The 1,116,308-nt window shown below is 38.0% G+C and overlaps 1 protein-coding gene and 3 long non-coding RNA genes across 9 annotated transcripts; 1 reads left to right on the forward strand and 3 right to left on the reverse strand.

Moving 5' to 3' along the window:
- Nucleotides 1-68,271: 68,271 nt before the first annotated feature.
- On the forward strand, nucleotides 68,272-951,197 carry GRM7 (glutamate metabotropic receptor 7). Of its 6 annotated transcripts, none has more exons than XM_003309593.5 (11): nucleotides 68,272-71,819; nucleotides 356,999-357,215; nucleotides 508,857-508,998; nucleotides 516,372-516,526; nucleotides 624,739-624,879; nucleotides 662,228-662,428; nucleotides 671,225-671,364; nucleotides 788,056-788,991; nucleotides 889,864-890,110; nucleotides 896,160-896,251; nucleotides 950,018-951,197. In XM_003309593.5, exons 1-10 carry the CDS (start codon nucleotides 71,301-71,303, stop codon nucleotides 896,228-896,230), a joined length of 2,769 nt encoding a protein of 922 aa, XP_003309641.1. In that variant the 5' UTR covers nucleotides 68,272-71,300; the 3' UTR covers nucleotides 896,231-896,251; nucleotides 950,018-951,197. The 6 variants fall into 6 exon arrangements, with proteins under 6 accessions (XP_003309641.1, XP_063662657.1, XP_516252.2 ...); XM_063806587.1 differs by lacking the exon at nucleotides 950,018-951,197 and adding an exon at nucleotides 900,834-900,900; XM_063806590.1 differs by lacking the exon at nucleotides 68,272-71,819 and adding an exon at nucleotides 217,811-217,883.
- LOC107970551 (uncharacterized) lies at nucleotides 729,255-733,895 on the reverse strand. The gene is made up of 3 exons (XR_001713152.3): nucleotides 730,416-733,895; nucleotides 729,807-729,926; nucleotides 729,255-729,710 (listed from the first exon to the last, which is right to left on the reverse strand). It is a non-coding gene; the product is annotated as an uncharacterized LOC107970551 (long non-coding RNA).
- A 126,111-nt stretch (nucleotides 951,198-1,077,308) lies between the features above and the next one.
- LOC129143478 (uncharacterized) lies at nucleotides 1,077,309-1,083,706 on the reverse strand. The gene is made up of 2 exons (XR_008546934.1): nucleotides 1,082,303-1,083,706; nucleotides 1,077,309-1,077,407 (listed from the first exon to the last, which is right to left on the reverse strand). It is a non-coding gene; the product is annotated as an uncharacterized LOC129143478 (long non-coding RNA).
- A 9,594-nt stretch (nucleotides 1,083,707-1,093,300) lies between these two features.
- Nucleotides 1,093,301-1,096,601, reverse strand: LOC129143477 (uncharacterized). Its single transcript, XR_008546933.1, has 2 exons — nucleotides 1,093,539-1,096,601; nucleotides 1,093,301-1,093,401 (listed from the first exon to the last, which is right to left on the reverse strand). It is a non-coding gene; the product is annotated as an uncharacterized LOC129143477 (long non-coding RNA).
- Nucleotides 1,096,602-1,116,308: the final 19,707 nt, after the last annotated feature.

Raw genomic sequence — 1,116,308 nt, forward strand, 5'->3', positions numbered from 1 at the left:
ATTTTTTAAAAAGTAGAATAAAATACATTTGTTTTCAGTATTAATTCTTCATTGTACACATTGATTCATGAGTATGTATAACTTCTTTCTGTATAAAACATATCACACAGTGTAAATGAAATAAACAATCCACTAGAGGTCTTTTACAATTTAAATTAAGCTATTATTCAATGTAATTACTAGTCTGAACGTTTTGAAGTTTTTCAAAATAAGAACTGTGGAGGTTGTTTATTCTACAAGATAGTTCATTGCACAATTATGAATAATCAGCAAAACTCTGTGAGTTGATGATCATGGGGTATGTTTTAGTTGAGAACATATTTTTGGCAATGAATACACAATGCCTATTAATTAAATCAAAGAGATATTTTATATATGTTGATTCAATAAATGTTCTTTTGAAAAGAATACATTGGCCAAGTAATAGGTAGCCACTCTAAATGCAATTGGTAAATTTGAATCTTACAGCAGGAAAGGAAGTATGGGTTAAATGTTCGTAAATATTGGCACAAATTAGTGATGTTACTTGGGGAGAGAAGAAGAGAGTTGGCGTAAACATTTCACAGTTTTATAATGGTATTTGTCCAATGATTGATTTAATCTTGTGATTGATCATTAGCAAAAGTGTAAACCATATGGCAACTGACATTTATAAATGTGCTTTTATCAGTCAGTTTTACCCATTGAGAACAGCAATTTAAAGATTCAACACTTTGTAAGTGTATTAACAGTATTCTGGAGAATTTATTGAGTAATAGTGTTGGAAAGATTCTGTGTAGAATCTTTATAGAATCATGAAAGAATAGTATTGGAAAAGAATTTAAACTGGTGATAGACTATGTTTACTTCATTCAAAAACCTGTGTTTATTTCATCCAAAGTTCTGATAATGTCAGAAGTTAGTGATTTCTGGAAATGCACTGGAAATAAATAAAAGAAAATGAGAAAAATGTGCTTCATTCTTAGAGGATATGAATTTTAAATACCATGTGAAAAAATAGATCTGACCAAAATCAAATGGCCACAAAGTGAATGGGTTTGCTAAAGAGAGGAAAATCCTAAATATTTATAAAAATTTCATCAGTCTCTGCCTTTGTTTTCTAATTTCTATACATTATTATATAGAGAAATTTTTCTAATGTATTACATTTATAGAATTTTAGAAAGTAACTGATGTAGCTACCAGTCCCACTAAAACTAGCAATAGTAGCTATAGGTTTAATCAGTCGGCCTTTGTGTTTAAAATGAGACAAATTATTTTTGCCACCATAACAGCAAATATAAGACGAAGTACAACATTCTCTGATTATAAATTGGAGAACTTGGTTAGAAGTTCACTCCTGCTTATCAGTTGACTTAGGATGTCATTTAACTATGATTTAAGTTATCATTTAACTGTCAACTTTATGACAAAGTACATTTTCACTTTGATAACAATTGCTATTGTCATAATCATCTTCATCATCATCCACATTTTATTTCCATGATACTTCAAAATAGTCAAGTGTCACACTGCCCAAGAGAAGTATATCAAACATGGTGCCATATTTTGGTCAAAAATTGTTTTGAGGTCTGAATTTACAGAAGGAGAAATAAGAGAAGAATCTGGATTGAAATAAATCATTTTATAGATGTAATCTATTAAACACGCATTAATATACCAGAATAGTCATTTGGATCACTATGTTTTCTGGCAGATAGAGCACTTGAATGAAGGTGTACAAGTATGACTTAGTCATTAATTAATTTCCCAAAACCTACTTAATCCTTCTGGGACTTGTCTCAGCTATAGAACTAAGAGAACAAAGTCAAACTTAAGTCAACGCAAGGTACTTAGCTTATGTAGCTAGTGTCTTTCAAAATATCTTTGAACAGTCTTAGTGGAATGTCACTTCACATTTTTCTGACATCTTTAACACTATTTCGGTTTCCAAAACAGTTGCCAACTCTCTACCCAACTCTTTCCACCCTACCTTGGGTTATGTAGCTTCCTGGCTTTTCATTCTTCGTCTAGAATAAGATCAGAATTTTTTCCCATGTGACTTATTTTAGAGGATTCCAGCTGTGGAAACAAACAAACACATATGAAAAGATGTAGCAGATTTCATCTGAATATTCTTTTAGAATTTTGCCAATCATAAATGTTTCGAGAAAAGAGTGCTCTTAAAACTCTCCATTAGTATTTGCCCAAATTTGTTTATTCAATTTTGTCCAGAAAGAAGGGAGTTGGTTATTTTAAGTGCAAATACAGGACTCAATATTTCATTTATTCAGAAGGGGGCACACTTGTGCTTTTAATAGCAGATGTATTCGGATTTGCTGGTATACAAAATTTATACATAAACTTGCCACAGATGACAGAACTACTTCTCATTACCATGGTTTTTTAAAAGGCTTAATACTTCTTAAACAAGAAGAGTGACAGAATTCAATATGCAGGTTTCTTTTTAAAGAAGGTTTTTTTTTTTTTTTTTTTTTTAAGTTCGAGAGTCCTTTTAGGTTAAAAACTTTGCAGTTTGTTCTGATAATTTTTCAATGTGATTGAAAGACGTCTATGATCATGGAAGTAACATGTTTTTGACAGCTTCTAATACATTTTAGTTTGACCTCTGACTTTCAGCAATTTGATAGCCTTAAAAATATTTTCTCTATTGGTTTTCATTAATAATGTGACATCATTTGTATGCCAAGATAACACTGACCTATTTGGAGGATAAAAACTTATGCAATAAGCTATCTTTCTACCAGTGGACTTAATTGTTCTTAGCCATAATTGTTTTTCCCAGGGACACAAGATCGTCTTGGCATGTTTGGCTAAGGAATTTACTCTAAAACCTTTGAAAATCATAGCCAGCTTCCACTACTTTGGCCTCAGTGCTATTATGCTCTAGACAATTCAAGTATTTGGTCAAAAATGATAAAACCCAAACAATTTAAAATATACAGTAATAGCTGTGATAAATACAGAGGATACGAGAAGATAGAATACATATACAATTAAAATTTGCTTTGAGGTATTGTTAAAAACTTATATGGGTTGTAACCTGTCTGAGAATATATATGACAATGGGGGATATCTTTACTATATAAAGCACTTTTACAAATGATAACGAATATTTAAGATAATTCAGTAGAAATATGCGAAGGTAAAAGATGGTCATTTGACAATTTCCAATATGGATGAATGGGAAATTATCATTATACTATAATCAGTGTATACAGGAAGACAGACCTAGTCTATATGGTTGATATAGTTCATATTTTTGTCCCTCTTCAAAACTCATGTCTAATTGTAATTCCCAATTTTGGAGGTGGACCTTGGTGGGAGGTGGTTAGATCATAGGGGCAGATTTCTCGTGAAGAGTTTAGCACCATCCACTTGGTGATGTTCTCATGATGATTAGTTCTCATGAGATCTGTGTGTTTAAAAGTACGTGGCACTGCCCCCACCACTCTCTCTCACTCTGTCTCCCCTTCTCACCATGTGATGAGCCTGCTCCCCATTTGCATTCTGCCATGATTAGAAGCCTCCTGAGGTCTCCCCAGAAGCAGATGCTGCTATGCTTCCTATACATCCTGCAAAACTGTGACCCAATTAAACTTCTTTACTTATAATTTACCCAGTGTCTTATAGTTTCTTTACAGCAATGCAAGGAAGTCCTAATACATATTTTCAGTCTTCTGCCCTCACAAACTTTTCAAGACAGCAATCTTGATACAGATGTTAATTGATATTTCATTTTCAGATGATAATCATGCAATATGTATCACTGATTTCAATATACCCCTTGACTAACCATTCAACATCTTTCTTAAGGAAATGATCTGAGAAAGAGATAACTGTACAAAGATGTTTATTGTCATGATGCTTAAATAGTGAGCAGTTGGTAACCACATAAGCATCAAGGAAAACTAATTAGTTAAATGTGTTGTGGTACTTCATAACTATTTAAATGAGTACTTCATAACTATTAATACCACAAAGAGAGTCTACACCTATTGATTTTTTAAGTCTACATATGTTGGTAAATTGAAAAAGTAGGTTAACAGGGAGATTATGGAGTAATTCCAATTTTATGAGAGAACCATCATTCTACCCTCTATGTCTATGAGATAAATTATTTAGCTTGCACACATAAATGAGAACATGAAATATTTGTCTCTCTTTTCCTTGCTTATTTCACTTAACATAATGTCGTCCAGTTCTACCCATGTTACTGTAAATGACAGGATTTTATTCTTTACGGCTGAATAATATTCCAATAGACCACATTTTCTTTATCCATTCATCCACTGATGAACACTCATGTTGATTCCGTATCTTCACTGTTGTGACTAGCGCTGCAATGAACATGAGAGTCCTGATATTTCTTGGATATACTGATTTTTCTTTCTTTTGGATATATATCTCCTTTATTTGGGACATATGATAGTTTTATTTTTAGTTTTTTGAGAAACCTCTATACTGTTTTCCATAGTGGCTGTACTAAGTTACATTCCCACCAACAGTGTACAAGCATTCTCCTTTCTCTGCATCCTTACTGGAATCCATTATTTTTTGTCTTTTTGATAAAAGACATATTGACTGGAGTGAGATGATATCTCATTGTGGTTTTGAATTGCAGTTTTTAGATGATTATTGATGATGGCAATTTGTATGTCTTCCTTTAAGAAATGTCTATTGAGATCTTTAGCCCATTTGTAAATCATATTATTCGTTGACTTTTTTTCTACTGAGTTGTTTGAATTTCTAATATATTCTGGCTATTAACCCCTTGTCAGTTGAATAGTTTGCAAATATTTTCTCCCACTCTGTAGGTTGTCTCCTTGCTTTGCTATGTGCTAACTAGCTTTTGTTGCATTATATTGGCCAAGCAAGTCACAAAACTAGTCTAAATACAACAGTCACAGTGGCTCACGCCTGTTATCCCAGCACTTTGGGAGGCCGAGGCAGGTGGATCACCTGAGGTCAGGAGTTGGAGACCAGCCTGGCCAACATGGTGAAACCTCACCTCTACTAAAAATACAAAAAAAATTAGCCAGGCATGGTGGTGGGTGCCTGTAATCCCAGATTCTCTGGAGGCTGAGGCAGGAGAATCACTTGAACCCGGGAGGCGGAGGATGTAGTGAGCCGAGATCATGCCACTGCACTCCAGCAAAAAGAGTGAGACTCCATCTCAAAAACAAAACAAAAGACAGTCAACAAAGAGATCTCACCTCTTGATGGAAGAAACTGCAATGTTACATTGCAGAGGGCAAAGGAAGGGGTAAAGAATAGGGGTCGTTTTTGTAGCCTGCTCCTCTAGTAAAAAGCTAAATTCTGAGAAAACAGACTAAATATAGAAACTCAAATTGTAAATTCAAGGCAGAGAAAAAGGTTTACTAAATCACCAGTGAGTATCAAAAAAAAAAAAAGACTAAGGTTTTCAAGTTCTTGAAGCATACAGGTGAGATTCCTATCTGAGGTCCTTCATTTTCTAACTACAGAAACTTAAATAATACATCCATATGGATAAAAATATCTTGTGTCCTTTCAAATGTGGGTGATACCTATGATTCCCTTCTTTGTTGTTGTGAGAATAAAGCAGGATTACTTTTTTAAAAGTTCTTTACAGAGGCTTCACATTGCAGTTGCTTCATGAGTGTCTAGAATAATTCACTGACTTTATTATGATTAACCCTGCTGTAGTTATTAGTGAATCACACTGGACAAACTGATGAACTAGAAAATAGAATCAAAGAATCAATACAGTGGAAATAAGACTGAAGTTGAAGATATCTGGCCGGGATCATGGATTCTAGGTCTGTGCAACCTTAGGCAAGTCACAGTATTTCTCTGGACCTGTGTCGTTTCTAAGAAAATGATGCTTCTTCTTAGAGCTGAAATGTCATTCTGCTCTAAGAAAATTACAACCAAGAATGTTCCTTTCTCGTTTTCATTTTCCACATTGTATTTCTGCTTGCAAAACAATATTGTATTCTTGTATCAGAGAGTTTTAGGGCAAACAAAGATGATCAAGTGAATATCTGAATGTTTGGGAAAGGAGTGGACCAGAGTGAGGAGTCCCAAAATTATCACCCCAGTCGTTAAGTAGCTGAGAAGGACTCCACACATTATTAATATTTCTGGTTATCAGGCCTGTCTGAAGTTATTCCACATAATTTTTGTTTTCACTTACAGCGATGTGTGACTAATTGTTCGTATGCGTTCTTAATGAGCATATATCAAATTTAAAAATAAAATATTACTTAAAAATACTACAAATAAAATCACACAACTTTGAAGATGAGTTCTGTTAAGTAGCTGAATGTGTGAATTACATAAGAATATGAGATATAACCTAATGTACTAATGCATCTTCTAGTATCTATCCTACACTGCTCTGGTTAGCACCAGTGGCTCCAAATGTCAAGAAAGTGTCATGACATCAAACAATAGGGCAGAATTCCACCAAAGAATACTGAACACTTTTATTAGGAAAATAGGAAAAGGAAGAAAAATAGGAAAGAGTGGCAGTTTCTTTGGACAAAATCTGAGTAAAAATTATTACCCTCAGGGTAGAAATTTTCTTAAATTGGGAAATCATACCTCGAGCTGACAGCTTGGGATATTTGTTCACAAACCTATTAACTTCTCTATAGCTTCCCATTAAACATCACAAGTAGTTTATTCCCATATCTTCTGGGCCAGTGGGCCAAATTTCACCTTGAATTTCTCATTCCTATATTTTCTTTGGCTGTTTTACTGATCTTCACGAACTTTCTTTTTTTTTCTTTTCTTTTTTTTTTTTTTTGAGATGGAGTCTCACTCTGTCAGCAGTGCTGGAGTGCAGTGGTGTGATCTCAGCTCACCGCAGCCTCCATCTCCCAGGTTGAAGTGATTCTCCTGCCTCAGCCTCGCAAGTAGCTGGGATTACAGGTGCATGCCACGGTGCCCAGCTAATTTTTGTATTTTTAGTAGAGACACCTTGAAACTATAAGTGAAGAGGTCACCTCAAAATATACAAAGTCAAAAACAGGCTTCTGAGGAGGTAAACGTGTTTTAAATAAGGAAATCTCCATTATAACTTCTAAAATGTCATTCATTCAGAAGGTAAAGCAACATGAAAATAGACCTTGAACAAGACTCTTTTTCATGTCTATTTAAATAAGAATGCTATTGAATTTGTGGTGCTAATAAAATAGTTTAAAATTTATAGCATTATTTTCTGTATCCAAATAAGTGAAAATATTTTTTTTAATATTATTTAGTATGGTTTATAGTGAGTTAGCTCTGAGGATGCTAACACTCTCTAATACTTTTCCCCCAAATGTTGATATATTTGTATTTATTCTATATTAAACATTCAAATAGTATTTTAAAATGATATCCACAGTGTCATCCAAAAAACTACAACATAATTTTTTAGTCTTTATTATAATTTCAATTATGTGGAAGTTAAACATATGTGACTATAACACTTTTTTTAGATTGTGGTTTACAAAAAAAAAATCATTCCCTTGTTGAATAATTCAATAGGTTTATATTGGCAAAATCCATGTTCTGGTCACTTGGGTCCAGCTCCCATTAAGCCTGTAGTCCAATGGAAAAAGAGTTCAGTAAATTCTTAAAACTGAAAACTTAACATGCAGTGTAATAGTTCTATGCTGTGGTCAACATAGTGTATTACAATTGCATATTGCAGAATCCTTTTATTTGAACTTACAGGTTCAGAGAGTTTCCAGGGAAAGTAACATGGAAGGTAATATCTGACAAATCAGTAAAAATCAGCCAAAGACATGGAACAGAATGCTTCATCTCAGTGAGCATTATATACAGATGTATAGGGGCAATAAAAGAGTTGGCATTCTTTAAAGAAGTAAGAGTTCAATGAAACTAGAAGTTAGAATTCCTGAAAAGATGAAATGGAGTTTGGGAATAATAAGTCTGGAGTGGCAAGCTGGGGTTGCATCATGGAAGTTCCTTTCTATCAAGTTAAAGAATTTGACCTTTCTCCTAAGAGGATTGGAATTCTACAGAAATGTTTTAAATAAGAAAGCAGCCTGGTTAGATTCACATTTCAGAAAAATCATTTCATTATGAATAAAGGATCATAGACAAACGAGAGCTGCAAAGACAGAGGCTGAGAAACTCATTTGGAGCCAGCTATAGTGGTTCCAGGTGAGAGATGCTATTGGCCTCAACTAGAATACCTCTAAGTGGGGATGGAGACAAGTAGCTGCAATCATCATATTTTTAGAAGATTAAATTGAGAGGGCTTCAGATTGGATGTAAAGGAGGGTTAGGATCAAGGGTTAAGGAAGCTAACTAGATTTGTGAGACCTGTAACTGTGGTGATTGATTCCTCAACCAAACTAGGAAACATAACGAAATTGGCAAGCGAAGGTAATGCGATCATTTGGTGGCATAGTAAGGTTTTCTTTCTGTAAGACTTCAAGTGAGATGGCTAGCAGAAATTTGTACCTATGGATTATGAACAAAGTCCTTTTCAGAAACAAGATCTGAGCTAGAGATATAAACTTTGAGATTGTCAGCTAGCAGATGGTAATTAAACATATGGGAGTAGATAATATTACTTGGGGATGATTTGTAAAGAAATGATTCTCAAACTTTGGGGTCACATTAATTACCCAGGAAACCTAATAAAATTCAAAATCCTGGGTACCAACTCCAGAGTGTCTCATTGAGTACGTGTAGAATGTAGTTCCCAAACCTGTCTTGTTGAAAAGTAGGGCCCCACCCAATGGTTCTGATGGAGATGATATTCTGACCCCACTCTGAAGTATAATGAGAAGAGGATCTTGCTTAGTGTCCTGAGTAGTATCAGAACATAAGCGATGGACAAAGAAAGAGGAACCCAGAAAGAAGACTATAAATAAGCAGCTGGAGGTATTGAAGGAAAACCGGGAGAAAAAAACATTACAAATTCTATAAGAAAATAGCGGGTACAAGAGTGGTGAACAGGGTCGGAGTGTTGAGAGATAAAGTAAAGATAAAGGCTAAAAACACCCACTGGATGTAACAAAAAGGAGGTCATCACAAAGTTGGCAGGAACAATTTTGGTAGAATTATGTGGGCTGCAGCCAGATTGCAGTGGGCTGAGGGTTGAATATGAGATGAGGATAAAGAGACAAGAAGCAGAGGCAAAATGTTATAAAAGAAGTTCGGACTAGAAGGGCAGGAAGTTGCTGCAGCAGAATGTGGACTGAAGGGTGAGATGTTTTTAGGAGGGAAACAACTTGAGTGAATGTGTATCTCATACCTGACGTGCTGCATCCCTAATTTCATTTTAAAGTTTTTTTAAACAGATTCATTGAAGTGTAATCTATATATTATAAAATTCATCTTTTTAAACTATACAGTTGATTTTTTTTTTTTTTTGAGATGGAGTCTCACTGTGTCACCCAGGCTGGAGTGCAGTGGTGCAATCTCAGCTCACTGCAACCTCCTCCTCCCGAGTTCAAGCAATTCTCCTGTCTCAGCCTCCCAAGTAGCTGGGATTACAGGCTACTTGTATTTTTAGTACAGACGGGGTTTCACCATATTGGCCAGGCTGGTCTCGAACTCCTGACCTTGTGATCCACCCACCTCGACCTCCCAAAGTGCTGGGATTACAGTGCTGTGCCCGGCCATTCAATGGTTTTTAATAAAATTACAGAGTGTACAAGCATCACCACAATCTAGTATTAAAACATTTTCATTGCTCCATATTCCATATACCCGTTTACTGTTAATCCACATTCTTACACTCTGCCCCAGGCAAATACACATGCATTGTTGGTCTTTACAGATTTACCTATTCTAGACATTTCACAGAAGCCATACAACATGTGTGCTCTTTTGTGTCTGGGTTCTTTTGTGTCAGAGTTCTTTTGTTTAGTATATTGCTGGAGAGGTTCCCTCCTGTTGTAACATATATCAGTGGTTTATTCCTTTTTTATTGCTGCGTTGTATTCCATTTTATGGATAGAGCGCATTTTCTGTATCCATTCATCAGCTGATGGACATCTGGGTAACGTCCCCTTTTTGACCATCATTCGTGAATGATAGTGCTATGAATATTCACATGAAAATCTTTATGTAAGCATAGGTTTTCATTGCTCCAGGATAGTTATCTAGGAGTCTGATTGCTGGGTTGTATGTTAAGTTTGGGTTGAACTTTCTAAGAGATGGTCCAACGTCTTTCTAACGTGGCTGCAATATTTTACATTCACACTCTTTCATCCCTGCCCTAATAAGCACATATTCACTTACTTTTATACCTGCATTCATTGAAAAAAAAAAAAAAAAGAACTGTGCCCTCTTGGATAGTGGGGAGCAAAGTAAGGTGCTGCTTTGGGTTCTGTGCTTTATGGTTAGGCCAAAAATGATGGAAATATGAATTAGCATCAGCCTGCCCCCTAGTGGTGGTCCAGACTGCTGTGCAGTCAACCTAAATCCATGGGGCCAAACTTCTAAGCGATCTACTCTTTCCTTCACTCACTCTTGTCACTCTACCTCCGTCTTTTCTGGCAAAGACCAAACAGTGGACAACGAGTTTAAGTATGCTCAAACAAATTTAGAAGGTGTATAGTGAGGTGCAGTGGTTCACAAGTATCAAACCGTCTACTAGTCATGTCTACCAGAGATATGGACACTTACTCTCATGTGTTTAAGGATCAGCTGCTGGGGGACTTGGGCAAAGTTACTGAACTTCATGTAACCTCAGTTGTTTCTTTATCTCTACAATGAGGATTATGATAACACCAGGCTTAGTTATACTGCAATGATTCAATGAAATTTCATATGTAAAGCACCTAACATAGTTAAACCTAGAGTTGGCATTCAAGAAAAAGTAAGTATTCATATTTTATGGTAATAAAAGTGGTCACGAGTGTAGTCAAATGCTACAATGACATTCTATTCATAAAATTATTTTTTATCTGTTCTTATTTACTTATATCCTATGTTTATGCTCTCTATTTAAAATTGAAATGTCTTTGAATTTAGAACTACAGTGGACTGTATTTATTTGACAGTCTACAGTGTACTGTACACAATTTATTTGATATTGATAAGAATCACAAAAGTAACAACAATACTATCCTTCATTATTTTATAGTGACAATCTATCAGGACATTTGCTAAAATCTCCCTGTATGTAAAATTTAATGCAGAAAACATTTTTATAAGGTAGGTAAAGATCTCAGTCTGTGTTGGAGAAAATATTTCAGCCACATCTTTCTCGCTGCACCCATTTTCACTACCTGTTGTGCTGCCACTGCCAATGGAAATGACAATATCGATTACAGCTGGTTGATAATTGAGAAGTATAGAGACTAGAAAAGTGTGTGTGATGTGGCTCAGATCTGGATTCTCATGATCTTTTGTTGCTCTTTTGTCAAAGAGAAAAAGTAAGACCAGAAATGACCGGAGTTTGATGATTACTGCGGTTTGCAATTCAGCAATTCAAGATAGTTGCACTCTCCTTCCCAAGCCACCGTAACACCTGCTTCCTTTTCCCCATTAATAGCTAAAGTTTTCTCCCCGAAATAGTCAAAGGTTCATTGGAAATTTTATCCATGTAAAGTAAGTACATAGGCCTTCCTTTGTTTTTCTCTTAACAATGCTGCAGACTATGTTTGTTTGGAATTTGTTCTCTGATGGCAGTTGTTAAGTTATTCATTTTAATGGGTGTTTTATAACTTTAAAAGGAAAATTGTTTCCAGGGAAGAGAGCATGCCTCCAATACAGAAATCAGGTATTTAGGGGGAAGAACAATCTAATAAAACACTTTGGACAGCCCGTGATAGTGTTCAGACACACAGTTCTAGAAGAGAAATAAGAAAGCATTTCTTTGGCCAAATGTGATCTGAACCATCCGGGTTTTTGCCTCACATACTGTGAGAGACATTTATTCTCTTCACTATTCAATTATTTTGCCAGCGAGATGTGGGAATTAAAGTAGCAGCAATCATGATAACATGTGTGAAGCATCAAAATACTTTGCACTGAGCAGACAGAGTTGCCAATTGTATTTTCAACTTGGGTTTACATAGGGAAAATATTGTTATTATTTCCTTCAATGTCATCAGTTTTTAATGGCTCCTATTCCATCCAATTTTTAAGCTGTAAATATAGTCTAGTATTTGAAAAGAAAATCTAAGTAGTTCTAATGCCGGAGGCTGGAACTAGTTTGTTTGCCAGCAAAATTCATCTTTAGTTTACATGTATTTGGATGCTTGATTATATGTCCCCAAATCCAGTCATAATTTAGCCCAGAATTTTAGACTAACAGAACGCAAGTGTAGATACATTTGTTTGTCTCATGCAGTTTAAAAAAAAAATCTGTGAGCAAGCCTTTAAATATCAAGAGATTCCACAATCTTTATTTGGGCTTCTCTTCATGAATAAAAGATTTTAAAATGCTTTCTTATCCCTGAGTAGGACACCGGACAGATAATGCATACTTACACTCTACTATTTGATATTTGTCCAAGACCTCCTAAACACCTTTGATTTTTGCTTAATATTACTCGATATGTAATCTACTGAAATATTTTAGTCCGTCTTTTTTTTTCCCCTGTAGAAAATTGAGTCTAAATTTAAAGTGGCCTTTCTAATGCAATCTGAGCCAAAAGGTATAATTCACTTTAAAGTAATTTGGGGGCAAGCTTAGAAGTGTGTAGGCAGTAGGGCAAACATTTATTTAATTTCCTATACTACTACAGAAACGATAATAACTAACAAACATTAAATACTTATTCTATGTCAGGTGCTGAGGTTTATGTACATTATCTCGTGTAATTCTCACAACAGGCCATAAAGCAGGTGCTAAATGCTATTATTAGTTTAACAGCAATAACAAAAAAAACTCTAAACCTCAGAGCAGGTATGTGCATTGCCTAAGGTAAGGTTAGGGACTGAACTAGGACCGTCTTCTCTCTAAAACTCACTTCCTCACCACTCACTCTCTTACTCTGTCTTACCTTGACATTACATTCTAAAGTATTTTTTAAAATATATTTAGGTCCGGCACACACCTGTTATTCCCGCACTTTGGGAGGCCGAGGCAGGCGGATCACTTGAGGCCAGGATTTCGAGACCAGCCTGGCCAACATGGCGAAACCTCATCTCTATTAAAAATGCAAAAATTAGCCAGGCGTGGTGATGCCTGCCTGTAATCTACTCAGGAGGCTGAGGCAGGAGAATCACTTGAACCCAGGAGGCAGAGGATACATGAGCTGCGATCGCACCACTGCTTTTCAGCCTGGGTGACAGAGGGAGACACTGTTTACAAATAAATAAATAAATGAATGTTTATTTTAAATATAAGTAATTAAAAACATAAAGCTACATAAAAATGCATATTTATATATGTAAATATTCATCTTCATACTGAATAAAATGCTCAAAGAACTCTCTGCTCCTCATCACACCTTTTGGGTCACAGAGGGTCCTCTTTTTATGATGGCCCATCAAAGAGGTCAGTGTTAGGTAGCATTCTTTCCCAATATTTTCTTTTTTTTTTTTTTTTTTTGCTATTATAAATGAATTATGTATGCACCCTGAAGTAATTAGCAAAGACGTTGTTGTTCAGCTGAATTTTAAACTAATTAATCTGACCTAATTCCTGTCAAAAATAATTAGGATAAAATATGTCCTCCCTAAGCAACTCTTTGAAGCTGAGACGCTAAAGCACAGTACCTCCTGTGTATGCACTGCTCTAAAATTGAGAGGGCCATTTATTTAACAGTTTTAGAGGAAATGCTAAAATGCTACCTTGTGAATTGCCACCTGGGCATCATCTCCTCCTCCTCGGTTTCTATATTCAAATAAAGAAAAGAAGTTGAACTAACAATGGGACTGTAACATGAGTGGTCTCAATGAGCCCTTCACATCACGTGGTTTACAATTAAAACATCAAAACTGGTTAATTTCTCCTCTTCCAAAAGGCTTCCTGCTGAATATGTGTGCCCCATTTCTCAGCCCATTCACTTTTTTTTTTTTTTTTTTTTTGAGACAGAGTCTTGCTCTTGTCCCCTAGGCTGGAGTGCAGTGGTGTGATCTCAGCTCACTGCAACCTTCACCTCCCTGGTTCAAGCAATTCTCCTGTCTCAGCCTCCTGAGTGGCTGGGACTACAGGTGCCTGCCACCATGCCTGGCTAATTTTTTTTTTTTTTTTTTTTTTTTGTATTTTTAGTAAAGACGGGGTTTCACCATGTCGGTCAGGCTGGTCTCAAAATCCTGACCTCAGGTGATCTGCCTGCTTTGGCCTACCAAAGTGCTGGGATTACAGGCATGAGCCACCACACCTGGCCCACTTTTCTTAATATAAAATTGATTAAGCTATTTTCTGTCTCCCCATCCCCTACCTGCCCCAAATAAGCTTTTAAAATATCCTTAGTGATATAATGAATTGGGAAAATGTCTCATGTAATAACCAAGTCCTGAGCTATATGTTTCTAGAAAAAATAATTTAGGAAAAGCAAATAAGCAAGCTTTACCCATAGCTGCAGGTTGTCAACAAGTTGAGATGATCTGGGGTTGCAGCAACTGTGGAGGTTTGTATATGCTGGTGTTTGCCCAAAGCCTTCACTACTGCCCTGTCATTCTATAGCAGCCTCTTCTGTGTGCCCCCTAACCTTGCTCTCGGACATATTACGGAGCTCTTGGGAGAGGAGCGCATTGCGGGATATATCTATCACATCCCCAAGCAGTTCAGAGTTAATAATTTCCTTATTAAACCTATGAACCCTTCATGTTTTCTAGTCCTCCCTCCCCAACCCCCTTCCAAGTTAGTTTCTAGGCAACCAATAAGCACTGAATTACATTAAGCTCTTTATTTCAAGGCTGCAGTTCAGAATTTTGCTGCATATTTGTTGGCTCATTTATAGAGACTGCAGCATAAAATGTATTAATTCTGTCTAATCTGCAGTACATCAGTGATTTGGTTAGAACCACATTACCTGTACCTGTACCTGTTTTTCATGTTTAAATCACTCAGTGCCATGACGCTCTTCTTTATGTAGCTTATGCCAAAGATACTGTGAGCTCTAATTTGAAATCATGGAAGCAAGAATTTCCACAATTCCCAGTTCCTGGTTATCATTTAGCACCTTGAGATAGTCTTTTAGGAAATGAGAATTTTCAAAATCTCCTTTTTTGAATGGCCAAAATGTCTAACAGATGACTCTTAGTGAGAAAGATCAGAAACATACGGTTCAGGAATAGCCTGAAATGCAGGATAAAAGGGAGGATATTGTTTGCTTTAACAAACTGAAATTTTGGTGTGAAAGAGAAGCAAGCCCTTGAAAATATTCCTTTGTTGGTATGAATCAAGGAATTGAGGTTGTAATTTCAAATTTTACCAAGGACAGTGTGAGAATGAAGATTAATCTTCCAGCAAAAAAGAACTGTTCTCTGTTTTGAATGTTGAATGGTTTGAGATATTCTCTAGAAAACTCTGAGCAAGCATGCTCTCTTTCTCTCTCTGTGATATTTATAAAGGGATCTGGTAAGTCTCTTAAGTGTATAATATATTAAGGTCCTCACAATTGAGCAAAAATATAAATTAAATGTTAGTTCACTCTGTAGTTTCTTAAAACACAAAGCAGTAATCTACATTGGCCACACTAAAATGGTGGCTTTGAGAAAACAAAGTAAAATCCTTTTAAAACTCAAACTTGAATCTAATCTCTTTCCTTTTACCTGCTTATAATGTAGCTGAGACAGGTGTGTGTGGCATATAAAGCTGTAGAAATAAATTGAATGGTCTTGTGGCATAGAAAGCCAGCTGCCCACTAGAGTTGCATGGTAGAAAAACCTTCTAGGAGACCCTACTGCCAAGGAGGAGTGGCTCAGATTAGGCAGCAACTGCGTCTTCCAGGTGACTTTGCACTTAGAGGTGCCGCTTACTGGATTTGCTTCAGTAAAATATGAGCAGAAGGGAAGGTATGCCATTTCCAGGCCCGGCCTACAAGATCTTCTGTGTGATCTCCCATGTGCCTGCCTCTCTTTTTTTTTTTTAATTTTACATTCTTTTATATCAATAGTTTTTGGAGTACAGTTTTGGCTGCGTGGACAAGTTCTTTAGTGGTGATTTCTGAGATGTTAGTGCACCCGTCACTCAAGCAGTGTACTCCCATATGTCTCTGTCGTCCCCGCCGTGCACTGGATATCACTGACCTCTCAACCTGGGGAAAAGTGAGATGCTTTGTCAAAGCCTCCGTCACCAGTGACTGCATGGAGTATCACCTGTCTAGATCCCTGACAATAAAACTATTGTTTATCACTGAGAATTTGGGTATATCTGTTTCAACAGCTCGTTTTGCCTTGACTTATAGACGTGCCATGCATGAGTCGCAAGATAGGATCACTTCAGTCAGTAGAACCACAAATATTCTTGACTGCTTACTATGTGCCTTACAATGTAGATTCCAAGGATTCTATGGTAACCAGACAAGAATGGCTTCTTAAAGTAGTAGGAAAAAAAAGACACACTTCAAACTATTGCAATCAATCTATTAATTATATACATGTAATGAAATGCAAAATAGAAATTTGGTACCTATAGAGCATATAATATAGTAAGATTTAACTACAGTAAGATTTAAACTACTCTGGGGTTTGACAAATATTTTCATTCATTAATACTTATTATTTCCAAATGTTAGTTCAGATGAAAATAAATCTGGATTTCATGTTATACATAGAGAGCTGAGTCCAGAGTAGACCAGTAGAATCAGTAGGTTAAATTGTTTCTTCCTCTCCTCCCCCAATGCCCAGGAATCAGGATGCAGCTATAAGCCATTTCTTAAATAAATTTTTCTTTTCCTTTGAGAAAAGGAGGCTGGGCGCAGTGGCTCACATCTGTAATCCCAGCACTTCAGGAGGCCAAGGCAGGTGGATTATTTGAGGTTAGGAGTTCGAGACTAGCCTGGCCAACATGGTGAAACCTCGTCTCTACTAAAAAATACAAAACTTAGCTGGGCATGGTGGTGCACACCTGTAATCCCAGCTACTCAGGAGGCTGAGGCAGGAGAGTCACTTGAACCCAGGAGGTGAAGGTTGCAGTGAGCCAAGATTGTGCCACAGCACTCTAGTCTGGGCAACACGTGAGGCTCCATCTCAATAAAAGAAGAGAAAAGGAAAGCACTTAGGAAACATTTCACTTAATCCTTCCTTTCCTAGATGAGGAGGAGAAATGTATTTTCCGAGCTTATAATACCTTCCATTTTAATATATGGAACATTTAGTGTGGGCCAGAAACTATGCTAGTTACTATTTTTTATTGTAAAATTTAATAGACATATAGATTAGTACACCATAAAAATATATAGGTCAGTGATTTGTCCCCCGAAAAAAAGAACACTCATGTAATGCTGCCTAAATCAAAAAACTGATCATTGCCTGCTCCTGAGAATCACTAAACAGCCTGGCCCAATCCCAGCTACCTTTTTCCCCACCTACTACCCTTCCTTTTATGGTCATGGTTAGTATCTCTCTTTATAGTTTCACTGTATTACCATGTATTCAAAAATACTGTGCTTTATTATTTTTTGAAGTTTAAATACATTGAATCTTAACAGTATATATTCTTGTATGTGTGTCTTCCCTCACTCAACTCTACGTGTGTGGCTTTCATTCATGCTCTTGATTGTAGCATTCCTTGGGTCTTTCCCATTCTGTTGTATGAACATATCACAGTGTATTCCATTGTATGGACATTATACAATGTATCTAGTTCAGTATGAATGATATTTAGTTGTTTGTTATGAATAGCAGGATTCTACATAATCTTATACCTGCTTCTTGACACACAGGTGCATGCCTGTACTTCCAGTTCCTAAGTTTCAGACTTTGGTATAATGTTATAGCAGGCACCCATGCCTCTGTATCGTTCCCCAAAGTTATTTTCTTATTTTAAAAATTGGGAATGGAGGGCTGGGATAACGTAATAGAGCCAGATATACTACACTGGCCGTCTGGTTACAGTGCCACAGACATTTAGTTCAATATTTAATGGGTGAAGCTGAGTTCCATCCTGTATCATTGAAACAAATGACTGGAGAAAACAGATGATCAGTATCCTCTTTGGAATGCCATTACTCATTTTTTTTATTTGTTTAACCATTTTTAACATGGGTAAGATGAGTGTATTCTTGCTCTCAAGTTTGATTTTACTACTTTTAATGAATTTTTTTCTGACTTTTTGGTCAAGCCAAGTTTTTTCCACATCATAGCATAAGCTGTTCCCTTTGCCTGAAATGTTCTTATTTTAAAGCTTTGCATGATTAGCTAATTCCTTATTATGATAGTTTTAACTTAACTCAGAAGTCTCCCTTGAGTATCTTACCTGCCCCAAGTCACTCTTTATTACATTGCCCTTTATATTTGCTATTAAAGAATTTATCACTACATGTAGCTATCCTGTTTATGTTTTATTGCTTTTAAATGTTTCCTGGGACCTCCTTTTCTTGCCTTCCAGAAATATAAGCACCAGGAATCTCATCTCTTTTTTTCTTGAGCAAGCTCTCTCCAGTGTCTAGAACAATACAGGGTTCATAATAGGTGTTCAATAAATGACTAATGAAAATGAAAGAAACAAAGGAAGGAAGGAAGGAGGGAGGAAGGAAGGTAAGAATGGAAAGAGGGAGGAAGGAAGAACGGAAGGGATATGCATGTAGGCCAAGGAGTAAAGACGCTATCCACCTGATACAAAAATGTTGTAATTCCGTAGGACAGGTATAAATGAAAGAAGATCTGTGCACTCAACTCTCATAAGGTGACTGCAAGCAATTCAAAATGTAGCAAACCATTAAAGGTTAGAAACAGGCAGGGGGCCCAGTGTTTCCGCACAGCAATGTAGACTGAAGGCAACAAGGGAAACCAAGGACCAGGGAGAACGTGTGACCATCATTCCAATTTTCTATATATCTCCGTGCCAAGCTGTATATATGTGAGTTGCTAACTGTATGACTAATGTGAATCTCAAAGAAAGAATCTGAGTCAAAAGCAACCTCGGGGTTACTAGCCATGGAAACAGAGGAGGGAGAGTGTGGTTATTAAACATTGTTGTCAAAGAACAAAGAAGAGGCAAAAAAAAGAAGAAACTCAGTAAGCAATGGTTCAGTATTCTCTCACATTCATTTGAAGGAAATTGGATGACGTCCAAAGTTTTAATGTGAGCAAAGTGACTGGATAACCCTGGGAGAACTTGTCATCTTGGCAGGCTCTGCAAAATAGCTTATGTCTATCACTATTGTAGTAACAGACAAAAAGGGTTGATATTTATAAGGGTCTGTAAGAATGTGTAGTAAGATATGTCTAGGAGTTGTCCCCAGAAAATCCCAGAGCAATAAGAGTCATAAACTAGGTACAAATTCCAGGAGTTGACCAAAGCATTAACAATAAAATAAATATATTTTTGACACATGAAAAGAAGAGAGGCAAGGACTCCTGTAGGTAGATTCAATAGGAATGTAATATAATACTTGTGGTTATGGACAGTGAAAATGTTTAAATATCTACAGTGTCAAATTGACATGTATTAACCCTTGAATTGATCATGGGTTCTACTCATTTAGGTTGTTTCCTTCTCCCTCCAAAGATGGTAACTTTAAGTTTACTGTGTTAGCTGGAACAGAAAGTGACTCATTTTACAGACAACTTGACAAGAATATAAAGTTAGGAAAGGATGGTATGAACTGTGTCCTATAAATACCAAATTCCTTTTCTAAGTCATTGCTGAGGAAATAGTAAAATAGAACAACCCAGGAAGTCCAGGAAAATTATATGGGAGAGTAGTCAATAGATTGCAGAGGGGGAAAATATGAGCATTTCTGAGCAAAACAACAACAACAACAATAAAGTGACTTTGATGTGATGACTATGACACCTAAATGGAGCATAGAATCTAGGACAGAGAGCCGCCTCTCATTTGTGAGAGCTCAGAGAGTGAGAGTTGTGCTGAGTAATTTTGCTTGGCAGTGAACTTAATACCTTCCTCTTCCCCCAATTGCAAAAAAATTGCAAAATTAGATGAGGTAACAGAGGTAGATTATCTCCCTTCTAATGCCCACTTAACATTCCAAACATTTATTTATCAAACTGCAAGCCCTATGATATGAAAAGTGGAGTCCATTTTGCTACCTTGCAAAAGGAGCTTCAGCTTCCCATTTCTCTTGCCTTGTGGTTCACATGATGAGAACGACCCAGATGGGTTATCCCTGAGGAACAAAGAGACCCAAAAGAGTGATACTGACAACCCAACCCTGACCCACATCTGCCCTAAGAGCTGGCAAGTCCTGTGGGCCTTGAGGATGCTCCATTTTCCCATTCATCTCGAAGAACAAAAGTGTGACTCTTTCAACTGGGTTCCTCTCAAGAATCCAGAGCGTATGATCTATTTAACTAAAGTAGCACAGGAAATCCCCAAGGCTAAAAAAAGAAGAGCCAGTCTCAGTGCAACCCTATAAAACTTTTATTATTTTCTAGTCTAGGGATCAAGGCAACATTGAAAGAAAATTCTCAGTTCCTGCTTCACTTAGAGGTAGTTCAAGTCAGGGAATCACAGAATTTCACAGCCAAAAGACATATTCTTATATATCTACTGCAACATCCTCATGTTCCTGATGAGAATATCATGATCCAGGGAGGAGAGGTGACTTAATACAATTTGTTCCTTCATGCATTTATGTAACAAGCATTTATTGAGCATCAACAATATATTGCCATGCTGTGCATTTCATTAGGGAGTACAGATAAAATAGTGCCTAAGGCTTAACTCTTGCCCTTAGGAACTTGCCATCAATTTGACAGTTAGGATGAGTAAACTGAGAATAGCACTACTAGGCGTTGCCGGAGCACAAAAGAGGACAGTGTGCACAATGGTAAACAATGCAGGCTGTGGATTGAGGTACTCTGAGTTAAAACACTGCAACACTGTTTGCATGTTGTATGACCTTGGGCAATTGATTTCACTTCACTATGCTCCAATTTCCTTTTCATAAAATGTTGAGAACATTAGCATCTATTCCATAGGGTTCTTTGATGAGAAAATACATACCTAGTAAAGTATGTAGGAATTTGTAACTGATTAATAAATGCAGTAGTAGTAGCAGTATTATTATTATTATTACTAAAATCAAGACTTGGAAGTCAAACAAAAAGCTTCCCAGCATTGGAATGAGTAGGCCATGAATATGTTAAAGTTCAAGAAGTACGTTCTGGCAAAAGGAGTTAGGTTATTTTGTGACGTTCTGGACCTGGTTTTCTGGACTGTGTTTCTGACTTTTTGTGGCTTTTTGAATGCCCAGTTTTTATCTTGGGTCATAATTGCACTGTGCACACAACTGTAGAGGGTGCCTCTCATGGTCATAAGATTTGATCTTATGTGTAGTCCTAGATTTTTATCTCATGTGTTCCAGCAAATGGCCGTGAAGTTCATAAGGAAGGAGCTAATGCACACAAAGGCCTTGTTTCAGTGTAATGTCTGGCTTCTTGAGGTATTTATTCCAACTAATTCACACGTGATGAACTACATGAAAACATGATGTCTTCCACTATCGATTGTACACATTTTGGACTGCATCAATTATCTATTACTGAGTAGCCACTCCAAAACCTGGTGCCTGAAAAGACAATTATCATTGAGTCGGCAATTTGGGCAGGGCTCGGTAGTGACAACTTGTCTCTGCTCTGTGCAACATTAGCTAGGGCAGCTTGACTAGGAGCTGGGGAGCCACTTTCAAGATGGCTCAGTTACATGGCTGGAGCTGGCCAGTTGAAGATGGCTGTTGGTGGTAAACAAGCTTAGGATATGAGGCCTCATTTCCTGCCAGCTCTTTATTTGGGCTTCCTTATAGCATGGCTACATTACGACAGTCAGACAACTTACACAGTCGCATAGAGCTCCTAAATGAGTGTCCCAAAAGAACCAAGCAAAAAACTCTGTGGCCTTTTTGACCTCGTTTTAGGAATTGAATAGCATTGGCATTGCATTGGCATTGTCATAGTGGTAAGCCATAGTTGTAAGATTGAGGGGAAAAGAACACAGACCCTCATCTCTCTACAGGAAAAGTGTCTAAGTCACATTATGAGAAAAATATGTGAGTGGTTTTTGAAAAATGTATCCTCCCAAAAATGCCATTTTTATCCCGCCCACCTGTCCAGCACAGTGTCTGACACAATATTGCTCCTTAATAAATATTTGCTCATTAAATACATACAGCGTATGAAAATAAATAAATAAATAAATCAGTGTTACAGTATTATTGCTGTAGTTTCTATTTTTTTGGATTGACACTGAGTTTTGGTATCAACCTTGACCCCTGGTTTTAAATTTTACCCTTCAATCTGAGGATTTACTTTTGTATCTCCACAGTTGATACTGGAGTCTTAAAACTTCTTTGGTGACTAAAGAAAAGATTACAAAGAAAGATTGGTAGTGCCTTTGAGAGAAGTAATATGAATAAATAGAGTTGGGATTTGACTGTAAAGACTTATCAAGGCATCAAAGAATATTGTAAGAGAGAAAGATAGTTCTGAAAGAGGAAAATAATTGATAATGAACTTGGTTGGGATGAAGGGAATAAGATGACGACAAGCAATCTGGCAGCTTCTGGGGGAGCAGCAGCCAAAAGAAGCATCAGCAGAGCTATGTTTAATTAATGAACAGTAGCAGAAGAGGGTGCTCTAAAAAGATTAGAGATAGCAATTGAGGCTATGCCTCCTGGGAGGTATTGGATGACTGAAGTACTTCTGTGTGTGATGTGATTAAAATAATCAACGAGAATGTTGAACATCAAATCATGAATTTAAAAGATTTAGTGTTCCCATCGAAAGCTATAGCAAACATCAAACGATAATTTCTGATTAGTCTTGGAGTATGTGGAAGACCACCAATATAATCACCGCTTTCAAATGTCATGGAGGAAGTGTCTTATCCTTTGTCCACTGCAATCTGATGTATTACTGCCCATCAAGATTTTAGCTCTGTGTCCTTGTTGTCAAACATATTCAGACCCAAAAATTGCAACTTGAACTTGTAATTTAGGATAAATTACAGATTGTACATTTTTCCCCTATGTCATCCATAATTCTATTTCTTTTTAATGGAAGCAAAGAAAACAGTTTGTCCAATCTTGTTAGTAAGTAGAAACTCCTCAAACTTCAGAAGAGCAACAAAATAGACTGCAGCTGTTCACACCACTCCTGACTATTTCACTAATAGCAAGCATTTCTTGGACTTTTCCAGAATAGCTTACATTTTGCTAATTTTGGTTGAAGTCAAGAAAAAAAGAAATGTGCTTTTTTAAATCACTTCTTATCACCCTTCTATAAATTTTTGTTGTAGGAGAAAGAGTAATCACATATACCAGGATTTAGCTATCATGTTTCCGAGTGCCCCAAATTAACATGAGAGCAGTATCATTCCCATATCTTCTGACTAAACCATTCTGCCTGCTGTCACAATACTACAATAAAAACATGATGTACCTGAATGAGTTTGAGGAAAAACATGCTATTAGTATGTGATGAAATTTATGTTTACTTATATATTAACGGTATAGGATTTGTACGGACATCACAGTTTTATCCTTGGATTTAAAAATTACTTCTGGCTCCATCACTCAGGTTGGAGTGCAGTGGCATGATCTTGGCTCACTGCAATCTCTGCCTTTCAGACTCAAGCCATCCTCCCACCTCAGCCTCCCCAGTAGCTGAGACTACAGGTGTGCACCACCACACTCAGTTAATTTTTGTGTTTTTTTGTAGAGACGAAGTTTCACCATGTTGCCCAGGCTTGTCCTAAACTCATGAGCTTGGCCTTGCAAAGTGCTGGGATTACAGGCATAACCCACCACACTGGACTACATAGAAAATTCTTGACTTAGCTTCAGATTTACCATGAGGGCTTTAAAATATTATATGCATATATTAAGTGGCTAAATAGTCAAAGACATTGTCTACTTTAAACCATGCTTCTTGAGCTGTTGTTTTCTAAGTAGAAAGTTAATTTATGTTTTATTGTTTATAAGTTGGAATTAAAAAGTAAATATATGCTTTCATTGGTATAACTCAACCTTTAGATTAAGGTATCAGAAGCAAGCTGGGCATGAGCCATTCAATATTGATACCATTGACCTACTAGTGGTGATTCCAGATATGGCAAACTATTATAACAGACCAAAAGTACTGCATAAAGATATACCAACTACCTCTTCAAAATGACTGCCATGATTCTGGGAATGACCAATAAGTATGTTGTTGGTTTGTGGAGATGGCCACATAAGCGGGAGATAAAATTCAGATGCTGCTGCGGTTACACAGTGAGACACTGACCCAAAAACCTAAAGTCGTTTTTCTTTATTCCCACAAGGTCATCACTCTCCCCTACCACCTTCTCATAGTCCTAATCAGCCCCTATAATTAGATATTTATATGTGTCTTAATATTCTTTTTTCTTTTTTTGAGACAGATTCTTGCCCTGTCACCCAGACTGGAGTGCAATGGCGTGATCTCAGCTCACTGCAACCTCCGCCTCCAGGGTTCAAGCGATTCTCCTGCCTCAGCCTCCCAAGTAGTTGAGATTACAGGCATATGAGACCACGCTTGGCCAATTTTTTGTATCTTTAGTAGAGATGGGGTTTCACCATGTTGGCCAGGCTGGTCTTGAAATTCTGACCTGGTGATCTGCCTGCCTTGGCCTCCCAAAGTGCTGGGATTAGAGTCATGAGCCACTGCGTCCAGCCTGTGTATTCATATTCTTAAGTATGAGAGGTCCCTGATAGAAAGCCCATGAGTAGTTCGTGTTCTCTCTGAGTCACCAGGAACTACTACAGGGTTTTGCATATAGATAGGCGCTTTGCTAGTTTTTATTGAAGGGTTAAAACTGCCATGTTGGGAAAAAGATTTCTCATTTAAACCCAATGAGAGGAATGCTGGGATCATTCCTGTCTTACTGCTATAAAAGAATACCCGAGGCTGGGTAATTAAGAAATAAAAGAGGTGTATTTGGTTTACAGCTCTGCAGACCATACAGGAAGCATGGCACCAGCTTCTGCATCTTGTGAGGGCCTCAGGCTGCTTCCACCCATGGTGGAAGGTGAAGGGGAGCTGGCATGTGCAGAGATCACATGACCAGAGAGGGAGTCAGAGAATGAGAGGTGGGAGGTGCCAGGCTCTTTTTTAACAACCAGTTCTCACAGGAATTAATAGAATGAGAACTCACTCGCTGCCCCTTCGCCACAAGGAGGGCATTAATCCATTCATGAGGGGGTCCTCCCACCCCCCTGCCCCAAACACCTTCCATTAAGCCCCAACTCCAACATTAGGATCAAATTTTGCCAGGAGATTTGGAAGTGTCAGATACCCAAACCATGGCAGTTCCCAAGCATAGAATCCGGGTCTTCAGCTGATGCTCAGGTCACCAGCATTGTCTTCTCCCTGGCAACAGAGTCACAGGAGTTGAATTCAGAATGTCTTTTCTTTTTCACATGCTCCTTTAGGCATCCTTAATATCTCAAAGTGGCATCCATGCTATAAAGCCCTCAGGAGAGTCAAGTCATGTGGTGGAAACATATGAGTGAAATCTAGCAAAAAATAATAATAAATAAGATGTAGCGAACCATCTCATCTTTCAGTTAGTGGCATCTCCCTCCAGGGTAAAGAGTAAATGTTGACTAGACCATGTTGTCCGTCCAAAAGAAGGAAAATGGCTTTTTCTGTTCAGAGGCTTTATTGTTTTCTCTTCTGACTGAGACAAGACTAGCTGCACCATTTCTTGGTTGTGAGTTCCTATTTGTTCCCCTGTGCATGCCCCACACCATCTGGCATGGCACTTTGCCCACAGGAGACCCTCAGCAATATCTGTTGACTTCAACTGAGTCACTCTATTTAGCTATTTGGAGGCAAATGTGGTAGAAGTGGAAGAAAAAAAAAGAAGTAATAGAGTTGCACCATTGCACTGTCCAAATTTGAGGATTTAGTGTGGGCACTGGCACTTTTGAGCTGTGTGATCTTAATTCAGTTGCCTGTACTCTCAAAATTTTAGTTAAATAGTGTCATATTTAATAAAATGATATAATTTTTGCAAAGGTTTTGGCATAATACCCATGGAGTGTGTGAGCATATAAGCACACTCCCCTACAAATAATAAATGAATATTTATTAACAAATGCAAAGTAAAACTTAACCCTCCACAATAATCTCCTAAACCCTCATAAAACCAATATAATCAAAGTATACAAACTCCCCCATGATTTTAGCATAAAAAGGCAGAAGATCAGATTTGGTTTGTATCAAGTCACAGAAGGTTTACCAACGACGTTAAGAGAAGAATGAAAATAAGAGGTTTTTGCTTCCTCTAACGTGTTCCTACTTTTCTGAAACAGCGTTGTGGAAAGATATTAGCATATTTGGTACCTCTTGGGACTTTTTTAAAGGGTGCTTTAAAAATATCTTCTTTGCAATATCCATAACACGAGGAAGGTGAGACTCTCACAAGCTTAACAGGAGAAATAGATCAGAAACTTTTTTTTTCTAAATAAAGAACTTATTTTCATGGTGCCTGGTCTCTCTGACCTAAATTGCAGTAATTCAGTATGTGTGAAATTACCTTTTCTAGGACGAGAAGATCATAGCAAAAAAAAAAAAAAAAAAAAACAGGAGACAAAAAATGGTGAGAGAAAGAGAAAAGAATATACAATATAGTCAAGAGTTCAGGCTGTCTGATAAAGAGCTTGAGAATAATAAGAAACTAAGTAGTTATAGCAAAGCAAACTCAGAAATGGAAACTGCTAATAAGAAGGACTAGCAATTATCTCCACTGAGCAGCCCTGTTTAGGGGAGGTCAGAAGGTCTTTTAAGAACTAAAATAAAAAGATGTTCAGGCCAAAGTAGGGCATCTAAGTTCTCTATTTCTAGGGCTTATTTTATTAAACTTTTTATCACTTTCAAGTTCATGATGATGGCAGAGCAGATTTATTTCTGTAATTAAATGGATTGTTATTTACCAGCAGATATAAAGCTGGCATAAAAAGACGCATGATCAGTAACATAGTTCAGACTTTATGAATTATTAGTAAAGGCTGATGAATGGGATTGTTATTCCTCTGCACACAAGTTTGCGAATTGTGTTTTAGGTCTGAACACTTGCAGCAGATCAGCAAAAGCCAGTTACCAGCAATTCGTGACCATCCATAGTTCTTTCTCCCCCACTCCTTTGCTTCAGGATCAGTCATAAAAATATCTCAAAATATAAGCTTTTCATAGTGCTGTGGTCTGCACTTGAACAATGTGAGTTACAGTCATAATATTATCGCTGGCAGGTGTTATATTGTGGGTTGGATTTTGTAAACTGGGATTTGGTGTGTGGGAGCATCAGCTTGGGGCTGGAGCTTCACATGTTAGGGGTGGGTGGTGTATGCACAGACAGGTTCTACGTGAGTCAGTCTGATACAGAGTTAGCATTTTTACATGGTTGAGGAAACTTCTGGAGGATAATAATGACTTAACTCTGAGTCTCAAGGACCTTGAAATTATTAAATCTTAAAGGATCTATAATAGAGAGAAAGAATATTATAAAAATGGTGCAGTTTTTGTGGCAGGAAAGGGGAAACAAAGTAGGAATGTCATGTCCAGAATCCACAATAAATCTCTGCTGAACTTTTTCAATCCACGATAAACCTTTTGAGTTCATATGTTTAAATAATTCTGCCCATAAAATCTACCTAAGTTGACCAAATTGAGTTTGTGGATGAATTATAAAAGAACATACAATTTTAAGTTTGAAAAGTTTAATAAACCTCTATCAGATTTTGCATAGAAGAACATCAAATGTCTCTTTCCCTTTCTAGTGTTAGCCATAAACTACTGGGAGTCAAACTTTTGAGCTTTGCAAAGAAGAGTGAAGACAAGAACAGACCTAATGGTAACATAGTCCATTTGCTAATATAGTTCAGTCAAGATGAGTATGGTTCTGCTATGTTAAAAAAATATCCCGCTGGCTGATCATGGTGGCTCACACCGGCAATCCCAGCACTTTGGGAGGTTGTGGCAGACAGATTGCTTGAGCTCAGGAGTTCGAGACCAGCCTGGGCAGTAGAGCGAGGCCTCATCTCTACTAAAACAAAAAAATCACCTGGGCATGGTGGCACACATCTGTAGTCCCAGGGACTCAAGTCCCTGTAGTTCCAGCTACCCCCAGCTGATATGAGAGGATTGCTTGACCCCAGTAGATCGAGGCTGCAGTAGACCAAGACTGAGGCTCAGTAAGCTGTGATCACGCCACTGCACTCCAGCCTGGACGACAGAGCAAGACCCTGTCTCAAAAAGAAAAAATATTCCCCATATCTCAGTGGTTCAAAGCAGCAATGGACTTTCTCTCTCTTGCTCTTTTTTGTTTGTTTGTTTCCTTGAGATGGAGTCTCACTCTGTCACATAGGCTGAAGTGCAGTGGCATGATCTCAGCTCACTGCAACCTCCACCTCCCAGGTTTAAGCGATTCTCTTGACTCAGCCTCCCGAGTAGCTGGGACTACAGACCTGCACCACCACACCTAGCTAATTTTTGTATTTTTATTAGAGACAGGGTTTAGCCATGTTGGCCAGGCTGGTCTTGAACTCCTGGCCTCAAGTGATCCACCCACTCGGCCTCCCAAAGTGCAGGGATTACAGATGTGAGCCACTGCGGCTGGCTGACAATAGACTTTCTTATGCCATATGTCTATCTTGGGTCTGCAGGAGTCTCTTCTTTCCATTGTCTTCAGTCAGTGACACAAGTTGATGGACTTTCCACTATGTGGAATATCTCTTTAACTTTGGCAGATGTAAGAAAATGTGATGAATTGTGCCTCAGCTCATAAAGACCACATCTCACATATTATAGGTCTAAGCAAGTCACCTGCAGGCCCAACTTCAAGTGCAATCCTACTGTAGGATCAGAATGAGGAAAACCAGAAATACTTGATAAATGGCCACAATAACTGCCACATCGTAAGAGCCATCTTTTCTTATGTGTTATTCTATTTTGCACTGCTGTAAAAGACCACCTGAGACTGGGTAACTTATAAAGAAAAGGAGTTTATTTGGCTCGTAGTTCTGCAGGCTGTACAAGTATGGCAGCAGCATCTGTTCAACTTCTGGTGAGGGTTCAGGAATCTTTTATTCATGATGGAAGTCGATGAGGGGAGCAAGTGTGTCACATGGTGAGAAAGGAAGCAAGAAAGAGGAGGGAGGTCCCAGACTCTTTTTTAACAATCACATCTTGTGTGAACTCATGACCATAGGGAGGGCACAAACCCATTTGTGGAGGTTCTGCCCCCGTGACCCCAACACCTCCCACCAGGCTCTACCTTCAACACCGAGGATGACATTTCAACATGAGATTTGGAGGGGGGCAAACCTCCAAATCATATCACCCTGATGAACACTGTTCCTCTAAAAATGCACGCTTTGCTCTTATACATCCCCCACCCGTCTTTCTCTCTCACTGCTTAAAATTATCCCAACAGACATCTCTGGATTGGATGAAGGCTGTAGTTTCAGAAACGCTGAGTTCGACTGCTAGAGGGATCGTAGAGAATATTTGATCCCTCCTCTCACTTTACACATAAAATAGATGAGAGAAATGTGACCTGGCTATGTTAAATTGTACCTAATGGCACAAACTGAGTTAATGTCAAAGGTGAGCACCGATTCTGAATCAGCATCTATTCTGTTACATGGTAGAGTGTCCTTTGGGATACTATAGCAATAACTGCAGTTTTTGAAGAACTTCAATTGGAATTTCAATAATTTTCTACATACAAAGCAAAATACTTACAACTTTTGTTTTTGATAATGTGCTGGATATGTCTATATTCTTGACACTTACAAACCCTCTTTGATATAAGTTCATAGGTTTGGGACACTTGAATTTCACTAACAATTATATTCCCAGTGCCAAAAGTAATATCTGGCACATAGAAAGTGTTGAATTAATATTTGTTAGGTTTCTTCATTTCTTCTTTGCATATTCATTTATCCACTCTTGCTAGTGAGTTCAAGAGAGTTCTGTTTTATTCATTTATGCAGAATCAGTCTTTAGCAAAATGCTTAGGTGATAGCACTTAGTTAATTTTTGGGATGAGTGCATAAATAAAAGGAATAGTAAGCTATCATTTGTTTTAACTAATTATGAAGTCTACAAGGGAAATCTCAATTACTAGACAGGCTGAACTATAATACATTTTTCAAAGAAATCTGATTTTGTTTAAGTTCGTATAAATGATAAGAAAGCTAGCAATGTCAGTCAAAAGATTCTTCTTGAAATGTTTACCTCATGTGAAATTTACCTGCACATTTGTGAAATGAAGTGAAATTCTCACAGATCATTCACTAAATCTGTTTTTTTTCATTATTGTCATTAGCAAAGTTTAAAAAACTAATTATGAAGTCTACAAGGGAAAACTGAATTACTAGAAAGGCTGAACTATAATACATTTTTCAAAGAAATCTGATTTCGTTTAAGTTTATATAAATGATAGGAAAGCTAGCAATGTCAGTCAAAAGATTCTCCTTGAAATGTATACCTTACATGTAAAAATTAAGCTGCTCATTTGTGAAATGAAGTGAAATTCTCATAGATCATTCAATAAATCTGTTTTTTTTCTTATTATCATTGGCAAAGTTTTAAAAGACCTGCCATCAGTCCCATTTTAGATGTGTTTAAACAATTTGGAACACTTAGCCAGGCTGACCATGAGCTAGCAAGTATGCAGGTGGACTTGATTTGAATTTATTGTAATTATCTTATTCACATTTATCTTTAAGCTGTTGATTTGTATGTGCTTAAATGTGGTATATTTAAATATTTATCATGATTCTTTTATCAGCATGTCTTACTTTCATAGTGCATAAACTGCTCATTTCTTTTTCAGCAAAACATTCAGCCTCCAAGTCAAAGATCTCAGGTGTTGTATTGACCAATATACAAAAGATTAAAATATAGTGTAAGTGCAAACCCCAAGGCAAACACTCCCTTCAGTTGAGTCTCCTCTAGCCCCCACCTCATTTTCCTTAGTGTTCCTTTGACATCCAGCAGGTTAATGGAAAACCTCTGATTGTGTTCCCTGACTAGACTCATCCCTCTGGGGATGTGTTGGTTTAATGTTATAACATACCGAGATTTGTGTGTATGTGGTGGGGCTGGGGGGAGGAACAGATTATTTTGTACTTTTTATTTCCCAGTTGAAGAAAGTTAAAAATCAAAAGAGCCGATCTAAACGGCACAATGAGTTTGGCTTCCATGGGACTGCCTGGAGCAAACAGCACTGTTAGCATCGATAACCGAAATGTGACAAGCTCCTCATCCACTTCCTTTGGAGAAGCAGACCTCAGCATTCTGATATATCCTAGGAACAGCTATCTCTACATTATATTAAAGAGAAATGAATGTTTTTACTAACTATTACATGACAATCCCTGAAAAACAATCTATGTTAGACACTACATGACCAAACTTCATGAAAGCATGTAAATGTTCTGTTTTCTCTATCTTACCTCCCATCTCCATAAACAGTCCTTATTCTCTTTCTCAGCGGACTTTGCAGTCAGTCAAGCTGATTTCTATTATTTTACCCTCCCATCTCTCTGCTCCTCCAAGACACACACACAAGCACAGAGACACACACATACACATACAAGCACACACACACACACACACACACGTTGTCTGTACTTATTTTTTAAAAAAAAAGCAAAATAAAAAATCGTGCTTTCTTCAGTAAGGATTCTCATCTATTCAGAAATGTAAAATAGTAAGTCCTTTTAGAGGGCAAGAGAGATTGTCTATAGCACAGCATGGTATTTTTCTTGTTACTCATATAGGAACTGGTACCCTGCCCTGTGTCAAATTTTGTCCCATGCTTGAATTAACATATTCATTCATTTAGTCAACAAATATTTATTGAATGACTACAATGTGCCTGACATTTTGCAAAAGATGAGCCTAATATTTAATAATGATTCACCAATTCATGATTTGTTTGACCAAAAAACATTCATGTCATTATCAGTAAAGATTTCTTGCATGGTAATGGCCACAAAGCATTATCACAGGTAGTATTGGGAGGAGGAGGCAATGTTTATGACATTAAGAAAAGACAGCTAGCTCTCTTGGACCTCTGCAATTAATAGAAGGAATACTAGTATCATAAAAATAAAGCTTCAAGGTCTACCTTTGTAACTGGACACTTGTATACTTATTCCCGGCCTGAGAGTAATATATTACAGATTCAAAGGTGTCTGAACAGTAAATAAATTAAAACATCACACGAAAGAGAAGTAATAGGAAGTGAGAGTTGGAATGGATCTAGAAGTTATAAGGTTTAAAATTCTCATTTCATGTATGATAAAACTAAAGAGCACACAGAGTACAGACAATTTTCCACATCTTGGTAGGTCTTTCCCACTTCGGAGCATGCAATCATGGCTTCTCTTTGTTGGTGTAAGAGCTGGTTTTGGTGGTGAGGGCTTGGTGAGTCAGGGCTTGCTGGGTTGGACATGACGTTTGAATACACAGTTAAAGAATTCATCTAATAACATGCAGCTGCAACTGCAAATGACTGTGGTGGGGATATATAAAAAAGTAGAATTAATGAACCAAGATAGAGTAATTCTGTCCCTCATTCAATAACTGATATACAAAAAGACATTTTCTTATGTGAAACTTAAAATATTACGACCAAACGGATCCCCTAGCTACCATTAAGTGCAAAAAATGGCTATCAGCAGAATCCAGAATATTTTCAGGTTAACTAGACCCTTTAACTTCTCTTTTGAATTGGGTTTCCTCATTTTTAATTATCTGATAATCATACTTGAAAGCCGCTTTGGTCTGAATTACTTAAATAATTTAGGTAAAGGATGAGTTTCCTTAGCCTGAATTATCTAAATAATCTATGTTGGCTGGAACCATCTGATAAATGCCAACCCTGAACTTCCCTTTCCCTGGTGCAGATGTGGCCTCAGAAAATTAACATGAACACTATTTTAAATTTTACATGAAGAGCATCATGTCCATATGAATGCCCTTTAGGTGCAGAAGAAAGGAATTCTGTGTATGGGTTAAATGAGATTATTCAAAGTAATCAATGGCTAATTTGAAGGGAAAGAGAAGAGGGAGCATGATTTCTGGGCTCTTTGTGCATTTGATCATTTTGGTAAGTATTCCAGTTGAGAATGGTACCTTCTCAAACTGCCTCAAGCTTCAGAGAAGGAAATGTCATTGGCCCATATTTGGGCTGTACACAGAAGGGTCTCTCATGTGAATGACATTTTCTACTGAGGATCCTGTTTCATGTCTTAGCAGATATTGGTTCACCTTCCTCAGGGGAATAGATCCATCTAGATCCTTCCCCTTAGAAGTTGAGCTTTATATCTAAAGCCTATAGCTTTTTTGTGGTCTCATACAGTATTGTCTCCGCAAAATAAATACAAAGGCGTAGAACGATAGATTAGTTAGACAGATAGGTAGATAGATAGATAGATTACAAGTTTTTGTAGTAAAAAATGGAAAGCCTATGTACAAGCCATGGGAGATTGTTTGCAAATTCAAAAAAAAAAAAAAAGAAAAGACTGCTTAGTTTGCCCTTTTCTACCACCTTGCCTTTAATGTGGTGGATAATTTTTTTTTTTTTTTTTTTGAGACAGAGTCTCGCTCTGTTGCCCAGGCTGGAGTGCAGCACTGCCATCTCAGCTCACTGCAACGTCTGCCTCCCGGGCTCAAGCTGTTCTCCTGCCTCGGCCTGCCGAGTAGCTGGGGTTACAGGTGCATGCCACCACGCCCAGCTAATTTTTTGTATTTTTAGTAGCGACAGGGTTTCACCATGTTGGCCAGGTTAGACGTGAACTCCTAAGCTCAAGTAATCTGCCCTCCTCAGTTTCCCAAAGTGTTGAGATGACAGGCATGAGCCACCACACCTGGCCAGGTTAACTAATATTTCTAGAATGAAAAAGAGTATCTGCTTTCAACAAATATATATAATATAAATGTATAATTACCTATATTATATATAGTTCATCTATTATTATACTTAAAGATATATCCCTCTTACAAAGAGAAAATTCCTATGAAATAAACTATATAGGGCACTCATGTCACTTAGGGTCCATGATAAATTTGCTTCTCTGCTTCATAAAATATGACTTTGGTGCTAGGGCCTTTTGTCTTTCAGAGTGCGATTTGTAGTCTATCACCATGAGAAACTACCGGACCTTCTAAATAAGCAAGTTCCTAGGCTCCGGCCAGACCTACCAAGTAAGAATTACTGGGGATAAGTCTCAGCAATTTGCATTTTTCATAAAAACACAATGATTGTTAGGCACACTTAAGTATGAAATCTAAAGATATTTTTTTCTTATTCCTGCTCTGCCAAGTGTCTTGGACAAGTCACACCAACTTTCTGTGTCCTATGATTTGATGAATAAAATAACTTGGTCTTAGAGACGGAGACTCAGTCTGAATTTAAATCTGACAATTGCTAGCTGTGAGCCTTTGAGAAGAGCATGTGAACAAACTTAGCCGTGTTTGCATCATTTATAAAATGGAAATATTAACGTGTTTAGCTTAACATGCACATGTTGTGAAGGTAAAATTACATAATAGGAGTGAGTAAAATTTGTAAACCTTAAGAACAATAGAGACGAGAACATTTTTCTTTGCTGTAAAATAGAAGATAAAGACTTCCCAGGTGTGATATGAGGGCAAATACAATTATTTAGAAAGTGTTTTGCTTTTTTTTTTTTTAAGTTAGGTGTTTCTAAAAAGAGAATATGTCTTGGGTGAGTTACTTTTAATCTTTTTAAGGTGTATTATTTTACATCTGAAAATGGTAATTTATAAACGGGTTCAGAATTCTCAAATGACAAATATTATAAATAGTCTATGTTTCCCTTATATTTATATCCATAATTACTAAGTGCATAATAGAAAAAATTAACTAGTCATCTGTTAACAACACTGAGGTTTTTATGCAGAGTGAAATGAGGGACAACCTAATGTTATTATAATTAACGACAGCCTGTGCCAGTTAAATGATAAATCTATTTGCACATTATTCTACCCTCTTCCTGCCTGAGCCTGGCACAGGGCTGTCGGATTATGGCTTCATTTTTCAGAATGAGATCCAACTCAGCAACTAATTCTAATGTTCTCTGGAACTAAAAATGATTTTCCTTTGTACTGTCCTAGGGATAAAACCTGATTAGGTAAATATTCCTCCAAGTGTGTTGTTTATACCATGAACTTGAGTCTTGATTCGCAAAAGATCTTTTCTCTCAAAGTTACCGCCTGTGCAACAGAATCCCAAAGATGAGCTGGGAAGCTCAGAAGATACAAATTGACATGTTTGCTACCTAGACAATCTCCACAGGGCCTCTAATCCTGTACCTGTCACCGATGCAAATGGTGAAGGATCTCGGGGCAACAAGAAAATTTAGGATAAGAAAAATCTCAGGTCGTAGCTCAGAATTCATCTCAGATACTAACCATGGTTGGGGAATGAAATGGCATTAGGAATGCGAAAGTTATTAGTACCACATTTGTCTCTTACTTTGTGTTCAAAAAATAGTTTATTTCTCTTTCCCTGAATTCCCTTTTAATTCCGCTCTCAACCCCATCCCTTCTTTTTAAATTTTTCATTTATTTATTTATTTTCCCAGCTTTATTGAAGTATAGTTGACAAAAATTATTTGTCATTATGCTGTACATTCAACATGTACAGCATAATTATGTGATATACATTGTGAGTATTTGATATATGTATACATTGTAAAATGATTATCACAATCAAATTGATTAGCACTTCCATCACCACACAGTCACTGTGTGTATGTCTGTGCATGTGTGTGTGTGTTTGTGTGTGTAGTGAGGTCATTTAAGATTTATTCTCTTCCCAAACTTAAGTAAACAACACATTATTATTAGTCACTGTTTACTTTTTACATTGTATTCCCTCTTTTCAATGCTCTGTGCCCTCACATATGCAAAAAAAAAATTGTCCTGCATTCTTGCTACAAGCATGTATTTACTAGGAAAACAGTGACTTTCATTCACTATAGATGTAAATGACTTCTAGCAAATCTTCTTTGTAGGGAAGAACTTTCAGGGCATTTAGCAGGTGAAGAGACATGACAACCTTACTCAGAAAGGTGACTTGAAATACAAACAAAATCTCCTAGGCAGCTTTTCTGCAGGAAGAGCCTATTTTTGAAGGTTATCCGTAAGTGATTGTGAGGTCATTAACTCAAATGCACTTGGATCTATATTTTTTGATCCAACATTGTCATTGCCTTTGGCTCACTCCATGCAGAAGTATCACCCCAATGATATTGTCCAAGTTAATTTACCCTATAAAAAATTAGGATAGCTGCCCATTTCTGGTGAACAGTGAGTTTTCCACTTCCTAATGGGAAACCACCCACAGAGAATTGGCTGCTCATTTCAACAAATGAGAGGGAACTCACTGATTTCTTAGCTCATCCCAGGACACAAGATAAATCCATGAATCAAAGATCAGTGTAGTGCTTGATTCAGCCACCAAATGTCACTATATTCTCAGTGTCATACAGTGATGACACTTGGATTTCTGCCCATCAAACTCCAGCCAAGAGATAATTGCTCATACTCATGCCTAGGCATGAAGTACACACTGGCTTCCTGCTGGAAACCATACTCAGAAAGTGAGTTAACAATTCTGATCTTCCCAATCTTGGGGTTCTGATGTAGCTTTGATTTTTATTTTCATTTGACTGTGAAAATTTTTTGCTCCTTATGTCTTTGGAATAAGAATCTATGACATAATTTATTAGAAGCCATCTATAGAGATACCTGTAGACTGTTGGGTAGACAAGAACAATGCGTGCAAACGACAGGCACACCACTGGGCCGCAGTATGCTGTTTTCACTGTTTCTTTTTAATTTATTGCTACTAGGACTTTTGAAAAATATACTATTAATTGAGTGCCTGAAATGAAATTAACTTGGCTGGACTTGCCCTAACTAAAATTTTGGAAAAGTTTATCTTATGTTGAAAAGTAGTTTAAGCAAAGCACACCTGAAGGAAAAGGGGGAGGGAGAATATCTTTAAAAATTAAATGTCTTCATTAGTAGAAGTTAGAGATAGCTCATTCATCTTTTAGTATGCTATAATCTGACCTCATAAAAAGAAAGAAAGAAATAGTCTAGTGAGAGGTTACCAAGCTCCAGTGGTTATTAAGTATAAACACAATTAAAGCATGCAAGAGAATTTTAAAACACATTATGTTTTATAATTGTTTATAATAGTAACAAAATAAAGATGACACAATTCTTGGATGTTTGAACTTTTATTAATTGTAATATTTCATAGTGCTTGGAGTTGTTCTGTTGCTGTTGCTGTTTTCCTAATAAAAGTTTGAAATCTCTAATTTATTTCCTTAAATGCCAAATTTTGCAAAAAGGTCAATGAACCCATCATAGTTCCCCCATGAGAAATGTATGTATTCCTCAGAAATGAATTTCACTTAAAACTTTCTGGTTACAAACACAATTATTTCTGACTGTTCTTGGAAATAATTTAATAAACTGGGCTTTACAAAAGTGAGATTTAGAAAAATGAAAACAGACCAGGCGTGGTGGCTCACGCCTGTAATCCCAGCACTTTGGGAGGCCAAGGCGGGCAGATCACAAGGTCAGGAGATCCACACCATCTTGGCCAACATGGTGAAACCCCATCTCTACTAAAATACAAAAAATTAGCTGGGTGTGGTGGCGTGTGCCTGTAATCCCAGCTACTTGGGAGGCTGAGGCAGGAGGGTCACTTGAACCCAGGAGGAGGAGGTCGCAGTGAGCTGAGATCGTGCCACTGCACTCCAGCCTGGTGACAGAGCAAGACTCCATCTAAAAAAAAACAGGGTAAAATTAACAGAGTGTAAAATAGGTTGGCTAATTTATCCATAAGAGAAAGGGAGAGTGGATCATCGATTTGAAAGTTATAACAAATGAGATAAATATGGAAATTATAATTTAAACTACAGTGAGGAAACAGTTTCTAGAACCCATGGCCTGTGGCTATGATGGACCACAATTAGGAGGATAGCAGCATAGATCTGAGAGGTAGACTGGGTTCACTGCCCTGAAGTAATTCTGTTGAACTGTGTGTGCTCACAGTCTTGCTCCTCAGAAAGATCTTGTTCCTGCTAAAGAGAACAGCACTGGTTAGAAAAAAATGCACTGTACATCTTACAACGTGTGCAATGGGCATCTTCGCATTTTTATGAAGCTGATGATAGGGATGGCTTCAAGTGAGACATCAAGTGGAGATGGGTTTGTGATAGGCAGGATTTTACGAGTTTGGAAGGCAATTGTCATTACAGAATTCTACAAACGTAACAAAGAATCCATTCCTTTTTGTCCTGTCTGAACATTTCATATTTCAAAAAGGAACAGCTCTAACATTTTTGCAATTATAGCAAGGCCTTATCATGACTCTTATGTCCTCGCTATTTACCAAGGCTCCAGCTTCATCCAAGGTCACTTTCTGCCTTTCCTACGGCACTGTGGCTACCCTGGTCTTGTTTTAGTTCTTCTCTACTCCAAGCTCTTTTCCTAAATCTAGTCTCACATTTTTCCTCAGATAAAAACACCAATTTCCTTCCTTTTCTTTCCTTTCCTTTCCTTTCCCCTTCCTTCCTCCCTCCCTCCCTCCCTCCCTTCCTCCCTCCCTCCCTCCCTTCCTCCCTTCCTCCCTCCCTTCCTCCCTCCCTTCCTTCCTTCCTTCCTTCCTTCTTCCTCTCTTTCTCTCCTTTTCTTTTTTTCCTGCTTCCCTTCTTTTTTGCTCTCTTTCTTTCCCCCTTACAATTAGTCCTTTCTCACCTCCCGGTCTAACCCATCATGTCACCTCCCTGCCTTCCTCATTGAAAATAGGTTTCCCCACCATACCCTCTGGTATTATCTGCCTCAATATCCCATTTTTTCCTAAGTACTATTTAAATGAGAGGTTATGAGAGGTTATATTTGCATATATTTATTGTGTATTTTTCATCTCTTTTGTTCATTAGAATGTAGTTGCCATGAGAAGCAGAATTATAACCATTTGTTCAAGGTTGAATTATCAGTATGTAGTAGAAATTGAATACCACTAATGATTTTTGGGGGAAAAAAACACAACCATTGAATTGAACAGCTATAATGAGAACCAAGTCAATACAACATGCTACATCTCTGTGCTGTTCTAGTGACCTCATAGGAGACCATGGCTACCTGGGAAGTGTAGTGCTAGCGAAAAAGCAAACCTTTATTTTCCCATTAGGTCAGGGAATAAAACACATTTGGAAAACAAAACAACCGAACTGCAACTAGAGAATGTTCTATTAACTACTAGAAAGTATAATAGAAGAAAGTTAGAAAGATTGATAATAATATAAAAGAGTGGAGGACATAAAAATAATTTCTTTTAGCAAAATTAGCTTCATGGAAAGACCTTTACTCCTCTTGGATTTTTCTGGAATTAATCTGTAATTCTTACTTACGTCAAATAGGATATAACTGACTCAGGGTTGTGTATCTTTTAGGAAACACCCTTGTCTGATTAGCATGAAAGTTATGAGGAGAACGTGATCACAGCCAAGGTAGTCTTCTCAAAAAGGTGCGTCTTCACAGATTCTAAGTTTGTTTTAAATTCACTGCTACATTTCTCTGACAATATTATGTAAGAGGATTTTTTTTTAAAAAAACAATGATCAATTTAAGAAAAAAAAAAAAGCAATTTTGGGAGCTTGGACATGAAAGATTCTATTCCTCTAATACCAGGATATGAGAAAACAGTTTGCTTTCTTTGCTCTCAGATAATGAAAAAATAAATTTGGGGAGAAAAAAGCAAAATTGGTTGTTTGGTACCACGATGATAGAACTGTTGATTTGCTAAATATTTGATTCTTTAAAATACGCCTTAGTGCTCTCAAAAAGGTGGAGTCTGGTTTATTAGGGACATGTTATGCGTTTCACAAGAAAACAGAACTCTTCCAATAAAACGTCTCCCGAGATCAGATGTCATTGTTCTTATTAAATGTACTGGCCCAATGTATCAGCCGTGAGCTTTAAAAAATTAGAAAATGAAGGCCAGGAGCAGTGGCTCACGCCTGTAATCCCAGCACTTTGGGAGGCCGAGACAGCGGATCACTTGAGGTCAAGAGTTCAAGATCAGCCTGGCCAACATGGTGAAACCCAGCGTCTACTGAAAATACAAAAATTAGCCAGGTGTGGTGGCGGATGCCTGAAGTCCCAGCTACTTGGAAGGCCGAGGCAGGATAATTGCTTGAACCTGGGAGGCGGAGGTTGCAGTGAGCTGAGACACCACTGCACTCCAGCCTGGGCAACAGAGTGAGACTTTTGTCTCAAAATAAATAAACAGAAAATAAAGACATTTTGAGGGTGCACATTAGAGAGTTTCTATTTGTCAGAACTGCCCATAGATCATTTTAATAGGTAAAACCAAGGCAAGTACTACACATATTTGTTCACTGCAATTTCTACAGAATCAATGGAATACATATTGCTTTCTCTATGAAGAGATAAACATGGTTTTCCTCTCCAATACCTTCATTTCCTTTTCTTAGTTTTCATATTTGAATGTGTGTGTATGTGTATGTGTAAAAAAATGATGTATACACTCCCACTCATATTGGAAATAATAGAATACAGATTCCTTATTTCTCCATAAGCGAAACTCAGAAAAACTTAAATTTCCTATAAACTCATTGTAGGGGAGAATGGATCTGTAGGAACCCATCTCAAAGGGTGTTCCATCATTCCCCTTCCCAGTGCAGGTCTACTTTAGGTGCATAGAGATACCTATCTATCTCCATTGATTTGGGAAAATGGCCCCCAGTCTACCTGCTCTGCTCTTGCTTGGTTCAGATAAATTCCAGACGACTCACGGCTCAACTGAACTCTGAGCTGTGGTTTCACATCTTGCCTTATATGTTGCTGAATCTCGAGGCTCGTGGACTTATCACTCATGGACTATTCATAGTATAGCGGTTCTCTTTCCCGAGTAACTTGACTCCGTTGTTACTTCAGAACTTCTGAGTCTCAGAAATGCCACCCTTCAGGCCCTAACATAGACCATCCATGTTAAGGCATCCATACCAACTCTACCTATTCCCTCACCATAATGGCTCCAGCCTCTCCACAAGTTTGGCCCTCATGCCTCAGCTCTTCCTCTGGAGGCATCTCAGTACTTCTGGACCCCTCTCCCACTCTGTGTAGGCTTGATGCTGTCTCCTGACTACTCTCTTCTTAGACATACCAATCTGATCTCTCGCTCCCCAAATGCAAATGCCTGTTAGCAACTCCTTTTCAGAGGGAATAACTTTCAGGGTATTTAGCAGAAAAAATGCATCACAACGTGATTTTTAAAAGCAGACCTCAGAAACAATGCAAATAAAACTTTCTAAGTACCTTTTTAGAAAGAACAGAATTTTTAAAAAATTATCTATAAGTGATTGAAAGGCCACTAACTAAAGCATACCTGATACATATTTTTTGATCCAACATTGGCATTTATCTTACTAGGTACAAAATTCTTTGGAATATTGAGATTCTGATATTGCTGTTGACATAGTCAGGATATGAAAATTGTTTTTGCCATGGGGAAAAACAAGTCACTTTGAAGTCAACTTGAAACTGAACAGTGATTGCATTATTCTGGGCTGAATGTACCCTATTTTTACCTGGGGTGATAAATTTCATGGCCAAGTTGTCACGGTAGAATGAATAAAAAGAAAGAAATGGACTTACCAGAAAGAAGAGGTACCCGGGGGAAGTATTTTTAAAATAGATTTTTGGTATCATATATCATGCTTAAATTGGATAGAATGGAAGTATTCTATTCAACATGATTAGTCTAATTGATCAATTAATAAGAAAAATCATTTAAGTCATATAAATCATGAAATGTTTTATAAAGATACACTATTTAAGCTGTCGTTCATTTTCCAATATTTTGAAGTAGGACTAAACTTATTTCAATGAGTTTGCTGATTAAAGAGCTATGTTCTTTTCCTTGTATAAACTATACTCATAATGTATTGTCATTTATTTCCCCGTTGTTTTTTTTAAGTGAAATGAGAACTCAGACATATTTGTGAAACAATGCAAGATTACAGTCCTCAGAGATCTTTATTCTCACTCCCAACCTTTTATATTCTTCTTTTTCTGCACATAATTCAAGAATATTTTTTGTAACTTGCCTTTATTAGTATTTTGAAACCATTAAACATAGTTTTCATAGGAACTGCTCTCTTTCCATGCTCATATTCCATTAGGTTATATAAATAATGAAGGAAGTAATAAAAAGTACACTTAGAAAAAAACAGATCTGGGAAGAAAAACGATTCTTGATAAGTATGCAGCTTATCTGGGGGTAGCAGAAATGTGAGAATACTAGAATATAATTAAGTAGCCTTGGGCATTCCTTAGATGATCAACATAGTGTTATGTTTTATAATGAAAAGTATAATTCTTAGTTAATCCAATGGGTTATTTAAGTGGGGACCAGTTAAAAGAGATTCTACTGTATTTACACACTTATTTTTGTCATAGTAATTACTATCATGAATATATCGCATATTTCTTTCCTGTTTTCTTTCAGCGCAACTAGATTCATCAGCTTTTGGAGCACCTTCTTGTGGGCACATACTCTGCTATGTATTGAGAATATCATGTTGAATAAGGTCTGGTCCCTGAATGCAAAAAGGGTCCAAAAAGGGATAACACACACCATCAATATTTTCTATGCTTAGAATTCCATAAAGACAAAAATTTAAAATATATGGCTTCAACTATTAGAAATAGTTCCCTATCTCTCTTACTTTTATATATTTTTTTCCAGTATTTTATGTAATATTTTCTGCATAATTTAGACCAAGTTTTAAGAACATAAAAATGGCTGGATAAAATGTGTGCCCTTATCACTGATTGTCAATCTATATCAGTTACAATTTTTTCTTATTGTTCTTCACTCCAGTGTGAAGAGTTAAGTTGAAATATCTCTCAATCCCCTGAGATTTCTGATTCATATATGTGGCTCTGAAATACTGTGATAACTTTACACCAGCAGGGCGTCCAATGCTATTGCAGATGGTTTTCACTTATGAACTACTGTATGCAACATGCCTTATTCATAACTTCTCCATTAACATGGAAAATGAGTAGGTAGGTGACATTATTTGACCTTACAGCATTTCTGATCAATATTAGGCCAGTATTATTTTCTGACTTTCCTTAATTTTTTCAAAATTTATGACAAAAAATGAAATAATTATTTAGTGGTTAAAATGGTCCAAATATTTTTTAAAGAAGACTGTATTCTTAAGTCTTTGAAACTAGGACAAATTTTATTTGAAGTTTCAAAATTATAGAAGCTTTTAGTATTATACATTTCTTCAGTGGTTCCCTTAACAATAAATTTATGATGTTTTTCAGTCACTTTTTAAGCTCTTTTTAGTTTCAATTAAGACTTGGTAGAACATATTTTTTAACTCATATATGGAGAATGTAAACTTTAAATAGAAATGTAAATCACTTTCTTTAGAATTTTCTTTCTACTTATCTTTAGCATGTTTTATTCATTTTAAAATGTCTACCCCAATGCCTGACACTAATTTGGCGCTCAGAAAAGTTTATTAAATGTATATATTTGTACTGAAATACCATAACTTCATAGGCAAAGCTTCTCTTGTTTTAAATAATTTTTAACATTTTTTCTATTTTTTAAAAAAAGATAACAGAAAAATTAAAAAAAAGAAATGTAACGCTAATAGTGAGCAGAGCAGTTATCCAGTCCACCTTCTCCAATTTTCAGATGAAACTGAGAGCTGAATAAATTAAGTGATTTGACCAATGGCAAATTAATCTGACTTCAAACTCTTAAATGAATTACTAATCCATGTAGCTTATTTGGTTTTAAATTTTGATTTAACCAACAAGAATTAGAACTGTGCAATTATAAAGGCACTATAATAAGTGCTGCTCTACAAAAAAAAGAAAGGAGGAGGCCAGGCACAGTTGCTTATGCCTATAATCCCAGCACTTTGGGAGGCCAAGGCAGGTAGATTACTTGAACCCAGGAGTTTGAGACCAGCCTGGGCAACATGGTGAAGCCCTGTTTCTAAAAAAAATTCAGAAAAGAGTAGCCAGGCATGGTGGTGCATGCCTGTAGTCCCAGCTACTCAGGAGGTAGAGAGGGGAGGATTGCTTAAGCCCAGGAGGTTGAGGCTGCAGTGAGCAGTGATTATGGCACTACACTCCAGCCTGGGCGACAGAGGGAAGAAGCAGGAGGAGAAGAAGGAGGATGAGGAGAAGAGGGAGAGGGAGGGGAGGGGGAGGAGGAGGGAGAGGGGAGCGGAGGGGAGGCGAAGGAGTGAGGGAGAGAAAGTTTCCTACCAAGGAAACTTTGAGTAGTATTTGGAAAGGACTAAAATTTGATTCTCAAGATCAAGACTGGAGTCTGGGCTGGAAATACTGGTTTGAGTCATTAGCATCCAATCATTATAACTAAAGAACATGTAGTGAATGAAATCACACAAGGAAAGGGAATAAAACAAAAGAAATAATAGAACTAAGGATAGAGTCCTGATGGAAACATGCTCTTGGTGGAGACATGTATGAGTTCACTTTCTGTTATTTATAAAAGAATACCAAAAACTAGGTAATTTATAAAGCAAAGAGACTTATTCTTACAATTATGGAGGCTAAGCCCAGGTTGAGGGCTGGATCTGTGAGAGCCTTCTTACTAGTGTAGACTCTCCAAGGAGTCCTGAGGTGATGCAGGCTATCAGGTGAGCGGGCTTGGCAGACTCACACACTAGCTCAGATCTCTTCTTCTTCTTATAAAGCCATTAGTTCCCCTCCCATGACAATGCATTAATCCATTACTCTATGAAGGGATTAATCAATTCATGAGGGCAGAGTCCTCATGATCCAGTTACTTTTCATAATCCCATCTCTCAATACTTGCGCATTGGGATTAAGTTTCAACAGGAGTTTTGAAGGGGACATTCAAATCATAGCAAGACATACAGGATGAAAATCAAGAAATGTATACTTTTTAAATCTTGATGGGGGGCACAAGATAATCAAGTAATGAGTAATGGGTGGTTTTATATACACTACAGAGACCCAGTTAGAGTGGAGAATTAAAAGACATTATTTAAATAAAAAATTCAGAATCACTGGAGATTCTTGCAAAAATGCTTTTGCTACTAAGGGAGTAGCATATTAAAGGGTCAAAGTGCAGATTCAAAAGATTTTGAAAAAAATAAAAGAGAAGGGAAGGAAGATAAAAATCAAAGACCAATATTTTCCAGTTTTTCCTGCTACCTTCACAGGTGCTAATAGCTATTACTTGAAAAACTATACAGGAAAAGGTTGGGACATAGTCCCACAGTGAAATAACTTGGGAAGACAATTTAACATTATTTTTACTGCAAGACTTCTCAGAAAATTTGTTTGGCAAGTAAGAACAAAAAATATCCACAAGGGTGTGTAATTGGTCATCTAGTTTTTAATAAATGAACATATTTGGGGATTAATATTCTACAATAGTTACTTGGGAAATTTTGTTTTGAAAGTTTAAGAAAGCCAAGGTATTTGACACTACACAGAAAGAAAGGAAAGGAAAGAAAAAAGAAGGAGATCAGGCATGGTGGCTAACACCTGTAATCCCAGCACTTTGGGAGGCCTCAGTGGGTGGATCTCTTGAGCTCTTGATGTCAGGAGTTTGAGACTAGCCTGGCCAACATGGTGAAACCCCATCTCTGCTAAAAATACAAAAATTAGCCAGGTATGGTGGCACATGCCTGTAATCCCAGCTACTCGGGAGGCTGAGGCACAAGAATTGCTTGAACCTAGGAGGCAGCAGAGGTTGCAGTGAGCTGAGATTGCACCACTGCACTTCAGCCTAGGTGACAGAGCAAGACTCTGTCTCAAAACAAACAAAAGAAAGAAAGAAGAAAGAAAGAAAAGAAAGAAAGAAAGAAGAAGAAATAATTTGATAGCTTGAAAAAACACTTTGTATGAGTCGAGGCGTGAATTCTTTCTAGCACTGAATAGGTTTAACCAGATTCGAAGTATTAACATTTCAATAGTTTTGTAGGGGAGGAAAATGAATATTTTCCTTATACACTTCTGGGATCTCAGTTGACGCCTATAAGAAAAGACAGATTAACTAAAAAACAAACAAAACAAACAAACAAAAAAAGTATTTTATTTTCTTTTTTTTGAAGTTTTGAAATGGAGTCTCCTTCTGTCTCCCAGGCTGGAGTGCAGAGGTACAATCTCAGCTTATTGCAACCTCTGCCTCCCAGGCTCAAGCAATCCTCCTACCTCAGCCTCCCAAGTATCTGAGACAACAGATATGCACCACCACACCCAACTAACTTTTGTATTTTTTGTAGAGATGGGGTTTCACCATGTTGCCCAGGCTGGTCTTGAGCTCCTGGGATCAAGTGATCCACCCACCTTGGCTTCCCCAAGTGCTGGAATTACAGGCGTGCACCACCACACCTGGTGCATTTGCTTACTATAAGTCTAATGTGACATGGGATACTCCAAAATGAAATGAAGATCCCAAAGAAAAAATGGTTAAACCTGACTATTTTTATACTAGGTTTGATGAAGAGTACAAAGTTATGAAAAAATATGGTAGGATTAGGGAGTATGAGATAAGAGTAGTAAACTGGGGTTGACTTATCAAGGCTTGTTCATTTAGATACCTCTCAGCCTCTCTCTCTTCATCTTCAGAGATAAGGATGCTGCTTTCTCCCAGGTACAGGAAGGGCACCTCTCATACAAAAGTCTTATGATTTCTTCAGGGAAAAGTCAGAGTCATTCCTACACTTACTCTTTCTCAAATTCTTTCAGCTTAAAACATTCAATATATCAAGGCACCATATTTTGGGGTAGTATGTACTGAACCCTATGATTTCTCCATCTGAAACTTTTCCCCAAAGCTTTTACAGCCCAGAAACTGAGCTGGCAGATTGTCCCATATGTCACTGAACCAGTCTCTCAGTCCTGGGATTAGATTCCTCTGCTTAAAGAGCTGTGTCTTATTTCTGGACTCAGTAGTGTAGGCGGAAGTAGGTTGCCTACCCAAGTTAAACCTCTATGAGGTGTGAGCAATAAGGCATTTAAGTAGGGTTATTTCTATGAAAACACAAATAAAAAAAGGTTAATTGTTAAAACAAGCTATAAACTCAGTTTTTGAATCCAGAGTGCAATTTAAAAATTTCTAGATATTGAGCTGAAAGTATCCTGAGATGGTGGAGTGACAGTAACAGTGGACATCCAACATATTTTTGGGTTTGCAGTTTGAATGCCTCTAGTGATGGCACTGTGTCTTAGCCTGTTTGTGTTGCTGTAAAAGAATACCTGAAGCTGGATAACTTATAAAGAAAGAAGGCTTATTTGGCTCACAGTTCTGTAGGCTGTACAAGAAGCATGGCACCAGCATCTGCTTTTAGTGAAGGCTTCAGGGAACTTCCGCCCATTGGAAGGCAAAGGACAGCAGGCATGTCAAATGACAAGAGAGAAGAAAAAGAGAGAGGGGAAGAAGGTGCCATGCTCTTTTAAATAATAAGTTCTTATGGGAACAAATAGAGCAAGAGCTTGCTCATTACCACAAGAACAGCAGCAAACCATCCATGTCTGCCCACATGATGCAAACACCTTCCATTAAGTCCCACCTCCAACATTGTGGATGAAATTTCAACATGAGACTTGGAGGGTAGAAATCTCCAAACTGTACCACACCATTATGTTTATTCTCAGAGCAAAGTATGGAACTGCCCAGTTTCAGCTTGCAAGGCTTCTTTAGGTATTCCAAATAAGGATGTGAGCAATCAGGCTTTAACTCTCAGAGGTGCCAAATCAGGGGGGTAAAAGAAAAATGTAAAATGTGGAAGAGTTGTAACCACATTTTCAAGGAAGCTGAAAGAATTGAGCAGGATCCATCCAGTTTACAGTAGATAATAAAACTTCAAATCCAATGAACAGGGGGAATGGAATTGTATAATTCAGATGATGTGACATAGTTTGCCATTGAAACATAATTTTTGTCTCTATAGTCACCTCCATTTCTATCAAAGATAATCAAAGTAGGACTAATTCGTTTGCAAACTAAGTCTTTTTTTGTTATACTTTAAGTATAATAAGCCACATGAACTTGAAAAGCATTTGGGTTAGTTTTTATATTTCTGAGACTTTTAGGAATACTAAATGTGGAGTCCTGAGAAGATAAGTAAGCAACAACCAGGAAGAGGTCCCAGATGGAGGAGAACAGTTGTTCTGAGAAATGGCTAATCACACACAACCCACTGGTATGACATCCTATTCCCAAATACCTCGTTCTGCACACAGCCCCAGCAGCAAGACCTTATCTGCATACTTTATCTGCATATAGACCCTCCAGTACAACCTATCTAGTACTTCCCTTCAGTCCCTGCCTCTTGGCAGACAGCCCTTTCTCTGCTGTGCTGCCCATTGCACTCTTGCAACGTATCTCCTGTCTTTTCTAATAAATCTGCCTTTCTTCACCCATGACTGTTTTGGTAAATTATTTTACTGCCCATGACACCAGTCCCAACCAGATGCACCTGTGACAATTTATATAAGTGTGCATTTATCTCAAAGCCAATTTGAATATAATTTCTTCTGAAAATTTTATAAATGACTATGGTAGAAATTAATTAATTTCTAAAATTAATTTTCAACCATTCAAGGGTAGAAAGTATTACACATAACATACATACACTCATAAAGATACAGACAGATGCCAATAGAGATTTTATAGCTTTCATTGTAAATTTTAGCCATAAATGAGGTATAGGTACAGAAACACAAAATTTGCTTATTTATATAAGAGTTGATTCTCATCTTTGTCTTATTACATTTCTAGCAGTTGGAGCAAGTAAGTCAAGATTACTTGCTCAATGGAAGCTAAAGCTTTTTTAGCAATATTTGTGAAAAAGACTTTTAAGAATTTCATATGAACTTGATAAGTAATTTTATGGAAGCTGTGGACTACATTTGGGGTGAGGGATGCTGTGAAAATATCAAGTAGCAGTTTATTTCCAAAATGTCTCCCTTGTTTCTCCATCTGAGTTGAACGCAAGAGTTACCTTTTTGAAAGTTTGCATTTCCAAAGAGATGGTAAGATTTATATCTCCAAGTGAAAGAGAAATGATGTAGGTTTTCTCCAAGAAGGAATTAAGAAACATATTTGCTTATTATAGTGTCAGAAATCTAGGGTAATTATAAGATTTTTCTGGCTCACGCCTGTAATCCCAGCACTTTGGGAGGCCGAGGCAGGCGGATCACAAGGTCAGGAGATCAAAATCATCCTGGCTAACACAGTGAAACCCCATCTCTACTAAAAATACAAAAACATTAGCCGGGTGTGGTGGCGGGCGCCTGTAGTCCCAGCTACTCGGGAGGCTGAGGCAGGAGAATGGTGTGAACCCGGGAGGCGGAGCTTGCAGTGAGCCGAGATCGCGCCACTGCACTCCAGCCTGGCGAACAAAGCAAGACTCTGTCTCAGAAAAAAAAAAAAAAGATTTTTCCCCTCATTAAGTACATTTTTATGATTGGGGTCTAAAATACATTTACAAAGTAATTTGAATGGGAAGGCCTAGAGCTGAAAAAGTTTGATTATAGAGTCTCATGAAATAAGTGGACTTTATAAGGGTCTGTGAAACAGCCTTGCTGGGTTCCCTGGGGCCTTTTTCAAAGCTATTTGCTGGCTATCCCTTTTAACCTAAGTCTCAGCCTTTCTGAGTGCCTTTTGCAATTCATAACTTTTGTTCTAAGTCTGAGCTCTACCTCCTAATCTTTTTAAGGGAGTTTTTTGGTGTTTTCATGTGTTTTTCTCAGACCAGTTAAGAAATTGTTTCTTTTTCATTTTTCCTTTCTTTCAATTTGATATTTCTATAGACACTTAAGGGACATTTGTTTAGAATGGGAGCCCTCAAGAAAGAAAAATCCTTTGGATGTACAAGTCCAAATCTTCAAAGTATACCTATTCCAATTGTGAACCAAATTCAAGCCCAATTAACCCTTTAAAGAATGTTTACCTTTTGCCAACTTTGTTAAAGTTTCCAGATTTCTTTTCTTTTCTTTTCTTTTTGAGTTTTGCTCTGTCTCACCCAGGCTGGAGTGCAGTGGTGTGATCTCTGCTCACTGCAGCCTCTGCCTCCTGGGTTCAAGTGATTCTCCTGTCTTAGCCTTCCGAGTAGCTTGGACTACAGGCATGTACCCCACACCCAGCTAATTTTGTGTTTTTAGTAGAGCTGGGGTTTCACCATGTTGGACAAGCTGTTCTTGAACTCCTGACCTCAGGTGATCCTCCTGCCTCCACCTCCCAAAGTGCTGGGATTATAGGCATGAGCCCTTGCGCCTGGGCAAGTTTCCAGATTTCAACTGCAGCTTCTGGACTGAGAAAGATGTCCTGGGCAATGGTATCTCATCCTTATTACCAGAAACTGTAGGGAGAAAAAATATTTTCCTTCAACCCTTCTTGGTTCTCCTCTGGGAACTGTAACAAAAGATGAATTAATGAAAAAAAAGGATACAAATTTATGTAATATAGGTTTTATGTAGCACTGGAGCTTCATAAAGAAATGAAGACCCAAATAAACAGCTAAACCTGAGTGTTTTTATACTAGGTTTGAAAAACAAAGTAGTAAAACCACCTTTTCACAAATTATATCAGTGAGAAAATTATGGCAATGGGGGAGATGTGATCTGGTCAATCCTCATCTTGCCTTTGGCCTTCAAAATACCCTTAATTATTTCTGAGATTAAGCCAAGCAAACTAATGAGAGACATTTAGTTTGTAGTATAAATGATAACAGCCGTTCCCCAAAACTTAACTGCCTTTGTAAAGCTAATGAGAGACCTCCAGGCTAGGTGAATAGAGGATCCTGAATTCCGCTGAGGTATAGACATAAACAATTGCTAGTCATTATTTTGCAGGTCACAAGATAGTCAATTTCCCTAATTACTCAAGCAGATAACATTACTATTGTAGAACTTAATATTGGCCTTTTGAAACAGCTTTTCAGGTTTTTTTTTTTTTTGGCAAATCCTTCTACCAATGGCTCCACCTGGACCTGCCAACTGCTCCTAAGTGGCCCACTCCAGAAGCCACTCAATGCACAAGAAGACCACTTCCCACCTGCACCCCTGCCCCTTCCCCCAAACTACCTTTGAAACCTAGCCTCCAAATGGTTGGAGAGGCTGATTTGAGTAATAATAAAACTCCAGCCTTCTATTTGGTCTGCTCAATGTGTGCAAAATTCTTTCTCTGTTGGAATTCTCCTGCCTTGATAAATTGGCTCTATCTGGGCAATGGGCAATGAAAAACCCCTTGGGCAGTTACAGTAGAAAGCCATGAAAAAATGTGATTGGACAAAGTTGTAGGAGCCATGAGTCGTGAGCTAGGGGAACAGCCTCTGTCTTAAAGATAAGGAGGACACTTCTCAAATGAGGGTCTTCCAACTTGCTCCATGGGAAGGTGAAAAGGTCCTTACTGCACCTCTTGTTTCTCAAATTCCTTCAGCTTCAAACATTCAATATGCCAAAGCACCGTATTTTGGGTGAAGCATGTTCTGAACCCTATCAATTTTAACTCAGTCTAAATAAAGCACTTCTGAAGCCATGCATACAGTCAAATACTGTCAGGGCCGTGCCACAGAATTTCTATTGATTTTCATTTTCCTCACCAAAACATCAAGGAAAGATGCAACAAAGGGAAAATCTAACAGGCAATCTTAAGTTAGATGTAATTGCTAAGGCTGATTAAGAGAAGAGAAAACATGGAGAAAAAAAATCTTAGTAAATACTCTTGCCGGTTTTATGCTGTTGCTCATTTTCTGGCATTCCAAAATCTCTTTTGCAGATTTTTGTGTAAACATTGTTAAAAGGATCCATTGGTTAACAAAGAAAATTTTGTTTTGTAATTTTAATTTTGTTTTATTATTTTAGAATTTAGAAGTATTTTGTTTTATTTGCTAAACATATTTTTTCCTGTATCAAGTGATTGCTGTTGGGAAAGATCTTCCATCTCTTTTCCCTGTCTCTGGAACATGGTTTTCTCTGTGGCTTGGCATATTAGAACTGTCCCTTTTAGGCAAACCTTGAATAAGCCTTCTCCTCAAATAATTTGACAAACAAAATGGTGTTGTCAGCTAAAATCTCACCTGTACTATATTGACTGTGCGTGAGACTGTAGGTCTCAGAATAATTTCTGAAGAAGTCCCTATGTATTTACCTCAGAAATGTAACCATATTATGGTATCTAAGATCATTTAGTTATTTTATTAGGTGAGCCTTAGTTCTCAATAGAGAACAAAGTGTTATTGATAGAGACAGGAGGCAGGAAAATTCTGGGCAGAAGAGGGCAGTTCCCTGGTGAGGACGCCATGCTCAAGTCTGGAACCGCAGCCCAAAGTGAGAACAGGCATTCTTGTTTTCCTGCTTGAACGTTGACATTTCTAAAACCACCCGTGGCCCATCCCACCCCCAAGCCTGTAACCATAAAATCCCCAGGCTCCACCAGCAAAGAAAGAGAGGCAGAGACGTCAGAAACTACAGTTTGACGTCAGAGACAAGCAGCTTGACTTCAGAGGGTTGGCTTGCCGGCGTTGCTTTGGAGAGGAGTCCAGCCGCGGACAGCTGGATGCTGGGAGAAGATCACCTTCCTTCTTCCTTCCCTCTGCAGCTCCCCTTCCCGCTGAGAGTCATTTTCATCAGCAATAAAATCTTCCACATTGACAACCCTTCAATTCTTTTGTGTGACCTTATTTTTTCCTGGACACCCAATAAGAGCTCAGTGTCACAGGTATGGACACTAAAGGCTGTTATCCTGACCCTCTGCCCTCACTGGTGGAGAACCACCACCTCACGTGAAAAGCCAGAGGGCCCACTGAGTTGTCTAACACCTAAGCTGTTGTGGATGGCAAAACTAAAAGAGCACTGTAACACACGCCCTCTGGGGGCCTGGAGGGTTGTGGATACTCCCTGGAGACACTGCCACGGGCCTTACATGGAATTTTTGCACCTGCCGTGCCCAAAGGCACTTGCCCTGGATCCTGCACCCTCTCACCTAAATGCTCCCTCCTGCAAGGAGTTGAACACAATGGATTCAAGTGAGTGGAGTTTGACCCTGCTGGCACCAAAGCAGTGGGCCAGCCCCATTGCCCGCACTCCAGTTCCCATCTGTGAAGGGGTCAGGGGAAATTTCCTGCTTTATTAAAAAAGTGGAACCTACAATGAATAAATTTTGTTTTATTCATCAAACACAGAACTCGAAAGAAAAATAGGAGTCAACGAATTCAGTGATTAACAAAATGAATTTAGAAGAATCTCCCTTTCGGTGCCATTGTTGGGAAAGAGAGACAAGCTGAATCAGCAGGGGTCCTGGCTTCTTGAATTTTTTTTTTTCACCTTTGTGTTTCTGTAGGTTTGTTTTTACATTTTGTTTTTCTTTATTACATGAAAAAGTACTTAAAATAATGATTTAATCTAAATATTTTATATTAAACAAGTAGAAATCATGTTTCTAAGGGAGTAAATTATTTTACGAAGTCATAACTCTAATACAAGACATAATTGGAACTAGTACCAGGGTTTCTTGAGTTTTAGTGCACCATGTTTTTTATTTCACTTTTATATTCTGTTGAAGATCTAAGAGCTCAACTGGAATGCCATAAAGAACATGAAGGCTTGACAAAAATAGAAAAAATGAAAGAAATGAGCTATAAAGAAGGCTGAGATCATTAATGGTGATTATTTTCTACTGCATGTTGCCTTCATGTAATTATTCATCCACCTATTTGAATATATTGTGCATATTGAATAAAGTGATAGAGATGTGATGATTTTGTTCATAATCCCTGGAGAGTTATTAATCTAGACCAGGGTTTGTCAGACTCAGCCCCAGTGAAATTTGGGGCTGAATAATTTGTTGTTGTTGCTGTCCTTTGCTTTATAAAATGTTAAGCACCATCTCAGCCCTCAACTCACTAGATAACAGAAAAGATATCAGTCATGACAATCAAAAATGTCTCCACATAATGCCAGATATCCTTGGGGAGTGACATCATCTTAGCTGAGAATCACTAATCTTGATGATGTAAGATGTAAATTAGAATTGAGAGACCTGACTGAAGGTATCTGACCATATGATAATTTTCATTTATGGCCATTTGTTCCAGGGTTTTAAGGAATACAATGAGCTATGTTAGGAATTCTAAGAATTATAATTGGGACTGTAAGAAGTGAGGAAAGTGTGGGTTCATAGTTTAATGCAAAGAGGTAAAGCAGGCTGAATGTGAGTTGACTATATGCCTAGTCGGTGTGATGAGTCAAGAAAAATGTTTAGTACTGTAATTTAATAGAACTCAGCTCTTGCTAATTTCTATATGTGACCCTAGAAATGTTGGGCAGAAAATAATTAAATATTTATCTTTGATAGTTTGGCAAGACATGTTTTATAGTGAAAAATGGAAAACCTCATGAAGAAAGGACTATTTTACAGAACCCTGTAGCATTCTATGTAGCTTCTGTCTCAAGCCTATTCCTTTACTACCTAAAACTAGAGAAATTCATAAATCAGTTTCCCATTGTTATAATAAAAATGTTATTTTTTGGCTTATTTATTTATTTTTAGTCACATTTTACTTTATATTGAGTAAACACCTGCTATTTTCAGCGTGGAATTGCTCCTCTATCATGAGCATAGTTGTGGTGAGTGTCTCAACCACAATGGCTGATCACTTCCTGAAAGAAAACATGGCTCAATTTTGCCCAATCAGATTATGTTTATGATATTTTTAATATTTGTTCTATGGACATTGGCATAGAGTTCTCTATTACTTTGTATTTTAACCTTTAAGGATTCCGTAAGGCAGTTGGTAGTATGCTTGTCTGTCTTGTGTGCAGGTGCAGAGAGCCTGGCCACACAGCAAGAAGGAATAAAGTGAACAAGCAAAGAAATGCAAAGGTAAGAGGACTCTGAAAGAAAAAAAGTCTCGTGACTTTTTCAAGCACCTAGATCTAGCCATATCTGACGCTAGTTTTTTCTTGCTATCTGGTAACATGAGTCAACAAAATTCCATTTTTGCTTCATCTAGTTTGCACTAGGTTTCCATCACTTGCAGAGGAAAGAGATCTGCTGATTACAGTGAATATTCTCATTGAGCAAATGTGGACAAGAAATTAGAAATGCAAAGAGACAGCAAAGTGACAGATATACAGATAAAAGACAAACAGGTATAACAAGGAGGGGCAGAAATCCCCTTGAATTTTAATGCAGGAATAATGAACAAATAAAGAGGGAGTATATGGGTTATCTTGCAAGTTTGTTCTTCAAGGACAAACAAGGCATCAGAGAAAAATGACCGCATAGCAGATTGAAATAGAGACGATAATGGAGGAGGAAAATGTCCAGAATCAAACCGAAGACTTTGTCCTTCTTTTCACCTACTGTTTGCACATTCTTTTTTTTTTTTTTTTTTTTTTTGAGATAGAGTCTTGCTCTGTCACCAGGCTGGCGTGCAGGGACTCGATCTCGGCTCACTGCAACCTCCGCCTCCCGGGTTCAAGCGATTCTCCTGCCTCAGCCTCCCGAGTAGCTGGGACTACAGGCACACGCCACCACACCCAGCTAATTTTTGTATTTTTAGTAGAGACAGGGTTTCACCATGTTGGCCAGGATGGTCTTGATTCCTGACCTCATGATCTGCCCGCCTCAGCCTCCCAAGGTGCTTGGGATTATGGGCATGAGTTACAGTGCCCAGCCCACTCTATCTTTCTCTCAACCTCTTAGTTTTGCTTGCTTCTAAATTGGCTTCATCCTCAGGAAATGTCTCTTCATACTATGGCAAAGAAGACTATTGTCAGCCTGGGGTTAACATCATTACAAGTCATGAATGCAAATGACAAGCGTTACCTCTCTTCCCTACATGAGTCTGATTGACTCTGCTGTAGTCTTAAGTCTACTTCTGAACCAATCATTGGATCTAAGAGGATGTGCTTCAGTCACGTCCATGAGCTACATCTGCATCTAGGTGCTGGAACTCAGACTGTCAGATCCAACAAGATCAGGACAAGTAAGATGGGGAGAGTTACTCAAAGGAAAAAAGGCCATGTAACCAACATTATTTACTATTATTATTTTTTGTCTTCATTAACATTACTGCAAATGTCCTTCAATCTCCTAACAAATACCCGGTGGAACATGTATGTTGTTGGTGACATCTATGCTAACTGTCAAAGAGTAAGTATTGGTATGACCACTGTTGGGTTAGGATGAAAATCAAGAGGACACATTAGTGTAGAATTCTGTGTAACTATGTAGGTACCTTTTAACAAAATGTACTAAGGTCTAGATATGCATAAATGCCATCTATGATTTATTGAGCATTTATTGTGTGCCAGTAATTGTGTTAACACTTTAATTTAATTATCTTATTTAATCCTCCCAAACGTGGTAAGGAAAATATTACTGTCCTTCCCAAATTGGAAATAATGTTCAGTAAAGTAATTTATAAAAACAAGCAAGTGGCAGAGATTGGACTGAAACACAGGAAGTGTAAAATCAAAACTTGAATATTTAATATGCTTTCCACTTAGGGTGACCTATACTTTATCTTCCTATCCTTAAATGGTTATTAACAGCATCCACTTTAAAACATGCCCAGGTTTGGACAATAATTATATGATTACCCTAATACTGCCTCTTCCATATACATATATGAATTTGCAGATGTTTTACATATGTCTATTCAAGGCAATTTTAATAAATTTTTTTTTTTTTTACTTTAAGAGAAGAGCTTAGGATTTATGGAGAAGTTGCAAAGATAGCACTGAGTTCCAGTATACCCCACATCTAGATTTTTCTATTATTAACATTTTTATTAATAAATCATAATTAATGAACTAATATTGATACATTATTGTTAACTAAATTTTATATTTTATTCAAATTTTCTTGATTTTTCCCTAAGGTCCTTTTTCTGACCCAGGATCCCACCCAAACAATTACATTCCATTTAGTCATCATGTCTCAGACTCCTCTTAGCTGTGACAAATTATCAGGCTTTCCTTGTCTCTGGTGACATGAGCTCTTTTTATTTTTACTATTCTTTTTGAGACAGAGTCTCACTCTGTCACCCAGGCTGGAGTAAAGTGGTGCGGTGGTATGATTTTGGCTCACTGCTACCTCCACTTCCCGGGTTCAAGCCAGCCTCCTGCCTCAGCCCCTCAAATAGCTGGAACTACAGACGTGCATCACCACGCCTAGCTAATTTTTGTATTTTTAGCAGAGATAGTGTTTTGCCATGTTGCCCAGGCTGGTCTCAAACTCCTGGCCTCATTTGATCCACCTGCCTCAACCTCCCAAAGTGCTGGGATTACAGGCGTGAGCCACTGCACACAGCCGACATGGGCTCTTTTGAGAAGTGTTGATCAGGTATTTTATAGAGTGTCCCTCAATTTGTATTTCACTGATGTTTTTCTCATAATTAAAATAGGGTTATGGTCTTGTAGGAGGAAGACGACAGAAGTAGTGTGCCAATTTTATCACATTGTATCAAGGGTATGTACTATCGACCTGGTTTACCACTGTTTATGTTAACTTTAGTCACCTGATTGAGGTAGGTAGTATTTGACATGTTTCTCCACTGTTACTGTTTTAAAATGGTTACTAACCTATTCAAAGTATAGTTTATATGAAGAAAATGCATACATTTTAAGTGTATGAAGACATTACTTTTGACAGATAGATTTACCCACGTAGCCACTATCCCAATCAAAACGTAGAACATTTCTATCAACCCTCTAAAGTTGTTTTAACTCCCCATAATTCAATCTTTTGATTTCATGAAGTCTCTAAAGAATCCATTTACTTATAATTGAGTCATAAATGCCCAAACTCTGTCAGGTATATCACACATTTTGAGTTGCTCTGGAAATAAGTATTCTGGTTGTTAACTGCTTGATTCTATTGGGTTACCTTTAACAGATTGGTTGTTTCTGCATCTATTTTTCCTGACTGGATTTACTAGGAAATGCAGCTCTACCATCCCAGGGACTTTAAACTTTGTCCCATGTGTAAAAACTTGAGGGTGGGCCAGGTGCAGTGACTTATGCCTGTAATCCCAGCACTGTGGGAAGCTCAGGTGGGAGGGTTGCTTGAGGTCAGGCATTCGAGCCCAGTATGGGAAACATAGACAGACACCATCTCTTTAAAAAATTAAAAGAAATAAAAAAAAGAAAAGAAAAATCAATTGGTGATAAGCAAAAGTTTAACTCTACTCTCAAAAAAAAAAAAAAAAAGATTAACCAAAGATGTCACAGGAACCAGTAGCTTACCTCATAACTGCTGAGTGTGTGACAAGATGTGAAGAAGCTGGCATGACTTTGGCAAATATGGCATAGAGCAAGCTATTCGGGATAAAATTATGGAATGTTACCTTCTAAAGAGTAAGGAAAGTAAGAGAATCAAATGGTATTTTATATTCAAAGATTTCTGAGGTGTGCTCTTTACTTCAGCCACTCAAGTAGGAGCAAGACATATATGATCCTAACTTCTTAAGTAAGACTTTATCAATATTGGAAAGAGATTTCTAAAGCAGTTTTTATCAATGCCTTCTTGCAAGTTGTAGTTATAACATTAATCATTGTTAGATTTATGGGAAAATAATGTGTTTTACAAGAAGCAACACAAATATAAGTATAAAAGCTCATGAGGAGACATTATACAAATTTATATTTTATCAATAGTTATAGAATCATGGCATGTAATTAGAGCTGAAATAAATGGTAAAACTCAGAGAGAAAAATCCCTTTAGTTTATAAATGAGAGAAATGTATAAGACTACAAGATTTTTTTAACCATTTATATCAATTTTATTGAGGTATAATTTAGATAAAAATGCACATGTTAAAAATATGGGTTGATGAGTTTATAATATATAAAGTAAACGTAAAACTTTATATCATAACAACTACCACAAACAAGGTACAGAATAATTCCTATAGAGGTATCTTATACCCTTATTTACTCAATCCACTTCTTAACCCCAGACCTGGACTGATAAGCTATTACTTAACATTAATTTTGACTTTTGTAATATTTCATATAAAAGGTGTCATATGACACATACTTTTTTGTCTGTGTTCTTTTACTTGCTATAACATTTTTGAGATTTACCTATGTTGTGTGTATCAACAGTTTGTTCCTTTCTTATAGCTGAGTAATATTCCATTGTAGGGATATAACACAATGTGTTTGTACTGTTGATGGCCATTTCGTTGTTTCCATTTTGTGGCTATTTTGAATAACATTGCTATAAGCATTCAAATGGAAACCTGTGTTGACACACATTTTTATGTCCTTGAGTAAAAGCAAAAATGTTGAGTTGCATAGCAAGTGTGTGTTTAGCCTTATAAGAAACTGATAAAAGGTTTTCTGAAGCGGTAATACCCTTTTACATTCTGACTAGTAGTATATAAAACTACCATTGCTTCCAAGTCCTGGCCAACTCTTGGAATGCTGAGTCTTTTTTTCTAGATTTTGCTATTCTAACTGGTAGTGGTATCTCTTCATGGTTTTAATTTGCTTATCCCTGATAACTAATGATGTTGAACATCTTTTTGTGTGCCTATTATCATCTGCATAGTAAACATATACATTCTTTTTCTCTGCATGTGTGCCTGTGTGTGTATTATATAACTTAACTGTACACAATAATGAACAAATATATGTTTTGTGAAATGTTCTCCATTCCTGCTGTCCTCTCTTCTATTTTTTTCTAAGAGTCTTGAGGATGGGCCAGGTGCAGTGACTTACGCCTGTAATTCCAGCACTGTGGGAGGCCCAGGTGGGAGGATTGCTTGAGGTCAAGTATTCGAGTCCAGGATTGATATTTTTTCCTTAAATGTTTGATGAAATTTATCCAGACCTGAAATTTTCTTTGTGGAAACAATATATATATTTATAATTTTATTTATCTTATTTTAAACAGTTTTGTTGAGATCTATTTCACTTATCATAAGCCCATTCATTTAAACAGTACAATTTACTAATTTTTACTCATGTTACCAAGTTGTGAAACCATCACCATAGTTAGTTTTAGAACATTTTCATTTCCCTCATAAGATCTCTCATGCCCATTTACAGTTAATTCTAATTCCCGCCACCAGCCCTAGGCAACAGTGGGAAAAGGTTTGTCTCTTTAATGTACTTTATGATTATAAACAGTGGGATTGTAATTAAGAGACATAAACATTTTCAGATCTGGGGTTTTTTTGGTGGCAGTTTTAGCAAATTGTGCCTTTTAATAAATTTGTTCATTTCATTTAGTTATCCATTTTTTGGACATGAAATTGCTTATAACATTTTCTTATTTATTTAGAGACAGAGTCTTGCTGTCGCCCAGGCTGGTGTGCGGTGTTGTGATCTCAGCTCACTGCAACCTCCACCTCCCAGGTTCAAGTGAACCTCCCACCTCAGCCCACCAAATAGCTGGGACTGCAGGCATGCACCACTATGCCTGGCTGATTTTTGTATTTTTAGCAGAGACGGGGTTTTGCCATGTTGCCCAGGCTGGTCTCAAACTCCTGGCCTCATTTGATCTGCTCGCCTCAGCCCCCCCACAAAGTGCTGAGAGTACAGGCATGAGCCACCACACCCGCCTTCTTATCTTTTTAGTAAGTATAGGGTCTAGAGTGATGTCCACTCATTTTATATCGGTCATTTCTGTCTTCTCTCTTTTCTTAATTGTCCAGCTATACATTGTCACTTTTACTAGTCTTTTCAAATAACAGCTTTGGTATTATTGATTTTTTTCTCAATTTTTACACGTTTTCTCTTATTGAGTTATGCTTTTTATTATTTATTTTTTCTACTTTGGGTTAAATTCATTATATTTTTCTAGTTCTTAATGCACAGGTTAGATCATTAAATTTAAATATGTTTTTCTAATATAAGGATTGAAGCTTTCAATATCTTCCCAAGACCTACATTAGGCTACACACTATAAATTTCAACAGGTTGCTTTTGTTGTCAGTCATTTCAAATATTTCCTAGTATTTTTTTAATAAATAAATTTTTTGTTTAAACGGTATGTTATTTGAAAGTGTACTGTTTAATGTTTAAATGCAAGGTGATTTTCAGAAATTTCGTTATTTTTAATTTAATGTTCTCATGTCAAAATAGGTTCAATATATTTTAATGTATTCAGACTTATTTTATGGAATACTATGGAGTCTATTTTGATCAGCGTTCCATGTGTCTTCAAGTTCTTTGATGTTTTCTTTTGCAGTGTGCAACTGCTATTACATACAGGCAATGAATTTCAGATATTTTATTTCCCATATTGTATTTTTCAGCTCTAGACATTCTAATTGGTTCTTTTTTGTGTTTTCCACTTTTCTCCCCATTATGCTCATGTTTTCCTCAAATTCTTGAGAATATTTACATTAGCTGTTTATATTAGTTTTAGTGGCTTAAAACAACAGTCATTTATCTTACCGTTCTGTAGGTTGAACTACAGAGTGAAATCTCTCTCATGCTTCGAGTTTCTCTGACTTCCTCTTTTGCAACCAACCAAAGGAAAGCCTCTACATTTAAAGGATTCATGTGATTAGGTTAGGCTCATCTGGATAATCTCTCTATCTAAGTCAATTGATTAATAACCTTAATTATGTCTGCACAAGCCCTATTGTCATGTAATATAATAGAACCATTGGGGTTATTTTAGTGTTCTGTCTACCTTGCTGTTTTATTGTATTTGTCTGCTGATTCGAAAATATATAATTCCAAAATCTGTTATTTTTCTCCTGCATTTTACATGCCTTATAATTTTCACTGGATTCTGCACAATGTAAATGTAACAGGGTTAAGTGTCAGTATTTCACTGTCTACTTTTAACAATTGTTAAATTTTGTTTTAGCAGGCTTAAGTTACTTGCAGATCAGGATGATGCTTTCCAGACTTGTTTCTAAGATGTTTTAGGGTAGGTGTTTAGCCCTACTATTAAAGTGTAATCTCTCTAGAGTCTCTACTAAATGCTCTGAGGGTTCAACAAGGGCTCTGCAAATGTCTCCTGGTCAGCAAGGGTCAGAGCGCAAATGTCTCCTTGCACTGCGTGAACTCTGATGCAGTTCCCAAATAGTTGTTATTTTCCTGATGTCTCAGATCCTCATCCTATGTTTTCACAGTTTAGTGTTCAGATAAACTTCAAGGGAACCTCATACAGGTTTCTGGTCCTCTTTTTGTGTAGCCTTCATCTTGCGTATCTTGTGTGTAGCCTTCATCAAGATGCAGGTGACACGCTCCTTAATCTCTCTGAACTCTGATCTCTATCTCCTCAAATTTATCAATCTATCATGGTCAGCTTGGGTCTGAATAGTGGCACAAAGCAGAAAGTCATGACATTCATAGAGCTCTCCTAATTTGTTCCCCTTCTTTGGGAATCATGGTCTGGAGCTGCTAATTACCCAATGGCTTAAACAAGTTCTTTCATATATTCTGTCTGATTTTCTAATGATTAGGAGTAAGTGAGAGGGGAAGTCTGGGACCAATTAGTTCATCATGAGGAAGCAAAAATTCTCAATCGAGGTTGATTGGCTGAATGAATGTGCACAAGAGCTTACCTTCTACCATCTCCCACAGAAATGAGGCTAGATCTCAATTTTTATGGTTTATAAATACCTTGTTTTTTTTTCTTTTTGTGGGGATCTGAGGGACTGAACAAAGTCATAAAATAAAGAACTGGTATGGCTAAGATACTCGCATCAACTTGTCTTACACAATTTCTATGGAGAAAGGATAATGAGAAATGGGCCAAAATCACAAAGAATCAAAACTTGTAAGGAACATACATGAATAACTAAAGAAATATTGTTTGTCTCTTAAATGAGGTGACTATTAAACAATATAGTAGACGGTCTCATAAGACATATTAAAACATGTTAAGACATTTCCCAGAGGGAATCACCCAATATTTTGAACATTTTAGAAATAGATCTATAATATCCAAGTTGACTACACTGAAAGACACAAAGCTTATTTGGATGGCCAAGTTTTGGTATTGTGAAAATAGCATTATTGTACTCAGTTAATATTTACTGAATTAAGTAATAACCAGAAAGGAAAACATACCCTCAACTCACTTCAAGCAAGGCACTGAACTTGAGCTCAATTCAGGTCGGCTTTGAACTTGGCAGTTTCAGGGTTTTAGGGGTGGTTGACAGTAGCATCTCAATAAGCTACAACAGGACGTCACACAGAGAGAGGGTCCTAACAAAGCAAAGCAGCTTGTCCGGGACCTTAAGATACAGTAGAGGTATTCATAGCATATGCCGGTCTAGAAGACAGATAGAGAACAGACATTCTCTACCTCTTATATGGACCATGCATATGACTGTGGGAAGAGGGGGAAAAAAAAAAAAACAGCAATCGAACAAGCGGGTACCAGTGGTTCACTAGACATGCCCTGAAGGTGCCTTCCCAAAGAGTAAAAATTCAGGAACCCCCTGCTGATATACATCAGCATCTACTGATACACAGACAAGCAATAGAGTACAGTAGTTAAAAGCATGTCTGGGGAACACAGACACAAGTGTGCTCTGCTTCTGTATCCACAAGCTAGGAAGCACAGTGACTGAAACACAGACCTTGGAGATAGATTTTCTGGGTTCAAATCTAAGCTCTGGCACTTATTATATTGATGAGATTGGCAACATTTTTAATAACTCTGCAGCTCAATTTCTTTATCTGAAAAAATAGAGGTAATTATAAAAGTACTTACCTTATATATTTGGGGAATTAAATAAATTCCTAATTTACTATGAAGATTAAATATATCAGCATGTGTATGTCATTGGAACAGTACCTGGATCAAAGAAACTACCAGAAAAGTGTTATTTACCATCATTATTTCTGTTTAAATTAGGATAATGTCAATAATAGCAAACATGTTCATAGATTCATTGCAGAGATTAAATGATGCATTGCATATAAACTGCCCATTTCAGTGCCTAACACAGAGTAGGTCTCCAATAAACAGAATAAGCCTCACACATTGGTCAGAGTTGATTCAAGAAATACATGAGGTTCAACCAGCATATTCAAATGCCTCCATTGCCCATAGATAAGCAGGTCTTTAGAATGCAAGGGCGATGTGGTTTGATTCTTACAATAAAGCGAACTGTACTACTTTACAATTACTACTAGCCCTAAATAGGCAAAGTATCATATCCCACATATCTAACACACATATAAAAATCTATACTATTGCTGCCCCTCCCCTCCCCTCCCCTCCGCTCCCCTCTGCTCCCCTCTCCTCTCCTCTCCTACCCTCCCCTCCGCTCCCCTCTCCTCTCCTCTCCTCTCCTCCTCTCTTTTCTTTTCACAGGGTCTGGCTCTTTCTCCCAGGTTGGAGTGCAGTGGCACAATCACGGCTCACTGCAACCTCTGCCTCCAGGGCTCAAGCCATCCTCCTACTTCAGCATCTCAAGTAGCTGGAGCTAAAGATACATGCCACTACATCGGGCTAATTTTTGTATTTTTTTGTAGTATTGCTACGTTTCTTATCATGAGCTGAACATGACAAAGTGTATTTTTAAGACAATTTAAAAGTCCATCAGTTATACTCAATCCTTTTTAAGTTTTAATTTTACTTCCCATTCAACTGGTCATTTAAAGCCAGTGTAATGTGGAGTTTGATAGTATATCCTCAAGGTCTAGAGTCAAATCAAGAACTGACTCCAGGGCTACTACGCTTTTATGTCGTAGAGTTCTAAACTTTCCATAGTTCATTCTCAGAGGAGTATAAGAATCAGTAGCTAAGAATTAATAGCTGCTTATCTTGAAACAGTAACCATCTAAATTAGTACCCTCAATTTTGAGAGACTGGACTCACACTAGCTTAAACAAAGCATAAAATATATTGGGTGACAAAAGGAAATGTTCGAAGGCAAGTACAGTTGGAGACATTGCTGGATCCACTGTCTTGGGAGACTTTGTCAGAGCTCTGCTTTTCTTTTCATATCTTGGATTTGCTTCCTTGTGTGGGTTGATTTTTTTTTTTTCTTTTTGAGATGGAGTCTCACTCTGTTGCCCAGGTTGGAGTGCAGTGGCACAATCTTGGATCACTGTAACTTCCGCCTCCCTGGTTCAAACAGTTCTCCTGCCTCAGCCTCCCGAGTAGCTGGGATTACAGGCATGCACCACAACACCCAGCTAATTTTTGTATTTTTAGTAGAGATAAGGTTTCACCATGTTGGCCAGGCTGGTCTCAAACTCCTGACCTTAAGTGATCCACCCGACTCGGCCTCCCAAAGTGCTTGGATTATAGGCGTGAGCCACTGCGCCCCGTGGTGTAGGTTGATTTTATTCTCAGACAGGCTTTCTTCATGTTGTGGAAACAACACCTGCTAGAAGCACCAGGTCTCTATCTTCATATATATTTAGCTAGGAGAAGTACATCTGACTTCCAGTATTCATACATAAAATTTCAAGTTCTTTATCTATCTTTGGACTCATCAGCTCCACCAGGGGAAGAAAGAGCTCAGTTCAGCCAACCCTAGATGTGTGCCTGTATCTGAGTTTGGGTAGATGGAGCATTAGGATCCATCTCAACTCCTGAAAAAGGAGAAGGGTGCTTTCCCAAAGGAATGGCTGATGATGTTACCAAAAGAAGGGAAGGGACATTCCATGCTCTACAGATCTAAGGGGCACTGTAGGGAGATTGAAAGAATTATAGGGGTAGGGTGAGGTACAAGACCTTCTGGACAGGCCTTGTCTAGCAATTTTAAAGCAGAGAACAGTTTTTGCCTATTAAGTCAAAGCCATTTTGTTTTCTGAGTCACAGCTCTGGAAGGAACAATTGGTTTTTTTAAATTGTAGTACAAAATATGATGGAGAGAGATTTGTACCCGGAGAATCACTTACTGTATGAGTGACTTGCCCCAAAGCTGTTGTTTCATATACCTACCCAAAGGGCAGGACAAAACAGTCCTGCCTGTGTACTGAGAGAAGAAAAGAGTGGAAACATTGAGACCTGAGAAGAAAGAAAACTGGGGAGTGAGTTTCCTTTGGTCCTTAGGTGAGACTCTCCTTGTGGCTACCCAGACACTGCATCCAAAGGGCAATGAGATCTGAGGGATGTAACAAGTAAGGTCTTTCTGAATTGAGTGCCATCGATGAGACAGAGCACTCATAGAGCATCTGGAGTCCAGACTTAAGATATGTAAGCTTCAAGGCAACAAGATGGTAAGGAAGATAAACTAAAGAAGCAGTAACAAATGGCAGCATATTGATTAAACTATACTTTTTACCTTCCTAGGCCTCCACTTTCGGATCTATAAAATAACATTAATAATAATGATATATATCAAATGAGGTTATCTTGAGAATTGATATCTATTGTGCCTGGTACCTAGTAAACAAGTGAAAAATATAAGCTCTTGGTAATATTCATTATTCATATAAAATGTACATTAATATAAATATATTCATATACTATTTATTAATAATAATATAAATACTTTTAGTAATGCCTAAATGCATTTGGCTGCAAGTAACAGAAAACACAGCTAATACTTACCTATGCAATGAGCAGATTTCTTGGCTTATGTAACTGGAAATCAAAAGAGGAAGCATTGGGGATAATTTGATCTAGTGGTACAGGGAACCTCTGTGTATTGAACTCATCTTCAGGCAGCTAGCGAAAGAACTACAATAATCCTGGGTCTCATATCTACGCAGAATCATGCCAGATGCAAGAAGTGCTTTCAGAAACCCCCATCAAACCTTTCCCTAGATGTCACTGCCTTGAATTCCTGAGTGAACTAATAGAAAGGAAGATAGGATTACCAGTAGGGATCAATTTCAATCCACCCATTGCAGGCTCTGTGGAGTGCAGGCTCTGCACAATACCAAGGTTTCTTAACAAAATGGGATCAGAAAATGGATGAATGGATGCTAGTTAAGTGACGAAAGTTGTCTATTACAAATAGATAAAGCAAAAAAGTATAACAGACAAAAATGGAATATTCTCTCTCTCTCCAAGATAAAGTGAACACCCATTCAAAAGTACAATAAAATGTGAGATTGTGTTTTGAAATGCAGAAGATATTGAAGAGTAGAACATCTTCCAGCAGCAGAACAACAAAGAAAATAAGTAAAATTAAGATGATCAAGAAAACAAAAGAATATGAAGTAAGACTGAGACCTTTAGTTAGTTATTTTTTACTAACCCCTGAGTGAGGACAGATTGATTACTAAATAGAATCAAGCCTGTGAATACATTTTATAGCTTACAATCTTTGTGCCTAAAACTAGGTTCCCCTCCAATTAAATCTGACATTTTCTAACCTTAAAGAACCTGGCCCAGTTTTACATAAACCTGTCTTAAACAGAGATTTCTGTCCATATAATCTCAGAAAACCAAACAAAACAAATACCGTGTTCCTTATCAAGTGCCAGATCCTATGCCATGGTTAAAGGATGAATTATAAATCATATGTAATAGATGTGTAGTGATTTTGCAAGCTCAGCATCACTTTCCAGTTCGTCTGGTAACAGACTTCTCTTGCCATGTAGATTAAGTGGTGCTGGTGCCTGGCTAGAAAAATAGGTCTATGCTTCCTAGCTCCTCTAACCGGCCTACGGGCATGGCCACAGTTATTAATTCCTAAGTGAGCATTTGACTCAGGAAGGACCAATCAAAGCTTTACCTGCGAGTTAATCAGGTTCTTTAAGGTTAGAATATTTTAGTCCTGCACATTTTTTGAAAAAGAAAATTACTTCAAAATTTACTAATTATCTTTAAGTTCCAGAAACTGTCTATAGCGACTAAGAGGAAAATGATTTATCTGTCAGCATTTCTGCTCTGCCCACTTTAAGTTTTGGTCACTGTCAAATAAAGCAGTAGAGAATGGCAAAACCAGTTCTGAGTCATTCAACACATGAGTGCTTCTTAGGCACAAAACATTATTTGAAACATGGTCCCGGATAAAAAGATAAATAATACCCAGCCCTTACCCTCAAGGATCTTACAACTTGGCAAGGGAAATAAGACATGCACACAGATGACGGCAATAAAGGAAAGATAATGATTGCTACCAGATGTTTGGGGAGAAGGAGCAGAGCAAAGAGAGAACGCAGAATAAGGCAGCATTCAACAGTCAGCCAAGGAATATTTATTGAGCAATCATTGGGTGGGAAATGAAAATGGAAGCACAGAGCATGAGCCGAGACATGTGCAGGTGAAAAATCAAGTGACATTACTTGTTACTCCAACTCTCCAAATATTTTTGTCACCAAGTTTGTAATAAATAGCCTGAAATTAAAAATGAAATAAGGATATAGTAGTCTGTGTCAAAGACAGCCTGAGGTGCTAATGCTTAAACACTAGGATCATAGTATGAGTGTTCCTAAGTATGCCTCTCTATTGCTTTATTTATATCTTCTTCCAAATGAGTTGATGCTGCCCTAACAGAATATCTGTTCAGCTATTTCACCTTTTTGGTCTTGTGTATTAGAACAGGTGAATTAGAAGAGGATTCTTTTGGCTTCAAACAGAAAGAAAGTGCTATATAATTTAAAAAGTCCAGAGGCAATTCTTCAAGCATGTTTGGATCCAGGAATGCAAATGTTTTAATTAAGCCTCAATCTCTCTCTCATTCTTTATCTTTCTCTATCTCCATGTATTTATCTTACTTTGGGGTTCATATATCTCCCTGTTCTTGTGGAAGCCCCTGGCACAGCTTCAGGCTTATATTCTCATAGCTCCACAACTTGCAGGAAGGAGCAGGGGCCATCATGGCATATGGTCACTCAACTTGTGCATTTGCGTAGCAAGGCATTGAGTCTGAAGGTGATTCATAGGCACATTGCGCACAGAGTAGATTTGTATATGAATTACAGCACTGTTTTCTGGAAGCTGACAGAAAATATCTTGTTTTGACAAAATCAGAATAGCACAACAATTTTCCAAAAAAGAAACAAAGTATTTTGTGGAAGGGGCCCCTTTGTATCTAACTTATACAGAGATGGCCTATGTGATAGTGATAACCCTATGTTTCCATCCTGGCTGCGCCAGCGAAAGTCCAGGGATTATCCCTGAATGGCTCTGGTTGGACTTTCTGCCCAACCTGGAATAACACTACAGCCAGAAGGATCTGATGTTCTGATTAGCCAAGACTTGATCACAGGCAGTGGGATCAGTTCTCCTGAAACCATAAACATTGAAACAAGTAAGAGGGGCATATCCAAAAAAAAAAATAATTGATGGGATGTCCCTGACAGGAAAAACAACAACAACAACAACAACAACATCGACAACAAAACCCAAAAACCTTCTATACCGGGAAACCGTCATAGTGTTCTTTGAATATACAAAAACTGGTCTACACATAATACAATAGAAAATATTGGCCTAAAAAGAGCACCATGGCCGAAGGGACATGACCTATTTTAACAGATGATTTGAGAGTTAAAAGATAACTTGGAGGGCATCCAATTCAATCTCATCATTTTCCAGATGGGGAAACTAAAACCCAGACAGAGGAACAGAAGTGCTGAGAGCACACAAGTATTTGGTGGCGGAGACAACCAACTACGTGCCTTTTGACTTTTTGCCCCCTACGATGATGATAGGTTTCTTCGTTACATTGTCAACAAAAACAAAAAGTATAGTCTTGTTTCTGGTTTTCTCTCCGCCCTAAAATCTGTATAATATGATTTTGCTGCACTCCAACAGAAAGCCTCAGGAAGAGATGGTTTAACCTCCTTAAGTCCGCTCCCATCCCCAAGGACAGACATTCACTTTCCTTGAATTGGAAGTAGAGCCACTTGTTGCTTTAATGGGCCAAATGTGGTCTGGACCTGCAGGAGGAGACGCCGCTCATAAAGGGCTTCTCAACTGCACTGCAACCTGTTCTGGCATCCTGACTTTGCCCCCAAACCCCAGCCAGAGAAAGACAAAGGCATTCCCGATCAATGGGGACACTTGTGCCTGCCCCCTCTTTCTTCTTCCTACCATCACCTCTTTCCTGCTGTTTCTTACTGGCAAAAACTGCCACCAGGTGCACCAGATGCATCTCCGGAAATAGGTAGGAGGGAGTCTTACACCTGTCAGTGCTAGAAAGTGCGCTCTGCGGAGTTCTCAGTTGTTCCCTCTCTGCAACGAAGTAAAGAGAAGGGATGCGTCCGAGGTTTCTGACACAGACATGCTGGGGAAACGCGTCAGTTCAAGGAGCTCTGACTCTAGTGACTACCGAAGACCAGTGATGCACTCCCATGCCTAGCGTCTCCTCTTGACTTCTGTTTCCCTGCAGCCAAGCTCAGCTCCTGGCCCTGGAAACCCCTTTGGGTAAAGCGTCTTTAAGTCAAGAATCAGGCTCCTGTGTGCACGTGTGGCTTTCTTAGCAAAAAACTAGCACAGGCGGCTCAGGAGTAGAGTCTAGCTAGGGTCTTCCCGCGCCCCTCCCTCACTGGTTTCTCTGCCCCTGCCTCGCTTTCTCCCAGAGCTAAGAGCCTAGGCTCCGGACCTAGGGTTTGGGAGCAGTCAGCACGACGTCCTCGCCCCATCCCGCGGCTGATGACACCCGTGCCCAGAACGTGGGTGTGGGTAGGGAGGCTTCCACAGTGAGTTAGGGTCGAGAGCTAGGCTCTCGCTTGCTCCCCGCAATCCCTAGATTCCCTGGGGACCACGAAACTCCCATTCCGAGGAAACCTCCCCCCCATTCCCCAGCCGCCCACCCGTTTCCCCCCCTTACCTCAGCACGCAGCCCCTCCCTGCGTGATGATGCAAACCAGTGGGGAGGGCTGGCGCTGGGAAGGGTGGGGAGAGAAGGAGAGCCAGCGAGGGAGGGAGGGAGTGGGAGGAGGAGGAGAGGGAGCCGAACGACCATTTAAAGCGATAGCAATCCCTGCCCTCTCCCCAGTGCTGGGCTGTTGGAGAGAGCGAGCAGCAAGCCGGTGAGCGCGAGCGCGGCGCGCCGGCCGGCTAACCCGAGAGCGCGAGGCGCCCCAGGCTGGCAGGCGCCGCGGGACCCCTCACCCTCTCTGGTCGCCCCTCCCCGGATTCCCCCACCCTCCGTGCCTGCAGGAGCCCCTGGGCTTTCCCGGAGGAGCTCGCCCTGAGGGGCCCGGAGCTCGGCGAGCCCACCACCGTTCCCTCCAGCGCCGCCGCCGCCACCGCAGCAGCCGGAGCAGCATGGTCCAGCTGAGGAAGCTGCTCCGCGTCCTGACTTTGATGAAGTTCCCCTGCTGCGTGCTGGAGGTGCTCCTGTGCGCGCTGGCGGCGGCGGCGCGCGGCCAGGAGATGTACGCCCCGCACTCAATCCGGATCGAGGGGGACGTCACCCTCGGGGGGCTGTTCCCCGTGCACGCCAAGGGTCCCAGCGGAGTGCCCTGCGGCGACATCAAGAGGGAAAACGGGATCCACAGGCTGGAAGCGATGCTCTACGCCCTGGACCAGATCAACAGTGATCCCAACCTACTGCCCAACGTGACGCTGGGCGCGCGGATCTTGGACACTTGTTCCAGGGACACTTACGCGCTCGAACAGTCGCTTACTTTCGTCCAGGCGCTCATCCAGAAGGACACCTCCGACGTGCGCTGCACCAACGGCGAACCGCCGGTTTTCGTCAAGCCGGAGAAAGTAGTTGGAGTGATTGGGGCTTCGGGGAGTTCGGTCTCCATCATGGTAGCCAACATCCTGAGGCTCTTCCAGGTAGGGGTGCGCTCCCTCCGGGGCGGAGCACACGGTGGCTACCTGCGCCCTTAACCCTAAAAGCTGGCTTGGACTCCGGTGGTGCGGGTCAGGTCAGCCTTCGCTCATTTCCTCCCTGGAGATCCTGCCGAATCCCTCCCACCCCGCTCGAGGAGATACCTTCCCTGCTTGGTTTATTTCCCTTCCATGTCTCCCCTGTCCACGCTCCACTCCATCCGGCTTGACATCTGGATTTATGGCCCCATTTACAAGAAGCAATCTGCGAAAAACAAGGCGATGATTTAAATGGGTTTGCATTAGGGTGAAATATGGTCCGAAAACAGGCTCGTAAAAGTGCCAGGCTCCTAGGAGAGCTGGTTAGGAGAATGGAATAGGAAAGATGAGACGATGCCTGGAAACCGGGCATTTCCCAACTCCCCAGCTTCCCACTCCCAAGCCAACCTGCCAACCTGCACTCCCTTGGAAAATTTGGAGACAGCCTTAAGGAGGCACTTCTTAAATCGAGGGCTCCGTCTTAAGCTAGATGTGGATGTTAAGTCCGCATCTCCCTCGGGTTGATTTCCCGACCTGTAGCCAGCCTCCGCGAGAGCCCAGGGCGCGAGGTGCTGGGACCTTCCTCAGGTGGAGAGATGCTGCCCGCAGACGTGACCCCCGGTTGGTTTGCTCCGGGCAGTATTTTGCACCGTCTAAATTACATGTGCGATCCGGCCACTGGCCGGAGCTGGGCGATCAGCTTTCCACTCCTGCCACTTCAGACCTCAGCCCAGGGATGAGCTCACGCTAACTGCGAAACGAAATCGCTCTCCCTGCCTCCTCCCTCCTCCCCCCCCCCGCCCCCCTCACCCACTATCTCCCTGACGCAGACCCCAAGCCAAATCCTCGGCTTGGAGGACGATTCCCGGAGCGAGGCATGAAGGCGCCCGTTGGGAGGCAGAGGGGTGCGTGAGGCAGGGCCCCGTGGTCCTCCTGCTCCGGTGCCGGAGGGAGACGGAGAAAAAATGGGAGGAAGGCGGATCCGGGGCCGCTGAGCGGTGGGTTCTACCGCAGTGTTCTCTCGCCTCCTGCTCCAGCAGCCTCTGCCCCATGGCTCCTGAGCTGCACTGGGTAGGAATGAGTGGCTTTGGGGTTTGGAAATTGAGTTTCAGGGTCTCTGTGATTGTAGGTTCCCTCCTCTGTGTCTTTCCCTATATGTGCATCACTCTCTCTTTCTGTCTCTGTCTCCTTGCTGTTTTTTTTTTTCTCTCTGTTTTTTCTCTCCTTTTCAATCTCTCCCTCTTTTCCTCCTCTGTCTTCACTCCCAAGTTCTCGGTTCATCTCAGTATTAAAATGACCCTTTTCCAGTGCATAGCGGCTCTCTCCCTGGCTGGTGGTACCCAAACCTAGTTAATCTCTTCCGCAGATGTACACGCTGATCCTGGCACCTTTATGCTCCTCATATCTAGAGAACCGGCCCCTCTCAAGTGCTTTCCCTAAAGGTGTTGGGCTTCAGAAGGGGACTCTGTGAGACCCAGGCTGTCACCACATCACCTCCAGGAGTGTGAAGTTTGCATTCAGGAAAGAGGAGTGCCCATCCAAGGCTGCAGCTTGCATGGCCCCTCTGAGCCTCTGAGCATCTCTGACACTTCCTGAGTGCCATCATGGAAATCCTTGGAGGTCTGCAAACCCAAAAGTGCTTCGGGGCTAGCCATCACTCTGAGTTCCTTGCTTTTGGGAAGAACCTGGCTTGTAGCTGAAACCCAGAGCCCTTCCTTCATCTTTGAGCTTAAAGCTAGACAAGTTGAGGTAGCAGTGCAGCGGGAGAGGATGAGGTCAGAGACATTACCTGAGAACCACTGGGGGCTGAGGTAGGTTACAGTGATTTCCCTGTTAGCCTGTGGGGTTAAAGGCACAAAACGTTTTGTGTTTAGTATTTTAAAATTATTTTGCCTGTTTCTTCACTCACCCTGGGCAGTACTGCGGATGAGCCTGTCTCTGTCTGAAAAAAGAGTGAAATGTTAAAGTCAAGAAAGGGATTACAGACTAGGCTGAGGGACTGTGTTTGCTGAAAAATATTCCAGGGGGAGCTGATTCCTTCTCTGGTGTGTGAACCTGAGGCAACTTGCTAGGGGTGAAAAAAGGGGTGGGGGGCTGGCCTGACACTAATTTCTCCATTCCCCGAGCTGAGGAGAAAGTAACCTAATGTTAGCGTTAGCATTATGGCTTGGGAGTAAAACCATTCAGAGAAAACACTGTCATTTTCCTCTAATTTGCAAATTGCAGCTATTCATGTTGGATTGAATAGCTGAGGGAAAAAGAGCCCCTAGTTTTCACCTGCGTTTATGGAGAAGAGGCTGGTAGTCTGAGGAATGCACCAACTTGTAGCTTGGGATGCATGCAAGCGAGATAAAACAGTTGGTTTGTATGTGTCCTGGTTAATCACTGCCCATGTTGGAATATGTATTTCATATACCAACAATCTCTTCCAGTAGCCCTTTTTGCGTGTGATCTTAGACGCTCCTGTCATGTAATTCCAGTCCCCAGTTTTCCAGTGTCTATAAGCCTGCAAAATGAGTAGAGAGAATAATGGTATACACACCCATTGTTCAAAGGCACACTTAGAGGGAGAGAAAAAGGATATAGTGAATCTTGTCTGGGATTTCTAGGTTCAGTTCAATTAAGATTGTCCTACATAAAAGAAACTCCTCCAAATGATTGAATTTCTAGCTTTCCAGTGATTTGACTTTTCTTTTTCCTCTGTTCCCTGCAGGTTGCTTTAGGGACCATGCCAAACCGATCACTTGAGATATATGTTTATAGTGAGATAAGACTGTAGGCTAGAAGAAGGAATACTTAGCGACTTAAATGGGGGGTGCTGAGCACTGAAGGGAAGGAGGGAGAAATGAGATGGTAATAGATGTAACAAATGCTGCTGCCCCCAGCAAAGTCAGGAATGAAATTCCTTCCTGGAAATTTGGACCTGGGCAAGAATGACTCCTCAGATGTAAATAGTGTCTATGACTTTGAATTTTCATTTGACTGCTGGTGTACCAGATTGAAGATATAAGCTTAGCAAGTCCTCTTTCTCTCCTCTCTTTACACACTGAGTGGGTTAGTAAAATGACATGTCTGAGGACAGGAATCATATTCAGTGGGTCTTCAAATCAATCCAGGAATTTGAGGCTAATGAAATTAGTGTGTGGCCAGGGCTCTGCCAACTAGAATTAAATCACTGCAACTGCCCTGCAATGCATTTTCAGCCTCAAAGAAACATCAGGGAGGAATTTCTGGAGATTTGTTCCTAAGCTTGCACAAAATAATACTCTCCTAATGCTAAGAAAGATTAAACATAAATTAATATTGACTATAAGTAACATATTTTAAAAAAATCATCACAGAGTTGGGATGGCTTGAAGTAGAGAGGTTATATAATATGGTGACCAATAGATAAATCTCCTCTGACCACTGTTTTATGGGCAATAAGTAAGATATATTATAGTGGAAAGTAATGGGAACATTTTTATTCAAGCCTTCTCTGTTATTGACTTGAGAGCAAACACTCCCAGAGTATAAATTACTCTTGCTACTTTCTGACTCTGAATGAATAATATTTCCTGTGTAGTGACATGGTCTACACTATAGACTTGGAATTGAATGGCATCTGATTCAGGTGGATTTTTTTTTTTTTCTCCCAAAGCAAGTAGATGGAAAAAGTGGTCAACTCTACCCTTGTCGGAGCATAATGCAAATCTAAGTCTGTGGACCTTGTATCATAAATGAAATGCTTTAGTAAATGTGTCAATGTTTTCCTTCTGTTAATTGAAACTTGAATGTAATATCAAACTTTTGGGTAATATTTTATACAGAAATACCTAGATTTTTTTTTTCTTTTCTCTCTCTCCATCGTAATCCGATAGAGCTGAGCACATAGGGTGGTGTGGTATTACTACGGTGGTGAAATTTATTAAAAAAGTAACTTTAACCTACACTTTTTATAATTTCATAAGTATAGGTGTCACTGCCACTTGGAATAGTCTCTATAACAATCTCTGCCTCCACATTTACTGTGTTTTAGGAAATTTACCTAACAGATGGTGAGTGGGAAATTTTTAAAGGGGCATTTTTAAAAAGAGCAGAGGGAAGGAATGAAGACATGCACATATTATATTTGAAGACATCTCCACGTGTATTTCATGTATACATACCCATGCAATTAAGATGTCTTTGGGCATTTTTCTCTTTAAGAATAATTGAAACAATGAATGCATTTACTTCAACTTCATGAACATTTGGAGATTAACAAATTACAAGTGCTATATTTCTTACAAATATACAGGTTATATCATAGATATAAAAGACCATACTTGGATATTACAGTGTGTTTTAGTCTCAATCCTGCCATTAACTGGCTAAGTTACCCTAAATAAATCTCTTAATTTTTCTAGGCCTCATTTTCCTTATCTGCTTTTTTTTTTCTTTAAAAATATAGTTTCTAAAAGTCTGTAATCTTTTTTGTTTAGCTTGGAAAAAACTTTCTCCTGTCAAAACTGTCTTTGCGTTTCCAGCTCCCACTTTTGGTGAGTTCATGGGAACTTTTAAAATATATTTTCACACAGCTATCTTGGTCATTACTAGTCAAGTTAATTTCCTATATTCAGACTGCTTCTGTATTATCTTACAATTTACTTCTCAATCATATATATCAAGGCTACTGGTAGGGAAAATGATCTCTCAGGTCAGCTTACTGAATGATCATAAGACACAAGGCTGGGAGTGAGAACTGTGGAATTTACAGTGGCAGCAAGCTATAGCTTTCGTATCTCCATGTAGTATTCCCATTCATCTTGCAAAAATATCAGACCTTTCTCTCCCAAAACTGAGAAATGATGACATCCTGCCTATCTTCCTGGCCCCAGGGATGAGGTACGTGGCCAGGTCAAATGAAGCAGGTGATTGGTTCCTTTGTAATCATTTGACCTCATCCAGGCCAATTAGAATCTTCCCTAAGATGTTTCTCTCAGAGATAAATGGGAACACTATCTCCTCTCTCTGGAATTTTTAAGCTGGGGAGATGTGATTCTGGGGCTCCCAGTGGCCATCCAACACAAGGAGAGGCTTTCTGTAGCATATAGTCAAGTAGATGTGAGTAGGGCTGAGTGGTGGGAGAGAGGGGGAGCCCTGCTGATATTCTGGAACTCCTACATTCAACTATATCTGAATCTAGATATGTCTGTGAGTTTCTAGGACGTGTTATTTTTTGAAACACATTTCTTTTTACTATTTTGAGTTTGATTTTAGCCATGTGCAGTTGAAAGCATTATAGCAAAAGCAGCTGATTTTCTGCATTAATGTAAGTTTCACTAACTGGCATTCATTCAGTGAAAAATCAGGCTGTAGATAACACTTCCTTTACTTTAAACATAATTCTTTTAGCCCAGCTTTGGGACATTCAAGACTCGATGTCCTTCTCTTCCCAACATTTACTGTAATTGATTTCAGCCTTTGTGATCACATCTTCCCTATCTCGATGCAGTTGAGAGAGAAGACAGACACTTCTGATGTAAACTGCAGGATGTATAGGCCTCCTATCTGAAAGCTTTGGAACCATACTTGGTTCCTTTCATTAAAGCAAATCTTTTGTTGATATCCCCAGGGCACAGAAACATTTTCATAGTATAATGGAATACAAAGTACATTAAACTCCTGGGTCACTCTACAGTAAGCCACAAGCCTAACTCTGCTTCTTGTCCCCTTTTACATTAAGTAGACAATGAAAAACAGCTGCAAACATATTTCCCAACCACTAAAATGCATATATGATCTCTATGTAAAATGATATTTATGCAACATATAGTCTGACTGGTTAATTAATGGACCTTTTGTGAATTGACACAGTCAATATATATGTTTTCTGCACATAAAAAATCAAAACAATAAAACCTATGTACAGGTAAATATCTGTCTGAAAGAGTGTTGAGTCAACCTTCTTCACATTATATTTCCATGTTTGACAAGTAACCTGCTTTCAACTGTATTTACAACTAAATGTTTTTTGAATCACATTATTAGATTATAAAATCAAAAATCAAATATATGAATTTCAATGATATAGGATATATGTCACATTTTATGCAAACAGACTTTCTAATCTTTTTTCAATAAAAGTAGTAGTAACCATAATAATAATTTGAGTCCTTACTATGAGCCACTGTGCCATGTGCTAAAAGTACTTCATTTCATTTAGTTCTCACAGTAGTCCTGCAATGTACATATTCTCATCCCATTGTTCAGCTCAGGAAACTGATTCTCATAGCCCAAAGTCACATAGCTGGTAAGTGGCAAAGTCTGGATTCAAACTTGTCAGATTTGTCTGACAACCAACCACTATGCATACTGCTCAGTTGTTGCACAAATGCATCAATGCTTAAAGTAATTGCAGATTTTCCTATCCTGCATTTATAGTGGTTTAAAGACATCACAGTTGCTGATTGCTTAAGCGTATCTATTTACAGAAATATATGTTTTATTTTAATCCTAAAACAAGATTAATTTTGTAGGCCCATAGAAACTTGAGCACACAAACCCTTACCTCCAAATGAAAAATGCTTGTTCTCCATTACACAACAAGTAGCCCCGTATGCAGGAAATAAATATACAGTAGACTTTTCATTCAAATAAATGAGAAAAGATGTTTCATCTTGTCTTGATTCAGTACCCACCATTATGGATTATGATGGCTCTTTCTAAACTTCATTTCGTTCACTCCACTCTTTCTACAAACCTCAAGTAGGGAAATCCATCATTCAGATATATGTGCAAAGTGAGAGGACTGTATTAATACAATTGCTGAAAGTCAAGTTGATAGAGCACAGGAAGTACATCCTAATAAATGCAACATTAATGTTTGTGTGGGCCGTGGAGGGAAGGGTAGGAGAGTTTTCAGTTTAATGGGTTATTTTGCCTCTTGCTGTAAAAGAGCTGCAGCTTAATAGTTTTATAATTGGTCATTTGCAGAATTCTCCATCTTTGGGTGTTGTGCTTTTGTCATTCCACGGCTGCTGACTTTCTTTTATTCTTGATGGAAAGTAGCGAGAAAGTCACTTAAAGGGCTCAGTGTAGTCTTCTACATTATTGTTTAAATAAAAATATTTCCATTTTTAAAGGGCTCTTTAAACATTTTTATTATGTTTTAAACTTGACTGTGTTCTGAAGGGGTTAGCTCATGCAGACATCAGGGGGAAGGTTTCCCAGGAGAAAACACACTCTATCAAAGGAATTATCAGAATTTCCATGTAGGGGTTAAGAATCAAATTCTGGAGTAAGACAGGCCTGGATTTAAATCCACACACTCCACTTACTGCCTGTCTGACGTTGATCAAAAAGGTACCACACCTTTCACCACTTTTCTTATCTTTGGAATGGGTATAATAAAAATGTACCTGTCTGTTAGAGTAATTGCAAGGATTGCATGAAATATGCATGGAAATATTTTGGCACTGAGATTAGCATGTTTAATAAATTTAAAAGCTATGTTAAAGTTATTAGATGGACATTAAGTGTCAATATTGCTTAATTAATCATTATTGCTAATTTTGAATTTTGCTGTCTAATTACCATAGTAGTTATGCTGGATTACACTCTTCTCTGTTTCTTCTGCTGAATTGAAAATTTACATACATATGGATAATTTACATCTATCTATCTATCTATCTATCTATGGAGACAGAGAGAGAGAGAAAGAGCAAAAGAGAGAGAGATAGAAGGAGGGAGAGAGTGAGAGATAACACACACACACGTGCACAGAGAGAACATTTTAGTGACGTTGCTCAGTGGAATGAAACTTTTTATGGAACTGATTAAAGGAAATAATTCCATGGACGTAAGATAACAGCAAGGCTAAGAGCAGTGGAAGTCTGGCAGCCTTGAGCTTGAATTCCATTGTGGACGCTTTCTACCTGCAGAGCTTTGGGAAAGTTACACTTTTATAAGCTTTCCTCCTTCTTTCCTTATCTTTGTTTTTTCCTAGAAATACTTATTAAGCACCTTCCATGTGCACTTTTCTAAATGCTTGGACACATCAGTAAAAAAGTAAAAGCTCTCTCTCTCTCTCTCTCCTTTCCTCTTCTTCTTTTTTTTTTTCTTTTTGCTTCTCCCTCTCTTCTCTCCCTTCTCCACTCTCTCCTCCCTCCTCTCTCTCTCAGCTTACATTCTCATGTGTGAAAACAGATGGATGTTATAAATACATCCTATGGATGTTACAAGTTGGTGAACATTATGGGATAAGGAAAAGAATGTGGAACTTGCTGAAGATTGTCGGGTTGGTAGTGCTAGGGGCTATAAGTGTGGCCTCTACTTTTAAGTAGGGTAATAGCGTAGATTTGATGAGGTGACAACTGAGCAAAGACTTGAAGCAAGGGAGTTGGCATAGTGGATTTAGGGGAAGACCACTCCCTGGGAGTAGGAATGACCAGTGCCAAAACTCCAAGCAAAAATGGGCCTGGCATGTTAGAAGAATATTGTAGAGGCCATTGTGGCTGAGTAGAGTCAATGAGGAGGAAGGGACAGCAGGAGGTCTTGAGGTCAGAGATGTGATGGGGCTAGTTCATGCAAGGCCATCGCAGGATTTTGTCATTTACTCTAAATGTTGGCAGCCAGTGGTAGGATTTTAGCAGAGGTATGAGATGAGCTGTCTCTTGTTCTAAAAGGACAATGCTCTGTGGTATTGAGGGTAAGGGCAAAGAGTAGTATCAGGGAGAACAGAGAAGAGGCATTTCCAGGTAAGATCGATGGTTTGGTGGCTTGTGCTTCTAAGAAGGGATACGTTTTGAAGGTTGAAACAGGATTTCCAGGCAGATAGAATGTGGGATGTGAAAGAAAGAACAGGATCAAGACCCCTTAACCCAAGATTTTGGGCCTGGGCAACTGGAAAGTTGAGATTATTATCATCTGAAATTGAAAAGATTCAATTGGGGTGGAACAGGGTTAGGGGTTAAGGATCAGTTTTGGAGACAGAAGGTTCCAGAAGTCTGTAGGTCCGAAGAAAGATCTGAACTAGAGATACATTGTGTAAAATGGAGACATTAAGAATAATTATCCGAAAGCGTTATTTTAAAGATTGAATGAGGAAGTGGAATTAGCACTGTAGGTTCTAAAAACACTTAGTAATTAGTGAAAAATAATTATCTGAAATGAAAGAAAATCCTGTAGTTTGTTTCTGCAGTAAAACTGAACAAAACAATATCTCATTATTTTAATAACATTTGTGACACAATTATTCTAGTCAGACACCATAACTATAAACATTAAGAGGAAGCATTTCAGTTTCCTATGTTTCTCCCTGATGTTATAATTGCAACCATATTTTGTAAGGTTTAAATTAGTTGCATAGGGTGGCTCTTTAATGACAATCAATTCTGAACTACTTAGTTAATGCAATAATATACTATTTATTATTATTATTTTATGTTCTTCATTAAACTTAGTTGAAAATTTGTCATCACTGGTACGCATGATGAAATTTAGGTAGTTACCCAGGTATTTAAGAAAAAAATAAGGGGCTTATCTCAAAATATGCATATGCATACTTACTTTCAACAATTTCACCAGGCATTTCATGTATTTCCTTGACTTTTTAAATTAAAAATATGACGGGAAATTTTATCTCATAGGTTGTCATCTCCCTTTAGGTATTTGAAAACCATTAAACAGATTTTGTGGCTTAACCAAAATTCTGTTCCATTTTCATTTGGCTACCAGATATTGGTCTAAGCATGTACTTACAATAAAAATGCATGACCATGTTGTCTCAACACATCTATGATTTTATTTTAACACTATCATTATGTAAGCTATATTTTAATTGTAATTATAACACATTTTATATCAACACACATACATTTCTAGTGTTCAGGGGGAAAGCAGCGTGTAGTAAATTTTATCAAAATATAGCTTCTGAAGAACGGAACAGAGGGTAATTGTGTAATTCTGTATTTACCATAATTAAGTTCAGTAGAGTTGGCATAATAAAATTAAGATTAAAAAAAAATCCCCAAACCATTGAGACACCCTAGCTCCCTCTCCTCCACCCCTTTCCACATCAGAGAACACATACTTAGCATCTTTCTGTATAGAAATCAAGAAAAAACAGGCAAGTAAATGAATGACAGGCATGAGAAGAGTATGGAAAGAGACATGGAAAGGAAATGTTACTTTTGGATTTGGGAGGTGTGAAAGATCCACTAGTTTGTATGCCTACTGGGACCACAATTTCTGAAACAGTTAAGCTAAAGGTCAAAAATGCTGCCCCGCCATCCTTATGAGGAGGGACATACTTATATGCTAATCATTGCACCCTGTTTCATTGAGAAGATTATCACAAAAACTCTATTATATGAGGCAAAGTACATGGTTTTTAAATGATTGCCATTTCCTCAACTGCCACTCTCCAAGCTTGCATGCTCCAATTCTCTCTCTCTTACTCTCAGTCTTGCTCTTTGTTTGCCTTGATCTCACTCTCTCTCTTTCATGGATTAAGTCTGGAGTGCAAGGATGGCTTATGGGAGAAGATCGTTGTATTTTTTTTTAATTATACTTTAAGTGCTGGGATACATGTACAGACGTGCAGGTTTGTTACATAGGTATACACGTGCCATGGTGGTTTGCTGCACCCATCAACTCTTCATCTACATTAGGTATTTCTCCTAATGCTATCCCTCCCTTAGCCGCCCCCACCCCCGACAGGCCCCGGTGTGTGATGTTCCCCTCCCTGTGTCCATATGTTCTTATTGTTCAACTCCCACTTATGAGTGAGAACATGTGGTGTTTGGTTTCCTGTTCCTGTGTTAGTTTGCTGAGAATGATGGTTTCCAGCTTCATCCATGTCCCTGCAAAGGACATGAACTCATCCTTTTTTATGACTGCATAGTATTCCATAGTGTATATGTGCCACATTTTCTTTATCCAGGCTATCATTGATGGGCATTTGGGTTGTTCCAAGTCTTTGCTATTCTGAACAGTGCTGCAATAAACATATGTGTGCATGTGTCTTTACAGTAGAATGATTTATAATCCTCTGGGTATATACCCAGTAATGGGATTGCTGGGTCAAATGGTATTTCTGGTTCTAGATCCTTGAGGAATCACCACACTGTCTTCCACAATGGTTGAACTAATTTTCACTCCCACCAACATTTTTTTGGGATGACGGAGTCTTGCTCTGTCACGCCCTGGAGTGCAGTGGCGCGATTTCGGCTCACTGCAACTTCCACCTCCCAGGTTCAAGCGATTCTCCCACCTCAGTCTCCTGAGTAGCTGGGATTACAGGCACCCACCACGAGGCCTGGCTAATTTTTTGTATTTTTAGTAGAGACAGGGTTTCACCATACTGGCCAGGCTGGACCCGAACTCCTGACCTCAGGTGATCCTTTGGTCTTGGCCTCCCAAAGTGCTGGGATTACGGGCGTGAGCCACCGTGGCCAGCCAGTAATTTTTGTATATAAATATATATACAGTATAGCATAGTGGTTAAGAGTACGGGTGCTGAACATAGTTCAGATTCCTGCTTTCCACTTGCTAACCATGTGAGCTTCAGCAATTTACCTGATTATCAGGGTCTCACTATCCCCAATGGTGAAATAATGTTAACAATAGATCCGTCTGCATAGGCCTGTTTTTCAGTGTTAAATGAGGTTCTTCATGTCAAGCACTTAATACAATGCCTACCACACAGTGAGGTCTATTATTTATTATTAATAGTATTAGTGTCAGTATTTTCAGCATGCCAGGTACTGTCTTTCCTAGCCTTATTCCATTATCCCCTAACTCCAGTTCCTGCCATGCACCCTGTATAAGGGCAGGGTTGTCACAGAGCTTTTGCCTATGGTGGTATCTGACCCCTAGTCATCTCTGAGGCTGGGCCAGTTCCTGGCATTTATTGTTGCCCATTGAAACAATCCCTGGTTGGAGAAGAGAAGTTGGATGTTAAGGCAAAGCAGGGTGAAAGAGAGATTGTTTCATCTCTTCTTCACCTAGGGGATTGAGTGAAATATTCACACATCAGAAGGATAACTAGGCAATGGGCAAAATGCTTAATTACATAGTTTAGTAATTGAGACCAAGCCAGACAGACTGAATTTTAACTCCTTTCCAGCACATACTGACAGGGGGAACTTAGGTGTTTATTGTAACCTCTCTAAGCCTGTGTCTACCTCTGAAAGAAAGAAATAATAATATTAGGATGTACTGCATACTGTTGTTGTGAAGAATGAATGACTAAATCCTTCTAAAGCACTAGGCACATTGTTTGGCATATAGCAAGTGCTCAATAAAGGTTAGTTGCCATAACTGCTTATAATAACTCATTATTAGTAAGTAGTTGAACAACTCCGAGATCCTTCCTTTTCTTAAATTGCGCATGATCTTTGGGACAACCAGTTTACATTTATCAAGTGTCATTTATATGAAAAGCCTCAGGAGCCCAGAAGTCTTTAAACTGTACTCCCAGTCAGAGCCAGCTCTGGGCAGGCCACATCAATACCACCACTACCACCATCATCATTGCCATCCTTATTCATCAACTGGTCATATTCAGTACTTTCTGTGTGCCAGATACCAAGCTTATCCCTATATGTGGATTACATCATTTTCTTCTCCCACTCAGGTAGGAAAAATTCTTATCATTTTACTGATAAAGACACTGAGGTGTTGAAAGGATAAGCAACTTGACCATTAGTGAGAGAGACGGAGCTAGGATATTCAAGCCCCTGTCTCCCTGACTTCATGAACCCTTGAATGTTATTATACTACATCCTGGTAAGAAATTTTTCTTTCAGCCACTCCTGTAAGAGTAGAGAAGCTTCTTGATCTCCATATCTTTCTATTCCCTATGACACCCTAGCCTCAGTACTAGGAGGTAGTGAAGGGGACCTCTTCAAAGACCATTCAAGGAAAACTTACTCCTTTCAGCCTTTCCTGAATCAACTAATATTTTGTTTCCTTCTTAAGAATCCCCACATGTTCCTTTCTGTTAGTTCCCTTGACCTCTTAGTATTCTTACATTCTACACATGACTCATCCACTCTATTTAAAGTTAATTTATTTGAGGTCAAGTGTGGGGTCTTACTCATCCTGAAGTACAATTATCCTCTATAGCATCTAACTCTATGCTTTTCATCTTGCAGGACTTCTGCAAATATTTATTTCAGTTTTGTTGAGTTGTGCTTATCAACAGTACATTAAAAGTTATGCAGAAAATGCTTTCTCATAAGGGAAACATTCTAACTAAAATTGTAGCTATTTTTTTAAATAGGATTATCACAGAGGTCTTGGTTCTGCAGTGTTTTTTCTTTTTAGATTATTTCATATTACCTTATTTTAACATGTACTGATAAGCCTGATGATATGGTTTGGCTGTGTCCGCAACATCCAACTCTCACCTTGAATTGTAATAATCCCCATGTGCTGAGGGCGGGGCCAGGTAGAGGTAAATTGAATCATGGGGGTGGTTTCCCCCATACTGTTCTCTTGGTAGAGAATAAGTCTCACGAGATCTGATGGTTTTATAAACGAGAGTTCCCCTGCACAAGCTCTCTTGCCTGCTGTCATGTAAGGCGTAGCTTTGCTCTTCATTCGCCTCCTGCCATGATTGTGAGGCCTCCCCAGCCGTGTGGAACTGTGAGTCAATTAAACCTCTTTTCTTTATAAATTACCCAGTCTTGGGTATGTCTTTATTAGCAGTGTGAGAACAGACCAATCACCTGAGTTTTCTTTATCAAGCCTACACATTTTTACCTGCTTATAACTTAGCTTATTGATTATGTCGTTGACTTATCCATTTACAAAAATATTATTTGATCATGCCAGGGGTGAAGTAGGGTGGGGAGGTGCATCTTAGAACCATAAATTGGTTTTCTAGAAAAGTAACATAAAGAACTGGAGTTCTCTCATATTTCTGCAGAACTCATTAATTGTTATATTTTTATAATTTTATTCATTCTTACTTACAGACTCTCTTAAAAGGGTTTAATCTCAATTTGTTCATCTTTCTCTACTCAGTCTTGATGGGAAGCTGGTAGGTTGAATGGAAGAAAGTTATGGCATGGCCGGGCGTAGTGGCTCACGCGTGTAACATAGCACTTTGGGAAGCCAAGGCAGGTGGATCACCTGAGGTCAGGAGTTCAAAACCAGCCTGGCCAACATGGCGAAACCCCATGTCTACCAAAAATATAAAAATTATCCGGGCATGGCGGCGGGTACCTGCAATCCCAGTTACTCGGGAGGCTGAGGCACAAGAATCGCTTGAACCCGGGAGGCGGTGGTAGCAATGAGCCGAGATCGCACCACTGCACTCCAATCTGGGTGACAGAGCAAGGCTCCACCTCAAAAAAAAAAAAAAATTATTATGGCATGAATCAAGGGCCACTGGGTAGGAGTCAGGGCCTTGGGCTTTCCTGTTTGTTTGCTTCTCCCCAGTTAATATTAGCTAATGCCTTGAGTGCTTGCTGGGTGCAAGAAACTTTGCTGGCCGTGGCAAATGGATTGTTTCATCCAAGTTTTTTGAGAGTCATACAGTGAAAATGCATGTTATTATGACCCCCATACTGCACACATGGAGCAGAGCTTTGAAGTGCCTAAATACTCATGTTAAAATATGATGATGGTAGAACTTGAACTCAGGTCAATGTGACTGATAAGTCAGAGGTTTTTACCACTAATTTTTTTTTTTTTTTTTTTTTGAGAAGTTGTCTCGCTGTATCGCCCAGGCTGGAATGCAGTGGCACCATCTCGGCTCACTGCAACCTCCGCCTCCTGGGTTCAGACGATTCTCTTGCCTCAGCCACTGGAGAAGCTGGGATTATAGGCACCCGTCACCACGCCCAGCTAATTTTTGTATTTTTAATAGAGACGGGGTTTCACTATATTGGCCAGGCTGGTCTCAAACTCCTGACCTCAGATGATCCACCTGCTTCAGCCTTCCAAAGTGCTGAGATTACAGTCATGAGCCACCAACCCCGGCCTACCACTAAATTGAAGTTGTGTAACCCTACGAAGGTGACACAATTTTAAGTAGCTTCTATAATTTCCTCAGCACTTTTTGTAATGAAGTCTTTGTCTGATTGCAAGCTTACAGGAGGTGAGGAGTGTGTGGAGGAATTTCAGCCAATTGAATGGAATTTTCCTTAATATGGATGAGGGCTGTTTTATGACATTAATAAATAAATCCATTCATTCAAAATATATTGAGTATCTACTATGTGCAAAGGCATTTCTCAGCACATGCATCATGTTAGTGAGCTTCTCTTTAAACTTCCCACAGCAGGCAGAGAAGTCTGGTACTGGTTTGCCTGCTATACGGAGGGGTTTGATGCAGGGAGCCTAGCTGATTCCACAGTGTCAAAACCAAGACAAACTCATATTAATTCATAGGCACCTTGATGCCAGGTTACAGCAGCACACTTGGATCTTACTATTGTTGACTGGGATTGATGATAAAATAGCTTTGGGTTTGTTATGAAAAGTGGGTATGTTCATGGACTTCATGGTTCTATATAGATATGTAGACACATCATGTGTCATCAACCTGCAGCTACCTGCCATCCCCTGCTACTCCTGCTTTTACATGCCAAGCAAGGGCCTTCTCATCTCGCTTATGGATAAGCTTTTCACAGTGGCAATGGGGCCTAGCATCACCTAGTAACCATATCACTGGCTAAACCAGTGGTTTTTCAAATTCGCTCTTTGATAGGCCCATGAGGTAGATTGACATTCCGCTTGTATGAGTAGAAAATGGTGTTCGTTTATAATTCATCGGGAAGAAAATAGGCCACTGGATATAATTTCCTCAATTAAAAAATTTTCATATAGATGGACATGAAAAATTTTAAATTGAGGATATATATACACATATGCCTACACAGATATCACACACACACACACACACACACATATATATGACTTCTGCTAGTAAATAACACATGAAATTGTTAGTAGCTCTGTATACACATAAGCAGGAAAGTAGCTGATCAGATTTAACTCAATAACTTACTTTTTTTTTTTACAGATCTGTGGTTACAACTCTATCTACAGATATATTTGCTGAAGAAAATATTTCTTCCACCTTCCACAGCAAAATTCCATTCATTTAAGACCAATACAGCATGTCCCAAATGTCTTAGTCCAGTTTTAATCTTTAATAGCTTCAGAAGTGTGAAATTACAAACATGCCCCCCAAAAATCATTTGAAAGTTTAATTATTTAAATTTCTCTTTGTATTTACATTTGTGGATTTTGAAAAATCAATATTTAATTGTACTTTGTTGCTGTCCTTCTGATTGAAGATGGCAAACATTGACTTAAAGACCAAAAAGTTGTAACTAAATATGTATTATTCAAAATTATCAAAACTAAATAAGTGACCAAGAAATTCAAATGATTAGACTTTCGAAGGGTGATTTTTTATGTGTTTGCGTGTGTGTGTGTGTGTGTGTGTGTGTGTGTAGTATTTTTTCTTCTGAAGAAACTGATCTTGAAACTCTACTAAGATTTTAGGGACATCTAGTTTAATGAGCAAATGCTTTGTGTCTGGGACTGCAGCATGCACTAGATGTTTAAGAGATTAACATAAAATAATAATAATAATACAAAAACAACAACACATCCTCTCAGACATGGAAGAAAATTCCACTTGAGAAATGGACCAATACATCACGCACTAATAAAGTAGCAAAGGCTCTCAAACATCAATGTGCTAAAGAATCACATGGCAAGCATGCCAAGCAGGCAAGTTCCAGGGCCCCTTCTCCAGGTGTAAGGCTCTAGAAACTATGTTTTTCTTGAATGCTCTCAGGAGATTCTGAGATTGGTGTTTTCAATTGCCCTCAAACTTAAGTCTGCATCAGATCTGCCTGAAAGTTTGTTAAAACACACATTGTTGGGCTCCACCCTCAGAGTTTCTGGATTACTAGATTTGCATTTCTAACCAGTTCCCAGGTGCTGCTGATATCACTGGTCCAATGATCACACTTTAAAAACCCATTGCTTACAGAAAATACCTTCAGTATAGGATGTGTGTTTCATGAAAGATGAGTTTACAGAGACCCATAGGCGTGCAAAGGGCCTCTACCCTAAATTGGCCAAAGGTAGTCTAAAAACTAGCTAGATTTTTATTGAACCAAGCAAGATTATAAGAACTTTAATTGAACTACCTCATTTAATATTTTCAATAAGATACGTAAGTCCTACTTAATGTCCCCAATTTACAGATAAATTAATTTACCCAAGTCATACAACCAGGAAGTAGTAGATTAAAAATTCAAATCTAGAAAGTCTGATTCCAGAGCCCACACACTTTTATACTTATATTATTTTCAATTGACAAATTATAATTGTATGACATTTATAGAATACAGTGTGATGTTTTTGATATATGAACATAGTGGAGTGATTAGATCAAGGGAATCACACTTACTTGACGTTGTTTTGTGGCGATACATTTGAAATTTATTCTCTTATTTTGAAAGGTATAACACACTACACCCTTACCTGTTCTGTTTTACTTATTTTGCTTAATCATTCTGCTTATATACAGGGGTAAAATGTTGTCGGCCCAGGCTTTCTGGAGGAACTGACCTCTGAGTGTAATTTTTAGAAAGATGAGTGGACACAAAAATATTACCATTTTTTAAAAGTTGTTGTGAATAGTATCAGGACTTCTAAAAGAGCCAGACCTCACCACACAGTTACCTCAAGCAAGTCTGATGATTAATAGTCTAGAATAGGAGGATAACTATGGGATGCTAGGAAGAATTCTGGGAACCTGAGGTTAGAATTCAGTATCGATTTATAATGAGTTTAGCTGCAATAATAGAACCTGAATAAGAGTTACTTACCTAACTTTCCTCATGTAACAGTTTGGAGATTGTTTTTATGTTAATTCAGCCACTGAGTGGTGTCCATGAGGGACTAGGTTCTCTTATCTTCCTGTCCCCTCACCTCTGGTGTGTCACTGTGTTGCAAGAGAGTTGCAAGACGGCTACTGAATCTGCAGCTGCATTCCCAACGTTTAACCCAGAAGAAAGAACATTTAAAAGGGGATCTGGAGCAAAGAAAGTATTTACCAAAACTCATCATCAGACTCTCACTTAGATCTCGTTAGCTAGGGCTTTAAACTGGCCACCTTAGTTTTGAGGATATTAGGGATTTGGCAATCAGGGTTTTGATAGCAGGGAATGAGGGGAGAATGGGTAATTAATCAGATGGCTCACAGAGTCTGCACAGACTTCATTCCCAGTCTCCCCGACAAATAACCCCAAATTCTACTTTATTTTATGCATTTTACCTTGAATAGTGGGGAAAAATTACTTATCTGTAAATAGCCTCCTACAAAGGGTACAATTATATAATTATACAACCCCCTAGAGAGCCTCTTTCTTCTAAAAACTCTTTGAAAAATGTTCAAGGTTGAGGATATTTTGATCTTAATTTAGTAACTTGCAGTTGATTATCCTGGAATGACATTCTCTTTCTCTGCAGATGTCCTGGCGGGCTTTAGAAAATTCTGGAAGAAGTGGACAGAGAATTCTTATGGTTCACATATAAACAATATGAATCTTTTGGAAGAAAAATTCATTTAGGGACCAAAAGCCCCTTTATATCTGATTTTTTTTTCCCTCTCACCAAATTTTCACAAATTTTCCTTTCCAAAATGCCTTTGAGCAAATCTGTTTGATATCACCCCATCCACTTCTCCTGTCTGAATTCTTTATTACTAAGATTTCTTCAGCATTCCATCTCTCACTCGTCTTTGTCAAAAGCATTTCTCAGTGTCTTTATTCCTCCTCGTCTCGTATTTGGACTCATCTCTCAAACTGAAAAAGGAGATTGCTTTGGTTTCTCCAGAAGCTTGGAGAACTTCCCTTTGCAAAAAAAGGTAGCGATGTTAATTAACTTGAAAGGTAAGCAATGTGTGTAATGCTTCTAATAATTTATTAAAAGTTTATTATAATCAGTATAAGTTATTATGATTTATTATAAGTTTATCTCTCAGTTACTCTGTAGTTCAGTTTGGACTTCGCTGGCTTGGCAATCAGTTTTCTGCTCAGTGATTCAAGAGCCTACCGTTTCCATTATGTGCCTATACATTGTCTCAAAAAGGAAAGGAGACAGGAAATTGCAAGCTCAATTATAAACTCATTATTCCTCAAATACACATTCTTTTTTTCTTTTAATTTTTATTTTTAGTTCTGGGGTACATGTGCAGGTTGTGCAGGTTTGTTACATGGGTAAATGTGTGCCATGGTGGTTTGCTGCACTATCAACCCATTACATAGGTATTAAGCCCAGCATGCATTTTCTGTGTTTCCTAATGCTCTCCCTTCCCTCACTCCACCCCCCAACAGTCTCCAGTGTGTGTTGTTCCCCTCCCTGTGTGCATGTGTTCTCATTGTTCAGCTCCCATTTATAAGTGAGAACATGCGGTGTTGGGTTTTCTGTTTCTGCATTAGTTTGCTGAGGATAATGTCTTCCAGCTTTATCCACGTCCCTGCAAAGGACATTATATCATTCATTTTATGGCTGCATAATATTCCATGGTTTATATGTGCCACATTTTCTTTATCCAGTCTATTGTTGATGGGCATTTGGTCTAATACCCACAATCTACAAGGAACTCAAACAAATTTACAAGAAAAAAAAAACCTCATTAAAAATGGGCAAAGGACATGAACAGATACTTCTCAAAAGAAGACATTCATGCAGCAAACAAGCATGAAAAAAAACTCAACATCACTGATCATTAGAGAAATGCAAATCAAATATACATTCTTATAAAATTTCTGGTAGCATTCTGTGGGCCAGTAAGCAGTAATGTGGCCACACTCAGATGCATAGAGATGGGGAATACTATCCTAGGCCTTATCTCAACACTGCTACAATCTGGAGGGGCTAAAAATGTTTAGTCAATAGGTGTTCATTTCTGCCACAATGATCGATTAGTCTAAGGCAATTGAATTGTGTGTGTGTGTGTGTGTGTGTGTGTGTGTGTGTATTAGTATGAGCTGAAACTTGTGGAAGTCCACCTTAAAAATATAGATAAATCCAACTGTGGTTCACTGTTATCTTTCCTGGTTGTAGTTGATTACTGTTTTCCTTCATACTCTACCTCTCATCCACCTTAGTATCAGTGTGGTAAAAACGGAAAGAAATTATTCCAAGATCTCCAGTTCTTTGAAAGGTATAGCATACCCAGACCCTAACAGTTTTACTCTGTACAACTTTTACCAATTCCAAATGATGAATTTGTGGAAAATTAATGCAGAAAAAAAGGCTGATTTTCTTTTGTACAAATACTCTGAGCCATGTTGCAGGGTAATTGGAAAATTCGGGAAATCTAAAGCTTCTTGTTGAAAATTAAAATACTTTTAATTATAAAAGTAGCATAAACTCATTGTGGAAACTACAAAAATTAAAAAGGCATAAAGAAAAAAGTATAAGCCAGGCATGGTAGCATTAGCTTTTAGTCCCAGCTACTCCAGAGCCTAAGGCTGCATGTTTGCTTGAGCCCAGGAGTTCCAGGCTGCCATGGGCTACAGTTGCACCACTGCCCTCCGGCCTGGACAAAAAAAATAAAAATTTGTTTCCCAAAAAAAAATAAAAAGTATAAATAACTTAAAATCCCATTATCCCATTGCCAATAAATGATCTTCATAACATTCTTGAGATATTTTTGTTTGTGGGGGTACACACAGGCACAATGCAAGCAAATATATAATACTTTTAATTATTAGACCAAACTATAAAAATGTTTTGTATCTTTTTTGCTTATTAGTATATAATGAGCATGATTCCATGTCATTTAATAAGGCTATATCACAAACTTAAATAGCTCAGCAGCATTTCATTATTTACGTAGCCAGTTTCCTGCCACTCAAAATTTAGGTTTACCTCTCTCTTTTCTTCGGTACTACAGAAAAATGAGAAAAACATCTTTGTTCATATGTCTTCCTGCATTTATTCATTTCCTTAGAATGACTTTTTAGAAATTGAAGGGCCACTTTTCAATTTGAGTACATATTGACGTATGAGCTTACGGAAGAGTTGCACTACCTTACCTTTCTATCAGCAATTTAACATCGTGTGTAGATTCTCACACTCTCTACAGTACCAGCATTAGCCATTTATTTCATTTGTGCCACTCTGTTGAGTAAAACATGAGACCTACATGATTCTAACTATATTTCTTTGGTTAATAATTGTGAGATTAAACTTATTTTAATGTATTTATTGACTGTTTGTATTTCTTCTTTTGTGACTTTATGACCTTTATGCATTTATTCACATTGATTTACAATAACTTTTTATATATTATAATGTTTATTATTTTGTTATAGTTTTCAATGTAATTTTTCTTTTTTAATTTATAAATTATAATCTCATGTTTGTAGAAATTCTTTAATATTGTCTAGTCTATTCAAAAACACTTTAATAGTTCAGACACAGGGAGAAATCATCAGTCACTCTCTTACATTATATAATCAATTTATTTCCTTTGCCAGTATGTGAATATAACTCCTTATTTTATATTATGTTTGGAAATGATTTATTCCCTCTGAAAGGGATTATAGCCTCTATGAAACTGTAAAGCCAGATTTTACAGGGCACATAGGGTGTATAGGAAAAATGAAAGGCCATAAATCACACTCCATTGAATATTGCCTTATTTATAAAGATGGCATTTTAGGTTGTATACTTGTCATCAGATAAGCATAATTAATTTTGTTAGTATTAGCAAGAAAAGCCTAGGAAATCTTCGCAGCAAGAAGTGAGTGGTTATGGGAGCAGGAAATAGCCTCTGTCTCATCCAAAACAGCAAGGACTTGAAACCGTGAGGATCCTGCTTATAGAATCTTGATCCAGTCAGCCCAGCCAACATGTGTTGTCAAGTAGGGCAGGTACATTTGAGAAATCTGAGAAGTTATCTTGGTCTCTTCTGGAAATGAGCAGCAACGTACTGTGTAGGGCAGAGATCATCAACACAAGGTCTGGAGACTTGGAACTCCCCCTATAGCCATTAAAGTCAGTGTGAGACAAAAATGCCAATATAAGTTATATTGATGACAGTATCAGTGAGATGACATTTAGTCCTCTAAAATTCCAACATGTTTTTGCAGTGTGCCATCCATTGGTAAATGGGCAAAGCCATTTGACAGATCTATTCAGTACAATGAATGAATCCGGCACTCACATTTAGAAAAAATGAAATTATATCAATTTGTCAAGTACAGTAGCGACCTGTTCTGTTTTATTTCTCCAGGTAGAACTAGATGACATTGCAGGCAGTGAGATGTTATCATGTTTGACCCCTGGAACTGTCCAAAAATGGAAGAAGCTGCCTCATCAGGTAGTTAATTTCTTGTCATTGGGAGTATTAAGTAGGTTTGTATGATCAGCAAGTTAAAGAGCCTACTTATCATTTCTAAAATATGTACACACTAGTGCATTCAGGTTAGTATAAAGAATTCCTCACAATATATTAGGAGAGTTTTAAATATTTTAATTTGATTAGACACAATCTTTTAGTTACAAAAAACATCACCATTTTGACCATTTAAATATGCCTTTATTTTCTCTTGTAACCTAGCTGTGTAGTCTTGGGCAAGTCACTACACTGTCTTGAACGCAATTTTCTTTTCCTCTTTATTTTTTTTTCTGAGACAGAGTCTTGCTCTGTCACCCAGGCTGGAGTGCAGTATCATGATCTCGGCTCACTGCAACACTCGCCTTTGGGGTTCAAGCAATTCTCCTGCCTCAGCCTCCTAAGTAGCTGGGATTACAGATGCCCACCACCACACCCGGCTGATTTTTGTATTTTAAGTAGAGACGGGGTTTCACCATGTTATCCAGGCTGGTCTCAAACTCCTGACCTCGTGATCCGCCCACCTTGGCCTCCCAAAGTGCTGGGATTACAGGCGTGAGCCACCGCGCCCAGCCAGACACAGTTTTCTTCATGTGAGGTAGAAATAACACATGCCTTTAAGGAGTGCAGAATGATGAGTGGTGATGTTCTTGAACTCCTCCAGTACTCCACATATATACATTATTTCTATCCCTGGAAAATTTACATTAATGAAATAAAGCATTCTTAGTATAATAAGTCTGAGTAGATGAGAATTTAAGTGAAGGTTCTATACACACCTGATGCACGACAGGCAAACCCCCAAATTGAGGTTTAGCCCGAGAGGGTTCTTAGCTTCACCCACGAAAGAATTTCAAAGGCAAGCCAGTGGTGTTAAACAACGACTTTTATTGAAGCAGTAGCCTACAGCAGCCGCAGAGGTACTGCTTCTTGCAGAGCAGGGCTACCCCCTAGGCAGCGTGCCCAGCTTAGGTAGCTTAGAGGCAGTTCTGCAGTCATACTTAGACCCACTTTTAATTATATGCAAATTAAGGGGCAACTTATGCAGAAATTTCTAGGATGAAGGTTGTAACTTCCGGGTTGTCCAGGTTGTTGCCATGAAAAAGGGCAGTAATTTATGGGTATTGCCATGGCAATGATAAACCAAGATGGCACATTGGTGGGAGTGTCTTATGCGGAGGTGTTTCCACCCTGACCTGTTTTAGCTAGTCCATCATTTGGTCAGGTATCCAAGCCCCACCCCCAAAGCCTAGTCCTGCCTCCTACCGCACACCCAGAAATATGGATTTATTCCCATGTCCAATGCAAATGTAGGAAAAGCATTATTTTCTTATTATAAAGGAGGTATTATGAAGACCAACCAACTTAAAGAGTTTCTGTGTTGGAAATTGAGAGACCTCATTTCCTTCTGTGTTTACCCCACAAATGCCCACAGGGGCTCTGAAGTTTTGTAGCAGCAACCCCCATCTTACATCCTTGTCATTAGAAGTAAACAGTGCCACACAATTAATAACTAATAATAGTTATAGTTACAAGAAATATCACTTATTGAAGGTCTCCAGTCTATTAAGTATTTTATAATTATTAACATATTGATGGATGCTATATTTTGTTTTCAAGTTAGTTTGAGTTTCTTTCCAGCTTTACTGACATATAATTCACAGTTAAAATTTGTCTATATTCAACATGTACCACCAGATGATTTGATATATGTATACATTGTGGAATGTTTACCACAATCTAAATAATTAGCACATCTATTGCCACACATAGTTACCATTGTGTGTGTGTGTGTGTGTGTATGTATGGTGAGGACACTAAGATTTTCTCTCTTGGCAAATTTCAAGTAAACAGTGCTGTATTATTAACTATAGTCACCATGTTGTACATTCGATCTGAAGGGTACTACATTGTTATGGTTAAGAGTGTAGTCCCGCATGTTGTCACCATAAGTGGGAGCTGAACAATGAGAACACATGGACACAGGGAGGGGAGCATCACACACCCACACACTGGGGCCTGTTTGGGAGTGAGGGGCTGGGGTAGGGTTAGCGTTAGGAGAAATACCTAATGTAAATGATGAGTCGATGGGTGTAGCAAACTAACATGGCACATGTATACCTATGTAACAAACTTGCATATTGTGCACATGTACCTTAGAACTTAAAGTATAATAATAATAAAAGAAAACAGTATAGTTTCTCAAGCTCAATAATTCTGGGTTGGAATCTCACTTCCATTATGTCTTAATTGAGTGACTTTTAGTCCATTGTTTATGCTTCATATTCCTCATGTTTTTTTTCTGTAAAAAAATACTAATGAATTATTGTCTGACATATAGAATATTTGTTGAATGAACACCTGCTTAGCCCAGATGGTAAATGTGATGTTTAGCACTGTGTTACATATATCATTACTCTGTTAATTCTTGCAGTAATTTAACTGGTCAGTAACAATAAGAATAATAATAATAAACAGTTTAATAAAATGCTTAGGATGTGCTAAGCACTTTGTATATATAATTCATTTAATCTATACGACACTATTTCATATAGATATTATCTTCCAAATTTTTTTTTCAGAGGACATTGAGGATCAGCAAGATTGAGTACTTTGCTTAACCCATGAACTCAGGTCAGAATTACTCCAAACATATTTTTTAACTACAAAATGTCTATAATTCTACCTCTGAATTTGTTGTTGTTTTTAACTTCCATACATCTGATTTGAAATTCCTTTATATATTTGGGGACCTTTTCACTTTATGAGTCTTGTTGAGGGACAGTGCCTTTCTCCCACTGTTTAAACTGAAAATACCAGACACATTTACATGTAAACAATGTAAAGGAAAGTTGACTCTCTTTATTTTTTTTTTTAGAAGTAAAGTTTAAAGTCTTTTCATTTTATTTTATTATTATTATGCTTTAAGTTTTAGGGTACATGTGCACAATGTGCAGGTTAGTTACATATGTATACATGTGCCATGCTGGTGTGCTGCACCCATTAACTTGTCATTTAGCATTAGGTATATCTCCTAATGCTATCCCTCTCCCCTCCCCCCACCCCACAACAGTCCCCAGAGTGTGATGTTCCCCTTCCTGTGTCCATGTGTTCTCATTGTTCAATTCCCACCTATGAGTGAGAATATGCAGTGCTTGGTTTTTTGTTCTTGCGATAGTTTACTGAGAATGATGATTTCCAATTTCATCCATGTCCCTACAAAGGACATGAACTCATCATTTTTTATGGCTGCATAGTATTCCATGGTGTATATGTGCCACATTTTCTTAATCCACTCTATCATTGCTGGACACTTGGGTTGATTCCAAGTCTTTGCTATTGTGAACAGTGCCGCAATAAACATACATGTGCATGTGTCTTTATAGCAGCAGGATTTATAGTCCTTTGGGTATATACCCAGTAATGGGATGGCTGGGTCAAATGGTATTTCTAGTTCTAGATCCCTGAGGAATGGCCACACTGTCTTCCACAATGGTTGAACTAATTTATACTTGCGCCAACAATGTAAAAGCATTCCTATTTCTCCACATCCTCTCCAGCACCTGTTGTTTCCTGACTTTTTAATGATTGCCATTCTAACTGGTGTGAGATAGTATCTCATTGTGGTTTTGGTTTGCATTTCTCTGATGGCCAGTGATGGTGAGCATTTTTTCATGTGTTTTTTGGCTGCATAAATGTCTTCTGTTGAGAAGTGTCTGTTCATGTCCTTTGCCCACTTTTGGATGGGGTTGTTTGTTTTTGTCTTGTAAATTTGTTGGAGTTCATTGTAGATTCTGGATATTAGCCCTTTGTCAGATGAGTAGGTTGCAAAAATTTTCTCCCATTTTGTAGGTTGCCTGTTCACTCTGATGGTAGTTTCTTTTGCTGTGCAGAAGCTCTTTAGTTTCATTAGATCCCATTTGTCAATTTTGGCTTTTGTTGCCATTGCTTTTGGTGTTTTAGACATGAAGTCCTTGCCCATGCCTATGTCCTGAATGGTAATGCCTAGGTTTTCTTCTAGGGTTTTTATGGTTTTAGGTCTAACGTTTAAGTCTTTAATCCATCTTGAATTAATTTTTGTATAAGGTGTAAGGAAGGGATCCAGTTTCAGCTTTCTACATATGGCTGGCCAGTTTTCCCAGCACCATTTATTAAATAGGGAATCCTTTCCCCATTGCTTGTTTTTCTCAAGTTTGTCAAAGATCAGATAGCTGTAGATATGCAGCGTTATTTCTGAGGGCTCTGTTCTGTTCCATTGATCTATATCTCTGTTTTGGTACCAGTACCATGCTGTTTTGGTTACTGTAGCCTTGTAGTATGGTTTGAAGTCAGGTAGCATGATGCCTCCAGCTTTGTTCTTTTGGCTTAGGATTGACTTGGCAATGCGGGCTGTTTTTTGGTTCCATATGAACTTTAAAGTAGTTTTTTCCAATTCTGTGAAGAAAGTCATTGGTAGCTTGATGGGGATGGCATTGAATCTATAAATTACCTTGGGCAGTATGGCCATTTTCATGATATTGATTCTTCCTACCCATGAGCATGGAATGTTCTTCTATTTGTTTGTATCCTCTTTATTTCATTGAGCAGTGGTTTGTAGTTCTCCTTGAAGAGGTCCTTCACGTCCCTTGTACGTTGGATTCCTAGGTATTTTATTCTCTTTGAAGCAATTGTGAATGGGAGTTCACTCATGATTTGGCTCTCTGTTTGTCTCTTATTTGTGTATAAGAATGCTTGTGATTTTTGCACATTGATTTTGTATCCTGAGACTTTGCTGAAGTTGCTTGTCAGCTGAAGGAGATTTTGGGCTGAGACAATGGGGTTTTCTAGATATACAATCATGTCGTCTGCAAACAGGGACAATTTGACTTCCTCTTTTCCTAATTGAATGCCCTTTATTTCCTCCTCCTGCCTGATTGCCCTGGCCAGAACTTCCAACACTACATTGAATAGGAGTGGTGAGAGAGGGCATCCCTGTCTTGTGCCAGTTTTCAAAGGGAATGCTTCCAGTTTTTGCCCATTCAGTATGATATTGGCTGTGGGTTTGTCATAGATAGCTCTTATTATTTTGAGATACGTCCCATCAATACCCAATTTCTTGAGAGTTTTTAGCATGAAGGGTTGTTGAATTTTGTCAAACGCCTTTTCTGCATCTATTGAGATAATCATGTGGTTTATGTCTTTGGTTCTGTTTATATGCTGGATTACATTTATTGATTTGTGTACATTGAACCAGCCTTGCATCCCAGGGATGAAGCCCACTTGATCATGGTGGATAAGCTTTTTGATGTGCTGCTGGATTCGGTTTGCCAGTATTTTATTGAGGATTTTTGCATGAATGTTCATCAAGGATATTGGTCTAAAATTCTCTTTTTTGGTTGTGTCTCTGCCCGGCTTTGGTATCAGGATGATGCTGGCGGCATAAAATGAGTTAGGGAGGATTCCCTCTCTTTCTATTGATTGGAATAGTTTCAGAAGGAATGGTACCAGTTCCTCCTTGTACCTCTGGTAGAATTCGGCTGTGAATCCATCTGGTCCTGGACTCTTTTTGGTTGGTAAGCTATTGATTATTGCCACAATTTCAGATCCTGTTATTGGTCTATTCAGAGATTCAACTTCTTCCTGGTTTAGTCTTGGGAGGGTGTACGTGTCGAGGAATTTATCCATTTCTTCTAGATTTTCTAGTTTATTTGCATAGAGGTGTTTGTAGTATTCTCTGATGGTAGTTTGTATTTCTGTGGGATCAGTGGTGATATCCCCTTTGTCATTTTTTATTGCGTCTATTTGATTCTTCTCTCTTTTTTTGTTTATTAGTCTTGCTAGCGGTCTATCAATTTTGTTGATCCTTTCAAAAAACCAGCTCCTGGATTCATTGATTTTTTGAAGGGTTTTGTGTGTCTCTATTTCCTTCAGTTCTGCTCTGATTTTAGTTATTTCTTGCCTTCTGCTAGCTTTTGAATGTGTTTGCTCTTGCTTTTCTAGTTCTTTTAATTGTGATGTTAGGGTGTCAATTTTGGATCTTTCCTGCTTTCTCTTGAGGGCATTTAATGCTATAAATTTCTCTCTACACACTGCTTTGAATGTGTCCCAGAGATTCTGGTATGTTGTGTCTTTGTTCTCATTGGTTTCAAAGAACATCTTTATTTCTGTCTTCATTTCATTATGTAGCCAGTAGTCATTCAGGAGCAGGTTGTTCAGTTTCCACGTAGTTGAGCGGTTTTGAGTGAGTTTCTTAATCCTGAGTTCTAGTTTGATCACTGTGGTCTGAGAGACAGTTTTTTATAATTTCTGATCTTTTACATTTGCTGAGGAGAGCTTTACTTCCAACTATGTGGTCAATTTTGGAATAGTTGTGGTGTGGTGCTGAAAAAAATGTATATTCTGTTGATTTGGGGTGGAGAGTTCTGTAGATGTCTATTAGGTCCGCTTGCTGGAGAGCTGAGTTCAATTCCTGGGTATCCTTGTTAAATTTCTGTCTCGTTGTTCTGTCTAATGTTGACAGTGGGGTGTTAAAGTCTCCCATTATTAATGTGTGGGAGTCTAAGTCTCTTTGTAGGTCACTCAGGACTTGCTTTATGAATCTGGGTGCTCCTGTATTGGGTGTATATATATTTAGGATAGTTAGCTCTTCTTGTTGAATTGATCCCTTTACCATTATGTAATGGCCTTCTTTGTGTCTTTTGATCTTTGTTGGTTTAAAGTCTGTTTTATCAGAGACTAAGATTGCAACCCCTGCCATTTTTTGTTTTCCATTTGCTTGGTAGATCTTCCTCCATCCTTTTATTTTGAGCCTATGTGTGTCTCTGCATGTGAGATGGGTTTCCTGAATACAGCACACTGATGGGTCTTGACTCTTTATTCAATTTGCCAGTCTGTGTCTTTTAATTGGAGCATTTAGTCCATTTACATTTAAAGTTAATATTGTTATGTATGAATTTGATCCTGTCATTATGATATTAGCTGGTTATTTTGCTCATTAGTTGATGCAGTTTCTTCCTAGCCTCGATGTTCTTTACAATTTGGCATGATTTTGCAGTGGCTGGTACTGGTTGTTGCTTTCCACGTTTAGTGCTTCCTTCAGGAGCTCTTTTAGAGCAGGCCTGGTGGTGACAAAATCTCTCAGCATTTGCTTGTCTGTAAAGTATTTTATTTCTCCTTCACTTATGAAGCTTAGTTTGGCTGGATATGAAAATCTGGGTTGTAAATTCTTTTCTTTAGGAATGTTGAATATTGGCCCCCACTCTCTTCTGGCTTGTAGAGTTTCTGCTGAGAGATCCACTGTTAGTCTGATGGGCTTCCCTTTGTGGGTAACCCGACCTTTCTCTCAGGCTGCCCTTAACATTTTTTCCTTCATTTCAACTTTGGCGAATCTGACAATTATGTGTGTTGGAGTTGCTCTTCTCGAGGATTATCTTTGTGGTGTTCTCTGTATTTCCTGAATCTGAATGTTGGCCTGCCTTGCTAGATTGGGGAAGTTCTCCTGGATGATATCCTGCAGAGTGTTTTCCAACTTGGTTCCATTCTCCCCGTCACTTTCAGGTACACCAATCAGACGTAGATTTGGTCTTTTCACATAGTCCTATATTTCTTGGATGCTTTGTTCGTTTCTTTTTATTCTTTTTTCTCTAAACTTCCCTTCTCGCTTCATTTCATTCATTTCGTCTTCCATCACTGATACCCTTTCTTCCAGTTGGTCGCATCGGCTCCTGAGGCTTCTGCATTCTTCACGTAGTTCTCGAGCCTTGGCTTTCAGCTCCATCAGCTCCTTTAAGCACTTCTCTGTATTGGTTATTCTAGTTATACATTCGTCTAAATTTTTTTCTCTTTATCAGTCTTCCTTGAAACTGGAAGACAGTCAGATGACCTAGGATTGGTCAATTACACTCAAGTCCTATATTTTGAATTAGAAAAGAATGATATGAGGAAGCAAGGACCTCAGAGAAGCCCTTCCAGGAGTAATTGAGGAGGCAGCAGTGCCTGGGTCAGCATCCGGTATCCTGCTCCTGTTGGGTCAGCGAGGCAGGCCTGCACATACACTTCAATTTTGCATGATTCTATAATTTTGATAGTGTGCCGTAAGTTCTGGTTCTTTAGTCTGCTTCCAGTTACTGAAACTTAATCAATAACCTTTCAAAAATTATTTTCTACTCAAATCAGCTATATCTGGCTCCTGTTGCTTGCAAATAAGCACTTTCTTGATATCCACCTACATATCCAGGAAGGTATAATATATTCCTGTCAGGGACAAGAGCAGGATAGCTTCCTGAGCATCTGAGAGTGAGGAAAAAGAAGGAAGAATTGAAGCCAATTCTGCTTGTTTTAGAATTGTATTTGTAGCTGCCCATTTTACATATCACATGCTAAACTTCACCTCTCTTTACCCAATTACAGACACCTGAGAGGTAAACTCTGTGTTGGCAACCCAACAGCCCTCTGTGCTGGGCCACAGGCATCCCAGGATGTGAAAGACTTCACTCAATGTCTTTGTCACTTGAGGCTACATTATTCCTCTCTTTGGAGATCAGCTTCTGTTGTGTGGGACAAAACGATGCTAAACCCGAACTCAAATAGAAAGATACAAAAATTAGCTACAGGTGTGCATGGCCCAGGGATGAAGTTGAGATTTCATGTAATGTGTCCTCTTTCTGTCATGACCTTGATGATGATGATAATGATGATGATGATGATGACGATAGCATCCGTACTATTTATTGATGTTTCCTAGATGAAGGGCATATCATCTTAATAACATTTTTTAATCTCCACTATGACCTAATGAAGTAAGCATTATATTATTTCAATATCCTCGAGGGTCAAAAAATTAAGGAATTTATTCTAGCTCACTACTGGGTGGTAGAACAGCAATGACTGGACACTGGATCTGCCTGAATTATATTGTATGAGCAGAGCCATTTACCTAATTCTGGCATATTGTAACTCAGAATCTCTGGGGTTATTGTAGAGCAGCTGAGTGTGGTTGAACTAAGATGTCTTAACAGATAATATTAATATAAAGTAAATTACTTTAAAGTATCTTGGTATATATTGCACTACACTCTCATATCTGTCATTGGTTCTATTGGTAACTGTTGAGAAACTCATAACGTGAATCCTAATTCGGCCTCTAACTCATCTCTTATTTGACCTAATTGAGGCAATTATCTTTGTGTTGTTTCCTTTCCTACAGACATAAACTGAGCATCCAAAACATGCCCACCATCTTGTAAATATATGCCCTTAGTTTTATGGGTGCTGAATAAGATGGAGAAAGAGAAAAAGACACAAAAATACACTTCTCAGCATTTGAAATACAGTCATCAATTTTTGTGCCTTTTATATTGTCAGTTCCTTTTAACATTTACTAACACCCACACAATTTATATTTTTAATAAAGCAATTTCCTTACCAAACATTTTACATTTGGTTATTAGTTATATTCTGGTATTCTAACAATAACACTAATAATTATAAGCTGTTGAAAAATTCATCAGACCCTACATTTTTATCCCCACATCCTGAAAATAAAGTGGGAAATAAGGTAGAGAGTAGAAAATCTGCCTATGCTTTTCTTCGGATGATGTGAGATGCTAACCTAATATCACTCCTTCAGCATTTTCTATTAAATTGTTCATTCTTTCCTGGGGGCATATGAACAGCTTCCATTAAGGTAAGTGGCAGTCTTGAGTGCAAACCTAGAAGAGGGCAAATGGAAAACTTTTAGACAATAAGTCAACTTTTCTTCAAAAGTTCAACCACTATACATTCCATGGTGAAAATATTTCTATGTACAGATGAAACCTCTCAGGTTTGGGGAAATTTCAATAGCAGAGAGTGATCCTGAGTACTTCTAGTTCATTTCTCTCTGCTTTTCCCCCTTGTTACATTGAGATTAAAATCTGTAGCAGAATTACATATTAAGCAGTCTAGGAAATTGATATGACATTTGGTCTGAATCTCCAAAGTAAATTTGAGATGAAGATGCTATGAAATTCACATAAGGAAAAATCATCAGAAATATTTTTATATTATCAAATGTACTGCAATAATGAAAGCAAATCCTACTTCTAGCTAATGAAACATGATTCTTTAGGTGGTATTATATTGTGGCAGAAAAGGGATTTATGTCATCTATTGTTTCTATCCTAAAAATGCTAGAATGGGAGCAAATAAACCAAATTAATTGTAATATATACATTGTAATTGTAATATATACATACACCTCTATAGGTGTGTATATATACATATGTGTGTATATATGTATATACAAATATATACATATGTGTGTATATATATATACAAATATATACACATATACATTGCATACACACACATGCACACATATAGGTAAAATTTCAACTTGCATCCTCAGAGCAGGTTTTGCGGGGAAGGTAGGATGTAAACTGGGTAGGCTTTCAGCAACTTTACTCGATTCTGACTTTAGGATAAAATCAAGCATTTCAACTGGTCAGTCAGTCTGACCTTGATGGAAAAGCATTCATCTGGATGGAACAGTATAATTAAACATGCAGTTGTAGAGATGCCCTGGCTGTATTATTCCAGTGCCTGGAAGGTATTGAAGCATCTATTTTCTCCAGGGGATGGAAAGGTATCTCAAATGAAGTCTAAGTGTAATAAACAGAGGCCAGTGCTCTTTGTTGGGACATTGCTTTGGTCCTATAACAAGTAACAATCTCATAATCTGTTTAAGATTGTCTTTATCCAAGAGGGTTCTTAGCAATAGGAGTAGAAAAGAAAAGCCGTTCTTTCTGGGTTCCTGCTCTTTGTCTATGAACCAGAGAAGGTGCCAATAGACGAACCAGGTCACAGCTATCCACAGCAGGAGACAGGACGATTATTAACCCTCAATCTACTGGAAGGTAAATAGAAGTCTAAAGAAAGACTCCAAAGATTTCTATAGCTTATATACTTGATACACCAAAAGTGTCACCTCAGTGGATCCCTTCCCCCAAAATGCCAATATGTTTTTGCCAGTGTGTGACAGAATCTTAGGGCTGAAATCAAGGAAAAGAATGGAAAGCTGCCTTAAGATTCTAGCTCTTTGAACAGGGAACAAACAATACGTTTTCAATAATCTTAGCAACCACACTTGTAATAATGACCATCCGAATAACTGCTCTTTTCTGCCATGTGTTAAGAACACTACCAAACTTATTTTTTTCTTCAACTTTACAACTCAAATTCTCTTATTATTTTCATTTTACAAATTAGGAAAGTGAAGCTCAGAGATACTGTCATTTGGCCAAGATCACACAGCTAGTAAGAGATAAGTCTGAACCCTTTTTGTTGGATACCAAAGACCACAATTTTCGTCCTTCAGAATCTACCTCAGAGCATTTGAGTAAGTTAATTTTAAAAAGTCCTCCTAATCAGATTGATCAGGCCATTATATTAGGTTAAGCAAAGTGGGAAAATGGCATAAGAATATTTGAATTGTAAATACAAGAATTTACTTGCATCTAAGTTATCCACATAATATTTAGCTGATAGCTTCATGATTACAACAACTGAATGGAAATGAACATGTTTTGCTGTTTGGAATAAGATTGCCCATTGAGTAAAAATATATATTTATTCCTCGCCCAATATGACATGAGGCGCAGATGACATTGAGATGCCATCTAGTAGTGCTCCTATGTAGTTCATCATGTCAGCCCAGCCAATAATTTTAAAATGTTTTGAGTCTATAATGAATGCACCCATAAAGCATATTTCTAATCAATGCAAATATTTTCCTATGCTAAACCCGAGTTAAATTATAACATGCAGCATAAGATTAATGGGCCATTTTTTCTTCATCAGTTTGTTAAATTACTTAGTTTGGAAGCCATTCCGAAGGATGTGAATTGGAGCTGTGCTATGCTGTTGCAATGAGATTCTGCTTTTTTGATGAAAGTATTCCCATGCCTGCCCCTTACTTCTAGCTTCTTAGGAAAGAAGGGAAAGTTTCTTCTGGTAAAAAGTAACATGTTTATGGGCTGGCTCATATAGTATGAATGAAAGAATTGTGTGTCTTCTAAGCCAAGCCTGTTTTGGCATATAAAATAATTTTTACCTATCGTTTCATAAAATGAACATTTGATTTTCAGGTGAAGTCTTAGGTCATTTGACTCCTGGATCACTTTCATGTATAGATTTTGCTTGATATAACTTGTAACTCAATATATTAACTGCAATTCAGTCTGCCTAGCTGATGTGCATACTCTAAAATGCAAGTCCCTGCAGGGTAAGCATTGCACCTGCATCATCAGTGTGGCCTGATTTTGAGCTCAACGTCTAGCATTTAGGAGATGTTCAATAAGTAGTAGTGAGGTTTGCTTTCCACTTTAGAGAAAGGCAGGGTATTCACTCACTCTTGTGTCTGGTGAACACTGGATACAAGAATCTTGCTACATTATTCTTCATTTCCCTTTGTGTGCAGGCTGAATATATTTTTTTTCCTTCTTAAAATGCCTATCTCCACTTGTTTTCCTGGAAAATAACTCTTCTTTCTTGAATTCTTAGTCCCATTATTGACTGCTTGAGATTGCATTTATTACCTCCTCACAAAGAGAATTTATTTCGTCTTCAACTGTGCTCCACCAATTGTGTGTGCATGTGAATGTATGTGTGTGCTCTATTACAACAGCTATCATATTGTATCATGGTTATTTGTTTGCCTAAGTGTTTGAATGATCAGAAAGAATTCTTGAGTGTGGTGTATTTCTGTTTGACAGTTATCCTGAGCAAATTACTCCAACACATAGTCGGTGCTCCTAGGATACTGGCTGAATTGAATTACATTTTATTGCCAACATATAGACAATAATATCTCATTGTTCTTTTGAACTCCAGCTGGGAAATCAGCTGGAAATGAACCCTAAAAGTTCTGTACCTCATACTATTGAACAGCTTCTTTAGTTATTGTGTATGGGAAGCAGTACTGCTTGTTCTGCTAGTTCTCAAAGTGTGGTACTCAGACCAGCACATCAGCATCACTGGGGAATTGCAAATTCTTGGGCCTTGCCCTAGATGGAAAGAGTCAGGGACTCTGGGATTGAGCCCCAATGTCTGTGTTTTAACAAATGCTCCAGGTGACTTCAATGCCTACTCAAGTTTAAGAACCACCAGTTTAGATCTAGAGCTTAAGCTTTAAGCTTGGAGCAGACCTGACTCTTAAACTCCACTCAGCCATTAGAGTGACCTTGAGCAAGTTACTCCTGGGTACCTTCTCACCATTTTTGTGCCTTGCTTAGCTTATTGGGATAATTACATTAGATTAGTGCATTCAGGAGAGTGCCTGAAGCATAGTACGTGTTCAATAAATGCTAGCTGTTACCATTATCATTGTTCAGAATGTATTAACTCATCCTGAAGACACATTTCACATAAAGGTAATAATGTGGTTTGTAAAATTAGCAGCTTAGAAGAAATATATTAAGAAGTTCATCAAACAAGGTTTTAGCAGGAAATCTGTGGTACCCTGAAAAGGGCAATTTGAGCAGGATGTAGGGAAACAGAGATAGTGTAGCATTAGTGGGTCAGCAAAAGCTTGGCCACTTTTATCACTCTTGGTCTAGCAGGGAAGGAGAAGAAAGGCACTGCTGGAGAGTAGGGGCCTCCCCATAGAGGCTGTGGCCTTAAGTTGAGGGATGCAGCCATCCATCACTCAGCAACTTGGCAGGGAGGAAACCAAAGGAATAAACACCTGACCTCACTCTTCTTTCACCTTTTCTCTAATCTCCCATGGGTGTTCTCCATTGGTGAACCCAGTGAGAAGCTAGAAGGCAAGGACATCCATCAAGTTAGGCCATGCTAGACATCCAGGGCACAGAGCTGGATGGAGAAAGAATTCGGAAGGACTGATAGGATATATATTGTCAGCTGTAAAATCACTTGTCGTTCTCATGTGATGGCCATTACAGAAACAGAGAGAGACAAGTAGTTGGTGCTTATTTGGCAGACCCAGAAAGCTTCAGGGTAGAACTGGCATTTGAATTGGGCGTGAAAGGAAAATTTGGGTTTTAATGATGACTATGAAGTAGGGATTGGTGAGAGACCAAGGACGAAAGAGTGTCATTCCAAATAGAGATAAAGCAATGGCACAAAGACAAAAAAAAAAAAAAGGCAGGGCAGAGCACGTGGTAGAAACAGTGAATGTTCTGTGTGTGACTGAGCAGAAATGGAACAGGCAGAGGCTGGAAGTTAAGATAAAGTCAATATTTGAATAACATCAGAGTTCCCTCCTTTAACCTCAATTTCCACCTTCTACTCTCTTCACCAAGACTAGGAAAATAAAAGTGAACTTAAATTGGGGGCTAAGGATGGCAGTGTCAAGAAAAAGATACCTCCCAAAAATAGGTTGGCTGAGGTTACCTATTTTGGCTATTTTTTTGGAGGGGTACCAGGTGTGGTGGTACCAACCTCCCAGCTACTCTGGAGGCGAAGGCAGGAAGATCACTTGAGCCCAGGAGCTATGATTGCACCTCTGCACTACAGGGCAGCAGTATGAGATTCTATCTCAAAAAAACAAAAAAAAAATGAAGAAAGAAAAGAAAAGAGAGCACTGGAGCACTGATAAGACCTTGGTGAAGCTGGGCGCATGACTGGTGGTATTGCCACAGTAGAGTATGGGCAAGTGGTTGTGACAAATTCAGGCTGGGTTCTTGACTCTTGACTTCCATCAATTTACTTAAATGCTCTAGGTTTCCATATTGCAATCAGTAAAATAGGGGCAAAATCTAGCTTCCTCAAGTGTTGCTGTGAGGATCTAATAAGAAATAGAGGTAAGAGTTGAGTCCAGTAATGAAGTCGGAAAACACATGAGCTAAGGTGATAATGATCATAATAAGAATAATAGCTATCATCCATTGAATGCTTGTTATATCCCTGATACTGTGCTAGTTCTTTTACATATCTTTTCTCACTTAGTTTTATCTATTTCTATAGGGAAGACCCAATTGATGACTCATTAATGAGGAAAGTATCAAAGTGAAAATGTACTAGGAAATTAATTCTTAATGAATCTGTCTGCTTTTTATTACAGGGCATGTAAAATATCTGAGAAAGAGCTGGGCATAAAATACTCAATTGGACAACTTTTGATAAAATATTAACTTAATAAGCATAAATAGGTTGAGGATTTTTGGAGGGCATGTGATAATAATAGTATTAGTGTGATGTCTTTTGAAAGTGCTAAGTTCTCTAGAGGTCAAAAGGAGAGGCAGGAAAAGGTGAAAAGTTTTCTCTGAAAGTTATGGGGAAACCAGGTTGTTAAGACAACAAAATGGGAAGTCGTAAAAGGTCAAGTTACTCATAGGCCTTCTTAAAATAGGTCCATGAGAAATGTTTACAGTGATTGGATGCCAGAGAAAAAGAAAATCTCTGGCTTCATAAACTGTAATTTATTTTAGACAAACTGACTAATGATAAAAATAAAGACAATATGATGGACTTTTGACAGTTTCATTGACCAAACTAAGACTAAAAAGCCTAAACATCAAGATGTTCATACTTTTAATCAACTTCAGAGGTGAGCAAAGAGAACATCTGAAAAGTTAAGGGGCTTTTATCCAAGGTCACACATTTCATTAGAGGTGTGTGTGTGACATAAACCCATTTCTAAAATTCTCAAGTCAGTATCTTTACAGAAGTCAAATACATCTTTGTCAAAAATAGCTTTAACTTACTTCCAGGAAAAAGGCAAAACAAAATAATTGGAGCAATAATGGATACAGATATAAGAGCTAATTCAAGAATCCCAAAATAAAGGTGAAAAGTAAGGAAATTATTAGTTAAGATAATCTGGAAGTCTACTAGAAGGGGAATATGGTTAGAGATGGCAATTTGGGAACAATGTGTCCTCAAAAGTAAAAGATCAAATTACAAGCAGTTTGGGGACCTTTAAGAGAGATTTTATAGATTGAACAACAACAATTTAAGAATAAAACAAGGGGCTGACATGTGAACAGCAGCCTGGAAAGTGTTGTAGAAAAGCCACATCACTCTAAACTTCAGTTTCTGTATATTTGGACTGACTGGAGGGCGTGAAATCAGTTGTTTTAAAAGCACAATAAATAATCCAACCATCTGGCAAATAATACAAGCTATTCTTTGCACAGACGTTAATTTATGCACTTAGACACCACTTAAAACTAAAATTGAACAAAATACATAATCTTGATATTATTATATAAAAAAAGGAAAGATAACCTTTGCCCTGAATAGGCAGGATAAAGATGAGGGCAAAGATATTCAGAAGGACAGTATTCTTGAAAAAAATTATATTAACATCTGTTAGCTACATCAGATTTGAAATGCGATGATATACAGAAAGAGAAGTCTACTATTGATTTTTAAAAGGGAATGTGTTGGCTGAAAGAGAGAAGAAGCTTATAGAGAGACCGAAAGGGTTCTTTTAAGGATATATTTGAATGTCATTTCAAAAAATAAACACATTTCCCATAACAATGCAGTGAGGTTAAAAGAATAATGCAGGTGAAAGCTTTTTAGCCCAAATAAGTTCCATCAGGGCTAGTTATTATTGTTTAACACATCACGACCTAGCCCTGCAAGCGCCAGGCTGTGGCTATTTTTACAAAATCCAGTGCAACATTCACAGTATTTCTGGCATTAGAACCTGGCAAAGATCATTTTGTTTGCATTTTTGTGATGCCTGCTCTACTCAGATTGAATAACCCCTCATTTAAAAAACTGGAAAATAGTTTTCTTCATTTAGTTTATTCTCCAGGTTGAGTTTTCCTAACTCTTAGAGCTCTAAAATTAATGATGGGATGTATATTACATTTACATTTGTTTTTATTTAGGAGTTAGCCAGGGGTGACAATGTAATTAAATAAGAGTTAATGACAGATGCCAAAATATGAATAATTAACAGACAAGTTATTTTAATCATACATGTTATACAACAAGATCCATCTGAGAAGTACAAATATTAATAGATATAATTTGGTTGCTTAAAAAGAGTTTTTCTTCCTACAAGTTTAGCAATAAGAAGATTTATGTAGGCTGGGCGCAGTGGCTCACGCCTGTAATCCCAGTACTTTGGGAGGCCAAGGTGGGTGGATCATGAGGTCAAGAGATCAAGACCATCCTGGCCAACACGGTGAAACCCCGTCTCTACTAAAAGTACAAAAATTAGCTGAGCGTGGTGGTGTGTGCCTGTAGTCCCAGCTACTCAGGAGGCTGAGGCAGGAGAATCGCTGGAACCCGGTAGGTGGAGGTTGCAGTGAACCGAGATTGCGCCACTGCACTCCAGCCTGGCCAGTCTGGTGACGGAGCTAGACTCCGTCTAAAAAAAAAAAAAAATAAGTAGAATAATTTGAAGAGAGAAATCTTTTCATTTTTTTCTTTCTTTTGTTTTGATTTGTAATATATGTGAAATCTTTTATGAGGCCTTTGGTAATACACCAAGATTAATGAGTTTTTAACTTTGTGTTGACTAGTATTTTTGTTATTTTTAAATTTTTATTTTAGCTTTAATCTTTTTTGCTTCCATTTATCTTTTTATTTAGGAATAATGTATTTTTCTAAGCGTCATAATATCAGTGAAGTCCTCTTAAGTTTCTATTTGTTGAACTTTCCTTAGACTATACATTTTTGTATGTTTTTAATTTTCTACATGTTTGATAAGAACTTGTCTGTCTTAAGAACTTTTTTTTATTTGCCCTATGGAGATAAGATGTATGGGGATTTCCTTGAGCTTAAACTGAGAAAAAAACCTAATTTTTGTATGAAAAGACAAAGACTTTATTACAAGTGAGTTAATGTTATACGTACATTTGAAATAATTTATTCACTTCAACCAGACCACCCTGTTCCTAACCTAACCTCCAGATTAATGTCTACCATGAAGCACATACTTCCAATACATGGCATTGCCTTGTATTACTTCAGGTCCACAGGAATTTGTTTTGTCTTCTGGCAAAAAAGCATTAGCTTTTTGCACAATTTTAAAAAATGACAGCTATCCAAATTGCAAGCTGGAAGATTGTGTATGAATAGAGAAAATGAAAAATTTTAGGCAACCCCAATGTCTGGGTTAAACCTTTTAATCATTTGGAGAAAGAATTTGGAACCCAAAGCCCAAATTTATAGATTTTTAATGTTATTGAAGTATATGCCTCCATTTTATTGATAAAAATTTGAGTTACAGAAAATCCAAGTTAAATAAGTTTAACGTTTAGAACTAAGAGTCAACTTGCCCCAGACACCTGAATAAACTTGTTCTATAAACTCTTAAATTACCATTGTGTCCTGTAGTCTATTAATTACAAATGCTTCTAAGATTTAGTCTTTCAAAGACTTTTATAAGAAAACAAAAATATATTATTTCTGAAAGCAAAACATGATTGTCTAGCCAGATCTGCAGACTATTAAGATAATTTGGAGTGTCATCCAAGCAGTGTCTACCTGTTTATTCTTGACCTTCAATTTGACTTGCTCAAGAGTCGTTAAGAGTGTAGTAAGGTATACTATGTACCCTTGAGTTTATTAAACAACACGATCACAAACACACTCCTACACACAGACACACACACACACACACACACACACACACACACCCCTACTCTAGAGACTGGAATTTTAAGGGTTAGAACTTTTTATGTGTTTTGGATACCGATGGACTATTATTTACTTGGCATGCTAACTAATGATTCTAAAACAATTAAAAACCAGCCTCTATCTTAAAAGCTGATTTCTGTTTGCTTTCTTTGCATGGGTGCCATGAGAACAATGATGATATATTTATAATGCTTATAAGTCTTAACATGTTGTGCATCTTTATTTTGTTTTTAGTATACTCAGACAAATTGGACCATATACCTTAGTTAATGTTACCCTATCAACAATGTATATGATCCGTCTATTTCCCAATATTTTATAGGGTTTTTTTTTTTTTTTGGTCTTCCCATTCCTCTGCCAGCTTAATTCCTTTTTTCTCTCCTATGTAGCATTATTGCATTCGTTGAGTCACTTGACATGCAATCTCCCAATTCATCTCTAATAGTTATTTTGTATGGATTTTTGAAAAACTGACTGGATTGTTTTGTGATTCCTAATTTGTACAAAATAGTATTGACTACAAATCACATCCTAGGTCTTAATTTTTCATGACATAATTATAGTTTTAAAATACATCTCCGTTGCTCTGTATGAACTTAATTTATTGCTTCTGGCACCATCTCACATTTTCACATAAGTTAATACCAAGTTTTACTTATCCATTACCCTAGTGACGAGAACGTAGGCTGTTCTCAACACTTCACTTCCATTATAAAGCAATAATCAACTCTTTTTACATGTCCCCTTGAGGAACAGGGCATAGTTTCTCTCCGGTTTATACTCAGATATAGAATGGCTAAGGTAGAAGTTGTATACGTACTTTAATTCACGAATTATTCCCCAGAATAGCTTCACCATTTATCTCTCACCAGCAGTTTCTCTTTAACCGTATCCTTAACCAACAAATAATATTAGTTCACATTTTAACTCTTGGAAATCTGGCATATAGAAATTCACATGTAATTTTTGTTTTAATTCCACATTTTTGTGATTCTAATGAGGTTGAGTCTTCATATACAATATTGCCATTTCTATTTTCCCATCTGTGAATTGCTCATCCATGACCTGTGCCCATTTTTCTAATAAATGTTATGTGTTTTCATTTAGATTTGTAGGTGTTCATTTATGTTCAGATATAAATCCATTATTGATTTTTTAATGTTGTATATATCATCTACGGGTCACTTCTTTTTAAATCTGACTTCGGCTCCATTTGTTGTACATAAATCTGTAATTTTAATGTAGCCAAATTCATCCATTTTGCTTATACAATATATGCTTTTATTTGTTTTTTTTTAAATCTATTTTATTCCATGCTCTGAAATCACAAAGATATTTGTTTGTAGTTTTTTATTCTCTCTAAATTTTGTCTTTGACATTTAGATATTAAACTAATTGAATTTTAGTTTTAGACACTGTGCAGGATTGTATTTATAGTATTTAGTAGAATGATCTCTGAGGAAAAACTGTATGGGTTTAAGTCTCAGTTCTGCCACATACTTCTTAGGTTAGTCATTCTACTCTCATGCTTCAGTTTTCTCACCTGTAAAGTAGGATACTAGTTCGTGTCTCATAGGATTTCTTTGTGAAAATTCAGCAAGCTATATAAGACAGTGCAATATAAGTTGTATCGTTAGGTTAGGATTCAGCTCTGTGTCTCTTTATGTAATGAACCTCTTTCCCCAAAGTTGGTAATTCAACGTTCTCAACAGGACTATGATGCTACCTCTTTCGTGTACTTCCTATCTTTATATAGTTCTATTTCTAGACCATCTGTTTAGTTGCATTTTCCATTTCTCACAACAGAACCACAATGTTTTTAATCATCATGACTTCCTTATGTGTGTTTTTTTTTTCTTTTGAGATGAGGTCTCAGTCTGTTGCCCAGGCTGTAGTGCAGTGATGCCATCTTGGTTCACTGCAGCCTTTACCTCCTGAGCTCAAGTTATCCTCCACCCTCAGTCTCCCAAGTAATTAGAACTACAGGCACACAGCACCCTCCTTGGATAATTTGTGTATTTTTTCTGTAGAGACTGGGTCTTGCTATGTTGCCCAGGCTGCTCTTCGACTCTTGGCCTCAATTCTCCTGTCCCGGCTGCCCAAATCGCTGGGATTACAGGCACAAGCTATCACACTTGGCTCCTAATATATCTTAATATCCGGCAGGGCAAGTTCTCCCTCTTGGTTTTGCTTTCCCAAACTGCCTTAGTTGTCTGGAGAACTTCATTCTTCCAGAATTAATTTCAAAATTGCTTTTTCACACTGTCCTTAAAAAAAGGTTGGATTTGTATTGGAATTGCATTTAACTTATAGATTAATATAAGGAGATTGATATTATTAGTGTTATGTTGTCTCATCCTTAACTAGTGTGTATTTCCTTTACTCATGTGTCCTTTCATACAGAGTTAAAGTTTTTGCTAGGAAGATTTTCTGTACTATTTGTTATATGAAGCTCTGTATTCTCTATAGTTTTTGTTGATATTACAAGTGTATCTTATATTCTATCTGGTTATTGATGCTATTGGAAAATATTATTGATTTTAGCATATTGATCTTTTGTCTAGCCACCATGTTAAGACTTTTTAAAAATCAGATTTAATAGCTTATTTTCTTGGGTTTCCAAATAAATGAATGATCAAAACATCAATAAAATGACATTTTAATCTATATTCTTTGAAACTTTATCCCTCCCTCTTTCTCTCTCTCTCCCTCTCCATCTTCTGTTGGCCAATTCCAATAGATAATGTTAAACAGAGACAGTAATTTTGAAAATCTTTATTTTGTTTCTCTCCTTCAGGGAAGTAATAAGATTTTTAAAAATATTAGCATGGTAATTTTAATTAGTGTTACACATATACATAATTTTGGTATATGGCCTTGGTCAAAAAAAGATAATTCTTATCTGGATCTATATTTATAAAATGTTTCCTGCCCAAAAAGTTTTGAGCTTCATTGGGTGGTTCTTATCCCCTATATCTAATAAAATGATGGTATGATTTTCTTCCTTGATTTAACTAATGAAGTCAATCACAGTCATGATTTTCTGATATTGAACTGAACTTGCATTCTGAGGGATAAACCTAAGTGGCCATATTGATTTATTGTGTAAGTTAGCTTTTGTTGCATCATAAGCCACCTCACCTTTATTTGGCTTAAGATAGCAATCACTTGACAATTTGGGGTGGGTTCAACTGGGAACATTTTTCTCCTGGTTTCTCCTGGGATAATTCATACAGTTTCAGTTAGCTGATGAATCAGCAGGGTGAGATCTTGTCAGATGAAGCCTCACTTACATCTTTGGTGGTTGACTTGGGCAATGGGGGCACTTGATTCATGTATAATATCGTTAGGATCTGACAGGCTGCTGGGTACCAACAGCAGCAAGACAGGTCAAGCTCCTTTGCTGTTATCTCACTGGGCAGCTGGAACAAGTTACATGCTGAAGCTAAGTCAGTGCTGAAGTGGGTGGCCCAGGGACGAGGATGCAGGAGGGGGGATTATGCCATTATTTTTGAAACATCCTATCACATTATTTTTAATATTCTTCAAAATTCTGTGAAATAATATTATACTCAGATTTTTGGCTTCTATCTTATAAGAAAAATTGGACTTAAAAATATTATTCTTATTCAGTTTGATGCCCTTCTTCAACCTCCAATTCTCTCTTTCCAGCCTGGGGGCATTTAAAATAATTGAAGGGAATAGAAATGAATATTACATTTTAGATCACATAGACTTAGACAAATGGGTCCTATCATGCACTGAGGATGTTCAGAAGGCTCTGCTCTCCCAGTTGCCTCTTGAACCCATATATGCATGAAGCATTTTCAAGGAGTATAATACACAGTGTGTCTCATTTATACCATACCAGCATTTTTCTTATGTTTTTAGCTGCTGTACAAAGAATTAAATTTGAAAGTATCTCCAGGGTTGAAAAAAAAGTTTCTCTAAATATAAGTTAAATTTTTACCTTGATGCATTTTTTAACATCCTTACTTAGGTATAATTGATATACAAAGAACTGCACGTATTTATCATGTGCAATCTGATGAATTTGGATATATGCGAACACCCATTATACCATCACCACAATCAAGGTAATAGATAAATTCAACACCTCCCAATATTCCCTTAATGCATTTTTTTATAATCAATAGTATGAAAAGTAAACTAAAGATGGGTACATTTCTTGAGATGTATTCTTTCATTATTATTTTAGATACAGTGTCTTGCCCTGTTGCCCAGGCTGTCTTGAACTCCTGGGCTCAAGCAATGCACCCACCTCAGCCTTTCAATGTGCTAGAAATACAGGCATGAGCCACTATGCTTGGCCTGTTTTTTAATTAAAAAATACTAAATTCTTGAAAAAATAAAAATACAAAGTAAAAAGGGGAAATTCTTCATTTTTCCTGTCTTGCACCTTCACAGGTGAACCTACTGTAAAGTTAGGATTTCAACTGTAAAACGTACATGAGATGAAAATGGTTTGAAAAAGTACCATGGAGACGTGATCATTAGAGGGTTATGCTGAACAAGATAAGTAACAGTCTGATCTCTAGTTCAAAAATTATTGGCAAGAAGCGGTCCTTTAACAGCAAGGTCTAAAATCAAAGAACTATAGTTAAAACTAAAGAAAAAGTTAAAGATTATTGGGTCCAAATTCACATTTTTCATTTCAGGAACCTGAAAATCATAAATCATTAAGTGATCTCTACTTATTTCTAAGTAATTACACAATGCTATTTTCCCCTAGTTTGGCCATGATAAAGAGTGGAGGTAGAGAGAAGAATGAAAATAAATAAGGCCATTTTTGTTTTAAGGAACCACGGAGAGAGAAAAATTATTGATTTTATCATCTCTGAGAGATAAGTTCTTTTTAGAAACAAATGTCTCATTGAAGTAGGGAAATATAGGACATTATTTAGAAAACCACAACAGTCCTCTTTCATTCAACCTTCTTCAGGGCAAGCACACTTTTAAGTTTGTTTGTATTACATAGTATTTTAGATTATAAAATTGCTTTGTCTTTAGAAGTCAGTTTCTTTTAGCCATGTGGGTTTATTCTTAATGTATTGATCTCTCTTTCCCTCTCTGCTTTCCCTCCCTTACTCCCTTACTATTAGCCAGTAGGAAAGAAGATTACATATACTGTACATACGCTAAACTATGCAATAACAAAACTAAAAAAAGAGCTAATATCGTTTTGTTAAAGAAGACAAAGAAAATAAAAAGACAAAGCAAGCAAGAAAATATTCCAGCTACAGAATCTTGAGAAAGTGGAAAGAATGTCTGGGTTCTTTCTGTCTTTGAGTAGATGTGAAAAGTAGATACCAAGGTGGCAGCTCTCTTCCTAATGTAGGAATGCCGGTTGAGCCTTTATTTTGTTTCCAAGACAACAATCTGCTTACGTGGTTCTTTCACAGTTATCTTCACCTTTGAAAATTAATAATGATGAAAAGAATACTGTGTACTTAGATGATGTCTTCTTTTCTTTTCGTCTCATGGACTCAATGCACTTAAGCTTGCAGCAATGATCTGTTTAATTCTCCGGCAATCCTGAGAGAGTGTCCTGAAAGGGCAGATGTGTTTTTCCCTCATTTCGCAGATGAAAAAACTGAGGTTCAGAGAGGCTAAATGACTCAGTCAAGGTCATTCATTGTGGTGATGCCAACACCAGAAATAACTCCCCTATTTGCTTGCCTTTTCACAGGTGATTATCCACTGGTCCACTCTGACTTCTAAAATTCACTGTACCTGTCCTCGCACAGAGTCCTTGAAGTGTCCTTTTATGAGGACACTAAGACTATGGCAAGAGTAATCAGACACAAAGAATACTATATAAAAAGACCAGTCTTTTTTGTTGACTGTATCCCATAAAATTTCTCAGCCACACTGTATGAGAAACATGAGATGTCTGTTAAGATCACGTTCCTATTAGAACTAGCAAGAACTAGATTTTGCAGAGATTAAAGATATGTCTTGTGGTCTGACTGCTGAAGTGAATGCTTTGGGAGTTAGAGATGGATTTCTGGTTAGGTAAGTCAAGAATGCCCTTTTGCAATTTTTTCTCCCCATTTCTTAGAGACTTTAAATTCATGATCGACATCATATATTATAATTCAGTACCATTCATCATCCATGTTGCACGTATGTCCAGGAAAGAAAGTTGCATAAGTCATTAAATCCTTTCATGAATTCAAAAACTTATGACCCTAGGTTTAGCTCAGCAGGTAGTTTACTAGAATTATTAAATTACCCCTGTTATGGACATACAAGAACATGACGTCTGATTTACCTGTCTCTTCATAAAATGAAAATAGAACTGAGAGGTTAGGGCAAACTTTTGCATCCAACTCTTGTAGTCATCTAAGGAGGTGATCATTTATTACTACTAAGCCTGCCCTTTGATTGGTGGTTACTCCAAAATCAATAATAATAAAACTGTCCAACTCTTTGAAGATGTTTTTCTCTCTGCCTTCTATCCCTCACGTGTATAATAAAACAAAACACCCATTTGCCTTTCTAATTATCTGGTGTCAATTACTAATTGGAGTAAGTTAAATCTTCCTCTATAAACTCCTTCAGGACAGACCTGAGACCTTATTTTTCACTATCTTTCCAGCAGACAGCATATTCCTTGACTCAGATTAAGATCTCAGAAATGTTAGTTAGATGGGTAGATCAATTGTTGGTGTCTTGCAGGACAGAAATTAACTAAAAGTACTGAGATTTCCACTGTATATAAAAAAGAAATGATTTAAGTCAGGGAAATATGCCACTACTTTTCCTTCCCATGTTCATTACAGTAATTACCCCAATCTACCATGACATTCTTTCCCTTTGGGTCTAGACTCGATATCAGGATCCTTCTGCACAATATAAATCACGTATTCCTGTTTGATTTGAATTGGGACACAAGAAAAATCTTGTTTTCTATCCATGACATATAAATTAAGGAAAATAGTAAATTTTTATGTAAAAATTTAGATTTATAGAATAGAAAAAGTAGTTTTCAAGAACTGACCTAATGCAGACTTTAGAGGGCAAATTTATGTCTAATTGAGAGCCCTTCTAGATATGATTCCTCAATGGACTGATCCTCCATATATAAAAATTCTATATTAAATCCTTATATAGGATTTTATCTATATAAGATACATGATGTCAGCTTCCTCATTGGGGGTTGGGCTGAAGGAAAAAATCAAGAGGTACATGGGATAATTAAAAACTGGTGTCATCATCAATAAATAGTATGTGAAAAATAATATTTAGTAGATAGAGTAAATGGACAATGAGAAATGGAGAGGTCTCACATTGAGTAGACTCATCACTAATCCATAGGTATCACCAGTTTGCCAATGTAGCAATGAATTAGGGTATTCAATGCTAGATACTGTAACAAACCCTCCTTAAATCCAGGTGGTATAACTTAATAAATGTTTATTTCACATGGTGGAGGCAAATGTAGTTCAGGCAATTATTTCTTAACAGATCACCTTCAAGTAGTCAATCAGGAACCCACGTCTCTTCCATCTTGGAATGTTGGTGTCTTAAATACACGGCCTCCTGAGTTAAAACAGAAGGGGACACAGGCAGTGTGCAAGGTTTCCTGGCCAAGTCTGGAAGTGGAGGACTTATATCCTTTTGGCCAGAATGCAAAATCATGACCTCCACCTAAATACAGTGAGCCTATAAAAGGAGTGTTCTCTTTAGTTGGGCTCAGTGTTCTCTTTAGTTTGTACACATGTAGGCCTGGCTACATGGAGGCTGAGGCAAGAGAATTGCTTGAGGCCAGAAATTCGAGAATGTTCTGGGCAACATAGCAAGAACACACCTCTTAACAAACAAAGGATTGTTCTCTGCCCAGGAAGAGGAAACCAAAGCATCTCATTCTCTAGGACACAGTTGAAGATGGGTAATCTGTGACAGAGAAGAGCAATGTTTGCAGATGGTGACAAGTGAAGATTGAAAAAGATTGATTTCTTAGTCATGGAGGAGCACTGTCCCATCTAACAGAGTTCTATATTGCAATAAATTAAGTCATCCACTAGAAACCACCAATCCAGTACAAATATTTGTATCTACCGAGCACTGTAATAGCAACTGCAACCTACCACTATTTTTTTCCTGGGCCCTGGTTGATTTCTAGTATTTGGTATCAAGACATGAGCAATTAACTTGATGTGGGCATTAGCCCCCTCATAGGAGCTTCTAATCATCCTTAACCAAAAACAACAGGAAAGAGGGCAGATTTATTTTTCTGCTTATGAGAAAGTACCTTCTATAATCTGGCACTTTTTTTGCCACATTCAAATAATTTTTTCTTCATGTTTCTTGGCCTACTTAATACTATTATTAAATTCTCCCTCAGCCTTTATTTGGCCAAAATATATAACCACATTTTCTTTTGCCATTCCCTTAAAAGAATCCTTCTTTTGCTTATTTACTTTTTAGAATATCTAATAAGAATTTGAAAATCATGTAATATAAAAAGATAAATAGTAGAAATTTCTTCTGGGACTTCTGTTCCTTCATCCAACCAGTTTAAGAGCCCTTACCACTTGACAGCTGTTATTAGTTTCTTATGTGTCCATCAGAGTTTTCTGTGTATATATGCAAATACACATATGCATGTTTCAGAAGTTATTATATAATAAGGTTACAGAAGCAGGAAACTGGAACAAGTCATCTCAGTAAATGTTTGTACTACAAGACAAGTGGTAGCCACTAGGGAAAGTAACCAAATAACCCATCTTTGCTATTTATTTTTCAAATCGGATTTAAGAAGGGATTTTTCATGGCTAATGAAAACTTCTACTTTAGCTCTTGCTTATTTCCATTCATTTATGTTTTAAAACTTTTTTGTTTAGTTTCAAAAATTATTTTTAGTTTTATTTAAGCGAAGACTAAATCTTCCAAAGTTAAAAAATATCATTCTTAAAAGAGAGATTAATTTAGGCTTAGTGGAATTAATATGAAGCTAAGAACATATGATAATCATATGCATTAGACCTTTTCAAAATGATTTGCATCGTGTCAGCCACATTCAAGTCCATCGACTGTAAGAAAAATGATTCGGTAATTAAGTTGGCTTTGAAGATTGATTACACTTGGTTACTAAATAAGATCTCAGTGTTAAGCCAGATTCTCCCTCTCCCAACTATGTTCCAAAGAACACTAGTTTTATCAGACAGCCATCTGATTGTTTAGTGCTTTCTTCTTAAGGTTATTCAGTATTTTGAATATCACCTATGCTCCCACAGGACATTAATTGATATCAAGTAAAGGAAAGTAATAAAAAAGAATTTTATAATTAGTGAAATATGTTTGGGAAATGCTGCATTAGATAAAATTAAATATGTTTCTTCACTACAGGACTTCTAAGATGTAGAATGAGCTATAATATGCCCTGTGAATTTTCATGTGAAGTAGGTGTTGGTGTGAAGAATTTTTAAACTTCATTTGGCTATGCAAACCTTTGTTGGTGGAACGTTTTAAAGGACTCTTGTTTCTAGCAACTTTGGGAAATGCTGTCCTACTTTCAGCTGTGCCATTGAAATCTTAGCAGTTGGAGGGAGGCCCACCAACAAGCTCATCCAATTTCCAATATAGAAATCTTCACTATATCTGTGCTATCCTCTCATTTGGCTGTGGATGAATATTTTGATAACAGAATGTTCGATGCCATACAGATCAGCTGATTCTATAGTTGGAATGCTTTTCTGTTAGGAAGCTTTAACTTCAATGTCTTTTTTACAGTTAGAAAATTTTAACTTTTAAGAGTTCACTTATTGGACATAGATCTGATCTCTGGATTTAAAAAATCCCACTTAAGAAATTTTTATTAATCATAGACAAATTCTACCTAGAAAAAATGCTAAAATAAGTTATAAATAGTGATCAAAGATTGATTTAAAATAATTTTTTAGAATAAATTGTGATTTGAAATTTATGTCAATATAGATTGTTATTAAGTGAATAAAACCACATTTTCTCTTGTGTTTCATAAATTCAAGCTAAATAGCACTTATGCACAATTGTAATAATTTAAAAAAGAATTACATGTTGTTTTGAGTGATTATTCCAACAAAATTGGATTATAGCATTATTCCCTTCCCTCCACTGAATATTCAACATTAGCAGTTCAAATCAAAGAGGATTCTTCTGGTAAAAATTCACTGAAGGAGTTCATCAGTTTTCCTAAGCCCTCTCCTAATCATTTGATACTCAAATATATTTTGTAACTCCTATTGTGTCCATTTATCTTTTAAAATATGTAGCTGTATGTCTTTGCCAGACCCCCATTTAGCAATGGCTTCGTGTATTTATTCTGGAAGATTTCTGATATTATTTACATTGGCTTTATCAGTGTAAATGGGTAGCTAGATGATATCCAATCTGCAAAATTTAGGATTTCACATTGCACTTGATTTGCATTTTATTTCTTTTGTGTGGTACGATGTTCATATCTTGCATTCATCAATGAGTAATCAACTAAAACTAAATGGTTAGGTTACCAACTTAGAAAAGTTGGAATTTTGGGGCAATTTAAAATTGTGAGGATGTGAATAATGAACACTTGGATGACAAGAAATCCGTTATGTGAAAATACTTACCAGCGAACTTTGCCAATTTGATGTAGTCTATTCTTATCTTTTTCTAGTTCTTGGTTACGAAGTTCTTATCTTTCCAGTAATACTGAATTTCTGACTATTTGCAGACCTCCTTATTTCTGGGTCTAGTTATAATAAACCTTTTGGTTTCATTCTTTATTTATAAAGTGATGTTTCTAGTCTGGCCAGAGGTTGTTCTGTTCAAGTTTTAGAGTACGCACAATTTTGGTAGCAAAAGTAGGTATGGGTTGTTTGCAACCACTCAGTTTTCCACCTAACCCTACTTCTGATCAGCTTGATGCAATAGATATATAGACAACCAGACAGAATGATAGAGTCCATAACTTTGACCAACAATCTGTGACCTTGGCCTTCTTGGCGTGCCATGCCTTCTCAAACACAGTCTGCCAGATAAAATATCATTTTTTCTCTTGGTATTCAAGATACTATATACTCCTGTCTTTAAAAACTCCCTCCCATTCTAACTCCTCATTTATTTCTTTCACACACTGAACATCCATTCACCTGAACTACATTTAATTACCTGCAGTATGAATTGTTTTCTTCTTTTCTGTTCCAATGTATCCCCATTTCTCTGCCTAGAAAATTCCTTCACGTTATTCACAGGACTGAATCCTCCTTTGCCTTCAAGTACTTTAGAAAATGCTGTTCTTTCCAGGATCAACATGTCAATTAATCAATAAACCATTAGTAGGTTCATAAGTTGCTTCAATGAAGTTCTTCAACTACTAAAAATAAAGTTGTCAATCTTTAGTAGTGATGGTTATATTGCTTCCACAGTCATATATTCTAAAAATAACTTACTTCATTTTATGCTCTCTAAAATGATATTAAAATATTCTTCATTGTTTTAGCTATTTTCACAATAGCTTTCACGATAGCTATTTAGGTGTTTTTTTTTGTTTGTTTTTTGTTTTTTTTTTGAGACCGAGTCTTGCTTTGTCTCCCAGGCTGGAGTGAATGGCACTATCTTGGCTCGCTGCAACCTCTGCCTCCCGGGTTCAAGTGATTCTCCTGCCTCAGCCTCCTGAGTAGCTGGGATTACAGGAATGCACCAGCACGACTGGCTATTTTTTGTATTTTTAGTAGAGATGGGGTTTCACCATGTTGATCAGGCTGGTCTCAAACTCCAGACCTCATGATCCACCTGCCTCGGCCTCCCAAAGTACTGAGATTACAGGTGTGAGCCACCGTGCCCGGCCCTATTTTCACATTTTGATATGTCTATGATACCAGTCTCTTGAAGACATAAAGTATTTATTAACAATTTTTTTCAGTTTTCTAGCATTTTGCCATGTTTTTCATTTAGTGGATGTTCAATAAAGTTGACTTCAAAATTTTAGAGAGCAAAGAAAATTTCCCTCAATCCTCCCCATCTCTATTCAAGACCAGTGTGGCCCCTATCGTTCTTTTCACAACATTATTTGGTTATAACAGCTAGGCCGATATTTTTGACAGGAACTCAAGAGGACAAAAAGAAAATTCAGCATGTATTGAGACTGAAGCTGATGTATGCATTTGCTTCAAGACTTATTCCTTATTGCTCCAGGACTAAATATTCCTTACTTAGGACTTACTGCTCCAGGTCCTTATTGCTTCAGGACTGCATGGTCCTTATTCAGCATTATAAATGTATTCTTAAACATATGTAATAAAGAGTCACGCTTTTATGATTTTGTGATGAATCATATATAAAGTAGTCATCCATATTTACAAATACTTTTCAGAGTGCAATTCTTTTGAAAGTTTTATTTTTACCCCTCTGTATACAACAATCATTTCACAATTAAAAAGAGCCAAAATAACAGTTTTTGGTGGTTGTCGTTGCTGTTGTGCTCTGCTATGTTTTTGTTTTATCCCATATTGTACCTTGGAGATGATGGGCTTTTAAAATCTCATGTATAAATATTGAGTTTTTACAGTCACTTGGACGGCAGGTATAAAGAAATGTGAATCCTTACAATATTTCTAAATTCTTGATTTTAAAATGGGAAGCACATTCTCAGTGTTCATCTTTTCATACTGTCATCAAATTTCTTACTTTAACAAAAATCGCTTGGTTCTATGCATACCAATGAACCTGCATGTTACATTTTCAAGCTCATGCTAATATGTTCTTTGCAAAATACAGAAACTTTCTTTCTATGTATTCATTGACTTTCACTATTCATCAAGGTGGTATAAATGCTTAGGTGAGGTTGACCAAAAGGCATCTAAATTCATGGAAATGAATGTGAAAATGGGACAACAGAATTCAGTATCACAACTAATGGGCTTGATACTCTATTTTACCTTTCACCCAAACATAATAACAGTAAATTTTTTTAACCAAAGACTGAGTTCTATATGTAGTTCCAAGAAGAAATATTATGCTTAATCCATCTTTTCTTTCCTAGCCCATGAGCTTCAGCCTATGTGGATAATGGCAAAGTCAGAGTTTGATTGTTTTTTGTCTGTTCTAATCAGTGGTATAGACAACAAATAAGAACTCAGTTTGGGAAGAATTCTGGGAGTAGACTCAGAGTAAACTTTCAACAAGGCACTATCTTTGTTGATGTTGCAGCCAACCAAAATCATTGATCTGGTTACATATTTATTTGTTCTTACAAAGTCCTGTTTTTGTGCATTCAGCAAATTTCTTGAAGGCTACTGTGTGTCAGACACTAAAGATACAATAATGGGCAAAACAGACAGAGCTCATGTAGTCATGAATCTTATATTTTGGAAAGCTTGATGGTACTAAAGGTACCCACAGGAAGGACCGATTAAGACATTAATGAAACAGTCACACAAATGTAAAATATAAAATAAATATGTGGTGCCATAAAAGCAAGTGAAAGGAGAACCAACATTATCAGGAGTTCCAAGAAAGACTTTTCTAAGTGCTATTTGAACTGAGACCAGAGGAATGCATTAAGCAAGTAGTGGCAGTATAGGGGGAGTCACTGAAATGAGCAATAAAGGGATACCTTTGACTAAGTAATTTATAAACAACAGAAATTCATTTCTTAGAGTTCTAGAGGCTGGGAAGTCCACAATCAAGGTGCCAGCAGATTCAGTGTCTGGTGAGGGCTCTCGGCATCTTGGGCACCTTCTATGCGTCCTCACATGGTGGAAGGGGGGAACAAGCTCCCTCAGTCCTGGGACACTAATCCCATTCATGAGCACTCTGCCCTGATTATCTAATTACCTCCTAAAGACCCTACCTATTGGACTGGTGATTCGATTTCGACATATAAATCTTGGGGAGACACAAGCATTCAGATCATAGCAGAGGTAAAACTTTATTAATTCATTTTTTTTCATTCAGAACCTACTATGTGTCTATACTATTCTCAATCCTGATATGTAAGAAGAAAAAAATGTTTCTAAGAAACTGAAATGGTGGCTGGGTGGGGGCAGAAAATGTTGCAGGTTGAGATGGATTCAAAACAATCACTGTTAAGTAACCCTTAGGAGTTTTCAAAATTCAGATATAGATGTTTCCTTTTTATTGGGAGGGGGAGGTGCAGATACTGCCTAGCTATTCTATTCAGAAGAATCCCAGCCATGCCAGTCACTAGTTGTGTGACCTCAGGCAAGTTACTTAAAGTCTTTGTACCTCAGTTTTCTCAACTGTCCATTGATAATGTTGATAATACCTTCATTATAGATTTGGGTGAGAATTTGATAAGAGGTTAGGACTATACCCAGCATTTAGCGTCTATATAAATATTATATATTGTAGTTATATGGTATTGTTGCTCAGTTTGCTAAATTAGATATAGATTGAGAAAAATAAATGTAATTAAATAATGGTGAATGTTGACTGTAGATTTACTTAAGTAAATTGTAAGTGATAAAACTTTTCATATAAGGTTAAAATAAAATTTAGATGGGGAGACAAAAATGTTGGAAGAGGCAAAAATGATGATGCAAATTGATTGAAATATATGTATTATAAAATAGCACCTAGGAAAGCTGGAAATCAATGAAGTTTTGTTAATTGCTTTTTTTTTTTTTTTGGAAAGAGAAGATGGATGTTTGTAATAAACTTAAATGAAAGAGTTTTAAAAACGGTTCCCTGGGAATGCAGAGGCACAAACAAATGCTCATAATTTTGTGGCTTGGGCTAAAGCATTTCTCAAATGTCCTTGAAAGTTCCCAAAGACAATCTTTCCTCAGGAAAGTATTTCTCCTGTGAGTAAATAATGTTCTTGCCTAGAAATGAAATGTAGTAATATATTACATTGCAACTGAATTGATAGCAAGACTGGCAGATGAAGTTCAGAAAAAAATGTCACGTTGCAAACTAGGATTTGAGGCTCATATCTATATTTTCATAACTCCTTAAGGGGCTCCCTCCATAGTAAATCAAAATAGTACAGAAAAAAGTTTTGACTGTTCTTTATCTATTCATTAAAGGGATCAATTTGGAATTATTATTGCACCAATACCATCCTGCCTTAAATTTTGTATGGTTTAGCTGCACAATTGATAAGCTAAGGTTTCTTTTCACCATATAAAAGGTCCTTTTTAAGCAGTCATATAACAATGACATTTAAAATATTTGCTTGCTTTTAATGAAAGCTTTGTACTTTCCAAAGTGCTTTCTAAATGCATCTCTGTGAGTCAGGTAAAACAAGTCCTGTCAACAGTATTTTACAGAAGAGGAAACAAAGGCTGTAAAGGAAAGCTGCTTGCTCAAGGTCATTCTGTGAGCTAGACAAGGACTTCATCACAGGAATGACTCAAAGTTCAGGAGGGAATACAGCAGGGAAAGCTTAAGCCTTCAGTTCATTTTTACACGAGAATTTTTGCCTATCGCCTTGTAGGACAACATAGGGAATAAACTGTATTAGGTACCCAGTTCCTCCTTCATGTTACTTAAGAGTCTAGTGAGGTATTTAGGTTGGACGTATTCTGTTCTAATGAAGATAAATTTGACATCCTGATGGCTGATCCCATGTGCTTTAGAATTTGAATCCCAGCTCCATCACTTACTAGTTGTGTATCCTTGGAGAAAGTTTCTTAACCTCTTGATGCCTGTTTCCCCTTCCATTAAGTGTCAATTTTAATATTATCTTCTATGTTCATTCATTCATCTAAAAAATATTGGCTAAGAGCTCACTACATGTCAAGTACTCTGCCAAGAATAGTTAAGTTCCCTAGAGTGCCAGAAACACTTTTCGGTGGATAGCAGAAGTCAGTAGAGCTGAGAAGTAAGGTTGAAACTGACCTTAGGAGAAGATTATAGGCTCAGATAATAGGAGAAATGACTCTCACACACTTCCAAGTTGTAGGCCTGGAGGTATTCGGAGCCATGGTGGGTTGTGATTTTAGACATACTGCACTTCCAGTCTCGGTTTCCAAATCTAGAGAATGGATTGATTCAACATACCTCACAGAGTTAATTTGGTAGGGATTAAATGAGGGAACATTTGGGATGTGACACAGGAAGCAGTGGATAAATTATTACATACGAGTATGTTTGTAAACAAAATCAATCTTTATGACCCCGCTGCATAGCAAGTGATCACAGCACTCTAATTTTCTGTTTGAGCCTGACATTGACACATCAGGCAGATCTTACTTTTTGAATCAATGGAAAATTCTTGCCTCACTGGTCTAATGTCACTTAATTTTGGTTCTTTATGTATGGAGACATAAATAAAGGAAATCTTAAAATAAATGTATTTTATTTTATTATTTTATTTTATTTTTTGAGACAGAGTCTCACTCTGTCACCCTGGCTGGAGTGCAGTGGCACCATCTTGGCTCACTGCAACCTCCAACTCCTGGGTTCAAGCGATTCTTCTGTCCCAGCCGCCTAAGTAGCTGCGATTACAAGTGCCCACCACCATGCCTGGCTAATTTTTTTTTTTTTTTTTTTTTTTTTTTAGTAGAGATGGGGTTTCCACCATGTTGGCCAGGTTGGTCTCGAACTCCTGACCTCAGGTGATCCACCCACCTTGGCCTCCCAAAGTGCTGGGATTGCAGGAGTGAGCCACCGCACCTGGCCAGAAATATATTTTATATCTTATGCTTCAAAATGTAGAAAAACATTATTGTATTGTTCATCTTTTTTTTTTTTTTTGGACACGCTGATCAGCTAGTTTTTTCCTCTGCAGCCAGGCAAAACAGAATCTGAAGAAAACACTTTAAAATTTTGATTTCAAATATAAGATCATGGGGTTCTTTCCCTACTCAACTTAGATTAATGGGAATCATCAACTTTAGGGTTTTAATATGGATAAAGATAACTATCGAAGATTCTAAATTATTTAATTTTTGATATTATATTTAACCATGGTAGGAAATTAGGATTTAACTAAAACATACTCCTTCCTTTTCCTGTACCTTAGCTTTTTCATACAGGAATGTGCCTGTTCCACTTTGTGATGCTCAACCAGCTGAGGTGCTAAAACTAGAGATGAAGCTTAGTTTCTGCTTATTCATTCTATCTGAATGAGATGGCAATTATTAAGCAAATGTTTGCCATAAAATTTTTATAAAGTTGAATATAACACAGTGGTTAAGACTTAGGGAGACAAAGCTATCTTGTATTCTTTTGCTCTGCCAATTGATTAATATATAATACATATAACCAGCAGAAGCTGTAAAATATGATTTAAATGTAAGGCATAATTTTCTCATTTATTTCACCTTAAATGCATTTATACTCTTTATTATTTATAGAAGAGTTTTGAGATTGCTAAGCTTTAATTAGTGACATAGCAATAATAAATTTTTATCAATCCCTAAATTAACAAAAATGATGATTGATGGGCAAGGCACAGTGGCTCACACTTGTAATCCTAGCACTTTGGGAGGCCGAGGCGAGAGGATTACTTGAGGTCATGAGTTCAAGACCAGCCTGGCCAACATGGTGAAACCCCATCTCTACAAAAATACAAAAAATTAGCTGGGCATGGTGGCATGCAAATGTAATCCAAGCTGCTCAGGAGGCCGAGGCACAAGAATCGCTCGAACCTGGGAGGTGGAGGCTGCATGAGCTGAGAGATTGTGCCACTGCACTGCAGCCTGGGCAACAGAGTGAGACTCCAGGTCAAAAAAAAAAAATGATGATTGATGACTTTTCCCACAAATATTGGATAATACCTCTGCAGATCAAGTCAAATTAGTTAAGTGTCTATATTTTACTCTCATGAGTTGCCCAGTTTAATCCCCAGCCTGTTTTCATTCACTCTAATACCCATGATTTCCACTGCTTGGGGCTGGGTCTACTTCTCCTTTTGGATGCCTGGATTTGACTGAGTTGTACTTCGCGAGCTGCTGATAGTTACCTGAGAAGTGCCTTCTATATGAGCTTCTTGTATTTCATATATTATTTCATTTTGCTTCAGTGGACCCAGACATGCTCTTGGAATTGTATGTTTCCAAAAATATCACCAGCATGTCTCTAGCCAATAGGAAGATCATGATCTAAAGATACATCTTAGATTATCAGAACCTTAGAGAAATCTAAAGAGGCAAATAATTTTAAAATAGCAGCATATGCTTCTGGAGACTGGCTGACACTCTTATGTGAACCAGCGTGAAAATGACTTCCGAAGGCATCCGTCACATTGGCTTAGAGAAGTCTGTTCCTTCAGCAAATGTATTAGTCCATGCTGCATCCCCACTTTGGCTTATCTGTGTGGTTTGGTTCTAGCTCCCAGCAGGAACAAAAGCTGCCGAGAGGCAACTTGTTTGGCTTGGGAGCATGCCCAATGTGAAAAGTTTGCAGGCAGAATCTGAAAGAGCAGCTGCAAGAGGAGAGATGAGGGTAGGTGACAGCTAATGATTCAGAAAGCAATTTCCATGAGAGCCTTCTGCTGAACAGGAGGCAGCAGTGCCCGGGAGATAGTTTACCATCTAATGCCGGGCTGGTTTCAATAAGCCAAGTCCTTCTTCTGTCAGTACCTGGGCCCCGAGGGAATGCCCAGCCAACAGCTTCTACTTACCTGAAATAGTAGGACACACTAATTAGAATTTCAAAGAGCTTACATCTATTAAAACATGTGGATCCATTTTATCCTAAGGCTCAGGATGCCTAGCCTCATATAAACTGATTTGACAACAAACGTTTAAGTACAAATCCAAAGCCATCTATCTAGTATTCCTTCACAACTTCTTGTGTACCAGGCTCTGCACTGTGTTGCTTTCCGTACTGTCTTATTGAGTAATAGACCTCCGAAATGGGTGTTGAAGGTTCCTACCAAGGGATCTGTGTACAAGAAACCATAGCCAGGAAAGACCAAATTATTATTTGTTAAAAGTGAGCTTGGCCCTGTTATCTCATTTTGGAATTCAGAATGGCTTCTCTCTCTCTCCTCTCCCCTCAAATCACAGATGACTAGAACACAGGACAAGCCTAAGCTAATATGATTTACTCAGAATCACAGACTGAGATGCTGGGACTGACTGTGTAGCACACTTGCCACTTTCTAATACAGTAACTCCTCTCACTGCTCAATGGACATCATGGTTGTTGGTCAATAAAGATCACAATTCTTCTTCCAGGAACAGGTTGGAGGGCCGTGGGGTTAGGTTTTCGATTCCCTCACAAACATGGTTCTGAGCACGCCTCTTTCTGACATGCTTGATTCCTTTTTTTATAGATGTGCAACTGAAGCAGAAGCTAAGTGACATCCTCAGATCACATAGCCCATGCTTTTAACCTATTATACTACTTAAACTTCCTCACCTGCCAGTTTACTTTTTCTCTTGAAGTCTGAGAAACTGAACACAGTTCCAGATAGAAATGAACAACCAGGAAGACGCTTGAAATGCTCTTATATTTCCATTACCGAAGATAGTCACCTTTTTAAGTGAAGTCTTCTAGCTTTTTAGTGGTCATAAGTAACTAATGATATGCTTCAATTGATTAAAATGGCCTAGCGTTCTCCAACTGTAATACTTCATAGAAAGTTGGCTGTTATATTTCCCTAAGTCCTATGCATGTTTCTAGAGATTAGATGCTGTCAAATAGCTTTCTTGAAATAAATACAAGATTCTGGTTTTTAAATTTATCACTTCTTTTATTCTTGCAGTGGCTTTTTTTGAATTGTTGGACATGATAGATATGGGAAATACTTCATTAGATCACAAATTTTAGAACCTATAACATGCATGTAGAACAGAACTTTAAACAGAGATTAGAGGAAGCTAAGTTACTAGAAAATGTAGTATAAATCATTATTGAAATAGAGCTTAACACATTATAATTCATCTGAAAAGAAGCTCAGATTATGATTGTCAGTTATTAAATGTTCTGTTCAAAGATAATGAAAACACTGTTAAAGGTATGGTATTTTGACTGCCATTGGAATGGTCTGATTTCAAACAGCAATGCATTAGTTGTGCTTAAATGGATAAAGAATGTTGAATAATGAAGTGAAGAGAAAATAGGAGAACTGCATTCTAATCTTATCTTGGCCACTGACAGGAATAAAGTTGACTTTTAGGCTATCAAACAAACATTTTCTTCTCTTTTCTTGTTTTATTTTCTTTATCTTTTTCTTTTTTTTGCGACGGAGTCTTGCTCTGTTGCCCAGCTGGAGTACAGTTGTGCAATCTCGGCTCATTGCAACCTCTGCCCCCAGGACTCAAGTGATTCTCCCACCTCAGCTTCCCGAGTAGCTAGGACTACTGGTGTGTGTCATCATGCCTGGCTAATTTTTGTATTTTTAGTAGAGATGGGGTTTCACTATGTTGGCCAGGCTGGTCTCGAACTTCTGACCTCAGATGATCCACCTGCCTCGGTCTCCCAAACTGCTGGGATTACAGGCGTGAGCTACCATGCCCAGCCCACACGAACATGAAAAAAAAAGCTAACTCAGTTTTCTCACCTGTAACGTGAAGAAGTGGCCATTTAAAAAATAATAGTTGATTATCTTTAGTTCTGTAATTTTAGAAGCATCTTGATTTGATTTATGCATAAACTCACAAGAAAAAAATGTCCTTTTATTTCTAAAACGTCTGTAACATTGGATTAACATAGCAAATGAAATCTTTTGAGGATTGTTCAAAGGGTCACCAATTTAGAATTCATCTCCTCTGTTGGTTTTTATTTTTTGTTTTAACTTTTACTAGATCTATGATAGGGTTTTTTTTCCCCCTGCACTGGGACTGACAGATGGAATGGTTAAAGAAACACATCAACACTTATTTTAGATACTTTGTTATCAGACCCATTCTGTGAACTTTGCTCTATCCGTGAGTTATTTATTTCATTTGATGTGTTTTTCCCTGGATTCATAAAATTTTGTTTTGTCATGATGTTTCTTCCCGTTTATGGGACTATAAATGCAGCTGACTAAACCTCTTTAATGGCTGATCACATATCATGTCTTTGAGTGAAGGATGTGATTTCTCTTTCTGTTCACAGGCATGTTCACATTTTCATTTATTTGCTTTTCTTCTGTTCACTCATGACAATAGTGTCAGTGGAGAAATAAAATGATGACATCTGATACTTATTTAAGTTGGAGTCAGAAGACTTGAGCTTTCTCTAACTTTTTAGATTTGCTAGCTTTATAGCAATGTGTACCTCACTTATTTTCTCTGAATCTCAGTTCCTCTTCTATAAAATGTGAATAATTATGCCTATAACACAATGTAGTTAGAATGGTAAACAGAAAAGAAATTCTTCCCATCTGCTCTCGTGTTGGAGAAAAATGATTGAACTGACTTTCGTCAGATTTGGAAGTTTGCAATGGTCCGTTTGAAAATATTAGCTAAATGGGATACTGTGACGACCCTCTGAAGGCACTTCAAAGAGATAGACAAATATCTCCAAGATCATCAAAGTCAAAGATAAAATGAGAAGCATTTTGACCTTTCATCAGGAGACAGATGATCTATAATTTCAGTAGTTCTTAACTTTGGCTATAGATGGAGAATCTCTTGGGGAACTTTAAAAAATCTTAAAGCCCAGGCAGTTACTTACACCAATTAAATATGAATTTCTGGGGCTAGAGAGTTGCACCAAGACATTAGTATATTTTAAGACTCACAGGATGGTTCCTATATGCAGTGAAGACTGAGAACTCTACATATGTTAAGATATTGTGGCTAAGTATCACAAAAGTGGCTGTTGATTGAGAACTCTACATATGTTAAGATATTGTGGCTAAGTATCACAAAAGTGGCTGTTGTGACAGGGTAGTTCTGCTTCTTACATGGGCAACTCCATGCCAATGAGTAGCAACATGAATTCTTTAAAAATTTTACATAGAAGCCAGCTTTATAGATATATATAAACACTGTAAGAGGCTACCAGACATTAATTAAAGAAACTCAGAGTATGTTAGCATTAAAAGCATATCTCCAACACAATGTCAGTAGAAGGGATAGAAGGGATTCTGGGGCTGTGATATGGATGCCTCCATACCTGGATCATTGAGAGAGAGACAGGAAATATCTCCAAATCACTGAAATTTTCAGAAAAGCCTGTGATTCTTTTGGGAGTCATGATATTAGGGCTCATGACCCTTGACTCTTGTTTCATAATATAGGGGCCCACAGTTACATAAGAAGTCTATACCTGAGGCTTCTTATATGATAGAAGTGGAAAGGACAAATTTTTTTACTGAAGAAAGAAAAAGAGATATGAGTGGGGAGAATGGAGTAAAGAAAGAGAAAAGCAAAAGTAATCCATCTAGAGAAGACTTACTTTTGGGCAACCCCTCATCGTATAATCATGTGTATTTCTTCCTTCCATTTCATGCTTTACTCTATATAGGCATTTAATAGTTTGTCTTCCACATATTTTAAGTTCCATTAAGGAGATTGATGTCTGCTGGCATTTTGTTTTCTGGATTCCAGGCACTTAGCAAAGTCCCTCAATAAGCATTTGTTGAATGAATGCATGAATTAATGAATGAATCAATCAATCGATTTAACTTCAAACTCAGCACCCTTCTCAAGTGAGTTACCTGCTTTATACCATACTTGAGAAGGTTACGTTGTTGTATCATTAGGCCAAAATCGAATCAATCAATCAATTTAACTTCAAACTCAGCACCCTCCTCAGATGAGTTACCTGCTTTATACCATACTTAAGAAGGTTATGTTGTCATATCATTAGGTCTAAAAGAGAAACCATGATCTTGATTTTAGAACTTGAAGTCATCTCTTCTATCATCTCATACAATGTAGGAATTCACTCTATAAACCAGGTAGTGGTCATCTAGTCTCATTTTGAGAGCTCCTGTGATCTGAATGCTCTAGTTGATGATTTAACTCATCCTGTATATAAATAGCTATAGCTGCTATGAAGTCCTTCCTTATATCTGCCTCCCTGAAGCATCTTACCCATTGATCCTACCTTGTCCTGGTGGAACTGGAATGAAAAATATTCCAGTCTCACATACATACATTGGCACTTCAGATATTTGTAGCCCATCATCACATCCCTAAAGTCTTCTCTTCGGGTCAAATATTGTAGTGTTTTTCCTATAAATCATGTGAGAGTATGTCTAGGCTCCTCACCATTTTGTTTATCCCTGTTTTCACTCGCTTTTGTTTTCTAAAGTTACTTCCCCCAAATTGTGCTCAGACTGGGCTTTTGTGTTTCAAATGTGGTCCATCTGAGAAAGAGGGACCCCCCAAAACCTCCCACACACATGCACGTACACCCAAGGAAAACTATATTTCTATTAAATGTAATTCTTATGTCATAAAATCTATATATATTTATTTCAAAAATAAAAACAATATAGAATAGCATAAAGAAAAACACAAAAATCATTCAGAATAGCTCATTAGCTAAAGACAAGCCCTTTCAGATTCTTTCATATCCATTGATCTATCTGCTTTTTTCTACATATATCATTTGTGCATTCATTTGTGTCAACATCACATAAACACACATGCAAACATATATACATAATTTTACCTAAATAGAAATATAGTGTTTTAATCTTACGTTTTAAGACTGATTATAAGTACTGAGCATTATTACCTGACAATAATTTTAGTTCCACATTAAAGTTTGCAAAACTCCTGAATGTTAGCTAAAATGCAGCCCACAGATACTTTCTTTCTACCCTCCAAGACCTGCACAACATTTTAAAAGCGAGGACATTTTGCAGCTTCTCCTGTGAAGAGGATAATCTGGTGATATGGAGTCTGTAGTCTTACGAGGATGTGATGGAAACTGAAAGGCAGGTGTCTCCTCTACAATGAGCAGGTGCTCCCCAAACAGCTTAGCCATTAGCTTGGCCTGTTTCTTGCAAAAAGCCGATGCAACCACCCCTCGGGTTGAGTTAGTGTCCCCTGAACATCACCATATTAATAACTGTAGAACTATATGCAAGGGATAAACCAGGATTGATTTCATAAATCTCCTTTTGATAGGCCTTAATGTTGGTTCCATATTTTCCGTTTTGTGAATAGAGTTGCGGCAAACATCTTTGTACAACATATTTACCCAGATACCTGATAATTTATTATAATGAAATTCTACACTGGATGTAAATCATTGAGCCAAAATAGACTTTTAGAACTACTTTTCTTCTTTTTATCATAGTCAGGCCCATGGAAGCAGCCCGCATCTTTCACTCGCACTGTGTTAAGCAAAATTTGACCACTGTATATGTAGACATAGGTAAAACATAGAATTGTTCAAACTTCATGTTATACAATTTAAATATGTGCCATAAAATAAGTAAGTAGAATTGTTAGAAAAATGAAGCTGGGCATGGTGGCTCATTCCTGTAATCCCAGCACTTTGGGAGGCTGAGGTAGACGGATCACTTGAGGCCAGGAGTTTGAGACCGGCCTGGCCAACATGGTGAAACCTTGTCTTTACTAAAAATACAAAAATTAGCCAGGCATGGTGGCGCATGCTTGTAATCCCAGCTATTCAGGAGGCTGAGGCAGGAGAAGTGCTTAAACTCAGGAGGCAGAGGTTGCAGTGAGCCGAGATCATGCCACTGCACTCCAGCCTGGGTGACAGAGCTAGACTCTTGTCAGAAAAGAAAGAAGAAAGAGAAGAAAGAGAGAGAGAGAGAGAAAGAAAGAAAGGAAGAAAGAAGAGAAAAGAAAGAAAGAAATCTAGTAGTTAAATTAGGAAAATTATTAAATACAGAAAAATTTAGAGAAAAATATACTTTAGAGAGAATAAATATCATCATTTCTATTTTTTCCACTATTACATGCATTTATGTTCATATGCATATGTAAATGTACTCATTTTATACACAGTTTAATAATGTTAAGATATGCTGTTTATGTCATTTTTATCTATATTACATTTTCAATTAACATCATAACATGGCCGTTTCCCATATGATCTAGTGTTCTTCATTTAGATAATTTGTAAGTTGCTGAATATTCCAATATATGGGGTCACTTATTTAAATAATCTCCTATTATTGGGCACTTAAGTTGTTTCCAAGTTTTTCGTTTTACAAACAATGTTCCAGTTAGTGCCATTGTACATAGATTTCTGTTACTTCTTCTGGTTTCACACTTAGAACACATTTCTAAATATGTAATCACTAGGTCGCAAGTCCACTTGTAACTCACATAGGCAATTTTTCAAAAATCTAAATCTAGACCTTCACATTTGAAATTATTTCAGTTATATTCCTTTTATCTGTTTTGCTCCTTTTTTTTTTCTACACTGCTGAGGTAGGTATTTTAACACATCCCTCATTGATCCTGTTGCCTCTTCCAAGCACGTTGTTTGGTTTGCATTAACTGGGCATTTTCCCAAAATGTCCCTTGGAATTCCCCCAGAGATAGTTGCTCAATACCACTCTCTTTCCCAGGTACTAAAAAATGCAGTTGTAATGATTTGGTAATGTATAGATATGATTAAGCCCCACAGTTTTCCCATGAAAGCTTACTATTTGGCACTGGTCCTGCAGGAAGATGGCAATGTTACTCACATAGTGAATTTACATTGATATTCGATGTAGGCATCATGGCATATAAGGAAGCAAAATCTGAGAAAGGATTTAAATGTGAAAGTCATTATGCAAATGATAAATATTATTTATTATTAAGTATAATTAATAGTTGCCAAGCAGATGTTTTTTCTAACAAAGTGCCATATACCTTTTAAAATAAATGTTTGTAATTAATAATATTTAGATAGGGGGAAAATGAGTTTTTCTCAACTTTTTCATTATAGCCCAGATTTTGCCAGGCAAACAACTTGATAGAATCAATAGAAGCTTAGTTAAGCAGGTGATAAGCTTCTCTTGGCCTCCAATTTATCACTAAATGACTTTTCCATGGATTGCAATCATTGAAAGGTTGTAATTGTAGCCTTCTGCTATATTTACTGTTAGAAAATGTTCTTTTAAATTGAGCATGCTGTGCTAGTAAGCAGTGGGTTTGTGAACACTTGTTTGTCATTCATGATGATTAGGTTCCCCCATATTTGAACTGGTACATAAAATGCCAGTCATAGTGTTTTAAAGTGATTTTTCCCTCGGCAGTTTTGATTAGATGCCTTGGGTCAGTGCTTAGTTAATATCTTGCACCACTTGGCTTCTGTAAGCAAATGAGAGAGCTGAACATTCCACCCACGACCTGCTTGGAAAGCTGATAAATAATTGGAAAAGGACAGTAATATCTGTAAGACTTTCAATCTGTTCCATTCAGTGTGATATTGGTATTATAACACAAGCCAAGTTGTCAGTAAAAAATCACAGTCAAAGCATTCTGAGTAGTTGAGGGAGGTGTGAGAAAGGAGTATTTCCGTTTTATAAAGATGGTTCCTCTAGCTGGCAAGTGGGCGCATATTCATTTTTTAATAACACACAGAGCATCCACCCCTGCTCCTTGTCCCCATGACTATTCTGTTTAGACCTCCATGGCTTCCCAACTGCCTCTCCCCTCTTAGCAGCTGCTCATCTCAGGACTTGCTTTGGAATATCTACTGGAGACAGCACTGAGATGCCCAAAATGAACTCAGAATCCAGAAGCTAGTGAAAGGTATGGGAACTAAAATTGAATAGTTATAAGGTGGTACCTTGTTCATGAAGATGATACAGTAGCAGACTGCCTGCTGTATATCACACAGTAGGTGTGCTGTCTTTTTACTTTATTTTTTTTTCCCAGGGAAAAGAGAGTAGAATTATGTCTATCTGTTCATGCTTGGGATTACCAGTGCATATTGTCTACAATTGTAAGATAAAACTAGGGGACAGGTATTGATGCAGTCTTTGACTGTCAATAAGATGGATATAACAGATAAAATGGGGCCTACACCCAGCCCTGTTTACAGTGACAGACTTGTTAAAATGAGCATCTGTCAGAACATTAAAAATTGATTACAATCCTAAGTGGCCTGGAGGTGTGTAGGGAAGGTGAAAGATGCTGACGGCACACACTGTCCAGGTGCTGTCAGAATGCTTTAGGGGCTGATAGAGAGTATATGCCCTGCCATGGATCTTTTCCACATCAGATGGGAACAACGCTTCTCCTCCGGAGATCAATACCTCATACAAATTTTTACAAGGCAGACCCCGCAAACGTGGTGTCTGGAGTAATCATTTGATTTTCCCCAACCCATATGTGGCTGTGGAATGAAATAAAGCTAATGTTCAGGCAAACAAAGGGTATTGAAAATGAAACATGTTTTGGAGTGAGACAGACTGTGTGGCAATCCCAACCCTACTGTTGACTTAGTTCAGTAAATTGAACAAGTTCTTTATATTCTCTGAACTGCAGTTGCCTTGTCTGTAGGTGGAAATAGGGTCAGTCCTTGCTGGGTTAATGTAGTATTAGAGATAATATATGTGAAAAGCCAAGCATAGTACTGATATTAAAAAGCCAGTAAAAGTGGTAGCTATTTCTATAATTCAGGAAAAATATTATATTTAACATAGACCGTCCTAAAGTGAAACAATGTTCAATAAAACTTACTGGAAGAACATAGAGTAGGCAAGAGGTCAAACGATTGCATGTCTATATCCTATGATTATAACACATCAACTTATATACAAATAGGTTCTCAATATGTAGTGTAGGCAGCACATTTCCAATTAATTATAAGAACTAAGCCTTTATAATTTTTTGGTGTCTTAGTGTTTGATTTTTTTAATCTTAATAATGTATTAGAGTGCCTCTGAGTTTAGCTCTTACTAAATTATAAAGGCACTCATTTTAGACCTAAATATATGGTTTACCCAATGCAGGTGGGGAAAAAAACAAACATTTTTGGCAGACTGACTCTGGCTTGCTGGGGCTCTGTTCTCAGTTCACAGACCAAGGAGTATCGTCAGCCAAACTGATAGGTTGATCATTTCTAAGTGTACTTGGGTTAGATCAAGATGTCAATTTCCAGCAGCAATAGGCACTTGCAGATAGTCTCATTTTTCTTGAGCATAAGAATGCGTCTTTTCCTATATTTTTGAGAATATACTAGCTGCTGGCCCATGTAAAAACTATGAAGTCATTAAAGGACACTCAATGCTTTCCACCTGGTCATTTTTCTCACCTTCAGGAGTAGCCTCAAATGTGAACTGCCTCCAGTTACTGGGATGCCCCATCCTTTCCCACTGTCATTACCTCCACACTCATAATCGCTTCTATCAATTCTAGCACCTAAAGGAGCCAGGCTTCGTATCCATTTATATTGTTCATTTTATATTAGCTGAAATTGCACTAGCACTTGCCCCTGTCAAATGGATATCAATCTTTCATTCATTAGTTAAAAATATGTACCACTTAAATCATGAAGTGCAAGACAGTATCATCTTGAGGGCCTTTTTTGAATGATTAGTGGTGGCTGCCCAGAAACACTCATAAGAGAAGAGTTCAGAACATGTCAAGGCTTCATCTAGCCATAGTGGAGAATGCCGTGACTTACTAGCAATGTCTGCCCTTGGTAAAAGAGAAAATAATAGAAATAGGAAGAGTGACATAGAGGACTGAAAGGATGGCCACTCTCAGGCTTCTCATCCTTGCTCTTAGTGCCCTTCTTGGAGACTGGGATCATGTTCCCACCTTCCATTATGTGGCTGTAGAGTCCATTTCCAAACTATTCATTTGTTCCTTCAATTTCCCATTAATTCCTGCCCATCCTCCTGACTCAGAAACTTCATGCATTCTGTTCCCTCAGACTGGATGCTTTGCTGAGGATCCCTTCTCCAAAGTGCCCCCTGCAAGAAGGCTCTACCTTATTTACTCTAAGAAACGACACCAGTTTGTTGTATGTTGTAGCACTCCCCTCTTTTGCGCCATAGAAATTATATAAATTTGTAATTATTCCTTGATATGTTTATTTGTGTATTTATTATCCCCTGCACCAAATGCTAAACTCAGTGAGCTCAGGAACTGTGTCTCTCTTTTTGGCTATTCCCTCATACTCAGCACAGATGCCTGGAAGGCAGTAGGCATTTGAAACGCTGGAATGCATTCAAGTTTGGGGATTCCAACTTAATCAAATAAGGTTCCTGACTTCCTACATCTCATATTCTAGTGAAGAAGAAAGTCGATTAAGTAAATTATTATGATGCAATGAGACAAAAGCAATACAGGCATAAGGGAATATTGCTGCGTGGGTAGGGTGACAGGTGTAGAGACAGCATCACAGATGTAATGGTAAGGTTGGGTTTTGAAGAGTAAGACTTAAAAATAAACCTCAATAAAATTTCTGTGTAAGAAAAGTTAAACACTGCAACAACTGCTCTCTATTTGAATGTTATGTTCTACCATTGAAGTTTTATTTGTGAATCGAATGACTAGATATTTTAACATGTACCTATAGTAGCATCCTAAATGCATTTTAAAAGAAATATAAAGGATACTTTGCCTACCGAGGGCCCACAATTAGGCTTTTCCTTTAAGGATATTCTTAGTCTTAACCCTTTATCCTGCTTTGTACTTGATATATCCCCATTTATTCTGATCGAGTAGCCCAGATGGAAGCTTTTTGTCCATTTGCAAAGGTCACTGGGGGTTATGTGAGCATGAGTCTGCTGAAATTTTAAGCAAAAAATGGCCCAAGCATCTCTTATAGTTTGGGCACATGTAGTTATAGTGAAATAATTTAGATAAATGAAACTGGACTTGTCTTTTAGATTTAAAAACATAATTTGGGGATAATAAAGGAAACATCATTACTAGTCTAGCAAGGGATATTTAAAATAAAAGGTGGTTTTATGTACGCCGCTAACTTTCTTACAGCTTCAATGATAAATTATTAGATATTATGTTCATCATATCGGGAGGTCACATATAACTTTCCAGTTGAAGTTTTTTAGAAATTGGCTGGAATTTTTTGTTTTGTTTATTTTTTTAATGTTTTTTTTCTTTTTCTTTCTTTCTTTCTTTTTTTTTTTTTTTGAGACAGAGTCTCGCCCTGTCACCCAGGCTGGAGTGCAATGGCGCGATCTCGGCTCACTGCAATCTTCCACTCCTGGGTTCATTTGATTCTCCTGCCTCAGCCTCCTGAGTAGCTGGGATCACAGGCACCTACCATCATGACTGGCTAATTTTTGTATTTCTAATAGAGTCGGAGTTTCACCATGTTGGCCAAGCTGGTCTCAGACTCCTGACCTCAGGTGATCCACCTGCCTTGGCCTCCCAAAGTGCTGGGATTACAGGCATGAGCCACCGTGCCTAGCCTTTAATGTTTTTATAAGTTAGAAAGGAAGAGAGGGAGGGATGAATGAAGAAAGAATAAAGCAAAACATTTCCTTAAATCACATTTAAAATAAGGTGGAGTTTAATAAAATACAGGAAGGAAGGCTGAAAGACAATAGTTATTATAAGCCAAAAGCTTTTACAATTATATTATAGCACTTGAGAGAGAAGTAGTGCTTTTTGTTGGTCCCTATGATTTCCCCAAAACATGTTCATTCTCCTTGACTCAATCATGTTCAAAGGAGAGTTTCCTTGTTAGGTTGGTAAAACAGGATCATATCCAGGCTTAATTGGACTCTAAACTGATTGTAGTTCTGTATAAACCTACACATCATGTATACATAGAAGCAGAAACAGTATTTAAATCCAATAGATGCTGCTTACTTTAAGATGAAAGACATCTAATGAATTTTAAAGTGGAAAAATTTATGCAAAGTCAACCCCTATTGTATTTGAAATACGGGAGGACATTGATATAAAATGCAACTTGCAACTTGTTTAAGATAAAACTAAAATAGAAGCAAGGATAACTGCAAGCCATGACTTGCAAGATCAAATCAGAAGTTTTAAGTCCTCTCCTTGAAAGAATAAAGATCAATTATGTGCCTAATACTTGTTTTGTAATCAGGCCACATTTTACCAAATCTGGCGAGAAAAGAAAATTAAAAAAAAAAAAAAAACATTGCCAGTCATTCTCAGAGTCAGGTACAAAACTGTGCCAGAGTGGTAATCAGGGCTTGATCCTACTATTCAGGAAAGAATAAACCAGAATAGTAACTTTCTTTCTTTTTTAGTTAGCCAATACAAATGGTAGGAAATATTGACTTATAAACTTTTGTTCTACTAAATGATTCTGTAGAGAAGGAACCAACAGGATCAGGGTGGAAAGTTAAATGAGGACAAGGCTGGGCTAAGTGAGGGAAAGTAAGGAGCTTTCCGAGCTAAGACAGTTCCAATGTGTGACTGACAAACTCACTCATGAGTAGGGGGAGGTTCATTTTTCACGTCTGCCAGTATACACCATGGTCCATTCAATAAAACCAGGGTAGAATTGATCACTATGTCTAGATTAATTATAATCTATTATTCATCCATTCACTAGGGATTGAAGGCCTTGAAACTTTCAGCGTGGTATTTAGGTACTCAGAAAATCTCTCTTGAATGAATGGATGAGCCATAAGAAAATCTGTTTACTAGGAGACACACAGTGGTATTTTCTATTGATTTTTTTCATTCACCATTTCACAATTTTTAATATCGTTCCTGTACCAGGGCTGTACTGGGCACAGATACAATAGTAAGGTACCATGAAAACTGCCCCCCACCCCGCCCCATCTCTTCATTACATTAGGAAAGAACAATATTAGAAAACAAAACCAACTAGAGAATATATCATTACAATTCGGAGTTAGTTTATCTTAAAGATTATGGTGCTCAAAGTTACCATGAAGACATTAGAATGAGTGTATATGAGTATTTGTATGTATCTATAGGAGGGTATAACTGCATATATTTTTGGAAGAGATTTGACAGACCATACTAGTGGAGAACAGATGTAGAGGAGAGAAGAGCAGGGGTGGAGATGACTCGGTTGTTGTGGTGCAGGTGAGACATGATCTAGTTTAAATGAGGACGGTGGCAGGGCAAGGTGAGATACTTTTCAGTTCAGAAACATATTTAGGATGAACATATCAATAGAACTAGATGAAGTTTGGATTGGTAGAGGAATTTTGAGAAGGACTCCTAGATTTTTGCCTCATATGATGTTTACATTATGCCCTGAGAAAAAAAAGAATATTGGAAGATGACAGTCTTCCCCCAAACAGAATTATGTTGCAAAAACAATAATGGGCTAATCATCCCTCTTCAAGGTTCTCAGTGAACAATAACATTTTAGAAGTTCTGAGAAACTCAGTAACATTTAAATTTGTTCCCTTTTGGTTCACTGATCATTACCAAAACTTATTTCATCTTGCATCCCTTGCCCCCAGCACTAACCCTAGAACAAACATCAAAACACAGTTGATTTGGAGAACTAGAACCTGATTCATGTTATGTCCTTAGTTAGAGGGAGCATTTTATGTAGTAGAATGAAAGAGAAATTGTTAGGAACAATTAAATGATTCCTTCTACTTGATTCCACAAAATCAGTAAGAGTTCTTGATTATGCCTTAAATGTGTACTATCCACATTGTACTTATGTTCACTTTATGACTAATTAAATGTAAAACAACATTCACTGAATGAAAATTCAGTTTATTGTAAAGCTGCTAGGCTTTTTTTTTTGAAAAGGAAGTCTATGTATTAACATTTACATCATAGAAATATGGCAAAGCTCAAAGAATAATGAAAAATTAACCTGAAATCTCCCACCCTAAGAGAAACATTGATAGTATTTTAATATATATTCTTTGTGACAGTTTCTGGTTTATTGCCCCTCAAGGTCTAAATTCACCCTTTTTACCTGCTCTGTGAAAACAGATCTGAGCCTTTTACATAGTGTTTCCTTTGCCAGCTGGCATGCTATTATGGTTTACCAACAGATGGCACTGGAGAGACATTGCAGAAGGAAAGGCTTTGATTTCTGTTTCTTATTTTTAAATTATTATTATTATTATTATTATTATTATTATTATTATTATTGAGACAGAGTCTCGCTCTGTCATCCAGGCTGGAGTGCAATGGTGCGATCTTGGCTCACTGCAACCTCCGCCTCCTGGGTTCAAGCAATTCTCCTGCCTCAGCCTCCCAAGTAGCTTGGATTACAGGTGTGTGCCACCACGCCCGGCTAATTTTTGTATTTTTAGTAGATACAGGGTTTCACCATGTTGGCCAGCCATGTTGACCAGGCTGGTCTCGAATTCCTGACCTCAGGTGATCTACCCACCTCGGACTCCCTGATTGCTGGGATTCCAGGTGTGAGCCACCACTCCCAGCCTTTGCTTTCTGTTTCTAATGTGCTTGCTTGGAAGTCTCCCAGAGGCCTCTCCAGTGTCCAGCTCACAAAGCCCAGTGACTTTCCCAGCACCCAGCTCTGCAACACCTGCGATTTCTCCAGGATTCAAGGTTCCTCCAGCACCCAACAGTCTCAGCTCTGAGGTCTCTCCCTCGGTGTTCTGCTCTTGCAGCGCACACAACTCCCATAGCAGGCTTCAGCAGTACAGAGCAGCCAGCAGCTTCTCACAGGTCCCATCAAGAGGTTCTGTAATAGAGTGTCTTTGGTAAGACACCTCCCCATAAACAGCTTTTCCTGGAAGCCTAGAGGGTGGTTTTCCAATAAGTTCCAAAGAGCCTATTTCTGGATCCCAGTTGTACCGGTGCGGCACCACAGAAACTTCTGTGTTATCCAATGAGCCACAGTCATGCTCTCTCCAACTAGGCCTGGATTTCTTCTTAGCCTGAGGGGAACTTGTTATTCCTCATATCTGCTACTCTTCTATTTTTTTGAGTTCTCTTTACTTATCACCATTCATTCTCTCATTACTCTAATTCCTGGATGTACTTAAAAATTCTTTTTTATTAAATTGTTTATGCTGGAGTTATTATGTGATTTTTCTCTCCTGATTGGACCCAGGATGATAATTGATTAGTCTTCTAATCTTTGTGTGTGTTATTTTAATGTATAAAAGAATCACAAGTCCCCTTTCCACGACATTCTATGAGTTTCTACATTATTGTTGTAATGGAAGCCTAGTAATCCATGATAGTAGTAGATACTTCATCATTTGTTCCATCCCTTATTATTAGACATATAAAATATTTTATTTTTATTATTAGACATATATACTGTTTTCAAATTGTGAACAATGCTCAGATGTTCACCCTTGGACCTAAATCTTTGTTGACATCCATAATGATTTCCTTGCAATTAACTTTTAGTCATTTGGACATTTTAGTCAATGGCAAATGATGAACACACTTTGTAAAGTGCTTTATGTAATTCCAGGGGAATTTTGAACATATTATTTAGGGGTATAATGTAACATCAGATAGAAGTATAAGAAGAAAGAAAGTCACGGTATTTATTCTCTCCTGCCAAACTTTCATAGCAGGAATTCGAAAAGTCTGTCCTGTAACACAAGAACTGAAACAAGATTTGAGAATGAGCCATTAAATATCAATTATCATAAATCACTTCTTGCTGCTGCTTTGATTAAATGTTTTCCTTGTGTTTTACATTTGGGAAATCCACCTCATCAGAAGAATGGAAAATGGGAAAGGATGAAATGATTTCACGTATCTTGGTTATTCTTAGAAGCAAGTGCTTTGAGAAAGAAAACAAATTGTTAACCTCAGCATCTTAAACAAATTGAGTTTGGCTGATTTCCTGTGCTTAGAGAAAAGATCCCCATAGCTTCATCTGGAGGGCCTCATCCACTGGCCCAGTTGTTGTTTTCTTGACATGAATGCATCTAGTTTAAATAATCTTTAATATTGAGTTAAACATTTAAGGATGTTTCAGGTTAATTCGAACAAATGAAGGAATGATCCTGATTGGTAACCATTGAAAATTCTCTCCCACGGGGAAGGAAGCAAACAGCCTCAGACACTCTTCCTGAAAGTGGTCATCTTAATTCAACATTTATGTTTGTGATTTGCTTACAGGGGTTTTCTGAATGAGCTTGTAGAAACACCAGTCTTTAGTCAGCCACTGGAAGACTTGCAAGAAATGCTGTGCTAATCTCAGAACGAGGAGGTGTAATTTCTATTATCTATTAGCACAATGTAATCATAAAAACAGGCACGTGGCAAGCTTGTTGTTGTGGTCATGATCATTATCATCAATAACACACTGTCACTTATTGAGCACTTACTGTGTAGACTACATGCCTCTTGTCTATGATTTATTTAGTTAATCCTCACAAGTCTCTTAATAAGTAAATACTGATGACATCCTCATTTTACAGATAAAGATGCTGAGAGGGGAAAAGTTAAGAAATTGGCTATGATGACACAATTACCCATCTGTTCAGCCAGTGCACAAGTTAGGTTGTCTGACTCCAATGACAACAGCCTGAGCACCTTCATTCAACTCCTTTAGGCCTTCATTCCAATAGAGTCTCTAAGAAACAATGTATTATGGATTATTATCAAGTCAAATGATTAGATTGTTCCCCTTCATTCACCATTTTGAACTGAAATTGCTTGGATTTCTCAAATGTATTATAGTGCTATATGGTCTGGCATTGTTATTATCAACTTCTTTCCCATCATAAACACATTTGACAAATAAAATTCACTTGTATCATATTCTACCATGTGGCTTTCCAGAAGTATTAGACAAAGTCAAAGTCTGTAGTTTTTGCATAGTGTCTTCCAGTCCAGCTGTAACTCCACTCCTCTGTCTCCCACTGATCCTAGAGTCTTCAGTTGAGGAGCTACAGTCCGGTAAAATTGAGAAAGATGTGCTGGCTTGACAAATATATCTTGAGCACTATTAACGTGCAAAAGTCTGGATCACTGCGGTAGGCTTAGAGGGGATTTAAAAATAATAAGACAGCTTAAGAGAGACAGGCATTGACACCATTGACAAAATCACTTCAATCTTACGGCAGTGAAGAAAGGAGGGAAGTGAGGAGAGGGACGTGTTAGCAGGGCCCATTCTCACATTTCTTAATTGGAATTTTGCTCTTTAAAGGTGAGCCACTTCCGGGAAATTCTGGACCATGAAGGTTTCGTTCAGAGCTTAAAAAGTCTGACAAAAAAATGAAGGAGACTGGTTGTAATTGAGGTAGACAGGTAGAAAATCATGAAGTTGTGTCTCATCAACAAGGGAAGGTCAAGCTCACATCTGAACCCCAAAACTAGGGAAATCCATTGATATTCCTTCATATTATAAAATGCCTGTTAAGGCACTTGCTGTTTATTTCTTAGTAGGCATTGTGGCATAAAATCAAATTAATTCAGTGCATAAACTAACCCCTCTCGATCTCTTGCTTAAATGTATAAGCGGAATACCAACTGCTAGAGTTTTATATGTTTCATTTTGTTTTTTTCTGCACAAGTTATACAGGATAGCAAAATCACAAGATGTTCAGCAGAACTCAATAAATATTTAATGCAACCTTTTTTTAGATATGAGAAAACTCCAGCTCAGTTAAGAAAAGTTACTTGATCTATACATATAGAACCAAAAAAACAAATCTGTTAAGGCTTTAGGCTTTAGTTGTAATAAGAAATAACCAGTTGTACTCCCTCCCAGTTTTGTGAGTCATGTGATAGTGATTCACATCATTATCAATCAATAAATCTGATTCTTCAAATACAGAATACTTTGTCTTGACTTCATAGGATAACACCTCCTACCACCCCCAAACATGTGGGTGAGGGAAAAGATAATCAAAGATTTTAAGTAAATCTGGATTTAAAAAAAAAAACAGTTATTCACATTGTTATTTTGGGCACAGAGGAATAGTTGAATGCCACATTTAAATAGAAAGCATATATATTTCACATTTATAAATATTTAGATTCTGTATGTGTCATGAAAAATGTAAGTTTTAGATAGTGAGATGTATGAAATTAATTTCAACTCTGTGTCAAAAAGCTCCACAGTAGGCAATTAATGCATAAAACACCAGGGATTGCTGCCCTAAAGCCTCCATTGCCAGATGAAATTACAGACCTCAAATCCCATCATTATCCTGGTATTTATTTTTTGTTTGTGTGGTCTAGGAAAGATATAATCTTAAATTGAATATTTACCTAATCAGCAGGCTAAGGATGTTTTCTGGTTTCTATCCCCTTCAAATCTAGAGCAAAGTTTCTGGCTGTGAGTGTTAACACGTTACCCATATTCTAGGCTACTACTGCTTACTGTTTTCATTTCGTGATATAGAAAATGATAATATTCATATGCCACACTGGGGTAAACCAGAGGGGGTTTAAATGAAGTTTGGTGAAAATCTTATTATACCTTTCAAAATTAAACAACTATAATAAGAATACAATATAGGGTATTTGGAAATATATTAAATATTTAATTTACATAGCACTTTTGAAGTACGTTTTTAATTTTATTATGTATTTATTTATTTACTTTGAGATGGAGTCTCCCTCTGCCACCAGGCTGGAATGCAGTGGCACAATCGTGGCTCACCGCAGACTCCGCCTCCCGGGCTCAAGCGATACTCCTGCCTCAGCCTCCCAAGTAGCTGGGACTACAGGTGCGCACCACCATGCCCAGCTAATTTTTATATTTTTAGTAGAGATGGGGTTTCACCATGTTGGCCAGGATGGTCTCGATCTCTTGACCTCATTATCTGCCCGTCTCGGCCTCCAAAAGTGCTGGGATTACAGGAGTGAACCACTGTGTCCGGCCCGTTTTTAATTTAAGTGAGAAATTTGTTCTTACTCAACAAACATAAGTTTTTCTATCACATCTTATGCTTTAACTCACACCTATAATTCTGGTCAATATGCTTCAATAGTGCTATTTTCCAATTTTTGATAGTCATATTCAATAAGAAACTTTTTATCATTTTTACAACCATTGAGAAATTTACAAGTTCATTTTTTAAAAGAACCTACAGTTTCTTCTTTCTTTCACACACATAGGCAATTGAAATAACTTCTGATAATGTGTATCAAATTAAATTCAATCCAAGTTTGTTTTTACAAATATGTCATAGTAATGATGGTGCTCTATTTTGTAGAAGGAACAAGGCTATGTTTGAACCCCCATTTTCTATGTAGCTTGAACATCTATTTAACAGTCATATCATCTTCATGTGAAGATAGAGATATGGAATAACCACCGAAGTTCTCCCTCACCTATTCTACCCTGCAATATGAGTTTTCCTAGAAATTCCTGCAGTCACTTCTTCATAGTGAGCACTGGCACACTCTGCAGCTGGCTGCTGCAGAAATCGATGTCCACATGGGTTGAATGTTGAGCAAATTATGGTAAACCCATGGGTGGAGATGTTGCTCATTGTGTTTGCCACCTGTGGCCCACTTAAGCCTCCATCAGTCCCTGCCTCTCTTGAATCACCTTTCCAGAAGACTCTGGAGTTGCTACTCATGGCTGGATGTCAATAGCTCCAGCATTCCAGGTAAACCAGCCTCCCCGCCTGGGAGCCCGAAAGGCCAAGGGAGTCATTATCTTATGTGCCACTTACACACATTAGTTTCCAAACTGTGTACCTCAGGAGACTGGCTAGAACCCTCTGCTTTAGGTATATGACTTAGAACTGTCTTGAAGAACTTTTAAAGTAATACCAAAATGGCAAACTTCTCTATTTTTTACCTTTCTGTATCTACACTGAACCTGAAGTCTTTGGGAGCTGAAAACATTGACTTTTTATATTGAATAGATACTTATTCTTTGTCTTTTATTCAAAACAATCAGCAGGAAGGTAACAAACTTTGGATGAAAAAGTCAAGTTAGGTTGGTGCTTTGCCTTAGTCAGAAAGGTTTATGAAGAGAAATTGAGGATGAAGAACAAAATAGATGAGCTTTATCTGCTAGATCTAACCTCTAATCTTGTGACTTAATTCCACTATTTGAAGGATTTTCAACTGATTTAGACACAGCCACATTTAAATACAGGTCAAAAAGGCATTCTAAAGTCAAATGGAAATTATTTTGTTTCGAGTGGTCTTGATGTAGAAATAATAGTTTTATTCTTTGTATATTTCAGTCTCTTCATTCATTCATTCATTTGTACTTGCATTCTTATTTTCATTAATTTAAGTATCAATTCATATATTCATGAGGCATTTGTTGGTGTGGGATTGATCTAGGTGCTGGGCTAGATAGGTGAACAAGTCATTACCTTTACTTTGGAGGCCCTGTCAGTCTTGTGCGGAATCCTGTAGGTTATCACATAACTATTGTAAAATTTGACAAGTACCATTTTAGTCGTATGAACAGAATAGAATATCAGGAACAACAATTTCATTCAGTCTTGTTATATATTTGACTATTTAGTTGTTCAACATGCAAAACTTTCCAATAAACGTTGTAATATTGAAGGGTAAATCCAAGTGTTAATCACTTTTATTTTAAGCATGTTGTATTATCAAATGCTTTGGATGGAAGTCACTATACCTTATTGAACGTATTTTCAGCTTTTTTTAAAATTATCCCTCCCTACCTTCCCCTTCTCTGTAAGTATGGATTTTGTTTTTGTAAAGTGGCAATACTGCCATAATTACTACCAGTAAATTGTGAGGATTAAAAGATATAATATATCTAAAGGGCTTATTTTTAACAGCTTTTTGTGGTATAATTCACATGAAATAAACTGCATGTAATTAAAATGCACAATATAAGTTTTGACTTATGTGTAAATCTGTAAAACCCATCACCACAATATCTGATGTTCATAAAACTTCCTCCTGTGTCTTCTTTTTGTTAATTAAGCTTCCATCAGATTTATTTACATCTTCTGAAATGTTATTGAAAAGAGCTCACATAGTCACTATTGGCTTCCATTACTCACCATAATAATTTTGAGATCTGTCCATGTTATTGACTATATTAATAGTGTATTCCTTTTAAGTGCTAAATTCTTTTCCATTGTATAGTTCACACCACAATTTGTTCCATATACTTGTTGATGGGAATTTAGGTTATTGCCAGTTACTTTAGCTATTAAAAAATTAAAGCTACTATGAATATTTGTGTACAAGCTTTTGTGTGGGTGCCTGCTTTTATTTCTCTTCAGTAAATACCTGGATGGATCATACGGTAAGAGTATGCTTAACTTTTTAAGAAATTGCCAAACTGTTTTCCAAAGCGGTTGTACCAGTTTGCATTTCCATAAGCATTGTATCAGACGTCCAGTTATTCTTTATCTCCAACAAACTGTGCAGGCAGTCTGTTTAAAGTTTAGCCATTCGAGTATGCATGGAGTGATATCTCATTGTGATTTTGATTTGAATTTTCTGGTGATGAATGATTTTTGTTATATCATTAGATTATTTTGCCATCTTTATGCTTTTGATAAAGTGTCTGTTCAAATCTTTGTCCACTTTTTGGTAAGTTGGTTCCTTATTGTCAAGTTTTAAAAATACTTCATATATTCTGAGACAAGTTCTTTATCAGACACATACATTGAAGTTGTTTTTCAGCTGGCAGCATATCTTTTTGTTTTCTTACCAGAGTCTTTCAAAAAACTGAAGTTTTCAGTTTTGATAAAGTCTAATTTATATAATTTTTTCTTTTATGGACCACAAAAGAAAAAATTTTTGTGTGTTGTCTAACAAATCTTTGCCCAATATTTTCTTCTATGTTTTGATTTAGATGTTTTATAGTTTTATACATTTAGGTCTATAGTCTATTTTTCATTAATTTTTCTATACAATGTGTGTTATGAATTAAAGTTGATTATTTGCATATGAAAATCCAATTATTTCAGCACCAACATCTCCATTGAATTGCCTTTGTTAGAAATCTGATGCCAAAAAAATAAAATCTGTTGCCAGTGTATGTATAGGTCAATTTATAGATTCTATTCTGCTTCATTTGTACATCTGTTTATCTTTATGCCGATATCCTACTTTGTCAATTAGTGTAGCCTTATAACACATATTGAAGTTGAGTAATATGAATCATTTAGCTTTGTTCTTTAAGGTTATGTTGCCTATTCTAAATATTTGCATGTCCACATTCGTTTTAGACTTAGCTTGTCAATTTTAACAAAATCACCTGTTGGGTTATGTTTGGGGTTTCGTTGAATGTATTGATCAATTTGAGCAAAATTGTCTTCTAAACAATTCTGAGCTTACTGATTAATGAAAAAGATAACTCAGTTTATTTAGGTTATTTTTAATTTCCTCAGCAATGTTTGTTCATTAAGTGTACAGGTGTTGTACATCTTTTGTTGCTTTTTATATCTAAATATTTTAAATTTCTGATGCTATAGGAAATGATATTTTTGAAAAATAATTTCAATTCTTTATTTCTAGCATATAGAAATATTGTACATTTGGTTTTGTATACTGACCTTTTATTTTGCAATTCTCATAAACTCATTTTTTAGTTTTATAAACTTTTTTTGTGAATTCCACCAATTTTCTATATATGTGACCATACCATCTTCAAATAAAGACAAATTAATCTCTGTTTTTCATTTGCATGGTTTTCTTTTTTCTTTTAGTTGCATTGCATGGGCTAGAATCTCTAGTACAAGATTGAATAGAAGTGGCAAGAAAAGATATTCTTGTATTGTTCCTCATCTTAGAGAAAAGACTTTCAATCTTTCATTACTAAGTATGTTGTTAACTGTAGATTTTTTCATAGATACCCTTTATGAGGTTGAGGAAGTTCCCCTTTTCTCCTGATTTTCTCATAGTTTTTTTTTATCAGGAATGGATGTTGGTTTTAACTGATTTTTCTGCGTCTATGGAGATGACTTATATGGCTTTTCTTTTTGAAGTTTGTCAATATGTTAAATTATCTTGATTGCTTTCCAAATGCTGAGCCAGCCTTACATTTTTAGGATGAACCTACTTGGTCATGACAAATGATCATTTTTATATGTTGTTGGATTTGATTTCCTTAAATTTTGTTGAGTCTTTGCATATGTATTCCTGAGAGGTATTGTTCTGTAGTTTTCTTTCCTTATAATGCATTTTCCCCCCTACTTTTGCTATCTGGATAAATTTAGCCACGTGGAATGAGCTGGGAAGGATTTGCCCTCTTCACGTTTTCGAACTTTACGTTGAATTGATATTATTTCTGTCTTACTTATTTGGTAGAATTTACTAGTAAATATATCTGGACCTGGAGTTTTTATTGTGAGAAGGTTTTGCATCACAAGTTCATTTTCAGCCTACTCAGGTTCTCTATTTATTAAGTGAGCCCTTTTAACATGTCTTTGATCTAAAATATCAATTTTGTGGCACAAAGTGTTCATAAATTTCTTTATTATCCTTTTAATATCTGTAGAATCTATAGTTATGTTGCCTCTCTCATTTCTGATATTGGTAATTTGTGATTTTCTCTTCCTTGTTTTTCTTGATCAGTCTGACTAGAAGTTTTTTGTTTTTTTTTTATTATTATACTTTAAGTTTTAGGGTACATGTGCGCAACGTGCAGGTTTGTTACATACGTATACATGTGCCATGTTGGTGTGCTGCAACCATTAACTTGTCATTTAGCATTAGGTGTATCACCTATTGCTGTCCCTCCCACCTCCCCCCACCCCACAACAGTCCCCAGTGTGTGATGTTCCCCTTCCTGTGTCCATGTGTTCTCATTGTTCAATTCCCACCTATGAGTGAGAACATGCAATATTTGGTTTTTTGTCCTTGTGATAGTTTGCTGAGAATGATGGTTTCCAGCTTCATCCATGCCCCTACAAAGGACATGAACTCATCCTTTTTTATGGCTGCATAGTATTCCATGGTGTATATCTGCCACATTTTCTTAATCCAGTCTATCATTGTTGGACATTTCGGTTGGTTCCAAGTCTTTTCTATTGTGAATAGTGCCGCAATAAACATACGTGTGCATGTGTCTTTATAGCAGCATAATTTATAATCCTTTGGGTATATACCCAGTAATGGGATGGCTGGGTCAAATGGTATTTCTAGTTCTAGATCCCTGAGGAATCGCCACACCGACTTCCACAATGGTTGAACTAGTTTACAGTCCCACCAACGGTGTAAAAGTGTTCCTATTTCTCCACATCCTCTCCAGCACCTGTTGTTTCTTGACTTTTTAATGATCGCCATTCTAACAGGTGTGAGATGGTACCTCATTGTGGTTTTGATTTGCATTTCTCTGATGGCCAGTGATGATAAGCATTTTTTCATGTGTTTTTTGGCTGCATAAATGTCTTCTTTTGAGAAGTGTCTGTTCATATCCTTCACCCACTTTTTGATGGGGTTGTTTGTTTTTTTCTTGTAAATTTGTTTGAGTTCATTGTAGATTCTGGATATTAGCCCTTTGTCAGATGAGTAGGTTGCGAAACTTTTCTCCCATTCTCTAGGTTGCCTGTTCACTCTGATGGTGATTTCTTTTGCTGTGCAGAAGCTCTTTAGTTTAATTAGATCCCATTTGTCAATTTTGGCTTTTGTTGCCATTGCTTTTGGTGTTTTAGACATGAAGTCCTTGCCCATGCCTATGTCCTGAATCATATTGCCTAGGTTTCCTTCTGGGGTTTTTATGGTTTTAGGTCTAACATTTAAGTCTTTAATCCATCTTGAATTAATTTTTGTATAAGGCGTAAGGAAGGGATCCAGTTTCAGCTTTCTACATATGGCTAGCCAGTTTTCCCAGCACCATTTATTAAACAGGGAATCCTTTCCCCATTTCTTGTTTTTGTCAGGTTTGTCAAAGATCAGATAGTTGTGGATATTTGGCATTATTTCTGAGGGCTCTGTTACGTTCCATTGGTCTATAGCTCTGTTTTGGTACCAGTACCATGCTGTTTTGGTTACTGTAGCCTTGTAGTAGAGTTTGAAGTCAGGTAGCGTGATGCTTCCAGCTTTGTTCTTTTGGCTTAGGATTGACTTGGCAATGCGGGCTCTTTTTTGGTTCCATATGAACTTTAAAGTAGTTTTTTCCAATTCTGTGAAGAAAGTCATTGGTAGCTTGATGGGGATGGCATTGAATCTATAAATTACCTTGGGCAGTATGGCCATTTTCATATTGATTCTTCCTACCCATGAGCATGGAATATTCTTCCATTTGTTTGTATCCTCTTTTATTTCCTTGAGCAGTGGTTTGTAGTTCTCCTTGAAGAGGTCCTTCACATCCCTTGTAAGTTGGAATCCTATGTATTTTATTCTCTTTGAAGCAATTGTGAATGGGAGTTCACTCATGATTTGGCTCTCTGTTTGTCTGTTATTGGTGTATAAGAATGCTTGTGATTTTTGCACATTGATTTTGTATCCTGAGACTTTGCTGAAGTTGCTTATCAGCTTAAGGAGATTTTGGGCTGAGAGGATGGGGTTTTCTAGATATACAATCATGTCATCTGCAAACAGGGACAATTTGACTTCTTCTTTTCCTAATCGAATGCCCTTTATTTCCTTCTCCTGCCTGATTGCCCTGGCCAGAACTTCCAACACTACGTTGAATAGGAGTGGTGAGAGAGGGCATCCCTGTCTTGTGCCAGTTTTCAAAGGGAATGCTTCCAGTTTTTGTCCATTCAGTATGATATTGGCTGTGGGTTTGTCATAGATAGCTCTTATTATTTTGAGATACGTCCCATCAATACCTAATTTATTGAGAGTTTTTAGCATGAAGGGTTGTTGAATTTTGTCAAACGCCTTTTCTGCATCTATTGAGATAATCGTGTGGTTTTTATCTTTGGTTCTGTTTATATGCTGGATTACGTTTATTGATTTTCATACATTGAACCAGCCTTGCATCCCAGGGATGAAGCCCACTTGATCATGGTGGATAAGCTTTTTGATGTGCTGCTGGATTCGTTTTGCCAGTATTTTATTGAGGATTTTTGCATCAATGTTCATCAAGGATATTGGTCTAAAATTCTCTTTTTTTGTTGTGTCTCTGCCAGGCTTTGGCATTAGGATGATGCTGGCCTCATAAAATGAGTTAGGGAGGATTCCCTCTTTTTCTATTGATTGGAATAGTTTCAGAAGGAATGGTACCAGCTCCTCCTTTTACCTCTGATAGAATTCAGCTGTGAATCCATCTGGTCCGGGACTCTTTTTGGTTGGTAAGCTATTAATTATTGCCTCAATTTCAGAGTCTGTTATTGGTCTATTCAGAGATTCAACTTCTTCCTGGTTTAGTCTTGGGAGAGTGTATGTGTCGAGGAATTTATGCATTTCTTCTAGATTTTCTAGTTTATTTGTGTAGAGGTGTTTATAGTGTTCTTTGATGGTAGTCTGTATTTCTGAAGGATAGGTGGTGATATCCCCTTTATCATTTTTTATTGCATCGATTTGATTCTTCTCTCTTTTCTTCTTTATTAGTCTTGCTAGCGGTCTATCAATTTTGTTGATCTTTTCAAAAAACCAGCTCCTGGATTCATTGATTTTTTTGGAGGGTTTTTTTGTGTCTCTGTTTCCTTCAGTTCTGCTCTGATCTTAGTTATTTCTTGCCTTCTTGTAGCCTTTGAATGTGTTTGCTCTTGCTTCTCTAGTTCTTTTAATTGTGATGTTAGGGTGTCAATTTTAGATCTTTCCTGCTTTCTCTTATGGGCATTTAGTGCTATAAATTTCCCTCTACACACTGCTTTGAATGTGTCCCAGAGATTCTGGTATGTTGTGTCTTTGTTCTCATTGGTTTCAAAGAACATCTTTATTTCTGCCTTCATTTCGTTATGTACCCAGTAGTCATTCAGGAGCAGGTTGTTCAGTTCCCATGTAGTTGAGCGGTTTTGAGTGAGTTTCTTAATCCTGAGTTCTAGTTTGATTGCACTGTGGTCTGAGAGACAGTTTGTTATAATTTCTGTTCTTTTACATTTGCTGAGGAGTGCTTTACTTCCACCTATGAGGTCAATTTTGGAATAGGTGTGGTGTGGTTCTGAGAAGAATGTATATTCTGTTGATTTGGGGTGGAGAGTTCTGTAGATGTCTGTTAGGTCCGCTTGGTGCAGAGCTGAGTTCAATTCCTGGGTATCCTTGTTAACTTTCTGTCTCGTTGATCTGTCTAATGTTGACAGTGGGGTATTAAAGTCTCCCATTATTATTGTGTGGGTGTCTAAGTCTCTTTGTAGGTCACTAAGGACTTGCTTTATGAATCTGGGTGCTCCTGTATTGGTGCATATATATTTAGGATAGTTAGCTCTTCTTGTTGAATTGATCCCTTTACCGTTATGTAATGGCCTTCTTTGTGTCTTTTGATCTTTGTTGGTTTAAAGTCTGTTTTATCCGAGACTAAGATTGCAACCCCTGCCTTTTTGTGTTTTCCATTTGCTTGGTAGATCTTCCTCCATCCTTTTATTTTGAACTTATGTGTGTCTCTGCATGTGAGATGGGTTTCCTGAATACAGCACACTGATGGGTCTTGACTCTTTATCCAATTTGCCAGTCTGTGTCTTTTAATTGGAGCATTTAGCCCATTTACATTTAAGGTTAGTATTGTTATGTGTGAATTTTATCCTATCATTATGATGTTAGCTGGTTATTTTGCTCATTAGTTGATGCAGTTTCTTCCTAGCCTCGATGGTCTTTACAATTTGGCATATTTTTGCAGTGGCTGGTACCGGTTGTTCCTTTCCATGTTTAGTGCTTCCTTCAGGAGATCTTTTAGAGCAGGCCTGATGGTGACAAAATCTCTCAGCATTTGCTTGTCTGTAAAGTATTTTATTTCTCCTTCCTTTATGAAGCTTAGTTTGGCTGAATATGAAATTCTGGGTTGAAAATTCTTTTCTTTAGGAATATTGAATATTGGCCCCCACTGTCTTCTGGCTTGTAGAGTTTCTGCTGAGAGATCCTCTGTTAGTCTGATGGGCTTCCCTTTGTGGGTAACCCAACCTTTCTCTCTGGCTGCCCTTAACATTTTTTCCTTCATTTCAACTTTGGTGAATCTGACAATTATGTGTCTTGGAGTTGCTCTTCTCGGGGAGTATCTTTGTGGCATTCTCTGTATTTCCTGAATTGGAATGTTGGCCTGCCTTGTTAGATTGGGGAAGTTCTCCTGGATAATATCCTGCAGAGTGTTTTCCAACTTGGTTCCATTCTCCCCGTCACTTTCAGGTACACCAATGAGAGGTAGATTTGGTCTTTTCACATAGTCCCGTATTTCTTGGAGGCTTTGTTTGTTTCGTTTTATTCTTTTTTCTCTAAACTTCTCTTCACACTCCATTTTATTCATTTCATCTTCCATCTCTGATACCCTTTCTTCCAGTTGATCGCATCAGTTACTGAGGCTTCTGCATTTGTCACGTAGTTCTCGTGCCGTGCTTTTCAGCTCCATCAGGTCCTTTAAGCACTTCTCTGTATTGGTTATTCTAGTTATCCATTCTTCTAATTTTTTTTCACAGTTTTTAATTTCTTTGCCATTGGTTCGAACTTCCTTCTTTAGCTCGGAGTAGTTTGATCTTCTGAAGCCTTCTTCTCTCAACTCGTCAAAGTCATTCTCAGTCTAGCTTTCTTCTTTTGCTGGTGAGGAGCTGCGTTCCTTTGGAGGAGGAGAGGTGCTCTGATTTTTAGAGTTTCCGGTTTTTCTGCTCTGTTTTTTCCCCATCTTTGTGGTTTTTATCTACCTTTGGTCTTTGATGATGGTGATGTACAGATAGGCTTTTGGTGTGGATGTCTTTTCTGTTTGTTAGTTGTCCTTCTAATAGTCAGGCCCGTCAGCTGCAGGTCTGTTGGAGTTTACTGGAGGTCCACTCCAGACCCTGTTTGCCTGGGTATCAGCAGCAGTGGCTGCAGAACAGTGGATATTGGTGAACTGCAAATGCTGCTGCCTGATCATTCCTCTGGAAGTTTTGTCTCAGAGGAGTACCCGGCCATGTGAGGTGTCAGTCTGCCCCTACTGGGGGGTGCCTCCCAGTTAGGCTGATCGGGGGTCAGGGACCCACTTGAGGAGCCAGTCTGCCCGTTCTCAGATCTCCAGCTGCGTGCTGGGGGAACCACTGCTCTCTTCAAAGCTGTCAGACAGGGACATTTAAGTCTGCAGAGGTTATTGCTGTCTTCTGTTTGTCTGTGCCCTGCCCCCAGAGGTGGAGCCTACAGAGGCAGGCAGGTCTCCTTGAACTGTGGTGGGCTCCACCCAGTTCACACTTCAGGGCCGCTTTGTTTACCTACTCAAGCCTGAGCAATGGCGGGCGCCCCTCCCCCAGCCTTGCTGCCGCCTTGCAGTTTGATCTTAGACTGCTTTGCTAGCAACGAGCAAGGCTCCATGGTCGTAGGACCCTCCGAGCCAGGTGCGGGATATAATCTCCCGGTGTGCCGTTTGATAAGCCCTTTCGAAAAGCGCAGTATTAGGGTGGGAGTGACCCGATTTTCCAGGTGCAGTCTGTCACCCCTTTCTTTGACTAGGAAAGGGAATTCCCTGACCCCTTGCGCTTCCCAGGTGAGGTGATGCCTCTCCCTGCTTCGGCTCACGCACAGTGCACTGCACCCACTGTCCTGCACCCACTGTCTGGCTCTCCCCAGTGAGATGAACCCAGTACCTCAGTTGTAAATGCAGAAATCACCCATCTTCTGCGTCGCTCACACTGGAAGCTGTAGACTGGAGCTGTTCCTATTTGGCCATCTTGGCTCCACCTCCAGTCTGACTAGAAATTTATGAATGTTATTAATTTTTCAAAGAATCAGCTTTGTGCCTGAATTATTTTCCTCCTCTTTAAAATTTTTATACTATCATTTCAGGCTGATTTTTATTATTTTTTTCTTCAGCTTACTTTGGGTATTGTTTTCTCTTTTTATTCTGATCTTTTAGTGTGAAATCTGGGGTCACTGATTTGAGGTCTTTCTTCTTTTTCTAATATAGGCATTTAATGCTATAAATTTCCCCTTAAATGCTGCTTTAGTGGTATTCTACAAATACTGACGTGTTGTTTTTTCATTAACATTTAGTTTAAACAGTTTTAATTTCCCTTGTGATTTCTTCTTTGATTCCTGGGTTATTTTGCAGTACATTATTTAGTTTACAAGTATTTGGGATATTTCTAGAGATCTTTCTGTTATTGATTTCTAATTTGCAGAACTTGCATCTTTTAAGGTTTATTGAGGCTTGTTTTATGGTCCAGAACATGCCCTATCTTGGTAAATGTTCCAAGTCCCCTTTCAGAAAAAATATATGTGTGTTCCATTATTGTTCAGTGGAAGGTTCTATAAATGTCAATTAGGTCAAGTTAGTTGATAGTGGGGTAAAAGTCCAGTGTACCCTTACTCACTTTTCTATCTACTTATTCTCTTAATTATTGTGCTTCATATATTTTGTAGCTCTGTTTTTTGCCTAGAGATTGAAAGCTATTATGTCCTCTTGAAAAATTGTCCCCTTTATCATTATGAAATGATTTTCTTTATCCCTGGTAGTATTTTGTTTTCTGAAATCCACTTTGCCTGATTTAATATAACCACTTAGCTTTTTTTTTTAACTGGTGATTATTGATATTGTTAGTTTTACGTCTATCATCTTGCTATTTGTTTTCTATTTGTTTCAGATTTCAAATATTCTTGAGCTTTATTTGAGGATGCAGTGATATTACTTGGCAAACAGTTTCATTCATTCTGGTGTTGCTTCTAAGGGTCGTTAGGAAGGAACAGAATCATATTTAGTCTAAAGTTATTCCCTACAACCTAGGCCAGACCCTTCCAAGTCCTCCACCCATTATCCCATGAATTATGAGGTTTTCCTGTCTGGGTAGTGGAAACAGGCATGATTTCAGGGCCTCTGTGCGCCTGTTACCTCTAAACCTTGTTTTTTTCTGATTTCTTTACACGCATGCACCAAACAACACTCTGCTAAATGCTTGAGGGAGAAACCCTTTGTGGATCTCTGGAGGTCTCTTTGTGTGCAGCTCTATTATTTCTGGTATTCTGTCCTATTAATTCTGGCTGCAGTAATCTCTCCAGTTGCCTCTGTGACTCTTCAGCTGAAGAAGTCTGTTGGGCTCTGTCTTATTTCCCCTCCTGCATTTTGGCCTAAAATCTCTATGAATGCGATAAGCTGGGGCAGTCATAGGACTCATTTTGTTTGTTTCTCATCTCTCAGGGGAAAACTGATCCTTAATGATCTAATTTCTTAAAAATTTGTTTCATGTATTTGTTTGCTTATTGTTTTGCTTTTTGTTTTGTTTTGTTTTTGGGCGTTTCAGGTAAGAAGGTAAATCCAGCCCCTATTACTCTAATTTAGCTAGAATAGGGAATACAAAAGAATGCAAAATTGAATTAATAGTACCATATTAGTTTGTTACCAACATCCTCATGGTTAAAATGAAACTTTAGGTTTCCCTGTGGATTTTTCTAACGTAGCCATGAAGCAAAATTCCAACGACAATGGATAGTTGACTGCACAACACAACAACTGTTCTTAATGAAATAAAGAAGATTCACCTTCCTACATTATATTAGTGAGGGCAATATGAGCTGGTGTCACAACAGTTCTCTATATTTTAGTGACTGAACATGAAGAAGAGTTTCATTTCTTATTCACATTGGAGTAGAACATGATGTTTCCAATGTGCTGCAGACTTTTTTTGATGAAATAACTTGGGGACCCAGATTCTTTCATCCCCTGGCTCTGTCATTTCCCAGTGCCTCAGTGTTTTTTGTTTTGTTTTTATTTTGAATATAGTTAGAAGACAGAGAAGAGGGTGCAGAAGCCACATTGTTCTCCATCACCTAAACCCAGATATGATACTCATTACTTCAACTCACATGCCTTGGCAAGATCTAGATGCAGGAGGTTCTGGCAACTGTAGACCTGACAAGCCAACATATAGCAACAGCTGTACCCCAAAAAGGCAAGCAAGCTCTTTGCTGAATTGCTCACCATCTCTTGACAAACATAAAGAACTCTGTGGTCTTTTAACCCCTTCTAAAATATATGCTTCATTTTTCCCCCCATGCCTCCAACTCTGATGCTGTGCAGTAGCCTCAATGTCTCTTTCATCCACTCATGCTCTTAAGGGAGCCTTCTTCTTTTGTATAACTAAAAAAGCACACTAGGTTTCTTTTCATAGCACAATCCCCACATTTGTATCAAAATCACACATCACATCTCACCAGGTGATTGCTGAATAATCTCAGGGACTGTGGAGTCCATACAAAAGGAAGCCATGATTACCTTCAAAGCATTTGTGAAGTAGACCTGCTTGGCTCCCTTTCAGCCATGTAGGCTAGTACCTGTTCGACTTCTTTGGGATTAGTAGACTGCTCCCTCCAGTGACATAAAAAAATCATAAGCCAGATAGGTAGGTTATGAGAATTAAATGAGATAATTCATGTGAGGTGCTAAACATGGTCCCAGGCACATATAGAAAGCAATTCATAATCAAAGCTCTTGTAATTATTAGTTAATGTTAGGATTTTAAGAAAATATTTAAGTGCCCTCCTTGTGGATGGCGATAATATATTGAAAAAGTTAAGCTCGTATTGTTTTCTTCAACAAAAAAAATTGGTATATTATGTATATATAAAACAAATATGCATAGAATGTACCCCACAAATACTTACAAACATAATATATGCATATTTGTTCTATGCATAGAATGTGTAATGATCAAGTCAGGATATTCAGGGTATACATCACTAAAGTATTTATCCTACCAATGTGTTGTGTACATGTCAAGTCCTTTCTTCTAGCTATTTTGAAAGATATAATACCTTGTTGTTAACTATAGTCACCCTACTCTTCTATCAAACATTCAAACTTTTTCTGCAATTAACTTATGTTGTTGTTAACTATAGTCACCCTACTCTTCTATTAACCAGTAGAACTTATGCTGCAATGAAAGCATAATAAGCTTTCATTATGTGCTAGCTGTCTGATTCTTCAAGCAAATGGGTTTTCCCCCTCACCTTCTGACATATCCCTAAAATAAGGTCTGAACACCTGTAACTGAATCCCCTTATAAGTTTTCACCACCCAGAAAGAGGCAGCAAAGAATACCAATAAACAACTTTGGTTCTGAATTCTGAAATCAAGGCCCAGTTTGAATTACTTACTATCCATTACTTACTATCCCTGTGAGCTCCAATTCAGAATTCAAGGTCCAGGTCTATTACTTACTATCTGTGTGAGCTCTAGCAACCTCTTTGCAAATCTGTGAAATTTAGTCAGTGACATTCCTTCATAGAAACATTATCATTGGAGAGAGATAATATATGTAAAGTACTTAGCAGAGAAGATGGTGTATAGTAAGTGCCTAATAAATGTTATTATAATTAATATGATTATAAAGAAGAGGCAGTAAAATGTAGTAGGTAGAATATTGAGATTGGAGGGAGATGACTCAAATTTATGTCTAGGTTTTGTTGCTTTTAACTGCTGAGGCTCAGTATTCTCACCAATAAAATGGGGTTAATAATATTCCCCTCCAGGGGTTGAAGGAGTGATTGTATTATAAAGTATGTGAAAGTGAATAAAACCTTGCCTCAAACCCATAAAATCTTAATTGCGTGTAAAAATTCTTTACTTCATTTATAGTATCTGTCACCCTAGGCAAGTTGACCTTTCTTTCACATAAATTATGTCTTTTATTTGGCCTTCTGTAGTTAGTATCAAAACAAGACAAAACAAAACAAGATTGTAAACAATTATAAAGAATAATACTGCATACAGCATCATTATTTAAGAATAGAATGACGGCCGGGGCCGGTGGCTTACGCCTGTAATCCCAGCACTTTGGGAGGCCGATGCGGGCAGATCACCTGAGACCAGGAGCTCCAGATCAGCCTGGTCCAACACGGTAAAGCCCCGTCTCTACTAAAAATACAAAAATTAGCTGGGCATGGTGGTGGGAGCCTGTAATCCCAGCTACTCAGGAGGCTGAGGCAGGAGAATCTCTTGAACCTGGGAGTTAGAGGTTGCAGTGAGCCGAGATCACACCACTGCACTCCAGCCTGGGTGACAGAGCGAGACTCCGTCAAAAAAAAAAAAGAATAGAATGACAGGGCTGGGCACAGTGACTCATGCCTGTAATCCCAGAACTTTAGGAGGCTGAGATGGGCAGATTGTGAGGTCAGGAGTTTGAGAGCAGCCTGGTCAACATGGTGAAACCCCTTCTTTACTAAAAATACAAAATTTTTTGGGTGTCATGGCACATGGCTGTAATCCCAGCCACTTGGGAGGCTGAGGCACGAGAATCACATGAACCCTTAAGGCAGAGATTGCAGTGAGTCGAGATCGTGCCACTGCACTCCAGATTGGACGACACAGTGAGACTGTCTCAAAAAAAAAAAAAATAGAATGGCATTCTTTTCCTGAAAGAATGTGACCATTGAAATTATGAAGAAAGACCACTGCTGGATTTGTGCAGTGACATTTCTGAAACACATTGTATATGGCATGAATTGCTTTAATCACAAAGGAGAGAAATATTAATATCTGTGCTCCTGTAAGCTCTACCCCAAGTTAATTTTAAAGTTATTAGTAAAGACAAATTCCACTGGGTTATTGAGTACCTTGCTAGAGAATCTCAATACAAAGGTTTAGAAAAGTATACCCATAAATTCGGCAACACATACAACTAGCTTATTGCAATTCAGGCGGGAAAATAACTCTCTAAGGCAGGGATCACGCATGAGTTTTGCCGTATGGGCCAACTCTCATGCATTGCATTGTAGTCAGAAAGATTCTGAGGTCAAGTCTGAAGTCAACAGTCGAAAGGGGTTCTGATCTACAAATAATATTCTACTATGGGTGTTATTGAGGAGAGATGACAGTGTGCTGCCTGTTCACCCTCCCTCTGCTCTGATGTGGTTTCTAATTCACATTAGAGGATTAATCATTACAGAGAAGCCCTGCTCCTCTCAGACCTTTCTCTCTAAGACTTTGGGCAAACGCTGGCACCATGTTTTTCATTCATTTTTTTCTTTTCTCTTATTATTGTATGAGAAGAAAACCAGAGAGATTTCTGTGGCATATTTTCCACACTCTCTCTTCTGTTCTCCTAGGGAGATGCCCTTCTATCCTGTCTCACTTTCCCAATCCTAAACGTCCTTCAAAAGTAAGTTCAAGCTCATCTTTTCTGTGCATGTTTACCTGCTCAGTACTGCTCACATGAATCTCTCGCAACTCCAAACGCCTGAAAAAAGGTTTATATCTCACAATTGAGTGTTCCGTTGTAGAATGTCTCTTATGTATCTTTAGAGTGTTACTATGTCTTGTTCAAGTAGCACAGGGGCCGGGAAATACAATTTGAAGGGAGAGGCTAATCTTTAAAGGCAGTCATTGATTGTATTTTAAATTACAATTTACAACCCCATGGTAATGAACACATAGGCTAAACAAATATAAACTCAATTAAAATAACATGCAATGATACTTTACAAAAATGCTGCTGAGAAGAACATCGAGTTTACATCATGCTGAATATCTAAAAATAGCTAGATGACTATTTAACCTTCTATTTATATGTATAGATATAGCGTAATAATTTTCCCACTAGAATTTAATTTTATATTATAGACCCTTTCAGTGCCTTCAGTGACCCTATGAGTGTCTTTTTAAGATTGCCTTTGGACCCTGGTGTCGTTTTGGGACTGCCACTCAGTGCAATCCTAAAATTTTCCGTAAAGATTCACTCTTGCTTTTATTTCACAAGGTGTTTCCATTTAGTTAAAATTAATCTCTCTGTTGAAGGAATTTCTCCCAGGACTCAGAGCTTTCCATTTTTGGTTAAGGTGTCTCACTTGTCAGCTTGCTGAGGGCAGGGAGCTCAGAGCATAGCTCAATGGCAGCCGAAGCCCCGGTGTGATGTGTGGCATTGCTTCATTCCAGAACGAGTGTTCCCTGAGGGCTGCATTTGACATCTGCAAAACGCTCCCTCTGCATTTGCACTCTCAACACTGACACAAAAATGTAAGCCTTGTTTTGTAGTGTCCCATAGGCAGCACATCTTGCATAAAATATTTTAAACTGTATTTCACCTTCGTGTAGGTTTGTTTTACTGGTTTCTGCATATGTCCCAAGTTAAAGCATTGCTGCAGACCAATTTCATTCCCACCCCGACTTACCCTCCTCTCATTTGCACATTGTAACATAGCAAGGGGACACCTTTCCTCATATCCACCATCAGCCCATCCCCTACTGCTCTATTCTCCAAGATATTTACCAGCACAAGTAACACCTTCAATGTTTCATCCATTCATTCAGTGTAATAAGTGGTGAGAAAACACAGTGAAAAAGAGGGATATATTTCTGGTCGACTTGGAGTTGACAACCCAGAGAGGAAAGACATTATATAAACAGGTATTCCACTAACTCTAAAAGACACTTGGATGCATTTTACAAAGATAAAGTACAGACTGTTATAATATGACATAGAATGGCAAACAGGAGCTCACCTAGTTTGGAAGCAGGTGATCAGGGGAACACAGAAGGATGTTTTAAATAACCCTGTTGAGGTAAAATTTACATGTAATACACTGCATACATGTACACAAACTGTTTCATTATGTGTATATATGTGTGTGTGTATGTGTGTGTATATATATATGTGTATATATATATGTGTGTATATATATGTGTGTATATATATATATGTATATATATACCCACTAGCCATCATCGTAATCAAAACATCAAATTTACCGGCCCCAAAGTTTTCATGTGCCCCTGTGCAATCTTTGTTACTCTCTATATATTAGTTTACATTTCCTAGAATTTTATAAAAATGGTATCAGGCTTTTTTTTTTTGAAAGAGTCTGGCTTATTTTACTCAGCATAATGGTTTGAGATACATCTGTGCTATTTTGTGTTATCAATAGTTTACTCTTCTTATTGGTTGACTACTTGATAAATAATTTACTTTTTTGTTGCTGAATAGTAATCCTCTGTGAGGATGTGCTACAATTTATTTATCTGCTCACATGCTGATGGACATTTGAGAAATTTTCAGGCTTGTCTTTTGTAAATAAAGCTGTTACAAATATTTGTCTACAAGTATTTGCGTGGATGTTATTCTTTCATTTTCCCTGGGTAAATATCTAGGAGTGGAATTTCTGGGACATAATTTCATTTTCTAAGACATTTGGTCATTGAATAAATGGCAGTGACAGTGGTCTAGACCTTACATAACAGATGTCTGACATGTATCTGAGAGTTGAAGCTGAGTTAAACTAAATACAAAAAAACTTTCCTAAGAACTAATATGGATGTTACCAATTTCATACCCTAAAATCCATGACTTTGGATTATAAGAGAGTCCTTCTAGCTCTCATTCAAAAATCTATTTTATACCTACATTATACAGTTCAAATAAATCCAGGTACCAAGTTTCTCATACTAGAGCATATTAGAAGCAGAAAATCCAGTGGTTGAAGAGAAGAATTAATGCAGATAAGTGAAAGCATATACCACAGCAAAAAAAAAAAGTGATAAGATTGAAAAACATAAAATTATAACTCAAAACCCATAATCAAAATGGTACTTTAAGGCCATGATATCCAGGGGCATATGGCCCTGTAGGCGTCATTTGATTAAAGTGGAGGAAATTTTTGATGGTGAAAATTAAAATGCTAATCTGAAAGTGATAGCTACGCTTGATTGTGTAATATGTGGCCGAATTAAGGCTAAGCTCTCTCTACACATGATCTCATTTCATTCACATAATGACCCTATGAAGTAGGTATTGATACATTTTACAGAGGAAGAAAGGAAAGCTTAGAGAAGTTAAGTACCTTTGCTTTGGTTGTATGGCTCATGGTCATGACTCTAGCCTGCCTACTCTAAGTAATCAAGAAAAGATTAAATTATGTTATTTTTACCTATGTAAAAATAATAATAAATTTTAAAAGAATTCCATCAAAACTAGATTTTTTTCCTTCAAATTTGGAATTCTTCAGGAAGATGGTTAAGGTATGTAAAATAGCAGTTAAAGTAGAAACATCCATTCCCTAATCATGGAAAATAAATGAAGTTTTTCTATAAATGCTTTCTAATAATTACATTACCCTTTGTGATGCTCTGTGAGGCTATGAAAAGACTCTAGGAAACTGGGCTTCCTGAAAAGTGGCAAGAGTTTAATGCTAATACTAGACAATATATTACCCCATCTGACCTCATTAAGGGTTGCAGTTACCATGTTTAGTTACAAAGCACATATATCCCTCAAATGAGTCCACAGTTTTTTAAAATAGGAAGTCCCAGACATGTGATCGATCACCAGATTCATTTAGAATCCATTTATCTTTATGACAATATGTATTATGGATCATCAGCCCATAATCATGCAGGCTCTATTAATGCTCATTGTCCGTATGGTGATTTTAAAATGTGGTGTCTCTACTGGGAGGTTAATTTTTTTCACACTTGTGAGTAACAAATGGAAACTCATGGAGAGGTATGGTTTCTCTCTGTCTCTTGGACTCTTATCTGAAGGTGTTTCTTTCTGTAGCACCAGAAAAGAGGCTGAACATCTAAAAACTGGAGGAGGTCAGACTAATAGAAGATTAGATTTAGGAAGTTCTACTTATATCAATAGGTCCTCCAAACCAATGACAACTACAATCCTAAACATGCTTTGCTTAAAGACTAATTCTAGTGTTAAATCAGGCAAACATCAACTAACCAGACCTTTCTTTTAAGGGATGCTTCCAGCCCCAGTGTGTATCCCAGGCAATGACTCAAGCTGAGCCACCCCCAATCCGTTCCCCTGCTCTTCCCAACCTCTTTCCAGTGTGCCTTCTTCTTTGTATTTCACTGTTTTGGATTTAAGAAATGTGCAAAGAATTCTTTGTGGTCCTGATAAAGATTTTCCAGCTCTCTTTTCCAGCTATGACATCACTTTAGCACCTTTGAAGCCCACTAATCAATGTATATAACCAATGATCACCAACCCCCAACCCAATCCAAATCAACATCTCTCCACACTTCCTATGCTTCTGCCACTAATTTATCTCCCACCAAAACACTACCAGATTAATCCCATCATGCCTTTATTCCCATTTTACTCTGTAACCACCAAAAAATCCAAGCATCCCAGGATTTTAAATACCCAGAATTTATCCCTATAACCCATTATATCCCTTAACTAACATAATCTTCCATTTCTTTCCAATTCCTCACTCTCCAAAAAATTTTCAATGTATTCCCTGGAACATGCAGTCTGTCATTAGCAAAATTCCCAATCTCCAATATTTTCTCTTATTGTTTTCTTCCTCTTCTGACTTGAATAGAAAACTGACTTCCCTTGATGACCCAGGTTCCCTTATTTTTCCCTAAGAGGAGAATGCCTTTTTCTGCTCCTTCTACCTGTGGTGGGGCCTGGGGGTTGGATGTCATTCTCTTTCTCTCTTATTGCTGTTTCTCAGACATTTCTGATTCAACAAACTCACTGTATTAAAAACACAGGCCAACAAAATGTACTATCCTGGTTGTCATAGTTGTCTGCTAAATTTTACTCATTTCTCCTTATTTTCCGAATATCTTTGCTTGCAGCCTTCTGTTTTTCTCTCACTATTTTTGTCATTATTTCTGGTGATTTCAAAATTTACACTGATCGTCTGCCCAAAATCCCAGTCTCTCTCACTTCCTTGACCTGTGTACATATGAGATCTTCTCTTCCACCTGATTTCAGCCACTCATTCCTTTGGAAATATCCTATAACTTATTATCAGTAAGAGTGCAATTTGCGAAATCTCAATCACTAGCATCTTGTGTTCTCACAGCCACCTCCTTCTCTTCATAATATCACGCTAAAGATACCAGTCTGACAATTTGCAGGCCCCTTTCAGATCTCTGAAAACCCTGTCAATTCCACCTTATGCAGTTTAACTGCTACTCTTCTTGTCATAATCATTCCCTTGCTCATACCTTCAACTCCTTTGCCTCTTCTCCATTTGTTGACTTTCCTGGGAAACCCTCTCATAACTCTCCACCTATTAGACTGCTGAATTGAGGAGGTAGAATATGGCTTGAGAAGAATGCACAAGCAGTACTGACTGGTCATTCCTGAGTGTCTCCATGGACCTTTACACCAACCAGAAATTCTACTCCACACCCTCCATCAATCGCACTTTCTCCTCTCCACTTAACCATTCATCCTATCTGTCCTCTTTTTACTCCCATTGATTCTACTTATTTCATTTAAAAATAGCATAGACACAATCAAAAGAAAACGCCTTACCTTCCTACAACCAAATCTACTGACCCAGCTGCATTTTCCCATGGATAATACCTCCTTGTTCTTAACTAGGGCAAAACCATCCACTCATGTCCTGTAGACCCTCCCTTCTGTCCCACTGGAGCCCTGTCCTCATGCAGTTATTTCTTCAGTTTTCTGTATGCTCAACATATGGATCTGTACTAGATTATCCCTCCTGAGGTATAAACATACTACACTACACCATCCCATCTAAAAAAAAAATAAAATAAACTAACTACAAACTTCCTACAGCCAGGGTTCCATATCTCTTTTCTTCCTTTTTAGAAAAACTCCTTGAAAGAAATAGTCCAAACTACTTCAACTTCCCGTTTTTCCTTAATTAATTGCAACTGAGGTTTCATCTCCACATCTTCCATCTTGCTAAATTTTATGGTACATCCTCATTCATTACCTTATGCATACTTTTGATACCATATGAGCTAGATCTCCCTTAGCATTTACTTTGCTGTATCGTACTTGTTTGTCTACTCCCACCTAAATTTAGGAAACGTGAAGACTATCATTTTTGTCCCTGCACTTGCATAGCCTTGCACAATCCTGGTATACAGCTGAATAATTTTTTGTCAAATAAATGCATGACAAAATTAATCATGGTTAGTGATATCTGAGGAAATTATATCTACTGACACTAGAGCTATGAATTATATCTACTGACACTAGAAATATAGCAAAGTGAAGAAAGCTAAGCAGGAAACAGTACGTTAGAATCAGTCAAAAGGAGAAAAAAAGGTGGCCCACATAAAAAATGAGAAAGGAAAACTCACTAGCACTACAAAGATAAAACCTGAGGAACATGAATGTAACGAGATTTTCTTCAACAGTCAATGAGGACAATAATGATATGAAAATAATGAATAATGATGACATATACTTATTCCCATCAGTGACACAAATAATGCAGGTGAGAAGTGGTTAAACATGACAAGGTTCAGTTAGTGTAAGTAGTTTGTTAAGGTCACACAACTAGTAGTGTCAAGAGTGGGATTCAAACCCAGAACTGACTAAAAGTCTTGCTCTTAACTACAATGCTACATTGCAGTGTGAATTTTACCACCAAAGTAGTGAAGGAGGGGGACAGTTCCAGGTTTCATCAAGAAGACTAATAGCCCAATAGGAGAAAAGTGGAGATAATTTTTTCTTAAAAAAGAAAAGGAACAAATGCTGTAATCATGTTACATTTCAAGTTTTAAGCTGTTTACTTGTCTCTGGCTATCATCAATCATGAAGTGATTGTGAGGAAGTATACTTCAAGGTTAAATGCAAGGGGAAACTGCCTTCATTTCTGGAAAACTGCCAAAGGGCCCATGTATAGTTCATTTCTCTGCAGTGTGTAATTGCAGCTTTTATAAATAAGATTAAAAAAGAGACTTGGTAGTCTATGGTAACCCTTATTTTCTTTGGAGATGTTTTTCAGGTGGCCAGTGTTCTGCAAAGTGGGTATAACTGCTGCTTCAGCATAAACACAAAGCTCTGCAATTTTGCCAGGAGAGAAGTAAATTATTTGCCAAAAAAGAACCATGTGGAAAACTCAGAAGTTGTAGGTTCTTAAGAACTTTTATGGGCTGACTTTTTGCATACTTTAGTTCAGCAACCCCAAATATCTACTATATAATTAAAAACAACATCCGAGTAATACTACTGTCAGAATCTGGATGTTTATGGAGCTCTATCATGCACAAAGATGTATAGATTACTGCATAAAAAATACATCTCTGCTCATGATGTAAACCAACACTAACTGAAGAAGATAATGCACTAATAACCTGGGCATGGCGGTGCAATCTGTAGTCCCAGCAACTTTGGGGGCTGAAACAGGAGAATTGCTTGAGCCCAGGAGTTTCAGGTTACAGTGAGCCCTCCAGCCTGGGTGACAGAGCCAGAGCTTGCCTCTAACTAAATAAAGGAAATTTTATCCCAATACATATCATTCATTCCAAAATGTGTGTATATGTTTAGCATTTTTAAAATCATGGTACTGTTTACAATGAATGTGGGTCATAGTTTAATTGGTAACATTTTATTCCTTTCTTATGTGAAATAATGGTGTGACTTACATGAATGGCATCCTAGCTTCAGAGATTTATACACAAATATTAAGGATACTCTCAGTATGAGTGAGAAATATATGCTTATTTTTTTCGTCTCCACTCTGCACATCAGATTTGCCACGCTGAAGTTCTGTTGGAGTTTTCTCTACTTGATAAAAGCTTGTTTTTGACACTTTAATGCCTTCAAGCTACTGCCTTCATTTCACCAACTTAATTTCCATACAAGACCATCTACATTTGCTGCCTCCATATTCTCACCACTGATTCACCACCATCCACCACCCCTATTTCCTTACTCAATGCTTAATTGAAATTGTTATTTTGAAGATCAGCAATAGCCCCTTAATCAACAAATTTAAAGGCCTCTTGATAGCTTTTGACGCTGTTAAACGTCTCTCCTGTCTCAGTCAGCGGGGCTGCTATGACAAAGTACTATGGACTGGGTGGCTTATAAACAACAGAAGTTTTCTCACAGTTCTGTAGTCTAGAAGTCCCAGATTAGACTGCCAATCTGGTTGGGGTTCTGGTGAGGGCCCTTTTCTGAGTTGCAAACTGTGAACTTATCATTGTATCCTCAGTTGGTGGAAAGAGAGTTAGTTAGGGAGCTCTCTGGGGTCCCTTTTATGAGGGCACTAATCCCATTCATGAGGATTACGCATTGTGTAAGGACTTAAACAGTAATTCCGTAACATCCCTCCTCTTCAAACTTCTTGCCCCCCATGGTGACTTGTCCTACTTCTCAGACATATCCAGTCCCTTCTTTGCTCACTCTACTTCTTCCACATGCCTTCATAATATAAACGTGGTTTAAGATTCAGCCTTCAATTCTTTACACTTCCCCCAGAAATCAACAAGTCTCCAATCTGCAATTATAGTCTCCATGTATGTAAATAATCCTAAAAGGTTAATTTCTATCAGTTTCCTCTCCTCAAAGATAGTTTCTCTTAGATGACCATTTTGACATATTTGCAATTTTTTATTTCTGCTGTCGCATCAGCAGAAAACCAAATCATGATTGTTCTTTTGTACCAGCTGCCCCTCCAGATTTCTTGGTATCTGAGAGCAATGCCGTTAGCGTTCTCCCTGTCTTCTGTGTTCAATATCTCAGTGTCACTTTCGCTTGTCTCTTTTTTTCTGTCCCTTGAATTTATGTTTGATAATTGACTGGGTGCTTTCTTCCAAATGTCTATTTTATCTGGCCTTCATTTTCTGCTTTCTTTGCCACCACTCTGGCCCAGATCCATGCTTCTGACCAATTAACCATTGTGGGAAATGTGGGTACCAGGGAAGCAGCAAGTAAAGGTCAAGAGCTGGGTGACATCATGCTGCTTCCCTGGTACTCAGAAATAAATGATGAGCAAAAAGACCCTAGGTGGGAGAGAGCCTGCCACTTCCCCCTGAAGAGGAAGTGATGGAAAACTAGTGCAGCTGAAGCACAGAGAGGACAGAGAAAAGTTGTTCAAGAACAATCCAGTCTTCTGTGTCAGATGACATTTGCTTAACAATGTTACCTTCTCTCCTTTCATTTTTCCTCTTATCTTTTTATTTTTTATTTTTATTTTTTGGAGACAGAGTTTTGCTCTGTCACCCAGGCTGGAGTGCAGTGATGTGATCGTGGCTTACTGCGGCCTCAACCTCCCAGGCTCAAGCAATCCTCCCGCCTTAGCCTCCCCAGTAGCTGGGACTTGTGGAACTATAGGCATGTGCCACCATGCCCGGCTAATTTTTTTATGTTTTTATTTTTGTAGAGATGGGGGTCTCACTATGTTGCCCAGGCTGGTCTTGCATTTCTGGACTCAAGTGATCTTCCTGCCACAGCCTCCCAAAGTGCTGGGATTACAGGTGTGAGCCACCATACCTGGCCTCTCCTTTCATCTTATTGGCAGGCACTTCCTGCCTGCACCTGATAGGTCAGGTAGACAATATAACATTTATTTTAAAATTAAAATCTTAGGTTGTTCTTAATTGTCTCCAACTCAATTTCCGCCTACAGATGAGTAACTGACTTTTCAATGCTCTCTGGGGAGTAAATGAGCAAGGTTCTGCTTGCATCCATCTGAGTGGTGCTATTGAGGGGTCTGCTGATTACAGATAGGCAGGAGTAGGAAGTTCAGCAACTTCTCAGCAGTTCCACAAACAAGGCACACTCAAGTTGAGAAATATCCACACCAAAAAGAAACAGTGTTTTGGTCATCCCCGTCACCACACCCTATCCTTTGCACCAAGGTGATCTGAAAGATTTTCAGATCTGGAGTGGATAATTACTTTGCAGGAATGTTTCAGAAGGAATGCACATATCACGAGTGCTATACGAAATGCCCTTGGGGCTCTCTCCTAGCCCAGGTCCTTCCGATGTTAACAAAGAATTTACTGTGACTCCATCAGTATGAGCTAGATTCATGGAATTTTTTTTATACTTCCAGAATTTATGTATTTTGGTGGCATCGTTTTAATCTTCTTCCTTATCAGACCACATAATTAGTGTAGGCAGGAGGTGAAAGAGTTGTGACAATGTAATACTCCTTCACATTTGGTTGTTCTCTTTTGGAGATCAAAACAGAATAATCAAGTAGGAGGAGAAAAATGTAAGGATGCAAGGTTGGACTAGTACTTCTGAGACCTTCTAAGCTGAGGATTTTCTGGGGTCTCCAGCTAACAAACAGAAGCTGTTATATTTTTGCAGTTTATATTTCTTGCAATGAATACATATTCTTAGAGAGCAGAAACAGTGTTTACCAAAAGGTGAACTTTCCTAAGATTGCCCATTAACTCTCATTCAGGCATGAATTCCTATAATCATTTCCTTGTCTTCTTATCCTTACCTTGCAAATAAACTTAAAAGATTGGAAGCCCTATGTTTAATATATATGATGAATCAGTGTATCTATTAGAAAGTTCCAAATGTTGCCATAATGAAAAATAGGTCAAAGAGGATGGTGGCTTAAAGTCAGATATAAAAACTTTGGCAATAATTGACTAGTAAAACAAAAGAGTTTCTGTAATTGCTAATAAACTCAATTTATTGAGCCCAGATGTGGTGGTAAGAGCAGGAGTTTTGGAGCAGATATCTGGGAGTATAAATCTTGGTCCTACCATTTATAATGTATGTGATCTTTGGCCATGATAAGGCTTAACCTCTTTCATCTTCAGGTGTCTCTCCTATAAGGGGGAATAATAATAATATCTTACAAAATGATGATGAAGATTAGAGTTGATTAAATAATATCAGGTATGTGACTCTATTATAGCACAGTGACTGCTGAGGTGTTTTATTGACTTTCAAACTCCTGGCCTCAAGTGATCCTCCCACCTCAGTATTTTATTGACTTTCAACCAGTGTTGGTAACCATTATGGAATTTGCTTTGAGTTGCCAAACTATAGTAAGGCCTTAATAAGACTTCCTTTTTTTATTTTTATTTATTTTTATATTTTGGAGACAGTGTCTGGCTCTGCCACCCAGGCTGGAATGCATTGACACAATCACAGCTCACTCACTGCAGCCACAAACTCCTGGGCACAGGTGATCTTCCCAGCTCAGCCTCCAGAGCAGCTGGGACTACAGGCATGCCCCACCAAGCCTAGCTACTCCTTTTTGTGCGTTTTGTAGAGACAGGGTTTTGCCATGTTGCCAGGCTGATCTCCAGCTCCTGGGCTCAAATGATCGGCTCACTTTGGTCTCCCAAAGTGTTGGGATTACAGGCGTGAGCCACCACGCCTGGCTCAGCCTTACTGATTTACTCTAATCGGCTCTGTTGTTTCACACAATATCTTCTTGCTTTATCATTAAATTTGGGATGAGTTTATGTAATATACATCATAAGTTATCATATATTTTCAGTCTTTATGAAGAAGAATACAGCTTTTGGAGGGTATTTTTCCTATGTAGTCAATAAGGATGAACAACGTTATATATTGATATAGAACAAATGTAAAACAAAAACTATTATGTCCCATGTGAAATGCTGAACCTCAGTGCTTTATTTCAATACAGGACTGGGGACTAGGCAGACATGAGCTGGAATCCTCATTCTGCCATTTCATACAGTGGTTCTCAAACCTGGCTGCCCATCAGAATGCCCTGTGGGTGTCCATTCAATTAAATCAGCCTCTAGGGTGTGGAGAGGAGGAGGGCAAGGAGATCTGGGCATTGGTATTTGTTAAAAACAAAAACAAACAAGCTATTGAAATCAAGTTGAGAGTTTAGTAGCTGTGTGAATTAGGGACATTGATTTACCCTGAGACTTGTGTATTCGGTTCCTAGGGCTGCCGTAACAAAGCACTACAAACTGGGTGGGCTTGAACAAAAACACATGTATTGTCTACAAATATCTGGAGGCCAGAAGTTCAAAATCAGTGTGCCAGCAGGGTCTTTCTCTTTTCCAAGGCTCTAGGGAAAGTATCTGTTTCATGCGTATCTCTTAGCTTGTCATAGTCTCTCGGATGGCTACATCTTCTCCATTGTTTCTTCACATCATCTTCCCTCTGTGCATGTCTGTCTCTGTGTCGAAATTTCTTCTTATTATAAGAACACTAGTCTCATTAGAGTCCACCCTAATGAACTCATTTTATTTTGATTACCTCTGTAAGGACCGTATTCCTAAGAAAGGTCGTATTCTGAGATATTGGTGGTTAGAACTTCAAATATATTTTTGGAGGGACATAATTCAACACGTGACACTTAGTATATGCATCTGGAAAATGGGGATAATAATCGCACTTCTTTCATTTTATTGAGAGAATGAAGTGGGATCATTTACTTAAAATGCTTATTGCAACATTAAGTTGGAAATAAGCTATTTTAATATTTGCTGTGTATCAGGATCATTATTTTAATATTTTGTTCTCATTATCATTATTTATTTTATGATCTTTTATTTTTCCCTTCCTTTTCAGAGGAATACCCAAGACTTTTGTGCTCCTTTGGGCTCAGGAGAGTTTTTTATTGCAGGGTCAAGAAGTAGAAGCTGACTCAAGACAGTTCCCCTCCATATCTTTCAAGGCATCATGAAAAGTGTCTCAAAGCAAGGCACTTAACCATTGTTACCCATTCCATACATTTACCAGAATTACCACATGTGTACCGCTCTGTAGAATATGAGCCCAGGGTTGTCAGATTTTCTAATTCTTTGAGTACACCAGAAATTCAATTTGTGTGTAAAATCTACCAAAAATTGAATGTTGACAACTAATTTCATTCCTGCCTAACTCACTCCAATTTCAATGATGTCATGTTAGTAGCATAAAATTGGTTATATTGGGAGTAGTTACACCACTAAAATCAGGAAGCTCTACAAACCAGGGTGTTTTTTTTTTCTTTCTTGTGAGCCAGTAATTTAAAAACTACCAGCACATCCTTTTTATTTTGCTTGCTTTTTTTGTTAATTTTTGTAATTTATAGTTTTCAAAGTTGGCCCCATCAGGGCAGGTTAGGTAGTATGACTTAATAATGTCCTGAAAATTATCTATCTCTGCCTGACTAATGTAGGTCATTTTACACACATAAGTTGGTTTTTTACATTTCAAAGTAATATGTTTAGCTATAATATCTGTTTCCATCTTCAAAATAGCAGGTAGTTATCATTATCCCCATTACATAAATGAAGACACTAACTACTCAGAGAAGTTAATTAAACTTTCTGAGGTCGCATAGTGTATCAGTGAATGGTTAGTGAATCAGTAAATAGATTTGAATCCAACTCTACTGATGCTCAGTTCACTGTGTGCCCCCACTGTGGCTCCTTTCATATTTAGGGCACTATAAAGAGCTCTGTCAGGTTCCAAAATCTGTGTTTCCTGACCGAGCACAGTAGCGCCTTAATGAATAGTTAATGAATGAATGGGTCAGGATAAAGCAAATGCATTATCCATCAGTTCTTGAGAGTTCATGGGAAATTTCCATCACATAATCTCCGTGGTTTTGCCCTGCCTGCTCCTTCTCTTAGGAAGTTAACAATTCCACCCATATCTAAGGCCCAGCCCTTTAAAGACAGAGAGTGGTGGTGGTTTGGTTAGGGGTACAGGGAATCTCCATCCCCAGACAGACTTGACACGTCGTATGTTCCCAGAGTACAAGAGAGTCACCAGGAAAAGCAGAGTACTGGCTGTGACTGCAATTGTCAACTCTTGTTTCCCCACTGCCACCTTCAGAGTGTGTAAAGCAGAAATGCATGTGCCTTTTCCTAAGACCTGGAGGCAATTTTCTCCTGCCTCAGATGTGAAAGAGCACAAGAAACATTTAACCCCACACACCACCCGACTGCCTGCACTAAGTGAACTGAGCCAGAGGGTACATCTTTTTTTTGTAAAATTACAATTCTAGGTACATCTTCCAAAAAAGAAGGTTACTCTGATTAACCTGGTTCCCAGCCAAGAGTGACTCAGGGCACCTTCCAGAGCAAAAAGCTAGCCTCTCCTGAAAACTGCTCCAAGACTTTCCCTTCCGATCTACAGGTTGCAGCTAATGTTTAAGTGTCTGCAGTGTAATTAGAAGCTGCCAAACTATCAAACCACAGCTTGCTGGGCCTCCCAACTAAATCACTGGGTTCAAACTTACTATTATGTCTTCAGAGCTAATTGATGTGTTTAAATGGTTCAGGAAGAAAAGTTCTTTGGACTGTACTTACGACATTTCTGTAAGGTTGTAATTGTTTCAAAATAATTTTAAAAAGTTAAAATACTCACCTAGTTGTTGACTTTTTAAACATTAAAATATTTTAAACTTTAAAATATACACCTAGCCTTAGCAGCTATGGTAAGGACTTGGGTTTTGATTGGTAAGAGGGAAAGCCGTGGTGGGAATTTGAGCGTAGCTGGACATTATCTCATAGGCTGGTGTGTTAAGACTTGGCTGTATGAGAGGGAAAACCGAACAGAGAGACCAGTTAACGCAGTTCCTACAAAAAACCAAGAGAGAGGCCAGGCGCGGTGGCTCACTCCTGTAATCCCAGCACTTTGGGAGGCCGAGGCGGGCGAATCACGAGGTCAGGAGATCGAGACCATCCTGGCTAACACGGTGAAACCCCGTTTCTACTAAACAAAATACAAAAAATTAGCCGGGCGTGGTGGCGGGCGCCTGTAGTCCCAGCTACTCGGGAGGCTGAGGCAGGAGAATGGGGTGAACCCAGGAGGCGGAGCTTGCAGTGAGCCGAGATGGCGCCACCGCACTCCAGCCTGGGCGACAGAGCGAGACTCTGTCTCAAAAACAAACAAACAAACAAACAAACAAAACCGAGAGAGAGATGATGGCAGCTCAGACCACAGTGCAAACTTTAAATTTGAAATGAAGTGATTGGACTCTAGACACATGTTTAAGGTAAGGTTTACAGTATTTACCGAGGGAGAGGATGCAAAACATGAAAGTAAAACTGCAGCAAAGATGATTCCACACACACAAAAAAACATTAAAAATAACAACAAAGCACTTTGCTAATTGATTCTAATCAGAATGCATATTTTAAAACCAGTAGCTTAAAAGCCATACCTACCAATAAAAGTCAACAACTAGCTGAATATTTTAACTTTTAAAAATTATTTTGAAACAATTACAACCTCATAGAAATGTTGCAAGTACAGTCCGAAGAACTTTTCTTCCTGAACAATTTCCCAACTAGTTGCCTACCTAATAGCCATCACCCCCTGCATATTTCAGAGTGCAGCTCCTATGAACATGGATAGCCCTCCTACAAAACCCCAATAAAACCATCAGAATCAAGAAACTGATATTTCTGGATTACTACTGTCTAAATCCCAGACCCAATTCCAGTTTCACCAATTGTTCCAAAGGTGTTCTTTATAGTAAAAGAGTGTAATATAGCATCATGCATTGCTAAATGGTTGACTTTGACACCCTTTATCCAGATGAATATCAACTACTATTCAGGTTTGTATGGGTTTATATTTAGCCTGAAATTTTTCCTTTTTTTCTTCCTGTACAGTTTATTTATATTCACTGTTTTTTTTCACTCTTTTGAGGTACATAATGTGGGTTAAGAAATTCCTTATAGCGATGGAGAAAGTCACATTGAATAAAATAAAAGAAGTGGCACTTAACTAATATTTTGCAGAGCTCATCACGGTTGTTTTATTAAAAACTAAAAGTAAAGCTTAGAAATAAATATGACTTTTAAAAGGTAATATTTATTGCATTTCTTTTAAAGAAATGATTAATAATAGCATTTTAGAAATAATAGCAAATAATATTAATTGAGCATTTTACTCTTTATAATGTATCTAACTTAATTTTCACACAACTTAGCAGACATTATTATTATTTTCTCTGTTTTGTAGTTGAGATAGCTGAATGCCTGTCATCATTTCCAGTTAAATATGTAAAAAGGGGATTTGTAGTGTCAGCACAAATTTCTGAGAGATATATGAGTTGTGTTGTGGCATTTTCTCACTTCATTGACGTCAGAACACACAGTGCCATTTGCTTTTGAAATACAGGGCAGGAAGGCACTCAATTTATTAAAAAAGACTCCTGTGAATTTTCTCTGAGTTAGATTTTGAATACACTGGCCCTTCCTCAAACCTCGGCAGTACTGGGTTTTCCACTGAGAGAGTTCTGATTGTCTGTGTTTCTTCGTCTTCTGATAGAGTGCAGAAGGTAAGGGTAAAGGACGAGAAAATGTCTTTCTTGCAGGGTGGCTCAGAAATACATAATGATACAAATCATGTGAGCTTTCTCGCTTTTACTTTCTTTTCATCCAGGGCCATCTCCAGCGTGCCTTGTGTATCGTCCATTGCTGGTTTGGATTTTCTAGAGGGTGAAAGCCGAGATTTAGATACTAATGTCAAAAGGCCTATTGGCAAGAACTTGTGAAAGGAAAAGAGAGGAAGCAGGATTGTGGTGAATGGGGCATTAGACTGTGCTTTAGGACTGACAGAGTCTCTGCCAGGCCAATGGAGAGCTCTGCAGTAAGGACGGTCCCTTAGAATCGTCTTGTGTTAGGCAGAGATGGTTAGGAAAGGTAGGTGCCACTACCTCGCTCAGTTATGGGCCCCCAAAATAGCTTGACTTTATCTCAAAAGCTGAGGGGAATCCTGCTAGGGCTAACAGCTGAGGCCATTAGCAAACCGCACTCTCACAGCTGAGCAGCAAGGCATTTCTTGAGGAATCTCAGTGGCACATTTCTGTGCCTGACACAGAGTGATATATTCATGGAATATTTCATGGGGAAATGAGAACTGGAATTAGAGTCAAATAATATGAGAGTCAGTTTTGATTTTTCTGTTTACTAGCTATGGCACTTTGGGCATTTTACACCTTATTTTCTTCCTCGGTAAACAGGGAACATAACGTATATCAACCATAAAGACTGGTGGTAAGGCAAAAATAAGGTATTGCATACGCAGATGTTTTGGTTAGTTTTACAAGTGCTTTGAGATTTTATTATGGTGGTTTTATTATTATTATTATTATTATCAGCATCATCATCATTATTATTGTTATTATGCCCTAATGGCACTCAATCATTCATTCATTCCTTCTTTCTTTCATTGAGCAACTCTTAATTGAACTTCTACTATGTACCATGTTCCTTCTTAGCACCGATCTCAGTACTAAAGATTAGTGAAATTATTGGCATCCCTATTTACAAGGAGCTTGCATGCCAGTAGTAGGGAAAATGTATACGTATACACACATACAAACACACACATGTAAATTTGTATATATGTGTACACATATATGTATGTGTGTATATTTACATATATAGTAAAATAATAAACATATACTATATCAAGTGATGATAAGTGCCTGGGAAGAAACAAAGCAAGATAAAGGAGGAATGTGGGTTTCATGATCAAGGCAGAACTCACTGACCGAGTGATATTTTGGTCAGATAGGAAGAAAGTAAAAGTGATTCAAGAGACTTACTGCAGGAGGAACCATTAGACAGAGAGGCCAGCAGTTGCAAAGGCCCTGAGTATGAATGTGCCTGGAATATTCAAAGAGCAGCAAGGAATAAAATGTGGTTTGAGTGCTTGAGCTAAGGGAATGTGAAAGGAGATGGAGTCAGAGAGGCAGTCAAGGTGCCGTTCACATGGGGCCTTAGCAGCTATGGTAAGGACTTGAGTTTTGTTTGATAAGAGGGAAAGTCATGGTAGAAATTTGAGCATAGCTGGCATTATCTGATAGGCTGGTGTGTTAAGAATTGATTGTATGAGAGGGAAAACTGAACAGAGAGACCAGTTACCCAGCTCCTATAAAAAGCCAGGAGGGAGATGATGGTAGCTCGGACCAGAGTGCAAACTTTAAATTTGAAATGAAGCGATTGGATTCTGGACACATGTTTAAGGTAAGATTAACAGTATTTACCAAGGGAGAGGATGCAAAACATGAAAGTAAAAGAGCAGCAAAGATGATTCCACAAAGCCATCAGCCTGAACAACAGAGAGAAAGCCACTGGCATATATGGAAAAAGCCGAAATGTGTAGCATGTTGATGGGCCAGTGGGGCTAGCAACTGGGGAAAGATCAGGGTCTGAGTTTTGGAGAAAAAAAATTGACATGTTCTGTTCATCATCCTAGTGGAGATGTTGAATAGACAGTTGAGTGAAAGGGTTCTGGGGGTCCAGTTGAGGATCTCAATTTGGGAGCTGTCAGCCTAGAAATAACATTTATTGCCAAGAGAATGCTTTTGTTGAGATGTTGTTGAGATTATCAAGGGAGTGAGTCTGGGTTGAAAATAGAAGACACGTGAGAACTGAGCTTGGGAACTCAACATGTAGCTGCCTGTAGAATGCGAGGGTATCAGGGAAGGCTGCTGAAGAGGAGCCTCTTGTGAGGTAGGAAGAGAAAAAAGAGAAAGTAGTCTCCTGGAGTCCAGGTGCATGAGATGTTTCAAGGAAGACGTTGTGATCAACTGTGTTAAGAGCTGCTGCCTGATGGGGTAAGATAAGGACCGAGGATGGCCCATCAGACATATCAAGGGAAAGTTATTTTGTGAACATAACAAGGGCTGTTGGGGAGACATGGAAGGCAGAGGTGGAAACCTGATTGAACTGTGATTTTTAGAAAAGTAGAGGAAAAGTTTGGGAATTGTGTAGAAAAATTACCACAGAGTTTTTCTGGAAAGAGGCAGGAATGAAATCATGGTGGAGGAGATATAGAATAAATAGATTGTGCTTTGGGGGCATATTGGGAAATATGAGAGTATTCTTAGGTATTGACGTGTTTGATCCAGTAGAGGCAGATATCATGATTCAGGAAAGACTGGGCAGTTTGAGCAGAGGAAGTACTAAACAAGCAAAGGGTGTGGGATAGAATACACGGAGAAGGGTTGGCATCAGGAGCAAGGGTAGAACATCTGTAGAAACACATGCTTTGAGCCTGCAGATGCGTGGAGGTAAGTAGCTGCAATGGGAAAATATGTGGAGAATCTCCTGAGGTCTTCTATTTTCTCAGTAAAAATTCGCAATCGGATAATGAGGTCTTAGAAGAGGAACTTGGGGTTAAAGAAGAAGCGAGAAATGGTCACATTAAAATCTACCAGGAGTTGTCAAATCCTTTCTTGAAAGGTCACAAAGCAACTGCTCTGATTATAGTTCCTTTCCAAATGATGGCTCTGTCTAATAAGAAAGTTTTAACAAGAGAAACCTGAATTGTAACTTGAGTTTCAAGTTCCCCACTTTCTACCTGTACAAGATCTGGAAAATCATTTCACTTCTCTAGGTTTCCATTTACTTGTCTTTTAGGAATTAGACAAAATCAGGGCATGCACATTTATTTGAGCATGAGTCTCCTTAAAACGTTTTATATCATGACCCACTAAACACACAAAATGAAGTACACACCTATGTATTTGCAAACTTGAAGTTTAAAAAACAATGCTTACCTGTATTTTATATGTGCTTACGATGCTCTCTGATGTTTTCTATTCTAGGCTAATAGATTTATTCTAATATATTTTATTTTGCTGTTGTTTGTTTGCTTGTTTGTTTTAAGCCTGGCTGATCTGATTAGGAAGAAGGTTCACAACCCACAAATAGGACATGATCTACAATTTGAATAGCACTCACAGTTTGAAAAGTCACTTCCTTAAGTGCCTCTTATTATTTAATTATGAGATTCTGTGAACTCTCAGCGAGAACATAAGGGATAAAATGACCTCAGTCACAGAAGGCATATTATGAACATGTGATCAGAATCAAGAGCTGGACCATACACTGATTTTGTTGAAAAAAATAAACAAGCTAGTTACCAAGATTTTAAGATGGAGCGATTCTACAATTTGGATTTCTAGTGCCTCTGAAAAAATCAGAACTGGCACGGTTGGCCTGGTCTCTCACTGAGCTTTCCGGTTTATTTACTCTCCCCACACCTGGCCCACTTCATTCATTTTGGTCACCAGCTCTGCCCCTATAGCCATAGAAGTTAGGAACCCATGCCGTAGTTTAAGAACAATACCAATTCTGAGGCATCTCCTTAACCAAATTACGATACGTAAATGTTTATTGAGCATTTGAAAAAGGCCCAGCATTTTACTAGATGTTGTAGAGAAAATGAAAACTTTCAGTGACTTCATTCTGCAAGATTCCAGTTCACTTAGAATATTTTAATAAGCATAGACTTCTCACAGATGACCAGAAATCAGACACCCATGTGAAAGTCTAATGTCAGAAAAAGAAACCTGTCTGTAAGTGGGGAGGCCCTGCATCCCACTTTTCCAGGGACAGAGTCAGTTTGCACTTTATTGTTCAAGTGTTACCTGGTTTCTGCAATAACTTATACAGTCATTGTAACTAAGGATTAATTAATCTTTTTATTTATTTTTTGTTTCTTTGAGCACCAATTCTTAAAACAGCATTTGTGGCTTTAGTCCCTGTATTATGCAGTTGGCCATAGGAGCCTCCATCATGCTCACCACCTATTGTCTATTTACAGCCTAACTGAAAAAAAAATGGGGTCCTAATTTGATTATTTGACCAGAATTTTTGTCTTCACAACCCATGAGTTCACTTTTTCTTTCAAGTGTGCTGAAAGAAAATCTACTATCTGCACTGCCAAATACTTAAGTAAGATGTGTTATAACACTATTTAAAAAGATATTCTTGACAGCAGGAAAAATATCCAGCCTGTGACAGACTCAGGCTTTCAGGGTCCTCTCCTTTTAACTCATAGTTCTACCCCATTGTTGCTTTCAAAGGTAAATAATCCGGTCCCTAGAATGCAGTGAAGAGAATCAGTGCAGAGGCTTGGGTTATGATATGAAGTGATCAGAATTGATGGTTACTGACTGGACAGCTACTACTCAGAATGACTGCTGGCCATTTATTGATTAATCTGTCCAAGCAACATGGCATATTTCCTCCTCTAATTGCTGGCAAGCCAGGAAGTTGTGGTGAAACCAAGTGTTGGCCAAATATGAAGCTACCAGGAGGACTGGGGGTTAGTTGATGCCATTTGCCACTTTAGTTGGCATCACAAGCAAGCATGGCAGATTAGATGTTATCTTTACCAAAAACGAGAGTGCTTTCAGTGTACAATTTATCCTTATTTTTGATATCCTGTATTGAGACACTTACTATTCCCTTATCTATAATGGCAGATGTTAAGCTAGCGTGTGTGTGTGTGTCTGTGTGTGTGTGTGTCTGTGTGCGTGTGTGTTGGTGTGTTGTTTTGTTTTAGACACATGATTGAAATAAATCGTTATTCCCTAAGGTATTAGTATAACTGCCTAAACTGTTCTTTTCTTCAATGTCAGAGGTCACAAAAGATGGGACGTCTAAATTTAGATTCAGCAATGCCAACCCCCCACTAAGTGGCAGGACCCTGCCATCCCCATAACCGAAGGCAAAACAAGCAAGCAAACTAAGTCTCCAATCAGAAATATTATTTAAAACAACCTAAGTTGTATCCCTTATAATGTGGATCAGTACCTTGCTGGATTTTACTAGAATGGGCCAACGTGTAGACTGACAGAGGAGACCTTAATAACACTGAAATATATGGGTGTTGCCAAATGTTGGGCTTAACACGACTTCAGTGGGTTAAGGAGCCATCATAAATTCTTGGAAAAGTGTTTTTTAAAGTAGTCCTAACTGATAGTATTTTGGCCAATAGTGGAGTGATTCCGTGAAAATAAGAACGTTTCCCTAAAAATGAACTGGGAAAATAAAATTCTGTTTTTGCCCTATGTTAATAACTTTATTACATTTTACTTTAAAGACCTCAAGTGAGCAAGAGTAGTGGTTTGAGTGGTGGCCCCTCAAAATCTATGTTCATGTCCTAACCACCAGAACCTGTACACGTGAGCTTATTGGGCTCACAATAGAGTTTTTGCAGAAATAATTAAGGATTTTGAAGTGAGAACATCATAGTTTATATGGATGGACTCTAAATCCAGTGATGAGTGTACCTAGAAGAGAAAATCAAGTAGAAATAGTTACAGCAGAAGAGACACAGAGAAAAGGAGAAGGCTACGTGTGGATGGAGGCAAGATGGTGTAGTTATGCAGCAGAAACTGGGGGGCTCCTGGAGCCACCAGAAGCTGGAAGAGTCAAGGAAGAAGCTCCCTTAGAGATTCTGGAGGGAGTGATGCCCCCAACACCTTGATTATAAACTTCTAGCTTTTAGACCTATTGGAGAACACAGCTCTGTTGTCTTCAGTCACTTAGTTTGTGGTAATTTTTTAAATGGCTGCAACAGTAAGAAATGAATATAACAAGGGCACTGGAAATTATTATTTTAGTACTTCCACCCCCATTTGATCCAAACAATTAAATTGCTTTGGGCACTGATGGCCATTATTTTCCAAAATAATTTACTATAAAAAGAGAAGTTATTTAGTCAAATGAATGCTGGGTTAGGCAAAATTGCACTGCAAAATGAGGATTTGTTTTATCTTACCACTTTTCTTGATGGGAGTGAGTGGGGGAGATGATGACTTATCTACATTATTTCTATTAAAGGAGAACATAGTGGCACAACGGGAAAGGAAAGGACCTCTTGGAACATTTTTCCTAATTAAAAATAATGGAGAAGACTTTGTTAACAAGTGGAGATGTATTAACCCAGGGACATGTGTCTGCTCTTCCAAGTCGAGAAGGCAGACTTCCAAATACTTCCAGAATAATCATTCATCCTTGATAGTGGTTTAAAATAAAGGAGTCGCTAGAGAGAAGAGGTATGGACATTCATAAAGTTTTGTTTTTCATTCTATCCAAGTTATGATAGAAAGAAGTGGCTGGGAGAGTGTATACATGTTTCAGAGTAGCCCTCAGCCAAATAGTGAGTAAGGAGATAAAGACAAAATCAGATCCTTCCAACAAACCTATTGTGTTCTTGAAAAACCTCTTTCATTGATCAGTAAGTATCGACACTAAAATATTTCCCAGTAAGATTAATCAAAAGACCCACCATTTGATTTAAGATTTTCTAGCTGCCACGAATTCTCTGTTTTCAGTTAATAAGGAAATTAATGTAAACATTAACAAGGGAGTGATTTCTACAGCAGGGTAGGTCAGCCATGATCATCTCAAGCCATGCTACATTCAGTAAAAATCTTCAAGGGAGGAAGAATGGCCTGGACTACCCTGCAAGCCAAGGCCTTTCTGCCGATTCGTAGGGGAGGACATTTGATATCTCTGGTGTTCACCATGACGCTTAGAAACGTAGAAACAAACATACCCATAGACATGTGCTTTGCAGACATTTTGACCCAACAACCACGTTTCTAGGACTCATGGCAATCATAGTAATGCACGTAGAATTATCTGTGAGGATCTCCGTGACATTTGTTAACAGCTAAAAAAGTCAAACAATCTCCAAATATAGAAATTAATTTAAAATTGCCCATGGAGATCACAGAATAACAGTACTTTTACAAGATTATAATTTTTACAAGATTACAAAGGTCTATTATTGATATAACCAAATGACAGATTACAAATCATTGTTTATTGCATTATCTTATTTTGTAAAAAATAAATAAAAATGGGTTGGTGGAAAAGTAATTGCGGTTTTCACCATTACTTTTAATTGCAAATCTGCAATCACTTTTGCATCAACATAATACATGTAGAGAAGATGAAGAAGAAAGTAATATAGTAGGTTATTATCTGTGATTATCAATCTGGCCAATTTCAGTTGATTGCCTTTTTCTTCTTTTTCTCCAATATATATTGATGTGTATGTCATTCTGTGAGGGGTAACATTCTACTTTATAAAGACATATGAATAAAACATATAATTGCTAATTCTTGTTGAAAAATCCCCAAATCTCAACTGGAATTTTTTTTGTTTACCATCTACCTTCTAGTATGTTAGAATTAATGGCCTTTAAGGTTAAATGTTAGAAAGGCATATATTTTTCTAACTTCATATATTTCCTTCCTTTCTGCCTTCCATTCTTTCGTTCTTTCACTCTTTCTTTCTTGAGTTCTAATGAAGAGGCCTTGGGAACAAAAAACAAATAAAACTTACCTGAATAATCAGAGCATAATGTTAATGATTACACAATACTTACTGATTATGTAATACTTAATATTTTTGAGTCCATAGACCTTTACAGAATTTGCTGAAAACTGTTGATCTTCTCTCCAAAAAATGTACTTACACAACATTTCATATATAATTTTGGGGAGAAGGTGGTAATGGAGCCATGGGTGAATTTGTTCTTTGTATTCCCAACAATTTTTTATAATGAATGAAAGACTCCAGTGATACGTTTCCCTGTTTACTGCATACTTGGGAAGCCTAGATCTCTAGCTCTCCTCTGTGAAATCCAATTAAACTAGTTTGTTAAAGAGATCAGATCTTTATACTTGAGAACTTCTACTGTTTTCTTATAAGGATATTTGTTGAATTAGTTTTATAAATGCAGTATGAACACATACTTTGAATGCCGTAAGTGGTAAGCAAATACACACCTGATATACTTGTAATGAGATGTTCACAGGTCTCTTAGCCACTCATGTGCAAGTTCTTACTAGAGTGAAATTAGGAGAACTATTTACTCACTGGAACTTGAGTGAGCTTCCCTGCTAGAGAAAGAAGAAAATAACTTGCTTATTACCACAAAGAGAAGATGACAAAAGATGGACAGTAAAGTGCAAAGCTAGAGAAATAGGAAAAGGCTATAGATTAGGTGAGATGAACCCTCCTCATAACCCATCCAATGTAAACTGGTGAAATTACTGAAGTTACAAAATGCTAAACTAGAAGGGATGTTTTTTTTTCCCAGTGCAAAGCCTTGAAGGAACTAAACTTTATCTTTAGCCTACCTTGAGGAAGAACCAAGGTAGAGGAAATGGATGAAGAGGTGAAAACAAGGGTTCTGCCAAGAATTTTCAGAAGTTTGTAAAATTCGCAAAGGCCATGGAATGAAGTTCAGATAAGGTTTAACCAAAACGCTGAAGGATATTGAGACACAACTGATTTCTGGGTTGCATATTTTTGATACTTAAATTATACATGTTTGAATCATTTATAATTTAGATTATACATGTTTGAATCATTTATAATTTAGATGTGCTGTTATAAAGAAAAAAATATCTTGGCTTTAAGCACTCTGTTATAGTTACACGCACTGTCTAAAATTAGGCATATTATATAATTCACCACAACTTGTGGGCTTTCTTTGGTGTTGATGTTTTTTGCCAGCAGTTGAAGGTGAACAAAGGGCTTTGAAGAGGACAATGGAATCTCCCGTCCCTGCTAAAAAAATACTGAAATGAGGCTCCATGAGTATCTTCGTTTCTTTTTCTAAATAACTGTCTTGTATCCAGAGGCTGATGTTGGCATAGGTTGTCTAGCTTGAGCACAAGACTTGCAATGCAGGAGAATTACTGAGTGTCCTGCGGTTCCTGTTGATGGAGGGAAGGCACCTTCCGCACAGGTGAAGCTCTGGCCGCAGGATCATCCTCAAACTGATAGCCTCCGAGTCTGACTTTTCCAGATGGAGGGAGAGAACTGCTTGGTTTCTATTGAAATCACTATTTGCTCAACATTATTAATGATCAGAGAAACGCAAATCAAAATCATAATGAGATACCCTCTTATACCAGTCAGAACGGCTATTATTAAAACATCAGAAAACAACAGATGCTGTCAAGGCTGTAGGAAAAAAAATAAGAACACTTATACACTACTGGTGGGAATGTAAATTAGTTCAGCCACCGTGGAAAGCAATTCGTAGATTTCTCAAAGAACTCAGAACTACCATTGGATCCAGCAGTCTCTTTACTGGGTATATAAACAAAGGAGTATAAATCATTCTGTTAAAAACACACATGCACTCGTATGCCCATCCCAGCACTATTCACAATAGCAGAGACATGGAATCAACCTAGGTACCCATCAACGGTGGACTGGATTAAGAAAATGTGCTACATATATACCATGGAACACTACACAGCCATAAAAAAGAACAAAATCATGTGCATTGTGGCAACATAGCTCAGCTGGAGGTTGTTGTCCTAAGCAAATTAATGCAGGAACAGAAAACCAAATACTTCATGCTCTCATTTGTAAGTGGGAGCTAAACATTGGGTATACGTGGCTATTAAAGATGGCAACAGTAGACACTGAGGACTACAAGAGGGAGAAGGGTAGGAGGGGTGCCAGAGTTGTAAACTACCTGTGTGGCACTATGCTCAGCAACTGGGTGACAGGATTATTGCTACACCAAACCTCAGTGACATTTTGATCAGTCATAATACATGTTACAAAGGAGCCAGTGGGGAGAAAATAGAAGATAGAATATAAAAATCAATTATGAGACACATAGGTATTTTTTCTAATTTTACTTTTTAAGTTGCCTTTAAAGCATACACTTCTATAAATTTTAATACATGTATAGATCCATGTAAACATCACCAGAATCAGACTACAGAGCAGTTTCATCAACTCAAAAGAAAAAAAAAAACCCTTATGTTATTACTTTATAGTCAGAGTCTCCCCCAGCTGGTAAACCACTGATCTGTTCACCATCACTATAGTCTTGTCCTTTTGAGACTTCCATCATATAAATGGAAGCATATAGTATGAAACTAGCTTTTTTGACTGGGCTTAATACCTTTGAGATTTATCAAAATTGTCATGTATATTAATACATTATTTTTTGTTATTGTCAAATAGTATTTTATTTTAAAGATACATCAGTTTGTTTATTCATTCTCCTAGAGAAGGACATTTGGGCTGTTCCCAGTTTTTGGATATCACAAATGCAGCTATTAAAAGCACTCACGTAGAGAATTTTGTATGAACATAGATTTTCATTTTTTAGAGTAAATGCCAAATAATGGGATTGCTTACCATGGCTTTTGAAGAAAAAAATATGCAGTAGGCGAAGATATTTTTGAATTGTCTATAATTATAAAATCCTCTCTGCTTTTCCTTTAGAAATGTATTTTAATTGATTTTTATTTTGTATTCAATAAGCAAAGTGAAGGATTGTAAAAGCAACATAGGCTGGAAAATTTAGGCACAGCCACAAACTACTAAAAGGCCACACATCTCTGACTATCCAAGATTGTTTGGAGTGAAAATTTGCCAAGTTCGTTAATGCAGGGAGACTAAATAGAAAGGAAGCAATGGTAATAATTGGTAAATAGTTCATATGCAAGAAAAATTAGGCCTGATATTTTCAGCCTGGAGGTAGAGTAAACCCACTGAGGAAACCCACTGAGGAAAGCTCCTCGGGTTTCTGTGGTAAGGAAACTTCAGGGGATCAATGGGAAAAAGGGTCACTATCCTTAATGATTTCAGGAAGTTAATTGATTTTTAAGGGTCAGAAAGGGATGCATCAATGACATTGGGTGAATTATATGTTTACTGAGGGTCTAGTTACTGTTCCTCATAATTTTCTTACATAAAATGAACTCAAGGTTAATTAGGAAACATAAACTTTCATGTTTTGCCAGAGCCCTACAAACTAATAAATTATTATGAGATATTTTTGTTTGCTGGCTTGACATTGAGCCATGCAGTTCATCTATAAGTTAAACATTATAGCAGAACCTGGCTTTGGTAATAATATTATTTACAAACTTAAGCACATTATTTTTTTTCTACAATCCAACCTCAGATGACCTTTTGTTTTGTTTTGTTTTTTGTTTTCAGTTTTTTGAGTGCCAAAATATTAACAGATCTTACTAAAGATATCTGACAGTATCTTTACATCTAACAATTAGATATTTAACAATATTTAACAATGTATCTGTGTTTTTAAGCCACAAAACGATCAAAATAAACCTCCATGTGGTTTGTGTTCTTCTGTCATCATAAAACAAAGAGCTTATGCCAGGCATAAGACATTGACAGTGACCACTTCCATGGAATGACTTGAAGAACAAATCAAAGCTCACATACTCAAAAACATTTTTTTCATTACCTTGCCACTTTTAATTTTGAGGACTTTTAGGTATTCCCTGAATTAAGACATGTTCAGTTAGCCCCTGCTAATATACACAGAAATTTATTTGCACGTCGTCTTGGAGGTAGTAGAAACTTGTGATTAAGAAGATGAGCTGTAAAGTCATGAGTTCAAAGAATGTTGTATATTATTATTATCCTTATTATTTTACCAGCCAGCACCTATCTCGTGACAAAAAGCAGAGTGCAAAAGTGTTGGGGAGAAGAAACAATATTTCATCAAACTCTCTCCAACTGCTGTTTAAACTCTTTTGAAAGCTGATGCATTACAATGGCAGTCCTTAGTAATAATTACATAGATTTCATTACATAGACTTTATTCCATCAATGGTTACTGGATTTATGCGTTATCTTTTTTTTTTCAAGAATTATTCATTGGCAGGTATTTAATAGTAATCACAGCAAAAGGTGATATACATTTGCTACCAGAAATTAATTTTTATTATGAATCACCTTTTTTTCTCTACCCTGTGAACATTGTAGAGTTTATCTGAACATGACTGGCATCTACACATGCCTTTTAGTGACACAAATGTTTTTCTGGATCTTGCACTCACCCTGAATGTTTTTTTTAGCCTTTACGGAGGGGAATTGGCTGACCATCCTTCAGTTGCACTGATACATCCAGTGATATGAGGTCAGAGTTTCCTGAAAAATTAGGTGCAAGAAAAGTAAGGTCCTAGATTGTGAAGGAGGCATTCCTGGGGCAGAATAAAGCTTTTTCCCATTGGAACTGAGAGAGGAGGCTGCTGACTTATTATTCCAGTGGGGTATGCGTGTGCCAAAACAGTTTGTGTATCAGTGCAGCTCGGAAAAGCAGTCCATTTCAGTTCCTCAGCTTTTTCTTCAGCGTCAGACAGAGCACCGAGGCTGAGATTACCTCTATAAACAAGGCTCACACCTCCTGGTGTTTCCGCCATTTATCACATTTTCTTTCCTTTTTTTCATTTTTTAAATTTTTGTAGGTACATAGTAGGCATATATACTTGTGAGGTATGTGAGACGTCTTGATACAGGCATGCACTGTGAAATAAACATATCACAGAGAATGGGGTATCCATCCTCAAGCATTTATGCTTTGAGTTACAAACAATCCAATTACACTCTTTATTTTAAAATGTATGATTAAGTTATTGATTGTAGTCACTCTGTTTTGGTATCAAGTAGTAGGTCTTATTCATTCTTTCTATTTTTTTTTTGTACCCATTAACCATCTTAACCCACCCTCCACTACCCTTCCCAGCCTCTGGTAATCATTCTACTCTCTGTATTGATGAGTTCATTGTTTTGATTTTTAGGTCCCACAAATATGTGAGAACATGTGATGTTTGTCTCTCTGTGCCATTTATCACATTTTCAATGTGTGGTTATCAAGCCACTTTCACAAATATGTTGTTTCATTGTTGCCACAGGCTTGCAGGTATGCCTGATGGATCTTGTGTTATAGATGGAGAAACTGAAGCTCAAAGTGGCAAAATAGCCCAACGTCACATGGCTAATATGAGGCAGACGCTGGATGTGAATCCATATTTTCCAACTAAGCTCCACTTCTCTTTTCACTATTCCACATCTCCTGGTGCTGAGGTAGTAAGAAAAGGATGATAATACTGGCTGAAGCAATTGGGCCTAGCAGGAACAAAAACGTGTTATTAAATCTGGAAATGGGCTTGACTGTAAAGGGGGTAAACTATAGAGACAAATATTAAGGTATTAATACTTGTCTAAAATAATATACAAAAAGACCTTCCCGAGGATGTTTTCAAGACTTAAATTCGCTTATTTGAAGTCTTTAAAAATTCCCACTAATATTTTTGGGTTTTTTGAGAATAACCATCCTAACAAGTGTGAGGTGACAGCTCATTGTAGTTTTGATTTGCCTTTTCCTGGTGACTAGTGATGATGAGCGCCTTTGCACGTACCTGGTGGCCACAGTGGGTATGAAGTTTCAGTAATACAGGACAAATACATTCTAGGGATCTGCTGTACAATATAGTAGCTATTCTTAGTAACACAGTATTATGCACTTACAAATTTGCTAAGAGGTTAAATCAGTCATTAAGTGTTCCTACCACCAAAACAAAAATAAAAATGAAAAAACCCAAAAAACACAAATGGACACAAGGAAACCTTTGGGGGTGATAGATATGTTTATCACCTTTATTATGGTGATGGTATAACAGGTACATGCATATGTCCAAACTCATCAGATTGTACAAATTAAATATGTGCAGTATTTTTGGTATATCAATTATGCCTCAATAAAACGGTTGAAGAAACCTCATCTCCTAGTAATTCCACTGTAAGCATTCATTTAGTTCCAGTTCTACATCTTGAAATGGATTGTTTTCCTAACTTCTAATGTTCACTGTTAATGCTCATACGTGGTCTTCTGCCTCACACCCTCATGTATTTCATAATCTTGGAATCAACTGTGATGATTTTCTAAGCTCTCTCTACTTCTCCCCCTTTTAACTCTCTGTATGGAATAGGCTGCTGTGTTTTTTGACTTAGCTAACTTCTGCCTGATCATTAGGATGCCACTGTTCTAATCCTGCCCTGGCTTCCCCTGTATCTAAGCAGTGGCTTCTCATTCTAAGTTCCACAGCCATCCTTCCATGTTTCTGTCTCAGCACCACCAGCACTCTGCCACTCACTTTTTCTTCTCTCCTCTGAGCAAGTGAGCTGCATGATTGGAGGGATGAAGCTGGTCATCTCTATACCTTCAGCTATCAGCATAGTACCTGTTACTTAGAAAGCATGTAAATGCTAAAGGAATGAATGAAGGAAGGAAGGAAGAAATGATTCATTTTTTCCAAAATTGGATCTTGGCCTCTGTTACTCACTTAATTCACACTATTCAACAGTAGTTCTACCTACTGCTCTTCTAATCCCTTTCTTTCCTAGTTTCTTTTCTCCTCTGTTCTTTCCTTTCCTTCTAATCCCCTTCCCTTTAGCTCCCTCCCTGTTTGCCCTTTCTCTTTTTTCTTCTAGCCTTCTGTGGTGCTTTATTGACAACTGTTTCTTGTGCACTTACTATGGCACAAGATACAGGCATGCACTGCTTGGCATGTACTGCTATCTTGGCAGAGACAATTAAGTGTTGCAAGAATAAAATAATGAATAAATGCAGACAATTTTCCTGCATTCAGAGCACCTAACATTCTTGTGATAGGGAAAGAAAGACAACAAACAAGTAGTAAATTAGACAGATTTAGAAATTATTGGTGCTGAAGGACAAAAAAAAAAAAAAAAAAACCCTGATAAACTTACAGAAAATATTTGGTACTGCTCTAAACAAGGTGGTCAGAGAAGACCTCTCGAAGACATGGGTTGTGACTTCGGTAATGAGAGGAAACAGTATTGCGTGGCACAGGTAAGAGCAAGTGCAAAAAGCTTCAAGGCAGGAGTGAACGTGAGCATTCAAGGAGCAGACAGGAAGGAAATATGCTGAGGTGAAGTTTGAGAGCTATTCAAGCTAGATCATGCTAGTTCCTTGTAAGCCACTGGTTCCTGAGTCACATGGAAGCCAGCAGAAAGATTTTGACTGGAAAGTTGTATGACCTGCTTACTATATTTAAGAGGTCGCAGTGGCTGCTGTATGAAGAGTGGAGTATTGAGGACCAAGATTCCTGGAAACAGAGAGACCAGGAAGGTGGTTCTGGACCTAGCCCAGGGGAAATCTGACAGTGGTCTAGGCCAGGATGGGAGCCATGGAGGCAGAGATTATCTTTTTGATAATGTTACTCATTCCAGAAGAAGAGCAAATTATTTAAAAAGAAACTCAGGCCCATGGAGCTAAACTCTCTGCATGAACTGTCCCTGAGAATCAGTATGACATCTAGGCAGGCCACATCACCTCTAGCTTTTTTTTTTTTTTTTTTTTTTTCAGACGGAGTCTCGCTCTGTCACCCAGGCGGGAGTGCAGTGGCGCGAACTCGGCTCACTGCAAGCTCCGCCTCCCGGGTTCACGCCATTCTCCTGCCTCAGCCTCTAGAGTAGCTGGGACTACAGGCGCCCGCCATCACGCCTGGCTAATTTTTGTGTGTGTGTGTGTGTATTTTTTAGTAGAGATGGGGTTTCACCGTGTTAGCCAGGATGGTCTCGATCTCCTGACCTCATGATCCGCCTGCCTCGGCCTCCCAAAGTGCTGGGATTACAGGCGTGATCCACTGCGCCCAGCCCACCTCTAGCTTTTGCAGGTCATCATGGACCACTCTTATGGGACTTCACAGCTCATCTGTTGGGTGGCTCTCAGGAGTTCCAGCAGATACCAGATGCATCCAGTGTTCTCCAAGAATGCTGCTCAATCACTAAGGGCATTACCTTTCTCAGAGTAATGCATTTGCTTTTCTACTGATGGTCCCATAGTGGCAGGTCTTAATGTTATCCTTGTGATTACTAACACTGCAAGTTGTGAGTATCAGTGCTTCTCAGCTCTAACTGAAGTATCTACTTCAAACTAAGCTTATTGGTTATTGTTGTTGTTTTCCCCCTATTAAAATTGTGTGATATTTCACATCATTGTTTTCTCTTATTTCACACCACAGCAATAGAAATTGAAGTCTTAAAATTTACTTGTCATTTGCAAATATTCAGAAGAACATGTACTCTATGCCAAAATTTTCATAAGAAGTATAATTTCCAAATCATTTTTATTTTATATTTTTGAATTTCAAACCATTATGAAAGTTGGCTATGTCTTCACTCCATATACACCAAAAGTAGGGTTATTTGTAGGCCACATAAATACATATTCTTAAGGCAATGTTTCTCAAAGGCTCAATTTGATTTGTGAGAAATTAAATGGTATTATTGCCAAAAATAAATAAATAAACCCTCCTATCTTCTATCACTTTTAAATGCTAGGTCAAACAAAATCAGTTTTCTTTAGGGTAGGATTTCTTAAATCTTTCAGCATAAAAATGTGCCATCAAGCTCTTTAAATGGCCAAGGATGAGCAGGATATATCACATTTCTGAAAGCAACTATAAATTGACAACAGAACCTTTTTACACAAAGCATTTTACACAAAGAGATTTCATTTAAAGGTATTTTGATGTTCAAATAGCAGTCTGGAAGGCCATTCTTTGGTCCAAAAGAAATTATGTACTTTTTTCCTTTCGTATATTTTATGTATGTCAACACTTTAGCTAATGCTATTAGGAAAACACAGATCAACAAAGAAGAAAAGATCCATAAAATCTGCATTTTTTAAAGGTTATCCTCAGCTTATAAATGAGAAAACTCAGAAGCATTAGGACAGTGAATTCCTGAAGATGACATAGTTAGGGGATGGATCCAGTCTTCTATTTTGTATTCTGTATTTTTAACTTATATGTTTATGGCTATCATATATAAATACAAAACTTACTCTTATCTCAGACTTTCTTCCTTCGCAAACTTTCTTTCTTTTTCCAGATTATCAATCCTGATCATACAACTATGAACAACCATAATGACAAATATATAAGACATCTGAATCTAGATTGAAAGAGTGTTGTAAAATAAACTGATAAACCTACGAAGCCAAGACTAAATGGGAGTAACGGAAAAATACAACCTTTAGGTCCAAAGAGCCGATAATTCACATGGCTTGCGCTGTGTTATTGGTTAGAGGGATGTAGTGTCTTCATTGATCACTCAGTGTGAATCATCAGTGTAACATCTGTGTGAAAAGAGCTAGTGTTATCTTGGGACCCATGAAGAGAAATATAATCTCCAGAGTGAAAGAGGCAGCAGCCTCTCTCTACTATGTGCTAATGGTTCTTTTCCTGGATGTTGACAAAACATTCAGAAATGTGAACAGCTGTTGCTTCCCTTTATCTTCAGGGCTCCTCTTTCCTCAGTTGCTCTGATTTTGTGACTTTCAAGAACACAGGATGCTAGCTGACTCTGCATTTTCTTTCTGAATTACCTGTATTCCTCCCTTCCTGAAGGGCTGTGCCTAAGAGGGCTGCTCACTATTTATGCCAGCAGGGGCTCCCTGTGGATGTTAGAGACAGGCAGCCCTTCCCAATTTCCCCCTTTTATCTTGAATTACATGAAAATGGAATTCCAAATATGATAGCTATTTTTTCCCAAATCTTGGAAAGATGTTGGTCCCCCAGCTTTGTATTTTAGTCCATTGCTTCCTTAACATTTGAAAATTCCATGAGAAGAAAAGAAAAACTTTAAAAGGAAGCAAATAAATCTAATGGCAGTATTTCATGGACTCTTAAGGGGAGTTAGAAAATGGTATTTTTTAAATTTCTCTAAGTCTGTTAATACTGGGTTGGGAGATGGGTGTTAGGAATCACATAAAAATAAAAAATAAAACTTTTTTGTTCATTTTTCTTCTCCTTAGCGAATCATCAGGCATCCAGGCTTTTTAGTTATTACTATCGACATGGCTCCATGGAGGGAGAGGGTTTCATGGACGGGGGCTGAGTTGGCTTGGGGTGAGATGTCTCTGACTGTGAATTTTTAACAAATGCGGGGTTTCATTATCTGTCAACCCTGCTATTTCATTTTTCTTTACATAGATCTATTCATTATCTTCACACTCTCCAATTAGTACCTCATTCTCTTCATGATCTGCCATAAAATACAGGTTCTTTCTGCAGGATTTGCTTATTTCTCCCCAACATTCCTCCTTTCCTAGTGAGATGTGCTTTCTCTTTACTTTTTAATGTTTGAAAAAGCTAATCAACTCCAAAGTCTTCATTAAATCTCTTTGAGTGACTGACTGGGATTATTCCTTGGAGCTTTATGTTCCTGTGGCCCAGGACTGTTTAAAGTTCACAAGAGGCCAGGAGTGGTGGTAGGAGCCTATAGTCCCAGCGCTTTGAGAGGCAAAGATAGGAGAATTGCTTTAGCCCAGGAGTTCCAGGCTGCAGTGAGACATGATCACGCCACTGCACTCCAGCCTGGGTGACAGAGCCAGACTTTGTCTTAATGCATACATACATACATACATACATACATACATGCACACACACACACAGATGCCCTTTTACCAACCTGCACCCTTAGTTTACTCCCATTGTGCATGAGATTACTTTTTCCCTGTCTGCTACTCTAGATTTGAAATTCCATAAAAGCAGCCAATGTGTGAGTGCTGATAAAGAATGAATGAACCTATGAATGAGACTTTTACACCACGTAAACTTGCTCTTCCTCTTTACTCCCAGATGGGTTGGGGGAACCTCTTTCCCCACCCTTTCCCATCGGACTGATTGCTTTCAGCAACCTTTGGACCTAATCCCTAGAGCTAAGGAGAAACGCTTGACTGCAAGCAAAAAAAATGTGAACGTTGCAAGAACAAACTTAGTATTCGAAGCAAATGAGAACATAAGATTGTAGAGAGGGGATATGTAAGGTGAGGAGAGAAGACAAAAAATCACTGAAATACAGCTAAAGTTAAGTCAGTGAAGAAGAGGCACAAACAAGATTTGAGAAAGAAGAAGAAAAATGGGTCATACCCCACAAGCCAAGAGAATGGAGTTTTAAATTTTTTTTCCAACTTTATTGAGGAATAATTGACAAAAATTATCTTGATTTAAGGTATAGAAAGTGATGATTTGATGTAAATATATATTGTGAAATGATTACCACAACCAAACTAATTAACACATCCATTCTGTTAGTTACCATTTGTGCATGCACATGTGTGTGTGGTGAAAACACTTTAAATCTATTCTCAGCAAATTTCAAATATATAATACAGAATTATTAATTATAGTCACTATGCTGTACATTAGATATCTAGAACATATTCCTCTTTTAACCAAAATTTTGTACCCTTTGACCAACATCTCCCTATTCCCTACCTCGCAGCTCCTTGCAACCAGTTTGTTTTATGTTCAAAAAGGAAAAAAAAAAAAAAAACTATCAATGCCATCTGCCACAGAGAAGTCACGTCAGGACAAAAAAGACTAATTTATACGTTAGTCACAGAAAGAAAGAAGAAAGGCAGAAGTGGAAAGAGAAAGAGAGGATGAGGTGTAGCCGTAGGCTGAGGGTGCTGTAATCTCAAAAGTAGGCATTTGTCCAGGAAAATGACTCTTAGTATTCCTTTCTGGGCCTGTCTATTGTGCTATGTGCTCTTTGACATGATTTGCTACTATTCAATACACTCAATTCAACAAGTACTTATTGCATCTCTACATAAACCAGCCCGTGCTTTGATTTTCAGGAGTCCTCAAAGATAAATATTTAACCTGAAATCACTTACAGTCAAGTAGAAGAGATAATATGCACATACGTTTAACTGAAGTGTAATGCAGAATTGGACACAAATCACAAAAACAAGAACAAATTGCCTTTGTGAGCTGATAAGTGTGTAAGGCCACTCCTTCATATCAATAATGCTGCCTGCAGGGAACAGAATCCAATTTGGATGATTCAGGAAACGTTAATAAAGGAACTACTTACAGAGCTGTGGATAGGTTCAAGGGCGATAACGTGGAATGAAGTTGATGAGACTAGCAATTAAAGAAAGCTGTTAGCAACCTTGGGCTTACAGGGGCCAAAAGAGGAAATAGTGTGACTGAAACCCAGTGAGGGATAGAGACATGGAAAAGTGCTGCCCCACAGGAGCCGTAACCATGAAGAAAAGCAGCCACTGCCAGAAAAAAAAAATGGCTTAGAACAAGAGTTGGAGAAAGAGTTACTTCCAGCTCCTTCTCCTCCCACCCTCTGATGTCTTACTGCTAGGTCCCATTGGTCAAGCCAAATGTGAAGTCAGCTCATTTGAGAAGGTAGATAGCCTAGTCAATGAGATAATGCAGCACCCTGCGACACAGATCAGGACAGAGAAAGATAGGAGAGAGACCTGAGGATAAGCAAATAGAGATTTCCGTTTTCATACTGTTAATAAAGTCATAACCAAGACTGGATAATTTATAAAGGAAAGAGGTTGAATTCACTCCGTTCAGCATGGCTGGGGAAGCCTCAGGAAACTTACAATCATGGCAGAAGCGAAAGCAAACATGTCTTTCTTCAGATGGCAGCAGGAAAGAAAACAAGAATGAGAACTGAGTGAAGGAGAAGCCCCTTATAAAAGCATCAGATCTCGTGAGAACTTACTATCATGAGAATCCCATGGGGGAAACGTCCCTCATGATTCAATTCCCTCATACCAGGTCCCTCCACAACATGTGAGAATTATGGGAACTACAATTCAAGATGAGATTTGGGTGGGGACACAGCCAAACCATATTAGACCCCTTCTTGGAGGTATCAAAAAGGAGCAGGTATGATACAAGCCTTGGAACAAATATAACATGCCATGTTATGGCATTCCCAGAGGTGTAGACAGATTGAGAAAAAGCAAAGAAGTGGAAACTCAAAGATAGTAATTCAGATTAGCTCAAATACATAGTGTGGGTCCAATAAGTGGTCTTAAGAGAGAGTAGAAGAAAGCATGAGATGCCCAGTTGGGTGGCTTGTACTGTAGTTGGTGATTTAATGGTCTTAACTTGAAAAGAAAAGCATATTGAAACAACTAATCTGGCATCAGAAAAGACAGCCTGGAGGTGGTAGAGACTCTATGCAGAGAAGCCAGTTAGGAGCATATTGCAGCATTCAAGCTAAGCAACTATGTTGGTCTGAAAAGGATGTTGGCAATGGAAAGAAATAATGAAACTATGGTGTTCAAGCAAACAGGGCTTAACGATGGATTACATATAGAAGGAGATGTAAAAATAAGGGCTTTAATTTATGTTCTTCCATGGCACACAGAAGGAAGTCAGCAGAAAATAGAACTGAGGGAAGAAGGGATGAATTCATTTTCAGCTACTTGTGCTGGGAGGTGCAGGATTTGGGAATGGAGCACAGGCTGAAGTTGTACATTTGGGACTCAACTGCATAGAGATCATAGTTGCCTACAAGAGATTAGAGTTGCCAAAAATAGAAAACGATAATTGATTTATTAGTGGAAATTTGGCAAATAACATCTTAGTAATGTGATCATATAAAGGGATCAGTTCAAGATATAGAAAAGGGATATTGAAGTAGGAGAAGAAAGGAAGAAAATATTGAGCCAATAGAGGCCATCGAAAGAGGCATTTTCAAGGTAAAATATTTCTAAAAAGAATCAGGACAGAGAAAGGTTGTTGGATTGTGCAATTATGTAAATTACTATTTCAGAGACTTTGATGGTGAAGGAGCAATGTGGGTAGAGATCTACAGACCCTATGCAGGGAGGTGACATGGGAAGGAATGTGGTTTTGTTTCTCTGATAAAGGAAACCTGAGCATGTTAGCTGGGAGAGGGGAAACAATTCTCTTACTGTCATATTTTCTCCCTGTTTTCATGTTAATGAAACATAGTCTTAGTTGCCCTTAATAAACTGCAGTAACAATGTTCAAAGAGTCCACAGGAGGGAGACACTGCTTTCTAAACTGACCCTATGAGTAGTTACATTGCCACAATATCTCAATGCTTAAGGTAGAAAGCTGAAGCTCTTTTTGGTTGTTGAATTTTTTAAAAAAGAACATTGGTCAGATGTTTATTCTGGACATGGTGATTCCTTAAACTATTACAGCTTTTTTTTCTTAGAGACAATTTATTGCTTGCTGAACAGGTTTTATTTTTCCTTTGTGGATTTCAGCCAGTGATAGAAACAAAATCTTTTCCAATACCTTTTTAGTAATTGTACCACCTGACCATATAGTAGGTGCTTTAAAAATAATTGCTGTTGTTTTTCTGAAGTCTTTCATGGTGAAATTGTGCATTTGGATGATTCGGCCAAATTGGGTTTTGTATTTCTATGCGGAAAGGGAGATTTTATTTATGGATGTACCACAGCTATTTCCAGTTCTTCACAGGCTACACTTTCACATCATAGGTTACTCTTTACCATCCTGTAATTAGTCAGAATCACATGACTGGCTTTGGCTAATAAAAAGTAAGTAGAAGAGATGCATTTCAGAGTTGGTACACCACTTTCCACACGCTCTTATTCATTGGTAAATGCTTGTTGGCATCATAAAAGGATGGTGACTTATTCATCCCTGATCCCTAAGGAACATAATCTTTCTCAGCCAATCTATTTTTGTCATGAGACATGAGTGATAAATGCATTTTATTTGGATAAGTAATAGTCACCAGACTTTTTCTGTAAAAGGCAGGATATTAAATATTTTCAGCTTTGTAGGCAACGTGATCTCTATTACAACTACTCAATTTTGTCATTTTAGCTAGGGTAGCACAAATAATGGTCATAGACAAAAATTAAATTAATGGACATGTCTGTGTTGCAAGAATACTTTTCTTATAAAAGCAGACGGCGGTCAGATTCAGCCCATGAGCCATAATGTACTGACACCTGTTTTAAACCTCTGAGGTGTTGAGGTTGTTACAGCAGTATAACCTAGACTATACTGCCTAACCACTATTACACTTTACAAAGGAAATTTGTTGGAGTACTGAATGGATGCAATGGCAATTTTGTACTTTGCTATGAAAATATTTGTTAAAAGTAGGACCATGTGAAATTGATTTGGTTTTGGAGCTTTATTTAATCTAACTGAATCATATCAAGAATCAAAGAAATAATCACATAAAATTGAATTGGAATGGCTATTTTTAAAGCAGGCTGAACATTTAGAAATTTTCCCAAAATTGAACACAGAAAAAAAGAAAAGAAATTATTTTTGAAAGGCTATAGTGATCACCACAGAAGTAGTACCAAGAGAACACATATAAGCAAGGGACCATGGGAAGAAGTTTCCTGACTTCTTATCACTTAAACCCTAATTTTAATAATAATTGAGTTCAGATTTTAATTACAGAGGTTTAAAAAGATGTGAAAGGTAAGCTTCTGTACACTACTGATTTTCTATTTTTTGAGTTTAGTACTGTTGCATAGGTATGCTCACTTCATGAAAACGCATCCAGCCATACATATGCCTGACGACATGTCCTTTTCTGTGTTTGTAATTCTACAATATATTTTTTTTGAGACAGTCTTGCTCTGTCGCCCAGGCTGGAATGTAGTGGTGCAATCTCGGCTCACTGCAACCTCCTCCTCCTGAGTTCAAGCAATTCTCCTGCCTCAACCTCCCAAGTAGCTGGGACTACAGGTGCCCGCCACCAAGCCTGGCTCAATTTTTGTATTTTTAGTAGAGATGGGATGTCACCGTGTTCGCCAGGATGATCTCGAGGCAGAGACCTCGTGATCCACCTGCTTCGGTCTCCCAAAGTGCTGGGATTACTGACAGGAGCCACCATGCCTGGCCTAATTCTACAAATTTTTAATAGAATTATTTCAAAAACCAAAGTGAAGGAAATCATTTCTGAAGTGTTCATAACAAATGAACGATTTAGTTTTAAGAGTAATTTGTAAAGTGTGATTGTTATGTCAATAAACTCCAGCATCCTGTGATCCAGTCAGGAGTTCTCTGGACAATGTCATACTATTGGGAGTTTGCTCCTGAACTCTGTTTTCTAAAAACATGCTTCTTTTGGGTAAAGCCTCACAACTTGTGGATGTCTGTTTGAAGATAAAATGACCCAACTTCTCCCATGAGTAGTGAGAGCCATCTCAGCCAAATTTTTTGCATCCCTCAAATTTTCTGTCACAAAAGCAAAGGGTATCTTCCTTCCCTTTAGTCTTTATTTCTTATCTCCCTTCTGTCATTCATGTTGCTGATTTCTTTCTTCCTGTAAATGGAAATCTGAGCCAAGGATTCCTTATGGGAGCTGGAGGGTCTTACTCACCAGAATCAAAATCCCTGACAAACCAATCCCTGCAGCTCAACAAAAAGCTAGTGAATTGACAAGCACAAAACAAAGTCTGGAAGGAAAAACATCCATGCAATTCCCTGTCCGACCTACAAACATACGGAATCCAGATGAAATGCTTCGGAATGGAAAAGTGTCAGGTACTTGCAATGTAGTAAGAAGTTATGATTAAAAAGCAAGAAAAATGTTAGTAATCTTAGAATCCTGTATTTATTTTTTCTCACTGTGAGAGAAGATAAACATTTAATATGGATACACTGAATTAATTGTTCCATAGCTCATTTGGCCTCTTATTTCTTTTCTTTTTTTTAAATTTCCAAGCTGGTTTTATTAGCTACATTCAATAATTAATATTTTCTTGGTCAGGTGCCATTACAGAGGCGACTTTTCTAAAGTGATAATTTATTTTATTATCTTTAATAGAAACCGGCTTAATATTTGTATTAATTTATTTTCACCCTTCTATAAAGACATACCCATAACTAGGTAATTTATAAAGGAAAGAAGTCTATTTGACTCACAGTTCTGCAGGGCTGGGGACACCTCAGGAAGCTTACACTCACAGTAGAAGGGGAAGCAACATGTCCTTCTTCACATGACAGTAGCAAGGAGAAGTGCAGGGTGAAATGGGGGAAAGCCCCTTATAAAACCATCAGATCTTGTGAGAACTCACTCACTATCATGAGAATAGCATGGAGGTAACTGCCCCCGTGATTCAATTACCTCCCACCTAGTCCTTCCCACAACATGTGGGGATTATGGGAACTACAATTCAAGATGAGAGGTGGGTGGGGCCACCACCAAACCATATAATTCTGCTCCTGGCACCTCCCAAATATCATGTCCTCACATTTCAAAACACAAACACACCTTCCCAACAGTTCCCCAAAGTCTTAACTCATTCCAGCATTAGTCCAAAAGTTCAAGTCCAAAGTCTCATCTCTGACAAGGCAAGTTCTTTCATCCCATGAGTCTGTAAAACCAAAAGCAAGTTAGGGCCAGGTGTCTGCAATCCCAGCACTTTGGGAGGCTGAGGAGTGCAGATCACCTGAGGTCATGAGTACGAGACCATTCTGGCCAACATGGTGAAACCCCATCTCTACTAAAAATATATAATTAGCTGGGTGTGGTGGCCTGCACCTGTAATACCAGCTACTTGGGAGGTTGAGGCAGGAGAATCACTTGAACCCACAAGGTGGAGGTTGCAGTGAGCCAAGATTGCATCATTGCACTCCAGCCTGGGCAAAAACAGCAAATCTCCATCTCAAAAAAAAAAAAAAAAAAAGCAAGTTAGTTACCTCCTAGATACAGTGAGGGTACAGGCATTGGTTAAATACACCCATTCCAAATGGGAGAAATTGACCAAAACAAAGGGGCTACAGGCCCCATTCAAGTTTGAAATCCAATAGGGCAGTAATTAAATCTTAAAGCTTAGAAATAATCTCCTTTAACTTGGTCATGCTGATGCAAGAGGTGGGCTGTCATGACCTTGGGCAGCTCTGGCCCTGTGGCTTGGCAGGGTACAGTCCCCCCCAAAGTTGCTTTCATGGGCTGGTGTTGAGTGTCCGTGACTTTTCCAGGCACACAGTGCAAGCTGTCAGTGGATCAACCATTCTGAGGTCTGGAAAATGGTGATCCTCTTCTCAGAGTTCACTAGGCAGTGCCCCAGTGGGGACTGAGTGTGGGGGCTCCAACTCCGCATTTCCTTTCTGCACTGCCCTAGCATAAGTTCTCCCTGAGGGCTCTGCTCCTGCACCAAACTTCTGCCTGGGCATCGAGGTGTTTCCATACATCCTGTGAAATCTAGGTGGAGGTTTCCAAACCTCAATTGTTGACTTCTGTGTACCTGCAGGCTCAACGCCACATGAAAGCTGCCGAGGCTTGTGGCTTTCGCCCTCTGAAGCCATGGCCTGAGCTGTACCTTGGCCCCTTTTAGCCAGAGGTAGAGCAGCTGGGATGCAGGGCACCATGACCCTGGGCTGCACAAAGAAGCAAGGCCCTGGGCCCAGGCCCTGAAACCATTTTTTCCTCCTAGGCCTCTTGGTCTGTGATGGAGAAGCTGCCAAGAATGTCTCTGACATGCCCTAGAGACATTCTCCTCATTGCCTTGGTGATTAACATTTGGCTCCATGTTACTTCTGCAAATTTCTGGAGCAGGCTTGAAATTCTCCCCAGAAAATGGGTTTTCTTTTCTATTGCATTGCCAGGCTGCAAACTTTCCAAAATTTTTGCTCTGCTTGCTCTTGAACACTTTGCCACTTAGAAATTTCTTCTGCCAGATACCTAAATCATCTCTCTCAAGTTCAAAGTTCCACAAATCTCTAGGGCAGGGGGAAAATGCTGCCAGTTTCTTTGCGAAATCATAGCAAGAATCACCTTCATTAAAGTCCCAACAAGTTCCTCATCTCCATGTGAGACCACCTCAGCATGGACTTCATTGTCCGTATCACTGTCAGCATTTTGTCAAAGTCATTCAACAGGTCTCCAAGAAGTTTCAAACTTTCCCACATCTTCCTGTCTTCTGAGCCTTCCAAGTCTCTAGGAAGTTCCAAACTTTCCATTTTCCTGTTTTCTTTGGAGCCCTCTAAACTGTTCCAACCTCTGCCTGTTTCCCATTTCCAAAGTTGCTTCCACAATCGGGTACCCTTATAGCAGCACACCACTCTCTGCAGTACTAATTTACTTTGTCCATTCTCATGGTGCTATAAGGACACACCTGAGACTGGGTAATTTATAAAGGAAAAAGGCTTAATTGACTCACAGTTCTGCAGGGCTGGGGATGCCTCAGGAAACTTACAATCATGGTGGAAGAGGAAGCAAACACAACCTTCTTCACGTGGCAGCAGCAAGGAGAAGTGCAGAGTGAAGGAAGGGAAAAGCCCCTTATAAAACCATCAGATCTCATGAGAACTCATTCACTATCATGAGAACAGCATGGAGGTAACTGACCCCATGATTCAATTACCTCCCATTGGATGCCTCTCAAGACAATTGGGGATTATGGGAATTGCAATTCAAGATGAGATTTGTGTGGGAACACAGCCAAATCATATCAATATTTTAGTAGCATAAATGAATATAATTATTACATTTTAAATAAAAGATGTATTAATTTCATTTTCAAATTAAGATTTAGAACATAATATGTACCTTCAAAAATAAATGGCATTGGATTCATTATATGCTGTATGAATATAACACAGGAGTTTACATAATATTTTTCAAGATTTGTTCTCTCATGCTAAAGTTTTTTGTAACTTTTTTTCATCAATATAAATGCCATGACAACAGTAATGTCAGAGGTTGTGACTTTTTTTTTTTTTTTTTTTTTTTTTTTTTTAGACAGAATTCCGCTCTGTCACCCAGGCTGGAGTTCAGTGGCACAATCTTGGCTCACTGCAACTTCTGACTCCCAGGTTCAAGCAATTCTCTTTCCTCAGCCTCCTGAGTAGCTGAGATTACAGGTGCCTGCAGTCGCACCTGGCTAATATTTTATTTTATTTTATTTCATTTCATTTTTTAGTAGAGACAGGATTTCACCACATTGGCCAGGATGGTCTCGAACTCCTGACTTCAGGTGATCCACCTGCCTTGACCTTCCAAAGTGCTGGGATTACAGGCATGAGCCACCTCGCCAGGCCGAGCATGTGACATTTTTAAAAAGCACATTCTGAGGTTTCAAAGTGTAATAGGAAAAACATGCACTACAAGTAGAGTCCATTATAACTGATTTTAAATTCCATCTCTGTCCCTCAATTCCTCTGTGATTTGGGGAAACTTAATTCCTATGAGACTTAGTTTTCTCATCTGTATAACAGGTATACAAATTCTTATGTGACTATTGTCTGTATTAAATGGGACAGTAGACCATTAATAAATGGTAACTTCCCTTTCAAAAACATTACCTTATTTATATTGTACAACAGTCTTATTAAAGGATGATTGTATCTTGAACTGCTTTAATGAAGAATCCCCAGATCTTAGTGGCTTACAACCACAAGCCTTTGTGAAATATGTCAGCATGTGTGGACTGACTGATACATTTTGGCATTTCTTTTCTTTCTGGGACTCAGGCTAAAGGAGTGGCTACTCTTTAGGACAGCCATTACTTTGGAATGGGGAAAAGCAAGAGACAGAGCCACACATTGGCTCAAACACGGTGTATGTCACCTCTGCTCACATTCCATTGGCCAGAGCAAGTCAGAGGATAGAGCCAGACAATGGGACAGAGATGTGAATGAACTCTGACTATAGGAATCCTTCAAGGCATACATCAATGAACAGAAAAAACAGGAAACGAAGATTGGAAAAAATATAGTATGCTTGAATGATATTGCCAATTGGAGGGTTACTCAGTAGTGTAATTAGCCTTTTGCTGAAAATCATAGTCAGGGAATGGTGATAGCTGCTAACCTAGCCATCCAACATAACCCAAAATGAAGAAAACTATTTGAGAATTTATAATCATGCAAAGCCTTTTTAAATACAATAAGCCTGGACAACATAGTGAGACCCCATATCCACAAAAAGATTTTTTTTAAATTGTCTGGGCATGGTGGTACATGCCTGTTGTCCCAGCTACTTGGAAGGCTGAGGCAGGAGGACCACTTGAGCCTGGAAGGTTGAGGCTACAGTGAGCTGTGATTGTGCAACTACACTCCAACCTGGGTGACAGAGTGAGACCCTGTCTCCAAAACTAAAAAAAAATTAAAAATAAAGGCTGTCTTTTTGTGCATGTGAATATGCTCTAGTTGGTGGGAAACATAAATGTTAACTTTACGTGTGGGTAATGTATAGATGAGCTACTTAATTATGAGCTTATTTGTAGATCTGTTAAAACCAAATGGAAAACACACCTATTTGTAAACTGGCAAATAAGCTTTTCCACATATGAAGAACAGCTTGTTTCAGGGTTTAAAATATAATAAGATTAACTTTTAAATTGAGTTGAAAAAACAGCAAGTTACAGATAAATTGAGTTACTAAGGAAAGTGATTTCACTTTTAAAAACTGAATTAAGGACGTTGAAATTATTTTTGAACAGAATGTGCTCAATGTTAAGTTTTGTTTATTAATTTCTCTTTGGACAAACTCTTTGAATGAAAACAAAATCTATTATAAAACTTTGTTTTTCATATTGGCAGCCCTGCATCAAATTTTTATCTACAATAAACATGAATTATATACCACTTGCAGGTAGAAGTCCCATCTGCACATCGATTCACTTCAGCAAATGACATGTGTGTGCATGGACTCTTACTGTAGTATGCATTAAGTCCCCTAAGCCAATTACTTAGTGGAGACATTTAATTCAGTTTAATCTTTAATTATATGCTTTTGATTAATGGTTAAAATAACCGTAAGTTACAGCCGCAACATTCCATGTTAATTAGTGGGAAACTTTCTAGACAATTTGGAAGACTTTCTTATATCTCTTGCTTTAGTTTAAAAAATTTGGGAAGTAGGAAAGAGACAAATAATCCTCTTTGAAGATTGAATTATTAGGAATTATTAAGAGAAGGTATTATCTAAGGGTATAGTGGTTAGCTACGTAGGCTCTGAATCAAACAGACCTGCCACAAAGGTCTCCCAAGCTTTTTAGATTTGCGTTTGAGGAATTTTGTATAATCTTTATTAGACTTGGGTTCCTCAACTAAAAAACAGGATAACCGTAGGGCTTCTCTACTAGAACTATGAGCCTAACAGATTCATTAAAGAATAGCTCTTATGTACCATTTAATAGATTGAATGATTTTCAAAAATGCTTATTACTGACAAAGAATCACTAATATATACATATGAGAAACTTAAATACATATTAGAATACATAACTGAAAGGATATTATTGAACACCTGCTGTATCCTGAGCACTCTGCTAGCCACTGGGGATATAGACATATGTAAAAATAAAGATGGTCCCTAGCCTAATGTAAGAGGCATAAAGAGTTATAACGCTACAGTACATTGTTGGTGAGAATGTAAATAGTATAGGATTTTTGGAAAATAGTATAGAGAGTCTTTTAAAAATTAAAAAATAGGGCAACCCAATGATCCAGCAATCCCATTTCTGGGTGTATATCCAGAGGAATTGAAAGCAGTGTGCTGAAGAGTTGTCTCCACTCCCATGTTCATTTAAGTACTATTGATAATAGCCAAGGTATAGAATTAACCTAATTGTTTATCAACAGATGAGTAGATAAAGAAAATGTGGTATATTACACAATGGAATACTGTACAGCCTTAAAAAGAAGAAAATTCTATCATTTGCGACAACATGGATAAACCTAGATAATATTATGCTAAGTGAAATGAGCCAGACACAGAAAGACGAATATCATATGATGTCATTTATATGTTGAAGCTGAAAAAAGCAGATCTCAACAAAACTCAGAGTAGAAAGTGTTAACAGAGGCTGCGGGTTGAGCGGAAGTGGGATGGGGAATCTGGAGATGTTGATCAAAGAGTACTCAGTTAGACTAAAGGAACACAATTTAGTGACCTATTGCACTGCATGTTGACCACAGTTAATAATAACATATAGTAGATTTCAAAATTGCTAAAGAATTGATTTCTAATGTTCTCACCACAAAAAATAAAGGATAAGTCAGTAAGGTAAAGGATATGCTAGTTAGCTTCATTTACTCTTTCTACAATGTATGCATATATCAAGACATCACATTGTACACCATAAATATATGCAATTAATGTTTGTCATTTTAAGATAAATAAATAGGTATTTTTTTGTAAAAAAAAAGTTATAATGCTCTATAAGGAGCGCATGCAATAGATTATCACAGCATAATGATTTGACATATTTGGATGGTCCTCAAAGATTATACCATAAAAACTTGATGAGATGAGGAAATGCTGCTGGTCTACATTATGACTTTTGCCCACCGTAAGAGTGATAGGTGGAAATGAGTCACTAAACTAGTGGATGAGTCTAGGTCTATGTTAAACATGTGCTTTAATTTTGTTTTACTTTGCAATTTTAGCTAAGTGCAGAGTGATTGCTGGTATAGTAGTAAGTAATGCAATGTATTACTATGATAGTGATAAAATCCAGTGGTACCTGCATCTACTCCTATGTATGAAGTTCCCCTTAAATGTAGCAGCTTAAAGCAACAATAAACACTTATTTCATATACTTTGTTTGAGTTAGGAATAATTAGCAGGTTAGCTAACTTGGGGTATCTCATGAGATTTTACTCAAGATGCCAGCTAGAGATGAAGTAATTGGAAGGCTTGTCTGGCATTGGAGGCTCTACTTCCTAGATGATGCACTCACATATCAAGCAAGTTAGCTGTGGTTGCAGGAGGGAGGCCTCAGTTCCTTGCAATGTGAAACTTCTCATAGGGAAGCTTGAGCGTTTTTGCATAATGGCTGCTGGCTTCCCCCAGAATAAGTGATCCCAAAGGGCTCAGAACAGAAGCTGCACGGTCTTTAATTATCTAACCTGATAAGTCATACTCCATCATTTATGCAATATCTCATGATTATACATGTAAGCCAAACTCAAAGTGGTAGAGGAATAAATAATTAGTATGGATAACAGGAGGTGAGAATAATTTGGACCCATTTTAGAGGCTGCCAACCAGAGTAAAAATTTTTTAAACACAAGAATTACATGTATATGATGTATTGGGATGAACTGGAAAAATGTGGAAGTATACAAATGAGGTTTAGTGAAAACAATCTTTTTTATATATTATATAACTTTGGATATAATTATATAAGTATTAGGACAAATATGAATTGGATAAAACTTTCAAATACAATCTCTTTGGTTATGATTAGTGAGAAACTTGAACTTCCCATTGAGAATGAACCTATTTTTAAGAACTCATCTTATGCTTGAAAGGGTTACATGAAATATCTGATCAAGACTTTTTTAATGATGATCTTTTCAAATTCTTGATAAACATCTTTAACAAGAAACTTCACTCATACGAGTAGGTAATAAAATAATGTAAATCATTTTATAACAATTTAAAACATATACCAAATTATGTTCAAAGATTGTAACAGCTCTTTCTTTTCAATTGATTGTGAAAATATGAATGGATTAAAAATCCAATCCGCGTTTTTCCCGTCCAGTGTTTCAAAATAATAATGAAGCTCTAATTTACAAAATGCACTGCCTTATTGGATTAGAGGCCCCTACAAGAAGCTTGGATGACTCCAAAAAAGCACATCCGACAAATGCGTCTAAAAACACCACAGACAACAGGCAGGCAAATCAATATATGAGACTTAGATTTCAGGCTGCTGGCTGGACTTGTGCATGTCAGGAATCCTTGCGTGTCATCGCCAGGCACAGCACCCTCTACAAATTGCACTTTAGCTCTACATCACACCCTGTAAGAAGCTCACTGGTGCACCTTATGCACAAAGGGAAGGTCTGTATGTGGCTGCTGGCTCTTGAGACATATGGCCAGATGGCAGTTCTTGTCTTCGAACAAGTCACGCGTCAAGGTGGAGCAGCAGATACTGGACACTGGTCATCATTTTCACAGCCATTAAGGACCATGGACCTACTCAGTAGTTCCTCTCAGGGCTAGGCTACCTTCTGTGAAAGCCCAGAGTCTCTGCTTATAGCTGGATGTGGCCATCCGGGGACTCTGGCCAACTAGGCATTGGTTTGCTCTACCTCTATCCCCAGCTACCTGGGATTCATATTTTTTGTCAAATCTATAACTCATTCATATCACATGAATAACATTTTATTTTAAGAGTCTGATAAATCAATTTTAACCTATAATCCTGGCACCTTTAAAGTTCTGAAAGCATCTCAAAGTTTTCAGTAATACTGAATTCTATGAATAAACTAATGTTCAATAGTACCATATGTTAATTTAGGTATTTGCCGATATATTTTAAAACATACTTCATAAGAACATTTCATGCAGTGGGTTTCTAACTTGGCTTATCATGAAACTCCTCTGGGCAGAATTGTATGATTTTAGATATTGATAATTAGCCATTGTTAGTAAGCCTCTTGCAATAGCAAGAATCAAAATTTTAATTTAAATTCAAAAATCCAGGCTTACTTCAGATACAGAAAAATCCAGATGCACCGAAAATGACATCAAGTTATTGGCTGGCACTCTCTCTATATTTCTGCTGCCTCTTTTTATAGGGAGTCAAGGCTGACTACCTATTTTTACACTATGTTTAGCATGGAGAGGTTGCCTCTTTTTCAATAGCTCCAACAAAAGGCTCAGTGTTGAGTCTCATTGCCCTGTTGCTGAGGAATGCTCAGACTGGCCAGAACTGTGTCATATCCCTACTCAGGTAACGAAGGGGATATAGCCAAACTCATTCAAACCATACAGCTAAGATAGAGGAGAGGTATAATGCCTCAAAAGAAAAATGAGATGCTGTAATCAAAAGGGAAATGGTTACTTAACAACCTTCCCCCCTCCTGGCTCTCCTCCAAATGCACTATGTTTGTTAATCTGAATTTCAAAGGAGTAGGACTTTCAGTCTATATTTTGAAAGAGTCCCCCAGAAATTGAAGGACCGCTGGTCTACTTTATATCATAGCCTTATCATTTTTAGATACATAGGAAAATGGATAGAAAACTAATTAGAATTCTTCTCCTACTGAAACTCAGTTGATATTCTGAGCTTCATAGTCATACCACCAAGATCACTAGCTGAAAGTGTGTGAAAAACTGTCTTTATGTGAAGGGAACTATCATCTAAGAAATGTAGTGTCACTCAATGGGAACGCCCACAGAGTAAATTCTTGTTAATGTCGTTTCTTGGTAAGTTAATGTTCTTCCTTCCATCAGATTGTAAAGACTGTTCATCTGATTATTTTTCCTTTTTTACTCTGGCTGCTGGGAAGCCCAAAGAAAAAGTTCTTGTTTTGCCGTAGTAATAATATAAGTCTTTGTGGCTAACAAATCCTTTTCCTCCTAACAAATCCTTTTTCTCCTTTCTTATGACTATTATTCAGTGTGTAATTTTGCAGTAGTAGTATAAGCCACACTAAATCATATTGGGAGGAGAAATCAGAAAATTTTAATTAATTTTCATAATTGAGAAATGAATTCATAAAAATAAAATATCATCACATAGAGCTGTGTGTATAACTGAAAGGCAAAAGGAACACTGATTTCATTTTACAATCTTTAAGTATTTCTAATGGATTAAGTTAAATAAATCTTGCTGAGCACCTACTATGTGTTAGAATCTGAAGGAAATATAGGGATAAAAAAGGTGACTTTCCTTCAAAGGGATTGACAAATAATAACGATAAATAAAGCATATGAAAATAACTTCAAACAGTACAGAATATCTCAATGAGTATAAAAGGATATGTTTATTAGACAAAACAACAAACCTTGGTAGACAACTTCCTAGAGCTAATTTGGTTATTACTTCTGGATAGGCTGAATATATTGGTTCGAGGTATTTCTCCTTCGGTCTCCAGCTTAAATTAGCATTCTCAAATGATTAGTGATGGCGTGGCTAATGAAGAAAAAGCTCAAGATGAGGCAGGGGCCCTACTCCTGATTTTTGGCTCTGCCATTTAACAACTGCTGTAGGTCCTTCAGCAAGTTCCTTTGGCCCTTCCACCCTCTTTCTCCATCAATCAAATGGAGATGATGGCCACACCTAAACTGTATCGTGATGATAAGGATTAAATGGAACAGTTTCTATAAAAGAGTGGAAGCATTAGTAAGAATGTGTGTTATTCATATTTTTTTGGCCTTCAAGATCTTCCCTGTAACTCTCCTGTAGCAGATATTATATCCCCAAAAATAGAAATAATATCTGTTATCTCACTCATACTCAGAGATTTGGGGAGGCCTATTAGCAAATATCTCTCAATATCTGGAATAGCTCAGAGTCTCTAAGAACATATTATCTTACATTCCCTTTTCTTTCTCCATTCCCAGACACCGCACCAATGCCTGGATGTAGCCTCATGGCCTAAGATGGAAAGTTCTCAATTGCCAACTCCTGTCTGAGTTTGCTCTGCCCTGGAATATCTGGCTTGTATTTTCCTCTTATTATAAATTTTCATTTATTTATGAAAGAGTTTTAAATGATCTGATGCCCCACAAAATGTTCAAGTTCATCTGTAGATTGTTTCTTGAAGAAGAAAACACTAAATATGTGACATGAAATAGTCAGCAGTAGCTTCCAGTTTATCCCAAATTCTGAAACTGCGCAGAGGTTTGAGAGATTTCAGTACTGGGAAATAGGCCATTTACCCATTAACTGACTGTTGACACCAGGGACATTTGGTTCTTGGCCCAACTGTACCTGCAGAACTAGCAACATAAGACATGTTCAAAACATTCCCTCTCATTCTGTCTCATATTGAAATTAAGGTAAATTATACTCTTTTCTAAAGCAAATGTCCTAACATCTAACAAGCAAGTAAAAGATGGTGTAGACTCGCTACAGTGTTTATTTGAATGATGCCTGTAGATAACAATGAGAATGCATTTTTTTTAAGTGTATTCCTCTGTTGGTGTCCTTTGGCCTTTTTAACAGGGTCACCTAAAATGGATGAATTTTCTCATTGTGTCAATGCCTGTCTCTGACCTAGAAGGAGTTATAGGGCTAATTGGCTGTGCAGCATTTATGCAGCATCCTGGTGCATCAGTAGTAATTGTCAAGAATGGCCTATTTAGTTTGTTGTTGATTCAAGCTCATCTTTTGTTTAGGACGTGGTCCTTAAGGAAATTATTTGGCATTCAAATCAAACACTCATAACTGATGGAAACGTCTGATGACAATTCACATCATCCTAGGAGGCCTTTAGACACTTACTACACTGATTTGCTAAATGTGTTTACATTTAATTAAAGAAAACTCTCTTCAACCAGGAGAAAGTTGCTGAGTGAGAAACTCAATTGTTTGGAAATTTGCATCTCTTACAACAAACAAAAAGAAAATTTAAATACCATCTTCTTAAAAGAAAATTGGTTTGCAAAGAAAGAAGAAAACAACTTGATGATGATTTTGTGTCTCTCTCAAATTCAAGTTTATATCTACAATTCCAAATGAAGTACTAGTTGTTTTTACCTCATTTTGGGGCCAGAAGTGGCTTTCAGAGCCTGAGTAGACTCACACAATAATCTCCTCTGTGGTTTTATTCTTCCTTTCCTCCTCTTCTTTCTCCTTTCTCCTTTTTTCTTGGAAGAAGCTTAGAGCCAGTGAATGAGACTCAAATTCTGTTTGTGCTTTACATTAATAGCACAAATTTAAAACACTCCACTCCTGTCAAACTATTTTTTTTAATCTGAAAAAGGCAGGTGATAATGACTATCTCATAAAATGTATGTGAGGCTCAGATGAAATAATGAATATAAAAAGATCTTCTCCGAAAAGTTGCCTCTTTATGATTAGAACTAGTGACTTCCTTAAAGAAATAATTTCAAAATTATCAATTCTTGCTGTCACGGAGGCCTTTCTTTATCTCAAGACAAATAGATCTGCTTTATTCATTTAAGCCAGTTCCTACCAGTCTGTCCTCAGATATGAAACAACTGGTGCCTAAACTTATTCTCATCTTTGCCTTGAATTTAGTAAGTTTTCATATCACAGTGATAATAAGAATATGTGTATCACTGTATCTTCACATCAATACATTTTGAAAACATGTACTGAGTATTTCTTGGGTGCCAAATATTGTACTACTTAATATAATCAACTCCTCCAACAATTATAGTACAAGAACTATTCATAAACCCATTTTAAAAATGAAGAAATTGAAGTTTGTAGTACTGACCCGAGGTTGCACAGCTGGTGAGACTGAGTTTCAGTAAGAATAGGATTCTAATTAGTTTTCCATCCATTTTCTTATGTATCTAAAAAATGATAAGTAGATATAAAGTACGATATAAAGTAGACCAGTGGTTCTTCCATTTCTGGGGGACTCTTTCAAAATATAGATAGAAAGTCCTACTCCTTTGAAATTCAGATCAACAAACATAATGGATTTGGAGGGGAGCCAGGAGGGAGGAAGGTTGTTAAGGGCCCAGGTCAATATGCAGTTTTATTTGTCTGATTCTGTGTGCACTGTCTGCCTTCAGTTGATAGAAGTAGCTGTCACCTTTCAGATGCGTGTCTATTGGATAGTTATCACAGAAAGAGACCTTAACTAGGGTCCATTAGCCTCCAGGGGATCCTTGAGATGGGCTTTGGGAGTCTGAGAAACCCCTGAAATTGAGTGCAATACATTGTAGTGGCTGAGTATGTTTCACAGATTCTCGAATCAGACTCCAAAATGTTAAGACCCAAGAAGATACTCTAGAGTACATTTAGCAACTTTGATCTTTATCAAAAGCAACCTTTTCCCTAAACTTGGCATTAATAACAATTGACTTTTCAGCTATACCTTCAAAATCAGGCCTGTTAATATATTACAGATATAACAAGAAAAATGGAAATTTACAGCTAAGGAGCAGGGTGTGGGCCAGTAGATAGAAAATTACTAAAAGGAAACATCACAGACAAGGGGAGATTCTGGGCCGGGCCAGTAGCTTGGGACGGGCATGGTGGCTTACGCCTGTAATCCTAGCACTTTGGGAGGCCAAGGCAGGCAGATTGCCTGAGCTCTGGAGTTGGAACCCAGCCTGGGCAACACGGTGAAACCCCATGTCTACCAAAATTACAAAAAAAATTAGCCAGGCATGGCAGTGTGTGCCTGTAGTCCCAGCTACTCAGGAGGCAGGGGCACAAGAATTGCTTGAACCCGGGAAGCAGAGGTTGCAGTGAACCAAGATCACACTACTGCACTCCAGCCTGGGTGACGGAGCAAGACTCCCTCTCTCTAAAAAGAAAAGTGGGAGGGAGAGATTCTGGCTAAACTGACCTAATAGGATTCTTGCTGAAGGCAAGTCCAAGGTGATCAGACATTGCCTGGGGACAGTGAAAGATAAACAACCCAATCAGATATTGAGGGTGATAAGACATTGAAGATGGGAGATCAAGGCTAAACTGATTTAGCAGGATTTTTGCTTAAGTAGAATAGGTTAGAGACAAACACAGAAACCTAAAAATCAGGAGCTAGTTGAGAAGAGTGTTCAGAGGAGGCCGATGAGGATTTTGTCCAGGAGAGACTTGCAGCATGGGGTGGAGAGCCAGAGTGTAGAAAGCATCCTCCAAGGTTCAGTCCCTTTTGTGGGAAACTTTCTGGGCAAGATCATGGAGAGCTTGATACCATGGAACTGCCAGAAAATGGGAAAAAAGCAAACAAACCTTTTTTCCCCTGTAGCATTGACCAGTCAGGAAAAGAATTGCAGAAGCAGAGTAAGGGGGAAGAGTAGGGACTTCCAGTTCCCTCAAAGTGCATGAGTTGAGAACTAGCTTGAGAAACAGTGCAGTGGATCCAGGCCAAGACACTAGAGTCAGAATACTTAGGTTTATATCCTGGTTCCCCTCCTGGCTAACTCTACAACATATGAAGGTTTTGTCCTCTCACAGCCTTGGATCTCTTACCTGACAAAAATAATGGGGGACAGGGGACAAAAATCATAACTAATTTGTGAAATTGTTATGTAAATTAAATGAGCTGACTCATATACACATCAGAATGGTACCTGGCACATACATTAATGTTACCAATAATAACAGCAATCAATATTATTAATGTAGACGTAAGTGGAAACTTTATATGTAGAAGAGCTCTCTGTAAATAAAATAACCTTTATTACCATTAGTGAATTGGTAAATCTCTACCCTGATGCTCTTAATGCCACCTTTTATTTTTAATAGCATTTTTAAGTTTATATGCTCATGTTCCACCAAAAGCCTTAATTTTAAATGAGCATTTTATGTCTTTGGTGGTATCTTACCATCAGGAGGTGATTGTGGTGGCCATGTTTATTCTTTGCATGCACTTTTTATACTCAGTTTAACGCAGAGAGCAGAGCCAGAGTAATTATCTCCTATTTTTCATTTACATAGCTATCACTCAATGCCAGTGGTTTTAGCAGTACAAAGTCTGTTTTATCTGAAATGGAATCCATTTAATAACACCAAGAACTTATTTGTATAATTGACTAACAATTGAAAGCAAACCTGGGAACAGAAAGAGGCAGAGTTACCTATACTGAGAACCATGTGTATGATAATGGAAGTCTCTTTTTTTCAGTCTTGAAGGATTAAAAAGAGATTTTAAAATGTTAAGTGAATTTGTAATAGAAACAGTGGGAAAGGTATCATTTTATATTTGAACTCCTACAAAAGCCTTAGGAAATAGCAAATCAGCCATTTGGGTTTAGGTGGTTCATTTTTATTCTGTCCTTTGTCTTGCAAATGAAGGTTCCCAGAAGAGAGTGTTCTTCTCAAATAAAATAAGCTTTTGAATTGACCTCAGAAAGAGGTTAAACTGCTGAATCAGATTAAGCCTGCCTCTGAGCTGTTTCTTGGGCTCCATTTTCTTTCCCTGTCACTGGAGTACCCTGACTCTTGGTTTTCTAGTTGGTACTTGGTAAAAGTCTGTTTCCCTAGGGATCAAATGGATTGAGTGCCCAGGAGAATCCTGTACATGAGTGACGCCAGCCAAGTAAAGAGGATAGGAAGGAGTGAGGATCCTAGTTCACTCAAGGCAGCATGGTTTATCCGAAGGAAACAATCTTGGCTCTCAGCTCCACATCCTTGCCTGATACTTTGGTTTTTAAAGGGCATTTGAAAACCTGGAAATCTTTTTTCAATTATGTAAAATCTTCGAATTTTAAAAACTGTTCTTTACAATTTCAAACATATTTAAAAGCAGAAAATAGTATTCAATGAAACCTCATACACCTATGATGGGGCTCTGGAAACAGTACCCCAAAATAGCCCTCACTGACATATTTAATATTTTAAACTGAAAATATTTAAGAAAAAGGCAGATGCAGGAAGGCCTTTCTGACCTTCCCCCATCCTTCTCCCCTGAAGAGCTCATAGAAACCAGGAAGATTTTTCTGACCTTTCCCTGGAGAAGAAAGAGGTGCCTTCCCATAGAAAAGGAACGTCCTTACCTCCAAAGATGCAGAGACACAGACAAAGAAGAATCTGAACAAACAGGCCTTGCTAAGTTTCCCCCAGTTTATTTGTGTGTTTGTTTACTGAGACAGGTTCTCACTCTGTTACCCAGCTGGAGTGCAGTGTAACTATCATAGCTTATTGCAGCCTGGACCATTTGGGCTCAAGTGGTCATCCTACCTCAGCCCCTTGAGTAACTAGGACTACAGGTGTGCATCATCATACCCAGCTAATTTGTTATTTTTTGTAGAGACAGGGTCTCAGTATGTTGTCCAGGTTAGTCTCAAACTTCTGGCTTTGAGCAATCTTCCGGCGTCTTCCTTCCAATACGCCGGGATTACAGGTATGAGCAATGGCACCTGACCTTCCTGACAACCCCCAGTTTTTTACCATTAGACCACACCTCTTTGGCCCTACCATATTTCTGGATGACAATCCATTCTTCATCAACCCTACCATAAAAAAAAAAAGGTTCAGAAACAGTAAGAAAAAGAAACTTAAATAAATGTCCTTATAAAGGCCCCTGTGACATGTCAAAATTATATTGCAAAAAGCAAATGTGTATGCTCTTCTGTTGTTAATCTGTCATTTTTTATAAGGACCTTAGCCATGAGGTAAGGGTGTAAGAAAAAATATTTTTCTCCCCATCCCTCATCACCCAGCTTCAAAACTTGTTAACTCATGGTTTTTCCTGTCTCACTCCTCCCCTCTGCCTTGATTACTTTGAAGCAAACTCCAGATATCATATTATTTTATCCATAATAATTTCAGTAGATTTCTCTAAATGTCAGAGGCTCTCTTCATGAAAAAACAACAAGCAAAACACTGCATTTTTTAATTATTAAATTTTTAGTCAACGTTCACATTTTCTTAATGCTTTCATAATTTTCTTTAAGTACACATCTATTTCTCCCTTTATCCTCTCTCTTATATGAGTTTGTTTGAATTAAGATCCAAATAAACTAGCGTGGTGGTGCGTGCCTGTGAGTGCCTGCAGTCCCAGCAACTCAGGAGGCTGAAGCAGGAGAATTGCTTGAGCCAGGAGTTCTTCCAGTCTAGGCTGAGCAAAATAGTGAGAACCCTATCTCTTACAATTTCTTTTTAATCCGAATAAAAGCAATTGCAATTGTTTGCTATGTCTTTCAGGTCTTTTATTTTTAATCTATTAATATGTCCTATCTTTTCTCATTTATTTCTCTTTTCTTTGGTAATTAATTTGTTAAAGAATCTGCATCATTTTGCGTATATTTTTTCACAATTTGGATTTTGCTTCTTTTGGTGTTAACTGACATATCTGCCCCTCCCTTGATTTGCAGTATATAAAAACAATTAGAAATAAAGGCTTAAATAATTCTGGTAGATTTTTTGGTGGGGACAAGAATATGTGTACAGCCGTCAATGCTTTTGTATACTTCTATCTTGATGCATGTGGGCTGTGGATGCCTGTCTTAAAGTAATGCTCCCTCTGCTGATGATCATTGTCTGTTAATTTACTAGGGAATAAAAAACAAAACCAAAACAAATATCTCTGGACAGCATCATCACAAGCTTATGACTCTACCCTAGACTTTCTTGCTTTGAGCCCAGGGAGGGAGTAGGCAAAGTTTGACTCAGTGGGATTACATCAGCAAAATTAGTAATATTTTATTTATTTATTCATTTTATTTATTTTTTAATAATTTTTTGAGGCAGAGTTTTACTCTGTCACCCAGGCTAAAGTGCAGTGGTGCAATGTCAGCTCACTGCAACCTCAGTCTCCAGAGTTCAAGGGATTCTTCTGCCTCAGCCTCAAAGAGTAGCTGGGATTACAGAGGTGCACCACCACGCCCAGCTAAGTTTTGTATTTTTAGTAGGCTGGTCTTGAACTCCTGGCCTCAAGTGATTTGCCCACCTCAGCTTCCCAAAGTGCTGGGATTACAGATGTGAGCCACCACACCTGGCCATAATTAGCATATTTTGAAAACAATAATAACTAAGATTTCACCGTATTTACTGTGTTCTGCCTCAAGTCATTTGTCATTTATTGACTATATATCTGTCTCCTTGATTGTAAATTTCTTAAGAATAGAGACTGTATCAAGTTTAACCATTGTATCCCCAACATCTAGAAGCATCAGCTGAGATGTTGTGGTGAGAGGTGAAGCCAGCTGGACTTCTGGGTCGGGTGGGGACTTGGAGAAGTTTTCTGTCTTACAAGAGGATTGTAAAATGCACCAATCAGCACTCTGTAGCTAGGATTGTAAAACGCACTGATCAGTGCTCTGTGGCTAGCTAGGGGTTTGTAAAATGTGCCAATCAGTGCTCTGTGGCTAGAGGTGTGTAAAATAGACCAATCAGCACTCTGTAGAATGGACCAATCAGTGCTCTGTAAAATGGACCAATCAGCAGGGTGTGGGTGGGGACAAATAAGGGAATAAAGCTGCCCTACACCCCACCCCCCGACAAGCCAGCAGTGGCAACCTGCTTGGGTCCCCTTCCCTGCTGTGGAAGCTTTGTTCTTTCACAATAAGTCTTGCTGCTGCTCACTCCTTGGGTCCCTGCCACCTTTAAGAGCTGTAACCCTCACTGTGAAGGTCCGTGGCTTCATTCTTGAAGTCCGCGAGACCAAGAACCCACCAGAAGGAACCAACTGTGGATGCAGTGGGATATCAATAGATACTTGATAGGTAGATGAATGAATGTGAGAGTGAATGAGTAATTTAATGAGTAAATGGATTAATGCATGCTATGACAGATGCTGTGCTTTCAATCTTTTGGAGTACACAGATAAGTAAATAACGCACTAGTCATCTCTTGCTACATAACAAATTAATGCAAAAATTAGCAGATTAAAACAATGAAAACGTATCCCAGTTTCTATGGGCAAGAAATTCAGGAGAAGCTTAACTAGCTGGTTCTGGCTTAAGGTCCATCAGGTGGCAGTTGAGATGTCTGCTGGGGCTGTAGCGATTTTCAGGCTTGAGTAGAGCCAGAGAATACATTTCCAACATTCCTCCTTCATGTGGCTATTGGCAGAAAGCCCTCTTTCCCTGCCAGCTGTTCTTTGACAGGTGAACCACTGCATAGGAATACTTGAGTGTCCTTACAACGTGGCTTCTCCCATTGTAAGTGATGTAAGAGAGAGCAAGAAGGAGGCCAGAGTGCCTTTGATAACTTAGTCTCAGAAGTCATGCATGTTACTCCTACCTTACTGTGTTCGTTAGCAATGAGTCACTAATTCCAGCCCACACTCAATGGGAGGGTAATCAGGCTACACCCTTTGAAAGGAGTTCTAAAGGATTTTTTGATATATTTTAAAACACCGCAGGTAATAATTACCACAAAATACAACAAAGACTACAGTAAAGAATTGTCCAAAGTCATTTAGCTGTAAATGGAATGCTACTGTAGAGGAATACGCAGTTTATTAAGGGTTTTGAAATCTGGGCTAAAATCCCAGCTAGTTCTATTGTTAGCTGAACGCATGGCCTTAGGTAAATTACTTTCTTTCTTTGGGTCACATTTTTGACAGCTGAAAAAGTGTTACCAAAACACCAGGAGGTCGGTCTAGGGCCCCTTGCTCACCACACAGAAAACCAATTACTGAGACAATGAGTATTGCCACAGAAGAAGGCGTTTTAGTTGGGTGAAGTCACTCAAAGAGATAGGAGATCAGTTTGAATTCCGTCTTTCCCAGCTGACTGAAATTCGGGGTTTATATAGCTTGAGAGGGGATGTAGCTGCGTGCAGGGGAATCAGAAATTGAGGAGGGGTGAAGAAGTCATCACGATGGATGAGGGGTCTGCCTCTTGTTTGTATGCTGTGATCTAGCGAGTTTCAGCAGCTCCTTTTCTGAGGAAGGAACTCAGACAAGGCAAGTGTAAGTTACAAATTGTAAGACTACAGAGGGTTAATTTCTTGATTATTTAAAACTGTAAATATCGGTTCTGTGGAACAGTTGGGCCAGTTTTAAAAGTAGAGGATTAAACTTGTCCATAATGGTAGTAATAATAAAATAAAACCACCTTTATTAAATACATGGTATAGCGCCAACATTCGAAGTACAATATGTGACGTATTCATTTTAATCCTCATGATTGCCACTATAGTATTGTTTTAGAGACAAAGAAACTGAGACCTAAGGAGATTAAGTAACTTGCCCAATGTCACCCACTGGTGGCAACAGAATCTAGACTCTGGCAATTGCAATTTCATGTTATAGTTCAGTTTTAAACCCTTGCTCCTTAACTTGTTGTTTGGGGCTGGTAGCATGAGCATCACCTTGGAGGGTGGAGGGAAAACAGAGTCTTAGGCCGCACTCCAGGCCTCTTGAAGCAGAGTCTGCATTTTAACATGAGCCCCAGCTGATTCAGAGGCACTTAAAACTTGGGAGCCATTGCTCTAATGACACATGCTATTGCTGTCTCTAAGAAGACTTCCAGTCATAGAATAATTCTAAATTCTGTACATTTAATAACCATGTGAAAGCTATGCACATAAAAGACAAGGGAACTTTGGGCTCATTAATATAACGAGGTTGTTGGTGTTTCCACACCTCCCTTTTCCTGACAATTTTCAACAAAATTAAGAACCAGTCAGACTTTAAAAAGGAAAGTTTTATATTGTGCTTTTAATAATTATACTAATAAGCAACTAAGCTGGGCCACAAAGAGGTTTGGGAAAATTTGTCTTCTCCACATGCAGAAGAAAACAAGTTTTATTGTTAAAACCCAAAGAATATCAACAGGCCATGAGCTGGGCAAGCGAGTCAATTTTGCTAAACAGTATTGAATGGAATATTGCAGAAACTGAGGTAAAGTTTATAGTCTTAGATGCTCAGAAGCAAGTATGTAAAAAGTAATGCTATGGCCATCATTTTTCATTGATAGATATATTTTCCCAAATCTGATGTCGATAAGATGTGCTAGTGATTCTCCACCTGCTGTACATTATTATCACCTGGGAAGGTCCTAAACTATACTGACACCTGGGCCTAACCCCCTAGAAATCCTGATTTCATGGTACGCAGTGAAGCCCCATCCTCACAAGCTTATAAAAAGCTGCCCATATGGCTCTCATTTACAACTGGAGTTGAGAACCACTGACCTAGAGAATTACTGTGAGCTATGGTTTGTCTTTGTACTTCTTGATTTCTCAGTTAATGTTAACTGAATGAGCATAGTGAAGATAAAATGAGACATATAATCACCTCTTACCTATTGTCCTGGTAGACTTACTGGTTAGGTCCTTTAGTTCCAAGCACCTAATTACTTGTAAGCCAAATAAAAGGGAAAGATGATTTATTGCAAGAAAGTACGTTATTGCATAAAGTTGAAGAAAGCACTATCCAATAGAAATGTGAACCATTGATCTAATTTTAAATTTCTAGTAACCATGATAAGAAAAATGATACCAAGAAACAGGTGAAATTTTAATTTTTATAGTACATTTTATTTGAATATATCCTTATATTACTTTAACATGTGTTCAGTATAACAAATATTAAGAAGTACTGTATTTACATTGTTTTTTTCATATGAAGTCTTTGAAATTCGGTGCATATTTTATTTTTAAACACAACTAAACTCAGACTAGCCAATTTCATGTCAGTTTACTTTGGAAGTGATTCCAGAGATTTGGAATAAAGAGTAGAATTACAGAGAAGTGGGCAGAGATGTGTTATCACACTGTCCACACCCGCAGGTGTCTGGTGTTTGGCCCCATGGAACTTTCTAAGTGTCTGAGAACTATCTACCTAGGGATGAACACAGAAAACTTTTATCTATCACCCTTTGTGCAAAGGTGGCCCCATGGCCCTAACTGCCCCATACTGTACTTTTGGGCTGCTCATTCTAAGGACCAAGCAAGTCCCACGGGGGTCCCTTGCAGAGGCATCAAAGAAGGCTGAGGGTAGGAAGTGAGTGGGGAAGTGGTGCAGCCCCAAAGCTTGGAGCTGTTAACGTGCACCTGAGGGAAGCTAGTCAGAGCAAAGAGGAAATACTTGCTGCTGCAGCAGTGGCTGGAATAGGAGTGGAACTGTGAGGATCTGAGTGGCACAAGAGATGTCCTATATATTAGGCAATGCCAATTATCTAGGAAGTTAATAGCGTTGCTTAAAAAGTAAGTTTTGTGGGCCAGGCGCGGTGGCTCACGCCTGTAATCTTAGTACTTTGGGAGGCCGAGGCAGGTGGATCATTTGAGGTCAGGAGTTCGAGACCAGCCTGGCCAGCATGGTGAAACCCCATCTCTACTAAAAATACAAAAATTAGCCAGGCGTCATGGCGCATGCCTGTAATCCCAGCTACTTGGTAGGATGAGGCAGGAGAAACGCTTGAACCCGGGAAGCGGAAGTTGCAGTGAGCTGAGACTGTGCCACTGCACTCCAGCCTCCCTCTCCAGAGGAAGACTCCATCTCAGAAAAAAATGAATAAGTTTTGTGAATTTAAAGTTTGTGAAAATGTATAGTTTCTTTATTGCATGAATTGTCACAATTTTTTTGAAGACTTTACTTTTGAGAGCAATCTAGTTTCTCAGCAAAACACACGTACAGCCTCCCCCACTATCAACATCCCCCATCAGAGTCGCACAATGGATGAACCTGTATCAACACATTATTATCACCCAAAGTCAATACTTTACGTTAGGGTTCACTCTTGGTGTCATACATTCTATAGGTTTGGACAAATGCATGATGTCGTGTCCGCCATTATAGTCTCATACAGAGTATTTTCACTGCCATAAAAATCCCCCATGCTCTGCCTGTTCATCCCTCTCTCTCCCCTAAATCCAAACAAATACAAATAAAATGTATTTATTGCTCATGTCTCCTGACAGATACAGATTGGCTGAGAAAGATTATGTTCCTTAGGGATCAGGGATGAATGAGTCACCATCATTTTGTGATTCCAACAAGCATTTACCAATGAATAAGTGTGCATGGAAAGTGGTGTACCAACTCTGAAATACATCTCTTCTACTTTTTATTAGCCAAAGCCAGTCATGTGATTCTGACTAATTGCAGGACGGTAAAGAGTAACCTGTGATGTGAAAGCGTAGCCTGTGAAGAACTGGAAATAGCTGTGGTACATCCATAAATAAAATCTCCCTTTCAACATAGAAATACAAAACCCAATTTGACCGAATCATCCAAATGCACAATTTCACCATGAAAGGCTTCAGAAAAACAATAACAACTATTTTTAGAGCACCTATTATATGGTCAGGTGGTACAATTACTAAAAAGGTATTGGAAAAGATTTTGTTTCTATCACTGGCTGAAGTCCGCAAAGGAAAAATAAAACCTGTTCATCAAGCTACAGGCACATGCCACCACGCCCAGCTAATTTTTGTACTATTAGAGACGGGTTTCACCATATTGGCCAGGATGGTCTTGATCTCTTGACCTCGTGATTTGCCCGCCTCAGCATCCCAAAGTACTGAGATTACAGGCATGAGCCACTGCACCCTGCCAAGATAGATTTTTCTCTAAAAAATGTGCAAATCTCCCAATACCCTATAGGATAATATGTTAAAAGGTAGGTTGAAAATGCATATGACTAAGCGAAAGAAGCCAAACTGAAAAGGCTGTATACTCTATGATTCCAACTATGTGACATTCTGGAAAAGGCAACACTATGGAGACAGTAAAAAGATCAAGGATTGTTTGGAGTTAGGGGAGAGAGAGGGATGAATAGGAAGAGCATGGGGGGATTTTTATAGCAGTGAAAAGGTAAATCATAACCAAATGTTCAATCAAATGCACAATGGCAGAACCTGCTATTTAGAGCAGTGTTTCTCAATTGTTCATCAAACATTGGGCTTCATTGTTCAAATGCAGATTCCTGGAGTCCAACCCATACCTACTGACATAATGTTTGAGAATCTGGGAGTCTTAATTTTATACAAGGTCCCCACATAATTAGTATACTTAATAAAGATATCACAATTCAAATGAATGTAATTGCAAGATCTATTGCAGAAGGCCTCCTTTTATAGGGTGACTACAACACTATAAATATCATCCTGGTAATCTCGTGTATATTTACAATTTTAATTTATGATTCATTTATGCATTTGCTTATTTATCAAATTTTTTTAGAGTGCCTACTATGCACAATCCTCTACTTACTGGGCAATTCATTGTAAAATAAGATGCAATCTCTTGTCTAAGAATGCTGAGTCCAGTTGACAGAATGTAGTTATAATTGAGCTTGATGACAGTCAAGTTACATAATGTAAAGCGGTTTCTGAGAGCCAAGAGGAAGACATGCCTAACCATGACTGTAGACAGGGTCTCTTAGGAAGGAAGTAGGCCAAATCATTTTTAATGTAATACACACAAAGAAGTTAGATCACCTTAATAAACCCTGCCAGATTATGTTTTCTATACACATTATTTTCAATGATTCATGACACCTTATTATCTTTGAGCTATTAAATATACTTTCTCTCTCCTCCCCAGCAAATGATGCCCCTTAAATTGATCAACCCTTTATTTCCCTTGTATGTTTCCAGTGACATTCAGGCAACATATATAAATGCAGTAATTGTTCAACTGACTCAACTATGTGATCCTGTATATGCAGTAGAACACTTTTTGTCTTAATGGAGCAGAAACAATTGATTTGAATTGATTCTATACCCTCCCCTCACCCTGCCCTGGGGTGAGAAAAGATGTAACTTGCTCATAACTGTCTACTGAGTACATGGAAGAGAAGGTTACGTGAAGGAACTTTAAGTTATACCGGACTTTGAGGGATCGAAGTGCTTTCCTCACCTAGAGAAGGTCACTTATGTGGTAATTGCTAGAAGACTGTGAAGCTGAACATCTAAAAACTGTGGTGCATAATTCTCACATCTCAGTTCTGCCCAGGACTCTCTTGGGAAAAGAACATTTCTGATGAATGAACTAAAGAGGCGAACCCTACCTAGAATATCTTAGAGCAAACCTTGCCTTAAACAATATTAAGACAAAGTAGTTTTTAATTGTATAGTATTCTTGTCTTTGCTTCTTAATATGGTTAGCAATTACCATTTATTGATGAATTATTAATGATCTTGTATACAAATTAGAAATATTCATGCTCAATTTATGCATTTGCTTATTTATCTGACATTTTCTGAATGTTTACTATGTATAAGACACTGCTTAGGTACTGAGCAATTCATATAAAATAAGATTTATGGCATTTGTTGTTTCAGTAGCACATAGCACTGCTTGACACTTGGTGTGAAAGTGTTGCCTAATGCGTTACTACACTGAGGGCTTTTTCATATAGAAATAAATTACACACAGTATGAACTGCATAACCAACCAAATATGATATAAAAGAAGACTATAAAATAGACATACAAAAATATATGCACTCTAGGCCGGGGACAGGGGTTCACACCTATAATCCCAGCACTTTGGGAGCTGAGTTGGGAGAATTGCTTGAGCCTAGGAGTTTGAGACCGGCCTGTACAACATGGTGATACCCAGTCTCTACAAAAAATACAAAAATTAGCTGGATGTGGTGGTGTGCACGTGTAGTCCCAGCTACTCAGGAGCTGAGGTGGGATGATTGCTTGAGCCTGGGAAGTAGAGACTGCAGTGAGCCGAGATCGTGCCATTGCACCCCAGCTGAGTGACAGTGAGACTCTGGCTCAGAAAAAAAAAATAATAAAAAATATATATACACACACACATGCACACACACACACACACACACACACCAGTGGTCAATGATATCTCCATATAGTGCCTATGTATATCATCTCAGGGAGCTTCAGTCTTTCTGCCTCTGTAGCAGCCAGTACTGACTATCTCATAGGGTGCAGAGGCCCCCTATGCATAGCCTACAATACTTCTAGTACCCCCAAAAAATATTTTCTTTTAAAATCAGAAAAAAAACTGACCTTTCAGGTTGAAGAAAATGTTTAAGTATATATATTAATATGTGCATCCTTATATTTATACTGTTGTAAGTGCATTGTAAATGCAATTGTAAAATGTAATTTTTAACCTTTTTTATGGAAGAAGAGGCCCATGAAAGCAAAAGTGTCTTGAGCCCCTGAGGGTTCTCTTGTAGCCAGGGCAGCAGAAACAGGGGTCATCTTTGTCCCTGTTGCAGGGGTGAAGGAAAACTTCCCCTTTGTCCTATGAAGGTTTGCTGAAAAATCAACTGACAAAAGGCAGATTAATAGGAGAAAAAGCATACAAAATTTATTAATGTACATGGAGGAGGCAGGCAGTAGTCAGAGTAATTATCCAATAACCCAGTGTATTATAGAAGGAAGCTTATATACCCTTTTTCACAGGGGAGAGTGGAGATGGAGAGTGTAGAAAATTCTTTTAGGGGCAGTAAATCATGAGGGAGAATGGATGGACATGGGAGGTGGGAGGCAGATATCATCAGAAGGCGAATGGTGGAGTCGCACAGGAACAAAAGTTGTCTCATTATGCGGATAGAGTCCTCCATGTCATCTCTTGGAGTTGCCCTCAGAAAAACAAATGAAAAGTGTCCGGGCCCGGTGATGACTAACCCTAGTCTGTTCTCTAGTGATTGATCTTTCCTAGTTATTTGATGAGACCCCAAGGGAGGAGATCTTAAGACAATTGCATTTCTTTTGGAAAGAAACTTTGCTGGTCAGATAAAAAGAATTCCAGAGAGTCCCTCCTGATGCTTCTGGAAAGAAGATCAGAGAGTCAGGTAGAGGGGAATAGGTCAGAAAGGGACCTTGGTTCTGAGGCTTACTTCTTAGGGCCTTTCGATTTTCAAAGGCACTCAGAACGCCCAGGTGCCTTAGGTTGGGGCATCATTTTCTGTGCCCCAACATAAGGGGCACTCACTGCGTGAGTCTTCTAGGACTGCAGTAACAAACTACCACACACTGGCAGGTTACAACAATGGAAGTTTATTTCCTTACAGGTCTGGAGGTTAGAAGTCCAAGTTCAAGGAGTAAACCATGCTGGTTCCTTCTGAGGGAGGGTCAGCTTTCTGGGATGGCCAGAGGCCCTTGGTGTTCCTGGGCTTGCACCTATACCTTTGCAGTCCTGCCTGTCATCACACAGTGTTCTCCCTGTGTCTCTCTAAAGACCCATCTTAATTACCTCTGTAAAGACCCTATTTCCAAGTAAGGTCACATTCACAGGTCCAACTTATCTTGGAGTGGGGAGACATCATGCAATTTACAACAGATTGTTTACAAAAGTTCATCAGGAGAGGACTAAACAAAGTGTGATGGCATGGATTCTATCGCTCTTGAGGGCAGACAATGCGTGATGCTAATGAAAGTCTTCCTAGGTGGGTGATGGAGACCAGGCCTGTTCTCTCCAGGCAGTCTCTGAAATCTTATGGAAGAGGCGCAAACCGGGGCAGCAGGCCCACTCCCTTACAGGACGACTCTGTTCAAGTGGCTCCGGTAACTTCTCTGTTTCTTCCAGTCTCCTCAGTTTTGGGGAAATCTAATCTCCCCCCCTTGTTTCTTTCAGGCAGCAGTGGTTTCTCTTCAAATCCTCCTTTCATCTTATTTACAACAGACCTATTTAACTCAAAGCCAGAATCTTTACTAACAGAAAAACTCGTTTCCTCTATCTAGGTCAGGGAAGGCTTAATGTCTAAACCTTCTGCAAGAGGGAGGGGTAATATATGCCATCCTGCTATGCAATGAAGGAAAGGAAATTAGACCAAACCCAGTCAAACCAACCACACCAAATGCAATTGCTGCGTTCAAGTGAGGCAAATGGATGACGTGCACTTTGACATTAGCATCATGCCATAGAGGAAAGAAAAGTTATTTTTTTCCCAAGATGAAAAATGGTAAACATAGTAGGAGGTGGTGTTTGAACTGGGCCTTGAAGAGCAAATAGAAAATTTCTGGGCACAGAGAGGTAACTGCTGGGGCAGGTGCATGAGGAGAGCCTTCCAGGCAAAACTGCAGCACGCATGGAGATGCCAAGTGTGATGACACATGACTTGGTCACAAAATCGCAGTCTAGTGTAGCTATAGGACTAGGGTGTATGGGACAGCAGAACAAGAGTTGAGCCTAGAAGGGGCTGTTTGTTAGATATCATTTTCCTGTAACTCTAAACAAGGGCTTACTGAAAATCTTCTCCTAGAACTGTCTCTGTCCCAGAAAACTCACCTGGTTAAATTGATATTATAATGCAGATTTTTCACAGGTAGAAGTAGGAGCCTATTAGTTTTCTATGACTGTTGTAAGAAATTACCACAACCTTAGTGGCTTAAAACGATGTAAATTTATTATCTCACTGGAGGTTAGAAGTTGAAATGGGTCTCATAGTGCTAAATCAACATGTTGGCAGGGCAGTGTTCCAATATGGACACTCTAGAGGAGAATCTGTTTTCTTGCCCTTTTCAAGTTTTAGAGACTGCTCCATTCCTTAGCTCATGGGCCTCTGTTTGTCATCAAAACCAGCAATGGATGGTTCATTCTTCCTCCTTTGCATCACTCAGACACTCTCTCCTGCCTCACTTTTCCACTTAAGGGAATCCATATTATTTCACTGAGTCCAGATGGATCATCGAGAATAATCTCTCCATCTCAAGGTGAGCTAAGTAGCAATCTTAACTGCACCTATGACTTTAGTTCTTCCTTGCCATATAATGAACAAACTCATGGGTTCTAGGAATTAGGATGTGGACATCTCTGGGGATGAAGCATTATTCTGTCCGCCAGGAAGAAATAATAAAATAGAAACTTCAGGCCAATGCATCTCTGCCATGTGAAGACGTTAAGGGGTAGTTTGTTTTAGGATTTAATATACAGCATGAGTAGGTGACTATAGAAATCCCATTGTACAGATCTGGGAACAGATCTGCAGAAGTGTCTTCAAAGTATGACATTTCAGCTTCCCCGGAATTCTTCTCAATCATCTCTGTAAAGGCTGGGACATCAAATCCCTGAGTCATGCCTGCAGACATGCAGGTTTTTCAAGAACAGAATTATTGGTGCACTCCTCTGCCCTATCTTTCTTGTGTCTTCCCTGGTATTTTCTGTTGATAGCCTTCTGACATGTGTGTCTTGCTTTACCTACATCTTACTCTAACACTGGCCTCTTGTGTTCTTTTAGAAGCCTCATTACCCAAAGATCTCATTAGAGGGGATTAGCAAGTGACCACAATTGAGAGAATGGCACTGGCAGCATCTTTATTCAAAAGGTAAATTCCACCGTGCATGGAGAGCTACCATTTAGTTACAAGTAGCAGGAGTGTCTGGCGTCAGAAGTAATGCAGCAATATATTTATAGCCTTTATAGCTCATGACACCTACGCTGCAAAGCCATACATGGCTAATAGAATGCAGCTAGGTGACTACCTGTGACTCTCATCCCCCAACACCCCTGACAATGACTCAATTGCAGCTTCTTAGAGCCAATCACCTAATTTACATCCTAAGCACGAGGTGCAGGGAAAAGAAGTGGATTGTGGCAGTGTCATACCAGTCATACCAGTCATATTTGAGAGTATGTTGGGACCTGACATAACCCAGTGGTTTTGGAACCATAACTCATGCAGCCTTACTGTCTAAGACAAACTGGGTTGCACCTTAGGCAGCAGCTGAGGTTGTTAACTACCAGAGCCACCTACAAGTTGTCCAGCACCCTGTGGGCACTAGGACCAGTAGTAAGGATTCTGCTTAACAGATCTAAGCTGTTTAAAAGAAATACCATCATATGAATAGCTTTCATCATCACATTCAAGGGAGAATGACCGAATCCTTAATAAAATGCCTCTTTGAGGTCCCCATCACTTACTCTTGATTATAAATGCTGCGGGGATAAGAGAATTTGCCGTGTTGAATATTCAAGGACTTTTCTATCCCTGGGAATTTTCTCTGCTGTGTTTGTAAGAAGAGGATTAAATTTGCCTTTAATAAAGCACTATGGAATACTTACTATCATGGCACCAACGTAAAAGAAAAACATCTTCCTGGCACACAAGAGAGGGGAAAAATGCTCAATTATGCAAATGCATGCCCAGAAATTTTACCCATGTAAGAATAATATCTGATGATGTCAACTCAATTCTTCTCCAGTCTTAGGTTCTCTCTTACTCTTCACTCTGCTAGTGTAAATACCTAATGTAATGACTCAAAATAAAACACAGTTGTTGAGCCACTTCTCCCTGACTTTATCACACCAGAAAATATGGGGTTTTAGTGCAGTAATTCTGGACTGAATTTCAAAGTTACCCAAATTAACATATTTGACCACAGTGACCTTTCCAGCTTGATTTACTTCTGTTCCATTACCAAATTTCTGGCGCTGGCCAATCAACTCATCTTCTCCTATCTCTTGAGCTTTCAAGCCTCATTGCTTTGGCTCATGCCATCCTCTTGCCCTAAAATGCCCTCCCCATTGTGTTCTGCCTGTGTAGCTCACATAGCTTTAAAGGGTCACCACAAATTCCACCTCTTATTGAAGTAATTCTTAACCCCTATATTCTTGTGGCAAGTTTTTAATCTGTGAAAATCACAACACTTCACATCCAGTCTTTTTCCAGGTACCCACATCCTGCTTTCAACCTCTTTTGTATTGTTAGCTGATGCTAGGGACCACAAACTGCTGGCTCACAGAATAAACCTATCTCACAGACGTTTTGAGGCATCCCATGCAGGATTGTAAAATTAGAATATCTTAAAAATCTAAACATCTAGACCTTTGAAAGATGACAACAGCTACCAAAATTGTGCTTATAATTAATGGTGCAACAATTGGCTAAAACTGAGCAGTAGCCATTTCTATATTTAGGAAATATGTTCTTCAGTTTGCTAACGATCACATTGTACATTTTGATTACATCCAACGAGCTTTACTCATTTATGTCATTTCATTATTGTTTCTCTGGGGACGCTGCAATTAATTACAAATTTGCCTTTACCTTTTTTGTTTTTCTTTTACTGATTGCTTTTGCCTCTCTTCTGCTGGCTCTCCACATGTATACTGGAATGATCTTAAATAAAGACAACAAGAAAGGCAAAAAACCTTGTAAGAGGTTTTTGTCACTTCATTGGTTAAAACCCTCTAAATATTTTTCTTTGAATTTAGAGAAATTATGTATTTCTATGCTAGCCTCCCTCACCTGAGACTTCCCTCCCTGTTATGTGTTGTGTTTCAACCATCGTTCTTTTTCTTTTTCTTGATCATGCCAAGTTTTCCACTCCTTATTCATTTTTTTCTTAGACATTTGTTTTCCTTCTGAATCTTCACATGGATGGTTTTTTCCATCATTTAGGTCTTAGGACTTATTTGACCACCCCATATAAAATCGCCAGGTACTTAGCCTCAAAACAATTTTTTTGTCCCATCAGCCTAATTACATACCTAATGTAATGACTGATAGTAAATCTTATTTTCTTCTACTGCTTATCTAACATGATTCTACTTATGTATTTGACTACCTGTTTTTCCTATTTCCTTTCAATAGAATGGAAGCTCCAGGATGGCAGGAACATTGTCTTTTTCACCAGTTTCCCAGTGCTTAGCCTGGTGCAGAGCAACCCTAAGTGGACATTTACAAAGTCAGCTTACTATTTAATAAATGTGTGCATCTGCCTGACTCCTGGTTTATAATGTCATATAATAGACATTTGTACTTTTTCTGCCCAATGAGTTTGTAAGCATGTTGTAAATAAATACCTCGCTTTGCACATTTAAATAAACCCATTAAAAGTACAAAACAGTTAGCTTTTTATAGATGTATAGTAGAGATCTGGCAATATCTTTATTGGATGGTTCAAGAGTGGATTTAAAAAGCCAGAATGAGGGAATCTGTGTGTTAGTTTTAAAACTTTCAGATAATAATAACCTTGGCTCAAAAACAGGAAATCTGAACTCACTTCTAGCCAAGACAGAGTACCAGATTTATCCTCTTGCCTAAAACTACCATTTAAAAAAAAAACAGATAAAATATATGAAACAATGATTTTCAGTACACTGGATATCAGGCAGTTAAGGACATAAGTTCCTGAGGGATGGGAAACAGTGTGATCCCTATGATTCTGTGAGTTTACTACATAAATAAATGCATGAAAAGATGATCAACATGATCTCAGTCAGTAGGAAATGATAATTAAAACCACCCTGCAATATCACTACAGACCTATTCGAATTGCTAAAATAAAAAAGACTGACCACACCAAGTGTTTACATTGATACAAACAAATTAAGATGTGCTAAGAAAAATGTATAATAATACAATCACTTTAGAAAACAGCTTGACAGTTCCTTAGAAGTCAGACATTTAAGAAAAACTGGAACCCTGTGCACTGCTGTTGGGAATGTAAAATGGTACAGCTGCTGTGGAAAACAGTATGTTGGTTCCTATAAAAGTAAACATCAAATTACCACATGATTAGGGTTGGGCAAGGTGGCTCATGCCTATAATCCCAGTATTTTGGGAGGCCAAGGAGGGCGGATCACCTGAGGTCAGGAGTTCAAGACCAGCCTGGCTAACATGGTGAAACCCTGCCTCAACTAAAAATACAAAAATTAGTTTGGTGTGGTTGCACACACTTGTAATCCTAGCTACTTGGGAGGCTCAGGCAGGAGAATCACTTGAACCTGGGAGGCAGAGGTTGCAGTAAGCTGGGATCGCACCATTGCACTGTAGCCTGAGTGACAGTGAGACTCTGCCTCAAAAAAAAAAAAAAACATGAATAAGCAGTTATACTTCTGGGCACATATCCAAAATAATTGGCGGCAGGGACTCAAGCAGGTATTTGTACACCAGTGTTGATGGCAGCAATATTCACAATAGTCAAAGGATGAAAACAATACAAATGTCAATTGATAGATAGACAAAATGTGGTCTATGCAATGAAATATTCTTCTGTCTAAAAAGGAATGAAATTCTGAGCCATGCTACAACACAAATGAACCTTGAAGTACCTTGCAAAGGGTAATAAGCCAGCTACAAAAGGACAAATATTGTACGATTCCACTTATATGTAATACCTAGAGTGGTCAAATTCATAGGGACAGAAAGTTGAATGATGGTTGCTGGAGGCTGGAGGTAGGGAGAGAGGAACGAGGAGTTATTTTTAATGAGCACAGCATTTCAGTTTGGGAAGATGAAAAAGTTATGTGGATAGATGCTGGTGATGGTTACGCAATCGTGCTAACATGCTTAATACCACTGAACTATACTCTTACAGTCATTAAAATTATAAATTTTATGTTATGTATACTTTACCACAATTAAAAAGTTATACATTTATGTATAATATCTAAGCATTCATTCCACTTCTAGGTTTTTATCCTAGAGAAAAGAAAGTATACATCTAAACAAAAACTTCTACACAAATGTTCATAGCAGTTTTACTTGCAGTAGCCAAATACTGGAGACAATCAAAATATCTACCAACAGGTAAATGAATAAACGTATGGTGATATGTCCATAGATAAAATATACCCAGCAATGAAAAAGAATGGACTATCAAGGCAAACATCAACTTTGAGGAATATTAAGATAATAATGCTGAATGAAAAAAATACAAATGAAAAAGGAGTACACTCTATCATGACATTTCTATACAACTTTAGAAAATGCAATCTAATCTGTAGTGACAGAAAGCAGATCGATGGTGGCTTGTAGGTTTGTACGTGTGTGTCAGAAGGTTGCAGGAAATGATGACATAAGACATGGTGGGGTGTGAGTATTCCAAAGAGCCCCTAGAAACCTTTGGGGGTGGGAGATATGTTCATTATCTTGATTTTGGTGATTTTCTCACAGATACACACATAAATCAAAACTCACTGAATTGAATAGTTTAAATATGTGAAGTTTGTTGGATTTCAATTATACCTGAATAAAGAGTTTTTAAAAATAGTAAACTGACACAGTACCAATGCAACAATATCTATATGTATAGGCTGGCCTTCTGATCCAAAAGCTGTTTTTATTTATGAAGGGCACAATCTGAGACCTGGCTCGTATTCACAGTAATTTGATCAAATGGATCCTGGAAATCACCGGCTTTAGGAGATAGAATGCATTCGTTTGGTGTCCATGTATCTTAATGAAAATGAATGATAATGATTTGGAATTTAATGGATTCCTTGTAGTCGTATTGAAATTTAATAGAAAATTATATAGTATAACTTGAAATCAATTTAAATTATCTGAATGAATAATTAATATGTCTGCCATAAAATTGTCTAACATCTATTATTTAAAAGCAAATGATTCAGAATTAAGTTTACTAAAACTCTGGCTCTCTTGAAGTGTAATGTGAAAACATCCTCCTCTCTTGCTCCTCCTTAGACAAATCTTGGAATAGATGAAAGAATAAAGTATATGCTCTACTTATTGAAAAAATATGTTTGTAGCAAGAAATACTTTGTTTGACATTTTTATAAGGCATATTCATAAACACTATCACATTATTCCTTAGGTAGAAAAAAGGTGTGAAATAAATACCGTTCTCCTCATTTTACAAATGTAAAGCTTTCAATATTTGCCAATTATAACTCAGGATAAAATCCAGTCACTTCATCTCATGCCTTTCTCTCCTTGTTTTATACTCAGTATGTTTGCTGTCTTTTGCTACAATCAAAATACTAAGTCTCTTCACACCTAAAATTCCCTTGAAATGCTGTTTTGTGGGCCTAGGATTCATTTCCCTTGATTTAGTTCAGATGCTGCCTTCATGTCCCCACCATGAACTTCCTTGAATCCCATTAAAACCTGGACTCCAAATACTTTTTTAAAATTTTTTAAATTTTATTTATTTATTTGTTTGTTTGTTTATTTATTTATTTATTTATTTAGAGAGGGAGTCTTGCTCTGTCGCCCAGGCTAGAGTGCAGTGGCGTGATCTCGGCTCACTGCAAGCTCCGCCTCCCGGGTTCACGCCATTCTCCTGCCCCAGCCTCCCGAGTAGCTGGGACTACAGGTGCCTGCCACCACGCCCAGCTAATTTTTTGTATTTTTAGTAGAGATGGGGGTTTCACCATGTTAGCCAGGACCAAATACTTTTTCATGATGTTACTCCAGATACATTTTTTTTATTATCCTTGTCATTGCTACTATTGTACGTTGATTGTATGTTCAGGTGTTAATAACATATTCATAGATGATTTTATTTGTGTAATTCCTGTGTCCCATGTAGAACGTATGCTGTGATTGGATTTTGTTCGCTTTTATCCCCACTATGTAGCACAAGGCCAAGCACAAACAGGCATGTAGTAAATATATATGAAAACAAATCACACCAAGACAAAGAACTTAGTGACTTGGCCAAGAAAAATCAACTATGAATGCTAACACAGTCTTCTGACTTGTGCCCTATCCCTTAACCTACCTGTCCTCTAGCATTGATCAGGCATTAAGGGAAATGACAATCTATGCTTTTATGTCCAACGGAAGGATTTGTAGATTAATATTACATTTGAAGTGCCTAATATCCTAAAACACGTCAAAGACATCTCACATAGATGTCAGTCACTATGGAAGTTAATTTGGTAAGCCAGCTTGTGGAACAACATGCTCTTGTACTTTAAGTGATGATTTTGCTATCTAAAATGTATGTAGGCCTTCTGCTGGAGAGGAATGTAGAATCGATACTTCTTCCCCAAATGCATAACTGATTAAGTAGCTGTGGGAAAATGTGGCTTTTAGCCCACACTGTTCTTATATGCTCTGACATTTATCCTGTGAGTTATTTGGTTAGATGTGAGTAGTATAGATAGACAACTTTCTATTTAACTCCAGTTCCATAAGGTTATGTGAGCATTAAAGGAAATAATAGACAAAAGCACTTAGGAGTGTAGAACCTAATACGTGTTCAACAAATGTTAGTTGTTATTATTGTTTTCGTGCTTAGGAGAAAATCAGCCAGAAGTGTACTTGGAGACAGATCCTCTCTTCTTCACATCAAGCAAAGATAAGTTCCCCTACCATTTTTTGAGTCAAATTTCCCAGGGCGTTTTTTTCAGATAGGGGCTAATAGATCTTTAGGGCCTCAAATTGCTGGAAGATACTATGGCATGAGTTTGTCATAGGAAGTGACTAGTAAAACTATACACACAATGATAATACACAAATAAGAAAAGTACATTAATTTTTACTCAGACCATAGATTATGGGAGGGAAGGGGATTCTTTGACAATCTTCTAGTTCTCAAGGAAATTAGAATCTACTATGTAACATATTCCAAGATACCAACTGAGTCAAAGACAAACCTGGGATTAGAATTTAGACTTCTGACGTCTTACTCCAAGAGCCTTTCTAATGTCCTTTAACTTACCCCCTTCTATGGCTTATTAGTTCTCAAGGATTGCCATAACAAATCAAAAACTGAGTAGAACTGTATTTCCTGTAAGTTCTTGAGGCTGGAAGTCTGAAATCAAGGCATCAATAGAGATGGGTCCTTTGGAGGCTCTCAGGGAGAATCTGTTTCATACCTTTCCTTGGCTTCTGGAGGTTGCCACAGTCTTTGGTGTTCCTTGATTTGTAAATGCATCGCTCCAATTTCTGCGTCTGTCTTCATGTCACTTTCACCCTTCAGTGTGTCTATATATCTGTGTCTTTTTTAAGGACAGCAGTGCTTGAGTTTAAGGTCCACCTTAATCTAGTATAACCTCATCATAACGGATTATATCTGCAAAGACCCAATTTTCAAATAAGGTCACAATCCAAATGGATTCCAGGTGGACATGAATTCGGGATTATGCTATTCAACTCACAATATATAGAAAATTATTTTGACTTATTAAAATATAATATGAAGAACCTAAAATCAAGTTTTCTCTGTTTTGTGTTGCTATTTAGGGATAAACATGAAAAGCAACAACATTTATAAAAACACGTTCAAAATATAACTGTAAAACTTCTTCTCATGCTCAACATATATATTCTCAAGTTCATTCTTCTTGAAACCTACTTCCTTCCAAACCTAGCCACTTACAAAATGTTTATGAAAGGTTTTTTCCCCTAAAGCTGCAAATGTCCTTTTTATGGTCAAACTAATTTCTTTTTACTTTCTCAAGTCTCTTAGTCTCCTTTCTCTATGCCTAAAAAACAATAAGCAGAATAGGATGGCTAACCATCCCAGTTTGAACAGGATGTCTTGAGTTTAGCATTCAAAATCCCACATCCTGGGAAACTCCCCAATCCCAGGAAAATGGGGACAGTTGGTCACCCTAGCAGAGGGTCTCAGGGGAAAGTGACTCGAGGGTGTGAAAGTGAAGAAGAGGACCAAGTAGTATTCATTTGCTAATTTATTATATTTCTGGGATTCTTTCCTTCTGGGAATTGCCTTAGGTTACAGGTACAATAGAACATTGGTTCAAATATTGAAGTGCAATTGCCTGCAGTTATGCCTAAGCACCAATTACAGGTCTTATGGTATGAATCTTTCATTTAATGGCCATTATGGATCTGATTATAGATACCTTTCAAAGCTGAAGAGACATACAAAGTATATAGAAACTGGTCAAGGGTAGGCTAAGGGAAAAAATATCCTCTGGGTAAAATTATACTAGGTTCCTTGAATGATCTCATTCCATCATTGATCTTTTGTTCCTAAATTGCTGTCATTGCCTGAGTCACTTTAAACATTTTGAGGAAAAACAGCTTTTCTGATCTCATCCCCAGAAGTTTAATTGGTCTCTGGTGGGGGTTAAAAAAAAAAAATCTGTGTTCATCAGAAGCTACCCCAGGTGATTCTGATAATTAACCAACTTTGGGAGGAACAGTTTTAAACTACTGTAATACCTGGGCTACATCTGAATTATCAAAAAGAACCACTCCTCCCAAAGCATTTACTAGATGATAACTCCCACCAATAGAAGTATGGCTACTTGATTTACAGCTACCTTATGATAAAGCAATTTCATACATATGTTCGTGTATATATACATACATACATACATATACGTACACACATACATGTGAACTTCATTATTACTTTTTTCCAGACTCTAGTAGTCATGTAATTTGAGAACTATAAGTCCTATTAAAAATTATGATTTTTTTCTCAGCTTTGGCAAGTATAGGCTCAGGAACCAAGAACAGATATTTGTGATAAAGATCAGTAAGAAGTCACATGAGCTGTGTATAGTTGCCAGAACCCAAAGCAGTTAAAGGGTGACTGGTGCAATCCATGTCAGCTGGACACAGTTGGAGTCATGTCAATTCCTTGTCCTTCCAGACTCCACTAGCTCAGGAGTGAAAGTGTTGCAATGGTAGTTCCAGGACAGGGTGGCAGTGTGGAGAAGGAAGTCTCAGACTTTCAGAAAGGGTCAGACCCTGGAGGAAGGAGAAGGATCCCGAGGATGAAGGCCTGGATGAGTCAGGCTTGTACAGAGAACATGGCTTCATGAGATTTGACCTTTTCTAGGTTCTTGGGGAGGCCTGTGGATATGGGGTGGGCCAGGTCTGGAAGAGCAGGTGGAGGTATACATCTTTGCACTGGCTACCTCTTTGGGACTAAGCAGCTGCACCCCCAAGAGCACTGTTGGTTTACCCTGTGGCAGGAAAGGGAGGGCTGCTTGTCAAATAATTTGACAAAATATTCTCTGTGAAATCAGAGATGTGCACCGCCTGAGACACCCGAGCTCTTGTCTACTGAAATGGCTGTGGCGAAAATGGAAGCAAAGAAGCCAAATTAGGGTTTCTTCCTGCTCAATTAGGAAAGAGAATATTTCAGGTGATTTAGTCAGTCAGTACTTTAGAATTTTTGCGGAGATAAAATATGGTCACGTGAGAGTAGGGAAAGTATAAAAGGCACAGGGGAAAATAGAGAATAGAGAATGCTATTTCAATACAGAAGGAGCAAGACTGAAATTTTAAAAAGAGTGAGAGAATACTATTTCAAGGCCTATACAAAGAGCTGCACGTGAGGGGTGGCTATCCGAAATAAACAATTTGAAGGACATACTTCCTTTTAGATGTAAAGAGATATCAGACCATAATAATGATCTGCCTTCCATTGAGCCTACAGACAAGTGAAAATGGGAATGTATCAAAGATTTGGGAACATTTCAGAGACAAGTCCCAGAGTTACCTTCTCAGCCCCCATGTCTTAGAAATATTCATGGGCACGTTTAGCCCAGCTAAGACACAAATGTGGCTTATATGAGAATGTATCAAAGATTTGGGGACATCTCAGAGACAAGTCTCAGAGTTACCTTCCCTTCTCAGCCCCCATGTCTTAGAAATGTTTATGGACACTTTTAGCGCAGCCAAGACACAAATGTGGCTTAAACTTAAATTGGTAATTTCTCTTTGCTAACCTTTATTGAGCATATACCATGTGCCAGGCTCTGTTGCTAAAGTTATGACATGCACTATTTTGTTTATTATTGACAACAAATGATAGTGTTTTTATTACTCCCACTTTGCCAGTGAGAATGAGACTGAGACTGAGAGAGATAAATTAACTTGTTTAAGGTCAGGGAACTGGAGAAGGACAAACCAGAGACATAAATGTATATCTTGCAGACTCCAAACCAATTGTTCTTACAGCCTACACTATAGAGGTTATGGCATTATGATTCATTAATTGTATAATAAAAATTCTATAAAGGAGAGATAAAAGAGAGGCTGATAAATGAATTGTGGCCAATAATTTGAAGTAGGTTGAAGAAAAGAGGAAAGAATAAGAAACATCCTACAGAATAAGGAAATTAAAATATAACTTCTACAGCTAATTTAACTTATGGGAGTGAGCTTACTTTACTGGCTTTGTGGGGTGTGGGGATGTGCCTCATATGTCTCTGTTTGACGATGGCATGAACAGTAATTTTGAAAATGGAGAAAGATATGGAGGGTCATCATCTTGAGAATCACATCTAGATAACCAAGCTTACATGGGATTATAGAATCTCCGACACTTACATCTAATTCATGAAAAATATCATCTAGGGGAGGAGAAATGACGGGGTACAGTCCAACTATAATTCAATGAAGAGCTACTTTAACTGTGAAATTGACATTTCATTTGGCGTAGGTTTTTTTCGTTAAAATTACATATGCTTCAGTTTCACTGATTGAATAGAAAAGGTCTCCAGTTTAACATAGAAATTATATATAATTTTATTTTCTTTGCTACTGCATGGCAGTTTTGCAGTTTTAAAGCACTGGTTTTCTAAAAATTAGCAAGGTCTTTCTTGCTTTATATCACCCTAACTATTATAGCAGTTAGAAACTCAGTCACAACTTTTGAATAAGATTCAGGCAAATCGTGAACTATTACCCTGTGTTTCAAGTTGCTCCATCTACAAAATGAGTCTGGCCACCCTGTCCCAGCAATTTACGCAAAGAAGAGGGCATGACATAATGAGTGATTAATGGATCAGCGGTCTGCCTTGAATCTCTGATTTCTCCATCTGTGTCAAGAGATGTCTTAGGACATTGAAATATTTATTAATGTTTCTAATAATACTTCATCAAGTACTTAGGAATACCTTTGGCCTTCAGTGAATTTTTAGAAATATTTAAACAGCTGTATGAGGTTTTTCAGTGATTTATTTGTAGGCTACCAGCTGACCCAACTGACTGGCTGCTAATGGGCTTTCCATTAGCTTCATTTAGAAAAAAGACTTGTTTGTCAGTTTGAAAGAAATACACATTATATTAGGCCAGTGCAAAAGTAATTGTGGCTTTTGTCGTTACTTTTAATACATTTAATACATTACAAAGTTAGGAAAGAATCAGGATGCTAGATTACACAGGGTTAGAACCTAGCTGTATCACTTACTAGCAGTATACCTTTGGACACAGTACTTAATCTGCTTGTGTCTCTGTTTCCTCATCTTAAAAACAAGAATAATGACACTGCATCCAGAATTGTTTTAAGAATTGAGTGAATGTATGTAAAGGGCACATAGGAAGTGCTCCACAAACATTAGTTATTACTTTTCTCACCTTAATTGGAACTGAGGTGCTTTTCTACAGAGATATAAAATATTTTTCCACACCTCTTGAGGAACTGCAAAGAACTTTAAATATACCATGTCTGATTGAAGGAAGGAACCAACAAGCATGTGATGGATTTGATAGTGTGCTGAATGCCTGTAGGAACAAGGAAAATATATTTGGTACAAATATTTTAATTTCCTCAAGAAATAGAACCTGTTACTGCAGCAACAGTCACACATCTGACTACAATGTGTTCATAAAATAAAAGGAAAGAGAGAGTAGTCATAGAAACCACAAAGGGGAAATTATACTCTGAGCAGATTTCCAAGTCCCTAGTTATTAAATAATAAACTGAGATCTCATAAACATGGAAATGTATTCTAAACATAAAGTACTCAACTTCTATAATAATTTAAATAGTCTAATTGCTTGCCATATTAAAGAGGTAGTTTTTTTCTTCTGATGAATTATAATAAATAGCATCATTTCAGTCAATAAAAAGGGCATTCAAATGAATAAAAGTTTTCTTCTCATGTTTAGAGACCTCTCTATTGACTAAAGACAGGTTAGTCCATTGCAGTGGAATCCTAGCTCCAACCTCAGCGACAAAGCTGATGCCTAGTACCCTTACCACATGATTGAAGGTATTGTTTTGAAAGTCTTAAACTCTCTTGAAGCATATTCGGGAAAGATCTCTGTTCAACCACCTTCTTCTACAGCTAACCAAGAAGGGAGGCTCCAAGGTATTCGTTAATACATAGCCTTATTGACCAGGCTTCTTAAGAATCAGGATTCTTGCTCTACCCTGAAAATCCTTGGTATCCTACAAACTATCTGCAGACTTGCTTGATTCCGCTTTCCCTTTCTCTTGGTACCGAACTCAGGCAGATTTTATCAACAGATGAGAGACAGCAAAGGCAGAGTTCATTGACTTAGCGGCTGCTTACGAAAATCTTCAGCTTTAAGTGTCAGAGCTCACGGATAAGGAAGAAAGAGCTAGGAAAATACTCACTGGGTAACAAGACCTTGGATACCCTTTCCAAAAGGGTGCTACCTACATGAGTCTATTACTGCAATTACTTTCATCATGATGTGTTCTGCAATGTTTATTTAGTGCCTGGAGCCTGCCACACAATGATACATTTGTTACAAGCATTGTTCTAATGCTATGAACAGTAAAAAGAGGTTGATACAATTATCATTTTATTTTACTGATGAGGAAGCTGAGGCAGGTGAGACTTAGAGGATTTTAATAACGTTTTCAAGGGGCTTGTAAGCAACTCATAAGTTAGTAAATAAATATTCCACCCCTTTTTAAAAAAAATTATAATACCCATGTACTTAACCTTTATGCCAATAGGTTTCTCAGAGTGGGGTCATCAGAGGGCAGCAACATAATCATCTCCTGGAAACTACATATGCAAATTCTCAGGCTCCATCCCAGACCTACTGAATTTGGAACTTGGGGAGTGGAACCCTGTGGTTCAATAAGTTCTTCAGGCCATCCTGATGTATGGTCAAGTTTGAGGACCACTGCTTTATACCTACTACCTCATGTTTAAAAAATAGTAATAAAGCAAAAACTTTTAGTTTGAGACTCAGAAAATGATCTCAAACAACCTAGCTGAGCTTGCTGTTTCTTACAAGCCTGTGATTGTGGAGTTTGCATGGTTCCTTTCAAGAAAGAATAAGTTGTCTAGAAAAACTTGGAGAAGATCCAACTTCTGAATTCCTGTCACTATCCTAACCATATAGCAGGCAGATGATATGGAGAAAATTGGCTTAGTCTTAAATGAGAAAGTGTTTTTTAAAAAAATTTTTAATGTTTTGTGACAGGTATCACGGATTAAGAAATTCTATTTATGTCTTTATTCTTCTAATGAAGTGCACAGAGGTAAAAAGTAACCTTCCTTATCCTAAGAATTTGTGACAGCTTATTCCCTTTCAAGGGATTAGAGCAATGCATATGCTAATAAGCCTGTAGTGGCAACATTTTGCTTGTGAATATGACAGTGTGTCAAATGCATGTTACATGTATAATATTGGATATGCCGTGATAAGAAAAATCAGAGGACCCATAATTTCCATCTAGGGAGTGTCAATCAATACAAAGCTAAAATGCAGTTCAGGGAAAATGTCATTCTTATAATATTCTGGCAGAGTAACTGAGAAAAAAACAATCTCTCAGAATCCCTAGATTAGTGAGACTCTGTTCCACCAGCGATGGATTTGATCTATTATTGCTGATCGGTTTTTTTGTAGCTGTGTGGCTCTTGTGAATGGGTAGAATGCTTATTTCCCATTTCAATGTTTTAGAATGTTTATGAGTAGGAGCAAGTATCTAATTTCCTTGGCATTTTTAAAACAAAACAAAGGCATTTTTAAAATGATGATTTTTGCCGAGTTCAGAACTGTATCTTTTGTACCCGGCACCTAGCAATTGCTTGGCAATTATCTGTTGGACAAATGGCCAGTATTTTTCTCATTAGTTAGGTTATACCATAACCCACAGCCCTTGTGTAGTTCTCACTAGGCCAGCATACCCTTTGCAGGGCCCCATTCCAAGACTGCCAGTTTATATAACACATTTACTCGAAGTTCAAATTTAGTGAATCATCAGATTTTAGCTTAGAAATGTTCTAGTTCCAGCGTCTCTACAACATAGCTGAACGTTGATAACTCATCACCTCTTGTAACAGAAACCTCACTGCTACACAGTGGAGTGCGTTTCATGATTAGACCCTTGTCTGTCTCTGTAAACTCTTTTTTTTTTGGAGATGGAGTCTCGCTCTGTCGCCCAGGCTGGGGTGCGGTGGCACGATCTCCACTCACTCTAACCTCTGCCTCCTGGGTTAAAGCGATTCTCCTGCCTCAGCCTCCCGAGTAGCTGGGACTACAGGTGCCTGCCACCACACCCAGCTAATTTTTTTGTATTTTTAGTAGAGACAGGGTTTCACTGTGTTAGCCAGGATGGTCTTGATCTCCTGACCTGGTGATCCGTCCACCTCGGCCTCCCAAAGTGCTAGGATTACAGGCATGAGCCACCACACCTGGCCTGTCTCTATAAACTCTTAACTGTATTGCCTACTCCTATTGTCTAGGATTCCAAGTATGAATCTGGTCCTTTGCTACTTATAGGTGTGTCTTGGGAGCAGCAGGATGGGCCTTGCTGGACAGCATGTTAGAAATGTAGATCCTTAGGTGCCACTCCAAGTTCCTGACTCAGAATATTCATTTTAAAAATGATGAGGTCAGGCCAGGTGCAGTGGCTCATGCCTGTAATCCCAGCGCTTTGGGAGGCCAAGGTCGGTGGATCACTTGAGCTCAGGAGTTCAAGACCACCCTGGGCAAAACGGTGAAACCCAGTATCTACAAAAACGAACAAAATTACCTAGGTGTGGTGGTGTGCACCTGTAGTCCCAGCTACTCAAGAGGCTGAGGTGGGAGGATCAGCTGTACCTGGGAGGTTAAGGCTGCAAGCCATGATCGTGCCACTGCACTCCAGCCTGGGTGACAGAGTGAGACCCTGTCTCAAAAAAAAAAAAAAAATTATGTGGTGATTGCATGTTAAAAATTTTCAACCACCTTGATCAAGTCCACATAAAATTAAGCACAAATAAAGTGAACACTTTAATAAAGGTTTATCTTGATTCTTAGGTGTATACATATCACCACAATCAAGATAACAAGCATATCATCACTGCCAAGTGTTTCCTCCTGTCTCCCTCTAATTCTCCTGACTCCTTCCACCTTCCCATTCCCAGGCAACCACTGATCCATTTTCTGCTACAAATTAATTTGCATTTTCTAGTTTTAAAAATAAATGAAATTACATAACATGTACTTTCAAAAAATAATTTTGGTTCTTTGCTTTTGAGAGTTACCTCTGCAGATGCATGTATTAATAGTTAATTTCTTTTTATTAATAATATTCCATTGTATGAACATACCACAATTTGTTTATTCTTTCAGTGCTTGCTGAACATATGTATTGTTTGTATATTTCTACTATTACAAGTGAAGCTGTTATAAATATTTATGTCCAGGTCTTCTTATGAACATATGTTTTCATTTCTTTTGTGCAAACAACTAGAGTAGAATACTCAATTGTGATACTGTGAAATATAGATTTGGTCTTCCTCCCTGTTTCCTGGAATTTAACACCTAAAATCCTCAGAATCTCCAGAGTGATTTTTTGGAATGCTAATGTGTTGACTGATGGGTGGCAGCCCCTAGGTAGATTGAGGTGGGGGCTGATCACCATGGAAAAAAACAAGACAGGTGGAATTTTAAGCCCCTTCTGCTAGCCTCTAAGGAGGGGCAAGGGGGCAGAAGTGTTAGTTCATTATCAATGGCCAATGACTTAACCAATGTTGCTTACATAATGAAGCTTCCATGAAAAACACAAAAGGACTGCATTCAGAGAGCTTTCAGATAGCTGAGCACATGGAGTTTCCTGAAGGGTGGTATGCCTGGAAAGAACATGGAAGCTTCCCTACCTCCCATACCTCGCCCTATGCATCTCTTGATCTGTATCCTTTGTAATATCTTTTATAATAAACCAGCAAATGAAAGTGTTTCCCTGACTTCTGTGAGCTGCTCCAGAAAATTAATCCAGTCCAAGGAGTTGTAGGGGGAGGTTGTGGGAGCTCTGGTTTATAGCCAGTCAATCAGAAACACAGGTAAAAGCATAGGAATTGAATTGGAGGAGGGGTGGGAGCAACAAGCTTGTGTCCACTGCAGAATTAATGGCTTGCTTGCTAGTGGGTTGAAATCCCCACACACTTCTTGGTGATCACAGGGCACAGAAGTATACTTTGTTGATTGATGTTGAATGAGAGAATAGAAAATAAGCTTTGGTTTTATTCCTACGTCATCAGACCAGACCATATAATACTCTTAGCTTTATAAGAAACTGCCTGACCTTTGTTCCATACCTCACTCATTCTGTTTGCTTGTTTTCCCCCATTCTTTCTTTTTCTCTGTGTTTTCTTGGGTCATTTCTATAGTTATATCTTCAAATGCACCAATATTCTCTTCTGCAATGTCTAATACACTTTTAATTTTATCTGGAGTATATTTTTTCTTTGGCATTTTAGTTTTGCTCTCTAAAAGTTATATTTTCATCTTTTAAACACTTTTTCGTATCTCTCCTTAACATAGAATTTTGTTTCTAGCTCCTTGATCACATGGAATACAGTTCTGACTGTTTTAATATCTATATTTCTCCTGGATTCATTTCAATTGATTTATTTTCCTCCCAAATATTGGTCATTTTTTATGTCTGATAATTTTTGATTGTTGAGCATTATGAATTTTACCTTGTTGATTACTGAAGATTTTTATATTTTTACAAGTATTTTTGAGCTTTATTCTAGGATGTACTCAAGTTACTTAAAGACAGTTTCATCCTTTTTCATCTTTCTTTTAAGATTTGACAGGCGATCTAGATCAGTGTTAAAGAGCTAAGTTTTGCTCCACTTCTGAGGAAAACACTGTTTTGAGTACTGTCTCCAATGCTCCATACATTATGAGGTTTTCCACTTCGGCTACTGCTAACGGGAACTAGTTCCAGCTTTGTGAGACCTGCTGTTGTTCTCTCAAATACTTTCAAGTGATTCTTTCTTGGCTTCAGGCAGTTACCCCACACTCATGAGCTGAGCAGTGGTCAGCCACATATTGAAGTGGGGGGAGGGGGCATCCTAATGAAGATCTTCAGAGTTCTCTCTTGGACTTCTCTTTGTATATGGCATTCTGCCCTGTGAACTCAAGCTGCCTTGGTCTTCCTGGACTCTCAGCTTTGTCTCCCCAGTGCATGTAGTCTTCTGGGCTCCACCTGCATTTCCTCTTTGTGTCACAGCTTAGACACCCTTTCCATGTAGCAAACTGGGGGCAACCATAGGACTCATCCCATTCATTCCTGACTATTAGAGTTCACTGTCCTTTATTGCCTGATATCTAAAGTCTTGAAAAAGTTCTCTCAGATATTTTTCCAGCTTTTAATTGTTTCATTTGAAAGTGTAACTAGTATAATCTGGTGTTTGTTGCTCCATCTTGGCCAGAAGCAGAAATAGTGCATATTAAAATGTTAGAAGCAGTGCTCTGCCATGGAGCATCTCTCCTGACCTCTCTGAATCTTTTAACATCCCCCACATAATGCACCTGATGTTCTCTTGGCATGATCCCTGTGCCTTTGTGCATCAATTTTTTAAAAATGAATGAATGCTTAACCACATCCCCTCTTCAGTAGTTCTGCAGTTGGTTTTCAGAATTCAAATACAAGCCTTGGCTCCCTACCCAGCACCCTGCTGCGCCTCCCAGAGAAGTCTCACTGTGTTGCACAGGCAGGTCTCAAACTCCAGGGCTCAAGTGATCTTCCTGCCTCAGTCTCCTGAGTAGCTGGGAATACAGCCATGCACTGCCCCCCCTGGCTCAAGCTTTTGCATTTTATATGTTGACTGATTGTCATCTCATTAACTTTAGCTCATCACTCAAAGCAGTCAATACATTTTGGAAAAATATCACATCACCTTATTTTAGAAATTACTTATAAGCAGTCACCAATTCATATCATCATCCAAGTCACTGATAAAAATATTGATCAGAGTAGTGCAGGGGACATTCTTCTGTTTTTCTTCCAGACTGGCATGGATCCATGAATCAATATTTTGCAGAGAGTCATTTAACCAAACCACACATCCACCTACTGTATGACCATTCAATTTGTATTTGTATACACGGATACCTTAAGTCTATACCAAAAGCTTTAATGATATTCAGAAATGCTTTGTGTTTTAAATGCTTAAAAATATGGATTGAAGGAAAATGCTAATGGAATTGTTTCCTGGTGGTGGAACGAGAGGTGATCTTTATGTTTTATTATTGCTTATCATTGAGATAATTTTTACATTGGATTATATTTTTAAAATATGAGAAAATAAGTTTAAATATTGTGTCTCCGTTTTCAACACTTCCCAATCTACTTATTAGATGGTTCTTTCAGAATAATAGAAAAGAAAGCCGCAGTGACGTTTTATTAGTTACTTCTTGCTAATTCCAAATGATCATATTTTCAATTTAAAAGACTTACAACTTAGCCCTTAATTAGCCATTTCAGAATCTTTTCTACGGCTTTTTTTCTCCTATGGAAATGTGGTGTAGTGCCGATTTTTCATCTCTTCATTTAGTATTCTTTCTTAAGTTGCGCTGACTGAGGCTGGGCAATTTCAGTAGTAAGTTCCAAATATTCTCAGAGTGAACTTCACCTGGTAAAGTTTACCCACACTCATAGAGATCCTAATTTCTTCCCACTTAGTCCCTGAACTTTCTTTGGTGTTTATTTTATCCTGCTCAATTTGCAGGTCATTTTTAAAATTGCTATTTTTTGACAGAAACTTTAGAGGTGAAATTAGTTAAAGCATTTCATTTCTATTCTGTTGACATGTACTGTTGAATGATTGGCACAGAGACCTGTTTCTATTTCTGTTTCTTGCTTTTAGTGTAGAAGATTCTGTGTTAATGTGAGGAAGGGTGGTGTGCTTTTGAGCTGCAGCCTGACCTTGCTCATGACTATGAAATGTTACAAGGTTGAATTTCATAAGTTGACGTGTTAGGGCTGTTAGTATCAGCTGTAATAAATTGTACAAAATCTCCATGGTATAACATTAAAGTGTAGGTAGTCTAGTCAGCTGTTTGGCAGACAGCCTTCCATTTGAAGTTCCCTTTATGCTGTGGTATGGGCATTTTATAAGACCTGTTGCTGAATCCTCTGCGTTTGCCTGGGCAACAAGCAAAGATAGAGTAAGTAAAATTGCAAGGTCTCACTTTGCATGGAAGAAGATCTAGTATTTCTTTCTTTAAGGATAAGAAGAGGCAAGAGGGAGCAATGACCCTAAAGTATTTTTAACTGTGGTAATAATGCTGTGGATTAAATCTCCAGAACTCATTGTATTGTAAAAGTAAAACTTTGTGCCCTTTGACTAATATCTCCCAATTTCCTTCTCCAAACCTCCGATAAGCACCATTTTACTCTTGGCTTCTATGAGCTTTACTATTTTATTTTAGACTTGGCATGTAAGTGATATTATGAACTATTTGTCTTTCTGTGTCTGGTTTATTTCACTTAACATAATGACTCTAGGTTTATCCATGTTGTCACAGATAGCAAGATCTCCATTTTTAAGGTTGAATAATATTCCATTATTTGTGTATGTCATATATTCATTATTCATCTGTCAGTGGACATTTAGGTTGTTTCTATATTTTGGTTACTATGAATAATGCTACAATGCATACAGAATCATAGATATTCCTTTGAATTTCAGATTTCATTTTCTATGGATATATACCCAGAAGTGGATTTGCTGGATCACATGATAGTTCTACATGCCATTTTTTTTTTGGAGAAACTTTGCTATTTTCTACCATAACTGTACCAATTTGCATTTTTATCAACAGTGTACAAGGGTTCCCTTTTCTCCATATCTTTGCCAGCACTTACCTTTTGTTGCTAATAGTCATTCTAATAGGTGTGAGGTAATACATATTGGCTTGGGTTGACTTTCCCTGATAATTGATGATGTTGAATACTTTTTCGTATTCTATTGTCCATTGTTATGCTTTTTTTGGGGAATGTTCATTCAGGTTCTGTGTCTATTCAGTAATTAGATTGTGTGTTTTTGTTTGTTTGTTTGCTATTGAATCGAATGAGTGTTTTATAGATTTCTAAACAGGGCTCTCAGGTATGCGTAAAGTAGCAAGTGTGAGTAGTTGGCAAGGTTAAAGAGTCTGCTGAGCTGGAGCTAGACTTGTGCCGAAGTCTTACATATGATGTTTATGGCTTCTAAACAAAAGTACCATCATTTCTTCAACATGGGAAACCACATAAAGTTGTTAGCGCTTTGCTTGCAATTGAATGTTAATATAGTGGGACAATGAACTCATCTTTTTCAGAACTTCCTTTTGTTTCCTATCTTTTTGAGAATTTGGCAACAGCCAGTCGTGTTGTATTTTCTGGTTTGCAGTTTTGTTACTTCCAGGCTATTTACAGGAGGCATTCCCCTTCAAGAGGCATAGACATTTCATATGGGTAACTAGCTGTCCTCTCTGAGAGGTTTACTCTAAGAGCTAAGTGAGTGAGTGAGACTAGAAGCAGTGAGATAACTGAAAAGAAGGAGAATGGATGCATTTTTGAGAGTCCAGAGGGTCTTTTCTGATGGATAGCGCTTCAGTTTCTGGAAAAGAGAATGTCACATGAAAGCCTGCATCAGTCATTCCCACAAAGTATTGCATTTTTGCCATGAACTATGTTCTAAATAAATTCTGGGGAGCCAAAGCTGAAGATCAATAGAGTAGTTCTTATAAAGAAAGAAAGCAGAGCTGTACATGAATAAAGAGTAAATGAAGGATAAGAAAATAAACACTGAAAACAGGAAGGGGATTATTTGATAAATACATTTGAGCCATTGAGGCAGATCCAGGGATGAAATTGGGAGGTTTCTTATCCAAAATCTGTAGTCATAGCTGCAATAGTATATACCAAGGGCCAGAAGAATTTAGTCTATGAGTCAAATCTGCCCCACTACCTGTTTTTTTTTTAATAAAGTTTGTTGGAAAATATTTCATTGTTATATTGTCTATGGCTGCTTTTGCTCTACAGTGACAGAATTGAGCTGTTGTAATGCAGACTGTATGGCCTGAAAGCTGAAAATATTTTACAATCTTAGAATCTGGCTTTTTTACAGAAAAAGTTTGTCAGTGCTTGCTATACACAGTGAACATATTACTAGACTAGAATTGTTGTTACCCAAATGCAGTGTGAATGGTTAGAGCTACCATGCCACTGGGAAATATGTGTTTGCTTTTAAAATTGAGCTTAGTGGTTTAATGGAGTCGTATAGTCCAACCACCATCTCTCTCACCAGTGGGAACCAAGAGAAAGAGAGGTGAAGTGTCTTGCCCCAGGCCACACAGCAAATTAATGACAAAGTCAAAATAAACTTCCAGACCTCTATAGTTCCAGCCAGTACTATTTTCAGAAGTTGATTAAAAATGGATAAGTGGTCCCTATTGTCTAGTATTTGACATGCATTCCTTACAGTCCAGGGAGCTGCTGCATTGAGGAATGTTCCAGTGTCCTGGATTCTACGCAAAGAGTTAAATCTCTAGTAGTACCAGGAAGACCTCAATAGAACATTCACTCATTGTTTAATGCAAATCCTAGCAGAGACTTTTGGGTCAGCATTATCCTAAAGCTTGAGTAATCTTTCAGAGAGTTTTGTTATTGATTCCAAGAATGGTTTTCTCTCAAAAATCTCTTTATTTTGAAAATTACCATGAGACCTCAACTTCACAATTCTACTAATGTCATTAGATGCCTGGTGCTTTATTATAATTCGGTTTAGCTACACTTTCGTAATGTTAGGTATTGACAATGTGAAGATTTTGATGTTAAATAACTTCCTCTGACATGAATATAGTTAATAATTCTTAGTCTCAGTTCAACATTGCGATGGAATGGAACAGGTCAAATTAGCACATTGAGTTTTTAGAACATTACAGTTCTCTATAAAAGTTTGATTTCCTATATTTTTAATTATTTCTGACATACATTGGCAAGCATAGGAGATAAGCAAAGTAACAGATTGTATTCAAAATTTTCTTTCTCCTTATCCAAGCATAACTGAGTCATGGCCTTTTTATAAATTGGAGTACCAAGCTCAGAGTTGGGTTACCATCTGACATTGGGGAATTAAATATTTAGATTTTTTATTTTTTCTTGGTTGTTGCAATTTTGTCTATAATACAATGTACACAAACAATACTTTGTTATTAAAATTAGTGTTTGTAGTGTTCACATTAAATAATAGTAAATTAAAATGTGTGCTAAATTGATGTTTGTATTTTTGTTTTGCTGACCAAAGAAAATGTAGGTTGTCATGTTTAAAGAAAAAAAAAAGATGCATTACTGGGGCCTATTAACTTAATTAGAAGTAATAGATTTATAGCTTTAGAAAGACAAGCTTTACTTCCCCATTTTTCTCATAATTTATTTTTAATTGACAAGAATTATATTATTTATATTGTACAACATAAAGGTTTTGATATGTATATATGGACACATATATGCGTTGTGGAATGGTTAAATCAAGCTAACAACATATGCATTACCTGACATACTTACTCTTTGTGGTATGAACACTTAAAGTCTGTCTTGGCAGTTTTCAAGATTATAATACCTTACCTATAGTCACCATGCTATACAATAGATCTCTTGAACTTATTCTTCCTGTCTAAAATTTCATATTTTTTGACGAACACTTCCTCACCCCCGGTAACCACCATTCTGTTCTCTTCTTCAATCAATTCTGCTTCTATTTTCCTGTGTTTATGCCATCTCTTTCCTTTAAGAATTTGTTCCTTGGTTAAAAATAAAGCATTTCTAGAAGTTACATAAGTGAATTGTCATAGTGTTATTTATCATCCAGAGATTAAATAAATTATATTCAATCAATATTAAAATGTTGAAACAAAACATCTCACTCATGTCCATTCACTCCTCTCACGTTAGTTCATTAAGCAAATGTTTATTGAGAGTTCACTATATTCCTATGCTCTCATTGAAATAAATGTAGAGCCAAACCACATACTATAATTGGGCTCATGTAGCACGTTGTACTGGTCTATTCTCATGCTGCTGATAAATACCCAAGACTGAGCAATTTATAAACAAAAGAATTTAATGGATTCACAGTTCCACATGGCTGGGAGGCCTCACAATCACGGCAGAAGTCAAATGAGGAGCAAAGTCACATCTTACATGGCAGGCAAGAGAGCTTGTGCAGGGAAACTCTCTTTTATAAAACCATCAGATCTTGTAAGATTTATTCACTACCATGAGAGCAGTATAATGGAGCCTACCCCTATGAATCAATTATTTCCACCTGGCCCTACCCTTGACACGTGGAGATTATTAGAATTCAAGGTGAGATTTGGGTGGGGAGACAAATCCAAACCATATCACATGCAGTATATATAACAAGGGAGGCAGCTATTAACAAAATATTTCCACAAAAAATAAAAGTAAAATTGTATCCTGAGAAAAGCGTTCGTGAGGAAGGAATCATGGTTCTATGGTTCTATGAAAAATTATGCAAAAGAAGCCCAACATAGGCATGGGATTCAGGATCAATTTATGTTTTCAGAATGTATTTGAGCTGAGAACTAACAGATTAAGAGAAAAGAGTTAGTTAGGGATGGATGGGGGAGAAGATGGAGATTACCCAAACAAAGTAAACTGCCAGTACAAAGATCCTGTCATGGAGGAGTGGAGAGCAAGGCTTACTCAAGGAACTGGAACCTAGTTTATTATCAGAGGAAGTTGACAGACAAAGCAAAAACCATACCATATTAAAGAGTTTTGTTTCTACTCCAGGAGCAATAGACAGTCATTGTAAAGTTCTAATCAGGAAAGTATCATGGCTATATTTGAGAACAGAAAATATCACTCCTGTTGCTGGGTAGTAATGAATGGAGGCGTAAGAATGGAAGGATACAAGGCTATGAGGAGGTCTGTGGAAAGTCACATGTTCAATGGAATATGTACAAATTACAAATTTGTACAAGCACAAACTACATGTTCCACACATTCATAACTTTGAAATTTCCCAGTGATCTCATGAACTTTTGTAAAATAGAAGACTTGTTTTAATGGAGGGGGAAGAAAATAACTAACATAAAAGTCTGTTCTAAAACAAAAGCTTTGCAGACATCCAACTGTTCAGTGTCAACTTCATAAACACCCTATAAGAATCTCATTTTGCATGTGAAGAAATCAGGCTTTGCAAAGCTTGAGTGACTCAAAGTCATAAGCTTCGTAGCCTGGAAACAAAATTTAAATCTGTGACAGTTTCACATCTAAACCCATGTTATATCCACTATAGTCACCCCAGACTTGGGGTTACTTCTCTTAATGTAAGCAGTTTAATGATGTAATTGGTCAAGTAGATTGCATATTTAATAAAATCTAAAGTGCTGAAAAATAAATCCATGCATTTACTTTCAAAGGTCACAATCCTCAGAGCCAAATTAAACCATAATCTATACAAATGCTACAAAAGCAGGGAAGTGGGGAGCCACAAAAGTTTATTCCAATTGACAATACAGGTAATTTTATAGGAATGTTTCTGTATTGAATGCTGTTGTTTCATATGGTCATCAGTCAGGATTTGGAAATGCACATATTGACAAGTACTTGCAATGTCTTGATGTAATAGTTAGGTTCAACCTATAAATTATTCCTCCTTTCCCCACAGTGTTTGATTCAAAACCAATTAGATGCCAGTTGAATGAAATTTGCAGTTGTCTTGAAATCAGAAGTCTACTTGTTTTATACTTGGTTACATTGCTTACATAGTACATTTATACTATGCTTACATTGTGTAAGCTCCACAGGACTGTGAGTAACAGTATTAGAGCTTTAGTTTGCTCACTATTTTTAATTTATATTTTAAAATATGTATTATAGTATATTTCATACAGTAATTAAACACTCACAAACATATTTTCTTAGAGTTTGGGGATCACTGCTTGAATTAAAGGTAAAAATCTGAGAGATATTTGCAATTGAGGAAACCAGGATTTACAATATAAGGTGTGCAGAATCAAATGCTTCATCTTGTAGAGAAAGGTCCCTTAGGAATGGTGCTTTAATTTTACAAAAACGTTCAAACTCTTTTCTCATTTGATCCTCACCACAGCCTGTGAGAATAATTGGTTGGTTGAAAATAATGGTTGGCCTGAGGTGGAGGAGGTCTAATGACTAGAAGAATAAAAATTCCTGCTCAACTGGGCAGGACAGCAGAGTTCCTAACAAACTGTCTGAAAAATAAAAAAAAGTTGTGAAACTGAATCCAAATGGCAGTCTATGAGAACCATCCCTTCTGTCTTTCTGTTTCTTAGGTAGCATTTCTCCCGTCTAAAGAGACTCTAGCTGTGGAACATATGCTATCAATTGAATCTTGAACTGATTTTTCTTTTTAACTCAAATTACTGATGAAGGAATCCTTAGGAAAAGTTGACTTGACTATAAAGTGTCCAAAGGAATTGGTAACCAGGATGTTTTCTTCTTTTCTCCCACCTCCCCATGCTTGTAATTTAAAAGATTGGTTTTAGGGTTTTAGAGATCTAAATGAAGTCAGCAACCTAAAATGCCTTTTAAAGTGCAAAAGATGTCTTGTATTCTGCAGTAGTTCCTATTGATTTTGAACAGAACAATATTTTTAAAAGAATTCCACATGGATACAGAAAATGGGAAGAGAAGCTGACCTGGTAGATCAACCTGTAATCTCTACATCAATGGGTGACTTTATTTAATAGTTTAGAAACTAAATAAAGCTAATCTAATTAATTCTTTTAGCTGTAAAATATATTTACATTAATTAATTTTTTTTGTGCCAGAAGATAAGATGATGCCCTTCTTCACAGAATTGGGGAGTCATAATGTAATAAAATAACAAATTATGTTAGGAAAAAGTCATCTCATTGGTTCAGAAATTCTCATTTTGCTTATACTTTGTTCCAGGAGTTTAATTTTAAAGCTTCCAAATGACAGAGAAGTAACACTTGTTGTTTGGACTGAAAATGTATTTATGAATCAGTGATTATCTGTCTTTGAGCTTGATCGTTTTCATTTTTAAAGATTCCATGCTGGTAAAAACTATTTATCCCTTCTGCCCTGTTCTCTGCTTCACAGTAGTATCAGAAAAAGTTCCATAGAGTAGTTTGTTAATTGAACTCCTTGAGAATTGCCCAAATCTAAGCATTTAAGAACAATTAACTTTTAGGCATTGATTTTTTTCTTCTGTTTTTGTTAGTTTAATTGAGGTTTAATTTACATATAAAATTTATCAATTTAAGTGTGCAATCCTCTTGTTTTAAAAATCTAATTTACCACCCACCAAAATCAAGATAGAGAACTCTTCCATTATCCTCCAATTTTATTTGTGTTGTACCTCTTTGAATTTAATCATCCCACCTCCATATACACACACAGACCCTCGTGACCACTAGTTAGCTTTCTATTGTTATAGTTTTGCCTTCTCAATAAATGGATTCAAAGAGTATGTAATATTTGTGTCTGACTTCTTTTATTCAGTTTATTGCTCTTGATATGTATGCATGTTATTGCAAGTATCGGTAGTTTTTTTTTTTTTTCTTCGCATTGCCAAGTAGTATTTTTTTGTTTGAATACATCACAGTTTGGCTGTTCCCTAGATGATGGGCATTTAGGTTCTTTCCCATTGAGGGTTATTAAGGATAAAACTGTTATAAACACTTATGAACAAGGCTTTCAGTGGACATATGCCTTAAATTTCTCTTGCATAACTACCTAGTAGTGTATTGCTGGGTTTTATTGTAAGGGTATGTTTAACTTCATAAGAAACTGCTCAACTCTTTTCCAAAGTGGCTATATTATTTTATATATTTCTACCAGTGTATTTTAGCATGCCAGTTGGTCAGTATTCTCAATGACACTTAATCTTTTGTTTTTCTTGGGTTTTTTTTTTTTTTTTAATAATTCTAGTTGGAGTGTATTGATATTTCATTGTCATTTTAATTTGCATTTTTCTTAGGCTTAATGTTAAAAATCTTTTCATGCACTTATTTATATTTATATATCTTTTTTGGTAAAATGTCTATTCAAATCCTTTTTTTTTACTTTAGTTATCTTATTATTGAATAAGAGCTCTTTATATTAATATATTCTCCATATAAATCATTTATTGGCTAAATATTTTACAAAATATTTTCTGCCAGGGTGTAGCTGTTATTTTCAGTTTTTCAATGATGTATGAAAAAGAGCATTTTAAAAAATGTTGAAGAAGTCCAATTTATCCCTGTTTCTGTCTTTTATTCTTTTGTGTCCTGTTTAAGAAATCATTACTAGCTTAATGTTCTCCTATTCTTTTCTCTAGAAATTTTATAGTCTTAAATCTTACATTAATGTCTATAATTCACTTTGTCAATTTTTACATATGTTGTACAGTGAGAGCTGAAGTTAATTTTTTCTATATTGATATTAAGTTGTTTCAGCATCATTTGTTAAAAATGTTATCCTTGTTTTGGTTGATTGCCTTCTTTTAAAATGAATTGACCTTGTATGAAGGCTTTTTTTTTCTACCATCTGTCTTGTTCCTTTGATCTATATGTCTGTTTCTACAAGAATATCACATTGTCTTGATTACTGCATCTTTAAGTTTTGAAGTCAGCTAATGTAAGTCCTTCAATTTTATTTTTCTTTTTCAAAATTGTTAGGGTTATTATAGGCCCTTTACTTTCCCATATAAATTTTAATATCAGTTTTTTAATTTCTATAGAATTCTCTCTCAAATTTTGATTGGGATTATAATAAATCTGTAAATCATTTTATACAAACTCTTACTGTGACAATATTGAACATGGTATATTGGATTTATTTAATTTTATCAATATTTTGTAATTTTTATTCTACAGTTTTTTCATATGTATTCTTCAAGCTACAACTATCTTATATTTTGCTACTACTATAAGTATTTTCATTTTAATTTTCAATTTTTAAATTACTAGCATATATAAGTTCATTTGATTTTTCTATATTGATCTTATATCATTTGCTAGGAGTAAACATAGTTTCTTGTAGGTTCCTTAAGACTTTCAAAATAGATTCTCTATAAATGAAGCCATTTTAATCTTATCTTTTATGATATATGTATATCATATATCATATATGATTAAAATATATATCTTTTATGATATATATATTTTTATATATATTTTTATATCTTTTATATATTATATCTTTTATATATATTATATATATATTATATACCTATATCTATATCTATATATATCTATATATATAGATATAATATATAGATATATATAATATATTATATATATCTTTTATATATTTTATATCTTTTATATATATTTTTATATCTTTTATGATATATATTTTCATATCTTTTATGATATATATGACATCTAATATATGATGATATATATGATATATGTATGATATATATATCTTTTATGATATATATATCATAAAAGATAAGATTAAAATGGCTATATATGTATCTTTAATTTTTTTGTGTGTGTTCTTGTCTGAGTGCACTGGGATGCAATGTTAAGCACAACATTAAACTGAAATAATGAGAGTAGTCATTCTTGCCTTGGTCCCTGTTTAAGTGGGAGAGATTTCTGTCTTTCACCATTAACTGTTATTATTTCTCGCAAGTCCTTATTAGGTTGAAGAAAGTCACTTCTGTTCCTTCTATTTTTAATCATAATGGAATATTAAATTTTTGTCAAAAACTTTTCTGCGTATATGGAATTGATCAAGTATTTTTCTTACTGGTTTTCTGTCATCTCTCTCTCTCTTTCTGTCTCTCTCTTTCTCTCTCTCTACCCATCCTTCTCCTCTTAACAGCAAAGCTACTGTTTTCTGTCTTCAAAATTTGGGTCACCTTGGGTTCCCTGAAACTCAAATTCTGACTCTTCTTTACAACAAGATCACCAGGCTCTCCTTAGGTTTCTCCCACTTGTGGTATGTTCTAGAATCTCTCCAGGCAGTGGCAGTGAGCTGGGTAATTGCAAGGCTCATCTAATTTGTTTTCCTGGAAATATATGTATGTTCCAGTTTTCCCGTTGCTTAAGATGAGTGTGTAAATCTGGTCTCTTGCTATTGGTTTTTGTATCAATCTTTTTTTGTGTGTCCTTTTCCTATTTATTTGTTTTTGCTTAGACCAAATGCAAATCTATTGCCTTTGGATGATGTCTTAATTTATTTCTAGCGTTCTAGTTAATGTACCAAACAATCTATTGGGATTTTCTTCCTTTATTTTCTTCTTCTTCTTCTCTCTCTCTCTTTTATTATTTATTTTAAAGTTGGAGAGGGTTGCTGCTTTAAATCAGCTATTTTTCAAGACTGTTAATACCAATAACTATTCTTAAGTTTCCAAACAAGCTGGGTGAGGAGAAGTTGCTGCAACATCCTTCTTCAAATCTGTTCTTTTTCAAATCAATTCTTTCATAGGTGGAGAACCGTTTTGTTGGAGTCAGGCTAACGATTTCCTCTCTTATGAAAATCAAGAATTTAAACATTTTATATATAAATATTTTATATATCTGTGTGTGTGTGTGTGTGTGTGTGTATATATATATATATACACACACACACACATTTAAGACAGAGTCTCACTCTGTCACCCAGGCTGGAGTGCAGTGGCATGATCTTGGCTCACTGCAACCTCCACCTCCCTGGATCAAGCATTTCTTGTGCCTCAGCCTCTCAAGAAGCTGGGATTACAGGCGTGCACCACCACATCCAGCAATTTTTTGTATTTCTAGTAGAGACAGGATTTCACCATGTTTGCTAGGCTGAGCCGAAACTCCTGGCCTCAAACAATCTGCCTGCCTTGTCCTCCCAAAGTGCTGAGATTACAGGCATGAGCCAGTGCACTCAGCCTAAAGACAAATATTTTAAATATATACTGAATATATACACATTCATGGCCCTCTCAGTATTGATCAGGAGAAGTATTAGGCTTTTCCTGTGTCAGGTTTGAATCAACCTAGTTGTGCTAACTCCACAGGGTTTGTAGAGGATATGGGGACATGGGAAGTTTCCCTATGACTCAGTAGCCAGTTAAATGCTTACAAATTCACAGTTTATTGTGAGGCCTTCACACAACAACAATCATGCAAATATATTCAATAACACAGGCAGTAATAAGATAGAGGGAGAAAAAAACACAGCAAGTAGTTTCAGAGACCAGCACACTGACTGACGATCCAGCAGGTCTGATTTTCCCTTGGAAGGCCAGCCAGAGTGGAGGTCCTTTCTTTTCCCCCACGCAGGGCTTCTGGCAGCCACAGTTTCTGGAAAAGAGGCCTCAGAGTTCTCAATGGCAGAGCTTCTACAGGCATCGTGGCCATGGTCAGTTTCTTTGCAGTTTTTAATGCCTGGGAGTATCCATAGCCATTATCCTCCGGTGCCTTTTAGCTTTACTTTCTCATCAGGTTTCAGGGTGCCTGGCCACAGCTGGGGTTGGCTTATCACCTCAGTCCACCATGTATATGCTTCTCACTCCGAGGTCAACAATTTCACTGTAAGCTGAGTTACCTGTCATAAGTGACTCCATTTTGAGACATTTAGGACCACAAAACATTATATATCATCTTTGTTAAATAAAGTTCCACTTTTTTGGAATAAGTATACACAGTTGTGCAAGTGAGAAGCAGCTCAGAGGTGAATCAGGTTTTGTAGCTACTACGGAAGATAACTACTGATTTCTCTGAGATCTATTTACCATCCTGATCATTATGAGGTCTCCAAAAAAAACTGTATGTTTGCCACATTACCTATATTTATTATACCATCCAAATTTGGTTAAACTATTGTACCCATTTTCAAATAGTGGAATAACAGAGAGAAAAACCTTGTGTATTTCGTTTTTAATAGTAGTATAATATTTAGTCACATTATTAACTTGAATTGGGGTTGTAATATTAATATTATAACTTAGTGCTTGATTTTGCTGTAGTCCTCATAGATGTCCTTATTAATTTTAAAGATTTTAAAAATCTCATTTTCTTTTTCTTATCTGCTTTAATTTTCTAAATCATTCTGCAGTACAACTAAACATACTAACTTGGACTTTGTAGGGGAAGTCTGTATATGTATGTGGTGTGAATGCAAATATTGGAAGAAATTAAATTAGGTTCATTTCAAGAGCATTTGGTATGAAAAGCTAGGCTAACAAAGTAAGTGTTGCCTGTGATAGATTCCTAGAAACTTGTTGAAATTAGTAGATTGTAATGGTTTTCAATTAACATATGGCTTGTTTCTATGCAAATAAAGGTTTCCAGAGTGCTTAAGGGAATGTTGGAGAAGTTCATTTAATTACAATAGTTACGAGTATTACCTCTGAAATCTGTTTACCCCTGTATTTATACATATCTTTTGTTTTATAGATCATCCTTTTTTCAACTAACCTATTCTAAATTAGTAGATACAAAGTAATGCAATGGTTATCTCTAGGTTGTAAAAATATGAGACGTTTCAATTTTCATCTTCTTATGTTATTTCACTTTTTTATACATCTAATAACGTTTTCCCTAAACAAATAATTTTCATCTGAATCTCAGATAAAAATGCCCAACAGCTGCCTTTTCAACAAATCAAATGTTTTTTCTTCAAAATTGAATTGTGGCAAATCATTGCGTTTAAAAAATAAAAAAAATCAATTCATACTTCTGGAAAATGAAAGATCTAGAGTATATCTACTTTAGAATATCTTAATGTTTGAGTTAGATGAACTAAGCTCTGAAACATTTTCCAAATCTTGTTTTCCAGCTGGAGAAATGGAGGCTCAATGTTTTAGGATGGGCGAGGTAGTTTAATGCTTGGGACTACCTTGGGACTTGGCACCTCTTCATATATCAGGATGATCTCTCGATCTAGTGCACACTCTATCTCTATTGTTTATTTGCAAATTACAAATCTACGTAGGCAAATGATCTACTTAGGCAAATGAAGCATATATAGCAAGAACATGGATTCATCAGGTATCTAGACAGGTCATATTTTGTATAATATGTGGCTTTCGGTTCTTAGGCATTCAGGTAGTCTTTGAACAGTTTTTTCTCTCTTGACCCAATAAAATTTCCCGGAGCTATTTTTGACAATCTGTAACTTATATGTGTATAAACACATGCAGAATTTTATCTTTTATAAATTCAGATGCCTTTTTATTGAAATCCAGAAACAGACTTTCGGCCTATTTGAGATGATTGACCATATTACATTTCGTTTTTCTAGGCTACCTATAGTTCTGGGAAACTAGCTCCATAAAGTTCTATAAAATAACCACATAATTAGATAGAATTCCCTCTCTAAGTCAACCAAATATGAAGTCTCAAACAAATATTTTTAATTTACATATTTATGCTCTATGTATTCAAAATTGAAACTATTTAACACAAATATTGTTCTAAAGTTTTTTTAACCATGTTAATTGGTTAATATAGAATATCACATTGATTATGTTTAGGTTTGGAAGAATTAGCTCAATTTTTTTCTACGAGAGGAACAAATTACTTATGCTTCTAGATGTTGATATCAATATTTGATTGTTGGCAATATTGTCATTCATCTGGTTAGAGTTTATGTTCATTAATATATTAATGGTGTTTATTTTATATATCATTGTGTTTTATATTTGTTAGAAATGCTTGTTCCTCAGTGCCATAAATAAATAGCACTTGAACATAAATTTAATTTCCTCAGCAAGGCCATTTTTACTTTCTGCAGAAAGGGTACACTCGCCAGCTGTTTTGCAAGAGTATACCGAACAAAGGAGACAGGGTCATTTATAACCTGACGTGTCATCTTACTGCTGTGTCTGGTTTCCATTCCCTGGAATGGGACTTCACATTCTGTCCTTGTCCTGATTGGCTAGCAACTTAGAACTTTCTAAAAGAGGCAAAGGCAGAGGAGAACAAAGGAAGGAGGAAGTAACTTGTGGAATGCTAAGAAAGGTAAAAACACCTTCAAATAAGGAAGAGGATCAGGCTATGACCTAATGCTTGCTTGGACTAGTATAACCGTGCCAGGGCAAATATTTAGGCTAAACTGTGGGAGCTAAGAACATAAAGTACAATGATTTCCTTATTAACGCTAGCAGATATTTGAGAATGTTAGTACAGGTCTTTGAATACATTTTGCTTCTAAGAGAAGTTACTATTTATTCCTAATTAGATGGGGAGGAAAGTCTTTGAAGAGGATCCCCTACTTTACATTTTACATATATATATATGTATCACACATATATGTAATAGTGTTTCATCAATATATTTTTTCAGTAGGACAAAGTAAATCTACACAGGACAGAGAAATTGATTTACTTTTTGAAAGTTCCTAAGCAAAAATTATCTATCAATGAACCACATCTAAAGAGCCACTATTTACTACTTGTTTATACACTGTCTCTCCTTCTTCTTTCCCCCTACCATTGTTTAAGCCACAGATTTTTAAAACTAGAAAGGTCTTTATAAAAGTTTCTATTCAATACTTTCATTATATGTAAAAACAAAAGGATATCTAAACACATTAAAAGATTCACTCATATTTGTTCTTTGATCATTATTAGTCTAAATCTTCCAAAGAAAATTGCTAGAGATCTTGAAAGGTAACCTAAATCTTTCTAAAATCATTTTTTATCTCATTTCCTATGTTCTGCATGCTTTCATCTCCCCTAAATTTGTATGTTATTATCTTAACCCTATATAGTACCTAAAATACCTAGGTGATAGTATTAAGAGGTTTGATTTTTGGGAGGTAATTGAGTCATAAGGGTGAGACCCTCATGAATGGGATTAGTGCTCTTATAAAAGTGACCCTAGAGAGTTACCTAACCCCTTCTGCCATGCGAGAACTCAGCATTAAGATGTCTTCTAAGAACCAAAACATTGGTCTTCTCCAGACACAGAATCTGCTAGTTCTTTCATCTTAAGCTCCTCAGCCTCCAGAACTATGAGAAAGATATTTCTGTTGTTTATAAGCTACCCAGTTTATGTATTTTGTTATAGCAGCCCAGCTGGACTGCAGCACAATTCTTAGAATGGAGTGGAGTATACGTATTCCAGGCGAAGTCCAAAGGCTATTCCCTTTTGTATCCTGTAATGATTTGGGCTGGAGTACAGAGAAGCAGAGGTTTTTGGAAGATAGACCAAATTTTCTTTGGGGATTCCATCCACTTGCCCTTTGTTTCTGTCCATTAGAACTAATATCTTTAAATAATTGGCAAGGCCCTTGAGTTAATTTTTCAAGTATCTCCTTCAGTGTATCCAGTCAAATTAAATATGGCAGAAGGAGCCCAGATCCTACAGATCTTTGCATTCTGTTTGCTGTGGTTTGGTATAAAGCTATTGGAAACGGCTTTCTAACAGGATCTTGAATTCATAGCCTCCACCACCACCTCCTTGCATTTGGGTGGGGCCATATGACTAGTTTTCACTGACTGAGTAGGGGCAGAAATGTTACACCATTGTAGGAACAAGATGGTGAAAAAAACATATGCTGTCTTTACCATTCTCTACCTTCCCTTTTTCTCTTTATTGACTGCAGTGCAGGGAAATTAGTGGCTATGGGGATACCAATCTATACAGTAGAAGGAAACACTGGGGAAGAGAGCTGATCATGAGTCAGGAACATCATTAATGAACTGTTACAAGAATGATAAATTAACTATTGTCATGTTAAGCCACTCAAGTTTGGTCATTTATTTAATATAGCTACCAACATTATGCTGACTCAAATGGCTTTTTGGATTAATGATGTCTAATAAAAATAAATGCATATTTCTTTAACTGCCTAGAAATGTTTCCTTGTGCCTATAAATGAAGAAACAGCCTTATTTTTGTTGAGAAAGGTAGGAAAGAATAAAATATTATGGGGAAAGGTAAAGACAGTGTCTTTGAAGCATATGTTGATGTTTATGTGGCCTATCATTGTTTATCTCTCAAACAATTTTTGTACCTCACATGAGATGCATCTTCCTCTTTCACAGTCATACTGGGTGACTGATTTATAGAACACACTGCCGTTGAATCCATAAGCCTTTTCCCAAGCTATTTCTGTGAATGCAATTTAATGCCCTTTTAGGTTTATTTGCAATTCACTCTCATGTTAGTACAGGCATTTTTTGATGTGCTTTCATAAAACTATTAAGATTTATATGTGGGCAGACTCTTGAAGACCATACTCCTTGTGTTAAGATTTGGGGTATATAAGATAAATCTCGATAAGGCTGTTCATACAATTCAGCATAACATGGGTGCCTTTATTTTATATTGGTTGAATTGTTCTTAGGTAGTTGCAGTGTAACTGTTGATTATAAATATGGCTGGAATAGTATTACTAACAATGACAATGGTAATAGCCAGCATATTTTTAGCACATATTTACTATGTGCTAGATAATGTTAAAGTTCATAACTCATTTTATCTTCATAGAAAACATATGAGGTAGGATATTAACATTGCCCTCATTTACAGATGTGTAAAAGAGACACAGGGGAGTTAAGAAACATGCCTAAGCTTCCATGGTAGTAAGCTGGTGTTCAAACCCGGAGTTGACTGTTCGTAGCCATTGTACCTAGCAATTAAGATCTGGAAATTGTGATAGGAAAGAATGAAACATTTATATATTACCCTTTCTTTTTGGGAACAACTAGGCATATACATGAGATAAATGTCTCAACAAAGAAAATAATGAAAGAGCAAATTAAGGAGAAATAGTAACACTTGACCTGGCTACCAGATAGGATAAGCAAGGACTGACAGGAGAGTAAGAACAGAAGCTTACATATCGAGTGCTTTGCATACACAACCTCATGTAATAACCTCCAAGACCATCCAGCAAAATTGGTTCTATCATTGAGTTTTAAAGCAAGGCAGCTAAAGTTCAAGGAATTTAAGTAACTTTCTTGTCCAACTAAGAGTAGATATAAGTGCTGGGATTTGAACCAGGTCTTTAAAATACAAAATAGCATATTCCCTGCCCCTAACTTCTTATCTAATCAACATGATAAAAGGACCTTCCAGGAGAGAGAGTAATGTGGGAATATGGGAGAGGCTTTTCTTGTGTTTCACCAGGAGAAAATCAGCTTCCTGTTTGGATACCCACTAGACATTTAAAGTTCTCCAATGAACCCATTGGAGACACAAAGTAAGCCCACTCCGCTAGAAACTGTTAAAAAAATTTCAAGAAAAGAAAAATAAAAGGGAATACTTACAGAAATTGGCATGGTAAGCATTAAGCATCTTGGATTGTTTGGAATACAAGGATCATAGGAGATGAAAGGAGAGACGAATGGGAGTAAGGAGATGAGTAGTGAATGGAAGGGATAAAGCATTACACTGAGGAGTTTGTATCTGTTCAAAGAACATGAAGGAGACGGTGTACAATCATAGTGTGTGGAACTGAGTTTTGTAAAAGGAGCACCCATCTGCAACTGAAGGAAGAAAAAAGGAGCCAAGACAAAAGGGGGAGTTTCATTCCAGGAATTAAGAATCAGAATAAATATGAAAAATATAGCACCTAATAAATGTGTATTTAGCTATAAAGGAACAATAAATACAAATAAATATAAGAAGTGGTCTCTGCAATTTAATACATTTAATTTTTCCAATCACCCCCAGGGAGTTTGCCATTTTGAAAAACTGCGACTCACAAAATGGGTCAACCCAAGGCATAATTTCACAGTGATAATGAGCAGTGGAAAATTCCATGTAAAAAGTTGACTTTTAGCATATTTGTCTAACCCTCTCTTTCCACATCTGTACTCTATTAAATTGTTAATTCATGCAAAAATGGTGATAACCCATATCAATATTAGATGCTTGTCATCAACACACTTAAAACTTTGGGCGATTCTGGCCAAATATAGTGCACAAGAGATTGAATTTTACGAAGTATTTATCTTAGCTGTGCCTGTTCATAGTAGAATAGCTCTGTCAGAGGAGTAGCTTATCCTTGGCTGGCTGTGTTCCTAGAAGAACTGTAATAAAACTCCTAGTTGAAGGAAATAATAATGTTCCAAGGGACCATCTTATTCTCACTGGTGTTTGAGGGAGCTTTGGTAGAAACCAGAAAGTCATACTGTAAGAAAACCACTGAGCAGCATTTATTTCCTGTCTTTCCTTCCCCAAGTAGCACAAGCCAAAGGTTAGCTCAGCTGAATGTCATATTTGTAAACATGCCCACTGTTGCCTAATGTTAAAGATACTCCCTGATGCACGGGTATGGGTTTTGTGACACAGCCCTCTCCAGCCCAAACTAATCAGCCTAGAGGATACCACATCGCCAATCCAAAGACAATCAAGACACAAGGAAGGCTTGGTATATGAGGCTTCAGTGAATCAGAGATTACCTTAATTTTATCAGATTCATTCATTTTCATTCTGTGTAGAATTTGAGCTCACAGACTGCTGTTCCCTGATGGTGACTATTGAGTTATTGGACCATGAAGACTAAGTAGGTGAAGCTGGGGTTAGACAGAGGATAAGCTGGACATGCAGAAACAATACACTAGCTACACCTCAGAGGCGGCAGTTTAATTTTTTATTTAATTAACTTTCAATTAATTTCCCAGTTCTTGAAGGATCCTAATTACTTTGTACAAAGCTCATTTTCTTGCCCAAGAATTTGATGAAAATCTATAAGCTCTCAGATAATTACTTTCTTTTACATGAAATAATTTGTCTAGGTTTATAATCCTCACACCTGAAAGTATCTTGGCTAACACATACACCAACTGGAAAAAGAAACTAATTGGCTCATAGGTGAAACTCCCAGTTGGGAGAGACCCAAGGTCACCCCCTATTCCAATGGAGTGTTGTATTACTTGCAAAGTAACACAAGAAAAAATATTAACTTGCCCTTTTCTCCCCATCTGAGTCTGCATATTTTTCATAAGAACTTATGTATGTAATGTCCAACAGAAGCTGTCCATAGTGGTTAAGGCAACACAAGCTAATATAATAGGCAAATCTGGAAATCTCTGCAGCTTAACACAATGAAAATTTAATTCATGTAGAGAAAAAGGTGGTGGGTATGCAGCGTGGGATCTTCTGATCCACACAGTCATTTAGGGATCTAAGCTGACAGAGGATTTGCTGTTTTTATTTATTTATTTACTTATTTTACTTTATAATTTATTTTATTTTATGTATTCTTTTCATAAGTTATTGAGGAACAGGTGGTATCTGGTTACATGTGTAAGTTCTTCAGTGGTGATTTGTGAGATTTTGGTGCACCTATCACCCATGTATACACTATACTATACTTATAGTCTTTTATCACTTGCCCCTTCCCACTCTTCCCCCCAAGTCCCCAAAGTCCATTGTATTATTCTTATGCCTTTGTGTACGCATAGCTTAGCTCCCACATATCAGTGAGAACATATGACATTTGGTTTTCCATTGCTGAGGTATATCACTTGGAATAATAGTCTCCAATCGCATCCAGGTCACTGCAAATGCTGTTAAATCACTCTTTTTATGGCTGAATAGTATTCCATCATGTATGGATATATATATACATGTATATATATGGATATATATATACATGTATATATATGGATATATATATACATGTATATATATGGATATATGTATAAGGATACATATATACATGTATATATATGGATATATGTATATGGATATATATACATGTATATATATGGATATATGTATATGGATATGTATATATATGTATATATGTATGTATGTATGTGTGTATATATATATATATATATATACACACACACACATCCATCATGTATGGATATATATATATATCACAGTTTCTTTATCCACTCATTGATTGATGGGCATTTGCGTTGGTTCCAAGATTTTGCAATTGTGAATTGTGCTGCTATAAACATGTGTGTCCAAGTATCTTTTTCAAATAATGTCTTCTTTTCCTCTGGGTAGATACCCAGTAGTGGGATTGCTGGATCAAATGGTAATTATACTTGTAGTTCTTTAAGGAATCTCCACACTGTTTTCCATAGTGGCTGTACTAGCTTACATTCCCACCAGCAGTGCAGAAGTGTTCTGTGTTCACTGCATCAACGCCAACGTCTACTGTTTTTTGATTATGGCCATTTTTGCAGGAGTAAGGTGGTATTGCATTGTGGTTTTGATTTACATTTCTTTGATCATTAGTGATGTTGGACATTTTTTAATATGTTCATTGGCCATTTGTATATCTTCTTTTGAGAACTGTCTGTTCATGTCCTTAGCCCACTTTTTGATGGGATTGTTTGTTTTTTTCTTACTGATTTGTTTGAGTTGGTTGTAGATTCTGGTTGTTAGTCCTTTGTCAGATGTACAGATTGTGAAGATTTTCTCCAACTCTGTGGGTTGTCTATTTAGTTTGCTGACTGTTCCTTTTGCTGTGCAAAAGCTCTTTAGTTTAGTTAGGCACCAGCTATTTATCTTTGTTTTTATTGCATTTGCTTTTGGGTTCTTGGTCATGAAGTCCTTGCCTAAGCCAATGTCTAAAATGGTTTTTTCAATGTTATCTTCCAGAATTTTTATAGTTTCAGATCTTAAGTTTAAGTCCTTAATCCAGCTTGAATTGAGTTTTGTATAAGGTGAGAGACGAGGATCCAGTTTCATTCTCCTGCATGTAGCTAGCCAATTATCCCAGCACCATTTGTTGAAAAGGGTATCCTTTCCCCACTTTATGTTTTTGTTTGCTTTGTCAAAGATCAGTTGGCTGTAAATATTTGGGTTTTTTTCTGGGTTCTCTATTCTCTTCCATTGGTCTATGTGCCTATTTTTATACAAGTACCACACTGTTTTGGTGACTATAGCCTTATAGTATAGTTTGAAATCACATAGTGTGATTCCTCCAGATTTGTTCTTTTTGCTTAGTCTTGCTTTGGCTATGTGGGCTCTTTTTTGGTTCCATATGAATTTGAGAATTGTTTTTTCTAATTCTGTGAAGAATGATGGTGGTATTCTGATGGAGATTGCATTGAGCTTGTAGATCACTTTTGGCAGTATGGTGATTTTCACTTTATTGATTCTACCCATCTATGTATCAGCACTCTCTCAGACCACAGTGGAATAAAACTGGAAATCAACTCTAAAAGGAACCTTCAAAATCATGTAAATACATGGAAATTAAATAACGTGCTGAATGAGCACTGGGTCAAAAATGAAATCAAGATGGAAATTAAAACATTCTTTGAACTGAATGACAATAATGATACAACCTATCAAAACCTCTGGGATACAGCAAAGGTGGTGCTAAGAGGAAAGTTCATAGCCCTAAACATCTAAATCAAAAAGTCTGAAAGAGCACAAACAGACAATCTAAGGTCACACCTCAAGGAACTAGAGAAATAAGAACAAACCAAACCCAAACCCAGCAGAAGAAAGGAAATAAGATCAGAGCAGAACTAAATGAAATGGAAAAAAACAAACAAAATTTACAAAAGATAAATGAAACAAAAAGCTGGTTCTTTGAAAAGATAAAACTGATAGACCATTAGCAAGATTAACCAAGAAAAGAAGAGAGAAAATCCAACTAACCTCACTAAGAAATGAAACAGGAGATATTACAACTGACACCACTGAAATACAAAAGCTCATTCAAGGCTAGTATGAACAACTTTATGCACATAAACTAGAAAACCTAGAGGAGATGGATGAATTCCTGGAAAAATACAACACTCTTAGCTTAAATCAGGAAGAATTAGATACCCTGAACAGACCAATAACAAGCAGCAAGATTGAAATGGTAATTTAAAAATTACCAACAACAAAAAAAGTCCAGGACCAGGTGGATTCACAGCAGCATTCTACCAGACATTCAAAGAATTGGTACCAATCCTTTTGACACTATTCCACAAGGTAGAGAAAGAAGGAACTCTCCCTAATTCAGCTATGAAGCCAGCATCACCCTAATACCAAAGACCAGGAAAGGACACAACCAAAAAAGAAAACTACAGACTGATATCCTTGGTGAGCACAGATGCTAAAATCCTTAACAAAATACTAGCTAACTGAATCCAAAGCATATCAAAAAGATAATCCACCATGATCAAGTGGGTTTCATACCAGGGATGCAGGGATGGTTTAACATACGCAAGTCAGTAAATATGACATGCCACATAAACAGAATTAAAAACAAAAATCATATGATCATCTCAAAGGATGCAGAAAAAGCATTTGACAGAATCTAGCATTGCTTTATGCTTAAAACTCTCAGCAAAATGGCATACAAAGGACATGCTTTAATATAATAAAAGCCATCTGTGACAAACCAACAGCCAACATAATACTGAATGGGAAAAGTTAAAAGCATTCCCTCTGAGAACTGGAACAAGACAAGGATGCCCACTCTCACCACTCCTCTTCAACATAGTACTGGAAGTCCTAGCCATAGCAATTAGACAAGAGAAAGAAATAAAGGGTATCCAAATTGATAAAGGGGAAGTCAAACTGTCACTGTTTGCTGATGATATGATCTTTACCTTGTAAACCCTACAGACTCCTCCAGAAAGCTCCTAGAACTGATAAAAGAATTCAGCAAAGTTCCTGGATACAAGATTAATGTACACAAATCAGTAGCTCTTCTATTACATCAACAACGGCCAAGCAGAGAATCAAATCAAGAACTCAACCCTTTTTACAATAGCTGCAAAAAATAAAAACAAAATACTTAGGTGTATACCTAACAAAGGAGTTGAAAGACCTCTACAAGGAAAACTACAAAGCACTGCTGAAAGAAATCACAGATGACACAAACAAATGGAAACACATCCCATGCTCATGGATTTGCTGTTTTTAATGCATGACTCCCAGGAATACTCTGGTTGTTGGCAGGCAGCCGAGAGTCAAGGGGAGGAGAGAACTGGGATACTACAAAGAAGGCTCCATGGGTCAAGTCTGGGAAGACTGCAAACCAATTGTGTCTAAAGACTATTGGCCAGAATTTAGTTGTAAGGGTCATCCTGACTTGGATAAGGCTGGGGAATATAGTTTAGCTATGTGCCCATGAGGAAGGAAAAAAAGTTGGAGAACAGCTAGCCAATTTGTACCATAATACCCCACCTTTTAGTATTGGATTACCTTAAAATATCCTCTTTGTTAACCTGAAATATATTGCTGCACGTATAAATATATTATTCAAGCATTCTCTTTCAATTAAACATAAAGAACTCACCTTGCATCCCAGCCAAATATTCAGAACAGCTATTCAGAACAACAGCCATCCTGTAATGTAGTTATTACAATAAGTGAGAACATTTTAGATAATTCTTGGTGTATAAAGATATTCCATCCATGATGCTGAAACAAGAAGTCTTTAGGTCAAACCATCTGAGACTGGGAGATTGCATGGAAATGAAAAATAGACTTAGATGTGTTTAAAAATACTTAGAAGTGATTACTGATAGAATAAATGTAACATGTACACCTTTCTAAATCACCAGTGGAACAACTGAGCAAAGGAAAAATGATAGCTATATAGGACTATGGTCTGTTTTAGTACAATGCATACTTCTATGATGTGAATTAACTCACATGTTATTTATAAGTAGGGTAATGATGTCAGCATAATGTGGGAATCACATCGATTTAAAAACTGTTTTGCTCAGGTCAATAAAGGCCTGCACCATCAAGTAATAGTTACACACAAAGTACGCTACACAGCTGATTTCAACAAACTGTTTTTCTACTGTCTGCAATACCCATGTATTTCATGATCTTCTATAAGAACCAGTTTTGATTTTAAACTCTATCTTGAGCATGCTGTATACAACATTGTTTACTGTGGTTGATTTCCACTGGAAATGTAATTTTTTGGCTTGTTTGTTAAACTGAGATAGTATATTAGGATTATTTTTGCTAGTAAGATGCAGAGTTGAATAGGGTTTGCATGTTCTGTTCTCAATCCTAGTTTTCTCCTGAACCCTATTATTTTTAATACTGTTTCAGAATTTGAAATTCTTAGCAATGCATATATTTCATTCCATAAGGTATGCCTCTCTTTTCAGTTTCAACTGTGAAAAACCCAGTATAAGCTGCCTCAAAAAAACCCCTGATATATATTAAATTATATAACTAGAAAGCCTAGTGGCTTCATTGGCTTCAGCATAGTTTTACTCATGAATAAAAGACAGTTTTTATGTAACTATTTCTTTACTTTTAATTGTGCTTTTCTCAATGGACTTCAGTTTGAATTGCAGGCTTTCTCTATGAGGTAGATAAGTGGGTAATATCAGCCTAAGGCTTGTTCTCATTATATATACGATGATGATATACATAATTATATATATATCATATATTAATCTGGAATACATTGCAAGAAAAAAAGCATAGTCAAAAAGGATAATTAAAGAACCCTTAATATTGAAACTATTTGCAAGTTGCAGGCAGGTTAAGAGACAGCTATGAGGGGTAATGAAACACTCTGGGATAGTAGAAGGAAGACTGTTTGCAGTGCTAGGCTGAAGGAGTAAGTGGAATAACAGGTCACCAGAACCAGTGAGTAGTGCAGTTGTGGGAGAGGGTTACCAAACTAGAGCTGTGGCCTTCAGTAGAAAATCACAGCTACTGCCAACCTGGAGCCCAGAAGGGAGAGAACCAGGAGAACAAATACTCCGTCCTTTCTTCTTTTTCTCTGATCTTAATATTGCCTCCCATGGGCCAAACCTAATTGAAGGTAAGAGAATTGAGTTAAGGCAGTCCACAGAGGTTAGCTTCAACAGAGCAAGGTGAGAATTAAGGATGGAGGGGAAAAGGGAGAATATCCAATGACATCAATGTATCCACTTGAGTAAAGAGATAGTTTTTCTTCCAGTGGCCTCTTATGATTTTTAGAGAAAGTGTTCATTGGCTTGGATCATATGTCCATACACAGTAGGCAGGGAAATTTCGTGTTCTGGTTGTATAACTCTGGTTGTACAGTGTGGATGTCTAAATAGTGTGATTAACAACACTGATCAGCAGCACATGGGTTGGGGAGGACTAGTCAAAATACTTTTATAGATCTGTGTAGCTGACAAAGTGAAGAGCAACATGGTGTACTCTGGTCTGGCTTTCAGACACAAATTTTCTCCTAGTGGTGACTTAACCCAGTAGATTTTTAAGTACTTTACACTCATCCCAGTCAAATGATTCACTTTCCATAGAGTTGGAGGAGGAATAAATACTGAGGGTGAATCCACCTATTTACTATATAGTATTTTCCTTTGAGAAAATAAACCAAGTCCCCTTCTAGGGAAGCAGATGGATGAGGTGGAGGAAGAGAATTCATCCTCATCCTTTGACAAATATTTATATCCTCTAAGTCTAACCCCAAATCTGGAAAAGGATAGCTGCTCAGTAAATATTTAATGAAATGGATAATTATCAGAATAACAGTTTCCAAAGTGTATTTCATTTAGAATATTTAATGAAATGGATAATTATCAGAATAATAGTTTCCAAAGTGTATTTTATTTAGAATATTTAATGAAATGGATAATTATCAGAATAACAGTTTCCAAAGTGTATTTTGTTTAGAATTTTCCAGGTAGCTGAGGAAAATAAAAAAATAACCTGCTCTCAATGTTGTAGTCTCATAATCCACACTCCATATGCTTAACACTTTTCTTCTGATTGAATGATTTGCATTAATTACAAATGAATGCTAAAAACAAAAATTTTTCATTCCTAATAAACTTATTTTTATTTAATCATTTTTGCTTCAGAAATGGGTAATGGCAGTTTTCAAATACTATTCTAATGTGAGTGCATCACACACTATTGTTCACGTAGGATTTGTTCCTTTGATTTGATGGAAATATCCACATGACAATTTTTTTTAAAGTCACTACGGGGATATAATGGATGTCAAGGTGATTCCTTTTCCTGTCCCTTCCCTTTTCCCACAAGAATTTGTACTGTGAGAGAGTTTTGAATGTCTTAGTACAGTCGGTTGCTCATATGACATTTTTTTCTTTATCTTTGTGACAATGCAAGTTGAAATGATTGAGGGGTGGAAGAACTGAGAACCGTAGACAGAACTAATGCAAATTTTGCACATCAAATAGAAGCTAGAAGCTTATTGATTTAAGAAGCATTTCTAAGAGTTCTACTCTATCAGCTGTCTCATGGGTGGTCAACTGGTTCAACTTCACTAAAAAGAGTTCTTTTTACTTTAATTTGCTTTTTAAAATTGTTATCTAAGACTTTTCAAGAGCACACTGGGGTTTTCCATTTCAGATCCTCTGGAGAGACACAATGTTTATTTTCCATAAAAGAAGTGAACACAGTGTGTTCCTTTGAAAAGCTCAGCCTCCCTTTCTGAGGTGAACAAAACTCCTTTAGTGGGTTCCACTAGAGTCAAGCTCATCAGGGGATGGTGGCTTTCTTCTGTTTGATTCTTACCTAACCCAATTTTTCTGTGAATAGGTGGTATTGGTTTTTCAGTTGCTTTCCACTTTGGAGTAGACTATTTCAGTCTTAGAAAGGGCATAGGAAGAGTTGATGGGAATGAAATAGGCAGCATTTTTTGGTCACTCAGAATAACTTTTGACTTCTCTCAAAGGAACATCTGAGCCTGAGGGATTCAACTAGTTTTATTGGGACAAAACTTCCAGGCTCCATCCCTGTTTTTAAGGAGGAAAAATATTCCATTCTAGCCATTCCAGAGGTGAAGAAATGCTGTCGTCCACTTTCTAAACATTCTTACCCAGCTTCCTTCATGTTTTCTCCTCACTGTTGGCATGCTTTAAAAATTTGCTGTCTTTGCATTCTCGGGTGAGCCATATCTAAGAGATAGATTAACAGCTACTGTCCCCCAAACTGAGGATAGAAAGACGTGTCATCAAAGGAACCATAAAACAAGAAAGGATATTTTAGTGAGGCTAATTTGAGTGAGGCTAAATTATTTTCACTAAGTATGTAAAACATTTATTGATTTGGAGTCACTTCAAATTTACTTTCTTGACAATCACTGGATTAAATATTATTTTTGGTATCAATCAATATTTTTAAAAGATATATTTATAATAAGCCATTGGTGAAGTTAGCATTGAAGTCCTATAAAAATAGACCTTGTTTTGTCTATACTAGCATTAAACCTATACCAGTATTATTACTGATTTACAATAATATCTAATATTTACTCCATTTTTCTTAATCTCAGAGAACGGTCTACCAAAAAAATTAAAAAAAAAGAAATGCTTGAGTAAAATGTTAAATTCAGTTTCCTTATTACCATGACAATGGCAAGGAAGCAAGGAAATCTGTCTTCCCTTTCATGGATGGATTCACATTATCTCTTAGCATTTCTCCCCCTGGTAGTCCTGGATCATTCCAGGTGACCGTAATATGCCCAGTTCATACTGAGGAGGGATTTTCACTATGGGCATAACCTGCAGCATCTCTTGTAGGTGAATATGGTGTAGTTGTATAATCCCTTCCCCTCACGATCCATTAGTTATCCCAAACTCTTACAGTGGAGCTAGAAAGGACATCTGTCATACATGGGGTTCTGTGAAACTCTGAGACCTTAAATACTTTTGGCAAGTTATTGTCTGTTTAAATAGTTTAGTAAGTTATTGTCAGTGTGCTCATTTATCTGTTGTATATGTCATATCTGAAGTTCTCACTTTGGCCAGGTGTTGTGGCTCACGCCTGTTATCCCAGCACTTTAGGAGGCTGAGGCAGGAGGATTGCTTGAGCCCAGGAGTTTGAGACTAGCCTTGGCAACATAGTGAGACCCTGTCTCTACAAAAAGATAGATAATAAAATTAACTGGGTGTGGTGGTGCATACCTGCAGTCCCAGCTATTCAGAGGCTGAGGTGAGAGGATGACTTGAGAGTGGGAGATTGAGGCTGCAGTGAGCTGTTGAACACACCACTGCACTCCATACTGTGAGACAGACTGAGACCCTGTCTCAAAAAAATAATAAAAAAAATAAGATAAAGGTCTCACTTCAAGGTATTGAAGTTGTGTAATATCCCTCAACATTGCAGAACATTACAGAACACAGTAATGTGTCTGCAAAAGGATATTGATAGAAAGGATATTGATGTTTGCTGTAGGATTTTAAAATACATTTCTTTGTTTGAGGGGCTGCTGTCTTTCTGAATCATAGCCCTCAGGCTAAAGTCGGAATAGATTCAGATCATGATATTGAGCACTCCTCAAGCTCCATGCTGTCTTATTGCTTTTGTGGACAATCTGTAAGGATTTATGGGTTGAAAAGTGGAAATTAGTGGACCCTATATTAAGTAACTTTTAAGGAAGTTAACCTAGTGAAATGCGATGTATTTTCATGTGATACCAGGGCTTCAGAAAATCTTTTCATTTTTTATGTTTCATTTTTTTCCTGCAACAAATGGTCAAGTAGTACTAATTTAATTTTAAAGGCAAATATTCAAAATTAATTGCCAAGGAGGTAGAGATCCTTTCAGATTGATATGGTGATAAAATAGTTAAATGCATCCAAGATACAAAAAAAGCATACCTTACTTCTTATATCTCAAAATAATTCCTCTTTGTGCCACACCTGTTGCCTTGTTAAAATGGATGTGATTAGCTAATGGCAATATAACTTGAAAATAATGGTTCACATACTCCCTGAAATCCTTCAAGCTGGAAGACACTCACAGTGTCTGATTAGGCCTCTTGTTTCAAGGCAGCACTGTGCCTTAGTATTATATTACAAACAAGCAGATGGTCTGCTTTATTTATATTTGAAGGAAAAAAATATCAGGGAAGGTACTCGTTCCCTGATAGTTGATTTTCAGATCAGATTTCAAGAATTCTTTGATTCCTAAGTGACTATTGGAGTTACGGTTTATTTTAGAAAAAGAAACACTGCATCTGTTGAATGTAGAAACACCTGTTGCTGTCGATGAGTACTGCTGATAGTTCATGCTAAAAATTCTAGTTTTGAATTTTATTGGGACTTTAACAGGTATTTATAGAGACCTGACTATGTTTATAATATGGTACTTCTGATTAACGTGAAGAGGTTGCAGTCAGAGTTTCTGGCCCTCATGTACAAAGAACTGGAGAAATAGATAAGGTTTATGGTCTTAAGAGTAGAGCTACCTAAGCATCCTGAGGAAGGTGGAAACAAATGTCATGGAGATTGATCATTTCATAAACATTCCCTTATTGCTGGATTTTTAAAATCACAAAGATATAAATGAGGATACTAATTGTGGGGAGGGTGAAACAAAAAACATCACTGAATATAATTTACTTGCAAAACATTGCTGGAAATCTTTCAAGCAATGCACATTATAGTAAGAGGATAAGAAAAGAGATATGAACAAGAATAAAATATTAATGTTTTTATATTAATAAGAGTAGCAAAAACAAATATCTAAATATTTTTCATGTGTTTTCAGGAGTTTACATGTGTTATCTCACTCAGTCCTCAAAATAACACTGTGGAGTTGGTCCTGTCATTATTCCAGTTCTGTAGCCAAGGAAAATGAGGCTTAGATGTTGCACTAGCGGTGAGTGGTAGAGTTCAGATTCCAACTCAGTAAACCCTGTAAGCATCAACACAGAGTTAAGTTCATTTAGCTTGAACCATAAGATGTGGCAAGCTTACCAACAGGAGACAGGAATGGAAACATTCTATGTGGGCTGTGCTCTGTGCAACACTGCTCTCAGAAGACGTGTGGTATAGAAGGGCATTACTTAAAGTGTGGTCCATGAATTTCTTCTAGTCTGTGAATTATTTATGTTACTGTTCTGCGACATTATAAATACAAAATCTAAGAATTAGCCCTACAAAATTCTTACAGCAATTTGATAGTATTTTTTTTCTGTTGAAACTAATAACCACAAAAAAGGGACTGTATTTTGTATGTTTTACATTTAATATTGTTAGAATTGTATTTTTACTTTGTTCTATAATAATCAGTGACAGGCTGGAGAATTTAAAACAAGAACAAAAATCTGGTGTTTTCCAGCAAAGAGTTTGAGAAATACCAATGTAGAATAAAGACCATCCTGGTTCTATTAGTTGCAGATATGATTTTTGGAATGGTTTTAATATCTACCTAGTAGGATGGCTTCCAAGTTTAAATGCAGGGACATATTAGCTAGCATCTCCCACTGTGCTTAGCACATGGTAGATTTTTCAATCAAAGCCAGCTGAACTTGTAACCATGAGAATAAAAACCAAGAGTAGGTTAATAGCATTTTCACTGCATCTCACTTCAGTGATCATTTTAGTCTGAGGAACAGTACTGAAGTCGAACCTTCTCTTCTATCAGGGTCTCTTTCGGTCAGTCTGTCTTTGTAATTCAGTTCTAGAATAAAGAGGCAAGTTAGATGAAAAAAGGTGCAGGTCAGGGGATTTATGCAAAAAAGAATTTGCTCAGAAGGTCCTGGAGTCTATATGGACTCAGATGAATCTTCTACAGTAGTTTACAGTGAAAACTGATGCTTTAGAATGTTGATTCAGGCACTCAGAGGGTTACAACTGTCAAAGTAAAGACCTTGGTGCTGACCACCCAGGGGAGGATTTGAACAAATGGGAAGCAGCATCAGCTGCTGCCTGACGCTTGCAGCTGTGTGCTGCTTACAGTTTGCTGTGTGGCTTTGCCAGGCTCTTCTCTGGAACCTTTCTTCCTTCTCTATAACTTCTGTACCTCCCAGGCCTCTTCACTGCCTTCCTTCAACTCCACGTGGATAAGTTCCTTTTCAACTCTCTTCACTATCCACAACTTCTTGCTTCTCAGACGTGTGTGTGTGTGTGTGTGTGTGTGTGTGTGTGTGTGTGTGTGTGTTTGGAGATGGAGTCTCACTCTGTCGCCCAGGCTGGAGTGGCATGATCTCAGCTTACTGCAGCCTCCAGCTCCTGGGTTCAAGCGATTCTTGTGCCTCAACCTCCTGAGTAGCTGGGATTACAGGTGCCCGCCACCACGCCCAGCCAATTTTTGTATTTTTAGTAGAGACAGGGTTTCACCATGTTGGCCAGGCTGGTTTCGGACTCCTGACCTCAGGTGATCTGCCCGCCTCAGCCTGCCAAAGTGCTGGGATTACAGGCCTGAGCCACTGTGCCTGGCTAGATGTACATATATTTGTCATAGGATATTCTAGAAGGAATCTTTCATAGAATATTCTGGTTCAAATGCCAGCCTATTCAGCAATCCTCTGTGCCACAAAACTGACTTTTAATTTTTTTTTTACTATATCCCTCCATGCCAAATTCTGAAACCTTAATGAAAGTTATCTCATCTAGGTTTTTAGAGGGGAAAAAAAGAAAAAAACATTTTTACTAAATGAACAAATACTTTGTAAAAATTTACTGTGTTCCTGCCATGTGTGAGGCCCTCTGCTGGGCGTGGGGAGAGTGCAAATATGGGTTATTTCCTTATTCGATATTTACTGGGAAGGTCACTGTAATATACATTAAGAATAATCCGGCCGGGCGCGGTGGCTCACGCCTGTAATCCCAGCACTTTGGGAGGCCGAGGCGGGCGGATCACGAGGTCAGGAGATCGAGACCATCCTGGCTAACACGGTGAAACCCCGTCTCTACTAAAAATACAAAAAATTAGCCGGGCGTGGTAGCGGGCGCCTGTAGTCCCAGCTACTCGGGAGGCTGAGGCAGGAGAATGGCGGGAACCCGGGAGGCGGAGCTTGCAGTGAGCCGAGATCGCGCCACCGCACTCCAGCCTGGGCGACAGAACGAGACTCCGTCTCAAAAAAAAAAAAAAAAAAAAAAAAGAATAATCCTAGAGCACATACAAATACACAATTTAAACAGACTAATGTAAAGTTAAATAAAAATAGTAGTTCCATTGTTTTCTTCCTGCACCTGATATGGTTTGGCTCTGTGTCTCCACCTGAATCTCATCTTGAATTGTAATCCCAATTGTAATTCCCACATGTTGAGGGAAGGGCCTTGGTGGGAGGTGATTGGATCATGAGGACAGTTTCCCCCATGCTGTTCTTGTGAAAGTGAGTTCTCAGAAGATTTAATGTGTTTATAAGTGGAAGTTTTTCCCCTGCTTTCCTGTCTCTCACCTGCTGCCATGTAAGATGCACTTGCTTCCCCTTCACCTTCCACCATGACTGTCAGTTTCCTAAGGCCTCCTAGCTATGCAGAACTTTGAGTCAATTAAACTTCTTTCCTTTGTAAATTACCCAGTCTTGGGTATCCTTATAGCCCTGTGACAGACTAATGCAGCACCCCAATGGAGCGCTGTAAACACTCCTTAGGCAAGTATGTTCCACTCTAAAGATCACTGTTCAAAGGTGAGATCATGAAGATATTAGGTAAATATATCATAAAGAAAAAATTGTGCTATATAACAAAAGAAACTATCATCAGAGTGAACAGGCAACTTATAGAATGGGAGAAAATTTTTGCAATCTATCCATCTGACAAAGGGCTACTATCCAGAATCTACAAGGAACTTAAATTTACAAGAAAAAGCAACCCCATCAAAAAGTGGGCGAAGGATATGAATAGACACTTCTCAAAAGAAGATATTTATGCAGCCAACAAACATATGAAAAAATGCTCATCATCACTGGTCATTAGAGAAATGCAAATCAAAACCACAGTGAGATACCATCTCATGCCAGTTAGAATTGGGATCATTAAAAAGTCAGGAAACAACAGGTGCTGGAGAGTCTGTAGAGAAATAGGAAAGCTTTTACACTGTGGGTGGGAGTGTAAATTAGTTCAACCATTGTGGAAGACAGTGTGGCAATTCCTCAAAGATCTAGAACCAGAAATACCATTTGACCCAGCAATCCCATTACTGGGTGTATACCCAAAGGATTATAAATCATTCTACTATAAGGACACATGCACACGTATGTTTATTGCAGCACTGTTCACAATAGCAAAGGCTTGGAACCAGCCCAAATGCACATCAATGATAGACTGGATAAAGAAAATGTGGCACATACATACCATGGAATACTATGCAGCCATAAGAAAGGATGAGTTCATGTGCTTTGCAGGGACATGGATGAAGCTGGAAACCATCATTCTCAGCAAACTAACGCAGGAACAGAAAACCAAACCCCACATGTTCTCACTCATAAGTGGGAGTTGAACAATGAGAACACGTTGATACAGGGAGGGGAATATCACACACTGGGGCCTGTCGGGGGGTGGGGGGCTAGGGGAGGGATAGCATTAAGAGAAATACCTAGTGTAGATGATGGGTCGATGGGTGCAGCAAACCACCATGGCACGTGTATACCTATGTAACAAACCTGCACGTTCTGCACATGTACCCCAGAACTTAAAGTATAATAATAAAAAATAAAGATTTTATAAATAAAAAAAGAAAATTGTGTTGTAAAAGTTGTAGATGAAATGATAGGAAGTGACAAATGGGAGCTATTATTTTTAACTAATGGATTTTAAACATTTGTTCCATACCACTTTATATATGGCTCTGGGGATTTAAAACAAATTAATATGACAATACAGTGCTATGATTTAAAGCAGAGGTTGGCAAATTTTTCTGAAAAGAACCAGATAATAAATATAGTAGGCTTTGCCGGCCACACTGTTTCTGTCATAATCCACTCAACTCTGCCCTCAGGTAGCGTGAACAAATAACAGCACAGGCATTGGGTAAATGAATGGGCCCGACTGTGTTTCAGTGCTGCCTGCAGGCCATAGCTTGCTGAACCCTGATGAAAAGAGAAGGCTTTGCAATTAAAGCTGGTGATGAATTCTGGTATTGATATCAGTTCTGTGGTCAGCCATGTACCAGGTATACAAACTCTCCTAGGCTTGATTTCCTCAGTGACAGCCTAGATAGGCCAAGTGCACTTTGTGGTCTACACATCATCATCACCCAGAAACTTGTTAGAAATGCAGAACCACAGGCCCTGCCTAAGGCCTATTGATTCAAGAATCTGCATTCTAACAAGCCCCTTGGGGTATTTGCATATCATAGTTGGAGAAGCACGGGGACAGATGCTGCTGCTGCTGCTGCTGCTGATGTTGTTAGTACATCAATGTATAGGGTTACTGAATTGTGTGGTTAATTGAGATGCTGCCCTCAAAGCACTTATGTACTAGAACTAGAATAATCACTCCATCATGTTTTTGCTCACCCATGCCTGTATTAGGATTTGTCAGAAAACTCAGAATTAAGTGGAATCTAGGAAGATTTTATATTAAATTAAAACCAAACGAAGTCACATTTAATTAAAATTAAAGCCAAACCATATGGGATGATGAATAGGATTTATTCATGGAGTGACAGGAGCTACAGCATACTAGGGTCATTGCAAATTGTTAAACTTGTAAGGTGTAGCCATATTCTGAATAATGAATGACTTAGTAAAGGAATTTTGTGAAGTCAAGTGGGGAGGAAATGTAGGCTTCTCTCCTATTGGCATTTTCTGAGTCCTTTTGGAGCTCTGAGTTTGTTTTTTTTTTCATTTCTTTGCTGTGGTAAGTAGGGTAAATACATGATATTAGAATGAGGTAGGGATTATCTTCGAAGTGAGAAAGGTATAAGAAATACAATATCATTTTTGAGAAAATTTTGTTTTAAAGACCTAAGCCACAAAAACATATTCGTAGTTAATCAGAAATTTAAGAAAACATGAATGCTCCATTCTTTTAATATTTGTTATATAACATGTAATATTAGTAGTAAAGTGAATTATGTTCTCTACGTTCATTTATCCTTCTGTTTTATGTTAAAGCAATGGCCCAGACCCCCAGATTTTGGTTGTTAACCATAATTAGAATACCTCTTTTTTCTAAAAGGCTCGCATTGTGTAAAGAATTTTACAGTGTAAGGTCACTGCTTAGCAAGAGTAAGGGAACACAGTCTAACAGAGTCATTTCATCTTCTCTATCTATTTTGTCAGCTCTTAAATGAGAATAATGCTGGTTCTTCTACAGATATTGTGAGGACAGACAATAAAGGTCACTGTGCTCTTTAGAAGAATGATACTTTAGAAGTCCAAGATAGGATTAAAATCGAAATATCTTATTTCAACCTTTTAAGTAGGTAGAATGACTGTTAGAATAAAAAATGGAGAACTGTACAAATGATTGGTAGGTTTGAAACAGTTCTTTTTTTTTATTTAAAAATAATTCAAATTGACTCTGAAGTACTTTGAATCAGAGATGGGTAACTAAACCCCATGCCTAGTAGGCAGACAGTAGTTGAATAGAAGTATCAAGGAAAGGACTGGAGTGGGCAGAATAATGTAACTGCTATAGAGAACTGGATAAGGATGAGTTAACCTGTGATGGTGGGATACTTAGCAGGGTTGATTGAATAGGAATTTTGAGACATATGTTGAATAGAGGCCCTGGATCATAATTTCTAGAAAAGTAATTTTAGTTATGTTATTTAATGGTTTTGATAACTGCACACATGTGGTGTCTTGTGTGAATCCCAGGTGGTCATGCCTACAACAGAACCTTGTATAATTCCTGACATGGAGCAAGTGCTCAATAAGTGTTTGTTCATTTGTTTTTCTAGCTGGAAATTCTGATGCCAGAGTTTGCTTAATGAATGGCATTGATGTGAAACAAAGAGTTAATGGTTTTCCTTAATACAGTCACCTCAATTCTTTCTGCTCAGTACAGCCAACCTTTTAAAAAGAATTTCTCTGCAACTTCCTTATGCTGCCCCATTAGCATCTTTTTTATAGTGTCTTTATTTCTCTCCTTCCCACTCACTCCACAAACCTCTCCGAACTGTCTTTCCCCCAGAAAACTCATCCAAAAATATGTGGTCATCAATTACTGCAGGGTTTTTAAGTTTCAGGGACTTTTTCCAAAGTCTCAATCTTATTACTAAGCACTTCTAAGACTGTTACATACTTTTCATGAAACATATTTCCTATGGACTCTATATTCCTAGAGTTTCCCCTTCACATTTGGTCCAGTCTCCTCGCTGTGTACTCTTCACTTTGGTGATGTGATTCATAGTCATGAAATTATTGACTGGCTTTCCTACCACAAATCCAAAATGTGGACCTTCAAGTGAGGTTTTCATTCTGAGCTTCAAAGTGATAGGAAAAAGGATTTACTTGGCATATTTTCTTATATGTTTCATAGTCAGCGGATATGAAAGAAGTCCAAACTAAATTCCCAAATCTAGCACAATGCCCTTTCTTATATACTGTATTCTCCTAGGACTGTTCTATTCTAAGCTTCACCTCATCACACAAGTAGACATATATGTATATATGTGTGTATGCATATATATAAACACACACATGTGTGTATATTTGTATATATATACACAAACTACGTATTTATGTATACATACATAAATTAAAAAGACAATACAATTGCCATACTTATATGGCATACATATATGGCAATTGTATTGTCTTTTTCCTCTGGCAGATTATAAATAAGGACTTTAAAAAAAAATCATTCTTGCGTGTCCTATACTTAGATAAGGCCTGATATATCACTGATGCTCAAAATATTTAGCAAATGAATTAATCTAGTTCAATTCATTCATTCATTGTATAATGGAGTAAGAAACAACATAGGCTTCAGCTACACAATCATAACGACTTCAGGTGGTTTTCTATGCATCTCCTTATACCTGTGTTATTTAAAGTTACTTTGTGTAGCTTCTCCCCCCTTGTTGTCTCCATACCATTTATAAAAATAGTTATGGTACAGAGTCCTTGTAGGATATAAGTACAGGCATACCTTCTTTTATTATGCCTCACATTATTGCATTTTTCAGATACTATTTTTTATAAATTGAAGGTCTCTGGCAATCCTGTGTCAAGCAAGTCCATTTCCTAACACCATTTTCATAATAGCACGTGCCCACTTCATGTCTCTATGTCACACTTTGGTAATTCTCACAATATTTAAAATTTTCTCATTTTTATTATACCTGTTAGGATTATCTGTGATCAGTGATCTTTGATGTTACTATTGCAATTATTGTGGGGCACCACAAACAGTCTCCGTGTAAGACAATAAACTTAATCAGTCTTGTGTGTGTTCTGACTATTCCATGGACTGGTTCTGCTTGCACTTCTCCCTGTCCTTGGCCCTTCCTATTTTCTGAGACAGCAATAATGAAGAGAGACCAGTTAATAACCCCACAATGGCCTCTAATTATTCAAGTGAAAGGAATAATCACACATCTCTCACTTTAAATCAACAGCTAGAAATGATTAAGCTTAGTGAGGAAGGCATGTCAAAAGCTGAGATAGGCCAAAAGCTAGGTCTCTTGTACTAAACAGTCTAGTTATGAATGCAAAGGAGAAAAGTTATTGAAGGAAATTATAACTACTACTGCAGTGAATACACAAATGATAAACAAGTGAAACTGCTTTATTGCTGAAATGGAGAATGTTTGAGTGGTGTGGATAGAAAATCCAACCAGCCACAACACTCCCTTAAGCCAAAGCCTAATTCAGAACAAGTTCCTAATTGTCTTCAATTCTGCAAAGGCTGAAAGAAGTGAGAGAGCTACCGAAGGAAAGTTTGGAGCTAGCAGGAGTTGGTTCCTAAAGTTTAAGAAAAAAATCTTTAAAATGCATTGCCATCACATAAAAATGCAAGGTGAGGCAGCAAGTGCTGATATAGAAGCAGCAGCAATTTATCCAGAAAACCTAAGATAGTAAAGGAAGATGACTACACTAAACAACATATTTTCAATGCAGATAAAACAGGCTCCTGTTGGAAGAAGATTTCATCTGGGACTTTTGTAGGTATAGAGAAATCAATGCCTGACTTCAAAGCTTCAAAAGACAGGTTGACTCTCTTGTTAGGAGCTAATACAGCTGCTGACTTTAAGTTGAAGACAATGCTCATTTACCATTTTGAAAATCTTGGGGTCCTTAAGAATTATGATTCATCTACTCTGTCTGTGCTCTAGAAATAACAAAACCTGGATGACAGCACAATTGTTTACGGCATTTTAAGTCCACTATTGAGAGCTACTACTCGGTAAAAAAAAGATTACTTTCAAGACATTATCGCTGACAATGCACTTGTTACCCAAAAGCTCTCATGAGGATGTACAAGGAAATTCATGTTTTCATGGCTGCTAACACAACATCCATTGTGCAGCCTATGGACCAAGGAGTAATTTTGACTTTCCAGTGTTATTATTTAAGACTTATTTAAGAAGTACATTTCATAAAGCTATAGCTGCCATAGATAGTGCTTCCTTCAATGGATCTAGGCAAGGTAAATAGAAAACCCCCTGGAAATAAATTTATCATTCTAGATGCCATTAAGAACATTCATACTTCATGAGAGGAAGTCAAAATTCAACATGAACAGGAGTTTGGAAGAAATTGATTCCAACCCTCATGGATGACTTTGAGGGGTTCAAGACACCAACGGAAAAAGTTAACTGCAGATGTGGTGGAAATTGCAAGAGGACTAGAATTAAAAGTGGAGCCTGAAGATGTGGCTAATCTTCTTTGCTGCAATCTCATAATAAACTTGAATGAACGAGGAATTGCTTCTTATGGATGAGCAAAGAAAGTGACTTCTTGAGATGGAATCTACTGCTGGTAAAGACGCTACGAACATTGTTGAAATGACAGCAAAGGATTTAGAATAGTGCATAAAGCTAGTTAACAAAACAGTAACAGGCTTTGAGAGGATTGACTCCACTTTTGAAAGAAATTCTGCTGAGGATAAAATGCTATTAAACAGCATTGCATGCTACAGAGAAATCTTTTGTGAAAGGAAGACTTCATTGTTGCCTTAGTTTAAGAAACCAGCACTACCACCCCAACCTTCAGCAACCACCACCCTGATTAGTCAGCAGCCAACAACATCGAGGCAAGATCCTCCACCAGCAAAAAGATTACAGCTTGCTGAAGGCTCAGATGATTGTTAGCATTATTTAGCAATAAAGTATTTTTAAGTTAAGGGATGCATATTTTTTATGTATAGTACTATTGCACACTTAATATACTACAATACAGTGTAAACACAATTTTCCTGTGCAGTGGGAAACCAAAAAAACCTCATGTGACTCGCTTTACTGTGGTGATCTGGAGCCAATTCTACAATATCTCCTAGGCATGCTTACAATGCCATATAGTAATTATCTAAGAGTTCCTGATACAGAAACACAGTAGGTGCTCTGGCTAATTCATCACTCTTTCTGTAGGCCTGCATTCATTTATGTTTTCACTGATTCATCCAATAGTGTATAAACAGCTACTTTGTGTGAGATCCTGTTCCAGGTGCTGAGAATCTAGTGATGATCAAACTGGGCCAAGTCTCTGTTCTTGTGATATTTTCATAGGAGGACACAAGCAAGAAATAAATAGCACATACATTTACTAAATTTTAGATGTATTCTCTCTGAGTGCTATGAAGAAAATCAAAGGCCTTTCTGATGAGGTGTCACTTGAGCATGCTGAGGTAATGCATCCTTCCAAAATGTGGAGGCTGAGTGTTATGAGGTAGAAACACCAGCAACCTGAGCAGCAATGAGGTGGGAATGTGTTTGAATGCTCACGAAGCATCCTTCAGTGTAGCCGGGGAAAAATGAGAAATTTTAGAGAGGTAAAAGCTGAAGTTGATTTTGTAAGGTCATGTAGATGATTATATAGAATTCAGTTTCTTCTCTGGGTAAGATGGGAACCACAGGGGCAGGGGGCAGGGATCTGAGCAGAGGAGTAACAAAATTTAACTTCGATTTAAAGCAAATCATTTGGGCTACTCTCTGGAAAACAGACTCCAAGGGAGCAAGGGCTGAAAAAGAGAAGTCAGAAGGACATATATGAAATAGTATAGACAACAGGCAATGGTGACTTAGTACAGGATGGCATTTCTCAAGCATGGTTCCTGGGGCAGCTACAGCAACATCACATGGGCTCTATCCTAGACCTTCTGAATCAGAGACTGTAGAGGTAGGTAGGGCCCAGGAATCTGTGTTGCAACAAGCCTCCCAGAAAGTTCTGATGCTGATCAAAGTTTAAGAATCATGCCTTGAGTCATCAGTAGCTTGGAAGGGAATAACAAGTAGTCATATTAGGGATATATGTTGAAATTAGAGCTCATCGGATTGACCAGTGGTTATGTGTGAGGTATGTATGAGAAAAGGGATAACACTGAGGTCTTTGAACTAAGAAACTGGTGGAATCCAGTTGCTGTGTGCTGAGAGAAGATCCTGGGAGGAGCTGCTGAAATGGGAGTCAGGTTAGTTCTAGGTGTACTTATTGTGATGTGTCTATTAGTCACTCAAGTAGAGTCGTTGGGCAGGTGATTAGATATTCAAGTCTGGAGTCACTCTTTAATAAATCAGTTTTAGTTGTTGTACGTAGACTTATATATTGTTATTCAGGATTTCTTTATTCGGGAAATGAAATTAGAAGAGGACCTGTAGAGATTAAAGAACTATTTAGGACAGCATTTAAAAAATTAGCTCAAGAAGAAAAGTGAATTGTTAATTTTTTCCCAAGACTAATTCCTTCAACTTGTCATATGCTGTGGATCACCTAATAGAATCTCTTAAATGACTAAGTGTATTTTAATGAGCCCAGAAATTAAAAATCATTCCATTATTACCTTGAAAGACAAAGGTGTCATGAGCATTTCGTATCCTCAGGTAGTATTCCATATCTGATTTAATAGCTTGCTGAAGGGCTGGGTTGCTTTAGAAGTCCATTGAGTGGCATTTTAATGGCAATGGTACCAAGGATCCTAATAGTCTGTGAAATCTGTTTCACATTAGACCTTTTTGGAATTGGCTCAGCCTAATTTGCACCAATTAATTTAATTTTGAACAGCCTAGGCTGAAAGTTATATTGGCTGCTGATACATAACTTCATCTTTTATAAAAATCCAGATACCTGAGTTATATATCATGTTATCTATTTCCCCATTGTTTGAAATATAATACATCTTTCTATTTAAAGAATCAAAATGTTCTTTATTTTTCAAATAACAATATGCCTGAATTTATAATGGGATAAGTAGTTTTATTCGACTTGGTATAGAATTAAGAATGTAAGTAATGACATTATTCTCTACCTAATTATTAACAATTGTAGTTGTATAGCTCTGTCTTGAATTATAGTTTTGGTATGTTTTGATGATCTAGAGCTTCCATACTGGCAAACTAAGAAGGAAGAGTTGGAAACTAGAATAACTTTAGAGATAATTACTCTTAGTATCTTCAAAAGCGAGCAAAGATCTGTTCAGTTCAATTAACTTTTTACTCAAAAGTTAAGAAGGAGTTGAATGGTTGGCATAGTAGGTAACTATCAAGTTAAACATACTTGGAGGGCTTCAGTGGCTCTTTTAAGCCTTTTACTGGTGAAATGTGTAGCTAGAAAAATATGCATACCCTTGCAGCTGGATGTGGAACCTACCCCCATCCTCTTGGAATATTGATCTTATTCAGTTGTTGGAAAATATTATGGGCTATTCAAACCCAATAGAAATGTCAACATATTTTAAAGATGAAAATTTGTGAATAGCTCTAAAAACAATTGGTGATGTATAGTTAATAAAATAAAATGTGATAGAAATAATAATGGCAAATTTTGAGTACTAATGACTTGGCTTTGAGTTGATAAGGACAGTAAAAGTTCTTTCCTGGTTTAAAATTTGCAAAAATTATTTTTTTTGAAGAAAGATTCAGTGATACTAACATGTCTAATGATTGCTAAGCACACCCACAGACACTAGCAGTCATTAGGCACACTAGTATCACTGGATTGATTCTAGTTATGTTCACTGGAGCTATATTGAGTCTATAGAATCACTGTCTTACATTTTGAAGTTGCTTGCGTTTTGAATTTATCTAGCATGACCATGTCAAATAACCCTTTATCAGAATAAATAAATATGCATGAGGGTATATGTGTGTATAAATCTGTATCCGCTTATAAATATATATCTTAAAATAAAAAAGATCCTATAGAAATACAAGTTAGTATTCCTTTTAAACATACTTTTTTTGTTGTTAAACCACAGGTCAGTCAAGCTTAGTTAAATTTGAGTATTCAAGAGTTTTGTTATATTAAAGTAGTAAGTGAGAACATTGGGTTTCTAGAAGGCAAAAGTGAAGAATGTATGAAAAAGAAAAAATATTTCCAAAGATATCTTTCACATACTTAGTGATAGTTGCTCAATACCCTGGTGACTTCTGTGCAACTTGATGTTTGCCAACCTCTAGAGCTCCACATCAACGTATCCTGCTCAGTGCTTTGTTCATCTTTTTTTTCCCAAGAGGAGCTCTGAAAGCTTCCAGCGAGTTGGAAGAGCAGAAAGCAGCAAGACTTTAGCATGTGTCCATGAAATAAAGAAAATAAAGAGCTAGTCTCATTTTTGTCCTTTCTTGTTACAGTTGCTTAAGAAAAAGATAACAGATAAAAAAGAGGAGAGATCCAGGCTCAAAATCTCAGGACTGGAAACTTTGCTTCACTTAGAGGTCACTCTGGCTGTTGGCTATAGTCAAATGGAGAAGCCAATGCTGTTGTTTCTGTGTCTAATTCCAATTTCATTTTGTGTAGCTGTCATTCTCATACTTCCTTCCAGCAGTAAATAAGGACATGGAACAGACACATTTCCTGGATAAGGCTATGAGTGCCAAATAAAAGAAGACATTACAGGAGGCCACAATAAAAATAAACAGAAGAAAGTGAAAAACTCTCACTTTTTTTAGGGGTAATGTTTCAAAAACAACCTCCAAATGATTGATAAGTATGTGCTTTCTTCTTATGATTAAGAAATTTATTTAGTGGTTAAGATATTTGGTTATTATTCTTGGATTGCTGGATTAAGGAATGTTCCTGGAATATTAAACTTTGTGGAACACATCACTCCCGTCCTGCAAATAAATGTTTATCTTAATTACATTATAGTACTTAAAGTTTTTGGATGCAACTAATGATTATATCTAATTTGTGCCAAGCTCTCTGCTAAGTTATTGTATATTTTCTATTCTAGAATATGCTCTTTTTTTTTTTTTACCCCAACTGAAAAATTACTTGTAGGTCTCATGACCTTTTTTCAGGTGATAGCTAGGGAAAAGACAAGTTTATTTGCAGCTGAAAGAAAATAACTTTCAGGACCGAGGGACTTGAGAGGCAGCTGAAGGAAAAGAAAGACATAGACTTTTAAATGTCTTTATTCCCTGATAAAATTGTTCCCCAGAACTAACATTTTAAGCTTTATTATAAGTCAATACTCTGTGTTCTAAAGCCTTCAGTACAGAGATGAAAGAGAGGAAGTAAATGAGTACATGTTCTGAGAGCTGAAAGCTCTCTAGGGCAGGTGTTTTATAGTTGTGGTACGAGGACTCTGTAGCAAAAGGGTTTATAAAATTAATTCCTTTATCAGTAACATACCAATGATACCTTGCTACCTATCTCAAAGGTAGTGAGAATTAAGTCATTATATACATGTGTAATGACTTTATTAGTGTTGTTATGAAAACACCAGCATTGCCATCTTTGTCTAATACTTAGTAGAGAGACAACGTAGTTTTAGAGGGCAAAACAATGGAATAAACAAATAAGTTTAGCAGCCAGACAGGCCTGGGTTTTCTACTGCTTATAACTGTGAATCACTGGGCAAAGTAGCCAACATTTCTGAACCTCACTTTTCCTATCCATAAAATGAGAATGACCGTCCTTAGTTAACAGTTATACCATGAAAATTACTGTGAAGTATTTAGCAATGAACCTGCGGATGATCCATAGGAGTTAATTGTTAACTAATGCCTAGTCCAGCCATCTAAGCTTCAGTACCTTTTCTCCATTCCTGGGACATGGGATTGAGCTGTCCCACAGAGGACACTCCTGCTGGAAGAGAAAGTCAGTCCTTCCTTTCCTCATGGTTGCCAGAATCAGGGAAGTAAACGTGAAACTGATTGTAAAAAGGGGTAATGAACTCAAATATGCCTTGAAGGAGGAACTAAGAGAATCTTCCAATCAAAACATCTGTAAGCAAGAATCTAAAATAGCTTATGAAGTGAAGAATTTGGGTTGTAAGTGGAATTTTTAAATGACAAAAATAGTGTATTGACTCTAGATGGGATATTATCTAAAATTTTTTTTTCTTTTAAAATGGCTACATTTGTAGTGCCAGGGTTGAGAGATAGAGGCCAGAGATCATCTAAATGCGTGGCCTCAGGAAACACTTGGTTACAACCTCTCCACTTTAAAAACAAACATGGATCGTTGAATGAATCCTTTTGTTCATTCTTTCTACCTCTAAAATTATCTGAAGCCACAAGGACATTGGAGGTTCACTGATTTCTTATTCATCGAAGCACCAGTGGTGCGAGTTGGAACGGCAGGGGTAAGAGGCTTGTGTGACAGTGCCCTCCACCTCTTGACCCAAAGATTTAAGGATTTAAGGACCCTCCACAACTACTATGTGGAGGAACGCATAAAGCATGACACAGGAATTTGTAAGAAGAATTTAGTTAGAACTTTTCTAAATAGTCTAAACTGACTACTCTGGCAAAGAGGACATCCTGTGAGGGTATACATACAGCTGTCCTCTTAAAAACAGAGCTCTCTTCAGTTCCCAATTTGTTATTGCTCAAGCTGAGAAGAGAAAAGCCCAGTTTCTTCCAACCAAAAGCAAATGTCGATTACCAAACAGCAACAACAAAAGGTCTGGACACTTCCCATTACTTTTGTTTTAATCTCTCTGTTTTCCAATCATTTTTGTTAAAAGTATCTCTTTTGGAAAATTCCAACTTTATTGGGTAGAGTTTATTTTATTTCAAAGAGCTTGCACTGAGTGCCTTACAGAATTCAGTAGTACCAGGGATAGCATAAAATCTATAGAAGAGAAAATAGGATAAAGAAATGTTATAAATAAAATATCAAGTCATAAAATCAATGAGAAAGGTATAAAAGTAGAAAGTTAATAATATTATGTAATTTTCTTGCATCAGCTGTAGTTCCATATAATAGAGTTGTTTTGTATATCCAGTTTCTTTTAAGGCTGTTTGTGTTTCTTCCATAATTCTCCAAACATACTGTAAAGGGATATTGTTTCTCATTTAATTGTGTTCATTCAGCCAAGATGCTGACTATGAGCTGTGGGAGAAGCAGAAGGATTGTATATATTTCATCTGCTGCTCTTCAAGCAGAAATGTGGCAGAACATGCATAGGAAAATTAAAATTGAAGGCAGTAAGTGACTAAGCACCATGACAGTTAACATAAGCATGGAATTATATAGACATTCAGGAAAAACAGTAACATGTGAATTGTCTTAAAAATGTTGTTCAAGAGTTTGTAAACTAAGCTACAATCTTTGACAACCTTACATTTTTAGTTGTCAAAGAGAAAGATACCAAGAAGGCAGGAGCTTGTAGTTAGGGAATAACTACATTTCAAGAGATGTTGTGAGATAGCCCTGACTAGAGTAACGCTAGAGGATCACATTAAATGATTAAATTATTATTATTATTATTATTATTATTATTATTATTATTTTGAGATGGAGTCTCCCTCTGTCACCCAGGTTGGAGTACAGTGGTATGATCTCGGCTCACTGCAACCTCTACTCTCCGGGTTCAAGTGATTCTCCTGCCTCAGCCTCTCAGGTAGCTGGGATTACAGGTGCGCACCACCATGTCTGGCTAATTTTTGTATTTTTAGCAGAGACGTGGTTTCACCATGTTGGCCAGGCCAGTCTTGAACTCCTGACCTCAGGTGATCCACCAGCCTCAGCCTCCTAAAGTACTGGGATTACAGGCATGAGCCACCGTGCCCAGCCTTAAATTAATATTGAATTAAAAATAGATGGATTAAAAGAAGGGTAAAACATTTTAAAAAGGAATAAGCATGTGGTAAGTAGAATTTGAGAACAGTGATGTGAAAATGAGGATTTGGGTATTTGTTTGTGACAATGGGAAGCCACCAAGAAAGATTAGTGTGAAAAATATGAAGTGAGGAAGCACCTTTCTGGAGATAGAGACCTATTAGGTGGCTGTAAGTGTGTGATCTTGTCTTGAATAAGTGACACTGAGAATGAGATAGTGGGATGAATGGATGAAAGAAGGAAGAGTTTCTTGCACATAGCATTCTTTCAAAATGCAAGAATATTCCCACACAGTGATGCCACTGGAGGCCTCCAACCCCCTTCCCAAATTGAAGGCTTCAACCAGCTAACACTGAGCCCTGATAACTGCCTAATTCGTTGTTATTACCTGAATTATTCTTAAAATGTCAATAGACAAAACTTCTGATTAGTGTGGCCATAGAGAGTTGATAGTATTCCTGGCCAAAGAAAAAGAATTAGATTCTATGAGCATATATACAGAAAACTCTGTTTCTGCCATTGGTTATATTTAAGGAACTCAAACTAGAAACCAATGATAGATAATAAAATTAAAAAGATACAGAAGAGAGAGCAGAAACTCGAAAATTTAAAAAGGGATCCTCTATCATACATGGGTTTTTACTCAAGGTCAGCCATGAGTCTTTGAAGTGCTTAAGAAAATGAATTTAGCTTCTTAAAAAAATATCTTAAACTATTAGGGAATTCTATTACAGAGCTTTTTAAAAACAGCCATTTAAGAAAATTACATAAAAAGAAAGAAATAGAATAGAGAAGACATGCTGTGATGAACATTAAAAATTTGTTTCCAAATAATTAACATATTAAATGTATCTGTCATGATTTATTTGTCCCAACAAACTGATATCCTATACTTTCTACTTTGGAAAATTATTTCAAATTTGCATTTTGTACAAGTTGAGTGATATAAATTCTTTAGCTCTGCAGAAGAATAGAGGAATTTTATAGGTTAATAGGTGTCGAAAGGATTGATTTGTAGGCCTGGCAGTGAAGTACCAAAAAAAAAAAAAAAAAAGAAAAAAGAAAAATTATATGCTAGAGCAACCCATGAATTTGCTAAATGTTGATAACTAAAGGCCTTCTTCTGGGACTTAAATATCCTCTAGGTTTCTCCAGTGACTTAAAGTGATGCCACAGCAGGTAGCAGAACTATAAGACATCATTTCTACCATTTGATATAAGATGTTTATTGTTTCCATCAAACACAACACATAAAATACCTTGTAAATGGCTGCAAAGCACATTATGAAGTGCCTCCTGGTGTGTTTATGCTAGTCCATTTTGAACATTTCCCTTTGCTACAGGCATCAAGAAATGACCTTTTTGGCAGTGTCTACTCCCTTTTGGATTTGCACTCCCTTCCAGAGTCCCATTATCTCATTAAATCATTTATGTGCAGGAGGAGAGATGCTGTAGTGAATAGCAAAATCCCATGATTTGTTTTTGATATGCTCTACCTTTTCAACAAATATATTTGGAGTAAAATCTATATAAATAACTTAATTAAAGCCAGACATTGAATGTCAGGAATGAGCGTTTTTGACAGTATGGTGCGGACTGAGTTTTAAAACTCAGGATAATTTTAGAAACCCTGAATTATACAGTAGCTACCTTATGCTACATGGTACTTTATGTGAAGTTTTTGCCTTAGCACAATGTAGGACAGTTCTTTCCTGAGTGACGTTGCAATTATCACACTGTGAGGAATCACATGGTATCACTTTGCTGCTTGCCACCTTAGTTTTCTCATTTGAAAAATGGAAGGATGTATTCAGTTTTTATTTTATTTATTTATTATTTATTTATTTTAATATTTTGAGATGGAATCTCACTCTGTCACCCAGGCTGGAGTGAAGTGGCGTGATCTCAGCTTTCTGCAACCTCCACTTTCAGGGTTCAAGCCATTCTCCCTCCTCAACCTCCGGAGAAGCTGGGACTACAGGCATTCACCATTTTTAAAGTTTCTTTTAATCTGTGAAATAAAGAAATTAATGACGTGTCAGAACAGAATCTAGTTAGAAGCCCCTGAATTAACTTTTTCCATGCCTGATTAGCTATCTTCATGACAGAACTTCTAAATAGAGATAGTTCCTTATTTGATCATAAATCTGACACATTTCTTATTTTATCCATTATGTTAAGAGCCAACATTTTAGTTACCACTTCTTGGTTTAATCCAGGATCCTGTACTTGGTACTTTAATGAGTCTCGGGCAATTGACAATCATTTTGTACCTCAGTTTGCTTTTCTACAAAATGGTTTATTGGAAGGTTTAAATAAGCTAATCAAAGTTAAATAGTCAAATGCTTACTGACAGTGAGTATTCAGAGTTAGGTCCTATTGTTTGTTCTTTATGTTGATGTTTTCAGCTGTAAAAATGTTCTTTGAATGTGGGTGTCCATTTAGATTAAAAGTCACTTGAGATCCTGAAGCAGTAGAGGGCTCCGGTATGCTCAAGTCAGAAGACCTGCTGCTATTTTTGAGAAGGGGGAGGTCATATTTATCAGAATCTCACTGAGATATTTGGGGTTGGCCAGAAGGTGGACCCTCTCCCACTGTCTGCCAATATTAGACTTCAGAGAAATTACTGACTGGGCACCTTGGCTCATGCCTGTAATCCCAGCACTTTGGGAAGCCAAGGCAGAAGGATTGCTTGAGGCCAAGAGTTAAGGCCAGCCTGGACAACATAGTGACACCCCATTTCTACATATAATACAAAATTTAGCCAGGTGTGGTGGTGTGCACCTGTAGTCCCAGCTGCTTGGGAGACTGAGGTAGGAGGATTCCTTGAGCCCAGAAAGTTAAGGCTGCAGTGAGCCATGATTGGGTAACAGAACAAGACCCTGTCTCAGTTAAAACACAACTAACAACAACAGCAACAACAACAATAAAAAGGAAATTACCGAATCATTAAACTCTGATTTAGGAAAGATGCAGAGACCTTTGCCATTCACTCTCTTCCACTTGGAGACTTCAGGGAATTAAAATACGTACTTTAAATTTTCCAGTGAGGCAACTAAGGCCCAGTTTGATTAATTGACTTTTCAAAGTCATACTGACTGACTGTGATGGAGGAGGCAAGTACTACTGGCTTCATGACGTGTACTTGTGTGTGTGTGTCTGTGTGTGTGTGCTGGAGGAAAAGAGGAAATTCTTATACTATTCCATAAAAGTAGTTAGTGGCCGGCCAGCCATGGTGGCTCATACCTGCAATCCGAGCACTTTGGGAGGCCAAAGCGGGTGGATCACGAGGTCAGGAGTTCGAGACCAGCCTGTCCAATATGGTGAAACCCCGTCTCTAATAAAATACAAAAATTAGCTGGGCATGGTGACGCATGCCTGTAATCCCACCTACTTGGGGGGCTGAGGGAGAAGAATTGCTTGAACCCAGGAGGCAGAGGTTGCAGTAACACTAGATCACACCACTGCTCTCCAGCCTGGGCGATAGAGCAAGACTCTGTCTCAAAAAAAAAAAAAAAAAAAAAAAAAAAAAAAAGTAGTTAGTGGCCTTTGCTCTTTTACATTTAAGACATTGGAAGGAAGCAGAAAGTTCTGTTAAACTTCAATTGAATACTTAAGCTACCCTATTGAATACTTACTATGTAGTGGAAGCTTTTATAGATGTTGTCACCAGTGTTTTCTCACTTAAAGTAGTATGTTTCGAGACTAACAACCAGAGAACAAATGCAGGAGTTAGAAAACTCTATTTATGGGATTAAATTGCATATGTATTTTTCTTGCTATAAACTAATTAGACAGTTTAGGTAGCCATCTTTCCATCTTGCTATTGGAGTCTTTAATTACTCTCTTTTACTGATTCAACAACTATTTATTGAACATCTAGTGGGGCACCATTCTAGGTACTAGAAATACAGCAGAGAATAATGTAAATATGTCCTTTGTTCTCAAAGAGTTTATATTTCAGTGGAAGAGACAGACAATAAACAGATAACTGATTTAATGTCAGGTAGTGGGAATGTTTCTGAAGCTAAGCGAAGCAAGCTGGAAAAAACCCCACAATTTTATAAAAACAAAGAATGAGTATAAGAGATTATCTTGTTTAATTTTGTACATCCAACCGACATAATTGGCCATAATAAATGAGTTCATGCATTCCAGGATTTTGTCAGATTATGGCACAATATCATTTCACATGGGAATTGACTGTTGGCCTTTAGAAGAATGAGGCCAGAACCAGGAATAACAGCAAGTTTTCCAGGCCATTCTTGTTAGTTTGCACCCAGAAAGCTAAGAATAACTTGATCAAAACCAGAAAAGTAAGTAACAGCAAAACTGGGCTTGAGATATGTTACCTACTGCCAGGTTTATACTCTTTTCCCTGTACTAGTTGCACTCCCATTGGGCAACACTTTTGCCTAAAATTCACTTATCACATGAAAACATATTATGTAGCTTTCGTAGGCAATAGAACTATGATGACAGGCTACAGAGTTTGTATTTTGGCTTTGCTACCCCTTAGTTCTGTAACTTGGGGAAAAGTAATTAAATTTGCTGAGCCTCCATTTCCTAATTTACAAAATGGGAATAATAAAATGTGTTCAATAATTATAATTTTAGAAATTAAATAAGTTAATGCATGTAAATCACTTAGCATATAGCCTAGTATAAAGTAAATGTTAAAAAAATTACATCTTTATTTAATCAAGGACACTTCACTAATACATTACAGTATTTAGCCCATAGAAGACATTCATTAATACTTGATGAAAAATATATAAAAATGCTACTTGAATTGAGGGCTGATAGACTTTTTTTTTTTTTTAATCTGGGGAGTCCTGTGGCCCATCCCTGTTGCATTAATTTCTTATCCCTCTCCTACAATATGTTCTTAGGTTGCTATAATAGAATCTCTTGGTCTCTGGTGTTGATTTACAGCAATGCCCGACCTAGTAAATGTAAGAAAGAGACTTGGTGAAAGTAAAAGGACTTTTCACTTTCAACATACTTCAGGAAATTAACTAATCTTCCCTAAACATCTGAAAAGAAGGTAAATAGCTTTAATTATCTGACAGATGGAGAAATGGAAGCAATGAGTCTCCAGTTCCACTCTTTTGCTCAGATTACTAAGTGGCTTGACTACATCTGTAAACTCATTAACTTGATACTTCCTACTTTCTTTTTCAAGCATCCCTCTTTGGAATGACTCAGTGAGCAATTCATCACTTAATTAATGCCCTTTCTTTAAGGAATGATTGGGTTTGGCATGTCATGTTGCTTTTCCTTCCGTTGCTTTGAATGTTTATTCTGTACAATAAAAACCCACTGACATTGAGATTACATATTCCGGAGGACCTGGAGCTTTGGAATATTAGGACAACATTCTTTCCCAATGATTGCTTAAAAAATAAGTCAATGTTTTCTATTATATCAGGGATAGACATTTTCATATTCTATAACTATTGTTTTTTGGGTAAAATATTGTGTGTTATCTTCATGGAATACAGAGATGACATAAAATATAAAGCATCATAGAGAGTGGGATCAGTATTTTGTTCTAAAAAAATTATGACTTCTGTGCCCATGTAGCCATATTTTTTTCTAGTCTGCTGGTTAAATTTCTTCACCAACTCTTATTTTGATTCTCTAAGATGTTCAATTTCTCAAGAAAATGTAGCAGCCTTGTTGAAAATGTGAATTACTAGTCAAAGAAGCCTATGAGAAAAATACTGCACACACCTTACACACATACATATATAAAATATATGTCATATATATTTTAGGTATACATTGTGTGTATAGATACACATATTCACACAGTTTACTGCTTTTATTGTTTGAAACTAAAAATATTGAATATACAATGTTTACAGTTATGTGAATCAATTGTTTTATGTATATATTTCAAGTATCTTCTCTATGAAGTTCTATCATGCCAGTGAAAATATTCTGCTCTCCCCTATCCTAAAGCTAACTCAAGCCAGTTTGCTCCTTAAAGCCTTACCCTGTACAAACTCCACTAATGTGACACCAGCTGGGTGTATGGCAGTACACCTAGTGATGCTAACCACCTGGAGTGAGTGCAGACCCCACAAGGTAAGGACTCAGTCTTCTACAAGACTGTCTTTAATTCAATAGCCATACTTTGAGGGTCCCCAGGACACCTGTACTTCTGATAGATTGGCTATAAGTTTTGAGGTTCTTATAATCCCACCAGGTTTGACAATCCTCTGCAATGATTCCAGAACTCAAGAAAGTGCTATCCTTATAATTTTAGTATAAAGGATTTGCTGAGGGTGAAGTCTAAGAGGGATCACAGAGCTTCCATGCCCTCTCCCCACATTGTGATGATGCATCACCCTCCAGTGCATCAATGTGTTCACCAAGCAGGAACGTCATTGAGCTTTGGTGTCCAGAGTTTTTATGGGGGTTTTAATACATAGGCGTGACTGGTGAAATCATTGGCCACATGATTCAACTCAACTTACAGCCCTTGTCCCCTCTGAGGAGGTCAGAATGGCTCAAAATTCCAATGCTCTATTCACGGTTGTTCTTTCTGTTGACCAATCCCATAAGAAAGCTGTTTAGGGACCTATCAGAAGGTACTTCATTAAGATAACAAAGACAGTCCTATCAATCAGGAAATTCCAGTGGTTTTTGAAGCTCTATGGTAGGAACCAAGGACAAAGACCAGATATATTCTTTATTATGCTATAGATACTCTTCATTAAAATCATTACGTAGTTGTGAAATGGAAGCAAAAACAAGTGAACATTAATAGTAGAAACGTGAAACATCAGTCTCTCACCTTTTCTTCCAACTGAATTGTAACTGATTAATAATAAACACAAAATGCCTAAATATGAAACAGTTGAGGATACAATCCGAGTCTGGGGCACAATTTAGTTTCCCACACTTTTCTGTTGACATTGAAGTCACCCATGCATGCTGGTCAACACTGAATTGATCACTTACTCAGGAGCAGGTAAAGCAGATGGAGAGTGGTTGACTGACCTCACCCAGATGGGGAGCCCTGTCCCCCTCACTAGTTAAATTGATAATCTAGGTGAGTATTGTGCCTACACATAGGCGTGTGTAAGAGGATATGAGACGACCAGAAAATGGCTAGTGCTGTGTTTTTCAATGCAATAACTATCCACTCAGGAACAAAAAAATATGAGTCAATGGATACTAGTTTCTTGTAACAATTAACTGAATTGATTATTAAAAACTAGGTGAATTGATTATAAACCTTGGCCTGAAAGAAGTATTATATGGAGATCCATAATAGTACCTGAAACATTTTATCCTGTCGGGTGGAATCTAAATGTCTCTACTCTATGAAAACTTGAAGATAGCATTGAACTTTTCCACGAACAAAAGAATAATATAAAATATAAGAGAATTAGAATCTCCAAAATGAGTGCTGGAATAAAGAATCTTTAATTTTTGACTAAATGTGACTAATAAATAGAATTCTCTCTACCGTCTGCATTTTTCCATCACTCTTACAAGTTTGGTCTATATACTCTCGACACTGCTAAAAACTTCGCTGTGAGGTCACCAGAACTTCCAGATTGGCAAATTCAATAGTTTTATCTCACATATCAAAATTCTTGACTCCTTTGCCTCATTTAACATTCGAAGCCATGCTTTTCTAATTGGAACTTTTCCTCTTTTAATTATTAACCAACAATGTTTACATTTGCTATACCTTTGACTTGCAGAAAGCTATAGGAATCCACTGAATCTCGTTGAGGAGAAGAGTGTCTAAGAAAATCCAATATACTGTGTATTCTCAGCTATTATATCCTGATGACAAACACTAAAATGACAAAGGGACAAAAGTAAAATAAATCCTGAAACATACGGATTTTGTGTTTTCAAAGCAGCTGTTAATTTCTAAAAATTGAAACTGATTACCCAGAATGGTTTTTAAATTCCTTACAGTGGTCCCTTATTTCCCTAGTAACAGCTGTTTCTGTCTTCCGATCATTCAACTTTGTGTGTTATGAATGTTGAAATGATCGGCCAGGAAATATAATGTATAGCATTTTGAATAACTTGATAAATGAATTAACCATTTGAAATCCAATACACAGTTATTTGTTGGGTCCTTGCATGTTAAAGTATTTACAGTAAAACCTAGATCTAGGAATCCAGAAATATGGGTTAGGATAGCTTGATAACATAATTAATTCACCTACAATTATATGACACAATTCCATGGATAAACTAGTGACTTGTAGGGTCACTTTGGAGTTATCAAGCAAATGAAGATAATGCTATTAAGAAATGTCCAACAACAGCAAACTATAGAATCAGATATGAGATTTTTTTCCTCATCTGTGGTTTAACTTCATATATTACTTGTCCCACATATTTATGCATTCTACCCAACAGTAAGGAAGACATTATTTAAAAAAATAAAACTTCAAGGTGAAAATATTTGTCCTTAATATTTTATTTTACTCTTCAGTAGGACTATAATTATAGCTCTAGCAGAGAAAGCTGTTAAGAAATATTTTTCGGTGCCATTTATAAAAAACATCGATGATGGATAATAACCATATGAGGGACTCCATTTGTTTCTACTGCAAGGTGGTGTCACAATCTGTTCTGGTTCATTAGAATGTCAGGTTATGCATCTGATGCATTTTCCATTTAAGGATGAGATGAGACTTGGTGTGCATCTGTATTAGATAAATAATTCTTTCTTTCTCCCATTGAGAAATAATATATATGCACAAGCATACTTTAGTGGCTATCAAATATGCTCTCTGATGCCTGTGGGTTTTTCTTTATTTCAGTACTTATGAAGTTTTAGCATTATGTTTTTAATTATCCTTAACCACTGTTACTAATTTCCTTAAAGCCAAGACCTATATCTTATTTGTGCTTGAACTTGTTTCAGGCATAATGTTCTTTAACAGTTATGATTGAATCAATGATTGAATGAATGCACAAGAAATGAAGGAAAACATTAGGCCCAAAGAAGTTCACAGGTTTAATTGCATATATATATATACACGTATATTATATTGCATATAATAATACATATATTATACTGCATATAATAATACATATACATGTATACATATATACATATATAATATATACATTATATACATATATAATACATATTATACATGCATATATGTATACATTATACATATATACATATACGTACACATTATACATATACACATATATGTATATGTACATACATTATACATATACACATGTATGTATATGCACATACATTATACATATACACGTGTATGTATATGTACATATATTATACATATATTCATAGATAATATATATTATATTAATCTATTATATAATATATATTATGATATATTATACATAATCTATGTATATATACATATATTATACATATATAATTGCATATGTACATATATAATTGCACATGTACATATATGTAATATACATATATATGCATATGTATATTACATATTATATATATATGTAATTTACTTTCCCCACAGAAGATCATAGGCACTGACTCACCTCTTAAATCTTCGAAGTAGATTTGAAAGTGCAATAGAAAAATGGCACAGAAACAAAGAGCCTAACTTTTATAACATGTTGACTTCATGAACTTTTATGTTTTTTGTGCACTTCTCGTTTGTTTTAAATGACTGTTGAAATGTAGGCTTTATGAAACAACATGGTGTTTCACGGGCTGTGTACTTGGTAACGTAGGATTGTCTCTCTGGGATTTCAGTTTAGGCACTTCCTGAAACTGTGTTAATTGGCACCCCTGCAGTTTTAAAGAGCTTGATGCAGCTCCCCAAGAGGCTAACTTATTTATTCCCCCTCAGAAAGAAAATGGTCCAAAGAGAAGATGCTGCTATTAGAAAAACAAAAATTGGATAGTTTTTCATAGGCAAAAATATCAGCCTAAATCATAGACTAAAATCCCTGCACAGTTTAATGTTAATGAGTGTACTGTGGAATACCACAAAAACATGGGGCTTGAATTTTTATGAGCTTTAAAATTTCAGTTCTGTCATTTATTTGGAAATGCGACTTTTCTTAATTGAAGAAAAATTTACATACAGTGAAATGCTCAGATTTTAATAGAGTAATTTTAAGAGTTTTGGTAAATGTATACACCCATATAATCATTACTCCTATCAGGATGTAGAATTATTTCCATCTACGCAAAAAACCTTTCCCGTGTTTCCCTTCTGATCACCCCTTTCTCCTAAAAAGGCAAATCGTGTTCTGACACTGTGATAGATTTGGTTTGCCTAGTCTTGCAATCTCTTGTATCTGGCTTTTTTTGCTTAACATGTTTTTGAGATTCATCTATATTGTTGTGTGCATTAGTAGTTTGTTTCCTCCGTTGCTGAGTCACATTCCACCTTATTAATATACCAAAGATTTTTTATCCATTCTCCAGTTGATGGAACATTTGTGTGGTTGACAGTTTTTGTTTATTGTGAATAAAGCCATTGTGAATATTCCTGTACAAGTCTTTTTGTAGAGATATGTTTTCATTTTTCTGGGAAAATTCTTAGAAGTGAAATTGCTGGGTCATAGGGTAGCTTTTATGTTTAACTTTATTAAAAACTCCCAAACTGTTATTCAAAATAGTTGTACCATTTTTTTATTCCCGCAGACAAACAATCCCTGAGAGTTCCAATTGCACCACAGATTCTCTAACTTTTGATATTGCCAGCATTTTTAAAAGTTTAGCCTTTTCAATGGGTGGATATTTATATCTCATTTGGGTGTGTATTTGTATCACATTTTGGTTATAACTTGCATTTCTGTGTTTGAAGACTTGATTGTCATATATCAATATATTGCTACCAGCTTTCTTATGCTTATTGTTTGTGTGGTGTATCTTTTCCCACTTTGTTACTGTGTTTTTATATTTAAAGTGTATATCTTGTAAACGGGATATAATTTTGTTTTTATTTTGTACTCAGTTCATTTGAACGTCTAGTAGATTTACATGTAATATAATCATGGTTAAGTCTGCCATTTTCTTATTAGTATATTTATTCTATTTGACTTTTAAAAATTCTACTTTCCTCCTTTTATCCCTTCTTTTGGATCATTTAAATATTTATTCAACTGTTTTCATGGCCTTTGACTAAATTGTTTTCATAGTTTTTGCTTTATATATCTACAGAGAGAGCTTTATATATACATGTAAATATATAATTAATTAAAATATATAAATATATAAAACTTTATATATAAATACATATTTATATCTGCTTTATATATAAAGGTATATGTATATATACACATTTTAGTGGTGCATCCAAAGATCACAACTGGCATCCTTAATTTATCACAGTTCATTCATAAATGGCATTGTACTACTTCACTTAAAATGTAAGAGAATTGCAAAATTATAAATTCATTTAATTTACTCCTGTCCTTTGTGATATTGTTGTCACTATTTTACATTTATGTATATTATACATCCCATAATATAATGTAAAAATTTTTTCTTTCAAAATTTAGTTATATTTTACAGCAACTAAGAAAAAAGAACAGTTTATTTACCCACTTATTTACCATTTCCATTTCTGTTCAGTCCTCATGCTGCCTTCAGCCTAAAAAAGTGGTTTTAGCATTTCTTGCATGCAGTTCTGCTGCCAACCTTCTCAGCTTTTATTATTTGTCTGATGATATTTTGTTTTCAGTGTTGTTGTTAGTGCGTTTATTTTGCCTTCGTATGTATTTTTTCCCTAGATGTGGGATTTTGGTTAATAATTCATTAACAACATTGTTCTACTGTATGCTGGCTGCCATCGCTTCTGAAGAGAAGTCAGTGTATCTGCAAATCATTGTTCACTGGTATACACAGTGCTGTTTTTCTCTGGCTGCTTCCAAGGTTTTCTCTTTGTCTTTGGTTGTCGGGAGTTTGGCTATGATGTGCCCTCATATCTATGGTATGATGTGCCTAAGTGTGGTTTTCTTTGTATTTATCCTGCTTAGAGTTTGTTGAGCTCCCTGGATGTACAAGTCGAGGTATTGTCCTCGAATTGGAGAACATTTATCTAGTTTTTCTTCACATTTTTTCTACACCATTCTGTTTCTTCTCCTTCCGAAACTTCAATTAAACACATACTTGACTGTTTTAGATTGTCCCACGGGTCACTAAGGCTCTGCTCAGTCATCCTTCTCTCTTTTGTTCTTCTTTTACATTGAATAAAGTCTATTTATCTGCCTTTCAGTTCAATGGCCCTTTCTTTGGCTATCTACAATGTTCTGTGAAGCCATTCCAGTAAATTTGTTTATATTGGTTTTGTTTTGTTTTCAGTTCTAGAATTTTTGTTCCATTCTTTTTTTCTTTTATATAGTTTTATCTGCTGATATTCTCCATCTCTTTGCTTATTTGACCATCTTTTCCTTTAAGGCTTCAATATATTTATAATACCTGCTCTACACATTTTTCTTGCTAATGCAAAAACTGGGTAATTTAGAAGCCCGTTTCCACTGATTTTCTTTCCCTCTTGATAATGTAACTGTTTTTATCTTATATGTCTCATATTTTATTATGTTAAAAACGAAGAGTAATATGCTGTAAGGGTTCCAGATTCTACTATCTTTCTTTTAAGAATATTGCTTTTTGTCCTAGTATGCTAGTAAAAATCCTGGCTAATTAGCTTAGAATTGTGGAAACTTTGTTTCATGCATTTTTTCTGTCTCTTAGTCTGAGAGTGAGACCTTAGTATTTGTTTCTGAAGTCTGGTCCAAAAGTGGCTACCAAGCCTCTCTAATTTGGTAGGAGTCAGATTCTAAATTCTGCCTCTTTGATAGTGGGCAGAAGCTGAAATCTCTGCTCAGCTTTTTCAAACTTCGAGCTGTTGCTTTCTGCTGGAATCACTGGAGTTCCCCCCACACAAATTTAGGTTAGGAATCAGCTAGGATTTGAGATTGCCAAAATAAAATTGTTTTGGGCCAATGTTTCCATTGCACTTACATGTTGCATCATTCTGTTCTGATTGCTGTAGGCTTTTAATTACAACATTGGGTCTTATGTTTGTCTAACAGCTTCTTATATTTTCCTATCTCTACTTCCATAATTAATTATATACTAACATTTAATTGCATGACCTCTTTACATTGTTACTGTGTACTAATGCTTAGTCTTGCTTTGTTTTCTCTCTTTCTCTCTCTCCCTTTCTTTCCCTTTCTTTCCTTCCTTCCTTCCTTCCTTCCTTTCTTTCTTTCCTTCTTTTCTCTTTCTTTCTTTCTTTCTTTCTTTCTTTCTTTCTTTCTTTCTTTCTTTCTTTCTTTCTTTCTTTCTTTCTTTCTTTCTTTTGCTTTTCTGAGAAGTGACCATCATTGTATTTAGGTCTGTAAATCCAGAACCCACCAGTTAAGAATGTTTGTAGACAATGTTGTTAATCATTCATTCATTGCACCATTGTGAATTTGTCCCCACCAAATTTATATGTTGAAGCCCTAAACCCCAATGTGAAGACATTTGGAGATGGTACCTTTGGGAGGTAATTAGGTCTAAATGAGGTCATGAGGGGTCGTCTTATGATGGGATTAGTGCCCTTATAAGAAGGTATATGAGAAAATTTCTCTCTCTCTCTCTCTCTTTCTCTTTTCATGTGAGGACACACCAAGTATTTATTGGGAAAAGAGGACACACCAAAAAGTGCCTTTTTTTTCTTTTCTTTTCTGTTCTGCTCTCTTTTATGTGAGGAAAGACCAAAAAGGTTGACCTCTGCACACCAAGCAGAGGCCTTAACAGAACATGACCATGTTGGCACCAGGATCTCAGTCTTTCAGTTTCTAGACTGTGAAAAAATAAATTTTTGATTTTTAAGCCACCAATTTTAAGGTATTTTGTCTTAGACTGAAGTGACTAAGACACTCCACTTCCATAATCTGGTTGCTTATGAATATTTTCTCTTTATAAATTATTACCCTTATCAGTTAGGATCCATTATCAGCACTACAGAAATAACTCTCAAATCTTGGTGACTTCACATCATAAGATGGTACAATTTATCTCTAGCAAAAGTAATTGCCAGTTTTTTTTTTGTTAAACATTTTTGATGTTTGTTTTGTGTTATGCCTGGAACTCATCAAACATCTCATATTGTTAGCTGTTACCATCATTATCATTTTTATCAGTCATCAAGCCCTGTGAAAACATTAATTAATTTAATTCTTCTGACAATCCTAGGAGATAAGAGCTGGTATGTTATCCCTGTTTTACAGAGAAAACTTCTCAGGCTCACAAAATGAAGCAACTTTTACAAAGATACATAGATAAAAATTGGCATATCTAAGATTCAAAGTCATGTCTCTCTGGTCTGGCATCCAGAATGTTAATCAATATAATACAATATAATACAAAATATGTAGATTAATATACACATGGCATTAATTATGTTTCAAACACTGTTGTAAAATTTAATATATTCTCATTTAGTAATACATGGTTGAATAGTTCCCTGAGCATGAAGGCATTATCTTATTCTCCTTTACTAGTAGGTACAAAAGATTCCCAGTAAATACTTACATATTTCATTTTAGGCCCATATCTGAAATATTCAGATTTCAAATCCTAATATATTCTTGACTTCGTTCCTAATGTTCTTTGTCATAATGTGGTAATGAATTTTTTTTTAAACTTAATGTGTAGAAAGCGAAGACTTTTCCTGTTTTAAGATGGTCAAAAAATGTTGACCCAGAACAATCCAGCAAATGTGTTCCAGAGGTTGGTTATCCAAAATGAATGAAAAATAACTCATATTCTTTGTCTACAACCATCTATCCAGGGATCCAGCTGCAAAGTTGCAAGACATCAGAAGCTTTGCCTATTGTTAAGTACAATGGTAGCAAGTTCTTTAAGTCTCTCCTATAGAAGCTTTTGTTTAAGCAGTGTTAGATCTTCATGAATTTCAGCATTTTTTCCTGCCTACCTTAGTAGACTAAGTTGATCAGACATCTACAGTGCTGGGGAACAATAGCTTCACTCTTAAATCCTTCTAAGACTAATATTGTATAAACTATTCCCTTTCTTACTTATTTAAGAATTGTTGTGGGATGGTGGAAATTTTAATGATTCTTATTTATTGTTTTTGTTAGTTACCGTATTCACTTTCCCTTAATTTTCTTTCTTTGTTTTGAGTTCTTTCAGGTATTTTGTGGGATGGGTGGAATTATTAATATATAGTTATGTCCAAAAATGAAAATTAAGTGGAAACGATAAATTTAAATTATTTTCTATATATGGTATTTGAGATTTTTAAGATGAAAGAGTTGGGTTATTATTGAATGTACACAATAATATGCAAATTATTTTCTATTTAGAAAAATAATTTAAATTTTGAATAATTTAAACTTTCTTTCAAATGTCCCCATTTGGAATTTATATTGGTATTTATTGATACTTTTTCTTCACAATTCAAATTAAATAGTATCATATAATCTCACCTGGAGAAGTATTAACTTCTCAAAAACTGTTTAAAAAATGTACATAGACTTTATTTAACCATTCAACTTAATTCAGTCCATTTTCTTCTTTGTTTATTTATTCACTTAACTAATGTTTACAAAGTGGCAAGCTTTTAAATTGCTAATAGTGCCAAATAATATCTAAAAGAAAAATATTAGATATTTTCTTTAAAACAAAAATTTCTGAGAAAATTAAATTAGAAGCAAAATTTGAAAAGGTCAGGAACAACTTCAGTAAAGCAATTCATTTTTCTTTTTTTTTAATTATACTTTAAGTTCTAGGGTACATGTGCACAACATGCATATACTATGCAGCCTTTTTTTTTTCTTATTTTCTGGGATCATTCTGCTTCCTTATAGACCCAATTCATGTTCCAGTCCCCCCTAAATTGTAATCACATGCTGGGTTTTTAAACATCTTGGATTGCTATCTTGGGCAGCCAAAAAGGAAAAAAAAATTAAATGTGAATGATAATTTTTAAGAAAACAGCTTCAAATGAATGGGATGCCTATGCACTTCCAAGAATGGGGCAGCGATCAACAAACGAATAATGGCAACAGCTGAGCTCTAACAAACACGGGATGATCCAGCTGAAGCAAAGGCTACAATTGGACTAATTTGGCACTAGGTCCATTTTAGTCCTGGCATTAGGACCACATTTTATTTCTGCTAGTGACCTAGTTCCACCTGCATTTGTCACTGCTGCTTTCAGTTGCTGGACAAACTATTTGTGAGATAAACTTGGAACAGTGATCTGGACTAAGGCAAATGCATATTGCGTTTTCTATTTACAATGGCTATGAGGAGACAGATTGTCTGACAGGTAAGGAAGCCCTGCCCAGTTTTGCCTGCCCAAGATAACATCTAGCAAATGAGAAGAATAAATCATGCCATTCACTACACAAATGTATTGAGTGCATAGTGCTGTGCCAGGTGGTATGCTAGCAATATAATGATGACCAAATCAAAACATTGTAAGATACTGACTTAGAAAAAAGATATCTTTTTAAACTCACATAAAACCTAGGGGGCTATGACACATGAGGGACAGGATAGCCTGACTTGAGATTGACAGGCTAGGAAAGACTCAAAACATGTAACATTTATTTTCTTTCATCCAACAAACTGTTACTGAGCACTCATTAGGATACAGATACTCGGCCAAGCCTTGGGAAAACAGTGGAGAGCAAAACAGACATGCACGGTTTCTGTTCACCTCCGGAGTATACAGTCTAGTTTCTTTTTCCAGTTAGATAGGTGCCTGATGCCTAGTAGGAGCCTAATAAATGTTTGCTGAGTGGATATTTATGTAATACGTTCTACAGTAAAGTCTAGACTGGTTTTCTCAAGTGGTCCTGTCCCATAAATCTATTATATGGATGAACATTCTTTAAGTGGGAATCTTCTTAAGAATCACAAAGTTGACAATTACCATGTACTTTTCTATGAGTAATATAACAAAGATGTGTACCAGATAGGACATTAGCCCCAGTAGAATCTAACCCTGGAAAAACACAAAGTAAAATAGCACTGATCACAACTAAATATTACAAAACAGATGCTGGGATAAAAGTTCCAGTAGAGCAAGTGGTTTCGAGGATCTATATTTCAAGAAGAGACACCTGTAAAATTAGTTGCCGGTAAAGTTTAGTTCATAATGTACTTGATTAAAAATAGATTGGCAGGAGGTGTTTTTCAAGAAGTTAACTGTTATTTAAAGAGCTTTAGAGAAGAAAGGGTAGTCATTTTTACCATGCTATATAAAGGTCAGGTAAGATGGAAACTAAAGAAAGGAAAATTAGATTTGTTAATTAGAAGTTACTTGGCCTTTTGGTATCCTGGTTTAAGAGGTAGGACATTGCCAAAGAGCCAATTTCAGAGAACTGGAAAAAAAGACGAAAAAAGAGACACGCAGATGTTTGAGCATTCATAAAATGTTTGAGAGTAAAAGCAAGATGGGGAGAGAGAGCAGCAGTTTGAGTGTAAGTAGAAAAGGGAAATATGTGAGCCTTTGCAGAGTAGTACTAACTGTAATTCACTATACCAAGCAATGGGGTTGTTTGCCTACATTATGCCATTTTTAGTGAAAATGGTGTCTGTGCTATGACTGGAGATCATTTACCTTCATAAGTAAGTGCTGCACGATAGAGTATTCAAGTATTCAATAAACCATAGAGCCTTCTACATTATATATTTCAGAGTCAAAATGAACATCGGCATCCATGTGAGGGAACTGTATTAGGTTCTGTCTGATTGCAGGAAGAAGTTATATGGTTGCGTGGCCTTGGGCAAGACAGATGATGAAAGAGTCTGGGCACATGTATGGACAGGCTTTGTGAAGAATTGGAATGGTACTGATTTGTTATTGAACACAGGTCTACTACCATGGCTCTGAAGAACCAGTGATCTTGCATTTCCTTAAAAGCAGGTGCTTGCTTCAACTGTGACTTTACAGTACCTTGGACTCAACCTTTTTTTTTTTTTTTTTTTTTTTTTGCTGCTTTTCTCTTTGATTCTTGCCCTCTTGAGTTTTCTGCGGCTCTGTCATCGTACACTCTTTTCTCTGTGTCTCACGTTCAAGACCACACGAGAGAAAGAATGGTTCAGTCAGTCCCCATTCATTATGGACCATCTCATTTGACATCTTACAGCACACCAGATTAGAGGCCACTGGTTGCTGACAGCTACTTCGGGCAAGTAAGTAGCCTCCTGGGTCAACCCATGAAAGGCAAAATAATAAATCACATAACATACAAAAAGACCACTTATGTGAAAGAAACAACCAGGGGTGGTTTTTGCAGAAGAAGGTTGCAGTCATAGAGGTGCTTGGTTTCAATGCAGATAAAGTTTCCAATTTTCTCCTGTGTGATAAGATTCAACATACCAGCAGGATTTATAAGCAGATATATCTCAGAGATAGCATGCAATTGGAGGTTTCAAAATGTATTTTTTCCCAGAGTAATGTTAAGTTTTTATTTATTTTTTCTTAATTTAGAAAATTCTTTCGGGATGGAGTAAGTAATGAAAATCTGAGTAAATAGAATCCTCAGGGAAGTGTCCATGGCCGAGTGCTGAGCATAAAAGAGGCTGATATGAAATAAGAAGTAAGATACACTCCTTCTTTTCCCTCATTCCTTTTGTTTTAGTTGAGGTACAGTTTAGTTTATTTTTTGGTTGATCATTATGTCTAATTGGAACCAGAACTCAGATGAAAGGTTGAATTCAAGGAAGAGGGTATTGTGAGTTTGATCATCAAGAAAAACTACAAAGATAAATAAGTATAAAAAGAGTCAGAAGCCAAAAGATTAGTCTTTGTTTTAATTCTTACAGGTTATTTTAATGTTTCTATAAGACTATAGCTTTTACCAAACTCTGTGTCAACTCTGACAAATGTTTTGTGCTCCTCCCTCCATCCTACCAATCCATTGTCCACCGTATGGGTTTAGTTAATTCTCACCATTTTTACCCTTTGCTATTTTGTGCTAAGACATGTGATACCTGCAGGAAAAGTAATCATTGCCAGTAGACTTACTGTCCAGGAATGGGTAAATGATAGCACCAAATGGTACAGCTTAATTAGGAGATTCTCTAGCATTTTCCTCCATTGTTCCGGTTCAGCATGGAAGAAGTTGGACTCCTTTTCATTTCGTCCACTATAGTGAGTTCTATGTGCTAAAAATAAAAGATGATATCAAATGAATCAATTCACTTGCCAGTAAAAGAACATTTCCATCTGTATATTTCTTTTTTTAAAATTATGTGCAGGTAATACCAATTTAGAGAACAGCAATACCATTGCAAGTAATTATTACAATTTCTCCATTATATCCATTGTTGTGGATAGTATGTTCATGATTCTGTCATAAATCCAATCTTCTCCTCTAGAGTTGATTTTTGTTTTTATATGTTTGAATCTTGTATTTTTAAATTAAATATGTTTAGCTTCCCTTAAATTAGATGAACACAAATCAAAGCCAAACCATTTTAACCTACAAATGTACTTCAGTACATTTCTAACTATAAATGACAATTTAAAAAATATACATAACATGAAATTTTGCCTCAAAATACAATTTCATTATTTATTTTAAAAACTGAAGATGTAAAACTTCAATCTGCCTACTATGGAAAATCATTTAATAGCCAAGTGATTTACTATACCACCTAAACCTTCAAGAGGTTTTAATTTCTGTGAAAACTTCTTAAAGCCTTTAATGCCAGATGTCCAACCCAATCACATTATATAAACATTGATTATGTACCTTTCCTTACAGGAAACTATAATGTAAAATATAATACTGATTCAGGCCAGGCACGGTGGCTCATGCCAGTAATCCCAGCACTTTGGGAGGCCAAGGTGGGCGTATCACTTCAGGTCAGGAGTTTAAGACCAGCCTGGCCAACATGGTGAAACCCCATTTCTACTAAAAATAAAAAAACTTGCTAGGCGTGATGGCTAGTAATCCCAGCTACTCAGGAGGCTGAGACAGGAGAATCGCTTGAACCTGGGAGGTGGAGATTGCAGTGAGCCAAGATTGTGCCACTATACTCCAACCTGGGCAAGAGAGCGATACTCTGTCACACACACACACACACACACACACACACACACACACACACACACACAAAATTATATATATATAATTTTTTGCTAGAGGTGCCTTCCCAGTCTGAGTCCTTTGGCATTCATTTCCATTCATAAAACTTTAATGGATTACCTACTAAGTTCCAGATGCTAGGTTGAAAGGGTCAGAATGGATAAAGCATAGAGAAATATTTGATGAGTGGTCTGGGAGGGGAGCAGAATGTGTAAATTAGCAACATCAAGGTTTGACAAGATCTGCAGTGGAGGTGTGTATACCAAGCAGATGAACACAGATGAGGAACATTCAACACAGCATGTATGCAGGGAGTCCTGGAAAGATTGTTTCAGAAGATGATGTCTGAGATACAAGTTGAAGTACAAGTTGTGAGCCAGGGGAAGACAGAATGGGTGGAGGGGGAAGGAGAGATGGCATAGAACAAGGGAAAGAGCTGTGTTTCAAGTCATTAAAATAACTTGGACAGAGACACGGAATGGAGAAATTGACTGATGTGGGGTCAATAACAGGTGTCAGAGTTTAAACCCTGAAGCAGGAAGTGATGAGAGATAGGCTGCAGGGGTTGATCATAGCCCTTCACGGAAGGTGCTGGTATGTCCACACAGGTGCAGAGCCTGCCACAAGGATGATTCCTAAATTAGGATGTTAAGCAGGATGACACATGGCCTCACATGCATTTGAATTGGTTACTTTAGGATATACATGGTGAAAAAATGAATTGAAAGTAGGCATGGCTAGAGGCCAGCATTGTTCTAAATGGTATATTGCAAAGGTCCAGATAAGGATTTGTGAGGGCCTGGTACTAGGAGTATGTTACATGTAAGAGGACCAAGTCAAGAAGCATTTAGGAAGTAAAATCAGTAAGTCTTAGTATTTGATTCAAATTATAAAGAGGCAGGAGAATGGAAGAAAGCATCAGGAACCCATTTCTAGCATGAGTCGTTAAGAGATGGTCTTGCCTCCAACTGACTGTTTCTGAGGAGCAGAGGTTCAGCTGAAAGAATAACTTGAGCTGTGACTCAATCTATGATTAAAACATAGGATAATTGGATAGACTCATTATTTGATTATTGCCGTTTGTTTTCAACTGCATTTTCTTCACATTTTATTTTTAACTATTAATTGAATTCTATAGTATGCATGCAGTAAAGTACATGTATCACAGCTTAGCTACATGGTTGTCTTCATTTTGCGAAAAAATCATTTCTATGTAAACTTAAGATTTGTACATAGCCTCATTTCTTTTTCTCCAAAGTGAACATACCTATGTAACCAACATCTGAATCAAGAAGAAGAACATATTACCAGCACCCCCCACCCCACCCTCAGAGAGTCCCGTTTCAGGGCCTTTTAAAATTAAGCCTGAGATTGACTATCTGTGAAAACTGTATTCCTTAGCTGCCCATTATTTTGGCAAAAGGCAATAATTGATGAAGTTGGAATTTAAGTTGGCAGAAGTGCAAAAGGCAGGAGATTTTTCAGAGCTGTTAACACTGCATGTGGCAAAGATCACCTCTCAAAGAAAGCAGGGGTTATGCAGTGAATTCATGAATTCCTAGCAGAAGAGACCTGGTTAGCTATTTTTATGAGACAGGGTATGTTTTTCCTTAATAATTAGTCGATTGAGTTTTCATATTTTATGATTTTTTTTTTTTTTTGAGACAGAGTCTCACTCTGTCGCCCAGGCTGGAGTGCAGTGGCACAATCTCAGCTCACTACAACCTCTACCTCCCAGGTTCAAGCAATTCTCCTGCCTCAGCCTCCCGAGTAGCTGGGACTACAGGCATGTGCCACCATGCTTCGCTAATTTTTTGTATTTTTAGTAGAGATGGGGTTTCACCATGTTAGCCAGCATGGTCTCGATCTCCTGACCTTGTGATCTGCCTGCTTCGGCCTCCCAAAGTGCTGGGATTACAGGCATGAGCCACTGCGCCTGGCCTTATGATTCTTAAAATGCATTTGCTTCACATTTTTATATCTCTGACTTTGAGAATTATCTTGCAATGGATGCTGATCAGCCTGGTGTGCCATCAGCCTGGTGTGTGGCAGCCCCCACTCAGTTGTTTTTGTCCTCACTTGGCTTGCGCTCGATCATGGCCATGACTGTCATCACTTCAATTAAGCCATGTGCATGACTAGTGGTAAATGTATTGATGCCATGTGCCAAGCTGTGCTACCAGCTTCAGGAGAAATTTTCCTATCCCTCAGAATAGAAGAAAGGAATTTCAAGGTCATGAGTGACTGGTATGACTGATTCAGCAGGTGTATTGGCCACACATCAAACAATAGGACTACCACTTCCTGTTAACTTTGAACAGAAGCTCCTTCCCTCAGCAGCCTGTGACTCCATAGAGAAAGAAACAAAACTGAGTTGGTTCAGGTTAGACAGCACTAGCATCAGACTTTTCAAAATGAGCTTAGATGAAAACTCTGTAGGAAAAGTAATGAAACATTGATGATTCCAAGGGAAAAAAAGTGATTGAGAAGAGCTGGGTCCTGAATGTGATGAACTTTTAGTAATACCATTACTGCTTTTTTTCACACTATAAAACACACTTAAAAATTGTGTGTTTCTTTCAAAATACGTGAAAAAAATTAAAAAATATGTACGAAACAATTCTAAGTGGTAAGAATGCATTGTCATAGTTTAATTATAGTGACTTTATTTTATTTTTATTAATACTTTGTTTTAGAGCAGGTATAGATTCACAGAAAAATTGAGCAGAAAGTACAGAGAATTCTCATATTTCCCCTGCTTCAACAAATACACAGCCTCCTTCCTTATCTACATCCTGCACCTCAGTGGTACATTTGTTCCAATGTATTATTTTATCTAGAAATAATATTTCAACATATTGCCCAGGCTGGTCTCCAACTCCAAGGCTCAATTAATTCTCTTGCCTGAGCATCCCAAAGTGCTGGGATTACAGGCATGACTCTTGATGAACCTACAATGACACATCACCATCACCCAGAGTTCATAAGTTTATTTTAGGGTTCACTCTTGGTGTTGCCCATTCTATGTCTTTGGACAAATTTATATTTGCAGTGTTTTTTATTTTTGTGTTTTGTCATTGTTGTTCTTCATGGCATATTAAATAATGGTGCATCTTATTAGTAGATGGTATAAGATGTGATGAAATACGGTATCTTTCTCCACTCCCAACTCGTGAGCCATCACCAGAATTCTGGTGCAAGCCCTCAACGATATGGTTTTCTGTGGCCGAAGTGAAAATAGCAATTGTCATTTGAGTATTTAGTTTGCGTCTGGTATACTGACAAGTGATTTACTTGTATTATTTTTAGTGGTAACATCTCTATAAATTATCTCATTTTGTAGATTAAGTAAGTTTTCAAAGATGACACGGGACTTGAATGACAGAGTTAGATTTTGAACAGATATTTATCTGATTTCAAATGCCCTAAATACAGCTACTATGCATATTGCCTCTCAGATAATAGATACTGAAATTTTTAAAATCAGCTGTGTCATGGCAAGTAAAGATGTGTGACTTAATGGAGATAAAGCTTAACATTTTGGGGAAAATGTGTAAGTTCAATGACTTTTATAATCCTTGGTTTACTCTAGTGCAGATATGAACAATAGCACATACTTACTAGAAGTGGAACTTGCTGTCAGGCTACTTAACATTGTAATGGTTTAATGAGCAATGAGGTTATTACACAAATGCAACCCATTCTGAAGATGCTCAGTCCCTTCACATACCTTACTTCAAAGCCTACTTTGTTAAAAATAATAATCATTATAAAATACAGTCAACATTCTACTAAATCTATTCTCCAATTATTTAACTCTGGTTTATACATTCACATCTGGTGACCCCCTGATAAACTGAGGGGCTTTGTTCTAAAACAACAGAGTACATTTTTTAATACATAAAATTTACTAAGGATTAAACATGCACATCTGGAAAATGCAGTCTCCTCTTTCCTCTAATACAGCCACAAAAAGGATAAATAAAAATAATTAATCTGCTGCTTTGAAATAAACGGACAGGTCCAATTGAGAAAACATTTTTCCCCTACATACCTGGTTCTGTTGAAATCACCACAGAACTTGTGTTTCTTGGCACTATCCAAACGCTGCACTTTTGGAAAGCCTGGAGTACATAGCTAATTAGAATAAATTGGGAGTATAACATAGTAGGTCTGGGGTAAAAGTCAGAAACAGGTTTGGCCAAGTTTTTCCAGTTTCTAATGACCAGTTTCGTGGTGTTTTCCTTTCATCGCTGATCTCAGGAACAATTGGAGCTCATCACTGCTGCCCACCCCATGTTTTGCCCTCTCCTGGTGGCAGCATGGCAGGCTATCACCCCTTGCTCCTCTGCAAGTGGCCCTCATGAGAAGGAGCTCGGATGAGGTAGTGAAAGGCACTATTTGACAAAAACTTGCTGTGTGCCAATCACTGAATGAAGATGATTTTCATGTGTCATTTTTGCTATTCTGTGATTCAGTCTTTTCACTTCAATCCATAGATATGTATTCTAAGTCACAGAGAAACTATGCCACTTATCTAAGGTCAGATGGCTAAATACTTGGGGAAGAGATGACTTAAATCTAACGATTTTAGATTCCAGAGCACATGATCTGAACCATAATGCTATATTTTAATAAGTACAAACTTTAGGACAATGTTGGTTCTCCATCTGCTTAAAGTCACTCTGCTTCTGTGTGCAATTTTCTTAGCTTCTCTTTGCTAGTGATAACAGACTTGCTGAAGTTGTCCCAGGAAGATGCAAAATAACATATGTCAAGCACTTGAAAAAATCCTAGGTGCTCTGAACGTGCTAATTTCTTTCTCAAATCCCCCTTTTCCTGTGTTGCTGTGAGTGCCAGTATCCCCTTGCTGCTCCTGCCAATGAGATAGATATATAGATAGATGCTATAGGAATATTGACAAGAGACCTTTTCTCAAGTTAAGGTCTATAAAAGGCTGGTGGATGATAACTCCATCTCTGCTTTCTAAATCAAGGGAAGGGCTAACCTATTATAAATGTTAGTCTTCCCTGGAGACTTCTATGGGAAGTCATTCAGGACAGGTAGCTGTAATGGTGTCACTCAGATCATCTAATTAAATGACGCCTGCCCTCACTAATCATGGAGAGGGCCTAGAAGGGAAGGCGACACATTATTCCAGATTAATTCCTGATTATTCTGTACAAATGGAAGGTTTAGTAAGAGAGAGCCTGAATCAATAAGCATATACGTGTCAGAGGGTTCAAATGAATCTTTCATCCTCCTGGAACAGTCTAGGTTTCACAAATCAACAACCCGGCAGTACTGCATTTGGGTACAAAACAAGGATCAGAAAATTACCTTTTATAGACATTGCCTTTCAGATGTCTCATTACTGCCACTCTCAATATTTAGATTCTTCCAGAGGGCTCTTATGCAAAGACTCTGGCAATAAAACTGCAAACTTTACAAGGAAGATGCTCTAAATTGGGAGGTTTGTTTTCCTGGATTCATTATCAGCATATTTCAGGGGTGCATACCTGTTGTGTTGGACGGGAATAAGACTGTACCAACAGAGTCTGGTGATGGTGGCAAAAATAATTTTTTCCTTTGAGAGTTGGTAGTTATTAGGTTTGGTGACCACAGAAACAATTGTCTAATGGCATTTCTCTCCAGGCATTACTGGTTTTACCATAAGTTGAAAATCGTGAATTATAACAACTGAGGTGCAGCTATATGGATCCAAGTTTATTATTTCCAAGCACCATTGTAGACACTTCTATTTGCATATTGAATATATAAAACCATCTGTCATTATGCCCACAGATGAGGAAACTGAGGCCCAGAGAAATCTGGCTGATCAGTGGGAAAGTCACACATTTTCATCCAAGTGTTTTGCCTCTGGGGCTTCAGTCCCTCACCACAGTCACATACTGTCTGTCTCTACTTATGCCCTTATTTAAAAAGTGTACTGTTATTTGTAAGAAAAAAAAACCCATATGATTACTTTACTGTTATAAGAAGGCAACAGGTTCTGTACCAAGCAAAATAAATTACTGGAGTGGTGCCATGAAAAAATAATTCTCCCGTAGTTATTGTACTATGAAGATTTTGCTCAAAATCTAAACCTTCCCTTTTTAGATGTTGCTCTATTTTATTTCTTCCTTTAAAAAATTTTGAGGTTTATTTTGTTGCAAAAATAACTTCATCCACACAGCTTAATACTCATATTTTTTAGTGTGTTTTGAGAAAGGGAGCAGGCATTAAATGAGTTCTCTCTCAGTGTTCAAGTTTCAATTGCTATAGATTGAGGAAATGAATCCTTTGCTCTACTTGGAAATATTTGACCACTTAATGTATAAAATTAGAGCTTAAACTCAAGTTAGGGAATAAAATTTTGACTCAGCAATTTGATTTTGTGCTTTAAAGGTGAAAGTGTATGAAAGTATTAGGAGTAGATTGGGAAGTGTTGGGGTTAAGCACTGACTTCATCACGTGCCACGTAACGGGGTTAGCTCCAGGAATACACAGAGAAATAAACTCCAGTCCTCAAAGAGTGGAGGAGATGGGAAACCCCACAGTGGCAGCCTTGTAAAGGAAAGAGCCAGGCCGTTTAATCTGGTGCTGTGTTGTGTCCTGGCACTAAGATTCCCACCACCTCATGAGTCAGATGTTGAAGAAAAAAAGTCCAATTCAAGATACCCAATCTTTTTCCTTTCCCTTTCTTTTCTGAAGAATCTGAAAAGAGCAAATAATACAGGTCTTGCCTAAGTGGGCCCTTGGCCTCCACAACTTTCTAAACTAAGACTTTCACCTTCTGTTCTTTCCCTTGGAACCCATAGACTAACCCACGTGTATCTCTGAAACTGTGGATCACTTAAGCGATCATCTTTTCCTTGTAGAACATGCTCCAGTTGGAAGGGGACATTGGATTCCTGCATCAAGTGGTCTAAGCTATCCCCTGACTCTGGGGCCCTCCTGGGTATCAGAAGACTTGCACTTGAGTCCAGTGCCTACCATCAGTTATCCTCATGCTCTCCCAGTCAGTTATTCAGTTATCTCAGAGTGCAAAGATGAAAGAACACGACAGTTCAGATAAAAAGCCTCATTTAAAATCTGGAATGCTACCCTTATGGGCTATGTGAAGTTGAGCAAATCCTTAGTCAATCGAGGCCTCTGTGTCATCATTGTAAGATGTGGCAGTAGTAACTGTTTACACATTTGTGGTAAAGATTAAATGATGTTTCTCAAAATTCCAGGCTCATAGAAGTTCCTCAGCAATGAATGCTTCCCTTGTTTTCTTCATAAAATGAGAATCCCAGTTTCTTGCCATCTAAAGAACTGTAGGACCATTTTGGTTTATCTTTTATCAAGTTCTGGGGTTGGGGGCCTTGTAGAAAATTATTTATGGAGTACAAAAAACTCCTTAACTATAACTGTGAGTTACAAAAATAGAAGGACAATTTCTGTCAAAGGGAAAGATAGTTTTCTTATGCATAATTATTTATAAAACCCCAAAAGAAGGCTGGGTGTGGTGGCTTATGCCAGTAATCCCAGTACTTTGGGAGGGCAAGGTGGGAAGATCACTTGAGCCCAGGAGCTAGAGACCAGCCTGGGTATCATAGTGAGACCCTGTCACTACAAAAAATAAAAAATAAAAATTAGCTGGGCATGGTCGTATGCATCTGTAGTCCCAGTTACTCCGGAGGCTGAGGTAGGAAGATCCTTTTGCCTGGGAGGTCGAGTCTATAGTGAGCTGTGGTCATACCACCATCCTCCAGCTTGGGCAACAGCATGAGACCCTGTCTCAAAATAAATAAGTATAAATGGAAAAAATGAATAAAAAATAAGAAACCACCATTATCTAAAATCCTTTTTAGAGAAAGAATACAATTTAATCTAGTATGTCCTTTGAACTTTCCTCTAAAGAAAAGTTACAGAAAACAATAATTTGCTGTTGATATAGCATAAAGTAGCATTATATGTGGTTAATTTGAAAATTGGAGGCTCGATCTTTCCAATTTCTGCCAAAAAAAAAAAAGAAGAGCCAAAGAAAGTAATTAAAAACTGATCTGATTCCTCCTTTCTAGTAGTGAGATAAAAATCACCACTTTTCACATGGTTTTGATGTTATCTTGGAAGACAATGAGCCAGTGCCTCTGGAAACTTCCTACAGAATGTTTTTGTCTTTTTAGATCTGAAAACACTGAGAATCAAAACACTGAATGAGGTTTTATTTTGTTTTGTTTTTTCCAATCACAAGAACATCGATATCCTCACCTTCCAAAATCTTTCCACATTTACACTGTGTCCTACTTAGGTGGTTACACTTACATTTTGGAAGTGTGACATTTATAAAGCATATCTTGACTTGCCTTAAAATAATAATTAATCTCTATTTTCTCTCTTTTAATTAACTAGGAGCATTCTAATTTCTTGGGTTTAAAGCGTAGCAACAAATTTCCTACAGAATTCTCATTTTAAAAATCAGATAAATTTTCCAGTTCTTTTCTGTCCTTTATACCTTTTACCCCTTTTTAGAAACTATGAGTGTGCATGTGTGTGACCAATCAGATTATTCTGGCATTCCAATAGTCTGTATGCTTTTGCTTCCACATTTTATTAAACGTTCCTCAGTATTGTTTTCCCATATGATACATTCACATTTTTATGAGATGGGTTTTTGTCTGTAATTTCTTTTTACCTCCCTGGGCCCTTTCAAAACTGATTCCTTGAAAAAAAATTGCATGATGATTTTACTGAACATGCTCTACTGGAAATTGTATACGTGCTGGGTATCAATGATCTATTCTTGCTAGGTCATTGCAGTTCATGATGCCTTCTTGAGATTTCACATACATGACTAGATTCGTAGTCCATATACTTTGTAAACCCTACAAAGTGCTTGTGATAACATCAGCAGAACAAACATAAAACAATTACACTCTCAAATACATTACTCGACACTTTTCATCACTATTTGAAGTTTGAGCTATAAAGTGAGTACTTTTAATGAATCATTTGAAATGTGCTCTAACATTCATAATCTAGGACTGGATATTTCCTTGTAGTAACTCACGTTAGGCCAAATCCTGTATATTAAAGGATTAACCTAATTGTTTCTGTGAGCTCTTCCTCTGTTCTAGTTAGAATTGGAAATTAGGCATCTATACACAAACACTGTTGATTATTTTATAGATGAATTTGCATTAGGTTTATTCAACGTAGAACAAAATCAGGTCAATATCTTAGAAGATGACTTCAGCTCATATTTTAAAATTATGGGCGCTTCTGATTTACATAGCTCATTTCCTCCCATTGTAATATGTGTTTGCGTGGTATTTGTCTTGCTTTGATTTAATATGGCTTTTCCTTGTAAGGTTTTCTAGAGATGGCAATCTTTCATTAATGTAGCAGATGATGACTTTTTTCTTTCCTCACAGTCCTACAAATAAATCCTAGGAGATTGAGAGATAAAATAAACAAGCACAAAAAGTCTCAGAATATTAAGAAAACTGAAGACATTTGAGACATTTGTCTTCAGGAGGAAAATTAGAAAAAGGAGGTAATCCTGAGTATTACAAAAAGCTGGTTTACACAGTGACTGAAATATTCATGTACCAGAAAGCCTAAAACAAAAGTAAAAACCTATTAGTCAAGAACGGGAAAAGAGAGATGTATAGGAGACTAAAGTTTGGCATATCTAAAATCTGTCTCCCAAATCCACACTAGATGTAATTGTGAAACTCTACCTTAATTTACATAATATTTTTAGGGAGTGAGAAGCTGGAAAAATTTGGGGTACCCACTCTCTATCATAAGTACTGCCAATATCAATTTTAATGTTTTCTAAAGGATTGATTGAACAATAAACTTGTTATAGAAATGATAATCCCCTTAGGTAGATACGAAAACATTTTGTATCAGGCATTTATACTTTCTTGTGAACACGGTGAGATCCATGTAATAATCAGCTCCATGAGCAAATTATACAAGATTATACCCAAATTTTACTGCATATAGTTATATATATTGCCAAAAATATATTCTACATTAAATATGCAATCATTTAAAATAACAAATGTGGATCAAAGGCCATTTTCCATTTGTGAAACCAACAAAAATCACAAATGCTTAAATTACTTGGATAGAAAATGTTTGACCCGTAACAGTTTTAAAAATCTCATAACTTTCTGCCTCTCTGGAGACAGTTTTACACATAGACCATAACAAGTTTACTTTATAATTTTCTGGAGAATAGTTTTTATTTGTTAGAAGGGTTGGAATTATGAAATTCAAGTTAAAGGGAATCCTAAGTTGTCACCAAGCTCTGTCACAGCTTACACATGTCCCCAGTAGCATCCTACACTTACCTGTATCGCATCACTTACAACACTTTATTATTGTGGGGTTTTTTTCTTCTAACTTCTTTCTCCAAATCCAGTCAATAATCTCCTTATCCATCATGGTGCCTCTGGCCCTAGCAGGATTCTTGACATATATAGATTTCAATAATTGTTTGTTGAACTATAGATGAAAGAGTATTATCATGAGAACTTTCTGTGACTGCCAGGAACACTCATTTAAAGTTGGTCCAACAACTCAATGTATCCTCCTACGGCAGATTCCATTAAGAAGAAGCGACTAATTGACCATTAGTCCCATATTCACTGATAGAAAGAAGAACCATTTGACTTGCTGTGGTTTTAGATTCTCTGAGATATTTTTTGAGCCATCCTCCCATCCATCCATTCATCCCTCCATCCATCCATCCATCCATCCATCCATCCATCCATCCATCCATCCCCTCTATTCATTGTAAGGCATTGTGTTTATGGTACTTTACATGCCACATGAATTTGTTAATGAATGTATAAATACATTATTGAAGTTATTATGAGTTATCTATGCTTCATTGAAACCTATGCCCCATTCTAATGTATTCAAGAACCAAATTCCACCATAGATTCTTACAACCAAGGCTTCAACATTATCCCCACTTCCTCCTAATTTAGATTGTTTTCTATCTCCCTCTTGGTCTAATTGAAAGATTAACTCATTCTGAAAGAAGAACTGAACATATATTACACATCTATAGATGTAAAGCCACTGGGGGTTACTATACTGCAAATATCAATGAGGAAGCAGAGATGGATTTTATGGGTAAAGCTGAAAACAATGCCAATACATAGTGACTGCTATGGTTTGAATGTGGTCCCCAAATTCATGTGTTGGAAACTTAATCCCCAACACAACATATTGCAAGGTGGGGCCTCGAAAGAGGTGATTAGGCCATGAGAGCAGAGCTCTCATGAATGGGTGAAAGTCATTATGGAAGGAGTGGGCTAGTTATCATGAGAACATATTACAAAAGAGAGTTCACCCCTCATGCTCTCTCTGTCTCACATGCTCAGTTTCACCTTCCATCCTTTTGCCAAGGGTTGCCGTGACCAAATGCTGGCACTGTGCTCTGTTACTTTCCAGCCTCCAAAACTAAGGACCAAATAAATCTCTTTTCTTTATAAATTACCCAGTCTGTGGTGTTCTGTTATAGCAGCAGAAAATAGACTAAGACAGTGACAAAACCTAAGCTTGATAAGCAGTTGTTCACCTGTAGTTGTGGCTGTGCCTGGCTGGAAAGGTGGCTGGTAGCAGCCTGTTTGCAGACATCTTGGCAGGCATCCTGATGTATTTACTGCATTTTGCCCCAAACCTATATTTATTTGTCATGACGAAAGAGGCAAAAAGCCCTAAGAATGAATGTATTACATATATTTTGAAGATTAAATAATGATTGAAAATGTAATGAGAACTGTATGTAATAAATTTATAGGTTGTCAAAAAAAGATTTTTTTAAGAAACCCTAATTCTGAAAGATAAAATGACTACTAAAACAAATATTAAAAATTAATTAAAATATTTTTATCTGTGTTTTAATATGATTAGCTCTTCAAATGGTATGAACTAATTGTATAAAACTGTAGCTTTTACCAGGTTGACTTTCTTTTGCAAAAAATGGTGGTAAAATGCTCTGAAAAATTTGGCTGACTTACCTACACAGTAATTACCTAACTTTATTCTACTTTGAAAATACTTGTTAGCAAAAGATATTTCAGTGCTAACATTTTAAATTGTTGAAAATAGGAAAAGAACATTTTCCGCATCTAGCACATATTATTTAACAAACATCTGTTGGGGTAGATACCTCCCATCAGACACAAATAACTTTTCAAAAAGAATAGTTCCCTTTTATGTCTAAGAAAAAGCAAATGGTGAAAGCAACTAATAAGCTCTTAACAGGCACTTTATTGTGGGGAGGGGAATCCATTTAACCTTGAATATCAGGGTGGGAACAACCTGGCAGCTATAAAACAAGCATTCCTGAGAATTTTTGAAAAGGTCTCCTTTTCCCTGTTGAGACACATATGAAAATTATGCACCCTTACTTACAGTGAAATTGGTAAATTAGAATCACTATAATCAGAAACATTTCATCTTTGAACATGTCAGTGGTAAATGCACGATTCATGCAAATAATGTATCCATCTTCTGCTCCTTTCATTTCTTCCTTTCTCCATTAAAATTCACTTCTATTTGTTTTCACAGTAATGTGTGTTGAGAATGTTTAAATGCGTTCTGCAGTTCTTTAAGCTGCCTTGATGAGGATGACCAATGATGGGGAGGTCAGAGTACCGGAATGGTGGCTTGCAATTGGCCACCCATCCTGACTGGCTTCTGTGCACTCTTTTAAGAAAGTGGGGCCAGGCATGGTGGCTTACGCCTATAATCCCAGCACTTTGGGAGGCCGAGGTGAGTGGATCACCTGAGGTCAGGAGTTCAAAACCAACCTGGCCAATGTGGTGAAACCCCGTCTCTACTAAAAATACAAAAATTAGATGGGTGTGGTGGCTCGCGCTTGTAATCCCAGCTATTCGGGAGGTTGAGGCAGGAGAATCGCTTGAACCCAGGAGGCGGAGGTTGCAGTGAACTGAGATTGCCCCACTGTACTCCAGCCTGGGCAAGAGTGAAGCTCTGTCTCAGAAAAAAGAAAAAAAAAAAACTGGGATGCATTGTTCAGGAATGCACTACATCAGAGATTACCTTCCTCACTCACTCCCTGCTTACTCCAGTGGGGGCTTCTCAAACATTTCTGTCATCAGCCTTGGAGGTCAACACTTCCTGGATTTCCCTATGCTTCTAAAAGAACAATATAAATATGCTTGTGTGAAATTCTCACTTTGCCTCATTGATAAAATCTTTCTTGACCTGCAGATCAATTTGGTCTGCTGCTTCTCCGCTCCTGAGTTTGGGGTCTCCATTGTGTTCAGTTGTATTTTGAATATACAACAATATAATTCTGCCCCTTTCAAAATAAATTTTGTCCTTGGCCTAATTATATTCCCTTGCCAGCCTGCCTTTATCTTGATCTAGTGCCTGTTCTAGTCTAGAAATTCTATGTCTCTTTCTTCCCTTTCTTCACATTCCTTACCTTGCTTAGACTTTGGTGTGATCCAGAATCATCTTTGATGGAACTGTAACTGGTATGTTTATTTTTATGTTTGTTTTTTTCTTAAGGATACAGTCAAAGCAAAAGACATTAAATCAGAAATTCTATATTCTGACCAATAATGGTACTCCCTGATTCTGAAAATACTTTAGTTGAAGAAACATTCCAGTTTTAGGAAAGTTCAAATGTGGAGCATAGCATGCTTAGATTTAAACATATTGATAGAGCGGGTCCTTTTATCTCACAGAGTAGAGCTACTAAAAATACAAAAATTAGACAGGCATGGTGGCTCACGCTTGTAATCCCAGATTCTCAGGAAGTTGAGGCAGGAGAATCGCTTCAACCCGGGAGGTGGAGGTTGCAGTGAACTGAGATCACACCATTGCGCTCCAACCTGGAGTGATATCCAGAGTGATATAGAAAATATCACTTAGGTGGTGGGGATGATTGAAAACCAAATTTGGAACCTGGCAAACCCAGAATATAAAGTTTCCTAATAATTGATAAAAGATTCATTATTTTGCCAGGATAGACACAAAATTTAGCTTTTTAAGAAATTTCTCAGATTAAAACAATGATACTTTTTTCTTATTAACAGAGAGGTGATTCAGTCATTTATTAATAGACCTACTTCTATCCAGGGCTTTTTCCCCATCACAATGAGAACTTTTTGTAAAGGGAAAGAAAATGGACCCAAGAAAGGGATATCATGAAATATGATGTCTTGTATTCATATTTCATATCTTATATTTCATGATTTAAAACATTAATGAAATATAGCCATGTTCCAGTCCCACATATTCATCTAATGTTGCCTTTTGCATCTGAAATATTACTATGCTAGTCTAAGATTAATAGTTTCTTTTTTTTTTTTGAGGCAGAGTGTCACTCTGTTACCCAGGCTGGAGTGCAGTGGCGCGGGTCTCAGCTCACTGCAAGCTCCGCCACCCGGGTTCAAGTGATTCTCCTGCCTCAGTCTCCTGAGTAGCTGGGACTACAGGCACCCGCCACCATGCCCACCTAAGTTTTGTATTTTTAGTAGATATGGGGTTTCGCCTTGTTGGCCAGGCTGGTCTCAACCTCCTGACCTCAAGTGTTCCGCCTCTCTTGGCCTCCTAAGTGCTGGGATTACAGGCGTGAGCCACCATGCCCGGCCTAATAGTTTTTTATTAGCTGCACAGGGAGGCTAATCCCAGTCACTCAATAGACTGAGGCAGGAGGATCACCTAAGCCTAAGAGATGGAGGCCAGTTTGGGAAACATAGCAAGAAGAGTCTCAAAAACAAAACTTAGGACATTTTCCTTATTTCTGGTTTCATCCCACTCCCCTCATATGTCTTTCATAGAGTATGCATAAGATCAAGATTGCTTGTTTGGGGAAAAAATAATCTGAGATTTTAAAAAATCCCTTTGCATAACAAATTTTTAGAGCTTGCCATCCAGATGACTAAAGATAAGGTCATGATGTCTTCTTAATTCATTCTGAGTTAATCCGTTCTCACAACAAGCTGCACATTTATTTATTTTCTACCTTTTGAACACTTACATTCATTTATCTCTGGGTACCCTGTTGGGCTACATTCCATATTGTGACGTGACAGCTTTTCATCAGCTTTAGAAGGGATATTTTGCAAAATGACTGTTTCACATCACTCTATACCCATATTAGAGAGCTGTTGGCAGTAAACATATTTACAGTGAGAGGGCTGTCTTTTTTGTTCACATTTTCTGATGTAGTTGCTGTCATCTTTGCAACTGCTTTTCTTCTCAGGGCAGTGAACCAGCTAACTACACCATCTCCTGAGTGTCTATTTTGAGGGTGAGAGAAATATTTCAGATGCAAAAGGCAACATTAGATGAGTATGTGGGACTGGAACATGGCTTTGCTTCTGTTGATAGAAATGGGATTTATCCGTGAAAATTGACAACTGAATTGTCAGCTTCCCCTCAGGTGGTTTCCTAATTATAATTTGTTCTGTGCCGTGTCAGGAAACAGAAGAATAGAAAATCAGAATCTTTTTTACTTGCTGCAAAGCAAACAGGATCAGGACAGCCTGGGAGCCAGGGAAAATCACACTGGAAATAGCTCAAAGTTCCTGGTGGGTTGTGAAGATGGGCTATTTGGGAAGGTTATTCAGGTGGTTCAAACTGCCTAGGGCCTTAAGTGAACTTGAATAATAATAGGCCAGTGATTTCTATCCCAAAATAGGCTGCTGCTCTGGTACTTTGTTAAAATTTGAAATTACTTTTCTGAAAATGCCATCTATTACCATAACTCTGCACAGAAACACTGACTTGTAAGTAGATCAACAGAGGTCAAATGTGTGGCACTCAGGCATAGAGCAGTACATTGAAAATCCCCCCTAATGTGTTCATTGCCGTGCTCCAGAAAGCATGCTTCAATAAACCCTAGTCACATATGAAACCCCAAAGGTTGGTCAACTTCCATGGGAGTATGAACCGGTGGTTGAATGACTGATAATGCTTGGAAATGCCTAGGCATTTTGCTTCTCATTTTGTTGTTTGATGTATGAGCTTTTACTATTTCCTGGGCTATGTGGGGTGAGGGAAAGGACTGAGTTAGCTACTACCACTCATATTACGGGGAATTTTAAGTGTTCTTTTTAACAAAAAGTTAAATATCTCAAGATAAATGTGTTGTTGTTGTGAGAAACCATTTAGGTTGCCCCCTCCTCTCTGCTTCTCCTTCCTTCTCTTTAGTCTCTTTTCCTTCACCTCTTTCACTTTGTTAATCTCTTCATGGCCCATCATATATCTCTATCTCCCTGGCTCACTGCTGTGATGTTTCTCCATTCTTTCTCATAGCCAATGATCTAAATTTGTTAAGAAATCATTTGGACACTATGTCCCTGAGATATTGAGAACAAGGTGCACACAAATCTATTTTTAAAAGTTGAGTAAATTTCAATTATTTAAATGTTCTACTTTACGGAAATTATGCAAAGGTGGCCAGTGGCCAGAATCATGAGCTCTTGACTGGTAGCTGAAAACATCCCCAAACTGGAATGATGCCTTTCTTAAAAACAGCTGATTCTACTAAAAAGTAATGTCAGTTGTAAAAAATTATCTGACACTCTTCTTCCAGAAAGGTGGAAGGATATATGTGGAGAGACAGTCTTCCATTCCCCGTTCTAGACAGCAACCACATTTACTCCATATTGACAGGGTCACACCTTTCTCTCCCCTAAACGCCTAGAGAAGAGAGATTACATCTCTTTGATTTCTAACATCTTCCACAAGATGATTCCAATGAAGTGTTCAGGAAACAGACTGGGCAGAGAAAAGATCAGACGAGTTAATGGGGATAGATTCCCCACCACTACAAAGAAAATAATTGATAGCATCTAACCCTAATAACCTGAATGACAGTATCTTATATAAATTTGAGTTAATAATTCAGCATCCACTTTTCTGTTTAGCAATATCTGCTAAATTCAAAGCAGCTGCTTTCTACTCCATGTTAGTATTCTTTAGCAAAGCTTCTAGTTAGGATAATCCTTAGGATATATAAACATTTTGGTTTTATTTTTTCTCTTAATACTAACTGGGAAGGTGCATTTTAAAAGTTATACATAACATATACAATATTTTTGTAGTTAGTAATATATGGAGTATAATTGTAAATTTTATGTATATGCTACACACCCATAAATGAGTCATGTACAAATGCATTGGTTTCAAATCTAAAAGAAACTGGTTTGGGATCTTTTGACTTTTTTTGTTTGTTTTACTTCCAATACTGTTTGCCTAACCCCAATGATCGATTTTCAAATTTGGAAAATTTTAAGGGAATTATCTATGAGATGTGAAGTCAAAGCTTTTTAATATGCTTAATGACTTGCTTTTGGTAATAGATTAAGATCAGAATGAAAAGTAGACCTTTTCTGTGGCATAATAGTGCCAGCCTGGGGAAATAGAATTATTTCGAGTAGGAAACACACACTATAATTTTAGAGAGATAAAGGTAAAAGATGGCCAATAAAAGACTAGAAGAGTTCAAAAATAAATATATATGTATTATATATTACTCATAATGTATATAATACTTATAATAATATTTATATGGGTCTCTTTACTTTAAAAAAACTGGTGGATATAAAGTATTGATCTTCCAGAGTCCATTTAAAATTTGATTCCTACACTTGTTTTTCAGAGTGTAGCCATTCATTGTAAAAAATAAAATGCATCTCATCATTTTGCTTGATATTTTAGCTGGGAAGTTATATTTTTATTCTTCCTGTTCATTTTCTATGCATGAATATAAACATGACTCAAGTTTGACTGCTGAAAACCAGACACCTAATACCCTTAATTCATTGCCTCAGGATGAAAGGTCTGATCATGATGACATCTAGAATCTCATGGGTTCTTATTTGAGATTCTGTTTTACAGCTCTAGGTATTTTTCTGCCCTTAGTAACAGAAAAATTTTAAAAATCAGACTTCCTTTTTTTTTTTTTTTTTTTTTGAGATGGAGTCTTGCTGTGTCACCTAGGCTGGAGTGCAGTGGCACGATCTGTGTTCACTGCAACCTCCGCCTCCCAGGTTCAGCGATTCTCTTGCCTCAGCCTCTCAAGTAGCTGGGATTACAGGTACCCACCACCACGCCCAGCTAATTTTTTCATATTTTAGTACAGATGGGGTTTTGCCATGTTGGCCAGGATGGTCTTGAACTCCTGATTTTAGGTGATCCACCCACCTTCGCTTCCCAAAGTGCTAGGATTGCAGGCGTAAGCCACCACACCTGACCCAGACTTCTTAATTGCCCAAACTGGAGCAGGTTAAGGGAGCGATCTTTCCAATCCATGGAGAAACATTATGGCAGAAAAGAGCACAGGAACCTCAATAAACTATCATAAAGTTGCTTTTAAGCTGAAGTTGGGAGAGAATGTTGCTTTCTGAAAGATTCTTAAACTTGCTCATGTTAAAATTCAAGAGAGTCTTTGGTAGGAGAAAGTTGAACGTGTTTAGTGCACATTCACGGATGTTCATAGCAGAGTTGGTATGTTATAAAGACAGTACTGTTAGGAGTGCACCAATTTAGTAGCTGGGATGCTTTCATGGAAACAGAAACACTATTTGGGGTCATTGTAGGTGACCCTAATGGAATTGTATTTTTGACATCATTTGCTACCTGTGATCAACAAACAATTGATATCCTACTAGAGAATTATTGCCTACTTACTTTGTCTTCTTTGCCTTCTACACAGATACTTCAAAAATTGATTTAGCCACACATAAATGATCAGCTGTTATCTGTTTACAAGTTCTCTAGCCTAAAGCTGCACATGGTCAACTCTTATCCGTCCATGATTGTGGCAGATAATGTCCATTCCTTCTATATTCCTTAGTCTTTCTTAGTCGAAGAACTAAGCTTGATTCGAGATGACAGTATACTGGCTAAAAAAATTACATTTTTAAAAAATCAGTTCTTGCAACTACGTGTGATTCATGAGAATACTTTGGACAATGGTATATAGGTGGAAGTGTTGTATGCCAAGCTGGGAAGGTAACATGGAAAGACTTCACCCAACAAAAACAACTGCCCATTTGTCTTTTTCCATATCCTCTTTCTTACTGCTTGAGAGATGAGTCCATGAGTTCTGGATCTTCAGCAGACATCTGAAACTATGAACAACATTGAGAATGGAATTGACATTCTAGGACAGCGCTGCAGAAGTAGCCTGGGTCCTTGGTGACTGAAACTTCCATACCAGCTCTGAATTCTTTACCTGTCAACTTACTATGTGAGAAAGACAAAAACATATTTTCAAGCAATTGTTATTTTTATTTTCTATTTTTTCAAGCAAACCAGTAAATAATTGGTATTGCTTAATCATCAAAATGAGTCTTTAAAATTTTGAAATCGAATATACAGAGGGACTAAACACTTTAGCCGAGCAGTATAGATTTTTGGAAACATCACTACATGACCTAGTCAAGAGATGTGATTCAAATTGTTTCTCATTAACTCTATGGCAATGTGGCTTTTGGTAAATAACTTTTCCTCTCTGAGCATTGTTTTCTTCCATAAAAGTAGAGATCTGACTCGGTTAGCACTAACATTCCATCTTTGACCTGTTGAGATACCTTGTCCTGACTAAAACGTCCCTCATAACCTTGAGTCTAAAGGCTATGATCAGGAAGAGAACACAATTCCCAAGTCAAGTCGAGATTTACCTTTAATAAGAATTCATGGCTTATGGGATGGGCGTGGTGGCTCACGCCTGTAATGCCAGCACTTTGGGAGACCGAGGTGGGCGAATCACGAAGTCAGGAGTTTGAGACCAGTCTAGCCAACGTAGTGAAACCCTGTCTCTACTAAAAATACAGAAAATTAGCCAGGTGTGGTGGCAGGCACCTGTAATCCCAGCTACTTGAGAGGCTGAGGCAGGAAAGTCACGTAAACCCAGGAGGTGGAGGTTGCAGGGAGCCGAGATCACACCATTGCACTACAACCCCAGTGACAGTGCGAGACTCTTGTCTCAAAAAAAAAAAAAAAAAGGGATTAATGGCCCATGGAGAGGATTAGTAGCTCTATCTCAAAATCTTCCCTGAAGCAAACTTGTTGAAATACAGCTAGTGGTGTTGGCACTGATGACCTTCTCTCTCTCTCCCTCAATCTCCCCAGGAAGCAGTCAACCTAAAATGCAATTACATGCAAAAAAGTTTCAGTCATGGTAATTGGAAGATGATATGGTGGCAGGTGATGTGATAGCAAAAGTCAGTTTCTGGATGGAGGAAGGAATATTGAAAATGTTAGATTCTAGAACAAATCAATATTTCCAACAGTGTGCAATGAAGGGAACCTACCAGGCTACTCCAGCCTGAAAATACCTTGGAAATTTTACAGAAAGTATTTCTTCACTCACACACACACACACACACACGCACACACGTGTGCAAGGAATTATATCAGGATTTACGAGTCCTGAATAAACTTCACTAGCATTGTGAATTTAACGCAAGACTTTCCCTTCCAAAAGCTTTATTATTTATTTTCCCTTTTCTATTCTCATATATTCATCCAGGAGCTAGGAAGGACTGACAAAAAAAATAGGCAAATGCTCAGCTTTGCTTCTTCCACCAAGATCTGTGATCTGTAGGCAGAAGTGATTCTTATTACCAAAGTGAGTAAAGTTCTTACTCCCTCTAACAGCAGGGAGTGACCTGCTTCAAATGTCAAATGGAACCATGAAAACCTTTTGTCACAGGGCCCTCGTTAAACAATCAATGACACTTCGTCTACTTGAATCCTTGGGGAGTGATGCCGGTATCCTCATGAAAGGGCCTCTTAGATATTCTGTTAGAGGTATTTGGGTCTCAGTAGCTGTTGAGGTGTCTGTGCATCTCTTATCTATCCTTCTAAGAGTGCAGTAACATATGTTATAAATATTCTGTATATTTTATTTTATTTTTTATTTTTGAGTTAGAGTCTTGCTCTGTTGCCAGGTTGGAGTTCAGTGGCACGATCTTGGCTCACTGCAACCTCTGCCTCTCATGTTGAAGTGATTCTCCTGCCTCAGCCTCCTGAGTAGCTGGGACTACAGGTGCACGCCACCATGCCCAGATAATTTTTGTATTTTTAGTAGAGATGGGGTTTCACCATGTTGGCCAGGATGGACTCGATCTCTTGACCTCGTGATCCACCCGTCTCGGCCCCCCAACATGCTGGGATGCTGGGATTACAGGCGTGAGCCACCGCACGCAGGCTATTCTGTGTATTTTATTAGTCCAGAAAAGTAATTATTATAATAGGAGAAGAAACAAAGTAAATTTAGACGGGGATCAATTTTGTTTATTTTATCTCCTTGCCACATCATTTTCTCCAGCTGTAAATCAGGTGGGACAATGGACTCTACCCTCAAGCTAGGAAAGTGTCTCTCATTTCTTCAAAGGACACCTACTTCATTACTTTTTGAATTTGCTTTTACCATTTCTCTTCATTGGGAAAGGCTTTCATTTGCTCTTTTGCTAAAGGAAATCTGCCTCCTCTCTCCCAATTAGCTTAAACAACACCTCTTGCTCATACGTTGCCTAAACTTCCAGTTTTAAAGAGTTGTTCTTTCTTCAGTGACCTTTTAGTGTTTTATGTAGACTGGTGCCCCCCCCAACAATGTGGTTACTGAGAAACAATAACCATATAAAATTAAAATACACATTCTGGGGGGAAGGGATTATGGGTCAAATATGCTTTGTACAAGCTACATATTATATTCCTTACTTGGTATGTAACAAAACATAAATACACTCATGGAGTTATGTATTCATTATTTAAATAATTCCTGGGTACCCACAAGCATCCGTAGAGCTGGCCTACCTCATTAATTACTATATCTGCAGTGCCTCAAATATACAAATTTTAAAAAGAAAAAATGTCATATGCTACTGATGGGGTATTGTATTATCTGAATTAAATGGTAAGGAATTATTTACCATGCAGAAATCATATAAATCTTTTTTTGGTAGTAGGAAATGCTAAATGCTCATTTTCTTAGACTATGAGGCATATCAAAGGTTGAAGAAAGAAAGAAAGCATAGCTTACCTCCCTTTATAAGAATAAAAGAACTAAATAAAAATTTTTTGTCAAGTAAGCCTCTTTCAGGAAATCAAAGGATCAACACAGATTTAATTTCACCTTCTGAAACATCTACATCTGTGGTCTTTTGCAATGAGAATGTGCCCAAGGCTTGCTTGACGCTGAAAGTGGCTTCGGAATCATTAAGTGAAGATTTCACCATGTTCCATAGCATTTCTGTTAAGTGCACTTTATTGTTCACTAACTTGTTGAAAACTGGAATTGCCATACAGCATACCATGTAGTTTACTTGACTATTCAATCAACCGTAACACTCCATTTTCAACCCTTCTGAATAATCGATTTTTTTTTTTTACTAGAACATACTTATACAAGTGGTGATGGTTCTCAAAAAATCACGTGGATTTAATTTCATCCTGTCCTGGAAAAGTATCTTTTCACTTTAAGAAGTTCCTGGCTGTGTCCATGTAATGGACTCAGCACTGCAGCTGTGTTGTCATTGTGCATTCTACTGAGACACCAGATGATTGAAGGTGGCTAGGAAACACAAGGAGCTCTGATAATGGGGAAAGTTTGGCAAGTAGAAAGCAAAATGTAAAAAGCAGAGAGAGAATATGAAATGTTAAAAATAGCTTTTTCTTTTATCTTCATTTTGTGACTGCAGAGTGATGGTTGAGATTCCCCTTTTGCACAGACAGACCTCCAGCCCAGTAGTCCCCAACTGTGACAATGTTCCTCCACCCCCAATACCACGCACACGTGAGGTGATAATTTGCATTGCTGGGAGAACTATTTGGTTTTGACAACTGGGGACTATGCTACTGGCATCTAGGCCAGGGTACTGCCACAGAGCCTACATTGCCCTGGATGGCTCCTGTGGCCCCCACAACAAAGCATTACCTAGCCCAAATGTCAACATCACCAAGTTTGAGAAATCCTGCTCTACAGAGATTTGACATTTATATTGCTAGCAAAATACCTCAAAAGTCAACCTTTAGTGTTTGGTAAGCCAAACTTCTATGTATGAGTTGCTGGCTCTTGAGGCCTGGAAGAAGTCTAGGATCATATTTAATCAATATAAAAAGTATTAATAAAAATCTTACTCTGTTTAGTTTTTGTTTCATAATATATGGTTGTCTATAGGGATTAATCCTAGGTTACTGACCAGCAAGAGTTCATAGACAATTAAGATTAGGAAGGAGGCTGAGAGGTCATAAAAATTATATTTCTCCTTTGCTTTTCTCTGTTCCTCTAGGTAAGTGTATGTTGATGGTTTCTGGGATACCACGTTGGGATGGAAAGGCCTCCATTGTATTATGTCATTGAATGCTGTGGGAATATGGAAAAAAGTATTTCTCTAATCTACAGATGATCTCAGAAAGCCTCGTTACATACTACACACACACACATGCAACCCCTCACATACTTATAACTAAGATGTCTATTTAAGCAAATAGCACCAGACAAAATAGCAATGTATATTAGCATGGAATGTGCAACTTTCATTTTGTAGGTATTTCATCTTAACCCTGTGATGTGTCTTGGGATCGTAAGATTAGCCTCATTTTTCTGGGTAGAGAAACAGTCCTGAGGAGTTTGTCTAGCTTGATGAGAGCTGCATGTTACTGCTATTTTGGCAGCTATTAACCATAAGACAAAAGTTGCAGCTTCTTCCTTATTTTCCATGTTCCATAAAAAAATGGAATGAGACAAGTTCTAAGTGATAGTCTATCTCTATTCCTGAGCCTAATATTTTCAAAATATGAGGTGTGTAAGATAACTAGGTGTCCCCACTGTCGCCTGGCAAAATATCATCATCATCATCATCAGTAACCATAGACTTATGTGGTTTCCTCTCAGATATTTTATTTTTAAAAAAGTTTCTTTCATCTAGAAATTCTGACCACACCTTGATATTGCAATTCCTTGTTCATATTGGTCTGGATCAGGCCATATTACTTCTCTTGAAGCTAAAGGGATCCTGTGTTCTGATTGGTCAACTTGGACCAACATCTGGATTCTGAAGTACAGCCATGTCTCCCTAAACCACAGGAATTCAGGGATGAGAAAAGGTGGTTCCTCAGGGAAACGTGGGAACTGTAACCAAGAGAAAGGTACACATATGCTAGATGGGCACAAACAGTGAATATGACAATAATATCCACCTATAACAGGTTGTTGCAAAAATTTATGAGATTATATATATATATATATAATACCACATATAACAATACCCACTACATATAAAGATTTAGTAAAGCAATAAGCATTCTTTTAAACATGTGCTATAACAAATATAACTTGCAATCCACACACAAAACTACTTGGATCTCAAGAAAATGGTTACAAACCACTCACAGAATGCTGAAGGTGTTTGGCGTTATGTAATTAGAGAGATGAAAAGTGAAGAAAAAAAGAGTTGCAATAATTGATGACAACTTCCATCATGAGTAATTTAAAGTTGTGTACAACTCCAGATTTTAAGCTAATTCAAGATTATTAGTTCTCTCTCAGTAGTTTGGAATAAATTAATAAAAATTAAATTACCCCCAAATTAGAATTGCTGCCCAACCATCCTAGGTGAGCAGAGATGATATCTACAAAGGAGATAAGTATAAATCAAAGGGAGTGATGTTTCAAAGAATGAGCCCGAAATGGTTTTTCAATGATTTTCCCTTTTGGGTGATCCATATCAATAAAGCTTAATAAGAACTAAGAGTGAAATTACTACTAACTGTGAACTTAATAATGCCCCACTGGGAGTTCATTAATATCTCAACAGGTACACTGAAGCATTATCTTAATTGCACATGATACTTTCAAAAATTCGCCTTTTACAAGTTTTGTGGAAACTACCCTCTAGAACTAGCATTAGTGAATTTTGTTTTGCCTTTCTGTACTGCAATTTTGTACTGCCCACATATGCAAATCCCCCAGGAACAAATGAACCACATTCGCCTTCCAAAAAGTAAGATACTCCTCAGGTGACTGTCCTTGCTACAGGCAATGTGTTTATAATACAAAGCAGAATACAGTAAAGAGAGGAAGAATATAATATAAAAAAATATACTGAGAAAGAATGTAATATAGAGAAAAAAATAATATACAGAGGAATAATACAAAAAGGGAGAAAATTAACATGCATGAAAACAATTTCAGAACTTTCATTGTGTTCTGAATAAATAAAATAATTTCCTTTATGTAAATATTTAGAAATTTATTTTTATGAGAACTAAGCTTGCAGTGGAGCAGTGGTGGAAATTTGGATTTTTAAACATTTCTATTAATGTTTTCTAGAAGACATCTGTACTTGAGTCTTCAGTGACAATTATTGACAGTAAGATGATGCCTAAGGGAGTATGTTTCCAAGCCTAGGAGATCCTTCTGCCTCGTAGCAGTTTACTACGTAATAATTATGGGATAAAATTAAACTTGACTCAATCTTGTCAACATTTAGAAAGTGAAAGTGCGTCATACATGCATATTTCTTTTTTTTATTAGAAATGACATATAATTATTTTCTCTGGATTTGTTTAATATATTATTTTTATTCATTTTTTTTCTATTTTAACGTGGCAGTAGTAATGTTAACATCAAGTAAAATGAGGACCCAAGACCATAAACACTGTATTTGCTATGTGGGCCTGGCAGCCTGGTTCCTGAGGGGACAGGAGTTAAGGAAAAGGCAGGGCAGAATCTGCCTCTTTAAAATGACAAATCCTAGTTATGTCTGGCAAAGTTTCAATCCTGAGGCATCATAGTTTATGTTGCCCAGGTTGTCAGGAACTAAGGCCTAAGAAAAAAAAACAAAAACAGAGTGAGCAGCTTCCTAAATGACTTCCTTGGTCCCTTTACCTTTGATCTTCCATCCAAATGATAGCTTTCTTTCTCCTACATTCCAGTGTTGAGGAAGGAAATCCCCAAAAAAGTATGCTAAGGAAAAGGAAAGGTGAGAAAAAGTATTTGCCCTGGAGCCTAAAGCAGCCCATCAGAGACCTACCCAGGACAAGAAAAACTCCCAAATACTGTGAGTGTCTCTGGCCACACCAACTTTGTGGATGAGGAGCAGGTCAAAGAAATCTGTTCTCTTAGCTTATTCCATTTTATCCATTTCCTGGCATAGCCATTTCTTCAATGAATACTGATCCGTTCCTATTCTGTTCCCAATAGAGTGGTATCCAATGGGGAAACAATGATGAGCAAGGTCTTCTTCTTCCATAAGGGTAAATACTCTCAAGGAATGGGGAAAACAATAAACAGATAATGATACAGATAATTGTTTAATTAGAACTGTGGCACTTGTTACCAAAGAAAACTACCATGTTCCGGAAGAACCCATCAATTGACCTTCCTCTAAATTCACCGTGCTTTCTGGGGCAAACATTGTAGAGGTTAGGGCAGAGCCTTGAGCACCTTTTAGTGATTAATGTGTGCTGTTTATTGGATATAACTTAACTTTTGATCATTCTTTCAGTCAACCAAAATAATTCAACCACCACAATACATTTTATTGATGAGATATGAATATTTATGTCTCAAAGGTATATATAGGTTTTATATGATAGGTTATTTATGTGTCCATTTTAACTATTCTTGAAATTGTTTTTTCCCCTGGCGTTGTTTCTCCTAGAGTTACAGGAATTCTTGAACCATAAATTTGCATAAATATTTTAAAGGTAAAATTAGAAACCGAGAATTGGGCACTTTTTTTCTATCTTGAAAGTAAGATCTGAATTTGGGAAACATTACATCTGATGACGTGAAAGAGTACGATTTTTATTGCTGTTTTTATTCCCTGTTTGCTTGTTTATTTTTAACAATGGCCAGGAAAGTTGACTTCAACATCAAATTTATATGATAATTTTGAGGCATGAGAATTGCTCTCAAACCTTGATGACTTGAAATGAGTTTTCTGTCTTGTCATCAGCGTCACCTGACTAGTGCCTTGAGAGAAATAATTGGAGAGATTGAGAAGATTTGAGTTTAGAAAAAAACTTGGGGGAGAGAGATGCTTTTACAGCTAGTTGGAGACCCACATAGAGAAGTGAAATTAGCTCTGAATCTAACTGTGAAAGGCAGAAAAAGCATAGAGGATTCTGGACATGCAGGTGTTGGTGGCCCAATATTTGGAGTGCTGGCAATTCAGGACCAGAAAAACCCACATAATGTCTACTCTTCATTGGAACGTCATTAAGAGGGAGTGTGAATGCCATATAGACTCCTGGAGAAATAAATATATGTCATTTTATCTAATAAGTCAAATTACTGTCAGTTCATTCAAACTGAGAAATAACATAGTAACTTGAAGACAACACATCAGAGAAGACTGAGCTTCTTTAAGAAATGGAAATGTAAATATTTTATATATTAATAGTGAATTTCATAAGACATCCAAGTGCATGAGATAATATCTATGTAGTGGTTTAATTTAAAAAATTCCTGTGTTTCTATAGATATAATTTTATATAAAAATGCATAAAAGTGATAATGACATGCCAGTAAATATTTTTTGTTCTTAAAACACTGGCTATTCACTTGGCTATCTACTCAAAAACAAAAAACACAATCAAAGTCCTAGCCCATAACAGATAATATATATTAAGTAGATCCTAGATGCATTAAAATGTTTAAATTTAAAAATCAGTTATGCAAATATATAATCATAAACTACAGGTGACAATATGCCCAATCAACAAGACGTTACACCCTTTTTATCACTGAGAGCTAAGAAGCTATAGATATAGTAGATCTACTATAGATACAGTAGATCAGAAGAAAATGTTTTTGTATATCAAAGATACCATGAGTAATACTAATAGTTACATGTTTCCTCTTTCACATTAAAATAAATACATAATCACTTTATAGGCATACTGGTAGACATGAAAAGAAGGTTCTTTGTACTTTATTTAAGCAAAGAAGAGTGAGAAGTTAAAATATTAAGTAAATAATGGATTTGGTAGTATGAATGTATTGTCGTGTTCATTAATGTGTTACAGCATGTGGGATAAAAGCAGACACATTTGCAAATGACTAAAGATTGAAAAATACTGGCATAAAGTTTAGTTTTTTTCACAATTTCTTTAAATCAGCAAAAGGAAAATTAATTTAGATATACACTACATTATTAGTAAACTGTAAATATATGTTACCATATATCTATATGGTAAGCCTTCATTTATAAAAACAATGGAGACATTTATTAAATTCAGTGAAAGAAATCACAGGAAGTGCAGAATAGATTCCTAAGATGTGTTCTGTTGTTAGTACACATTTAGACTTAGCTGCTCATTAAGACCCAAAAAGATATTAAAGGCATACAATGACAAGTGCAGGCACATTATAGATAATTAACTACTACTGTTAAGTTTGACCAAAATTTCACCTTTACTACTTTTTTTAGTTTTTTTATATTACTATATATAGTATATATACTACTTTATACTCTATAATATATACATTATATAATATTATATAATATACTATATTATACTCTATAATATAATATACTATATATTATACTATATAGATACTATATTAACCTCTTAAAGGATTAAGGGCTATAGGTATTCGATTTTCTTAACTGGTAAAGAGAGAAAGAAAGAACACCACAGAGATTTGGACGTTTTGTCATATTTTCTTTTTACGGTACTGAACACCTCAAGGATGCTGGAAATAGTTGGTTCTACAGTGATATTAGAATGATCACAACATCTAGCATAACACAGCAACACACAGCATTCAGAATGTGTAAATTAATCTGAAGCATCAATATAAAAATGAAAAACTTAGTTTTAATCACTGCTTAAAGTTATTTAGTTACAGAAGCAAAAAGGTCTGTAGCATTCTAAAAAGTACTGATTTGAAAAATGTCTAGGGAAAATTTTGATTTTGTAGAGGAGATACCTTGGATGTTTGGAAATGTATTGCACATATGAGAGCGTGAATTCATGCATAGATCTTTTCTCTGAAAGAATGGAATACCTTATAATAAATTATCTTCAAGGAAATAAATATATTTTCTTCTCCAAACAGGATTCTAGATCAATGTATAGTTTAGAGTGATGTGTCGATACAGCTGATTATAAAGATACTTTCATAGGTGATGAGTCAGCAGAGATTTAGAAAAGAAAAAGCTCCTTGATATTGGCCTTGGCAATGATTTTTTTGAACATCACACCGAAAGCTCAGGCTACAAAAGCAGAAATAAATAAATGAGGCTTCAGCAAACTAAAAAGTTTCTGTACAGCAAAGAAAACAATCGATGTAAAGAGACACCTAAATAAAAGAAAATATTTGGAAACCAATATCTGATAAGGAGATAATATCCAAAATATACAAAGAACTCACACAAATCAAAATCAGGAAAACAACTCAATTAAAAAATGGGGAAAAGATCTGAATATACATTTCTTCAAAGGAGACCTACAAATGGCCAACAGGTACATGGAAAGGTGCACAACAGCAAGGAAATGCAAATCAAGACCGCAATGTGATATTGCCCCACATCTGTTATGGTGGCTATAATCAAAAAGACAAAATATAAGAAGCATTGGTCAGGGTGTGTAGAGAAGGTCCCCCTTGAATAGGTGATAAAAGGTTTTGGATGTCTCATCTTTCTCATGAGAGAGAGTGAGAAGTTATAAGACTAAAGGTAGGTAGTATGTCAGAAAAAAACATGAAGTGGTTGACTATTCCAAGTAAGGGGAGAGAAAGGCTTAACCAGGATCACACAATGCAGGAGGAAGAACATGGTATAAAGGAAGGGAAAAAATGAATTGTAAGCCATTCTAACTGGAATCATGTTTTCTTAAAGGGGAATTGTAGCACAGGGCTTAGGAGTAAAGGATTTAGAGACGTGCTTAAAGTGAATTCCAGATTTGCCACTTACTTATACGTAATCTTCAAAGTGGTTCTTGATCTCTCTGTGTCATAGGTTCTTTATTTGTAAAAACAGAAATTGTGTTAATGTGCTGTTGTGAGGATTAAAATAAAATAATGTATTACAGCTCTTAGCATGATGTTTCACACATGGGAAGACACTAAATTATAATTTATAATATTATCATTATTTTGTTATTGTTCATAGAATAGCTTTACCTAGATATCCTGAGGAAGTACAGTTCTGTGTCTCAAGTAAAAATAACAGCATCCTATATCAATAGCAAATATAAAGAAAATGCTTTCAAGAAATGTGGTGGTAGATGGTGACACAGAGACTGTGTAAGGGTCCCCACAGTATTTTTGAAGCAAGTCATAAACTTATATAGAGAGGGAGACTTTGGGCCATATGATCTAGGAGTTCCCTTTCAATTCTAAAAGTGTCTTTCTAAATCTAAAGAAATGTCCTACAAGTTCTAAGACTTTATATTGACAAAATAAAAATTTAAAGATAAGCTTCTTAATTTAACTATATATTTGTTTCAAGATAAGAAATTAGAATAATACTAGTTGGTTTTTAATTGCTCACTGTTCAGAAATAACAAAAGGGAAAGGAATTTTTCCTATTATCGCTCTTGTTTTTCTGGAAATTCTAGCTGAAGTAATTAGAAAACTAACTGAATCATTATAACTCGCTTACATGGAAATCCCAAGAAAATAAACTGAAAGCTATTACAACTAAAAAGAATTATAACAAGGGTAGAAGACACAAAGAAAATCTACAGAAATTAATAGATTCCTATATGGCAGCAATAAAGAGATAACAAAATGAATATTTTGTCTCATACATAATGCAATGAAAATAATTATTTAGAAACAAAGTTAAGGAATGTGCAAGGTTTACATGGAGACAATTATAAGATTTTAGGAAGAGCAAGAATGAACAACCAAATAGATAAAAGTAGATAATTTCCCATGCGGGAAGATAAAATGTTGTAAATATTTAAATTCTACCCAAATTTATTTATAGCTATAGTATGATTCTCATTAAAATCTTAATGGAATTTTATTGTTAACCTAAAAATAATTATCCTAAGGCTAATAAGGAAAATTAAAAACGTGATTATCCATGATCATGTTTAAAAGGACAGCTATGAAGAGGGAGTATGCTGCAACTAAGATAGCCTCAAAATACTCTAAGCTCATAACAGCTAAAATAGTAAAACACTGGCCCAAGACTTGAAAAAAAAAATCAAATAGTAGAAGATACACCCTGAAGACCTAAGGATGTTTAAGAATTTAATATAGAACAAAAGATGTTCTTTTCTGTCATTAAAGAATTATTAATTAATAAATGGTGCTAAATCAAGTAGTTAACCATTTGGAAGGAAAAAAGTATAGATTACTGTTCTTTTGTATTTAAAAGCCCAAAGTAATTTCCATGTAGGGAAAGATTTAAATGTAAACCTCAAATATTTTTGTTACTTTGAGGTAGAGCGACTTAAACATTATTGTGAGGAAATACTCATGAGTATGTATAAGGGCTTGCATTAGCTCTGAGGATTTTGTTTTGACTTATAATGACAGTGAAAACTTGAAAAGGTTTAAATATTTCACAATGAATGTTAGGCTTAGGTTAGGTCAAATATTCATACAGCAGAATATTATGCAACCAGAAAGAAAGAGAGAAAAGAAGGGAGGATGGAAGGAAGGGAAGGGGAGACTAAGATCCATATTTTAATAATAAATAATATTTATAAGCTCATAGCAATAATTAATAACTATATATGTGTAGTAGTCTGCTTTCACACTGCTATAAAGAACTGCTTGAGACTGGGTAACTTATAAAGGAAAGAGCTTTAATTGACTCACAGTTCAGCATGGCTGGGGAGGCCTCAGGAAACTTACAATCATGGTGGAAGGCGAAGGGGAAGCAGGGCACCTTCTCCACAAGGCGGCAGGAAGAAGTCACAAGCAAAGGAGGAAGAGCCCCTTATAAAATCATCAGGTCTTGTGAGAACTCAATCACTATCACAAGAAGAGGGTGAGGGAAACTGCTCTCATGATCCAATTGCCTCCACTTGGTCTCTGGAGATGTGGAAATTACGGGGATTATGTAGATTATAGTTCTTGATGAAATTTGGGGGGAATACAAAGCCTAACCATATCAGTATCTGTGCATAACCAAATATACACACAAAGGCAATAAGAAGGTACAACAAAATGTTGACAGGGATCAAGGTATTAAAATTAACCTGTTTTCTTGTGTTTGTTTCTCTACATTTTTATAAATAACATATGTTGTTAATTTTCATTAAAACGCATACACTTATTTTAAATAGGTTATAGATGTTTTTAAATCCTATTGGAAACTCATTAACAAAACCATTCCTGTGCAATAGCCAAATTTTTATGAGGAGAAAAGAATAATAAGATGACAATATGGTCCTGTGATACAGATTAAAAATATTTTAGTTTTCTAAGTTCAAGAAAAAAGGCCTAAGAAGAGATGGAATATCTCTTTTTATATAGCTGCAGTGTTATCACACTAAATTGCCTTTATCAAAAGATCAAGTCTCCATTTCCAAAGAAGACTGGCAAGAGAGAAAAGGTCCAATAGCAGCAAGAGAAAGTATATCTAGATATTTGAGTGAAAATGGAAGTTAATTGCTAAAGTTGCCTAATTACCATTTGACCAGTTGTAGGTACCAGTAGTAGCACTCAAAATAATAACTATGTAGGCTTTAACATTAACTTGAAAGCAAGTAACTAAACATGAAGCATAATAGCCAGGACAATAAGCAACATCATTTTTCATAGGTTACATAAATTCTTCCAGTCCTTCACCTCTATTGCTACAAGGGATATCCTTATAAAGCCATATTTTTATCTCAGAATAAAATCCTTTTTGTCTTTCATTCCTTATTCTTGCATCATTATATTCATACTGTCAAAATAAGTACCATTGGATAGAGGGTATACGCATGATCCTAAAGAGAAATATGGGTCTTAAGTCAGGAGATATTCCTTATTTACACCGGAAGGGATAGACCACAGATAGTAACCATTTTCAAAGGGTGCACAGTAATGAGGAAAGAAATCTGTTTCCTCAGGATTTTCATTACTAAAATTTGGGGCATGGTGTAGAAAATGCATTGCATTGGGGCACTTCACAATTCTGATGTTTTACAGTAGCTACATAAATGCAAATTCAAGGAGAGGGCTGGATGTATCTTTATTAGCACCCTTTCAAAGGTACAGAGGGATTTTGGCAGGAAAGGCATCTGCGCAACAGCATGAAGCTTTTACATTTCCACAAGTTGAAATTGATGGAAATGCATTGACATGTTTGGCTTCTTTCCTTTTCATTTCTTGTGAGGGAAAGCCTCTCTCTCTTTCTCCCTCTTTTCCTCCCTCTTCTATTTTTCTGTCCAAAGCCTTTATTCAGTTGATATTTTTGTTACCTAAAACTTATAACCTCCAAACTACAATCGACACATAGGTAACTCATTCTATAAAGATATTTGTATAGGCTTTACTGAGGCGCTTATATAAGGTGTTTGAACAGCAGTCTGAGAGTGGCCAGTAAAATAACTTTTAGTGGCTATGTAGTCAGTGATGTGAACAGAAGTCAGCCTGGATTCCATTAATCTACTGGCCTTCCTTTTTAATGCTTATTTAAAAAATATTTTAGTAATAATTCAGCAAAGCATCGTACTTGTGAGTGTTTATAGCTTTGTGACCTGAGGCAAGGTAATATTCTTCCAAGCCTCAATTTTCTCCCTTGTAAAACAAGTTAATAATACTATAATATAGTCTAATGTAATATTGTACAGTCCAGTTCAGAGTATTTGCTGACGATAAGGCAATGCATATAAAACTTTTAGAACATGACTGGTACAAAATAAAGAGTTGGATAAACAGTACATATTACTTTGAAAGCAGTAATGAAAGGAATATGTAAAAACATTTTATTGCCATAGGACAGTGTGGAGAATATTCGTGATGACGTGCAGCAGAGGACTTGAAAGCCAAATGTGGGGAATCGATAACTTTAGTAAGGAAAAACATACCATTCTTTATTTTCGATGATTATTTCTCCCATGTATTAAGCACTCCTCTGTTCCAGGCATCGTGCAAAGCAATGCACATTCATTTTCCCTGTTTCTCAGAACTTGTTCTTAGTGATGTAACCAACTCATTCAAGTGAAATAGCGTCATCAAATTAAACACTAGCAAACAGAAATGCCAGACTCTGATCCTACGTCTTGTCAATACCCAATCCTATTTTACTTGCATTAAACCTCACTATAATTGACAGGTTGCTCAGGTAAAAGGACCCATCAGGAGACATGCAGGCTTTCTCACACTGGCTTTGAATTAAGTCAGGGGCAGAAAGCCTGCCCTCCAATGGTCATAGAGCAGAACTGCATCATGGACAGGCTGCACGGAAAATGGTGGGTCGTCTGATTTCAGGGCCACAGGACTTAACTCCAATGCTGACCTGGAAATGTTGGTGGAGAAATGATTTTTACGGAGGCGATAACTAGCCTTAAACTATGGCAAATGGTTATACTTTAGGCAAACTACAAAGGAAGGAAATAAATGGGTTAATAGTGAGTAGAATTTTCAGGGCTCGAGGAATCAACTTGAGCGTGGCTTTACTGTACTTGAGCTACACTGGACTTTTGGGCTTGGTCTGAGAAAAGATCAACTGGCCTTTGGACACCCGAGAAACCTTTTGTGATAAAGCAGGGATAAGACCTGGGAGAGTTTGTAAGCAGAATTTTGTCAGAGTTGATCATTCTTACGTGAAAATTAATTGTATCACTCATTTTCTATTGCTTGATAGAATTAAGACAAAGAAGGGAACAAATGTTACGGTGCTTTGAAGAGGTAACTAGCTTCGGAGTTCTGAAGTTAGGGACTAAGCCAGATTTCTCATCTGTGATTACTTCAGGGCTGGCCTTAGGCTACCCGAAATCTCAGGCAGACATTTTTTTGCAGCTCTTTCCATGTATATAATTTAATTTAGCAAAGTAGATGTGTTAGGACTACTCACATAGCCCAATTTCCAATGATCCTAAGAAATAAATACTACAGCAGATGAGGGAGATAATTTGATTTTTTTTCCAAGGGGCCTGTGGAGTCCTAAGATGATCCTTATAGGCAAAAGTTCTAGAGCTCTTCAGGACATTTGGTGAATGCCATGTGGGGTAGAGGTCAGAGTGTTCCCTGAAGGGAAAAGATAGAAATCAGAGGCCCTTGTGGCCTCCACTCAGACAGTACTGCCAGCTCTCTCCCAGAATCCAAAAGAGAATTTGGAAAATTTTGAGGAAAGCCTGTCAATGTGCAAAGACCACTAGAGTAAATGCCTTGGGGGTGGGGAATTTCTCTTCCCTGGGGCAAAGGGTATTACAGAGCTACTTTAAAATGTTCTTGTGAAGAATAAATTAGATAATGCTTGTGACTTACTTAGCTATTTCCTTGGAGACCATCCACAATCAGTCGATGTTAGATGGCTAATGATATCCACCCAGTATTCACAAGCTGTGCCAACTAAACCAATCTTTATATACACTCCAGCCAGGTTGTTGTATTTTTATTTCTATTGGTTTATAAGTAGTAAAGCATGATTCACTATGTTTGGTAGAATGGTCATAGATCTTTTTCTTCTAAACAACCATGACCCTGACCTTGAAATTCCCATGCTAACCTCCTTCTCTTATTCCTAAGACAAGGAAATGAAAGGCAAGACGCTAAAGTCAATACTTTTGTGCTGCGAAGAAGTAGATGGTTGCATTTAGGTGTTCTAAAATTACATGGTGGTGTTTGGCAAAACATGTATCCTCTTTGCAGCTCAAACCCTGTATTTTAAGTAAACTGTCATAAGTATAAATGAGTCTCTTACATCCTGATGGTGCACTCTCACGTGGTGCTTTCTTGTCTTTGCAGATCCCCCAGATTAGTTATGCATCAACGGCACCCGAGCTAAGTGATGACCGGCGCTATGACTTCTTCTCTCGTGTGGTGCCACCCGATTCCTTCCAAGCCCAGGCCATGGTAGACATTGTAAAGGCCCTAGGCTGGAATTATGTGTCTACTCTCGCATCGGAAGGAAGTTATGGAGAGAAAGGTGTGGAGTCCTTCACACAGATTTCCAAAGAGGCAGGTAGGATGAGATTGCTCTGATCAAGCTGGCTCTCTTCAAACGTCTGTGGCTTGTAGAGTTCTCTTCAGACTTTATTAAATAAACACTACAGAATCTTACATTCCCAGAGTCCTGTGAAGTACACCTATAACGTCTTCATTTGTATGACTTTGTTGTTTTTGGAGAGATTTTCGAAGTTGTGAAACTGAGATCCCTTGAGTACTAATAGAATAAATGAAGAAAAAAAATAGGTACTAAAGTTAATCTTACTTCTGCCTAATGGGTAATAGGGTGGATTCTAGCCTGTGTATGAAAACGTGGGAAAATGTGGCTGGATGTACCTCCCCATGAAGACTCTTCCTCTCTGCCTCTCTCCAAAATGGAGAGAATAATTTAGAATTATGTGAATGCAATCACTGTGCCACTTTGATTTGAAGAATACCTGGAATTCCTCTGAATGACTTGGCCAAAACAAAAGTAAATAAATTATCCAGGCAGTAGAATGTATTCAGACAAACAGTCTTTCAAACTTGAGATTATTTTGAGACAGTTCTCTTCAGCAGCCCTTGGAGAGGATTCTCTTACGTTTGTTTATTTAGCTCAGATTGGAAGTAATGGGTTCAAATGTTTGGCCAGCTGTCTTCCAGTGGGCAGATTTTGAAAAATGAGACAAAATTCTTACACTTAGAAATTCTGACAATAAGTATTCAGGTTTCCCCATATGGATGTATTGGATATGGTAAATACATACCAATATGCATGCTTAGATATTCCCACACTCTTCTTATGTTGAAATTGGGTGCTCAGTGTTGTTTGTAAGCATTTCATGCAATTTAAAGTGTTATTTACCAGAACAGTTTACTGACCATAAAAGCAAACAAACAAGCAAAGCAATAGAAAGAGAGCTCCATGTTATGAGGAAAGATGTCATAAATTGTGAAGATACAGCTTTGAGTATTTGACTGTCAGACTACAGATAGAAATATAGTGCTTCCGGATAGGGATGATGCTAAAAGAAAGAAACTAGGGCTTGTTTATGAATCTCATGTTTTTAATTCACTGCATCATTAGCTGTAATTTCAAAACTTCACAGGAGATCTGTGAAGATCTGTGAGATTCTTATTCTCTTCCTTCTGACTTAACAAAGCTGACTAAATAGCTTCTAATCATTGTCAAGTCTCGCTCTAACCACTATTTCTGGGTTAAAATGCAACACTCGGAAAAACTTCCTTTGTTTTGTTGGCTTGGTCTTTTAAACTTCTAGTGTCTTCTCCCACAGCGCCTATCACAGGTTAGTATAATTTCTTATTTGTTTGTTTTTCTATCTAATCTTCATGACTATAGGAGACCATGTCTGTCTCATTTTCTACTATGGCCCCAGGTGCTACATTCCTAAGGGAAAAATTTAGGCTACAATTCAGTTAGAAACTTTCTGATTAAGAAAGAAATCTTAACTCTGGCCTTGTGGCAGGCTGTGATTTATAGGACTCATTAACAATTGACTTCATAAATCCCCAAAGAGGTATCTAATCATTTTTGATGACTATGTTTTTCTTTCTTTCTTTGTTTTTCTGAATCCTGCCTTGATCAAACTAAGGCTGGAGGCTGACTTAGAAACATATCTAAAACATCAGGATAGAATTAAATAGATAAAATAAGATGAAAAGAACATATGGGTAAAATAGTAAGATAAAGCTTAGAGATAAAGCGCAGATGCCATTTTGCACTATATCATTGTTAAAAGTGAGCCTCAAATTTAACACTGAACTTTAAACTGGATGAAGCAAAGGAAGAACACTGCCCATTCTGTTACAAGATTTACAGTGTTCATGAGGTCAAAATCATGTTGATTATTCTGTAAAGTACAGCTTTCCTTGCCTTGGGATCAAGATAAATGTTTGCTCTGGGTCTGTATAAAAAACTATATTCTATAGACAGGTCAACGGTGAGTTTCACATGGTTGTTTATTCCTGGTGTCATTTGATGGAAACTTAAGACATTAATATCTGAGTTTGCTATTATATATAATGACTCTTCAAAAAGGAGAAGCTCTTATAATATGATCTGAACTCCCCAGCTCATATTTTTAGCTAATCCTACATTGAAAAGCCCCAGCTAAAAAATAAGGATTCCATCAGTGGCATCCATTTTGGATGAAATCTTTCCATCCTAGAGCCTTTCCCCTTGAGGACGAGAGTAGCTAAAAAGCCAGCTGGTGCTGCAGAAATGCAAGGAAACAGTGAATGTTTAGGTGATGTCTTGAAAATTAATACCTCTTCAAGGTATTAATAATAAGTAGTATGGTATTTGGCCTGTATTTATAATAAGTATTTAATAAGTATTCTTCTTTTATACATATTATAGTATTTGGCATGTATTTATAATAAGTATTTAATAAGTATCCTTCTTTTATACATATTATGGTATCTGGTACATATTTATAACAAAATGCATTGGAACTACATCACATGTGCAAGTGATTTAGTTGCATGAACTTATGTGATTAGCAAACACCCCTTCTTTTCAATTAGAAGAAAGGAAGAAAGAAAGATTATTAGTTTAAATGGTGTGGAGTAAGTCTACTCAGTTTTGGTATGGCCTAGAGAAAACATGAAATTCATTCAGTTTCATTTCTGTGGGCCTCTCATAAGGCGCGCATCTTGCTGCTGCAAAGGTGATTCTGATACTTAAAGACACACATCCCATGACCTCTAAAAAGAATCCATCTCCTTCCTCTGATGTTCAATTGAAGAAATAATCATATATTCTCGTTCCAAAACAATAAGAAAATAAAAGAAAAATTTATCTATTGGAATTTCTGGGCATACACATGGTTAGGGAATTCTCCAAGGTAATTTTAAATGTTCACTTTTTTCTTTACCTGCAGGCTCGAAAAAGTCACCCTCACAAAAGATACAAACCCAATGTGTATGGGTAGGTGAGGCGATGTGGCACAAAAACAAATAAGCACACTGGTTATGCTGTCGGAAAGACCTGGATTTGAATGATGGACTCCATCACTCTCTTATTTTAACAATTTTGACACATGCTTTAACTTTTCAAGCCTAAACTTCCTCATAGAAAGAATGAAATTAATGATTTCTGCTTCACCAGATTGGGAGAATGTATAAGATGGTGCATGGGGAAGCATTTAATACTCAACAATATCTGATTACATTGAATCACAATGGCTCCCTATAAATAAGTAGAGTTACTGTTTGAGTCTGAAAACTTTGAAAATAACTTGAGTAATAGATGTTATCTGCCTTGAGTTGTAATTAGAGGGTTATTTTTTAAGCTGTTTCTATTCTTATTAACATGCTGTCATGATGTAAGATGGATATGAAGAAAAGGAAGTGAGCTATTTGCATTGTCCTATGTATGTAGAATATGTGTATGTGTATACATATATGTGTGTGTGTGTGAGAGAGAGAGAGAGAGCAAGAAAGAGAGAGGGGGGGTGCATAGACTCAATGGCGTTGTTTCTGTGTACTGCTGGCAGGTTGGAAGGATTTACTTCCATTGTTTCTGAACAGTTTGACTTTGAAGGTTGTGATTCTTTTCCTCTATAAATGGCCTACCCTTTTAAAATGGTTTAGCTTCAAAATTTACTTTAGACTTAAATCCTGAGGCAGAGGCTACTTATAAACCAGAGCCTAAAGCATCTCCACCATGCTCACAGTCACAGTGCACCGATAAGCGCCTCTTCATTATTTACTGATAGAACAAACCAAGACAATGATGTCAGAGAAAATAAGCCATCCTTTAACAGAGGCCAAGTAATTGTTTAACACATGGAAGTCTAGGCACATTTTCACTAAACTGTCAAAGACAACCTCAATACTTATTCTTTCAAGTAGAGTCCGGCAGATTTAAATATGTGTGGATACTTTTCCTTGTTGAACTTTCAAAGAGAACTGTAACATGATTTTCTCAGATGATGAGGTTTTGTAAAACAGTTATATTTGCATAAATTGCCCTGTTTATTTGAATGAATGCACATTCAATAGCAACAAAGGCAATTTATTTCTTAATATTGCAGGGAAGGAAAGAAAATCCACTCTCGATGTGCTTTAAAATTCAGGTCAGCAAAAATGACCTAAATTAGACATTTAAAACTCCTTTATCTAAGTGAGGGTCAAGGTAAATGTTTATGATAGCACGTGGCACTAAAAAATTCCAGATCCTTTTAACCAAATCTGATTCAAGCACTATAAGACTAAGGACTACATATATGACTCTTACAGTCCATCAGACTATTTCCAGGAAAATCTCATGAATACTGCTTGACAATATAGCACAAATAGTAACAACTGTTACTGCTATGCTACCATCATACATGTCGACTTCTCGAAACCTAAAAGATCTATCCTTTTGATATTTTACGGTGATCACTTAACATAGTTTATTTCAATTGTTCTTATAAAGTAATTATTATTATTCAGATAAACTCTAGAATTTATTTTTAATTAATACTTTATCATAGCCTAGCATATTCTTTCCTGAAATACTTAGAGGAAGATTTGATTAACTGTTATTAACTATTATTCAGCCTTCGGTTTTTTAGACCTCAAGCTCTACTAAAAATACAAAAATTAACCTGGCATGGTGGCAAGCACCTGTAATCCCAGCTACTGGCGAGGCTGAGGCAGGAGAACTGCTTGAACCCAGGAGGCGGAGGTTGCAGTGAGCCGAGATTGCACCACTGCACTTTAGCCTGGGAGACAGAGCAAGACTGTCTCAAAACAAACAAGCAATCAAACAAACATACAAACAAACAAACATACAAACAGAAACCAGAGCTAGATGGATTTTCCTACTATGGGATTTCAGAGCACTGTGTGCCTCTCTCCTTCACAGATACAATGTTCTATCTTGTTGTGTGCATTGCCCATTGTTAGTCTTTGCCAATTTACTTTAAGCTCCATAAGGGCAAGGACATTTTCCTGTGTTTCTATTATCTAAGATAATTCCTAGTACATAGAAAGCAGTCAATCATTATTTCTTAACAGAAGGAAGAATTGTGTTTTTCCCTTTTGCCATTTAGGAAAAAAGGAAGCATGTAGAGAAACACCTTACGATATGTAATTTTGCTAGAAGGCCATGAAATACTACATCCTAGATCTGCTTGCTGTGGTTTAGTACAGTTGCTTTCACTCTGAATTTACACCATTATTTCCTCTCACCATTCCTATATAAAACTGATAGCAGTATGGTGCAACCAGGCTGTAATTCCTAATACCACCATCTATATTGAATTCTGTTTTTTTTTCTTTCTGTCTATGTCATGGTGATTATGGAAAACTCTGACACATTTTAAAACTAGGTAGATTATTTTCCTAATGAGGTGTTTGGTGGTTCCAGCTTAAATATAGATACTAAACATTTGAGAACTCAATTTTAAGACACAAAATCACAAAATTCTTATAATGTCATTTTTCTTTAGGTACATTTAAAACTAAACTGTAAGTTCCTCAAGAAAGACTTGCATTTCATTTGTTTTGGGATCCTCAGTGGTTAGCACAACATTTTAACTTTTAACTCATGCTTCATTTGTTAGCACCTCTTGAGTATGTCCCCTTCCCCCATCATTACAGTGACCTCTGAGACCCACTTAATTCACCTTGATTTATAGTTATCATTATCCATTCTTCCAGAATAATCCCTCCAATATAGTATCCATTCAGCTTTTTAGATAATCTTTCTAAAACATAAATAAAGTCATTTCAGTATCTGTTTCTGGTTTCCTCTTCCACAGAGGATCAAGTAAAAGATGTTTAGCGTGAAACAAGGTCCTTCATGACTTGGCATCTGCTTTAATCTCCAGTCTCATTCCCATATTTATCCTTTTTCATATTCACCTTGAGCCCCCATACATATTTTATTTTTTTACCCCACTTATTCTGCCTTCTGTGGGTTTGTGGATATTCTTTGCCTTTGCAGAGGCTCTGCTTTCTGTGTGGACTACCAGCTAACTTCAATTTATTTTTTCAGAACATGACACCTTGGAGAAAGCTCTCTCTTACTCAGTCTTCCTCTTTTGGAATTCATGGTCCTCTTTTGGATTGTGATGTGTACATTCATCTTTTTAACAGCACAATATTCTTACATCTATTTCCATTGATAAATTAAAAGAGGATCACTAATTGTGTAAGTTTTGATGAAAGAAAAAGCTGTTGCATCGCTGTAGAGCTAAAACAGTCAGATATTCATGTTCCTAGCCTCCCTTGAAGCTAGGGTACAGTTGTTAATTCAGTCTTGGCTAATCAGACATACCTATCATGAATGAAACAAGATCTAGGGACACAAAAAAGGCTGGGGTGATGGAAAACCCATTTTGTTGACAGTAACAGCAGTAGCAGTAAAAACCATTTGTCACAGATAGATGTGGTATCCAGCATCAGCTGGGTGCAGTAGAACAATCTCCAGCTTCCCTCTTTTAGAAGAAACTGCAGCAGTGCCCAGTAAGCTTGGTACTGTGGAATTTTTTTTTTTTTGGCTTTGATTCTGACAACTGAGCCTCCTTTGTTTCTGCTTATTTTCTGATTTTGTTTCCCTGGCCTTCCGAGGGATTCTGTTTATTATCCCTCATAACTTAAATTATTTTTCTGCTTAATCTAGACTGAATTGACTTCTGTTGTTTGCCTTCAACCTTCATGAATATAACCAGGGGTGTCTCTTTATGAGTTCCACAGCACCCTTTTTAAACTCTATCATGGACTTTGTTGTATTTCATTGTAATCATCTGCCTAGTTATCCTCTCTCATTAGAGAGTAAAATTCTCGAGGCTAGACAGTATGCTACATTTGACTTTCAACACTCGATACCCAGAGCAGTGCCCAACACAGACTAGGTTTAATAAATGCATGTTGAATTTAAAAATATTGTGTTAATGGTACAAGTGGTTATGTCTTTGAGGCTGTAGTGGGTACAGTAAAGCAGTTGAAAGTTTTTCTAATTTGAATTTTCTGAAGTGATCATTGATCTGCTGTAATTAACTTTATAGGAGGGAAAAATGGGACAAGAAATCTGGTGATATGACTTGTACTTACGCAATATGTATCTGAATGATAGGTACTATTTCAGGGTACCTTCTTTATAGCGGTACTATTTCAGGGTAATAATGATAAATAATAATTCTAGTAGAAACAACAATAGGACAAAAAAAACCCTCTGTTTTCAAAGAGTAGAATTACATATTTAGAGCAATGAACATAGCCTGGTTAGGGCATACTACAAGGAAAGATTCTGAAAGAAGGTAGATCTTAACTAAATCCCAAAGATAAGTAGATGTTAACCAGACAAAGCTGACCTAAAGAGGTTTGTGGATGACATACTAGGAAGAGAGAAGCGTGTTAAAAGTTCAAAATAAAATTGCTTGATAGCATTTAAATACTTGAATGTTGCAAGAGAAATACTATTGCTTTGAAAACTTGTGTGAATCTTGAATTAATATGATGGAAAATTGTCTTCCAAGCAATGTGGTAGCCATTCGAAAAAACTTTCTGGCTTTTAAACCAAGAGCATCGGGTTCTGGCCCTAATGCCTCCAATAACTCACTGGGAACTACCATACTGTTTCTCTGGGTTGGAAAGTCATCATATATTAATGGAGAAAACTAGTCTTTCTTGGGTCAGACAAATCTCAGATGTTTATCTTCCTAATTACAAAGGATGGGTTTCTCCCAGGCTGTGGATTGTCATTTTTGCCATGGGACTAGAAATAGATAGTGACACGGTATTTTTGCTGGATGAGAAAATAGTGAAAAATCATATCTCAGCGATTCCTTCTCATCTCTTCTGCCTGCCATCATTGCACTTGATAAATTTGAGAGGATATGAAAAGATCTGGAGGTGAAGTGAACTCTTCCTTTACTTGCCTATTTAGAAATGACTGCCGTAGGATGCATGTGCTAAGGAGAAAAACGTGATGGTATTCTGGCAGAGAGGTTAAAGATGCAGTGTAAGGAAACAGCTCATCTTTACATAGAGGGGTAGAGACTCAAATATGGAGAATTTTATTGAGCCATGGAATTTCTTGGTTAATTGGCTGAGGGGGAAGAGCACTATTGTTCTATGATAGTTTACATTGGGAAGTAGCCACACTTTTGTAATAATATCATTATAATCAATAAACTTTAGGGGCAAAATGTTTAGTCTTCCCTTTTTAAGGAAGATGCATTCAGCCTTCAAGGTGAAGCTTTCTCTTCCTAGTCTTCACAAAAATGTTCAGAGATTCCTACTTCTGTATCTCATCGGTTTTGATAGCTGTCAGCAAGAGAGATAAATTTCAGTAGGAAAATTTTATATGTATATTGGAAGGATATTGATTAGTGTATAGAACTCGAGGAAAGTACCCAGAAAAAGTTTCAAGGATAGCCAGATCTAGAGTAGCTAAAAATTTCAGAGTAGTAAAACTTACTTAAATGCTTAGTGTCATTACTGAAGTCTGGCATATCCAATATGTCCTCCACTCATATCATGGTGCTCAAATTTCGGTATCTCATCAGAGAAAGTGAACTAGTGACTCATGGCACTTGCCTATGTTTGGGTTTTGGGAAAATAGGACACCTTGATTTTGAATCTCTCCAAGGCCATAAACAATAGGGAAGATATATTTCCCAATGTAATTTTAGTGTTGTAACCATAAGTTGGGTAGTCACAGTGTAAAAAAATGCTATCTTTTTGGTTGCCCTTACCAAAGGCTCCCCACTGTTCCACCCCCACCCCTGGAATACACAAGTAAAAAGGAGTAGGCTTTAACTGTGGCCACACACAAGAAATGTAGTATTCATTAAAACAGAGGCATGAAAGTGGGCATCGGAATTAGTCAAATGGAGAGTTCTGAAAAACAAGTAGATACTCCAATCCAAGAAACATTAAATTAATAAATGGTTACTTGCAAAATATCTATTTATTGGACTTCAACTGCTTCCTAAATTGTTTTGTATTTTGAACAACCTGATATGTGTAAATGCAGCCTCTTTGAGACCTGCACAAAGGGATCTGTTTTCCTTTAATTTGGCAAACGGATTCCTGCTGTTAAATCTTTCAAGAGATTATAGAAAATTCTACAAAGCTCCACATTAATTGCAGTAGCACTCTCAGTCAAGCTGAAGGGGAGCAGATGATGAACATATCCGGCAGTAATAGTAGCCGTCCCAAACACACTGCATTGACTGGCTTTGAAATAATAGTTTGACCTTGCGTAGCTCCAAGTTTGTCTATTTCCAATTATTCATATTTTTTGTTACTCTTTTGCCTAGATGACTTAAAAGCAAGCACTTAAACCATATTGTCCATAATCACTGGACAGTATTATTCAATTGCATTAATATTTTACATTTGGCATTAGTTGTCAAACAAGCTCCTGTTTAAATAGGCAATCCTCAAGTATCATTACACTCTAAAAGCAATGATATTAGGGTGTACCTTTGAGGAACGAGTGTGTAGGTTGTGAGAAGACAGAAGAGCAGACAGAAGGTGCTCGTAGGAGACTAAGTATTAGTCATGAAACAAAAAGATCATGAGAGTAGAGTCTCGATCACAGGATGCTAAGTACGGGGGGAAAGCCATGGGGCAAAGTACAGTCAGGAGAGGATGGCCCTAGTAATCAACTGCTTTATGTGTTTTCTTTATATTGCACTATTTTCTGAAATATTCCCTTAATGTTATTGAACAAAAAGTTTCCATTTCCTCATGCAATGTGGGTAAAGTTTAGATGGAGCTTATTTTCTCCGAACAAATTCGCTCAGCCTTAGATGACTGCACTTAGAAAGAGTAATGGCTTTGGGTGGCAACCGGATCAGTAACATAAGACACTTCTATTGAGCTGATTCTCACTTTGACCGGCTTTTGACTGATAATTATTATTTGCTCCTTGGCTTGTGTTCACTTCCTTCACAGGGAGAACGCATCCCCATATCTGTTATATGAAAACATAAAAACTTGTTTACAGTTGACTGTGTACAAAAAACAACTTCAGCCTTGAAGTCAGTCTCCTAAGTGTAAACTGCATGGATTAGTTCACAGTTAAATAATGAAGACCTGCCCTTTTGTATCATGACCTTGTCTTATGCTGCAGAAGGGAGGAACTGGTACTATGCATCGCAACAATAAAATTTCTAGTTATTTTGAAAGTTCTTTTTAATCAACGTGAGTTTTTTTCATTGTTGTTTTCACTTGTTTATTTAGTCTTCATTGGATATTCAAATCACTTTTTCAAAACATTTTTGAGAATTAACCTCTCCCCTAAAAGTGCAAGTGAGATAGACCAACGTGGGATACTTAAGCAGACAAAAAAAAATCAGAATTCTTTGAAAGATTATTAGGCAATGCAAAAAATACTGAGGAAGATGTAAGGAATCAAGAAGCTTGGACTGGATGGGAAAAGAGGCTACTCTAGTGACGCAAGCAGCAGAAGATGATAGACTGTGTCTTCAGGGTACCACCAGAAGGATGAGTCATCTCCAACTCCACGGAGGCCTTCAATTCTGGGCTCCAAACTCAGCATCAAGTAAGAAAGCACCCCATTGTCTGCAGTTGATCATGTGGTCATCCATTGGCTATAGGAATGTGGGGTAGTTGACTGACGATTCCATAAGATGGTTATTGTAGATATTTCAGGATAAACATAGAATCTTGATACCCAAAGAGTAAATAGCAAGGGAGAAATGATAAACACACAGGATGAAATGTGATAAAATAGATTTTCTTCTCTGTTCTTGTAGTGCACATTTGGAAAAAAAGAAAAAAAATAAATAGTGATATAAATTTTTCTAGTTAAAGTAGTTCTGTTGAAATTTTGAAATTTGAAATGAAGGGATTTTTTTTTTCCTTCTTTTTTCTTTTTCTTCTAACTAGATCCTCAAAAGAAACCATCACAACTTAAAATACATGTAGAGGATTGTTCAAGCTACTAGCTTTCTAAAAAGATACAAAATGTAATTTTCCAAGATTTACATCTGTGATATGGTTAAGAGTTTTTTACAGGATAAGAATGGCTTTTGCTTCTTTGTGCTGGACAGTTTGTATAAACAAATGCTATTTCATTTTTTTTTTTTTTAACAATCCCCAAATTCCTCCAAGCAACCTGTGGATTTTTGATAATGGCAGTAAACAAACATTCCTTGAAATGTAGAAGAGGCAGAAGACAGGCCTTGTTCCTTCATTCTTCCCTGCAGGGACATGGATTTAATAAGGTGGCTGAACAATCTGTGCTGAAGCCCAGGAGAACCAGGACTCCTTAAGAAAGAAAATGATAGGGGCTCATCGCATGCTGGGATAAGGATGAGAATCTCCTGCCTGGTAGTGGTTGCCGTGCAGTCTAATAAAAACTCTTTTCAAAAACTGTGTGGGAGAGCATTGCAGAAAGAAAAGTTTTTAGTAAAACTAGCTTTATAGAGTCTACCATTTGTTGTTCAGTTGGGAAAATGCAAACTGTAGGAAGAGGAGTTATTTAACACATAGCTTCATTTTTTTCTGAGATATGAATAGGTAAAAGAATGCAAAGGATAGAATTGAAATGCAAACGTAGGTAAGGGTTAATATTCTGTCGTAAAACAAACTTCCACAAGTAGGCTAACACAGAGAAAGAAGATTGAAGACCTCTGCTTTAAATCTCTTCCCCACTCTCTCAGCTTCTGTTTGGCCATTTAGTTATTTTCCTTTGTCTTTTATTTTTCCTGGACAAGCCAGTCCCTGCCCAACAAACTTTGCATCTCTATAGGCTTTTACTCAAGCAGTGTCCTCTGCTTAGAACATCCCCTCTGAAGCTCAGTTGCCTGGTAAACCCTCCCCTCAGTGAAGTGTCTCCAGTATGTCCCCGTCTCCCCACCCTACTCCATGTAGTGTTCCTGCCATCAATACATATATCCATGGCCACACATTTAATTTTGTCACTGTTGTAATATGAAAGATTATGCACTCCTTCAGGGTAGCTACAGATATTAAAAATAGGGAAGATGAACTAAACATTATCGGGCATCTCTCCCAGTCCAGGGGCTGATCAGAGCTTATAATACAGTCCCATGGAAATATTAAATACTAAATAAACATTTGTTGATGTAGTAAAATTCTGGCATCTCCAGTCCATAAATCTACTTGCCTTTTTAATTTAAATTTTATTATAAATCTCACCTCTCTAGAGAGTCTTTTAGCCTACCCTGTGTTATATTAGAGACAAACTGCTCTAGTAACCTGGTAGAGAAACATGTATTTCCTAATTCCTTAAAGGTAGTTTAGCTACAAGTTTATGACAGATTATAAATGTATATAATGTTAATGCTAGGTTTCAGATTGCAATAGTAGTGATTTTCTTGTTGTCAGTTCTGTTGAGCTTGTTAAAGCAAGACCTAATGTAATTATGTTTTAAAATTGAAGCTTACACTAATTCTGCCCATATATTAAAATGTTTCTTTTATGTATCCAATACATGAAGTAGATTTTTATAGATTAGTTATGTGTGTGTGAGAAAGATTAAGATTAAAATAGAGAGATGAGACATAATTTGAACCAAAACATTAAAGAAATGTTGATTTTAATGAATTGGGAGATGAAAAATAAGTATTTTCCCCCTAAATTTTAAAGATCTGTTAACGTGAAAAACAATAAAACACGAAGATTCAGGTGAAATATATATTCTAAAGGGCAAGAATATTACCTGGCTCAAGATCAATTTGCTTTATTTAGCTTTTGCAGCATTCAAGGACTAACTTCATCAGATAGGGAACAAGGGTGAGACTAACTTCTTTATTCTTATTTTCCCCCAAAGTGAAAGAGATGAGCCTGGGAGGGAGATCAAGCTTCATTCTATGTTTTATGGAGAAAGACAGAGATTGCTAGCAGGAGGTGGATAGGTGTTCAATACCTGTTATTCCTTCTTCCCACCTTCCCCCTCTTTCATTCTTCATTCCATTTTCATCATCTCTCCAAACATCAATCGAACACCTGAATATGACTATTTCCTAATGGTTGGTAAGCATAATTGGAAGCCAGATATACCTAGGTTTAAATACTAGCTCTACTCACATTAGAAATGTGTGGGTCACCCTGTCCTCTTGAATAGTGATGCCTATCTCTCTGTGTCAGGACGTAGTAAGGAAGCCCATGTCTAGTCTGGTACCTTTAAACCAGGACATCTACTTTTCAAAATGACTCAAAAGTTGAGCTAGCCTTATTTTAAAAACTAAAAGTTCAAAATCAGTGGTGACATGAGGACTTATTTATTTAAAGTGCTTAAGCTTTGATTTTAGAGTTTCTAAGAGATCTAGTGGAATTTGCTATTATGAAAAGCGTTACCCATGCTATTATGAAAAGCATGAAAAGATTAAGAAATCTGGCTAAAGGTCAGGTGCCCAGCTTCGAGGAAAAGTTGGGCTTTTAGGGATCAGGGAGCATTAAAGGCACAGAAACTTTACATTTTGGGAGTCATTTTGTTGAGTAGGTGAAGTGAGGGATTTGGTCCTGATATTTGGCTGCCCCATCTCTATGTGGGAGCTCAAAGTTAAAAACCCACTGTAGGTAAATTAGAAGGACGGCTCTTGAATCTGGGCCAGTCTATATCCCTTCTGTGAAGTACTAACAGCCAGGCTATGTCGCCTGGGTGGGAGTCCAGATAATGTGAGCTGGTAAAGGGTATTGGAAAAGTGCCAAGAAATACCAAGCTTTTGGTTTGTAACCACTATAAAAAGTTTATGAACATGTCAGAGGAATGGATGAGTGATTTGTGAGGTCTTAACTAGATACCCCAGTTTCTTCCTTGTTTTGGCTCCTTTTCAGAATGCCAGGAGAGTGCATGCAAGGATTCCATCTGATCACCCTCAGTGCTCTTTCTCTGGTCCTGCTGGATAGATCTAGGTTTCCTTTCTCTTTTAAGGGCCTCAGTTTGCTATTTCCTTTGGTGGCTACCACCACTGACTCCCTTGATGTCTTCTACTCCCTTGCCTTCACCTTGCTTAAGACTGAGAAAGGAGTTAGATTTTGTCACTAGCTCTTCTTTTTCCTCACTGTGTACCCCACCAAACAAGATTAGTTCAAGTTAAAAAGAACCTATTGGAGGTAAACTGGGAGAGCAAGTATTGGATCTGGGCTGGTCCCTTTCCCATATAATTAGGTCCCTGGTTATATGTTCCCATAGCACCCCATACTTCCTCTTTCAGAATAATCATTTCCCTTGTAATGCTCAGCATCCGTATCCTGTTTGATTGCAAACTTGCTAAAGGTAGGTATTGTTTGTCTTGGACTTCGCTGCCAGTCCTTAGAACAGTGCCTGGGACACAGTGTGTTCTCAAATATTTGTTGCTGGAATAAATGAATGAACTAAATCAGTCTTTTAGGGATTTATTGTTAACCACCATGGGAAAATTAGATAAATGCCGGGGAGGAAAACATTCTAAAATTAGAAGACTACTTTCTACTCTCAGCTTCTGACTCCCCCTGAGCTAAGAACCAGGCAGCCTTAGGCTGGTAACTCCTATAAGCTGGTCCTCCTCTCATGCTGACCCCATCTTTACTGTACAGTTCACTTTTCACGATCTGAAGGCACCACCAAGATAGATCCAGGAGTGACAACTCCAGTGTAGGTGTCCACTGTTCCCTTAATCTCTACCCTGCTCCAAGTATAAATAAATTGGGGCCATTTCCTTAGATATTGGGGTTTTCTCAAGAAATCCTTTCCCTTTGTGGCATGGGTCAAATCGCTGGTTGTTAAAAAGGTGTTAACTCTTACATGAAATAACACTTTTTCTTTGTAATGACCTGAAAAAAAAAAAAAACCAGAAATGTGTGGGTCACTTACTCTAATCTAGTTTCCATTTTTGTGTTTATACTACAGAAATAAAACCAGTTCCTTCCTTAGAAGGCTTTTTTGAGAAACAAGTAAGATAACTAATGCATGCAAATGCTCAGCATGGTACCCATCATAGATTAAATCTATAAACATTAGCTACTGTGATGATTATTATAATGATTACTATTACCCTAATTATGTGAATATATTAGTAACAATATTAATAGTCCTTCCTTGCTCATTACTTCTATTATTTATTCAACAAATGTCTGTTCAGTGCCTACTGGTGTCAAGCACTGTTCTAGATCCTAGGGGTGAACAAAGTAGACCCAGACCTTGCCTGTGAATTTAGGTGAGATGAACGGGAGTAAACAAATAACCATATAGTGTTAGGCAAATATCTGTGCCCAATAAAAACGATGTCCTTTTATTTGTGTTGCTTACATTATATTGGCAGATCCAGATGGCTTAGAAACAGGGCGAATGGAGCTGAGATGGCAACAAGCATTTGATGATATTGCCAATGTAATGCCAATAGAGCTTGCTAATTACTTGGCTGCAGAGGTTGAAGGAGATGTATATATTTAGGTTGTGAACAACTAATTGGATGGTGATGGTTGTTATGAGCAGATTTAAAGAATGGGGTAGGGATCGAGAGCCCTATTTTAGGCTTGTGAGGCTTGAAATGCCTACAGTATATCCAAGTGAAGCAGTTGAACAGGTAGTTAGATGTATAAATCTAGAGTTAAGAGGGGAAGTCCACAATAGAGGCCTAAATTTGAGATCTGTGACAAAAATGCTGTGAGATGGGAAGCGATTACTTCAGTGGAGAAGATGCCTGGGAACTGAACCAACAGAGTTTTTCAAACTCTAAAATTGGTGTTCTAGTAAGATGAACTAAGGCATGCCTGAAGATGTAGAAAGAAAACAAGGAGTTAAAGTGTCCCAAAGACCAAGTAAAAAAGTGTTTAAAGAAGCAATGAAGATGAAATGAAGGTCCAGTGAGGCCTGAGAACTAATTATTGAGTTTTGCAACATGGAGATGATCAATGGCTTTGAAAGATAATTTTAGGTGAAATGTTAAGGCCAAAAACCTCAATAGAGTAGGCTTAAGAAAGAATGGGAGGTGAGAAATTGGTAATAGTGAATAGACAATTTAATAGGAGAATATGCTAATAGAGATAAGAGAAATGGAACTGTCAGAGGTGTGAGGGGCTTAAAAAGGCAATTTGAGGATGTTTGTTTTCTGCATCTACTTCCAATCTCCCATTACTCCCATTTTTCATCTTTTTTTTTTTTTTTTGAGATGGAGTCTCATTCTGTTGCCCAGGCTGGAGTGCAGTGGTGTGATCTCAGTTCGCTGCAACCTCCACCTCCCGGGTTCAAGCGATTCTCCTACCTCAGCCTCCTGAGTAGCTGAGATTACAGGAGTGCACCACGGTACCCGGCTAATTTTTGTGTTTTTAGTAGAGACATGATTTCACCATGTTGGCCAGGCTGGTCTTGAACTCCTGACCTCTGGTGGTCCTCCCACCTCGGCCTCTCAAAGTGCTGGGATTACAGGTGTGAGCCACCATGCCCAGCCTACTCTTCTAGTTTTTTCTACTCCTTTCATGCCTATTCTGCCTTTTCCTCCTCCTCCAATCTTCTGTTGCTCTGGACTATATCAGACTAAGAATACAAACATGAAAAGACTCAGGCCTGTCTCACGCAGAGCTGTTGTCTAGAGCCAGACCATGTGAATGGTATAACAGCATATTGTGCTTTAGAAAACACAGAAATATCAGAAGAGGTAGCTAGACCGGGCCCCCCAGATGGCATCCAGGGTGTTTGTCTCAGTGAATTCTGAGGAGTGCTAGCTTCCTGATACCAATTCAATGGAAAAGGGAAAGAATCTTGCTCAGTGAATGTAACCAGAAGCGCTTTCTCTTGAAGAAAACATGTGCACCACCCAAGAAAGAGAAAAATTTTTATTGATTCATTCATCAAGTACTTTGTGAGTACCTACTCTGTCCTCATTGCAGCTAGGGGTTTTGAGTAATCAATAGTGAATAGTTTGTATCCTCATGGAGCTTATACTAACAGGCAAAGACAATAAATAAGTAAGTGAATAAAGCAGGTTAAGGGGAGACAGTAGAAGTGCTGTGTGTTGGATGTTATTTTAGACAGGATGGTTGGGAACACCTCTTTGAGGAGGGGATACTTAAATAAAGAGATGAATTAAATGAGGAACTGAACTATGTGAAGAACTGGGAGAAATTATTCCAGATAGAAGGAAAAGCAATGTTCCAAGACCTTGATGTAAACATGTCTTGTTACTTTCAAAGAAAGTGTCTCATTATGTGGAATGATTTAGTTGAAGTCATGCTTATGCCCCATTCTTTAAAAAGTTTCTTGGATCCCTTTTTAAAATGTGTTTTGAATCTTTGAAAGAAAATGCTAATTCCTGAGGTACTAATTTAACCTCATTTCCAGTGTTCAACTCATCTTGACATCATCCCTATCAGACAACTTTTGTAAAGCCCCTGTGATAAACATGCAAGGGACCATCTCACAGATTATTCCATCCATGGTTTCGATGTTTATCAAAAATTAAAACCATAGCCACATGCAGTGGCTCACACCTGTAATCCCAGCACTTTGGGAGGCTGAGGTGGGCAGAACACTTGAGGCCAGGAGTTCAAGTCCAGCCTGGCCAACATGGTGAAACCCCATCCCTACTAAAAATACAAAAATTAGCCAGGTGTGATGGCATGAGCCTGTAGTCCCAGCTACTTGGGAGGCTGAGGCAGGAGAATCACTTGCACCCAGGAGGCAGAGGTTGCAGTGAGCCAAGATCACGCCACTGCACTCCAGCCTGGACGACAGAGCGAGGCTCCCTCTCAAAAAAATTAAAAAACATAAAAATCACAACCTAGAGTCAAACTTAGCCTATGTCTAGCTCTGGACACTTGCATTGGTGAAGGAACAAAGAATGCTAAGACTTCTCAAAGTTTCACTTCTTCAGAGTTGTCACTCATACCTTGAACCATCTGTCCCATATGACATCCCCACTATGTCTCTAACTTCACCATTAACTTGGAGTCACATTGACTTCTTCCTTTCAAGTCCAGTGAGTTGCTGGATTATCTTATCTTCTTTTCACTGGTGCTGCCATAAAAATCAGACAATATTTTCTGGTTGTAAGTAACAGAAACCAACTAATCTAAATATAAAGCAATGAACTGGAAATAAAAAGAGTGAAATAGCTGAAAAGAATCAGGTAGCTGCTGAAAGATTTAGTAAGTCGGCCACTTCCTGCTGACCTTGCATTTGGGATGAATAAATTCAAGCATTTCTTCAGTTCTTGTAATGATAGACTCAAAGGTAGAGTCTAGGAGAGAAGATCTGGTTAGGTCCACCAGATCCCTTGCCCATCTCTGGGTTGAGACTAGTGTAATATATGAAGAAGCTGAGAACAGAAACTAAAAAGGAGTCTTCAGGGGTTCATATGTCTTCCACAGTGGAAAAATCAACATCTGTGTTTACCGCCCAGAAGCACTGTACATTTCACCATGAAGAGAGAAGAATGCTATGAGATGTGGAATGAATCCAGAAAGCCACACGTAACTGATACCCATTTTAGACTTTTATTATTCCTCATTTGAGATATTGTGGGAGCATTTTCCAAGTTTGTCTATTTTCACTCTTCCTAACTTCCTCACCATCCGCAACTCTGTTTCTGGTTAACCACCCCATGGCGCATCCCAGTAACTGCATTTCTTGTGTAGACACCTTCAATTATCCCAGAATTAAAGTATACAGTACAGGACAATCACAAGCTAGATTTGCTCATACAAGGCCAGCCTCTGGCCCCCTGGTGGGCTGTGTATGATACAGGGAGAAAAAATTTGAAGAAAAATTAAACTATCAGAGTAATTTAGAATCAAGTGTTTTATCACCTGGTGTCTATTCACTTTACTGTCTGAAAATATATTTTATGTGTACTTTTAGTTGGGTCAGGTTTGGTTTAAATGTTTGGTTCAAATTTCTATATGGTTTTCTGCTTTCTGTCAGAAAAGAAGAAAAATTTCCACTAACAAAATGTAACATTGGTATTGCCATATATATTGAATAATTCCAATAGGGTACACTTAGTGAATTCGATATCTGTACAGCTAATCAAAATACTAGGACTTAAATACTTACTATCATGACATTCGGGAAAAAATGTTAGCTAGGACAAGTCTCTTCAGGAGATTTTATTTGAAAACATTTACCTTTTAACCATATATTGCTGTTGCACTTTTTAAAAGCTCTATTTACATGTTTATAATTTCAGTTGTACTATCTGGGTTTCATCATTTGCATTCTAATAACAATACTTGTATTATTTATTTGGCATTGACAATCCATTATTTTTTCTCAATAAATTAGTTCAGCAATTGTAAATTAAATTTTGCTTTTAAAGTAGTTTTAAATTCTCAAGTACTTCGAGATATACTATTTCTTTAATGTTAAAGAGAAAAACTTGACTTTCATCAATATGAATGTCATCTTTTCTTTATCTTACTATTACTTATAATATGTTCTCCTGAAAGTCCATTGATTTGGCTAAGGATTATGGTGTCAGTTTCAGAATTAAAGAAACTGGGACAGAGAGATATGTATAATTTTATAACTAATAGTCTCTCCTCTTTGTACTGAGGGCAAAGTACTTGAGCCGGTATTTAAATTATGAACTTTCTTTAGGAAAATGAGCTATTTCCAGGTTTAAATAAAGTTTTTTTTGAATTTCTAATAGTGGCGTCTATGAATTCTTTTCTCCGATCTTATACCTGTAACATTGTGATATTTTTCAGAACAGAAAAATTATGTACCAAATTTAGCCAATAGGCTAAACAGGCATTTTGGATAATAGCTGTTGACCTTTTTCCATGATGGGATTGTTTCCCTCTGTCCCAATAAGCTGATGAATGAATCATCCACTTGTTAAAAGGAGATACTCTTTCTGAGATATCAAACTCACGTGAACCCTCCCTTACCCTTCCCCAGCCACTGTCTCCACCCCAATTGGGAGATTATTTTGGTGTCATATAGACTGAACTTCATTCCAAGACAGCCTGAAGTGTCAGTGACAGACCTGGGACTCTAGCCCAGAAATGTGGATGCTCAGTCTGCTGTTGTAACCACTAGGCCATGTACACCAAATCCCTGCATTGTCTAAGCCAATTCCAGGGCAGCTGCTTATTAACGAACAGATGCCGCTTGATGGCACTGATATCCATCAGAGAAAATGATTCTGCTTGAATCAGTCCCTGGGCAGAGCAGAAGTCACCACTGTAGCCTCGTCCCAGGATTCCTGCTTACTTCTTTATTAATAATAAATTCCCATGTTGCTTTAGCTTTTATCTGGCTTTAGGAAATGAATAAAATTTGACTATTTGTGTTTAAATACAATGTCTTGTAAATCATGACAACCTTTGTATTTTATTATATTTCAGTTATTATGAAATAAGGTAAGCTTTGCCCAGCTGAATGAAATGGAAACTCATTATATCTCAAATGAGGTGATAAAAGATAGAATAGTATTTTAATAACATAGACAACAGGGCTTTTTGTATTTTAATATTCACTGTTCTATTGGTAATGGAGCCTTAACAAAGTGATTTTGTTTCCAATCAATCAAATATTTCCTCATCAGCACTCTAAGCAAAAATACTGTGGCAGCTTCTCTTGTTTTTATTATTGCCAAAATAAGAAGCACCATCTCTAATAAGTGTCATTTGCATTAGGCCATGCTGTAAGCATTCAATTTGGAAGCTTGCTAGTTTCTTATGGAGCTTGTGACACAGGGTCCTCATCAGTATGTCGTGATGATAGCCTCACTTCTCCTAGCCCTACTTTAGATTGACAGTCAACCTGGGTTTCCACACATCCCTGCATGTGCCATTGCAGAGGGCCATTTTATAGTTAGGCTAGAGTCCTTTGGTTGCCAAATAAGAGATTAATTCTTCCTAGCCTAAGGGAAACATTGAATTTATTAAAAGGGTGTTGGCCTGTGTCAGTGTTCAAGGCAGACTAGAACAATTAAGCCTCGGAAAATGCAAAATCAAAATACATCAGATCCTTTAGCAATGGGTCCTTCGGAATCTTCTTTCTAGGTTCCAGTCATTAAAATGGCTCAACTCCAATGACTCCAAAAGTCAGTTTGTCTCTTTAAAAAAAAGAATGCAGGCCGGGCACGGGAGCTCACGCCTGTAATCCCAGCACTTTGGGAGGCCGAGGCGGGCGGATCACGAGGTCAGGAGATTGAGACCATCCTGGCTAACACAGTGAAACCCCGTCTCTACTAAATATACAAAAGATTAGCTAGGCGAGGTGGCGGGCCCCTGTAGTCCCAGCTACTCGGGAGGCTGAAGCAGGAGAATGGCGTGAACCCCGGGAGGTGGAGCTTGCAGTGAGCCAAGATCACGCCACTGCACTCTAGCCTGGGCGACTGAGCGAGACTCCGTCTCAAAAAAAAAAAAAAAAAAAAAATTCCAAATTTCTGAGAAAATCTGTCCCAATTAAAGTCTGAGACTCACTCTTTCATGAGCTCATAGTGGCAGTTCTCAGAGAAATGGGATATCTGTGTGCTAAGCATTCAACCCAAGAGCTTCCTCTCACATTCCACCCCTTTAGTTTCTCAGCATTTATAAGCATTGCCTTTTCGTAGAAAACACTTAGCACAGTGCCTGGTACTTTGCAAATGTGCAATTATGTTTCAACTATTGTTTCAGTGATTGTAGATATAATTCTCATTGTTGAGGTTCTTCATGACTTCTATGGACTGAATTCTTTCCCCTCCAATTTCATATGGAAATTCTTGCCCCAGTGTGGTGGTATTTGAAGGTGAGGCATTTGGAAGTTGATTAGGTTTAGATGAGGTCATGAAGGTGGGGACTTCCTGATGACATTAATGGCTTGATAACAAGAAACAGGAGAGATCTCTCTCTCTTTCCACCATGCAAGGTACACCAAGAAGGTGTGACCTGCAAACCGGGAAAAGAGCAGGACACTGAATCTGCCAACACTTTGATCTTAGACTCTCCAGCTTCCAGAACTATGAGAAATAAATGTTTGTTGTTTAAGCCCTTCAATGTATGACATTTTGTTACAGCAGCCCAAGCAAAGACGACCCCATTCAAATATATTTCTGTTAATATAATCTAAATATCACATACAACACTAACAATTTAGCTGCCATTTCCAATGGAAGGGAATGCATAGTTATACCCAGAGACTGCATTCAGCATTCAGAAGTGTCATTGAGTAACTACCAAGACTAGTCCTAGGGTAATGGCCAACTTCTCTATGAAAGGATTTCATCTTGTCTTGATATTCACCATACAGAGGATAAATCTCCAATTTAATCACCTCTACATTACTCATATAAAATAAAGGAAGAAAAGAATGAGAACAGACCAGAAAAGGTATCTGCATTCTTATGTGTGCATAAATATACAAGCATACTATTTTTGTCTAAATGTATGTATGCATTTAGAAACTTTATAAACTGTTCATAAACCATAAAGTCAAACTTGTATTTAGCTTCCCTCACCTGACCCAATCTATGTGTCCTTTGCTGTTAATTAATACTCCAGCGGCTTCAATATTTTTGCCTGGAATTGCTTTCATTCAAATCTTCCTAGACTGAAATCATCTTGTCCGGGGTCATCAAATGCATAGGGGTGCATTTTTTTTTAATTTTTCATTTCTGAAGATGGAAACAAAAGAATATCAAAAGTTTGCCCCTAATTTCATTCTATACCACAGTGTATCCATTTTGTAGAAATACCATTTGTCCCTTTGTTAATAAAGGTTACTCTCTCCAGTCAACACTACGGCTCTTGCCATTTGCCCAGCTAATCCTGTAGTGCTAAGAGGAGCTGGGGTGGCCAGGTGACACTCTAATCTTCAATTCAGAGGTGCCATCATGGGACTCACATACATTTTAAATGTCAAGACCACCTAAAAACACAGAAGGGATGTGGGATAGTGGGAAACACTGTGAAAATTATATCATTGAATTAAATGTGTAATTTTATCTGAAATGGGATAAAAGGGTAGCACATAGTGATGAAGGCAGCTAGAATCCAAGGTAAAACGATAAGTTAGCTTCGTCTTATATATGCTCCTTGGGGAGAGAGCTTCTTTGTTTTCATCCCCTTATGACACGAACATGGTAGACAAGGTTTTGGGGCAATGGTTTGCTTATTTTGATAAACAGGAGACATTATTATTTTGATAAATAGGAGATAAATAGAGAAGTACTTTTGCCAATAATTAAGCAATTGTACCAGCCTGAGCTGAGCATTGAAGATCTACACAAGATATAATAGTTCCCATAAGAAGCTCAGGAGTCTTGTAGGGAGACAAACATTTTTAACACCTGTTAAAATATTAAAAATAGAGGTATATATAGGACAATGGTTCTGAAACTTTAATCTGCATCAGAATCACCTAAAGAACTTGCTAAAATACAGATCCCTGGGCCTCATCCATAGAGTTTCTGATTCAGTTAGTTTGAGGCAGAGCCTAATAATTTGCTTTTCTAACTCATTCCTGGGTGTTGCTGAGACTGATGTTCTGGGGACCACACTTTGAGAGCCACTGGCATAGCAACCTGTGAAGTCATGACAGAAGCGTGTTCTCTCCATCTGGAGGAGAATTGTGGGAGTAAATCGATTGTTAGGGCTCTTAATTACAAAAAGCAGCTCTTAGCCATTTAAGTAGAATGGGAGTACGTTAAGTGGGTATTGGGTGGTTCATGGGCAAATCGTGGAGGCCAGTTTTCCAGAAACAATGCACCAAGCCATGTACAAGTGGCCTGATGACTAAAGGGCCACCAAGACTTGAGTAAGGCGTACTTAGCACAGTTTCAGAGCTGCCAGGAACATAACTTTGCTGCAGTTCTGATTGTGCCAATATTGATGCCACTTCTTAGGATGACTATCTTCCCTGAATGCCAGATTGTTTTTCCCCACTCTTGGGTTTGATCTGGAGCCTTCTACTTCAAGTGGTTTAATTTTGAAGCAAATTGTCATATGGTGAAATTTGGTGGGTGGATTCCTATCTCCTATCACATAAATTAGATGTGAAGGAAGCTGGGGAGGTGATACTAAAAGGCTTAACATATCCTCACACATAGAGATTATTCAAAAGGGACTGTGCATGCAGGAGATGTGTCCATTGCAGGAGATTATACGCAAATTTGGATGCTTCCATTCAGAAGAAAAGGGTAAGGGTAGTCTGTCAGATTAGGAGAAGATATGGGAAAAAGATTGAGTTACAAAGGAAATACTTGATGAAACCTACATGATTCTGTATGACCTGGCTTCGCTACAAGATCTCTTTCCAGGCTCATCTTGCCATTCATTTCCTCCTCGTCCTTCAACTCCAGATGTACAGGCCATCTTTCAAAGCATGATACATGCAGACACATGTCTCGTGTACATGCTGCTCATCACATCTGGAGCTCTTATCCTCCTTTTTTTCTAGGTTAATTCTCAGCTCAATTTTTACCTCCTCCTCCAGACCTTCCCTTACCTACCTCACTGCTATCACAAAGTGCTCTAGACTGCAAGGCTTAGAAAACAGAAATTTATTGACTCACATTCCTGAAGTCTGGAAGTCTGAGATCAAGATGTCTGCAGAATTGATTCCTTCTGAGGACCAAGACAGGAGGATCTGCTCCAGGCCTCTCTCCTTAGCTTGTAGATGGCCTTCTTCTCCCTGTGTTTCTTCACTTATCTTCCCTCTGCTTGTCTGTGTTTGTGTCCAAATGTCCCCCTTTTTATAAGGATATCATGCATTCCAGATTAAGGTCCAGCCTAATAATCTTATGTTAACTTAATTCTGTTAATTAAGTTAATTAACTTAATTCTTAATTAACTTAATTCTGTTAATTAACCTCTCCAAAGATGCTATCTCTAAATAAGATCACATTCTGAGATATTGGGGGTTAAGACTTCAATGTATCTTTATTTGGGAGTCATAATTCAACTCACAGCTATAGATTTTATGGCACCACACACTTCCACTTTCAGAATATACTACAGCTATAACTTTACTCTTATTTATGCAGTGATGTCTATCTGCACAAATAAATATGGGTGGATGTCTACCTCTTCCATTAAATCACTCTCTAAGAAGGCAAGGTCAGCATCTTAGAGGTGCCAGTGTATGTGTATTAAACAAACAAAAGGTAAACCGTCCTACACACCTGCCTAAGTTGTTTGGTCTTTGTCATGTGGGCCATGAGACATAGAGGCGTGACTTGATGAGAACTTCGATTTAGAAAATGAGAACACCACCTCCTCCCTAAACATCAGCACCAAGTAAATGCCAAGTGCATCACATGCTGTTGGGTGAGGGTTATGTGCAGTCTAGAAAGCTTCACAGTTTAAAGCATTCTCTCTACAGCTTCCCTTAGGAAAATAATACATCAGCAGTGAAGTGAAAACAGCATGCAGTTTCCCAGTGCATTTATTCTCTGGCTGCAGAAGTAGGTTTAGAATATAATCTCACTAGAAATATGTGTGTCCGTCAGTACTTATGTGGGAAAAGGACTTCCATGCTGGTATTTGAAATTGTCAGTGTGTTCCATTTCCATGTATATTGTTTTAGCACGGGATTTTCGAAATAATACAGTGTCAGTAAGATATGAGCTGTTAAACACCCAAAGGATTTGCCAAAAGACTATATGAGATGCCCTCTGGGGTTTTATATGATAATTTTTTTTAAGTAACAAAATTGAGAGCTAAATCTGGGAGGCAGGGAATTAGCAAAGTGATGTGGTAGACACTTAAAATTGTTAAATAAACCACATTCCTCTAGGTTTTAAATGTTTGCAACAGTTCTTCTGAAGGTAAGGAAGTGAACAGGATGATTTCCTAGCCATGTATCTATGACAGTGTGGCCTTAAATCTGACAATAGCAATCCCAATCATTGCCCATTTTCAAGAGCTGGACTCATCTATTTCTTTTTGCTAGAAGCTTCCCAAACAGTGCTCACATCTTGTAGAGCTCACCAACCCCAGGACATCCGTGAAAGACCATATGTAGTCTTCCACACACACACACACACACACACTTATATATATAAATATTACATATTTGTCCCAAAAATGGCATCATTGCACATTGTGTCAATGGCTATAAACTTAACTTCTGATGTTGAATTTCGGAAAAGAACAATTTTTGAGTATTTGTTGGCAAGATAAAAGATCTTTGGAGTTCTACTTGAAAACTGATACTTCCTTTGAAGGATTACATCCAGTGGTCCCATGAAACTGAACTTTTTAAAAATGATGAATGAGATAAGTAGTGAACTATGGATGTTTAATAGACATATGTTGAGTCTCTAATGGATACAGATACTATGCTCTATGTCAGCCCCACTGTTAAGAATATTGTTTACCAGAGGAGGATATATATGTACATATCTATGCTATTATAATAATAATAACAGATACACATAATTTATTATATGTATGTGTATGTGTATATATAAATATACATCTATATATTACTATATATGTGTATTTAACCTCAGAAGAGTCTTATAGGGTAAGTATTATTAATTTCTCCATCATCCAGAAAAGGACGCTGAGGTACAGGGACTTGTCCAAGGTCACCAAGCTGGGAAGTAACACAGCCAGTATTTAAACACTGGCAGGTAAGTTGACTTCATAATTCTTGTTTTAGTCACAACGCCCCTCTAAGGCATGACTAAACTCCTTAAGAATGAAGTTAACTACATTCAAATTCATCACCAAGTTCTCTCGTCTTTACTACTTACAATCCTGAATTTCACCACTTCTCTCCATTTCTGCTGCCACTCCCCTGGTCCAGACCAATGTAATGTCTCACAGGAACATCAGAAAAAACTTACCAACTGCTCTCCCCACCCCTCTCCGGCTCCACCCCATCCCTCTTTTGGTGGCCCTAACAGTCTTATAAAATGCATTTCATATGTTACATGTTTCTAAAGTTGTCCAGTGGTTTGTCATTTATCACTGGATGAGGAACAGTATCCTGAATATTTCTGCAAGCTTCTAAGTAACTTGGCCCTGCTTGGATCAACATTGCTTCTTAGAAGGCCCTTTTCCACATTGCCTATTTTGGGTACCACACATACTGTTCTTTGCTGTTCCTCAAATACATGCTGATGTTCTAGACTCATGGTTCAAACACATCCTATTCCTTCTGCCTAAAATACTCTCCTAGGCGTCCCCAGCCCCACCCCACATTCATTTACTCAGTTAACTCCTGGACCTCAGAGCTTGGCTCAGATTTCACTACTTCATAGAAGCCTAACCTCCTCCACCAGAATGAGATGGTTTCCTCTTTAATAGCTTATTTTAACAGTTTATACTTTTCTGTGTGGTCTTTATCCCTAATTGCCATTAAGACATTTTTTTATTTTGCTTTTGATTATCTCTATCCTCTAAATTGCAAGCTCATTAGAGTAGGAATTTTATTTCCTTTTGTTTCCCACATAAAATCGTGCATGGTCAAATTGCTGAATTTCTGTTGAATGCCCACAGTAAGAGAGATATTTCTTTTGAGGCAGAAAGTGAGGCCACATTGAGAAGGTGGTATTTAATCTCTATTTTGAAGGGTGGCTAGTTTCTAAATAAGACTAGGGGTGGGAGTATGGATGATGTCTTTCCAGGTAGCAGAAATCACTTAAAAAACTTAGTGATGGAAAAACACAATGTTTGTAGCTGGTGAAGAGTATGGATTCATTTGAATACAGATTAGAAAATCAGAAGTATCAGAAGATAATTTTGAATAATTATGCTCAGATAAAACTGGAGAGCTGAGAGTGATACTTTTATTCTGTAAAGAAAAAGAAACCACTAAAAACATATTAAAGATAAGAGTGACATCATAGTGATTTAGAATTATTTGACAGACCCATTTAAAACAGAATTTTTTTAGAATCATCATTCTAGGTTTCAATCCCAGCTCTCATCTTTAATTGCTGTTTGTCCTTGTACATTTTATTTAAGCACTGTATTATCTAGGGCAGTCCTTTTTATGACAAACACATCCTGAAGTTTCAGTGGCTGACTACAATAAAAGTTTATTTCTAGTTGTTGTCCAATATGGGATGCCTTGGTCAGTAGTCCTTGGTCTTTATTCCCTGTATCTTGTTCTACAATCACCCTAAAACTTCAGAGTCCACTGAGCTTGGCTGGCAAATAGGAGAGGAGATAGGGAAGTGCTATCTGCTTCACAAAAACTCCAATTTCATCTTCTATGGGTGAAAACTAGTCATGTGGCTTTGCCTAGAGGCAAAGGGTACTGATAAAATTCTTGGCTGGGTAGCTGCCTTCCAGGGCAACTTTACTCAATGGAAAGAGAAGTTTGAATTTTTGGTAGGTAGTCAGCCAATTTTGTGACATTCTCTAAGCTTTAATTTATTTTTCAGTAAAATGAGAATGACAATAGCAGCTAATATATAGACTGATTATGATGAATAATGGTGTAATACATTAAATGTCCCAGCACAAAGTCAAGAATATAAGAGGTCCCTCCTTTGGATTACAGAGCGAGATCAGGCCCAAACTCCATTGAGGGCAATAGAAAAGGAGATGAATGGAGAAAAACCAAGAAAAGTATGTGTTTTACTTGGTTCTAAATTGATGTTTTCAGTTTTGCTTTTGGAACATGTATTTAAACTCTTGAAGACTTGAATGGAAATGATAACTTTCCTATATTCTGCTAGAGACAGCTCTCTGCAATGCAGCCAGCAGCTGCTCCTAGCAGTCCTGTTCTGTGCAAATACCATAGTCTCCATCCATCAACTGAGCACCATCAAGTTTTCAAAGCTTGCCTTGATTTTATAATATTTAACAATTTTACATTCTGAGTTATTTATTCATGTTTTAAGATTGGCTGACTCCATTGTCATGTCTCCATGAAACAAAGACTTTGTTTGGAATGTGGAAGAGATTATTGTGTCACTTCTTCATTTGGTGCCTAAAGCAGAGTATAGAGCATGTATGAAAACTATTTAATGATGAGTAACAACTTGAATCAACTTGAAAATTTGCTTTTTGTTTTGTCTTTTTTGAGACAAAGTGTCAGTCTACTGCCCAGGCTAGAGTGCAGTGGTGTGATCTCGGCTCACTGCAACCTCTGTCTCCAGAGTTCAAGCGATTCTCCTGCCTCAGCCTCCTGAGTACCTGGGACTACAGGCAGGTGCCATCACTCCTAGCTAATTTTTGTATTTTTAGTAGAGACATGGTTTCACCATGTTGGCCAGGCTGATCTTGAACTCCTGACCTCAAGTGATCTGCCTGCCTTGGCCTCCCAAAGTGCTGGGATTACAGGTGTGAGCCGCTGCACCCATCCAAAATTTTGCATTTTATTAATAAGCATCATCAAAAGTAAAACAAAAATTCTGCTAGAGGAGTCAGTACAAACCCACCAAAAGCTGAAGTGATATCTCCATTGTTGATTAATCTTTATCTATCTGTGTGTAGGTGGGTATGTAAATGTTAAAGAGCTCATACCACCTGCATCATTACATACAATAGTTTCATGTGATTTCTAATTTTGACTACTTTATCCAGATCAAAATAATACTGTGTGATATAGAACCTTAAAGAGAGCTACATTTACATTTGTAGAATAGGCCAAGGAAACATGCTCATGCCTATAAGGCAGAGGTGGGAGGATCACTTGAGTCCTGGATTTCAGGACCAGCCTGGGCAACATAAGGAGACCTCATCTCTATAAAAAGTAAAAAAAAAAAAAAAAAAAAAAAAAAAAAAAAATTAGCTGTGTGTGGTGGTGCACGCCTGTGGTCTCAGCTACTCTAGAGACAAAGGTGGGAGGATTGATTGAGCCTGCCAGGAGGTCACTGCTGCAGTGACCTGTGGTGATAGTGCCACTTCACTCCAGTCTGGGAGACAGAGCAAGACCCCGTCTTGAAAAAAACAAAGAGCAAATAAATCCCAAGATGTGGCACTTTATATTATGATTTTGCAAACTCATCCTTTCATCTTTATTCATTCAGTGCAGAAAATATACGCAATTGACCTGCTACATTTATCTGCAAAAACTGAGTAATCTGCTCCTCTTTTAAAGAGTTGGCATATATTAAGTAATTTTTAATATTGCCTAGAAAGGTAAGCTAAGTAGTCGAATTTTACCCTTCCAGGCACCCATACTGGAAACTTTGTAGTGGCTTTTTCATTCATGTCTCTTCCTTGTCTCTTAGAACTCTTGTTGGCCAAGGCTTTGAGTTAATTACATCTTGGTTACATTCCATTCTTCCATCCTCTTAGTTTCTATCTTGACTGAGGTCCACACCTCAACTATTATTATAGCCAGAAAACTCATCCATCTTCTATTTTATACCTGTGACTTCACGAATCAGCTTTATTCATGTCATGCAAAGTCCTAGGAGTCATCACTACCTGTAAAAGAATATAAGTTAACCTTCATGTGAAGGGGAATTAAAGAACCACAAGATACAAGTAGTACAATCAGTGCCATTCAGTACAAGCTAAGTTCCAGCCAGAGTGAGCTTGTCACTCTTTTCACATGGACTCCAAATTTTTCTGAATCCTTATCGTTGCTCATTTTGTTCCCATTCTCTATCACTTCTACAGAATTCTGATCCTAACTCTGCCTTTGTTTTTAAACCAAAGTATTGAGGAAGTGATTTAAACTCTGGAGCCTCAGTCTTCTAATTATTAAAATAGGCTCCAAAATGCATAGCCTTTAAGGCTCTTAGAGGTTGAAATATCAAAGTGAAAATAACATCTTTTTGCTCCATGCAACCAAGGCACATCTTCTATTTGTCTAGAATGACAGGCACCACTTTATACTTATTTTATGCACTGGTATTATTTCTACTACCTAGCATGAGCTCTTTGAGGAATCAGTAATTATGTTGAAGTCATCTTTTATCTCTTTTGCTGCTGCGCTTAATGACGAAAGAGCAGTATTTGATTCATCCAGGTAACCAGTTGATATCTTGTAGTTATTAGCTATAATAAACTTAAGAAGAGAAGAAGGAATAAAGGAGGGAAGGAAGGAGGGAGGAAGGGAGGGAGGGAAGGAGGGAGGAAAGGAAGGAAGGCGGGCGACAGAGTGACATGGAGGAGACAGGGGAGTTAGACGGGGTGGGAGAAAAGAAGGAAATAGAAAGAAGGGAATGAAATGCAGGGAGGGAGGGAGGAAGGACCTAATTTTTATTTTGTTTTTAAAAATCGAGAATCATGATATATAATGTGTTTTTAATGCTACAACCGATTAAACCTCTTTCTTAATGTGTGTGCTTAGGATGAAGAGCAACACTTTCTTATCATTACCTATAACTTACTATTACTTAGTTAAGACCTCAAGTCTGATTAAATCCTATCACAAGTGAAAATGCTTTTATAATAAATTTTTAAAATTTCAATAGTAATGTTCACTGCTTTTCTGAAATAACTCCTCTAATATTTTGTTCCAAATACCCAGTCCTATGTTAGATGTTTAGAAAGCTTGCTTTCTTGCTTATTTTTCTTCTTGCTTTTGCTCAGATTTGTTGATTAATTGACTTTTGTATCAGCAGATGACTCTTTAATGAATTTAATGTATTGGTTAAGCACATCTATTGGCCAACGTGAAAGCAAGACTTCTTAAAGAATCATTTCTCTGTGTTTTATTAAAGCCAAAGTCATATCATGGCTTCAGAAAGTCTGGACAAAACATCTAAGAATATGTATGCATTAATTAAATTACTCTGAAAGCAACATCTCCAATATATTAGACATAACATATGAGATAAAAATTGACTTAGAAGCTTTTTTTTAGGTCTTTTTCATTGCCTTGTTTCTGCCACTCTCTTCCTGACTTATTTTTCATTATTTGTTTTACATTGTGTAATCAGATTTTGTTTTTTTTTTCCACTTTGTATTATAAATGACCCAATGAGCTTGCCCTACTATTAAACACTTGGCATCCATGTAGATCCCTATCAATGCTGTGTGATTAGCAGAGCTCACTGCTTAGCTCCTTGCACACCTCAGCTCACCTCTAATTTCTGTCTTCTAAGCTGTTTGGTTTGTATAGGTTTATACGCTGAATGTGATGGCTAGATTCAAGAGTCGACCCATAAAGCAGAAATTGAACATCATCAAAATTAATCTTGAAAACTGTAGGAAAGGCAAAATTGCAGATGGGTGTCCCTCTCAACTGGCCTAACACAGTTGGGTTTTCTCCCCAATGTTGAAGTAGATATACTTATTCAGTAGTGATAAACCAGATAAGTATGTTGGGTTTGTATGTCAAGTATGTCATATGAAAAAAAAAATGTTAGGCTGCGCACCATGGCTCATGCCTGTAATCCCAGCACTTTGGGAGGCCGAGGTGGGTGGATCACTTGAGGTCAGGAGTTTGAGACCAGTCTGGCCAACATGGTGAAACCCCATCTCTACTAAAAATACAAAAATACAAAAAAATACAAAAAAAATACAAGCAGGGTGTGGTGGCATGCACCTGTAATCCTAGTTACTCGGGAGGCTGAGGCAGAAGAATTGCTTGAGCCTGGGAGGTGGAAGTTGCAGTGAGCGGAGATTGTGCCACTGCACTCTAGCCTGAGTGACAGAGCCAGACTCTATTTAAAAAAAAAATGTTATCTTGGTACTCTAGAAACAAACATAGTACACTGCAAACTTCACTTTGTGCAGAGATCTTTGATATCTAAAATCTCTGGAGGTATTGTCAGGTCCTTGTCTCCTTGACTCCCTAACTCCCAACTGCACCGACACAAAACACCATGGGGCATGAGCAAGTGGAAGCATCTAAAATATTTAATTTTCCCCCTCCCAATCATTTCTGTTTGTTTCCAAAAATAAACCTCTAATATATGCAAGTGACTCTACTACTGCACATCTGTAAAGGAGAACAACTGCCAGGATTTCTCTCTGGATAGTCACAGCTTGCTTTGGTGTTGATTTTTTTCAATGTTTTCTCATTTAGATTATAGACATCAACCACTGGTTTGCTTTTCTACTCTATATTTTAGATTCAAAATAGTCACTGCAGCAGAAGGAGCCGCATATGCATACCTTAAAAAAGGTGGTTGATTTTATCCACCTACTGGCTTATACTGGAGAGACTTGTTTGAACTAACAGGAGTCGGTTGACCTCTCCTGCCCTACAGACACCTTGTAACTTGCCTCCTACTTGGTTCATTCAGCTTGTTGATGTGGGAGTTGTAATATATATAGCATTGAGTAAGAAGTGCAATGCTTGTCTTAAACTTTGTACATGCCACTAAGTCATATTTAAGGGAGAGCAATCTGGCCAGGAATTAAGTGCATTTGATATAGGAATAATTGAAAAATAGTATAGGGGAAACACTCAATTTACCTTGGCTTTTAAAATTTTACACAAAAGTGAAAGTTTGAGAAATCTCCCAGACTTCTTTCCCTTCCCAGAGATTTACTTCCATTAGCGTATCAGTGACCTTAAGAAGTCCAGAGTTAGAAACCCTTTAAACTGGTTAACAGGGAATTTCAAAATGTAATTGACCTTAGAATCTACCACCTTCCAATTTTCTTTTAACCTTCTTTTATTAGCATCTGACTTTCACAGAACATTGTTTGAAAAGTGATGATATAGAAACAGTGCAAATAACATCAATCAATTTAAAACAAATTATCACAGAAATTAGTTGGTACAACTTGCTAAGTGATAAGCCACACTAGAATCTGGTGGCCACCACTTTCTTTTCGAACTGTTGACAAATCATCCTCTTGTTAATTTGTGCTAAAATTTTGGCCAGGATTGATATTAATAGCTACTGTGTTGCTGTCTGCAAAGAATATGGTAGAATCACTGTGCATTGCATTCTTAGGTGCAGGAGGCTCATACTTCTTACATCTTTCACTTTTCATAAGAGCCTAACACACCCAAACAGCAATCTGTGGACCTGCAGTGTTAGACTGGCTGCTTAAGAGTACAGACTAGGGTGGTGCTCAGAATGACCTACATTTTAATATCCGCCGGCAACTGCAGCAGTCACCTTTAATGGGTATAATTTGTTCATATCACAGTTTCTAATTTGAAGAGCTGGGTTCAAATCTAGCATGTTTCGACCTCAAAATTCACACTGTTTTTCAAATAGACCCCAAGTTAAGGAAGAATTTACCAGATACCTCTTTTTAGCGAAGAAGTACTTTAGCAGGTAATTGACAAACTTACATCTTTCCTCTCTCTTAAGTCCCTAAATCTTGTCTCTATGCCGATTATAAAGACCTCTGTAAATTAAATGCAGCAAAGAAATGTTCCATCTGACCAGTAATTTGCTGCTAACACCTACCATTGTATTCCTTTTGTTTCTACTTTTTATTTCTAGTGAGTTCTTCTATCATAGTTTGCAACCGTTGAGTTTTCAAATTTTAAGCCAGTCCTTTTTATCCTTAATGCACACACCGATTTACCTCCCTTTCTAGAAAGTCATTTTACTTTGGAATTGGGTAAAACATCCCATGTTCATTTTTGCAATAGTGAGTTTCATTCCACTAAATCTTGGTGACTTTTGAGATTATTTCCCTCTCTGCTACAGGTTCAGTGTCCACTCATTAATCATATTTTTATCACAGATATACAGACGGAGAAGATTTCAAATGCTTTTTCCGGTTCTTCCCAATCTTCTGTTATACGTTACAATTAAGCTCTTAAACCATTACCCTTCTCTTCTTTCCATACCCAATGGCCTTCATAATGAGGGGACACATGGCATCCCATCACTTATAATGCCACATCTTCCATACTATTTTTTAGGTTTCTATTAAAGGCCTTTCAATTAGATTTGTCTCCCTTCAATGCAGATTCATTCTTACCAGTCTGTAAGGGTTCTCTTTTCCTCTCTGTAGTCTACTATTTTGGAATCTTCCCTAGGGTTTAAAAATCCAGGCACCATCTCTTGACACTAACTTGTTGGTCAGTTGTTAGTATTCCATATTCTCATTTTTTTAAGGCATTAAAAGTGGCAAAGAAGGCAAATCTCTGTATTTTACAAGCTGTGACATTTATTAAAGAAGAAGTATCGTTTCCTCCAGCTTTCAAAATAATATTTTAGAAATACTATTGAATAATGATTTAAAATATTTATTTATTTATTTATTTATTTTTGAGGCAGAGTCCTGCTCTGTCACCCAGGCTGGAGTGCAGTGGTGTGATCTCGGCTCACTGCAGCCCTGACCTCCCGGGCTCAAGTCATCCTCTTGTCTCAGCCTCCCCAGTAGCTGGAACTACAGGCATGCACCAGCACACCCAATTATTTTTATTTTTTGTTTTTTGTGGAGATGAGGTGACTGTGTTGGCCAGGCTGGTCTCAAACTTTTGAGCTCAAGTGATCCTCCCTCCTCGGCCTCCTGAAGTGCTGGGATTACAGGTGTGAGCCACCTCTCTCAGCTAAAATAATGTGAAGTCACATAGAACTTAAAAAAGAAGTAGAATTTTAGTTTAATGCCTAAAAGTATACTTAAAGCTAATTAACAATGGCCTTGGTACAATATCAGCCTGTTACTTTCTTTTTCAAGTTCAAGGCTAAAGAATAGTACAAACCAAAAACAGTGTGATCTTGTTCCTCTTATAACTGTTTTCTTTTTTGACTCCTTTTCTTTACTTATTTCATTGTCCTTTTTCTTACCTACCTTCAACATTCAAGTTCAGAGAATTATGCAGCTTATTAAAAAAAGCTTCCCTCAGAATTTACTGATAATGCAAAAAAAACCTATTAAAATAAAAGAGTATCCTAATATCTTTTAACCTTGAGATAGCCTTAAGCATTTCACTCATTAATATGCCAGTATTCAAGCATTTTGTAATATCAGCTGCTCTGTAATTAGCTATTTTGAATAGTTCGCAAATTTTTCTCCCTCTGATATCTTCTGGATATTTTTAAAACATTATTGCTTCAATAAAAATCTTTGGGAGACAATTGTTTTTTGTTCTCCTTAGTTTCTTTTTTTAACTTTCCTTTCTCCCAATAATAAAGGAGGAAAGTCAAAAAAATAAAAGATGAAGTTACAACACAGTAAATCTAGCAGTTTATGTTTCTACGCTTAGCTCTTGTTAAACATCAGGTTCAGAAACCAACTCCATCAAAGTGGCTTTGTGTGTTTTATTTCTTCTCCCAAGTCTTCAAGTAAGAAAGGTTCAATTAATCGTAACCAGAATTTCTTCTGAAGAGAAACCTTTCCTAATCTCACCAATAGTAAGAAGCCATGTCTAGGGTAAACAAATTCTCCTTGAAGTTGATTGGAAATCTTTCTTTGATGATTTCTTCCATTACTGAAGTCCACAAGGGAAATAGACTATCTCATGAATTCATATACAATTTTATCTTGAAGATTTTCTTGTGACCTTGTGTGCTAGGTTTTAGGCGTAACGTGAAAGTTTTTTTTTTTTTTTTTCAATGAAAAAGACAGTGGACTGGAACTTTTAGTAGTTTTTGAGCAGACTATACTCATAATGCAACTCATCACAGCATGGTGAGTACAGATAGAATAGCATAGTGGGGGTGGCTTTTACACACGCTGGGCATCAAAATGAATTATGAACATTTCATAAAGTATATCGTTGCCCTCGTCTTGTTTCAAGACATTGTGGTTCTCTATTTCCAGGTTGTGCCTAAGTAGGCATATTTTTCAAAGTTTCACGTATATATCAAATGACAAAGGATAAATTTGCATATCATGGGCATTAACTTTAAAGACTAGGAAGTTAAGAAAGAACTCACAATTGTGTCCTAACTATTACATTATCTAGCTGTGTACAGGGGAGCAAAATAACTCATACCTTTAGCATTTGGTCACTTATATTTAATAAGGATAGAAAAAATAATGAAGCTGGGCGTGGTGGCTCACGCCTGTAATCCCGGCACTTTGGGAGGCTGAGGCAGGTGGATTGCCTGAGATCAGAAGTTCGAGACCAGCCGGGCTAATGTGGTGAAACCCCGTCCCTACTAAAAATACAAAAATTAGCAGGGCGTGGTGGTGCATGCCTGTAGTCCCAGCTACTCGGGAGGCTGAGGCAGGAGACTTGCTTGAACCCGGGAGGTGGAGGTTGCAGTGAGCCAAGATCACGCCACTGCACTCCAGCCTGGGTGACAGCAAGACTCCATCTCAAAAATAATAATAATAACAAATAAATAAAATGAAAAAAATAATGATGCATGAAGAGCTCTTTTCATGAGTCTGGCATGAAGAAAGTGCTTAGTAAATATTCACTTATATTTGTACTGTTGGCTTCATTGTGGTTGCTGTTGGAGCTATTAACAAAGCAGACGATCATAAATACTATTCCAGATACATGCACACACACACAGTATTGTAAAACTCAAAGAAATAAAATAAATCAGTATGAAAACATTGAAGAAATCTTCAGAGAAGAAGAGAGATTTAATTTGGAACATGAGGGTGCATTAGGAGTTGAACAGATAGAAAAATGATAGTTTGAAGACAAAGTATAGATGGTCATCCTGAGTGCCATGTTCATAAATATAGCCCTGATGGAAGATGCAACTTAAAAAAGGTGAAGTGAAATGTATGTTTTGGAATTCTTTAGTCTTATGACAAGGAGGAAGATGATTAAAGAGAAAAAGAGAGTGTGAATAGGCAGGAGAAAGAGAGAGAGAATGAGAAGACTAGAGAGAGCTATTTTATTAGGTACATAATATACTATGTAGCATACTTTTATAGCAGAAAATGCAGCTTATATGAAAAATAAGCTATTCCCTTCTCCGAAAAAGTAAAAATTTATGAGTTTAGTTTCCATTTATTCTTTCCTAGACATTGCCCCTACTGTGATCTGCTTTTTAAATATAGCTCCTTGCCTTAGATGTATTAATCAAATTTATTTATCAATTTTTAAAGTAGTACTAGTTTTATATTTCTAAATAAGAATAAATATGTTAAAATTGTTCCGTATATATGAGACAAATATACACAAAAATATATTGATAAAATATATTAATTGTTCCACTGCTTAATGATAAATACTATTAACATTGTGGTATATAGCTCTATTCAGATATAATTCTTCTCTGTTCTCTATCCCTCAACTTGTATCCTTTCCCCTATTTTGTAAACCGCTTTCTCTCTCCATGAATGTGTCATGGTACTTTCCATGCATATAATTAGAAATATATTATCATTTTTAAGGACCAGATGATATTCTGTCACATGAACTCTTAATATATTTAAGCAGTCTGCTCATAATGAATATTTATATATTCAAATGTGTTTTATTTTTATGAACAATGTTGTGGCGGATACTCCTTACATTACTCATTTGACATCCCTTTGCTGACTTGATTTCACTATTGTTGATATATTTCCATTTCACTCTCGTGTTTATAATGATTGTTGTTCTATGCTCACCTAATTGCCAGTAATAGTAATAATGATCAGAAGAAAAAGAAAATATTAATATTATTAGTGGCAAATTTTATTATTTTCTGTGTATTAGCCACCATGCTGAGTATTTTTACACATTATGTAACTATCTTAAAAGTGATATAAGTTAAGTGGCATTATCAGCATTTTATAGGTAAGAAAACAGAGGTTTGGAAAGTCAAAATGGCTTGCTCCAAGTAATACATTTAGTAAGTGCAAAAGCCAATATTTAAACCCTGATTTCTGCAGATGCGACCACCATGGCCTTAATTACTAGGCCATGTTATAGGAGGGCAAAAAAAGCAGCTTATACTTGTGACCCCCGATGTTCACCTCTTCCAAAATAGACCTCAGCACCTTCGTAGGGAGTTTGGAAGACCTGGTTGTGTGCTCCAGTGCCACTGCCAACGGGAGTTGAGAAGTGATGGGGTTTTTTTGGCTTTGGTTGTATTATTTATTATTATGTCCAGAAGTTCTTGTGCTCCTATTGGCTGATTACAAACCTCAAAGAAGAGCTCAAGACAATCTATACCCAAGTCTAAATAACCATTTTGGCCAGGTTTTCTCAATTTTCAGATGGACCGCACTATGTAGCTCTATCTATATGGGCCTATTAATTAGATTTATGAGGCCATTTTGCTGCCAACCAATGATGGTGAGCCTATTAGAAAGTAGTGATGTTCAATATTAGATGTTGTCTAGGCACACTTCTCTTCCATTCTTGAAGTAGTTCTTAAGATGTGGTACCCAGAGCATCAGCATCACCTGAGATCCTGTAAGTGATGCAGATGCTTGGGCCTCCCACCCTGTGCACTAACTCAGAAACTCTGGGAAGGGGATCCAGCAGTCTGTTTCAACAAACTGTTGAGGAGATTCTGGTACAGGTCAACATGGGAGAACTAATACCTGATGCTTTGCATAGCTAATTGGGAACTCTTGCCCTTCAAAATCTCCAAATCATGTCCAGGTTTAAATATCTGTGGTTACATCCAAATACTTTACCCAGAAATTGAGCAAATTTTGTTTGTAAGGCTCATTTTATTCCTGCTTTCTCTAAGCCATCTTCAGGTGGAAATTATATGGCCTCCAGCTTAACTAAAATCGCATGTCAAGATCTTCAATTTTCATAACAAAATGTCAGCTTCACCATGGGCATGTCTGGCTGCTTAGCATAGATATGTCTTCCGTCATCAGCAGACAAAGCCTACTCTCCCAGCACTCTACAGTGAGCTGACTGTCTAAACACTAGCTACTTAGCACCTGCTTCTTATGTCCATTGCCATTAAAGAGAAGCAGTGCAATGAACTAAGTAATCACCCATATTTCAAGTTGTGTGTATTTTTTCTTTTGGTTGTAACCCTGTATCAACATAAATTAATAAAATTTGAGTGCTTAGCACATGGACATAATTCTTCTTTCTTCTCCCCTTAAGATGTTAAAATACAGACCTATACTTTAAAGTTATTTGTTCATAGAGTGGATTAAAAAATGTTACAAATAAACATTTTATGTTTCCTGTACAAGAACTTGCAATAAATTCTGTTTAAAGTTTACTTCTGGGAAAAAAAAATTTGTTTGTACTGATTACCCTGGCTTTAATGCTGATTGTTCATTAAAACGAATAAGGCCAGGGCATAATTATTTGTAAAAATAAATATCTCACCAGATAATTCAACTGTGCTGGTTAACTGATTCCCTGTTTTTATCAGACAATAATGTCTGTCTGTCTGTCTATCTAATCTATCTATCTTGCATGATTTTGTGTTATCATGTAGCTCTAAAACACATTTAATGTGTCATTGTCATAACCATCTTTAGCTTGTCTTTCTGGTGTAATTATAGTCTCCCTTGTAATATATTACTTTTCCATTTTTATTTTTATCTTAATGATCCCAATGTTAATTAGTCTTCTATTGTTAGTAATTTCAAAGTTCTCTTGGGGCTAGTACAATTACAAATAAGGTTTTATTTTTGTCTATTAACTCCAAGTGTCTAAGATAATACGTTTCATATACATATGTCAAAGTTAATAATTGGAGTCTGGTGTGGTGGCATATGCCTGTAGTCTCAGCTGTTTGGGAGGCTGAGGCAGGAGGATCACTGGAGCCTAGGCAGAGGACTCCAGAGGTTGCAGTGAGCTCTTTGATCACTCCAGTGTGAATAGCCACTACACTCCAGTCTGGGCAACATAGTGAGACCCCATCTCTTAAAAAAATTAACGATTGATTTGATCTGAGTTTTCAGATCTTCATCAATTAAATGCTTTTCTGAAATATGCCCATACTACTGCAGGAGGTGAGAACACACACACACACAAAATCTTGTCCTTTTCTCTAGCTCGCAACAAGATGTGCCTTTGAAACAAAATTAAAAATGTCATGAGACACAATATTCCCTATTGCTTCCCATTCCATGCTCAGATTTCTATAAGTATCACATGTAACCTTATATTATCATCGCTTGTTTGTCTCTCTCACCCTCCATAAGTTTAGCAAGGCTAGGATATATTTATTGTAGTTGTGATGTAGGACAGGTGAGGCCCAAAGTAGGGCTTAGCCTTTGAGGGTTCTTTGAGGCTTTGCCCAGGAAAGAATTCAAGGGCAAGTCAGTGGTAGAATAGAAGAAAACATCTTTATTGAAGCAAAAGTGTTACAGGTCTGATGGCGTTGCAGCTCCATGATTGCTCCTGCAGAGCAGGGCTACCCCACAGACAGAAAGTAGCAGCTCAGGGCAATTGCAGCCATATTTAAACCCACTTTTAATTACATGCAGATTAAGGAGCAGTTTATGCAGAAATTTCTAGCGAAGGATTAGTAATTTTGGGGTCATTGGGTCATTGACATGGAAAAGGGCTGTAACTCCGAAGTGTTGTCGTGGCAATGGTAAACTGACATGGCACACTGGTGGGTGTGTCTTATGGTAATCTTCTTCCTTCCCAGCGCTGTTTTAGCTAGTCTTCAATGTGGTTCGGTGTCCAAGCCCTACCTTCAGAGTGAGTCCCACCTCCTACCTCAGTTGTCTCAATGCCTAGTACTGTAGCTGGGAGTTGATGTCCAAGGATATCATTAAAAGCCAAATAATGTGATTTAAAAATTCCTTTCGGGAGCTCAAAAGAAAGGCAAACCTAGAAGGATTCGAGTTCCCTGGTGAGTTTAATAGAGGAGGAATGATGTGGGGTGGGTATTGGCTGACTGGCCTTATACTTAGCATTATACTTGGGCAGGAGGACAGAGAAGGGCTATGACGTGAGAAAGGGACCTGTGGGAATTGAGGAATGAAGAGATGCTTTTATTTCAGAGTCACTGGCAGAAAGAGGGAAGATCAGCATTATCAGCCTGCAGAAGAGCCAAAACTCCAGGCAGAGAACTTTATAGCTTAGAAAATAGAAATTATAGACCCAAAGAACTTTATAGGTAGGTATGTTATATAATATAATCTGTAATTCAAACTTTAGTCTGACAATAAGATTCTAGGTGTTGGCAAACTATAATCTGCATGGCATATCCCGCTCATATCTTGTTTTTCTATGGTGCTCCAGTGAAAATATTTTTAAAGCATTTTAAAGAAAGTAATTTGAAAAGTAAAGTAAAATACCCATCAGAGGCCTCAAAACCTAAAATATTTACTATCTAGAAATTTACAAAAAATGTTGCCTGATCCCTGCAGGTGAAAGATGTAAGGAATAATGAGAAAAGATATTGGAATAAAGGATCTACTTGAGTGTATAAGGGTTGGGGAGACAGTGGTGACACATAGATCTCTCAGTTTCAACAGTGTAGCAGAGGAGTTTATTTCTCATTCCTGTACTATTCAAGGCATCTGTTTTCTATTGGTGGACAGCTTTCTCCCATGTGGCAATTTTGAGATTCAGCCTCCTTTTCTCCTGTGGCCCTGACATTCTGTAGTGACTCATGATCATTGCATCCAAGCAGTGAAGGGAGAGACAGAGTAAAAGACACACCTGCTTCTTAACACCTATGGTTTTAAAGAAATGCACAAATATTGTATTAAGTTTCTATTGTCAATAGCTGGATGGATGTGTGTGGACTCATCTAGGAACAAAGAGCCTAGGAGCTGTACTTTCTGAGTGAGTGGTCTCTGACCTGTGGCAGCCTTACTGTATGGCCACCAGCTCTACGCAAGCCATTGCTGCCAGAGTGAGAGGTAGTTGTGGCAATTAACTCAGCCGGGAGCTGATTGCTTCCCATAGCAGTGACAGGAGAAGCCATATATTTATATATTGAGATACAAATGTATGTATATATGTGGACATGTATGCATGTATCTCAATATATCCTGTATATGCATACATATATGCATATGTATATACACACATATACACATATATCATGCACACACACACGCACGTGAGAAAGCAATAAATCAAGAGAATTAGTGGACTGAGAACCTGGGTACAATTCCTGGGTCTCCTATCTTCCAGTTGTGGCATTGAACAAAGTATTATCCTTTCCAATGAATGTGCTTTTATTTTTCTCATCTATCAAATGAAGACAATCTGGCTTGTGTTTATAATGAAGATTAATGCTGTAAATATTTTAGGTCATTGCCTGGCATATAGCAAATGCTTAATAAAAACTGTCAACTAAAGCTGCTGTTATCACTATTACTGTTGTTATACTCTTAAAATATTCTGAGAGATATTTATGGGGCTTAGCAACAGCTGATTATAGATAGAAAGAAGAGAGACCCAAAGTAAGGTGACCTCAACCTTTTGTCTTACATGATGGGATAATAGACCCAGGGAAGATAGGAGGAGCTGGTTTGCAGGATAAATTTAAAATATGTACCTATAAGCAAGGAGAAACAGTAATAAAAATAATTCTTGACACCTATATTTTTTTCAGAGACTTGGCAATTTAATGGTGACAAATCATCTTGCAAACATAAAGCATCATAGAGATGTCACATTGCAACATGAGGAATAGTTATTCTTCCAGCCCTATATTAGAATGACTACACGTTGCCTCTTTTGCTGAGACTATTGCATTATTTACACACACAGACCTACACACATATATATATATAAAAGCAATGTGGACACACACACACAAACAGACCCACACAGAGAAGCATACATACATACATACATATTCCACACACAACTTCCATGATAAGCAAATTGTTCTTTTCTGCAAGGTAGTGGAACAATTATAAAGTTCTCCTATCTGTGTTGATTCTGTCTTGTGTCCTAAGCCAGGAGCCATGGTGAAGGTGGTGATTATACGCCAGTCAAGTAACACATTCATTGACTCTATCTGCAAATATCCTCTCTCTGTGCTTTCTTACTGGTCTTATTTAGTATGCACAGTTTCAGAAGCATGGTGATCAGAGTAAGGCAGGCATTTGGCATTCATTTTATATTAGTAAGCCTAGTTATTCCTTAACCACCTTAAACTTATCTGTTAGTTATTCTCAGCGTACAGTGTTTCTTCTGGTAATGTGCCCAAACGGATGTTGTCTTAGTCAAGAATAAGACTCAGAAGCAGATTTCAAAACAGATGTGTGTTGGTTTTAGATTCATGGGCTTCCTGGGCCTATTTTTAAAGCTAAGGGAGATTCTAAAGTCCTCTGTTTGCCTGAATTTGGAGGCAAGATTAGACAAATCTTGATCTTTTCTTCTTTCTTTAGCTTTATTCTGTCAAGTTGTTCACCTCCTACTAACGAGGTGCTTTGCTTTTGCCAATTCTTTTGATTTCTGACTTGGAACAAGGTTCTAGGGGCCATCATTTTGCAAGCACATTACTGTTTTGGGGCCATCCTTCCTACAAGCAGTTTAATATATTTTTTTTTTCTTAAAATCATGGGGTCCTTAAGCAGAGAGCACCCAGTGTGTTTGAAGCCTCAATTAACTCACACCATTGAGTTGAGTTGTTAGACAGGGAGAACAGCAGGTGCCCCTCTGGGCACTCTCTAGCCAGAGACAAGGCAGGCATCAGATAAAAGCTGTCCCAGGTATGAGAAATCCATTTTCCAGCATCTAAAACCATTTCCTACGGTACTACTAACCACCAACCCTTTGGCCTCCACCTTACATAAATATATATATATATGATTCTTCGTTTATTTCTTCACCAAACATTTATTGACTATATACTATATGCTAATTTTTGAATATAACAGGGGACAATAATATCAATATAAGCTTTTAAAAATTTTATTTAGATTGCCCATTGCTTTTTGAGTCCACAGGATTCTATAATATTAGCCATGGCAATGAGAGGAGAATCGAAATTGAAGATGTTAATATTCAAGCTGCAGTCAGTGCTTCCTCCATGAGTCTCTGCCTTTTACCTCATCCTTCACTCCTTTGTAATAACTGTGAATATGTCCTTCTCTTCTACTTCATGTTGAAACCCATTATGCATCTTATTTAATTTTGTGACAATTCCTTTATACCGAGACAACCAAAACTCCCCTTTATATCCAATGGCTGCTCAATAACTATTTGTTAATGAATTAAGACATCACCGTTTGTAGAAATCCCACTCCTGGGTGTTTGTGCTAAAGAAATGAAGGCTTATGTTAATACAAAATTCTATGCACATATTTATTGCAGTGTTTTTTATAATAGTAAAAACTGGAAATAACCCACATGTTTTTCAATGGATAAATGAACAAACAAACTTGGAATACTGCTGGCAATAAAGAGGAACACAATATTGGTAAAAGCTGCAACTTGGATAAATCACAAATGCGTTATGCTGAATGAAACAAGCCAGTCTCAAAAGGTTACACACTAGATGAATCCATTTATATGACATTCTTGAAAGGACAAGGCATGACGGAAAATAGATCAGATGTGGCCAGAAGTTACTGATCAAGGGTAAAGTGGACTTTAATGGACAAGGGAGTTTCTCTGGATAAGGAGTTGTGCTGATTGTGGTAGTGATTCTACAAATCTTTATGTGTGCTAAAATTCATACAACTATACATGCACAAATAAACGTTACTATATATTTAAAAATAAATTTTATAAAACCTATCTCTGGTGAACTCCTATACCCCTATTAATATTTCTTACCAGGTACATCCGAATTTTACATCAGTATTCTTAAACTTTACTGATCACCAGATATACCCAGGCCTCTTGTGAACAGTACAGATTCTCAGAACTCTCTACTGAGAATGTTCATTTCATAGACTGGCTGAGGTTTAAGAATGTAAATTGTAATGCGAGCTAAGGCTGGATGATGTGGGGGATAGAGAAAGTTTGAGAAACTGCTCTGGGTCAGTGGTTTCAGACTTCAGTGTGAGCCAGAATCAGTTGAGAAGACCTGGTAAGGCTTGGGATGGGATCCAGAAATTGGCATTATTACCAAGGACCCGAAGAACATCTAATTTAGGTGGTACAAGGAATAGATTTTGAGAAATGCCACTCTAGCTCATCAAATAAAGAGCAGAGTCAGTTTGTTCTTTGTGTCCACCCAGTAATTCTACATGTCCTGGATTAGCCTCCTCTCCAATTCTGCAACATATGTATTTTATCCCTGAATCAACTTCCTCAAATTTTCTACTGCACTCCCCCAGAAGTTGGTTGACCTCGACTCTGTCACTTAGAAAAATGCATTTTTAGATGTTCTTTCCTTCAACTTGCTGTTCTTATACTTTAAAAAATATGGCATTGCCTTGAGTTTTGTTCTTTTTTTCCAGCTTCTGAGGAAGAAGTTGTGCCTAAGTGGCTGTTGACGCTCTTCTCTCTCCTTCCTTCAGTTCCGATTTGTCCCTCTATCTTGGCTCCTTCCAAGCAGCCTGTAATGTGTTCAAGCTACCTCCATCTTATGCTATCAACTCTCCTTTAACTTAGAATATTCTTTTATTTCTCACCTTTTCTGCTTTTCTTCACAGCCAGATTCCTCAAGCAGGTAATCTTTGATGACATTTTGTACTTAGTGCCTATTTTTCACTTTTGAATCCAATGTAATGAGGCCTGTGCCTCTAACCCTGCAATGAGATGTCACTGGTGAATCCTGCCAATAACCTCTTGGGTACTAATCCCCTGGATCTGTCCAAATTTTCTGATCATTTCTTCTAAATTTCCGTTTCCAACCTTACATTCCTCCCCTTCAATGCCTGCATTCTCCACGGGTTTATCTTTGGCCTTCATTTCTTTTTACTTTTTTTGTTTGTTTGTTTTGGTGGGGTAATCTCTTTCATGTCCATGACTTGAACTACTACCTTTAGACTCATAATTCCTATACCAGTACCTCTGGTTAGGGTCATAGGCCTCAAATAAGATCATAGGTGCTCAGTAGATGTTTCTTTAAGGGATAAATGGGTTGGTGCATGGATAGATAGATAGCTGAATGAATGAATGGCAGTGAACTAGAAAAACACCACAGCAAAAGGAAATAGATTGTTGATTTCTGATTGTGTGGATTAATTTATAGGTAGAGACATCCATATAGTTGCTTATTGGATTTCATTAATTTTTTCACCTTCTACCAAGCACTTAGGAGTAATCAGAATACTCAGTTGTGTTTAGCTTAGAAATTCCAGGATGAAACATAAAACCTTATTGGCCATTAGACCTCTGTGGGAGGCCTAAGAATGTCATGGACCTCTCACTCCCTCTGTTTCTTGTGAGAATCTGATTTCCATTGTGCAAGTTCAAAACAATAAAGCTCAGAGTTATTGGGATAATAAATAGTAATCATTAATGCATGAACATCACATCCTTTAAAACATCTATGATGTCTAAGATGTTTCATGATATACTCATTCATGGTCATTTCTGTATTTCTCTTTCCTCTCTCTCTCTCTCTCCCCCTCCCTTTTTCTGTCTTTCACTCACATACACGTAGGACAGATATTAGGGTGATTTATTAAATTAAAAACAGTATTTTCAGAAGGACTTTAAAATATAAGCTCAAGCTACAACATATAGAAATTTTTTCATACAAATAAACAACCAGAGAACAGACTGACAACTGGAAGAAACCTTGTAGCACCAGACGTCAGTGAGATGACACCCATTAGTGTGGATACCACCTCCAGACCTAGAGCTGACAACAGATATCTTGATTACTTCAAGATTAAAAATTATAATCCACAGTGCCTAATACATAATAGACAATAAATTTCAGTTCTTTTCTCATTACTTTTCAAAGAGACATGCTCTCTTTACTTTACACATCCTCTAGTAAGCCAAATATTTTATCTCCATTAATTAGAAAAAAAATTATTGTATAAAATGCATTTTCTCTTATGTAAATCACCTTTCCTCCTCCAGTTTCTGGTTTCCAGTTTACTCACATAAACACTCACCAAACTTTCCCAGAGATCTGTACACAGAGTCAATCCTTTCTTTTGCTGATCCAAGACAAGGTCTCTACTATCTCCAAGTCCCTAATTTCTCCTCATTGAAATAGAGATCTGTGGCATGATCTCATGGGAATGTTGTGATAGCCAAATGAGGTGAAGCATACAGTGTGTTAACACAGTGTTTGACATACAGGGGTCATTACTAAAACATTAAATGATACTATGTTGTTGTTATTGTTTCAAATATCCTATTCCTCCTGCAGTTTAAGTCCTCGGAGTTTTGGAATATTTTAAATCCTTGTCTCCCCCTTATTAGTCATGTCTCAGATCTAATGTTAATCATTAGAGAGGCCTTTCTCACGGTCTCATCTAAAGTGGACCCTTCACGCCTTCCTCTCACAGCAACCAGCATAACGTGGGAAGTAAGAAGCAGAGACACTGCAGTTAGGATGCCTTAAGGCAATCCTGGCTCTACCTACTTTCAGCCAAGTTACTTAACCTCTTGATGACTCAATGTCTTAATCTATTAAACAGAGATAATGTTAGTACCTGTCTTACAGCGTTGTTGTAAGGGTAAAATGAGTTAATATGAGTAAAATACTTAGCAGAGTTTCTGGCACAAAATATATAGTAAGCATTTGTTCTTTTCTTGATTACAGTCACAGCACTTACTGCTTTATGAAATTGTCTTGCTCAGGGATTCTATGATAGTCTATCTTACCTCAACAGATTAATGGAAGAGGACCTGAGGGAAGAGGGAAGGATTCATCTTTCTTGGTTCCTTATTTGCTGCTATATCCCAGAGGCCAGAACAGGGCTTGATGTTTATTAAGTTATTGTTAAATAAGTGACTGATGTATGCAATCAGTCATCCGGTCCCTAATACCTGGCCTAGTACATTATGCATAATAGGTTACCAAAATATACATGATGATGATAAAACCCCAATATTGTTCATGCTATTTTTAAACAAAAGTTTTGCAGGCATTGCATAGTGAGAAAATTGAGCACTTATAATTGCTCTCTGAATTGTGTAAATTTCTTGAGAAGGATTCTGACTTCCCTCCATGCTTCAGTAAGCCAGCAAGACTGCCTCTGTCTCACTTGATTTAGTTTGGTGGCTTCTTGTGGATGGGAGCCATGAAAACAAATTGCAACAAAACCCCTTATCAGGCACCCCAATTCAAAGAAAGGTTGACACGGATTTATTTCAGAAAAGGGAAAGGAAAAGAAATGAATGATTTTCTTAACTTCAGAATCTGGACTGAATTTTTCTTGTCATTCAACTCTACTCTTCATGCAAGTTCTAAAGTAAGAGCAAATTGGGATTTTGGACTATATGTAGTTGGTATGCTGGGAGCCATGGAATTAAATTGGCTTCAAAAGTGTTTTATTTTAGTGATTTCTCCAGTATAATCTTTAAAGCAGGAGTCTGTAGAACTTTTGAGATTGAAAATGAGTAAGTAATGGGAGGAAAAGAAAAGATATAGAATGTATAGCAGAGAATATTAAAGAGATAGACTTTGGGGAGGCTGTGAATCTGGTAGTCCATTTTAGAAGTCCATACTGAGATACAAAGGTTTAAAAAGTATAAGAACTAAATACATAATAATTAATATTTGCTAAAGGCAGTTACCTACAGTGGCTTCCCATTTTAACCTTGGGAAAAATAAAATGTATAAACTTTCTAAGGTCTGTTGTGTTAGTCAGGGTTCTCCAGAGAACAGAACCGATAGGATGTGTAGATATAAAGATAAATATACAGGTATACTTGTATGTCTATCTCTATGACTATCTCTTATCTAGCTAGTTAGTTAACTATCTACCTACCTACCTATGTACCTACCTAATTACCCACCTACAGAGAAAAAGATATTTATTTTAATGAATTGGCTCATGCATTGTGGAGACTAACAAGTTCAAACCTGCAGAGTGAGTCAGCCAATTATAGATCCTGGAAAAGGCTATGTTGCAGTTCAAATCTGGAAGGCTGTCTTCTAGCCGAATTCCCTTTTGCTCCAGAGAAGAGTTTTTTGTGCTCTTCAGGCCTTTAACTGATTAGGTAAGCCACACCCACACTGTGGAGGACAATTTGCTCTACTCAAAGTCCACCCATTTAAATGTTAATCTCATCTAAAGGCACCCTCATAAAAACATCTAGAGTAATATTTGGCCACTCATCTGGACACCATGGCTCAGCCAACTTGACACATACAGTGAACTATGCCACTGCATAGTTCACTGTAGAGTCTGGCCCCTGCCTAACTCTCAGCTTCATCTTGGACCACTTACCTGCTTCAAAGATAAGGACCGTCTTTCCAGTCCTAACAAACACAAATTTCTGTTTCCTGCTTTTGGATCTTTAAAGGTGTTGTTCCCTCTGCCCGAAATGGCCTTTCACCTACTGCTGGCCTGGAAAGTTTCTTCTCATCCTTCAATCTCAGCTTAGATGGCGTTTCTTTAGTGAAGATGTTCCTGATTTCCAGTCTTGATCAGGCCCCCTTAGCATTTTTGCATCAAATACCATTATTTCTCTCATTATACTTGTCACAATTATATGGCTTGGCATATTTATAATTTCAAATTTGTCTTCTGTCTTTATTAGTTTAATATCCTCATTATCTTTTAATTTGGATTCTCCATGAATTCAGGGACCTGACTCACTGTGTTCACTTTATGTCAGTACACATGAAAGTTACCCAGTGAATACTGAATAAATAAACAAATAAACAAATGAAGCTTATGATCATTGAAAACATTCTTTTTAATCAGGGGCAATTTGAAACACTTTAATAGATGGTTTTCTACCAAAGGTAGACTTTTCTTGAATTAAAGGAGGTCTTCGAGCTTGACCAGGCACTTCTTACAAATGTACATTCTTAGCCACAGTGTCCCATAAGAGGCAGCAGATTAGGAAGTAGGACAAGATGATTTTGCTTTGTATTAATAACAAATGCTCTGGTGACATTGATGCTTTTGGTTAACCAACAAATAGCTGGAAACCACTTATATTAGCCCAAACTTGTGCTTAAGACCGGATTCCCAACTCCAATGATATTGGCATTGGGTGCTCATTGTCTGCTGATGTTGTTTATGCCACTTTGACACTCACCAGTTACATCCAATAAAGATGCAAATAACATTCTTTTCAATATTTAAAGACATCTTTTATCCTCACTATTCTTTCATGTTCAAAATAATTCCAATTCTCTCAATGTTACTTCTTTTAGAACTTTATCCTTCTCTGCTGCCTTTAGGTCTTTAGTAGATGGTTTCCCCAAAGCTGTGATCACTGGATTCAAGCCATACTCTTTATCCTGACATGTTCCTAATGCTAAAAGATTATTAATTGTTCAAGATAATATAGTCTATTCATATAGACCTCTGTTCAATTGTTTTTCTACTCCCTCTAGCTTACTTTTTTCTAGTCAGTTTGTGTTTTAGAGAGCTCAATTAGATTTCTCCTAAGTGAGTTAACATCCCAAGGAAAAATAATTTTTACGACAAGTTTTTTTTTTTTTTCTAGTTTAGCCAGAAACAACTTCAAGTTTCTGGTGTTAGAGAATATCTTATAGGCCAGTTAGTGGTGTATATAGTTACTGTCATGCTTAACAATTCATAATTAAAAGTCCAGTCAACTCATGTCAGCAAGAAAAACAAAAAAACAAAACATAGTACCTTGGGAGAAGACAAATTTCTTCATTCCAGGGCCCCAGTAAAGTTGAGTGAAAATATGGTGGAAGTTAAAGATTAAGTGGGACCCAGTTGGGTACTCTGGTGGGAGAGTAATTTAACATTTGAAGATAGATTGGGATCAGATTGTGGAGGCTGTGCATTTAGGTTTTGTTTTGGAAGTAGTGGAGAGCCAAGAGCTGATGATGAGTTTTAATCAAAAGTGCGTAGAATCAGCTTTTAAAGAAGATTAATGAAGTTAAGGAATAAAGGATAAAATGTTAAAAAAAAAAAAAGAGAGATGGAAAACAGGCACACTAGTTAAAGGGAGATATAATTGGTCTGGCTATATATGCAACAGCACAGATGAATCTTCCAGACATCATGGTGTGCAAAAGAAGCCATACACAAAGGAGTGATATTCTGATTTCATTTATGTGAAATTGAAAAGTTGGAAAATCTAATTTATAGTGATAGAATTCAGTGTGATTACTTTTGGAGAGAATTAATGACTGGGAGGCTTCTAGGGTACTGATAACCTTCTATATCCTGATTCAGGATGTAAAAACTCATCTAGCTCTACAATTGAGACATGCACAGATGCTCCTTGACTTATAATGGGGTTATGTCCTGATAAACCCATTGTAAGTTTGAAAATATCTTAAGTCAAAATACATTTACTAAACCTTACCTACTGGACACCATACATTAGCCTAGCCTATCTTAAACATGCTCAGAACACTTACATTAGCCTATGTTGGGCAAAATTATGGAACACAAAGCCTATTGTATAATAAAGTGTTGAATATCTTATAATTTATTAAATAACATACACAAGTGAAAAACAGAATTGTTATATGGGTACTTGGAGTACAGTTTTTACAGACTGCATAAGGCTTTCACACCATCATAAAGTCAAAAATTATAAGTTGAGCCATCATAAGTTGGGGACTGCCTGTACATTTAGAGTGTTACGTTTAACTCAACAAGTTTACTCCTCAAAAGGGTGGTGAGGTTGAACAGAGGCAATGAAATCAGAAAGACAGAAAAAATGATTTCCATGATGTATCTTTAAAAGTTTTTTAATGGGATTCATAAACAAGGTATGGCCGTTTCTGTTATTAAAGTGGACTGTATCTGCAAGGTTCATTGTTGTAAGTAGTCTTCAAAAGCTACTGCTATCAATTTCTCCCTTCCTGTAAGTGGGAAGTGTCCATTGATCCGCTCCTTAAATTTAGGCTGACCTTAGACTTGCTTTGATTCATAGAAGGTTGTGGAAATAACACTAATATTTCCAGGTCTAGCCATTAAGAGGCCTGGTAGCCTCTGCTTTCTCTCTTGGGAATCTGTTCACCATGCCATAAAGAACCTTGAGATGGATGCCAAATGCTGAGACATGACATGGATGAAGAGAGATCTGGATGACCAGATATATGAGTGAGGCCTTCATGGGCCTTCCAGCTCAGTTGCTAGTGGAAGGCAACAGAGTGAGTGCTGAGGGCTGATGCCACATGAAGCAGAAGAACCACTTAGCCAATCTTTCCCTGAATCCCTGACCCACAAAAAAATTCCGTAAGGTTGTTTATTTAAACTACTAAGCTCTGGAGTACCATGCTATGCAGCAATCAGTCACTGCAGCAGTTGTCTTCTAGAACAGTGGCTTTTTATGGAGGATGAACAGATTTTACTCACTCCCACCAGCCCAGGGTCTTTGTTAATGTCTGGAGACATTTTAAATTGTCACTACTGTAGAGGCTTCCACTGGCATCTAGTTGGGAGAGGCCAGGGATGTTAGTAAACATCCTACAATGTCCCCCACAAATAATTTCTGGCCTAAAATATTAATAGTCCCAAGGTTGAGGAACCCTGACATAGAGCCATGATTTATAACTTAGGTGGTACCCAATAGTTTTTCTCTAAAGCCATATTTCCTAAACTTCACTGATCATATTAGTCACCTGGGATTCATGTCATATATATGGAATCTTAACATCGTGCCAGACCTTCTGTCTTGGTCCATTTTGTGTTGCTATAATGAAATACTTGAGGCTGAGTAATTTATAAAAAGGAAAGAGGTTTATTTAGCTCACAATTCTACAGGCTGGGAAGTTCAAGTGCATAGTGCTGCACCTGGTTGCTTCCTGGTGAGGGCACATGCTGGGTCATAACATGGTAAAATGGCAAAGTGAATGGGCATATGCCAGGGGATCACATGGTGAGGGAGGTGGCAGAGAAACTGAGGAAGCCACATTCTTTTTAACAACATGCTCTTGGAAAATCAAGAAATCACTCACCCTGGCAGGAGGGCATTAATATATTCTTGAGGGATTTTCCCCCATAATACAAACACCTCCCACTAGGCCCTACCTCCTAATACTGCCACATTGGGGATCAAATTTCAGCATGACTTTTGATGGGAACAAACCACATTCAAATCATAGCACCTTTAAAGAAATCAGAATATCCAGGGAAGGGGGTTGGGAAGTTATGTTTTTACTTTCATGAAAGTTTCAAAAACTCTGCCCTACCCAGGATTTCTCAGATGTTACTGTGCCTAGAAATAATGTGGGCATCTTGATAAAGTGTAGAATGTGATTCACTTAGATTGGGGTGAACCCAAGTTTCTGATTTCTAACAAGCTCCCAGATGATGCCAAAGCATTGCTCCTTGGATCATTCTTGGCTCTTGAGCAGTAGTTGTCAAGCTTTAGCATGCATCAGTATCACGTGAAAGGAACAGACTGCTGCACTCACCCCCAGAATTGGATTCTGTGGGTCTGAGGTGGAGCATGAGAATTCCTATTTCCAATAAGTTCCCCAGTGATAATGACGCTACTAGTTCAGAGGCCACACTTTGTGGATCACTGCCTTAGATTATTATTTTGTACATCTAAATGCACATAGAAATGCATCTCAAGTGACTGCAACAATTGCAGTTTCTCAAACCTGTCACTCCTCCTCACCATATTTCTTCCTTTAGTAACCTAGTAGTTTTTATTTTAATAAATTGCCTCACCTGGGGTGGTTCTTATATCAGTGGCCCAGGACTGCATTTTAGGAAACACTGTCCTGGGGGAAACATTTCAGAATTTTTTTATTTTATTTTTTTTGAGACGGAGTCTCACTCTGTCGCCCAGGCTGGAGTGCAGTGGCACGATCTCGGCTCACTGCAAACTCTGCCTCCTGGGTTCATGCCGTTCTCCTGCCTCAGCCTCCCGAGTGGCTGGGACTACAGACACCCGCCACCACGCCCGGCTAATTTTTTGTATTTTTAGTAGAGACAGCGTTTCACCATGTTAGCCAGGATGGTCTCGATCTCCTGACCTCGTGATCTGCCTGCCTCGGCCTCCCAAACATTTTAGAATATTGAGTTTCAGGGAGGAACCTGTGTCGTTTAGAAAAAACACATTTAATTTTTTCATCAGTTTGATTTGCTTCTGATGGTCATCTTGAATTATTTTCAAATATCATATAACATGAAAATAGTGGAAGATAGTTTTATGCTTATCAAAGGTGTTTATATACTAGATGTGTATATACTAGAATCAGAAGTACTGTTTTTAAAAGTGCTGTTTTCTTCCTGGGTCAGTCACTCAGTTCTTTTTGAGTTTGTGTTATTACATCCTCTACAGAAGCCACAAGTTGAAATCTGTTGCCAATTTAGACAAAACACTGATAGTAATGGCCATTGCTATACTGTCTTGAAGGTTTGCTATGTACCAGGCATTATGTAAATATTTTCCCAATTCAATCTCCTGTAATACACTAAGTAATCCCTTCAGAAGCAGCTACTATTATCCTCAACACATAGATGAGGAAATTAAGGCATACTAAGTTTAAGATACTTAACCAAGACCACATAGCTAGTTAATATCACAGCCAGAATTTTCACCCTGTCTGATTTGATAAACAGTTGATCCTCGGAAATAGGATGTGGGCATCTGTATTTAATTAGGCTTTATGAAACTAATTCTTAGTTAAAACAATAGTTCAAATGGAGTGCCCTCCTTATATAATGAATAAAGGGAATGTTTCGGAACAAGATTTAATGTATTGCCTTGACAGGATGTGGCCATGACTGACCGTTTTGGCTATCTGTTTAGTATTAATTACATTACCAGCATTTTTTTCAACCTTACAGGAACTTTAATGCATTATTTTTATCCTTCTATTAGGATCTGGTGCTCTTGATGCTGCTATCTATTCTCCAGTAGCATTTTTGGCTAGCCAAAAAAGTCTATAGTTATCTTGTCTCAAATTAAAGGCTATTTTCAGGGTTATCTGGTTTTCTTTTCCATGATATATGTAGAAGATAAGTGTTTTCCCTATTACCTATTATCTTCTCTCATTAAATACTACATTTAGGTAAAGTTTCAAGCAGCCTGTTTATTGCCATTCCTCAATTTCATATTCCCAAGTCAAAGCACAAAATCTTTTGTTTTTTTTTTTGTTTTTTTGTTTTTTGTTTGTTTGTTTTGAGACAGAGTCTCACTCTGTTGCCCAGGCTGGAGTGCAATGGTGCAATCTCGGCTTACTGCAACCTCTGCCTCCTGGGTTCAAGTGATTCTCCTGCCTCAGCCCCCCAAGTGGCTGGGATTACAGGCGTCTGCCACCACACCCAGCTAATTTTTGTAATTTTAGTAGAGGTGGGGTTTCACCATGTTAGCTGGGCTGGTCTTGAACTCCTGACCTCAAGTGATCTGCCCACCTCAGCCTCCCAAAATGCTGGGATTACAGACATGAGCCACAGCACCTGGCCAGCACAAAATCTTTAAAAACAAATAGCGTTCATGCAAAAATGTGCTGACCTAAAAAATTTCATTCTTTATTTTCAACTTTATTGAAGATATAATCATTAACTCAAACACGTCCTAGATCTTCGGAGCCAAAATCTCCAGGGAAGGGGTTTAGAAAACTGTCTTTTTATCTTTATGAAACTTTGAGCCTCTGCATTTACCTCTACTTTCACAATCTGGACTTTGAGCTACAATTGTCTAAAAGCCCACCAGCATTTTTCAAAATGATTCTTATTGAAGTCTTCTTTCAAAATGTATTCTTTCATTGACACATAACATTTTCTATATTAATGGTGTACATATGAGTGTGTGTTAGATGCATAGAATGTGTTCCAACCAAGTCAGGGTAGAGGGGGTATCCATCACCTTTTGTCATTTCTATGTGTTGGTATCATTTCAAGTCCCCTCTTCTAGTTACTTTGAAATACACAAAATATCATTGCTAAGTATCATCACCCATTCTGTTATCAAACCTTGGAACTTATTTCTTCTATCTGACTGTATGTTTGTACCCATGGACCAACCTCTCTTCATGTCTCCTTCCATCTACACACCCTTCCTAGCCTTTGGTATCTATCATTCTATTCTCTACGTCCATGAGATCAAGTGTAGCTCTCACATATGCGTGAGAATATGTAGTTTTTGTCTTTCTGTATCTGGCTCATTTCACTTAACATAATGACCTACAGTTTCATCCATGTTGCTACAAATGACATGTATGCATTATTTTTTATGGCTGAATAGTATTCCATATCGTGTATGTGTGTTTGTGTGTGTATATATAGATATAGATATATATCTCATATTTTCTTTATCTTTCACCCATTGATGGGCTCTTAGGTTGATTCCATATCTTGGCTATTGTGAATAATGCTGCTCTAAACATGTGAGTGTGGGCATCATTTTTATATACAGCTTTCTTTTTTCTTTGAATAAATATGCAGTAGTTGGATTGCTAGATGGTATGTTAGTTCTATTTATAGTTTTTTGAGAAATCTGCATACTGTTTTCCATAGTGGTTGCACTAACTTATATTCCCACGAAATGTGTGTATGTGTGTTTTGCCTAGACTTTAATAAGATTATGAAACTTCTGAATATATTGAACGTCTTATGCTATATAAAACATTTTGTTCTCAGATACACAGAAAATAAATATTCCTTTGTGTTCATATTCTTTTCGCTACAAATTTAGATATTTGATGTTAGATTGATTCCAGGCTAACCAGGAAAGATTCTCTAGAGAAGATGAAAATTTAACTATGTTAAGAGTACAGAAATAGTCAGTTATATGGGAACAGGTTTTTTAACGTCTAGAGGAAGCTGTGATAGCTGAGATATAATATTTATGATTGGAAACATTTCAAATATCATTTTCTATAAATATTAGAAAAGTAAATTCAGACTCAAGCAATATAGGCATAGTATTGCTTCAGTTAAAAGAAAAAGTTCAGGTGTGGACAGAGGTCAGATCTGTTTTGACAAGGACTCTGGCCCTGTCCACCTGGGTCACCCACTCGAACATGTGGCAGCCTAATTGTCAGACAGAAAGACAATGGTTGTGGGAAATCTAGGCCTCGTGTCAGGATTTAAAGTTCAGAGGAGGAGAGATGATCTCTTTCAGTGGTTCTCTCTTAGGAACTGAGATTATCTCTTCCAGAGATTCTCTCTTAGGAGCAAGAGCATCTCTTTTTCATGCCCAGAGCAAAAATCTACCGAGTTTTGTCAGCTAATATTGGGTTACCCATCAATTATTTAACCAGTCTCTTTGGTCAAGAAAGTGTCATGAAATCTATTGGCTTAGCCTTGCATTCCTGAGTCCATCGTGGACAAAGGGAAAATGATTCCCTTAGCCTAGTCAGCTCTGGAGGTTAGGCTTGTTCTCCCTGAAGCACACAGCTACCTTGTGGGGAAGGATGCATACATACATGGAAACATAGCAGAAATGAGTGCTAGGTGGGCAAATAACCACTGCAGAAATAGGAAGACCTGGGTAAAGTGTTAGAAGTGTTCTCTGCAGTACCATCACATTCTGACTTCCCCATTGGGACTGCCAGACAGACCATTGCTTTTTAACAGAAGTGGGAAAATACCGGATCCAGTACTGCATTAATTTGTAGAGCAATTTTTTGCCTCCTTGCATTTGTGATTACTCACATTAAAAATAACTTTGTAAGAGAAAAACGATGTGAAATTTATGTTTTAGGTCAATATGTTGGGGATTTCTGAGCTGTTTTTCATTTGTAAATAAGTAACTCAATGAAAACTCAAAAGGCTTGGCTCCAGATATGTAAATAATTAATAACTAGCTTGCTTTATGGGTGACTTATTTGAATATTATCTCTAAAAATAACTACAGAAGGACGGTAGCAGTGTGGAAGAATGACTGTTCTGTACATTGGGATTGAAGCATGAGCATATGAAGACTAGGGTTTTAGGCTTCAGACAATGTCAGTTTTCCTTTGTCCTTTCATAATTTAAGACAGTTGTTTCCAAACATCACATGCAGTCTGTAGAAGTTCACAGCAATGTTCATATGAACTGGGTAAATTGTTCTTGGCTTTCAGAAACTTATTGAAAATAATAACTGCAAAAGGCTGAAGATCTGGTCATGGGTGGTGCATTGGATTTATTGTCACATTGTCTAGTGCAATTTGTAACTGTGAATTAATAATTTGGGAAAGATCTTTAGGTGGGACCATGAAATTGTTTATTTCAACTCAGTCAACCGAGTAACATAGACTTCTGATGGTGCCAGGGAACAGAGTCTGCCTTCAAGGGCTGGCCTTAATTCAGAAGCACATAATTCATTCAGAACCATACACAAAGTGTGATTATTAGGCTGTGCCATTTTTGTTTAATACTCTTATATAATGTTTCCTTTTGATATTGCTTTCCAATAATAAGAATCACTGATTTCAATGTTTCTCTGAGATGGCAAGTCTCCATTTGAGGATGAATTTAACATTTGAAAATACAACAAAGCTGTTCAGTACAGTGTCTGGGTAATTATGTGGTATGGTGATTCACCACGGGGAAGTAGGGAAGGTAACACCCAGACGTGAATGCAGAAAATAACACTCATTTTACGTGTGGCTGATAAACTGGCCATAAAGGGGATTTCAAAAGAGAAATGTATATTGGTAATATGCTAATCGTAACCACATGGAGGGAAGACCCCTTTGAACCATCTAAGTGTTAAGTTTATTTAAACACCCTGGCTCAAATTAGAAATTAATAGAATTGAGCTATGTGTCTTTAAGTCATTCTTAAAATTTCCCTCAAGTACCTCAGTGTGTTAGACATAATTCTCTTTATTCATGACATTGTATCAATACTCTGGTCGTAACTCAAATATACACTAAAGTCTGATATTCAGGTGAGGAGCCTCTGTCATGCCATTACTGTTGTGTTGTGGTAAGGGGGGATGAAAATGCATTTGGTTCTATGTTCCTTAGTCTTTTTGCTTTCATTTTCTCTTTCTCTTTTTCACTGCCTGCTTCTGGCTACTTCCCTGCTAATTAGATCGCTCATTAGAAGGCAGATAGGGAAATCAGAAGGTAATGAAACTTAAATCTGCTAATTCTGCAACTTGTTAGCAGTTCCTATTAAATGTTCAGTGGGAGAAGGAGCTATTACGACTAACTAAAATGAAGCTGAGGGATAATCTATGGAATTTATTTAACTGTTGCTAATTCATTAATAATTGATAATTAGGCAAACCAATTTATTGCACAACTAAATGATGTCAGGTGTTCCTTTTTTGGAGATACTGATGGTTAAAAAAATTTCTGGAAAGGAAATCAGGTATTGTAAGTTTAATAAACATCAGATTTAATAAAGAAAGGTCCATGACCTCACAAAGCCAACCTCCTTTATTCCCTGGGACATTTGACAGTGCTAACAATGGCTACATTGTATCATCTTGGACCACGAAAAAAATAACCCTGTTGTTTCTGAGGTGCAAGACAGGAGAGCCTATATTTATATCTGCTAAATATTTGCAAGGAAAGCAAAAGGAGAGATGGCACCTGAGAAAAGTTAGAGGTGTTGGTAGCATTCAGGGCCCAGCTCATTATCATGTGACTATAATTGGTCTTAAGAACAAGGTGATGTAAAGGAAATGTGAAGCCACTTCAGCCTTCCCTTATTATTCGACGGGTTCTAATGGATGCTTTCTTCTGAAGAGCTGGCTTTACAATAGACTCAGAACCCCCAGGTGCTGGGGGATGCTTATGTGGATGGAGTGTCAGAGAAGTTTTTGTTGAAAATATGGACAAGATATATATGTAAAATGAAGTCGGAGTTATGGCTAAAGATGATTTGCATACAGACAGTTTGGATGGAAATAAGTAACAATAAAGAAAGCTAGCATGAGAAATTAAATGTAATCTGAAAGAGAAATAGAAGAAAACAGAAGGAAAACAATGTTCACTGGGAAGCATGCAAAAGATGAAGGAATGCATTCACTACTGCCCAAGTGAGCTTCTGTAATGCTAGCTTTCTCACAGCCTTCCGCCATTAGAGACATGGGGACAGTGGCTCTTCACCTTGACTGAGTGTTGGCAATGCCCGAGGAGTTTGGAAATATACTCGTGCCTGCATCTCACTCCTGGAGATTCTGAGTTGATGGAGACAGGGCAGGGCTTCTGCATCAGGAGCTTGCAAAGTGGCCCGGGTGCCTCTCAAAAATGGCTGAGCTTGCCAAGTGTTTCTGTGAAATATGCAAATTTCATTTAATGCCATCTTCTCTCACTGTGTCTTAGTTTCCTTTTCATCTACAGGCTGACTCTTCCTATTCTTCCCATCACCTTATCCCCTTCACATACACTGTCTTAACCTCAACAGAAACCCAAATAGCATGATATAATACCCTAACACCCAGTCTTCATCTAACATGTAGCTCCTCTCTCAGATACAAGGGGAGAGAGAAGCAAAGGGCTAGAAGCAAATTCCTAATACTAGTGTCTTCATAAACCGAGATTTCAATATCAAGTGAAGGATTGTCTCTCCTGGGCTTCAGCTTAGGACACTAATTGTGTAGGATGTGAGGTTCTGGAATAAGAAACAGTAGAACAATAGTAGATATATCAGATTTTTAAAACACTACTAGCACAACTTTCAGAATTATTTTACTTTCTTTCCAAATCATACTGGTTTTGCTACATCTGTTCAAAAGCAAAATGAAAATGGCACATTTTATCTTTCATATGCCTCTGTAATTATAACCGTGAAAGTGGAATATATTTATTCAAACTTGTTTCTTTTTAAATGAAATGTCGGAGGCACAAAGGAGAAATACTATTAAATAGATCATTTAGAGATTCCAGGCCTTCTGTATTTAGTACAGCTGCCTTAAGATTGAATGTGGCAAGAGAAATTGAGAAGGTGCTTAGAAAAAGACATTAGTACTTTTTACAGCAGCATATTCAGCCATTATTATTCTTCAGAATCAGAGAGGATAAACATTTCAGCCACCCATTCAATACCTCTCCAAAAGTCTCATTCATTTGTTCATTCATTCATTCACTCATTTATTTTTTCAGATAATTTTTTCAGTGGCAATAATACTAAAAGAGAGTGAAGAATAGATATGGACCTGGCCTTCACTGACCTCAATGTCTTCCTTAGCAATGACTGGCCATAAGGAGACAGAAAGGTGAGTTCAGTGCAGTGGGCTTGGGGCTAGATGGTCTGGAGCTACAGTTCTCAGTTTGGTAATGTTGCTGTTCTCCTTGCTGGTGCGTGACCTTAGTCAAGTTATTTCGCTTCTCTCAGCCTTGGTTTTCTCATCTGTGGGATACAGATTTATTTTAAAAAATCTATATTGAGCCCCTTCTGTGTATCAGGTTCTGTGCTGGGTGATTGAGATACAAAAGCAAGCAAGATGGAAGGGAGGTTTGCTCAGAGGGCCTATATATACCCAGCACCAGGTATAATAAACACTAGCTGATATCGTAGTATTATCACGGGACTCTGTTGGGTCCTGTGGGGGTTCAGACCATCATGGGTGCTTACTGATACATCTGATTGTAGTTCCATAAAACACATTCTTTCATTTAACCAAATCGTGGTATTACTCCATACTGCTCTGCAATTTGCCTTTTCTAGCAAGTGTCTGAGTGTAAGAGCAAAGGCAGTGAACACCTAATATGATCCTGGATAGAATTTTTCCAAGAGGGTATAATAGATAAGCAATCACGTGATTTCAGAGTTCAGCAAGAGCATAGTTGAATGTACCTTCCACAAGTTCAGTAATACTGTCTGTGCAGATGCTCCTTGACTTACAATGGGATTATATCCTGATAAAACCATCATAAGTTGAAAATATCATGAATGAAAGTGCATACACCTAACTTACTGAATCTCACAGCCTTGCCTAGTCTACTTAACACGTTAGTACACTTACATTAGCCTACAGTTGAGCAAAGTTATCTGTTTTACTCAAAGCCTATTGTAAAATAAAGTATTGAAGATCTCGTATAATTTATTGAATGCTGTACTGAAAGTACAAATCAGAGTGGTTTTAGGGTGACTCAAACTATAGTTTCTCCTGAATATGTAACACTTTCACATCATCATAAATTTGTCACATCCTAAGTCAAACCACTGTAACTTGAATACTGTTTGAACTGTTTATTGCTGTATTTCCAAGAAAGACCAATGCCTGGAAAACCCCTAGGAACTTGAGATATATTTGAGTGAAGAAATGAATGAAGTGGAGGATCCAAGTTGGATAGATAAATGAATAAGGACATAAGAGAAGAAGACCCACAGAGAGAGAAAATAGAGAAGTTAAACATCCAGAGACAATGTGCTCTGAGTGATGGAGGTCATTGCCAGAAGATCAGGCATTTGATTGAAAGCTTTAAAAGAAGATGCAGTTCAGAAAATGTTAAGAGCCAGGTAGAGACTGCACTATGGCAGGCATAGAGAATGTGGAATGTATGAGAAACACGTGTGGAACTAAAAAGCTGTCTGTTGATGAGGTAGCTCAAAGGCATATGGAAGTCATTGCAGGAGGAAGGGCTTAAGACTGAAGAGAAGGCATACAAACCAGATGCAAAGTGTTCAACGAAGGTAGAGCAGACCAGATTAGCCAAGAGCCATAAGAAAGGATGAGAGATGAGGTGGGTAGAAGTAGAGAAGGCCTTAAAGGGTAATTTTTAATTTATTTTGTTTTTTTACATGAGGATAAAGGATCAACGGTCTCGGCAGGAGAGAGGCCTGTCTCACCTCTCAAGTACAAGGGGAGAGGGAAGTAAAGACAAGAAGTGAAAAGACCCAAGCAGTAAAACATTTAAGCAAGATTGTCTGGCAGCATGTACTAACTCATTACCATTCTTGCAGAGAGGATCTTTTAGGCATGTTAATAAAATGTTTCTGTTCAGTCTATCTAGGAGACTCATCTTCATCAGCTGTTCACAGTTCAATCCCATAAAATACCTCTTTGTGTTCAACTATTGCCACATTCTTCATGGTAATGGGCAGTGGCTTGGATGCTGAGTTAAGAAATCTTAGCTAAGAAACTTCCCACACAGCATTTGTTGCACAAAGCTGGCAAAAGTATTATCAGCTTAAACAAATGGAGGATTTACTCAGTTCCCATCTATTAGCTACATGGCTTCACAGCCATTAGAAACATACCCTAAGAAGCTCTCCTACCGCTATCTTATAAAGCCTTAGTCTTCCATTCAGCATGCTGATGAGGCTTGTAATATCTTTGAAAGATTTGTTATCCTTAAAGAAAACACTTAATATTAGTTCAAAAAAATCTGATAAACTGTAGGGAGAAGAGGGATGTGAAAGTGTAAGGCCAGGTGTTACAGAAGGTATGTGTTTTTAAGAATCAAGTGAAGAAAAGAAATGCCAAAAGCACCACAGATGGAATTTTAATGGAAATTTTTTTTTTTGTAATTTAAGATCCTGCACCCTTCAAAAATAAAAGAAATGTTCAAGAAATATATAAAACAAAATATCTGACTGTGTCAGCATCTAAGCTGATATTCAGGATAATGTTCGCCAAGAAAGCCTCTGTGACTACCCTACCCTTTCCTCACATGCTCTGGGCATGTGATAGGAAAGACAAAAAGATACAGCGATAAAGACAATTATGAACATGCTGTGTATTGTTTTTTTTTTTTTTGAGGAATTATAATGTTCTGTTTTGTGCCTTGTAAATTTTAAACTGATGTTACTCTGGTGGAAGGCTGGCATGATGAATAATTCATAAAATGGGGACTACCCAATATTAGAAATGAAAATCACTTATTAAATGAAGAAGTCTCTATCCCTGGTGGTGCTAAGTCATAGGAAGTCATATTATCCACCAGTTTCATTCCCAGGTGAAAAGGCAACTCCATAAATAAATAACCAACCAACTAGGTTTTTATTATTTTGTTTATTACTGACGTGTTCAGACCTCTTGACAGTATGATATTTGGCATATCTTTAAAAAGTCGACTTTTCTTCTTCACCTTTGACTAGAGTACCCCACCTTTGATTAAAATATATGTATGATTTGAACAAGTCTTGTAAATGCCAAATGCAAAAAGATGAATTCTGCATAAACTCTAATAGAATTTTGCAAACTACAGTGTGCATCCAAAATACCTGAGCTGCTTGTTAAATTTGTAGAAAGTCCTCTTGGAGTTCAAATCAGATTTCTTACAGGTAAGACACCAAAATGTGTACCTTTAATAGCACCCTCTGGGATTCTGATGCAGGTGGAAAGAGAGCCAGACAATGATAAACATCGGATTTACTGATGGATCATCTAGGGTTCCTGAGTGGGAGTGTTGTAGCCTGAAACCCTAACTGGTAAAGCCTTGCTCTGGTTTTTACCAGGTAAAATAAAGTCAACCCATTACCTTTTGAGAATCAGCAGATAAGATCTATTTTGGGGGTTGAATTTTATATAAACCTATTAAAAAGCGCCAAATAGTTCCCAGCTTTCAAAATTAGCTTTCTGTACTCCCAACCAAAAAAAAAAAAAAATCACACTGAAGGGAAAAAATTCTTTGTTGCAGATGTCAACAGGAATAGCTATAAAAGGCAAGTACCAGAAGAAATTCATTTTGCACTTTAGGGTTCACATCGGACTTAATGGCACAAATAATTAATGAGGAATGTAAGGGAGCCAGCTCTTTTTCCTGACCCCTCTGCTGCAGCTGACAGTACTAATCTCAGCCACCTTCATTAAAACTTTTTCACTTTGGACTTCCCCGACTTGGTATTCTTCAGTCACCCTAGCTCCATGGCCGTTTTCGTCTGGCACCTTTTTTTTTTTTCCAATTAACTGATGCAGTTCCCTCAGGCGTAGCTCTTTCTTCAAATAGCATCAACTAGCACAGGCCTGTACATCCCTTACCAAACCACCTCCTCAGCCTTTACTTCAGTGACACCAAAATTCTACACCATTTCCAGTTGAGGTACCACATTCATATGTCAAAAATAGTATTAATCCCCCTTCTAAATGAGGCATAGTTTTTCAAGCTTTTTGGCTTCTGTCATTCCTTTGGGTCTTTTTTTTTTTTTTTCCTTTTTCTTTTTGGACTGAGCTTTAGATCCAGTCCTAGTATTTCATTTCTGCCTAATGGTAAGGAAACGGAAATATCTACCTGGTTTTCCTAATTCTTCTCTCACTCTCATTTATTTCTTTTTCTTCATTCATTCATTCATTCATTCATTCAATATCCATTCATTCATCCATCAATTCATCTATCCAATAAATGGATATTAAGTCCAGTGATAATTAAAACAAAACAAAATAGCAAGAGTCCAGTCTGTGCGAAACTTTGAAGAGACATTAGTGAAATAATCACAAAAAATATATGAGGACTGAGAAAGAAATGCCCAGGATATTGCAGAATTAATAACTGGAAAACCTGGTCTCTCGGGAACACAGGAAGAGATGAAGGAAGGTAATTTTGTGCAATGTAGCTTCCAGCTGAAAGAAAACTTTATCTGGCTAAAGCTGAGTGGAGCAAGAAAATAACATTATAAAGTTGTATTTATGTTTTTATTCATTCATCCATTCATCCACTACCCAACCACCAAATATTTGAGTGGTTACTTTGTGCCTGGTGCTGTACTAAAAGTGAGATTTTATTGTTCAACAATTCAACAAATATTTATCACATCCTCATCACCTGTCAGGCATTGAGAAGACACTGCATGCTGAGTTTCCACTGCTCAAGTATGCCTGTGTACCCTAGTAAAGCCCAGTGAATAGTGGCTGGAGTGGAGGGAGGTGTTAATAGCATTATTGTAGCTGCAACTGTTACTGCACGTTGTTTTGGTCTTGTAAAACTTGGTTAGAAACGCGTAACTATTTGGAGGCCCTTTCAGATTTTTACCGTCCTGATTCTGTTCTATTTTTATGCGTTTACCTCCCCCATGCTCTCACTGAGCTCTGAGTTAAATACTATTTCTTTCAATCCCTGCTCAAGGCAACAGAGACTGTACTTTAGATACCAACTTAACCAGTCAAAAACAAAATTCTTAGACAATTCTTTTCCAGAGGTCTAAGAAAGAAGGTATTGTTTTATCGTCTTGATATGAAAATTGGATTTGAACAGTATTATCCAAATCCTTCTCTTCAAGATTGATGATAATCATGCCTTTCTTTCTTTCAAATATCTAAGGAGTATACCACTCATTTATCTCATAATAAGATTATTGAGTAGCAAATCATACAACTTAAGAGGTAGTAAGGCCCTTGGAGATCACCCACTTCAATCTCTTAATGTTACAGACTGAATGAAAATGAAGCTCAGGGATGTTAATTGACTTGATCATAGTTACGCAAATACATCATAGGCATTCATATACGACGTCTGAAGTTAGGTTCTCTGGAAAACAGGCTATGAGACACAGATGTATATACAGGAGGTTTATTGGGGAGAACTCTGGAAAACATTTGTGAGGGAATGGCGGGAACAGGAGGATAGAGGAAGACTATGAACTTCCACGCAGTCACAACACAGGCCTCAGTTGAGCCCATAGTGGATTCTGGGTTGGGTTCATTTCCAGAGCTGCCCTGCCTTGAGGCACTTGGACAAGTCGCTAGAAATGGACTGCCCCTGGAGACGGAGCATGGCTTTGGACAGGGGCGATTCTAGGAGAAAAACCAGCTGCCAGTACTCCCAGCAGCTGGGAGAGTTAGGGCCTTGGTGCTGAAGGGGATCTGGGCAGCTCACTGCAGCATCTACCCTAATAGATGAGGATAGTTTCATAAAAAGTATGTCCCAGTAAAGAACAGCAAAGGGCTTTATATTTGACTTCTTGCTAAGTATCTCATTACTGGATATTTTTTAAATTCTCTTATTCTAAACAAAAAGTACTACTTGAAAAAGATACATTTGCCTGAAAACATTTATTTAATGTTAGTTTTGGATGCTCACAGAGCTCATCTGAACTAATCAGCCAAAAAAAAAAAAAAAAAAAGACAACACAGTGATGATTCTTGGGGATAAGAACTCATAAATGAAGCATCTTATATTGCCGTTTTGGAAGGTCACCTACGATGCAATATAATGAATGTAGAAGTCACGAATATGCATCTGCAGGAAAGTGAGAAAACAACATTTCTAGAAAGAGCCTGTTAATTGGATTAACAAAAACCTAGTTTCTCAAATTCTTAATTCAACAAATGTTTATTGAGCCTCTCATGTGTTCCAAACAATGTTCTAAGTGTTCGAGATTCAGAAGCAAACAAGACAAAGCCCCTAAGGCTTGACCCCTTAGAGTTCATCCTATTGGTTTTCTTCACATCTTTAGCATCTTATTGTGGATTTCTGGATAACGGAGCTATGTTCTACTTTTCTTTATATCTCTAATGCTTTGCTTCATGCCTGGCGTATAAATGTTTGTTGAATGAAAAATGTAATAAACTCTTTTACACATGTAGACAAGTACTTGAGCTACAGCCATCACACCTCTAAATGTTTAATTGCTGAACAAATGTTTGTTTTATCTCCAGCCAGATTTCAGAGATGTCATAAATCTTCCTGAGGCAGACTATAAGGGAAGGAAAATGCTGGCAGGTTTGAAAAATACGTTCAGAGAAAAAGAATACAATTGGGTAGTGACTGGAATAAATAATCTTGGGTTTGATTTTTTTGTTGTTGTCCTCATTATCTGAGCATGGTTATTCAGACACCCAGAGATTTTTCCTAAGAAGGTTACAGAGTTTGTAACTTTGGATTCTTTATATATTTCAGGATTTTTCCAAGATTAGTATTTAGAAAGACCTAAAAACCTCATTTGCAAATAATGACATGTCTTTATTTAAACCTCTTTCAAAGTGAGAAATATATCTTATTTCTGTTTGATGAAATCATATACTTGTTATGTATTTGAAAAAGTGACCTCTACAACACTAGGTGAATGATATGACAAGGTGGTGACATATTTAGTTGTGTATAAGCATCACATAGGGAGTTTGCTATAACATGTATTTCCCTAAACGTTATCCCCTGAAACTCTGATTTAGAAAATATGGGGCAAGACCTAGTAATGTATCATTTCCGATCATTACAAATTGGTTAATATGTTGGAACGAATAGATATTTAGGAGTTAAAAGATAAATTTCTGTTCTGATGCTGCCCTTACTTCATGACTTGAGTAAATCCTATAGCTTATCTGTGACTCTGTTTCCCCACTTGTTTGAAGTGATATTGAAATAAATTTCTTGGAGGCCGGGCACGGTGGATCGCGCCTGTAATCCCAGCACTTTTGGAGGCCGAGGAGGGTGGATCACGAGGTCAGAAGATCAAGACCATCCTGGCTAACACAGTGAAACCCCGTCTCTACTAAAAATACAAAAAAATTAGCCAGGCGTGGTGGCGGGCGCCTGTAGTCCCAGCTACTCGGGAGGCTGAGGCAGGAAAATGGCATGAACCTGGGAGGCGGAGCTTGCAGTGAGCTGAGATCACGCCACTGCACTCCAGCCTGGGCGACAGAGAGAGACTCTGTCTCAAAAATAAATAAATAAATAAATAAATTTCTTTTCTACTCTGAAAAGTTGTAATATGTATATAAAAAGTGAATATGCATAAAAATGTCTTATGGGTCTTAAAGGCTAGACAAATGTAGTTGTGAACGAAATTTTTAAGAACTAAACATTACATTTGCTCTCTTAGTCACTATCTTCAACACAACGTCTTAGAAAATTGGACAAAACTCAACTTTCCCGCCGAGTGAATACTTGGCATCTCCTGAGGGATTCCCATCCAGTCATCTCTCTTTGGGAAACCTTCCTGGCAAAGATATCCCAAGTCAGAGGACAGGAATAAGAACTGTAAAATATTCACTATTTAAAAAACAATATATAGTCTCATGTTTATGTAAAAGTTTCAATTTTTCTAATCTTTTAAAAATAATAAAGTGAATTTATTTTCCAGCTCTGATTCTATTTTTATTTCCAAAAGCTTTTGAAAATGCCTCAGAAAGTTATCTCTGTCTGCTATTTCTGTCACTTCAGTGGGAATATGCCTAATCGAACAGGTGACTTTATGCCTGTATTTTTGGAATTTAGAAGCTGCAGAAAGCAAAATATGCAAATGTCTCGTGTCTTTGCTACATCACCATCATCATTAGCATCATGTTGGTATAATTATATCAACAATGAGAGGACTCTACTGATAATTGACTAAAGGCAAGTATATGTACCTATATGTATTTGTGTTTCTGTATCTGTGATAGGCTTTAAGGGGAGATTTTTAAACATATTTTATAATTCTCATTTCCTCAAAATAAAGTAGTACATCCCCAAACTGATGACTGAATATTTTAATGGTGATTTGACATCCACTGAAGATATGAGATTCTATAGAACCCATAACAATTTGAGATTGCTTTAGAGATTTATGCAAAACTGGAAAATAACACATCTTTTGTGGCCACATCTTTCAATATGTAGGTTACTAGTACTGCCACCCTCACTCTCCCTAAAAATTCCCCAAATAAACTGTTCTCTATTATTGCACACATTTCTTATATTAGCAAAGGTTTCTGTTACTCAAACTGACAGTAGTTCACATACTTCTGAAGCCTGTTTAAGGTTTGTTTTTGTTTGTTTGTTTTGCTCTCCCTGTTGATGTTGCTTTCATTAGAAACATAGTGACCCAAATGATTGTTTAATGGATGGTGTTGGATATACATTAAATTCTGCTATGTCAACATGTTTGAGTGTATTTGTGTAAATGCGGACATCCATCTTTAATGTGATGGTATTCAGGCATTCCTGTAACCAGCTAAAGGGAAGTTTCTGTAGTAATTTAAGTCATCACGTCATTTAGTTTTTTTCATCCCAAGGAAATCGTTACCTCCTTTAGGTGAGCTGGCATACCTTGAAGGTAGTTTGCCCGCTTACCTTTTGCTGAAATTGAAAGAAGGGGGAAAATAAGCAAAAAAGACAAAATGCCTTTTTTAATAAAAAAAAGGAGCTAATTTGAAAGAGGGGTGAGGGATTAGGATGCCCAGATTCAGAGAGGAAGTGATAAGACCTTACGGAATTACAAATGGGCCACCAGTGAGTCTGCTGATGTGATTCAGGCAAATTATAGTTTTGCCCCAAGTGGCACATTCACTAAAGTGTGTACTGACTGACCTAATTCCCACTCAACTGGCAAAGAACGGAGTTGTTATAGTTTCCCTATGGCATGCTGATGTCTTCTTCAACTTTATTACCTACAACTGATTTTCCATTCTGGTTCAGAGTCTCACTACGGACTTTTTAAACAGAAATGGTTATCCAAACATGAAGTCTAAAGGAAAAAAAATTACCAAGGCTCTTATACCTTCTATTTCACTTAGAATGCATTTCAATAATAATTTTTAAAATAGTGAAAATAATAATTACCTAAAATTCTTTTTTCATGTTTTATTGTGTTTTCCTCATCTGTCCACACACCCATGTGCTAATTGCAAAAGCAGTAAAAATGCATTATAAAATCTTTCCAATTTCTGTCAGAAGGTATTTATAAGCTAGAATATAAATATTTTATAAGATAAAATATTATATTCACTAATTATGATATAAAATTATTTTAAAACATTTTAAAATTCTTACACTGAAAGACAACCATTGTTCATATTTACATAGGGATATGGATATAGATATAGATGTGTGTATATGTGTGTGTATATATTACGTTTAAAAATAAAATAAATTCTACATTTTATGATTTTGTGATTTTCTTTTATTATTTGTAACACCGTGGTTATCCTCCCATATCCTTATTAGTCAAGATGTTGATTTCTCTTAATATTATGACTTTAGTATATGATAGTGTTACATATATTGTATGGCTCTATCAAAATATATTTAGCCAACCCCTGCTGTTAAATAACAAGGTTATCTTTTATTATGACTCTGTAGTGACTGGGATATCACTAACAGTGTAGCAATCAATCTTATGGTTAAACCAAAAATCCCAGATGATTTCTTTAGCTTCAATTGTTAGAAGTTCCATTGTTGATTAAAAAGTATGCATGTGTAAATATTTCGTACATATTTGAAAGTTACTATAAAAAGCTTCTACTAACTTACTGACTAAATGGTATAGGTCACATCTGTTTACTATTATCAGTATTTTTCAGAACTGAAAACCTGTTTGGCAATAAAGGGCGTTGCCTTAATTTATAGTACCTTTATTTCTAGTAAAATTAAAAATGTTTTATACATTTATTTTCAATTTGTGTTTTCCTTTTGTGAATTGCATGTGCCCCTGTTTTATTTTTATTTCTAATTTTTTAAATAAAAATAACTTTGCCTGTCTGATATGTAAATAATACATGTTTATTGTGGGGTGGGAACAGATGACATATAAAAGCTTAAAAGGAAAGGTAAAATTTACCTGTAATTTCCCATAATAAGGTAATTGCATAAATATTTCAATTTCTACCCATTCTTTAGTGTAAAGCGATAAATCATTTTAATGCATTTTTCTGATTAATTGGGAAGGTTGATGTTTTCTGATGTTTATTAGCTACTTGACTGTGCCCTTCCTTTAATTTTCTATTCATAATCTCTACATTTCTATTTCATTGTCTTTTCATATCAATTTATTAGCTTTATTTTAATATTATAGATATTGATTTGTCATGTGCATTACAAATATATATATTTTCTTTGTAACATACATTTTACTTATTATTTTTAACATTTTTCTTTCAATAGCTTTTGGGGTACAAGTAGTTTGTGATTACATGGCTAAATTTAAATATGCATTTTTCAAAACTACCCATCATTTATTGATAATATATTGGTTATTTTTGCCACTGAATGAAATTAATGGTGCTTATTTTATTGATTGTATGGTGTTTTGCCACTAGTGGTATGAATTATGTTTTATTTTGATCATTAAACATATGTATAAGGTCACACAGGTTTTTTCCCATTTAGTCGTTAACTCCTCTGAAGTTCATTGTTGCATACAGTGTGAGGAGATGCTTTGTTTTTTTCCCGACTGCTAAATTTCCTACCTTAGTTAAAAGGTCTTTCTAAATCTAGATTTTTCATATAATGTTCTATATTTTTTCTTTGATTTCTGTTGTCTTTGGTTCACACATCTAGCTATTCATTCATTTACTGAACGCTACACCTGGGAGATCTGTTCCCATCAGAACAGACAGAGCTCATATAACGGCTGCATCTGGAATAAATGTGTTAGTCACCTATTAATGGTTATGTTATTTTTGTACCTTGACTTTTCATACACATTACTACAGTGAATACCCTTGTATATGTATAAATAAGTCTGTGAAGTGAAAATGTTGAGTGTATTCTTTGTTTAAAAGACATTGCCTTCACTGTTGGAGTGGGAGTTTACAGGTAAGTAATGGGAGGCACCTTCATGATCTATGTGGTTATGGATTGGAATTAGGGACATTCATATGAGCTCAAGTTCAGTTTAATATATCTGCAGGTAGTTACATATAGAAATACTTATAGGTACTTTTGTGCGCATGGGTTAGTGTTCGCATATTTTCTTGCTGTTCGTGTCAGCCTAGCAGTCCTAAAGCAGGTATACATCAGTAGCAGCAAGCACACCTGGCATGCAGGTCTTGGTATCTAATACCATTATCCAATGAGTGGAACTCCTTGAAGAGTTCCTTGAAGAAATGGCTGATTTTATGATTGAGGCAGGAAGTATTCAAGATGATTCTGGAGTATCTTGTGGTGCTAGAAAGTTAAAAAGTGCTTAATAAAAACCCATGATGGTAAAAGTATGTCAAAGGGATGCAGGACCAACTAAAGGTTCTTAATGTCCAAAGCAGAACTAATCTGAACAAAAAAATAAATAAAGTAGTATTGGACTATAATTCAAAGCATAACATGGATATCCATAAGTCCCTGGCTGATATAAATAAATGACTTAATAAATAAAGGAAAGCTAGGCAAATCTCTTATACAGAAGAATTTCAAATACTTTATATAGATACTCTTCTCTCACAAAGTTACAGCATCATTTCTCAATTCCTTAATTGTGGGCTACACATGATGACTTCTTTTCAAAGAAGACCACCTGGAAAAGGTGGAAGGGGTAACTTTACAGTGGAGAAACCTGACAAACACTATCTCAGTGAGGTGAATGAGGTTAATATCCATATGATAAGTTATGTTGATACTACATTCCCTTGACACGTTGTAATGAGCATAGCACTTTATTCTGTGTCTTTTCTCCTCAAAATGCCAGACCAGACAAATCAGGAGAAATACATCAGACAGATCCTAATTGAGGGGCGTTCTCCAAAATACCTGGCCAGTACTCCTCAAAGCTACCAAAGGCATAGAAAACAAGGAAAGTTGGAAAAACTGTCATAGCCAAGAGGAGCCTAAGGAGACAAGATCACTAACTGTAACATTTTCACCTGGATGGAAATTGGATTAGAAAAAGGGCATTAGGTAAAAAAAAGAAATACCAATAAAGTATAAATTTAGTTAATGATACATCAACATTGGTTGATTAATTGTGACAAATGCTGCATATTAATTAATGTTAGATGTTAATAGTAGGGGAGACTGGGTGGTGTGATGTGCCTGTAATTGTCTTCACAATTTTTCTGTAATCTGAAACCTTCTAAAATATAGTTTATTTTAAAAAAGAGAATTTTGCAGCTTAGCGCAATGGCTCACACTTGTAATCCCAGCATTTTCCACCTCAGCCTCATTGGATGAGCTCAGGAGTTTGGCACCAGCCTGGGCAACATGGTGAAACCCTGTCTCTACCAAAACTACAAAAAATTTGCAGGGAATGGTGGCACACACCTGTGTTCCCAGCTACTCAGGAGGTTGAGGTGGGAGAAGGATGGCTGGAGCCCAGGACACGGAGGTTGCAATGAGCTGAGATCACACCACTGCACTACAGCCTGGGCGACAGAGTAAGACTGTCTAAAAAGCAAAACAGAACAAAAGAAAAGAAAACAAACAAACAAAAAAACACAAAAACCGAAGAAACTTTTCTACATCACCCTCCATTGAGGTTATGTGCATCTTTACTCTCATCTGCAGTGTAAAAAATGTTTTCTTTACCAAATGTTTATTAAACATTTGGTTTTTTGCTACTCTGATAGGTTAAAAGGAGATTTTTAGTGTAATTTTTATTCTTATTTTCTTGCTATGACTAGAGTTGAGCAGCTGTTCAGATATTTTTAAAAAGTATTTGTGTGATTTTCTTTCAACTCTCAAACCTGATTGTTTGCTATTTTTCCATTGGGTTGTTTTTCTTCCATTTATAGGAGCCATGCAGCACATAGTTTTCTACTTTATTTATATTCTGACTTTGTTGTTTCTTGATATGTAAAAATATTTGCTTTTTATTTAGTTGACTTAGTCAATCTCTTCTAAGGGTTCTGCATTTTATATTGCAGGGGTGTTCCACCATGATTTTATTTTTTAATCTAATATTGTATAGTTTCTTTTTTATACTTCTTTTCATTTATTGTCTCTACTGATATATTAATTTTAAATCTAGCTATTTCCTTCTGTTTTATGTTTCCTTCCATTTTTCTTTTCTGTATATCTTTTGCTATGTAGTTTGTTTTAGTTTCTCTTTTGTCTTGAGGTACTTGGAGATGACACATTGTATTTTTTAATTTCTTTTTTTTTTTTTTTTTTTTTTTTTTTTTTGTGATGGAGTCTTACTCTGTCACCAAGCCTGAAGTGCAGTGGTGCAATCTTGGCTCACTGCAACCTCTGCCTCCCAGGTTCAAGCAATTCTCCTGGCTCAGCCTCCCAAGTAGCTGGGATTATAGGCACCCGCTACCACACCTGGCTAATCTTTTTGTATTTTTAGTAGAGACGGGGTTTCACCATGTTGACCAGGCTGGTTTCGAACTCCTGACCTCAAGTGATCTGCCCATCTCAGCCTCCCAAAGTGCTAGGATTACAGGCGTGAGCCCCCGCACCCAGCCAATAATTACCTTTAAGTCTTAAAAAAAAACCAGCCCTCTTCCTTGAAAGTATATTTGTGAATCATCATCAACAAAATGACAATATGTCTGAATGCCTTTTTTGTCAGGTATGGTGGGCTGAATTCTCAAGATGTCACCCCAAGATTCCATCCACTGATCATTGAATCAAACACTACCTAGATTAAGGTAGTGCTGTGAAGATATTTTGCAGGTCAGAGAGATTTGAAGGGTGAAAAGGACCTGACTCCCAACCCCCGCCGCGAACTGACTTTGAGATTGGATAGAGGGTTCCATGTACCAAGGAATGCTGGTTGCTCCAGAGGTTAAGAATATCCCCCAGCTGACATTAGCAAGGAAATGGAGCCTCAGTCCCACAACCACAGAGAACTGAAGTCAGCCAATGGCCTGAATGAGTTTAGAAGTAAATTCATTTTCAGAGCCTTCAGAAAGGAACTCCGCCCTGCTGACACCTTGATTTCAGCCTTGTGCAATCCCTCAGCAGAGAAACTAGCTGAGCCTGACAGCCTTCTGACCTACAGAACTGTGAAATAGTAAATGTTTGGTTTTTTAAGCTTCTAAATTTGTGATGGTTTGTGGCAGCAAGAAATTAATTTAAAAGGCAATGAAATTAGCTCAATCTCAGTTTCCCTTATACACAATCCTAGATTTGTTGGTTTAATCTTGAGATTTGCATTACATTTCAAGTGTTAGTTTGGAATAATTGTGTCTTTAAATTATTTCTTTTTTAGTGCCAGTCTTTTCAGCAATTCCAGTTTGTTTTCCTATCACTTGACTGTGTAAGAATATTTATCTCTTGCCATCAACATAAACGACAGCATATCTGGATAGTGAGTTTTGAAATTATACATTTTCTTTCTCATATTTTGATTCATGTTACTAAACTAATGTTGGAGGGAAAAGATATTTTTCCCTTCAACAATCATAGTTTTATATTTAGATACTTGTTCTTGAAATGTATATGTTGACTAACTTATATATAGGTGCTTTTTTTTCCCTGTTAACCTTGTCAATTATTTAGTAAGATCTTTGCATCAGCATTCAGAAAATTTTCTTATATTAGACTTTAAATATTTGGTTTCCTTTCATTCTGTTCTTTGGGGATTGCAAATTATCTGGTTTTGTTTTGTCTTATTATACATCCTATAATTTCATAAATTTGATTGTATTTTTTTCTTTGTCTTTTTCCCCCTGAATGCTGAAACAGGATTTAAGCCTTCATCTCTTACTACTACAATATTATTTTTTCTTCAGTTTCTGAGGTTACTTTTAGTTCTGCAATGTCATCAGTAGATTTTGTCTTCTAGTTCATTTCTCATTTTATACCTGTATTAAAGTTTATGGAAATCACCAGGCATAATTTCTCTAATATTTTTTTCTTTGCCTAAAGAGTTCTTTATCAAAAAAGCTCCTCTTTCCTCTCCTGAATTATATGTTCTCATCTTTCCTTTTTTATAGAAATGTTTTATATTTTATTTTGGGTATTTTCTATATACACATCTGTACATGTGAGAGTCTACCCTTGGCCTGATCTTGTCTACAAACATGACAATAAAAACCTCCTATGCTTATATCATTCTCACAGGGACACTCTAAAAATTATCTTAAAATCTCAAATCTTAATCTGGAGAGCTGAATAATAGAAATAGGTATGGGCAGTCTAGAGATTTTCTAGTTGGAAAACTGTGGGGCAGAAGCTATAGTTGCAGGCTGCTATACAGAGGAACTTGATCTCTTTATGGTTTCTTAGTGTTGGTGAAGCTGTTCTATCACTTACTTTTCTTGTCCACTTAGTCTCTGTTTCTGAATATACAGCATAGCTATGTATGGACTCTTTCTTGTTGCTTTTATCTGTTGACTAAGGGATTATCCAAAATACCTATTGGAAGTCTCTCTGGTGTCTTCCTTGCCATTAATCATCCTAGAGAAGCTATATCCAACTTGGTATTAGTCCATTCTTACACTCTTATAAAGAAATACATGACACCTGGCCATTTATAAAGAAAAAAGGTTTATTTGACTCACAGTTCTGCAGGCTGTACAGGAAGCATGGCAGCATCTGCTCACTTCTGTGGAAGCCTCAGGAAACGTACAATCATGGCGGAAGGGAAGGGGGAGTGCGTATATTACATGACCAGAGTCAGAAAAGGAGAGAGGAGGGGAGGTGCTATACACTTTTAAACAACCAGATCTCATGAGAATTTGCTCATTATCATAAGGATAGTATCAAAGGGGGATGGTGCTAACCCATTTATGAGAAACTGCCCCCAGGATTCAATCACCTCCCACAGGCCTCACTTCCAACATTGGGGATTACAATTGAACATGAGATTTGGGTGGGGACACAGGTCCAAACCATATTACTGTTGTTCTAGAATAGAACACAATTCCACAGTCATGGCCCTTGTAGATGCCACTGCTAACTGCCGACCCATGTTTTATGTCCTATTTAAGAAATGTAAGAGAAATGAGGAGCTTAGTGGATGGTGTTCACTGAGAAAATTGTATTCTTTCAAATTAATCCTCCAAACCACTACTCATAGCAAAATATCTTAAACTTTGGGCATAATCATGGCATGTGCTTTCATTTCAAGAAATTATGGAGAACCATTCTGTCTCTTTATAGTCTTTTGATCATGTTGGTAAAGACTGACAGAATTGTGGATGTGTCATGTGTAGTGGGAGGGGTGCAACATCATACCAAAAGTTGAATGTGTGCATCTAAGTCACTACCCACCACCCACTACCATATGAAGCATTTCATGAATCCCATGACCAAGAGTTTTGCTTATGCTGCATGTACCCTTGTGTTGTGCCTTGTGTATTTTCATATTTTTGATAGTAAGAATTGTTAATATTTTTTCTTTAGTTTTTACAACTCTAGTTTTATAGCTATTTAATGTAATATTTAGTCTGTGCAGCATAATATACTAAACTGCCTCCTTGCTGACTCCATTTTGTTTACTCTCTTTGATGTTACAAAGGATATTGAAATATATGTCTTACTTTTAATATCTCCTGACTTTTAAAAATTTATATCTATTCCTAGAAGGAGTAGGATTAATGCATTATAAATTATGGATGTATCCTTCACTCATACCTTTCAAATTGCTTTTTTAAAGACTGATACCAATTTACAATATTTTAGCAATATGTGACTATATCATTTTCACCTCAAACTTAGCAGCATTGGGTTATAATATATAACTTATTATATATACAACTTCTTATATCCATAATTTCTTAAAATATAGATATTATTTATATATATAATAAATGTAAATATATAGTTATATCTGTAATTTCTTGATATATTAAAGAAATTGTAATTATAATAAATGTAAATATAAATAATTTCTTTGGCATTTTAAGAAACTATAGCTATAATAAGAAATTATATATGATATATATATTTATATATACAATATTAAAGAAATTAATATATACTTTCTAAATTAACATATACTTTTAAAAATATTTTAAATGAATTAAATTAATTGTAAATGGGCATCTCCAAGTTGCCAAGGTGATTATTTTTATCAGGTGTTATGAGTTTGCTTGTACATTAAGTAGAAGTACAATAGTTTTAATAAATTAATACGTACATTTTGTCTCTCAATTACAAGTTAGTAATGTCCCCTAAACTATTTCAGGGAAGATTCTGAATCTTTGAAATTCAAATGCTAGTGTGCAGATGGTACCTGGAATATCACCTCATTTAATAATCCACTTATAATGACTTTTGATCTGGATTTTTATGAGAATAACAAAACCAGTTGTGAACAGTTAAATATTTTTATATCATATCCTCAGATCATCATGATTTTCTGTGAAATAAAGAATATTAGTCCCTTTCTTTGGTAAGGGAGTATTCACAATTCTGTCTTTATAAAAAATGATTTTCACTTATTTTAGTTAATTAATATTTACTATATGCCTACTCTCTGATAGGTGCTGAGTCTCATCAAGTATATAGCAGAATATGAATTTTAGAGCAGGTCTATTCATCTTCTATTGCTGTGTAACAAATCACTGCACATTTAGCAACTTAAAACAACACATATTGATTATCTGACAGTTATAGGTCAGAATTCAAGGCAAAACTGCAAGTTTGCTGTCATGGTGTCAGCCTGGCTGGGATCTCATCTGAGATTTGACCGAGGAAGAATCCACTTTCAGGCTCCTTCAGGTTGCTGGCAAAATTTATTTCCTTGTGGCTGTGCGACTAAGGGCTCTGGCTTCTTACTGCATGTTGACTGGAGTTTTCGTAGGTCCTAGAGGCCCCGACAGTTCCCTATCATGTTGTCTTCCCAATGATTTTTGCTTCTCAAAGCCCGCAGAAGAGTCTCTAACTCCAGTCAAAGACAGAGTTCTGTATAAAATAACACAATCATAGGAGTGACATCACATTAACTTTGCCACATTCTATTGCTTAGAAGCAAGTCACATGATCTACCTGCACAACAGGAAGAGATTATACTATGGTGGGACTTACAGGGCCACCTTAGGTGTGTCCACCGTAGAAGATAAGGAGAAAAGTCTAAATTTCCTTTTTGAAATTGAATAAATCAAACTTCCTTCCCTATTCTTTCTCATGTTTAGTTGCTTTCCCCATTTATCTACTTTGTTATTTTGAATGTACTCATGCTGTGTTACACTCCATAGTCGGCTCCTGGGGAATTTGCATAAAAATAAAACTCTATTTTAAGGGTCTTTATTATTTCGTTACAAACATTGTTTCAGAATTGAACCACACAAAGCCTAAGAATGGCATTGCTCTGATTTGCTCCCATAAATAAATGTCACTTACCATTAAGCATTTTCAAAGGGCATTTCCAAGGACATTCTGACTTTGCTAAGATTTACTGGAGGTTAAAAATTAACTAGAGATTAGAAGAAAAGAGAATTCAACTGGAATACCTGGTTGTAATTTTTATTTAAATTATTTTAATATTAATTAAGGTACCTCTCTTGCATTATTCAGCCTGTTAAACTGTAGAAGTCTTACTTGAATGTAATATAGTAACCATTTTCTATAGTAGATATAATTTCTTTTTGGATTACCATTGACCATTTGTGATTTCATCATTTATATGAATCAATGGCAAATTGCAAGAGGTTCATAGTTTAGGCATTTATAAAATAAATGACAATCTATTCTAGAATAATTTGGCATCTGTATACAATATGTTTATTAGAGGTCTAGCAGAAAGTGGAATAACTGTTGCCTTGGGAATGTCTACCCTACCCCACGGTGTTTAACATTTTTATTCCAGTTTATTCACCATATTGCACCGTAGAAGGTAGCCACAATGAGCTCAGAGAGACCTACTATTGTATCGCATGCCTACTTTTTTCAGTACATCTTTGCACAAATACTTGACCATTTCCTTTTTATTCATCTGCAAAATGGAAATAAAAACACTGCCTACTTCATGTGGCTGTTATTACTGTTAAAATGAAATGGTAAAAATAAAGTGCTTATCATCATAAAAACCACATAAGAAGAAGTCAACAAATGGAAGGTTTCTTTTTAAAAAAAATTTACAGCTATTCTTTTAAAGCATAAAGGGGCAGCATTATCTCCACATGTCGGTTATCTCTAGAACCAAATTGTGAGAGGATTTTCACTGGGTGTTATATTGAATAAGACTTCTCTGGCTGCAAGTGACAGGAATATAACATAAAAAAGAGAGAGGAAGGCAACATAATGGCTTAGATTATTGTAATTCCAGGAGTAGTCCCTAGGTTAGGGATAGTTGGATCCCTGGGCCCAAGCACTTGTCAGAATTAGGTCTCTTCCATTGTCATATGTCTACTTTAATGGTTTTCATTCAGGTACTCTTCTCTCAGAATATAACCAGAAAGTTCTTTCTTTTCAATTAGTTCTAATAAGATATCTGTGATTAGCTCTAATATTATCAATGTATGTCTTGTACCCATTGCTGAGTCCATAAATCTGGTGAGTGAAGTTTCCTGCTAGGATTGCCCCACCTTCAGACCTGTGGGTAAGGTGACTCCAAATTTGAGGCACATGAACTGAGAACAGATAAGGGAAAGTGCTGATGTCATAGGGACTGCGCAAAGCTAGGCATTGCATCAATAAATGAAAGAGCACATTTTCAGTACAGATATGTTTAAGGTAGACGGCCGTTTATTTTTTAGTTATAGTTCATTGGTAGGAAGAAATAGATATCGATTCTCGATAGCATTAATAAAACTCAAATTTATTGGAAGAATAAAGGATTGGAAACAAAATCCGATAAAACAGGTGGAGAAACAGGATTCAGGAATTTCAGAACACAACATCTTCAGAAACTCTTGGGTCCTGGCTTAAGGAACCTTTGAGAATCTGTTCCAGATCTTGTATTGTTTGAATGAAAAACCACAATCTAGAGAAAGAGTGAATGATTATCCTTGCTTGGATCATGTTTATATCCCGTGTATACGGATAAAGAGAATTGTGGGGTTATCTTCTGTGACAGTCCTACTAACAATAAAAGTCTCTTTCACAAGAGACTCTACTATGAGATTTGGTAGAGATTCATGAGATTTGGAATCAAGCGTTGTGGGTTTTAATCATAGTTCTACTACCAGAGGTGGGATATTGGGCACATTACTTAACATTTCCATTTATTTGCTTTTCCATTGTAGATAAAATTGGTTCCTATATTTTAGATATCTCATATGGGAAAGTATAATAGCTTTGATAATGATGTGATGAAGATGTGGTCAACCACCAGTGGATTGGGTGAAGCATTAACAGTTTTATTAAATAACTTGAGAAATGTTGACATAGAAATGAACGTGTGTTTTTACACAAAATGAAAATATCAAGCTTTTTCTTTCAAAACCTCATATTATCACAAAGTGGAAAGAATCATAAAGTGAAATCAGTTGACTTCAGTGCTTATTTCTAATGTCCATTGTGATCAACTATATGTCAAATTAGAAGGGGTCGCTTAATCTTCTTAATGTTAGCTATTTAATTGAGGGGTGGGGTGGAGGTAGTTATCGGAGTAACTTTACAATTAACATTTCCAGTGTTAACATTCATGACAATAAAACAGAAGAAACAAAAACAAAATACTTATGCTGTAGAAATATTCTTATCATTAGATAACTTTTTGAGCATTTACCATTTAACAAGCACCAAATTATTTCCACGTTAATTAATTTAATTCTCATAATGACCCTATGAGGCTCTTTTATTATTTCCTTATTATAGCTGAGGAAGATGAGGCGGATAGAGTTAAGTAACAGGTCCAATGCCTTACCTAGAAGTAGCAGAAGGGGACCTCAAACCCAAGCGCTTTATGAGTATTACGTTAAATTACCTCTCATCTGTATATGAAGATACTAGTGATTTATCCATTATTTGTTTAGAAGGCTCAACAGGAGTTTGCAAACACTGAGCCAGTTTAACTATTCTGCAAGAATAACGGAAGGGTAAATGGATTTCCCTGGGAAATACTCTCTGGAGAAGAAAACAATGGTAGGAGAGACAGAAAACAAATGAGCTGTTTTCCTTCCCCAACCCCGCTCACCATAGACACATATATATATATATATTTTTTTTTTTGGTTGACAGGTGTTGAGTGCTTTCATATGTTTTCTGACTTTATGGATCAGCAATCTTCCATCTTCTTTTTTTTTTTTTTTGAGATGCGGTCTTGCTCTGTTGCCCAGGATGGAGTGCAGCGGGGTGATCTCAGCTCACTGCAAGCTCCACCTCCCGGGTTCATGCCATTCTCCTGCCTCAGCCTCCCGAGTAGCTGGGACTACAGGCGCCCACCACCACGCCTGCCTAATTTTTTGCATTTTTAGTAGAGACGGGGTTTCACCGTGTTAGCCAGGATGGTCTCGATCTCCTGACCTTGTGATCCACCCGCCTCGGCCTCCCAAAATGCTGGGATTACAGGCATGAGCCACCGCGCCCGGCCTCTTCCATCTTCCAGTTGAACTCTTATATCAGAAAGAAATTACCTCCTCAAACAGATTCAATTAATAGTGAAATAAACACATTTATGTTTACAACAATTTTAGAATCAAAACAGACAAAATTGTATACCCAACACTTGGAAGGAGTTAAAAACTCTAATATAGTAGGCATCATGGATATGCTTATTGTTTTGTAGGAATGTGAATATCAAGAGCAAGCAAGGTCACATACTGCTAGGTTTTCATCTCATCTGTCAAGGTGTCATCTGTCAATAGCAGATTGCTATTGAGTAGAAAGTGCCTTGAATTCTCATCATCTGATTAGGAATATGCCCATAACTGTTTCTTAGTGTTCAGCTCTGAGTGAAGGTTCATTTTTTTTAAAGAAAGAGACATTTAGTATAACTTTAATTCTTCTCTTGCAAATGTCTAAGATTCCTTCAACGTCAAAGAAAGTGTAAAAATTAAGTAGAAACTAGGGCATAGATTAGAAGGTGGGTATGGGTCAGCGGCTTAATGCAGCTTTCAAAGAGATTTTGTTTGTATAAGAATGAGTTTTCTTGTGAGGAGCGTTTGTGAATTGGCCATGATCTGGAAAGACTTTAAAATCTGATGTGTTAGGACACTTTTGCAAACAGCATTAAGTGTGCCTCAGGGAAGAAATAATGGAGGGAACCAGGGTTGTGAAGGTATGAGTAATTCTGGGAAGCAGCTATTGCATAAAACCCTTTTAGTATATTCATGAATCTTGGCAGGTTGAGTGGGAAGATAATGTTATAGGTCATTACCATCTCAATTGGCCCACCAGAAACAGCATTCATACTCACGCATCCAGCCACTTCTTCACAGGAGCACTGAAAAACCACCTGCCCAATAGGGTTACATTTGGAGCTATAATTGCAAGTGTGTGTTTGTGTTATGGGGAAGGAATTGGGTGGTAGGGAATTAGCTAGAAAAAGAGAAGAGGGCTCTGTCTGGCAAACTGCAGGAAAAAAGTTTAGGTGTCAACCCTCTTGGAAGGCTCTGGGAGTGAGCTATGGACACTGAATTAGGCATTTGACATGTGAGATTGTGATTCCTGGACTTCAATCAGTTTTCCTGTTGTACATAGAACCCAACCAAAGAACATGTGCCCTACAAAGATGATTTGAATAAACTCAGTACCCAATCAAAAAGTGTCTTTGATAGTGAGGTGTTGGCATTTAAATATGTTTCTTTGAAATTTAATCAAATTGGCCATCTCCAACAGATGAACATATGGCATTCTAAAATATTTTTATCTGAAATCATTATTTTTAAAATTTGGAGCATATATATATATACATATATAATGTCCAGAAACACAATCTATATTGGTCAAGTCTCAAAGCTAACCAACAAATGCATCTCTGCTAGAGTGTTCTTGAACTATGTCTTGACAGCTGTGTGAAGGAAAACCACTTTAACAGTAAACAATTATCAAAACAGCTGGCATTTACTGGTTTATGATGTCTGAGGCATTGATCTAAGGACTTTGCATGCAGTGATTTAGTTAATTCTCACAACATCTCTATGAGATAGATAAGATTGCCCATAAATGTACAGTTGAGGAAACCAAGGCATTTAGTGTTTAGGTGATTGTCCAGTCTCTAAATTGGGAAGAGGCAGAGCTGGGTTGAAAACTTAAGCAGTCCAGCTGTAAAGGTGTCCCCTTACTGCCCTCCAGCTGGTCAGTATTTCATTTCAACATTTATCCAGACCCAATTTATATTGGGCACTATGCTAGGTGCTGGAGATACAAAAGAATCCCATTTCAGCCCATGGGAAGCTGCTGAGGGAGAGAGATGTGAACAGATACCTATAGCAGTGTGCTGAACCGAAGTACACAGATGACTGAGAAGAACATTGAAATAAGTGATTAATTCCTGGTGGAGAAGCAGGAAATAGAAGATTTCCTGGATGCAGTTATATCTGAGATGACTTTTGATGCATTAGTAGCAGTTTTGACAAATCATGGGAATAAATATTCCAAGTGAGAGAAATAGCACACATGTATGCTAGGGGCCTGACACAGCTCTGTCCTATGTATATGGGTGAACTCTCTTCCAACATTTTTTTGCTCACTCGGATCTTGTAAAAAAAAAAAAAAGTTGAATTCACTCTGTTGGTTCTATGTTGAATCAAAATATAGATTAACTTTTGACAAAACGTAGGTCAATGCTTCAAAGTGGGAATGAGACTGTTGTCATGGGAGTTGAGATACCATAAAGAGCTGGAAAGACCCTAAGCATTTATATTCCATTTTGCCCATCAAAGGCTTCCTTCTGGATCAGATCGAGTTAGAAAAATCTAGATGGAAGTGGGAGAAAATGGGCTGAAGTATCAGACGATAGGAGGAGAAATGTGAAAGAGGGAAAACTGTTTCTTAAGGTCAGTTTGTATGATAAGGATGCAAGTCAATCAACATCATTTTGAACTTCTGAGAGACAGAAGAGGACTCTTGCAGTTTGTAATGAAAGGCTTTTTCACATTTTGGGACATTATCATGTGTCAAGCACTGTGTCTGGTGCTTTACAAGCTTTGATTTAACTTATTGATTCAATAGCCTGATTGCAATAGTTAGTTTTATTAGCAATATCTTGCAGATGAAGTTTACACAGCTAGTAAGTAGCAGAGCTAAGATTCTAACTCAGATCTGATGCACTCAATTTAGGGTTGCTTAAGATGAGCTTGCAGGTCTACTAACATAGTCTTCTTAGGATTTCTTCTAGGTGACTTCTTTCTTCGAATCTTTAGATGTTAATGAAATGTAGACTTATGGGTACTTATGGGTACCCTGAAGGGAACACTTAGTTAATAAAGAGCTCGTCTGAACACAGACTTTTTAATATTTGCACGACCATATGAAGAGTGGTATTAAAATAGTTCTTTGTGTTGAATACATTTAAAGCTATTACCAAGTTTTGATTTGGACCATTATATCAAAGGATATTTTTCTTAACTTCAAAAACTGATTATATGTTCTTGAAATAGAGAATAGAATATATATGTCCTAGTTTAGAATTCTGGGCAACTTTGTAATTGAAGTTACAGAATTACATTTTGAACAGAGGAAGCCCAATTTATGTAATCTGCTTATTGCAGCTTTCCAAGATAAGATTTGTCAGAAGGCTAAAAAGACTTCTTGATCACTGGTAAGTTTCTCTAAATGGGCATTTTGATTAATTATGATCCTTTCACTGATTAAATATCAGTGACTAATCCTCTAATAGAGTGGCAAATAACCACCACTATAGTTGGTTGAAAATAAAGGGATAAGAATGCAGAGATTGGTTTGAATCATGTAAAGTTATGATTATGGTATCAGATTGTACCAGCTATTGTAACTTTGAGGTTTCTTAAAGCCTTGCAGCTTATTTAATCTGAGGAGATATAATAAAAGTCTGTAACAGCTATTTTGAAAGACTATATGGGTTTTTTTGTAATTGTACCAACTATGAGTAATATAGAAATAGTCATTTATTCAATACCTGCTCGGTGCAAGACCCCTTGTTTGAGTGAAGAAAAGTGTCAGATGACTAGAACTGCTCTATTTAGTTTGCACAGAGTGTGACTTTTGAACAGGTAAAAATTTTTCTTTTACAAAATGACTCCAAACTGCAAATAAATAAACCCAATTTTTGGATCCCCATGGAATGTCTAGGCTGGAAAAGAGGACTGATCCTTCCCCTCCCCAACTTTTGCTTTAAGACCTCTAATCTAAAGCACTATTTCAGAGTGGCAACCTAGGCTTTTCTTGAATACATCCCATAATGAGTAACTTATTATATCCTAAAGCGGTTCAAGGCATTTTTAAATAGTTTGGAACATTAAAAACTTCCTTCCTATAACTGCTACTCATTGGTCCTAATTGTATTGCCCTAGGCTTTAATGTTTTTAATATAGCTTTAGATGAATAAAATATAAATCTTTATAATAACCAAAAAAGGAATGCTCAATGAATTGTAATAGGATTTAAGAAAACAAAATTATGTTTCATATTTACCTAGAAACAATGTTTTAATAAAATGCTTAAAAAATAAGGTGACTTTTGGAATTAAAAACCAAATTTGACCTTTTTATGTAGTTTCTGAGGTTCATTAGAAAACATATACCTGTCTCTTTGGTGTTAATTATTGACTCAACTAGGTAAAGGAAGATAGTGATTAATTCACATATGTGGATTCTCATTGCATTGTTTGGATTTCCATTTATTTCTACTAACTAGCACTGTGACTCTGTCAAGTTACTTCCCTCTCCTGGGCCTCTGATTCCCTAACCAGTAATAAAGTATCTGCCTCATAGAATTGTGTGATTGTAATAAGATAATGTTTATGAAGTTCTTAGTCCTGGATCTGGCCCATAAAATACCTTCAATAAAATCTCCATTCAACAAATATTTATTGATAGCACATGTATCATCTATCTTACATAAGAAGTGGTTCTAGAGATCATACTGCATGATTAAACGTTTTGAGAAAATAAAAGAGTTGCATTTTTTCAGATATTTTTCTGGCAACACCCAAAGGAAATTGTTTCTTTATGTTTCGAGAGAGTGATCATTAGTTTAAAAAAAAACTTAATTGCAAAACACTGTTATGGAGAGATAATTTGTTAATGTCATGGTCAAGATATGGAAAAGATTCCTGATATTTTCCAGAATATACTCTCCATTAGAGATTATGCTTTGCTTTACTTATTTAATATTCTTGAAAGGTGCCAGATCAAAAAGTCCTTCATTAAACTCATTAAAGTTTTTCCTTTGACCCATTTTACAACAGGCTTCTGCAAAATAATGTTCATCCATCGTTTTCTTGCCTGTACTGAAACTTAACTCTTTATAATATTTATGTTTGTCATCCCTCTTTAGATCCCTTTTGATACCTAATTATTATCTAAGCATCTCCCTCATTAGAATAAAAAAGGTAAACTAGCAATCTTGAAGTTAGAAACCAAGTTTTAGAGCTTTCCACATTAAACCTATGTTACCTTACCAGTTACTACCATCAACTAGACGGTAAAGTGCAGGATCTCCGAGTGCTTTCCTTCCTTTGTATTTCCATGTGGATGTCCTGAGTGTTTGTACAGAGCCTTTCATGCATTGTGCCTCTGCAATTTTCTGCTCCTATAAATAGCATTTTTCAGCTCTTGGTATGTATGCCAAGTCATTCCTTGTATTTGGTACAGCATTTTCCATACCATGGGTGAGTACAGAATCTTTTACTTCTTAAGCATCTCGGAAAAGATCTGTTTCTCCTAGTAACTTGGCCACCACCAATAAGGAATTTTCTATGGTACATGATAAGCACCCCTAGGTTCCCCATTATGCCCACGTATTGATTGGGCCTTGTCTCCAAACTTTAAGGAGCTATGATAGAGCAGATTTACTTCAACACCTCCTGACGATTTGATCTAAGCCACCAAGGAGATTCTTTACGGAGAGTGGCAGCACATTCCTCATCCATCATACATTTATATCTTGCCTCTCTATTTAACACATTGCAGAAAAAATGCAAATGCATTCAACTCACAACGGAAATATATCTTATTTTTGAGCTGCCTACATGGATAATATTCATCATTTCTAAACAAGATGTGAGGAATATAACATACATATAATTTTTTCTTTATCCAGAATTAAGTCTATTTTTCACTTGTGAGAGAAATAAAACAAGCTTTGAAAAAAATGTTTGGCTAAATGATAGTACATACAGTAGATCAATACAGCAAAGGTACTGTCTTAGTTTGTGCCTGCTGCTATAAGAAAATACCTTAGACTGGGTAATTTACAAACAACAGGCATTTATTTCTCACAGTTCTGGAGGCTGGGAAGTCCAAGATCAAGGTCCTTGCAGACACTGCATCTGGTGGGAGTTGCTATCTGCTTCCAAGATGGTGCCTTCTTGCTGCATCCTCATGTGGTAGAAGGGGCGAGGGGACTAACTGGCTCCCTCCTCAAGTCCTTTTATAAGGTCACTAATACCATTTATAAAGCAGAGACCTCATGACGTGATCATCTCCCAAAAACCCCATCTATTAATACTATTGCATTGAGGGTTAAGTTTCAACATGAATATTAGAGAGAAACATACATTCAAACCATAGTAGGCAGTAACATTTGCCTGGTGCCTAAGGTGTGCCAAACAATATTCTAAATCTTTTCAGTGCTTTGTCTTACTTTATGTTTACCACAAACCCGAAAAAGATGTTACTATTTTCTCCTATTTTTTAGAAAAGGGAAGTAGTATATTGGTTATGGTCCTAATTTTACATGGCTTCCTATATCCATGCCTTATGCAATGTGACTTGACAGCTCCTTCCATCAAAAGCTGAAGTTTTTCCCTAGTGTGTGAATGTGGGCTGGCCTTGGGACTTACCAGGCCAATAGAATGTGGTGGAAGTAGACAATAGGCCAGTTTCCAATCTAGCTCTCAAGTGATCTTGCCCTCTTTTATTTTCTGTCTTTGAATCCTGCCCATAGCAACAAGCTTAGGCTAGCAGGTAGATAATAAGTGATCCAGGGCCAGGTTAGTACCCTCACCACAACCAAGAGCAATCCAATCACAAGATATGTGAGTGATATCTTTTCCAGAGCACTCAGCTCTCAGCTTCTGTGCCCACTGACCACAGACATATGCTTTAGCCCTAAAAGATCAACCAAACCTGGTTCAGATCAGCAAAACCACCCATGGATTCCTGAGCAACAATAAATGTATACTGATTTTGGGATCATTTGTTATGCAGCAATAGCTCTCAGATATAGAAGAAATTCTTCCTTTTATTTACTCGTTCTTTCTCAGCCATCGTGCATACTGATGTGGTTATTGAAAAAAGGAAATAAATTATTAATACTAAATACTTCTGTATATACAGCCCGGTCATCAGTGCTTGTATATATGTAAACCCATTTTGTCCTCAGTGAATTTCAGGGGGAATTTCTTATCTTCATTCACAGGTAAAAAAACTGAAACTCAGAAGAGGTGCCTGCCAGCAAGTCACTCTGTCATTGTGGCAGTGCCAGAATTTGAGCACAAGTCAAAAGTCTATATTCTTTCCCTTTTTCCATTTCTGTTACCTCTATCCTTTCTGATGTTGAATTTCAGCAGTTGCCTTGAGAAGCCCCTTAACTTTAAGCAGTCCTTCTATTAGGTGTTCTTGGAAATCCTGTAGAATAGCTAGTGAATAATCATTATTTTTTATATCCCTTGCATTTGGGCCCATCCCAGATGGTAGAAATAACACCAAACCCCATGTCTTCCCTTTAAAATCTGGGTATCCAGAATTGGTTCCTTCTGGTGGGTTCTTGGGCTCGCTGACTTCAAGCATGAAGCCATGGATGCTCGTGGTGAGTGTCACAGTTCTTAAAGATGGTGTGTCTGAAGTTTGTTCCTTCTGATGTTCAGATGTGTCCGGAGTTTCTTCCTTCTGGTGGGTTCGTGGTCTCGCTGGCTTCAGGAGTGAAGCCGCAGACCTTTGCAGTGAGTGTTACAGCTCATAAAGGTAGTGTGGACCCAAAGAGTGAGCAGCAGCAAGATTTATTGTGAAGAGCGAAAGAACAAAGCTTCCACAGCGTGGAAGTGGACCCGAGTGGGTTGCCACTGCTGGCTCCAGTGGCCAGCTTTTATTCCCTTATTTGGCCATACACACGTCCTGCTGATTGGTCCATTTTACAGCGTAACGATTGGTCCATTTTTGCAGAGTGCTGATTGGTGCGTTTACAAACCTTTAGCTAGACACAGAGTGCTGATTGGTGCGTTTTTACAGAGTACTGATTGGTGCGTTTACAGACCTTTAGCTAGACACAGAGTGCTGATTGGTGTGTTTACAATCCTTTAGCTAGACAGAAAAGTTCTCCAAGTCTCCACCCGACCCAGAAGCCCAGCTGGCTTCACCTCTCAAAAGCTCATGGCATTAAGGGATATATTGCATGCACCATAGTATTGAATCAAAATTATATCAGCAACAGTACTCTTCAAATTATGCGACCACCATTCTAAATAGCACTTCTCATTACAGCTCAGATATTATCCAATCTCTTTGGTTGTCCTCTCCAGCATCAACTCCAACTCTTCTTCCCCTGTCCAACAAGCCCAGGCCACACTGATTCATTGTTTTCCTCAGTTATTTCTATTTTAGGTTCATCACATTTGCTTCTGCTCTGCATGCCATTTTCTTCTGCCAGATCCTTACAGGGCTAATGCTTCCAGTTACTCAGGACAAGTCCGAATCTACCTTTTCAGAGAAGGCTTCTCTGTTTAAAATTGAGCCTAGAAAGCTATTTTTCACCACTCCCCACTGTTTTATTTTCTTCATATTAGTTCTCATGTTGTCTAATAAACTTTTTTTTTTTTTTTGTCTTCTGCCACTAACATGTAAACTCCTTTAGGATGAGGACCTTTTCTCCTTTCAAGGCTGTGTCCTCAGGCTTAGCATACAGAAGAAACTCAATAAATATTTGTTAAAGGAATTTCCTAAAGCCATTTAACGTATTCAAAAGTCAGGTGGGACTGTGGCCAGCTTGCTCACACTCCCCTTCTCCCTGACCCTTCACAACACACATCTAGCCCTTTCTATTCTTTTCTTTTTTTTCTCTTTTCTTTTCTTTTCCTTTCCTTTCCTTCTTTTCTTTTCTTTCCTCTCCTCTCCTCTCCTCTCCTTTTCCCTCCTCTCCTCTCCTCTCCCCTCCCCTCCCCTCTCCCTTTCACTTGTTTTCTCTTCTCTTCCCCTCTTTTCTCCTTTCCTTTCCTTTCCTTTTTCTTCTCTTTTCCTTTTCCTTTACTTTTTCTTTTTCTCTTTTCCTTTTCCTTTCTTTTTCTTTTATTATTCTTTTCCCTTTCTTTTCTTTTTTCTTTTTTTTTGACATGGTCTCATTCTGTAATGCAGGCTGGAGAACACTGGTGCAATCACGGCTCACTGAAGCCTGCAGCCTTGACCTCCCTGGGCTCAAGTGATCTTCCCGCCTCAGCCTCCTGGATAACTGGGACTACAGGCATGTGTCACCATTTGTAGCTAAATTTTGTATTTTTTGGTAGAGACAGTGTTTTGCCATATTGTCCAGGCTGGTCTCCAACTTCTGGGCTCAAGAGATTCACTCATCTTGGCTTCCCAAAGTGCTAGGTTTATATACGTGAGCCACTGAGCCCGGTCTAGCATCCACATTTCTAATGCAGAGTCCAAATGTGATGTAGTAAAAGCACCGTGGGCTTTGAGGAAAGACGGAGCTGGCCTTATCAGTCACTATCCAGGAAGCTCTGGGATCATAGTTTGCTCATCTATGAAATATGGCTAATCCTACCTACCTTATGGACTGACCATGAACATAAAATGGGTATATAGCACTGTACCCAGCTGTGAGGCTTAGTTTTGTATGACTGGCCATGTAGTGCCCAGACTGAACATTATTTCACAGTGTGTCTGTGAATGTTTCCGGATGAGATTAGCATTTGGATTGGTGGGCTCAGTAAAGCAGATGGCTCTTCCTAACGTGGGTGGGCATCATCCAGTCTATTAAAGGCCTAGAGGGGGACATTTTTGATCTGGGAAAATTTTCTGAAGACTCTCAAACATTCTGTTTGATTAACCGGTTTTCTGAAAGCAGACGTCTGCAAACAAGAAGCTTTAAGAGTTAAGGCCTTGTGCTCCTTCTTTCAGCATCAGAGTTTTTTCTATCAAGGCTTTGATTCTTCACAAGTTAGTTCTGCCCTTCTCCTGAAATCAGAGAATCACACACTGTACCAAGTGGTCTGGCTGTAACTTTTGATCATATTTTTAATTACTTTTGGCTGCTAGCATTCCTCTGCATTTTAAAAAGCATCCTAAGAGTAAAAGGACTCTATCGTTTTATCAGTTAATTCTCCATGCCCTACTAGAGATAATGTCCAACAAAGGCAGATATCCATTTTCCCCTGTGGAATCCCATCAAATGTGTATGAGTAAGGAGTACCAGTAATCTTTTAGCATGTGAGATGTTTTTTTTTTTTTTTTCCAGTGGCTTAATTTCATTCTGGTTTGGCAATCTGATGGAGAAAGCAGCGGCTTCTCTAGGAGGTGTGGGGCTGAAACACACAGTGCAGTGGTGAAGTCTCTTGAAAAATAAGAATATAAAAATATAAAATTAAGTACAGGGCTTGCATGGAGTTGTGATAGTGAGGGGCCCTGAGCTTAAGCTTCATCATCTCTGCAGCACATTCTAATCAAGCAGGGATATATTATAACTCTATGGAGTTAGGGCAGAAGTCATACATTGCAATGCCTCAAGGGGCTAAGCATGTGATTTAGGAAGTGAAAGGAACTAAGTGCATGCATATTCATAGGGTGAGAGGAGGGACCCTGAAACCATGGAGAGGTCAAACTTTTCCTAAAGAAAGCAGCTGCTATTTCTCTTCAGCTGACTGTGGTCATGCAAGAGTGAGGGCACCACGTTGCCACATGTTGCAGTATTTTAAATCATCTAGACATATGGAATTTTTTTTTTCTAATTATACTTTAAGTTTTAGGGTACATGTGCACAATGTGCAGGTTAGTTACATATGTATACATGTGCCATGTTGGTGCGCTGCACCCAGTAACTCATCATTTAACATTAGGTATATCTCCAAATGCTATCCCTCCCCCCTCGCCCCACCCCACAACAGGCCCTGGTGTGTGATGTTCCCCTTCCTGTGTCCATGTGTTCTCATTGTTCAATTCCCACCTATGAGTGAGAACATGCAGTGTTTGGTTTTTTGTCCTTGCGATAGTTTGCTGAAAATGATGGTTTCCAGCTTCATCCATGTCCCTACAAAGGACATGAACTCATGGCCTGGAATTGTTTTTTTTTAATCAGAAATCTCCTAATTTTAAAATACACCAAATAAACAAGTCTATTGGGCATAATTTTAACCAAATGACTTACGGTTTGTGACCTCTAAAATAGTTTTTATTTTTGCAATATGTTTAGAGTAATTTAAAATATGAATGAAGGAATTATACAACTACTAAGATCTGGTTGAATATTGGCATATATCAAAGATCTAACTTGTTAGACGAGGCATATGTCTCAGGCTTCAAACCTGAAATATTCATCTCCCATTTTTAATACAGATAGAGGATTTAAAAGTCTGTTTCTTTTTTCCGTTGCTTTTCGGGAAGATTTCAGTCTCTCTCCTGACTGTCAATCCTTTCCCTCCCGCTCTTCCACGTGAAGGTAGCATGGTTTTTAGCATAGTGCCTGGCACATAAGTAAGCCCAAATGTAGTCACATGCAGCATAACAATGTTTCAGTCATCTGCTGACCGCGTATACAGTGATGGTCCCATAAGATTATAATATTGTATTTTTACTGTACATTTTCTATGTTTAGATACACAAATACCTACCACTGTGTTTTAATTGCCTACAGTATTCGAGGCAGTAATATGCTGTACAGGTTTGTAGCCTAGGAGCAATAGGCTATACCATGTAGCCTATGTATGTAATAGACCATGCCATCTAGGATTGTGTAACTCTGCTCTATGATGTTTGACAAAATCCCGTCATGGTACAGCACTCAGAACATACCCCCATTGTTAAGGCATGCATTAGCTGTATATGGTTGCTGAATTAATTAAAATATGACTTAGCCAAAGTTTATTTTAAAGTTAACCTCTCCTTGCTTGACCTCAAATTTGAGGCAGCCTTATTCAATGGATAGAACATAACTTCCTTTGATCAAAAGCATTTGATGTAAATTTCTATATGGAATGTGAATAAGGGTGTCTATATGGACTACAAACATCCGCATAGTAGTAGTGGTAGTGGTCACTATCTGCATTGTCATCATCATCACCATCATCGTTAATGCTATGTACATGCCATATACTGCTTTGAATGTTTTATACATATTAATATAATAGTCATCATTAGCATTATTTTTTATCCTTAGAACTTACTTTTTTAAAGTTTAAATTAGGAATTAAAAAATATATAAAATAATTAAGACCATCTCATCAATCTGAGGTCACGCCAGGGAAAGTCTAATTTGAAGAAAGATGATTTACTTTGGTATTACATAAATTCAATCAAGATATATCAGATATGACTCTATGCTAGATACTCTGCTAAATGCCAGGCTGCCTGCTTGGGTGAGCTGATGAGTACAGAAATGAACAAAAGAGACTGACCGTTGATTTCCAAAGCTGTTCCAATATTCTATCAGCATGAAAAATGGGAGAATTAGGAAGCTGGTGCATACTTCAGGTTTGCCAGCAAAGTCCCGTGATTTCTCCAACCAGCTTTCCAGGGCACATCTCCAGGTTTTTATTTGTGCACAGATGTGTGTGTTAGTTGATCAAACATTTCAGAGATCTGCCAGCTTTCAAGGGTCCCAGTTCTGTTATCATGCCCCAGGAGCAAGTTTCTCAGCATAGCTGGCACAGAGGGACCACAGCTACAGCTGTTTTTTAAAAATCTCCTGCTGAAATTCTTGTTTTTTACCTTAGAACTTCTTTTATAGCTTCAATGAAATGGGATGGAAACAACATCTTTATCTCTGAGGAAACTGAACAGTCACTGTTAACCACCAACTGAGGTGTTAACTTATAACCCCTTTTTGTGCCAGATCTTTTTATCTGATTCCCTGCAGGATATATCTAGGCATCAGGACAAGATTAAACAAAGATGCCAACTTAAATAATGATCCTGTGACTGGCTAGAGTTAAATGGTCCAGAGAAATAGTACATGCTGTTTACTTCCCAGGGAGCCGATGGATTCATAATATGGGATTTTTACAGGGTATGTACCTTAAATTAGATGATTGTGGTTGAGTGTAATGTAGCAAAATAACCCATTTGGTTCATCAGAAAATGATCGTATTTGGAATGGTCTTTCTCACCTTTAAATTGGCAGAGCTGGACTAGAGGTTGTGTAAGATCTCTTGCAGCGTAGTGCATCTTGCTTTGAAAAATTCGGCCCTGCCCACATTCAAACTATGCTTTGTCTTATGCAATAGACTGAATGGCATTGTCTTTTTAACTTTGGGCAATTAGTTTGCACATATGAATGCAATTGTTGAAATTGATGGGTGTCAGTCAAGTGATGAAGACTTTAATATTGTAAGGGCCTTTAGGCTCAATCTCTATATCAATTGTGGCATGTGTGGAGTTTTGAATGTAAGATTTTCTTAAAGTTTTGTGTTATCACAAACCACCCAGATTTCAGACGAAGAGACCTAGTCCATTTTAAGATTATTTTTATGCAAAACAATCTCTAGTGCCTCTGATCTATTCCAGGGCTGTGTGTTAAGTGTCTCTCCATTTGTTAATTATGCCTTTCCATTTGTTTCTTTCAGCATTGACAGCCCGTTTCCCCTCCTGGCTGAACAGTATGGTTTTGAACTTTGTTATTGTAATTCTGCAGCCAAAATTGACAATGTGGAGCCATAAAATAGTGTAGATTAAAAATCCCTTAAAGGTAACCTATTATAGCTTTCTCATTTTTCAATGATAAAAATGAAGTTCAGAAATATTCAGTGGTGTGCTGAAGGCAATGCTTTCCAAATGTTTTCATGTCATGGCAAAGATAGAAGGTGATGAACATTCTAAGACACACTGGGCTAACATTTTGAGGTTGTTAGTGGCTGCAGCTGAACAGCCAAAGGGCTCCAAAAATTAAGATTTAAGCACATATTTGAACTCATTTATGGTATATTCCACAATATACCATTTGCAAAGCTCTGACCTAAATTCAACTGGTAGCAGAGCTACCAGTAGCCCAATCTCTATTGGCTTAAGGTAAAACAGTATTTATTGCCTTAAACAATATAGGTAAGGTTGAGGCTTGATTCAGTGGATCAAACTTCACCTTGAACTTAATTTCCTAGCTAAAATTGGTTCTTGTCTCTCATGTATGTTGGCTTCATTCTCAGGAAGATGACAATCTCCTGATGGCAAAATGGTTTCAGCACTTCCAGACTGTTCAGGCTTCTGGGTTTAAATCCTACAATAATGAGAGAGTTTTTATAAAACTTTCCTAGAGTTTCTATAAAAACTCTTCTTACATCTCATTGGTTCTGAATGGGACATGAACCCATTCTAAACAAATCACTATTCTCAGGAGAATGTAGTTCATTGATTGCCTCAGATTAAGGTCATGTGCTCTACCTTTGTGTCAGTGTAAGCCCAAATACACTCGTATATCGCTTAATGACAGGAATACATTCATTCTGAGAGACACATCATTAGACAATTTCATCATTGTGTGAGCATCATACTATGTGCTTACACACCCCTAGATGACATGCCTACTATAGGCTATATGGTATAGCCCATTCCATTGCTCCTAGGCTACAAACCTGTATTGCATGTTATTGTACTGAATACTGTAGGCAATCGTAATACAATGTTAAGTATTTTTGTATTCAAACAAATCTAAACATGGGAAAGGCACAGTGAAAATATAATATAAAAAATAAAAAACAGTACACTTGTGTGGGGCACTTAACATAAATGGAGTTTCAGGATTGGAAGGTGCTCTGGGTGAGTCAGTGAGTGAGTGGTGAGTGAATGTGAAGGCCTAGGATGTTACTATACACCACTGTAGACTTTATAAATATTGTACACTTAGGCTACACTAAATTTATGAAAATTATGTTTTCTTCACTAATAAGTTTAACTTAGCTTACAGTAACTTTTTTATTTTATAAACTTTTAACTCTTTTAACTTTTTGACTTTTGTGTAATAACACTTATCTTAAAACACAGACATATTGTACAGCTATGTACAGCTCTGTCAACATTTCTCAAATTACTTGGTAAAACTGTTGATACTTCACCCAATAGACTGGTGGTGACCACATCTTCATCACGTTATTATTAGAACATGGAGCAACAAAAATCTTTCTAAATTACATGCTGATCACTAAAATGTAATGTGTGAGACAAGATTCTAAAATATTCAATAGAAAACAACAGCTGAAAGCCTTCAAAGTCTCAACAGATATTTCAGCAACTGTCCATTTTTTTTGAAGACAGGGCTTAGAGCTCAAATCCCACCAAGTTAGAAGGATTTGGTAAGCACCTTATTTTAAACTCCAGAAGTAACATCATGCCTTAGAACTAATATGCCCAAAACTAAGGGTAAAATGAACTCTGAACCAAGCTCCCACAAGATTAAGATGACCTGTTCATTATTTCACCACTGCTAGAACAAAACAATAGTCTTCAAAAAATATAAATGATTTGCTGGCTTTGACAATGTATCATTCATAATTTCCAGTAGATAATCAAAAAATATCCATCATAAGAAGTGAGAAACATTCGACTCAAAAACAAATGAAGGGACAGTCTATAGAAACAAACCAAGATAGACTGCACATGTTAGAATGAGCTTTAAATGACTTAAACATAATCATTATAACTATGTTTAAGAACTTACAGGGAAAGAAAGTATACAATGAATTAAGGGACACAAATTTCAGTAGGGATGTAAAAAACAACTTAAAAATGACTAAATGTAAATCTAGAACTAAAAAATGTAATATTTAATGTCATAAATTTATTAGATGGGATTAATGGCGTACTGGATATAACATCTTTTGATCAGTGAGTTAGAGGAAAGGTAAACAGAAATCTCAACTGAAACCCAAATTGATTGAAAAATTTAAAAAACAAATAACCTGTGAGATAATGTCAAGTAGCATGATATACCTGGACTCCCTAAAGGGTAGGAAAGATAAAAGGGACAGAAAATATATTAAAATAAATAATGACAAAATGTTTTAAAATGACAGAAAACAAGAACCTCTAGATCAAAGAAGCCAAACGAATCTCAGGCAGGGTAATAAAAATAAAATCATATCTAGGACATCATGGTCAAACTAGGGGAAATCTATGAAAATGAGACTTATTGAAGGTAGACAAGAAAAGAGAGACAGAAAAATGAAAAGAGATAACGACAATAAGCAATGCTGGACTTCATATGAGAAACAAAGCCATAAGATAAAGACACATCCTCAAAATGGCAAATTATGGAGAAAAAGGAGAAGGAAACAACAAGTAAAAGTAAAATCATCGATCTAGAGTTCTATATCCACAGAGAATATCCTTCAAAAATGAAGTTGAAATGAAGACACTGTCAAATATGAAAGTTGGAAGAATTAATCTCAACAAACCTACACTAAAAAATGACAAATGGAATTTGAAAAACATAAGGGAAATGATGCCTAATGATGATTTGGATCCGTGAAAAGGAATGGAGTTTGGAAATATAAGTATATGAACAAATAGAAATCCTTGTCTATTTCTTTCTATTCTTATACTATTTAAATTATAATTGACTGCATAAATAATAGTGATGCATTTTGAGGCTTATATGAAGAAATTGTTCACTTGTAGGATTTTTTTTATGCCATTTCAAATAGCATCAAATTAATAAAACATTTAGTAGCAAATTGAGCAAAATATGAACATGATTATTACCCTAAAAATTTCAGAACATTAATTAGAGGAATTTAAAATAATGTAAATAACTGAAGAAATAGAATGCATTCATAATATCACTAATTTTTCTTTGACTGCATCTTTAACACATTTTTTTTTCTTTGACATGAGAAGCTGAACTTCATCTAAAAACAGAGTATGGTATCTGATTACAATGGAACTTTGGTAGAAGTCACAATTACTAGGTTTTTACAATCCTTTTCTAACTCTTCTCCCCAGGAAATGTAAAGACAGATGAAACATCAGCTATGTGGCAAATGTGGCTCCAGATTAGCCTATTGCATCTACCTGGGAAGTACTATAAGTGCCTGGCGGGGAGCCTTAAATTTAGGCTTCCCTTAGTGAATGAATTCTGTACATTGGCACATCTTTTGCAGGAGCCCTGGAAACTTTGTCTGTGAAGTTTTTACAAGAGAGATTGGCTCCTGTGTGCATAGGGCTTCTAAAGAACGTAGACCTCATATTCACAGTGGGGACCTTGTCCCTTTTCACCTCAGTTGTCATCACTTGGTAGATCAAAGACGAAAATTCCTGGATGGCTATCAGATGGATATAAGTACTACTTTGAGCAGAAACACCTGATTTTACCCTGTTGCCAAGTTCTTGCCTGATCTAAATCCTTCTAAATAGACTGGCACTGGGTAACGTCCATATGGGCCTTGTGTGTCTGAGCGAGACATGAATAGACCTAAGAAGTCTCTCTAGTAGGCATTGCTATGCCAGTTCTCTCCAAATTAATCTGTAGATTTAATGAAATCTCCAGTCAAACTTCCATCAGAATTTTCTTTGTAAAGATTTTAAGGCTGATTCTGAAATGTATATGGAAATGGAAATGGAAATGAGCTAGAACAGTCACTAGCCAAAACAATATTGAAAAGGACAAACATTGTTGTAGGATTTACAGTACTAGATTTCAAAACTTAACATAAATCTATAGTAATCAAAAGAGTATTACATTGGCATAAGGATGAGAAAAAGATTAATTCACCACAATAGAATTCAGAAATAGACCAAACATATCAACTGATTTTCTACGAAGGCACCAAGATAATCCAATAGGGTTAGAAAAATCTTTTCAATCTATATTGCTTGAACAACGGTATATCTACAAATTTAAAAAAATAAATCTTAACCCTTGCCTCTCAACATACATGAATATTAATCAGTCATAATTAAATTTAAGAGTTAAACCTATGAAGTTTCAGGAAAAAAATAAATGAGAATATATTCATGACTGGGTAAGCAAAAATTTTTCAAGACACAAATAGCACACAGTACAAAACAAAAAATTGGTAGGCTAGACACCACAGCTCATTCCTGTAATCCCAGCACCTTGAGAAGCCAAGGCACAAAGATTGCTTGAGCTCAGGAGTTTGAGACCAGCTTGGGCAAAAGTGTGAGACCCCTATCTCTACAAAATATTTAAAACAATTAGTTGGGCAAAATATTTAAAACAATTAGGACTACAGGCGGCTCACACCTGTAGTCCTACCTACTTGAGAGGCTGAGACAGGAGGATAACTTGAGCCCAGGAGTTTAAGGCTGCAATGAGCTATGATTGTGCCACTCCAGCCTGGGCAATAGAATGAGACACTCTCTCTTTTTTAAAAAAAAAAAAAGAAGAAGAAGAAAGAAAGAAAAATAATAGTAAAAAAAAAAACTTTGCCAAAACTAAAAGTTCTGCTTTTCAGAAAGGCAAGCCACAAATTAGGAGGAAAACAATATATACCCCCATCTCCATAATGTTTTATATATTAAAATACCTACAAATCAAAAATAAAAACACAATTCAGTAAGGAAAGGTCAAAGACCTTGTGAACACTTCACAACAGAAAATATACGAAAAGTAAATAAGCATTTCAAAAAGTGATAAAGTGCCAAATAAAATGATAATGAGATGCCACATTATACTCACTAGAATGGCTAAAACTACAACTACAAACAACAGCTACAGAAGCAACAATAACAAGAAACCAGTAATATTATTGTTGTTCACAGATCAGAACTCTTACACTTTACGGGTGAGAGTGTATATGGTGCAGCCATTTTAGAAATATGTTTGATAGTTTTTTATAAAGTTAATCATGTATCTGGTTGGTAACCCAGAAATTATACTCCTAGTATTTATTTTAAAATAATGAAAGCATGTCCACTTACAGACTTATACTCAATGCTTATAGCAGCTCTATTTATTATAGCGCAAACTAGAAGAGACTCAAATGTTTATTAAGAGGAGGAAGGCTAATAAGATTGTGCTGTGTTCATACAAGGGAATACTACTCAACAGTAGAAAGGAATGAATTACTAAAACACACAACTGTATAGATGAATCTTAAACATATGTCAGATAAAGGAGGCCAAATGCAAAATAGAACATAGTTAATAATTTCATTTCGATGACATTCTTGAGCAGCTGAAGCTAATATGTATGAGGAGTATCGGAATAATACTTGCCTTTGGAGGGGTGGGTTAACTAAGAAAGGGACTTTTTTGGATGACAGAAATGCTTTTTGTCTTCATTATGTTGGTGGTTACACATTTGTCAAAGCTTATTGAACATTTTACTTAAAATGTGTGCGTTTTATGACATGCAAATTTTTCTTTTATTTGAAAAAAAGATTGTTGAGATTGAAGTTAACTTGTAAGGGTTCATTTCTTTCCAGCATAATAATGTGGTTTTGAGTTCTGGATCCAGATTTTAAAATATTAGTGCCAAATAATGGCCCTGTTACTTTCTATGGGGATACAAACTCTCTATGCTTCAGATATGCCACTTGCAAATCACCTATATAACAGACTTATTTAGAAGACTAAATGAGACAATCAGTGTGTGGTACCGGGGCGATAGTAGGTCACCAGTACAGGTAGCTGCTCCTATGATTGTTCTTATTATCACTTTTATCATCACTCATACTGAGATCAGTTAGAGAACAGAGTAGTTTGTTAAAGAGTAAAGATATTTAAAATCCAGGAGAAAATAAATATAGATCAGCAGACAGCCATAGATATGAACATGGATATAGATATTTACATTAACTCGAGGGTTTCACCCTGAAATTCACATATAATCTTCTAGAAGTCTCCGTGTAGTGACCTTGTTGAATTATATGTTAAATATATATGTATATTTATATGTTAATTGTTTGGGATAAAACTTCCATGGCTTTCTTGAGAATCTCAAAGAGGTTTTGTGACCTCCCCCAAAAGATTGATTATACCTTTTCAGGAATTACCTTTCACAATTTACTTACATTCCAAGTAGCTTACTTAGCTATTGAAAATAAAGCCAAAAGGACCCTAGAGTATATATGTAAATGCTGGTGTACCATCTGCAAATTTCTTTGCATTTTTTAATTGTGCTTTCTTTGGCCTTTATAATTTCTTTATCATTTCTTGTTGAAGGTAAATAGGAAGGAAGAGTTGAAGATTTCTCTGTATTACTTTATCAGCCACATACTTAGAGACAACATGGAAATGTGGGTAGGAAATATTTTGAATGCTTATATTAAAAACTGTAGTGGTATATGATTTTTTGAAAATTCATATAGTTTAACGACAGAAACTGTCTCTGATAAGGGAAACAAAATTGGATGTAGAAGTAAAAAGAGCATGACTAAACAAATGACTGCATCAGCAAAATGAAATGTATTGAAACAGACAAATCATCACATCAGAATGAAGGTACTTCCTGAATTTACCACATGAAAAAAAAACTGTGGAAATTAACAAGAAATTAGCCATCTGTATTTGTTACAATATAGATATAGCTGCATGTGAGAGAGACCAAAAATAGCTTAATAAACTGGCTTATCTGTCTTGTCTGAGTGGCTTTGCCTGCAAGTCATCAGGGGCCTGCACTAACACTATCTTCTCTGCAATCTCAAGTGTGTTGAGATTGGTACCAGGTGATACCAGGTCTGCATTCAAACCAGGAAGGACGAAATGGGAAGGGAGGAGAATACACTTTCCTTTCAAGGACATGGTCAGAGGACATGGGCATCCTTATGCTCCCTCTCTTGGCTAGAAGTTAGTCGCACGGTCCCCGCCCCTCATGTGAGGCTAGGAAATGTAGGCTTTATTATTTTGGCCAGGTGCTTATCTAAATATTCTGCTGAGAAAGAGAAGAGTGGATATTGGCAGAACAACATATTTGAAACCAGATATCCCTAAATAATCAGAGCTGCAAAAATCCAAAAATAAAAAATAAAAAACCAAAATGCCTCAGAAGATTTCTTGTCCTATATGCAATTTCCTTGAAAGAATTACATCATTCCTTATAATTAGTAACAATCATTATTGGGAGCCAGAGGTTATAATTGTTCTTCTCAATTTTGGTTGGAAGTATGTGAAAGTAGTTTAAAGAGTGAGTATATTTTATAAATTATTTAACTATAGAAATATATTTGTGTTGATAAATAAGCACTCATGTACAAACTAAACATTTATTGCTATTATATATATGTGTGCATATACACATATATATTTTTATTTTTATTTATATTTGTTTGTTTATTTTTTTTTTTTTTGAGAAGAGTCTAGAAGAGTCTCACTCTGTCACCCAGGCTGGAGTGCAGTGGCGTGATCTTGGCTCACTGTAACCTCCACCTCCTGGGTTCGAGCAATTTTCCTTCCTCAGCCTCCCAAGTAGCTGGGACTACAGGTGCCCGCCACCACATCTAGATAATTTTTGTATTTTTAGTAGAGATGGGGCTTTGCCATGTTGGCCAGGCTGGTCTCGAACTCCTGACCTCAAGTGATCCACCCATCTCAGCCTCCCAAAGTGCTGGGATTACAGGTGTAAGCCACCGCATCAAGCCAATATTATATATATATATATTTTAATGGCCAACTGGTGAGAATTTTTAAAGCCTTTGCATGGTAGGTACTCGAAAAGTTGAGAGTAGATCTTGTTCACTTATGAGTGCATTGGATAAGGTACTTGATTATTAGCTAGAGAAACCAATTAGAAAAGCTTAAGGAAAGGAAGGATGGAGAAAAGATCAATGTGACTAGAATGGAGGTACAGAGTGAAAGGTGGAAGATTCTAACAGTGGAGGGGTTGACTTGGTTAGATTGTGAAGTGTATTCTAAGGCTTGGTAAGGCATTGGACTATTATTCTGTAGGCAATTGGGAGACATAAGGTGAATGAATATTACATGATTAGGTATTCACTAATGAGTACCGAAAGGGATGTAGCCAGGGTTGATGCAGTTCAACAAGAGGCTCTTAAAAGTGTGAATAACCAGAAAGAATTTTAATGCTTTCAATGCAGGTAAAAGGGAAGTAGTTCAGTTACTTAAAAAAAAAAAAAAAGTACTAGGCTAGGAGTGAAGATGGTTAAGTTATTCTCCGAAGTGACTAACCTTAAATTATTTTAGGTTTCATAGTTTCAGTATCACTGTGAAGGTACTGTTAGTTTTTTTCACAAAAAAAGTATTGGAATATAATGAAAATATGCATAAAAATACAAAATGCCATTCAGATTTCATATGCATGAATCATTTGAATTAGTTCTATGATATCACTATAATAGAATAGGTAGTAGACAATTAAAGTACTATGTTGGGCTATTATGATCCTTGTATTTTTACTGTGATACTTGTGAGACAGATCTGTCATAGACCACTGACTATATGGTTCAGATGGTGGCAGTGCAAAAACACCCAAAGCACATTAACTACCAGTCAGTTCAGTTCCAAGATATTCAGTCCACTCTGTGAACTCATTCTGTGTGCCCAACCCTGTGACAGATCCTGCAAATATAGTGACTCCCCCAAAATGTTCTCTGGCAACTGGGATTTAAGGTATTTAAATCTCTTGTATGAATTAAAAATCATAAGTATAACCTGATGTTGAGAGCAAATTATCAAAGATAGTTATTACTATTCCATTTTTGTTGCTGGAAATGAGGCCAAAAATGGATAAGTAAACTCCAGTAGCCGGAAAACAAAGTCTTTTTTCCAATTATTAGGAGTAATATTTAAAGTGGGGATTGGGACATAGGGAATCCATTCTCTGTCTCCCTCACCCACCTTCCCCCACTAAACAAAAAATCCTCATGAAATAGAATATATCCAACTTACATTCACATTAAATTATAACTCTTTCCTGGGGTAGCTTTTGATAGCGAAAGAGGGAGGAAAAGATCCCAATAGAAAGGCAGGCAGAGATAACAGAATTTGTTACCGAGAGGCAAGTGCTTTAATTCTAAGCTCATTGTTCTGTAAGGTGGTTGGAAAATGCTCTGATATGGGCAATTAAGAGGCTGCCTTGAGGAGGAAAAGTTTTATTTTCCTGTCTGCCTGTTCCGCTCATAGCCCTCAAGTCCTTCCAGATGCAGAGCCCCAAAACTTCTCAGAAGACCATCCAAAATAGAGTGGTCTGCACATGGTCTGGGGATGTTGATGGCCTGTTGATTCTTTAAAGTGGCAGTTCTCCCCCTTTTCTGATGCTCACGGTCCTTTGAGAATCTGATGGGTGCTACAGAGCAAAGCTTATAAGATGCTTGATTGGAGGATTTAGTTAGGGATTGTTTGATCAGACAGAATATTTAAAGAAAGTTTGAATTAGTTGTCAACATGGAAAACTTGGGAGATTTCCTAGCAAAATCTAGATTTCTGGCTTGGCTTGGCTTAGCTTAGCTTTTCTCTTTTCTTTTCCTTTCTTTTCTTTTCTTTACTGTGAGATGGAGTTTTGCTGTGTTGCCCAGCTGGAGTGCAGTGGTGTGATCTCGGCTCACTGCAACCTCTGCCTCCCGGGTTCAACTGATTTTCCTGCCTCAGCCTCCGGAGTAGCTGCGACTATAGGTGCCCGCCACCACACCCAGCTAATTTTTTTGTATTTTTAGTAGAGACGGAGTTTCACCATGTAGGCCAGTATGGTCTTGATCTCTTGACCTCGTGATCTACCTGCCTCAGCCTCCCAAAGTGCTGGGATTACAGACGGGAGCCACTGCCTCTGGCCAATTCTAATTTCTGGCTTTTCTTAAAAAAAAAAAAAAAAAAAAAGGAGAGAGTTGACTTCACAGGAATAATGGTGGACATGGCAGCAAGGAGCTAAAGTTGAGGGGTAGATGGCTGTATGGATACACCATGCACTCCTCAGTTCACATGCTCTCCAGCACTCTCTATTTTAAAATACCAACTTTGTCCATTTATATCAACCCTTCGTCAACTTACATTGTCCTCAGTAGTTTACCATCTCTTCCTTATACCCTCTCCACATAATAAAAATACTAACAATGATAATATTCCAATGTATGCATTTAACATTTTCCAGACATTATTCTAAGCATTTTACATATTTAAGTTCACTTAATTCTCGCCTGTAATCCCAGCAGTTTGGGAGGCTGAAGTGGGCAGATCATCTGTGGTCAGGAGTTTGAGACCAGCCTGGCCAATATGGTGAAACCCCGTCTCTACTAAAAATACAAAAAAATTAGCCAGGCATGGTGGTGGGTGCCTGTAATCCTAGCTGCTGGGGAGGCTGAGGCAGGAGAATCGCTTGAACCCAGGAGGCAGAGGTTGTAGTGAGCCAAGATCGTGCCACTGCACTCCAGCCCGGGCAACAAGAGTGAAACTCCGTCTAAAAAAAAAAAAAAATCACTAAATTCTCACAGCATCTTTATGAGGTAGGTACTATTTCTTTTCCCACCTTATAGCTCAGGAAACTGAGGCACAGATAAATTTAAGAGCTTTCCCAAGCTCGCAGTGCTAGGGTATTGTGTAGTAAGTCTTCTGATGCAAGCAGGTAGCCTGCAGAGGTGGGGCTTTTAAACTGTTCCGAATGATCTTTTATGCATATATGCATGGATTTTGCGCATCATTTCAGAGTCAATTGATGAGACATCCCCTTTCCCGGGGCCTTGACAGAAGAGTTAGTGCTGCCGAGTGTAAGGAGCACAGCTTTGAGTATTGAGTATTGTGAGCCCCTGTGGGATGCATTCCACGTGGATGGCTTCACAGCTTTCTCCCTCCAACCCTGGAGGTCACCCAGGACTAGAAGTGCAAGGAGAGGTAGGGTATCTTCTTTATACATCAGGATTACCATGTCAGGCCTTCTGGGGCACTCTTGTTTCACAGCTAACTTCAGCAAGGTCATGTCAGAAGCAGGGCAAGTTTCATGGGTTTGCAGCCTGTCCATTAAACAGGACCCGTGCTTTACAAAGGCCCCGTGCTTGGTTTAGGCTCTGCTCTTGCCAGCTTGAAAGTATGAATATTTTTTTCAAACAAACTGCCCCCGTTTTCACTTTGCACTGGGTCCCACCAATTTTGTAACCAGTCCCAATCAGGAAGCAGCATGTCTTAGCATATTGCTCCAGAAAGGCAGAGAACTTTATCTCTTCTGTTTACTGAACACTCAGAATTGTGGCTCCCACATTGTAAGCATTCAGTAAACATTTGTTAAAGAATGTTCAGCGTACAAGCTGTAGGTCAGCAAAGTTTCCTGTACAGGGCCATGTAGCAAATATTTCCTCTTTGCTAGTGGGTCTCTGTCGTAATTACCCAAATCTGCCATTGCAGCTTAAAAACAGCAATAACTGTAGAGAAAGGAATGAGTGTCACTTGCTTCCAATAAAACCTTTGGAAGTTTTATTGGTAGTGGTAGTGGTCTGGATTTGGCCAGCAGGCTGTAGTTTGCTGACCTCTGCTGCAGAGTCATACTGCTCAGATTCAACCCTGGCTCCACCATTTTCTTTGACTTCAGGCAAGTTGCTTAACTTCTCTGAGCTTCAGTTTATTTTTCTGGAAAACTGGGATAATATAAGTGCTTTCCTAATAGGGCAATGGTAATGATTAAATGAGATAATGCATAAAAGACATCTAGAACAGCTGAACACATTATAACCCTTTCAACTGCTGTTGGTACTACTTCTATGATCACTAAGAACGGCTTGACTTTCAGAGGTCTGCAGATAATTAACAAATATAAGACAATTTCATCAGCTGTTTTGCTAGACAGGTTTTGAGGGATGAGCAAAATTTTGTTAAGTATCCCAAGTGACTTTTCCATTTTCCTCTGCAAATATTTCATGGTAAGAAAGTACTGGTTTTGTTCCTTATACAGGATCTATGTTCACTGAAATTAGTCAACAGGGAATCAAAAGATCCAGTAGATTCTCTTCAAGGAATCTATCATCTTTGACCTCAGTTTCCCATCTATAAAATAAAGAGGTTGCACTAGAATAATGGTCAAGTCCTTTTACAAATTGGAAAGGCTAAATAGTGTACATGTTGTGCTCTTAGACTCTGGAACTGCATTAGGTTTTAAATCTCATCTCGACTAATCAACAGCTTTGTGACGCTCAGTGGATCTCACAAGGGTTGTTGTCTTTCTAGCTTTTAAAGTAAATGGCCTCCCCGCTTCCTTTTCAGTTTTTGGATCCTTCATGCATAAAGTAAGGAATGAGCACATTGCTTTGACAATCCAAACACGATTTTGAATTAAAGCTGATGTGTTACAAAAGACTGCTCAGAAATATTCCCAGTTTAATTATATGCTTTGGCAACAACATTTATTTGCTTCCAAATTTTCAGATAAGAACAAAATCCAAAATGACCTAAAAACAATCATTCTGCTCATTCAAGGTGTTTAAACCATGTTCCTATTTATAGAAGGGATGGAGGAGAGAAATGAGTTGGGTGAAATTTCTAGCGGTAATAGCTTGCTTTCTGCTTTTGAAGACAATGTTGATGAGAACTGAATAATTCCCTTATAATTGACACGATTTCTATCTGGATTCCACAAAGCACACTAACCAGCAATAACATGTCATACTCAACTGGATTACTGTAATAGCCTCCTCAGGGGTTTCTGTGTATCTGCTCTTGGATATCCAATACAGTCTTTCTCCACGAAGTAGCACAGCTTACACAACTATTCATCAAACTATGCCACTCTCTGCTTAAATTGCTCCATTAACACTTAGATAAAATACGTGCCTTTCACCAGCCCACAGTCCTGATGCAAATGTCCCTGCCTGACTCTCGTAGGACCTCTCACCCCTCTGCCCCTTATTTATAATGCTGGCCTTTTTGTCCACATACCACACTTTCCCCCTTCCAGAGCCCTTGTCTGGCGTTTCCTCTCATTGCAATGAACTTTCCCCAGAGCTTTGCTTACTTGTCTCCTTATTCTTCAGGACTCTTCTCAACTATCACATAACACTTACTACTCTAGGAAATTCTCTATTTTATTTATAAGTTTATAGTTTCCCCTACTTGAAGGAAATCAATATAGAGGATTGTATTTTTCATCCTGACATCTAGAACATTGTCTAATGTCTGTTAGGTGTTCAATAAGTAAACATTTATTGACTAAATAAGTGAATGAATAAAATTAATTTTTGGTTTGTAGTTTGTTTGAAGGAACATATTTAAAAAAGCAGCATAGCTTGGCAGCCCACAATTTTATCACTTATGTATTAGAAAAAAGGCTGGATGCTGACTGGAGTATCTGTGTGGCTTTCTGTTATGCTCCAGTAAGACATTCAGGGAGTTGTTATAGTCAAGGAACCACTTGGAGGTAGTAGTATGGCTATTTTATCTGTGAAACTATAGACTTCCTAGCTACACATGCACACACACACACATACACACACACACAAAATGAGACCAAGTCCCTAAAGGGAAATGCTCAAGGCACTATTTATTGAGCATCTGCTATATTCTAGGCCTTGGAAATGCAAAGATGAATAAGTATGGTGTATATCCTGGGGGAATTTTATCATCTAGTGGGGAAACGGAGATAGTTTAACAAAGAAGCTGCAATTTAATCAATTTTCCAATAGAGACTGTTAAAAATTGCTGAGAGAACCTAAGATAAAGTGATTAATTTTTTCAGAGATATTTGAGAAGCCTTGGTTAGGTAGCCAGGTCTCGAAAGAATACTAGAATTTGCTAGGTAGAAAAGATGAGAATTTCATTTCAGACAGAGGAATCTGCTTAAGCCAAGGCTCAGAAGTGAAAGTGGGGGTTATATATGGGATTCTCCCATTTCCTGCCTCCAGTTTTAAGGTTCAGTACACTGACTAAAATAGGTCAACTCTTAGTTAATCCTCAGATTCTCCCTTTTTAGGGAGCACTAATCCAAGGAGGCTTTTCAAGTAAAGGTAAGTTAGGTGAGGGACCTTATAAGAAGGGTGTTTTCTATGGAAGACCTCTCTGCTAACAGGTGTGTGTTCCTAGAAGGCAGTATCCTTTTTATGACATCATTGTCTGCATGTTGTCCATTATATCCTCCAACATCCACCCAGAAAGTTATTCTTGGAGGATATCTTGATCATTCAAGATCAAAAGGGTTATTATAATAAAAAGCAATTTAGAGTTTTAAGAAGCAGGCCAAATCTTTCTGAATAGCCATTACAATCTGCTCACCCCATACTAAATACCTTAAGAAGCTCAATTTCTCACCAGATGGCAGTATTCAGAGATGGAAGCTGTTTTTGCTCTGATTTGGCTTCTGTTCCCTTCTCTTTCTCTCCACAAGTATATTGTAAGGGCAAAACCATGAATATGAATATAAAGTCTTCAAATCTATCACAGGATGCAATTTATTCATATCCAACGAATCCTGGATAGAAACCTAGCAGTAGCAAGTAAATTTTATTTCTACCTCATAATTAACAAAAATAATTACTGCTTTTGCTACACCTTTCCTAACAGCATGGATCAGACCTTGAGCATCTTACTTTTCCACCTGTAGCATCTTCCAGTTTATACATGATCTTGTGAATCTTTCCTTAACTTTTATTCCTTGGTCCTTCTGAGATATTCCCACACTGAGTAATTAATGTTTGTAAAATTTTTATTCCTTGTTTTATAGGAACATGGGTGATTAGCCTCAAGAAATTGCAGGGAGTATTTTCCAGTCACTTTCATGTTACTCATATGTATGAGTTTTGATTGATGGAGCCATCCATGCATGGGCCACAAGGCTAAGCACTTATTCTCATCCTTATACCCCAACTCTAAAAGTGAGGTAGTATTTGCATCATATTTTTTTTTTTTGATTCAGGCTACTCAGGCCCAGAGAAGTACAGTAGCACCCAGTGACACAGCCTGATTTCAAAGTCTATGATTTAACCATCACGCTATAGTGTTTCTTGCAGCTTTTTTCTTTAAATTTAAACCTTATTTTCTCTCTTGATCCTTCAGTGTTCTATCACTGCCCCATTTCTTGGCTAGTTCCCTTTTTCTTACTTCATTTGTATAATGTCTTCTAGAGTGATTGGAGACTAGACAGAAGCATTCTTAAACCTAGAGTGTAGGGGTCTATGGAATGGGTGATCAAGTAGAGAAAGTAGGCTTTATGCCAACATTTGAAAACCCTAAGGCCTGGGGTGTAAAGAGGTAACATTAGTGAAGAAAACATATAGGCTATAAGAGAGGAAGGGAGTGGTAGGAATAAGGTACCAGAGAGCACACATCTTTGTTAAAGAGCTACACATCCGTCTAAAAGTGGTAGCCACAGACAAATGGTTTCATTGGGGTTAAATTATCTGATCCTCCAAGGTAAGCCAGAAATCTTGATTCTTATGAGATATTTCCAATTTTAAAACAGTAGATAATAATTTAAATCTTTTTAAACATTGTATAAAGAAGATTTCTGAAGGCTGGGTTTGGACCATGGGCCACAAGTTTATGACTTTGGTTTAAATAGTAGGCCTAGGAATATTTTCCACAATCCATCATCTCCTTCTGATTTGTTTCAAGGAAAACTGTGTTGTGAACTCTGAGGACATCGATGCCACCCTAATAACTTGTGACAAATCAGAAGGAAAGGAAGATAGCAAAGGTGAGGACCTTGAGCAGGTACACAAGTGCTGAAGGAAAGGACAGGTAAATGTGGCAATCCAAGATGAGCGTGGAAAACCCTAAGGATTTTGTAAACTGCTTTACAAGACTAACTTAAGATGCATATGAAAATCAAGGTGTGCATTCTGGAGTATGTTCCAAATTAATGCACTGGCATTGGCCTACTGCTAGGTTGGAGCCACATAGAGCACTTAAAGGCTGGTATAAATGATTTGTGATCACAGCCTTTCATAGACTCATTTGGAATCTCTTTTCTATCCATTTTTGATAGACCATTTGGCCAGCATATCAAACACTGGTAAATTGGCATTCCAAAGCTCACATTGGCTGATTGATAAATTCACTACTTTGGGCTCAGTTTTGCCATCTGTAAAGTGATGGTGATCAAATGAGCAAATATATTTATTTATTTTAAAAATATTTTTATTTTAGATTTTGGGATACATGTGTAAGTTTGCTATATAGGTAAATTCATGTCATGGGAGTTTATTGTAAAGATTATTTCATCATCCAGGTACTAAGCCTAGTACACAATAGTTATTTTTTTCTGATTCTTTTCCTCCTCCCAACTTCAACCCAGTGGAGGTAGGTCCCAGTGTCTGTTGTCCCCCAATTTGTGTCCATGTGTTCTCATCATTTAGCCCCCACTTATAAGTGATAATATGTGGTATTTGGTTTTCTATTTCTATGTTAGTTTGCTAAGAATGATGGCCTCTAGCTCCATCCATGTTCCTGCAAAGGACATGATCTCATTCTTTTTATGGCTGCATAGTATTAGATGGTGTATATGTACAGCAGTTTCTTTATTCAGTATACCATCAATGGGCATATAAGTTGATTCCATGTCTTTGCTATTGTGAATAGAGCTGCAGTGAACATATGCAGCATGCTTGTGTCTTTATGATAGAATGATTTATATTTTTTGGGGTATATACCCAGTAATGGGATTTCTGGATTGAATGGTAGTTCTGTTTTTAGCTCTTGGAGGAATCGCCACACTGCTTTCCACAATGGTTGAACTAACCTACATGCCCACCAACAGTGTATAAGCATTCCCTTTTCTCTGCAACCTTACCAGCATCTGTTTTTGTTTTTGTTTTTGTTTTTGTTTTTGACATTTTAATAATAGCCATCTGGGTGGGTGTGAGATGATATTTCATTGTGGTTTTTATTTGCATTTCTCCAGTGATCAGTGATATTGAGCCTTCTTTCATGTGCTTTTTGGCCACATGTATGTCTTCTTTTGAAAAGTGTCTGTTCATGTCCTCTGCCCACTTTTCAATGTTTTTTTTTTTCCTGTAAATTTATGTAAGTTCCTCATAGATGCTGGTTATTAGACCTTTGTCAGGTGCATAGTTTGCAAATATTGTCTCCCATTCTGTAGGTCTGTTTACTCTGTTGATAGTTTATTTTGCTGTGCAGAAGTTCTTTCATTTAATTAGATTCACTTTGTCCATTTTTGCTTCTGTTGCAACTCTTTTTGGTGTCTTTGTCATGAAATCTTTGTCAGTTCCTATGTCCAGAACGGTATTGCCTAGGTTGCCTTCCAGGGATTCAATTTCTTCCAGTTTCAGTCTTGGGAGGATGTAGATGTCCAGGAATTTATCCATTTCTTCTAAGTTTTCTAGTTTGTGTGCATAAAGGTGTCCACAGTAGTATCTGATGGCTATTTGTATTTCTGGGGTCAGTAGTAATGTCCCCTTTGTTATTTCTAATTGTGTTTATTTAGATCTTTTCTGTTTTCTTCTTTATTAGTCTAGCTAGTGGTCTATTTTATAAATTTTTCAAAAAACAAACTCCTGGATTTGTTGATCGTTTGAATTTTGTGTGTGTGTGTGTGTGTGTCTCAGTCTCATTCAGTTCAGTTCAGCTCTGATTTTTGTTATTTCTTGTCTTCTAGTAGCTTTGCAATTGGTTTGCTCTTGCTTCTCTAGTTCTTTCAGTTGTAATGGTAGGTTGCTAAATTGAGATCTTTCTAACTTTTTAACATGGGTGTTTAATGCTGTAAATTTCCCTGTTAATACTACCTTAGCTGTGTCCCAGAGATTCTGGTATGTTGTATCTTTGCTCTCATTAGTTTCAAAGAACTTCTTGATTTATGTCTTAATTTTATTATTTGCCCAAAAGTCATTCAATGCCTTCCCTCTGAATATCTGCTAGGGCTGTGCCAGTCTTCCCTGTGTCCCAGTCTCTTGGTGGCAGATGTTTCTCTTGGCTGTGTCTAGTTGGCCAGCTTGCCTATCTTTCCACATCTGCTTTCATTTCCCAGCTTCCAGGGTGTCCTAGCATCCTCCTTGTGGATCTCCCAGTACCTGCAGGTCACAGGGCCACAAAGACTGCAGCAGAGTTACCTAGGGTCTCCTGGAGAGAGCAAACATATTTAAAACAGCTTGCATTAAACCTTCCTGTATCATTGTGTTGCAAGATCAGGTTATTTAATTTCCATGTAATTTTATGGTTTTGAGTGATTTTCTTAGTCTTGGTTTCTATTTTTATTGCACTATGGTCCAAGAGAGTGGTTTGTTTAAAGTCTGTTTTGCCTGAAATTAGGATCGTAACTCGTGCTTTTTCCTGTTATCCATTTGCTTGGTAGATTTTTCTCCATCCCTTTACTCTCAACGTATGGGTGTCATTGCATGTGAGATGGGTCTCTTGAGGACAGCATACTATGGAGTTTTGCTTCCTTATTCAGCTTGCCACTGTGTGTCTTTTAATTGGGGCATTTAGCCTATTTATATTCAAGGTTATTATTGATATCTGTGGATTTGATCCTGTCATTATGTTAGCTGGTTAGTATACAGACTTGTCTGTGTAGTTGCTTTATAGTGTCACTGGTCTGTGTACTTACGTGTGTCTTGCAGTTGTTGGTAATGGTCTTTCCTTTCCATACTTAGTAGTTCTTTCAGGATCTCTTGCAAGGCAAGTCTGATGGTAACAAATTCCCTCAGCATTTGCTTGTAGGAAAAGGATCTTATTTCTCCTTCATGTTTGACTGTCTTATTTCAGAAAGCCAGTCTTCAAGCTTTGAGATTACTTCCTCAGCTTGGTCTATTCTGTTGTTAATACTTGTGATTGCATTATGAAATTCTTGCAGTGTGTTTTTCAGCTCTATCAGGTCAGTTACATTCTTTTCTATACTGGCTTTTTTGTCTGTCAGTTTCTGTATCATTTTATTGCAATTCTTAGCGCCCCTGGATTGAGTTTCAGTGTTCTCCTGAATCTCAATGTTCTTTGTACATTTTCACATTCTGAATTCTATTTCTATCATGTCAGCCATCTAAGCCTGGTTAAGAATGTTTGCTAAAGAACTGGTGTAGTTGTTTGGAGGAAAGATGGCATTCTGGCTTTTTGGTTTGTTTGTTTGTTTTTTGGTTTGTTTGTTTGAGATGGAGTCTCGCTTTGTCGCCCAGGCTGGAGTGCAGTGGCACAGTCTTGGCTCACTGCAACCTCCACCTCCTGGGTTCAAGCAATTGTCCTGCCTCAGCCTCCTGAGTAGCTGGGACTACAGGCGTGTGCCACTGCACCCAGCTAATTTTTGTATTTTTAGTAGAGATGGGGTTTCACCATGTTGGCCAGACTGGTCTTGAACTCCTGGCCTCAGGTGATCCACCCACCTTGGCCTCTCAAAATGCTGGAATTACAGGCGTGAGCCACTGCACCTGGCCTGGGCTTTTTGAGTTGTCAGAGTTCTTGTTCTAGTTATTACTCATTTTTGTGGGCTGATTTTCCAACAATGTTTGAAGTTGCTGTCTTTTAGATGGCCTATTTTATTTTATTCTATTTTATGTCCTTGGGGGCTTAGTTGTGGTATAAGGTGGATTCAGTCAACTGGCTTTGTTTCTGGAAGACTTTAGGAGACTAAGCCTCAGCTCAGAACTCCTGGACTGCCTGTTCTAACTCTGGGGGACTGGTATTGGGCCCTGGCTTTGTTTTTTGACTCCTCAAGGTTGGTATAACCTGCTGCGCTGGAGAGGGAGAGGTGCAACAGGACCACTGGTCACAACACTTAGATGGGTGGTGCCAGACAAAGCACTTCATAGGGCAGTAGCAGTGGGATATGTTATTGTTCACACATGCCAGCAGCAGTGGCAGCAGCAGCATGGCAGGGTGCACCCTCATTGGCTGTGACAGGGTGCTAGCAGGTGATGTGGTGCCAGCCTCTGTGTGGGCATTTGCAGCAGTGTTGGTGGCAACACGGGTCAGGGGCGGCTCCACCTCCACCTCACCAGCTACTGTGCATGGTCATGTTAGCATGAGGGTGGGGCGCTGGTGGGCACAGGCCTCTGTGTGACCTCTGCTGTGTGCCCTCTGTGTGCATTCATGTGGGTGGTAGTGGCTACTCAGAGCAGAGTTGGGTCTGCTGCTTTCCATGCCTAGTTTCGTGCTGGTAGCAGTGTGATGGCAGGGGTGGGGCACTGCCAGGGACAGGGCTGGTGCTCTCCATGCCCACCAATAGTCCCACAGCAATGGCAGTAGGGTGGGTTGGGGGTTCATTCATGCTGGCAGCAGTGGCATAGCAGGGTGCATGCTACAGGCATGCTGGTGGGGAAGGTAAGCCAAGGTCTGCCTGCATACACACGTGCCAGCAAAGTGATGTGGGGGGTGGCCCTGGGCGAGTGCATGCAGGCAAAGTGGCATGAGAGAGGCTGCATTGTGGGGAGGGCGCAGGCAGGCTGGTGTGTCTGTAGGGGCTGCTCTACTGGAGCTGTCCACAGTTCAGCCATAATTCACCAGCACAGGAGCTATGATGAGGGCTCTCAGGAGTTGTCCCCTCTGGGTACCCCAGGCTGCACTGCAAGCAAGTGCAGCCAGGCTGGGATCCTGGAAAAGGCCAACATACCGAGGGGTGTTCAGGCCAGACTGGTCCCGTCTCATGGGCAAGACCGCCCTGCAGAATTCAGATCCGACAGTTTCTCTAGGGGTAAAGTCTCTTATGGGAGCAAGTGGAGCCAAGGGGATGTGCTTTCCTGGCTGTGCTCCACTACAGACACTCCTGTGCCAAATCATCTGGGCTCCATACCAGGCTGGAGTTCTGCCCCTACCACTTCTCCAAGCAGTTCTCCCTGCCAACTCAAGTGTCTGTGGTAGTCATGGGGTCTCCTCCTGCCAGGATTCCAGAGGCCTGTAGTAAGAGCAGGTTGCTCCTTGACTGTTCAACTCACCCTTTCCCCAACAGTCATTCAGGGCCAGGAATAAGTCCCCATACTTGGTAGCTCCATGCAGAGTTCCCAGCTTCTTCCCCTTCAGCCCAGCATCTGTTTCTTCCCTCCATCTACTCTCAATGTCTTCCCTCTGAATATCTGCTAGGAGTGCACCAGTATTCCATATGTCCCAGTCCCTTGGTGCCAGATGTTCCTCCTGGTTGTGTCTAGCTGGCCATCTTGACTACCTCTCCACATCTGCTTTCATTTCCTAGCTTCCAGGGTGTCCTGGCATCCTCTCTATGGATCTTCCAGTACCTGCGGTACTTCCAGTACAGGGCCACAAAGACTACACCAGAGTTACCTCGGGTCTCCTAGAGAGAGCAAATATGTTTAAAGCAGATTGCATTACACCTTCCTGCTACAGAGTTGAGAGTCAATGAATGTTGCATTACTAGTTTGCTTTGAATAATTCTATTTTCATTGGATCTATATGCATCTTTCTCAATAAAGGTTGTATTTACCGGTTGGTAGAAGAACAGATATTCAAAGTTACATTTCAAATCACTTGTATACCCCTTAGCAGGCACATTTTCTGTGCAAAGAGGGCAGCTAGATTTTTGTGATTTCTTCCCCAAGGACTAGGGACACATTCAAACACATGCTATGTTAGCAGGGTTTCAGAAATGATATAGCCCAACAACCTCCCTACTTCCATCTAATGTTCTAGCTATCTCTGGACATATTTGGAATGGAAACCTTTCAGTTCAAACTTTTGATCTGACTTGACTTCAAGGTAATTGTAGAAATCTGAAGAACGTCTTTATGTAATTTGCTTATTTGAAAATGCCTATAATGCCTACTATATGCCAGGTTCATTTCTAAGAGCTTTATTCATTATAATTCATAATAATTCTCTAAGTTGGATAATATTATTATCCACATCTTGCCCCTGAGTGGCAGTGACAAATGTTAAACAACTTTGTTTTCCTTCATAGGGAAAGCAATTCTGTCTTATGACCTTGAGAGAGGACTGTAAGTGATGTCACAGTTCTGTCATCCAGAGGTATTTGGTCCCAAGAGAAAGCAGCAATGCTTAATTTAAAATTTCATCCACAAAAATGCAAGCAAAGGAAATGGAGAGAGAATAGTTTGAGCTGAAGATTCTACCAAGTCTGGTGCTGTGCAGAATGAATGTGGGGAGGGTGGACAGAGATTAAAGAGTATGAGGGGAGCCTGTCCTCTTATTTGCTTCCCATCCTGTTAGGGCTGCACTTTGCTCTGCTATTGCAGTACAAAACATGACAGGCCACGTCTCTTTGTTCCTTTCTAAGTAGCCTCAACCCTCTTCTTTTTCAATTTCCACAAATGGCCCTGCTGAGGAGATGCACATCTTTTGATGGCATAATCTTCTTAATCCTCCTAAATGTCCTGGGAGGCCTGGTGGGGTTACACGGAAGGGTATCCAGCCATCTGATGCTTCTTTGAGAGCTCAGCAAGACTGTGCTCAGTGCTGGGCACAGGCAGTGTCTTAATCCTGATTTCAGGGGAGATGTATGAGCCTGTGAGTCCCCGGTGCATCTCTACAACAATGAAGTAGAAAAGTGGTTTAAAGGAACAAAAGAGAGCGAGAGAGAGAAAACCTCTGATATTTCTCACCATGATGAAATGAACAAATGAAGGTACAATAATACAGTAGGGGGAAAAAAATACTAGTTCATTGTTCAAGGGAAAAAAAAATCCCAAGTACAGGTTCAAGCCAGTGCTATTAAAACCCACTTTTTATGGCTAGAAATTGAAGGATTCAGTATAGTAAAGCATTACTGTTCAAAAGAAAGCATTTAGTTTGAATATACCATGCTTGACAATCACCTAAATTACTGCATGAAATTACAAGAGCTGGTCCTGAAACGTAAAATCACGTCATGGTATGTGGAGTTACTCAGCGTAGGTACAGGTTGCTGGAAATTGCTTTTTACAAGGCCACTCAAGTGACATCAGAAAGAACTGTTTGTGTGTGACCAGAGTTGTACCCAGAAATTACATGCAACAAACAAATCTCTGTGAATGAGCAGTGCTTGAATACTGTTATTACTCACCCTTGAAAACCTTATATAGGGAAAACAAAATGCCTTTTTTTTAACCAAACAAAATGTTTTCTCTTTTATTTTTCAACTCGGCAAAGCATTCAGCTCACAATTTTTGATATAAATTTATATAACCCAGAAAAACATTTATTTTATGGCAATCCAAACAGAAACTGGGCATTGTATCAAATTTTGAGTTGCTGAATGTACTTGAACCTAAACTTACAAAATCACATTTGCTTTTTAAATTTGGATAATTCATATTTTTCAACAGGTTTCTGGTTTTCTACCAAGTATTCTAAAATAAGTTTTACTCTGTATTTAAATGTAACTTTAACTTATTTTACATCCACTGAACTTGCCCTTTGACTTCAGGGTTGGAAGGAGACCTCTTAGTGTCTTAAAGGGCCATTTATCTTAATTTGCAAGAGTGGTTGGCAGTTTTCCTTACAAAGTAAAGATAATTGCTGATCTTCCTATCTGGTGCTTTTGTATGTTGTTTTGAAGAAACTTACCATAACTATTTCTGTGTATTTGGAATTTGTAGTTAACTATTTTTTTGAGTCAAAAACACAGAAGAAGGTGGAAATTGCTTCTCTGTAGAAAATCGAAGTTCACTGATTGATACTGATTACAGGAAATCAAAAGCTCCAAGCAGAAAGTGTTACATATTTTGGCAACTATTGATTAGGCCCAACTCACTGTCTTTGGTTTGCAAGAACAGAAAGCTGAAGATATGTGAACAAGGATCTCCAATAACAAAAAGGCTAATAAGAAAAAGCATTTTTCCTAGTGAAATCACATAGTTGTTACCCCAAGACCCTCTTGAAACTGTTGTTTTATTGGAATGAATTAATGAGAAAGTTGTAGCAATTGGTATTCTAATCAGGAGTTGGGAGGCAGGGATTAGAATTGTACCTTTGTGAGGGCTTAGTTTTGGAGACTCAGGGAAAGAATAGAGAACAGAGTAGAGGTTTTACTGAAACACCAGGGGTTGGGTCTAGGTCCTGCTGCTTGCAGCCCAGAGTGCCAATCACTGAGATGAGTATAACCAGGGAAGAAGGCTTTCATCAGGTGCTGATGCTAAGGATAGGAGATAAAGTCTCGAATCCATCTTTCCCACTGACTAAAATTGGAGATTTTATATAGCGGGGAAAGATGGAAAACGGGCAATAGGGAGGGATGAGAAAGGAATCATGAGGGATGAGGGGCTAGTGTCTCATTGTCTTGATGCAACAACATGGTGAGTTTTGGCTCTTTGCCTGAGGGTTGGTTTCCTGAGGAGGAACTCAGATGTGACAAATCTAAGTTTCTAGTTTTAAGACAGAGTCAAATTCTATGTTTTTTTTCAGGAGCCCAGAAATCTGATTTCATTGGGATAATTGGTTCAGTTTCAGAAGGCCCAGTTAGTGCCGTTAGAAAGAAACGCACCTTGCTGCTCTGCACTGGTCACAGTAGAGAGAACCTATCAGGCCTCCACATCTCAATGTCCTCAGCACTCATTTAGAATAAAAGTCGTGTTCAAATATAATTTTTCAAGAAAGGGAAACCCGTGACTCCCATACAGATAGAAAATTAACATGCTAAAATGTTTATTTAACTAATTGTTAATAAAGGAATCAGATGTTAAAACTGGTTCAGAGAGAATCCAAAGGGGAGACACAGCTGGGTGAGGTGGCTTACGCCTGTAATCCCAGCACTTCGGTGGGCCAAGGAGAGAGGATCTCTACAAAAAACTTAAAAAAAAAGTAGACGAGTGTGTTGATATGCATCTGTGGTCCCAGCTACTCGTGAAGCTGAGGTGGGAGGATTAGTTGAGTCCAGGTGGTCAAGGCTGCAGTGAGCCATGATTGAGCCACTGCACTCCAGCCTGGGTGACTGAGCGAGACCCTGTCTTAAAAAAAAAGGACACATTTATAGATCAGGAATATTGAAATAAACTCACAATGGATGTGTCAATAGACAAAATTACAACAAAGTTAGTTTTAAGATCTAACTGACCTTCATTGGCTACTCCAGAATCAGGGAACACCTCATTCTGTTTTATTCTGATGAGCTGAGCAGAGAAGCTGGGCTTTGTAGAGAGAAAAGGGCCTAGAAAAGCAGAAACAGTGAACAAAAAGAGGACTGGTTGTTTCAGATTTCCTGTCCTAATAGGGTTAAAACAGAAGGGACTTACCATGCTGGCTAAAACTGGCCAATTTGGGGATTTGGTAATCTCTGTTTCTCTCCTCATTTCTTGGAAGATCAGATAAATAACTTACTTTTGGCTTAGTGGCTTGGAACTTCAGCATGAAGTGCTGTTTTGGTTTGATTTGGTGGACCGAGTCCAGGAGGTCAGTCCAAACCAATGGCCTCCTATAAGTTTCATTTAACAGATATAGAATTGTTTTGGGGAGGGAGAGCGTAGTCAGTAGACCCTCCATCAGACAGAATGTGTTTGCATGTCTTTAGACAAGAATAATTTCCCTTTGCTGTCCGTGATCTACAATTACAGAGTTATAAAATAGCTCAAAGGCAATAAAAAAAAAGAGACCCACAGAATCAGAACCACGTGACCTGGAAGGCTGTGCTTAAAGCAAGGCATGCTTTTCCATCGAAGCACTGTTTTGCCTATCATTATCTGGTGGGAATCCATAATTTGTTCTGCCCCTGAAAACAAATATATAATTTAACAGATACCCTTTCCAATGTGAACAGAAGAAATTTAAACAAGAAAGCCAAAATGGTCACTCTCTTGTTCTTTGCTGCCTGAAACATCATCAGAGAAATTCCACCTGAACTATGACCTCACTATCTCTTACTTTCCAAACTGAGCGGTGCTCAAGCAACCCTTGCTACACATTAGAATTGCCTGGAGAGGTTTAAAATATTCTGATGCCTGAACCCCACCCTGGAGAGCATGTTTAATTGCTCTGGGTTGGCTTCCTGCATCTTAATTTTTCAGAGCTCCCCTGGTGATTCTAATATGCAGCCAAGGGTGAGAACTATTACTCTGAAGGGCTATATACTACCTCCCAGCTACGTCTCCTCTGATGATTTTTAGCAAAGGCTGCAAAACCAAAGGCCTTAGGGTGCCAGGCTGGTGATGTACATGCATGAAGATTCTGCTCCTTCTAGTCATTCAAATTAAAGTTTATTTTTCTGCTGGCTAAGGAAGACAGGACTATGAGCAAATCCAGTCTCTGGACTTTCATTTGGCAACTGTCATTTTGAATGCTATCTGGTGTTATTTTCTTCTATCTGTCTCACTCTTTGACTCTGAGGGCTTCTGCAGCTCCCCCTTTCCCTACTGGCATTTTTACTCCTGCTGTTTTCTTAACTAGAAACACCTTTTCACCTCTGTCATTCCAACCCTCCCTGTCCCCTAATCTTTTGTGTTTTAATTCCTACACTTCCTTTAGATTAATATCTCTCAAACTTTAGCATGCATCAGAATCACATGGAAGGCTTGTTAATACACCTATTGCTAGGTCCCACGCCCAGAGTTTCTGACTCAGTAGATGTTGGAGAAAGGCCATAGCATTTACATTTCTAAGATGTTCTCTTGGGATGCTGATGCTGCTGATCTGGGAAAGCCACACTTTGAGAACCAATGCTTTAAATCTTAGCATGTTGTCATTTCTTTCTTGAAGCACGTCTGTGTTCTCTTTCCAGTTTTTTATCACACCAGGGACGTCTGATCTGTGCACTTATAATTATGTTAACACTTACATGTTTGATGGTTTTGATAACTGACTAGTGCTCCACTAGAGTCTAGCTAGACTGTAACTTCATTGAGGACAAAGATTTTCTGTCTTTTGTATACCATAGTATCTTTAGTATATGGTATTGATGATGGGCCATAAGTATTGAATAGTCGATAAACTTTTTCTTGTTAAGCATTCATCTGAAAATGTATAGTTTTTTTAGCCTTTCGCCCTTTTCTTTGAATTATTATTATTTTTTCTCAATATTAAATGTGTTATGTTGCTTTTTACTATCCAGGGGTCTTCTCCATGATACCTTAGATTGGCTTTAAAAATGGCTTCCTGTCCCAGTTACATTTTCTCATCCTCAAAGTGTAGTTTGAAGACCAGCGGCTTCAGCATAACTGTAAACAAACGCAGTTACGGATGCTCGCCGCTTGCAGAGCCCATTAACAAGAGCGAGATTTAGTAGAAAGAAAATGACTTTATTAATCAAAAGTAGTGAAGAGGAAATGGTCAATTTCTATCCAAAGTAACCGCTTCGATTTTGGAGGTGGAAGTCGGTGGTTTAAAAAGGGAAAACTTGAAGAGAAAGGCATACCAGAAGCGGGCTGAATACAATGTGTCTTTCGGTAGCTATTTTGGTCCCAGTCCCCCTGGATCTTGGGCTGGTGTTATCTCAACAATGACCTAGTTGTTAACTAGCTGCCTTGAAGTAATCTCTGGAATTTTGCAGCTAGGTCTCTAGACTTGGCTGTCTGTCTCAAGATTAGCCCTTGAAACTTCTAAGACGACACATAATTAGATACTAGTACACAGTTAAAGAAATGCGAAGGCAGTATGTATGGTGAGAAAGGGAGGGACATGAAGTCTATTTTTAAGCTAAGAATAAAGGCTTCTGCAGTTTGCCTCAAGGTTATATGTTGAAACCCAACAGAAAGAGGAAAAAAAAAGTTTTAAAATGCAGTTTGAAGTTAAGCTGCTTGGTTACATAACCTGGAACTCGTTAGAAATGCAGAATCTCGGCCGGGAGAAGTGGCTAATGCCTGTAATCTCAGCACTTTGGGAGGCCGAGGCGGGTGGATCATGAGGTCAGGAGATCGAGACCATCCTGGCTAACATGGTGAAACCCCGCCTCTACTAAAAATACAAAAAGTTAGCTGGGCGTGGTGGTGGGCGCCTGTAGTCCCAACTACTCGGGAGGCTGAGGCAGGAGAATGGCGTGAACCCGGGAGGCAGAGCTTGCAGTGAGCGGAGATCGCGTCATTGCACTCCAGCCTGGGCGACAGAGTGAGAGACCGTCTCAAATAAATAAAAAAAAAAAGAAGAAGAAATGCAGAATCTCAGGTCCTACTCCAGACTCAGTGGATCAGAACCTGGATTTTAACAAGGTCCCTAGCTGATTCCTCTGCATTTTAAAGTTCAATAAAAACTCCTCTCTTTGTCAGCCTAAATGGGTCCTCAGGCTGATATCTTTGGATTAAAAACAATAATAGGAAGAAAAGAAAATACAAAACCAAAGCCACTTGAGAAAGCTGCTTCCTGTTTCCTCAAGCAAGGCCTTCTCAGCTGAGTGACTATTGAATCTGTCAACACATTTGTGTTGCACTCTTGACAGCTGATAACTGCTTAGTGTGCCCTTTCTCTAAGATCCGTGTTTCTGTTTTAACGGGGTCTTTCTAAGCCCAATCTGAAAGAATTAAGGAAACAGAAATCTGAAACATTGTGACAGATTCTTGGAGGAAAAGGCCTATCAGGAGGCTTCAAATCATACACATATTTTATTGAAAAAAATCCATTTCTGCGTGGTTAAGATACAATTATATTTTTACTTTTCAACTTCATCTTACTTCTCAGTTGCTATCTTTTTGGTCCTTCTATTACATGTTTTTCCTCTCTCCCTCCGTAACCCCACCCCTTCTTTATGTCATATTCTTTGACATTTTTACAGCCTTATTTTGTAATATATACTATCTCTTTTGGGCTCTCACCTGCCACACAATGCAGGTAAAAGAATATGCATGCTCATTTTCCACAAGAGTAACTGAGGCTTATAATACTCAATTTAGTGATCTTTTTTCTATAAATAAAGAGTTTAACCTCCCTATGAGTCAGTGCTGAGTATGTGTCACGAGTTAATATATGGAATACATGGGAAACAGGAATACGTGTTTTAGGTGATTGTTTGCAGAAAATTACACATCATTGGTAAACCCATCTAGGCTTGGTGCTTTCTGTTTTGTAAGGCTATTAATTATTGTTTCAATTTCCTTAATGTATACATATTCAAATTGTCCATTTCTTCTTGTGGGAGTTTTGGCAGATTGTGTCTTTCAAGGAGTTGGTAGATTCCCCTTATGTTATTAAATTTCTAGGCACAGAGTTGTTCATAGAATTTCTCTATTATTATTTGAATGTTTTTGGGATTCGTAGTGATGTGCTCTTTTTTATATCTGATACTAGCAATTTCTGTTCTTCGTCTTTTTTTTCTTAGTCAATTAGAGGTTAATTAATTTTGTTTATCTTTTCAAAGAACCAGCTCTTGGTTTTGTTGATTTTTCTCTAGCAATGATATATTTTCAATTTCATTGATTTCTGCTCTAATTTTTATTATTTTTCTCTTCTATGTACTTTGGAATTAATTGCCTCTTTTTTTCTAGTTTCCTAGGATAAAATTTTAGATAATTGCTTTTAGATTTTTATTTTTTTAATACATGCATTAAATGCTGTTAATGTTCCTCTATGTACTGTGTTAGCTTCATCCCACAAATTTTGATAAGTTGTGTTTTCATTTTCATTTATGTCAAAATATGTTTAAGTTTCTCCTGAGATTTCTCCTTTGACCCATGTGTTATTTGGAAGTGTGTTATATGATATCCATGTATGTTGGTATTTTCCAGCTATTTTTCTGTTATTGATTTCAAGTTTGATTCTATTGTGGTCTAAAAGCAGACACTGTATGATTTCTATTTTAAAATAATGTGTTGAGATGTGTTTTATGGCCCAGAATATGATCTATTTTAGTAGAAGTCCTTTGTGAGCTTGAGAAGAATGTGCATTTTGCTACTAACGAATAAAGTAGTCCACAGATGCCGATTCTATGTAGTTGACTGTTGGCATTGTTGAGTTCAACTGTGTCCTTACTAATTTTCTGCCTGCTAAATGTGTCCATTTCTAATAGACAGCTATTGAGATCTTCAACTATAATTGTGAATTTACCTATCTCTACTTGTAGTTTTATCATTTTTTGCCTCACATAGATTGATACTCCATTATTAGGTACATACACATTATGTATTGTTATGTCTTTATGGAGAGCTGATTCCTGTATCATGAAATACCCTTTTTGTCCTTGATAACTTTCCTTGCTCTGAAGTCTTTTCTGTCTTGAGATTAATGTAGCTACTTCTTTTCTTTTGATTAGTGTTAGTATGGTATATCTTTCTTCATGGACTTTTTAATCTATATGAGTCTTTAAAGTGGGTTTTGTGTGCTTGTGTGTGTGCTTGTGTACAACATATAGTTGAATCTTGTTTTTGATCCATTCTGACAACCTCTGGCTTTTAGTTGGTACACTTAGACCATTGACGTTTAAAGTGAATATTGATATAGTTGGAGTAATAGCTACCATACTTGCCACTGTTTTTTATCTGTTGCCCTTGTTTTTCATTCCTAATTTTATCTTCTGTTTTTTGTCTTTTGTGGCTTTAATAGAACATTTTATATGATTCAATTTTCTTTATTAGTATATTGATTATATTATTTTTGCCTTTTACTTGGTTTTAGTCATTGCCCTAGAATTTTCAAAATACATTTTCAACTAGTCCAAGTTGATTTTCAAATAACACTATTACTATCAATATTTCTTCATAGGTAGTGCAAGTACCTCATAGTATCAAAATAATTCTAATTCCTTCTTCTAGTCCCTTGTATCATTGTTGTCATTCATTTTACTTATACACAAGCATAAATAAATATTTGAATACATTGTTGCTATTATTTTGAACTGTCATCTGTTAGATCAACAAAGAATAAGAAAAATAAAAGTTTTTATTTTACCTTCACTTAGTCCTTCTCCAGTGATCTTTTTTCCTCCATGTAGATATGAGTTTCTGACCTATATCACCTTTCTTCTCTCTAAAAAAACTTTTAACATTTTTTTACAAGGCAGGCCTACTGGAAATAAATTCCCTTAGTTTATTTTTATCTGAGAAAGTCTTCATTTGCCCTTCACTTTTGAAGAGTAATTTTACAGGTTATGAAATTGTAGGTTGATGGTTGATGTTTTATTTTTGTTTTTATCTCAACAAATTAAGTATTTAACTCCATGTTCTTCTTGCTCATATGGTTTCTGAGCAGAGATTGTCTGTAATTCTTATCATTATTTCTCTACAGGTACAGTGTTTTTCACCCATGGATTCTTTCATAATTTACTATTTATTTTTAATTTTCTGTAGTTTGAAAATCATATGTTTAGTTGTAGTTTTGTTGTTGTTGTTGTTTTGTATTGTCATTTTTTCTGGTTGGTGTTTAAGCTTCCTGAATCTGTGGTTTTGTGTCTGATATTAAATTGAGGAAATTCTCAATAATTATATATTGTTTCAAATATTTCTTGTGTTCCTGTTTCTCTTTCTTCTCCTTCTGGTATTTGCATTATGTGTATATCATATCTATTGTAGTTTTCCTGTGATTCCTGGATATTCTATTTTGCTCTTTTCAGTGTATTTTTTCTGTTTGCTTTTCCGTTTTGGAAGTCTCTATTGAGATATGCTTACGCTCAAATATTCTTTCCTCAGCTACTTCCAGTCTACTAGTGAGCCCATCAAAGGTATTCTTCATATCTAATATAGTGTTTTTGATCTCTAGCATAAAAATTCTTAAAATTCCCATCTCTCTATTTATATTACTCATCTGTTATATATGCTGTTTACCTTATCCATTAGCACCTTTAGTTAATTATAGCTGTTTTAAATACTTGCTTCAATAATTCCAACATCAGTGAAACACCTGAGTCTGATTCTGATAGTCACTCTGTGTCTTCAGACTGTGTTTTTTGCTTTTCAGTTTGTCTTATAATTCTTTCTCCTGATAGCTAGGCATGATGTACCTGCTATGAGAAACAGCTGTAAATAGGCCTTTACTAATATGTTGGTAAGGTGTGAGGGGAGGGAAAGGATTTTATAATCCTATGATTATGTCTCAGTTTTTCAGGAAGCCTGTGCCTCTGCACTGTGAACTTCACGCGTACCTCTCCATTATCTCCTGCCCTTCCTCATTAAGTAGAAGATGACTAGCATGAGCTACAGTTGGGTATTTCCCAAGGCTAGAGCTGGCGGTAGTTGGGGATTTTCCTTCCCCAACTAGGTGAGGTAGGTTCTAATAAAACCCCGGCAAGTTAGGTTCCGTTTAGCTAGTTTCTTCTGAGAATAGATTTAAGAGTAACAGAATGCTCTAGTGGTATTTCCAAATGGTTCCTTTCCCCCACTCCCAGATGGAGACATGAGGGGATTTTTCTCACATATATTCACTGTAAGAACCAAACAGAGCTCCAGAAGGTAAAACCCACAAAGGTAGGGGCTGTGTGGGCATATAGCAAGGCCCCCCTGAGTGTCTGTCTCTCAGATTTATCCACACTGACCCTCTGGCAATTCAGTAATTACACTTCAGGTTTTCCTATCCCAGCATTGATTCCCTCAGAAGGTTTAGCTCATGAGTTTTTGCTCTGGTAAGCTGTGATTCTCTGTATTCACCTGTTGGTCCCTCCATGTTAGGGGCAGCATTTTGTCCCATGACCTTACTTCTTTATGGATCTAAAAAGAGCTGTTGGTATTTCATTATTCTTTTTTTTTTCAGTTTATAACTTGTTATTAGGATAGAATGAATGCTGGAGAAGAAATCAGAAATCTTAACCATTATTTTTAAAATTTTATATATATATATATGTGTGTGTGTGTGTATATATATATATATATATAATTGTCCTCTCAATGTAGAAACATTGCTTTGATCTAAGATTAAATGAATGTTTTGATTTTAGTATTCCAAAGTCATGAATTCCATCCCCAATCTAGTTAATTGCAAAAGGCTAATTTGTTTTCTTTATCCCTTGATACCCTGATAAAATATGCAGCGGCCACTTAAAGAAGCATTGCATGGTGATCCTCCCTACCCCAGGAACTCTGTAAGGTACAAATTAGGAATTATTCTTCAGTTTACTTTCATTTCGAGCCTAGGATTTAGTACTATAGCATGCTTCATGATCTTAGATGAAAATGGCGGTGGTGTCGATGACTAATATAAAAAATAAGGGATATACTTTTAAAATCCTAATTGTGAGATTCCTTTTGGGTTATTTTTCAGATCATCCCAAACCAAGAATGATGTCAGATGATTACTAACTCATGTTTTCACCTAAGTGAAATATAGCCTTAGCATTTAGGGATCAGCAACTCCTGTTTCTTTCTGTTTCTTTCTCTCTTTCTTTCTTTCTCTCTTTCTCTCTTTCTTCCCTTCCCTTCCCTTCCCTTCCGTCCCCTCCCCTCCCCTCCCCTCCCCTCCCCTCCCCTTCCCTTCCCTTCCTTTTTGGTGGTGGCATTGTTTGTTGTACAGTAAGACATATTAGTCTTATTATGACCACATGCCAATAAGACATATTAGTTGTTACTACTATCATTTTGCTTAACAAAAATTGATTTGTTGTGAAAGTCCAAGTGTTTTTCACCTTAGAGTCAGATACAGCATTGAGGGTTGGTTGGTTGTTTTCAACTTGAACCAATTAAAAGCAATGTTATAACTGGTAGTTAATCCAGTCAAAGCAAGTATTCTATTCATCACATGATGGAACTATTGCACATAGCCACCATTTAAATGGTTTCAGCATGGAAGAATTTGGAGATACGTGGGAACTCATCTCTGATCTACTTTGCCCTGGAGTCCAATTTTAACCTCAGATTGCTTTCTCACAAAGACTTTATCCTTTCCCACTAAACTGGGTAAGTTATTTCTAGACTGTTGAATTTCATGGACCAAAAAATCTTTGAAGAAAATGAAAATATATAGACTAACATAAGATTAATAATGCTTTTTTTTTAACCAAGTAAGACAATTTTTGGAAAAATCAATTTTATCCTCATTATTTCATAAAAGGGAACTGTCACTTAATGGTCAAATTTTATCAAGATGTCCATTTTGAACCAATCAGAAGTGGCATGGGGTACAGCTTCAGATGATATAAATCTGGTTGTTTGGAGCTACCACTTTTTTATCACTGCTCAGATAAATGAAAGAAAACATGTTATTAAATTAATAACTGTGCAGTATACCCACGTTTTTAAAAAGATGTCATTGTTTTATTAATTCATGTTGTTATCCTTAAGAGCAAAGACCATCCTGTTTCCTTTCTTATACATTTTCTTCTTTTTAATGTATTCATTCTTAAGGAGCTACCTTAAGAAGAAACAGTTGTTCCTGTACATTTTGAATTTTTTTTGCATTATCTGTACTTGTAAAGGTTGTTTTTGGATTACGGTATGTTAAAATGGAAATGAAAGATAGAGAATAAAGTGAAGACAAAGGAAAAATAAACAGGAAAGTGTACTATGGCATGTTTAACATCTTTTATAGCTATTAGCTAAGAAAGATATTTGTTGTACCTATTTATATTTTGAATATATTTCTTCCTTAGGCCACTATGAGACTAAGTAATAATTGATAATTTTTGAAGATGTTAAGAATTCTGAAGTCATACATTATTGCTGAGAACAAATACTGAATTGATATGCTCTCTTTTCAATATTTGCTTTCCAATTGCGGTTGAATATTATATTAATTCTTATTTTAAGTCTACAGTAGCATTTCTTCTATTTTATAGGGAGTTTGATTTAGTTAGCATAATAAAAATACTCTTAGCAGTGATAAGATGCACAAAGACTTTACCTAAGATATACTCAAAACTATAAAGACATGTTTAATAGAAGATGCCTTGAAGCAATTTCTGAACTCAAAAATCTTAATTTATTAAGCATTACTATTGGGTCCTAAGTTTTATTTTGTCCTTGAGTTTAATTTTATCATTGTTAAATTGAATCTAATATAAAAATAAAAAATTAAGAAAACCCAAACTCTAGAATCTGTTTCATTTGAGCAAATCACTGCTCCGATAAATGAAAGAAAACATGTTATTAAATTAATAACTGTGCAGTATGCCCACGTTTTTAAAAAGATGTCATTGTTTTATTAATTCATGTTCTTATCCTTAAGAGCAAAGACCATCTTGTTTCCTTTCTTGTACATTTTCTTCTTTTTAATTTATTCATTCATTATTTAATTGATAGGTGTTTAAATTGATTCATGTATTCATTGATCTAAAAAATCTATATTGAGCATCTGTTTATACTTGGTATTTACCTTGTGTTAAGGCAATAATCATGCATAAGATGCGATTCTTAGAATCGGGTACTCAATGTCAAGAAGACAAGCATATGAGCAAGTTCAGAAATTATGATAAGAACCATGATCAAGTATAGGAGTGAATCTGCAACAACATTAAAAGACCTGAGTTCTAACACTGCTTGGAATACAGAGACTTCTCAGGTCTTCACTGAATGGATAGATACAAACTAAGTAATTTGAAAGCAGAGAAGAAACATCAAACACAATCATCATTTAGCTTTTTGGTAGGTTGGAGATTATAAATTTAAATGTTATTGAAATCTTATTGCTTTGTTCTCAAGGGAAAACAGTGACAGGTCCAATATAGATGATTTCTGTAATTCCTTTTCAACCTTGAGAATTTATGACTCTAATATCCACTTTGGTGTGAATATTGAATAAAATATAAGATAATGCTTTAGTTTTTCAACATAGATAAGAAAACGGTATATTACAGGTTTACTCACAGTTGACCTAAGGGCTGAGTTGATGTTCACCAAATACTGGAGTGATTTGTTAAGTAGAGGTATCAAAATCTTATTCTCTAAAAGCCTTAAAATCTAAGCAAACCTCCATTTATTTTACATAATAAAGGTGTGAACATGCGTGAATGCATTTCAACGTGGTGGGGGTAGAGTAATGTTGGCATGACGGTACTCCTCACATCTCCTCTCGCTTCATCCATAATTCCAAATATAGAAAGTCCAGATACCAATATCTGTTGGAAAGAATGTACAGAGAGGAAAAGATCTCTGTACAACTGATTGCATGAAGACTGGACATTTGACCAAACCATATGGAGCAGATGAGAACTTGAGCCAGTTAGCCATGGAGTCAGCTCTGAGAGTTGACACCACACCCACCAGCAGATGTGGGCAAGCTGAAGTTATAAGGGAGCAGAATCCATGAGTAAGCAGAGGTAGAATTCAATAGATGTGTGCAGGTAAGCAGAGGCAAGACACCAAACAGCCCTACAATAAAAGAGTTGGTGAGGAGCTACCTGAGACCTTCATGCCTTCTCAGCTCTACTTCCATAAGACACAGCTGAACTCTGTTTCTATGGATTACATGCTCTTCAGGGACTCATATCTATTTGGTGTGTGTGTGCTTGTGGGCATGGTCTGTGTTTATGTCTGTGTGTGTGAGAAAGAGACACTTACAGTCATCGAAACCAAAAGAACTGCTATTCTGAAATGCCAGGCCAGTTATGGTTAAGATTTTTCCTGCTATGGTCATATTCAGCTATCTCCTGGTTTTGAAAACAGTAGCGTGTTCCCTTCCTTACAAAACTTTGCCATGTGTGCTGGGTGTCAGGAAGGGAGACTGGTGACCACAGGAGAATCTTTCTAGCCAGTGTTATTTTCAGTGTCTGGATGCATTACTGTCAGAAACAGGCATATTTGCTTTGTTAAAATTAAAGTGAAATTACTGCTTAATTGAAAAGTCAGGGATATTTAGCATTTCATACCCTCATTAATCATAAAAAGGCCTTACCCCTTCTTTATTGTTTGGGGCAAACTTTAATTTATCTACATTAGCAAAACTCAGTAAAAGGTAGCATGTTGAGCTGGAATACCAAGACTAGTTGGAAAGTCCTTGGTCTCTGAAAACAGTACAGCTGAGTTAAAATATGACTTCTTGTCATACTTTTTGTGTGACATTTGGCATATCACGTTCCCTGGTAACAGTTTTCTCATTTGGTAAATGCAGTTTTCAACTTCTTAAAATTATGGTGAGAAATGTGTCATAAAATTTTTAGAGCAAGTTCTGGAACCAGGATTGTGATTCAAATCCCAGCTCCTCTACTTATTAGCTGTGTGACCCTAGGCAACATATGCAGTGTATGTGATGACTTTGCACTTTAGCGAATGCATCTGTAAGACTGAAATCACAGTGCTACCTATTTCATAGGCTGTCACGGGAAGTAAATATCATTAAACATATAAAGCACTTGATACAAAGCCCAGTAGCGCTGGCATATAGTACAAGCTCAGAAAAGTGTTTGCAGTAAGTGTTTACAATCATAAAGTGCTTTGTAAAATTCTATAGCACTATACACACGTGATCCTGTTTAAACAGTTTCTTGAAGCACAAAATGATATGTTTCGAGTTAATCCTCAAAGTGCTTACAATTGATAACTTGCTAATGGCTTAGTCTGTAATTTCTATCTCCTTCTTTAAAGACCAGATAAGTAGAAATGGTGGCACTGAATAGGTATATGAAAAAGCTTTTATCATCATCCCGAGACTTTCAGGTCAGGAGAAATGCATGTGTTTCTAGGGATTTTAACTTGGCACCTTCCATGGACACTAAATTTACTCTGAAAAGAAAAAAAATAAAAAGTGTCTGTTCTTTCGTGCTGGCAGAGGTAGTCAGGAATGGTTCTCTTTGGAGCTCTCAAGTTTTCTTAAGCTCTTTCTCCTTCTCCAAGCAGGTAAGAAATAAGATAATTGATGAGGCTTTCTGATTCCATGCACTCGGGTATTTCTAAAATAAGTATGAAACGTAGGAAATAAAGTGTATGTTAAAATATCATTTGAAAGAGAGAACAAGGTAGAAATTTCCAGATTCTTTTTTTAAATCTTGTGTTTTATTCTATGTAAATCTATTTTTTTGCAGTGCTAAAACAGGTATTTTATATGACTTTGTGATTACATTGAGAGTATTTCATAAAACCTCCATTTGTGTTCCATATGTCTTCTGTCTTATTAGTGAGGGAGATTGTGCCTAAAATGTTAGAGTTGGAAGATCTCAATAAATTGTGAATTTTCCTTCTATCCCCTTTTCCCTAGAAATTTATCTGTGTCACATTGACAGATGAGACAATACTTGCTAATCTATTTCAATGATCATTTATCTGCAGCTAATCATTTTCCTTTTGTAACTTCATGGGATTCCTTTTACTACAGTTTTCCTAAGAAAGCAGATTTTTTTTTTTAAATATTCCCTTTAAATAAACATCAACAGTGATATATACTGTGGGGTGTTTCCCAAATGTTCCCTTTAAATTTTGTCATGCTCAATATGAACATCAGCCCTGCAGCATCAGCATCTTCTAAGAGGTTGTTAGAAATGTAAATTTCAGGTCCCACCCCAGACCTACTGAATCGGAGTCTGTACTTTAAAAATGGCGGGGCGCAGTGGCTCACGCCTGTAATCCTAGTACTTTGGGAGGCCAAGGCGGGCAGATGGCCTGAGCTCAGGAGTTCGAGACAAGCCTGGGCAACAGGGTGAAACCCCGTCCCTACTAAAATACAGAAGAAATTAGCCGGGCGTGGCAGCGTGAGCCTGTAGTCCCAGCTACTTGGGAGGCTGAGGCAGGATAATTGCTTGAACCCAGGAGACGGAGGTTGCAGTGAGCAGAGATTGCGCCACTGCACTCCAGCCTGGGCGACAGGATGAGACTCCATCTCTACGAAACAAACAAAAAAAAGGTACCTACATAATTCCTATGCACATTACAATCTCAGAAATGCTATGTTAAAACATTAGAATTCCATGTTCTCCAGACTGTCAAGATGTATCTTGAAATAACAGATTCACTTACAGTCAATGGCTTAAAATAATACAGATGCATTATCTTACTATACTGGAGGTCAGAAGTCTAAAATATGCCTCAGTGGTCTAAAATCAACATGTCGGTGGGGTTACATTCCTCCTCGAAACTCTTGAGAATTATTTTCTTGCCTTTTCCAGATTGTGGAGGCTGCTGCTATGACTTGGCTCATGGCTCTCGCCTATCCGCAAACCTGGCAGTGCAGCATCTTCAAATCTGTCTCTCTGATTCTGACCCTCTTGCTTCTCTCTCACTTGTAATGACCCTTGTCATCACTAGATCATCCAGAATACTCTCACATGTCAAAGTAGGGTGATTAGCAACCTTAATTTCATTTGCAACCTTATTTCCCCTTTGTCATGTAAGGTAACACACTTATAGATTCTGAGGAGTAAGGAGTGGGCATCATTGGGGTGCCATTATTCTGCCTGCCACAAATAGGATCTGTGACTTAACAAATGTAGGTAATGTTGATTAGACCTAATTAAGATTGTGTCTTTTTCGCAGTGCTTCTCAAAATGTTTAATATATTAAAGCTGTATTATGAAACATCAACAGTGATATGTACCGTGGGATGTTCCCCAAATGTGTTAGATTGCAGTACCCTTTTATTAAGATCTCCCAGAAGAGAGGAACTCATTTGAAAAATGTGGACCAGAGGAATTTACATTTATCCTTTCCATTCTATCCAAGGATTAACCAACAGTGGAGCCCTCGGCTTCGAGATTTAGGACTAAGTTTTTATCACTGGGCCTAATAGTAAGTAACTTTAATTTAGGCAGATGAGATTACTCTTCTATTTCAGTTCTGCTTGGTTTATTGGGAAACCTATTTTCACATCTTGAGTCTACCGCTTGCTAGTGACATGACCTCGATTTTAATCTCTCTAACATTAGTTTCGAAGTTCTGAGTTGTAGGGAATGGTGAAGACCACGGGTCTAGAGTCAGACAGTCTAGGTTAGAATGCTGGCACTGGACACTTCCTAGCTGTGTGACTCAGAGAGAAAGGTATTTAACCTCCTTGTGCTTGGGTTTTCTCATCCTTAAAATGAAGGCAAGAGTAGTTTCAACCTTGTAAACACTTTTGTGAGTTTAAGTTAGATAATGCGTATAAAGTAGCTGATGCAAAGCCTGGCATGCTAATTGCTCATTAAAGGTTTTGATTGAGGTTGCTGTTATTATTATTATTATTATTATTAAAAATAACTGCAAGTACCAAAGTTCCGTTCAGACACACAAATAGTATAAAAAGATAAGACCTCTCATGGGAATGTTGATTTAATGGATATGAAAGACTGCTTTTGAAATAGACACTAAACAATTGAAAGAATTATAAGTTAAGATTTTCCGTTCAATGTAAACGAAGGAGAAAGATTTGGAGGGGGTTTTGATTGGATAAAGAAGAGTTGAATTTAAAGACTTTGGAGGCATTATATAGCACAAAAATACTTTTATCAAGAATATCATTTCAGAGGAATCACTACACAATTATTTCCTACTTGAGCCAAATCATTGAAAAATTCTTTGAAGTTCTACACATGGACTTTACGGGCAGTTAAAAAATTCACAAAGAAGAATTATTGACATACATAAAACACTTAAGCAGGCATTTAAAAAGAAAATAAATGGGGTTTCTGGCCCGACATTTTATTTTAAAATTCTAATAAATCCAATTTCATTTGAAAGCTGATTCAAACAACATATATGTCAAACCAATTCAGAAGATTAGGTGTTTTAATTAAAAGTGCTGTCTATAACTTTGCAACGTGACAGTTCAAATATAACTGGAACAGCAGTGTCAATATCTTTACTGAGAGAGGAAAACATCATCAAGAATCTTAATTTGTCTCAATTGCAGCCTAATAACTCAATTAAATTGTGATAGAAAAATAAGCTTTGAAGGAAATTGAGAGAAACACTCTAATTTTTCAGATTTAATTAGCTAAGTAGAAATCACAATACTCATAATCACAGATACATGCGTAGTTACAAATGCTGATTACCAAAGTACCAGAGTGTTTGGCTTCAGGAGTTAGGGGTGTGTGGGGTGTGCATGCTCACTCGTGTGTGTGTGTGTGTGTGTGTGTGTGTATACATGAGCTCTCTTGGATCTGCACACTAGTACAGACAATCAATACTAACAATCAAGATAAATAGATCAATTCAAAATGTCAACAGAATATCACATAATGAATAGGATGAAATATGTCATCTGCTATGAATGGAGAGATCTATTAATAGTTTGGGAAATTTAGATAGGATGAATTATAAATTTATCTTGCCTCTTTATCGCAATGTAGATTTAATCAACATTCAGTAGAGCACTGGGTAAGAAACCTAAGGCTAAATTTTCATTCTCTGACTCGGGTTTACTCCAAGCCATGGCTGTTGTTATATTTTGTTTATCATGAGGGAGTTAAATATTTTTATTTTATTATTAAAACTAGTTTTGAAATTAGGCTTAATTTATCTACTGCTTGGTCTTGGGCAAATCATTTTTCACTTTCCTATGTTCATTTATATAACAAAACTATTGTTTACTTAGGGGCATACTATGAACTAAAGTCATTTTATATCACCTCCCCCCACTATATTACAAAAGCATTTTCAATAATAATCATGAAATGAAACATTTCGGAGTTCTCTGAGTTCACTTCCCTATAAAATATAATGCTTATTAAAGGATACCCAATAAAAATGATGCTAATTTGAAGCTTATGCATATATTACTAAAACTTAATAGTTACTGCAGCAGTTATTTAGAACTTATATTAGAAATGAGCAAACTTTGACCAGCAGGTTACATTTGTCCAGCTGCTTATCATTGTAAATTTTATTTTTTTGAAATGACCATTTGCTTCTGTGTTGTCAAGGGCAGTTGGCAGATTTGGGCTACAAAAGAGTTCAGTAGCTGTGAAAGAGCCCATAGCCTGCAAAGTCGCAAATATTCACTACCTGCCACTTTACAGAAAAAGTTTGCTGACTCCTAACTTAGACCAACAAAAGATTTTTAGAAGAATAGTATTTTTTCCCTGATGTTGTTTAGAATTATTATTATATGATTAAGATAAAAGGCAGATGGCTTTTAGTTGTTTCTTTTTAAAACCCCCTACAGACAGTGCACCGTTTATTGCCTGATCATTCTAACCACCTCCATCCCAGTGTGTCTCCAATCAAACCTGTGTTGTGATTGTGTGTTTTATTGAATGAAGATCATACATGACAATCAAATAGGGCCTAATACATAGTAAACCTCCCAAAGTTATTAGTGTGCCTACTCTTTTGAGAGCACAGAATGATAAATTATAAGGGGTGGTTGTCCAAAAAAGTACAGGTAATAAAGGAACTCCAGACTGGGGATAAAATGTTGTATGTTACAGTGTACATATACTCTCAACATCCATAGAAACTCTTCTATTCCTTGAGGGCCAGGCCAGAATGTGTGCGTTCTAGGATGCCTCTACCTACCAAATAGTTTTTTGCCCTCTTGTTTGCACTGTGATGCCAATTGTCTATTGGTAAGTAACCTCTAACCTTGATCTGAGAGGAAAAGAAGGTTCTTGGTTCTTTATGCCTTTCCACTGTTCTACTTATCATATTTATTTATGAATTTTTTCCTTCTAATTTATCTCTTAATTTCTGAAGCCCAACGTGATTTTAGTGTGAGTGGATAGAGTTTTTGGAACTTAAGTTCATGGGGCATCATTAGCAGATAATGTGGGTTGAGTCCACACACCACATATGAATATAGCAAATCACTTTAAATCTGGATGATTATGTGCATTCCTTTGATTTCTTTAACTCACAGCATTGTCAAATAGGTAGCAACCCGGCTATGATCCTAGTCTCTAATTAAGATATTTGAATGAGAAGAAACCTGTACTTTCCCCTCATGGGAAGGAAATTTGCCAGAGCTAGCTTAATGCTCAAAACTCATAATCATAAAGGTGATTGCTTAGTGTAACCTAAATTAAAACCCATATTCATTGTTACAAGATTACATGTTTTTCTTAATATTTTGCATTAAACATTTAACATACAGTTTTGAGCAATTACATTTCAAAATGTAATTTGGTATTTGTCGGGCCAGTTGGTAAACCTGAGCTTCATGTAATTTTTGACTTGTTATACTCTGGAGAGAAATTATATGATATCCACAAATATTCACCTCTCACATTCTTTTCTTGTGGGTATTGCTCTGATGCTAATGTGAAATGCTGTTTCTCAGGAGCAAACGATTTGCGGATTCAGCTACTTCAAAAGCATTGGTTTTATTTTTATGCATAGAACATAGCCTTCTCATTAATTTTTATTTCATTTACTAAATTTCAATAACCCTTTGAATATGTAATGACAGAGGTGAAAATAATGTCTTATCCTCTCTTATTCTTTCTTTTTGAATTTTTCTGTGACCCCAAACATAAGGCCTTAAAAACTGGTCATGTTTTATTCAATCACTTGTGTCTCTTTCTAGAATTTAAGGATCTCTGCATTCATGTCTCTTCCTCTCTTCTTTCAAGACTGTTGCAAATGGTTGATCAAATTTATATTGAGGTCATTAAAGGTATGATTTTATTTATTCCTCTTTTGAGTACACTCTGTTTTGGAGAATGAAAAATCTTTCATGTCTATTATCAAAACACAATATCATTGAATATGCCACAAAAGACAAATATATTTGCAAATCCTGTGGCAAAAATAATGTTACATTGGCTTAAAATGAACAGTTAGCATCATCTTAGATAGGACTTTGGCTTTATCAGGCACAGTTTGGGGTAAATTACTTGGGCGATGGCTGGAGCTGAATCTGTTTCCTGATTCCTGGACAGAAAAATTGCTCCCCTTCCACCCCCAAAAACTGGCATGGTTGATCCCATAGATAGAGATAAAGAAAGCTATTTTCAGAATAATTCTGCCAGTAAGCTCACATCTATTTTGCAAATAAGTATACTAACGTCATCTGGAGATATTTACTGCAGAAAAATCTTTCAAACTCTCAGGTGTGATCTAAGAACCTAAGTATTGAATTCTTAAGCTTGGTAGCCCCTTTTGTGACTTGACTTCTGTTGGAATTCTCTAAAGAAAACAGAAAGAGGATGAGCAAGACTTCAAGAGAAGGCCAGTAAATTGGAAGCTGGAGAAATCTGCTTCAAATGTCTTGTTTTATCTCATACACTTAGAATACTCAATGAACTCTTTGCCCTCTATTGTTAACAACTCAATCGATCTTCTGGGACTTGGGAAGCATTTACCCAAAGTCATCTGCTTTGATCCCAGAGATGAAGAATGTGATGTTAACTAGCATCTTTGTTTACCTGTTGTACTTAAGAAGAGTAGCTGATAAAAGTCTTAAATATTTCACTCCTGAGTAAGAAGGGGAATAATTTTCTCTGGACTTTCTGAAAAATGATGAGAGTGACACTTTTTTTAAGCCACTAAAAGCTGGATTTATTTGTTTCCACTTATTTGCGTTGGGACATACATACCGATAAATAGCAAGGTTTCCTTAACAATGATAAATCTCAAATTTAAAAAAAAATTGCTCTAATTGATAGGTGTACTCTTCCAAGTCTTAAGAGAGGTAATAGTTTGCTGCGGGACTAATGTATCTTAGCAGAGACACTAAAGGTAAGAGGAAAAAGAGCTGCAGATAAAGATGCTGAAAAATAGCACAATTCTTAAAGCTCAATTTATCATTTAGCATGCAGAGGTCCCTAATTCAATGAAGACTAATCAGGTTTTATAACTCTAATTTTGATATCTAATGTGGCAAGCTGTTATCCAAATTGATATTATAATCATATGACAGTAATGTTTTCTTTATATTTATTTACAAAGTTAAATTCTGTGTATTTAAACATTACATTTACCATACGTAACAAGACTAGAGATCTGAATATATGTTTTGCCCATTCCTACTGACAGGATGAAGACTCAATCCTTCTCCTTTAAGGATATACAAAGGAAGATGTATTTGTTTCACTGGATGAGTTGGGGTAAAATATCTGGCACTAATTCACCAAATGAAAAGATGCTATTACAAAGGAGTTAAATTTTTTTTTACCATTTAGATGTCTTTGATAGCCTAGAATACCACACTGGAGTTACAAGCTTTCCATTTATTCTGTTTTATTGACTCATTGATAGGAATGTGATGCAGGAAAGAGCGAGGGGTAGGAAGTGAAGGAAATCATATCAGAATTTATAAGAACTGGTAGGAACCTAGCTCTAGATGAGGGTCATGTTTCTCAATTTTTGCCCTGGTCCTGCATTTGGCTCTGTAGCATTGGACAAATCTGTGTTCCAAGCTCCAGTCTTCTCATCTGTAAAGTGGACCCATACCCCCACTTCTGTCTATCTCTGGTATTACGTGGCAGTGTTCAAATAAGAATGGAGGCATTAAAAATGCTTTGGAACCAATAAAAGCAGTTATTATTGGGGAGAGATGTGACTTTAGTGAAAGAAGCAATGAAGAATGACACAAGTATTTACTAAATTATTAATGGAAAGTAGTAGTATATAGATGATTTTTAAAACTACTGTGGTATAGTACTGTAAGAAATGTACACACCAATTACTAGATAATTCACAAAGGTCTGATAATATCCTGAGAACCACTGTCTTAGAAGTGTAATGAAATAGTGTATATATATGCCTGCTCTAAAATCCCACTGATTTGAAGTTTTCTGGATGGATCCCACATGGACATGTTATCCTATCCATCCTCTAATTTTCATGACTTAAAATGAATGATAAAAATGCCTGCTTTTTTCCCCATATACATCCAGGTAAGACTGAAGAAATGAGAACCGTCACTTGTAAATACTTGCCATGTTTTAACCTCATGAAATGACCTCCTTTTTATTGTCCAAGGATGCACAGTGGGACATTCTTACAGAGAATCTGCTTGGAGACCAGTGACAATTGATTCTGACTGCCAAGCCTGTTCAAATCACAGGGAAAACCAGTGACTGTAAAATTCAACCAATTTTTAGTTCTTGTTCAGGGAAAGGAACAGCTTGCTTTGCAAAGACTTCTTGAATTAGAGCACAAACTTGAGTAACCAGCTCATGACCTGCCAAGATACCAGCTGTTGAAAAGAACGTGATGTTTCTTATTGGGATTTTGTTTGTCATCTAAGCTTAGATCATTCGCAGAGGTCATTATAGTCTTGAAAGGGAATTAAAAAGAAAAGTAAACTGGTTCAACCATTGTGGAAAACAGTGTGGCGATTCCTCAAGAATCTAGAACTAGAAATACCATTTGACCCAGCCATCCCATTACTGGGTATATACCCAAAGGATTATAAATCATGCTGCTATAAAGACACATGCACACATATGTTTATTGCGGCACTATTCACAACAATAAAGACTTGGAACCAACCCAAATGTCCATCAATGATAGACTGGATTTAGAAAATGTGGCACATATACACCATGGAATATTATGCAGCCGTCAAAAAGAATGAGTTCATGTCCTTTGTAGGGACATGGATGAAACTGGAAACCATCATTCTCAGCAAACTGTCACAGGGACAAAAAAACAAACACCACATGTTCTCACTTATAGGTGGGAATTGAACAATGAGAACACATGGACACAGGAAGGGGAACATCACACACCATGGCCTGTTGTGGGGTGGGGGGAGGGGAGAGGGATAGCATTAGGAGAAATACCTAATGTAAATGATGAGTTAATGGGTGCAGCACACCAACATGGCACATGTATACATATGTAACAAACCTGCACGTTGTGCACATGTACCTTAGAACTTAAAGTATAATAAAAAATAAAATAAAAATAAAAATTAAAAAAGTTATCTTATTAGTATTTTATATTAATTTCTATATCCCCCTCACAGCAACTAAAAGAATGCCTGAAATATGAAAGTTGCTTAATAAATATTTTTTAAATGAATACATGAATCTAAAAACGGCAAAGAAATTAACTCACAAAGTATCAACACAAAGTAAAGGAGTATGACATCAGAAATCAATCAAACTTAAGTGCAGCCTCAGCTCTGATGCAGAGTTGCTCAATCATTTCCCCTTTCTGGAACGATTTCACCATGTGTAAAATGGAAGGGTTGTTCTAAGTATTCTTTTAGTTCCTAGATTTTAAGGTTAAGTCAGCTAGCATGCATATGGCTTTGTCCAAGATTGCTTTAAACCTCAACATGTCCCAAAGTATAATGCAAATATTTCTCAGGCAAAATATTGCCTGAGATAAAATGATAAAATTCCTGAATACATTTTATAGAGACTTGCTGTTTAACATTTCTTGGCTGAAAGATATGCTGGATTCACATCTCATTAGCATGTGCAGATAGCACATGCATTCTGCTCAGAATGAGAGGTGTGGTCCTCACTGGCAGGGGACAGAGAATTTTTTATCTAAGCATTCAGTTTCCTGTGGTTTGTCTTAGGAAGTCTTGTGTACTTCCACCCCAACCCCAGCAGCATAACCTCTGCTATTTATTACGCTTTACTGCAGCCATGCTTATCTCTCCATGTTCCCCAAAATGCTCTCTACATTCTGGCTGCTGAACACTTTTGGGGGTGTTCATCTGTCCTTGCTTCCTACCTTCTTTCTTTCCTCTCTCTCCCTTGGCAATCTAGAAAGGGGTATGGATGTGTCAAAGATCACACAGAGAGCTAGAGGCTAAGAAAGATCAAGAACCCTGTATCTCAACTCTCAGTGCCTCTGTCACCAAAATCTTTGTCCACCCCTCCCCACCCCCAGGTGCTGTTCCAGTTTCTTTGTGGCCATTTACACTGTTCCACTCTGTCTCCTTCTCTCACCTAACAATCTTGTCCACAAATTCATGCAGGTGCCAGCCACAGCCTTTTCCCAGCATCCTCACTGCAGCAGTGATTCCTTGGGACTCTTTAGCTTTGTAATTTTCTTGACTTTTTTTTTTTTAATATTCAGGAATTTTCTCGTCCTTCTATACTGAGCTTGGAATGTTTTGAGGCAAAGATCATTTAGGACAATGTTCAGTTGCAAATAAGAGAAAACTGACTGCCGCGAGCTGACACGAAAAGGTGTTTCATTTTCTCCCGTATCAGAAAGTAGGTGGGTGCTAACAGTATTTATTCTGCTCAGTGATGCATGACATCAGGGACTCTGGTTCTCTCTCTTTTTCTGGTTTACCAGTTTTAAGGAGTCGGTCATCCTTTTGCTGTGGCCTAGTGGTGCCAAGAGGACAGTAATAGTGCAGACATCACAGTACAGACAGGGTTAGGGGAAAAGTCATGCCAGCTCTCTCTCTCTCTCTCTCTCTCAATCCCTCCGTCTGTCTATTTTTACCAAGGGAGTAAAACTTTTCCCAGAACTGACTCCAGGGGATTTCTGCCTGTTTTGTGTGTCACGTGATTATTTGTACTCGAAAAGAGGCTGGGAGATTGGGAAACACACTTGACCCCTTTTGACTGTGATCAGTGGTGAGTGGTTGTATGGGACTGGATACCTCACCACCCTAAAACTGGAAATCTATCAGCAAAGATGGGAGAGGAAATGGAGGTGATATGGTTTGGCTGTGTCCCCACCCAAATCTCCTCTTGAATTGTAGCTCCCATAATTCCCACATGTTGTGGGAGGGGCCCAGTGGGAGATAATTGAATCATGGGGGCAGTTCCCCAATAGTGTTCTCATGGTGGTGAATAAGTCTCAGGAGATCTGATGGTTTTTAAAGGGAAACCCATTTCGCTTGCTTCTCATTTTTACTCTTGTGTGCTGCCATGTAATATGTGCTTTCTGCCTTCTGCCATGATCGTGAGGCCTCCCCAGCCATGTGGAACTGTGAGTTCATTAAAGCTCTTTTTCTTTATAAATTACCCAATCTTGGGTATGTTTTCGTCAGCAGCATGAAAACACACTAATACAGGAGGGTTGGACAGTCTTATTCACAATGACCTTGACCTTTTAAAGTTGACCCCTCTCTTCCCTCCATTAAGTATCCTTCCTTTCACAGACATTTAACATCTCATTTGAAATTGAATTTCTTTTATAAAACCTTTGATGATTCCTCTAACAAGACGTGTTGTATGTACCTTTATCTCCTTTTATAATATGTATCCTCTTCTCCTCTTAATCTGTGGAGTATGTGAGGACAGATAACTATCTTGTCATTTAGCTTAAAGTATTGAAAGATGAAAACCTCAGTACTACTCTGCCATTCAATTTGTGATTTGGGGTGAGTTATTTAACTTCAGAATGCCTCTGTTTTTCTCCTGACTCATGAGGTGCTATAATCATTGAATGTGTTAATAGATAAGCAGTACTTAGAATAGCATCAGCATGTAGACAGAACTCATGAGACGCAGTCCTTCAACTATGATGAATATTATCTCTGTGAAACTCTTTGGATCTCAGTTTCTCCATGTGTAATGGAGAATTGGATATAGGTATTCTAAGGCTTCTTCTACTGCTTACATATATTATTTCTTTTTAAAAAAAAAAAAAACAAACCATTGAGGCTGGACGTGGTGGCTCACACCTGTAATCCCAGCACTTTTGGGAGGCTGAGGTGGGCGGATCACCTGAAGTCAGGAGTTCTAGACCAGCCTGGCCAACATAGTGAAACCCCATGTCTACTAAAAATACAAAACTTAGCCGGGCGTGGTGGTGTGTGCCTGTAATCCCAGTTGCTCGGGGGGCCAAGGCAGGAGAATTGCTTGAACCCAGGAGGCAGAGGTTGCAGTGAGATGAGATTGCACCATCGCACTGCAGCCTGGCGGACAAGAGTGAGACTTGGTCTCAAAAAAAAAAAAAAAATTGAGCTTTTCTTATAATAGTCTCAATAAATATTTGCTAAATAAAATTGGCATATCTAAATAATAGAATCATCAATAGAGCTGTATTGTGTATCAGCTCTCTCGGGATTGAGTTTCAGGCTTTAAATTGTTTTCTGTTGTTTCTGCTTATTAGATTAAAAATAATTCATAATCATTTGGGAGATAAAAGTATTTTATTGGAAAGCATCTGTGGTGTGATTCCTGAGATTCTTCTTGTTGCTAAAGATTGCTAGCTACCATGCGCAGACAGAAAACTGACCAGTTTTCAGCTCTAAATCAAGAAGCAGATTGATTTCTGGGACTCTGAAATTCTTTTCGTTACTTCAGTGGCTTGTATGTATCTCTCTTGTATGTATCACTCTCTCAAGCCTTTGACAGCGGACATTCTCAGTGAAAGCTGAGGTGCTATGAATGGAGTTGTCCTATCTGTCATAGCTCTTCAATTGCCACATTTACGATGAGACTTTCCAGTTCTCCCTACTTGTTCGCTCCCCACAGAAGTGTGAATTAATTTGGCAATTGCAATACCAACTGGCAGCACCAAACTCTGATTAGATTTTCCGTGTGTCAGAGGGAGAGTGTGGTGTGCTGAATTATCACCATTACTGAGAAATAAACTAACTGATATTCAAATACCAGGTATGTGTGTGTCTGTGTGCCATGAACAATTCCATTTTTTGCTGGTAGGTACATGGGACCATCATTATTGTCTCACAGTGACACACTTGGTATGGCTTGAATGTTTATGTTGAAGTCATCTACTTACAATATAAGTGAAATTTTAAACCTGCCACATTCTTTTATGGATCTGAGACAAATAAGGGATGGATTGTCTTTCCAGCAGGTACAATTCAAGCCTTCGAAGAACTGATGATCAAAACAGCATGTTTATTTCTCTTTCTCTGTTTTCCAATTTTCTTTCCTTTTTACGTTTTAGCTTTATGAACAGGTTTATCCCCATTACCACGCTGATAGCCAATCTCTCTCTTCTGTTGAGTTGTTTAATTTTGCTCACCTGCGGGCAATTCCCCGTAAGAAGGGATGAGCGTCTCAATTCTGCAGTCATGAAACTCCACATATCCGTTCCCCTAGTGTACACCGGGTGAGCCCTCAATCCATGTTTGCAGACTGCCCCTCCACTAGACATGTTGCCAAATGGAGTTTGCTCCAATTTGCTTAATCACTCAGCTGTAATTGAGTCCTGATGAGAAGCTGGGTTTCCATCCAAAATTATACCCCTTCTGTTGCTGAGAAGATGGTAAAGTAGCCATTTCTTCTCCCCAGGAGTCCCAGGACAGTTTGCAGATGGTTTCATCCCTCTAGCCTCCATAATGCTTTCCAGACTTGGAGGAATCATGGCATTGAGGCTGTAGTCGCCATTGCCCAGGGATATGTCTGTTGCTGGCTCTCTGTACCATTGTGAGCTTTATAACAAAGCACAATAATTTACCCTTTCCTTCCTTTTCTCTATGCCACCTTCCTAAGAGCTCCCTAAAAAAAAAAAAAAAATGTTTGGCTAGAATATCATTGAACAAATTCTACTTCTACCTGAGTAGGCTACAACCAATATGGAGACACCCAGGTGAATATGCCTCAAAATCTGACCACCTGCAGCAGTTTCACCTAGAGCAGCGTGGGCCCTAAGCTAGCAGCATCAGCATCACCTGGGAACCTGTTCCAATTACAAATTCACAGGCTTTACGCAAACTGACTGAGTAAGAATCTCCAGAAGTGGGGATCAGAAATGTGCTTCACAGGCTCTTCTGTAAGTGAATTCAGATCTTTTTCTGTTTGATAGTTTGTGTGTTTATTGCTGAGTTTAAGAGTTATTTATATATACTGGATACATTGTTTTATCAAACATATACTTTTAACCAAGTGTCTGGCTTGTGCTTTCGTTTTCTCAATGCTGTCTTTCACAGAACAAACGGTTTGAATTTTCATAAAATCCAATTTATCACGTTTTTCTTTATAGATTGTGCTTTGGATATTATATTCAAAAGCTCATTGCCAAACCCAAGGTCATATTGATTTTCCCTTTGTTTTATTCTAAAAGTTTTCTAGCTTTATATTTTACACTTGGGTGTATTATCTATTTAGAGTTAATTTCTATATAAGATATAAGGCAAGATTTATTATTTCTGCATAAGAAAATCCAATTATTTTGGCATCGTTTGTTGAAAAGACTATTCTTTTTCCTTTGAGTTCCTTCGCATGTTAGCCAACAATCAGTTGACTATATTTGTGTTGGTATACTTCTGAGCCTCTATTTTCTTCCCTTGATTCAACTGTCTATACTTTTTACCAACATTACACTGCTTAATTCCTGTAGCTTGAAAGTAAGTCTTAAACTTAAGTGTGTGAATATCTAATTTTCTTACTTTTCAGAATTGTTTTGACTATTTCCTTTACCTTTCCATATAAATGTTAAGTTAGATGTTGAGGTCTACAAAAATAAAATAAAATAAAATGTTTACTGAGAGTTTGCTCTAGATAGCATTGAATCTATAGATAGATTTGGGAAGAATTTACTTACACGTTTAAAAATGTATTTTAGCCATGTTTTATAGTTTTCAGCACACAGACCTTGTACATATTTTGTTGCCTAAGCAGGACTGGTTTTTCGGTGATACTATTAAATGGCGTTGTGTTTCAATGTAAAATTCAGTAGTTCCTTCCTATGACCAACTATTGTTTATTGCGTTCATATCCTACAACCTTGTTTAAGGCACTTATTCTTGGAGATTTTTTGATAGCTTTTTTTTGGGGGGGGGGATTTCTCTGTCATATGTAAATAGAACTGATTTTACTTTTCCCTTTGAAACATGTATATAGTTTGTTTCTTTTCCCCTCCTCATTTTGGCAAGGGTTTATTTACAGTATTGAACAGGATAGGGCAACCTTGCCTTGTGGTCTCTTACTATTAAATGTGATGCTAGCTGTAGGATTTTTATAGATGCCTATTATTAGGCTAAAGAAATTCTCTTCTAATTCTAGTTTACAGAGTTTAGTATTGTTATCATAAATATATATATTATATATATATAGAATTTTGTTAAGTACTTTCTCTGCATGTATTAAGGTGCTCATGGTTTTTCTTTTTTAGTCTGACAATATGTAAATAATAATGATTGATTTTTCAAATAATAAATTAGCCTTTTGTTCTTTGAATAAAACCCACTCAATCTTAATGTATTATTCAGATTACTATGCATTCGGTTTTGGTACTTTGAATTTTTCAAGAAATTCTTTCATATCATTTACATAGCTGAACTTATTAATGTAGAGTTATTACTAATATCCTCATATTATATTTCGATATCCATGAGATCATCAGGTTTACCCTTCTTTCATTCCTAAATAGGGTCATTTGTTAGTTCTCCCTTTTTGTCTCAGTCTACATTTCATATATATCAATTTTATTTATATTTTCAAAACCAGCTTTTTAAAAAAAAAAAAAAGCTGGGATCTTGCTATGTTGCCCTGACTGGTCTCCAACTCCTGGGCTTAAGTGACTCTCCCTCCTCAGTCTCTTGAGTAATGGATCTGTAGGTTTTCACAATCATGCTCTGCTAAACATGCAGCTTTTGATTTCATTGTTTTTCTCTATTATATTTGTTTTCAAACTCATTGATTTTTGCTTTACCTATTATTATGTGCTTTCTGCTTTTTTTTTGGTATTTACTCAGTTATTTTCTCTTAAAGTGAATGTTTAGGTTGCTGATTTTAGATGTTTCTTCTTTTTGAATATAAACATATAATGCTATGTTTCCATCTAAACACTGCTTTAGCTGTAACTTACAAATATTGATATATTGTACTTTCATTTATATTTAGCTCAAAATATTTTAAAATTTACCTTGACACTTCTCTTTGATGCATGGGTTATTTGGTAGTGTGTTGTTTAATTTCCAAGTGTTTGGAGATATTTTTATCTTTCTGTCATTGATTTCTACTTTGATTCTGTTATACTGAGAAAATACTTTACATTATTTCTATGCTTTAAAAATGTTATTTGTATGGCTCAAAATATGTTCTATCTTAATAAATATTGCATTTGTGCTTGAAAAGAATAAATGCACTTCTGTTGTGTGGGTTGTCAATTAGGTCAAGATGATTGATAGTTTTGTTGGGTGTTTATATTTTAAAGAAGGACCACAGGTGATTTCATGCATGCTGAAAGTTGAGAGCCACTTAGAGTGAGCTAACACTAATTGGGATTCCAGTGTAATGAAGGCTTAATTTTGTATTTGATTTTATATTTGTCTATGTTTGTGGAAGTCTAGAAGCTTCCACCCAGTTGTCCATGTTCTAGGTGTGAGCTTGTTGATTGCAAATATCTCCTAAACACATTACACATTAGAGTAAGGTTTTTTACCTGTCTCTGCCCCTGGGTCTTGTGCCCCTTGGACGGCCATTAGGACTTTTCTACAAATATTTCCTCTACTCTTTTCATCGATGCTGGCTTTGAAGTGTGTTTCATAAAATGCTAGATCCAGGAACAGCTGCTAAGCAAGAAGCAGGGAAGTAAGATGTATACACATTGCTTAGTAAACTGATGCATGTTTCTCCATCTTGAAATTCATAATGCCAATTAATATTATACTGGCTCTGACAAGTTTGGAGTTAACATATCTCTATTCCTTCCTTTCCCTAACATAAAATGAGCAATACTAAATACTTTATAAGATTTTTGAGAAGACTAAATGAGATAACATCTGTAAAACACTTAATGATGGCTTAGGCACATAGTATGTTGTCAATAAGTGTTTGTTGCTATGATTTAGTATAGTTGATGTTCTTGGTTTTGGTTTTATTCCACTTATTCCACTGGAATTGATCTTTAAAAATAGAGATGGGTATAAAGGGAAAAAAATTCTGGGAATGCAAACGCCACAAAAGTAACAGAGATACACAGAGCTTTACCTGTTCAAGTTTCTTTATTGTGGTTTACTTTTTGTAGTGTTATTAAGGGGTATTGCATTCATTTTAAAAACCTTCTTCAACCCAGCCACTTTTTCTTCCTACCTAAACCTGCCTCCTCTGAAGTAATATCATTGGTATTGCTGGGAATAATTAGATATTTGTAAGTGCACTATAAAGAGAATGTCGTGTAATACCATGGAAAGTGCATTAGGTATGAACAACATCTCAGGACTCAGCATGATGTCTTATGCTGTCCTCGCTTAGCAACAGCATCAAGGAAGTATTGCATATCCAGGATTCAGAATTTCCTCCTCATCTACCTTCCTTGGCTCCTTTGCCATCTCTGTGGAAACATTATTGACACTATGTTTTCTTCTCTTAAACAGGTGGACTCTGCATTGCCCAGTCCGTGAGAATCCCCCAGGAACGCAAAGACAGGACCATTGACTTCGATAGAATTATCAAACAGCTCCTGGACACCCCCAACTCCAGGGCCGTCGTGATTTTTGCCAACGATGAGGATATAAAGTAAGAATAACTGGTGACAATTGTTAATATGCATGTTGCAATTTTAGGAGAGAGAAAGATTAGGCTGCTGGCTGAGACAGGAAAAGATAGTATAAGATCAAAGCTGTAATCATACAGCGGCGAAGTCTGTGCTTGCCTCTACCCAACACATACAGTCGTAGCATGTTATGGTCACGTGTTTTCCCTCTGTTAGCAAAATAAATGTATTCAATTATTTGTAAAAACAGAAAAAAAACTCTAGATCTTTTAAAGGTGCTTTTATTTAAAAATTTTCCCAAATATATTAATAACAGATTTTTATCCAAAGAATGGTTCTCTTAACGTAAAAGAAAAATGTCTTAAAATTCTGGTTTTATTGCTAGTGCTTTAACTTCAATATGTTCAAATCAAAAACTTGTCCTACCTCTACATTCTCCAATCCACTTTCTTTTTTCTTTTCAGAACTTGATCCTTCTTGGACTCAAAAATCTGCTTGTAATCTTGACTTTGCTTTTTTCCTGGTTCCTTGTATTGTTGGCCAAGCCACACAGAAACAAGCTTTGACATGTTTCCACAATGTAAATCTCTCTTGCTTTCTTTTCTGATCACTACCAACCTGGTCCGGAGTCCTTATTTTTAGAATTTTTAGAATATTTATTTTTGTAATCTTTATTTTTAGAATAAACAGTAAATAAACCTGATTACAAAATTTAAAATAAACATACAATCTCCATCTTGTCGCATAGCTAACAAATTCTCTCCAGGTACAATAGCTAATGAAAAGTTTCTTGTATATCCTTGTGGAGATATTCTGTATATATGCTAGAGGGATGTGCTGCTTGTTTTTACACAAATGGTAGCATGTTGTGTGCATTCCTGTTCAGCATTTTATTTATCATTTTATCATGGAGATCACTGAATATTAGTACCTATACTTCTACTCAGTCTTCAATAGCCAGGCAGAATTTTATTTTACATAGGTACTGTAATTTATCTAACTGTTCCTTATTAATTGACATGTAATTTGGATTACAGTCTATTGAAGTTATAAATAATGCTGTAATTAACTTCCTTTTGCACAAATCTGTGTGTATAAATATAAATAGAAAAATATGTTAATCTACAATGTGTTATGCAATGTATAAATTTATAATGTGATAAAAACATAACATGCAAATATACTTTTTATATATATTATAAATATTTATAAAATAAATTCCTATTAAAAAATTTCTAAGACAGAAATATGTCCCTTCTTAAAAATATATAAATATTGTCTCCCAGAGAAGTCATGCCAATTTACACTTCCATTGATGTGAAAGAGCTGTTTATGTGTGTTTTAAATCTTTGTCTATCTTATAGTTCAAAATAATATATCATTGACTTTGAAGGTGAATCTTTTATTCAGGGTAAAGGTTTAATGGCCTGGGCCCTTAAATTCCTGCTTGGATTTTTCAATGTCTTTACCACCAGCGTCTCAAACCTGTCTCTCTCCCTGCTTTGTGTATCCTAGACACTGCTCCTGAATCCATCCATCTCCTGGTATAAAGCTCTGACCACAGTCGTGGCGGCAGGGCTGTTAAATGGAAAGAGTTTTGAATTTTTAAATGAGGATTACTTGCTTCTTAGATAATGAGCACTGTCTGACCTTGGGCAAGTTCCTCCCACTGCCTTCCAGGTTCTTTGGGCCTCAAGTCTCCTACCAATCAAATGAACATCCTTTGGAGTTCTTTTTTGGGTGATCTGGCTGTTTCATCTTTCTAGTCTTACTCTATTCCAAATTCCCTCGTGATTTGCTACTGTAGGCACACTGCCGTGGTATGATCTCCCTCCCAATTCTGCATGCATTCTTTCCCCCTCCCTGGCCCATGTTTCCTTCCCTGCTTCATCACCTCAATGCTATCTCTAGTGCTGTCCTCTCAGGGAAGATTTCTCTGATCAATGTCAGTTTGGAAAATTCTTCATACTCACTCAGTTTCATTGTTTATGTGAATGGTGTCATTTTTATTGTTGGATTGTTTAATTAATGTCTGTATTCTTCACTAGTTCATAAAATTAGGGCAGAAATGATGCCTCTTTCGACTTGCTTTTGTATTGTCAATAACTATTACAGGACTCAGGACATAGTAGCTCAATAAATGGCGTTGAACAAGTGAATGAAATTCCTAACCTAATGCTTCATATTTAATAATTTAACAATAAGCTTTTTTTTCTGAACTTCCTGGTGATTTAATATATGGTCTCATTTTTACAGTTTAGGCCTCATCTGCATTCATCCAGTTCTCCATCCAAAATGCATAACTCTTATCCTCCGATTTGTTCTGATTACTTTTCCATCATGGTCTTTGCTCACGATGTTTTTTTCTCTCGTTATCTATCTGTCTAACTTACGTCTCTTCTTCAAGTTCTGTTTCAAGCATTCCCTTCTCCAGTTCCGGAGAACTGATCCTGATTCTGATCATCCCTTAAATGTATTATTTCTCTCCTTACAAAATTATCTTACAACATTATTTTCCTCACTTCGTATTTTAGGTTTCTATGAGATTTTGTTTTCATATTACTCTTTCTGTTCCAGTACTTTAAAAAATATCTGCTAATACCCTTCTTATTCATCTTATAAGTCCTTTTAACACCCATTTTACACTTTTGCTAAATATGTAATACCTTGGTAAAATATGGCCTCATGTTTATTTTTAAATAGATTGCACAAGGCACATAAAAGATGTATGGCAATTAGTTCTGGTAACTAATTGGTTATAATACTGTTGACTTGCAAGTAATGTGAGTTTTTCATATTTGGATGTAAACTGTATTCAATAATTATATTCAATAATTATACCCATTCTTTTTGCATTGGACTTGTTTGTGTGTTAAACATTATTGTGTATTGTCATTCATAATAGTGATGACAATAATTATTCTTGAGCACAGTACTAAAAGCCAACAGCATATAAAAATTTATTCTAAAACATGATCTTAAACACAGTGTCTGAAGTGTACTGATAACCCATAATGTTACGTTATTTCTTTCTTCGGAAGATTTACATTGTAGATGGGAAAATTTGAGGTTTCTTGGAACATTAACTTCAAATACTTTGTCAGAGGCTAGCAGTGAGAAGACATTAATATCTAGATTTTAAAGCTAAGATAAGTGCTAAATCAGTCATGGGTATTGATGATTTGGATTTTAGACAAGCGTGGATTCTTTTTCTAAAATAATTTATTCTGATTATAAAAGAAACACATGCTCATTGTAAATCCACTGGAAAATAAAGATTTTTTATTTTTTTTTTCAATAAAAGGAACCCTTACATTTTACTTTGCCTCCAGTTTGCTAGAAAAATTAAAGTTTAAGGAGAATAATCACAAACAATAATTTTAAATAATCTTCTATAAAACCTGCAATTCCAGCACTCAGAGATAACTGCTAATACAATTCTGGTTTAATTTTTGCAATACATTTTTTTATACATACACAAATTTTCCTCAACAGAATAAAGATCACATAGAATTTTGTCATCTTTTACAATTCATATTATAGATTAATCATTTCATATCACAAGTACTTTAAGTGCTTTAATTATATTCTTATAACCTCCAAATTTTACATAAATATACTAAACTGAACATACTTTTGTGTTTGTATCAGTTTTTACTTTCTTTTCCTGTTTTACTTGGCTTATCCCTACCTTTCTCTTCAAACTTCGTCAGCACCTCCCCAAACGTGTTAATAAAAATTGTATGTCATTCTATGTTTTTGGTGCCTTGATATGATTCTATGCTTTTAACTATACATATATACACATATACAGGCAATTTTTGGCCAGCTTTTATTTTGTGAAAATTAAATAATCTTTTATCATGTATTTAATTTTAATTTTCTTTTTTAATGTGTAGTATCTAGTTTGATACCTTGTGGAAATCAAACTAAGTATATTTGTGATTGCTCTAGAACTCATCCTTTGAATGTATTGTCATTTTTTTTTTAAACCAGTTTCCCATTGCTCTGTACTTAGGTTAACTCCAGTAATGAACAGACATTTTGATAGCATCTTTGGTCATTTTTGGATACATTATCAAAGTGGTATCTCTAGGCCAGAAGTATTAACATTTGATTGTTCTTTTTTTTTTTTGAGACAGAGTCTCGCTCTGTTGCCTAGGCTGGAGTGCAGTGGCGCGATCTCAGCTCACTGCAAGCTCCACCTCCCGGGTTCATGCCATTCTCCTGCCTCAGCCTCCCGAGTAGCTGGGACTACAGGTGCCCGCCGCCATGGCCAGCTAATTTTTTGTAGAGACGGGTTTTCACCATGTTAGCCAGGATGGTCTTGATCTCCTGACCTTGTGATCCACCTGCCTCGGCCTCCCAAAGTACTGGGATTACAGGCGTGAGCCACCATGCCCGGCTGATTGTTCTATTTTTATGAAAATAATAAATACATAAAAAAACTAAAATATGACTAAAGTACTTTTGATGCAAAACATTAGTCTCCTGTTCCATCTCACCATGCTTCCTTGTTCTGTTCTCTTTTGGCAGTTACTTTAACTCTTTAAACTGTTTCTTCTGGTTTTATCTGCATAATGTGTACATGTTACAATTTTTAAATTATTAATTTTAAATATTTTCTAATTCTTATGTTAAACAGAACTTATTCCTATCTCTATAGTCATAATATTCTATCAGGTTTTAATTTGACAAAAATCAGTATTTACATTATTGTGATTATATAAATATGATGCACTACAGCATCAAGTATTTTTTCTATGGTAGTTATTTTTTTGGAAAACATTTTGTTGTTTTTTGGAGTTAATATGACAGTCTTCATACTTTCATTGTTATCTTTAATATTTTTTCTGTTGTTATAGGCCTTTCGCTTTTCTCCATATGTTCATATATAAGATTACCTGAGTTGCCTTATTTTTCCCGAATATTTCTTCCTGAAATTTTCATTATTCTGTTTTAATCTGGATCAGTTATTATCATTTGAAGAGTTTCTTCCTCTCACTCTCTCTTTGTTTTACCACTTCCTTTTTTCTGGACCCTAACTGAATTTTATTCTTGATTTATTTCCTCATTTTGCTGGAGCATGTCCTGTAGCTTCTTTTTTTTTTTTTTTTTTTTAAGAGTAAATTAAGGGAAAACTTTTTCATGTGTTTTACATCTAAAAAATGTTCTCATTCTGCCTCTACCCTTAATTAGTAGTTAGGGTGGTAATGTGCGGCTTCATATTTATTTTTATTAATTAATGCATCATACGTGGTAAAGAAGTGATTCACAACAAATAGCTGTTGTGACTAATGAGTTGCAGAACTCTTAACTTATAGGGAACTTAGGGTTCTAATTGTGGAAGGAAAAATCTAATAGAGCTACTGAACAAATATGCAAGTTCTATTTGTATTGAGATTCTTTGTGTGTTAAATGTTAAAATTTTAAAGTCTTTTTGTCAGAATATTGAAGCCATTGCTCCATCATCCATCATCCATCCTTTTTTTTTCTTTTCTTTTCTTTTTTGCCTCTTGAGAGGTTAATAATATCATTTCTTTTTTTGTTTTTTTCATGTCTTCTCATTTTCTCTTGAAGAGCTTTTAGAACATTCTCATTATTTACAGAGGTCTTATATTTCGTGACGTGCTTGATTTTCCTCCCATTATGCGGCTAAGTTTTAAACTTGAAAATTTGTATTTTCAATTTTTTGATTTTTTATTTATTAAAAATAATATTTAAAGATTTACTCTATTTTCTCTGTACGTTCTTTTTTCTCTAAATGTTAGCTGGATATAGGTCTTCTTGGGTTGATTATTGATAAGAGGAAAAAGAATCTTATTTTTTATTTATTTTCCAACTTTTTGTTGTTTTGCTTTCTAGAGAATTTTCTGCACTTTATATCTATGCTAATTTAATTTTCATTTCATATTTTTAATAAGAGCTGTTTCTTGTTATTTTTTCATATCTTGTTCTTGATTACAGATATGATCATTCCCATTTAAATGTGTTTATTATTTTGTTTTTTTTCCCATATATTATCTCTGCTCCACCTCACACATTTCCTTTTCCTTGTTAATTTTTCTATTTGGCAATGGAGATTTTCCTCAATAATGAGTGTCTTCTGGCAATTCACATATGAATAAGGCAGTAAAAAGCTCTGTGCCCACGGGCAGTGCATGACAACTGATGGGGTTCCCAGGGAATCAGATTGGCCATTCCATCAGAGGACTTCTTTATAACAATATCTAGAGTCTACTTTCTGATATGTATTAGATTTTTACAGAAAAATTATTTTCTACCTGGGGTGACAAACCCCTAGTTCCCAGCATTTTGTGAGCAGAAGTTTAAAATTCCTAGAGTGTCTTAACATTTCAATTTCTATTATACTGACTTTTAGTCATTCCCTCCCATCCCCATCTGCAGTTTTAACACCTCTTATCCACCTTTTACTATTTTGGTGTTTTTTTGTTACCATCTCTTATCCACCTTTTACTATTTTGGTGTTTACAATATCAGAACCTATTTCCTATGCTGCTGCTTTTTTTTTTTCTTTAGAAAACTGTCATTTCCTGCCTGGAAGAAAAAAAAGTAGAACTAGCCTTTGTCAGTTTATTCACAATCTTTGACCCAATCTTCCTGCATTTAGCCATGTAGCTCTGTGGTGCCTGATACTCCCAAGTCCCAAGAGACAGATAAACCACTTATCCTGTGGTCTTACCCACCAAAGGGGCTTCAGTTGTAGCTTTTTCTGATCAACCAATGCAGTTACATCTCATCAATCCCCTCTTCCAAAAATACTATTGTAATAACTTTTTCATTAATAACTAGTTCCCTTTTTTCTTTTATTTGCTCCCATTGTCCTGATTATGTATATATAATACTTTCAATCATACACAAGTTATAAATTTTTCATGTTACACATGGAGTTCTGTTTATTTTAATAAATAATTAACATCTTTAATTCATAATCATATTGCTTTTCAGAGATAATGGATACCATCAGCAGTAAAGGAGAGTGCTCATTTCTCCAGCCCCAAGCCAAAACTCTTAAAACAAAACAAACATTTTGGCCAATATATGAAATGAATTTGGTATCTTTGTCTAATTTGCACTTCCATCCTTTCTAACATATGTAAATATGTGTCTTTACCTTTATTGGACATTTGTATTTACCTTTTTATCTTTTAACAATTACTATTACTTGCTCTTGTTTCTCAAGATGCTTTATCTTTTTCATTATTGGTTTACAAAATATCTTTATATATTAGGGATATAAATTCTTTATCAAGTTTTTAGCAATTATTTACTTTTTGAGGAGGAATAGTGCCTTTCCTTTTGCTGACTTTCAATATACACGGATTCAGCTGACGTTCTTTATCATTAATATAACTTTCCATATTTCTTTCCACAGGCAGATCCTTGCAGCAGCCAAAAGAGCTGACCAAGTTGGCCATTTTCTTTGGGTGGGATCAGACAGCTGGGGATCCAAAATAAACCCACTGCACCAGCATGAAGATATCGCAGAAGGGGCCATCACCATTCAGCCCAAGCGAGCCACGGTGGAAGGTATGGGTTTCGTCAGCAGTAGGTTTGCTGAGAGAAGTTCTGGTGCCATGCTGAATGGCCAAGAATGTGACTTTTTAGGGGTTTGGCATTTTTACCAAACTCATGTGGGGTTGTTTCAAACTTATAGCCATGAAATGCAAATGAGGCCACACACCTGGTCTGTTCTTTTAGTTGAAATTCCTCTTTTGAGGAGATCATATTATTTTCATAATATCACGATTAGCAAAAACATTCTTTCTTTTTCGTTCATGCCATAGGAACTTTCTGAGAGGAGAGCATTATCGTTAATAAGTAAAGTATACACATCCAAGTGTGTATAAGTGAGCTACGTTTTCCAAGAGAATCCTTTCACTTTGTAACGCATCCATTATTTCCTTATTAGAAGAAGTACAAGAACCCTTTCCCCCCTTATCTCTCAAGGTCCCTTCCAGCTCAGGGAGGCTGTAATACAGCACACCACCTCTCTCAGGCACCAGCATCCCCTCACCTTCCTAGGTCCCTTTTGTTTTCACTTTCTCCTTTTCTTGCCTTTATAAACTTATGCCTCTTTCTTTGCCTTCCTTGCTACTGCAAAGATATTTTGAGAGGCAGAAGTAGGAAAGAGTGTCTGTTGCCACCCTGTAATCTGACAAAATTTGCCGATTATAAGTTATGTTATTCTTTAATTTGGAAAGAAAAGTTGTTTCTACAAGAAGACACTGTGTAAAGAAAAAGGAACTTCTCTGCTGATAGCCTGCTTTGTGTTCCTTTTCTAATGGGCCATGTCTCCAAAGATTCTCTAAAACATGCTTTGCGCATTAAAAAGAACTCTATCCTCTCACTCAAAAAGGGATCAAATATTTGCATTTTCTATTCTCTCTCCACTCAAATCTAATTAATTATTCTCCTCAGAAGGCTGCATGCTCTGTGTAGGCTTTTTAGACAAATCAGGTTGTGGTTCTGTCACTGTTTCCTTTCTGTTATCTGGAGGAGATAAAAATCCCATGAGTCACCCATGTTTTCACTGGGAGGCTTTGAATTAATTTCATTCCCCAGTACATATCCAGAAAAGATTGCCTATCTTACAACCCAGACCAATGCATTTGCAGATGGGTTGCAAGAATAAAGGACAATATTTTAACCTTCTCCATTCCTTGCACTGGAAAAACTGTGTATCTATTGTGTGCCTTGCTCAGTGCTAGGAGTCAGGAAAACAAAAGATGAGGACTCAAAATTCTCATCCTCAAAGCATACAGAGCTGAGTGCAGGTGTCAGAACAAGCAGAGACTACACGGGAAACATTGTAAGTACAGTATGGAGGGCACAAAGAGAGTTACCATGGCGGCTTTCCTAGGGTGGTGGTGATATGGTTGGGGAAGATATCGTTGGATGCGAGAAGTGACAACTGGGACGGAAGTTCCCTCGGAGATACAGGGAAATGAAGGAACAGGACACATTAGGGAAAATACAAATAATTCATTCTGCAGCACTGTCCTGCACTCCTGCCTTCTTAAAATCCTTCCAGTTCTTTGAGAATGTTCCTATTTACAAGACACTGGGGAGACCCTTTCCTCTTCTAGAGTACTAATCATTGCTACACTGTTTGGTTGATTGACTTCTATTTATTTTGGGGGTCTCATCTTAGATGTTAATTTTTCATGGGAGCCATCTTTGGCCATCTCACCCCAACCAAGTCTGGGTTAGAAACCCCTTCCATTCCTTCTATGGCATCCCACACATCTCCTACTGTTGGAACTACCTCTTTACTTGTCTCTGTCTAGAAATATCTCTATTATGCACCATCGTACCCCCAGCACATGGTTCTTTGCTGAAAGTTGTAGGTGCTCAAACACATTCTTAAGTGATTGTGTGTCTGGAGGGATGGAGGAATCGCAGATCATATAAGGACATGGCAGAAAATCAGTTTGAAAGTGGGCCAGAAGTTGCATTGCAAAGGGTCTTGAAAACTATACTAAGGAGTTTGTTACTTTATGCTGAAAATCTGAAGAGCATCTGCATGTGTGAGATGTGATTGTGGTGGCATTGGAAGGATTAGAAGTTCACTCAGGTGACTGTAAGGAGGGGTGAAGGGCAAGAGTTGGGTGAGATTCAAGGAAAAGGAAGAACTTTCAGGGCTTCAACTGAGGTCCTCTCTTCCTAGGCTGTAGATGCCATGTAGACACAATGCACATATTCCATGGCCATTAACCCCTGATGCCTGATATTTTAGGGAACTTACTGGGTTATCTCAAAGGTTTAATAAATTATTGAGGTAAAATACTATTTTCATGTAGATATAGAAATATACAAATTTACAAAATCAGACAAAGAACAGCATCATGAACTAGCAAAGTAAAAATTGAGATTCCAAAGAATGAAATTGGAGAGCACTGTTTTAAAAACAATGTTAGAATGTGATGGAATAGCAAGAGTTCATATGAAATTTTCTAATCTCACCCAGAGAAGAGTGAAGATTTTTTGCGGCCATGTACAAAAATGCTGTGGCTTCCATCTAGCCATATTGCCTAGGTGCATTTCTTACAAAGAACAATCAAGTTTTGTTCACTTTCGTAGCAGACAGAACATTAAGATAGCGTCTATGCATTTACAGTGTCACTTCTATGTAAGTTAAAAAAGAAGAAATGCATTCAGTTATGCCAAAGCTTCTGAACAAAACTATGAAATAATCTAAAATAAAACTATAAATGGAGCAGAGCCTATGTGGGCAAGTAAGTTTTCCTGTCCTTCCCTACAGTCATTTGCTTGTTTTCTTGTTTGTTTCCTTTTATCTTTTTCCTGTTTTGCAGATGTTTCATATTGAATTATGCTGGGCTAGAATATTTTTCAAATATTCATGATACTGCTCCATTCCTATATCTTTGTGTTGTATAATGCTATACCCTCAGATGGAAGGGAAAAGCCGATCAGTAATCTACCTTTTTTTCCCTTTAGATCCATATCATGACTATGTTCAGCAAACATCTGGATTTTTGGCCGGCATTTTTCTGAGTATGCATTCAAAATAAGCAGAAATTGTGTTAGGCCAAAATGCTGGCAGATTTATTGCCTCTTTGAAAGTGGCCTTTCTCTTCTATCTGTACTTATTCTCCATTTGTGGAAAAAGGGAACTTCAGTGTTTCTTAGCCAAGGGTGTCATTTCCCCCCTTTCGATTTAATGATGAAAGGAGCCAGTTTCCTGGAGGGGTGGCTATGGTCCCGCTGCCTGCCCAGTGTTTATGGGAAATCTGGGGAATGTCTCTAGAACTTGGCAGCACTCCTCCAGCTCCTCAGCCAAAACACTTCTGTAATTTTTAGTGTGTCTGCATTGACTGATGAGCCAAGGAATCCCTGGCATTTCCTCACTCATGTGTTGCCCCATTAACTAGACTCTTAATAATCCTCTGCAGCCTCCAAGGAATCTGCAGAGTACTAATGGCCTATGTTGCCTTCAACTCTTCATCCTGCAACGTGCTCTGCTTCTCTGAAAGGATGCTGTCCTAGGCATCCTCTAACTATGGCCAACAAAGGTCATGGACCAGCATAATTTCATCTCTTCCATACTCATTAACATTAGGAAGCTAGTATAATGAAGGGTAGATTTTCAAAACTAACTATAATGACTCTCACAATTGGTGATGATTTTCAAATGGGACTGTAGAACAGCTTGGTTCATGAGTTAAATCTGCAATGTGTGTAGGAATAGACAAAACATACTCTGGACCTAGCATTAAAGAGCTAGCTTTTTAAAAATAATAGTAATTTTTACTTATGATTGGAATGAATTCTTTATTTTTCCTAAAACTGGAAAGATCAAAGCTGTGAAGATCTGAACTAAAATATTTCTGGCTCCAATTTAGATATGCCCTACTTTAGCTTCTCTTGATTACCTGCAATGGTCTATCTGTGTCACAGGGTTTCTCTAGGTGAATGGGGAAAAAAATGAGAAAGAAAATATTGCCTTGAACCACAATGCTGCTTCTAAGCAATGCGTATGTCTTTTGGCCCTATCACCTTGTTTGATAAGAGCAATGAGATACTGCATGATAAACCTGTACTCCTGCTATTTGTGGCAGAGTGGGTTTCTGTCACTTGCAACCCAGACTACTTGAAAAAATATAGTTGAGCCCAAACTACTTGAAAATATGGTTGAAAGCTTCTTCAGGGCCTTTTGTTCCACTTTTTATGGTTTCTGAGTTATACCCTATCCAAGTGCCATTTAGCCTACATCATTGCCACTCTCTTTTTTCTCCCTTCCCTTATCCCTCTCGCATGAGATCTCTGCATTCTCTGAGCCCCATTATAAGTCTCATCTACCCTTCCATACTTTCCTCATCACATCAGCCTTGTTCCACATCTCATCCCCTCAGGTGTGCTGTGTCTATTCCACTTTGAAGCATCTGTCACATATAATTAGTTATTCTTTGTATATATCAAGGTTATTAAGTAGGATCAAAATGATATATATATCCTTTATGAGCAAGTTCTAGAGGTCAAGAATAAAATAGTAAAGAGAAAAATCTTTTTAAAAAAGATAGATTCAAATATACCTGGGAAATGTAGATGAACTATGCGGTCATTCTCCAGAAATCTAATTGAGAATTGAGAAGAGCTTTGAGAGACAACTTCTTCTACAGGAAGAATGATAAAATGAGCCAGATCCAGTAAATAAGTTTTCATTGTCAAAAGGAAAAGACAAACTTCCCTCTTCCAAGGCCAGCATCCACTGGACTCATAGGTGAAATCCCACAGTGAACAGGCAGGCAGACCATACATAAGAAAGGATCTCAGTCTGATAGGCTAAGCTACATAGTGGCAACAGATAGACTCTCAATGGACTAATGGAATGCGTGAATATTTCTCACCCATGTAAAGTCTTCTGTGGTTCTAGGAGACTTCCCAGGGCATTTATCCTCCCTGTATTGTTCCACAATCTGGGCCGTCTCAATCTTATGGCACTTGTGTTTCAATACTTTTTTTTTTTTTTTTTTTTTTTGGGGGGGGATGGAGTCTCGCTTTGTCACCCAAGCTGGAATGCAGTGGCGCAGTCTTGGCTTACTGCAACCTCCGCCTCCCGGGTTTAAGTGATTCTCCTGCCTCAGCCTCCCTGAGTAGCTGGGACTGCAGGCATGTGCTACCACACCCAGCTAATTTTTGTATTTTTAGTAGAGACAGGGTTTCACCATGTTGGCCAGGCTGTTCTCGAATTCCTGACCTCAAGTCATCCGCCAGCCTCAGCCTCCCAAAGTGTTAGGATTACAGGCATAAGCCACTGCACCCAGCCTCAACACATTCTTCTTTCACCACTGTACAGCTTTGGAAAGAGAGTGGTAGATTCACATACACTACTCACAAATGCTTTTACCTGTAAGAAATGTCCATGATTTCTCCTCCTCTATCATTAACCAATAACAAAGTCGTAGCAAATTTTCCTTTCAAGGAGCTTGTTTATGAAAATAAAGGAGAGCTGAATATTGACGAATCTAAGTCCTGTCTCCCTCAAGCTCTGTTTAACTGAAACCTTTGGTAGCATTTAGGACACTAGGAGCAGTGCTTTGGAACTTTTTAACAGAGGGCAATAAATGATGAGAGATGCCCTGTCCCTTACTTTGCCACAGATGTCTGAACAGCTCTGACACCACATGCGGTGTCTTGGCAGCAATGCAAAGGAGGGGCTTCCAGGGTCAGTAGAAAACATGCTACTTGGCAGTGTCTTGGCAGTGCTACTGTGGCCAGAGGATCCCAGAAGAGAGCAGTTCTTCAAAAGGAAGGGAGGCAATCAGTAAACTCATATGAGAGAAGTAGGTGGACACCCTTTGGGGACATACTGCAAGAGCCATGTGGGAAAGTGTCCCTGGGGCTTGGTAGGGTCGAGTGATATTATTCCATTTATTCCTGCAGACTGTAGCTTGGTGAAATTCCAGTTACCTCAAGGAGACTGTGGATTTGTCATTTGTGACTGATGTTCTTGACATTCTCTTGGCCTTTTTGATAAGCAGAAAACTTCTCCCAATATGTTGGTTTAAAATGCCAAATGCTGACTTACCCAACCTTCCCTGCAGTTAGAGGATGAACAAGTGACTTAATCCTGACCATTGGGATGCATGATGACATTATCTGAGGGAACTTCATAGAGATATTTCCCTCCCTTAGAAAAAAAGTCATGTTAATAGGGCAACTATATAACATTTTATCCAAACCAGAACACCTCAGAAGTAAAAGGGCCATAAACTGTGATTGTCCCAGCCAAACCAGGGTATGCAGTGACCATTCTCACATGGGAAACTCCTGCCTTCTCCTCCTTTTTTTTCTTTTTTTCTTTCCTTTTTTTTTTTTGTCTCACTCTGTCACCCAGGCTGGAATGCAGTGATGTGATCTCGGCTCACTGCAACCTCCATCTCCCGGGTTCAAACAATTCTTCTACCTCAGCCTCCCAAGTAGCTGGGATTACAGGTGCCTGCCACCACGCCCAACTAGTTTTTGTATTTTTAGTAGAGATGGGGTTTCACCATGTTGGTCAGGCTGGTCTCAAACTCCTGACCTCAGGCAATCCGCCCTCCTCAGCCCCGCAAAGTGCTGGGATTACAGGCGTGACCCACTGCGCCCAGCCTCTCCTCCTGTTTTTAATGTTATCATGTGAGGACAGGATACTTGGAGCTGCTATAGCCATCTTCAAAGAAAGGAAATATTAATACTGGAGGAAGGCAGAAAAGACAGATAGAAAAAGCAAAAAGCCTAGGCCCATGATGGCCTTACTTAAGCTGTCAAACCAATCCTGGAATTATCTACATCAGTATTTGTTGTTATGTTAGAAAAATTACTGTTATCTTTAAGCCCCTTTTAAGCTAGATATTTTGTTATATGCAACCTAAGGTATTCTTAATAAAGTACCTTTCTTATTCACCTCTGTATACCCAGCACTTGAATATTACCTGTAAATTAATGGACTCTTACAAAATATCTGTTGAATAAATGGGCTTTACAAAATGATGATTTTTTTAAAAATAAGGAGTATAAGTCATTACTGTAGAGTGAAAGTTCAGATAGCTTCAAGACAGATTGTTACCTTTGCTATTAATATATATCCCTATATTTATCACCACAGGAAATAATATTTTGGTAAATTTCTATTATAAGGTGAAGCTATTTCACATGCCTTTTTAATAGAAATTATGAACTTTGTGAAAATATCCATGCAAGAATTGTCCCTAAGGGAAAATATAAACTAATGGATGCTCTTACAATCATGAAGTCAGTACAGCTTGTGGTTCATGAGTGGCAGCAAAGTTGTAAAATGGAGAGAGGGAGAGAGAGAGAGAGAGATTTAAAATTTTCAACAAATACCCTTTGTGTTGAAATTAGAAATGTATAAATATTGATATCCTGAATTTTAATTCTAAAGAAAAAAGCAGAACGCCAGTGTCTTGATAAAACATTTCTCAGGTCTAGGAAATTAGACATCAATTATATTATTGGAGGGTTTCATTGAATAAGCACATCTGACACTGGGTAGATTTTTCCTTTAAAATCATTTAATACCTCGCAGCTTAAAATCTTGAATTTCATGTGACCCTTGCCCAATTGAGAACTGATTATATGTATAATGTGTGCTCAGGATTATAAAATGATTCGTCTGATTATGTCAGCAGCAGCTTTCTCCCTAAGTTATCGTATCCACATTGTAATATTCCATCCCTCGTCTCTCTCCCTCCCCCCTAAAAATTGATTTCACTGTCATCCCATCATCATTAGCATCTCTATATATTGCAAAGTTATAAGTAATGGGCTGTTGGAGATGGAAGATAACATTCATCCAGTTTTCAAGTGTTAACTGTCTACTGTTTGTCAGACACTGACTATGGCCAATTGCTGGTGACCACAAAACGGAGATCTTTGCTAACTTATGAATTTACACTCTAGCAGAAGTAGACAGATGATAATCAATAGGCACAATAAATAAGTAAATTATATACAATAATAGGGGTGGTAAAAGCTGTAATTTCTACTCTTTATTGATACTTTTTATTTTGGTCGTGTCTTTTTTTCCTATTTTCCGTTAGTTCTTTGTCCATGGTTTCCTGCAGCTCTTTGAGATATTTAAGATAATTGATTTAAATTCTTTGTTTAGTAAGTCCAATGTCTGGGCTTCTTAATGGACAGTTTCCGTCCATTTTTCCTCCCTTTGAATGAGCCATATCTTCCTATTTATTTGTATTTTTAAAAATTTCTGTTGTCAAATCCTTGGCATTGGAATCTTATGATGTAGTAGCTCTAGAAATAGGATTTTCCACTTTCCCCTTAGTATAATGTTCTTGACTGTTGAAGGCTACAATCAAGTTGGTTTAGTGACTTTTCCATACTATTTCTGCAAAGATTGTATTCTTTGTCATGTGTGATTACTGAAATCTGTTTTTTTTTTAACCTTATATTCAGCCAGTGTCTTGTCAGAGATTTCTCTAAATGTCAGGACTATTAGAAAGAAAACAAAACAACAACAACAACAAAACAAAACGAAAAAACACTCCCAGTCTTTGCCGATTGGTCCTGTGCTGGGACATTCTGTCAACCCTTAGTTAGGCCCCTCATAACTGTGCCTTATCTTTCACTTCCTGCTTGCACTGACCTAGGTCAGTCACCAGTGAAAGCTTAAGGTCTTCTCAGGTCTTTTCTGAGCGTACACCCTGCCCTGGACATGCACGTGGGTTTCCAAATTCTCTATTTTACGTAGGTGCTTTTCAATGCCCTCGTTTTTCAAAAGAACTCTCTCCAGCTTTTTCTCCTGGGCTTAATGCTGTATATTGCACGCCTCAACTTTAATCCTTTGCCCCAGGTGGCTGTGGGTTTTTCATTCACCTCACAGTGTTTTCTAGCAATGCCTCCCTATTCTCCACCCTGAGAAGTTCTGAGTTAGGTGAAAAAGAAACAAATAAACTTTGTCCATCCTTCAGGTAGCCCCCAGACAAATTAGAACAGACACATACGATAATTTGTGAATAAATTCGTCTTTATTCCCTCTGGAACCCTATATGAGGATCCCACAATAGGCACATTGACCTCTGTTCTCAGGGCCACTGCTAAGCCTGGTAAGAGGTGGGACAAAGACAAGTAAAAATGTCACAAAGCTTTCCCATCCTATTTGTCTTTTTCTTGATTTAATGTTCACTTGGTTGCTGTAAACCTTTGACTTTTCAGCATTCTGACAAAATTGGTTTTGACAGTTTCTACTTGCTTTTCAATATTTCTGTGGAGGGACAGGAGCTTGGAGCTGCCTACTCTGCCGTTTTGCTAACATCACACCTGACAAGTGCTATAAAGTAAGAAAAAATAGAGCAGGAAAAGGGAAATCATCAGTGGTCAGGGGTGTTGCAATTTTAAATGGAGTGGTCAAGATACTCTCATCAAGATGTCTTTTGATAAGTGATTTGAATAAATAAAGGAATTATCCAAGTATCTATCAGGGAAAGAGTGTACTGGGCATAGAAAACACTGCCAGGGTCCTAATGAAGGAGCACACTGGGCATGGGTGAGAAACAGCACAGAAACTGATGAGCCGGAGCACAGTGAGGAAGAGGGAGATGAAGTCAGAATATAACAGGAGGATCAGATCTCATGGGACCATGCAGGTGATTGTATGGACTTTGCTATTGATTACGAGTAAAGTAAGAGAACATTGTAGGGTTTGAGCACAGGAATAACCTGATCTGTCTTATGTACTTAAAGGATCATATTGGCTATTAGGCTGAATATAGAATATAGGGTAAGAAGGATAATATCTAGGAGACTGGTAATGAGGTTATTCCCCCCAAAACAAAGAAACAACAACAACCACAACAAAAAACAAATGAGAGATGACAGTTGGGTGAATCAGGGTGGTAATGCTGAAGATAATGAGATATGTCTGGATTTAAAATATATTTTGAAGCTAAAGTCAATAGGGATTTTAGAACAGGAAAACATATATAAGAATGGCTGCAAGGTTTTTTACTTGCATAACTAGAGAGATGGAATTATGATCAGCTGAGATGGAGAATACTATCATTAGAGCAGGTTTTAAGGGAACAAACAGCAATGCCAATTCTGGAGGTGTTAAGTTTGAGATACTTATTAGACATCCAAGTATCTATCCAAGTATCTCAATATCTGAAGGTAGGCAATTAAGTAAGCAACCGGATACGTAAGCCTGGAGTTTATGGGAGACATCTGGAAACAAAATTCAATTTTGTGCAGCCATCGAAATATAGATGGTATTTTAAGTAATACAGAAAATAGGGGACCAAAGGACACTTGCTAGAATATTCTGTCGTCACGAGGATAAGAAAAGAGAAGCCAGACTGGCCAGTGAGGAAGAACAAAAATAATATGAGTATAATTTATTGGAAACCAGGTAATGTAACTGTTTTTAGGGTGGAGCGATTTCATCAGCTTCATCAATGTACTGCTGCGACGTTAGGCAGAAGTACTGAGAATTGACCATTCAATTTGACAATGTCTCTACATCATTGGTGATTTTTTACATAGACTTATTGCGTCTGAGCGATTGGAAAAAGTCTGGTGAAGTGAATATAAAAACGAATGGGGTGATGTGTCTATAGTGAATACCATCCCCTAGAATTCCCACCAACCTCTTCCCAATTTTTATATGAGCATACCACAGACCTTAAGGAAGGAGAACTATAGTCATATAGAACTTTTGAGTATCTTCGAAGAATAGGCCATTGTAAGTGACAAAAAGTCATAATTATGTAGAATAAATAATAATACTGTCCTCTAGAATACCAAGTTAATTTTGCATATGAGGTCATGTTGAGACATACAGATTGAGCAATAACTTAAGAGAAACTTAAATGAGGCAGGTATTTCGCTATCTTAACAGCATGATTCAATTTACTTCTAGTTCTATAATCGCCACCAATTACTCTGTATTGCTAAGCACAGAGAAAACAGATTGGTTCTGGAGTTAACCCACATCAGTTACAGTGTTGGTTATGACAAAAAATAGCTGGGGTGCTAAGTAGGCATGGATAGATGTTTTTGTTAGTATATTCTAGTGCTTTCATATAGAAAATGAGTGGACAGGATTAAGAGGTTATTGAGAATGTTTTTTAGCCCTAGAATTCTCTGATTTTCTACAACAAAAAAAAAACTGTGCAAGGTAGACAAAAAGAACTTGAAAGACTGCTGTCAAGAAGAAGAGGTGAGGGAATAAAGAGAAGGAATTACAGACTTCTTGAAGTTATTGGTACAAAAGTTAAAATGATTAAACAACAAATTTAAGATCTTGAAATACCTCTCTTGATTTTATTCATGTAGAGGATAAACAACAATGAATGGCATTATTAGAGGAGAGTTTGAAGAAGAACAAGAAAGGGAGCCAAGTAAAGGTGAAGTCTAAAATCTGAAACTGAAAAAAATAAATCTACAAACTGAGTAAGAAAAAGGGGAAAAAAAAATCACAGGCGTTTTAACATTTTGAAACGTCCTATCTTTTGAATCAACTGCTGCCAAAACAAATTGTTCTGAAACTTGTCCAAGATCTAACTTTTTTCCTTTTTCAGGACATCAGCAATTTATTTGTTTTTTTATCACAAGGACAAGAAAACAGTTTTTATCTGTTTTTACCATTTAGGAAAGCAGGAACTTGGTCCATCACTGGGGAGAAGGAATTAAAGACTGGGGCTAAGACTTCTCTTCCTTGCAAGCAGTAGATCATGCCAGGAGCTCACAAACTCACCTATGGGCTGTGAAGAACTGTACCTAGTGCAGTAAGAAAGTATTATTAGTTTGGATTGAGTGAAAACAATAAGAAAGAAGTGCTTGAAACTATTAAATACAGGGCTTAATATGAAAGCAAATCAGTAGAGGGAATTGAAAGGGCCATAAAGTTAGCCAAATGGATGGCTGGAAGAAAAGTCATTTATAAATTTGGGAGGTTGAAGGGGTTTTTTAAATGTTCTTTAACAAAAATCAGATGCTGGTTAATCTCTTTTCATTTGGAAAAGGGAAGAAAAAAGCCTCTAAATAAGATGGGCATTTTTTAGGCTCAGTATATTCCTGATATTAGGTGTGTGCTGTAGGTTAATTGAAATTTTAAAGTTAAAATGACCTTCTTCTAACTTTAAGTAGAAACTGTTTTTTCCTTAGTCAGTTGTAAAAGGGGGATGTTTTACATACTGTTTCCAAGACTAAATTTACTGTACTATTTGTAATTTGTCTGAGAAAATTACTTCCTTAACCTCTTAATACTCCATCCTCTTTAATATTGCAAAAAGAACTGACTGCTTTTTTCTTTGAATTCACATTTCAGACAAAAATGCCAATTTGTCGTTTGGATTTTAGGAGGTTTTGGCAAGAGACATAGAGTGGTCCAACTTGTGAGTTTGTGAGGTTGTTTCATTGAACTTGCCTTCAACAAACTTTAATTGAGTTCAACCTAGAAATACCAGTAGGTCCTAGCAAAAAAGATATAAGATACTGTGCCTGTTTTAAAGGAACCCATGATTAATTTGGGGAATCAGACAAAAAACATCAGACCATTATAATGTCAGAGGATGGATCGTGATAATAGAGATAAGCTTAGGGGGTTGTGTGTACACCAGTAGGTAGAGGGTGCATTAGCTGAAAAAAGTAGGCAACATCAGAGTGAGGCCTTAAAGAACACATAGTAGTTGAACTAAGAAATAAGGGTGGAAGGGTTCATTTAAGGGGGACAGAATTTACAAAGAGCCAAAAGTATCTAACAGTGTGTTAACATGTTTGTTAGGACAAGCTGGAGAAAATGAAAGACTTGTGATGGATATGTGATGGAGATTTTGGCAGGAACTACATCATGGTCTGTATTCATGCCTTCTTGAGACCTGTAGCCTTTGGAATATGGGTTCTAGCATCTGAAATCAACCTAGAGCTGAAACCGGTCTTTCTGAGATTTCTAGTGGAGTAGAGAATTTATCTTAGAATGCCTAGAAACCAGAATGTCTACAGTATGGCAAAAGAGTCTAGGACTGATTTACTATTTGAATATATCTACTTAGGTTCAGCCTGCCTGATACCATTAGTAAACTTTACACAAAAGCCAACAGGTTCCTTAATTTATTAGGGCTAAAGAAAAAAACTGACAAAAGATACTGTTTGTTTTTCTCAACTGTTCTTTAGACATATTTCTTGATTTAAAGACACTTATTTTTGTATCTTGTTGCCTTTGATTATTATTGTTAAACTTTTTCTTGGAGTATAATTAGCATAGACTAAGATATGCAAGTCTTAAATGTACCACTCAATGGCATTTTATATATGTATTCACCAAGGTAACCACTACACAAATCAAGACATAAAATATTTCTATCACACCAGATAGATTCTCAGGGTTCCGTTTCCTGTCACTAATTCTACCATCCTCATAGAGGTTACTGTTGACTTATCTTTCACTTTATATAAATATAATTATTTATTTATCATACAGTAAATACATTTTTTTCTATTCTTGCACTTCAAAGAATTATGTATGCATGGAAATGTACAGTACCTGTGTTTGTGTGTGTGTTTTTATGTATCTATGTGCATAGTAGGGGAGTAAAGATTTTTTTCTCATCTATTGCTAGACTCATGGCTGAGACGCCTATAACAAAAGACAAATTAAAAAGAGAAAAGCATACAAATCCATTTAATACAAGTTTTATGTGACACACAAGCCTTTAGCAATGAAAACCAAAAGAAAAAGGGAAACCTGTATATTTTATGCTAAGTATGATGAAGAACTGGACAGCTGTGGAGAAGTATGATTGGACAAAGGGGGTATGATCTAATGGTAATAAACTGGGAAAACATAGCTAGGTCTGTTGGTTCAGACTCTTCTCTCTATCCCTGTCTTTGGAGATAAGGGCAGTTGTGTCCTCCAGATATAGAGAGGATCCTTCTTGAGTGAGAGTTGTATAACATGCTTCAGAGAAGAAGAACAGGAAAAGGCCAGAGAGTAACCTTCCTGCTTCTTCTGTTTCCTCAAATGACAAGGTACCATATCTTGGGGTAGCATATCCTGAACATCATCAGTGGGTGATCAGTGTGTGTGTGTGTGTGCAACTTCTTTCACCCAACATAATGTTTTGGAAATGGATCCTTACTGTTGCATATAATAGTAGTTCTTTTTATTGCTGTGTAATATTCCATTGTGCAAATATACCGTGATGTATTTATCCATTGATACATCATAAACATTTGTTTTATGAGGGCTCTGTAGATGTAATTTCTGATACTTTCTATTTTAAAGTGAAAGATTGTATTAAGACACAAATATTCCTATCTTTTTGAAGAAGAGGTCTTACTGGGTAAATTCACATTTTTGCACATTTTTTTTCAGCTAATGTACCATTTTGACAAAGTATCCTAGTGCTTTTTTCCATCTTCTTTAGGCCTCACTGCTATTGAGTCCCCTAGATGAGCTTTCGATACAGACATACAGTAAGGTCACAAAGAAAAATAATATATATGGATAAAAGGCAGTGGAAAAGTTAGATAATGCAGAAAGATATAGCTATATAATGCAGCCAGTGTTAGAAATGAATTATTTTTGTTCTGACTTGTCACACAAATATACAGTTCATAAGGTTCTGATACTAATAATGATACTAGCAAGTTTTAAATTTAGATAAGAATCCTATTTGTACTTCTAACTGTAAACTTAAATGCCTTATGACCTATGTGTGGACATGGCATTATATGTAAGCAGAGTTCAATTATTTGATGAAATCAATGAATACAGAAACTAACCTCTGACCAGTCCCAAAAAGTAGTGTAATTAATCATGTAAATTTCCTCCTAAGGAAATAGGTAGTTTTTTTTAGCTGTTTCTGATCTCTCTGCTGTGTGTTTTTTCCCTGTTCTTATACAACAAACCACAGTGGAACAAAATTTATCTTTTTCTATTTTAGTTCATAGTTTAACCCTCTTGGGTTTGTGGCAGTTTTATGTTTTTTTTTTTTTCTCCTAGTCAAATACCAGTTTTCCTAAAGTCAATCACTCTGACACTGACATTTGGAGCACTAATTTATTCTAACCTCAGGGAATTTGCTTTTTAGGAATAAATTGAGCGTTAAAAATTTCTGTCTGATGTTTTAAAAAAAGTTTTACAGAATTTATTCTACATAAGCCAAGTGAAGCATAGCATATTGGCACTTTTAAGTACCATGGAATTCTAAAAAATGTTCTTGTCTCAAATTGATTATTTCAACTATCGACATCATTCATGCAGATGCTTATGACTTATGCTATGGTTAGGTTACACCTGGCCTCCATATGTCAACATCAATGTGAATGTCCTCTGGCAAATTAGTGTGTGATTCCAAGAAAAACCCCAGAATATTATGAACATCGTCAATGGTAAAATAAAAACAGGATTCCTTTGAAATTAGTTGGGTAAAAAATAAAAATGGAATATATGAAGTTTTTAATGATTTTTCCTTCATGAATAGAGTTGTTGGATACCTACATGGAGATATTTCCATAAAATGTTAACGATGACAATAGCAATGATATTAGTAGTGAACTTCTAGTGGACACTTATAATATGCCAGGTATACAAAATACCATCTTGAAAGTAAGAACTACTTTACTGATATTTTATAGTTTAAAAAATGAATACTTGGGTTAAACAATTTGCCCAAAGTTACATAAGAATATATCTGCTGAAATTTGGATTTCATTATAAGAGCTATCTGATCCCCACCACCTTTTTATTTTTTTAAACTTTTATGTATGTATGTTTCTTATTTCAGTAGTTTTTGGGGAACAGGTTTTTTTGTTGTTGTTGTTGTTACATGGATACGTTCTTTAGTGGTAATTTCTGAGATTTTGGTGTACCCGTCACCCCAACAGTGTACACTGTACCCAATGTGTATTCTTTTATCCCTTACCCCTCACCCCTCTTCCCCCACCCCAGTCCCCAAAGTCCATTAAATCATTCCTATGTCTTTGTGTCCTCAAAGCTTAGCTCTCACTTATAAGTGAGAAAATATGATATTTATGATATTTGTTTTTCCATTCCTGAGTTGCTTCACTTAGAATAATGGTCTCCAACTCCATCCAGGTTGCTGACAATGCCATTATTTCATTCCTTTTTATGGCTGAGTAGTATGCCACCTACCACTACTTTCTTTACTACTTTATAAAGGAAGTGAGAGATTTACGAGTTGAAGCACAAAATTCGTTATCCTCTTTTGAAAATGAGCTAGGGGAAGTACTGAAAGTGGCATATGGTCGTTAGAAATGTACCTTTTGTAATGGCATCAGTGTCTCTGATTGACTTCCTTAGAAGCAGAGTCGAACTCAGGGATTCTGGGGCATACATTATTGAGGCATTGCTTATGGGACTAAGGAAACAAGTAAGCAAGGGTATGTTTGCCACTGGAGTCTCGCTTCCCCCTGAACACACGGTGATCTCTGGAGCATGAATTGTTCAAGAGAATTGGTCACTGAAAGGCAAGAGGGATGGATATGTGTATTCCAGAGTCAGTCATTCATTAGCCACAGGCTGTCTCTAGGAATGAGTTATAAATAACTTTGGAGTCAGCTCCTGTTCAGCCAAAGGAGAGGGAGATAGTTGTGAATCATTAGCAGCCTATCCCACATAGTGCATCTTTTTTAGGAGTAAGAGGGGAAAGGCACAATAACTACTTTTACTTTGAAAGGTTAGTCTTGACATGTCCCAGGCTAGCAGCCCCTCTCCACCCCATAACACCAACAAAAACTAAAAACAAACTGTAACTGACATAGTAGGATCCTAAATCTTTGTAATGTGTATTTCTCACGATCTGGTGCACATCTGTCTTACTAAGACATCTGGAGAACTTGCTGCTTATCGTTCAACATGTCTGATTAATATGATATCATCAATATAGTGGTTTCATCTGATTTTCTCCCAAATGGCCACAATGTTAAAATATACTGTAGCTTACATATACTGTTGTTCCTCTCATGTGAAAGCAAGCTGCTTCTTATACTCTTTTCTTTTAGATATTAGAAAAATACAAAAAACTAATTTACCAAGTCAATGGCCACATAACGTGTCATGGTTTTGTTAATCTTCTCTATAAATATAATCACATTGTTATGGAAATATTTCTAAAACAATGTTAATGATTACAACAATGACAGTAGTGAACTTCTAGTGGGCACTTATAATATGCCAGGTATTATGAAATGTAATCTTGAAAGTAAGAACTACTTTAGAGCTATAATTTGATCTACTAGTTGGTTTACTTTGCAGCAGCCCACTATAATCTATCAAAATTAAGCTGTTTTTTATAAGGAGCAAGCTAGTAAGATCATGGATATGATGGATATTACCACCCTTGCTTTCTTTAAATCTTTACGGGTGGCACCAATTTCTCATGCCTTCCCTCAAAGGTGTAATATAGTTCATTCTAATTATATATTAGGACCCAAGGAAACCAGTACTGTGTGAATCCATGAACCACCTGTGAAACAAACCTGGACCAGGACTCCATTTATTTCCTGATCCAGAACTTCCATTCTCATGTGTGTTTTCAGGCAATGGTGGTCAGCATCATGATTTTCATCCCTGCGTATGAGCTTTAACTCAGGTGTATGAAAGATTCCTTGAAAAATCTAGTGACTCTCCTTAGCGTACAGTTTTCAAAGTTAATGTCATAGGTTCATTTAAGGAAGAAGTGGAGGAATCACTTCTCTATTTACTTATAATGTTGCAAGGTCCTACCTCACGGGGAACTTCAGTCAATGAATTCTGAATCTGGAAACTGGGCAAAGAATTCTGACTTTTCCCTGGACCTGCTGACCTCAGCCCAGTTCTACAACAGTATCTTCTGTTAGTCACAGCTTACAAAGAACAGCCTCTTCTGGCCTTTTCAGTGAGTATGGATTCCCCATATGCCAGAGTAAAACGTGTACCTACAGGTCCTCTCAAGTGACCTAGTTCGTCTCTGTGTTTTCCTTTCTCACATAACAGTCACATACTAGCAAGTCTTTTTGTTTGTTGGTTTGTTTTACTCTGAGCATTTTTATTTCTTCCTTCACTTTCTGCTAAGGAATTCTGGCATCTCGACTTCATTTAAAGCCGTTGCTTTTTTTTCAAGTTCCCGGGAACCATCTCAACCCTGCATAGAGGGGCCCTCAGAATCCTTGACACAGTGTTGAGTCATAGACAAATCTCCAATATCAGCAAATTCTCTTGTATCCAGCTTTATAGTCTGGCCTCTCCTAACCTTGGCCCAGCACCTGTAGAATCTATTTTTAAACATACTCTCCTATTTTCTTCCAGTATATATCAGCCAGGTCCTGCAGCTTTTCCAACGTGTAATTTATCTCCTCACTTAGCAGGCCAGCACTTTCTCAGTTGGGCCACACAGAGATTTAAACCCAGTGGATTTTTTCAGTCGCCAGGATGGGAGAAGAGACAGAGCCTCATTGCCTTGCAGACCACCGGCTTCCTTCTAAGCTTTTCCAGAATCTTCAAACAAGAGCCCCTCAACTGTCTTCTAACATGAAGAGTGGGCCAGAGGTTTCAGGGGAATCTGGGTATTGAAAGTTCTCAAATATATTTACCGAGCTGTCGCCATGCTAAGTGAGGTGAGGGAGATGGTTACTTCCTGCGTTAGGTCTTGTTTTACCTAAAGGGAATTATTTTGTGAACAAAAATACAAAGAAATTTTGACCAAAGGACCAAAGATTCTCTAGAGCAAAGCTTCTCAAATGTTTGCATTTACTGAATCACTTGCTGGGTGAACTTACTAAAACACAGATTGCTGGGCCTCAATCCAGAGTTTCTGATTTGGTATGTCTGGAGTAGGATAAAAGTCTTGCATTCAAGTTCCCAGGTGATGCTGATGCAGCTGGCTCAGCTCAGGGACCACACTTTGAGAACCTCTGCTTTGGAGAAAGGGGCAGTCCTGAGCCATTTAGCAGCCAACACACTCAGCAACTGAGGGATAGATATCCCAGCCTGGGAAAGGAGACCAGCGGAGTACCAAACTGTCCAGCACAACCAGTGCCACATAAATCTAAATGGTGTTGACATAACCATTCTGGTCAAAGGTAATTCATTTCAGAACAGCATGTCTATATGCATCTCTATATATTGAGTCTTTTAAATATTTGTAGTGCTAACAAAATTAATATGAATACTTTTATTCTTCCAATTGATGTACCAATTAAAACATTGGGTATTTATGAGCTTCCTCCCAAATTTGTTAGTTTACAGTTTTTTTGTCTCTCTCTCGACAATGAAGAAATGCATGCCTACATCAGATCATGAGCGAGAAACAGCACCAAAGCCAGACCTGAATATGTGTTTCATCGTAATGAGTAACTACTTAAGGAAGCATCCATAATAAAAATAAATCCAACTTGTCTAAGAAAATAAACTACCCCTTCTACACCTCCCCGCCCCCGGCCCCAAAGCATGAACGCTACTTGATTCTTGGCAAAGTGAAAAGAGCTTTGAAATCAGATTTAAGTGACAGCCACAGTAATTAAAGGTATCAACATCTGTTGAACAACAGTAGGCAAAAAAAAAAAAAAAGAAAAAATAACACATTATTTTGAGAGAAAAACAACACCCTAATTGTGGTTTTTATACAAGGAGGCCTCTTTAAAGTTCAAATTATAATTATTGAATAGGTGTCTCACTTCTGTCAGTGTTGGGCTAATTTTGTCTTGAGAACATCTTAGGTGGGACGGCAGGTGAGTTACTATTATGTTCTTTTAAACTGCAGATGGTGACGCATTACATAGCAAGTGATTATAGCATTTTTTCTTTAAAGAGCTGAAAGTTAAAAGTGTTCTCAGGTGGTATTTGTTGTTAATGGCCATATCATTAGTTAATGGGGTTTAATTAAGCACCCTATGTATCAAGAGAAAGGAAAAGATATTGAGCAGAAGCAAAGGACATTTAGAAAAGGAGACTGGGGGCCGGGCACAGTGGCTCACACCTGTAATCCCAGCACTTTTGGGGGCCGAGGCGGGTGGATCCTCTGAGGTCAGGAGTTTGAGACCAGCCTGACCAACATGGCGGAACCCCATTTCTAGTAAAAATATATAATTAGCCAGGTGTGGTGGCACAAGCAACTCAGGAGGCTGAGGCAGCAGAACCGCTTGAACCCAGGAGGTAGAGGTCGCAGTGAGCCGAGATCACGCCATTGCACTCCAGCCTGGGCAACACAGAGGAACTCCGTCTCAAAAAAAAAAAAAAAAAAAGTTTCTCCCAATTATTTTGCCCACAATCCATCCTCACCACTATAATTCCTTAAAGATACGTGTATTTTCTCCTCACTACACTTATCAAAATTATATTTAAATACTTACATAAATATTTGTTTAATATCTGTGTTCCTAGAATATAAGCTTTATGAGACTACAGATGGCATCTCTCTTGTTCATCACTAGCATGGTGCCTGGCACATAACAGGTGCTCCAAGAAACTGTTGAAGATGTTAATTGGTTAATTAAAGTGCTTCTCTGTATTTGCCCAGTATCTCTGGAGCTAACACTCATCCTGAGCAAGCCTGTGAAGTTATTGTTTATTGCTCAAATTGCGTTTTATCAAATGATTATAACTCAGGAAAAAAATATTCTTATATTGAGTATTTTAAACATGGGCTCCAAGTGAATATTCATGAATTTCTTTATTGCCAGATCTCAGGGTGTACCTTTCCCCATTATCATTCTACCAATCTAAAATATTGCTGTCTCCCCTCTGCCTCCTATCAGAAGGAAGGAAAAGGAGAGGAGAGGAAAGAAAGCATAAGAAAGAAAAGAACTATTGCTATCCTTTTCCTCAGTTTAAATTCTATTATGTAATCCAATTGGGGTCAACAAAGAAATATTGATTCTAAACTCCAGTTAACATATTCATATTTATATATCTGTATTTATTCATATATTTAACATTTTGACCTTTATAGTGTTATCTAAGTGCAAAATTATCTTTCCACATTTGCCTTCAAAAATCCCATTGCCACTCCCTAGTATAAAGTATTCCTAAAATTGGAAGGCAGTTGGATCACTTGATTTTCACACCAACTTTTGCTCTTTAATCTCTAATGAAGCTTATTAAGATATAAACATTCCTGAGCCCTATAACACGAGGTGGACCAGGTGGGAAGAGATGTCATAATATTTGCATGTTTAACAAATCCTTCAGGTGATCCTGATGTATAATCAAAGCTGACCTTAAACTCACCTAATTTCAAAAGCAAGCATTTATTGAACATCTGCTTTGAGCAGGATGCTATTCTAAATAATGTGTCAGAACATTGTAAGTCCTACAGAAAACTTATGAAAATATAAGTGATATTTACTTCTTTGTGTAGATGAGGAAAACAACACTTTGAGAGGTGATGACTTTGGTCAGGGCTACTAGCTTCCAAGTTCCAAAGCCAGAAATTGAACACAGGGCCCTCTAATGCTGAAATCCCTGCTTTTTTCATCCCACTGCAAAACCAACTATGGCACTAAAATTCAGTGACTGCGGCTTATTTCAACTTTAGAATTAGCAAAGATTTTTCCCATGAAAAGACATATTGTAAAAGGCTGATTTACCAAGGTAACAGATTAGGAAAAATTTTCTAACTCATTGTCATGGCTTTTGTGTCCTATACCATTTGATTAAAAAGTTTTTCACACTGTGGATACCCTGATAATGTAGTCTGGTTTAGAATCTTTGAAGAAAGGTTTGATGTAAGAGAAACTATTGATTTGTGTGCCCCCAAACCATTTCCAACCGATTCTTCACTGCTAGGTACTTAACAATTAGTATTTTAGCTTCCCTGCTGCTTTGAGATGGCCAGGTGTCTGAGTTCTGGCCCATAGGATGCTAGCAATAGCACAGCCCTTTGAACCTTGACCCCTTCTCTATACCTTACTGGTAGATGTGATACCTGGAGCTGCCTCTGCCTGTGAGTCACTAAGTCAACCTGGCAAGGACAATAGAGTAGAAATTCAGAATGCACCTGTGTATCTGGTAACTGTTGAGCCTCAGTGCCAGCCCTAGACTTTCTGCTTTTGGAATACTTGTTAGGCAAGACAAATGCACCTCTTTAAGGTCTGTGAGTCACTAATTCTATTTCTTGTAGCTAAATGCATTCCTCTCTGACATGAATTTTGCTAGACATAGCAAATTGCACTATAAACCCCTCACAGGTGATTTTTTGTTCTTTATTTCTGTGGTGCCCAGGGCCGAGTTTTGCAGATAGTAGAAACCCTGGGAAGTTTGTATGGTGATGAGTATATGTGGGATGGATTTTGATGGATTTCAGTATGTCTACCTTCTGCCTTATTAGACTTGTTAGCCTCTTTGCAGGTGCTCTTCCTTTTCAACATAACTTTAAGTTTTCTGAGAGTTAGCTTTGATAAAGAACCATAAATAAAAGCAAATCTCAGCCCCCACCCCCACAGCCCCTTAGTTTAAAACCTGGCCTGTGTTAAGGATGTTAGTTCTGTGACATTAGTATTAATCATAACCTGCCTTCTGCAATGAAAGACATCATCAAAGTATTTGAACCAAGGCCACAAAATCACTAGAGGAACATTCCGATGACAAATTTTCTCCTAAACCTTGTTACTTCACTACTGCTTCCAGGAGGAGAGAAACAGGTTCCCAAGGTGCTCATTCTAGTAGGACAGCTAGACTGGAAACTGTTCCATCCATCATTTAACAAGCAGGGTCCTTTCAACCATGCCTCGCCATAAATTGGTTCACCCTTCCACCCACTTGCATTGGACCTTGGATAAGCTACTTGGTCCACAATGAGCAAGACTGCATTGCCGGTAATTGAGAAGTTGCAGCCTGATTTATTCTTTGTGAGTGGGTACGTGGAGCTGCCCAGTGATGGGCTGCACTTCTCCTTGCCCTGCTTTGAGGAGTTGAGACTCAGCCTTTTTAGAGCAAAGCCAGGTGAATGGATTAGACTGGAATTTCTGAAAGAGTGATATGTGTACTATAAAAAAGGTGATTTTTAGCTATATATAAGTGAATATTTAAAAAATTTCAATAGTCTTATATTTCTATATGTAACTTAAAAGTATACCTAGCGTGTCTCATCTATGATTTCATGGCTGTTCAGTAGCATTGTGTGTGTATACGTGTGTGTGTTTATATTTCCTTTAAACTTATGTTCATATATCTGTGAGTGGGGGTATATATGCATGGATGTATGCATACTTAGATATGCATAACATATATGCATCTATTTCCTTTTAAAATGTACTTATTTGAGTAAACAGTGTTTTATTATAGAGAAATATATTAATTATCCAGTTGTGGAGATGGCATATGGATTTAACAAACATTTTGAGGATGTTACATGAATGACTAGTGTTTGGGAGTCACTCAATAGTATGATTTGCTCAACTCTTAAGAATGCCAGTGAGAAGAAGAAAGGTAATTAAACAACACAGAAGGTAATGTTCATGTTACCCAATCACAGAGGTTGAGGCATGGGGTATCCACTTCAAAAGATAAAAGGAATTCTCTCTAAATGAACCCAAAAGGTCTCGTAAAAGCACACTTCAGTCAGTTTGTCAAATATATATTGAATTCCTGCTGTTTTTAAGGCATCATCTTGATATGTTAGCAGCACAGACATGTTCAAGATATACTTGACGTTTTCAGTGATTCTATAATGGTATAAGGAAAAGTCTCTCACAAAACCCTCCAGTGACTTTCTGTCCCTGGAAGAAAACCCATTTCTGTGTTGATTTACAGGGACTGCAAGCTGACCTCCATCCTCAAGTCTTAGCCCTCTTCTCTCTGTCCCCCTTGTAACAGCCATACAGGCTTACTTCCTTTCTTTTCCTTTTTAATATGGTTCGGCTCTGTTCCCACCCAAATCTTATCTTGAATTGTAGATCCTGTAATTCCCACCTGTTGTGTGAGGGACCTGGTGGGAGATCATTGAATCATGGAGTTGGATCCCCCATACTGTTCTTGTGGTAGTGAATAAGTCTCAAAAGATCTGATGGCTTTATAAGGGCTTTCCCCTTTCATTTGGCTGTCATTATCTCCTGCCTGCTGCCATGTAAGACGTGCATTTCACCTTCCACCATGATTTTGAGGCCTCCCCAGCCACGTGGAACGTGAGTTCATTAAAACTCTTTTTCTTTATAAATTACCCAGTCTTGGGTGTGTCTTTACCAGCAGTGTAAAAACAGACTAATACCCCTTCCTCCAGGGCACCATGTTTGTTCCTGCTTTCAGACCTAGAGACAGGATGGTCTTTCTATCTGGAATCCTCTTTATCTTTATTTTCATAGGGCTGATTTATTCCAATTATCCTTATCTTACCTGAATTGTCACCCTTCAGAGAGGCATCTCATGAACACCACGTCATCTCACCCTGAGCCCCTGTAAAAGCTTGCTATCTTACTTACCTTGTTGGTTTTTCTTTACAACACTTATGAATATCTGAAAATCACCTTATGTATTACCTGTGTTCCCCAGGAGAACAAAAACTCCACAAGATCGGGGATCCATGTCTCTGTTAGTTAATACTGTATTCCCTCTATACTAAAGTTTTTAAAATAAAGGCTGGCACACATTAGATACTAAATAAATATGTTTAAATGAATGAATAAGGAGGAGGCATGAAGGCTTATGGCCAAATCTCAAAAACATTATAGAGTAGAGTGAGCATGTCTGAAAGGGCAATCAAAAGAGTGTCATGATGGAGAAGGAACTTGGTGGAATCCTAACAGACAGAGCTGGAAGATTGGAGAATTTCCTTGAAGAGTAGAATTAAATGATCAAAAGCTTAGATAAAATAATCAAACAATTTGAAGGATATTTTTAAAATGCAGCAGAAGCAGAGACTCCAAGTGGACATACCACGGCTCAAATTACTGTGTAAGACACAAATATTCCACTCTGAAAGCATAATTCAATTTTTCTTCTCTAGTCATCTAGCTAATCTCTGTGAGATAGCAGCATGGATCCTATAGCCAAAAGCACCTGAAACCCTGAAGCTTGAGTCATGGACATGCAGGCCTCATTATTCCACATCTTTCCAGGAGCTTTCTGGAAAGCCTGTATCATAGCACAGTATCTCATGTGTTGGAGCCCTGTCTTGTGCTTAATACTTGTTGTATGGCATAAAAGCAGTCTCTTTTCTGCAGAGCCTCCATTTCCCCCTAGGTAAACAGCACAGAGGTAGCTCTCTAAGGGCTCTACCATTATTAAAGAATTAGAGAAGAATCAAGGGATTCAATGTCAATTATATTTTTTAAAGGTTCCCACGCAGTTTGACACTGAGAAGTAGCAAAACCTGAAGCAATTATATTGAGCGTGTCTGGAAAAGGATGTTGAAACTTAAAGGAGGTGAGAGAGGAGTGTGACTCAGACTATGGTAGGATCAGAAGTAATGGTAGGAAACGGTCAAGTTGTAGGTATATTTTACAGGTGTATACAAGAGGAATTTTCCTTTCATCTAGAGTAGACTTTGACATCCTTGCAGCACTAAGTAAAATAACAGTAACACCACACCTGAGCAGGATATTCAACAAGGAAAGTGAACATCAGCCTAGCATCCCATGGGTTACTGCATTTCTGAGTTTGCACAAATGTTTGGAACTTACATAACTAATTCCTCCTCATTATCTAATATGATTCTCCCAACAACTTTGTGTTGGGAGAGGAGGAGAATAGACAATTTATCTTAGGGAAAGAAATAGAACTAAGATCATATACCTGGTTAATAGTGAGGGTTGGACTTTGGCTGCAGCCTTCTGTTTCCATACAGCTATGGTCAAAGAAAATTTGTGTTGAGAAAGGCAATGAAATATATTCACCGTATCAAATCATTTTTCCAAGTAGCATACATACATAAGCTTTGAAATCATGGAGTATGTCTTTGCCTAATTCCCCTCTGGTTTATATATGAATGAATATCAGAATCAATAACAACCAAGTCTTGAAAGATCTTTTCCTTCAGTTAAAGACATGTTTCTCTAAGGGGGAAAATGGTGGATAAGAGATAGGAGTAACATGCAGCTCCCACTTAGATGAACAGAAATAGCGTGTGGAGACTCACATTGTGAACTTATGCTCCAAGAACCACGACAGGAACATACCAGGAAAACTGAAAGAATTCACAGAACTTTTGAAAGAAACAGCTTACTGCTGCAAACTCTGTGAGACAGTTGAAAAACTTGGCCATAGCAAGCCCTACCCAACGAGAGTCTGAGCTCTGAACTGCCTAACCCTGCCCCTACTGGATGGTTTTTTCTACCAGCCCTCGTAGCTAAAGGCAACAGACATAAACTTTTGGGAGCTCTATGGCTCCTCCCATCACTTGGGAAACACAGGTACTTATCCTAGCCAATGCAGGGCAAGCTTATATCCCCCTTCTACTACCATAGCTGGTGCTTTCTTGAAAGTGCTACCTCCTGGCTGGAGGTCAATCAAGTCAAGCCATGATAGCAACTCATAACAGAACAACCCTGCTCCAAAGAATGAAAAAACAACAGCTAATTCCACTGCCTGCAACACCCTGGCTAACCTATGTCTGCCCACATGACAACTTCTCTGCTAGCATAACCAACATTTGAGAAAACCAGTGCACTAAGCAAAACTACACCCAAAGACTCCCACAGAGTCCACTTTACTCCCCTGCTACCTCCACCTGAGCAGGTGCTGGACCTGAATATGGATCAAATTACAAGACTCTTTGCAGACATTCGCCAGCACCAGCCCAGAGCCCGGTAGCCCCACTGTAGGGCTAGCCCCAAGAAGGGCAGTAAAAATCACTGCAGTCTGCCTCTTAAGAAGCCCCATTCCTAGGGTAAGGAGGAAAGCACCACATTGAGGGATCGACCCATGGGGCAAAAGAATCTGAACAGCAGTCCTTGAACTCAAGGACAGATCTTTCCACTGAAACAACTGAACCAGAAAAGTAAGTCTGGTAATATGACAAAATAAGGTTCTATAACATCCCCAAAAGATCACACTAGCTCTCCAGCAATGGATCCAAACCAAGAAGAAATGCCAGATAAAGAATTCAGAAGGTTGATTATTAAGCTACTCAAGGATATACCAGAGCAAGTTGAAAACCAACATAAAGAAATATAAAAAAAAATACAGGATGTGGATGAAAAAGTCTCCAGAGAAATAAATATTATAAAGAAAAAACAATCAAAACTTCTGGAAAATAAAGACACACTTAGAAAAATGCAAAATACACTGGACAGTTTCAGCAATAGAATCAAACAATTAGAAGAAAGAACTTCAGAGCTCGAAGACAAGGCTTTTGAATTAAGCCAATCAGACAAAGACAAAGAATAAAGAATTTAAAAAATGAACAAAGCCCCTAAGAAATTTGGGATTATGTTAAATGACCAAACGTAAGAATAATTGTTGTTCCTTAAGAGAAATCTGCAAGTTTGGAAAATGTATTTAAGGGAATAATCAAGGAAAACTTCCTTGGTCTTGCTAGGGAGCTAGACATCCAAATACAAATAGCTCAAAGAACACCCAGGAAATTCATTGTAAAAAGATCATCACCTAGGCACATAGTTATCAGATTATCTAAATTCAAGATAAAGGAAAGCATCTTAAGGACTGCGATAAAAAGTATCACCTATAAAGGAAAACCTATCAGATTAACAGCAGATTTCTCAGCAGAAACCCTCCAAGCAAGAAGGGATTGGGGTCCTATCTTTAGCCTCCTTAAACAAAATAATTATCAGCCTGTCAGCTCAGACAAACAAATGCTGAAAGATTTTGCCTGCTACCAAGCCAGCACTACAAGATCTACTAAAAAGAGTTCTAAATCTTAAAATAAAACCTGAAAATACACCAAAATAGAATCTGCCCAAAGCATAAATCTCACAGGGACCAACAAAAAAATAGAAAAAAAAAAAAAAAAACACAACATACATAGGCAACAACTAGCATGATGAATAGAACAGTACCTCATATCTCAATACTAACATTGAATGTAAATGGCCTAAATGCTCCACTTAAAAGATACAGAATGGCAGAACAGATTAAAAGTCTATCAACCAAGTATGTGCTGTCTTCAAGAGACTCATCTAGCACATAAGGACTCACATAAACTTAAGGTAAGTGGGTTAAAAAAAGATTTTCCATGAAAATGGAAACCAAAAGCGAGCAGAAGTAGCTATTCTTATATCAGACAAAACAGACTTTAAAGCAACAACAGTTAGATAAAGAGGAACATTATTTAATGATAAAAGGACTAGTCTAACAGGAAAATATGACATAAATATATATGCACCTAACACTGGAGCTCCCAGATTTATTAAACAATTACTACTAGACCTAAGAAATGAGATAGACAGCAACACATTAATTGTGGGGGACTTCCGTACACCATTGACAGCACTAGCCAGGTCATCAAGATAGAAAGTCAACAAAGAAACAATGGGCTTAAACTATACACTAGAATGAATGGACTTAACAGATATTTACAGAACATTCTACCCAACAACTATAGAATATACATTCTTTCCATCAGCACATGAAACATTCTCCAAGATAGACCATATCATAGGCCACAAAACAAGTCTCAATAAGTTTAAGATAATCTAAATTTTATCAAGTACTCTCTCAGACCACAGTGAAATAAAATTGGAAATTAACTCCAAGAGGAACCCTTAAAACTATGCAAATTATGAAAATTAAATAATCTGCTCCTGAATGATCTTTGGGTCAACAATGAAATTGTGATGGAAATTTAAAAATTATTTGAATTGAATAATAGTGACACAACCTATCAAAACCTCTGGGATACAGCAAAAGCAGTGCTAATAAGAAAGTTTATAGCATTAAATGCTTATATAAAAAGTTTGAAAGAGTACAAATAGACAATTTAAGCTCATACCTCAAGGAACTAGAGAAACAAGAACAAACCAAAACCCAACCCAGCAGAAGTAAAGAAACAACAAAGATCAGAGTAGAACTAAATGAAATTGAAACAAAAAAATACAAAAGATAAATGAAACAAAAAGCTGTTTCTTTGAAAAGATAAGCAAAATCAATAGACCATTAGTGAAATTAACCACAAAAAGAAGAGAGAAGATCCAAATAAGCTCAATTAGAAATGAAATGGGAGGTATTACAACAAATACCACAGAAATACTAAAGATCATTCAAGGCTACTGTGAACACCTTTATGCACACAAACTAGAAAACCTAGAGGACATAGATACATTCCTGGAAATATACAACCCTCGTAGATTAAATCAGAAAGAAAAAGAAACTGAACAGACCGATAACAAGCAGTGATACCGAAATGGTAATTTAAAAATTGCCAAAAAAAGGTCTAGGACCAGATGGATTCACAGCTGAATTCTATCAGACATTCAAAGATGAATTGGTACCAATCCTACTGAAACTATTCCAAACAATAAAGAGGGAATTCTCCCTAAATCATTCTATGAAACCAGTATCACCATAAAACCAAAACCAGGAAAGAACATAACAAAAAAAAACACAGACCAATATCCCTGATGAAGATAGATGCAAAAATTCTCAACAAAATACTTGCGAACTGAATCCAACAGCATATCCAAAAGATAATACACCATGATCAAGTGGATTTCATACCTGGGATGCAGGGTTGGTTTAACATACACAAGTCAATAAAGTTGATATAGCACATAAACAGAATTAAAAACAAAATTCATATGGTCATCTCAATTGCAAAAAAAAAAGCACTTGGCAAAATCCAGTATTCCTTTATAACTAAAACCCTCAGCAAAATTGGCATAGAAGGGACATACCTTAAGGTAATAAAAGCCATCTGTGACAAACCCACAGCCAACAGTACACAGAATGGGGAAAAGTTGAAACCATTTCCCCTGAGAACTGAAACAAGACAAGGATGCCCACTTTCACCACTTTTATTCAACATAATACTGGAAGTCCTCACCAGAGCAATCAGACAAGAGAAGGAAATAAAGAGCATCCAAGTCCGTAAAGAGGAAGTCAAACTGTCTCTGTTCACTGATGATAAGATTGCATACCTAGAAAACCCTAAAGTCTCATCCAAAAATCTCCTAGATCTGACTAATGAATTCAGTAAAGCTTCAGGATACAAAATTAATGTACACAAATCAGTAGTACGGCTATACACCAAGAGCGACCAAGCTGAGAATGAAATCAAGAGCTCAACCTCTTTCACAACAGCTGTAAATATATATATAATATTTGGGAATATGCCTAACCAAGGAGGCGAAAGATATCTACAAGGAAAACTACAAAACACTGCTGAAAAAAATCATAGACAACACAAACAAATGAAAACACATTCCATGCTCATGAATGGGTAGAATCAATATTGTGAAAATGACCATACTGCCAAAAGCAATCTATAAATTCAATGCAATTCCCATCAAAATACCACCATCATTCTTCACAGAGCTAGAAAAAACAATAGCATGATACTGGTATAAAAATAGGCACATAGACCAATGGAACAGAATAGAGAATTCAGAAATAAATCCACTTACTTACAGGCAACTGCTCTTTGACAAAGCAAACAAACATAAAATGGAGAAAGGACACCCTATTCAACAAATGGTGCTGGGATAATTGGCAAGCCACATGTAGAAGAATAAAGCTGGATCCTTCTCTCTCACCTTATACAAAAATCAAGATGAATCGAAGACTTAAATCTAAGACCTCTAACCATACAAATTCTAGAAGATAACATAAGAAAACCTCCTCTAGATATTAGCTTAGGCAAATAGTTCGTGACCAAGAACCCATAACCAAATGCAACAAAGGCAAATATAAGTAGATGGGACTTAATTTAGCAAAAAAGCTTCTACACAGCAAAAGAAATAATCAGCAGAGTAAACAGACACCCCACAGAGTGGGAGAAAGTATTTGCAAACTATGCATCCAACAAAGGACTAATATCCAAAAATCTATAAGGAACTCAAATCAACAAGAAAAAAATAATCCCATTAAAAAGTGGGCTAAGGACATGAACAGACAATTCTCAAAAGAAGATACACAAATGGCTAATAAACATATGAAAAAAATGCTAAACATCATTAGTTATCAGGGAAATGCAAATCAAAACCACAATGTGATACCACCTTACTCCTACAAAAATGACCATAATTTAAAAATAAATTTAAAAAAGATATTGACATGGATTTGGTGAAAAGGGAACATTTTTACATTGCTGGTGGGAATGTAAACTAGTACAACCACTATAGAAAACTGTATGGAGATTTCTTAAAGAACTAAGAGTAGAACTGCCATTTGATCCAGTAATCCCACTACTGGGTATCTACCCAGAAGAAGGCATTATATGAAAAAGACAGTTGCACATGCATGTTTATAGTAGCAAAATTCGTAATTGTAAAAATATGAAACCAGCCTAAATGCCCATCAAACAATGAGCAAATAAAGAAAATGTGGGATATACATAAATATATATATCCCCCTTAAAGCATAAATTTATATATTATATATCATCTACATATATATTTATGTACACACACACACACAAACACACACACACACCCCATGGAATACTATTCAGCCATCAAGATGGATAAAATAATGGCATTTGCAACAACGTGGATGGAGTTGGAGACCATTATTCTACATGAAGTAACTCAGAAATGGAAAACCAAACATTATATATTCTCACCTATAAGAGGGAGCTAAGTTATGAGGATGCAAAGGCATAAGAATAATATAATGGACTCTGGGGACTTGGGGGGAAGTGTGAGAGGGTAGTGAGTGGTAAAGACTACACATTGGGTGCAGTGTACACTGTAGGGGTGATGGGTATACTAAAATCTCAGAAATTACCACCAAAGAACTTATTCATGTAACTGAACACCACCTGTTCCCCAAAAGCTATTGAAATAAAAATAAAATAAAAATTAAAAATATACTAACCTTAAAAAAAGACATGTTCCTCTTACATGAATCGTTAAGTACAATAAGCAACTATAGCTGGTTCTCTGGAAGTCCAAACAGCATTTCATGACCACATGGGGGACATTTGCCCTTTGAAGTTCACACCCTGGATGCTCTGTGAAAATGTCTGTATTGAGATCACTGGACCAGTGGTATTGAAACTGGAAAATTCTCTTCATTTGATGTCATGATTGTAGAAATAAAGGTAGCTTACTGTCTCCTAAACAAGCATATAAATTTGGGGTATACTAGTGTTGAAACCAACAAATTATCTCCCTTTGGTTTCATGATAATAGAAATAAATTGAGGCCTATAAACTTGGCCTTTTATCATGTAAATTCTGGGCTAGCTGTAATTTCATAAACAGAGACTACTTTCCAGGCTGGGGGAAAAAAAAAATAAAACTCCTACCTGGCATCAGCACCTGACAATATCACCTTTTCATATCTGTGTCTTTCATAAAAATGTCAGACTTTTAAAACCAGAAATCATCAAGCCACAAAGTATTATATTTAGCAATAGTTTGATAATTCAAATTGGTTTAAAGGATCATGTCTCAAATATGTTCTAGGTAAGGATATGATTACATACTTGGAATCTCTTTAAAGAAAAGCTCTAGAGAAATCCATTTTATCCTCTCTGAATTGCCTAAGTAGCAGTGGCCATTCAAAATTTGCTTGGATGGAATATATACCTGCAAGAGATTGGAAAGCAATCCAAAAAACAAAAACCAAGACAGTAGGTGCCAGCTCTTTTGTTTCATTGCTGGTTTGCCTCCCTTTTTCTTTCTCAAGCCAGCCTGAGACATGGGAAATACACCCTGTTGGCAAGTACAGCAATTGACCACAGGGTTCAAACTTTCCATTGCAATGGGCATCCTACGTTAATTCAGCAGCTTATCTAGAGTTTCTGGTCTCTGATGGAATCTATAACACTCCCTGTGGAGTATGGACGGTGTTCCTTTGCAAGGGCATTAACACGATTTTGGGCTGGCCTCCTAGGACCTCTGAGCTCCACCCTCCATTAAAGTTGGCTTAGAGCAATAGTTAAGCAGAAGTTGCTAGGAAGATCAGCATTCCTGGTGCACAGGTTCCCTGTTTTAAAGGAATTGATCCAAGGGAAATCCTGCTTCTTCACGGCAAGGAACAAAGTCAATCATATCTAAGTATGGGAGGGGTGAATTGAAGTGCTTTGCTGAATGCTCTCTGGGTGTTTGGAGGAATGAGCTTTGTGATTTTTTTTCCTAAATGGATGGTTGAATTGTTTCGACTACTGCAAAAAACACATTCTACCAAGTATGAAAGGATTCCAGTGACTGCTGACTGTGTTCATTTAGAGAGCAGAAGAAGAAAAATACAAGTAATCCACGGAAAAATAAATTCTTAGCTTTAAATGTAATTATCTAGGAGTCTGAATCCTTGCATAGCTAAGAAATAACTTTCCTAAAAATCATTTAAAATATTCAGAGTATAGTAATATTATTATATTTCTTCTAACCCTCAAAAGTTCAAGAGCTCTTATATGTTGAATATTTGATCTCATATCACAGTCACTAGGATAGTTTTAATATTTCTGTGAAATAATAAGGTTCTTTTAAACAAGAATTGTGTCATATTTATCTTCTTTGAATGTTGTTATGGTGTCCGGGGTCAGTGTGTCCATGAATATAGTACATTTTCAATAAACATATTGTATTAGTGCGTTCTCACACTGCTATTAAGAACTGCTTGAGACTGGGCAATTTATAAAGAAAAGGGCTTTAATTGATTCACAGTTCTGCATGGTCAGTGAGGCCTTAGGAAACTTACAATCATGGCAGAAGGGGAAGCAGACACATCTTACATGGCAGCAGGTGAGAGAGTGTGTATGGGAAGCAAAGAGAGGAGAGCCCCTTATAAAACCATCAGATCTTGTGAGAACACACTCCCTATCATGAGAACAGTATAGGAGAAATGGCTCTTGTGATCCAGTCACCTCTCACCAGGTCTCTCCTTCAACACCTGGGGATTACAATTCAAGATGAGATTTGGGTGAAGACATGACGCCTAACCATATCACATCTATTACTGGGTTTCTGTGATATCCAGTCTTCGTTAGAAAGAGGGCATCCCCAGAAGAAAGTGCCCTTGCCTTCAACCATAATACCTCAGTTTTGGATTAATCACTTGTGCCACTTTATTCTAGAGAAAGGAACAAATAAATATCCATGAGAAGCAAAAGAATTAGTAATTGCAAATCTCTGACCAGGAGCCTTAAGTGAAATCAACGTTCTGTCACAAAAGCCAGCCTGAATTATCTTTGCAATGTGTTCTAACAGTGCGACGGTAGGAATTACGTGTCTGCATCAAGTCTAGAACTGGTAGTGAGGGCTGGTATTTATTGCTTCCCCTGCTTGTACCTGGCACCTGCAGAGAGACAGGCTCTGCCTCTCACAGCTTCCTGTAGCTAAGAGGAAACAAGATCAAACACATCTTAAGGCTATAAGTGAAGAAAGGCCATACAGACAATGCTTCTCTTTGTTCTTTAGCATTGTTAATTTTGGCACAACTTTTGGCTCAGAGAATAGAACAGAGGTTTAGAGAAGAATCACCCGAAAGATATGAAATATTTCTGAGTGAAAGTCAAAGGTCACAGTCAAGTGATGCTGTGGAAAAGAATACTTCTCAAATTTCAGAGTACTTTCTAGAGATTACATGAGGATGAAAATCCAACAAATGTAACTTTAAGCAATGATAGGAGACTATTATTTAAAGGAGATTGTGTGTGTGTGCAGGGGTTGAGAAGATAATGTTACAAATAACGGTAAAATTCAACTCATGTTTTTTTTTGTTTATTTAGCAAACATTTATTCAATGTTTGTTGAATAAATGTTTGTTAAATAAAGAAGAAGTCATGTACTACTAGATAGAGTATTACTATTTTATGAGCCTTTGCAATCCCACACATGGCCTGACTCAGTACCACTGAGAAAATTGTCCCTCTCTTACAAGAGCTTGCAGTCTAGTATATAGAGGTAAACTTTGTAAGCAGTGCACTCTGCATGTTGATTAGATAAGCAAAAACTGCCTTTACCAAAAGTCTTTTTGTCTTTTTAAACTGTTTTCCAATAGCACTTAGCAAGTTACCGAAGATACTTATAGTTTGTCCCAGTAATGAACTATTATTGGTTGTTTACTATGTGTTTTACATGTGTTTAATTCTAGACAAAACTATTTGGATAGGACCCCACATTAAAGAAACTAAAACTTAGAAGAAGTTTAATAACTTGCTCAAGTTTCATGCTAAGTTGAAAAATGAGCTGGAACCTGAACTCAGTCTGAGTTCAGAACCTGTGGTCTAAACCATTAATCTATTGCTGCTGTCATTCAGAAGACAAGGCTATACCCATAGAATACGAAGTTAACATTATAGATCATATTATAGGATAATTTTAGGAAAGGTAGATGACATCAGACAAGTTCTCCTAAAAAATAAATATTCACGAGTATAGGATGTAACAGATACAGCATTCCATTCATGTGCCCCATTCTCTAGAATTCATAGCTCCCAAGTCAATTCCCTGCTAGGTCTGTGCCTCACTTTCTTGAGGGACACTGGAATTAATTGTTTTATGTCCCAATGACTCAGGGACCCAGAGATGATATTTTCTCTGACTCCATTGCATGGTGATTTTCAAGACAAAACTATGACTTTTATTCAGTCTGGCTTCAACTGTTTTTCTTAGCTGTACCCTCATCTCAATCCAGACATCAAAACTTGTCAAGAAACATCGAAAGTTATAGGGTTTGGATTCTCTGATGTCTCTACAGGGTGGAAGGCATGCAGTCTGCACACTACACATTCATCCTTCCAAGCCCATGCTAGACATGACCAATCAATTACTGTGCTGTTTCTTGCTGCATCTAGATTTGGCTTCAGAGTTCCTCTCAACACAATTTTTACCATCAGCATAGAAAATGAAACTTATTTTTTATCTCCAGAGTACACTGAGGGAAGAACCTATCCTGTTCAAGTCTGTCTACCCTGTACTAATCATTTCCAAACTTTAGCCTACTTCAAAATTACCTACAGAATGTTAAGTTAAAGCACGTTCCTAGGTTCCATCGCAGAGAATCTGACTCAACATATCTGGGCTGGGGTCATGGAATTTTTATTTCTAAAGCATTTCTAGGTGATGCTGATTCGACTGGACCAGGTACCACACTTCGAGAACCGCTGCTGTTTAATTAGTACTATTGTGGTTGAGATAATAGAATCAGGATCCAGGCAGCCTGTTGACATGCCAGCTCTACCACCTATGAGGTCTGTGGCTTTGGACAAGTTATTGAACTTTTGGGGGACTGCAATCTCTCATCTGTAAAATGCGGTATAGTTAACCTCTCTTAGGAGATACTTGTGAGGACCCAGTGAGTTCGTAGATGTTAAGTACTTTAAAAAGGACCTAGAACTTAGAAGCTTCACCCAAAAATGTTTACTAGTATTACTTATTTAACTAATATTGCTTGTTATTGACTCAGTTTAGAGCTATGTACATGGCAGCTACCCAAATGCTCAGTGTGTTGGGATTCAACACCCAGACACAGAATAACATGTCTGACATGTGGCCCCTTTTAGCAGCAGAAGATGATAAGATTAAAGAGGTAATAGCAGTTTACAGCTCTTTTAAGAGGTGTTTTTTTTTTCTTCTTCTTCTTTATGAGACAGTGTCTCACTCTGTTGCCCAGACTGGAGTGCGGTAGCATGGTCGTGGCTCACTGCAGCCTCGACCTCCTGGGCTTAAGCAATCCTCCTGCCTCAGCCTCCTGAGTAGCTGGGACTACAGGGATGTATTTTTATTTTTGTGGAGACGGGGTCTCACTATGTTGCCCAGGCTGGTCTCAAACTCCTGAGCTCAAGCAATCCTCACACCTTGGCATCCTAAAGTGCTGGGATTACAGGCATAAGCCACTGCTCCTGGCCTGTAAGAATATTTATTTGCGTACTATGGTACAAATTGCTGGATTTTTTATTAAATTAATGCACAGAGGTCTACTGTTGCACAGTTATTGATGCTCAGAAAAGCCAACACTTGTCATAGTGAAGAAAGACTAAACTGCTGAATCTCCTTCAGCAGTGTTTTTTAACTTTGCAACACAATGCTTCTTTTTAGAAATACTGAGAAAGCTTTGAATTAATTGTGTTGTCACCAGACAGTGGCTTGGTTTTATGACTGGTGTTTCTCCTGATGATTGAAATCTGTCATCTGAATTTGCCCTTTTTATTGTTCTTTCATGTGTCTACAGTCATGCGGTTGCCACGATATTCCTTCATATTTCTTCTGAGCCCTTCAGCTAGCAATTCCTTGCAGCAAGTAGGGAATGAGGCCCAGGAGTTTGGTGCCTGGATGTAGCGGCTAGAGCTAAAAGGTTGACTATTTGTCTGAACTTAAAATCAGAACTCTCAAATCAGCAAAAACTTCTTTTCTCTGACTTGTAAAATTATTCATATAAAAAGATATACATACCTTTAATTGTGTATTCAACAAATCATGTTTTTTTTTTAACTTTTAAGTTCAGGGGTACAAGTGCAGGTTTATTACATAGGTAAACTTGTGACATGGGGTTTTGTTGTATAGATTTTTCCATCACCAGGGTACTAAGCCTAGTATCCATTAGTTATTTTTTCTGATGTTCTCCCTCTTCCCACCCTCTACCCTCTGACAGGACCTAGTGTGTGTTGTTACCCTCTATGTGTCCATGTGTTCTCATTGTTTAGTTCCAACTTATAAGTGAGAACATGCAGCATTTGGTTTTCTATTCTTGTGTTAGTTTGCTAAAGATAATGGTCTCCAGTTCCATCCACGTCCCAGCAAAGGACATGATCTCGTTCTTTTTATGGCTGCATAGTATTCCATGGCGTATATGTACCACATTTTCTCTATCTAGTCTATTATTTATGGGCATTTAAATTTTTTTAAATAATAAAAATTCATAAAAAGTAATGTCTGCTTTTCAGAAATGCCTATGCAGATAATTTGCCCATTTAGTTGTAAAAAATTCTATAAAAGCCTGTTATTCGTGCAACATGGAAGAACCTGGAGTGCATTACGTTAAGTTAAATGAGCCATACACAGAAAGATAAATATCACATGCTCTCACTCATATGTGAAAACTAAAAATGTTGATTTCACTGAAGGGAGTAGAATAGTGGATACTTGAGGCTCAGAAGGTTAGGGGAGGGTAGAATAGGGAAGAGGTTGGTTAATGGAAGCAAAATTACAGCTAGAGAGGAGGAACAAGTTCTGGTGTTCTGTTGCACTTTAGGGTTACTATAGTTAACAATTCATTGTATATTTTCAAAACAACTGGACGAGAGGATTTTTGAATGTTCCCTATACAAATGTTAAATGTTTGAGGTGATAGATATGCTAATTATTCTGATTTGATCGTTACACATTATACACAGGTATTAAAGTAGCATGCTGTACCTCATAAATATGTGCAGTTATGTGTCAATTAAAACTAATTTTTAAATGTTTTTATAAAAAAGGTAAGATGAAAAATCTAGAATGTGTGATTTTTGTAGAAAGAAGCTGACCTGTTATAGAAATGACATTTGAATTTTCCATTATAAATATCCTGGTCTGAACTTGATCTGAACTCACATTATATGGGGTTGTTTATAAAATAATGTTAATGATTTTAACTCTGTCTCATATCTTAACAATTATTCCTTTTTTTTTTTTTTTCTTTGAGACAGAGTCTCACTCTGTCACCCAGGCCGGAGTGCAATGGTGGGATTTCGGCTCACTGCAACCTCCACTTCCTGGTTGTTTAAGTAATTCTCCTGACTTAGCCTCCCAAATGGTAGCTGGGATTACAGGCACCCGCCACCATGCCTGGCTTATTTATTTATTTATTTTTAGTAACGACGGGGTTTCATCATGTTGGCCAGGCTGGTCTCGAACTCCTGACGTCAAGTGATCTGCCAGCCTTGGCCTCCCAAAGTGCTGGGATTACAGGCATGAGCCACTGTGCCCAGCCCTCTTAACAATTATTCTGACTTTCTGATACCCGGCAGAAATTGTTTGCAGCCTATTTTAGGCACGTATAATAAATACATATTTGAATAAATGTCAACTCTCTGATTATAGTGTGCTTGGCCAGTCACTAGAATGAGTGGGTATTAACCCTGTTTACAGATGCTCCCAATTTTTCATTCCTGTAGTCTTTGGGTAAACTTGAGACCTGCAGGAAGCTGAGGGTAAAGTGTGTTCATACTCAAAGAGCCTCAAAAAAAAAAAAATCAATTTGGAAGATGTTTTTAAGCTTTAAAAATGTGGATGTAGTAACGTAAGTTAGGTATGGTTGCAGCTTTCAAGCAGAGTATAAAGATGTTATGATTAACAATATCAATACAGAAAAGTAATCATAAACTATGAATCAAACTATATTTTTCCCCCAAATATATAGATTTCAGATTGTAAATGGTGCAAATTAAGAGTTAGTCTCTAATTAAGCTATTTATATACCTAGGAGACCTGTGGTAAATACTCTTACTGTGTTTTATTTGAATTAGGTGACGGCAACCATAGTTGAGAAGGAAAATGCTTATTATATGGTTTCATTATTCATGGGCACTTGTCTACCGTGTACCTAGGTAATTTCAATACTGTAGAAGTATTGATCTCAGATTTTAACATTAGCCAAGTGGTTACCAGCTCACCAATTTGATGTGTTCCAGCATGACTTATATCGATTTTAATAACCCACCTCAGTTTTCCGAATGCTGGAATTTGTGATTTCCAAAAGTCATCCGAAGGTCTTCATGTTTTCAGCCTGCTTACAAAGCTGATGGCATGAATTTCTTCTTCAGAGTTAACCTAGTTACTGAAATACTGAGGAAAACCCAGTGAATTTCATTGGGATCACTTCTGTGATTTCTCCAGTGAATCATTTCCCTTGTGAGAAGAATCATATTCCAGGGGGATGCAAAGAGAACAATTACTCCCAGGGATGCCTAGCTATAACTGCAATGGTGTGGGAGAAATGAGAGAACCATGTTTTCATTTCTGTTTCCTCTGGAAATGAGTAATTATAAGATTCATATTGTCTTTATTCTTCCTATTGTACTATTACTAAGTGAACAATTAAAGCACCCACTGGAAAATGTACTACCAGTGAACTCAGGTCACAGAATATACATGTGTTTAAAAAATATTTTACCAATTCTTTGTGATCTCATCATTTGAAGTGCACCCATTAGATCTATTCTGATCCTTTATGATAAGATGAGAATTCTGAGTGAGCTCTGGCACCAAGAAATACCATAAGTCTTACCACAAGATTGTGTATCTGTAAGACAGCTTCTAATACCTGCTTTGGGACTTCTGACTTCAGATCAAGTGAGATCGTGTGCTATACCTACACTTTCTAAAAGAAGCCAGACAGATAAAATGGTAAGGCAGATTGGTTATGGAGTGAAAACACTGTATTAGATATAAACAGAACATCCACCAGGAAAAAAATGCCCTTGAGGAACTTTTAGTATGTTAAGCTTCTCCAACTTTTCAATCAATCCAAGTCACTTAGTGAAATCGATAAAATGTCATCGCAGTTCCAAAGAGGCCCTCAAGCATGTTTAGAGAGAAAGATGGCTCCGAAATTTAAATAGAGTGTTGTTACTGCAGTGCTAACACAACACGCTTAAAACTATTTCCAGGCTGCTCCGTATAATGCCTTAGAGTTTGAGAAAACATGCCTAGACCTCTGTTATACATTTTATGTTCTTGAGCAAAAGGATATTTGGAATCTACTCTCCAGCCATAGATAAATCCAACAAGATCCACTTTCCGAATGCTTTAGTTCACCTGTGATATTTGCAGATATGCCAATAAGATTTTCATGAGAGTGAGCCAGTTTAACTAGAAAACTCTATTTTGAGTGCTGCAAATTAAATTTGGAGTAAAATGTTTCTGTCATAGGACCCGTGCAGACTGTCAGGCTGTGAGTTTTTTCAAATGAGTATGCCGACCACAGTATATTTTTGCCATAATTGTTTGGAGATCTGCAGTATCTCAGCATCTCAATACTCAATTTTGTTCTAAGGCTTTCCCAAATTTGCCTTTGACCAAATGTAAGGCATACATAAATTAAAAACAACGCAAAAACTTTATCGTCTTCATTATTCTTTCCATGTTCACCATTTATCTCTCCTATTCCAATCTTCCAAGGCATCCTAGGTTAGAAATATAATTTCGTTCCATGTTTCTTCTCCAGCACATATAATTGGTCTTCAAAGTGCTTTTTGACATTGTCCCTTGGACTTTAGTCGGTTCTCTGGATTCCCTCCACCTCAATTCTGATCTTTTATCTAATAGTTATTGTGAGTTTACAGCAAAGCATTGTGCTGAATGCACAATTGCATTTCATTATTATACTAACTCTGAAAGGCCATTATTTATATTTTATAGAAGGGGAAACTGAGGCACTTATCAGATGACTCATCCTAAGGTCAGCCTAGTGGTAAAATCCGTGTGCTTCTGAGTTATGGTAATGGACTCCTTCCATGTCCTTAGCCCTCAAACATAAGCAGTGACTTTTATCAGCCTAGGTCATCTGTTACTTAGAAACTGCCTTTTTGGTTAAATTTTCTACTCAATCTGGCATTCCAGGCCATATATCTATGGACTTCAGTTTGTATCTTGACACTTTGATCTCCATTATTTGCTAATACCATTTTTTTCTCCCACTAAGTCTTTTTCCTTATTGGCATGCCCCAACAGCTCCAGCATCCTAATTACCATAGTCACATCTCATTTACTCCTTTTCCCACTTTCTACTGATTCCCTGCTTATATTTGTTGCTCCGTATCACCAGGAAAATTTCTTTTATTTTTCTCTCAAGTACCAGTTAAATGCTCATATTATCCCAGAATATTCCTTATTCATTTTCTCTCTCTTTTATTTGGGATAATGATAGCTGCTTTACCAAATAGACCCCAAATGCATAAAGCTGCTAATATAGTAGAAGTGTACATCCATGATCAGCAGGTGGCATTTGTCCACACAATGATTCAAGGACCCAGACTCCTCTGATCACATGGCTCCCCCATCCCTCAAAGAGTGGTTCAGTCTCACATCAGCAATATCAGCATCACCTGGGAACTTACCAGATCAGAGATGCAAATTATGAGGCTACACCTCAGATCTACTGAATCAGAAACTATAGCAATAGGGCCTGGCAATCTGTGTTTGTACAAGCCCTCCAAGTGATCCGGATGCACACTAAAGTTTAAGAGTTGCTATGCTGTAGCCTCCTAGTTCCCTATATCCAGCCTATGGAAATTCAAAGAGAACATGAATAACATACATGTAATTCTTTAAGCATTGATCAAGAGGGATGTACATCATTTTCATTCATAATTTATTGATGAATACTAATTAGATGGGCCATGCCTTCATGCAACGGAGGGGTTATAAAACGTGGTCCCTGTGTTCCGCCTTTCAATAATATATAGATACACAAATGTGAGCATTGTTCTCTTAAACTGTCTTCCATCCCTAGTTTTCATAAAGTTCTTTAGCATGCAGTCTGACAGGCTCTTACAGTCTATTTCTGTGCTTCTGTCAGCTTAGTTCGTCACAATGAACATTTTTACTCCTTTTCCCTCCTCGTTGTAGTTTGATTTTCCTCTTCAATACTTACTTACAGCTTGACATAAATTTCTTTCTCTATTCATTAAGAGGCTGGCCACTGCAAACTTTCCATTTCAGGTTGCTGTAACATATCAGCTTATTTTCTATTAGCATAAAGTGGCCCAGCTGATGGGCTTGTCATGCAGAACTCAGGATATAATGGCTAGCTGTTCCTCAAGCACAGTATGAATATTTCTGATTTGGAATTTGTCTTCTCCACATGTATTTTTCCCTGAAATTCGTAGGTACTCAATCTCAAAGATATTCATGGATGGAAGAGAATATATTTTAACTTGTGGTGTCAAAGTAGATAAAGTGTAACATCCCTGGGTGTCCTAGTCGTGTAAAATTGAATAAGTTATGTTCATTACCATGAGTGGGCCCAGCCCCTGGGGAACTTTAGACAGTACAGGTCTGGCCAAATCATTCTGGAACGAGGTGTATTATTTATTACATGATATAAAGCAATCTTCCCTTTTACCAATAACAAGATTCAAATAAGTTTATATTTGAGCAATTGCATATGTAATTGTCAACGGTATAGATGAAATGATTAAATATCTATTCATGAAGTTTAAACTACTAATTATTCCATATATGTATTTACTCATATATGGAATCATATATTAGGTTAGATTCCTCCTCTTTTTTTTCTTTTCGTGAAGCAATTGTATTCAAATGCTTGATAGGCATCTTTAAGCCCAATTCCTTTGTTTTTCTCTAGCACCACTTTTGAATCATCTTGTAGTTTTCCAGAGCATATTTTCTTGACTTCCACCTGTGTTGTTGGAAATACAGGCCTCACTTGATCCGTGTAGCAGGTCATTGCTGGGATTATTGACCCTTGTGTAAGTACCTAATCACAAAACATAAGGACAATGTTGTTTTGTATTGTTTCAGGTTTTACTTCATCCTTTAAGTATTTAGGGTGCTTCTCCACATATATGACCATATACTGCATTGTTTTCTAAAATTACTGAGAAAAAGTTTTTGAGCTTGTTAATTCATATGGTTTGGATCTGTGTCCCCACCCAAATTTCATGATCAATTGTAATTCCTAATATTGGAGGTGGGGCCTGGTGGGAGGTGATTGGATCATGATGGTGGTTTCTCATGATTTAACACCATCCTTCTTGGTGCTATCATAGTGATAGTGAGTTCTTGATTTGGTTGTTTAATAATACGTGGTACCTCCCACTTCTCTTCCTCCTGGTCTGGCCATGTAAAACATGCCTGCTTCCCCTTTGCCTTCCTCCATGATTGCAAGTTTCCTGAGTCCTCCCCAGAAGCAGAAGCCACTATGCTTCCTGTACAGCCTGCAAAACTTTGAGGCAATTAAACCTCTTTTCTTTATAAATTTCCCATTCTCAGGCATTTCTTTATAGCAGTGTGAGAATAGACTAATGCACTAATACTTATAAAATTTAGGTCATACCACCAAGGATAATCCATAACTATATATTTCTTTGGATTTTTTTTCTCCCCCTTTTAATGAAACTTGATAATACTGCAAACTACCATTGAGGTTGTTTTGGGTTAGAGTCTTCTCCGATGGTGCTCTGATATTCCAAACAAAGTAAACCAGAGAACATCCTGTCACATGGACAGTTTCATGAGGATTAAATCATAAGCAAGCTTTCTCTATAATGACGCATAAGAGTGCAAGACAATATGAGTAAATGATACAACTAGAGGGGTGATCTCTGAGGTCTGTAGAAGATCAGAGTAAATCTCCTTTCATCATTGAAACTTGTTTATTCTTAGATCAAAACTTCTGTGAGAAGGGCATTTGTCGAGGATGCTAAAACCCTAAAACATTAGTGAGTTTCCCAAAGCGCTTTGCCAGTAAAGGATCCAGTCAGGTCTCACTCTGAAGCCAATGATATTTGTCTTTTCTCATAGAAAGGAGATCTTAATGCAAACAGGTTCTTTGTTTCCATCAGACAAAAGTGATGTGCCCTATAATTGCCAAAGGATATCAGAGTAGATGGAAGACATGCATCTTGTGTCCCAGAGAACACAAACATAGCAGGGGCTACATGCTGCCCTCTCTCCACTTTCAGGCTGTTTTCTCCCAATATTCACTCAGTTGCCTTATTCCCACAGGCAAAAAAAAAAAAAAAACTGGCTTATAAACTGACCCAACCCTCCTTCATCATTGTAAAACTATCATCTTCATATCCTTGCAGCCCTATAAAAGCTGTAAGTCACATTGTCTGTGATGGTTAATTTTAGGTATCAACTTGACTGGATTGAAGGTTGCATGCAGCATTGCTTCTGGGTATGTCTGTGAGGGTATCTCCAGAGGAGATTGACTTATGGGTCAGTGGACCAAGAAGGGAAGACATGACCTCAATATGAGTGGATACCATCCTATGGGCTGTGGGTATGGCTAGAACAAAGCAGGCAGAAGAAGTGGGGCATTCAGCTTGCTTGGCTTTCTATTTTGCACTACTGCTCTCTCTTCAGGAGCAGAATACCTTTTTTTTCCTCCTTTGTCCCTTAGACATCAGACTCTTTCATGTTGCTTTTTGGCCTTTGGACTCTGAGACTTTCACCAGCAGACTCCCAGGGGCTCTCAGGTCTTCAGCCTCAGACTGAGGGCTGGGTTCCTTGGTTTTGAGGCTTTCAAACTTGGACTGAGCTATATTAACAGCTTCTCTGGGAGACACATTACTGGCTTCTCATTCTGTAGCTTGTGAATGGCCTATCATGGGACTTTGATTTTGCGATTATGTGAGCCAATTCCCCCTAATAAATATATTCATTCATTCATTCATTCTCTCTCTCTCTCACACACACACACACCACACACCACACACACAAACATATTCATATTCTATTGATTTTGTCTGTCTTGAGAACCCTGACTAATATTTGGGGTTTCTGGAATTGATTTTATAATCTGATTAGACCTAACATATAAAAGGTTCTACTTTTTGTAGTACTGAGAGCACTGATAGTTCATGTTATGAACTCTTTATAGAGATACACAGAACAAATGCATTTGATATTCCTAATCACTACTTATAAGAAGCAAGGAGTTCAGTGACTCTATACATGGCATTTTTAAACATTTGTGGAAAACCAAGGAATATAATGAAGTCAGTTGGTTGCTTCTAGCATCACTGGACAAAGTAATAAAATAAAAGGATAAGCTCTGGGATTTGAACTCCAGGCTCCAGATGCACATACATAGCCTAAATGTTTCTAAGTATGCCCTGAAGAAGAGTCTCTGCTCCTGTAACTATATGTTGAAATTACTGAAAATCAAACACAAGTCCTCATCATGCAATTGGCTGATTATAAGGAAAGGTGAACTCTTAGCCCCAAAGGGTTTCTACTATTAAAGAGAGGACATTGATTGGGAAAGAATGGACTCTTGCAAGAGAATACAGATGTGTGTGAGGACCTTGATGAAGCCATAAATATTGAGCTCTTAAATTCTGATGAGTCGTTTTTGCCTGGGGAAGTGACTTCCCCACCCCTAGTGGCAGCAGCACCTCCACCCATATGATATCAGTCTTTTCACCTCTGAGGGGATTAACTTTGTGTTGCCTGAAGCCAATATTCCTGGCTTTATCAGGGTCCTCCAACATGTCCCTGTCCTAACTTACAGGATGCCATTCTTTCTTAATCAATGTCCTCACTTTAACAGTAGACACCCTGCAGGGCTGAGAGTTCAACTTCCTTGTAAGCCAGCCAATGGCTTGATAAGGACTTGTGTTTGATTTTCAGAAATTTCCATCCTATGGCTACAGGAGAGAAGGTCTTCTTTAGCGCATACTTAGCAGCTTTTAGGCTGTGTATGTGCAGTAGTGGTTGCCTCTGAGGCAGTAACTAGGCAAGACACTGCTGATTCTCCCCTGGAGCCACCTCCACCAGCCTTTTTTGCTTCCAGACCTGTAACTAGACTCAAGATGCAGCAGGTCCCTAAAGGTAAGGTACCAAGAGTGACTCATGAGGAAGTGTACTATACTCGAATAGAACTACTTGATTTTTCTAATTTATACAGGTAGAAATCCAGGAAATATGTAACCTGTGTGGGAATGGTAGGAAAGAATATTAAGGGTGTGGGATAATAGTGGAAGGAACAAAAGTTGGATCAGACCAAATATATTGATATGGGCCCACTAAACAGAGATTCTGGATCAGTGTTGCAGCTGGGGAAGTTAAAAATATTAGTTTATTTAGTGGGTTGGCAGAAACATGGATCAAAATATGTCCCACCATGAACGAGCTGAAGATGCCTGATCTCCCTTGGTTTACTGTAGAGAAAGGGATTCACAGGCTTAAGAAGATTGGAATTACAGTGTTGATTTGTAACATAAAACCACCCATACTAGGAGGCTCCAGAAAACATACCTTTCACCAATCCACTGAGAAATAGATTTGAATAGAGAGCACAAACATTCTCGAAGAGCCCTGTGATTGCTCTTGTCTGCATTCCAGACCTTACGGTGGGAACCACAGTCACTCAACTGGAAAACATATATGCGATGAGAAGAATTGGATCCTGGGGTGACAGGCACCAAGTGGTGGCACTCCACCACCAAAAGCAAGGTGTACATAGTTACTATAATGGACAGCAGAGGCAAAGCAACAATCAGAATAGTGTGACTTGTGTAGACCTGTGGCATTGGCTAATTAATCATGGTGTTTCTATAAGTGAAAAAGATAGGAAGGCTATTACATTATTTCTTGATCTGTATATGCAGAAAACTTCCAGGTCAATGAACAAAAGTCTAATTGAAATCATAAAAACAGAGAATTTTTAGTGTTGAGTCAGCTTATAGACCCAGAATCCCTGGAATAAAAGAGAAGCCAGTTTCCCTTGAGAAAAGTCCTTTGTATAATATTAAAAAGTTGTGCTGTCAATCCTCCTGCCATCGTTCCTCAAAGGGAACCCTTGCCTTTTACCAGGATAACTGTGTACTGGGGAAAAGGAAATAACCAGACATTTGGGGACTACCAGACACTGGATCTGAACTGACACTGATTCCAGGAGACCTGAAAAGTTAGTATGGCCCTCTAATTAGTGTAGAGCTTATGGGGTTCAGGTGATTAATGGAGTGTTACCTCATATCTGACTTACAATGGGCCAATGGGTCCCTAAATCCACCCTACGGTTATTTTCCCAGGTTCAGATGCATGAGTGGAATAGATGTTCTTAGCTGCTGGCAAAATCCCCACATTGGTCACCTAACAGTGAGGGATGTTGTAATGGAAAAGGCCAAATGGAAGCCATTAGAGCTGCTTCTGCTTAGGAAAATCGTAAGACAAAAACAATATTGCATCCCTGGAGGGAGAGTAGAGATTAGTGTCACCATCAAGGACTTGACAGATGTAGGGGTGGTGATTCCCACATCCCCATTCTATTTTCCTATTTGGTCTGTGAAGAAGACAGATGGATCCTGAAGAATGGCAGTGAATTGTCAAAGCCTTACCACATGGCGACTCCAATTGCAGCTTCTGTACCAGATGTGGTTTTATTGCTTGAAAAAGTTAACACATCTTCTGGTACCTGGTATGTAACTATTGATTTAACAAATGCCGTTTGCTCCATATCTGCCTATAAGGCCCACCAGGAGAAGTTTGCTTTAAACTGGCAAGGCCAGCAATATGCTTTTACTGTCCTACACAGGGGTATATCAACTCTTCAGCTCTCTGTCATAGTCTAGTTTGCAGGGATCTTGATTGCTTTTCCCTTCCACAAGATATCTCAACAGTCTATTACATTAATGACATGCTGACTGGACCTAGTGAGTAAGAAGTAGCAGCCACTGTGGACTTAATTGGTAAAACATTTGCTTATGAGAAGGTGGTAAATAAATCAGGCTAAAAATCAGGGATTTTTTACTTCACTAAAATTTCTAGGAGTCCAGGTGTGTGGAGCCTGCCTAAATATTTCCTATAAAGTGAAGAATAAGTTGTTGTATCTAGCCCCTCCTACAAACAAGGAAGAGGCACAATGCCTAGTACGACTATTTGGATTTTGGAGGAAACACGTTGCTTCTTTGAGGGTGTTACTTAAGCCTATTTATTAAGTGACCTGAAAAGCTGCTAGTTTGTAGTGGGGCCCAGAACAGAAAAATCTCTGCAATAGGTCCAGGCACCTGTGCAAACTGTTCTGCCCCTTGGTCCATATGATTCACCAGACCCCATGGTGCTTATAGTGTCAGTGCCAGATAGAGGTGCTGCTTGGAGCATTTGGAAGGCTTCTGTAGGTGAATCACAGCAGATGCTGTTATAAGTTTGTAGCAAAGAACTGCCGTCATTTGCACATAACTACTCTCCTTTAGAGAGACAGCTTTTGGCACTCTACTAAGTCTTTTACTGAACGCATGACAAGTTACCATAAAACCTGAGCTGTCTGTTATGAGCTGAGTGTTATCTGACCCACCCTAGACAGACATGAAGTTGGATGTGTACAGCAGGACTCCATCATCAAATGGAAGTCGTGTATCTGTGATCAGGCCTGAGCAGTTTCTGAAGGCACAAGCAAGTTACATGAAGAAGTGGCCCAAATGCCCACAGTTCCTATTCCTGCTATGTTGCCTTCTCTCTCCCAGTCTGCACCTGTGGCTTCATGGGGAGGTTCCTAGATCAGCTGACAGAGAAAGGGAAGACTCGGTTCTTGTTTGCTTGGGATGGTTCTGCATGATAAGCAGGTGCCACCCAGAAGTCAACGCTGCAGCACTATAGCCCCTTTCTGTGACATCCCCTAAGGATGTTGGTGAAGGGAAGTCTTCCCCATAGGCAGAACTTCAGCCAGTGCACCTGGTTGTGCACTTTTCTTAGCAGGAGAAATGATCAGACACATGTGATTTTATACTGATTTATGGACTGTAGTTAATGCTTTAGCTGGATGGTCAGGCACTTGGAAGGAGCATGATGGGCAAATTGGTGACAAGGAAATTGGGAGAAGTATATGAATAGACTTCTCTGAGTGGGCAAAAGATGTGAAGGTATTTGCGTCCACATGAATGTTCATCAAAAGGTGACATCAGCAGAGGAGGATTTTTTTTTTTTTTTTTTGAGACAGAGTCTCACTCTGTCGCCCAGGCTGGTGTATAGTGGTGTGATCTCGGCTCACTGCAGCCTCTACCTCCCAAATTCAAGCGATTCTCCTGCCTCAGCCTCCCAACTATCTGGGATTACAGGCATGTGCCACCACGCCTGGTTAATTTTTGCATTTTTAGTACAGATGAGGTTTCACTATGTTGCCTAGCCTGGTCTCAAACTCCTGAGCTCAAAACCATCTGCCCACTTCAGCCTCCCAAAGTGCTAGGATTACAGGCATAAGCCACCACTCCCGGCCAGCAGAGGAAGATTTTAATAATCAAGTAGATAGGCTGACCCTTTTTTGGATACCACTCAGCTTCTTTCCCCAGCCATCCATGTTATCAGAGTCTTTGATGTTGTTCTTTCGCCTTTGGAATCTGGAATTTGTACCAGCAGCTTTTTGAGGGGTCTCAGGCCTTTGGCCTCACACTAGAGGTTGTATTGTCAGCTTTCCTGGTTTTAAGGCTTTTGAACTTCGATTTAGCTATGCTACTGACTTTCCCAAAACCACCCTACTGGCTTCTCTCATCCTCCAGCTTGTAGACAGCCTATCATGGAACTTTGCCTTTTTGATCACACACACACACACACACACACACACACACACAGTTATATGTAATATACTTCAAATGTGACATATTTTATATATCATATAATATATATTTGATATAATATAAATTGTATAATATATATGTTCATTTTCATATATATAATATTGTTTCTATCCCTCTAGAGAACCCTGACTTATACACTGTCCAAGGAAGCAAACATAAATAACAAAAAAATTATTCAATGGCAACTAGGACTATAAAGGTTCTGTTTTCTAGCATAACCATTTGTATAATCTAAACTCCAAGACAAATCCAATTTTACTACTTCAAAAAAAACAAAAAATTATTTTTTTTGCTCGTGATCTTAAAGGATATACAAGGAAAAGCAGCTTGTAAGGCTCCATGACACCACTCTCTCTCCCTTCTTGCCAGTTTTGTTTCTCCCCAATAATTCAGAACCTCTTAATTACAATCACTTTTCCAAGAATGTACTGCCTACCCAGCAACCCAGCACCATAGAACTCATTTCCCTTCTTACCCCCTTCAATAGTCATACCTGATGTCTCAAACTTGCAGTTCCTACAGACATATTTTTTCCCCTAGGTTGTTATAAAAATATTGAGACAATATTTAAAAGTAAAAGATACCCTGTAAAATCTAAATAGCTGGGCTATTTTAAAACAAAATCAGAATGTCTTATTACACTGCCACCTTTCTAGCTGGTGACAGACCCGAATAGCTTCCTGCAGAAGGAATTACCCTGTTTAGCCAGGGCATGCCCCTTGCAGCTCATCACAGTCCCTGTCCTTTATGACCTCCCTGATGCTGAGGCTGACAGGTCACCATGTGTCATAGCTTTTGCATTCTCTATTTCCACTATAATTTTCTTCAAAAAAACATTTCTCTGTATTCATGTCTTTATCAAAAGTGGGAAATGGAAAGACTGACCAAGAAGATTGCCTGTAATAAATAAGCAATTATTTTTAGCTATGGAAAAAAAAAACCCACTTCCAATCCAATAGCCCGATACTCAGACTCATGAGCTTAACTCATGTCAGTTACCTGCCTGGTCCCTGCAGGCATGTGACATTATGACCTTGAATATAGAGCAACATAATATTTTGCTACTTCCCTCTCATCCCCTCTTTTCCTCCGTTGCTCCATTCCTCCTCCAACCCATTCTAAGAATACACATGACAAACAACTTTCCTGAGGGGTTGGTAGTTGAAAATTAGGTTAGCAATATAGGGATGCTATGTGGAGGCTGGAAGAAGGAAGCAAGTCTATAAAGATCCCAGAAGTAAGAATGAGAGACCTTTAATTTGTAGGAAATTATGATTGTAGAGTCCAAGTTACGGTAAGGCAAGAAAGGGCAGACTTTAGATTATTACAAAAATCCAGTTAATTAGGTCCAGCAAACAAAAAGGCATGGACTGAGTCCCAGGAGATCATCAACCATAGTCATTTGACAAATAACAAACATTCATAAAAGTTGACAAAATTCAACGGTCATGTGAACCAGAATTTCCTAATAATATTTCATGGAACCCTAATGTTAAAATGCCCTGCATTAAAAGTATCCCATGGCCAAATATATTTGGAAAATGTATTCTATCATTTTTTTCTGAAAAATTCACAATATATTTTAATCTCATAAAGGTTCTGAGAAGTCCCGAAATAAGTGAACCAATTTAACTTTAATCCAGTGCTTCCAAACTTTATGTTACTGGGAACTCTTTTTTGCAAATAAAACTGTTTAACTTCCTGTGGAATTAATATTCCACTGAATGCCTTTTGGGATAAGCTTCTCTTTTGAATACATATTATTTTTTATAGGTGACTGCCCCTTTTTATAATTTATTTTTTGTGACCCTGTCTCTCACTATAGTGTGTAAGTATTTTATAAACTTAGAGAATTTCCTGGACGGGCACAGTGGCTCACGCCTATAATCCCAGCACTTTGGGAAGCTGAGGCAGGCAGATGAATTGAGGTCAGGGGTTTGAGACCAGCCTGGGCAACATGGTGAAACCCTGTCTCTACTAAAAATACCAAAACTCACCTGGGCGAGGTGGCACACGCCTATAATCCCAGCTACTCTGGAAGCTGAGACAGGAGAATCACTTGAACCAGGAAGTTGTGGTGAGCCGAGATCATGCCACTGCACTCTAGCCTGAGTGATAGAGTGAGATTCCATCTCAAAAAAAAGAAAAAAGAAAAAAAGAAAGGAATTGCCTTAGGTCTAGGTCTATGTATTTTATTTTAAAATAACTTCTTTGCCTTTACCATTTAGTAGGGTGTTTGTGTGTGTGTGTGTGTGTGTGTGTGTGTGTGTGTGTGTTGTGGTTTTATACTCAGGTTTTCCCTTTCATTAGGCACCTCACAAAAAATAACTGAATCCTATTCACCCCTCCTCCTCTTTTTTTTTTTTTTTTTTTTTTGTGACAGTCTTGCTCTGTTGCCCATGGCTGGAGTGCAGTGGCACAATTTCGGCTCACTGCAACCTCCGCCTCCTGGGTTCAAGCGATTCTCCTGCCTCAGTCTCCCGAGTATCTGGGATTACAGGAGTGTGCCAGAATGCCTGGGTAAATTTTGTATTTTTAGTAGAGATGGGGTTTCACCATGTTGGCCAGGCTGGTCTTGAACTCCTGACCTCAAGTGATCCACCTGCCTTGGACTCCCAAAGTGTTGGGATTTCCCAAAGCGCTGAGCCAACATGCCAGGTCAATCCTATTCCCTTTAAATGTCTCTATCTAAGGAACAGACTTTTCTGTTCTCTTTCATTTTTGTGATCCAATGTTTTAAAGTTTACTCTGTATTATTGTAAATGAGTATAGCACGTGGCACATGATAGGTGTGCAGAAAACGTTTGTGGAATTGTATTGAGCAAAGTATAAACTTAATGTTAAGCAAAGTGCTTACCCCGACAATTCTTGTTTTCTCATTATCGGTCATTTCATTTTAGGAATTGGGTCTCAAACAGATTGTTCTTGAGGTTTCTAATTACTGAGAAGCAAATTAGTCAGCAGGATAAGTAAAGACTATTAGTTACTAAGCTTTTTAGGAGACATAAGTTACCAGCAAAAGTTTGCTATTGATAGAGAAATGTTTTACCATGATTATTTCACTCTGATTTTAGGGAAAACTCATTTTTATCCTGAAATCTCAAATTTGCCATTTGGCAAGCATGAGGGTATCTCTTTCTCCCCCTTTTTTTCCCCTCTCTCTCTCAGTATATGTGTGTGTGTGTGTGTGAAAGAAAATGTGTGTAGAGAGAGTATAATGACTAAATGGGTCTTTGAATAAACCTAAATTTGTTTATTCGCAAGGCATTTTTATTAGGAAATAGAGTATCAGCAAATATTCAGAAAATAAAATCTGAAATATATGATTTAAAAAGTCTTTTTAAATTTGGACTTTTAAAGAAGGAAGACAATTAAAATTAGTAAAAAGTCATAAAAACATATTCTCTAAGGAAATGAAACATGACAAATAATTACCTTTTGAACTATAATGCATCAGGTAAAAAATAATTGGGGTTACCATAACAATTAAGATTATGTAAATTATCCCCAAGGTTCTATAAAACAGTATTTTTTGGTTGTAGATGGAAAATATTTTTCAAGTATTGTGCTCATCAATATCTTTATTATTCATTTCTCAACTTCAGGAATTCCAGTCCAGCTGTGACCAATAATATTCTAGCCAAATAAGTGAAGTTTGTTTAACTATTTCTCCACATAAATTAGCAAGGTTTGGACTGTATTTCAGGCTGGTTTTATCAATTTGTAAGGTTTCCTGTTGGGACACATGTCATGGCTAGATGATGTAGCCTGATTATGGGCAAATAATCATCAAAATGTGATAAAGAATGTTCAAGCGTAGCATACTGAGTTGAACTAAATCATTAGTCCCCACAAGTTTGATCTTCTTTTCTTCCTTTCTTCCTTTATTTTCTTTTTTTCCTGTCCCATGAAATCTTACATTTTGAAAGATCAGGTTTTCCTGCATTCATGTTTAATGACAGTCCCATCTTGGACATGCTTTTTCAGGGGTTCTGAAATTCTCTGCCTAATCTGTGTCTCTTGTCCTGATGCCTAATTCCAAAAATTATCTCCTAAAAAGAAAATCCCTTTGAATTATTGTAGTGATTAATTAGGACTTCCAAGTGCCATTGTCTACCCAGTGTTAACAGTTATTTATGTTTGTGTTTCTTTTCTTATTCGTTGATTTATTGTCTGTCTTCTGGATCCAAGAAGAGATTTGACATTCCAAAAAGCCATGTTAGATTTACAAACAATAAGTGTTTTTTTTTAACTAGATTATTTTTAACATTGAAACTACCTTCTCAGAATTTTATCTATAGTCACCTCTACCCTATGCATTTACATTATCCTGAATTCTGAACACCAGCCTGCAAAAAAGAACAAAGCAAGTCTAGACACAAGGTCACTCAGGGACATCTTTGCTTTACGTCCTAACCATATTTTATTGCAAACTAGTGTCCTCTTGAGCCTACTGCCTATTTTCTGCACATAGTTTCATTCCTGTTCTTTTTATATGGCATAACTATTTGCTTTTCCAGTTTCCTAAACAGTTCTTGCTAAGACTCACATTTCTGTTTTATTTGTTACTTGTGTTTTCCTGTGGTTCCGAAGACCCCCTGTAGATTACCTTATCCTGTTTGTGGAAGTTGGAGCCACTTCAGGAATACTGTATCATTCAGGATTCTTTGGTTGAAAGCAAGAGAAACCAGTGCATGCTAATTTAAGAAAATGAATTATATAGAAAATATATGGCTCACAGAAGTGAGAGAAAAACTCCACAAAGACAGAAAGTGAAGCAGCTCTTGAATGTAAGAACTAATAGGTATTTTCTTCTGGCTGCTGATGCATTCCTGGCCCCAAGTTGCTCCTCAAATCCTTTTATTTAAGGAAGGAGAAAAGAGTTAGATAGCTATTACTTATGTGCAGTCTTAGAAATGTACAATTAATTCAAGATTGGGAACCATAGAACTGGAGGCTCTCTAGGGATAATTTCTGCTGATTCTAAAGGACAAGAAGGCTTTGATCCATGTTGATTCATCAGACACATCTTAGACTAGTGTTTAATAACTGGGTTATTCAAGTCTTAAGTCTCAGCCTTGTCAGTACTATTGTGCCTCATAGTGACCTGGGAAATGAAAAGTGGAAACCAGAAATGAAGAGTTATGTCATGTCATTGTGATTGAAATGCTGCTTTATAATGGTCATTTTTTTAGTCATTTGTAACAGCGTAATTAATGTACATGGGAACATGGATGAGTGAAAGTTGAGCTACATCATCAGCACTCCAGTAAGAGAGGAGAAACTAATGATAGTGTGAACATTTTGAAACACAGCATAGCAGATTTCCACCATTAAAACTTTATTCATGTTTTAAAGAATACACACACACACACACACACACACACACACTTTTGTCAAAATTCAAAATGAGACAAAATGACCATGCTTGAAAATAATTATTATTTGGTCAATATCTCAGCAGAATTTAAAGGTAATATTGATATGAGATGTAAATTTTTAAAGATACATTAGAAAAATCTTTTTTTTCCCTCACAGCTAGTTATTTTAAATTAAGTATGATTCCTACATGGACTGCCTTTCACGTGTTAGCTTATGCATCTGGTCTACTTGATAGGTATTGGTGAGATCCACAGTAACTGATCTATAACAACTGCTCTTTAGCTGTACGATTCATTAAAAACATACCTTATTCGTGCTTCTTTTGAAACTGCGTGTAATAAGCATAATAACCTTAGACTTATACTTTCAAGTTTATGTGTGGTGTAGCGCGAAGAGGTGTTAATTCAGATATCAGTCCTACTGCTTGATACTTGAGTAATATTATGCCACTTCATTCCAAGTTTTAGTTCCTGTTCTTAAAAGTAGGGATTGCAGCTGGGCATGATGGCTCACAGCTGTAATCCCAGCAATTCGCGAGGCCAGGGTGGAAGGATTGCTTGAAGCCAGAGTCTGGGCAACATAGCAAGACCTCAGGTCTGCAAGAAAATAAAAATAAAAAGTTACCCAGGCATGGTGGTACATGCCTGTAGTCCCAGCTATTCAGAAGGCTGAGGCAGGATGATCTCTTGAGCCCAGACATTTGAGGATGCAGTGAGCTATATGATCACGCCACTGCACTTCAACCTGGGCTATAGAGTAAGACTCTGTCTCTAAAATAAATAAAATATAATAAATGATAAATAATTTTGAAATAAAATATATAAATCTAAAAATTAAGTATAAATAGTGATAAAATGTATCACTCAGAATTTTTGTCGTATTTAAATAACAGTCTATGTGAATCACAAAAGCCATAGTTGCTATGTTGCTTTAAGATGATTTGTTCTGCATTAATCACTGAAAAGATCATGAGCTCACAAGAAGTCACCTGACAATAGTCAATCTAGAGATCAAGACAAAACAAAGTTAGAGAAAAATCTATGTTATTTACCATTTGAATCAGCATTACCAAAAGAGCAGGTCATGCAGTATAATGAACACTATTTAATAACCAAAATCATGGTAGACCTTAGGAAACCTGACCATTTATTTTATTTTACTCATTTCAATTATTGCTTATGATTATATACAAGTTTATACCCTTAATGGAAGAATAATGTATTCCCCAATATTTCATTTTAACACTTACAAAGATGATGAACGTCTATGTATATATATGGGACAATTTCTCCAGGGTAAGTCACATAAAAGGGAAATTACTGGGTCTCATCCAATATGAGCACCTTCACCAATATGAGCATCTTCAACTTAATTGACCCTGTCAAATGATTCACTCCACTGACAGTTAACAAGAGCTCCTCGAATTCTACATCTTCAACCCTTGATATCCTTAGATTTTTACATTTTTACCATTCTGATGGGTAAAATTATTACTATTTTAGTTTGCATTGCCTGATCAGTTTCCATCTTTGTTTGTTATTCTAATTTTCTCTTCTGCAAATTTACTGTTTACATTCTTTGTCAATTTTTCTGTTGATGGATTAGCTATTTCTGATTAAAAAGAAAGTTTATTCTCCAACTGTTAAGAGTTGGGTGCTATGTATATTATGGATAAATCCTGTAAACTGTGCCACTTCTTTACCCTTAATAGATATAATTCTATTTAATCTACATGTTTTTAAGAAAGGTGTATTAAAATGTTCTACATTGATTTTGTTTGTTTTTTGTTTTATTCCTCTATATAATTTTATCAAGTTGTGAGAAAAAGAATTTCCTTGTTAGATGTATATATCACATTCAGAATTGGTATCTTTCTTCCTGAGTTTTCCCTTTCTTAATGTTTCAATGACTCCTTTACCCCATTAAGAATTTTTGTCTTAAGTTTGATTTTGTTTTATATACAGGCTCTCACAGTTTTGGTTTGAGGCATTTATAAATATGTTTGTTTGCTTTTTAAGTTTATGATGAGTGTCTCATAAGCAATGCCTATCTGGATGTCTAAAAAATGTATTTGAGAATCTCTGTTCTTCTAGTAGTGAGTTTTATTATGTTCTCTTTGTTGCAAAAATTGACATATTTGTATTTATTTATATAATTTGCTTTTTTCTATATTTTAATATTTTGATTTAGCTTTTTACTCATTTTTCCTCCTATCAGACTGACTTTTTGTTTTTATTCCTTTTCTTCTCTCTACCAGGAAATATGCATTTTATTTCCTCTTTTATACTGATAATTCTGAAATTTTAATATCCATGTTTGACTTAAAAATTAAAAGTTGTTTGGTGTTATTCTCATCTTGGAGAATACCAGATTTTGTGGAATGCTGTAATCCTGCTCACTGAGTTCCAAATTTCACAGTTTTATCTACTTATTTTTAATGCAAGTGCTTATAAATCCCTTACTATTTGTCCTAATTGTGGTTAGTGTTTATAGCTACGTTAATTTAGATTAACCCACATGATAACAAATTTCCTTGCTCATCATTCCTTTTTGCAGCCTACTCACTTACCTGGTTCACTCTCTTTTCTCCTGAAGTAAAGCTTTTAGCATTAATTTCAATAAGAATACATAGGTGGCAACTTTTGTCTAAAATTGCCCTTACTCTTGATTGACAGTTAAGTTAGACATACAAATCAGTGTTAATAGATGACAGTATTTGCCTCTCAATACCTTTAAGGATACTTTCCCACAGTTTTCTGGTTTTTCTGTTGCCAATACTTGATTTGCTGCCAAACGAATTTTTTAAAGATTTATTTTAGAGTAACTTGCTCTTCTTTCTGATTGTTTAAGGCACTCCCTCTTCCCCTTTTGTTCTTTGTGATTTCTCTATAAGAAAGACACATAGCTGAAATTGAAATTGACATATTGTATAAATTTAAGAGTAAGGCTCAGCTGTGTTCTCTTTGAATGTTAACTCACACTCTTCTCTCTCATCTGTTCTTCAGGAAGTCCTCACAGGCTGTCCATCTCCATGCCTAGTTACATAACTTTCATTTTCTCTTCTGTTTACCACTTTGTGCTAAATTCTATGAAGTGTTCTCAAATGGCCTTCCAGTTCACTGATTGTCTCTTTACGTATATCCAATCTGATTTTTAATTCTTTTTAATAGATTCCTTCATTCAAATAAACTTTATTTCCTTTATTTGTCATTTCAATAATCAACTTCATAAAAATCTGTCTTTCATGGTCCATACAGTAGTCTGATTTAATATGCACGTGTGTGTGCGTGTGTATATATATATATACACACACACACACATATATATACACATATATATGGGTATATATAATTTATACTTTATCTCTTTAATCATTTTAGTTCAGTAATTTATAGCCTCTTTCACAATATTTTATAGCTTCTTTCACACTTGTGGTTTATAATTTGGCTTGCAAACTTCTCTTTGGAGGAGGTAGCTCTTTCTCTAAAGGATCTGGATGCCCTTCTCTGTGGAATTGTGGCTACAAAGCAGATTAATATTTAATTTTCCAAGAGACTGGAAGTTTCACCATTCTGGGGCCAGCTTTATGTTAAATTTTCAGTGTGACAATCCCATACTATACTAATAAAGTGCATTTAGACTATAAAACCATGTATGGTCCATTTTTCCATTCCTACTTTTGTGGACTGTGAGATCAAATTGTTTTGTTTCATTGGAATGGAGGGAGCTACCTTTCCTGAGTCCTAACTTTATGCAGAGATCTCCTTACTTCCTGTAGATCTAAAATCATACCTTCCATCCCCAAAAGGACTTTAACAGCCAACCCTCATGTGTTATAGCCTAGATCTGGATTCTGCTATCTTCTGTAACTCTTTTCTGTCCTCTGCAGAATTACAAGCCTGTCTTTAATTTTCCTCTTTATTTTTAACACCTTGACACTTTCCATTTACTCTCTCAAGATTATGTATGTATTTAAAGAATGTTGAATTTTTTGTCATCGACACTTTCCAGGTTTTTAAAATTATAATCATTGGAAAGTTTGCATTTCCTCAGTCCACCATTTTGCTGCAAATAGAAGCAGAGGTCCTCTCAATGTCTTTATACTTTTTGAGTGAAGTATATTAATACCTTTAATTAAGATTTAAGAAATAAATTGGAAATTGGTATTTTCTTATTAATTTCTAGTACTTAATATGGTTAGAAATTATTTAAATGATTGTCTTTATGTTTCTCTAAGTGCATACCCTGAATTTAATACCCTGAATCTTTCTCTGGTATTGAAAGTTCCTACAGTGTCACTTATATACCATTTGCAATATCTCACTGTATTAAAAGAAAGAAGAGATTGAGAAAACTATGTGAGAGATGGCTGTATGAATTCTGAATCACAGAAACTAGGATTTCTGTATATTAATTATCACTCTACTCTCTTATCAGTTTTTCTTGTAAAAGTAATATATTATGAAAAGGCATGGGTCATTGAAATTTCTATTTAATAAAAATAAATGTTAATAGGAACTGGTAAGATAAATTATAATTCTTGGTTATGTTATACTTTTTAATGAATTATTTAATGAATCTTAAAATTATCTTGGAAGCACTTTTTCTTACTCTGACTATAAATTACCCTAAGGATTCTTGTAGGAATATAATAAAGTTATGTTCTCAATGGCTTACTGGTCTTCTCTGAAGTTGTGCTACTTAAGGTTTTCTTAGAGTTGGTTTGTCAATTTTTACATCATTTATTTCTTTACTTCAAAAATATTGATGTTTGTTTTCCATATTCTTTCTAGATGAGAATCCTAAAATCATCTAAAATTTTGTTAGAGAAGGATCAAGAATAAAATGTAGTGCCTTTTTTTCCCCTTCCCACTTTTTTCTCAGCTTGCTTATTCTGTATGTACGACATCATTGCTATATTTCCAGTGATTTTTTTTTGCCTTTAGTTTATCTTGACAATGGATTTTAATATCATTGAATTCTTTTTGTTGGAGGGTATTTTGTTTGTAAGAATGGTAATGGTCTAAAACCTAAACAAATCCAACAAGAAGCAATATTTCTTATATTCCAACTCCCTTAATAAACAAAATATAGTTAGAATTATTGACAAGATACTAGAAAGGACATTTTTGGATATTTGGTAAAATATGAATATTATTTGTTATTTCCCTTTTCCTCTTATTTTCTTTATACCAAGTTGAACTGCTGTAGGAGAATAAACATGGGAGGGATGAGGGCCCTGCATAATAATAATATCTGACCCTCCAAAAAATAATTCTTCCAATATCTTATTAAGAAACTCATATGTTTTAACAGTGTAGTGTGGAATGGTAGTTCTAGGAGAGAAGGAGAAAAAAAAAAGGAAAAACTAGTACTGACCGTTGAAAAATGTTCTGAAAAGAGTCCAGAGAATAAAATTCCCTTGTGATCTTGCTGTCAACCATCGAGATGGGGTCCTGTGGACAGCTGATCCAAGCATTCATCTGAAACCTTACATTCCACCTTCTTCCCTTTGCCATAAGTATTCCCCAAACCTGACTATTAAGGGAAAAGAAACATTAATCCTCAAAAAAAAAAAAAAAGAAAAAAATCAACAACAACAAAAACAACAACAACAAAAAACAGACAAATGAAAAATACAATGATACAAATCCTTAAGAAAAAATTTTAAGAAGTCTTATGAGAAGAATCCAAGAAATAATGTCTATTTAGAGGACATAGAACAAGTGTAAGAGATGCATATAAAGTATAAGACCATCACACCTTAGGAAAATATTTAAGCTGTGTGGACTTCTTATCTGCCCGGGAGATTGGTTTACAAAGACTACAAAGGCATTTCTGGAACTTGTTTCCTGGGTTACAGAGGTGATATCGTCAAGCTAGAACTGATAATTGTGCCACTAATTAAAAAATGAAGGCAATTTGAAAAACTGGAATGATATATTATTATCTTTCCTCACCACATCACAAAATGAGCCATTTTTTTCTTTAAACACTATTTAAATGTCAAGTTTATTTTTTATTATAAGTGTTTTTCAGTAGTAAAATTCTTAGAGATTATGCCTTAGGCAATAGGTAAAATGAGACTCACATAATTTCATTGATGGTAGTGGATAATTTACTTTATATAATTCATTTTTTTCTATTGAAAATGTAATTCATGCCTCGGGATTGCTTTAGCGTTCACTGTTGAAAATAGGAAGTATGTGTTTTATTTGTTTTATGGTATTCCTTAGGGAGCTGCATGATTTAGTTGAGAGAGCATGAGTTTTAACAGCAGATAAGCCAGATTTAGATCAATTTACTTAAAATTATCTGAGCCTTAGTCTCCTAGTGAACACTATTGTTTGGTTGTGGTGAAGATCAGATGGACAGCACAGAGGGCTGAACTGTTCTTGGTATAGTAGTCCCTTAATCTCCTAGCCTATACCATCAGGGACTACATCTGTTCTTGATGCCCATTGTATCTCTAACATCAAATTTAGCGCTTAGCACATAATAGTGGCCTGTTACAAACATGTTGAATTTTTAAAAATTAGTGATGGTAATCAGTGTTTTTCATGCACACTCTAAATCCATCTATTTGATCCCATTACTTTGCAAAAATTTTATTCAATTCCAGTCACCTTTAATTCTTCAGTTTGTTGTTGCTGTCACACTGTTCTCCCTCTCTATGGCACATCACAACCTGAGAAATCTTTCTTTATCTTTTTTAAGAGGCAGGGTCTTTCTCTGTCACCCTGGAGTATGGTGGCACGATCATAGTTCACTACAACTTTGAACTCCTGGGCTCAAGTGATCCTCCTGACACAGCCTCCGGAGTAGCCAGAACTACAGGTGCATGCTACTACACAAACAACTTTTTAAATTTTTCATACAGACACGATCTCATTATGTTTTCCAAGCTGTTCTTGAACTCATGGCCTCAAGCGATCCTAAAGAGATGACTCTGATGTCACCACGTGTCTTCCACATCTAGGCAGGTCTCATGCTGAGTCAAGAGGAGGGAGAACAGAGGCCTAGGCCAGGGAGGTGAGGGCACACATTCATTTTTTTTTCCCAGAAAGATGAGTCTCACTTCTCCTCATGTTCCTTTGGCTATAACTTTGCCAAATGGACACAATCAGTTGCAAGGGAAGCTGAGAACTGTAACTTTTAGCTGGTTAGACATGTCTGTAGCTAAAACTTTGGAGTTCTATTATGAAAGAAGGGGAATGGATGGTAGAGAACAATAAGCAATTATTGTCATATGAGTTTTCATAATTTTTTCTTGTAAGACTGTTCTCCAAGAAGAGTCATTGTCAATTTATTTTGTTCTTTTTCCAACTAAAGTCTGAAGTTTTTGAAGGCAGTAAATATGTTTCATTCATCATTCTATTACTAATACTGATCATACTCCCTGACACAGAGCAGGTATTCAGTTAATAATTGTTAATTGCACGAAATCCCAGAATCCATGTGGATCACTTGGAGATATGTGGCAAAATAAGATTTTTTTTGAATAGCATAACCGTATTCTGGTTTACAGTATTTTTCTATTATTTTTCTTCTATTCCGATCTAGTCGAGGATCCCACAGGTAACAGAAATAGCTAAGAAGATGCAAGCATCCCTCATGGGAAATTTCTCTGGGAAAAAATAACAGCAAGGCAAGTGTTGATTCCAGCCACTTTGCCTCACCCAGGCCATTGGGTAACTTCATAATATATGAAATGAATCCTGTCAAAAGCACCTGCTTTCCGGGGTTAAAAATAAAAATTTCCAATTAGCTTTCTCAGAATACTAAAAGGTTTTTTTGGGTATCTGAAGCCAAGACTTAAATAAATGATACTGAGAATTTTTTTACTACAAACTAGTAAATTAAAAGTCTTTTCATAAGATCCCCAATGCCCATCAGTATTAAGTGTTGATGTAATTCCTCCTTAGAGCCTTTTCTCTTGTCCATGTACCCCACAGGCTTGGATGATACGGATCCAGATTGGAGAAAAGGCGATATGATTTCGTAGTGTCTTCACCCACATCTCATCTTGAATTGTAGTTCCCATAATGCCCACATGTTGTGTGAGTGACTTGGCTGTCATTCTCTCTTGTCTGCTGTCATGTGAGATGTGCCTTTCACTTTCTGCCATGATTGTGAGTCCTCCACAGCCATGCGGAACTGTGAGTCCGTTAAACCTCTTTTTCTTTATAAATTACTCATGAAGGTTCAGGTATATCTTTATCAGCAGCACGAAAATGGACTAATACAAAAGGAAATGGATAAAGATGTCTCCAGAAATGTCCAGAAACGGAAGGACAAAAAGAATAATGTCTAAAACATATGACTAGAAACGACTCCCCTCCTTCCCTGCCTTCAGACCTCACCCTCCCTCATAGAAGAAATCGTGTACATCAGTGTCAGGGTTGGTACTTTAATATGTTTGGTGCAAGATAAATTAAAAATCAGAATTCATGTTTCCTCTTCCATTCCTCAGGCAGCAGTGTGATAATGTGCCTGAACTGTGGTAGAAGATGATTTAGAACTAATTAAAAGTTTCTGAAATTCAGGATTCAATCAATTAATCTATGCTTACATTTCCTCAAGTCTTGAATTTGATTTTAGGAGCCTGATTTGTTGGTCATCTATATATGTTGCTAACTTGAACAAGTGCAGAAGTTCCCAGTAAAATACCATTTTCAGTATTTTTTCTTTGTACAGAGACTATTGAATGTTCAGTGGAATCTACCATAGGTCACTGCCCAGGCTATATATTCTAAGACAGTGTAACTCAAATTCTGTAGTAAAGGACCATTTTAAAAAAACATAGATTGCAGACCAAAATAGAGTGACGTAGAAGAAAAGTGTTGTAGCCGTGGCAGATTGCTATGGAAGCTTCTGAAAACTGGCTCAAATTCTGAAGTTAGCTGGCCATGGACAACTGTAGCAGGCAGTTTGCAGACAGACTACACTTAGAAAGCACTAACCTAGGAGATGTAAAAAGTAAAATATTTCACCTCTCAAATAACTTATAGCTTGGTGAGAGACTTAGGCATAATTAATTTATAACCAAAATAGATAATAATTGTAATAGATGGTTTACAAAACTTAGGATAAAAGAAGCATGAGGATGAAAAAAGGCAACAAAATGGAGGTTGGTTAATCTAGATGTTATTAATAGTTATAGCTAATAATTCTTGATTGTTTATAATGTGCTAGGGCCAATACTGAGTGCTTTCTGCAAGTATAAAGTAATTTAATTCTGAGCAATGCACAATGATGTACGTTCTGTGAATAAGCACTTTGCTCAGTCTCTTTTCTGTTTCTGTCTCTCTGACACCCCCTTTCTCCTCCTCTATGGACATATGCATTAAGTAGTAGAGCTGGGATTTGCACCCAGGTTTGTGACTTGAACAGCCCATGAGTTTAATCCCTTTCTTTCCTCTAATGATTTGAAAGAAGAATCCAACTGTAAAAAGGGAATACTTTTCTAACAGGCACAGCAAACAGAATAAACAGAGGTGTGAGTCAGTGAGTGGGTGGGCTTGGTGGGTGTAGACCAGTGTTCTGGAACAGGGGACCCTAAAGATACAGTTGGAGATAATCTTAAAGCAGTAAAAGATGCTCAAAGGGAGAGAGATGGATTGAGTTTGCTGGAGGAGGAGCCATGTGCAGAGACAGCAGGGCCTGATAGGAGAGAGGTCCAGTCAGACATTCTGTACCTACAGATGAGGGCCTCAACTATTGCTGCATTCTAAGTTATGGAAGTAGGGCGGGAGAGGTGGGTGGAAGTCTGGGCACTGTGGGAAGGAGCTCCTGCCAACTAGTTAAGAAATAACTAGGGAAGGAGGAACGGTTTGTGGCAGAAGATGGCATTCACATTGGGATTTGTTGAGTTTTAGATGTTAGCAAAACAATCATGTAAAGACGTTTGTGTGTATTTTCTGGAACCCTTAATTGTGGCAGGCAGTGCTAGGTGTCGGCAGTATCCATTTTGTGTCCTCAGCTGTGTACAATCTTATAACACTGAGCAAACACTGGAAAACTCAGGTGTGAAGTCTTAAGTGAAGAACACTTAAGACATGCTGGATTTTAGAACCAGAATTGTAGAGGGCAGTCTGTATGCATAAAATATTCTCCCAATTACCCTTGGGTCTATAGATGTACAGACAACTTTGTAGGCCTTAATTGTATGCCATTCACTTTGACCACAGTTTAGACACTGTGATATTTCAACCTCTGATCATATTTATAGTCTGTTGCAGGAGGACTCAGAATAAAAGATCCGTAAAAGTAGCAGGTGTTTTAGAATTTTGTACTTTAGCACCAAACAGGTATCAGATCGATACTTGTCATCTTTGTCAAGGACAATGAACAATTCATCATTTTATTTTAAGCCATGTTATATCTTATCACAGGAATTTGAACAACATCAAATTTTATATGTGGTGTATGTGACAGGGGTGTGTCAAGGGAGAGAAAGGGGGTAAGGGAAGAAAAAAGCAGAAAGCTTTTTTTTTTTAATTGGTCTTTTACAAGAATCTTATCTTTGGTAGTGGAAAGCAGTATATTTTCTCTCTTTATTTTTTCTTGAAAAACGAGAAACCTCATGTAATATACCACTGAGCCAGCATAGTTCAAGTTGCCATTTAGAAAGCATAATTAGAACAGCATATTTGAAATCTTTTTGAAATGTGGAATTGTGATCCACTTATTGAAAAATTTGAAGGCACTCAAACTGTTTTATTCTCTTTCAAGGACACTCAGCATGAAGTTACACAGTTCAAAGGAAAGTTACCACTATCTGCTTAATACCTTAATTATTTGTGGTACCTTATCTTGGTTACCACTGATATACACTGCTCTCTAAATCCTATTTACTAAGTTTTTCTTTTAGAATCACAAGTTTATTTTATAATCAGTACCCAACAGTTGGGTCACTAATTTTCTAGAACTGCCTAATTTAGTTAGCCCAAGTTTATTTGTGATATTATTCCACATGATTTTAATCTTGGCTAATTTTATTTTATTTTATTTCTCTACATGTGGACATATAAATAAATCAGATTATGTGGATGTTTAGGCTAAGCTTTAATCCCCCTTCTGGTGCCTGCTAGGTCTAGCTTCTTTATCAGTCTTCTCCAGTTAATCTCCAGTTTGTATTAAACTACATTAATAAACGCAGCACCAAGAAGCCAGTCCTCCACGAGGAAAAGTAAGCCCTTACTTATTTCTCCCATTCTTTCTCCTTGTTTTAAGGTGGAACTTTTGTATCCACATATGGGTCTGGAATAGCCACTGAGGCATAAGGAGAAAGAAAATAAAATGACAGCTGATCTCCATTGTTCTGGGCTTGTGACAGAAAATTCTGCTCCAAGTTTCTACTTTGATAGTTTTGGAATGTGGCCAGCATCTCTGGGATTTAATATTCTGAAGTAGCCACACTGTTCAATAGACCGTTCTGTGATGGTGAATAGTCAATATCTGTGCTGGGCAATATGGTAGCTACCAGCCATGTGTAGCTATCAAACCTTGGAAATGTCGCTTATATGATAGAGGAACTGCATTTTTATTTAACCTTAATTTTAATTAGATTTAAATAACCGTCTGTGACTAGTGGCTACCATGTTGGGGAAGTGCAGCTCTGAATAGTGATTATGTCAAGGACATGTTCCATGGGAGAGGCAGCATAGTGTCGTGGAAATCCAACCTCTCCCATTATGATCGCTGGGATCTTAGCTTTGTTAGACAAGTCTCTGTGCCTCAGTTTCCACACAAAACAAAGTCCAAGTAACAAAACTTACTTGCATGAAATATTAGTAAGATATAACATGAGTGAAACTGGCTTTCTCAAGGTCCGGCACTTATACTCTATGAATATTAGTTAAATATATATATATGTACATATATATTTTTATTATATATGTTTTATGCTGTTCAAGCGATTTTCCCACCTCAGTCTCTACTCTAGCTAGATCTACAGGCCCATGTACCATCCCTGGCTAATATTAATATTTTTATTGAGGCCGTACCTCGCTTTGTTGCCCAGGCTGGTCTAGAACTCCTGGCCTCTAGCAATCATCCCACCTCAGCCTCCCAGAGCACTGGGATTACAGATGTGAGCTATTTATTATCATTATTATTATTATTATTATTTTGAGATGGAGTTTCATTCTTGTTGCCCAGGCTGGAGTGCAATGGTGCGATCTCGGCTCACTGCAACCTCTGCCTCCAGGGTTCAAGAGATTCTTCTGCCTCAGTCTCCGAAGTAGCTAGGATTACAGGTGCCCGCCACCATACCTGGCTATTTTTTTTTTTTTTTTGTATTTTTAGTAGAGACAGGGTTTCACCATGTTGGCCAGGGTGGTCTCGAACTCCTAACCTCAGGTGATCCGCCTGCCTCGGCCTCCCAAAGTGCTGGGATTACAGGCTTGAGCCACCATGCCCAGCTGGTATGAGCTATTTTAATGAGCATGACATAGAGAATTTGGAGTAAACCTAAGCTTCCTTAAGTGAGATAGTGAACTAATGATTTCAGCTTTCTGAGTTTGTGACCTCATTTGTAAAATGGAGATTATAATTCCTGCCCTGCCTATTTTAGGATGTTGCCAAACTCTGAAACTGTGACCTCCTAAGTGTTTCTTTAGTTTATTTCCTTTTCTTCACCCACAGTGACTGCCTCGTTTTTCAGGTGGATGATACATCAGCTTCCTAGCAGTTCTCCTTGCCTTCACTCTTCTCAAATATGAACTGTGCATCATGACTTGAATTTGAAATGTGATTTCCATATTCTCTATCACTAAACAATCAAGTCCATACTGCTCAGAATGGTAACCAAGGCCAAACCATAAACTGGCTCTCATTTAAACATCCTCTTTTTTTTTTTTTTTTTTTTTTTTGAGATGGAGTCTCACTCTGGTCACCCAGGCCAAAGTGCAGTAGTATGATCTCGGCTCACCGCAACCTCTGCCTCCCAGGTTCAAGCTATTCTCCTGCCTCAGCCTCCTGAGTGGCTGGGACTACAGGCATGCGCTTCCATGCCCCGCTAATTTTTGTATTTTTTAGTAGAGATGGGGTTTTACCATATTGGCCAGGCTGGTCTCGAACTCCTGACCTTGTGATCCACCCACCTCAGCCTCCCAAAGTGCTGGGATTACAGGCGTGAGCCACCGTGCCCGGCCCCCTTCTTTACATATGTTTCCTTCTCTGAATTTACTCTTGGGCTTCCCCAGACTTCATGTCATTCCCCTATCACATGCCCATGCCCTGCTCTTTCTCACCTCCATGGGCTTTGCTGTTCCTGTGCCTGCACTTTTCTCTTTTGCTCCACCTCCATCCAACCCCAATCTCTGGATTGATTAATTCTTCATATGCCCCTCCCTGCAAAACTACACCCTTGCCCCTAGTTCTAGGTTCATCCTCCTCTATTTTAGCACTCACTCAAGCAAAATAACCTCAGAAAAATGTCCTTCCCTATGACTTCCTTTAGCCTAATTCCCAAACCAGAGTGAGTCTCCAGCCTCTCCCAGGTGCAGCTCTTTTACTGAAGACATGCTGATGTTGGGCTTTTCTTCTTCCTTATATCTGCGTTCCCCACTAGACCAACATCTCCCTGAGAGGAAAGCATGTATTTCACTTGCTTTATAACCCAAGTGACTATGAGTTATAGCTCAGAGAGCCTTATTGAGTAGATGATATTGTCCCAGGTATACCATGAAATCATGTAGGTGAAAGCATTTTCAAAATGGCAAAGTACTCCCAGGATATAAAGTGGCGATGTTTTAATTAAATTTTTCTGCTGACTTAGTGTCTGCATCATGCTGACCAACTTTATGACAAGCAGTGTTCTTACACCCATGGTTCTCGCTGACTGCATGTTTCTCACCATGTGGGCCAGACATCTTCATTTCCAACTGGATGTTGCCTCTCCTCTCTGTATTCTCACTTGCTAGTTTCTGCTCTGTGGCTGCAAGTACTCTGCTGACTGTCCACTCTTATAGATGCTATAATCCTCACACCGAGCTGTTCTCCTCGTGAATGCTATGCACCTACCCCACACCCATGCAAAATACCTTTGAGTTCGTTAAGGAAAACAGGTGAGGAACAAGCTAGGAGCCCTGCTCCGTAGAGACTACCTGGTTATTTACCACAAAATATAAGTCTTCCTGAGAACACATATATAGAGCCTTCAACAACCTGTGGGTTGAGGTTAAGCAGCTTCAGGGGCACTCTAGACCAGAATTTTGCAATGTACAGCTCTCAGGATGCATGTGACCCGCTGCCCTGAATGCATGTGTATGTCAATAAGTTTTATTGAACCATGCTCTTTTGCTTATGTATTGCTTATGGCTACTTTTGCCCTACAATGTTGTACAAGAGACTGTGTGGCTTGTAATGCCTGAAATATTTACTACGTGGCTCTTTACAGAAAAAAAAATTGCTGACCTCTGTTCTGAGGCAGAAGTACTGCCATTAGGAGCAGGAGAATTCTTTTCTGGGTAAGGGGACAAAGAGGGTTTTTCTGTACAATATGGGATATTTGGCAGCATCCCATGCCTCTGCCTACTAGTGCATCTACAGTAGTACCACCTCCCCATTTGTGACAACCAAAAATGTCACTAGACAATGCCAAACGTCCCCTGGGGGACGAAATCACTTTCAGTTGAGAACCACTGCTGGAGACAAAGTAGACCCAAATACATTTTAGAAGAAAGTAAGAAAAAAATCAATTATTGAAAAACATGAAGATGTCAGATGCACTAACTGCTTATTTTTCTTTGGCAAACTCATTGCACAGATTTCACTGACCTAAATGTAATACTGTTCAATCTGCATGGTCAGGAGGGGAGAACATATTGAGATTTATTGGCTGGGTTCCTAATATTTTTTTCCACCATAAATTCAAGTCAAATATGTAGAGTGGAAGTGTGGCCACAGGGGTGTTGAGCATAGCCTGTGTGACACTTGCCTGAACTAAGGGTAACTCTGAGACTTGTCAACATGCTACTCTGTAAGTGTGGGCACACTATTTTGTTTATCTGAAACTGAATCTTCTCTTTTGTAAAATGTTAGAATTAAGTGAGAGCATTGTTCTTCTAAACTACTTAAGACAGCGTCTGGAATCAATAGTGAGTGCTTACGGGATATCAGTGATGAGAGTGGTGGTGATGGAGGTGGGAAGGAAGGAAAAAGGGGAGAGAAATAAGAAACTGATATTCACAAAGCACCCTGTGAAGTGTTAGAAAGAAACATTAAAATCATAATATGTTAAGGTTGAAAAACCATTAAGGTCACCTCAGATGTTGATATCTTTGTGCTGTCTCCTGCAGGGATTGTTGGGCTTCTATTCCCTGCAAGACATGAACTAAATCTATTAGTAAAAGACACCAATTCTTCAAGCAGGAACTTGAAAAGAACATAAAAATATTTACATAATGGGAAATTATATGAGTTCAAAATACTGAATACTAGTGTTCATAGAACATAAAAATCATGTATTTAGTCTTAAAGTTATTGGAGGTTACCACTTAGTTAACTAATCAGTGCTAAAAAGTCTTTGCAAAAAGATCCCTGATCTTTCCATGTATCTGTGGAAGCTAACACGGTGGCTCTCAGTCACATGGAACTTCTGTGCCTTTCATTTCCCAGAATCTAGTCACCAACATCTGTCCCCTGCTAGGAAGTCCCCCCGACCCCATCCCAATTCATGTAGTTTTATTGGAGCTGACTCTAATCTCATTTCTAGACAAAATTATATGACTTCAAAGCTAAGCCACTCCACACAGCCTCTTGGTGACTCGGTGTGGGATGGCTGCACAGCCTGGGAAGAGACAATACACTCCTAGATTTCTAGAGAAAAATATTCTTAGCTTCTAGTCCTCAAAGAAGAAGTTGTAGGGGCTGGAATGGCTACCTTGATTTTGGTACCACATGAGGTCTGAGTCTGAAATTTGAAAGAAAAAGGCAGAGATGAAAAATAAAGAAACACTGACGTTTTAAGATATTTTGTGTCTAGAATCTACCAAGCCTGAAAATAATTGGACATCTAGATATGTATACTAATATGAAGTAATATTTTTCTACTTGCATAAGCTAAACTGGGTCGGATTTTCTACCACTTGAAAGAAAGAAGTCCTAAGTATTACAACAGTCTTGGGAGTTAAGGGAGTCCTCTGTCATTCAGATGGAGCAACTACTAAGACGGCCTCTTCTTGAACTTCTCTTTATACAAAATGCCATGAGAAAATTCATGTTATGTTAGAATACTTTTTGTGACAAGAGAGTTTATATTTTAGAGACTTTTAAAAACCAGTTGTGTGTTTGGATAATATTGTATTAACTAACATTAGATATTAATATAATAAAATCTTAAAATATATACATTAATATCTAAACTTCTGATTTTTATTATGAAGACCCCCATGTCTACAATACCTGCTTTCAACACTTATCAGGATTTTGCCACATTTGATTCATCTATCTTTTAAAATTTTCTTTAAGCGTTTGAAAGAGAATCCCAGACATCCTACTTTTTCTCCCTCACATGTTTCAGTCAGCTTCTCCAAGAATCAACAATGTCATGCAATGCATGATTGCAATGCCATTATCACATCTAACAGAAACACTATCCAGCCCATTATCAAATTTCCTTGAGTGGCTAGAAAATACCTTTATAACGTCAGCTTTAAATAATACATATTAAGTGCCAGGCATCTTCTGGGCATTTTATTAATTTTTATTTTTACTTTTTTTGAAGATGGAGTCTCGCTCTGTTGCTCAGGCTGGAGTGCAGTGGCGTGATCTTGGCTCACTGCAACCTCTGCCTCTCAGGTTCAAGCAATTCTCCTGCCTCAGTCTCCCAAGTAGCTGTAACTATACGCACCTGCAGCCATGCCAAGCTAATTTTTTTTGTATTTTAGTAGAGACTGGGTTTCACCATGTTGCCCAGGTTGCCCAGCTTGCCCATGCTGGTCTCAAACTCCTGAGCACAGGCACTTCGACCGCCTAGGCCTCCCAAAGTGCTAGGATTACAGGTGCGAGCCACCATGCCCAGACTCTTCTGTGAATTTTACAAGCTACATCATAACCACCTCTAAAGATCAGAGATGTTTAATGACTTGCCTAAGACTTACCAAACTAAATATCCTGAGCCTTAGTATGCTAACAATAACACCTCATTTCTTCCTAAACCTTTATTAGTAAAATCTGTATTCTTTAATGTCTTAAAAATTATGAAATCATGAGAATGTTTGGTTTTCCCTATATATTTTTTCTTATCTTTTTGGTGTAAAATTGACAAATGTTTTTATAAATCTGTAAAGAATGCAAGTATGTTAATTTTCAGGGGAAAAAATATACCCTTAGTGGATATTTTAAATATAAAACCAACCACTTTTGGGAACATGTTTTACATATGTTCCTTCTGTTTGTAGGAATATGATGTTGTCCTACATCCTTGCTTGGCTCCTTCTTGCCATCTGTATTTTTAGTTGCCCAGGGTGCAGTATTCCCACAGAGGGTGAAGCTGATTATTCTTCCTTACCTGCTTCCTCAGGGTCACCTCAAACTCTGCTGCCTTCCCTTCATCATCACCCTGGGTCTCCAATTCTCCAAACCTTCTTATTACCTTTATTTTCCACTGACAGATAACCCTGTACCAAGGTAACTTGGATGTGTTTTTGTTGGTTCTACTCCATTTCGAAATGATATTTCAAAACTATTGAAAGCACTGGAACAATAGGCAGTTGTAGAATGGCTTGGCTTGGCTTGAAATATGGGAGGTCCGTATTTACTTGCTAGAAAAAAAAATGCTGGTGACATTTCAGGAGAAATAAAGAATTGTTCAGAGAAGTCTTGAGTGTGTCTTTCATGAATGAATAAAATGGTTTGAGTGACCTAGTTTGGCCATGCCCTCAAGTAGTTTTAACATTCCATTTTGGAATATCTGTGTTATTAAGGCAATGAGATTAATTTAGAACAATAAGAAAACATAGAAGTTATCCTCTGCGCATCATATTTAGTTCAGAGGGCATTGCTTTCTGTTCATAAGATATTTTGTGGCACCAATATATTGTGTCACCACAATATTTCAACTAGAGTTGAAATGTTGCATTTCCTGATGGAGAGTGAATGAGTGCATCATTGGTTGATTCTGTACACATTTATTCTCTCTCAACCTTATTCTTTGGCTTGAGATTGAGCACATATTGGCAGTCTAAACAGCTTCTTTGGAAATCAATGAATTAACTGTTTGGCTATCAGAAACTGAAGCAAGGTGAGCAAGAAGGAGGTGATGAGGGCTCCAGGCCCTCCTAGCCTACCAGGTGGTAAAATACAGCCTTTTAGGACCTGCCCAATTTTGAACATTCTAACTATCCTGAAGGTAGCAAAGTTAAAACTCAAGGAATGTGTCCTCTGCACTCTTCCAGGTCATGAAGGTTCAGCACTGAGAAAAGAATTCCCTAAACCCCATTAGAACTGCTTAGCCAAATCAATTTCTGCTCCTCTGTTTACATATTCCTTCCAGTATATAACCCTGGGGAAACTGGTGTTTTTCATTGTAACATCCAAGTCTCTGAAAAATTTCTATTAAAATGGAGACTATAAAAGGAAGACCGTGTGTTTTGAAGTCATAAGTCAAGCAAAAATAAGGAATTATGATAAGAGAGGCATTATGGGGTGGAGGAAGTCAAATTTGGAAGCAGAAGAAATTTATCATTCTTCTCTTAGTTTCATCAGTAGAGGGCTCAAAGCCAGTACTACCTTTCTCAAGTACATTTGAATATCATCTACTTCCTTGACTTCATGCTATTATTTAGTTAGTTTTTTTTGATGTTCAACTTTATTTTAAAATATTTTTATTCTTTTAATTTGTTGTATAACTTCATTTACATTATGTGGGGCTCTGAAGGCATGCAAATCTGGACAAAAATCCAGGCTTTTCTACTCAAAAGCTACACAATTTTGCAGTTTATTCATTATTCATTCATTCTTTTCCCTGCTCATTAATATATTCTGCCAGTATTTATTGAGTGATAATTAAGTCCTATTTCATATGCAGGTAATGGGGGTTACATTGGTGAATGAAACTCATTAAGGTCTCTATTCTTGGGGTTTATGGATCATTGAGGAGGCAAGCATTGAACACTTATACTAAGGTGTATATAAATATAAACTAAGTTTTCTAGAAAAAAGCAAAATATGATACATCAGTTGGTTCTATGAAAAGATGTATATCCAAAGAGCCGCCTGACCGTATTGAAGTATGGGATTGCTTGACCTCTATGAGCCTCCATTTCCTAATCTATACAGTGGGAATAATAATAGTGACTACACTATTGGTTTGTTGTGAACATTAAATGTGATAATGTAAATAACGTGCTTAGCAGAGTGCCTTGAAAATTGTAGGATCTCATTAATTTAAACATTTATTATTTTGGTTTTGATTATATCCTATCAATGTGATCTTAAAGTGATAATAATGGGAGAATCAATCATTTCTGAGTTGAAGGCACATTTAAGGTTACCTAGCTCAGGGTAAGTGGCCTTCATGTGTTAGGCAAACACTCTCACACACCACAGTGTTTTATGTGTGTGCATTTATTTCTAGGATGATGACCCATGGGTTACATAAAAATCATGTTTGTTTTATTTAAAGTCCATGACCCAAAATGAGTTAAGTCACTATCAAATGCTGTACCAGATAAAAAAAACCAACAGCCATTCATCAAGAATATTTTATAAAATTCTTTATAATGATCCTTCTTTTCTCTCTGTCTCTAAAAAAAATTCTGCTTACCTTATGGCTTTTTTATTGGATCTTTTGGTGGATTTAGAGTCTTCTTACTATGAGTGAAAGCTGTTTATTTCTGTACCAAGTTGATGATAATTATCAGGTAATCTTATGAGCTTTGATTGCCTTTAGATTATCAAAGATTTTCTAGGTATATAGGCCTATTAAATGGGAAGCATGAAGATTTTGTATCTTCATTTCTATTCCATGTCTCTTGTTACTTTTTCTTCTTTTGTTCTGATAGAGAAGCTCTTCGTCATTGTGCAGAACAGGGCTGCGATGGTGTGTATCTTGGCTTTATTCCTGAAATTTACTGGGAATGCTCCTCAAACTATCAGAGTTTTATTACAGCAAGTAACAAAACCCATTTCTGACTCATTATGGGAATGTAAACTCTGCAAGGCATAAATGTTCATGTTTTGTTCCCTCATGTTTGAGTTCACTCTGAATAATAACTGGAACACTGAAGATACTTCATAAAAGCTTGTTGAATAAAAAGGGAAAACAATAAAATAAATAGAAAGGAAGAGTAGGGATTGAAAGGAAAAAAATAAAGTAGTCTGATAGTGTGTTTATATATCTTGTTTAATTGGTTGAGATATGGGTAACCTAAAACAACATTTGAAGAAAGTTGGGCCAACTGCCCTCTTAGTTATATTAAGGAAGCAGACCTTGGAGATGGCAGAAATTAATGAGTCTGAATGCCAAACTACAATGCACAATCTCAGTAGGCTCTGGACTTTGGAACAGATCATTTACATCTCATTTCACACATACTTTGCTTAATACACTGGAGGCTGTACCCTTGCTATCCACAGACTGTGACTTCAAGGAGAGGAAATTGAGATTTTTTTTCAACCGTACCAAGTGGGCCATGTGTTTGTATTGATTTTTCTCGTGCTCCTTAGCGAGTGATCCTGAATATCATTACAACCCAGATCCACACTCTAGCCCCCACATCCAAATTTCAGAGTGAAGCTGTTGGGTGTCAAGACATTGATCCTGCAGGAAATATCATATTCTCTTCTTTTTCATAGGTTCTCATGGAAAATGATTTAAGATGTTTAATTTAGATATAATAAATATCTGGATCCCTACAATTGCCGTTGCAGTTCCTTACACCTAAGAAGTGCTCAGATTATTGAGTGGGTACCTGTGTTTCATCTTTTTTTCTGGCTTTTAGGTTTATAGAACTGTGGTATCTGAAAGGAGATAATGAAAGTGGGGATGGACATAAAGATGGTTTATGGAGGGATACAAATTAAGCTTTGTGATCCAAACAGATATTTAAAAATGAAACTTGTAGAGCAGTTTCATGTTATTAGGAAATAATACCTTGTATACATAGCCATGCAAAAAATGACACAAAATCAGTTCTGTTTATATACATACTTCTCTACTGAATTATTACAGAGTAATATTTACCTATCAAATAAGATGCTCTAAAGACTAACAAACTTTAGTATATAACATTGAGATACACCATTAAGTGGCCCTTCAAAGGAAATGTCATAGATTCCACCCCCCCAAGAGTCCACTTAAACTAATCTTCTGGCTTTCCCTGCTACACTAGAAGGCAAGGATATAAAAACAGAAACATCTGCATTCAAGTCATTCAAATATTAAGCCAATGAACTATATAAAAATTTATCCATACCACCCTGGGGTATATGAAATCTATCTCAAGTTATTTTAATTAATGTTTACTTTTTATTGTAGAACTATAATTTTCCTTGTCCCTCTTCAGCTTCGCGGAGTTTACCTTTTTAACCTAAGTATATTTAAAATTCTCACTAGGTATAAACAAGCCATCTAAGTCATCTGGACCCTACTCTAAGAGTAAAATGAAATTTTAATGACATTTTAGGCCAAAATAAATAATACATGTATTTATTTCTTTATTTAGGAGACAGAGTCCCACTCTCTTGCCCAGGCTGGAGTGCAGTGGCGCAATTTTGGCTCACCACAACCTCCACCTCCCGGGTTCAAGCGATTCTTGTGCCTCAGCCTCCTGAGTAGCTGGGACAATAGGCACACGCCACTGTGCCTGGCTAATTTTTACATTTTTAGTAGAGACAGGGTTTCGCCATGTCCGCCAGGCTGGTCTCAAACTCCTGACCTCTGGTGACCTGCCCACCTTGACCCCCCAAAGTGCTGGGATTACAGGCATGAGGTACTGCACCTGGCCAAATAATACATTTATATCAATTTTTGGAGTAATATAAATTAAATATTTGGATAATTGAAAAAACATCCACCAACATTTGGAATCTTTTAATTGTTGAAGTTTGTGCCAATGCTGTCCAATAGAAATATAATCCAAAAATACATGCAAATTAGTATTTTCTAGTAGCCATATTTTAAAAAGGTAAAAATAAATAGGTGAAATTAAGTTTATAATATATTTTATTTAACCCAATGTATCCAAAATATCATCTCAACATATAATCAAACAACATTATGAATGAGATATTTTACATTCTTTTTTTCATACTAAGTCTTCAAAATCTTGGATGTCTTCTACATTTAGAGCACCTTAAGTTGATCAAGGCACGTTTCAGTTGTTCAGTAGCCACACGGGGCTGGTGGCTATCAAGTCGAATACAGCAGATGTACACACAGTCACAAATCAGTTTAGCTCTACCTGGCTACAGAGAGATCGGGGAGCTTTTACAAGGGAATCTATCAGCTTTGCCTGATCAAAAAAACTGGCCACACTCCCCTTCTCTCTTTCCTCCAAAAAGTGACAGAAACTTAAGAAATGTGCTATGGAGATCAAATATCTCACAAATACATTTTAAACAATAGATGTAATACTGGAAAAAAGATAACATTTTTACTTTCCTTTGTAAACTGCCTTTAAATGAAATATATTTCATGTGAAAAACTCCAAAAAATATCCAGTGTTCACATTTTCCCTTAGGGCTAAAGAAAGAAATTAAAGCCTCCTTTTAAAATATGCAAACAATAACTTGATAAGCCTTTCTCATCAAAATAAGGGAAAATGCATTTCCAGGAGATTAAATCACTATATTTGACCATATAGAATGTGACTTATTTCTCTTAATATAATTTATATTTATTTAAAGGAGTATTTTAGACATATTGATAAAAAAGCACTTATTTGTGGAATCTTATTTCTATATGGATTTTTTTTTTTTTTAAGACAGAGTCTCGCTCTGTCGCACAGGCTGGAGTGCAGTGGCGTGATCTTGGCTCACTGCAAGCTCTGCCTCCTGGGTTCACGCCATTCTCCTGCCTCAGCATCCTGAGTAGCTGGGATTACAGGTGCTCACCACCACACTCAGCTAATTTTTTGTATTGCTAGTAGAGACAGGGTTTCACCATGTTATCCAGGATGGTCTCGATCTCCTGACCTCATGATCCACGCACCTCGGCCTCCCAAAGTGCTGGGATTAGAGGTGTGAGCCACAGCACCCGGCCCCTCTATGTGGATTTTTAAATACAGAAGTATCAAAGCAATAGATTTAACTTGTATAAATTAAATTACATGTACTTGGCAAAGTGGATTATAGAAAAATAAGTAGTAACTTTAACATATTTTGAGAATACTCTTCCATGTGTACACAAATGCATTGCAAGACATGAATAAAGACATTCTTAGCATTCTTGTTGGCAGAAGCCAAACATTAACAGTAACCTAATATTTCATCAGTGACAGAATGGTTAAAGATATTGTGGTATATTCATATCTTGAAAACTACCAGCAATGACAATGAATGAATTCTAATGGAATGCATTCATAAGAATGATGCTTCATACTGAAACAAAGTGTTGACCAAGAGATGCAGAGCAAAACGTGCATACAGTCTGATTGCATTTACACTAAGTCAACAAATGTACTATACTGTTTAGCAATGTATACAATGGGCTTAAAGTATAAAGGAAAAAACAGAACAAAACAAGACAGGGAGCTGACTACCATGCAAGCCAAAATAATGATTGAGGCAGGAATTTGATGGTAAAGGGGATAGCTCTTGTGTAGAAATCTATTTTTTTGATCTAGATGTTTGTTACATGGATGCTTTTAAAAACTTATTAATTATACCAGCAACTAAATTGTATGTAATTTTCAATTTTTAAAGTTCTTTTTTAATGTTTTTAAAAAATTTTAGATTCGGGAGTTCCTGTGCAGGTTTGTTGCATGGGTATATTACGTGATGCTTAGGTTTGGGCTTCTAATGTACCTGTCGCCAAAGTAGCATACATAGTAGCCAATAGTTAGATGTTCAACCCTTGTCCCATGTCCATCCTCCCTGCTTTTGGAATCTCCAGTGTCTATTGTTCTCATCTTTCTGTTCATGTTTACCCAATGTTTAGCTCCCACTTATAAGTGAGAATATGTAGTATTTGGTTTTCTGTTTCTGTATTAATTTGCTTAGGATACTGGCCTCCAACTGCATTCATGTTACTGCAAAGGACATGATTTCATTCTTCTTTATGGCTACATAGTATTCCATGGTGTATATGTACCACATTATCCAATTCACCATTAATGGGAACCTATACAGATTGCATGACCTTGCTATTGTTAGTAATGCCGTGATAAACATTCAATTGCAGGTGTCTTTTGGGTTGAATGATTTATTTTCCTTTGGGCATACACCCAGTAATTGGGACTATTTGGTCAAATGGTAATTCTGTTTCTTGTCCTTTGAAATTTTCAAGCTACTTTCCACAGTGGCTGAGCTCATTTACATTCTCACCAATGATGCGTAAGTGTTCCCTTTTCTCTGCAACCTCGCTAACATCTGTTATGTTTTGATTTTTCAATAAAAGTCATTCTGATGGGTGTGAGATTGTATTTCATTGTGGTTTTTATTTGCATTTATCTAACGATTACTGATTTTGAGCATTTTTTAGAAGTTTGTTGGCCATGTTTATGTCTTCCTTTGAGAAATAGACATTTCTCAAAAGAAGTCAAAAGAAGTCCTTTGACTTCTTTTTAAAGGTCACCATTTAATGGTTATTTGTTTTTTTCTTGTTGATTTATTTAAGTTCCTCATACATTCTGGATATTAGTCCTCTGTTCGATGCATAGTTTCCAAATATTTTCTCCCATTTTATAGGTTGCCTGTTTACTCTGTTGATAGTTTCTTTTGTGGGGCAGAAGCTCTTTAGTTTAATTAAGTCCCATTTGTCTATTTTTAAATTTTGTTCCATTTCCTTTTGGGGTTTTCATCATGAATTCTTGGCCTAGGCCAATGCCTAAAAGAGTTTTCCCTAGGTTACTCTCTTAGATTTTTATAGATTTAGGTCTTACTTTTAAGTCTTTAATTCATCTTGAGTTAATTTTTTTGATGGTGAGAGATAGGGATCAAGTTTCATTCTGCTACATTTGGTTGTACCACTTTCCCTTGTACCATTAATTGACTAGGATATATTTTCTCTATTGTTTATTTGCTGACTTTGTCAAAGATCAATTAGTTGTAGGTGTGCAGCTTTATTTCAGGGGTCTGTATTCTGTTCCATTGGTCTAAGTGTTTATTTTTGTACCAGTACCATACTGTTTTGGTTACTGTAGCCTTGTAAGATAACTTGAAGCCAGTTAATGTGATGCCTACAGCTTTATTCTTTTTGCTTAGGATTGCCTTAGCTATTCAGGCTCTTTTTTGGTTTTATATGAATTTTAGGATAGTTTTTTCCTAAATCTGTGAAAAATGATGTTGATAAATTGGTAAGAATTATGGTAAATTTGTAGATTGCTTTGGGCAGTTAGGAGATTTTAACAATATTGATTCTTACAACCTATGAGCATGGAATGATTTTCCATTTGTTTGTGTCATCTATGATTTCTTTAAGCAGTGTTTTATAGTTTTCCTCATATAGATATTTTATCTCCTTTCTTAGATATATTCCTAGGTATCTTATCGTTTTCGTGGCCACTATAAATGGTATTGTGTTCTTGATGTCTTTCTCAGCTTGAATGTTATTGGTGGATAGAAATTCTACTACTTTTTGTATGTTGATGTTGTATTCTGAGAGATTACTGAAGTCATTTATCAGGTCTAAGAGCCTTTTGGCACAGTCTTAAGGGTTTTCTAAGCATAGAATCATATCACCAGTGAAGAGAAAGAGTTTGACTTCCTCCTTTTCCTACTTGGATGCCTTTTCTTTCTTTCTCTTGCCTGATCACTCTGGCTAGGCCTTCCGGATGTGCTGCTGGGTTCAGTTTGCTAGTATTTTGTTAAGGATTTTTGGGTTTATGTTCATCAGTGATATTGGCCTGTAGTTTAACTTTTTGTTGTTTTCTTGCCAAATTTTGGTATCAGAATGACACTAGTTTTGTAAAATGAGTTAGGGAGAAGTCTCTCCTTCTCAATTTTTTGGATTATTTTCAGTAGGGATGGTACCAATTCTTCTATGGACATCTCATAGAATTTGACTATGAATCTGTCTGGTCCAAGGCTTTTTTTGGTTCATAGATTTTTTAGTACTGCTTCAATTTTATTACTCGTTGATCTGTTCAGGATTTCTGTTTATTCCTGGTTCAATTTTAAGAGGTTGTGTGTTTCTAGATATTTATCTATTTCCTTTAGATTTTCTGCTTTGTGTACATAGAGATGTTCATGGTAGTCTCTGAAGACCTTTTATATTTCTTTGTGTGCTTTTTGGGTATTCTCTTTTCTTTGTTAATCTAGCCAGTAGTCTATCAATCTTGTTTATACTTTTAAAGAAGCAATTTTTCATTTTATTGATCCTTTGTATGGTCACAATTCCATTTAGTTCTCTTCTGATGGTAGTTATTTCTTTTCTTTTGCTAGCTTTGGGATTAATTTGTTCTATTTTTCCAGTTCCTTTAAGTGTGAATTTAGGTTGTCAGTTTGAGATATTTCTATATTCTTAATGTAGGCTTTTAGTGCTGTAAACTTTCCTCTTAATGCCACTTTTGCCACATACCAGAGGTTTCAGTGTGTTGTGTCTCTATTTTCATTTGTTTTAAACAATTTTTATCTCTGCCTTAATTTCCTTGTTTACCCATAAGTCATTCAGTAGCAAGCTATTTAGTTTCTATGAATTTGTGTGGTTTTGAGAGTTCCTCTTGGTATTGATTTTGATATTTATTGCATTGTGGTCTGAAAAGATGCGTGATATGATTTTGATTTTTTGAACTTATTGAGAATTGCTTTATGACTGAGAAAATGGTAAATATTAGAATATGTTTTATGTGCAGATGAGAAGGTATATTCTGGTTGCTGGGTGGAATATTCTGTAGGTATTTATTAGGTTCAGTTGGTCAAGTGAGAAATTTAGAATTTGTTAGTTCTCTGCTTTGATTATTTGTCTAATGCTTTGATGGGTGTGTTGAAGTTTCCCACTCTTATTTTGTGGCTATGGAAGTCTTTTCTTAGGTATAAGCATAATTGTTTTATAAATCCAGGTGCTCCAATGTTGGATGTGTGTACGTTTTGGATAGTTAAGTCTTCTTGTTGAATTACAGAGTTTATTATAATACCCTTCTTTGTCCTTTTTTTCTGTTATTGGTTTAAAGTCTATTTTATATGATAAAAGAATAACAACCCCTACTGTTTTTGTTTTATATTTGCATGATAAATCTTCATCCCTTTACTTTGAGTCTATGAGTGTCATTATATGTGAGATGGGTGTCTTGAAGGGGCATGAATCTTGTTTTTTTTTTTATCCAATTTGCCACTCTATTTTTAAGGGGAGTGTTTTGATCATTTGCGTTCAAGGTTAATATTGATATGTGAGGCTTTGTTCTTGTCATGGTGTTGTTAGTACTTGTTTCATAGTATTTATCGTGTCGTTACTTTTCAGTATTGATTGCTTGTGCAGTTGGGTTCCATGGGCTATGTGCCTGCATGTAGCTAGTACTGTTTTTACATTTTCATGTTTATAAGTTTCTCAAGCATCTCTTGTTGGATGGGTCTGGTGGTGATTAATTCCCCTAGTGATTGCTTGTCTGGGAAATATTTTATTTTTCCTTCATTTATGAAGCTTAATTTGGTGGGATATTAAATTCTCAGCTGGCATTTTTTTCTTTAAGAATGCTAAAAATGCGCCCCCAATCTCTTCTGGATTGTAAGGTTTCTGCTGAGAAGTCCACCGTTATTCTGATGGGTTTATGTTTATAGGTAACATGACCATTTTCTCCAGCTGCTTTAAGGTTTTTTTGTGTGTTGACCTTGGATACTTTGATCGTTATGTGCCTTGGGGTTGATTGTCTTGTATCTCACAGGGGTTCTCTGGATATTTTATATCTGCATGTTGACTTCTATAGCAAGATTGGAGAAATTTTCTTAAATTATATCCTCGCATATTGTTTCTAAGTTGTTTCTTTTCTCATTCAGGAATGCCAATAAATCATAGATTCGGTCACCTTATATAATTTTATATTTCTTGAAGGCTTTACTCATCTTTTAAAATTCTTTTTTCTTTTTCTTTTTTTAGTATTTTGGTCTAATTGGGTTGATTTGAAAGACGGGTCTTTGAGCTCTAAAATTCTTTCTTCTGTTTCACTTAGTCTGTTAAGGCATCCAATTGTATTTTTAAATTCCTGTAGTGAATTTTTTAATTCCAGAAGTTCTGTTTAGCTCTTTCTTAATATAGCTATGTCATCTTTCAAATCTTGGATCTTTTTCTGTCCTCTTTGTGTTAGATTTCAACTTTTTCTTGGGTCTGGTTGAGTTTTTTTGCCTTCCAAATTCTAAGTTCTATATCTGTCATTCCAGACATTTTATTCTGATTAGGATCCATTACTTGAGAGCTACTGGGATCCTTTGGAGGTGACAAAACACTCTGGCTATTTTTTTAATTGCCAGCATTCTTGTGTTGGTTTCTTTTCATCTGAGTGAGCTGACACTTTTTGTTGTTGTTGTTGTTTTGAATTGGCTATCATTTGGATGTGGCTTCTTGATTTTTTATTCTTTTTTTTTCCCTTGGAGATATGATCATGGTGTATATTGTATATGATCTATTGGCTTCAATTCTGGGTGCTTTCAGGGTGCCAAGACTCTGTACAGGTTCCTTGGTTGCAGATAGGCTTGGCAGTGGCTTTCTCAGATATTGCTTGTTATGATTTAATTTTGTTTGGTGATATAATTCAGGCTGCAGTCCAGTAGATGGCACTTAAGAGTAAGAGCTTGTTTATTGCGGCATTATTCACAATAGCAAAGACTTGGAACCAACCCAAATGTCCATCAATGATAGACTGGATTAAGCAAATGTGGCACATACACACCATGGAATACTATGCAGCCATAAAAAAGGATGAGTTCATGTCCTTTGTAGGGACATGGATGAAGCTGGAAACCATCATTCTGAGCAAACTATCACAAGGACAGAAAACCAAACACCGCATGTTCTCACTCATAGGTGGGAACTGAACAATGAGAACACTTGGACACAGGGTAGAGAACATCACACACCGGGGCCTGTCGTGGGGCGGGGGAAGTGGGGAGGGATAACATTAGGAGATATAGCTAATGTAAATTACAAGTTAACAGGTGCAGCACACCAACATGGCAAATGTATACATATGTAACAAACCTGCACATTGTGCACATGTACCCTAGAACTTAAAGTATAATAATAAAAAATATATAAAAAAGAAATGAGCTAAGAAGGGAATGAAAAGGTGTGCATGGAAAAAAAAAAAAGAGCTGGCAGGTAGAGGTCAGGGGAGAGGTAATGAAGAAAGATGAAAAACGCCCTCCCCCAGAGCATGTTTGCCTTCAGTGGGGGTGGAGCCTCTGGAGAAGCTGGAAAAGCAAACTCAACCATCTTAGCCCAGGCTCCCCAGGCCCTGATGGGAAGAGGCACTACCAAGTCTGTGACAATGCACTGAGGGGGTTGGCAAGAGATAACCCCCTCTCTACATCTATTCTTGAGTTTTGGTGGTGCCACCTTCAGTAGCTGGTGCAGGTTCACGTTTTCTTTGACCCAAGAGGGCCTTTGGCAGACTGTGCTATCCTCTCCTTTGGTGTGGTTTGAACTGAGGAGTAGATCTCCAGGTAAGTGGACTGTGCTTCCCTTCTGCCTCTCAGACCTGGTGGGCACTGTCCCCCAATTGACCAAGGGAGCAGACGAGAACACTGAGCAATGACACTCACAGACCAGTTCCAGGTCCCAAAGCTGTCTCTGGCTGCATGTCTGGCCACACAGAAGAAACCTTGGCTTCAGCAACTCTCCTCCCACTCTAGTCTTGAGACAGGGAAGAGTCTAATTCCAGCACCTACTGCTGTGGGTGTTCTCCATGCTTGCTGCTCAGTTTTGGCTATGGAGGCCCTTCCCACGCTCCAGAGCAAGCCCTTCAATGTCTGATCTAAGACTAAAATGCCTGCTGTGGCCGCTGCTGCCAGGTTTCTAAATAATGTCTCTAAACTCCCAAAATGGTGCCAGCTGTGGTCTTGTGACCAGAGGTGGGTGGAATCCCTCTCAGGTGAGAAACATGGGCAAGGCACTGTGGCAAGTGCATTCTGCCTGAGTCTTGGTCTCCCAGCAGCTGGTAGCAAGGTGTCAGGTATTGTCCTAGATATGTGTAGAAGAGCCTGGTTTCCCCACTCCTTTTTGGTTGAGTGGTGGCTGCATCTGTATCAGTCTGACTCATGCCAAGGATAAGAGGAACTTAGCATTAAACTATCAAAATATGTCTTGGGCCTAGGTCTCAGAGAGGCAGGGTGCTACCTAGGCAAACTTTGTGGGTGAAAAGCTGTGAGAAGTGCAGTCTAGTTGCATCTTAGTCTCACCACAGCCTGTTACAGGGCAGTGGGCATTATCCTAGACATATACGGGGTAGCCAGGTTTCCGCATGGGTCCTTGGCTGGGCAGCGGCTGCAGACACATCAGCCTGAACTCAGGCCAAGGTCAGGATGCAGCCCAGAGTTAAACTCTCAATATGCACCTTGGGCCGAGACCAGAGAGGGCAGGCTACCACTCAGGCAAGTAGAGTGAGCACGAAGCTGTGGGGTGGGGAGTGAGGTCCACACATATCTCATTCTCAAGAGCACCTCATAGAAATGTAGCAAGTACCCTCCCAGGAACGCATGGCCATGCCCCTTCTCCCCTCTCTCTCCTCGGGGCAGTGCAGCAACTGCAGCTGTGTCTATAGGTTCCCAGTGTCTCAGCTCTCAAAATGGCTCCCAGCTGAGGCTCCTCCAGGCTCAAGTGCCTGCGGAATTCTGTGTGGGTTCCCTTTCTGGAGCATCATCTCTGTGTGAGCTTCAGGTGGCTTTGAATACCAGGCATGAGGCCCTAGTGAGTCGAGGGTTTCTCCCATTGCCAAGATTGTAAAAGCCCATGTCAGAGCTCTGGATGTTTCTCTCTTACTGTTTCCCTGTGTCCAGGGGTCTCTCCCAGCTCTCAAATCGGTTTCTGGCTGGACAACCTACCTGGAACCTCTCCTTACTTATTTCTGATGCTTCCTGTCTTTTCTCTGGTGAATCTGAGGATTCTCTCCTATACAATGTGTTCGAAATATGAGTATCTACTTATATTCTGGCTGTTTTCTGTGGAGGAGGAACATACTACTTGCTTGTAGTCAGCCATCTTGATTGTCTCTTCACAATAAAAATGGTTTTATTTATGCACACAGCTGCTCCAATAAATTTCATCTCGTTTATTTCAGACTGTTGTGTGTCTCTTATCACACTAGTAGCTTTTTTCCCAAATTTTGTGTTCGTAGGAAACTGGTAAGTGTATCAAGTAAGTCTTCATTCAATAAGCTGTTAATTAGAATCTTGAAGAGACCAGCACCACGTGGTCCATGTAGAGACTTCCCATCAGATTCTTGTTGAAGTGGTAGCATTACCAGTAGTAATTATAACAATTAAGTGGTACAGTTTTCTCACCTTAGGTACTCTGTATGTATTTTACCTATGTCATCTTTTATCATCTTTACCATACAATTATTATGTTAAATCCTTTTTTAGTCATTATCATTCTTCGCATCTTAGAGATAAACCTCAGCTTAGAAAATTTAAATAACACGCCCAAGTCCACACAGGTATAAGAGACTAGAACCTGAAAGTGAACCCAGATATGTCTGATTCCAAAAACTGCTCTCCTTCCTCTCTCTTGTCCTAACTTCTTGCTCTGTTTTGAACCATTATTCAGCAGTCTTCAGTTAGGTCTGCTATAAATCCACCTACTCAGATATCTCCAAATGGTAGACTCACACAGCATTTCTTCTGCTCGTTCACAAAGATACTGTAAAAGATTGCAGAGAAGTAAACATACAGAGAGGACATGTAAAGTGTTCTCGATCTTTTGTGAGATCATGTGGCCTGGCCACTGAAAGAGAAACTTGATGTCACCTTGTTTGCCACTGAAAGAGAAACTTCATGTCACCTTGTTTTTCTAAAGACATATAGTTCTCTTTGAGTGTTTATTACATATTTTACTTGTGCTCATATACTAATTGTTATACAAATATATAGAAATTTTTTGAGGGTGATATAAAGATTTTTCCATATTTCATCTTCTTTTTTCCTCCCCTTTTAAAAATAGGGAAAATAATTTTCCACGTGGGATCTTGCAGCAGCACTCAAATTCTTATGATTTTCAGCACCCTCTTATTGTCTTATTCATAGTATAATTGGTCTGGACCTGAGTTTGAATTCATTAAAAATTATAAGGGCAGCAGATGTGGTGGCTCATGCCTGTAATCCCAGCACTTTGGGAGGCCAAGGCGGGCAGATCACCTGAGGTGTGGAGTTCAAGACCATTCTGACCAATATGGTGAAACCCTGTCTCTACTAAAAATACAAAAATTAGCCAGGCGTGGTGGCGGGCACCCATAATCCCAGCTACTCAGGAGGCTGAGGCAGGAGAGTTGCTTGAACCCAGGAGGCTGAGGTTGCAGTGAGCTGAAATTGCGCCATTGCACTCCAGCCTGAGCAACAACAGTGAAACTCTGTCTCAAAAAAAAAAAAAAGTTATAAGTGCATCTTATAACTTACAAATTATAGCTGGAGATTCAGTTCCCATGTTATGATTATTTTCTTCTTTTCCGCTTTAAATATGTTTATAGAGCCAAAATATGGATCCAAAATAGACTTTGAACAGCTCCATTTATTCTATCAGCCATTTGAGTTACATCTATGATGTATTCACCAAATTGTATCTATGTATTCACATGTATCTATGATGATGTATCTATGATGATTCACATGTATCTACATTCACATGTATCTATGATCATGTATTCAAGTTGGATAGGCATTTTTTCTCATAATAAATTTAAAATAACTGTTTTACATTACTAATTTGCTTTTCCAACTCTAGTGTGGAGTTCCACTTCAGATAGCATGTCATCTCACCATTTCTACTAGAGAGGAGGAGTAATTTCTATTGTTATATAATAATATGGTTTGGCTGTGTCCCCACCCAAATCTCACCTTGAATTGTAATAATCCCCACATGTCAAGGGTGGGGCCAGGTGGAGATAATTGAATCCTAGGGGCAATTTTCTTCATACTGTTCTCATGGTAGTGAATAAGTCTCACAAGATCTGATGGTTTTATAAATGGGAATTCCCCTCACAAGCTCTCTTGCCTGCTGCCATGTAAGATATGACTTTGCTTCTTATTCGCTTTCCACCATGATTATGAGGCCTCCCCAGCCATATGGAATTGTGAGTCAGTTAAACCTCTTTCCTTTATAAATTACCCAGTCTCAGGTATGTCTTTATCAGCAGCATGAGAATGAACTAATACATATACCATTGTAGGAAGACTGTAGTTAATGATAATATATTTTCAGTTTCAAATATCTGGGAGGAGAATATTCAATCTTCTTACGCAGATAAATGATACATGTTTGGGATGATGGATAGGCCAATTACCCTGATCTGACACTTATATATTACATGTATCAAAACATCACTATGGACCCCATGAATCTGTATAATTATTTGCCAATTTTTTTAAATTGAAAAAATTAAAACCAGTATTTTATATTTTCTCTTAATTCATGATTTTTATCTCTGAGAGGGTTCATTTTGTCAAAATTATATCAAAATTGTCAATGAGACCCAAGTACACCTGGGAGAAAATTTTGGACAAAACAAAAAATTTCCCAGTAAGAACCTTTAAAAAATCCTCCTAATGACATGTTGAGTTTATCATAACCTACATTTTCAAGCTGTAATAAATAAAGTGAAAGTGCAACTACACACACTAAAAAGGTGAATCTGAAGAGAGATTTCTGAGGTACCAAAAAAAAAAGTGTCCCTTTAACTCCCTTGCCATTTTATTTTTACTTCCTTTTTAAGAAATACTTTACAAATTAAAAAAGACATCTGTTAAATCCTCTCCAGTTAGCCTACCCTAAAATTCAATAAGTTTTCATCTTCTGCATCTTAAATTAACATATGTTGGAAACATTCTGATTTGCCCATGTTTTATATTTTTATTGCTATTATTTTAGTATGACTGCCTAAAGGAAGCTTTGGGATGTGCATGAATAGTGTTTCATGCAATTTTTCTCTTCTTTGTACCATTAAGACTGGAAATAGTAGTTATTTAAGAATCGCATTTGGGATGGATGGGTAGCTGGGAGTATAAAATGAGCTCAGTTTGGTGGTCTGTTTCATGAGGAATGCATAAACCCTCTTTGTGCATGTTATCTGATGCAAGTGGTGCCATCATTATTCTTTCTTAGGAATAACTGTGCTTGGTTTTAGCCACTTCATTTTAAAGTGCTACCTCTGGCTTATATGGTGTATTAAAATAGTTTCGTACCATAAAATAGAAGAACTTTATGGCATCTAATATTATTCTCCTTTCCTATAAATTATAAGATATGGGTTTTTAAGGAAGAAAACAAAAGTACCCCAGGAGCCTTTCTTGTGAATCTTCTTCCTTGAACATTCAAGGAAGATGGACCCATTCTGTGCCCATGGGTTCCATTTTCTTACTGCTCACATGTGCATCGTTTGATTTCAGATTGAAAACACCATTTTACTCTGATTATAAAAAGTATTCATTCTGATTGTTAATAATGGAAAGAGTTTGAAAAGTGTGAATGAGTAACTAAACAAACAAAACAAGATAAAGAAGAAACAAACTTATCCCCCAGGGAAGTTTATCATATTGAAATTTTGGTGACTCGTCATCCAGACATCTTAATACTCATACACAACTTAAGGAACACTGTGTCATACAATTTACATGAATTTTTGCATCAATTTTTCACCATTAGAAGAAAGTTCTGTAATTCAATAAAGGAAACATCATCCCTTGACTCAAAGCCATTATGTAGAGTTGCTTTACTAGAGGGTGAAAAGGGTAGTGGGGAGGGAGAGATGAAGTAGGGATAATTAATGGGTATAAAAATACAAATAAAATGAATAAGTCCTAATATTCAGTAGCATAATAGAGTGACTATAGTTAATAATTTGTTGTATATTTTGAAATAACTAAAGGAGTGGAATTTGAGTGTTTTTAATATGCACCAAAAATGATAAATGCTTAAGATAATGCACACTCCGATTACCCTAATTTGATCATTGTACATTGCATGCCCATATCACATCACATATACCCCATAAATATATCCAACTATTATGTACTCATAATAACTAAAAATTAAAAAGCATTAAATCAGTTGTTCTCACTTAAGGGAGATTTTCCTCTAAGTAGACACTTGGCAATGTATGAAGATACTTTTCATTGTCACAACTTGGGGGCTGGTGGTGGTACAGTTAGGGAATCTAGTGGGCGGAGGCCAGCAATGCTGCTCAACATCCTTAATGCATCCCCAGAACAGAGTTTTCTGGCCACAGTGTTAATAGTGCTGAGGTTGAGAAACACTGCTTTAAAGGGAGCCAAAACGTGGATGCACCCAAGTTAAAATTGACCCATGTGATATAAACCAAAAACCAACCCCCCACCAAAAACTTATAATTTTAGGAAAAGATGAAAAGAAAGAAGATTCAGTGTAGGCATAACTTCTAAAAGTTTTCATGGTTGCCATGTGGGAATGACTTTTAAAATGACTACATAGTCAGAATTATTGAGTTGAGGGACTATAAATAAATTTTAAAATGTCTTTTCTGAAAGTGAGAAAGCACTTAGGAAATATGGTTCAGAATTGCTTCAAAACATCAGTATTTACTGACTGCCTACTATGTGCTAACCACATTTTTGGCATGTGGCAGTGAACAGTTTATCAGTTCCATGAAACAAAAGGTTTGAAATCAGATAATTTATGGAAGTTATAGAGAACATAGCAGTACAATTATACTTAACTCTTTGTTATCATCAAGAGGGGAACCAGGATGAATGCACAGAAATTAGAGAAACAAACCTTAGCTTACTACAGGAAGAGCTTCCTAAAGTTTAGATCTGATAATGCAATGGGCTATCCCTAAGATATGGCAAGTTTCTTGTACTAGATACACATATAGAGAAATTTGGTAGCCTACGTATGGAAAAATTTTAAAGGCAATTGGAGAAAAGGTGACTCTTAAATCTTGGGAGGACTGTGGGTGGTTTTTTTGTGTGTATATATGTATATATATATACATATATACACACACACTTGTTTTTATGTCGGTGTTGGGGGGATCAGTGCAAAAGAAAAACATGAGGGTATTTGATTTGTTCAAAAATTAAGAGTTTCAAGAATGACATAAGAGCCTGAAACCTACATCCAGGGGATTTTCTGAACTTGGGGCCCTGTTTGAGTGCTCAGGTCCCATGGCCATGAAGCCAACCCTGGTTGTTACTAAGCTTTGAGATTCTATGATTCTGTACCTTCCTCCCTCTTTCTACTTCTCTGACAATTCCTTTCTATCTCCATTGATGACTTATTTGTCTGTCTTTGACACCCTCAAATGCGGGCATTTCCCAATAGCTCTTCCCTTCACACACCATTCTTTCTTTATATATTTTCTATTGATGATTTCATCCTTTTAATTCCCAGCATCATAGGCATTTTCTTGGCTTCTGAATCTACAGCTTTACCCTTCAGAGCATTTTCCTTCATGCTTCCACCTTCCACTTAAGCTTAGTGATTTGGAAATCACACATCTTCCTATTTAAAAAACAACAAGAACAATAATAATAATAATAATAATAATAATAATAATAATAATAATAAAATGTCCTCAACATTTTCTGGAATCCACCCTCTACCTTGTTCTCTAAGCTCTAGATCCAATCACCCCATCTTACTTTTTTCTTTATCAAGGTCCTCATTTTTGGTCTGTTCTGTAAAACTTTCAACTAGACTGTAGATGTCACACTTATTACTTCTTAGTCAACTGCTGCTATAATTGAGGGCCTCACAGCAGAACCATGAGCCCAGGCTCTGGAGCCAAAGATCTGAATGAAATCTCATTTCCTCCGGTAATGAGCAAATGACCCCTGCTGTTTCTGCCTCATTTTTCCCATCTGTGAAATGGGGATAAGGTAGTACTGCTATGGTTTAGATATGGTTTGTTTGGCTCCACCAAGTCTCATGTTGAAATTTGATCCTCAGTGTCGGAGATGGGGCCTAATGGGAGGTGTTTAAGTCACAGGGGTGGATCCCTCATGAGTGGCTAGGTGGCGTCCTTATTGTAATGAATGAATTCTTGCTCCATCAGTTCCCTCAGAATTCTCACAAGAGCTGAGTTGTTAAAAAGAACTAGGTACCTTTCCACTCCTCCTCCCCACCACTTGTGATCTCTGCATACCAGCTCCCCCTCCCTTCCGACTGTGAGTAGAAGCAGACTGAAGCCATCACCAGAAGCAAATGCTGTGAGCCGTGCTTTTTGTACAGGCTGAAGAACGATGAGCCAAATAAACCTTTTTTCTTTATAACTTGCGCAGCCTCAGGTATTCCTTTACAGCAACACAAAAACGCACGAAGACAAGTACCTACCTCAGAGGTATTAGAAGGTTTACATAAGTTATTACATGAAGGTTACTTAGAACCTAGAAATCGTTAAGGCTCAATATTTGCAATATCTCTTTACTACTTTTGTTTTTCACATTGAATTGTTAAGAGTATAGGCTTTGAAGTAAACAGACTAGGACAAAATATTGTGTCCATCTTTCCCATCTGGTGAACCTGAGACAGGCATCTTCCCTGGCAGAACCTCAGTTCATTCATCTAAGCATGGACATGGTAGTTTTACATTTCCAAGTGTTGTAAGGATTATGAAAAGCTTCATACATGAATACTTCTATAGCAATGTCACTCAACAAATAGGAATCTTCCTCCCAATTCTGCTGGTATATTCTTCCTCAAATGCAGCTATTATCACAGTATGCATTCTAAGAACCAACCCTCAATGACTTCACAATGCCTGTGAGATAACATCCTGACTCTTTATATGGCAGACCCTCTACAATCTGGTTCCATTTTACCTTTCCATAAAGATGTTCTGTACATCAAACACCCATTGTAGTCAAATCAGTCTATTCATCACCTGGAAACACAAGTGATACAACCACCTCACTCTTTGTGCTTGCTGTAATTCTCCACTCTCTCCAGTCCTTCCTATCTGTATGAGCTCTGCATTTTCTAGGCTGAACTCAAATCACAGCTCTTCCCTGGCATAAATGCGTATCATTCTATCCTGGCATTTTTCTTCATCTCTGAAACCCTGTAACTTTCATAGGCTATCTTTGAGTTTTTAGATGGCTTTGTTATTTCTCCTTGCATTGTGGTTTACCATTTGGAATCAGGTAGACTGTGTTCAGATTCTGCTTTTTAGCTATGAGCCTTTGGGCAAATTACTTATTCTATATGAGTTTCAGTGTGCACATTCACCAAATGTGGATAATAATAATGGTTAACTCCTAGGATGTTTGTGAGAATTGAAATAATATATCATTCTTAGCCCAGTATAATCATTTAAATTTTTTTTTAGTAAGCATTAGCTGGAATCATTGGTATTTTTATTTTCTTATCTACCCTCAAACATTGAAAGTGTCTTGGAGCAGAAGTTGTATATTATATACTTTCAGAATCTCTCTACCATGGGGCCTTTTGCTTTAATTAATTTCTGCAATAATTAATTGCTCTATTATGCCATTTTCTGATTTCATCCAAGACACACTCTAAATGTATATGACGAAGAAGCAATCCCTGGTGACTAAAATGAGACTGCATTTTCTTTCGATACTGTCGCTGACCCAGGTAGAAAGCACAGGCCCTGCCAGTAACTGTCATAAAACTCTCATCTGGCACTCAGAGTGCTGCCTGCTCCTTAGAGGAGCAGAAAGTTGTCAGTAGGGCTGTAGTGCAAACAGTGTTGACCACGTTTTGTTGTTGGAAACATCATGTCCAAGGCAAGACCATATTTATAATGTTGCCATATGGCTTGAATACCAAGTTCATCCCATTGCTCTCTCTAAAATACAGAGCATGAAGTACTCCTACTAATAGCACTCCACATTGAGATAAAAGCAAGGATTTCTGTGTCTGAACCAATCTGGCGGCAGATTGAAGTTATATTTCTGCAACACCAATTACCTAGAAAAAACTTTGGAAAAAAAAAAGCATTAGTCATCATTTTAAACATTTCCAAATATACTGAATATCACTGCCTCCAAAAACTTTTTGAACTCACCTTATTTAGAGTCAGGAATGTTTGCTTCTTAATGTGAAAATTCCATCAGTGCATCTCTATAACTTCTGAATCTCTTCCCTTTCTGTGAAAATTATATGTGTATGTCCTACTTCTTGGCCATCTCCCTGAGAACAGGATCCATATCTGACTTATCCCCACGTCAATATTAGTTATGACCCTTACAGTTGCCAATGACAGACAAACACTGGGATTTGCCTAAGGTAGAAAAGGATGGGTGTTGATTTATTATAAGAATAAATGGATGTCCTATAGAATCCAAGAGCAAGGAATATATCAAGGCCTTAGAAATAGGTTGGAACCAGGTACTTGAACATTGTTAAAAATGTAAGACTCTTTTCTCCCTCCATGTCTTTTTTTTCTAGGACTCTAATTGACTCATCTCCCCATGCAAACTGAATTTTTCTACTTCTCAGCCTATGTGGCTGCTATCAGCAACTCCTGAGTTTACATCTCTTCTATAAAGTGAGCAGTCCTGGTTGACAGGAATTGGTTATTCCCAGTTTCAGGTTACCAAGGAAGAGAATCTGGTTGGCACAGATAAGGTTACGTGCTCACTGCCAACCCAGTCAGTTGGTGACCATTACAAACCTATAAATGTGGAAGTGATTTCCTAGAAAACAAGATGTAGTTGTCTAAAAGTGTAAGAGGTCAGAGGTGAGGACAATTCACCTTTCCTATTATTGCACCTAATGCAATGTCTCCCTCTCAGGAATATCTTAGTAACTCAGGTGGTGAGAGAATGAATATAATCTGAGTTTGCTGCTTGAACTTGATCCTGCATGAAGACATTTATTTACGAGCCATCTATTCTCATTTTTACACTTCTGCACATATGATGTCTTAATATGCCAGAAAGACATGGAGAAATAACATACATCAAAATAGCATGTTTTAGAACGTTGGACAGTTCTTCTCAAACCTGAAAATACCTGCATATAAAAGTGACCTTTGATGTGAAATTGAAAAATATTGTAAATATTAATTTAAGCTTCTCTAGGTGTCCAAAACATTTCTTCTTTTGATTTATATTTTCATAGGAATTCAAATACTAAGTGGTCATGCATTCGGGACACTGGTATTATTTTCTTTGAGTATTGTTTTCCTTTTTTTTTTTTTTTTAAGATTCTTTTTCCCCTCTCAGACTTGCATATGAAAAGTCTCTCCTTCAAAAGGTTGCTTTCTTTTCCCCTCAATCATTAGGTGGTGGCTGAATCTGTGATTAGGGAGAAAATGAAATATCATTTTGGTAAAATTCCTTTTGAATTGTTATAGATGTTTGATTATATAAGTTTAGATGTTGAGCTCACTGAAAACTTCTGGCTGCTGAGACATTTTTAGACCAGAGTACAAAATGAAGATGGTAACCAGGCAACATGGTTCTTCTATAGTTATTAAAAATAAAACGTGAAGCTTCTACAATGCACAATAATTTTCTGACAAGTTTGTCTGGCTTTCTTTCTGTCATTGCCTGGAAAAATGGGTAGGTCCCATTTGCTGAATTGATTAATAATTGATATGTGCTAAATACATTATTCTGTAAGATTATGATTCTTGGACAGTTATATACACATGAAAGTGATTATGATAATTTACTATAATTCCTAAAAAAAATCTTGCTTAGACATTTCTAAAAAAAGATATATTAGCAATGTATAATTGTATGTATTGTAATAGATACAATATCCACGATCTGTGGAAACATAAATTTCACCCTACATTTATTAGGATGACATTAAGCTGAAATAATCATATGTATAATCTCTATGTAGCAGAATATTACTCATTAAATCTTGGAAAGCTTTCATATAATAAATGATGACATTCAAAGAATGGCAACAAGATTCAGTCAACTATGGCAAATGTACGTCCGTTATTTGATGTTTCCAAAGACATGTGAACATGTGACATTATCTGAGTAATTCTGATATATATAGATATATATACACACACACACTTTTACATATATATACACACATATATATGTATATATATACATATAAGAATGTATAGATGAGAATATCTGTGTATACATGTGTGTATATGTGAATATATTAGAATATGTGTGTGTGGATGGATAGATAGATAGATATGCTCAAATTAAGGGGACCTTGTCTCTCATGTTTCTGGTACTCCTTGGATAGCTCGTCCAGGGCTATGTGTAAAATGGATATATGAGTGATGAAATTGCACAATTATATAGAGTAGATATTCTTAACCCTGATAGCATGTCTGAATCACCTGGGCAGCTAAAAACACGGATGCTCAGGCCCAACAGTAGAATCTTTGATTCAGCTGGTCTGGTTTGGAGTCCAAGCAAAGGTAATTTAAAAAATTCTATACTTAATTCCAGTGTGTAGACCAGGGTGTAAACTGTTGTAGACATAAATATTCTGCATATACTTCCTCTATGTCAGGGATAACTTCCTAGAAAGAGGGGCTCTATACAAATCAGTAGTTGTGGATTGTTATAGCACTCTCCTGGAGAGGAGCATTTGTAGGTGGGCATCAGGTCTTGGCAGGCACTCCTCTTGTAATCTAAAGGCTGTCTTCTAAGAAAGGCAGATCTCACTTGGGAATTCCCTGGTAGATTCTTGGTGATTGGTTTAGATTTCTCATGATCTTCTCCAGCTAGTTAATTAGGCTGACAGCCTTTCTGAGAACGAACCATCAGGCTTCTTCCTGGAAGTTGAGAAAGAAATAGAAATTAAGATGACATATTGGAGTTCAGGGAACAGAGAAAAGAAATTCTGGTGGATGACTGATCCTTTGAGGCCTGGCTTTTATAAAAAGGAGTTTAAAAATATAATGCCTTGGAATCTACCAATCCTACGGTAAGTGTTCAACCATTGTTAGCAGCAGGAGTACAATACCAAGATGTGTGCTCCCTGGAATTTAGCATAGGGAAATAACAACTGTGTGTTCCAGATACTGTCCCTTTAAGATCTTGTCCATCTCTTCCAACAGGAAGCATCTTGTTGGCCCAGTTGGAGATCATAGAAAGTTCTGAACTCTTTTGAGTCCTACATAAAAAAAAAAAAAATGCAAACAAGATTAAGCCAAAGACACTCTATATATAATCAATAAAAAATGTTTGCAATACACCCTATTGGTCTTGGTTTTCTTGATAGACAATCTCTAACACCTACCATATTTCTTTTATGAAGATACCGAACATATTATATCAAGCTAAAGCACCATGTGTTTTTCTTTGGTGTCTTCCAAGAGAGCATATTGAACTGGAACTTCTATGAGAACCAGAGAACAGTACATTTATGTTCAGTAGCTAAAATCCATGCAAAGCATTTAAACCAAAGCTCTGGGCATAGTAGTCACCTACACAGTGGGAGATTTTGTTACCATTAATTAAATTAAATGTTTCTATCTGAAAATACCACTTTCTATACAGTAAATTTTCAGGAATAATTTCTTGAAAATATGTCATATCAAGGATAGTATATAAGTTGTATGTTTTAAAAAGTCAGAAGAATATTAGCTTTTTAAAGCACCAAGCTAGAAAGAGGCTGGAGACCAGGTTTGTTAAGACTGAGTATTATGATTGATTATTATTTTATTTATTTTTGTAATTGACACATAATACTTGTACATATTTTGGGGTACATAGTGATATTTTGATACACATTATATGTAGTGATCAGTCAGTAATTAGCATATTCATCAACTCAAACATGTATCATCTCTTTGTGTTGGGAAGATTCAAAATTGATTATTGATGTCTGCTATGGTTGTAGGGAGTGGTGACATGAGTATATTTACTATACCTACTTCGGATAGTTATAAATAATAGGTTTATAGATTACATTTGTAAAAATTAGGTGTGTTTAGAAATAGGAATTAACTTATCTTGGAGAACGGCTCTTGTACAAAATTTTACTATTTGCAAAAGACTGAATATTCTATTGAATGAGCATTTATTTTGGAGAGATAATATTTTATATACATATTTTTTGTTTTATGTGGCATGTGTCTGTGTTTTGCTTTATAGATGTATAAGGAATTAAAAAACATGAATGAGCTAAAAATAAAATATCACTCATCATCTATTCATCACATCATCTAATATCAACAGTAGGTTATCACATCATCTAATATGTCAACAGTGTGTTATTACTATTGACACTGACATTCATTGTTACTATTGACATTGTTATTAGATAATGTAGTGAATATTATATATGTAATATTATATATATAATGGTAATACTATCAAAGTATTTTTAACTTTTAAAATATAACATAAAAACACACATTTTTTTTGGCTCCTAGCGTACACTTCTGAATACTTTCTGTAGTCTGATGGCTGCATACTACTTCAACACATGTATTTAATCATGTGTTTTGGGGACATTTGCAGTGGTTTTACATTTTCATTGTTCTAGATAGTGCTCAAATGATTATCCTTGTAACTACTTTTAAAAGAATCTATCGGCCGGGCATGGCGGCTCACGCCTGTAATCCCAGCACTTTGGGAGGCTGAGGTGGGCGGATCATGAGGTCAGGAGATGGAGACCATCTTGGCTAACAAGGTGCAACCCTGTCTCTACTAAAAATTCAAAAAATTAGCCGGGCATAGTGGCGGGCGCCTGTAGTCCCAGCTACTCCGGAGGCTGAGGCAGGAGAATGGCGTGAACCCCGGGGACGGAGCTTGCAGTGAGCCGAGATCACACCACTGCACTCCAGCCTGGGCAACAGAGCAAGACTCTGTCTCAAAAAAAAAAATCATAAAAATTATTAAACATACATAAAAATAGAATGATACAATCAAATCAAATGAATTTAAAACCCAGTTTCAAACATTATCAATATTTTGCTATCAGGCTTTAACTTTCTCTCCTGAATTTTTGTTGTGATGGGGCACTTTAGATCAAAGCTGAGACATTATGTCTTCTTAACTAAAATATTTTAGAATGCATCTCTAACTGATGGAAACCTATTCTTTATATCACCATGCTATTCACATATCTGGTGAAACTAATAATTTTTAAAATCACCTAGTGCTTGAAATGCCTTTTCAAAAATGCATATCCTTTTTCCATTAGAATAAATACCTTGAAACATGTTGCTAGATCAAAAAATTTGCACATTTTTTATGGCTTTGGATATAGGTTGGCAAGTACCAATATGTATTGCAGTCAAGATTGCTCAATTTAGTGTGACAATTACACTCACTGTGAGTAGAGGGAAAAAAGATACGAAAATATGGGATGTCATTAATACTGCATGGTGTGGAAGGAGGGAGGGTAGAAAGGCAAGAGATTAGAAAGGCAAGAAATTCTACCAACAACAATAAAAACCCAAGCCCGGAAGTAATGTTGTAATACCTGTGAGGGACCAGTGCTCTTGAGTAAAACCCTTACCACATTTCTGCACAGAACATTTAATCACTAAGGCAGGGGTTCAAGTTGGCATTGCCATGAGGTAGGGTAGAAGGAAGGATAGCAGGAGCCTCCACTGTGCGCTTATTTATCACCCGTTCCACGCCCTGTGGAAGCAGCCTGTGGCCTCCAGGTAGATGCCTCTTCAAGTCTCACCTCCTAAATCATCCACTAGAGGGATGGTCATTTTATGTTTCATTCTACTGACCTTGTGCATCTTGAGCAGCCTCAAAACAATATGTATGTGGGCCATTAAGCTCACATGACTGCACATAGCATAGGAAAATGATAAGAGGCTTTCAAGGGTAGAGGGTTGTTACTTTACAGTGCCTGGAACTGATATTAAAACTGCTTACCTTAACAAAAGGAAAGGAACCTGCATTTACTGAACCATTTTAAAATGTTGGTTTATCCTTCATACTGAAAATTTTAAAAATCATCTGTAAGGTATCCTACTATCCTTAATTTATAGATGAGGAAAAGTAGGTGCCACTTTAAGTCTTATTTGGAATATGTGAAGAAATGAATGAATGAATGAAATAATAAGCAAATTTAAAAGTATAGTTTGATAGCAAAACAAAAGTGGCAGAAATGTAAGTGATAGACTTAGCATAAGACAAGTTAAATAACATAGCCTGTAGTTGGCAGAGGCAGGATTCAAATTCAGGTCTATCTGACAGCAAAGCGAGGCTTTTCATGCATAGTTCCTAGTGTTAAAGTACAAAGTTTCTTAAATTTTTTGTTATTGTTCTCTCTTTTCCTCACCTTATATGTGTGTCTGAGATAATTTTCTATTAAGTTAGCTTACATTTACACACTTACATGCTAGACACTGTTCTAAAAACTACATATATTAGCACATCTAATAGTTAGAACAATCCTATGAAGTCTATATTATCATCATCCCCATTTTATCAATTGAGAAACTTCGACTGCTTAGCTCATTTGCTCAAGGTCATCTAGCTAGTAAGTGTCGAAGCTAGGAATTGAACCCTACAATTCTAGTTTCAGAGTCTGCTTTTAGCCGTTAAACTATCAATTTAATATGTATTGTTTATGTCTATATTTATTCCCATATAAGTATATTCGGATTACATAAATGCCCTTCTGTTTCCCAAGCAGTTTAAAGGGATAAAAAATGACAGGCACTCTGGTGTTATATAATATGCAACAGCCCTTTGGAGACATTTTGTGCAATAACATTGCAGACATTATTTCCTCTACCTCATCCATAAACACTTCCCGTGAGATTTTTGTTCTTTGTGGAATAATTTTCGTTGCAATAATTCTAATTTGTTTTCTCAAAAGTAATGGCTGGTTTCCACCTCTCTCATCAATAGACACACCAAATAATTTGTGGGTGCATCTGAGAGCCTAGACTCCTCTCATTAGATCAATAATGATCTAGCCAAGCCGATTTACATGTCTTTAACTTCAATTTACATCAGTTAATATTGATAGGAACTGGAATGGGGAAGGAGAACTGAGTCTCTGGCCTCCAGGACCTCAAAGATTCTCAAGAGAGGCAGACAAGAAACTGACACGTGTAACACTGCGCAAGTGCTAGCGGGGCTACCTGCGGAACATGTCCTGAGAACACAGCATATGGCATAGAGTCGAGGGTGCAGGACAGCCAGTTCCTACAACCATGCAAAATTCCCCATTTTGCAGACAGAAAACCCAAATGCCCTTGCTGTGGTTGAATCCATGCAGTGCTTCCTCATATTTCTTGTGGGATTATATGTTAAATTCCTAACTAAGATTCAACTTGATCATTTTCCAAATATCCAACTGGTTGCTGTTTATTAGACAATTATTAAAACACATTGTTTTGCTAGTGATTTGAAATACTACCTTTATTCTCCACTACATTAAATTCTCATGTGCAATTGGGTCTAGTTCTGGACTTTCTGTTCTGTTCCAGTGATAAACTGATCTCTTTATTTATGTGCCAAGACTACTGTTTTTCAATAATAGTGAATTTAAAATCTGAATTTAAAACCTGGAGCTTGCTCTCGTCTTTTTCACTTCCTTCCCCCAAACTACCAAACACTCAGGTATACTTGCTCTTCTTTTTCAGCATTCTCTTGGTTCTGATATTTTTCTGTATGAACTTTAAAAGCAACTTGTCTATCTCTAGGCAAGAAAAGTTTGTATTTTTATTGAGATCACATAAAATCTATAAATTAACTTGAACGGAATTGACATAAGTGAAAGCTTCAACTTTTCCTGAAAGACAAAAGCCCTGATAAATGGGAAGATATCACTTGTTCTTGAATAGATGTTCTCTCTCTTTTTTGGGGGGTGGGGGGTAGCTATTTTAATTGTGCTCTTCTTCACTGTGTCTCTAAGTGGTTGTTGTTTGTGTATATAAAGATGGATGATCTCTCTGTGTAAATTTTATATTCTGCTGCTTTCCCAACTTCTCTGTTTTGTGTTTGTTTTGTTTTGTTTTGTTTTGTTTTTGAGATGGAGTCCCGCTCTGTCGCCCAGGCTGGAGTACAGTGGCGGGATCTTGGCTCACTGCAACCTCTGCCTCCTGGGTTCAAGCAGTTCTCCTGCCTCAGCCTCCCAAGTAGCTGGGACTACAGGCACATGCCACCACGCCCGGCGAATTTTTTGTATTTTTAGTAGAGGCAGGGTTTCACCATGTTGGCCAGGATGGTCTCGATCTCCTGACCTTGTGATCTGCCCACCTCAGCCTCCCAAACTGCTGGGATTACAGGCGTGAGCCACTGTGCCTGGCCAACTTCCCTGTTTTTAGTAGCTTTTTCAAGGATATATTCTTAGAGGCCTGAAATAGTATTTCTCATTTCAGTGAAGTTTTTAGATTACTCAAATTGCCTCAACAGCACATGAGAGAGATGCATTTCTCAGTGGTGGGAAGCTTGTGTCCACCCTGACAACCACGTACAGCTCAAAAAGGAGAAATGTAGCCTAGGTTAAAGGCAGTCGGGTAGTGAGGAAATACTGTAAGCTGAAGAGCTCAGGCCTACCTAAAAGGAATAGCTATTTTTTGAACACATGGAGTTGGGGTTCGGTGTTACTAGATCTTCTAACTTTATAAGCAAAACTAGAAATCTGGACTTTCAAGTAAAATCTTCTGGCTTTGAAGCTGATTTTAAAAGTATTTTGGGGCTGGGCACGGTGGCTCACGCCTGTAATCCCAACACTTTGGGAGGCCGAAGCAGGTGGATTGTTTGAGCCCAAGGGTTTGAGACTAGCCTGTGAAACATGGTGAGATCCTCTCTCTACAAAAAAAATACAAAAATTATCCAGGCATGGTGGTGCCCACCTGTGGTCCCAGCTACCCAGGAGGCTGAGGTGGGAGGATCACTTGAGCCTGGTGGCTTGAGGCTGCATTGTGCCATGTTTGAGCCACTGCACTCCAGCCTGGGGACAGAGAAAGACCCTGTCTCAAAAAAAAAAAAATGTATATACACACACACACACACACAAATACACACATACACACAAAACCACCACACACACACACACACACACACACATTTTGTGGCAAAAGAGAAAGGACAAGACAAGTCTATATGTTAAATATGCCCTACAAGCCACCACTTTGTGACATCTGAGAACAATGTTATCATTTGGACCAAAGAGAAGCTAGTAAGGTATATACCACAACAGGATTTTTTATTTACTAAGGTGTATTCCTTTCCTAAGGATAACGTAAAAAATGGCTACAAACTTGGTGCTTTAAAACAACAGAAATTTATTCTCTTACGGTTCTGGGGGCCAGAAATCCAAAGTCAAGGTTTCAGCTGGGGCCACTGCCCTCTGAAGGCTCTAGGCGGAGTAGCCTTTCCTGTTTCTTCCAGGTTCTGCTGGTTCCAAGCATTCCTGGGCTTGTGGCTGCAATACCCCATCTGTGTTCTTCTTCACATCTCCTTCTCGCCTTCTCCTGTGTGTCTCTCTTCTGTATGTATCTTATAAGGACTCTTGTCATTGGATTTACAGCCCTCATGAATAATCCAGGATCATCCTGTCAAGAGATCCCTAAATTAATTTTATTTGTGATGTAACTTACGGCAATACAATATTAATATATTTTCCAAATAATGTCATATTCACAAGTTTAGGGGGTTAGGACATGGACATTTTTTAAGAGCCAAATTTAAACCACTGCCATAGGTTATATTATAGAAATATAAAGGGGCATGAAACAACTATGTAGGGTTTAAAAATAGTTATAACGTTACCACCCGATCAAGAATACTAGCAGAAGGATAGATGCCCCAACACTCTGTTTCTGTCCACCATATGTCTGTCTCCTCTCTTGTACCACCAGAAATAATCTAATTTTTTTTTAGAATATCCTACTTTTACTGTAATAATTTCAATGTTTTTCTTTGTAGTTGAACCACATATGACTGCCTCATTAAACAATGTGGCTTATTTCTGCCCAATTTTGAACTTTATGTGACATAAATGATACCGAATGCATTCTTTCTTTTCTGGTTTGCACATTTGTTATGAGATTCATATGTGTTTTCATGAACAGCATTTTTTTTCTGTGTATTTCATAGGCATTTGGGTTGTTTCAGATTGTAGTTATTACAGATATTACCACGCTACACATTCTTGAATGTATATTGTGGTACATGTGTGTAAACTTTCTCTAGTGCATGTACCTAGCAGTAGAATGGCTGGTTTTTTAAGAATGCATATTAGCAATGTTAATAGATAATGCTGGCCTATTTTTAAAAATTTTTGTACTTATTTGCACTCTCAGCAACAGGGAATTCCTGTTTCTCACCCTAATCAATGCCTCTCTCTTCTCTCTTCTCTCCCCTCCCCTCCCCTTCCCAACATCACCTCTTTTCCCTTTTCTCTTTTTGCTCTCTCCTCTCTCCTCTCTCTCTCTCTCTCCCTCTCTCCCTCTTGTCATTTCCTTTTGTTCTTTTTATTAATTGCTTCATTCACTGATTCTGTTAGTGTCATATGCCTATGATGTGCCAGGAGCTTTATTTTTCTGAATCATTGGGCCATTCTTACTAAGAAGGAAGCAGACCCTCTGTTTATAGGCTGGTTGAAATGAAGCCTTGGGTGCCCCCTGGCACCTCGGCCAACAGAGATGTTCTAATCTCCAATACATGATTAGTGTTGAGAAGGCAGCCATCAGGACTCCTGGTCACTTTCTGGTTGCCACAGGAAGCGCCATCAATATCTGTTAGCTCCCATTATCCTGGCAGAGCAGACAGCTGTGTCCTCTGACCCCGTCTTGACATTCTGATAGGTTTCCCTTCATACCACACACTTGCAAGAGCTTTTACTCTCTCTCACCTGGAAAGGTCACTTCCCAAACGAGACGCCTGGGATAATAATGTTTCTCTTGTTTTGCAGTCTCTTGTCTCAGCCACCAATTTCAAGGGGTGTTTGAGGGCAGCAACCCAGTTAAAAGAGGAAAGAACCAGATTGGTGTGGTCTTCACACCAGCTAAAGTCCATTTCATTTTCTCTATGTTGTTCTAAGTTTGCTTTCAAGATTACAGGAATATTGCTCAACATGTAACCAATGGGGCATTTGCTTCAGAAGCACCTGGAGATTAATTTTTGAAATTAAATTTATCTGTCTAATAAAAGGAACAATTTCATAATAAAAATACCATCTGCCCCTTATAAAAGAATGATCTTTTTCCTTTAACATGACTCTGATTCTGTTTCCAGCGAACCAAAACTCTGGCCTTGGTGCCTTGGTTTATATTTAAATACCTGACAGTTTAACTAATAGTAATGCTATATGTGTTCAGATTACTTTTCTTCTTGGCTCTAGTAGAAAGTTTAGAAAAAAACCTCAATTCACTATGACACACACACACACACATAATTATATTAATAGAGTTATTCTAATTTCTGCTTCTACCCCTGACTTTCCCTCTGTTCCACCTTGGTAACTGTATATCTTGTATTGGACAGCCTATTCCTAAAACAAGATAGGTAGAATCTTTAGGTTGCAGGAACTACAATGACAGACCAAGAGTGACGGCTTGATGACTTCAGCCAGAGGGAAAACTTTAAACCATTCTGTATCAGAAGCTCCATAGCCATTAATAAAGAAGAGCTATAGTGTGTGCCTAACCCAGAGAGCTGCCAAGTATATTCCAAGGCATTGTAAATACATGGCTACAACAAGATCTCTCTTAAAAACTTAAGTCTCTCGTGGACAATTTTATTCCTTGTGAGCGAAATTGAATAGAGGCAAACTTCAAGACTTAATTTATTTTTTGCCCTAGCTATAAGAATAAACAGACTCTTAGATCCTGAAAGAATCTGACTCAGCTAAGAGGAGGCAAGTCAGCAAGAAGTAACTAAATGGAATAATATCCATTTGACCTCTGCTTCTGCTGCTTTGAATTGTCTGAGAGGAGCTCCGTTTTTGAAACTGGCTTTGGCTCAGGACTATCAGACTGTGTAGTGGGTTTTACCGTTTTGATTGACTTATCCATTCCAATACCTGAACACATGATTGTTTTGCTCTTCTACCTGTCGAACCACCCAGTTGCCCTGTGGAGTCAATAGCTGATACAGTAAGTTGGTGATGGAGCGTCTAGTAGAGAAAGAGAGGAAGTGGCTTGGTAAGTGGGCCATGGAAGAGCTTCATAGCAGTAGTTGTTGACTGTTGGTGACTAAGACAATCTGCTAGGGAACTTGAAAATAATAATAATAATAAGACTCAGATACTGCCTACCTCAGTGAGCTGGACTCTGTATTCTTTATCAACTCTCCAAATGATGCAATTCCCACCAAAATGTGAAACTCACTGCCCTATAGCATGGGTGTCAGAAACCAGGGTCTGGAATTAGGCAGATGTAGGTCCAAATTCTTCTCTAAGCCTTCATTTTTAACTTTAGAGTATGGATCTGAGACTACCTACTTCCTTTGGTTGATGTGACATTTTATGAGAAAATGTACATAAAATACTTCTTATTTTTGTAATTGTAATGATTATTCCATTTTTATGGCCTTACAGGTAAGGGAAAACTTTGAATAATTTAAGTATTTGGGAAGTAAGTCCATTTTTTTTTCCTATGGTTCTTGATCATAGAACTCAACTTTATAAGTTTCCAAAGTTTTTCCATTACCACAAACAAGATACTGTGGGGGAAGGAGATGATGTAGTCTTCATTGTTGCAGGTGGATTGAAAGAAAATCGTATAGGTTAAGTATGTACCTGCTCATGGTTCCATGACTGAGTGAGATTCATAGATTTGGGATTTGAGCCTAGGCCTTGGGACACTGAATCCCATATCTTTTTCCACTCTGACTCTTGCAAGATCTTATGACCCCATACGAACATTTAAAGTCACACTGTCCTAAAGAGGAAGCTAGAGAGTCCCTGGCCTCCTCGTCCCTGCTCATCTGGACACTCTTTATACATTGGATTGAGGTTTATATTGGATTCGGTTCACCTACAACCTCTTCAAAAACTTTTCCTTCTAATTTGACTAGAAAGTCAATTACATACTGGGATATTGCTAAGTGAAAGGAGGTTCTTAAAATAATATTCATGGATCAAGAGTTGACATGGTTAGGGATGCAGAATGTGGCATAATGGTTGACCTTAGGCATGTTACTATTTCTTATAACTCTGTTTTCTCACCTACAAATGGAAATTATGCTAGTAACTACCTACCTGTCAGATTGAACTAGGAATTTAGTCATGGATTAATGCAATTAGAATATTTTTCCTCCTTCTGTTAATTTTTTTTTTTTTCGGTTGACACACAAGAGGATCCAATTCACTGAAACAAAGAAAAAAAAAGTCACTTTTATTTTTATTTCTGAATGTGCCAGCAGTGCCCTGCAAGCAATGACCTTTTCATTTAACTCTATTTAGGGTTTGATGCCTACTTTACGTCCCGTACGCTTGAAAACAACAGAAGAAATGTATGGTTTGCCGAATACTGGGAGGAAAACTTCAACTGCAAGTTGACGATTAGTGGGTCAAAAAAAGAAGACACAGATCGCAAATGCACAGGTAATTTAATTCTCGTTGTCCTTCTCCTATTACTCTACGTGGCTAGCACCGACATGTCGGCATAGCTGACAGAAGGAAGCTTGGCTGGAGACAAATTGAAAAAGTAAATTAAATTTTACTAGATTGTTCAGAAAATGGAACAGGAGCATACGTCTTGCAGGACAAAAGACGTACAGACAAGAATGTATTCTTTTCTGCCTATCTAGCAGTAACTGACATTTTCAGTGATTCTTTGAATTCAGAAGGGGTCATGTTGCTTTGAATCCTCTTGTTCAGTTCCAGCCAGGAGTATGAAGTCATTTTCACATAGACAAAATTCTCTGACAAATCCCATGCCATTGTCGGATTTAACTGTTACCATGGACAGTATACTTGATTAAGGAAACAGAGTGATTGGGTTTAGAATAATGAAAATCCCAAATGATTTTCATTAATGTCTAAGTTAATGAGTTACCTACTATTTAAAATATTCACGGCTCCTTATATGTAACCTTGTAAATGAAAAATATCTGTGAATAAGTCAGAAGAAAAATCACACATTCATTCATTTATTCACTCACAAATATTTACTGAGTGACTCCTTTCTGCTATGCACTGTGCTAGGCACTGGGGATCTGGTGGTGAGCAAACTAAGTGAGAATCCTCCCTCTATGTTGCCCAGAGTCTGGTGGAAGGAATTTGACTTTATTCCAGTGATCTCACAAACGAATTCATAATTACAAACTGTAATCCATGTTCTGAGTGTTATGAGGGCATACAACTAAGGAAGTTTACTCATGTTGAAGGTAGAAGCTGTCTCAAAAGACCCTTTTGGGAGAATGATGCTTGAGTCAAGATGAAATGAAGAAATGGACATTGGCTGGTTAGGGAAGGAAAATAGGTTGGAGAATTCTGATTAAACATGGTAAATGGCTTGCAGTAGGAGGAGTTTTTGTGTTTCTGAGGTTGTGAAAAACAGAAAAAACATGACCGAAGTACACAGAACAGAGAGAATGTGTGAGCCAAGGCTGCAGGTGTAGAGAGATGGTCCAGAACTAAGTCATTTTAGGATGTACGTGGGACTTGGCTTTTATCCTAAGAGCAGTGGTAACCATGGAAGGGTGTTACACAAGCGGATGACATGATCTACCATCTTATCAACTAGACCTCTTTAAACATCAGCCTTTACAATTTGTAATGATGACCTTCAGGTATACTAATGTAATAAGGCTAAATGTTTTATATATGATCAAGAAAGACACATTCATGTGGGACACAGTTCTGCCTCTAGTCTCTCTTTGTAATGTAGCTGTTTGAATACCGGTCACCCACATGTTGTAGATTAATCCACTCAACCATCATCTATTAATCAGGTAATACATGGTATCAGGAACACCATGAAGTCTTTGGGGGTGCTTGAATGTAGTCTCAAGGAGTTTTCTGTGAAAAAGGAGAAATGTACAACATATGACCAGAAACATGAATAACAATAATGATATAAAATAAGTATGATGCATATATTAAAGGTATCATTCAGTCAACTGGACTATCGGATTCACCACATTCTCCAGATCATGCTATATAACAATAGTTCTGAGATATGGTCCCTAGAATAGTGGGGGAAAAGGGAAAATATTAATTTAATATTGACTAGACCTAGGCAACACAAAGCTTTCAAGTGGAAACTGAAAAAAATTAGCTTGACATCTGGATAATTTGTCTCTATGACAGGGTACATTCAAGTGCACCGGAAGTATGTAGATGATTGAAGACAGTTTTCCTGGGTTCTTTCTGACATTTTGTGTTGTGTAGAGTGTCTGGAAGGTGGAATCGGTTGATGGACGTTAGGATTGTCCCACTCTGAGGCCACACCTCTGACTTTTATGAGCTTAAACACAGGCTGTTTTATGTGGAGCCATGCTTCAGGCTGATCATTGAGAATTTGGGCTTATACAAACTAGTAAGGTTGTTATGCAAGCCTCTACCTTACAAAAATGGAAATAGAAGTGTTTGTGTCTTCCTAACTAATACGTTTCTTCCATGTGAATATTTATAATCACATTCACTAAATTATAAGTGTACCCAAAATATTCGTATATTCTCACCTTCCTTTTTCCTTCCTCATCACTTTCTTTGTGATGAGCTGTACCATATGGAATGGAGGTAGATACTGTTACCATTACCGTATCTCTTACTCTTCCACCTATTGATATGGTGGTCATATTTTGTTTGTTTTCCTTGTCCTTCCTTTTTCCAAATCCAACCATATGTACATCTTTCTTTGATAGTATTCCAAAAAATACTATTTAAAAAATCTTTACATGTAAGTATACTTCAATTTGGAAGTGAAGAATCAGTGGGAAAGGTAACCTGGTTGCATGCTTTGGTGACTAGATTTTAAAACACTAGAACAGGCATGTTAGAAAGGGCACCCAGATGAGCAGGCTAGCTGAGTAGTCTGACACTGAAGATCTGCGCTGTGAATACAATGAATGTTTTTATCTGAGGACTGTAGAACATAGCCCCCTTCACAGAGCTCTCTCTGTGACTTGGCTCTGCTAAAGAAAAAGGAAGTCTTATTAATATAACATTCACTCTTAAGATGTGAGCACAAATTAAAATGTAGGCCTTTTTTTTTCTTTTGGGCTGGGTAGCCTCCTTAGCCATACTAAACAATATTTGTTATATATTAGCTGCAAGTAGACCAACACTGAATCAGCCATTTGACAAGTTTTAAAGATGAGGGATGAGACCCATACTATTTGGAGAGAGCAAATTACTGAGGTCAGAGTATAGCAATGAGTTCTAAAATCACAAGAAAATGCAAAGTCATGAGAGGAATAATAATTATTGAAAAATATTCATTAAGAAACATGAGATAAGCTGTTCATACTTCATAATTTTACTTGGGGCTAGATGTGCATGAATTCTTATAGAAAATGACCTGAACAACTATGTAATCTTTATTTCTGTAAATTATCCATGTCCACTTAAAGCCTTAAAGAAAGGGATTTTATCGCATTCTTTAGTATTTCAAGAACATTCCCACTTTCCTTGATACCAAATCCCAAGATGTGACAATCTGAGAGCTAGACATTCTTCCTCTTACCTTCCTTCGGAGTAGCCTAATAACCATTGATATAGATCAGGCATTCGCAGTGAGCCATCCTGCTCATGGGATATATTGGGTGTAATCACTCAGCGTGAAATGCAGTTCAGCAAGTATGTGGTTGTCCAAGCTATCACAGAAAACACAACTTCCATTTGACAGGATTAATGCCATTCATGCTGCTTCATAGAAGAGCTATGTTTTCTCATGGAGACAATGCTAGATATACACATAGTCATCTCTTCTAGAGAGTTTACCACATACCATTTTCATTTGCAGGCAGAAAGATCAGATGTGATTTTTTTCTGCGTTGTATTTATGTTCCCCTACCCACAGCCCACCAGCTGAGTGTGTTCACCCTTGAGACTTGCCAGGATGCTGCTGGCACAAAAACCAGTTTAGAGTATGACCTCTTTGGGAATAATATGTTTCAATGGAGATACTAAGGGTCAACGAAAGAAGGAACATTACACAAATGAAGTGACATCTCTGCAAAAAGAGATTGAGGCCATCTTGGGGTCAGGAACATTATACCACAGTGGTTAAGAAACCATTGGTTTTGGAATCAAAAAGATCTAAGCTTCTGTTCTAAGGACATCCATAACCACACATGCCTGTGAGAGCTTGGATAACATGTTTTTAACCTCTCAAAGCCATTTCTTATTTTTGAAGTGAGAATAGTAAAACCTTACATTCAAAATTGTTGAGTGGATTAAATCAGTTAATTTAAATAAAGGGTCTGAAATTTTACTAGCACATAGTCGTAGCTAACAATGGAAATTTTCTGCTCTTCTGGGCTGAATTCAGTGGCCTGTGAGGAATTCATGAAGATCTTTTTGTCTGCGTCAGTCCTTAGAGATCAGGATGTATATCAACTCCAATCAGAAAACAAGTACGTAAGTATAGACAAGAATTTTTACTGGGGTGCACACTATATAGGGTGATATATTGAGTATCAAAGAGTTTGCAGACAGGCGTCATGCAATGTTATGCTATGAGTGAAACATGAAGCTCAAGGCTTAAGAAATTTCGGTGCTTTAACACAGAGTGTGTGTCCAAGGCCCAGTGACATTTGGACACACACTGTGCATTATAGAGAGCATCATATCCCAAAGTTTTCTCATTTTCTCCTGAGGAGCTGTGTCCTTACATAGCTAATGGCATCCCCAAGAGTGTAACACTCAACATCTCATATCCCAACATTTGCTCATCTTCTTCTGAGAAGCTGTATCCTTACATGTCTAATAGCATCAAATATCTTAGCTCCCAAATGCATTTTTTAAACTCAGAAGGAGGTTCTGAGAACCTGAATATGTTTGCCTATGACTGGGCAACATCTTATGGCTTATCAGTCATAACTCGTGACTTACCCAGAACATTTGTCTAACTAATATCACTGTTCTATGAAATGCCACTTGGTGAATACTGATTCATTAGAGTTACCTCCTTGCTGAAAAGCAGGAACTCAGCATTTACAAATCCATCATCTGATGATGGGACAATTTAACATTCAGAGATTTGTTTTTCTTTTGCGATGACAGAAGATGAATAAATTGGTGACATATATTTTTTGTAACAAGCCTTCATATTTCATTGCTAGTGCTTTCAAGTCACACAATAAGCAAATTCAGTTTTGATTTGTGTCCCTAATCAGCCCCTGTTTACTGTGGAAAGATATCAAGGGCTAAAGAGTATACTCTGATAAATGTCTACATTTTGGAAGGTCAGAATTCTTAAGCTGTGTTTTTCTTTACACCTCACTTCTCAGAGCTAATAGTTTAAGTCCTCTTTTCGGTGGAGCTAACAAAAAGCCTGTTGATAAACGCTGTTAATGAATAAACCATGTATTTCTTAAGTCTTTTATTTTTACCAGGACCCAGGCTCATTAGAGCCTATATAATTCGTTAACAAGACTATCAAGACAAAGGAATTACACTTAAAGTCAAGTGCTCAGAATATATGTGCAGAAATAATTGATGATTATACTGATTAGTTTTTATACTCACTGTCATTTTATTTTTCTATTCTGAATTGACCTTTAATTGTCACAAAGATGTTTTATTGCAGCACCTAATTTACTTAACATGATTGAGGAATCCACAACAAAATGTTATAGATAAATAGTGTCTAACTCTTTGGTACTCTAAGACTTTTTTTGAAACCATTTTGATGAGAAGCAATGTCAAATGCATTTTTACACCTTTGGGCTTTCTTAAACAGAGGCTTGCCACAGATTAATGATGATTTCATCTCTGTGAGCATGCATAGGATTATGTGTTAATGTGGTTCTTTGTTAAATTTTTGGTTCTCTGACTCATCTCTAAATATCGGAGTCTTGGTTGACATCTCTCTTGCTACCATCACCCTTAAATCTTCCCCTACCTACCTCCATAAATGGCTTGTTTCTAATTGTGGGAACTGGAAATGTATCAAATTATTAAGAATCTTTGCTTGTTAATTAATTCATTTATTTAAAAATGAATGTTAAATACTAAATCCTTACAGAAAGGCTAAGGTATGTAACTTTGAGGATTTAGTAAGGCATTCTATAGCAACTGTTTGGGTAATTTGCTAATAACATTTAGATACATGGAATACCAATTAACATAGGATTCTTCAAGTTAAAATGATCTGAATGTCACATCTAAAATCCTCATTGTTTTTGGGACACCTCTTTAAATCCTTTTTGGAATGTAAGGTATTGAATAAAAATTCCATGCCCATAAAAGGTAATTATATTTCTAGACCAGTTTTTCATGTGTAATTGTTAAAAATAGACTTTAGTGTAACATTAAATCATAGTAAGTGTCATGCTAACTCTATGGGTTTGCTTTTAAGTCACTTAAATATGAAAGTTTATCTTCTTGTATTATTTAAAAATCAATAAATTTTGTAAAGGCATTTAAGAACAAAAATTTAACCTCTTTTCAAGGGAAGTATAGCGCCACCTATGTTAATTGCCAATTATTCCACTGGATAAATCTGAGAGAAGATAAGCAAGATGATTAGGCAATGCTTGATTCTGAGGGCAATAATTAGCATAGCCTTCTGTATGGTTGTGTATTGTAATAGGTACAAATCTCAGATCATAAAATTGCTAGTGCAAAAAATTGAACTTTTGGTTGTTTTCTATAACTTCACTTTGTTTTTCAAATCTCCATCCTATTGTTTTGTAGAAATTCAATCTTTTAAAAACCCCTTATCCCACGTGGTCCACAGGCCTGGACCTTAGTTACAAAGAGATTTTTTTAAAGCCCAGGACTTGGAAATTATTTGTGAGGCTTTGCTCTGATCCTTCGGCATGCATGATTTTTCACTAGCCATGAATCCATCTCCAGGAATGCACTTTGTCCATTCCTGCCCTTAGTAGTGAAGATGTGAAGGCTACTGCAGCATGGACTCTTGGTCCTGACCTCAGGGCTTCTCCAGGTACAACTGTGGTTTTGATGACTCCAGGTCCTTCCTGTGACCGTGGTTGCTGGAGGTTCTAGAGCCTAGGAGCTCTTCAGTTTTTTGTTTTTGTTTTTGTTTTAAAGGAGTAAAATACATTTTTAATACTGTATTTTTAAAAAAATAGGGCCAAATCCCAGGCAACATAGCAAGATCCTGTCTCTACAAACAGTAAAAAAAAAAAAAAAAAAAAAAATAGCCAGAAGTGGTGACACACATCTGTGGTCCCAGCTGCTTACATTGGGAGGCTGAGGTGGGAGGATCACTTGAGCCCAGGTAGTTGAGGCTGCAATGAGCTGTGATCATGCCACTGCACTCTAGCCTAGGTGACAGAGTGAGACCTTGCCTCAAACACTCAAAAAACAGGGCCATAGCAGTAAACTTTTGCTCAGTGTTCTATCCCTTTAGATCAGGGCAGTGAACTTTTCCTCTCAAGGGCAGGTAGTAAATATTTTAGGCATTATGGGTCAGGCTGTTTCTGACACAACTACTCTGTTCCCATAACACAAGGCAACCACAATATATATAAACAAATGGACAGTAAACAAATGATCCCTTGCTTTAGACAAGCCTTGACCAACGGAACTTTTTACAATGACAGAAATATTTTATTTTCTGACTACTGAGCATTTGAAACATGACTAATGCAACTAAGGAACTGACTGTTAAAATTATTTAAAACGTAAACAGCCACCTGTGCCTAGTGGCAACTGTACTGACTGGCTGTGCCGAGCCTAGGAGCTTATACCAGCATTTAACTTTTACATATCCCATTAGTTTCTCCCTTCTCATCTGTCACTCCTGAATGTCTGGATTACAGGCTGGGCGAGGAGACTAATTTAGATCCATTCATATCCTTCCATTATTTTTTGTATATGGCATATGTTTCATGTCCTTAATACTTCAGTATTTTTGAAGCACAGAGCCAAGTACTGACCATATAACACTGGCTTTTAGAACACAAAGGTCAGTCCTTTATTAATTATTATTATTTTCTTTTTACTTCCATTGTTCTTCTGTGTTTTATTATAACCATCCTTCCCAAAAGCAATGAAGAAGAGTTCTGAAACTACCATGGTTAGAAAATAAATGGTGGAGAGGAAATAAAAGGCACATTTGTTGATATATTAATATGTTAGAATATTACCATATGACACTAACCGAAGTACGAGCAAAGTAGATGGATGGCAACCCAGATTTTTGATTTTACTCACAAACCTCATTTTCCCAAATCTTGACCAGATGCCCAAGTGGAGGCTGGATATCTTCAGCCTTATGAAATAGAGGTGTATAGATGGACCCTGCAGTAAATAAATTTTTCCTTCAGCCACCAACTCTTCAAAGCATAAAAAGGGGTCTCTACTGAATGCCATTTTAATTCAGAGCACACTCCCTCAGTTTTTTTCCTGCCATACAGCACTTTAAGTCACCCATAGCAACTGTGTTTAATTCTGTGCAGAAGCAAGCCAAACAGTGAAACACCAACTTGAAATCCCAGGAGTATTCAGGCAAAGCTCTTTTCATAAATGCTAGAAGCCATAATTATTTGAGCTGTGTGTCATTTCTTTCTCATTAACTCCAACAGGCAACGTCTTTAAAATTGGGAGTTATGGCCTTTCCATATTCAGAAAGTCTGTCAGGCTTGCCTGTTAATGAGAAGGAATTCCTGAACTAGGGAAATTAATTCATATGCATCTTCTCAGCAACAATTCTCGTAGACAAAGTGCCCTTATAAGCAATAGAAGTATTATAAATCGGATGCTTAGAGTCATTTTAGTAGGTAGAAGAAAGGGTTGTGGAATGACTTATCAAGTATCATCAAGCAAGTTACAGTAGAATATAGCCTTCCTTAGAAGAGTTTCTAGTAATAGAGGCTTTCTGCCCCCCACCCCCACTCACCAAAGAGAAATATGGATACAAAAAGCATTTTAGGTTTTTATGGTATGTATAGCATCATATTTATTTTTCTACAGAATAAAATGTGATCACAAAATAAATATCAACTATATATATATCTCCAGATAAAAACTTTCTAGAACTATTCTAACTTTGTCCCCCTGATTCTGTGAAGAGGAGATCCAGGTATGTGGGCGAACACATATGGAGGCTGCTAATTTTTTCATTCTCATCTTTAAATAGTATTTATTGTTTACCATCCTGGGCACTGAAAGCTGGGTGCTGGCTTTAAGTACAGCCTCACTGGTGTAGAAACACAATATTCAAGCTGCCTGCTTCAGTCTCACTAATTTGTTCATAAAAGAAGTTAAGACTTGAGTCAGATTCCCTGGGTTTGAATCCCAGCTGTTTCTGTTACTGTGTCACCATGGGCAAGTTACTCAGACATTCCCAACGGCCTTTCCCATCCCCTCATCTGTAAAGGAGGGATAACAACAGTCCCTACTATATGGGCTCATTCACGAGAATTAAATAGAGCAATACCTGGTAGGGATAGAGGGCGCTCAACGGGTTTAGGTGCCATTGTTGTGGTTGTCTTTGTTGATAGTGGTGATTGATCCTACTTTTGGCCTTCGTTTAAAACCAAAAAAAAAAGGAAAAAGAAAAAAGAAAAGTCAGGGCTCCTCCATGACTTAAGTAGCCCATCTTTCCTTTATTTTCATATAAAGCATTATTCTTCCTTTACCTTAAATACCTGTTGCCTTATATCATGCTAGGCACATAACAAAAACTTGTATATGTTTACGTTATTCTACTTGATCCCCATATCAGCCTTGTGAGATAGTCAGGGTAAGTAATGCCCTGTTTTTACAGGTTAATACAAAAGACCAGAACCTTGGAGACACTTTGTGACTTCTCTGAGAGTATAGCTACCAACGAGAAAAATTTAATAATCCCAACAACTAAGTACATACACTCATTTAATCATGTACTCTGTCACTCATTTAATTACTCAACAAGTGAATGACAAGTGAGCTGCACTGGGCCAGTTTCTGTGCTGAGCCAGAGAACACAGGCAAGGTCTTTGCTTTCAGGGAGCTTTTATTCCAGTACAGGAGGCAGAAAGAAAACCAAAAGCAGATATGGAAAATAATTACAAGTTGTGATTAGTGCTGTGAAAGAAACAAGTAAGAGGCTGAGCTAGAAAATAACAGTAGACAATTTTTCCAGGAATGTGTAGTCAGCAGAGATGATCACAACAGCCCTGACTGTCCATGAGAGGTTATTATTTCCATTATACACGTGATGAAATTGTGGTTCAGATGGATCAACCCAATGGTACATAGAGCTTATTTCTCCCTATGCTGTTTCTCCTCTCATGCCTAGTTGCCTCCCAAGACCCTTGGAAAACTGAACACAAATAGATACTTTCTCATTTTTCGGTAACTTCGTAGTTTTGCTTCTATAGCAATTTCCTCAGTCTGTGACACCCAGGCACATAAGGGCTCGTAGTAGAACATGTTTGATAATGATCCTGGATTGATCCCTTTTGGTCTGCACTGATAAACAGCTGTAGTGGAGAAGTGAGCTGACCTTGTTTCTTTTCTCCTTTCTTGAAATTAAAATAGGGCAGTATTTTCCAGTTTATGTTCAAACTTTGTTATAATGATAAAAAGCTAGCAGTCTGTACAAAGAGAAAAGACAGAGCTCAAACTCCTTGTTCAGAGGCAGCATAGTTATACAAGAGGGAATTGTAGCCCTGACTATAAAATTCTCTCTGAATATATCTCATTTGCTTGGGACCTTCTGTCCATTTAGGGTTGGCCAAACACAAGTCGGCAGCCTTGTTAAAGCAGATGGTGGAGACTGAAATAGTGTGAAACCAAGGTGGTACAAAATAATACCTTTAAGAAACTCAAAGGACTTTTGGAGTAGCAGTTGTAAATTGAGCTACCAAAGTGGTCCAACACACTGGCAGAAGTGGGCAATTTACTATGGAAGGAAAATGTTGGATTACAAGATGCTATTGCTTTTTTATTAGAGAAAAAATGCAACGGTTACACACAGGTTCTGGTCAAGTTTATAATAAATAGTTACATTTTAAAATTAAATTTAAAAAAATACAAAAAAGAATACAAAGAAAAAGATGCCAAGAACCAAGCTGAAATGGTTCTCCTTTTGTGCTGAAGTGTACAGAAATCACTATGACAAGTAGTTATTGGACTTCTAATGTCTGCCTGTGTGGCTGTTAGCATGACTATAAATCACGCTTCCAGCACAGAGTATATATCAATAGATTCTTTCTTTCCTTGGATGAGTTTTGAGATTGCCAAATAAGTGTTATTGAGTTTTAAGAAGCACTAAAAGTATAGATTGGCACTATTTTTAACATGTAAAACTAATTCCTCAACATTTAAGACATTTCAGTGGCCATATCATACGTTGTTTCTTTCTTTCTTTCTTTCTTTTTCTTTTTCTTTTTTTTTTGAGATGGAGTTTTGCTCTTGTTTCCCAGGCTGGAGTGCAATGGTGTGATCTTGGCTCACCACAACCTCTGTCTCCTGGGTTCAAGTGATTCTCCTGCCTCAGCCTCCCGAGTAGCTGGGATTACAGGCATGTGCCACCACGCCCTGCTAATTTTGTATTTTTAGTAGAGACAGGGTTTCTCTGTGTTGGTCAGGTTTCTACAAGACTAAAACCTCAGCATGGTCTGTAGGGCACCTGGTAGCAAGGCCCTATCTCATACTCCTGGGACTCTGATGTTCTAGTTCTCTAGAGGTGTCTGCATTTTTCTTGCCACAGGGCCTTTGTATATGCTGTTTCTCTGCCTGGATTTTTTTTTTTCCCCAATACAACTTTTGACAATCACTCACTCTTCACATCTCAGTGTCACCTCTTTAAGGGAGTCTCCACTGAAGCTCCCATCACGATCTAGGGCAGGTTCTTTACTATCTGCTCTGCCACCTTCCTGTCCTTCTGAGAGACACTTGCCTGTTTGTGACACTGTGCTCCTCAGTGTGTATATGAGGTGAATGTCTCTCTCGTACTTGGCTTCAAGCTCCATAAAACCAGCTGCTCACATATCTGTTGATCCCCATCTTCACATCCCCAGCCCTAGGCCAGTATCAGGCTTACAGTAGGAGTTTAACAAGTAGTTGTTGAGGAACTACTTGTTTTGGAACCACAAGTGGTTGTTGAGAAACTACTAATTTTACTTTCCAGGCTTAAAACCAAAAATCTGCTTTGCATAAAACATTTCAATGCAATTGATCAGATTGGAGGAGAAGAAGGAGATGATTTGTGCTTGTGTTTCCCTAAAGGTGCTCAGCTTGCTGCACTTAGAACACTGAAGCAGCATCTTTTGCTGGAAGACTATCCTGGGCAAATGGATTGAATCAGAGACTTTGTAGGATCTTTTGGGCTGCATGTGATAAATGTTTCAGAAGCCCATTATGTTGTTTTCCACAAGACACAAAAGGAAATTAGCAACATCTGCATATATTTGAATTGACAAGTGTTCCCACTTTAAGGAAAAATGTGAAAATCCCAAAATTCAATAAACTGCAATATATTAGCCATTTGTTCTTTAAAATGAATTTACAGGAATAGAGAACTAAGAAATGTATTGGTCTCTCAGCTTTGACCACGTCTTCTCTGCATTGATCATTGTTACGTTCAGTGCTCTTATGTTATGCTCTTATGCTCTTATGTTATGAAGAATTATTGCATTTTATGTGTTATGAAGAAGAAATTGCATAAAGGGTTAAAACCCTAATAGTAAATATAATAAAATAACCCATGCTTACTGGGTACTTTCTTAAATGATGATGTCTCTTCCTGCAAATACCTATTCCTGTAGGTGAATACAAATCGAAATAAATAAAAATTTTCATATTTTTGGAAGTTTTACACTGAAGATTTTAATTTTGTGCGTCTTTTTAAAAAGTACAGTAAGCAATATTTGTTGAACACTTTGCTATGCCTTGGTCACTCACTTAAGCACTTTGCACAGGTGATAGTGATCTTCAAAAGTCCCACTTTTATCCACCAGTTTCAGTTGAGAAAGGTAAAAACCCAATTGATCTTTTTTACTCCCCTCTGAGATCATTTTTGCTATTTTATAAGTGAGTAAATGGAAGCGCAGGAAGACATAGCAATCTGCACAAGGTCACACAGCACAAAATGGCAGCTCAGGGTCAGCGAGGTTAATGACATGACAGGCTCATGGTCAGTCGCTGATTAGAAAATGGCAGAGCCAGAATCCAAAACAAGGTCTGGCAGACTTCAAAACCTTATGTTTCTTTTTGTTTCTTTTGTTCCAAGCTGTCCACCTGGGTTGAGACCCCTCATAGGGAAAATTATGTGCAAAACATTTAGGACCCAGCACCAGCCACTACAGAAGCAAAGAAAAGATATGGAGTGACCTATATGTCTATAGGCTTCTGTGTTTTGAGACAGAAAACACGGGTTTCTGAAAGGAGCTTATACCATTGTTTCTAAAAGGAGCTCATTACTCTAGGCTTTGTGCTCTTTTGAGTTGGTCCACCAAGGAGTGTGTCTCTGCCATTCAGTGACTAGTTATTTTGTTATCCAAGTGTAGGGAAAGAATGTGGGCAGAGAAAAGACTGTCCTTGAAAAAGAGCTTTCACTTCTCTGATGGAGAAAATTTGCAGAGGTCGTAAATCTGGGAGAGTGCCTAACTGTGGCTCAACTTTTTTTCTCCTGGGACAGCCTGTTTGATTGTTCACCTGCTTTTAATGTTCTTGTGATTTCAACACAATAGTGTGTGTTCTTTCATTAAAATGGTGAATGAGATCTCATTCACTCTGTACTATGAATGAGTGCTTACTCTTGAAAAGTGTACATTCATGATGCTTACTCATGAAAAGAAAGAACTGCTCATGATATCACTCGGTTTGTAGTCCTGGTCTTGTCACTCATGGGAAGATGTTTGCCTACCATTTATAGTCCTGTGTGGTCCTTAACAGCCACACAGTCAGACATAAGGTGTCCAATAACTACTTGTCCTAATGATTTCTATACACTTCAGCACAAAAGAGGAAAACTTACAATGCTAGCACAGGCAGAACCCCCAATTCTGGTAATTCTGTGACCCCAGAATAATAATAAGAAATTCAGGTACCTTTAAACTGTATTTTTTATCTTATGAAACATACACACTATATCTGTTGTTAATTTTCTTCATTAAAATATTATATAATAAGCCAGTGACTTCGTATCCTATCGTTTGCAGAAATTTCACTAAAATTATTTATGAAGTTTGCAGGTATGTTTAAAACACATCAGGGCATAACTCAATAACTCTTGCTTCTTCTTTTTGAGGGGAATTGCTTTCTTGGGATGCATTTCTAGAAGTTGTTAAATGGAGTAGTAAAGAACAAAGACTTGGAAACTAAATTGCCTTAAATCAATTTCAATTCCTGCCTCATTAGCTATGAAGCCTGACACAAGTGACTTTGCATCTCTGTGCCTGTTTTCTAATTTCTAAAATGTTGATGATAATAATAATGATGATAGAGTTTTGTTTTTTTTTGTTTTGTGTTGTGTTTTAAGGAGAAGCACTAAATGAGTTACTACATGTAAAGTGCTTAGTCCAATGCCTGACATAGGAAGCCTGTGGTAAATGACAATAAAATGCACATTACCTATTTTTATCATTACTGATTCAGAGTACAAACATTTTTGGACAATTGAAATATATTGCTAAGCCGTTTTCTGAAAGCACTCTACTAATTTATTCAGCCATTGGCAAAACTACTAAAATGTTATCTCTATTTTGATTTGTATTTCTTGGAAAACTTGCAAGGTTGAATATTTTTCCATATGTTTGGGTATAGATTTATCTTTTTTATGAGATGCACTTGAGAGTCTTCAAATTGTTTTTAATACCCCTGTGTCATTTGATCCTCCCTACAACTCAGTAGAGTTGGTAGAGCTGGTAATATTTACAATCTACTACAAAGAAAGATAAAAGTAAAGTTCTCGGAGGTTTGTTCAGTGGCTTCCCGAAAAGTCACTTGGCTAGCATCTGGCAGCACTGGAATTTGAACCAAAGTATTTTACTCTACTCTTGTAAACAATAAACAATTATACATAGAAGTGGCATCTCCCTGGCATTAAAGAGTTAACACAATTTAAAAATAAAACATAAGCAATGCCTAATTTTTCCTTGTAAAAAGTTTAAACCCTTAGAGAAATATGATTTAAACATCTTATAAGCTGTTTCCTTTAGCTCATTTAGAAACCACAAAAGAAAAATTATGCTCTAACTGGCTCCTTAAAATATGTATTAAATGGCACAGAATTAGCTGCAGTTTACAACTTGGAAGTAGCGAGATGGGCATGGTGGTGCATGCCTGTAGTTCCAGCTACTCAGAGGCTGAGACAGGATTACTTTGAGCCCAGAAATTCAAGGCCAGCATGGATACTATAGAGAGACCTTATCTCAAATAAATAAGTAAATATAAAATTAAAAATGAAAAACTACTTGGAAGTAGTTGTGATCTTATAAAGTATAATTTAATGGTTGCAGCCTATAGAATCTTTTTTGAATAAATAAGTAAATTTTGGCCATATTCCTGTGGCCTTCTGAACTTCTGTGTTCTTCCAGTGGAAAATTGAGGTCACCTGGGATGTTCAGCTTCTAAGATGTTTGGCAAGGAGAGCTGTTAGATTTCATACAATGGGCCAGTAGGCATACAAGAAAAATGTTCATTGTCATAATTCACCAGAGAAATCCAAATTAAACCACAATGAAATTCTACTACGCAGAAATAAAATGAAAAATATTGATAACATCTAACATCAGAGAAGATATGGAGGAGCCAGCACTTTATGCGTCGCTGTTAGAAAGTAAATGCTGTAACTACTTTAGAACACTTCTTTAGAAGTTAGGCACGTACTGATCTGTGCTATACAACTCTACTCCTAAGCATTTATCCAAGAGAAATGAAAATATATGTCTACAAAACTCTTGTGCAGAAATGTTCACATCGGCTTATTCATAATAGCCCAGTTGGGGGGACAGTCCTCCATTGGCCTCTCTTGTTTCTGCTTATTTTGCAAATAGAAGCACTGATTATCTTTTCGAGATGTTTCTGTAGCAAATAGTCTCAGAAGATACAGATAGGGTATTCCTATGGAGTATAGGGAAGTTTGCTTACTAACAAATATAATAAAGATAATATCCTCTCTGGAGCAAAGGTCAAATAGGCTTGCTTAAAGTCCTTTATAAAAGATTTGAGTTTCTGAAGCCCAGAGTTTGACTGATGTAACACAAACCCATTATGCCTTCTGCATCCACCTAGACCACTCTGCATTACCCCCACTGGACTTGAGGGAGTTGTGGGGAGGGGCCCAGTGCAAACATAATGACTGTGCTTGTTGCTGTGCTTGGCCCTGAACCAGGGGTTCCACATCTTCAGCCAGCACTCGTGAAACTATGTCGGGCTAACTTGACACACGTACCCCAAACTGGAAATCACCCAGATGTGCATCAAAAAGAAAGTGAATTATCAAACTCTAGTCTATACAATCAGTAGAATAATATCTATCATTTTAAAAAAGAATGGATTGTTGATATATGCAACAAAGTGAATAAATCTCAAAATCTTTTGTCTGAGTGAAAGAATCCAGACCCCCAACCTACATATTGTATGGTCCTATTTATTCGAAAGTCTTGAATAGACAAAACTAATCTATAGTGCTAAATAACAAAGCAATAGTTCTTTCTTAGTGGGGGGAGATTTCTGGGGGATGAAATATTCTTCATATTGATATGTATGTGTCAAAACTGATTAAACAGTTCACTTATGAACTGCATACACTGTATGCAGAATGTACTTCTGTTAAAAATATTCACACATTGGACTGAGAGCCAAACAGCTGGAGTTCGGTAACTTGACAAGCCACTTGTTATCTGTATAACTTTGGGTAAGTTATTTAAATCAAGTCTCAGTTTTCTTGCCCATAAAGGGTCAATAATAATAATAGCAAACACCTCATTGGATGGTTATTTCATTAAGTGAGATAGTGAATGTAAAGGGGTGAGGACAGTTTTGAGAGTGTAGAAAACATTGCATGAATGTTAACTGTTGTTCACCGCAGTACACTCTATGAATACTGGACAACCTGAATTTGGTAGTTATGGGAGTACCAACAGATGTATGTGGAGCAATATGTAGACTCCGTTGTAGAGAAATAAATATGCATTCAAATGCTAACTATTAAGGTTTAAATACCTGGCACGATGTTTTTTATTTTTCTTTAGTCCTGAGAAGAAGCCTGATGGGCCATAAAGTTAGGTTAGGGGACTGACTTGACTTTGAGCAGTGTGGCTTCCCAGATACTCCAAAGGGCCCCGAACAAGCTACAAGGTAGAGTTGCTAAATCTGAGACTCAAGCATGAAGCTGGAACTGCTTTGGGAGAAATAAAGTAGCAGCAGGTGGGTTTTGCTTTCTGGATTCCAGCAGGAATTATTTTCAAGAAAAGAATGTCTTCTTTAGGCCTGAGTCAAAAATTTTAAATTAAAATTAATCAACCCTTATTACCTGATAATTAAAGCTGATAAAACACAAAGAAAACACTAGGAGTGAACGCCAGTGTAAACAAACATAATATATGTAAGTAAACCAAGGCATCTAGTTGTTTTTGTTTGTTTGTTTTGGAAACCGATTCTTGCTCTGTTGCCCAGGCTGGAGTGCAGTGGCACAATCTTGGCTCACTGCAACCTCTGCCTCCTGGGTTCAAGCGATTCTCCTGCCTCAGCCTCCCGAGTAGCTGGGACTACAGGCATGTGCCACCACGCCCTGCTAACTTTTTGTATTTTTAGTAGAGATGAGGTTTTACCATGTTAGCCAGGCTGGTCTCAAACTCCTAACCTCAGGCAATCTTCCCGCCTGTGCCTCCCAAAGTGCTAGGATTACAGGTGTGAGCCACCATGCCCAGCTGGGCATCTAGTTTAAAAAAAAAAAATTAGAAATAATAGATTTAGAATAAAACCATGCATAAAATAGATGAATAAATGTGGAATCCTACCAATGTGTTCTATCAAACGAAGGCTATCAAAAATGATAAAACACTGAATGGATGGGTTAAAAAAGATTAGACACAGTCAAAGAGAGCATGCTTGAACTGGAACATATATCTGAAAGAAAATGCAGCACAGGACAATAAAGGACAGCAAATATGGAAGTGTATGGAGGATAAGGGAGTTAATGCAACACTAATCAGCCCTGGATCCCAGAATTGAATAATGAGAATGGAAAAGAGGGAATTTATAAACAGATAATGACTGAAGAATTTTCACAACTGAAGAAAGACAATAATCCATAGATCAAGGAAAGCCAGACTATGCCAACCAGAATTAAAAAATAAAGAAGGAAAGTAGAGAGGAAGGAAGAAACCTTCTATGGACACAATAATGGTGAAAATGCATGACTCTGAAGACAAAGAGAATATTTTATTATGGCCAGGTGGCAGTCTCAGCTTCCAGTTCACTGGAATCATTTTTATGTACCCTGGTGCAAACATTCTTATCTTGAGAATCAAGAAGTCTACATAAGCAGAGATCAAATGTGCCCCCATGGAAAACATTGTGTTTGCACATGAGTTATTTGGCATAATAGTGATGCACGTGTTTACACTTCCATTCCTTCCCAGAGCTGCGTGTTCTTTCTGATGGAGAAACAGCACTATATATTGGTTCCTGTTAAAAGCACATACCACCTCTTGTGGGATGTTGTCCCCACTTTGCAATGTGTTGTCTACTAGCTGGCACAATAACTGAGTCTTCAGTAAGCTATCCTGTCATTTTTGTTAGGCCAGGTAGAAAGGTATGTGGTGAGACATACCAGTGAATCCTGTCATATTGCCTTACTTTGTTTCAGTATAAAGGTTATATGGTGAAAAATAATGTGAATGATGCCATGAAAGTGATTGAGGCATAAGTAATTCTATAGGTCATGATCCAAGTATCTTTTCCAATCTCTTCTGCTGAGCAGTTCTCTTCCAGGACTATTCTTGATAAAAGATATCCATGCCAAATTCATTGACACAACTAAAATATATTCCCTAAGGAATGTTGAATATCTGTATAAGGCTTACAAAAAATGGGATTGAAAATAGAATTTTGTCTGTATTGTGATAAAAATGCTCTCATCCTGTCTCATCTGTGAATTCTTTAGTACACACCCAAATGAGAGAAGCAGCAGTTTTATTTCAATTGCATCCAATCTCTATACCAATATGGAGAAAATGGACATCTTAATATTGGAGACTTTAAATTCATCAACATCATATACCTGTTTATTTAAATCTTTGATTTCTCTCTTGTTTTCTTATTTTCATTATATAGATCATGTATATATTTTTGTTAAATTCAACCCTAAGTTTTTCATGTTGTCATGTCACTGTAAAAATAGTATCATCGTAATTCTTTTTCGATTGTTAATGCTACCATTACTGAAATAGAATTAACTCTGTATGTAGACCTTGAATATTATAAATTTTCAATGTTTATTACTTATAGTAGCTCATTTGTAGATTTCTTAGAATTTTTATATAGATGATCACATCATCTGACACAATGCTTTCTTATTTCAATGCATTTTGTCTTGCTTTATTGCACTGATGAGGACTTCCTAATACAATATTGAGTAGAAGTAATAATGGGAGTACCTTACTTTGTTCCCAGTCATAGGGTAAATCAGTCTGGCATCGGTGAATATGATCACAGCTGTAAAGATTTTGCAAATGTTTATAGACTTTCTGTATAATGTTGAAGGAGTTTCTTTTCATTTTCTTTGCTGAGTTTTGTTATGGGTGAATGTGTCAAATGGATGAATGTGTCAAAGGATATGTTTGTATCTGTTGAGATGATAATACTATTTTTATTTTTTAGTTAATATCACAAAGTATATTGATTCATTTTCAAATATTAAGTGTGCAGTCCTAGGATAAACCATACCTGATCATGATGTAACTATTTTTTATATAATGCTACATTTAATTGGATAATATTTTGCTAAGGAATATTATACCTATTTTTAATCATGAATATTGGTTTATAGTTTTCTTCTCTGCTAGTGTCTTTTTCTGGCATTGGTACCAGATTAATGCTGGCCACAAAAAAATGAGTTAGAAAATGTCCCCACCTCTTCTATTCTCTGAAAGAGTTCATGCATATTTTAGTAATGTTATATATTCTTAAAATATTTAGTAGAATTCACAAAGGTAATCGTCTGAGCCTGGACTTTACTTTCTTGGGAGATTTTCGAATGTATATTCAATTTATTTAACATATACAAGGACATTCAGATTATATATTAGTTCTTTAGTGAGCTTTGTAGTTTATATCTCTTAATTTTTTTTTCATTTTACCTAAATTATTTGATTTATTGGCAAGCAAAAACTTGTTCATAATGTTTCTTATTATTTATTTAGTGTCTGTCGCATCTGTAGTGATGAGGTTTCCTTCATTCTCTATATTTTCTTTTTTTTTGGGCGGGGGACAGTGTCTCACTTTGTTGCCTTGGCTGGAGTACAGTGCCTTGGTCTCGGCTCACTGTGGCCTTGACTTCCAGGGCTCAAGCAATTCTCCCACCTTAGCCTCCCTGGTAGCTAGGACTACAGGTGTGTGCCACCACCCCTGGGTAGTTTTTTTTGTATTTTTAGTAGAGACGGGTTTTCACAGGCTGATCTCAAACACCTGAGCTCAAGAGATCCACCCACCGTGGCCTCCCAAAGTGCTGGGATTACAGGTATGAGCCATTGTGCCCAGCCATGCCTTCTATTTTCTTTCTTTACTTCTTGATTAGTTTGTCCTAGAGATTTATCAATTTTTTGTTTTGTTTTTAGAGACGGAGTTTCACTCTTGTCACCCAGGCTGGAGTGCAATGGCATGATCTCAGCTCGCTGCAACCTCAGCCTCCCGGCTCCAAGAAATTCTCCTGCCTCAGCCTACCGAGTAGCTAGGATTACAGGCCCTTGCCACCACATCTGGCTACTTTTTTTTTTTTTTTGAGACAGAGTCTCGCTCTGTCCCCCAGGCTGGAGTGCAGTGGCACGATCTTGGCTCACTGCAAGATCTGCCTGCCGGGTTCATGCCATTCTCTTCCCTCAGCCTCTGGAGTAGCTGGGACTACAGGCGCCCGCCACCACACCCATCTATTTTTTTTTTTTTTTGTATTTTTAGTAAAGATGGGGTTTTGCCGTGTTAACCAGGATGGTCTCGATCTCCTGACCTTGTGATCCACCCACCTCGGCTTCTTAAAGTGCTGGGATTACAGCCGTGAGCCACCACGCCCAGCCATGCCCGACTAATTTTAGTATTTTTAGTAGAGACGAAGTTTCACCATGTTGGCCAGGCTGGTCTCAAACTCCTGAGCTCAGGTGATCCACCTGCCTTGGCCTCCCAAAGTGCCGGGATTACAGGCATGAGCCACTGCATCCGGCCTTATCAATTTTATTAACCTTATAAAAATAACCTTTGTTTTCTTTATTGTCTGTGTTGTTTTCTATTTCATCTATTTCTACTGTTGTCTTTATATCCCTCTTTCTGGTAACTTTTTGTTTATAGTTTTTTTCTCCTTCTTTTCCAGGTCGTTAAGAACAGGCTTAGATTAGGGTTCAGCAAACTTTTTCTGAACTAGATAATAAACAGTTTAGGATTAGGGTCACATACAGTCTTTGTCTTACATTCTTTTCTTTTTCTTCTATTTTTTAACCATATTGTTTAAAATTTAAAAGCCATTCTTAGTTTGTAGGACATAGAAAAACATGTCGTGGGCCATACTTTGTCTATCCCTGGCTTAGCTCATTGATTTGCAGCCTTCATTTTTTCATTATATAACAAATAATGCTACAAATTTTCCTGTTTTCATTATCAAAAGATACGGGATGTGGCTAAAGCAACTGAATTCTGTCATGCTCCTCTGAATATTGTGCTGTTTTCTAGAAGATAGTTACCTACAATCAAACTGCAAACTTGCCTCTCCTGCAGTCTACAGCTACTTATGTATCTCTCCAACTCTTACCATGTCACACTTCTGCTTTTTTCAGCCTGGACTTCTCTGGCCCTCCCCTGTGCCTATGAACTTTGCAGTCAGTCAAGTATTTGGTCACACATGGGGCTCACCTTCTGTGTTGTTTCGTTGTTTGCAGAAATACCCCTTATTTCCAGTTTCTCTGTTGACTTTGGAATCTATATTCTGGCCTCAGGTCTTTTATCATCATCATCATCATCATCATCATCATTTCACTCTTTATATATGTTATTTGCTTTAGTTTTTGGAGATCACTTCATGGTTTCTTTGGATACAATAGACATCAAGTCCAGTGTATACTCCTTACAACTGTTATTTCCTTTCACACCAACCCTGTAGCATGACTTTTATTATTCATTTTTGTTTTCTAGATAACTAGCCACACAGCTGGTAAGTGGCAGAACCAAGATTTGAGACTAACTGCAAAGCCTATCTCTTCTACTTTAAGCTTTTATTTCCTATTTTTAAAAGAGTGAGATAGTGCAGTCTATTTCATAGTGCTGTTGTATGAGTTAAGGGAGTTCAATTTTAAAGTTCCAAATTTGGTGCCTTCTCTTAGTAGATTTTTAAAAATGTTTTTGCACCCTCCTTTCTCTATCCACTTCTCTCCCCTATCCACTCTGTCACTAAGTCCTACTTAGCTTTCTACAAAATAATCTAACTCATAAATCAGTTATTTATTGTGCTAGACTCTGTGGGGAACAGATAATCCTCACTGCTACCGCTGCAGTCCAAGACATCCTCACCACATGCCTCAGTTTTTTAGATAGTACTAACTAGAGTTATTGCCTCCAGTCCTAGACCCTAAATTAATTAAATATGTAAATTTATGGTCTTCTTCATTTCTTAACTTATAATGTTTATTGTCTCTGTTATTTCTTTTTTTCTAAACTTGCATCTTGCCTGGCTTTATGTTCTTTTTTATAGCTGATTCACGTCTGCCTGGTTTCCTTCTTTTGCTTCTTCTTTTCTTTCTCTTCCTGTGTTCCCCACCCTACACCCAGCCCACCTCTCTCAACAGCCACAATATAACTATATAATTCTTTGTATCTTTGCATAGCCTAATGCTAGGCTAGGGGCAAGTAGGGAAATTGTAGAGAGAGACCAAACTTTGAGAATTAGTAGAAGTCTCTAATAATATAACATTTAAGCTAGAATTTGAGAGTAGTAGTTAGCCAGAATGAGACTTTTTCAAATAGAAGAAAGAGGAAATTAGAATATGCTTGAAATTTGTTTAAAAAAAAAAAAGGTCACAGAACATTAAATATAATGAGAAGGAATGTGGCTCTAAGATGTGACTGAAGGGAGTCAGATTACACTGAGCCTCGTAGACTATGCTGAGGTTCTGATTTCCAAGTAAATGAAGTGGGGAACAGGTGAGGGGTTTCAATCAGGGGAGTGGCATGACCTAGTTTGCAATTTAGTGGTAAGTTGACTACTGTATGAAAATTGTGTTAAAGAGGTGCCAGGATAGACATTGTGAGACCAGTGAGGAGGCCATACAGCAGTCCAGGTGAGATAGGATGATGACTTGGAGAAGGGCAGTGGTTGTGGCGATGGAGAGAAGGAAACAACTGTGCTAAGTATTTGGGAATCAGAATCTCTGTAATTTGGTCATGGGTGAGATATGGGGAAATGAGAGCAATCATGACACCCCCATTTCTGGCGTACACAGCTGAATGTATCAGTGAGAATCCAAGCAGAAATGATGGCTCATTCAAAGGGAATTACTTAAACAGAATCTCACAAAGGGATGATGTCCAAAAGTGCCAGAAGAGTTTCTTAAGGCAGTGAAGGACAGTGCAGTACCTCTGGGCAAATAACATGGAGAAACACCACTCCAAACCAGAAGGGGCAAGCAGACAGAGTGGTTACCAGAAACCTGGGAGAACAAATGTAAGGAGAGGCTACCTAACACGGAGGTAGCCAGACCAATAAACAGCAACACCAAACCACCCTCCTGCCCTTCAGTCTTCTGCCTGTAGCTCCCATTGACCAAATTAACCAGATGTCAAAAGGTAAGAGAGCTCTGTATTTGTTCATCAGAGTAAGTTTCTCAAGGGGTAGAGAATGGTGCCAGATTCATCTGGGGGACACACACAATATATACAGCACAGGAGCTGTCACATATTTATGTGAGCAAGATATGGGGGGTGGAAGGGGCAAGAGTTTAATTGTAGACATGTTGAATCCAGTATACCCATAAGACATACAACTAAAAGGGTTATGAAGGCAGCTCAATGTATAGATGTAGAATTCAGAAGTCTATATCGCAGATACAAAGTATAAGTTCATCAGTGGTTGATAGTTAATGTCATTAAAATGAATAAAATTGCCCAGGAAGGAGTGAAGGTGAGAAGGAAAATATGGATCCCAAACCCTGAGACTCATAAGGAGGGACGTGAACCCTGTTGGAAGCAAATTGTCCATAGGTCTCTCATGTTTCTGCACATCTTGTGAGCAGAGACAATGACCACTTTTTTTCCAGACTACCTTTCCAAGGGCGTTTGTATAGCAAAAAACTTTGGAAGTTGGAGATAGTGTTTCTCTTCAGAGCAAAGGTCAGCAATATTTACTGTCTGGAATCAAAGACCAGGCTTTCTAAGGTCGGAGTCCTCTCCTGTAACGTAGCCCATGGTGTCACTTGGCTCTTTTTCTGTCAGCCTATGTGAATTGCAGCTCAAGGAAGCAGAGCCAGAAAAGGTTGATACTCTGGCTACTAGTGTTTCTGTGAAAGATAACACCTTTTGTCCCTGCCCATGCTGCTTCTGTCTTCCGCCAACACCCAAAACTGTGGCAGGCTAACTTGTGGGCTGCAGATATGGTAAAATCCCAGACCCTTCACAGTTTGTGACAAACAAGTCAAGACATACAGGGGTTAGGAATAACCCCTGTATTATTCTTTGTTGTTTTGCACAGGGAGAAACAAATTAGAGAATGCAAGTGGCATTGGGAAGTAAGAAGGACACTGATATATGGGGCTATGCAAGGGGGAAAATACTTCTGCTTAATAGAGCCCTGGGGGAAGCAGTGTTCTCAGCAAACCTCCAGGTTTTAGTTAAGGAAGTATTTGAAAACTGGGATAAGGTTGCATTGAGGAGTACTCAGTGTGGATTTGGAGTTCCAGAGAGCACAAAGTATTTGGAAAGATGGAGGGAGCTGGCTATTACTTCTGCTTAATAGAGCCTTAGGGGAAGCAGTGTTCTCAGCAAACCTCCAGGTTTTAGTTAAGGAAGTATTTGAAAACTGGGATAAAGTTGCATTGAGGAGTACTCGGTGTGGATTTGGAGTTCCAGAGAGCACAAATTATTTGGAAAGATGGAGGGAGCTGGTTGTTAAACAATAGAGAATTGGCACACAGGGATGAGACCTTAGCAGATACAGGATCAGAGAGGCTTGCCCAGTGGGCAGTAAAGCTTCAAAGGGAGGCATGAACGATTTATTTCTGAGAATGTTCTAGAGGAGGGAAGTCACTTGAGCCTAGGAAAATGCAGGTGAACTTTGGAAGTGAATTCAAGTGTAAAGCTATCAACTCTAGCAATAGTGAAACACATCTGGCCCTTATTTTGGTAATTTATTTCTGACTGTGGGCTTGGAGACATTGGAAGTAACGCAACATTTCTTACAGCATCTAGTCACACAGAGAAAATAATGTTTCTGTTTGGGGATGACTATTTTTCCTTCCTATTTGCAGTTGCAATCACTAGAGCTAGTCCAATATACCCATAAGATATACAACTAGAGATAAAATGGAGTGAAATCATGGCTTTTTAATTTTAATTTGAGTTTAGTTTCAAGAGTACATATGCAGCTTGGTTCTATAGACAAATTGAGTGTCGTCGGGGTTTGGTGTACATGTTATGTTGTCACACAGGTAATAAACGTAGTATCCGACAGGTAGTTTTTCAGTTCTCATCTTCTAGCCTCAAATAGGCCCCAGCCTCTATTGTCCCCTTCTTTGTGTCTATGTGTGCTCAATGTGTAGCTCCCCCTTATAAGTGAGAAAGTTTAATGTTTGGTTTTCTGTTCCTGTTTTAGTGTGCTTAGAATAGTGGCCTTCAGTTCCATCCGTGTTGCTGCAAAAGATATTATCTCATTCTTTTTTTATGGATGTACAGTCTTCCATGGTGTATACGTACTACATTTTCTTTATCCAGTCTACCATTGATGGAAATACAAGTCAATGCCATGTCTTTGCTGTTGTGAATAGCGCTGCCATGAACATGTGTGTGCATGTGTCTTTACGTTAGAACAATTTATGTTCCTTTGGGTATATACTCGGTAATGGGATTGTTTGGTCAAATGGTAATTCTGTTTTAAGTTCTTTGAGAAATGACCAAACTGCTTTCCACAGTGGCTGAACTAATTTACATTCCCACCAGCAGTGTATAAGCGTTCCCTTTTTTTTCCTGCAACCTCACCAGCATCTGACCATTTAATAATAGCCATTCTGACTGGTGTGAGATGGTATCTAATTATGGTTTTGATTTACATTTCTCTAATGATTAGTGATGTTGAGCATTTTTTTCATGTGTTTTGGTCATGAATATGTCTCCTTTTGAAAAGAAGTGTCTGTTCGTGTCCTTTGCCCACTTTTTAATAAGATTATTGGGTTTTTGCTTGTTAATTTATTTAAGTTCTTTATAGATTCTGGGTATTAGACCTTTGTTGGATGCATACATTGAAAATATTTTCTCCAATTTTTTGGGTTGTCTGTTTACTCCATTGATGGTTTCTTTTGCTGTGTAGAAGCTCTTTAGTATAAATAGGTCGCGTTTGTCAATTTTTGTTGCAATTGCTTTTGTTATCTTCATAAAATCTTTGCCAGGGCCTATATCTAGAATGATATTTCCGAATTTTCTTAAAGAGCTTTTATAGTTTTAAGTTTTGCATTTAAGTTTTTAATATATCTTGGGTTAATTTTTGTATATGGTGTAAGGAGGGGGTACAGTTTCAATCTTCTGCATATGGCTAACCAGTTATGCCAGCACCATTTATTGAATGAATCCTTTCCCCATTGGTCATTTTTGTCACCTTTGTCAAAGATCAGATGGCTGTAAGTGTGCAGCTTTATTTTTGGGCTCTCTAAGCTATTCCATTGGTCTATGTGTCTGTTTTTGTGTCAGTACCATGCTGTTTTGTTTACTGTAGCCTTATAGTATAGCTTGAAGTTGGGTAATGTAATGCCTTCAGTTTTGTTCTTTTTGCTTAGGATTGCTTTGGCTATTTGGGTTCTTTTTGGTTCCATATGACTTTTAGAATAGCTTTTTTTTTTTCGAATTCTGTGAAGAATGTAGTTGGTAGTTGGGTAGAAATAGCATTTAATTTGCAAATTGCTTTGGGCAGTATGGCCATTTTAACAATATTGATTCTTCCTATTCATGGACATAGAATACTTTTCTATTTGTTTGTGTCATCTCTCATTTCTTTCAGCAGTGTTTCGTAATTGTTGTTTTAGATATATTTCACCTCCCTGGTTAGCTATATTCCTGAGTTTTTGTGGCTATTGTGAATGAGATTGCATTCTTGATTTGGTACTCAGCTTGGATGCTATTGGTATCTAGAAATGCTAATAATTTTCATATATTGATTTTGTATCCAGAAACTTTGCTGAAATTGTTCTGGGAGCTTTTGGGCTGAGACTATGGGTCTTATAGGAATGAATTCACAGCATCTTCAAACAGAAATAGTTTGACTTTGTTTCCTATTTAGATGCCTTTTGTTTCTTTCTCTTGCCTGACTGCTCTAACTAGAACTTGCGATTATGACTTTTGTAAAAATAAACTTTGATAAAAACTGATGGTTCTGAAATGTCCTTTCAAATTCTGAAGTGAGATTAATTCCCTTATGTCTTCTCTGTGTGCTTAAGGAGGTGAAGGGGCATGGTACCAGTGAGATGCAATCATTCCATCCCCACAACATGCCTAGGTTTCATCCAGGAAGGGACTAAAGTCCCTTGGGAGTTAGACGAACCTTCCCATATAGCATAGCTTCTGCAATATGTGTGCCCCTTAATTAGATACATGAGAAGCACATTAATCCAAGAGCATCTGTGAGACCTGACATGAGAGTGGAAACCCTGGTTTTCAGCAGAAGTATTTGAGTAGAACTGTGAAAGCTGACAACATGTTGTATAATATTTATATCTGTATCCCTCATCTTTAGTAGAGTGTCTCTGTCTGGTACATGGTAGATATCCTTAGATGCAACTAACTTCATCTCCTCTCTTGCCTCCCCCCCATACCCTCCCCGTTTCCCCCTTATATCATCTTGATCTTCTTTTTTATTTTCCTCATTTTCTTTTCCATCCTCCTCCTCCTCCTCTTTTTATTCTACTTCCTTCTCTCTTTCTGGTCTTCTCCCTCTTTTGTTTTTATTTTCATGAGCATCATGTGATCCTTCAGACCAACACAAAAGCAGAAAGAGTAGTGTAATGAATCACCATGTATCCATCAGTGAACCCCAACAGCTGTCAATATCTGGCCAATTTATTTTTACAGATACCCTATACATATTTTTTTCCTCACCATTGGCCAATTCAAAGTAAACCTCTACATATGGTTTTATTTTAAATACTTCAGCATGCAACTTTAAGATATAATTGCTCTCAAAAAATGTACAATACACACAAAAGACAATAGTTCATTATCATCATGGAATAGCTAGTCTCTCCCTTCTCTCATAAATGTCTTTATAAAATTGTTTTTTTCACATCAGGATCTAAATACATTGCACATCCCACATTTATTTGATATGTTTCTCAATTTTTTTGTAATCTAAATATGTTTCCCTCCATTCTTTTTACTTCTTGCCATTTGTCAAAACAGCTTATAATTGGGAACTGAATTTTACTTTTGATTGACATTTTCTTTATTTTCTGCATTTCCTGTAAATTAATACATAGATCCATAGCTTGATCAGGTTTATGTCTCTCTCTCTCTTTCTGTGTTGATTTGGTTATGTATTTGACAGAATTTCTACCACTTGGTGGTATGCATTTAGTATTGCAACACTTTAGAAAACACATAGAATCTGTTTCTTAATTTTGTGTGTTATTAACATAAGAAATGAGAGTAGTTATATTTAGAAGAGGGTCTATTCTAGGGGCAAGACTACAAGGTGACATTTTCCTTTCTACTCTGAAAATTTACGTTTTTGTGAAGATTTTTGTTCATTGTTGTTTTACATGCCTACATATGTATGCAGTGCCATTTTCCAAACTAACAAACAAAAAACTTGCTAATGTCAAGAACAAAACAGGAGGAGGAAAAAAGATTAAGCTATGGTTCCAGTGTTGTCAACCTGATCTATTCACTGCAAAGTTCCCATCGTCCTTTTATCTCATGCTTTTAGCAACGATTGATGATAATTGCACAGATTTGTTTTTCATCCGGCTTCTTAATGCATTTGTGAATAAACAGATTCATGAATGTCCTGAAAGTTCAACCTGAATACAACTCCTGGGATGGCATAAACAGAGTTTCAGAGTGGTACAACCTCCTTATTGAAGGAGGTTTGGTTGAGGAATGAGCTAAGAGGACAGGCATCTATGGAGACATTTCTTTAAGTCTGTTCTAGAAAGAATACTTTTTCAATGATTCTATGGCTTGTAGAAGAGGAGCAATCAAAATTGTCGAAGTAGAAATTTGGCTTAAGAAAGCTTAGGAGAAGGAAATCTATGTAAGACATTGAAACTGAATCTCTGTGCTTCTTTAGGAAACCATATCTTTTTGTTTGTTTGTCTTGATAACAAGGTATATTAAGATTTCTTATGTCAGTTTCAGTAACAAACGGTGTTTTTACCTTTGCTGAACAGATTGGCATTACCCACAACAAATTGCTCTTGGCCATAAAGTCCTTGGTGGAGTCTCTCAGGACACCTTTCACATGTTTGGAGTCTGTAAACATTGAGACTGAAACATTCCTCCTTTCAACCTCAGTCTCTGTGTGCATTGTACCTAAACATATCCCCACCATCCACCCCCTGCTCCCAACACACATTTATTCACTGCATGTATCTTTCCTTGCACTTACCTGAAAACTGAAAATGGAATTGCAGAAGAAACACAGTTTTAAGTGAAGATGAATAGCCCTCCAGGAAGCATCCTAGTTGAAAAATGCTTAGAAATAATGGGTTTTGGCTAGACAGTTTTTCTCCTTTGCTATAATTCTTTTTGAGTCTTTAACAGAGCACTCAGTACTTCTGCAGAACATTAGGATGTTAATGGTTCAATTGCAATCAAATTTTGGTCATTTAAGCTGGGAGATCAATGGGTAAGTCATCTGGCCTTTCTGCGTTGTTTTCTTCCTTCCTCTGCCGGCCTTGTGTCAGTTGTTCTGGGCATTAACTTTTCCACCCAAAGAGAAGTCAAGCAAGAATACAATGGTGGTTGTCAAAACCATCCATTTCCTCCTTGCAGGAAATTCTGCTGAAACATTCAGTAGGTATAAGAGGATGTAAATAAAAATCATGGCCAGCATGAACTTTTAGATTACTTATGGCTCTAAACTAATATTGAAAATGAAAAGAATTAAAGGGGGTTGGGGTTGGGAGGACAAGACTGTCCCTTTTCCCTGTGTGGATAGGGAAGAAACCATTTGGCTCATTTTTTATAATGGGCAATGAAGTAACAGAGAGGCAAGAAATGGAAGACAAATGGAGAAAATAATATTAATAGTACTTATCCCAGAAGTGTGCTGTGAGGGTTAAAAAGTCAAATCATGAAAAGTGCTTCCACAGGACCTGGTGCACAGAAAGTTCGCAATTAACACGTGCTGCCAGTGGTGCTGTGACCCCCTGTGAACCCCAGCATTCTTTTCAGGAGTCGCTCATCACATTCAATTCTCACTTATCTTCACCTGCAAATAGAGGCGCAGCAATACTGCAGACATTTTGGCTTATTCCAGACCTGACTTTGCTTCTACTGATAATTCTCACAAGGCCATAGGATTTTACTCTGGGATTCTCTAAATGTGGACACTATGAAAGATGCACCAAAGTCAACTTCAATATAACACAGAATCTTAGTTTCACATTAATATTCATTTTATACAGAGAAATGCATACCCTTGAGGGGGAACAATACCCAGTTGACAGAGTTATTTATCTGTTTATCTTTAAATATTACAAAGCTGCAGCAGCTTTGTAATAAGCCTTGCTGGGTTACTGTAGCACTTTCAGAACCCAGCAACATTCTGTAACACTCCAGGATATTCACCCTGCTGTCCCTGTGTCCCCTTCACCCGGAATATAGCAGTTTGTCACAAATCAAATATGCCCTGACTCTCTTTTCAAAGCTCTTGTAATACATTCATTTACTATTTATTGAAGCATTTATCATTTACAATAGATCCAAACATCAATATTTAAGTTAATTATATGCTGTTACTACTCAGGACTTCAGCCTCAAGAAATATTTAAGTTTGAGGCTTTACATTCAATAAAATTGTGTAATGCAAAGTCTAAAAGCACTGCCAGCACAAGTGTACACAGCTTCAGATCAGACTTTCCAAAGCAAATCACTTCAATTAATATTTGAAATAAAAATTTCAATTATTCACTCCCTTAAAAACACATGAGAAGCCTTATGCCGGTTGTTCAGATCTGCTGAATCTTTCTGGCATCTGTGTGTCTCAGCCTACATTAGTAAACATCTTTGATTTGGTTTCTCATAACTCCATCTCTTTCTTTTGGTTTTCCTTTTGAAACACGATTTTGTTGTTGTTGTTTTTGGTCTTTTTTTTTTTTTTTTTTTTTTGAGACAGAGTCTCATTCTGTAGCCCAGGCTGAAGTGTAGTGGCACGATCTCAGCTCACTGCAGCCTCTACCTCCTGGGTTCAAGGCAATTCTCCTGTCTCAGCCTCTCGAGTAGCTGGGATTTCAGGCACACGCCACAGCCCGGCTAATTTTTGTGTATTTGGTACAGACGAGGTTTCACCATGTTGGCCAGGCTGGTCTTGAACTCCTGACCTCAGGTGATCTGCCCGCTTCGGCCTCCCAAAGTGCTGGGATTACTGGCGTGAGCTACCTTGCCCGGCCAGGATTTTTTTTTTATATTAACAATTTCAAATCCATTATATCTTTCATTTTCCATATCTTTTTTATCCTAATAATTTGCTGATACATTTTAACTAAGGCATATATTCTGAGGGAGCAGTATGCTAAATGGGCAAATTAAACAGGTCTTTCAAAGAAAAGATCTTCCCCATAGCATGACCATTAGAAATTCTGAGAGTGAAAGAATTTATGGGTTATTCTTGTGTAATGCAACTGACAATTTATTCCACAGAAGGTTAAAAGAGTGTGCCTTTTAAAGATAAATACTGGACTCTTTGGGTAAAAGTAATAATGAGAAGAAAATCCGGAAACTTGAAAAGTTAAGCTTTGCATACTAGAGAGGTAAAAGATAATGCTTCAGAGTTCTCATTTTATCTAAACCGCAGACTCTTTCCTAGAAAACGTGATGAAAAGGATGAACCTCCTCCAAATAAAGAATATAATAATGTCTTATTAAATCACAGAGATCAAAAGAACGTCCTGTTAATGGAGACTTAATTGAAAAAAAAGCTGATTTTTCTTTGGTCCACTTCAAGCTGTGTTGTTGAAAATATTTCTTAACATTGTATTTCAGTGTGTGTGTGGGTGTGTTTAATGCTAGTCCCTTAGAATTTTGTAAATGGATATATGAATAAGAAGTGTAGTAGTTAAATAAACCTGGAAAATACTGACGATCAAGCTTTAGTAAATGGCTGACCATTTCATGTATTACTCGGAAGACCATGTGGAGGGTGATTTCAAGCTTGGCTAACTCACAGCTCAGTTGCATTTTCACTTCCCTATCAAGAATTTATCCTTTGTCACTGGTATGCTATGGTCTCCTCAGGACTACAAAATGACTGGAGTAGTTGCAGGGTGTGTGCGCAGGGTGTGGTGTGGGGGATTTTTGATACAATTGACTAATCTCTTTGTAAGAATAAATAAACTTTCTCAGAAGTTCCCCAGCAAGCTCTTTTTTTAAAATATTTATTTTATTTATTTTATTATTATACTTTAAGTTTTAGGGTACATGTGCACAATGTGCAGGTTAGTTACATATGTATACATGTGCCGTGCTGGTGTGCTGCACCCATTAACTCATCATTTAGCATTAGGTATATCTCCTAATGCTATCCCTCCCCCCCCCCCCCCACCCCACAACAGTCCCCAGAATGTGATGTTCCCCTTCCTGTGCCCATGTGTTCTCGTTGTTCAATTCCCACCTATGAGTGAGAACATGCGGTGTTTGGTTTTTGTCCTTGCGATAGTTTACCGAGAATGATGATTTCCAGTTTCATCCATGTCCCTATAAAGGACATGAACTCATCATTTTTTATGGCCGCATAGTATTCCATGGTGTATATGTGCCACGTTTTCTTAATCCAGTCTATCATTGTTGGACATTTGGGTTGGTTCCAAGTCTTTGCTATTGTGAATAGTGCCGCAATAAACATACGTGTGCATGTGTCTTTATAGCAGCATGATTTATAGTCCTTTGGGTATATACCCGGTAATGGGATGGCTGGGTCAAATGGTATTTCTAGTTCTAGATCCCTGAGGAATCTCCACACTGACTTCCACAATGGCAAACTCTTTCCTTATATCTCATTGGCTAGAATTGTATCCTATCCCTTGTTCCTAAACCAGTCATTGCAGAGGAGATTGGATTGGCTTAGACAAATCAGGATTAACTCAGTGAAAAGTCCAGAAATCCTCACTCACATTGGTGGCCTCCAATATCTGAACAGAATCAGATTTCAGTTGGGAGAGGAGGAGTAGGGATGGTATATGAGTAGTCAAAGACTCAGAGGTTGGCAAATAATTGTGACTGCCACACTAGGGAAAATAAAGCCTAAGTCCTTTTTATAAAACATAAACTTGTCACTTCTGATTTTGTTGATATAAGGCTACATTTTCAAGTCCTATTAGCTCCAAAGACAAATTTAATGCATAAGTCTTCTCAGAGCCTTTAATATGTTAACATACCTGGAGACTCTCTGAGAGAGGGATAAAGCCTGCAATGTTTCACAGATAATAAAATATTTTATTATGTAAAATAATGCAATTATTTTTCAAGGCATTCTCTCCAGGATGATTGTCTTTATTAGTGTAGTTTAGAAATGGGTCCCCTCAATTATTAGTCTGAACCTATTTCATAGTATGTATTTTATAATGGTCAAAATGCCTCCGAGATTGCCTTTTCTAAGTTCTATAAAAATAAGAGAAATTTATAAAGTAGCAGGTTATAAAATTCATATTAAAAATGAATAGCCTTATAAAATAAATATAGTAAAATGGTAATGTTAGAATTTAGTTAGTGGGTTCACTCTAAAGTTCTTTTAACATTGCTCTATGTTTGAAATTTTTCATAATAGAAAGTTGGAAAACAGTAAAACAGCCACAACGTAGCAAAAAATAGCTTTTATATATAGATGAAATACCAGTAAAATGATTCATGAAAAATAACACCATACTTATAATAGCAAAAATGAATAAAACATCTTGGCTAACTTTGCAAGAAACATTCAAAACCTATATGAGAAAAACTTTAAACACCGTTGAGAGAAGCAAAAGTAGACTTGAGCAAATGAAGATACAGATAGGAAGATTCAACCTCAGCAAGGCTTCTGTTCTAGGTGAGTTTATTTTTAAATACAACAGAAACCCAATAAATGGACCACCAAGTTGCTAGATTTTCTTTCTGAAGATAATGATTAATAAATTTTATTGGAAGAAATAAATTATTCAGAAAAATCTTTAAAAATCAACAAATCTGGCACAGAGGGGCTTGCTCTGTCAGTTATTAAAATATGTTATAAAGCCTTTATAATTGAAACTCTGGTTTGGTGCATGGAGAAAGTAAACCATGAAACAGATTTTAAAAATCCAGAAATTGACCCAGTCACATATGGAAATTTAACATATAGTAAAGGCAGAACCTCAAATCAGCAAGAGAAGGTAAACTGTCATATATTACAATAACTGCATAGCTATATGGTAAGAGATAAAATTTTGATTCATTTCTCACATTGCATAACAAAATACGTTCCAAGTGAGTCAAATATTTAACTTAAAAAATTATAGAGTACTAAGAGAAAACATGGATGAAAACTTCTGTACTCTGGAAGTGGGCTCATTTTTTTCTAACCATGATTCAAAATCCAGAAATATTAAGAGAAAATTAAATCAATGCATTTTATTAGAAAGAAATGAATAAATTTTTATTTGGAAAAAGATACCTAAAAGAGGTAAAAGAATAATGACAAACTGGAAAAAATATTTGCAACTTAATCTCAAAGAGTTAATATATCTAATTAAATTTAAATAGAGAAGAGAATGGCCAATAACTTTTTATCAGCATTGGCTTATTTATGAACGGTTTACAAAAAAAGAAACAAGTTTCATCTTTCCACATGAAAGAAGCTCAATTTCCTTTATAACAAGAAAAATGCAAATAAAAATACACTGTGGTAGCCTTTCTCACGTACCTGATTGACACAAATTAAAGTTCGACAGCATACTCTGTTGCTGAGGTTGCAGGGAAACAAACATTCAAATCCATTGCTGGTGGGACAGCAAAATGACGCAACCCTTTTAGAGTGGAATTTGCCAATATATATAAAAAATACACATGAATTTACCCTTTGACAAAACTCCTCCACTTCTCAAAATTCTTCCCCAAAATACTCAGGCAGAACATGAAAAACACATACAGGCATATGCAGAAGGCTGTTCTATACTTTTTAGACTGTTAGACATGATTGTTATTCTAAGAATGTTATCTGTATATTATGGGATAAAGCAAATGAATAATCATAACAGTATCATTAAGAACCAAGATTTTCCTCATGAGAGAAAGGAAGTAAGAGATTTAAGAGTGTCAAGGTTAAGCAAAAACTCTGTAGTCCTGAATTTGAATGGGAAATAGTTGCATAAATTCATGATAAATTTTATCTTTAAAAAAAATCCTATACTATATACACTGAAAAACCCTAGATCCCATGACAGGCAGTGAGCATAAAGTTGATTTGGTATTTAAATGAGATACATATAAAACACAACTCTCTGGCATATGAGATATTAATGGTGCTGAAAATGGAAAAATACAAATTCAAGTAAATTTGGGAAATTCTGAATTTCCCTCTTGGAGATTACATTTATGTTATATGTCAAATGTTCTGGAAAAGTCTCTCAGTGAAGCAACCTGAAACATTTTAGCACAGTGGCTGTCCGGAACCCTTTGTGTGTTTTGCAGGAAAGGGGTTGAGGTTGTAGAACTCTTATTGTTTCTTCACTACACAAATGTGCCATAGAAAACAATTTGGAAAATATTGCTGTGAAAGTGAAATGCAATTTGTGGATAATTGTTCTTCATAGAGGCACAAGAGGTCTAGAGAGAGCTACTGGTGTCATGTGCTTAATGAATGCATAATTTAATGCAACAAGTGTTATTTAGTATCTACTGGATGCTAAAGGCTATGTTCAATGGTGGGGATCCAAAGGTAAAAACAAGAAAAATGTCTTGGACACCTGGTAGAGCATTAAAATATGATTCTATATTGACAGTGCTATAAGCAAGATTTGAAATGTTTTATGGGAATGTTGAATTGCGACTGAGCACCTCGGTGTGACAAACAGTTGGGAATTAAGTATGATGGTGAAAGCAAAGAGGAAGGATCTCCCTGGCAAAGTAAACAGCATGAGCAAAGATAGTTTAACAGCAACAATAGTCACACCTATCTGGAAGAATAAAGGAAAATAAATGTGAGAGGGTAGGCAGGGTCCAGGTAATGAAAAGAATATGGGCTTTGGGGTCTGACAAGCCTGGGCCATCATCATTGCTCTACCTGTAAATGACCTTTGGAAGGTGATTTAATCTCTTTAAGGCTCAGCTTTCCCATTGGTATCATAAGGATAAAAAAAAATTACCTCACAAAGTGATGATGACATAAAAATCCCACATCCACAGCTTTCAACACAGTGTGGGCACTTAGTCAATATCAGTTGTTATCATTATTAGGCAGATGGGAGCAAAATGGTAAACATCTACTGTTACCAGTAAAAGGGATCTGGATTTAATCTGTAGTCAGCAGACAGCCATTGAAGGACTCTTAGTGTAGGAATGATGTGACTAGCTCTGTAGTTTGCAAAGGTGAACGTGGAGGAATGAATGGATGAAAGGAGACATTGAGCATTGCACGTGATGGAAAATGGTGGGAGGCATAAAGAGGCCATTGGTGGAGTGTTTGACACTGTTCAGTACTTCACAGGTAGGACTGCTAGAATTCATTAGACTTACATATGTGACAGCAGGGATTATGAAAGAGAAGAGAAAGAAGACGGACATCAGTGTTTCTAGCCTGAGCATCTGAATCTCCAGTAATACTAACAATCGAGACAGGCAACAGAGACGGTACAATAGGTATGTAGAAAGTAATGAATTCAGGTGTGAAATTTAGTTTGTTTTCTGTCATTATCCATTTGACCTTTCTAGAGTAAGTGAGCTTTTCAGGTTTGAATGTGGCAACCCAGCTTCTGATCTCAAAGATCCTTTTATTCTAAGGGACCACTATATTTTGAATAGTATGTAAGGTGTCACAAAGTAAAATACTACAAGCTATTAGAGAAACCTAACATGGTAGCTGGATATGGATACCAACTGGCTATCACGTGGTAGGCAAATGTGGCTTGAATTACTGTACTTATCGAAGCAGTGTTTTCTTTAAGCATAATTGAAAGTTTACTTTTAAATTTGGACATTCTACTCAATGCCAATTTGTGTGTGTGTGTGTGTTTCTTGTTTTAATGTGCAGGACAGGAGAGAATTGGAAAAGATTCCAACTATGAGCAGGAGGGTAAAGTCCAGTTCGTGATTGACGCAGTCTATGCTATGGCTCACGCCCTTCACCACATGAACAAGGATCTCTGTGCTGACTACCGGGGTGTCTGCCCAGAGATGGAGCAAGCTGGAGGCAAGAAGTTGCTGAAGTATATCCGCAATGTTAATTTCAATGGTGAGTCTCCAAAAATCCATCCTTTTTGGAATCCTAAGTGTTGGCATTCTGTTTCATAAGTTTTAAATGTCTATTATTATTTACTTTAAAATATGTGTCAAAACTTGCTTGATTATAAAACTTCAAATGATTGAATCAATGCATGAATGAGCAAATGAATGAAAGAATGAGTTAAGATATATTTGGGGGTTATGGTTTGGTCTCATTTTCTTGAAATAGAGATTTTTTTTTTTTTTTGCACTATGCCAAATTCTTCTTTGGTGAATTTAGGTGGATATAGGATGGAAGAGGAAGGGAAAGGAGCAGTTGCTGTAGGTACCTCTGAATATGGAAAAACTGAAGCCATTTTTCCTCTGCTCTCATACCACAACAAGAATTCACACAGAAGACTTCTGTGACCAAATGTCAGTGGAGAGGTTTCCCCCACACACCAAGCTAGCAATAAATTCTGCAGTGGACACAAGCTGACTGTCCTCTACTTCAATTCCTACATGATCTATCTGGCATGCTGTCAAACCCCACAAGTTGGAGGCTTAGTTCCCAAGACTGTTCCCCTTGCCACTTGCAATGACAGTGGCAAACCCTAGGTTGCTTTGCCTGCGCTTCTGATGGTCCGGCTATAAACTGGAATTTTCACAATCTCCTCCTCAGGTTTGATAATTTGCTAGAGCAACTCACAAAACTCAGTAAAACACTTACTTAAATTTATTACAAAAGGTATTTTAAAGGACACAAATAAACCTCCAGATGAAGAGATCCTAGGGCAAAGTCTGAAAGGGTCCTGAGAGTAGGAGTTTCTGTCCTCAGGGATTTGGAGTGTGCTGGCCTCCCCTGCACAAAGATGAGTTCTTGATCACTTTCCTGTCAGCCTCCATGTATTCAACTCTGAACCTTGTCCTCTTGGGCCTTTTATGAAGATTTCATTGAATAGGCATGATCGACAACCACGAAGAAATGTGACTGGACACAAAGGGTATAATCTAATACTAATAGTCTAAGCGGGAATACCCAGTGAAGCCTGTCTGTCCAGATCCTTCTTGGTCTATCTGTGCAACATTTCTTCCTCCAGGATATGGGGCAGGACCCTTCTAAAATGAGGGGCTGATAGCCTGTTAACAAAAAGGTGGAGGAAGGTTAGAATGCTGCCTTGGGCTGGTAAAAGGAGGGCAGGGGAAGGTCAGAAAGAGAAATTGTTTTCTGAGGCCTAAAGTGCCCCAACATTATAACAAGGGCTATGGTAATTATGAGCCAAGAACCATAAATGAAAAGCTACACACAGACACACACACATACACACACACACACACTCTCTCTCTCTCTCTCTCTGTCTCTCTCTCTCTCTCTCATAAACTAACATCACAATACTCAAGTTAGAGGTAATATTTGTAATTTGCCACATCAACCATATTTCAAGTTTTAAGCATATTTCTCAAAGTACAAAACTCTTTTATAAATTGATAGGTTTCCTAAAAGAGGTGGGTAGAGATAAGTGAAAAGATGGGCCAATAGGATAAAAGACATAGGAGAAAGCACACTCTGATAATGTCTGTTTGAATAGTCTCAACTCTTACAACATCTTAATGTTTCACATGCCAAGAGCTAAATAAGTAAACTTGAATGTATGAGCAATGCAACATTCAACACAGACAGTAACAAATAATCTTAATTATATTATAAATAAACTGTGTAACTGAAGTGAAGGAGGGTGAGGAAGAAATAATGAATGCAAGTAATTTTGGAAAATAGTATTTGACTATATAAGGCTGAAGACAAAATAACTGTACACATATATTGGACAATAACTAGTAAATCTGTATTTTTCTCACAATTCTGAAGCTAATCTATGTATATAATGGGACTGAGAAAATAATTATATATATTGCGGATAATGAGAGCCAGGTTTCTCATTATCCAAGATAAAAATCACTGACAAGGAATGAGAGAAATATAGAATGAACCCTGTTGTGTTGGATTACAATATGTATGGTTTTTAATATACATGCAATGGGTAAATATAGAAGTAAATTTTATATGTATATTATATATACCAATTCTGCCTGGCTCTGTTCCCTGAGAGGGCCTGAGAGCAATGGTACACTGGTGAAAATGAGCACATGTAGCACACAGATCTTATTTATAAATACCATTGTTAAATTAAAAAGGTTAAAAGAACCCTTAGAAAATGGTTGGGACCAGGGCTGGGGCAGGGAAAGCCCAAGATAAGCTTGAGACATGCTGTACCAGAATATAAGAAAGTTCTCAAAAACTGAAGTGGTCATGTTGAAAGGGCACAGAAACCAAATTGGAAGAGATCCCATTGGCCAACTCTGGGACCCCAGTGGATTATAACTCATAAAATAAATAACCATGAGTCCATAATGATATCAATAAACACTTGAACTAATTAAACAAATACAAGAGAATAGGCAGCATGATGGAATAAAGTTAAGATGGAAATACAAAGTCGCCCTTTTGTAAAGACCTAAGTAGTAATTTTTTAGGCAAGAATCATGGGATGCTAAAAGTATTGGGTTACAGTATGATGAGAAACAAGATATTTGCATAGCCCTCAAAGTACCTTTCACCAAGATACATATGAATAACCAAAAAGAAAATAGTAGCTCTGTGGTGGAGAAAACTGGGAGATAGCATGTAAAAGAGGTAATCAAGGTGGACATCATCACTTATGAGACTTATGAACATTGAGTGCCTTTTGGTATGATACACCGGCATGCTTACAGCATCGCTTCTGAGGTTTTACTGCCAAAAAGCCTACCTTAAATCTAATTTTAAGGAAACATCAAACAAATCCAAATTAAAAGATGTTCTATAAAATCACTGGCAAGTACTTTCCAAAAGTGTCCAGGTCATGAGAATAATAGATAAAGGAACTGTTTCTGACTCAAAGAGACCAAGGAAGTACTACTATCAAATGTAATGTGGAAATATTGATTAATCTTATGCTAGAAAAAACACTAATGGGAAGGTGGAGGAATTTTAATAACATTTACAGATTAATTTTAGTAGCATTCTATCAGTGTTAACTTACTGGTTTAGATATAGTATGATTTAAAAAAAACTCTTTACTTTTTTCTCTTAATAACAACTCATTTAAAACGCACAACATTGTATCAATCTTTCAGGAGTTACCTAGTATCTGAATGAAGAGGAACCACATTCAATATGGGGATCAATAGTTTCCTAGTTTTGACGGAGAGAAAGAAGGTCAACTACAAGTTATGTTCGTTCTGTATTTTTTTCTTGATGTTGCAGAATTTCCTAATATTTGTATAACCAATTTTCCCAGAGTCAAACAATATAAATTTTATTTTTTTCAAGCATCATATTTCATTTGCTAAGGTCAGTTTCTGGATTTTTATTCTGGTTCATGGATATGTATGAACATTCTTACACTAGCGACAAAAATAAAATTTGTTAGGTGAGTTTTCTTGATGGTTCTTCCCTGATTCTTCTTTTAGAGAATGATTATAGACCATTTTGTCTAGATGGTCTTGTCTGTTGACAAGCCAAAATAACTGAGCTATTCATAGGGCTTATGTTTATTAAGTGGTTATTGTGTGCCAGAAACTGCTAAACATTTTATGCATTGGCTTATTTTATCTTTAAAACCTCATAATGGTTTAGGATTCTATTTTTTTTTCCTTTTTTTTTTTTAACAGATAAGGAAACTGATTCATGGGGAATTTAAGAATTACGATATTCAAATCCATACAGCTAGGTAGCGATGATGTTATACTTGAGACACAGGACAACTAAGTCCACAGTCTGCTTCCTGGAATGTTATTCTTCAAGTTGCTGAGAGGAAGGGCTTCCTGCATCATTCCTGCTGCCTCCTCTTAGATCTGAGGTTGCATGGGAATTTCAGGAAGGGCTAATTTTCTCTCTCTCTCTTTTTTTTTGTCATCATTGTCATCACACTCTATGGTCAACAAAATCTTCTTTCTCTGAGGATATATTTTTCTTCCATATGACAGCTAAGAGACTTCTGGCTCCCAAGACACTGCAGTATTCATGGATGACAGTGCTCAAAAGTTTTGTAAAGCAAAGAAGCTGTGCTAAATTTAATCAGTGGGTCCTATGTCACTTTACGGGAGCAAAGGTTAGAGGGGAAAAAAACTTGACATGTTTTACTCATTCAATTTTCTGACTTTCGGTTAAAAAATCAAATCCTAGAGAAAAGAAAATATTTGTCCAAGACTCCATAGCTAGCAAAGGACAGAGACAGATCTAGAACTCAAGTCTTTTTCCAATCCGTTGTGAAAAATTTAAACTTTATATCACATGTTTTAGGAGGATATTGATTTTTCTTTGTCTCAATAAGCTTGAGATTATGTTTCACTGCTACATTAGTACAAAATTTGCTGTATAGGTAGGAGTTCTGTTCCAGATAGCAGAGTATAATTTAATAATTCTGGTCTTCACATTTGCCAAAGTAGCAATTTAAGAAATGATAATATCGTACCCTAAAGGCATTGATACAGTTTCATCAAGTATTTAGCCTCCTCTTATGCATTGAGGAAAGAAATGGGTAATTTAGTTTTTATCATACCTAGATATTTTTCCTGCATCCCAAATCAGTGCACAGTCCCAAGCCTAAATTCATTTTAGTTATCTTTATGTTGGCCCGTCAAATATAAATTTAACAAATTTGGTGTCTTGATTGTAAAATCTCAAATAATAGCTATAGAAAGAAGGATTTCATCTGAAGCATGTCTGTACTTCAATTTACTAGTTTCTAGAAAACAAATTGGAGTAGGTTATATTTTGTAGAGATGGCAGATCTCACATGCTTTTTTTGCAATATGATGTTAGCTTTCCTTCATCAAGAGGTGAGATTTATTTTTCCTCCCTTTGAGTGAGCCTGTGACTAATTTGGAAGTAGCACTGTGACTTCTAAGGCAAAATGTTTTTGTCTAGTTTTGTTAGAACATTTGGACTATAAGCATGGCTACCATGCTGGGAAGAAGCCTAGATGCCCCACTGATGGGCCACATGTAGCCACATATTCTGGCTACAACCCCAGTTGAGTATCCCACCGGTTAGCCAATATCAACTGTCAGACATGAGAGCCTCAAATTGCCCCAGCTGACATGAGTGGACCAGAGAGCTGCTGTCCCCACAGAGCTCTGACCAAATTACAAAATATATGTTGTCACTGTTTTGAGTACTAATATTCAGAGTGGTTTCTTGGGCAGAAAGAGATATCAGGAACCCGAACAAATGCAACGTTCCTGGAATCTGTGCATGGCGTGGTAAAATGAGAACAGAAAATGTGTCTAGTAAATACGTTGATGCAGAAGACTGGTTTATTATCTGGGCTATCTGAATCTCTATTCCTTCTCTGTCCAAGAAGAAAGAAACTCAGATACTCTCATCCAGTAGGGGAGATTTCAGGCTTCAGTACAATCTGTTATCTGTCCTTTACTGTCTGTTACCCATCTTGTCAGGTGGCCCTATTTCTTTTGCCCTAGTTTACCTGCATCTTGGCTCTAATGCCTTGTGGGCATCTCTGTGGGGAATCATTTCCCCTTTGGTGAATTCTTTATCTCCTCTGGACTTTTTTAAAATATAGAGTTCATTGAACACAATGCTGCTTATTCTGTTTTAAGAAGTTCATGGATGCTGTTAAAAAGGAGATGTGGGGATTAAAAACTGGAAATAATAAGACAGCTGCATTAGAGAATCCATCAAAAAGGCCAAACCCACACAGTGTGCTATTACAAGTCATCACTTAGATAAAGTATGCAGCTCTTCTGCCTTAATTTTTTTAAAACCGGAACTTTAATGAGAATGGAAAGGGCATGACAAGACCGTTTCTTCTAACTAAGATTGCAAGAAGGGAAAAAGATTAGGTGATGGGGCCCATTCTGATGAATATGTAGCTGGTGCACTTGAGTTCCTCTGGAGCCCCAGGCCTCCAATATTCTTCCTTTCTCCTCTCAAAGACTATGAAAATCTCAAATCACGTTGTTTAATGAATAGAAGCTATAGAATTACAGTAAAGCACATGAATGCTAGTATCCAATGTGAAAGAAAAAGGTGAGTATCTGAATAATAATGTCTTCATGCAAACTGACAGGATTCTCATTTCTTTGCTAATAACATGTGAAATCCAGATTTTATTTCTTCTTCTTATATGCTCGCAAGACTTGTTGAAATCAGAAAGCCAATATTAAAAATCTTTTGTTGTTATTGATGTTTTTTGTTGTCGTTATTTTCTTCCTATACTGGAAAGACTTGTGTTGATTCTTACACACAGCAGGCTTAAGAGATCCCTATTATGATAAAGTGGGTGCCTTTGTGGTCTATGGGGGTAGTGTCTAGGTAAAAGACAGAAAAAAACAAATTGAAATGGTGCTTTGGCCACACACAGATTCAGCTGTTGACTCGAATTGGCGGGACCAAAGCAGTGTTGCTCATAGGAGATCGGTGTCCACTCCCAGAGCTCCAGCTTGCTGTTTGGAAAATAAAAAAAATGTTTATAGTGATGGAGAAATTTAAATTAGATACCAGTTAGGTATGAACACTTAACCAGCAGGTGGGGAGCAGAGAGGGAGGAAGGAGCCAGTGTGCCAAAGCCTTTATTGGGGTTCAGGGCATGTATTAATCCATTTTCACACTGCTGCACTGCTGATAAAGACTTGCCCAATACTGGGTAATTTATAAAGAAAAGGGGGTTTAATGGACTCACAGTTCCATGAGGCTGGGGAAGCCTCACAATTAGGGTGGAAGACAAAAGGCACGTCTTTACATGGTGGCGGGCAAAAGAGAATGAGAGCCAAGTGAAAGGGGAAACCCCTTTTAAAGACATCAGATCTGGTGAGACTCATTCACTACCACAAGAACAGTATGGGGGAAACTGCCCGCATGATTCAATTATGTCCCACTGGGTCCCTCCCACAACACATAGGAATTATGGGAGCTACAATTCAAGATGAGATTTGAGTGGGGAAACAGCCAAACCGTATCAGGGCATTACCTAGATATGTTTCCTGTGACAGAGTTGGATTTGTTAACTTGAAGAGTGTGTGAGTATAAGCAAGGGAACTCAGTAAGCCCGTTCTTGGTAGTTCCGGGAGCAGAGTAAGCCACTCAAGTGGTTCAGGTTATACAGCCTTGTTTGTCTAGAACCCAAAAACAGGAAATGGATGAAGACTGCCTTCAAATACGTAGATCAAGGGTGACAAGACAGAGACAGGATGAGATGGATACCGAGGCAATTTGAATATTCATATTCAAATGAGAGTTATGACAGCATCTTAACCAGACAGGGAAAAGTATGCTTAAAATAGTAAAAAAAAAAAAAAAAAAAAAAAAGATGCCAAACCTTGAGGAAGCAGCCATGATGTTGAGAACGTCCCCACACAAACAACTAACTCAACACAAGAATGACACTAAAATATGTGTTCAATAGATGGTAATGATTTTTTATGGTTTTTATTTTTATCATTGTTTTATTTGCTTATACCTCAAAACCAGACTTAACAATGCTTTCAGCTCCCCAGACAAATGTATTTTTCGTTGCACCAAAGTTGCCCTCTTCTAACTGATATCTAATTTTAATTTCTCTGTCACTATAAACATTTTTTTTTTTATTTTCCAAACAGCAAACTGGGGCTCACATTGGGAGAGGGTACTGATATTCTCAGAGCAGCATTGCTTTGGTGCCATCAATTTGGGTCAATGGCTGAATCTGTGTGTGGCCAAAGCACCATTTGAGTTTGTAAATGGCATGAAATAGAGCATTGTTTTCCGCTGGGAATATTGGTCCAGTATTAGCCTATAGACAGATAGCAGTCATATATCGTATTATCATGTGGCCAGTGGTATTTTTTCCTAGATCCAGAGGATCATGAAATAAACACAACTCAGTTACTGAATGTTTTGTGATTCGTTTGTAACTATTGCTGAAACTAACAAAAACTCACGTCTTGCATTATTTGTACATAGTTTTCCAGTTGTTCTATGTGGTTAATATTAAGGATTCTTTACTCATCCAACCATACACAGTTATATATTAAGTATGGACAGATAGATACAGATATAGATATAGGTATATACGCTTAATAAATATATTCGTTCTTTAAAATTAACTCCAAAGTCTAATTCTGCCAGAATAATTGGTTGTGTCTTAAGATAGACATTTTAGGAAGATCCAAATGAGAGATTGAGAAAGAAACCAATATTTACTGAATACCTGACAAACACACTGCTAAACATTTTACCTGCTTATGATATAAATTAGAAATAACCAGCAAAAACATTTTAAATACAATGAGTAGAAAAGTACATTTAAATACATTTTTCTTATTTACTTCTTGTTTTCTAAATTGCATTTCTCTTTTAACATTAATTTGTTGTTTTTGAAATTGTTCTTTACTGACCAAAATTTAGTGTTAGATGGAAACTAAAATAATAGTTAAAATCATCATCATCAGGAGCATAATAAAACTTAAGGCTGTCTCTTAAAAATAATGCATATAGGTTTTATTCCTCAGAAAGGGGAAAATACTAGAATAAAATTTTAAGAAATATTGAGAAACAGTGAAACTATTCAAAAGGGGAAGTAGTCTTCCACCTTCTATAATTAAAATTCATAGGCCATAGTGACAACTTGCCTATGAATTGCAGGGGCCATTTTGGGGGGACCTATTAAAGGGGATATCTACTAACTACCTTGCTCCTCGGTAAGTCTCTAGCCTGTCACCCATAGTACAAGAGATATAAGGAATCTTGTTTAACTTTAGAATCTTTCATTTTTTCTGTCTTCCTTAGGTAGTGCTGGCACTCCAGTGATGTTTAACAAGAACGGGGATGCACCTGGGCGTTATGACATCTTTCAGTACCAGACCACAAACACCAGCAACCCGGGTTACCGTCTGGTCGGGCAGTGGACAGACGAACTTCAGCTCAGCGTGAGTTCTGCTTGCTTCCCTTCTTCCCTTGTTGAGACGAATGAACAGACTTTTAATTTGCTCAGTTATACAAATGTTTCTTGTTTAATGTTTGTGTGCATATACAAGTGAGCATGCAATTTGTTGTGGGCATCAGCAGGAACTGATATCCAATAATAATGATGGTGATGACGATGATGGGAAATGTGCATTGAGTTTTGTGCATTATATTAATCACCTGTGCGAATTATCTCATTTAATCTGAGACTGGGGTTACTTAGCAAACAGGTTACTACTTAGCAGTTTCACAAGATCCTTCTCTTGGTTAAACGTTTTATTTCTTCTGCCTCCCCCCATTCCTTCCTTCCTTTTTCTTCTTTATTTGATGGTACTGATATTTTTATTATTATTTTGAGACATTTGAGTGTATTTATGTGAGATTTGTAATGGGATTATCTGAGTAATTGCGATGCTTCCATTTCTGTAACCTCTCCCACTTTCTGTAAAATGTGACCTAAGTAAGCAGCCACTTCCCTTCACAAGATTATGTCAAATCCATCAGCCAATGTCCCAGCTCCAAAACAATCCAAAAATTCTCTCTTAGCCTTTTTGTTCTATTTAGGCCTTGAAATAATTGGGTAAGACTCATCCACATTGGGGAGGGCAATTTACTTTACTCACCCACTGATTCAAATGTTCATCTAATCCAGAAACCTCACAGACACACCTAGAATATTCGACCAACTATCAGGGCACTGCATGGCAAAGTAGAATATAAGATTAACCATCACAGTCTCTCTCCTAGAAAAATCCTTTAATGTCCTTTGTAAAGCAACAAATTATGCCATTAGCCTTTATTAATCTATACCTTAGGAGGCACTTTTGGAATTATTGAGAACAAGGCTTCTTGGGTGTGGGAAGCAAATCCATTTCTTGGGAAGTGGAAGGTTATGTCATGGTTTCTGTGAAGAAAGGGTTATTCACATAGGGAGCTGTGAAGCCACTACAGGCCAGTTACCTCATTTGCACAGAGCCTTAGCCTAGGTCTGCTTGCACCTGTCCAGTTCTCCCCATTGTGAGGTGCACCATACACATGAACTGGCACTAAAATTGGGTCCAAAAGATTATGCTCTGGCATCTGGGAATGGTTGGAATCAACAGGTACCATCCACGGCTTATATAAATGCAAACGGCCAAGATCAAAAAAGAAGCTAAGATTATTCTGAATCCAAGGCACACTAAACTTGCAAGTAAAAGGAGAAAATAAAAACAACACAAACAAAAACCTAAAAGGTAAACTCAAGAAGGGGGGGTAGTAATCAAAAGCAGAATCAAAGCAGTATAACCTGGATGACACACTCAAAGTGTGTTTTTACTGGGTGCTGCCATGTGATATGAAGATGGGTCAGCCTCAAATAAAGGTAGAGAATCAAGGTCTATGGTACATAGGTGAAGTGCTCAGGGCTTATTGTAAGACCCAGTGGATTAAATAGGTTCATCAATCTTTTCCAGCATAAACCCTGCACTCTTGTTAAATTTCTGGCACATCTAATTTGTCCAATATCCGTAAGAGTTCCCAAGTAGCATTCACCAACTTCAGATGGGATCTTACATGGGGGTTCTTAAGCACACTGTTTTAAGAACAAACATTAACACTGATTTTATTTTTGTTTGTTTGGTTTGTATTTTATCCTTTGTAAGAACTGCATTTGTTTAGCTATTCAACAAGTTTTTGTTGTTTGTTTGGTTTTGGTTTTAAATACCTATCAAGTTAGAAGCACTGCAAGAGTCAATGTGTAGGTACACAGTGGAGGTGAAACAAATGTGGTCCCTGTTCTTTCACAATTCAGCATCTAGGATGGAGTTACATGGTACTCAGCAAACAGATATGTACATGGAAATTCTGAGGTGTGATAATGGAAAAGGTGGTAGAGAGGGTAATGGAGGTAGAAAAGGAAGGACCTACTACAGGAGAAGCCAGCAAAGTGAAAACTAGAGTGACCAGCAGGTCAGATGGCTGATGTGATGATGATTTAATCAGCAAGGGAAATGAGAGGAAGGGTAAGAGGAGATGTTGGAGCAATAGGTAAGAGCCATACTCATGCAACCCCTTGTATGTCATGATACATTTTAAACATTTTATTCTGAGTGCATTTAAAAGCCACTAAGAAGTAGTAAGCAAGGAAGTAAGGGAGTGGCTGCATCAGATTTAGGAATAAAATTACTTTGGCTGCTGGGAAGATAATGGAGGGGGCAAAAGTAGCAGCAGAAAGACCAATTATGATTCTTTTGCAGGTGTCTAGCTAGAATAGGGGAGCTAAGTGAGGTAGTTCTCAAACTTCAGTGTGCCTCAGAGCCATCTGGAGGGCTTGTAACAGCACATATTACCGGCCCCTGCTCTCAGATAACCTGATTCGGAAGAACTAGAGGTGCGGGAAGCCTCAATATTTGCTTTTTATCAGAAGTCATTGGGCAATGTTGATGACACTTTGAGAACCACTGGCTCAGGGACATGTGTGATAGTGAAGATGAAGCCAAATGAATGGGATACATATGTAACGTGAGGCACTGTGTGGATGATGGCAACACATGAGATGAGGGAGGCTGCTGGGAGTAGAAGGGAGAAAATCAAGAATCCCAATTGGGATTATGATATATGTGAGACTTCTTAAATATACTACAACCAAAATGAAATGGGTATAGGTCTGAAGCTCAGACAACAGTTGTGAATCATAATTATAAAACAATGTAAACAACCTATAAATGGTCTTTAAATTCATTACAAAGAGAGATAAGAAAAGAGCAGAGAACCCAAGGCCTTGAAAACCTCCTAGAAAATGACACAATTCCAGCCAGGTGCAGTGGCTCATGCCTGTAATCCCAGCACTTTGGGAGGCTGAGGTGGGCAGATCACGAGGTCAGGAGATCAAGAGCATCCTGGCTAACACTGTGAAACCCCATCTCTAAAAATACAAAAAAATTAGCCGGGCATGGTGGCGGGCACCTGTAGTCCCAGCTACTCGGGAGGCTGAGGCAGGAGAATGGCGTGAACCCAGGAGGTGGAGCTTACAGTGAGCCAAGATTGTGCCACTGCACTCCAGCCTGGGTGACAGAGCAAGACTCTGTCTCAAAAAAAAAAAAAAAATTAACTGAGCATGGTGGCGCACACCTGTAATCCCAACTACTTGGGAGGCTGAGACAGGATAATCACTTGAACCCAGGGGGCGGAGGTTGCAGTGAGCCGAGATCATGCCACTGCACTCCAGCCCTGGCGAGAGTGCGAGACTCTGTCTCAGAAAAGAAAATGACACAATTCCATTCCGTCTACTGCAAATAGCACTCAGTTTAAAATATTCTGTTTAATTTGTCCAGAGAATTGGGCTAACCATATACTTTTGATTTTTGTTTGAGTTTATGCTAGCTAAATCAGGGGTTTGTTCTTGGCTTGGAACTAAGTGGGAGCATTCTTTATTCTACTTTGTCATGCTAAGAGTGATGTGTTAGGAAAAACAGGCACGCTCAGGTGGATGCAGCAGTTTATACTTGGTATTGCATGGGACCTAAAAGAGTGAATGACAACCATGAAGGGAGTCATTTGTAGGGGGAAAAGAGGCTGGGTTTAATTCAATTAGTGTGGCTACTGAGATAACGGGACTTGGTAGGATGTCACCCTGTTGACACCTTTTATTGTGAGATTTAATTTGAATTGTGTTCAGGGGGATTAAAAAAGAAAATAAAAGTTAAGTAGAGTACTCAGAGGCACCCTACCCCTCTCACCTGGGTTCCCAGAGCCACAGCCCAGTTGCCCTATCCAATGATTGGTTTCTCTCCAACATCATCCTGCCCTTGAAGCTCCTTTTGCTGTAATTATTCTATTAAATGTTCTGTGAGAGTGGAATTTGGGCAAACGGTTTTGTAGGTTTGCTTTCCTCTAGTCAATGGAACAAAATAAAGTATTTCAAGTAAGAAGTGTATGTCTCCTTACAAAGATTCATGGGTACTTTTTCAATTCTCAGTTACATCATCTCAAGCAAATGAAATTTTCAAGGGCGGCTTTCTCTGTGGTCAGTAATTGCAAATGAATTTCTGAGCCAAGAAATCAGAGTTTTAGGTTCTTAGAATCCCAGCTCTGTAGATCAGACTGCTCTGCTGTTCCCTGTGCAATTTCTGGAATTAAGTGCTTAGCAGTGTGCTGTCTGCGGTAAAATGTCTCATGTACCCTCACTACACGCTGTCTCCTCTGTGGCCCAAGAGATGACTGCATGGTTAGCTACCAGGATATTTCTGCTGAACAAGAATTCTGTGGAAGGGAATCATAACCAACAAACCATTCACTCTTCTGATTGTAACCTCTACAGAAACAACCCTAATTTAATTTCTTAGGTTTCTATTCTACCAAGAAACTTTATGAAATACTCTTCCTGGGGGAGAGAAGAAGGGACAATGCAACAAACATGATTGTCTATGTGCAGTGTGTCAGGAGAGGTGATAGCTCATGGAGATATTAGAATAAATAAGAGGCAGATCCATGCACCCCAAGTTCACAGTCTAGGTAGGGTAAGGGCTCTGTAGTAGATATATGGCATTTTAGGGCTACAGACAGGCACTGGTTTAGAGACACCCACCACAAAGTTATATTCGAACTGGATCTTTTGAAGGTTAAGTAGTAGTTCCCAAGAGGAAGTGGAAAAAAATTGCTTTAGAATAAATAATGCAGTAATATTTAAAAATTAGGGTAGGAGTATATTTCTGAAAAAGGCAAGAAATGGAATGTGGATGCTTAAAAAATTCTAAATCGATGTTGTAAGTAAAATATATTATGTGTGATAGAAACCATGATGCTTACTTTGTCATCTTTTATCTGAAATTAGGAAGTTCAGAAATGTTAAAAATGTTAATTTTCCAGATAACCAAAATTCTCTAATATGCCAAAATGTCAATTAAAGCATTTTTAGAAAGGAACTATTCTTAATAGCAGCTTCCTACAGTGAACTGCATATTATCTTAAATAGAAGACTGAATGAATATTATTTCCTCTTTTCTGGATAACTGAAGTTCTACAAACCTCAATTTTCTGCCATTGGTTAGGATAGACCAACTTTCTGATCTTCTGAGGTATATGGGGTTTCTTGAGTTTTTCTGGTGATTTGTTTTCTCTGTTAAAACTTACACTTCACACCTAGAGACTAAAACCTCCTTGAAGGTAGAATCCATGTTTTAGTCATTGCTTGGATGCCTGTAAACAGGGTACCTAGCACACAGCAGGCATTTGTAATTTTTTTGTTAATATATAAAATCATGTATAATGAACCTGTACTTTTTAAAATGATGGACGTTATCTGCAGCCATTAGTCCCTCTTCCTCCTTCTGAGAAGGGCACTCAAGTTTCTCTTTCTTGTTTTTTGAGACGGAGTCGCTCTGTCGCCCGGGCTGGAGTGCAGTGGCGCGATCTTGGCTCACTGCAACCTCCACCTCCCAGGTTCAAACGATTCTCCTGCCTCAGCCTCCTGAGTATCTGGGACTACAGGCACGTGCCACCACACCCAGCTAATTTTTTGTATTTTTAGTAGAGATGGGGTTTCACTGTGTTAGCCAGGATGGTCTTGATCTGCTGACCTTGTAATCAGTCCGCCTCAGCCTCCCAAAGCGCTGGGATTACAGGTGTGAGCCACCACGCCGGGCGCCAAGTTTCTCTTTTTAGCGATGTGGTTTGCCATGGGTGTTTCCCAAGTCCAGGAAAGTCAACTAATTCAGTTTAAGCCAATCACTGTGGCCATAGTGATAGGGATGGGTACCCGTACTACGTCTCCCTAATCAAGACATCACTGGATGTCTGCTGGCCAATCTGAGACATCAACATGCTCTTCTTGGAGGCGGTTGCTTCCTAGGGAGTCATTTTGAGGCCACCATGTAGGAGCTTCAGGGAAGAGAACTCAAAACTTGAAAAGAAAAACTAGATCTAGGTCATATTGTTTGTGCCCTAGGAAATCCTTACCACAAGCCATTTATAATGCTCTCTGGATTGTTTAGTTATCAATAAATTAAGACAATTTATGTAACATACTCTTTCTTTACAATCTTATTCACCATAGTAATCAAAAATGGGAAAAAAGAAAAAAGAATTGGTTTTTGTTTTAGTGTGCCCAGGATGGAAAAGACAAAAAAATCAGCCATCCATTATTAAGCATAAATTTTTTAGATTTTATTAAACTGAGGTGATTCAAATTAATTTCAAAAGTTGTCATGTTTGTTCCATATTGAATCTTTCACACTTATTAGAATTTTGGCTGTCACAGACACCTAAGACATAAGAAAAGCAGTTGATTGCCAAAATCTGTTTAATACAATTAAATGTTTCCAAATCAATATGGACTCATACCTGCCTATAAAACTGCTAATCACTCTATTGTTTCATAATTACAACAGTAAAAATGTTTTAGAAATCTTATTATACTCATAATTTACAATGTATTACATGAGGTATGTAATAGCAGCAATCAAGGCAATGTTGACAAAGAGAAAAATATGTAAGGTGTCAAAATCTAGTACTTCTTCAGCTTCAATTTGAAGGCTTCTTTTGTGGAACCACCTTTTTGCCCATCATAATTAACAGCTCTTTTCTTGTAATTTATAGTTTTATTGTTAGTAATTAGAACAGTAGGCTTTAAAGCTGAACTGATTAAATGGATCTGAGTCTCAGTTCTACCATTACTAGCTGTAAAGCAGGCTTATGGTAGTACCTATTTCACTGAGTTATGGTTAGCATTACATATTAATAAATAATATATAATATGCTAAAAACAGTGTCTGGCATGTAGTAAATGTTCAGCAAATGTTAGCCGCAACAGCAACAAAAATAACAATAATTTCACATCCTTAGTTTGTCCCATGATGATATGGTTTGCCTGTGCCCCCACCCAAATCTCATCTTAAATTATAACCCCCATGTGTTGAGGGGGGGATCTGTAATACCCACATGTCAAGGCAGGGAGGTGATTGGGTCATTGGGGTGGTTTCCCACATGCTGATCTCATGGTAGTGAGTGAGTTTTCATGAGATCTGATGCTTTTGTAAGTGTCTGGCATTTCCGCTGCTTTCACTCCTTTCTCCTGCCACCATACTAAGGTCCTTGCTACCTCTTCATGACTGTAAATTTTCTGAGGCCTCCCTAGCCATGTGGAACTGTGAGTCAATTAAACCTCTTTCTTTTATAAATTATCCATTCTCAGGTATTTCTTTAGAGCAGTGTGAAAACAGACTAATACACATGATCCATAATTGCTCAAAACGTCAATTACTAGCATTTAGCTGGGTTATTTTTCTGTACCCCCAAGCACCAAGCGTAGTGCTGAACATATAGAAATGGCTTGTTAAATATTAAAAGGATAACTAGGTAAACAGACAAACAGTTAAATTATACACATTACTTAAGGACAGGGACTAGGTCATTGTTGACTTAGCATCCCAGTGCCTGTTGGATGAGTGGATCAGAGGATTCAACCAGACTTCTATCCAAGTTAGCAATTCTACATGATTCAGGGATTCATTTGAGAACTTGGTTTACCAAATAGGTTCCTCAAGGGTTCCCTAAGTGCTCTGTAAGCTTGTTTCAAGTGCAAAGATAGATGATTTTGGTGTTTGTTATGTAAAGGCCGGTCAGAAGAAAAGGAGGGAAAGAAATAGAAGAATTAGTTTTTGTTTTATTTCAATTGATTTTTTTATTTTAGACACCTATCAGTGATCAGTGGCTATTTGAGAGCATGAGGTGAAATTGCTGCTCTTGAGGAATGAAGTTGAAGTGTCATTGGCCATTTATTTGCTAAAGTTAAAGTTAACTAATCATCAAACCATTGAAGCTAGTTGCATCTGCCACCTACTTCTCTACACTTTAATGCTACATTACAGGAAGCATCAAAACAGGAAAGGATTTAAGATTTGGTCTCTAATCACACCATGCCTGTTACTGATCATATCTGTGAACCAGGACAAGGAAGGTCTCTCTGAAAAGATAGCATTTAACCTGACACCACAGTAACAAGAGTTATTTTTATTTGTCAGCATTTCTGAATCTGTGATATTTTACAAAATATATTTATAACTCAAAAATAGTACTGTTATTTTGATTTATAAATCAAATATGGTACTGTTATTTTGATTTATAAATCAAAAATAGTACTATTATTTTGATTTATAAATCAAAATTAAGTACTGCTTCCCATCTGTCAGTTAACTTGAGATGCGAGACCCCAAACTGATTACAGACAGCAGGTGTGGTTCAAAAATTAATTACTTGCCAATATTTTAAATATCAGGAAATGACATAAGAATGTTTTTGACTTATCTTTAAAAGATCAGATCTGGCAATGATGTGTCCTTACTCCCCATGCAGCAAAAGCTGGCTAAATCAAAGGAACAGCTTTCCACTTGATACAAGGTGTGTGCTCTCTATGTTACAACACATCCCCCGCCTCCTACCACTCTCTTACATAATCCCCCTAACTCCCACTAGCATTTTATTTCATTCACCTAATCTAGACTTAGAGTAGACTCTAACTTATTTCCACTAATTCAGAAATTAGTTTCATTGTATGCTTAACTTTTTATTGATAGTCTCTGGAAATTGGTTTCTAAAAATCAGCAATAATATATCAATACCGTTAATATCCCAAAACATTCCATAATATGTAATAATACTTTCTTAAAAGGGTTGATAAATGCAGTCTGAAAGAGAGGACTGCCTTAGTAAAGAAAATGCTTTTGTTTGGAAACATGTATTTGTGTGTATTCAGAAACTTATTGGAAATTAAAGAAACAGAGATTTTCCTTCTTTTGTCAGCATCTCTCCTAGGAATCAATGGTGTATAACTGTGTTCTTTCTATGAATGTCTGCAAGATTAATAATATTTATAATTATCAATATGGTTCCACAAACATGTACATTAGAGAGCCTAAACCTCCATAAATTCTTGTTTGCATTCTGGGCATTCAAGCAAATCACTTCATGTTTATTAATAGACTCCAGATTCTCTGCGGAAATTGTTGAATGCCATTACTATCTGCATTTTGGGCTCAGGCAAAATATATATGAAAAAAGAAATACAACAAGATAAATGAGTTTAAAGAGCTGGACTCTTATAAGAGGGACTCAACTCATTATCATCAAACCAAAATTATGAAAAGAAAGAAAGTCAACTAATGTACGATCTGCCTAACTTTTTTGCTTTGGGAAGCCAAAAAATTCTAGAATGACCTGGTTATGTTCAAATGAAAATACAGGAAGTAGATTTCAAGTGCTTCCATCCAATTGGGAGAAACTCTCATGAAGTGGGGCATCGTCAGAATGCCCCTGTTTGAGTCCTGCCTTTTCTGCTTGTTGCTTGAGGAAATCATTTAACATTCCTGAACCACAATTCCCTTTTTTATTTAAAAAAAGTAAAATAAAATAAAGTCAAATTAAGCAAAATATGTACCTCATAAGAACACTTTGAAAATGAATAGTGAAAACTTCCCGGATACAAGAATGCATATGATATTTGTGGTCATGTTTCTTGTATTAGTTTTTTATTGCTGCTGTAAAAAAAAAATTACCGCCAATTTAGTGGCTTAAAATGGTACAAGTTTATTATCTCACAGTTCTTTAGTTTAGAAGTCCAACATAGCTCTCATAGGACTAATATCAAGGCGGCACCAGGGCTATGCTTCTTTCTTTGTTTCCCTTTTCTTAGGGAGAATCTATTTCTACTCATTCACGTTGCTGGAAAAATTTAGTCCTGTTTGGTTTTGGGACTGAGGTCCCTGTTTCTCTGCTGACAGTGGTGGGTGGATCCCAGCTTCTGGCACCTTGACCTGTGACCCCTTTCCTCTGTCCTCAAAGCTGGCAATGGCAGGTCAAGTTCCTCTGAGCATCCAGTCTCTTCTTCTTTTTTTTCTGTCAATGCATTTCTTTCATTGATTCTCCTGTCTTCCTCTTCCACTTTGAAAGGCCCATATGATTGTATTGGGTCCACCTAGATAATTCAAGATAATCTCTCTACTTTGAGGTAGGTAACCGTATTCCAACTGCAAAGTCCCTTTTGCCATATAATGTAACATATTTATAGGTTCCAAAAATTAGAACATAGACATCTTTCTGGGGAGTTGAGAAGAATGGATTATTTTGCCTACCATAACTTTGTTTTTCTGGGAAGTCTGTAACATCCATATTAAATTCCCATTATTCTTAAATGGGGAGTGCTATCGTTTGAATGTTTGCCCCCTCCAAACCTCATGGTGCGATTTAATTCCCAGTGTGGTGGTGTTGGGAGGGGGACCTAAAGGGAGGTGTTTGAGTCATGGGTGCAAACCCCTCATGAATGGATTCATGCCCTACCTCGGAGGTGAGTGAGTTTTTGCTCTATTAATTCCCAAAAGAGCTGGGTGTTAAAAAGCCCAACAACTCCCTCCCCTCTCCTTCTCTCTTGCTTCCTCTCTCACTGTGTGATCTCTGCACACACTGGCTTCTCTTCACCTTCTGCCATGAGTGCAAGCAGCCTGAGGCTCTTGCCACATGCCCAGTCTTGATTTTTCCATATATCAGAATCATGAGCCAAATCTTTCTTATTTATAAATTACTCAGTCTCAGATATTCCTCTATAGAAACATAAAATGGACTAAGAGAGTTCACATAATTGTGTAAATAGGAATGTTATGAAGCTTTTATACTTAAACACTTTTGGTCTGTAATTGAGCTAGTCTGTTTGATAAATGTCTCTCTCACCTTTCTGGGAAGCTTGGAAAGAACTCTAGATTCAACGATAAACATATAGAATCCCCCACTGAGTAGCAGGGCAAGATGGAAGATTAATAGGAAGAGTAAGTGATGCTAACATCATAGGAGAGTTAGATGAGCTTGAGGAGAGAGGACTGTTGACTCCAGCTGTTTTTCAGGGTCCCTGCAGATGGCATAGCCCCATCCACTGAAACTGAGTAGAGCTCCCAAGAGGGTAGTCAGAGATAAGGCAACAAACTCACCACTTCCAGAAATCTGGTCAAAATCAGGAAGACAATGTAACACTACTCACTCATCTCTCTTCCTGATCCCACCTTATGTGAATTCATTTACTTCTTCCATTTAAAGTGGAATAATAACTTAGTCGTGCTAACTAATGTTTTTCAATCCCCCTACCCCCACTTATGATCTTTTATTCCTCCTTTAGTCCCCAGATTCCTCAATATTTTGTTTTTGTTGCATTAGATCTCTTTCAATGACAAAGCATATGTGCAGACCGTTTCCTCAAAAAGTATCTCAAAAAGGTAAACATAAGGTGACCACATGAGTTAGCAGTTCCACTTCTAGGTATATATACCCAGCTCTCACATTCTCTGGCTGCGAAAGGCAATGAAGCAGTAGCACACACTAGCTAATAGCTTGGGATTTGGACTTTCAATTGCTGACTTCCTGAGAAAGCTACCAAATTTTCCTATTGATAAAACAAAGTCACATTTATTGCTTACTGCAGTAAGAGAGAACACTAGGCCCAGGGTAGTGGCTCACACCTGTAATCCTAGCACTTTGGGAAGCCAAGGCAGGAGGATCACTTGGGGCCAGGAGTTTGAGACCAGCCTGGACAACAAAGCAAAACCCCATCTATACAAAAATTTAAAAAAAATAAAAATATAGATGGGTGTGATGGCACATGCTTGTAGTCCTAGCTACTCAGGAGGCTGGGCAGGAAGATCCTTTGAACCCAGGAGTTCGAGAAAGCAATGAGCTATGACTGTACTGCTGCACTCCAACCTACGCAACAGAGCAAGACTCTGTCTCTTAAAAACGAGAGAGAGAGAGAGAGAGAGAGAGAGAAACACCTTGACAGAGTTTTTGTAACATCTCAGAAAAGGGAGGTCAAAGGCAGATATTTTTTAAGATTTGGGGGTTTAAATTAAGGCACTTCTTTCAATGAGGGAAGTTTGATCAGAATTGTGCAAAGCCTGTGATGTTATAGTTTTGTATGGGTGAATACAGCAAAGAGGATTTTGAAACAAGTTGTTTTGAGTAAACCATTGTTTGATTAGAGAGCTTGGCCCAGTTGTGATCAGTATTTCAGAAAAGGGACTATTTATCCTTATGGTAACTTATTTTCATGACTGATTATTCAAATAGATGGATTTTCAGGACCAACAACAAACTATAAAATTATTTGTAACTTTATCTTCTTGGGTAAGAATTTCTTACAATAGTAAAATCCTGTTAGTGCAGACAGTTTTAGTTTCCTTCATGCTATTTAGCTGGGTGATTGCAGGGGATTTGTTCTGAGGATATGGACCAAGTTAGAATCTTTTAATCTGTGATACCAGCTCTGTGCAGGGTCAGCTTCTATAGAGTTCTCTGACACCTAGTGAGGGGCTGTTTGGTGTCATCACTTATGGCCATGATAAAAAGTCAAATTTATCTGTCTTTTGTACTATAACTTTCAGAACCAAAATAGCACAGCCACTGAGCTCCATGTCATCCTAATATACTGTTGTTGCTTAAGCAAGAAAATTCCATAATTGGTGCTATCAACATTCTTCTGTTGAAATTACAGTGTTCATGTCCTAAGTAGGGGCTTTAGTCTGAAAGAATTCATTTTTCTCATTACCGTAGCTGGAATCCCCTACCCTATACCCTGTCCTCTCAAGTAGACCCTACTATTCTTAGGCATGCTTTGATCAGTCCACCTTTCTTTCTACCATTTTATGTGGCATCATGTGTACAAATAGCTTTTCTCAAAAAAAAAAAAAAATCGACAATTGAGAGTAGTAACCCCCCACCAAAAACAACTGAAATGACAAAAGTCCCCCTTGATCCCTCAGTTGTGCACATACATAAATGAGTCTCCCATTCCTGGAAACAAGTTCCAGCTAATCTTTGCACAGCTGTACAGCTAACTTCCCTCTGCTAAGCACAAAAGTGGTGTCAGAGTTTTTTTAAGCTAAATCTTAAACTCTCACATTTGACTGATTGTGGATCCTAAAATGTAATATCTGTCCTGCTAAAAAATGGGTTCACGTATAATTTTGAATGCCATGATGTCACGTTTACAGTATTCTAGGGACATGAGTAGGGACCAATTGGGAATGTGGGAAGATTTTACAGAGTAAGTGAAATAAGAGCTACTCCTTAAAAGATGTATAGGCAATTATATGCCTGCAGGAAAGCAGGCAGAGATAGAACTAATAACCAGTCGTATACTTAGGAATGATTTTGTAAATTGTTAAATACAAAGTGGTGACTGGTCTTGTGTATTGAAGTTAGCCCCACATTTAAACACAGCTTTCTGGCCAATAGGTGTGGATTCCTTACAAACTCCTCAACAAACACACAACTATTCAGTTGTAGGGGCCTGTTTTCAATTGTCCTACGTGAAAGTCTTCCTGAGGATGACAATGAGAAAGAAGTAACAAGCTCGGAACAAGGAAGACAGAAAGGATGTAGTGGGAAAATACAAAGAAGTCTACGTTTCTCATCAATAACAAATGTGTTCTTGATTTATTGTGTGGTGATACTGTAAGGGAGCCTTCACAATGACTGAATAGGAAACCAGCACCTTTATCTTAGCAGGGAACTTGATGCCTGCCATTTGAAATCGCACTCTGAAAGCGAGCTTTAACACATTGATGGATATGCATTGGAAAGGTAACTGGCTTTTGGAAATTGCCCTGAAATCATTTATGCTTCAATAAGAAGCTATCATTGATGTTGGTAGTCAGTTACCCGATTCGTGTGCATATTTCCTGATAATTATTTTTTTTCCATTAACAGTATAGATCACCTTGGCTTTAAGTGCCGTTTACAGGATTCAATTAAGGATGGCAGATTACAATGTCAGGAGTCTGGGGAGAAGGAGTGGAATTCATAGCTCTTCACTTTCTTGTCACTGTTATTGTTACACAAATGAGTGTCATCACCACTTGAGGTGATTGTCTATAACGAAAGGAGGCTTGAGCAGAAGACTAACTGATTTGCTTTATAGTCATTACCTGACAACATTACGGCAAAACCATTGAAGATTTTCTGGAAGCCTTGCAGATTTCACTGTCAAGCATCTTTTTAGGTATATCCGGTATTGTGGGCATTTCTATCATGGAGTATTCAAGATTTAGGTACCCTGTTGAAATGCCTTCTTTCACTGGTCTCTGCTCTATATTTAAATTTGTTTTAAAACCATCTGGAGCTACTATGGGGCTGGTAGGATTATTTTAAAACAGAAAATACTATTGATCCTTCTGTGAAAATTTCCCGAGTCAAATCTGCTTTCTTTGCCTACATTTTATTTTCTGAAAAAAATGGAGAGGAATTAGTAGATCAGTATTCACACGTGTAGACTGACACTTATTTCAGAAGAGGTCATATGGGGGTGTTACAAAGCATGGGCTGTGGCGGCAGGCTGCCTGGGTTTAAATCCCATCTTTCACCACCTATTGGTTCTACCAGTTAACTTGCTTCCCTTCTCCAGGCTTCATCCCCCCATCTGCAAAATGGGACTAATATCGGGACCTAACCCACAGGATTGTTGTGAGAGTTAACGACACGAAAAGTGACTAGGGGCTGGGCGCCGTGGCTCACGCCTGTAATCCCAGTACTTTGGGAGGCTGAAGCAGGAGGATCACAAGGTCAGGAGATCAAGACCATCCTGGCTAACATGATGAAAACCCGTCTCTACTAAAAATACAAAAAATTAGCTGGGCATGGTGGCAAGCGCCTGTAGTCTCAGCTACTTGGGAGGCCAAGGCAGGAGAATCGCTTGAATCCAGGAAGCAGAGGTTGCAGTGAGCCAAGATCACACTACTTCACTCCAGCCTGGTGACAGTTCGAGACTCCACCTCAAAAAATAAGAAAAAATTTAAAAAAAGAAAAGTGACTAGGACAGTGGCTGATACAATAAATATTTGCTAGGACTACTATTATTGTTGTTGCTACTTTTTCTGAAACACAAATAAGACCATGTCACTCTTCTATGTCAAAACTTCACACCAGTTTTCCCTCCTTCCAGAATCAGATGGCCATTCCCAGCTCCTGCTTCTCCTCATACCTCTCTGCCCTTATTCTGCTGCTCATACCCACACTTCTGTCTCAAAGACCTCTCTGACTGTCTTGAATCTGTCACATTCTGTCTGACATTTCTGTGTCTTGTACACACCATCTGAAATGCAATATTCCACTACCAAACTGAATACTGGCCACTGGACACATTTCACCTTACTTGTGAAGACTCACAAAAGCACTGCCTCTTCCTTAACCCCCTTAGTGGAAATTTCCATCTTGCTAGGTCAACATTATTTTTTAACCACTTCCATGAAGCTCTTCAGAGCACTGTCTCTTCCAGGGCCTAGCAAAGTGTTAGACATCAAACTGATGCTTGAAAATGAAAACGTAAAGTGGTAAAAACTTGAATCTCTTATTTGGTACTAACTTTCCTTTTCCAGAGAGCTTTGCAACTACAGTTTAGAGAGAAGAGACATTATTAGAGATTTCAAAAGCATTTCTGGTGGAATTTTTTTTTAAATGCACTCAAAAGAGCAAGATACTCAGCTGCCTAGGGTACATTCATTCATCAGGACCTCACAGCTCAATCTTACCAAGTCTTACTAGATCTTACTAAAGCTCCATCTTGTCTAAAGTCTTCTTTAGACAGATACTAAGGAAGCGCTAACCACACCTCTCTCACCCTTCCCAACTCTGGTGTATACTTAAGAAATCTTAGCTCTTCAACCCTGACGCAAACTGGCTTCCAGAATGAATAGGCAGAGATCAATTACTACCCAGGATAATTATTTTCAAGAAGACATTCATGAGTATGTGACCAGAGGTAACGGATTTAGTTGTGTTAGGTGACTTCTTCAAGAGTGAAGGCTCCACCAAGTACCAGACTTTGGGGCTGCATCTCACTTTGTTTCTTTCTGAGATGTACGTCTTTATTGTTTTGTTGTTTCTCTTTGATGTGATCAACGCGAAGAAACATCACCATATGTTTCTTTTTAAAATATGTCTTTTGAAATATCATTTCAATGTTTTTGTACCCTTTCTTCTAGCCATTTCTCATGGGATTGTTAATTTCCCTCTCTCCTTGTGAAGCCTGTATCTCCAGTTAAAAAGTAAAATCACACACGAATGTATTCAGCATACCTTGGTCCATGTCAATTTCTGTTCTAAAGCGTGGTATCAAAGACCCTTTGAAATTGCATGTTATAAGGACCAGTTATAAGTGACACTGTCTTTGTCCTTAATCATGATCCAATGTTCCTGCTCTTCCTGAAGAGCAAGTTCAATAAGATAAGTTTATCAATGTGAGTGGATTTTTTTGAATTTCTACCAGAGGTGTTTTTAAAAGCTCCAATAATGACCCTTCTATCTCCCAGCTTGAAACATGAACTTGGCTGTCCTTGTTTCTCTGTGGTGACTATGCCTTCCTTATAGGGATTTTTCTTTCTTCTGCTCACTGAACCTCATGCTAACAGCACATTTCAGGAACCATGAATTTACAGGCTTAGTCTTTCTTATGCCAACTGGAGGGAAATCTGGGGACCCACTGACCTGTTGAAAAACCGTATGTGCCTGCTGTGTTAGGTGGAAATCTTTCCCACTGAGCGCTGGGCTCTGTTTTATCACTTCTTGTGATATGGGCAAGGTACTCACTGGGTAATTGCTCATGCCATTAAAAATTTATGTTGGCCCACGTATCAAGTAGACATTTATTTTTCAGCTGAGAGACGACTGGGACATTTTGCAAAGGAAGGAGAGAGAAAAAAGCATGGAATTTAATCAGCAAATATCTTTGCTAGTCCTCTTTCTTTTTGCCAAGAGCATTACATTTCAAATATTTAATAATCAGTAAGAGTTAGGGAGCAATCAATGAGTATAGTCAACAGCTCTTGATGAAATAGGGTCCTGAAGCCTCCTATCTTATTAACCAATAAGTTACTGGATCATGGGCAGGCCATAGGCATCCCAGGGAAAGGTTGGGTATGTAGAACAGTAGGGAACACTGGAGAGGGATGAGTAGTCCTACTTATCAACTAGTGTGAAGGCATTTCAGTACTCAAAGTTCATTCTTGTGTACATGACTAGTTATTATTCCTGTCTTGGCCCATCTCCCCCCAGGCATGCAGTCACCTGCACATCTTTGATGGGTTAGCTTTTGTTTTACTGACTCCATAAAACCTTCCCTAATTCTTAATTGGTCCCTATGCAGTGTCCCCAGAGCACTCTAAACATGACTTTATAGTACTCAAGAGTATAAGCTGGCAACCAGAAGACAATTATATACAGAGATGGAAAGAGTGTGGCCTCAGTAGTCCAGCTTGGAAGTCTCTGGACCTCAGTGTACCCATATGTAAAGTGGGGACATTTATACTGTCCTGGTCTGCTTTTCCCCAAAAGAAGATTCCAAGGCAAGAATTTGGCAGATGATCCTGGCAAACATGTAAGGGAGTAGGCGAGTCAGGCAAGGAAGGGAAAGAGGCCAGGACAGAGCATGGGGATGAGGAGGCTATCACTCTGGACATCTAGAGCTACATCTCACTGGTGACTCACAGGGAATGTCTAGAAAAGCCTCAAAATGGTGGTGAGGAAGCTTCGGTACTCATCTACAACTGTCATGCCTCACTGTTTGAGGGATACTCCTTGGAGGTTATCTCCCCAGCACTTATACCTAACAATAGCAAGAGACCACTCTCAAGCAGAGAGGCAAAGAGTGCGCCACGTTAGCACGTATGCTGAGTATGTTGACCTGTATAGAAAATGCCTGCCAGATGACAGCACCTGCTACAGATACTTCCCCCCCAGAGTTTCTGTGTTAATGTATCCAAAGGAGCCTGCTTGATGTCTAACCTATAGGGCCTTCTAAATATATATTGATGAACAATAAGTGAAAAGAGTTAACTTTTTAATCACTCACTGTATGCCAGTCACTATGCTGTCTCACAGCTTACTTATTAGGTCGCTCTCACAGCTCACTTATGAGGTCGGTGCTATTTTTATTCCCATTTTACAGATGAGAAACCAGAGGTCCCCAACTATGCTATTGGTCAAGGTTTATAGGCAATAAATAAGTGGAGTGGTGAATAAACCCAGGTTGTCTGGCTCTGTAGTTCACAGTCATAACTGCTATGCATGCTGACTCTCCATCTGTAACAGAAAAAAAAGGCTGGAAAGATTTTTAAATTCACATAAAAGTTAACTAACTCTAACTCTTGTTTTTACCTTGCTACTGTGGCAACTTATATGACCCCAGGAACAACCTGACATTTTCTTAATTTAAATCAACTCATTCATTTTTAGTGCACAATGGATACCGCACTTGTCAGACAAAGATGCAGTCATTAGTCAAGAACAGTTAGTGAAGGTCTCCTGTGTGCACTGCTTTGTTCTCAGAGCTTTTGAGAGACACAGAAGAAGTGGGGGAGACAGTCCTATCCATCACAGAGTCTAACCAGACAAGAAAGATGCTCATAATTATCTACCTAGGTGGCAAAAATAAGAACTAAGCATGCACAACTCAGCTAGGCCCCTCAAGATAGAAGAGTTGGGGACTTCCTTCTCTCCTGCAATGTATTTTCCAGGTTCTAGCTGGTAGAAATGCAGTTTTAGAGCAATGTCTTAGGAAAAAGAAGTCTTAAGGGGAGTGATATAAAGAAAAAGGAAGGGACCAAGCTCCCCACTTACAGAAGGGAAAGTTAGTTATATGTAAACTAGCCTCAAAGCAATTGGAATAAAATTGAGACTTTGGGTTTAGAACTGTGTTAAAGTTGACTGAAGCACTCTGAGATTTACCATCAAAGTCTGGCATCGGCCCCATAATATCCACCCCATCAGTGTGTTTAAACATTAAATAAAAAGTAAATGAGCAAAATGGTATACAATATTTATACATATTATATCTCTTTCTTTGCATGCACTTGTGAGTAGTGATTCATTTTAAGTATTGCAGAGTTAAATTGTTGAGTATTACTATTGCAGATTTGAATTGTGGGTATTGCTAGTGTTTAATGTAGGGCTTCAAGCTATGGGTTTCAAACTTTGCTGTACATTCAGATCATTGGGATACGTGTTGAAATGGAAGTTACCAGAGCCTACCACCACCGCTAACATTCTGATTCTATTGAAGCAACCTCGTTCAGATGAGTTGTGGACCACACTTTGAGAATTAAGCTACATACAGCTAATAATCATGAAATAAGTGCTTACCCATGGAAAAACAAAATATATTTAAAAGGAGATATTTAAAAATGGGAGTATATTAGAGTCCAACATAAGTACCTAGAGGAGAGTAATATGAAAGTATGCAAGTGGGTGGGCAAACACGGACAGGGCCATTGGGCTACAAGATTTTATTGTAAATACAAAGTCTTTATTTTTTTTTTTTTCTTTTTTGAGACAGGATCTTGCTCTATTACCCAGGCTGGAATGCAGTGGTATGGTCACAGCTTATTGCAGCATCAATCTCCCAGGCTGAAGTGATCCTCCTGCCTCAACCTCTCAAGTAGCTGGGACTACAGGCATGCGCCACCATGCTTGATTTTTTTAAATTTTTTTGTAGAGACAGGATCTCCCTATGTTACCTAGGCTAGTCTTGAACTCCTGTGCTCAAGTGGGCTCTTGAACTCCTGGGCTCCCGCCTCGGCCTCCCAAAGTGCTGGGATTATACGCATGAAACACTGCACCTGGCCAATAAAGTCTTTATATATCAGCCTTCATAATTCTCAAGGCAAGTTCAATGCATCCTTTAATCTGATGCAAATGGTAGGCAGCAAGTAAGATAAGCTTGAGTTGAATTCCAGATTTGTTAAATAATGACTATTAGGCCTGAAGCAAATTATGTGGCCTCTCTGGGCCTCAGTTTCCTCTGCTGAGAAAGGAGAAATAAGACCTAGCTGGCAGGATTATTTTAAGGATAATGATAACTCTTATTGCTATGTGTGGCCAAGCCCTAAGTACATTTTATGATAATTTGGGGGAAGAATCCTCTCTCAGGAAAGGAAAAGAACTCTTGCCTATTAATGTGGATATTAAATGTACACAATGCCTATGTAAAGTTCTTAGCGAACATAGAGATATTCTCAATGTAGCTGGGCATCTGTCCTCAACAATGCAAACTGTCCTGCTGTGCACTGCAGAAAGCATAGAAGGTGTGAATGCACCTCAGAGGTCAAAGCATTTTGCTAATTAGAAATGAGTATTTCAGCCAGGTGCGGTGACTCATGCCTGTAATACCCAGCACTTTGGGAGGCTGAGGCGAGTGGATCACAAAGTCAGGAGATCGAGACCATCCTGGCTAACATGGTGAAACCCTGTCTCTACTAAAAATACAAAAAATTAGCCAGGCGTGGTTGTGAACACCTGTAGTCCCAGCTACCTGGGAGGCTGAGGCAGGAGAATGGCGTGAACCCAGGAGGCGGAGGTTTCAGTGAGCCGAGATGGCACCACTGCACTCCAGCCTGGGTGACAGAGTGAGACTCCATCTCAAACAAAAACGAAAACAAAAACAAAAAACGGAAATGAATATTTCACACCATGGCAGGCAAGTCAAATCCTATAAACCCTGTAAGTTTGATTACATGTGTCTCAATCCCATAGACACTAACCCTACTCTAGACAAAGAATCTGCCACTTGATTGCTTCCAAATAAACTCACATAACCTGAAGAAAGGTACCTACCTCAGTGTAGCTGCAGATAGGAGGAAAAACTGATATGTAGGTAACCATGTCCCATTAAGGTACCAGTAATTTAACTCTGGTGGACCTAGGGAGGTACATGGCAAGTCAATGTGAGATATATTTTTTGAAGGGAGACAATGCCAGGAGGCATGTCCTTAGAGAGGGAGTTATAAAGTGCCCCCGGATTTGTGGAAAAGCAAGTGGTATGAGAGGCTATAAGATGTAAAGGAGGCAATGGTATGTATAGGTCAGCTCTGAGCCCTATTGTGAAAGACCCTCTATAGCAAATGTGGGTGACTCTGTTCTTTCCTGGAAGAAAGTTGATCTAGAGATAAAGGTTTTTTAAGAAAAATTTTAAGTAGGAAAAGTGGGAGAATGAGCTGCCTGTACTAGCGTGAGGTTAAGCACGGAGCTTTCAGAAGTGTTCTAGGGAAAGACTAAGGATGTGCTTCTTCTCATTCTGAGGATTCATGTGCTGTGTTGCATCATTTGGTGAATTTTAAAATAAGTGACATTAAATAAATTCCACATTCCTTGGGGAGAGAAAAGAAAGAGCTAACATTTATTTTCCTACTATTTAAAATTACTTATATCGTCTTGTTCAATACTCCTAACAATTTTAAGCTGTATGTTTTTCTGGAATTCCCGTTTTGCAAATAAGGAAAGAAGTAACAAGAGGTGAAGAATGAGTATATTTTCAGCATATCCAATGAGTCATCCATTCACCCAATGGATATTCATTGAACAACTACTCTATGCCAAGTTGTATTGTAAATACTGAGGATGCAACCTTGGACATGAGGTTTCTGATCATATGGAGGATAATATTTGAGTGTACAAAACAGTGATAAACTAATAAATAAGAGATAGCCATAGGTGCTGTGAGGAAAACAAAATAAGGTGATGTGATACCAAAGGATACTTTGGATTGGAAGGCCAGGCTTCTTTATGAACATGACAGTTGATTTGACATGTGGGTAACAAGAAGCCAGCCATACTGATCCGGGGACAGAATGAACTTGTTGGAAGGAACAGAAAGCAACAGAGGAGCAGAGCCCTCGAGGCCTGGCATGTCCTGGGGAGTGGAAGTGAAAGAAGCCAATGTGATTGACAGTAGAAGGTGAATAGGAGGTAGGAGGACAGGTCACAAACTCAGAGATAGACAAAGGCCAGTCTATCTTGGGCCTGGAGAAGAGTTTGGGTTTTATTAAAAGGACAATAGAAAGCCGTGTAGTGATTATAATTAGGGAAGTAATATGATCTCAGTTAAATCTGTGGTTTGAGGATGGAGGTTGAGCTATGGAGGTGAAAGCAACTGCAAGAAAGCCAGTTAGGCCAGTTGGTTTTATTATTCCAGATGAGAGATAGATATAGATAGATATGATTATGTATCTGTATCTATGTATATATGTTATATATATTATTATATATTGTATATGGAATACTATATTATTTAGGAATATTATAAAACATGCAAAATGGACATTAAAAATTGTCAACTAAAGAGAAAACACACTCTACATGATTTATCACATTAAAAGAAAAAAGTGTGCTTAATGTGTTACTATTGAAAGTGCTATTAATATTTTAGTGAGATTAATATAATTGAATATGCTTCTGTTAAAAAAAATTTGGCTTCACACTTTTTGATGCAAAGATTCAAAGATCTGATTCTATAATTAGTTTATTTCCAGAATAGTTTTGAATAGTTGTCACAACTGAGAAAGCATCTCCTAAAGAAACAATCTGTAAATATAAAATAAAGACTTATGGTAAGGTGCATTTAACAAGAGTGGAGCAATCTGTGTCTCCAATTTCTGATACATACGTGGGTTTGTTTTTTGGTAGACTTTGTCAGGTCTTGTTGGACAGAATATACTCTTCAGTGAGGCTGGAGAAGAAATGAGAGAAGTGGAGGCTCTGCCACTTCTAATTGTTCACTTGTGCCAGTAGTAATATTTTCTTATTTCCAAGGTTCCACTGTGGCTATCTTCTAAAAATCCATTCCTTCATACTGTGGGGATTAATTTATACTGGATAATATCAATACTGTGAGTAGAATATGTGTCAATACCCATAAAGTGTGAGAGTATGTTTCTTCCAATGCTCAGAGCTGTAAGAACCATGGAGTAGAAATTACATCACTCTAAACCCCTGATTGTAAAGATAATCAAAGAAAGGGAGGCTAGATAGGGGATATGGCATGGTACATCCTCCATGCATTCCTTTATTCAGTTTTGTGCCAGGCACAGTTCTTAGAACTGGAATACAATAGTAAATAAAACAGAAAATAAAATGTGCCTGGTATTAGTATGTGTGTATAATTTCCTCATTAAACTCCTTTTCTGATTTAGCCTCTAAAATGGTGTTGAGTGCTCCTTACCTCCTGGGATGCATGCCCATGTGCATTCCCTTTTTTGTGTGTCTGCCAAAGCTAGTGACTCATTCTTAACAAATGAAATAGACAAAGGTGGTAGGATGTTCCTTTCTGAAATTAGGTTACAAAAAGACTGTGGTGTCTGTCTTTGGTGCTTTCTCTTATACTGTTTCTTGCTTGCTTTGAAAGAAGTTAGCTGCCAGATTGTGACTTGCCCTATGGAGAGATCTGCATGGCAAGGAACTGAGGCACTTATTCCAATAGGCGTGGGAAACTATATCCTGCCAACAACCACATGATGAGCTTGCAAGTCAATCTTTCCCCATTTGTTCCATGAAATGAAACTTAGACCTCACTGACACCTTGACTATAACCATAAAAGAGACTGTGAACCAGAGAACCCAACTAAAATGTGTCCAGATTTTTAATCTCCAGAAAATGAGAGAAGATAAGTGCTTGTTGAGTCACTATGTGTTGGGGTAATTTGTTACACAGCAGTCAATAACTAATATGCCTTCATTTAAGTTAACTGTCTTTAATGCATACACTCAGGAGAATTAGAACTTATCAGTGAAATGTTCCTTAAGGAGTTTCTCAACTCACCTACTGAAAGTACCTGGCCATATCTATTAGATTCATCAAGTTGGAGAAGTATGCAGTGTAAATAGGTTGAGGGACCTCATCAGTTCTAATACCACAAGTCCCTAAGTTTCTGGGAGATAGATCTGTTGATAATAGCTTTATTCTGTCATTCACGTTATACATACCTTTTCCTTTTGAAATAAGTTGGAAAAATTAATTTCAAGAAATTTAAACACAAAAGATTTAAATTCAAACTCAAAGTCAAGATAAACATCAAATCCTCCCAAAATATCAGAAGGTACTTAAGGAAGTTCAGGAATTTGTGATTCTTCCAATTGTTGTGGCAGTAGCCCTTGTTTTCCCAGAGGGCCTTTCTGCTGTCTTAATTTTTGCTTTTACAGAAACCATAGAAAACATTTATATTGCTTATCTTTTGGAGCAAACCAAGAGAATCGCTGATGCCACTGCATGGAAGTTAATGGCATGGATTAATAATTCATGTTCACAAACTCTGTTCACATGTAAGAGTCAAGCTGAAAAGTTGAAGTACTTAAATACTGAATTTTTCCCCAGCAATTAAAAAGTAGCTGACAGAAGCTGTAACTTAAGGTGCCTTTAACATATTAAGACATAAATGAATGTGTAAGGGCACATATATAAACAAATACAGTAAATGTGATAAAATCTTCCAGAAATAGGCACCACATCTTATAGAAGTTGAGATAAACTTTAAAGTTCTTCAGAGAGTCAAAGGATGAGATAAAATATGGATTTTAAATACTGCTTCTTGAACTGACTCTGATCTTAGAATATATTTCATTTTGCTCTAAAAGTAGAAAAGAACAAGTAAAATGTCATGAGTTTTCATAATTTTTTGGTTCCTTCTATTTCCCCTTGTTTTATTTGTATTTAAGTGTTTTTGCTTCCCAAGAAATGATGGTAATGATAATGGCGATGATGGTGATAAAAGGTAGGAAGACTATTTTATTTGTTTCTATCTCTGCTATGATTTGAATATGACTTGTCCTCAGCAAAACTGAGGACAAGTTTTGCTGTTGAGGCTTGGTCTCCAATGTGGCAGTGTTGGGAGATGATACCATTGAGAGGCAATTGGGTCATAAAGCGTACTCCTTTATGAAGGGATTAATGCAGTCACTGGGAGAGTGAGTGAGTTTTTGCTTTCCTGGAGTGGATTATTTGCCAGAAAAGTGGGGTGCTATACAGCAAGTCTGCCTCACAAGTTTGTTCTCTCTGCACACACCTGCTTCTTTCACTTCTCTGCCATGTTGACACAGCACAAGACCCTCCCCAGAAGCAGAGCAGATGTTGGCACCATGCTTCTAGGACTTCCCAGCCACCAGAATGATGAGACAAATAAGGCTGTTTTTAAAAATAATTTATGCAGCCTCAGGTATTCTACTACAGCAACACCAAAGAAACTAAGAAAATGGGTCCTGGGAAGTGGAGTTGTTGCTATACCTGAAAATGTAGAATTAGCTCTGGAACTGGGTACCTGGCAGAGATTTAAAGAGTTTGAAGGAGCAGACTAGAAAAAGCCTAGATTCTTGTGAGGACATAGAAGACGAGAATACTAGGGAAAGTTTGGAACTTCTTAGAGATTAGTTAAGTTGTGGTGACTGAAATGTAGATAGGAATATAGACAGTGAAGGTCATTCTGATGAAGTCTTAGATAAAAATAAGGAGTATCTTATTGGGATTTGAAGTAAAATACAGTTGTGAAGAACTTGACACCATTGCCTCCCTGTCCTAGGGCTTTATGGAAGGCAGAACGTAAGAGTGATGAATTAGGATTTCTGGAAGAGATTTCTAAGCAAAATATAGAAGGAAATGTGTGGCTACTTTTGGCTGCTTAAGCTGAGATTCAGGAGCAAAAGAGTAATTTGAAGACAAAGTTTATAATTAAAAGGAAAGCAGAGTCTGAAAATTTGGAAAATTTGCAGACTTAACCATGTAAATAGTAAAAACGCATGTCCTGAAGAGAATGCTGAGGGTGGGTGTGGCCCAGCAACAAGTTGCTAGATATTAGCATGGATAAAAGGGATTCAGTTGTTGTGCATCAGGACAATGGGAAAAAGGCCCAGAGACCTAGGAGAACAAAATGGTTTCAGGGGACAGGTTTGGAATGTTCTCCATGAATCTGCTGCCCAGGACCACCTCTAGTTGCTGCTCCTCACATCCAACTCACATCCAAGACACTTCAGTCTTGGCTCAAGTGGTCCCAGGTGTGACTCAGGCCACTGCTCCAGAGGGCACAAGTGTAGGCGTTGTTGCCATTCACTACCAAGTGGTGCTAACTCTGCACATGTGCAGAATGCAAGAGAAGTGGAGGCATAGCACTTCCGTCCAAATTTCAAAGGATGTATCCGGAAGACTGGGGGCCCAGGCAGAGACTTGTGGCTGGGGCAGAGCCACCCCAGAGAGCCTTCACTAAAACAATGCTGAGTGGATATGTGAGGCTGAAGCCAGAGTCACCCTCACAACCCCAGAATTGTAGAGCTCTTGGCAGCCTGTAATGCTAGTCTGAGAAAACCACAGGCTCTAGTGTACAACCCTAACCTTTGAGAGCAGCCATATGGGCTGCACCCAGCAAAGCCACAGGGGAGGAGCTGTCTGATTCCTAGGGGGCCCACACTTGTAGCAATGTGTCCAGAAGGTGGCACATGGAGTGAAAGATTATTCTGGAGCTTTAAGAGCTAATGTTTGCCCTGCTGGGTTTTGGACTTACTTTGTTCCAGTTGCTCCTTTCTTTATTCCTATCTTTCCTTTTTGAAATGGGAATATTTACCCTATGCCTGTTTTATGATCATATTTTGGAATTAGATAACTTATTTTTCATTTCACAGGCCCACACCTGGACTTTGGACCCTTTGGGTTGATGCTAGACCATGTTAAGACTTTGGGGACTATTCAGATGGAATAACTGTATTTTGCACTATGAGGAGAATGTGAAATTCCTCACAGTGGAGGGCAAGGGGCAGAATGCAACAGTTTGGATATGGTTTGTCTCCATCAAAACTCAAGTTAAAGTTTGCTCCCTGATGTGACAGTGTTGGGAGGTGGTGCTTCAAAAGACGTTTGAGTCGTGAGGGATCTACTCTCATGAAGGGATTAACAGTCTCACAGGAGTGAGTGAGTCCTCACTTTTACAGGACTGAATTCATTTCTGCAGAGCAAATTAAGGCTGGCCCTCATATTTGCTCTCTTTACACATTCCTGCTTCATCTTCCGCTTCTCCTTGACATTGTAATGCAGCATGAGGCCCCCGCCAACAGGCAAGCAGATGCTGGTGTGTTACTTCTTAGACTTCCCACTCCCCAGAATCATGGCAGAAATTATCTCTTTTCTTTATGAATTACCCAGCCTCGGATGTTCTGTTATTACAACATTAAGCCGACTAAGACAGTGTTCTTGGTCAGATAAAAAGTTGGTTGTCTATTTCAGATGCTCCTCCTCACTATTTTTTGTTCCACATTCTGGAAACCACTGATCTAGTAAGGTCTTATTTATTTATTTATTTATTTATTTTTGGAAGAAGGCACTACTACATAGACTGTGTATCAAATGACACTTTTTACATAGATGGTGACAGGGTGATAGATGTCACTAATACCAACACCGTCCACAACAAGTAGTAATTCTTACTTACCTCTTTTTGGTTGTCTGCCCTGTGCAGGTGTTACTTTGAATACTTTAACTGGTTAAATTCATTTAGTAACCACTCTGTGAGGGAGATACATCTACCATCCTCAGAGTATTAAAGTGCCTCTATGGATATATATTTTTAAAAACGTATTTGACTGTGGTTCACCATAAGAAATATATTTTACAACATGACCCAAATACACACATCAGAAGAAAAGTATTTTCTCTTCTTTTTCATTTTAAAAAATTTGTTATGAACTAGAAAATGTTATCCCTTTCTTCTCCTTCCGTTTCCTCCCCCTCCACTGATATCACCATATGTTGAAACCACTTTACATCATCTAATTTAGTATCCACAGTATCCTTGGGATACACATTGTTATTTCCATTTTACAAGTGTAGCTCTGAATACTAATTTAAATCTCACACAAGTACTGACCAGCTGATAGGAGACAGTGTTAGGATTTAGACCCAGATCTGTCCATTTCAAAACACTGGTTCTTTCATCCCTCATTGTAAAGCCATGACAGACATGACATCTATCTGTAAGGGTGGTGCTTCCGGTGACTACGTAGCTTGTGTGTAATGTTCCTGTGATTTAGTCAGATTCTTTAAGTAGAAGATATGGTTGCACAGTAGCATGACTCATCATTTTGTGTGTATGCATAATATTGCTTACAATACAATATTATAAATTGATTAATGTATTAGATATATATAGTATGAATATATGCTCTTCATATATTCATATAATGAGGTTGCAGCTTTCTTAAATTTAAGCTTTACTTAAAGTTATAGCAAAGAATGCACAACCTTCAGGACAAAATACAGGCAGCAGAAAACAGCATATTATAAATAATAAATATATGACATATAACAGATTCATTAATTTATGATATTATATACCATATAATATTAAATGGAGCATAACACTATATACTCTATATTATTAATTAAAATATGTATATACCCTCTAAAATTATATACCCTATAAAATTAACAGGTGAAAATCTGACAAAAATATGCTGAAATCCATCCTAACTAAAAATTCTCGAACACTTATACAATTATAACAGAAAAGATATCAATTGAATTTTCAAATCCAAGTTTGCATAACTGATAAACTGCCCATTGGAATTTAGTATACAAAAGTTATACATGAAATATAATATAATACAAATTTATTCTTCTTCTTTTTTCTGAACCATTTTATTTCCCAGTGTTTTTTACCTTTGGGGTAACATAGCCATCTGGCACTTAAACTTCACTTAAAAATAAAGTTATAGCACAAAATGTATAGGCTTTAGGGCAAAATATGAGCTACACACAAGAACAGTCTGAAATATATGAACTGAAGAGGCACACATTATTCTCCTTTAAACCTCCCCCGGGGCATACATAAGCATAGCACCATTTCAGATTCATCCAGAACGGGATGCAATTCAAATGTTCTCCATGTGATATTCTCTAACTGGAAACTGACTTCTTGAGTAAATGGTTGCACTTGTGTTAGCCTGAAACTATAATGTTGAAATATCACTTGTTGTAGCATATTTATTGTGATTCGAGTGGGGAAAAATGGTATCCCCTTAGTGCCCCTCAATATAAAAGAAATCATTCAAAAAGTGCTACTAATCATTGTTGAAGTTGAATGTCTTATACATGAGGATCTATTAGATGATCTATATTTGTTTATATTTTAAAAAGTCCTGTTAAAAAAGTTTTGAAAAATTTCAAAAATACCAAAAGTTGCTACAGATATGATAAGACTCAATATATCTTCCTGGTAGCTGTGTAAAGTATGAACAAGTATTTCAGAAATAAACTTGGCAATATATGTAAATGCCATAAAGATACTGAGAGTCTTGAAATTCCACAGCCTTACTCCTTGGAGTTTAAGGTAAATAAATAATCTAAAACAAAAGAAAAACAAGAAAAAAATTGTATTATCTAAAATAGAAAAAATCTGAAAATAATTAAAATATTTTACATGACAAGTAAGCAAGAAAATTGTTTTACCTGAATGGAATATGTTTTGATGGTTCAAAATTAATCATGTATACAAATAAAAACATTTCTATAATATAATAATAAAAATCTACTTATCACTAAGTTTCATGTGGGTAGAGGTTATCTATTTTTGCTTTTTATTATATTCCTAAAGTCCAGCAAATTATTTGCTTATATTAGGTATTCAGTTAAAATGTATCAAATGAGCAAAAATTTTTATAAAAATGGTATAGTTAGGTAAATCAGGAGTGGAAATAAATACAAAAAATAAAGAGAGATGATTAGTTAGCTTTTTGTTGGAGCTCTCAACTGATGGATTATTTTATACTTTTCCATTTATCTAGTTCTTATAGTTCTATTTGCATAATAAAATATTAAGGAAAATGATTTAGATGGCATATATATATATATATATAGTGAGATTATTAGGACATTGGCCTTTAAAAGTAAGATCCTCTGGTTTGTAATTTGCATAAAATATTTGTTCATTCTGTGTGTATGGCATTGCCCTGGGCTCCCAGGAAGGAAGCCATGGGACTTTGCTTCCGCCTCTCATTGACAAGGTGAGGGAGGTGGGCCTCTTAAACTCTACTTGTCCTTTCAGCTTTTAAACTTACCAGATGATATGTTAGCTTGTGATTCATGTGGCAGTTGGAGTTGGATGCCAGCTCCTCTACACAACAGCTGTATGTCCGTAGGCAAATCATTTTCTCCTCTTTGAATTGTTTTCTTCATTTGAAAAGACAATAGGAAGGATTAAATAAGATAAAGCATGGAAACACTGGATATGGTGCTTAGTACATGGTGAGTATATAATAAATACCTGAAAGAGAAGCAACATTTCACAGATTCTGCTACATATATAACAGAACATGCCCTTTTCCAGCAAGTCTCTTGCATTGCCCTGTTCTACCCGGCAAGGACCCAGGCACCAAGGAGTGACGATGAAATCATATGGTTTTTCTTCTTTGGCTTATTGATATGGTAGATTGCATTGATTGATTTTTTAATGCTGAACCAGCCTTGCATACCTAGAAGGAATCCCACATAGTCATGGTGTATAATTCTCTTTATATATTGTCAGATTTCATTTACAAATATGCGCTGAGGATTTTTTACGTAAACTAATAAGAGATATTGGTCTGTGGTTATTGTTTTGTGTACTGTCTTTGCTGGGTTTTAGTATCAGAGTAAAACGAGCTTTCATAAAATGAGTTGGGGAGTGCTTCCCTGTCTTCCACTTTCTAAAACAGGCAAAATTGGTATTAATTCTTATTTATATCTTTGGTAGAATTTCCCCATGAAGCCATCTGCACCTAAAAGTTCACTTTTTTTTGTAGTTTTTAATTGCATATTTAATTTATTTGATAGTTATAGAACTGTTCAGTTTGTCTACTTAATCTTGATTGAGTTTAGGTAGTCTATGGCTTTCAGGGAATTGGTGTGTTTCTTTTCAGTTGCTGTATTTATGAGAATGAAGTTGTTGGTTGGTTGTTGTTCTATTTACCTATCTTTTAATGACTGCAGAATCTATAGCAATATATTAAATTATTGATGTTGGTGATTTGGTATGTCTTCTCTATATGAGTTTTGTGATAATTCTATCTATTTTATATTTTTTAAGACCTGACCTTTTATTTCATTGATTTTTTTTTCCTATAGATCTTTATTTTCGGTTCATTTGATTTCTGCTCTTAATATTTCTTCTGTGTGCTTTGGGTTTATTCTGTTCTTTTTCTCATTTCTTGAGGTAGCAACTCAGAGTATTACTTTGACAACTTTCCTCACTTTAATGTAGTCATTTAATCATATAAATATCCCTCTCAGCTGGGCTTTAGCTGCATCCCACAAATTTTGATATGTTGTTGGTTTTCACTCACTTCCATGATATTTTTTTTCCTTGAGAATCTTCTTTAATTATTTACAGGTGTATTGTTTAATTGCTACACATTGAGAGATTTTCCTGTTTCCTTTCTGTTATTGATTTTTCTGTTTGATTTCATTGCTGTTCTAGAGCACTCTGCATGATTTTATTTCTTTTAAATTTGATGAAGTATGTTTATGATAAACATGTTCTATCATGGGGAATATTCTATGAGCACTTGGGAAAAAATGTGTATGTTTCTCTTATTGGGTGAAGTATTCTGTATATGTCAATTAGATCTTTTTGGTTGACTATATTGTTCTGTTGTTTATATTCTTGCTGAGTTGTGTCTAGTTGTTTAATACTGAACAGGAAACGTTGAACTCTTCAGCTGTAATTGTGGATTTGTCTATTATTATTTTCAGCTCCATTGGTGTTTATTTCATGTATTCTGAGGTTCTGTGTTTTAGTGAATACACATTTAAGATCATAATGTTTCTTGGTTGATTGATCCTTTTTTTTCTCATTATTGTAACATTTTTCTGTGTCTCTAGTAATTGCCTTTGCTCTGAAGTCCATTTTATCAAATATTAATATAGCCACTCTTGCTGTTTTTAAAAAATAATGTTTACGTGGTATATCTTTTTGCATCTTGTTTACTTTCAACCTAACTAGTAAGTTGAATTTGAAGTGAGTTTCCATTTTTTAAGTAGCATATAAGTGGGTCATATTTTTTATCCATTTTACTAAGCTCTGTTTTTTGATTGGCATATTTAGACCATTTAAATTTCAGGTAATTAATATATTAGTGCTTTATTCTGCCATTTTATTATGTATTTATAGTTTTCTCTGGTACTTGCTCTTTTGTTTCTTTTATGTCATCCTTTGTGTTACTTGAACATTTTTTAGGATTCCATCTTGATTTATTTACAGTGTTTGTGAGTGTATCTGTATTTCTCATAATAGTTGTTCTGGGTATTAAAATATATGTACATGACCTTTAATAGTCTACTAAAGTCTACATTTTATTATTTTTGTGAAACTTGGAAACCTTCCATTTAGGTCCCTTTCTTTTCTCCACTTTAAATATCATTATCTTGGGTGTCAGATGGTGTTACCATTTTGTCTCAGTCATCAAATGTGATTTAGAAACTTATGATAAAAATGATAGACTATTTTATGTGCCCATATTTCTACTTTGTTGTTACTTATTTCCTGATGCTCCAAGATTCCTTCTTTTGTCATTTCCTTTCTGTTTAAAGAGCTCTCTTTCAGAGATATACTAGCAATACATTATTATTATTATTTGTCTTAGAAGGTTTCCATGTCTCCTTTATCCTTGAAGGGTAGTTGTGCTGGATATAGACTTTACAGTGAGCAGTTATCTTCTTTCAGAACTTGAAAAGTGTTGTCCTTCTAGCCTGTGTGGTTTCAATGAGGAAATATACTGTAAAGTAAATTGATGTTCCCTACAGGTTGCATCATTTATCTTTGCTTTCAAGATACTTCCTTTATTAGTTTTCAGAAGTTTAATTGTGATATATCTTCACATGTTTCTTTAGATTTATCCTTTTGGAGATTAGTTCAGCTTCTTTAGCCTATAGGTTTGTGTCTGTCAAATTTGGAAAGTGTCCAGCCATTATTTCTTGTACTACCCTTTAGCTTCACTCTCTTTCTCTTCTCCTTCTGGGATTCTGATAATACAAATATTGAATCTTTTGTTATTACACAGGTGACTGAAGCTCTCTTCGTTTTTATCAGTCTGTTGTCTGTTTTTACATTAGGTAAGTTCTGATGTGTCCTCTACTTTACAGATTCTAATCTCTGTCATCTCTACTCTTGAGCCCATCCAGCCAATATTTTTATTGTTATCATTGTAATTTTAAGCAATATTGTTTTCACTGGGTTCTTTTTCATAATATTATTTCCCTTGATGAAAGTCTGCAGTTTGTTCATTTGTCCAAGAGAACTCATAATTAATTGTTAAATCATTTTTATGATGGCTGTTTTAAAACCTTGGTCAAATAATTCCAACATCTGATTTGTTTCAGTATTGGCATCAGTTGGTTATCTTTTCTCAATCAAGTTGTGATTTTCTTGGTTCTTAGTATAATAGGTGATTTTCACTTGTATCCTTGAAATTTTATTTATTGTGTTAGGAGGCATTGTGTCTTATATATATATCTTTTATTTTAGCAGGAGGTAGCCACTGTTAAAATTTGGCATGTGGGTGTTGGCCTGCTTCTGTGGACTGCCATTCCAATGGCAGTTTAATTTCTGGAGTCTTTGCAGAGCTATTTTTGCTAGGTTTGTTTATAAGTTGCTGCTCAGGCTCCCATGGGTTCCTGATGGTGCTACGCAAGAGAGGAGAAGAGCAGTTTCCCAGGTCAGCCTGCTTGGTGGAGGAGAACTGTGGTGGTATCTTCCTATTTCTCCTCAAACCCTGGTTTCTCTAGGTAATGGATCAAAGAAATACAAGAGTCATGGGCCTGCAGGGACAAAGAAGCTAAAAGAGGCTCAGGGACAAAGGGGCCAGGCTTCCTGCTATTGCTGGGCCCCTCACTCACCCTTCTTAGTGTCCCTGGATTAGGGAGAAAAGGCTCAGACCCGTGGTGACAAAGAGGCTTCCTGGACCAAACTCTTGCTACAGCTGGGTCTCTCTTACTGGTTTGGCCTTCCCTGCCCATCTCAGTATCTCTCAAGAGAAAAAAAGAATCTCAGGGCCAGCAAGGAAAAAAAGTCCCTCTCCCGATTGCTTATTTCTGATGTGATTCCCAGTAGGTCTTCCTTGAAAGATGTTAGTCTCACTTGATGTTGTCAGAGGGATTCCTGCATGAGGAAAGAATAAACCTACCTTGAATGTCTTCTGTTGCTAGGTTGTGAGTCTAGACATACTGAGTCTGGGTCACCTTCTGTTGGATAGGGGAACGCAAGTAGCCTGCCCTTTGGCTGTTCCTCTAGTCCTTGGTTCCCAAAACAGATTACCTTCTTTTACCACCCTTTAAAGTTATTTGATTGCACCTCCCGAAGGGTTTATAGCTGTGCTTAATGAGGAAGACCTGAGAAAAATGGGTCTATGTCCACTTGTCCAGAGAGAAAGTATAAAACATATTTTTATGGCCACCTTTTTCCTCTATCAAGTGATGCCCAATATTTTATCCATGAAACTCATCCTGCGTCCCTCTTATCAGTAGTAGAATATGGAAGCTTCTGGTCAGAGACCTGTAAGCAGCTGATGTGTATATTGTGGGGAGGTGGTCTGACCTTTAATCTTGTACTCAAAAGTCAGCAGTGCTAAAGTATCTCTCCATAGACCATGTATTCATTGCATGAGTAAAACGTCATCTACCTAGTGAAGAAACCCAACAACATCTTGACTCAGTTATCATTATCAGTGGGGACAACTAGACACTGTGAGCCTCTGGACATGATATGCTGAGAATACCTGCATAGTACTCTGGTCAGGAATGCTTAATTGTAAACTTATCAGAAAACACTAGAACAAAGTCAAAATGAGGGACAAATGATTCTTTTAGACATGAGCCTATATATTTTTTAAAAAATGACGTCATAAAAAAACAAAAACAAGCTGAGAAACTTTTCCTGAGTGAAAGAGACTGAAGAGGCATGACATCTAAAAGCAAAACACAGTCCTGGATTAGATCTTATAATGAAAAAAATGGCTAAGAAGTACATCATTGCATTATTGGGACAAATAAAATATTCGTAACATGGAAGTAGATTAACATGGAGTGTCACTGTTGAAGTTTCTGATTTAGTAACTTTACTGTGGTTATATAATAGAATGCCCTTGTTTCCAAGAAAAATACACTGAAATATAAAGGGATAAAGAGAAGCAACTGCATCGAATTAAGAAAAATATAATTATAGATATACAAATATATAGATATAGATGTATGTGTGTGTGATTATACCCACACACACTCAGAAAGAGACAGAGAAGGAGAATGTGTTAAAAAATGTGACAAAATGTTAATTGGTGAAAGGATATATGAAGTTTTCTGTATTATTTTTGCAACTTTTATGTAAGTTTTAAAATATCGAAAAATAAAAATTAAAGAATAAAAATAGGGTTAATACTAATACATCTATTCTCATAGATACTATAGAAAAATCTAGGAATAGGAATTCTGGCCCTTGCTTTGTCTACTTAAGATTTACCAGCCACTAGAGAAGGCCATCAGGTTCTTTAGAACTTGTGGCCATGTCTAGCATGGTCATGAAGTGGCTCTCTTGGTCATGAAGTGGCCATCATGATTAGGGCCAGGCTTTGGAAGTCTGAGAGCCCTGGATAGGGATATGAGCTACTTTCAGTCATGTGTAAACCTACAATTTATGTCACCTCAATAAATAAGCAGTGAGATGTTTTAGAGGTGACCACATCACAGCCAAGCTGTCACATGAGGCCATGACTAAAAGTGGCAACGTTTCCCATGGGGTTTTGGAAACCACATATACTTCTCTCATGGAGTATAAGCCCACCCATTATGTTCCATGAATTCTTCCTTCCATGATCAAAAGCAACTGGTTTTGATCCTAGAATTATCTAGATTTACTACAGTCTCTACCAACATGGGAGGTTTCAGTGCGTGGCTCGATTTATTTATTTTTTCTCTCAGATTTATGTTTTCTTACAGATGACATGTTAGCACTTCCGCTTTGCAAAGAATGTCTGCATGCTCTTTTTCATGTAATTCTTTTGTGCCCTTTAATAAGAAGAGATAGGAGAGTTGGGTGTCTGGCATATACATGAGCCTCATTTGTATGATTAAATAGAGATAATCTCACTCTTGGTATCTCTAAGAAAAGAGCATAAATTTGAAATCAGTCACTGACTCTTGAATTTAAGTCCTATCTTCACCATTTGTTAGCTCTGTAGCCTGGGCAAAGGTTTAACTTTTCTGAGCCTCAGTTTCCTCTCATGCATAATGAAAATACTAATGCCCATATCACAGGGTGACTGTAAAGATTAAAGAGCATATATTTAAAATTGTGGGACGTGATAGGAACTCAACAGATATTACTAACAATCAATAATAATTGTATTATTGATTCTTCTTCCAGGAAGTCCAATCTTTTGAAAACAATCAATAAGGAAATTTTGTTCAAAGAACTTTTCTAATTCCATTAGTCCCAGATTTCCTCATCATCTAGTTTCTTCAACACAAAAGAAGTATCCTCTCTTCAAGTATATACAAAAATAGCCTGTTGGGGTTCTATAGCTTGCTCAGAGAAAATATTTCCCTAGCATTTCCCACAAGTAAACCTTGCCTGCCTTTTTTTTTATTATCAAAGTCCCCACAGATAATTGTTTGTCCACTAGAGAAGTTAATGTATGAAAGTGACTTATTGAATGACCTCTCCCAAGGGGCAGTAGCCTGCAATGCATTTACCCTACAGGGTTTAGAGTTGGGGACAGTAATTTGGGTTGGGCACAGTAATTTGGGTTGGGCAATGTTTTAAAAGCCGATTGTGCCATGTGGCTGACACTCAACTTACAAGTAGACTGGACCCTCATTCACGACTGTCCTTGAGAAGCATGGACATTGTTTCTTGTTAAGCAAAATAGCTTAGTTTAGCTCTTGTGTTCTAATAATTAGGAGTGTGAGCTCTGAGGCCAGACTCCCTAGGTTTGAATCCTGATTCTGGTATTTCACATTTGGTTGATGTTAGGTTGATGGGACATGATGAGGATTTAAAGATTCAGTGTACATAAAGCACTTGATCAGTGTGTGTGACCAGCAGTAGATTCTCAGTGTTTTTAACATAAATTTCTTTTATGAAACTGTGTCTCTAGAAGGCATTTGAGACATCGCCTAGTTCAGTGGTTTCAAACATTTCCTTTTAGCTATAAAAAGTTTTTTGCCCCATATAAAAATGTATATAAAATTTCAATCTGTAAAAGAGACCTGTTCTGATTAACTTAAAGCGGGTGAGGCCAGAGCCCTCCACTTTCTGTTGTCCTTGGCTGCCTCCTTCCACTGGGGTGGATACAGAGTCATCTGTGCAGAGTTGCTGCAATCTGGTTATTTATTGCTATGTAACAAATAGTGGGAAAACAGTGACTGGGAACACTAAAAATTGCTGATTTTGCCCTAAATCTGGGAGTTGACTAGGCTCTGCTAGGCAGTTCTTGCTCAGATTTTGCCACGTAGTTGCAATCACTTGGTGGCTGGGACTGGAGATCTCAAAGGCTTCTTTGCTCCATGTCTGTCTGGATGGCAAGAATGGGGATGCCTTGGATATCTCTAACTTCCGACAGATAGTCTTTCTGCATGGTGGCCTCAAAATCTCTGGGCTTCTTTTCTGGCACTTGCAGGCACCCAGAAAGTGTCCCAGCAGAAACCAGCAGAAGATTCAGGCCTTTCCTAACCTAGCCTTGGGAGATACATGGAGTTTCCACAATGTTCTCTTCCTCTGGGTAGTCTCAAAGGCCCACCCAGTTTTAAACGGAGATGGCACAGATACTGCCTCCTGATGGTCAATGAATTTGCAGACCTTTACAAAACCATCAAACGCTGTAATCTAGAGATCCCTGATAGAGTAACTTCATTTATAATGCTTAATGATGATAATGCTGCTGACATCAATAAAAGCTAATGTTTACTTGGAGATTACTTTCTGGTAGGCTCTATTTTAAATGCTTTACATGTTTATTCTCACAAGATTCTCTGAGTAGGGACTTATTTTCAGATGAGGAAACTGGGTCACAGAAGATGAAAATGCTTCCAGATTACACAGAGTGTAAAGGCAGAGTTGGCAATTAAAGTTCAACTCTTGAACACTCCCAAGATAAAACTGTCGAAGTGGAAAAAGCAGTGATCCAGCAAAAACCTCACAGTTTAATTGTAGAGCTGGCCTAGACACCATTCTTTTTTTTTTTTTTTGAGACGGAGTCTTGCTCTGTCGCCCAGGCTGGAGTGCAGTGTTTCAATCTCGGCTCACTGCAAGCTCCGCCTCCCAGATTCACACCATTCTCCTGCCTCAGCCTCCCAAGTAGCTGGGACTACAGGTGCCCGTCACCACGCCTGGCTAATTTTTTGTATTTTTAGTGGAGACGGGGTTTCACCGTGTTAGCCAGGATGGTCTCAATCTCCTGACCTTGTGATCTACCCGCCTTGGCCTCCCAAAGTGCTGGGATTACAGGCATGGACACCATTCTTTCTAATTCTCCTCCACCATAGCATCTTTTTGTCTTTAACTCTACATTATTACTTATGAGCTATTTTTCCAAATTTGTTTTGACATACCAGGTTAAGGTATCTTCTTGAATTCACTATGAAGCTCATAAAAGCTCTTGTCTCTATGGTTTTTAGCTTCCTTTTGGTCCACTGTATATAAAATAGTCTATTGCATCAAATGCATTCTATTCATATATCAACCATCATCAAATTTGGAAGAAAATTATTTTTGTTTGAGATGTATTAGAGGTGTCATCCCCTTCAATGATGATAAGAATTCAGAGTCGGTGTTTGCTTCACAATGCATTGCCCTAAGCTATAGCTTTCTTTACTTGGAATTCCAAATTCAGCTCTTCTGCCAGAGGGCCAGTTTCTTCAACTTGGTCTGCAGGAAAAGATCTTGAAGGAGCATTGAACCTGACCTTATCCAGTCATCTCCATTCCTAATGGTTTGGTTGCCCAGAGGCCTGGAGGGAACTTCATTCGATATTGGATGATACTGATTAAATTTGTTTATCTAGCTCATGAACACTTGAAATCCAACTATGATGGATTGGATTGTTGTTTGTCAAATCTTCACTCACATCCCTCAGCCCCTTGGGCAGATGTACTTCACCTCCTGCTGACATGAGTTGAGCCACATGACTTCTTTTGGTCAATGAACCTTTATCAAGCATGACTAGGGCAGAGGCATAGTTTGGCTGAAGTCTACTCTCCTGACATACACCATGTGACAGACATGCACTGGGGATACAAGGAGGATGAGAAATACTTGGTACAGACTCAAGCCCAGGCTGCAGCCTACTTCCGAATCCAGATATCCCACATCATGAAGCAGTTGTCCTGCTGAGCAACCTGCTCAAACAAATCAGTCAAACTGCAGATCTGTGAGGGTGAGAAGAAATGTTCATCTATGCAAGACACTGAGGACTTTAGGCTTTTGTTGCTCAGTATCAATGAAGTAAAAAGATAACTAATGTAACAGCTAATCTTTATTGACTATATAGAGTGTTGACTTTATTATTGAGTACCTAAAATATAATGCCAGATACTGTCTAAGCATGTTCCATGCATTACTTTTCTGATTCTAAAACAAGCCCATAAAGTAGATAATATCATTATCCTCATTTCAGAGGCTTAAGTTTTTGCCTTTGATGAAAATGATTCAAATAATTTATCAAAACTCACCCTTTTGAACATGGCACAAAAGTGGAATTGGGATATTCTTATTAAGATCAGAAAAGCAGGTGTTTCTGAAATTCTTGAGGAACACTTGCAGCTTCTGCTTTTTAAGAATTTATTTTGCCATTGTCATGTAGGCATGACATGATTAAGGCTGCCATTTATTGTCTACGTGAGTCAGACTCTATGCTTTGATCATGTCATTTAATGGACAATAGCCATCTGAGTTTGGCACTAGTTTTATCAGCTTATATTATAGAAGGACAGCTGAGGTTTGGAGAGGTTAACCTATGTGTTTAAGGTCACACAGATTGCAGCTGATTCATCTAGAATTCTAACACAGGACTTGACTTCTTATCTACTATACTAAGCTACCTATTATGGTACTTATTTCTTTGCTGCACAATTTACCATGATTCCTATAGGTTGTTCATAACCATTTTCTTTGTAGGAAGCATATATTTCATATGCGAGCTATTTGAACAGCTTTTGCAATTACAGATTGATACAAGGCACTATGTTCAAGGCACTGTGCAATGCAATGGAAATAAACAATTGGAAACAGTTTGGAACTGAGTGTCAGAAAATCCAGGTTCTGCTGTCCCACAGTCATACAGCATAAGAGCATAAGGGACCTCATATAAAACCTGCAGTTGAGTTTTCTATCCTATGCAAGAACTTATTGCCTCATTTGATGGATAATGCAGCCTTACATAGTGGTTCTTTTTCACTTTGTAAAAAAAGTTGGCTTTGGAGTCAATCAAAACTGGACTGAAATTCTGGCCCTGCTGCCTGCTGCATATAAATTTCACTTCACTATGTCACCTTGCTAAGCTTCACTATCCTTATCTATAAAATCCTCAGTGTAGAACTAACATCGCACTCTTGCAGAGTAGAGAGTGAAATGTATTAAAGCCCTCATCTCAGTGACTGCCACAATAAACAGTCAGTAAGTCATATAACAACAACAACTCTTAAAAGGAATTGTGTCCAGTTCCCTCAACATTATGTTCATATTCCTGTTTTAATATATTACTCCTAAAAATATCACACTTAGAATTGAACACCTTCTTGTAGTTGATTTTCAATACCAGTTGAAAGTATACAAGACACAAAATAAGTCTGTTTTCTCTCCCTAGGTCTCAGTTTCCTAACATTAAAATGAGACATTTGGGTATCAGAAACTTTCGATTTCTTCCAAGTCTAAGAACAAAATCAACTAGCAAAACTGGCAAAAAAAAAAAAAAAAAAAGCATAATTCGAAGATGAAAAATCTGGGCAAATGTTAATTCTCGTGTGTGTGTATGTGTGTGTGTGCGCACACGCACAGATGTATGATTGCCCTACTTAATAGATTCACTATTTTTTCTGTCCCACAGAATGTTCTGTGTGTTCTGTGTCCTGAGAAACTCAGAGAAAATGGATGGTAATTTGGCAATTAACCAGCATACACTAAAATCCTTCTCTACTGGTCAATAAGTAGCTACTGTTTCCTAAGTGGATGAGGATATTAGTGATAATAGGTTGTAGTTTATGTTGTTGCTGTTGTTTGCATATTCATCAACATCATTTTAATTCTAACGCAACCCTGAAGAGTGATACATTCTATTTTACAGATAAGAAACTGTGAGTCCAAGTGCCTAGATGATTTCCATTGAGTTTTAAAATGTGACTTAGGAATCTCAGTTTAAATTTCTGCCCCACTTCTTTGCGTATACAATAGACTTAGTAATAACTTATACATGTGATTTGCTCTATGGGATATGACTGTCCCTGTCACTATACTGTGTCTACTTAAAATCACAAGGAGCGCCTAGAAAGCTGGGCAGAGGAAAACCATATAGGATGATGTGATTGCTTCCCCAGAAGCAAGCAAATCCCCCATATCAGTATTTCTGGCAAAATCACATGTTCTAAAGGATTTCAAAATTTATTGAAAATTAAAAATTCCTGATAAAAGAGAGACCAGATAATGTTTCTCTTCTTTATTTTCCTCTGTCATATCTCTCCTTTCCAAATTCTTAGTGTCATGGGAACAAATCCAGGGAATGGCTCTTTTCTAGATAACAGTGACCTTTCCACCAAGAGAATAAAACGTGCACGCACATGCACACACACACACACACACACACACACTTTCTCAGGATTTGCCTGAGTCCTCCTTATGTATCACATCAAATGCAATATATTTCAGTTCTTTTGACTTCTAGAATTATTCCAGGCAGATTGCATACCCACTATTTGGCACTTCTCTGGTGATTATTCCTTCTTTTCAAATCGATTCTGCTGAAAACAGTATCTTTTAATCATTCACTACAGAGTGGATCGCCCACTCTGTACATGCACTCTCTGTAGATGGTGCTAATGTGGTGTATTATAGATGATTACTTCTGTATGTTAGAAGGGATTGGAAATGTCGGCATGTTTGTCATTGTTTTTTAAATCCTCTGAAGTCAATTGCTAATTATAAAAGCTTGTAACTTTAGGGACTTAGCCAATAACTCCAATTGAACTGTCAGCTTTTTCAGGCCAGACGAGATATATAAAGATTCTTTATCCTAATTGCTTTAATTAATGAATGCAGAGATAAGGCAACTTATAGGGCAAAATGCTGCAACATTGTTATAGCATTATTGCCTCACATGCTACCAAACTAACAATAATCTGTTCTCTGTGGATGGACACTGGGAATATCAACAGATGCACTTTTATAGGATACCTACCCATGTACCTAATATATGAGAATATAAACAAAATATCTGACATGTTTGCAGCTCTGAAAATATTTAAAATTATCTCGGGTAACAAGCCTCAAATGTATGAAAAAAAGTTGAGACTCAATAAAAAATTTTGTGGTATAATACTTTTAGAGAAAGATAATATCATTTTTGGAGTAGGATTACCTCATAAGCATTTTATTATCACAGGTGACTGAGAAGAATGAGAATAAGGAGAGACCAGGGCATATTAATAGGTCAGATGGCTGAACCACTTTTCTTGAAATTGCCAAGCTTTTTCCTGCTTCTTTGTACTTCTTCTTCCCTCTAGGTAGCATATTCATGCCTCAGTTCTCCAATCAGCTGCCTCCTTCTCTTTAGATAGATCTGTGCTCTAAGATTATACTCCCCCATCTTAGAGTAATTCCTCTATCAACATATATCTTAGTTTACTTTCTCTTACTATAAAAGAATACCACAGACCGAGTAGTTTATAAAGAAAAGAAGTTTATTTAGCTCACAGTTCTGGAGACTGGGAAGTTCAATAGCATGGTGTCTGCATCCGGTAAGGGCCTTCTTGCTTGCCATAACATGGCAGAGAGCATCACATGATAAGAAAAGGCAAGAGCAAAAAACCAGAAAGAGGTTGGTTTTTATAATAAAGGCACTCCCACGATAATGAATTCAAAACCATGATAGCAACATTAATCCATTCATGAGGGCAGAGCCTCATTAATTCATTAATTTATTAATTCATTCATGAGAATAGAGGGATTCAATTTTCAACAAATAAACTTTGGAATACACATTTTAGCCATAGCATTCTGTCTCTAGCCCCCAAAATTAATGTCCTTCTTACCTGCAAAATAATTAATTCCATCCTAATAGCCCCACAGTCTTAACCATTCCAGTATCAACTCAAAGTCCAAAGTCCAGAGTCTCATTTAAATCAGATATGAGTGACTCAAGGTATGATTCATCCCATGGCAAATTTCCTCCAGCTGTGAACCTGTGAAATCAAAACAAGTTATCTACTTTCAAAATACAATGGTGGGACAGACACAAGATAAACATTCACATTCCTGGAGAGGGAAAGGAAGCAAGAAAAAAGGTATAACTGGTTCTGAGTAAGTCAAAAATCTAACAGGAGAAACAATATTATTCATTGAAGCTTCAGAATGATTTTTCACTCTGTGTTGCCTCCAGGACACAGTGGGGATTTGGACCCCCTCCTCCACAAAATTTCTGGCAGCCCCACCCCTATGACTTTGGAGGGCTCCGCCTATGTAGCAGTTCTCACAGACTGAGTCCCTTGCCTGCAGTTATCACAGGTTGGTGTTACACACTGGTGGCTCTACAATTCTTGAGTCTTGAGGGTGACCCTGACCCTATGGCTTTACTGGGCATTGCCCTAGAGGGAGCTCTTAGCAGCAGCTTTGACTTCAATCCCAAATTTTAGCTCAGCTTTGCCTGACTGTGGTCTCTCTGCAGTAACTCTACTTCTGTGACAAACCACCGTGTGGTCTATGTCTAGGCCCCTAGACTTTTGTGATATCCTTTGAAATCTAGTTGGAGGAAGTCATGTGTTCACAGCTCTTGCTTTCTGCATGCCTGCACAATTAGAGCCACGTGAACACTGCCAAGGCATGTGACTTATGCCTTCGATGACTTATACCTTCTATAGTTTATACCTTCTGAAGCACTGGGGCCATTTGAGCCACAGCTGGAGAGGCCACCATGTGCTGGAATGCAGAGAGCAGAGACCTGAGGTGGCCCTTGGCAGCTGCCCAACCCCTTAACCATTCTGCCTTCTTGGAGGTCTGGGCCTGTGATGGGAAAGGCAGCCTCAAAGATCTCTAAAATGTCTTCCAAGTTTTTCTCCCAATGTCTTGATTAATAGCCTCTGGCTTTCTTTGATCCATACTAATTTCCTTCTCAATGGGTTCCATGTTATTTCATTCTCTACCGCATCGCCAGGCTGCTAGTTTTCCAAATCTTTGCACTCTGCTTCCCTTGTAGTTATAAATTCTGTCTTTAAATCAACTCTTTCTTCTATATTTTACTGTAAGTGGTTAACAATAGCCATTAAGCAGCCTGCATGGTTTGTAGCTTAGCTATTTTCTTTGACCAGATATCCTAATTTATCACTCTTAAATTCTGCCTTCTATAAAACCCTCAGGCACAGGCACAGTTCATTGTTACCTAATAACAAGGTGGAGGAGGGGGTCTTAATTCCAGTTTCCAACACCTTCTTTCTCATTTCCGTCTGAGACCTTATCAGAATAGCCTTTTCTGTCCATATTTCTATCAACATTCTAGTCATAACTACTTAAGTAATCTCTAAGGTCCAGACATTCCCTAGTCTTCTCTTATTCCCAGCTTTCACTCGAATCACTCTTGATGCCCCATTCATGATAATAAAGACTTTTTCTAGCCTACTCCTCCAAATTCTTCCAGCTTCTGCCCATTACCCAGTTCCAAAGCCATGTCCACATTACTAGGTATTTGTTATACCAACAATCCCACTTCTTAGTAGAATTTTCTGTCTTAATTTGTTTTCTGTTGCTATAAGAAATTACAGATTGGGTAATTTATAAAGGAAAAATGTTTATTTAGCTCACAGTTCTAGAGGCTGAGAAGTCTAAGAACATGGTGCCTGTACCTCATATGGGCCTTCTTATTGTGTCATAACATGTCAGGGCATAAAGGCTCTTGGCAAAAAGGCAGGAGCAGGAGAGTCAGATACAGTTTATTTTTACAACAAATCTATTCCCCAGATAATAAACCCTCTCCTGTGAAGACAACATGAATGAGGGCAGAACCCTCATTAATCCACTAATCTACTCATGAGGGCAGAGCCAACATTAATCCATTAGTGAGAGATGAGGGATTAAGTTTCCAGTACATGGGCTTTTGGGGGAAACATTCAAACCACTGTACCATATTGAAAGAAACATACCATAGCTCCCACACCTACCATCTTTTATCAGACAGCCTTCATATCACCATTTTTATAATTATGTCTTCAGTGTGAGCTTCTACAAGCATAGACCTATTGTTTACCCAACAGTGAATCACAAATGCCTGACAGATTGTGGGCATTTAAAAAACATTAGTTGGATAAATGCTTTTCAGACCGGGATATTTTATTGTAAACAGCAGAAATTGACTCTGGTTAATTTCAGAAAAGGGGATTAAATGGAATTTTCTCTTTTGAGCCTAGAGAACCAGGCTGAGAAAGAGGCAGGGAAAAATCCAGTCTAGACAACTTGGAAAGAGGAGCCACAGCAGTGGGCTTATTGCAGAGTGTCTGGTCAGGACACAGCTACTGGGACAAGCAAATACCAACTATATATTTTGGAAACTTCTGGAATTGTTTCCACATAGAGAAGTGTAAACAGATGGGAGTCAAACTGAGTCCTGAGAAGGAAAGAAGCTGTAGCATTTTGTAACTAATGGAAAACGTTTCTTCTAAAAAAGTATTCTCTATGCTCCAAAGATTTGTCAGACTAAAGAAACTATTTTGGTTCTGATAAGGTATGCAAGCTAATTAAAACCAATTAACCTATCAGCAGATAAAAGCCGAGGCCAAGTCCTCTCTTAATGCATAGTCCAATTTTAGAACAGGTATAGTTGTACTAACTTTTGATATTCAAGACAGAGTGAATAGACCTGAGTTGATTATTAACTGGTAGTTATGATTGAGGAAGAACTAGATTATTCTAGTTGTTGTGCTTTAAAAAAATACTGCTTCTTTTTATAATTCAGTGTATTTTATTTCTCTTTTAAATAATTTGCACTGTAAAATTTGGGGCTCAGTTTTATTTCAAACAAGATAGAATGCTTACATATTTTTATGCCTTAATGTGGTCTGAAAATATATACAAGTTCTGGTTAGCTTTTGCTTGTTCAACACTTATTTCCATTCTTCCGATAACTGCACCTTGAGTTTTTTCTTTCTTCCTCTATGCTTACTCTAAGAATAAATGTGTGGCTTCTGAGAGCAGAAAAAGATAATCTATAATATTGTTTCTTTTACCTGGAGAATTAAAAACTAAAGTCACATTTTGAATGTCTGTGTGCTGAAAGCTCTGGTCTAGATAGTTTTCTTCAGATACTTGCCAATTTTTTAGTGCTGGTTGATTCTGTGAATAGAGATGATGAGGGTAATAGCTGTAGTGAACCTATCAAAACCAGAATATATGGGCTAGGGTTTAGTGATAAAATACCATTAGAGGTGAAAATCAGATTTATAATTAGCCATGTGAGAAAAAATAGAAAATAAAGATTAAACCAGGGAGTGGTAAATAATAGTTGAGATTTTTGAGAGAAGGCACCAATCTGTGCCTTAAATTTAAGTTTCTTCATGCTCCTTCAAGTGATATTTTACCTTATATTTAAAAACAAAAATAATTTTTTTGTCAATAAACATTTATAGAGTAAATAATATTAGTGTATAATTATATATACATGCACACACATATGAATATATATGTCGCAATAAAAAAGAGGTTAATTGGTTATATGACTTGCTAAATACTCATGAATGATTTTCTTACAGATGTGTAATTCCATTAATGAGCAATATCATGGTGAGTCTGGAATATATTCCCAAGGGTATCTTTAGCAATCATTTAAACTAGTTTGTTTTCATTTTAGGGCATTGAAAAATTGTTTTTGGAAAAATGGTTCTTATGGTATTTCCTGCAAGAGAATTAAGGGAAATGAAATAAGAGGTTCAGCATTCATAAAAACTTTGGGAAGGTATCAATGTCCTATTAGAGTCAGCTCAAGATATTTTTATTTACCATGCATTTCTTGAGTTCTTGCTATGAGCCCAGCACCATCTTCATTTGATGAAATAGGCATGCCTAAGTCCATCTGCATTGGCAAGCGAAGACTAGAAGAGGCAGAAGTTTGGAACTCTCTGCTCCATATGTCAGTTGTTTCTCCTTATCTGTGGTTTCACTTTTCAAAGTTTCAATGACCCATGGAAAATTTCAGAAATAATAAGTTTTAAGTTGCACACATTCTGAATATTATGGCAAAATCTTGGGCTGTACTGCTTCATCCCACCCAGGATGTGAATCATTCCTTTGTCCAATGTACCACACCGGGTATGCTACCCACCCATTCATCACTTAGTAACTATCTCAGTTATCATATCAACAAATCACAGGGAGAAGAGGGTGAGTACAGTCTAATAAGATATTTTGAGAGAGAGAGAGAACAAAAGAGAGACCACATTTATGTAACTTTTGTTACAGTATTTTGTCATAATTGTTCTATTTTATGATTAGTTGTTATTAATCTCTGCACCTAATTTATAAATTAAACTTCATCTTAGGTATTCACATACAGTTTGAAAAAACATAGTAGACATTTGCCAATCCCTAACATGGAATCTAACGGGGCTACATAGGATGGGTACTATCTGGTGTCTACTGGGGTCTTGGAATGTATCCTCTGCAGATAAGGAGGAACTAATAAGATGTATTGTATGTATGTATACATCCTCTGCAGATATATGTATCCCCTGAAGATAAAGAGGAAATAAGTAAGATCCAATCTCATAAGCCACTTCATAGTGAACTTTCACTATAATTCCTCTAGGAAGAGGTGCATTCACCCAAGTGAGTCAAGCCTAGAAAAGACAGTCTTAGGGTCAACCTAGTAACAATTTTTCTTTAGTAGCACTTTAGAAAGGCATGGTAGAGAAGGCAGCCACAACTCATTTTCTCTGAGTACGTGACAAGCGGGGCCAAGGTTTATATTTTCAGCTGGGGAAATTTTTTTTTTTTAATATTAGGACAGACCTCCAAAATCTAAGTATCAGGGGATTGAAAAAATAACAGAGGAGAGGAAGGATATAGAATCACCAGTGAGGGCTTGAAAAGTAAGAACTCTGATTTTGCCTTTTTAATTACCTGTCATCTTGGAAAAAGAGAGCTAAACCTGGAAAACTTGGAACATAAGCCAGTGTCATCTGTAATATTTATTTGTTTCTATTTTTAAGCAACAAAAATTGCCTTAAACCAAGTGCATCATGTGTACATCACTGGTTTTTAGATTTTAATAGCTTATTCCTCTTCCTTCTCTACAAACTAGAGCTTTAAACCCCTGCTTTGATAGTCCCTACCTTTCCCCCAGTAAGTTTCAGCTTATTTCAGAGCCAAACTTCTCTGGTCCTCTTTTACATGTTTGTGGTCACCCTATTATTACCATCTTGGACTTTGTCAGTTTTTCATTTTCTGTAGAACATGTCTTTTGAACATTCAAGCTCCCCAGAGAACATTCTGTATAGCCACAGATGATTGTTTAAATACCCTCCTTTGTCTCTCATCAGGATTGTCTGTGCCTGTTGCAGAGAAAGCTCCCTCAGGAAGGCAGGACTGTATTAGCCTAAATTACAGCTGTATTCTCAGTGCCTATTACAGTCCCCTGAGTATAAAAGGTGCTCAACACATATTGAATGCATGAATGAACAAATAAGGAATGAATAGTGTTGGGGAACCTTGTAGCCAATCTCCTTTAGATACAAACAAATTCAAGACACATTATAGTCAGTCTTCGGTGGCAGGCAACAAAAATTGGCTTGGGTAAGATTAGGTAAAATAAAAGAAGTTATTGGAAGGAGATGGGTCAGCTCGAGGATATAGCTCTGAGGTCAGATCAAATCTGTCCTGCTGTCTATCATTGTGCGGCCCACATGCTAAGAATAGTTTTTACACTTACAAATAGTTGAAAAAATCAAAACAAGAATAATATGTCATGACATAAAGATTATATGAAATTCAAATTCCAGTGTCCATAAATAAGGTTTATTGGAACACAGCCATGCCCATTTGTTTACATATTTTCTATGGCTGTGTTTGCGCGGCAGCGGCAGAGTGAAATAACTGTGACTGAGAACGCACATCAGAAAAATCTAAAAATATTTACTCCCAGGTCCTTTTCAGAACTTTGCCAATCCCTAAGTTAGCACATGGACTCCAACTGGACAACAAGACCTTAGGGTGGTCAGAATTCCTTAGGGAATTAAGAAAGCAAGATAAGACTTGGACTCTAGGTAGCAGAAAGGAAGAGACAATTAATTACTTGGGGTGTCACCAGCAGAGTAACTCTGATTACCCACATCCTAATTTCATTCAACTCAGTTTCCAAATTCCAGAAAAAGTGAGCCTGAGGAGCTTGACTTAGTTTACATGCCTGGCCCTTGACTATAGGGGTTGTGGGGAAGGAACCTTGATTAATGTCCCCATTATCTAGAAACTTAGAAAAAGGGACAGTTATTCATTACAGTACTTGAACAGTGATGCCAAGTTAAAATCACACCTGAGTAAAATCACACCTGAGACTATTCCCTTCTCCCTTCAAAGATAAACAGAAGCCATTTGCTACCTGGTCACATACAGAGGCTGCCGCACAGTGGTGAGTGCACCACAGACATTGTGACTGCACCAGACATTGTGACTGCTTGTCATCAAGATTGAGTGGACCCCTCATTATAGACTGTGTTTGCATTCATCAGAGTGTTACCTCTCATCTCTTCAGCTGCGTTTTGCCCAAGATGATTATACCCAGACATGCACCATCTCATGCCAAAGTGACTGAACACCTGGGAGCCCCAGGGATTGTTTTAAGGATTTATTTTGATTTTCTCAATCTAGTTTCAAAACTATGGTAAACTGCCTTTTAATAAAGCTATCCTGGAGATTTCTCAGTGAGACTATAAAGGCATTAGTGCTTGTCTAAATAGGTGTAAGAACATGAAGAACAGGATGTCTTGGTATCATATCAGCAGCATATGTCCAGTCTTTTTCCTCAGGAGCTATTGCCTAAAATTAAAAATGACCATTCAGGGCTGGGAACAGTGGCTCATGCTTGTAATCTCAGCACTTTGGGAGGCTGAGGTGGGAGAATTATTTGAGGCCAGGAGTTTGAGAGAAGCCTGGGCCACATAGTGAGACACTACCTCCACAAAAATAATAAAAAAATATTAGCCAGTCATGGTGGCACACTAATGAAGTCCCAGCTACTTGGAATTCTGAGGTGGGAGGATCACTTGAACCCAGGAAGGAATTGGAGACTACAGTGAGATATGATTGCACCACTGCACTCCAGCCTGAGTGACAGAGACCCTGTCTCTGGAAATAAAAAAAAAAAAAAGAAAAGAAAAGAAATGACAATTCAGTGACCATGAGAAAATCTACGAGCAACAGTTTCAGTGGCAAGCCTGTTTTACTTTTGCTTCTGTAGGAGGCTCATGCTAAGCAGAATGAGGAGATATAGGTAATTTCCAAGCTTGAAAAAAGATGAAAATTCAGTTATTATTTTTTAAGTGAAGTGTAATAGATAGATAAGAGATTGGTAAATTACCTTCTAGTGTGAGAGTCAAAGTTTCTCTGCATGAAATGCAGTTTCTGGAGAGCCCAAACGCAGTGGGTAAAGAGAATGAGCCTCTGTGTGTGTGTGCAATGGTGAAATATTTTTTCTTCATTTTTGAGTTCCAGAGAAAGAGAAGTACTTTAAAAATCTTTTTGGAAGAAAATGGATATGTAGGGATCTTGTTTATGTTTTTGTTTTAGATTTTTTTTTTTTTTTTTGAGCATTAGAGAGACTTTTGGGAATTTGAGAGATTGGTGCAAAAGTGTTTGTGGGTGTTCTTTCTTCATGTCAAGCTATGAAATAAAGTCATTTTATCTGAAAAAGCCCTTAGTTAATGCTGGGGAAAACATTTTTATCCAACCTGGAGGACACTTGGGAAAGGATCTAGCAGCTGGTGCTTTGAGAAGGAGAAGACAGACATTTTTGGGGGAGTGGAGAAGGGAAAGGAGGGGAGACAAGGAGGTGACCAGTCTGGACTCTGATGGTGTCTTTCCCCTGCCCAGACACCCAATGCCATGTTTTAAAAATTCATCAACATGGAGAAGGCAGGAATACCAATTAAGTGTTTAGCATAATAGAAAATCAATTTTAATTGTCCCAAATGGAACTATTGTTTACAGTTACAGATGGCTGCCAGGCAGTAGTACCTGGAGAAAATAAATGAGCCCAGGGAGTAGGGAATTGCTTTCAGTTCTTAGGAGTATTGCAGGACAGACATTGGAGAATTCAGCCTAAGAAAGTTTGTGCAGAGAAAACAGATTCCCTATAATTATAGGCTGAAAAATGTTTCCCTCTAGGACTATGCAGTTAGTAGTGTCGTCAATTTCCACCTCTCACCTTTCTCCTGGTGCTTTCACAGGAGGAGTGGACCATCAAAATAGTTGTTACTGCATGGATTAAAATCATTGGCAAAGAAGAGGGGAACCTTGATTAATGTCCTCATTATTTAGAAACTTAGAAAAAGGAATACATATTCATTACAGCACTTTAACAGTGTTACCAAGATAAAACCTTTTTTTTTTCTGTTTTTTTTCTTTTCTATCTATTATGCTAAACTCACTTAATTGGTATTCCTGCCTTCTCCACATTGAAGAAGAGGGGATGGCTAATGAATATAAAAATATGGTTACATAGAAGGAATAAGATCTAGTGTTTGGTAGCACAATAGGGTGACAACAGTTAACAAAAATTCATTGTATGTTTCAAAATAAAAGAGTGGACTTGTGATATTCTTAATGCAAATAAATAATAAATGCTTGAGGTGATGGGTATTCTAACTACCCTAATTTGATCATTACACATTGTGTGCACTTATCAAAACATAATGTTTCCTGTAAATATACATAACTCTGATATGCCCATAATAATAAAACTTTTAAAAAATTAGAGAAGAACATCAGCAAAGACAACCCAAAACCACCTCTTACCTGATCACTTCACTATGTTTTCTGTTTTGTTTCTTTGACCTTCCAGTGCAAAGGAAGTATTTCTTTTATTGCACTTCATCTGTCCTATCTATAGCTATTTGCATATTTGCCTTATCTTTCAACTAGTATAAAAATTCCTCAAAGGCAACATTTCACTTTAGCAGAGCTAAACCCATCACTTCACTACTAACTGTGTGTACCTTGAGTGACTTAATCTGTTTCCTTAGCTGTAAGCTGGGGGCCATGATGGCATCCGATTTATAGTTCTGTGGTGAGTATTGAGTCAATGAGAACGAACCTTCCAGAAAAAACCCTGGCATGTAGTTTGAACTCAGACATTGACTACTAATAAGATTTTTATATCCTTTTTGTCTCTTTTAAGAAATAATTGTAACATATCCTATACAAAAATCTGTAATTCTCCTATTGAGAAATCCTAGAGAGGAACAAAAAGAAAAAGTTGGAGATAGATGCTCACTCGAGGTAACTTTCAGCATAGATTGGCTTAAGACCCATTGCAACAAAAGTACATGAAATGCTTATTAATATTGCAAATTCCTGACAAGAATCTCTGGGATAGAATCTCAAAATACCTATATCTTCAGTAAGCTTACCAGAGTATTCCGATACAAGCTACATTTTCAGAAGTTTGGTCGAAGGAAAATGGTCATCTCTGGATGTATTAATTGGTAAAAACCAGATGTAGGCTCTAAAATGCCCATGTGGAATGTTTCACTCATTTTGTCATGAAAGACAACTTGCTTGGGGTGGCTGCAATCCCACTCCTGTTTCTATCCACCACAGTGAGGATAACTGATTTCTCAGACAGTCTCTTAAAGCTCATGGGCATGGCTCCTTGGACCTGCCTTGTAAAAACTATGGGGCTATTTCATTTGCAGAATTGAATAATTAACATACATCAGTGCATGGTGCAATATAAATCCACTGTGAGACTGACCTTGATCTAAGTGTCTACCATCATGAAAGGCACCCAGCATGACCCTTCACCCACTGTGGAGCTCAGTAGAATACTTTCCATAAAGCGCAGGTGCAGGATTTTATTCTCCAGAGTCCGCTTCGATGAAACTTTGCTCAGATTTTAATTTATCTAAAACCTAATAGTGTTTGGGAGTTAGTTAGCTGGATTTTTTTTTTCTGAATTCGAGTTATGACTGTTGAGTCACAGAAGATATCTAGTGCTTCAAACAGAACTGGATTTGACTTTTGGTTCTGTGTGACCTTAGGCAAGCCATTCAGCCTTTGTGTCCTTAGGTTTTTCCATGTGTAAAATGGAGATATTGATAAACACCTCAAAGAGTGTTGTGAGAATTAGGAATATACTTGAGAGCCCCTGTTACACATGTGAAATGCTCAAGAGATGCCAGTTTCCTGTTCCTTTAAAACACAAGTGCAGTGTTGAATGTAGAAGGACAAAAAAAAAAAAAAGACATCAAATATTTTCTCTTAACTCAGTTTCTTAACTTCAGGACTACTGACATTTTGAGCCTGATAATTTTTGTGTTTGAGGGAGGAAGGGAGACCGGTGCCCCATGCATTGTAGCAGGTTTAGTTTTCGCAGCATCCCTGGCCTCTGTCTATTAAATACCAGTAGCACCGCCCCGATCTGACAATCAAAAATGTCACCAGACATTGTCCATGTTCCCTCAAGGGCAGAAATCACCCCACTGAGGAGCACTGTCCTGGTTCTTGCCCTATAATTTTAAGCCATTAAGTTGTAAAATCAAACTAAGAAATCAAATTGTCAGTGTTTTACCAAGCCAATATCAAAAAGGAAACTAACCTAGCTATGATGGTTATCCTTTTGACAGTTCCCCAGCCTTATAAAGGGGAAATCTCATAGTGCTATTAGGGTATAGCAAAGGAAGGTACCTGTCACCTTGAGGACTCACAAGTAATCCATGAGCCACAACCAAGGTTAGATTCTCAGACTTTAAAACGCCATAATCTCAGGCTGGCTTATGTCACAGATCTTACTAAACTAGGGCCAAGTGCCTCTTGCTGTGTAAACTAGGGGACAATGACTTTTGCATGAGGCTGATATAAAAATGAAATGGTAAGGCCAAGCATGATGGCTCACACCTGTAATCCCAGCACTTTGGGAGACAGAGACAGGGGAATCCTTTGAATCCAGTTGTTCAAGACTAGCCTGGGAAACATAGGGAGACCCTGTCTCTACAAAAAATAAATAAATAAAAATAGTAACAAATAAAAAAATTAAGTTGACATGGTGATACATGCCTGTGGTCTCAACTACTTGGGATGCTGAGGTGGGAGGATCTTGAGGCTGGAAGGTAGAGCCCGCAGTGAGTGTGATCACACCACTGCACTCAAGCCTGGGCAACAGAGTTGACACCATATCTCAAAAAAAAAAAAAAAAAAAAAAAAAGGCCTGGGCACGGTGGCTCATGCCTGTAATCCCAGCACTTCGGGAAGCCGAAGCCGAGGCGGGCAGATCATAAGGTCAGGAGATCAAGACCATCCTGGCTAACATGGTGAAACCCTGTCTCTACTAAAAATACAAAAAATTAGCCAGGCGTGGTGGTGTGTGCCTGTAGTCCCAGCTACTCGGGGGGCTGAGGCAGGAGAATGGCGTGAACCTGGGAGGTGGAGCTTGCAGTGAGCCGATATCGTGCCACTGCACTCCAGCCTGGGCGGCAGAGCGAGACTCCCTCTCAAAAAAAAAAAAAAAAAAAAAAAAAAGAAATAGTTAGTTCATTAATTCTTAAAGAGAAATGGAACGTCAGGGGTACTTCCATTCAAATTGGTATAACCAGCAACTTTAGATTCTTAAGTGCAGGGGAAGCCAGATCACTGAAGGTCCTTGGTGAGCATTCAGCGAGGACTAGAGGTATGAGCTGGAGCATTGAATGCCATCAAGCTATCAGAGCCTGCTGTTCCTTTCCAAATAGGGATGTGGACCAATGGGGCACACTGGCTAGTTCTTTGAAGGTTATTGCCAACATTTGCCTCTGCAACCTGACTCTGCTTCTGCTGATGACCAAGCATTTTAGCATTTTTTCATTTAAGTTTAATCAGGCCTGTTAGAGCTTTTGCTCTTTGCATTGGCAAGGCTTTGTGAATTATTATAGGAATCTAACTGGTGGTATTTTTATAAATGTACCGTAATTCTAGGTTCCTGAGATGCACCTTCCTGTAGACCCCACCTGCCCACTGGACAGTCAGTCTCTCTGCTGCGCCGCTCCCCTCAGCACACTTGATCTTTCAAATACTCTTTTCACAAGCAGGGCTATGGCATGCTTTCTTTCACACTCTGCATCTCTCTTGGAATCATGTTCACGAGGTAACAAACAGGAGAAAGTGGACAAGTCAAGGCTACGCAAATCACACTGACACCCCAAATGTCCTGTTTCCTCTCCTCCTGGTAAAACTGAGGTAGATGCAGAGAAGTTTTGGTCATTTATTTTGTATTAATTTCTTAGAAATTGCTTTGTCCTCACTTTACACATAATTAGCATTTAATAAACATTTGTCAAACAGAAAATGTTTGTATAAATAAATGTGTGATATTATTGTAATAATAACAGTGGTTACTATTATTAGTAGTAGTAGTAGTAGTATTATTAGTATTATTATTTGAGACAGAGTCTCGCTCTGTCACCCCAGCTGGAGTGCAGTTGCATGATCTCGGCTCACTGCAACCTCCACCTCCCGGGTTCAAGCGATTCCCATGCCTCCGCCTCTCGAGTAGCTGGGATTACAGGCACCTGCCACCATACCTAGCCAATTTTTGTATTTTTTTGTAGAGACAAGTTTTCACCATGTTGGCCAGGTTGGTCTTGAACTCCTGACCTCAAGCAATCACCTGTCTTGGCCTTCCAAAGTGCTGGGATTAGAGGCATGAGCCACCATGCTTGCCTAGTTATTATTTTTTGATACTAGCTGCTGATTGCCTTTTAGGTCTTATCCGGGCCAGGTATTAACACTGTCTAGGGATTATCCTAGTTCATCTTCATAATGATTCAATACATCTGAACTTCTTTTATCACCAGATTTTAACTTAAGTAGTTTTCCCAAGCTTGTCCAGCTGACATGTGACAGAGGTGGAATTTGAACTGTTGCTCAAAGTGCATATTTACAGTGGCTCAGGACCTTTACATCTAATTGGTGAAAGCCAGATGTAGCCTCTAAAATGTCGATGTGTGATGTTTCACTCATTTTGTCATAAAAGAGGACTTGGTTGGGGTGGCTGCAGTCAGCTGAGATCCCACTCCTGCTTCTATCCACTACAGTGAGGATAATTCATTTCTCAGACAGTCAAAGCTCATAGGCATGGCTCCTGGACCTCCCTTCTAAGAACTGTGGGGCTTTAGTTCCCAAAAGAGCACAAGCCCCAAGAGAGCACAGCTGTGGTGTGATTCCTTTTTCAGCAAGCGGCTTCAATGTCTTCAACTAGGAAGGCCTTGGCAGCATTTCCAAGGGGTCAGGGAATTGTAACTATGATAATGGAAGTTCTGCAAAATTAAGCCCAGGGTGAAGGCAGCTGCAAGTTAATGCCATTTGAAGGTTCTTATGTAAAGTGCATTAGAAAGCATCACAGAATAAGCTTTCTCATTCTGTCCGCCATGACACCTTATTTAATTCAGGTATGATAGGTTTTAAACAAGAGTATAAAAAGGTTTCAGTTACTGTGATCTTTCCTCTCTTCCTAGGAAAAGGTTTCATATCAAGGTTTCTCTCTCAGATTTTACCTTGCTCCTGACATTAAGCTGTTAATTCACTGATATTAAAATGCTTTTTTAAAAAACCCTCTAAACTGGCTGGGTTTTTCAAACATCAAAAATATAATACCAGAGCTGCCAGCTCTTGTTCCCTGTAGCTTATGTTTTGGCTAACAGCCAAACATCAGCTGATCAAACTCTTAAGAAGCCAGACAAATTTAAAACCATAGCTGCTCAAATAGAAATTAGTAAGAAGGTTAGCAGTAAATGGAAAATAAATTTCATGTAATACCTCTAAATATAGGTTAATGAAATCAGTCCTCAATCTTCCTAAGTGAAAACTAGACCTCTGATTAATGTTAAGATTTAGCTGGCTGTTTTAACATTTAAGATTTAGCTGGTCGTTTTTAAAAATAACATTTAAAAAATTGTCATTCATTATTTTCTTTTGTGTAACAATCTAGAGCACTTTTCTGTCTGTTAATCCGTTTAATTAAATCTTCACAAGAACTGTGACAATGAGGCATTATTCTCCCCTTAATTTTGCATTTGAGGAAACTGAGGCCTGGAAAAATTAAGTGACTTGCTCAGCTAGAAAATGACAGTGTGAAAATATCAACCCAGTTTTTTTCACTATATATTTACTGCTCTTTTTGCTTAAGTAAGCCATTTCTTAGTAGAACTTAACAGCTTTTACTTTCACTATAAAACATACTTAGCTAGCCAGGTGTAGTGGTGCATGCCTGTAATCCCAGCTATTTGGGAGGCTGAGGCAGGAGAATCGCTGAAACTCAGGAGGTAGAGGCTGCAGTGAGCTGAGATAGCACCACTGCACTCCAGGCTGGTTGACAAAGAGAGACCCTGTCTAAAAAAAAAAAAAATGCCAAACATATTTGCCATTATATTTTCATTCCTGCTGGAAATCTGTCTGTTGATCTGGGACATAGGCTGTGTCTAGAACTTTTGCTGTTACATGGGACTTCTCAGTTAACCTTAATATTCAATTCAGATAATACCATTCATTTATTTGCAATTTACTGGGGCAGAAGGCATGGAGTTAAAGAGGTCATAGATAATTCCAAGTTAACAATGAAGCAAAATTAGAGTCATTTTTGATGATCTCAAAATAGATTTATATCATTTTGTGTGAGTAATGTCAGGCACCTGAGAACTGTTTCTCAGTAACAGTTACCTTTAGTATAAAAAAAAATTGTTCTGATGCTTAGTAACTTCAAACAAGACAAATTTGTTTTGCTCATTAATCTGTAATTCGGGCAGGATTTAGTGGGGATAACTTGTCTTAGCGCTACATTGCAACAGCTGAAGTGGATCAAAAGCTGAGTGGTAGAATCATTTGAAGCTTCATTCACTCACTGGGCTGGTAGTTGAGGCTGGCTGCTGGCTGCTGGCTGTTGACTGCGGGCTGGGGACCTCAGTTCCACTCCATGTGAGCCTTTGTATGCCGTCTATCTGTCTAGGCTGGTTTGTGCTTCTTCACAGCATGGTTGCTGTTGCTCAGGGCACACATCGTAAGAATGTGATCAAGAGAGACAGGTGGAAGATATGGTCCAAGGATTCAGCCTTGGAAAACAATATAGCATCATTACTACCATAGTCTATTGGATGAAATAATCTTTATCCCCCACCCAGATCAAAGGAGAGGTACATAGATCTCACTTGTGGATAAAGAGGAGTGTCACTCATATAAAGAAAGCATGTGGAATGGGCCATTGTTGGAACACATCATTGTCTTCCCAGAAGAGCTTGGTAATCTCATTATCCATGGTTGCTGGAGCCCTAAAGGAAAGGCAGGAAGATAAGAAGGAGGCAGGCAAGTTCTTATTGATTAATAGGTTTAAGAGCCACTTTTGTGGTCAGCCAGGTATGTATCCAGCTTAGGCATATAAAAGTCCCATCTTGCCCTTATTAATTCTCCTAACTTCTGGTCTTTCTTGCATCATTTAATTCTCCTATATTCTGGCTTCTTTATGTTCTAAATTCAAATGACTCTCTAGACCTGAAAAAAAAAAAAAAAAAAAACACCATGGGACTTTTAATTTTGTTCATCACGATAAAATACCTAAAACTCAGAACTGACTCTAACACAAGTTCACATTCTACTATTTATTTCCCTTTTATTTTGTAAGGTGGATCAGGGTGTACAAGACAGGTTTCCCAGAGCCTGATTCATACTGTGCCCTTGTTTAAGACTCATAATGTTGTTACACAGACAACTGAGCTGTAATTGTAGCATTCAGATTCCCATTTAAAATAGATCCCATTTACCTGAGGGAGATCATCCAACTTGTGTATTTTCCTGAGTGGGGCATCAGAAATGCTTCTGTCAGCTCATACATAGTATGACACTTCATTGTGAAGGCAACTCTAGTTTTCACATCCTTGCTGCACACCCTGCAATACATTTAAAGCTTGAGGATTTCCTCTCCTAACATATCCCAGATTCTTTCAATTTTCCTTTGACACCTACTATACCTTCCCCAACCCACAACTCAAATTCTGAGCTGTAGGTGGGTTAGGATCCAGGTTTTATTGTTCCTAATGGGTCAAACTGATAATAATTGTTCAGCTGCAGTGCATAGAAGTATCAGTCCAAAAACTCAGGTGTGCAAATAATTTTTGAATGACTAAGTGTATATTTATAGTTTGAGCTTACTATTTCACTGGGTGGTGGAACCTGATGTTGAGCAGGCCACTCTCCTGGCTTCCCATCTTTTCCCAGGTTCCCAGTGCCTTCGATGTTCCCCTAGCCTTGGTGCGTGACCAGGTAGAGCCGCAGTTCTTGGTCATTGCTATTGTCTAAATGTTTGTATCCCCTTAAAATTCACATGTGGAAATCCTAATCCCCAAGGTTATGGTAGTAGAAGGTGAGGCCTTTGGCGAGATGATTAGGTCTAAAGGCAAGCCCCTGTGAATGTGATTAGTGCCCTTAGAAAAGAGATGCAAGGAAGATCCCTTGCCCCTTCCACCATGTGAAGTCACGGAGAGAAGACAACATCTAAGAACCAGAAAGCAGACTCTCACCAGACACTGAATCTGCCAGCAACTTGATTTTGGACTTCCCAACCTTTGGAACTATGAGAACTACATTACCACTCAGTTAATAGTATTGTGTGATGGCAGCTCTAATGGACGAAGACAATCATTATCCCTCCACATGACATACTGGAGATGTATAATACCTCTTTCTAGACATGAGTTCGTGTCTGATGAACCTCACCAAGGGATATTCTCAGGTCTGCCTCTCAGATACTGCTATGCTCTTTAGATAAAAAAAGAACGCCGAGTAGCCCTCCCAAGTAGACACGTAGAAACTCAGTGGGGACAAGGTCTTTCACCACTTTTCTGCATGCAAAATCATTTATGGCTCCCCAATTCTGAATGGATTGAAGGGAGGTAGATGAAGTCCCTTGAGCCCCACCTGCCTCCACATACCACATGGACAGTTCTATTCTGTTGTTCCTTCTCTGTGTTGGAGTGTGGAACTCAGAATCTCACTCTCCCTTGGGCTTTACCCTGGAAAGTGACTCATATAGGGTTCCAGCTGCCCTTTCTCCCTGCTCATTTTGGAGGTTTATAGGCCTATTCAGGTTTGTGTTAGACCATAGCCTCTGAAATCTTTGTCTAACCTGGAAATAAAGGGAAAATGGTGGAATAGGCTGGCTCTTTCTGATCAAAATCATTGTAACATGACTGGACCTTGCCTTTCTAAATCTGGTAATTTGAATCTTGTGTCATTCTATAACATCTTTTCTCTAAGTACAAATGCAATCAACTCGGGGTAGGGGGAGGAAGACTACAGTTTGAACAAACTAAAAACAGGCAATGAACAACAGTCAAAGGTTCCTGCTCTTCTTTTTCTGCTTCAACAATTCTCCCAGGAACTTGAGATGTTCCTTTGTACTTCCATATGTACCATCTTATCTATGCTTACGTTTCCATTAACACACCCATTGCTACTGCCTTGTAGAGCTATGACACCTGCCCTCCTCCCCACCTCCAGAGGTCAGTTTATGCCTCCACCCCCTGACATTCTCCCCACATCCACACATATATTTGGCAGCCAGAAAATTTCTTTCCATACATTTATGAGGTAGGTATATCTGTGTCTACATCCCAAGACTTCCAGAACACTTTCACTTTGTCTCAAGTTCATTTCTCCAGATTTGTAGAAGACTGAAAGAATTAAGTAACATGTCAAGATCACAGGCTGGTAGGTGGCAGAATGGCCTGTGAAATCCATGGCTATGAACTGAGTTGTGTCTCTGAAATTTGTACGTCAAAGCCCTAACCCCCAAGGTATGCTATTTTTGAGATGAGGTCTTTGGGAGGTACTTAGGGTTTGATGAGGTAATAAAGCTGTGCCCCTTATGATGGGATTAGTACTCTTCAAGGAAACAAGAGAGAGCTAGTGCTCTGTCTTCTCCTCTCTCCCTTTCTTTCTCTCTTTCCCTTTGCATGTAAGGACGCAGCAAGAAGGCAGCTGTCCGCAAGAAAGAAGAAAGACTCTTGTATGAATTGGCCAGCACCTTGATCTTAGACTTCTCAGCCTTCAGATCTAGGAAAAAGAAATTTCTGTTGTTCAAGCAATTTCTATTGTATTTAGTCTATGGTATTTTATTACAGCAGGCGGAGCTAACAAAGACATTCACGTTTCTTTTCTTTTTTCTCCAACTTACTGCATTCTTATATTCTCCCGTGACTCCATGATAAGGTACTATCATCAGTTGTCTCACATTGTGCCTTTCAACAAAAAGATCAGAAAAGGAGAAGGGGCAATTGATACACAGAAAAATTTTTTTCCTTAGTGAAATTGCCTATTTCCTCTCCCCTATGTCCCTAATTAATCCTTGAAACCAGGCTTCCTGGTTGCTTGTAACAAACGGAACCTACAAGAATGTGGAAGTAAGTTTTGCTGGCAATGTGCTCTCTGTTGTGCTAGGCCGGACTTTAATGCAGACTGGTAAGCAGGCATCTCTGAGCTGGTAGAAGTGTACACTCCTGCTGTATTCCATCATGTGGATCAAAGGCCAGGGCTAATAGCACTTAAATAATAAATGTGCTGTTTTAAAGTATGCATCATTTAAATTTGAGGGAAACGAGCAAATCTGGGAAGACTACAAGGGATGTACTTTCCTGACAATGATATCATCAAGAAAAGCCATTAAGAAAGGGGAGGAAATCTTCAAGATCTCAACAGAGACCGTTTTAGAAAAGCTAGTCATCAAATTTTGCCTTTGTGACTGGCATGGTCACTGTTGCATTAGCATATAGGTGGATCGGGATATAGTGAGGATTAAGGACAAATATGGAAATGCGGGGATGGGGAGAAGAAGGAGTCCAGGAAATAGGACTTTGAGAAAAATAGAGGACTTTATAAAATTTCAAGACTTTGACGGTAAGTATGTGTAGTCTCTCAACATAGTTTTCTGGGTTTTGTTGTTAATGCTTTTTCAAGGTAATAAGCTCCAAAAAGCCTCAAAAAGCCCCTCTTCTTCTGTCTTGCTCCTAGAGAGATCACGGACGCTAGGAGGGTGCTGGATCTGAGAATTCAGCATGAGCGCTAAGTGAATTCAGATGATACTCTCAATCACTATTCACTGTTCCTCAAAGAAAGTCAGATGGATTAAAGACTTAAACGTTAGACCTAAAACCATAAAAACCCTAGAAGAAAACCTAGGCATTACCATTCAGGACATAGGCATGGGCAAGGACTTCATGTCTAAAACACCAAAAGCAATGGCAACCAAAGCCAAAATTGACAAATGGGATCTAATTAAACTAAAGAGCTTCTGCACAGCAAAAGAAACTACCAGCAGAGTGAACAGGCAACCTACAAAATGGGAGAAAATTTTCGCAACCTACTCATCTGACAAAGGGCTAATATCCAGAATCTACAATGAACTCAAACAAATTTACAAGAAAAAACAAACAACCCATCAAAAAGTGGGCAAAGGACATGAACAGACACTTCTCAAAAGAAGACATTTATGCAGCCAAAAACCACATGAAAAAATGCTCACCATCACTGGCCATCAGAGAAATGCAAATCAAAACCACAATGAGATACCATCTCACACCAGTTAGAATGGCAATCATTAAAAAGTCAGGAAACAACAGGTGCTGGAGAGGATGTGGAGAAATAGGAACACTTTTACACTGTTGGTGGGACTGTAAACTAGTTCAACCATTGTGGAAGTCAGTGTGGCGATTCCTCAGGGATCTAGAACTAGAAATACCATTTGACCCAGCCATCCCATTACCGGGTATATACCCAAATGACTATAAATCATGCTGCTATAAAGACACATGCACACGTATGTTTATTGCGGCACTATTCACAATAGCAAAGACTTGGAACCAACCCAAATGTCCAACAATGATAGACTGGATTAAGAAAATGTGGCACATATACACCATGGAATACTATGCAGCCACAAAAAATGATGAGTTCATGTCCTTTTTAGGGACATGGATGAAATTGGAAATCATCAGTCTCAGTAAACTATCACAAGGACAAAAAACCAAACACCGTATGTTCTCACTCATAGGTGGGAATTGAACAATGAGACCACATGGACACAGGAAGGGGAACATCACACTCTGGGTACTGTTGAGGGGTGGGGAGAGGGGGAAGGGATAGCATTAGGAGATATACCTAATGCTAAATGACGAGTTAATGGGTGCAGCACACCAGCATGGCACATGTATACATATGTAACTGACCTGGACATTGTGCACATGTACCCTAAAACTTAAAGTATAATAATAATAAAATAAAAAAGTCTATGGTACACATGTCAGAATTCTCTGGTGTTAAAAATACAGTGTATTGGGTTCCAGCCCAGGTGAACTGAATCCAAATCTCTGAGAATGGAGTATAGGAAACTGATATGTTTTTGGGGGGTAGGGTCTCCCTGTGTTACCCAGGCTGGTTTCAAACTCCTAGACTCAAGTGATCCACCTGCTTCGGGTTCTCAAGTAGCTGGGATTACAGGTATCCATCACAGAGCCTGGCTGGGAACAGAATTTTTACATTTTTATGTTCATGTGTGTGTATGTATGAATGAATTATTTAGGGGGTACATGTGAAGGTTTGTTGCAAGGGTATACTGAATGATGCTGAGGTTTGGATTTCTATTGATTTCATCACCCAAATAAGGAACACAGTACCCAGTGGGAAGTTTTTCAGTCCTTTTTCTCCTCTCGTCCTCCCCACTTTTTGATTCCTTGGTGACTAGTGGTGTCACCTTTATGTCCATGTGTATCCAATGTTTAGCTCCCACTTATAAGTGAGAACATGTGATATTTGGTTTTTTATTTCTGTATTGATTCACTTAGGATAATAGCCTTCAGCTCCATCCATGTTCCTGCAAAGGAAATGATTTTGTTCTTTTTTATGGCTGCATAGTATTCCATGGCATATATGTTACATACCGCAGTTTTTAATCCAATCCATCACCAATGTGCATCAGAATTGATTTAAGTCTTTGCTACTGTGAAAAACATATGAGTACATGTGTCTTTTTGATAGCATGATTTATTTTTCTTTGGGTAGATACCCAGTAATGGGATTGCTGGGTTGAATGGTAATTCTATCTTTAGTTCTTTGAGAAATCTCCAAACTACTTTCCACAGTGTCTGAACTAATCATGCCAACAGTGTATAAGTGTTCCCTTTTCTCTGCAATCTTGCCAACATCTGTTATTTTTTGACCTTTTAATAACAGCCATTCTGACTGGCATGAGAAGGTATCACATAGTGGTTTTGATTAGTGCCTCTCTGCCAACTGGTGATGTAAAGCTTTTTTTTCCCCTGTACTTATTGGCTGCTTGTATGCCTTCTTTTAAGAAGTGTCTGTTCATGTTCTTTGACCACTTTTTAATGTTTTTTTCCTTGATTTAAGTTTCTTATAGATTATGGATATTAGTCCATTGTTGAATGCATAGTTTACAAATACTTTCTCCAATTCTGTAAGTTGTCTGTTTACTCCATTGGTGGTTTCTTTTGCTGTGCAAAAGTTCTTTAGTTTAATTAGTTCTTCACTGTCAATTTTTGTTTTTGTTTGCTTTTGAGGACTTAGTCATAAATTCATTGCCTAGGCTGATGTCCAGGAGAGTATTTCCTAGGTTTTCTTCCAGGATTTTTATAGATGGAGGTTTTAACATTTAAGTTTTTAACTCATCTTGAGTTAATTTTTGTATGTGGTGAGAGGTAGAGGTCTAGTTTTATGCTCCTGAGTATGGTTAGGTAATTTTCTCAGCACCATTCATTGAATAGGAAGTCCTTTCCCTATTGTTTATTTTTATCAACATTGTCAAAGATAAGTTGATTGTAGGTGTGTGGCTTTTCTTCTGAGTTTTCTATATTGTTTTATTGGCTTATGTGCATTTTTTTCTTAACAGTACCATGTTGTTTTGGTTACTGTAGCCTTATAGTATAGTTTGAAGTCTGGTGATGTGATTCATCTGGCTTTGTTCTTTTTACTTCAGATTTCTTTGTCTTTTGTGGCTCTTTTTAGTTCTATAAAAATTTTAGAATTCTTTTTTCTAATTCTATGAAAAATGATGTTGGTAATTTGATAGGAATAGCATTGAATCCGTACATTGCTTTGAGCAGTATGAACATTTTAATAATATCCATTCTTCCAATCCATAAAAGAGGGACATTTTTTCATTTCTTTTGTTTTCTATGATTTATTTCAGCAACTTTTTATAGTTCTCTTTCTAGAGATCTTTCGCCTCCTTGGTTATAAGTATTTGTAGGTATTTTATTCTTTTGTGGCTATTGTAAATGGGATTATATTCTTCATTTTGCTTTCAGCTTGAATGTTATTGGTGTATAGAAATGCTACTGATTTTTTTTACATTGATTTTGTATCCTAAAACTTTACTGAAGTTGTTTGTTGGATCTAGGAGTCTTTTCGTGGAGTCTTTACAGTTGCCAATGTATAGAATAATATCATCAGTGAAGAGAAATCATTTGATTTCCTCTTTTCCTGTTGGATGCCTTTTATTTCTTTGTATTGCCTGATGGCTCTGGATAGGACTTCCAGTATTAACATTGAATGGGAATGAGAGAGTAGACATCCTTGTCTTGTTCCAGTTCTTAGGGGGAATACTTCTATCTATCTGTTGCTGTTTTAGTATGATATTGGCTATGGGTTTGTCATAAATGACTCATTATTTTGAGGAGTGTTCCTTTGATGCCTAGTTTTTTAGAGCTTTTATCATGAAAAGATGTTGAATGTTATCAAATTTGTTTTCTGTGTCTATTGAGATGATTGCATGGGTTTTTTAAAATTCTGTTTATGTGTTAAATCACATTTATTGACTTGTGTATGTTGAAGTAAACTTGCATGTCAGAAATAAAGCCCACTTTATTGTGTGGAATTAACTTTCTGATGTGCTGCTGGTTTCATTTTGCTGGTATTTTGTTGAGAATTGCTGCATCTATGTTAATCAGGGGTACTGACACATTGTTTTATTTTTTTGTTGCATCTTTGCCTGATTTTAGTATAAGCATAATACTGGTTTCACAGAATAAGAGAGAAATCCCTCCTCCTTAATTTCGTGGTATAGTTTCCGTAGGATTGGTACGAGCTTTTCTTTGTACATCTGGTGGGATTCAGCTGTTAATCCACGTGGTCCAGGGCGTTGTTTTGGTTGGTAGATATTTTTATTACTAATTCAATTATAGAACTCATTATTGGTCTGTTGAGGGTTTCAGTTTCTTCCTGATTAAATCTTGGAAGGTTGTGTATTTTCAGGAATTTATTAACTTTCTCTAGATTTTCTTGTTTGTGTTTATAAAGGTGTTCATAATGGTCTCTGAGAATCTTTTGTATTTCTGTGGAATTGGTTGTAATGTCACTTTCACTGTTTCTGATTTTGCTCATTTGAGTCTTCCTTTTACTTTGTTAATTCAACTAATGGTCTATTGATATTGCTTACACTTTCAAAGAACCAAATTTTCCTTCATTGATCCTATGTATGATTTTTGGGGTCTCAGTTTTATTTAACTCTGCTCTGCTTTTAGTTATTTTTTTTCTTCTGCTAGCTTTGTGTTTAGTTTGTTCTTGTTTTTATAGTTCCTTTAGATGCAAGGCTGAATTGTCAGTTTGAGATCTTTCTTTTTGATGTAGGCATTTAGCACTATAAACTTTCCTCTTAACACTGCTTTTGCTACATATCAGACGTTTTGGTATGTTGTGTCTGCATTTTCATTTTTTTTAAAGTTTTTTTTAATTTCTGCCCTAATTTTATTGTTTACTCAAAATTTATTCCGGACAAATTGTTTAGTTTCCATGTAATTGTGTGGTTTTGAGAGTTCCTCTTTGTATTGATTTCTATTTTTATTCCACTGTGATCTGAGAATATGCTTGGTATGATTTAGTTTTTTAAAATTTATTGAGACTTGCTTAATGACATTGCACATGGTGAATCTTAGAGTATGTTCACGTGCAAGTGGGAAGAATGCATATTCTGTAATTGTTGAGTAGTATGTTGTGTAGATATCTATTAGGTCTAATTAGTCAAGTGTCAAACTTAAGAACTTTTTTGTTAGTTTTCTGCCTTGATCTGTCTAATATTGTCAGTGGGGTGTTGAAGTCTGGAAACTGAATATTTTTGCAAGAATCTTTCAAAAATATTTTGTGGTAAAGTTCGAGAGCCTTTTATTATGAGCGTCTTATTGTCTAGAATAGTGCCAAGCTCCTATTAGTCATCAAATAATTATTGCAGTGAATTAATACATCTCCAGTATGTAGCCTAATTACTGACAAATGATAGGTTTCAGTTAAGGTTTGTTGAAGGAATATTTGTGATAGATTCTGGTTCTTAAGAGGCACTTCGGAATGAAAGAATCCATCTATTCACCTAGCAAGCCAGCTGTCTATTCGCACATCCATTCAAGTTTTGGGATTTGGCATAGCAAGGAGACACTGCAAGGGAAGTCTGTTATATGGACAGAAATTCCTTATTTGTTTAGGAGAGAGTCTTAAGAGTAGAATTATTGGGTCAAGGTCATTAACATTATAGACTCTTAACGGACACTTATTGTCAAATGTTCTTGCTCCATGGCTTTTTCATAGGCTCTCCTTTGTTCTCATAACTTGGTTCCTAGCCCGTTGCCTGTATGATTCCCTGAATGCATGAACACCTTTGCATTTTGCTCAAGGTTCATCAACCTGCCTTAAGATATTGTTTTTATTGTTTCTACTCTCCATTCTCAATGTCTAATCAAACCCTTGATCCTGGTACCCCTACCAGCCCTGTTCTAAGAATGACCACTCCTGGCATGACTGAAAAATTATGGCCATTCTCAAAAGACTCAACCTGGGGAACAAATAAGCTGTTGTTGTTGTTGTTGTTGTTGTTGTTGTTGTTGTTTTAAATAAGGAGACCACTGGCTGTTAGGACCTTTTTTTTTTTTTTTTTGTCAGTTCAACATTTTATTTATTTCTTTTTATACTTTTAAGTTTTGGGATACATGTGCAGAACGTGCAGGTTTGTGACATAGGTATACACGTGCCATGGTGGTTTGCAGCACCCATCAACCTGTCATTTACATTAGGTATTTCTCCTAATGCTATCCCTCCCCTAGCCCCCCCACCCCCCAACAGGCCCCGGTGTGTGACGTTCCCCTCCCTGTGTCCATGTGTTCTCATTGTTCAACTCCCAATTATAAGTGAGGACATGCAGTGTTTGGTTTTCTGTTCCTGTGTTATTTTGCTGAGAATGATGGTTGTCAGCTTCATCCATGTCGCTGCAAAGGACATGAACTTATCCTTTTTATGGCTGCATAGTATTCCCTATGTTGTATATGTGCCGCATTTTCTTTATCCAGTCTATCATTAATGGACATTTGGGTTGGTTCCAAGACTTTGCTATTGTGAACAGTGCTGCAATAAACAAATGTGTGCATGTGTCTTTATAGTAGAATGATTTATAATCCTTTGGGTTTATACTCAGCAATGGGATTGCTGGGTCAAATGGTATTTCTGGTTCTAGATCCTTGAGGAATTGCCACACTGTCTTCCACAATGGTTGAACTGATTTACACTCCTACCAACAGTATAAAAGTGTTCTTATTTCTCCACATTCTCTCCAGCATCTATTGTTTCCTGACTTTTTAATGATCGCCTTTCTAAGTGGCATGAGATGATAGCTCATTGTGGTTTTGATTTGCATTTCTCTAATGACCAGTGATGATGGCCTTTTTTTCATATGTTTCTTGGCCACATAAATGCCTTCTTTTGAGAAGTGTCTGTTCTTATCTTTTGTCCATTTTTTGATGGGGCTGTTTTTTTTTTTCCTGTAAATTTGTTTCTTTGTGGATTCTGGATATTAGCCAGATGGATGTTGTCAGATGGATAGATTACAAAAATTTTCTCCCATTCTGTAGGTTGCCTGTTCACTCTGATGATAGTTTCTTCTGCTGTGTAGAAGCCCTTTAGTTTAATTAGATCCCATTTGTCAATTTTGGCTTTTGTTGCAATTACTTTTGGTGTTTTAGTCATGAAGTCTTTGCCCATGCCTGTGTCCTAAATGGTATTGCCTACAATTTCTTCTAGGGTTTTATGTTTTAGGTCTTATGTTTAAGTCTTTAATCCACCTTGAGTTAATTTTTGTATAAGGTGTAAGGAAGAGGTCCAGTTTCAGTTTTCTGCAACTGGCTACCCAGTTTTCCCAACACCATTTATTAAACAGGGAATCTTCCCCATTGCTTGTTTTTGTCAGGTTTGTCAAAGATCAGATGGTTGTAGATTTGTGGCATTATATCTGAGGCCTTTTTTTCCGTTCCATTGGTCTATATCTCTGTTTTGGTACCAGTACCATGCTGTTTGGGTTACTGTAGCCTTGTAGTATATTAGCGGGATGGGGATACCATTGAATCTATAGATTAGTTTGGGCAGTATGGCCATTTTCATGATATTGATTCTTCTTATCCATGAGCATGGAATGTTTTTCCATTTGTTTGTGTCCTCTCTTATTTCCTTGAGCAGTGGTTTGTAGTTCTCCTTGAAGGGGTCCTTCACATCCCTTGTAAGTTGTATTCCTAGGTATTTAATTGTCTTGTAGCAATTGTCAATGGGAGTTCACTCATGATTTGGCTCTCTATTACAGGTGTATAGGAATGCTTGTGATTTTTGCATATTGATTTTTTATCCTGAGACTTTGCAGAAGTAGCTTATCAGCTTAAGTCAATTTGGGGCTGAGATGATGAGGTTTTCTAAATAGACAATCATGTAATCTGCAAACAGAGACAATTTGACTTCCTCTCTTCCTATTTGAATACCCTTTATTTCTTTCTCTTACCTGATTGCCCTGGGCAGAACTTCCAATACTATGTTGAATAGGAGTGGGGAGAGAGGGCATCCTTGTCTTGTGCTGGTTTTCAAAGGGAACGCTTCCACCTTTTACCTATTCAGTATGTTATTGTCCGTGGGTTTGTCATAAATAGCTCTTATTATTTTGAGATACATTCCATCAGTACCTAGTTTATTGCGCGTGCTGCTGGATTTGGTTTGCTAGTATTTTTTTTGAGGATTTTCGCATAGATGTTCATCAGGGATATTGGCCTGAAATTTTCTTTTTTTGTTGTGTCTCTTCCAGGTTTTGGTATCAGGATGATACTGGCCTCATAAAATGAGTTAGGGAGGAGTCCCTCTTTTTCTATTGTTTGGAATAGTTTCAGAAGGAATGGTACCAGCTCCTCTTTGTACCTCTGGTAGAATTAATTCGGCTGTGAATCCGTTTGGTCTTGGGCTTTTTTCGTTTGGTAGGTTATTAATTTCTGCCTCAATTTCAGAACTTGTTATTGGTCTATTCAGGGATTCAACTTCTTCCTGGTTTAGTTTTGGAGGGTGTATGTGTCCAGGAATTTATCCATTTCTTCTAGATTTCCTAGTTTATTTGCGTAGAGATGTTTATAGTGTTCTCTGATGGTAGTTTGTATTTCTGCGGGATCAGTGGTGATATCCCCTTTATTATTTTTTATTGTGTCTATTTGATTCTTCTCTCTTTTCTTCTTTATTAGTCTGGCTAGCAGTCTATCTATTTTGTTAATCTTTTCAAAAAACCAGTTCCTGGGCTCATTGATTTTTTAAAGGGATTTTTGTGTCTCTATCTCCTTCAGTTCTGCTCTGATCTTAGTTATTTCTTGTCTTCTGCTAGCTTTTGAATTTGTTTGCTCTTGTTTCTCTACTTCTTTTAATTGTGATGTTAGGGTGTCAATTTTAGATCTTTCCTGATTTCTCCTGTGGGCATTTAGTGCTATAAGGGGATGGGGGAATATTTACCAAGGAAAGGGAAAGCAAAAAAAAAAAAAAAAAAAAAAAAAAAAAAAAAGCAGGGGTTGCCATCCTAGTCTCTGATAAAACAGACTTTAAACCAACAAAGATAAAAAAAAAAAGACAAAGAATGGCATTACATAATGGTAAAGGGATCAATGCAACAAGAAGAGCTGACTATCCTAAATACATATGCCCCCAGTACAGGAGCACCCAGATTCATAAAGCACGTTCTTAGAGACCAACAAAGAGACTTAGACTCGCACACAATAATGGAGAATTTAACAGCCCACTGTCAATATTAGACAGATCAACAAGACAGAAAATTAACAAGATGCCAGACTTGAATTCAGCTCTGGACCAAGCAGACCGAATAGACGTCTACAGAACTCTCCACCCCACATCAACAGAATATACATTCTTCTCAGCACCACTTTGCATTTATTCTAAAGTTGACCACATAATTAGAAGTGAAACATTCCTCAGCAAATGCAAAAGAACAGAAATCATCACAAACATTCTCTCAGACCACAGTGCAATCAAATTAGAACTCACGATTAAGAAACTCACTCAAAACCACACAAATGCATGGAAAATGAACAACCTGCTCCTGAATGACTACTGGGTAAATAATGAAATTAAGGCAGAAATAAATAAGTTCTTTGAAACTAATGAAAACAAAGACCACAATGTACCAGAATCTCTGGGACACAACTAAACCAGTGTTTAGAGGATGTTAGGTGCTTAACGGCAACTATGATGGCTAATTCATCTTTATGCCTGTGGCCCCAAGGAGCAAGCCAGGCTCTCCAATAAGCTGTGTAGCTTCACAAAAGGGCTCTGGCAATCCAGAGGAAACCCCAATCCTGAAGGAAAAGCAAACTTTCCTGATATTTACTGAATGTCTGTTTAGTGATTGACTGTCATCTTCCTTGTTGAAATCAATAGGAGACTCAATGAAGTGAAAATGAAATCAATATTTAATTCCCACTGGTAAGAGATACTGCCATGGCCTATGTTCAACTGCCAACTTTCCCTAATTCAAAAGGGTAATAGGCGCTGTGCCATCTCAGCCTCATAGCCAAGACTCATATCAGTAATTTTTTCCTTACTGATTTACTACGTTCCTACCACATGGTAGATGTTATGTTGTACATTTTTACCATGCTCATACAGCAAACCAACCAGTGATTTATCAGTTGAGTATTTACAGTGTGGCATAGAAAGGGCTGAATACTTTTTTTTTTTTTTTTTGAGATGAATCTCACTCTTTTACCAAGGCTGGAGTGCAGTAGCACAATCTTGGCTCACTACAACCTCTGCCTCCTGGATCAAGTGATTCTCCTGCCTCAGCCCCCTGAGTAGCTGGGACCACAGGCACACACCACCACACCTGGCTAATTTTTGTATTTTTAGTACAGACAGGGTTTCAACATATTGGCCAGGCTGGTCTTGAACTCCTGATCTCAACTAATCTGCCTTCTTCAGCCTCCCAAAGTGCTGGGATTATAGGCGTGAGCCATGGTGCCCAGCTGAAAGTGCTGAATACTTTAAATATACAACCTCATTGAAGCCTTACAACCATATTTTGAGATACGTACTATTGCCTAATTCTACACATGAGAAAACTGTGGCATGGAGAAGTGAAGAAACTTGCCCTCTTAGAATACTGTAGGATCAGGATTTGAACGCATATCTGGGTAATTCCATATCTTGTGTTTTTAACCACTATGCTTTACTACCTCATTTCTTAGATGAGGAAACTAAGACTCAGAAATAACATTTCCAAGGCCCCACCCAGAATCCAAGTGTCTCATTTCACCTTAGAAAGTCCCTTTAAAGTGTGAGTTAAATTTCAGTCATTGTGGTTATTCCATTTATTCAGGAGCTATAATAAACAGGGCCCTTAATTCTATGTGGAATATATAGTTGAAGACCCACTCCTTATCTTTACAGAGTATGTATCTAGTTGTTGGCCATATGACAAGTAAGTAAAAACAGAATACAATATGTGGAAATCCAGGGGTGTCACAGCTGGTGAATCTATCGAGAAATCTTTGGCAATAGAAAAACACGGCTATTAAGGAAATGCATTTTCTTATATAATGGGAACATCATAGGGTGTTCTGGGGGGTGGTTGATTCCACATTCCAATGTCATGAGAATGCACATGCGGGCTATTGCCCTCTTTCCACTTTTCCACTCTTGTTTTGCTATGTGTCCTTCAGCTAACTTCTCTTACTGCTAGAGTATTTGTGGGAGTATCAGGTATTACATCCAGAAATGACTATGCACTGACGGATCAATTGCCATTTCTTCCTATGCGTCTTTTTAAAGTGGGAAAATATTTCCCAAATATTCTGTGCATGTTTAAGGGAGTCTTTTGTTAGAATCTTGTATATACCAATCCCCCAAACAATTAGTGTCTCAGGAAATGAGACAATCATGACTGACTTACAGGACCCACCTGAAAGGGCTGACGCAACTGGAGGAGGATGGATACCTGAAAAAAAAAAAGAAAAAAGAAAAAGAAAAAGATAACAGGGTTTCATCTGGAACAGATAGGGGAAATAATGAACATTAGGAAGATAACCAAGAGGATTGATTGCTTTAGTAAACAAATGTAATATAGTTATAAAGTAGTCCTAGGAGCTGGCTGAGGTGACCACTGCTGGGTGTGGAGAAGGCTTAGAAATCATGGTAGGCCCAAGGGAAGCTCAGAACCATAGACACAGGAGGCACCTCCATTCACCTGGCTTCCTCCATAATTCAACTGACAGCTCTTCCAATTACTGCCTTTGCAGTATTGGGAAGAACACTTAACCTCCATATGCTCTAATTTCCTTCCCTTCATAGTAAGAGTCTCTGTCAGGCATTGAAGAGCTGGACTCTTTACTCTTCATGCACAGGGAGACCAACAATTAATATTGCTCTAACCATACAATTGTGCAGAAAACATACCTGGGGAATTTTACTCAATAAAGATACTGTGTAAGTTACCCAAGCTACAGAGTCCAAAGGGGATTTAAATCCAGCCCATGTTTTACTTGTCAAACTATGCACCTTGGCAGATACTTGTGTCCACCCTGAGGAAAGCATCATCCCACAAGGACATTATCCACCTGCAAGAACAAATCCAGGGGTCTGCATCTGCGTAAGGTGGGAAGTAACTTCAAAACACCTACATGTGGGTTCATAGGAGCCCTGCTCCTCAAGATGTTTCAGGAGAGAAACTGGTGCTCCTCTAATAGGGCTTCTTGGGAGACAGCATACAAGAATGGTAGGCATATGTTTGTAACTCTTTTTAACCCACTCCTAGTACCAAAAGTGTGTGGTGGCTCAGACGATGGGCTCTGGAATCAGAATGCTGGGACTTGGTTTCTGAAGTCTGCTCCTTTTTAGCTATCTTAATTTGGGTTTCCGAATAAGTTTGAGATCACTTATCAGTTTGTTAGATAATCCCAGGAAGCCTGGTAAGATAATGAGGAACAGAAGAAAACCAATAACTATTACCAGTATTGGTAGCTGGGACTTCAGTTCACCAGGATCTACATGAAGGGCTTTGTAGGAAGCAACTTGGAATTGTCTCAGCAACGAACAAAAACTGGGGTATTTAATCCAATGACTCCTATTTCTCATTACATAAGGACTAATTCTGGGGACATGTGGAAGCCAGCCAACAAGATGACCCTCAAAAATATCTGCCTCATAGTATTTGCTATTTATGCCCTTGTGTAATCTGTTCCCCTAATATATCAGGATTGGTCTGTGCAACCAACAGAATATGGCACAGGTGATAGGATGTCACTGCTGAGGCTAGGTTATGACAGACAGCATGACTTCTACATTGTTTTCTCTCTTGGATCACTAGCTTGGGGGCAGCCAACTGCCATTGAGGAAGCCAAATGCACAGGCTCATTTGGCTCATATTGGCCTCCTGCCCACAGCCTTGAGTCAGTGATCTTGGAAGTGGATCCTTCAGCCCCAATTCAACATTCATGTGACTGTAGCTGTGACCAGCCCTTCAAGGTGCAGTCTCATGAGAGAATTTGAGATAGAATCATTTGACTATGTTTCTCCCAGATTTCTCACCCTCATAAATAGTGTGAGATAATAATAAATATTTGTTAAGTTACTACACTTGGGGTAATTTTTATGGAATAATAGATAACTCATACATGGTGTTAACTTTCCAACATTTCTGAAATGTTGCTTCCATGGGCAAGACAAGCTCCTGTGGCCAGAGAAAATCATCAGGAAAGGGGCACAGATGCTTGAGGAAAGAAGTTTACAGCACACACCAGAATGGCTCTTCAGAGCTGCAGGTGATGTCTGGAGGAGTGTGTGAGGACAGAGCACCAGGCCAGCTGTGTAAACTTGAGCATGATTATACACACCTCTAAGCTTGAGTTCTCTCTCCTCTTTTGGCCCACTCTTCTTCTTCACTTCCTGATTTTAATCTCTTCTTCTTTCCTCCCTTTTATTTATTTATGATGGATTGACTTTTCAAGGCATCTACCCTCTTAACTAAAACTACGGTTCTCAACTCTCAGCTCAGGCTAACCCAAAAGGGCTACTTTAGCAAAGGGACAATGAATCTTTGGTTCTATTAAGAAGCTGTTTTAGAATCTTAGTGTGTCTGATTGTGTGGCTTGAGACAGACAGGGGTGTCTACCATAGCAGATTCAAGGAACTTGATAGAAACTCTTCCAAAAATAAATCTATCCACTAGTCAATCAATAAGGCAAATGACTAGGTTTAACTACTATCCCAGTCTCAATGTAAAGGTCCACAAACACTTATTTTTCATGTTGTGTTTACCAAAGCAATTGCTGCATTGATTAGACTTTAGGTCAGTTCCATAAAATACTTAGAATCTGTGCAGGCAGGCACTGGGTTAGGAGGGTCTATTCTACAAAGATGGAATGCATAAGCTTACTCTCCTTTGGAACTCAGGCTGGCAGGGAAGGTGACCCAGGAACTGAGTGTTTTAGTGTAGATTATTCATCTAGGCATGCAGATGTATATCTTCAGATGAGAAAGTCTATCACTTTTGACTAATAGGCCCACTAAATTGTAAGAACTACTGATGTAGGCCAATACGGTCTACAGTCTGAGTCAACATAGCAAAAAATAGAGCTTCAGCTGAGTTATGTTTTGTTTCCCCGCTCCCCACCAGAATAGTCTGGGCAAGATGAAAATAGTCTTTGGAAGGAATGTTCTCAGCAGCAGTATCCAAAATTTAACTGGTTTGAGCTTATCATCTACTTGTTTATGCTGATTCCATGATTAACCAGGAGTTTCTGCCTATGTTGTTACTGCATTTTATTTTATTTTATTTTTATTATTATTTTTTGAGACGAAGTTTCACTTTTGTTCCCCAGGCTGGAATGCAATGACACAATTTCAGCTCACTGCAACCTCTACCTCCCAGGTTCAAGTGATTCTCCTGCCCCAGCCTCCTGAGAAGCTGGGATTACAAGAGTGCGCAACCACGCCCAGCTAATTTTTGTATTTTTTTAGTAGAGATGGAGTTTCACCATGTTGGCCAGGCTGGTCTCAAACTCCAGACCTCAGGTGATCTGCACGCCTCAGCCTCCCAAAGTGCTGGGATTACCGGCATGAGCCACCATGTTCGGCCCGTTACTGTATTTTGATACTCATGACCTTGTCTATGGCCTGCTTTAGCTGTTCCTGCTCCTGGGCTACAAACAACCATACCAGCCCAGGGAATCTGCATCAGCAAAACTCTCTCTTTTCACAAGGATGAAAAACATCAAGGTTTAATGTAATCAGAAGTCTTTTTTGGTGAAAGCTTATAGAGATGTTGGCAGTTTTAAAATATTAGTAAAATTGTATTCAAATCACTAAACATCACTAAGTGCCTGCAAGTTGTCTGAGTATTATAGCAATATGCTGTACCACAGCCACCAAAAAAAAAAAAATGATAAAAAGCATGTACAACTAAACACAGTTCAATCGGTTTTTGAAGATTCAGAAGGCATAGTGGCTGTTTCGCAGGTGCAACCTATCATGGATCTTGTTATTTCTGTTTTTGTTAAAATCAAGTGAACAGATGCCAGATAAACTTATGTTATTAAGCAGGTTATCAGAATAGGGACTTGGTAGAGAGGATGTGATTTCGTGCTTGACTGCAACTAGCAAGAGAAAATCCAAATTCTTACTGCACTGTGCATTTATGTTTCTGAGAGGAACTCTCAGCAGCCCCACATCAAAATTAACTGTCCCTTTGCCAAATGATGAAAAATTTGGTTCCTCTTCATGGACCTCTAAAATTAACTTTCAGATGGTTGATTCTTATAGATGAGATCTGGGATTCTAAATATCCAAAGGCAATAGACCATGTCTGTTGAGGTGATTTATTGTACCCAGATCAGCAGAGAACTGTGAGACTACAATAGCTGGGTGGGCTATACCACTCTCCACCAAACCCTCATCCTAGCATTTATTCCCCAGCCTCTGGCAAGGCTTTATGAGTTTCTTAAAAAATGTCACGAGAACAGCATGCATAATTCCATGAAAAAGATGTGCTTTTCACCCTACGATCAGGAAGTTCTTCTAAACATTTTACTGAAGTTCTCCGTGCTTTCTTTAAAACCAATCTCTCAGCCAGGTGTGGTGGCTCACGCCCGTAATCCCAGCACTTTGGGAGGCCGAGATGGGTGGATCACGAGGTCCGGAGTTCAAGACTAGCCTGGCAAAGATGGTGAAACCCCCGTCCCTACTAAAAATACAAAAATAATCCAGGCATGGTGGCAGGTGCCTGTAATCCCAGCTACTCAGGAAGCTGAAGCAGGGAATTGCTTGAACCTGGGAGGTGGAGGTTGCAGTGAGTTGAGATCGCGCCACTGCACTCCAGCCTGGGCGACAGAGCAAGACTCCGTCTCAAAAAAAAAAAAAAAAAAAAGTCTCTCACTCATCACAGACAACCTGGGAAAAGCAGACCACTGAAATGCAGAAGGAGGAGTTAAAGTCTTTAAACACTAGGGTTCTTTTAACTTCAAGAGTTCATGGGAATTGTAAATGATATTGGCACTGAATTGAATTTCAAAGGTGTCTTGTATTACTGAATCATTAAAATATTGTGTGTATGTCTGTGGCACCCTAAAGAAATACTCTCTGTATGGACTTTCCTTGACTTCATCAGTATAACAAGGCTAACCAGTAATTTAGAAAGTACTTTTATTTCTATTATATTAAATGTTCCTTTTAATAACTTTGCAAAATAGATTTTATTATAATTCCATTATAAAAATAAGATCATGTTTTTAATCAAAAGACAGACTATAACAAGTATTGACAAGAATGTGGAGAAATCATAATTCACATATGTCACTGTGGGAATGCCACGTTGAACGGTTGCTTTAGAAAACAGTTTTATATTTTTTCAAAATGTTAAAAATGGGATAACCAGATGACCCAGCAACTCCATTCTTAGGTATCTACCCAAGAGAATTGAAAGCATATGTCCACACAAGACTTGGACATAAATGTTCACAGCACCATTATTTATAATAGCCAAAGAGTGGAAATTACCCAATTGTTCATCAACTGATGAGTGAAGAAGTAAAATGTAGCATATTCATACAATGAAATACTTGATGGTAAAAAAGGAATGATCCAATAATGCATGCTTCAGTAGGAATTATACTTGAAAATATTATGCTAAGTGAAAGTAGCTAGATACCCAAAAAACATATATGAATTCATTCATATAAAATGTCCAAATAGGCAAATCCATAAAGACAGTAGATTAGTGGTTGGCAGGACTAAGGTGAAATGAGAATGGGAAGTGACTGCTAATGAATATGGGGTTTTCTTTGCAGTGATGAAATGTTCTAAAATTAGATAGTAGTGATGGTGCATAACCTTGGAAATACTTTAAGCCACTGACTTACATCTTTTAAAATGGCAGATTTGATGTATGTGATTTATATATCAATTACAAAAAGATATGTAAAAAAGACAAAATAGACTCCCTGAGAAATTATTTAATTCATCCAGCAAGTGACATCCATTGGCAGAAGAATGGATTATTAAAAATTTGCAGTATATTCAGACACTGGAATAATACACAGCAGTAAAAAGGAAAGAATGATAGGTATAGGCAAGGGCATAGATGAATCTTTAAAACATAATATTCAGTAGAAGAAAAAGCAAGTTGAAGAAGTACATATAGATTATTCAATATGTTAATAAAGCTTGGAAACAAATTCACAGATATGTTTGTATGTAAAAAGTATGTATATTTAAAATAAAACCAAGGGTTGGTGATTACAGTGATATGGGGGCCAGGAAAAGTCAGGAGTTTGGCAATATTCAGGTTCTTAAATTAAGTGTAAATATGCTAGAGATCAACATTTATCATGCTTCATTTCGTAGTGTACTTTTTTTTGCATGCAGATGTAATATGGCATTAGGTGAAACCATGTAAAAATGCTATTTTTCTTAGTCAAAATAGTCAAATACCAGAAATTACATATTATTCAAACTTTTTTTTAAGTAAGAAGAATAGAAATTTGGAGCCAAACTTATACTAAATTCAACTCGGGGCATGATTTTGGGGCCATATTTTATACCACGCTTTGTTAGATTTTGGTGGGAGTGAGATTAAAATAGTAGTAATATTTGCAAGAATGGCTCATTTTTATTAGATGTGAATTATGTACCAGGCACTAAGTAAATTTTTACAACAACTCTGTATGATTCACAGTTTACAGAGAAAATCTAAGCTTCAGTTTTAAGAACTTACCCAAAGTGACTGTGAGTGGGTTAGTGGTAGTTTACATGTGTTTTCCACTGTCTTCTGTAGAAAACTGGCTCCAACATAAAAAACCTAACTGGCCCTTTCTCTCCATTTGTATTGTGACAACCTTAATCCAATCGACGATCTCAGCTACTACAAATCTCCAGTGTTCCCTTGGCTGCCTTGGCTTGCCTTCAATCACTTAGAATGAAATCTGCATTTCTTACTGGTGTCTTCAAGGCTGCAATAGTTTCCTGGGGCTGTTGTCACACAGTACCACAAATTGGAGGGGCTTAAAGCATATACATGTATTATTTCACAATTCTCAAGGCTAGAAGTCCCAAATCAAGAGCATTGCCATACTCTATCAGAAACTCAAGGTAGAAACCTTCCTTGCCTCTTCCTAGCTTTTGGGGTGGCTGAAAATCCTTGGCATTCTCTGGCTCACAGCTGCATCCTGGCACCCTCTGTCTCCAGCATCTTACGGTGTTCTCCCTGTGTGTCTGTCTCTTTGTCTCTATTTTCTCTTTTTATGAGGACACTAGTCATATTGCATTAGAACCTACCCTAATCAAGTATGACCTCATTGTAACTGCATTACTCCTGCAAATACCCTATTTCCAAATAAAGTCACATTCTGAAGTACTGGGAGTGAGTAATTCAACATGTCTTTTTGCAGGACACAATTCAACCCATAACAAATACCTCTCAAGACCTTCTCAGCTGTCTATGATCCAGTGCTTTTCTCCCCGCTCCATCATTGTACTGATCTTCTTTCAGTTTCTGAAGCAGCCTTGTTAGTTTCTACCACATGGTCTTTAAACCTGCTGCTCTCAGCCTGGAATAATGCACTTCCATGGACTTCCTATAGCCTGCTCCCTCTCTGTCTTTAGGTCTTAATTTAATATTTCACCTCCTCTGAGATGTGGTTTCTATTCCACCCTTTCTTAAGCATGCCTTTATTCTACTTTTTCATTCTTTTTCTTTTTAATTCCCTGAGTTTCATGCATAGCATTTTTTTTTTTTTTGACAGAGTCTCACTCTGTCACCAGACTGGAATGCAGTCACACAGTCTTGGCTCACTGCAAACTTCACCTCCCGGGTTCAAGCGAATCTCCTGCCTCAGCCTCCCAAATAGCTGGGACTACAGGCACATGCCACCACGCCAGGCTAATTTTTGTATTTTTAGTAGAGACAGGGTTTCACCACGTTGGCCAGGATGGTCTTGTCTCCTGACCTCGTGATCTGCCTGCCTCGGCCTCCCAAAATTCTGGGATTACAGGCGTGAGCCACTGCACCCAGCCCATGCGTAGCAATTTTTAGTTATAAATAAATTATAAATTTGTTTGTAAATATTTCATTATCGACTTGCATGCTTTCTGCTCTCCATCCTCCCACCCTCACCATACCCCCAAACATAAACTCTATGAAGGGCTGGTATCCTGACTCTCTGGTTCCCCACAATTGCAGCACAGTGCTTGTCACATAGTGCTTATCACAATAAGTTTTTATTTGAATGGACGAATGAATGAACAGATGAATGAATGAATAAGCCAGAAGCAATTATGGTGTGTCCTATCTGAAACATACATCCCTATTAGGGAGTCAGTTTTACAATAACTGGTTTAGAGCAGAGAGGTTAATAGGAGACAGCACTAAATTTTACCACTTACTGTGTGGCTACTGCAAGGTACTTGACTCTTCTAAGTCTCGATTACATTGTCTGTAAAACAGGGTTCATCACAGTACCAATTTGGCTCAGTAAATTAGGAGGAGGTGAAGTAGCCAGGGCACAAGTGGTGGTGGAGATGACAATGAGGGGAATATTTGGCAATGTATCAAAAAGCAAAGATATAAGATGGGCTGGCCAGGAAGTTCCCAAAGGACCAATCCTGTCTTATGCAGCTTCTGTGCCTGCTCTGAAAACCTGGAGGACAGCATCATCCTGAGGCCACGTTTTCACTTTCCAGCCGCGCATTCAGCTAATTGCTTTGGCAGCAATTCTGCCGCCAGGCTGCAGGCCTGGAAACCTGCCCCTTTCAGATAATAGTTCACATCCTTGAAGTGAAAAGACAGCAGTCCATGAACTGGGAAAGATCCACACTTCTGATTTTATGGAGTAAAACTTAGCAAGAAGTTGTGAAGGAAGATTTTGCCAGAATTTAATAGGAGGAGAGAATTCTATAGATAGACCTTTCCAAAGCAATAAATCAACATGAAAACCTGTAGCCATGGTGAGCGCTTGCCTCAAGGGACAGAAAACAAAGTACAAGTCTGGGGATGGTGCTGCACTTGAGTTACCTTTAAATGAGAGGCACAGTTTCATCCCCGGGCTTATACTGACCCAGTAAAAGCTGAGTCTGAGCGTACTCCCTGGGCAAGAAAAATAGATTTTCCTTCATCAGAGCTTTTCACTATTAAAAGGCAGTTGTATAAGTTCCACAATTATGTCAGGAAATCTAGACATAAAGCTCTTGATTGATTTCAAGCCAGGAGGGACCTAGTTCATTGTTTGGTACCCAGAGAAGACAAATGAGATAGGACCCCAGTACTACTGCTTCTAAGAAAAGAGAGCATGCTCACGCTTAGGCGTAAATCATGTGGAAAGAGCCCTGGGTTTATTTTATTTTTACTTTTTTCTTAAGAGACAGGGTCTCACTCTGTCACCCAAGTGGAATGCAGTGGCAGGTAGCTCACTGCAGACTCGAACTCCAGGGCTCAAGGGAAGCTCCTGCCTTAGCCTCTTGAGTAATTGGAACTATGGTGTGCACCACCATGCCTGGCTAATTGTTAAATTTCTTGAGAGATGAGGTCTTGCTATGTTATCTAGTCTCAAATTCCTGGCTTCAAGTCATCCTCCCTCCTCAGCCTCGCAAAGCACCGGGATTATAAATTAGGAGGAGGTAAAGTAGCACCCAACCTGCAGGGCCCTGGGTTTGAAGTCAGATTTGCCTCTGACTTACTGGATGGAAGATCCTGGGTAGTTCCCAGCCTGGCTAAGCCCTATGTCCCATCTGTAAATCAAAGTTGCTGATATTCCAAGAATCCCTTCAGGTGGCAAACTAAGATCACTCCCAAATCTTGACTTATACAGGACTCACAGCTACCTGTTTTCATTGGTTACTGTACCTCTTTGAGTCTAATAATCATGCTATTTTTATATTGTCTCTTTCCTCCTTAGACAAGTATTTCTTTACTTTTTTTCAATACTGCCCCTTAAGTATTTTTGACACTTTTTTCTCTAATTGTTCTCCCCTCTCCTTATGATTTAAATACCACAGATATCAATTTGTATATCAATTTCTGCAACGTGATTCCTTGGAAGGGCATAAAGCATTGTAAGTTCTAAAAATTTTTGAACCTCTAAAATCAATTTTTGCCCCCTTAGGGGCATTATCACTCCTTGTTAAAAAATGCATGCTTAATACCGCAAGTTATATGTCAACAGGAAATATGTATCTTGTTTGAACAGTATCCTTAGCACAGGGCACATAAGAAATGCAGTGGTATTTATTGGATGGGTGACTGAGTGAATCAATTGATGGATTGAGGATTAACAGAGTCATGTAAAAAAATTGCTTAGTCTTATTCCTGCTACAGAGCAAGTAGAAAATATATATTAGCTTCCACTTCTGAAACTTGTCAAAACCTTTCAGTAGCATTGATCAAAATTATTTCAGAGATTTATTTTCCTCTTTTTATCTCTAACCTAACTGTTGACACACTGAGTGCACAGGCCAATGCCTGATACTCTGTGTACTCTGTACTATGTTAAGTATTTAATGAATGAATAAACGAAAGGAAGAATTAAAATGTAGGGTTTAACTCATCCTTGATCGGAACAATTCCAAGAGTCTAGTGCTTGCCCCACTAGCGAAGGAGATGTGATACCTTTGCTCACAGGCACCATTTCTGTCTCATTACAGTGATTTTGTTCTGCTACCTGAAAGCCCTCTGTAGGCAAAAGAGGAAGCAACCTTGCACAATGCAGTAGTGGCTTATTCAACTTGTTTTTTAACCAGAAAGTCTTTGTGATAAGAATCCTATTACTTTGCAAAAAGAGAGCTTTGCCTCAGGAATGTGAACACGAGAAGAATGAGGTCTAGCAAATTGAATATATGGAGGTAGAAGTCAGCCAAGGAGATGACTTGAGGCAAGGAGGGTAGTGATTGAGAGAAAGAAGAAGGCAATTTTGAGGGTCTGGAAAGGTTCTATTTCCTGATCTGTGTGCTGATTATATGGGTGTGCTCACTTTGTAATAATTCACAAGCTATACACTTAAAATTTGTGTATTTTTCTAGAGGCACAATTAAAAGAAAGAATAATGAGGCCAACAAACTTAACCTTTTGAAAATCAGACACTCAGGCAAGGCAATTTTCTTCTCTGAGCCTCAATTTCTTCCTAATAATAGTACTTACTTCTCAGGTTTGATGTGAGTATTAAATACAGTATCTAAATCACTTAGTGTAGTGCCTGGTTCATTATTTATCAGTTATTACTAATTAGTTATTATTATCATTAACTCAGCCCAAATTTATTAAAACCATACTAAAAGTGTCCATTACTTTTAATTCATATGCAAGGAGTCTAAATTCAGAAAACGGTAAAATGAGGACCCTCCCCTATCCTCTCATATTTCATCATAAAAATTTTCAGATACACAGAAAAGTTGAAAGAATGGTAGAGTCAATGCTCCTAGACTCACCATCTGCATTCTATGCCTAACATTTTGCTAGATTTGCTTCATTGTGTAGCCATCCATCTATCCATCCCTCAGGGACTTCTGTTACGGACACCTGACCATGGCAGTAGGATGGGGACTACTAAGGAAAACAATTGTGCTAGTTTCAGGAAGTCTCTGGCCGAACTTACCCAATGGAGCCACCTTCTGTTGAATAATTCAAGTCTTCATATTCATACTTCTCAGCGGTCCAGAAACAACATAACTTGCTGTGGGAGAAGCGGGTAACACAGCGTCAAGGCTGCTATGCCCTACAGAGAAGCAAGTGAAAAACAAAGCCTTCTCCTGACCTTGGCTTGCCCAAGAGAATGTGCAGCAGATGTAAATTCCTCCCAAGAGTTTTTAAATTCATAAATTAACACTGACTTTGAATTAGTCATATTTTCCACTGAATGGATACAGAAAAGCCTAGAGCTTTTTTTTTTCTTACAGACAAGCTGAGTTTCCATATTCTAGTTTTTCTGTAACAACTATGTAGCATTTGCACAATAAGAGCATTTGTTTTGGTTCCTGCTTTAATAAATCGTGGTTCTGCTTTAATGAACAAAACCAAATAATTTGTAATTGGTCCATTAATTATCTGCATGTAAATGCCGATGTTAGAGTAACTTAATAAGCCATTGAAAAAGCATTCTTGTTTGCCAGTTGAGTTATACTCTATTTAGTAAATAGCTCTTTTTTGGGAGGTGGGATGCTTGTTTTCTTTTGTTTTGAAGCAGGGAGGCCTTGGGAAACTAAATCAGAACGCAATCTGAATCCTACAGAGTCCCCAACGCCTAAACTAGGAAGGGAGGGCTCAATGAAAATTCAATTAATTGAAGTGTTAATTAATGAACCCATCCTATGCCAGATCCATGAGAAAGCCCCTGGCACAGTGGCCTTTCTCAGCACAGCCCCCAGAGAGTGAATTCTTTTTTTTTTTTTTTTTTTTTTTTTTTTTTGAGATGGAGTCTCACTCTGTCTCCCATGCTGGAGTGCAGTGGTATAATCTCAGCTCACTGCAAGCTCCACCCCCCGGGTTCACGCCACTCTCCTACCTCAGCCTCCCAAGTAGCTGGGACTACAGGTACCCGCCACCACGCCTGGCTAATTTTTTGTATTTTTAGTAGAGATGGGGTTTCACTGTGTTAGCCAGGATGGTCTCAATCTCCTGACCTCGTGATCTGCCTGCCTCGGCCTCCCAAAGTGCTGGGATTACAGGCGTGGGCCACCGCAAGGCCAAGAGTGAATTATTAATAGCTAGAAGAGTGCTAAACTTTGGGGCACATAAGAATGTGCTATGGTGCTTCCAAAAAAAATCCTATTGCCCAGGTCCAACACCTTATCAATTAAATCAGAAAGTCCAGGTCAGGGTGTGTGCCAGACATCAGTAATTTTTAAAGATCCCCAGATAATTCCAGTATGTAGCAAAATTTGGATAATGGTGGCCTATAAAATGATCCTTTTACCCATCTGACTCTCCCATGTACAAAAGGAAAAAATAGCCAAGCAAAATAACAAAAGCAAAGAAACAGATAAAAGAATAAATTCTCCCCTAATCTATCATCATAAGAAGTGTCATTCCTTTGGATATTTAAAATACAGTGGACTCAACAGCAAGTGAATCATTTCACTAACTGGAGATCCTTTCCAGAAGAACTTGTTTGGAACAGAGAGAGGACTGACTATGGATTCTGAAATGAAGCCCAAAAAAGGCAGAGTGGTGGCCATGAATGGGGAAAGAAGACAAGGCGGGCAAGGACAAGTTTGGATCTTGAACGGTTGGCCAACACTGCTGGCACCCAAGAGTATAACTGCTGTAGTTTGGATGTTTGTCTCCTCCAAATATGATGTTGAAATTTGATCCCAAACACTGGAAGTGAGGCCTAATGGGAAGCATTTGGGTCATAGGTGAAGGTTCCTCATGAATGTCTTCGTGCCATCCTCTAGGTAATGAGTGAATGTCAGCTCTATTAGATCCCATGAGAGCTGGTTGTTAAGAAAAACCTGGCACCTCCTAAGTCTCTCTCTTGCTCCCTCTCTTACCATGCGACCTCTGCACACTCCAGCTCCCCTTTGCCTTCCGCCCTGAGTGGAAGCAGCCTGAGGCCTTCACCAGAAGCCAAGCAGGTGCTAGTGCCCTGCTTCTGGTATAGCCTACAGAATGATGGGCTAAATAAACCTCTTTATAAATTTCCCAGCCTCAGGTATTTCTCTGTAGCAACACAAACAGACTAAGACAATGTCTGAAATAAATATTTCTGAGGGAAAATCCAGACTATATTTTAATGGAAAATCTCAGGCAAAATGCCTCTTCTAGAAATAGGAAAAATGTGTTTTCTGGGGAGGGTGGGAAGCAGAGCCATCTGTTACACCATCTAAAGATGTTTTTGGTTCTTCTTCCAATTGTGATCCCCCAGGACTACCTCCCATTTATCCAACTCAATGTAAATCATCTCCTACAGCCATTTTGAAGCACTAGTGTGTGGGCATTCAGGAAGAGGCAAGTGTATGGCTTTGGTTGCAGTTCTGGGTGTGCCCCTTTTCTAAGAACTTTGAGCCTCACTCTCTGCATTTTGTGGTGGAACTAATATTTGAAGCTTTTCAAAGTGAATGCAAAGATTAAATAAAATCAGGACACTTTTCACAGTGCCTAGAACTCTGCAGGACTCAATGCATGGTGGTGGTTATTATTCACTGTACCTGTCTAGGGTGTCTTACTCAGTTTTCCCACAGTTTTCTTGGTAAGTAGAGTAGAGAGAGAGAGTATGTATCCTTGAGGAGAGATTTGGATCTGGCAGTAGTAGGCTGGACCTATCTCTTACCATCACATGCCAGCCTATGAGAGCGCTAACTATTAGAATTTTAGAAATGTCATGAGTCAGTTTATAAAAACAACCATTATTAAAATTAAATAATACAAACTTACATTCAATACATTAAATTAAAAGCAAAAGCAATAAATACTTAAAACTCATCACTTCCTAATTATTTCACTACATTTTACTGCTTTCTTTTCATCTGAGTTTATTTGTATCTGTTGAGTCTGTATGGTGGAAATACTGTATAATTGTATGCTACATTGCCTCATAATATCACATAGGCACCTTAAAATCAATCATAGTGTTTATAGTATGGAAATCAAGAAATGCTGCAAATCAAGGTGTTTTTATTTTTGTGTTTTCTCTCAGATAACTGGTTGTAAACATTTACCACTATACCTCTGAGCCTGTATGTGGGGAGAGGGAGAAGAGATGAGTGCAACTGAAGCACCTTAACTATTATCAGGAAAGACATCAATAGGTTACGACTTGGAAGATTTTCCCAAAAGTTACCTAGAAAACCACATGGGAAGAAAAAACTTCTCCCCGTATCTTTTTCAAAATAGGCAAGATGCTGAAAAAGAAAATCCAGCAACTAGCCAGAGTCCATGCTCTATTTTCTAAAGGCAAAATCAATTCTGTTTTCACAAGTGACAGTGATGCCAGAAGATTTTGAAATCGCTTGTGAAAATACGAGAAGACAAACTTTCCCAATTCTGAAAATTGACCTTGTAGAAAAGATATGCATCTGTAATGCTTGTGTTTTATGAATTTAATTTCAAAGGAATTGTATTCAAATGGTCCAGAAAACCAGAAGATATAGAAGGCTGTGAAATGAACACATCTGTCCTCTTTCTGATACCCACACCACCAGTATCACTGCTGCTCTTTTTATATATCCTTCCAGTTTCTTTTTGCATATCCAAGTAAATAAAATTTGGATTTTTACCACCATCATCCTCCCCCTTTTTACATAAAGTATAGTGTAATATAGTTATTGTCCTTTAGCTTGGCTCCCCCACCCCCACTTAGTAATGGATTTAAGTGCTGTCCATGTAAGTGCAGAGAGCTTTTCCATTTTTTAAGAATTGGGTAACTGCCCAGAGGCCAAAAAAAAAAAAAAAACCTAAAAGGTAGAAAGCAACTTCCAAACTCATTTCTAGCCACTTTCTCTCCTCCTCCTCCTCTCCCAATCCCCCTCCTCCCCCTCCTCTTCTTCCTCTCCCTCCTCCCTCCCTTCCTCTCTTCCTCCCTTTCACCTTCCCTCCTCCCTTCTCCCTCCCTCCTTCCTTCCTTTCTCTCTCTTTCTTTTGCTTGCTTGCTTTCTTTTCTCTCTCTCTCTCTCCCTCCCTCCCTTCCTTTCTTCCTTTCTCTCCCTCTCTCCTTTCTTTCCTTCCTTTCCTTTCTCTCCTCCTCTTCCTTCTTCTTATTATTCTTCTTCCTTTTTTTCTTCTCCCTTTTATTCTCTCTCTCTCTCTGTGTGTGTGTGTGTGTGTGTGTGTGTGTGTGTGTGTGTGTGTGTATTTTCTCCTACCACCACATTGAGGCCTCCTCACCTCACCTGAGCCAACTGGGCTTCCTGCTTTCTCCAGACCTTTCTTTGCTCTGTATGCTTTTTCTGAAATGCCCTGGATCACCCAGCAAACTCAGGTACGCTGGTGTTTGGTCTATAGCTGTGGTGTGTGGCAAGACTACCAGATCTGTAGTTGGATGGTGCATACTCAAATCCCAGCTCCCTTGCTTACATGCTCCTTCAGTCTCAATTGACTTAATCTTTAATTTCTCTAAGCCCCACTCTCCTACTCAATAAAATGTGGAAGCAGTATTTCACAGTGGATATTAGTGTGGGTTTTAGAGTTAGAAACATCAGGGTTAGAATCCCCATTCATCTTCCTATGGGTTAGTTAACTAGGTAAATTACTTAGTGATTCTTAGCTTTGTTATCACATTTATAAAATATGAAAAATACTCCATCAATTTTTCAAATTTCTGCATGTCTTATGAATAATAAATTCAGCTTTTGTTTCAAAACTCCATCTTTCCAAGAATATTTATATAGCACACACTGTGGAAAATAGAGGCAAGTTTCTCCTTAAGGAGCAGAGGAAATTTTGTTTTCTGCTCAGGATAATAAAAATAATGCCCACATTAAAAATTGAAGAGTTTTGCATACAGACCCCTTATAAAATAATGAGGTTTCCTAAACTCAGGGTTTTTCACGTGTAAAACAACCTACAGGTTGTATAGCATGCATCTGGACCTTTTTCACACCCTGTGGGAATTGAGACTTTGGAAACCAAGACAAATGATGTGACTGGCTATTGCTATTCCTGTGAGTAGTAGACTGTCCTTTGTCTCTGACCTAGGAGTCTTGTGTCTTCTTCCAACATTCATGAGACTGTGCAAGCTAACTTATTAGTGTACAAGTAGGGTAAAATCTCAGATCCTTTACAATTCTTGACATTTACTTCATATATTTGTTGTAATAAATATAACATATTGATATATAAAATTATATATATTTTTATATATAAAGCACATATGACAATGCTTCTGCCTGGTCCATAATAGTTGCACAATAAATGAGAGCTATAAATATCAATTTTTCTTATTTTTTCCTGGGTCAGAGGATTGCCTGGGAAGTCAATAAAAGTATAAATGTGAATGATACTATCACAGTGCCTGGTACATGGTAGGCTCGTGTATTAGTCCATTTTCTTACTGCTATAAAGAACTCCCTGAGACTGGGTAATTTATTAAGGAAAGAAGTTTAATTGACTCACTGAGCAAGGCTGGGGAGGCTTCAGGAGACTTACAATACTGTCAAATGGCAAAGAGGAAGCAAGGCATCTTCTTCACAAGGTGGCAGGAAAGAGAAGTGCTGAGTGAAGTGGGGAAGAGCCCCTTATAAAACCATCACATCTCATGAGAACTCGCCCACTATCATGAGAACAGCATGGGAGAAACCACTCCCATAATTCAATTAACTCCACCTGATCTCTCCCTTGAAACCTTTTGCCAAAATGAAGGGGCTACAGGCCCCATGTAAGTCTGAAATCCAGCCAGGCAGTCAAATCTTAAAGCTCCAGAATGATCTCTTTTGACTCCATGTCTCACATTCAGGTCACACTGATGCAAGAAGTTGGTTCCCACAGTCTTGGGCAGCTCCACCCCTGTAGCTTTGTAGGGTACAGCCCCACTCCTGGTTGCTTTCATTAGCTGGTGTTGAGTGTCTGTGGCTTTTCCAGGCACACAATGCAAACTGTTGGTTGATCTACCATTCTGGGCTCTGGAAGACAGCCACCCTCTTCTCACAGCTCCACTGGGCAGTGCCACAATGGGGACTCTGTGTGGGGGCTCTAACCCCACATTTCTCTTCTGCACTGCCCTAGCAGAGGTCATTCATGAGGGCTCCACTCCTATAGCAAACTTCTGCCTGGACTTCCAGGTGTTTCCATATATCCTCTGAAATCTAGGTGGAGGATCCCAAACCTCAGTTCTTGACTACCATGCACCCGCAGGCCCAACACCATGTGGAAGCTGCCAAGGCTTGGGGCTTGCACCCTCTGAAGCAGCAGTGTGAGTTGTACATTGGACCCTTTTAGTCACAGCTGGGATGCAGGGCACCAAGTCCTGAGACTGTGCAAAGCAGCGAGGCCCAGGGCCTAGCCCAGAAAACCATTTTTCCTCTTAGGCCTCTGGGCCAGTGATGGGAGAAGTTGCTGTGAAGACCTCTGACACGCCCTGGAAACATTTCCCACATTGTCTTGGTGATTTACATTTGGCTTCTAGTTACTTATGCAAATTTCTGCAGCTGCCTTGAATTTCTCCTCAGAAAATGGCTTTCTCTTTCCTTGCAATCAGGCTGCAAATTTTTCAAACTTTTATGCTCTACTTCCCTTTTAAACATAAGTTCCAATTCCAAACCATCTCTTGAATGCATAGAACCAAATGTTTTGAAGCGCACCCAAGTCACGTCTTGAATGCTTTGCTGCTTATAAATTTCTTCTTCCGGATACTCTAAGTCATCTCTCTCAAGTGCAAAATTTCACAGATCTCTAGGACAGGGGCAAAATGCTCCCAGTCTCTTTGCTAAAGCATAGCAAGAGTCACCTTTGATCCAATTCCCAACAAGTTCCTCATCTCTATCTGAGACCACTTGAGCCTGGACTTCATTGTCCATATCACTGTCAGCAGATTTGTCAAAGCTATTCAACAAGTCTCTAGGAAGTTCCTAACTTTCCCACATTTTCCTATCTTCTCCTGAGCCCTCCAAACTCTTCCAACCTCTGCCTGTTATCCAGTTCCAAAGTTGCTTCCACAGTTTCAAGTGTCTGTATAGCAGCACCCCATTCCTGGTACCAATTTATTGTATTAGTTCATTTTCATATGGCCATAAAGAACTTCCCGAGACTGGGTAATTTATATAGGAAAGAGGCTTAATTGACTCACAGTTCAGCATGGCTGGGGAGGTCTCAAGAGACTTACAATTATGGTGGAAGGTGAAGAGGGAGCACAAGGCATCTTCTTCATAAGGTGTCAGAAAGGAAAAGTGCCAAGAGAAGGGGAGAAAAGCCTCCTATAAAACCATCAGATCTCATGAGAACGTACTTACTCTCCTGAGAACAGCATGGGGGAAATCACCCTCTGATTCATTTACCTCCACCTGGTCTCTCCCTTGACACGTGAGGATTATGGGGATTATTGGGATTACAATTCGATATGAGATTTGAATGGGGACACAAAGCCTAACCCATATCAGTTCTTACTTAGGAAATCTTTCTTTTCATTTATTGTATCTGCTTGAAGAAGCTGTGATAGCAGGAAGGGACATGGACATATTATAAATGTAGATTAAGTTCCCAATTTGTTTTCAAGAACTCAACTAATGGGGGTAGCTCCATAGGGCAGGGGTAAAGGGTCTCATGTCTCAGTGCAGCGTTCTAGTGCCCCACCCTCTGTGCAAAGCTATGATGCAAAGCTATGATGAAGCTATGCAAAGTAGAATGTTGCTAGATCCAGAAACATAATTTGGTCCTGCATTCTAATTCCATAGAAATACCTATCATGGAGAAGAATATATACAGTCCTTGAACCTAAAGCTTTTATTTAAGAATATGCTTGTAGATGCTGGCACTCCTGATTCTTGAACCTAAACCCTGTTTAAAGTAGCCACATCACACTGGGGAGGAAACTCTTTGTGTATGCCCATTCACTTTGTTGCATTGGCTTCCATCTTCCCAACAATCATGTAACAAATATCGCTACATAGGCACTTCAGGCTGGACTCTTGCTAGTCGCTTGCTATGGTGGTAGATGAAACAGACTCAGTCACTCCCCTTAGAAGCTTACAGTTGAGCAAATGTGACAACATCGAATGAGTAATGTACAATAAAGTACAAGTGTAATTGTAATCAGTGCTATGGAGGAAACCAACAGTGAGAAATTAGCTAGGGTAAGTAATCCACCGCTAAATATCAGCCGCTTAGCCTAATAAAAGTTGATTTATCACTCATACTCATGTCACAGTCTAGTGTAGTCAGACAGTAGGGATTGGGGTTGGTGTGAGGATGGTAGGTCCTGGGCTTCATTCAGTCTTTCAAGGATCCATACTCTCTTCATTAGTTGGTGCTGCCATTTTGAGGTCCTCCTCCCTTCTCTGTAATCAGCAGGTTGATAGCCATAAGGCAGGATATTGATGGAGAAAGTCCTATGGATGGCCTGCCAGTGGCCCATGTCATTACTGCTTACAGCATAAATACATGATGGGCTTGGAAATGCAGTTCAGCTGGATGTCTAAAAGAGTCCCAAGTTGCCTCCTGCCCCAAGGGAGAGTGGCAGTGGATAGGGAGAGTGATCTCTTAGGGTGGTCAGAAAGGGCATCTCCCAGGAATCAACTTAGATTAGAAGCACAGATACTGAAGTCAGACAGCCAGGGTCTCCTCCTGACTCTGCTCCTTACCAGCTGGGTACTTTGGGTTAATTTGCCTGGTTTCTCCATGTCTCATTCTTCTCAGTTGTAAAATGTGGATGACACTTGTGAGAAATCAAATGAAATAACTGGTACAACCCTTAAGCAACATTTAGCATAGGTCTGATTGGTTCACTCTAAGTGTACCATTACTGTTAAATTATTATTGTGGCTGTCACTAGTAATAATAAGGTGGGATCTGAAGGAATTAGAATTTTAAAATTTTGAAACACTGTTGTCTAAGTTCTGTTACTATTCCCCACAAGCCATCTCAATGTAAAATTTCACCTGATCCTTTGTTAAGTGGCTCTATAGAATCTCTTCCCCTAACTTTCTGGTTTAGGGCTCCCATGACAGCCTACAAACAAGGACTCTAATGGGGTAGATACATGATTTTCATTTTAACTCACATTTTGCAATAGCTGTTGTTGTTTTTCTCTTTTGTCAAATGATGTGTTCAACTACAAGCTATTCTTCAATATTCTTTTTAGTCCTAACAATTCTGTGCACCTTTCAATGGCAAATTAAAACATTGTTACAACTGCCTGAATTTTAGGATTTGGGTTTGGCAGTAGGAATCTTGAATTGGCAAATATTTTTACCCACTGACACTTATATTTAAGGCAGATGCTTACAGTTAAGGAGTAACTCATAAAACATTACTCATAACAGTAGAACCCTCAGCAGCACCTCAAGTCATTACTCAGCTAACTTTTTTCTTGCATGTGCAGTAGTCCCAGCTCATACTCCTGCCATCTGTATAGCTGTCTCACTATGCAGTGAGAAGCCACCATATCTACTTACTTAAAAGACACCCTATAGGAAGGGCCAAAAGCATTGCTAATCTTAGTAAAACTTATCTTTTAACTTTAAAGTTTAAAGGGGAACCAGCATTTTAGGTGATTAGCATAGATTACACTCTCAATTAACCTGTCTTATTTGATTTGGGGTGCTGTAACTAAACATAAACTGAGTGGCTTATAAACAACAGGCATTTATTTCTCACAGAAGTCCAAGATCAAGGTGCTGGCAGATTTGGAGTCTGGTGAAGACTGGCTTCCTAGTTCACATACATGATGCCTTATCCTTGCATGCTCACGTGGTAGAAAGGACAAGGCACCTCTCTTGGGCCTTTGGTAATAAGGGCAGTAATTTCACTCATGAAGGCTTTGTCCTCATTATTTAATCATCCCCAACGCTTCTACCTCCTAATAACATCATATTGGTGATTGGGTTTCAGCATGTGAATTTTAGGGGATATAAACATTCAGACCATAGTAACCTCTATGTTTTCATCATTTGCACCTCTGTAAAGTGGGGCGTAAGAGATATTATTACATCTCTTTAGTGCAAAGACTCATTGTGAGACTGCATTTTTGCAGTGCCCAAAAAATTGCATGGCACATAGTAAACTATGCTACCTGCTATGAGGGGTCATTACTACCCTCTGTTGTAAATAGCCATTATTTTGGTATTTATTTGACTGATACTTATTAGTTGTCTGTTTGGTGCCAGGCATTGTACTAACTGATGAGGACTCAACTGGTGAACCAAAGCATTGTCCCTGCCCTCACCGAACGTGGCACTTGGCAAGGAGAATAGATGATAATCTAATGTTCTCTCATGTACAGTATGAAACTGCATCATTGACATCATTGACAATCAATCATTGACAATGAGACTCCATTTTAAGGGAGTTTCACCTAAATCAGAGATTAGGAATGGTATCCTTGCAGAAGTGACTGAGGCATTGAAGGCTGAAGGATGGAGGAGGAGCTAACTTGGGCAAAAGAAAGAAAAGCCATCCACGAGAGAGAGCAGAATATGGCTGTAAAGCTCAGCTATGGTAAACCTCTGGAGAATGCTCATAGGATTGCAGCATGTGGCATGAGGCATAAAAAGCAGGTCTTTAGGCCATGCCAAGAATTAGGGTTTTTAACTTATGAGCAATGAAAACCCATCTGATGAATTTTAAACAGTGAAGAGTAGGGTTACTATGACTAGATTAGATGATTAGATCTGCCTTCTGGAAAGACCGCTGTGTCTGGAGGATGAAATCTAGTGGGTGTGTGTGGATCAGAATGGAGGGTCTTCCAAGACTCTGGGCCTGCCTTAGGAATCCACTGGGCTCAATCTATGGGAGGTAATGGTGCAAAAGGAGAAATGTAGGTGGCTACGCTAGGTGCTTAGAGGATAAAATCAGTAAGACTTGGTCATGAGTTAGACATGGAAGATGAGAAGAGGAAATGTTAAAATAGACTCTAAAATTCTGATTTTCTAAATGGCACATGCAGATATTGACATATCTGGGAAGAAACATCATGATGTAGTTTTGCAGTTTGAATATATTTTGAAATTAATGTTAATTTCAAATTAGAAAGTATTTGTCAAGTGAAAAACATGTATTGAGCAAGGAAGAAAAGAAAAATAAGTTGCCATGTATTTATCATCCTCCATGTTTTGAGTGCTTTTAGTTTTTCAGGATTTATCCTTCTGATCAACTTCCAAGTCAGACACTGTCCTCATGCATCACATCAAAAAATGATTATAAAGATGTAGTGACTGGCTTAAGAACATACAATTGATGATAAGGAAGATATGTATTTCATTACAGGCTTGTATAAAACAAAAACCTACTTGGCAATTGTAAAAAACTTAAACTCATTAACAATCTTAATTTATAACTAAAATTATTAAAAATAAATTCTGAATGGAGGCACGAAAATGTAAATCCCCTCCTTGTTCTCTTAAGACAGCCTTTCCAAATAAGGCAGGATCACCCCACAGAACTTTTGAGTTGAGCAACTTGGGGAGTGACCCTCAGAAATAAGCAGGATCAATATTAAATCACTGATGTTTCAAATGCCTTGGAGCTCTTTTATTTCCTCCTGTCTCTCCTCAAGAGAGAGTGGAGGGAGTGACATTAAAATTAACATAAGCAATGCAATTAGTGAAGATGTTGTCATAAATGCATTAAAACATGCATGGAAAACTGGTAAAAGCATTTGCTTTTGGATAACTTGTTTGCAAGGATGGAAAGGAAGCTAACTTTCCATGATATATGACAATGTATCTCTTGAAATCTTATAAGATGTATGACTTGGATACATCTTTTAAATTTACATTTAATGCTTGAGCCTGGGTTTGCTCATTCCAAGTTCAGGGGAATAATTCTTACCTTATGTAGTTTTTAATGAGGATTAGAGATAGTATATATTTAATACCTGGCATAGAGTGGATGTTCAATAATTATTATTGAAAAGCAAATCCTTTTTTGATATACTACGGTGAAATAAAATGCTATGGCTAAGTTTTAGTTCTGAAGAAGTTTTCCAAGTAAAACACTAACCTAGTATTCAAAAAGGAAAAGAAAAGACGGGCCTGTAGATTTGATGTAGTGCTTCTAGGCTGTAGGAGAATTCTGCAAGTGTAGCAAATTTATCCCAGTGTGAGGGAAGGGAACAAAATAATAAATAATAATGGTTCATTATTATGCTCAGAAAGTTTATTTGACCTAGGCCCATGCCAATTTCATTTTTATCCCAATATATTTAATAAGACAATTAGGGGTCCACATATTTTAGTAAATAATATTGCCTAAAAGTTATTGACATAGTCTAGGCATTAAATTATCATTTTCAAGCTCTAGATTAAGAAACTAATTATAAGGCTTTAATAGTTAAATCCTAGCTGCTAAGTCTTGTGAATATTGTAGTGCTATCCATAAGGCTAAATAATTGTTTGAACTGTTGACATGGTAACTGTTCTGTTAAAAGCAATCTGTAAGGTTATATTCAACCTTCAAAGCAGTTCTCAAGAATTGTGTTCAAATATGGCCATTGAAATCTGGGAAGCTTGTTATTAAAAGCATAACCAGCAAAGTGGCTAATTTTCCTGTGAGAAGATGTCAATTAACCCTAATAGAATTATTTTGGTGTTGATTTTGTTTAATCAAACATCAGAAAATTATTGAGCTCTGAATAAATGGCTTATTACAGAAATATGCAGGTTGGCAAGAAAGATTGGAGAGTGCATTTCAACAACACACATATATTAACAGTCGCTTTTTTTTTTTTTTTCATTGAAATGAGTAATTACCAAGGGGCCTTGCACTGAGGGCATCAACAAGATATGTGGCCCAAGACAGCTGCTTGGCTTCCCATCCAAGATAAAGTCAGATGCTCTAGAAATGTGTGCATGTTGAGGACAGAAGGGAGGGGAAACTTTGCTTCTTATTTATCACCTGTCAGGTCTGGAGAAGCACAGATGCCAAGGTGTGTACCCTATATTTATTTACAAGCACATTATCTACTATTGCTGCCTCTAGGGTGGCCAGAAATATCTTTCAAAGTGTAATTTCCCCCACTGTTTCTCAGCCCTGGGTGCACATAAAAACCACATAGGAAGGTTGGAAACATACCAATGCCCAGGCACCATCACTGACCAATAAAATGATAACCCTTCGGAGAGAATCTTGGTATGGATGTGTTTCAAAGTCTCCCAACATGTTTCTAATATATATCCTGGCCAAAAGAGCATTGCTTTAAGCCATCAATCACTCTACAGTATTATTTCTCAACTCTGCGAAGGCGAATGAACACAAAGAGTTTGATTGTCAAATCTGATTTATACAAATCAGTGGTCTTACCTAGTACACTGATCAGCTAGGGCTGCCATAACAGAATACCTCAGACTGGGTGACTTAAACCCAGAAATTTATTTTCTCCCAGTTCTGAAGGTTAGATGTCCAACATCAAAGTGTCATCAGTATTGGTATTTGGTGAGGGCTCTCCTCTGGGCTTGCAGATGGCCTCCTTCTCATGTTGTCCCCACATGGCCTTTCCTATCTCCTCACCAGTTCTATTGGATGTGGACACCAGTTCTATTGGATTAGGGCCCCACCTGTATGAACCTCATTTAAACTTACTCAGCTCCTTAAAGGCGACATTTCCAAATACAGTCATATTGGGGGTTAGGGATTTAACCTATGACTTTGCGGTAGGAGGACACAACTGAATCCATAATCCCTACTATCAGGCTTTACCCTTAATTACAGAGTTTCAGATAATTGTGAGACACAGGCAAAGTAGGGAGAGGCATAGAAGTACCATGTGACACCTAGGTCTTTACTTCCTTTTTGGTCTAACCTGGAATAATAAATTAGATCTGTAAGTAATGTATCTGTCTACATACAAAAAAGGAAATGCAATCAAGCTACCTTTCTTCTGCTTTTCTGGAGGATGCTCCCATATCCTCCTCACTCCCGGCCCCTGTGGAGGAAAATGAATTGCAAGTCTGTTGATAATCATATCTTTCCCAATGGCATGTGTGATAGTTCTCAGCTCACCTTTCTTTCTCTCCACTCTCATGCAGAGTGTTTTATCTTTACCACTGAGTTCTGGATGCATTCTCTGATTTTTGTTTCTCTAACACTCTGCTATTAAATTTTGTTCCCCAGACCAACAACATTACCTGGGAGCTTGCTAAAAATTCAGAGTCTCAAGCCCACTCCAGGCCAACTGAATTCAAATCTGCATTGTAACAAGGTTCACACTAGATTTGTTGGTGCATTCAAGTTTGAGAAGCACCGTTCTAATACCTGGAGCTTTTCCTGCTTCAGGATCTTTGCATACATGCCCTGTTACTTCCCATGCTCATGTTTTCACCTTTCAGATCACAGCTTAAGAATCACCCTTGCTACTTCTCTCATCTTCTATTGGAATGGTTGCCTTCATGTAATTCTATCAGCACATTATTTATTTCCTGTTTAACACTTATTATAATACATTTTATTAATTTGTTATATTATTTTTGCCTTGGCCGTTTCTTCTACTCTAAGCTCAGGAAGTCATATCCAATTTGTTCAACAATTTTATCCTAATGGATATCATGTGGCACATACTGCATAGATGGCAGATAGCCCTTGAATGAATAATGAGCAAATTGTTTTTCCATAATCTGTTGCCTGCCTGTGTCTTAGTCTCCCACATTTTTTCTTCCTCCCTTGCTTGCACTTTATGTTGCAGTTCAACTGAAACTACTTACAGACCTTCATCCTCATCACCATCTGTGAATCTAGTGCATTCATGCTTTCTTGCATTTTCTCAAGCTATTCACTGTTTCTGAATGCGTTTTTGCCATCTTGTTTCATTAAAGCACTCATATTCATCCTCAGAGTCTCTGCTCCAATACTCTAGAAAAGGATGCTTAAGGACCAACTGGGTCACACTTACATCTTAAATTACATTGAACTTAGTGTGATTTATACACAAATGTATACTGTGATGCTGAGATCCTATTGAGGGAAAGAAAATAGGTGTTTCTCATATCTGTATTTTTATTGTTTAATACAGTGCATGGAACACAGAAGCTGCTCAGTGAATGGCCTTTGATTATGAGATAGGAGAATTACAAGATGATGTTAGAAGGATGGGATAGAGACCATTTGTGCCTGCTACAGAATGTTGGCATGGAAAGTCCTTCCAGGACATCGTAGTACCCTTAGTACTGTAAGCATATTTTTGCTTGAGGAAAAAGCTACTTTTCATATCCCTTTAGTCCTCCAGCAGTCTTGGAAGATAATGTGAATCAGATAAGCACTTTATTTGTCTAATTCTCTGAAGTTGACCTAACTTCTCAATGCAAAAAAATAAGCAGATATGCATGTTTGGTTTAGAAGCCACTTCTCTCTTAGCTTTGTGGACTTATAAGTTTGTGAGATAGTAGATTCTGTTGTTAAATAGTCTAATTGAATTTTTAAATATATTCATGTAAAATAGACATCAGTATCAATGAACATACACTTCAACAGCCTTCTGCCAAACTCCACAAGGCATGGGACAGAATTCAGTGGCAGTGGGTGGTGACTTACATCGAAGTGACATGAAAGATACCAGAAAGCCTCTTACCCAAATATGTCACTGCCACATCCCCTGAACTCGCAACTGAGTTTGAAATTCCAACTACTTGAGTTGTTTCCTCAGGTTATCTGTTAAAGAACTGATTCTCCAATTCATCATTGGATAGCACATGCTTGAATACAACGCTTTTGATTTAGGCTTTTTGTAGGAAGCATTAACCCATTGCCCTGTAAGATAGAGGTTGACTTTTTAGTTTTTCTTGCCAGCTATTCACCAAGAGGAAGTATTTGGCTCAGTCTTGCTAACTTGAGCTGGAGAAACAGTATGCCAGTCAGCAGGAGGTGCATGAACAAAGGCATGGACACAATGTGCCAGAAAAAAAAGCTAAAACCCAAGTGAAGTAATAGTTTACTTTCCCCCTTATATTTTTTTAAAAAGAAAAAAAAAATACTAGTTTTAATTGACTATTACCCCTTTAAAATACTCTCAAATATAGAGTCATATTTGGTTTTTCTGTAACTCCATTAATTGACCTCACAGAAGTTAAGTGAGTCGATCAAGATGATCTAGCCAGAATTGAGAGCCTTTGCAACCCAGTTCATGTTCTATAAGTTTTGCAATGACCCTACGAGTTCTTCTAGCCCAAGAACAAAGAAAGCCTGAAAGTTGATGCTAGAATCCCAACCAACGTATTAGTTAAGCAACATCACTGTTTTCTACAGTGTTATTGAAAGAATACAGATTCCACAGAATGTTGAGAGATAGATATTACAGGAAAAAAAAGAATGGTTTGTTCTATACTCAAATGGATTAGAAAGCACTAGATTAAATCAAGGAGGCCTCATTTTTCCTTAAGAGCAAAACATCTCAAAGTCTTCAATACACTAATACACATCCTGCCTCCCCTGATGTGTCTGTATTGGATAGAGTGGTTTCTTTTTCTCAAAAGATTATGTTGCAGGGCTAGTTTTCATTATAATGAAATGTGAGATAACTATCCTAAATAACCTGTATAAAAACAGTTTCTATCCTTTAGTTCAGAAAAGGGAAACAAGAGATTCAAAACTTATAAAAATAGAAAGTAGGGGAATAACAGAAAAAATAATCAAAAGCCTTTCTTGTCTTAGTAAGCCATTCTTCTCCATTTACCTGGCAGAGAGCATGACTCACCCCAGGTGAGTGGGTGAAAAGCAATTTGCAAGTTGTCTTGAGTGTGAAAATCTAAGATGTATGGCTGAGCTGGTTAGAAAAGAAGATTTAGTTTCAGTGATTTAAGGATTTCTATTGTTCTTTTTTGTACAGTTTGTTATATTTAAAGCTAGTCAGATACAGAAGGCTCAAGCGCAAAAGAAGAATAACAAGTGTTCAAAGGCATAAAAGAGGACATTTTTTTTCCTCTAAGGATTTATCCTTTTATATCCTAATCCTAAAAGTTCTTTCTTAGGATAGAATCTGCCCCAGGTTCCATATTACTTTTCAGCTCTGTAGGAGATTAAACAAAATAGATAATGGCCCTACTTTTCAAAGTGCAAGTACAGGGAAGAGAAAGATGGCAAAGATGAAATGCTAAGAGATTTCAAACAAGAGAAAGACCATTTCAGCTTGAAGGCATCAGGAAAGATTTGGGACATTTAAGATAATGGCGGAAGAATTAGGGGGAAAAATGACAGCTGAAAGGTTAAGTGTAAATAAAATAATATAAATAGGGACTCTGGTATTAAAGGGAAGCCCAATCACTGCCCTTTGTTAGAAGAGGCCGATGAAACTGGAGTGGAGGTTCGGGGGTCTGCTTTGGAATGACATGAACAATCAAATGAAAAGTCTGCACTGTCTCACGTGGGCAATGGAGACATTTCAGGTTTTAATCCAGGATGCAGTAAACTCACACTTGCCTTCCAAGAAGGTACTCTGGCAACTTCAGACAAACAGTCATTGTGAGCTGCTGTTTTTAGGTACAGATGAACATTAGGAAACACCACTGATGTGGTCTCTGACCTCCTGGGCTTCCATTCAGGTGGAGGGAGATGGACACAGAAGTCAACATCCATATGTTTAATTTAAGCCAGCCATTATTATGAAGAGAAAGCAGAGTAAAGGAATAAGAAATAAGGAAAGGAAGACCCAAAATCAGAGAGAGCAATTAAGTGGACGCAACACGGATGACTTTAATAGATGCTCATCACTGGGGACAAAGAAGAAAAGGGTTTATGGGAGAAAACAGGAAGGAACTTTCACAATTGTTACTCTCCAATGGGAGCAAGGTAAAGAGTTAAAGATGACTGTATTGTCACTAATAATTGTAATAGACAGAACTCATCAAGTTTTACCATGTGTCAGACAACATGCTTCCATACATGCCCTTTTTCAATAAGTGTAGGAGGTAATTATTACTCTCTCCATTTCACAGATGAAAAAAATGAGGTTTCAAGAGCTTAAATGACTTGGCCAAGATCACCCTGCTAGGATTTGAACCCGTGATCATCTGATTCCAATGCTCATGTTATTATCTAGTTCATCAAAACAGGCTGAACTGTGTGTGGAGAGATCTAGAAAAAGGAAAGGAAGTTGATGTGTTCACTTTACATCTGCAGGGTCTGAAAAGCCACTATGACATTAAATACTGGCAATATTCAGCTGGAAAAATTGAAGCTCGAGGGAGAGGAGGACTGGGAATATTCATCTTAAAGTTCTTTGCATGAAATGTATTGACCATTGGAGCCATAATATATATATATTTTTGAAATTAATCGTTATTTAGGTAACTGCCATGTCTCAGGCATCATGCTATTCCTTACACGTGTCATCTTATTTAGTCTTCCTACCTAATAAACTAAGGGAATTGAGATTCCATATCCTCTACTTGCTTATGGCCATACTTACTAGAGGTGATGGAGCCAGGCTTTGAACCCAGGACAGCCTGACTTCCTAACTCATACTCTTTCTATTTTGAGCTGTACCTAAGCTTACTGAAGGAGAGTGTTCAGAGAAGTCAGGGACTACTGAAATCATGTTCTGTCCTTGGCTGCAGATTGCACATGACTTGTTTTTCTCCCGTCTCATAATATGCTAATTGTGTTCATTTGTCCTCCACCTAGTAATTGAGTGCTCCATATTTAATTCCCTTTCTTCCTTTAAGAAAATATCAAGGACATTTAAACTGCAAACATTCATTATATACATAGATATGCATTAAATGACCAGAAAACTGATGAGACTCACAAAAGTAATTATGGATCCTTTCATCATTTCTAATTACACTTTAACTCAACTTTTGAGTATAGAAAAATCACTTCTAAAGGAGAGTTCAGTCTGTTCTTTCCTTGACACCATCATTTATCCATTTAATCCAGCAATTCGATTGCATTTCTTCCCAGATATTGAATTACAATAGTGGACAAAGAGGATGGAGGCTGTGCTCTCATGGAGCATACACACATTAGTTGGGAAAATAAATAGACTTTAATCGAGTCTCATTTTTGCATAACTACAAATTGTAATTACAAAGTGCTGTGAAGAGGTATCTTTACGAATAAAACAATGCTCATTCCAGTGGGTATAGGGACTTCCTGAACAAAACTTAGGTAAGCCTAAAGGTTATTTCATATTGTGACATGAAAGCCACTGTGGGCCAGGAAACTTCATAGAATTCAGATAAATCCAGGAGAGTGAAGCCAGCTGATGGATATCTCTGCCAAATTGTGCACAGTTATATGGGAGGTATGAGAGCAATGAAAAGTCATTGATGATATTAACCAAAAGGATGACATGATTAGACCTGCACATTAAAAGGATTGTGCTGGATGTTGTTGTGCAATAATCGGCTTAGGAGAAGACCAGCAGGAAAGGGAGGTGAGGAAACTGGACAGAAACCTTTTGCTGAAGAGGGTTTGGTAGCAAAGATCAGAAAGGATGATTCAACTCTCTAAGGAGGTAACCTTTATCTGTTTTGCTCCTGGCAATTCAGCCAGGTCCAGAACTCACTAAGTACTGCACATATAGCTTTTTGGATGATATAAATAATTTCCTGCATGACATAAACTGACATAAGTTGTTGGTAATTTAAATATGTTTGGTTAAGGGAAAGGGAGATATCAAAGATGACACCTAACTTCTGGCTTATGAATAGATAAATCTACCATGCACTAAGGATTTGTATTTCTGTTTTCTTTGGATCTGAATCAGCTGTTTTTTTTTTTTGTTTTTTTTTTTTTTTTGTAAAAGATCAGAGAGTAAATACTTTAGGCTTTTCTGGCTATGCATTGCCAACTACTCATTTCTACCATTGTTTTAGCATAAAAGCAGCCATAAATAATATGTACATCAATGAATGTGGATGTGTTTCAATAAAACTTTATTTTCAGAATAGGCAATGGACAGGTTTTGACCCATAGGCCAGCTTGTCAGTCCCTGGTACAGAATATGAGTCCAGTTTTGAACAAATTTAATTTGAAATAAATTTAAAATAACCCAACTCATTCTTTCTCATTGAGAGATTCATATGAATTATGTTTACATTATAATATTATTCTTAAATTCAGGCTTTTAAAAAAGTATTTTGAAATGTATTTAATAATTAGAATAAAAATATCTATCTTTGATTGTTAAACATCTTTTAGGAAACTATCACAGAGTGAGAAGAAATAGGAGGTCATTTGCAGTTAGCAAATAAATTGTTTACAAGGAGATGGCTTTTCTACTGGCAGAACTATTTCAGAAATGGATAATTTGTGACACTGAATAAAAAAAAAAGATAGCTAACTGGATATTGGATATTGTTTGGCAATCTAAGAATATACGGTATTTTTTAAAAAGGCATAGAGGTTGTTAAAAAAAAAATTTTGAAGATTTCCCATAAGGCTGTCCTGATTCTTCCAGGGTGAAAAAAAAATGGTTCTGAAATCTAGTAAAATGGGTCTGTTTTACTTAGGGGTATAGAAAGGTTTCACAAAGACAGACCTAGATTTACTTTTGTGGCCAACTATTCAATTTCTCTGGGAGTTTTGAATTCTGCAAATTTAAGATAAGAACCTCCCTCATAATTTTTTTGTTTTTGAGAATAATGCAAGCATTAAAATAGTAAATACAGGTCATTTAGGGAGAACTACAATGAAATCCGTTCTTGATGTATAATTTAACAAACTTGTGTTCCATTAGACTTGGTTGTTTGGGGTGGGGAAAAATGTTTCTTACACCCACTCACTTCATTTGTTTACTCTATATGTCCAGCTTCTGTAGGCATTTTAAGTTGTTTAACCAATAACATTATGAAACTTAAGCCTAGAGACCTTCCTGTCTGTGAAAATTTGTAATTCCACTACAATATTGTATGTTCCCATTAAATCATAATAGAGTATAACTAAGCATTTTAGGTGCCCCATCCAGACTTTTAAAAAGAGGCAGTGTTCCTGAACCAAACTTGGGGCTTTCCACCCAGTGCAGCAAAGCCAAACAATGACACTGTGATTTGCATAGAAAGTAAGATGTGTATTGCTGGGCACCAAGTGAGGAGAAGTTTCAGCAAATGTTTTAAGACCCAAACTTGGCCAGGGGCAGGAGCTCATGCCTGTAATCCTAGCACTTTGAGAGGCCAAGGTGGGTGGATTGCATGAAGCCAGGAGTTCGAGACCAGTCTGGCCAACATGGTGAAACCCATCTCTCCTAAAAATACAAAAATTAGCTGGGCATGGTGGAGCATGCCTGTAATCCCAGCTACTGGGGAAGGCTGAGGCATGAGAATTGCTTGAACCTGGTAGGCAGAGGTTGCAGTGAGCCCAGATCATGCCACAGCACTCCAGCCTGGGTGACAGAGTGAGACTCCATCTCAAAAAAAAAAAAAAAAAAAAAAAAGACACAACTCCAGGATGACTTATATGCAAGGGTTTTTAAGTGCAGGGGTGAGAGGGTTTTCAAAATGAGTTGAGGGTGGGGGCATTCTTGGAACTTCCGCATTCGTTTTCCAGTTCCAGTTTGTGTGAGGTCTGCATGACAGCAGTCAGCATTTTTCATCTAGCAGGGTGTCCCGGTTTATGAAAACAACTCAGGAACGTATGTCAAGATGTTATATTTAGTTTATATCGGGAAGCAAACATCTCATGACCCTGACTTACTTGGGTGATTATTGTTATCTTCTTGCTTAGTAAGTTATTCATTCACTTCCTTAATTGCTGGTGGCAGGGCTAGCTAAGGTGCCTGGAACTTCCCTTGATGGGGCTCAGAATTTTTCTTTATTTTCATGCTTGGGAACTGGGGAGCCTGGCAGGCCCCAGAAGGGTCCTTGTGTACTCTCAATAGTGCATCACAATATCAAGAATTAAAGACAAGATGTATTAGACTGTTTTCACACTGCTGATAAAGACATACCTGCACCAGGCAATTTACAGAAGAAAGAGCTTTATTGGATTTACACTTCCACGTGGCTGAGGAGGCTTCACAATCATGGCAAAAGGTGAAAGGCAAGAAAGAGCAAGTCACGTCTTACAAAGGTGCTGAGAGGTGACAGAGTGCTGGCAGCCCTCACAGCCCTCACTCGCTCTCGGCGCCTCCTCGGCCTTGGCGCCCACTCTGGCCACACTTGAGGAGCCCTTCAGCCTGCCGCTGCACTGTGGGAACCCTTTTCTGGGCTGGCCAAGGCCGGAGCTGGCTCCCTTAGCTTGCAGGGAGGTGTGGAGGGAGAGGCGCAAGCGGGAACCGGGGCTGCCCCCGGCGCTTGTGGGCCAGTTGGAGTTTTGGTGGGCGTGGGCTTGGTGGCCTGGTACTCAGAGCAGCGGGCCGGCCCTGCCGGCCCAGGGCAATGAGGGGCTTAGCACCCAGGCCAGCGGTTGCGGAGGGTGTACTGGGTCCCCCAACAGTACCGGCCCACTGGCGCTGCGCTTGATTTCTTGCCGGGCCTTAGCTGCCTCCCCGTGGGGAGGGCTCGGAACCTGCAGCCCGCCATGCCTGAGCACCCCCTCCTCCGTGGGCTCCTGTGCGGCCCCAGCCTCCCGGACGAGCGCCGCCCCCTGCTCCACCGGCGCCCTGTCCCATCGACCACCCAAGGGCTGAGGAATGCGGGCGCACATTGGGGAACTGACAGGCAGCTCCACCTTCGCCCCTGTGTGGGATCCACTGGATGAAGCCAGCTGGGCTCCTGACCCTGGTGGGGACTTACTTGGAGAACCTTTATGTCTAGCTAAGGGATTGTAAATACACCTATCGGCACTCTGTATCTAGCTCAAGGTTTAGAAACACACCAATCAGCACCCTGTGTCTAGCTCAGGGTTTGTGAATGCACCAATCTACACTCTGTATCTAACTACTCTGGTGGGGACTTGGAGAACCTTTATGTCTAGCTAGGGGATTGTAAACACACCAATCAGTACCCTATGTCTAGCTCAGGGTTTGTGAATGCACCAATGGACACTCTGTATCTAGCTACGCTGGTGGGGACTTGGAGAACCTTTGTGTCCACACTCTGTATCTAGCTAATCTAGTGGGGACATGGAGAACCTTTGTGTCTAGCTCAGGGATTGTAAACACACCAATCAGCACCCTGTCAAAACAGACCACTGGGCTCTCTGTAAAATGGACCAGTCAGCAGAATGTGGGTGGGGCCAGATAAGAATAAAAGCAGGCTGCCCCAGCCAGCAGTGGCAACCTGCTGAGGTCCCCTTCCACACTGTGGAAGCTTTGTTCTTTCGCTCTTTGCAATAAATCTTGCTGCTCCTCACCCTTTGGGTCCACACTGCCTTTATGAGCTGTAACACTCACCATGAATGTCTGCAGCTTCACTCCTGAAGCCAGTGAGACCATGAACCCACCAGAGGAAGGAACAACTCCAGACACACCACCTTAAGAGCTGTAACACTCACCGCGAAGGTCCGCAGCTTCACTCCTGAGCCAGTGAGACCACGAACCCCACCAGAAGGAAGAAACTCTGAACACATCCAAATATCAGAAGGAACAAACTCCGGACACGCCGCCTTTAAGAACTGCAACACTCACCGCGAGGGTCCGCGGCTTCATTCTTCAAGTCAGTGAGACCAAGAACCCACCAATTCCAGCCACAGTGGTGGCAGGCAAAGAGAGAGCTTGTGCAGGGGAAGTTCCATTTTTAAAACCATCAGATCTCATGAGACTCATTCACTATCACAAGAACAGCGCAGGAAAGAACCGCCCCCATAATTCAATCACCTCCCACCAAGTTTCTCCCACAACACATGGAAATTGTGGGGGTTACAATTCAAAATGAGATTTGGGTGGGGATACAGCCAAACCATATCATTCTACCCCTGGCCCCTCCCAAATCTCATGTCCTCACATTCCAAAACCAATCATGCCTTCCCAACAGTCCCCCAAGTTCTTAAATCATTTCAGCATTAACTCAAAAGTCCACAGTCCAGCGTCTCATCTGAGACAAGACAAGTCCCTTCTGCTTATAAGCCTGTAAAATAAAATTAAATAGTTACTTCATAGATACAATGGGGGTACAGGCATTGGGTAAATACAGCCATTCCACATGGGAGAAATTGGCCAAAACGAGGGCCTCATGCAAGTCCAAAATCCAGCAGGGCAGTCAAATCTTAAGCTCCAAAATGAGCTCCTTTTACTCCATGTCTCACATCCAGGTCATGCTGATGCAAAAGGTGGGTTCCCATGGCCTTAGGCAGCTCCACCCCTGTGGCTTTGCAGGGTACAGCCTTCCTTCTGGCTGCTTTCATGGGCTGGCATTGAGGGTCTGTGGCTTTTCCACACACATGATACAAGTTGTCAGTGGATCTACCATTCTGGGGTCTGAAGGATGGTGGCCCTTTTCTCACAGCCCCACTAGGTGGTGCCTCAGTAGGGACTCTGTTTGGGGGCTCTCACCCCACATTTCCCTTCCGCACTGCTCTAGCAGATGTTCTCCATGAGAGCCCTGCCCTGCAGCAAACTTCTGTCTGGACATCCAGGAGTTTCCATACATCCTCTGAAATCCAGGCAGAGGTTCCCAAACCTCAGTTATTGACTTCTGTGCATGCACAGGCTCAATACTCCATGGAAGCTCCCAAGGCTTGGGGCTTGTACCCTCTGAAGCCATGGCCTGAACTGTACCTTGGTCCTTTTTAGTCATGGCTAGAAAAGCTGGGACCGCAGTGCACCAATTTCCTACGCTTCACACAGCACAGGGATCCTGGCCCTGGCCCATGAAACCACTTTTTCCACCTAGACCTCCAGTCCTGTGATGGGATGGTCTGCCATGAAGACCTCTGACATGCCCTGGAGACATTTCCCCCATTGTCTCAGGGACTAACATTTGGCTCCTCATTACTTATGAAAATTTCTTCAGCTGGCTTGGAATTTTCCTCAGAAAATGGGATTTTCTTTTTTATTGCATTGCCAGGCTGCAGATTTTCCATGCTTCTGTGCTCTGCTTTCCTTATAAAACTGAATGCCTTTAACAGCACCCAAGTCACCTCTTAAATGCTTTGCTGCTTAGAAATTTCTTCTGCCAGATACCCTAAATCATCTCTCTCAAGTTCAAAGTTCCACAAATCTCTAGGGCAGGGGAAAAATGCCACCAGTCTCTTTGCTAAACCATAAGAATCACCCTTGCTCCAGTTCCCAACAAGTTCCTCATCTCCATCTGAGACCTCCTTAGCCTGGATTTCATTGTCCATATCATTATCAGCATTTTGATCAAAGCCATTCAACAAGTCTTTAGGGAGTTCCAAACTTTCCCACATTTTCCTGTCTTCTTCTGAGCCCTCCAAACTGTTCCAACCTCTGCCTATTACCCAGTTCTGAAGTCACTTCCACATTTTCAGGTATCTTTTCAGCAGTGCCCCTCTCTACTGGTACCAGTTTACTGTATTAGTTTGTTTTCATGCTACTGATAGAGACATACCTGAGACTTGGCAATTTACAAAAGAAAGAGGTTTATTGGACTCACAGTTCCACATGACTGGGGAGGCCTCACAATCATGGCAGACTGTGAAATGCAAAGAGGAGTAAGTCATGTCTTACATGGATGGCAGCAGGCAAAGAGAGAGCTTGTGCAGGGAAACTCCCATTTTCAAAACCATCAGATCTCATGAGACTCATTCACTATCATGAGAACAGTGCAGGAAAGCCCACCCCCCATAATTCAATCACCTCCCATCACGTTCCTCCCATGACACATGGGAATTGTGGGAGTTACAATTCATGATGAGATTTGGGTGGAGAGACAATCAAACCATATCACCAGAGAAGTGGTTTTGTAGTCATTATTTCACTTAACAGCACAAAGATTTTCTTCTGCATCCCAGCCTTTTGGAGATCTTAGTTCAGTGGTTCCCAAATTTGTCCACATACTGAAATCACCTGAGAAACTTTGAAACACACTAAAGCCTATTTCTTGCCCCTCAGAGATTGTGATTTAATTTATCTGGGGTGTGGTACAGGCTCTGGAATTTTTAGAATATCCCCAAGTAATTCAAATGTGCAAACAAATTAGGAATTACTGCTTCAATTCAAAGTTGAGCCTCAGAAACCTTAGGGAAGTCTCATCCATCTAGGATCCCCTGGGGCTTTGCAGTGAAATACAGTTCTGTATCCTTCTATGGATGCCCAGGGTCTACTGCAGTTAAAAAAATTCTAATAATGCTGGCTGGGCACAGTGGCTCACACCTGTAATCCCAGCACTTTGGGAGGCTGAAGCGGGCGGATCACAAGGTCAGGAGATCGAGATTATCCTGGCTAACATGGTGAAACCCCATCTCTACAAAAAAAAAATACAAAAAAATTAGCCAGGCATGGTGGCAGGTGCCTGTAGTCCTAGCTACTCGGGAGGCTGAGGCAGGAGAATGGTGTGAACCTGGAAGGCGGAGCTTGCAGTGAGCCGAGATTGTGCCACTGCACCCCAGCCTGGGCGACAGAGTGAGACTCTATCTCAAAAAAAAAAAAAAAAAAAAAATATATATATATATATATATATATATATAATCTTTCTACCTATAATAATTCTTTCTACCTGGAGTACATTTTAAAAAGGTTGACTTTTATAAGTTTTGAATAAGTGGAATCTCAATTGGCAATGTTTTTTATTGTAATATAGTCCCTAAATTCTGTTCGCTGTCTAGTCATGCTACTTAATGTTCAGAAATAGGGGCTGAGTTTAAAAATGTCTTGAGGTGTTGCAGAATTCCTTACCAAGCACTCGCTAGCTCCTCTACCTCACCCCTCCTCATCAGAACCAAAACCTGGCGCTTTCCTAGTATTGAAAATTCAACATACCTATGAATTCTTCGTAAAAAGCTTTTTTTTTTCTATCAATTAGATAGGACAAATGTATTTTAATGAACAAATGGCATTTTAATAAAAAAGTTCTTTTTTTAAATTAGCTCATTCTATTAAGGTTCTAACAAGTAAAAATTATATTGCAGAGAATTATGCAATAAAAGCACCAGCCAGCTTGGTCTATGGAGTAAGCTTTGGAAATATGCAAATGGAATTTCACCAAGAAAAATATCCCTGAAGTGATAAAATTTTCTTTTAGATAGAGTGTGTCTGCGTGGGGAAAGGAACAGATCTCTTCTCCATAAAAATGGATGCACTGAACAGTGTTTATAACAATTCTATCTCTTTGGTTTTTGTGTTTGGCAGTAAGACAGCAACTAATTTAGTTTTATTTTAAAATTCCAGTGATTATAAGGTCTGCACATTACTTGCGGAGTAGCTTTGTCTCTCTACTAGAGCCAGACACCATTTTTTTCCCCAACATGTGTGCTAGAAAACTTTAGCTGGTGGTGCTTTTTCTCTGTTTCTGTCTGAGTCAGAAGCAATGGAGTCAAAGCTGATTTTCTGAATTCAGTACTTTACCACACCTTTTTCTGAGCATTCTCAGGAGACAAAAAGAAAAACTTCCATTTGTTTCTAGAGTTGCCTACTATCCACGTAAGAACTTGAATTATTGGTGGATTTTTCTGACACACTAAGAAGGTTTGCATGTACCAAATGCAGAGAAAATGTATTAGATAGAATGCGTGACTGCAATTAGTAGATGGCCATGGAGAATTGGTTAGCCATTAAAGACAGTTTATCATTTCACGCTCAAAATTCCAGGGTAGAGTTTTATTAGTGTTAGTTAATTTGGTGACATAATTTTGCCTTCAAAGATGTAAATTCTTTTTAATCTGTCTTTCTGTCGTCTTTATTTTTATTTTATTTTTATTATTTTTTTGCCATCCTCAGCATGTGAGCTTTGTGTCTTAGGCTTGCCTTTTTTTTTTTTTTTTGAGACGGAGTTTTGCTGTGTTGCCCAGGCTGGAGTGCAGAGGCACAATAATGGCTCACTGCAATCTCCGCCTCCCGGGTTCAAGCAATTCTCCTGCCTCAGCCTCCTGACTAGCTGGGATTACAGGTGCCCACAACCATGCCTGGCTAATTTTTGTAGTTTTAGTAGAGACAGGGTTTCACTATGTTGGCCAGGCTGGTCTTGAATTCCTGACCTCGTGATCCACCTGCCTCAGCCTCCCAAAGTGCTGGGATTACAGGCGTGAGCCACTGTGCCCAGGTGCCTTGTCTTTTTCTTGTTAAAAAATGGCTACTATAGCTCTAACCATCATGTATGCACAAATCAAAGTTCAAAGGCTGAAGGCAGTGTGGAAGTGAGAAGTACAAAATAGAGTCACGTGTCAAAACGCTAACCAAAATAGAGTTAGTGAAGGCCAGAACAAAGAAGCTGACGTATTTGCATCCTTGAATGTCTTGCTCATAGCTTGCAAACAGCAAGAAGAGCTTCTCACAGGAATTTTCTCTGGCCTGCAGTATTTCAGATAAGAACCTCAGATCAGGACAGTCGCCTACCAATGACTATCTCCCCCAGTGAACTAATGACAACTCCTGCAGTGAGTTTCTGAGACCAGTGAGCTTTCTTTCAAAGCGATTTGTGTGGGTGTCTTTCCTTTGTCTTAATTTTCCTTGGGTGTGCTGCACACCCCGGGTTACAACCCTTTGCTCTTCCCAAATGAAATCTTTTGTTCCAGACAGCCTGTCTGTCTGAGTTTCTTTTTTTAAGTTAACAATAGCATATTCGTTCTTTGTTCCTCTTGTATAAGAATGAAAAACACTTTCCTAGGACTCTACAACAAACTTATTTTTGCTTTCTTTGACCAGAACTGCATAATTTGCTCTTTCCCTAAACTATTGATCCATTTATCTATGCAGTCTATTTGCCATGTAGAGTGTCAGTTTTTGCTGTGAGATGGAGATGTAAAGTTCTGTTCTCTTGCCAAAAGCTAGGATCTCAGCCCTTCCCCAGGAGCTACCTACTAAGACCAGGTACCCCAAAACCATAAACCTTGGATGTCCAGAAGGAAAATGCATCTTTATGGAGAAATGTAAACTTGCATCTTCTAATGAAGATGATGATAAACACATCAGTCTTTTTCTTAATCTTTCTGCACCTTACATCTGGCTTTCCAGCTAACTGAAACAGTTTTGTTGCGGAGTTCAGGAGAAACTTGAAATTTACATTCCTGTTAGCCTTCTTGCAAAGTAAATTGACATTAGATTTGATTTTTCATAGCATTAAATAATTATCTTCCTTTAAAATAGATGTCCATGGGCATTTTCAGCTGATTGTTTCTTATGAAACAAGGCAGCATATCTGTGTGGATGGGTATAGATATATACAAATGATATACATCACATTAACACAATTCTCATTTACTAGAGCATTTAAATGTTAATCAGTACCTTCATGGGACACAGATTATATTTTCAATAATGATTTTTGTTAGCAAAAGGAGTAAATTAGACTTCTGTCCATCTGGAGCAGGAGGAATCTTTGTTGGTTTAACAAATACAAATAAATTGAGTTGAAACCTGCTTTAAACGAAAATTGAAAACAAATTAAGTGATCAGTCAATGTGATGTTCGTGGTTACAGCTTCTGTATATATTTGGATAAGTTAAGAAAAAAAAAGCTGGGCAGCATTGCCAGGTATTTTATTTTATTCCAAGGGGAAAAATAATGAGTTGGCAGCATTTTAAACTGGCTGTAAAGTATTACATATGATGATAATTTGTTTATATATTTGTATGAGCCCTACATTTATTCCTATAAAGTTTAATTATGTGGCACATGAGTAGCCACTAATGTTGAAATCAAGCAAATGTATTTATTTTTGTTGTTGTTATTGTTCATCTTTCCTGGTAGCCATGAGTAGGACCTTTTATTCTGATGTTTGAAAACACTTGTATTAATACCAGCAATTTTTTTAGGTTCCAACTCTTGAAATTTGACATTTGTAAAGTTAATGCGATCTTTCTCTCTTGTCATAAGTTATTTCCCTAATTTTATGACTCTGGGATGGCTTCCAGTGACTTATTGTCTCAAAAATGATGATACTGAGAAAGAGAAGATTGTGCTTTATAGTTAGTGATTTATTAGTGCTGACTTGGGCTTTGTGCTTAGGCAAATAAGAGTCATCTGAAGATGCTTGGATCTCTGGTTAAAGTTTAAATTCAACCATTAAAAGGTTATGCTATTTTACCAAGTTTAACTCCTGAGCCATTTATTTTTCCAAGTTAGCTACATTCAATTCAGAATTTGAATGTAGTTCACATTCAAGCGTTGATGAAAGAATCACTCTCTGCTATGCATTTCATTCAGTATATTAACACAACACTGAAATTCCAGTATGCAATATATTATTTTTCTTTTGCCTTTATCTCTTAAAATTATGCACTTAAAAACATGTCTCAGACTTTCCAGTATCTTTCTAATCTATTGTTTAGTTCAATTGTATTAAAAATTCAATTAACTACATATGGAGAAAATCAGCCATAATTGTTAATTGGAATTATTCTGTATAACAACTTGCAGACGTAGTACATCTTTTGTGACTTGTGGATACTAAAACTATTTCATGCATATATTGCTCAGGACTCTTGGTCGCAAGTATTAACAATAAACTTCAAAGTATTTTAACATAGATAAATTTACTGGCTTACATAATGCCATAGTCTAGGAAAATTCTTGCTTCAGGGATAGCTATATCCAGGAGCTCAAACAAGCTCACTAGTGATCTTTGTCTTTCCACTCAGCTTCCCTCTATGTTGGCTTCTTTCTCTAATAAATTCCTCCTTTTAGCCATCAGCACTAGCCATCTTTTATCCTGGAAACTCTGAATCCAGTGAAAACAAATATTTTTATCCTATGTGACCTCAGAAAAAGTCAAGAAATTAAATTCTATGACCTGGGACATAATGATGCCATCTCTGACCCAATCTCTGTGGCTAGGAGGTTGGAATGTTATCAGTAGTTGACTAACATGGTTCCTGAACAATCCTCAGCAGCATCACCTGGGATCGTGTTAAAAATGCATATTCTCAGGGCACATCTCAGATCCAATGAATCAGAAAATCTTGCAAACTCTATTGTAACAAGTCCATATGATGGTGATGCACTCTCAATTTTGAGAACCACTACAATATACTAATTGGTTAGGCCTGGGTCATGTGCACAACCCAAGAGCTTCAGTGTAAGTTCAACCGCACAGAAAGCATATAGAAAAGAAATCTGAGGAACTGATACCAGGGAAGAGAAAAGAAAGAGCAGATGCTGTGCTGGCAAAGAGGAGAGATGCCTACTCTAATGAGATTTCCACCCAACAGTAAAGTTTCCCGTTGTTTCTAATGCCATTATTTCTCAGAACACTGCTGGGTATGTTCCCCTCCAGAAAACCAATGTTTCAATTAAGCAAATACATTCTTCTCTAGCATAGTCTAAATGTCATCTGCAAATGGGGGATAGCCAAATGGTTTCCAGGCCATATTATTTTCTTATCAAATACTTCCTGAATTCATAGGAAATAGTCTAATACAATTAAAGCCTTCATTAGTAAGCCCCACTTCTCCCCTGTGATACTAGATTCACATTGCTGCAAAAGTTCTCAGTGAAAATGACAGTAATGCTTAGAGAATTTTAGAGAAGGTGGCCAGCACTGCAGTATTATCCAAAATAATTTTAGAACATTTTTAAAAAAACACCTAACAAAGGAGATAAGTGTAGCTTTTCATACTGTCCTAGTTTTTTGTTTGTTTTTGTTTTTTACTTGATTTGGGACATTTATACTTATTACCCAGGGGGGAAGACAGTAGAGTGCATGCCAGTTTTTCTCAAGTTATTTGCTCACAAGAATCCTTTGGGCACTTGTTATAAATACAGCCCCTAAGGTTCTTTTTCAGGATATTCATATTTAGAATGTCAGGAATGGGAAGAGGGAATTTGTATTGCCTCAGGGAATTCTTAAGATCTGGCATGTTGAGAACACTCTAATGGTGAAGAGTGAGGATGCTGGAATCCTATGGTGTGGGCTCAAATCATACTTGTAACTCTTGCAAGCTGAGGGTAAACTATTCAACCTCGTGCCTCGTATGTCACTTGCCATGAGTACTGTTTGCTGCTGGTGTTCTTTTTCTATTCTCTTGAAGAATCTGCCTGATTCACCTTCTTATTTCTTATGTTACAGATAGAAGACATGCAGTGGGGTAAAGGAGTCCGAGAGATACCCCCCTCAGTGTGCACACTACCATGTAAGCCAGGACAGAGAAAGAAGACACAGAAAGGAACTCCTTGCTGTTGGACCTGTGAGCCTTGCGATGGTTACCAGTACCAGTTTGATGAGATGACATGCCAGCATTGCCCCTATGACCAGAGGCCCAATGAAAATCGAACCGGATGCCAGGATATTCCCATCATCAAACTGGAGTGGCACTCCCCCTGGGCTGTGATTCCTGTCTTCCTGGCAATGTTGGGGATCATTGCCACCATCTTTGTCATGGCCACTTTCATCCGCTACAATGACACGCCCATTGTCCGGGCATCTGGGCGGGAACTCAGCTATGTTCTTTTGACGGGCATCTTTCTTTGCTACATCATCACTTTCCTGATGATTGCCAAACCAGATGTGGCAGTGTGTTCTTTCCGGCGTGTTTTCTTGGGCTTGGGTATGTGCATCAGTTATGCAGCCCTCTTGACGAAAACAAATCGGATTTATCGCATATTTGAGCAGGGCAAGAAATCAGTAACAGCTCCCAGACTCATAAGCCCAACATCACAACTGGCAATCACTTCCAGTTTAATATCAGTTCAGCTTCTAGGGGTTTTCATTTGGTTTGGTGTTGATCCACCCAACATCATCATAGACTATGATGAACATAAGACAATGAACCCTGAGCAAGCCAGAGGGGTTCTCAAGTGTGACATTACAGATCTCCAAATCATTTGCTCCTTGGGATATAGCATTCTTCTCATGGTCACATGTACTGTGTATGCCATCAAGACTCGGGGTGTACCAGAGAATTTTAATGAAGCCAAGCCCATTGGATTCACTATGTACACGACATGTATAGTATGGCTTGCCTTCATTCCAATTTTTTTTGGCACCGCTCAATCAGCGGAAAAGGTAAGTGAAAATGCACATCATAATATATTTTTAAAAAATGTGTTCATTCTTGTAAGTACTGAAACCAAATTGATTGTATAAAGTAAGAAGTTTCGTATATGCAGAATGGTATTCCCAAGAGTAGAGAACTAATTCAAGGTCTAGTAGGCTTCAGTGCTACAAGAGTCTAAAACTGAGCCACGTTCATTCCACTGGAAACCAACCAGATGTAGCCTTTTCAAATCAATTAAATTATAGAATTATTAAATGTAATGAGAGATTATCTAGCATAAAATTATCTATCTAAAATAACCCTTCATATTCATTTATTCCCCACCTTCTCCACTTACCCACATATTTTTTGGGGGTAGGAAAAGAGGAGCATAGTACCTTCTCCAGGTGGGAGTGTGTGATGGTCATTACTATCACCAGTGTAAATGCTCTCTCGCTCTTCCTAGTGGCTACCTAGGCTATTGCTGTCCATTGCATTTAGTACTCAAGCTTTACAACAGAGTAGAGTTGCCCAATTGTATATGCACAATATATACCCAGGTGGGTGAATATAGGAAAGATTTGGTTAGCATTTCACCATAGGCTCCCTACAACTAGATGGACATTAATCACATCCAGCAATTCACAGTGAGATCAGAGATGCAACTTTCTAAAAGAGGAAGAGTCAATATTTGGTGCAGAGCTAGTGTCATCAAGCTGTGAAACTTTGAGGCCAACATATTTGCTAGTTCACATGCACCTTCCAGGTAGTTATAAGTCTTGTGAATCTTTGATTTAGACAATTCTACGGTGTTGATTCTAGACATGATTCTTATACATCTGACTCCTATACTCACCCACGTGGCTATAGTTTCATGTAATATCAACCCTAAGATATTGATACTGATAAGATATGGTGTCTTTCACTGGATGTAGGCAGCTCTGGCAGGTCAGTACAACTGTGATCTGGAGTTCTAACTGACATACTCTGCAAAGAGGGCTTAGGGATAGCTTGATTAGATGTCAGGACATTGGGGGTCTAGTCTGATTCCACGTTACTTTGGACAAATCTCTGAAACATTCAGGGACTCAAATGGGAAGAACAGGGATTGATTTAGAATGTCTAAAAATTTACAACAGCCTATGTATCCAGGAATTAGATTACTCTAGTTTTTCTTTGTTACCTCTGTTCTCCATATAATCATACAAAGGATTAATGGCATCTAGTTTTCCAGCTGAAAAGATGTATTTTACCTAAATTGTGTAATTCAGAGGGGCTATAATTTTGAACTGTGTTTTTAAAAAAGTAAATATTTCATGAAACCACACAGAATTCTAAAACCAAGGAGAATGAATGGTTCCAGATTATGGTTTTAGTCATAAAGTATTTTAGAGAAAGTTCTTCTAAAATATACGCTCAATAAGCATAGCATGTTTCAATTTCATAATCTATGTTTACTGTCTGTGAAACCAACTTGAATATCATTTTATTTCTTCTGTGTATTCCTGGGCCAAGGGAATAGTAAAATATGAGTTAGAGTGGTAAAATACAATAGAGAGAAGAAAAAAAAAATCCCCAAATACGTGCTCGTAAGTTGATAACTATTGAACATTTTATAGGGAATGATGAGTATCTTAAAAGCCTATGGAGATAATAATTATTTTGTTATTAAAACAACTCAATACCTCATGCAACAGGTTAAAGACATTAAAACCTTTCCCGTAAGTCTATTCTTGAGGAACATAAAAAGGAAAAATAATTATAATGGTTTTATAGATGAGTCTGATGTCTCTACCATTTCATTTTTCATTTCTAGTCATGATTATGGATCTTTTCAATAAGGTCACAGGTATAATTTATGCATTCATTTAAAAACCTGAAATTGAAACAAGGTTTCAGGAATTGAATTCTAGTTGTTCTAGAGAACAATGTGTTGGTAGAATTGGAGTGTGGGGAAATTTAAGCTTTCAAGCAGTGTGCTTTTTATACCAGAGTTTTAGAAGGCACGTAATTTTCTTTGTGTATTCTCAATAGGTTATGAAGTTTTACGTGGTTGATTGACACAACTAAAGGCACAAAATTGCCAAATGGGAACAGTAAATTATTACATGAAAATGCACATCCACTTATAGGCATATGGCTAGAGAAGCATGAACAACCAATGAGAAAATACCAGCGTGTATACATGAAACTATAGCATTTAAAATGTGGAAAGTGGCCAATTATCAAATGTAAAAAAGAGATCACATCAGAAGGGATTTTTGCCAAGCCAGCAACCTACAGAATCACAACTTTTTCATTTTTGTTTAGCTCTAACAAACAGTTTAAGTGTTTTAAATCAAAGAATTATATTATAACAGGAAAAATAAGATTAGGCAGTGAGTTCAGTAATAACAATTTACTGTTTCAAGAAATTGAATTTATATTGAGTATGCTAGGAATATCTGTAAAAATTTCTGTCAAATTCATAAGCAGAACATAAAGAGACAGCAGTGTTCTTTTCCTTATTTTTTTTGCAAAATATTAACCCCCATGAAGTTTGTTTTTGCTTTTGTTAAGGAGGATATGGGAGACCACTGCTATCTTGTTTTATCATTGTTAATCCCATGACTTCTAGAATGAGCATCTTGCCATGTGGCCAGGGATGGAAGTGGTGAACTTTAACCACAAGAGAATGATTCTAGCTTCAAGAATTATATTTAGGTGACGTAATGATGCAAGAACACACTAAAACTGGTACATCAATAGCACAGTAGAAGCTGGCTGGCCCAGTTTGATGTGATAATATCCCATTATTTTGCTCTGGCACTATCTGTTGAAGACTAGAATGTTTTCTATAAAAAGCAAAAGCTTGCCTTGTGGTTGTGTCTATTCAGAGAGTTGCACATCTAGGAAAAGAAATATGCCTCAGGTAGGGAACATACAGGCTACCCGGTCAAAATCTGAAAAATTCTATAGGTGATATGTTCATCTAGAGCTTTGTAGCCAGTTATTGCCTAAAGAGCTTTCTAGGTAAGTTAACATATCTTTATACACAGGCAGGGAGACATGCTTTGTGCAGTGTGACTCTACAAAGGGAAAATGATCTTGATACACAAGGAATGGGATCAGAAGTTCTCAAAGGTCTTCCTTTGTGTGTAAGTGTGTTTCTTTAGATAGGAGGACCGTGAGAAGAGGAAAAAGAAAAAGATTGAGGCAATTGAAGGGCAGAGAAAATTTCTAAAAAGGAAAGTGGCTTGAAGAAAGAATTGTGTCCTCTAAAATGGCACCCACAGGCCACTTTTCTGTGCATATTATAACAGAACAAGGGTATATTACAAAACTTAAGTAATTTGATTTCCACGGGAGCCTTCGGTCACTAAATGACCGAATTGGGGCAACTATTGGCAAACTTTGAGCCAGTTCAGGATTCTTACCTCAGTGGTTCTTCAAATTGTGTTCATGATCATCCCCTGAGGAATTTAACAAATTATTGCATGTCTCCCCAACCCTATAATCCCCTACTGGTTCAACAGGTCTGGAATGCGGCATAGAACTATTCACTTTTCAAGTTTGCTGGAAAAATGCCAGTGGACACGATGCCAACCATACTTTTTAAAAGCCTTACTACTTTCTTCCCGTTTACAGAAGACATCCTGTAAATATTTACTTGATTCTTAACTTCAGAACCTTTGGGAATCAATTAACTCCCATTTCAAGCAAAGGGGAGGTCCAGAAATCAAGGAACCAGGAGATCAGAAAGACACTAATCCACAAAGACAAAGTCAAGGATTAGAATGTCTAAATGAAGCATCAGTCCCAAGGCTTGGGCCAGAGACCATTAAAAAGTCAGGACCAAGTCCCTGGTCTTGGGACCAGAGATAGCAATAGAATAGGTAGACAGTGGTGCTCCCCAGCGGTATTTTTGTGGGGCTGAGAATATCGACCAAGAACTTTTGATCTTCTGCATGTAACAGATAGCCCCTCAGAATCTGAACACAAAGTAAAATCTGCCTAGAACTAATAGAGGGATCAGAAAATTTGGCAGGTAGATAAATGTTTCTCCATCCATGCCCAAGGCAGACATCACTAATCAATTATGACACACTTCCTCTGTACTCTGGTATAGTCTTGAAATCTTTTTCAATACAGTTTTAAAGCAAGGACTATTAACACATCAGAACTGGAATGAATTTGAAATCCATTGCTATTTCTGATTTAGTTTCGGATTCTTGATACCTCTTCCCATTCAGCTGTTTGCTGTCATTGTGTGAAAACCAATGATAGTTTTCGTAAAGATTAATCGACTTAAAGAATAGTCAGGGAATTGGGGTGTGCTTTAATTCTTGTTGGTTTCATCTCCGATTACAAATCTTTTTTGTTAAATTGCCAAATGCCACACAGCAAGGAGCAGCCCTGGTTCTCTTAGGAAGCTATATATTAGTTTATGCTTCTGTGCTATTTGATTTGTTTAAAATTTTCTCATGGTCTTTCAGTAATTAAACTTACAATGCGTGTACTGTGCCCTTGGTACTCTGTTAAGGACTGTGATGCAGAGATAAACAGTGTTCTTTTCCATTAGGAACTCATACACTAATGGTCAATGTAGGTCTTCAAACAAACATTGAATAAGTGTGAGAAATATGATAGTTGTAGCACAAAGAATGAAGGACAGCCACATGGAGAAGGAGCTTCCACTTAAGCTTCACAGAAAATATGACAAGTGGACTGAAATTTAGAGGCAGAAAAAGTGGCATGACAATGTAGTAAGAAATTATATTACATGTTAAAAAGAGAGGGACAGTGTTTTCAACACATAGCACATAGAGAAGAGACAGATTGCACTTACACAACTTTGACTCTTGTAAAATGTGAGAGTATAATCAGAATTAATGAAACCTCATTCTATCTGCAAATTTTTGAACAACGTGAATTCCAAATTAACTTTTGGCAAGAGTCACATCTTTTCCATATAGTGGGTCAAGTTAATTTGAAATATTGTAGCTTGTAAGCTGAAATGCCTGTTCTACCTTAAGAGGAAATATTGACTTATGTGCCTGTTGAATTCTGCATGGTCTTTCCTTTAATGCAATGCCACCACCCTCTCATTTTGTAGGGCTGGACTCTATAGCAGAGGCAAAGATATGGCAAAAAGCAGCAAAGCCGAATTGTGAAGGGCTCTGTTTGAATTTTCTCCTTGAACCTATGAAGAGTCAGCAGAAGTTTCTAAATGTGGGAGAAATGTGAGCATAGGGTATTTTGAAATGGGAATTTTGGAAATAGTGCTTGAGTGCAAAAAGCAGCTAGAGGTAAGCAAACTAGTTGAGTATTATAATAATTTGACAAAAGATGGCACTGGTTTGAAGAAAGCTTAAGGGACTGGAAAAGATGGAGCAGGTTTGAAAGCTATTTTGGACTTTTTAAGCATTAAGAAAATATGCGAGTAGAGTAAGCTTTATCTTTTATTTTGTGTTATGTTGTTTTGTTATTTCAATAGAAATACAATTTTCAAAATGTGTTTAATTTAGAAAATAACATTGCCGACTATTTAATCTTTTTTATCAACAACAACTAAGCAAAGAAAGAGAACTCTCATTATCCCACACCCTAAAGACAATCATTGTCCAATCATCTGGTGGTAACTTCCAGCCATATAAACATACACATATTTACACACATACCCAAACTTATTTTAAAACAAAACTCCATATTTTCTCTTCTGGCATGCTTAGTAAGAACTTTCACCTTGCTTTGGAACACAGGAGAGAGAGGTGTCCCAGTGCATAGTTTTTGCTGATGCCATTTGTGCACTCATGCTGTGACAGGAGCTCATACTGGTTGTTGAGGTCTTGCTTCTGCTGTTTGGTTTTGTCTGTTCATGTTCCCATCAGAAGCCTATGAAACTATTTCCTTTCTGTTGCCTGCTGTGACCTGGGTGATAACTGAGTTTCTCTCTAAACAGCTGTCAGAAACCAGCTGTTTGCAAGGCTGGTGTTAGCTAGTGGCTTGGGATGGTGCAGTCGTTTTTCTTCCTGCCATAATGAATCAGCTAATTTCATATGCAGTCACCTAGGATAATTGGAGTCTCAACCATCTTAGACCCTTGCTTTAGCTAGAATAGCTACTTTAGCAGGTAAATATCAAGGGCCTGTATAAAACTGAACTGAGCTAAAACTAATAAGGGAATAGCTTACTACATTAAAAGAAAGGCTTTAATCGCTGAAAGTTTGAACAGAGTGATACTCAGGAAGAGAAATTCCTGCTAAAAGGGAAGACTCAACAATAGATTTTGAATCTTCCTGCCACCTCCCGTGGAGAGCTCCCTGGAGCTCACTTTTCCCCATAGGTGTCTTGCACTTTGAGACCTCAGCCACTAAGAGACACAGCCACAGGGACCCAGGCCTCAAACTAGGATAAACTGACACATCTCTGTTCCCTAGCTTTTCTCAAAGCATCAGAGACCATCTCTCATTTTCAGAAAGAATCTTCCTCAAAGCACAGGAAACCATAACAGAGCGTGGTGTGCTGATGGGCAGTCAGGGGACTGCCAAATTCTCGGCTCCATAGACTATAGGTCAATACTGGCCCAATTGTGAATTCTTTCCAACTTCATTTACCCTCTTTTCTTCTGGTCCTAGAAGCTGGTTTATTTGGGCATTTTCTTCTACTCCACCATCCTATACTGCTTTGAGCCTAATCATTGTACATTCTGGATGTATCACTTAACTTATTTGGTCTTCACTACTTTCGTCTTCACCATGGGTCTAATTATTCCTACCTCTAGGTTTAAGAGAAAATATTTAAATTGCTCAGCATACAAACTTAAAAGACTGATGATGCAAGATGCTAATGAGGATAAAGAACAACTAGAACACTCATATACTGCCAGTGGGAATATAAAACATGGTACAACTGCTTTGGAAAACAGCTTGGCAGGTATTTTAAAAATTAAACATATACCTAGCATACTGCTCCAGCCATTCCTCTTATATATTTTACCCAAGAGAAAGGAAATAGTGTATTCATGTAAAGACTTGTACATGAGGGTTTTTTTTTGTAGCTTTATTTCTAATAACCCCACCCTGAAAACAACCCAAGTGTTCCTGAAAAGGTAAATGGATAAACAAACTGGGGTGGGTTTATCTACAAAATGGAATATTACTCTGCAGTAAAAAGCAATGGACCAGGCTGGGCGCAGTGGCTCACGCCTGTAATTCCAGCACTTCGGGAGGCTGAGATGGGTGGATCACTTGAGGTCAGGAGTTCGAGACCAGCTTGGCCAACATGGTGAAATCCTGTCTCTACCTAAAATACAAGAATTAGCCAGGCATGGTGGTGTGCATCTGTAAACCCAGCTACTTGGGAGGTGGAGGCACGAGAAGTGCTTGAACCCAGGAGGTAGAGGTTGCAGTGGGCCAAGATTGCACCACTGCACTCCAGCCTGGGCAACAGAGCCAGACTCTGTCTCAAAAAAACCGCAATGGACCATTGATGCATTGAGCAGCATGGATAAATCTCAAAATAATGCTGATTAAAAGGCCCCAGACATAAAAGAATATATACTGTATGATTCAATTTATATCAGTTTTTAAATATCCAAATTAACCTATAGTGACAGAAAAGTAAGTTGTTGGCTGTGAATAAGCAGGGAAGGGCTGAAGAATTACAACGAGGCATGAGAAAATTTGGGGGGTAATATGTGTTCACTCTCCTGACTGTGGAGGTGGATTCACAGATATATATAAGTCAAAATTGATCAATTTGCATACTTCAACATGAATAGTTTATTATATATTAATTGTATCTCCATAAACCCATTACAAATTGCTTTTTACAGAAACCCTTCTCTTTCTCCCCTCTTCCTCTTTTTTTCTTGAAATGTAATCATTAAGCGGCCTCATGCCAACTGGCCTATTTGCACAGTACTGAACCTAGAAATATATTTGTAATGATATTAGAATTGTGCAAATTAGAGTATGTAAAGCTCTTTAAACACTCTCTACCACATGGTAAATGCTCAGTAAAGGATAACTTTATTCTTCTACCCTAGGTTCCTCTTAGCAAAATATGTCTACCTGGGCATTGGCAGGAGGGTCCCCAGAAGGTAAAATAGTCACATATCTGGGGGAACTGTCAGGAGAGGCTGTAGTATAAATTAGCGGGACTATAAGAGCTGACACTGGAGAGACGGGTAGAGGCAAAGCCCCAGAAGGCCCTGTGTGCCCTATTAAGGAGCATGGACTTTGTTTTTTAAACAAGGAGAGAAGTGTTTCAATGGTTTATAGGATAGTGGTGTGACACACTTGGGCTTATGCTTTAAAAAATTACTCATTGCTTATAAGTAATGGATTGCATGACAGTTAAGATGTGAAATTTTACCCTGGGAAGATAGGCACTGGCTACCAGTCGTGATTTAAATGGACTTTCCTAATGCTCATATTTTCAGACCCAGGTTAGCACACAACCTGAAGGGTGCAGAAGAATGAGAAGAATCCCTTAGAGCAAAAGTTGGATCAGAGCTGGCAGTCACCTATGGTACCTTTACTTCCCCCTTCAGAAAGAGGCCAGCGAACCCCTCATACCAAAGAACGTTAGATGAGAACTCAGCATATGATTCTCCTCCCATCTCTGCTTCATGGGATGTTTGGTGGGGTGGAAACTTGAACACTAGCTTCAGTCTATACCCTCCCTCCCCAAGTAAAGCATGAGACATTGGAATGAGACTGCAACACCATAATAATGGATGTATATTATGGGTAATCATAAGAATTGTTGTTGAAGAGTATCCGTATACTAGAAATACTGCCCATATACAGCCTTCCTTGTTTTGGTATATTCTTAGTACATTACCACAACACTAGTTTCTTCTGAGTATAATGGATCTCTGGCTGTTGAACTGCAAGCAGTTCCTAATGAATAAAGCTATCCTCAGATGACTGGCACTTGGGGCGTAAGAGTTCAGGGCACATGCCACCTGCTGTGGAGTTATGCATCTTCAGATGGCTCAGCGTGTTACCTTTTATAATACATTTGGTTGCTCTCTACCCACCCAGCTCAGGACCACATTTGGCTCTGTTGGTCTGGCTGGGTTTGGCCATAAAGTTTTCAGGTCATCAAGCATTGAGAAGTGAGCAACCTCAAATAAATAGGTATCTAATTGCAGGTTTCAAGGAGGGCCCCTGTGGAATATCCCAACTCAACAAAAGCCACATTTTCCCATCTAAGTCTCATGCACGTGATGGTGTTGGGGAAGATAACGGGTCACAAATAGTCAATAGAGAGATCATAGAGCAAGGTATACTGTGGCAAGGAATGTAAAAGACAAGTTCATGCCACTAAACTAGCACTTCCTTGAAGCTCTCGATGTCTCTATATACCTGAAGGAGGAAACTCACACTCAGTAAGTCATCAGTAGAAATCTATTGGTGGACAAATGAATGACTGAAACAAAACATCCCATTTTCCTTCTCATATTGCAGGCTCTTTATCCTCACTTTCAACTTTGATGTGATCTCACGTTAGTGATTTATCACTTGCAAAGGACTTAGGTTGTTTCCAAAAAAGGCTTGATTTATATGTAAGGAGTCAGTTGTTCACACCTGGGAGATTCTGGCTAACAGACCCAAAGCCCTAGATCAGATTGTAATGATTGGGTTTTAGCATCAAGGCCAGATATTTAGGCTGGCGAAATCTGCCTTCCAATTCTATCAATTCCATTGTGTTTCTCTGGTAACCTTCCCAGTTCCCTGTCAAAGTGACTAGATTGAGGCATCATGGCCAAATTACATTGTTGATGAGGTGAAGGCTGCTGCCTGGTGTTACAGCAAATGCCAGACGAATGGAGCCCTTGGTTTTAACCCAGCAATCAGATCATTATCTTTTATTTTCATGTTGTAGATCTTGAGGTATGGAAGTACCTTGTGCATTATTTTTTTAAAGAAATTAACTGAGGAGTGAAGAACCACATAGATGTTTCTACTGCCATAAACTGAGGTTCAACTTAAATGCTGATCTTTTTTTCCCAGATCTTTACTGAGTGGACTGCATAGGGATAAGTGTTTTATACGGCCTTGGAACCTTTGTATTAGTTTCTATATTTGGACATTACCCAGTTACAGTGTACTAGGAATGGGTCAGAATCTTAAGATGCTTCATTGTCGACAATATGGCAACAGTGAATAAACAGTAGAGGCAAGTTAATGGCACAGTCCTTGGACTGAAATCTCTAGAAATGGCCATGTAAGAGGAGACGTCCCATATTATTCCAGGGTTGAGAGCTGTGTGGATGATTGGTAAGCAAGCTTATTGAGTTTTAGATCATAATGAAGGGGTTTGGGAAATGAAGGGAATCATCATTGGATTTTCCCACAGAAATCCAGCTTCCCACTGCAGTTGTTAGGAAAAGAAAATGTAAGGAAATGATTTCTTAATGGTGACACTGACAATCAGTCTAGCTGATGCAGAAGCACCAGTGTCTGTAACAGGTCCTCTGATGCCTGAAATTGAAAATTGTCTCTGTAATGTGCCTGTGTGCTCCCATTCAGCTTTATGTTCCAATTGATTCCTTGACTTGTAACCAACAGTGATTTTTTTGATCCAAGGCCTCCCTTCATACAGGTCTAAAAAAAACCTGACTAGTAGATGTACTGAAACAGCAACTAAGAAAGGTTTTGGTTCCCTATAGTGATACTATCTTTATTCCTTCAGTGTCTACCACCCCGAGCTAGATATTCTAGGAGATCAAGTTTTAAAATAATTTCCTTTTTGTTCAGAATGTCCCCCTGTTATTTAACAATCAATTTTAAGCACCTGTAACATGACCTGTGACCCCCAACCAGTGAGGATCCATCACTTGCTTTTTCAAAAACCTTCCAGCAGCTTCTCATTGTTACTATTATTATCATTGCCTCCTGCCACCATTACAATTAGGACAGTATTCAGACTCTTTCTTAGAGCCCAGGAGGTTTAACTCAAGATCACAAAATACAGCCCATGGACCTGTCCAATGAGTAACTTGTTTTTATAAATAAGGTTTATTGGAACACAGCCTCATCCATTCATCTACGTACTGCCTATGGTTGCTTTTATTGCTACAAAGACAGAGTTGAATAGCTGTGACAGAGATTATATGACCTGCAAAGCTAAAAATATTTATAAACCGGAACTTTACCAGTAAAGCTTGCCGGACCTGCCTTAGATAATCTATTGCCTTCTTAGCTTTCTGACCTTCATTTCCAATTTCTTCTCATCCTTGCTGACTTTTCTTCGGTCTTGCTGGTAGTATTTCTGCTCCTGAAAACCCCAGGGCCATTTCCTTCCCAGGACCTTTGTTCAGGATATGCCTTCTTTATAGGAGGCTGTCACGCAGACCTTTCCATGCTGTGTTCTTCTCACCACTTGAAGCTCAGCCTACAGACACATATCATGGCTTCCTTAACTCTCCTCTACCCCAGCTAAAGGGAGCTCCACCCCAGTCATGTTCTGTTTGTTCCTATTCCTCAGTAACTTATGTCACTTACTGGTTTGTTCACGTGTACCTGTATCTCCTCATTAAAATGAAAGTACCTTAAAGGTAAGGCCCTGCTCTGTCTCTAGTTCTACTTTGTATCCCTAGAGCTCTAAGCAGTGACTGGTACCTAGTAAGTGCTTAATAAATCCCTGTGGATTGGATGGAAGAATGAAAGAAGGAATGAATGAATCTGTTGTGGAGTATGATACAGTTTCTACCCTCAATATATTGTTTAGAGAGAGCCATGTACACTGATGTCTGTGAAAATAAGAAAGTAGGTTTATAGCAAGAACAGCCTTGAGCGAGATCAATCTTGCTGAGGGCGTATGTCATGAAGATTGCGCAGACAAAGCTAATAGTCAAGGATGACCAACCACTGTTAAACATAAAAAAGACTTTCTAAAGTGAAAGAATTGATTTTGAAGTTATTTATTGAAATTGATTATGAATGAATATATTAAAATGTCCAATCTCATATATAATTTTCAGTCTTCAGAACAGTAAAGATGAAAAAATACAGTAATACACAGTGATGGTAAGGATGTGGGAAAACGAATATTCTTATCGTTTACAAATGAATGTCCAAAGTGATCAAATCTTTTAAGAAGGGTAGTTTTATGCTGTATATCAAAAGCTTTTAGAATATGAGTAACTTTTCACCCAGTAGTTCCATTTCTAGGATTTTTGGAAAGGGGAGAAATTAGAAACTTCCTCAAAGATAGAGGTACCAGAATGTTCACCAGAATGTAAGTAGCTAACAAAAGGGAGGTGACAGGGCATTATAGAACTTCTACATAATATAGTACTTAGAATTGTTAAAAATGATGGTGCAAATCAGAGTCCAGAACACCAATTGTTGAACATTCTCTGTGTATCGATCACCAGTCCAAACACTTCATATAGATTACTTCTTTGAAATGCCACACCAAACTCTAAATAGGGACTGATGTCATCCCCATTTACAGAGTAGAAAATAGAGCCTTACAAAAGTTAAGTGACTTTTCTAAGGTCCCAGAGCCAGAAAGGGAAAAAGAAAGTTGCTTATCAGGACCTGACTCACATAACGCTCTGGGATACGGACAATAAAAATGATCAATTCTTTTACCCTGGACAAATTACTTGATCTTTCTGGGTTTCAGTTTCCTTGTATATAAAATGAGATTAACAATAGTATTTGTCTCATAAGGTTTTCATGAGGATTGAATGAGTTAATTCATTCTGTATGTATCTATATTAAAATATGCATATATATATATGTGTGTGCAGCTATATCCTAGCCACTGTTGTGTATGCAGAAGAGGCATGAGCAAGCAAAAGAGATAAATTCCTGAGTCTGCATTCTAGTGGCCAGAGACAGACTTTAAATGAATAAATGAAATATAAGGAGAATATCAGACTGTGGCAAATATATAAAAAAAAAGTAGATAAGAGAAGAAATACCAGGATGGGGCATACAGTCTGCAATTAGGAATAGGGGCTCAGAGCAGGGCTCACTGAGAAGACAACCTTTGAACAAAGACATAAAGAAGCAAACCATGAGGAGATCTAAGAGAAGAGCATTCCAGGTAGAGAGACCAGCAGGTGCCGAGGCAGAAGCATGTCAAGGCTATTTGAGAAATAACTAGAAGAGTAGTGTGAGCTAGGATGGGCATGGTAGGAGATGAGCCTGGAGGACAGGTGGCAGGACACCAGCGCATGCAGAATCAGACTGGACGACATGCAAAGCCTTTAAGGATTCTGGATGGAGGCACAACATGATCTGACAGATTTCAAAAGGATCAAGCTGATCCTCCCAAATACATTAATTTCATGTAAAGTACTCAAAACAGTGTCTGGTACCTAACAAGTGGCCAGTAAAGATTACATATTTTTATTTGCAGTATTAATATCATCTTCCTCTAGCTTCATACTTTTTCCACAATTTCTTCAGGAAATATATATATGGAACAGAGAAACCTTCACTTTCCTTCAAACCCTTAACAGACTTGTGTATATGCCATTTGTCCACTGCTGGAGAGAAGCTAGTTTGTGTTGGAAAACATGGGGAAACTGAATTCTAGCACCAACCCTACCCTTGTACTCAGCCTAGGAACAGTTTAAACCTTAGAAGACCTGAGTGGACTGGTAACCTCTTCCATGGATAAGATAATGGGGCTCCCACACATAATTACACAATAATGTAACAATATTCCATGCATGGAAATGCTCTTGCTAGTTAGAGTATCTTTTCAAATGCATCCTTCTATACAGCACTGACTCAACAATAATACTTTTGCATTTAAAATACTATTTTGATGAGATCATTGCTTCTGGCAATTGCCTCACCAAATTTCTCCTTTTGGTATCGTTAAAGTACAGTTTTATCAGGTAGCAGATGGTGAAAGAGTGGCCCCATATTCATAGCCTTATTTTCCAGTGATTTTGTGGTTATATCCAGTTTGCTGGGTTTTGGCACTTTCCAGTTTCAAACATTTATTGATTCATCCCACTAATGTCTACAAAAAGCCACCATGTGCCAGGTACATATTTAGGTGCCAGGGATGGAAAGGGGAACAAGACAAATTCGTTGCCCTCATGGAAATCACATTCTATTGAAAAGTGAGACAATATGCAAACAAACAAATAGAAAATGACAAGAAGACATAGGAAAGGTAGAGGAAGATGGGAGATAGATCTTACCGGGACTCCTGTATTAGATGTGAATGGTCAGGAGGGCTTCTTGGAGGAGGTGCTCTTCAAGCATAAACCTGCATGAAATGAAATAGCAAAAGGAAAAGCAAGGGAAAAGGTGCTCGGAGGAGAGTGTGAGTGGCGTGAGAAACAGAAGCTGGAGTGTAGAGGATGGAGGTAGAAAATGGAATGGGGTGGGGGTAGCCAGTAGCTATTTATGTAGGGCTTTGGAATTCTGAGCAAGAAGGGAAAAGTGGGAAGCTTTAGAAACTGATTTATGTTTTAGAATGACCACTTGGACTGTTGATAAGAAGAAAACTGTGGAGAAGCAAGAGTAGGGTCAGGGAGGCCAGATAGAAGTTTCCGAAGCACCTGCACATTTGATAGAGCTTCCAAAATTACACCCTTGACACAATCCACAGAAGGGGGGAAAAAAAAAACACTGAAAGTGATTTACTCACAAAATAAGCATCATACTTTCCTAGCTTCGGGGAACTCATTTTATCAAATCAATTATGTAGGCAAGGGTCTACAACTTCCAGGAAGTAAGAAAATCTTACAGGTAATGTCCTAAGGCTACTGACCCCAATTCTTTCCTCCTTTCTTCTGAAATGATGTGACTATTCCAAGTCTCATTCACCTGTCCAGTGGCCATCTGAGATAGTTCCCAGATAGCAAATTAGCCTCCTAGGCTTTTTAAAAAAATCCCTCATTGATTCAGCAAATTTTATTCAGCACCTTGTTGTGTCCAGATGCCATGAATCATAACCAAAATGTAGGTCCATGCAGATTGTATTTTGCATCCTGTGTAATGCCAGGGGCTGCTATTCACATAGGTTATAAGAATGCCACCCCATGGAGTTGTACGGTGTGTTGCCTGCATAACTGCACCCTGTAGCCCTGCCAGTCTGCTAGGTACTGGGGATAGGAACAAGCAAGACATAATATTTTTGGTTAACCATGTGCCCAGGTTAGAGTGATTGCCCTTTTACTTGGCATCCTAATGAGTTCATTTGTTTTTCACCATCCTCTATGTAAATACAAACGTGGCATTACTGACAGCAGGGTGCATTTCCAGAAATGCAAAACCTCCAAACCTGTCTTCCCGACAGGCCTCAGCAGTATTCATTCTGGAAACCCATCAGAAGCATTTCAGATCAAAGCAGGTAACAGAGGTGAGCTGCAACCAGGGATGATTTGAGATTCCAGACACATCCTGACCACCATCTGGGCCTCTGCAAAAGCATCTGCAGGCTCTTCTTAAAGCTCAGGGCCCCCACACAGAGAGCAAGGAGAGATATATGGCCTAGGAGAAGCCAGCAGATGGTGAGTTACCCAACTTCTTACAAGGTTAAAAGTGTCAACTCACCATTGTGGAAGGGTGTGGTAAAAGTGCCTTCTATTCCCTAGTCTTCCTTTCTGTGTGTGCGTGTGTGTTTGTACATGTGTATTTCTGACGCAATCCTCATTTTCTTATCCTATGTCCTCTTGTGCTTTCTATTGCAAAGAAATGATCTATTCAGTCAATTGTTGATTGATTCATTCATTCAATATGTATTTACAAATATCGACTTTGCGCCTGGCACTATCTAGGCCTTGGGGACAGTGAACAACATTGACAAAGTTAGTGCTTCATGAAATCTACATAGTAATTGGATAAAGCTACACATCATTTTGGATAATGATATGTGCTCTGAAGAGACAAAGACAGGTGCATGGGAATAGAGAATGACTGGAGAGAGCAGGGCTACTTCTGATTGGTTGGTAGTCATGAAAGGCTTCAGTGAGGAGGTAATACATGAGCTGAAGTAGTAATGAGAAGGATGTAGAAGCAAACATAATTGGTTAAACTCCTTTACAAGGGTCTGCTAGATACTTTCTTCTTTCTTGTTGTTGTCAAGTCCTTGTTGAATATGTACATTATGGGATAAAGTAAACAATTCAAATATGAGTATGTAATATATCAGTTGCTTGAATGCTGTGATATGATGGGAGGGAGAGTGACAGAGTGGTTAAATTAATCAAATATGAGTATGTAATATATCAGTTGCTTAAATGCTGTGATATGGTGGGAAGGAGAGTGAGAGGGTGGTCAGGGATGCCATCTTGGAGGTGGGAGTATTCTTGAATAGAGAACAAAGAGAAGGAGTCATGAATATAACTGGGGGTGGGGGTAGGGAAGAGTGCCCAGGCCAGAGATGAGCAAATGCAAGGGCAGGTAGGCGCCAAGGCAGGGGTAAGACTGGCAAGAGGAGCAGTAAGGAGGATCCTGTGTCTGCAGTGAACAGGCAGGAAAGAGTCCAGGAGGGGGCAGGATCCTGATCCCTTGACATTGTATAGGCCATGAGGGGAAATTTCAGTTTTATTTTGCATTGTATGGGATGTCATTGGATGATTTTGAGCATGATCTGACTAAACATTTTAAAAAGACCACTCTGTCTTGGAGAAGAACAGACTCTAGGGGTGAAAGTGGAAGCAGGAAGATAAGCCAGGGCACTGTTCACTGTTACAGTAATCAAGGCAAAAGACCATGGTAGCCTGGGCTGGAGGAATGAGTTAGAGGTGTTGAAAAATGGTTTGATTAGGGAGATGTGAAGATGAGCTAGACTGAATCTGGTGATTGATGCTATATGAGGTACAAACAAAAGGGACAAATCCAAATGACTTCACACGTGTTGTGCGGACAGCTGTGTCAACAGTAGAGTTATTTCTGAAAAGGCAAGACTAGAGGAGAGGGCAGGTTTGGCAGGAAAGAGGCAACTTCGGACACAGTAACATTGAGATGCTTATGAACGGTGGTGAAGATGTCAGCTAGGAGTTGAATACACAATTCTGGAATCCAAGAGAGATGATGGGAATTATCAGACTGCAAATGATACAGGAAACCTGGAGACTAGATGAGATCATGTAGGCATAATTGTAGATAGAAAAGTAAGAATGATGCCCAAGATACTCCAATATTTGAACTAGGGAAGAAGAGGAAGTAGCAAAGGAGCTGAAAATGAATATCATAATAGAGAAGAGAGTAAATGGGAGGGAACAGTTACCCAAAAAGTGATTGAGGAAAGGGTGAGGAGAAAGAGGGAATGAACCATTGTTTTTCAAATGCTGCTTAGAAGTACTAGAGCATCACATTGAGCAATGGGGTCACTACTGGAAAATTCAAGAGTGATTTGATGGACTGGTATCAGTGAAAGCCTGGCTAGAGTGGTGCTAGGGAGAATGGGAGGAGAGAGAGCTTCTGTGAGCATAATAAAGGCTTTCAAGGGGTTTTACTGTCATGATTTCGTAAAGCACATGCACAGCTGTGAGGACCCAGGTAGTAGGTGGAGAGGGTTATAGGATCAAGGGAGGGGGCCTTTAAATGTTTGTCTGGTGAAGACAGTAACCTCCAAGAAGAGGAAACTTAAAAGTTCAGAAGAGTGAGGAGATCATCATTACAGTGATGTGCTCGTTGTTTGTTTGCTTGTTTGGTTTTGTGACATTTTCTGTATTAGGCCATTATTATTCGGCTATAAAGAAATACCTGAGACTGGGTAATTTATAAAGAAAAGAGGCTTAATTGGCTCATGGTTCTGTAGGCTTTCCAGGAAGCATGGCAACATTTGCTTCTGGGGAGGTCTCAGAAAGTTTTCAATCACAGTGGAAGATGAGGGGGATGTAGGCATCTCACATGGCAGGAGGAGGAGCAAAAGAGAGAGTGGGGGGAGGTGCCATGCACTTTTAAATGACCAGATCTTGTGAGAACCCACTCGCTATTGCAAAGACAGCACCAAGCCATGAGGGATCTGCCTCAGTGACCCAAACACCTCTCACCAGGCCCCATCTCCCACACTGGGGATTACACTTCAACATGAGATTTGGGAGGAGACAAATATCCAAACTATATCACCTTTTAAAAATGTGAAAGCCACTCTTAGCTTGTAGACCACACAAAAACAGGCTATAAATTGCCCATGGGCCATAGTTTGCTGACCCCTGCAGTCCAGCAGACTGTTCCATGATCTTCCATTACCAGACTCAAATATACTGGATTTAGCACATCAATCCTGGGGTCATTGTGCACGTGAAGGGTATGAGGTTTCCATCTATTAGATAGTGCACATAAAAAGGCTTCTGATCCAGAGTCCCTTTGTTTCTTGGTGTGGCTCATTTTTGGTTTGTTTGTTTCCATGAGGATAAGATCTTAAAGTATGTTTTTTTGCTAGGACCATGGATGACGTTAGAAGTTAGAATTACAAGTTTCAACAAATAGATCCTATAGTGCTGGCAGATACCAAGAATGCAAGAAGGCTTGGCTAGGAAATAGCATAGTCCAGGGTTGACCAAGACACATCATAAATGAGGAATAAGGGAAGTTGGTGATGGACAACAGATCTCTTGTTACATTTGAGGCAGTTTTCTCTCCTCATCCTACTTCCACTTTCTCTCCTACATTTCCTACTTCCATAAGCAGAGAATGAGGGAAAGCTTCATTCTCAGGAAGACAAAAGGAACAAATCCCTTGACCCTAGGATACAGGTATTTGTTTCCTGGCAAACAGTGAAATTTGCATGCAAATTAGAAGCATCTCTGGATCTTAGGACTCTTCTTCAGTCATCATAATCTGACATATTGCAGATAAGGAATATAGAGATGCATAGGTATGATGCAGTAAGAGATAAATCCCCATATCCCAGTGGTGGGTAACAAAGTAAAGTTTCATGAAAGTTGGGTAGCTCTTATCTATCCTCTAGCTGTGCTATTGGGACACATGTCCTTTGAGCTTGCAGGAGCAGGGGAACAGTTAGAGAATACCTGGGGGAGGTTGAGGAGCACATGGATATCTGGTGAGCACTATCTTTGCCACAATGAACGCTGACACCAGCAACCTGTCCTTTGATAACACAGGCAGACTCAGCTTTCATATCTAACCCATTTATCCAGCATTCTCCCCAGCAAAGATACAATGACTCGGAACCATATAATACAGCAAAGAAACTTTCTTTAAAATGTTTATCAGTTATCATGAAAGAAATCTCTTGCTTGCGAGGGTGGATTGCAAGGGTCTTGAAGTTGTCCTTTATAAGAAAATAAAGTAGGACTTTATAATTCTTGGAACAATTATAACATTCATTTTTTAAAAATTGCCATCTTTGCTTAAGCTTTTGAAAATCCTATTGGCAATTCTGTGTTTAATGAGGTACACTTCAAAGTGGGCTGGGTACAGATACTTCTTGACAGCACAGAAGGGCTTCTCCATGATGAAAAAATAAGTGTTTGCGTCAATAGTGAAATAATCAGTAATTGACTTTGGTGGATTAAAAATGGACCATTGATGACTTGACACATGAATTTCTTTCCAGAAGGACTACAAGCTTGAATATAATGATATAAAGATATCTTGATATCTATAGTTAATGAGACCAAAGGGCAAGGATAAAGGGACTTGAATCCTTTTCTTAAATCTCCATAAATTCCTCTTGAAAGAGAATTTCTACTCAGATATTTCAACTGGAAGGGACTGTAGAAATGATGTACTTAAGCCCTTTTATTATACAGATCTGAGAACAGAGACTTCTATCTCAGTGACCTTCCTAGGGGCCTGTCATCAGTGGCAGCAACTGATTTCATTTACTGGGATATATGCAAATTATGTTTCCCATAATGCACTGAGAGTACCCTGAGGTCTTTACATATTGACGTTTCCATTATTTTTAGTTCTTGATTTTTTATCGTAAAATTAATGTTTGCCATACAAAATTCAACACTGTGAATTTTAAATATCTTTTTGTTAGTCTGTTTCTTTTCATAAAACTGAAATACATTTACTTCACCCTGGCTATTGTAGGTCCCCAAAAAGGTTCAGAAGATCACTTGATGATATATTGTGGAAATATTTTTCAGCTTTAATCCCTGTATCCCGAGTGATGAGAAATCCTAGTCCTCAAACCATTTGTATTCAGTTTTCACATTAACACCTGGGATGTGGGTTTCAGAAGTAGGTGTTTGTCTCCGGTCTTATATCCAGAGCTTGACATAGGGACATCTGTGCCTGCTTCAGCATCCAAACAAAGATGTCCACTCTATAGCTAGTAAAACATTGCAGAAAGAGGCAGTGTTTATATGACTGATAAAGTATTTTACAGCTTTATTACGGAGGGGGGATTGTCAGAAAGACAGATCAGATTAACTGACAAAGAATCTCATACTCCTGAAAATCAGGTGGCTTAATGACAACCTGATATCATGAAGCCCTAATTAAGGCTGTCAATTACCTGCTGTTGATTCGGGAGCACAAAATGGAATGCTTGGTTTTCAGACTCAGATGTACATGGTCGTGGGGGGTGGGGTTACTAGTGAGGACATAGGCTATTGAGGCCCTTTGAAAGATGCTCTTTTTTGAGTGATAGAGTGGTTTATTTCATTAGCTATCTTATCACCTTAGCAACAATTCAACCAAACAGGTCATTTAGCATCATTCTGCAAAATATCTGAGAGACTGAAGTTTTTACTGAAGCTACTAAACTGTCCAAAGATGTCGCCATCATAGACACAATTGCTATCTGCAGGATAGGCATCCATTTTCATAGCTAAATTGTTCAAAAGGCACACAGAGGCACCATGATTTTTATGTTTCTTATTGTTTTTTTGTTTGTTTGTTTTCAGTGGATACTTAAAAATCAATTTATTTTTATTCTGGTGTGTACCAGGGGTATAGTGTTTGTTAGGAAGAAAAAGCAATTTTAATTTAGAGGGAAATAGATTTTCTTTATCACAGAGAAATGTGGAATAAATGAGACACACACCAAATAAAATTTTCATTTTAGATCCCAGGGGTTGAGGTGGTGAGATGGGGCTGGCAGAGGGACAAGTTTAGAATTTGATAATTCTATTTGGATTTCTCCTTAGAGCTCTTAGTTGTCAATAAAAACCTCTTGGTAAGCAACACAAATGACCTAGTTATGCCTGTCCTGTTGAACGGGGTATTTAGAAGCCACAGAGTATAGTGAAATAGAGTTAAAGAGCCAGGGCTGCGGTTAAGTTCTGCCCGTCTACCTGTGTGCCCTCTGGTGTTCTTCTCCTCCTCTCTGGGCATCAGTTTCCCCATCATAAAATGGATTTTTAACAGTTCTTCCTTAATGTATGCCTTTAAATTACCTGTTAAAATGCCTTATAGTTTGCCCATATCATCTTAACCAAAGTTTATTATAATTGAGTGTATAGCATCTCTGGGGAAATTTATGTTTAACTGAATTGATGGATAGGCACATTCATTTCAAAAGCCACATCTGTGATTTCTTTTGCACAGTTATTTTATGGCTATTTTGTATGCAAATCTCTTGCTAAAGTTATTTTAGGTTGGGAGGTGTGTGAGAGAGAAAGACAGACAGAAATAGATAGCAATGTCTACCAGTGCAACTTTATTCATATTCCTCATTGCCACTCTCTGTGATACAGCCACACAGGCTTCAATCCCTAATACTTGCTGTGATTTGCCCTGCCATGGAGTCTTTGCACATGTTGAAACTCACAGATTCCCATCACATTATGCTTGTTGTGGCTATCTCAAAATATCATTTATGTTCATCATTATAATTATGCTGGTTATTAAACCTGCTGCCTTGATCTTGTTATTTAAGGCATTAATAGAGAAGCATGTATATATAACTGTCAACATTCTTAAAGCATTTTGATTACTGTCATTCAACTTCTGACTTCTGATTTCCTTTGTAATGCTGTGCATTTTGTCTTATGCATCCAAAGGCATTCTAAGAAGGGGTGCACAGCTTTCACCACATTTCCAAAGAGGTCTTTGGCACCACAAACCTTAAGAACCTCTACATTAGAACATAAGTGAGAGAGACAGGGGTTCTATCTGGCTGTGTTCATCAAGGTTCTTGGTAAACTTCAGGTAGTAAATAAGTACATGTTGAATGAATAAATGAAAAAAACTCCACAAGATTGGAATAGATAACCCTTCAATCAGAGATCTAGTTACTCGACATAACCTTCTGAGGCTCAATGCTTAGAAGAAAAGATGCAGCAAATCTTGTATCTATTTAAAATGTTTTGGGCTGCAAAGAACAAAAACCTGGCTCAGGGTGGCTTGAATACCAAGGAGATGTGTGTGTTCTCATGTATAGGAAGTCAGGATTCAGGTTCTATGTGGTCAGTGTCTCCAGGAGTCATCAAGAATTCATGCTCAAAATATGCTACTGGAGCAACTGGGGCCATGTACCTCTTTGTTTTGGTCTGATAGGAAAGAGAGACCCTAACTCTCAAGCATGGGGAAATAAATTTATCCTGTCAGTTTCCTTGAGACGAATTGGAAGAAGTGTCATTCCTTGACCAATTGTAGTTGCCAGGGTGATGCCGTGTGTTCATTGGATAAGACTAATCAGTGTCCATCTCTGCAGCCAAGGAGAGGAAGAATCATGAACAATAAGCCATGCGGAAAAGAAGGAAGGGCGAAATGTTGTGAAGAAAACCAGCAGAGTGAATGGAACACAACTTTTCAGGAAGGCTCACCAGGGAACGCATATTACCAGGAAAAAAAAAAAAAGGCATTCTGTTTGTTAAACAAACACTTATCCTTGGAAAACAGGATAAGGGGAGAGCTTGTAAATAAAGGGATGATGCTTATGAGCAGCCCTGGCTTTGATGCCCTTGGAATGGAATTGCACACGGAAGACGCAGGGAAAATAGAGGCATCCCATTCTTCTGAAGAAAGCTTCCCCATCCCTCCCCTAGTCAGGTGACACTTGTGAATCAGGTTTTACAACCTGTGAAATAAAGGATGTAGAATGAACACCAAGATTTAACACAGCTCTTTTCTGTTTTCTCATGTTTTATTCTTCATATTAATTTAGTATCCATCTCTCTGATTATCATCTACCGAGATGAAAGAACTGAAAGTCAGAATGCTTCTCTCTGTAATTACTTACAGATGCATATGCCTACCACCAAAAGGAGAGATACCATCTCACAGAGGAAACAATCCACAGCTCTTCTGTGCTCTCCCCTGTGCCCAGGCTTTCAGCATCAGCGACTACTTGGGCATAATTAGCCTTCCATTGATTTCCAGAAAATGTAGTTCTCAGAATAGAAATCTTTATGAAGATGTGATTGTAGGTAATTTGCCTGTTACTGTTTCATAATAAAGAAAGTTATTATTTCAGAAGAAATTACCTTTTTAGAAGTTAGAATTCTCTAAGGTAGGCTGGTAGTCAATGAGGAATTCTTTGAAGCTTGCAAGTTTTGTGCTTTGATGTGTCTTGTATAAAATCAGGAGATTCTGCCATCACTACCACCGATCAGTAATTATTTTAGCCATTTGTACTATTTCCAGAGGCTTTCTGGCATGTGGGGTATGATTTGGTAAGTTAAGCTTTTAAAAGTTGTAGGTTATTCTGGTTGGCAAAGCATCTACTGACAGAATGAGTGATATTTTATAAACTCATTTTATTAGGAGAAATGGTAAAGAAAATCACAGGCCTCTGATTTCCTACAAATATGTAATGTAGACTGTACTTAAAAAATAAATTCTGCCCAGTTAGTTAGAGCCACCACCATTGAATATTGCACTAATGCCCATATACATGCACTAATGCCCATATACATGCCCTTTGATCAAACTTGCCTATTTTCAGTTGATACAGTGAGCTTAGATTTCTTTCCCAAAGAGCTAGGCAAACATGGTGAAGTATAAACCTTTACTCATTTAATGAAGAAAAAAAAAAATCAGTCCATCAAATAAGCACTCAAGTCCACATGCCTGAGGCTGTCTTTTGTAACCTAAGGGGAGGAAGGTTATCACTAGTTGGTACAGTATGTAATGTATTGAAAGAAGTTGTTGCTGTTGTCTTAGTACCCCCAGACCCCAGATTTCTACTGTTTTATGACAAGTCACAGAGATCAGGACCCTTGATAGGCCATAAATAGCACTGAGGATTTCCAAGGGTTATTGTTCTAGGTTTTGTTACATCCCAGAGAAAAATTGTACAAGCGAGTTAAATTTCCAGAACAGCAGCTCACAGAGTTGGTGACTTATATTTATCTCTATAACACTATCACCTTCAAATACACTGTATGACTTATGTACTTATTTTTTCCATCATTTTTCTCCTAACATCTGGAATGTTAGGATTTTTGTTTTGTTTGTTTTCCTCCTACTGTTGTATTTGTCATAGGTTTCAATCATATGGGGAGGTGAGACTCAAGTTAATTTGACAATTTGGAAAGAAACTTTGGAGGTAATTTTTTAAAAATGTTAATACACGTTTAAGATTTTATTATATAACTAATTTTTAATGAGAACACAGGAAGATGTTACAGCCAATTCAAAGGAGAAATAAAAGCAGCACACATTTGTATGGAATAAAGAACGCTGAAATGAATGTGTAAATAGACACAAAATTGGCTTTTGCCTTGGGATAGGGGACAGAGAAGTCAATTGGACTTTCTAAATACACTGGGTAGAATTTATCTTTTTGTCTATAGACAGGACTTTTATTTTTCATTACTGTAAATTAGTCGCAAGTTACAGAGTCATAAAATTGTTCAAAGTAATGAAAGAGAACAGATTAGATAACTTAGAAGGGTTTGTTCTTAAAAAAAAAAAAAGCGTAACTTTCCATTGGAGATACTAGTAATTAGTATTATGCTTATTACAGTCTTGCTCCTTCTGACCAAAAATAATCTCAAAAAAGGTAATTTGTGATCATAAAATAAGACTGGCCTTAGGCCTAGCCTGATTATTTACATAGGTGGAACAAGCATTCATTTACTATAGAGGATAGCTTAAGTTTGCTTTGCTGGAAGTTTTCATGAGGATTCTCAGATTGGATTTTTAAGGGCTCTGTCATTTGCTATTCAAAGGCCAGGAGGCCAAGCCCAAGAAATTTTACCAGGTTTCCCCTGCATTATCTATGAATTTGGGCAAATTTCTCCCTTCTCAAGGTTCCCAAATTACCTCAACACTCTTGACCTGCCAGAAAATGACATTCCATACCCATAATGCTCAGACCCTGTAAAGCCAGGTACCTGGTCGGTTTTCTTGCAAAGGCTTCCTAAAAGGCCATCTTACTTTCTTACATGTGGCTTAGTATACCTGATTAACAGAACATCATCCTAAAATATGATATACCAGGCAAGGCTTTGGAGGCATACCAATATTTCCTATTACGTTCTGGTAGAAAAGGAAGACGACAGATACATTGAAACCATACAAATACATATTCTGTCATGTAAAGTAAAGGGACTCAATAAGGGTTTCTGAATTGAAGGTAGGAGAGTCCAGGTAAAAGTAGAAATCAGACGTCCTTTGCAAATGTCTCATTTCAGTTTACAAAAACAGCCTACCAAATTGTTATGAATTATCAAAAGCTTAAGAAAATAGAAAAGTGCTTCCTTATCTAATCAAAACATAGGATATTAGGCTAACATCAATAAATATTGCAAACAAACAAATAATGCAATAAAATCTCTTTCATTAGTTCATTCAGTCCTAGGTAATTAATTCTTGCTCCACTGGACTTTTGGGTAGCAATATCATGGAGTAGAGTTTTTGATTAAAAAGAAATCTGAAAATTTTGGTATCATCTGAAAAACTGCCCACATGATGCCTTCTGAGTCAATCCTTTTTCTCAGGGCCATAAGAGGGTTTATACCTGATTGCAGAGCTTTCAGGGAAGAGTCACAGAAAAACAAAAGCTGTCTGTAGATGACAGAGACTCAGAAGGCTGTGGTTATTTTATTATTGGCAATTTGCAAATGTGAAAGATCTAATGAGAGTTTATGTCAAGAATAATCCAGTTGACAAGGAAATGTACTTGTTTCTGTGGCATGCAAAATGAGATAATAAAGACAATCACAAATGTTTTTGATAAAATGTCTCTTAGAATAATGATTAAGGCTATTTTCAAAGAACAGAGGGAATGCTATATACGATTTATACAAATAGTGAACATAATTTTCACAGCAGAAAAATATCTTGATACATAGCATGTAATAATCCTGAGGCATAATATACCTAGCATACTAAGAATACAGCAAGAATGTCAAGTAGAGAGATTGCATAAGTCTGCAGTAGGTTCTAGATAACTGCAGTTTTATAAAACTCCATAGGTAACATTGATGTGCATCCCCAGTTGAAATCTATCGGCCTAAAAAATGCTAGATTTAAATTTAAAAAGTGAGGTTGTAGCCAAGTGAGCATTTTAATAATAACTAAAATTATGTATGATAACACTGTATGGGACATCAACAAAATGTTTCTGTAAAAGGCCAATTAGTAAATATTTTAGGCTTGTGAGGTATAACATCTCCATCACAGCTACTGAACTTTGCTATTGCAGTGCAAATGCAGCCATAGATAATATGTAAATCTATGGGCTTGTCCGTGTTCCAGTAACACTTTATAAAAACAGGTAATCGGCCTTATTTGGCTGATGGGCCATGTTGACCGATGTCTGAGGTATACTGTTGTTGCCTGTATCATCAGACAAAGCATAACCAAGACTCTGACAAATAGAAACATGTTATGTGCAGTGAAGACAGTGACAGATCTCTTGGAACTTCCCCTAAGGAATATAATTTCTGAATATTTACATGAATTAATATTCTTCAATGCAAATTTTATCTAGGGAAGCCTGAGCAACTCTTCTAATTAATTTGACTTTTCCCATAAAACTCATAGTAGTAACAGAGCAAATGAACCAGATGACTTCAAGCGCCTCTTTTTTTTTATAAGACTAAAGAACAAATCCTTGTGATTTTCCAGGAACCCTCTATGAAACTTCAAAGATAGTTTTAGGTGTAACAGATGTCCTGAAAGCCTTATGGTTTTTTATACATTAAAAATCTGATTAGGTGAAAGGAAAATTTTTTTAAAAATCAGAGGTGGGTGATTTGGACTGTTAAGATATGACAATAAAACACACAAATAAGCATAGAAAATCATACAATTGTGGAACACCTTATCTGTTTTATAAGTGAGGAAGCTTTGCCTGTTTTCTTTTTCTTTTTGGGGGGACAAGGTCTCTCTTTGTCACCCAGGCTGGAGTGTGCAGTGGCGCAATCTCGGCTCACTGCAACCTCTGCCTCCTGGGTTAAAGCGATTCTCCTGCCTCAGCCTCCTGAGTAGGTGGGATCACAGGTGTGCACCACCACACCTAGCTAATTTTTGTATTTTTAGTAGAGACAGGGTTTTGCCATGTTGGTCAGGCTGGTCTCGAACTCCTGACCTCAGGTGATTCACCAGCCTTGACCTCCCAAAGTGCTGCAATTACAAGTGTGAGCCTCCTGCACCCGGCATTGTTTTCTTAATAATCAAGGACATAATGATGTCAATGTAAAGCATAGAAGTCACTCTGGTGAAAAGAAAATCTTTATTATCTAGACAGATTACACACAACAAAAATGGTAACACTTTATATTGCAGATGAAGATATTAGTCAGTAAACAAAGAAAATAAGCTCATCAAAATTGAGAAAGCTTTGCTAGTATCTTAACAGGTTTTATAGATTTCCAGATTCAGGTATTATAAAAACCAAGGCAAATAAGTTTTACTTTCCAAGTTGTGTCTGTGGTTCTGCTCTTTCATATGTGGAACAAAATGACACTTGATTTTAGGACAGATCTCAGGGCTGTTTCTGAGGCCAGAAATAACTTCATCCTATTACCGAGATGTTATTAATATGCAATGTTTTTATCTTTGCTATCTTCCTTTGCATCATTAAATAAGCATTGTAGTGGTTCTGTTTCACTTTCCAACAGTGAGTACTGATATTTACAACCTAGAAGTAAAACCTCTTTGGAGTCTTCAATAAGTTTTCATAGTACAAGAGAGTAAGGTATGTGAAAAGTAAAAAGTAGTTAAAGAGTGTAAAGAAAACCAAACCAAAACAAAACAAAAGCAAAAAATACTGATTACTGTTGTCTTAGGACAAAACTACCCTTGGCCTTGGAAAAAACATGGAAATATATATAGTTTCATTTTTTTCTGAAACTAGTGCCCCTAAGTCTAGGCTCAACCACTTACATAAATTTTATCTTGTAACCAAAGTAAATAGCCACTCTTGCACAGAGAAAATTGGCTGGGGAGCGGGGGGCAAATGATTGAGGACAGCTTCTCATCTACCATCATTTCAGCAGACTCACAGAGCTCGTAAGCACACTTTTTTTTTTTTTTTTTTTTTTTAGGTTTGGGGGTATATGTGAAGCTTTTGTACATACATAAGCAAGTGTTACAGGGCTTTGCTGTATGTGTTATTTCATCACCCAAGTATTAAGTCCAGTAACCAATAGTTACCTTTCCTGCTCCTCTCCTTCCTCTCACCCTCCCCCAAGTAGGCCCCAGTGTCTGTTGTTCCCTTTTTTGTGTTCATAAGTTCTTATTATTTAGCTTCCACTTATAAGTGAGAACACACCATATTCTGTTTTCTGTTTCAGCATTAGTTTGCTAAGGATAACAGCCTCCAGCTCCATCTATGTTCCTGCAAAAGACATGATCTCATGCTTTTTTATGGCTGTACAGTATTCCATGGTGTGTATGTACCACATTTTCTTTATCCACTCTGTCATTGATGGGCATTCAGGTTGACTCCATGTCTTTGCTATTGTGAATAGTGCTGCAATGAATATTCACGTACATGTGTCTTTATGGTAAAATGATTTATATTCCTCCATGTATAAACCCAGTAATGAGATTGCGGGGTCAAAGAGTAATTCCACTTTTAGCTTTTTGAGGAATCGCTTTCCACTAAGGTTGAGCTAATTTACACTCCCACCAATGGTATATAAGCATTCCTTTTTTTCTGCAACCTTGCCAGCATCTGTTATTTTTTGACTTTTTTAATAATAGCCATTCTGACTGCTGTGAGATGGTATCTCATTGTGGTTTTGATTTGCATTTCTCTAATGATCAGTGATATTGAGCTTTTTTTCATATGCTTGTTGGTTGTATTTAGGTCTTCTTTTGAGAGGTGTCTGTTCATGTCCTTTGTCCACTTTATAATGGGGTTTTTACTTGTAAATTTAAGTTCCTTGTAGGAGCTGGATATTAGACTTTTGTCACATTCATAGTTTGCAAATATTTTCTTCCATTTTGTAGGTTTTCTCTTTACTCTGTTGATAGTTTCTTTTGCTGTGTAGAAGCTTTTCAGTTTCATTAGGTCCCAATTGTCAGTTTTTGCTTTTGAATTGTCAGTTTTTGCTTTTGTTGTGATTGCTTTCGGAGTCTTTGTCATTAAATCTTTGCCAGTTCCTGTGTCCGGGATAGTAATGCCTAGGTTGTCTTCCAGGGTTTTTATAGTTTGGAGTTTTACATTTAAGTCAGTCATTAATCTATCTTGAGTTGATTTTTGTGTATGATGTAAGAAAGGGGTCCAGCTTCAATTTTCTGCACATGGCTAGCCAGTTATTCCAGCACCATTTATTAAATAGGAAGTCTTTTTGCCATTCCTTGTTTTTGTCAGCTTTGTCAAAGATTAGATGGTCATACATGTGCAGCCTTATTTCTGGGCTCTCTATTCTGTTTCATTGGTCTATGTGCCTGTTTTTGTACCAGCATCATGCTGTTTTAGTTACTGTAGCATTTTATACACTTAACTTTCTACTGCTGCATGAATCCCTCATACAACTCCTCAAAGTGGCAAGAAAGAACATTTACAGGGACCAAAGATAGAGCCTCTAAATGAGGAACAAAAGCACTTAAGTCAGTAATTCACTGTTCTTAGAAATGATGTAGACATCCAACACTATAGAGAAGCAGGGAAGTCACATTTTAGATCATGAGGAAAGTGGGGTCCATAAATGAAATTTAATGCTGGCAGAAATAACAGCACATTAGTATATAGATTAGATAGGGATATCCAGTACAGCGGGATAAATGTGGCTGCAGGGTGGGCGTGGAGATTGCTGGAACGATATTCTTGAACAGGGCAGAGTAGAGGAGCTCTAGACCACAAGTGAAACTTGAAGAGCTCGTGGAACAGAAGATGAGCCTTTCCTCCACATTAGCAGGAGGAAAAAACAGAGCAGGCACAGGTATGGGTAGGTGGGTGAATGTGGGGTTAGAAGGTGGTGGAGAAACTTCTGTTCTATGAGATATAAATGGAGTAAGTGAAGGCCAGGGAAGGAGATGTTGAGCTTTTGAGGAGAGGGGACAGTGGATGAAATCATCACCTAGAGAATAAAAGCAAGCAGGGCTAGAAATATAGTATGATCATGGAGTGACATCAGAAGCCCACTTGGAGTGAGTGGTAAATTTAAAGTAAAACCAGCCAACATTAGAAACCTACTTTGACAACCACTCCTTTAAAGAAGGAAAAATAAAACAAGTGACACCAGACAGAATTAAGTTCTGGATATAGCCATCCCATTCATAGCTGGGTATTTCTGACAAATAATAGATTCCCAAGGTTTCGATGCTGGTTCTTGGTTGACGTGGTTTTACTTACTTAAACAGACTTGAGTGCCTTCCTATGCTGGATGTTTACATTTTGGAAAGAGGGGTGGTCATTCAACAAGTACTTTTGAGCGTCTGTCTTATTGAAGGTAGGGCACTTGGAAGAATTCTTGGTTAGCTGCCTTGGACTAAAAGGTACTTAAACTTTAATTCTACAGCAGCATAGGACTTTAATCCCTAGCGGTGGCAGTTATCTCTTGGAATCATTTCTTTAAAAATGTGCAAAGCCACTCATGAATTGTCTGCTGAGTAAAGAATTAGCCATAATAGAGATGCTTTTTAAAGTAATTGGACCCCCCCCAACACTAATTGATGTGACAGCTCATTACCAGCAGCCCTGCTGTCATTGGTTCCAGACTAGTTAAACAAAGTAATTACTCTGTCGATGAAACAACCAGATAGGATTTTTTAATTGCTGTGGTGTCATAAGGTATTTTTCATTTATGTTTTCATTTCTATTAAAATACGTAGCTATGGCCCTGAAATCACTACTTAGAATTTAACAGTTCTGGAGGGAATTTTTAGTTTTCCATGGATAATTCACCTAACAAAAAGAAGTACACCAGGAAAAACATCAGCTATTGCAAAGGTGGCAAAATGGATTAGGTATAAGGTATATCCAAAGGAAGCATCTTGGGATTTTGTTTCTTATTTTCATGATCCAGGTCATTATATCCAAATTTTAGGCTTCCACGGCCTCCCGATAGTACGCAAGGCCACATGTTCTTAGAGGTGAAAGATGTTTGTTTTTAGTTTTGGTTTTCCCATAGTCATCACACTATGCGCTGGAGTGAAAAATTACAACCAACAGGATATGGTTAGCGAAAACATTACTTTGGCCATCCTGGGCTGACCAACTGAAAAACAAGAACAAATAACAACAAAACGATAGTTAATGTATAATATTTTTTTTGGTTCCCTAGGCATAGCTGAGCCAATAGTATTCTGTCTGTCCTTAAATATTTAGATAGCATTTATAGGCTGTGATGCTAGAGAATATATTGAATAGCCTTGTGTCTTACCTCATGGATCACATCCAATTTAATTCTAATGTATATGAGTATTTCAGACCTTCTGCACATTAGTTAAGTTTGCTGAGCCTCATATTCCTCACCTGTTAAGTGGAGATGCTAATAGTACTTATCTTCTTGGATTATTGCGAAAGATTTAAGGAATCTGTCCCCTAAATACCTTGGAACAGTGCCTGGCCAATAGTGAGTGCTAATAATTATTATATGAAACTGTTGCCTTAGTGTATCAAGGAGCCTATAATTTGGTAGAGAAATAAACTATGTGCAGTGAGAAACAAGGAATTTAGGGAAGAAACATGGGGATGCAGAAGACTCCTTATGAAACAAGAAATGGCTTTGTATCAAGTGCTTCCTCCAAGATATCTGTCATCCCTCCGTTCTCCCTGTCTCCACTGCTGCCACCTATCATCATCATGCCTAACAATCAGCCAAGAAGGTATAGAAGACAGAGGCCAGAGAGAAACAGGGACAGTTGTCATAGACTTACTGGCGCTGAAATGGACCTTTGTGATGTTGAGGTCAAGCTTCCCAAGAACTGGATAAGGAAACTGTAGCCCAACTAGAATAGCTCTGTTCTTGCTCATAAAAGTTGCCCGATGGATTGAATGCATTAGCATCAACTGGGAGCATTGTAGAAATGCAGACTTTCAGGCCCCACCCAGACCTACCAGATCAGAATCTGCATATTAGCAAGATCCCAGGTGATCTACATATGCCCATTAAAGGCAGAAATGCACAGCTCCATCTTGCAAAGAGAAATCTGGAGACGTGGAACATTGAAGTTAATTCATAGTATGAGAATACAAAAATCATACATGTTTTTAAGAATCTACGAACAAATCTGTAAAAATTCACAATTCTCATGAAGAATATAATAGGAAAAGCTATGGACTTAAAACCAATAGTCCAGAATTTTGATTCTGACTTTTGTTACCTTGAGGTCCTTTGACCTCTCAGACTTCTCCTGTATCTCTATGGTTTTACTAGATGCCTTCTCACACCCTTCTGAAAGTCTTGGTTAGTAATTCTGTTGTCATGGTATTAATAATATAGCATGGTAGAATGGCTAGAAAGTAGCCCAGCAGTTAGGAGCATGGATGCCAGAGCCAGATTCCAAAGGCATCAATACCAGCTCACCACTTTTGGGTTACGTGCCCTTAGTCACTTTTCTTTAACCTCCCTGTCTCATCTATAAGATAGGTGTGGCAACAGTAGTAACTACTTCCTGGAGTTTATGTTCAGAATTAAATTGAGATATCATAAAGTGCTTAAAACCACTGGACAACATGTATTTCCTATGCCAGGCCCTGGGCTAAGATGTGGAGAAGTCAAAGATGAGTCCCTGCCTTTGAGGAGGAAACTCTGAGCTGAACCTCCTAGGAATGAGTGGAATCAGGGTAGGTCTGGATTTACAGTGCCCAGCCATGTTTAGGCGGATCAGGAAAATACTAAGCTCTAACTCACAGAGGAAATGGGATATATTTTACTTGGAGAAGATAAGGAAGCTAAAGAGACCTAATAGCTGTCTTCAAACACTGGGCTGGCATGAAGTTGAGGTTCAGACTTCTCCGCGTGGCATCGGAGGGAAGAATTAGCATGAAGGTTAAAAGGAATTTTGGAAGGATAACTAGTAGAGATTTGGGAAATGGCCATCCATATTTGTTAATATCTGGGAAGAATTAGATTTTAGAGGAGAAAAAGTAATTTGGGCACCAAAGAAAGAATTATTGAAAACAGCTTCAGTAAAACTGCATGAATTTGAATTAGTTTGTAAAGAGGACCAATTAGATTCAGTGAAAGATCCATTGCTTATCTTTAAAGAAGCAGGATTTCATTTCTTTCAACTCTGCAGAGTAACTTGAACCAATTACTTTTGCAGAGTAAACTAATGAGCTGCTTTAATGAGCAGAGAATATGAACATATAATTATCAGCAACATGAATATATAGTGTTTCCAAGTCTTTTTTTTTTTTTAACATATTTATGTTATGTAAAGACAGTAAAAACTATCTCCCAACATATTTACCCTTCGAGTTTTCCTGGGAAACACTTTTCATGAGTTAAGTTAAATTCTACTTGTCTCACTTAGTCTCAGTGGACATGAATTTGGGGTCAGTGGCTACCAGATTAATAAGGTTTTACTTAGATAGTAAACATATAAACAGTGAAAGTGTTTGGTTTATTTTATCAATAAGAGATTTCCCTCCATTGCTGTTCTCAAACTGCTAGATAGGATTTAGTCTATGCATTCAAAATTCCAGCCCTAACGTACATATATCATGCATATTTCAACAAGATTCAATTATAGCTGACAAAACATTTGTAAAGGCGGCTAGATTCTAGCCCAGATGGTGGCTGGGCTTTTGATGAACACTCTAAATATGTGGCATTATTCATCCCTGACGCTCAGAAAACAAACATAAGGTACCACTTCTCCCAGGGCAGGGAAGTGGAGAAGAAAATGCTCACATCTTCCCAACGTACAGAGTTGTTTTCCCCTAGAAGTTTCAGAATGCTGACATTTTGCTTTAACAACAAGGGAAGATATCTCTGAGCATTCTCCTGAACACATATGACCCCTTCCTGTGGAAGTTAGATAATCTGGGCCTTAATTTCCTCTCTAAGGCCCCTTCCAGATGATCATCTTATGATAGCATTTTCTGAACTATTTCCAAAGATACTAAGTCTCAATTTCTGACATCAAGACCTCACATTTTAATATTTTGACAGATATACATACTGTATCTTGTAAGTTGTGGTATAGGGAAACTCTGCGGAAACATTTTTAGTAGAACTTTTGATACCACTGTTGTTTAACTAACTTGGGTCAAATGTTAATTTAAAAATTAGTTGTTGAATGAAAGTGCCTGAACCATAAAGGCAGTCATTGGATTTTTTAAAAATAAAAATGTCAGCTGGGTGCAGTGGCTCACACTTGTAATCCTAGTACTTTGGGAGGCCAAGGCGAGCTGATCATCTGAGATAAGGAGTTGGAGACTAGCCTGGCCAACATGGTGAAACTCCATCTCTACTAAGAACTACAAAAATTAGCCGGGCGTGGTGGTGCATACCTGTAATCGCAGCTACTCAGGAGGCTGAGGCTGGAGAATTGCTTGATCCCATGAGGCAGAGGTTGCAGTGAGCCGAGTTCATGCCACTGCACTCCAGCTTTGGTGACAGAGACTCTGTCTCTAAATAAATAAATAGTAATATCCTGATAAACAGCACCCAGGTAAATAATCAGAACATCACTAACATCCCAGAGGTGCCCTTTTCCCCCACTTCCAGTCACCATCCCTCTGTAGTTTGGAGAAGAATGCACGTGCAAGGAACAACCCAGAATCTTCAATCTTGGCCCATTCCTCAAATGGATTTACAGGAAATGGCCAAGTTCAAGAAGAATATCTTTCTAGCATTTTCCTTTCAACTGTGTTCTTCTACTTAAAACATATAGTTGGGTTTGATTTTATAATCTAGTCAGTAAACTTAATATTTTACTTTGGTTTTGAGTTTGTTATTCTTGATCAATCCAATAGAAAGCAAGAAGGAAACAGTCAGCAAATATATAATTTGTTCATTTTTCTCTTCCACATTAACCTGTTAGACAATTTTTTTAGTTACTCTGACAATTACAGTTTACAGGCATTCTTGAGTTAAATTCTAATAAAAATTATTACTTTCATCAATTTTCTGATACTGCTAGTATTTTGAAAGAGTAATTTAGTCAACCCCCTTCCTTATTTTTATGTCATTGTGTCATACACTTTAAACCCCAAAGTCAGTATTATTGCAAAATAGATTCATTTGTATTAACCCACCTGTTTATTCCTTCTGACTCTCCATTTCCTCTTGAATCTCTGAACTGTGATCTGACTTCAGTTTTTATTCTATCTGTGTCATACCCTTTGGGCAGTGTTTGTAAATTTAGTTACATTTTAAAGGTGGCATCTTGCGGTCTTTGACTACATTGTTTTTACTGAGAATTCAGGTTTCTTTTTTATTTGAAAGTAATATGCCTTTTTTTCTTTACCTGTTTTCAATGTTTCATCTTCTTTTGTATGCATACATGAGTATATATGTACATATGCATGATATGTGTGTATATGTGTGTATTCTTCCTCCCTTAGAGTTTGTAACACTTTTTAAATCTGTGTGTCACTGTCTTTCATCATCTCTTATGAGTTTTGGAAATTCTCAGCGATTATCTATTTAAATATTACTTCTCCATTCCCACTTTCAGTTTCTACTGGGACTCGAAGTTTAGGTAAATTAAAATGGCTTACTTATTTTTCCCTTACAGTTCCATACATTTGTGGTTTTGGTCATTTTCTCTTGAACTCTGTTTACTCTGCCATTAAAACCTCTACACTAAATTCTAAATTTGTTGCCATTTCTTTTTAATCACATCACCTTGAATACCTGCTGAATCCCTTATAAAATAGGTTATATGGATAATTTGAGGTAGTGGATAATATTTTTCCTATGGAAAACTGACTTCTGCTTCTGAGTAAGCCTGGTTTTTATGAGGGTGGGTATATTTCTATGTAGTCTTCCTAGCTTATGGCCCTTTGACGTTTCAAACCAAAGCCTGAATTTTGTAAGGTTTTCCAGAATAAGCAGATGGCTCTTAGGGAAAAATAAAATAGAAGGGGGAGGAGGCGGGACTACTCAAAATACCAGGCTTGCCTCTCTCTGATTTTTCTTTTGGCTTGGTACCTTTTCCCTGTAATTCTTTTCTGTCTTGTTAACTCTTCAATGCCTTGAAGAAGGTTTTATGTGCGTATGAGTGTACATGTATATATAGTATATATCACATATAAGCATATAACATATTTATATATACTTGAATACTTATAAATGTATTACATATATAAACACACACACATATATAGTAGATAAGTAGATACATAGTGATATATTTTTAATTTTATTCAGGTTTCTAGTTGTACTCGGTTGATCTGAAGTAGGTGGCAGGCTACTAGGAGAAGTGTCCTGAATTACCATGTTCAATAATGCTCTATTTAGAAATTATTTTATTTGAAGGTCAAATGAGAAAACAAGTTTCCTTTCAAAGTAGACAAAACAATGTCTCATGCTAATAGACTTGACTGCCGGCATCATTTCGCACATATTTTTGAAGCTTCTTAAATGAAAACTACACAATTCTTTAAACAAACACTAAATGCACCCTTCTGCCCCCCGACAAAGAAGTTTTCTTTACCGTTAGAATAATTTCAAGTGCATAAATCTATGCTTCGTGTGCTTCCTACACCTAATTTAGACTTATCCTTCATGAAATGTTAAATCTCAGGACGCTAATCTGGAATGCATGTTGTGTCTGGTCCAACTAATATTTAGATGATTTCACTCACTGCTCAAAACTTTCCCTAGGTCCATCAGGATCCAGCTAATTTCCTCATTGTCTATGCAGCTATCTTTCATGACTCCAGACACACTGAGCTTTCCTGCTACAACCCTCAAGTGTTTGTTCATTCACTAGTGAATCATGCAGTTGTTTTCTGTATGTTTTGCTTTTTTAAAACAATCAAATATGTATAGCTGATCTTTTCTTTAGATTTATAATAAACTTCTTAAAAAGTAGGTAAGATATATAAAAAGGCCTCAATCTTTTGATCACAATGGAAAATCCTAAAATTACAAACTAATGAAAAGAAACTCCACCTCAGATAACAGATTTACTTCAGTTTTACTGTGATAAATGACTTCGGGATGAAAAACCTGAAAATTTTTAATTAAGTGAAAGTTGTGCTTTCTGGATGGAAAGATTATTAGCTCTAAATTAATACGTAGATTCAATGTAATTCTGATAAGAATTGTAATGGAATTAAACTAAGTCTAAAGTTAACTGGGAAGAAAAAAATAATAAAGTTTGAAAAAATAGTGTTAGTGACTTACTGTATTGCATGGCAAGATATATCAAAGCTAGCATAATTAGAATGCTAGTGATGTTGGTGTAAGGACGGATAAATGGCTTTACCCATTTATGCTGGACGTTGCAATTCTTTGTGTGTGTGTGAAAAATCAGACCTTGGCAATGACCTTGAGCAGTAGGATATAAATAACTGCCACATGCTTAACGTTCCAATAATGAAACACTAGGCATAAATAGGTTAATGGGACAGAATATATGGTATAGAAACAGACTCATGCATATGAGAAAGTTTGGTTTATAATAAAAGTGTCTTTGAAAATCATGAGGATAAGATGTTTTTCTTATTTTCATGCATAATGTTGGGTGTGCTAGATATCCATTATGGAAGAGAGAAAAATTTCAACCCATACTTCATGTCTTGCAGAAAAGGGAAACTACAGCTAGATAAAACAGCTAAAAGTAAAGAGAAAAATCCCATAAATATAACACAAATTTGGAAAAGCATTGGAATCAGAAGAACTTTCTAAGTAAAACAATAACCCAGAAGCCATAAAGCAAAAGATCGACAGAATCAACAAAAAATATTGTTAGCAAACAAAGAAACAAGAAAATACAAAAAGAATTCCTGCAAGGAAAGGAAGCAAAATACAGTACGGAAGGTAAATAAATGAAACAGAAAACTCTGAGACAGAGTGAACAGAATTGATATAGCCTTATGAATAAAACAACAGCGCAAGTATCAAGACATTTAATATCTTACCAGAGATAGGAAAGAGTTTGGAGGGGACTTGGGGAAGTCTCTCTAACAAACTATTCCAAATGTCGACCTTTATTAAAGAATAAGGTTTGTTTTTAAGTCAATCAAAACAATTTCAACCCATCAGTCAATAAATAGCTCAGGACAATGTGGAGGAAGGGACTGCAAATGTTGCAATTAAAAGTGCTAGTCCTGGATTCTTGTGCCTGGATGCAAATTTAGACTCTGGGCAAATCTCTTAAACCCTCTTGTGCCTTAGAGTTTTCATACACAGTTGGAGGAGCAGTGGTTAGAAATACCCATAGCACAGAATTATTGAAGATAAGAGCTAACAAGGCTTAGCTCAGAGGCAGGCAAACAAGTGCGTAATAACTGTTGGCTGATATAATTATTACTTTCATATTTTATTTAGAGCCAAGAGCCAAAACTCCTCCTGCATAAAGAAGCTGGGGGTTTTAGTAAACCACTTCATCATTCTGGGCTTCAGTTTCTTCATTTGTAACATGGAGAAATAATGTTTGTTAGGTAGGGTTAGTGTGATCATTAAATTAGTTAATATTTAGTAAGTTCTTTTACCTTTGGAATTTGCATGGTATTCAGTTAGTGCCATTACATGTTTGTTAAAAGAAAAATATTGTGTCTAGTTAGCCAAAAATATTTCAAGCAATCAAAAATATGAGCTTAAATGCCAAAAGGAACATTTAGTAAATGTGACCACTCTCAAAGTGCTTAAAGAAAAGGAATAGGACAACTTGGGTTTTTTAAATTATTGTTATTATTTGTGTTTAATGGTAGTTTATTTTCTGTTGCCATTTGTGACTTTAAGGAACCCAGTCATCACAAATTGAGTGAGAGTGGACTCTATTAAACTGAGTCTGGATGAATGTCCTTTTGCAACGTCTCTTTTCACTGTAACCTATAATTCCCCTTATGCCGAGCCAACACAAAGGCACATCTCTTTCCCAGAAGCTGTCAAGCAACTGCTCAATCTGCTCAGTCCTTTAGGAGAACACACCTTGAAGGGTGACAATTACAGTGGGCTGGAGGTGCCAACAACTGCTTCCTGATGATAATACAGAAAAGCCATTAGAAGGTCCAGTGCTGTTGACCTTAGGCATTGACCTGCATGTAGAAACCGCCAACTGGTAGACTGTTAGAAGAATGTAAACATTTAATGAGTGATGCTTTGTAAAAGTGTCTATCACCAGAGGTTCAGAGATCAAAAAAAGAATTTATTTTCAGAAAATAGTTCTATCTTTCCATGGAGGGTGTATAGGTGGCTTTTCCTTTGACCATCATGCTAGAGAGGACAAGGATAGACACAGATGGGACAGGAAAGGAAGGGAGCCTGAGATGTTCAGGAAATTAGATGCACTAGACTTATTTTAGTCGGCCCATTTTGCAAATATGTGTCACGAAATGCTGTAGTCCTTAGTGAAGGTAATTAAATGTAATTTGAAGACAAGTTTCTCCTCTCTAGTGGTGACACAGCTCCTGCCAACAATTTAGGTTATCAACATAATGTGAAGACTAAATTGGCCCTAACTGATGAAATGGAAGAATTGGGATGTTATTCAAATGCCAGGTGTCAATAAATGTTTAAATTGGACAGTACAGTGGCTCCAAGTCAGACTGTGTACACTTACAAGTTAGGGAGAAATGGGCGGATTTCAGAAAAAGGTCAGCCTTGGCATAGAAGGATCTGCCTCATCTCGGGGGATTAAGCAAAGGCCCAAACCAAGACATTCCAGGCCTATATACTAAACTGTGGAATGTAACAGTTGATTTTTCGAACAAAATGCAAACTTTAGAGGTGACTTCAAAAGCTGTAGAGGAGACGGTCCTGCAAGGATAGTTGTTAACTGCCCTGTTTTCCTCATGTCTTCTGAGGAAGATCAGTGAACGTGGAAGTATCCAGAGATCTATTTTGAAGGAAGCAAATCTACTTATGGCTAGATTCAGTGTGGGGTGCTTACTGAAGGTTGATTTAAAGAAACCAATGGAATGCATATCTGATAAAGAAGTTGGGACAAGGAAGGCTTATTGAAGCTTTGTGTTTTGTCAACAGTCCCGCAACCTTTTGTGCCTTCTAGTCTAAGTTCACCTTCCTCAGTAGTCATGGGATCTGGCCTTAATTCGGCATGATGACTGAGAGAGCTCTTGGCAAAATACTTCTGCAGTCCAATGACGTTTTTCTTAAAATTCTGCCTTTGCCTTATTTTAGAAATGACAGCCTGTGAACTGAATATAGACCAAAAATCCTGACCACTCCTTAGACTTTCTTTACCAAGTCTAACTGTCCACGTGCTTACTTGCCTGGCCTCTGGGAAATGCTGAGTATTCACCAATCGTATGAATAATTAGAAGATAAGAAAGATGGTTAAGACTCATTAGCAGTGTTTCAGGACTGAAAGAAACATTATCTGAACAAAAATTTTGCTTCCAGCATTGCCAGATTTAGCAAATAAAACTATAAAAAATGTTGTAGTGTAAAATATGCACTATTTGGGGCACACTTATACTAAAAATTCATCCATTGTTTATCTGGAATTTAATTTAATGGAATGTCCACTATTTTATCTGGCAAATAAAATAAGAATTTTATCTATTTGCTCAACTAAATACAATTTATGTTGGGGACAGAGAGTTATGTTTTAGGATTTTAGAAAGATTAAATATTAAGTGAATGTCTCGGTGAATTATGACTTATAGCCATAGCTATATTACTTTCAGAAAGAAAGCTACACTGAGGAGAGTGAAATGAGAAGAACAGCAGTCCTCATTTTATATTTGAAGCAGTCTTAATTTATAGTTACACCATACCAGGCAGTGCGGCACTTGGGCCCAGAACCAATATTATATATGTGGTATAGATAAATACATATGTGTGGGTTTATTTCCAAAATGACTTTTATATGCTGGTGGAGATGTGGCATGTGTTACTTTTCTCTTCATTTTTATGTCTGGTTATAGAGTACAGAAATTGCTTTAAAATGACCCAAATTATAAACTACCATTAGCAACTCTTGTTTGGGAGCACCAAACTCCATCTTCTTGCCCGTTATGCTAGAGCAGCCTTGTCCAGAGTTTCAATAGTGTACCTCTTTTTTCCAGTGGTGGAGCAGACCCTGGTGATGGTAAAAACCACAATTACTTTTGCACCAACCTAACTAATATTCTTGCCACAGGAGAGTGGGGAGAAAAGCCTGCCATAGAGGAGGGGGTGAATAATTAATTTCCAGGGTGTCATAGTCTTAGCCCAGCACAGATTTTCATCTCATCCTTTTTATACTGTAGAAACGGGATGCATTTCCCACCCCACATGAATTCATACCTATTTTTATAGACTGTAATATCTCCCTAATTGAACATAACTACCAGGGATATGGGAATGATTGGAACTTGGCAAACATCAGTGAAATGGCAGACTCCTTATAATGACATTTGTTTGAAATGAGGAGCTACACATTACATTCCAAAGTGACCAAATCTCAATTTAGCAATAACCGTAAATGTATGCTGCGGAGAGTCGAGAATTTCATGGGCTCAGAAGTAAGCCATGCTTGTTTTAGGAATTATGATGAAGCCAGTGGTTTCCATGGCTACCATTTGCACTAATTGTGATACATTAGTAGCAACAAGAATTGGATGTCTCAAGTCATTTAGTTAATTAAACACAAATGTGGACCCTGCCAAAAGAATTATGGATGAAATTAGCATCTACCGGAATGCACCTGTAAAATGTGACTTGCATTAGTCCTGTCAGCTGGGGGGAGGGGACGCACGATGGAGTTGAAATGCTTGTGTATTCTAAACATGTCTTTCTTACCCATATCCAGTTACAGAACCACTTTATAATTTATTTTTAAGATGCATCCTCAAATGAAATACAACAGCACTGATCAAAGCGACATGTTTTTTTGTTGCTGCTATGACCAGTAAAATATATGAAATTTCACATGGAGGGAGGTGGTAGCTTACAGCAATTACAGAAAATGATGAAACAACAGATTTTCCACTAACACACTGAGATCCTGAAAATAGGAGTTTATAATGGAAAAAGCTGACACAAGCATAACTGTGGCAGCCAGCTATGTTTTGACATCATTGAAAGCCTGGTGGGCTTTACATCAAGAGTAGCAAGAATATGATAGATCGGATTGAGATACATGAAGATGGGATTGTTAAATTCTACTTGTGAATCTGGGCAAATGCTAGAACAACAACTCTATCCTCATCAGACTTTCTAAGTGTACGTCTACATCCATTATCTCTCAGCATTTGCAGTCCTGGGAAAAAAGATGTCACGGGCTCAATTTTTCAGATGGCGGAGCTGAGACTTGGAAAGGCAAAATGATTTACCCAAATCGCCATTCCAGGGCTATTCCTGTCCCAAAAGCCGCAGACCAGAGTTTGTAAAGAGCCAGGGGTTGATATTAGATGTGTCAGTTTGTTCAGTCATTCAACAAACTTTTGCATGAAGCACCCACTCTGTGGTAGGCACGTGGGATAAAAAGGCAAGCAAAACTCCAGGCCTGAGCCTTCCCTTCATATTGTCTCTATGTTGTGATGCCTTTTCTTTCAAAATGCAACAGACTGCCTTGGCTGTGAACAAATCTGCTTTCAGTGTTCAAACATTTTACAGATATCAGTTAGATGCCTTATCATGTGGGAAGGCTACAATGATGAGTGAAATAGACATGGCCCTCATTTCAAGAAGCTGTGGTCAGATGGGGGAGACAGCTGTTCTTTATATAATCCCACACATAGAAAATTGCAACTGTGTTAAGTGCCATAAAGGAGAGGCGAGAGGCATGTGACACTGTGGCATAGAGAATACGGTGGAATTGACATATTTTCAAGCAGGCATGGAGCTGAAATCCCAAAGAAGGCTTAGCCAGGGTTCAGTAAGGGAGGCAGAACCTGTAGGTGGTTGCAGGAACTGGTTAAACAGTATGTGTAAGGCTGCCTCGGTGTCTCACACTGGAACTTGAAGCCCACAAGTCAGCCAGTGAAGTTTAGAAGAGGGATGTAAAGTGAAAGAGAGCATGGACAAACCAGAGTCCATGAGGGCAGACTGAAACCCGTGTCCGTGTTATTTCCTCTGACCTTGATGGTATGTCATGGTGCTAACCACACACCCTGCTGCCTATAAGTCAAAGAAGCTGAAGGAGGTTCCAGGGGAAAGTGGGGGGTTGCAGGCCCAGAAGATAAGGTAACTATGGGCGTCAACTAAGAAACGGTGAATGCTTCACTCCTGCTCTCCAAATGCCATGTGGCAGTCTTTCTTGTGAACTACCTTAACTGGAAACATCCAGGAAAGGGAAATCTGGGAAATATAATTCAGCCTAGCTAAGTTGACATGTTATAAAGGCACACACGAGAAGTAGAGGTAATGACTTGTTCAAGACTCTGTCCTGAAGGATGATGTGCAGCCATGGAAGGAATGAAGGAGACCAGTCTGCAGAATTAAAGAGGGATGGAGACTGAAGGATGATGTGCAGCCATGGAGGGAATGAAGGAGAACAGTGTGCAGAATTAAAGAGGGACAGAGACTGCTGGTCCTCATAAGTAGTTTCTTCTACCAATCCAATGTCTCTTCATTGAAGATTTTGGAGAATGAACTCTGCTTCATGTATCTTAAATTTTTTAACTACTGCAATTTATTCAGTTGCTGTCTTAGAATCCCTCTAGCAAAATTTTCATAAAGCTAGGCCAAAGTGAAATTGAATCAGAACTCATGTAAGCTGAATGGCACCAAATTCACGTTTACTGAATGCACACAAAGAAGCAATGAAGTTTGACACTGAGACCAGTGAGTCTGTCTGATGAGCTCAACCTGCCCACTTGGCTGACTGCAGATCAGGCCAACCATCTGTCTTGAAGCATCTCCTACATCCAGGACATCCATGGGAGGGGACACCAAGCATGACATGGGAGTTCAGCCTTCAAGGTGTTAGTTATCAACTTGCCAGCATAATCAGATGTGCACTAGTGAAACTATTACACACAGTACGGTATCTATGATAGAATAACATACGTAATCCACAAGTCCCAATAGAACTGAGGGTCCTACAAGATGGATAGGAGTTTACTCTACAGAGAAAAGAAGGGGAAACCTCATGACCTAGAAGGGCAATGTACAAAATTTCCTAGGTGGGTATGTGCAGCTCCAGTCAAGAACCCGGCTAGCATTCCGGAGAGTAGAGCCTGTTGACTTTTCAAAGTGTCATATGGTACAATGGATGAACATCTGTGGCCTAGTTTATCAGACTGAGCTTAGAATCGGCACAAGTCACTAAAACCCATTGAACTTAGGTCCTCTATAATATAGAGGAACTAATTTCTATCCAATAAGGTTGTTTTGAGAATTAGATATAAAAATTAACCAAAGTCAATAGTGTTAGAGGTTACACTCAAAATATGATGTAGAAGGTAAGCTGATGACTGTTATGAAGAAAAATAAACCAGGTTGGAGGATCAGAGTGGGGTGGTTACAGTTTCATACATGGAGTTGGGAAGGCCTCTCCAAAAAGATGCTATCTTAGCATGAGGGATGCCATGTGGACATCAGGGGTTAAGGATTTGAAGTAGGATTCTACAGAGAAAACCATAATAGCGCCTCTAACATACTGAGAAACTCCAAAACTACAGGTCACTTGCATTTGACTTTGCGTTAACTACGTAATTATACATAGATATAAATAATCAAGTACCTGATAATACAGGAATTTCCAATACTTTTACAAAACCCATATATTGCTTCCAGGATGCACAACACTTCCCAGACACTACAAAATTGTAATGTAATGGCACATGCTGGAACAGATTATGAATTCTACAAATTTAGTTATCATAATTTTCTGTCATAACTCTGATAAAATCTACCATCTCCGAGTTGTTATGAAAATTTAATAATATATGGGAAGTGCCTAAATCAGGGTATGAAGCATGTTAGGGGTTCAATAAACATTAGTTTATCTTAGAAATTTTACTGTAGGTGAGCTTAGTGTTAATCTCCTGGCTTCTGGCTGTTCCTCTGTGAGTTTTCAAAGGTTAGACGTCACCTGGTTGGAAACATGAGAAGGATTTGAGCAGGAAAGGAAAGCAAAGCTTTAGAAAGAGCTGTTTACACATATCAAGCCTTCCTGGAGGAGGCGGCATTTGAGAGTCATCTCCAAGAATAAATGAGAGTTGGGAGAGGGGCACTGTTGGCAGTGAAAGGATAACAAGTGATAGCAATGCTAACGTGCTTCCAGAACTTGATCCAGGTCTCAGCAGCCGCGTTGGTATTTGAACCCAAGACTTCTCACCTTCAGGAAAATGCAGAGGCAATATTCACACTATGCAATGACTGCTTAGCTGTGTATCACAATTGGCCCCTTAGATCGCTGGTAATGGAATCAAGGAAAGAAACTCTTCAGAAGCCTCTGGTAGCTGTCATATTGTACTGAGGCCAGCAATGCGGTGGTGCATTTGGAATGTTGAGGCCAATGCATGCAAAGGGCCTTTCAAAGCAGTAACAAACAAGATTCGCTTGAGGAAGCAGGAATGGGAAGAATTTAAAGTTCACAGTCTAGAGGGCAAGAAAAAATGGTGAAATGCTAACAAAAAGCAAGCAACTCGTACAGGGGATATATTTTTTTAATGAAAAAATTTTACAAGCCCTTATGCACTATTTGCTTATTGCATAGATGGGAAAATTGAGTCTCAGAAGTGGTTTGCTACGAATTGCCCAACTCATGAGGTCAAAAAACAGGGACATTGGCTGAGCATGGTGGCACCCATCTGTAATCCCAGCTATGTGGGAGGCTGAGGCAGGAGGATCCTTTGAGCCCAGGAATTGGAAGCTGCAGTAAGCTGTGATGGTGCTATTGCATTCCAGCCTGGATGACAGAGCAAGACCTGCCTCTAAGATAAATAAATTTTAAAAAGAATCAGGGACAGAAGAATATTCCCTGTCTGCTTCTGCTCTGACTTCTGCACAGCCTGGCTTTATAGGTGCAGGTTGCAGTGATGATGAGATATCCAAGTAGAAATGTATCATGTGCAGCTCAAAGGTAGGACTTCTAAAGAGAGGCAATGGCTGGAGAAGGGCATTTGTATCAAGGCATTTTGCTGAAGATGTCAGCAAAGGGAGAAAGTACAGAAAAGGGTGAGAAAGGACTCAGAGTTAAAAGAGAACAACCATTGAGCCAAGAAAGGAGAAAACACTCAGGTTACAGATTGTCCTTATAGCTGAGAAAGGAACTGTTTCAAAAACATGGGAAGCATGTTCTTAGGCATCAGAGAGCCATTTTTCTGGGAGAGGGGGAGCTGTTTTAGCACATTAGTATGTCCGGAGGCCAGACTGCAAAAGGTAAAGACAGTGTATCAGGAACTGGTTCCCGCAGGCAGCACTTCCTACTCTGAGGGTCATCCAGCCTGAGCCCTCGTCCCTCCCTCCCAGAACCTCACTTTGACAATGCGGCTCACTAATTGCTACTGGGTAGAAGCTAGCCATTCTAGAAATAGCAGTTCTATGGAGTAAATAGATACATTAAACTTTCTAACATGAAACGTCCAGAAGGCAACTAGAGTTACTCAGTCACAGGCTGGACAATTCTCTGTAGGCTCTGAAATCACCATGTGGGCATCCTCTCTAAAGACTGTATTCATTTGCTAGGGCTACTGTGGCAAAATACCACAAACCAGGTGGCATAAACAACAGAAATGTATTTTCTCACAGTTCTGTAGGCTGGAAGTCTGAATTCAGGTGTCAGCAGGGTTGGCTCCTTCTGAGAGCTGTGAAAAAGAGCATGTGCCATGCCTCTGCCAAGCTGCAGACAGCAATGCTTGGTGTTTCGTATGAAAAGCATGACTCTAACATCTGCCATCGCATAGTGGTGATCCTTCTGTATGTGTCCGAAGTTTTCCTTTGTATAAGGATACTAGCCATGGTGGATTAGAGGCCCACCCTAATCATCTCATTTTAACCAATTACATATTCAATGGCCCTATTTATAAATAAAGTCACATTCTGTAGCACGAGGGGTTAGGACTTTAAAATATGAATTTGGGGCAACACAATTCAACCCATAAAAAAGATCAAATATTTTGTCATGTCAAGACCGAACATTATTAATATTTGCAATAGCCCAGGTCCAAAAGCCTACATGAGCACTTTTTTTTTTTTTCATTTTCTAGAAACATTTACGTAATGACTATATTGCCTTCTTTTGGCCACCTTAAAAGGGCTGATGGTTGGGTAGAAAAGAAATATCACTGAAGCCTTAATTCAGCCATAATAAGGCTGTTGAGCTTTGGGTCTCAGCTTCCACATCTATACATTGGAAATTCTTCCTTCCAACTCAAAAGTATTGTGGTGCAAACCAAATAAAATGCAAACAGAGATTGGAAGAGCTATAAAGCAATGTGTTTTTTAAATCACTTTGAGTTTACAAATACAAAAGCAAGAAGAAACTTTGTGATTTTTATTTCTCCTCTTATTGATCAGCACATGTTTGAGATCATGCTCATGCCTTAGGTGGCAAATTAATCTCAAAAATGTTACCTGGAGTACAAATTAGCACTCTATCTTTCTGCAGATGTAGAACAGAGATCATGTCCCCTGTTTCAGAGGTTCTCGTTAGCTTATTAAAGTTAGAAATTTTCAGAAATAATGACTCTTGTATGAAATAGTAACATTTCATATTCCTAGAAAATGGTAAGGAATTTTCCTTTGTAGGTGCAGAAAGGTCAGCATGACAGACATTCGCATGGTATTAAAACCACGAACTCTCAACTAGCCAGAGTTGAAAGCTTATTGTAGTTCACTGGAAAACACTTGAACTTGAATCTCAAAGTATATTTTCCTTGTTATATTAGTTTGCTAGGGCTGCCTTCACAAAGTATTATGAACTGGGTGGTGGAAACAACAGAAATTTATTTGCTCACAGTTCTGGAAGCTGGAAGTCTGAGATCTAGGTGTTAGCAGAATTGGTTTCTTCTGAGGCTTCTCTCCTTGGCTTGCAGATGGCTGCCTCCACCTGTGTTTTTACGTGGTCTTTCTCCTATGTGTATCTGCGTCCAAATTTCTTTTTATAAGGCTACCAGTTATATTAGATGAGGGCCCATCCTAGTGATTTTAACTCAATTACCTTTTAAAAGTTTCAGTCACCAAATACAGTGGCATTCTGGTGAGGTACTAGGGGTTAGGACTTCAACCTATGAATTGTGTGAGAGACAAGAGAGACAAATCAGCCTGGGACACTCCATCCCCTGCCACCCGTGCAAACTCATGCCCCTTTCCTCTTCACAGACAAAATAATTTACCATTTACTTTGAACTTCAAAGCACAGCTCTCAAAATCTTTAAAAAACTTGAGGCATTTTTTTCTTAGAAATAAAGATATTTAGAGTCTTCTTTTCTTCCACTTAAAATAGGTAGCACACACTTTAATTATATTATTAATAGTAGCTAATTGATTTGACACACTTTTCCTGAGGGCCTACTGTGTGCCAAGCCTGGGGAATGCAGCACTGTCCTCAGGTAAAATCTTTGTTCTAACAGCCTTCATTATATGTCACAGCTTGCCCAGGTCACGACTTCAGAAAGAACTGGAACCATTTCTCATTCATCTCTGTATCCTCAGTGCCTGGAATTTACTTAGCAATCATTGCAAACTAGTCTCCTGCCTTCTCTCAATTACATATTTAAAACTACTTTGGATGTAAATATTTCAATGTATTGAGAGAAAGAACATGTTGAACCGTGAGTCCTGGTTCTATATTATATTGCCAACATCATCACTTATCTTTGTTTCTTCATTGTAAAATAATATGATTTGGGCCAGAAATCCCTAAGGTTACTTCCAATTCAATAATTATACATCTAACTCAGGTTTGGGAGTCCAAAAAGCCTTCCTAGATGAGGAGGCATTTGAGAGTCATCTCCGAGAATAGGTGAGAGTTGAGAGAGGGGCACTGTTTGCAGTGGAAGGATAAGAAGTGATAGCAATGCTAGTGAGCTCCCAGCACTTGGCCCAGGTCTCAGCAGCCGTATTGGTATTTGAACATAAGACTGCTCACCTCCAGGAAGATGCAGAGGTAACACTGAACAATGACTGCTTAGCTGTGTATCACAATTGGCCCTGTAGATCACTGGCCTTAGGTGGTACTCATTGTTTTTGTTCACTCTCTACTGCTGTCCTGGTTAGAGTAGCATGAGGATACATATTGCAAATCTCTACCTACCCCATCCTCAAACTTTGCAATAATCTAGAAAAGGCACAATAATTCTAATAGCCTAACAGGTAATATTATTTATGAAGGCTCTGTTAAAAAAAGGAGATAACTTGACTGCTGCAGCTTAAAATGCATGGGCTTTGGGATAGCTGTATTCATCATTTAGTATTGGGTTTTCCTGATAGATTAAATTGCCCAAGAAAATGATCATATACATGAGATTTTACTGTAATAGACAGTACTATATAACCAAAGCAAAGAGGTAGGTAGAGTTGTATATTAGTCAGCTCAGTCTGACATAGAAAATATCACAGACTGGATGGCTTAAACAGTAGGCATTTATTTTTCTTACACTTTTGGAGGCTGGAAGCTCAAAATGAGGATGCCAGCAGGGTTGGTTTCTGGTGAGGACTCTCCTCCTGGCTTGCAAATAGCTGCCTTCTCACTATGTCCTCACATGACCTTTCCCCAGTGCAGAAAGAGAGAGCACTCTGGTGTCTCCTCCTTTTCTTATATGGACACCTGCCACATGGGATCAGGGCCCTACCCTTTTGACCCCATTGATCCCCTTATAGGCTCTATGTTCAAATATACTTGCACTGGGGGTTAGGGCTGCCTCATACAAATGGTATGGGGACAACTGCATCCATAGCAATTTGATACAAGGCTTTAAGCACTGCCTTACGCTAAGTATCACATGGACCAGGTAGCCAGAGCTTGCCATCTACAATCTAACGCAGCGTCTTAAAAGCGAGCACAATTCTGAAAATGTAACCAAGTTTCTTAATTTTGTTTCAAAGATAAGAAACTTGTTTTACATTCCAAGTTTTTAAAAATCTCTCAGCCTAGTACATTTAAAAATAGATTTGAAACCCAGGAAATTAGCACCTTCGATTTATTCCCAGAACAGATAGCTAATAAGTAGGGAAAATTAAAATTTTTCAGCCAGCTTGCTTTCATATTTTGTAACACATACCACTTTGGCTTTGGAGTAGTTTAATTTGAATTAATCACTAGGCTCTCTTCAGAGTTGGAAACGAGGTGGTATTTAAAGCAAGTTACATTGTTAGTAAAATCCGACATCTAAAATTTAGCCTGAGGCTCTCAGCCATACATAAGTTTGATACTCTGCATATATTTTTTATTAAAACTTCAGATGACAAGAATGATTTCCAAGCTCAAGGTTAAATAATTTGGGCTGGGGATGGTGATGGTGGTGGGGTACTCGTGAAAGAAGGCCCCCTTAGGAGACAGACTGTAGGATAGAAGAAGAAGAATTTCTGCCCATTCTATAAGCTAAGGAATCTTCCCTGAGTTGTCTGATTAGATGCAAACAAGCATGACGAAAGAATCATCCCAGCTGTCACAGTATTTTCAACACCTGGCAACAATGTTGTGCAAATGTACAAATGACTGCGATTGTCAATTCAGGTGTCAGTGGTGACCTGTATCTCTGTTGAGCTCAACCCCTAAGTTGTCATCCCTGCCAGACGCACCTCTTCCTTGATCAGAGGAAAGATAACAAGGGGAAAGGGACTGCTACTACCCCAAAAGGTTTTCTCTCACTTGGGCTTCTGGAAATCACTTGGAATGGGGAAGACAGGTTTGGCTTGTCCTGAGGACCCATTAGAAGGTGACGTCATACTGCCTCTGTTTCCCATGAGAGCATTTAACGTTATCAGCAAAACCAAGTCATCTCTTTATCAGAGGAAAGCATGACACTGTCTCAAAAACAGTTAAGCATGTGACACACTTCCCTAGATCACAGACAAATGGATTTGGGAGAAAACAGTTGACCCCCAGGAAGTAGGTACAAAATGAGCATTAGTCAGCATTCAGAGGAATTTGGTGGATGTTACATAGTTTAAATTTATGTCTGGTAATCTTCATCACTGTTAAGTGTTAAGCCCAATGAACCCAATGAATACAGGATGAAGTTTTTGAATGATGATGTGATCTTTTTAAAAGTGCCAACTATAATTATCACTGTAACCCTTGGATGTTAACAAAAGAAAATTACTGTGAAGCCATCACTTCAGTCCTCTCTGGATCTGTGTTCTGATTCCTAGCAGACTGCTTGCCAAACACCATGGCCGCAGGGTCAAAGAACATTTGTCATTTCAGCTGTGGGGACCAGACAGCAGGAGTACAATCACCCTTCCAGTGATACTGCTGCTCCAGACCACCAGTGGGCAGCCAGCCAGCTGGGCTCTTTGTACTTTCGCTTTATGCCGTGCAGTTTCACTTTAGGGGAAGCCTGTTTCTGCTGCAAATCTTTGTAAAAGATAAAGATTCCAACAGAGGGACACTTGGTGCCTCGGGTAGAAGTAGCCTGGCAGTAGGGAGTATTCAGGAGCCGCACAGAAGGAGGTTTATTTCAACAGAGACCACCACAGGAGAATGGAAGCCGTGGTGGACTCTAAGTCCCCTAGAGATCCTTGAGATGTTAAGGACGTTACTTACTTTATATATTTTTCCTCCTTTGTCCCATTCACTCATTCATTCAGTAGATTATTTTCTAGGTTCTGGAACCATGCTGTTTAAGGAACCAGTGAAGAGATACCTGCCTTCATGAAGCTTTAAGTATAATGGGGGAAGTGGTAGAATAAACAAGGCTTTTTCAACTTTTGCACTATTGACATTTTGCTCCAGATAATTCATGGGAGGGAAGGAGAACCATCCTGTGCGTTGTAGGATATATAACAACATCCCAGGTCTTTACCTACCAGATGCTGGTAGCAACCCCCGTTTCCCGGGTGTGACAACTAAAAATGCCTCCAGGCTTTGCCAAATGTTCCCCAGGGTGAGAATAGGGTCAAAATTGCCCTGGGTTGAGCTAGGCTGTAATACAGAGAAACTAACAAACAGAATGTGTGTGTCTGTGTGTGTATCTGTAACTTATGACAAGTATCACTAGGAAAACAAGAAAATAGGTGAGAGAGAGTCAGAGAATGGAACTAATATATATTAGGTGGTTAGAAATAATCTCTTTAAGAGGATGATATTTAAAAGGAGGCCTAAGGGAAGACAACTGAATATAGGCGTGTTCCAGAACAAAGAAGGAACAGTACACAGGCCCTGAAGGAGGACAGAGTTTGATCCACTCAGGACAGTAATGCAGGCCTGTGTAAGTGGAGGTGCTAGAGGCAGGTGAAGATCATATCATGCAGGGCCTTAGAAACTGTGATAGGGAGTGTGGATTTTATCATAAGTATCTTGGAAAGGCACTGGACAATATCAAGCAAGAAAGATGCATGACTTGATTTACATTTCCCCCGTGGTGTAGGGACTATATTGGCGAGAATGGAATGGAGTGGGCATGAGTAGCCATTATTATTCTCAGTCTCTTGTGTGATGGTGCTTTGCATGTTTGCATATGTACTAAGAACCCTTAGGGGAACACAAAAAGTAAAGGAATAAAGAATAATGTTGAAGAACCCCATCAATATGGGGAAATTAATGTGCAGGAAAATCTAATCTTAAATACCATTATTTAAAAGGAAATGCTGATGATACAAAATCAAAATGGCAAAGTGATAAGAGCCATCTGAATATTGCTTTGGGGCTGTTTTCCAATCTGTAAAATGAAGATCAAAATAGAATGTATTACACGTGGATTAATGAAGACTGAGATAATTGAGTGAAGCCTTATTGTAATGATGGGAGCAAATCCCTAAAAAGGTAGTTATGAATATAGTTATTTTAATTGTTTTCATCCATAACAACAGCATAAACTTCTTACATGTAAATATCACATTTCACTTCCTATATGTCTTCCTGAGCACTGTCATCCTACAATCTATTTCCCAGCTGCATTTTGCAATGAAAATTTGCATTTAATTATTTTACACATTAAAAAAAGATTTCAGTGCATCTTTAAAAAGTAGTCATAAAGCAAAGAATCCCTTCAATGGAATAATTTTACTTAATATAATGTATAGTGTTGATAGCCAGTTTTAAAGAACCGTAAAAGAAAACATGATTATAGTTTTGATAGAAACAGAATCTAAATGAAATGTGTCCGAAGCAGTCATTGAGCCACAAATATGGATTGATGCTTGCTATGAAGAAGGTACATATTTGGTGCTGGGATGTAATGGGTATAAAACTCTAAAAATGGCCTGGGCCAGTGCGAGAGTAGAGGAGGCATACATTCTTATAATCATCACAGGACGAAAACGTGAATTTGTGGCCAGGTGCTGCCAAGCATTACTGAAGACATTTTGCTAATAATGGTAGACACTCTTAAGGCACTTACCATGTGCCAGGAACTAGTCATGATACTAACTCATTCCATGCTCATAATGAGGAAGGTATTATTATCCTCACTTTATAGTGAGAAACTGAGGAACTAGAGAAGTTTAGTAACTTGTCCCAAAACACATAGCTAGCAAGTGATGGAGCCAGAGTTTGAAATGAGGAACTTTTTTTTCCAGAGTCTGGACCTTAACCATTAACATACACTGCTGCAAAAGAGGAAACTAGGAGCGAGACGAACAAACTGGGACTGTAAGAAGCCGAGTGGAGCTGGTGTGCATAGCGGGCTGTGTGTGGACAAGCAGGGGTATTTAGGAGGAGGGAGGAATTAAACTGGAATTAGGGTAGCCCTAAATACTGAAGCCCTTCTATCCTCCACTACTCCTGCAGCTTCTAATTCCAAGCCAAACTGGTTCCATTTTGTCTGCTATGAACAATAGCCTCTTAGAAGATAATAACAAAAATTTCCAAAGTGATCATTGATGTTCCTTCCCCGCAATGCATTACTGTTAATTTCTTTGTATGTAATGTCTGATTTGTCAACAAGACCCGTTCCAGCTGATCTTTTAATTTTTTTCTTCTTTGGTTACTTCTCATTTTCATTAACTTAATTACATCCCAACAAATAGGGATTTTTCTTAATTAGCAGCATTCTAATCCTTGACCTTGGGGTGTACAAATAACAACAGACATTGTTCAGCAGTTTAAGAGGAAATATCCCAATTTATCTTGTGCGTTATGCTTGCCTTTTGTTCACAAGATGCTTCTATTAATTTAGTATTCAAAAAGCATTGTAGATCTCATTTCATCTGGAATAAAATCTCATATGTGGAAATTCTAACATTGTGCTTAGCACATGGTATTTCGCCCAAATGTCCATTTCCTGCTTCCCTTCTTTCCATGCTCAGAATTATGCTTGGATGACTTAGCTGACAAAGTAATTCAAAAGTGAGTTTGAACTCAGAACAGTGTAACTAATATTATCCTAGTAAAGTTAGCTAAAGCAAGTAGTTTGCTAAAACTCGTCATCTATTTACCCTGACCAACTGCTTGTTGATCAACTAAATTGTCACATATCATCTCATTCTTTTCTAACTCAATTAGGAGCCTATTTCTTGAGCAAACAGCAACAAAAACATTGACAAGTGTTTTTCCCATTGCAAACTGAAAGCGTATACCATTAAACACATTGTCAAATTTCCACTAAGGGTTGAATGATGGAAATCCAACTTTGCAGTTTTTTTTTTTCCAAAAAAAACGGCTGGGCTCCGTGGCTCACGCCTGTAACCCCAGCACTTTGGGAGGCCGAGGCGGATGGATCACGAGATCAAGGAGATCAGGAGATCTAGACCATCCTGGCTAACACGGTGAAACCCCATCTGTACTAAAAATACATAAAATTAGCTGGGCATGGTGGCGGGCGCCTGTAGTCCGAGCTACTCGGGAGGCTGAGGCAGGAGAATGTGGCGTGAACCCGGGAGGCGGAGCTCGCAGTGAGCCGAGATCGCGCCACTGCACTCCAGCCTGGGCGACAGAGCGAGACTCCATCTCAAAAAAAAAAAAAAAAAAAAAGAAAAGAAAAGAAAAAAAGAAAAAAGAAATCCGCAGATCTTTCAAGGCTATGGTACTTTGGCCAGATTTTGAATATTTTACCCACAAAAGCCAACAGAAGATATAAAGGCTTTCTCAAAGATCATCAAATAATGATACCAAAAACCTATTCTTACATATGGACAGGTAGTATTAACCACAGGGTACATGGATCAGCACTGCCCGATAGAATTTTCTGTAATGATGGAAATGTTCTCTGAATTGCCTCATGTGGTAGCCATAGCCTCATATGGGTATTGAGCACTTGAAGTGAGATTGGTGGGGCTGAAGAATGAGGTACTTAATTTTAATCAAATTTAAACTTGAACAGCAACATGTGGCTAATGGCCGCCATCTGGAACAGCACAGCTATAAACAGTTTCCTGGAATAAAAGTAAGAGGAAGAAATGAGGAACTTCTAACTTTAAGGCAATAACTACCAGAGAGTAGATGGGACTTTGAAAAATCTCAAAAAGTGGATTTGGAAGATGAACGTGGATTAAATCTCTCCTATGACTAAAGAGCACTTAGGCTGAAGTCAAGCAGAACTTGAGGGATGTTCAATACTGTGTCCATTTCATTAAGAACTTTGAAGCATGGAGTTGTCAAACCAAACTAACTCCTTAATAAAATGGCACCTTTAATTAACTGTTCAAGATGATGCCATTTTTCTTGTTTAAGATGAAATTCACCATTTGTCCACTGAAAGCTATAGTCTGCCCTGCTGCCTTTGCATGTAGTCTCTTCAGTAGATAATTACTTCAGCCCTTGTTGGGAGTTGTTCCACTGATCTGAGGCCCGCAGTCCTCTATGGAACACCTCTCTGAGCCAAAGCCAAAGTGGCTGCAAATCTTTTTTATAATTTTATTTTTTAGGGACAAGGTCTTGCTGTGTTGCCCAGGCTAGAGTGCAGTGGCACAATTATAGTTCACTGCAACCTCAAACCTGGGGACTCAAGCGATCTTCCTGCCTCACTTTCCTGAGTATCTGGGACTACAGACATATGCCACCACAAACAGCTAACTTTTTAGAATATTTTATACAGATAGGGTCTCACTATGTTGCCCAGTCTTGTCTCAGACTCCTGGCCTCAAGCGATCCTCCTGCCTCAGCCTCCAAAAGAACTGAGATTACAGGTGTGCGCCATTGCAGCTGGCTGTTTCAAATCTTTACAAGCTAATTTACTTTGCTTCAAAAAAAGCACATCTAAATTATTAATCACTTTGAAAATATGTTATATTATCAAAACTAGCCAATTTTAGAACAGAAATTTCTTTAAAATAGGTTTATGGTGAATTCTACCTAGAGGTTGTTCACTTTGATGCATGTTTATCTTTTGCCTAAGCTGTGTCCACTAGGCTAACTTCTACTCATTCTTCAAGATTTAACTTGAGCCTCAATTTCTTTGTAATGTCTTCTCTTACCCCACTTCCCAGGTCTCAGGCTTTCCCTGAATCATTGTAAGATAATGGAGACGCAGCAATGACCGTTCTTGTTATCCTCCCCAACCGGACTAAATGAAGACGGGGCCTCTGTCCTATTTATTTTCCTGAGCATCTAATGGTGCCTGGACACACACTGTCATTGTTTGAAAAATGGGTACATGTTAACTCTAAAGTTACAAGAACACTGGTTGAGAATAATTCCATGAGAACATGGTAGAAAAATTCCAAGGGTCAGGTGATAAGGAGAGTTCTATTAGTCTACATCAGGAAAGTGACTTGGGAGATAGACCATGCAGGTTCCTATAAATCTTCTTCAAGAATTTTTATTTTAAAAATGTAATTGATCATTAGCATTCAAGACAGAAATGTTCAGATGCTTTAGAGAATCCTCTGATCACAGGCACTTTTGTAGTATGAAATTCTTCCCCATAAAGCAAGTGGGTGTAGATGCAGAGAGAACCCTAGGGTTGTAGTGTTTTGAGTGCTGGGTAAAAGCTCAGCTCATGCCCTAACTGATCATGCCCAAAGCTCTCAGTGCCCAAGATTCAATGTTGCATGGTGGCAAAATGACAAGCCCCATCTTATGTTGAAAACCTGTCAGGGTTACTGGCAAATTATAAAAACACCAGGCATTCTGTTTACTAACATCAGTGGTTTCCATAAGATGCAATTATTTCCTCAAAAAGCATACCGTGAAATGGTCTTCCCTCTTTATTATGGAAATAGCCTTTAACTTCGTGGTCATGGCATGAGAATACTCCAGATGATTTGAGGCATTCTAAATTTTTGCCCCATTTTTTAAAAGAGTGGTTGGTAGAAATGCATGGGAGATGTTGCAATTAGGAAGAAGAAAATTTGAAGACGTGTCCCCTTTATTTTTTATTTACTTATTTAATTTTAGAGACAAAGTCTCATACTGTCACCCAGGCTACAGTGCAGTGGCACAATCATAGCTCACTATAAACTTAAATTCCTGGGGTCAAATGATCCTCCCTTGTTGGCCTCACAAAATGTTGGGACTTTAGACATGAGCCACCATGCTCACTTTAAACAGCATCCAAACTCCTGAAAGATGTGTATTAGAAGGTGGCTTGATCATATGTTTCCTTACAAAAGAATGAATCACATCAAGTCAGCCATTGAGTCAAAGGAACAAATGATGTTTTTGTTGTTGTCATTCAGGACAGATCGCAATTCTGAGATGCCAGGCACAACCCTCTATTAAAAAATCCATCAGACATGAAGCCTTCCTAAATTTCCAGAAGAAATCAATGGAAAAATTAAATTTGGTTTACAGAAATTCTCTCCAACATGGCTTTGCAGGAGCCTATCGCCTGTTAAGAGGAGGCACACCTGTTTGAAACATGACATGGAGTCATTTTACACAAACACACCTACCTAGGGACATGCTCATGGCAGACCACTGGCCGTAGTGACAGGTTGGTCAACCTGAACAGTGGTGTTGCCCTGTCACTGAGTCATGTGAACTTGATGCAGGAATGACAGCAACAGCTAGTGCAATATTAGCAGTGAAATGCAAAGACACAGACTGGCAGGCTGTGTTTCTGAGCAGCCTCTCCCACAGGAGCCTCTTCGGCATTCTTTAGTCACAGGCGGCAGTCACAGAATCTGATCTGACAATTCTGACATCGATCTCAGCAGACTCAGTAAGCTGTGTTTGCCCACAACAGGAACGGCAGTGTCCAGGTACTGAGTATTCCCTTGAGCAAAGTTCTATAATTTCTATAATTTCTCTCTGGCATATCCAAGAGAATTGAGACACCAGATAAGAATCCAGGAGAAAGAAAATCTTCCTGGGTTATGAGTTCAACAATTATCTACTTCTTCTTCATTTATTTCCACACTTCCTTTAATAGGCCCACAGTGTTTGAGGGGAGGGTAAGGTCAAGTTCCAGAATCATAAATTAATCTTTGCAAAGATTAATCTGTCTTTGAAATGTCCTGGGAATGCATCCAATGATGAAAGTAGAAGCTCCATAACATGTAAGGACTGCATCATTATAAAACAGAATACTCACTATTCAATTTTACTCAGTAATTTAGTTTGCAATGCATTTTGACATCAATTAATTTACTTGATACTCAAAATAAGTCTCTAAGGAAGACATCAGTATCCCCTTTTATGAAAGAGGAAGCTAAATCATTGACTGTAAAAGATTGCTCAAGATCCAGTTTGATGATAATAAAAGTGGGATGCCCACTAAGGTCTCCACATTCCTACTGTCAGTCACACCCACTCACCCTAATGCAACAAAGCCTTCCTGTAAGATCACCTGTTTTCTTTCTAAATGAAAAATGGATCTAGTGTTTGGATATGTCCATATTTTTTCTGAAATTGGCATGCTGTTGCCATGAGTTTGGGCTGTTGCCATAATCCAAATGGAAGGCCATTTCAGGGTATGCTCTTAGAAGAAGCATTTGCATTGCCCTGAAGCGTTTGAAAGATGGTCATAATATCAACAGGGATCACAGCACAAGGAAGACAATGTGGAAACAAAGACACCACTATTGTGTGCTCCCTGCATTAGTTGTATCTAAAGGCTCAGTCAAGGATTGGAAGTCAAGAGAAATCAAGGGGAAGAGAGCTAATGATTTGGCAGAATCTCCCAAACGCTTTTGGTCTGAGCTTCTCAGCTTTGCCAGCTGTTGAATATGTGTCCAAAATGTGCTTGTCTTCCCAGGTTTTCCTCTAATTTGGGATGTCCAACACCCTCTCATAGACCTGTTATTATTTTCCATTTCCTAATTTGCTTGACCCCCTCTTGACAGCCAAACTTAAAACCTTCCACCTCTGTCTCCCTCACCTCCAACATCCAGACAACTCGAAGACAATCCTACATGGTGTGTATTAAATGTGTCACATCTCCCCATTTCTCCACTATCATTCAATATGTCCAGCACCAATTTTGCTTCTTTAGAAACTCCAGCACCTCTCTAGAGTTTAATACATTTCTGTCACTCCCCTCTCTCTCTGTGAGTATCTGTGGACACAGTGTGGCCAGACCCATCTTGCCCAAGCACAGCCGCAACCACACTTCTCCCTTACCCAAAAACATTTACTGGCTCCCATTTACCTGATGATCTAAGTGTAATTCCCCAAGCTGCCCTTCCATCTCTCCCATTAATATATTGCAAGTATTTCCTTTCACGACTGCCCTGAAAGTGCACGGCTTACAGAGTTATTGACCCTTCAGTGAACACTCTCTAGTTTGTTTTCTTTGTTCCCATAGATCTGCTCTTTATTAAGTGTTATTCACTCTTCAAGGCCTATTTTAATATTATCACCTTTTTTAGGTCTTTACAACTTTCCCTAAAATTTCTCCTTCCTTTAAACTCCTACTACCTTTTTAAATTAGTGATGCTACATATGTAGCATCACTAATGAAAAATACATGTAATATATGTATGCAGTATACATATATTTTTATACATGTCATAAAGCAGTGAAATGTACAAGTCTTAAATGTGTTTGGGATACATTTTGACAAATGTGTACACTTATGTAACTGTCGCCCACAACAAGATATAGATTTCCATCACTCAGAAAGTTTTTTATGTCCCTTTCTAGTCAGGACCCATCTTCAGATAACCATTATTCCGATTTGATCATCATAGATTAGTTCTGTTTGTGCTTGAACATCATATGAATGACATCATTCAGTATATACTCTTTTGTGTTTGTATAATTATACTCAATTTATTTTTTGAGATTCAATCATGTCATAATATATATACAGCCCTGTATTCCTGAAATGCTTTGTTTCCACATTTTATAAGACATCCTTGCCTAACAAATGACCTCTTTTGGGCAAGGTTCCACACTAATTTATCTTCCTGTCCCCCACAATGCCCTACACAGGGTTTTACATATAGTTGATGACCAACGCATGTTGGGCAAATGATCAATTTCATTCTTAGCTCACTAGATGACTTCAGCTAGAAAGATCACATGGAAGCAAGATAGCGTGATCTGCGTAAAACTACATGCTACTGGGACAGGTGTTCTACAGCAATGAGGGTTTATTGAGCATGATGTGAAGAGAAAGACAGTGCAATACCTATGGCACTTTATATTCTGTGAGAATTAATAGCAAAGGCTCAGTGCCTTGTGTGATGAAATTCTGCATTTTGACATGCCCACATGCCTGGAATTGGCTACCATGCTCTGAATTCTGTGGATTTTATAAGCACAAATTTTACACTAAAATGTCAAAAATTCTTCTTGTTCTCCAATAATAATGGAATGTGACCCATGTTGAAAATTTAAAATCTGAATGATGCCAGTCAAGCATATAGAAGGAAAATATATTCCATTTTCTCTTTGAGTTTGTGTGTAAAGAGAATCTAAGGAGAGTCTGAGAAATACTATTTATAGCAATAGCCATAGCCTGGTACTTTACTTTAAGCTTGTAAAGTCTTAGAACTGAGTGACAATCTAGTGGGACTTGGAAAACTATAAAAATTATGAAAATGATGTGAAGCTTTCTGGAGTGATATCATCTGCATTTTTGGGTAAAGGACAAATTGCTTTGTCTCCTAACTGAAGTCAAGACGATATAATGCAATGTCAAGACCTCTGACTTTCAACTAAGCCATGACAATGACTAACCACTAGATATGTCTGCCTCTGACAGCTATTTTTTCCATTCACAAACCACTCAGTAGAGGTGTCATAATTATAGAGCAACTGTTAAAGAGTAAAGTTTTAGAGCCCCAGAAGTTTCCACTTTATCTCTCTGGTGATTATTGTTAAGATGGTTGTTGACTCAATCTAAACTGAATAAATTAATCATTAACCAATTTAGTTAGTGAAAGGAAGAATTTCCTAGTGATTGTTTGCAAATGAAGCAGTAAACTCAATTTCTTCCTACTTCTTCCAAAAACTCTGACTCCAGAAATCTCTAGAACTTTTTACTTCTGGAATGTTACTTTCTGACCCTCTGCCACTGTAGTAATAAGTCATCTGAAATTTAATTTTGAGACCAATTATCTGCTGGAACTAAAAGGAAAAGATAAAACAGGAATTACAGACAGAAAGAAGAACTGACAATATATTATTCAAATGTGTCCTGGGTTTAATCCAAATTCATATTATATAACAAACTAAGAAACAGGTGAAGAATAAAACCATGGAATATTTAGAAGCACTTGTGGCTGAATATTATCTAATCTTGCTATAGAGAAGGACTTTCTAGGGCAGTGGTTTTTAACCCTGGTGGCACAATACCATCACTTTGGGAACATTTGAAAATCTTTATACCCATGTAGGACACCAAATTAATCAAATTGGGATGTCCAGGGGAGGGGAGAATGGGGAGAATCCAAGCATCAATGGTTTTCAAAGCTCCCAGATGATTCTAATGTACAGCCAAGGCTAATAATTATTGATCTTAAAAGAAGAGATAATAAAAAAAAAATACCCAATGATGTGACTACATAACAACATGAAATTCTGATAAACATTACAAACAAAACAAAAACAGGGACAATACTGCAAATACATATAAAAGACAAGGACTTAATGTCTAATACACAAGAAATCCTTGTAAATTCTTAAGATCACATTTTCTACATTGTCGTTTTGTTTTGTTTTGGCATTTTCTATGAGCTCACACTCTCCTACCATGTTTACTTTGAAATCAAGATGGGGAAAACAGTCATTAAAAAAAAAATCAACATATTCCAGACAGTTCAGTGTGTAAATACATCGTACCACCTGTTTCCTGCTGCATAGCTTTTCTGCATCTAATAGTCCTTCTAAAATAAGGCTATATACCAAAACAACCACATCTAGTGAACTGTTAACAAGGAACTTAACCAAGGGCTTGCTTTTCTGACTTTAGTGTACATAGAAATTACCTGGGAGTCTTCGTAAATGTACATTTTTGCCTAGGAATATACATTCCTAGCAAACTTCCAGGAGCTACCAACATACCTTGTCCTGGGACTACATTTTGAGTACCAAATACTTAGTCAACTTTCAAAACTTTAGAGAGGGGTAGAGTTTGTATTTGCCTTTTATTTTCCTAAGAATCTCAAAAAAAAAAAGTGGTAGAGGGAGAGGTAAGACTTAATTTAGACATGCATATCGTGCACTCTCATAGACAAAATATTTCAACTATTCTCAATCTCATACAAACAAATGAAATATTGATGGTTAAAACCTGGTGTTTTGAGTGGGTTCCTGCTTTCATCATGCGTTGTCTAGAAAATGAAATACTTACATTGCTTTTGTAAAAGACATTTGTTCAAGTAAGTCTAAATACAGTGGCCACCAGGAAAGAAATAAGGTCACAGGACTGTATTAACCATGCGAGTTCCATGCATGCTTTAAATAAGGCTGTGCTTACCAAGGTAAGTGAAGTATCAAAGTACTTTTGGGGTAATCCAGGCTCAGTCTCACTTGAATTTATTCGTTGGAGAACTCAAACAATCACGTCTTAACTGGCATATTGATCCTCACAGCCAAACATAATGCAAATTACAAGGTAGACATTCAGTAAATATTTGATGAATACATGAGAAAAATCTGTTTCTCATGTATGAGAACATGAAAACAAATGAGCACATGGTATGCACTCATTTTATAGATCATGAATGGATCTATGGTCCCTAACAATTGTTATCCACAAGCAGAGAACACAGAACTCTGTAAGTGCCCAAATACTTGATGATTCAACACTGAGAGGCAGGCTAGTTTAGTAAGAGAATCAAGGAGATTCCCAAGTCTCCTGAGTCCTTAGGACGGGGCTTTTTGCAGTTTGTCACAGACTGCAAGGATTTTAATCACATCACGTGCTGGGTGATTGTTCAACATGCAGATCCCTATACGCCATACTTGGGATTTCAGCATCCAATTCAAGTCATTCTCTTTGAGAGCCACTGTCAGAGACAGAAGCCTGGTACCAGAGCTCTGGCTTCAATTTCTCCTTCTGCCATTTATTGGCTGCATGATCTTAAGCATATTTCTTACGCTTTCTGAGAATTGGTTGCAACTTCAGTATCCACAACGGCTAGGCAGGGAGCCCAGTGAAAAAGAAACAAACAAACAAACAAAAAAAACAAAACAGGGCACTAATGGGTGATAGGGCACAGTGGGACTCTGGAAAACTGAAGTACTCATGCCCTACTTTAAAAGAGTCATTCCTCTAAAATAAAGGTGGCCAGGCCTTGAGAATTTTAAAGAGAAGTTGGAAATCCAGAGTTTTACATAAAAAGTTGAGACTTTAAAATGCTAGTCATTTATCCACAATTTTTAAAACACTGTACATATTGTTGTATAGGTCAGAAGCTTTCCACTGGCCAACAGGTTAGGGACTCTATCTTAAATCCTTGCTTTTTATTTCTTTTAAATGTCAAATGAGGCTAAAAACACCTACCATACAGGATTGCGTGGCAGGGGTCAGAGACAATGTCAGAGAAAAGCACTTTATAAATCATCGAGCATCCAAATAAGAGGTTATTAATATCACTATCATCATCAGAATTATTGTCCCACAGTGCCTAAGTGTTTTACATGTGGAGGAGGAGAGAAAGGAGTATATTTCTTTCTAAAATCCATTTACCCATTCACAGTAGAAGCAGTATGTTCTTTCCCTTAACATATCTTTTGTATGTGAGATACGAATAATGGTTATCTAAGGGGCTGGGCCATTCCATGGTCTTGCTTTTCTACATGTGGTCTTGAAGAGAAAATCATCAGATTGTGTATGTATGTGCGTGCCCCATGTATATATATACACACACACACACACCCCATATATAAAATATGTATATATTTTTATATATACATATATATATTTACCTTGTCATTTATCCACAATTTTTAAAACACTGTGCATGTTGTTGTGTGTGTGTGTGTCTGTATATATATATGTCTGTATGTGTATATATATATGTCCGTACATATATATATGCCTGTACATATATATATATATGTCCATACATATATATGTCTGTACATATATATATGTCTGTACATATATATATGTCCATACATATATGTCTGTACATATATATATGTCTGTACATATATATATGTGTGTGTGTGTCTGTACATATATATATATGGCATGATTTAAAGTGTGTGATTAACAAGATGCCAAAAGAACACAAAAAAGAATGGAGAGGTAGTTGTGGACATGTATAAACATATTTCTACAACCACAGACCTTCTGATAATATAATTTGCAGAAATAGTTAGTTTTAACGGCACAGGCCTAATTCCTCAGTTATCTCCTGGTTGCCGTTTGATGTATATTATGTTAGAGAGTAACATGATTTTTCTTTGTTCTGTCAAGTTACTTAAATAATTCAATTCCCTCCCAGATAAGTTCTTAGAATATTCAAAGATGCAGAAACTGAGGAAAAAATGTTGTTCCTCAATCTTTATTCCTCACCATGCTGAAGACTGTAACATGGTATCTCACTTCTCAGTCTTTGAAAGGGTAGTCCTGGGAATGTTAGCTGGGGAAAATAAGAATGTGAACCATTATTCTGACAAATTACCATAGAAAATTTTTTAGCCTCAATTATCTGGATTTTTCCATATAGATTTTTAAGGCCAACTTTATCTGGAAAGTTGTCCCCAAGACTTTGGTAATCTACAGTCTTAGGGGCAATTTTCCAGACTGTCTGGACAGTCTATATAAATTCTGCATTGACTTCACTCTTCATTTCCAGGTCAGGACCAGAGAATAGAGTCCTCTGCTTGGTCCTAGTGGAGCCTCCCTGCCCATCAGCCTCCTGTCTGGTTCTCCACTGAGACTCACAGACTGCCCTTGAAGCTTCATTGACCAGGAACATCTTTCTGCAGATGCCCTTTCAGCTTGTGTGTTGAGCATGCAAACAGGAGATGGAAAAGAACTAGGTTTCACATCCCTACCCAAAAGCTCTGGCTGTCCTGCCCATTTTCCCCGAAATGAGCCTTGCCTACCACTAGACAGGAGGAATAACTAAGACCTTGCCTCAGAAACCACTAATTACTTCCCTATACCTCACATTTTCCTAAACTGAGGTAGATGGATCAAAGAGATCATGGAAAGCAAACTTCAAAGAAGCTGAATTTTCTACTGTCAGTTGGCTGGGCACAGTGGCTCACACCTGTAATCCCAGCACTTTGGGAGGCCAAGGCGGGCAGATCACAAGGTCAGGAGATTGAGACCATCCTGGCCAACGTGGTGAAACCCCGTCACTACTAAAAATACAAAAATTAGCTGGGTGTGGTGGTGCGTGCCTGTAATCCCAGCTACTCGGGAGGCTAAGGCATGAGAATCACTTGAACCCAGGAGGCAGAGGTTGCTACTCGGGAGGCTAAGGCATGAGAATCACTTGAATCCAAGAGGCAGAGGTTGCAGTGAGCCGAGGTCGCCCCACTGCACTCTAGCCTGGGTGACAGAGCAAGACTCCATCTTAAAGAAAAGAAAAGAAAAGAAAAAAGCCTACATTCCCTATCTCCCTAAACCCACCAAACCTAATTGACAAGCTAATCTCTATGAGCCACAGAGTCATAAGACAGAAAATGTTAACTTGGCTCTTGGAGTGCAGTGTTGGAAGCAGCAGTGTGGTTCTCTGTGCTACTGGGAGAAAGTGTTGAAAATGAGCTCTTGTGGACCTGTTTACGACCGGGCTATCAGCCTTTGCATTTAGCCCCCACAGGTGGTCATCTTCCCCAATCTGACCCCAATTTTCCTTTCCATGTCCAAAGTCTCCTGGGAGTACACTGAGACAGAATTTATCACACCCAGTCCTTGCATAAATAAGCTATTTCATTTTGTCATTACTTGGGGAGCGTCTGTTTGGTTGTTTTAATCAGAAGGACTTTTTGCTAAGCCCTCATTAACAAGTTTAAAGATCTATCAGAATATTACATCTCCTCATTTCTCTTTCTCTTGGTTTGGAACTTAAATCTAACGAGCAGCTCACGATCTAATGCAAAAGAGAAGTCTTGTGTCCATGCAGGGTCCATGCACCATGGCGGTCACGCTGGTTTTTTCCCTTCTTCTAATGTGTTTGCCTGGGTGGACCACAGTCAATTATTATTGTTATTATTATTATTATTATTATTTGAGATGGAGTCTCACTCTGTTGCCCAGGCTGGAGTAAAGTGGTGCAATCTCAGCTCACTGCAGCCTCTGCCTCCCAGGTTCAAGCAATTATCCTGCCTCAGCCTCCTGAGTAGTTGGGATTACAGGTGCATGCCACCAAACTCGGCTAATTTTTTTGTATTTTTAGTAGAGAGGGGGTTTCGCCATGTTGGTCAGGCTGGTCTCAAACTCCTGACCTGATGATCCACCTGCCTCAGCCTCCCAAAGTGCTTGGATTACAGACGTGAGCCGCCATGCCCCGCTGACCACAGTCAGCCATCATGGTGCAGTTAGTCCTGTCAGGTCCAATACTGAACTTCTTGATGGTCCTTGTTAGTGCCATGCAGTATACATAGGCCCAAAGATATGCTTGTAATTTTTTGTCAACAGCTTTTGCCTGGTTTCTCATGTCCAAAAAAAGACAGCCACAAACCTTCCTGTGCTTCATGGTGATTTTGGGGGGGAAGGTTATATGTATATGTGTGCATGTATGAGAAGTTGGAGGATGGAGTTAGCATCTTTGATGATAATGAATGGTTCTGGATTGCAATTCCTCTTCAGGCCAAAAAACACTTTCCTAGTCTAAAAGAAGTAATTCCACAGCTGGGCTGTTTCATTAATCAGAATAGCATTTCCTCAGGGAGCCATGTAAAGTCTGTATTCTGGAGGTCATTCTCAGGGGCTGAGGCAGGAAAAGGGTCTGTGTCACAAGGCTGCATTACCAGGTACACTTGTAGAGGTGAACTGGGTCAAGGGCCAAAGTTCGATCCGTTTGTATCCATTCTGTCCTAATAAATAATGTTCCCTTGGCATTTTATCCTGCTGGGCCATAGTCCATGCTTGATGAAATTTGCTAAATAGATAATGGATGATTATGTAGATGGAAGGAAAGAACCCATGTGGGTATGAGGATGTGGGTGTGGACCCTCAGCCAGTAACAATTAGCCTGGAAAACCTCTTTTTCCTCATGCTTCCGAGCCAAAGAATTAGAGCTTAACTCTGGCTTCCTCTTTGGTTAGCTTCACAGTGGCCCCTGCCTTGCTCTTACAAAGAATGGGTACAGACACTTCCCTTTTCTTCCCATTCCTGAGAAAGCAGCTTTCTTTTTTGCTGTAGCCCACCTTGCCCACAGATGAAACACATTTACCTTGACCAATTAACTCAACTGGGAAAGGGACTGAATTGTTGAAGAAACTACAAGGAGGCTGGTATACTAGGACAGAGCAGGTACAAGGGCACCCAAAGAGGCTAAGGTCAGATTGTGCAGAAGCAACGTGGACTATATTGAGGACGCTGAAATTTAAGGCAAATACAATAGAAAGCCAATGGGGAGTTGGAAGTATGAGGGCTACATACTTTTATTTAAAGAAAGAAAAAAATCACTCTGAATTATAGAGGGGACAAGAGTAATAATGGAGACCACTAGGAGTCTTCTAGGTGACTAGCGATGGTGGCAGTGAAGGTTAAGTAGGCAGACTCAAGAGATGTGGATTTGGAATCAACAGTCAACAGACAACAAATGTGCTACAGGCTAGGCGTAGGGAGAGGAATGGAGGATGGAAAGAGTCACTTGAGCAGATGATCTTGCTTTTTAAAGAGAGGGGGTAGACCAAGGGAGAAATGGATTTGAGGTTAGCAGGAAAGAAAATAAAAAGTGCCCAAGTCTACTTGAGATGCTATCCGTTTCCATTATTAATATTATCTGTATTTTCATTGTTGTTGTTTGTTTTTACATAGCCCTACAAACAGAGTATTTCCACCAGAGAAGAGTCTTTTGCCTTTGAAGCTCACTCGGCCTAACTGCATTTTACAACAATGCCCCCAGTGCTCAGTAGAGGCCCTAGATGTAAACCAGGACACAACTTATTTGTGTGGCATTGACTTCCAGAGCAGTATCTAAAGCTTTCATTCGTCTTTAAGAGTTTTGGGGGCTCCCAAAAAAGATTCTGAGAAAGAAATGAGTACCCCTTAACTTCTTTCTCTTAATATGGCTATTATTTTCATTAGTGCTATAAATAGTTTTTTTTAAAGTTTTTAAAAGAAAAAAAAATTGGCCATGAGGGGGAAGGAAAATAAAAAACATATTGATAATCAAAGCAAGACTTGAAGATCTGGGACACAAGAAGGATCAAGGCCGGTGCAGTGGCTCACGTCTGTAATCCTAGCACTTTAGGAGGCTGAGGCGGGCGGATCACCTGAGGTCAGGGGTTCGAGACCAGCCTGGCCAACATAGTAAAACCCCATCTCTACTAAAAAATACAAAAAGTTAGCTGGGCGTGGTGGCAGGTGCCTGTAACCCCAGCTACTCAGGAGGCTGAGGCAGGAGAATCGCTTGAACCTAGGAGGTGGAGGCTGCACTGAGCTGAAATTGCACCACTGCACTCCAGCTTGGGTGACAGAGTGATACTCTGTCTCAAAAAGAAAAAAAAAAAAGGATCAAGAAGAGGCCAACTTCCCCTAGGACCTGGGCAGAGAAGTCTAATGTTGTGAAAATATCAAAAGGTCTTCAGATGCAGCGAAGCCAAAGATTACATGAAGTGTGCTGTCTTCCAAGGTGACAGCCACGGTAAGACTACAAAAATAGGTCTTCTAGGACTTGGCGAAAGTCAGACGTTGTGGCGTTCCTTTTGACTAGTGGATTTAGTCAAGTACGGCTTGCTAATATTCAGGCCATTGTCTCCTACAATTCAGTCAGAGTGGCCTGGGACTTTGGTTAAAGGAGCAAACTGAAGGAAGCACTCATTGTTTTCCCCCAGGCCCCTTAGCACTGTGTGTCTGCCAGATAGTATCGAGTTCATGCCACAGGGAAAATGACAGGCTCAGATGAAATTCAGATTTTCTTTTTTTTTTTTTTTTTTTGAGATGGAGTCTCGCTCTGTTGCCCAGGCTGGAGTGCAGTGGTGCGATCTCGGCTCACTGCAAGCTCCACCTCCTGGGTTCATGCCATTCTCCTGCCCCAGCCTCCCAAGCAGCTGGGACTACAGGCGCCCGCTACCACGCCTGGCTAATTTTATGTATTTTTAGTAGAGACGGGGTTTCACCGTGTTAGCCAGGATAGTCCCGATCTCCTGACCTTGTGATCCTCCCACCTTGGCCTCCCAAAGTGCTGGGATTACAGGTGTGAGCCACCGCGCCCAGCCGAAATTCAAATTTTCTTTAAGTTACTGTATGTTTCATTCAGCCAGGATGGTAAAATAAACCTTTCTGATGAAGGTTTCAAAAAAAATTTAATTTGGTGACTTCTTGTTGACAGTGGTTATTTTTGTCTCTTGGGATTTTTTGTTGTTGTTGTTGTTTTTGCTCAGTGGTTCAACGTGACAGAGATATATGAATAACATTGGTATATATGACAGTGTCACACATACCCCCTTGCTAACTTGCATGAGTTGACTATTTTTACACCATCATCACCTTTGTGACACAGTCCCTTTGTCTTTCGGCAGGGGACTTATTGATATTTAGGTAAAGAATGATTGTTGGCTGACTTCAACTATTTACCATCCTCCTCCCTAAAACTATTCCTAATCATATAACATGGCCTATATAATTCTCCACCCAAATTTATTTCTACTGCTGGCAAAAGAAAAAAAAAATAGGAAACAGGTGTGGGCGGGGGGTACTTCTTTAACAAGAAGAGATGTTCAAAGCCAACATGAGTTCTGTAATAACAGCTAATTTCATAGTGGTGATAATAGATTGTTATTTTTATAATAATTACAGTACATCATTATCTAGGCTTCAAATGGAAAATTTGAGGATTTAATTATAGGGTGACTTATTTGTTTTTATGTTCTTTTCTACATTATTTGTATTTGAATGCCTGTGTCTAGATATCCAGCTTATTCCGCAAAGGAAGAAAACCTTTTATCCTACGCAAGGAAAATATGGTGATTTAAAAAATGACTTAATGATGTCTCGAGGTTAATGCTATTAAGTAACATTAGTGTTTCTCAAAAGCTTGCTTGCTATAAGCCCAGGAGCTACAGAGTGAAAACACTCTCAGGTATGAATTCTGGCTCTGCCCCTTCCCAGCTTTATAGCCTTGAATGAGGATGTAAGTCCTCTGAGCCTCCCTTTCTGATCTGAACCCGGGTGATAGTAATGGTACCCATCTACCCGTCTCTTATGCTGTGCAGGAATTAAGTGAGATGCTGTGTATAAGCCACTGTGTACAGAACCCACTACTAGTTACTATAGTAAAAAGATGGTACTTTGTGTCAGGCCAAATGGAAGTTTCTAAATAATTCTTGCTGCTGGTTAAAAAGGTATAAAAAAAAGTGTTGTTTTTGTTTTTTAATTTACCTTGCAGAAGGAATTCTGTTAGCTGTTGAGGCTCTGGTTCTAATTCTGTTTCAGATGAGGTTAATTATTGATTACAATAGCACTATGAAGTGTGGCATTCCTTTCTGTCTACAGAGGGCAAGCAAAGGTCATTTTCTAGGAATAGATTGAGAAAATTCAAAGTCCATAACAATATTTTGCTTTTATTTATTTATTTAGAGATGGAGTCTCCCTCTGTTGCCCAGGCTGGAGTGCAGTGGCACAATCTCGGCTGACTGCAACCTTAGCCTCCTGGCTCCAAGAGATTCTCCTGCCTCAGCCTCCTGAGTAGCTGGGATTACAGGCATGAGCCACCGCATCCGGCTTGCCTCATTTTAAAAAAGAAAGAGTCAGAGGGTTCTTAAAACATTATAGTGAGGGCACTAATGAAAAATCATGAAGACTGCCTCCTGATCCTACCCCCAAACCCCAGCTCTGACTGTAACTTTTTGATTTGAAGGAAAATTGTGGGGAAAGAAGGCAGCCTCTTTCTTATTCAACACATGAAGCTTAAATAGCACAGGGTGTTTATACAGTTCACGTCTTCTCCTGATAACTGACAAGATCCCAGAGTTCAGGGACCCAAAAGGGTTTCTTTCTCCTTTCTCATGTTCAGCATCAGCATCTCAAAGAGAGAAACCAAGCTGTGGACCTTATCCTGGGAAAAGAATTAAAGCCACAAGATAGGTGGGAGTGACGGGGAACTGCTTTTGATCCTCCTTGGGGGAAAAAAGTGCTGCTTTTACTTCCAAATGCATCCTGTAAGCTTCCTCCTTCAATATTCATTTGAGTTGTCTATGAACTGCCAGTTCATTTGTTTGCAGTACCAGCCTCCCTGCTGTTGCAGAGATGTGAGAATAAGATGATTATTTATAGGCTTCTTAATGCCTGTTTTGCTGGACCGAAGAGGTAAATTTCTAGAACTCGGGCAAACTGGCAAAGCTCTTGCTCTATAATTGAGGAGGCTGAAGGCAGAAAGAACAAGAAGGGGAGAGCTATTTACATACATCTCATTATATCTCCTTGGCAAAGAATCCTCAGTCCTGGCTCTGTGAGAAGAATTGCTGCTCAGTTCCATGGAGGAAATTTCAACTAAATCTCAACATTTGGTCCAAAGAGGTCCTCATCTCTGTCTTGCTGCAATTGTAAGTACGCAGCACTGTGGGGTTTTGAGATAACAGAGTCCCATCCCTCATTTTGCAGAAGAAATAGCAATTCATAGACAGGAGGAAGCTTAATGGATGTGGTCCCAAGTCCATAGCAAAAAGCTCCAGCCAGTAGGAGAAAGATTGGAGGTGGGGAGTGGAATTTCTTCCTTCCCCCAGCCAAGCCTAGCTGCACACATACAGCTCAAGCTCTCAGCCCCTGCCAAGGTTGGCAAATATCTTGAATATTGTCCCTGCCTTCTCCTACCTCATATTCCTTTGGAGTTGAACAAGTTCTTAACAGGACATTTTGACCAACATTTGGGGGGAAAAAATGGAACATTAAATCCTGAAGGGTAGTCCATTTACCTGAGCAAACCATGCTTTAAACCAAGGCACCAAATCAGTGAATGGCAGCTGGCTTGTTCTGAATAGTATACAGATATTTTATCCAGAATGACTATGAAGTTAGTCTTCCAAACTGGTACATGTTTGAGGGTGAAGGGGGAAACCAGTAATAATCAAGCCAAGACACAGGTAAAAACAGGACCGTCCATGGCAAAAAGGGACATGTGGTCATTCGACTTATGTTCCATGAATCTAATTGCTCAGGCCAAGGACTGCTTAGGGGAGAAGGGATAGGGAAAGTTCTCAGAAGGAAAGAGAGGGCCACTTTGGGTGGGTTTAGAGCAGTACCCGGCGAAGAGCATTTGTTCAATAAACAGACTCATGGAAGGACTCTGGGTAGAAGATGTGTGTTTGCTTAGCTCTGCCGCTTTCTAGTGGGGCAAGTCAATCCCTTCACCTCTGTCTGCGTCAGTTTCCTCATTTGTCCAGTGAGGGGAACAAACATGGCTCCCTTCACAAGGCTGTTGTTAGCCATCAGAAATCCTCAGTGCTGAACCTAGATGGGACTCCACCCAGCCCGCAGTTTGCACCCCGTGGCTCTTTTGCAGGGATACGCTTTCACAAGGAATTAAGTTGACTGAAACCACCCATTATGGTTGGCCATACCGGTCAAAATAAACAAAACCCATTTCAGTAAATTTACAGAAATTATAAGATGACAATAAGGCCCAGATCATTAAAAATTAGAGTGTTCTCTGAGACCAGCTGTATGCATAACATCTAATTCTTTTTGAAACCTTTCCATAAGGCAAGGACCAGGGCTAAGTATGTAGCATTTATGATCCCATTTCATCCTCACCACAGGACAATGGAGTTTTTCACATCAGGCACATCCCTGGTTCAGGCTGAACTCACCATCCCTGTTGAACCATAGGGTCTCTCTGGAATGTCTTGCTTCCAGCTCCCCGCCTGGCTAACAATCTCACCGCCACATCGTTGCTCACATTTCCCCTTTGCAATGAGCTCCTACTCTTACTGAATACCGCAAACCACTCCTCTGCCCTCCAGCATCTCCTTAGCCTGCTTTGTGTTATATTCTATAGCACTTTCCATTGCAACATACTATTTTTTTTTTTTTTTTTTTTTTTTTTTTTTTTTTTTTTGCTTTACATCTTTCTCACCTCTTACTCTACCTGACTGTAAATGCTTTTAGGACAAGCACTCAATAAATGGCATCATTTATGACTAGTATTATTAATTTTTTAAAAGCCTCTCTACTAGTCTTCAGAAAATGTGTAATTCTGATGTTGAGATCCAGGTAAGAATATTGTGTTCAGATATGGTCCAGGGTCAGATACTTGTGAAATCCACAAAGTAACAGATCTGAGAAGCCATTGGATTTCTCTGAGGAAGGTCTGTTTCTGAGGGTCATGTCCACTCTTGCCTAGCACTTTAGGCTATCTCAAAGTCCAGTCCCCAGAACCAGCCTTCCTCTAACCCCTGCCCCTCAAGTCTCTCCATGGCCACCAGATGTAAACAGGTTAATGTGCTCATATTACATGGCTGGTTAGTCTCATTAAACCAAGGGTTTTGAGTCCACAAGCTAAAATTCCTGAAGCAGCAGGATGTAAAATGAGATGAGTACTGAATATCAAGTGGATGGTGCATGTTCCAAAGAAAGGCATTCAAATTTGAATTTACAGACTGCATTGGCCAAATAAAACCTGCCTGAGAGCAGGGCTTTCACAAATACTGACTCCTTTGAGTGTCACCTTGATTCTGTGGAGTAGACAGGGTAGGTAAAGTTACACCCATTTTACAGATGTAGAAAGAAACAGGACAAATAATTCACCTAAAAGATGGGGCCAGGGTTCTAAGACCAGTGCTGCTTCCAAATCCTGCTGGCACCCCCACTACTTCCTTGCCCCCTTCCTTAAATCATCTTGATGTGACAGCACTTTTGCCTTCTCTCATTTTTTGCCAGAAAACTTATAATCATGCCCTAATGCTGATAGCTAATAGCTGTCCTACCTTAGGTTCCTCTTCAAATTCTCCCCTCACTTCCTCTATATTGCTGATTTCTGTTCTCTTTCTCTGAGCTCATAGAGTCTTATGGCAAGCCCCTTCAAAACAGCTTTGAAAAAGACCTTTGCGCAAGTAGAGAGGATTCATAAATAAGTTGCAAGGTAATTGATACTGTGAAAATGCCACAGAACCTGGACATGAGTTTGTCCTTTCGGTAAACTTGTCTCCTCAACATAATAAAGACAAAGCACAGTGTAACTAGCCTCATCTGTCACTCCCACATCTGTTGGGTGACATCTTTAGCCCCTGTGCTATCTCTATAATTAAAGCATCACCCACTCCAGTCACCATTCTACCTTCCTTTGTCTTTTGTTTATAAATGAATGGCCCTAGAAACTCCTCAAATGGAGGGAATCAGAAGCTGTCCTTCCTGGATTTGTTACTACTGCTGCACTGTTTCATAAAGAACACTTCTATTTTATTACTTTGACTGTTTCCAGTCCAGTGAAGAGCTTAAGACATAGGCTTCGGAACTAGGAAGCTCTGGGTTTGAAGCCCAGCTTCTCCACTAATCAGCTCTGTGAACTTCTAAATCTATGGGTCTATCTGGAAAAATGAGAATCACCTGAGGTTGATATCACAGCACTGAAATTAGCTACTCTATAAAGTACATTATACAATGCACAGTGTTTCATACATAGTAAATGTTAAGCATAGTAGCCACAAATTTTTGTTCTTATGAAATACTATCCATAACTTAACTCCCAATTCTGTATTAGGAAATAATTGCTCGGGGTGGCCCACACATATATTTTACTTCTGATCAGCTCTACTACCTAAGAAGACTGGAAATTTACCCTCTCTTCTTACGTTCCTCTCTTCCCTTTCCCTCTTACACTGGGAAGTCAATGCACTTACATGAGGACTCTCTTAACGGTGTCCTCAATTGTCCGTGGTTCTAGTTCTGTGAACAGACCCATTTTAACAAGAGAAGTCAGCTAAGTACAAGCCCAGCTCAGGCCTGGTTGTGACCTGCCAACCACAGGGACATCTGTGGTGGGTTATTTCAAAGAAAAGTAGAAAAACAGGTAAATTGATGCCAAAATTCCACCAGGAAATGGAATTTGCTTTACCTTGTTGTCAAAGGCCTAAATGAGATGTATAGTTGAATTTGTGGCAGAAGAGAAAATAATTTCTTGCAAAATCTTCAAAGCTAGAAAGAGCAACTTTGTATTGGCCATCAAGATAGCCATGTCTAACAACCCAAGGTTCAAAGTTATCAACTCTTCACCCAATAACAAGATGAAGCATGCGGCTCTATCCTTTAGGATGGCTATGGAGGATTAGAGTTATAAAACCCATCCCAGAAATGCAAATTAAAACCATGAATCCAAATCATATCTGCAAAGCCCCTTTTTCCAATAAGGTCACTTTCAAAGATTCAGGATTGAAGTTGAGGGTCACTATTTAATCCACTATACTGGCCAGCCTCCAAATGACTTCTTGGTTTGAGAATGCACTTATATGCCTTGGAGGTATCTTTGCAAAAGTGCATTGCCCATAGAGAGGGATCTGAGGGTGAGGCATCTATCTCCCTTACTACCACCTTCACATAGGTTTGTCAAATGTCATGGCTCCTAGACGCTGAGGGTTTCATAACAGGAAAGAAACCCCCTATGATCTTCTGCTTCCCCAGAGCACCATTTGGCTTCTAACTGGAGAAAAAACTTCTCACCCTGAATAGAAATCTGTTTACCCATGCACTTTTCAGGAATTTTGGACGTGTGGAAAAACCCAAAATAAATGCATCCATTTTCATAATTTCTTTATGAAGGAACCATGTGTAAGAAAGATCTAGGTCCTACCACTTACATGCTATGTGATCATATTCACATAATACAAAGAACCTCAGCATCCCAACCCATAGAATGAGAATAATGACATTATTTCAGGAGATTAAGAGTAATAATAAATGTAAATGAATCTGGCACTGTGCTTGGCATATAATAGCAACTTGAAGAGAGATCTTTTGGGGGTTCTGTCTAGTGCATGGGTACGTATCTTTACTTCAGATGTTCTTTCTATCCTGTCCATAAATCAAAACCTGTGGGTGAGTGTGTGTGGTTAAATGTGCGTTTCCTGGCTGGGCGCGATGGCTCACTCCTGTAAGCCCAGCATTTGGGAGGCCAAGGCAGGTGGATCACCCGAGGTCAAAAGTTCAAGACCAGCCTGGCCAATATGGCAAAACCCTGTCTCTACCAAAAATATAGCTATTAAATATTAGCCGGGCATGGTGGCGTGCACCTGTAGTCCCAGCTACTTGGGAGGCTGAGGCAGAAGAATCACTTGAACCCAGGAGGTGGAGATTGCAGTGAGCTGAGATCATGCCACTGTACTCCAGTCTGGGCAACAGAGCAAGACTCTGTCTCAAAAAACAAACAAAGAAACAAACAAATAAAATATATATATATATATATACACACACACATACGTGCGCGCGCACACACACACACACACACACAGTGTGCTGTGGCAGACAGAGGAAAAGCAGGTCGTGTTTTATGTCCCCAGGGGCAGGGAGGTTCAAGTCTCTCTGGGAACATCAGCATTCATTTATACCTGAGTCAAGATACTCGATGGCCCCACTTGAAAGTGTCAATTACCACCTACCTCAGGAATGTCATTTGAAAAGTGAAGCACTTTTTAAAATATGATCAAAGAGAGGTTCTAGAAAAACAAATAAAATAATTGGAGTTTTCACACTGTGCCTTTAAATATCAGGATATTTTTATCAACGGAAGTATGAGATCCTAAAATGGTCACAATTCCTTAGCAATGGGGGAGGTAAGTGAATTCACATTGACGATTGCCACTTGAACACTTATGCTACTGAAAACATAGTATTTACTTTGAGTGAAGTACAAACATATTTTTAAATCAACAGAGGAAAATCTACAGTGTTTTTCTACACACTCATATGACTAATAACTAGAAAATGAGTGCCAAGAGAATGGCAAGTTTGTGCCTAGGAAAGAAAAGCCAATTTTCCACAATCCCGATGTTCTTCAGCAGAAATGATGACCTGAGTATTGTTGCAGAACCCAAAATACCCTTGTTGTAGTGGTGGTGTTATTCTAGAGTTCCTGCCTTCTAATATCATTGTCATTCCCCAAGTGAGAAAAAAAAATGTTAAGTAGAAACAGTCTAAATTGGGGAAAAATAAAAAGATAAATGGTAATTATTTGAGTCATGCCTGTCATGCCATAACACGCTGGTTAGAAACCAAAGGAAATTGTATTATCAGATACAAACCCTGATATGAACATCTGGACAGGGTTCATGTGTGATGTGCATGTGTTACTATTTACCCAATCCAATTAATTCAACCCCAAAAAATGTATTGAAGCAGCTACAACATGTTATTGGAAGAGGAGAAACAGTTTCATTTAATCTTAGTTACCACTGAAGAAGAAAAGAGTTATGAAATATAGCAAAGAGAACAAGAATTCTCGTCTTTTTTTTTCCAGTAGGAATTTATTTCCATTTTTTAAAAATAAACATTTAGTCCCCATCACTTTGCTAGTCATGCATGTGGAAGGGTTGAGCTCTCAGAACGAATCACACGTTTTTGGAGAGCCTCATAGTTAAGTGTAGTGGTGGCTGGGAGGGGAGCAGAAACAGATACATCAATTATGAATTCTGGAAATGATAATAGAGGGAAAACCTTACTCTTCCTGGGAAAGTCAAGAAAATGTGACCTTTAGCTGGCTTTTAAGTTTCAGTCCTGGCCAATGAGAGCTGGAGCACTGGTCTCAATATACGGACCAGGCTGGCAGCTAAAGGAAACACTCACTTCTCCAGGAATCTCTCTAAGCAATTAAGTGAGGCTTAGAGAGAGCATTCTGCTCCTGGGTATGAGTCTCCACTCTTACTGAATCACTAAAGACCATAACCATAGATTAATTTCTAAACCAGAATTGATAAGAATGAACAACACTATTGTGAATTATTCCCTCTTTAATTCCCAAGTTTAGGTGCATCAAAAGGTATTCCTTATGGCTGCATGGAGGAAGAATGGGGATGTGTGTATACATCCATGTAAACACTCTAAAGTCTAAATGAATCTTTGAAGCATCAAGTCTTGATGGATATCATGGTTAATTTTATAAGACAAATTCAATACACTGCTAACAAATTTAGAGCATACAGTATTAAATCTCCAAATAAATGCTCACTATATAGCTTTTGAGTACAGAATGTTCTAAAAAGTCAGAGAGGGAAAATAGATGATTGCATGAAACTTGAACCATTTAGTTTTGGGAAAATGAAAATTGGTTCCATTGCCATTTTTTGGTAGCCCTTCGCCTCGATAAAAGTTGGCAATAATTTTAGTTTGCCTCATCTTATCTTTCCCACTCATGCAATCTCTGACATTTAATGAAAGCTAGCTGCAGCAAGAATTCCCAGGAGCAAGCATGTACAAAATCCAGTGAAACTGACTCATAGTCAATTTTTAGAGAGATAGCTGATATAAAGCAAGTTAACGGTGCCCTCTGTGAAAAATGCTGTTTAGGCAATTTAAAGGGATTATTTGGGGGGAATAAAGATTCTGTAAGTAGGAATAACATATCTTAGGAAAATCCATACCATTGTTTGTAGAATAGTCCACAGAATGTCAAACACCAAATAAAATGAAATCATCAGATAGTGACTATAAATGCATGATCTATATTGAATTTGAATCTTTGAACTCTTCCAACAATTTTCCACCCATTTCTTGTTTATATGCTTTTCAGCTTTTTTTACATTTGCAATTCTAATTTATAAAAAGATAACAAAACATGAACGTTTTTGAAAGGTGAATACTATCATTTTACATAAATACAATATTGAGAATTTATATACCAAAGATTTCTTTGCATTTTTCACAAAGATTTTAAGATTTCTGCAAACCAAACTTTTAAAATAGTGGAAGCAATTCCTATTTATCAACTCAGTAACTGAATATTCCTTTGTCTGAATTGCTCATATTTCTGTTGAGCTGTCTCCCTTCAAGACCTGCTCTGATTTAAGCCAAATGAAATGAACATTAGCTGTAACTTACTGAATCTTGAAAATGTATGGAAGCAGAAATGAATATTACTGCTTCCATACAATTTGCAGAATACCGGTTTACTCCTGTTTTCAAGGACACTGAGGGATGGGGACACAATGCATCATGCAGTACAGGAGATAGCCTGTGAGTTGGAGGGAATGTTATTGTACAGAAATATGGTCTATAGCTATGAGAGATAAGCTACTGGGAAAGAGAAAGAGGCTTCCATTGGATTAATCTAGTAGGGGCCCAGTGATCATTTAAAGGCATCTCTTTTATCTTCGGTAATGGTCAGACTATTTTAAAGCAATCACATATGTAAATCCAACAGCACCAAGCCTGACACATAGTAGAATCTCAATAGATATGAATTCTCCTCATAGGTTATAAAATACATCCTGTGTGAAAAGAAAAAGTAATCACCCATTGGAAGCCCCATCTGTTCACAGGTAGCACACACCATTATGTAAGTGAGACATCTGGTTTTGTTTAATGTTGATTGAAGGCCTATAAACAGGTTGGTTCATAGCTTATAAATCTATAAAACTGATCAAACTCTGGCTGGCTCCACAGCAACAAGGTCTCACTGAGATAGGAAGAGAATGTGTATTTTCAACACGGTAAGATGTTTTAAAAAGGGTGAGGATTTTGTTTTCCTATTCTAGTCTCTTGGGAGCTCATCCCACATTTCCTTCAGACTAACCCCACCATTAATAGTATAATCACTGGGCGTTTGGTACTAGGGCTAGGCAAACATTTCCTAGTGGCATATTATTTCTAGTGGTGCATTATTTCATGGGAGTGAGGGTTAGGGAAGTAGTAGCATCTGCTTTCTAATCTACAGAGAAAACTGAAGTTCTGTTTACCAAGACAGAATAGATGACAACCAAATAGGTAGATAAAATATAGAATGTAAGCTAAAAAACAAAGTATTAAATAAAACCTTATGGTTTAACTTTTCAAAATATATTTTGTCTGAATGTATCAGCCCTAGATTATTTCCCAGTTGCAAAGGTAAACTGTAATTTTTTTAATGGTGACATCTGGCAGTCACTGCTTTAACCACATGATCAAATTTAGCATCACCAGTAGCAGGGCAGCCTAACAATTGGTGCCTCTTGACAGGAGATGCATTCACATGCCTATAGTACCACCCATGAAGCTTTCTTGGCAAAAACATTTGACTTGAATTTAATTAGGAAAGAACAAAGGGATGCAGAAGGCAGGACATTTTATAAGACATTGCATGGGCCTGGGATCTTCCAAAAAGTCAAATGTCTTGAGAAACAACAAAATATTATAGATGTATACGTATGAAAAATTATAAAATATTTGTGAAATAAATTAAAGTAGACTTAAATAAATAGAGAAATATGCTTTGTTGATGGTTTGGAAGATTCAATATTGTTAAGATATCAATTCTCCAAATTATAATATAAATTCAAATCAATACCAATCAAAATCCCAACAGGCTTCTTATAGAAACTGACACACTTTTTCTAAAATTTATACAAAAATACAGAAAACCTAGCTAAAACAACTCTGAAGAAAATGGAAGGCTAATATAATCTGATTTCAAGAATTATTATAAGGCTCTAGAAATCGGAACAACAGAGTATAAGAAAAACAGATCATTAGAACTGAGTAGACTCCAGAAGTAAACCCACAAATGTGTGAACAACTGGTCTTGGCAAAGGCGGAAGGGCAATACAATGGAGTAAGAATAGCTTTTTCAACAAATGATTCTAGAGTAATAGTAATATCCAAAATAAACAAACATGCACAGACCCATGCCTAGTGCCATATATAAAAATCAACATAGATTATAGATTTAAACATAAAACCTAAACTATAAAACTTCCAGAATAGAAGAAAATCTTTGTGACACTGGGTTAGGCAAATATTTCTTAGGTATCATGCCGAACACACAATTTGTACGTGAACAGATTAACTGGACTTCATCGAAATTAGAAACTTCTGTTTTTCAAAAGATAGTGTTAAGTGAATGAAAAGACAAGATACAGACTAGGAGAAAATTTTTTGCGAAGCATGTGTCTGATAAAGGGCCTATATTTGAATCAAAAAACCCTCAAATTTTAGCAAGAGGCCAACAACGCAATAAAAAACAACTGGGCAAAAATATTTGAACAGATATGTCACCAAAGAAGATACCACAAATAGCAACAGGGAATTTTCTCAACATCACCAGTCGTTAGAAAAACAAAAATTAAAACCACAATTGAATTTTCCTGCACACCTATTAGAAAGGCTGAAGTTAAAAAAGATTGACCATATCAAATGTTAGAAGGGATTTGGAGGAACTGAAACTCTCATACACTGCTGATAAGAATATAAAACGCTGGCCGGGTGCGGTGGCTCACGCCTGTAATCCCAGAACTTTGGGACGCCATGGCAGGCAGATCACGAGGTCAGGAGATCCAGACCATCCTGGCTTACACGGTGAAACCCCGTCTCTACTAAAAATACAAAAAATTAGCCGGGCGTCGTGGCGGGCGCCTGTAGTCCCAGCTACTCCGGAGGCTGAGGCAGAAGAATGGGGTGAACCCGGGAGGCGGAGCTGGCAGTGAGCCGAGATCGTGCCACTGCACTCCAGCCTGGGCCACAGAGCGAGGTCTCCGTCTCAAAAAAAAAAAAAAAAAAAAAAAAAAAAAAAAAAAAAGTATAATGCTACTATCAGTTTGGAAAATACTTTGGCAATTTTTTAGCAATTTTTTAACAAGTTCAGCATATACCTACCACATGATCCAGCCATTCCTCTCCAAAGTATTTATCCCCTCCAATGAAAAATATGTATATAGTCCTACACATGAATATTAGTGACAGTAGTTGCCAAAACTGGAAGCAGCCCAAATGTCTGTAATAGATGAAAGGAAAAACAAATCATAGTATATCCTTGCAATGGAAAACTACCCAGCAATAAAAATTAATGAAATATTGATACATGCAATAATATGGTTGAATGTCAGAATAATTATGCTGAATGAAAGATGCCAGACAAAAAATAGTAGTTATCATAGAATTTTATTTATATAAAACTCTAGAGAACAGAAAAGAATTTGCAGTGAGCAAAAGCAAATTATGGGGGAGGTTGAAAGGAGTGAGGGAGAATTACAAAGAGGAATGAGGAACTTTTGGAGGTGATGCTGATAACTATCTTGACTGTAGTGATTTCTCAGGTGTACATCTGTCAAAATGTATCAGATTCTAGTATTTAAATACGCACAGTTTATTGAGCATGCTTCAACAAATCTGTTTAAAAACCAAAGGCAGGGAGAGTGTTCTAAATTATAAGTCTGATAAGACATAACCGAATGCAATGTATGAACCTTGATTGTATTTTGGATTGAGGAAAAATCATATGAGACATTTTTGGGACAAACGGAGAAATCTGACTTTGTATCATATGTTAGATGATAGAAATTACTGTTAAATTTCTGAGGTGTGACAATGATACTGTGGTTATGCACAAGTGTCTATTTCTTAGGTGACGCTTACAGAAATAAAGTGCGAAGTATTATCATGTACACGACTTTTAAATAGTTTAGCAAAAAGAGTAAAGAGAAAACAATAAACACGAAATGAACAGATGGTGAATCTGCATGCAGAGTGTACAGATGTTCTTTGTCCTATGTCAAATTTTCTGAAAAATTTTTAAGTATTCAAAATAAAAATTTGGGGAAAATGTATGTATTGTATATGCTTACATGTATCTAGGCACAAAAAGTAAGATGGGGATGTTTCAATTCATAGTCATAGGAATGGAGAAACAAGTTCTGGGGAGAGGATGTGTCTTTTCTGAGAGATGCTGATGTGACTTAGTACTTGCTATAAATGTTGTAGGGTGCTTAGGTGATCATTGAGGTAAGTGCTTGGAAGAGGAGTTATAGAATAAATTACATTTAGAATAGTCTTGATTTTAATTGGAACTGAGATGCCCATGAGGGTTCTAAGTGATACTCTGATTATGGCTGAACTCCCAGGGAACACAAGTGCAGGAGGTGTATTTGGAAATGCCCTTAGTATCAGCACCAGTGGGCAGAAGGGAGAGAATCAGGATTGGGCCGATGGAGAAGTTGGGCTGGGATTCAGACTCAACAGGTCTCAACTGGCATCGCTCAGGGAGCTCAGAAGCTGCCTTACGGAGCTGTCCCACTTGGCACAAGGAACTGGGCCTTTATCTACCAGTATATCCTAGTCATTATTTGCAGGATGCCCAGGGGAAGGGGGCATAAACGTAAGCAAGCTAAATCTCTTTAGTCAAGGCAATTCCCAAAGAGAGCTGTCAGCTGGTGAACTTTCCAGCATCTGCACCAATAGATCCCTCGGTCCTCAAGGTGGAATGCCTCTGGAGGGTGCAGCATAACATTCATAACACACTGCTTCTGTGTTTCCTTCATATATTGTTCATGCTTTTTATACAAGGCATGCATAAATAATTGCCTATAATGATTGACATATAATCATTTATAAATGTTATACATTGTTAACATATTATTTCAGAATTCTAATTTTCTTCAGCATGTGTCTTAACTTCTTCAATTCATGGCATGTTATGGAGACCATGGATTTTATCAAAAAGAAATAAGTTAACTTGAGAAAGAAGACATATGCTTCTGAGACTCAAAGGCAAGGTGAAGATAATACATTGGCACATAAGGATTTATAAACAGCCTTTATACAAATTCCCACAAATATTAAGTGAAAGAGGAAACTAGAATTTAGAATTTCTGACACCTGAGTCCAGTGGTTTCATCCCTACACCAGGGACACGTCTGTTAACACTACGCCTTAATGCAAACTTTGGACTCACTTTTATGACCACAGGACAAGAAAAGCTTGTCTCAAACATCTCTAATGGGTGCAAAGCCTGTGCTACAGGGTTACAGTGGAAGAAACAGAATGGATAGTTTATTATTAGACACGCTATAATTACCCTGCAAAACTTTCCAGAATCTACAAGGGTGTGTAAAATGGTCATTTCTTTAAGGTTACAGCCACAATTCTCAACCCAAGATGAGAGTCCTCTTTCCTATGGAGTTCAGTGTTCCTCCCCCAAGATCAACTCATTCCCTCAATTGCTGGACAGGCCTGGGTCTTTTCATTTGAGGCCACCCCTCAGGCTTCCACTTTTGTTGTAATCGTGGAATAAATTCTCTTTTGTCCTCTCCATAATCCCCTTGACTGCACTTCCCAGGATTCCACTCCTTGTCCTCATTCTGATATGGGTATTTCATGATTCAGATCAATTCTGTATGTCTGTAAAGGGGTCAGTCTTTTCTCACTGGAGATCTGGGGTACCTTTCCGAGTATCTCATGTGTTACTATGGGCAAAGTCTGTGCTTTGGAATTGCCAAATGTCTTCTACATTTTTATTATGCTTTAAGTTCTAAGGTACATGTGCAGAACGTGCAGGTGTGTTACATAGGTATACACGTGCCATGGTGGTTTACTGCACCCATCAACCCATCATCTACATTAGGTATTTCTCCTAATGCTATCCCTCCCCAACCCCCATGCCTTCTATTTTTATTCCATCTTATATGTGAGCTAAACAGCTAGAAAATGAATAAAGACAGGTAGTCTCTGCTCTACCATAGAAAGAAAATTATAAAGATACTGGGGCACTCAATGCTTACTTGAAACTCAGAGAATTCCAATTCATTTTCCTTATGTGGCTTAAGCTCCTCCCTCCTGCTCTATGGCTGGTTTTCTTAGTCTACTCTTGATCTTCTCAAATTAGTGAATTTCATATTATAACCACACATCAGCAGAATCATCAGACATTGCAACCTGTTCATGTTTCAGACAATATTTATATTTAATTTGTATATTATTTATTTTTCATTCTTTTTTCTTTCTGCCTGCTCAAGCACGCCTTTTCTCATTTGGGACATCTGCCTGGGTGTGTTTGCACTATTGGTGGAAAAGATAGCAATGACACATTCTCTTGACAATAGGTTGTATTTGGTAAGGGAATTGGACACAGTTCCAATTGCATATGGAGAATGTTTGCCCATGATTCTTAATAGGAAATATGAATTTAAATATAAAACACATAGACAAATATGCACTCCATGGTAAAGAATCAGAATTTTCTTGTCAGTTCCCTTTAGAAATACTTAGAGCTGTTTGTTTTTCCAAGTACTGGCAATTAAAACTGTGGGGAATGAAAAATTAAACAGCTTTACAATCTACTCTTTCATTAAATAAGCTTTTTAATTGAAAGTGAATATCTGTGTAGTAGAGTGAGCTTTAGAGTCCCAAAGACCTCAACTTTCTTCTTAGCTTTGCTCCTGATTACTCTGTCTCTTCCCAAGTCATGTAACCTTTCTGCAAACTTAGGATTTTTAATGTATATTCTCTATGTGTATTTAAGACTCTAAATCCACCCATTATATATTTACACCTCAAAAAGAGGGTCCGTTTTACTCATTAGGACTTCTGTATGTGCACCATACTTTGGAATTATTATACTCTTTATTCATTCAAAAATTATTTTTTGAAGGCTTCGTTTTTGATAGGTGTACCCCCTGGCCATCACAGAGCTTAAATTCTAGTGGGAGAGTAGGACTTGAGATAACTGAATCTATGACTGCAATGATAATTACTGATGATTATATATACTGTGAATGAAAAGAGCAGGCTGCTCTTAGGGAGCATCATGGAAGGAGAAAATTCAAATTGGTGGGGTGGTGTGTCGTCATTCGAGTTACATTTCTTCATCAGAGAAAATGCAAGAAGGTTGAACCTGAAGAATGAGTTAGGAGAACTGAAGCAAAACAAACAAACAGAAAATATTCTGGGCAGAGAGAATAATATACACACTAAGTCCTTTCGCTGGAATTAAGTTTGGATCCCCCAAGAATGCCAGGATAGATAAGTCATATTCAAGAGAGACTAGCTAAAAAATTCAAAACATAGCCAGGCCAGATACTATAGGGCCATGGGAAGTCTTTGAAGGATGTCTTACATCAGACCACATAATCTGCTTTGCAGCTTCTACAAAGATTGTTCTGGTTGCTCTGTGCAGAATTATTTGGAGGGAGGCAAAAAATGGATGTGGCGAAACCAGTTGAGATGCTACCATGGCATCCTCTGCACGATGCAAGTCCATTAGAACAATAATAACAATGATAACAGCCAAAACTTTAGAACTTAAAAATGGTAGCCACTGGTCTCTGTGCTTTAGGTGTTATTAACTGGTTAAACATATTTGAGACAGGTGAGGGCATTGGGATGAGAAGGGAACAAATTACAGAAATATTACCGGTATTATTAATTTTATTGTTATTACATATATTATGTATTGCATTACTTATATTACGGGTAAGATTAGCCAACCAGAAAACAAACCTGATACGAAGTATAAAAAGTGAGGGAAATACAAGTATTAAAGAACAACACTTAAGGTTCCAATTTGTGCAACCAGGTAGATAAACAGTTCCCAAGAAAAGGAAAATTTGTGGAGAGGCATGTTGCACAGTGAATGCCCTATTTTTGACATTGAGATGCCTGTTTGATTGTCTCAGCAGACCTATGAGGTTGGAGATGATCACCCCTACACTAGAGATGATAAACATCAGAGTTTGAAGTCATCTGGGCAACACAGCAAGACTCTGTCTCTGCAAAAAAAAAAAAAATAGCCAGAGGTGGTGGCACATGCCTGTAGTTGCACCACTTGGGAGGCTGAGACAAGAGGACTACTTGAGCCCAAAAGTTCAAGACTGCAGTGATCTATGATCCTACCACTGCACTCCAGCCTGGGTGACAGAGTGAGACCCTGTCTGTTTAAAAAAAAAAAAAAAAGAGAGAGAGAGAGAAAGAGAAAAGATAAGCATCTAGTTGCATGGAAATGAGAATAACATTTTCAGGCACTTCTGCAGGCACTCGGATGGGCGGGCCTGACATCCCTACAGACATTTCTGAGTACACTATGTAGGAGACTTCGGTATTTTATTTCTCTTCCTCTCCAACCACCAACACACAAAAAGTATGGTGATCCCATAAGCTAAACTTGAATAGAGAAATTGCTATTAAAATTACTTATTTTAAAAAATTCATCCATCAATTTTTTAGTAATTATATCAATTATTATAGTTGATAATATGATATTATATGATATTATAGTTGAAACTATATGAAACAATTCATATAGTTTCATTTCAGAAGTCAGATGAAGCAATAGAACTTTTTCTAAGAATTTTTTTTTTCCTGAATTATAAACATGGGCCTAGATATTATGGAGAGATCTGAGTTGTGGAAAGACAGCAATTTATTCACATTCTTATTAATTATTTTGTAGATCACTTTTATACTATCTAAAGAAGGTAGGTTTTAAAAATATTTATTGATAATTTCTTTAAAACTCTAGGAGAAATTAGCATTACAAAAACAAAACACATATAGGGTCTCAGTTAAGTCAAAGTCAGCAGATTTATGTCAAAAAAAAAAAAAAAAACTTCAATGCCTGAACTCATCACTGAGTTGTCATGGCAACCATTTCATTTTTCTATTGTGAGGAGACAATTAGGTGCTAACCCGGGTGTTAGCACAAGCTGTTTGAAAGATAAGCTCCCATCTTTACATAAGAGGCGGAGTTGTTGGATTTTCATTGTTGCCACAGGCTCTATAGGAGTTATTATTGATAATTATGCTTTATGGTTTAGTGAATATATCAAAGATGGGTTAGAGAAAATGTAGGTGGCCACCCTCAGGACAGCAGAGTCCACTCCTCCTCTCTTGAGCCAGTTTAGGAAATACTTACTGCAGGGAAAGTGTGTGCCCTGGGAGCCTCAAGCTCTTTCCCCTTCCCACCGAGTACCTTTTGCCTTTCTGTTTTCTGTGATTATGCCAGGCATGGAGCCAAAGATTGGAAATGGAATCTCTATCTTTGTGTGTCCAAGACTTCCTTATTTAACATCACCAATTAAGTCCCCTCTATTTGCCACCCACAGTGGCAGACACTGGAGATACAATGGTGAGCTAACCAGCTATGCTTCCTGGTGGAGGAGATACACTACTCTCTCTGCTCCTCCTCCCTCTCTCTCTCTCTCTCTTTTACCCACATGTGCACATTTAAATATGGAGGCAAAAGTTGCTTTGAGAACTTGCCTAACAGAACAGTATTCCCTAGTCTTGGTTAGAAAAGTCTTTGCTGAGGAAGTGAAGCTTAAGTGACTCTCTGAAGGATGAATAGAAGATAACAAAGTGGGTGGGGTAGAAGAACATACTAGGGGAAGAAGAAACTACAGGCAAAGGCCTTGTGACAGAAGGAAATATAGCATATTTAGGAATATGAAAGAAGACAGAGGGGCTGTGGGGACCATCATGAACTGAGAGATAGAAGTTGAGTGACTTCGAATTTTGCATGGATTTCTCAAATGAGTGAGGACCACTTCATTCATCAAACATACATTGAACTTGTTTCTTGCTCCAGGTACTAAGATGCAAGATAATTTAAATATAGCCCATGCCTTTGATTTCATCACTTCTAGATGCTCCCTCAATCCCTGATTCCCACAATGTATTCTGGTTCTCTACCTATTATGTTACTACTTTTCATTTTGTATTCAAACTCAGACTTACAGGATTAAATAAAATGTTGGAGATGACACAGTTAGCAAGTGGCATAAGCCCGCATCCAAATCCAGCATGCTTGACGCCAATTCTATTGCACTTGTCATATCTTTTGCTGTACAATATATAGAACATATGGAATGTTAAGTCTAGCAAGGGGACACGTATGAAAGAAATATGCAGCGAATAATCACAAATTGTGATTAGTGAAACAAAGGAAAATAATACATCCTATAAGTGAGTAAAACAAGATGGGCATAATTTAGACTTGAAGGCCAGAAAAGGCTTCCCCAAGGAAGTAAGGCAGAGTCCTGAAAGACAAGTAGGAGGTAGCTAGGTAAAGATGGGTGGGAATAGCATCTAAGGCAGAAGGAACAACATGTGCAAAGGGCTTCAGGATGGATGGAGCATGGCTCATTTTAGAGATTTAGAGAAGGTAAGGGAAGTCAGAAGGAGGACCCCACAGAGTTCTTTGGGCCATGTGAAGGAATTTTATCTTCATCCAAAGTGTGGTAGAAATTTGAGCTAATGCAGCAGGACAGAGTTTTAAAGAAGAAAAGAATGAGACCTAGAAGAATCCTGCCTCTCAGGGTCTGGCAAGGAGTCAAAGAACATGTGGAAGACAAATTCAGAGGAGGTCAGGGGATAGAAGCCTGACGACAGGCCCTAAAGAGTGAGTGGTCAGGAAATAGGACTTTTTAGATCCCTCATCCAACACCTTGGTAACAAGAGGAAAGGGAAATGGGTCTTGGGAAGGCAAGATCAAAGTCATAAACTGCTCAGCTCCTACGCCTGGCCAGGCTTACTCTCACTGCATCTGCCTTGGCAGGATGGGCATCATTTTCCTGCCCAATCTCAAAGCTCTCACTGTTCCATTTAGAGGCATGGATTGAATGACTACTTGTTTACACTTTTGTCAACAGTGCAACAGTGTCATTTCAATTATTTGCTCTTCTTGGGCTTAAACCATTAAATAGCAGAGGGGCGTAATGAGGGGTTTCGAGTGCACAGTCACCCCAATGGGCAATTCAACTAGCCTAGGTTCCAGCTGTTGAAGTGATTTGCCCATCATCCAGAGACACCACAAGGCACATTACCTAGATGTGCTTCAGTGTGCCAGGCGCTCAGGGTGGAGAATGGGGGCGCCTGCCTCTACCCACAACCATGTTGCCACAATGGTGATCATGGAAAGGCAGGAAAACAAAGACATATACAGAGAAAAGTGTGGACTAGTGCAAGGTGAAAAGAGGAAGCTGAAGGGCAGGAAGGGAGCTATCATAGCTTGGTGGCAGGACAGGAAAGATGCAGTCCAACAGCAACAGAGGAAGATCAGCAAACATAAGAGCCAGTATTAACAAGAGGAAAGAGAAGGCTGGGATGAATCCGATCATCAAAACCTGTCAAAGTTCATCAGAAAGCCATTGTCGATGGCTTTGAAAACTGAGATAAGAACATACTTTGTTTCCGTGAGAATCTGACATTGTCTTCTTGTCGATGACACTGTTGGATCTAGTTTTAATGAACCCTTTACAAGTTGAATAGGCCCAAGAAATGCTTAGGACATTTGCCTTTTAACTATTTATTTGACATCAGTGTTTTCCACTTGATTCTTCTCTTTTTATGTTCATTAGAACTATGGAGATTACTTTAAAATTTGGCAAGATTTGACAGCATTGTACTAATACAAATGGAATATTTCACATCTTTAAAAACTGATTAAGCTCAGATTTAATTTCTTTTAAACTTACTGGTTGACTTGTAAAGTAATACAGAACTTCACAGTGTATTACCCAATATATTCCCCAGTGAGGTACAAGACAGCATTTTCACATTATAAGACAGAATCTGACATAGCTTCCTACAAAAAGGCTGGTAGGTTCCGTTTTGATGAATATGGCAGAGGATTAAAGGGAGCCCATGGATTCTGGCAGGAGTCGTCTCTCCAGGATAACTATAGGGAAAATGCTGTGCCTTTGTACATTAAATCACTGCAAGGCAGAGATCTAACATTTTTAGTGCTCTCAAACCAGCAGGAATGGTCAATAACCTTTTAGATAACACAACAGGGCAAATAGTACCCGGTATTGGCTACATAAGAGAGTAAAATTCCTACCTTGCAATTGGAGAGGGAAAACATCTTGAAATCAAAATTGAGGAGTCAGAGAGCTGCTAGGGAAGAGAAATTCTGTGTACCACTGAATGTGTGGGCTGTGCTTGCACATGCCCAGCAAAATCAGTAGTGACTTTCCTGGAAGACTTGGCCACCAAGATGGTATGCAGCTTATTAGGATGGCATGGGTTGGGGATGAACTCTAAACTTTTCCAAGGATGTGGTCAATTGGAATAACAGCATTTCTCTGATTACACTATTTGGTAATAGACACTGCATCAGGCTTCCAGTCAGGAGAGCACAGCACTGAGATGCAGGTGATTCCAAGCATGAACATAATCACTTATCTCATGCTCCGGAAACTGATTTGCATTCACCTGGAGCGCTCGCCTTAACGTCTATCCAAATAAAGAATGCAGTTGGGTGTAGCCTTAATATCATGTCTGCCTGGAGATGTTAAATGAGAAAAACAAAACACAGTGAAACTAGGTCTTGTCCAATACTCATCTAGTTGCCTCCATTATTTATAATTCTATGACCAGATGCCTGTCCCACGCTATTTGGTGTGTGAGTGTATCTCTATCTGTCTATCTGGCATCTATTCAAAGTTAAGAGATCTAAGTAGAATAGCATAAAAATTATCTGCAGAGTATGAGGCCATCTAATAATGACACTTGCAATTTCTGGCACCAGTATGTGACAGGGACTGTGTTACCTACTCTTTACACATGATTTCTTTTCATATTCAGAACTGTGAGGAAGTCTTTGTGGTAATGGTAAATGAGGTAGGAGTTTATATCAGACATTCTAGTAACAAACTTCTTGGCATTGAATCTTGATTTTATCATTTGCCTGAGGTAAAGTAACTTGCCCAAAGTCACCCACTAATAATCCAAGGCCAAAGTCTGAAATCAGTTTTAACAACAAAAATATTTTTCCTCCCTTGAATCCTCTTTCTAAAGGATGCAAACTCCCGCCCCTGCCCCAGGGGTGGCGGGGGAAACAGTATTTTTTTTTTCCATTATATACTGGGTTCTTCCATCATCATGTATTATTTCATACTTTAGCAAAAACCCTCAGAGTACTGACCTTCAGGATGGCTGAAAGAATCCCAATTGCAAACATTCTGTCTCATTCTCAGCTATGTGACATTTACTTCACAAATATGTGAGCACTCCAATTAGGAAGCAATGGTTACAGGTAGTGAAGACAGAAAACACTGGTCTTAACTGCCAGGAACTTTCATTGCAATGTAATAATGTGAATGTTTCAAACATCTGTCAGATAATAATGTACCCTTCCTCTTTACTGTGACAACATTGGCTACATTTTCATTTTTATTACATAGTCACTGGGATTTCATAAGAATTGTGAAACTTCTCTGATCCCATCCATAGACTCCATTAAAGCCTTTTTGTCCTAATTCTCAACTGTCACCTGGGAACATACAAAACTGGTTTATTTCTCATAAAATAGTCAATGACAGATGAAATAGGAGTTTGAATATACTTTTTTTTTTTTTTTTTTTTGAGACGGAGTCTCGCTCTGTCACCCAGGCTGGAGTGCAGTGGTGCAATCTCAGCTCACTGCAAGCTCTGCCTCCTGGGTTCATGCCATTCTCCTGCCTCAGCCTCCCAAGTAGCTGAGACTACAGGCGCCCGCTATGGCGCCCGGCTAATTTTTTTTTTGTATTTTTTAGTAGAGATGGGGTTTCACCGTGGTCTCGATCTCCTGACCTCATGATCCGCCTGCCTCGGCCTCCCAAAGTGCTGGGATTACAGGTGTGAGCCACCGCGCCCGGCCTTGAATATACTTTCAAACAAAATGGAAGCAAACTAAACGAGATTTTCCCCCTAAAACAGGCTGTTGTTTTTCAGTGGATTTCATAAGAAGAAAATCATTTTAAAATGTGTTAAGATTGAATGAAAAATAACAGTGTAGAAAATAAATTATTTCATGTTATAGCCAATAAATAAATCAATAACTCTAACATCCTTGATGAGTGGTTGTTACATGCTAGTAACTGTTCTGTGTATTTACAGAGACCGTTATTTGATCCCTACAACGTTATGAGATAGGTATTACTGTCATCCTCACTCCAGTAATGAGGAAACAGAAGCACACAAATAGAAAAAACGCTACTAACAGACTACAAATAATAGCTTTTCTTGAAACAGTGCTAAATGCCAAGAATATTGATCATACCTAATACTTGCTTCAAGTGTCGAACTTTCTGATTCACCAGAATTTCATAAGTGCATACTCTGCAGCAGACATCGTGTTTATTTTCCAGTCATTTCTTCTGTAACATGACGTAGGTTCTTAAAAGATCACCTTGCCATTCAAAAGTTTCCCATGAAAAAACACAGGACTTACAGGAAACCGGGTTAGAGACGAAACACTAAGAAACATCATCAGTGACAGTTAAAAAAAAAAAAAAAAAAGACCAGAACCTAATAAAAAGTGGCATGATTTTACATATGTTTAATAGCTAAGAAACCCATGAATACTACAATAAATGTATCACTTCACCTGATAAAAAGTGACCTGAAATTTTTTCATGGAAGTGGATGCCAGCAGGATTGCTGCAGGAGGTTGATTGTAAAACTGTGGAAGGGGCAGGCTTACAGGCAGATGCTGGAATCATGGGTGTGAGTGTGCATTTTGTGTATTCCCACATAGCTGACTTCTGCAAGCAGCAGCTTACCGTGTTCACCTAGTGTTTCTTGCAGAAGAAATCACATGTTTACAAACATGAACTTTGTGGTATACTCAAATTGCTTCCTAATAGATCAATTTCTTCAGGATGAATTTGCAGTTTCAAAGCAACTTCACAGCACACACTGACCTCTCCTAAGCAGACCAGGTTAAGTACTATATGAGCCATAACTTCAGAAAGGGGCAAATGAAGGAATTATCCTGACTGGGGAGATGGGGAATGGTTTATGCAGAGGATGCCTGTGGATTGAGCATCAAATATAACAATAGTATCAGGGGCAGAGCAGTGAGCAGAGGAAGGAAAAGCAAGAGACAATATACACTATGAAGAAATGATTTTGTGGGCAAATAATGCATCATGAATTCTTTAGTAGTTGAATTTTTTTCTTTTTTTTTTTTTTGAGATGGGGTTTCACTCTTGTCACCCAGGCTGGAATACAGTGGCACGATCTTGGCTTGCTGCAACCTCTGCCTTCCGGATTCAAGCAATTCTCCTGCCTCAGCCTCCCGAGTGCTGGGATTACAGGCACCCACCACCCCGCCTAGCTAACTTTTGTATTTTTAATAGAGATAGGGTTTTGCCACATTGGCCAGGCTGGTCTTGAACTCCTGACCTCAGGTGATCTGCCTGCCTCGGCCTTCCAAAGTGCTGGGATTACAGGAGTGAGCTACAGTGCCCGGAGGAATATTTATTTTTTAATTGACAAATACAAATTGTATAATACGTATACATTATGGGATGGCTAAATCAAGCTAATTAACGTACTCATTTATCTCACATATTTTTGTGTGTGTGGTAAGGAAACTTAAAAATGGCTCTCTTAGCAATTTGCAAATACAGAATGCATTGTTATTAATTATAGTCACCATGTTGTGCAATAGATGTCTTTCTTGCCTTCCTCCTGCAACTAGAATGGAGCTTTCTGATGGCGGGAAGCATGCCTGACGTGTCACCCTTGTGTGCACAGCACATACGTCAGTCCAGGCACTTGTATCTCAATAAAAATGGCGAACTTAGTGTGCTTTAAGTTTGATCAGATTTAAAAAGATAAAAGTACCAAAACTAAAAAATAGGTAAACCCATAAATGGATGACTGTACAAGTAGTGGAAGAGTAAGGTTTTTCATATACAGCCTATCTGAAAACTACAGCTAACAGTGATTTACCAAACGTGGTCAAGCATTAACATCCCCTAAACCAATGGTTTGACACCACGAAATAGCCGCATAACACTTTTCTGAGTAAATTAAATTTTTATATAGATAAAAGTGGTGATTCATTAGTATTCATATATTGTGACATCATTTTTATGGAATTATTAAAGACATCAATAGTAATAAGATGATTTCTCAAAAATGTGAAATTGGGTTTTTCCTGATAGTTCTAGTCTTATATCTATCTCTGTGCCCTGTGAATTATTTTTCTTGACTTCCTTTTGTGTTTTTGAACAGTACTGAGAATACTCTGGTTTTCAAAGTTGAAGACCCATCATTATTACAACTATTAACAGCTTTCCTTGAAATCTATCAGAATATTCTTCAATTAAACTGATTTTGAAACCTACACAGGAGAGTTGGCAAATTCCAGAGTTGGTTGTGAGCACTATGTAACAAGTTTTCAAATTTCTTAACATCCTAGCAATTGAAAATTAGACACGGAACTCAGTTAGCACTAAATGTTATATGATCTTATAAGGCAATAAAGGCATCTTGTGATATGCATTCATATTTTATCCAACAATGAACTATTTAGGCCAAGATGAGAAAATGGCATGGAGCATGTTCAACTGAGCTTTGCCTGGCATTGAATTCACCACATATTTATGCACTTTAATAGAATATTTGCTGGTACATTTCTATCTGACTAGACATGAATAGGAGTGGGCTTTATAAACACTATTACTTAATCAACAACCTATACATAAAAAGTTTAAAATATATAAAGTGGTTACAGTGAAAGCCGTATCCTTAGATCTAAACCCCAGAAACCTAACCTGGCAGAAAATAAATATTAACAGATAACATTTCCTGGGTACTTATTTTCCAGGCACTCTGCTAAACCATTTTTATATATTAACTGGTTACTTCTTCGTAATGACCATATGAGGTACAAACTATTATGATTTTCATGTTACAGTTCAGAAAACTGAAAGACAGAAAGAATAGTTATAGCTATGGGTTCTGCACATCGGACTTTTTTTTTGTCGCCCAGGCTGGAGTGCAGTGGCGTGATCTTGGCTCACTGCTAACTCCGCCTCCTGGGTTACAAATAAAGGAAAGTGATGTGAAATACCTAACCTTAAACAGGGCAGTGCATTATACAATAAGCATCAGGTAAAATAATAACCATGGGACTAAATATAGATATGCTATAATTTACTAAAGAATGTACTAAAGAAGATGGTGGGTGAAAACTCAGAACTTCAGTGTGAGCCTCCTACCTCACCAAAAGCCAAAGAGTCAGTAGCCTAGCTTCCCTGCTAGGCTTAGTGGGAGCAGGTCCCTGGGGACCAATACCTCTGAGATCTCTGTGGACTGAAGCCTTCTTAGCCTTCATACCTACATGTAGTCATGTGCCACATAATGACATTTTGATAAACAGATTCTATTTTTATCATGCTTCTTTGTTTTAATTAATTGATTAATTAATGATTTTTGAGATGGAGTCTCACTCTGTCTCCCAGGCTGGGAGTGCAGTGATGTGATCTCCGCTCTCTGCAACCTGTGCCTCCCAGATTCAAGTGATTCTCTTGGCTCAGCCTCCTGAGTACTGGGATTACAGGCACCCGCCACCACACCTGGTGGGGTTTTGCCATGTTGGCCAGGCTGGTCTTGAATGCCTGACCTCAGGTGATCTGCCCGCCTCGGCCTCCCAAAGTGCTAGGATTACAGGTGTGAGCCACTGCACCTAGCCTATGTTTAACTATATTTAGATACATAAATACCACTGTGTTACAATTGCCCACAGTATTCAGTATTGTAACATGCTGTAAAGGTTTGTAGCCTAGGAGCAATAGGTTAAACCGTTTAGTCTAGGACTTTAGTAGACTATGCCACCAAGATTTGTGTCAGTACACTATGATGGTTGCACAGTAACAAATTACCTAATAATGCATTTCTGAGAACACATTTCTGTCATTAAGTGATGCATGACTGTACTTATTAAAAAATAAGGCTGGGCATGGTGGCTCACGCCTGTAATCCCAGCACTTTGGGAGGCCGAGGCAGGAGGATCACGAGGTCAGGAGATCAAGACCATCCTGGCTAACACGGTGAAACCCCGTCTCTACTAAAAATACAAAAAAATTAGCCGGGCGCAGTGGCACGTGCCTGTAGTCCCAGCTACTCAGGAGACTGAGGCAGGAGACTCGCTTGAACCCGTGAGGCAGAGGTTGCAGTGAGCTGAGATCGCACCGCTGCTCTCCAACCTGGGCAATAGAGGGAGACTCTGTCTTAAAAAAAAACAAACAAAAAAAACTTACATATTACTTATTAATAGTATGTGCTAGGCCCTACACTAAACACTTTATAAATACTTATTTAATCATCAAGCAAGACAACATTATGAGGTAGGTACTATTTTTATGCCCATTTTGCAGATGCAGAAGCTGAGGAGAAGTAACTTGTCCAAGGTCACAAAACTAGTAAATGGGAATTGAACTCAGATAGACTAGCTCTAGAATCTGCATTCTTATCCACTATGCTACGTAAAGAGGATTCAGGGATGGAGGGGCTGTAGAAAAAATATGATTAGTGAAGTTTATTTCAGTTTTCACATAGTTTTGAAGTGTCACCGGAGACTGCAAGATTTTTTAAATGAAAATCAAAGTCTTGATGGTCTCTAGTTTAAAAATGATGAAACTAAACACTTCATAAAATAAACATGATAGTTGTAGAGTCCTAAATTGCTAAGTAGTCTTTGTTAAGAAAAAGTATGTATGTTACTGGGTACATAGTCAAAAGACAACAAATTGTTCCACCAAAAGACGCATGTACTCACAGCACTTTTCACAATAGCAAAGACATGGAATCAACCTAGGTGCATCGACAGTGGGCTGGATAAAGAAAATGTGGTACATATATACCATGAAATATTATGCATCCATAAAAAAGAACAAACCATGTTGAACTGTAGGCCATTTTTCTAGGTGAATTAACACAGAAACAGAAAATCAAATACCTCATGTTCTTACTTATAAGGTGCAGCTCAACATTGGGTAGTCATGGAGATAAAGATGACACTAGACACTGGGGGCTAATAGAAGAGTGGGCAAGGGTTGAAAAACTACATATTAGGTACTATCTTCAGCACCTGGGTGTGGAATTATTCATACCCCAAACCTCAGCATCATGCAATATACCCATGTAATAAACCTGCACATGTACCCCTGAATCTAAAAGTTGAAAAAAGAAAACATATGTATACACACATACAAATATACATAAGCATATATGCATGTATAATTTATAATTATAAATAATAAAACAAGAAGTCTGAATAATTTCATCAACTGCAAAATTCACTCATGAGCAGAGAAACAGAAACAAAACCTAAGATCCCATAGGTTTGTTGACATCCTTTTCCTTTTTGAACTAAGCCATGGTTTGCAAATCTCTCATAAGTACGGTGACAGTGGTGACAAAAATTGTCTATGTCTATAAAGCCCTGTGACCATGTAAAGCCTTTCTTGAACAGTGTAGCCTGGCAGGGTGGAATGACATTAAAAGTCTAAAGGTATGCTAGTAGGGAAATATGAACTTTAAAAATATGAACTAATTCACACTTTAAAGAGTCATTAATTCAACATTGTTTTGTCTTTCTATGTTACATTCATTATGTATTATAGTCAGCAGCTGGTAGCTCCTTTTAACCGTTTGGAGACATACATATTCAAATTAATGTTGGCTAGAAAACTGTATTCTTTCCAGACAAGATGGCAAAGTTGTCTTTGATTTCACTAGGGCCTCCGTTTGAAGGATTAAGATCAGAAATGTCCAGGCAGCCAATATGTCTGATGGAAATTTTTGTACAGCGATAGGCTGTTTAACTAGTGAGTTATAGGTAGGAAAGAGGTGTCCATTAGACAAACACATGAGCCTATCCATTGTATGTTTATCAAGTGCCTTCTTTGCAGACATAATAATGTCCCAGAAAGACAGATCCTGCCTTCATGGAACTTAAGACCTAGCAGGAAAATGGGCAGAAAAATGATCAAGATACTGAGTGCATAATTACAACAGAGACAAATGATCTAAAGAAGTCCTTTGAGAGTGTATCAGTAAAGAAGCTGGCCTAGACTTGAGGCTGTGAGTGAGGGCAGCCTGGGATGGGTGTGCTAAGAAGAAAAGGAGGAACGTTCCATACGTAGGAAAACAAAAATAAAGAAAAGGGGCATGGAGAAAAGTTCTGTGATTGAATGAGTACAGTTCATTCACGATCTAAAGGACAGCCCAAATGGATGGAACCCTGGGAAGGCAAGACAGGGGATCGGCGGGTCAGGGAGTTGGGAAATAGTGGACAATTAGTCTAAAAAAGTAGGCAAGCACAAACCATGAGGGGCCTTGTGAACTCCCTTAAGAATGGGGGCTTTATCATCAGATCAGTGAGAAGGCATAGTTGTGGAATACCATAGTCGAATACATTGTCCAGGAACTAGGCTTTCCATGGACAGAAAAGGCAATGGTTGCTGGTTGTTCCATTTAAATAGACTTTAAAAGTCATGCAAAACACAAATATGACTGAACACATTGGGGGCGGGGTGGGGGGGTCTGGATCATGGTGGCGGGTATTGTAGACCAAGGCAAGTTGCATGTAGCTTTACTCTTAAGGATCACACACCTCCCTATGTTCTTCTACCATCAATTTTTCATATTTACATTGGACAGCAAGCAATTAGTTGATCTACCCATTTCTTGAGGAAACGAAAGGAGACAAGGACAGAAATAGGGGCACCATCCAAACTGCAAATGACCCAACTCCAGAATAAGGCGTTGCATCTCATTAGTAATTTGACAATATAGAGTAGACAAGCCAACATCACTAGATCTTGTTCACTTGTCATTTGTGTTTTATAAGACAGAATTAAGCAAGAAGGTCTTAGTTTTCAGAGAAACTCAACTCACTATTCAGCAGATAGGGAAAAGGCATGCCTTTCTAGAAAACAATATAAAAAGAGACATATATTAAGATAAAGACTTCTCAAAAGGCCCCAGAATCTCAATGTAGGAAGAAATCATGGAGTGTGAACCCTCTTTTACATGTATGAAAGATAAAACCTAACCACACCTTAATCAGGATTACAGATTTCTATGGTCTTCATGTCTTTATATTTAGCTGCCACTTCAATTAGAAGTCCTTCAAATATGATTAAAGGTTTACTCTGAACTTTAATATAAGAGACTTCTCTAGGGCAAGCATGTGCATGGATTGACCCAATAGCATTCAATCAATTAATACATGCATATGCTCTCCAATAACTGTACAGAGTTATTGTGCTTTCCTTTATTTATCAAAATGCCCTGAAGATTGCTTTATCTCCTAGCCATAGTCATTCTTGACATCGCTTTAAGTGTTCAGACCCCCACTGCAGTCATTTTATTTGTAATAGTGCCTTGTGTGTTGTGTCTCCTAGCTCTACATACAAACTACCACGCTTACAATCTCCATGAACCTAAGTGCATCAGTGGCGCTGGGGATGCTATACATGCCGAAAGTGTACATCATCATTTTCCACCCTGAACTCAATGTCCAGAAACGGAAGCGAAGCTTCAAGGCGGTAGTCACAGCAGCCACCATGTCATCGAGGCTGTCACACAAACCCAGTGACAGACCCAACGGTGAGGCAAAGACCGAGCTCTGTGAAAACGTAGACCCAAACAGTAAGTAACTCTCCGTTTCTTTCATCTTCCCATCCTGCATCAGGAAGCTCTAGAAGATGTGGGGTGTGCTTGCCTCTCTGGAGATATACTGTGATCGTTCTTGTCTTATGGGCTGGGTTGCCTTGGTGAATGCCAGCTTCTGCTCTTTTGAGTTCGACTCATTCCTGCCACCATTTTCTTTTTGTTCCTTGTTGGAAAGAAGCTTTTGGAGGCTCTGCTTCAGAAGTGTGAAGCCTCCCCCTTCCCTTGCTTCTTGTCCTCTGGCACTGAATCCTCCAACTGACAAATGCACCTATCAGGTTGTTCTTTTCTTGCACCCTTCCTGCTAAGGCAACAACTTTTTGTCAGGGAAACATCCATACTTAATGAACTGTATCAGTGGGAATTAATTAGAATTTTGGAAGCGTAACTTTTTTCCTCTAGCATGTGAATGTTGAAAAAGTTATTTTGTACTAATCAGGTCTTCTAGAAACATATAAAATATTGGAAAAAGTTGTCAAACTTTAATCCAGGTACACAGGGCCAGACACTACCATGATAATGGCATCATACTGTGGGGAAAAACATATCTACCATACCACTGGAGCAGAGTTTTATTCTATGCAAGACAAACCTTAGGGAAGAAATCAAGGAAAAAAAACATTGGATTTCAGATGCTATTATATGGCATATCTGCAAAACTCTAGGAGCCTTTAGTCATGCATGCAAATGTCCCCAGGTAAAATGGGCATATAGCTATCACTTTGTAAGTTACACAAGACCAGCTCAAAGGTTAAATGCTTAGAATTCCCAATTGCTAACTTTACTAACAATATGGTGGTAAGAGTAAATTTCAGATTTAAAATACTAGTTTTAAGATTTGTTTTCCAGGAATATTTTGGCTAGTTGCATTTAGAATGAGGCAGATTCAAATATTTGTGATACTTCCTGTTGTTTAAGGCAGAAGGGATTTCAGGTTATCCATTAAGTCATTCACGACATATTGTATTTCAGTTAGAAGCTGATCTTGGTGTCAAATGCTTAATGCCAAATAGAAGGAAGTCTCAATTTTAAATACTCTTGAAGAAATCCTTTTTGCTCTGCAAATAAGAGAGATATCTTTAATAAAAACCAAGAAGCCAACTGGGTTTGATCCTGACAAACACTACACAAAGAACTGTGATTTTGGCCTGTCTCTATTTATGAATAGTTGAGTGAATGTCGTGAAATACTTTGAAAATGTAGACAAAGTAACAAGGTTAATTAACAACATTGTGGGCTCCAGTTTGACTTTTTGACAGAAGTCCTAGGACAAGTCTAAAGGAACATACTGAGAAGGGAGGAACAGAATGAATGATAGGCTCTGTTGTGTCTCCAGAGCAAGTGGCCAATTGAGAGGAGGGCAAGTGGATGGTGACTTGCTGTGGCATTCAGTGTGATGTAGGAAGAGGCTTTGGGTTGAGACATACCTGGGTTCAAATGTAAACCACTCCATTTACCAGCCATGTGGCATTAAGAATCACTGAGCTTTTCTAAAACTCAACATAATTATGTATAAAAGAGATAATAACTATGTCATAAGTGTATCACAAAATACTATATTGAGAAAATACTATATCAACTAAATGTCAACGTCTTTCCCTTCCTGAACAGGCAAAAAGCTTTGCTTAGAAATAAGTTTCAGCATAATTTATTAAGATATAGTAGATAAAAAGGTGCAGTTAAGTGTAGATTAAACACCACAGGGTAGATAAAACTCAATCCTCAAAAGAAGAATTTATGGCCGGGCGCGGTGGCTCACGCCTGTAATCCCAGCACTTTGGGAGGACGAGGTGGGCGGATCACCTGAGGTTGGGAGTTGGTGACCAGCCTGACCAACATGGAGAAACCCCGTCTCTACTAAAAATACAAAATTAGCCGGGCATGGTTGCGCGTGCCTGTAATCCCAGCTACTTGGGAGGCTGAGGCAGGAGAATCGCTTGAACCCAGGAGGGCAGATGTTGCAGTGAGCTGAGATCGTGCCATTGTACTCCAGCCTGGGCAACAAGAGCAAAACTCCGTCTCAAAAAAAAAAAGAAAAAAAAAGAAAAAGAAAAAAAAGAGAAGAATTTATATGAACATATGTGTGCATCTATTATACCTATACCTGTATTGATAAACATATCTGTATATTTATAATTAGTGGCTTTTTATTATAGGTTGTCTTGTCAAATTTGCATTTCATAAAACCTTTTCTTGCAAATATTCCAATAACAGCTTTATTTTTGTACACACACACACACACACACACAATTTAACTAGATACTGTTCAAAGTCAATAAGCAGAAAACATAATTGGAGGGCTATATTTACTGGGGAAAAAGACGAAATTAGAAGTTTTGAGTTTAGACAATTCAATACTATGCTATTTAAGAATTATTAACTTTCAAAAAACATTACTACTGTTGCTATTTAATGATGAGGTGCAATCCTTGTTGAGGCTTCTTTTGGGTATGACATTGGTTGTTAAAATGCTAACACTGACATTAATGCTAATGCTTGCATAAGGTACTCTTTGAAATAGGCATTATGCGGAATGCTTCGTGTGGAATGTCTCACTTACTCCTCACAGTAGATCTATAGAATAGATATTGTTATTCTTATTTTACTGAGGGAACCTTGGCTTCCCAAGATTAAGTAACATTATCAAAGCCACACATGTGGTTAACAGCAGAGGTTGGACTAAAACCCAGGTCTGACTCTTCAACCCACGCTTGTTCCTCTTTGCTCCTCTGTTTCTTAGAATATGAATGGCATGTCGAAATTCCAATGCAGGAACTATGCTTTTAGTTTCCTTATTTGGTAATATCATTTGTATATGCAGAATATAATGATGTTTGGTGGGAGATTCTTTAAACATACTGTAACGTATTATTGCTTGTTTTGTCTACAAAGACAGGAGTAACCTGAGCTCAAAGAAGGCTGCCCAGGTAGAGGCCTCATCTGATTAATTCAAAAATTGTATTCCAATGATTTCATTTGGTATCTCTTTCCTTGCAAAAGTTTCATTGGGTCTTTGTTGTTGTTCTAGTGTCTACATAGAGCCAAGGTAAACAATTCAGAAAAATGAAATAAAATAGAGTCTTTTTCTCACCACCAGCTGGAAAGATTTTTTTAAATTGCTTTAGCTCTTTTGTTATTGTGTAGACACACCCTAAAACACCATGAAAACTTAACTAGATATTGGCTAAACCATAGGAGGAGATTCATGTACCTCCAAACATTGGGGTTTCTGATGACCCAACTCTCAAAAGTCCCAAAAAAGAATCCAAAGAGCTTATCTGCACAAAAGCTGTCCAACAGTACTTTCTGCAGTGATGATCATGTTTTATGTATGTGCTGTCTAATAGAGTAAGCACTAGCACATGTGGCTATTGAACATTTGAAATATAGCTACGGAACTGAAGAAATACATTTGTTATTTTACTTAGTTTTTAATTAAGTAAACTTTATTTACATTGTATTTAAATTTAAGCACACACTTGTGACTGAGGCTACTGTACTGGACAGTGTAGCTCTAGAAATTGACAAGGATTTTATTCTAGGAAACTCAATTTGAGTCCACATTGGATATAGCTCCCAAAGTTTTAGCGTTGATACTGATCTAGGACAAAGTCAACTCAAAGAAATAAAACATTTGAGATGAGACAAACATACAAATAGTCATTTAAAATGATCTCAAAACGAGCCACTAATAGGGAAAAGTAACGTCATAGACAGCAATGACATTTGAAAAACCAGTCCGCAGCCATGCAAAAATGCATGTATATAGGAAAAGAACGATAGTGAAAAATTCAATTAATAAAAACAGATATGACTATGCTATACTAGGTAACATTATAATATTCTGTTTAATGCCAAATATAGCTAAAATTATCTCTAATATCTTAACTTTGGTAACAGAGATAAATGACATTATTTTCTGAATTTAAGCTGACTGGTTAAAAACAAACAAAAACGTAGCTCATGCACTTGAAAAAGGAATTTGTCTCTCCAATGGGCAAATTCTGTACAATATTTTCTGAGGGAGGGTGTCTGAGAGGAAGTAGAGTTTACACTATGAGCTACAGAGTAAATAGTGGAACAGAAATGTCCTCTTATTCATTGTTGCTCTAAACACTTAGTCTCAATGTATTTCAATCTTCAGTGTTTTCACTTTTAACAGCTCTGCTCCATCACTGCAGTTTGCCATCTGGTGCATGCATGCTTCTACTCATCCAACTCCACACTGCAGCTACATGTCTACATAAAAATGAATTTGCTTGCTGACTTAATATGGGAAGACATTTATACTACCATATTTTTTCCTCAAGAAATATAATTATCCTCTTAGTTTGCTTCCTTAGCTAACAGTCCATTGTATGAAAGAAAAACTCCATTATGTGTGGAACAAACAAAAAGTAAATCTCAAAATTTCAATTTATCTGTGCACTGCTGGCATATTAGATATTCAGAGTTGGGCCAATGCTTGCTGGTCTCTGCACTTAGATTGAAAAATAGCAAGCTCAGAGGGCATAGGGCTGTAGCTCAGCTACTTACTAAATTTTATTTATGCAAATAAGACTTCCATTGCTAAAAGTGTAAAAGAACCTGGCCTCGTTTGAATAGCTTTATATCTGGCCATGATGATGCCTTCTCACATTCCTGTCTAAGAAGAAGGGCACCTCAAACTGTTTCTCCCACCTGCATCCTGAATTTGGCATGTTTCCCTGCACTTTCTACAGTTCACTTGGCAGATGTATGTTCATGGCAAACTTGTAGATGCCAGATAAACAAGATGCCATGGTTGTGCTTGGGCTATGGCTTATTGATGGCCATGACGATCCTTTTCAAGTTGGATGGATAATATTAACTAAGAGGCAGCATGGCTTTATTGGGATGGGCGGATAAGAACTACAGCCTTCTTCACCTGGACTGGTATCAACCAGAAGATGTTCTGTAAATTGTCTTTGGCTCTCATGCTTTCTTTAGTAAAAGATCACAGTGAAGAGAGGCCTGGCCCTAAGCTACCTTTCTCTTAAGCTACCATCCATTTTCTAAGCTAATGCCCGCAAGCCGTGCAGAGAAATACTTCAAGGACCTTAGCTAGATACAGAGAGTTCACTCTGGCAGGTCAGCAGCAACTAGAGATGGCAGGCGGGTGGACAGCGAGGGACACACCCTTTTTTTTGGATGTGGAGATGTATGACTGATGAACTCACTCTGGGATAGAGACTGGACATAGACTACCTAAAAGACTGGTTTAAGCCAATTAACACGTTGTATGATGAAGCACATGTTAGAAGAATAACAATTTGTACCTAAAATACAAAATAAGATATGGAATTGTATTCTGATGGTGTTTTTCTTGTGCTACCATATTTGCATCTACAATAAGGAAAATACATAAATAACTTGTGCTGTTCTCAACAAAATAAATTTGTTACATAAACTAGGACTGTCAATATAAGGAGGTATGTTATTTAAAAAAAAAAAAGAAAGAAAAAGAATTCAGACTGCTGGAAAATGGATGTGGGCACCAAAACTCTACACAAATAATGGTGCCTAGAAAACTCTAGAACACACTTCTGTGCTGTGTTAATTTGTTATGGTTCTTGTTTTGTTTTGCTTCTCCATTTGTTTGGATCCCTAACATTCTCAACATTATGTTACTTGTTTCATCCTCTTGGACTAACCACACAGGCTGGACAGCATGACTGGACTAGGCTGAGAAAAAAGGGCTGGCAAGAAGAAGAAAATAATGCTCTGAGCAGATAGATAAATTATGTTTGGGCTGGTTCCCTCAGCTGTTCTAACTCAAGCAAGTAAAACCCAACTCCCTTAACTCAAGAGGCACCAGTACTCCCATGTTCAGAGGTACCTGAATTGAGGTGACCTGGTCTACCAAAGGATATTGAACCCACCAAAAGAGTGGGCATGATGTGTATGGTCTCTATCGCAGCCTTTTCCCAAAAGGAAAATAATAATACTAAAAAGTAATATTGTGTGCACATTTATTTTATACATACCTATATATTTACTTTTCCTGTAGACTGTATACCACCAGTAAGAAAGAGTGTACAAAAGTCTGTTACTTGGTACACTATCCCACCAACAGTATAGCTTTTGACTGCTTTCCCAAAGGTAAGAAAACAATCTAATTCTTATTTATTTATGTGTTCTTGTCTCCAATGAGAATTAGAAATGTTTCCATGGAAACTGTGCATGATTACCTGAAAATATATCTATAGGAAGAAGAAATGAATTTTCAAAGATGATCGATTTGATAAGCTTAGTGCCAGCAGCTGCCGTTGGTCATATGTCTGCTTAATTTTCTAAAGAACGCGTTTATGAGTATATACACATTTGTCTTCCTGAACAGCTAGCCAGTAATTGCAGAGAACTGTTGCTGGTCATTCCGACACATGCTCTACTTTAAAACTACCAGTGGTGAAAAACTATTTCTCAATATTTCTCAATGTATGTTTTCCTACTGTGGGCTTAGAAGGCAATGTGGAAAACCTACAAGGAGAGAAGGGGGATGCTTAGTAAATGCAGACCTAGTAAAATGTTTGTTCTGGTTTATTTTTAGTAAATACATTCAAAGAAGTGTACACATTCCTAAAAAAGTATCCATTGAAATAGCAACAAATGGCCTTACCATCTTTAATTCAAAGTTTCTTGGTTCCTTCTCTGCAGAAAATAAATCGGTTTACTGGCCGGGCTTGATAATATGTTGATGATGATTTGTGGCTCATAGTTCTGCCTTTGAGAAACACTGAACCAACTTTAGTCATCACGCAAAAGCAGAAAAAGGGTCAATGAAAGACCACAAGGGTCTAAAGATTAGTTTCAACATTGGTTATACCCAAGAAATACCAATAAATGCCAAAGGTGTTCAAATAAATAGATTAGAGAAAATGATGATGTATTGTGTGATGTGTGAACTGGCCACATGAGTGGGCTGTCATAAGAATAATAATGGATTCACCACAGATGCTTTTATATTGCTTTAGGCTCTCACTAAAGAAAATATACTCTGAAAGGATATTATCATCACCCTGTTTCAGCCTAAGCAATATTACACGACAGTGGAAAACAACACTTGCTATGGCAAGCATCCTCATCCACGTGGAACAGGGCATTCCAAACTATGGAAAAATACGCAGTAGAGAACATGGAATAAGTTATTAAAGTCATGTGGTGGCTTTGAGTAAAATGTTCTCTTTTGATTTTCTCTGAACCTCCTATTGTACTCATATAATAGAGAGACCTCTCTCTAGAGAGATTCCAAGAGAGTAAGCAGTGAGGTCATACCGCAGGAGGGGAAAAATATTGCTTAATAATGTAGACTGGCCTTTCTCTTTCCTACATTGATAACATGGGACTTTTATCAGATCACTGTTCTGGTTCTTCCCATCCTTGTTTGTGTAATAGTATTCCGAATATAAATAAAATCTTGCTCTCTCTCTCTTTTATCCATTTAGTATGGTAAAACAGCATAAGAGTACTTCCAAAGAATAATGACATTTTCTGTTGACTTTAGATGGATGCCAGTAACTCGATCTTTAATTTAGGGTATATGGTTCACATAGTTATTTCCTTTTTCCCTATCAACATGATCTGTCCTAGTTTTTAAATAGGCCATTCTTTCTCCCAGTGAATATGTAACTGTATTCCCGTGAGATTTCAAGTTTTTTTTGTAGTACAAGTGCTTGTCAAAACACTGGAGCTCAACACTTTAATAGTCTTTTTACGTGAGACTGACTGAGAATAAATAAGAAGGAATTTTCCTGGGTAAAAATGATAGATTTAATCTCAATCCATTAAAAATTCTTTTGCTCCTGTCTAAGTTGACGCCTTTGGGTTTAAAGGGAGTCAGATGAAAATATTTTAAGTCAATCTTTTGGTTAAAAAACATTTTTAGGATATACAGATTAGAAGTAAATTCAAACTTGTAGCTAGAATTGTCTTACTTCAAAGATTTTGATGAGAGAAAGCAATGAGGTCACATCACGAGAGGGGAATAATTGCTTAATAATGTGGACTGGTCTGTTTCCTATGTCAATATCATAGGGCTTTTATTAGTTTATTATTCTATTTCTTCCCATCTTTATTTTCACAATGGTATTCCAAATACAAATAATAATTATATTTGGTTCCCTTTTCTGACCAACTTAAATGTGACTTTAAAAATTAATGATAAACATTTTGTAGAACTGCTTCAAAATAATTGGGGATATAAGTTGGTTTAAGTTACATTAATTCAATGAACACGTGATTTACTTGTTCAGGTCAATAATGAGACTAGTAAACTTGGGAGGGCAATGAAAGAAGTCTCAATGTTACGCGTTCAAATCCATTTCTAAGTGATTGCTTTTGGGGAGACAAGACAGTAAAAAAGAAAACCACAGATTCAAGAGTAAATTTTCATATTACTGTGCTATTAAAACTTAGTGTCAGGCATCATGTTCCAACAAAGCCACACTGTTTATAGCAAATCAAATATTTGCTTACAGGGATTTGAAGGAAGTAGGTTCAAATTCAGATGGAACATAACCTAAGCCTGGTTTGAAAATGCATTCCGTAACATGCCACTGTTTAAAAGCACTCTCAGGTGACAAACACTCTCAGCCAGGCATCAGCAGAGTCAATACTTTCTGCATCCTTTACATGAATATTTATAAATTTTAAAACTCTGCAAAGTGTTATCAACCTAATGACATTTATGTCGAAATGCAATTAGGTACAAAATAAAAAGCACAATTAATCTGGCATCATCACCATGACTGGGTCAGGAAATAAGTTTTGTTAGGAGGTAAATTTTCACACCCTAGGATGGTATTTGGATGAAAAAACTTTGAGAGTATAATTAAGCCTTGCGAGAATGCCAAACACATGAATTATATTATTGACATCCATTATTGAATGATATTATAAAAATCATATTGGTTTATTGTAATGAATGGGATTATTTGGCAATTTTATGCTTTTTGGAACTGTGCAGTGCAAGTTTTCGTATCATGTTGGGACTCTCCCTCTTTAACATTCAATGTGTTATCTCTGCTGTAACTGGAGACCACCTCCACTTAAAATTCACTTTGAAACACTATAAATACAGCAAAGAATATATGTTATCTGACCTTTGACACTAAATCACCTTGGGAATAAATGCAGCTATAAATCTTTTTGGCATATTTCTCTCTGCCTAAGAGGTCTGTGAGACACCATCATTTCTCTCGCCAAGGCTTGATATCTCAGCATATCTTCAAAATCCAATTAATATCTGCCATCTTGGTTCTGCAACTGCCGTCTTAAGTTCAACTTAAAGAACTGGATGAATGTTTACATGGCTACTACTTCTCTCATTCCTTGCATAAAAGAAATGTACACATCATATCTCAAAGTCACAAAAACTAAGTTTTACATATATGCATTGCACTGCCCTATCTGGTCAAGATTTTTTACTGAGTATCCTTAAATTGGGTCAATCAAAGAAATATTTGCCAAGCACCTCTCCTCTAGGCCATCCATGAACTGACTAGGAGTGGGGGACAGGAGGGGACAATGCCTTCAGGGAGCTCAGATCTGATGGAAGACTCGAAGGTAAGTAATAGACTCAAAGGTGACAAGGGCTCTTCCTCAAGGTATATGCCAAGTGTCACCAAGCTACAGGTGGAGACCATCACCCGGGATGTTTTGCTTGAGCTGCTCTTAAAAGATAAAGGGCTCCAGGCAGCCATAAAAGGAAAGGCACTCAAGGTAGGGGAAAAGTATACACAAAGAACCTGTAGTACAAGAGAATATGACATGTTCTGGTACTAGAAAGCAGTTATGTGAGGCTATTGGGCTTTGAAGCATATCGTTTTAGGGAACGAAATGCAGGAAGCAGCCTGAGGGTAGAAAGACTGAGTTTCCTTTGTCTTTGTGCCTTTAAGTACAAAGGCTAGTAAGTACTAGGCTGTGAGAAAATGTGCTTGGAATGAGTAGAGCACAATACTTCCCATACCAAAGGCTCCTATTACCTAGAACTCGGTAGATGCACGGGAAACATTTATAAGTGAATATTTGTTAGCAATAATAATAAATATTTTAAAAATAAAAACAATAATAAGTCTACCGCCTCAGCAGGTGAAATTATATTCTTCCAGATAAAGCCTCTAAGGTCACAAAGACCACCCTAAAAATACAATGTATAAACGTGATGTCACAGGTTTCAAAAATATGGTGTAGTTGTAATGTACAGCTCCTGAAATGGGTGTCAGTGCTACATCTCAGCTTGTGTAATTAATTTCTTTTCTTGTGCTAAACCCATTTATAAACCAACGAAGTTTTATGCCTATTTTATTTCATGGGCCATAGATATCTATACTTTCAAAGTGCACATGAACTTGAAAGATTCCACTGGACATGGATCCTAAGGACTTGCTTTAAATAGTTATAGATTCTAATTTGGTAAACACAAAAACATAAGCAGTCAAATTGGTGGTTTTCTGACTATTGAGTGCATTTCCTTAGAGACTGTCATTCAGGACAGATTTTGTCTTTATCATGATACCAAATATCATTTGCATTTAAAAAACACTGTGTATCCTAAACCAAGGTCAGTTAATCTCCAAAATCTTTCTTTCCCCCAATTATTGTGAATGAGCATCTTCCCAATATTCAAGAGAGGTGACCCTTGGGACTCGTTTCCATCTACTAAAGATGTATCTCAACTTTGCAGATTTTTTTTTTGGCTGTACAGTGGAACTTGGATTACACTTTAAATTAACTTTCTCTAGGAATCAAAGGTAATCATTATTTCTCTCTATGATCTAAATGACTATTCTCATTTTTTTTTTCAAGTTGAAGATTAGTTTTCAATTCCCTTTATATCTCTGCCCTCTTTCATAGTAAACTCTGAGGACCTCAGCTTGCACAAAGAGGATTGAGATACCATTTCCAAAGCTTGTTCTTCTTGAGCTGACCCAACACTTAGGAAAACATGACATGGATCAGCAACTCCATTTTCTGTAAGTGTTGGTCCAAGTATTGGTTATAACCTGGCATGTGCTATCTTTTTCTCTGGTCAAGAATAAGAAAAACTGGACTGGGAGTCCCATCCTGGCTCTGATACTTGGGGTAGCATAAGCTTCATCACTTAATGGATCTCTGATTGTGGATAACTTTCAATCCTCAGTTTCCTCTTTAATAAGATGGAAATAAGCTAATCTTGATGAGGTACCATGGAGGTGGCATGAGATTCTGTATATGAAAGCCCTGTTTTGAAGGGCTGACTGTGCATATGTCAGGGTACATAAGATAACATTGTTGGTCTCTGCTCATCTGGTTTTTTTATTTTATTTTGTTTATTTATTTATTTGAGATGGAGGCTCGCCCTGTCACCCAGCCAGGAGTGCAATGGCATGATCTCTGCTCACTGCAACGTCTGCCTCCTGGGTTCAAGTGATTCTCCTGCCTCAGCCTCCCGAGTAGCTGGGATTACAGGCATGTGCCACCACGCCTGGCTAATTTTTGCATTTTTAGTGGTTATGGGGTTTCACCATGTTTGTCAGGCTGGTCTGGAACTCCTGACCTCATCATCCGCCCACCTCGGCCTCCCAAAGTGCTGGGATTACAGGTGTGAGCCACTGTGGCCGGCCCTGTGTTTTATTTTAACTGGCTTTCCTTTCTCTTTTTTGTTTCGGTTACATTTTTGTCTATCATAAACTCTCAGAGTTGGAAGTCATGATATCTAGGATTGCCAATAAAGTCAGGCAACCTTTTCTCTAGGTACAACAATCTCTATTTTCAAGATAGTTTACTGTGGCCTTTTGATGCATCATTAGTAGTCTTTTGGCTCGGTGAAATTGAGAGAGAAGGCTATCAGTCACTCAGCAAAGCTGCTATGGGACAGATAGGCTGATACCACCTGATATATGAACCACTACATGTGATTAACTTCGACAGGTAGCTCCTGGCCGGCTGGCAAGCTGAAGAGCATTTTAAGTACAAATAATAGTTCTGGGGTATGTCTTGAGTGATAGAATGATGACTGAGTGGAACAGATTCCCTTAATTTTAGCTCATGAAAACACATTTGGTTTCCTTCAGAAGCTGGGATCCTACCAAAAAATCAATTAACAAAACTTCTCAGAGATCTTCCTTGATACTTGGAAGTTTGGCTTTTATTGCACTTATATTAAATATGGGACCACCCTGGGGGGCCAGACTCATTCATCTCAGTCTTCAAAGGGCCTATCATGATCATTTGCAACAATTTAATAATAATATTAGAAATTTTCACCATATTTTCACTATTGCTGCAAAGTTTAGAATGTACTCAACTATCCATTGAGGCAGGTCTTATTGACAGGTGGCAAAACTGACTTAGAGCAGTGAATTAACTTTCTAGTAACACACACCAATGAGTGGCAGAGTAGACACCTGTACTCAGGTCTCATGACCAGAGGTCTTTCTAATGAATTTTTCTGAAATGGGATTGAATAGGGTAAAATGTCTCAGTCTACATGATCCATCTCATCATCATTTCTTCTTCTCGTAAGTTGATTCTAGAGGCCCTCAGTTTGCTAAAGATTAGATAGGTCCTCCAGGGTTTCAAGGAGGGAAACATAATCTAACTTCAGGGCCACTGTGGAGTGAGATGCATCTTTCTTTCTTTCTTTTTTTTTTTTTTCTTTTCGATATTGCAAAGACCACTGGATATAATTTCACTTCCTCTTGGATTTTTTTTGATGGTCTAAAAATTTAAATAGTGTAGTTCCTGTTATACAAAGAACATGGTCTGCTAGAACTGGAAATGTTTAATTCTCAGAATTCATTGAAATCCATTGATGATCATATTTGACATCTACTGGTCATCCTGAGTGAAGTTTAGCCATTCAGAGTTCAAACGATGAGTCTTCATATACAGACGGTTATAAAAAGACTCACCTCTGCTTAAGGTAATCAAGTTTGGCATGGAAACATGAGCAAAGGTAATTAAACTCAGAAGATTTGCTAACATTAAAAAATGGCAATTTCCTGGAAGAAAAATGTGAAAAGCTAATTCTCCCCACCCCCTCATCACCTGCTTCTCTCTCTGCTTTTGCCATAGCAAAGCTCTATAAAGAAACTGGCCACCAGGGTCATTATCAGTCTAAGCTGAAAATTTGATTAAGCTGGCCTCTTAGGGTTAGTATGAAAAATGCTATATTTTTGTTCTTGGACCTTAATTCCTCTTTCCCTCATTTTTGTCATGTTTGCAAATTTCATTTGCATTTAATTTCCTGTGGTTTGCCAAAGTCCAGACTGAGACTTGAGCTGTTGTTTTTATTCAGGTGAGAAGTGCAACTGCTACTGACCATCTGCACTGGCATCTAGTCAAGCGATTGTCTGAGGCAAGTATCTGTCCTTCTAAGTGTCCTAAGGAAGCTATGCTACCCAGCCCACCAATGAACTTAATGAATGAAAGAGACCTTATCCTGTTTGCATGAGTTTAGTCGGGGGTAGTTCTCATCACATGCCAGCAACATCCTCTTAATTGTCCAACATAATTAAGGAAATTGCACTAAAGATGTCTTGAGATCATGGCCCACTAGAATATTGTCTAGGAGCTTTATTTAAGGAAGACATCAATGATACCAAATGATGAAGAGATCCCTACTGTGATCTATTGTTCTACTGTGATGCAATACTGAAAAGCCAGGCTCTTTCTGAGTACTGGATTCTCAGTTTTTTCTGGGTCAAGAATGCAGGAAGAGTAGCATTCATGGGGGGTTCTGACCCATTCCCATTTACAGGAAAAGAAAATCAAATAAGGGATCAATAGGTGAAACTTTATCATTAATGCCAAGCCAGAAAATGCTGACTCTTTAGAAAAGATCATCTCTCTGTGTCTAAATTTCCTCATCTGCAAAATAGAACCTCATATGGTAGTAGTGGGAAATAAATAAAGGTAAAGGGCTTAGATCAGAATTTGGCACAACAGCCGTTCAAATGTTAACCATCAGTGTTGTGATGGTGTCATCTCAAATTAACTGGATTTTCTGTTTCTGTTTCCTCTAGGAAAGGATTTTGGAGATTCCCATCTGATATTCTTCTATTTGGTCTCTTGTACCCATTGTCATCCTGTACCACACATAATAAAGTTTAAGAATGTCAAGCAATCCATCTGCATCTAATTTTTGTTTGGAACAACCTGCAGGATTTTACATCTTGAAATATCAATACATCTCCTGTCTTGTCTTCAACCTATTTAGTATTGATCATTTTTGGAGCAATGGTGCCTTAAAGCCAAAATTTCACTGTATTGTCAAATGAGCTATCTGGGAAATCACGTTTAAACACACTCAGTTTTCATTTAATTTCATAACACAACGCATGTTTCCTGACTCTAGGCATAAATACATTCAACATTTTCCCCATCATGGTTTAAAAATTAGTACCTGTTAGTACTCAGATATTTAAGGAAACACCAATGACCAATTTTAGAAAGTCCTATGTATGGCAGAAAATTTGCCAAAAACAAACCTTCTAAAGTACATTTCAGTTTATATTTCGGTCTAATTTAAATCATTTGTTCCCCTAACCTGGTGGGCATCAAAAGGTCACCTGTATTTAACAAGCTTCCCAGTGATTCTGATGCACATCCAGGTTTGGGAAACAGTCTTATTTTTTAAATTGTCCTTGATAAGAAACACATGCAATACAGCATTGAAGTGATGGTGATCACTTACAGAGCAAAGTGTTTTTCATGGTATTAAAATGATTGATTTTTGAAAAGTTATTTGGGTTTATTGCACAAGTGGCATCTACCATGTCCCCAAGAAGTTACCCCTCTGTAGGCTAGCACTGTGAGAAGCTATGTCAAGGTCCTCTCTCAAGAGACTCTCCAGACTGGTGTTGCAGACTAAATAAAGCTGAAGTTAATTGCTGAGCTCTGTTACTGGAGCAGAAAAACATAGCATCACCTTTGTTTAAAGCTGAATCTCCATGACAACACTCAATAAGAAGCTGGGTCAATATTCCTTTTTTCTGCACTCAGTCAGCCACAAGACCTGGCCTTTTGTAGGCAAAGTGTGTTGATACATCTTATGCAATCATTTCAAGGCACTCAGCCGAGGAAGTCTACATTTTTTTTAGCCCTGAAGTCCTCAAAGAGATTATGATTTTTAAATCTTCATTTATGCTTTCTATGCGTTTCTGCCCAATCAAGTAGTGAAAATGGTCAGGATAGTCTTCAATAACTGTTGCTGTTAATAAATCAGCCATGATCTTATGGAGAAGCAGTCTAGTGCCCAGGTTAAGACTTAAGATGCTGGAGCCCATATACCTGGATTCTAAATCCAACTTTGTCGTTCTCCAGATTGTGATGTGGCCATGTTGCCTACTCTGCACATCAGTTTTCTCATCTGTAAAATTGGTATAATCTTAGTAACTACCACATGGGGCAGTTATTAGGATTAAATTAGTTAATATATATGACATGATGCTTAAAACAGTGATTGGCATATAATAGAATGCTAAATAATTTGTTGTTACTCCTTAATGACTATCATCAACTGACATATAGTTGTCAATCCATACAGTAGCCACTGGATACCTGTGGCTATTTAAATTAATTAGAATTAAATAATCTTAAACATTCGGCTTCTCAGTTGCACTAGTTAGATTTCAGGTTCTCAACAGGCACATGTAGCTAGCAGCTCCCATATTGGACCACAAAGTTACAGAACATTTCCATTATCACAAAAAATTAAACAGCACTGAGCCACAGCTTAGAGAAGGTAAAAAGAGGGATAAGAACGTCCTTTATAGAAGAGTTCCTGTTGTTCTTAATACTCCCCATTGCTTATGAGAATTGTCTATAGGTCTCTCAAGAGTGTTTGGACCCATTTCTTTTGTAGCTTCTAGTAAAAAGCCATTTACATTGTAGAGTATACGACATATATTGTGAGCTAACAAAAATAGTTTGCCAGAAATGATGTTCTCTTAGTTGAGAAGGTTTCCCCAATTCCTTTCACAAGCTATGTTTAATGCTTTCTATTCATTCATTCTATAGTTGAACCTAATTCTTGAAAAGGAGGCAAGATGGCAAGTTTGTTTGTGGTCAGTACATGGAGAATGACTACAGTAAGGCCCTGTATCTAAGGGAGGATGGTTTTCTTAGTCACCACCCAAATGGAAGTAATGTGCATATTCACTCATCATGCCATGTTTCCTTAGTAACAGAAAAGCCAAATTAAATATTCAAGGATATGAACAGAGGCTTCACCCAACCTTAAACAGAACATTTCCAAGTACTTTTCACTTGGATTGGCCAACTTTGAGATTCTGGTGTCAGCTGGAAAATTCTTTTTTTCTAAAAAGTCAAATTGACGTGTCTTATTTTTTTCTGTGCATGGTTAGCCCTTGGCAACATTGTCTGGCAGTTGCTTTGTAAATGTTTCAGAAGGAAAAAACAGTACAGGCAAAGGACTGAAGATGGCTATTTTTCAGCGATCAGAAGTTTTCTGTGAATCATGAACAGTTAATAATGTTTTACATTAGCTAGAGGAGTTTCTGCTGTCAATTTATATATTGGGAGAGCTTTTATTTAAAACTAGCATGGAAAGCTAGTAAGAAGAGCCAGCAAAAGATATTTAATCCCAGTTCCAGGCCAGTTCTATCAATCGGGTTGAGTACACTACAGCTAAAGATAAACCTGCCTCAGCATCTCAGGTGCTCATTCCAGACAGAACTCAAGCTGTTAAATGGCCAGATAAGGGATTGAGAAAGAACGAACCATGTCTTTCTTTCTATGAACTTGCATACAAGCTACACATTTTTTAAAATATTGACTTCTCAATCTTCTCAATAAAACAGCATCAATGAGTTTGTGTCCAGAAGTATAAAATAGGCAAAAAAGAAAAATATACCTAATTTTTAAAAATTACATCATCAATTAACTATTGTAATCAACTTGCCCTTATGTAACATTTTATAGTTTTGTTTTATTATGTGCTTGCAAATTCAGCATCTTTTTTTATCTTCAGGATATCTCACTGAGGTAGGTGTCATTATCCTCGTTTATAGAAAGCCTAAAGTAAGGCTCAGAGAGGCTAAGAAAATGATCCAAGGTATTGGTGACAGAAGTTTTAGAACCCGTTCTGATCCCTTTATACCTCAGCATTTCTTCATTAAAGAGCCGTCATATTTTTGAACTAAAAAATTTAATTTTAAGCCAAGGAGAGAACAACAAAAGTTGTCTCATGATAGAAGATTCAGATTTACAATGCAGTGTACAAAATTATTTTAGTTTCTTCTACTCACAGATGATCAGCAGCAGCGAGTCGCCACTTGTCACCTTATCTAGCTCAAGCCAGAATGGAAAATCGATCAAGACAGACAGCTTTAAAAGGAGGAGTGAATTATTAGCGCTACATAGCAGTTCATGGTGCATATCTCCCCAAGGCCAGAAGGCTGGCATAGCTGAAGATGAGTGTCTGTCTTGTGTCTGAGGGAGGAAACAGCATTCCACTCTGCACTTTCACTCAGCTTTTGGCTTTCAGTGCCAGCTATTAAGGAGGTTCCACCATTACTGTAGGGGTTATAAAGACACTGCAAATGCCCAATTTAAAACCAGGCTTCTTGTGTTCGAACAAATCTTCTTGTGAGGTTTACTAAAAAGGTTATATTAAGTCTGAAAAGAAAGAAAAGTTTGCTATTAATTTACAGAGTGGTTACTCTTGTTAGGGACTCTGCATGGAAGGCTGAGATAGAGCAAGCCGTAGCTCCTCCAAGAGTTTGCAATTAAAAGGAGAAAGGAGAACAAATTACTCTTTGCCAGGCATTATACATTGACTTATACTAGATGTATGTAAAGAGGACTGAAGGGGGCCATTTGCAAGGGGAAAGTCTGACTATGGCTTAAAGATGAGGCAATATGGGAGAGAGTGTTCTGGGCAGAGGGATCATCCTCAATAAAGTCCAAATGCATAAAGTGGCAGCAGCAGTGGCAGCCATGCTGTGTGGCACATATTGGGTTCTTCCCATGCACCAGCCACTATTCTGTGTACTTAATATGTATTAGCTCATTTAATTATACAACTGTATGTGATAGGCATCATTAGGCTCCTTTTACAGATAAGCAAACTGAGGTACAGATATTTTAAATAATTTTCTCAAAGTCACACAGCTGATAAGTAGAGGATCTTGGAGATAAGCCCCGGCCATTTGGGCCCAGAGATCATGCTCTAACCAATGGACTACCTCCCAGTGATAGGTAAATACATGGTGTGTTTGTGGAAGGTCTGTTTTCCAGTACAGCCAAACCACAGGCCTTTTCAACCATGGCACTACTGACATGTGGGCCTGGACAATTCTTGTTGCAGTGGGCTGTCCTCTGCATCTTAGGATGTTTAGCAACATCTTTGACTTCCACCCCAATGCTGACCATCAAAGACATCGCCAGAAATTGCCTAATGTTTTCTGAGGGCACAATTACTCTCAGTTAAGTACCCCCGGGCTACTATATGATGGGTAAGCCTGGAGAAGAGCAGAAAAAACAACTAGAACTTAGCTGTGAATATTCCCAAATTCTCTTCTGAAAGCTATGGGAATGTACTCTATATAGAGAAAGATGTCAATTGGGGTTTTACAACCGAGGAGTAGCAGAAAAGATAATATGCAGAAACACTGGGGCGGGAAGTATTGTCAGAGGCTCTACATGCTTTTGACATCTTAGCTTAGGAACAGGATATATCTGCAGACTTTATAAAAATCTATGCTCAAAAATCTCCAAGCTACAGATGGCAAAGAGTAATCTCTCAGAACAGTGCAAAAGTTGACCTCAGTGGTCCCTGGGTTACAGTCAATCCTGACCTGAAAGTTCAAAACTCAAAGTTTGATTTCAGGTAAGAAAGATACTACATCTAGGGAAAAACTGACTACCTAGTTTTCTGAAAAAGCTCTGTCATCAGACCCCAGGTCACCTGTAAATGTGAACATAATTACATAAACTTTAGAGAGGACATCTCTACAGGAATATTTACTAGACAGTTGGTGACAATGGGAAAAAATAGAAGTATTCTTCCTTCAACTCTCTACATACACATTTCAAACCAGGGGATATGTATTTGGAGTAGTTCTTATAATCAGGAAATGAAAAGCCTATGTACTTTCTAAATTCTATAACAAACAAGTTACTTTTATGAAACAATTTTTGAAATTTGAAAATGTATGGTTCGAATGTATCTAATTTGAACTGTACCTCTGTTGGTGAGTAGACAACACTGATCTTATCATGAAATTCATCCATTTTCAAAAATTAGCGTATTTTTTTTTCTTTTCTGCTACTTACTTTGGCTCCTACTGGGTTTTTTATCATGTCATTGGGAAGGATTACAAAGAATTATTTTCTTAGCCCTCTTTATAAGACTGCTATGAGCATTTTGAATCTAGTGCAGTTCCAAGCTTCTAACCAACTTTATAGTTTTGAAGATACAATTTTTTCTTAAAAAAAATAACTTGATTGCCTAACAAAAGTTATCTGATCCCAGAAGAAGTGAGGCATCTTTGACTGGTGAGCCAGTCTAGGGTCAGAGTTACAGGCTTTGGAGTTGGACCTGGCATAACTCTGAAACAAACATCTTCCCATCTAAGCTGCCTCACCTGTTAACGCAGGGATACGGTACCCTCTGTAAGCAAGTTATTTCAAGACTGGGTGAGATGGCACAAGCTAACGTCCCGGGATGTGATCTGATACATAGCTGATACTCAGAAATTGGTGTCCCTTCTCAACTAGCATTTAGCAGAATCATCTAGGACTTTTGGGAGATCAGATCTCCTTTGGAAGCTCTTAGAAATTTCTTCTGTATCCAGATAAGACAACAACCCGCTTTCAACAAGGGCACATCCCCGCGACTCAGTGGATGTCCCTGAACTCGAGTCAGAAACCTGCCTCCCTCTCCCAACAACACATCTCTCTGGTCTCAATGACAGCCAGAAGGACAGTGAAAGCTGGAATTGTAGGATCCAGGCATCTCAGCATCAGCAGGTCTCCTGGGAACGCCACCAAGCTCTTAGCTTGCATTGTAGTAAAGAAAATACATAACAGAGAAAACTGTCTTCAACAGCTTTGTTTTAAAAAAGGTACTCAAATAGAGTGCCTCAGTCTAGATAGGTCATTCTGCTAAGGATTTGAAATCTCAAACAGCTGGAGTTTTTTTCAAGCTTGACAGTTTGTCTTTGAAGGAGATTGCTAAGCTTTTAGATTCTTCATAAATAGTGAATAGATTTAGTCATAAATATCCTGTAATATGTGCTTTGTTCCCTTTATTCAGAAGCAAGTTGTAATTTCTGATTAAACACAATAAATCATTATACAACAGCCATTGTATGGGGATAACAGCCACCAGGAAATGCAGTTTCTGCACTGATGAAAGGCATTTAAAGACATGAAACCCCAAACATCTGCCACGCATTGTTAGGGAAAAAAAGGACACTTACAAGTATCTTGCGGCATTTTAAGGACAGCCAGCAGCTGGCAGGAATGTAAATAGTTTTAAGAGGTAAGAAAGAAATTCAGATCATAGGATTAGGTGATCAGTCCTCATCTCACAGGTCATTCTTTCCTTCCCTTCAGAAGTGAAAAGCTTTCTTCTTCAAGACAGTTGTTAACAGAAAGCAAGCATCCAGAAAGTGGAATCAATAAAATCCTATGAGGGCAGTGAAAAATGAAGCCCTTTTTACCCTTTCCCCCAGGGGAACAGATGCATGAAATTGTTTAGAATATTTGGAGACTGCCGATATATGATGTGGAGTTGGCACCGCCAGCATCCTGAGACATGCTTGGGATTGGGCATGAGTGAGAAGCTCTGGCATAACGATACAGGGGACCTTGTTGGCAGGCTGCCCAGTCTGTCCCCAAAGATGCTTTACTTTCCCAATGCCATTAATTCTCCTTGGCCACTGGAGGCCTGGTTTTGGAAGCTCATACAGAAGATACCTGTGGTTGCATTTTTTTTTTTTTTTTTTTGAGACGGAGTCTCACTCTGTCACCCAGGCTGAAGTGCAGTGGCACGATCTCGGCTCACCACAAGCTCCGTCTCCTGGGTTCACGCCATTCTCCTGCCTCAGCCTCCTGAGTAGCTGGGACTACAGGCGCACACCACCACACCCGGCTGATTTTTGTTGTATGTTTTAGTAGAGACAGGGTTTCACCATGTTAGCCAGGATGGTCTCGATCTCCTGACCTCGTGATCCACTCGCCTCGGCCCCCCAAAGTGCTGGGATTTCAGGTGTGAGCCACCATGCCCAGCTGCCTTTATTTCAAGTCATCCCTTCAGGCCTCAGTAAGAATTGAAGGAGGGTAATTAAACGGGTGGTAGGATGGTAGGAGCTTCACTCAGAAAACTCCCTGTGGACGGTCAGTTCACAGGGATTCCTAAGAGAAGATGTTTTTCACTAGAGATTCGGAAACTGAACACTAAGTTGAACAGAACACAGTATCCTTCATGCATTGAAAGCCTGCTAATCATGATGATCTTCAATTAGACATTTTTAGACACTAAGCTCCATGACAGTGGGAACCGTTTTTTCCTCTTTGCCATTGCATCTTCGTCACCAAGCCTATGGTAGATAGGCAATCCATTTTTTACACTATCCTATAAAATACAATGGAGTTTCAATGCATGCATTTTCAGCTAACATGCATTGGACCACATGAAGTCTATACAGAAGAAAAGGGAGGGAGCAGGGAAGGAAGTAAAGAAAAAAATTCTTCTTCCTACTTTCCTTGTTCAACCTAGAGGCAGGCCTCCACTTCAGAAGGAAAAATGAAGCCTCAACAAAACTGCAAAGAGAAACTGAGTAAATAATTGTGGGCTCTTCAGCTACTGAAATCTCAGGCCTTAGTGATTAATGAATAATTTAAGGCAATGCTTCTCAAATTTTAATGTCCATGCCATCACCCAAGAATCTTGTTAAACTGTGAGTGTAGATTCAATAAGTTGTGGAGACTCCACATTTTTCACAGTCTCCTGGGTGATGCCCATGTTGCTGGTCTTTGGAGCACAGTCTGGATAATGTAGATTTAAAGGATTCTGAAAGAAAATTTTGACTATGTACAACCTTTGCCATGCATGCTGACTTAAAAACCTAACCCCTATGGCAGATATGAGTCCACTAGTCATAAACATTTTAATCTGGCTTCAAAGAGCCATTATATAACTACACTAAAATTTAAATATGAAAACTTGATGCAATTCAATTGGCTATTGTTATCTAAAGGTGTTTCTGTCTTAGAAAACAAAATATACTGCAAGTTATAATTTCACTTAAAAGATGCTTTAAGTTATTCTTATAAGTACAATGATTTGAAACACTTAAACGTATAAATAATAAAATATTCAAACTCCATTTGCACTGTCATATATACTGATCCTAATTACAGGCTACAGATTTTCATCTAATTGCGAACAGTAAGTCAGCTCTTGAATAATTAGGAAGAGGATGGGATGCAACTTATTGGAACAGTCTCAGGGTACAAAAACACTTTTTTTCAAATGTCACTGTGACATTTTTAAAAATACACTGAAATACAGAGGAGATAGTCATAACAAAAACTAATGAAAAAATTAATCCAACATTAGGATCTAGTAGCAAGATGATCACTAGCTAAAATATGGATATTCTATCTCTATGGTTCTCAGTACTGACTGCTCATTTGAATCACTTGGACACCTTTTAACATACACCTGTGCCTGGGATCTGTCACCCAGGATTCTATGTAATTGGTTTAGGGTAAGTTTCCATATAGCTATAAGTTTAAATATCTCCCCAGGTGAATCTAATGTCAGCTAGAACTGAGAAGCATTGCTGCAATGTAGCATTGCTCTAATGTTCTCAACTCTGATCTTAGGACCAGAAGCATCGGCAATGTCTGGAAACTTATTAATAATGCAAATTTTGGGACCCCACTCCAGACCTACTGAATCAGAAACTCTGGGGTTGAGATCCATTAATCTGTGTTTTAACAAACCCCCAAGTAAGTCCAATGCATGCTACTCTAAGTTCTTTCTTAAGAAAGACAAGGGTCCTCATCGATGTTCTTACTAAAAAATTCTTATGAGGGTTCATTGAAAGATTTCACATTAAGACTTTTTTTTTTTAATCTGGTGGATGGCCTACACCCTGGGCTGTGGTGTTTATTCTAGAGATGGCTCTGCCACTTCCAATCTGGGAGTTTCAGCTATACAGGGGATCTTAGGGTTATTAAAGATGTTATTGTAATTGTGCCAATCTAAAAATGTGATCTTCCATAATATGCTTGAATACTTCTAGTGATAGGGAAACTACTACCATCTGGCCCAGTCTTTCCCGTTTGCTTACTAGGCATAGGTGCTATACTGAGCATTTTACAAAGATAATTCATTCATGCTTGACAATTATCCTTGAGCTAGTTGTTATAATATACATTTGATACCTGCAGAAATGGAGGCTTAGAGAGGTTGTATAAGTTACTAAGTTCACATGGCTTTTCATAAAGCTGGCACCAAGTTCTGTATCTTGAGGCCACATACAAAATTCATTTTCAAAAATGATTACCTATAAGCTGTTGTCAAAATGAAACTGTCCCTTCATACTATCTTGTCTCCAAAATAAGAAGCCCTTGTTCCTTGCAGCCGATTTCTAAACCCATCCATCATTTCTGCTGGGTTCCATTGCCCAGCACACAAAATAGACTTAATAGATTGTCCATTCTATGCATCCATTCAGACAGTGATTTTTCATGTCTTAGTGCATATAAAACATGATAACATTGGTAAAGCACACTGGGTAAACTGGAGAGGATTTAGGGAAATGTATGTAAAGCTTGCTGAAAAAAATCACTTGTTATTTAAGTATGATTACTAAATTCAAAAGTTTTAAAGCGGTTGAATGTTTATTTTGTATCAAACTTCAAAACCTAGTATTTTCAACGTTTTAAAATAAAACTCAGGCTTGCTTTCATGAACAGCTATTTCACATCAATTTATATGCATAAAAGAGTTATAAAAAAATTCCTGGTCAAGACTTTTTGATGATACTCTCTTCAAATTCTTTATAGAGAACATAAATGAAAAACATTGAGTGAATGATAAAAAGTTTGAGAGTATTTTTTTCTATAATTCAGAAATGTGTAACAGTTGAATTTATATTTGAACAATCCAATAGCTTCTCTTTTATTGAAAAAAATGTAATATTAAAATGTCTTTTGATAATATGAATTAATTTTTAATCCTATCCAAGCTTTAAGTTTTTAAAATAACGATATTTTAATTTGTTGAATACACTGCACTGTCGTCATGCAGCTAGCCAGGATGCTACCAAAAGGGTACATCAGTTACAATAGAAAGAAGTATTCAATATATACGTGAACACAAATATATGGACTGGCAGCTGGACCTAGACCTGCCAGAATGCCCATCCAGCCATCTTTCCCTGATGTCCCCAAATGCCTGGCTCTCTGGGCATATCCTGGAGCTCCACAGGGCTCTTGTCCACCCTGGGCAGTGGAACATACGTACTGAACCTCATGTTCAGGTGTATAGAGAACCTCCTTGGCCATGCTTTATGGCAGAATGGCAAGAGCTGGATATCATTAATTGTTCGCTTAACTATAGAAAACCTGGGACAAATCACCAGTTCCTTCTCTGTTTGAGAAGCCTTCAAGACCCCAGACAAGGCTTGTGCTGGCTAGACATGATAAGCAAGATTACCCCCCAGGTCTTGACTTGCTGTGCCAAGGTCTAGAGGGTGATCCCTCTAGAGTATCTCATATACTCTACACATTTCTGAAGCCCTGAAGCCCAAAATAGCTTCACCTTGGCCAACTCTCCTACCCATGTCATCCTTGAATGTCAAGGGCTTTTTGAAAGAAACGTTCAGGACAAATCAACCAGGGCACAAAACATCTGAAAGAACTTCTTAGATACAAATGATTATTCTGGGTGGCAATGTTTACTCTACAATTACTCATTCGAATTAAAATTTCAGAGTGGCAGCTGCTAGCATCCTACCCCACAATCATTATCTAAACAAAGTCCAGTCTGAAGCCTACCTGCATCAAAATGGCATGAGGTCATTGTGAAAAGTGCAGGACTATGGATCCACCCAAATCCAAACCACTCATTCCAGCTAGGGACACAGGTTACCAATTGATAACAAATACAAAACTGCAACTGTGAAAAACCTCTGAATAAGAAGTAGAGGGAATTATGAAACAAAGCTACAGAGATCAAAAGCAGCTTTCTTAAAGGTTTGTATGAACAATGTGTAGGCATTAATAAACACAAAATGGATGGGAAAGCTAGGCAAAGAGAACTTGTGCAATGGCCATGCTTTGGGAGTATGGTAAATGTAAAAGATCGAAGAAAGGCCAGTGTGACTAGAGATAAGAGAGCCTCCGGAAGTGTGGTTCAAGAAAAAGCCTGGGAAATTAATATACATCAGGTGGCACCAATATTTGCAGACCAGTTCAGGAATGTTTTGACTTTATTCTAAGAGCATTGGGAGGACATTTAAGAGTTTTAATCACAGAAGGTAAGAAGATAAAGAGTACCATGATCTAAACTATGTATCTAAAATAAATCACTCTAGCTGCCACATGGAACAATTCAGCTTGGAAATATTTCATAAGTTGAGGTATCAATGTTGGCTTTGAGTACAGAGGTGGTGGTAGAGCAGGAAAGAAGTGGAAGGAGACAATGTATCAGAGGTAAAAACAACAACACTGGAGATGAATTAACTTTCAATTCCACTTCACCACCCATAATAAATCCCACTGACTTGAACTTCAGAGCTTACCTACATACTCAGATTGACTTCTATAGCCCTAGACATAGAAAAAACAAGTAGGTTGGTTGCATCTTTATAGAGCCATATTGCCCAAATTCACTTGATTGTATTTTTGATCATTTTTCCATACTATGGAGTAGAGTGAAATTTCTCCAATACACAAGGCCAATTATTTTGAGATCTTTACAAAGATATCTCTGTCTATATATTATATGTATGACCCTATGCAGAATGTTGTAGTTTGTATGTGTGTGAAGAATTTAGGCAAGCTGCAAACGTTAAAAGGAACACTCCCTAAGACCATCCCCAACTGCAAGTTTGGGGAGAAGATTTTTCGAAACTACCCTAAGTTTTGGTAATTTGCTTAGAAGGACTCCGAAAATTCAATGAAAGCTGTTATACTAACAATACAATTTACTACAGGGAAAGGATATAGATTAAAATCTACCAAGGGAAGTGCATGGGACAGGGCCCAAGCGAAGCGTCAACTGTGGAGTCCTGTCCACATGCAGTCATAGACATGTTACTTTCCTGTATCTTTGTGTGACAATATGCACAGAGTATTGCTAATCAGGGAGGCTCACTGGGCCTCAGTGTTCTGAATGTTTATTGGTGCTCCATTATGTTTGCATGATTGATTAATTGCCTATGTGGTTGAACTCAGTCTTTAGTTTGACTGACACCATGTGACCCAAAGCCTCTGCCATAACTCACAATGTGGTATTTTTTGCGTGACCAACCACCACCCTAAATTGCATTGTCACTATCTGGCTAGGAGGAGGCACCCAGACCAGCAAAGATCGTCTCCAAGGAGCCAGACCTTTCTTTGGGAAAGGTTAAATTCTTTATGTATAATATACCAATAACATCAAAAATAAATGATTTATGTGACTAGTAGTGGAAACGAAGTTAAAAATCAATACTGCATTGAAATGAGAGTATAAGCTTACAGAAAAATATGCTACTTTTCTCATAATAAGCAGCTTAAATTAACTGAGGTTACATTCTACCTTGCCCAGAACTAAGTTTTGCACCGCTTAGATAGAAAACTGCTTTCTCTATCTTTCCTCCCTTGCTAGCTTCAAAAATCCTACTTCCTGTGACCAACTAGGAGAAAAATGCATTTCTTGAGAAGACTGACAGAACAGGAAGTTGGGCTACATTTCAGCATTTTAACCTTTCTCCATAGTCTGAGTTTCTTGGTTTAGTCATTTCTTGCCCACTGAGTCAGTTAATGGGCCAGATTCTAAGGTCTTCCCTTCCTGTATCTGAGGAAAAGTCACAAGGGAACTGACAGGCAGGATGATTTCCTGTTTAGCATGACTGCCCACGTATGCTTTGCCATTAATTACAATCGGGCAGTTTCCATGGAGACTGCCACTTGAATAATGCTTAAGTGACAGCACAATCACCAAAAGCACCATGTTAAGTTGGCACAGTCATTGGCCTGGCATCCATTTTTTAAATAATTAAACCATTTATTTTAAAGGAAAATGAAAATATTATTTACAAAACACCAGCAGATGGTGGAGCCTTTAGGATCACCAGAAATTTCCAAAATCTCTTAGGCCAGATGCCTCCAAAACAGCCCCAGGAACTAGTCTACTACTCGCTGTCTCTGCCACAAAAATTCCAAGTTCCCTTTGTCTTTTCTTTAACTATGGCCTCTCTGGCCAAGCCAGAACCATTGCACATGTCTACTTACTATGCTGTATGCTCATAGTTTGCCCCATTTGCCATTTAACTTCATTCTTATCAGAGTTCACTTTTGTGGTACCACAATAGAACATATTGCTGTGAAGCTTTCAATTTTTTTTTTTTTTTTTTTTTACTTCCCATGCTCTATAAAGCAAGCCTTTTTTTAACCTCCAAACCCAGAGACTGAATTTTGAGTGCTTATAAAATTGGGAATATCATGGAACACTCATCTTGGTTAATTTCATATAATTATAGGATTTTACAGGATATAAACTGGTTTCTGTCATTTTATTTGCCTCTCCAAATCTTTTTTTTTTTCTCTTTTTACTTTCAAACCTTCAGTCCCAACACCATCTAGCTAGGTTTTGGCTTTGTGAGGTTTTCGTCTCATTTATTTTATTTTTGAACACGTGCTTTCATGTACTTTGTTATATAGAGTAAAGCCTAGTTTCCTTAAAAATATGAGTTGATGTAAGGTTAATATACAGAAAACAATCATCAAATAATAGTATAGAAAAGCAAACATGGCAAAAAAAAAATCACAAATGTGGTAGACTGGCCGGTTGCACAGAAAGCACAGAGTGCTGTAGGCACAAGAAGAAAGGTCCTCATTCTGCCTAAGGCAGTCAGAGGAGGCTTCCTGAGAGAGGTGACATCTGATCCATGTCTTGAAGTGATCAGGAAGGTCATGGTCTGTTGGACAACATAAAGTATAAGGTGCATTTAACTTTATACAGGTACAGGGACAGGAAGGTAATAGGGTTTGAAGAGCGAGCCTCAACTTTCATTCATAAGAGCAAAGGAGTTTTCCAGGAAGAGGGACAGAAAGAGTTTGAAGGCAGTAGTAGAGGTTGGAAACCAGTCACTCGTAATAGCATGACATCCCAACATCCTACGGTTGATCTTCCCTAGCTCTCCCAACAGCTGGGTAGGATCCCAGGGAAGTACCTCCGATGAGATGTGAGTTGGCTTGGGGTTAGGGTGGAATTTCTTTATCAGAAAAAATAAATGCAATTTATACATAAATATAAACAAATATAAAAATAGAAATATAGAATATATGTATTATATATAATTTAAAAATTGTGTGTATGCACACACAACTGAGACTTTGAAGACTGGAAAAGTGGAATTGAAAGTCAATTCAATCACCACGTCTTGTTGCTTTTACCCGATACATTGTTTATCTCCTACCACTTCCTTCCACCACCTCTGTAGTCAAAGTCAACATCCATCCTCTGAAAAAATCTCAACTTTTTGTGGTTGTCCTGTTTCACTTATTGAACCCATCTTCAGCAAGCGGTCCCTAAGTATTAGACAGGATGGTATCCATGATAAATCCTTACTCATGTGGCATTTATGTTTTAGTCAAAATTAAACAATGTATAAACAAATATAAAAATATAATTATATAAAATATGTTACATATAATTTTAAAATTGTGTGTATGCATGCATGTATTTCTTGTTTACAAACTTTGATAGAAAAATGGCATAGGGTCACAAGGAAGTGGACCAGAGAGCTTGGGTCAATATATTCTACACAGTGAAGGAAAGAGCCCAGCATCTTCTGGTTTGTGAAGTTTACTGGGGCAGGACTAATGCCCCAACTTTGCTCCACTCTGTCATTTCTTAGGTAGAAGCTGAGAAATGAGTGTCAGTGGAGACAGACAATCAGGCTGTATTTTCAGAATACAGAAAGTGGAGCCTCAGAGAGTGAGGGGATGTGGGTGGCTGAGTGGGCTCCTCCTCTCTGTGTCAACCACAAGTTCCCCATCGTTCGTTGTATATTTTGGGTTTCCCAGTAGGACTCATTTGAGTAAGATTTCCAAACAAGTGTGAAGATTTCTGCTTTCAATAAGCAGTTCAGTGTTCTCAAACTCAAGGAAAAATAAACACAGCCCAAAACTCCTTGCATTGGTTTGGAAGAACTTGTGTTTCTGGAGTTGGGGAGCAGAGAATGTGCCCGATTATTTCTAGACTCATCTCCATTACAGGAAGCTGCCTTCCACAGAAGACAATGAGTGTCAGTGGAGACAGATGATTAGGCTACCCAGGTCCACCTTTCATTCCCCATATTTCAGCCTTGGAATGCACATTAGGTGCCCTCCTGACCCAAGCTCCCTTTTTTCCTGTGACTTGTGGTTGCTCCAAGAATTCAGGCAGTTCATGGGCGGGACTTCTGGAATCTGAATGCTGCCCCACTGCTTGGGATTATAAATATAGTACATAAGTACTATGCATAAGTATATATATTATGTGTGTATATATTATTATATGTAAACAATACTATAAAAGGTATACTGTTCTTTATAGTATAAGAATTATACTATTGCTTTCATTTTAACTTGGGTTTATATTTTTAAAGACTTACATATCTCTTCAAAAAGTACATTAGATATCTGTAATCAGACTCCTTATGAAGGCAAAAGAATGCGTAATGCAAAAGATCTGAAGCTATTTTCCTTAAAAACAAAACCCCAAAAACCTCAACATGAAAATGCCACGGGACCTGTTTTTGCTGTAGCAAAAGATTTTGCACAAAGTGCAGCCCTGTCACTCACAACACAGTAATCACTGGAGATTACCAGTCATTTTCATTATAGGTAATTTCAGGGTGCCTTGTTTTGCCTTGTCACTCCCATTCCTGGAACCTTGCCAGATGGTGCAAAAGGAGCATATCAGGAAACCAACCTGAGCCCCATACCAGAGGATAAATCTGAGGCTCCACTGAGTATTTCTGAAAATGCAGCCTGATTGTGTCTCCACTGACACTCATTTCTCAGCTCCTACCTAAGAAATGACAGGGTGGAGCAAAGTTGGGGCATTAGTCCTTCCCCGGTAAACTTCACAAGCCAGAAGATGCTGGGCTCTTTCCTTCACTGTGTAGAATATATTGACCCAAACTCATCAGCACAGGGTATAAAACTCTTGAAAGATCTTGCCCTAGTCTTATCTCCCCAATTCTCAATGCCATAATCTTCACCCCATCATGTGAAATAGCATTTATCCCTGCAAATGTACCACTGTCTCTGCCAAGATCCTCCCCACCTTTTTCACCTGTCTCAACCTCACGTTGCCTTCAGCACTTCGCTTAGAGTCACGTTTTCTGGGCATGTCTCTGATCTTAACTGCCTAAGACAGGAATGTCCCTCCTATGTACTCCCACAGCCCTGAAACTGCCTCTGTCACACTGTTTTTCTGGTTGCTCTGTTTCATTTATTCAACCCATCATTGGCAAGTTGTCCCTAAGTATTAGACACAGTGGTATCCACGATAAATCTTTACCCAAGTGGCACTTATGTTTTAATGAAAAAGAAAGATAAAGAATATGTATGCAGAAAATCATAAGGGCAGTATATCAAGATAGAGTGTGGCTGGGGGTTGCTATTTTAGATAAGATGTCCCCAAGGAAGTGACATTTGAGATGAGACTAAATGATGAGAAGGCACAAACCATGGGAAGATACCTGGGAAGGTATTTCAGGCAGTGAAGATATGATTCACGTACAGCAAGTTCAAAGGCCCTGAGGCAGGTACAGATTTAGTGGGCACCCAAATGGCAAGGAGGCTAGTGTAGTGAGCGAGCAGGAAAGTGGAACAGAATGAGGTCAGAGTTGCAGTTAGAAACTGGTCCACTGGTCCAGTGAGAAGCTGGCAGTGAGAAGAATTCAGTCTCTGTTTCAAAGATTAAAGGGAAGCCATTGGAGCCTTGTAATCAAGACTGTAACATGACCTAAGCCACCTCTAACTCCCGTTATAGCATTTCTCAAAGGCATGGTGCCTGGAACTCAGACGGCACCAAAGCTTTGTACTCTGAATCAATGAATCAACCACCGATCTCAGGCCATGACTCCCTATCCGCGTTCTTTTAGTTCTCTCGATGCCTCGCCTGTGTGTTACACACGCGGCACCATCGGTGCCTTTCAAAGACCAGCTCCTTCCAAAGGGGAAATGTCTGTGAAGAGCAGAAACTGACAAGCCACTCCAAGGTGTTTCATATGCTCCCAAAACAGTGAGCACAAAGACAGTCGGCTTACCTCCTGTTCTTTCTGTACCCACTTGAGCTACACTGTAACTAAACCAATGAATAGCCCAAGAAGATATTTCAAGATTTTTGCAGTTAGTGACTGTCATAAAATGAGCATTTCTGTCATCATGACATATGACTGAGCCACAGCAGACTGCGCTGTACCCATCACAGCTCTTTTGTCTTTGACTTATGAGCACTCCAAGAGAAACTCAATCTCCTTAGCGGGGCATGCCTTCCTGTTCCCTATGCCAGGGGCAGTGGAGGGGAGTGCCAGACAGAAGGCACCCAGCTCCATCTTCTGCCATTTGGGAGGCTTTGAGCAAGTAAACCTTTCTAGGCCTCACTTTTCACGATTATAAAAATGAATGAAAGTAAACCACACCTTTCTCATAATGTGTATGATATGAATAAGGCCTATGAAGTATATGCCACAGATACACTGTTAACATAGATTGGGTCGGGGCTGTAGGACTGTGCTGGGGCTCTGACCTGGTGGCATCCTCGGCTGCATCCAGCCCAAAGGCCTATTGTGGAAAGATGACTTTCTCTCTCTCTTCCTGCTCCCTCTCCTTCTCTCTCTTACCCTTGCACTTTTTTGTTGGCTCCTTCCCTCTCCTCCCACCCTCACATCTAAATTTTCTTTCCTTCCCTCTTTCCTGAATTACAGTAGATCTAAGTACCTTCTCACTTAATAACAGGCCCCACCACCACTGGTTTCCTTAAATCTCACCTTTGTTAAGTATTTGGTTTTGATTTTTGTTTTACTTTTTCTTTGTTTTGTTTGTTTGTTTTTTGTGGTAAGAACACTTAAGCTAAGATCTACACACTTAGCAAAGTTTCAAGTGTATAATCCTGGCCTATGTTACTTTCCCTGTGTTACCTAAAGAAAGTATAATGAACTGGATATAGTTCTGAAGGCTAGAAGTCTGAAATCAAGGTGGCAGCAGGGCCATGCCTCCTCTGAAGCCTGTAGTAGAGGTCCTTCCTGTTCTTTCAGCTTCTGGCAGCCCCAGGTGATTCTTGGCTTGTAGCTCCATCATTCCCATCTCTGCTTCTGTCTTCATTCATGTGGCCATCCCCCTCTGTGTCTACCTGCCTGTGTCCAAGTTTTCTTCTTCTTATAAGGATGCCAATCACTAGATTAGGGCCCACCCTCATCCAGTATGATTTCATTCTAACTTGGTTATATCTGCAAAGATCCGACTTCTGAATAAGGTCATATTCACAGATAGAGAGGATTCAAATTTTTTTTTTTTTTTTTTTTTTTTTTTTTTTTTTGAGACAATCTTGCTTTGTCACCCAGGCTGGAGTGCAGTGGAGTGGTGAGATCTTGGCTCACTGCAACCTCTGCCTCCAGGTTCAAGCGATTCTTCTTCCTCAACCTCCCGAGTACCTGAGATTACAGTCACCCACTACCATGCCTGGCTAATTTTCGTATTTTTAGTAGAGATGGAGTTTGACCACGTTGGCCAGGCTGGTCTCGAACTCCTGACCTCAAGTGATCCCACCCGCCTCAGCCTCCCAAAGTGCTGAGATTACAGGTGTAAGCCACCGTGCCTGGCCAGGATTTCACTATATCTTTTCAGTGGACACAATCCAATCTATAATGTGGCCCCTGTCAAACTCCAAGTAGTATTAAGAGTTCGGAGCTCTAGAGCAGATATGAGTGTAAATCCAGGTTCTACCTCCACTTTCTACAGCACCCTTGAATGAGTACTCTGATCAGAATTTGAGTTTTCTCATCTTAAAACAGGGAAAATAATAGCCAGCTCAGAGAGTAGTTTGGGGATTAGTACCAAATAAAATTATTTGAATAATGCATGTTAACAGCATAATAATTGTAAAACTGCAACAGAAAGAAAGGTATAAAACAGAATTTGCTCCTGGGCTGCTCTCAATTGGAAGAGCCATGGATGCTTTCTTTTTTTTTTTTTTTTCTTTTTTTAAAGCAATGGGTAGAGTTTGCCTTGAGACATCCACCCACTCATTGCCTGGGAAGTGGAAACACACATTTAGTCAAGTAGCTGATGGGAACAAAAACAAGGGCATTCCTAAGAACCATCTACAGAGTCTCTTCTTTACTGAAAGTAAGCAGAGGGAGCCACTTGCATCAGGCCTTGTGATGCAAAATTGAAAGGCAAAACCAGTCTCAGCTAAGCATGCATTTCTGTTTTTGTTTTTGAGTTTTTAAAATCCCATTTCAATGAATATGTATTGCCAAGGTTATCTAGTGAAAGAAACTGGGATGGAGAACAAAACACTCTACAGATCTGTGCCATCCAGAAGGCTTGGAATTAACCTGAAAGCTTTATTAAACAAATCAAACTGGGGGAGAAGATATTTGTACAAGGCCTTTTCACACATATCTAGTAAAGAGTAGGACAACTGAGGCAACTCTTTCCATATCTCAAAACAAAGAATAAAATCCAACTGGGTCTCTTCAGTTATCTCAACTTCCCAGATTTAAACAGTCATGTGAAAAGTGCCAGTTCTCTTCTAAACTGTGTGTGCCAACAAGGCCAAGAGTGATAAACAGAACTTGACAAAGACGTGAATTTCTAGAAATGTCCCCTATTACCTCGCTACATTGAATGTTTGGATTGTCGACCAGCAGCATCAGTGTCACCAGGGGCTTGTTAGAAATGCATTCACTTAGGCTCCATTGCAGATTGAGTCAGAATCTGCATTCTAGCAAGATCCCCAGGTGATTCCTCTACACATTACAGTTTGAAACATGCTCTTTGGCACAAGTTTGCTCTCCCAATCTGCCTAATGCTGACTTTGTGTGCATATATCTACTCAGCAGCCTGGTTGTACCAGCCAAGAGCCCACCAGCACGTAATTTCCTCTGTGGATAAATCCTCTATCCAAGAACAGTTTGGGTCCTGTAACAGAGTCCATTTCCTTCCAAGACCAAAGGACACCATCAAAAACCAGAGGTCTATTGGTGCAACGGTGTTGAACTGGAACATAGCTTTGTTCCCACCTATGAAGGTTTGCAGGTGCAACATGCTAAATTGATCTTGTTCTCATGCCAATGGCAATGAACAGTCACCCATCTGGTAGCTTCTCTTCCCAGCCAAAGCAATGGCTGAACCGAGGCTTCTCCTTGCCAAAATCATGGCATTCAAGGCTCTTGCAGGAACATAGACATGCCTTCGATGTGGGAGATAAATAGCCGATTCTTCTCACTTTCAGCTTTAGTAAGGATTAAAGGAATTCTCACTGCATGACCCAACAGGAAATTATCTGTATCACATCTTCTACTCTATCTATGACAAAAGGAAAGCAATGGTGGCTGGGTGCAGTGGCTCACACCTGCAATCCCAATACTTTAGGGGGGCAAGGGAGGAGGATTACTTGAGGCCAAGAGTTCAAAACCAGCCTGGTCAACATAGCAAGACCCCATCTCTACAAAAATAAAAAATAAATGAATAAAAATGTAGTCAGACATGGTGACATGTGCCTGTAGTCCCAACTACTTAGGAGGCTGAGGCAAAAGGATCACTTGAACCCAGGAGTTCAAGGCTTTAGTGAGCGACCATCATGCCACTGCATTCCATGCCATAGCATGACCCTGTCTCAAAACAAATAAAGCAATGGAGGAAAGAGATGGTAACATATATTTACTAAGGACTGACATACTAATAGTGAGTGCTTACTAAATGTCTACTAAGTGTCTGTGTTTACTAAGTACTTTACTTATATAATCCTCAGAACCACTGAGTAGGTTCCATTGTTGTTCTTATTAAAGAGCTAAATAAACTCTGATTGAATAGTACAGAGAGTTTAACCAGCCTGCCAAAGTCACACAGTAAATGACAGAACAGGGATTCAGACCCCGCACACTTGGGTTCCTGAATCTCACATATGAACACTCCACTCATGTATCTGGCATACACAGAGAGATGATAAGTCTAACATAAAGCTTTCAAATTCAGCCTTCTTTAGTTTTTGAATCATTTGTCTCCTTCCTATTTCTTCTTCACTTGCTACTGCAGGTATTTGTCTCTTCTCCCACTCTGCTCATTTCCACCTCCTCCTAAAAAGAGGTTGCAGGGATTCAGCAGCCCTTCCCTAACCCAAGCCAGGTTCTCCTCCCCAGTGTTATTCTCACCCCCTTCTAATTCCTTACCAGCCTCCTCTCCTGCACCACCAGGCTCTCCTCTCCCAAGGAACCTATCACCTGTCTTGAATGCAGGGGTATCTGAGAAAACCCAACGTCTAATTCAAAGGTCTGGAGCTTTGGCCAATAGAGAGCTTTCTAATCATGCTGTGGGGGGATGGTTTCCTAGTTCAGAGACATATGGGATGGATGTATCCATGTCCATTTGCATTCTGCTAATGGCACACAAGCTGTCTCCTTCTTACAATCCATTCTAAAGCATCTACTCCTTTGGCCAGCAATTCCCCACACTCGTTCCATAACTAACTTGTTCCACAACCTAAGGGCTGGGATACATTTAGTGCCCTCATTTCCCTTTCTTTCTGCCTACAGGGAAAATAATACTTTTCAGAATATAGATTAGAGTTTGTAAATTGAACATTATCCAATACTATTTCCAGCAAAAGTGATACCAATATTTAGTACTTGTCAACATTTCAAAGCCAGGGGCATATATTAACAAATGGGAAAGCATCTATAGGTTTCTATGAGAAAGAAAATATGGCATGGACAAAGCAGTGACTGAGTTTTTTCATACAGTGTCACAGAGGATGCAAAAATAGAATGAAATAAACAGCCCCAGTCTAGCCTGAATACCTAACATTTGGACATCCTACTCCCATGGGTTGAATGATGCTGCTGATTGATTTTGTTTTTATGGTTGGCTCTGTTATAGAAATTGACATTTGGGCTGTATTTACAGGACATCAGTACAGTCAGTTGAAAAGTAAGCAGATTCATGCAAACCAATTCCAATAACATTTTGATTAAGTAGTGAGCAAGGGAAATTGTGTGCTTGAGATTTATTGAATTTTCTGGTTGACCTGGGGTTACCTGAATCCTCCCTTTGTTTCATTTCACATGATTGAAATCCTTATTTTCAAAAATATATCACTGTACTCTGTTTACTTGATGAGGCAGGCTGAGTGTTATTTTATCTATTTTTGCTCAGGTGGGAATTCTGAAAGGGCCTCTGGTTCACTTTTCTGACCACTGGTGCTAATTGTACAGAGACTGTAAGTGTGGAAGGATAGAATACTGCACATCTTCCTGGGATTGTCTTCATTTCTTCAAACTAGATAGTTTTTCCCTTCCTTTTTTTTTCAAAATGGTGATTTTGACACACTTTCTTCTTTCCCATCTAAAAATGGATGAATTATAGATGGGTCAATTTTAGTTTTCATTTTGAAATCACCAAAAAACAGACAGAAAAGACTTCCAAAACTTACTTCTTAAAAAAAATTAAATCACACAAAGTTATTTTCCAGTAGACAGAACCACAGCACAACCCTCTTGCCGACTGAAGTTTTAGAAAGCTAAAATCAGGTTGATTTAAAGAAAAAAATTGCACAGGTGGTTGCGGAAGGTCTAGGAAATGCTGGTATATATTTTTTCTCCACCAGAAAACAGAGTCAGCCATCCTGCCACAGGGTTTTCAAATACATCATCTCTGTGAGCTGGTCCTTAGGGAGGCAATGGATATACTATTTTGAAAGCAGAAATTAGAAATTATAACCAGCTAAACGGAAACCTGGATTCAAATACAAAGTGGCCAAAGATAAATCAAACTCCTGTCCCATCAACTGATATGTCTTTGTTTCTTGATATCTGTTGGCAACCTCTAGCTAGCCAGGTGCAATGGCCCACCAGCAACAGGAAGGGAGAGTCTCCAGTACTAGACAGAAATGAGATTCTATGCCCCAGTATGAGATCCCTCAGAGGCAGGGAGGAAGGAGAGACTATTCAAGATAGACAATTCTGCCAGAGATGCTTACTATGGACAAACTCTGTTCTCTGCTTTTCAGACCCATTCTTGTGTGTTATCAGAATCACTCACTGTGGCATCAGAGGTATGGTAGTACATTTCAGAAGAAAGGACCTTACATGTCATTAAATCTGCTCAGTTCCTTCACCCTTCTGCCTTACAATATTTCCATTTTCCAAGATGATGCGGACTAGCAAGAGTGACATCGCCTATTAAAAGAAGAGGTTTGCAGGGTTCACATGAACTCTGGAGTCAGATGGCCTAGCTCAGCCAACCCTGGGGCCTTGGGAGTTATACTTAACCTCTCTGTGCCTCTCTTTTCCCATCTGCAAAATGGGAGAATGAAAGCATCTTCTCAGGGAGTTGATGAGGCAGTCTATGCATAGCACTTAGTACCATGTCTGAGCATAGGACACGCTCTGTAAATGTTAACCATCACTATTATTAAGCAAACTCTCTTTCATCAACCATGTAATATAATCCCTCCCCTTCCCATTTTAAATAGTCCTTGAGAACAGTCCAGCTTCATCCCATTCTTCCTTCCCCTGTATATTTTTCTCACAATAAACAAATGAACCCTATAACTCACTGACTGTTTATAAAGGGTTTAGGTATAACAAAAGAGAAGGCCTTGAACCCAGGCAACACTAAAAAGACTGCAGAAAAATAATCGCAAGCCTCCAGGAGAGCTCAGACTTAGAAATACGGCATTAATAGAATATAGCCAAAAAAGAGAAAATTATTCACTTAGATACCAGGGAGTTGGAAATTGAGACACCTCACCCACAGCACACCAAGAGTACAATCAGACATAAAAATAGAAATTTAAAAAGCCAGAAGCCACCCAGCCAGAAGACCAGGCCTACCTGGGGAGGAGACTTGTCCAAAGACCGTCTGCCAAGTCAACAGTCTAGACTTCCTAGTTAGGAGGTGGTTGACATATTGGCCTCCAGGTCTGCTTCAGGAAACAACTCCCTGGGCATAAGGTCATGCAGGACTGATTTTTCAGACGTCACTGCCTCTAGAACAGCAGGGTCTTTGGTGATGATCTTGCTGACATTGGAGACTTTGGTATATTCATAAGTGGTTTAGTTCTTGTCCCAGCTTAGAAGTCTCTTGAAGGCTGGTGCAATGTCTCATATGTTTGTGCATCTATCACAGCACTAGAACCTGGTATGATTCATATTGGAGATTTGGTAAATATTTATTGCCTGATATTTTACCTCATTCTCCCAATGAGATGGGTGGTTGTGGTAATGGTGTGAATTTTATGATGGCTTGAGGTGACAGACCCAAGGGTATGGTGACTACCCCAGGGAACGCTATTTGGAAGTACTTGTCAGAAAATACAGTGTTTTTCTCCCTAGTAACACAACAACCCTGCTTGTCCTAGACAGCCTGGATATTAAGAATTATCCATGTTGCTGCCACCAAAAACTGGAAGTGTCTCCAAAAGTAAAATATTTCTTTATCCAAACTCAATAATCTAGAGATAGATGGCCATTCTCTGAAGTGATATGAAGATCTACTATCTAACTGTGCCCCTGCGTTTTCTTTGCAAAAATATAGTCTTCTTACATACTATCACAGTTTTGGAAAGCTCCTTACTAAAGGCCTAAGGGATTGTATTGAAGATCAATTTCAGAGTTTAGACCTCTCTAGTAAGGAATAGCAAAGGCTGGCAATCCCAAGTCTTGCATCAATTTCATGTTGAAATGGTAACCTACAGCTGGGCGCGGTGGCTCATGCCTGTAATCCCAGCACTTTGGGAGGCCGAGGCTGGTGGATCATGAGGTCAGGAGATCGAGACCATCCTGGCTAACACAGTGAAACCCCATCTCTACTAAAAGTGCAAAAAATTAGCCGGGCGTGATGGCAGGCACATGTAGTCCCAGCTACTCGGGAGGCTGAGGCAGGAGAATGGCATAAACCTGAGAGGCGGAGCTTGCAGTGAGCCAAGATTGCACCACTGGGCAACACACACACACACACACACACACACACACACACACACACACACAGAGAGAAATGATAACCTACAAAAGGAGTTCAGCCTATAAAACAAGGACTTCCAGTTGAGTTTTTATATGGTCGCTCTTCTGAATTTCATTGTCTCATACAGATGACTAGCTTTTGATAATAATTATGATGGTGGAATCATAAAGTAAATGAAGATAATGGTTGTAGTAGTGGTGGTGGTGATGATGGTCATAATAAGAGTATATTCTTAAATGTCCAGCACTGTGCTACACACTTCACATACAGCATCACACTGGATCCTCCCAACAATCACTATTATCATTTTCCTCATCTTATAGACAGTTTAAAGGCAAGAAACCTGAAACTTGACAATCTCTCACAAGATCACAGCAAAGCTGGGATTTAAATCCAGGAACTTTGACATGAGCAGCCTCACCTTAACTATGACTTCATACTGCCTCTCACATTGTGACCTGGGCAATACCATCTCCTTTTTTTGAGGAATGTAAAAGTTAGGCAATCTTCAACTTTTTTTTTTTTCCTCCAGCCATAACCATTTCTCAAAATTTCAAGAGAAATGTAAAATTGGCCTGTGATTACATTCTTTATTACAGATCTTCCCTCCAAGCCCAAACAAATCCTGCATTTATGTTTCAAAGCGTGTCCTGCACTGGTCCCCTCAGGAAGAAGGAAGGTGATGTTGAATAGTGGAATCTTACCTGCCAGGCTTTGCTGCCAGGGGGTACCAATGCCTAAAAGGGGGCTCCTCAGTCTCCCGGAATCTAAATATCCATGCTAACAATTCCCCTGAATGAGTGCTCCCTGAGCACTTTACAGCATTTGCAGCTTCCTGCAACAACTTGAACATTCATGGAAGCTGGGGAGATAGAATTTCAGAAAAGAAATCAAGAGGTGATAGGTGCTAAAGATAAAAAGAACTGAGCAACAATGATGTTGTCCATGACTTTTTGGTACTTACTATCCAGCCATGTCTGGCACATAGTAGACAGCTGGAAAATGTTTGTTGAATGAGAATTACCTCTGGCTCCTGATGTCAGCCCCTCCTCTCATAGCCCTCTCTTGTCTTACCAAAACCATGATTCAGAAAAGGTGGGGATATCTGAAATTGCACTGGATGTGTTCCTTAACCTCTCTTAGCCTCAGATCTACTTTGGTAAAGTAGAGATAATGCTGGTACCTACTTCATAGAGCTTGCTGGAAGGATTAAAAGGGCCCATGAATATGAAATGCTTAGCACTATTTCTAGCACATAGTAAATGCTCAACAGATGCTACTACATTCAGAGCACAAGTGTTTGTACTGTTTATTGCATCATCTAGTTCTTAACAGGATCCATATTTAACCTCTTAATTTCTAGGAACAAAAACTATCAAGAGAAAATTTTGTTGGTATTCCTTATTTTGGCAATATTGGTTTCTTTCATAAAGATTCATCCCACACAGTTTTCAGTTTTTGGTCAAATTGTATAAGGTAGACCCCTCTTTGAGATGTAACAAGTTGTTTTGGGTGTTGGATACATAAAGTTTCTGGAGGAATGTGGGATTCTCAGTGATAACTGCTGAGTCTGTTTGATAACCAACCTGGGCCATATGCGTTCAATGTGTATGTACAGACATATGCCAGAGATGTGCATGGAGAGCTTTGGTTGTAGTCTTTTTGACAGCATCAGCTTGGTAGTTCTCCCAGTCTTCACTTTATCAGTGCAGACATAGATCAATTCTTCACTGCAAAATTGAGTAGTGAATAAATAAACTTACTTCAGCTAATCTAACTGACATTCTTCTAGCACTAATCAGTAGATATCCAATTTATTAAACCAAAATGAATAAAATATATAAATAAATGCTCATTTATAGTCTCCAGGGACTGATTTTGCAAATGGTGTAACATCACTACAATGAGGTTCTCAAACTCAATGATTCCCAGTTCCAATATTGCACAGAGTTGACATGGTTGTATGCAAGACTAGCAGGGCCATTGATTATGTGCACACACAATACTATTCTATAGAATAAGAAACTGTCATTTTTGGCAATTCCCTGCTTTCCCCTTTGAGTCCACTTGAATAATACAACCTCTCAAAGCACAAGATTTCGAGGTCACACTTTCACAGAGGTGGAACAGTGGCTAATGATGACAGTATGCGTGGATGGAAGTGGAAATATGTTGACAAACATTTGACAGATTCCTTTTTCAATCAATGGATGGAATGTACTAGGTGCTCTGACATCTCCTTAAACCTCTCAAGGACAGTTGCTGGCACCCTAACAGTGTCAAAAAAACCAAACAACGAATTTAGTTTCATTTTATAGGCAGGCTGACCTGCTTTGGAAGGACCCCTTTCTGTCGAGAGAAAAGTACTTGAAAACACGTATCAGTGTTATATGTGCGTGCAGAGAAATTTTCCATATGCATTCAGAAGATGAAGCATAGCTAAAATATATTGAGTACAAATTTTACCAAGTGCTGTTCTAGTTCCTTAAATACAGTAAATCCTTAGAAAAACCTTAGAGTTGTTATACTATAGTACTATTACTTTGTCCATTTTTCAGATGAGAAAATCAAGGCATGAAGAGATAAAGTAACTTGGCCAGGGTCATACAGCTGAATGGTGACAATCCTTGTGTCTTTTTTTTTTTTTTTTTTTTTGAGACAGTCTTGCTCTGTTGCCTAGGCTGAAGTGCAGTGGCGATCTCAGCTCACTGCAATCTCTGCCTCCTGGATTTAAGAGATTGTTCTGCCTTAGACTCCCGAGTAGCTGGGACCACAGCCAGGTACCACCATGCCCGGCTAAGTTTTGTAATTTTAGTAGAGACAGGGGTTCACCATGTTGGCCAGGCTGGTCTCAAACTCCTGAGCTCAAGTGATCCACCACCTCGGCCTCCCAAAAGGTTGGGATTACAGGTGTGAGCCACCACGCCCGGCCCCTTGTGTTTTTCCCACTGCTCTGTTTTTCATCCTGGTGGCTATTTTGATGATCACTCCTGAATTAGAGACAGGGTCTCACTCTGTCACCCAGGCTGGAGTGCAGTGGCACTCTGAAATACATAGAGAAGACTGACTTGACAGTATTAATTCTTGGTGGTAGATGTTAGGAGATAAAAGTGAGACAAGCTCCAGAAAAGTTGTGAAGCATAAATTTTGCTTTGGAGACAGGAGGCTTCAAATTTTTTTATCATAAGACTTCAAACATTCAGAAAAGTAGAAAGAACAGTAGTATCATCCACCACAAAGATTTAACTGTTAAGGTTTTACCATGTTTGCTTCATCTATACCTATGTATTTTTGTCTTTAAACATTTTAGAGTTACCTACAGACACCAGTACTCCAAATTATTTTAGCTTATCACAAAATACAGCAATTCTCCAACATAATCATAATACCATTATCATGTCCAACCTAATTAACAGTAATTCTATAACATCACTTAATACCCAGCTTGTGCTCTCATCTTCGAGATCTCTTTATTGCTCCTAATGGAAGGAACTCCTGAGCTTCCTCAATCTAGTCTCTCCAGACTCAACACCTTCCAGCTAACTGCTCACTTCTGTAAGACCCCTGCTAAATTCTAGTGATGGGAATTCCAGGCTCTTGTTAGATCCCTCAAATTACATCACAAGTTGTCTGGTCTAAGTGCAAACAGGAATGGATAGTGTGTGCAGGTCCACTAGACATCACCACAGCAAGCAGAATGTGTTTAAGGAAAGGCTATAACCCCATCAATCTGAAATAAGGAATTTAGGTAGGGCACGATGGCACACTTGGCTCACACCAGTAATCCCAGCACTTTGGGAGGCTGACATGGGAGGATGACTCGAGGCCAAGATTTCAACACGAGCCTGGGTAACATAATAAGACCCCCATCTCTACAACAAATTTAAAAATGAGTCAGGCATGGTGGCGTGCACCTGCAGTCCCAGCTATTTGGGAAGCTGTGGTGGAATGGCTAGAACCCAGGAGTTTGAGGTTGCAGTGAGCTATAATTGGGCCACTGCACTCCAGCCTGGGCAACAGAGTGAGAGCACCCCACCCCAAAAACATTTTTTTTAATAACAAATAAGGAACTTGATATATATCCCTAAAATAACTTAAGTAGTCTGAAACTCCTTGAATCTAATATACTTGTTGAAGAGCCAGTATCCATCCACCATCTCCTCCCTGGATTCTAAGCTAGCTTCAAAGCAACGGACTGGCAGTGTGCATGAGAAACGAAGACAACAGAAAGCACGTCCACAGAGAATAGTGAAGATGGAAAATATGGAGCTGTTGTGAGCCTGATATGTCTGGGCACAGGCTGTGTTGCTCTGATCAGCCATAGGTGCCCAGAACCATGCCTGCCTGTAATACGGAACCATGCCTGCCTGTATTAACCGCTCAAATTCCCTATCCGTGAGAAAGCAACAATGAAGTAAGGACATTTTGGTTAGTGAGGCCCACGCCACAGATGCCCTCAATTTCTTCCCTCAACTCACCATGCTTGAAACATCCACAGCCATAACCGATTTCTAGTGTACTCTTTCATTTATTCAGTAGAAGCCACTCTCCTAATTCAGGCATGGAATTCTTAGGGACCTGTTCCATCCATACTTTATCAGAATACAGTCCCTTTTCTATTTCCCACAATCAATAAGTTTAGATACTCTTCATTATTCCCTGCAATAAATAACTATTTTTCCCCCTGATTAGGTAACTAGAAGAACTGCTCAACAGCTAGGAGGATCAGAGGCTGTTCCTACTCATGGAAGCAGATAAGGACAGCATTGTCAGTTTCCTCACCACTTTGCGTCTATCTCAAAAAGAAGGTGAAAATCCCAGCTGAAAGCATACAGTCAAAGGCACCAGTTTTAAGGAATACAAGACAGAACGTTGAGTTGGGGCCTGTTTGTCATTATTTCCTACTAATCCCAAACCAAGGACCTCTCACCATTTACCCATTCCATTATTTTTGTCTTTTTGTTTCTTTAGAGACAGGGTCTCACTCTGTTGCCAGGCTAGAGTGCAGTGGCACAATCATAGCTCACTCACTGCAGCCTTGAATCCCTGAGCTCACTCGATCCTCCTGCCTCAGCTTCCCCAAGTAGCTGGGACCACAGGCGCTTGACACCAGGCCCAGCTGTTGTTTTATTATTATTATTTTTTATTTTTTACAGAGATGGGGTCTTACTTTAGTGCCCATGCTATTCTCAAACTCCTAGCTTCAAGCAATAATACACAGTTCTAACTCCTGTGGATATAATTTTCATCAAGACATGAGCAGTTTACATTCCAGAGGGCAGACAAGAAAATACATTGAAATATAAACAAATTGGAACACTTCGAGAGTGACAGTGATATGACAAAAAATAAGCTGTAGTTAACTAGGGAGCAACTGGGGGTTGGCAAGTGCTGTTTCACAGAGGGGATGAAGGAGGGCCTCTCCAAGGAAGAGAAATTTAATCCTGAAGAAAGAGAAACAGCCATCTTTGGGAATATCTTGGGGAAAAACATTCTGGAACAGATAGTTAGAGGGTATCACTGCCTCCACAGCCTCTTTTCCTCTCCTGTGGACACTTTTGGCCTGGGTTTTATGTAGAAGTAACTCTGTGTGAGCTTTGGGGCCCGACTCAGAATTCTTTCCCCACTTCTTCCTTCCATTTCTATATTTTCTCCATCCTTTGAATAAATCAACTCCTGAGACATCACACAGGCACACACACACAGAAGTAAAGGCCTTGGCTTGGAAGAGCCAGGAAAGGTCATAGGCATTGATTATCCTTCTGACCCAGGGCATGGTGTTTACATTTTCGCTTCTACTTATCGCTGCATCTCAATGATACTCCTCTGTGGGAGGGAAGCCAACCCTCTGTAGATAAGTGTTCCCACCGGGGTTTCTTCTGAGGATAAGATGATAAGTTCCAGTGCATTGAGAGATGCATGACTTAGTCCAGATTAGTCCATTACCTGGCTGGGGCTGTCCACTTTCTACTTTCAACAGACGTTATCAATCCATTCCAGCACTTTCTCCTTCTAGGACATGACATCATGATTTACATAGTTTAAAAGCTAAAGTTAAATAACAGCTAAATAGAGATACTTTATTGAAAAAAAACTTCCACTCCAACGTTAGGGGGAGAAGTCTCTCCTAGGTGTATTCAACATATGAATGCCTCAGGAAATATTTTAGGAGGCCATTTATTACATAAGGTAGGTACACATTGTGTGGGGGAAAAATGAAGACTAGACAAAATTCTTAGGGCTATTTTCCCAAAAGCCTGGAAGAAAGGGTCATTTTGTAATTAATAATGAGTCAGAATCTATAACAGTGGTTTTAAATTATTGGTCAATCTAACAAAAAATATGACAGAAGACAAAATGGGGATATTAGATTGCGTAGGAGAGTCACCCCTTAGAGGCCTCTTCAGAGACCATTTTGCAGGAGCTCACAGGACAAAACTGGCAGAACAAGAAATTCCCTTCATCCTAAAGAGACCCTTGAAAAAGAAGAAAAGGGATGTGGCTACTCAGGCCTGAGAGACGGTCACTGTCATCTACCTATATCTTGTTGTTAAAAATAACTAATTTACTTTCAATAGAAAAAGATAGCATTATAGAAAATGTAGTTTAAAAAGTAAAATGTACAAAGTAAAATGTAAAAAACGTTTAATTCAACTACCCTAATAGAGCTTTATAAATCATTTCTCCCTACATTTTATTTTGAAAAGTTTAAAACTTACGAATACATTGAAATGAGGACCAACAATATGTAATCACCACTCACTAACATTTTGCCATATTCATTTTCTCCTTCTCTCTCTCCCTCTCTCTATATATATAGGTTTTCCCCATTAGCTGTTTATAAGCAAGTTGCACACATCATGGCTGTAATACTCCTGAATAATTCAGCACGTACCTCCTAAGAACAACTTTGTTCTACAAAACCTGAATATCATTTCTCATCCAATAAATTTAATATTGATGTATTATTATTTACTATAAAGTCAAGATACGATTTTCCCAACATGGCTGTTTCCTTTAAAAAAAATCTATGTTGTAATCAAGGATCATGCATTTTTAATCTTTTTGTTTCTTCAGTCTCCGGTAATCTAAAACAGTCTCATCACATTTTGTTTTGTCTTTTACAGTGTTGAAATATTTGAAAAGGTCACCAGTTTTCTTATGGCTTTTAAAATTTTGATTTATTTTCTTTCATATTTTTGATGCAGTTTTAATTACAGAATACTCACAATTTTCAAACCTGTCCTTTTGTACTAAATATTATTAACAATATAGCACATAAGCATTTTCTATGTTGCTCCATAATCTTAATCATCATTATCACCTTTGACAGGTTTAAAATGCCCCATCAAAAGAATGTATTAGAATTTAATCACCCTTTAATGTTAGGCATTTGGGTTATTTAAAATTGCAAATTATATTGTACATCATCATGAACATCTTAATGCAGTTAACAGGGCACTTTTTTCACATTCTTAATACATACTGCTTTTCAAATGCATGTTGCTTGTACTAAATCATAGATTGACTAAATTTTTAAAAATGATTATTGTTCACATTAAAACAAAAAACAATAAGACACCCTGAAATTCACTGTTGTTTTAATTTTAGTTTCTTTGACTCAGAGGAGTTGCTATTAAATAAATTAACAAATGTATATGAAATATAAGCAGAACACAAAAGGAACTGTAACTCCAGAGTTCTAGTGTTGAGACTGACACATTATGTCCCAGTCTGAGTGTGAGCTGGTCAGCTTCATACACACGAGAAGCCTATGTATGAGAAGTGACTTACATTCTCAGGCTTCACAGTCAATGCCGACCCAATTTAACCACATAGGCTTCTGGTCTGTTAAATCTTTGAGGACAAAGACATCTTACTCCCTCTGTATCCCCAGCAACCTGTGCTTAAAACTTAGTAGATATTTGTTTTATATTGGTCGAGCTTTGTCTCACTTCTCCTATCTATCCTGGGTCCCAACCTTTCCATCTCCCATGGCCAAGATCCCAACATACACAGTCCTTGGGACATTCTCGCCATCTTTAATCCTAGACAGAGCTGCAGCTCTGAGATTCTGTCTTTTGCCTGTCAGGCTAAGCCTAGTCGGATTCCAAGAAAGGAAAAAATAGTTAAGTTTCCCTTCATCTCTTCTCTTTTCCTAGCCAGGAAGCTTTCTGGTTTCCTCTCCTTTGAGCCCTCTTGGTCCTGTGAGATCTGCAGTCAAAACAAGAAGCCACTGAACTTAACAGGACTTGACTGTGACGGCACACACGTACCCTTCTCACATTAAAAACAAAGAAAAAAAAAGTAGCTCCAGCCTCAAGGATGCTTTCATAAGAGGACATTGTTCCCAGACCGAACCGGGTCTGGCTGCGTGTTCTTGTGGCCCAATAACAAGATGCAGACAAACTGGAAAAGAAGAGAGTTTATGTCTGTAACCAGGTAAAGAGAGAAGGTCAGAGATAATTCACCAGACCAACTCACAATTGTAAAGTTTTTCCAGTGCTTATATATGTTTCAAACTATATACCTACATGCAGTAACATACTTGCCGATCTCTATGCCTGATTAATTTTGTTGTAACTGAAAGGTAAGAGGCCAGAATTATCCCCTAAATCTACTTAACCTATGAGGGCCCTGGTAATGGAGTGATTACTTCTATCTTATCTTACCTACAATTTGGGTATAGAAAGTTACTTCAAACCCCCCAGAAATTTACTCAACCCAAGATGGGTCCCAAGGAGCACAGGACTATCTTTATTATCTTGACTTACCCCAGGTTTCAGGAGAAGCCTGAGCAAGGCTCTTACGGAACATGTTTCATTTCTGGCTTTGGTGCCCGGGCATCAATTTCCCTAGGTTTAATTATTAACTTAATGTGAAGGCAGATGCTGTGGAAGTTTGCCTGTATAACTGGAGTGCTATGGAGGCCTGTCTGTGTGACTGTTAGGAAGAACTGGCCTGCCACACCACATGGTGTTGGTGAAAGCAGCGGCATCTCTATTTGCTTGTTCGTTTAGAATCCCATTGTAGTACTGACTTGGAATTCCACTAACACATAGTGCTAATTATTCCATCAATTCCTAGCTGGTCTTCTTTCTTGTAATTGGCACCTCCTACCTATGGAGATAAGTAAGAAACAAGTCATCCTCTCTGCACCTTGGACAGCAACCTCAGCATAATGCCCTCAGGCTTTTTTTTTTTTCCATAGTTTTGGGGATTCCATGACATTGTAATACAGTTGATTCTCAGTATCAGTAAATTTTATATTTGCAAATTCACCCACACGCTGAAATTGATTGGTAACCTCAACATCAATACTTACGGCGTTTTCACAGTCATTCACAGGAATATGCAGTGCACCAAACTATTTGAATCACCCAATGCATGCATTTGCAGTTGAGGTCAAAAAGGGTGATGCTCTACCTTCTGGTTTCAGCTCTCATATTTGAACGTGTCCTTTTCTCAGACTATTTAACACCTGTACTTTTGGTTGGTGGTTTTGCAGTTTAAAATAACTCCTATACATAATACTAAAGTGCTGTGTCATATTCCTAAGTGCAAGAAGGCTATGATGTGTCATAGCCTTCAGGAGAAAGTACATGTGTTAGAGACGCTTTTTACAGGCATTCGTCAGCTCTGATTTCAATATTACTGAGTCAACAATATGTAATAAAGTGTTTTTAACCAAACATATACATAAAATAAGGTTATGTTGTGACTGGAGGGGTATAGGTAACTAACGCTGTATTTTGCTCTAGAAGCAGTGGTTCAGTATTCAGTAATTCAGCGTTTGTGGTGATTTTATAGAATATAAGTGCCGTGAATAAAGAGAATTGGCTGCATCTACTTTTGTTTTTGTTTTTGAGACGGAGTCTCGCTCTGTTGCCAGGCTGGATGGAGTGCAATGGCGCAATCTCGGCTCACTGCAACCTCCGCCTCCTGGGTTCAAGGGATTCTCCTGCGTCAGCCTCCTGAGTAGCTGGGATTACAGGTGCATGCCACCACCTCCGGCTAATTTTTTTTTTTTTTTTTTTTTTGAGATGAAGTCTTGCTCTGTCGCCCAGGCTGGAGTGCAGTGGCATGATCTCAGCTCACTGAAACCTCCACCTCCTGGGTTCAAGCAATTCTCCTGACTCAGTCTCCCAAGTAGCTGGGATTACAGGCGCCCACCACCACACCTGGCTAATTTTTGTATTTTTAGTAGAGACAGGGTTTCACCATGTTGGCCAGGATGGTCTCAATCTCTTGACCTTGTGATCCGCCCACCTTGGCCTCCCAAAGTGCTGGGATTACAGGCGTGAGCCACTGCACCTGGCCTGTTTTTTTGTTTGTTTGTTTGTTTGTTTTAAGATCTGTCTTTCCAAGTAGAATTTAAGTTCTGTGAAAGCAGGGACTGAACCTGCACAGTAACATGACTACATCCCTATTGCCTAAAACAGTATCTGACAAATAATAGGTGCTTAACAGATACATGTTGAATTGTACTGAACCAGAAACTGTTCGAGGATATGGACTATTTTTCCTTGCTTCTGTGCCACTGGTTTATAGCCAGGCTATACTAGTACACTGTGAGTTCTTAGTAAAAGTTCAATAAATGTATAAAGGAATGAATGAAGAGACTATGAATGTCTTATCCAAAAATAGCAAGACCTGGATTTCAGCAGGAGCTTTTCATCCAGGAACACTAAGTACTACTCTGCTGCTATTTTGTCACTATTGCCTTGTTTGTAACATTAGCCTTAAGACAGACTTTGGTTCACAGCTTCGATCTTTGATGTATGATTGCACTGCATTCATAATATGCTCCAGATTGCTTGCATCTATAATATATTGAAATTATAAAATGCACAAAAGCTTTTCAGTGCCCAAAGTGCATAAGAAAAAGTAGAAATCTGATGTGGTAATTTAATGCATATCTATTTTTTTCCAAAGTAAAACATATACACCATCAAAGTACCTAGATTTTAACTTAGCCAAGCTTAAAGATGTTTTAAGACAGAGACTTTGTCTGTTTGTTTCAAATATGCCATTTAAGAATGACGTAAACCTCTGTTTGATGCTTTACATCTTAAAGTACAAATTAGTTTTTGTTTTGTTTTTTTTTTTAAGAGACACTAGAACGTTCATGTACTCTTTTCATGACAGAACTGAATATTGATTTCTCAATTTAGCCAGGCTGTTTTGGCCATGTTTAGATGCAAAAAGAGGGGGGAAAAAAGAATGCTGTGGCTGAAAAGTTACAAAGGAAATCTGAGGAGTTATAATAAATACAGTATAATAAATACAGTTATAATAAATACAGTATAATAAATACAGTAACCCATAAGAGAATACTGAAAAAAGGGATGGAAAAAAAGGATGGCAAAGCTCATGAAGTTCCCACATATTTTTCTTTTGTTGTATTCATCTCTAAGACCCTCCTAGAGCTGACAATGACTTCAGAGAGCAAAGTGAAACTGCATTTGCAAAAGTTCTATCAGTGAGAAAATTCTAATAGTAAGCGAGCTAACTCAACCCCCATCTTGCCTTTCCCTTAATTATTGCTGGGCTATTGGGCCAAGCTAACTTCGGAAGACATTTAGGCTACAATTTAAATGATAACAGGCCTTGCCCAAAACTCAACCACTTTTGTAAAGCTAAAGGGAGGCCACCAGGCTAGGAGGAGGAGAGGGAGAGGAGGCTGAGTCCTGCTAAGGCTCAGACATGCATGATTGTCAGCCATTATTCCAGAGATTCTAAGACATGCAATTTCCCCAATTACACCTGCAAGTAACACCACAATTGTAGACTGGCCTTTTGAGATAGCTTTTCTGTTTGTTTTGCATGTCTGACACTCATGGCTCCCCGTGGATCGCCAGCGCCCCCACTCTTGTGGCCCCACCCAGAAGCAATTTAGTCCTCAGGAAGACAGCTTTGGCCTACTATTTCATCTCTGTCCCAACCAATCAGCAGCAAGCACCTGTTACCTGGCCACTCCCACCCCTTCCCTTAAACTGTCTTTGAAAAACCCCTAACTTGTGAGCTTTGAACGAGATGATATGAGTGCAAACTCCATCTTCCACGTGGTATGGCCGGCCTCGTGTCTATTAAGCTTTTTTTTTTGAGACGGAGTCTCGCTTTGTCGCCCAGGCTGGAGTGCAGTGGCGTGATCTTGGCTCACTGCAAGCTCCGCCTCCCAGGTTCACGCCATTCTCCTGCCTCAGCCTCCCGTATTAAGCTCTTTCTCTACGACAATGCTGTGGTCTTTCTTTATGCAGTGGGCAGGAAGGGCAATTACAAAAGGCTTCTCTATGGTAACACATCCCAAAAATATTGAGTGCCAACTGTACATTGCACACTTCCCAAGCACTAGAAAAAAACTGTCTCTGCCATCCTGATACTTAAAGTTCTAATGTCAGAAACACACATGAGAAATTAGTGCTTCACCCTGGTTGTGTATGAGGAGGGAATAGTAGAGAGGTCATGAGAGGGTACAGCAGGAACATCTCACTTGTCCGGAGGGATAGGAAAGGCCACTTGGAGCAAGTGACTAGAAACTAAAACCAACCAGAGCAAAGAACAGGAAACCAGCTAAGGAAAAAAGGCAAAGAAGGACATTACAGAGAGGGAAAAACTAGTGTGAGGATCCTCTTCAAAACTGTGAATATTTCCCTGTGGCTTCTCAAGTACCACTGCTTTAGCATTAAAGGCTTTTTATGAGAACCTTCATTAGAAAGCTAAATAATCATAGACATTCTGACTTGTTCATTCTTCTGTTTCTAGTACTGGTACTGAACCACACTGGTACTGGTACTCTCTGATGCAGACCCCAAGAAAGGGTTCTTGGCTCTTGCAGAAGAAATAATTCAGGGTTAGTCCACAGTGCAAAGTGAAAGCAAGTTTATTAAGAAAGTAAAATAAAGAATGGCTATTCCATAGGCAGAGCACCCCAAGGGCCGCTGGTTGCCCATTTTTATGGTTATTTCTTAACTGTCTGCTAAACGAGCAGTGGATTATTCATTCCTCCCTTTTTAGACCACATAGAGTAACCTCCTGATGTGGCTATGGCATTTGTAAACTGGTGGGAGGGTAGCAGCGAGGATGACCAGAGGTCACTTTCATCACTGTCTTTGTTTTGGTGGGATTTGGCCTTACTGCATGCTATTTTATCAGCAAGGTCTTTATGACCTGTATCTTGTGCCAACCTCCTCTCTCATCCTGTGACTTAGGCTGAGTAGTCATCCTAGGTAGTGATGTAGGATTTTTACTCCTTAGTTCAGTTAAATCCAGGTTCTTATCTTACAACCAGGAAGAATTAGGCACATGAACACATTGAAGAGTGAGGAAGGCAGAATTTATTAAGCGAAAGGAAAGCTCTCAGCAAAGATGGGGTCCTGCAAGCAGGTTTCCACCTCACAAACTGAATACCAGGGTCACCACAAAGGAGCCAAAGAGACCAGGCTCTTCCCCTGAATAAGATGTTTGTTTCTGGTGGCTCCACCCCATTCCCCCAGTGCATGTGGGCCTCCAGTCCACTGCCCCCTTGTCTGCATATAACATCTGTTGTAAACACTTGTGGGGTGGGTCAGATTTTCCGGGGACCCTTCCCTATCTGCCTAGCCATTTCTCTGCCTCCTGCCTCTATCATTAGAGTACCTTAACCTCCTGGGAATGCAGCTCAGAAGGTCTCAGCCTTATTTTACCCAGTCCCTATTCAAGATGGAGTTGCTCTGGTTCAAATGCCTCTGACACTACCCTGAATTTGTTATGACAATCTGCAGGTTTATTGAAGTTTTATTTATTGAAGTAATTTATGTGGCCCTGCCTACCTTTCCAGCCTTGACTTCCAGCACTGTCTGACCCTCCTCTCCACGCACCTTTGGAAACAAAGTATACCTTTATATTGCCCTGCCCTCTTCTTACATTGTCTCACACTGCATGGTCCAAATCAATGCCCCTTCCACTGAAAAGGCTTCCCAGGCTTAGCACGGCACATCCTCTTCCAAGACAAAATTAGTCTTTGTAAAATATCTTTAAGCACTCATCACAGATATGTAATCTTTTTTTTTGCATTATAAGTTCTATAACAATAAAGATTGTATCTGACTCATTTCCCTGTTCCTGGCACAAATGGGGCAAACACTTCATACATTTTCTCTAAGGTTTTCTAGGCTGATGCTTCTCCATTCTCTTGAACTGGATCACTATTTGCTCCAAATATGGTAACAGGTTTGCTGCCTCACCATCCACTGACCTACCTCCCTTATTCAGCATTAGGAAGGGGTGCCAATTTACTTTGGCAGGGGTGGGGGGTGGGGATTCCTCTCAATGTGAGTTTAGTTTATAAATTCATGCTTTATCTTTATCTCACTGAGTAGAAAAAAAGGATATGCCAATCCCTTGCTGATGACACATGGCAGCTTTAATATATTTGTTAAAAAATGTGAATATACAATGAATGAGAAGTGAGTAAATGTTAAAGTGAACAGCTTACAGATTCCCATGTCTTCTTTCAATGTTAGCATGTATTAAAGTTCTTGGTGTTTAATATGTGTTCAATAATATTTTGTTAGATGAATGGCTGAGTACTCAACAGAAATCCAGATTTGGGAGTTTTTGCCACTGGATTGGAAATTATGGTGATTTGAAATACTGAGTTATTTTTCTGACTGATCATGTTTTTACCCCTGCCAAGTTTCTTGTGTCAACAAATCCAGGTACCAAACATATGAGCAATAGCCTCACATTCTCCTGGGAGATGGAGAAAGTCTCCATTGTTTTATAGTTCAGAGTTGAACTGGTATAATTGGGAATGTCTCCATTTTTTTGGTAGTCATGTTCTCATTCTTTAGCTTTGTATCTTCTCAAGTTGAGGAATGTGCTAAACTGAGTAGTAAATTTTAAAAAAGGATTTAAGAGAGATCATTATAAAATGAATTGCTTCTTCTTTGCAAGATACAGGAAGTTTAGTAGCTTTCTTGAAGTCTCAAATGAGAATTGAGATGTTGAAGATAACATCTACTCTTTTGCTATTAAGTGACGGGCTAAGGGCAATTTACTAATGAAATGAACAGGCAGGAAACAGGCCATTGACTACAGAAGTAATTACAAAAAAAAGTACTTCTTTTTATTTTAGTAACTGCAAACCATAATATAAAGAATCCCTCCCAGTTGAAATATTTATAAGTAAACAACAACTGTGAATCATGTTTAATAGGGAAGCATTAGTTGGCAGAGTTGGTGGGGGAAGAGGCACAGACAGTGCTTTGAATGGTTTCATACAAAAGTTAGTTTGGACAAAGTTGTATCAGGCAATAAACCAATATGCAGAAGTTTGGTGAGATTTACAAATGACTAAAGTGATAGGCAGGGTTAAAGTTTAAGAAATATCCCCATGTACTTCCAAAAGTATGTTCTTACATAATGCAAAATGATCCACTAAAAAGGGGAGCAGGAGAGGGTGCTTTATAATCAAGTACATTTGAGGAACTGAGTGCAGACAGGATTACAGAGTTGAAAACAAGCAGCCTAGAGATGCTATCTAGCCTCTGGTCTCTATTTCTTTTTTGATTTGCTAAATGGTTTTAATATGCTCTTAAAACTTTTATTAAAAACTGAGGTATTTCTAATGCTCAGAATATAGCCCAACACATAATACATGCTCAATAAATATTTGTTAGATGGCTGAGTGAAAAAAATGAACTTTTACATAAAATTATACAGTCAAGCTCCTCCTCAAAAAATGTACTATAAAGTCCTATTGTGGTAACATCCCACATAATTATGCCTTTTAGATGGGGCAGGTGATTTCTAGTTCACTATGGTCTGAATCCTTCCTTAATATCTTACACCTGGCTCACTTTGCACCTTTATGTGCCTAGCCTCTATAAGATAATTTTTTCTTGGAGAATCACACAGAAAATTATTATATTAAAGGCTTTTGAAATCCTAAGCATGTCTATGTGTACATATGAAAGTATCTCAGGTCTAGATCTAGAAGTGAAATTGCTGATTCAGTGGTATGCATAGCTTTAGGTTTTCTAGATATTTCCAAATGGCTCTCCCATATAAATTTACCAACTTATATTTATACCTTAGTGTTGTCTGAGAGTTCTCACTTTTTCACACCCACCAATGCTTGGTATTAGTTCATTTTTTCTTTTGTAATGGTACAGGCATTAAATGCTATCTTATTAATGTTTTAATTTCCACTTCTCTAGTTGATGAGGTTGAACAATTTTCATTTATTTGATTTCTTCATCTACAAATTGTCTATTCATCTTGAATCTATGTTCTTAAAAATTAGATTGTTTCTTATTTATTCCTTTGTATAGGTTTAAAAAATTTAGATATCAATCTTTTGTCAGTTAAATACATGACAAATGTTTTATCCTGCCCTATAGCATTGTCATTCAACTTTGTTAAAAATATTGTTTTGTAGGTATCATCTACTCCAGCATTGCTTGTTATTTCAAAAACATTAGAAAGCAGAGTCTATCAATAGGAAAAGAGTTACAGAAAATCTGTTATGCTAACATTAATATATAGAAAGCTATATAGTTACTACGATTATTAAATCAATGTAAGTAAATCTTAAAAACACAGTGTTATATGAAACCAGATTTCAAGTGGATATGCAAGGAATAATTTGCACAACTTAAAACACAGAAATCTATATAGCTATAGTTTATGGACAACACTGTAGTAGCAATAGCACACATCCCAAGTTCAGGATAGTAGACACTATGGGGGGATGGGGAAGAACATGGAGTGTAAAGGGCTTTGATTGCATCTTATTTCCTATGAGTGGATGGAGGGGCACTTGAATCAAGATGTCAGTATGTCAAAGTGTTATATTCAGGGCTTATTGAATATTTTGTTATATTTTGTTTTTATCCTTTTTGGATGTTTAAATCACTTCATGTATGTTCTTATTCACATACACATCTATACACACATTCTTCAAAAAGAGCTGAGGAGAACACATGGTATATAGTTAATAAGATACAGTATTTCTTATTACTTAAAATATAAAGAAATTAAATATGGGGTAGAAACAGGAAACAGTACTGTTTAATATCACTTATTCAGTGTTTCTCAACATAATATCTATGAGGCTCTCTTTTCTATATTTTTCTTCACTTCCTTGAATCTGGGTTACGCGTGTTCCATAGAATGCACTTTGAGGAATGAAATTTTTGTAAGACAAAAAAGCTCAGAGAAAAGCAAAGAGAAAGTAAGAAGCTCAATAAAGTTAATGTCAAATTGAGTGTTGATTTTGACAAGACATCAAGAATGAGTTGGAATATCTTACCTTTCTTAAGTAGCAATGGTGTATTAATAATTCATTTCATAAACCAGTATTCTTAACACTACCTCACTGTAAACACTGACTCTTCAGGATACCTTGTTTTGTGAACTACTTATGTAGATAAGTAGATATAACTTTAAAAAGTTAATAGGGACAATGCCATATACTATTATTCTTCTTTAAAATCTGTAACTTTATAAGAGAAAAACATACTATTTGAAAATAAAAAGTATATTTCCTTAGCAAGTGCTTCATTGCACAACTATTTTGAGCCCAGTAATTTTCTTTCCTGACCATAAACTACATTTCTAGTGAAATAAATGGAATTATCAGACACCACAGGCACTTATTTTATTTACTCACAGGACTAGAATGGTTTAAAAATAAACCTAATACATTGGACATTGCTGTGAAAAGTACACAAATTGCCCTTCTAGGACCTGCATAAACTTCATTATAATTTTGGGGCAATGTTCCTAGCAATTCTGCAAAGAAAGCATGTACTGAGGCTTATCATTTGCATAGAACTCTGCAATTTAAAAATACATTTATACATTATATTCCCAGATGAGAAACGGGTATTTTGTACATTGGTGATATCAACAGTGCACCAGGTAAAAATTATTCTCCCAATTTTTTTTTTTTTTTTTTTTTGAGACAAAGTTTCGCTCTTGTTGTGCAGGCTGGAGCGCAATGGCGCAATCTCAGCTCACTGCAACCTCTGCCTCACGGGTTCAAGTGATTCTCCTGCCTCAGCCTCCCGAGTAGCTGGGATTACAGGCGCCTGCCACCACGCCTGGCTAATTTTATGTATATTTAGTAGAGATGGGGTTTCACCATGTTGACCAGGCTGGTCTTAAACTTCTGACCTCTGATGATCCACCCGTCTCGGCCTCCCAAAGTGCTGGGATTACAGGCGTGAGCAACCATACCCAGCCTCTCCCAATTTTACAAAGGCTACAGTGAGTTCATTATCAAGACACTGGGCAAGGTCACATTCAAGTAAGTGACAGAGCTGAATCAGAACCCAGGTCAGGTGAGTCCAACTGCAGTATTGTCTTCCTATTATAGCATGGAGACAGAAATAAAGATTCAACCATCAGGCAGCCTAGTTCTGGATTGCTTGTTCCTCTGAGCCTCAGACCCCTCCTATGTAAAATGGAGATCATAAACAGTGCTCATCTCAAGGCTACAGAGAACACAAGAAGATAATCTAAGCAAAGCATCAACGGAATGCCATTATTTTTATATTCAATTTTTTTAAACATAACCTCATCGTGATTTTAATTTAATCCCAGCCAATGCTCAGTTTACAATTTGGGGATCATATTTTCTAACCTACTTTTTCTTTTGGTAAAAACTCTTCCTGAGAAATTAGTGTTTTATAGTAATCAATTTAAGAAAATTCATTTTTGTTTTTACTAGACAGTTATGCTACAGAAAACAGGCTTAATTAATCACACAGTAAAGGTGGTCTCAGGTATTTAGGTCAGTACAAGCTTCTGGGTTTTCTTTTTTTTTTTTTTCCCTTTTGTCCTAAGGATAATTAGTGTGTTGATATTTGACAAGGCATGCTGTGACTATTGCTTGCAACTGTCAGCTGAGATCTTCTAGCTATGACACTGAAAATAAGATTCAGAGTCAAGAAACATCTTTTGAAACTTTTCCTCCTTGTACCCAAACCAAGCGTATTGTTGAAGACAACACTGGGATAATGGGAAACTTCCTGGAAGATTTGGGCATTATTGAGGCCATGTGTTCATCAAATGAGGACATATCGTGGCTCAATTCTCATCACCAGATTTTCCAGGAGGTCCTGAATTTCATAAAATTCTATTCTTATTTACCTTTTTGTATTTTAGTTAATAAATGCAGTATGGTTTAATATAGAAATAAGTTTCAAATAAAAATGAGACTTCAGTCAAAGTTTGTCAGAGAGTCCCAATTTTTAATCCAGAAAAGAAGACCAGGCTTGTTGTATAGTGTACAGTATCCTGTGTAAGATCTATAATCATGTATGCACCTGTAACGTACTACTTGTATTATTCAAAGTTTAAATACAAACTCTCTCTCAGTATGTTAATATGACTTCTCCGTTCCTCCAAAATTGTATATGAATCCCTACTTAAGAGTTCTTGAAGAGCTCTTGACATTTCTCTCTCTTGAGTGAACACTTCTATTTAGAATCTAAAAACAGTAAGCAAAATAAGCCATCAGTAAATGCTACACAAAAGTTACTCTGTGCCCAATAGAAACTGATGCAAAACTACCAAGATTTAGTGAATAAAGAATATATCACATCATTGCAACAGTATGACTTGGTATTGAGGACTAGAACCTAAACCAAAGGCACACTCTGGGATCCTGGTGTCTTTGTTTCCAGCATGAGGACATGAAATCTGCTGTGCTCATTGGCTGGTCTTCAGTGCCTAGCCCTGTGGCTGCAATACAGTAGATACATATTTACTGCCAGAGTGAGTGAGTGAAGGTGAGTCCTGAAATCACTGTACCAAGTAGAAAAATAATTTCTACATTTAAGGAAAACAAATGTAGAGTGTGTATGTGTCAGACACCTGACAGGTTTAAGTGAGCTTTACATCTTAATGGAAATAGTTCTGCAAATGACCATTTATAACTTACAGTTAACACTATACAAGTCAATCTGTAGTCTTTTGATTGTGTGAATCAGCACTAAAGAAGACACTCTGACCTAATCTGCATTCAACCTCAATTAATGTCAGTGACCCAGGACAGACCTTTTCCAAGCAAAGGCCAGTTATTATTAAAAGGTCTGTGAGAAGAGCACACAACGAAATATACCACAATGTGAGTGAACCCTTTAAGTTAAGGGTTGGTTGATTAGAAAGCATAATAGTGGTTGATTAGAAAACAACTACTGATAAATTTATTAATAGAGTATAAAGAGGGAAGCTGGAGACATCTCAGAGAAGAGAACGCAGATGATTTGAGAATCACTGGGAACCACAGATTTTGGTGGCCAAAGCCTTAGAGTCAGAGGAATCCAAAGTTGTCTGTGTGTGTTCTTCAGAGCTGTATCACCTCACTTTGACTTTGCACCTCAAGCGAAAAGTTCTAATTCTATTTCTACCTTTGCAAACAGGGTTATTACTGCAACTGACACTTTCTAATTTTTCTTTCAGGCCCTGCTGCAAAAAAGAAGTATGTCAGTTATAATAACCTGGTTATCTAACCTGTTCCATTCCATGGAACCATGGAGGAGGAAGACCCTCAGTTATTTTGTCACCCAACCTGGCATAGGACTCTTTGGTCCTACCCGCTTCCCATCACCGGAGGAGCTTCCCCGGCCGGGAGACCAATGTTAGAGGATCCAAGTGACCTAAACAGCTGCTTTATGAAATATCCTTACTTTATCTGGGCTTAATAAGTCACTGACATCAGCACTGCCAACTCGGCTGCAATTCTGGACCTTCCCGACCAAAGGGAGTGTTGAAACTCAAGTCCCGCCCCCGGCTCTTTAGAATGGACCACTGAGAGCCACCGGACCGTTTTGGGGCTGACCTGTCTTATTACGTATGTACTTCTAGGTTGCAAGGTTTTGAAATTTTCTGTACAGTTTGTGAGGACCTTTGCACTTTGCCATCTGATGTCGTACCTCGGTTCACTGTTTGTTTTCGAATGCCTTGTTTTCATAGAGCCCTATTCTCTCAGACGGTGGAATATTTGGAAAAATTTTAAAACAATTAAAATTTTAAAGCAATCTTGGCAGACTAAAACAAGTACATCTGTACATGACTGTATAATTACGATTATAGTACCACTGCACATCATGTTTTTTTTTTTTTAAGACAAAAAAGATGTTTAAAGACCAAAAACTGTGCTGAGAAAGTATGCCCCACCTATCTTTGGTATATGATAGGTTACATAAAAGGAAGGTATTGGCTGAACTGAATAGAGGTCTTGATCTTTGGAATGCATGCCAGTAATGTATTTTACAGTACATGTTTATTATGTTCAATATTTGTATTTGTGTTCTCTTTTGTTATTTTTAATTAGGGTATATGAATATTTTGCAATAATTTTAATAATTATTAAGCTGTTTGAAGGAAAGAATATGGATTTTTCATGTCTTGAGGTTTTGTTCATGCCCCCTTTGACTGATCAGTGTGATAAGGACTTTAGAAAAAAAGCATGTATGTTTTTTACTGTTTGTAATAAGTACTTTCGTTAATCTTGCTGCTTATGTGCCAATTTAGTGGAAAAAAAACAACCCTTGCTGAAAAATTCCCTCTTTCCATTCTCTTTCAATTCTGTGATATTGTCCAAGAATGTATCAATAAAATACTTTGGTTAACTTTTTTATTTTCTGCAATAAATATTTTTAGTTGTTTTTCCCATTAGTTACAGTTTATTTCATAAAGTCCTAAGTTAGAGAGCCATATGGACAGCCCAACTTTTTCAAGTAACATGCTTTAGCTCACGACTACAGCCATTTCTGAAAGGCATATTAAAAACCCAGAGGTGCTATGTTGTCTCACAGAAAACGTACTATCACAAAGTCCACGCAATTTTTTTCCTCATAATTGAAGTTGAGACCTGATAACTCCAGATGTTTACTCAGCAAGCGGGAAGGGAAGAGGAAATACTAGCTTAAGCAAATAATAGTCTTGGGGCAATTTAGTGAAGAGAGAAATATTTCTGCAAAATTTATCCAAAGGACATAAGTAAAAATAGCTACTATGTTGTCTTTGTATTTGCAAACAAATATGGTGGCCATGTTATCAGTAGTGAGATTAAGACTTGGGATTCTCAAAACTCAACTGCAGGAAGTATCCTCAGGATGAATTCATAGCACCTTGGGCTATCAGGAACTCAGAAGACTGTCTATTTGCAGAGGGGAACATTGGTTCCTAGTACTCAGGGCCGGGCCCCAAACAGTAAAATGTATTTAAAGGTTCTATGGTGGAGCTAACTGTGACTTATTTTCTGCTGTGACTAATAAAACTCATACCTGCATCTCATCTTTGGCATCTGCAGAACTCTTCCTACTGTGCCTTAGCTCCCACAGCCCAAGCAATGTGCTTAGAGACACTAGAAATTATTTATTTTCCATATCCGACTAAAGAAAATCAAATGTATTTCCCCATTTTTCCCTACTCCTTAAATACCCTTCAACCAGTAGACCATAGGAAAATACAAATCAAAGCAGAAATGAGTTTTGGGTGATCCACATTTCCAAGTCATAAGGCCAAAGTGGTATAAAACCTGGCTCCTCCTCCTGCTAACTCTCCTTGGAGAAGTTACATAAACATTCTGAATTCTCCATTTCCTCAGGCAGATGACAGGTTAATCGTGCTACCAGTCTCATAGTGTTATGAGGGCTAAGAGAAAATCCATGCGTAGGACATAACAACAGTGCCTGGCAAATGGTTAACTCTCCATACATGTTAGCTATTATGACCACATGGCTATGACCACCAGCATCAACATCATCATGGTTGCTATCTTTTGTTTTAAAAATAAAATCAAGTGTGCTATGCTTTCCATTCCAGACATGGAAAGAGAATCTTAAAAAGTACATGGGCAAGCCAGACTGTGTGGTGGCATGTGGTTGAAATCGTTTCTTTCAAAAGAAATTATGTAAGAGTCTTTCCCGAGTACTCAAATGTACAACCATGCATTCAGGGGAGTAGCAAAAGCAATTCCATTTAGAATTGGAAAGAGCTACTTTCAAAGACCTTTGCTTTTCCCCTGGATTCCCAGGGGCAAATTGAGATAATGATCTTGATAGCGACAATGATAAAAACTAAAACTTTTGCAGCACAATTTTTAAGAAATTGTTACTCATATACATAATATACTTTACATACTTTATGCATACTACATATATTACAATGTATACCTTATATATCAATTTATTTAGTCCTCAAAATGCAGTTCTAATCATCTTCCACAATGCTAATCTCCAACCCAGTAGTTAAGGTGTGGCTGTAGCCATAGAACAGATAGATTGGGTAACATTATCAATACCAGGCAGCACAATGAATACTCACTTCCCTCAGGTACGCAGGTCTCCTTGCTCTTCACCTGTACCAGGTATACCCCACCTCAAAGTCTTGACGTTTCATGATTCTCTTCCTAACACACTCTCCCCCGAAATAGCTGCATGATTCCAAATCCTTATTTATTTCCAGTTTCTGCTTAAACATCATGTCTAAGGTCTTTCCTGACCATATCTAAAAGTACAGTCCTCCACCCAGTCCCCCAGTGAATCCATTAACCTGCTTCATTTTTCTTTACAACACTTATGATTATCTGACTTTTCAGATTTGCTTTCTTGTTTTCATCAGTCTCCTTCTGCTGTATTCACCAGGAGATCAGATATTCTGTTTTGCTCACCGTAATATCCTAGCACTTACAACAATGCTTGACAAGTGTTAGGGGTGGAAGGTATCTGAATTACCAGCAGCGAATTCATACATGTCTGCAGCAACCTCAGTTCTTACCTCCTCAGAATAAAGAATTCGACTGAGGGGCATAAGGTAGAGAAAGAGACCGAGACAACTTCCAGAGCAGAAATGGACATTTATTTTTAAAAGCTTTAGAGCAGGAAAGAAAGGAAAGTACACTTGGAAAAAGACACCATGAAGGTCAAGTGCAGCCTTTAACCTGGATGACCCACTCCCAGTGTCTCGAGCCCCTTTCCCATAACTCTTCCCTTAAGGTGGGCTCCCCGTATGCACAGTGCCTTCTTTGCCCATGGGAAGTGAGCATGTGCACTGGGTTAGAAAGTTGTATGTGTGCCCTTCTGAGGCTTTCTTCCCTTTTCTGGTGGAGTGCCCTCAGAAGGTTATACTCCAACATTTTGTCTTTTAATTTGCATGCCTGGGAAGTTGCCTCTCCCTGGTGTCTGCATTTAATTAACACTTTACTGTGACAGCTGGGGACCATCAGGAGATAGTCTTTCCCTGGTGCCGCTGGCTACCAAATTATCATTTTTAGAGAGGCAGTGTGATACCTATTGAACCGTAACCTGATAATTGCCTGACATTATTCCTGGTAGGTCAGGGGAAAGCCCTCTCCTGCCCCCTGTCCCTCAGCCCATGCCTGTCTAACTACCTGTAACACAAGTGGTAGGCACTCCATAAATATTTGCAAATAAATCAGTGCAAGCAAGAATGAATAGATGAAGTGAAAGAGCTCAAGAATATCGAAGCAGGGCTGAGGGAGCCTGTGCTGCCAAACAGTTGTAGCCAGCCCCACATCAGGAAGGACTAGAGTTGGGACATTAAGGGCCAACAAGACTCAGGTAACCAAGAGGAAAGAAAAGGTGTACACATTTTACACTCAGCCTCAGTAGTAAGGGAGAAGCTACTGCTGTTGGATGGGGTTTCTTTTAATTGGAAAATGAACTTCTTGAGAAGTGAAGTGGGAACTTGATAGATATTCTGAATCACAAACACTTTCATCTGAAGGAAGAAGGGAGAGGACAAGGAGGTGTTACAGTAGGAAGGCACTGGATTCAGGATCAGAATGCCCGCGTTAGAGCACTAAGCTCCACTACCTACTAGCTCTGCAGTATCAGGTAATCCATGCACCCCTGGGATTCTCTGTATATTCACCTCTACAATGGCAGTAGGACATGAATTCAAGTACTTTCGTTAACCAGCTGACTCTATATGGTCTTGTTCCAGAATGCTAGCATTGCTTTCAATGTGTGCTAATCTAGACTGAACATAATAATGTAAAGCATGTTGGAGGCAGGAACTGGAGCCCCATGTAGAGAGAAGAATCACTCTATTGCTGTGAACACAGTTAAGGCAGCCTAAGGTATCCATCAGTGCATTTGGCAGCTGTACAAACAAAACAACCAGGCTCCAATGGACTAAAATCCCACAATCCCTCTGCCAATTGTTACTGCCATATCATTCTCCATTTGACATTTTCCCTTTATAATTTATCCTCTTGTAAAATTTGCTTTATCATGCCCTGTCTGCAGTGTCTGTTTAGATCCTAATATGCATATATACTTTCTACTCTTCCAACCTCTGTTCCAGTGATAAACCCACCTTGCCAATCATCAGCTAAGGTACTGATAACATTCTGGAAAATGATGGTGCCTAGAATAGGGCCCTGGAAGTTTCTACCAGAGACCAGTGACTTTGGTGCATTCATCATCATTAGATAAGTATAGGTTTAGTTATTTTGCCATTTACAATACCCAAAATACTACAGGAACAACCAGTCTATTATTTTCTTTTGCACATAATAATAGCAAAATATGCCAAGACAAGGGGCATCTATCATGCGTTGTGAAAATGAAGACACTGGTATCTACAACATTTCTCTGATTTTCCATCACAAACGGGAAGAAATCAGACCAATAATATTATCAATTAACCTTGAAAGGCTCAGGGTTCCCTTTTATTCTCTCCAAGTGTTGACAGGACAATCTGCCTGATACTCTTCACTGGAATCCTGCCAGAGAATCAAATCACGTTCATAGATTATTCCCAAGGCCTTTCCTCTTTGAAGTCTTGTACCCACCTCCAGACTGAGCAAAGCTCCCATTCTCCAAGACTTCTGAAGGGGGAAAGGACTTATCTTCATACTTACAAACTTACCAATGCCTGAAATCACAAATTGGTTGCTGGCTCTGAATTTTACCTGGTGTGTTTATTTTGTTGGCATATTGCTTAGCTATCTCGTAATGTGAGTAATGGCCAAAGAGCTGTAGGCAACTCCAGTGACTAAGTCAGTTGTACAGAGCACCCAGTTCTCTCATTCATGTGCTCTACCTGCTACTTGCCTTTCTTTGACCTGGAACCTTCACTGCTTTGTGACTTATACACCATTGAGTTTGTCTTTCCTTTTCCTGTCTAGTACCTTTCCTCTTTAAAAGAAGTCAGTAAATCCACCAATAAAGAGAAGGTGGAGGGAAAATACAAATTCTAATTTCTTCCCTATAACTTTTATCTATACAAATGCTTTTGAAACTTTAAGGTGTCTGTGAATTACCTGGAGATCTTGGTAAAAATGTAGATTCTGATGCAGCAAGAAGGGCCCAGGATTTTGCATTTTTAATAAGCTCTCCGGGGATGATCACACTGCTTCTCCCTGAACTAGAGTTTGGCTTTTGACCTAGATTGTACATTAGATTCACCTTGAAGTTTTAAAATATACCTATGGCTAGACCTTACTCCAAAGAATCCATTTAATTGGTCTGGGATAAGGCCAGGACACTTTTTTCTCTGAAAGCTTCCCAGGTGATTGTAATGTGTAGAGGGATGAGGATTAATATTCCACAGGAGTGGGTCTCAAACCTCAGTGAGCATTAAGATTTCCCAGGGGGTTGATAACAATACAGTGTTGGTCCCATTCCCAGAGTTTGACTCAATTGGTCTAGGATGGGGCTGATAATTTGCATTCCTAACAATCTCCCAGATGATGGTGATGCTGCTTGTGGTCCATAGACCATACTTTGGAAAAATTCAAGCAACCAAACTGCTCTTCCAACATCTACCTTGCACACAAGGTTTAAAAAATCAAGAAAAAAAAAAAGAAAACCAAAATCCAAACCTAGTACTTTCATTGACTCAAACATCTTGCAAACCTCCACTCCGAGACTTTAGGCTTCCTGATACTACCCCTGTAGTCTCTTGTCACTGTTTCACAGGAGTCTGCATTTACCACCCACCCCCCACCAGCTTTTGTAGGATGTGGTTCAAACCTGGCTCCATGGAAAGTTTGCTATGTATTCACATTTATCTCTTTAAATTATTTCTCTGTTCTTCTTCCCTGGGGTCATGACTAGAGATTGAGAATTCTACTCCTAAGTGCCTTCTCTTTCCCTTGGCTCTGCCATCTTCCTGCTTCTGGTCTCAAGTTCATTAAGAAAGTTACTTTTGCCTTTTTGAAATCTGTCTCTCCAAAGCATCACCTGTCCATTTGGCTATGTCCAGGCCACTATCCCCTGGCTAAGGAGCTCTGATGACATTGATCTTTTCCTCCAAGGTTCCTCCTCCCTAGGTCCTCCTTGCTTGCTCAAGTAAGATTCAGAAAAGCAATTATTTTCTCTTAACTGGCCCTTGGGTATAATAATAGACAGTGGAAGGATATTTAATCAACAAATGTGTTGAGCACTTACAATATACCAGGCACCATTCTTCATTCCTGAAGACACAGCGGTTACATAAGAAACCAAATCCCCTGCCACAGGGGAGCTGGCATTCTAAAGGATAAGGCCAGCATTTCTCACATTCTCCACTTTTATCCAGAGGTGACTGCTGCAAGATGCACAATCAGATCCACTGAAGAACACTCCAACTCAGAGTTGTACTTCCCTTACTGTATTTCTTCTGTTTCTCTACTGTGCCCTCACTTCTCTCTACTGTGCCCTCACTTCTATTTAAAAAACTTGGATGTTCCAATGCTTTATTTTGTTTGCTATTACTTTATGCTTTAGCCCACCATCCTGAGGGCTCCAAAAAGATATGAAGATCCAAGCAGGCAAATCCCCAGCTGTCTACACACCTGGCTCCATGGTTGAGAAATTGCTTTGTCTCTCAACTGCAGAAAACTATTCACTATGAGAAAGGGAACTAGTGTTTTCCTAGGGAGCAATTATTCTAACTTTGAGTCAGCCAGCCAGCTAGCAGCATCCATTGTTGGAGTAATTGGCATATTTTTTTAACCTTGTTCTTCTAACAAACAGGGCTCTCCTGCAAAATCTGCATCTGGCTACTGAGCTGAACAATGACCGAGTGCATCTTAGTAATGGCCATCCTCCCAGTGAACATTTATAACTAAGTAAAATTGGGTCAGGCAAATCAGACTGGTCTTTGAGCCAATGGGGCAGAGCTGCCTTTGGAACTACCCAGACATTTGGTTCATAGAGACAGTATAGAGACAAATGTACTCAGCACTGTGCCAAACAATTCATATCCATCACCCCATTTAAACCTGAAAGAAAACAGCTCTATTTGGGGACTATTATCCTAATTTTAATAAAAGGACAGATTGGCATAATAATTTTCATGTCACACAGTTGATAAATGGCAAAGCTGGAATTTGAACTCATATATCATTGGCCCAGAACTCTATACTATTAATCACTAAATTAGAATGCCCAGAACATGATTTCTTATTTGCCCAAGAATAGCAATCACAGACAACATATATAAAGTAATAAACCCCTAACCAGAATGAAATAAGATTTTTTTTTTACAAGAGAAGCATATGTGTGGACAGAACATAATAATTATACTAAGATTGACTATTAAACAGCACTGAAAGTGATTCAGAAGAATGAATGTTATAGAGAAGGGCTCAGTTATTTTCAAGATGATCTCAACTACATAAATGCACATATACATGCCAAGAAAAAGCATGAAAGAAATATACAAAATGATTTACGCAATTATGAATTATTATTTACTCAATTTTATCCCTGTACTTTCCATTTCCTTTGCAATATGCGTGTGCTATATTTATGCTCAGAGGGAAAAGTTAGTTTTAAAGCCATTCAATGGATTTCTGCTAAAATGGCAAATAGCACACCAAGGATGATGACTCCCAACTCAAAGTCATCTCTGGACACAAACTCGAGAGCAGCTGTTCTGAACCCTGCAGCGACAATCACATTGCCTGAGGGCTTTTGAAAAATGCTGATGTACAGGCTTCATGCCAGACAAACTAAAGCAGAAATGTGAGGGGAAGACCTAGGTGTTAATATATATTTCTATGTCCCCAGGGCATATTATTGAGCTAAACGTGGTTATCAGGGACTAAGAATTGCATGAACGCTACAGATGAGGGACAAGAGCCGTTCCCACCCATCCGAGTTCTAGCTCTTATCTGTTCCCAGCACATATTTCCAGAGAAGCTAATACCCCCAGTGGGCCAGAATGAGACCCACAGGGTTAGTTATACACACAAATCTTTGTTATACGACAGAAATTTCAGACAAAAATTTGGAATTTTTGCTCTTATGACACACCAAATCATCAATTCTAGATGGACTGAGAATAAAAATGGCAAAAGAGAAACAAAAAACCTTTCATAAAAAATTTGGAAAAATCTCTTTCTGACATCGAATATATAAAGTAATAAACCCCTAACAAGAATGAAATAAGATTTTTATATGTATTTTCCTTTGAAAAGACAAAAAGAGAGTTAACTATAAAAGGAACAACAGAAAATTTTGATTACATTAAAATCAAGGCTAGTGTTCATCAAAACACATTTTGGAGAAAGTGGAAATAAAGATACAACCCATGAGAAGATGATATAGTTTGACTGTGTCCCCACCCGAATCTCATCTCGAATTGTAATCCTCATAATCCCCACGTGTGAAGGGAGGAACCTGGTGGGAGGTGATTGGGTCATGGGGGCAGTTCCCCCATGCTGTTCTCATGATAATGAGTTCTCACGAGATCTACTGGTTTTATAAGGGGTTCTTCCCCGTTGACTCTTTTTTCTCCTGCCACCATATGAGAAGGTCCAAGCTTGCTTCTGCCATGATTGCCTTCTGCCATGATTGTAAGTTTCCTGAGGCCCCCGAGTCATTCAGAATTGTGAATCAATTAAACCTCTTTCCTTCATAAATTACCCAGCCTCAGGTATTTCTTTACAGCCATATGAAAATGGACTAATACAGAAGATATTTGCAATACCCCTATCAATAAAGGATTACATTAGGGATATATGCTAGGACTAAACATACATATGCTCATGGAACATATGCTTTAGGAGTGTGTGTTGCATATGTGTGTGTGTATGTATGTATGTGTGTATATATATATATGTATATATATATGTATATATATGTGTATATATATATATATATATATATATATGTGTGTGTATATATATATATATATATATGGACTGAATATGTGTGCCCGCCTAAAATTCACGTGTTGAACCTCTACCCTCCAACGTGATGTTATTAGGAGGCAGGTTGTCTGGGACATGATTAGGATTAGATGCAGTCATAAGGGTCCTTTAGATATCACGGAGCTTGCTTGCTCTGTTCTGCTCTCTGCCATGTGAGGATACAATAAGTAGGCAGTCTGCATCTGGGAAGAGGTCCTCACCAGAACCCCTCCATGTTGACATCCTAATGGCAGACTTCCTGTCTCTAGAACTGTAAAAAATAAATTTCTGTTGTTTATAAGTCACCCTGTTTATGCACCTTGTTATAGCACCCCCCCAGGCTAAAAAGACACTATGTGTGTATATGGAATGCACACATACACATATATGCAAATAAAATATTAGAAATACATATATATATATCCCCTACAAATTGGGAAGATAAAAACAAATAACTCAATAGGAAAAAGGACAGGCACTTCACAGAAAAGGAAATTATATGATCAATGAACATATAAAGAGATGCTCAACTTCATTAGAAATCAGGGAAATGTAAATGAAGACCACAGTAAAAGAGTATTTGATACTAGTTTAACTGGCAATGTTAAAAAAAAAAAAAAAAGAGAGAGACCAGGCACAGTGGCTCACACCTGTAATCCCAGCACTTTGGGAGGCCAAGGAGATCACTTGAGGCCAGGAGTTCAAGACTAGCCGAGCCGACATAGGGAAACTCTGTATCTATTAAAAACACACAAAAAATTAGCTGGGTTTGGTGGCACTTGCTTGTAATCCCAGCTACTTGAGATGCTGAGGTGGAAAAATCTCTGGAACCCGGGAGGCAAAGGTTGCAGTGAGCCAAGATCACATCACTGCACTCTAGCCTGGGTAACAGAGCAAGCTCCATCTCAAATAAATAAATAAAGTCAAAGGAATGTCATATAGTGCTTATCTGAGTATTCATTAGTACCACCACTGGCAAACAATTTCCATCTCATAAAGTTGAACATTCATGTTCTCTAAGTCCCAGCAACTCAGCTCTCCTGCTCAATAGTGACCCAAGAGATGCTTTTTCTAAGTGCCCCAGCAGACATGTATGAGTGTATTTGCAGTAGTACTGTTCATAATGACAAAAACCTGCAAACAGCCCAAAATTCATTGACAGGAAAATGGATAAGCCACAGTGCAGTCATACAATAGAATACTATGCAGCAGTGGAACAATGCAATCATTGTTTAAATCATAGTAACATAGTATTGGGTGAAATCCAGTACTATAAATTGGATTTCCTAAAAGACTATCTGTAAGTCCTAAAAGACTGTCTATAAAATTCAGGACCATAGTTACCTCTTGGGAAAAAAAAGAAGATGGTATAAGAAAGAAGTACATGGACAGATATGAATTACTGGTACTATTATAGTTCTTGGGCTGGGCATAGGTTAGCAAGTTCTAATTATATTATTAAAACATAAAGAGTGCGAGTGTGTGTGGACCAATCATGACAGTCCTTCACATAAGAAATGTCTACCTCAAATGCCTTTGAGGCAACACACAAAATACATACATAATAATTACAACTAAGATTCTAATTTTCCTCCTCTACATCTATAAATAATGATTATTGTGCTTCTTGGATCATTTACTGAGCCATTCTCCTATAAATGACTTAAGAGTTAACAAATCTCCATCACAGCCACTGTCTCTGTCTCATCAATTCTGTTAAAAATGTGGTTCTATTCCCATTTGATCAGAAGAGAAAACTGAGGAACAATGGAGTTAATTATGCCAATCCCCCTAGATTTACAGCTTGTAAGTAGAAGAGCCAAAGCTTGAATGTAGGACTTGCAAATCAAAATAAACTCTCTTTTCTAAGGCATCCCAGAAGCTCTGGGGGGGTGGGGGAGTGTTGCTCGAAGGAGTCTGTGTATTTATGAAAGAGGATCAAAGTCACCAGGTCAACAATAGGCAGATCACCTGGATCTATTTTATCTTTAGTATCATTTTCACTCTCATGATTAAGAAGCCATGAATATTGAAAGCTATAGCTTTTCTCCATGAAACAGAGAAAATTATGACCCTTTATAAGCCTCAGTCCTTTGTTTCATTAGCCTGACATTCTGCTTTGTCCTATATAGAAACATGAATCCTGTGCTTCTATCTGGTGATCCCTAAAAGATTAAAATTACAAGATTGTGGAGAAAAAGGAACACTTATACACTGTTGGTGACACTGTAAATTAGTTCAGCCATTGTGGAAGACAGTGTGGTGATTCCTCAGAGACCTAAAGACAGCAATACCATTCGACCCGGCAATCCCATTACTGGGTAAATACCCAAAGGAATATAAATGATTCCATTATAAAGAGACATGCATATGTATGTTCATTGCAGCACTATTCACAATAGCAAAGACACGGAATCAACCCAAACGCCCATCAGCGATAGACTGGATAAAGAAAATGTGGTATATATACACCAAGGAATACTAAATAGCCATAAAAGAGGAGATCGTGTCCTTTTCAGGGACATGGATGGAGTTGGAGACCATCATTCCTAGTGAACTAACACAGGAACAGAAAACCAAGTGTTAACATGCTCTCACAAGTGGGAGCTAAATGATAAAATAAATGGCCACGTAGAGAGGAACAACATACACTGGGGCCTCTTGGAGGGTGAGAGGAGGAAGAGGATCAGAAAAAATAACGGGTACTAGGCTTAATACCTGGATGGTGAAATAATCTGTACAGCAAGCCCCCACAACATAAGTTTACATACGTGACAAACCTGAAATTGTATCCCTGAATTTAAAATAAGTGTTAAAAAAAAATTAAGGTCAGACATCCAGGCTACTGGCAGGACCTCAGGTCTGCAGCAATAACCCACCACAGAGAAATGAAAGATCCAGGAAACATCCATTGTTATGTACATCAGGCTCCTCCTCTGACCCTCACAAAGGTGACCTACATTCTAGTTTTAACTGGGATTCTCCCGGCTTGGGTAGTGAAAGTCCAGCTTTTTAGTAATCCCCCAATCCTGGGCACACTGCAATGGTTGGTCCCCCTAACCTGGACCCCTTCAATTATCCCATTCTGACATATTAGTTTGGTGCAAAAGTAATTGCTGCTTTTGCCATTACTTGTAATGAAAGTAATGCCATTACTTTTAAAGAAGCCATGAATAATGAAAGCTATAGCTTTTCTCCACGAAAGAGAAAAATGGCAAGAGCAGCAATTACTTTTGCACTAACCTAATAATAGACCTTTTTCTTTTTCTCATGAATGGAAAAAATTTAGGATAGGTCAAAATTAAGCCCAGGGCTTTCATATGTGAACAAGTTTATGTCTATGTCTCTGGAGAGAACTTGCAGATATGGGCATAAATTTTTCTTAAAGATTTCTTAATACTTCTCATTTCCCCATGCTCATCTATGTGTTGTCCTTCTGAAAATTCTCATTCACATTGACAATGACATGCATGACTCACTAGGGTGTATGTATATTTATTTGGAACAAAAAGCTTTCAGACCAAGATTTCTGACATTCGAATAACTGGAATCTAAATGTTACCATATCCTGGAATTACATCCTGTTCATTTTCTCACCCTCTTTGCACAGTGGCTCAAAAGTAAAAATGACAAATGATATACAAGCAGGAATTCCCCCTAAATTGTCACATGTGGAAAATAAGGCCACACCTGTCCCCAGCTCATTTGCAATTCAGAGGAAGTGGTTGATATATTTACCAGCCTGTTGCCTTACATTTTATGCAGACAACCAGATCAATTACACTAATGAAGATAATCAATATCCAGGAAGATTTTGCAATAGGGGTGTACCTGATCTACAAAAGCCACACAGGCAGAGAATCCAGTGGAACCAATAGGATTGCACTGTCTTTTTCTTATTATGTTAACAAGCTATCTGACATGATGATGTTTATAGGGAAAAAATTGTGTAGCATATATCAAAGACTATTAATTATAGAAGGAATGGGTAATACAAGCCATCCATTTACCTCCAACCACCTACCATGGTACAGATGATTTCTAATACTCAGCCTTTAAGGAATATCAGAATCCCCTTGGATTATCTGTGTTTTCCCCAAATTAATATGTTGAAATCCTAATTCCCAGGGTGATAGTATTAGGACATGGGGCCTTTTGGAAAGTGATTAGGTCATGAGGTGAGTGCTTTCATGATTGGGATTATGACCTTATAAAAGAGGCCCCGGAGAGCTGTCTTGGCCCTTTTACTACATAAGGACACAGAGAGAAGGTACCTTCTTAAGCCACAAAGTGAGCCCTCACCAGACACCAAATCTGCTAATGTCATGATCTTAGACTGCCCAGTCTCCAGAACTGTAAGAAATAAATTTCTGTTGTTTATAAGCTAACTAGTCTACTGTTTTTCATTATTGCGGCCCAAATGGACTAATATAGAAGGCTTGTTCAAAGACAAGATGCTGGGCCCATGCACAGTGCTTCTGATTCAGTAGCAGTGGAATGGAACCCAACATTTGCATTTTAGCAAGTTCCTATTGTTGATCCTGTTCAGGAAGGATCACACTTTGAAAACAGTGCTCTCAAAGGGGTAGGAAAGTAATGTTTTTCCCCAAGCTCAGTGGTCTTACATCTAAACAAGTCCAAGTATATATCTCTGGAAGGCAGAGCTCCAAATACTTCTGAAAGATTCCTTAATACTTACAAACATGAAGTTCTACCCATCCATTGCAAGTGGCACTTAGACGATCAGCTCTCCAGTGATGATAGCTTAAGTGACAGTCATGCAGTAACACAAATACAGTGAAATGTAAACTGTGGAAATTGTGTGTAATGTATGAGTATTCACCGTATAGTTTTTCTACTTTTACATGCTTCAAAATTTTATTTTGAAATCTTAGGGAGAAAAAAATTCAACCTCCAACGAGCTATTTTTTTTTTCAGGCATATTTGGAGTTGCACAGAAATACCTTCATTTTAAATGAATTATATTTTTCAGCCCATGTTTTTAAAGGAATCATGTAATTGAAATAATATATACCGGACACACATGATGATGTTAAAAATTTTAAACATTGGGTGTTATAGGGTTGGAGATGGCTATGTCAGTGGGTCAGTGTGGGGATGGCAGGTGGGATGTGTAGGGGAAAACTGGGTGAGGAGCTGTTATTGAGGAAGTATCCACATGGGAGAGTAAAAATAGGAAAAGAAGTTTAAAATATTAAAGTGTATCAAATAGGATTGCATTTGACTGCAAGCAACAGAAAACTCAGTGAACATATAGCGATTTATTTTTCTGAAACAAGGTAAAGTCTGCAAACAGTTGAGGTCTATTGCAGCTGGTTAAGGAAGATGTCAAGAACCTGGATTATTTTTATTTTCCTGCTTTGCTCTCCCTTTGATGCATGTGACTTTCATCCTCAGATTCATGAAATGACTGCTGCACTTCCAGACTTCACACCCACGATCCAAGCAAAAAACATTTTAAAAAGCTACAGACCTCCCTCTTCCTGAGGCTTTATATTTTTATTCAGGAAGGGACACCCTTCTTGCACAATCCTTATAATTTTTTGGCCCCAAGCACATTGCCTAGCCCCTTCTGAATGTCGGCTGCTTCCGACTACAGAGTAGATAACAGAAGTTACTGAAAATGCATCTTGGCTGAGAAAACTCTCAAACTAATATCCCAGGAGATGTCATATAAACTTTTCCTGCTCCTAGCAACTTCTTTAAACTGGCAGGTAACAAGGACTGAGCACAGTCACTAATGCCAATAAGAAAAACCTTGGAGATCTCTAAACAACTTATTAAATTCTGGAAAACTTGCCCAGAATTTAAGTGTTTAAACAGAGGGCAAAGAAAGGAAGGCTCATGTGTGGACTCTGAAGGAAATCTCAATGAGAATTCCACAGAGCGGATGGTCTGGGCAGGGTATTTTCCACAGAGCTGTCTTTGGAAGGCTGCTTAAATGTATACTATCCCCAGAGTTGTTTAACTAAAACTCAGCACAGGAAAACATCAGGGTTGGCAAGGACCACTCCAATCCATGTTGCACAGATCATTAGGTTGTTTCAGAAGCCTGCCTGCTCTCTGGGCAGCAGCAACTGTCCCACATTCACTCCCATTCTGGATTGTATTTTAAGGCAAATTTTCTATTCAGCTTCTATTGCTAGCACATGAGGAATCACAATGAGATGTTCCATTTCAGGCTGTGATTTCTGTGCCAAACTGTATTGGAACAGAACTGAGCATGGATCTAATTCTGCCACTCCCTGCTGCAATCCACTCTCATCTGCTTTATAACCAAAATTTAAAAATTAGGTATAATCCTAAATCGAGGTGATATGTTTTCATCCAAAATGGAGGCAGAACTAAAGATACGATAAAGAAATTGTATTTTTATGCTCATCCAAGCAGACGCCTAGACCTCAGTCTTTGTGTAGATCATCTACTGATTGAAAGAGTTTTACATTTGTTTTACTGATCTCTGTTCTCATTTTTAATCACCTTGCTAGACTTTTTGACAGTCCTTCGAAGTCAAAACAGAAGCCACGCAATCATTTTCCCAGTTCATTTCACACTGCAAACTACTGAAGAATTATGAAAATACAAAGATATCATGATGCTTCTGTCTGTCTATCACTAAGTTCAATGCCTGGGCTTATCGGTATCCATCTAAGTACCCCAAGCTGTGTATTCTGTACTGGAAAGCTTGTAAACACACAGTGGGACTCATGCTATGTAATGAGGGGTAAGTGGGAAAAGTCACAGCACTGTTCACTCACTACGTGTGTTGGCTGCTGTGAAATGTCTCTCAACTACATTCCATGTTTCCTTGGGTGGAAAAGTTAAATGATACATTTCCCAGATGACTTTGCAGCTAAGACTCTGGATGCAAATTAGTTTTCATAATTTAAAAGCACACATATAGAACTTTGGGAAGTGTGGTAGATAATAAAAAATATTTTATTTATCCAAAAGAAGGCAAGAAAAGAGAAGGGAAAAATAAAATGGGAGGACAAAAAACAATTAGTATGATGGTTGGCTTAAACCTAAGTAAATCAGTAATTTTGGTAAATGTAAATGAGTTAAGTATGACAATTAAAAGAAGAGATGGCCAGTTTTTAAAAAAAAAAAAAAAAAAAAACAACTTTAAGTTGCTTGCAAGAGATGGTCCTTAAATACAGGGCACAGAATGGCTACAAATAAAAGAATGGTGTGATAGGTTGAACAATGGCTGCAAAGATATCAGGTCCTAATCCTGGAATCTGTAAATGTTATCTTATTTGCAAAAGGTGTCTGTGCAGATGTGAGTAAATTAAAGCTCTTAAAATGGGGAAATTATCTTAGATTATCTGGGTGGGCTATAAATGCTATCACATGTGTCTTTATGTATTTGTCTATTTTCATGCTGCTGATAAAAACATACCCAAAAGTAGGTAATATATGTTAGATATGAGTTCAAATTTCTTTTCAAAGGATTAATATGTCACTATGTTCAATTATTTGTCTTCTACTTTTAAACTTAACTTCCTTGTAAAGCAACCTTTTTCTGTTACCTACTCCACCCTGACTCATTCTGATCACCTGCTCTACCCTAACTCATTCCGATTACCTGCTACCTGCTCTTCCCTGACTCCCGCCAATGCACTCACCCCAACACTCTCTTTAAATTAGCCAATCGGAATTAGTTTAGCCTGTGCCGTCTAACCCTAGCCAACAGGAGAACGACACAGCAGCAGGGCCACGTGCATCAGGGATAAGAACCCCTTCCCCTCCCTTGTCCAAGTGTGTGCTCACCATTGCTCCATCTATAAAGGCCCACCCTTCTATAGAAGTAACTTGCCTTGCTGAGAATTAAAAGGAAAATTTTATATTTGAGCGCTATTTATTTAGTGGCACCAAAACTTTATACATAACATTTATAAAGAGAAAGAGGTTGAATGGAGTCAGTTCCACGTGGCTGGGAAGGCCTCACACAATCATGATGGAAGGTGAAAGGCATGTCTTACATGGCAGCAGGCAAACAGAATGAGAACCAAGCAAAAGGGATTTCCCATTATAAAGCCAACAGATCTGTTTGAGACATATTCACTACTACAAGAGCAGTATGGGGGAAAATGCCCCCATGATTCAATTATTTCTCACCAGGTCCCTTCCACAACATGTGGGAATTATGGGAGCTACAAGTCAAGATGAGATTTGGGTGAGGATACAGCCAAACCACATCATTCCGTGATATGCCACAAATGCCATCACATGTGTCTTTATAAGAGGATGGCTGAGGGACATTTGCTGTGTAAAGACAGATGAAGAGGAGGCAGTGTGACCATGGTGACAGAGATTGGAGTGATGCAGCCACAAGTCAAATGCTGGCAGCCAGTAGGAGCCAGAAGAGGCAAGGACCCAATTCTCCCCTAGAGCCTCTGAAAGGAACATAGCCAGGCCAACATCTTGATTTTTCAACTCTGTGATTTCAGACTTCAGAACTGTCAGAAAATACGTGTGCTGTGTTAAGTTACCAAGTTTGTGTCAATTTGTTATAGCGGCCTTAGGAAACCAATACAAATGGAAAATAACATACCTTGCAAAACCAACCAAAGGAAAGCTGGAATAACTATATATTCATCTTTAGTATTGCTTCTTATCTGGGAAGCTGTCATTTGAAAGTGATAAAAGGAAAAGAAAGTACAGCTGTTTTTCTGCTCTGTTTATCTTTTCTCCTAGAAAGTAAGGCCATGGGATCACAAAGTTATCTGTAAGCAGCTTTTTAGTGTCCATTCTTCTCCTTCTTGGGGGCCAAGAGCCAGCCTTAATAGCAGCAGAGGACACTCTTTAGTTCTGGAGACTTCATTTCTGTGTCCTAGTTATTATGGAGGAGATATCTTAAGCTCCTAACTTCAGTTGTGGCTCCAGACATGGCAGCAAGATGACTGACTCTTTATTGTCCTGGAGCAAGGTCCAAGCCATAGTTTCCTGGGCTAATGCTTACTTGTATAATTCTCTTTAAGCAAAAAAATATATATATACACTTTCAATAGAAAACTGCCAGGACACCTCCCAGAAACCAGGAAGGGGGCCATGAATGTGAAAGGCCCCTCACCTACAGTTCACTGATTCATAGTGAGGGTATCTTTCTTGGGTCACAGTCTAAAACCACTCCTGTAGCCCAGCACATAAGTTTGTAAGCACCTAAGCCCTTGGATTAAATCTTTTCCTACTAAAATACCTAGAGGAATTTTCACACCAAAGCCCAACTGATATACCTTTAAAAAGCCACTTCTCCTTCTGAGGTTACCACCTCTCTTTTTTTCAATCAAAGAACACTGCCATTTTTACATGCTAGGAATGTAAAGATTAACTATTCGGTTATGCTTTGCCTACCTGAAACAAAAGGGTTATTTATCATTTTTGTTTGTCATTTTACCTCACTACATTCCTTTAATACAGTGTACTCCAACAACTTCTTCTGGGAATTGTGTCATCAACAGGCTACATATGCCATGTTTCTAAAGGGGGAGAATTAATCTATTGTGTTTGTAATTCCTGCATGGGGGAGGTTCCTAAGATGACATTGTCAATTCTACCAACCTATGGGCTACCAACCTATGTCAATTTTACCAACCTATGGGCTCTGTGAATGTTACTGACAATGATACAACTTGAATGATCACTAAGTCACCACAGAGCGCAGTACAAACAGGATATAAAACAGAAATTTTGGCCAGAGTGGTCTTAATCCCATGTCTCACTAGGAAAGAATAGGGGAGTCTGGAAACACATGACCACAATGAACAATGCCAAAAGTCACATAAGCCTGGCTCCTGTGAAGTAAGTTTCTTTCCCACCAAACTTCCGCCAGGGGTCTTTCGAAAGCCCCACGTGAATCCCTCCTATGCAATATGTTATTTTGTAAAATAAGAGGACTCACAGGCCTTATTTTCCATGAGAAAATATTTTACACTATAGCATTACAAGAACCATAAAAGGCTCATGGGAAGGCTCAATGAATACCTGTTGAACGAAGAATCCTCATCAATGTAACAGTGGCCCCCACCAAGTTGCCTTATGGTCCAGACAAAGCAATGATCAGTCACTCATAACTTAGACCTAAATTAAAGAATAATGGTCTGTCAGGACTAAGGGTCATTTTGGAGACCACCTGAGTCCCACCATTCAATGGAACCTTGAAGCACAACTACCAGATTCTGGATGGGTGGTCACTCAGATGATGTACAAGCTCTTCTCATCAGTCCCCCTTTGAGGAAGCTGGCACTTCCTGAAGCAGCTCAATTCACTTTCACAGAATTCAACTTGTAAATGGAATGGGTGAAACCATGGATTAGTATGATGGCTCACACCAGCGATCCTTATAGGGAAGTAATGTTCTTTTTAGGAAAATCTTGAGAAGCGCCTCACCTGAGGAGGCAGGCGAGATCCTGTGCACAAGGATTGGCGAGAAATAAGACAAGAAGAGACACCACCAGCTATCTCTACATGGAAGAGACAGGGGACAGAGAAAAGGGAAGCAGGGGAGAGAGGGAGATTGAGCAACTGGGTGGGGTACTAGATCCTGACCCACAGAAGTGACTGAGGAGTACTTGGAAGAGGGAAATAGAGCACCGAACTTCAAGTATTATTTTTTAATTGTGTGCTTTAAACTTCTTCATCTTTTTAGGTCTTCAGTAAAGTATCTTATGTACACCAAGGTCTCGTAAGTGAATTGTCAGAAACCAAACAGGAGTGAGTCTACACCTTCTGGGGAGAACATGACGCTTCCACAGGCAGAGAAACAGGCTTCTGACACACTGAGTTGGCAGAAAAATCTTTGTTGATATACAGGTTGCATTTAAACCATTGCTCTCTAAGCTAAAGTCTACTTTTACTAGATCATCTCCTATTGGTACTAATTCTTCACTTTTAATTTGCATCAAGCCAGACTTCATGACCCTGGACCAACCATCAGATGGTCTTTTATTCTTGGGCCAAGCCAACCTCTCTCCACACAGACGGTTTTGTCTCTACCACTTACTTAGAATGCTCTCCACCAGACAAGCTCAGCTTTTTACGTGTTTCTCTTCAAGCACAACAAAGGGAGCTAAACAAAATACTCTGGAAGTAGCTGGTCCATTCTGTGAGCACCAACAACATCCCAGATAACATTTACATTTGTTCTGCATAACCCTGATGGAGGAATTTCAGTGGACCAACAGCAAATAGAAACTCCATGTCACTGTTCCCTTGGATGCTTCCAAATTGTCTTCTACCCTCATTCTTGGACTTGGTAGTTAGAATTTTCTTTGGGCTTATACTCAAGAAATTATACTTATCCCTGTTGAATTTAATCTTCTTACATTGAACCTGTTTTCCAGCCAGTAGAAATCATTTTAAAAACTGATTCTAGAATCTAATAATTTTACAGTTCCTTCAAAACTTGTGTCATTCATAAATTTGCAATTCATGAAGTCTCTGACTTCACTTAAGACCCTATGGCACAAACCTAAAGAACATCCCTTCACGTTACATTCTGAATCTTAGGTAGAGTGCTGCAACTGACCTCAATAGTTGCTTCCGAGTCATGCTGCTCTGAGCTGGCTCTAAGGGCTGGCACATCCAGGAGGCTCAGGGAACTCACTGTGCCCTCAAGCCTCAGACCTTGACAACAGTGATGCTAGTATACAATGTCTCTGGACATCCTCAGTGATTAGCACAGTGCCTTGCATAGAGAAAATATGCCAATGGCCACCAAATTGATGATCCACAGATGCCTCTATTTCCAGCCTCCTGGCAAATGAGCAAGGCAGATACATGAATCAAGTTGAACACTGTCTGCAGCTCAGGATAATTCCCTATTATATATGAGGAAGCAAAGCAACTGTGTTGCGGGAAGTCAGGGACCCCGAAAAGAGGGACCAGCTGAAGCCATGGCAGAAGAACACAAATTGTGAAGATTTAATGGACATTTACTAGTCCCCCAAATTAATACTTTTATATTTTCTTATGCCTGTCTTTACTGCAATCTCTGAACATAAGTTGTGAAGATTTGATGGACACTTATCACTTCCCCAATTAATACTCTTGTGATTTCCTATGCCTGTCTTTACTTTAACCTCTTAATCCCGTCATCTTCATAAGCTCAGGATGATTGTCGCCTCAGAACGCTGTGATGATTGCGTTAACTGCACAAATTGTTTAAACAAAAAGTCTGGCTGCCTGTGGGCCAGGCGGAACAGGGCCATATTTCTCTTCTTTCAAAAGCAAATAGTAGAAATATCGCTGAATTCTTTTTCTCAGTAAGGAACATCCCTGAGAAAGAGAATGCATGCCTAGGGGTAGGCCTCTAAAATGGCCACTCTGGGGACGTCTGTCTTTTACGGTAGTAGATAAGGGATGAAATAAGCCCTGGTCTCCTGTAGCTCTCCCAGGCTTATTAGGACGAGGAAATTCCTGCCTAATAAATTTTGGTCAGACAGGTTGTCTGCTCTCAAACCCTGTCTCCTGATAAAATGTTATCATTGACAATGTGTGCCCGAAACTTCATTAGCAATTTTAATTTCACCTCAGTCCTGTGATCTCACCCTGCCTCCATTTGCCTTGTGATATTTTACCTTGTGAATGAAGCATGTGATCTCTGTGACCCACACCCTATTCGTACACTCCCTCCCCTTTTGAAAATCACTAGTAAAAACTTGCTGGTTTTACGGCTCAGGGGGCATCACGGAACCTGCTGACATGTGATGTCTCCCCCAGACACCCAGCTTTAAAATTTCTCTCTTTTGTACTCTTTTCCTTTATTTCTCAGACTGGCCGACACTTAGGGAAAATAGAAAAGGACTCACGTTGAATTATCGGGGGTGGGTTCCCCTGATACAACTGCAATTATTCCCCCCACGCCCTTTCCTTCTGCTGACTCAAAAGGCTTGTGGATTTTGACTAATTTGTTTCTTATCATCCAGGACTTTTACTTAGGGCTCTGTCACTGTTAGGTTGGATGTTTGAGAGTCTGTGATGTAGAAACTGAAGAATCAAGAGAAAGTGACAAAACCAGAGAGGCAGCAGTGAAGGAACAAGAGGCATCAGGCTAGCCCCTGGGGAGGAAGTGATGATGGAGTTTAGAAAAGAAAGGAGCAAGGGGGCTTGGGGCATGAGGGAAATAAATGGAAAATGGAAGGAGATTCTAGGAAATAATGCAACGGACTCTTTTTTTCCTTCACGATAATTTAGAAACTCAGGAGAATAATTTACTTTGAAATTACCTTTTGATGGCTGGACCATGTTTCCTTGGCCATGACTTCATGCTTAAACTGGTCACACACATTCTTGGCTTTTTCATGTTCCCTTTTGTTGGAATGTCTACATCTCCACTTTATCACATGGTCAAACAAAATTGTTCATATCTTTGTTTTTCCTCTTTTTAACTTTCCAAAGAGAGTTTCTGAAGACGACAGAAGAAATGCGCTTGCACTCAATAGTTACAGTGTCTTAAACTACTCAGATGAAAGAAAGATCAAATAGGTCATTCCTTCCTCGTGCCATTACATTTTAAGGGGATCAAAAATCTCCATGTCCAAAAATGTTTCCCTATTGGCCAGCCACCATGCCTCCAATTCCTACCTTTTGAATATATATTTTGGATTAAGGCATTATCTCCTAAGATAATCTTAATGGAAAAATTAGCATTTCCTGAGTTCTGCTGCCTACCAGGTACTTTACATCCATTACTTCATTTCTTCCTCATGGCAACCCTGCAAGCACTCATTTCAAGAGGCTGTACTCTTAAGAATTATGTCTCTCTAAAAGATATGGAGTCCTAAGTCCCAGCACCTCAGAACAGAACCCTATTTGAAAATAGGATTGTTGCAGGTAAAATTACCTAAAAAGAAGTAATACTAGGGTAGAATGGACCCTTAATCCAATATGACTCATGTCTTCATAAGAAGAGAAAAATTTGGACACAAAAGGAGAGGATGGGCATGCAGTGATGCAGTGATAGCATGAGAGAGACTGGAATTATGCATCAATAAGCCAATGAACCCAAAGATTATCTGCAAACCCTAAAAACTAAGAGAGACCAAGGATTCTCCCCCACATATTTTAGAGGGAGCATGGGCCGGATTTTAGACTTCCAGTCCCCAGAATTGCAAGGTGATAAATTTCTCATGTTTGAGCCACACTGTTTGTGGTACTCTGGTAAGGCAGCCCCAGGAAACTCACACAACAACCAAACTCAGACGGCACTGGCTTTCAGTTGTTGCTTTGCCACTATTTAAGCAGCCTTATATAAATTACTTAAGTATAGTAAACCTCAAGTTTTTCCATCTGCAAAATGCAGGTAATGCCATCTACTGTGACACAGATTTTGTTTTAATGAAGTAAATGAAAATCTCTGTACTCTGCTTAATACAATTCCTTGCATCAAGTAATCATTTAATGAATGGTATCTTCTGCTATGATCACTCTCATGGTTATCATTTCTTCCCCTTATAAATGAAGAAACTAGGAAACAGGTTCAAAACCATGCTTAGGGATATGGCAGAGCTGGGGCTTCAAAATCAGGTCTGCCTAACTCCAAATCAAGTGTCATATTCCACCATAGCCGTTAGGAGACAGATGATACTTGCTCAAGAATCTGGGAGTGTTCTGAGAAGCTGTACATCAAGAGATAACATCTAGAATATGACACAAGAAGAAATGGATTTCTAATATAGCACACAGGGTGATATCTGGGTGGGCATCTCTATAAGGGAGGGGGAATCAGGAATGCTAAGGTCACAACTTTGCTCTACCAGCACCAGCTGGTGCTCTCCCCTGTGTTACCCTCACTCCACCCAAGTTATGTTAACAGCTGCTATTTCTTCAAGAGGTAATGTTTCATCCTTTCATGTCACCAAGTTTCTGGAAAGCATCCAACTGCACAAAAGCCTTCTGGTTCCTTGGGAAGTCCAGCAGGCTGGCTTCTTTTCATCCATGTGCACAGAGTCCCTGCCTGTGGCAGTGCCCTGGGCAGTGTGAAGAGACTCGCAGAGCCATGGGCCAGCCACACTCTCCTAATCCAAGTCACCTTCATTTCATACACAAAAGCTGTCTTGGCTCCTCAGCTAGAAGCCCCGGTAATGCTGGGGCAAAGATGCAAGTCAGATATGATTTTAAAACCCTTCCAAAAGCAAAAGGATTGAGTTCCATGAATAACAGCTCATAGATTCTGCATGTATTAGATTTACTTTGAAGAAAGGATAGATTAGAAGAAGAGACTAAAGATAGGGAAATAAAAGACGACTACAGTAAGTATTCAAGACCCCTGGTTTGGTCCAACCCCCACTAAAGTTTATGCATTTTCCATATGACTCAAAAGAACCTAATTCTGGTTCTGTCACTAACAATTTTTATGTCCCCAGCCCTAGGACCTAGACATCTAGTTAGTGACAGACCAGATCTAAGAATCAGTCTTCTACCTCCCCATTGTGCATTCCGATTCTTCCATAGTGGAGAATTGCACACAAAAATGAGCATATGCAGCAAAAAAGAAATTTTAGAACTTGCTTCGGTAAGCATCAAATTTATAAACTTCTGGTTCCTGTTCTTCCTAATCACAGTATAGTCAGTAGGATTTTTGTATTTATCTGGAGGAGGCTTTGCACTCATGAATACTGTATCCCGTCAGTTGTACTCATTGCAAAATTTTATTAAAAAATGGCAAAATTTAATCTCTCCCTTTAATGCCATAAATACCAGTTAATGCAATTTCTGAGGCAATTTTTAAGTGTTACATCCCATACAACTTGATGTGAAAATACCAATAGGCTGTGAGAGTGAGAAACCAAGCAAACTGCACTAGTACTTCCCCAAACAGAGTGAAGAAAGGGTGCCCAACAGATATAAAATTCCACGAAAACATAATATGCTATGTAGATGATGACTAAATTTGCACATAAGTTCAAGGACAACTTAATCAAATTTGAAAACAATAGCCTTAAAAAAACTGAAAATTTGTTACTTATATTAAAAGAAAGTTAAAAGCCCAAAAAACCAACCAACCAACCAACCAAACAAAACAAAACAAAAACACACCCTTCCCAAGGTTGTCTATGATAAAGGACGTTTAGAATTGAAGCGATAATGAAACTTTTATGACAGACTCAAGGCATCATTCTCCTTCTAGACTCAAACAGGAGTTTGCTGCCTAATAACACAAGGCAAAATCTGCTCCTTTCTCTTTTACTCTTTTCCTTTTTTCCCTCTCCCTGAGACATTTGTGTGTATAGAATGCTCTGGGTCATTTCCAGGGCTTTTTTCTCCAAGGAGACCTAGCAAGCCCTTGTGTGGATGGTGTGCATGCCTTGCACTTCTGGCAAACTCTGTCCTAAAATCTGAGATTCCTCACACATCTTACAGAGCCCAGTCCGATGCACCAAGGTGTGGAGGCCATAATAAACCAGACGTATCTAAAAGTCTCTGCTGGGATGGAGAGGTAGGACCTGGATCAATGAATCCAGAAGTCATGAGGCCCAGCTGGGAAAGAAGGATGACAGGAGGCAAGTTCAAACTTCACACTTGGCTGATACAGTGACAAAGATGACAGGGAGCACTTGAATGGAGCCTTTTTTAGGCTAAGAGAGTAATAGGAAAATAATGCATGCTGAAGTACTATAGACAGAAAAAAGAGTCACGGACCCAGAAGCCTGGAGCCTCGATTCAGAGCACCTATTTTCTCACCTATATCTCATGAGGTCAGGAAACCTCCTTACCTGTTCATGATTGAGTTTCCTAACCTAAAAGGAGGAGGAGGGAAAGCCTATACCCATTGCAAGAGGTTGTTAGAAGGACAATCACCTTATTCAACAGCTTACTCAATGGTGATTTGCAGATCCTGATTCTCTGTCGCTTGATTTACAGGGAATTTGAGATGGAATGAAATACGGGGCTGAATAAAAATCCAAGAAGGAAACTCAACACTCAGATTTATATCTTCTGGGCGTATGAAGAGAGGCATTTTCATAGTTGTGCTTAATTAGGAGTCACAGGAAGAAGGGAGACAGAAAAGACAGACAACAATAGAAAGATGAAGAAGTAAAATTCAAGATTCCCCACACATCTCACAGAATGCAGTCTGATGCACTAAGGTGTGGAGACAAATGAATCATTTTCTCTGTCCTCAAAACATTGATAGCCTAGCAGTAGATCAAATGCACTCTTAAGAATAATACAATAAGATAAAAGTGAAAGTATGGCCAAAGGTTTGAGGAGACGCACATAGGGAGCAATGGGTTCTTCCTGGAGGTGGGGATAGCAGTAGAAATTTAAATATAGGGGAAGTGGCATTTCTGCTAGGACTTGAAGGCTATGTCGGTGCACATGAGGGGAGAAAGAGGAAGAAAGGCATGCTATGGTAGACAGAATCATCTCACCAACCATATACCCATGCCTGAATCTCTAGAACTTGCAAATGTCACCCAGCTTGTCAAAAGGGGTGTTGTAAATTTTTTAAGGCTATAGATCCTTAAATAGAGATATTATTTTAGATTACCTTGGATAGCCTAATTTAGCCATAAAAGCCCTTAAAAGCAGAGAGCTTTTCTTTGGCTTGACTCCACGAGAGAAGGGAGAAGAAGTTAGACAGATTTGAAGCCAGAGAGGGGCTCAAGCTGACATTTTTGGGTGACTGGGGTAGGGGGGCACGAAAAGCATGAGAAAGAATGTGGGCAGCATCTGGGAGCAAAAGCTCATCTCCAGCTGAAAGCCGACAAGAAAATGAAGATCTCAGCCCTGCAACTGTAAGAGGCGGAAGTTGACCAACCACCTGGATGAACTTGGAGGTGATTCATTCCCAGAGTCTCCAGAAATAAATGGACCCTTTCCAACGCCTCAATTTTAGCCTTGTGAATCTCTAAACTGCGGACCCAGTTGCGGTATAGTGTATCTAGACTTCTGATCTACAGAACTGTGAGATAACAAGTTTGTATAATTTTAAGCATTAAATGTATGGCAATTTGTTACAGCAGCAACGCAAAAACTAATACATATTGATATGGTTTGGCTGAGTCCCCACTCAAATCTTGAATTGCAGTTCCCATAATCCCCATGTATCATGGTAGGGACCCGGTGGGAGGTAACTGAATCATGGGGGTGGTTTTTCCCATGCTGTTCTCATGATAGTGGATAAATATCATGAGATCTGATGGTTTTATAAAAGGGGAGTTCCCCTGCATAAGCTCTCTTGCCTGCTGCCATGTAAGACATGACTTTGTTCCTCCTTTACCTTCTGCCATGATTGTGAGGCCTCCCAAGCCATGTGGAACTGTGAGTCAATTAAACCTTTTTCCTTTGTAAATTACCCAGTCTCAGGAATGTCTTTATTAGCAGCATGAGAACAGACTAATACATGAGTGCCTTGCAAAAGGAATAGAAGAGCAAATGCATGGGGTCATAAGAAAGTGTGGTATGGCTCCATAGAGGGGATCTGGGGAACTACTGTGAATAAGGCAAGAAAGGTGAGCAGCAGCTTACAAAATCTATACAAAATGAAGCTGTATCATAATCAAAAGGGATGCTTAGGAGGCTTTTGAGCAAAGGAATGACTAACATGATTTGGGAAATTAGCTAGAAAATTTATAAATTCCTAAACTCACCAGAATTCATAATTAACAAAAGCCTCCTTGCCTTTGAAGAAATCATAGTACTTTGCATTTTTATTCAAATGGTGTTGCCATGGTCTGAATATCCAGAAAAGTTCTCTGTGGGATCTGATTTTAGAGCCAGTTTTAGAACTCCAGTAGTTTACATACATGAACACTGAAGCTTGGAATTTTTTATTCACTTCCTAGAATGACCCTGCTTAACTGATCAAGTACTTCCTTACCACTAAATTCAAAGGTCATTCTTTGAAGCTCTAACTTGGTTTCTCAGGGATATTCATTAGTACTTATCTGTCCCTTTCTTTCTTTCTTTTTTTTTTTTTTTTTTTTGAGATGGAGTCTCACTCTGTCACCAGGCTGGAGTGCAATGGCACGATCTCAGCTCACTGTAACCTCTGCCTCTAGAGTTCAAGCGATTCTCCTGCCTCAGCCTCCCAAGTAGCTGAGATTACAGGCACGCACCACCACACCCAGCTAATCTTTGTATTTTTAGTAGAGACAGGGTTTTACCATGTTGGCCAGGATGGTCTCAATTTCTTGACTTCATGATCTGCCCACCCCAGCCTCCCAAAGTGCTGGGATTACAGGTATTAGCCACCACTCCCAGCCTCAGTCCCTTATTTTTAAAATAATCTTTCAATTTAGTTGCTATGATATAGAAATCTCATGGAGTTCCTTCTACTTCTCTGGCTGATATTTCTCATTTTAAAAATAAATTCATTTTTCTCTACCCAGAAAATAAATGTAAGATTTCACCAAGGCCTGGTCTAAGGGCCTCTGCTCTTCTCACTCTTATATACTGTATTCCTCAATTATCATACTTATTATCACCTATTTGCAGATGATTTATAAATGTCTCTCTTCAGTTGAGACCTTGGATATTAATAGATCCAAATACATCTGTCATATTTCTTCTTGGATCTCTCCAAGACATCTCAAATTCAACCTCTCCAAAACCAAACTAATCAAAGTAATGCCTAGACTTGGTCTTCCTTCAGTGTACTCTCTCCCTGTGAATAGTTCCATCACCTTTAATCCAGAGCCCCAGCATCATTCTTGGCCTTTTCCACTCTACTTAATACCTGGAGCTATACTTTAAGGGCAGTTAAGTATGGAGAGATATATTCAGAGAGATGTGGCAAAAATGATTCATGAGCAGATCACCTGATGAACAACTAAAAGATTAGTGGATGTGTTTCTTAGAGAACAGATTAAAAGGGATGCCACCTAAGGATGGAGCTGTACTGAATTCTCTTGTTTAGGATCTTAAGTAGTAGAATTAGGATGAATTAATTGAAACCACAGGGGAGCAAAAGGAAAGATCGCTGATTACTATATGTGGGGATGGAGACCATTGTCCTGGAAGGGAGCCAACTCTCAGTTATGGACTGTGTTCAAGCTTGTCAGAGGGACACTTAATTACTTCAAATAGACACTTAGAGAATATTTAATAATTACCTAGTACGTAACAGTCCATCAGAGAGGCATGAATGTACAACATGAGGCTTTGGGCTGGAAGAGCCTCTAGATCCCTCCTAAAACTGAGTTTCTGTAATTCTGTACCCCTATTATTAGGTTCAAATGCCAAAATACAAGTAGTGTTATTTAACTTTTTCCAATAGTGGCCATGTAGTCTCTTTAGAAGTGGTCTGTTGTACTTTTCTTCCACTACCATATGTGACTTGAAAACAAGAGGAGAAGAGGAATAAGAAAGAATGCACAAGCTCTGGGGTAGCTCTGAGCCTTCTTAATGCTGGGAAAGCAATCTGTTTTCCCAGCCACTCCCAACACTAGGGGACATAAAAGATCCAGACTTTATAGGCTGTGAACCAGACCCTAGAAAGGAATCTATCTGCAAAGCTGCTCCATTTGAGTAATTCCAGTTTCTCTTCTCTTCACAATTGGGTATATTTGGGGTGCACTGGGACAATCAGTCCATGTTCCTAGATTTCCTCCTAAGGTTGGTATTTCAGTCAACTTGTCTTTTCATGGGACCACTCCATTCAATTTTTTTAGGTTCTAGACTCTCTTTCAAGGCACATGGGCTCCTAAATATAATTTTTCACTAAGTATGTCTTGGTTTGGTTTCCCTCAGAGCCAGACCCTCAGGAAATAATAAGAGAACTAATAGTTTAGTTAGGAGGGAATCTCATGAAACGCCAGTAGTAAAGGGAGAGATGAAACAAACAAGAGCAGCCAGAAAACAGAGGGTGTTGTCAAGAAGCTTACCACTGGGAGTTAATGGAGCATAATCTCATTTGCGATCTCTGAGAACCACATAGATTTGTACCTCAAAAATATCCCACCGGAGGCAAGGGAGTCTCTGACACTTATTTATTGAGAGCTTCTCTTAGGACGCATTAATTTTCTACTGCGTCAGTCTGCCATGCGCAGATGCAGAATGGGCTTGCCCAGTAGAAAAAAATTCTTTATGCAGAGAAGCAGATGCTGACATATGAAGTTGAAGTTAGGCAGAAAACACTATTGTATTAGTCAGGGTACTCTAGAGGGACAGAACTAATAGGATAGATGTATACAAGAAGAAGAGTTTATTAGAATTGACTCACATGATCACAAGGTGACGTCCCACAATAGGCCGTCTGCAAGCTGAGGAGCAAGGAAGCCAGTTCGAGTCCCAAAACCTCAAAAATAGGGAAGACAACAGTGCAGCCTTCAGTCTGTGGCTGAAGGCCCGAGAGCCCCTGGGAAACCACTGGTGTGAGTTCAAGTGTCCAACAGCTGAAGAACTTGCAGTCCGATGTTTGAGGGCAGGAAGCATCCAGCATGGGAGAAAGATGATGGCCAGATGACTCAGTGAGTCTGCTCTTTCCACGTTCTTCTGCCTACTTTATTCTAGCCATGCTGGCAGGTGATTACATGGTGACCACCCATATTGAGGGTGGATCTGCCTCTCCCAGTCCACTGACTCAAATGTTAATCTCCTTTGGCAACACCCTCACAGACGTACTCAAGAACAATACTTTGCATCCTTCAATCTAATCAAGTTGACACTCAATATTAACCATCACAACTATGATGCCAGGGCCCAGAGAACATGGGCCAAGCACCAATCCCTTCTGCTCCTGGGTACTACATTTACAGTTAACACTCTTTCCTGACAGTGCCTTAGCTTAGTTACAGATGTCAGTAAGTGATGTAACTGTATATGCTCTACTACTACAAATAATATCTTACTTTATAATATATGAACTCAGAAATCCATATTGATTAACTATCCTGTCAACATCATAGAAATTGAAGGCAATACAATAACCATGGACAGTGAAATTTAAAAACAAGAAAATTGGAGAGAGGACTTTAAAAATTGGAGTTTCTCCTGCAAATTCATCTCCATTACACCTACCCTTTGTGGTACCTGTTCAGCTTTAAAATATTAAAATTCTCACTTGTATTCACCTGTATACAAGCAACTAAACAAAATACAGTAACCAGTCAGGATAAGTAAAAAGACTAGAAGGGACAATACATTCAACGCCTACCTACCAAACACGTGGTCTTTGCCAGGCACTGTGGATAGGACAATACCAAAGGTGTCTTGCCTACTCCGGAGCAGCTCAGAGTGTGATGGAGGAGGTGGGGAAGGGAAAGATTGTCATCCATAAATAGAAAGTGAAGACAGCAAAGATTTATAAAGGGCCTTTTCCTTAGCAGTTGCTAGGTGCTTAAATATATATTACATCAGGTTTAATTCTCACAACAAGCCTGCAGGCAAGTCATAGGATACCCATTTCACAGATAAAAAAAATTAGAGCCTAGAAAAGCAAAGTTTACATCTGGAAAATAAAGTTTAACCAAATGTGGTAAACACTGTAACAGAAGTATAACAGAGGTATACGTAAATAGCTAGACAGACTTCCCCCAGGGGAGTCTGAAAAACTTTCAAGATGGAGTAGGAGATGGTAGTGCCTTGGTGAGAAGACATAGATTAGGTGGAAAAGCAGGACCTGCATTCGGGGAAGAGGGAATAGCATGTGCAAAGCCACGGAGTTATGAGAGGACATGGTGCATTTTAGGAACAATAAAAAATTCAATGACACTTTTTAGGCAGCAGATGGGGAAATAAGCTGCGGCCAGATTGTAGGGGACACATGTGCACAGCTGGAGAAATGAGAGGTTCTCCGACAGTGGGGATGCTAAAGATTTGTAATCAGGAGTGTGACAAGCTGAAGCAAGCCATCAGCGTACCTTGTGGCTTATGCAGGGCTTATGTAGCAGAATTGTCAACTATGGGAGAAAATATCAACCATCTAGGAGTGAAGGAAGATGCTTTTCTGAATTTGAAATTAACCTCCACATGATACTATCATTGAACATCTGTAATGTGCTGGGCTTTGGTGCATATGTAGAGACCTTTTTTCTCCTGATGTTGTGATCTTGTAACCCCCTAAAGAGATTGTACTACAGCTAGATAGCAGAGGTTTCACTTTTTGAAATCCTCCACTTTGAGGATATAAGAAATGGTTGGAGATATGAGATGAAGGGGTTCAGATGTTTGGGCTGCTATCTTATCTCTGCAGGTGTATCACATCTGACAGAGTCCCCTGCATAAGATGGTATTTGACAAAATGACTATTACTAGGCCAACCTACACCAATTTAGACCTTTCATGGAATAGTCTATGTAAATTAATAAAAACACCAAATTTTGAAGACAGCACCACTGTACTCTCAAAATCAGATTTTTCTCAAAGTGAGTGCCATCGGATACTAGCACTAGAGATTCTCTGCAAAATGATGATGAAGCCAATGATGAGAAGGAACATAAGGATTGCTTCAATTATTGCTATGTAATAAATTATGCCCAAACTTAGTATCTTTAAATATCAACTTATTTATCATATCTCACAATCGTGGAGGTCTGTTCAGGCAGGACCAGTTGGGTGATACCTTTTGGCATCTGCACTGGTCTTTAAGGTCTAGGCTAGTTTCACTAATACAGGTGGTACATTGATGGGAATGGCTGGAAGGCTGGGTTGGTCCAGGCTATTCTCCCTCTCCAATAGCCTTAAAAAACTATTGTGTATAATTGAAGTTTATAACATAATGTTATGTATATATACACACACATAGTAAAATGGTTACTAGAGTGAAACAGATTAACACATTTATCATCTTACATAGTTACTTATTTTTTGCAACAAGAATATTTTTTAAAAAAGCTCAAATTCACAGAGAATGAAATGGTGGTTACTATAGGTAGAGGGCAGGGAGAGAAAATGGGGAGATATAGGTTAAAAGATGTAAAATAGCAGATATGTAGGAGAGTTAATCAAATTGTATTGTACCAGGGCTTTCTGTTGCCTAAGTAGATTTTAGCTGCTCTTGGCCAAGTGACATTTTCACATGGTGACTAAGAATGACAACAAACCAAGGTGAAAACTGTAGTTTCTTTATGGCTACATCCAAAACTGCCACAGTGTCACTCTTCTACTTTGTCAAAGAACATACAGGCCAGCCCAGATTGAAGGGGTAGGAGGATAGCCACCATCTGCTGATGGAAGATTCACATGCATGTTTAAGAGAGGGTGGATGGATGGCCGTTTTAGAGTCTAGCTAGCATGATGGGGGCAACGGTGATGATATTGTCATTCCAGGATAGAGTTCAGTTTGATACACTTTTTCAATGAAAGGCCACACAGTACATATGCTAGGTTTTATTGACCATATACAGTCTGTTGTATATTGTTTGTTTAACTAAACTGATTAGATAATAAAGTTATTTTGTTCAGCTCACAGACTAAACAAAAACAGGCATCAGACTGGATTTGGCCCACACACTACAGTTTGCCAATCCCCATCCTAGGGATTTTTATGGTCTAGTAAACTTGTGAGGCCATACATTTTCTTCCTAGAGCATCATAACACACGTTAACGTAGAAAAGGCTCTTAAAGGTACTAAGAAATGTGTTTAGTACCATATCCTAACAAGTTATCTTAATTTTTTCCCACCTAAAGTCTATTTTAACCAGCCTTTGAGAAAACATGTCTTTGTAGCATACGAAATTAGACTGTGACAACCAAGAAATAGACTTAGGAGCTAGTTAATGATTTTACTTCATTAACAGATTTTAAAAATGGACCTCTATAAAATGTTAGCTAGATAAAGACAACATGTTATCTAAAGTATCTCAAAATATTTTGTACTTCTCAGTAGGTTAAACCCCCCTCTAGAGTGATATTTTAAGCCTATATGCATTTTAAGAATGCCTGCTGTCCTAATTATAAAACTGTATTCCAGCATATGCTCCTGATCTCACAGATTGAAAAAGAAATTCAAATAAAATAGCCACTGGTAGCATATTAGCATAGCACATCATCATCAAAGGAGGGCAGGGCTTGGAGGTAGGGCCTCCAGATGATGGTCAAAATGTTATCACTTGCTGGCTGGGGAATTAAGTGACTGAGTTTCTCCCGCCCTCAGTTCCTTCTGTTTTGAAAATGTGGACTCATTTACTTCCTATACTGCTGTGAGGACTGGAGTAAATGACATTGCACATGGGGAAACATTTCACAAACTGCAAAGTCCTATGTAAAGGTAAACAATCAGCATTCTACAGAAACAGCATCGTCAGTAAGACGGGTCTCTTATGTGAGGTGGTTTCTACCTTAATATATTTTATTTCCATTATGGGTAGTCAGAAGTAGGTAGGATTGGGTGGTGTATTGAGTCAGACTGCCTAGGTCGGAATCCTGTCTTACTGTCTGGGTGAACTTGGACAAGGTTCTTTAGCCCATCTGAGCCTTGACTGTCTCATATGTAAAAGGACAAGAATCCTGCCTACCTCATGGGATTGTGAAAAGGATCAAATAGGTAGGAATATAAAGCACTTCAGCCCCCAGTCTATTAGAGGGTAAGCAGACAGCAAATGTAATTATTATCACTATTAAAATTAATCATGATTAATGGCCCCACTATAGGAATGTGATCATCAACTTTAGATTCTAAGATTGATTTTCCAATTCTGACCAAATTATTCTCCAGGAATAAGACTGATAAGACATGTCAATAAAAATAATATCACCAGTTAATACTTACATAGTATTTACTATATTCCTAGTCGCTAGTTCAGAAGATTTACATATATTAGATTATTTTTATAATATTCGTATAAGGTAGGTACTCTTACCCCACTGGAGCACAGAAATGCTAAGTCATTTGCCTGAGGTCAGAGAGTAAGCAGTGGAATGCCTATGTCAACTCTGGAAATCAGCTTCCAAAGTAAAGTGCAGGTCCTCAACCATTATACTATCTCAGGTCTGGAAGAAGAAAGATTGGGAAGAGAAGGCGAGAGAGTCATGTATCCCAGAGAAGAGACACACTGTCAGACATACGTAGCCAGCAGAAAAGGGCTTAATCAGACCAGTATTTAATGTACTTGCCAAGGATAAGCCATGCCATGAGATTTTCTGCTCAATGCACAGAAAACAAATAATATAATATTTGGACATAGTATCACTGACAATGAGTTTCTTGGAACACATAAAGCTCTGGATTTAATATCTTTTAAACATTTTCTCAACCTCTGAAAAATCAATAGAAGCCAATGCAGCAGAATTTGGGATTAAAACAAAATATGGCAGGACCCACTTGGGATACTAGGTAAGCACGTATGTTTCAGTTAGGGACTTTGTGCATTGAGGGTAGCCTACTTCATTTCCCAAAGTGGCATTTCTTTTATATAGGTATTATATATACATATATATATATATATATATATATATATAATATATCATATATACACACACATACACATTCTTTGAGACAGGGTCTCACCCTGTCTCCCAGACTGGAGTGCAGTGGCGCGATCACAGCTCACTGCAGCCTTAAACTCCTGGACTCAAGTAATCCTCCCGCCTCAACCTCCTAAGTAGCTCGGACCACAGGTGTGCACCACCACACCTGGCTTCCAAACTGGCATTTCTTAGCAACCCAATATGCATACTAGATGAAAACCTCCCATTAGCTCCCATTATAGACCCCACATGAGTAAATTCAACGTAAGCCATAGGAATACAGAATTAGGAAGCTGAATCTGCCAGGGATGCCTAAATGAAAGCATTTATTGATTCAATAAGTATTTTCTGAGTGTCTGCTATCAGCCAGACACTGTTTTAGGCACTGGAAGTTTATCAGCAAACAAGCTAGAGACTATCCTTAATACCTTTATATCCTTATAGAGCAAGTCAGGAAAAAAAACAAAATAATCTCAAATAATGAAAAGGAAGTAGAGAACTATATATATGTGGTGATGCAATGAGGTGAGGCCTTTTGAAAAGATAGTTGTGGCCGGACGCAGTGGCTCACAGCTGTAAGCCCAGCACTTTGGGAGGCCAAGGCGGGTGGATCACCTGAGGTCAGGAGTTAGAGACCAGCTGGCCAACATGGTGAAACCCCATCTCTACTAAAAATACAAAAATTAGCCAGGCGTGGTGGCGGGTGCCTGTAATCCCAGCTACTTGGGAGGCTGAGGCAGGAGAATCACTTGAAGCCAGGAGGCAGAGGTTGCAGTGAGCCAAAATCACACCATTGCACTCCAGCCTGAGCAACAGAGTGAGACTGTTTCAAAAAAAAAAAAAAAAAGTGTGTATATCTATATATAGATATACATACACTCTTGTGTATGCATGCAGATGCACGTGTGAGTAATGCGTACGTGCAAATACATAACACATGATACATACGAATGGAATATTTTGTGAGCTGAATATACCTGTGTGTTTTTCTTACTTTCCCTCTTTCAACATAGGAACATTCACACAGCAACAGAAACTTATGTCTTGCTATATTCCATTCTCACAACTTAGTATGTATAAGAACTACCTTTACAGCATTTAAAAAATATAGCTCCCCAGGCCTCCTCCCTAGAAATTCTAATTTAGTAAATCTGGAGTAGGGCCCAGGAATCTGCAATTTAACCAGGGCTCCTAGTAATTTAGAAGCAGCTGCTCTCTAATAAATTAAGAAACAATGTTTTAACTTTCCTGGGGTTTTGGATTATTCACTTCTTCGCCCCCCACCCGATAACTACCGTCTGACTGTGTCTACTTTACATTCCCAATCTATACTATGTAGTCCTTTTTCCTAAAGATGGTCAAGTGAATGTGGACCAGGTGATAAGAAAAAATAGAAATGGATGCACAGAGGGGGAAATAAAAACTTCACGACAATATGTTAAATTCCCCAGCTGCTTATTCAAGTAAGAAACTGTTAACTTGCCTGCTGCCAACAGGACCATAATCCAGAGGTGCAGGACTTCAAATATGTCATTGCTAAAAGCATTTTTTTTTTTTTTGAGACAGAGTCTTGCTCTGTCACCCAGGCTGGAGCGCAGTGGCACAATCTTGGCTCACTGCAACCTCCACCTCCAGGGTTCAAGTGATCCTCCTGCCTCAGCCTCTTGAGTAGCTGGGATTACAGGTACACACCACAACACCTGGCTAATCTTTTGTATTTTTAGTAGAGACAGGGTTTCATTATGTTGGCCAGACTGGTATCGAACTCCTGACCTCGTGATCTGCCCACCTCAGACTCCCAATGTGCTGGGATTACAGGCATGAGCCACGATACCCAGCCTAAAACATTCTTTATAGTGTTTCTCAGCACTGGCCTCACATAGAAATACATGTGTGTATGTGTATATATATATACATATATATGTAAATACATATATATGTAATAAATATATATATGTATTTACATATATATGTATTTACATAAATATATGTATATACATATATATGTATATACATATATATGTATTTACACATATATATGTATATACATATATATGTATATACATATATATATATGTATATACATATATATGTATATACATATATATATATGTAAAGCATTCCTATATGACGGTGAAGTAACATAAAGATGGAAATTCCCTGAATTAAAAGACCGAGCTAGAAATTTTAAAAGCAACACAGAACACCTGCCTGAGTGAGGTAATTAGCACCAGTTGCATGCAAGCATACAGCTACTGAGGCGACTCAGGCCTCAGGGCTCAAATTCCCTCTTGGCAATCAGTTATTTCCTTGGGCACCAGTCAAGGCTCAGGTGCCCTGCGAAAAGCCTATGATAATAAAATCCACTTAGTTGGTAGTATGATAATTTCATTAACTTAACAACCACCATAAAACATAATTTACTTTTAAAAGTAAATATGCCAATGTGATGTGATTATCCTGCAGAGGCTAATTCTTGTTATTTGGTTTTAAAATGTCACTTTATTTTGTTCAAAGGAGAAAAAAATGTCACCACATTATAATCCATTATATTACTACAATAAGATATAGTTCATACAATTAGCCAAATTCATCAGGGATTGTGTAGAAATACACAAAACAAATTTTGGAGGCAGATGAACTTTAATTTGGATCCCATCCCCTTGATGTTTGTAATCTGGGGGCAAGTTTCTCTTTGTTTCTCTATGTCCTCGTTAGTAAAATGGCAAAGTAATGCTGACTCCACAGGCTGATGTCAGAAATGACTCAGAGCAGGAGTCAGATCATTTTTTCCATAAACAGCCAGGCAGTAGATATTTCAGGCTTTGTGGGCCAGTCTCCACTGCAACTACACAACCCTGCCATGGTAGCACAAAATCAGCAAAGGACAATGCACAAACACACGAACGTGGCCATGTGCCATTTGAAGATTCATTTACTGAAATGGGACACAGACATTGTTTTCTGGCCCCTGACCTACAGAATATATATTAAGCACTTAACATAATCTAGCAAACTGTAAACTCAGTAAATGGTAACTACCACTGCTATTGTGCCCCATAAGAATGCTAATAGTGGCGACAGTGATCACATCACCATTGTTGTTACCACCATCATCGTCAAAGCTGGGAACCAGGGATGTGAAATCCTGTTGTACTTCTGACCTTTACTGTGATCTTTGGTCAAGTTATGATGTTGTCTAGATATTTGCCCCACCGAATCTCATGTCGAAATGTGATTCCCCAATGTTAAAGGTGGGACCTGGTGGGAAGTATTAAGGTCATGGTGGGTGGATCCTTCATAAATAGCTTGGTGCACTCCCCATGGTAACGAGTGAGTTCTTGCTCTGTGGGTTCAGGTGACAGCTGGTTGTTTAAAGCAACCTAGCACCTTCCACTCTCTTTTTTCCTTCCATTCTCACCATGTGACATGTCTGCTGTTCTCTAGCCTTCTGCTATGACTGTATGCTTCCTGAGACCTCATCAGAAGCACATGCCAGCATCATGCTTCCTGGGTAGCCTGCAGAACCCTGAGCCAAGTAAACCACTTTTCTTTATAAATTATCCAGTCAGGTAATTTATAGCAATGCAAAACAAACTAACACAAGTTACTTTCCCTCTCTGGACATTATCTTCAAAAAGATGATGTCACCAGAGCACCTTCAGCAATACTTCCTGGGCCATGAACATCTTCTATAATCAAGCAATCTATTAGAGATTCACTAAAATTTGCAGCACTTTCAAATTAACTTATTTTCCCTCTTTCTATGAGCAATGGCAAATAATCTGTATGGTTAAGAGATATTTTTCAGACGTTAAGACTTTTTTTTTCAAGAGAATAAGCACCTGCCAAACTATTTTCAGGAACAAATTCCCTCAGTCCTCTGAAGTTATTTGGAGTTTGACTGTAGCTGTCAAAATGGATAGACTTCAACACACCCGAGGACTTGATTTTCATCATAGGTTTTGACACGGACCTTAAAGCTGAGTAAAAACAAAGGCATCTTCTCAAGAAGATTAGGTGAGGTATATTCCAAGAAAATTTAAGAGACACCCAGCCACTACCACTAACAAGTGAAAGATGGAGTTAAAAACTGTTGAGCTACAACAAGGAAGAGAGCTTAAATTTCTTCCAAGCACAAACACTGACGCATTATTCCTAGGAAGTTTTTTTAACTAAAATTCTGAAAAAGAATACAATGTGTACAAGACAGTGAGTCTCAAAGTCTGCGCCTCTGACTAGCCACATCAGTATCATTTTAATAATTTTCTAGAAATGCAGAATCTCAGGCTCTCACCCCAGGGCAACTGCATCAGAATGGAAGTGAGAAGCCCAGGCATCTGTGTTGTGATGAGCCCTCCAGGACATCCTGAGGCATATTAAAGTTTGAGAAATGCTGATTTAAGTGACCAAAGTGTCCCTGAACGTGGCCCCTGTGCAGTCAGGCAGAGTTTTATTACTGACAGTTCTTTTCCTGTGCATCCTCCTCCTCCCTTCTTTTGGTAGTCATGGCAAAATTTCTTTTGGCTAACCATCCTTCCTCCACTACAAACGATTTAGGAGAGTTTATCCATCAAAGCTCTGCCTTCATAGGTAACCCAAGGCCTCTCTTCCTTTGGGAGTTTGAATTTTGAGCAGAGACACAAGGGAAAAAGAAGGCTGTGGTGGCTTCAACATCTGGATCCTAAATAGTATGTCTTTAATTCTTGCTTACTAATCCTTGAGAGCTTCCAGAATCCTGCCCTTTCCAAGCTGTAGTGATGATCCAGCTTTTCTGTCCATCATATGAGCCACCCAGTATCCTTCCACAATAAAGCCTTTTTGTTTCCTGAAAACTGCCAGTGTCAGTTGCTGCTCCTTAGAACCAAAGGATACTTACCAAAGATATTTTAATTGGATGAAAGGACCAAGTACCTGAACAGTGAAGGCTGTTGTTAAGCTGTCCAATAAGACCAACCTGCAGGAGGAACATCCATGCATTGACCAAAATAAACCCCACCGTGGCACAGAGGCCAGAAGCAATTCTGAGCGACATGCAGGGATGGAGGCCAAAGCAGCTGGCAGAGGGCTGAGCCCAGGAAAAGCACTGTGAGGAGGGCTCTCACAAGATCCCCCACTAGGCACTGGTGAGGGGATGGGGCTCCCCCAGTGGCATCACTAAGGTAAATTGAGATGTATCTATGTTAGATGTTTCCATGTTAGTCATTTAAGACTCATTTTAACTGCCCAGTGGGTTCACTTTGCCCACTGCCTAGACAGAGCTGATTTATCAACACAGGGGAATTGCAATGGAGAAACAGTAATTCACACAGAACCAGCTGTGCAGGACACCAGAGTTTTATTATTACTCAAATCAGTCTCCTGAGTATTCGGGCATCAGAGTTTTTAAAGACACATTGGTGGGTAGGGGCTTGGGAAGTGGAGAGTACTAATTGTTCAGGCTGGAGATGGAATCATAGAGGGGGTCAAAGTGAGTTTTTCTTGCTATCTTCTGTTTCTGGGTGGGATGGCACAAATGATTGAGCCAGATTACTGGTCTGGGTGGTGTCAGCTGATCCATTGAGTGCAGGGTCTGCAAAATATCTCAAGCACTGATCTTAGGTTTTACAATAGTGATGTTATCTCTAGGAGAAATTTGGGAAGGTTCAGACACTTGGAGCCAGAGGCTCTATGACCCCTAAACTGTAATTTCTAATCTTGTAGCTAATTTGTTAGTCCTGCAAAGGCAGACACGTCCCCAGGCAAGAAGGGGGTCTTTTCAGGAAAGGACTCTTACCAATTTTCTTTCAGAGTCAAACCATAAACTGATTTCCTTCCCAACGTTAGTTCGGCCTATGTCCAGTAATAAACAAGGATAGTTTAAGGTTAGAAGCAAAATGGAGTTGGTTAGGTCTGATTTCTTTGACTGTCATAACTTCGTCAGTTATAATTTTGCAAAGATGGTTTCAATATTATATGGCCTGTTGCTGGATACCCAGTCCAAATTGAATGAAATGATGAAGGATGTTATTTCTTCACATAACCAAAACCATGAAGCCCAGAGGCTGGGCAGGATTCAGGTTGATCTGACGTTTCTGATGGTTTAGGAATCATGGCTCCATCTCCCTAACATTCTTTTGGTGCTTTCCTCCCCACTTCTCAGTCTGGGCTCTCTCAGCAGCCCCTGGGGCTAAACCCTTTGATATGCACATACATGGGAAGAGAGAATGTTTCTTTACTCTCCTCAAACAGAACTTCACCCTGAAGCATCAAGAGCTGACTCTATTGAGATAATCATGTGGTTTTTGTCTTTGGTTCTGTTTACATGCTGGATTAGGTTTATTGATTTGCATATGTTGAACCAGCCTTGCATCCCAGGAATGAAGCCCACTTGATCATGGTGGATAAGATTTTTGATGTGCTGCTGGATTTGGTTTCACAGTATTTTATTGAGGATTTTTGCATCGATGTTCATCAGGGATATTGGTCTAAAATTCTCTTTTGTTGTTGTGTCTCTGTCAGGCTTTGGTATCAGGATGATGCTGGCCTCATAAAATGAGTTAGGGAGGATTCCCTCTTTTTCTATTGATTGGAATAGTTTTAGAAGAAGTGGGGCCAGCTCCTCCTTGTACCTCTGGTAGAATTCGGCTGTGAATCCGTCTGGTCCTGACTTTTTTTGGTTGGTAAGCTATTAATTATTGCCTCAATTTCAGAGCCTGTTATTGGTCTACTCAGAGATTCAACTTCTTCCTGGTTTAGTCTTGGGAGGGTGTATGTGTCGAGGAATTTATCCATTTCTTCTAGATTTTCTAGTTTATTTGCATATAGGTATTTATAATATTCTCTGATGGTACTTTGTATTTCTGTGGGATCGGTGGTGATATAACCTTTATCATTTTTTATTGCGTCTATTTGATTCTTCTGTCTTTTCTTCTTTATTAGTCTTGAAGGCCTCTGACAAAATTCAACAACTCTTCATGCTAACAACTCTCAATAAATTACGTATTGATGGGACGTATCTCAAAATAATAAGAGCTATCTATGACAAACCTACAGCCAATATCATACTGAATGGGCAAAAACTGGAAGCATTCCCTTTGAAAACTGGCACAGGACAGGGATGCCCTCTCTCACCACTCCTATTCAACATAGTGTTGGAAGTTCTGGCCTGGGCAATCAGGCAGGAGAAGGAAATAAAGGGTATGCAATTAGGAGAAGAGGAAGTCAAATTGTCCCTGTTTGCAGATGACATGATTGTATATCTAGAAAACCCCAGCATCTCAGCCCAAAATCTCCTTAAGCTGATAAGCGACTTCAGCAAAGTCTCAGGATACAAAATCAATGTACAAAAATCACAAGCATTCTTATACACCAATAACAGACACACAGAGAGCCAAATCATGAGTGAATTCCCATTCACAATTGCTTCAAAGAGAATAAAATACCTAGGAATCCAACTTACAAGGGATGTGAAGAACCTCTTCAAGGAGAACTACAAACCACTGCTCAAGGAAATAAAAGAGGTTACAAGTAGAAGAACATTCCATGCTCATGGGTAGGAAGAATCAATATCATGAAAATGGCTGTACGGCCCAAGGTAATTTATAGATTCAACGCCATCCCCATCAAGCCACCAATGACTTTCTTCACAGAATTGGAAAAAAACTACTTTAAAGTTCATATGGAACCAAAAAAGAGCCCGCATTGCCAAGTCAATCCTAAGCCAAAAGAACAAAGCTGGAGGCATCACGCTACCTGACTTCAAACTATACTACAAGGCTACAGTAACCAAAAAAGCATGGTACTGGTACCAAAACAGAGATGTAGACCAATGGAACAGAACAGAGCCCTCAGCAATAATGCCAAATATCTACAACTATCTGATCTTTGACAAACCTGACAAAAACAAGAAATGGGAAAAGGATTCCCTATTTCATAAATGGTGCTGGGAAAACTGGCTAGTCATATGTAGAAACCTGAAACTGGATCCCTTCCTTACACCTTATACAAAAATTAATTCAATATGGATTAAAGACTTAAATGTTAGACCTAAAACCATAAAAACCCTAGAAGAAAACCTAGGCAATACCATTCAGGACATAGGCATGGGCAAGGACTTCATGTCTAAAACACCAAAAGCAATGGCAACAAAAGCCAAAATTGACAAATGGGATCTAATTAAATGAAAGAACTTCTGCACAGCCAAAGAAACTACCATCAGAGTGAACAGGCAACCTACAGAATGGGAGAAAATTTTTGCAATCTACTCATCTGACAAAGGGCTAATATCCAGAATCTACAATGAACTCAAACAAATTTACAAGAAAAAAACAAACAACCCCATCAAAAAGTGGGCAAAGGATATGAACAGGCACTTCTCAAAAGAAGACATTTATGCAGCCAAAGGACACATGAAAAAATGCTCATCATCACTGGCCATCAGAGAAATGCAAATCAAAACCACAATGAGATACCATCTCACACCAGTTAGAATGGTGATCATTAAACAGTCAGGAAACAACAGGTGCTGGAGAGGATGTGGGGAAATAGGAACACTTTTACACTGTTGGTGGGACTGTAAACTAGTTCAACCATTGTGGAAGTCAGTGTGGTGATTCCTCAGGGATCTAGAACTAGAAATACCATTTGACCCAGCCATCCCATTACTGGGTATATACCCAAAGGATTATAAATCACGCTGCTATAAAGACACATGCACACGTATGTTTATTGCAGCACTATTCACAATAGCAAAGACTTGGAACCAACCCAAATGTCCAACAATGATAGACTGCATTAAGAAAATGTGGCATACATACACTGTGGCATATTATGCAGCCATAAAAAAGGATGAGTTCATGTCCTTTGTAGGGACATGGATGAAGCTGGAAATCATCATTCTCAGCAAACTATCGCAAGGACAAAAAACCAAACACCTCATGTTCTCACTCATAGGTGGGAATTGAACAATGAGAACACATGGGCACAGGAAGGGGAACATCACACATGGGGGCCTGTTGTGGGGTGGGGGGGAGGGGCAAGGGATAGCCTTAAGAGATATACCTAATGTTAAATGATGAGTTAATGGGTGCAACACACCAACATGGCACATGTATACATACGTACCAAAACTGCAGGTGTGCACATGTACCCTAAAACTTAAAGTCTAATAATAAAACAAAAAGAGCTGACTCTAAATTAGTAACAATGGAAAGGTCACAGGATCAATCCCACCCAAGTAGGGAAAACACGAGTGAAGGCTGAGGGGCAGCCACTTGTTCCATGCACACAGGTTGAGGGACTTAGTCTGCATAAAATTTTAAATAAGATTGTATACAGGAAGGTTGTTCAACCCATGGCTCGCAGGCCATATGCAGCCTGGGACAGCTTTGAATGTGACCTAACACAAATTTGTAAACTTTCTTAAAACATTATGAGATTTCTTGACAGTTTTTTTTTTTTTTTTTTAGCTCATCAGCTATTGTTAATGTATTTTATGTATGGCCCAAGACAATTCTTCTTTCAGCATGGCCCAGGAAAGCCAAAAGATTGGACAACCCTAGTATAGGCAAATAATCTGGTGGGCAGGAATAAACAGATGAATATAGTACTGGGGTAACTGATGGCGGAGGTGATTGGTAATGTTGAAGACTCTCTAAGCCACATACTGGAGGGGACACCAATGAACTAGAGGAGAGGCTAGCAAACATCTTCCACAAAGGGCCAGATAGTAAATGTTTTAGGTTTTGTGGCTAATATGGTCTCTGTCACATCTCTTCAACTTCTATTGTAGCATAAAAGTAGCCACACACAATATGTAAATGAGCAGGCACAGCTGTGTTCCAAGAACAATTTACCAAAAACACAGGGTGAGCTGGATTTGGCATATCGGCAGTCCTCTGTCAACCCCTGAACTTGAACACCAAAACTTGTGATTTGCAGTAATGAGTAAGGGGGGTAGCAGAAGCAGCGTAAGCCAGCCCCCTCCCTTGCCACTTCTAATGGGCATCCGGAGTTCTTCGGCCTTTGCCCTAATGTATTCATTGAAGACCTCCCCTGCAAATGACCACCTCTGATTTTGTTTGCCTCAGCATCTGCCATCCTGCAACTGCTCAGAAGTCTGCTAGCAAAGCCTCATCTTTGTTAACCTTGGTGAATCGAGCCTCCTCTAGTTCATGTTGTGCTACACCAACACTGAATACAAGGAGCAAACACCGTGTTCAACCTGGGCGCTTCTTGTGCTTGGCCATTGCCCTGAGGACACCCTTTAGCCACCACCCCATGCCTCCTCTCTCTAGCTGTCATCCTGAATGGGCACTTCCATGTCTCTCCCCTACCATCACCTCCAACTAACACATCACAAACCAAACTCTTCTATTGTCCTACCAAACCTACCCCTATCCTGCTTCCTGTTTTTCTGTGCTCTTGCCATGGTTCTATGTCCTTTTGGCTCTTGGCCTCCTTCCTATGGCTCTCCACTTTCAATCAGCCATCTGGTCCTGTTGATTTTTCCCTTATAATTCCACTTGTAATTACCCCCTTCCTTCCAGTCACTGCTATCCCTCTAATTCTGGCCTGTAATGACTCCACACCTTGCTATTATAATTATCCTCCTTGCAGCTCTCATTACTTTCAGTTTCCCTCTTCTAATTATCCTCCTTCCATTCCTCTGGGCACCATACCTCTTAAGAAGCCACACTAATAGAGTATTTTCACCATGCTGTGTCTTCTTCTTGTTGATTTTAGGGAAAGCTATAGGATCAAGACTCCCTAGTCACATTCTAAGTCCCCTAAAACACTTGTCTTGGCCTCTGGCTGTAGAGTTCAGGCCTCAGTGGAGCATCCTTGTCCCTTTCCTTTGATTCTGGACTTTGCAAGTCACAGACTCAAATGAGTTTTTTTGATTCTGTTTCTCATTGATTAATTAAGCTTCACTTTTAACTTCAGAATCGTTCTCCTTTAACTTCCAGTCTCCTCTGGAGTGTCAGAACACGTGGGTCTCAAAAACTCTTCTTCTGCAGTCTTATGCCAGTCAATTACTAGATCGTGTCAGTCATAAAATTTAAAAACCACATATCTATCCCTACTCTCATTTTGCTTTTGCAAGACATCAGCACTCCCTGGATTACCTTAATGGCCTCCTAGTTCCTTCCTTGTTCTTGCTCTGTATTCCATTTTCTCATTATACCCAGAGTGATGTTCAAACGAAAATGTGATCAAGACACATCCCTGGTTAAACCTTACTGTGGCTTTCCATTACTCTTCACAACGGCTCTCAACTCTGGATCAATATTAGAATGACCTGGGATATTAAAAAATATGATACCCCATCTCCACTCCACTCTAACTCCCAAATCTCCAGGAAGAAGATCTGCCCACAGGATTCCTTTTTAAGCTCTTATTCAGATTTTTCCAGTTGTATTTGTCCTAACGTGTATGTGTGCGTGTGTGTTTCATGCTCTAGAATGTTTTCATCTGAGTAGGTTTGTGTACCCACCACTACAGCTAAGATTCTGATCAGCTCCAACACCTCAATAATCCTGTTGCCTTCTTAGATGAGTCATTGTCAGGAGTTAGCAACTGGAGGTGTGGGCACTTGCACTGCAGGAAGTCAGTCCTTTGCATTTCTAACAAATATTCCAGGAGATTCTGCCACTCACCAAAGGTAGAGAGCAACTCACCTAGCATTTCTCATTTACCTTCCAATACTGTTTGCTAAGGTTTAAGTCACTTTCAGACTCTGATTTATTTTCCTATTGCAATCCCACAGCAGCCTCACTTTTTAAAAACACTCTGTATACCTATAATGCTTTGCCTAGCCTCTGTCTTTCCTGAATAAGTGATTGCAAGCAGTATCCCCAATGCTTAGCACTGTGTCTGATACACAGGCACTCGGTAAGTTTTATTCCCTGTAAGTGCTAACTAGTGGCTGCTACCGTGAACACATAAACACACAAACACACACACACACAGTTTCAAAAACTTCATATTAGTCTAGTTTTACCAATGACGTAGTTAAGTTACCTGTTCCAAACTCAAATACCCTTCAAAGAGAAGCAAGTGGTAAATCCTGGATGTCTGAATCCAAAGCACCCAATGTCAACTACTATGCAATACTGCACTCTGGCTGTAAGCAGCCAATGGCAATGTGCTCTTGTCAAGCCTCTCAATTCACATGCTAGCCTGATTTTGAGATTTTGTCAGCACTCTCATTCTGTACCCTGAAACATTTTCTGTCTTGAAGAGTTTACATCAACTGCTCATAGTTCTTATAGCATATTCCATATGCTTCCCCCCCACACACACGTGCATTTTACACACACCATATATTTATATGAATGCATATGTGTATTTGTGTAAGCGTGATCTTGTGTATGTGTGTGTGTTTAACCTGGGAAATGAATATACTGAAACTATGGAGTCTGGCATACACATTTCCATATCACTTATCTTTTAAAATATTTTATGACTCAGCTTGTAAACACTTTCCATGGCTCACCTCCTTTATAGCATAAATAATCTTCCCTGCTCTAACCACAGTCATGCACCGTCCCTTCCCTTTGTAGTTCAAGTTGCTGAAATGGTAGGGTGCTTCCTGCAGATCTTGCACTGGGCTGATTTAATAGGTTTTTTGAGATGCAAATAGCAGCAGTGGGATCTGAACAAAATAAAGTGCCACTACCTCAGTACAGCTTTCTCTGCCTTCGATTTCAAACTGGATTTAAAGGGGGGGATCTGTCTCTCCTGAAACTCTGTATTTCCACAAACTCGTACCTCAGTTGAAGTTTGATGCTGTGATGACTATTTTGTTCTTTCATTGGTTTCCTCTACTACTATGGAGGCAAGAAGAACATGATAAAATGATACATGATAAAAAATCCAGTGGTTCTCAAACTTCAGTGGGCATCAGCATTACCTAGACGGCTGATGGAAATGCAAGCTCTGGGCCTCACTCCTGGAGTGGGAGTGTCTGTTTCAGCGGGTCTGGGCTGGGGTCTGAGAATTTCCCTTTCTAACAACCTCCCCGGTGACCCTGATGCTGTTGGTCCATGTTCCACACTTTGAGAACCACTGTTCTAATCAGGGAGCCAACTGGTTCTCCACAACTTAACTTCAAATACATTGCTTGCCAAGTATCAGTCCCATATTGAGCTTCCATAATTCTATGTGTTGTTAAAAATAAGGTTTGAGACAACCTTAAGTTAGGACATTTCTCACTGTGACTCAAATTTTCAGCTTCTGTTTTGGAAAAAAATAAATAAATCTGGCAAGATTAGTCCTTCCTTCCTCATGGCACCAATGGGATGAGGTGATCAACATACCTTTTAGAGCTGTGCTTCTGCATTTTAGCTTCCCATTTGAAGTTTCTGAGCAGCTTTTAAAAATTGCGATGCCTGGGGTATATCTCAGCCCAATTCTAATAGACCCTGGAGGTGGTACCTCTCCTATAAATGGCAGGCAGAGAACTCTATCTCCTAGAGTCACTGTGAGGAATAAATGATATAATAGGAGCAATAGACAGCACTTCCATTATTTACTGATCACTTACTTTGTGTCAGGTACTGGGTTAAGTGACTTAAAAACATTATATTTAATGCTCACTAGAAAACAGCATTGACTAGGCATTAATGACCACCGGAAGAATTAATGCAGTTAATCTAGTGCATAGAAAACAGGAAATGTATTTGGGGTACTTAGTAAAAGGAAATAAATTTAATTAATCTAAAGCCTGACTCTACCACCGACCATTGTGCCACTGTGTCTGGAGTGTGTTGCTTCTGGTGGGTTTGTGGTCTCTTTCACTTCAGGAATGGAGCCGCAGACCTTCATGGTGAGTATTGCAGCTCTTAAAGATGGCATGGATCCAAAGAGCGAGCAGCAGCAAGATTTATTGCAAGAGCAAAGAACAAACCTTCCAAAACCTAAAACAGGACCCAAGCGGGTTGCTGCTGCTGGCCGGGGTTGCCAGCTTTTATTCTCTTATTTGTCCCCACCCACGTCCTGCTGATTGGTCCGTTTTGCAGAGAGAGGATTGGTCCATTTTACAGAGCGCTGATTGGTCCATTTTACAGAGTGCTGATTGGTCCACGTTACAAACCTCTGGCTAGCCACAGAGAACTGATTGGTGCATTTTTTCAGAGTGCAGATTGGTGCATTTTACAAACCTCCAGCTAGCCAGAGCGCTGATTGGTGCATTTTACAAACCTCCAGCTAGCCAGAGCGCTGATTGGTGTATTTTACAATCCTAGCTACAGAGTGCTGATTGATGCATTTTGGTCCATTTTACAGAGTGCTGATTGGTCCATTTTACAATCCTCTTGTAAGACAGAAAAGTCCTCCAAGTCTCTACCTGACCCAGAAGTCTAGCTGGCTTCACCTCTCTCACCATCATGGGCAAAATCCCAATCTCTCTGCACTCAGTTTTCACAAGTTGTAAAACGGGGATAGTAACATTATCTACCTTCTTGGGTTAGAGGACTAAAAAGTATATGTGGGTTCCCAGTTTCGACTTGGATATGAAAAGAACTTGGAAGTCAACATTTCCATCTTTCTAACAGGAGAAAGCTAGATATATGGAAAATTAGTGTCCTATTTTGGACCTGTTGGAAAACAGAGGTCACAGAGCAAACTACCATCCTGAAATCCAGGGAGTCAGGTGCACATAGTGGATCACAGCTAAGATCTGCCTGTCTGGAGCAGGAGTCCACAGAGACACAAACTGGTAGAAACACTCAAATGGTCATGTTGATTAACGGCTAGAGGTCTATTGTGGACTAGCATATATCACAATGATCCTGGCATTACAAAAAAAAAATTTGGGGGGCTGGGTGCAGTGACTCACGCCTGTAATCCCAGCACCTTGGGAGACTGAGGCAGGTGGATCACCTGAGGTCAAGCGTTCGAGATTAGGCTGGCCAACATGGTGAAACTTCATCTCTACTAAAAATACAAAAAAAAATTAGCTGGGCGTGGTGGTACATGCCTGCAGTCTCAGCTACTCGGGGAGACTGAAGCAGGAGAATTGCTTGAACCCAGGAGGCGGAGGTTGCAGTGAGCCAAGATCGTGCCACTGCACTCCAGCCTGGGTGACACAGTGAGACTCCATTTCAAAAAAAAAAAGTAAGTTGGGAAGTGTTCTTCATTTTTTTTTAAAGAGTTTGTGTAGGATTGGTATTATTTCTTCCTTGACAGAATTCACCAGCAAAACTATCTGAACCTAGACATTTTTGTGTGAAAATTTCTTTTGTGTTTTTAATTGCTTGAGGGCTGCAGTCTGGGTTGGCAGAAAGCACCTTTCTGGACTTTATTTCCAGGAACCCTATGAGATTCTCAAGCTAAAGATCCAAGAAAGCTCTTCTCTGAGCTCCGACAGAAGCAGGAGAAGAGTAACCATTATGAAATCCATAGGAAAGGCCTTCTCTACAGCAGAAAAGATTTTGGAGGCTTTATCTCAGCTTGGAGAAAGGCATTTCTTTCATGTTAAGTATCATCTAGCCATCCTGTTTCACCAAAAGGAGTAAATAACGTAGTCAACATGGGTCAGGGCTGCAAGGAAATTCATTTAGAATACTGCAGCCAGGGAAGGGGTACAGGATGGGGGCAGAAGTGCTAGAGAGACTTCTGTTACTGTCACACCCCTGAGCGTCAGGCTCACTAAAAGACTGAGATTTAATCAGAAGGCTAAAAAACATTCTACTTCCCCACACCTTACCACTGCATCAACAGGGCTCCCATATTACAGGTAAATAGAGTACCATGCAGACTCTGTCTGAGGTGGTAAATGTAAGGAGGCTCAAAGTCAATAGGGAAGGCAGAAACAAAGGCATCTCAAGAGGAATGTCAAGCCTCTAGCATTTATAGTTAACAAAAAAGATTAAATACAGCCTAACTCCTAGCCAGATTAACATGAAATCTCACTCTAAAGCCTGTTTACCTTAATTCCTAGTACTCGATACAATGTATCTGACTTTCAGGAAAAAAATTACAAAGCATGCCAACAAACAAACAACAACAACAACAAAAGTCTTAAGAGACAAAGCAAGCCTCAGAATCAGATGTCTGTGTGACACAGGAAATTTAAAATAACTGTGATTCATATGGTAAGGGCCTATTAAGGTTTAAATGTTTTGTCCCCTCCAAAATTAATGTTAAAACTTAATCTTCAGTGTAATAGTATTAAGGGGTAGGGCCTTTAGGAAGTAATTAGGTCATGACAGCTTCTCCCTCCTATATGTCATTAAGGCCCTTATAAAAGAGGCTTCACACAGCATTCGGCCTTTTTTTTGCCCTTCCATCTCTTCTGCTGCATGAGGACACAGCATTTATCCCTTCCAAGGGACATAGCATTCAACAACACATCTTGAAGCAGAGAGAGCAGCCCACAGCAGACATTGAACCTCCTGGTACCTTGATCTTGGACTTTTCAGCCCCAGAACTGTGGGAAATAAATATTGTTTACAAATTACCCAGTCTTCATTTTTATAGCATCATGGATAGACTAACACAGGGCCCCAATGAAAAAAGTAAATAACATGTAAGAACAGATGGGGAATGAAAACAGAGATGGAAAAGCTAAGGAAAAACTCCAAAGGAAGCTGGGCATGGTTGCTCACACCTCTAATCCCAGCTCCTTGGGAGGCTGAGTCGGGCAGATTAGGAGTCAGGAGTTCAAGACCAGCCTGGCCCATATGATGAAATGTCTCTACTAAAAAGTCTCTATTAAAATTAAAAAAATTAGCTGAATGTGCTCACTGGAATCCAGGAGGTGGATGTTGCAGTGAACCGAGATCGTGCCACTGTACTCCAGCCTAGGTGACAGACAGAGACTCTGTCTCAAAAAAAAAAAAAAAAAGGAAAGAAAAAAATCTAAAGGAAATGCTAGAAATCAAAACCATGGTAACAAATGATTTAATATATTGGGATATTGATAATGTTTCAAGCAATACCTGACACACGATCATAATAAGAGCAGAATGTTAGCTACTTAAGGAAAACCTAAGGCGCCCTTATATGGAATAACAAGGGAAGGAGAGCCAGCTGAAGCCTCCATTGATCACAAAAGAGGAGTCATGAATACACTGAGGCTTTCATTAGAAAACAGTTATCTTCAGTGTTATGGACTGAATTGTCTTCCTCCAAAACTTATATGTTGAGTCCCTATCCCGCAATGTGACTGGATTTGGAGATTTAAGATTTAATGGGTAATTAAGGTTACATGAGGTCGTAAGGATGAAACCTTAATCCAGTAGAAGTTGTGTCCTCATAAGAAGAGGAAGAGACACCAGGGAACTCACACAGGGAAAAGGTCTAGGTGAGGACGCAGGGAGACGGTGGTTGTCTGCCAGCCAGAGAGAGAGGTTTCAGGAGAAACCATCCCTGCAAACACCTTGATCTAGGACTCCCTTCCGCCAAAACTGTTAGACAATAAATTCCTACCACCTAGTCTGTGGTATTTTGTTATGGTAGCCCAAGCTGACTAATACAGTCAAAAAAGATTATAAATGCCATCTCCAGTTTCCTGGATGCTTTCTTTAGGATAATCATTTACCAGTGAGAAATAACACAAATGAAACCAAGAAATATCAGTGACTGATCCGTAATTCTTCTAGCCAGCTCTACATAGCAGGAATGTTTGAGAGGAGGAGACTAGGTAATGTGCTGAGAAAAAATACGAAGTTATAAGCAGCTGAGAAATACTTAAATTGAGCTTGAAATAGAAAACATAATGAAGACTGGGGACCCAATGAATATTTAAAGCTACAAGAAACTTTTCCAGAGATAAGAACATTTGAATCCATGCATTAAAAGGGCCCATAGAGACATGGTGGCTCACACCTGTAATTCCAGCACTTTGGAAGGCCGAGGTGGGAGGATCACTTGAGGCCCAGGAGTTTGAGAACAGCCTGGCCAACATGGCAAAACCCCCACTCCACTAAAAAATAAAAAATAAAAAAACTAGCTAGGCATGGTGGCAGGCACCTGTAGTCCTAGCTACTTGGGAGGCTGAAGCATGAGAATTCCTTGAACCAGGGAGGCAGAGGTTGCAGTGTGCCAAGATCGTGCCACTGCACTCCAGCCTCGGCGACAGAGACTCTGTCTCCAAAAAAAAAAAAAAAAAAAAAAAGTCCCTACAGAACACCTATTAAATGTAACCAAAACTCAAAACTTACCATAGTCAGAAATAGCCTGTTAGGATTTTGATAGATACTGTATTGAATCTAGTGACAAATTTGAGAAATGCCATCTTAATGATATCGAGTATTTCAATCCATAAATGTGGTATGTCTCTCTATTTAAATCTTAACTTTCTTCTGCAATGTTTTATAATTTTCACTGTATAGGTCTTGCATGTATTTTGTTAAATTTGTTCTTGTTTATTTTACCCTTGTTTATATTATTTTGAATTGAACTGTTTTCTTAGTTTTATTTTCAGACTTTTTTTAGTATGTAGAAATACAACTGATTTTTGTTTATTTATTTTGAATCCTGCTATCTTACTAAACGTAACTATTAATTATAGGAATTTTATAGATTCCTTAGTATTTTTTACATGCAAGATTAGGTCATCTACAAATACTGATAGTTTCTAAATTTGCCATCTGTATGGCTTTAATTTATTTTCTTGCTTTTTTGCACTGACTAGAGCCTCCTGTACATTGTTGAGTAGAAGTCATGAGAGAGGACAGCTTTGTTTGGTTTCTAATCAAAGGCGAAGGATTCATTTCTCATCATTAAAAATGATATTAGCTGCAGTCTTATCATAGATACCCTTTATCAGGTTGAGGAAGTTTCCTTCTAAGATTGTTTAGAATTTTTTTTCTTTTATCATGAATAAGATTTTTTCAAGTGTTTTTTTACATGTACTGACCTGGCATTTTGTCCTTTAGTCTATCTATAAGGTATATTATATTAACTGATTTTCAAATGTTACACCAACATTGAAGTCCTGAGATAAACTCATTTGGTCATGGTAAATGTTTTTTATATATATTTCTGAACTTGATTCTCTAATTTTGTTAAGAACTTTTGTGTCCAGTTTTAATTTCACGGCAATACAGGCATCATAAAATTAATTGAGGAGTGTTTCCTTTTTCTTTTTCTGAAAATGTTTGCATATAATTAGTATCATTTTCTCTTAAATGTTTGACAGAATTCACCAGGGAAGCAATCTGAGCCTGGACTTTTATTTGCGAAAAGTTTTTTTTTTTTTTAATTTCTTTACTTGATATGAGTACGAATAGATTTGTTTTCTCTTGAGATGTTTTCGGTGATTTGTATATTTCAAGAAATTTGTCTATTTTGTCTAAATGGTCTAATTTGTTAGCATCAAATTTTTCATAAAACTTCCTCTTCATCCTGTAATTACTGTAGAATTGGAAGTAACGTCCCTGATTTCATTCCTAATTTTGGTGTGCCATCTCTTTTCATAAAAACAAAAATAACTGTCTAGAAATTGTAATAATTTGGGTGAAAACAGAGAAGTTTGTGAAGTTTCTGATAGTTAAGTATAGAAGGCATCTTGGGGGAGGAACAGACCTGCAGAACCTATGTAGCTATCAGGGTCTTTGCCTGCCCTCTTAGCCATGCCTCTATATCTCCATTATTGATACCCAGTTTGTGGCCTTTTACACTGCTCATTTGTTGAACAACTTATATTATTCACAGAAGGGCAAAAAACACAATACGTGGGTTCCTGAGACCAAGTCACAGCTAGGGAAATATCCCCTAGAGAACATCATTGATTTTTTTTTTTCTGTATTCTGATGCCTTGACATCTGGGGCCTTACTGACCTTTGAGGACTAGCCTCTCCCAGGGTTAGACAATTCCTAGAAATAGCAAACAGCTCACTTGGAAGTTTGCCTGTCATGTGCAAACCAACCGATCCACAACCCACATCCCCACCACCTCCTTGATTAGGCTTTCACATTTTAGGCCACTATTCCCTGACTCTAATCACCCCAGGGCCAGGTACCAGAAAACTAGAGACAAACCCTACACTCCGCAGCCCAGTGGAATTATCCAGACTAGCCAATCCTAATCCTGCATACCTAGTCTTGCCCATTCCTTCCCATGGAAATTACAATAAAAGCTCTCGCCCCCATTTTCCCTTCAGTCTCCCCTGTCTCCTGAAGGACCCTGGTACTTTCCCATGTGGCTCGTTTGGTGTGGTGTGCTCTTCCTCTTGGGATCTGTGGGTAAGGAGCTATCTTTTCAATAGCAGTTATCTCATGATCTCCTGGTCTTGCCATACTAAAATAAAAATAAACATTTTAAAACAATCAATGACCAATCTCTCCCATACTGTGTGGATAAGTTGGGACTGTGAGTTCAGGAAGCACAGAAGAACATTCCTATTCTTGTTCAGGACACTTTTTTCCTCCATCACTAACACCTCACCAAGGCTGCTTCCTGGGGCTTTCACAGAAAATGGTCCCTACAACAGCAAGTGAAAAATGGCCTTTAAAAAGGTGATAGAAAGTCATGTACCTTTAGTTCCAGCTACTCAGGAGGCCAAGGTAGGAGGATCACCTGAGCCTAGGAGTTCAAGACCAGCCTGGGCAACATAGCAGGACACTGTATCTTAAAAAAGGTGTTTGTGACCAAATTATTTCCATTAAGTCCCAGGGAGTTAGGATATTAATTACAGAAGAGCTGCCCTATTGCCATGCTTGCTTGATTCAGTCTCCTCCTTCTCTCTCGTTGGGAGCAAAGAGATCGGGCAGGAAGGAGGAGGCAGAAGTGTGTTTGCCCGTGTTGTGGTGTTGATCAGGGAGGCCACATCAGAAAGCATACTGAGTACACGAATGTGTGTCTGTGTGTGTGTGTGTGTGTGTGTGTGTGTGTGTGTGTGTGTGTATGTGTGTTGGGATGTAGAGGCGAAAAATGGGACTTTGCAATTTAGATAGTTCAAGTGATTCCTTCTCTTCCAGTCAGCAAGCGTAAGTATCTCTACAGGAGGACAAGATGGGTGTTTGTCTGCTGTATGTGCTATCAGTTACATTTCCTGCAAGCCTCTCCTAATAGGTGTAGTAGGAATATATGTGAAATGTGTTTAAAAATTACAGGACGTCTTTATCATACATAAGGTCTATCACCTTTATGCGTTAATTAACTGCACTGACTAAGTGCAATGCTGCAGGAAAAAAGTGCCAAGTGACTAATTAAGATCCAAAATATTACAGGCATTTTTTAAAATTGAGAATAATTTTCACTATATTGGATGTTCACGTTTCAACTGGCTATAAACCTAAATTTCAAGCAACACCAGACTTTGCTATACTTGGCACTCACCATGGGTAAGAGACTAGGCTAGGCACTATGGAATACAAAGGAGCATGCAGCCTGTGTGCTTTCTAAGCTTAGTTACTCACCTGGACAGAGACATAAACAAGTAAAATAAAAATAGTCAAAATCTAGAGTTAATGTCAAGTGAGAGGAATATACAACAAATGTTATCTCTATTGAATCTTGAAAAACAGACAGTGTCCACAAGAGAGAAGAATGAAGGAAATCCTAGGCTGGGGAAATGTGAGGGAATAAAGAAGGAACAGCCTGAGAAGTCTCTCCCTCAGCCCACTCTATATGGGCATGTAAGCTAGCAAAGTGACAGGAAAATTTAGCCACATCCATGAACACTGAGATGTGCAGACACCATGACCCTGCAATACCACTTCGATGCATACTGTAGAAATATTTGCACATCTTCATAAAAATCATCACATTCATTTTTTCTGCAGCTTTGCAAAAATGTGGAAACAGCCCAAATACCCATCAGTAGGCAAATGGATAAACAGAACTTACAATGGTCAGTAATAATTCTAGACAAGGAGTGTCCAATCTTTTGGCTTCTCTGGGCCACACTGGAAGAAGAATTGTCTTGGACCACACAGAAAATACACTAACACTAACAATAGCTGATGAGCTAAATAAAGAAAAAAGTCACATAAAATCTCAATGTTTTAAGAAAGTTTACAAATTTGTGTTGGGCTGCATTCAAAGCCATGCTGGGCTGCATGCAGCCCATGGGTTATGAGTTGCACAAGCTTGTTCTAGACATTTAAACAGATTTTGAGTAAAAAAAAAAGCAAATTATGGAAAGATACACACATTATGACACGATCTATGTGAGCCAAAATAAACACAGAATAATATCATCAATTATTTACTCTAAACATGAACTGGAAAAATATACAACAATACTAATACAGGGGCTGTTTCAGGGGAACGTGAGAGGGAATCAGGATTGGGAACGTGAGAGGGAATCAGGATTGGAAACAGTAATTAAACAAAACTTCGGTTTATCTTTGATAGTCTTCTCTTTTGGATTATCTATTTTCTATATCATTTTTGTAATAAAAAACTATAACCGTAGAAATTATACATAGACTTACGTATTTTAAAAAACAGGAACTGATTGGCTAACTACCAACAAAGATTAATTCCAAATAGCAGAATTATGAATGTCATCTTCTGTTTTGTACTTTTTAGATTTCTTTTCCAACAATTAAAATGATCCGTCCCTGACCAATAAATGTAATTAAAATTCTAAAACACAGAGCCTAGCTAGAGGTCAGTGAGGGAGAATAATTTAAGCAGAACATCACTGAGGGAGTTTTAGAAGAGGGGGTCAAAAAGATTTGGTGCTTGTTCACAAAAGCCTCTAAATTCAAGGTTAAGAAGTTTGGACTTCATCTTGTACCCACTGGGAAGCATTACGTGTTTCGGAGCTGGAGACCGTCATGGATCAAAAGGATAAATCAATATCCATTCTTCACCACTACTTCTCAAAGTGTATCTTTTCACCATCATTTCCAAATTGATAGAACTCTAAGGGTTTTTAGATGTTGGGTAGAAACTTAAGAGACACATTCTCTTCTCTCCAGGGGTGTTACTGTGTAAGGAAGGATTTGGACACTTAAGACCTGTAAAAAACACGTGAAGAGCTGCTCCCTTCCTCTCTTCACTCCCCTTTACACCATAGCATGAACATTCCTAAAAAGCACTTGAAAATGATGCCTTTTCAACTCTAAGTAGCAACATGTTCATCCATTAGCAAGCAAAAGTGTTATTGCATTTCTTTCATCTCTACAGCCTCCCAGGTCCTGCTTTTCAAAGTAGAAGTGAGTAATAAACCTGCGGTGAAAGGAACAAAACACTTATGAATGGAGTGACTAAAAAGAAAAAAATAAAAAAAGTGACTATCCTTCCTAAAAACGCAGGGTGTTGCCGAATTAAGGGACACTGACCAGTAAACAGCCGTGAGACAGATTTAGTAGATTTCCGGAATCTAGCATGTGTGTATAATTTAGTACAAAAGCACATCATGAAGAAAAATAGTCTACTGGAATGGGTTGAATCTGAAATGTCATCAACTAGAAGGAGAGGTCAGCAAACCGTTTTTCTAACCTAAAAAAAAAAAAAAAAAACCCAGCCTCATCCTTGACTCCCTCTTCCCTGTCTCTTTCAAATTTCGGCTCACGATAGTTTAACAAAACAACAACAAAAACAACCACAAAAAACAGCAAAACAAAACAAACGGCCCAAAGGGAAATAAATCTAACTGATATAAAATTGAAAAAACACAAGTGACAAGAGCCAGGGAAGACAGGACGTCATCATTTAGTAAAGCATCCACTAACTGCTTGACCACACTCCAGCAATTTCCATAACTCATGGTTTTCAATATTCATACTTGTCATTGTTCGTTTTTCTTACATCACATGCATTGTGTGCCAGCTACAAGCCCAGCCTGTTCTGTGCACTAGGGGATCAGTAGAAAACAAAATCCCTGTGATCTGTGCTCACAAAGCTTGCATTCTTGCATTCTAGCAGGCATAAAAGAGAAAAAAGAGAAGTAAATACACAGCATTCTGGCTAACTCATTTCAGAGGTGAGGAGACCATAGCCCTGAGTAACTTGCTCAAAGTTACTTGCTCAGTAATTTGCCCAAAGTTTCATGAGTAAGCAGCCTAGAAGTGACCACAATAGGCTACCACAAAGATACTTCCCAGAGGTTACTGTTTTCTACTTCTTTATTATAGAGTATTATCTACACAGGATGAGCCTCTGTCTTTTAAAAAGAAAATCACATTGTTGGAGGAGCTAATGTGCAGCTTATTTTCTGAACCTGAGTGAAATACAAAATATTGTCACTAGAGGGCAAGTTGACATATGCTTTATTTATTTTATTGAAAGAAAAGATAGTGCTACATTTTGGGAAACGAAGCCTTTGAATCAGCTTATATTTATTACATGATTCTTATCTTGGTTAAAACTACATGCAGAACAGTGACGGGTAAGTAGTACTTTTACAAAGTAGTGTCCAAATTTTAGACATTAAATTACGATGTGTAGCCCCTTTTTACCAAAATCACAGGTGCATTTGTTCCTCACACTTAATTTTCATAATAAGGACTATCTCGCATTAGGCTTGATAGAAATAGAATTTTTGTCATCCTCCTCCTTGTCTGCCTCGGGAATGGCCACTGTTCTTTCAAGATTCAGTTCCCTCTCCTCTTCCAAGCCTTTCCTTTCCTGTCTCTTCTTTCCCAGAGGATCTTGCCATCTCTCACTGGCCATGTGCACTGTGAGCAGGCTTCATTCAGAGCACCATCAAGATTTTCCTAATATCCCCCAGTGAGTGAGCCTCTACCTGGCCCTGGCACTTGTTGCCTGTTGACTCTTCTCATCTTCACCATCACCTGCAATGGGGAAATTATTACTTCCCCACTGGAGTAAAGAGAAGCCCAGAGTGGCTAAAAGCTGAAGCCAGGGCATAGAGCTACTAGCATGACCCTTGGTTACCAGATGTTTTTATTAAACTGTGTGCTCCCTAAGAATAGGGATCATCTTTCTAGGGTCTAGCATTTTGCCTCAAGAAGAGGGAATGTGCTCTATAAATGTAAGAGTAAACAGATGCTGTAAGACAACTCAAAATCTCTACCTCTCAAAGTTGGGGGAGAAAATGACATGATTTGTGAGAAGTATCTGGCATATAGTAGGCATAATAAATTCTTATCATGACATGTTGTTGGTCTTACAATAGATGTCATCCGTTAACGTAAGTTAAAATTCAAGTTTTCCTCCATGGCACGGCAAGATCTGACCCCTATCTAAATCTCCAACCCTGTCTCTCTTGCCTGACTCCAACTCCCAGGCCACACTGGCCACTTTCCTGCTCCTCAAAGGTGCCAAGCTGGTTCCTGCCTCAGGGCCTTAGCACTTGCTATTCCCTTGGCCTATGTAACTATTTTCCAGGCCTCCATGGACATCACTTCTCATCCTTTAAGTCTCATTTCAGCTTTTACCTCCTCAAAGATACCTTTATTGGCTACTCTTAAGTATTCCTTCACCACTCCTTCCCTATCTCAACCTCTTGTTTCCTTCCTTCATCACACTAAGTACAGTTTGTGACCCTTTCATCCATCTGTTTACTTACTTTGTCTCTCATTCCCTCGGCTAGAAGGTTCATCAGGGTCGGGTCCCTGTCTGCTCACAGGCACCATTACACGCTCAGCGCCTGGCGCACAGCAAGCTAACCACAAAATATTTTGGTTGAAATTATGGATGGATGTGTAGATAAAGGAACAAAGAATTAGGATAAAATGCTAAAAATCTGAATGCTCAAAAGTAAAAGGGAGCCTGAAGGAAAAAAAAACAAATGAGTTGCTAGGATATGATTGGGAGACACACACAGGCTTTGGAATCAAACACACACTGAGTTTAAGGCTCAGCACTGATACCATGAGTTGCTGGGGCTTCGAAAATGATACTCCAGAGTGTGGCAGTTTGGCATACTTTGGCATCCTTTGTTTCCTTTTCTTCAAACCCAGGATCTCCTGTTTGTGCTGAGTATGTTGAATTGAAAGACTGAAAGGGCCTCAAAGATTGAAAGGTTGAAAGGGCCTCAGAGCAGTCTCTCTGTGACCTTCTCCTGCTCTCCTTTCTCTACTAAGGTAGGTCATAGATACTGGAATTTCTCTTCCCCATGGTGAGTCATAGAAACTAGAAATTATACTCTAACCTACCCCTATCTTTCTGTGTAGGAGCTGACCATAAAGAAATTCTCTGACCCACCTTGTCTGACAGTAGATCCTAAGGCCTCATTCCCAGAGGGGTTGTGCTCCATGCTGGAGGGTGAGGAATACTGTGCAGAGAGGTCAAGATGAATCTGAACAGATGGGCTTGCTGGGTCCTTTCAGTCTATTACCACTAGAACATTCCATTTTTGTCTAATCACATTTCTACCTGGGTGTCCTTTATACACTGAACTTAAGCATAAAAATAGATGGTTTTCACTGAGTCTTTGGGTTTTTAAGACATGCCATGTAAAAACTTTGGTTACATAAATTTGTTACGCTTTTCTCACGTTAACCTGTTTTCTGTTATAGGAGTGCTGGCCATGACTCTTACGGTAGGTGAGAAAAGGTATCAATCAAACCTTTCCTACCCTACAAACGTATTCTGCCATTGTCCATGCACAATCGCACTCTCTCCTGGAAAAAGAAAATGTATCTGTTCCCTGGTCCCAAAACTCTGATTAAACATGCAACAGAGTTCTACAAGTCAGGAAAAGAGCAGGCTTTCATTCCATCACAATGACATCCACTGACCTCCAGCTTGATGGGTAGGTGTGGTAGGGACTCACGCAACCCAGGACTCACCCTCCGTGCTTCTCTAGCCCTGGTGCCAACTCTGCTAAGGCTCCCCAGGCTCTTCACATGGCTTCAGGGCCACAGTGTACACAGTATTCTCTGTACTTCATGCAAATTAACTCATGTACTGCTTTTAACAACTCTAAGAGATTGGTATTATTATTGTCACCATTGTACACATGAGAGGAATAAGGTACAATCTACAAAATGATTTTAAAGTCCTCACTCTTAACCCCTACTCAACACTGTCTCTATTATAACGACAACTACGAATTTCTGAGCACCGATCCTGTGCCTGGCACCATGGTAGCTGTGCTCATCACTCACCTCCCTGAGGTAACTTCTAAGGAGATGCCACTAAACTATCTGATTAGGTTGAAGCAGTGGTCAAAAGCATCTATTTCAAACTGCTTCGAAAGCCATCAAGTTTCTTACAAATGCCGTCACTGGGAAGACATTTGAAAATATAAAAACAATTACTGGGTTATCTGCCATGGACTACCATGCAATGTTTAGAGCATACTTTTCTAAATTATCTGCTTCTAGCCTTTCATTTCCATACAGCTCTGTTACAACTCTAAGTTATAAATAACTAAAAATAATCCCAAATAAATTTGTCTATAGATTTACAAATAAATTACATCTGTTAGAGGGTTCAGTTAACTTCAACCCTTTTCCTACTGGGGGAAGAAACAGTCTGGCATCCATTTGCACATTCATTTCAACCTCCTGTACACTATATCCTTTTGTGCTTCTTAGACTTCTCCTGTGAACCTGTTATAGTATCTTTCTGATTTCCTCATTACTAATGAGTTAAGTAAAATCTTTAACACGTGTTCATTTTATATCTGTAAGAGACTCATGATTTTACATCTTGGTGTGTGAAAATTATCCTTTAATGCTGCTGATTATTACTATGAAAGAATAAAAAAACTCACTTTTTTTGGCTTACTCACTCTGTCAGCACATGAGGCATCAAAGGCTCTGATTTCCCTTTTCATTCCATTCAACCACCTTTATTATAGTGGATATGAACTGATAGAATGATGCTTTGATTTACTTTCATAGGCAGGTGGCATGCATCATATAATATTGCAGAGTTGTTCCAACTTAGGTTGGAAAAAAGTGGGTCAACTGCTGAGACCTGTGAGAATGTAGAAACATATTAACTCTAAACAGCTCTGTCCTGCAAACCTGAACAAAAAGAAATTCAGTGTGACTGTCAGGACAGATGCTGCAGAAACAGTTTTGAGAGTGGGCATCTCAGCGAATCTGTACCGACCAGCTGGAGAAAAAAAGGAAAATACAAAAACCTGTGAGAACAAAGACTCCACTTTATACACAGGATGGCCAGATGATATTGAAAACAAATCCTCTAATAAAACACAGCTTGGAATAGAAGAATAAGGTAAGTGAAACAGACGAGTGTACACTATCAGGAGATACCTGATAAAACCTAGAAAGGGCAAAATTCGCAAGACATGTTCCACAAAAAAACCAACTTGGAAATGAAACACAGAATGGAAAGCCACAGTGGTAATAATCTGACCTAGCAAGATGGAACAAATAGGTGGCAGAGAGGAGATGCACTTGGTTGGAAAAAAATATACAAAGAGATGGAGGGAAGATGATCTATTTTACTTGCAAGGCATATTCAAGCCCAGATCTATTTTGGAAAGGCACTAGAAGAGATATGTAATTCCCAATAGGGTACAAAAACGAGGCATATGATCGAACAAATACACATTATGGGTCCTTCTACAAGATAATTAGCAAGATAAATGTCAATGTGATTCCATGAAAGGGGAGGAGGACAGTTCAAGGTTAACAAAAACTAGGCAAGGGTCTTCAGTCTTGGCTGTGTAGTGAAAGCACCTAGGGTGCTTTAGAAGTACCCAGCACTTTGGAAGGCCAAGGAGGGCAGATCACCTGAGGTCAGGAGTTCAAGACCAGCCTGGCCAACATGGTGAAACTCCGTCTCTACTAAAAATACAAAAAATTAGCCAGATGCATTGGCATGTGCCTGTAATCCCAGCTACTCGGGAGGCTGAGGCGGGACAATCTCTTGAACCAGGAGACAGAGGTTGCAGTGAGCTGAGATTGCGCCACTGCACTCCAGCGTGGGCAACAGAGCAAAAATTCGTCGAAAGAAAGAAAGAAGGAAAGAAGGAAAGAAAGGAAGGAAGGAAGGAAGGAAGGAAGGAAGGAAGGAAGGAAGGAAAGAAAGAAAGAAAGAAAGAAAGAAAGAAAGAAAGAAAGAAAGAAAGAAAGAAAGAAAGAAAGAAAGGCAGGCAGGCTGATGCATGCCTGAGTTTCACACTCAGAGATTCTAGTCTAACTGGCCTGGTATACACCTGATACTGGGTCTTCTTAAAATAACTCTAGGTAATTCTATTAAGCAGCTGAGACTAGGAGTCAAGATTGCACTCAAGCAGTGTTTCTCAAACTTTAGCTTCCGAGTCAGCTGGAGGGCTTGTTAAACCACAGATGCTTGGCTGAGTCTCCAGAGTTTATGATTCAGTAGATCTAGGGTAGAATTCGAGAATTTGTATTTCTAATAAGTTTCCAGAAGATGCTGATGCTGCTGGTCCAGTGATTAACTTCTGAGAACACTGCACTAAAAAGACGTAACAACCAGATATAATACATGAAATTTGACAAGATACTTATTTTAAAATACACAAACTATAAGATTTTAAAGGACTTATTGGGAAAATCTGGAAAAAAAATGGAAGTTAAATATTATGGGATTTTTAATTTTCATGGGGTAGATGGTAGTATTCAAGCATGGAGAAGTATGTCATTTTTTTTTTAATTGAAATTTGAAGTAGGTAGCAGTGTTTCCTAAATTTTTAACTTCAGGACTAGTATTCAGTGAGACTCAATTGGGGAAACACTGCATGGCAACGTAAGTCAGTCCTTCTATTATTCGACTTGAGGATGGTTGCCTTATACTCACTCTACACAAAGATACTAAATTTCTCAAGTTTGGGGCATGTCTGTAAAGTTTATCTTTTTAATCATAATCACCTACTACAGAAGCACAATAAATACTTCATGCTTGTTTTGAATATACCTTATCACCCACCAGAAGTCCCTCAACAGAAGACCTCTGTTATTTAAAATCTTCCATAAATCGTTGAACTCTAAAAACTGCAGTTAATCTAGAAAACAAATCTGTTTATATTACAGCACAAAGATAACATAATTGAAATGATTTTTTTTCTCCTGAAACCTCATATTAAACATTTTCCAATTCTGCGTCATTCATGGGAGCATAAAGCTCTCTGGGTTTTCGTAAATCTAGAATAACATCAGTAACAGAAGCTGTCAAATCCTGGAAGCAACAGACCAAAAACTGATCCCCCAAAAATGTGCCCAGGAAAATTCATGCTTTATTACTTGAGGACCCCAAAATCATCTAAGATTGATGTCAACTCTGTATATTTTGTCCATCCCTGTCAAGTCCTATCAATTCTCCTTTCACTTTCTATTTCCCATCTTTCTGCCTTAGTCTGTAAGTATTTATTAGCGTTTCCTTCCTCTTAAGTAGGCTACCTGTCTCCAATCCCCATGCCATCCTTCCAATTCATTTACATACAGAACGATATTTCTAAACCAGTGATTGACAAACTATGGCCTGCAGGCTGAATCCAGCCTTCTGCCCATGTTTTTGTTTTTGTTTTTTTTTAATTGTGTTGGAACATAGTCATGTCCATTCATTTACATATTGTCTAATGCTGCTTTCACGCTGTAATGGCAGGCAGTAACAACAGAAACGATATGATCCACGAATCTGGAAATATTTACTATCTGGACCCTTCCAGAGAAGTTTGCAGATCCCTATTCTAAACTCTTAGTATTCAAAAGTGTGCTCCACGTACCAGAAACATCAGTAGCATCTGAAAGTTTGCAAGAATTGCAAAATATCAGGCTCCACTTCAGGACTGCTGAATCCAATTATGTATTTTAATAAAAACCTCAGTAGATTCATGGGGGCATCGAGGTAGTGCAAACATTGCCCTAAAGTACACATCATACCACTCTCCTGTTAAAAAATCTTTCAGAAATTTATCTTAACAGACATCAGTACAAACTGATATGCATATGGGTGTGCCAATTCATTTTATTGTATACCTTACAGACAGATCATCAATATATGAAGGAGCAGGACATCACTCTCCAGGGGCAGCCATGGGAAGGGCTTCAAATCTCTCTAACTAAATTGGCAATAAAGGGTTTGAGAAGTAGCATAGGGTATGAAAGTTGTAACTTTTGGTGAAATGAGTAGTGCTAGAACACATGAGGCTAGAGAGACTGAATGAGAACTTCTGCCCTCAATGAGCAATGTGTAAGGATATGGTGAGCCCAGTAGTTTAACTTTGGAGAAATATCCTAGGTTAGAATAATCTATATGTTCCTATGTTCCTTCTTCTTGCCACGTGCTGTCATTTGGACATTTGTCTGTCTCAAACCTCATGTTGAAATCTGTTCCCCAGTGTTGAAGATGGGGCCTAATGGGAGGTGTTTGGGTCACATTCCTCATGAATGACATGGTGCTATCTTCATGGTAATGAGTGAGTGTTCACTCTATGAGTTCCCACAAGAGCAGGTTGTTAGAAACCCTGACATCTCCCCTCTCTGTTGCTTTCTCTCTCACTTTGTGATCTCTGCACTGGCTGACTCCTCTTCATCTTCCATCAAAGTAGCTGAGGCTTTCACCACATGCCTGATCTTTTCACCAGCAAAATCAAGAGCCAAATAAACTTCTATTTTGTTAATCAGCCTCAGATGTTCCTTTATAGCAACACAAATGGACTAAGACATCATAAAATTCAACCAAAAGGCCAACTGATCCAGCTTTGAGAATATTGGTTCATCTGCTTCAATGTGAAACTATCTTGCAAGGTGCTTCACCAAGTGACTACTTCACCGAGTTTCTAGAAACTGGCTATTGCTTCTTGAGTCTGTCTTCCTACAACACTTGTACATGTGGCATAGTCTCTTTGGGACTGGTTGTCATTAACCATTCTCTCTGGTAGTTAGGTTGTAAGGAAAGAGGTAAGCTATTCCTTGCATGTAATTGTTGGGGAAAATTAGATATATTCCCAAAGAACATGACATTCAAGTGGGTGAAGTAAGGTTGAAACAGGAACAGCCTCCCTTGTGGGATACCACCTAAACACACTAGCTGTATCATGCGACCATCCTGTTAAATAATACATTTAAGACAAGGTAAAATCATGAATTTACCAATTAAACTGATATAAAATGAAGGCATATTAAAGATTTTATTTAATCCATTATTAACGAGGGGATTGGGAAGCTGTTACAAGTTCAAAGGACAAGTCAAAGAAGCATACATTTATATAGAGCAACGGAATTTTGAAGTGAATTTACAAATAGATACAGGGATGGGAAGAGAAGTCAATAGATCTCCCACTGGACAGAACTTATTTGCATGCACATAGAAAAGTTTTTGCATTACTATTAATTATCTACAACTTGGAAAATAGCTCAAAAGCAATCAAAGTCTGGAATCATATAACCTGGACAATTATATGCATTGCTTCCCTTTGCAGTCACCCAGAACTCTTTTTTGCTTATTCCAAATTTTCTTCATTGTGGAGACTTGTATATCTCCTCAGAGCAATGTCAGGGAGCAGGTCGTGGGTCCTCAAGGCCCATAAGCATAGTAGACTCCTATTCTCTCCTCTCTCTGAGAACATCCGTCCTCTTAGCTTGCATCTCCCTTGATCATACCTAATTTTTTTTGAATTATGTTACTGAAATAATAACATACATTACATGCTCATACGTTCCCTTTGGAACTTTAGGAAAACAAAAGCCCCAAAGAGAACATACTAGCATGTAATATATGTTATGATTTCAGCAACATAATGTTTAACACAAAAAAATTATTAAAAAGTCCATTAAGAAGAAGGATGACACAGGGAGAGAAAACAAACTGAAATCCCAGTAAATTACCAAGCCACGCCATGAGATATCCATGGATGAAAAGCAACTGGAAACAGGTTCTCACTAGAATCCACCTAATGGCTTTACTCCTTGGTCCCCTTGGTTCCTGTTGACTAATATGATCAATAGCCAGAGAGGGATTTAAGAGGCCTTGCTCAATGGCTCAACATAAATATCTATTATGATCTGGCAACACATAGATAATAACTGAGTCTCTACCATTTCCCATGAACACGAGTCTCACCTTGAATCTGAGCTCTAGTAAAGGTCCAAACTGTATGTTCCCTGCTTCATGTCCTACAAATCCCTTCAATAATCAAGTGCCATTATTAAGGAGGGCTGGAGGGTTGCTCACTATCCTGCTTTTCTGATTCCTCCCCAGATAAACTAAATTCTCCTGATGTAGTTCTGGGGCCCACTGAAGTCTTACTTGATATTTGTCTTACAGTGAGCCTGACCTATGCACACCCTTACTGGCCCCAGTCTTGCTCCCTTCTTGCAAAGCTTCACTTTCTACACAATTCTAAACTTCTTTCAGCCTCCACCATCCGTGTCCATCATGGTGTGCTATTCTCTATTCAGCTACCCTCCCCTCCCTCGTGCCCCCTCTACCTTGACCACAGCATCTTGATTCCTCAAGGTTAACTCCTCCACAGTTAGCCTTCCCATTCTCAGCACTGCTTTTGAGAACTGGCATAAGCCAATGTGAACACAGTTATGATGCCCTTTTTTGGTGGTTAATGCTACCACTGGAAAGCTCACAGTGGACCAATATTAGCTATTACAGAGGAGGAAAAAGAGCTTCCATTCTACCCATTCTAGTTTCATGGCTGAAGCCCCTATAGCAAAAGATAGATTCGTAAGAGAAAAGCATACACATTTATCTAATACAATTTTTATGTGACACAGGAACCTTCATAAAAAAATAAAGATGTGAAGAAACAGGTAAACCTGAATGTCTTATGCTAGGCTTGATGAAGAATGGAGAGAGGGAAGAAACATTGCTAGGAAAAAAAGGGCCTGAAGCAGAAAATTTTCTAGGGAATTGTTCACCATCCACATCTCACCAAGTGTCACCAAGTCCTGCTGAGTTCTACCATCAGAATCCAGACATGAGAAAATTTGCAGATCAAAAAGGAGAGAGATGATGTTTATGGAGCTGCAGCTCTGTGCCACACGCTGTTTAAGAACACCACGTGTACAGCCTATTGAACTCTCACCACAGTCCTGCCAGGCAGATGCTTTTTTCAGATAGGAATTATTTTCCCCATTTTTCAGATGAGGAAACCAGTGTCAGGAGTTTAAGTAGCTGACTCCAAGTCGCTTAGATAACAGGTGCTAAAACAAGGTTTAAATTTATAAACACAAAAGGACTCAACTGTTTATTTTTCCTGAACTTCATCATAGGTTTGATCTAGAGTAACAAGCAGTAGGAGGTTGCTCCCCAAACCACATAGCTGTGGCTCTCCTTGCATCCTGCCCTTGCCCTGATTCCAAATCCACTCTTATTTTCTGTAGACTCCCTTTCCTTTCACAGAAATCACTGAGAGTTCTGAACCTTCATGAGGCCACAGATTCAATATCATGCCTGGCTTAATCCTGTTTAAACTGAAAACTCTTGTTTTCCCATCTGCCCTTAATGCTTCTACTGACAGAGTCAGCATTTTAGCAATTCCAACCAATAATTTGCGAATCAAAAAAGTAATAGCAACTATTTATTGACACAGCAATGTTGTTTTTGAGGACAAAAAAATATTCATCAAAAAAGGTTCATCTGTGGGAGTTTCCTTGAAACATTAATTATTGGTGGTGTTTTTCTCCCTGAAAGTGTGTAATGAGCGTAAACTGTCAATAATTAATTACAGAAGAAAAAGGCTCAAATACCAGTCTGCAGTCACTTTATAGAGCTGATTTCCCTCCATTAACATGGTACTGGCATTAAAAGAAGTAGTAAAAGATTTATATACTTAACCTCTGTTATTGTAATTAATTCTGTTTAATAATCTGCATCTCTGTGAGGCATTAGAAGACTACTTGCTAAGAAGACTGAATCTTTGGTCTGACTCTAAGACAGTATGTCTAACTGTAAGAGTTAAGAGCATACTCATTCTACCAACAGAATTTTACTGAGCACTCATTTAGTGAAAAGCACTGCTAGACACTGGGAACTCATTTATCTAAATATTTGACGGGTGCCCACTATCTGTCAGACACTGTTATAGGCATCTGGTATAGAGAGGTTCTTATGTAATAAAATATTTGTTTGGCAATGGCTTTTGTTCCCAATTCCTGGGAAGAAGGTTAAATCCTTGAACTTTCCTAAGTGATAGAAGGATCTTTGTTGTTCATGGTGAGCCTGTCTTTATGCTAACAAGGTGACTTGCAGTGGGCCTCTAGATAGTTTAAGCTAAGGAGATGAATCAGGATGGGAGTGACAGGCAGACTGGGGCTTTGAGCCATGTAATATCAGTAAACCTGGAGGCTGTAAGGAAGAAAGGGGCTAAAGACTAAGTTGAATCTCACCGCCATTGATTGAATTCATCATGCCTACATAATAAAACCTCAATAAAATCTCTGGACACTAAAGCTCAAGAGAACTTCCCTAGTTGGCAATATTCTATTGAGTGTTGTCACACATTGATATGACAGGGGGTGACATGTTCCTGATGAAACAGAAGCTTCACATTTGGGATTCTCCCAGACTTTACTTATGTGTCTGTTTTGGCTGGTTCTAATTTGTATCCTTTTGCTGTAACACAACTGTCATAGAACTCAGGAAAGTGCTACGGTTACTACCAGCCATTTTAGCAGTGTCAAACCTGAGGGGATAGTGGGAACCCCCAAATTTGGGTCAGCTGGTCAGAAGTGAAGTGGCCTGGGGACCCCCAAACTTGCAGCTGGTATCTGAAGGGAGGACAGTTTACGGGGACTATACCCGTAAGCTATGCCCTAAGTTGGGGTAGCATCAGGAGTTGTTGCAGGGGTGAGCAAGAAAAAGCCCGTGACCTCATGAAACTTCTATTCTAGTAGACAAAGAAGGCGAGCATGTAAAGAAATAATAAGAATTTCAGCAAGAGAGAAGTGCTTTAAAGCTAAGGCAGGTTAATGGGATGTGAAGTGACGGGGTAGCGGGAAAGGGAAGGTGTGGTCAGGGAAGGCCTTTTAGACATGAGTTGAAACTCAAAAGATGAAAGGGATGAAGAAGGATACCTGGGCCCTGCCTTATTTGGATAGCCATCAAACAGGACAATCCCGAAAAAGCAAGTCAAAATCAGCAACAGAACAATTCTGCTTTCTGAAAGAGCTACTCTTAAAAAGTTGGCCATAAGGTTCATTTTCTGCTACTTGAGCCTCATTTTTTTCCCATTGATTTACATCATAAAATCGTGAACAGGGTTTCATGGAAGATCTCTGTGGACAAGGCTGGACATACTTGGAAGAAACTGGAAGTAAGAATGACATTGCAAAGGAAGCCAGGACACAGAGACTGATGCTCAAGAGGCCCTCTCTTCTCAATTTACACCAGCCCCACTACACTCTGACCCAGTCATTCTCACATGCGTGCTTATGAATCAACCAGCGATCTTATTAAAATGAAGATTCTGATTCAATAGGTCTGAAGCAGGGCCTGAGTGTCTACATTTCTAATAAGCTCCCAGGGCATGCTGAGACCACTGATCTGAGGACCCTTTATTGAGTAATGAAGCTCTAGCCCAGCACCGTGTCATAGAAATCAAACATGAGTCACTAATGCAAACCAAATATGTAATTTTACATCTTCTGGTAACCATATTTTTTTTAAAAAAAGAAACTATTGAAATATAATAAGTATTTTATTTAACCTAATATATTCAAAATAGTGTCACTTCAATATTAACATAAGAAAATTAGTGAGATATTTTGCCATCTTGCTTTTGTGCTATATCTACAAAATCTAGCATACATTATATGCATAAAGGTATATCTCAATTTGAAATACCACATTCAAGTGCTCAGTGGCTATCTATGGCTAGAGGATACCACTTTGGTCAGTGCAGCAGTATCAGTGTGGCTCTCACTGGTGTGCAGCCTTAGAACTAAGACTACACTTATAAAATCCAAGCTTTTGGCTGCTCTTATTCAAGCAATTCAACTTGAGTGTTATTTCTTATAAGCAACCTTTAGGACAATATAACAATTATGCTCTTTTTGTAGCATCTTTTGTAAATTGACGACCACTCTATTTTTCATATATACACACACACACATATATGTAATGTGTATATATGTATATAAGATACACACACACACACACACCAGAATAGCAGCTGTTATTCAAAGTCTTGCTATGGTATTTTTCTGGCTGGTATGAAGTGAAAATTTTCACAGGAGTTTTCTTTAAGCAGAGTAGGCTGGATTCAGGAAATGGATTTTTTCCTGCAACTGAATTCTCCTGATTGCTGGCCTACATTAACAACAGTCAGCAGGTGATCACTCACATGCCCTGGCCTGCCTAGTAATGCTATTAGCATCTTTCATCCAAGTACCCCAAGCACATTAAGAGCACAGCTGAAGCTCTGCAATGTCCTGTGACTCAAATAGCCCCAAATTACAAACAAACTGATAAGGCAGCCATTGGCTGAATAATCTGTTTCCATCCCAAGGCCCACTCTAGCAGACTGGTAATCAGAAGCCATTGCTTTGGGCACTATCCACCATTACTCTGCCCTCCTACAGACACTGCATTCTCTCCCTTGAATTGATTTTTATAAGTCACCTAAAGCAATGGTTTGGTGAAGAATGATGTTGGCAAAAAGGAAGAAAATGTTATGATCATTAAAATAATGATTTTTTAAATATAAAGTCAGGGTTGGTAGTAGATATCTTTGCACACTAGGAATTATCGATTACTCCAACAAGAGGAAATACAGTTCAGTCCATAATAATTAGACTTGGACCAAAATAATAATAATGTATTTTTATAGATGGAAAGGAAAGCAGATTTTTATTGAATTGCCAGGGGCAATTGTAACAGTGTAGGAGAAAATCTCCAATAACATAGACAGATGTCATTTGCCCAGGAAGCACGAAAGTGCTAGTATTGTTGACTGCCTGGTACTTCACTAACTGTGCATTGTTTGAAAAGGCTTTAGTCAATTTTAGGTATGTAGATATTTTTGTTAACTATTAAGCATTATTGAGCACTTATGTTGCCAATGACTACAATGAGGATTGCCATAATCATTGAGTCCTCATAATAATACTAGAAGGTACAAACAGTTATTAGGCCCATTTTAAAGATAATGGATGTTAATTGGCATGACCAATATCACACCTAAGAAGCACAAAGACTTGAGCCCAGATCAATCTGTCTCCAGGCTAATCATGATATTAACTAATGCTGATACCATCCTTTTCAGTTCTGAAAAATACTAATTGTTTAAAGTAAACACTCAGTATAATAAGCCGAAGCCTGACTCTTGTTATTTCTGATACTTGGTACTAGCTCAGTATTTCGGGACCAACTAAAACCAATTTACACCTTGCCTAATTTATGTCTTGGGATACCTGTGTTTACCCTGAGACCTCTTTTCCCTGAACTACTAGCTCCTAGGTTCCTTCAACTGCCCTTCACATCTCATGGGCCCCAATTCCTTTGCCATGTTAAGAACTCATCTTCCATAGGGTGCCAATTACGTTTTGAAACAGTGCTTTTCTACACTCTGTTAGCTGCCCTGGTAGGTTGAAGGAAAAGGTTGAATTTAAGATAGAATTACTTGTAGTGATCATGTAATCATTGACACCATCAGGTAGCAAGGCATTGTAGAATGGGTTGTCCATTTGAGAAACTTGTCTTTATGTTTTTCAACCCTTCCTCCCCACCACTCCCTCTGCTCAACACACACAAATCTCATGGTAGGTTGTCTGGTAGAATAAACGCATGAATGGTACCAAGAAAGAATAGGACAAATGAAAGGTTAAGTGTGGTACAATGCAAAAATGGCCATTTGACTCTATCTCCATATATCCCTGTTTTTTTGCGAATGTGTGTTTGAAGCTCTACCAATTAAAATGGAGTCTATTTACCTTCCTTTTGAATACGGGCTGGCACTGTGACTTGTTCTAGCCAAAACAATGGGATGGAAATGACATTTTTTTACAGTTCTGAGCACAAGCCTAAAAAAGCTTACAAGCTTCCACTCGATATCTTAGAAACTGGCTCAGTTGCCATGTGAAGACTGCAGGCTAACCTGCTAGAACCTGAGAGACCCCATGGAACAGAGGTGAGCTATTACAGTTGAGGCCATCTAAGGTAAGCCAGTCCCTGGTCAAACCCAACAATAGACCACAGGTACATAAGTGAACTCAACTGAGACCAGAATAACTACCCAGCAAAGGCTTGCCCAAATTGTCAATTTGCAGAGCCATGAACTAAATAAATAAGTATTATTTCAAAGTCATTAAGTTTTAGGGTGGTTTATTAGAGTTTTAAAAGCTAAAAAATATATACTATGTCTGTAGCTAACCTAATATCTCAAGGAACTCTATGCAGTATTAATAAAATCTACCATGAGGTACAAAGTAACAAAACAATTGAAAAAACAATCACAAACATTGTGATGTTACTCTTACTGTAATAACATACAACTGGTATTTTAACTTTTGTTTGTAAATAGCCAAGAAAATGGAAACAATAGGCTACCCAAAATAAGAGGAAAAAAAATTAAAGACCTCACAAATGGCTATGGTCCAAAGTATTATCTCAATAAATCATATGAGTTAATGAGCATTCTTATATGCAAGATGGCTCCTACAAGTGATCATTTCAACAGTACTTGCTGACATGATTACATTCTATTCTGCCATATGCTCCCTCTGCCTCGTTGTCTTGATCAGTTGTTTAAAGCCAAGAAGTTCCTAACAAAAAGGAAGCATCAAAGACCTTACAATAAATTATAACCTTTCCTTTTGTCCTCATTAACAGATGCTGAGTTTTGACATTTATCACCCTTGGAAATTCTCCGGAGTGTCTTTAAGATTTGTGTTTCAACCCTTGAAGGCTGTTCTGAATCTCTTTTGCAAGCAATATTCACTCCATTGGTTTCTTAAACTGAAATATCTAAAGCAGGAAATGACAGTGGACCCCATTATTATAAGTTAATCACTGGTGAAGACAGAAAATTTGCCATCACATTATGGATAGAGAAGAACTCAATTCCCAGTTGTACCTTCTGAGACTCAATGTGTTTCATGCACTTGTTAATCTTCCACAGTCTTAAGATGACATAGTAGAAGTATTTGGTAAGAAGAGAAGGGGGATGTTAATCAGAGCTCAAACCAAGATAGCATGTAACTGCCGAGCTTTAAAGATTTGGTTCTTATCATTGATGAATTTTAATTTGTACATTATTAACACTATGTTGTAGGTATTACAGTTGTATTGGTGAGAGCCGGGACTTTCTAATTCAGCTGCCTGAGTTGGAATCCTGACCTTACTTCTCATTGACTGTTTGTCCTTGGGAAGTTCACTGGCATCTCTATGCCTGAGTTTCCATATTTCAGATTGGGGATAATAATATGTACTTCTCAAAGGATTGACATAAGGATTAATGAGTTACTAAATTTCTTTGGATCTAATATGCTAGAGGCACTGCTATTTTATATACCAGGTGTGTGTGTGGGTGGGGGTGACAGGAGGCACTGAATCACATACTGATTTGGGAGAGGTTAAATGTGGGAAAAATGTATGTCTCTGAATTGATGGGGTAAATAGAATCCCCTTTCCAAGTTCATAGGACTGAGTGCTCAAGGCAGGACAAAGAAAAAAGCATCAAGGCTGTGGATGCCATATTTCAAGGACTCTCAGGAGGCAGCTGCCTCTGTTATGTCAGAGGGAACTGGGTTCAAATGCTAGCATCAGCATGACATTGGACAACTGCTCAACCAGTCTAGTCCTCAGTTTCCCCATCTGTAATAACTTAGGTTGTGTTGGGTATTATTAATAGATTTCATAAAGTATGTTAGATATTAATCATAACAGTCAAATAACAAGCACTCAATAAATACTAAGATGCAGTAGTGTTGGAATTACTAACCCCTCCCTCCTACCCTATTACAGTGTCTTGTGCTGAGATTTTTTTCCCCTTATTTCTATAAAACCATGGGGAACAATACTTCTAATCTAATAAACTTTCTAGCACAGTGCCTGGCTATAGCAGATGCTCAATAAATTGTAGCTGTTTTACACATGGTAATACAGTGCTCTGATGATCATTCTTATCAAATGCATTCCTCCTCCTATTTTGAGAATAAGCCTTATTGACATCAGGATAAGCTTTATGATAATTACTACAACACACTTCTAACTTAAATGCAACATCATCAGTTCTGTTCCAAGACCCCCGCCAGATTTGTTCATTCAACTAGCATTATAGATACAGAACTTGAACTCAAGGGTCTGAAAGCAATAGGAATTCAACAGACATCTGGAGCACAGGGAGGCCACCCCAAGTTAAGCACTTCCAATAGGGTAACACATATCTGTTAAGCATCCTTGACATGCCTGATGCTGCATTACCTGATCCATTCCTTGCAGCAAAAACTGGAGTCCATACATTGATTTCCCCATTTTACATATAAGGAAATCAAGGCTATGAGAGTTTAAGTAACCCATCTAGGGTCACACGTGTGAAGGGCTGATATTTAAATCAAGATTGAGTCAAAGGCCCATGCAATCAGCTATTGGGCATGGAACTGTTATGAGATACCATTTCCTTATAAAAATGTCCTCATTTAACTTGTTTGAACTTCATTTTCTTCTTGAAAGTTATGGGAATGAAAGGATTAGAGCAGGAATATTTTAGTTTTATTATCTGATGAGACTTTGAAAAATATCGTATAATGATTAAATACTGAATGCAGTCCTTAATGCTGCAGATCAAGCAACCTATAAAAAAGTCAAAAAAAAGTCTTCAGAAGCTAAATTGTAATCAAGAAAGCCTGAGGTCTGTCCTGCTAGAACAGGATGAAAAAATTAAGGCCTTTGTGACCAAGGTCTATATAATCATGAACCCATTATGATTTTCTAAATCCTGGCTAACTTACAGGAGACAGCCTGTGCATGCATGAGAAAAGTAGTTTTAGAGAATGAAATGACCACTTTGCGCAATGGAGAGCAAAATGCACAAGGCTATCTCAGAAAGTTGAAAATAGAGATAATTCTGCATGTACTGAGTGTCTATTATGTGCCAGGTTATTCTAGGTGCCTTGTGTAGAACCTTAGTTCCCCTAACTGGTAAAGACAACTTGATGTTCACTTTATGGATCAGAAAACTGAGTTTCATGAATAGTCAATAACTTGCCTAAGATTAAAGGACCAAAAAATGGTCAAGTCTGAGGGTAGGGAGAAGGGGAGAATAGGGAGAGATTTGTTAAAGGATACAATACTGCTGCTAGATTGGAAGAATAAGCTCCAGCGTTGTATACCACTGTAGGGTGACTGTAGTTAACAATAAGTTTCAAATAGCTAGGAGGACAATGAGTGTTCCCAACACAAAGGAACAATAAATCAGATGATGGATAGGCTAATTACATTGAAACATCATTATGTACCCCAGGAATAAGTACAATTATTATTTGTCAATTTTTTTAAAGTTAAAAAAAGAAAACTGAAAAAACATGGTAAAGTCTGGATTTAAGTCCAGGTTTCTAATATTCAATTCTGTGCTCACGCCAGCCAGAGGAGGTTAGATTAGTGTCTTTTAGTGTGTTTCTATTAGCAGGGGTTAGATTTTTTTTTTTTAATTTGAGAAATGTTGGGTTAAATAAGATAGGTTTTCATACTGTGGGACTTATCAGAGGCTTTGTTAAAGTTAAGAAGAAGGATATAGCAAGTATCATTTCCCAGGTGCAATTTATTTTTCAGAGGAAATTTCTTTAGACTATTCTTATAAACTGTATGTTTGGGGAATCGCTGGCTAAATATATTTCCAGATAGAATATTTCTTATGACTACAGAAATAAGTTGTGTTATCACGCAGAACGAAGGCCAGCAATGCCTATTTGTCGAACAATGAGAGATGTGATGTTGCGTTTCCAACCAGGAAAGAGTGCTTGGGAAAAGAAGTGGTCTTCTGTTAATTCATAAAAATTAAAGAATATGGCTTTGTTTCTTCCACTTTTTATGTTTAGAAATGTCATTCTGATCGTTGGTCATGGGGAAAGCAGGGCGGGGGTCTTGAAAGCTTCTTATATTGGTAAGCCATGCATTGGTGAATATGTAAGGAAATGAGAAATCTCACAGTGATATGAGTGAGAATTTACACAACCGCTTTAGAGAGCATGTTAAGCAATTTCTAATTGAATTCTATCTCTAGGTAAATAGCCTAGAGAAGCTCTTGCAAATGTTCATAAGGAGACCTGTGAAAGTATATTCATTACAATGTTTGAAACATCAAAAATTGTAAATGATCTAATTGCCCATGATTAGGGGAAGATAAAAATAAACAGGCTTATTCATAAATTCAATCTTATGTGGCAATAAATTAATGAGATACATGCATCTACATGAACCAATCTCAAAAATAAAATGGAAGAATGAACAAGTTGCATATAGCATCATACCATTTACATAATTTTAAGCTATGCAACATAATACCATGTCTTGTGCACAGCTACCTGCCTGTAGTAAAAGTACAATAATATACTGTTTATGTAATACATACAATATATAAAATTCACTTGATTTTATATATAATTTATGGTCACCAACCTTAATAGGTTCTATCTAGGGAAGCAAAAAAGGGAGAAATAATGGAAAGAATAGCTGTATTTGTAAAGTTTTACTTCATAAAATAGCTGTAAAGAAAATATTGGAAAATAGTCATTTAACTGCTTGTTGGTCAGTGACACATGCCTTCCTTTGTGCATTTTTGTGTACAAACTTTTTAATAAAATAAAAATTTATTGAACTTAAAAGTCCTAACAAGATAATCAACCTAATGGTTCATGAACAAAATTAAATGATTTTTAAAGGGCAGAACTGAAAGCTTCCCTCTTATACTATATCGATTTGTTCCATTGGTGGGGCAGAATTTATTTCACAGCTTTTGTTTCCAAAGAATTACAGAAGAGACACTGTCTTAGTCCACCCAGGCTGCTATAAAAAAAATACCATCAACTGGGTGACTTACATACAACAAATTTATTTCTCACAGTACTGGAGGCTAGGAAGTTTAAGAGAAAGATGCCAACAGATCAGGTGTCTTCCTTGCTCTCTGTCATCTTCTCACTGTGTCCTCACATAGTGGAAAGGGCAAGGCAGCTCTCAGGGGTCTCTTCTGTAAGGGCTCTATTCCCATTCATGAGGTCTCTGCCCTCAGGGTCAAATCTCCCAAATACCTCACCTTCTAATATCATACTGGTGATAAGTTTTCAATATGTGAATTCAGATCACAGCAGATATAAATACATGTAATAATTTAAGAGATGACAAAAATATGGAAAACTATGTGCCTTAGAATAGAAAAAAATATTATATATTTGATATTTTTAAAGCATTTAGGTAGGTGTTATATCCAGGGAATTATTCAGAAATTTCTCAAAGATTATATTTTTGATTGATTAAAGTATAACTTAATAATATAACAATATTATGTATTGGCTTTTTTGAAAAAAGCATCCCAGGAACCTGTAAAGTTTACTACAAATATCTAATATGGCAAGATTAGCTCAATAATTGATTCCAGCTATCAGTGATGCACTTTTGTCTTGTAGTTTTAAATAGGCAATCACATTTTCTTCTCACCTCTTGGCTCTGTGTCCTCTTCTCACCTCAGCAATTTCTTATTTATGTGGGTTTAGACTGAAGTTATAGCACAAGATACATCACTGCTAGCTTTAAAAACAAAAGATCGATAACAGCTCAGCTGTCCGCACCATTGTTAAATCTGCCCCTTATCTACCAGACTGTGGTACCTAGCAGTAGACTATGTAATTACAATTCTTCATAGCTCTACAAACTTCCTCTGACATCAACATGATTATTTCCTAGGAAGCTATAACTTTAAGCAATTCCCTGAACTTCAAACTGCATGAATCAGCACCTTGGATTCAAGATCTAAAGTGTCAGCAAATCATCTTTTAAAAATGGATCTTTCTTGGAACACTTGATTTGAAAAAAGAAAGTCATGTGGTTCTCCAATATTTTCACAGGCCTGAGTGGGTTTTGTTGCTTTAAATCAGGTTCTCCTCTTAAAACTCAAAAAGATTTTTAAATCTCTAATGGTACCAAGAAGAGGTAGAGAAATAACAAGTGTGTCTCACTTAAGAAAATCTAAAGTCTCAAGATTTATTAAAATAAGAGGATGCTGAATCACACAAAAAATTCACCTTATAAAGGGTTTAAAATCCTTGTTTTAATGAAAAACACTGCTAATGAATTAAAATGCAATGTGACTATCTGTGAATGCTTCTAGATGATTTGGGTCTCACCTTATACCACAAATTTAGCCAGCCTTATCTTTTCCAAAATGATAATCTTATAGTGTCACATAAACAAGTGATATACAGCTCTGCTTCCAGCTTTAGCAAACTAAATCAATTCTCCCAACTGACAGAAACAAAATTCAATCTTATCTCAAAGAAGATAACCTTAACAGACCATTAAATTATCTCTACAATTCTTCATACAAAATATCTGAAATTAAATAAAAAGTTTTAAAAATGTATATTATTTAACTTACTAGTAATCAAGACTAAATGTTGAATACTCAATAGGATAATAAAGTAAATAGCTACATATAAAAAAAGACTCACAGGAGACTCAGATATTGGAGCTATCAGGTATCTGAAAATAACTGAGGCCTGATAGTTAGAAGATATGAGGAGGAATTTCAGGAAGAAACTGTAATCTATTTAAAAGGTTCAAATGGAAATCATGGAATTAACAATACAATAACTGAAATTAGATTTGATAAAGCTGAAGAGAGAATATGTAAATTAGAAGATCAATGAATAGAAAATAAAGACTAAAGCAAAAAGCTTTTCAACAAATAAAAATATAAAATACATAAGGGATTTAGCAAAAAAAATTATATGTTATTAGGGTTTACAGAAAGTGTAAAAAAAAGAATGAAGAATGATCGTAGCAATCACTACAACCATTAAACTGATAAAGATATAGAAAACTATACTTTGGGACCTCATAGTAAAGATTCTGGAAACAAACAAACAAAAAAAAAAACAAAGAAAAATCTTAAAATACTACTGCCAATATATCACCTTCAATAGAGACACAATATAAAAAATATACATGAAACAAGATAAATGAATTCTGAATAGAGATTCCAGAAATCAAAAAGCAAAGATCTTCAAAGATTATGTTAAAAGAGGTGAAAGTAAATAACTGCCAAACTAGAACTGTGTACCTCACAAAAGCATCCTTCAAAAATACAGAATATAGGACATCAGAAATATGACTGACTAGAGATCCTTGGCACTCATTTTCCTCACACAAGAAAGGACCAAGACGATGAATAAACAGTTAAGATTTGACTGGAGTGCTGAAGGGAGGGTGCTGGAGTACAGTGGGAAAGTGGAAACTCACCTGTGGTGATCAGAAGCCAGGAAGACAATGTGGAGGCACCCAGGCCCTACAATCCTGCCTCTCCCATCCAGATCAAATCTACCCAGAGTCAAGAGAGACTTCCTGTTGCAGAGGATAGTTAATCAGAAGACCCTCACCAGCCCCCATTGTCACTGTAAACACTTATGGTTCCTATAGTGCACAAGAATCACACAGTCCTCATGGGCTCTGGACCCACTTTAGGGGAGTTGCTAGGAATTCACAAAGCTGTATTGCTCTGGGTTAGTAGCACAAGGTGTGCACTCCCACTCCCTACCCATCCCCTGTGAGCCAAGCTGCTACAATATGGTGTGACCTTGAGATGAGATCCACTTCTAGAACGCACTCTCCTCTGGGGGCAAGTAGCCACTGCACCTCTCCAACACTGTGCGTAAGGCAGCCTCCATCTTCATTCTACCAATCCTACACAGGTGGATGAAAGCCACAACCCCAGCTGTGTGAAACCTGGACCCACGACCAGCTGGGACTCTGATTTTGCACAGCAGGGAAGCTAATCTATGTCACCCACACTTCCAGCCAGGGAAACAGTTTGGCAGGTGAACCTGCCTTGAGCCAGCTGAACCACTGTGTGCTCTCCCCAAAGCAGGAATGTTTCTTGAGTCACTAAGCAGCTGATATGCCCCAGACTGGCACAGCCTCTATGCCCCCAAGCCCCTGAGAAACAGCTCTGTGTCACCCAGCTGTCCCACCAGGGGCATACCCCTGGCCTGCCCAAAGGCCCTGTGCCTGCAATTAGGGCTTGAGAAACAGCTTTGTGGGCTGTCCCCATCAGACATGCCCCCAGCCAACCAAACAGAAATGCACCTTCATCTCAGTCCTGAGAAACAACCCCATGGGCTGACTCCAACAGACATGATCCCAGGCCAGCCAAATAGCTGTACACCCATGTCCTCATCCTGAAAATCATCCCTGTGAATCACCCCTGGCAAGTGGACCCCTAGGCCTGCTGAACAACCACATACCCATGCCCCTCGTCAGAGAACAGTCCTATGATCCTAACCCCAGCAAGCCAGACCCCAAGTTGGCCGACCCACACTGTGCACACATGTGCCCCTGACCTGAAAAACACAGAAAATAATTCTTCCAGGAAAGCTACACCATCACCACCACAAAATCTCTCAGCCTAGGCCACTGAGACACTCACAAATGTCACTAGCACAAATTACAGCTGAAGATACTACATGAAGATACACTATTACATCCACTTAGAACCAAAGCAAACACACTCCACCAAATCAACACCCCAAGATCCATCTATATGAAGTCTCCCTACAAAATCTACTTCATAAAACTGGAAGAGGCAGATGTCCTACCCAATGTGTAGAAGTCAATGTAGGAACAAATTAAACATGAAAAACTAAAGAACCAGGACACCTCCAAAGGAATACAATTCTCCAGTAATAGATTTCATTGAAAAGGAGATATACTAAATGCCAGAAAAATAATTAAAAATAATCCTAAGAAAACACTGGGATAGCAGAGAATAGAGATAGAAAATTCAACGAAATCAGGAAAATAGTTTATGATTTGAATGAGAAATTCAATAAAAGAAAGAGATATAATAAGAATCAAGCAGAAATCCTAGAGTTGAAGAATTCAGTGAAGTAAATAAAAAATACAAGTGAGACCTTCCACAACAGAATAGATCGAGTTGAAGACATAATTTCTAAACTTGAAGACAAGTCTTTGAAAAAAACACAAGCAAACAAGAAAAGAGCAAAAATAATACAGAATGCATACAGGATATAGGAAATACAATAAAGTGTACAGAAATTCACACTGTGGGTTATCCAGAAGAAGAGGGAAAAGGTATAGAAATCATATTTAATAAAATAACTGAAAACTTTAAGTTGTAGGACAGATATGAACATCCAGATCTAGGAAGCTCAAAGACTCCCCAAATAAATTTGACCCAAAGAGGTCCTCTCCAAATGACATTATAGTCAGATTGTCGAAAAACAAGGAAAGAATTCTGAAAACAGCCATAGAAAAGTGTCATATCAAATATCAAGAAATCCCAATTAGACTAACAGCAGATTTCTCAGCAGAAAGCTTACAGGCCCAGAGAGAATGGGATGATATATTTAAAGTACTGAAAGATAAACAAAAACAAAAGTGGCAAGACAAGAATATTATACCAAGCAAAGTTATCCTTCAGAAATGAAGGGAAAATAAATTTTTTCACAGATGAGCAAAAACAAAAGAAATTAATCATGACTAAATCAGCCTTATAAGAAATGCTCAAAAGATTCTTTCATCTGGAAGTGATAAGATGGTAACCACCATCATAAAAACATGTAAAACTATAAAACTCACTGGTAGAACTGATACACAAAAAGAAGAAAGAGAAAGAATCCTTATCACTACAGAAAACCACCCAACTGCAAAAATAAACAAGAAGATAGGACTTAAGGAAAAAATGATATACCTAAACAACCAGAAAACAGTCAATAAAACACCAGGAGTAAGTCCTCACCTATCAATAATAACCTTGAATGTAAGCGGATTACACTCTTCATTTAAAAGATATAAATTGGCTGAATAGATAAAAAACACAACTATATGTTACCTATAAAAAACTAACCTTACCTGTAAAGACACACAGATTGAAAGTGAAGGGATGGACAATACATTCTATGCAAATAGAAACCAAAAGCCACCAGGAGTAGCTTTGTTTATATCAGACAATACAGACTTAAAGTCAAGAACTGTTAAAAAGAGCCAGAGAAGGACATTATATAATGATATAATAGTAAATGGATCAACTCACAAGAGAATATAACAAGTATAAATATATGTTCATTCAACACTGGAGCACCCAGGTATATAAAGCAAATATTATAAGACCTAAAGGGAGAAATATAAATATACCTCAATATAATAATACTTGGGTACTTCAACGTTTTTTTTGTTTGTTTGTTTTGTTTTGTTTTGTTTTTTTGAGACAGAGTCTCACTCTGTCACCCAAGCTGTAGTGCAGTGGTATAATTTTGGATTTTGGCTAACTGTAGCCTTGACCTCCCAGGCTCAGGCAATCCTCCCACCTCAGCCTCCCAAGTAGCTGGGACTGCAGGCACGTACCACCATGTCTGGCTAATTTTTATATTTTTTATAGAGATAGGGTTTCATCATGTTTTACAGGCTGGTCTCAAACTCCTGAGCTCGAGTAATCCTCCCACCTCACCCTTCCAACATGCTGGGATTACAGTCATTTGCCACCATGTCTGGCCTTCTAAGTTAATTAATTAATTACTTTTGAGATGGAGTCTCACACCGTCAACTGGGCTGGAGTGCAGTGGCACAATCTTGGCTCACTGCAACCTCCGCCTCCCAGTTTCAAGAAATTCTCCTGCCTCAGCATCTCAAGTAACTGGGATTACAGGGGCCCGCCACCATGCCCAGCCTTTTTTTTTTTTTTTTTTTTTTTGTATTTTTAGTAGAGACGGAGTTTTTATATGTTGTCCAGGCTGGTCTCAAACTCCTGACTCGTGATCTGCTCGCCTCGGCCTCCCAAAGTGTTGGGATTACAGGCGTGAGCCCCTGCACACAGCCAATTATTTATTTTTTGAGCTCACACTTTCAGCATTGGACAAATCATCTAGACAGTAAATCAACAACAAAAATCAGCCTTAAACTGCACCAGAGAACAGAACTAACAGACATTTACAGAGCATTTTCCCCACCAGCTGCCGAATACACATTTTTTTTTCATCAGCACATGAAACATTCTCCAGCATTGATCATATGCTCAGATATAAAACAAGTCTCAAAAATTTTTTTAAAATCAAGTATTTTATCTGACCACAATGGAATAAAACTAAAAATTAATACCAAGAGAAACATTCAAAACTATACAAATACTATTCATGGAAATTAAACAACATGTTCCTAAGTGACCAATGGTTGAAAGTAAAAACTAAGAATGGAACTTAATAATTCCTTGGAATAAATGTAATACAACATGCCAAAAACTATGGGTCCGAGCAAAAGCAGTATTGAAGAGCCAATTTTATAGCAATAGATGCCTACCTCAAAAAACTAGAAAGACTTCATATAAAAAAGTCAATGCTGCATCTCAAGGAACTAGGAAAACAAAAACAAACCAAATTCAAGATTAGTAAAATGAAATAAATAATAAAGATCAGAGCAGAAACAAAACTGAGAACAAAAAAGTAGAAAAATCAAGGAAAAAATATTTTTTTGAAAAGATAAACCAAACCAATAAACTACTACCTAGACTAATAAGAATAAAAGTGAGAAAATGTAAATAGAAACACAACAGGAAATGCCACAATAAATACGAAAGAAATACAAAGAATCATTAGAAACCACAATGAACAACTATATGCCAATAAGTTGGAAAACCTAGAGGAAATGGATGAATTCTTGGATATATATAATTTACCAAGATTGAACCAATAAAAAACAGAAAACACAGACAGACCTATAACAAGACTGAGTCAGTAATAAAAACTCTCCGAAAAAATAAATGTCCAGGACTGGATAACTTCACCAATGAATTCTACTACACCTTTAAAAAAGAATACATACCAATTCATCTCAGGCTATTCCCAAAAAACAAAGTAGAAGGAACTCTTTCTAACTCATCCTGTGAGGCCAGTAAAACCACAGAATTATATAAATGAATGCAAAAAAGTAACAAAATTCACCATCATTTTATAATACAACTCTCAATAAATTAGGTATAGAAGGAAAGTACCTCAACACAATAAAGGCCATATATGACAAACCCACAGCTAACATCATACTTACTGAGGAAAAACTGAAAGTTTTTCTCCTAAGAACTGGAACAAGAAAAGGATGCTCACTGTCACCACTTTTATTAAACATATTTCCAGAAGTACTTGCCCAGAGTAAACAGTCAAGGGAAGGAAATAAACAGCCTTACATCAGAAGGGAGGAAGTCAAATTATCCCTGTTTGGAGGGAAAATGGTATTATATATAGAAAAACATAAAAACCTTCCAAAAATCCCTTTTAGACCTGATAAATATTCAGTAAAGTTGCAAGATGCAAAAATCTACATACAACAATCAGTTGTGATTCTATACATGAACAACAAACTATATTTAAAAAATCAAGAAGGTAATTCCATTTACCCTAGCTATGAAAGAAAATACATAGAAAGAAATTTAACCAGGAAGGTGAAAGACTTCTGAAAAAAAACAAAAAACAAAAACAAAAAAAAAAAACAAACAAGCAAACAAAAAAAAATCCTGATGAAAGAACTGAAGATAATACAAACAATGGAAAGACATCCCGTGTTTGTGGACTGAAATAGTTAATATTATTAAAATTACTATATTGCTCAGAGCAATCCACAGATTCAAGGTAATCCCTATCAAAATACCAGCATCATTTTTACAGAAATAGAAGAAATAATTCCAAAATTTGTTTGTAACCAAAAAAGAGCAAGAATAGCTAAAGCAACTCTGAGCGAAAAAACAAAGCTGGGGACATCATACTACCTGACTTCAAAGCTTACTACAAATCTATAGTAACCAAAACAGCCTGGTATTGGTATAAAAATAACACAGACTTATGGAATAGAATATATAACTGAAAGATAAACCCCTATGTTCACAGCCAACTGATTTTCATCAAAGCTGCCGAGTGTATATGTTGGAGAAAGGACACCTGTTTCCATAAATGGTGCCGGGAAAACCGAATAACCAATGTAGAAGAATAAAACCAGACTCTATCTCTATATCTCACCATATACAAAAATCAACTCAACATAGATTAATGACATAAATGATAAAACTACTGGAAGAAAACAGGGAAAATTCTTCAGGACACTAGTCTAGGCAAAAATGTTATGGCTAAGAATGAAAAGCATAGGCAACAAAAGCAAAAACAGACAAATGAAACTATATTAAACTGAAAGACTTCTTTACAGCAAAAGAAATAATCAGAATAACGAGAACACCTCTGGAATGAGAGAAAATATTTGCAAACTATTCATCTGCAAAAGGACTAACATAAATATACAAAGAACTCAACAATAAAAAAGTAAATAATCCCATTAAAAATGGGCAAAGAACATGAATAGACATTTCTCAGAAGATGATACACAAATGGCCAACCAGATATGTGAAAAAAGATCAACATTACTAATCTCCAGGGAAATGCAAATTAAAACCACAACGAGATAATGTACTCCAGTTAGAATGGCTATTAAAAAGACAAAAAGTAACAGATGCTCATAAGGATGCAGAGAAAAGGGAACTCATATACTGTAAGTAGAAATGTAAATTAGTATAACCACTATGGAATATAGCATGGTGGTTTCTCAAAAAATTAAAAATATAACTACCGTGTGATCCTGCATTCCCACTACTGGGTATTTATCCAATGAAAAAGCAATCAGTGTATCAAAAAGGGATATCTACACACACAAGTTTATCATAATACTATTCATAATAGCAAATATATGAAATCAACATGTGTCTATTAACAGATAGAAAATGTGAAATACACAACAAAATACTATTTGCCCCTATAAAAGAATGAAATCACATTATTTGCAGCAACATCGATAGAACTGGAGGTCCTTAAGTGAAATAAGTGAGGCACAGAAATAGATACTGCATGTTCTTATCCATATGTGTTAGCTAAAAACCTTGATCAGATGGACATAAAGAATTGAATGATATATACCAGAAACTGGGAAGGATGGGTGGGTAGGGGTATAAAGAGAGGTAGATTAATGTGGACAAACATGCAATGAAACAGAATAAATAGTTTCACGAGTTTAGAATAAATATACTTAGCAAAAATATTTTGTACATTTCAAAGTAACTAGAAGAGAGAACTTGATATCAAAACATAGGAATAAATACTCAGTGTCGTACATCTGAAATACTCTGACTTGACCATTACGTATTCTATGCATGTGACACTTACATGTGTCCCATAACTATTGTGTATCAATAGAAGAAAAAAGGAAAAATTATTAACTACAGACATTAGACGGGATATACCACTATGGATCCTAATGATATTACAAAGATAATCAGAAATGACTGAAAAAAACTTTGTGTTTTGAATACATATTTGAACATTTTTATTAAAAGAGAAAATCTTAGAAAAAAATAGTTTGCTAAAATTGACACATGAAACAGACTATCTGAATAGACCTATGTATAGAAGAGATTAAATCAGAAAATTAAAAACAAATATACAACAAAAACCCCTATCAAAATTAAACTCCAGTGTTCAAATAACTGCTTCATTGGATAGTATATCTCCTTGATCTAATTATGATTATATAGCAAAAGCCTACAATATACTTTATAATTAATGAAGAAGTATGTACATCTTTCTTATCCTTTTTTTTTCTTTAAGAGATAGAGTCTTGTTCTGTCACCCAGGCTGGAGTGTGGTGGCACGTTCTTGGCACACAGCAACCTCAAACTCCTGGTCTCAAGCAATCTTCCCACCTCATCCTTCCAAAGTGCTGGGAATACAGGTGTGGGCCACCATGTCTGGCGCACATCTTCTTTATCGAGGTTGTGAAAGAAATGAGATGAAGGCATCTGATATCATTTTTAGTTAACAATGTTATTTGAAATATAGTATAGTAAGAAAATAAATGGATTAAACTTGAAAAATAAAACTACTGGAAATATTTCAAATGTTTGACACACAAATTTGTAGAAAATGGCAGCAACTTGATTTGGAAGCTGCGTTACACCCTTCCATAATGAATCTTAAAATCAAGGAGAACACAAACCACACATGGGCTTTGCCTTAGATTTTACTAAAAAGATGTCTTGATAATAACTACCTATAAGTAGAGAAGAAATCCAACAGAGTTCCCCTTCTTGTTTGCCACATAGCAAGCTTGTGGATGTACAGAGAAAACATTACAGGATAGGAGGAACTTAAAATACAGCTTTCAGATATCCCCTGACCAAATTTGGGATAATTTGAGCATCAAAATAATGAAATACTCTAATGTATTTTAAGCCAATGAGAGAATGGGAATCTTCAAGTCCATAATGATAACGCCTAAATACATAAATTAAAAAGGAGGAAGAAGGGCTCTTTCATACACTAGAATGCTCAGCACCAACTGGCAAATACAGAGACAATGCTAAGTTAAAGTTATCATTTTGCAGTTTTCACAGGAAAGCCTGGTTTAGGCAAAAATCAATGGATAGACCCCAGGGAAAATTTGTGACAAGAAACAGATACTTTGAATGGCCTTAATGTGTCTCCCCAAAGTATGCTTATTAGTTAAAAGGGAAGAAATAACAATTATAGAGTAGAGACATTGGATTCCTTGGCAAAGTGATAAAGTTAACATCACCAGCAAGAGGCAGATGAACACCGTGTGCCTCCTGATATGATGCTCTGAGGATACAACTTCCTTCATGTAACATGAATCTCATCATGAGAAAACGTAAGCAAGCCAAAAATCCTATTACCAAAAAACAAGAACTATACAGTCTTCAAAAATGTCAGTGTTCTAAAAGACAAAGAAATTCTATGGAAATACTCCACATGAAAGACTAATGAGACATGGAAATCAAAAATATTTCTCATTTTATGTAGCATCTTATACTAGAAGGGAAAATCAACTGTTACAAATAACATAGTTGGTTCAATCAACAAAACTGAAATCATTTGGTAAATTAAAATATTCTGTCAATGTTAAGTTAACTAAAGATGATAATTACACTGTGGTTATATAAGACAATAATGCCTACTCTTGGGAAATATGCACTGAACTTGGAGGTAAAAGCCCATTATGTGTGCAACTTACTCTCAGTTTAATTAGAAAGAAACATGCCCATATTGGAGAAAGGGAGAGAGAGAACAACTGAGGAAATAAAATAGGATAAAGTATTAACAAGAAATGAATTTATACAAAGAGAATTATTGTTTGCACTCATTATTCCAATTTCTCTGTAAGTTTAAAATTATTTCCAATTAAAAAGTTTAAAAATTGGTAAAATCATCATTATTTGGAGATAATAGCCTTGTGTACCTAGAAATTTTGAGACACTAAAAATAAACTTGTGGAATAATGGAATTTAGCAAGGTTGTTGAAGGCAAGAGAGTATGTGTGTATGTGTATAATTTCTATATACCAGCAACAAAAATATAGAACTTTTAATACCATAAAGCTTTTTAATCAAATAACTACGAATGAATTTAAGATATGCAGAGTCTCTACATAGAAAGCCAAACCAAATTAAACCAAATCAAAAAGTAAAACATAAAGAGATTTAAATATCTAAATAAATGGAGGGTTATGCCACATCATGTTTATTGACTGAAACAGTCACTACTGTCATATCGATTCTCAAGCTGGTATATCGTTACAATGCAATTACCATCAAATTTTGGTAGAGTGTGATTGTGTATGCAGATTGAAAAGGTGACTCCATTAGTGGATAAGCAGAAGGCCAAGATGATTCAAAACCATTTTCAAGAATAATGCTGGTGATTTTTACTAACTGATAACTAGACTTATATAGCTTCAGTAATTTAGATACAATAGAATTAGTACAAGCCATTAAGAATAAATCCATACATATCGATAGGTTCAATTTATGACAGAAGTAACACTGATATAGAGATGTGGAAAAAGGATGGAACTTTAGACAAATATGACTGAGTCAACTGGATATTCTTATGGAAATAAAAAATATTGATTGATAGTTTTCAATCTCCATATGCAAAAGTTAATTCAAGATGAGTTGTAATATATACATGTTTCTTTGATGCGTTTGGCAAAGATAGATGTCTTACACAGGACACAGAAGGCAATAGTCATCCAGAAAAAAAGTAGATAAACTTTCCTACATTAATGTTAAGAACTTATACTTATCAAAAACATATTGAGAGTAAAAAGCCAAGCCAAAGAGAAAATGAAAGGTGTTTTTAATACATCTTGATGAAGATATCATATCAAGAATATGTCCAAAATTCTTAGGAGCAATAAGAACAATATTACACCTAATAAAATGAACAATAGATGGCACAAAAGTAGATATCCAAATGGCAACTAAAGAGCTAACGAGATCCTTAGACTTATTAGTCGTCAGAGAAATGAAAAAAAAAAAAGATATCATTGCATGACAACCAGCCTGCCTAAAAATAAAATAAATGAACAATGCCAACTATTGGCAACTATAGAGCCACTCGAACTCTCACACATTGCTCATGGGAATGAAATTTGTACAACCACTTGGGAAAATTATTTTGCCGTATCTACTGAAGTTGAAGATAGGCATACTGTATGATACTCCTTAGTGTATTCACAATAGAAATGCCTACATAAGTTCATCCAAAATCACATAAGGATATTCATAACAGCACTATTTTAAATAATTACAACTAGAAACAATCGTGAATAGTAGCATAAATGTGATACATTAATAAAATGAAAAACCGTATATGAATAAAATGAACAATGTGCCCTACATGAAATAGACCTAAATCTCATAAATGTTTGTGAAAGTATCCAGAGAGTAGATAATCTAAGTTTTATATTTATAGAAAGTTGAAATTAGTCTATAACTTAGAAGTTAGGACAATGGTTATCCTTAGGGAACAGGTGGTTAATGTAAAGGGGAGGGTGTGTATAGAATTTACAGACTTCTGGCAACATTCCACTTTTTATTTAAACCAGGATGGACATCATATAAATATGCTTTCTGCATAATTCCTCAGTCTGGACACTCAAATTCTGCACATTGCTATAGCTCAATTAAAGTATAATAGATATGGCTGGGCATGGTGGCTCAAGCCTGTAATCCCAGCACTTTGGGAGGCTGAGGTGGGCGGATCACCAGAGGTTGGGAGTTCGAGATCAGCCTGGCTAACATGGGGAAACCCTGTCTCTACTAAATATACAAAATTAGCTGGGCATGCTGGCACATGCCTATAATTCCAGCTACTCGGAGGGCTGAGGCAGGAGGATTGCTTGAACCCAGGAGGTGGAGGTTGCAGTGAGCCGAGATCGCACCGCTGCACTCCAGCCTGGGCGACAGAATGAAACTTGGTCCCCCTCCCAAAAAAAAAAAAAAAGTATAATTGAAACAATCTCTACATTGCCCAACAGAGTCTAATACTCTAATATTACTATAATAATCTATAATAATCAGCTTAGATCAACTTTTGCTATATTGACAAATGGCACCACAAATCTCAGTGGCTTACAACAGCAAACATTTCTTTCTTATTCACATGTATGTTAATCATGGGTTGCCTTCTGATTTGATGCATATAAAAAAGAGCAATGACAGGACTACAGAATGGCTCTTAATTTTCCAACCAGATTTGGCACACCTCACTTCTTGCTCACATTCTTACTGGTCAAAACAGTTCATACGGACTTGGCGTCAATGAAATAGCGTAAACTCGGGAAAGGACACCAGAGGCAATGGCTTGCAAGGACATCCATCGTCTTGCCCTGACTATATTAGCAACCTTATCATCTGCATCTAGTTCTTCAATCTTCAGTAAGAATGATTTATAATTCTCTGTACTCACTCTTGCTGTCTCTGGCTCTGAGCCTTTGCTCATTCCATTTCCTTAGCTTGAAATGCCTTTCTACTCCACCACTTTTTTTTAACCTGACTAAATCTTACTCAAAGTTCTTTAAGATTTAGTCCATAAAATTTAGTCTGTGATATTCAAATTATTTCAAGTTTCATGTGGCATAGGCAGATATGCACCATTATGTATATATCTGTAAACAACAGGTAACCCTAACAATGTGCACTGAATATCATTTCTGGGCTTCCTCTCCACTGTGCAACTACCTTTGACCACTTCAGGACAAATTAGATGTTCCTACTCCTGATATACTCTGTGCCCATCTCTGTCACTACACATTCCTTAGTGTTCCATAATTTCTGCTTATAACGTTGTCACCACCACTATATTATGTGACACTTAAACACAAGGATAATGCTTCAATATACATGATTTATCCACATAATTCGTGTATATTGATTATACATATCATACTGGGTGCTCAATAAATATTGATTGAATTACTATATGTGTCAATTTATAATTGATTTTGGACAAAGTGTGTCCTGTATGGGAGGCAAAAGTGACTATTATTGCCCCAATGCTACCGTCTATGATTCCTATTTTATTATTTTCTCACTTTCCTAAAGCACTATTCTTTTAAGGTCAAGCTATTTTCTACTAGGTTCTGGGTCTAGCAGGCATAGCAATCTGTGAACCAGTATAGAAGTTTACTATAATAACAGCATACACTTATATTTCTAAAATATAGGAGACAGTTGCTCCGCAAGTAGGGTATCAAGGTGCAGAGATACCGCATATCAGCTGGTTCTTGCCCTACCCCCCCAGTATCACTGCTAAGAAAAATCGCTCACATAGGAATATTTTAAATGTTTAACATGGCAAGTGTGAGATAAATGTAACTTGCTTTAGTATTAAATGGATGGCAAATAACCAATATACGTATTTTTTTCAACTCTCTTTTGAGAGTTAGTGAATCATTTATGTATTCCAATATATCTTCCTATGTTTACCTCTTAAGATAACAGAGAAATGATCTTTGGAAAATACCACTGCACACATCTCAAAGGCATTAAAATGTTTATTACAGCCACCATAATTATACAGTTATGACTTTTTCAAGTGGTTCTGATAAAAGCAAATGAATGGTGAAATGTTGTGGGTTGTCCATGGTGACGCTACTCCTGGAAAGGCATCCAGTGCTACCTTCTGAGAAGTTGAAATGTTCCTCACTTTCTCCCACCTACTTCAAGAAATGACTATGAATTTTCTCACCTCATTTATTTTTTCACTTAAGCACTTCACTTTCTGTATGTAGTAATTCATGTATGCAATGCTCCTGTTTGCTTGTTTAGATATCTCTGAATAAGTATATTTACTCCTTTAAGACTTATCTTCCCTTCTACTTTTCTTCTCAACTACTTTCCTTGAGGTCTAAGGATTCATTAAAGTCAAAATAATCAAAAACAGTGTCAACAACCATAGCAACTAAGATATACTATGTGCTTTTTATGTACTACATACTGTGTGATATGGTTTGAATCTGTGTCCCTGCCCAAATCTCAAGTCAAAGTGTAGTCCCCAGTGTGAGAAGTCGGGCCTAGTGGGAGGTTATTGGATCCCCAGGACAGAGCTCTTATGAATGGGTTATCACCATCCTCTCTGTGCTGTTCTCCTAATAATGAGTAATCTTGAGATCTGGTTGTTTACAAGTGTGCAGCATTGCCCCTGCCTCCCTTTCCCCCCTTCCTCCTGGCTCCAGCCAAGTGAAGCTCCTTTCTCCTCCTTTTGCCTTCTGCCATGGTTGAAAGCTCCCTGAGGCATCCCCAGAAGCTGAGCAGAAGCTGCTAAGCTTCCTGTACAGCCTGCAGAACCATGAGCCAATTAAACCTCTTTTATTTATAAATTACCCAGTCTTAAAGTATCTCTTTATAGCAGTATGAAAACAGATTAATACACTGTGCTATGTGCACTAAACATATAGAACCACATTTAATGCTTATAGAAACCTATAAAGTCAGGGATCTTATAATCCCCATTTTCAGATGAGGAAACAGACTTGGAGAATGTTAAACTACTGACCTAAAGGCATCCAGCTACCAAATGAAAGTTCAAGATTAGATTTTGGTTCTGAAATCAGAGTTTGTCATCTTGTCTACTACACAATAATAACCATTGATTCTTTTAAGGGAGTCCCTGAGTAAACATCTTTAGGGACTTGCCTTAATAAATTTAGAATACAAATGCCTAACAGTACTACAAGAATGTCAGCTTGCACACCAGAACAATCTAGTGACTAGGAATGGACTCTGTTCTTAATGCAGGACTTTCTGCCCACCATTTATTTAAGTCCTTCATGAATGAGATTTTTTTAAAATCTTGTAAGTTTCCTGGATTGTAAAAAGGATAGTTGTAAATCAGTGGTTGTTTTTGTTAAGTATGTCCTTTCCTATCCCCTCTACCTCCCCCAACAGCCAACCTTCCTGTGCCCACACTTAGGACTGCCACTACTAAGCCTAATTTTACCTTTGAAGATTCTGAGATTTGATCCTATCTCCAGTCATCCTTAAAGATGAAACAAGCCTATAATTTGTGCTCATAACTACTTCATGTGAATTTTTTCTAGATAGCAAATAATTTTTCATAAGTAGATGGTTCTATCAAATTCTAGGAAACAAACAGAATTCTATCAAATTCTAGGAAACAAACCTTCTCACTTGAGAAAGTTAACAACTTCTCCAGCACAATTATTTTCACTATTCGTTTTACAAAAGCAGCAGCAAGAGGAACTACAGCCTAGTGATTTATAAATAAATATTTTCTTAATAAGAGGAATTAGTAACATTCTTGATGAGTCTACGCTCCAGGTACTTTGCTACAGATATTTATATGTATTATCTTAATCACCACCTTATAAAGTGGGAGCTATTAATATATTACAGTTATTTATCATTTTTAAAGACAAATTCAAGGCTTCAAATCTATTTCTTCTGCATTTTACATTATTGTATATACCTCATTGTTTTAGCTATTTGAGAACATTTTGGATTCGGACTTTTTCTATTTCTGAGCATTAGGCCAACGTGTGTGTCATTATCAATTTTCATTCTCTGTTTTGTATGTATGTACATGTGTTTGTCTAACAAAAACCAATTTGTTTTTAAAACAGAAATAAAGGACATTCTGCACTTATTTATTGACATACTGAGCACAGTCCTCACTTAGATACTGCTTTCATACAAAGTCATACCAGGATAACATGGATTTCAAAGTGAAGGGAAAATAGAAGAAGAGTTTTGAAAGTTTTAAATGCATTCAATTTAAGATTTATTGGGTCTTCACAAGGGACACATTCTTTAGAACATCCTAAGAGTTGAAAAATGTCTTCATATTCTGTTTAAGCTCATAAGCTGTTTCCCTGTTTCCAGTTTCTTTTCAGGGTCATGATGACTGACACCATGAGGAATAACAATGTCAAAAAAATCTACCTGTCCATTTCAAACTCATCTTCTAACTCAGGATATATTAGTCTGTGTGGAATGAGAACATTGGTGTTGTCAAAAATATGACATTCCGCTAACCTTAAAGAAAATTGTTACTTCCAAAAACAGGGATTCTTACTCTTCCTTTCATGGATATTCTTCAAAGGATTTCTAACTCCCAGATATCAAATATAGAACTGTATGTGAAAGAATGTATACATTTGTATTTTGACAGAGATAGTGTCCATGGATTTTACTTCATTCTCAAAGGCATCTGTGATACAAAAGATATTATAATCTATGATTCTTAAAGGAAAAGATTACAAAATATGTAATAGAGCTATTTAGATTTTTGATAATTTTTCCTTTGCTACATAAAATATATATGCATAGGCAGAGAAAAGATCCCTCTTTACTCACTCCTACAAATTTAATTAGACTACTTACTAAATAAGTACTGTTAAAAAATGTGCATGATCAATTTTTACTGTCAAACAAATGTTAGCATGCTGTAATAGCAGAAATTATATTATAGTAGGTAGAGGAATAACATTTTTTGAGCACCTATTCTACGAAGGGTATTGTAATTGTCACCTAATTTTAGTCTTACAAGAAACATGTAAAATTAGCTGTATTCTCATTTTACAGATGAGGAAACGGCCTCAAGAGGTGAAACTCGATCTGTGACATACAACTAGTGAGTTGCTGAAAATGAGATTCTATTTAACCTGCTTCTGAATAAGTAGAAACCTTCGTTGCACATTAGCTGTATCTGGAGTACTTTTAAAAGAGACAAAAGATAGGGGAACACAGATAGTTATTGTTGGTGGACTGGACAACTAACGTGTAAGTAGCTATGTGAAGGACATAAGAAAGGACTATTGTCTCAAATCACCCCTCTCAAAAGGTGAGAGAACAAAAACTAAAAAAGTAAAATATTTATAGTATTTAAAATTATACAAGCAGCTATTAGCATAACTAAAAACAAAACAGAAGGAAAAAGGAGGAGGTAATACCAATGAGCTAAACCTTCATGGAGTCGGTTAAGATATGAAGTAGCAGACAAACCAAAGTTAAACTGTCCCGAAAAGTAAATAAATGAATTAAAATGAACAACTAAATCAGGAACCACCAAAGAGGCATCACTAGAGACACAGCAGGAATCTTACACAAGTCCTATGACCAATTCGATGTTAACAAATTTGAAAACCAAAAAAAGACATAATCTATTTAACAAAACCAAATTAAAAAGGAAAACACAATCTCAACAGTTCTTCATCTGTTACAAAAATTGAACAAATATTTAAACATCTTCACTACACACACACACACACACACCCAGATTGTTTCATAGGCAAGTTCTAATGAAAGTCAATAGATCAGTAATCTCAATGCTATACAAAACTTTTAAAGAATAAAAAGGGAAAATCCCATCAATTATTTTTAGTAGTATGATCTTGATTGCAAAATCAGTCATTAATAACAAGATGAAGAAAAAGTATAAGCCAATATCATTCAGGAACGTGTTGCAAAGCTCTTTTTTAATTGGCAAGAAAGAAGCCAACAATGCCTGTAAAAAAGTAATATGGGCCAGGTGCAGTGGCACACGCTTGTAATCCCAGCACTTTGGGAGGCTGAGGCAGGCAGATCACGAGGTCAAGAGTTCGAGACCAGCCTGGCCAAGATGGTGAAACTCCATCTCTACTAAAAATACAAAAATTAGCTGGGCATGGTGGTGTGCACCTGTAATTCCAGCTACTCCGGAAGCTGAGGCAAGAGAATTGCTTAAAACCCGGGAGGCGGAGGTTGCAGTGAGCCGAGATCACGCCACTGCACTCTAGCCTGGGAGAGAAAGACTCCATCTCGGAGAAAAAAAAAAAAAAAAGGTAATACATTACAACCAAATGGGGCTTACCAAAGGAATGCAAAGCTAGTTTAAAATCAAAATTTTTTTAATGAATTTTACTCTATTAACAAACCAAGGGAGAAAAATCACATAACCTCAAAAGGAGAAGAGAAAAACATTCAATAAAACTCAACATCTACTCATGATTAAAAAGGGAAAACAAAACAATCATTAAAAGAAATACAGAAGGGGACTTCTTGATCTACTAAATTAACAGAAAAACTAACTGTATTATATCAAATCTAAGGTACCACTTACAAAATATACAACAAAGAAAGAAAAAAAATGCTACCAATTAAACTGTGGTAAACTCTGATCAGAATTCTTAAGATACCTTCAGATCCTCCCGGGCTGAAGGAGGATGGCTTCAGCCCAGGAGGTTGAGGCTCCAGTGACCTGTAATGGTCCCGTCAAAAACAAAAACAAACAACATAAAAATAAAAGATTTATGAGTAAGATAAGGATGCCCATTCCAAACCCTCTTATTTTTCACCTTAAGTTCTTCTTGGTAAGTGGACTGAATAATATCTCCTAATATGCATGTCTACCCAGAACCTCAGAATGTGGCCTTACTTAGAAATAGGGTCTTTGTAGATGTAATTAGTGAAGGATCTCAAGATGGAATCATCCAGGATTTGGAGTGGTCCCTAAATCTAACGACTGGCATCCTTATCAGAAAAGGAGAAGGCAGAGAATGAGAAGGTCATGTAAAGATAGAGGCAAAATTGTCGATGGCAACCCTAGACAACTAATACAAATTTATTTATTTAAAAATAGAGACGGGGTCTCACTATGTTACCCAGGCTATTCTTGAACTCCTGGACTCAAGCGATCCTTCTACCTCAGCCTCCCAAAGTGCTGGGATTTCAGACATGAGTCACCACCCAACACTACAACAGTATTTTAACACACTTGCAATGAGAAAATAAATTTAAATACCAAGATTGGAAAGAAACAGATTGTTATTATTCACAAAAAACAACTATATGAATAAAGCACCTAGGGAAAAGTTGTTTTATTTGAAGATGAATTGGGCAGAGTTGGATGTAAAATTAATTTACCGAAATCAATTACAAACTCATTAAATTTCCAAAAAAGTATTAGTGTATTTTCTAACAACTTTTATAAATATAGCATTTGTAATAGCAATAAAATTATAAGTGATCTAAGAATAAACAACATACATGCATGGGCTTGTTAAAGGAAAAAAATAAAACTTTATGAAAGTTTCACTAACTAGAAAATTAACTATGTTTATAGATAAGAAAACATTAAATATATCAAAACTCTCCTCAAATTGATAAAGAATTAAATTCCAGCGTAAATCATATCAAGATTCTTTGTGAAACTTGACATGCTAATTCTACATTTTACATAGATGAGACAAAAACAAGAAAATACTGATTATTCCTGAAAAAGATTGGCTAGGAGGAGAGGGAGCTTGTCTTAGCAGATCTTAAGCCTCATAATAAAACTAAAGTAATGAAGACAGTGTAATATCAGTACAGACCAGCAGAATAGAATTAGAGAATCCAAAAACAGATCCATGTGTATAAGTAGAAAATACACAAAGTTGAGAGGAAGCATTTAGAAAGATTTATAGCAATTTGGCACCGCTACAATATCCAAATGCAAGATTTCATAAGTATAGGTCCATAATAGATTGAAAATTGAAACAAAAACAACCGAAAACCCAGTCCTTCACTATTTTTGTAAGTATGGGCTTAGATAAAAAGACTGGAATTAAAAGTAATCTTGAATAATAAGGCAAACTGATGCTTCCCAGATACACTGAAATAGACTGCATGTTGCAAATCACAATGAGTAAAGGTGGAGGATGACCAGTTTTGAGTAAATGGGTCAGGTTGGAGAAATATTTAGAGGTCAGAGTGGATTGCAAGCTAAACTCAGCCCAACGTTCATTGACCAGGATTGGACTTGTGCCCTTACAATCTAATCATAGTGTGAAATATAAACATGGAGTCACTGACACTCTAAGACCCATTATGGAAAAGCCAGTAAGCATGCTGTAACAATGCCCTGGATATGAACCATATGTTGCACAGCTCCAGGGAAATCAGTGCATATTCACAGATTTTGTAGATTCATGGAGTATTAAAGCTGAAAGGGATCTCACAAGCCATGATTCTGTACCTTGACTCACTCTCTCTTTTTAAAACACAGCAGAGACAAACACTGTGAGGTTGTAGAACTAGCCCCAAGATCACACAGCCAGTCAGTGGCCTGGTGAAACTAGGACTTGGATTTCCTGAGACATAAAAGGCTTCTGTTTGCAGCTTGAAGAAAGCAGTCTCTAGACAAAGTAGGTAGTCCTATCTACTTAGTATGAAACAAAACTGCCAGTTGCCATAGAGGGTATAGAACCATATTTTGTAGGACCATGAAGTCGAAAGGGACTGTCCCATCACCTGGGAAAAATACCACCAGCTCCAGTCTATCCACAGACTCTCCATTCTCAAGTTAAATGTTGGTACTTAGGACAACACACACTGGAAGTGATGAACAAGGCTGCTGTAAATCTACTCATGTCTATCAATATGAAACAACTTGCCTTATAAGAGTTAACAACATGAATTATGATGGTCTACGCGTCCATGAACTTGGCTCATTTCTTTCGTCAATTATGGGCACTTTCTTATCTCCTCTGCAGCGGCAGTCGAAAGATGCAGCAATCCTAACTTAGATCATGAAAACCATGAAGTCAAGCCTGGAAAAAAACACTTTTTTTTTTTTTTTGAGACAGGGTCTCTCTCTGTTGTCAGACTGGAGTGCAGTGGCGTGATCTCGGCTCACTGCAACCTCCACCTCCCGGATTCAAGCGATTCTCGTGCCTCATCCTCCCGAGTAGCTGGGATTACAGGCATGCACAACCACGCCCATTTAATTTTTTGTAATTTTGGTAGAGACAGGGTTTCACCATGTTGGCCAGGCTGGTCTCGAACTCCTGGTCTCAAGTAATCTGCCTGCCTTGGCTTCCCACAGTGCTGGGATTACAGGCGTGAGCCACCACACCCTGGTGGCATACACATTTCTATTACATCACGGCGAACACAATTTTGAGATCTGTTTTTTCTCATTTTACATGATATCAAAAATTTTTTAAATTACTTTATTACACTTTCTTCATAGCCGTCAGTTCTAAAATCTGAAGAACATTCCAACCCAGCTACGTATCATCCTTGTCTGATTCCCCTACTAGTGTACACTTAGGTTGTTTCCAAAGCACTGATGCTATTTCAATTTTTGATGACATCTTTTATTTTTCTGCCTATTGCTTCTTCCAATTCAGAAAATATGTAGTTCTGGTTAGGGCTTCCAAGCATCAGACTGGCCACAGGTTGTATAGCAAGGACCATAATAGTACACATTTTCTCTGGCCTTTGAAGTCCAGAAATAAACATGTGATCCAAGGAAGGCTAATCAGAAACATTCCCCAGGATATGTGTTTTGGATCAGAGCTGATGAAGACTGAAGGTCGGGCATGGTGGCTCATGCCTGTAATCCCAGCACTTTGGGAGGCAGAGATGGGTGAATCACCTGGGGTCAGGAGTTTGAGACCAGCCTGGCCAACATGGCAAAACCCTGTCTCTACTTTAAAAAAAAAAAAAAAAAAAATTAGCTGGGTGTGGTAGCGGGCACTTGTAATTCCAGCTATTCTGGAGGCTGAGACAGGAGAATCGCTTGAACCCGGGAAGCAGAGGTTGCAGTGAGCCAAGATAGCACCATTGCACTCCAGCCTGGGCAGCAGAATGAGACTCCATCTCAAAAAAAAGAAAAAGGAAAAAAAAAAGGCTGAAAAATGTGAAACTGGTGTTTGCAATCTTCTTTTCCACATAAACGAAAACACATCTCTGCAGCAGAAGAGAAAGGAAAACAACACAGAGCAGCAGAACTGGGGGATGATTGGAAGATGAGTGTTCTGAGAATCTTGAACCGGACCCAGCCAGCTCAAAGCTATCTTTGACTACATAAATTCCCATTTATGTAGTTTCAACTAGGTTTATACAGCTTATATAGCCTCTCAACTTCTTTGGGGAAGTACAATGATACTCTACCAGGAACATTATCCAGAATATTTTACATACCATGTTTTATTAATCTAATTGTTTCAGGCATTTGTCCCAGAATCTTAAAGGTCTATTCTAGTCTTGATAACTGTGTTATAAATGTGTTCCAGGCATTCATTTCAAAGCAATAATGGTCATTTATAAACACTCAACTAAGAAGGAGTAAAAACGAAGTTTCCAAAGACCACTTGCATCAAAACCACTTGTACATCTTGTTAAAATCATTCCATCTGTGTTCATTCTGGGCCCGAAATAGAATCTGTGGGCACGATATCCTCAGGAATCTACACTTCAAATTTACCCTCGTTTATCTTACGTACAATAACATTTGAGAACCACGGAGCTAAAGAATGCTCACCTTTCTCATTCAGTTCAGAACACTTTTTTGACTTACAGGAAATAGTTTAAAAGTACTTTTCAACCCTTAATATGATACAAATCATCTGGAGATCTTGTTAAAAAAATGCAAATTCTGATTCAGAAGGTAGAGCTCAAGATTCTGCAATTTAAAAAAATCTCCCAGGCAATGCTGATTCTGACAGATCTGAAGACCATCCTTAGAGTAGCAAATTGCTAGATTACATGCTGTAAGATAAAGATAAATTGAATTTGAAATAAATTCAAATAAATTGAAGCAGAAATGTACTAAAACATAGTGATCTGTGTAATAACAATGTAAGGGTAGAAGAAAGAATACCATGTTGGGAGGAGAGTCCCCAGTTCAAGTTCTGCCACTACTACTGCTGACAACTAGTTGTGTGATACAAGATGGGTCACTTCACATTGCTGGGCCTTTTTATTCCCACCCATTAATCCAGAAAATCAATGGGATTATCGTTTGGTATTTATCTAGTTCTGATTCTATGAGTCCAAGATTCTGGTTTATATCTGACGTTGATCAATAATTTTACTAAAAAATTATTCAAGACCCAGAAGATACAATTTTAATATAAAGCAGAGGCAAGTGTCAATAAACTGACGAATCACTTAACCTTTGGTGGCAAATGTACAACTTCATGATTCATCCCATCCTAGTACTATTCAACATCACACTTTTTAAACATGGACTTATTTTATAGGTATACTCAATTGTCACAAGAAACTGTCATCCCCTAGTCTATTCACAGCAACAATCAATTCTGCCAATTTGGATTGAACTGGTCCCAACTCTCTCTACTATAGCATCTCTATTTTTAGTGTTGCCCTGGGTCAAATAGATTCAGAACTCCACCCTATATAGAAGTCAGTGTGCTGAAAGTTTTCAGAGTCCCTCTTATCTAGTTCAGGATGGCATAAGAGCATGGCATTGAGTGACAATGAGGCATGGCCAAGGAGGGAGAGGCTAGAGATGAGAGGGCTTTGTTCTGTCTGTAAAAGTACCTTCTAGGTGACTAATGGATCCTGAGTGGATGAGACAATCAAGGAAAAGACAATTTCTGTTCTCAATGAGCATGCACATGTGTATGTAATTAACATACAAGACAACAAAATAGAATTCTGGGGAATGGTGTATATGACATGTGCTTTGAGATGTCCAAAGAGGGGGATTTTCAGGGATAATATGGGAAATGATTAAGTGAACAATCCCTACCTTTCCTAGACCAGCTCAAACTTTATCCACTCATGAACCACTGTCCAATTTTTGCCACATCTATTAAGCAACTATATTATTGGCTCAATATTTTTCTTTAATTCACCTCACAAATTGCCACAAATGTTTTCAAAAGGAAACTTTACATCATTGTTATAAGTGGAAAACCAGTATCAAAGGCCACAATGGGTAATTATTTAAAAATGAAAATGAATGAACTTTATCAATTTACAGTCAAATGTTTTGCTCACTAAAGAGAGCTTGAGGCTAGCTCTCTTGGCTACAAAAAGATTGAGTCTTAAAGTTGTTAAAGAAATATTAGCATCAGAGTCTTGCCTCTTAAAGCAATTAGAAATATGGAAAGAGAATTGAAAAAAATGATATTGCAATGTGAGTTAGTGTTATATAATCTGTTTCCATAGATATCCTTAGTAGTTTATGCCCCCAATCCATAGAAACCCTTAACAAGAAAAATTAAGGACCACATATTTTAATTGGTTTCATCAAATGCATGGATACAAATCAGATTATACACTTAACACCACGCCCTATAAAAACCAATGAAAACAAAAACTAACCCAAATCTATATTTGGAGGAGACATTGATTCCTCCTTCCTAAGACTATTCTTGCATCAGAAGCAGAGGTTTTATTTTTCTTTCATTTTCTTAGATCTTGTTTCTTCTTAGAATCTGCTTTAAGTTTATGGAACTTCAATTGTTGAGTTTAATGTACAAACCTAAGAAAATATAGCTGCAAAAATAATGTAGATATCAAAAAGTTCTTGGGCCAGGCATGGTGGTTCACGCCTGTAATCACAGGACTTTGGGAGGCTGAGGTGGATGGATCACTTGAGGTCAGGAGTTCAAGACCAGCCTGGCCAACATGATGAAACCCCATCTCTACTAAAAATACAAAAATTAGCCAGGCATGGTGGTGTGCACCTGTAATCCCAGCTACTCAGGAGGCTGAGGCACGAGAATCGGTCGAACCCAGGAGGCAGAGGTTGTAGTGAGCCGAGATTGTGCTACTCTATTCCAGCCTCGGTGACAGACTGAGATTCCATCTCAGAAAAAGAAAAAAAGAAAAAGAAAAAGAAAGAAAGAAAGAAAATCTGAAGTCTAGGTTATACCGACTAGAATAAGATGATCCACATTCCACATAAAGTTATAAATCCAAGCATACTTCCCCACTCATCCCAAACATATTCAATAATACCTCAGTGATCATTTTATCAGTAAGTTCTCCATACTCTTATCTGTAACACCTGTTGTTCTTTCCACATCTCACAAAAGGAGGCAATCAAACAAAACTTAAAATTTCCACTAGAAAAGCTACCATGGGGGATAGAGGTGATAATGGAGAAAGATTGAGAAAGATAGGTGCTACATGGCCATGTGGACACATCTGCAAAGGGCACAAGCAAAGCCACAGAGACTGATGGATCTACCACATGCACTGGGAGAAGTCAGAGCTGAGGTAAGAACAGCAGTTGGACCTGCTGCATGCATGCTGTGCAGAGAAGCCTGGAGGTCCCATAGCAGGCAATGAGCAAGTCAGTGAAGAAAATGCAGGAAAGGTCACTCTGAGTACTTATGCTAAAAACCCATAAAGAACGTCATCAGGAATTCCTGCTGGACATTGATTTCTCATCTGTGCATCAAGAGAGGAACCTGGGAGGTGCTTAATCAGCTGCCAATGGCAAGATTTACTCTAATTTAGAATAGGAAACAACAACGGTTAGATTTTCTGTCTTTCCCTCCTTTTTTTTTTTTTTTTTTTTTTTTCTATCTGGTCTATTTCTGAAATGTAATAAAGCTAAGAATTAACCAAAAAAACCCACAAACCTTCAGGCAATTTCAGTCTGAAGCAAATGCATTCTTTCTTCCTCCAAACTGCAAACATTCCAGAAGGGGCATGTGTCAAAGACAGTAAGACAGGTTCAAGTTTATGCTCTTCTTCACCAGACTTACCTCGAGGGGAGGAACACTAAGCCCTTGAATAGCCCCTTTTCCTCTAGAAACTTCCCTTCTCTCAGCTGGAGGCAGATAGCACAGAGTGCAGATTCTGGAGTGAGAAAAGCCTGAATTCATATCCTCTTTTCAATGTTAATCAGCTGGGTGATTCGGGGCCAAGGACTAAATGCCTTTGTGTCATTCTTCTCAGCTGTAAAATGGGGACAGTAATAACTCCAGGCCCCTCAAGTTTGTATAGGATGGGGGTAATACATTTCAAAAATCATTCGTAAAATCTTAGGAATTTTACGAATTCCTAACATTGTGTTGTAAACTGTCAATGGGATAATCAAGTTGAGGGGTCAAATAAGTCACCGTGCTCTGTGAACTAAGTGCCAACTGTTATCCCACACAGCAACTATCAGATTTTAATGCAATTTTCTTCATGTTTAACTTCTCAGACTACGAGCTGCCCAACAAAAGGTCTTTGTTTTCTGTAATACAGTACCAAGTGTCCTGCTCCATCAACATAACATTCTTGGGAGAGGTTCATCTCACTCATTTATAACGGCAGCAGCATCTCAATGATACTTCTCTACCACCATCCAAACTAGGTACAATGTGAAATTTTAGCATCTCTTCTTTAAAGCCTACTAGTCTTCTTCCTTAAAAACTGTCATGATTTATTTTAAAAAAAGAATAAATGTTAATAGATTTCCTCAGCAGCATCTGACAGCCTCCATAGTATTCCGAAAGACAGAAAGATATCTTCACTGTTAAGTACCTTTTGACAGGTGACTTCACACACACAGGCACAGCCATCCTTGTGAAGGCTTTTTCCTGCTCAAAAGGCAGCACTGGGTCAGAGAGTGGATACATAGAGGCCCAATGTGTTTGTGTCACTTGTGGGCACTTCCTTGGTCCTCTGTAGGCATAAGTACAGCAGCTTGTTTTATTACCGTCAGACTTTATTTTTAAAAATACATTTGTATTTTGTGACTATAAAAGAATGTTTTCTTATGGCAGACAATCTGGAAAATAAAAATAAGGAAAAGCTATCTTAAACTGCCTACAATCTCTGAACATAGAGGAAACCCTTGCTAACAGCTTGCTCTTTTCCCATAGTCTTTTTAAGGTATATAGAAAGACAGTTTCTTTTTCATTTGTTAATAACTTTGTTTTATTTTTTAAAAAATTATTTGCCTTATGTGCATTAGATAGGAATTTTTCCATGTTTGGAATAATAATATTTTTTTTCAACCTCTGGACAGGGAAGTCATGCAGCATTCAGTCTTCCGAAGGACGTAAACTCTGATTTATCCCAACGTTTGATTCCAGTAGCTCTTGGGAGCTACTGGTGGAGGCACATCTCTTGCAGTTGGAGGAAGATCATTTTGTCAAGAGGGTGTGGCTCTGCTGATGTTTCTAACAGTGACCAGTTCACTCCTGGATACACCCTCATCATATGCACCCTTCCCTTAGTGGTAGATGCTACTGAGGTAGGATTTGGGACAAACCTGTGGCTGTGACGTTTTTTTAAAACCAGATGGAGGAGATGTAGCTCAACAGGGTAAGACGGAGTAAGAGAGATTTTGGCCTTCTTTGGAATATAGCAGCTGATAAGTTTGTTTCAGACACTCAGCTACTACACTCTTTTGAGGAAACCAATCTCATCAATTCTCCGAAATCAGTAGTGCCAAAAATTCTTAAAAGAACAGAGTTTATACTCCTCAAAGTTAAGCAGGTCTACTTTGTAGGGACATTGATGCTGCCTATGACTCAAACTGTATCTTTGACATGGTATTAACAAATTATTTTCTCTTGAGGTTATTTACTTGGCTTTTGGCAGAGAGGTTTTAGCTTCCTCCATGGGATGTATTCAGCGACACAAATTCAAACCCTTCACAAATGTTTTCAGCAACCCCTGAATATGAACATGTAGAGGTAAGTATTGCTGCTATTGTTGAATAATTAGCTAGTCTCCGACATAGCTGGGTGCAAATGATGTGTGTTGAAGTAGGAAGAGAAATTAAGCTTGGTAGACGAAGCCATGCAAAGATTGCTCCTGTGTGTGAGAAGGTTCTATCCTTGAAGACTCAGAATAATCCCCAGAGGTACATGCTTGGTTGGAATTCTGTCATTATGGTGGAGGATGGAAGGAGAGAGGAATGAGCACAAGTGAAGAATATTAGCACTGACTTTACACTTGCACAGAAGGCCCCATATGCCAGGAATGTATGGTCACATTTATCCTTCTATGCTTTAAACAGTAGGGAGAAATGTGATGGAGAATAGTACTTCATAGCTTAGGCTTTGAGGTCAGAAGGAGCTGGACATTTGTCCAAACTCTACCTGTGTGGTATTGGGCAATTACCTAAACAATCTAAGCCTCAGTTTCTTCATCTATAAAATGGACATTTCTTTTAGCATTTATCTCTCACAGAACTTTTGTGACGATTACTGAAATAAGCAAAGCAAAGTGCTTAGCAGGTGTTTAGGATTCATAGGAGATAGTTACACAATTGTGGCTAGTATGACCATCTGTACTTTAGAGGTGAAGGACTCAGTCTCAGAGAGATTAACTTGATCTGGTCACATCCTATGCCCTTGATCTGATGTCCTCACAGAAGTGAAGTTTTTGTTGAAGCCCTATTACACCTTGACTTTGTAGCCTAATTTTTCCAAGTCTTACCAATCGATGCTATTTTGATGCTTGTTCTGAAACTACTAAGGACAAGACAGAACTTCCTGTCTTGTTCTTAATCATTTCGCACCATTATAGAAGGCTTGACATTAAAGGCTTTATATTTAGAGGAAGAATTTGCATGTTGAACCCATTGTTCCAAGCTGTCACAATCTTTTTGTCTTCTGCTTTGATCATTCCAACATTATCCACACCTTCCAGCTCCACATCGTCTGCGGTGTTTTTTAGAATGCCTTCCATATCCTCATGGCTCAGAAAAATTTTGAGCAGATGGAGCTCCGCAGGGTAACTCTAGAGACCAACTTGCCTCTCATACAATACTAAGCTTTACCACCTTACTTTACAAATGAGTAAACAGGTCCATTTGTAAATAGGTTAGATGTCTATATAAATCTGCATGGCTAGCAACTGAGGTTAAATCTCTAAAAAATGTTTCATAATAATCAACTTTGCATCTGGATTTTTTATTAAAGAAAGATTTTTTAAGGAAAGAAGTAAAAGTATCAGTAAGCAATCCTGTTGGGGATAATGTCTAATAGAAAAAAAAAAATCAGGTAGTCAGTATTTGAGTAGGCGTCATGCTAAATGCTGGATCAGATAAAAAAGATGTACACATGAATGGTTCCTTGTCCTCAAAGAGGTTATCACCCAGTCTGAGGCAGTGGTAATTCTTTGTTTTTTAATAGCTCTTAACAAGCCAGAACAATGTGCCTTTAATAATTAAGAGTGCCAGGAGTTCAAAGAGGGAGAGAAGATTCCTTACAATGTCTTGCTGTCTACTGGTCTCTCCCAGCATGAAGCACAGTTGGGTGAAGTAGCATTGGATTCACAGCAGGTGCTTGCAAACTGTGTGTGAAGCCCAGCTCTTCCCTGGCACTTTGCAGACAACTTTGTGTCAGAGGATCTATGCAAGAAACATATCTTAGGAAGAGAATGAATGGTCACAGTCCATGAACATTTTCATAATAGACATCTGAGTTTTATATGCAAGGATTATAGAGCCACGCATTTATTAGCTTCTCCTCGGCAGAGAGGCAACCTGGGGGAAAGCTCCAAAATTCCTACTGAGTAACAGAGTGGTCCCTATGAGGCACAGCACCGCCACTTGACAAAACTATGTGGCGGTCACAACGTGAGCCATGCATTCCCCAGGATCTCACATAATCTACAACTCTAATTCAAAATTAATATTTGTTATTAAATAATAGTTTAAATAGGTAAAATTAGGGATACATTTTCCCAGAGCATAAATCTGTAACCGTGATTGCTTTCTTGTCCAATTCTGTTTTTGTGGGTTTTTTTTAAATTATACTACAAGTTTTAGGGTACATGTGCACAACGTGTAGGTTAGTTACATACGTATACATGTGCCATGTTGGTGGGCTGTACCCATTAACTCATCATTTAACATTAGGTATATCTCCTAATGCTATTCCTACCCCCTCCCCCGTCCCCCCACCCCACAACAGGCCCCCATGTGTGATGTTCCCCTTCCTGTGCCCATGTGTTCTCATTGTTCAATTCCCACCTATGAGTGAGAACATGCGGTGTTTGGTTTTTTGTCCTTGCAATAGTTGGCTGAGAATGATGGTTTCCAGCTTCATCCATGTCCCTACAAAGGACATGAACTCATCATTTTTTATGGCTGCATAGTATTCCATGGTGTATATGTGCCACATTTTCTTAATCCAGTCTATCATTGTTGGACATTTGGGTTGGTTCCGAGTCTTTGCTATTGTGAATAGTGCCACAATATTGACCCAGCCATCCCATTACTGGGTATATACCCAAAGGATTATAAATCATGCTGCTGTAAAGACACATGCACATGTATGTTTACTGCATTTTTTTTAAGCATCATCTCTTATACTGTGCAGACTGTTTGCTCTTCAGGTAACACCATGACATATTGATTTATCAAATTCAACTTCCAGGCCAGGGTTGCTAGTTCTATGGATGTATTGTCTAATGCTGAAATGAATACTACCACATATATGACATTGTTATTACATAAAACAAAGACCATGTTAACAGTTGCTGCAGTTTTAACTTAAACATCATTATTGCTTGCAGAATATTCAGAGCCTACAAACCACAGTGTGATACATAGAATTCCAACAGAGGAAAATGGGTTCTTTCCACCTCAATGGCTCAAGTGGCACACCCATGGGATAATAACATTAACATGATTTATATTTTCTGTGGCCTGATGGCTTTAAAATTTTAAAACCACATTAAAAAAATAAACTTAGGGATTTGTTTTGTTTGAAATTGGAGGCACTGAGAATCTTTAAAAACTTTTTGTCTTAATTTCAAATGGGTATCATTCACATGTATAAAAAGCAACCCCGTGAAAATGAAGATTTTGGTTGAAAGCGATGCTGCAAATCTGAGCACTCAAAGTGATCGACAGGAAAACATAAAAGGTCAACACTCAGAGGGGCTTGCCCTGGGTGGATATCACTACCTCTTCCATAGTCCAACCAGAGAAGCTGAAGGTCTCAGCCACTCACCCATTTAAGACCCTGAATGACATGTTCTTCTGTTGAATGGGCTTCTTTGTAGACTCTTCTTCCCAAGCCATTCTCTATTCTAGGTCAGTATGATCTTACTGTCTCCTAAACATCTCCCACTGACTCATGACTCTGCACCTGGGACACCCTTTCTACCTCTGTAAAGGTCTCCCATTGTTCACTCCATGACTATGTGAACCAACTCAGTTCACACCAATATTACCCAACTACATGACACCGAAGCATATTCTGTCTCACCTAGCATATTGAATCACTAAGCAAATTAATAAATTTCCCTAATAAGTCATTATAATACACATCTCTGGTGTGGTGCAGAGCCAGTTAAGGCAGGATCCTAAGAGCAGATTGTTAAATTTTGAGGTTTACTGTGAGCCAGTGATATTATAGTTATAGCTGGAAATTAGCCATGTTGGGAATATTTATACCATAGAAGTTGGTAAGTGCTACAAGTTGCCCTCACTCCAAAAAAAAGTGTTAGTTGATAAACACATAACAGCATATCTTTGTTTAACAGATAATAAAGTTAAAGACTAAAGCCTATCAGCCCTCATGTTCATACTCCACTTGATCAAAAGAGCCAGCATTACAGGATAAAAATGAAAATAGAAATTAAGCATCCATATAACGTGGTTGGCAGGGTGCCTACACAGTGTATCATTCAATAAAAGTCAACTGTTATTATCATCATCATCATCATCATCATCACTTCTTAGTGGAGAACAAGTGAGGGACACAAATACTTAAAATTACAGTCACTGCTAACTGAATTTAGTCAGTTTTGATTGATATATATTTTTAAAAAGAAAATGTAGCAAAAACCAAGTTAATATACAAATTCAATAAAACCAAGATATTTTTCACGATTAGAATATGTGTTTTATATGCCACAAGAGGATGAGAAATAAAAGTTAGATCTGGATAGTAGTACCATGATTCACTAGCTATGTGATACTTGGCAAGGTAACTTAATCTCTGAGACTTGGCTTTCTCATTAAATGATAAAAATTATCAAAGCATTATTGGAAGGATTATGGGTATTTTGTAGAAAAAGTGGCTGGCACAGCATCAAGCTCATTGTAGGTGCCTGTTCAAGGTCAATTTCCTTTCCTCCTTGTTTCTTCCTTAGGAAAAAAACTTTTTAAAAAGGTCTGTATATCAGGTAAGCTTTGTGAACATTTTACAAAGTTTTGCCCTTCATTATTTTTAGTCAAATTCTGACTGAAGCTATATTTGTTTTTCAGGACCAGGTGGTAAAATTTGAAACAAATATGATCATTATTATTAATGACTGAGATCTCAACGTGGGAGACTGATGTTACCAATAACAGAAAATTGGAAAGTCTAGAGTGTGAGTTGGCTTGAGGGAAATGATGATGAATTGGTTTCAGACATACTAAGAGCTCAGAGGACCCTCTGATCTAGGTAACCAGAAGTGTAGGGAGGCAATTCTGAGAAGAGAGTTAAATGTGCAGTTATGAGAGATCACCAAGGAATAGTTTAATACCAGAAGGATAGAAGATGACATATGAAATGCCAAGGAGAATTGTGGAAGACAGACAACAGGCTGCTGGGGAACATTCACCCTAGAAAGTAGAGGGCTAGGGAGGAGAAGCTGCTGAAGGAAAAATCAAAGGCAGTTATGGAGAATTCAGAGAACCACTGCACAGAAAGAACTTGTGCAGTGGAGGTCTGCAGGCATGAGGCTGTATGCATGCCAACAGATACACACCTGTGGATCTACTCATTCAAAAAACTTTGGGATGGGGCTCCCAGACCTGGAACGTTAAGCAGGGGTTGGAAAACTTTTTCTGTAAAGGGCCAAATATTATATAAATAAATTACGCTGTGCGGGCACTATGCTTTCTGTCATGATTCAACTCTACTGTTGCATTGCAAAAGCAGCCATAAAAATACACAAACAAATGGTTTTGTTTGGTATTATTCTGGCTATTCTCCAGTAAAATTCAATTACAAAAACAGAAGCCATCTGGACTTGACCCAGAGGTTCTAGTTTGCTGACTGGTTTTAAAGGATCATGAAAGCATTGAAATAGAAGGGCCTATGAAGTCAAGGGGCACATTTGTTTGGTTCTTTACATAACCCCAGGTGCCTATTAAGGTATCTTGGCACAGATCAATATGTACTTTTCAAATGATGGTTCACTGACATGGAGAAGTGTTATGAAGCACATTTACACTATAGTGTAAAGAACTGATAAGTAGGTTTCCATCCAAAGCCATGGCGCATATTCACGTTCACTAGGACCAAAGCCTTGAGTGAGAATACTGAAGATAATTGAACGTGAGTCAGCCAGCGGATTTGTGGAGGGGCAAAGGTAGTTTTCTTGGTAACCCTGCAAAAACAGCAAGTAGGCAATTGCCCACTTCAGATGCCATATGGGGTCCTGGGGCTCTGAACACGTTAAAATACTGAAGAGGTCATAGTCACTGTGCTATCTGCAAGACCGAAACCCTGGAGTCAGATTTGTCCTGATTTGGAAACCTTTGGAGCTGCCTTCTCCCCAGCACTCATTGGGCCTCAGAAGATGGCATTTCCTCCAAATCTCAGCAGGACACAGAAGTGTTAACTGCTCAGCAAGAGCCAAACTCTTTGGAGAGCGCTAATTTGATTAACATACACAGCTCAAGTTATAAAAACCTAATCAAAAAAGTAATGACAAAACACAATTGATTCTAGAGGGAGTATGTTGTTTTTACAGGAGATGATGATCCTGGTCCACGAGGGTCCCACTCTTCTCATTCTTGAGGCAGAGTAGAGTTGTCTTTGGGTAACCAGGCTTTGGGTGAATATGGGGGAGTTTTGCTTTAGCCCCTAGATTGGACAATTGGGTTCAGGTTTGGGCCAGTTGGAAAGATCCCTATTTACTGATTAAAGCTCATAACAATGAAGTTTCAAATGTATTGCATTTTGCAAGCCTTCAGTCCTCACTTTCACGTTTATTGCTACCAAACTGTCAGCTTGAAAATATTTCATTTCAAGAATCAATATGCATGTCTCTTTATCTGGGAGCTGAGTTTTCTAATGGATATGGAAATTCATTCCTTTGTCACCCTTACATGCAGTTCTTGCTCACAAGGACAGGGTAAAGGGCTCCAGCCACTGTACTCTTATCTGACATGCACAGATAAACAATAATAAATGCTGGGAACTTATGCCCTGAGTTTCTCTCTGACACCTTTTCACTTCCCTGCTGAGTTCAACTTGCTGGGCAATAGAAAGCCTCAGGCTCTGTTATTTGGGCAAGGGCTGGGTTTTCATCACTTTCAGACCCCCAGGATCTGGCTCTTAAATTGCTTATCGAACACCACTGAGACGAGAGGTAGTCCCTGGCTGCCCACCCTCCAGGCCCACCCAACTCAGAGTTCCACTGCCAATAGTGCTTGCAGGAAGGTATCTCTAATCTCAATCTAAACAACAACAACAGCAACAAAAACATGTTAACATTCTCAGGCAACAAAAGTTGTATACAACCAGGCAGATTCTGCAAAAGAGAAGTCCTGAATACCATCAAGATTAGGCCCAGTTTTGTTTTCTAACTTTCTTTTACCTCTTCTCTACCCCCACAATAAGTCATCTCAACCCCTTGTGCAGGGTCTCTCATAGTTTATTGAACAAGATTTGTTGGATGGATAGACGTATGGATGGATGAATGCATGAATGGATGTATGGATGCACAGATGGATAGACAGACAGTACCAGGAGAAGGAAAATAAACTAGAAGGCAGTCCATTTTACCCATTCCCAAACTTTTCATGGCAAGTTAAAATTATCCAGGGATATATTACAGCATTACCCAAAGCAGCTTCCTAGCAACACTGGTCCATAAGATGTTTGGCACATGAATTCTAAGAAGCTTCCAATGTTTTGGAAAACCCTAAATTCTTTTTGAGAGCCACCATTTACATTAACATATTAAGGGCTCTCTATAAGCATTTGAGCAAAGCTCTCTAGTAAGCTACGTTTAACCCAGTATTTCTCAAATTCAGTTGTTTACAAACTCTCCTTCACATAACTTTTTAATCTCTTGGAACTAGTGTTCATGTGTTGTATTTTAGAAATCGCTGATTTCCAGGTTTTTTCCACATTCATGGTAATTTTCTCTCCAGTGTTCTACTGAGATAGGGACTAGGGGACAAAGGGTGGTGTAGAAAAATATGTGATAATAAAAACAAATAAAAAACTGTTGTGTTTCCCAAAGACACATGCATAGTGCATTAACCGCACGGCCATATGGTGAAAAGAGTCAACAATTGGCCCCCAGTGGGAACTCAGGCCCTGGAGATCTGGCTGAAATCAAGTTCACTTTTGAATACTGTTTCTTCCGTATTTTAGGGCCAGTTTATTAGTCCTGGAGAGCTTGTTAGTCCTGGAAATGCTTATATCTGGTTCTGACACCATGCACTTGTTTTGTCTTTCAAGCATACTAAGTACTAATTGGGTTTTCAAATGCTAATCAATGAACAACTTTATTTTTCTTCAACAATTCAAACCAAATACAGTGTGAAAATTGCAGGCCAATTGCCTCTGTGCGACTGGGGAGAAATCAATCAGGTTCTCACCAAAACAAGCTGGTATTTATATTTCTTGATTAGCATTACTTGCTCCTGTTTTGAAAGTCTATGTTTGCTCATTTATAACTGCTTCTCAGTCCTCCACAGTTAGGGACTAGCGTCTTAGTGCTCTCCAGATACTTTTAACCTGCCAAACAGATTTTATGCCTCTGCTGCAAATTATGGTTATTCAAAAGCATAACCAATGTACTTCATCCATAAGAAACCTATAAACAAGGTGAAAACCTGAAATTAGGTTGAGATTTCACAGTACTAGACTATTCTAGAAATGTGTAGAGAGAAGCATCTGTGGAGGACAAAAATCCATTGGAAAGGCCAATATCTCAACAGATAATATTCAATGACCTATGTTAATGATGTGGTGTCTTGGATATGTAAGTCAAAGCAGTAGTGATTAAATTTGTGAATCTGTGTGTGTGTTTCAGTTTGACATTACAGCTTTGAAGACAGATGACAGTCATTCTCAAATATTTGAAGTACTATCATGTGGAAGAGAGAGCTTAGAATAGGTCACTCTCCTGCTCAGAAACCTTTGACAAGCAGAGTTTGCAGGAGAAAGTACCTAGATTTTTTTATTTTACTATCCTGATATTGACAGTTTTAAGTTTTATTGACAGTTAAATTCATGCTTCATATATCAATATCTCATATAATCATATGTCAATAATCTGCCTTGACTGCCTGGTTAGTTTATGGTCTTGGAAAAAAATAGACTTAGATCATTCCACAAGAATAAATTTATTTTTCTATCAAAATTATGTCAGTTTTTTGTTCTTTTTTTAAGTCTCATTTAAATATAAATTAAGTCTATAGTGGTATTTCCAGGAAGATCAACCATAAAACAAATTGTTTTACCGATGACAAATTAATATAGAACTCTGCCTATTTGAACATATACCTGAAATGCAAAACCACAAATATTCATGTTATGCCAATATGCCTAAATCGATGCATATGCTATTGTTCAAGAATAAAATGTAGTTACTTAGACAGCTGTCAAAATGATCTGCTAATTTCAATCTAAGAGCAAGAAAATGTCTGTGTTACAATTTCCATGACTTGTTATATTAAAAATACTGATACTATTAATAACAATTTAAAAATAGAGAACCTCCAATGATTCTCACACCATTCAAGACTCTTCAAAATCTACTCGCAACCAATCAGTTCAGTCCTAATTCCCACAACTTTTCTTTACATTTTTATTTAACATTGTAAACACATCTTTTTGCTTCCACTAAAAGTACACCAAACATAGTCCCATCAACCTGCCCTGTATTTCTCCAAGATTAGGCTGATTCACATCCACATTAATGTAAGCTCCATGAAAAGAGGGACTCATTTGTCCCCTGCCTGGCCCTATCACCTATAACAAAGCCTGGCACAAAGCAGATGCTTAAGATATATAGTACATATTTGTGGGCCAAATTGCTAATTTTCTGTAACCATCACAAATGAGTAAAACTTGGTAAATATCAGAAAATCTTTCTATATATGTGTCTGTATATATATATATATTACATACATATGTGTGTATACATATATATACACACATATGGGCATGCAAACACACACTTGATCATAAGTCCATGTGTGGTATAAAAGACACCGGGCACCAGGACTACAGGGTAGCCAACTCCAGGCAGTGCCATTATCAATACATGCGGATCTTTGATAGGTATGCAATACTTGCAGTAAATTTCAGCCTCCAGATAGGATGATAATATGTCATGTTTTTCCTGGTGCTCTTGCTTTTGCCCAGTGAGGGGATTAACACGTTTGCAGCCCAGATCCAATTTCAAGCCAACTCCAGGTAGTGCCATTATCAATACATGTGGATCTGTGATGGGCATGCAATGGTTACAGTAAATTACAGCCACCAGATAGGATAATATGTCAGATGTTTACTGGTGCTCTTGCTTTTGCCCAGTGAGAGGGGAAACACATTTGCAGCTTAGACCCAATTTCATCTTACTCTTTTCACCACAATAAATGGGTGCATAACCATTCCTTTAATGTGGGTATCTTGAACAACTCATGGGGTAGGGGTGTGCTGTGATGGTCAATATTGAATGACAAGTTGATTGGCTTGAAGGATGCAAAGTATTGTTCCTGGGTATGTCTGTGAGGCTGTTGCCAAAGGAGATTAACATTTGAGTCAGTGGACCAGGAAAGGCAGACCCACCCTCAATCTGGGTGGCACAATCTAACCAGCTACCAGCACAGCCAGAATAAAAGCAGGCAGAAGAACATGAACAGACTAGACTGGTTTAGTCTTCTGGCCTACATCTTTCTCCCATGCTGGATGCTTCCTGCCCTCGAACATCGGACTTCAAGTTCTTCAGCACTGGGACTCAGACTGGCTTCCTTGCTACTCAGTTTGCAAACGGCCTATTGTGGGACCTCATCTTGTGATCATGCGAGTCAATACTCCTTAATAAACTCCCCTTTATATATACATCTATCCTATTAGTTCTGTCCCTTTAGAGAACCCTAATACACGTGGAGAAAAAAAAGAATACAAAGTTTCAGTTTTATGAGGTAAATAAACCTAAAGATTTAACATACAGCATGAACACTATAATCAATAATGTACCTAAAAATTTGATAAAAGTAGATTTTAGGTATATATTAGTCTGTTCTCATGCTGCTGATAAAGACATACCCTAGACTGGGTAATTTATAAGGAAAAAGATGTTTAATGGACTCATAGCTCCACATGGCTGGGGAGGCCTCACAATCATGGTGGAAGGCAGAAGACACGTCTTACACGGCAGCAGGCAAAAGAGAATGAGAGCCAAGCGAAAGGGGAAACCCTTTATAAAACTATCAGATCTCATGAGACTTATTCACTACCACAAGAACAGTATTGGGGAAACCACCCCCATGATTCAAGTATCTCCCACCAGGTGCCCCCAACAACATGTGGGAATTATGGGAGCTACAATTCAAGATGAGGTTTGGGTAGTGACAACAGCCAAACCATATCAAGGTACTTTTACCACAAAAAAACAGGTAATTATGGATATGTTAATTTCACTATGTATACAATAAAAGATGTTACATACCTGAAATATATCCAATATTGTATTAAGAAACATAAAAATAAAATTAAAAATCAAGGTTAAAAAATGAAAGAAAAGCCATTTCCACAGAATATGGACATACTGGGCAGCACTTCTCAGGATACAACTGGAGAAAACCAAACCTTTCTAGCAATATAAATCAGTAGAATATTTGCTTTAAAATGAGCCGTGAGCAAATAAATAATCAGAGATTAAGAAAGTGGGGGTTGCCACTGTGGAAGACAGTATGGTGATTCCTCAAGGATCTAGAACCAGAAATACCATTTGACCCATCAATCCCATTACTGGGTATATACCCAAAGGAATATAAATCATTCTACTGTAAAGACACGTGCACACGTATGTTTCTTCCAGCACTCTTTACAATAGCACAGACATGGAACCAACCCAAATGCCCGTCAATGATAGACTGGATAAAGAAAATGTGGTACATATATACCATGGAATACTATGCAGCCATAAAAAGGAATGAGTTCATATCCTTTGCAGGGACATGGATGAAGATGGAAGCCATTATCCTCAGCAAACTAACACAGGAACAGAAAACCAAACACCACATGTTCTCGCTCATAAGTGGGGTTGAACAATGAGAACTCCTGGACAGAGAGAGGGGAACGACATACACCAGGGCCTTTTGGGGGGTTGGGGGTGAGGGGAGTGAACTTAGAGGATAGGTCAATAGGTGCAGCAAACCACCTTGGCACACATATTCCTATGTAACAAACCTGCACTTTCTCTACATGTATCACTTTTTTTTAAGAAGAAAAAAAAAGTGGGGAGGGTTGCAAGTCAAGAATGTAGCTCCTGAATGGAAGACAGGGCAAGGATGGTATGATGTCACAGTGAAGGAGCAACAGGGGAACAACAATGGAAAACAAAAATCTGGCGAAGATAGTTTGACTGGTGTATGCCAAAGGTTTTCCCCACCTTTTATTGAAAAGGAAATTGTAAAAGTGTTGTTTCTTGAATAGCTAAATAATTATCATAATCACATAATGCATGGCAATAGTTGCTAGGGGTTTGGTCACTTGCAACTAGTCCTTTCATTACCTTTAAAAAGTCCGAGGGTTAAATAACACTTCCTGGCTATGCCATATGGAGGACTTGGTGAACCTCTAATTTGATGATCACTCGAACCCAGATTCTGGTGCCTATCCTGGGAAAATAATTTAGACCCCTCAAAAATGCTGTTAACTTGTTTATGAAGGAAAAGTAAAGTGTTGTGGTAACAATGTACTGTTCGATGGAGAATGAATGTTTTGGCGACAAGAACAAAATGTCCAGAATACAGACTGTTCACTGAGAGTAAGCATTTGATTCATTTCAGAGCTGGCACAGAGGCTGGCAAACTACACATGCTCACTATATCAAAAAATATATGCATACAGTTATATTTCATTCACAAGGGATGAATAAAACTGAACAATTGCACCAAGGAAGATGCTAACTAATACTGCCTAATAAATGTCAGCTAGCACCTGTAAAGCCAAATCAGTATAAAAAATTAAGAAGACATTCAGGAGTGTCATGAATTATATGTTAAACTGTAGGATGAGAGACTCTTACTAGAAAATCAAGGATGTCCCTCTCTTCTCTCAAATGGAATATGTCATTTAAGCTTATCTTTCTGTTTCAAAGCTATCATTGAAGTTCCGTTATTGTGACACCTGAGGGTTACAGGTAGACAAGTAATGACATGCAGAACTACATCATCTACTCAAAGAGAATATTTTGTATCACCTTGTGCTTAGCCTGATGCTTCTTTCTAGAAATAGATGATGCATGAGACCAGCATTGCCTTTGCAGGGTCTTAATGCCTGCTATAAAATGAGATAAAAATTTACAGGTCTTCTTGCCAAAAATTTAAAAATTTTCTCCCATACTATTTGTATATGAGCACATTTTTATTTAGACCATTAATACAACCAATTTTTTTCCAGGCCCATTTTTAGGGTATGAGAAATGGATTATAATTGGATTTAGTCATAAATCCAATGTTGTGTGATATCATACCACACCAGACATGTCTGGACTTTGGATTGGATATTGATGGGGTTACAGGCAGTCAATTAAGTGTTCAGAGTCCATTTTTCCTCCTCCTGAACTTGAAACTGTATTCATCAGGAAATCCAGGCAGGAAAGCAAAACCCACCCAAGTGACGGTAGAGAGAATTTTATACAAGGATACTGTGATGTTTTGCAGAGCAAGAAGAACAGACATAGAAAGGGATTGTGATCTACAGATCAGCATCTGGAGGAAGCCATCACTAGATCTAGGACTGCAGAGACAAAGGAAGTAACTGTGTTAGAGAAGTCAAGGAGTGGGCATCTCCAGTGGGATCTAGAAATCACACTGGAGCTTGGAAGGCATCAACCCTTAGAGGGAGCGACTGGCTGGTGGGAGATGGAACCAAGGTATCTGAGCAGCTGTTGCTGCAAGTTCTGCCCTAAGCAGTGAGAGAGAAAAAGGAAAAAATACCATGGCTTCTCCTTTCCTGTCCTTCTACATCCTGCTAGTTCTATCTTTGGCTGGTATCTATCTTCTTGCTGACAAGAAGGCAGTCAGCGGCCACAAAGCTGAAAGGGTAGCTTGAAGGGTCAGGTCCCTTATAATGAAGCTGGGGGAATGCACAAGAGAAGGAACTGAGGAAACAAGCAAGTGACCAGGGCAGGAATCAAATAAGGATAAAGACACAGGAGATGCACAGAGGGAGATCAGAATATCTCATGTATTACTGACAAAGCTCTTTGGAGACTGTCGCTTTAATCTGTGAGCCAGCTTGTTCCTTGTAATGCCCCTCTCAGTTAGATAGATTTACCTATGCTGTACCGGGGCAGAACAGGACAGCAAAGGCCACCCCCTCAGAGGTGGGCAGCTCATTTTGTTGATGTTAGTCAGAAAGATACAGTTCATAAGATTCCTGACTAATGAATGGAAATTAATTCACTATCTTTGCCAATATCACAGAAATCACCTTCGAGGACTGTAAGTATAAAACGATCAGACATTCAATCACAGGTTATAATGTCTGTCACATCAAGACAAAGTGCAACCAAAAGCTCCTCTTTAGAAATAAGACAAAATTAGATAATGATTTTTATAAGGCTTGACTTGGTGTGTCTATGGTGACTGGGGTGGTTGGGGGAAGATGTTCAGAAGCAGCCAAGTCTGAAGAACTTACTAGAGAACTACATTTCACAGTGAAAGAAAAGAGGGCCACAGGTTCATTTCATAAGATTGAAGTCCAGGTTTTAGACAATGGGAAGGGAAATGGTCAAAACAGTACTTTTTTTGTTTTGAGATGAAGTCTCACTCTGTTGCCCAGGCTAGAGTGCAGTGGCATGATTTCAGCTCACTGCAACCTCCGACTCCTGGGTTCAAATGATTCTCCTGCCTCAGCCTCCCAAATAGCTAGGATTACAGGCATGTGCCACTGTGTGCATGGCTAATTTTTGTACTTTACTATTTAGTAGAGATGGGGTTTTGCTATGTTGGCCAGGCTGGTCTCGAACTCCCAGCCTCAAGTGATCCACCTACCTCAGCCTCCCAAAGTGCTGGGATTACAGGCATGAGCCACTGTGCCTGACCAAAGCAGTACTTTTGAAAGAATGAGCTAGTGGAGATGTGGAGAATGTATTGGATAAGGAAGACGGAGGGCAGGGGGATTTGCTGGTGGATGAAGAGAAATGTGGGCATGAAATGGTCAGGCCTGAAAGGGGTGTTAGCTCATGGGAGGTTCTGTTCTTCCAATTTCTCATGGGAGGTTTGTTCCTCATGGTTCTTGCATGAGCCATTCACGTTGTCATTTTTCTCTGGGATCATATACCATTTACACTGTTACTCTTTACTCCCCAAACTGAGAGTAATTAATTATGACATCCCTTTTTAGAGAACTGGATGCAGCCTCACCATGCCTCTCAATATAGGATTCCAGAAGCTATTCCCATTCAGTCATATCAACTGTCTAGTGACACAGATTTTAGCTTCTTGCTGCCACCCACACGTGTCTCCTTTTTGAAAGGACACCTTTGGATTATCTTAATTAATCCTCACTTTCCTCTTCAAAAGTTGGGTGTGCTACTAGCTACCTGATATGGCCTGGGTATTTGTCCCCTCCAAATCCTATGTTAAAATGTGATCCCCAGTGTTGGAGATGGGGCCTGGTAGGGGGTATTTGGGTCATGGTTGGGGATCCGTCATGATGGTTTGGTGGCCTTTTCATGGTAATGAGTTCAGAGCCTATCAGATTGTTTAAAGGCAACTGGGAACTCCTCTTCTCCCTCTTGCCCCCTCTTTCACCGTGTAACATCCCTGTTCCCTCTCTACCTTCTTCCATGAGTAAAAGCTTCCTGAGGCCTCACCAGAAGCCAAGCAGAGGCTGGTGCCGTGCTTGTACAGCCTGTAGAACTTGAGCCAAATAAACTTTTCTTTATAAATTATTCAACCTCAGGTATTCCTTTATAGCAATGCACACTGGGCTAACATATTACCCCATAGTAGTTCAAGTCTTAAATGAGGTAAAGAATGTGATGTACCTAGTGCCAGGTTAGAAGAGTAGCAGACATTCAACAAATAGCTGTTATCGGCATGATTGTGGCTGTTGGACACAAAGTCAATTTGTACTTTTGCTGCTTGTCCTTTTCTCTTTACCTTATCCACTATCTTCTCTCAAGATCAAGTTCAAATTTGGCTTCCTTTGTCAAATTATACCCAAGCAGGATTGTGATGGATCTCTTTATTTTCCTGTGTCTTGGAACAGCAGAGTCGTCTCTGAGAGTTTGGTTTCAGGATTTGTCTCTGTTTCCCCAGCCCACTTGCACTTAGCAAGTGTTTAATAAACTATTTGGTGAGAACCCATATGTGGGTCATGGGTAAATTCCTAGGACAGAATCTAGGAATGGTAATCATGATCTAAGTTTAACAATATGGTTTTTTGGGGGGGAAAAAAAAGGAGAGACAGTATGAGTAAGAGGATCCTTGATTTCCACTGCTGTAAAATAAGAATAGAGGTCTCATAAATACATTGAGAGGATTATGCAAGACAACATATGCCAAGTGCTCACCTTTGAGCATGGTGACCAGTAAAGCACTCCAGAAATTATAGCTACATAGGCTTTATTAGAAATTGTACCTTGGCCAGGCGCGGTGGCTCATGCCTATAATCTCAGCACTTTGGGAGGCTGAGGCAGGTCGATCACCTGAGGTCAGGAGTTTGAGACCAGCCTGGCCAACATGGTGAAACCCTGTCTCTAGTAAAAATACAAAAAAAAAAAAAAATTAGCCAGGTGTGGTGGTGGGTATTTGTACTCCCAGCTACTCGGGAGGCTGAGGGAGGAGAATCGCTTGAACCCAGGAGGCAGAGATTACAGTGAGCTGAGATTGTGCCATTGCACTCCAGCCTGGGTGACAAGAATGAAACTTCATCTCAAAAAAAAAAAAAAAAAATTGTACCTTGGTGCTGCCACCATCACACGGGCCAACCTAAAACTCCGTTCTTATCAAACGCAGATGAGCAGCTCCTTATTTCCTGGGGGATGAGTAAGTATTACTGAAAGCTTCAGGAAGTCAGGCAGAGTTTCATACTGGGAACATCATTCATTTCAGTCATCCTTCACAATGGAACCATCTGATGAGGGAGGTACTAAGAGGTGGCAGGCCTAAAGTTATACAAATGCAGATCTTGGGAAACAAAGTTCTCACAAAATTTTCTTTTCTCTACATTCCAATGAGCATGCACATGCTTTTAAGTAGGCAAAACCATCATATACCAAGGTTATTGGGCTTCTTTGTTGGTTTTCTTGCTTATGTATTTGCTTGAAGTTTCACATTACATATGTGAGTTGCCTTAAGGTTGCCATGCAAAGTAGCAAAGCCTGGATGAAACTCATCCAATCAGGAAAAAAATTGGGGCTGGCCTGAAAAAGTTTTAATATATCTATATATCTTTATAGCTATATATAGATATACATAATGGTAAGGACTAATAGCCAATTATTTATGAAGTCTATTTGAAGAGCAATATAGTTAACACTCTGTGTTTCCTAAACTTGAGCCCTGAGGAAACTAAATTGTTACCATACCACATTTTCAGGCTACCTCTGCTTCTTAATGTTTTTCTTTAAATCAACTTGCTTTATTTTAAGATAAATAAAATTTATCTTATTTATTTTAAAAATCTTATTTTAAAATAAATACTTATTTGTATTTTAAAATTTCAAGAGCATTATATAGCTATTGAAAATAAAAAGCAGTATCACCTATACAGAGAACATACCTGAGAATAAATAGAAACAAAGCTATATTGTTTAACTAGCAGAATTTAATGAATCTCACTGTCTCTGTTATATGAAGATTGGAAAATATTCACAAAAGGATAAAGTATGACCGTGAACTAAGATCATTCTTAGTGGAGTCTGAAAGGCTGAAAAGAACCGAAAAGAAAATGCCTCTTTTGGCATGGAACTCTCTAAATCCACAGGATTACCAGTACTGGGAACCCCGCTCTTTGGGGAATGTTGGTTCAGGAGAAAGAAGAGACAAAATAACTGGATACCTACACCAGCTCCACCATTACTAAGTCACAGATCTACCTCACACAGATACTTCCTCCCTCTAGACCTTAGTTTCCTTATGTATAAAATAAAGTACATGGAATTATTAAGACTATTTTCCATTGCGCACAAGTAAAAACGTGTCTTACCACATTTGTGATCTCCAAGGAAGATAAATAAGTTGAAATATGGCACAGTCCAAGAAAAAATTTAGCTCCCATATGGATTGAACATAAACATCAGTAAGAATAGAAAATATAATGCCATCTTTTAATTGTTCCATCCCATCCCTTCTGTAAGCACTTGTGGGCCCGCCTGGCTCTAAGAGGAGCAAGCTCCAGACTACATCTAGGAAGGTAGTAAGGACTCTATGCCATTCAATTGCCTCTGCTTAAGAATAGGCTTGACCCTGCTAGGAAAACAGACCTATCTTGTATACATTGGACTAAATTGCAGGAAAAAAGTCTAAATTTACATTTTACCAACAATAATCCAATTCAGATTTAAAATCCCAAAGGCGGCTCCCGAGAAAATGCATTTGTTAGACTTAAGGCTCCAATGATATAAAATAGCAGTTGATGTTCATTTAGTCCTATGTCACAAGGGCCATTAAAAATGGTGTTTTCAATAGGGTTAGCATACAATTTCTCCCTGACCACAAATGCCAGCATAAACTAGTGGCCCCACATCAGTCTGGCAGTCTTCTATAAAGCACAATTGTTTGAAGGAATGTTTGCCACAGAGGCAAGGTGGTCATAAATATGCTGATAGCACACACTCCCTCCTCAAGGTGGGCCCAGTCTTAGGGCTTCCTCAAAGTAAAGGCACACTCGGGACAGGGTACAAAGCAGGGTTATATTTACGAAGGTGATGGGAGGAATCCACAGCTTTTTAAAATTTTTATTTTTTTTATTTTTTGAGGTCGAAGCTTTATCTTTTATCAAGCCTTCTGGGAACTGAAATGGGGAATGGAGATCCTGTTTATAAAAGAAGATGAAACAGTCACTTCGTCTTTGATATAAATCAGAAAGTGAAACGTAGGATAGCTCTGGCCTCCTGAAAGAGAACGAACAAATGAACTTTTGCCTTTTTAACACAGGATAGGCCAACCCCAAACAAAATAGTATTTATCTTTCTATTCCCAAAAAGACCTTTTCAGTGACAATCTGTTCATGACCCTTTGTGAACAGGTAGAGAGAAACTAGCAACTCAGAGGTAATGGTGAGAAGTTTTTGGAATTTTTGAGATGGGTCTTGCTCTTGTCACCCAGGCTGGAGTGCAGTGGCACTATCTCAGCTCACTGAAACTTCTGCCTCCCGGGCTCAAGCTATTCTCCTGCCTCAGCCTCCTGAGTAGCTCAGATTACAGGTGCCCGCCACCACGCTGGGCTAATTTTTGTACTTTTAGTAGAGAGGGGGTTTTGCCATGTTGGCCAGGCTGGTCTCAAACTCCTGACCTTGGGTGATCCACCCGCCTCACCCTCCCAAAGTGCTGGGATTACAGGCGTGACCCACCGCACCCGGCCTGGAATTTTAAATATGAGAAAGAAAGAACTTCTAGTGGATACTTGAATTTAGCCACCAATGCTTCCTTTCCCTTTAAGAACCTTATAACTTCCCTTCTCGATCAATAAAGTTCTGCTCCTGTCAATAGAGCACTTTCCACCTCCCACCCACAACTAAAGCTTTCCTCATTGGTGAAAGGAATCTACATGTGTCCTCCTGAGCTGGCCAATTATTTTCTGCTACTTTCCAATGATAGTGATTGGTTCAAGGTCTGGACAGCAGAGCCAACAATGTTATTCTATGAGTTTAATAAAGAAAGGTTTGAAAAAAGAAGTTGTCTCTGTCAGTCAACTTAGGCTTAGTTATGCTGCTGTAACAAACTACCAAATCCCAATGGCTTTCAACAATCAAGATTTCTTTCTTGATCCAAATATGATATCAATGAAGTAAAAAATTATAATTCTTCCACAGAAAAAGGTACCACAAGTCAAACGGCCAAACTTGATCTTAATGGATTAGAAAAATGTATAATCTTCTCAGAGTTAATATCTTGTACAAGCATTACAGGTACTCCATTAAAGTCTGATGGGGATGATACACTTTGAGAATGTAAATACAGAACTACTGACAGACACATTACCCACCAAGAGAGAAACTATAAAATATGGCTTTAACGGAGCAGTCAGTCATAAAATACTGCATCCACACATCCCCAAGGAAGACATGTGATCCAGGTAGAGCTACTTGATGTTGGCCATCTCCTGGTAGCAGTGATTGAACTGGATGGGCATATAACTCAAGTAGGATCCATCAGAGTGCTTGCCTGGGATTGAAATGCAGTTTACAGAGAAAAGAGTGAAAGAGGTACTCTTTTCTATAGCGTTTCTAAGCTGGGAAATGTGAGTTCCAGGATGGTAGATGCGACCTAATGTTTCATGTGAAGGAAGCCTGTCTTTAGAATGAAGCCAGGTAGGAACAAATAGAGATGAGAGTGAGAGAGAAAAGAGGAAGTGTTTGGGGGGTGGGGGGCAGATAAGAACCATCCTAGAGATCCTGAATCCCAGCTCCAGTTCCAAAGGTTGCTTACTAAACTTCATCCTCAGATTCTATGAGATATCTTAGTATCTTTTCCAACCTATATAATAAATTCTCTTTGTTCTGTTTTTGCTTTTTAAGCTGGTTGAATTGAGTGTTGTAACTAATATGAAAGTTAGCTCCAGAAGAAGCTAAATAGTTGATATAGAATGAACTCTATAGCCTGACACACAAAGGTCCCTTCTGAACTGAACCTACTGCCTTGCCAGACTCATTTCCTGACACCCTAGCCCACTGCACACCAGCCACATGAAAGTGCTGGCCCTTCCCCAAAACATTCTTTTTCTCAACATTGGGCAGGCATCTGTATATACTATTTCCAATCTCTTGGGACCCTCTCTTCTACTCTCTGAGAGAGCCATAGTATGTACCAAAGCCCATCCTTGCTTAGCTTCTGTTGAACATTGGCACCTGGGTTTTTTGCAGCTTAGATATAACTTCCAGCAGAATCAGAAAATCTTTCCCACAACTCAAAACCTGCACAAACTTTATCTCCTGCATAGCTCTATGCCATCAAACTTATTCTAGGCTTTAACACATATCACAGTGATACATAATTACTTATTCACTCTATCAGTACACACAAACTTATGTTCATTTGTATATGTCTAATGGTGATTCCTGGCAAAATATCTCAAATATTTGTTGAATAAATGGATGTCAAATACCAGTAGCTAGAAAGGGACATATTTGAGTCTAGAACTGGTGAGTTCTAAGAAGTTAGCATTTTACCTACACTATTCATGCATTTAGAAATGCCCCCAAACTATATTAGGTACCATAAAACTCTACATCACTGAATTTCTTCCTTTTCCCTTGACTAGTTTTCTGATTTTGGAAAGAGGTCCTGAAGATGGAGGAAGGTCTGAGAAGAGGTGAATAGCCTGCTGAAGCTACTCCCTTGTGGCAGGTAGGCACCTATGGCTCCCACTCTAGTCAGAAACACCTTCCTGAACAGAGAGGACTGCATTTCCCAGTCTCCCTTGCAGAGAGTTATATGGGTAGCCAATGGGCCACAAGACAGACACACACCTCCAGGATACTTGGAAGTTCAGTATGAGCCCTACAGGGAGGTGTCCACAAAGAGAGAGTAGAGCTTTGGCCAAGCATGATGAGAAAGATGGAGAGCTCTTCCAGGGGCAGGTCAGGAAGAAGTCTCAACATCACTGGTACCAAGTGACATGAATGTCAGGAGTGGGGTTTCATTCAGAACATTTCATACGATGGTTGGGCATTTCTCTTGACCACATGTTCTTGGTTACATAGATCTCAGCTTGATTCCTGGTCCTCCAGAAAATTTGGTAAGCTACCTAATTCTCTGTGGTAATTTTCTTTCTGCTCAATCAGCATAAGTAGATTTTATGATCTGCAAGAACTCGGACTTCCTAATTACTTTTCACAAAATGATCTTAGCCTTATCACCCACAGAGTCAATCTGTGAGGTATCAGTATCTTCTCTGAAATAATCATGTTTCTGGGGGTAGGAAGGTCAGTTTGGGGAAGTGCACCAATCCCCAGTGATTAATGTCAAGTAGAAAAACTATGTTAATAAGATGCTACAGTACAGATCCCCAACGCCAGTTCAACATCAACAAAGAGATTCATAAAAATCTGTTATTTCTGGTATACATTTTACTCATGAAAAGATTTTCCCCCTAAATTATTATAAAGGATGCTTCCTGTTTTATTTATTTTTTGAAGGAATTATTTTGAAATCAACATTAGTGAGTAAATAAACAGATGGGGAGATTTATACTATGAGGGGTGAAGCATTAAATTACATCTGAGTTAACATGAACGGATAGAGAATGTCAACATTCTTTATTCAGAGCTTGCAGGCATTCATTTCACTTCCCAGGGAATGCAGGCAAATGCATATTTATGTCTTCTTTGAGCAGTCTAGATTGTTTAAATTTGTCTAATTTGGGGCTTCCTTTTACCTCTGAACATATGCTATTTATCTTAGGACCCTGACAGCAGCCCTTTGTTTAAGAATTAATGCCTAAATAGCAGTCTTTATGTAGCTTCAAATTAAAAATATGCACTTATCTACTTAATTTAGTTTTATGCTTCAGTGAATTTCAAATACATCCTGTCTTGTTTATTACATCCTTGCAGGAGGATTTTTTAAGCCTAAGTGTTTTAATGTTAGATATGTAATCAACTCTCATCTGACTTTTATTCTAACTGAGAAGGACTGAGGAGGGGGGACCGATCAAGAAAGTGAGCTTGGTTTGGCTATTTGGAAGTAAATATTTAAATTTAGTGTAACTAATGACTATCTAGGATTCCTAGGCCCTTGTCGCATAATGCAAGGGTTTATATATGCCTATTTTCCGTAGTTCACGGCATCATGGGAAGAATTGTAAGAGGTGGAGTGCCTTAGGTATCAGCTAGACTGGCCTCTTTTTATAGATTAGTGTCTTCAATACCAGAGGACAGGGAAACAGTTCATCTCACTAAAGTCACTCCGTAGGCAGGTACCATGTTCTTTTTGCCCTGTGTGATGACTTCTGAGGACAGATGCACTTTCCACATCTTTCTGTCTCCAAAATCTGCATTCTTTTCCTTCCAGAATCATGACCACCACTCCTCTGTTCTCATATCCCTTCCTATTTCTTCTCAAATTCTGCATAAAAGAATGAGGAAGCTACTAACCTCACCAATCTGGAACTGGGCATCATTAACAGACCGTTGCTCAGGTTTGGGGCCTGGTTTGTCCCCCAAGGGCAGGAATTTTTATCAGTTGTTTTTTTTTCTCTGCCATATTCCCAGCACCTAGAAGTGTGTTTATTACCTAGTAGATACTGAATGACTGAATTATTAAATGAATAAATTAGTGAGCAAATAAATTTTAAAAATGAATGAAGTCATTCATGTATTTAAGCCCCAATCCCCAATGTGACTGTATTTGGAGACAGGAACTTGAAGGAGGTGATTCAGGCTAAACAGTTCATCAGGGTGGGGGCCTAATCCAACAGGGACTGCTGTCCTTATAAGAAGAATAAGAAGATACCAGGAGTATGTGCACATAGAGGAAAGGCCTTGTGAAGACACAGCAAGAAGAGAGCCATTTACAAGCCAGGAGAAAGAAAACCATCATCAGAAACCAACCATGCCAACATGGTGACCTTGGACTTCCTGCCCCGAGAACTGTAAGAAAATAAATTTCCATTATTTGTGATAGTCTGTGGTATTCTGTTATGGCAGCCTGAGCAGACTAACACAGAGGCCTCTCATGTCTCTTATGCTAACATCCAAACTCCTTAATTTGACACACAAGGCCCTACATAGTCTGACCCTCCATCTCCTGTAAGACCTCATAAAATAATCCCCCTCACTCTCACCTACCGGAAACACTCATGCTCTTCCATTCTCTTGTGAGCTCCTGATTTTGCTGTCTGGGTCAAATTCCCCCATTACAGGTCTTCAGCACTAGATATTCATCCCTTTCTATTGAACATGATGATAAATGGATTAATGCTCATTTCACCCACTGTTGTGCAAGCTGTAAGAGAAGAGGCATGCATTGCCTTCTGCTATTACTGTATCTCACACCTATCCAGTACTGGACATGACATTTCTACTCAAATATTTGCAGGATGAATAAATAAATAAGTATATTGAGTTAGTTGAATCAAAGAAGAACAGTTGACTAATTACAGCATAGGATTAGGAATATAAATTGTCATGCTAAAGAATATTGACAAAAATTCAGAAGTCTGGCAAAACTAACTGTCACAGAGAATAAAGATACATAGGATACACTCACATTCCTGGCAAGTGTATCAGCTGATACAACCACTTTGTAATTGCCTCAGTTTTATTCTTTAAAGTAGTGTTTCTGAGCCAGATGTGATTTGTGTACCCCCTGCCCCAGGATATTTGGCAATGTCTGGAGTCATTTTTGGTTGTCACAACTCGGGGGTGGTACTATCAGCACCAAGTGTATAGAGACCAGCCATTCAGCTAAACACCCTATGCTGCACACAACAGCCCCCGGGACAAAGAATTATCTGCCCCAAATTTCAGCAGTGCCAAGTTTGAGAAACCTGGTACTAAACTAGACTAGTTATATATCTTATGGCTTGGTAATTGCATGCCTAAGTAAGTACCCAGCACATGCTTGCACATTTACAAGAGGAGACACTACAAATGTTTATACAAGCACTGCTTACAAGAGAAAAGGCTAGAAATAAGTCAAACACCTCTCAATGGCAGACTAAATTGTGATGTATTCACCCAATAGAGTGTTATGTAGCAGTCAAAATGAATGAGTGATATACAATAAGCTGGATGAATCTTAGCTACATAATATTAACTGAATAAAGTTATATACCTTGTTTAATAAAGTTAAAAGCAATTATAATAAAAGAATACTTTATAATAGTGCATATAGAATCATTAAAGCTATTAAAAATAAGGCAAACAATTGACAAGCCTAAGATTCGGGATAGTGACGTTTTAGGTTGGGAATAATAGAAGGATGTAGTGGGGTAAGAGACTGAGGTTAATGTAGGTTAAGGTGTTAGCTTTTGTTTAGGGTGGTGAGTTTGTAGGTGCTTAATCATTTTTAAAAAGCAATAAATGAGTAGATAAATGAATGAATGCAGGCCATGTATAGACCTAATGATACAAGTGTGTTGAGAGCCAATTTTTAAGATTAAACAAATTACAGGCAACTGCGGACCAATTTAAAAGCAAAAAGTTTTTTCACATACATGGCAGTTTTCATAGAATGGTATGAAAGACTGCCTTGCTATGAAAAGGACTTTGTTTTAAATTGGTCCTCCACCTGTGATGTCATTTGAAAAAGAACACCTGCTTCTAAGAGAAAACTTTGAAAACCCTAAATGAGCAGTTATTAAATGTTTTAAGAGGGATGTTGCAATATCATAAGATCTATGACATGAAAACGGAATGAGATACTGCATAAAGGAAACCCTTCTCAGGAATGTCCGCATATCAAAGAAGAGAGCAACATTAGATTCCCAAGAAATGACTCATGCATGGTATAAACCCAAAAGCCAATATCAAGAAGGAAAAGGGAAGAAGATACTATAAGGTTCTTCTACCCCAATCATAGCACGGAAGTAAAAAAGAGATGGAAAGAGCCAGATGTATATATACAGTCAAATCTGCCATAGTGCAGTGCTTCAAAATACTGACATACAAATGCACTAGAAGCCAGCTAGCCTGCCTACCTTTCTGTCTTTTCTTTAGAAAGTTATTAGGATCAAAGCCTGTGCGAAGGAAGTGAGAAAGGTGGTGCTCCAGAAGATTTGGAAGACTGGCTCCAAGAAGGAAGACTAAGTAAAGAAAATAGAGGAGAGGATCAAAGCAGCCAGGTTTCTCACTGTTGAAGAAGGGAGTTACAAACAGAGAAAAAACTAGAATGAACACTGTGTTGTTAGATTGGAACTGAATAATATTAACTCGTGGTTTGATAGATTAGAAAGATAGGGAAATATGGACGTTAATGTGGGTATTCACACACATATCCACGTATAAATTCTGTCCACCAGGAGAACCCGATAGCAATAAGCATACCTTACACTTATATCTTGGTTTATAAAAACAATTATTTGCTAAAAAGAACCAGCATTTCTTAGAGTTAATTCTAGACCTGGGACAGGAAAAGTACACAAAGAATCTGAAACGTCTTGCTATGACAGAGTGTAAGGATGTGTTCAAAGAATGGTGGAGTCATGTCAGGCACTGCATCTAACAAAGTGATGCCCATTGACCAAATCTGGGACAATCTGAGCATCAAAGTAAATTATAGTAATGGTTTATAATCCACTGAAAATAAAATTGGAATCCATGAGTCTATATGGATATAAGAAAGTTAATACATTAAAAAACTAAGGGAAAAAACCAACTACCTCAGAGTTGAATTCTAACTAATGTAGAAATGAATGCCAGTGGTAGTTGGTAAAAGGTTGATGGGTAACAGGGTATTTACATAGTCTCAATATATTTTCCCAAACACAGTCAGTTCTCTGGATCCCTAGGTTCCACGTTTGTGTATTCGACCGACCACAAGTTGAAAATATTCAGGAAAAAAATGGAGGGTTGCATTTGTACTAAACACATACAAACTTTAAAAATATTGTCATTATTCCCTAAGCAATACAATATGATTATTTTATATAGCCTTGACATATTAGCTATTATAAGTAATCTAAATATGATTTAAAATATATAGGAAGATATGTACAGCTTATAAGCCAGGAGTGTCCAAACTTTAGATTTCCCTGGGCCATATTGGAAGAATAATTGTCTTGGGCCACACATAAAATATATTAACACTAATGATAACTGATGAGCTAAAAAATTTCAAAAAATTGCAAAAAAATTCAATGTTTTCAGAAAGTGTATGAATTTTTGTTGGGATGCATTCAAAGCCATCCTGGGCCACCGGTTGGACAAGCTTCTTATGAGCAAACACTCCACTATTTTATGTTAGGGAATTGAGTATCAGTGGATTTTGGTATTCACAGGTGGTCCTGGAGCCAATCACCCAAGATTGCTGAAGAATGATTGTATTTATTAAATACGCAAGGGAAAAAACATTATAGTAAAGAAACCTGGCAAACACTACCTTAAGTGATTAGAGTGAATATCATTATTGATGAGTCACATTGAAATCATGCACTCCCTGATAAGATGCAAGAAGAATGTGGAGTCATTTGTGTGATATTCCTGCCAAACAGGCATAGCCTGAATTCAATCATGAAATAAACATCAGATAAACTTGAAGGACTTTCTTTAAAAAATAACTCTCCTACACTCTTCAAAAAGTTTCCAGGAAAGACTAGGAACTATTCCAAATTGAAAGAGCCTAAAATAATATGAAACTGTGGGCCAAATGTGACTCTTATTTATTCCTTTGGCTATAAAAGACATTGCTGGGATATTTGGCAAAACTTGAATGGCTGTTAGTAATGTAGTAATGTTAATTTCTTGATTTTGATGGTAATTCTATGATTATTCTATAAACAAAGAGAATGTTCATGGAGAATATAGGCTGAAATATTCAACATATTCCAGGAAACATCACATGTAGCTTATTCTCAGATGGTTCAAAAAATGTGGTTTTCTTTTCATTTTTCTCTTAAATTGCACTTATTTCAAAAAATAAAGATTCATAAATCCTATCACTTTTGTAGAAATAAATCACATGGAACTTGAAAGAAAACAATGTTTAAGCAGTAAATTTGTGATATGTGGGTATTTAAGAACAGGGTACTTGTTATGAAGATGCATGGGGTGGTGGGTGAACAAATGACAAAAAATGGATTGTTTAAGAAGTCTGTATTAGTCTGTTTTCACACTGCTATAAGTGACCTGAGACTGGGTCATTTATAAAGAAAAGAGATTTAATTGACTCACAGTTCCGCTTGGCTAGAGGGACTTCCTGAAACTTACAATCATGGCAGAAGGCAAAGGAGAAGCAAGCATCTTCTTACATGGTGGCAGGAGAGAGAGAAAGCAAGCGGGGAAGTGCCACACTTTGAAACTATCAGATCTCATGAGAAGTTATTCACTGTCATGATAACAGCACGAGGCAAATCCACCCCCATCATCTAATCACCTCCCACCAGGTCCCTCCCTCAACATGTGGGGGATTACAATTTGAGATGAGATTTGGGTGGAAACATAGAACCAAACCACATCAAAGTCTCTTCACAAAATAGCAACAGGAAATTGTGTGGAGCCTGGGTATAGGGAGGAAGTTATTGAATCATGCCTTTCATCCTGTTTTAAGCTGATAGAGGGAGATGTCATTAAATTGCCTTGGGTTTATTTACACAAGAAAATGAAAGTGCCAATAGTAACCTATGAAAAATGCCAGAACTCAGGGTTGGTTATATATGACTAGTTGAGGGGTTGTGTAATCACAAATGTCTAAGTCTATTGCTCAAACACAGCAAGATAATTTATCAGTTATTCAGAAAGAGTATGGAAAAATAGTGGTGAAATAGACAAACAGCCCATTTTTATTTTTACATCTAATTGTTCTCCCTTCATGGAGTTTACCTTAAAATAATTTGTTAATAATGCTGAGAGCTGTTATTTCTATCTGTAAACAGCTTACTAGGGATAGGTCATTTCTATGAAGTTTGGAAAGGAAGGGCTGGGCATGGTGACTCATACCTGTGGTCCCGGTACTTTGGGAGGCCGAGGTGGGGAGATCTCTTGAGCTCAGAAGTTCAAGACCATCCTGGGAAACATGGCAAAACCCCGTCTCTACTAAAAATACAAAAATTAGCTGGGTGTGCTGGTGCACACCTGTATTCCCAGCTACTCAAGAACACTGAGGTGGGAGAATCGTTTGAACCCAGGAGGTAGAGGCTGCAGTGAGCTGAGATTGTACCACTGCACCCCAGCCTGGGTGACAGTCTGACTTCATCTCATAAAAAAAAAAAAATTAAAAAAAAAGAAAGAAAGAAAAAATTGGGAAGGAGAAAGATGAGGTGGGGGTTAGGCCAAGGTGGTGAACTAGAAGCAGTTATGTATGCCACTCTCACAGAGAAGAAACAAGAGGGCTGGCGAACATTGACCCTGCAAGGCCAGTCATCTGAGAAACTATATCGGGTTCCATCAAGGCAGCAGGGGAACAGAGAGAGCAGAGAGGAGTGAGGCTGGAAACCAGCTTGTATTCGTTTAGTGCAGAGCTGGGAGTACCTCTCAAAAGCAGGAAAGGGTGAGTGAATGAACTCTCCACAGGAACCTGTCTGGGAACCTCTCCTGGGAATGAGAGATTCCCCCTCCCTCCTGCAGCCTTCCTTCTAGACTGGGGTAGAGAGCCATCTGGACATTCTGTGAGGGCAACTCTTAAGTTCAAGGAAATCTCTACAAGCCTTGGGCCCCAGAGTAGACCAGCACTGGCAACACAGCCTCACTAGAGTCTGTAATCATAGTGCCTGGGAACAACAGGATTGCTCCACCCCATTCCCTTACCAGAAAAGATTGGTGCCAGCTTCCAGCCCAGCTGTCCTACTTTGGCCTGAACTCAGCTGGCAGCCACAGGCTCCTGTTGTCCCAGGAAGTTCCTGGGTGGCAAGGTAGGAGACCCCTACACACTGGTAGCCAGGCAGGCAAAGCTTGCCAGAACTTCTAGCCTAATGGTACCGCTGCTGTGTGGATTCTGCCAGATGATACATTTATCCGGTGGCTCTGAGAAATGCTCAGATAGCAGGGTGGGTGAGGCCACCTACCCCTGCCACTGGTAGCCAAGCAGACAATGTCTGCTAGAGCTCCCAGCCTAGTGGTCCCAATTTTATGTGAACTCAACAGGTGGGTGCAGCCTCCTGTGTCCCAAGAAGCAACTGGACAGCAGGGAGGGCAACCCCCAACCACATCTGCCGCTGATAGCCAGGCAAACTACAACTGCTAGAGCTTCCATAATTCTACTTCTGCCTGAACTCTGGGCAGGCACAACCCTGTATTCCCCGGAAAGCACTTGGACAACAGATTAGCACTGACCTGGCAAGGATATAGCCCATCTACCAACTGTGGTCCCTAACCTGAGGGAGCCCTGTGGACCAGAACAACCCCCCTCCCACCAAAACAAACAAATAAACAAACAAAAAAACAGAAAACAGTGGCCTGGAGATAGGAATCAGAGGACTCCTCCAAGACCCAGGAACAGGCTAGAATTGAAGCCAGTTGACTGAACTCACCTGATATCATAATCAAACCCCAAGGGCACGAAAGAAGATAAAAGCAAGATCCATTCAAAGGAAAGCAATTTCAAAGACTGAAGGAACATCAGCCCTACACAGATAAGAGTAAACCAGCACAAGAGCTCTGGCAACTCAAAAAGCCAGAGTGTCTTCTGACCTCCAAATTATTGTACTACTTCACCAAAAATGGTTCTTACTCAGACTGAAATGGCTGAAATGTCAGAAATAGAATTCAGAATATGAATAGGAATAAAGATCGACATTCTGGAGAAAATCAAAACCCAATGCAAGGAATCTAAGGAATACCATAAAACAATGCAAAAGATAAAAGATGAAATAGTCATTTTAAGAACAAAAAGAAACTGATCTGACAGAGCTGAAAAACTCACTTAAGAATTGCATAATACAACTGCAATATTAACAACAGAACCACCAATCTGAGGAAAGAATCTTAGAGCTTAAAGATTGGTTCTCTGAAATAACTCAGACAAAAATAAAAAATAAGGAATGAATAAATCCACCAAGAAATATGAGATTAGGTGAAGAGACCAAATCTATGACACACTGGCATCCCTGAAAGAGAGAGAGAGAAAGCAAACAACTTGCAAAACATATTTGAGGATATCATCTCCCAAAATTTCCCCAACCTTGCTAGAGAAGCCAACACTCAAATCTAGAAAATGCAAAGAATCCCTGTGTGGTACTATATAAGGTAACCATCCCCAAGACATACAGTCATCAGATTCTCTAAGTCGAAATGAAAGAAAAAATGTTAAAGGCAGCTAGAGAGAAAGGGCATGTCATCTACAAAAGAAACCTCATGAGGCTAACAGTGGACCTTTCAGCAAAAACCCTATAAGCCAGAAGAGATTGGGGCCTATATTCAGCATTATTAAAGAAAAGAAATTCCAACCAAGCATTTCATATTCAGCCAAACTAAGCTTCAAAAACAAAGAAACATGATCCTTTTCAGCCAAGTATACAGAATTTATTACCACTAGACTGTCCTTACAAGAGGTCCTAAAGGGAGTGCTAAATATGGAAAGGAAAGATGATTATCAGCCACCACAAAAACACACTTAAGTACATAGACCATTGATACTATAAAGTAACCACACAATCAATTCTGCAGAATAACCAGCTAACAACACAATGACAGGATCACACCTGCACAATATTAACTTTGAATGTAAATGGGTTAAATGTCCCAATTAAAAGTCACATAATGGAAAGTTGGATAAAGAAGCAAGACACAACCATGTGCGGTCTACAAGAAACCCATCTCACTTGCAATGACAGCCATAGGCTCAAACTAAAGGGATGGAGAAAAATCTACCAAGCCAATGAAAACCAGAAAAAAACAGAGGTTTCTAATTTCAGACAGGACAGATTTTAAACCAATAACAAACAATAAAAGCAAAGAAGGACATTCCATAATGGTAAAGGGTTCCATTCAACAAGAAGATCTAACTGTCCTAAATATATATGCACCAACACAGGAGCATCCAGATTCATAAAGTTCTTAGAGGCCCACAAAGAGACTTAGGTAATCAATCAATAATAGTGGGAGACTTCAATGCCCAACTCACAGTATTAGTTTTCTGCCTTGATGATCTAACAAAGATATCCAGGACCTGAACTTGATATTTGATCAAATGAGCCCAACAGACATCTACAGACCTCTCCATCCCCAAGCAATAGAATATATACATTCTTCTCATTTTCACATGGCACATACTCTAAAATTGACAACACAATCAGCCATAAAACAATCCTCAGCAAATTTTTAAAAAGTGAGATCAAACCATCTACATTCTTGGACTACAGCACAATAAAATAGAAATAAATAATAAATGATTAAAAACCATACAATTACATGAAAATTAAACAAGTTGCGCTAGAATCACATTTACGTAAACAATGAAATTAAGGCAGAAATCAAGAAGCTTTTTGAAACTAATAAGAAAAAAGGAACAATATACCAGGATCTCTGGGCCACAGCTAAAGCCATGTTAAAAGGGTTGTTCATAGCACTAAATGCTCACATAACAAAATTAGAAAGATCTCAAATTAACAACCTAACATCACACCTAGAGGAACTAAAGAAACAAGAGTAAACCAACCCCAAAGACAGCAGCAGAAAATAACCAAAAACAGAGTTGAACTGAAGGAAACTGAGATGTGAAAAACCATCAAAAAGATCAATGAAAGAATTTCTATGTATTTTTGAAAGAATGCATAAGATTTGGCAGACTGCTAGCTAGACTAATAAAGAAAAAAGAGAGATTCCAAATAAACACAACCAGAAGTGACAGAGGGGACATTACCAACAACCACAGAGAAATTAAAAAAATAAAAAACCCTAAGGGACTACCATGAATACCTCTATGCATGCACACTAGAAAACCTAGAAGAAATGGATAAATTCCTGGAAACATACAACCTCCCAAGATTGAACCAGGAAGAAATTGAATCCCTGAACAGACTAATAATGAGTTTCAAAATTGAGTCAGTAATAGAAAGCTACCAATAATAAAAAGCCCAGGACCAGAGAAAATTACAGCCAAATTTCACCAGCTGTACAAAGCAAAGCTGATACTAGATTTACTAAAACTATTCCAAAAATTGAAAAGGAGGGATTCCTCCCTAACCCATTCTATGAGGACAGCATCATCCTGACACCAATACCTGGCAGAGACACAACAACAAAAAAGAAAACTTTAGGCCAATATCCTTGATGAACACAAATGCAAAAATCCTCATTGAAATACCAGCAAACCAAATTCAGCAGCACATCAAAAAGCTATTCCACCACAGTCCAGTAGGTTTTAATCCTGGGATGCAAGGTTGGTTCAAACACACAAATCAATAAATATGAGTCATAAACAGAAAAAAAGGACATGATCATCTCAATAGATGCATAAAAGGCCTTCGATAAAATTCAAAGGGTTAAAAACACTCAGCAACTAGGCATTGAAGGAACATATCTCAAAATAATAAGAGCCGTCTATGATAAACCCACAGCCAACGTCATACTAAATGGGTAAAAGCTCACAGCAGTCCCCTTGAGAACCACAACAAGACAAGAATGCCCACCCTCCTCACTTCTGTTCAACATAGTACTGGAAGTTCTGGCCAGAACAATAAGGCAAGAGAAAAATAAAGGGCATCCAAATAAGAAGAGATGAAGGCAAACTACCTGTTTGCAGATGATATGATTTTATACCTAGAAAACGCCATAGTCTCTGCCCAAAAACTCCTTGATCTAACAACTTCAGCAAAGTTTGAGGATACAAAAAAAAAATCAATGTACAAAAAATAGTAGCATTCCCATACAACAACATTCAACCTGAAAGCCAAATGAAAAGCAAAATCCCATTCACTGTAGCCACAAAAAGAATACCTAGAAACGCAGCTAACTAAGGAAGTGAAAGATCTCTCCAACAAGAATTACAAAACACTATTCGAAGAAATCAAAGATGACACAAACAAGTGAAAAAACAGTTCATGCTTGTGGGTAGGAAGAATCAAAATTGTTAAAATGGCCACATTTCCCTAAGCAATTTAAAGATTTAATACTATTTCTATCAAACTAAAAATGACTTTCCTCACAGAACTATTTTAAGATTCATGTAGAACAAAAAAGTAAAAGAGAGCGAGAGAGAACTCAAATAGTGCAAAAACAAAAAAGCTGGAGGTATCATGTTACATGATTTTAAACTATACTACAAGGTTGTGGTATAACCAGAACAGCATGGTCCTAGTACAGAAACAGACACATAGACTAATAGCCCAGAAATAATGCCACACCCCTACAACCATCTGATCTTCCACAGAGAGAAATACAAGTCAAACCCCCAATAAGATACCATCAAACACTAGTCAGAATGGCTATTACTAAAAAGTCAAAAAATAACAGATGCTGTCAAGGTTGTGGAGAAAGGGGAACACTTTCTACACTGCTGGTGGGAATGAAAATTAGTTCAGCCATTGTGGAAAGCAGTGTCACAATTTCTCAAAGAACTTAGAATTACCATCTGACCCAATAATCCTATGGTTGGGTATATACCCCAAGGGTTATAAATCATTCTACCATAAACATACATCCACGTGTATGTTCACTGCAGCACTATTCACAATAACAAAGACATGGAATCAACCTAAATGCCCATCAATGGTAGACTAGATTTAAAAAAATGTGGTACATATACATCAAGGAATGCTACACAGCCATAAAAAAGAATGAGATCATGTCCTTTTCAGCAACATGGATGGAGCTCTAGGCCATTTTCCTAAGTGAATTAACACAGGGAAAGAAAACCAAATACCACATGTTTTACTTACAAGTGGGAACTAAACATTCTGTACACATGGACATAAATAAGGGAACAACAGACACTGTGCCTAGTGTTTGGGAAGAGGGTAAGGAAAACCTACCTATTGGATACTATGCTTATTACTGGGGTGATGACATGCTCTGTACACCAAATCCTGACAACACATAATTCACCTATATAACAAACCTGCACATGTACTCCAAAACTAAAATAAAAGTTAAAAAATAAGATGAGGTTATATGCCTACCTCTGCTATGATCACTCAGAAAACTCTGGGAATGCTTTTCCCTCTGATAAACAAAAATGAAGGGTAAACATACTTTATATTTATTAAAATTTTATTCTAGGCCAGACATATTCTGTGAGTTATCTTGGTTAGTTCTTTCAACAGCGATTAAAAGTAGATATTCTGCTCTTCCTCCTTGTTAAAATGAGAAAAAGAGGAGAGAGTGATAGACAGGAAGCAGGACGAACTTGCAGCTCCTACTCAGAGGGACAGAGCAGCATGTGGAGACCCACATTGCTAACTTTTCTCCAAGAACTATCCCAGGAACATACCAGGAAAGCTGAGAGAATCCACAGATGCGTTGAAGACAGTTGATTGCCACTGCAGGCTCCATGGGCAGCCGAGGAACTGTGAGTCCCCTTGCTTTCTCAGCTGGGAGGCTTGTAGCCTGGGGCAAGTTCTCAGTCCTGCTCATCAGCTGCCTAGAAATAAACTCAGTGCTTTTGGGTGGGGCTGGGGGCATGGTGGGAGTGAAACTGGCCTTTCAGGCCATGGGCTGAGTGGGAGGTGGGTGAGGTCTGTGGCTGCCATCTTTCCCCCATTTCCCTGGCAACCTGTGTGATGCAGAACAGACAGCCATAATCCCCCAAGGAACATAACTGCACTGGCCTGTGAACCACACCCCAATCTGCCACAGCAGCCACAGCAAGCCCCAATCTGCCCAAGAGAGACTGAGCTCAGACATGCCTAACCCTGCTCCCACCTGATGGTCTTTCTCTACTCACCCTGGTAGCCAGAATACAAAGAACATAATCTTTTGGGAGCTCTATGACCCTGCCCACTGCCTGAGAAACCTGAATACTTATCCAACGGTGACCCTAGGGCAAGCTTGTATCCTCCTTATACAATCACAGCTGATGTGCTCTTGAAAGTGCTACCTCCTTCCTGGAGGCCAGCCAACACAAAAGCAACACACATGAAAATACAAAAACCAACACATATAAAAATACAACCAAGGACTCTCACAGAGTCCACTTCATTCTCCTGCTACCTCCACCAGAGTAGGTGTTGGTATCCAAAGCTGAGAGACCTGAAGATGAATCACATCAAAAGACTCTTTACAGATACTCCCCAGTACCAGCCCAAAGCCCAGTAGCTCCACTGGGTGGCTAGATCCAGAAGAGAACTAACAATCACTGCAGTTTGGCTCTCAGGAAGCCCCATCCCTAGGGCAAAGGGGAGAGCACCAGGTCAAGGGAGCACCCCCATGGGACACAAGAATCTGAACAGCAGCGCTTGAGTTCCAGATCTTCCCTCTGACATAGTCTACCCAAATGAGAAGGAACCAGAAAAACAATTCTGGTAATATGAAAAAAAAAACAAGGTTCTTTAACATCCCCAAAAGATCACACTAGCTCACTAGCAATGGATCAAACCAAGATGAAATCTCCGAATTGCCAGAAAAAAAATTCAGAAGGTTGATTATTAAGCCAATCAAGGTGGCACCAGAGAAAGGTGAAGTCCAACTTTAAGAAATCAAAAAAATGATACAGGATGTGAATGGAAAAATCTCCAGTGAAATAGACAGCATAAATAAAAAACAATTACAACTTTTGGAAATCAAGGACACACATAGAGAAATGCAAAATGCACTGGAAGGTCTCAGCAATAGAACTGAACAAGTAGAAGAAAGAACTTCAGAGCTCAAAGACAAGGCTTTTGAATTAACCCATCATGACAAAGACAAAGAAAGAAGAATTTTGAAAAAATAATTTTAAAAATTTAATAAAGCCTCCAAAAAATTTGGGATTATGTCAAACAACCAAAGCTAAGAAAAATTGATGTTCCCAAGGGAGAAGGGAAATCTAAAAGTTTGGAAAACATATTTGAGGCAATAATCGAGAAAACCTCTGGTCTTGCTAGAGGTCTAGACATTCAAATACAAGAAGCTCAAAGAACACCTGGGAAATTTATTCCAAAAAGATCACCTAGGAACATAGTTATCAGGTTACCTAAAGTCAAGGCAAAGGAAAGAATATTTAGAGCTGTGAGGCAAAAGCATCAGGTAGCCTACAAAGTAAAACCTATCAAATTAACAGCAGATTTCTCAGCAGAAACCATACAAGCTAGAAAGGACTGGGGTCCTATCTTTACCCTCCGTGTTATCAGCCAAGAATTTTGTATTCAGCAAAACTAAGCTTCAAAAATGAAGGAAAGATACAGTCTTTATCAAACATGCTGAGAGAATTTGCCACTACCAAGCCAACACTATAAGAATGGCTAAAAGGAACTGTAAATCTTGAAACAAATCCTTGAAATAAACCAAAATAGAATATCCTTTAAGTATAAATCTCACAGGCCCTATAATACAATAACACAGTGAAAAAAAAAAAAAAAACAGGGTATTAAGGCAACAAACAGCTTGATGAATAGAATAGTACCTCATATCTCAATACTAATATTGAATGTAAATGGCCTAGATGCTGCACTTAAAAGATACAGAATGGCAGAATGGATAAGAACTCACCAACCAAGTATCTGCTGTCTTCAAGAGACTCACCCCACACATAAAGGCTCACAAAAACTTAAGGTAAAGGGTTGGAAAAAGTTATTCCATGAAAATGGACACTAAAAGTGAGAAGGAGTAGCTATTCTCATATCAGACAAAACAAACATTAAAGCAGAAGCAGTTTTAAAAGACAAAGAGGGACATTATATAATGATAAAAGAATTTGACCAACTGGATAATACCACAATTCTAAATATATATGCACCTAACACTGGAACTCCCAAATTTATAAAACAATTACTACTATACCTAAGAAATGAGATGAATAGCAACACAAAAATAGTACTCCACTGATAGCACCTAGACAGGTCATCAAGACAGAAAGTCAATAAAGAAACAGTGGAAACTGTACCCTAGAACAAATAAACTTAAAAAATATTTACATAACATTCTACCCAACTACTACAGAATATACATTCTATTCATCAGCACATGGAACATTCTCCAAGATAAACCATATGAGAGGTCACAAAACAAGTCTCAACAAATTTAAGAAAATGAAAATTATATTGAGAACTCTCAGACCACAGTGAAATAAAATTGTAAATAAACTCCAGAACAAACCCTCAAAACTAGGCAAATACATGGATATTAAATAACCTGATCCTGAGTGATCATTGGGTCAACAATGAAATCAAGAAGGAAATTTAAAAATTCTTTGAACTGAACGATAATAGTGACACAACCTATCAAAATCTCTGGGATACAGCAAAAGTGGTGCTAAGAGGAAAGTTCATAGCATTAAATGCCTACATCAGAAAGTCGGAAAGAGCATACACAGACAATCTAAGGTCACACCTCAAGGAGCTAAAGAAACTAGAAAAAAAAAAAAAACAGCAGAAGAAAATAACCAAGATCGGAGCAGAACTAAATGAAATTGAAACAAAAAGAAAATAATATAAAAGATAAATGAAACAAAAAGCTGGTTCTTTTAAAAGATAAAATAAAATTGATAGATCAATAGCAAGATTAACCAAGAAAAGAAGAGAGAAGACTAAAATAAGCTCAATTAGAAACCAAAAGGGAAATATTAATACAACTGATATCACAGAAATATAAAAGATCATTCAAAACTACTATGAATACCTTTGCACACATAGACTAGAAAACCTAGGGGGGATGGGTAAATTCCTGGAAATACACAACCCTCCTTGATTAAACCAGGAAGAAATAGAAACTCTGAACAGACCAACAAGCAGTGAGGCTGAAATGGTAATTAAGTTACCAACAACAAAAAGTCCAGGACCAGATGGATTCACAGCTGAATTCTATCAGACAGTCAAAGAAGAATTGGTACCAGTCCTATTGACACTATTCCAAAAGAGAAAGAGGGAATCCTCCCTACATCATTCTATGAAACCAGCATCACCCTAATATCAAAACCAGGAAAGGACATATCATAAAAAAGAATACTATAGACTACTGTCCATGATGAACATAGATGCAAAAATTCTCAACAAAATGCTAGCTAACCAAATCCAACAGCATATCAAAAAAGATAATCCACCATGATCAAGTGGGTTTCATACCAGGGATGCAAGGATGGTTTTACAACTGCAAGTCAAATGTCAAACACAATTAAAAACAAAAATCACATGATCGCAACAGACATAGGAAAATCATTTGACAAAATCCAGCATTCCTTTATTAATAAAACCCTCAGCAAAATCAGCATAGAAGGGACATACCTTAAGGTAACAAAAGCCATCTATGACAAACCGACAAACTCACAGCCAACATTACATTGAATGGGACAAAGTTGAAAGCACTCCCCATGAGAACTGGAACAAGACAAGGAAGCCCACTTTCACCACTTCTATTCAACATAGTGCTGGAAGTCCTAGCCAGAGCAATTAGACAAGACAAAGAAATAAAGGGCATCCAAAAAAAAAAAAAAAAGTTAGGAATATACTTAACTAAGGAGGTGAAAGATCTCTACAAGGAAAACTACAAAATACTGCTGAAAGAAAACATAGTTGATGGCCAGGCATGGTGGCTCATGCCTGTAATCCCAGCACTTTGGGAGGCTGAGGCAGGTGGGTCACCTGAGGTCAGGAATTCAAGATCAGCCTGGCCAACATGGTGAAATCCTGTCTCTAATAAATATACAAAAATTAGCCGGGTGTGTTGGCACACACCTGTAATCCCAGCTACTGAGGCGGCTGAGGCAGGAGAATTGCTTGAACCCCGGAGGCAGAGGTTGCAGTGAGACGAGATTGTGCCACTGCACTCCAGCCTGGGTGACAGAGTGAGACTCCATCTCAAAAAAACAAAAACAAAAACAAAAACAAAAAAAACTAAAGAAAACATAGATGACACAAACAAATGGAAACACATCTCATGCTCATGAATGGGTAGCATCAATATGGTGAAAATGACCATACTGCCACAAGCAATCTACAAATTCAATACAATTCCCATCAAAATACTACCATCATTCTTCACAGAACTAGAAAAAACAATCCTAAAATTCATATGGAACCAAGAATAAGCCCACATAGCCAAAGCAAGACTAAGCAAAAAGAACACATTTGGAGGCATTACATTATCCAACTTCAAACTATAAGGACATAGTCACCAAGCCAGCATGGTACTGGTATGAAAAGAGGCATATTGATCAATGGAACGGAATACAGAACCTAGAAATTAATGCCAAATACTTACAGTCAACTGTTCTTCCACAAAGCAAACAAAAACAAAGTGGGGAAAGGACACCCTATTCAACAAATGGTGTTGGGATAATTGTCAAGCCACATGTAGAAGAATGAAACTGGATCCTCATCTCTCACCCTATACAAAGGTCAACTCAAGATGAATCAAATACTTAAATCTAAGGCTTGAAACCATAACAATTCTAGAAGGCAACATCAGAAAAATCCCTTCTAGACATTGGCTTAGGCAAAGACTTCATGACCAAGAACCCAAAAGCAAATGCAACAAAAACAAAGATAAATAGATGGGAGTTGATTAAATTAAAAAGCTTCTACACAGAAAAATAAATAATCAGCAAAGTAAACAGACAACCCACAGAGTGGAAGAAAATCTTTGCATCCAGCAAAGGACTAATATCCAGAATCTACAGTAACTCATATCAGCAAGAAAAAAACAAACAAATCCATCAAAAAGTGAGCTAAGGACATGAATAGATAATTCTCAAAAGAAGATAAACAAATGGCCAAGAAACATATGAAAAATGCTTAACATCACTAATTATCAGGGAAATACCAATCAAAACCCTATTACAATACCACTGCACTCCTGAAAGAATGGCCAGAGTCAAAAAATGAAAAAATAATTGATGTTGGCAGGTATATGATGAAAAGGAAACATTTTTACATGGTTGGTGAGAACATAAACTGGTACAACCACTATGGAAAACAGCGTGGAGATTCCTTAAAGAGCTAAAAGTAGATATACCATTTGATCCAGTAATCCCAATCTTGGGTATCTACCCAGAAGAAAAGAAGTCATTGTATGAAGAACAACTTGTACATGCATATTTATAGCAGTGCAATTTGCAATTGCAAAAATATGAAACCATGCCAAATGTCCATCAATCAACAGGTCGATAAAAAAATGTGTTATATGCATACCATGGAATACTAGTCAGCGATATAAAGGAATGAAATAATGGCATTTGCAGCAATCTGGGTGGAATTGGAGACCATTATTCTAAGTGTAGTAACTCAGGAATGGAAAACCAAACATCGTATGTTCTCACTCTTAAGTGGGAGCTAAGCTATGAGGATGCAAAGGCATAAGACTGATACAATGGACTTTGGGGACTCAGGGGGAAGGTGGGAGGGGGGTTAGGGATAAAGGACCACACCCTGGGTACAAGGTATACTGCTCAGGTGATGGGTGCACTAAAATTTCAGAAATCACCACTAAAGAATTTATTCATGTAACCAAACACCACCTGTTCCCCCCAAAATCTATTGAAATAAAAATAAATAAATGAGAAAAAGAAGTCTGAGAGGTTAAGTGACTCTTGTCCAGTGACAGAGTTGAAATGGGAGTAGACAGGTATGGCTAGTTTTAACCATAATCTCATCTAATACTCACATATAAACCCTGCAACCTCTGAGTAATCATGTCACTCAGAATGGCCTAGATATCAACATCCGCATATTACAGAAAAGAAAACTAGCTCAGATGCATACATACTTTAGAGCCCTGTGTTTTTTTTTTCACCTAAACAGTCTCCTTTAGTCATGTCATTTCTAAATATCACCTTCATCGTATAATTAACAATAATAGGCTGGGCACAGTGGCTCACACATGTAATCCCAGCACTTTGGGAGGCCGAGGCGGGTGGATCATGAGGTCAGGAGATCGAGCCCATCCTGGTGAACACTGTGAAACCCTGTCTCTACTAAAAATACAAAAATTTAGCCAGGCGTGGTGGCGGGTGCCTGTAGTCCCAGCTACTTGGGAGGCTGAGGCAGGAGAATGGCGTGAACCTGGGGGGCGGAGCTTGCAGTGAGCGGAATCCGCAACTGCACTCCAGCCTGGGCAACAGAGCGAGACTCCGTCTCAAAAAAGAAAATAATAATAATAATAATAATAATAGTTGCAACATGAATATTTGGAAAGCAGTTTATCATTTACAAATGCTTTTATGCATAATTTCCATCTTCTCAATGGCCAATGAGAAAGGCTTTTTTCTTCCAATTTTATAGATGTGGACACTGAAGTTCAGTGTACTTAAGTGAAGAGCTTAAATCAAACAAGAACAATTGAGAATGAAATCAGAATCAGAAGCAGTCAATAATATTATAGAGAAAAATAATAGTTCAATTTATTATTAAATTAAGTCTTGTAGTACAGGTCCAGTGGAACAGGAAAGAGGCTAGGTTTTAAACAGAAGCTGCGTGGTAATGCTGAGTTGTCAGGCATAAACAATGACTGTCCAGTGGTTTGAGATTTAAATGCTTAGCTGGACCTCAGGTGAGACAGATATCAGAGATGCAGGGACAGTCAGAAGATCCACTGCCAATAAATATGCCTAGCAGATGCTGTGTCCTGAGCTCTGCAATTGCCATGGGCTTCTTGGATTCTGTTTATCCCTTCATTCTGCCTCGAGCTTGCCAAGTCATGAGCCTACTTGCAGAGGACCAGAAATGAGAGAAAACTACTTCGGGACCTACTCCCATGGGCTCTTCCTTATCCCCATCCTCTGTTAGAGAGCACCAGAAAATATTCTACCTGGATATACTGCTGCTTAGACCAGAGCAAGACCATATTCAAACACACCAGGCACATGTTCTGTGGCCGGCACATGCAGCTGAGGACCATCTGCCATGATGGCTTTTAGCCTGCTAAGAAGATAGTGAGCTTCTTCCCTCAAGGCAAACTAGCCAAAAATGAGCTTCTAGAGTCTTTGACTAAATCTAATAACTTTCTCTCTTGATCTTTTTAAACAAAAATTAATGAATTGTATTTTGTTAAACCAGTCTTCTGAATTTCAGAACCTTCTACATTCCACTGAGAGAGGTTTAACTGCTCTCTAATAAGCCTGTTTGATTTCTGATGGCTAATGAAGTTAACAGTGAACTTTATTGTCCATTGGTCCATATAAGCTCCATGGAAACAGGGACACCATCTTTCCTTTCCACCAAGCATCTAGAGTCATGTCTAACACATAAGAGCTATTTAATATACAAGTAATAATGACAGGAGCATTTATTACAGTACAAGACCATGTCACTCTGAATGGACTGTTCCAGACCAAATACCTGCAGAATTAAGAATTGGTAGCAGTGTAAAATTTCTTTCAATTCACCATTTTCTCTTTGCAAAGTTAGAGAATGCATGGTCTCCACCTACATATTTTGGTGGGGATAGAGTGGGATGATCAGGCATCCAGATTATTTTTCTTTATTTGGAGAATCTTTAAACAGTGGCAGGTGGGATGTGGGAGAGTTGGACTAGGGCAGGGTAGTCATGAGAAATATGGTAGCCAATCATATGTGCTTTAACAAGACAATGAATGTTAAAAAATCATAGAGATAGACATAAATATCCATATAGACATAAATATCTATCTCCAATAAAGATTTTCAGGGTGATGGCAACAGGACGTTAAAAAATCTTTTGATGATTCAGTCACATGAGTATCTTATGGTGGACAAAGGTCAATAGAGAAGATGCCAGCAACAGCAGATTTAAGTGAATGAACACACTGGTCAGTTAGAGGGATCAAATGCATAACCTGTTTTCCCAGTATGTCTTGGTTCTGGCCTGTTTTGCAAACCTTCCCATTGACTCTAGGTACTATCCAAAAGCCTTCTAAGAGGATCCCTTTTAGGATTCATTAAATCAAAGTTGGATTCATTGATTTTCCAATAAGAGTATTATTTTGGTAGGGAAAAGAGTGCCAGCACACCATTAGAGTTGCCCGGTTTCCTATGGGACAATATGTGCTTTGGGAGGAAGGAAGAGGAAACCATAGTATCTGGTGCTTAAGAATGTTTTACCTAGCAGCCTGGTAACACAAGAAGGTACCAGGCATAGTGTGCAGTAATTTTTTTGTATGCAAATTCTGATGACTTGGACACTCTTCCCCAAACCATCACTCATTTATTCTTTAACTATTAATCAAGTTCCTACTATGTGCTTGGAGCCATGCTAGATACTGAGGAAGTGGCAATAAGGTAGCTGAGGCCCTATTTTCTTTTTTAATTATACTTTATGTTCTAGGGTACATACGCACAACGTGCAGGTTTGTTACATATGTATATACGTGCCGTGTTGGTTTGCTGCACCCATTAACTCGTCATTTACATTAGGTATTTCTACTAATGCTATCCCTCCCCAATTTCCCCACTCCACGACCGGCCCCGGTGTGTGATGTTCCCTGCCCTGTGTCCAAGTGTTCTCATTGTTGAATTCCCATCTATGAGTGAGAACATGTGGTGTTTGGTTTTCTGTCCTTGTGATAGTTTGCTGAGAATGATGGTTTCCAGCTTCATCCATGTCCCTACAAATGACATGAACTCATCTTTTTATGGCTGCAAAGTATTCCATGGTGTATATGTGCCACATTTTCTTAATCCAGTCTATCATTGTTGGACATTTGGGTTGGTTCCAAGTCTTTGCTATTGTGAATAGTGCCACAATAAACATATGTGTGCATGTGTCTTTATAGTAACATGATTTATAATCCTTTGGGTATATACCTAGTAATGGGATGGCTGGGTCAAATGGTATTTCTAGTTCTAGATCCTTGAGGAATCACCACACTGTCTTCCAAAATAGTTGAACTAGTTTACACTCCCATCAACAGTGTAAAAGCTTTCCTATTTCTCCACATCCTCTCCAGCACCTGTTGTTTCCTGACTTTTTAATGATTGCCATTGTAACTGGTGTGAGATGGCATCTCACTGTGGTTTTGATTTGCATTTCTCTGATGACCAGTGATGATGAGCATTTTTTCATGTGTCTGTTGGCTGCATAAATGTCTTCTTTTGAAAAGTGTTCACATCCTTTGCCTACTTTTTCATGAGGTTGATTTTTTCTTATAAATTTGTTTAAGTTCTTTGTAGATTCCAGATATTACCCTTTGTCAGATGGGCAGATTGCAAAAATTTTCTCCCATTCTGTAGGTCGCCTGTTCACTCTGATCGTAGTTTCTTTTGCTGTGCAGAAGCTCTTTAGTTTAATTAGATCCCATTTGTCAATTTTGGTTTTTGTTACCATTGCTTTTGGTGTTTTAGTCATGAAGGCCTTGCCCACGCCTATATCCTGAATGATATTGCCTATGTTTTCTTCTAGGGTTTTTATGGTTTTAGGTCTAAAACTTAAGTCTTTAATCCATATTGAATTAATTTTGTATAAGGTATAAAGAAGAGATCCAGTTTCAGCTTTCTATGTATGGCTAGCCAGTTTTCCAAGCACCATTTATTAAATAGGGAATCCTTTCCCCATTGCTTGTTTTTGTCAGGTTTGTCAAACACCAGATGGTTGTAGATGTGTGGTGCTATTTCTGAGGCCTCTGTTCTGTTCCATTGGTCTATATCTCTGTTTTGGTACTAGTACCATGCTGTTTTGGCTACTGTAGCCTTGTAGTACAGTTTGACGTCAGGTAGCGTGATGCCTCCAGCTTTGTTCTTTTTGCTTAGTATTGTCTTGGCAATGTGGGCTCTTTTCAGTTCCATATGAACTTTAAAGTAGTTTTTCCCAAGAAAGTCACTGGTAGCTTGATGGGGATGGCATTGAATCAATCAATTACTTTGGGCAGTATGGCCACTTTCATGATATTGATTCTTCCTATCCATGAGCATGGAATGTTCTTTCATTTGTTTCTGTCCTCTTTTATTTTGTTGAGCAGTGGTTTGTAGTTCTCCTTGAAGAAGTCCTTCACATCCCCTGTAAGTTGTATTCCTAGGTATTTCATTCTTTTTGAAGCAATTGTGAATGGGGTTTCACTCATGATTTGGGTCTCTGTCTATTATTGGTGTATAGGAATGCTTGTAATATTTCCACATTGATTTTTGTACCCTGAGACTTTGCTGAAGTTGCTTTCAGCTTAAGGAGATCTTCGGCTGAGTTGATGGAGTTTTCTAAATATACCATCATGCCATCTGTAAACAGGGACAATTTGATTTCCTCTTTTCCTAATTGAATACCCTTTATTTCTTTCTCTTGCCTGATTGCACTTGCCAGAACTTCTAACACTATGTTGAATAGGAGTGGTGAGAGAGGGCATCCCTGTCTTGTGCCAGTTTTCAAAGGGAATGCTTCCAGTTTTTGCCCATTCAGTATGATATTGGCTGTGGGTCTGTCATAAATGGCTCTTATTATTTTGAGATACATTCCATCAATACCTAGTTTATTGAGAGTTTTTAGCATGAAGATTGTTGAATTTTGTCAAAGGCCTTTTCTGCATCTATTGAAATAATCACATGATTTTTGTCATTGGGTCTGTTTATGTGATGCATTACATTTATTGATTTGTGCATGTTGAACCAGCCTTGTATTCCAGGGATGAAGCTGACTTGATTGTGGTGGATAAGCTTTTTGATGTGCTGCTGCATTTGGTTTGCCAGTATTTTATTGAGGATTTTTGCATTGATGTTCATCAGGGATATTGGTCTGAAATTCTCTTTTTTGTTGTTGTGTCTCTGCCAGGCTTTGGTGTCAGGATGATGCTGGCCTCATAAAATGAGTTAGGGAGGATTCCCTCTTTTTCTATTGATTGCAATAGTTTCAGAAGGAATGGTACCAGCTCCTCTTTATACCTCTGGTAGAATTCGGCTGTGAATCCATCTGGTCCTGGACTTTTTTTGGTTGGTAGGATATTAATTATTGCTTCAATTTCAGAGCCTGTTATTGGTCTATTTAGCGATTCAACTTCTTCCTGGTTTAGTCTTGGGTGGGTGTATGTGTCCAGGAATTTATCCATTTCTTCTAGATTTTCTAGTTTATTTATGTACAGGTATTTATAGTATTCTCTGATGGTAGTTTGTATTTCTCTGGGATCAGTGATGATATCCCCTTTATCATTTTTTATTGCATCTATTTGATTCTTCTCTCTTTTCTTCTTTATTAATCTTGCTAGCGGTCTATCAATTTTGTTGATCTTTTCAAAAACCAGCTCCTGGATTCATTGATTTTTTGAAGGGTTTTTTGTGTCTCTATCTCCTTCAGTTCTGCTTTGATCTTAGTTATTTCTTGCCTTCTGCTAGCTTTTGAGTATGTTTGCTCTTGCTTCTCTAGTTCTTTTAATTGTGATGTTAGGGTGTTGATTTTAGATCTTTCCTGCTCTTGTGGGCATTTAGTGCTATAAATTTCCCTCTACACACTGCTTTAAATGTGTCCCAGAGATTCTGGTACATTGTGTCTTTGTTCTCATTGGTTTCAAAGAACATCTTTACTTCTGCCTTCATTTTGTTATTAACCCAGTAGTCATTCTGGAGCAGGCTATTCAGTTTCCATGTAGTTGTGCTGTTTTGATTGAGTTTCTTAATCTTAAGTTCTAATTTGATTGCACTGTGGTCTGAGAGACAGTTTGTTATGATTTCTGTTCTTTCACATTTGTTGAGGAGTGCTTTACTTCCAACTGTGTGGTCAATTTTGGAATAAGAGCAATGTGGTGCTGAGAAGAATGTATATTGTGTTGATTTGGGGTGGAGAGTTCTGTAGATATCTATTAGGTCTGCTTGGTGCAGAGCTGAGTTCCAGTCCTGGATATCCTTGTTAACCTTCTGTCTCATTGATCTGTCTAATATTGACAGTGGGGTGTTAAAATCTCCTGTTATTATGTGGGAGTCTAAGTCTCTTTGTAGGTCTCTACGGACTTGCTTTATGAATCTGGGTGGTCCTGTATTGGGTACATATGTATTTAGGATAGTTAGCTCTTCTTGTTGAATTGATCCCTTTACCATTATGTAATGGCCTTCTTTATCTCTTTTGATCTTTTTTGGTTTAAAGTCTGTTTTATCAGAGACTAGGATTGCAACCCCTGTTTTTTGTTTGTTTGGTTCTTTGCTTTTTGCTTTCCACTTGGTAGATCTTTCTCCATCCCTTTATTTTGAGCCTATATATGTCTCTGCATGTGAGATGGAGGCCCCAGTCTTAAAACATGTCCTGAAGTCCAGCTGTCTGGGTGTGAATACCGGTGTTACCACTTCTAGCTATAAGACCCTAGGGAATTGACTTAATCATTCTGTGCTTGTTTCATCTGTACCACAATATTATTCACACTTGCCATATACAGTTGTTATATTAATTCATCTAATCCTTACACAATAAAGCACTGAGAACAGAGGCTTGTTTGAAAGAAGCATTCGGTAAGCATTAGTAGCAGTTGCTGTCTTTAAGTTTATTATCAGTAGAATGTTTGACTGAACGTTACACACAGACAAGGCATCAGGAAACATCAAACAATTTGATGTGCTGTAAGCAAGGATATGCAGGAAAACATTGAAGAAATGCACCATGAGGATTCTGGTCCAAGATGGCGGACTAGAAACATGGGATACCTTCTCCAGAAAGAAGAACCAAAATTATAAATAGACAGTCATACCTCAAATAGAACATTTAGGAGTGCACAATAAAGTATAACAGAGAACTTACAGGAAATACCTGAGGCAGAGAAAAAGAAAGTGAGCATTCAGCTCAGCCTGGGAGTCCAGAGATACTAAAGTATTGCAAGGAGAGCGTAAGTGAGAACGCTTTGGTGGTCCACATCTCTGCCATACGCTGCTATGCACTGTACCACAGGAGAGTTCCTCTACCCACATGAACCCTGACACTAGTTTGGGTGGTGATTTGGAGACCCCATGAGAGCATTGTATCAGAGAGGGAACTTATCCTGAGCGACTCACCCCCACCCTGAGACCTGAGCAACTGTGGCAGGACACTATTTTAGGAGCACTGCTGTCACTGGACTACATCTTGTTCTGGGAAACACAGCCTCTGTATCTCCACACCCTGGGAGCTCCCACTGACATTCCCCAGCATCTACTGGGATGGCTTTAGCAGCATAGTGTTGGCCGTACCCAAAGTTGCTACAGGGTCCCCAGTTCTCTAGCACAGTTGTCCCCAAACTCCTGGCTGTGGACTAGTACTGGCCTGTTAGGAACTGGGCCGCATAGCCCAGATCCTGGCCTGTTAGGAACTGGACTGCACAGCAGGAGATGAATAACAGGCAAGGGAACAAAGTGTCGTCTGTATTTATAGCCACTCCCCATCACTCACATTGCTGCTTGAGCTCCACCTCCTGTCAGGTTAGATTCTCGTAGGAGCACAAACCCTATTGTGAATTGTGCATGCAAGGCATCTAGGTTGCATGTTCCTTATGAGAATCCAGCAAATGCCTGATGATCCAAGGTAGAATGGTTTCATCCCCAAACCACTCCACCCCCAGTCTGTGAAAAAACTGTGTTCCATTAAAACCAGTCCAGTCCTTGGTTCCAAAATGATTGGGGGCTGCTTCTCTAGCCCACAGGGAGTAATAATCCTTGAGTAAAGTATAGTCCAGTGCACCAACAAGGTGAGGTTCTGGGACAAAGGAAACCAAGATATGTACTTTGCAGAGTTAAAGAGCTCCCTGTCTGGAGCTATGAGAAGTGACCCTGCCACCACCAGCAGCAGAAGCTCTGTTCTAGGCTTTGCATGTAAAGAGTGAAATCCCCTCCCATGAGCGGAGCAGCCTCTGTGCTTGGTCTTAAGTAAAGAATGGAACCCCCTCTTCTCTCTGTGCACACCAGCTCCTGCAGCTGCTAGAGGCTGGGATGGGTGAGCCAGTGGGCTAACTGTCTGGGGCTATGAGTGGTGACTGCAACCCCACACCACAGCCACTGCCAATACCAACCCACATCACTCAAAGGGTCCTCCCACCACTGCTGCTGATCTTGCTTACATCACACTGGCTGCTCAGAAACCCAAGAACCTGCTCAATTGCCTGGCCCACTGTTGCCACTACTCACATATAAGCAAACCACGTGGAGGCCCAATAATTCACCTGCCAGTAACTGCCAATCCAAGTGCCAGTGTTCACCAATGTAGGGAACAAAGATAGTCATGCTCAGCCAACTGCTGCTGCCACTGAGGGCTGATAACTGGCCCACTTTTCTCTCTAGTCTCCAGTGTAGCTTCACTATAGCCTCTACCAATTACTGCACCCTAACCTTGTGAGAAAAACTCACAGAAAGCATGAACACTGTTTACACCCAAATAAATCATACAGAGGCTACACTACTGCACACACACAGAATCAAAAAGTTCCCTACCCAACCAACACCAAAGATATGTCTTCAGGAAAGTGCTCTACTACAAAAGTAAATTCAAAACTAGGAAGAAGTAACCGTTAGACCAGTTGAACTGATATCAACATATGGACACAGGAAACATGAAAAAGCAAAGAAATATGACATCTCCAGAAAAACGCAATTATTCTCCAGCAATGGATCTTAATCAAAAGAAGTCTTCAAAATCCAAAATAATTCAAAATATTGATTTTAAGAAGCTCAGTGAGCTACAAGATAATTCTGAAAAATCCAAAAAAAAAAAAAAACTCATCAAAGAGATAGATTTTTTGTAAGAACCAAACAGAAATTCTGGAACTGAAGAATTCATAGAATACAAAATACACTTGAAAAATGTTGAAAAAGTTGAAAGCCTTTTCTCTAATAACTGGAACAAGGCAAGGATGTCCACTTTCTCTCCTCCTATCTAACATAGTACTGAAAGTCCTAGACAGAGCAATCAGACAAGAGAAAGAAAAGGCATCCACATTGGCAAACATGAAATAAAATTATCTCTTTTCTGATGATATAATCTTACATCTTGAAAAACCTAATAACTCCCCCAAAAACCTCTCAGATTTGATATATTTGGTAATGTTGCAGTATACAAAATCAATGCACAAAAATCAGTAGTGCTTCTATACAATAGTAACCTAGCCAAGAAAGGAGCTAAGAAGGCCATTTCATTTACAACAGTGACAAAAAACAAAATACCTCTAAATGAATTTAACAAAGGAGGTGAGAGATCCCTACAAGGAATAGTATAAAGCACTGATGAAAGAAATGGAAGATAAAGTAAACAAATGGAAAAACATCTTACACTCATGGATCAGAAGAATTTAATGTTGTTAAAACCACCATATTGCCCAAATCAATCTACAGATTCAATGCAATCCCTATGAAAATGCCAATCTCATTCTTTACAGAACTAGAAAAATCAATCCTAAAATTCATATGGCACTAAAAAGAGCCCAAATTGCCAAAGCAAGCCTGAAGAAAATGAACCGAACTAGAGACATCAAACTATCTGACTTTGAAATATATTATAAGGCTGGAGTAACCAAAATGCATGTTATTGGTATAAAAATAGATGCATAGACCAATGGAACTGAATAGAGAAGCCAGAAATAAAGCCATATATTTAGTCAACTAGTATTTGACAAAGCTGACAAGAATTTATACTTTGGCAATTGGGGAAAGGAAACTATTCAATAAATGATGCTGTGACAGTTGGACAGCCACATACAGAAGAATGAAACTGAACCACTATTTCTTACCATATACAAAGATCACCTCAAAATGGATTGACCAGTTAAATGTAAGACCTGAAACTATAAAAATACTAGAAGAAAACTTAGGGAAAAAACTCTCCTGGACATTAGCCTAGATAAATAATTTATGACTAAGACCTCAAATGCACAGACAACTAAAACCAAAGTAGGCAAATTGGAATAAAACTAAAAAGCTTCTGCACAGCTAAAGAAATAATCAACAGAGTAAAGTAACAACCTGTTGAATGAGAGAAAACGTTTGCAAACTATTTATTAGACAGGGACTAATATTCAGAATACACAAGGAAGTCAACTCACCAGGAAAAAAAAAAAACATTTAAAAGTGGTGCATAAAAAATGTGCAACACATCATTAATCAGAGAAATGCAAATCAAAACCACTGAACACTATTCAGAATGACTATTATTAAAAAGACAAAATAACAGATTTTGGCGAGAATGTGGAGAAAAGGGAACTCTTGGTGGGAATGTAAACTCATATAGCCACTATGGAAAACAGTATGAAGATTTCTCAAAAATCCTAAAAACAGAATTAGCATTTGATTCAGCAATCTCGCTACTGGGAATATACCCAAAGGGAATCAAATCATCAATGTATCAAAGGAATACCTGTACTTGCATGTTTATTACAGCACTATTCACAAAAGCAAAGATATAGAATCAAGCTAAATATCCACCCAAGTACAATACATTTTCGCTAAGTATAGTACCACAATAAACATAAGTGTGCATGTGTCTTTACAGTAGAATGATTTATAATCCTTTGGTTATACCCTGTAATGGAATTGCTGGGTCGAATGGTATTTCTGGCTCTAGATCCTTGAGGAATCACCACACTGTCTTCCACAATGGTTGAACTAATTTGTCAATTTGGCTTTTGTTACCATTGCTTTTGGTGTTTTGGACATGAAGTCTTTGCCCATGCCTATATCCTGAATGGTATTGCCTAGGTTTTCTTCTAGGGTTTTTATGGTTTTAGGTCTTATGTTTAAGTCTTCAATCCGTTTTGAGTTAATTTTTGTATAAGGTAAAGGAAGGGATCCAGTTTCAGTTTTCTGCCTATGGCTAGCCAGTTTTACCAACACCATTTATTAAATAGGGTATCCTTTCCCCATTTGCTTTTGTCAGGTTTGTCAAAGATCAGATGGTTGTAGATGTGTAGTGTTATTTCTGAGGCCTCTGTTCTGTTCCATTGGTCTATACCTCTGTTTTGATACCAGTATCATGCTGTTTTGGTTACTGTAGCCTTGTAGTATAGTTTGAAGACAGGTAGCATGATGCCTCAAGCTTTGTTCTTTTTGCTTAGGATTGTCATGTCTATACGGGCTTGTTTTTGGTTCCAGATGAAATTTAAAGCAGTTTTTTCCAATTCTGTGAAGGAAGTCAATGGTAGCTTGATGGGGATAGCATTGAATCTATCAATTACTTTAGGCAGTATGGCCATTTTCATGATATTGATTCTTCCTATCCATGAGTATGGAATGTTTTTCCATTTGTTTGTGTCCTCTCTTATTTCCTTGAGCAGTGGTTTGTAGTTCTCCTTGAAGAGGTCCTTCACATCCCTTGTAAGTTGGATTCCTAGGTATTTTATTCTCTTTGTAGCAATTGTGAATGGGAGTCCACTCATAATTTGGCTCCCCATTTGTCTACTATTGGTGTATAGGAATGCTTGTGATTTTTGCACATTGATTTTGCATCCTGAGACTTTGCTGAAGTTGCTTATCAGCTTAAGCATATTTTGGGCTGAGATGATGGAGTTTTCTAAATATACAGTCATGTCATCTGCAAACAGAGACAATTTGACTTCCTCTCTTCCATTTGAATACCCTTTATTTCTTTCTCTTGCCTGATTGCCCTGGCCAGAACTTCCAACACTATGTTGAGTAGGAGTGGGGAGAGAGGGCATCCTTGTCTTGTGCCAGTTTTCAAAGGGAATGCTTCCAGCTTTTGTCCATTCAGTATATTGGCTGTGGGTCTGTCATAAGTAGCTATTATTTTGAGATACATTCCATCAATACCTAGTTTATTGAGAGTTTTTAGCATGAAGGGGTGAATTTTATCAAAGGCCTATTCTGCATCTATTGAGATATTCATGTGGTTTTAGTTGTTGGTCCTGTTTATGTGATGGATTACGTTTATTGATTTGCATATGTTAAACCAGCCTTGCATCCCAGGGATGAAGCCGACTTGATTGTGGTGAATAAGCTTTTTGATGTGCTGCTGCATTTGGTTTGCCAGTATTTTATTGAGGATTTTCGCATTGATATTCCTCAGGGATATTGGCCTGAAATTTTCTGTTTTGGTTGTATCTCTGCCAGGTTTTGGTATCAGGATGATGCTGGCCTCATAAAATGAGTTAATGAGGAATACCTCTTTTTCTATTGTTTGGAATAGTTTCAGAAGGAATGTTACAAGCTCTTCTTTGTACCTTTCATACAATTCAGCTGTGAATCCGTCCGGTCCTGGGCTTTTTTTGGCTGGTAGGCCAATCAAAAAATTACTGCCTCAATTTCAGAACTTATTATTGGTCTATTCAGGTATTCAACTTCTTCCTGGTTTAGTCTTGGGAGGGTGTATGTGTCCAGGAATTTATCCATTTCTTCTAGATTTTCTAGCTTATTTGTGTAGAGATGTTTATAGTATTCTCTGATGGCAGTTTGTATTTCTGGGGGATCAGTGGCGATATCCCCTTCATCATTTTTTATTGTGTCTATTTGATTCTTCTCTCTTTTCTTCTTTGTTTTTCTGGCTGGCAGTCTATCTATTTTGTTGATCTTTTTAAAAAAACCAGCTCCTGGATTCATTGACTTTTTCTAAGGGCTTTTCGTGTCTCTATCTTCTTCAGTTCTGCTCTTAGTTATTTCTTGTCTTCTGCTAGCTTCTGAATTTGTTTGCTCTCACTTCTCTAGTTCTTTTAATTTTGATGTTAGGGTGTCGATTTTAGATCTTTCCCGCTTTCTCCTGTGGGCATTTAGTGCTGTAAATTTTCCTCTAGGACGGGCATGGTGGCTCACGCCTGTAATCCCAGCACTTTGGGAGGCCTAAGCAGGCGGATAACGAGGTCAGGAGATCGAGACCATTCTGGCTAACACTGTGAAACCCCGTCTCTACTAAAAATACAAAACATTAGCCGGGTGTGTTGGTGGGTGCCTATTAGTCCCAGCTACTTAGGAGGCTGAGGCAGGAGAATCACCTGAATCTGGGAGGCAGAGGTTGCAGTGAGCTGAGATTGCACAACTGCACTCCAGTCTGGATGACAGAGTGAGGCTCTGCCTCAAAAAAAAAAAAAAAAAAAAAAAATTCCCTCTGAACACTACTTTAGCTGTGTCTCAGAGATTCTGCTACATTGTGTCTTCATTCTCATTGTTTCAAAGGACTTATTTATTCCTGCCTTAATTTTGTTATTTACCCAGTAGTCATTGAGGAGCAGGTTGTTCAGTTTCCATGTAGTTGTGCAGTTTTGAGTGAGTTTCTTAATCCTGAGTTCTAATTTGATTGCACTGTGGTCTGAGAAACTGTTATGATTTCCATTCTTTAGCATTTTCTGAGGAGTGTTTTACTTCCAATTATGTGGTCAATTTTAGAATAAGTGTGATGTGGTGCTGAGAAGAATGTATATTCTGTTGATTTGGGGTGGAGAGTTTTGTAGATGTCTATTAGGTCTGCATGGTCCAGAGCTGAATTCAAGTCCTGAATATCCTTATTAATTTTCTGTCTTGTTGATCTAATATTGACAGTGGCGTGTTAAATCTCCCACTATTATTGTGTGGGAGTCTAAGTCTTTTTGTAGGTCTCTAAGAACCTGCTTTATGAATCTGGGTGCTCCTGTATTGGGTACATATACATTTAGGATAATTAGCTCTTCTTGAATTGATCCCTTTACCATTATGTAATGCTCTTCTTTGTCCTTTTTGATCTTTGTTGGTTTAAAGTCTGTTTTATCAGAGACTAGGATTGCAACCCCTGTTTTTTTTTTTTTTTTTTTTTTTTTTTTTTTGCTTTCCGTTTGCTTTGTAAGTATTCCTCCATCCCTTTAGTTTGAGCCTATGTGTGTCTTTGCATGAGATAGGTTTCCTGAATATAGCACACTGATGGGTCTTGACTCTTTATCAAGACCCTTCTTTGCCAGTCTGTGTCTTTTAATTGGGGCACTTAGCCCATTTACATTTAAGGTAAGTATTGTTATGTGTGAATATGATCCTATCATTATGAGGATAGCTGGTTATTTTGCCTGCTAGTTGATGCAGTTTCTTCATAGTGTCGATGGTCTTTACAATCTAATATGTTTTTGCAGTGGCTGGTACCAGTTGTTCCTTTCCATATTTAGTGCTTCCTTCAGGAGCTCTTCTAAGGCAGGCCTGGTGTCACAAAATCTCTCAGCGTTTGCTTGTCTGTAAAGAATTTCATTTCTCCTTCACTTAAGAAGCTTAGTTTGGCTAAATATGAAATTCTGGGTAGAAAGTTCTTTTAAGAATATTGAATATTGTCCCCCTCTCTCTTCTGGCTTGTAGGGTTTCTGCAGAGATCCACAGTTAGTCTGATGGGCTTCCTTTTGTGGGTAACCTGACCTTTCTCTCTGGCTACTCTTAACATTTTTTTCTTCATCTCAACCTTGGTGAATCTGACAATTATGTGTCTTGGGGTTGCTCTTCTTGAGGAGTATCTCTTTGTTGTGGTCTGTGTATTTCCTAAATTTGAATGTTGGCCTGCCTTGCTAGATTGGGGAAGTTCTCCTGGACAATATCCTGCAGAGTGTTTTCCAACTTTGTTCCATTCTCCCCGTCACTTTCAGGTACACCAATCAGATGTAGATTTGGTCTTTTCACAAAGTCCCATATTTCTTGGAGGCTTTGTTCATTCTTTTTCATTCTTTTTTTCTCTAATCTTGTCATCTTGCTTTATTTCATTAAGTTGATCTTCAATCTCTGATATCCTTTCTTCCACATAATCGATTAAGCTATTGATACTTGTGTATGCTTCGCAAAGTTCTTGTGCTGTGTTTTTCAGCTCCGTCAGCTCATTTGTTTTCTTCTCTAAACTGGTTATTCTAGTTAGAAATTTGTCTAACCTTTTTCCAATGATCTTAGCTTCCTTGCATTAGGTTAGAACATGCTCCTTTAGCTCGGAGAAATTTGTCATTACCCACTCTGAAGCCTACTTCTGTCAATTCATCAAACTTATTCTCCATCCAGTTTTGTTCCCTTGCTGGCAAGGAGTTGTGATCCTTTGAAGTAAAAGAGACGTTCTGTGTTTTTGGAATTTTCAGTCTTTTTGTGCTGGTTTTTCCTCAATCTTTGTGGATTGATCTACCTTTGGTCTTTGATGTTGGTGACCTTGGGATGGAGTTCTTCTGTGGATGTCCTTTTTGTTCACACTGATGCTATTCCTTGCTGTTTGTTATTTTTCCTTCTAACAGTCAGGCCCCCTCTGCCTCAGGTCTGCTGGAGATTGCTGGAGGTCCACTCCAGACCCTGTTTACCTGGGTATCACCAATGGAGGCTGCAGAACAGCAAAGATTGCTGCCTGTTCCTTCCTCTGGAAGCTTTATCCCAGAGGGGCACTCACCAGATGCCAGCTGAAACTCTCCTGTATGAAGTATCTGTTGACTCCTGCTGGGAGGTGTCTCCAAGTTAGGAGGCACAGGGGTCAGTGACCAACTTGAGGAGGCAGTCTGTCCCTTAGTAGAGCTCAAATGCTGTGCTGAAAAATCTGCTGCTCTCTTCAGAGCCAGCTGGCAGGAACGTTTCAGTCTGCTGAAGCTGTGCCCACAGCTGCACCTTCCCCCAAGTGCTCTGTCCCAGGGAGATGGGAGTTTTATCTATAAGCCCCTGACTGCGGCTACTGCCTTTGTTTCAGAGAGAAGGAATCTAGAGAGGCAGTCTGGCGACAGTGGCTTTGCCAAGCTGTTGTGGGCTCCACCCAGTTTGAACTTCCCTGGGGGCTTTGTTTACACTGTGAAGGGAAAACTGCCTACTCAAGCCTCAGTAATGGCGGATGCCCCTTGCCCCCACCAAGCTCCAGCATCCCAGGTCAACTTCAGATTTCTGTGCTGGCCATGAGAATTCCAAGCCAGTGGATCTTAGCTTGTTGGGCTTCGTGGGGGTGGGATCCACTGAGATAGACCACTTGGCTCCCTGGCTTCAGCCCCCATCTCAGGGGAGTAAACGATTCTGTCTAGCTGGCATCCCAGGCGCCACTGGGGTATGAAAAAAAACTCCTGCAGCTAGCTCTGTGTTTGCCCAAACAGCTGCCCAGTTTTGCACTTGAAACCCAGGGCCCTGGTGGCATAGGCATCTGAGGGAATCTTCTGGTCTGCAGGTTGTGAAGACTGTGGGAAAAGCATAGTATCTGGGCTGGAATGCACCATTCCTCATGGCACAGTCCCTCATGACTTCCTTTGGCTGGGGGAGGGAGTTCCCTGACCCCTTGCACTTCCCAGGTGAGGTGACACCCCACCCTGCTTCAGCTCACCCTCCGTGGGCTGCCCCCA

The sequence above is a fragment of the Pan troglodytes genome, chromosome 2, assembly GCF_028858775.2.
Source record: "Pan troglodytes isolate AG18354 chromosome 2, NHGRI_mPanTro3-v2.0_pri, whole genome shotgun sequence".
Lineage (NCBI taxonomy): Eukaryota > Metazoa > Chordata > Mammalia > Primates > Hominidae > Pan > Pan troglodytes.

Bases quoted from the DNA above. Each gene is read 5' to 3' on its own strand.
- GRM7 (XM_003309593.5), top strand. From the start codon at position 71,301: ATGGTCCAGCTGAGGAAGCTGCTCCGCGTCCTGACTTTGATGAAGTTC. The intron at 71,820-356,998 runs GTAGGGGTGCGC...TTGTCTTTGCAG, and splicing joins ACATCCTGAGGCTCTTCCAG to ATCCCCCAGATTAGTTATGC. The intron at 671,365-788,055 runs GTGAGTTCTGCT...CTTATGTTACAG, and splicing joins CAGACGAACTTCAGCTCAGC to ATAGAAGACATGCAGTGGGG.